This window comes from Anomalospiza imberbis, chromosome 1 (genome assembly GCF_031753505.1).
Source record: "Anomalospiza imberbis isolate Cuckoo-Finch-1a 21T00152 chromosome 1, ASM3175350v1, whole genome shotgun sequence".
In the NCBI taxonomy this organism is placed as follows: domain Eukaryota; kingdom Metazoa; phylum Chordata; class Aves; order Passeriformes; family Viduidae; genus Anomalospiza; species Anomalospiza imberbis.
In genome coordinates, this window is record NC_089681.1 from 64,731,683 (window position 1) to 65,885,115 (window position 1,153,433).

The 1,153,433-nt window shown below is 38.7% G+C and overlaps 10 protein-coding genes and 2 long non-coding RNA genes across 51 annotated transcripts; 8 read left to right on the forward strand and 4 right to left on the reverse strand.

Moving 5' to 3' along the window:
* Nucleotides 1–283: 283 nt before the first annotated feature.
* Nucleotides 284–20,832, reverse strand: LOC137476762 (sodium-dependent neutral amino acid transporter B(0)AT1). The gene is made up of 12 exons (XM_068195106.1): nt 20,520–20,832; nt 12,090–12,230; nt 10,602–10,739; nt 9,506–9,687; nt 8,630–8,740; nt 7,770–7,882; nt 5,433–5,561; nt 4,538–4,694; nt 4,196–4,400; nt 3,463–3,622; nt 1,057–1,219; nt 284–502 (listed from the first exon to the last, which is right to left on the reverse strand). Exons 1-12 carry the CDS (start codon nt 20,719–20,721, stop codon nt 296–298), a joined length of 1,908 nt encoding a protein of 635 aa, XP_068051207.1. The 5' UTR covers nt 20,722–20,832; the 3' UTR covers nt 284–295.
* An 8,856-nt stretch (nt 20,833–29,688) lies between these two features.
* Nucleotides 29,689–34,199, reverse strand: CCDC127 (coiled-coil domain containing 127). Its single transcript, XM_068195292.1, has 2 exons — nt 33,850–34,199; nt 29,689–33,239 (listed from the first exon to the last, which is right to left on the reverse strand). The coding sequence occupies exons 1-2, from the start codon at nt 33,968–33,970 to the stop codon at nt 32,566–32,568; spliced, it is 795 nt and encodes a 264-aa protein (XP_068051393.1). The 5' UTR covers nt 33,971–34,199; the 3' UTR covers nt 29,689–32,565.
* A 595-nt stretch (nt 34,200–34,794) lies between these two features.
* SDHA (succinate dehydrogenase complex flavoprotein subunit A) lies at nt 34,795–50,377 on the forward strand. The gene is made up of 15 exons (XM_068195117.1): nt 34,795–34,947; nt 37,925–38,011; nt 38,301–38,462; nt 39,244–39,387; nt 39,520–39,684; nt 40,788–40,936; nt 42,188–42,312; nt 44,537–44,705; nt 45,266–45,461; nt 46,275–46,446; nt 47,784–47,902; nt 48,268–48,379; nt 48,959–49,089; nt 49,591–49,704; nt 50,040–50,377. Exons 1-15 carry the CDS (start codon nt 34,882–34,884, stop codon nt 50,124–50,126), a joined length of 1,998 nt encoding a protein of 665 aa, XP_068051218.1. The 5' UTR covers nt 34,795–34,881; the 3' UTR covers nt 50,127–50,377.
* Nucleotides 50,378–51,741: 1,364 nt separating this feature from the next.
* FH (fumarate hydratase) lies at nt 51,742–67,389 on the forward strand. The gene is made up of 10 exons (XM_068195130.1): nt 51,742–51,909; nt 58,133–58,267; nt 59,020–59,130; nt 60,518–60,694; nt 61,478–61,660; nt 62,664–62,829; nt 64,552–64,755; nt 65,954–66,081; nt 66,505–66,658; nt 67,189–67,389. Exons 1-10 carry the CDS (start codon nt 51,781–51,783, stop codon nt 67,329–67,331), a joined length of 1,530 nt encoding a protein of 509 aa, XP_068051231.1. The 5' UTR covers nt 51,742–51,780; the 3' UTR covers nt 67,332–67,389.
* A 1,299-nt stretch (nt 67,390–68,688) lies between these two features.
* Nucleotides 68,689–78,054, forward strand: CHMP5 (charged multivesicular body protein 5). The gene is made up of 8 exons (XM_068195306.1): nt 68,689–68,844; nt 72,689–72,793; nt 73,533–73,579; nt 75,168–75,261; nt 75,345–75,416; nt 76,349–76,457; nt 76,839–76,951; nt 77,458–78,054. Exons 1-8 carry the CDS (start codon nt 68,776–68,778, stop codon nt 77,506–77,508), a joined length of 660 nt encoding a protein of 219 aa, XP_068051407.1. The 5' UTR covers nt 68,689–68,775; the 3' UTR covers nt 77,509–78,054.
* Nucleotides 78,055–78,235: 181 nt separating this feature from the next.
* BAG1 (BAG cochaperone 1) lies at nt 78,236–95,413 on the forward strand. Of its 2 annotated transcripts, XM_068195318.1 has the most exons (7): nt 78,236–78,383; nt 82,245–82,373; nt 82,511–82,593; nt 83,305–83,418; nt 83,927–84,034; nt 89,577–89,639; nt 92,081–95,413. In XM_068195318.1, the coding sequence occupies exons 1-7, from the start codon at nt 78,341–78,343 to the stop codon at nt 92,168–92,170; spliced, it is 630 nt and encodes a 209-aa protein (XP_068051419.1). In that variant the 5' UTR covers nt 78,236–78,340; the 3' UTR covers nt 92,171–95,413. The 2 variants fall into 2 exon arrangements, with proteins under 2 accessions (XP_068051419.1, XP_068051426.1); XM_068195325.1 differs by lacking the exon at nt 83,305–83,418.
* Nucleotides 79,367–82,249, reverse strand: LOC137476910 (uncharacterized). The gene is made up of 2 exons (XR_011000688.1): nt 80,712–82,249; nt 79,367–80,663 (listed from the first exon to the last, which is right to left on the reverse strand). It is a non-coding gene; the product is annotated as an uncharacterized lncRNA (long non-coding RNA).
* A 1,293-nt stretch (nt 95,414–96,706) lies between the features above and the next one.
* On the forward strand, nt 96,707–108,496 carry ZNF830 (zinc finger protein 830). Its single transcript, XM_068195339.1, has 10 exons — nt 96,707–96,854; nt 96,962–97,061; nt 98,110–98,230; nt 98,775–98,808; nt 100,011–100,222; nt 100,590–100,680; nt 101,344–101,407; nt 104,432–104,512; nt 105,837–105,913; nt 107,016–108,496. Exons 1-10 carry the CDS (start codon nt 96,733–96,735, stop codon nt 107,197–107,199), a joined length of 1,086 nt encoding a protein of 361 aa, XP_068051440.1. The 5' UTR covers nt 96,707–96,732; the 3' UTR covers nt 107,200–108,496.
* Nucleotides 103,265–601,342, reverse strand: LOC137476785 (poly(rC)-binding protein 3-like). 22 transcript variants are annotated; one of them, XM_068195164.1, is made up of 18 exons: nt 600,815–601,342; nt 496,544–496,681; nt 402,897–402,953; nt 353,148–353,237; nt 274,553–274,638; nt 201,276–201,368; nt 164,603–164,762; nt 150,888–150,911; nt 150,760–150,792; nt 147,862–147,978; nt 141,953–142,084; nt 139,038–139,166; nt 138,072–138,215; nt 133,340–133,396; nt 132,780–132,855; nt 130,932–130,984; nt 122,618–122,787; nt 116,149–116,873 (listed from the first exon to the last, which is right to left on the reverse strand). In XM_068195164.1, exons 7-18 carry the CDS (start codon nt 164,678–164,680, stop codon nt 116,525–116,527), a joined length of 1,362 nt encoding a protein of 453 aa, XP_068051265.1. In that variant the 5' UTR covers nt 164,681–164,762; nt 201,276–201,368; nt 274,553–274,638; nt 353,148–353,237; nt 402,897–402,953; nt 496,544–496,681; nt 600,815–601,342; the 3' UTR covers nt 116,149–116,524. The 22 variants fall into 22 exon arrangements, with proteins under 22 accessions (XP_068051351.1, XP_068051368.1, XP_068051375.1 ...); XM_068195144.1 differs by lacking the exon at nt 353,148–353,237; XM_068195139.1 differs by lacking the exons at nt 201,276–201,368; nt 353,148–353,237 and adding an exon at nt 325,686–325,740 and having other exon boundaries at nt 116,151–116,873; nt 600,815–601,341.
* On the forward strand, nt 134,962–139,602 carry LOC137476909 (uncharacterized). The gene is made up of 2 exons (XR_011000686.1): nt 134,962–135,275; nt 138,794–139,602. It is a non-coding gene; the product is annotated as an uncharacterized lncRNA (long non-coding RNA).
* Nucleotides 601,343–714,675: 113,333 nt separating the features above from the next.
* Nucleotides 714,676–938,417, forward strand: MOCOS (molybdenum cofactor sulfurase). 11 transcript variants are annotated; one of them, XR_011000724.1, is made up of 17 exons: nt 725,014–725,257; nt 753,490–753,579; nt 756,167–756,233; nt 808,523–809,161; nt 846,890–846,966; nt 882,671–882,870; nt 902,080–902,196; nt 904,642–905,085; nt 912,639–912,801; nt 918,693–918,774; nt 922,915–923,039; nt 923,636–923,741; nt 925,029–925,127; nt 927,382–927,508; nt 929,817–929,921; nt 936,203–936,356; nt 937,034–937,156. XR_011000724.1 is itself a non-coding variant. In XM_068195381.1 (16 exons), the coding sequence occupies exons 1-16, from the start codon at nt 715,477–715,479 to the stop codon at nt 937,178–937,180; spliced, it is 2,673 nt and encodes an 890-aa protein (XP_068051482.1). In that variant the 5' UTR covers nt 715,462–715,476; the 3' UTR covers nt 937,181–938,417. The 11 variants fall into 11 exon arrangements, 10 of the variants coding, with proteins under 10 accessions (XP_068051510.1, XP_068051482.1, XP_068051471.1 ...); XM_068195381.1 differs by lacking the exons at nt 725,014–725,257; nt 936,203–936,356 and adding an exon at nt 715,462–715,561 and having other exon boundaries at nt 937,034–938,417; XM_068195370.1 differs by lacking the exon at nt 936,203–936,356 and having other exon boundaries at nt 937,034–938,417.
* Nucleotides 938,418–968,220: 29,803 nt separating this feature from the next.
* On the forward strand, nt 968,221–1,124,056 carry PTPN3 (protein tyrosine phosphatase non-receptor type 3). 8 transcript variants are annotated; one of them, XM_068195450.1, is made up of 27 exons: nt 968,223–968,365; nt 1,036,856–1,037,010; nt 1,048,306–1,048,413; nt 1,048,553–1,048,610; nt 1,049,671–1,049,749; nt 1,051,126–1,051,170; nt 1,052,088–1,052,140; nt 1,060,893–1,061,013; nt 1,064,741–1,064,828; nt 1,069,514–1,069,602; nt 1,074,792–1,074,855; nt 1,079,988–1,080,160; nt 1,084,958–1,085,092; nt 1,086,601–1,086,777; nt 1,096,048–1,096,071; nt 1,097,953–1,098,151; nt 1,099,163–1,099,240; nt 1,100,064–1,100,120; nt 1,104,790–1,104,946; nt 1,106,642–1,106,808; nt 1,109,338–1,109,428; nt 1,109,674–1,109,735; nt 1,110,651–1,110,797; nt 1,112,911–1,113,039; nt 1,119,011–1,119,156; nt 1,119,772–1,119,907; nt 1,123,773–1,124,056. In XM_068195450.1, exons 1-27 carry the CDS (start codon nt 968,239–968,241, stop codon nt 1,123,848–1,123,850), a joined length of 2,943 nt encoding a protein of 980 aa, XP_068051551.1. In that variant the 5' UTR covers nt 968,223–968,238; the 3' UTR covers nt 1,123,851–1,124,056. The 8 variants fall into 8 exon arrangements, with proteins under 8 accessions (XP_068051560.1, XP_068051565.1, XP_068051551.1 ...); XM_068195453.1 differs by having other exon boundaries at nt 1,048,568–1,048,610; XM_068195459.1 differs by lacking the exon at nt 1,096,048–1,096,071 and having other exon boundaries at nt 968,221–968,365.
* Nucleotides 1,124,057–1,153,433: the final 29,377 nt, after the last annotated feature.

The following is a 1,153,433-nucleotide window of genomic DNA, read 5'->3' on the forward strand; positions in this document are numbered from 1 at the left end:
GCATCCCCAAGCAGAGGGGATAGAAACCAGTTTCAAACAAGCTGGCTTCAGAACCCGAAAGAGGACAAATTATTTGGCCTGGTGCCCTAATCACTTGCAAATGTCACTTTTTGCTTCCAGAAGCCAGGCCATCAACTCTTCACAGTGCATTGCAATTGTTATGCAAATGTTTACCTGGAAACAACACATGGTTATCCTTTCATGAAAATAAAATTAGCTTCGGATTCTTAAAAAATATTTTTTTTTTACTTTCCTCACTGACAGAGAATCCTTCGACTCTTGAAAAAAAATGGTTTTATGATGAATACTTTAAGTTTCCATTAATGGAAGTCTCAGATGTAGCGATAAGGCCAGCGCGATCATTTTTTTTCTGACAATGGTTCCTGATGGCTTTGTAGATGGCAAAGGTCGGGATGGTCAAACTGGGCACTCCGGCGAGGATTACAATGATAGCGTACACCCAGGGGGGATATTCAACCTTCTCTGTTTTGGGGAACTCCTCCTGAAAGAGCAAACAACCAAGTTGTAGAAAGTCACAAGGAGCAAATACCTGGGACCATGCACACATTCAATACTTCAACAGATCAAAAATGTGATCAGAACGCTGGCCGGCCATAATGGCACAACAATTTGCCAATTCCACAGCAGATTTCAGCTCAAGGGTTTCCAACCTCAGCTGTTTTTGACGTATTACTTATTTTTACTTTAAAATGATGTAAAGAAAATGGCATGAAAGCAGTAAGAGCCAGGAAGGGAGACTGGGGGATTGGAACACTTCCTTGGCACAAAAGAATGTGGGCATGGGGGGCCTGACAGACCACCAGGGCCTTATGGCCAATCAGCTTTTTTGTGGGAAGTCTGAAATCAAAGGGTGAGGGAGGGCTAAAACATTAAAAGGAAGTGAGGTTGCAAAAGAAAGCAGTCCCATTTCCATATTTTGTGGCAAGTTTGCTAGAAAATTGTTTCAGATGGAAGATGAATATAACTGACAATGACTCTTACATAAAAGAAGAATACTTAAAATAATTATAAATAAATATTTTGGTTTACACTTACATAGCTAGGGTCCCAAACACTGTAGAGCAGTTCTTGGTTGACTTTCACCACAAAATAAAAGAAAAAGATAACTAACATAATGAGAGGACTGATGAGTCTCCAGGTAACCTGCCAGAAAATGTTGGGCTTGTGTCCAGTCATGAACTCAATATCCTTGTTAAACCTAGAAACAAAACCAGGAGGTTCAGACTTAAAAGCTGGCCAGAATCAAAGAATGCCTGCTTATAAACAGGGAAGTTCAAACTACCCCTAACTGTGGTTCCCAGGAATTTGCTAATGTCAGTTTGAGACCAGAACTGACAACATCAGGAGTTAGACCTCAGTAGTTCAAATTATGGCACATATCATTGCAAGTCTGGAAAATTATTTTTGGAGATGTAGTATCTTGAAGATGTTGGTGAGGCTTAGGTGAAATAGCTTCAACAGGAAAGAGACAGTGCAGATGGATTTTCCCCAGAACATATTGCTTCATAATTTTTGATAAGTATCTCAGTATTGCATAAATTAAAGGGAGTGATACAATATTAAAAAAGAACAAAAGCAAATAGAAGTCATTTTATAATTAGATTATAATATAATGTTTGCCTAATTTGGATATCTACCAGTTTTCTCAGGCTGAATGATGAAACAATATTTAACTTTACCCATTATTAAAAACACCTACAATGTATTATTTGGATTATTCATGGAACATGCAGTGGTCAGTGGGGCAAAAATATTTCCACAAGAAGAAGCAAGCCCTGCATTGAGAGTGGTACTGTCTGCATCAGCCCTGAACCAGTTTATGGCTTCTACATATAATGCAACACCTTGTGCACACACTTCTTCAAAAAACAGTTTGGAAGTTTGAGGTTTCTGCTTTTGTCTTTTTTCCAGATTTCCTGCATATACTATGGGGATAAACCTGAGGGGACTATTCAGTTGGTCCTTCAACTTGAACAACACACTGAATTCACTAGAATCTCAATTACTAAGTAAATTTATTTTATCTTTTCATCCCTAACTTCTGAGATCTTGGTGTCTTAAAAGGATATGGAGCCCCATGTCCTGACTGCAGCGCACGTTCAAGTGTAGTTCACGTGTGTCATGGATAACACACATGTTCTCCTTCAAGCAACAGAGGCATCTTCTCTACCAATGACCCTTTCTCAGAGAAAGGTCACAGAAACTCATCTGGAGCAGAAAACACCACTTTTGGGCAGCCCTGAAAAGCTCTGTTCTCAAAGAGGGCTACAGTGTTGTGTACTAGCCAGGAACATTAAAGTTTGGTATGAGGCTCTTTTCTGAATCAAACACAAACACACACACCTTGCCCCCACTTTATGGACTCAACCCATGCATGTGTCCTGGGAATTATTTTAATTAATTTTGTAAGGAGTTCTGAGATCTTAAAGGGAAGGAAAAGTGATCAACACAGCTTTTTCTGTCCTTAACAAATTAAAATAAGCCTTCTTTCTCAAGGGTATACCATCTAATTTACCTAACCTGATTCATGCTTCCTCGAGTAGCATAAAAGCATGGGAAAATGGGTCACAAGGGCATTCACTCCACTGCCAGGACCAGCAGCTGAATCTGGTGCAAGTTCAAATAAAACTTGCGGGTGATTGAATTCCCTGTACTTTATTTCACATTTCTTCTGTTTTTATTACAAACATGAAGATGTTGAAACTTGGTTTATTACATCGGTAGAAAGTTGAGAGGATAATTACTCACTGCTACAACTGATAAAGTCCTGGATTTATCAGCTAAGAACGTATCTCAGTAGCCTGGATTTGCAAGCTGCTGAAAACTAATATCTGCAGCCTGCCTGAAGATCCCTGTGTTGGACAGCACCATTTAGCACTCCCTGTAAACAATCCTGGGATATAACTCTGTGTTAAACTTTCAGCTCAGTGCCAATGTGCATGTACTTTGCTTCTGCTAATTAAATGTTTAATGCAATTATCCTGCAGAAGAGTTATTATAAATGTCACCATATTTAAAAGGTAAATTATCTATAGTGGCTCTTATGTAACTGTTGCAAATATCTACATTCTAATGCTTGCTTTAAAAATAAATTATTTGCATTCATATAATGCACTCCAGAGCTTTTTTTGACACCTAATATGTTCTTGCAATATCTCAGGGATATCTTTATTTGAACTAGTTGTTAAAGAGCATTATTTATTATAATGTATTAATAAAGTGGAAAGCTTTCACATACAAATACTTAACAAGCATTATTTCTTTTTGCTGAGAACTCTTTAAAAAACCTGAAACATATAAGCAACCCTAAATTATAGCTGCATAATTTTATTGATTTCTATAACAGAAATTCTGTGCACAGAGATGCAGCAAGATTGTAGCTACACAACAATAATCACTTTAGGCACTCATATCAAGTATTGGTTAAGCTGTATTTCATACCTGTCAATTCCATAAATGTAGACGACTGAAAACATCTCACAAAATGCAATTATCAGCAGGGGAATAGAACCAGCAAAACCATCAAATAGACTCAGCCAGTAATTACCAGAATTCAGCACAAAAATGAAAGCTATCAAATAACACGCCAAACAAACAAGACCTGTGGGGAAAAAACCAAAACAACAGCACACTTAGGCAAAGAAAGCAAAGGCAAAATGGGAAAGAAAAGTATTTCCCCAGTAGATGTAATGCGTAAAAAATAACTCTTGCAGCCTGAGGCCACCACATTATTTTTTAATGGTACTCTGGGGAGGCTGGCGTTTGGGTAAAACTCTCCTAACATTACACAGGTGGCAGATTTTGCAAACAAGAAGGGAAAAAGCTGAGGAGAGATAACAGGTCCTCTTCATCATAGATGATGGGATAATGTTGCTCTGAAAGAAATCCTGCATGGGTGAAGGACTCAGATCCTCCACCTTCCCAATGGAGGAGACAGTGGTCATCATGAGCAGGCTGATGGGCAAGCCTAAGGGTTGACAGCTGCCTGCAGGCTCAGAAGGAACCTCACATGAGCTGCCCCATTGGGGACCATGAGAAAATCTTCAATAGGTTATCTGGGAGACTTAAGACCACTCCCGATCAGAAGGTGGAAGTGGGGTGGGCTGCTTTTTCAGTGTACAAGCTGCTCTCTGGGGAGGGTGGGGAGGTCACTTTTCTCTAAAAATGCACTTACCAGTAATAAGTTCCTTAGGCACTCTGGAGGGTATAATCTTGAGATCTTGTAAAGGTACAAGCACACCTTCCATATTTCCAAACATAGATGACAAACCCAAGCAGAAGAGCATGATGAAGAAGAGAATGGACCACAAAGGTGAGACAGGCATTTTGGTGATAGCTTCAGTGAAGACAATAAAGGCTAGGCCAGTTCCTTCAGCTCCCTGGGGAAGATTTAGGATCATTAACATCACACAGCACTTAAGTTTACATTGGTAGTCACTAGACTTGGCAATTAAATAGTTGCTATGCATCCCTACCATATTTAAGGTGTCAATATGTGTTAGGGTGTTAAACTTACATCATTCAGGAAAGTTTCCAGATCACAGGTTTCAAAGCTGAGGCTTGCAAAAGTTGCTGGATCAGTCATGTTGCACAGCTGCTGCATTTGTTCAAAGTTATCTTGGGTTACGTTACCTTCTGGCAAATCGAATGCATTCATCAGAGTAAGAATATTTCTGAAAAAGTGAAATGGAAGTAATTTGAAATTATTAATTTGTAAGCATCATCAGGATTCGTTTACATCATCAAACAAGTTGTTAAGAGTACAATATCAAGATTGGATTTGATGTTGGAAAGTCCAGCAGATGTACATTTGCAATTTTCTTTCTTCCAAGGTGAATATAACACTGTCTTTCATGGCATAGGTGACTCTAAATGGATGGACACTCTAGGAACCCATGCGGGATTAAAGTGCCTGTCTTAGCATTGCAGACTAAACACCAGTCCCAGACTGGGTGGCTTATAGGAATGTCTAAGTTGTCTGCAGCTGTGAATCATGCAGCTTCACAGTTGAATGGGAAGAATGAGACTGGAAACCACAGAGTCTGACTGCCAGGGTACAATGAGGTGTCCCTGATGAGACCTAAGCTTTTGAGCTCTCCAGGAGGAAACCTAAACATGGAGCTGACACAGGAACCAAGGAATATTACATTCATACCGTATGTCATCATGGAGAATAATGTAAAATATAGTTGCTTATGCAACATTTATGTAGGAAATAAGATTACTCAAACAATTATCACTGTCTGTGGGATTTGTTCTACAAGATTCCATATTTTTATAATTCTCAAACCATGTGAGTCAAGAGGTGCAATTATTCAGAAATTATAAATCCATTGTCAGCAGGCTAACAGAGCTGCCTCAGCCAAGCAAACACCTGCATATTCTGTGGGGTTTTTTTCACAATAACTCACTTGTCAAAGCAGTCATCATATCTTGCTGTGGCTCTGAATCCAATGATGGAGTATATGACGGTGGCAGCGTAGATGGATGTGAAACCATTGATCACTGAAACAATCACAGCATCTTTCTCACAGTTGTTGCTGCAATTCAAAGAAAGAAACAATGGATGTCAATCACATTCCTAAAATAAACAGTAAAACTGGCTACCAAGACTAAGAAAAAAGTAGTCTAGGATGCATAGGTACATCAGCGAACCCTCTAAAAGCACACAAGTAGTGCTGTTAGATTTAGTAAATTAAAACTTGGTTCCTTAAGCAATTTAATAGCTATGCTTTTGGTTTCTTTTGGTGTTTTTTTTTCCCTTTCAAATAGTACTGTTCATAAGGAATAATTGCCTGAGCTGTTTCCCTGTTTGGTTCATGGTAAGTAAAGTATGAGGGGCAAAAGTTCCCTCCTTTTTAAGCTTGTCATGGATGTGTGCAGAAACATTTGCCACAGGCTGTGCCTTCACTGCTGTGTATTGTGCTGCAAGGTGAAAGATTTGAGCTTGAATTCAAATACTTAGACATGAAAAGTGAGCAAAGTTCACTTTTCATAGCACTTAGGTATGGTGAAATTGCCGTAGCCAAGAGCACTTGGGAACAGTTTTGTTTGACTGTTCAACAAAAGATGGTTCAAAATGTTCTCAAGTTTTACAAGAACAATGTAACATGCTTATAAGGTGGGACAGAAAAACTCTTTGTAGAAACGCCTCTGTTGCAGGCACTTCTTGCCAGTGTGCCTGTGCTAATACATAGAATTTGCAGAGCCAGACTGAGGGACAAGATAAAATATCAATATGAAATTAGTTAATAATTTTAAGAGAAGGCTGTGAAATTGTAGATAACTCATTTCTCCTGGGCAAAAGAGGAGTATTGAGATTAACTTGATGTTGTCATATTTAATTTTCTGAACATGCTCAAGAGGAGAGACAAGCTTGTCCAACTAAGACCTATCACACTGTGTCCTTTCCCCATTTATAGCATTGCAAATAGGCATTTGCTGGGTGTAGGGCATTGAATGGATATTCCTTGTGTCAGTTTTTGCAACACAACATGAGATTCTCAATGACAGCCTTGAAAAACATTTCTTCCTTTTAGAGAAAGTAAGATGTTCAAGCTCCTTCTTATTATGAATTAGTGAATCCTTGACAGTATTGAAATCTTATTGCATTTTCTGATGTTTTTGTACTCCCAAATCATCCAGGGGCAGACTCACTGACACCTGGTCCAGCTGGTGCTGGATTGCAGATAGTCCAACACCGCAGTGTAACATTGTGAAATTTGCATGAGGATTTTTTAACTTACATTCCTTGGGAGTTTAGTGACTTTGTTCAGTTCCCTCCTTAAGTCATGAATCATTGAGCATTGAACAAACATGGCTTGAATGCAACTGCCCCATGTGCTGGAAAACCCTGAGGACACTGCTCCTTTTCTTTGTGTCTTTTGGAAACGTGGATGCTCCTAGTTCTGACCCCATGGCTGTGTGACATTGACTTGGACCTTAAGCAGGGCTTGACACCTCGTATTGAGACTTGCAAACACCAAAAATTTCAGGTGATCTTTTCAAAAACACCTGAAATCAAGAGTGGTGGCAAGGAACTTCCTCAGTGACTGAAATGCTGCTGTGCAATTGATCCCAAGCCAAAACTGAAACACAGATTTCTGAATGCATGACCAAGCCACATATCCAAAACTTAATTCAGAGTTTATCAAAAATATTAGGTTTAGCAAATGCCACACAGTTTTCCTTTCAAGAGTTCTGAAGGGATGGCAGGCACCAAGAGGCATTAGTGGTTGCTCCAATATTTTATAAGAGAATGTAGAATATAGCTCTGCAGGCTGGGTCACCGTCTGGGTGATGGAATTTTTCACTCCCTGGCCTCAAAGCACACATATAAAGGAATTTAATTTAAACTTCAATATAAGATATATTTCTTCATCGCAAAGCTGAAGTCTTAAACTGTGTTCTGTGAATTTATTTGAAATATGTGCTTTACCACCTGCTCTGAGACCAAGGGCATCACCATGCACCGAGCACTCCCACACTCCTGCTCATCAGCTGGTGCTGGGCAGCCAGTCCCCTTCTTCCTATCCTGCATCACCACATCTTTCTCTAGGAAGTCAGCCAGAGCAGGGATCTGAAATCTTGGTTTGGCAGAGCTAGGAGCAGTCAGAGGAGATGCACCTTACATGTCTGAGGGGAGGCTGTCCCAGTCCCAAGAAACACAACAGTAGGGCAAAATAGAGATGTTTCATTTGAAAGAATGAAATATTCATACAAAATTTGGGCTTTGCCTGGCTACTTACTGAACAGAGTTGTAACTGGAGAATGAAATGAGGCCTCCAAATGCCAGGGAGAAGGAGTAAAACACTTGAGCTCCTGCATCCAGCCACGTCACTGGGTTCGCCAGCTCACTAACCTGAGGCATCAGACACACAGCTTTAAGTACATCCAATATTGCTATTTAAACTGAGTATGAGAGATTTAAAACATCAATTAAAACAAGAACATTAACCGTGCAAGACTCACTGTTCTTGAAGAATTTCAACAAATAGGTCAATATTTTTGTCAAACTTACTTTTTTATAAAATAAAACCTATCTGCAGTTTTTATGTAAGTATTTTGAAAATTGATTAAAAAATTCTTTGCATAGCTGACAGATGTCATGCCTGGTTTCAGAAAAGGTGTTCATTACTTAGCATTAATAATGGTCATTCAGAGATCTGCTTATGGAAAATGATCCCCCTTTTAATTTTGTTTAAATACTATTATATTATTAAACCATTCTCTTAGGGTTTTTTTGTTCATATAGCAATTAGGTGGGTTCTACTCCCAAATACATGATTTATGCTTTAAATTTAGGCTGGTTCTTAGGTAGAATACAAAAAAATGAATCAAGCCAAATAAATGAAACCCCACTGCTCTGTGATGATCATTCATTAGACCAGCTTTTGATAGTGGATGGAGACAGAGAGAAAATATTTGTGTATATGTACACTCGTTATGTCCAGTGCAGAGGATTCACCTCACTGAATCAAGATTATTTTAAGGTGCCTGAGGGATGCTTAGAAAAACACCGGTGGGGAGGACTATTTTTCAATCAGTTCTTAATTACAGAGAGGACTACACCATGTTTCACTGAGCAATGACCCGAGCAGTGGCTTACATTAGGGGTGAAGAGATACACAATTCCATTGGTTGATCCTTTCAGAGTCAAGCCACGGATCAGGAAAATGGTAAGCACCACGTATGGGAGAGTTGATGTTACGTACACAGCCTGCACCAAAAAAAAAAAAAAGTAAATAAACGAATCAAATAAAACAAAACACTTGAATTAAAAAAAAAAAAGTGAAGAAAATAGGGAAATAATCAAGCTGTGGTGATTAACAATAATGGCAAATTTCAAGTGAATCACAATTAGCATACTACAGTAATAAATGTTCAATGAAATAGTATTTGTGGTACATTTGGATAATAAATATTTTTTTAGCAATAGTAGTCTATTTAAGAGAAATTGTCATTGTTGAAATTCAACTCAGATCATTCAAAAGCAGCACCAAAAATAATGTACACCCTGAGACCAAGTTGATGCAAGGATGGACTCTCAGGGCTTTTCTGGGAAGAAGAAAGTTGGTCACTCTTTTGTAGAGATAATATTTAGGACTTGCACAAACCCAAATAAATCTGTAGAGGTATGTTTTGAAGAGAATAGCCATAATAAAAAGACAGTCCCTTTATCTTTCATTAGAGATTTATATTAGTGTTAAAGCAATAAAACCTTAAAATGTGTTACTAGGACTTGTAAGGACAAGGAAGACTCACAAAATCTTGGTCACAAAAAGTCTCCACAATAATCAAATCAAGTCAGATTCCATTTCATTCATCTTCATTCTTCAAAAAGCAGTCCCAGTGATGACACAAAATTTTGGACATGCTTTCACTCAAAAACCAGACAGCTTCTACAGCATTATTAATTCTGTATAAATAAGGCATCACAACAGCATAATATAATCTCATAAAAAGTTCCCCCAAGATCGAGTACCTTTCCTGTTGTTTCAATGCCTCTGATTGTGCACACGTACAGCACACCCCATGCACATGTTAAACACAGCAATAGCCACCACTGGATACTGCCGGAATCCTCAATGGAAGTGGAGATGTTCAGTGTTTCTCTGTACCAGAAGTAATCTACAGGAGAGCTCTTGGCACACTCTTCTACATAATCTGTAACCACAAAATAGTTGCCATTCTTTATGTCTTTTATTTATCTTGAAAAAAGGAAGCAAAATAATTAATATCAGTGTTTTAAATTGTTCCACTTAATGCCAATGGACTTGTTGTTGGCAAATTTTCAGATTTTTGGAGGCTGGTTTCATGGCAAAATGAGAGATTTTAAAGACAGCTGTTTAACAGATATTTTAATACAGTGGCTCTTCCCCTTCCACACCTCCTTCAGCAATATTTTTTCTTATGTTCTGTGCGACATTATTCAAGGTCTTGTCAGCTCAAGTTGAATCCCCAGCTCCCTGCATTGTGCTGGCCTGTGCAATATTCTGCCCTGGCCTGCCTTTATATGAAGCTTTCCATGCTTATTCTGGGAGGAGAGGGGCAGAGCATTCTAAACAGCTGTTCACAGACTCAGCAAAAGAACCTGCTTCACACAGTGTCATGCAGGGCTGACTATGGAAAACAAAGCTGCTGTCACCAAGCGGTCTCCAAGGAGCTGTAGACTTGTCATACTGAAAGGTACATGTGCTTCAAATGGATTATGCTTTTTCTTTTCCTTTTCAATGTGCTAATGGAGGACTGTTGAAGAGATGGATGAAAGACATTGCTCATATCTGGAAAATGTTAATGTTTATACTAGATCTGCACTTAGTGAATATTCTATATATGAATACATCTGTCAAAATCTACCATGAGGTTTCACATAAGAAAGCAAAATTTGCCTCAAAGATTAAGTGCTGGCTACATTTTATTTAATGTGAAATTGTACAAAACAAAAGTATCAAATAGTGCAATGTGCCTGACAGGACTGCCATGCCTTACTGCTATTTCACAGAAAGGCTCATTTAGGGTAACTGTTAGAAACAGAAATCTGTGCTGGGAAACAAAATACAATATTTTATAAAATATACCTGTTCTGTTGTCATTGAGAGGACAGTTATTCCATGGCAGGGGTTCTTGGAAGGAGTTGAAGAAATACCACATCACCCAGGCAATAATAGTATTATAATATAAGCCCACCAGGAAAGATACAAACATTGATGCTATGCCTGAAAAAAAAAAAATCAGAACACTGTGTAAATTGCAACACTCTTGTCTTCAAGATGTATCAAAGTACATCAAATACAGCCTTTCCCTCCTCCCCTGCCACATTTTGGATGTAGGTTTATCACTGTAAATTTTTTGCCTAAAGGTTGGACAGGTGAGTTCTACGTAGAGTTACATCCTAAAACCTCTCTGAGACTGAAGGTGATGCCCACTTGTGAGCCAACTTTATGAGAGGACGAATTCCCTATGGACACCACACAATCCTGTTCACAGCCTTGCCAGCTGATGTCCAGGGAGTTTGGGATGCTGAACACATGGAAAACTCAACTGACTTGGGATTCTGGTTAAGTTAGACTGAAATATCTCCTTCTTCCACAATGTCCCTGCAAAGGTCAGCAGCAGAGGTGGTGCTGTACAGGATGGATGGCTGCCAGGAGGCACAGTCTGTGACGAGGTATGGAATTCACGCTGGTATCTGTCCTCCTCTGCCTCTTCCCAAGTAATCAACCCCTGATGACTTCTCTGGCAGACAGTAAATGCTAATCATTAGCTCCTCAGAGCTCCTATGTTCTAGAGAATCTTGAAAAATTCCAGATGCAATAAACAATTACCTTTTGTAACTGATTTACCAATGCAGTGGATGCCAAAGCAGTCCTCTTTTTTCCCTTTCAAGTGTGTGATTGAGGTTGAAAGGGATCTCTGGAGGTCACCTGGTCCAACCCCCTGCTCACACCTGGCCACCCAAAGTTGGTTGCCCAGGACCATGTCCAGGCAGACTTTGACTGTCTCTGAGGCTGGAGACCCCAGAACCTGCCTGGGCAGCCCGTGCCAGCACCTGCTCACACTCACCATCTTTCCTGGTGTTCAAAGGCACCTCCTGTGTTTAGTACAGAGGTGAAGAAATACTGTCTGCAAAATACTGTTTCTATGGCTTTTGGAATGATAACTCTCAGATGCAAAAAAGTAAAATTATGTGGAGCTGAGGTCTATCAGATAAAGATTCAACTAATATTTATCTACAGAACAGGTCCAGAGCAATTTTTGGTACACCTAAAGGTTCATCCTAATGGTAAAAACAGCCACTATGGATAATGCAGAAAATATCTCTGAGGCCTGTAATTGGTCTCAGATTGGGAAAAGGTTTTAACAGGACCCACGGTACTTGGGAATATGAACACAAAATTGTCATTGTGCTTTATCATGATTAGTCTCTCTCAACGGAGAGTTAGGAAGAGGGGAAAACTAATAGATCCTGAAATTTCTCACGGCACACCAGAATAAAACCCAGAAGATTTGTTTTTTAGATCGTCAGCTCAGAGATTTGTGCTTTCTCAGGCAGCTGTTTGACTTACCAACCCCTTTCAGGGTAGGGTGGATAGAGCTCCATACACCCACACTGCCTTTCCTCAGCCTTTGACCAATGGCAAACTCAAGATGAAGCAGGGGGATACCCTCCAGGACTAGCAAAATCAGGAAAGGGATCATGAAGGCTCCTGGAATGGATAAGAAAAATAACTATTCCAATCAGTGAAGTACTAAAACAAAATAAAAACATTAGCTTTGTGAGACACTGACATGATAAGTAACCTGTAAACACTTCCCTGTCTTCTGAGCAATGCTTTTCCTGATTGCCCAGGCAAGGCACTCAGGAAACATGTGGAGTTTCAGGTAGGAATTCTAATTCTTCCCAAATGACACACATAAACAGAAATTATACACTTTCAAGGTTAAAATTTGCATAAAGCCACATTTGTACTGCAACTGGAGGAAAGGTAGCTACTGTCCTGGAATGCATTTTTTTTTTCCCTGAAAAAAATTATGGTTTTATAGCTGTGACTCATGTGACGTATATGAAATAGTTGAATGAACTAAGCAAAGTACCCCTAAACATTAGGCAGGAGTCTTTAGCTGTCTGCCTTAAATAACAATAAATTCTTGGCATCTGTGTTCAACAATGTTCGGTGTTGATTAAAAGACATCTGACGTACAGGGTTCAATCCCTGTTAATGACAATAAAGTTGGTTAGTATAGGACAAGTATTCTTAACCAATTTTTTTCCTGAACAAGGTGTACCTTAGATATGGGAGGTAACACAAAAGACCACACTGTACTATAAAAGTGCAGAGTCAAATGCTTGAATATTGCTACACTTTAGAATTATGGTTATCTGTCACTACAAAATGGCTTTAACTTTCTAATCTAAATAAGAACAATTAATCTGAAAGCAATGAAAAGAATGCAGACCAGAATGATAAGGGTTCAAGTCTGAGTATTTACTGATTTTTTCCTCATGTGTGCAATGAAAATCAGATAGCAAATGAAAGAGGAAATCTGAAGAATGAAAACCATTTCAGAAACTGAAATTTGCTTCCTGAAGATTCCAAGATATCAAGAAAGCTGGCAAGCTTTTTAGTTTTTTTGCTTTCTTCTTTTTGTGTCTGTGCAAGGATGGTCATGGGACCCCTTTATCTGACCACTCTGTCATAGATATGTTATACTTAAAGACTTCTTCTACAACATCTTAATAAAGGGAACTCTGTAAGTGTCTGGAGGAAATCCCCTGAGGCTGATAGAACACTCTTGCCATGTCCACCATAGAAGATGGTTCAACTCTGAGAGTCCTGCAGCAAATTTTATACACTGTTTTGTCGACAGGGAGAGCTGTGGTGTTGGGACTGTGCTGCCGCTGAATCTCCCTGTCTTAGAGGGAAATCCATGTCTGCCCAGACTGCTAGAACTGTGTGAGTGGAGGTGAACTGTGCACTTTAGATTAGTGAGAAAAAATGGATCCTAGATCAGAATACCAGTCTGTCTGCTGTCTGCTGAAAGCAAAAGTTTCAGACTACCTTTGCATGCTTTCTAAAGCTGCATAGGAAACAGCCTGATCTTCCCTCCCTTCTGCCAACAGAGATGATAGCTATCAAAAAAGATTTTTCTTTGATAGGTATGATAAGGAGCAATTGGTCATAGCTTGAAAAGACTATAAAGGTTGTACATTTCCTTCTTCAATAAAATCTTTGACCAGGGACACACTTTCTAATCAAGTCCTCAAGTGATCTTACTGTGACCTGACCAAGAAAGGTGATGTGTCTCCATTAGGAGCACCTCAGCTGAACTAACTGCCAGTCCATGCTTAAATTTCAAGGCACAATCTAAAATCACTGCAAGCTGAGTTTCAAAGGGTGACCAGGACTTATCTTCAGTGCAAACGGGAGGTGTTTGGATCAGGTACAGATCCATCTTCTGGACTTAACCATTACCATTGCTCAAGAAGGGCTTTACCAGATAGAAGAAAGAGTGTGGTATAGCAGAGACCTATATGGCATCTGAAAGAGCAGGTAACAAGAAAAGATCCAGATGAGGCATCCATACAAATTCTGTAGGGTCAGGTTTCAGACTCTTATGGGGTGTCCTGGGCTTGAAACAGAGAAAATACTCTGGAATTTAAAACTGCTGGTATAAACACAATGATTGTGTCCTTCTCTGATCTTAACCTCATGAGAGCTCCTGGTCAGAGTGTGACACGAGGGAAACTGTCAGGATTACATGGGGTTGGAGCACAGGGCACACTTATGTCTGCTTGCACTTCCATGCACTGGTAAGTAACTCTGTCTTTGTGAAAGGCCAGAGACTCTGTGTATGGAAGTTGTCCCACTGAGCCTCCCATCAGGAAGGGGAGGATGGGTCTCCTTCCATCAGGAAAGGAAGCCATCAGGATTTAAGGGGATGGAATTCAACAGTAAGGGAGCTCTCATTGCATACACTGCAAAAATCTTGTTTAGTATGAAAACAAAAGTAAAACAGTTATGAGAAGTGTTATTCACAGAAAGAGAGTGGAGAATCAGCAGAGAACAAACAATTTGAAGCCAAATTTGCATGCGCTGCATGTCTAATCAGATGAACAGGGGCCCTTACGTGCTCACCACTGCATATTCCAGCACAGCTAAGGAAGTCCATAAAGACAAAATGGGACAAGCCTTTAGAAACTGAAAGGACAGACAGTCAGTTCTTTGCAGTGACTGAGTCTGACAGTTTCAATGAGTCCCAGAACCTCTGCCAACATGGGCAAAATCTTTGCACTGTCAGCAGTGAATGCCAGGCAGGGGTGGATGAAGAGTCCATTGCCATTTCTGGCTTAGATGCCTTTCAGGTGACAGTCAACAAAGCATGAAGGGAGGGCTGCCCTGTTACATCTGACAGTAGCAGCTACAGCAGTCTGTAAATTTGTAGAAGTCCCTGGAGTGGTGGGAAACAGAGGAAAGAACCTTGTTTTGGAAGAGATCCTATGTACTCAAAAATTGGAGTAAGCCCTCTATGTTTCACAGGTTTGTGACATGAAAATACACAGTCAGAAAGACATGAGTCAGGAATTGCCTGCTTCAGCACTGACATCATTTGTAACAATATCTCAACTAAGACCACAATGCTAAATTTGAATTTGCAGCTAGGGGAGTTCACTTTCCTCAAAACTAGGGTGGATCATCATAGTTCACTCTTTCCTGGCATTACAAAATAGCCACTTTTCTCCAAAGTGAGACAGCACCAGCCTGAGGCTCCTAGGTCTACCACAGAGCTGTTCCACATTAATGCAAGGCTGTTCTTGCAAGGACTAAATGTCTCCTGAGAAGGGGATGTAGCTGAGATGTGAGAAGTGAGGAAGAAAATAAATTAGATACTCTTCTTCTTGGAGATGATGTCCACATACTCCATTTCCTGAAGAGATAGACTGACACAGAAGAAAGAGAGGAACAGTCAGCAAAGTTGGAAGTTTAACAAACATTTCTACAAATAAATAATAATGAGTCCTTCAGTCTTTGACTAACAAAAAGTATGTCTCAGCTTTTCTTCTGGCTTTCCTCTGAAATGTTTTCAGTTTGTCGGTCTACATTTTTACAGTAGTAACTAGGTTTTCATGCAAGCAAAATGAACCACACTGATTTTAAAAATTGATAATTTTTTTAGTAAGAAGGTTTTTTGTGTGGGGCTAAATGACATGCTTTATAGAAGTCTGAGAATACCATGTCTGTACAGCTACCTTTGGCAACTGGCTTCAATAAAACATATCTCTTCTGCTGCACTAATCACTTTTCAGGGATTAGTCATTCACCCTGATGTGTGGCACATGCCACAAAGGACTCAGCATTTTGAACAGCATTTTATGTATTTGAAACTACCAATATTTAGCTGTAGGAATATTGTTATATTTTCAAGAGAAATAAAATTATAGCTCTCAATGATACATGTCACTTCTCTTTCTTGTGTTCTTTGGTTTCTAGGGTTCAATTCTAGCAGACAGCTCAGAAATACATCTCTGCTGCATTTTCCCTTTCTCTCAGTTTCTCCCCAACTTTTCTGAAAGAAGCTATAATGGAAAAATAATAATTTGACTTGACAAAGATGCCATATAGAATCATAGAGTCAATATGGCTGGAAAAGACCTCTAAGATCATGGAGTCCAATCACTAACCACAGTATTCAGCACTACACTCTGTCCTCAGGTGCCACAGCCACACACCTTTAGAGCACTTTCAGGCTCACACAGGACACAAAAAAATAAACAAATACTTTTTAAGCTGCCACAATGTTATGATCCTAACAAATGAACCAATGATCTGAAAACAGGCACTGTATATATGTACACAAACAATGACTGATATTCTAGTCTGAAAACCTTACAACTGAGATATTAGATTCTCATCCTGTTTCAATACAGTATTTCAAAACAAATAATATTTGGTATGAACATCTGTATAGCTGTTATTTCCTCTCTAAGAGCTTCTTATGTCAAATTTTAAAAAATCATTATTGCTGGCACATAGTTCATCACAAGGGGAAAGCAGACAGACTTCAGATGGAGATGTTTTACTATACTAACATATTCTTAGACCTCAACTGTAGCAACATGTTATTTCATCAACTGCTAAGTGAGGAATTGCTGATGTCATTACTGCCCCTTCTTTCAGTGTGGTCTGCAGAGAGATAAAAAAGTTCTCCCTCATGCAGTGGCAAGGTTTCCATATGCGAGCTGTACAGTTAGAGGCTTTTTTAAAAATCAATGGTTTAAACATTAAATATGCATGCTCTTTTTTATAATGGTCATCAGGGATAAAATGAAAATGTTTAACAGTTGATTAAATGACATGCTGCTCAATAAAGATTAAACAAAACCTATGAGCAATGTCAGAGACAGCTATCAAATGAAGGGAAATTTCAATCTCATTAAGCTGGTGAAATCATTGAGGCAAACACCACACCTTTTACATTGTGTGCATATTGAACTCTATTTCGCCTTTGGTAATGATGGATTTGACAACTTTCAAGACATTAAAGGATAAAACGTGCTTTGCTCTACTAAATTTCACTGGAGTAAATATTCTATTTTAAAAAATATAAACTCATTATCTATGACAACAAAAGTTAGTAAATTATGTAACCACCAATTTATTTTTGTGTATTTGGGCATTTCAGTGTAAAAACACTATCATAGTGCTGTGTTTAGGTAGAAGCAGCTATTAAATAATTACAGATTTAAGTTCAACATTTGAAAATAAGCATTACTTATAAACTCAGTGTTCCTAACTACCTTCACTGCAGACAGTTTGCAGAGAAAAAAATCCACCTTTTTTGAAGTCCAAGTACCACACAAGGGTAAATTTTATGCTTTACTGTAATCCATTTATGTTTCATAAGGGATGTAACATGTACAACTGCCAGTTCACAAAGTAGGTGGACATCCAGCCACATTCAGGAGTGTTCTTGGCTGAAATACTCCCCACACCATTGCTACCAGACCTCACCCATCCAAAATGATCCAAATATTCATCCATATAACTCATGGTCAAAAAGAAAGAAGTTAAGATAGCAAAGCAAATCCTTAGAAATTAGAAACAATTTTCAGGAGACAGTCTATGTAGCCTTGATTCTGCACATACCTAATATCTGATATGTGGTCACACAGGACTTTTTTCACATCCAGTGCAGATATTTCTGGTACAGAATATAGCTGGTTGGTTTGTTTTTGTTTTGTTTTGTTTTTTTTAATTTCTTAATTAGCAACCGTAATCTACCATCATATCCAATATGAGCTTTATGACTCTAAAATAATCACTCCAGGAACAACCCAAGGAGGAACATAATCCCTGTTTCCAGTAGGAGAGCAGGAGCAGGGATTCCTGCTGCTGTGCACTCAGGATTCAGTGAAGGCATATCTTGAAGACACAAAGTATAAGGACAAACACCATCCAAGGTAAAGGCACTTGAACTACTGGGGTAGAATGGAGTTTCCACAGTGAACTCATGTTTGCTTTCTAGTGGATAATTAGGAAAAAGGTGCATAATGTTACAGTTTTACCCTACTCTGTTATAAAGGCACATCTGTGCCCCTGAGTGGACCACACAAATCCCAAGATGAATGAATCATCTTGGCCACCATGCTAAGGGGCAAAGACTAAGGCAAAACTTGCCCAAAATGTCTAGTACATAAATATTTCCAACTGTATGTGGGTGAAACTGGATAGAGGGAGCACAACTGAGGCTGGATGTCATACACAGGGACTACCACAAGCATCCTATTCTAGAGTGGTTTTATGGTGTCAGGGCATTTCCTTCAGCAATCTGACAGCTGCAATCCCAGATGTTGCAGTGCTGCCCTCCTTCAGCAATCTGACAGCTGCAATCCCAGATGTTGCAGTGCTGCCTCTATTGGGTGCTTGGTATGCTGTGAACACGGCTGAAAGGGAATTAGAGATGCAGGAGCTAGAAAACCTCATGAGGCAGAAATTGTCTCAATACCAAAATATCTTCAGAAATAAGAACTCTGAGATCTGTTTTTTACAATACAAATAATCACATGTTCAAATTCAAAGGTATCCATCCAAAAAGCAGGCAGTCTTTTATTTTTTTTTTCTGATTTAAGGGAGAAGTTTGAGAACAGAAACTGTAATGGGAGGAGGACAGTGGTGGCAAGAGCTGGATTTAGACCAACCATAAGAGGCTGAGGTGCACTGTACAGCAAAGGAGGAGGAGGAGGAGGAGGAAGAGGAGGGATTGTACAATAGCTCTCCATCCTTATGTGTGATGAAATTAGGGTACCTTTTCTAAGAAGTCACAGGAAGGCATTACTTGTGTTTATTGATATGAGTCACAGCATTTGGTGCTGTGCAGAAGAATGTTAGAGAAAGCAGCAAGTCTAGATAGGACACATCTGTGTATTAGCTTATAATTCCTTTGCTATGTGCTCCCTTTCAAATTCTGCCTAAAATTTGAGTGAGAGAGTCCTGGTGGAAAAAGAACCCAGGGTTAACTGCTGTCAGTGTTCCTGACAGTGTTTCCTGAGAAAAAACAAGTTACAGGATGATGAGAAAGAAAAATAATTGCTGCTGGAGGACTGATGCACACACAAGCAATTCACAAATCTTCACTGACATAAGTGATAAAACCATGATCCACACCAAGTTCTTTGCATTTGTTGAGTGCTTGCTTTTCAGCTGCATTTCACATGACTAGAACACAAGAGAAAGAAAGACCAAAAAGCAAGGAAGTGCCTATAAATCTACCCTGGAAAACAGGCCATGTCCACTTTCTAAAACTAAGTTTAAAAACCTGAGAAGCCAATGCATGCCATCAGTTCTGGAGATATACATCCACTTTTTTCAAATTAAAATTGTCAAATATAGAAATGCTTGATTGTATGTGTGTGTTTTAACTTTTTTTGCTACAAGAGCTGACTCTGCTGCAAATGACCTCCACTTTGCACTGCAAACTTTAAATATCAGCCCATGTTAGAGAAATCTTAACGATATAAGCATCTCTTCTTGCAACTGTTATTGCATCTGTTGTTGCATGTCCCCGAGTCTGTGTGAGCAACTCCCCACAGAGCCCTCAGTTGTCCCTACTCTAACAAGGAAAGCAATTTTTAAATATCTCACCATGTACATGTAAAAGAATATTACATTGAAATACTGTTCCTTAAGCCAAAATTTTTCTTTCAAGACCAAGTATTACAAAGGACCAAATACATTTTACACATATCCCAGAGTGAAAAATGGATAATAACCAGATAGCAGACAAAAAAGTCAGTAAGAAAATAGAAAATATATGTTGTTGTATAATATTTAAGCAATGGTTCACCTCAAAGTTGCCTTTCAAAACAAACAGCAAAAGAAAACAAAATTTCTGACATGGTCATTCAGTCCTTACCTAAGCCTTAAGGAGTTCCAGTAAATTATACAGTAAATAATATATGCTTGGATTTTAAATTACTTAATAACACCAACTGCTAAACAAATATTTTTAATGCTAACTTCATTCATGCTGTTAATCCTAGCACAAATTACACAAACGCTGACTCTACAGGTGATACATGGGTCAGTCCAAGCCCAATGAAAATCCTATTATAAAGAGATCATTTTGTATCATGATCAGAATAATAATCCCAAGTAGTTTTTTAATATTTTAAATACACTATATATATCTATGTATGGAAAGCAACATTGGGTTTAGATTGAGAAACTAAACTATGCACATGAAAGTGGAAGACTCACTTGTTCAATCCTGTGTCCTGAAATAAAACCAGACCTTTCCTTTTCTTCCATCAATAATGTGACTTCAGTGGGTGATCATGACCTGTGAAATTACCCTCTCTGTTATACACTCTTCTAGAGAGATCATCACTGTTCTCACAGGACCTGAACAGTTCTAAACCTATTCCATTACTTGCTTACCAAAAGAGAGATTAAACCTGGTTTATACCCAAAGTTAGTTAAGAAGTATTAAAGACATACCTCCTCCATGGCTCTGACAGAGATATGGGAACCTCCAGACATTTCCTAAACCCACACAAAACCCTACACACGTCAACATGTACTGTGCCTTGTTGTCCCATTTTGGTCTGGAGTCTGCCTCTTCTTTCTCAAGGACCTCAAGTTCAGCATGGGAAGGTATCCTGTCCTCCAGGCCAGGATTGGGCAGCTTCAGTTTTACCATGTTTTAAATGTCCTGCCTGAAAGTGCTGCCAGTGAGGAATAATGAGAAAGGCAGCCTGTCAGAACCCTGCTCAAGAAGAGAGCATCTATTTGCTGCCTTCAGCTATATATACTGAACCTTTGGCACTGGACTTGTAAGTGCAGGCTTGTGGTAAAAAGAAGCGTCAGCAAATCATTCAATTGACCAAGTCAGCTCTGACACTTATTAATGCTTTATCTGCCAAGGTTTTATGGAACAGTCTGTTCATCCAGTAGAATACATTGATTTCAGCTAATGTAATTCAGGAGATAATTTGACTATAAACCCTAATCGCCTATAAGGATATGTAACACCCCTTGCCACTCCCCTGTTTAAACTCACTTAAATATAAATATAGCCCTAGCAAATGAAGAATAGTAGGATTCCACTGGCCTCAGACTAAATACGGAGATTTCATATCATTTTTTATCAGGAAGATAAACTGATTGTGACTCACCATCACGTTCAGTTTCCAATTGTCTATGCCTACAAAATTGTATGTTTCATAATGTTTCTCTGTAACAGATTGTACCCTACTAAGCATTCTGACCAAAAGGATGGAGTATGAAAGGGATTATAAAATCTGACCTTTAAAGTCATAAGCATAATCTGCTTACCCCAACACCTCTAATCAGTACAGAACAAGGTCTGAAGAACGTGTCTTTTTTATAAATGGGCTTGAAATCAAAGGTCCCTTCACCTTTTCAGCAACCTTAGATATAGTGGTCAAAAATAATAAAAAAAAACCCCACTGGTTAACAAATATCACAGATACTACTCCTATCCTGATTATTTCAGCAAAATCGTAACAACACTGTTCCCTTTGAACCTTGTTGTTTTCAAATATAAGTTACTTGTCACTGAAGACTAAGTATAAAATCTAACACTGTATATGTAATAAGAAATGTTGTCAGCTGCAGGCTCATTGCATGCAATGATACAGGGTGGTCAAAGTAAAGAAGTAGGAGAGATCTTGTAAGTGCAGCCCCTGGAAAAAGGTGAATATATTGTAGCATCCCTTTGCAATCTTATCATGTTTGTTCAAAATTGATTCCAAAGGCTGTTCAATATCTTTGGATAGAAAAGTTAAAAAAAAAAATCTTCATCCTTCACATGGACAACTGTATACAGCAGCCCGTGTGGATTTTGCCTGGGTCTTGCAATAGGTATTAATATTTCCCTAACGTGACTTGAAATATGTCTCAGTCTGCCTAGTGATAGCATTTGCCTTTTTCATGACCCTGTCAGGTCTGTGGATGTGCTATCTCCTGATTAACCACTGGAGCAGCAACTTTCTTCTCCTTTACTGATTCCAACTAAGGATTTCCTAGCTTGTGGCAGAACTTCCTTTTCTAAGTTGCTGAAAGCATATGCTGACACTTTTTCTGCTACTCCAGTGCACTGAGCTGCACAGCTCTTTCTGAACGATGCTATTACAGCATTCCCAATCCTGAGAATGTGTCAGGAACATTTAATTACCATGCTACTATTTTTGTCCTTAGTCATTAGTAGAAGAATGACAAAACATTGTTCCTAAACTGATCCTTCAAGATCTGCCTTAGCAACCTCCTCTTAGACCATCATTTCTTCTTTCAAGCACAGCTTACTATCACAATTAGATTTTTACCTAGTTCTTTGTTCCCAGAGTCATCACAGAATCATAGAATGCTTTGGAAGGGAACTTAAAGGTCATTTAGTTCCAACCTCCCAGACACTGGCAGGGGGACATTCCACTAGACCAGGCTGCTCAAAGTCCTCACCCAGCTTGTGAATGGATCATCCACAACTTCTCTGTGAAACCTGTCCCAGTGCCTCGCCACCTTTGTAGTGAAGATTTTCTTCCTAATATCTAATCTAAACCTGATCTCTTCAATTTTGAAGCTATTGCCATTTGTCTTAACACTGCATGCCCTGTCAAAAGTCCCTTTCTGGCTTCTTTGTAGTCACTTTAGGTACTGGAAGGTGCTCTAAGGTCTCCCTGGAGCCTACTCTTCTCCAAGCTGAACAGCCCCAACTCTCTCAGCCTGTCTTCACAGGAGAGGTGCTCCAGCTCTCTGATCATCTTTATGGACACCTCTGGATTTGCTCCAATAGGCCCACATCTTCCTTGTGCAGAGTGCCCCAGAGCTGGATGCAGTACTCCAGGTGGTGATTCATGAGTGCAGAGTACAGGGGAGAATCACATCCCTTGGCCTGCTGGTCACACCTTTTTTGATGCAGAATTTGGTTGATTCATCTCCTGGGTTGTAAATGCACATTGTTGGCTCGCATACAGGTTTTATTCCATCAACTTCCCTACAGTCTTTCTCTGCAAGGGTGTTCCCCATCCATTCGTCACCCAAGCTGTATTTGTGCTTGGAATTGCCCTGATCCAGGTGCAGTACCTTTCACTTGGACTAGTTGAACACCATTATGCTCTCATGTGCCCATTTCTCAAGCTTGTCCAGGTTCCCATGGATGGCATCCGTTCCTTCTGTCATGTCAACTGCAACACTGTATTCACGTTCTATCTCCTGTTTAGTTCAATTAATACATCTAGTTGTGATCACGTGGCAACTAGGCTACTGAAAATTTCTCTCTGCTAAGTTTCATGAGCAGGCAGCTTCTATCAGGATCCAAAAATACAGTCCTAATTGCCTTACATTGAGAAAATCCTCTTTTCGAAGAATTTTATCTTGCTCTGGTAATGCAAGGTGGCAGTGGTTGTTAGTTATCTATCAGTTGTTAAATATTTGCAGAAGCAAATACACTGGTCTGGCATCTAGCTCAAATGTCTTTATCAGTGTAATAGCGTGGGTAATGACCTTGGAAGACACTGTGCCTTTTTCTGAAGGACTTAACACTAGCAGTGACACCAGCTCCAGTATGATCCACAGGTGCTCAGAGGTGTTGTCTATATTGCCACCCTGTGGACTGGAACAGGCAAGCTGGGGCTGCCCTTCCCTCGTCACAGTCACTTATTTATTCAACAGAGCCCTTTCCTGTGCTCTAAGGTAAACTCCACCTTCAAGAGACGCTAAGCCTATGTTTGGCAGGTCCCACACAATAAATCTCTATGAAATTCATCCTTTCATGGTATAGGCTACTACAGAAGAAATGTGTTGCATACTGCTAATTATAAATGCAGAGGAAAACAGATCTTACATTTAGATTGGATTACTTGTGTTAAAACATTTCTAATGACACATTTGTTTTTTTGTCTCCTACTCCCATATTAATGTACTATTGTTCAAAAGTTAAAAAGGGCTGTAAAAAAATGAAGCCAACTTGTCTGTAAATAACACCCAATTTTACAAAAACCCAATTAAAAGGGAAATATCCCCTTTATAAAGATACTATATTTTGCTGGAACATACACACATAGGCATTTGTGGAAGAATGTGGGTGTACTCCTTTTCTTAGATAATTATGCCTTTCATCTCACAGGATGATGATGATGTTATGAAAGAGTATGAGAATGTGGGTGTACTCCTTTTCTTAGATGAATATGCCTTTCATCTCACAGGATGATGATGATGTTATGAAAGAGTATGAGACAGGGTGGCAATAAAGAAAATAAATACTAGCAGAAAGTTATTGGGATATAAATCGAGGCCACAGGAAGGACAGAGCCACTCGTTTCCTTTTTGTGGGATCAGGTCTGGTCATGGTGTGGTACCACCTGGACCGAGGAACTCCTGGCTATGGGCAGCCTTCAGAATGTGGTGGCAGCCTGGCTCCACAGGGATGTTCCCAGCGTGGAGACAAACTGACCTCCCCTGCAGCTCAGGTGCAGCCTGACACACTCTACCAAATCAGCTGCCTGGCAGCTGCTCCTGCTGTGACCTCCCTGTGCCAGCACAGACACCCTTGAGCCACCACAGCTTATTTCCAGCCCTTCGGGAAGCTATCCCATATAGAGAAGGACTTAAAGGCAGTTGTAAGGAGGTGGCAGGTGGTCTCTTCTTCCAGGTAACAAGTGACAGGTCCCAGAGGAAATGGACTCAAGTTGTGCCAGAGGAGTTTTGGATTAGATAGTAGGGAAAATTGCTTCCTGGAAAGGGTGGCCAGGCTTTGGAACAGCTGCCCTGGGAAGCTGTGGAATCACCAGCCTTGGAAGTGTTCAAAAGGTGTGTGGATGTGGCATGTGGGGACAGAGTTTAGTGGTCAACCTATTTGGGAAAATGATTGGACTCAACAATCATAGAGGTCTTTTCCAAGCTCAGTGATTCTATGATTCTGTGATTCTAAGGATGGGTTCTTCTCTTCCATGAGAGAGTGGAGACAGTAGATTGAAGGACCTGGCTGAAGTGCTTGTCGGCAGTGCTTGACCCTCGCCTCCTCCACCATGGAAGGAGCCACAGCCACCTCCAGGACATGCACTGTGCCAAGGGTGCCAGGGACCCTGCAGGTGCTGGCAAAGCTGAGCCAAACCAGACTAGGGCTGGCCAGAACTATGACAGCAGCTGGACTTGGTGTGGCAGCTGTTCCGTGTACAGTTTCCACCTTTGGAACTTGTAGTATTTCATCGTACCGTAAAGGAGGATTTGAACAGAAAACAAGTGCTCAAGCAGCTTGTCTTCTTTTAAGTGTAAATCCACCTGCTGACAAGGACAAAATCAGAACAGCTGACAAAATTAGCAGGATTTTGAAACATCCTGATAAAGGCGGATCACCAGATTTAGCAGCAAAAATAAATTAAACAAAAGACTGGAATCCAGTGCTAAAACTGAAGTTTGAAGCCTTGGGTCCTAAAAGATTCAGCAGATTCCTTGTGCAACAGCTTTCAGATCAACTTGCTCTGCACAGTTTCATAACAGTGTATTAATTGTTCCTATTTATGGTCACAATAAAACATTTGAGATAATTTAAAAACAAACTGAAATCTTTCACAGCTACGTAAAGCTACATGCAGGTATGCTCCTGTGAAGAGCAGGGAGTTGGAAATTATGATCCTTCCAGGTTCCTTCCAATTCAAGATATTCTATGATTCTATGATTTTTCTGCCCTCCATCACAGGCTGGAGGATACTGCCTTGGGGGAAGTTTTTTATTCTGGATCCTGTGAACAGGAGGACAAATAGGAAGAAGAAGGACAGGAGTATTCTTTTGAAAAAACAATTCCTTTCATATAAAGCCATTGAGAAAAGCAGAGGCCACTGGCAATACACATTGTTTGCAACTACATTTCAGGTTGCAATCAATAGTTTCAGGCATGAAATGCAATATGATCCTTTCATTGTGATTCTGTCATGCCTGGTATGACATAGGACAAATCTGTAACTCTCCAGATATTTGCATCGTTCCTTGCAATATACCCGGCTGTTAGTATTAACTGCATTATTTTCTGACCCTCTCAGTACGGCAGCAGATACTGGAGTGAAATCTTACTCTTAATTCTATAGCAATATCTTACCAGCCTTAATCCCATTTTCTTTCCAGTCAGCTTCTACTTGGTAGTCAAAGTATCACATACAGCAATACAATTACCCTTGCTTGTGTAATAAGCCTAAACCAGGAAAGGATGGAAATGTAAAGACGGAGGAGATGGAGGAGAAGGAGAAGGAGAAGGAGAAGGAGAAGGAGAAGGAGAAGGAGAAGGAGAAGGAGAAGGAGAAGGAGAAGGAGAAGGAGAAGGAGAAGGAGAAGGAGAAGGAGAAGGAGAAGGAGGAGAAGTAAAATTAAATAGTGTCTGTGACAGCCCATCCTTTAAAATAGGTGGAGAAAACACAAAATCCTTTTACAAGCTGCCAGCAGGTAACACCCTTGACCAGATATGCAAAAAAGGGGCCCCAGGCTCAAGAGCAGACTGAAAATCTCCAGCCTAGGGGACAATAATGACCATCTTAGAAAGGGAGATACACAGGCAAAATATCTGAGCTGCTTAGTTTTAAGGGTAATAAACAATTGCAGGTCGTCATGCAGTTTACCATGCCAATAAATGATTTGTAGATCTTTAACTGGATCTAAGTTTTATGCTCTGTTGTTCTTAAACTCCACCTGATAAGTAACCAAAAGGCACAGCTCTCACATCTCTTCAGCTGGCATGATTTGATTTCCTATGTGAGCGCTTGAAAGCTGCTGCCACCAGCCCACAGCAGTTCAAGCAGGGATACCTAAAGACTTTAGAGACATCCAATAAACTTTGGAGTCTAATTTTCTTCCCATGAGATTATAAATTTCTACAGATTGGAGAGAAGTTCCAACTTGTGCCAACAAGCATCACCGCAAGGGAGAAATAAGACAGCACTGAGCTATTGTTAGAACTCTGTCCCAGACTACTGGGAACACAACAGAGGTAGGATGTCACACACAATGACTTCCACATGCATCCCATTCTGGAGTGGTTTTATGGTCTCAAGAAGTTTTCTTCAGCAATCTGACATGCTGAGAAACTTTCAGTGCATGCATCCCATTCTGGAGTGGTTTTATGGTCTCAAGAAGTTTTCTTCAGCAATCTGACATGCTGAGAAACTTTCAGTTTATGATTATTGTGAAAGTAGCAGTGTCCCTAGCCACAGAAAAATTAAAGGGAAGAAGCTACGAACAGCATGTGTGGTGTAGTTCATCCAGAACTGAGCTGACACTGATGCCCACGTGGCCTCTTTCTCCTTTTTATCTCCCAGAAAGAGGCACAATCTTTATGTTTGTCTATACTGGTAGCTTGCCTAATATTTACTTCAATTTATATATAAATATTTAACAGAAGCAATATCAGCTCCAGCAGCACCATGCTTTGTTGTTTTGCCCTTCTTTTTGACATCAGGGAAATAGATGTGCTGTCTTTAATATTTCACTATATACAATCAGAATATCGCCAAAATATTGCTTCCATCTTTGGACTCATCTCACCTTTGGAATAACTTTGGGGGGAAATACAGGTAAGGACCATAGGGGTAGAAATGCTTCTGTGGACAGCATGAAATTGATGTCATGATCAGAGGGCTGGAGTGCTTCTTCTATGAAGACAGGCTGAGTGAATTGGGGTTGTTCAGCCTGGAGAAGAAAAGATTTGGGGAGACCTTACTCTAGCCTTTCAGTACTTCAAGGGGGCTTATTATGAATAGGAATAAAATTTAACACAGCCTGTTGTGATAGGACAAGGGATAATGGTTTTAAACTACAAGAGAGTTGGTTTAGACTAGACATAAATTAGAATTTTTTTACAACAAGGGTTTTGAAACACTGGCATAGGTTGCCCAGAGAGGTGGTAGGTGTTTCATCCCTGGACACATTCAAGGTAAGGTTGGATGGGGTTCTGAGCAACCTGTTCTGTTTGGAGATGTCCTTGCTCATTGCAGGTGGGTTGGACTAGATAAGTTTTAAAGGTTGCTTCCAACCCAAACCATTATATAATGGTCACCATCCCCCTAAATTTCTTAGCCAGTGAAGTGCTATTGCTTGGGATCTGTCTCACCATAAAGTGTCTCTCCTCCAGCAGGCAGCAGAACGCGTTGACAGTTGTAGATTGCTTCTTGCCATCTTCATTAAACAATGAACAGTGTTCTTTAATCGAGTTTGTCACAGTTTTCTTTTCCAGTGCTGCAATATACGATGAGGTGCTAACAGGTTGCTGAACTACATCCAACCCCTTGTGCCTGCTGCCTTTGCACAGAGGTCTGCAGCAGCACCCACCTCAGTGGAGACAAGTTCATTCTGGTTTGGTCACCGAACACCACGGTTTTGCTCACCTTTCTTGTTATTACCCCCAGAGGTGTTTGGGCTGGAGAGCTCCGACAGTGCAGCATTAGGAGATATGCTCCAGCGGAAGAGAGGATGTGGCTGTTGGCTGAAAGAGCCATCAGCCACAAGGGGAAAGCAACATCCAGTGACACAAACACCAACCACAGCAGCTGAGCATTTTGTCCTGACTGCGATAACTTTACAGGTAAGGTATATCAGAAATATAAACCTGTTATGAACACAAAAGTGAAGAGGCATTTTTGCAGCAGCTGGACAGCCTGGGTGATCTCAGCTCAGGGCTGTTGGGTTACATGACTGTGAACAGCTGCGGTCACTGTTCTTACAATCCACCAGCTCTTCAAACTTCATCCACAGACTCCTTGTTTCCAGAAGCACATTTACTTTCATCTTACTTCAGTTTACTTTCAGCTTTTGTTGCAGCAATCACTCAGCTGTTTTGCTGTGAAGTGGCCATTGCCTCATTGCTGAGCTACACTAAATTTCAGTGAGTTACTTCTTAGCAGGTCCATCGGCTGTCTCAGATATGCACTGACCACTGAAAGCTCCTTGAGCAGGAATTAAATAAACGACCAAGAAATGTGGGCCTTGGCATGCACACCAGCGAAGCCTTCATATCCAGCTGCACCACAACTGCACTATAACCTTGCCTTTCATCCTCTTTTCACAGCAATAACTCAAATTTCTTTGATTTCACCACAGTACCTGAACCGTTGACCACTGTTTCTGCCTTGTATCCTCCACAGAGGAACAATCAGTTTTCTCATCCTCACACAGGAGTGCTCAAACTCATGCTTTACAGAGCCAGAGGATGGTGAAGAACTGTGTCAAATACAAACAGATTGAGGATCCTTTATTACAGGAACAAGGATTCCAGACTGTCTGAACACTGTTCTAGAGCAGCTGGATTGCAGTTCTTCACAGAGAGCAGGAAGATGAGGGAAATGAAAAGCAGCTGACATGCAGAATGAGACATCTGAGGGATACTGGAGGAAAGCAGAATATCTTACACAACATCCTGTTGAAGGAATATCCCCAGTCTTTCAGAGGGATGGTCACCTTTAACCCCACATCTTCAGTTAATGCTCCGCACTTACCTGTTTAACAGTGTTCTTTCCTAAGAAAAAAACCTTATAACATATTCTTTTCTCAGCACCAAGACCAAAACTTTTTGCATGCTAATTTTAAAAAAATTACAATTTGGAAAGTCTGAATGAAGTAGCAAATTCCAGTTCCCCCACCCACCTTGCCCAAGTTACAAAACAGTGCAGAAATATGTAAAGGTTTTATTGTTATTGTTTAATAGCTGAGTGACAATTTTATAACAAAAATAAGTTCATTAAATACTTTGAAAACAAATTATTCTTGCATTCTACATATGCATATGGGCAGTTCCAAACAATTAACCAATTCAGAACAAGTGCTGGGCAAGATAAAACTTACATTATAATCTTCAGAATAACAACCTACAAAGGGGGAACATTTCTAAAATACATTGCATACCCACAAACATGAGTTTTGGAAGAAACTAACAGGACCAGTGATTCTAAATCAGTTATATATTTTTAAAAAGTCTTCTGAAATAACCCTTCTTTCTTGATACAATGATCTTCAAAGTGTCCATGAATAATAGTTCAATTAGTTGTACAAACAAATGACACTTCTAAAAAAAGAGAAAGTGAATACCAAACCTTTACTACATTGCATCCAACCCTGTATATTCAAGTGTGTAAGGATTGAATGTACATATTCATACTGAAAAAATAGTATTTTACCCTTGATTACATTTTCTTTAAACATTTTGAGTGATATGAATAACAAACTATGAAAAAATGAAAAAGCATAAAACCTTTATCTTTTGAGGCTAACTTATACAAATTCAAGGCATCAATCTCAAATACACTGGCACTGATTCACTGTCTGCTCTCAGTCAGCTGAGCAGCTTAACTGCCTGCAGGAACGTGTGAAGTGTGCCACAGCTGGATGGTCACTTTCCACATCCTGAAAGAATTACACACGGGCTGTTATTCAAACTTATTTGTTCTCCTGGGCAATTAGACTGTGTGCCTACATCCAGCTGCAGCAGCTTGGCTCAGGGCGTCACACATGATTAGCAACTCAATTGTGTTGAGTTGCAAAAGCATCTCCCAACCAGAATATGGTACCCTGACAAACTGTGGCCCTTCTGGTGTTTGTGATCTCTCTTTTTTCTCCCAAGTTTGTCTACTAAAACTTTACTTTAAAAAATCAATATGAAAAAAGGATTAATAAGTCAACACAACAGTATAATTAGAACTACCAAGGTGAGCAAAATCTCAACTGGAAAACAGAGTAGTTGGGAAACATCTATTCTGCTCAGGAATTTTGTTTCATGTTACATATTTCTACTTAGTAACTAGATTAAGTTGTGCACATTGTTTCAAAAGATTTATCTGCTCTCTTCTGTGCTCAGACTAAAATGAAACCAGGAGAAAATAATAAGAGAAAAACCCCACATCTGCAGAAGATGGGCATTCACTTGGATTGCTTCCAAGCCATGGTTCTACATGATTGCCTAGAGCAAACACATTTGTCAAGTCTAGCCCTCAGTAAATAACAAACTGCTAATTAATGAACTGACTATCTACTAGCACTAATCAAAGTCAAGTAACACAGAAGATTAGATGTTATAAATGCAAGGGTAAAGACTGCCCCTTTGAGGTCTAAGGCTGGATTAGAAAGGGGAAAGAAAAAAATTCTTATTATTTTAAATACATGGCACAATTGAAAGAAGGTTCCTACTGCTACAAGGACCCAAAGTATACTCAAAGTTCTAAGAAATTGAAATGCACTGGGTTTTAAAGTTTTGTTTGTTGTTGGATTTTTTAAATCTGGATGTTTATTTTTTAATTTATTATTTCACTGTACTTATTATTTTTTTTTACCAAATCTATTTAATTTTACTAGCTAAATAAAAAGCTCCCTTTCTTAAAAGTTTGCAAAGCTTGTATATCTGTAGGCTGTAATGGTCATGTGTATGTAAAGTGGTGAATCACAAGCACAGAATTTCAGACCTGCAGAAAAGAGTATGTACTTCAGTTCTGGGAGAAGGGAGACAGGTGGAGAGAGAGCAGTGGCTGCCAGTGCAGGCTGCATTTAGGTTCCCATCTGCAAATAACAAACAGGACCTGCCCAAGGCAGAGCCAGATGCAATGGCAAGGAGGCTCCTGCAGGCAACCCAGGAGGCAGCCAGTGCCCTGAGAGGCAGAAGCAGCAGCATGGGGACATCTATAATGGTGGCACATTGTTGGGTTACAACTAAAACCCTGACTGAGAAAAAAACAAGTATTCTTAAGGTATCTCCAATATATGAAAATATAACTTCCAGTTTATACATTCCCTAGAATTTGATAATGGGTCTCAAGTGCCAATGAGACATCAATCTGTTTCTTTATGTGTTATTTGAATTAGCAACTTTTGGATGTTTCATTCATAAAGCACTATTTGTATATTAAGCTGGAAGACAATGCAAGACTGACTAATCTGAAACAGGATCAATCTATTCCACCCTCAGAATACTTTTCACATACACTTACACACACATTCACGCATATATATATATATATATTTATATACTTGCAGCACATACAGACACGTAAGATTCAGGTGTCAAGCAGCTGGCTCCAACACAATCTCTCCCAAACATCTGCCTCAAAATCAGTCTTGCTTAAACAAATTTTTTAAAAAGTAATAGTAATAAAAAAAGACATTGTTGAGACACCATGTAAAATGTCAGAGATAAAGAGCACAATGTGCTACCCCACCTAAGGGAGACAAATGACCATTCTCTGTTGCTGGAGTGTGACCATCAATGAGGCAAATCCCTCTAAACTGAGTTCTCTTTTCTGCTTCTGATACCTGGGGAGCCGGTGCATCTCTATACTGCGACACAAACACACTCACGGAGATCAGGAGCATGCACAGCTCACCAGAGCATCTGTTGTTAGTGAGAGGAAAGGCACCAGCACTGCACATGTCCCATGCAAATACAAGTGCAAGGGGGACGAGAGACGGCAACACAGCAGAAGAATTTAACAGCTTCGGACTACAACTGTGATTGTCCCTACCATGCATGGTGGATCTCATGGAATCCCACTGCTTCCCCTACTTAGCGTTTTCCTAACATGGCCTTTTCTACCCTTTTGAATTTCTGCAGTTCAACAGCTAGTTCCCAGTATCTCAGATACAGCCACATAAGCTTTCCATTTTGACTTCTGGTTTTGTTCAGCACATTGCCACAGTAGTTATCATGTTTGAAAATATCTTTTAAGCCACTCTCGACATGTAAAGCCATAGCAACAGGATTAGTTGCTGCTTTAACTAGCAGATTTTTCTCTATTTCTAGTCTCTGACTTCTGGGTACTAAAAGACTGCAGTAGATGTCCTGTCTTTCCTTCAGTCCCTCTTCAAATTCTTTTAGTAAAATATTGGCTCTCTGTTGCCACTCTTCTTCCTTTGCCAGGCAACTCTGGTACAAGGTACCTTCTGCTCCAGAGTGCAAAAGGACTTGTTTTTCTCGCTCCAACTTCTCCTGCTCCTGTTCTAGGAGCTTCCTCTCTTCTACTAGTTTGCGGCTCTGGGACACGAGGGCTTCACGGTAACTCAAGGTCCTGTTGCGTTCCTTTTCCAGCTCCACCTCCAGATGAGCAACAGCTCGACGATTCTCTGTGATTATATCCCGGTATTTGCCTTCCAGGTCTTTTTGTAAAGTTGACTCTTTTCTGTAGTACTCTTGTCTTTCCTTTTCAATTTCTTTCTGACATTCTCTGGTCCAGATCCAACCTATCACACACAAATGAGACTTCAGATGCAAGTATAACATGTAACAGTGAGGAGTATAATTAATTAGCGGTTCCTGAAATGAAGCTACTAAGTGGTGAAAAACTTTCTTTCCTGTCCTTCACTTCTACTTACATGTCCCCACAAAATATATTTCCGTGGTCCCTATTTCACAGTGAGTCACTTTAAATGATTATGCTTTCTCTGAAATAAAATACCCCTATTCTTTTATTGTCTATACTAGGACTACTTAGATTAGAGAATGAAAATGAAGTCATGGAGAAACAAACTGTAGGTTTCCTATGTGGATACTGCATGGAGAACTTTCTAGGCCCACTAAATAAACACATAAGCAACATCTGCCATTGTTACCTCTGGGCTCTCCAGCACATCCTGTATCCGTTTTTCTTGAGAGACCTTTGTATACTGGAGCTTATTAAATACGGATTCGTCTCCGTGTATGAACAGCGGTCTTTGCCTAAGCGATACCAACAGCGCTGGTTGTTTACCGCACTATAAACGAGAAGGCCTGGGGAAGTCCCCAGCGGGGCATGGCTCTATCACCGCACTGCTCCAGGAGCCCCCCTCGGGCCGGGGGCCCGGCGCTACTCACGGAAGGCGGCCAGGCCCAGCATGGGGACCAGCAGGGCGTAATTCCACCGGCTGCCGTCATCGCCGGGATCGCGCCGATTGGGCAGGATGTTCCAGTTGGGAGGGTCATTTAAGTTATTCATGGAGGCACCTGCGATGCACAGAGGGAAGACGCGGCCTCAGCAGCGCGCAGAGGGGCCGGGGCCGCTGCCGCTGCCGCCGCCACCTTCTCCTCCCGCTGGCTGACTGGGAATTCTGCCCGAGCCCTTCGAACGGCGGTCCTGACACTTGGCGGCTTGGCTGCGCCCTGAGTGGCAGCCCCGGCCGCGACACGGCCTGCCAGGCCCATCCCCGTTCCCGTTCCCACTCCCCCTCCCGTCCCGCTCCCACCGCGGCAGGACCCCCACGCACGAGCCCCGGAGCGCGCGAGCCCCCGGCGCTGCCACTCACGTGCCGGCCCCGCCCCCGCCCGGCCCGGCCCGGCCCATCAGCCGGGAGAAGAAGGGGGTGGACGACAAAAGGGCTCGCCCGAGCCTGGAGCGCTGCCGGACGTCCGTCCCCGCGCCTGAGCGGCCCTTTTTATCCCATTAGCGGCCAGGGCCAGAGGCAGCCGTGAGCGGCATCTGAATTCCACCGTCTGGACTTGCTGAGTCTACTTTCTGTCCTAGAGAGACAGTACGGTCTTTCCTTCGTCCTTCACCCTTCTCAAATCTCATGTCTACGAAATGGTCTTTCCCACGACTTCAAAAAATTATTACGGCCTATTTATGACGCAAAAGTTCAGGCGCTGTCAGAGAGACAAAGAGGCAGAATCTTACAGTATTGGAGATCACCGGGGAAAAATAATGGCAGTAACACAATTCTAGTCTTTTGGTTTATTTAACGTTCTTTACGCTCAAAACAGGAGCTGTTTAGAAATCTTCGGTCACGCAGCTCTTGGCTGGGATCGCTCCGGGTACCCCCCTCTCGGTACGGTTGGTCTGACCCGCCGAGCCCCGCGCGTGCGCCCTTCGCTCCTGCTCCCCCCCACCCCCCCCCATGTCCGCGGTGCGTGATGGCGGCGGCGGCTGCGCGGGGGCTGGCGAAGCGCTGGCTGCGCCCGGCCGCGGCTTCCCGGGCGGTGAGTCCCTGTCCCTGCCCTTGCTCCTGCCCCTGTCCATGTCCTCGTCCCTGTCCTTGCCCTTGTTCCTGCCCTGCTTTCCCGCCGGCGGCGGTCCGGTTCCGCTGTCTCCTCTGTGACCTTGACTCCCTCGGTGATCTTCCCACCCCCGGCAGGTTCGGTTCCTCCGGTGCTGTTTTGGAGCGGCACCGACCTCGCAGCTCGTGTCCCGGGGGCAGGTTCCTGGGAGTAGGTGGTTGTGGGCATGGCTGGGCCGCGCCTGCCGGCTCGGGAAGCGAGCGCCGTAGCCCGAGGCCCTGAGCAGCGTTTTGAGGGAGGCAGCGGGAGTGGGACGTGCTGGGGAATGGCCCTGGAGGAGCCTGGCTGCGGCCCGAACACCGGGATGGAAAGCTCGCCGTAGACTCATTCTGTATCAGCAAAAGTGCGCACAGGAAGACCAGGGAAGTGATTGCGCTCCTGTTCTCGGCCCTGCTGAGGCCACACCTCGAGTGCTGTGTTCAGTTCTGGGCTTGTCGCCTCACGAAGGACGCTGAGGTGCTGGAGCGAGTCCGGAGAAGGCAACGAAGCTGGTGAAGGGTCTGAGCACGAGTCCTGTGAGGAGCAGTTGAGGGAGCTGGGGATGTTAAGCCTGGAAGAAGGGAGGTTTAGGAGGGAGTTGATCACTCTCTACAACTGCCTGAGGAGAGGTGACAGGAAGGGAGGAAGTGGCCTCAAGCTGCACCAGGGGACGTTCAGGTTGGACATCAGGAAGAATTTTTTCACAGCAAGGGTGACTAGACATTGGAATGGGCTGCCCAGGAAGGTGGTGGAGTTACCATTCCTGAAAATGTTTAAGGAAAGGCTGGATGTGACACTTAGTGCCATGGTCTAGTTGACGCAGTGGTGTTTGGGCATTATGGTCTCAGAGGCCTTTTCCAGCCTAATGCATTCTGTGATTCTGGACGTGTGTGAGAAGCCAGTGTTTATCTGAGTTGCTTGAACCTGGCTGGTGGTTGTGCCCAGAAAGGGCTGCTGAGGAGTCTGGCAGGTTTGTGTTAGGGAGCTGTAAGTTGTGTATGAAGGCTTGTTCTTCTCCATGGTGAGGTGGGAGTTTTCAGTTTCTTCCCCCTGTTCTCATCCTGCATGCCCATAACAAGTTTGGGATAACAAAAGTGGGCTTTAGTTGTACTTGTATTACAAAGCAAGTGCAGAAAAGACAACTGCAGAGAGAGGGGAAGGTTTAAAGAGTGTCTCTATTTTAGATGGCAGTGAGCTGTCTCTGATTGAGCCTTTAGTTTCAAAAGGGCCATGATCCTCCTGGTGGCATAAAAATTCAGGATTACTGCAGTCAGTGTTTCCTTCAGACTTAGTGTGACATCTTTTTTGCTTTGTGGGCTTTTGTTCATGTTCAAAGCCTGGTAACAGCAGTGTGGAACAGGAAGAGAGTAGCTGCCTGGAGGAGAGTACTGGTGGAACTCCTTATCATTAGGTGGTAGGAACTGATCTCATTCCAAGATGATTGCAGAAACCAGAGATAGCAAGTGTAATGATGCAGTAGATTTGCTGTTATGCAAGAAGATAATTTGAGGAAACTAGTATGAGAAATGATAAAACTAGGTTGAGCGAAGTGTACTAGAGTTCACTTCAGAGAGTCGGGAAGAAGTGGACATTTGGGGAGGGAAGAGCTGCTTGTTAGCATATTGTAGAGTGGTGGGACCATGAATGTAATAGCTGCAGATATCACTCCCATGCATTTTAGGTTATATTTCAAATAGGGAAGTGCTGATGTCACTGGACAGGTCCCTGATGTGGGTTTGTGTTACTTTTATCAGCAATCATACATGCTGAGTTAGGCTTATTTTTTGAACCGTGTAAAGAAGGAATACCAGGTTCCAATACCTTGGAGAGGTGGAGACTAACATTCTGACTGTTTTAATCTTATCAAAGCAAAGACTGCATATTTAGTAGATTTGGGTGTGGTCTTTGTTGGTTTGGTTTGGTTTTGAACAAGTCAGGGGGTAGGGAGTGACATTGCATAACTTGCATCCTTGTGCTAAGTTTATGTATTAATAAATGGTTCTGAATTGGTCACTAATTTCATAAAGAATAATATAAATATCTCTGACTTTTGAAGCAATACTCAGCTGGAAGAGCATTCTCTACAACCTTTTATAATTTTCAGTACTGTGACCACCTGAAATAATTCAAATTCTGAGAATTACTTGACAGGAGAGTAATTTTCCATTACTTCCTATGGTTCCCACAAAGCTTCATCTTTGCTTAATTATGAAAGAATTGCAAGAATACTTCAGCACTAATTGCAGACATATTCTTCTGTCGGTGCAGCCTCCTACAGGTCTGAGAAGCTGGTCACTGTTGATGGAGTCAATAATGGATAGTCTGGGACACCCTGTTAACTGCAGGCTATTCTCTCATCAGTCAAACCTTTTTTGATTATATAGCATGATTATAGGAAAGCCAGAACTTCGTACGTGTAGCTCTGGAATACATTAATACAATATAAATTGTAGAATACATTAATAGAGTATTAATGTAGCTCTAGAATACATTAATACAATATAAATTGTAGAATACATTAATAGAATATTAATGTAGCTCTAGAATACATTAATACTCTATAAATTGTATTAATGTAGTCTAGATGTATTCTAGTCTAGATTAATGTATTAATTAATGTCTCATCTAATTATGTATTAATGTATTAATACATTAATTAATTAATGTCTGTGTTAATTGATTAATGTATTAATTAATTCTAGTCAAGTTTAATGTATTAATTAATTGATTATATAGCATGATTATAGGAAAGCCAGAACTTCAGTGCGTGTAGGTCTAGAATACATTAAAAAAATATAAAGTATGTGTGCTACCAGTGGTGAGTGAAGATTTGTTATAAATGTTGGGTAGCTGAGAGTGCTGTAAGTCTATCCTGTGGAAACATTTGTTCCATAATAGTTGTCTTGGCTTCTTTCCGTAGTGGCCAGCAGCATGCCAGGCTCCCGCACGGAACTTACACTTCACAGTGTACGGAAAGAAAAATGCCTCCACGAAGGTGTCTGACTCGGTATGTCTGTCCTTCTTATATCGTGATTCAGTAATGCACTGAAGGCTAGACACGCATGAAACTTTCGGGCTTTTACTGGAGCACTGTGTTCAAGTGCTTTGTGAGACTGAGTTGCTGAAGTGTGTGGCCCTTTTTAATGACAGTTTCCAAGCAAGAGAGTATAACACATGTAGCAATTGCTGTAAAAATCTGTTGAGAACAATATACCAATCCTGCTTGTGTTTTTATGAAACTTTTTTGACTTATCTTGAACTGTTTGTGATCATAACGAAGTGATTTATTTTTCCAGATTTCTACACAATACCCAGTAGTGGACCATGAGTTTGATGCAGTTGTTGTGGGTGCAGGAGGAGCAGGTCTGCGGGCTGCCTTTGGTTTGTCAGAAGCTGGGTTTAACACAGCCTGTGTTACCAAGCTGTTCCCCACCCGCTCTCATACAGTTGCTGCACAGGTGAGAAATGAAGCAGAGCAGCTGTTTAAAAAATGCCTGCTGTCAGAAAGCTAATTTGGATGTAAAATAATTATAAAGTGGTTTGGGTTGGAAGGGATATTAGGGGTTACCCAGTTCCAATGGCCTTGCCATGGGCAGGGATTCCACACGTTAATTAGATTGCTCAGGACCCCATCCAACCTGGCTTTGAACACTTCTAGGAATGGGGCACTTGAACATCTTGTTTCAAGGCCATGCTTCTTTTTATAACTACCTCATATTTAGTTGAAACTTTTAGAGGGTAGGATATAATAAAATCACAGGATCATTAAGTTTGGGAAAGACCTCTAAGATCATAAGAGCTTGACCATGAACTTGTAACTGCCAGACTTTATATTGGGTAACAGGTACATTTCATTTTTATTCCAAGTTAATGACATTGCAAGACACATTTTTTTTAAATGCAGTTGTTTTCTCACTTGCAGTTGCTCTTAAAACCCTTATTTCCCCTTATGTTTTTATTTCATTATACTGCCTCTTTTTTCTTCCCCATTTCTAAACATTATCAAAATGCAGTGCTGTTTCTCTGCCTGTTGTGTAACTGTGATTCACTGTGTTACACAAAAAAGCAGGACAAGCCATTGTGAAACTGAGGAGTTTCACAGCCACATTAAATCTGGCTTTACTATATTTCTTGTGCACAGGTGCATATCTGGTATGTGGTTTTTAATAGAAATGAGGTAAACCTACTAATGTTGTATTTGAGTATTGTAATTCTAGGAAAATGAATTTCCATTTTCAGGGAGGGATCAATGCTGCTCTGGGGAACATGGAGGATGATAACTGGAGGTGGCATTTCTATGACACAGTGAAAGGGTCGGACTGGCTGGGTGACCAGGATGCCATACACTACATGACTGAGCAAGCCCCAGCTGCGGTGATAGAGGTGAGACTCATGGGATTTGATGTCAGCTGTAGTTATAAATAACACAGGCTAGCTTTCAAGGAGATCTTCTTAAAATAACTTGTCATATTGTGATGCACAAGAGTTTCTGATGCTTGTATTTGGGTTCAACAGCTGGAAAATTACGGGATGCCGTTCAGCAGAACTGAAGAAGGAAAAATCTATCAGCGTGCATTTGGTGGACAGAGTCTTCAGTTTGGAAAAGGAGGACAGGCCCACAGATGCTGTTGTGTTGCAGACAGGACTGGACATTCACTCTTACATACTCTGTATGGCAGGGTAAGCAGTTGTGAACTTAACTTGGTTTGGGTTTTTGAGTTTGCATTTACTGATTTTTTTTTTCCTTCCCCCCCCCCCTAGAATTTGAAAAAAAAATCAAACTCAAACCGAACAAACATATAGCTATTCATACACAAAGGAGGATTCCAGGGGAATGGCTTATAGCAGTTCTGGGTTATCTTCCTTCCTGAGGCAATGTGGAGGGATGAAAACAGTAGATGCTGATTAGTGTACACTGTCAGTTTTGTCGTCTGGACTAGTTCTGCACTGTTATTACTTTTCTGTCTGTTAACTAGATCCAAGGAGAATTTATGTCAACTTTTCCCCAAAAGCCCTTTTTTTCCAAAAATTTGACAAAGCAGCTTTGGGAAACTCTGAGAAGAGTTACAAGCCAGCATTTTATTTCACTCGTTCAAACTGGGAGGAGGGGGAAACAAGTTATAAATGAATTAAGGCCTACTGTGCATTCCTGAACTTGTTCTATGGCAAGTAAGTGACTAGTGTTCCAGCATGTCTGCCTGTTAAATCTACAAACCATAATTGAGGGAAGTGTTGGCTGTTTGAAAATGGTAGTGAGCTACTTGAGACCAGAAATCCAAGTACCTACTAGCTACTGTTTTTTAATTACTTGGTAGCTAGCTAATTGCTCTCCTCCAGGTTTGCAGTGTTGTATTGCTGCTGCAATACAAATGCTCCGTGCTGCCACACGCTGCTCTGATCCCTGAGGGCATGAAAGAATGCTTGACTAGTGCCGGCTGCTCCTGCTGGTTTATTTGGCTCCAGGAGGTGTTTCTCATTTCTCTGGGAGAGCTTAAGTGCAGCATGCTTCTACATGTATGGAGCACTGCAGCTGGCTAACGTGTTGCCAAATGTACACTGAAATGACAGGTCCTGCTGCCTAGCTCCTAACTGCTCAGAATTAAGTGACTTGTATCTTTAAAAGCTAGAATAGATTAATTAGCAAGTTCTTTAAAAATTGTTATGAGGAAGCAGTCTTCCCTGAGAGTTGGTGGGGATGTTTTTATTCTGATACAGCCCATGTGCATTGACAGTTTTGAAGAGAGGTTACTTCACTAAAAGTTCCTTTTGTAATTTTCCTCCAGTCTCTACGATATGATACAAGCTACTTTGTTGAATATTTTGCCTTGGACTTACTTATGGAGAATGGAGAATGCCGTGGTGTTATTGCCCTCTGCATTGAAGATGGAACCATACATCGTTTTAGAGCAAAGAACACGGTCATTGCCACTGGGTAATGTAGCATTTGTGATGAAGGTCCAAAACTTGGGAGTGTTACCAGCTGGAAGTTTGTATGCTTTTACATGTGTTCGGATCCACGGTGTCGAAAAGATACATTGACTGACAGAACGTAGTTTATAGGTTCATTCCCCCCACACTAAGAGGAATATAACTGAATTCAGTCGTTCCCTCTGAAAGAAGGCACATGCTAATTTTGTGACCAAGTATAAATTTGGTATGACTAACTTTGAATTCTAGAAAAATGACATAAAGTAAGAATGTGTAAGAGTAATATATATGATTCATATGGTCTTTGATTTTTTAAAAATGCTGTTTAAAACAGACATTGTTACAATGCTGCCAACATGTCTGTCTGTAGAGTTCTGAACTTCCTGTAGGAAACAGCTTTTGTCAAAATTCCAGAGACTCTATTTCATTGGGATACTGCCACTGTAATTCTAACTGTTCTAGGATAAAATTATCATAATATGAGTATAACTTAACATTACTTGGTTGTAAAGTTTGTGTATGTTTATTAGAATGCTATTTGCATTAGTCTTTTGCTTCTTATGGCTCTCTCCTATCTATTTCAATATGAAAAATATTTATAAATGTATCTCTGAAAGAAACACTTATAAATACATTTATAAAAGGTTGCCTACATAATCTGTCTTTCTGACATGTTTTTCATGCTTGTGTACTTTGAGGTACATGGAATATGTATATTACTGTTCTGAGAGTTTGTCCTGAAATTGGGCTGATTGGCTGTTCTCAATAATGTTGGAGGCTAACCTAGATGTTTGCAGCATAATAATTCATGTTTAATACCCGGACAACTAAGTTTTTAAATCTAAGAATATAAAACCAGTACCATATGGGCAATCTAAACCATCATTATGTGCTATTTTTTATAAAACTGCTAGTGATAGTTCAAATGAAACTGAATGGTGTGAAATGAGAGAACTTTCTGAAATAACCTTTTTTTTTCTGGGAAAAAGGCTTCTGATATTAACCTAACAATCCTGCTTTGGAATCGGTTTTCTTTTTCTTCAACCTTCTGTTGCCAGCCATTTTTCAAGTATGGTTGAGCAAAACTGGGCTAAACAGTTTTGTTTTCTTTTGATTGCAATAGTACAGGAGATGGTAAAACTTAAGCACTTTTCTTATTAACCCTTTCCACTGTTGTGCAAACAGCATAGAGGTATGTTGTAGTGATGTTTTAATTTTTCTTCCTGTTAATTCTGTTAACTTTTGTGTTCTGCAGTGGGTACGGCCGCACTTACTTCAGCTGCACATCTGCTCATACCAGTACTGGTGACGGCACCGCCATGGTCACACGAGCTGGGCTCCCTTGCCAGGACTTAGAATTTGTGCAGTTTCACCCTACAGGTACTGAATATGAAATAGTGCTTACAGCATTATTTTTAATGAGTTGAACAGATTTTTATGTTGTTTTAAAATGTCATAGAATTACACAGTATGCTGAGTTTGAAGAGACCCATCAGGTTCTTCGAGTCCAGCTCTTGGCCCTGCACAGGACACCCCAAGAGTCACACCATGTGCCTGAGAGCAGTGTCCAAACACTTCTTGAACTTTATCTGGCTTGGTCCTGTAATCACTCCCCTGGGGAGCCTGTTCCTGTGCCCAGCCACCCTCTGGATGAAGAACCTTTTTCTAATATCCAACCTAAACCTCCCCTGACACAACTTCATGCCATTTCCCTTGGGTCCTGTCACTGATCACCACAGAAAAGAGATCAGTGTCTGCCCCTCCTCTTCCCCTCACAAGGAAGTTGCAGACTGCATTGAGGTCTCCCTTCAGTCTCCTCCAGGCTGGACAGACCAAGTGACCTCAGCTGCTTCTCATTGGGCTTCCCTTCAAGGCCCTTCACCATCCTTGTTGCACTCCTTTAGATGCTCTCTAATTGCTTAATGTCTTTCTTACATTGTGGCACCCAAAGCTGCCCCCAGCACTCCAGGTAAGGCTGCCCTAGTACAGAGCAGAGTGGGATAATCCTCTCCCTTGCCTGGCTGGTGGTGCTGTGCCTGATGCCCTCCAGGACACCCTTGTCCCTCCTGGCTGCCAGGACACTGCTGACTCATGTTCAATTTGCCATTGATCAGGACCCCCAGGTCCCTTTCCATGGCACTGCTTTCCAGCAGCTCATTCCCCAGTCTGTCCGTACATCCAGGGTTGCTCCATCCCATGTGCAGAATCCAGCATGTTCCCTTGCTGTACTTCATACAGTTGGTGATTGCCCAGCCCTCTTAATTTGTTGGGGTCTCTCTGCAGGGCTTCCCTGCCTCTGAGGGAATCAGCAGCTCCTCCCAGTTTTGCAGTGTCTGCAAACTTGTTCAGTGTCCTTCATAATACTATGTCCAAGTCATTTATGAAGAGCACAGGACCTAAGACAAAGCCCTGTGGGACCCCACTAGTGACAGGTCACCAGAATGATGTCATCTCAAGCGTGATGCACTTTTCTGTGGCATTTGAGTAGTTGCTTTTGAGTGATGCATGTTTAGACTTGTCTGCAGCTGTTGTTGAATATAAATTTGAGAGTAAGACATATAATGTGAGAAAGGTCTCAGCTGTTCTAATTTAAAGAGCAGTTTAATATTTACAATATTTATTATATTGATATTATAGTTTAATATCCTTACAATACTAAGTAAGAAGTTTTATGAATTACAAGCTGAAACTACCTCTTAAACTTATATTTCCATTGTCCTTAATATTTTAAGGGGTTTGGTATTAGATCCAAGAGTAATGGGATAGGTGCAAATCTTAGGGAATTATATACTAGCATGTTCAATGAAGTCGGGTAGTTAAAGTTAAGGTGTATAAAATTAGAACTGTGGTTTTCTAGCACGTGATCAGTATCTAAACTGTGGATAACAATGATCCCGAACTAGATTTGTAGCTAATTAAATGGTTCATTTTAACTCATTACACGATTTTTGTAAATGGTTTGCATAATTTTACAGTGTTATTGTTATATCATAGAGATCCAATGTTCCTTTGACTTAAAGTTTTTCTAGTTAAAGAAGCTTCACTGCTTGTATGATAATTCTGTAGCTTTTAAGATAATTATCAAGTGCATGAGTTAGTTTGCATTTTTGTTTTCTGTGATCACCAATGCTGCAGAATAACAGATAGGCCTTCCTTCTCTAATGGAAAAGGATATCAAGTAAGCTTTTAAGTTCCACAGGATTTGAAGCCATCCTGTACTGCTTCAGCACAGAAGAGGGAACAAAAATGAGAAATGGACCTTGAAAGAATTAACTTCTGGTTTATTAAACATCTTAAAATAATTGCTGAAGGTCTGCAAGGTCTTAATAAAATTCTCCTGATGTATTGATAGGTGCAGATCACTTCCAGTTTTAATATTTGAAATACTGTGGGTGTTTCAAATCAACTTGCTTACCTTTTGGAAAGAGTGTTTAAAAGGAATAACAACACTTGAGGGACAATTCCTAGAAGTATGATTAGGGTGGAATAAAATCTGCACCTCTGATTATTTTTAGAAGACCTTGTTTATTATGAACACTGGTTCATCCTGATTGTGGAGCTGTGTGGCGAAATCTCCCTTGATGGCATTTTCATTCTTGAACAGGTATCTATGGGGCTGGCTGCCTTATCACAGAAGGATGTCGTGGAGAGGGAGGTATTCTGATCAACAGTCAAGGTGAAAGATTCATGGAGAGATATGCACCTGTTGCTAAGGATCTGGCTTCCAGGGATGTAGTGTCTCGTTCTATGACCATAGAAATCCGTGAAGGAAGGTTAGTTAAATGCTCTTAACAAAGCTGCAGAATGAACTCTTAATCATGCTAGACTGTGAAGTGCAATAGTTCATATGATAAGCACATGGTAATTCATGAGAGTGAGCCTTAATGACTGTTATGCTGATCTCTGTGTGTAAGGCAGAAATCTTTCTTGTAAATTCCTAATGATACTGACAGAGAGCAGATGACGTTCAAAGTCTCCTGTTTGAATTCACTTTCTCAAACAGGTTTAATGTATATGCTCTTACTGCAAACAAAATAATTTGGTGCTCTGTTCTCTTGACTAATTACCAAGTTTTACATATTTCTGCAGAGATGTAATAGTTGAAGGTCTTAAATAATGTGAATTCCTGTGAAAAGAAAGCTGAGAGTTGGAAAATGGCCTCAATTCAGCCAAGTACCACATTCTTGTTAAATACGCTAGATATTAATTTTTGTCAGATAACATTTGAAAAATAAACTTTATTTATTTTCACAAATGAAACAAACTGGATTAGGAATGCTACTTGTGTTTGTTAATTCCTGCTATGTATTCCAATGTTGCTTTTTTTTGCTAGGGGTTGTGGTCCTGAAAAAGACCATGTGTACTTGCAGTTGCACCACTTGCCACCACAGCAGCTGGCAACCCGTCTCCCAGGGATTTCTGAAACAGCCATGATATTTGCTGGAGTTGATGTCACTAAAGAGCCTATCCCTGTCCTGCCTACTGTGCATTATAATATGGGAGGTATTCCTACTAACTACAAAGGCCAGGTGAGGAATACACGTCACTTTTGGGCGGTATTTTCAACATCATACTAGGAAATTACTTTCCACATGGAAAAGCAGTAAGAATGTTTTTCGTAAATGTAAGGATGGTTAATACTATTTTTAGTAATAATATAATAATGATGTCAGAGTACTTAAAACACACAATCTTTTAGGTTTTTTAAATTAACTTGATAACCATGTTCCAGTCCATCTAGAGATGGGAATTTCAAGAAACATATAAAATGAAGTTACTGTCAGGTCTGAAAACAATTCTCTGTTAATTGAGCTGAGGATAATATAATTGAACATAGATCAAAGTATGGTTCTATTGCATTCTGTAGCATGAGTTAATGTGTATTATTCCTCTGTAGTTCATGTAATCTAAACAGTAAAACAGATCATCCAACTGATACTAGTTGGAAATCAATGTGATGGTGTCAACTGAATGTCTCTTTGTGTACATGTTAAATTCAATATAAAATTTTGCCGTAGAAGCATGTGCAGATTAGACTTCATTCCTGTGCATTTCTGACTTGCTGCAGAATTGTGGTGAAGCAGAACTATGCACTCTTCATAAGAATATATAAGGAAACCTTGGGGTTTAGTCCTGTCTGCATTTACATACAGATGTAAATGTATGTATTTGCATTTCTACTTGTCCTTTAGAGCTAAGATAATTCCGTGTTTAGAGTTGGAAGAAACTTTAGGTTGTTGTGTTCCATCCTAACATGCACGTGGCCTTTGCAAGTAAGGAGGTTAGCACTGTTTCAGAGTGTTTTCAATGGCTGAGTATTAATGGAGTGTGTGCCATATCAGGTGATCACACACGTGAATGGTGAGGATAAGGTGGTGCCCGGGTTGTACGCCTGCGGGGAAGCGGCCTCTGCATCCGTCCATGGTGCAAATCGACTTGGAGCAAACTCCCTTCTGGATTTGGTGGTCTTCGGTCGTGCTTGTGCCCTCACTATTGCAAATACATGCAAGCCTGGTAAGTCTCAGTTTTCTAGACATTTGCCTTCATGATATCATTTCTGCCCAACGACGAGTTGTTGCTACCTGATTCAAATTTAGAATGATGCTCATAGGCTCTTACTTGTTTGAAAAGGAAGAAATAGGTGTTTATGCTTTTGGTAGGTGTGTTCTGTGCCAGGCAAATGTTTTGACATTACTATTTGCTTTGTAATTGATCCTTTGAAAACTAGAATTGAGCCAATGCTATTGGCAAGAGCAGTTAGGAATTTTGACAAATTAACACAGACTATTGAATGTGAAGACTGTATTTTCTACATACTGCACCATCTTCTACATCAAAATGTAATCTGTTTTACACTTGGCACTTCAGTAAAGTGGAATTTGCTGCCACCTTGCTGATTTATTTGTAAGAACTGATGTGCAAGTGGTGAGAGAGAGATACTAAAAATAGCAATATCTCATTCACTGGATTCTCACTGCTGAATCTTAATATATTTTAAAATAATCTGGTTCAGCAATAATTGTTGACCCGAGAAAACAAAGAAGCAAGCCCTCCTTTCCAACTCCCAACAAAATACTGGACGTGGCAGTTACATTACTAGAGCAGCTGGAGTCCACAAATAGTCATCTGTTTTCTTACTGCATAATGTCCAAACTGCACCAGCTGCTGAGACTGATGATTCCTCAGGGAATCAGCCTAGATCTTGTGGTGCCTATTTGGTCCAGCTTTGTGACAACATTTTTTTGAATCCTTCTGTGGCTCTTCAAAGTTAGAAACTGTAGAAGGGGGTGTATTATTCTGAATGCAAAGCTGCATGTGAGATGCAGCTCACATGTGCTTTATAAGCACATGTAAGTGCTGGTAAGATGCTGTGTCTCCTTTGTTGCCCAGTAACATGTACCTTCCAGTATTAGAGGCAAGATGCAGAACTCATGTCTGCCAGGCTTATTGACTGCTCCTGGTCCCTTACACATCCAAGAACAGGTGGGAGGTTTGGGAGTGAGGAGACAAGGAAAGCAAAGCAGTTGATGGTACAGACCACAGGCTTATTCCATAGTTTAGAAGAATTTTCATCAAGTGCTGCTCGAAGGAATGGACAGCAGAATTTTGCCAAACCTGTAAAATCTTTATTAATAGTTGTAGGAAATAATGGGATTCATATTCTACTGAGAACTTTAAATATATGGATACAATTGGTAGGACTTCAGGAAAGTTACACTTAGTGTGCACCTCAGAGGAAGAAAACCGATTATGTTTTACTTAAATCTGATTTTTAGTAATTGATAGTCTCTGAAACTGCCAGAAACCAAACCCAAGCCTGACTACGAAGCTTACTGAAATTTTCTTATTAGGAGAGCCAGTTCCCCCCATTAAACCAAATGCTGGTGAAGAGTCAGTTGCTAATCTTGACAAGTTAAGGTTTGCTAATGGAAGCATAAGAACTTCAGAATTGCGACTTAACATGCAGAAGGTAAGCCTGGGTAAACTCTTAGAGATAGGGTGGGACAAGCTGCAAGCAACTGGGTGGTGACTTGGCAAAATGCACTTCAGGATTTGCCATGCAGAAGAATAAGTGTGTGAGAAGATTGTGTGTGCAGCAGAGGTTGTATCACTTGATAATTCCTTCTTCCCTTCATGGTCATTCCCTTGTGTAGTTTACCTGCTGTATGATAGAGTGGGGTTTCAGTTGTTTGGGGTGAATGGAAGAATGTGGTGTTTCTCAGGCTGCAGAGAAGTTTGAGCTCAGAACAGCTCTGTATCAAGCTCTTCTGGAGCTAAAGAAGTTATGCTTTTATATGCAGCATATCAAACTGATTTTGTTTTACTGTGTTGCAGGCAATGCAAAACCATGCTGCTGTATTTCGTACTGGTTCTGTACTCCAAGAAGGCTGTGAGAAACTTAGCCAGATTTATGGTGATCTGGCTCATCTAAAGACTTTTGACAGAGGTAATTTGATAGTAAAGAACACACCGTGTTCAGAGTACTCTGGGAAGAGTGTTGGTAGCTTTGTTGTTCATTGGTTTGGGTTTTTTTTCTGTAAACCTAATGTGTTTCTTGAATTTTTGGCTGAAGATTTTGACCATTTTGAATCTTTCAAAATATTTTGTAGAGCCCTACTTACTAAACATGGTAATCAGGTAAAATACTTGATCTTTGCAGTTGTTTTCTGGTTGAAAAATTTTTCAAAGAAGCAGAGAGTGAAATCGGGTTTAAATGCGTAGGGTACAAACTGCCCTCAGAACATGATGTGAACTTGTCGAAATACTAAGGTGAATGAGGAACTTTGTCAGAATCTTCTGAAAGGTGGGAGTTGCATAGAGTAGCAAGACTATTCGTAGGCTGAGCGCTCAGTTTTCATTTCTCCAGCTGAGCAGATCACAATGCAGACAGATACTGCCATGTCTTGTGGTATATTTTAAGAGAACTTGGTTATTTAAGTGCAACTGATGATGCACCTTTGGTTCACTCACACCAAATTTCTCTTGTTTGTAGACCATCTTCCATAGTATTTTAATATTTTACCAGGTATTGTGTGGAACACTGACTTGGTGGAGACGCTCGAACTGCAGAACCTGATGCTTTGTGCTCTACAAACCATTTACGGTGCTGAGGCTCGCAAAGAGTCCCGGGGTGCCCATGCCAGAGAGGATTATAAGGTATAAATGTTTTCTGTGACCTGAATGTAGGATTGAATCTCCTTGTTATGTGTCCTCAGATGGATTATTTTAAAGTTGTAACATCTTCAAAGTACAGTCTTCAGTGTTAAGATTAGTGTAGTATTTGTTTGGTCCTATTTGTTATGCTCTGTCTCTTATTTGTTATTTATAAAAGGACCAACATATCAAACACTGGGAATGATCTTGAGAAGAGTTGTTCCATGTGCACACCTGAGTGCTTAGAGACCTCTAAACCAGGACTATAGTAATAATGTCACGGATGCATAAACAGGATGTAAAGATGCATAAACAGAATTATTGTCCTATGCAAGGAAAGTTACCTTAGAGCCCTTGTTAAGCCTGAGCATTTCAAATTGGACAGGGGCAGTGTTAAGAGACAGCTTGCTGTGCCTTCAGGGACAGAAATGCAGCTAACCTCGTGGTTGTAAAGTGATTTGCAGATACAGCTTCTGGTCTGTACTAATCTCATTTTCTCCCTAGTTACGGGTGGATGAGTTTGACTACTCTAAGCCACTCCAAGGCCAACAGCGGAAGCCATTTGAGGAGCACTGGAGAAAGCACACCCTGTCATATGTGGATATCCCAACTGGGAAGGTACATTGAGCGTAGTGCTTGAGGATCTTTTTTGCTGTTAACAGCTGTTCTTATAAACAGCCTTGGAAATTGTGATAATCCTGCACTGCTGATCTTTGGGAAGTGACTTTGCTATTTGAGTTGGAATTGTGTTTCTCCTTATGTCAGGCTAATTCAAAAGCTTTTTTCTTGTAATGGTGACAAAATGTGTTGTTGGGTGTTTAGTAGAACCAGCTTTATGGTATTGCAAAGATAGAACTGAATTCTGGCTCTATAAAAATCTTAACTGTTGGGGTTTTTTGGATCTCATTCTCTAATCCTGTTGTCCTGAAGTTCTTTGTTCCCTTTTATTTTAGGTTACCTTGAAGTACAGACCAGTGATTGACAAGACTTTGAATGAGGAAGATTGCCAGACGGTCCCACCAGCGATCCGCTCATACTAGCAGCTTCCATCTCACTTGAAGCCCCCTCCCAGAGGGGCCAGTGTACATAAGCATAGCACAAGCAAACCAAAATTCACTTAGCAATGAATGGAAAATGCTGACAAAACCTTTCTCCAGCTTGTATCCTGCTGTGGCTTACTGTACATTTATTAAAAGTGGAATGCAGAACAGTTCATGTTCTTCCGCTCATCTGTCAAAAGGGACAGCGAAAACACAAAATGTGTCTAAATAAAGTAATTACAAGTCTTGTATTTGTTTGAATATGCTGATCTGTATATAATTGCAATGCTTTTATTGTGAATGTGTAGTTATTTCCATATTTCAAGAGCAAGAAGTGTGCTCAGTGACAGGACAAGGGACAAGTGGGCACAAACCGAAGCACAGGAACTTGCATCTAATTATGAAGAGGGTGATCTTTACTTTGAGAGTGGTGGAGCACTGGAACAGGTTGCCCAAAAGGTTGTGGAATCTCCTTGGGAGATATTAAAAGCCTGCCTAGATGTGATCTTGTGCAGCCTGCCCCAGGTGAACCTGCTAGCGCAGGGGGACCTCCAGAGATCCCTTCCAACCCCAGCTATTCCTTGCAGTAGTTTTAGACAAGATGGAGATGCTGAATTTTGTGATGTGGGGACTTAAGCATCTTAGTTGCTGGCTGTAAGTAATGCTTGAAGAAGATGATGTTATAGTAGTAGTTACAACTTTGTATTGTCATACTGTTATATTGGCTGAAAAAAAGAAACTTTCACTGACTTCCTCTGATACAGAATAATATAGATAGTAATATTATTACCCAGTCTTTATTGTCTCTGGAACTTCTGAAGCCATTTTAGTGGCATGCCCTGTGTATTTCCTACACCGTCTCTTCTCAGAGGAGCCAAGGGGCAGAAGACTTGCCTAAATATTAAAGCTTTATTAAAGCTTACAAGACTCAAATTCAGTGTGCTTTTAGTGCCAGGATGTAACTTGTAAGGCATTAATAAAGCAGTTTCTGGCAGCATTTCTGTGAATAACACAGTTCTTGTAGGACTGAAGGGTACCTATGCAGGTTGCAATGGAATGAAGCGTTCTCCACGTTAGACAAAAAAATTGTTTCCTTAACGGCTGAATGTTGGCTGCTCTTGGGAAAAAAACCAGAATGTTGGAAAACGCGGAATGGTGGAAAGTTGTTGCTGGTGGGTGAAAAAATGGAATATACCTTCTTTCAATCTCGAAGGATTTCTGCATTTTGCACCAAGGAGAGATGTAGCACGTCGGAGCTCTCTGCCTTCTTGGGCAGGAAGTAAGGAGAGGGCTGCACCTCGACTTGGCTTTTTTTATAAAAGGAGCCTTGACTGCCATCAGGAAGGCGGGAAAAAGGTTTTATACATCTTTGAAAAGGCTACCGTAAGGCAGAACGAGCTCATACTTTTCTCCCCGCCCTCGTGGAGAAATCGCTACTACAGCGCTTTTCCCGCTGCCCTTCGCCCGGGGCAGGCGAGTTTTCCCAGGCCGGGCGGACCCGCCCCGGGCTCGCACTCAGCTCCCGCCGCTGCTCCAGCGGCCGCCGATTGGCGCGGCGGAGCCTCCGGGGCCGGGCGCCGCCGGCACCGTGACGCTCGTCCGGGGCGGTCCCGCCGCGCCTCCCGCCCCCGCGGTGCTGCCGGCCCCCGCCACCATGCATCGCTCACTCCGCGCCTGCCGCCGCCTCGGCCGCTCTGCTGGTCTCCTCCTCTCCCGCCCGCCGCCCCCGCTGCCTCCCGCCACCGCCGGCCGCTGGATCCCGGCGCCGCCCCGCGCCGCCATGGTGAGCCCAGGGAGGGGAGCGGGGAGCCGTGACCTCTAAGTGCCACCGCCGGCCGCCGCCGCCCTCGCTCCGCCCCCGCCCCGCACGGAACGAGGAGCGGGCGGCGACAGCGGGAGCGGCGGCCGCCGGCTGCGTCGGGGCTTTAATTCCGTGTGTTGCTCCATCGGGAGCGCGCAGGCACCGGGAAGACGTGTCCGCCATCCTCTGCCTGACTTTTGCGGCCATTTCCCGCATCCTTCCTGCGGCCCGGCCCCGCTCGGCAGCCGCTGCCGGGCAGGCCGGGATGTCCCGCGCCGCTCTCCCGTGGCGCTGCCCCGGTGAGATTGACGCCCTGAGCACGGCCCTGAGCCGCCGCAGGGTGGCCGGGCAGGGCGGGCATCCTGCCGGCCAGAAGAGGTGTTGGTGCGGGACCCGCTTCACAGAGCCGCACTGTGCCGCAGCTGCTTCCACGGGAATTTTAGGCGCTTTCTTGGAGCTGTTGAGGGGCAAATAATAAAAAGCTGTATCCTTACAGGAATGGGAATATTCGTCACTGGAATAGCTTTGGGGCTGCCTGAAAACTAGGGAGCTTTCAGCTGAAGACTGCCCGGTACTTCTAGCAGGCATCAGCAGGAGATATTCGTGTATAATCAGTTGATTGTCTAGCTCAGACGCGAGTGGAACTTGATTGCTGCATGCGGTTCAGCATAGAAACAGAAACGCTATTTGGATACAGAAGTTTAAATCTCAGTTCTAACACGTTGGATGTTGCATGGAAGCCTTAGTATCAGGTGTATCTTTGTGAGTTCACTCCTTAAAATGAGGTAATGTAGACTGTGAGAAGAATTTCAGCAGAAGGTGGCATGTTAAGTATTTTATTGATTCCTTAGTTTACTAAATTAGTTAATACATTTATCTAGAACAGCAGTTTCCAATCTGTAATATTGATGAAGGTGTAAAAAGTAAAATTTAATAAAACAAGCTTTCCAGTGAGTGAAAAAAATTAATGGTGGGTGAACAACAATATAAGAAAACTGGTGTCAGGGCAGAATATGTAACTCAAACCACTGGCCTGTTGGATGGTTCCCTTTTTCTGTTTTGCCATTTAGCATTGTCTGAGAAAAACATTATAAATCATGGCCTTTATTCATTTGCTGAAAGCCTGGTATTTATGAGTCTGGTCTGTAATCTTACAAGAATGAGATGTGTTTTGCTCTTTGCATGTCAGAAAGGTGGCCAGTCCTGTGTGTGTTGTGAGTTCCTGGAGTTTAAATAACAACACTACTTAAAACATCCCTCAGTGGACTTGGAAGTCAAGCAGCTGTTGAATTCTTACAGGAAAAGTGCTCTTATGTTTTTATGTAAAAGGGAAACTACCAAAAGGTGTACTAACCAGTATTTAAATTAAAGAAAAAAAAACAGCCACCCAATAAACCCAAGCCATCACTATTTGATGTTTGTAGAGATTTTCTCAGTAGCAAGAGTTGTTTTAAAACACATTGTGTATGTAGATACAACCAAATAGTCATGTGGTCCTGGTATGTTTATTGTGTTGCATTTACTTAGAGCTAAATTGCACAAGATGTTGTAAATGGAATTGTCATAGTGGTCCTTATGTAGCTGAACATTGTAAAATATTTGGGTTTGGGTTCTAAAGGGTAAATTTCAGAATTTGTGATTCAAATTGTGTTGTAAAAGAGAGACGCTTAAAAATGGAAACATTCTTCATCTACTAACAGAGAGCAGTAAAACATAAATTGCACATGGTGAATGCCTCAAAAGACTGCATTTGACATGCTAAAATTGATGTTTCTTTGAGTTGAAATACTTATATCCAAAAGTTGCACATCCATAAACGAGGATGTGATTTTCCACAGGAAGCATTATTGCAGCAGTTCTGCTGTTTGAGTATCTCTGGTGTGTTATGGTGCAATCAGTTCTGATCAGTTCCCTGCAACAAGGCAAAAGTACAGTTCTGTTTGCCTAACTGTAAGCTTTGGACTGTGTTTGTGTTCTAGGGATTTTTGAGGGTTGACCACACCTTGTCACCAGGCCTTCTAAGGGAAAAAAAAAAGTTTTGTAAATGTGATGAATAGTAGTTGTGAGCAAAGCCTTGCTTGTAGCTAGGTTAGAAATTAGGTGCGCACAGGAGTTCGCCTTGGCTGCTGGTGGAGTCTCCAAGTCTCCTTTTGGCTTCTCCTGAGGCCCAGGGATGGGGGAGTAGAGGGTTGATGGAGTGTGCACTGATGCACCATTTTACAGCTGGTCCTCTGGGTCAGGGGGTGACTTCATAAACAGCTTTACATACAGGACCTGGGATCTTCAGCTCATAAAGCTGCTCAAGAGGTTGAATTCTGGCCGAGGAGCAAGGAAATCGTGTTTGTTACAGGCACGCTCAGACAGTGCCTGCTGCAGGCTGAGAGAAATGCTGCAGCTCAGTTCCTTCAGTCTACATGAAAAACATCACTTTGCTTTTTTGCCTAATGGCACCTGTTACACTAGGAATCAGCAAATGACATTATTCTTAAAGCACCTTGCCCTGTTAACTTCACTGGAATTTATGAGTGTGAAACTGGCTAGGAAAGTTGTTTTTTTTTTTTTTTTAATAATGATTTCATTGTTGAAAGGTACTTGTTCGAGGACATACTGATCCTATTTATCTTTGTTTCACCATTGTTGACATTGGAATTATGTAACTTTGAGGAATCAGTTGTGCAACTGCTAGCTTTTTTGTCTAAAAGGTTACAGGTAGTTTAACTTTTTATATTGTTTGAGGGTGAATACGTTCAGGTATTAAACTACTGATGATATTGAGAGCTGGGCTTGGAGCTGAATGGGTTCTGCTTATCCAGCTCTGTGAAAGCTTTGCATTGTGTGCTTTCACAATTTTGAAGACAGTGAGTCAGTGATCCCAACCGATGGAATATTAATGTGCGCACACGTACGGTAAGACCTACAAGCATCCCAAATAAACGTTTTTGGTAGTGATATACTAAAGAAGCATTTGCTGTATTCTCTTTATTGTTAGCATGTAAATGAATGCTCAGGGACTCAAGCAGGACAAAGAGGATTAAAGAACATAGGAATGACTTACTCTTCCACTGTAAGCTTTCTATTCTTGAGGAGTCAGTGCCTGGGAGAGTATCAGCCAAAACACAAGATGTGGGTGGTGGGATAGCCATGTGAGAGCTAACCCTTGTTGTGGACTGGGCTGCAGTTTCTTTCAGTTCACAGGCACCACCTCCTCTGAAGTACTCATAAGTGAGCAGGGCTGGTGTTTCTGGTATGTGACTGATGGTACATGATGGCAGAGTGTCTCCATCTGGCTGGGAATGATGCTTAGGACCATAAAGAGGCTGGGACACTTCCCTCTCTCTGCTGCAGCTTGCCATCCATGGTGATGCAAACCTGGGCAGGCAGAAGGTCAGGGCTGCTGGAGAGGATGTTCTGGCCAATACCCAGCTGTGCTTCTGTCCAAGAACACTGAGATCCACTAAAGAAGGAGCAAGTAAAATGAACAAAGAAGGGAGAGGAACAGTGTCCAGTCCTGTGTCCAGTTCTGGGCCTCTCAGTTCTGGAAGGACATTGAGGTGCTGGAGTGAGTCCAGAGAAGGGCAATAAAGCTGGTGAAGGGAGAGGAGCAGCTGAGGGAGCTGGGGGTATTTAACGGGGAGAAATGGGGTCTTGGGGGGACCTTATCACTCTCTACAAGTCTTGAAAGGAGGCTGTAGCTAGGTGGGGATTGGCTTAATCTCCCAAGATGAGAGGAAATAGCCTCAGGCTGCACCCCGGGGAAGGTTGATGTTGAACATCAGGAAGGACGTGTTCACTGGAGGGGTGATCAGACATTTGAACAGGCTGCCCAGGAAGTGGCAGAATCACTGTCCCTGGAATTGTTTATGAAATAAGTGGATGTGGCACTTAGTGCTTTGGTTTAGTTGACATGGTGATGTTTGGTCAGAGGTTGGACTTAATGATCTTGCAGGACTTTTCCCACCTTAATGATTCTATGATTTTCACATCAGGGATTTTTGTGGTTTGTCTGTGTAATAACCCAGTTAAGATCTTTCTTCTGAGGGCTTCTCTCATCTTTCCTGAAGTCTTGTGGGCTTCTTGCATCCTCAGCATCAGCTGGCAAGGAGTTTTGTTAGTCTATGACTTGTGTGAAGAGCTGCTACCTTTTCCCTTGCTTTGAACCTGACTCATAGAAGCATTTTGGGGCTCCTCTGTCTTGTATTGGAAAAGACAGTGAGCAGTTCGTACAGGTCATACCTCAGTTTTCCTTCAATCCCCAGGTTACATTCTTTTCTGAACAAAGAAGTCACTTGTCTTAAGGAAGGTGTTCCCTACCTTTTGTCAACTTTATTGCCTTTTAACTGTTTCCAGTAATACACATTTTGGGGATGAAAGAACCAAATCTACACTAAGACCTCAGGCTGTCAATGAATCATGGTGGCGCAGCAGTGTTTCTGTTTGTATCCTCTGCTTTTCATGATTTTCTTCTTTCACTGTGCTGCAAGACTGACTTGACTCTATTGATAAGAGATTTGTTTCCCAAGGACTCACCCCTGAGGGTCGTGGTTATGTCAGGAACCCAGCATTGTAAATGTACATTCCCTGCCTACAGGGCTGACATTGTTTTACTCTATCCATGATAAAGAAATAAAAAAGACTTCTCCCTCTTCCTGAGGACTCTGAAAGAAGGAAATTTCCTCTCCTCACCTTTCTCACAGAAAATTTGGACTTTGCTGGCCAAGGTGTGGGAAGAGGAAGAGTAAACTGTTCTTACTTCCTGTCAGTTCCATAATCTTCGTAGAACTGCATATGAATGTGATCACATCATCACAAATTATTGGGCTGTTCTACAAAAGCTAAAATTAATTTAGCTGTGCCTGTGTTAGATAATAACAGATGCTAGGTGGATACATGACATAGAAATGTTACCATACATAAATATTACATAAAATACACCTAGATATAGTATATCTACCATACATACATACATATAGGTATGTATAGCATGAGGGGTGATAATATAGAATACTTGAAAAACTGTTAAAGGGAAGAGAAAGGGAGGAGAAAGAAGGAAAAAGAAAAGGGGACAGTGAGAGAGTGAGCAAAAAGGAAAAGGAGTGGTTTATTAAGAATAAGGGCATTAAGCTGAGAGCAGAGAGATGAAAGAGAAGGCTTTAATTAAGTGTTGCATTAATCATTACATTAAACTTACTTTTACCTATACCTTCTACTCCTTACATATGTCAAAATTAATGTCTTATGTGTGTCCCTTTCATGTTTAATCTTCACATTGAGGTTGTTTGTTGTCACAAGTTTAGCTAAAATTATTAGTTCTATAATTGTCGTTGGTATATTAATTGTATCTTACTGTTCATTATTATGTCTCCAGGGACTCCTTTATGACTTGTCGTAATCCCTCTATAAGTTATCCCATAAGTATTAAGTAATATAAGACTATTCTAGGGCCCTAATTTAAAGATTATTCCCTGTTTCTAAAATAAATAAAAAAGGGGAATTGGGGAGTGAAGTGTCCCTGCCCCAGGAGGCGGTGATTCTACCCAGACAGTGTGGGGCAAAGAGCATGATTTAAAGAAGATTCTACCCCTCCACCCTGTGGGGTGTGCCCCCACAAGCCCGGGAAAAGACACTCCACCCTATTTTGTCAGATGAGGAATGGCCCCAGAATGTTCTTTTCCTGTACCCTCATTGGTTTTAATTATTGGTTTAAATTCCACTGCAATGTTCCAGCCTTAAATTTTGCATCCTCGATCCATGCCTTTGGAAATCCCTGCTCCTTTTACTCTTGGACCCCGACCCTAAACTCCACCCATATAAAACCCATGACCTTACCCCCTCATTTCTTGTCTTGGTTCCTGTCATAATAAAGGGTCCTGGATTTTGGTAGACCAAGACCCATCCTGTTGTCCTCCTTTCCCTGTTGGTGGTCGGTGGCTGCCTGATGTCTGAGCCTTCCGGGGCCCGGGGGCATTGTTGTGCCCCTCGCTGTGGCGGAACGCGACAATGGTATGTGGTTTATAGTTGTGACTTTTGGTGAGACAGCTGCTCAAACTAGAAAAATGTCTCAGCTTTGAAGATAGAATTAGAAACACCTGTGACTAGCTGCATGTCTTGGCTTTGTATGTTTTTCCACCTTATTTTTCTTGACTACATTCTTTCAAAAAGAATATACCGATTGCCAGTGTTTGAATTTTTTTCCCCTTTTCTGTAGTCTTCTCAAGAGGCTTTCAGGATAGAATACGATACCTTTGGTGAACTGAAGGTCCCAAGTGACAAATACTATGGTGCCCAGACTGTAAGATCTACAATGAACTTCAAGATTGGAGGTGTTTCAGAAAGGATGCCAGTAAGTAATTCAAATCTGTATTCTCTTCTTCTCTAGAGTATGTTTTGTATATGAAAGTGAATACCTTCTAGATACCTTCTTCTTGGGCTTTTGCTGGAAGTGTGAACAACTTTGAATTTTAATTAAAGGTAGAAATTTTATGGCAATATATTATTCTGGTGGAAGTATTTCTTGTTGTGTTTAAATAAATTGAATATTGCTTTTGAATAATTTTATGGTGTTGCTTTATTTTTTAATAACCAGGATGAATAGAAATCTGTCTTTCATCTTTACAAAGATGAAAAAGCAAATGGAGTAATTTGATGTAGCATTTATATAGTTTGTTATTGTAGTCTAGTATAGCACGAGTTGATATAAACTTCATTTGTCACGCGTAGCTGTGCATAGGCCGTTACTGTGCACGTGCTCTGTCATATACTGCCTCTCCATATACTGAAATTTGTCGGTTTTCCCTCAAAAGTCTGTTTTAGAAATGGAACCAGTTCAGTTCTAATACATGTAACTCTTGCTACACAGAGCATACCTGGCCTGGCAAAAACAGCTGTGTGCTGCCCTGTGGGCTGTTTGGGTGAATGTCACTGTTAGCGGGAGCATAGGTCGGATGACCTGATTGCTCTCTGGTTTGGCTGATGGACTGCTGCTGGATTTAAGATCAGAAGCAGTTTGGTTTAGAACTAGACACACGCTATAAATTGATGACATGTCCTTTGGGGGAAGGAAATTGTGTGTTTAAAGTTACCCTTGTGTCTCAGGTTCAAGTCATAAGGGCTTTTGGCATCTTGAAGAGAGCAGCTGCTGAGGTAAATCAAGACTATGGTCTCGACCCAAAGATTGCTAAAGCCATTGTACAGGCGGCAAATGAGGTAGGAATGAGCTGTTCAAAATACTGCAACTGCCACTGTATTTTTGTTAAGCTTTTCACAGGAGGATGGGGGATTGCATTTCTCAGATTGTTAGAGGAAAGCATTTCCTGTTAGTAAATCTTGTTCTCCAGAGATCATTTATTTAATATAATATTTTGCTATTTTCTTTCTTGTATGCAAAGAAATGATAGAATGTTCTAATGCATGTTGATGAATGCCACCCAAGTTCAGGGTTATGAGTGACCATTATTTGAGGTGTGATAATGTGTTTTGAGGGGTGATAAGGTGTTTTGCTTTGATTAAATCAACATATTTGCTTATGTAGAAGCATTTTGAACAGTTTTCTTGTCCTGACTAGCTTAAAAATATTCCAGTGGTGGCAGAAGCTGTATCCTCTCCTACCAGCTGTAGCATCTTAAGTCCCAAGACCCAATAGCTTTGGAGAACTCCAGAATATATCCAGGCTCTTCTTCTGGTTTCTAGCGTTCCCCTAGTTAAAGGTGCATTAAAAGTTTTTGTGGATTCAGGCTCCTTAGTTTAGATTCATAAATTCTGAAAGTTGTTTGTGGCTTTCTTTATTGTATTCTAAAAACACCCCTGCTATGATACCCTTTCCCTCACCTCCAAAGTAATTTTCTAATACAGCTGAAATAAAAAGACGAATCAAGTTGCTCTTGGAGGTGGGAACGTTGCCATGTACAGGATGGGAAATCTAGAAGATCCTTTCTTGAACAGCATGATTCCAGGAGGACTGATGTATCCTGGTAATCTGATTGTCTAGCCTCAGAGTTGTGACAACAGCTCCTTTGTTTCTCTGAGGCTAATATGTGTGGGGGTGATACTTCTGAGCACAGATTTTGATACTATTACAAACACATTTTTAGAAAACTCTCTCAATGTGTCTAAGATTCAACAGGCTCCAAAAAATGTTCATCAAACACGAGAATGCCTTGTGGGAAGGAGGTGTTTGAGACTGGCAGCCATCTGCTGGCTTTGTTGATGCAACATGTAATGTCTGCAGGTGTAAGAGGTCTGGAACTTCCCTGCATGAAATTTCTTTTTTGAGAGATACCAGAGTCCAGTTACACAGAGAGAAGATGTAATCTAAAATACCTTTTAAAAATATTTTCTGTCTATATTTGTAGAACATGAAATCAAATTCTATATATCTCTGTATTTCATAATTCAGTCTTCAAAAGGCATAACAAGTGGTTTTTTTCCCTTTTAATATCTGGTATTACTTAATTATTTTAGTGTAAATTCACTAATTGCTATATGTAGATTAAAAAATAAAATGGAGAGCATAATTTTAATTATGGCAATAAAATATTCAGGTTTATGTTTTTTTTTCCTAGTGGAACAATTTTTTCTGGTTTTTCCATTATAGGTAGCTGAAGGAAAATTAAATGATCACTTCCCTTTGGTGGTGTGGCAGACTGGGTCTGGAACTCAAACCAATATGAATGTCAATGAAGTCATCAGCAACAGAGCTATTGAGATAATGGGAGGCACACTGGGAAGCAAAAAGCCAGTGCATCCGAATGATCATGTTAACAAAAGCCAGGTTGTTAGACTTGTTTTATACTGCTTTTAATTTCAGAAGTTTTGTGTCTTTGAATTGTGAATTCTGAGTTTTCTTGTATCCACTGTTTAGGTTTAAAAAAATTTTTGTGGACAATTTTGGCAACAATTTTCTGGTTTTTTCAGTTCAAATGAACTTTAAGATGTTTTTCAGTGACAGTATGAGCTTCTCAGATTAAAAACTTTGAATTCATTCATGATAGATAAATTAATATAATATATTAGACAGTGGTGGCCTTGTGACAACCACTGCTACAGTCTTAAAGATGTTAAATATAGGTCCAGTTTCTAAAAGTTGGATCATCGTAAGGATTTTTATTATGCTTCTCTCTTAAACTTCCTTGACCTGCTTTGAAGGAAAGATTAAGCTTGGTTGTTTCCCTTCCTGATGCTTTGTGATTACTCAGTATTCTGTGAACTATGGATTTAATATTATCAAAGCAACACATATGTTTTAAAGTCACCTACAACTCTTTTAAAATCATCTGTCCATTTGTTAGCCATCTCTCATAAGTACTATAGTAATTCTTTTTTTTGTCCCAAGGTTGTTATGAACAGTCTATTAAATTTAACTTTCTGTGGGTGTAGTCATAAAAAGTTTATTTATCAATAAGGAACTGACCTTGTGTAATACCCCTAAGTTGCTTACTCTTAGTTTATTTTCTAATAGTTTATGAGATAAAGAGAATAAAGCCACATATGGACATCTTACAGCAGCAATGGTGAGAAAAGCTTGTAAATTAATTTCTTGATTTTTTTTCCACAGAGTTCAAATGACACTTTCCCAACAGCAATGCATATTGCTGCTGCCCAGGAGGTTAATGAGGTCTTGTTACCGGGACTAAAGAAGCTACAGAATGCACTCGAAGGGAAATCCAAAGAGTTTTCCCAAATCATAAAAATAGGGCGCACTCATACACAAGATGCTGTTCCACTTACACTTGGGCAGGTAAAAAAAATTAAAAACTATGCATTTCTTTGGAAAATTCAAACTTAAGTCAAACTTAAGGATACCTAAATTAAATTGATAGTTTAGGATAAAATATAGGAAAATGGCTGAATCTCAGCCTAGGTGTTTTCAGTCTGTTCTGGAGTTCGCTGGATATGCTGTACTCTAATAGATGCATCATAATTTTATTAATTTTTTCCATATGTATTTTATTTCTAACAGTAGCAAAATAGAAATTATTTTTAAATAATGTTTCATTATCAGATAGCACAGCACAGTTTTTCTGTTACACTGACATTGCAGGGAATAGGTAGCTGTCTGTAATCTGTAAATTTATATTAGTTATGTTTTGGCAACACACAAAACTACTAAATATTGTGAATGAAAAATTTCAATACATAATCTTGTGTGTATAAATGTATATATATATTTATATACATACATACATATATATATATATATATATATATATATATATATATATATGATGGCAAATGTTATTGTCAGGAATGGCTTATATTACAGTAATTTAGTAATGAGTTAAACTGAATTGATTGAACAGCAGGGAGAATTTGTGGACTTTTTCCAAGAATGCACAGGTGGAGTTTTTACTAGCTAAAATTTAGTGAGCAAAGCCCAAGATCCATTTCTCTATTTGTTCTTTGAGAACATTAATGTAATCTTGGAGCTGCTTTATTATGGAATCAGATCTTGCTAAGTACACAACTAAGATAAAACGTGAGAGAAAGATGCATTATGTGTATGCTTTTGCATATTAAGATTGGTTTAATGTATAATTTTTTTGTAACATGGGAGAAGTCCTTTAATAGAGGTATACTTTCCCTCTTAATGAAAACATGCTTAGATTTGGCATTTGGGTGAAGTTCAGTGCCTTCAGGTTTTTAAAGGAATTAGTCAAATCATGTTAAAAATCTAAATAATCTGGATGCTTACTCTTGGTTGTTGTCTTTGTTGCTTAACTTTGTCATTCTTTCTTTCAAAGGAATTTAGTGGCTATGTGCAACAAATTAAATACGGTGTGGCTAGGATTGAATCCACCATGCCAAGGGTGTATCAGCTGGCAGCTGGCGGGACTGCAGTTGGCACGGGATTGAACACAAGGATTGGCTTTGCAGAGAAAGTTGCTGCTAAAGTGGCTGAACTGACGGGTGAGGAATGATATTTGGGAGTGAGTTATCAGTAAAGCAGTGGATGTGACATGCAGTCAAATTCAAACTAAATCTTTTAGTTCTCATAAGCTTAAACTGTATTTATATTTTAATGTGAAGCTTTTTGTTAATGCCATGTGTTATATGCCTTCTACTTTGGATTTTTTTGTGCAATTTATTTTTAAAAGTATACTCAGTGCACTGAAAGTGACTGAAATGATGGTGTTTATCCAAGCAAGGCTCTTTGGATATGGATACAGTTTCAGACTTCTATTATTAGCCCAACTATAATGCTTCTGTCTTGATCTGTGCTCCTCTGGCTCTCTTAATTTACAGCAACTTGACATAAAAGAAGTAAAAAAATGCTTCCAAAGCAACTCTGTTTTTTTCATATGAAAGAGTAAAAGTTAACTGATTTTTTTTATTCTGTCTTTATAGACCTTAAAACTTAATTTACAGTGCACTTGAGTTTTTTGCTCTCTAAACCAGATCTTTTGTGTCACAGTATCAGTTTTCAAAATGCCCCCCAAACAAATGTGTACATCTGTCATTTACATTTGCTGTAAAATCTGAAATTTTATAGTGACAGTATTTTTGTTTTAATGGATCTATTACTTACTGTCTTTCAGAGGGTCAAGACTGTCTTGTACCCTGAAAGAGAAGTAGCTTGCTGTAAACAACAGCTGCCAGGAGCAGTACAGGGCATGTTTTGGTGGTGTTAGGAAGCTCTCCCATGTCAGTGGATGTTTTGCATCTTGTATGGGCAAGTTGTATGGGTAAGGCAGACTCCTGAAGTTCCTTATGCTCTTATAGAGGGTGGTTATTGGCAAGAACAAAAGGAGAAGTTTTGATGGACCTCTGTAACTGAGAAGGCAGCTGTGCAGTTCACAAGCCCATGTAAATTGGGTGGGATTTGGTGTTTGTCAGGAAGTGCAAAACACTGGAAGTTATGGGAATTACGCTGCTCTCCTTCGAACTGGTGCTGAAAGATCAGTTGTTCTGGGGGGCAGAAATCCAGCCCACAGTCAGTCCTTAGTGATGTCTTTAATTTTTTACAGTCCCATTCTGCTGGGACTGTCTTTCCAAGGCAAAGTCTTCCATGTTTTTCATCATGGAATCTAGGCTTTTATCTCAGGCATTTAATTAACATAAACAGAGCTGTTCTGCCATTGCTCCTGTGCTCTTGCTGTTGGCAGGTATCCTCCGAAGTCTGATGCAGCTTTCCCACATTCTGGCTGGTTTATTGTTCCCTTCCATTGTGATTACTTCTTATTTACCCTAGTGCTTGCACTGTGCTGCAAAAACTTCTATTCTTATAACTGAAAGCATAACAGCATTTAACAGTCTAAAGTGTCTAACTTGATTTAATGCAAGAAATGCTTAAGTTGGGTTAACTTTTGAAAGATTATTGACATTCACAAAACACTGTGGTGCAGAAGCAGTGCTTAGAATGTAACACACTATGGAGGGTTGAAATTTGTACCCTTTGTTGTAGGTGGATGCTTAAATGTTATACTCTTCTATATTTTAGTGACTTTCATTATGTCTTTTTGTATTTAATTTACTTTAAGAAATACGTTTGTGAAGAAAGCTTTAGAGGAAAGAGATGATATTACAAGGTTGTTAATTTTGATTTTATTAAGCTAGTTATGTGTTTGATGTCTGGTTTATGTCTGCCAGGAAGTGCTTCACTGGTTTAATGTTTACACCCTCTCCCTGTAGGTTTGCCTTTTGTCACTGCCCCAAATAAGTTTGAAGCTCTTGCAGCTCACGATGCTTTAGTGGAGCTCAGTGGAGCCATGAACACAGTGGCCTGCAGTCTGATGAAAATAGCTAATGACATTCGCTTCCTGGGCTCTGGACCACGCTCTGGGCTGGGAGAACTCATCCTACCTGAAAATGAACCAGGGAGCAGCATCATGCCAGGTACAGAGAAAACATGCAGAGCAGAGAAAAATGACCTCTTTCTATTTTTTTTTTTTTTGACCACTGTCTCTTAACAGATGTTTACCAAACACTGTCACAAATATCAGTAGGTCTGTGATTTTCTCAGGTTTTATCTACTGCCCTATTTTACCAAAACCTATGTTCATAAAAATGCTTGCACAGCTCTGTGTTGGCTACTGTATGGGGGAGTGTAGTATCTGTAAGAATATGGCTTTAACACAAGCATACTTCTCAAAGCTTTCTTTTAGAATTGCAAGATCTCTACAATTTTTAGGTAAAGGCTTTTCTGAAATAATCTTTAATCTGTGAATTGTAGCATCACTGTCGTGGAACTTGACTGTGGTCTCTACTTCCTGGCATGATTAGTGTTATGCACTCATATTTTCCCTTCTGCAATGATCTCATTGTATGGGAGGATAAGAAAGAAAAGGAATAATACTAGTAATAATTCCTTTCCTGTCCTAAAAACATATATACATAGGAATATTGTACATCCCAAACTATTCTAAGGTTGTTCCTCGTCTGTCATAAACTATAAAAGAAATAGGTCATGAATATACCTGGCTCTAAAAAAGCAAATAATGAATGTTTTTACTAGGATTATGTCTAAAAATTAAATTATAAAACCACAAAACAAACTTGCTTGGAGGCCACTCTAACTTGGTGTGTTTGTTTGGTTTGGCAGGGGGTTGGTTTTGGTTTTTTTTTCTGTTTTGCTTTTTTTTTTCTGACAGTGTACTAACTTTATCACAAAGTAATTCTAACAGATCAGTAATACTTTCCTTGCGATGAGTAAGATTTGGTAGGGGTCTCCCAGAAATGCCAACTTGCACATGTAAAGACAGGTTATAATCTCTTGACTTTTAAGAACTGTGGTAATGAACAGCTGTTTAGCTCATCCTCAAACTTTCAGAGTCTTGGGAGACTGCTGAAGCAGCCATTTGTTCTACAAATCCTCGCTGAAAATACTGCAATAGTACAGTCAATTTAATATAATTTATGGAAATAACCTTATTTTCTGTGTACAGTGTACAGATACCCATAAGTAAGACAAATTACCTTTTACAGAACATTTTCTATTGAGTGTGATTTAGAAAAAGGCTCTTGGTTGGTTGGTTGGTTTGTTTTCCCCCTTCTTTCTCCTTTGGTAACCATTTTCTCTCCCTTTCACAACCAGGAAAAGTGAATCCTACCCAGTGTGAAGCTGTGACCATGGTGGCAGCCCAAGTTATGGGAAATCATGTTGCTGTTACTGTAGGAGGAAGCAATGGACACTTTGAACTGAATGTCTTTAAGCCCATGATGGTAAGTTCATAAAGCTTTACATATCTAGGACTTTTTAAGTAATTGTACAATCAGATAACTTACAGACAGAAAAAACCCTCAGTGAAGACTTGAACACTGCCAAGGTTGGGACATCTGCAGCATCCCTCAGATACTGTTCCGGTATCTCACCACTCTCACAGTAAAGAATTTCTTCCTGATACTGAGCCTAAATTCCCCCTCTTTCAGTCTATACCCATTGCTCCTTGTCTTATCACTACAGGTCCTGACAAAGAGTCCCCCTCTCTGCCTTCCTTGTAGGCCCCCTTCAGACACTGGAAGGAAAACAGCCTGTTAAGTAGATTGAAATTGCAGGGAGGGCACTGGTTATGAACAAAGGTGACAGAATGTACAATTAGTAGTATCTGAATTAAATAATTGGTATCTCTTTCTTTGTCTTGTTAGATTAAAAATGTTTTAAACTCTGCAAGACTTCTAGGAGATGTGTGTGTTTCTTTCACTGACAACTGCGTAGTTGGAATCCAAGCCAATACGGATAGGATCAACAAACTGATGAATGAATCTCTGATGCTGGTAACAGCACTGAACCCACATATAGGTAGGTTTGAGGCTCAAAAACTTCTCAGAACATACCAAAATATTTTGTGGTAACATTATTTTATACACTTCATTTGTATTGTCACAATGCTTATAAGGCCAAGTCAGGTCAAAAGTTAACTTACTTCAACATCACCAGTTGCTGTTGTAAAAGCTGTGTTCTCCTCGCAGTGGCTATGCCAGGGTATTATAAAAATAACTGATTAGAGTCAAAAGGAGACTGGGAGAATTTATGTACCTGTTTTCCTAAATTATCATTATTAAAGGTCGAGTGAAAGATTACAATATGATGTTTTTTAAAGAAGTTCCCATAAATCTTTGGTCTAAATTAATTAAGACCAGAATAACAAAATTTACTTTCACTTCAAATAAGGAGTAAACATTTGGTGTGCATTTCCTGCAAATTGAGTTAAGCAGTAATAGTAATACCTAGCAAATAATTTTCCAAAGACCATGTCCCACTTTTCTCTCACCTCTGATGAATCATCTAAAATTGCAAATGGATAACTTGTTGGTTTTGTTTTGTAACAGGATATGATAAAGCAGCCAAGATTGCCAAAACAGCGCACAAAGAGGGGACAACGTTAAAAGAAGCTGCTATAAAGCTGGGGTTCCTTACAGCAGACCAGTTTGATCAGTGGGTGAAGCCTAAAGACATGTTAGGTCCTCAGTAACTTCTGTAAAAAAAAAAGTGTTCTTAATGTAAAAAAATAAATAAATATGATATATTATCCATTAGTTGGAAAAGGCCTCTGAGATGACTGAGCCCAACCTATGACTGAACACCAGTGTGTTGAGTAGGCCATGGCACTGAGTGCCACATCGCGTCTTTCCTTAAACACCTCCATGGACACTGGCTGCCTAGCTGATGCCTAAAGAGGCTCACCTGGAATGGAGACTAAACAAAGTGAAGAGGGAATAAAGTAGGTATTAATTAAAAGGCCTTCAAAGGATACACCTTGGGCTGTACAGAGCCCGGCCGTGGCTCGACCCAAGATGGACGCAAGAGGGACGACTGGCCATGAGTTTTCACACTTTTCACAAGTTTTGGTCCATTTACATATTGGGGTCAATTACAGCTTCAGGTTATGAAGTCCCATCCTCCCAGATTGCTCTCCTCAATTCGCTCTTTATACTTTTTGGGCCCGAAGCTGCAACGGTGTCCTTGGTTCTCAGGCTGGAAAAGGATTGTTTTGTCTAAGCTGTGAAGAGAACTTATTAATACACTTTATATGAAGTTCAGAATTAAACACTAAGGCAGTACCGCACCTAGAAAATATGAAAGCTAAAACTTAAGGCATGACTACCACCTCCCTGGGTGGTCCATCCTCATGTCTAAGCACCCCTTCTGTGAAGAAATAATTTTAATGTCCAGCCTAAACTTCGCCTGGTGCACCTTAAGACTGTGTCCTTTTGTCCTGTCACTTCTTACCCGGGAGAAGAGCCCAACCCCCACCTGGCTACACCCTCCTTTCAGGCGCTTGTAGAAAGTGATAAAGGTCTCTCCTGAGCCTCCTTTTTGCCAGGCTAAACACCCGCAGCTCCCTCAGCAGCTCATGGGACCTGTGCTCAGACCCTTCATCAGCTTTGTTGCCTTTCTGTGGCTTGCTCCAGCACCTCCATGTCCTTCCTGAATTAAGCGCCCCAGAACTGGACACAGCACTGGAGGTGTGGCCTCAGCCGTGCCGAGTACAGGGGCACAGTCTTGCGCTGCGGGCCCCACTATTCCCGATTCATAGCGTGCTTTTGGTACACTTGACGTTTTCCTGGCATTTTTGACCGATCAGCTCGACTGACGTTATGGGCGTGATCCTGCAGTGCCAGCAGGCGGTGCAGGCCCAGCAGCTGGCTACAGGGGATGTGTGAGGGAGAAAAGCGTGCCCGTGAGTGGGGCTGCTCAGCCTCCGCGCACCGCTGAGCCGGCCGCTCGGCGCTGCCGGGACCACGCTTCCTGCTTCCCGCGGCCGGGACCGCGCTTCCTGCTTCCCGCGGCCGGGACCGCGCTTCCTGCTTCCCGCGGCCCCTCCTCGGCGGGGCGGGGCCTCGGTGGGGTTCCGGGTCGGCCGGGAGCGCTGCCGCCGCTGCCGGGGCCGGGAGCGACTCCGGGGCACCGCCGCCATGAACCGCTTCTTCGGCAAGGCGAAGCCGAAGGAGCCCCCGCCCAGCCTCACCGACTGCATCGGGAAGGTGAGTGCCCGCCCCGGGCCGGCCGGGCCCGCTGAGCGCTGCGCGGCCCGGCCGCCGCCTCGGGGGCCCTAGGGGCGGCAGCGGTGCACGGGTGTGTGTGGGTGTGTGTGGGGGGACACTGCCGTGCGTGGGCACAGCGTGTGTGTCCGTGTGTGGGTATGTGTATCACAGAACCACGGAATGGCTTGCGTTGGAGGGGATCTTAAAGATCACCCAGTTCCAACCCCCCTGCCATGGGCAGGGACACCTTCCACTGGAGCAGGTTAGTCAGAGCCGCGCCCGGCCGGTCCCTGAGCACTGTAATGTGCGGGGATACACGGTGTGTTTTGGTGATCGTGTTTGGGTGTCCGCACGCGTACACAGGGATGTATGTACCTTTGTATGTCCATTCACCCAAACCTGCGTTTGTGCCCTGTGCCTGGGAGCACATCCCATAAATGGGTGCGCACAGTGAGCGTGGAAGGCACGGCTCTCCTCATATCCTCATGGATGTTCTCAGCATTTCCATCTGAGGACTTCTCCGGTTGCACTAGCTAACTCCTGCCGTGGCACATTGTAGCAAGGCAGGGGCAGGAACAAGAAGATCAGTCTCCCTGTCCAATACAGAAGAGTGTTCTGTCTGTTCGGGGTGAGTAAGGTTGCTGTAGGGTCGATGCCAAAGGTGTGTGCAGATGGAAAGATAAGCAAGCTCAGGCCAAGTAAGAAATGCTCGGGAAACACGTGGCAAAGCACTTTACAACTGTAGTTGTGTTGGCCTGTCTACAGAGAGGGTTGAGAAAACATGTTAAGATTTACAGTAATTTCATAAATAACGTTTATTAAGTTTCATAAAGTTTATTAAGAAAACTGTAGCATGGTTTTGCAGCTCTTTTTGTTGTAAGCCAATTTTAAGAAATGAAGAAAGAAAATGGAGTTTCTTGAGTATTTCTGTCAGTAAACAAAGGTCAGTAGTGGTTGTGGAACAAATGTAGGTTAACCAAGCTTTGTCATTGGAACCTGACAACAGTTTCCATGAAAAAAATCACAGTTTTCCTCTCAGAAGATTTATTTTGCTGCCCAGTGGAGAGACTCTCTAAATGAAATACCTAATATTTGTCATTGCTACCTACACATCAGTGTCTTCTGTATGCCACTGGCTGGTATGGGGAGAGAGAAGTGCTCATAATGTTTTCCCGGTACTTTATCTTACTGACAAAAATCTGTATTGCTTTTTAGCAGTATTAAACCCAAACATAACTCTAAATATATTTTGTTAGAACAGTGAATTAAGTATCTGATTGAAAATCAGGATTAATTTTCCCATTGTTTCCCACTGTTGCCGGTAAACAGCAGTACATTTGGTGGATGACTTGAACTCCAAAATCCATCTGGGATACTAAGTGCTTAAATTTGCTATTTTGGCAATATAAGTGGAAGAGCAGGAAGCCTTGTTTCCCTCACAACAACTGACTCCTTATTAGTCTGTTAGATTTTTTTTCATGCTGCTTTTGCCAGTTCTAATTTAATGTCCATTTTTTAATGTTGAGGTAAATCAAAAGAAAATTTAGATAGGTGAGCAGTCTGTCTTCTGCTAAGAACTTGTTCAATCCTAGAGGAGTTTTGGGGTACATAAAAGTGTAATTTAAACAGATGTTTTGATTTGCAACACCAGGAATTTAGGAGGTTTTTTCCCCTCAAAAAATCCTGCTGAACGCAGTTTTGATCCTCCTCTAGTTGTTTGTAATTGCACTGTCTGAAAGTTTGACTGTGCAAGACAGCAGATTAACTGAAAAGAAGAATTTTGGGTTTATTTTATGCATGTGATGACTTTGGCAACCAATGATGAGTTGCAGGGTGGTTACTAGTAAGCATGGGGAGAAACACTTTCTTTTAGTAGTTTGAAGTTTATGAAGGAACTTTTTGTGGCAAGGTAAATGTAGTAATCTGTCTGATTTGTGAAAGACTTTTCACAACAGTGGAGTCTCTAGGATAGGTCTTGCTAAAACTACAGACATGATTAGATTGTTTATTTTAAATTACACGTGAATTATTATTGAAGAGAGTTGTGTGAGGTATTAAAAAACCTCTCTTATTTCTTTACAATGTTAAATCCAACAGACTGGAGGCTCAGCTGCTATTGCTTCTGGGATGTTTTCTGTCTTAAGACACATTTTGCTCTACCTTTTGAAAGAGTCAAATTGCTTTGTAAGATCTCTTAACCATGCTAGTTCAGTGGTAATTAGCTATTAAAGGGCAGTTTGGAAATTAATTAGGTGAGCAGTGATTAATTCAACATCTGTTAAAAACATAGACAACTCTTAGGTGGTAATCATGCCTATGTTTTGGATGTTCTTTCCTGTGTAGACAAGTTTATCTAAAATTCACTGCATTTAAAGGCAGGGGTTTTTATGCTTGCTGGCAGAGCACAGTGAGTGACTCAAAGGTGTCACAAGGCCTGTAGGAGGAAGGATGCACCAGGAAGTGAAGCATTAATAGTGTTTTTAAATTTTCTTCTTTGAAAAAACACTCTAAATTCATGTTTTTTTCAGAGTAGTAAATAGGAAACATAGCAACAAAAGGCTAATTGTTATGACAACAGTGTAAAAACTAAAATTCCCTTTCTTTTGTGTAAATTGGGGCCCTTCTGCAGCCATGAAATGTTCCTCAGTGTGCCTTATTTGTGAGTTAGAGACAGAAGCTCTTCAAGTCCTAATGCACGCTCTAGTTTTTTCGATAAATTAGATCCATTCTCTCTTCTTCTATCCAGTCTCATTTTTAAAAGCTGAGGTCCTGTGTCATGTGTGTGTGAAATTTTTACATAGTTAGTCAGTGTGGAGTTTCTGTTTCCTGCTAATACTGCTTGAAAGAATCATTATATAAATAAATAATTTTTTCCCCTGTGGAGGCTGATCTGAAAGATGCAGTTAGCTGATAAAGATCTTGAGGAGGTGCCATGCTTTAAACATAGAGGAGTTCTAAAATAACACATTTTTCTCTTTCTTGCTATTAGTAAAATATTTGGATCATAGAAAGTTTAATACAAATTTTTCAGTGCTGAAAAATTGTGCCCAGGCACTTTAATGTCTTGTATGGAAAGTTCATATCAGATATTCCGCTCAGGATGCCTCTGGCAAATGCGTTTTGCTGTCATACAGCAGGGTTTTAAAAGGGTCACTGAAGTCAAAATCCACATAATTGTACATGCTTAACCACACCATTAGCAGGACAGAATTGTAAATTTGCACTGATCTGTCTTATGCTATAATTGGAATGTCATTATAATCTAATCCCTAGGGAGGCTTCTTGGAATGAGAAGTTAATAAGCTTTATTTTGTTGTTTCCAAAGAAATGCTAGGGTAGTCAGTTCATTTTAAAAAGGCCTTTTATGAATTTGTGTATGCTGCTTGTACCCATGCTTAGTTATGTAATTGTCATATTTAACCCTCTTATGGTGAGAGGTTAAAGTATATCCCAAATGAGATCTCTGTGGAATGCCAGCAGGGAACACCTAGAAGTTTTCCGTTCCACTTTAGTCCCTGGCACGGTGTATGACTAGAAGTTCTGGAATGGAGAACTGCCTTGAGTGGGTTTGCAAGGGAGCATCTCAAAATGATGAGAACATGCTACAATGGCAGAGCTTCCTGCAGCCTCACAGTGTTGTTTCTTGAGTTCCTTGTAGAAGTTTTTTCACTTGATTCTGGTTCTGGATTTTCACAAAATCTAAATTGTTTATAAACCAATGAGTGAAGAAACAATTCAGTTAGAAACACAACACAACAGAGGGTGTTCTTTTTTTTTTTTGTCCCATACCCGAATAAAACCTCAACGAATGTTGTTTTCTTTATTTTCCCCCTTATTATTAAAGGTGGATAGCAGAGCTGAGTCAATTGACAAGAAAATTGCGAGGCTTGATGCAGAACTAGTGAAGTATAAGGATCAAATGAAGAAAATGAGAGAGGGACCTGCAAAGGTAAGAATCTTCTGTGGAATTTGAGCATGAGAGGATGTGACTCATACTTCTTGTCATGTGATTTAGCCAGTTCATCAGGTTCTTAAAACTGCATCTTGCCCTACACATGAGAGATAAGATCCTGCAGGATTATTTTTATTAGATGTACATCTTTGAACAGTGTTTTATTGGTTTTTATTTGTTTCAGAGTGTAATGTAATTCCTCTGTGAGAAGTTATTTCCCTTCTTCCTCATTACCTGAATTAAGTCTGGCAGAGAGGCTGTTTTGTTTCTCATCCAAAATAAAAAGCTCCACACTATGCCTAAAGAGGGAGCAGGGCAACCTGTTTTTCAAGGGGTTTTGTAAGTTTTTAAACTTACAATATAAAACCTATCTGAAAATAAACATATGTGATACAAACAGTATTGTTCAAGTACCTGTTGCAGTATTATTTTATGCTGACCATTAAAATGTGTTAATGAAAGATAGTTCTGATGGACTAAATTTGATGTTTTATTTTCCTTACTGAAAACATATATCAGTAGCTAGAAACTGAAATTATTTTCTATGAGAAGCTTTGTGTACTCTTCTGTTAGTCATTAGTGCAGGCCAAATGCTGAATGTAACTATTGTTAAACCCTTGGCACTAGTAACTGAGGAATCTTTTGGAAAACTTAAATCCAATGCGTTAGGTTTAAACAGCATAATCAAGTGTGAAGTCAGATATTTAATCTAATGTAAAACTGTTGTGTCTTTCAGAATACAGTAAAGCAGAAAGCATTAAGAGTGTTAAAGCAGAAACGAATGTAAGTTGAGACCTTTCTCAGTTTGTGGTTAATAAAAGGTTGTTTTCTTGAAGGGGCGGTGGCACACTTTGATTTGTCTTTCCAGTACTCTCCCGAGCACTCTTTAAAGCAAAATTCCGAAGAACCCTTTCAGAAGTATCTCCTTACATATTTTGCAACAGCATATTTATGATTCATATGCCAGTATATAAATTTGGATTGGCACAAGAGGACCTGAATCTGCTCATTATTACAAATAAGTTTGGCTCCTAAACTTTCTGAGAGATTGCCTCATTTTATATTACTAATTGATTACTGTAAATTTTGTATTTGATGACCTTACTCTGGTTTACTGGAGATTTACCTGTTCTCTATGGACACCTTGACTAAGGACTTGAGTGGATGTAGTGCAGGTAATTATGTCTATTCAGAAACCCCCAAATAGACAGGATAGATTATCCTGTGGTCTGGTCTTGCCTAGTGTACTGTCTTGAAAGTGTCCAGCAACAGATCCAAAGGGAAGAATATCAGAACATGCCAAAGTTCAGGAATGTTTCATTGGAATATCTCATAGTCCGTGAACTCCAAATCTTAGAAGCTGTCTGAGCCAAAGCTCCCATCATCTTGTATTTCATGTCCCTCAGATGAATTGTACCTTTATGGACTCACTCGTTTACTTGTTAAGTGTGACTTGATGCACTGTGATACATGGCAACAGTTAAGTATTAGTAAACTTTTACAGTACACGATATCATATGGCAAGGAATCTGGTACTTGAGTTAGATGTTGTGAGGACTGCTTGATTCTGGCTTCAGGGGTTTATTTCCTGGTTTTTGACTATGCTGCCTGCTAATCTTCCTTGGTGGGATTACTGGGCCCCTCATAATAGGCTGTCGTATCACTCAGTCATTTCTTTCTGACCTTGTGGAACAGAAATAGATGCACTCATTAGTTGTCCAGAAGGTTTTGCATGTGGATCTTCCTTGTCTTTCAGACCTCCTGCTTTGCATGTTAGAGGGACTCACGGTTCATTTTTATGCTTTCATTCTTTTGCTTAACTTGACATAGTTTACATTCTTGATTTGATACAAGTTTAGCTTTGAGAAAGATGATTTCTTAATTTTTAGTCTCTCTTTTCTCTGTGGTTAGTCTTAAAGGTTTCCTTTTGGTACCCTATCCTCCTCCTCCTCCCTGCCCTGAAAAACTCCAGTGTGGAGCCACTGTGGTTTGGATAATCTGCCAATTCTTCCATTCTCTTTACGGCATTAGTGAGCATGGCATGCATGTCTGCTTTATGGTGATTAAACTTTTGCTGTATCCTCACCTACTTTGTCAGTCTAGGCAAATATGGTGTTGCTGTCAGTTAAAACAAAGCTTAGTTCAGGAATAGCTTTGTTGGCTTCAAGTGCACAGAAATGCATAATGGCTGGGTTTTTATGAAGCTGTTTATTCTTCAGTTGTGTATAATAAGTGAAAAAAAAAACCCAACAAATCTGTTCCTATCTTTAGACTACTGCTGCTGGTTTTTCAACTCTTAATAGATTAAGAATATTTGTGGTAATAAATAGTGTAGTGTTTTAAAGCCATTATTTGCCTTTTTTTTAAACAGGTATGAACAACAGAGGGATAATCTGTCACAGCAGTCTTTTAATATGGAACAAGCTAATTACACTATTCAGGCACTGAAGGATACAAAGACAACGGTACCAGTTTATTTATCTCACGCTTGTTTAATTTGTTTAATCTTTGCTACATCAGAAACAAGCATGATGTTTGACTCTTCTAGGTGGATGCAATGAAACTGGGGGTGAAAGAAATGAAGAAAGCTTACAAACAAGTCAAGATTGATCAAATTGAGGTAAGCTTTTATAGTTTAAATAAATAAAGAACAAAAATAATGTGCTGAAATAATGGTGAATGGACAATGAACTTCAAGGCAAGATGACTATTTTTGTTCATGTGAGTTTGTCTGCCTTTTTTATGGGACCACCATCATAATTCCTTCCTGATTTTTCTGCTACTGTACAAACAGTGGTTTGCCTTATTGTAGTGATTATTGTTTCCTTGCTAAGCTAATCTTTAATCTCTCCTCTCCTTTCCTTGCACTTCACATAAATGTTAGTGGATACTTCCTGCTGTGGCTTTTTTGTCCTTTTTTGTTTCCCTATACTAGTAATGTGCAGATTAGTCCTTTACCCTCCCAGTTCAAGGTAGTGCCTGATGAAAAAGAACAAAACCTAAAACAAAAACAAACAAACAAACAAAAAGCCCAAAAAAACCCAAACAAAAAAAAACCCCAGACAACAGCTATAAACAATAACAACACAAAAAAACCCCAAAAATACCCCATAAGATCTCTAAATATAATTAGAAGTATGCTGCACTTAAGCTCTTAGCCAATGCCAGTGCTGAATTCCTTTAAGTTCTCTTTCCTATTCTGTCTTTTATAAATGGCCTGCATTGTAAACCTATAGGCAAGTGTTGTTTCCTTACCTGTAGTACAGGTAAGGAAAACACAAGTACAGTGCCAGTAAATATGTTAATGTATCTTCGAAATTCCACAACTCAGGTTAGTGCTTATTTTCCAGATGGTAAATTTGTCTAAATTTCATACCATTTCTGCTTTTCAAGTACTCCTGTCCTGAATGTGTGTGCTTTGACTTGTATTAATACTGCTTAAAAAAATGGTTTATTGAAAAAAAAAATAAAATAACTGAGTGCTTTGTATGTTGGAATTACTAAACCGAATTTGAGTAAATATGGACCAATTGAAAATTATTCTTGCTTCAGGACATACAAGATCAATTGGAAGATATGATGGAAGAAGCCAATGAAGTCCAGGAGGCGCTGAGTCGTAGCTATGGAACACCAGAGATTGATGAAGATGATTTGGAAGCAGGTTAGGAAGGGGGAAGATGATTTTTTAATATTACTGAATATAAAAATCATCATACTGATATACAGTGATTTTTTAATTTCCTTGGTCAAATGCTTTAAATGTGTTTTAAAAAGCTTTGATAGCTTTTTTTAAACATTAAAGCTGCATTTCCTTTAAGAGAAGTAACAAGAGCATAGACAAACATGAGATTCCAGTGGAATGCTACAAGGCAGGGAAGAAGGTTCTCTCCAGTGTCGTGTGTGTATTTCTGACTGATGACTGACACAAAGCGAGTCTGAATGTAAGCATTCAGTAAGAATGCTGAGTTTCTCTAAGAGCAGCTTTTCTCTTGCAAAAAGGAACTTCTTGCATAATGTTTCAACCAACATAATTCAATTTCAGAACTGGATGCGTTAGGTGATGAGCTTTTAGCTGATGAAGACAATTCCTACTTAGATGAAGCTGCATCCGCTCCAGCAATCCCAGAGGTCACTCCTACGGACACAAAAAACAAAGTGAGTCCTTTGCTCTTTAACAGCAAAATACATTTTTGCTTGGTTTGAGTTAATCACATTTGTGTTGGTTGCTTGATATTTAGGATCCTTAATATTTTGAACAAAAAAGTGTGCTTAATGTTTTGTGTGCTATTTATATATTATATGTATGAATGCTAAATACAGAGAATTTGAGAATACGGTGTACTGAGTGCTCTTAACTATGTTTAAAATCACTAGAATTACATTTTATCGTTCCTACCAAACACTGTCAGACTGCCAGTAGAATTTAAGTGTACCATTGCAGCTCTAGTCTTAAAACCATAAGAAAAGCTTCTGTATGTTTGCTTTTGGGGCTTTACTAGAGCTTCATAGTGAGGAAGAGCTGATGCTCTTGTTTTGATTTCAGCTGTCGCACAGTGGCAGTTGCAGATAGAGACACTTTCTAGAAGTAATAAGGAAGCTCCTGTGAAATGTTCTGGCTGTTGGAGAGTTGTTAACCTGTTGTTTCTTTTTCTTTTCTACAGGATGGCGTATTGGTGGATGAATTTGGGTTGCCAAAGATCCCTGCAACATAAATGTTTCAAAACCACAATGGATACAATGGAACTATACTTTTCAAATTGTATTAATCTTTTTTATTTTAAAATTCTGGAGAACTTGTCTTTCCAGTGTAACTTTAATATCACTACACCCTAGAATGCAATATGAGTGGCTGGTGGTGTTCTTTCTTTGGAGAAAGTTGTTTTACTACTGATTTCTGTTAATGGAAAACTCATCCCATTTCCTTCAGTGGAAGCAGTCAGTCTGATAGGTTTTGATTTCCGTATCTTATGGACAAAGTAAAACGTGAAGACTAGTGGTGGCTGTCGATAGCTGAGGTTTATTTTGACTTTGTATTATGTTTCTCTTTCTTGAAACTAAGACTTTACGTTGCTGCTTACTCTCTGTAAAATAGCTCCCTTATTACTATGCCTGTTTGATAAAAGAACTGAAAGCAATTTTTAAACTACTGCAGTCCTGAGACTTTTATGCGATTGTACTTGTAACCTTCTTGAAAACTGCTCGGGCTGTCATTAACTTTATGTATTCCATGGAGACATAAAATCACGTAGATTAGCAGATCCCTTTGTGTGGCGTTTTGGCGATTAATTCGGTCCGAAGAACGGGGCAGCTGGCAGGTGATCAGCGTCATGTGCACAGGGTTCGCCAGAGGCGGAGCCTGGTTTGGCACGGGGAAGAACAGATCCCGTTCACGCCTCGGCCGCGTCCCTGCTGCTGCCGGGAGCCGCTCGGCGGTGCGGCCCGAGAGCAGCCCGGCAACGCGGCATTCCCGTTTTCCAGCTGCGGAAGTGACGCGCTCCGGGCGCGCCCCGGCAGCGCCGCCGACGGTTCCTGTGGCGGGGCGAGATGGCGGCGCCCGGAGCCCCGGTGACCGTCACCATCACTTACAGTAAGCGCCCGGGGCGGCGGGCGGGGGGCGCTGCCGGCCCTTCCCCGCCCCTCCGCCCGCGATCCCCGCCCGGCCCGGAGCGGCACCGGGCGCTGCGGGGCGGGCGGGCCGCAGCTGCACCGGCGGTGGGGGCGAGCGGGGGCGGCCTCGGCGGGGCTCGGCCCGGGGTCCATCCCGGCTGCTGCCGCGACACTTCGCTCCTTACTGGCCACGGCTTGCCAGTGTGTCCTCCAGCTGGATCGCAGGCCTAGGTGTGCTGCAGGGGTGGTAGTGGGAGCAGGTGACACGGCGGCCTTTGCCAGGGAGCACAGAGCAGAGGTCGTCTGGGGGCGACGAGGATCTTGGGGGGACTGGAGCATCTGTCTTAAAAGGAAGAGGTGGGGGAGCGGGGCCTGTTCAGCCTCGAGGAGAGATGACAGAGGGGACCTCGTTGATGTGAACGAATACATGAAGGGGGGATGCCAAGAAGATGGAGTCAGGTTCTTCTCAGTGGTGCTCAGCAATAGCACAAGAGGCAATGCACAGGAAGTTCCACCTGAATATGAGGAAGAACTTCTTTATTGTGGGAGTGACTGTGCCTTGGTACAACTTGCACAGAGAGGTTATGCAGTCTCCCTCACTGGAGGTATTCAACAACTGTCTGGACACCATCCTGTGCCACGTGCTCTAGGATGACCCTGCTTGGGCAGGGAAGTTGGACCAGATGGCCCATTGCGGTCCCTTCAAGCTGATCCATTCTGTGATTCCGCTGTTTGGGTGATCTTCATTTAGATGAAATATATTGCTGAAGTCAGCACTGCATGTTAACAGCAGGTGCTACCCAATAGGTTTTCTTCTGGTTTGTTGAAGAGGCTTGGATTTTTGCAGCTAGTGAGCTGCAAGGCTGCAACAGAGAGTGGTTTCTTCAGTAGGACAGGTGGGTGCTGACCTGATGGAGTGGGTCACTCAAAGGCCAGCTGAGTTGGACTTTTTTTCCCCTTGAAAAGAAAAACCAGAAGAGGGAGAAAAAGGTGGAGGGGAAGATGTATCTGTAAACAAATATAAAACCTTACTGTAAAGGGGTGTGAATAGCTTGAACTCCACAGTTCTTAAAAATAAGATGAGAAACACCGTGGTTAAATTTTGGAGTGGATCTAAGTGAGACAGTAGGAGGAATGAAGAAGATAGTAAGGTACTAAATCATCAAGATGTTCTGTTGAGTTTTGTTAGCAAAACTTAGTAATTTTTTATAGTATTTTTTAAAAAAATATTGAATAATAAATGCTACCTTTGGTTCTTTTGCCCTATATTGGTAATGTTATTTCCATCTCTAAAGCTTGTTGTTTATTTCTGATTCTCATTTGTGTTTTCAAATTGTGTTTCAAATTGTTTTGTTAAAATGTTTCCTTTATCACCTGGTAGTTTTATTTAAGAGTCTTTGGTGAGGAATTTTGTGGACTAATTTGTTTGAATCATCATGATTCATGTGCTGCCTGGTTCCTTCAGAGAGTTCCATTTGATCTGAGGGGTTTTCATTTTGCAAAGATGTCAGCAATTTAATGATTTGACATCTTTATAATTCCAATGTCCTGCTGTTTGGCAACAGCCTGCTTGTCTGAGAATGTTTCTGTCTTTCCAATTGTTTTCTTACCTGATAATGACTTTGTCATTAACAGATAGCAAATAGAAGCCTTTGTTCAGCTTGGGCTTCATCTGTGTGATTTACACCTGCAGCTGTCAAATGGGGCTTGACCACTTTGCACAGAACATTTTTAGTAAAAGTTTTGTGTGCGTGAGTGTAAGTGGGGAAAGATGGAAATTAGGGCTGAGAAGTAGAAGGACAGTAGACCCCTATGTGTGACTTGACAATCTGCCAAGTGTGGTGGGCGGACCCTGGCTAGACATCAGATGCCCACCAAAGCCACTCTGTCACTCCCTTCCTCAGCTGGGCAGGGGATAGAAAATACAACAAAAGCTAGTGGCTTGACAGAAGGGCCGGGAGAGAGCACTCACCAGGTCATGGGCAAAACAGACTTAACTTGGGAACATGTAGTTTATTAACATTCAAATCAGAGTAGAACAATGAGAACTAAAAGAGAAAAAAATACTTTTCCCCCAGGCTTAACTTTCCTACTGAATTCTCTAATTCCTCCTGCTTGAGCAGTGCAGGGGAATGGGGGCTCTGGTCAATTCATCACACTTTGTCTCTGCTGCTCCTTCCTCCTCAGGGGGTGGACTCCTCACACTCTTCCCCTGCTCCACATGGTTTCTTCTTATGGATTGCAGTGCTTCAGGAACAGACTGGTCCAGTGTGCATCCCCCACAGGGTGACAAGTCCTGCCAGCAAACCTGCTCCAGCATGGGCTCCTTTCTCCATGGCTCTGCAGGTCCCTGCCAGGAGCCTGCTCCAGCACAGGCTTCCCACAGGGTCACAGCCTCCTCTCAGGCATCCACCTGCTCTGGTGTGAGATCCTCCATGGGTTGCAGGGGCACAGCTGCTTCACCGTGGTCTTCACTCTGGGCTGCAGGGGAATCTCAGCTCTGGCACCTGGAGCAACCCATGAGTTGTTTTTTATGGTGATTTCACTCTGCTGTGAATTTACGGTAAAATTTGTTTACAGTCTCTCCAAAGTGGCACTCATGATTTGTAATTAAACTGGTTCTATTGTTACACAAAGTTCATCTGTTTTTTTCCTCAGTTAGTGTTTGGGTTTTTTCTGTCAATTGCTCATGGGCAGAGCCCTTATACAAAGCAGTTGTATATATCAAAATGACCTTTTGAAATATGTTGAGGTTGTATTTTGTGGTTTGTTTTTTTTCCCCAAAACAAACTGATAATAAGGGCTGTTTATGGAAAATGCTTGGATGAGAGGGACATAATGTGATTTTAAGCTTAACATTGTCTTGGAATAACAAATTTTGTTCAAGCTTTAAAATATTTGAGGCTATAGTGTCACTTGTCATGTGACTGTGAGAGGCTGGAGCATTTTAAAATCAATTTTTCTAGCACTCTCCTTTGTAAAAGATACGTACACTTTAAATTAGTGGTGTGAGAATAGTTTTTCTTCTGATATGTGTTAAGTTCTCTCTTCCTGCAGAGTAAAAAATGCCTGTTTTGATTTCCCTTGCAGCCAGAGGTGATTGATTCCTGTGGGTGCTTTCAGATTGACAGACTTTATGTGTGTGGGAGCAGAGGGTTGTAGAAAGGGTCTGTTGCAAAGCAGAGATTAATAGGCATACTCCTTTTCTTTCCCCTAAGAACTACCTCCTGTTTGCATGCAAGTAATCTTAGGGAGTCTGAGTAGGAAGTTGAAGGTGACAGATAAGCTGGGACTTCTCCAAGTGGTTATGTCTGCTTATCAGTACTATATGGGGAGAAATAGTTTTGGTACTCAGTGAATACTCTCTGGTTGTTGGTGGAGATGAAACAGGGTAGACAATGATCCCTTGTTTCTCGTGTTTGAGAAGAAGGGAGCAAAGGAAGTGATAATTGTCTCAGATACCAAAGACTCATGTAATTAGAAGTTCCTACAAGTAGGAAATGGAATACATCAGGAAGGTGTGGGCTTTCATGCTGTACACCATCTGTACTCTTAAAAAGAGATATGGAATAATATTTAGTAGGAGCTAAATTACACCAGTAAAATACACCCAGTGAAGCTCTCCTGGTTATTCCAGTGTAAGCCAAAATTTTCAGCTGAGGTCAATCACTTCAAGAGGAAGGAAATGCAGTAGAGTAATTTGATTGAAAATTATGATTCTACATGAGAACCTGTCATTTGAGAACTTTCTGCATTAATGGTGATAAGTATTAGAGATGAATTATCTCTGTAATATTTTCTAGGTTATAATAGGTATTACTGTAATCTGTTTATCTACTAGGTAATGAAAAGCACAGTATTCAAGTTGCTTCTCAGCGAGAAGATGGTGAACCTACACTACAAGACATGGCTGTACTTATTGAGCAAGTCACTGGAGTTCCAGTTCCTTTTCAGAAACTGATATACAAAGGTAACTTATAAATCTGCCATGTTTCTTATAGATGATGAGCTTTCATCGGGTGTCCATGTTTTCAATGTCTTCAAAAAGACATTCTTATACCACTAACTATACTTAAACTGTTTTCTCCTCTCTTGTTGTTCGTTTAGGAAAGTCTCTGAAAGAATTGGAACAACCATTATCAGCACTTGGTGTTAAAAATGGTTGCAAAGTCATGTTGATTGGGAAAAGGGTAAGCATTGCTTTTGGACCTTTTTTCCCCTTAAACTATCATAATTTTTGTCACTAAGTCAGCTGCTGAATACAGAAACAAACTGGAGCATTAACCTAATTTTGTACACCTATCCACAAAGTTGAGTTCAGTCTCATGTTACGCTGCAAATAACTGCAGTATATACTTTTCTGAAATTACATTATTGACTGGCTTCTGCTTTACATTATTGACAGGACTCTGCCTAGTCTGTGGTCAGTGCTCATGAACTTTCTGTGCACTGATGACCTTATCTGCTCATCTTATTTTTCTGGTTTAAAAAAAAGCTTTCCCAACTGTAGCTACTGAGTCTTGATCATCTGGGTTTTTTCTGGTGAAATGATTTGTATCTGGCTTTGCAACTTGAGGATGAGATAATAATTTTATGATGTAAATATTGCCTATACTTTAGAAATGGTAAGTTGACAAAAAGAAAAAAAAAATACTTTTCCTTTTTCCTTCAATTAATCTCATTAAATGTGTTTATATACATTGCTGATTTAAGTATATTTGTAATTAAGCTTTGGAAGAAGCTTATTTGGTAGTTATTGAAATACAGAAATAATAGCCACAGTGTAGTGTGTATTCTAAACCCTCAGAAGCCTTTATGTCTGTATCAGCACTGCTGCTTTTTAGCTGCATTATATCTTTATTTGTTCCTTAGTTGTGAATGTTGTACTTTTGAATACACAGAATAGTCCAGAAGAAGAGGCTGAATTAAAGAAGTTAAAAGATTTGGAGAAGTCAGTGGAGCAAATAGCTAATAAGTTAGAGGAAGTTAATAAAGAGTTCACAAGTATCCAGAAGGTATGCCAGTTTTGTATCACTTTATATCTTTGCAAAGCAGTTTTCTAGGTATTTCTATGTAAAAAAAACCCAAACAAAACAGTTTGGAGATTTTGAGTAGTCAGTAATAGGCTGCCCCTCCTAAATGTCCAAGAGTCAGCAATAATTCTTAGTGAATTCTAAATGCCATTTATGAATTTGCAAAATAGAGACATGGCACTGTTTGGAAAAAGGTAAATATTGTTTCATATGGGATAACTTACATTCTTTATATCTGGAAAAACTTCTAGTTCTCTCAAAGTCCAAAGAAGATCTATTACATGTTTATCATTTTAGTAAACCTAACAGATCTTACATTTACCATGTCAAGAGTTGATAAAGTACAGAAGAATACAGATTAAGATTTGAGTCCCTATCATGCTTGAAAATACAGAAATAGTAAAAGATGTTTTCTGCTGTTGTAGATTGACAGATTTTCTAAGGTGAGTATTGTGTAGGGTATAGGATAATTTTGTTTTTATTTCTTCAGGGATTTTTAGCAAAGGATCTCCAAGCAGAAGCACTAAAACAGCTGGACAAGAGGATTAAAGGAACTGCAGAGCAGTTCATGAAGACCCTTGAACAGATTGATGCCATTGTGAGTAACTAATCACAGAAGAGGGTCAAATCCCAACAGAAACTTATTTGATATTTTAATGCACTAAGAAATTTATTTTTGGCTATCGAAGTGCTTCACAGTCATTTGTGGATCATAACCTTACATTACATTTACAGAGTATAATATACATCTTCCTGTATCATGTGGTAGCTGAGAGCTGGATGAGAATAAGGGTCTTGTACAGAGATAAATAGAAAATTGTCCCAGCCAGGGTATTTCCTTACTCTGTTTATCTGTCTGCTGGTTGTTCTCTGTAAGCCTCATTATATAATTATGTTGCATATCAAGATCATAATAGCCTGCTCTGAAGGAAAAATGCTGCTTTTCTGTGGTAGTGGTGTCTTTGGGTCTCCTCCTCGGTACAGTGACCTTCTATTGGAGTTTTTTTTAGAAATATGCTATGCAAACACCTACAACTGGTGAAACAAACGTAGTTTAATTTTATGGATTCTTTGTAAAAGTTCAGCAGTGGACTAAATCAGAGTAATAATTTGAACTGGCCATCATCAAATGCTATGTAATATGGATGTGTTCCTGGGTATGGTGGAAAGCTTACTAACTAATTTCCTGCTTTTGTATTGTGAGCCTACGATGGTAACGTAGTCTTTGCTGTTTGTTATACTCTATACTTTTTTAAAAATATTGCTGTATTCTAAGTATTTTGAAGTCTTCAAATTTCTGTTTCCTTTTGTACCTCACATAAAGGAGAATATTGTGTGGACAGGTTTTGAATGCTGTTAGGCATAAAGACTTCATCTAACTGATTTCCTGCTTGAAGTGGCAGATTTACTACATGTTGTCATGAAAATATCGGTAAGGTGGCAACAGCTGTCTCAATTGGATGGGGTTAAAGCTTATTTCTGACCCTTTCAAGTTTTGATACCAAATCCTATTTGGAAAAAAACTCGGTATTTTTATTCTGGTGTGCAGTTCTGAAACCCAGCAGGCAGCCTTGTAAAACTGTTTCACTGCTTTCTTGATAATCCAAACTCAATTTCCCAAGTTTACTTTAATTCTGTTACTTTTTGTGTGGTTTAAACAGAAAGCATGCTGTGTTGTATCTCCTTATCCAAAATACTCTAAATAGTACTGGACAACAGATTTTATGTCTAGTACAATGTTTTAGAAGACTTATAATCAGTGACTTGGTGTTTAGATTTGGGAAATAGTGGAGTCCCTGTACTTTGTTTCTTGAGAAAGTGGAGCAGCCAGAGCTAAGACTAATTGCAATTAATTTCTTCCAAAATCTGTAGTCATTGTTTGTTACTTTATTGAATATGAGCCTATGACATTGAAAAGTTGTTGGTTTTTTTTTTTTTTTTTTAATAAGTGAGAGTTTGGATTGCCAGTGATTGCAGTTATATTGCACATATTTGTTTCTTTTAATATACAAAGTTGGCTGTGAGATTTGTCATGAAAGCTGGACTGATGTGCAATCTTGCAGATGAAATACATGTAGGTGGGTGGAATCTTAACATAAAATGAGGGAGTTCACAGTGCTGGTATCACACCAGGTCAGATGAACAGGCCACCAGTTTACTGAGGCAGTACTCAGCAGTACTGTGGTTGTGCACTGTATGGAGGCATCAGTACAGACTGGTAGTCAGGGATGTGTATGAGCAATAAATGAGTTCCACTGGAGTACAAAATGGCAAACAGAAATGCAAAGCAGTAAAGTATTTTATCTTATTGTAGAACTGGTTTATACAAGTAATTAGTGTTCTTTTCAGCAGCCAAGTAAAAAGCTAGTTGTGATGCATCTGTTAAACACTATTGGACATGTAGAGGTGCTGTTGATTGAGTCAACAGCATGTTAAAAAATTCAGAGGGGAAAAATGTGACTGACTGAGAAGAATGGATGATGCATTGTAGGAGACAAACATACCAGCAAGCTCACACAATAAATATTACAGCTTTTTTTCTTTGGCAGAATTGTCACAACTCATTAAGGTATCTTAGCTGCTGTGTTATTTGGATCACTCAAAACTATACAGGCTGATGCGAAATGAGATTTGGTTGGTTACAGAGAGATAAGGGTAAGGAAGCCTGCATATTGTTTTCTTTCTATTTTAGGAGTATCACTCTCTTACTAGTAGCAGACAAGCTCATTAATTAGAGGAGCTGAGTTTGGAACTAAATACTTTTAATAGACACCATTCATTCAGCAATTGTGAGTTTAAAAGATGGGATTTGGAAGGTGGAGAAGTAAGTTTATAGTCATACAGTAGTGGGGTGTGAGAGAAAAAATACAGTGTTGTCACTGCCAGAGGTGTGAAAGGGATGCTTTTGGTTAGAGCAGCTGTAACTTAAGCATTGTAACATAAATGTGTTTAAACAGCTACTGCTTTCACTGCATCTTAAAAAAATTTGATTTGTCTGACACAATCAGACATTGCCATAAGCCACAGATCTTGGAAGTTTTCTTCAGGAAGAATGCAGTTGAGTCTTGTTCAATACTTGAAGATTTGTGTGTGTGCATTCACAGATGTGCTATTTATTTCATCAGTAAAACAATTGGTCCAGGAATAGAAGTCAAAACACACTATTTATTACAAATCTCAGTGAGAAGAATACAGACAATGCTTCACTTGGTCATCTGGATCAGTTTTTTAAATATCTGAAGGGTTTTTTTGAAGAAAAAGTGAAGTTTTTCTGAGATCAGTAGGAAGATTTGAATCCACATGACAGTATGTACCTATGAACCAGCTCTGATTTAATGAATGTTTTCCCCAATATTGCAGTGTGAGCACTCACTTTGTGCTCAAGATGGTCTCCTATTAAATGGCAGATTTTTTAATCTAGAAAGACAATATTGCAGAGAACAGATTGTTCTAAGAATTGAAAAAAGCTTTCTCTTCTGATATACTAGTCACTGATTTTGTTAACATAAATTCACAACAAATCTGTCAAATTGCCTCTGTCAGTATTGAGGGCATTGATAGCGCAACTGACTCATAGTTACACTCTGGTGGCCCATCCTCCTTTCCTGAAGATTTTTTAAAAGTGTAGTTCCTCTGTAGAACTTACTTAAATTAACAAGCTGTTCTGATGAAATTTAACTCTCTCCTTGTCTCTGCTGTACTTGTCATTGGATAAATCCATACGAAATTAACATTTCAAGGATTAAAAGAAAGAAGTATTCTGAAAAAAACCCGTCACTATTCCTGTAACAAACATTTCCCAGACATCTGGGAAGTTTTTCCACTTACAATAAGATGAGATCCTATTAGTAAACTTTTTGAATTTATCTGAATCAATAAAAATGTGATAAGCAGTTCTTTCTGTAGTTCGTTAATCTCCTAGCATGAATTGTAAACATGAAATCAGATCTTCAGAAAAAGATATTTCTAAAGCTCAAGGAGCATTGTCATGTGAAAGGGGAGTCTTTTTCCAGCCCTTTCAGTTTGATTTGTGTGTCAGTGCCCCAGGTTAACTGAGACCCTTGTGCCCCACCAGTCTGTCAGTGTCCCCTTACCGTTCCCTGAGCAGCCCACTTGATGTGAGGGTGGTTCAGCTGACTTGCTTGGGGTCACATGCAAACAGAGGGGCCCCTCCTGGACCTCCACACCTTTAATTGATCTGTTGGTGCCCCAGGCAAGATTCAGGGACAAAATCAGGACACAACAGCATAAGAGGGACCCCCCTCCTGGGTATCCACAGTCAAATACATTACCTGCTGCCAGTGACCTTAAGTGCCCTTGAAGGACTCACGTTACCAGTTTATGGACTAGCCCTCCTTTATTAATTAACTCTGACAGGATTGCTGGTGGTAGTATCTGGCTGCAAAAACATACTTAAAGCAATATACTAACCAGCTGTAATCCCAAATAATGGAGTCTTCCCTATTTTTATGCCATTTTTAACTTACTCTTGTACTATTTTTACATTTAGGTGGAGCTAGAGTGACTCTAGTCATGCATCATGTTCTGTGGGGGGTAGCTGTACTTTGAGGTGGGTAATGTCAGTATTACGTCTGAGGTGACCTTTGAGGCTGGAGCTATACATTAATATTGTATTCAACGTACACTTCAGAATGGAGATGGGCATCTGTGATTTTGCCACAGTTGCTGGTTCAACAGCAGGAAATCTTCTTCCTTGCTTGGCTGACAGCTGTTACATGGTTTATCAGCTACAAGGTACCACCATGTTCCCCCTCTTGCAGGATTTAGACAGACCCTGACCATGGTTTCTCCTCTCTTTAGGCCCCCTTAGTGTTTATTTGTGGGAAGTTTGGCATGCTGACCACATTCCATCCAGGGAGCAGGAACCACATTTTCTCCCTATAATTTTCCGTATTGTTATATCTGGGTTAGTAACTTTCCACCCTTCTCCATCCTCCATTTCATCCCCCCTTAGTCTGTATGCTGACTGCAGTGTTTTGTAACTTTCCTACCAAGTATCAGTAATGGAAACTAGGTTATAGCTTTCTACTCCAACCATCATGCTGTTAGGGCTCAAGAGGGAAACACCAGTGAAATACCTCTGAGGAGATAAGGAGTGTTCCTGTAGGGAGATGACACGGCCCACAGCTCAGCTGAAGTGCCTCACACCAGTGCACACAGCATGGGCAACAAACAGGGAGAGTAGAATCCATTTGTCTGAACAATAAAAGAAAAAAAACACCTTTTTTTTTTTTTTTGTTTGTATTTTGATTTTTACAAAAGTTTATGTATCTAAACCTCCCAGCTGTGCTCACATTTTGGCTGAAATGAAACAGATTAGCTTAGGTAAACTTGTGTTCTTGGTCTGGAGTTAGGGTGGAAAATAAAAGGTAAACTAGTGAGAAACTTCCAAGATTTTTATGCATTTTCACCAGTGAGAACACAGTGTTCTTAAGAATGTTCACATAAACTTTATATGATGATAATCGTCTGTACAGGTACTTTACCTGTTAAGAAAACAATCATAAACCTGAGCACCATTCCTCAGCAGCACCCCAATTTCACATAGCTTGAAAAGGACAAAGCATGTAATGCTTGCCAGGATGACCTACAAGAATGTAATGGGTGGTAGGAGTACAGAAAATTATGCAGTTTGAATTAAATTGAAAGCTGACATTGTGTAACACTCATATCTGTTGCCTTCCATGAGTACATTACAGAGATGATTAGACGTACAGCTTCGACTGGCAATGGCTGCATTATTAATGATACATTCCAGTGATTGAGTGAATGTATTTGTAAGAAATTTGTTCGTGTTATAATCTCTGAAAAAGCTCTGAAGAACAGTTAACACACAGCACAGCAGAAAAAGCAGTGTGTGTAGTCTGTTGCTGTATATTCCCAAAAGACACATGGTAGATTTCCTGGCTTGGTTCTTTGCAGTCAGCCTGCTGCATCCCTAGCTTTTTAATAACTTTTTCTCATATATTCTTTCCTGTGTAATGATCCTTACTGAGCAGGCATGGCATTTTCAGGATGCCTATTCAGAGGATTCTTTGATAATTCCAGTTTTTGCAGTAAGTCTGATACGTTCATTTCAGCAGTAACCTGCATCAACTTGTTTGCTTATTTTACTGCAGAATCTGCCAGAGAATTTCAGTGACTGCAAACTGAAAAAGAAGGGGTTAGTGAAGAGGGTCCAGGTGAGTTTTCTTGGTTTGTTTTTGGTGGGTTTTCTTCCCTTTTCTTTTTTTTTTTTTCCTTCCATAAATGCTGGGCACTTGTATACCAAGAGTTTGTGAAAATGAGCTGTTTAGATTTTTTCACTGTTTGTTCTTACATCGGTATCTTGTATGACCTCCCTTTGAGAGGTATTTAATAACTTTATAAAATAGCACACAAAAGACAGTTTTTCATAGGTTGTGCTGTTTTCAGATAATGCTTGTCATTTACATTAATGGTTTGTCTTTTGGCTGCCTGACGATGTGAAGTAATCTTGATAACTTGTAAAGACAACAGGATCATTCCTCTTTTTTTGAATCTTGATGGATTGGAGTAATGACTGAGGTCTGGGCACAAGGATGCAGTTACCTGTAACTCCTGCTGACCTACTCCTGACCTTGCCAGAGGTGTTCTTTGGAAAATGTAGCTTATACTGCAATGCACCAACTTTCTTTGGAGAGTAGGTCTTTAAGATCTACACAGCAGTGTAGCTGTGCTGGGGATGGAGGGTTTAATTGCTTTGCTATGGTATGATGCTTGTAAATTCCTAGGCATTGTATTATTAGAGACCTTGAACTGAAGGTTTGTTAATAAATACTGGAATTCAGCTCCCTCCACTCAAACTTACATAAATGAATTTTAATGCTACTTGTATTACTGTTTTTCTTTGTATTGTACTAGCTTTAGTGCCAGATTGGGCTCCTAAAAATTGTTCTTGGAAGTACCTTGCATTCATATATAGAGTTGAATGATTTTTTCTTTTACTGTAACTTTATTAAAGACCTCCCATTGATGTTTCATAAGTTTTTTAGAATAGCCATCTGTTGTAAAGGAAGGCCCACCAAGAAGTACTTCATAGGAGAAATGGTTTTAGTTACAGCTTTAGGGACAAAGCACTTTGTACTCAGTTATTGAGCTAATTTCAGGTAATACAAATGGAAAGGAAGGTGGTTGCAGTGTTATGTGGAGGTTCTGAACACAGTCTTGATTCCATGTGCCTAACCAAGGCAGCAAAACTTGTAGTAGAGTGGTGGCTATCAAACTTTGTGGAAGCTACTGGATCTCCACTCTTGGGTGAAATTACAGCAGAAGTAAGTGGGGCTTTGCTTAACAACTGCTGTTTAAACATAATGGATTCTGTTGAGCAGAGATCAGAATTATTTATGTGCTTTTATAGGCACAGCATAATGCAGCTCTGGGTTATGAACCCTTTGAGGACTCCCGAAGAATTCTAAGGGGTTTCAGACCAGAGCTGTCAACAACAGTTTGTTTTTCCACAGCAAGAACAAGAAAACAGTGGCAAGTTATGCTTATTATTTTAAAGTATCCATGAAAGCAAGGGGAAGCTATTAACTGCCTTCTACTGCTGGCAGTCACACATTTTCTAGGGTGGGAAGATAAATATGAAAGAGTAGCAGTCAGCAGCTGCAGTTGTTACCACCTTCACTTCTTCATCACTCAGGTAATTAAAGACGTGAGTTGATGACAGCTCAAGGGATTGGTTGGAAATAGGTGATTCAAAGCAGTGTGATAATTGAGGAACATTCACATGGCATAATAGGTTGCTGCTCTAGAAGGAAAGTGCTTTCTTACTGTCATTTTAATGTAAATAACATGAAATGTCTGGTTTGACTGTCAGAGTCTGGTGCAGACATAGCAGAAACGAAGGTGAGACATGAATAGCTAATGGGATAATCTTTCTCAGGAAGTGCAGTGCACTTGCATACTTTGGGGTTGGCCTAAAACAGTTTATTGGCTTAAAGTGCTGGCTGTTGTGTTGTGTACAGGTGGAGCAAAGTGACCAGGGGCTGCTGGCTGCCAATTGCTCTCTGTGTATTACTCTACTTGTGAGAATTTGTGGGCAGGTTCTAATAAAGCATAAGGTGCGGTGAACTGCCCTTTTTGGAATGGAGCCTTCTATCTTTTGTGGAACACCAGTTACTAATGAAGATGAAGGTTCAATTGTGCCTTGTAGTCTTAAGAAGTAGAAAAGGTCTTGGTTTAATGAAAGCTTGTTTTAAATTTGACTGAGCAGGTTTGTCCCTCCCAGCCTTGGCCTCTGAAGTATGTGTTTTAGAAAGGAGCTTAGAAGTCATGTTCCAAACTGAATGAAGCACTAACTTGTCTGAACCTTTGTGTTTCCTATTGTTGTTTATGAACTTTGGATCAACTGGAAATATGTCGGCATCAGGACTGGTGGGCAGCCGTGCTATTATCATTATTAGCCTTATCTAGTGTCAAGTTTCTGTTGGATTCTAGGTAAATGCAGGTGTGCATAAACTATTACCAAAACAACTCGAAAGTGGTTGTTGAGTCGACATCTTCAAATGCAGTATAGAAACTGCACTTTCAGTTCTTCAGAAACACCTCCTGGTGCCAAACTGTGTAAATCCAATAACATTTGTTTGTTTTTTATTCTCAGGTTTTTCTTGCCCAGTGTGATACCATTGAAGGGAACATTGGTCAAGAAATGGACAAGCTACAGTCAAAGAATTTGGCACTGGCAGAATGAGGCATTGCCTTACATAATTAGGAAACATAATTGCTCTATGAGCAAGAAGAAAAGTTTGCTCTTTGTTTTGGAGCACATATCCAGCTTCCTTTTTTTTTTTCCCCCTCAAAGCCCAGTCTGTTAGACTGGCACCAGTCAATCATTTCTTGCTGGTTGTCTTGTTTGCCGCTTGGTTAGAACTATTAATTTGAAAAGAAATCCTTCCTGAAGAATGGCTGAGCTAATCTTTGTGACGAATTGTGTATCTTATGGACAATAAGATAGTTTAGTTAACTAAGTTATGAAGTTTTCAGTGGTGGGCAATTTTGTCTGATATATCTTTGAATTTATTTACAGCTCAAATCAAAGAAGGTCTATAATCGTACAAGTGTCGAAGTTGCAGTTGTAGGACTTCAGCTAGATTGAAAAAGGCAAACTGAGACAACATCTGGGAAAGTTGAACATTCTAGTAGACAGTTCAGAGCAATAAAAAAACCCCCAACGCATTTGTATCTACTTAATGTTTGTATGCATTTATAAATATAAGAAAGCTTGACTATAAGGGAGTCGTACCTATTTTAGCCTTAAATTGTCATAATAAATGGAATGTACTGTAACATGTATGGTACTTAATTTTGAGTGGTGCTTTAAGTTGTTACTGAGCTCCTTGATACAGACGTATGTTTTTTACACAGATTTCTGATGTACTGTGGTTTTTATAGATTATTTGTATTTTTATTATTTGTGTTCTGTCTTGAGTTATGTTGAGAAATGAAATGAGATTACTCATGCTGCTCAAATACCAAGGGTTCAGTTCAAGCAAGGTATAACTAAGGAGCGATTTTGAAAGAGGTTTTTATACTTTTTTCTGAATTTACTGAATTCATGATGCTATATTTAATGGGAAAATGCAGTGATTATTCCAGTATGTTAAGGCAATCAGTGAATTTTTATAACATGTTGCAAAGAGACACAGGTTTATTTTAGCAATGCCATCTGTATGAGGGTTATGGCTGAGTCTTGCAGTCACATATGTACCGTGCTTAACCTTCTCTGTGACATGAGAAGTCAGCTTTTGCAGGAGACAGAAACTTTGAGTGGGTGCAGCCAACTTTGCAGTGGTTGCTCAGAGGTTCTGAGCAGACTGTGGAGCGTGTCAGCCTGTAGGTAACATAAATGTACAGGAGCTGCTTTTTCACTGATGCTCCTCATTGGAAGGTCAGCCAGATACGCAGGGACTAATAAGGAGGCTCTTTCTGTGCAGGAAATAAATTCTTCATCCCAAATGAGTCAGACTGAGAATGTTTAGAATTGGCCCTTAGGTAGTGAGGCATTTTCCATATGTTTTAAGGTTAGCTGTCCTTTCAAGATAAAAATAGGAAATGTATGTAAAAAGATCTTAACTTCTGATAAGTTATAAAGCTTAAATAGTACCTAAGTGTTATTATTACAGTATTGTCTTTGATGTTCGTAATTGGCGGAACATTTTTTTTTTAGTGAAAAATGCCATTGAACAAATGAAGTGATAGCTGTGCGTTACAAAGGGTCGCTTGTATTCTAAAAATGTTGGTTGACCATACCAAGATTTGAGTTGCCATGTTTTTTGCTGTTAACCAGTTACTCCAAGCTTACATTTTTTCCTTACGAAATTCTCTTACTAGGATTTCATAGTCTAACTTCCTAGGAACCTTATCCATCATGTTAGGATTTGGTGTGGTAGGACTGCAGAAGCTTTTTCCTAGGCTAACTAGTCTGCATTTCCCCAGCACTTTAAGGTTAAGAGGAGGAAGCATTGGTTGTAGTCGGTTTTGTGAAGCCCAGCCTATCCTGTGGCTGCTTCTGGACCAGATTCAGCTGACTCTTAAACCACCAGCAACACTTGCCTAATTCAGGGAATGCAAAATAAACCACTTTCCTATGATGGAAAGGATCCTCACCCTCCCAAATGTGGGTTCTCTAATGCGTTGAGCTTTCACAGGTGCACGTACAATAAGCAAGAATCCTTCTGTGCCCATGGAGAGAAGTGAGAGCTGTGGTCATGGCTGGGACTGTGTCCATTTCTGCTGTTCCTGTGTAGTTTTCTCTCTTGGGTGAGAACATTTACAGACAGACATCGTCTTCCCAGGAGTCCTTCCCAGAAATTACTGCTTTCTTAGATATGCATGTGTGAGTACATCCTCAGCCTGTCTCAGAGCAAGGTAGATTAGCTTCAGGATGTTCCATAGCAGATCTTTTGATGGTCTGGTTCTTTGAGGCAAAGAGAGTGATGGTGAATCTCTCCCACAGCACATCTGTATTCAGCAGAGGGTAGGTGTCCTGAGCCAAATTTACCTTGCAGTGCTAAGTGGTTTGGTCTCTAGGACAAAAGTATGTGTATGAAGACCAACTTCTGCAGTATAAATTGTTTTGTCTTCCAAATATAAAAATGAGTTGATTTGTTTTGGAAAACAGATGGTTGTATTTAGAGTTATCCAAGACATTCTAGAGTGAATTGACTTTTATACTTAGTTTTGGAGAGGGAAGTTGTAAACATTTTTTTGTCAGAATAGCCTTAAATTCAGTAAAAGCCAGCGTCTCTGCTTTTCAAAAGTGCAGCAGACTGCAATTGTGGGAGGGTGGGGAAGGAAGATGTGATTTTAAATATTCTTCAGAGTTTGTAAATGTAAATAAGCTTAAGCTATAGTCTTACTGATTCTGTAGTTCAGGTGTACTGTGATACCTGTTTTGCTACTGAATCATTTCCTCAGCCCAACAATCTGCCACGATCATGTCAAAACAGAAGTTACTCCCTTTTGCCTCAGTTGCACTTATCCCATCGTCTTCCTCCAGTTGCTGTGTTGCTCTGGCTGTGTTTACAGACCTTGGATTTGCCATCCTGGCAAAATGTACCACAGGATTTGTCTTTTATCAAAATGGAAATTGAATTGCACACGCCCTTGGCCCGTTTTCTCTCCCAGATCCCATGGGCTGGTGTGAGAAGAACCAAACCTGACTCAGGGAAATGTGGAGTCTGGAGCCATGGGATGGGTTGCTCTCTGGAAACAGCACAAAATTATAGTGACATCCTCCATGACCAAGTCCTCTGGAAGGTAATGTCGCTGTAAGCCTGGAGCAACACTTTTTGACTTCTAATGGACACTCGTGGTTTGGAGTGGAGCACTTGACACCATGGAAGTTGGCACTAGATTTTATTTTCTTTTTTTGGTTAACTCACGTTATTGTACTGTGATAAATGAAAAGATAAAAATAAACCATGGAAAGTTCTCTGCTGTCCTTGGTCATGTTGTAGTCACTAAATTTTGTATTTGGGCTGTATTTCAGCGGAGAAGGCTCACACTGCTCTGGCTGGTGCTGCCGTGGGCGCTGTGCAGGGCAGCGAGCGGGGCCTGCCAGAGGGTGCCGTGATTTAGGGCCTCCAGTGTTCCCAGTGTTATAAACACCAATCACTTGGTTTTTAAAATTTTAAAAGTTTAATAATAATAAAATAGTTATAAAAATAGTAATACAATTAGAGTAATGAAAATTTAGAGTTAGGACAATTACAAGACAATAAAAAGCAAAGAATTACGGACGTCCGGATGCTCTCGGGCACTTAAGCCCAATAAGCATGCCTTGGGAACAAAGGAATAATCTTTAAAAGCAGTAGCCTGTTGCATATTCATACATCTCATACATGATGCATAAATTCCTTGCAAATTCAGAACTTTTCTGGTTTTTGTCAACTTCTTCCCCTTAATCCTGGTGGTTCCATAAAGACGGAGAGAAGGTGGAAGAATGTTTGTCTTTTCTGATAAGGAGGCAGTAATTCTTTATGGGCCCCCTTCATTGTCATCTCTGTGTGAAGAGTTTCTTCACTATCTCATCTCTTGCTTGAGTTAGTAAAAAAAAACCCCACATACATAGGTTCTATTTTAACTACAAAACTACATTTACCATACTATTAAAATGTTAATACAGCACTTCTAATCAATATAACATAATACATATAGTATTCAATTTAATATTTGTGAAAAGCCAATCATAAAATATGCATTTTTCACACCAGCATTGGCAAAGGCATAGAACTTTAAAAAAGCTGGGCTTTTTTTTTTCAAAACAAAAGAACATAAAGTACTTTACACGGTTGTGTTGCACACCGTGCACTGGAACAGGTTGTCCAGAGAGGGTGTGGAGTCTTCCTCACTGAAGATATTAAAGAACCATGTGGACACAGTCCTGTGCCAGGCAGGTTGGACCAGATGACCCACTGTGATGCCTTCCAACCTGACCCACCCCGTGATTCTGTTTTCTGGATCTGGACGTGTGGGATGTAATGTTTATTATTTTTTACTTATTTGGGTGCTTTGGCGTGAGGGGTGGAGTACGTTTCAGGCAGTTTATTCAGAGCCGTGTCCCACAGCTGGACTGCTGTGTCTGTCGAGCTCTGTTGGTGCTCCAAAGGCTTAACTAAGGAACATCCCGAGGAAGACGACGAACAAGAAGGATCCATTATTCTTCCTCCTCCTCCTTCCCCGCTCTCTTCCCGGCGCGCTCCCGGTGACGTCACGGCGGGCGCCGGCGCCGCCCTTGCGCGCCGGGGGAAGATGGCGGCGGCCGGGGCGGGCGCGGGGCGGAAGCAGGTGCGGCAGGAGGAGCTGCGGCGCCTCATGAGGGAGAAGCAGCGCCAGAACGCCGGCAAGAAGCGCATCGACTCGCCTTTCGCCAAATATCCTCAGCACCGGGCTCCCTAGAGCTCGGCAAGGAGGGTGGGGGGGAGGGGTGGAGGGAGGGGGTCCGCGCCCCTCACGGTGCTTCCCTTAACGCGGCCGACACGTACAACAGCCTGGGGCACCTGAGCTGCACCCTGTGCAACGCGCCCGTGAAGAGCGAGCTGCTGTGGCAGACCCACGTCCTGGGCAAGCAGCACCGGGAGGTGAGCGGCGGTGCGGAGGGCGCGGGTCTCGGCCGGGCTTTGTTGTTCGGGAGCACCGGGACAGCACCGGGAAGGGGAGGGGCTGGGGAGAGGCCGCGCCGCCGGAGCGGGGTCCTGGGGTTCGCTACTCCTGGCTCTGTGGGCAGTGGGAGCAGCGCAGCGCCCGCCGGGATGAGGGGGTCAGCCAGCCTGGCTGTTCCGTCTGGCTTCTGTTCTCTTAAATCCCATGCGGGGATTGAAAAGCCAGCCCTTAAAAAGGGGGTCCCGTGTTTTTCAGGGGTCCGCTTCTCCGGTGAAGCAGTTCCCACCTTAGCGACAGGTTTTGGCTGTCGCTTGTCTGCAGCTCGGACTTGGAACCGCCCCCGCCTCCCCGCCTTCCCGGGCTTGCTTGGGGACCTGTGAGCTGTCAAGTGACAGCTTATGTGGGGTTAAGAAAATACACTTTTTTTTTCTTTGTAAATCAATAGTAAATACGAAGAACTTGTAAAGCAAGTCAGGGAATTTGTAACTTGGATGCAACCCATTTTTTTTTAATCTTTTTAAGTTCTGCTGCTACTTCTTAGCAAAAACTAAAAGACTATGTTTAATTATACAAGTACTCAGGAAAAGACCAAAGGAACGGAGGGGTTCCAGTTCATTGCCTGCATTCAGACTAGATGACTGTGGCAAAGCAGGGTGATGTCTGTCATGCTGTTAAAATGCCATGTTTTAATTTTAAAACATTTAATATTCTAGGACCACAGAATAAATCCAGCTTTCCTGTTATTTTCTCCAGTGCCTTACTGCTGGCAGTGTCACTGCTCTGTCATTTCTTTCTTACTGCTACAGCCTCCCTTACATGAGTGTCAGTTCTTCCTCCATGTCACATCATTCCAGAGGCTGACAGAAGCACTAGTCTATGTTTTGGTACCTGTGGTGTCTGTTTCAGTGATACTGTTCTAGAAATGTATTAGCTCACTTTGATGAGCTGCTGTAAAAACTCTGTATTTTAAGCTGCAATCCAGAAGTTACTGCTAGTAATGTGTCCCAAATTTCTATTTCTTTACAGAGAGTTGCAGAATTAAAAGGCACAAAGCAGACAGCCACTGGCTCATCTGCTGGCACATCGTCTCATCCTGTCAAGAGAAAAACAGTTGAGACAGAAAATACAGACCTAAAGAGACTAAAAGGTAATGAGAGAGAAATGCTTGCCAGGATCCATCAGTTTTACATCTTGAATGTTTTTGGTTTGTTTTGTTCCTGTGGAAGTGAGTATGAATACACCAGACTGTTCAGTTAATGTCAGCCTGTTGCTGCTGAAAAGGGGAAAAGTTTGATTGCCCTTTCTCTGTGAGTTCTGTGTCAGGAGAGAACTGTGCTTTTGGAAGATTACCTGGTTTTCTTCTGGGTTATTGGGTTAAATTAGGTCATGGAACTGTGGGCTTGGCCCAAATAGATCGAGAAGCAGTGTAAATTAAGCAGTAGGAGCACTTGCCTAGAAGTGGTGTTATTCCTTTTCAGTGGAATCAAGTCACTGGTTTTCCTCAAACCATGCACCAAAGTTCTTGCCAAAGGAAAGACAGTTAATTTTTTTCCTCGGTGCTACCAGACATGTAAATATATGAGACATGATAAATACATATGCATCTGGGGACTTGGTGCTGTCATAGAAGTCAGGGGGATGTTTCTTTTAAAAGCCTGGATTTTAAGAAGTGACTCTTGGCTGTTGTACAGGTACAGATGAAAAGCCACGCACGTCTTCATCGGGGTAAGTAGATCTTGTTATTATGTGTGAATTTTTTCTAACTACCAATGGCTGCATTCTTATCCAGCTCTTCCTTGTCTCTGCTTCCTAGACAGGGGCAAAGGTTCAGAGAGTCAGCAGATCCCTGCTTCTGCCTGTTCTCTAACAGAGTTGTATATTCCTGAACATGGCAGCATCTTCCTGGGTGGACATAATTGTATCAACTCTTAAGACTCTCTGAGAAAACAGGAATTCTTTCACTGTCACTGACAGACCTTAAAGGATTGACATGTGGTGCTATTGCACAGCTTGAACATAACCAGATTGTAGCATGTACTCTAATAATGCTGAGATCCTACAGAAGAGGTGGCAGTCTGAAGTTAACACAAATTTTGAATGTATAATTACATTATATTTATTAACAAAAACTACTGACAAATGACAGATCTTCATTAGGATGGTTTTTGTCACCTAAAATTCATGTAGATGCATATGCTGCAGTTGAACTTGTACAAATACAGGAATGTATTTGCCTTCAAGGGGTCGGGTTAAGCATCTCAGCTGCCCCTGAAAAATTCTGATGGTATTCAGACATCTTTGTAGGGTTGGCAGATGTCAGGTGACACTTGTGGGTCTCGTTTACACTTCACAGGATAAATTACTACCTTGCATAGGTACCACTCGCTTTTTCCTTGTAGGAGTTTGAATTTTGTGCAAAATTAACACTTGAGAGGTTTGTCCATTTTTGAACTTGTTGGTATAATTAGTTTAAAATATAATGTGGAAAAATGTTTGGCTTGCAGACTGCAGCTATTCCAGCAAATCTGTGTTTTCTCATTGCTGAGCCTGTGTGGCTGTTCTGAATTGCAGTCCTGGACAGCACTAGCTACCCAAAATAAATAGCAAATTACTTAGTAGGTGGAAAAAGAATTACTTCAACCACCATTCCAATTTGTTACGGATTATTTTTATTAATGTGAATATGCAAACGGAAAAACGGATCTAAAATATTTTTTAGAATTAACCTGGACATTTCTGGCAGACTTAAAATGAGAGCCCCAAGCATGTGCTGCCTTCAGACAGTGGCTGTGTTGGCAGCTGTGCAGCTCAGGGCATTGCTCATTATCTCACGGTCTGCATTGATCACAGAGGGACTGGGCTGCTGGTGCTGGACTGGAGTCATTGCTGTGAAGTTTCAAACAGTTGTGTTGCGGGCTCTTTACCAGGCTGCCAGCAGATTTTTTTGATGAAGCAGAGCAAGACAGTGCCAGTGTACAGCTTTCCAAGGGCCCAGGTCCCAGTTTATTGTCAGGGAATTACGATGACGACGATGATGATGAAGAGGAGGAACAAGAACAATCAAGCAAATCTTCAGTTGTGCATAAAACGGAAATTCCACCTCCAACTCAAGATGTAATAGCTAATTCTCTGCCTGCAGGTAATGCTGACTGAAATAGTAATTAGTAATTCTTAGTAATTAATAGTGTCTATCTCTGTAAGGAGAAACTGTGATTTAACTGATGATGAAAGGTTTTTATTTTATTTTTCTAATTATTGCCATTAGGTGATGGTGAGGGTGTGTAATATTGAAAGTAGAGATAAACTAGCAAAGAATCTCCTTTTATTATGTGGTGGTTGCTTCTTGATTTTATGTTCTAGTTGTTTGAGGCTACCAAGGGAAGTAACATCTGGCTGTTCTTCCCTTAATTCAGTTAGGTGCTAACTAAAATTCCTGTTTAGTAGGAATTTGAGAAAATGCCTGAACAGCTGTTCTTTTTGTCATAGACTTCTGTTCTTTCCTATAGACTTCTTTGACACCAAAACTCCAGCTGCTCCTATAGTTTCCCATTCAGGATCCATACAGAAAGCAGAGATACAAGAGAAGGTAGTTGAAAGGTAAGCAGTCAAATCAAATATTGATAGTCTTAGGAATTGTAAATAAATGTTTATCTTCCAGGAAATAGAGACTGTGATCACTTAGAACTTATTATGTTTCATTCAGAATGGTTTATGTATATGTGAGCCTCAGGCATTATTTCAGACAGGTATCTTGCACCCTAGGGACAGGAGAAGAGATGGAGCAATGTCATACAGAGTCTGTTTGACATCTCTTTGCAAATTTTAACACAGGGTACTGTGGGAGCTTCATGTCAACCACTGCTTTCCACTGTTTAAAGGAAACTGCTTGTTCTATGGTAATGGTTCAACTCACTTGAGCACTCCTTTAGACAGTGCTTTAGCCTTTCAGAAGTAGAAACAGTGTTGTTATAATGTTTGGGTATTCAGCACACTGGAAAGAACAGTTTAAGAAGCATAAGCTACAGCTCTTGTTTCAACAGTGAGACTTAAACCTTTCTGTGCAGTTCCTTCAAAGTGAGGAAAGACCAAGCCGAAGGAGGAGGTTTTGATGGTTGTAGATAAAATTAAAGGCTTAAAAATCTTACTGTGTTTCTACATACTTACACAATGGATTATGAATTTCGTTCTTGACTATTTTTAACTCTGCAGAAAGCAGATTGTAAAGTGTTAACTTGGGCTAATAGTAATCAAATATTTCAGGAAAGAAAACACTGCTGAAGCTTTGCCAGAAGGTTTCTTTGATGATCCTGAAGTGGATGCAAAAGTAAGTGATCTACTTGTTTTATGCTACTGGATTTATTTCTGCCAGTTGTAATGATTTTTGAAGTAGTAAGGATGCTTTTCCAGGTAATCAGTCATACTGGAATACAGGAAAATGACTGAACTATTTAGACTAGAATACACTATTTCAGTTGGAAGTGACCTGCAATAATCATCCAGTCCAACTGCCTGAAAACTTCAGGGCTGAACCGAAGCTAAAACTTGTTATTAAGGGCTCTGTCCAAATGCATTTTAAGCACTAACAGGCTTGGGGCATTGGCCACCTCTCCAGGAAGGCTGTTCCAGTGTTTGCCCACCCTCTTGGTAAAGAAATGCTTCATACTGCCCAGTCTGAACCTCTCCTGGTGCAGCTTTAAACATTCATTTTGTGTGAATTAGAAAACATGAAAATGGATGGAGGTGGGCAGGAAGAGCTTGTTAAAGTCATCTCTTAGAAGGTATTTTTGATTAGGGTTCCTCTGTGACTCTTAAAGGAATGTCATTTGTTGGCTGGAATACTGAACTGAGATTTGGACAGTCTACCTTTATTTCTGTGAGTCATCCCAGGAAAAGCAGTTCACTTAATTTGTACGTTCAATTTTGCTTTGGAACTGGGGATAGAACACTTCTATAATGTCCTTTATGAGATCCTGCTGAAAAGTGTTGAGTCACTGTGTGACTGATAGGGTGCATCCTTTTGGAATGAAAACAGCTCCATTATGGCACATGCTGTCATCTGTAGTACTGGTTACACCACAAGAGTGAACTTGGTTTTCAGCCCTCTGGTCTTTTACCACTTTGGGGTTTTAGGATGCTCATAAAAGAAAGGAAATATGGGTATTCACCTTGTTTCTCAAAAAAAAAAAAAAAAAAACCCAAAAAACAAAAAACCAAAAAAAACCCAAAAAAAACAAAAAGAAAAACCAAACCCCACAACTAAAAATCTTGGAATTCAAAAACATTATATTTCAGCTTGCACGGTGCCAAATGGTGACCAAAATAAACACTGGTATTGGAAACACAAACTTTTTTTGTTTTGTTTTGTAAAATTTGCCACAGATTTGATGGCTTTCTTGCTTTCTTTATTGAAATATAGTGCTATAGGCCTAAGAGTTTTTATTTTCTTTGAGTATATTTCTTTGTTCACACAGTGGAAGGATGCTGGTGTATTTAAATTGCATTGTGAGGCCAAACCATGACATCTAATTTGGAGACCTTGCAAATAATGCTTCTTCATGTTCAGTTAGTCCCACCGGCCCAGCTAACAGGCTTAGGTGTTTTATTTGCTCTGGCAAGATTCTTTTGGCAGTACTCATGCACATGTGTTGCCATATGTGAATAGTTTTGAATAATGATATTTTGAATATTGAAATGTGTAGCTGAAAAAGCCATGCTTTGGCTAGTGGTTTTTTTTTTTTCTTTTTTGTGTCTAACTGAAGGAGTACGTTTTTCAAATACTTAGTTTCATCATAAGTTGGGAATGCGGGAATACCTAGCAGGAAAAGAGAATCTGCTTACATCTGTGAGGACACTGGTTAGTGACCTTTGTTCTGGTTGTTGCCTGCACTGATAAATTTACAAACGATTACTTGTTCCACTGAATTGCCTGCAGTGGCTCTTCCTTTTAATCAGCCCTTTCTGAGTGTGACTAATACTCGGAGGAAGGAAAATGTTTGTGACATCGTTTATATTGAGGTGGCTGTAGTGGTTCTGTGTTGGAATCATACACAAAATAATTATGTGAAGAATTAACTGGGCATTTGAAAGGGAGATTGTGGGTGTGAAAAATGCTTGTTATTTGCATCAGATACTTGTAAAGCACATAAATTCTGGATTAGATAAATATTTCAAGAAAAAAGAATAACTTTAGTGTTTAAATTTATTGTAAGAAATACAAATAATTATGAATTACAAAAGACAACCACAATGCATAATAACACAGTACATACACATATGACAGAAATAATAACAGAACAGAAAAATGAAATGATGACTATTACTTCCCAGTATGAGTTTGCTTGGAAGCTTCTAATTTATTCTATAAACTTAATTCATACTACTTGATTTTGTATGATCACTCAGGAACAAAACACACCAAACTACTGTCTTTACTAAGGTGATGTCTAACATGTCACCAAAAGAGCAGAATGAATAAAGGGAAAATAAAACTAATGCAAAAAAGATGGTGTCATGACTTACTATGTTCAAACTGCTTAATTCTCCTTGCTATATAATTTCTAACCAGTCCTGAGTCAGGCATAATCTGTCCTCTAAAATATATTATATGCCACATCTTCCAGTCTTGAATTGTGGAAGTTTCAATTACACAGGTAGACTACCTTGTTTATTTATTTGCATTAAAAGCACAATCTGGCTTTGATTACCTTGGCTGTAGATCTTAAACACATTCTTACCACTACTACTTTTTCAGACTTCATGTCATAGTACTAAATGCCATCTACCACAGAATAGAAAGCTTTGCATGTCATTAAAATTGGTGTGTAGCTGTACATTTTCTTCTGTTAGCCAACAAAATTAGACTAGATTTGAAATACAGTCAGGTTACCTAACACCAGCAGACTAGTGACTGAAAGGTTTGATACTTTACGTTACGCCAAAGGCAAACAATTCACTGCTTTTTGTCTTGTGAAATGGCTACTGTATGCAATTGTACAGGCAGCTTACAGAAGAATTTAATAGTTATCACCTGACACAGTGAAATGACAGACCATCAAACTCACTTTTGTTGCTCCAGACATTCCACACCAGCCACTTTTAGTCAATAATTATTCTTTAATGCTGCAATCATGGATGTTGTTTTAATCCAGGAGCAGAGTCAGATATTAATTCTGAAACCATTGTGCCGCTGCATTCTCTCGCTCATATCCATTACTTTAACGGAAATATATCAACCAGACTTTTCTGATAACACAGCATAATTTTTCATATTTCTCCTGATTTTTTTTTACAGTGCCCCAAAGAGTCATTAGACTTAAATTGTTAATTTATAAATTTCCATGTTCCTTAGGTGAGAAAAGTTGATGCTCCAAAGGATCAGATGGACAAAGAATGGGATGAATTTCAAAAGGCAATGCGACAGGTCAACACAGTAAGTAATGGAATCTATATTTATTGATTCTAAATACTATACACAATAAGGAAAACAACAGTTTCATGCAGCTCTGCAGAATGGCTGACACCTGCATTTGTCAGCTGTTTGTTTCAATGCAGTGTGTGGTTAAATGCACTTTATAAATGAGCAAAGGGTTCCTTGTATTTTCCACTTAAATGAAATTAAGTTGAAAACTATTAATCAAGATCCAGTTATATGCATCTACTTACATTTGTTACACTGTATTTTATTTAAATACTATTTAACTAGCATTTACCTCAGATCAGTGTCCTGTATCCAAACAGGACACAATTGTGGGCTCTTCTTTAGCTCTATATTCACATTTTAACTTTTAAAAACACTACCCATTTTTCTGTCTTTTTAAAAAAGTATCTATAAAGTGTAGGTGACCTGGCTTTCATGTTTAATTTACATGTACTGGAAAGGAACTCCAAAATCTGGGAAGGTGACAAAAGAGTTTGAGACACGTAAAATGGCCAGTTTTTCTGTGCTTCAATTTTTCACTGTTTACCATTTTATGGAAAGTCTTCCTGCAGCAGGTGTTTATCTGCCCTTGTGTAGAATTTAAAACTGTACTACAGATTACCTGGTGTTCTCAGTCTTGCCTTAGAGTATTTGCTATCCTTTTAATTATTTTAATTGTAAATAGTTACTCATATGTCAACTGCTGAGAAAAGTGGTGCAGAAAAATGTATCATTGCTCATTTTAAAGCAGTCAGCACTATAAACAGAGCGAATGTTCATACAAAAGCGGTGGTGGATACATTTTGCTAGCATAAGCCATTCAGATAATTCTTCAGCTTAGGAGGAATCTTCTCAGTTATGCGTGGACCATTGATTGCATAGCATCTCCCAGACATTCAGATTTGAGAAAGTATATGCTGAAAAAAATAACAGGTTAGAAACACTTCGGGATCTAGTGGGAATATTTAAACAGTATGTTCAATAAGTGGTGTGTATTCAAGTCCCAAGCACTGGGATAGAGCTCCCGTTTCAGCCTCAGACTGTGGGTGTGTGTTGTTTGTTTATGCTCAGTTTCAAATAGTAGTGTATTGAAAATTTCCAAAGATTAGCCCCAAAGCAGCCAAACTACTTTTGATTTTAAGAAAAAGCATTTCCATTTCAAATTAAACCAGACCATTTTTTTTTCTGTATTTGCCCTTGTAAAGATGGGAATATACATAGAGGAGATTGACACTAACTTCACGTAGAGGGGAGCAGGGGAGGACACAGACATTGTAAAGGAGTGGAAGTGGAATTCAGGATGAAGGTGAATTTTCTTAGTGCTTTTCTGGTTTAGATTTCAGAAGCAATAGTGGCAGAAGATGATGAGGAGGGACGACTAGATCGCCAGATTGGAGAAATTGATGAGCAGATGTAAGTAGATCAATTTTTCCTCAAATTCTCTGTTCTCTAGCAGTAATGGATTGCTCTTTGACTAGAGTGATAAAAACACTTTTAATCTGCGATACTACCTTTCATTAATCATTTGAAGGCCAGACTCCCTCAAATTGCAGAGTGATACCCAATAAAGACATGGATTTTGCTACAAAGTTTTGTAACTTTCTCCAAAGAGAGAATGCACTGGGATCACTGAAAGTACACAAGGCAAACTTTTGGAACAAACTGTCCCTCTTCCCCTGACAAGTGGCTTAATGTCTTAATTTGTATTTCCCCGGGAAATCTGATGGATGTAGAATTTATGTGAACATTTTTAAGAAACATTTCCTGTACTGAAAATGTCCTGTCCTGTGGCAAACCCTCTTTAATTCTAGTAGAAGTTTACTTAAAGGTTTGTGGAGTGATCCACTTCATTACATGAAACGGTTTGTTTGGTTTTGTTTTGCTGAAATGGTGGGTGTGGTGGTTGGATGGGCATTGGTTTAAACTCAAATAATCTGAAATACAGCTCAGTGGAGAAGTTTGTTACCATTTTCATGTAGCTCGACACACTGATATTAACAGTGATAATGGCAATGGTAGCAACTGAAAAGAAAGAGATGGAAACCTGAAACTTTTGGATTGTGTTTACTTAAAATGTAAATAAAGAATCTGAACACTTTGTGCTGCTTTTTTTATTTTCAGAGATGCTACCACTATGTTATCAAAATTGATAATTGATGTTACACCTTTCTCTCATGAGAACCATAAATGGAGCAAAGAATGGCGTTCCTTCTTATGTGGAAGTGGATATTGGTTCTGTGCTTTTTGAAAAATGTTTTGTGACTGTATTGTAGTTGTTAAGTATTTGGATTAGATCTCATTGCTAGAGAACTGACCAAACCTCTCCTCGAGGAGAGTTTTCACTTGCTGAACACTGAGAAGGTACACTATCATCTAGAAAGCTTATTTCCTTTTCACTGATGGGAAGCTGTAAAGCTTCTTTATCCAAAGTTGCAGAAGCAAAATCCAGCACTGGAGGTGATCAAATTAATGTGGAAAGGCCCCAAATGTTAACAGGTGTTTCACTTTCCAACAGCGAATGCTACCGCCGTGTTGAGCTTTTGCGGAACCGCCAGGACGAGATGAAGGAGAAGTTAAAGGAAGCCATGAGATTAAGAGCAGCACAAGAGAAAGAGGAGGAGGATGTTGGTAGTGAAGATGAAGAAGAACTGCAGGATTTGCTGTCACAAGACTGGCGGGTGAAAGGGGCTTTGTTGTAGCATTTCTGCAACATGGTTGACACTCTTTTTATCGGTGGTCTTACTTCCATTGTAAGAAGGGAGATTCTTTTGTTAAATATTTATTTAAAGAGGATCGTGAGGTAAAGAGCCAAGCTTACTAAAAAAATTTTGTAAATCTACAGTGGTGTGTTACTTGTTGTAAAAACTGTATATTGCAAATGTTTTACAATACTGAATGCACCTTTCCTATTTCAATGACTGGTTTCCTACCAGAAGTATTTTAGTGGGATTAATAAATGTGTAAAGAATCTCTAGGCTTTTGGAAGCATTAGCTCAGTTTGGCAATTTTGAGAGTTGGCTTATTGTCTGTAGAAGTGCATAGTCTACAGATTTTTCCCAGATTGGGGGTTTAGGGAAAATATTATGCATTTATGGGTTTTTTTTAAATTTATAGGTGCCCTTCTGTCCATTGCCCCAGCTCCCAATAAAATATGTACATATTTTTAGGGTCTGTTACAGTTTCTCTGTGTATATAAGGACTAAGCTCAGAAGGTCTGAGCCACAGCTTCTCCACAGTGTATAGCCTGTAATGTGCCATAGCACTGCTGAGTATTTTTCTTTATAGTCTCCTGTTTTGCTTAGTGCAGCCATCATGTAGCATACCTCACACGTCTTGAACCAGAGGGATGAGAACACAGTGGTTACATATCTGCATCACTTAATGAAAGGGTGACAAAATGCCTGAGAGGAAGGCACTGGAGACTGAGGAGGTAAAATAATAACTGCAGATACTGGAAATTTTCTTAAAATACTATCTTAGGCACAGAAAGCATGTGCAATTGATTCTGTTTTGATAAACACAGATTAGGTAAAACCAAGAACCAACAAACTTGACAAGACTGGGACATGGAAAGCAGAGCTACCTTTGGTAAGTGTCTATTTTTATTTTTTTTTTTACTTTGTAAATCTTCAAATATTTCAAATTTGCTGAGGACTTCTTAAAAATAAGAGGGATGTGTGGCTTGATTGATATCAAAAAGTAAAGTTGTTAAGAACAGGTTAACCATTTTTTTAATATTCTAGATTTAAAAGTGAGATTTTAAAGGGAGAAAATAAGCTTTGCTCTTATGAAAGCATTCCAGTTACTTGACTCAGAGATGATTATCAACCAAGCAATTAAGATTAGAACTGAACTTAGGTGTTTGATTTGCCTGTTTTGGGGGAAATATTTGATATGGCAGAAGCCCTTTCCTTATAGTGAAATGCGTTTTTATCACTCCCAAATTCCATGATCTTTGGGTTCAGCTCTTCCTATTTATAAAGCTGTCGAAATTCAGGCAATGGTCCCTAGTGGTTTATTGCTTCCACACTTTCCTGCTCACATGTGCTGGCTTACAGATGTTAGTAAGAGGAAGTGTAAGTAGCTGTTGCTGCTGAAATGTTTGATGTGACACAAGAAGTCTTACATGAATTAGGACTGTCACTGAGATAGCAACATTCAGAGAGTATTGAAATACTGAATAAGTGTTCAGAGAATATTGAAATAAATAATGAATGTTTGGACAAGTTGGAGAAAACTTAGCTGGACCAAAACTGAAATAAAATGTCTTTGTAAAGCATGAAACATTCAAACATTCAATGTCTAAGGTGCCTGTCATGCTGCAGTGAAAAATCTCTAGATCCATTTATCCCTGTAAAGAGAACTTCCAGCTGATAGGATGGTGCAATATTAACAGGACAGTCTTTTTCAAAACAAACCAAAGCACAGTCCCCCAGTTTCCCTCTGAGAAAAGCTAAGCTAAGTTTCTGATTGTTCTGTTTATCTTTGCTTTTCACTGACCCCACTCACCAAAGCACACAAGCTTGTTAACACTTAAACTTCAGAACCACTCTGTATTTGACTTAATATACGAGAAACAGATGTAATGAATGTCAGGTTACACTGAGCATCCAGACATGCATGTTTTGACAATATAAAAATGCTAATCTCTGAGTCTATAAATTGCACTACCTTTTTGTACATTTTTCTGTAATTTTACTTTCATCTTGCACATAAATCTGCAAATCATGGTTTCAGCTGTGGATGAGTAGGCAATTAACTGAGCATCAAAACAGTTAAGCTGTTTTAGTCCAGTTGCCTTCATCTTTAGAGGTATTAGTTACAGTGCAGGGATCTTGAACATTCAAATCCAAACCAGTGCACCCCATTGTTATTAGAAGATGGCAGGAATAAACGCCAGATCACTCGTCATTCTACTTGTTCTCCTTGCATAACTTGCTGAAAGGGTAAAGATAGACCAGCCAGGGGGTGTCAGCATTGCTGGGGAAGTGACAGCATCCATCCCTCTTGGTTGTGTCTTGTTTAGGAGTTGGTGCTCTCTTCCTTCGAGGAATTTCACAGATCTCCAAACATTGTTTTATCCAAGTGTTTTACAGCTTACTGCATACAACTGTACCTTTCTTCAGCATTTGAAACAAAAGCTTTTAGAGAGCTTTGTGAAGATGACGGAAGTGTCTTCATCCCTTTTGACCACTGACGTGCATGTGCTGTTGTGCCAAGAGGGCAAGAAATCATCCTGCTTTTTAGTAATGAAAGCATGGCTACAAGAGAGAAGTAGCCTAACCTCATTTAGTAGTCAAGGTAATTTATTAAGGGAAATAATCTCCTGTATCTTAGAAAAACATAGGGATAATTTGTAATCTTAAGTATGTCTTCAGTTTTAGAAAACAATTTTAGGTACTTCTGATGAGCTATTCAGATAGATTGTTAACCAGAGGAAATGATTGTTTTTAAAAATATGTACTTACTTAATTTCTTTCTCATTTCTTAACTTCCTTGAATTCTGTTTCTTAACAATTAAGATGAAAGTAATTCTAATAACTAGCTCTTTCAATAACCACTATTAAGAATGAAATTTTAATTGGCATTAGGAAGACTATTTTAATTCTCTGGTCTGCAGGACTTGCAGAAAACTGAAATATTGGAGTTAGGGAGGAAGACATTTGTAATCCTTATTTACTCATATAATAATGGAAAGTTGTCCAAACTTAGAAACTGTGGAATTTCATGCCACCAAAAAGTAGTTAAGATTCCCCAGCTGGGTGGTTTTGGAGCTTGTAAGTGACTTCCAGGGGCAGGATGTGTGTGTCTGCATGTTTGAAATGGAGTTCCAGGGAGCAGCTCACCATAGCTACAGCTGCTGGTAGTGAGCTCTCCTCTGGCAAGGCAGGCAATTGGTGGTATTTGCTGTGCTAACCAGTGGTAAAAACCAGTGGTAATTGCTGTGCTAACTTCTCTCCTGCTTTGAAGAAATAAGCTGCTGCTGTCACGCCTTAGATGTGGAACAAGGTCTGTATTTGGTACAGGGGAGCCCAAAAGTGACCGTACAAAACCAACAAACCCAAATAACAGCAAACCAATGTTCTCATTTGCTAATGTGATTGTTTCTCCTCTACTACAGTGTTTAATTTTAAAATTTGTTTCAAATTGCAAATACTGATTGAAAAGAACATTAACGTTAGCTTTGGCCAGGCCCCCTGCCAATAAATTCAGTTTGAGGAGAGACAAATTTTGCTTATTACATTCCACTATAATTAGATTCTCTGCATTTTATCATCTTAAAAACATTGAGCTAGAAATGAGAAAAGCCATACTGCTAAAATATTTTCAGCACTTAAAAATACTTTTCTTCTTATAATCCATAAAGGTTGCCCTAGAAAATCAGACATTCAGCCTGCATGAATCATGTTGTAGCTGTCATTAGAAACCACAATGTATGTAAAGTTACAGAAATTCCCTTTTGTTAGGTACCATCAAATGACTTTGACTCTTTAATTTCAGTTACTGTCGTAAGACACATGCCAGTCTGTAGGGGGACAGGACACATGAACTGATGCAGAAACTGATTTAATCAACATTACTGCATTCCTTCCTGGAACCATGGAATTAAGTACACTTCAGTGCCAAGAAGGGCAGTGTGTACTTACATCCCTAGAAAGTGTTGCTCGGGCCAAGAGATGGAAATTTCAGGTGTGAAGCAGTTTTTCATTATCTGCTTTCATTTGATCTTCTGTTCATCAGTTCATTGGAATTATCTTGGCCCAACAGCTGGGAAAACAAATGCGAGCAGTTCTTTTTTGTAAACATCTAAACCAGGTCTTCCAAAAATAAAGTGGACGCAGTAATGCCTTGCATCATTGGTGGCTGCAGAAGTTACAGGGAATAGAAGAGATCTCTGTTCAAATCCCTCCTTTCGATGCTGTCCTTTGAACACACACTTTGTGTAACCCAGTTGAGCAGCCTGACAATGACAGTCTTCCCTGCAGAAGCTGTGCCACTGTTGAGCCACTGGATCAGTGAGCATTGTGACATCTAGATAATCATGACACTCACTTCAGAAGGGGAAGGTCTTGTCCCAGGAATACAAACAGGGCTGAAATACATTCAGCTGGTGTTAAGGCTGTGGAAGAAATTGGATTTTCAGACTGTCTTGTGAAACTCAACAAACAGCACCTTGCCTGTGCAGCCTTCTGAGACTGAGACACTTCCCAGGTGCCTCTGTTCATGGCACCAGTGAGACACTGCTGCTTCCTAGGAGCTTAACTGGCCCAAATGTGAACCCTGGGGCCCGCAGATGCCCTCTGGCTATGCCTGAGAACAGAAAACACTCTGTGTATTAGCAGAGGACTAACTTTGCTTATTTTCCTTCTGGTTCCAGCCAACATTCATGCTGTCAATGTTTTTTCACTTGAGAAACACAACAGAGCTGCTTGAATTCATTTGAGATGTTTCCAGAAACCCAATTCCAATTTGATGACGCAAAAGCTGCAGAATTTGTGCTGTCTTTCATCTGGAAACTCACATTTGTGTGGGCAGTGACCTTTTCACAGCAAGTACATGCTTCCTCTTATCTACCTTTGGGCATGAGTGGTTTACTTTTCTGTCTCTTTACCCTTCCGCCCCCCCTTTTTTTTCTTTACGACCTTGTCTTTTGTTTGTCTGTTTTGTATATTAAAGCTATTAGGAGCTTTTTCTTGCCATTCAGAAATATTTTCCAACTAAAATAATGAAATTAAAATAAGCTTAGATGTTATCATATTTCTGCCTGTGTTTTTGCAAAAACCCTCTCAGACTTCCTTCTTAGTCCATGTGTCTTTATTTTACTTCTCCTCATTCCTCACACAAAGGTGCCCCTGCACTAGTTTGTTTAAATCTTTCAATTCTGCAAGGCACATGTAAATTATTAATGTGAAAGATACTACACACCCCAGAGCTGCTGCTGCCCTTTGCCTGGCAGCTTTACTGGGACAGCAAAGCTTTGCCCTACTTAGTGTTGAGCTGCAATAATATATATATATATATATATATATATTTAATTTACAGTAGCCAGGCTAGCCATAAAAATAGCTTTTGCTGTTGAAGAAATGAAGACTTATGGAGGTCTCTGCTGGGAAAGCAGCTTCAGCTCTCCTTTCAAGAATGAGAAGTTAAATACATTTTATGTAATAAAAATATATTTTAAGCAATAATAACAGAGAATTTTATCATATTAGTATTACAGCCTATAGTTTTTCTAAGGGTTGGAATAGCTAATTATCAACATTGGGTAAGGCCTCCTGGGTGCTGGGGTGCAGTGAGCTGTTCTGTAATGCCCCTTGGCACCTTCATCATTAGGGGTTGTTCTGTGGCTGCATCTGTATTGAGAAAGCTGTTGATTTCTACAGGTCTCCAAGTCTGCATGCACATCCTGGTTGTGCCCTGGTTCCAGGCTCAGACTAGAGAGCTCTCTGTACCCTGGAGACCATGGGGAATAATCATGGTATGCCCCAAAAGCTCAGTGCAGGCAGGGAGGGGAAGCTGGACCCCAAGCTCAATCCCTGAAGGCAGGTAGAGACCTTTAACAGAGTAGGGAGATGGAGGTTGTACAGTCAGTCTTGTGTCATTAAGGATGCTACTCCTGCACTGCCAAAAACCTGCTTTCTCATGAGGTCAGAGCAGTACCGGTACTGTGACAGTACTGCCAACGCCCTAAGAGCAGAAGTGGCCAGAGCACAGCCAGGGGTGCTGTAATGCAGCAACAGCTCGGGGCCAGCCCCTTCCTTTTGCTTGTGTGTGAAGAGAGAACTCGAGGCTGTGACTGCAGTGCTTCAGCAGATCCAAAGGAGGGTTTGAACAGCTGGAGCAGAGTGTCAGGGCAGGAGGAGACAGCTCCTGGGCCTGCTCAGCTCTCCATTCCCCATCCTACTGCCCATTGCCGTGCTCTTCCCAGCTGCTGGGCTGGCTCCTGGCAGGGTGAAAGGTGCTGATGCCACTGGACAGTGCTGCTGGGAACGTATTACAAAGCACCTTAGTAATACAGTACTCAGCATCCAAGTTCATTCTTTTGTTCCTGTTTTCCTTTTCCCAGTATCTGATCTATAGCTCAGTCTGGGAAAAGACCAGAGATACAAATCAGTGGCTGCTTGCAACATGAAGCCAAATTTGTCTTTTCTATGCAGTGTGAGAAGTTCTCAATGAGCAACTTTGTTAAAAACCAAATCAAGTTTTGTAGAAATACTGCTTACTCTACTAATTGCACAATCTGGCTCCCTCTAGTCCTGAAGAGACTCATCATGCCTGACAATGGGCTAACATCCTTACTAAGGTTGCCAGTCTTGCACAGATGTTGCACTGTTTCCCAATGAGCACTGGGACCTTAAGCGTGATGATATGAAACCTTTAATCATTAATTGAAAACAAGCAATTTGTCTGTGATCTTAGTTTGACAATCCATAAAATAGTGCTTCTTCAATGACAAGTTAGCAACTCAGTTACAAAGAACAAAGTTTAAACAACACAACAGTTGTATGCACAAAGCTACCACGTCTTTTTTGGTTTTTAATCAGGAAAAAAATTTATTTATAAAAACGTCTCATTTAACTTACTGTCGAGTCTCTAGCTGAATACAGTGGTTTAGAACACTAATGGCCCATGCTTTTATACAGATTAGCCAAAGCATGAACATCAATGAAAATCAACCCCCGAAAAGAACTTGTCTTTGCTTTATGTTATGAACCACAACAGTGTTAAAACTGGAACAGTAATGAAAGCAACACAAGAGTTAGGAAGCACAGTTGCTTAAAGAGTAAAGGAAGTGTTTTCTTTTGATGTCTCAGAATAATAAGAAAGTTAGAAATGGCAGAAACTCCTCTGTAGATTAGTCCATAGAAAGCATTGTCTCATGGGGCTTTGGAAAAGTCCTGTCTGGTGGCTAATGCACTAGGGCATGATGAGATACATTACAGAGCCCCCAGGCCAGTAACTTCTGAAGACAGCCTAAAATGTAGGAACAAAAATGAGGAAAAAAAAAAGAAAAAAAAAAGGCAAAAAAAAAAGAAAAAAATCTTCTCACTATTAAAAAAATACCACTTGAGTACAACCAGCATAGAACAGCATTTCAGTGCAGGCATGTTTTCTCACACAGAGGTTGGTGGTTTTTTTTTTTTTTTTTTTTTTTTTTTTTCCTTAAATGTCAGTTATTGAAACAGTTACAATAGCCCAGAACAATTTTACAGCAGTTTTTGAGAGCTTTTAAGTAGCTGTGATACCTTGACATTATTCCCAGTTTTTCCTTCATTATATGCAACCAGAAAAAAAAAAAAAAAGAAGGAAAAAAAAAAAAGAAGCCACAAACAAACAAAAAAACCACAAAACCAAAAAAAAAACCAACAAAACCAACCAAAAACCCATTCGGATAAGTGCAAATAGTAACAATGGCAGTTCTACAAATGGTTACAGTGACAAACCTTAGTGCAAAGGTGCTAAGGTGAAGAAAAGCCCACAGAATACAGAAATGACACAAAATACTGAGATAGTACTGAGCCCTATACAATAACACACTTTGAAATACCATGTTTTAAAAAGTATTGCATTTGCATTGTGTTTTTAGTTTATATTAAAATGCACTGAATACAGTTCAATTGTTAAAGCTTTGTGTCCAAGGAGTGCAGAGTGGATGAAAATGGCGGGCTAATGGGATTCTGGATTTGGAAGTGGTGAGGAAAAGAATATTGCATTACTGAGTTATGCAACAGAAATTAAAAAGAAGGTGGATGGACAAACATAAAATGCAGTTAAGAACTAGTTCCAACAGCTGGCAACCAGCCACTCCATTCCCCAGCTCTCTTGGCTTTGGCTGCCATTACCTGTCTCGTTTTAGTTAATCTGAGCATCCTGAAGTGCTTGGTAAAGGGATGGGAACTGTCCAGGCAGCAGCCTTTGAATGAACTCTAAAATGCTACATGTTTTCCATTATTACCATACAACCTGACTGCATGATCAGTGGGGAGTTAAACAGGGATGTATTTTGTACAGAAACCTAACGAAAAATGGCCATTTTGGCTGAGTAAAACATACACGAGAGGAAATACGAGACGGTGACGGCATCTGGTTTGTACTTGCTCTGAAGTACTTACAGGAATAAGTACTGTGTCGGTATATGTAAAACATCTGAGTGCAAAAGGAGGAGACTGCTCTGTCTCTCTCCCTCCCTCCCTAAAGCAGAGTTCTTAAAATTATGTTTTTCCAAAGCAGAGAAAAATGGTTGCACCCTTTAAAAGAATCATGTGGAAGGGCACAGGTACCTGGTATTTTTTCCTTATTGTTTTACAGTAATTTTAATTTAGCAGTTTTTCTCAGACCAGAAAGCTTCATTTGTTGTAGGCAGAAGCACCTGAAGTTGGTACCTCCTAACCACCATCTCCTGCTCGTAGGCAGATTTTGGGATGGGGGTCTCCAGGCCTTTTGGGAGCAGCAGAATGACTGAGGGGGCCAGCAGCACTTCACAGGGCATTGCAGGGGCGCTAGTGATCATCAGAAGTGCCAGATTTGCATGTTCTAGCAGTAGAAGAAATACATCAGAGATGCCAGTTTGTCATAAGGAATTGCTCTGCAGTTGGAGGGATCCCTGCAAATGGATCTAAGTGTATTTTTATGCCGGGCAGCACTGCCGGAGCAGGACCCGGCTGTCACATTTTGCCTCATTTACGTTTTTCCCTTCTCTTCACTGTATCTCCCTTGCCGGGCTGGGGGTAGCCCTGCCTTGCTGTGGGGCTGCCGAGGGCCGGCGCTGGGCGCAGCCCGGCCAGAGGGACGGTGTGCGGGGAGAGAGAAAGAGCCCGGGCTGGCACCTGCTGGCTGTTGGAACTAGTTGGTAGGTGGTGCCTGGTGTTAGGTGTTATGGAGAGCGGAAGACGACTTGAGTCGGCAACAGTTAACACTAGCAATTGAACAGAAAAGAAAAGATGCCGTATTGTTTCCTTGATAACTAGGATCTACCACAGACTCTTGGCAGAGCTGGCAAAGCTTGCATTGTGTCTCATCCCTTCAATATGGAGCAAACTTCTGGCGGTCAGATTTCTTAACCCCGCTCGTCGAAGGAATTTTGGCAGTGTAAGCGGACAAACTCCCCGTGGCCCCCGTGGCGGCCGCGGCATTTAGTGCCAGGAGTGGGACAGTTTTCATGCCAAGCAGACTGGAGACAGGAACGGCATAGTGGGTGGTTGGCAGAGTTGGTAGGGGAGGGGGGGTACTGACGGTAGCGGCGGAGGCGGCCGCCAGCACGGCCATGGAGGTGGGGGTGGAGGTAGGGGTGGCAGACTGAGAGAGGTTCATGTTGAGGTCAACAGGGGTCGTGACGGAAGCGGTCTGGGTGCTGACTTTAGCCATCTCTAAGCTGCAAACGAAGAGAGGAAGAGGAACAAACAGGTTGGGAGGGTTCAGCCAGGGCGGTGGGACCGGGAGAAGGAGGAGGAGGAGGAGGAGATAGAGGGAAGGAGGGAGGGAAGGGCAGCAACCACGAAAGGGCAGGATCCAGGATTAGATCGGTGGACGAGGGGGACAGACGAGTGGGAGGGAGAAGGGGGAGAGAGAGAAAAAAAGGGAAAATGAGGGTCAAAGGAGGAACATGTTATGTGTTAAAGAAGAGAAATAACAAAAGGGTTTTCTATGATTTGATGGGGAAAACTTTACTGAGACTCCAAAGTTCTTTCAGAACAGAAAAAAAAGAAAAAGGAAGAGGGTAAGGGGATGTTGCTAGTTCATTTTACATATGAAAAAAAGAAATCTAAGGAATGCAGGTAATGGCAAAAAGATGGAAAAAATGAAACTTAAAAGAAAACTTAAAATAACTATGAAGTTTACTCCCCAGCACTGGTATGGTGAATTTTGCTTTTCAAAATTAGGGTATTTTTGAAAGGGGGACGCGGGGGGTTTTGGTAATTTTTTTCAATTTGTCGGTTTTGTGACATGAATAATACCTTTAGTCATTTTGCTAGATGAAAGGAGACTGAGCAACAATTTGCTGCTTCCATTTAAGGTGTAAAGTTTTGGTTGTTTTGGTTTTTTGTTTTTTAAGTGAGTTAGTTTTTCATTTCATTCACTGTGATGTCAATGTGCATTTTTCATATAAAACAAACCAGATTAGCCAGTGTGTTCACTTTGGTTTACACTTTCCCCAGACTTTTTTTTAATATCACAACAAAAGACTTATGCAATCTAATTATAAGTAAATTAGTAAGAAGGAACACTGAAGAACACCCCGGCTTGCCCAGCAGTGGTATCCTTTCTGAGCCTGCGCCACGGTTACAGTGAACATGACAAAGCTTTCAGCTGACACACAAGGTACTACATGGATACAGCAGACACATCCTCAGACAGACCCCGCCAGCACCAGGAACTTCCAGACTGACCTGACCTCCGAGCCCAGGGCAGTGATGGGCTCTTGGGAGGCTGTAGGAATCAAACCACCTTCACTTTAATCTAACTCCACCCATCAGCAGGTAAGATGAGGTTGGCCCATATATTTCTGATTTTCTGTACATTTTCAGACATTAAAATACAATAATTCCAAGGACACACTGTTTTCTTTGTATGCCAAAATGTTTGCCTAAATAAATCCTCCCTTTGCCCATTTGCTTGTTGCAGCTTGTGCACTGGCTTTTGGGTTGGCAAATAACATAAATACTAATTTCAGGATGCTTTTTGCAGGTGACCAGCTGGGAGCTATGGCAGCCTAGCATAGAAATAGTACTATGGGTTAGAAAACCTTTGCTAGCTACAGTTGCATGTGAATTCCTAGTCAGTTTGGGGTTGTCTTTTTGGCGATTACTAACTTGTCAAGCTCCTGAGGTGAGCTGAGGAGTGTAGCAGCTCCTTGCTTCCTGAGTGAAGCGCCAGTAAGCTGCTAGCTGGCCATGCAGAGGACTTGCTGCTTTCTTCCCACACCTCATCAGGCTCAGGAAGGCTTCCCAGCACAGGGTTTGTGCTGGTCCCTGTTGGGGACTGCGTAAGCAGGCTTGGAGAGCAGCTGTAACCAGGCTGCAGGCTGGGAAGGAAACATGGTCACCCCACACAGGGCTTGGAAAAGCCTCTCTTTCCTCACCTTAGACACGGTTTTGAGAGTAACAGCCCCATGGCTGTTCACTGCCAGAGAAAGGCAATGACCAGCACACCGCCTGCCTCGTGCAAGGATGCAAGGGTCTGCCAGGATACCTAGGCAATGGGGGCACTGGACTAGAGCTTCCCAAAGCACTGCTGCTGATGGTGAATCTGAAGGACACCTGAAGTAGGTCTGAGCTGAGGAGTGTGGAGGAAAGAGGGAAATGTTTGAGCACCGAGCTCCTCTCTTCTCCGCAAAGAAAAGAGGGCTCATGGAGCATAAACACCTCAGCAGCTTTTGCTGGGAAGCTGGAAGGAGTGCATCTTCTGTGAGGAGCTGAGAGGGAAGGAGGGTGAGTGCATGTAATTCAGACTCCTTTGAGGGAGGTGAAGTTTTGATTTTCCTACCCCGAAGTCTTTATTGGTCCCCATGGATGAAAAACTCTGCTTTTTTAAGCAGAGAGTTTTTTCAGAGAGCTTTTCTAAGCAGTGCACCCTTGTGCTGCTCGCCATCTTCTCACACAGAGGGGTTTATGTCAAGACCACTGAATCAGAGACTCTAACTCCACCGTACATCCTCGACTTGGGGGTGTAGGAACTACATGTGATACTATAGTATGTTTTGTAAAACTCAGTTTATCCAGTAGGATTTTTCAGTATTACTCAGTATTATTCTGGAATGGAGGTCCATAGAAAGGTACTGCAGGACTCAGTGTTTCAGTGACTCAGTGACTCCAAATTTGTCTACTGTGCATTTAACAAAAACAAAACAATCCTTCCTGATATGGCGGGGGGGGGTGTTTGAGCCAAAGTTTTTCCTGCACCAGCAGGGAGAACAGATTGCTGGTGTTGGTAGCAGCCATTCCAACTCCCTGTCACTGGTTTACTCTTGCAGGTACGACTGTAGCAGCAATTCGGCCTCTTTCCAATTTATTACTGGTGGCAACACATAAGGTGGGAGTTCATCAGGTTAGCTATCAGCTGTCCCATGGCAGTGGCAGCTTCCTAAACCAACTGTGGATGCAACGATGTTGCATGTGAAAGGGGGTGAGGCAGCCTTCATACAAAATTTCACAGTGACAATTTTACACTGTCCCTTTGCAGGCCTGCACCTTCTGAATATATACACTGAAGGCCACATCCTGCATTACCTGAAACTGGTGAAGAGAAGAGAGCAGGTGTGGCTTTGGCGGTCCTGTTGGGTCTGTGAATGAACCTCTCGTAAAAAAATACCTTCAGGAAACTGCCCTTCAACAGGGATCAGGTGCTGCTGGCTAAATTAATTTATAATCCAAAGTCAGATATTACACAGAAAAACTAAACTGCAGTTCAATCTTAATAAAAGCAAAAAGATGGAATTGGGTAATGAAAATCTAGTTACTACAAGTGGAGACCAGTTAAAGAGACAGAAGGCTTTACAGGGAAAAAAGACATTTCAGCTGCAAACAAGCTAAGACATGCTCTATTCATACAGAGGCCAGCGCTCGGGTAAGCAATAGAGAATCACACCAATACTTCAGAAAGATTTAAATCTCTGTCTTGATACGATATCAGTATATTTATATACCTATAATTTAGAATATACTATGTACATATCCAACACCAGATTGCAATAAAGTTCTTAAAGCAAGCTGATAAATTATTCTATAGATAGCAACTTTGGTTGGAGGATAGCCTAAAGATACACGCAATATGTTTCAGGAATACTGTGGATAGATAATTTTTAACATCTTATGTTGCTGAAAGACATTGTTTTATGCAGAAATACTGGCCTTGGAAACCAATTCCCATGAACAATAAATCTTGTAGGGGAGAAAAATATCTACCTTATGCTGAATGCTTATATGGCTGCTATTTCTTGTAATTATTATTTTCACATACCAGACCACATTTTGGGCAGTCTAGGTGCTGTACTCATCTCTTCCCCAAAGCTGTTTTATGCCACAGTCTTTAAAAGAGACAGCATCACCTGTAGCAGGTTTAGGAGGTGGCTCCCAGCACACAGAGGCAGCAGCAGCAGCCTGGCTCTGCACCTCTGTCCTGCCCCAGCACCTAAAGCTCACTAGAGCAAGTCTCCCACCTGCCTCACAGCTTCTCAGTCCTCCCCCAGAGTGACTGAACTCGCACTGCTGCTGTGGTGGCACCTGGCTGGACAGCAGCGTCTCATGTGAAAGGAGAGGTCTGGAACAGTGTCGCTTTTTAAAATGAAAAAGCCACCTCAATTGCCTATGTTACCTTACAGCTTAATTTAGTACACATTACTTTAAGAGTCTTCCTTTACAAATGAAGTCACTTCATCTAGATACAGTTCCAACACATGGTACATAATAATATACGATGGTTTATTGTAGATGATGGTAACAAATGACTTCTATCTAGAAATTTAACAGGAACAAAATACTTTGTTTCTGGTTTCACAGGGTATAGATAGAGATCCGTGGTATATGACTGCTGAGGAGTTTTCTTCTTTGCAAAAGTATGTTAAAAGACCTCATATAGATCCCATTCCGCCACAAGAACCATTAAACAGTAATCAACAGAAGTGTGAGAGTTCACAGATTTTTCTAAAGTGAGTCAAACAGTTTTGTTCACTAGAGTTTCTGTCTCTGGTGAGCAGCTCACTGCAACTCCATTAATAAGTGCATTATTTTATTTGCATGCTTTAGCTGTCTTCAAGATCCTAAATTGTTATCTTCCGAGATCCAGATGCATGCCATGTGGTGTTTGTGCAACTAAAAATGAAGGGGTCTAGTCTCGTCTCGATGTGTGGGGAATCCCTGAACACCAAGAGAAGAACATATCCTTAAGGGTTAAAGGAGGGAACACATTTTTATTTGATTACAGGGCTTACGGAAGTGACTTATATTTGCTACAAAGAATATAAATCAAGAGCTGTAGGTTGTTTTAAGATTCTGGAAATGGTTTATCTTAGTTTTCACAGTGCCACCCCTATATGTATCTTTCCCTAGGAAGCTGCTTTCAGACTAAATTATGAAAAGCAGTGTTTTTGTCTGCTATAACACAGAGCTGCACAAATATCCTGTTCCTCCACTCCAACCATTGCAGTGGTGCTCTACAAAACTGGGATGGAGAGGAGGCTGGACCACAGGAAGCCATAGACTTGCTGTGACTGCAGCTCCCACATAAATCACATACTTTGTGCTACCTTAACAGCAAACATAGTTAAAAACAAAGCTTGATTCATATCACAGTAATTCTGGGGGGGGGGAGGTGGGGAGGGGGGGAAATAAAAGGAAAAAAACCCCATAACATACATAGCTATTCCCCCTCCCCCACCATATATTTCCTTAGTCCAGCATTTACAAGTAGATCTATAAGACAGCACTATATCCATTGCACTTTCTTCTCTGCATAATAGCAAATAAAAGTGGGATCAATTTTAATATTTTTCTAAATAATCATATAAAAACTGTTAAGAGAGCTAAGCCATCACCATGGCTTAGGTAAACAGCCAGTGCTTTCATTAATTCTGAGACTAGGAAGTGGAGAAGCAGATAGTCTCCCCCTGTCTCATCAGGGTATGCTTCTTACAGATTTGTGGTGCTGTCTCTGAAGAAGTAAATCCTGTGCCTCTTCAGCAACCTAATGTCAGTTTAGCAACTCTGAATGGCATTTCCACTTTGCAAATTAAATCTATTTTGCAATCGTTTCACTATATTTGCCATTCAGGATAGTAAAATGGGTCTGTGAAAAGTGTTTTCCTCTAAAAACTTTATGATTTTAATTTCATTTAATTTATCCACCAATATTTTAAGTGGATGCTAATATGAATATTCATATTTTGCAGCTTTCTTCATTCAACATGTAGCTGGAATTGCACCAGATAAAGCTCCTTTCCATATAAGCCAACAGCAAACCCAGGTTCTAACGATACAGGCTTTACAAACCATTAGGAATTGAGTAATACTATGCAAAATGGACACTGCAAAGCAACTTTCTGGATCTACCCAGGACAGACATTTGCTGGAGAGCAGACAGAGCAATCTCGCAGAAGCATGATCACTTACAAAGCCAACTTACCTTGCATTAATGAGGTACTGTGCTAAGCTGATGTTTGCAGGGGATCCTGTGATTGTAACTTGTCGTTCTGCGGAGCCTTCTGTGGCATTAGCAATCTTGATCTGCGCTCCTGACATCTGCCTGATTTCATTTATCTTACTGCCTTGTCTGCCAATAATGCAGCCTATTAACTGGAGCGGGACAAAGACTGAGATTAGTGCCACAGACACAAGCAAAAACCACTTAACTGCAATCTGTAGTATTGCTAAAAAGATGGTTATGAGCAGCTCAATAGCAAAACAAAAAGATTTTTGCTCTGCTGTTTGGAAGGAATCTCTAGTGCATTCTATTGGCTCTGTGGTCATATGCCTCTAGATCTAGTTTTGCTACTACATGGTTAAGTCAGTATCTTATTTCTGGTATTCAAGACTATTCCACTGTCTCCATGGCAGAAAATGACAGCGTGCTGTGATGTTGAGAAAACTAAACCACTTTCCAGTGGCAGCAGTAAGCCAAGAGCAGTAGCTGAAGTCAGGCTGACCATCCACAGCTGCTGTGTGTGGCTCTGCACCTTTCCAGAGCGCTGACAGCCCTACACCTCCCTGGGTACATGTGGTCCTTGCTTGGCCAGGTACTGTGCATTAAAGTCAGTGGGATTTACAGCTCTCTGACTGCAGGCAGAAGCAGGCATAGGAAGATACTGAAATTTGTCTGCCTTCCTTTACAGAAACTTACCAAAACTCTTATTTTGTGAATAGAACTGAGCCTGAGCTGTGTGCGTATGTGCATGTGTGTACCAGGGTGTTTCTTCTCCAGCGTGGGGAACCCCCAGGAGCAAGTGGGCACAGAGCCAGCAGCTGAGGCTGAGATGTTTTGGTTTCTGTAAGGGTGAGGAGGGGGGTTTTGTTCTGTGTTAAGGAAGGATGGGTGCTGAGAAGCTCAGCCGTGGCCAGAATGAGTAGAAAATGGAAATTTTGCTCTACAGGTCTGTTGATGCTGGCATAATGTTTCCAGTTTTGCAGAAGGATATGAGAAGATGCAGACACTTCTCTTCCCCTCCCACTCTTCCCGCTGCTTCAGGCCCTGACGTGTTACCCTTTGTGCTACTGTAATACTTGGAGTAACTGGCCAGAAACAGATTCACGTTGTCCACGTGTTTTATCAAAAGAAGAAAAACCTCCCAACGAAATCCTTGCTTCACACTCAGGGACAAACAGAAAGCCAAAGTGGATACCCAGGTAGCTGAAACAAAGACCAAGTTTTGACAAGCACAAGAGGAGCAACCACGAAGGGGGGAAAATGGGGTGGCAGGAAATGCACACAGGATTTCCCATCCTGTTTCAACAGGAGGGCCTTGCTGAGCTCCTTGTCCTTATCCCAAGGAATCGCTCTTAGTGCGTGACTACACATGCCAGTGCAGAGGACTGGTGTGTGCTTCACTAGGAAGCCTCTGGCCTGTCTGTGTGCACACCAATGTGCCTGTACTGGCTACCTGTGGGCAGCACAGGGATCCCTAAACCTCTGCTTCTTATGCCTCAGTCTCACTGGCCTCCATGGTCTGCAGGGAGTGAAGCTGGTGCAGGAGAGGAAAGCACCAGAGCAGGCACCTGCTGGGGTCACTCAGTAAGCTGCCACTTGTATGTGCTGGGGCTCCTCCAGTGATGTCCAGCTTGTCGCCGAGGTGGGCCAGTGCAAAGAATGTGCCATCTCCTAGCTAAGTTTGAATTAGGTAGTGAGAATTCAGTCCACACTGGTCAAGGACACTGGTGATGCTGGTGTCTGGAAGAGAGGTTTGGTAACCTTTGGCCTGAAGCTCTCCAAAGTCACCCTTCATTGCTGTGACAACAGGATGCCTGAACACCTTCTGCAAGCTATGACACAGCCTGCGGCTTGTGCAGAACACACAACTCCATCTGCCAGGCAGGAAGGATAGTAGTGCTGGGGGCTTGGCTCTCTCTGGGGTGCCTTTCTCATTACATGTTACTTAGGCTGAATTTTGAGCAGTATCTGAGTATTCAAGAGCTGATGTGTTCTTGAAGAAGTTCAAGGGACATTTGGTTATGGGCATTTGGTTTTACATGAAGAGACCTGCCTGAGATGCCTTGCTCTGAAATGGAATCATGTCAAACTGCATCCAAACACCTCTGGCCCATTTGGGAGAGGAACCAAACCTACCACAGACTATACCAAACCTACTATACACTGTAGTCTAAGTATCTATTAGACTTACTAATAAATATAATCACCAGTGGCACAGGGTCCAGGAGAGGCCTGTAACTTTTGGTGTCCCCCAAGGTTCAATACTGGACCCAGTGTTGTTTAACTTGTTCATGAATGGCTCAGATGAAGGGGCAGAGGCCTCCTCAGCAAGTTTCCTGATGACACAAAGCTGGGAGGAGTGGGCAATACCCCACAGGGCTGTGGAGCCCTTCAGAGGGACCTCAACAGGGTGGAGAGACGGGCAGAGAGGAATGTCTGAAATTCAAGAAATGTGGGGCTGACCTGCTGGAAAACAGCTCTGTGGCGAAGGACCTGGGGGTCTTGGTGGACAACAAGCTGTCCGTGACCCAGCAGTGTACCCTTGGGGCCAAGAAGGACAATGAGATCCTGGGGAGCATTAGGAATAACACTGCCAAGATCAAATGAAGTCATCCTGCCCCTCTACTCAGCCCTGGTGAGGCCATGTCTGGAGTGCTGTGTCCAGTTCTGGGCTACTTAGGACAAGAGAGACACGGAGTTCCTGGAACAGGTCCAGTGTAGGGCCACAAAGATGAGTAAAGGACTGGAGCATCTCTCTTATGAGGAAAGGCTGAGGGAACTTGGCCTGTTCAGCCTCAAGAAGTGACAGCTGAGAAGGGACCTCATGAAAGTCAGTATCTGAAGGGAGGGTGCCAAGAGGGTGGATCCAGGCTTTTCTCAGTGGTGCCGAGCAATATGACAAGAGGCAATCAATGGGCAAAAACTGATGCACAAGAAGTTCCACCTGGATGTGAGGAAGAACTTTTTCACTGTGCGGGTGACCAAGCACTGGGACGGGTTATCTAGAGTGGTTGTGGAGTCTCCCTCACTGAAGATATTCATGAACCATCTGGACACAATCCTGTGCCATGTGCTCTAAGATGACCCTGCTGGAGCAGGGAGGTTGGACCAGACGGCCCACTGTGGTCCCTGCAGCCTGACCCTCTCTGTGATTCACCCACTCTGTGAATACTTGTATTTTAACTACCTATAATATACACATATGTACATACACACACACAGTATGTACATGTATATGCATAGATATTTTGACTCTCTCAAGACTTGGCTGGAAGAGCTCACATCAGATGTGCATCAAGCCCAGTAGTCTGTCTCTGACTGTAGTAGTAGCCCACCCTTACAAGAAAAAAAGTAAACCAAGAAATTGTCTGACAATTTCTTCTTGAACCTCTTTCTCCTTTTGCTTGCTCCTTGCTGTCCAAGGGCCATGGCAGTGACTTGCAGAGCTTGCTGGTATGTCAAGTATCACCATTTGTTTGTACACTTGAAAATTTCTGCTGGTATACCCTCCTTCTTGATCTGTGAGCATCAGGTAAAAATGATTCCCTTTCCACTTTCTCTACACCACCTCTGTCTGTTTTCCCCAACCTCAACATACCTCCTTGTGCCAAAAAAACCACCATTGCTCCTTGTGCCAAAAGAACTCCAAACAAACCAAGCCTAAAACACAAGTTCTACTTTTTGCCTTTTTCTAGTTGTACTCTGTTCTTTGAAAAAGTTCTGCTGGCATGAATGGAAACAGAACTGAGTCAGGAGTCTGGACTCTTAAAGGGTGGGAGTCCCACCTCCAAATTACTGATGCTGGTAGTTTCTCCCAATATGCTATGCATCTCTGGTTCAGCTACCTCTCTTCCATTTTTTTTTATTTTCCCCATAATGCTAAATAAAAATGCTTTACATACATACATACATATAAATAAATAAATTTTCCTCTAATGCTAAAGCACTGACAGAATCTAATAAAGGAGTCCAATGCTGCAGAGCATTGACTGCCACAGGAAATGGCAAGGAGATTCTAAACACTGGTAAAAATTAATCAGTTTCCTATCTTATAATGTAGTGCTTGTAAGAAGGGCCAAGAATTAGCCTCTGCAACTTGGTATCTGCTGTCAGGAGCAGAGGGGTTGACCACAGGTACTCATGGTTTCCCCTGGTTCCCTGCTGCCAACACAGCAAGCCCATTTGCTTTGGCAAAGCCTCTGCATTAGCTGAGCAACCAGGTGCTCATCAAGAATGAGACTCTTCAATCTCTTTTCAGAAAGATCCAGGCTGAAACTCTTAGTTTCAGGTTTGGGTTGGTCTGTTTTGTGTTTTTAACTAGAAGGTCTGGGGCAGAGTACTCTATAGAGGGAAATATCTCCTGAGGCAAATTATAGTTCTTTACAAAATTGCAGCAGGGCTTGGAAAAAGATGCTTAAATACACTGTATCTCTTAAGAACAAAACAATAATAATGTTAAGAAATTTCCTTGCCACAACAATGCAAAATCTGAACCTAAATAATTGCACAGACTTTGCAATAAGCCATACAAAAAACCAAGAAAACGTGGGCTTCTCCGAGACCATTTTGCACATGCGGCTCCCACTCATTGGCAGGGAAGTATCTGAGGTACCATGGGGAAATAAAGGCAGTTCTTAATGTCTGCCATATCCATCTTGGATGGATTGACACTTCTGTTTCTATGGAGTAGTGATCAGATTTACAGCTGCCTTAAAATGTTCTTGGTGCTTTCTGTGGGGTAAGTTGCTTTCCTGTTGCTTGTCCCTGACTGCCTCTCCAACATATATGCAAAATATGCCTAATTTTTATGAGATGGATTTTTAAATTATTATTGGTCTGTTCATTTATTCTCAATTGAAGTTTTGGGGTATTCAATTATAAAATCTTAAGACATCTGTTATCTACACCCAAGGGTGCCATCTCTTCTTTCAAGGTTCTTTTAAGGACCTGTTTATGCCACTTTATTCTGGGGTTTAGGTGAAACACACTTCTATTATGTAACTTGGGTAGCAGTGGAAGGACAGACAAGATCCCATCAAGGGAAGAAAGGCAACCAAATGACCCTGTAAGAGACTTTGATGAGCAAAATTAGATACTAGATAAAGACCAAGGTGACTTCTGAGATGGACTGGGAGAAATGTCCTCTTTGTTCTCTTTTTGGAGTTACATAGAAGTTATGAAAAAGCCTAGAAAGGCAAATCTTCTGAATTTATTATTTGGAGAGGAAGCCTCAGCTTTTAGCATGTGGAAAATAATTTCCTGTAAATGTCTTTTGCTCTCCAGTATCTCTCTGTTATTGAGCAACAGGTTAATTGCAATTGTCAGCATATTGTTGGAAGAAAGCAGCATGATGTTTTTACAGAAATTATTAATAGCAGAAAAATAAATTTCTATTACTGTCTAAATGCCAGAGGGAGTGCCAGAGACTAGGCTAAACTCTCATCTCTTCATTGTCTTTATATCTGATTTTGCTCTATCATGTTCTTACTGAGGCATGCCTATCATGATCTTGGTCTTAAAAAGTATGTAAAAGTATGTAGCATTTGTAGCTATACACTAATTTCTCTGGTAGCTGCAAAGCATGTAGGTATTTGCAGGTCTCATGGTGTTCTCATGTTTGCTGGACTTTTACACAGATAGGCACAAATGATAGGAAAGCTGTGGAACTCATGCAGCACAGGGGATCCCTGGAGCTGGAGCGGGCAGGAGACAAACCAAGGGCAGCTTCAGGGCTCCACTGCAGCTCCGTGCCAGGGCCTGCAGCTTCCTTCAGTTCAGCCAGATAAGCAATCACTGTGCCACACTGACAGCCTGCCCATCAAAACTGGGACTAGGAGATGCTTATTGGGAAAGCGAAGTCAAACTGCCCACGCAGGCTTTGCTGCACAGCTGCTGCTGCCTCTCCCACCCTGACCTCCCTCCACACACAGCATCTGACTGGTGGTGCCGGTACCTTCCCACCCTGCTCCCTCACTGCCTCATTTCTCTCTGTCTCCCTCATATCCTTATTTCTCTTCAAATCATTAAGGGTGTGAAAGACCTCTAAGATCATGGAGCCCAATGGTTAAGCCAGCACCATAATTTCACCCCCAAACCAAGTCCTTAATTGCCACATCCACAACGTCCATTTGAACACTTCCACATGTTCTTTTGAACACTTCCAGGGATGGTGATTCCACCACTTCCCTGGGCAGCCTATTCCAATGTCTGACCACCCCTCCAGCAAAGACATTTCTCCTAATATCCAATCTAAACCTTCTCTGGGCAACATCCTAAGACAACTTCCTCTTTTCCTGTCATTCACTGGGGAGAATAGAACAGCCTGCATTCTCCTTTCAAGTAGTTACAGAGAACAATGTCCCTCCTGAGCCTCCTCTCTTCAGGCTAAACAACACCAACTCCATCAGCAGCTCCTCATGGGACTTGTGCTTAGACCCTTCACCAGCTTCATTGCCCTTCTCTGGACTTGCTCCAGCACCTCAATGTCTTTCCTGAACTGTGGGGCCCAAAATTGCACACAGCATTTGAGGTGCAGTTTCACCAGAGCCAAGCACAGGGGGACATTCACTGCCCTGGTCCTACTGGTCACACCACTGCTGCCAAAAATAAATATATTTTTGGCACTGGGCTGCCTGGAGAGCAGCCCTAGTGCAGCTGTGATGGGGACATGGGACACCAGTATGCATGGTCACACTGGGAGACCCTAGGGAAGGCACTTGTGAAATTCCCAAACAGCTTCTGCTACCCAATAGGACAAGAGCCTGTTCTTCCCTCTGCTCTGCAGCCCTGGGTATGCACACACAGGAGCACAGAGCTCAGGTGGGCAGCACCGACCTTTTGGTCCTCTAACGCACACCTTGACACCATACACACAGCAGAACTCCTTCTCAACACCTGGAGAGTCCTGCAGGCTCTTCCTAAACCTAACTCCATGGTGGCCTTGGCTTTGCTGCTTTAGCAGCAACAGCAAGACACACACCGCATAGCCAGAAAAACCTTCTATGAGACTCATCGTGCAGATTCGTGTTTGCTTTTCAGTGACAATGTTGAGCTGGGGCATTTCACACCTCATGGATGAGAAACTGATGGTTTTTAAAAATTTTGTATTGCACTACAGGACCCAGGGCCAACTTTCTCCCTCTCTTTCTCTGCTATGAACCCCAAAAGAAGGTAAATCAGAAGAGTGACCTTGGATTTACATCTCTGATGGCAAGAACAAAAGAAGGTAAATCAGAAGAGTGACCTTGGATTTACATCTCTGATGGCAAGAATAACATTCGCCTGAAAGTAAAATTAAGAAACTTGTGCTGTAAGGATAAAGAAGGTGCTCCTAAAAAAATCTCAACATAAAATGAATTCAGTTGCAAAGCAGGAACTGATTAATCAGCAGGAATTTTTTTTACACAACAGAAAGCTTAAGGAATCACAGCACTTACACCTCCACTTCTTCTTGATTCTGTATCTTTTTCTTACTGTAAATCATTGCCACTGAGTTTAATAGGACTTGCACAATATTGTAAGTATCTCTTAAGTAATATAATTGCTATCTCTTAAGTAATATAATTTGTGATCCCACTCATGCTTCAAAGCTTTTTTACTGGAGGGGAAAACTTCCATTTCCCAAGTGACTCATTTGTAATGAAAACGGAAAAAAGACCCCAACCCTGTCTGCAGTGAAATCAAATTAAAGGGGAAGGCATTTTCATGTGATTCCCAGCCTATCAGTTGGGCATTTTGAACTGTTTAAGATTCAGCACCATGTTGCTCATGGACACTGGGCCTGTCGATCACAGCTGACCCAGAGCTGCTGGAGCAGGAGTGTTTCTAGGCTTTGTTTTTTAAATAAACCCTTATACTGCACCTTTACATTTCCAAAGTAGCTTTTTGGCTCAGGAAAAATGCCATCTTGGGTAAGTGTGTGGTTCAGTGGAGATGGGCATGGAGGACTCCAGCCCAACACACAACACATGGGGCTGCACATTCTTCCACCCCCTTTGGCCCCTCTGCTGAGACCACCCATGCCAGTGCCACCTGAGAGAGGAGTTTTGGGAGCCCAGGTTTTCATGAAGCCAGTGAAGCCCCGTGGCACTTTCACCAAGGGGCATGAGAGGGGACAGTCACTCCTGCTGCTGCCATCCAGCATTTCACCAACCCCTCACACCCCTCCCCACAGACTGAGTGCTGCACAGTTTATTCTGGGGCTGGTGTTTACAGATCAGCCAAAGATCAGAGGGGTCCCCTCTGGTGGCAGAGGAGCGAGAGAAGAGAAAGAGATACGGACTATTGGTCCACTTACATCATTGGGAATAGTAAGTTCATGGGAACTGGTTGGAGTAGTGGCATCCAGTCCTATTCAGGGGACAGAGGGAAAATGTTACGCCAGCTGTTTGCAAGAAGGGCAAGACACAACAAATGAATTTTTAAAGAAGGAAACATACAGAAAGGAGAGAAAAAAAAAAAAGAAAAGAAAGGAGCAAAGAAAAATAGAGAACTGATAGTGAAACAGAAAAGAAAACAAAGGATGCAAAACTCAGAGGACTGGACAAATTTTAAATGAGTCTTATTTTAATTAACCTTTAACCCACCAAAGCAACAAATGTCACATGAGATTCCATAGGGTCATCATAAAAAGCTTCTAGAAAACGAAGGGTTTCCTCTAAAAATAAGTCTCCGAAGCTTGTTCTAAACACATCAATTGAGAAATTAATGTATGGCTGAAATTGGACCTGTCTACTAGGAATTCTGGAATATGGAAAATTAAAGTGGATGTCAAATGAACAATTAGCTGAAGAAAATACATATTTATGAAAAATAACAAAAAAATTAAACTAAGGACAAATAAATTAACCTAAGAAAAACTGGAAATTATATATGGGATTAGTTGCTGAAGAAATGTTGGGAAGGGTAATTTTGGAAGGGCAATGGACAAAGTACTCAAAGCTGCATACATTTGTTTGTAAATTGGGGGGACAAAAGGAAAATGCTCAGGAAAAATGGAATTACTGTTCTAACAGACAGTAACATCACAGAAATGTACATCTCACAAATATAACCAGGAAAAGATTAAGGAGCAGGATGTTAATGACAAGAATAAGGAAAACACAAAGCTAGGAAAGGTCTTTTAGTATTAGTTGTAGGTATTTTATCAGATACATCACAAAGAAACAAAAGTATGTTTTGATGTCATGAATCATTCTCTTATTTTCTCTTGTTTTGGTGTTTATTGTATTATCTGTAAAGATATACCAAAATAGTAATTTCTAACTAGAATATACCAAAAAATAAATATTCTATTTAAAAAGTGACTAATTTTATTTGTTTATATTCAATTATGAATTGCATAAGCTTATTTCACACTGAATATCAAGTAGTCAAGTTGCTCACAGAATTTGTGATGTATGTGATAAAATGTTATTTGCCATACAAAGCATGTACCAGTACAGATGCAATTCTGTTCTCTGAAGTTTTTAGATGCCAAGCATGTATGTTGTGAAGTACAGTAAAAATGTTCATTTGCAGGCTTAAGTGACTTCTCATTCTTCAATCAAGAAATCAGTCTCAGTTTTTTTAAGTAGGGGGCAAATTTTAAGTCCTTAACTAAATTTCCATTGCATTTTGTAGCTATATCTGAGTTATCTAGTAGGAAGAGAGGCACTTGTCCCAGCAGTGATGATTACAGATGCTCTCAAGACATTTGGCTCTACAAGAATTCAACTTCCAGCATGTCATAGTTTCTTTAATTGGTGTTTCTGTGCCATGAGCACTGTTCTCCCATGTTTGCTTCTCTCTGATCCATGTCACCAAAGCACGGACAAGAAGCACTCCCAAGCACTTCCCTCAGAACCAACTGGTACATACTGTATGGTCCACAATAACTCTGCAAGGACTTAACAGAAGAAACTCAGGGCTTTTAGCCAAGGGCACAAATGAAGCAGTTGTGATTAATAAAAGTAACAAACAAAGCACATTTTAGTAATGACAAAAGGAACTGTAACAGAGGTACGGGAGGGAAGAAGAGAGATTAATGTGTAAAAACAGAAGGATTGCTGGTCATTGACCACATTTATTATTAAAATGATGTAATGACCACGGGAAACAAAGCTGTTAAGAAGAAGGACATCCCCAGGGGGTCATGGGTACGTACCAGGGAAACCAGGGGTGGTCTGCCCAAGGGGAGTAAAGGGGGGATGCTGCATAGCCAACTGGTGAAGCTTGGTCAACTGCAGGGCAGGATGGGAAATTAGAACTAACCAATCAAATGGAATTATTTCAGAGCAGAGAAACCATCTTACATGTTCTAAAACTGGATTAATTAAAATTATATTGAAAAATAAAAAGTTTAATCATTCATTCTAATCTACTGTAGAGAAAAGAATAAAACCAAACTGGTTATAAATGACATCTCTACTGTTATTACATGTAATGGCTATTGTTAATATTAACTAATTACTGTAGAATTACATATTAAAAGAACTCAAATATATCACATGCAAAAAAGACCAAGGTAACTGTCATTTGTTCCTGGGCCATTGTACTTTCTAGCAATTATTACACAAGGTAAGAGATGCAGCTGGGCTAACACTTGGCTATAGACCATGCTGGTCAGGAAAGGTGTCCTTAGGCCATGTCTTTATTGCTAACTGTAGAAAGCAAATGCTGCCCAGAACAAATAAGAGGGAGAGGAACAAAAAGGGAATAATTTACATGTGCTGGACTCACGTCTGGATGAGGGATGGCATACTGCCCCTGAATCGTGAACGCCTGGGAACAACAAGCACAGTTAAGACACGGGTTAGTCAGGTGGGACAAGCAGCATTCCTGTTCTCATCAGAAAAAGATTCTCACTGCCCCCCCCCACCCCAGCAAATGCCACCTGCATTGCTTTCCACACTGAGTGAGGTTTAATTGTCTTGTGCTGCTTGATCACCCTTACCACTGTACAGAAAGGTCTCTGTCAGGCTGCCCATGTACCCCTCGCAAGCAGAGAACACCAAGTGCTACTGCCCGAGCTCTGATGCTCTCAGCCCTCAGGAGCTCTCTTTAGTCCAGCTCTGTCTGCCAGGAGCAGAGCTGAGGACACTGAGGGGGTCAAGGAAGCACAGGGAGTGGCCAGTGACACCAAGGCACCTAGGGAAATGCTGATGCCAGAGTAGCAAGAGGCACAGTGAGGAGGGGACAGACCTGCTCAGGGAATTGCCTGCCCTGTCCTCCAGCTCCTGACTGCTACATGTGTGCAGGGCCATGTGCCAGCCAGCTCTGAGCCACCTCATCTGACAGCCCCAGATACCAAGTGCCAGGTGGGGCACCTCATGGAGTTCATGCCTAGGCTGCCGTGCCAGTGGATAGCTGAGCCTGTGTGCTGATGGCAGCCTGTCCTGCAGTGCCTGGGCACAGAGCCAGCAGGCCAGTTTGGAGACAGAAGCATCAGGGAGACCCCCAGCACAATGGGTGGTCTTATCTTCCACAACAAGCCAGATAGCCTCTCTTTAAATCCAGCCACTCTGCACCACAAGAGCAGTGCAAGGGATGCAGTTTCTGGCATAATTTCTGGCAGCACTGGGGTGAGGTGTGGGGGTAAAAGAAGGACGTGAGTGAGGAGGGATATGGTGGCATGCCTGGCACCAGTTAGCACAGCCCTTTGTCTCTCCTGCTGGTCCTTTTCAACCCTCTGCAGTGGCCTACAAAAAAACTACAGAGAGTTTATGTTTTTCTATTATGTATGAAAGGAATGGCATGTCAGAAAAAAATTAATGTGCTTGTGCTTAGACAGGCAGGAAAGCAGAAGGACAAATTATAACATAAATATTTGTAGTGGGCAAATTATAAACAGGAACAGAGCTGATTAGCTTAGTATGCAAAATGCTTATTTGACAAAAGGCCTCTTAGAAAGTAATGAATCCTCTGCAAATAATAAAACAATTCATTTAATGGAGTTCGGATATTAAAACCTTTAATGTCTCAACTGCATGATGCACATTTCTGCAGGAGAATTTCCCTTCTGGAGAAGAAACATTTAATTTGGTTTTTAAATTAGTTATAAAGCCAGGCCATAATCTGGAAAACATTATGCACATGAGCGGTTTTCAGGGAGAAGTGTGTGTACAGGCTCAATGAGAGGTTCATGGGCCAACATGCATGTGCATCTGTAGGGGATGGGCATCACTGATGGGTTATATATCACAAGAAACGGTTCCATTCCACAAAAACAAGTGATCACTGTCATCAGTGGGTCTAAAGGAAACATGTATTCAAGCAAATGAAACTTGTTTAACTGTTTAACTAAATGAGGACAACCTCATTGAGGGGTTGGGGAGGTGGGCCTCTGTGCTCAGCCAAGCACAGCAGCAGCTTCAGGGAGGTTACAGCTGGGTCTGTGAGCAAACAGTGGGTTTGGAAACCATGCTTTGGTGTCTGAGCCTCTGTGCTGCATCACAAGTGTCTTTTCTGGTCTCAGCCATACTTCAAACCCAGCGGAGAGAACATCTTTTACTTGGCTGTTTTCCAAGCAGTGGTCTGCAAACTAGCAAGAACCCATCACAAAAACATCACCAGCAAACCTAATAGAAGCCATCCCTTCCCTCATCATTCTGCTCCCCCATACTTCCATGTGTGCATAGGAGGAAGCAAACAAACTGGAGAAGTAACAAAAACAATGAACATTCAGCGCCCAGACCAGGTTTACTTGGTTGCTTGTTAGTCCATGAAAACCATCAAACCAGGATGGACAAGATAGGCCTTGTCTGGAGAACCATGTGTTTTTGGGGCTGAGGGCTGGGACTTGCTAAGCTCAAGCCTGATTAGAAGCTACTGAGACATCTGTCCTGTAACGTTCCACTGAGCACATGGGCTATGGATTTCCTTCCACCAAAGTCAAGGGCTGATCCCTACTGATGTAAGTAACAGCAGGGATGACCTGGTCTTCACATCTCCCTCACTTTAGACCATTTCTGGTGAGATACAGAAAGCAAAGCTGCACCCTCTGAGTACCCATTTAAACACCAATGTAGCACACGGGGTAGAAATTTTCAGTTTAACCATGGCACATGCTAAATAACAGTACAGGCAGAGCAAGGCAGTGTCCAGTTTCCTTTTAGTTTTGTTATGCAATGCAGTATCAAAGAAGTACAAGATAATTAAAAACAATACTTAAGAGTGGAAAAACCCCAACTTCTTACCGAAAACTAGAGAATATATTTTGCTAATGTTACTTATTTTATTAAGTGTGAAACAAAACAAAATCCTTTCAAGATAGCCACAACATAATTTAGAATGGAAAAATAACTTCTGATAGCTTAGCTGAAAGGTTGAGTGGAACTAACAGTGCTAATAAAATTTTATTTAATTTTATTAAATTTTAAATTAATTAAATTTTAAATTAATTAAATTTTATTTAAAATTTATTAAAATTTCCACTTATGAAACCTGATTAAAGTGGCTTTCCATACTGGTGTCCAAACACAACTTAAGCATTTTCTTAAAAATTCTGCTTAGTCAGAGTACACAGAAATTCAAAGCACACAGAAGGTGCTGCTTCTTACATGCACATCAACAAGGTTGCATTAGAAAAGTGAGAACACTTTTTTAACTGATAAAACTGAAGATGACAAGAGCTATTATACCTGAAAATAGGATACTTTCAATTATTTATACAAACTACTCAGCACCCTCTAGCAAACAGTTTTGATGCTTTTGAGGAATCACATACAGTCTTTAAAGGCGGTGGCAATTACCACACTGGTAGAATGGGCTGCTGCATATATATATATATATATATATATACACACACACACATATTTCTTAAAGGAAAGCACTGCAGTGTAAACTTACACATATGGAGTAAATCATTCCAAACTTTCAGTCACAGACCAGTTTCTGGCACATTATTTTACATCTCAATTCAGCTTTGGTCACTAAGGAAGCAGATTTCTTATTTTGATGACAACAAGTAACAGAAGTAGGCTCAAACATGATGAAAGCTACTACATTCAGATTATAAAAATTTGGATATACATCAGAACAAATCATTAGAGAATAGAAAGTAAAACTCTGAGACAAAAAAAAAAAATCAGAGACAGTTCATGACAAGGGCTGTCAGAAGCATTTTGGCATATGCTTGGGAGGTGTGTGCTCCTGTGCAGGAGCTTCCTTACACACCAGCAGATTGTGGTGGCATGGGTCATCACACCAACAATGCCAGCAGCACCTTGGGCACTCAGCCCCACCAGGAACTCTATGTTCAGCTTCTCATATGATCTCCAAGTTGCCTGAGGTGGGACACAGTCTGTGCCATCAGCCCACACCCTGTGACAGGGTGATGACCTTGGATGGGCTGATGGGGTGGGAGGGGGGACCTGCCTGCAGATATTCCACCATGCAGGTAATTGAGTAATTGCTAAAAAGAGACCTTGGCATCACCTTGAGGAAAGGATCTGGTTGGGTGTGGGTGCCTTACTGCCAGAGGGGCTTTACATATGTTAATCCTGAGTAGAGAGATGTCTGCCTTCCTCTAGGCTGGGTTTATAGAGTCGATTTCCCCTTGAGTTAGGCAGGGCTTGCAGCATCTCACTCCTCCACCACTGCTCGAAGCTTGGTGGCTACACTGGTCCCCTTGTGACCCTCCCATGTTGTTTTTAGGGTATTTATCAGCTCTGTCAATCACTGGCTCTTCAGTCAAAGCTGCATTCCCCCTGCAATGGATGATGGCAGAGCATTCCTGCTATGCCTCTGTCACATGTTGCAGACCCATTTCAGACATTACTAACAGACACAGAAGAACCAACTGCATGTGGGTTTTTAAAGGCAGATGAGCTACATCCTGAATGATACAGCTTAAGGTGAAGGAGGAGTCATCAAAACTTTACATAAAAAAGAAACAGGAATGCTGATCTTGTGTTATCAATCAGGCTGTTCCACACCGTGGTTTGGAAGGTCTACACTTGCATGTAAGTAGTTGTAGTCACCTCAGAATTCCATTGCTACTTGGTCCCGAGGGACTACAAGCAGTGGAAATTATGTGTGTGTAAATCCTTACTGCAAAATGCAGTATTTGGTCCCAAAAGTAAGAAAACTATGAGGGAAAAATTGCACTTTTCATTAGCAGAAATGTCCTGCTGTTTCATCACCTCTGAAAATTGACGAAACTGCTTATATTGCTAGTGAAGCTGCAAGTTAAGGAAAAAAGCCCTCAACCACTACAATAAGCAGGGCTGCCCCACTCAATGAGCTCCTGATTTGGACACCTCTCAATCTGCAGAAGGGCAAACCTGTCTTAATTACAGAAGTTAATGTTAAATCTTGGTAAAATGCCAGGTTGCCACGATTTTGTGTAAAGTTTGCAATGCAGTGTTCTCCTGTCCTGCAAACTCTTAAGCACACACAGTAGACAAAGCACATCAATACTATACCAGGAAAGAAAGAGTAAAAGTTGAAAACTAACAGGCGCTGGCTGAGGCTGGGCCAGGACGGTGTGGTTTCCAGCTGAAGCCAAAATGGTGTCTGCTCTTACCTGGCCACCTGCAAAAATGATAGGTGCAGAGGCAGGTTTGGGACGGTAGGGGATGGTGGCACCTTTGGGTGGGGACTGCAGACAAAAACACAAAGCGGTCAAAATGTGAAATGAAGCAGAGCTTGCATTAAAAAGATGTCTCTTTTTATAAATATTGGTCACCTCAGACAACAAGGCATGCAGATAACCCAGCCCAGCCCACCCCGCCCTCCAACCCATCAGACCAAAAGCACGCTAGAGGCCTCCTGTCTGGGCTTGAAGGGAAGAGCTGAGGACCTGAGTGCATGGCCAAAACAGGGAATGGTGACACCTGTGGTCTCATTACTGCCGCTGTCAGATGAAGCTATGAAGCTTCATTAAGCATGTTAAGGCATTTCAGGAAACATGGGCACGATTTTGAAAATGGTCGATGGCTTGGAAATTATGGGCATTTTCAGCAAGGGTTAAAATGCCCAGATTTTTATATAAATTTATTTTGTGTATCAAATGTAAGGGCTAAAAAACTGCCATCAAGATGTAACTTACTGGTCTGATGAAATGGCCTGACCCTAAGGAAGCAAGAAGTCCTGGCTGGTCAGAATTATTTCTGTTTTAAACAAGATCTGGATGTTTTCTGTCCTATTCTACATCAGAATAAAATGTGTTTCTTTCAGAATGACTGCAGCTCTGTTCTAGACCTGGTTGTTGTTCGACAACGTCATGACATCTTTTGACTGCCAAACCTTGCTGCAAGAGGCTCTCAAACACCAGGAGAAGTAGAATTTAACAGAGCCTCTGGAAATCCCTGGCACAGGAAGGGCAGGCAGCACCCCAGGGGAACCCATGGCAATTGGCAATTATTAATAATGTGTTTGAGCATCTCCTGAGTGAGAAGGGACACACAGGGTGCTCGCTTACCTCCAGCATCACCACGCAGATCTGCTTCACACACTGGATGATGGCGTCAGGAGTGCCGGATATGGTCACCGCGCGCTCCGTCGAGTTGGGCAGCATGTCCCCTGCCACCTGCACCTGGGCTCCTGTGGACTTCAGCAGAGACAGAGCGAAGACACTGTCACTGCCATGCAGGCAATGGCACCTCTCCAGTCATTCACTAAGACAATGGAGGGGGTGCACCCCTAAACTTTTTGTCCTTTCTTTGCTGGATGTGGTACAGCATGTATGGAAACTCTTATCCTGGACATGGATTTGGTTGTTCAAGCCAGTTTGCCAACACTACCACCCCAGGGAGGTTAGTCCTCAGCAGCTGTTAGGGAATGAAACTGCGACCTGGACTTCAGGAGAAGCATTTTAACCCTCTCAAAGACAGACAGCTGCAATGCGGACTAAAAAGTGAAAAGGGTAAAATAAAGTACTCTTCAATAATAGAAAAAATAGTAAGAAAAAAAGCCCAATAATTGAAGAAGCTCAGCTAATCAAATGAGTCACTCTTTAATCCATTGATAAATGGCTCTTTAATCTACTGATGGCTGACTTGTGTCTCTTGTTGAAATTTGGGGCTTCCTTATGCAAAATGGCAAAGAAGCACTTCTAAATCCTAATTAGTGTTGATTAAATATATGCATATTACCAACTTTTAGCTCATTAATGAACCCAAGAAAGTAATTAGCCACTTTCAGGGTTTTTTTTGCTCTGTTTTTTAAATTTGATCTTGGCACTAGCGTGTCTTATTAAAAAAAAAAAAAAAAAAAAAGAAAAAAAAAGAAAAAAAAAAGAAAAAAAAAAGAGGAGGCCCAAACAACCCTTGACATTATTACACAAACACAGAAGACCTTTTCAGTGAATAGAGAAACACCCAGGCATTTGATGTTGAATAAGCTCTTTAACATATTGCACAAAAGGTCTATTCCTCACTGTTACTGCAATATAGTATTTATTTGGGCTTTAAAATACAGGTATTTTCAGTAACCGTTGACTTTGCATCAGTCAGCAAGGAGTTAATTTGTTTTCCAGCTAGTTATACCCAACACGTGTTATCCTTCTTTCCAAAGACTGAATAATGTACTGATTTCATCTTCTGTTCACTAGTGCTGTTTAAGGCCAAAGTATCAATTCCATGCCCTATAACAGACTTTGGAATTTCACAGTAATTTGATCAATCCCTCATGCTTTTACTTTTTTTTTTTCCATAATCTTATCTCAAAAATAGTACTGCAACCCTACATGCTGTTCCTGGGTGCATGACTGAACACAAAAGACCCCTCATTTTGCAACTGCTCAGTGTGTCGTATGATGATGAAATTAGACCACATCTTGGGCTGGATGCTCCTTGATTCCCCCCTCTTTCCTGGTATTTGCTTTTTAATGTACATTCCTTGGTATCTGTACATCCAGCACAAAAGACTGCCAAGTACCAGAGTCATTTATGCATTTACTCCCAGTGCCTATCTTGTTTATTCTCTGACTTTGGTCATTTACCAGTAGCAAGAAACAAGTAATATTTCGTCCATTACCCTTATGCTTAGGAAGATGTGCAGTGTGACTTCTTGCTACATTAGCTTTATCAAAACACCTATCTGGCTAAAAACTATCCTTTTACTTCCTTGTACCAGACTACAGGCAATTGCTGCTGAAACTCTGCTGACTATGATAATCACTTCAGTCACTTCATTTTACCAACAGACCAATCTCACCTTTACAAACCTAGGTCCTGGGCACATTCCCACAGTGCTCTGAGTGATGTTACCAATATTTTTAATAGAAAATCCAAAGTATGGACAGGTATAAAACCTAGAGCTAACCAATCACTAGCACACAGTTCACACTCATAACTGTTTCTATTTTAACACAACTAAGAAATCAACTTAAAAGCTCCTTAAAACCTATTGTCTTGGATCCACATATTAGATTAAAAAAAAACAGAGTTTCAACTTCATAGAGCCTGTCAAAAGCCTTTTGTTTTGACACAGGTAATTAAAAAAAATTGATCAACATGTTATCTTAGTATTCAACACTTCATCCCATGGAATGGGCTGGAATGAATTTAAATTCCGAAGGAATGTCGTCACTTTCTCCAGAATAACAATCCATTTTCCTGAAATGTCCTATTCAGATTTTCTCTATATAACTGAACATGTACCTGATTTTCTTGTATGAGTGATTACAAACATCAGATCCTCAGCTTGGCATGTGCTATATTGTTAACAGTCGTTCATGGAAGAGTTAAAACAGGCACTGTATGGTACTTTTCGCATTTTTTTGGTTAGACAAAAAGGTGTCTCCTAGCACACTGAATGAGTACCTCTAGCTAAAGTCTGGACTAAAAATAAATTCTGCATGTGTTTGGAATGCATCAAATCAGGTCACTTGTGGCCCAGTGGCATTAAGGAGAAACGGGGAAGGAGCATAAAAGCAGATCTTCTAGACCTTCTAGAAAGTAGATCTACTAGCTGGCTAGATCTACTAGCCTGGAATCCCAGTGCTGCTTCGGCTTTTCTCTGACTGTAAGGGTGGTAACTAATTTGGAAATGGCTGCAGCTCTTTGACTTGTGGTCCCCTGAGTATTGCTGGGCAGGGGTCTGTACTGCAATAGAAACTTGAAGAGCCATTTGTCACTGTTGCTTTGCTTAATTGTGCATGCAAGACTTTATACACTGTAAAGCTGTTTCTCTGTTTCACACATGGTCTTTAGCGTCAAGAAAAGTACAAGTCCAGCTGTGCTGGGCCCTCTGTTTCTCCCAGAGCAAGACTTTTCCAGGTTTTGCAGTCGACACATGCTCATGTTGGTGTGATCAGCAAAATGATGCTGTAGCATCCTACTGCAGTAGGATGCTGAGCTAGCCAGTGTCCCCAGCACACATCCCAAGACTTACCTCCCTGATTTCTTTGATTTTGGAACCTCCTTTTCCTATGAGGGATCCACACTGACTTGCTGGGACGACGAGCCGCAGTGTTACGGGCGGTTTGCTTGTCACCGAGCTGTTTGTCATCGAAGCGTTGATGTCCTGTAATCACAGTGTCAGCAAGCGTTAGCGGGGGGTTTGCCACTCCTGGTGAGCACTGAAGGGCTCAGAGCAAAGGCCCAGGCTGTCTGTGGAGACCTGGGGAGTGTGCAACCAGCTGTGGCAGGTTTTTGTGGTAAGGAAAGCCCACCTCAGCTCTGCCGGTGACACACTGTAAGCAAGAAACAACTTGTGCCAGAGGAACCCTTCGGATGTCTGGCATTGCAAGATCCGTGCTGTGGGACTGGAGGGCAGGACTAGGCGGGGGAGGTGGTGTCTGCCATTACACCAACCAAAACAGGTGGAAAAGGCAAAGCGGCTTTTGGATTCACAGTCTTCCAAAACCTGTTTTGGTCTCTTTTTCACCATCTCAGTTAGCAAATTTATACTGTGTAATACATCTCTACATTTCACATGTCTCTTCCCAGATTGGATTCAAAGGAAAACAGTTAAAAAAAGGAATGACAAAGAACATGTGAATGATCTGAAGCAGAGAAAATCAGATTATTTTGATAAGTCTTCTGCCACCCTCTAGATTTAATTTCTCTTTAGCAGGTCCATAAATATTCGTAGCACTACACAATTTCTGAAATCTTTTCCATCGTGGTTTTGTAACCCGAGTACAAAAAGCTCAGCAAAACAGTAATTGCCTGTGTCCAGGTAACAAAACATACATCCATATATCTCACTGTCCAATGAGACTACATTACACACTTCCATAAGCACTTCAATACACTACCTGTTGCAAGGTTTAAATAGTTTTAAATATATTTTGTTTGTTCAAAATCTTGTAGGCAAGACAAAACAATCCCTCTAAAGACTTCATCACAGAGGAAAAGATAAAGCTTATCTTCCCACTGATCAGTGGGATGATTTGAGGAAACTTAGGATGGAAAAATAAAAAGCTACAAGCTGCACTGTAGCTGCTCAACAACTCATAAGACTCTCAGAGAGTTTTGGTAACACTAGCTATGAGCTGAGAAGACTCATCCATGAGGTGGCATGATACAGCTATTATACTCTCCACAGGAATGTTACCAAAGATTAGGACAGGAATGAGAAAACATGCATTTCCTATTAAGTCACTTATGATGCAACAAGAGCTCAGTCAGACAGAACTGATGTGATTTCCTATGCTTATAAAGATTATCACTTACACACAAAAAAAAAAACCCCAAACCAAAACAAAAAACACAAAAACCAACCAAACAAACAAAATCAACCAACCAACCAACCAAAAAAAAAGTGCCTATATCGTGCAATCAGGACCCCAAATCATAAAAAAAACAATCAACAACAAAACTACTCAGCACTTCAAGCAACTCTGCACATCTCACTGAACCAGTGTGGGAGCTCAGTGACACCAGCACTGATTCCTACAGTACCTCCCCAGTTTTGATGGCAGCATTCTTCCATCCAAGAAATGGCTTGGTATGACCTTAATTAGCTTAAAAGTAAAGGAAATAAAATCTGGAATGGAACAAGGCATTGTTGCATGTGACAAGACAGCTACCAATTCATTCCTCTGCCAGCCAGTAGTAACTCATGTTCTGTTTAGAGGCTGTGTCAGTGAGAGACTGCAATCCAAAATAAAGCCAGAGGGCTAACAGAATTTTGCAGTACCCATGTATCTGAGATAAAGTTATGCTGGTTTTTCAGCTGGAAGATGCCATCTCGCTGTATCATTTTTGTGTCAGGTGGAGGCACATGTAGGTGAATAATCCTCTTCAGCCACACAGCACAAAACTTAATCATGTCTCCTACTTCCATATCATATGCAGCCTGGCCTCAAAGCCTTCACTGAAATTTCTGCCTTCAAAAGCACTTTGCAGGAACTGGAAGCCACTGTTGTCTTTCTTTTGTCCTCACTATTTAAGAAGAGCAAAATCTAAACATGAGGGCTCAGCAGCACGGAGTGCTTACAGGAATTATTCCAGCTTAAAAACAAAGGAGAAATAAGCAGAAAAAAATTCCCCTCAGAACTGCAGGCTTCCGAGTAGGGATGGCTCAAGACTTTCCCACAGAACAGTCATCTTTCAAACTAGGGAGATTCCTATTTATTTAACCTCTAACTTTTTGCATCCATTTCTTCAGGGCTCTGGCAGACACTACAGCTGGACCTTGCGTGGCTTTTTCCCCACTTGGTGGGCTGCTCCTCAGCCAAGACAGGCTAACTTGGAGCCTGGAAGTGCTGAAGAGCCAGTAGAAGCTCTTGGCATCCCGGGGTCATAGCACATAAGGCTTTCCAAGACGAACTAACCTGGCAGTTCAGAATTCTACCAAACCTCCAAGGAAAAAAAATATACCAAAATTCTTCTTTTCTGGTTTCAAAGGAAATGTTAAACTGTCCAATTTCCACAGCAAGGAGGATTCTGTGAGATGGCTCCTCCCTTGGAAATGACCCCTAAAGGACTGATCACAGCTGTACTGGCAAGAATTTATGGTTGTCAGAAAGGTATCACCCTAACTGCTTTTGTCACCTTCCTTTTCTCTTCTTCTTCCTAGAGCCGAACAAGTGCTGCACAGATGTTTACACAGGAACAAGGATTCCAAAATTCCTTTTCTTATTCATCTGGAGAAGGTCTGGCTACCAAGCTGTGCCTGCTGGTTATTCCAGTGCTTAAGTACCATGTGCTTTCAGAGGATTATGCAGACTTACAAGCAAAGCTAGAGCTGCCCCACTGACCAGTGAAGTTACAGCTGCCTTTCTTGGGTCTCAACCTCCAGTCCAAAAATGACTGCGCTAAAATGTCCCCTCTTGCAATTCCAGTGGTCTGCCTGGGTTAGTGTCATTTTCTGACTCTCTCCCCTGCAGTGAACACTTTAGGTATTCATGTAAATACCTACTTAGCTTGTAAATTAATCATAAGACTGCTAGAAAAGCAACTTCCATTAGGAAGGCTATCAAAGCAGAGTTATATAAGGCTACAGAACAACCACGGGACAAACCCAGCCTTTCTAATTTTTCTATCTATCTGACATATTTTGCATTTTTTCTAACATTAGAAAAGCATTCCAGGACTTCCTGCTTATCTCTAGGTATACAGCTGTAGGGTGGAAGTTAAGGCTCCAAGGTCTTCATGTGGGCATGCATGACAAATACCAAAACAATTCCTCAAAACAGCAGTCTCACACATGCATCTTTTTTCTTCTGTTTCAACAAAGCTGCAATAACCAGAGCTGGACTGAATCTTTTAAATGGCTGAAGAAAAAGCAAAAAGATATACATGAAAAATAGCACTTGGTAGCTAGCTAATTTGTAATTTTTGAAACAGTACTTTATTTTGCCTCCAGAGCATTACAGTTACCTCATTTTATTGGCAGGAAGATTTATAGGAAACCTAACTGATTATACATATATATATATATATATATATATAATGCATTATATATACAATATGCATTATATATACATGTTTCTTTATTGCTGTTCTTTTAAATATACCACAAACCAATTATGTTAAAACTAAATGCAGATATTTCAGGGCAGTACTTGATCTGCAGAGACTGCCAATACTCCTTTGCTAATGCTCATATGAAGAGCCCAGGCTACCCTCTAAAAACGGCAAGTGCAAATAAGTGCAGAATCCAGCCAGATGCCTGAATTTCAGCTTTCTTTGCCTATTGCTACCTACAGCACTTTCAAAGACTATGTCATGTTGGGTGGTGGGCTGGGGATCTAAAGCCGTGCAATGTTTGATGTTTGTATGAAAAATGCAGCATTATTTCCACTGGGTACTCATTTTGGTGGGAACTGGCAGGGATTATCTGTGCTAATGATTTACTCAGCATTTTACAGGATGAGGAACATGTTTTTCCTGTAGAGAGCAGAGACACTGCTCTCTCCAGGATTCTCTGGACTGGAGGGTATGGCACTGTGCACCAAGCTACCTCTTAAACTAGAAGAAAGAGATTGGTCCATGATGGGTAAGAGATGAAGAGGAGAAAGAGATGACAATAGGAGGTTTTGAAATTGGGTTAGATAGAATTACTTGTTCTGCAAGCTTAAACCTCAAAATAATTTTTTCATTAATAACTGGCAAAAAACTCCCCAAGCATTCTTAAAAAATGTGCCATGCCACAAAACTAAGACATTTTATCAACATACTGAAAGTCAGGAATATCACGCAGGAAGATCTGAAAACTCATGAAGGATTGAAGAAATATAAATGGGATTAACACCTGCAGTATTAAAAAAGAGGTATTTTGTCTGGAGCCTGACAGGAATGTTTGCCATGACTGAAGAGGTGGGAACACCTCAGCAGGAGCTGGGGGACACCCACCAGGCAAAGCAAAGGTGTGTGCAAAGTATTAAACTAGTAGGAGGTGAGGCATTTCCAGCAGAGGCAGGGCTATGACAGCATGATAAGTAGGACAGGGGACTGTTAATGCCCTTAAATAAGCCTTTGTGGAACTTAATTTGCAACCTGTCCACAATTAACTCAGACATTTAACATAAAATGTAACCAGAAAAAGGTGGAAAGGGACTACTAGAGTCATGAGAGGGGTGGGGAATGCATCCTCTGAAAGACTCTGCTTGGATCACTCTATCTGGCAAAAGCAAAGGTGTGTGGGGATAAAATCAGTTTCAAAATATATATCAAGAAAGGGAATCCTCAGGGATGGAAAGGCAAGAATGACCTAAACTAAGGGCCAGTGCTGGCATAGAAACAAAGCTGCATGAACTGTTCATTAACAAATTCAAGTGAGGAGCAAAAAAGAAGGCATCTAATTATCAGAGACCTGAAGTTATGGACCCAGTATCAGCAAATAGAAAAAAATCTAACTAGTTTTTGATTATTCTGTGAAGTTACAAGTTCAAGACCTACAGCTGATTCTAGAAGACAACTGCATCTGTTGACTTATGAGCTCTCTCCTAGTCTCTTCTCTGGAGAGAATGGATTAAACTAGAGGGATGTCATTCCCTGGAGAGACCTTGCCCTTTGCTTCAGCTGCAGGTGACTCAGTCTACCTGTCTGCAAGCTCCTCCACCAGGAGAAGGTGAACTGCTTCCTGCAGGGGCATCTGCCTCTCCAGAGAGGACAGGAGAGCTGCCTGGAGTAAACATATGATTTTCAAAAGTAGAGGGAGTTAAATCCTCTCCAGAGTGACCAGGGTTCATGTTCTGTACTCTGCTGCCTTTTCTGTGAGGTTCTCCATTAAAATGGTGACCGTATCTAATTGTAGCTGGTCCACAAAACTGAATGAAATCTCAGCAATTAAGATACATATCTGCACAGAACACTTAGTCTACAGTGAACTGAACTCCTGCCTTACTTACTCTGAGTGCCTTTACTTCAATTGGTTTTAAAAGACAAGCCTTAATGTGGTACTTGGTAATCATATAGCTTGTTTTTTTAAAAAAATAAAATTTCTAGTTAAATGAGTTATATATTCATTTTGACATATATAACATTTACATCAGTACCAACCGGATTCATACAAAAACAGAGTTAAAAGTTAGGCAATTATTCTTTTCAAATCAAATCCACAATGGGAATAGAATTTTTCCAAGACATTTTTCCCATCATTAGCACACATTACTAGAAGCAACTGCTTTTCCCTGAAGTCTCCAAAAAGCAAAATAAATGATCAAACATCTTGTAAATTGACCCATTATTTTTCTTCAGCATGCTGCCAAAAACATTTATAAAAATATAACCATTTGCATTGCTATTAAATAGAACATTAAACAAATCCTATTTAACATTAAAGCAAACATGAGAAAATTCAGTGTTTGTATTTCAACTTGAAGAGAGAAAAAAAAATTATTTGCTTACCTCTTCAAATTTTAGTGCAATCATAGAAAAAGCTTTAAAAATTGCATCTGTTGGGCCTGTTATTGTCACAATTCTCTCTGGACAAGTGCCTTCTGAAATATTGATTCGAGCACCACTCTGTCAAAAGGAACAAATATTTTTCAAAGTTATACCTTCCAGGGAGCAAACTAAGTAGGATTAGGGATATAGTTTGGGAAGGAATACCTTGAGGCATCTAATTCCCCCCCCTACAACTGCAGCCCCAACATCATATAATTTCAGCATAAACTGATCACATTCCAAAAATTCATGTAGCTGCGGGAAGCCGGATTTTGTCTGGGTAAATACTTCTGCAGCCTTCTTTGCAGTATGCAAATAGCACCTCTGTAACTCAAAGTTGCAAATAATTGCATAATCAAGTCTTTTTCCTTCCTTCTTGTAGGATTAACCTTAAGTAGGACTGGAGCTGCAGAATTTAGGAGAAGGTGGTTGTCTCCAGGGAGCACCGGCATTTCCCAGGAACGACGCACCTCTCTGGTTTGCAGCCCCAAAGGTGGGGCATGGCTGCTCTGCCTCTCTACTGGGGCCTTGCATTGCACTGTGGAGAAGGCTCCTTGTAGATGTGCCTCACGTGAAGGCAGCCAGTCAGTATGCACTGAGCATCCCTTTAAAGGACTAGTGGTAGGACAGGACACACCAACAGTACTGTGTCCATAGGGCAAGGAGCCTGTTGGATAGAGTTAGAAAACCAGAAGTGTCATAGAGAAGCCAGGCTGCTCTCAAGTATCTCCGGTGCTCTTTATGTCACTGTGGCAGTGCAGAGAAAACATCTCAACCAGGGGGCTTTATATATTAAGAAATTTATATATTTTTAAAATATATATTTAAGAGGATCTTTAGTGTAGTTAATGATCAAATCTGCTTCGGGTAAGAGCCACCCTATGCATTTTCTGAGATTTCAGTCTTGGAAATGTGTTAATGCAGCCTAACAAGTCTCTGGAGCCTCAACTCACCCACAGGCACTGACCTTCTTGGGGATCAGGGCCTGAAGCAAATGTGAGACAAGCTGGGTTAGTTTGGCCCTTTGCCTGCAGGGTCACCACACAGCTGCTGATGTGCTGTATCCTGGTCTTAACCACCTTGTGCTGCTGCTCTACTGCAAGAGTCTGCGTTTCCCCATATGACAGCACCCCCACATAACATAGAAAAAACCAAGGCTCAACACTACAGATAGAAAAATTTTCCTGCCACAGACCTGGGCACAAAACTGAGGGTTCTGTACTTTTCCTTAGGCCTGAAGTTGTCTCTGACATTTCCTCAATGACAGAATTGTCTCTGACATTTCCCCAAAGACAGAGTCACATTTCACACCATAAAGATGGCGTGTACCCTGCCACATCTGCCAGGGAAGTCAAAATAAAAGTTGCATTTTGCTTTTAAAGAAGTACTGAAAAAGGTAGTCATTTAAAGAGCGACCAAGTTATCATCGTGTGGAGATACAGTCTCCTAGTCCTGTGCTGATAAAAAGACACATACAATTCCATTATTAAAAAAAAAAAAAAAAACACACCAAAAAAATAAAGTGTCTTCTGACCACATATACATGACAGCAGGGGTTCAGGATTGGAAGAACAACATTTGATATTTATCTTGAAAGACAGACCAAGCATCATAGGTATTCTCTAAGGTATTTTACTCAGAAGTCAGGAGCACTCTCCAATGATGGCTTCCCTTCTGCACATACAATTTATGTACAAAGGTATCTGCTGATGATCATAATTTATAACTACACTAAAATGTGTTTAATTAAGTTTACCTAGTACACTGGAAATAAATTTTCTTATCTTTTTTTTCTTTAAGTCTTAGCAAACGTGCAAATATGGATGAAAACATGTAATCAAAAAAGGAGCTCAGAACTCAGTCAGCCTGACAATGAAATCCCTATTGTATAGATTTAAAGATGGATGTTCGCAATTTTCTTTACTAAAATACTTTGACATTTCCCTGCCACAGACCTTCTATCAGAGTAGAAAACAACGAAGCAGCTGACACAGTAACGTACTGCAGCTTTACTAGAGCCAAACTAACTTTTCTTGAGGCATTCTCTATACACTCCACTCCTAAAGTTTAAAACAGCAGGATTTATCTTCTGACTTATACTTTTAGCAGTTGCTTCAAAGCAGAAAAATTATATGGATCTCCAGGTAGGATGTGCTGCCTTGCAGGACAAGTGTGGGTCTGTAGCCTCTACCTGAGGACATTCCTCTGAAGACAGCACATCTTGCTCTGTGGCAGGGAAAGAAGCCTGCAGACACTGGGGAGGCTGAGATTTATACAGTGCTCTGTTTTAATTCTATTTTTCTTCAGCCTTTTCAAAGGATTGGAATGGCAGGTGTGAAGGTCTAGCTTGCCCACATCCTACCCACAGCTGCAAAATGAGGAAAAGCTAAGGCTTTGCCAAGACATGGCACAGAGATGCTCTGGCTTATACGTGTCTGGCTCCAGCTCTGTTGAAACTTGTGTCTACCCTCAAACTTGACATGTGTCAGTCTAACACTTGGTTTCAGATTTTTGGAAACTCTACCAGGAGGCCAAGCCATGTGGAGGACTGATGTTGGTATGCTAATGAAAGATACAGTGGATCTGATGCACAGAACCATGCTGTGAGCTGTTCCTGAGATAAGGCAGCAGCAGGCACATCGATAGGGGAATGAAAGACTCCAGACTGCTGCAGCGATAAGGAGGTTACATTAACAACAATGTTTAATTTAGGCCAGCATATTTATACCCCACTGCTTGCAAAGAATGGGGATGTTAAATGATCGGCCCACTTGATGGCAGCATCGGTCTGCACATGCTGAACTCACTGTTCTCTGAGCTGGAAAAGAAGGCAAGTGAAGACATCAAAGCTTGTCTTACCTCCTCCCTCATCTTCTTCACTGTCTCACCTTTCTGTTAAAGAAGCATAAAAAAACCCCGTTAGCCTGGGCTAAGAAAAGAGAAATGATATTCAATAGTTTGACATGAATATAAAGTTATTTTCTGACCTTTCCGATAATGCTTCCAACCTCCTGAAACAGAAAAAAAAGAGACACTGTGAATGATATGATTTGTTACAGTAGAGCATTTGTGCTGTTCCTAAGCTATTTCACTATCATTTATTTCAAACCTTCACTGTGAAGCATAGCTCCCTTCCATTGTTACTGTATACAAATATGCCACGTTAGATACAAAGGGATGGACTAAAAATGCAGCTTTGCAGCCAAGTGATCGTGCAAGAAAAACACTTTTAACAGAAACCGATCTCGCGATTACAGATCAATCCCGCTACTATAAACACAGACAAACCCCTATCAGGGAATGAAAAATTAAGAAATAATAGAACTGCACAATCTACTGGAGAAAATGAGGTGTAATACAAGCATCAAAATAATTGCTGGTTTCTCCAATGGAAGGTATTTACCCTCCTTACGCCTTGTAATAGCGAGAGCTGAATTTCCATGCTACCGAGTGTTATTGTGTAAACACCTGGTGGCCTGTCTTAATCTTCCTATTAAGCACTTAGAGAACAATAATTGCTAATCACTTTTTAGGGATTTGGGAATTGCTACTGGGCTCCCACAATCTTCCACCAAAGGAAAGAAAATACTGAGAAGTGTGGCTGTGAACATATAGTAGGGGAACACTGTGGCAGTTCTGGTAACATCCCAAAGGTGAAAATCTTGGTGAATAAAACCAACAGGTAGCAAAAATGAAACTACTAACACTAAAATGAATAGTCTGGACATGTTACACAAATCATGCAGCTGTGACATCAGACTGGAAATCATGTGATGCAGAGACCAGCTAAAGGAAAATAAACTCCTCTTCTATACTAAGATTGTGAAATCTACTTCTACAGTTAAAGACTGCCTCAGATGGTTGAGCTGTCTCAGATGTATGATACATCACTTGCCCCCACTCAGTCCATACTCTTCAGTGTGATCCATCCTGGAACACAGTCCAAAGTGTATAATTTTTGTCCTCCAACACTCTAGCCAGTGATAGACTCGTGATAAAGTGGTACTGACTTCACTCTGCAGGAAAGAACTACCTGCAGTGACCTTGAGTTATTTTTGCCAGTTGTTTATAAGATCATAACACAAAGCTGTTTGTGCTTGCAACTCCTCACATCCTGCTCACAAGACATGAAGACTTTTCAGTGAGACAAAGTTACCTATTTCAATGAACTCTGGCATACCGTTCCTTTTATGCTCTCTGCAAGTCTGCACACAACACCTGACTGAGGGGAACAGTCAATACACTGCTGGACAGGCTGGAAAACTGGGCTGGGAGAAAGCTCAGGGAGTAGAATGAAGTTCCATGTCTGCGATGGAAAAAGGCCACGCAGCAGGGCAAGCTGGACAAAAACTTGCTACCTTAAAACTGACTTTGCAGAAAAAGTCCCGAGGGTCCTAACTCAGAACTTCAACATAAATAAATGAGTACATCAGCAGTGCACCCCTGATCAATCAAAGGCTGGACTGTATTATCAGGCGTGTAGCCAGCAGGCTAGGGCAAATGGCTCTTTGTCATTCTGTTTGTGAGAGCATGCCTGGAGGGTTGAGGCCTCTTTTGGGCTCCTAGTACAAGACAGACAAGGACACACTAAGGTGAATTTATTGCAGGGCCACCAAGCTGGTCAAGGGACCAGAGCACAGTACACATGATGAGAGGCTGAGAGAACTACATTTGTTCTTAAGAAGAAAAGACTTGACAGGGGAGTCTTACTGCAGTGTACAATAAGGACAGCAAGCTACAATATCAAATTCCTACACAATGTGAGGAAAAAAAAATACCATCGGGATGGCTGGACATTGAAAGAGGCACCCAGAGAATCATCATTCTTAAAAGGTGTCAGAACCCAGCCTGGGAAAAGTCCTGCATAATCTGCTCCAGTGCAATCTGCTTGATTCAGGAGGTCAGACTGAAGACCTTTGTCGGTCCTTTCCAACCCTCACTGGTCAGTGATTCTTCAGTCACAGCCTTATTCCCAGTGAAGTCAATGCCCAATTAGCCACAAAGTTCCTCAGTCCTGTGAGGCCCCTTCTCAGGTTTATTTTCAAACTGTGCTTTTCCTGTTTCCCATTTCCCTTTTTTATTTATCTTCCAACTGCTCTTTCAAGATGGCATTCTGCAGTCTTTTACACACTGGTCTGAGAACAGATATTGTCCAGACAGGAGCTGCAAATCTTCCAGTGGTATCTGCTTTGCAAACCTACAGTTCTGCTGGCCAATGTAGAGTAGACCTTTACACTTCACGCAGCTGTGGGAGTGCTTTTGGCAAAGCTGCTTGTGTCCATTTGAGACTATGAGATATCTGCACCTCTCCAATGTAGAGAAGCAGCTCTGTGAGAATGGGAATGAAAGGATTCTCTGCAGTTTTCTGTCTTGTAACTAAATTATTGTAACAGTCTCTTAATATGTGATCTTAGGTCACACCTTTTCCTGTGGCTGAGGCAGCCATACCAGCATGCTGTGTAGGTTCTCAAATGAGATGCAGATTTTTTGTTAGCAGTGACACAAATCAGGGACACCCATTCCCCCAGATTTTTAAGACCTTGCTATTTTTTATATTATCATTATAACTGCCAATCTCACAGTAATTGCTAAATGGGAAACACAGGGAGTAAGGTTTTCAGTGATGACAAGTCTTGGGAATTCCCCATATCCAGAAGTTCCTATCTGACCACTTAGCACATCTGGCAGTTTTATATTAAAAACTTATTCCATTCTTCTCAGTTCCAGCTTTCAGAAACAATCACTTTCATAAAACAAATTCTTAGGAGGTAGAAGGACGTTTTGCTAGGGGTGAGAGCATTCTGTTTCAGTTGCTATGAGCAAGCAACTATATTTCAGTCCATGGTACAACTTCAGGTTTTGTATACCTGAAGTTTCATTAGAATAGGTAGGCCTGGTCATGAACCTCCAAGGCTCTGTCAATATAAACTTAATACAAAATCTGTCCCAATCCATTTGATCATCTTGGGTCATAATGAGAGATGCTGTTCTTTCAGAAATGAATGGATGGGTCATGGGTAATAAATGCAAAAATGTCTTCCTTTCAAATAGAATATACTTTGCTTTAGGGACAGAAAGCAATGTACTGTTTGCAGCACTGGTAAAAAAGATGGTCCATTTCCAACACAGAAATGAGGAGTACTTAAACAAGCAAAGGAGAGCACAGACTAAAAAGATTCTCAAGCTGCTTGTTTCACCAAATTCTCTGTGAGTTTTGCTTTGGATTTCAGTGGGGATAGGAATTCTACATGACCGATCACCACCTCATTATTTATTAACTAAGAGCACAAGCTATGTAAGAAATGAGTGAAAGAACTGTGTGAATACTACTGAGTAAGACTGGTGACCAGTTCCTTGGAACATGCTAGCAAATGTCAATGTAATCATATGGAGTACTTTAAACCTCCCCCTCATCAAAGGGTGACTTTAGAGCTTATTCTATAAGCCAGTTTCAAAACATCCAAGCCAATGCCACCTCTCTCTCTACCCTGGGAGATGGGATTCTGCTTGGCAATGTGAGGTAAGGTCACAGGGGCAGAGAGAAACACTAACTTTACATGGATATTACAGAAGTTTTTCAGAGTTTTGCTTTATACAAATTACTGGAAAAAAACAGAAATACAGAATGGTTTTAAATGGGTCACTTCAGACTTCTCTGGGGCCTTAGCTTTTTCTAGGAAAGCCCCTAGAAAGTACTAGTGACAACAGATCATGTCTTTAATTAGGATGAGAAACCTATTTCAGCCACAGATTAAATCAAAAGACTCTTTTCACCTCATTCTTCAAACTACTGAAGCTACTTCACCAAACCTTTAATGATTCTTTATACAGTCCAGTATTTGTTTCATACAGTTTCTCATATCACCATGAAATAAGTTTACTGCTAAATGAGATACCTAACACCATTTTTATGACACTCAAGTTTTAACATTATTTCTAACCAAGGTTACTTTAATGGCTTTATCTTCTTCAGAAAATGTTTCTAGATCTGCCAAACATCAAATGTGATGTAGTTAAGTGCATAAGATGTCTTTCACCTACACTGGTTCATTACAAGTTAGGAGTTCAGTGTAAGTCAGACAACCAACCCTCACTGCAGTCCAGGGAGAGATAGTAGAGGATATTTTGTTCCTAAAGAAGGACGGAAGAAGTGTAATCCCAAGGGTTTTTGCTTTTTCCCATCTGCAGAAGCAGCAGCCTAAACTGACACTAACATGCGAAGTTTGGTGAGAGGAGCCCTACAGCTGATGTCAAGTTCAGCCTCAGTGCAGGTCAGACAAATGTTTGATCTAGCTGCACTAGCATATAATTGCCTATTACAATATACTAGCTGTTGCTCTGATTTTTTAAGATTTTCTAAAGCCTTCTGAGTTTACATTCTTGTAGCAAACTTTCTCACACAACTTTCTGTAAACAACCTATTGTTTTGCATTCCTTCATAGAGGTGGAGAAATGTGATGTACTGGTAGTTTGTCCAGTGTCATTGGAGAGGTGGCGCGTTCACCCTCCAATCCACTGTCACCTTTGGAAAACTATAAATGTTGGAGTCAGAGAAAATAAAAGTAGTCTCTTTATTGTGACAATAGCAGTGACTACGTTGTGCTTTCTCGTGTCCTCTAGTGACACTAACAACTCCTGAACTATTTGCTGTTTTCCAGTGCTCAGGAATATAAGCTAGCAGTAACTATTGATCATCAATTTCAGACTGATTTATTTACTAACCATCCACATGTAAATACAGTGGAAAAAGTTAAATGATAACAATTACTGAGTTTTATATAATCACATTTCAACAGCAGATCAAAAAGAAGTGCATAAAAAGAAGTTATAAAGGGGGGAACTAAAACTCAGAGGGGAAAAGACAGATCCAAGCCAACCCATCTGGCAGACTGATGCCAGAGCTAAAAGTACTACCCAGGCTCCTTGGCCTCAACATGTAAACACCCACTCTCCAGATGCACTTGTGCCACAACACCCATGCTGGATGACTCCAAAATGCTGTGTGTGTCTGCCTACACCACTGATCCATTCTCATACACACACAGGTATATTTGTTTATTTGTATTTAAAGTCGATATACACATGCAGGCACTAAACAGATGGGTATCAGCTTTCCTTCAAGGAATGACAGGAAAGAATTTGGGGTGCCTATCCTGAAATTCATCAAAGGGGCCTGAGTTTCAGATGGTATTGCGTACCCAGCCCAGGTAATGCCTTCCAAAGGGCATTCCCACCTGCTGACTGCATCTCAAGCTGGAGAGTCTCACACCTGTGCTCAAAGAGTCGTTTTGGAAAACCCCAGGAAAATTTGAAATCTACATGCTGATTTCAGACAGCCTGAAGAAAATTCTCAAGCCTGGGGGACAGAGTTGTCATTATGATTTTCTTGAGTGGGAAATTTCTAATCAAGTAGATAAAACAAGAGCTGAACCTCACCAACAAACCCTGGGAGACTGCCCAGCATAAGTAAAGTATATTGCTAACCAACAAGCCAATTCATTGCAGATAACTTGAGGAAAGCAATGGTAAAAGCGGGGGATGGTTTCTTTCGTGCTGAAATGTAGCATATATTATTTGCACACCTTATTTGCAAGAATGTAATGAATTTTGCTCTTAATGAACACTTGGGAAGTGGTGGATCCATCAAAGAGCAGAAAGCTCCTTCTGCAGATTGTGCATCATCTGCGGTGAAGACGAGGCAGAACCAGCAGAACAAAAGTGGGCAGCAAAAATTCCTGCGACTCAAGGCTTTTGCAGGGCTCTTGATGTTAAGGATGACTAAATAAAGATATAAAACTGTCTGTAGAAGAAAGCTATTTCCTAATCAATTATCTCGTGTGTCCTTTGAATAGCAAGAGAAAGAAATCAGTCATTTTAAGAAAACAAGCGGCTTAATAAGTGACAACAAACCTTGGTTTAAAGATTAACCTTTGATCTGTAAACATAAAGTGTGAAATTCCATTACTTTTTCTAAGTGTGAGGTTGGTTTAATAATGACTGAGTCCTGGAAAATCACATCAAAACCAGGTAGCTGTTGTGGGACCATAGAGACACACAGGCCTTGCTCTATTATCATGCAGCTTTTATTATCAGTGCTATGGGACAACTGGAACAAAAACTTCATAGGATCCCTGAGATAAAGCCACGTCTAGAAGGAAAACACATTTAAGAAATAATATAGGAGTATATGCTTTCACCTCAAAACATCTGATGAAGCACAGGCTCCATCCTAAAGGCTGAAATTCCTTCAGGTAATGCTCTGATTGCACATGCTAACTTGCTTTCTAAAAAGCAAGGACAAGGTAGAACCAGTAGGGCTGGAGTCTACAAACGAAACAGCTTTGAAAGGAAAGGAATACAGCTTTCCATGGTGGGGAAACATCCATCATGGGAAAAGGATGGGTCCTGGCAACAGCACACAACAGCTGTGCTGATCAAGTTTTCTAGACTGAGACCAGTTGTCTTTCTCCCATCCATAAGGAGCCATAACATCACTCAACTCTCTCTCTCACCTCACCTTCACCTGAGGACACAGTTGCCAATAGTCAACTAAGCTAATGAATATGCTTGCGTGGAAGATCCCAAGAACACCTTATACAAAGCCATTCTGAACAATGCATTTGCATGGCAGCATGTGGGGCATCAGCATTTTTCAAAGACTGGAAGAAAAGTCAGTTTTTGGAAACATGACATAATGTGTCAGCCTCAGAGAAAAAACGGCCACCTTTGGTAATCTGAGATTCTGATTTGTGTTCTGGGATTATGCGGGATTAGCCTCACTGCCACAGGAGATCTCATGTTCATATCTGATGCTTCAGTAGTCACTGTCTGGTGCCCACAGCCCTAATTTAGAAAGGCATTGTGGTCCAAGTCCTTCCTTACTGAAGCAGATCTTTTGCTAACAAATATGGTAGTGCATGAGGAAATCTAAAAATTATGGTTTTTCTAATGGAGACTTCAGTATTACGCATCTTCTGCAAGTACATTTAACATTCTTTTGGGCAGCTGTGCCAATGGGCGTTTTTCCTTTACTTTTTAATAGCAGATGGGTAGCCAGCTTACATTTAGTTTCACACCTAAGCTTCCAGCCTTCCCTGCCAAAACCAACCCCAAAATCAGTTCTGTCCCTGTGCATGTCCCTGCACCTGTGATGCTGAAGCAGCAGCACCGAGTAGTACCTTCTGCAATCTCAGTTCATTACAGTCATGCACCGATGAGGAGATTTTGTTTGGGAAAAGTGGAAACACTCAGCTCTGGAGATTGTTTTTGGGAGTAGAGTGTGCCCAGAGGCTGGGGGAACTCTCTCTCTTCCTTTCTGCTGATTTTTGAGTCTAGTGAGAGTATCTTGGCTGCTCCTACATAAATAACATCTTGTGTTGTGCATCTGAGTGCAGAGTTTTGTTCCATGACCAGGGCTCTCAGGTATCACAGTAATGCAAGCAAACAAAACAGGAACTATAATAGCAATAGGCAGGACAGTCAATCCTCATAATACCCTGACAGTGTTTGTGGAAACTAGAAAGAACAGAACAAACATTGGCTTGACTGGCATTTTATGGCTTGGATTGTATTACTGACAAGGTGATTCTTAAAGATACTTTGTTGCTTTCTGTATTACAATAAGTAAAAAATAAAAAATTAAAAAGGAGAAGATCATTACCTTTAAGATGGGGAAAATTAATTTCTGTACTTGTTTTATGGTCTTTCAGGGAGGCAATTAAGCAGGCATCAAAAAAGTGGCCACTAACAGAAATCCCTGATGCTAAAATGGTATTATCTGTACTAATGAAAAATGCAATTTTCCTTAATGATTTTATTCTGTATTTGAGCTGTTAAGTATAAGCCATCACTTTATGAATCTAAATTTTCTTTATTTTTCTTGTAAAAATTCTGTATGTAGCACCACAAAATAATCACCAACATGTCTGAAAATCACCATTGAAGGTGGATGTAAGTCACTGTAACCAGTGCTTCCAGTGCCAAAAGTGACCCATTGATCCTGCTGAAATAATTTCGAACTCAGATACCTTGAGTTCCTCAGGGAATATAAAATTACGCTGTAAGTACTAAGGCACTCATAGGGTTTTGTCCAAACCCAAACATTTGACTGCAGATACATCTTTCTGGTTCACTGCCGCTGAATGAGAAATGCATCATTGAGCAAATGGTATCAGGGAAAGAAAAGCTCCACTCAATCATCGTATCTTTCCTCCATCAATGCAGATTATACAATCTAATAGTACATGTGCTACTCTCTACTGGATAGATTTAAAATTTGCATAGGAGACTTACTGAACATAACAGAAGTCTCTATACCAGTTTTTTTTTTTTTCTTGGGATTCCCTTATTAGATTTATCTTCAAAATAGTATTTTATTTCATTATTTCCAGCCACAAGCACTTGCAGCATTCAAAATACCGTAACATTTGTTTTTATAATATGTATTTATGAGAATGTTTGAAGAAAGCTAGGCACAGTCTCCTCAGTCTCCTAAAACTTTTGTTATTTTTCTGTGAATTCCCTCTGTCAGTCTTCACTATCACTCACACACGTGGCACCTGCTACTGAGCACAGAACTGCAGGTGTGATTCTGCCAGAAGAACAGTAAGGCAATTACCTTCTCCTTGCCCCATGATGCACCAATGCCATACATCCAAAATTGCACACACTTTTGCTGAAATAGCTTTCCTCTCCAACTTAGCATATCCCAAATGTGCCACTCTCTAGACACTGACACATCTGATGCTTTTTAGCCTTTTATGCTTTCCAGATTTCCCTCTGTCACTGAACATGTATCTTCTAAATTACCTTCTCCAGTTAATTGCCTCAACTCTCCAATTTACATCTCTCAGTATTTGTCAAGAGTCCTACTTTCCTGCCAGTTTTCCCTTCACTCCTTCATCCTACCTGTAAATTATTTCTTTGTTCTTCCTAACCATCTGACTTCATTAATCCATTTTGCTGAACTCCATTCTCTTTCTCTAAAGATTTCTCAGGCTCAGTACATTACTATATTCGACTTTGGTTTCTTGCAGTCTTCACTGAACCCAATATGATTTCATCAATGCACACATTCACACAGTGCCTTTGGAAACAATGCATTATTTCTCCTGCAGGTTTGTACTGAAGGGAGGAAGCAGAGATTCTTGCACCACCACTATGAGATGGAGGTGGATCTCGTAGTGGATTTGTGACCTGCTGCCCTTTCTATGCTGGCCCATTTGAACATTTTCTCCTGTAACACCTCATGGACCTGGCTTTTAAATCTCCACTAAGCTGCTTTCCTGAGATTTAAGACCTTTCTACTGCCACAGTCTCTTTACCATCCACAATCTAAAATTAAACTGTAATGTTGAGTCTCCAAAGTCTTAATCAGCATGTTAATACTGGCTGTGCAGAAACCCAAACTAGTCCAAAGTCAAGTTATCATTATCCAGTATAGTCAAAATAGGTGCTTTTTCAACAGTTATTTCTTTCTGGGCATGAACAGACCAAACCTAGTTCAAGTCCACTGCAGATGTCAAGTGCTAACATATGTTGGTAGATACCTGTGGGCAAGGCTACAATTTCCAGTCTTTCAATCTCATTACCTGAGGCAGTAAGCAAGGAAAAATCAGCCACAAGTCATGGGAATAGAAAATTCAGCAAAAGATGAGCAAGGAATGGTAAGAAGCATGGAGGTCTACACCTATATCCTATGATATGCAAAGAGCCAAAATAGTTTTTATCTTTATAAAGATTTCCGGAGTTCTGCCTCTCCATACAGAGGGCTCTGATAGCTTGGGGCTGTTTGCCCATGAATGCACATACACTCCATTTGCCTTCCTTACACTCCTCAAAGACAGTGATCTGATCTGGGCAAACATTGCTATTCTTGCCTTTGCTGGAAGCAGAAATCTTGCAATCCCTGCAATACTCCAATCTTGCCCAGTATACTTTTGAAATAAAATACCCATATTCATTCACGTCTCTTTCCTACACAGCGATTTTACTTATTTTACTTCAAGAAACAGCAAGAATCAGATGGAAAATACAAAAGTAGGGCACTGTAAACAGCCTCAACTCATATTCTCTCTTCTTCTCTACTGAAATGTATGAAACAGCTTTATTTCTTAATGTGGTGCATCTTTCTCATTAATAAAGGATGAAAATGCATATCTGCATTATTTAACATATTCTATATTTCTAACTGCATGTCCTTCAAAAGACTCTTATGTTTCTGACCCCTCTGGAGCAGCATTCAGGTAACTCGGACAAGAAGGTGCTGAGCAGCAGAGGCTGCAGTGCCTGTGAAGTGCAGCTTTACATGATGAATTCAATTTTGTCTGACTTGTTCTCAGAAACCTTCAGTGATGGATGGTGTAGCATGCCCAGGCAGCCTCCTCCCCATCTGACACACCCTCGTAACAAATTTTTCCTAATCTTGCTTTTGAGATTTCCTACAAACACTGACAGTTGCTTCTCAGTGGATGCAAGGAATGCCTAAGCACTGCCCTTGCAGCAGCCTCACCAACACCTGCCCTCTAATTCATCACAAGAAAATGTGACAAATGTTTTGTGTTGCTCATGATTTCTCTTCAGGGCTGTAACACCATTGTAACTTTTTCACTGATGTAACATGGCACAAGATGAAAATTAGGCCTTTCATCTTACATCATCACAAAATCTCTGAAAGTCCCAGCTCAGGAGGACACCTTTCATATTAGGCCCTGGAAATACTGAGGTTACCCTGAGGTTAACCTTTCATACCTCGCAGTGGTTGGCTTTTTGCAGGGCCTGCACAAATTCTTTTTCCACTATCACTGATAAAAAAATTGCTGCCCTCCCTTAACACCATGGTTTCTGCCATGAGAATATCAAGGCTGTGCCTTGCCTTGTTGCCAGCTGGCTGCTCCCAAACCTTGCTATGCTGTGTGCTCCCAGGGGCTATCCCAGCCTCCTCAGCCAGAGGCTGCACACAGCCCGGCAGGAGCTCAGCTGGCCATGCAGACATTCCTTTACCCAAAGCAAGATATAGCAAAGGTGCTGATCAGTGGTGTCCTACCTGCACTGGGGAGACACTGGCCCTGATTCTCCCAGAGCTCAGGACTCTTCCTATTTCTTTTCCTTTCACCACATGATAATGTCTTTTGTTTTTGCCATATAATTTGGTTGTTGTGGTGGTTTTTTTATTCATTACCATCTTGCAGAGGTCTGGCCACTCATACAAATCCTCATTTTTCTGCAGGTATAGAATTTACCTTAATTGCCTCATTAAGATGTCCATTCTTGACTTAAAGCCTCTATACAAATCACATGAAAAGTATATGCTGAAAATTTCCTAAGTCTGCAGGACTTACAGTCAAGATAAGCAAGCACAGTAGCACAAGTTATGGATTTCCAATTAAAATGCAAGCAAACAACACAAAGCACATAGGCCCTCCCAATGCAAAGGTACGCTGGTAATAATGGTTTAGACATAGCGAGTTAAAGTTAGTAGGGAGAGGTCCTAATTTTTCCATGCAATGCATTAATAAATAACATTAAAATTATTTTAATTTAAAAATAACTGAATCCAGTTTGTTCCGGCTATTTTAAAAACCTTTTTGTTTCCCCTCTTCTCTCTCAAGTTATGACCAGTTATTTACAGACCAACTTCTGCTTCTAGACAAACTGTTTTGTCTAGAAATATTAATTAGAGATCAACAATTTCCAACTGATGTCATTACCACAACAAATCTCAAGGAAGAGTCTAGAAATGTGTTTCTTCTTTTCCAGAGGCACATACAGCTTTCAGAATGCTTTCTCACATAGAGTTCATATTGATTCAGACATCCTTCATTCCTCTGTATTATTTCTAAATCACAGAAATGACATCAAAGAAACGGAAAGCATCTGACTTTTATCACCAAAATAAATTCTGATTCAATGTACTCTTTCCAATACTTAGGCACAATAGGATACATGATTAGAGCATAGTGGAGCTAACAGAATACCCATCGTGCCTTGTTAACTGAGGATGCATGGTATAGATCCAGGTAAAATTTGAACTTTGTAGCTTTTGTGGGTTTAATTTAGACCCTTGGGGCTACATATGCATTGAAGGCTGGACACATAACATCCATTATTGTTAAAATCAATGCACACAAAATCAATGATGTTTAACAGAGAAAATGAACTTTATCTGATTTCATTTCTGATTTCAAAAAATCCCAATAATCCTAGCCCACAGTTTAAATAAAATGTCTTGAAAATGACAGATACTTCATTTTTGCTTTAAAGGCATCATTCTGAAACAAGCAGAGCTGTCTGACAATGATTAAAGAAGCCCAAAACACCATCACTTAAGCACAAGGGAATGTGACTGCACCCAGTAGGGCTGCTTATACCCACTGGGATAAGTATGTGTTCAAATGCTTTCATGGATTGGGACCAGAAACCAGTAGAATCAACCCTGAAGACCTAATTTTGAGCACAGACACGTGTACAGATTTTAGGTGGGTTTTGTAAGAGAGTGTTATTAAATTTGTTTGACAGATCCCTATTTAAGATGCAGATTTACACACCAGATGCCTGCCTGAAGCTGAATATTTCAGGGGGAAAAAAATCAAAATGGTTAGATCATTTCTGAGAAAAAACATAACTTGATCTGACATAACCTAATTTCTGAGGGTTTTAATTTGCAAATTTAAGCTGTACCCCCTCACACTTCTCCGTAAGTAAAATACAATGGGAGATACCTTAGTGTCCTATTTATGCTATGAGTTTATCATATGTGTGTTCATACCATAGGTTGAAAACATCCATTATTTAAAAATATATATGTATTTTAGTTATAAAATTAAACTCTGGGAGTAAATTTTTTTTTTAGATTTATAGATACAAATTCAATCTCCAGAATAATATGCATTATATATTCACTGTTCCCTGTTAAAGATGAGACTAAACCACCTCCTTTCTATAACATTCATTCATTAAGCTTAAAAATGCCTGGAGTTGCCCGATGCAAATAATACAAACAAACCTATGAAATGTGTTTTTTAATTAAAAGCCCACTTTATGATCTGTTGATGTGAAATAACCAGCAACCAGACTGTTAAATCTGACAATACTGAATTGGCACTTTGTCTATGGCACAGATTTCCCACTTATCTGCATGCTTTAAGTGCTGCACTGGACAGAAAGGAAATGAGAGTCAGTCTTCCAACCCAAACCCGCAGGGACCTGGACAAACCCCCGGCATATCAGTGGGCTCACTCTGATGAGATGTTACACCAGAATAACGAAGAACTGGACCCCAGTTGCATTCAACAGAAATAGACACCAGATCTGTGGCAATTATTTCACACGAGTCAGTGTTCTGGTATCCTAAAAAGGCCCTGCAAAACTCAGCAAATGCTGAGAAAGGCAAGCTGTATGCGGGTCAGCCTCCTGCAAGGGTCTGCCCAATTTGGCTCGCTATCAATGGAAAAACTCCATTTTTTTTTTGCCGCCGGATCCGCTCAAAATGGGTTTGTTACAGGCAGGGTTTGTTTCAATGAGCTTGGGCTGCAGCGTGAACTTCAGCAGGATTCCCTGAAAGGCAGGGGGTGATTTTTTGGCCGTGGCAATGGTGCTTTTGACTCAAGGTGGAGGAGGAGCAGAACCTCTGTCAATGTTAGTGCCCAGGCTCTGCTGGTAGCTGCACACACACTCAACACACAGGCAACAGGAAATGCTTCACCTTGCCATGCATGAGAAGGCGTATGGTAAGAGTGACATTGAGACCTCCTTCAGACACTTTTCCGTCCTTCGTGTTCATCCTGGCCTTGTATCTTCAATACTTGGAAGTAGCTTCACTTTTTTGGTTCTTTATTTTTTTTTCTTCTATTCACTTAATCAACCTACAGAGAGAGAGAGAAAGGAAAAAAAAGAAAAAGTACCATTTGAGTGGCCGAAGCTACTCTGAACTGAGAATATCATGTTGTACAAACCAATTAACATTCCTTCCTTTGATTTTCTGGACCACAGTTTAGTGCTGAAAAGGCTCCTTTGATTATTATCCCTCCCATCCAACTCTTTAGCCCTTCACCAATTACAAGATAAACTCCCTTTTGAAACCTTTTAAATTTTCTTAACTTCCTGTATTTCAAAGTTGAAAGTACAGAGCACAGCAGAGTGAAGTACGTTTTCTTCTGAAGAGCACTTTGTTAACCTCTGCAGTGCGTATATGCTACATACATATATCTATACATGCATTTTTCACATGTGCCTGGTGCTGTTTTCACTTCTCTCCTTGTTACTACCTCTTTCTCTTTTTGCTCTTGCAGAAAGATATTTTTGTTTTCTCTCCAGCTAGAGAGAAATTAATTCTGAGCCTAAACACTGATCCCTGCCAGCAACAGCGGATGACACATTATCAAAGACATCTGAATAACTAAGAGCCACTTGCTGTTGTAAATCTGGGCACTGTCTGACTTTGTTTTTGTCTGTGAGGCCCAGAGGTGGCTCAGTCCCTCCAAGGCCAAAGCTGATCTTCAGCCCTAAGTGGAAGGAAGATTTTTCTTAATTCCTAATGACAAATTGCAGATTTCCAGTCATTTACAAAACCATAAATATCCTAAAATGCTAATGAAAGCTGCAAGGGCTGTTTTTGAAGGGATAAACAAGCAAAATTATAGGTTTATTAATGCAAGGACATTTATCAGCACAAACAAAAATGTGGGCAGGAAGGAATATTACCAAGGGCAGACAAATTCTGTAGTAGAAAAGGCTTAGCGACTCCTTATTTAGTTTTGTCCTTTTCAGGCTTATCTTATACAGCATAAAACCCTTAGACATTATGCCTCTCAGTAACCATCCCTTTTTGTTACTCATTCTTTATAACAACCCTATTAGCTTTGCATCTTTGGGCTTCCCAAATATTTGCTTTGCACTATGTATAAATAGGGCACCGGCTAATGAGCACTCCTAGGGACACCCATTTTGTGTTTTGGAGTATACAAAAGTACACTGTTGCGTTTCAACTGTTTCACTGTTGGGGCAGGCTGCTCTGCCCTCACCAAGACTGCTCAGGCATGGGACTAAAAACTGGAAGGGCCTATGGGATCATTCGCCTAAAAACTCGGGAGGAAGTATCATGAGGTTGCTTCATCACTTGATTAAGCTCTATCCTAAGAGCCACTAAGCACTTTACTAGATCAAAGTGAAGTCCACATTGGCTGAACATGTTATGTGTGACAGACATCAACAGCAATTCTTAAAGGAAGAGCACAAGAAATGTGTGGAGTGATTCCTGATGGACTTGCTGAGCTGCCAGCAATCAGCGATTAACGGCACCCTGGGAAACTGCTTCCAGACCTGCATTTTCCACAGCCATTGGTGGACAGCTTCATGAATTTGTTTAGTGCCTTCTTGCATCCATACATCCGGTCTCCAAAAGTGATGGTCTCACATGTTTAATATTAGGGTGGAAAAAAATTCTCCACTCTATGTGGCTTAAATTTGCTCACTGAAATTTCCTGTTACACATTTTGCCCTTTGTGTGTTATCTGAAAACTATCACACCAAGTCACTTCTTTGAAGCTGAAACTTCTCATTTCAGCCAGGGCCTATGAGTGACCAAGACATTCCTGATGTTTTTGCCCCTGGGAAATACACTGCAAGAGTTTTCTCTCAAGCCTCTACAGGAATAATAGGGGCACAGAGAGTTCCTGTGCCTTCAGCAACTGCAAGAATAAGTGGCAGACATGCCTAAGGAGAGATGAAAAGAGTAAGAAAGAGCAGCTTAAACTCCTCGTTCCACCTTCCTGATTTCCTCTAACCCAGCATGGACTCAGGATATTTAGTACCATGTCCTCCACCACCCAGATCACAGCGCTGATATAAATCCATTTATTTCACCTTTCTAGGCTTATCACTTACACTACATATTCCCTCTCACTGGAGAAAGGGAGACAAGAAGCCACGTGCCTGGGTGAGAAGGCAGAAAACAGAAGCAGCCTGGCCATGTCTCTGATGCACCATGAGTGCAAGAAGATGACAAGAAATGTTCCAAGGCAGAACTCAGGGAAAGGCAGAGAAGGGCATCAGCTGTACTCTACTTAAGATTAGACCAGGACTCGGGGGAAAACCTGCAACTGCATGACCATGACAGCCCCTTCTGACAAGTTCAGAGAGTGGAGCAGAGGAGATGACTGCAGTTGTTCCTAGGCTGAGAAAGGGAATGGTCTCATGCTGCTCACCTGCTCCTTGCTGAGGAAAATGTCCTGGCTCTGACAGTCCAGCATTTTTTGATCTGTCAAAGATAACCCAACCAAACCCAAAAAGCCAAACAGGAGCACTTTGGTACATAAACAGTAGCCTAGACCTTGTCATTCTGGACTGTACGAGAGCAACACTGGCCCTCTGAGACCTCTAGAAACTGATGGCAGCTTTAGGGCATGCTTGGAAGATTTCAAGAACAGCTGTGTTTCAAGTAGAAGCAAGGTATGTAAGACCTCTGTGGATCAAAATTCAGCGATGAAGGTACAGTTGTGTTTCTAATAAGATGTATTCTCATGTGGGAAAAATAATTCCAGACTAGAAACAGGTTTACAGTTGCCATGGCCTTTTACTACTGGGATGCTACAGCATCACTTTGGAAAAAATTACGGAGGAAAATCTTTACCCCAACAACAAACCAATCTCCACCCAAGCCTGACCTCTTCCAGATAAAACCTGAAAAAAATCAGTAGTAAAAGCTAACACCCAGAGATTAGAAATTAAATTCTACCACAAATATTTTTCAAAAACACACAGCTATTTGATTTTATGAAGGATTTTGTCACTGTCCCTCCTCCCAACAAGCTTAAACTCTGGCACCTGGCACTGAGAATCAGAACAGATGTCTGGGGGAGGGCTGGGAGTGTGTGTGCCTGCAAGGAGTTAGGCAGCTGTGTGAGACACAAAAGGAATTAATTCAAAAAGGCAGTCTCACATGCTAAGGAAGAATATTTAAAAGCTACACATACACCACGAAGAGAGATGACAGGTCAATCACATCTGCCTCAGCTGTCCTGAGAGTGCAAGTATTCTGGGTAAAACATTTACAGCTTTACAGAGTAAACCTACAGCACTGTTAACGACCTGGGTGTTTTGGTTTTAAAGGCAGATTAAAATAAAATGTGTAGTTGTACTTCATTACTTTTAACTTTAAAGTTTTTTTTTTTAACTTTTAAAGCAGATTTTTCTGCAGACAATGTTGCAAACATGCTGATCTCTGAGTGCATACAGATGTCAGATCATGGCACAAGGAAGAGAATGGTTCCCTCCACAGAGCCTCCTACCACACAGCAAGACATCCATGTATTTATAAACCTACTGCTGTCATATACAAGTGCATTGTGAATATTTAATTGGTAAAATAATTTCCCTCTCCTTTGCAAAGTCAGCATTATGAACAATTTACTGTGTTCCTGCCTTGTGTGTGCCTCTCTGTGAGCGAACGGGAGGGTGAACGCAGACAGCTTTCCTTTCTCAAGCTCTGTGGTGAGGCCCTATGGCTACTCTGGGGGCTGGGAGAGCTGAGTCTCAGAGTGAAAAAAAAACATTGTTTCACACTTTTCCCGATGCCAGAGGAAAGTCAGGGGACTCTACAGGTGAGCAGAGAGTACTGTGCAGGAAGGCAGAGTCAGAGGCACAGCTAAATGTTAAGAGTGAGGGTATCTGCATTTTAGCCTGCCTTCAGCAGAGAGCTGGCAGTGACAGGAGGACAGCTGGACAACATCCTCTTCCTGACTTTGGGACTCTGGACCAGAATACACAAAGTCCAAGACCTCGGGCTCTGCAGCTCCAGGTAACAAGCAAAAAATATCATGCCCACAGAACAAAGGCAAGTAGCTCACATCAGGTAGTTCCCAGCAAACTGCAGATCTTTACTTCCTTTGGGTCTTTTCCATTGTCCTGTGGACATTTCCACTGCTGTTTATCATGTAAAAAGAGAACATTTTTCTTCAGGTAGAAAAAGACATCCAAATGCATTTTAAAAACCACAACCTTTTTTAAACTTCAACAAAATGGATGTGGAGTCATATGCAAATGCCTTTTATCTGTAAGTATATGTTTCTATACATTTTTAGTATTAGCTATCTCAAGCTGGCATATACCCACAGATCCTACATGCTCAATATTTATTAAACACAATTTTTTAACATAGCTTTTCTGTAACTGTGGGTAGATTAGGCAAATAAAACAACAAGCAGCTAAGCTGAGGTTTATTGGACTACTACAAAACCCCAACACAGTTCTTGGGGATTTCAGTGAATTAATAAAAGCTACAAGATGAACTATGCAGCTGAAGGGCAGGGACACAACCCCAACACATGCTCAGACATGGAGGTTAGGACTTCTCATGGCTGAGGGGATAGTGTGAGATGGCTGCCTGAAGCCTGAGACATGGAAAGCCAACCTCATGACCCCTTTTCTTCCTACCCCTCAAGCCTGCTAATTCCCTCCAAGAAAATAAGCAGGCCATTGCAGAGGATATGGCTGCACAGTGCTTTCTAAAAGATATGCATGTTAAGACGACCACTTCAGGCACACAGGGTAAGAAAGCAGCAGACAGGGATGCCAAAGATGAATAAAATCAACATAGTACCAAGGTAGACATCAGGCAATTGATCTCCGAGTTTAAAGCCCAAATAAATTATTTGACTTCTGTGAATCTGCCAAGAGAGCTACTCATCTCAAAGATCCAGAGGGATGCAAGGGAGAAGCGAGAGAAAGAGAGTGTGCATGGGGTGAGGTAGGGTGGAGCTGCACAGTCACAGAGGAGTGCTCTGGAAAGCAGAGATGCAAAGAGAAGAGAAGGAGAAAGGCAGGGAGAAAGAGAGAAATTTAGCTTCAGATAGCTGATACAGGGAACAGTGTGAGAAAGATCAATGTTGGAAGCAAGAACCACCAGGAAATACTAAAGGAGGAAGCCTGCTCTTCTAAGTGAAATCTTGATTTTACAGTTGTTAAATCTGAGCTGTTGGGAAAGAGGAAACTAGCCAGAGCACCCAGCATAGCATTCTCGGTGTTTGGGCCTCAAAACCTCTTGAACTTAATTATGATACTTCATTACCACAAACTGAAAAATGTAATTATGAAGAAAACAAGGAAGAATCTACTGATAAAATTGAAAAGAACAAATTCCAGCTGTTCCACTGGAAAAAAAAAAAGATAAAAGAATGGGAAAATGATAGTGACTGACATTCAGGAGAAGCCACTTCTAATTCATGTGAGGATGGTTAAACTCAGTCATATAGTTTCCATGTTAACTGTAGGTTTAGAAAAAGATACCTTCCTTTTCTTAAGGGAAACATGAGAAAATCCAGTCCCTCACAGTAAACATGTCATTTTCATAATATATGGAAATATCCCAAAGGAGATGTAACTAGGCAGATATCAAGCCATAGACATGGGGGCATGAAAAAGAAGACTAAGACATCAGCAGAGTAATGTGAAGATGAAACACAGAAGCCATGAAAAGGCTGTAGCTAAGTCCTCTTGATCAGAAGACTCCAGGTGGAGGGAGACCTCGCAGAAATGGGAAGAAAAACACTGCCAGGGATCACGATGAGAAGAAACAACCTATGCTTTCAGCAAAGGACAGCTCTTTGGAGGCAGATTTATCCTACTGACATGATTTTAGTCTTTCATTTAAACTGGAGGGAATACAGGAAGGGATAAGGAACATAAGAAAATTGCCACAGGACAAGAACTGATGACATTATCAGTAGAGTCGACATATTTGGCCATACAGTAAAGCTTAAAATTAGAAATAAGTTGTCTGCTACAGACAGGTTCTTGCTATGAAACAAAGAGATGACTACTTTGCTTACAAGCTCTTTGATGAGCTAGGCAGCCATTATCTATGGCTTTTCACTTGAAAGAAACATCTTTGGATGTCAAAGGAATAAACAGTATAATTAACCAAAAAAACCACTGGCAAAAAAACCACCACCCTGTCCCTCGCCACTGGCCAAAAACCAACAACCACAACTACAGGTGAAATCCAGAGCAAAACCAGCTCAGCTGCAGTTGTGTTAATTTGTTTCAAGGAACATTTTTTCAGAAATTATTAAAAGAGATAATGATCTGATAATATTTACAGTCTCAGTTGAAGCAAAAGAAGACAACTGGGTATTTGCTAAACATACACTTCTTCACTTTCTGTGTCAACTGAAGGATAAAGACATCCACTGTTACTAAACCATATTGTTGAGAGGTTACTAAAAAAGCTCAAAGGAAGCCCACAATAACATAACAGTAATAATAATGACAATTCTTCAAAGGATTTTTCTCCCAGTAATAACTACTTGCAAAAGGAGAAATCAGGCTTTGGAGCACTCCAGTTTTACATAGAAGTCTTACCAGGAGAACCTGATTAATGTACAATAGCTAAAGAAGCAGGTGCAGTATCAACCTTTCTACTTTATCTCTTCCATCTCCCAAATTACTAGAGAGGAATCTACCCAAAGGAATAAGATTATACATTTTATTCACATCCTTATAATTTATATCTCCAAAATAGATTTAATGCTAATCTCTAACTCTTTCATGAAGAGAACAAGATCAGCAGATCCTGGCTCCCTTAAATGGCTGTATCATGGCCCATTTTAAGTAGGGGGGATAGTTGGTGTGAATCCAAAAATCCAGAAATGAGAAAATTAATTCTTTGTGTTACCAGAGCAAAGCTTGCATGTGTCAGTTGGCACAATGGGTCTTTGGTAAAAAGGTAAAATAAGATAAAACAACAGCTCAAGAATGAAATTTAAACACTAGAGAGAAGAGGATTCAGGAAATTCATAAATTACATGCTCAAGAAGATACAAATAACACCTAATGAAAGTAAGCTGAATATGGGCTACTAAGAGAGCAGTAATTGAGTACACAAACAGATACAGAAAATACATGTTTGTGGGGGGGGGGGTTAAGTGGTAAAATAGTACCTCAAAAGTCAGAGGGGATTAAAGAGTAACACATTCTTCCACCAGCTAACAGCCACCAACAAAAAGCAGTTACATAGCTTAGCAAGCCCTGTGCTCCTTTTACTAATTATTGTAAAAATCTCTTTATCTGTCATATTCTAAGCTGTGTAGTTACTACAGGTGGCTGGAAGTAGTTTTGCCAAAGACGTGAAACTGATAAAGAACAGGATGAAAAAATAACAGAACAACTTTTATAGGCAATTGAAAGAATAAAAAAACTGGCAAGACTCCAGGAATGCTGCCTTTTGAATGGAATTTTATGAAATATGTGAAGTGACACTAGTTTTTCCTTTATATGTTTGATGGTGTTTTGCCTGAGGAAGAACACAGCCTATCTATAGAAGAAGCTGCCTTGTGTTCCCCCTGCAGCTGCCTTTGTGTTCTCCCTAAAACGAGAAATGCCCTCAGCCTATACAACTGACATCTCATTTGCTGAAGATCACTGAATGTCAAATAATCTTTGAAGAGAACAGCAAAAGATTGGAGACTTATTTTTTCTATTCTCAACTGATGAATGTTTAGCTACTGAATTTGATGTATATGACTCCTGCTCTTAAAATGGACCACTTTTCCTCATGCTAGTCAATTAGCATGAGCTTTAGGCAATTACACTGGTTGTTCCCTTTTTGATTTATTAAAGGAAGTAAACAGCAACATATTTATTGACTCTTCTACTAATAATGTTTTTTGTAAAGCCTTTTGAATAAACAATAAGATGTTGTGAATTTATTACAGGAGGAAAAAACACAGAAGCACAATAAAGACTTTTGTCTTGTTCACAAAATTTCTACTATCAACAATTAATGACAAATTACTTATTTAACAAAAATTAATGTCAAAATATTATTCTGTGTGTGAATAGACAGCTACAGACTGCCAAAATATCAAAAGTTATCCCATCAGAAAGCATCACATGCCAAACAGGTAATAAATGCTATCAAATGTCTGGAAATGAAGTATCAGGAAATCTAGAAAAGCTACATAATGATAGTCAGCAAATGCCAAACAGATCAGGGATCTGATGGAAGTAAATAATTTCCAGTCTATGGAAAACACAGTGATTCTTTTGCCAAAGGTATCTTCCATCTTTCTAATTTTTTCCCCTTCTTTCTGCAATTATTCTGGAAAGAATTACCCTGGCAGAAATGGAGAGAGCATCTTTACAAATCCCCATGAACTACAAGACAAGCAGCAGAGCGAGCATACCAGTGCTTTGTACAAACCCAGTAGCCATCTAGCACTTCTGCATCTGTGCAAAAAGCCAGGCAGATCAAAGCTCCTGTAGATAAAAGCTGACGTGCTGGACTAATGCAACATAAAGGCTTCCACAAAAAAGTTGTGGCAGCCCACTATAAATTACGCTGTACAAATATTCTCCAAAAGGATTTGAGGATGAGCAGGAGGAAAGAGCAGAAGGTGCTTTCTTTACTTTCCTAATGGCAGCAATGAAATGAACCGAAAGCTTCATCACGAACCTGCCAGTTTGCAACATCAGGGAAGACAATTTATGCACATGGTAGACCAGTTATTTACCAAAGACTCTAAAGCTCTAATCATAGCTTTAAGCATAAAATCAGCTTTAACTGCCACTTTATCCTGTGGCTCCAAACCCTCAAGTAAAGCACCATGTTTCTCAGACCTCTGGGACTTTTTATGTTGCTTGTTTCAAACAGAAATTTGGCCTTGACTTGCTTATGTTTGACTAAGAAAAAGACACTCCTACTAACTTGGATTAATCATTCCATATGGTGTAAGATAATAAATCTAATAAAGAAATGTACATATAAGTCACAGGGAAGGTACAAGTAGCACAAGAAGCATAGTGGTCTATCCAGCACAGAGCTGCTTACAAGAATGGCCTACCATATAAGAAGAGATTTTTGGTCCACACCTATTCCTGGAAAAATCCTTCATTCTGCTGACCTAAACTTTGTGAATGTGTGGTATATTTGTTAAATTATCTCTGCCCCCTAAAGTCAAATGTATGACTCTGACATTTCCTCAATAAATAATTTCATTCTGGAATAGTGTTTAAATTTTAAATTTACCTTAATATAATTTAAGATAAATAAAGCAACAGCTTTGATTGTTGATTTAAAAAAAATGTACTTGCAAGAAGACAGTCAAGCCTAAGTCTCTTTCCCATTTTTTAAAATGTACAAGAGAACAGAGAAATTGTTCACACAGTCTGACTCTTTCCAATATATTTAAAGTAAGACTTATGTACATACATAAAAAAGATACATTTCAACATAGTATGCATATATGCACAGAATATGTTAAATTATGACAAGCAAGTAAGGTATAATTTTTTACATGACAGATGTGGACAAATTTTAAAACATTATGCACAACATTGCTGAGGTGTAATCTAATAAATATTAAGAACAGAATGATTTTTAAATGAGATTTTTATCTTCAATAAAAACAGTCTCACAGACATAGAGATCTATAATTTTCTTTGCCAGTACATATAGGAGTAAGGACAGCTTCTTATTGATCAGAAGAAAAACTTCCCCAAACCAGAAGAATAGTCAAGGAGATACAGAAGATTCTTTAGTAGGAAACATTAACTCATCAAGTATGTTCCCACTGGGCACAGAACAAAGAGATATTTAAATATATTCGGGGTTTTATATTTCCATTGGTGTTGAAATTATAAGTGTCCTAGAATATATCTTTGTCCAACCTATTTGTAAATTAAATGCTTTCAAGACATATCTGGTATATAAACATGAGTCAGTTGTTTCACTCAAACCACAAACATGGTTGTTGCTCAGTGAAATGAGACTAATAATAATGATACATTTAACTTCATAAAATATAAAAATATTACATATTGATATAATTGAACCTCTGACATAAACAAGTAAAAATATCACTTTTGTCGTCACCTTCATGATGTTATTTACAAGACTGTGATTTGAAAATCCATTCAAGCTTTCCAGATGAATAAAACAAATAAGTATTTAAAGAAAGGGGAATTCACACAGCCTCTCAGAAAGGGAAGAGGATGAGCTCCAATCCTTCAGTCGCAAGGGGATGGGTACCAGCCTCTGGAGTGTGAGTCTCAGGCTCCCTCCAGGGACAGCACACTTGTGCTTGCTTGAGGCAAAGAAGGAATTGTCTCAGAAACCAGTCCAACAGCAGCACAGCTCTAACAGCTGCAAATATGGCTGAGTGCTGCAAAGACTTCCATCGTTCATGAGGATAAAAGAGGAAAATAAAAAGCAATATTGCAATGTCCTGCCAGGGCATTGGAATTGTTGCCTTCAAAAGCCACAACCTGAATATTTAAGTTCCCAGCCATTGATTGTTAGTAAAAACATAGAGCATTATACAGATTTCACTGTGAAACTAATGACTATGGAGTAGGTAAGAAAATCCAGTAAGTTCCAGAGCCTCATTTAAAAAAAGATTTAACAAAAAACCCCCACCCAATCAAAAAAACCAAAACTCAGCCCTCAATAAATGACTCTTTTATGGCCAGTCAATACTCCGAGTAAAGAGCCAAACACATCCCAAGATTTAAGCCACTTAAATCAATATTTTTGTCACTGATTTAAACCAGGAGAATCTTTAAAACTCAAAAGTCAGTCTAATTAATGAAGTATTCAAAACCAAAGAAAAACATAAAATAGTTTATTAGTGACTTAAAAGTGCCAGTTGTAAAGTGAGCCACTAAATCTTGCTCTTGCACTGCATTTGGCCCTAGCCATCCATGTGTTACTTCTGTGGAACCTTTAGAAAGGAAAGAGCCTCTTTTTGAAGAAACAACTAATTTTTTTCACCAAACTGCTCAGCTGAAACAGTGCTTCATGAAATGTCTGTCATTTTGTGTAACCTTCAGTCTCTTTCTGTACAAACACATGCATACACATGTACCTGTATATATGTCCATGAATGTATACAAGCTTCCCCAACACCTTCAACATTTTTAAGAGTTAACAGGGAAGTCCAAATGTCAGGTTCACACACGTTTCAATGAGATACAGACTAAGCAGGTGCAAGGTCATGGTTCTACTGTAGGCCACTGGGAGCTTCTTCTCCCAGTGATAACCTTGACTGAGCAAAGTGGAAGGAGGGGACTCTGAAAGTGAACTAATACAATCACTTTAAAAGCTCCCAGATTCAGAGAATTTCCCAACAAGAGGTGCTTTAAGCAGACACAGGACACACATTCCTTTATTTCCCCCCACACCTGCTCCAGTAGCTTTGTTGCTCATACACAATCCCACTACCTTTAACAGATTTTCATGGACATAACCCGATGTGTAATTTGGTGCTCTATCTTCTTCACAAAAACAAAACAGGATCTTTGCTAATGTGAATGATTTGTTGGTGCTCTTACCTTCCCACCTTTGGCTTGGGAGCACAAAGTGATCCATTAGTTCATTCAAAAGAAAAAAGTAAAGGTCAAGAGAAAGTAATTGCTGAAATGCCAGAGATATACTGTGGATATACATCCAGGAATGGGTTACTACTAAATAAATTTAAAAAAAAAAAAAAGGCATTACTAAAGTTTTGGTACAGTCTACATCAATAACTAGAAGAAGGTATTATCATCACATTAATGACTGTCACTTGGATGGACTGCAGACACTAAAAAGAGAAGAGCTCAAATAGGAGCACAAAGATATTAACCCAAAAAGTAACACAGTGCTAAAGAAGTGACAATAAATCTACAATACAAGCAATAATACAAATACTACAACTGAGAAACCCAGTTCTTAAAAATTAGTCACATCTGGAAGGTCCTGATGATACAAAAGACTTGGGGATGACCCAGGCTACAAATTTAAGGTTTAAAACTTGTACTTTGAAGCAGGGGAATAGGAAGCATCTACGTTCTCACAACACCTATTTTGTATTTGCACCTGGACAATCCATAACCAAAGCAACCCAAAAAAGCCCAATCCAATCCAATCCAATCCAATGCAACCCAAAAACCCAAACGATCACAAACAAACAAAAAAAGAAAATGGAAAAAGAAAAAGGAATTCATTAAGAGGAGAGAAACAAAAAACCTACTTACTAAAACTGACAGAAAGATGGAGGTGGATCTTAGCCACTGTCCAGTCTAATGTAAAGAAAAGAGAGGCGAATGAACCAATGAAGTCTTATCAATCTCCAGTCTCCAAGAGTTCGTACATTTTCTGTTTCTTTTTAATTTATATTAGAGCACTGGAGTTATTTTTATTGAAGTTGGGGAGGGATATTTAAAAATTTTTTTTACTATTATTTAGTCAATAAGCAAGTTAACTTGGTAAGAGGAAAAGGAGGTCATATAGTATTCAAAGAGATACAATACTTGTTTTCTTTTTTCCCCTCCAGTGCTCTGTATTGAAATCTGAAAAGCCCGTTTCAGATTCTGCACGTTGCTATTGCACACGTAATAATAGGACACACTGGCCTTTGATACAATTCTCTTCAGGGAACAAAAGCTTCCTTTGGCACAACTACAGCCACTGCTTGTTGTAGGTTACACATGTCTTTCCAGTCAAGCATGATTAATAACTGTTAAAAAAAATGCTCATGACCCATGGCAAGTATCCTTTCAACTATAATACCAGCATTATGGGCTCTGAATCTCAGTAATTTTAAAATGTGCTTCTACAATGGAACTATAATTTAATTACTTTTTCTGCAGCCTGTTCCATTTTGTTTCATCACTTTGATTGCACCATGCACTTGGCAGCTTATGGAAGACTGCATCTGCCTCCAGGATTATTTCACTGGGCTCTTTCGACATCTGTTTCTGAAAATGACTTTATTTGCAGTGGCATAAAGAATAATCAGAGACTTGTTTAATCCAGATAAATTGGAAAAGAGAGAGACACAGAGACGGAGGTGGAGACAGGGAAAAGACCAGGGAGAAAGAGAAAGCAGATCTATGCTGCATGCTGCAGAAGACATCAAAATAATCTCTCCTCTTCCTGTGCTTCTGCAAATGTTGTTATCTGACGGATGATATGATACATGAAAAGATGAGTCGCTAAGTCAGTTCCTTTTAATCTTTAGGGGGAGCTCATACATGCAATACATTCTAGCTAAAGCTTTGTGCTGTGCTTGATCAGTTTAATAAAATTTTCATGAATTACATTTGCAACCTCATCCACTGAGAATCACAATGCAGTCTGAAATGATCCGTAGCAGTTGACAAAAGTCCTTGTAATAAATGAGCTAAATCCAGGCTCCAGCCTGACCTGACATCCTTCCAAAGGCAGCTCCAGCCAACACCTGTTGCCGAGTGCCACTGCACAGCTATGGGCTGAGCACACAGTTCAGCATAACTTCCCAAATATCAGCACTCATGAACTGGGTCACCTGCGTATCAGATGACCAAGTTCAAGGCATCTGTAACATGCCCATGCCTGCCTGAGCTTTGATTCAACACAATGGATGTGCTTACCACAAATGGAAACCAGGACTGTTGACTCCTGTTTACTTTTGTGTTATAGATGGATTTGTTAACCCACAAACCATTTAAAGCAGTTAAAGACATGCCCTCCAAAAGATCACAGATATTGGCCAGGTTTTATTTCATTCTTTAGTTCTCTTTGCCTGCTTTTTTTTTGTGGAGGGTGAACATACACTTGTCAAGACACATCTACTGCCTCCCTAACAATGCTGCAGGAAGGCAGCTCTGGTGACAGAAGCAGACAGCAAGGCTTTAGGGACAAAAGCCACTAAAATTCTAAGTGCTGGAGTGCTAGACCATAAGGATAACAAGTAGAAAAATTCCTAACATTGTTTTACTTTTGAGAGTTTCAAATCTTGCCTGTCTTGTGCTCCTTTCTTTTTGGAGATTTTTTTCTGTTATTTGCTGGCCTTCTAGGCTATATTGCTGCAGCAACCACATCAGGAATTAACTAGTTTGGACACATACATTTCCTAGGAATTACTTACAGACAACTCCAAGGGAGGCCTGCAGTTCTCAGGAAAACAATGAAGAAAGATCATCATCCCCAGAAGTAACAGGTATCATGCAAACACAGAATAGCTGGACATGCTATTAAGTGATGCCCATGCTCTTTGCTGTTGTCTCCATGAGAAGGTTACAAAAGGGAAAGACAAAAAATTCCTCCTCTTCTGTATTGCACTGCCTCACCTTTCCTCAGCAAAATACAGCAGTTGAGCTGAGGACATGAAAAAAATCAAAGCTTCCACGTTGTTGATCTACTTACAGGCAATACAGGAAGCAAAACTCCTCTGGCAACCCGTGTGCTAGTAACTTGGCAAGCTTGACAGTCTGCATTTGGAAGCCTGGTTATTTTCATAAAAGACATAATCCCAAAAGTAAACAACTCAAACTTTTGGAAGGATACAGACCAAACCAAAAATTCACAGTTAGCAAGAAGGAAAAGAATCATAAGTGTATTTTGCTGATGAATTACTTGAAACCCAGTAGAACAAGGTTCTCTCCTCTCCTTCCTAACCAAGGTCCAGATACCTCTCTGGTCTGAAGATGAGGTGAAGATTTGATAGAGAATATCAGCTATTCACAGAAGGTTTGTAGCTGGCTAATCAGGTAGGAAAGCTGCCCTGAAGAGAGATACGTTCCAGTGACAGAGCATGCTGTGAAATCCTGTTAAGAGACTATTAACAATTACTTTGTTTCTTATTTTTTCCTTTAATTTACACAAATTTACTTCCTCTCCTCATTTTCCATCTCACAACCTTTGGTTGTAACACAGCAGCTGTACAGGCCAGTGGCCACTCAAAGAAATTACACATTGCTTTGCTAGAGCTTCAATGCAAAATGTACACAGCCTAAGACACAGAGAGTCTGACATGGCTTTGTTGACTTGCTGGTATTACCAAAGAACAAAAGCCATCATGCTTAATTAGCAATTCTTCCTAAAGAATTTGTAAGGATGTACTGTTTAACAGCCAAGGTGAAAATTGGTTTTCCTCTGAAGCACCAGCTAGTGACCACTGTTGGACAACGAGTAGATCCCTGTGTTGTGCTGCTGGTCAGATGTGGCTCGGCAGCAACTCTTCCATAAAAAGTGCTCTTAGGGACAAAGTAAACGTTTGGACACACAGATGCTTACCTTAGCTTAGCCACAAGAACTCGGAATGAAGCTTTCAAACCACTGGTAGCAACTGAAGAGAGAGAAGCCAACTCACTCTCTTAAGCACTGATAATAAAAGCAGTTTATAAGGTCAGGGTCAAGTCAGGACAGGGCAGCATGGGGGCAAGTGGCTCTTTACTCAGGTTACTTAAGAGAACAATAGAGGTGTCAGCTTGTTGCCTGTGGTGATGCTGGTCTGCCCTCTTAAAACCAATTTTTTAAGAGGTAAAACTTTAGTTTTGAGCAAATTTGAATAACCAGCTTGGAAAGAGTGGAAATTCAGTGGAAATTAGTTTGGGTCTTGTCACATGATCAACAGTCCTCACTGGGGAAGAGTTCTCCTCCTGTAACCACAGGTTCCTATCCAGAGCACTTGAGACCTATCTCAGGGAGCGGCAGGAAGAACAGCGGGAGTTCAGTGGAAATGGAAGACATTTCCACTGAACTCGAGCAACAAGAGGAATTCAGTTTATGCAGAAGCGCAGCCTACCCTTTACCCACCAATCCTGTCTTAGGCAGGGCACAGAAGCAATTTTTTGAAGACACTATGAAGGCTACACTATAACACGTGTAGCTTCTCCAAAAGTGAAATCTTTGTGCGTCAGCAGAAACAGCAGAGATGCCTCCTGAGTGTCTTGATACTGGCAGGTCTTTAGCTACTTAGCTGACTGTAAAATGGAGTGATTTAGGCTCCTAATTTCAAGCATATAAAGGATCCTGGAGCCTGCCCAGTGTGGACACAGACACCAAATCTTGCTGTCATGAAAGAAAATGTTGTCTGCAGTCATTCTATCTGAAAGATCTTATGTATAGGACAGTTATCTCCCAGCAGCTGCCCACAGACACTGTCCAAGGCTTTCTGGAATCAACTAGGTACACCCAACAATGCATCAGAAGAGATATCCTACTCCATATTATTGCTCTTGGGTCAGCACCAAAGGAGGGCCTCACTATAGCATACTAACTGTTGCTCATCCCTTTCCCCTTGACATGCTCTATCAAAATTAACCATTTTTCTTGTGGCATTTAAGAAAATTTACTTAAAACTGCTTTCTGATGCAATGAATTTTCATCTACAAGGATCCTACTTATACCTCTTTGAAGTGAAATCAACTAAAAGTGGCTAAAATGAAAATGGACCCTGTTCGTCACAGGCAGACCTAGTTTCTGTCTGTGGCTATCCTTCAGCTCAGGAGAGGAGACATTATAAGATAAAAAAGGAAAATGATCTGTGTGGGAGGCTTCACTGTGCTCTGCTTAATTAGCTGCTGTTCAATATGAGAAACACAGCAGTGTGCACCTTCATGTCCACACGCATGCTTGTAGAACCAATGTGCTCTAGTAACAGGGTTGATGTATCTTCCATAAATTGGAATATAACACCAAAACATTGCCAAGAGGAACTAGTCTGCATTACTTTATAAAACAAATCACGATTTTCCCAGACTGCAACAGCCCCAAGGAGATAATCTAAGTTTTCAATTGCTTCCATAAAGTGGAAGCTCTATCTTTGCAACAGCATTCAGTCATGCTATCTAGAATCTTCCCAGACTGTACTGTAATGTAAAATCAAGATAACTGAGAGATCAGCCATGCAATACACATATACATATATATCTGTTCATTCTGACAGAGTCCTACATGCATAAAACTGCTTGTATCAGCCCCAACACTCCTCCAGTGCTCAGAGATATTATTCTGATCACATAAAATGCAGCAGCAACCACTATTTCCTCACACAGTCATTCTATACACAAATGTCAGATTATGTATTGTTCTTGCCAATGCAAATGTCACTTTGGATCGGCCATAGGCTACAGACATGCCGCAGATTATTCTGGGTCCCCTATGGAGCTGAGGCACAAATTCTCAGCACCTCGCAGGATGAAAAGCTTTTGCCACAGTGACAGGCAAGAGTACACGTGTCTTGCCTTTCTGCCACGGAAGAGGCACAAATAAAATATTAAGTCCATGCACTTTTGACCCATAAACTGCAGCACCATGCAAAAGCAGGGCAGCACTGCTGCAGAGCCAGTTTCTGTAGATATATAAAATTAATGATCCAGCTTCCATGATCTGTAAGCACAAGTGAGTGCAGACTGAGAGGTCACAAGAACGGCTTTTCTGGGCACAAACTGGACCTTTAAGGAGGATATCAGGCTTCTAAAAACCATGTAAAAGAGAACAGCACAACACTTGGTGGGTGACTTCAACAGAGAAACACTCCTTTACAGTTTCTACAGCAACCTGTTGATTATGAAAGGCTGATGGTAGATGTCTGTGAAATAAGAGGGTGAAAACAAAGGCAATATAGGAAAGGATGTATCAGACATAACTGGTGTGTTAATTGTTTCCTTCTGTTTCCCTTGATTTCCCTGTGTTCTAAATAGGAAAGGTGGTGAACTAGCCTGAAGGATTTACTGGACTTTACTGATAGCCTCCAGAAGGCTCTACTTCACAATTTCTCATTGTGACAGGTTTGGTTAATGGCAAAATTGAAGAAAAACTGTGTAGACAGTCTGAAGATGTTGAACCTAATCATTTTAGTAATTTTGTGTGTTTCTTGGTGGTTTTTTTTATCTCTTTTTTTTTTCTATGAAGTCTGAGAGGTATAAATTCTGTTGAAATATTAGGACCTTGGAAAAGAATTACACAGGTAGTTTGTTATTATGGCTAGCTAAACAAAAACCCCCAACACCTCCAAAATCACATCACTGCCTCCCAGAGTATTTCTTCAAAGATGTAGTTTTAAAGCCTAAGGCACCATGTTTTATATGAGGTGGGTATGTGTTAATAGAGGGATATTTGTGATGACATCCCCAAGCCCTAGGCAAACTCCTCACTCTGAGCCATGCTGCCTGCCTTCTTCCCTGCTATAGGTCTCTGCCAGCTAGTTCAAGGGACTCAAAGCCAAATATTCGAAATTTCTGTGAGGTGCTTTGTTAAGAATTCCTAAAGGAAAAACTAGTCTACAAGTCCTATTTCTGTTACCTAAAAATATGTCAAATATCAGTTGCAGCTGAAAAACAGTGGAAGCCAGTTCTCCAAGGAGTACAGACAGCCAAGATAAGTGCAATACTGAAATATTACTGTACTCTTAATAGTAATAGCAAAAATAATAGCAAAACAACAGAGAAATGCAAAGCTGACTAAATACTTAAGAAGCAGTACTTTTCAGGTCATGCAAACATATAACCCAAGTCTTTTTATTCCCTGAATCACAGAAGCTAATGTAGAGGAATATTTACAGCTTCCATGCTCTCCTCCTTCCCCCACACACCCCCTCACACCACTACCCAGTTGCTAACATCCTGGCACTTCTGAAAATTACTGTTTTGCTATCCAACTTTTGGAAGTAAATGCAAAACTCAATGGATCTTACCTCCTCCTTACCAATGGACTATTAGCACAACCTAGCTGGCTTGACTTTAAGTGCAGAGTGAATACACTAACAGCTGCATTCTTTCAGAAAATGAGATCTGTGGTTATTAATTTTGTCACCAGAGTCCTCAGACCAGTTTCTTACTTGTGACTACAAAATTCCTTTCAGATGACATTTTGACAAAAAACAAATTAAGTATCCATGTTGTGGAGGATAAAATGACTCACATATTCTAGGAAAATATAGGCTTGTAACTGAGACATGTAGGTTTGGCTGGAAGCAAATTTGTGCACAGCCTATTACAAAAGGCATCTTGTTGGTCTCTCCTTTAAGTAACTGAGACAGGCTCTTGCAAGATTTTCAGGAAAACAGCTCTTTCATGGAAAACGGAATTATTATATTGCTGTTTCCTTTATAATTTTAAACAGAGACTTATTTTTTGCATGAAGGACATTCCAAATCCCACTTCCCAATTTTAATCACAAAACAGTTTTGCAGCATGTATTAGAATAACAATGGCTCTTCCCAGAGAGAGGTCTTTGCTGGATGAAGTGACAGCTAGCAAATATCATGTGGCTGGTAGAATACCAAAGCAGGAATCCATGGCCATGCTCTCTCCCTTTCCTCTTTTCAGATATTGCCCAGAGCAGTTTCAGTCTGAGATTTGAGGGAAAACTCCCTTTCCTTGGCCTGTTCTCTCCTTGCTTGAACATAAATGCACTTCTCTGGACTGTGAAAGGAAGAAGTTGTGTCTCCATGTGGAAGAGGGACAGTGTCCCCTGTCCCTTCGCCCCACAGCTAGCAATGACTAAAGACAGGCACATAGCCCTGCACTGAGCACACACACTACAGAAAATGGCAGAGTTACCCTGAAGCCCATGTTCAGATGGGCAAAAGCCCATGCCCAGCATTTCCTCTGCTGGGTGCAGCCAGAATATACAGAAGCCAGTCCAAGCTCTCGTTGCAGCTGAAGTCATCAACCAGCTGTGCCATTTCCTACACTGCTGCTGTCCCCCAGATCCTGCAGGAATTCAGGCCAAGCCCAGGCATGCTATTTAGACCTACACATCCTATCACTGCCACCTCCAGACTCAAAACTTACAGCCCTGTGCTGCAAATTCTGCAGCCAATGAAGACAGTAACATCCCATGGACTATCTGGGGACTTACTGAGCTCAGACCAAGGGCACCAAGGCCTCCACAGCTACACAGGACCAAAGCAAATGGAAACTACAGCAAGTTCTATATGTAGGCTTAGTGGTGAGAGCATTAGTCTGCTTTCTAGCAAGGGTTAACTAGATCAATACAGGTTTCTGACAGTGTGGGCTACTGAGGGACAGGAATATGCAGCTCTTGCGTGCTAAAGCTCTGCTGATGCAACCTTCCAGGCCAAGATATGGCCAGAACCACACACCAACCAGGAGCAGTTTCTGTGCTTACTGTCTACAAGCTATAATGTGTTCACTTGATATTCAAAGCTGTAAACACAGCAGGTGCCCTTAGTTTCACTGTGACTGAAAGTATACAGAACTGGATCTTATCCTTGTAATGTTACCTTGAACTCTGCAAGGGGAGCAGCCATTTTCATCTTTAGTAGATTAAAAATGCTGGCTTCATTTGAGTTTGTTTTTCAAATAAATTTAATTTTGAGGATTCCGTGTCCTTTTTGTTCTTGGTATGTAAAAAACTAATCCACTTATTTTCGTACACATCCCTATTTTAAGGTGCTTGATTTTGACACAAAAGTGTCACACACTTTTTGTGACAGAGTTACAAATTATCATATACTGGCACCAAAGAAGATTAAATCCAAAATCTTGCAATTCTGGAGAAGTTAGGGGATCACTGTGAACAATGGATCTAAATCAACCACTGCTTGTCAGCAGTTTGACAAACACCCTGTTTTTATCCTGTTGGTAAACTGTCTGTGCAGAAAATAAAGTTTTTCTAAGTGTGTTTGCCATTCTCTGGCATACTGAGTTTGATTTATCTAGTTCGAGTTTTATCCTGAACTGCTCACAGTGAATGACAAACTGACTGGACAACATACAGCATCTGGCATTCAAAGATGGCTGTGTGTGCACCCAACTTGGTTTATCCCATCATAGGGCAATCTAGCTTGAATTAACATTACAAAATAGTATTGATCAATTTAATACAACCTGGTTTATAAGTGCCTGAGGTACTGAGAGATCAAAATAAAAAGTTTCTAATTTAAGTTTGTTTAGAAGTTGCTGGTTTTAAACTATGGCTTCATGCATAATGTAATTACCCCTTCTAAACACTGCTAAGTCTTTAAATGTGGCCATGAAGCTGAAATAAAATTTCCAGCACCACAGAATAAAAAATAATTTCAAATTAAACATTCCCCCTCTATGCATATATATATATGTATATATATTCTCTTATATAAAGTATATATATTTAAAGACTTTAAGTGACCCTGAGCCACTTACAGCTCAGACTCCCAATTTCCCGGTGCCAGAACAGGCAATCCCATGTGCACGTTGTACATCCTTATCTCCCATACACATGCTATTACTTTCACATCCTTAGCAGCCCCCATCCATAACCTGACAGGCAATGAGGAATATTTCATTACAAGATGCTGAAACTGCTTTGTTTCCGTATACTATTTGGGAAGTGACAGATAATGTTTTTTTTTCCTGACAATTCCCCTTTCTCTTTCATTAGAAAACTCCTAAAACGTGCTGTCACATCAGAACAGTGGCACTGCACACCTTAAACCTGCAAAAATGAAAGCAGAGATAGAGAAACATGTCATGTAATGACAAATGCAGTTTTAAGAAGTCTTCATACTTTTTTCTTTATACTTCCTTCTTTTGTGCAGTCCTCCATCCCCTTAGACATGCTGATGCAACCATACACTGAAGAAAACTGTACTGAAGTGATTTGATTTGAAAACCAAACCAAACCAAAAAATAAACCCAAAGTCTGAGTCTGGTTTGTAGCACAACCCTACAAATAATCATCCAGCACAACATGGAAGTGGGTGAAAAACAGTGCAGGAATGGTGCCTTATTAAAATAGCTTTGCTGGCTGAGAAAACACTTGTGTAATTGCACTTGTCTATACAGAATGGATGGTAGTGAAGAATCAGATGCTACATTTTTCCCTAGTCATGTTACCCATTTCTAGTTGGCCAGGGTTAAAATTTTCTGCTGTTTTAATGTGACCACATGACAGCTTACCATCTGTTTGTAATTCCTTGCTGTTTCTTAATCATGCTGACCCCCACCATGAATGGAGGAGGACATTCACGGAGCTGAATGTCTCAGCAATGTGCCATGACCTACCTTTCTGCTGGCAAAACAAGAGGAGTGTTCATTTCTTACTACCGCCACCTTCATCAGTCTTAGAGCTGCAGTGCTCACCATTAACCAAATTAGAAAGATCTGTCAAATAACGAGGCTAAATTAACCTGCAGATTTTCTTCAGCAATTCACACACCAAAACATAGGTGTGATCGCTTTTCTTTTGAAAAGAGCAGCATACATTGTTTTCAAGTAAGCTGTGACAGCTAAATGTGCAATATGGGCTGAAAAGTCAAGAAAAGAAAAACATATTTACAGTGCCTTCTTATATATTAATTATAACTTTCTAAGAAAATGAAAGCTTTATTGCAAACACATTTTGATTACTGAATGAAAATGTTCTTTCACATTTCAAAAATGTTTCAAGATCCCCAGAAAGAAGACAAAGTGTAAGCCTCACTGTTAAAATTACCACCTGCTCATCCTTAGAGAAATGGTACACAAAATGCTTATAGTAAATTTTAATGCAGTAGAAATGCCAACACTATTTCTCCAAGACAACTTTTTCCCCCTATTTTAGAAAAGCACTTGGGCCCAGAAGTTACCAGGTGAAATTCAGCAGCAGATATCCTATCAAAGGTATGCCAAGCAACTTGAATTTATTTTAGTGATCTGCTGGCACTCCAGTGTAAATGGCTCAGTGTTATTAATTGAATTCTCCTGGCTCACCTGGAATGGATTTAAATCCATTTTTGTCTTGCAGGAAGACCCACACAAGGGCAATCTGATTAGTTTAGATGCTCCTGGAATGAATAAAGATAATACTTATACTGAAGTGTGTGGCAAGGAACAAGTAACAGCAGCAGGTTTCCTGCTTTTCCCAAAGACCCAAAAGCAAACTTTACCATCCTGTCTCTATGCCAGCACCCCAGCATGTCTTTGCACAACCATTTTATTCTGACAATTTCGCTAATGTGATTTTTGAAGATGGGTTGAAATCAATACCTGAGCTGGGAATGCCAAACTCTGAAGTGTTGCCTCTTCCTAACTCCGCTGACAATTAGAAGTATTTTCACCAAAGCCCTAAAGAAGGATTTAAGCTTCAAAACCAGGCCTTAACTTTATGTCTATTTTTATTCTCCACCAAACAATATAATTGCCTAGATTATATTTTAATAATTTGCAGTGCCTTTCCCAATGCAAATAAGGCTCTGCAAAATATCTGCAGTTCCTCATTAAGTGTCTCTATATCAGGAATGGAGTGTTGCTCTGACCAGTTGAAGAGTGTATGCCAGTGACCACAAAACCACAAAGATCTGAGCAGCTAAGGATTGCATGCTTCTAACATCTCCCAGTGGTCCTGCTGTCCTCAGCAGCCCTCTGATCCAACCTCATAACCCACATCCTGCCCACTGAAAAAAAACATGTTTCTGGCACTTGTTTCTGGCCCTTGGCTCCAAACTTTCCCATGCTGCCTTCTGCAGATGTGGTAGCCTGGTGCCCTTCTGCCAACACTACCTCCGGACCAACATGAATTTTTCCACATCTTCAAACCTGGACAGACACCGTTTCTCCCTGCATAACAGACCAGAGAATGATTATTATCCACCACTGGCTTGCACCCTCCAGACTTGGGACAGCAAAACATGCATAGCTCAGCCTGCCCCACAGCTGCCCCCCAACCCTGCTTGCTGCCGTCACAGCTGTGCACACTGTGTTGGGAACCTTGGCTACCAGAGCAGTCTGGCTTGCCCAAGGCCAGCAGCCAAGAGAGACAGATAGGCCCGGCTGCACTTCTCCCTTCCCAAACTGCTCAGAGTCAGTTCCTAATCCCAGTGCTATCCTTCTCCCTGCCATCCTGAGGCAGAGCCAGCAGCACAGTCTCCTGTTTCCAGTTCATCTGATTTACACACAAGACTGTCATTTCCTTTCCTGAAGCCATCCTTGCTCTTCATCACACCATTTTCAATTCCTAGATTAACTTCTTCAACAACATCCTCATTCATTAGACCAAAGTGATTCATGTCCTGAACACTGCTCATCTCATGCTCAAAGGGAATGCTGGTCCTCTGGAAAAATGGCTGCAATGATGTAATTCAGGGCTGTAACACAATATGTATGAATAATAAGGCCAAATCAGAGGCACAGAAGAAACCACACATCTGGCTTTTCCTAACTTCTAAGAGCTTGTTTCTGCCACTTAAAAGTTCTTTTCATGTTAGTTTTCAGTGCAATGCTACATACTTGATGTTAAGCACTGACAGTGGTGTTAGTGCCACAGTGAAAACAGATATAAAGGGAGCCTCTGTCTTGAGAAATATCCTTTCAAGTAAAAAGAGATGTATAAAGAAAAGAGACTGAGTCCCTGTGGCCTCACAGAACTTCATGATCACCTCCCACAACCAGCCAAGTAAAATCTACAGGCATCACAACTCTGAACCACTACTAGGGGACACACAAGAATTCCTATATCTGGAAATAAAGCTAAACATAACTTAAGTCTATATTGTTGCCAATCAAGTGTGGCAGCTCTTAGAGCATAGATATTAACTCCTTAGTGTTCAACCGAACTTCATTTGTAAACACAGTCTGGATTGGTTTGGTTTTCTTTCTGAGCAAAAACGTGCACTGTAAGCCTCCTCAGTATGGAGGATACACCCTAGCATTTACTTCATTAAGCTTCACAATTCTAATCAATAGCATATCCACTTTTGTTCTGCTTTAAAATTAACATCACATAACATCCCACACCAAGACTTTTTAAAATGAGAGTCAGAACTACATACAAAAGACCAATGCCAAAAAAAAGCAGCACTACCTTTGGTTCTGCCCTCTTCTTCCTTGCAAGCCTTGCAACTGCTATGCTCACTGTTTCCCTTTCTAATAATTGCAATTTAAATATGCTGAGAATTTTAGGCACTCAAAAAATCCACAGACATGTTTGAGCTTCTCAATATAAAGGGTCACTCTATGCTAAATTAAAAAGGACTGAATAATCACTTATTTTGAACAAAGACTTTTTGTTTTCTGAAGTTGTTGCTACGCACATTCATGTGAGAATATAACTTGATCACAGGAAAAAAGAAAGCTTTGTAGTTTGCATTTTTTGGACTTACAACCACAGTCCTATTCAGAGTGGTCACAAAGACATCACTCAATTTTTCATCAATATTAGTAATGAAACAATCTTTTCTTGCTAATGTTTAGTGCTGCACAATTAATATACAACTGCAATACAAGTGACATGTCTGTATGGGTCTGGAAGCCTGTTTTTTGTATAGTGTTTCTTGGTATTTCAGATGTCAAGTGGTACCAGCCATGGGCAGTGGATGATGGTTTACACGCCGTGCAGCTGTGCCCCTTCACAGCCAGTTCACACAGTGCAAGCCACATCCCAGACCCACCCATGCTGTCCCTAGCAGCCTTTTACTTTGCATTTTGGACATAGCACAATGTCCTCCATAGCATAAGGCAAGGCTGCCTCAGAGAAACCATGCTCTCAGGGCAGATTTGTGTCGTGAGTGATACAGCTGGAGGCAGAGAAGACCTACTCAAACCCTGGAAGACATCACAGTGTGCTGCTGCCATGCTGTGCAGTTGTGAGCATGCACCAGCAGTCAAAAGAGCTCTCTGGCCTCAGACCAGACCTGGGACAACCCTGGGCATTTCAACAGCACAGGGTGTCTTCATCTGCAGTCATGTAAGATTAAGTACTCACTTAGAAATAGGCCTTAAGCTAAGGAAAATTAGTTTACAAAGTGTACTTTTCTTAAGAATAAATGAAACAGAGACATGAATACATGAAGTCACTCTAGAAGTTGAGGCAAAATCCCCCACACATTTCTTGCTGTTGAGGGGGTTTTAGTAAGACACTCAAAACCTGGGAACAGTATTACCTGCTCTTTGACCACATTGAACCACCATCTTCATTAATGCTAGAATCAAAGAAAAACAGCTATCACTGCCTTTATCTAGTTACTGCTGGGCAAACATGGGAATCTGAAGCTGGAGAGGTAGGAATAATTCCTCAATCCTCTTCCCAAGGAAGCCATGCTAACAGTCTGCTTTAAGATTCACAGGATGTGAAGATATTGTCTTGCTCTCTACTGGAACATGAGCATATATGATGTGAGGCAGAAAAGTGGCTCAGTAGCTCAAGAACAGCAAGCCATGCAAATCATTTCATAAAGCAGCACATACAGAGAGAGTCTTTTTGCCATGGCACAATATCAATGACTCTATGGATGGAGCACTTTTCATCTGTCACTGATCCATAATTCACTTCATTTTTGTCATCCTGCATTATCACACAGTTTAACACTGGAAGCAGAGTTCATCCATCAGTTACCCTCACCTGACAACAGGTTGTGGTAAAATTGCTATTTTAATTATTGCTACATGTAAAAAAACAGGGTATCAATTAAAAAAATGGAATGGACTGCCTATCTGAAGGACTTTTCTAATAAAATTAGATGTGTTTTTCTGGCATTGTTAATACTAATTTTCACTGAGCGTATGTATTTAGTGATGTTGTCTATCAGGTGTCAGAATGCATCTAATTTCTTCACAGTAATTCTGTAAAACCTTGAGAACATGGAGACCACAACAACCTTCATTGGGTCAGTGGCAAAGTAGTGTCCAGTCACTTAAACCTGAAGCACAGTTCCAAATGTGTCACAGAGATGATGTCAGGTGAGCATTCCCACGTGAGTTTGTTTAGGCAGTGGGATTAGTGCAGTACAAGAGAGGCCTTAACATGATGCTTTTACCCTGTGGAGACTCTCTTTCCTTCTTATTTCTTCTGCTCAGACTAAAACATGGATACAATTTCCACTATATAAAACTGCTTTGTTCACTTCCAAGCTTTGCAACAACTAGAAATAATGTCATAAAAATAGAGGTACCTATTCCATAACATTTGGAAGCTTGAATTAAAATCAGCACCAGTATTTTCTGCCCCCCAAGACCCCTGTTCCCAGGGCAACAGGGAACTAGAATAACGTATAAAGTCAAATTCTCAGGATGTAAAAAACAACAACAAGGCTCTTGCTTGCCTGATTTTTTGGCTGTTCAGTTTGGTTCTGCTCTGTTAAGCTAGGATGAAATCACAGCAAACACTACACTAACTCTTCTGTTAATCAACAGCCTGCTTCGCAACTGCACTTTTCATTCCCACAAAAAGTGCTGCATTTCCACAAAGTATCACTTGTAGTAAGGCATTCAAACATGCTAATCGCAGCTTTGCCTCCCAGGGAGATATATGAGCTTACTCTGAATTAGTTAAAGGCTTCTGAGTTGATTTCCTTTTATTACTGTTATTACAACTTTTAAAAAGTAGAATTTGTTTTACTTATGCCAACTTGCACAAATCCAGCTCAAAAACAGCGATGACACTCCGATATGCTTTACCGAGTTACACATAACCCAGTTAGGTTGACAAGTGTCACAAAAATGCAGAGAGTAGGGGGCAGGGAAGAAAATTTCTTCAGACGTCTGGTTTTTTCCCACATTTAGGCTTGTGTGCATTGGCTATGATGGGAATGGGATAGAGAAGTGACAGTGGACTGTGCAAAGCAGATGTGATTGTAAATTGCAACATATGCAAATCCTCCAGTATAGCTTCCTAAACCATTTTTTGAAATGATCCTCACTTGTATTTTTATTGAGTATTTCAGGCTTTACTCCTTTGCTTCATTTTTATTCTGCTGCTGGGTAGTTATTCAAAGATTGAAAAGTTCAGTCACAAGACAACAGGATTCAGCACTTGGTTATTGCAAATTCCTGTTTACTGCAAACACTGACGTAAGTGAATAATGAATCTGGGTCAAAAAAGCACAACAGAGGATGCTACCTGTCTTTGTACTGAATAGCAGGCAGCTGGGAAAGTGGCAAGTTTTAGCATAAAACCAGTGTGAAACTGCTTCAATGAGATGATTTTTTTTTTATAAAGACATTTTAAATGTTCAGCCAAAGTAAGGAAAGCTTGTGTTTCCTATCGAATTAAGGCTTCACTTTCCAATAGAGCTAGGCATCTGTGGCTTGTATTTTTGTATCCACACAACAGTGAAATTCATCTTGCTAGGAACAGCAGCACTGATTGTGTTACTAAACAAATTAGCAGGGGACTGGACCCGTAGGTCTGGGAAGAAGCACTCTTCAGAACAGTTGTCCACCGCTAGATAGAGAAAGAAAAGATGCTGTGGAGAACACATTATTAGGATACTGCCTGGGAAGATAAGCCCTAGGGACATTGCTGCTACACTGATAACATACGATAATCTGCTTGCAAGATTCTAGGGTAATGTTATAACAAGAATAAAATTGATGATGCAATTTTTGACCATATGTAAGTGGTGGGAGATTGTACAATATTAAGAAAAAGACATAAACCAGGCCGCTGCATGAAGAGAATCTCTGGAGTGCATGAAAAGTAAGTCAACAAGGCATGGAGAAAAGAACACAAAGGAAGAAGAGAGCCCCAAACTAATTTACAATGAGCCCTAGTTCTCCAAAATAACACATAAACCTAAAAATATATCCAGTTGTCATCCAAACAATATGGCACTTTCTGAACCAGATCCTGAAAAGAATAAATTGTCTCCTGAAACTGAGCATTTGGATGAGCTTTTTTTCAATGAAATATGTGATTGATACCTTTAAAAACAATTTCAATAGATGAACACACACGATGATATGATGTTGCCTGTTGAAGGTGTTGCCCTCTGAAAATGTCATGCATCGAGAGTTGAGGGCTCTTCAGAAGTTCACACACACAGAGCACATTATGCATTGTTAATCTTCTAGTTGTATTTGTACATAAATTTGGTCAAACAAAGCCAGCAGAATTTTTTACTTTTTTGTCCTGAAAACACATATCCAAATTACAAATACAAAGCCTTTACTACCTCAATCTCACTAGATATTGTTTTCACTGGGACTAATAAAAGTCTAGAGTACATTAATTTATCTTATTGGTATTACTGTTTAGGGATGGGAAAGGCAGATTAGTCTCCAAATTTACAGTACTAAAATTAGTTAAATAAACTTGCTGTAGGCATTTTAAAAATAGAATCTTATTTTAAAAGAAAAGAAATAATTTTTAAATGTTCCTCTAAATCCACACTTTCTTGCAAAAGTTAGATTTCAAAAACATGGATTAAACCTCCAAGACCCCTCTAGTAGAAAGCACTAGGAACTCTGCCATAAGAATAAATCGTAGCCACATCAATGGTAATAGAAATTGTAGGCAAATTAATTGCCTACAAACACGCCTTTATTGTAAAAAAGAAGTCAGGCTAAGATTGATTTGTTACAATGTAGATGTTAGGTGTTACAGAGTCCATTAGTGAAATAAAAAGGTAGAGTATATCCATCACTGTCAATGAAGATGTATTAAATATAAGATTGCTTCTGGCATTCTTACACATGTAAAGACATTTACCTTTAGGCTACTGTTAGTCAGCCTCTGTGTGTGAACACCAGCCTGCCATCACAATGCTTGAATAAGATACACATTTTAATCAGTTGTTTTCTTCATTTAAAGATGAACTGCTAAGCAAAAAGCTATGCCCCTACTGCTGCTTTAGGATATCTTAAAGAACTCAGCAGCAGGACCGAGCATTTTTGCTTAAACATTCTGTGTGAATGTCTTTTGTCCTGCTTTCTTTTCTGGTCCCTTTCTTGTGAGCAGCTCTGAGCAATGAATCATCTCGATTCGTAAAAGTTTTGTTTGCTCCTTTTGAGAGGTATATGCTTCTTTGTCTTGTTCTAGATCTAGGTGTTTCCACCACCTCCAAAAAAAAGGGCAATAGGTTTTGGGAACTCGCAGAAAGCCTGGATGCCTGTCAGCTCCCACTCCCACACCTTGAAGAGGGGCTGTGTCAGCCCAGGCTGCCGCACTTGAAGGAGGTGCCCTCCCTGCCAACTCGGATGGAGTGTGCTGACAGCCCAGTGTGAAGAGGGACCCTGACCTGCTGCTGGGCTTGACACACTTCTGAAATTCCCCAAAACTTCTCCGGATGACTTTGTGCTATTATTGTCCTCAAGAATCCCAGTCCTATTGCTTAACCTACAGTGACAGACTGTTCCCACTGCATGATTACATAGATACAGGAGTAGAAAGTAAAGAACAAGAACCCACCTTTTCCTGTAGGAAACCAGGCCCATTATCAGTACTAGCCCTGTTATTAGAGGCATCAAAACCTTACACAGGGAAAACAACCAACACTGTGGATAAAAAGATGTATTTCTCTAAATGCCACCCTGCTGTCCTCTCCCATTCCTGCCCACCAGCTTTGAATAGGGCAAGATACAGCTCTTGGTGAATCACCAGGCACAGTTTCAGCCATCTCAATGAATGAATGGGCTGGCAGAAACAAAAGAATTGTAGCATTTTGTTCTACACACTGAACCTCAAAGGTCTTGATCTCAAAATGTCATTGGTCAGAGATGTCCAAATAAATATGCTTCAGAAGAATTGTAACCTTTAATAAAAAGGTACAAGTACTTTCTTAAGGATATATGTCTTCAGCACTAATATAATATATATAAATAAAAACAAATCAAGCACCACAGATGGTCTTTAATGACACAATTTACATTACAAAGCAGAATTGGATGTTTACGGACCTGGCAAAGGATTGAAAAAGATTGCTTTACCTTCAAACTGCCACTAAAAAAAGCCTCCATTTCCATAGATGTGTCCCAATGCACTACCTTTTCTGTAATGAGCGCTAGAAGATCTAATCAGAGACAGGTGCCTACTGAAACACAAATCCACATCCAGTGGCTCCTTCAGACAGCAAAACTCACCTCAGTAATTTCCCTTTTTGCAGAGAGCAAGCCAACTTTAAGTCCCTCTTGAACTTTTAAACTAGGGTTTAAATGAGACTTGGGAGAGGTATAGTTGTTAATGTTGACCACCTGCCTGAATGCTTCACTTAGGTATGAAGTAGATCATACAGCACACATGTCAACAAGCCTTGTGATCAGTGGTGTCAAAGGCTGACAATACATCTATTAATAGCCAGCACAGGCACCTCCATATTCAGCACTCATTGCTAGGAGTCAATTATCCACGATCTATCCAAGGGCCTTTTTGAAGTCCTTCTTGTGTTACTTGAAAATGAAATTACACCAGGTCAGGTCAGTTGAAATGGTTGGATTTCTTGTTGGATGAAGTCCACATCTCTCCTTTTTTTTTTTTTTTTTTTTGGCTGTATGTCAATGCTAGCTGCAAACTTTTAGTAAAGCTGCAGTGTTGCATTTAATTAATTATTTACTGATTAAAAATAAGCTTTTTAATCCAAGCTAGCATTCACAGAGCTCAGACCTTCTTGGGATCAGTCAGTTTTATCTAGCTTTGGCACCAGTGACTCTACCCAGAATTTCTCTAAGCTCAAGTTTTTAAGGGCAACTGCTCCTTGAGTGCCCTATTACAACCCCGGTTTTCAGACTGCTGAGGTCTGCCATAAACCTCAGTGAGATGGGAAGTTCAGAACCCTAACATCTGAGCTCCAGAACAGGGCGCACCAAGTGAGCTGCCTCAGAAGTGCTTTCACCCGGCTGTCATCCAGCTTTCTTCTAATCTTTTCCATTTCAGCATCCTCCTTCTGATATAAACTCCACATCATTCCTCTGCTTTTCTCTTCTTACCCATTTAGATTACAAAACTGGCTTTTCCTTTCAGCTACCTATAAGTTGATCTGACATCACTGTCAGAAATTCATACTCCACATGGAAAATCATCACAATTATAAGCTTTAATATTTCTTTGATGAAGAAAACAATCCTGAGAGATGAACTGCTTTGTTAGGACATGTACCTGGAAATATCTTTAAATAATCATTCCATCAGGAGCGACGAAAAGATTTCAATTAAATAAAGAAACTATGCAGCTGAGTGGTGATATTCTATCAATGAACACAGAGGTATGTGCCCAATCCATACAGGTTGAAGAAAACATGATGTCAGAAAAGGGTAGGATAGCCAGCTGAAGCAAATCTGGTGCAATTTTACTCTGTCACTGATCTAGGTGATCTAAGGTGACCACTGCTCAATGTCCCCTCCTGTAGGCATGGCTAACAGACCCAATGCTTTTCTGTTCAAGGGATGAAGAAATCTCTTGGGGACACATACTAAGAGGTAGGGTAAAGATAGAGATGTCACAATAAAGGTCCAGAAAGAGAAATGCTCAGAAACCTCAGAGCCTCTCCATGACACCAAACGATGTCTTGCTCTGTCTCATGGTCAAGGCCATTTTGCTGTGATTAGCTGAGAAGCAGTTAAATCAACACCTTTGAAATTAAGTAATAAATTTTGGGTTGATCATCTCTTTTGTGTTCCTTCCAGATAGGAAGGATCAAGAATATCAATGATAACATTTGGAGATATTTTACGTCCTGTTCCTTTGTACCCCAAGAAAGTTTAAGACCGAGTCTTAGATGGGTGGATGTTGGTTCAGTTAAGAATACATTTATATTGAAAAACAAAGCACAACCTACATTTACAGTAAGAAAAGTTACTCCACAAAACTGTGAGAAAGTAAAACAACAAGACCTCATTGGGGAGCTCATTTTAGAGAAAGCACAGCAGGATGTGTAGCCACAGTAAAATAATATTCAAAAAATCTGACCTAGATAGCAGTATTTCTTAGTGACTAGAATTCATTAAAAACAACAGATTAAAAATGTACCACACAGGATTCTTTGAAGCCTGAGTGTCACACTCATATTAAATAACCGAACTTATGTAAAAATGAAAGCAACTTTTATTTTTTCCCTTAACAGAAAAATAACAACAAAGAAAACTATGAGTTCTGCTATTAAGAAGAAGTTAATAGTAAGTTAGAATATGAAAAAGAACTCTGACTTTGTAGGATTTTATATAAGCGAACACTATCCTTGGCTATGAGTGAAGGTGACAAGCTCACAGACCTAAGTGCTGTGGGATACCAAACAGAAAAGCAGAACTCAATATAAGTCTCAAAGTTTCCATACTATAAACCTAAAGCATTTCCACATAATTTTAGTGAAAAAATATAATTATTAAGTTATGCTGTCTCATGGTAGCAGTGTATCAGAACGTGTTAGGAAACATCCCTAACATCCTTTCCTACTTCCCTGCTTCTCCTTGAGTGCTACACTAAAAATCCTTAGAAAAGGAATCTTGGGTGTGTCCCCTCACAGGGAATAAAGGAAAATCAAATCCATTAGTCCCTGAGAAAGCTTCTGTGCTGAATAAAGCCCCAGGTTACTGCTCCATTTCAGGAAGGTACTTCAATGCTTCTGGACTCAAAGTTAAGCATGTGCTTAACCACTATACTAATGCCAAAATGCCTTTCCACATCAAGCCTATATTAACCTTACAAGTAGAGATGGTTTACTTTAAATGCTTTACTTTTGTATAAGCATGAATAAGGATGAGATTCATGGACTTACAGGTTATTTTTTCCTGTAAAAATAACATGATGCATCACAAAATACCTTGTAGACTAAATTCAAAACTTTAGATCCCTGCAGAAGGTCCTCTGGAAATCTGAAAGATACTCTCCCAAACCAACAAAAACAATAATCAAATCTCTAGCTCACAATTTGCTAAAAAAGGGGAAGAATTACAGAACAGAAACATGTCTTCATGCTTGCCACATTTGACAAGTTTGACAGTTTCTTAAAAATCACTTCAGAAGCACCTTTGAATTGTACAACTCCTTTACAGCTATTGACTGCATGGTTAGTCATTTGTCATATAAGAGTATTTACTTTTGCCCTGAATCAGTTACAGGAGTGAAACTACGATATTATCTCTTAGAAAACACTAAAACAATGTAGGTAAATGAGTGTGCTCCATATTTGTTGTTATTTATTTACTACTTGTATTTAGTATAAGCTTTCTAATTAACCATCAAGATCTTCTAAACAAACTCATTCTCATTAAAGGAGCTCAATAAGAAGATGACTACAGTTACCAGCTAATAGAGGGCTCTTTCATTCCCTGAAGATAGTACAGCACTGGTCAACCACGCTGCAGGAAAGGAATGGTTCACTGCAACTTCTCCAGTTGGGACTGTAAGCGCTCTGTGAAGCAATTCCTACTGGATTTAACAGCGGTGACTAAAAAGGTTGCTGGCCCTCCCATCCTATTCCCATACCACTGCCACAGTTAAATCTGATGAGTTAGTGACTCCAAGTTCCCCGCTACCTCAGCTCACGGCTGCCTCAATACCAAATAAAACCTGAAGGTGAATCACACTGCCCTCAAGCTGGGAGCTGCAGTGGCTGGGGAGCAGGCACACTACTTTTTGCTATTTATACTTCAAGGATAAGAAATTCCAACAGAGGCAGGCAAAGTAGATGACAGTAACTTCTTAAGCTGCCTCAGCCGGAATCAATGGAGCTCTTCAATCGCAGTCCACAGAGCAAAACCCAGCCTAGTTCCCCATCTGCTCCACGGAAGTCATCTACAATAGGATTTGCTAAAGTATATTGGGATTTGCTTTCTTTTGTTGGCCAAATCTGACAAATCTCTTGAGTTAAACTTTTTATAACTCAATTTCAACAAGCAGATGAAACTTTTTGGACAGACGGTTTTACTCAGTAAAGCAGCAACGTGGATGGCTATGGATCTTGGGCAAATTTGCAGAACTATCAGAATGAGATCTGACTGAAAGAACTTTGTGTGTATTTTGTAACTGTACTCTTGCATTTTAGAGCTACTGTTTTGAGGCCTCACAGACTGTCATCTTGCAGGGCCAGTAATCTAGAGAAAAACTTGGTATTTTGGAATGAGTGCTCTTCCACTTGGGATTTATGCAGATTGTCCCAAAAGTCCTAAAACAACTGGCCCCTGTTCAAGTGTCTCTAGTGACAGCTACTCCCCGGCAGTAATCGGCAAAATTTCCCTAGCATTTCCGTTCTTACTATCCAGAACAACTCATTATTTCACTGTGCTCAGACTTTAAGCCTGAATGTTAGGTAAAATTGCTACAAGGTACTCCTGTTGCTTCAAAAATCTCTGGCAGCAGCCTTTTGCTGGATGCTGATTTACTGTGTTTGGTATCTGGCATTTCTGCATAGCTTCCATCATCTGGAAGTTCAAAACATGGTTAACAGGCTGGATGGCTAACACAGGCTATGCTGCTTTCCTAATGTCAGAGTGCACGCTGCCTTCATCCCTCTGCCCAAGAGTGGAAAGGTAACGTTGCTCCCAGTTTTTACCTGACTTCTTTCTACTCCAGAAGCTCTGAAAAAAACCTGTTCCAAATCATTTTCCTGTTTTACTGTTCATTCAGAATCATGATGCTTTTTTCCTGGATGGATGTTTCTCCCATTTCCACTATACAGTACAGAAAAAAATATTCCTCCCTACCCGATGCTCTAAATAACTGATTTGGGCTCTACATTAACCTTTGCAGCTAAAACTGTCTAAACTATTTAATGCTTAATAAAGAAGTTTCTTCTTTCATGCATGAATCTGAGGTTTCTGCTTTTAGACTCTCGAGCTCCAGAAAAGAGCACACACAGCTTGCTGTTTCTTTATAATTATTTACTTCATTTCAACTGAGGCACTTTTGTGAGGAACACTTCAGTATGAGTTAGGATCTTCAAAGCTAATTTCCAGGTGAAACAAAAACACTAGAAGATGGACAACTGCAATATGCTATGACACTCCAAGTAAATGGAGTTATATTAGGTAAGGATAGTGCCACTTCAGCTCTGGAACAGGAGCTTGTTCTTTGGGAATGTGTATCTGATCTCTAATACACCAGGAGCAAATCAGGAGCAACGTCAGGACATTGGATGGAATGGATTTACATCAGTGACAGAGGAGAAGATGACTGGTTTTATAGAACACACTTGAAAAATTGAAGCAGCCTCTAGGTCTCCTCTCCCCAACCCTGAGCCCACACAGACCCCCAGGATGTAATTCAGGAGGAAAACAAACAAACCAAAACTATGACTCTCACCCGCATCTTTTGTTTTTCCAAAGATTTTGTTCTGGTCCTAACACGTAATTTATTTTCAGATAAAGGTCAGCAAACACATAGCGAAACATCATCTGTATTTCCTTGAATTCTCCTTTGTTTTTTTCCATAGGAAAGTCTGTCCTTAAAAGACTGCCCAAAATCTGTACTTAGGCTGTGACTAAGTATTGCTTTGGATCATGCAACCCGAAATTGAGTAAAGCAGTTAAATTTATATTTTGGTTTTTACTGCTCAGCTAAATACTCACCTATACTTATGGGTCTCACTCAAATCAGATGGATTTAAACACAAACTTACTTTTACACAAGAGAGACAGACTTAAGCATTATGTTCAACAGCTCTTTGGAGATGGGACTTAAGCAAGTCAAGGCAAGTAGCACTTTAAATCAATAAGTACTGCTCTCTGCTTCTGTGATAGCACAATAATTAAGATGTGGCTGCAGAAGTGGCAAAACATACTCTGTACCCCACAAAAAATATAAGTTAATGTAATTGAAGTACTTTACACATATTGTTGGTTGTACCATGCTCCTGACCCTGTCTTTTGGGATTATTTTGTCTGATTTACTTCACCATGAACAGATGAGTCCCAATTTCCACATGAAGAATTGCTCCCGTAATTGGGAGAGAACAGATTTTCAAGTTCAGATAAGGTAAAATTAATGTGCCAAAATGCAGGTAACTCACCTGAGGATGAGCCCCCTCAGACTACTGTCATAAATCATCATTACTTCAGTCCCTACTCCAGACACTGGAAGAGGCTGTCGTTTAAGCCATTGTCTGAAACACAATTTTGGTGACTGTAAAATCTCGTCTGATCCACAAGTATAAATCCAAATTAGCCACAGTGACTGACAGCTGCATTGTTCTCAAAATCCTTTATACTGAAAAAGTTGATGTATTTAGAATTTACCATCAGAAATAATATCTTCAATTAAAATCTCATTGCAGATGGAGACTAGTAACTGACTTTCAAATTATTTTAGAAAAGTTCTTTTGCATTTACTAAAGCAATGAGTTTTAATACCCACATGTCAGACTTGAAAGCCCAGAAGTAGCTCTTTAGCAAGGTAGAGTAGCAAGTAGAGATCAAGTAATAGACACATTTATTACCTAATTCTGTGATGATCATCACATGACGATCTCCACGTGCATGTATATACAAACATAGATTTTTAACTTTATAGTGTGTATACTTTATGAGGACATTAAAGATACATACATTAATTATTCATAACAATATTAAAATTGAACCAGGGTATGCACCAAATTAATGGAGTTTCCAATTATACAAATCTTAGTACTTCTTCCAAAAAAAGTAGCAAAAAGGACTTACCATTTCCTTTTAATCTTATGTTTTAAATTAAAAATATACTGAGAGATACCTTAATCAAAACACAAAAAAGCACCAGTTTAACTGGTAAAATATAAAATATTTTATTTTATAAAAATACTGGTCTCTGCTTTGCTTGTGGTAGTGCTCCTCAGACGTATTACTGCAATTCTCTTGCAGTTTGGTTAAATGTCAATGCTCCAATTACTTTAATAGTCAAACTGTGTGCTATTTTCACCACAGAGTCATTCAGGCTTGTCATGTTTGACAAATCCAGTAATTGAGATGAACTCTTGGAGAATACTGACATGTAACCAGTCATTTCCTACTGCAGAACATTGACCTCTGCAGCACAAATCACAGAGGATTTATTCAGCAGCTTAAAAAAACAAACAGGCTTGTTAAGTTTAAGATCATAATTTCATATGTCTCCAATAATTTCCTTGTTTATTCACTTTCTGTTCCACTGGGGTGGGAATTAAAACATTAGGAGCACTTTCAATAAGCAGAAAAAAGGACTACATTAAATATTCTGAAAAACTATTGTGAATTAAAAATGGCCTAGTAGATTATTAGAGGCTGAGTGCGCTGTCAAATGGCTTCAAATCCCCCCTCAGTGCTCCCTGCCTCCAAGCAGCTGCACCCCACTCCAGCTTCAGTTCATTAACAGAATAAAGTATTATACTAATTACATAAAGTATTTATCAACAGTGATCATTTCAGTCATTCCAGTACATTAACCCTTGCTGGGGCCTTTTAATTTTTACTGTACCTCCCCCATGAGGTGCTGCAGCTGGTGTGTAACAATGCACTGAAACCTCAGGACTCTCCTGATTCACCTTGGATTCACTGAACCAAGCACAAGGAGTGCAAAACCTACTAAGTGTGCACTTGCTGGGCTGGCAGGTCCTTGGGTGATGCCTCTGAGACAACCACCAGTGTTTGACAGGTCTGAACAGACACAAGCACGTCACATTTGTATTGTAAAAACAAGTATTTTGCAATGACAGCTTGTTGCAAAGGTAAAATGCAACAAGGGTCTGGGATGAGGATGCAAACTAGTTCAAATGCAATCCCGAAGCTTCCCTGCGATCTACGTCAACTGGGGACCCGATGCTATTTTTGTTATGAACGACACTACAGACCTTAGTACCAGAATTCAGCCTTTCCTTGGACGAAGCACTACTATTTCATATCATGAAATTAACTCCCGCTCAAAGCAATATAACCCCAAAAAAGAAGGAACTGTGATCAGAAGCAAATGATGGATAGAAATACAAGAAGAAATAATTGACACAGACAGTACCGGCTTCCAAGAAATGACCTTTGCAGTTGCCAAAATTAAACATCCCTTTGAATGCTTCTGACTGCCTTCATCAGAGACAGGGGCTGGTCTAGGACACACATTAGCAAACCAGGCTTATAAGAAACCTTGCTTCATGTCCCCTCTCCCAAAGACTTTTCGCTTGATCTTTGTCAAGCGGATTCATTTATCTATTTTACAAGCTGATAGATTGTTCTTCCCTGGAGTCTTTGAAAGAAACTTATTAAATATCACAGGTCATTTAGCTTCTGAGGGGATAAAGACCTCTTACATACCAAAGACAGCATGTCCATATATTTTTTAATGCATTCTAATTCAAAAGCAAGTGTATGGCAACCACCAAGATGAAACGACATCAGAAAACATCTTAGAACTGAGAAGGCAGATCTAAGAGCAAAACAAAATATCCTTAGTAGGAAAAGAAAAGCTAGAAATTACTTGTGCAAAATTCTATTTTCAGGAAAAAGAAAGTGTTCAAAATCCTAATAAAAGGGGAAAGTGAACAACTAAGCAGTTCTACTCTGATCAAATTACTATACATTTATTTCTATACTGTTTCTTTCCAGTATAATTTTTTCCATTAGGTGTGTATTGCCCACCTGAGAGACAGAAACAGGAACCTACTACAAGGCTACTTGGAACATCTGATAGTGTACAAAGCCTTGGAGCTAGGGAGCAACAACAGTGCTCCCCCTCAATGCTGAGGTGATGTAACCCACATCAAAGGAACACACTTAACTGTCCCTTCAGCTGGGTACTGCAGATTCCAGCCTTTTCCACGGGAATGCACAAGATCTTCTCAGAAGATGGTGGTGAATTACTCACACATCATGCACTCGAACAGAAATCAGCCTGTGGTACAGGGCACAGCTGACTGAAGCAATTCAGTGCATTTGCCTTGAGGAATCTGACTCAGAGAACAATGGGAGGACTGGCTCTCACTACCAGTCCTTTCCAGTGTCGCAATCCTCCCTATCTCCACTGGTCACGCACACTGTGTCCATCTTTACTCAGGAGTGCATTTGCCGATATCATGAATTAACTTTCTGTCTCTTCGTGTGACACAAATCCAGTTGAGCCTTGCAACAAGGAACAATCAGCACTGAGGTCACAGGGAAGACCAGGTGCTCTCCCAAGGTACTGCAAGCTGGATAGCAGCGTTCCCTGAAGGCACCACAGTCTCTTGCACCATCTGCACGTGACTGCAGCTGCCAAAGGGGTTGTCCTAAGCATCAAAGCACTACAGAGTCCTGATCCACAGAGCACCGTAGGCACCACCACAGTGCAGAGAGGACAACTCCTTGAGTTAGTTACGAGCACTTACGGATAATGTGCATTAGGAGGCAGGAGGGTTGCTACGTCTCCAACGCAGTGCCACAAAGCCCGAAGAACAGCACATGTGCAACACAGTGGTCAGTGCCCTGCCCTCCACTCCACCACACAAAAGCTCCACCCACCTTACCAACCGAGGGAAAACAGGCCATGGCCCATCTGCCAATGTGTGCTGGGCATTTATGTACTTTTAGATTTATTTACTTCCTTCTTCCCCATCCACCTGCCAGTACATGACCATATTACATCACTACTCCAGACAATCTCATACCCCATGCTTCTGAGCTGATGAAGCTTTTTCTTGCAGATATATCAGCCTAGCTACTCACACTCCATGGCTTCACCACCTTCAGCAACAGTGGGGCCCTGGCAGACATGATGTGCCTTTCTCTCAATGTGGAGAAAAGCAACATGCCAACTGAGCACACCAAAAATTGGAAGTCTGCATTAGGCTGCAGGCAGAGCTTGAGATGTTGGTTATTGTATATGAAGTTATGAACACGCATCAGACAACTGCTCAGTCCAGCTTTGGGAAATGGGGGAAAAGGTATTCTCCTTTCACAAGATGCAGTAAACCCAAGTATCATTCCCCTTCCTTCTCCAGTAACTTCGGGCCTGGTCCGATGCATTCAGGTGAATGTCCCTCTTCCTGTACCTTTTTGCTATAGCTACAGAGTAAATTCTCACTGCTGTACAAAAAAGCCAGGATTGCAACTCCCACACTTTTCATGACGACAACAAACTGTAGACCACAACAGGGAGCAAATTTTTCAAACAAATTGGAACATGATGACCATCAGGATATGATTAAGGAAAGATGATCCTTCCGACAGAGGTGCTGTACTGGATGCCCTTTTGAGATGCCTTGTAGCACTCTTTCCTATGACACTGCTTGCAAAGCCCTATTTATTGGACAGCATTTGTGGCAGAGCTTGCATTCCTAGGTATTACACTCAGTATTACTGGCCTGTTAATTTGTTATTTACATAAGGTTATCTATCTCATCTGGTCACTAACACACAATTCAGATTATTTTCCATGACTATTTAAAATTTTATTCACAGGTAAACAGGAGCAAAATGCAACACTTATTAGCTGGTGGTTAATAAATGAGGAAGAGTCTGACACATACTTTCCAACATTTCACTTACGTTGCCATACAAAGCAACCTACTGCACAGGAGATGGTTGCTAATGATTATATAAAAAACATGCTGTAGAAATCTCCAGACTTACATGATTTTTTTTTTTTTCCCTGCATAAACATCTGCTGCTTCATGAAGTTTGTCTTTTCTTTTAATAATCAGTATTTCTCAAGGAACATTTTAAGGCCTCAGAGATGGTCAAAGCCAGTTTTTGCTGACTAATTCAAAATCATCCATATCTCTTCTGAGAGTGTGAAAACAGATTATAACCTATTTGGGGTTTTTTTTGAGGCTACATCCTTCTATGGAATCAAAATCCCAGTGAGTCAGATGTTTGAACACCTAGTCTGAAAAAAAGACTTTGCTCTTGCAAAAAGAGGCAACAGTGAGGGCGAAAAGAAAGCATTATCTAGGATTTAAAATTGGGAAGGCTGGTGACTCAGAGGAGCAAAAATGCATAGGAATGAATAAGGAGGGTTGTGGCTTATGCCTTCCAAAGCCGCTACTTTGCAGGGTGGACTGCATGACAGGTAGGTAGGTTTGCTGAATTTCAGAAGACTCCAAGATGGAAGGAGAAGAAAATATTACTTGCAATATATGTTTAGGGATATATTTTCAACGCTGTAACTCTTTGGGGACAAATACAGGACAGACATCTTGCTGTTTGGTAGAAGAAAAAAGACTCTATTAGGAGTTTTTGCCCAAAGCTGTAACAATTTAAGGAAGTATCAACAGCCTTACATCAATAATTAGATCAACAAGGGGCAATGAAATGCAAGTTTATTTACAGACAAGAAAACAAATGCGTGTTGTGTGCTATTGATCATATTCAAATGTTTAACTACACTGTATTTAAAGTGTGATTTTTTTTCCCCAGTTACAAAGTAACACACCTTTTCTTAAAAAAAAGTGGATTTTTCAGAATATTTTAGGTTAATTCACAGGGGGGGTTTCTTTTTGTTGTTTTTTGTTTTGTTTTTTTTTAAATTCACAGATAGTTGACTCTATGCTGCCTTATAAAAAAAAATTAAAAATACCCTAACATATTCTAACTGAAATGGTTACATCTATAAAGCATATAATAAATTGGTGTTAATAATACCTAATAAAGGACTTGTTAACACATCTGGAATCAAAAGCCAAAGGGCCCAATGTTCCCCAAACAATAATATATTCCTTTAAAATCACAGTAACCATTTCAGTCTCAGAAATAATTCACTTTGATTATGTTCTGAATACATTTGCTCATGTTAATATAAGTGATTTTAATATTCCTTTTACATTTACATTGCCAACAACTGTACTAAGTTCTTTACAGAACAGATGAAATCCTTGCCTTGGCAGGCTGGTGGTCTTCAGAGAGAAGAGTCAAGAGTGGAAAGAGAGCAGGAACACTGCACACACATTACTGAGCACATCTGTGTGTAACGCTATTACAGAGTGTGTTTTCCTGATGTGCCACTCACAGCCTCACATGGAGGAAGGTCTGTTCACACCAGGCTGCAGCCCATAAGTTACAGGTAAAAGGGAAGATCCTTTAGGAATCTTTTAGGATCCTTTGGTCCTAACAGAATACAAAGGGCACCATGGGTGATTCCTCCCATGAGCATGGCAAACTGAGATGAAACCCATACCCATAACGCTGCTCTCACAAACTTAGGGATGGAGAGGATAATAAAAGAACATAAAGCAGTCAGGGCTTGGTGATACTAAATGAGATCTTTTAATCATATTTTCTTTATGTGGCTCTGGTAGCTATGATGCTTTTGGCAAAATCTTGTTTGAGTTGCTAGAGCATAATATCAAAGCCCAGACTGAGATTTTTTTCATTTATTCTGAGAATTTATACCATTTGGGCCATTCTAAGACAATACATCCTATGGCATTTTTTATTTTTTAGCCATAAAAATTGTGGTTATTATAAAGAATTTTTAACATATAAACATGTATAGATAATTGTAATATGCAATCTATTTTTTATAAGTACACTTGCACATAATTTATATAGTATGTAATATATTTAATGTACATTTATACAGTATGCTATACTATGCCCTTTTTCCTTAGTACATTGCAAAACTCTTGGTACTGGCTAAACAAAAAGAAACAATAGAAGATGTTACTCATTTATTATGCATCTTGGTCTTCCTATGTAACTACTTTTTTTCCCCTTTTACATCAATTTAATTAAAGTGAGAGTACCACACAATTCTAAAAGTGGAAAACCTGAACAATGAACTGTACAAATAGGTTTACTGTACCATGACAATCTAACATCTAACCTCAATATCATAAAAGCATTTTAAAGATTTGATCTGCATATTTATCTGTTCCCCTTTCAATCTGGAAAAGAGGAGTGGCTGTTGAAAATACACTGTTAATTGTTCTCAAACATCTGTTGAATAACTCTTCAGAAAATATGAAATCAAAAGGGTACCTTTAATAGACAGTTTCTTTTTTATATCTCCCTCATATACACATTCATAAGTGTATATTACATACACCAACCCCTAAAAACTAATAGGAAAATTCAAATTACTTTGAGTAGAAACTAAATTTTATTCCTAAAGGCACAAACTTGCAGATACTGCCTACACTGAAAATGAAGCTAACATAAAAGTTTCCAAATGTGAAGGAAAAAAAAGAAACAATTCCTCACACAATAAAAATAAATAATAAGGTGCAAAAACATATGCACGCACACACAGACAGAGGAAGCCTGTCTATAGTAAGAAATTATTTAGACTAATGTTTCTGGTTGGTTTTCATCCCACCAGAACCCTATCAACAAAATTATAACCATGTATTACAGACTGCCTACTTACTGTTAACACACATAGTCCTGCCAAGGCCAGTTCTACAGCAAACATTATCAGTGTGCAAACCACAAATGAACAAAATTACCATCTGCACACTGAAGAACAGAATTGCAAACATAATTATATCTCTTACATGTAGTAAGTACACAGTTGTTTAAAATTTGGACTTACAGCCTGTTTTTCAAATAATGGCTTCAGTCTGCTTCCAAGTCACCAAGCTAATGGCTGTAATAAGTAGCTATACCTCTTAATCAGAGAATGTCACAATAAGCATAGTGCATCTATCTATCTATCTAAGCTTTTTTGGCCATGTTATTATGGTTTATGAGCAGTTTTACCACCCATATGTTATGCTGTCATGTTCTTCTAAAAGCTGGTTATTAGGATTAAATGGAGAAAGTGAAATATGAATGTCTGTATAAATTGCAGAGATGAATGCTGCTAAAAGCAAGGTGTCCTAGGTCAGAGGAAAACATGTCATATGTTGCAGGGCATGCCACTTATTTCAGCAGGAAACCCACACAATTTACTTGGACTCTGTCAGGCTTTCTGACTCATTGCCACAGTTTAGCTTCATATGGAAAACAACAGCTGATCCTCATTTGTTTCTACCCTAACATGTATCATGGCCCAAAACACTAGAATCAATCCTTCTTCTCACTAATTTTAATGCCAGATGCTGCAATGACTGTGTTATTCATCACATTAAGACCACTATACCTCATGAAAAATTATTGATATCCCTTTCTGACCTTAAAAATACATCAAAATTCAGAGGACTACTTTCACTGGAACAAAAAGTTCACAATGAAATCAGACATCCTTAGGTGCAGACACCTTCACATTTGGTACAAAATACAAGAGATGCACAATGGTGTATAACTAGAAAACAAAAAACCCCAAAAACCCCAATCTCACAAAGAATTTTGGATGTGCAACTGATAATGAATTATGACTCCCATAAGAACCAATATTTTAAGGCTTTGGGGTGATGGAGGGACAATTCTCATTCTGTGACATTGTAGCAGAGGGAAACAGGAAGCAATTACTGTGCTCTGCTCATCAGTGAGGAGGCCACATTTGATGTTTTGGTGCATTGCATTTGCAGGAAGTGTGGAGAAACTGGAGAGAATGTATAAGAAAGCAACGTATTTAAGAGAGTTCCTGAAAGTCTGATCAGGAAGGAGAGACTGAAATGTGGGGTTTCCTTGTAAAGGATGAGAGCATTCCAAGAGAAAAAGTTTTTTATAAATGAGGACAGTGCTGGTTTTCTCTGTATCTGGAAAAAAAATCACTGATTTATCTTGCAATTAAAGAAAAAAAAAAAAAACAAAAACCAAGAAAAAGGAAAAAAAGGAAAAAAGTAATAATGTTGTAATTATGATGAGTAAGAGAGCAGACCTTCCAGCTAAAAGGATCACAAAACAGAGAAACAGACTACTGCATGCAATTCACTTCACTGCAGATTTTTAAGGAAGAAATTCTGGAAGAGATAAGGTAGCCATAAATAATTCATCTAGGTGACCTTTGGAGATCCCTTCTAGCAGAAGGAGTGTAAAAACCATGGTGGTCCTCAAGGCAGACGGGAAGAGATGAGCCCCTCTTCTCCTGTAGCATGGCTTTCTATCCCAGATAAAGAAGACGGGCTGGAAGTGCTTGATGCTCCCATCCAAGGGCCTGGAGGAGTCACTCTCCCAACTTTTTGACCCTCCAGTCTTGTATTACTGAGACTGACATGATAGGGCAGCATGACAGAGCTGAATGGCAGAATTTCCCTTTTCCTGCATGCAGCAGAGTCAAACAATGTAATTTCTTCAGAAGTCCCTCTGTCAGCACATCATCCAAAAGCCATCTGCCATTTCCTAAAGCTGCCTTCTTGTAGCACTCCTGATCCTCCCTGCAGCCTTTGCTGTGATCCTCTGCCATGGCCTCCCAAGCCTTCTCAAATCTTTGCATGGACAACAACTCCCTTTGGACTGAGGGGAGAACTCTCCAGCTCTTGTAGGAACCAGGCTACGTAGAGGAGCTAAATGACCTCTTGATGCCTGTCCTGACAGCAAGACTGAGATCCACCCATGGTACACTACAGTGTATTTATCAGTAAAACACAAGCTAAGGCACTTCTGCGACACCTTTGGATAGATCACTAGAATGGCAATGTCATAACTGGGAGTTCACAGTCTTCTCCAGGGTGAACTCTACCCTGTTCCCAAGTTTTACTATCCTTCCTTTCAGACATACACATCTTAAAATGTCTCTTCTCCTACTGTAGGAGGAAGGATTCCTCCAAAAGAACATAAAGGCTATAAATTGAGAAGAGATTTTTTTTTTTTTGTAGCACCTTTCAGATTCTGGAAAAGGTCTTTGGCCAAAACCGGTCATGTCCAGTTCCAGGGAGTTGATTGGCAGCCCTGTACCGGAGGCAAAGTGGCAATGTGTAGACAAACAGCATCCATACCAATCTTTAGGTGACCTTATGTGCTGAATGAGCCCACAGCTGGCTGCTGAAGTAAATGGGACGCCAGCTGACAATGCACAGCACCAGCGCCGTGTGCTCACAGTGCTGCACCTACTAATGAGCTAGGCTGCTGTGCTCCGCGGTAGCTGAAGTTTCTATGGAGCTTTTATCTTCAGCTTCAGTGAGTTACAATAATCCAGCCTGGTTGTGCAGAACGTGTTCATCACTACTACTAGATCAACGCCAAAGAAAAGGGAGCATAGTTTCTTAAACAGCCAGAAGTAGAATAATTAATTTCTGACTATTTCTGGCATCTTGGTATTGAAGTACCAGCACGATTAGAATGCTGCACAGAACTCATAAAGCTTTGAAAAAGGAAGGTCAAGTGCTTTCCCAGCGAAAAGGGGTCAGTGCCTCTTCTACTTCCACCAAATCACTCACGCTAGATACATTGCTATGCTGTGGCTTGCATACACCGCAAGCCAGCCACTCTTGCTGAGTAATTTAACAGGATATTGTGATCTACACGTCAAAACCAGTAGGAAGATCAAGTATGGATGTTAATATGATTTAAAAGGTACTTTGCAGTAGCAACAGTTAGAGACACAATTAGGTCCCTGTCTCTGCTAGTCAAGGAAATATAATGGAAGATTAGTATGAGTAATTACATTACACTGGTCAAAATAAAAGAGCTAAGCACTGCATTTTCTTTCGTGTCTGTACTCATTTGCCTGCTTGAAGTGGCAGTTCCTTAATGCCTTAGCTGTGATAATACACTGTGGAAGTTTTACTGCAGGTGTACCTTTACTATTTTGTTCACTTCTTATGAAACAAAACTAAATAATGGCAGCACAAAACAGTACTTTGCAACATATGCTGGAATAAACACCTCTCTGATACGCAACAGCCAAACATTATGATGGAGATGTATGAGAGGATGGGTAATCTTCAGGATCCTGCTGGTAGCTAAGTACCACCTTGTAGTGATGTGACAGCCCAAAATGTTCAATATAAACGATCTTGGCTGTTGGGGAAAAAAAAAAATCCCACCCCAGAAAATTAATCCTTAAAGCGGTAAAACCCCCACATTTTCCAATTTCCAGTGCTCCTCTGAAGCCTGCCTTATTAATGTGTACTAAAGCAAATAGAGGTTTAGCATCAGCTAGAGGTAGCTGCTGGCTTTTCATCCCAGCTGGAGGGGAGAAAGGGAAGACAGGAAGAAATGGCTTTTCCTAATGACAGAATCTAGAATATGGGCTGTGGAGAGGCATAAGCGCACTGTATTAACAACAAAACATGATTACTAGGATGTTTTCCCCTCTGATGTAAGGCAGTGAAAAAGAGTTGTACATACAGCAGGACAAACATCTGACCATCCAGGGAGACCTTAAGACCTGCAGTACTTCCTGCAACAAATAATACCCTGTACTGCAACAACCTCGAGTCAGTGTATGTGACTGATGTGCACATGGTACTCATACAGCCAGATGTGGTCAGAGCATAAGAACTTTTATCCTGAGCAATGTGACAAAGGGTACCTCTCTGCCTTACTCATTCAGGCCTTTCTGGGATAAAACTGCCTCACAATGCAATTTTGCATTCAAAGAGAATACAGGACCTTTTGATTTGTCCCCCTACTGTGGCCTCCTGTTTTCTGTTACCAGCCGTAATTGCAGTGCTGGTATGAAGCCACAAGCAGGCTGGCAGAGTAATGCCCTGCACAAGGTGGCTGGACAAAGGTGAGCCAATACAGCATCCATACCATTCCCATTCCAGTGAAGCAGCAACTGTGACTTGCAGCCATCTGCAGGCACAGCCATCAACACAGAAGTCCCCAAGGAGCAATTCAGATTTTAGAGATCCCAGGCATGTCAGGAGAATACACACCTTCTTCTACACCCCTTGGAGCTAAAACACACAGTACTGGGATGCAAACCTCATTCCTAAGAATATCCTTCTACCCATTAAAGCTTATAAATGAGCTCAGCATAATCCAGTTCTACTGGTGATGGTCCACTGGGCATCACTTTTTTAAATACTGCCAAAGATTAAGAGTTCAGGTTGCTTCCTCAGTCCATGAATTTCATGTAGCATTACCAAGCAGTACTCAGTAAATCTTCAGTTGCTGCTATAAAATGAAATAAAATGACCAATAAGCACTATTTTTAACCACAAAACGTCTTACTCATTATGCAAGATATGCTTCTGTCATTCTCTGAGGGAAAAATGCCTAATTACTTACATTGTATCTCACTGGAAATACAACAAATAAAACAAGAAAGGCTATTGAAGGATGAAAATAATAGCAACACGTGGTACAGGGGCTGACCTTAGGAGAGAGAGGTATTTATCCTGAAGATAGGGAGTTCGAGAAAAGCACTGCCAATTACGAAAACTGACTCCCATTAAGGAATACACATTTACCTAAATAATATTTGCTTAAGCTTAACCCATACTGTTCTGTTTGTATGTGCAGGGGTGGAGAACAGTGGCATAAAAGATGGATGAAACAGGCAATGGTATAAACCCCTATATTTTTTCCTTTCAGCTGATTCCCTGTCACTTGCACACATTTGCACAAAGAGCTATATACTGAGGAAAAAAATAATAGTAATAATAATAAGTAATGACATTACATTTCTGCAAACACAATTGACAGCCATTTCTGAGGAAATCTCTGTGTCCTCCTCCATACAAAACCTGTGACTGTCCAGAGCAGCTGCTACCTACTAGTAGTCTATAAAGCTGCACACCCATAAATGTTCAGGATATGCTTGGTTATCTATCAGATATGCATAAAGGTAGTGGTGTGGCACACATCAGAATTCATTACTGCACTTTTTGTGGTGCTGTTTTCTTTTTTTCCCCCAGAGGTATATTCAGGCCAAATCAATGGCCTCCAGAAAGGGTAGATGATATTGTGCACAGCTTGGAAATCCATTCATGAGAGAGAGTGACATAAAAGATGCATTAGATAGCTGCACTTTCTGGGGCCACAGTTGTCATTTTTGTGGAGAGGCACCTGTTATATGAAAAGTATTTACCAGATTTGACAAAATGGGGTGCAAGTGGACATGAAGCCTTAAAAATCTATACTTAAAACTGAAAGAGCAATTGTTTAAAGGGCACCACAGCCACCATTCCCACACAAGCCATACAGCACTGGGAAGAACATCGATGCACTAAGATTAGTGTGAAAGGTTCCTAGCAATGACTACCTGCTAAATACAATGTCATTAGAGAACAATTTCCTATTAATTAAATGCAAATACTTTGATATGTGACTGAGCACATTACATTACATAGTATTAGCATATTAAGTGCAAATTAAGCCCTGCTGTCAAGCATCTGAATTTTTACCTAAAATGGCAGTCGAGCAGAATACAGTATTTCCACACTAGGGGCAGGAAGGAGGACTGGAAAACTTGGTGAGGCGTGAAAAATTGAATTTCAGCAAGGCAATGGAAAGGACATTGTTGGGCAATTACAGCGCTCCAGTGTTTGCCATCCGCAGAGGCTGCAATCATCTGCAGCGACAGCGTGGTGCACGGCTCCCCCAAGGCACGGCACTCCAGTTAAATCAATTTGTCAGGAGTGGGGCTGCTGCCTCCCTACTGCAGAGGAGGCCCACCGGAGCAGGGGACAGCTGGGGCACACAGCTGTCTCTCTGCAGCAGATCAATTAGAACATCAAAATTCATCTGCTAATTAGCAAGCATGTACAAAAGGGAAAGAAACCTCCCTTAAACTAATAATTTCCATGTATTAATGAATTCAGTGACATCGCACATTCAGAACCCAGCCCAACAAGAAGAGACACAGCCACAAGAAGCACCAGCTAGTAAGATGAGAAAATTTCATTATTGCAAAAGGTGATCCTACTGCTGAAGTGAAAATAAAACTCCCTTCAACTAAAAATTTGCACTTCCAATATCAGTGAAAGAAGACCCATATCTAGTAGGGCTACTAACATCTGATCACATTGTAAACACTGATCACTGTAAGATTGCATTGAGAGCAAATACAAGTGAGACCAGGAAAAATACAAATCATGGTCAGCTTGACATGCTGCTTGCTTTGGAACATGCTGAAAGTCCCTTGACTTCTTTGATTGAGAACTGGGCTTCACATCAGCAGTTTTTATCCTTGATTTTATTTATTTTTATATTCAACCTTTGTGTTGTTATTGGAACATCACTTACTGTTTATTCACATGTTGCAATGTTGCTGAGGGTGTTTTTACAAGAGAACTTGGCCAGAGTCAGCTGCTGCTCCAATGCCATTTCAAGGCTTAGCAGGACAAGGTCACTAATTTTTTTTTCTGACAGCTTTAGCTTGTTTGGCACAGATATGAAAACACAAACCAACAGTAACATACTACATTTTCCATCAGAGCTCAGAGCGTAGCTGTTAATTCTTGCACACAGAGCTCCCAAACCTAGGAGAAGCCAGGTACATTGACTGGTAATACACAGAAAATTGATTTCTTCAGTTGGGAAGAGCCCCACTAACCTTCTTTGTTACTTCCAGTGCCTTGCTCATCACAGCCTAATTGCAATGGACTTGAGCAATTCTTCTTTGGATACAAAGCACAAACCCTTTGTTCTTGTAAGTTTGTCTGAGAATGCTTGTACAATGCATATTGTTGTTGAAAGAGCTCAAGGAAAAGAGAACAACGGTGTGGAGAGGACTAAGACAAAATGACCTCCCAGAAACAGCAGCATAGTAAAAGAAACTCTAAATCTGGCATCTGCAATAACCCTACTGCTCATCTAAGCAGCTGACTCACTAAATTCAATACATTTTTCCAAGGAGTTCTTTTTTTAAGCTCTGTTTTCCTCCAACTGTATGTTGTACATGTAGGAACCCACAACTGTTGATTTGATTTTCAGGCCATTTGGCATCTGATAACTAACTGGAAATCATTATTTTGAAACAGATTGCTGTAACCAGCAGCTGGATGAAGCCACAACACAGAATTCCTACTTGGAAACTATAAACTGACAAACAGGTGCTAACTGCTTACCTTGGTCTCAGATCTCTAGTTTCTCACCAAGATCTTTCCCCTTTTATTCTTTTAAGGACAATCATTAAAACCAAAACTGTGTTAGATGGCTGGAAACACAGAGCCACAAAAGAATGTCGGTATGTGAGGAGCTGAACTCTCCAAGGGAAGGCTATGAAATGTTATTGCCAGCTCTGCTGCAGTAAGACAAACTGCCACAGAAAGCCAAGTCCATTCTCATCTATTGAGAGAGGTCAGCTGAAAATAAGTCACAGAGGAAGTCAACCAAGATAGTAAAGTGCCCCCACTTGCCTTGCAATAATGAGGAGTGTGTATGAAAAATGTTTAATAATATGAGGAAGCTTTATCACCACCCTCACTTCTTTTGAAATCCTTAACTGGACTTTCATCTTGCACAATTTCCATTACTCCCAATGATGCTAATGCATGAGCTGGAAGAGTGTGACCCACCAAGTATTACAGCTTTATGCTGCCATTTAGTATCAAATTTCTTTCTTAAGTGAGGATTGCTGAATAGGTGAAGCACAGAGCTATAATATATACTCCATTAAAAGCAGTGCAGAGAATGTGACATTCTTCTTATCATATTACCTCAGTTACTGACAGAATAATATAATTATGATTCACATTGGAGTGGCCTACAGAATGGATTTAATCAAATTTTAATATAAATTATGGCCACTTAGAGCATATTCCATTCAGTGGCTTGTGCAGTCAAGATGCTGGGTAGGGAGGGGAAGTGCAGTTATCATTCCCAGTAACAGGACAACAATTGCTTTTAAGTCAAATATGGCATCAGGATGTTTAAGCACACATTAGAGGATGCATTGGTGTCACTTGCTATTGTGCTGTACTCTGTACATAATTCGGCATGGATGACTGCTGTGTCACTTTCAGTCCCTTAAGCTTACAGAACAAAGACCTGAAAGAAATTGGTATCTCAGTGTGTCTAGCAAGGTATAAGTAATTCATTCACTGGGAAAAACTCTTAAGCTTCACATTCATGCAGACCAAGTAGATTCTGGCTGGATTCTGTTCTGAAGGACACTACTGCAAATTCAGAGCATAGTCATCAAAAGCACACCAGCTCTGACTGAGTTGGTATCTCCTGATTTGATTATAAACAGATGACTTAGAAGTTCAGTGTGTTCCACTGATTAGATCTTGAATAACTCCAAATGCAAGGAGATACTGTGGTAAGTGTGTGAAATTCTCACCTCAGGGATAGATTTTCAGAGAATGCACTCGGGAACTCTGGTTTCCAGTGTTCACATACGAAACTAAATGCAGAAAAGACACAAAGGATACAAGAGATGAGAGGTACTAGATACAAAAGGCATTTTGCATGAGTTGAGGCTTATTCTGCGCATCTTCTGCAGCACAGAAACTCGGGTTTGCTGCTCTTCAGTTTTAAGGCTCAAGCAAGGCACTCGCACTCTGACAACAGGAAGAGCTGTGCCAAGCTAAAATGTCAGTGCCAGCTACCTTTTAGTTTACTGCATCTAAGGGTCTACCCATGCACTTTACAACTACTCACATTTTATCAATTTGACCACGATATCCTAGCTGTTTATGAGTTTTTCTTCCTGAAGGTAGATTAAGTCCATGAATTCTCTGAATATCATTAATAGGTTTTGTTGTTTTATTTTGTTGGAGTTTGGCTTTTGGGGTTTTTTGTTTGCTGCTTTTTTTGAAAACCCCAGTCCATCTGCTAGTCTCCTAGGGCTCTCACCACAGCCCTTACTGCCTCAGAGCATCTGCTTCCTTTATTCTTTCCTTACAATCAATCCAATTGCTCTTTTCCCTTTGCTTTCTTCTGTTAACTTCTTGTTGGTTTCTATCTGCTATGCCTGATCATCTTCATTCATTCACAGAATTAGCACACAGTTTGGCTGAAAGACACCTTAAAGATCAAGTAGTTTCAATCCCCCTTCTATAGGCTGGGACACCTTCCATGAAATAAAATAAAACTAGAACAGGTTTCTCAAAGCACTATCCAGCCTAGGATGAGGCATCCACAACTTCTCTGGGTAACCTGTTCCAGTGCGTCACCATCCTCACTGTAAAGAATTTTTTCCTCACATTTAATCCAAACCTACCCTCCTTCAGTGTAGTATCACTACAGACCCTTGTGAGAAGTCCCTCTCCAGCTCACTTGTAGTCCCTTTAGGTACTGGAAGGCCTAAGTCTCCCCAGAGGCTTCTCTTCTCCAGCCTTCTCCACCTTTTGATCTCAGCAAAAACAGAGCACCAACCCCTCCTCCCTGTAATTAGAAGTCTCACTGATTTTCAGGTCATGAACCCTGATGTTTTTTTGCCTATTAGAAATTTACTCTCACATTCCTTTGCCCCTGTGCATACGGTTGCCTCTTTTGCACTTTTTTCATCCTGAACTCACTTGTTCTTCTGCCTCATTACAAATTATGGGAACTGTCCAGATATCCCACTCCCCACAAGCATTTTTACAAATACTGTTTCAAACCCTCAATTTCCATTTTTTAACCTCTTGCAGTCTAGCCTTTCACTGAAGGCTCTACTAACTTCTTTTGGGTGAGTTCTTTTTTGGTGCGGTATTTTTGCTAGTTTTTACAGCTCTCAGTATATTCAGGATTTCAAGTATTGTCATCTTCTTGTGGTCATGACAGACCCTTCTTCAGATTCTTCACGTTTCACTCCCTGCTCCTATCTAAGCAGTGAAAGAGGCAGGCAGGTGAACAGGAAGGGACAGATTCAGCCACATCAAGTGCATGGGACAAAAATTCCTTTATCCCGTCTAGGGGAGGAAAACATGGAAGGGAAAAAACAGAAAGGCAAAGATAAGAAGGATAGGGAAATAAAGAAAAGGACAAAGAATCTAAGAAATTCAAGCACAGTTTGAAGACAAGAATAAAGGAATGAAAAGTGTATACAGTAAAGGCTGAAACAGAAAAAGAAAAAAAAAGAGTGGGAGAAGTATTTGAAAATTAAATGGATATTTAAAAACCCCTAAAATTAGGTAGGTAAGCTCATTTACAATTTTAGGAAAAGAAATACAACCCCCTGATAAAATATCAATGAAAATCACCTTGTCTTAGCAGGAGGTATATAAAATTCAAAATATTTCTGAAGTTTTTACTAATCTTTATCTTATTCTTGAAAACAAGGAAGGAATGGGTTGGTTTGATCAGCTATTCCAAGCCAGTGGTGCAGCTCTACAACCATGGCAACAAGGAGCTGACTTCCTGCTGCCAGGATCTCATATGGGATCTGCAAAGGCAGTGCAGCACTGGGATCATGATCAGCACCAAGAGAAGCTCTGTGGTTTTAGAGCTCTGTTACAGCACAGCTACTTTTCGTGTTTGTTACCACACATGCCAGTCACAGTAGGCCTCATTTGGTTTAGGATTATTTTCCAAGGAATTTACACTCGTAACAGCTTTTTAAGTCTATCAGTATCATACATTAAAAATAATTTTTTTCTCCTCAGAGCTAGACAAATAGCTAAGGAAAATCTGTTTTGTTTAAAAACATATATCTTGCCTCCAAACAGAATATTTCTTTTTCCCAGGTTATTAAAAATAAACAAGAAATGCACTATATTTTAACTGCAGAGTGGCTTCAAAGACCAATTCAAAAGTACTATAGATAACTTCAAACAAAATATAACCTATTGAACTGATGTCTACATAAATTCTATTTGATTAAAATGATTATCAGTATGTTAATTGTTAATATGTAAACATAAATTTTATAATGAAGACAGATGTCAATACCTACAATTTTATAATGAAGACGGATCATTAAATACTGTGATTATTGTCAGAAATACTTCAAGAAACAACAGAAGTGTGTTATACAAAATTAAAATATTAGATAGTCATCTTCAAAGTTAATGTAGGATATCCCAATCTCAAGATCATTCTTTTTTTAGGTAGAAGAATGAGTTTTTGGTTTGCTTCCTAATTTACATGTTTTAGAATAATCTACAATATAACTATGGTACTTCCATCAGTTCCAGAAATATGGCCTTTCTGTACTACCTTTCCATTTATCAAGGCCATGATGAATACAAAAATCAAAACTACTATAAATTATCACAATAAAACCATTGAATATATCAGAAGTGGAGTAAAGAAAGATGCTGAAGTAATCTGTCTTGCCAAGTGGAATGACAGAAAAGGGGCAGTGAAGGGGGCAATGCTATGCATGGAAGAGAAATCAATCGAAGGGTCTCTGTTTCCCTGACTGCTTGGTGTATTATCCTGCCCAGTTCTCTCTAGGAGGTTAATACTGTGCTGTCACAGCCATGATAGCCTCGATGATTGTATTGACAAGAAATCATGATCTACAGCAGATCTGCTTTTATGGAATGGCCGGATAAGCCCTTCCATTAACAATACTAATCAGATAAAGTATTCCTAATGGATGACCCTGCATCTGGTTAGACTGAACTGTTGTTTAGTATCTATATGCTGTGTTTTTCATCCAAGATCAAGATGTCACTGCTAAGAGTTTATACACTAGGTTTGGAAAATTGTGTATAATTTCTCTCTATATCTGCTGCAACTTTGGGAAACAGAGAGCTAGTTCTTTGTTCCTGTCATTAAATCAGATTACTCTCATGCATTGCTAAAGGTTTCCATGACCCAAAAACAAACAAGGGACCAACATGTAAAGACTCATGAGGAATTTTTTTTACATTTATGTATTCACTTTTTGCTTCTGGTGTAAAGGAGTTATCTATTAAAATGTGTCCCGATAATCACACTTCTAGGTAAAACATTATGAAACTAAAGGTGTAACAGCCATTTGACAGATAAGTTGCATAAAACCATAGTCTCTGAGCCCTAATCTCTCCATGTAGCTGCAAAATATTTAAAGTACACACTGTTTACAGGTAGTTAAGAGATAGCAGTGATAAATCCCCTTTTAGAAAAAAAACTCCTTGTTCTGTGAGATTTATAGAAATCACCGAAATCTTAAGAGGTGCAACATCCACAAAATTTACTTGCCAAGAGATTCCCCATGCTCTTCTCCATGAAAACAATGGCATCTGTGCCAAAGTGAGGATAAAAACGGTTTTCCTTCAGTCCTGTGATGGGTTTACCACCAGCTAAAGCTTTTACAGCAGTTGTCTTTAGTCAGTGAAAATCTCCCTACTGGCAGCACAGATAACAGAACTTGCTTGGCTTTTTTCTCTTGCAGTATAACATTGCAAAAAGACAGCAAAACATTACCAATTTGTACCAGCATTATTTTATACCTATCTATCAGAATCAGTCCAAAATCTGTTATAGTCTGGACATCAACAAGAAATTGGAACTGAAGTCCTGTTGCTTTGATGCTTCCCACTTTAGCATTTGTTTCATAGAAGTGTATCATTGTCTCTGCAGACTGGGGCTGGCTTTAAATTTAAAGCAAAATTTAGGGCTCTTCCAATGTGGCCCAGATGACAGTTTTTTGCTTCAATATTGCAAGGTTTACAGTAGAGACAGGGCTGTGTCTCTCTACAGGCTAACACAGAAATTAAAGCTGCAAACTGTTCAAAGGATTTATCCCATTTCAACTTACTGGCTTGTCTCCTATAATTTCTTTATTTTTACTCTAGATCAAGCATCACTTGCTACTCTATTAGGTCGAACTATTAAGATACTCTTAAAAAAGCCAAGTTACAGAAAATCTAGCAGAATTCTTAAACCCCCATGCCTAAGTAAATCCCTAGTTAACAGCTTCTTCTCTTTAACAAGGATGTTGAATACTGATGGATTGTTTCTTACCAGCAAGGGCCTTGGAAAGTCAAAAGCTTCCCTCCACCCATGGATCTCTTAGGTTTTAGATACAACTATGAAAGAACACAAACCATGCCCTAAACTTCCATTGCTTTGGTATTAAGAACTTGACCTGAATGAACTGGGAAGAAAATGGGCTTTCAGAATATCACTGATTTTCAAACACATTTTACTTTGGCCCCTGCAAAGTTTTGAAACCTAAATGACTGAAACCCAGCAGTATGAGCAATGCTGAATATTGCAAGGCTAATTCATACAGCACACTTGTTTACTCACATACTGTACAAAGAATCTAATGATTTTCCTATCATGTTACTAATAATCTCTCTATTTTAAAAAAGAACAGACAATGCAATTTCATCCCTTAAAAGTGGCTTTTGCCAACCTGCAAATCTCAATTTTACTTTCAATCAATGCAAACCTCAGTTTTTTTTCAAGAGTTATCTCCCCCTCCCACCAAAACAATGCTGTGCCAAAGCTTTTATAAGGATTAGTTTATTTTTTTTTTAGGTGCAATAACGTTTGGATGACCTTTCAGCTTTAATGCTTTGATCTAAATATTGTCATGCCCTATGTAATTTTGATGTGGTCTAGCGCCACAAAGAAACAATGCCGGGGATTATTTCTGTGTATCTTTTTGCCAAATTATGCTGCCTTCCACCTGTGGTGGGAAACAGGTGCCAAGTAACTCTAAGTGAACACTCATATATCTTCTCCATAATTCATCTATTTTTCTTTAAACTTCAACAGCTTTAGGCCTTACAGAATGCAGCTCTACAGGACCATGCCAAAAAAACACAATAAACCAGATCTTAAACCAGCACAGTTCATTTAGCTCCTTTAAGGAGAGAGACAGATCCATAAAGTATAAATGTTTGTCCTTGACTTTCTCTGGTACTTTTCAGCCCCAAAGCACAACAGGAGGGTGGATAATTCAAGAAATAGGAGAGTTTTGGTATAGGGAGGAATTGAGCTGTCAATTTCTACAGTGTCCAAGGTTTTAAGGTTTTTTTTTCTTGCTAAAATATAAATAACAAAGCAACAAACCTTTCACAAATAAGCCGGGGTTGTCTACCCTGCCTTTACGAAGAGCATCAAAAAGAACAGACCATAAGAAAGCCAGAGGGCAGCTGCAGCTTGGTGTCAGCTCAGCCATTCATGGCTGGGTTTTTGCCTGAGCACTGATCCCAGGAGGAGCATATGGCAGAGGACCAAGCAGTCCCAGGAGGACCAGGCTGGAGAGGACCAAGCAGTCCCAGACTTTTTATGGGGTGATGGGTGGAATCAACTCCAACACACTAACTGCTGCAACCATGCTGTTCCATGAGTGCTCTTCAAAACTAAGGTCATACATACAGAAAACTATTTTTCACCTTCTGTAGGGATAAGAAAGTACACAGTTGAGGAAATACCTCCCATAATCTAGAAGTATTTTCTGACCATTGCTTAAAGGCAGGTGCTTTCATTAAAGAGCTGAAAGCCTGAAACAAAGATAGATTGCTGGTGGTAGTAGTGAAAGGATCTTTAGGAAAAGGGGAGAGTTTTGCTTTGAGGCTGGCATTATTTAGGTTATTTAGATAATCCAGTGGCTTCAGGCAACATCTCAAAATAAAATTATATGGTTTCAGTAAAATGAAAGGAAGAAGGTCACCAATATCACAGCAGTGCTCCAGTAAAATGCAGTACAATTAAACTCCATAAGCTGCAGCTTCCATACCTGCATTCAGAGTGGTCTGCAACTCCTACAAGCCCCAGTCACATGAACTGAAATAATGTTTTCCTGCTCAAGACTGCTGCCAAAGGCTATGATCAGTCACGAGCATATTCCATGAAGATGACAGTTACTTGAGATGACAGCTACTTTGAGGGAAACAAAGTCTGGGCTGATGTACACTCCAGGCAAACCCAGTGATTTCAGTACATAATTCAGGTAACAGCAACCTCCTACAGGCTCCATGACAAAAAAAAAAAAAAAAAAAAAAAAAAAAGCAGGGAATCCCAAATAAAAAAAAATCCAAAACAACCAAAACAATGCCACATCATCAAAACCACTGTGTTCTGTCAGAAAAAGCCAAATTCTACCCTAAACACTTTTTAGTGGTGACCTCTTTCTATAAATCTTCAAGCAAAAATATCACATGCATACATAAAATAGAAGACTATGGTATAAATATATACAAATGAGCTCTGACCTTCCTTCTGGCTTGTCCATATGACTAAAATAATGACATCTGCTTAAGGTCAGAGGTCCGGAATATTCGAATGCTGTGCCTGTAGCACATGTGTTCCAAAGGCAGGCTACACTGTCATGGATAATTATGACATCTAGCGTAGACACATCTGTTCTATTTACAGTGGTCAATTTTGGGTTTTTTTGAGCATAAATACAAATAAACCTTGATCCCAGAACTATAAGATATCTTAATTATAATGGGAGATCTCTTTGGCAAGACTGATCATTCAAAATTAAGTGGAAAACATAATGTTTTTTAAACTAATCAAACTTTTCATTTGCATTTAAATTTGAAGTACATTGGATATTTGTACAAGCAGTCTAGGAAAGTTCCATGCTGATGTTTCAACACAGAAAGATTTCATTAGAGAAGGACCATAAGAAATGAAGGCTATATTCTAGTTACAAATCATGTGATCCATTAGTAGGACAGGGGTAGGAGGGAAAGACATCAACATCACCATAGAGAAATGTTCTGCTAACTCAGTCTTGCTGGTTTTCTGAAAACAAGGAAATATATTTTCAGGTCAGTGATTTTCAACTGTTTTCAATTCACAGATCCCTAAATATTTTCCAGCGGATATGCAGACCTTTGAATAGCAACATTAAGCCCACGGCAAAATGCTTGCTTTTCATCCTTAGCTGCCATGGATTTCTGAGATAAGGTTCATATATGGATCGGCTAAAAACATTTTTTAAAAGACATCTCTTTATCAGAATTTAGCTGTTTTGGTTAGAATACTTCAATCATAGCCTTCTTTAAAAGGAAGGGGAAGGAGAAGGAAGAGACACCCTACTCATGTTCTGTAGACAAGATTTCTTTGAACTGAAATCACAGATGCTTACATTTTCAGGTCTGTTTGCCATAGATGGGTTTAGGCACAAACTTCATTGCAAACCTTCGTTGTGTAGTGTATCAGCCTTCCATTACACAGGACAGCACCAATGTCTGTCTACCCAAGACTGACCTGCAGCATATGAGATCTGCACCTGGTCTTGGTTCAGAGCCAGAATGTCTGGACTTAATTTACAGCACCAAGTGAAATGCCAATACACAATCTGGGGCCCAGGGAGGTACATATCTGCTACCCTGGAGAAGTCCTGCAGGTGAGAGTGTCCTGAGTGTCACCTTCATTTGCCCAAGAATCACCAGACATGGAACCAATCTATAGAACACTTATTTTGTATTTATTTTAGTTGCCTGCAGAATTCTTTCCTTCCCTCAGTTCCACTGGAGCCAGGGGAGGGCCTGTTGCTCTGACAGATGTATATCCTCTCTGTATTTCCTTTGGGAGAATCTCATGCACCTATTTAGCAACAGATACGACTCACAAAAAACGTCCTCCCAGGATTATGTGGTCTATGAGGAGACTCTTCTACATGACAGATACCCCCTCAGGCACTTGGAAACAGAAGCATTTTTCTGTCCACTAAGCATTGAAGCTCCTGGAACAATTTAGTTCAATCCATGTTTTGTACACATTTTGGTTTTGAAGACAAGTATCCCTACTGCACTTTATAGAGTGTTCTTGGTGGAGGCATTTAAAAGAAACAATCGTTTGAACAGGGTTTTTCCTGGCTATGTTCTTTCTCTTTCATAATGCCTTTCCAAATTCGGACTAAACGTTTGAGCCTCAGCTCCCACCCTGGTGTTTGTCATAGGCACATCATGGCTGCTGGTGATACACTGTACTACAGAGAGGAAACACAATACAGCCACCATGCGTGTGGGTGAAGGCCCAACCTAGATGATTATGCAGGCTCTTTACAATAACAGAACCCACTCCTCTCAATATTTTATACAGGAAATAATAATTCAAAAAATACTCAGAACAATTCTTATGTAGAGATAGTGCAATTTGATAGAAAATATGAAAAATCCTTGATAGGTTGATAGAATCACCAGAAAGAATTCTTATGTATTTATATGATGCAGGCGAGAATAATCTCATTTTTTCCATGGTGGTTTTCATGTTAACCATTCTCCCATCTACACAGTGTTAACAGTTCTTTCCCTTGCTAACACACTGTGGAAATCCCTTTCTTGGCAAATATCATCATCAAGAGGACAATTTCCCAGAGAAATCTGGCTCACATTCAAGATTCTTTCCGAGGATCAAAAATGGATCGAAAACAGGGGGAGAGAAATTCATGAACACATCAACCAGAAAAGTTGTACGCATCTACTCTTGCACTTGATCAAGAAAAATAAAATTGTTTTCTTTTAGACTCTGTCTGACTGACTAACATTGTGGCTGAGTCAACACCTCTCATTTTCAACTGGGAGCAACCATGACATCAGAGACATCCAGATCAAGTACATGAAATAACACTAGAAATCTTTATTAAGAACAAAAGATGCAGAACAGAGACTTTTTTTCCCTGAATAAGTTATAATATCCTGAAACATCTAATGTTCATATTTGTATTACTATAAATCTGCAAAGAACTCAAATAAAAACTTGACTCTAGGAATCTGGTCCAGAGCAGCTTCAAAGAATAATTGACTACTTCAGAAAAAATCCTTCTTATTTTTGGATGAAATAAAAATGTATGACTTTCCTTTATGTGGCCATGAAAACTTATTGAGCATCTTTGTTACTTGGCAATTGGGCTGCTTAGCTAGAGAAGATTGAAAGTCATGTTAATAAAACTACTAAAAAAAAACCAACCAAAAACCACGCTGTTGAAACTTGCACTGAAATTTATTACCTTTGGTTCATAACAATGAAGTCAATTTGAAATATAAAGGCTTGTCTTTGCAAAGAATACTGCCACACGTAGAGTAAAATAACTCAGATCACACTCCTTACCATTGGTAACTGCCCAACCAGTGGGTACAAAGGAGAAATGGAGAGTTTACCCAAGACACTTAGCCCTCCCAGCATTATGAACCAGTACACTTTCCAATGGTCTTAAACTGTCACTGTTCCACAGCACTTTGAAACTTAACTCTCCTGAGCTGATCACTTTTTTTGATGTCTAAAGTGCACAAAATGATTGTTACTCCAATTTGTGTGTTACATTTCCTTTGGCAGACAAGGAAAAAATAAAAAAACAAAAGGGAGGTGGGGGTAAAAGGTGGGGGCAGGGGAGGAGAAAGAGAGCACTAGGAAGGGATAGAACAATTCCTGCCTCTGTAAGCATTCCCTGTGCCATTCCAATTTAAACACAGACTTTCTGACAAGCACCCTGGTGATCATGTTCATTGGAAGCCAAAGGACGAAGCAATTAAGGTACAAGGATTACCCAGGCACAAAAAGCAGTGATGATACAACAGCTTTAAACCCACAGTGGTGCTGTGGTATCATCTTCGGATGCCCTAACTCTTCAGAAAATCATTCCTTTCCAGCTCTGATTCTCTGTCAAAATTAATTAATGCACAGTCAGTGGGTCCCAGCTACCTTACTCCCAGCCCAGTGGCAGCAACGTTTAGGGACTTCATGTCCCAAATGCAGCTGGGTCCCAGCTCAGCCTGGGATTCATTCCTCAGCCTGTGAATGAGGAGGCATGGCCTCAGCTGAGGGAACAGAAATGGGAGCGTTACACACAGTGGTCACTCATGTCCTATGCCCACCTCATCTCTGGATCCTCTAATGGGTACAAACCTCCCTCCCCATGCCCCCAAGGAAACTCTGTGACTAGGAGCCTGTTTTCCTACTTAACATTGCAAGGGCAGCTGAGCACAATGCAAGCGAACCTACTACAAATTACTGCTCAGACCTTGAAAATCTGGTTTGTTTGCAAAGTAATCCTCCCCAAAAAACAACTGCTGACTCAGGAGGAGATGTAGTTGCATTTCCAGTGCCTGTCAGGTGAAGCTGTGGAACGGCCACTTCTGCTCATCCCAGAAGGTACAGACAGAAGACAACAACCAGTCCATGCAGAAGAACTGCCTGCACTCAGCAGACTAATCCAGCCAAGTGGTTTTGTTTAAAAAAAAAAAAAGAGAGAGAGAGAGAGAGAAAAATGAAAAAAAAAAAAACCAACAAAATGCAGAAAAACCAAAACCCAACCAAAACCCACAAATCAAAAAGCCCCAAAATACACCCCTATTCTCTCTCTCTAGCAATTCAGCCACAAGCAGCATGGTCACATGCTCCCTGCCCATGCCTTGTCTTCTAACAATGCTGTAAGAGCCTATAAATACCATGGAGATGCACACTTGTGGTGTGGAGCCCACTCACACTTTCTGTTCCCTGGCCTCATCTCCAGATGCCAGACAGATCTGCAGGGCTGGAAGGGCACTCCCAGGCTTTTGCAGCTGACCACAGTAACATGGCAGCATAATTTGTTTCAGAAACCAAACAATACAGAGAGTTTCAGCTGTACAAGTAGAAACCAAAAGGCTTCTTTTGATCTGGAGAATCTGTTCTCTCTGCATGTCTGTCTTTCACCACACATTTTTCTTTCGCTATTTATGTATTGCAGCACAAACCTCCTAGGCAGGCTATTAATCTGAAATGTCATCAAGTAAATACACTAAATAAATAACTAGCCCCTTCAATATCCCAAACTCAGGCACTCATGAATGCACTCATCCTCTGGAATGCCCCTCCCACCCTTCTGTTAACAGCAATGTCATGGGCATTCAAGAGACCTGTTCTACAGATCAGGGAAGGAAACCAGGAATAACCATCCTGAACCCCTCGGCTCCCAGCACAGTCTGGCAAGACAAACTCCACATCTAATAGCCCAAGACTGACTTTAGGAAGTTGCCACTCATTTACTGAGCAGATGGTAATCGAAGCCATGTCTCTGCAGATTCAGTGGCAATAAGGTCTAAGACTGCAGTGCTGGGGTTTGAAAACTTCCTCCAAATGGCTTAAATTTTCTCCCTTAATCCTGTTACTTTCTAATTCCAGTTCCATTTTTGCAGTACTTCCCCTTTCCTTGGGCTTCCTTTGGACTGCATTTCAACTTTTCAGTAATAATACTGCTCTCCCAGATCTCAGTGACTGCTAACTTCAAAAGGGAACACACTGGATTCATTAGACTACTTAACGACATTCATTCTGGCACTAATCTTAATGCACTTTAAGCATTTAAAACTTTTTAAATTACTATTTTAAATAACCAGTATAACCTAGCAGTCAAAATGGATTTGCCAAGAGTTGGCAAGGACCTCCACCACAGGAGGAAGCAGGCACATTTTAAAGACAGCTTGCCTTACGCAACCTGCCCCTGCATCTCAACAAGACTCATCCTTGCAGCAAAATATTTCTTAAATATTACAGCAATGCTTAATTTTTTTTCAACTGAAGATGATGAAACAAATTAATCTCTGGCACAGACTGGTACGGAAGAAAATAAGAAATGAGACCACTTAGGATAATGCTAAATCTGGATGGTAAGAATAAGAAACCAATAATGATATAATCAGCACATAATCTTTTAAGAGTTTACACCTGAATGGGTAGATGAATTTGATAATCAAGCAACAAACTGATTTCCTACTAGTCCTGAAATTGTAGAATTCAGTCAAGCAAGCATACAAGATGCTAGTAGTGTGAGCTTTTCTACAGATAAGCAGCTCTGGAAGGAAGTAAAAGGTTCCAAATGTTACTCAAGGGAGGAGCAGCAGCAGTAGAGAAAGAATTAGACAAGTGGGATAAATTTAGCTGAAAAAGACTATTGAGTTGGAAAATGCACACTATGAGTAAATTACAGCAAGCTAAAATAAAAATTTCTTAATTATAAAAGTTACTATAGATGTCATTAATAGAACCACATGACATTTCTATGTAATTTGATTTATGAATGTAATTAATTGTTGGGTCACACAAACTGAAAACATTTTGAATTCAAGACTGATAAATTAGATAGTTCAGAGGTTTGATGTACTGAGGACATGAGTGTGGAGTGAAGAACCAAACCAACCAAGCTTCTAAAAATTTAGAGGCCTCCTAAGCACAGGATCTGAAGCTGATTTTGTGGGAGTCCTGCAGCAGCTGGTCTTATGTGCAGTTCATTTCTTTCTATTTTAGAACTATTATTTTGTTGCTCTCTTGAAATAAAAAAAAGACAAATACACACAATAATTAACCAAAACCCAATCATATTTCCAGTAAAGATGAATTATTTATTAATTTAATTTTTTTAAGTCCACAAGCATTAAGCTCATGTACTTTGGGGAAATATTTTCCACCTTCCCATTTGATTTGTCTTTGTCTACAAGAGAATAGTAATCCACATTTGAAATGTGCTGATGCAGAAAACAAGTGAATGTTTACTCACAATAAGCAAAGCTATTCTTGCTTTAGGCTGGAATATAAGTGGTACCAAATGTTGTTTAGAAGCATGTGATGCCATCTGAAAAAAGGCTCAATATTTGATTGGAGATTGAAGATTATTTTGCAAATTTGATCTGTTTGCAGGAGAAGCAACTGATGGTCTTTGATGTGCATGTATCTCATATAAATCCAAGGAGGTAATAATTCCAAAGTACAAAGTCATGATGTGACCACAAATGGAATATCACATGCAGCTCTTATCTTCACGTATTGCAAAAAAAGTTATAAAATAACTAGGCATATACAAAGAAGGCCAACTTAAATGATACAGGAATTGAAGGATAAGACACCGACTATGAAGACTGACTGAGGAAGCTAAAGTTCTATAATCCAGAAAAGAGGATTAAGCAGAATATGATCACAGTCTAAAAATAACTTACAGGTAACAATACAGATGAAAGAAGAGAATTATAGAGAGTCCTGGTACAGGGTAAGATGATAAGCAACTTCCTTGAGCTAAAGAAGGAAAAACTGAACAGAAGAATGTAGGCCAGACATTTGCAAAACTTAATGCCCCACAGCAGCATGCAAAATGATTGCATTTTAACCAAGGTGGAGTCACTTCATACACGTGGCAGTTCCAAGTAAAACAGGTGAGTCTTGTGCCTCACAGGACACAACCCAATCCTGTGGTCATCTGCCAAATAGACTGGGGTTTGTTTTGGTGTCTGGGTGCCCAATAGCAGAGAAGAATTCAAAGGAGACATCGAAGTTGAGTATAAACTTAGAAAACAGGCTGTCTAAAAGAAGAAATTTTATTTCCCCCTCAACCTATGGGAGGCAGGTTGTTAAAACTGACCACAGACAGGAAAAATGGCATTAACATGGCAAACGACCCATCATAACACCTAAAGATTGGGTACATTGGGTGCCCAGGATGTGCCTGAAACAGCAAGAGAAGACTTGCTCCCAATTATTCCAACTTGCAAATTTTCAAATAACATCAATGTAAGACATACATTCTCATATAAATTGGAATGAGTAAGTAGAGATTTACCTCAAAACTGAAAAAAGTGGATACATGCACACAAAAGATCAGCTTCTCCTCCAAACACATCAAACTTCCAAAATAATCTTCTCTCTCCAATGTGATTTTTCTAATACATTCAACAGAGCACCAGAGATCTACAAAAGGACAAGAAGCTGGCCTTATAATTAATATGAGATCCAGAAGGCTGCTTTGAATGAGGGGCTGAGGGGGAAAGTCTCCCTAGAATATGATCTTTTAGTTATTTCACTGCTGAATGTTCCAAGTGGTTGAAATGAAAATACACAAGTTTTGAAAAGTTTATTCCTACTGAAGCAAAGTGGTAATGGACACAGTAGTGTTCCTGTACTAACCACTAAACTTTCCTATGTCAATAAAAATATTATCTCCTCTCAGGGATGTGGAAAAAAATCCACATACCAAGGTAAGCTTTTTCTATCCACACATACTGCAAAGATTTTAACATTCCATTTCCAATCTCATGGACACACCACACTCACTTTCCACTGGTCTCACTGAGACACTGTATCTTTGCAACCTCAATCTTTTCTCCTTTTATCCCAACAGAAGGAGCCATCCAGGTTTAAAACTCAGAAGGTCCGGAGAGGGCAGTGAAAGTTAGAAGAAATGGATGGAGAAAGAAGACAAAGCCTATGAAAACACAATTTCCATGGACACTAGAAACACAGAATCAGTAAGGCTGGAAAAGACCCTTAAGATCATTGTGTCCAACCATTAACCCAGGACTGCCAAGACTAACACTAAGACCATGTCCCTCAATGCCATATCTATGTGTCTTTTAAATACCTCCAAGGGTGGTGACAAAACCCCTTCCCTGGGCAGCATGTTCCAGTGCCAGATAACCCTTTTAGTAAGTAACTTTTCCTAATATCCAATCTAAACTTCTCCTGGCACAACTGAAGCTGATTCCTCTTGTCCAATCACGTTTTACTTGGAGAAAAAGTTCTTATCCAGATACAAGCTGGAGCAGAATTACACATCACTTTCACAATGAGATGCCATTTTGTAGCCAAAGTCAATAGAAGAGTCTGGGAACATCATTGTGTCATCATAAAAACTGGATGTAGGAGGACAGAAGATCCCAGAAATCCTCAGGGATTAGGCAGCAACCTGTTCTCATTCTACTGCTTCAACAGATTAATTAAGGAGAAATTCTTTCAGAGATTTTGTGGACATCTCATCCTCAATATCTTCCTTTTTTTGTTACAACTGGGAAAGACGACCTATAGCTTGCACTTTCATCACATTTGGTCTTCTGTACACGTGTAAAAAATCAGGAAAACCTTCACAGTCTGTTCCAAAGTAGTAAGGCAGCAAATGTATGGAACACATTGAAATAGCTGCTTCAATTTGCAAAAACTAACCAGGCAAACATAGAACTGCATAAAACAGAACTAGTTACAAACACAAGATAATTTCTGGCTAGGAATACAGATCAATGACACTTCAGATTGACAATAAAAGGAAGATATTTGTGTCTCAGATTCTCCTTTAATACCATTTTTGTCACAAAGTCACTATGCATATATACAAACCATAGGTAGGTATGTAAATTAGGTGCCCAGTGCTTGCACAAAACTATTGAATTTGACCAAGTATTAACTGAACAATATAAGGTTAAAATTAATATAGATGGTGTCATATCTTTTTGATTACACATCATAAATTAAAAAAGGGATTTATTTGAATAAATGCATTTCTGTAAGTCCTTCTTTTGTATGAGAAGTGTAGAGTGTCTACAGGCAGCAGCTATTCAGGGCTGCAGACATGAAAACTTGCCTCAAACATGAGCTACAACCCCATTTTTGTTTATTACTATAGCCTATCCATTTGACATCTACCCAAATAAATGTTCTTAATGAAAAGCATTCAAGTATACACCCTGTTCATTGGCTCTACCCAGACTGCTGAGGCTCATTAGGCAGATTATCAGTTTTCTGCAAGAGATGTCTACACAGTTTTCAAATTTTGACTAATAATCTCTTGAAATAAGGTTTGCAGCAGAAGACATGCTGAGCCAAACTCATCACTAGACTGAATCTGTGCTAATGTGATTTTAAAAAAAGTCTTTGCCCTTAGCTTTAGACATATTTGCAGGGGCAAAGTGGTTTTATTCTGTGGCTATTCCCAACCCCCAAAAAACTGCTATTATTTTTACAAAAATAAAAGTACCAATCCAAAACAATTTAAACTGAAACATTTCGGTGGTTATTCCAAGCAACAAAGTTTCTCAAACTTTTTTTTCAGAAAGCACTAGTAACAGTGAAAATTAGTTGTTTTTTTTTTTTTTTAATTAGGGCAAACATAAGCCAACATCTTGCCCAATTTGCCTAAATTCTCGAAACAAAAGCATGCAAAAATTTTAATGCAGTGTAAACCTGAGAAAGTTGTAGTTAAAGATTCCAGTTAATTTTTTTCAATTGAGTAAGATTAATATCTTTGAAATCAACACAAGCAAGAAAGGATTGTGCAAAACTCTTCATAAGATAATCCCCTCATGTAATAAAATGTATGTATCTGAAAAATATGAACTGCATTAGGAGCATAGGAACTAGAAATTAAACTGCTTTAAGGTATATCTGAAATCTTTCAAGCTTGTCCAGCATATTTTAAATATATTATTATGAAATAAAATTATTTTCCTGGCAGCTCAGCTATAGTCTCATTGAGAGAATTCCATTTTGATGTATTTTTAAGTATGATCGTAGAGGCATACAGAGCTAAAATGCATTGACATTTTATTAGTAGCCATAGGCAACCCTAGTTATGGCTACTTACATTTTCAATATGTATGTGATCTGCTTTTAACTTTATTGACTAATAATAATAATAATAATAATCACTGGAGACTGGGTCATTCGTGTCTAGGGATGGGAAATCAGAAAGGTCACAAGGTAAAAGAAAACTCCATTTTCATAGGAACTTTAATGCATTTCTCCTAGGGGAATTCAAGTTGCTTTAGAAAGGTTTAAACATATATTGGTGGGCCCTTTACCCCTGAGCCAAGTAAAAGCCCATCCATCTTTGCAGAATAATCTGTGTTTAATAAAAGCACAGTAAAATAGATTCCTGTACACTTTTTTTGTAAAGCCTCTCTTTCATTTTATTGCAGCCCAGTAACTCCACACACTCACTCAAAGCATGATTGGGGTTGTTTCTTAACCAGCAGTAAAACAGGAAAGGAAAGGTCAGGGTGCTGGGAGATTTCTTTTCAGATGATAAACAGGATTAAAAGTGAATAGGTCCTGGTTAGCAGGTCATCCTAAAAGGAAACACAGGAATGAGGAGGCACAGCCCAAAGTCCAAATTGTGTGTCAGCAATGTCCTGCTAGCAAATCAAGAAGCGACTACCAACAAAACTGGATATATACATGTATATATATACATATGTATATGGAATCCACCACAAGTGGTGTTCATACAATGCCCAGTCAAAAACCAAAGTAAACAAAGAGAGCCCTGTAGCTAAGGATACCATTGACAGAAAAAGGGTAATAACAGAAAATATGGAAATATCAAGATAGGTCACTTAAATGATCATACTTCCACCTTTTGTCATCTTTCTATTGAAACTAGAAACCAGGAAGAGAGGAAGGATGGTTCTGAGAAATCAGAAAGTGTCATCCAAGCACAGTAAAGTATGTTCACACAACTGCAAGAAGCTTTTTTTACCCACAGGCTAGGTGTGGTAAGCACATTTTCTTTCTCTTAGGATTTTTATAGAGGTGTACAGAGAGAAAGAAAGAGAAAACAATATCTATTTTTGTTCTTCGTTTTTCTTATGTGGAATGTGTTTAGAGAATTGTTTACTTAGAGTGACTGCTTGATTAGATTCTGGTGAGAATTGTTTGAGCCTGATAACCAATCAAATCCACCTGTGTCTAAACTCTCGAGAGAAGGTCACAAGTTATCTATGGTAGTTAGAACAAGTAAGTTTGTAGTTTTAGTATCCTCCTTTATATAGTATATTATTGTATTATAACATAGTTGTTATAATAAAGAAATCATTCAACCTTCTAAACTAGAGTTAGACATCCTCATTTCTTCCCACTGGGTTAACCTACATTTTACAATAGCTAGGAAGTACCACTTAGGGGTGTCACTCATCAGCTGGAACTCAGCAACTGGCCATGGATGTGATCCTACTCTGCAGCAATATGGAATGAAACAGGTGAGCTACTCTTACACTCAGTTATGACAGTCTTAATAGCTGCAGAGGGAAGCAATTTGCATTTCCAGTGTTTAAGCTGATGCACTCTGCTCCACAGCCAGGAACAGGTATCCCTGAAGTTACTGTGTCACAGCTCAAGAGCAGTGCCTTCAAAAACTTGCTTTTCAAGACATGGGGGAAATTACTCAGAAACACAAATTAGCTACTAATAACAGGAGGAATACCATGATGTCACATATTAAGTTATAACAGGACATGCCAACAGATTAATTGGTACTGAAGCTCCTAGAGATATACTGGCAATTAAGGTTCCTGTAAGCAGAGGCCAACAGCAACACTGGTTGGAAGTGTGGGAAAGCCACACCCGACATGTGATGGTCACCTCCACGCAGACATCTCCAAGTGCAGTCCCATTTCTGTCAGAACTGGGGTTGCTTGGGATCTGCTGTAGTCAATGGAAAAATAACACCTTTAGGAGGCGCCACCATCATGGCTCATACTGGAGTCTTTTGTCAGAAAAGTATCATCCCTACAGAAAAAAGAGACACTTTCAAAATTTAAGCACTATTTTAAAACATAGGATCAGATTCCGAGAATCTTACTTATCTGACATTAGAAACACTGAAGGGACACTGGACTTTGTTACAAGCCAGTTTCAATAGCGCTTATAATTTTTATTCAGCTTCCTCCACCCCACCCCAGTCACTGTGGGATGCTCACAGTAAATTAACAGTGACAGCCTCTTCAATACCTAGCAGGCATCTCTGCTTGTGCACTGTGAATGCTTATGGGGGAAGGAGGAAGGGGGAAATAAAGTGCATCTCTCTCTTGGTGTCTGCACAGAGCCCTTGTTCTTCACGGAGAAATCTAACAGTGTAACTTTTGATGTTCCCTACTACTCAATCAAAATCCACCTATCTAAACTTCTCTGAATTAAAAGGACTTGGAACTCCAAAGCTGATTCTCATCACTGTGAATGAATACTATAAACTTGTCTAGTGGAACAAAGGTAGAACTCTCCTGTCTTCCTATCTGCAGGAGCAAAACATTTTATTTGAATTTACTCTCACAGGTATAGCATACACTTATAAAGAAAGAAAACAGTTTTTTAAATCACTTTGATCATATGTAAGGAAAAGTCCACCAGATCTACCCAGATCAAGGAAAAGTATTTTATTTAGTATTTTATTTTAGTATTTAATCCAGTACTCTATGGTAATTATTGAGCCTATATAGTAATTATTGAGTGGATTTGCAGCATTTACAAAGGTTGCATTAGCCCCCACTGTTTCACAACCTTTTCATGTAAAATCTCTGCTGTAATTCTATACAATGTTTAATATTACAACACAGCCAGCAATTTTTATGTTTGCTCTTCTGGGTGTCTACCAGCTACTGGCATGTAGCTAGAACTATGCTAATGAGATCTTCAAGGTATGCACACAGCTTTGTTAACTGAGTGAAATCACAGAAAAGTCATTTTATGGTCTTCAAGTCCCAGGTTCTGTCTTTCTAGTCATTTAGACTCAAATGCTGAATAGGGGCTTTATTGCCCACTGACAAGAAAATATATGCAAACAGGGGTAAAGGTAGTAGACCATCATAAATACAGGACTAGATGGTGTGGACATTGCACCAAACGCTTCATTACCATGTAGATACATCCAAAAGTATTCTTTTTTTGGGAGATGTACCCCTCTTCACTTTTCTGTCACATGCTCTGCATGTGGGATAATATGCTTCCCTTTTTGCCACTGAGACAATTAGACTATTCAGATTTCATTTCATGAAATCCTAAGATCAGCAATAACATCTGTATTTGTTTACCAACAAACATATACCTATTTGTCTATAAAAGATGACAGAAGCCTTTTTCTGGACCTCCACATTCTCTGTGTGCAGCTGCCCAGACTCCTGCTGCCGTGCCTGGGACTGCTTTTCTGACACAGCCACCCCCATTTTCTGAAAGCTGGCTGAACATTCATAAAGCCCTGCTGTAAGCATCACAGTCAAGTCCTTGTGTTGATTTGTTTAATTTTAATGAAATAAAATTCTTTCGTTCTTATTACAGACATGTGCCTAAACTACTCTGTACAGTGTTTTCCTAAGCATTTACACCACTTTTTTTTAATTATTATTTGAAAATATTTATCTTAAAATGTTTGTAAGATAAAAAACCCAAAAAACCCAAAACAACAAAAAACTCCACAAACAAAACAAAACAAACAAACAAACAAACAAAAAAAAAACCACCAAAAATCACACATTCAAGTTTTTCTCCAGACCATTTTGTGAAAGTTTTCAGGTGTCACTGCAATAAATCCTACTAAGAAATATTGCAGCATCCTCCTCACAGAGTTGTATCAAGCTATAGGCTGTCTGAGCAACTAGATTTTGCCAAGAACAACAGGTATATTTATTAATTTTGCAAACCTGCTGCTTATTTATTTTATACTGTCAGTCAGATCCTGCTACCGATGCCCACATCCCCCATAGGAGGAAAGTCTGCTGAGGTCATTGGCTGAATCTTGACAGTGTTTATCACTGCTCAATGAGTCCCAACAGTGCTGAGATACTATGGTCTAGCACAGACCTCAGAGGAGGTGCACAGGAGAAAGAAATTTCATCCGACTCAAAATGACCATTACAGCTTTGGGGAAAACAAGGTCTGATCCAAGTGTGAGCCAGAATCAGAGAACCAGAACTAAAAAAAACTCAGCAAACTAACTCCCTTGGGGGAAGAGATCAATTCATGTTGGTTTGCAAATTTTTTTTTGACATATAACAGCCCTTTATATTTTAAATAACAATGACTTTCTAGGCTAATTGTTTTTTGTGTCTCTGTGCTGAGGGTTTTCAGGGCTCAGAAGGCAAGTCAAGATGCTGAACAGCATGTGTGTACACAAGATGACAGCCTCTGGCAGGGGACACAAAGGCTTCAGAATATGGGTGAGCACAGCAAAGGGCCACCCATGTGCGTAGGGGATGATGGGCTGTCTGCTAGAAATCTGGCAGAGTGCTCAAAAGGGAGTTTGTTAGCCTGAACTTGACTTCTGTGCCTCACTGATGAATATTAACGTACAATTGCTCTTGCTGAATATCCCCATGGTCTATGGCCACTTCAAGGATGCTTGCACATATTATTATCTCCCTCTTCCCTCTCACCAGTCGATGGGCACTACATCTCTAGGGGTAAAAACACACACCCTTAAGATCAAGTAGATGTCTGTTACAAAGATTTTCTACTTGATTTTAATCCAGAAGAGCTGGCATTGAGCTGCTGTTTTTTAATTAAAACCTCCTTTGCTGAGTTGTTTTTGTTTTGTGGAGCATCTATCAATCAGGAGGAGTCACCGTAGGATGCACTCAGTGGCAGCAGGCTATTTCATCCCTTCCCCCAAGCCCAGACACTGACTACTTTTTCCTTCTTCCTCCCCTCCCCAACTTCATTAACTAAATGCACTGAATAAACCTTAACATCCCAGCTAAATCCTATTGGCCCTGGATTTGCTGCTTAATGCTAAAACCCAAGCGACCCATTTTTCTCCTGTTGATACTTCTATTGCTGATGGCAGCCAGCAGAGAAGAACACCCAGCTATAAACTATTTTCACGTAAGGAACAAAACCAGGAGCATTCATCACTCACTCTTTCTGCTGCTGCTCACAAACTTTATGTAAGCTTTACGTGACGTGTCAAAGCATCCCTTGCTTTTGTGTTTCACAGACATCACAGTGAGCCTGTTGCTTAGCAAATGATTACAACAGAGTGCATCTGTTATTAAAAGTGCAACTAGGTCTCTTTTAAAGGAAAATGATCTGGCAAAGTCTATGAAAATTAATTTCTGTGCATTCTACAATCCCCAATCATGATGTTGCTATAAACATCAGAAGATGGAGATCCCACTAACTGAAAATCTTGGGGAGAGAACAACAAAGAGGGTAAAAATCTTCAGTGCTACAGAATTATTTTGGTTGCTATCCTTAAGTTTTGCTTTGAACTCTAAGTTTGTCTCCCTGATTTCACATACGCCACAGAAAAGGCTAAAGATTATTCACTGTGCCTATGTCCTGTTTATCAGCCCTCGTGCTGCACCCAGTTACAATTACTGCTTGTCATCTCCCCTCAGCTCAGCCGCCCAATGCTTCCTCCTTGGTGCATGATGACAAACAGGATCCTCAATGGATCTTCCCAGCACCTGACTCACTCTTTCCAAAGCACCCAAACTGGGTCATCCATCCAGCTGCAAAGCCTCCCTGTGGTAGCATTAAGACCTTTGGCTGCTGGTGTCATCTGCCTGCCTTTAATGCTTGCTCCACCAGACCTCTGATCTCTCTTCCATCTTAAAAACATGACACCATGACCACCATGTGTTTTGCCACAACATCTGACACTCCAAAACCCTTGCCTCCCACAAATACCTCTTTTCCACTTCTGCCACACATACCTGTGGCTGCAGTCACATCCCCTATTAGCTTTGCAAGCTGCTCCACAACTTTCATCTGCAGTGATGCACCCTTGCCCTGCTGCAGAATCCCTCTGGAATTGTCCCTGCCCAGCAGGTTTGGACCCAGGCTCCCAGCACTCCTAAGCAGGAACGCCACCTCACCCTCTGCTTCTCCAATTCCTGTCCTTCTGCCTGGGTACTGAGCATGAGGGATGTGAACCCCTGTGCTTTCACCAGGACAGCCTCTTGCCCAGGGATGGATCTGTGGAAAGCAGCTTCACGTGCAGAAAACTGAGTGCTTTCCTTCATGGCTTGCAAAAGTCGCTCATCGCATTTTCAGTTATCTGTCAGAGTGGCTATTCCAGCTTGCTCTTGGGTATCCAACCAACACAGCAGTCTTTGGATTTGACTTATATTTTTAATACCACTTTTGACTTTATTATCAGACCTCAGTGTCCTACAATACCGAGGCTGGCTTCTGAGAAGTGCTGCATCCTGAACTGCCTACACCATGGACACTCAGTCCTTTGCCCAGCAAATTTCCGCAGCATTCAGAGACTGCAAACGCTGAAAAGGAGCCTGGGCATTTGGTGAAAATGCAGCTATGCTGAATAAAAGTTGTATTTATAAAGAACCTAAAAGCAAATGCAATCAATCTAGCATTGAAGATATGTGGCACAGGTTATGATTATTAGTACGCTGTCTGGTATGAGAAAGCTTTCAAATAAAAACACTTTCTTACTGACCGTGCACTCGCGTTAATGTATTTCTTACCAATACCATTAATGGAGCATTCATCATGTTTCTTGCTTCTCTGAAGTAACAAGAGAAATAGATGGAACCATGTAAGAATAAAATTAAATATATGCATGGCGCTACACGTTATCATACTGCACACACTCTACAAACGTGTTTAAATAGGGTCCTTGAAGGAAGTAATGGCAACTGACTGCAATACTACGTAAATATTCAAACCAGCATAAATTGGAGGGCAAGAGAGATAAGGAATATAACCAATAAAACAAACACTTATATTCTTGAGGACTTGTTTTTTGCAGCAAGGACACAGATGACAGAAAGACAGAAGGCAAGGTCTTCTGTAAGAAATCAGCCATTCCAGACTAAAGAAAGTAAAAATATTTTTGTTAACCTGATTATAGATAAGGACAGTATGGAGCAATATCCACACGATTCATCAAGGTTTTCCCTTGCCTTGGACACAGTGAGTAGCATACTAGACAGAGGACATATTTCTTAAGAGGTTTATGACGAAGCAAACCTCAGCTTTTCTGTTTATTTTTATAAACTCTTGACGGATTTCAGCATGGCCAATTCTTGGACTCAGCTTTGAACCATTCTCGGGGATAGTTCATGAACTTTGCACCAGGAATCTTTTTAGGGATAAGCAATGGACAAATGGATTACCAGCTGCTCAACTCCATTTTCCACTATTGTTCTACTTCTAGAGCCATATACAAAAGAAACAAACAAGACCTACAGCTAGACTGGATGGTACACACACGTCTAACAGATATTTATTTATTTCTTTTTAACACTTGAAAGTAGACATGCAAAGGAATTGCCAGTTATGATTGCATTTTGTCGCCTGTAATTTATGCCTGAGCTGTTAAAATATATTTAGGTAATGTGCGTTAACTGAATGTCTATTTTTCCAGTAACACTAGGAAGGTTATCAGAAACACAAATACAAGCTCTACACTAACATAACCATATCCACTATCAGGACATTCTAACAGATCAGAAATTACATTAAAACATCGTTTTAGGTGCACAGGAACAATTTTTCTTTCATCTTCAAAAATAATAATATGAATAACCATAGTAATAAGGTATGAAGCCCAGACTCCTCTATTATTACTGTTAATTTAAAAATACTGTATATTTTTGAACTTTTGTTTAGGAAACACACACTTCGAAGTTCACTTTTCCCCCAGTGCACAACTCGCTGAGCGACGACCCGGTTGTTTACTCAGGTTGTTTACAAAGCAACTTAAAAACAACAGCAAGAAAAGCCTCGAGAAACACTAACACATGGACGAAAGGTAGTAACTTCCAATACCAATACAAATCCCAAAATATAGGACAATATTCCGAACTGGTTGCTTCTGACAGCGACGCTGGTTTACAGCACGTCAGAAACGTACTAACCTCTGCCTTCCTAATCCCTCCGCAACCCCGGTGGTCTTCCTCGGCCTCTCCCCGCTTCACGTTAAACTTGCAGGAAACCATCAACCGGGGGCACACGGACACACACCGGGCAGGCTCCGGATGATATTATCGCCTCGGAGCGCCGGAGCCCCGGCTCAGGCGGGGTTACTCACCCGAGGGAAGCCCACACTTCCCGACTGACAGTCGCTGACGGATCTCCCTCGGCGCGGCTTTACTCGTGCGGCGGATAAACCAGCCCCATCTCCGCACGGAGCACTCCTACCGCAACTTGTTGGGTTCGGGCTGTACAGCTGGAGTTTTCCCGACTCGGCCCGGCGCTCGCGGCCCGGCAGGCTCCCCGCGGGGCGGCCCGCTCGGCTCCCGCCGGCGCCGCACACAAAGAACCCCGCGCCCCCCCGGGCAGCGCCCAGCCCGGGCGGCGCCCCGCGCCCCCAGCGCAGCGCGGACCCCGCGGGGCCGGCACCCACCTGCGGAGCGGCTCCGCGCCCGCCTGCCCGGGCGCTGCTCCCGCCGTGCCGCCCTGCGCGGACAGATGGCCGGCAGCCCTCGCAGCCCTCCGCTCTGCCGGAGAGAGGCAAAGCCCGCTTTTTTTTTTTTTTTTTTTCCCTCCTTTTTTTTTTTTTTTTTTTTTTTCCTTCCTCTTTCCTCCCTTCTCCACGTTTTATCCTCTCTTCCTCCCTTGGCTTAGACCCTGGCAGATCAGCACAAGTATGCTCACAACACCCCCTCCACCAGTCACTTCAATTAGTGCCACACAAGTGGAGCTTCTGCCCAAAATCTGCTTAAGAAAGGGCCAGAGGGCAGGGCAATCGCCTTTGCTCAACAATGACCAGAAGCTGCTATAAATATCCAAACAAAAGCACTGGCAAGGCCAGGAATGTCATATCCTAATGTGATAAAAATTGTAAATATCCGATGTATACCAGAAACACAAAGCAAGAAAATTAGGTTGTTTTTTATAAAAGACACAAATATTAAAAGCAGTCGCCACCTCCTTACCCTCTCCCCCATATACGTGACCTTGTAGTATGTTATCAAAGTTGTGTATTTCTGGGTGCCAAGCTATTATGTTTTCGAGATCCAGAGCAGCTCGTTCACAATCCCTTTGTGACAGCTGCTCGCTAATATTTATAGGTACCCAAGTCTGTGCACCTTATGTAACCAAGTCGACTGACCAGGGCTGGGCAGAGGTAGACTCCAACCCCACAGATATGGTACTTCACACAAATAGTACAGGTGGTGGCTTACCTTGTTAATTAAAACCTTAACAGAAGTTCCCAATACACCAATAAGTAAAGCAATACATCAATACAGTACAGACAGGGGTGCATTTATATGAAGACTGAAGGATTTAATGTAATTTGATTTAGACACATTTTACACTAATATTATTCCAGTGCTGTGAGTGAGGAGAAACTACAGGCTGATGTTTTTAACTATACAGTGAACTAGAGCTGAAAACTAACAAAAAAACAAAAACAAACAACAAAACTCACAAAAAGCCAACGCGCCCTTGATAAAGCACAGTGTCTCTACCAGCAGTGCCTGGACCTTGGGCTTGTGCATCACTTCACAAATGCCCGGTTCACACTGTACAAGTAGCTGGATGCCACTGGTTCTAGCATGGAGAGGGCAGGGTGGGAAAAGGGAGTGGTTTCGGTCCCACAAGACTGCTTGTAAACTCTGCAGTGCCTTCGAGATAGTAATTTCCAGTCCGTTGATGGCCAGATGACAACAGCTAGGTTCATCTGAGGAGAAGCCAATATCCACCGTCACCTAATTCCCTCCCCAGACATTCAAGAATGTAATCATTGCAAAGGGAGGGCATTCAGCTCATGTCCAAGTCTCGTGCCTCAATGTTTGTGTACAAATCTGTGTAAAAGTAGTTAATCCTTTTGACCAACCGCATGCTCTTTTAGAACCGAGATAAAGGCCATCTGAAATTAACCCTGTATTTCCTCTGTCAGGTTTCCATCAACTCAAAAATCAACTTCTCTTCTACTACAAATACATGTCATTTTTTTCCATTTTGTTCCCATGCCCTCTTCTGATCACACTTGTTTGTCATGCTGCAGTGAACATTGCTTTCTCAAACTAAACCAATTCACATACAGACTTGTTCTCAAAGCACCTTTATCCACAAAGGATGGTGACAGAGGATTTTTGCTGCTTTATTAATTCCCTGAATTTGAGCATGTGCCCAATGCAATGAAGAGTGTACTTTTAAAAGATCTCTTGATTTAAAAGAGAGAATATTTAAGTGAAGCTCATACAAAACCCTAATACAAAAATCTCATATGCAGGCTTGCAAGAACAAAACTGCCCACAAGATTTCCAGACTTCCTAGATTCAGCAGAGAGAGAAATATTTTTTATTTCAACAAAGAGTTGTGAGTAACCCCGAGTGCACAGATGCAAAACAACAACATCAACACGAACAACACAGATTCGGCATTGTTGGGCCAAAGCTGCCAGCACATGGGCTGACAAAGCCCTCCCTGATGATGGGGGACAGGGAAGCAGAGGTCCTCACTCTGGCACAGGCATGCTGCAGGTCTGTGCAGCCCAGCACAGCAGCCAGGGTAATGGAAGTACATCCAGCCGAATTTCCAAGGTGTTCCGTGCAATATGGCTGATTAACCCTGCCAGTTCCACTGGCTGGTCTTTACACAGGCTCCTGCCTTTATTTCAGTCGGGGCCAACTGAGTGAGTTGGCCACAGCAGCAGTACAAACATGTGTTGCATTGCAAAAGAATGGACAGAAGTCACACTGAAGGAATAAAAAAACCACAACATAATCCTTAACAACAAAAACCCGTCCAGGTAAGAAGGAAAAAGATTTTTAGAATAATAAGCTTACTTAGCAAAAACATGAGCAATGGCTTAAATAACTGCGTGGTTGTGACTGAATAACAAGACAGTAAAAATAAATCACTAATGGAGTGAAATGCAAGGCTGTGTGCATGGTATAAAAATTTAGCCAGCCAGGCAGATGAACAAATTGGTGGAACTGAGTTACTGATGCTAGAAGTGACAGAAAAATATCCTTGTCTCTGAATTCTGGGTGAGGTTTTTATCTTTAATTTTTGTATGTGTCATTCCCGAGTTCAAAGAGGAGAAATAAAAAGTGTTATAAAAATAAAATTTTTAAAAAAATTCTCCTTTCACCAAAAAACTCTGTTTGTATTGATCTGTCTTGATCTGTTCTTCTTCATTTTGCATGCTGCTTTCCTACACCAGCTTTTCCAAACTATGGATAGAAATGGTTGGAGGAATCTTGCAACCTCCCTTAAGGACTGCTGAAAATGCAACATAAGAAAAACTGCATGTATGGATATATGCCTCACAAAGGGATATTCAGAAAGGCTGTCTTTGCAAGTGTGAAAGCATTGCAAATGCTATTTGCTTTTCAAATCAAAATGCTCCATTTGATGATAAATATAAGAGACAGTTGACAGAAATCTCCCTGATTGAGCAATGTCCCAAAATTAAAATGTACAAAGTAAAGATACTATTTAGTTTATGAACAATTTAATGCTTGCAGTTTTAAACTGTCATAAGAAATTCTACCAACAGAGCACTCATTTTATAGAGAATTATGCATTACCTGGAAGTGCTTTAAGTTAACTCATTATGGAAATAGAAACCTGGATCAGATACATTGGGTCCTTGCTTTTGACATAATTTCCTGGAGAAGGAAACCTGTGTACAGAAAGCTATCCTCAAGCACTGATTGAAGTTTTCCCTTAAATACTGTTTTATTTGATAAGTGAAAACTGACAACACCAGCAAATCATCTAGTATTAGTGTTCTTTTCTTTTACATGTCCCTGCCCATGGACAAAAAATAATAATGGGTTATGCTATTCCTTAGCCTGAATAAAATGTTGCAGTTCCGGAGATAAAGACGTATTGAGCTGAGCAATTAAATAGCTAAATAAATGAATCAGCAGAGCAGAAGTGACAGATTTAATTACTGCTTAGAGCTAGGAAGGGGAACTAATTATGGGGTTCACGAACCTCATGCCATTCTTTTCCTTAAGCATGTGCTTCTATTCTTCTGGATCAAACTCTGCAAATGAGGTAGCACCATGCACTAGATTAAAAAAAAAAAAAAAGGAGAAAGAAAGGCACAAAAAGCTATCCAAAATTTGGAAATAAAGTCTAATCTTTGAAGAAAGAATAGTCCATACTCTGTTCTAAAAGCCTATGTTCAGTTGACTCCCTACTATGAGTTACAAGAGCTTGCTTCCAACTAAACAATAAATGAAAGCACAATCAAGTTCACTAGATATGAATAAACCAAGGATTGCAACAGAAAGCTGTGGTAAGTGAGGAATAAAGCATATAGCTCTATTGAGTGGTTAGGAGCCCTGTTCTTCAGAAAGTATCTGTCGCTGGGAAGCCTGAGAAAGCTTTTGGTTCTACTGCCTCTCTCCTCATTTGGTCAGCCCACCACACCAAGCAAAATATCTCAGAAAGTTGCTTTTATGGCCACCAACTATAAAAACACTAGTGGTGGAGAAAACATGCTCCTCGGTTTCTGCCTTTTGTCTCGTTTCTCTAGGTTGCATTTACTTTACCATTCTAATTTTATTCTTTGATAAAACTGTCAATGCTAATTATTTGAGCTTCACATTAAACTCACAATCCTAGTGGTATAATCCCCTAAACATAGAATTCTTTTCCTTATTAATGGGAGGGAGAAAGGGGATAAAAGCCCACATATATAGCATTTGAATCACATCATTCAGTTAATTTAATAATTTTGGCTTACAGCTATCTTGTACAGATAAAGAGAAACAGGTATCATTTCAGGGGAAAAAAGTGCCAAGCTGGGTTTTTAAAAACGAATGAGGAAAGAGAGAAGTCTTTCATTCATAGCCAGTTGTTTTCTAAAATTATATTCTCACTATGATGTCTATTTTAGCACAATTTTGAAAATCTACACATTTGTCTCTTTTCCTACAAGTACTACAAAGAGAAAAATATCTCTGAACAGCTGACCTCATACACCATTCTGAAAAGAAAATCAGGCTTTTACTCCACTGACTTTGAAAATTTTAAAAATGCAGGACATGATACAAACAATAAAACATCTTATGGCTAGGAAAGATCTAAATCTACCCCAGCAATAATTGTGATCTCCCTCCACACAACGACTCATTTTCTCAGAATGCAAATAATTGTGTCCAAACCCAGAGCAGTAGGCTGATCCCTTGGAAGGCTCACTGAACAATCACAAATGCCATCATCATTCAAGATTACAACATCAGCTCTGCTTCACTGAAATTCTGTCCTCTGAAGGCAGCCAAAACCAAGGTCTATTGCCTCAATAAAGTCCAAAATGTACTCTATCTTCAAAATCAGTTTCTGGGTTTCTGTATCAAGGGCGACTGTATCTGCAGGAATCTAGGGGCACCATACATCCAAGATAAGATAAAACCAGGATTTTTTTTTTTAATGGAATTATGGTACAGCTCTATACAAGTGATATTCTTTGGCTGGTATTGTCGTGCAGTTAGATCAGAAGAAAATGCATTTTGTACCTAAACATACAGCAAAGCAGAGAGGAGCTGATCTTCCAAAAGAACACCATCTGAAACACTGGGTACAAGTTGCATTAACACTCGTTCCATACGAATTTTACAGCATCAGATTTGCATGTTATTAAAGTGTGAGGTGTGTAGAATGTCACTAAGATACCAGTAATCATGAACCTTGCAGAACACACACACACACACACACACACACACACACACAACTGATATCTCATAACAGAGGTATGATGATTGTATAAATAACCTCAGTAGAGCATGATGAGAATGAAAAGATCTCATGGGTAGGGGCAGCTTGTCAGCAGACTGCCAAAGGACAATAGGAGAATATGCACTCTTGGTGCACAACACTTCTAATCTCAGGAGACAAAATCAGCAGTATTTTGCTAACAGTTCTCTGCCAGGCTCACCTGGAAATAACCTTTTAAGTGTCTGAAGTGTCCCTTTCAAGAATGGACATGATCAGTATTTGCCTGTGCATCCAGAAGCAGAGTCCCTAAGGAATACAGGGCATATACGAATGGAAGCCATGCAGAAGTGAGCTCACCGCCTGGGAAGAAAACTGACTATGAATCCACCATCTTCTGCTCTCACTGCAGAGCACTGCAAAAGAAATCCCTCATGGGATACTTGGAAGTGGAGTAATGGTTAAGCATACTCTGTGAGTGAATTTGTCATTGCTTTTTTTATACCCTTTTGCTCTCAGTCTTGCATTTGGATGTCTGCCCTTAGGTCTTGCTTAACATAATTTTGCAGTGTCTCACCACCCAGCCAGCCTGGTGAAGTGGAGAGACAAAATGAAACAGAGTGAAACCAGTAGATGATCAGTAGAAAACAAAGAAGGGTGCACAGGGTGTCTTGAGACATGAATTTCTCTTCCAGCAGGGTCATAGAAGACCAGAGCTGGCAAGTTTTCCTTCCTATTTTTAAAGGGTCACTGGCTTGGGATGACTTTACTAGCAGGGAAAGGATTATCTCTAACAGCCATGAACTAATTCTTCTCCTGCATGCTGGCAAAGCAGCACTCCAAAGTTCTGGGTGAGCCCTAGGTTTTCAAACAGCCTCTCCCTACTACAGGGAAGGTAGCAGGTCATTTTTCACATGCATGGGAGTGTGCCATTTTCATCAAATCTGCTCTTGGGAAGTTTGCTTGTGCTGATTTGCAAAAATGTGACTAAGTATACCAGCAGGTGTATGAGGAGTTGCTAGTTGTCCAGTACAAAGAAAAAAATACTGGTTTTTTGCATAAAGTCCAAATAACATTTATACAGTACTAATCTCAGACCTAAAAATAATTTAAAATCACCTACCATTTTCTTCTTTAAAATCTCAAAGAAGTACTCTTTTTTGGAGTGTCTTCCTAATAGTTCATTGGAACAGCAAGTATCCAGTCTTCACTGGGGACTAATATAAAAACCAATCAAGCTCCTTGACAGTAATGACAACTGAAATAATGGGAGCCACTGTCCAACTAAAAAGATGAAGTAAGCCTCCAGCCACAGTGCTCAAAGGGTTTCCACAAAGAAGGGCAAGGATCTGTGCATACAAATGTCAGAGCTTGCTTGCTCTTGGAATAAGTTGCATTTGGGTAAAAAAAACCCCTGCAAATAACCAGAATTATGCCAGAAATAGGAAGAACAAGGAAGCCTGTGAACTGGCTAGAGTGCAGCCCTAGACTGAGCCTGAGCAAAACTCACAGAAAGTTTCTCCTCTCTCCTAGGGCAGTAGTATACGAAAGAGGAAGAAGCCATATGGAGAATGAAATAAGGAGTAAGAAAACTGATCTTCGTGAGCCTAATAACACAATCCTTGACTTAATGGAGATGAAAAAAAGGGGTTTTATAATATGTGGTAATGTGTTCACTGTGACACATGAACAATTATAAAAAAAGTAATTAATTAATTAAATAAAAAGCTATCTTGATTAATGAAACTAGAGAATCAGTTACGTTCAAAAATTTTGCCACCGTGAAAAACACTGGCTGCAACGTGAGGGAATAGTACAAGCCCAGAATGGACCAAGAGAACAATTCAGAAATCTAAAGGAATGGTTCACTTCCATCTCTTGAGGTCTGAGGGTCAGTTTGAAGGAACAAAGCTCCAGGGCAAAAAAATCAATCAGACAGTTGTAGAAAAGACTTGGGAAGTTCCATGTACAATTTCTACTTTAGCTACCAAATTGGTAATGTCTGGAAATTAGAAGGTAGAAGGTATGGAAATTATCAAAATCTTCCAAACACAGGGAATTTTTACAGTCAAACCTGAACCTTTGTGATTTAAATCTCAAAAGCAGACAGTGATGGTAGACCATCCATCCATCCATCCATCCATCCATCCATCCATTCTGAATGAAAATTGGTTTTAATATTAGACTGCTGAATTCACAAAGAACTTTGGGTAGAAAAAGAAGAAACTGAGATAGTCAGAGATGGAGAATGAAACACTGATAAAGTCATCTGCATTTTGGAATGAGTAGCATGCTACACACTACATTGAGACCAAGGACGCTCCCTGAATTTCTAAATATAAGTAATGCCATTATTATTCCTCATTTGAAATATTCATCACTATAAACATTTGACATGCCTTTTGTTCGAGAGCCAGCACAAGACTTTTCAGCAGCTCAGACAAAACTGACAGTCAATCCTCCTAAAATAACAGATGGGACAGGGCCACCCCTGCCTGCCACAGAGAAGTGAGAAATTGCAATGGAAAGATCTAGAGGATTCATGCTGTTAATCTGGCTGCCTCCAGGGACTGATAGCAGTCAGCTATCACAGCTGCTGGCACTGGGCATTCTACCAGTAGTTTCCACTCCTACTTTAGGGGCAGCAGTGCTTTTAGACAACCTGTTTTTCCCTGTCCTAATATGGACAAAATTGGGGTGGACAGATGTTAAGGGTTGTGTACTTTGTCTTTCCAGGAGCCTGCCACCTTATACAATTTCTGCTTTGCTTGTGCTCACAGCCAGTCCAGTTTGCTGCTGAAAGCTGAAAACTCAATGCTTCTTCTGCATTCTCAGAAGATTCATCAAAACTTATGTTCACTGGTTTCATAATGCTTCTGAGAGTCAGGGGCCTTGACCCTCATATGAAATCCAACTTATGTCAGTCCTAATTCCATCTCCAGAGTCATCAGGATAAAATTATGCTCAAAAAAGCAAATAGTTAATCTCTAATGATTAATAATATTTTTAACATGCTCTCTGTATTGTGCTCTTTAAGTTCCATACGAAAGTGAAATTGCAGTGAAATTCTTGATGTAAAAAGCTGCTGTGAGATATTTCAATATGCCAGTGCAACGTAAGAGTTATCAGTGTGTCAGGGTAGAGCATGACTAGTTTGATCAGGAAACTAACTGTACAGAGCTGTAGCATAAGTTATAGATGTAAAATCAGAAGCAGCTTTGAAATGTGTATTGGCAGTTGTTCCTTTTACAGGACCATTGGACCATGTGTTGCATCAATATTGGTGATAACACTCAAATTTCAGTAAATATTAGTGTTTAAAGCTGAAGTTATTAAATCCTTGTGGAGGTATATTTGCTGTAGCTTTTCTGAAAGATTATACTGCTGTTGCCCAGTTGATAGCAACAACAGAAAAAAAAAGTTAGAACAATAATTTTGTTCAATGTAAAATCATACTTTGCCACACCATAATGACTTTTTATATCTTACCCAATATTTTAATTCCATTTTATTTTTTTAATATATGAAACTTTTCTAAGGAAGAAAAAATTCGGTGATGCCCAGCAAATTCAGACCATTCTACACCTGCAGATTTCCACTGTGCCCTCTTGAGATTCACTTTGTTTTTCAGTGCCTTGCTCCAAGAACATAAAATAATAGTCTTGTCCTACCTCACAGAGCCACAATTAGCATAGCCTATTTATATTCTATAGCATTACAGCATTATGGGTGTGAAATGGTTTCTATGTACCATTCTATGTGTACATTTTCCACCAAACTTTTTAAAAAACCCACAAAATCTAAATTTGTCTCTTGAACATTTTTTTAAATTTTCTTTTCTAACTTCCATCACCTTGTTTTGCTGTGTACTGTCTTGTGTCTCCTGATATAGTCTTCTTCTTGTTTCAGTCACTTTTCTGTGTTATCTAACTGTGATGAGGTTTCTTTCAATGCTTCTTTTCTCTACTGCTGCAGTCTTTGTATTTCTCATGTATTGCCAGTCTCTCTAGATTGAGAATAGGTAAGTATTTTCAAACTTACTTGGGTCTTTGTATCTTTCTTCTTCTTACTCTGAGCCTTTCCTTTCCTGCCTGTGAACCACCTTGCTTTGGCTCCTGAAGGAACTGTCTCCCTTTGTAGGGGTAAAGGAGAGCACTACACCTGCAAGCATTCATTGATGAGGAGACAGGGAAATCAGAAAGAGTGAATGATCAGAGAGCTTTTATTCAGGATTAATGAAGGCCTTTAGCAATGTGTAAAACACCACAGAGATAATGAGTGCTTCAGGGTAGGGATTGTATCTGCCTGAAATAAGGGTTTCTCCAAATGCACAGTGCAAAAAAGTTGCTAACCTTGCAGAGGCCTTCAAATTGCTGCAGCTCAAACCCCAGGAAGCTTTACAGGTTAAATTTTACATCTTGAACTCAATTGGGAAACAAACTCAAAGCTGTTGCATGCAGCAAAACACATGGTTTATGGGATGATCGCAGTCCAGGTGCTGATGGCACACAGCTGCTTATTCCCTTGTCCTGCGCTGTGGGTTCTCAAGAAGTGCAAGACAGAAACAACCAGTGCTGTCATTTACCTTGATTTCAGTCTTTTGGAGGACCTAGATCTGTCCTCGAAGATAAAAATTAAAAGTCTCATTGTTAAGCCTAGCTAAAAAAAATGCTTACAACTGCAGATGCAACTTGGCCTTTCAAATAGGAACTCAGAATCCAGCAGAACTCCTAGAGTAAGAATGGATATGTATTTATCTGTAGAATGATACTTGTTTTTGTATTACTTCCCTTTAAGGGTGGTAGAGGCATTTCTAAAGTTTGATAATTGCCCAGTTCCAAAAGGTAAGATATCTTTTCCCTGCAATCTGGAGAAATGTTGAAGTTGTGAATACATTGCTGGAAGGCCTTACCTTAGAGTTAAGACTCTAAACAGACCCAGCATTTTTGTGCAGAGCAGCTGCCTCAGGGAGAAATCAGCAACTCTCTTGGAGTGGCTGATGAGGAAAAGCTCATAGGACTCAGTCCTACAAAGGCACTGACATAATCTGGTACCATCACTGGCTTCTTCTGCAAGTGTGCAGTGCTGATCCGTTGCCAGAATATAGCCAGGAATCACATATGTACACACCTGTTTGCAGGAGATGGATCCCACTGTTTGGAATCTGCTGATGAAGCCTCACAGCTGCTCAAGGATGAAATTTAACTCTAGTTTGGGGGTTCTGCTTGCTATTCAAATCCCATCAAAGTAGGTGGAAACCTAGCTGTCTCAGTCTTCCTCACTTCTGAGGCAGAACATGCACACACACATGCATATATCCATATATACACTTCTATCTATATGTGGGTACAATTTCCAGAAAGCACAATTTCATAGTTTCATAATATTTCTAGGACTCATCTCACTGAACTGTAGAGCAAGCTGCACTGAAATTGTTAGCATCTGAGAAGGGATTATTTTTGTATGATCACTTTTTTATTTATCTGTGTAAGTTTTCCCAACTTGTTCTTCCTTCATTCTGCTCCCTTTTCTATTCGTTTTTGCAAATGCAAAACTTCTTCTCTTTTTCTTTTTTTGCCATGGCTTGAATTTTATAAGCATTCCCTCTATGTTTTAGGGACTTTTCTGATGAGGCACTAAAGAGAGAGAAAGCAATTCAGAAAAAAGGGCAGTAAAAAAATTAATAACTTTAACTACATAAAACCATAGAATCATAGAACAGGTTGGAAGGGCCTTGAAGACCATCTGGTTCCAAAACTCCTGCTGTGGGTTGGGCCACCTTTCACTAAACTGGGTTGCTTAGAGCTTGATCCAACTTATTGTTAAACATGTCCATGGATGGGGCATCCACCATTTCTCTGGGCAACCTGTTCCAGTACCTCACCACCCTGACAGTAGAGAATTTTTTCCGTATACCTGATCTCAATCTACCCTCTTTCAGTTAATGTCAGGTCATTTTGGAGGGAAAAGCAGGAAATGTGGAAAGAGAAACTCCCCAGAGTTCTCATTTTTTCTACGCCATTTCAATACACAGCACAGTAATGGTGATTATTAGGCGTTCTTCTGAAAGTGGAAGTTTCCCAACCAGAAAAATCTAAAATAAAATCAGCTCTGGAAAGTTAAATTTGGTAAGTCTAGCCAAAAAATTACTTTGAAGAGCAAGTTTCTAAAGGCATAAAACTAATAATAAAATATTTTTAAGCACTTCCAAAACTGGAAGTCTGCCAGAATGTCTGTAGGGTTGATAAGTAACTTGGATATGAAAGGGGAACCCAAATAAGATCAGACTCTACCTCAGAAAAGTGAAAATAATTATTTATATAGGTGTAAAGAACATTATGGAATAGTCTTTGGAAATTCCCATGCTGAAACTTTCTTTACAGGGCACAACCCCCTTACTGGTTAGACAGTACGAAACACAGAGCAGAAAACTAAATGATCACTCTTCACAATTCAGAGAGATTTCTAGTGGAGGGAAATGCACTGTTCAGCATAGTTCTCAGTAATTTGGTTAAGGCTGAATAGTGAGGTGTGATTAAATCATACTAGATTATTGAATGTAGTAAAAGCCAAAGATGTCTGAAAAATTGCAGAATAATCTCAATTCTTTGTGATTGGTGATAAAAGTGTGAACCAAGGATAATGCTGATAAATGTTAAATCTGGACCAAAAAAAAAAAAAAAAGAGTCCTAACTATACAAACTATACATACCCAGTGATGAACTGCAAGTGAGCTGCTTCAAATCTGAAATATGGCTACTGCAACTGGTGAAACCATGTATCATTCTATAAAAACACCAGCCTAATGTAAAACGAATATTATGAATTCTTAGGAAAATGAAATGGAAGAGAGATTATAAGGTCACAAAGAAAACATAACTTATCTTCTAAGCCCCAAGGGACTCACCTGAAGTAAAAACATATAAACAAGGATCTACGGATAAGTAAGATAATTAATGGTAATGGATGGTATCTGTGTGAGGAACAATAAGTAGGTTGGGATAACTGACATTTTTTTGTTCCGTTTAATAAAAACCCACAATCTATCTTGGCATCCTGGTTTACATGATCTCTCCTACAATATTTCTGAGCAGTAATGACATATATTTCTTTAATAATAATGATCTGTATTTTCACTGTTCTTTTTCTTCAAAATACAAAGTATCCCAGGAATATTGTTTAAATCATTAAAGCAGCAATTTAAGTAAGCAAAACCAAATTCTGTTAGAAGTAGCAGGTTGGAAGAGGTCTTTGGGGCTCATCTGGGCCTACCCAAACATGATTAGCTTTGAAGTTACATCTGAGTTCAAAGGTTGCTCAGGAGCTTGCACAGAGAGCTTCATCTGATCTCCAAGAGTGGAAATACTACAGAGTCTCTTGATACCTGTGCCAGTATTTCATACACATATATACACACACATACACACACAAGAAAGGAAAGATTTTTCTGATATTTAGACAAAATTTCCTATGTTGTGACTTGGGGCTGCTGCCTTTAGTCCTATTGTGTTGCACTACCTAGAAGTATTTGACTTCATCTTATCTGTACATTGCCAATAGGTCGGTGAAAACAATGAGGTCCCCAACTTCTCACCTTCAGACAGAAGAACACTTTTCCTGTCAGCTTCTCCATGTATGTCATGTGCTCTGGCCACCTGGTGCTCCAAGGGACTCATTCCACTATGTCAATGTCCATCTTGTACAGGGGAATCCAAAACAGAGCACAGTCCTCCAGGTAGTCTTACTAGTGCCAAACAGAGGGCAAAGAATCACTTTTCTCAACTTTCTGGCTACTCTCTCGCTAGTGGAGCCTAGGATGGTGTTGACCTTCAGGATGCACTGCTGACTCATTTTTTTGTCTATTGGGACACCCAGGACTTTTTATGCAGTGCTGCTCTGAATCCAGTTGGTGTCCAGCCTGTCCTGCTGCATGATCAGGATTTTGCATTGGCCTGTGCTGAACTTAAAAAAGTTTCTGCCAGATTTATACTCCAGCTTGTTGAGAATGCTCTGAATGATAGCCCTGCACATTAATTGGCACACTAATTGCTCCCCTAATCAGGTATTATCTGTGAACTTGCTGAGGGCTTTATTTCATCCCACTGGATACATCTGCAGTGAAGGCATGAATGAATGTCCACACTAGTGTTGGTTTCTGAAAGAAGTTACTAGAAATCACTCATCAGTTGGACTTTTTACAGCTGATCACAACTCTTGGAGCCTCATGATATGGGCAATAGTGTGTTCACCTTGTAGTCCACTGCTCAAGTCAATGCCTCACCAATTTGGCTGTAGGAATACCATGTAACAAGCCTTGCAGAAGCCAAGATAAATAACCTCTTCTTTCATCCATCAAGCCAGCCATCTTCTCAGAGCAAGCACTCTGACTATTCAGCCACAATTTGTGGTTTGTGAATCCATGCTGCTCCCAATCGCCTTCTTGTCCTCCATGTGACTGAACATGGTTTTCACAAGGGTTCCCTCCAAAATCCTTCTGGAAACTGAAGGGACCTCTATCAGCAAATAGTTCCCCAGATCTGCGTCCATGCCCATGTATATGTAACACTTGTCAGCCTTCAGGATCCTCTCCTGACTCCTAGGAACCTTTTGAAGAAGATACAAAGCAGTCCTTGCAATTGCCTCAGCTCCTTTTCTCCACATCATTGGATACATTCTCTCTGTCCCAATGAACTTGCGTGTGTCTAGTTTGCTCACTTGGTCACTAATGCGATATTCCGAGATTTTGCCTGGGAGATACAGGGACAGAACTGGCCATGAAAGACCAAGGAGAAGACACCAAGTTGCTCAGCCTTTTCTGTGTGCTTCAACTCTGCTTTCTTGCTTCATAGCCTCTCATCTTCTTTAGACCTCCTTTTGATTCTACTTCTAGAAATTCTTCTTGTTGCCATTTCCATTCCTCACCAATTTCAAATCCAGCTGAGTTCTGACTTCCCTAATTCCCTGCCTACATGACTGACAACGCTCTGCTCCTGAGTAGCTCTCTTTGGCCTCCTCTGCCTTTTGCGCTGGATAGAAGATGGAGCTCCCTGCCTGTCTGTTGTGCCTGTGTGACTGCATGGGCTGTGGGCTGGGCTGAGTCCAGGTCTGGGGAGGCTGTCCTCAGAGAGCAGCATTCTCTAGGGATTTCCTTCCCCTCCCCCTTCCCCTTCTCCTTCCCTTTCCATACAGTCTCCCATGGGAACCTGCTGAACAGTTCCCAGAATGAGCGGTTAAACTGTCTATTTTCATTTGCTGTTATCATTCTGAAAACTTTGAGGTTTTGATCAAAATGTACTTGTTCATTTCAGACAAAAGATTCTCAAAAAAATAAAGTGCAAAAATAATTTAAATGAAACTTTTCTCTCGATCAAAGTCAATTTAGATGCAAGTGAACTTTTACAAGGAGCCATAGTCACTTAATTGTGTTCATTCACTAAGGTGAAATGAAAAGTAATGGAGTAGAGATGCTTAATGCTTATTGACTATAAATAATTTAGATTATTTATAATTTCAAATACTAATTGGTAAATAATGATCCATGACTAAGTCTGACAATATGGCTGAAAAATGAAATCAAGAGAGATTTCAAAGAACCCCTCCCAACTCAGCATCCCATGAATTTTGCTTGCTGCCTATCAACATCTGTTTCACTTTTCAGCAACCTTGTCTTGCCTGCTTTGCAACTCACAGCAGTGCCTAATTTAAACATTCTGTAATTATGGTTTTTAGTCCTAAATGGGGTTGTGAGAAGTGCAATTACTACTTCTTTCATTTTATTTACAAAAGACAAGCAAGAGAGAGAATACTGGTTTTTTGCTCCCACCTGTTATGCTATGAGAAGCATAACAGAATTTACCTGTCAAAATGAGTGTTTGACAGGTAAAAATATAAACTATGAACCCTCAGATTAAAATACTATTAGAATTAAATTCATACTTGTTTGTGAGAGTCTAGGCAAGTTCCAGAAAGTGACAGCATGTTACTTTTCCTTCTACATGTATAGTATGCTCAAAAAGCTTCTCTTAAAATGCCCTGTAATTAACCTAGGATACAGGACAGAAAACGGTGAACAGAACAACAAAGACAATTTGTCATCAGGATTTTCATTAAACCCCTCAGTATTATAGGAATTAATTTCAGTAGTGCTTTGCCCTGATTACTGCCTGTCGGATAGGATACAAGCATCCAACAGGATATTTGAATGGAGAGCTTTTGCTCCCATCCTACCTCAGCATTATGAAGGTAAGTGGTTTATCTATATTGACTGTGATTCATCATCTGTATTTTACTATTGAAAAAAGTGAACATGGCTCTAATTTTAACTTCCCCTAGCTCTGCTTTTTTCCAGTAAATGTTACATTGATAATAGCTCACATTGCCATCCCCATCTTGGGCAGGGAGAAAGATCAACAGACTTTTGAATAACAGTAGTCATTAACTTGTTACTTTAGTTTCCCAGACATTATAGTTCACTACATATTGTTATATCACACAGGCACACAAACTTACTGGGAGGGAGGGAGCCCGCTCCCATTTCAGGTTCTGAATTGTGCTACACCCTGTACAGCATGTAGGCAGCGTTCTTATCTAGCCCTCACATTTTTAGTTTTTCAAAATGCTCCCCTTGTAAAGCAGACCACTTTGAAATCTGCAACACATTTTAAAGTAATGATTAAACACTAATCCACTAACATACTGAAGTGGCACTTGAGAATTTGGCAGTATCACTTTAAATAATCTCTTAGCCTACTGATGGCTCTCTCAGTATCCTGTGTTTCCACACATAGCTGATGAATAAAATTATTTCAACTAATCTGTGCCTATAGTTCTCACAGTATTTCTTGCATGAAAAGCAAACAGTGCAACATGTATGCCTTAAAGTAAGGAAACCTTTAGGAAACACAGCCAAAATTTCAGTTTCTGTAACATTTTCTTCTTCAAGTTATATAAAATTATTTTAGAAACAATCTCACCTTAAATCTGAGAGTGCCATTAAGGACTGTATTACAGAAATTACTTTGGTAATTTTGGCCAAAGCAATGCAGTTGAATGTCACACATGGGTGCAGGGGAGGGTAGCAGATAGAGAAATCAAATTCACCCCTACAACATAAACAAGATATGAAACATTACTGAGGAGCAACAAGCTGCAATAGTGTACAGTGTCTTATAAAGCCATGTTAAATGAACACAAGTAAATGAATGTAGCCTTAAGTTCTTTTTGCTCATTGGCAGGAATTTATTTTTTTTTCTTTGCAGAAAAATTGACTGATAATACCTGTGCTGCACCCAGCTGCTTATAAGGTGAGTAGACAAGTATCCTTTGTGGCTAAAAAATTTTTACAGGATCTAGATCTGCATAGCTGCTTGAGCTGAAATGTGACTAAACCCAAAGGACTAAGCTATCAATTCTCCCTCTTTGAGTGGGAAAGTGAAAGGGGCTGTGAGTGTGTGTGTGTATGTGTGGGTATATATGTGTCTTTTGTATGTGCATGCGCTGATCTTTAAGTAGTATTTCAAACAAAAAAGCAGCTTTCTCAAGCATTCTGCTTTAAAATTTGGGTACATTCACTGACTTTCCATCTGTTCCAAACTTTCCTAAGAGCTGTCCCTATATGCTACAGATTTTGGGTTCAAACCTGCTTTGCTTGCATCCTCTGTCATAATCACATTATGAGATGACACATACATTCATCTGGTCATAAGGGAACACTTAGAGAATTCAGGTTAAGAAGATGACTCAGTTGCCTTATTTAGGTTAAAAATTCTTCTGAGTACCTGGCACATTAGGCCTTACATTAAATCACAAAATGTGCCATCTCTCTTTCTTCTCTGTTCTCATTTTTCCATTAATAGTTTTCTGGCCCTTCTATCATTGCATGTTTCCCTTGCCCCAGTCTGTTGATCTCTTTTCTCCTCTTTGCTACTCATATAGTTGCCCTCCCTCCTGTTCATCTTCTCTCTTCACATAGTCTCTGCTATGCTACTTCTACATAGCACTGCCAGTCATTCCCTGCTTCTCCTTTTAATCTCATCCAGACTCCTGTTTATGCTCTTCCTTTTGATGAAGCGTATACACAAGGGTGAAAAACAGCAGCTTTTATATTTTCCAGTACTTTATGTAGTGAAAATCTTTGCCATGTAAGAATCACACATGGTGGGATTTGTAGGGCCAGGAGTGGGACTTGATGATCTTGATGGGTACCATCCAACCCAGTATATTCTATTATTTTATAATTAAATGTGATCTAAACACAGTCTACAGTAATTTCTGTTCAGCAGATGCGCCAGAAGCAAAGGGCCACCATTCTTTTGATTGTCCCATAACCTATAGAACTATTCTAGACAAGAGCACATCCTGTAAGTGACATGCAGAACTGCAGCTCCATGGTAAACAGTGGGTCGTGCTCATCCCTAAAACTCTTCCAGACTGCTGGATGCATATGTGGGGTCAAACTTCACAAAAATTGTTTTTCCCCTCCTCTGCCAGTGCTAGATTTGCTTTTAAATTATTACAGCTACTCATCAGAACTAGTTCTACTGGGCAAGGCCTGGGGCTTCAGAATACAATTATTTCACAGGCATAAAAGCATCCCTTTTCTGTCACAATGGAGCCATAGAGTGGAATCTGAAATAAAAAGCAGAAAATCTAGAGACAGGACATAAGAATTTTCTTTTTTGATTATTCTTAGATGTAAAACCCTTTAAATAGACCAGTATGTAGGCAATCTCTAATTTAACTAGAATTAAGGCAATTGCATCCACTCCACATGGAAATGTATAAAGTACTTATGGCTAGGTATTTTAGTGGATTCTTTTTTTCAGTAAGTAATTATAGCTCCCAAATATCAGTTATGACCTGTATCCTTAAAAATATCAGGAATTATTCCTAAAAGACTGAGTAATTACTTAGGGTAGAAATTACACACATTACGAGAGCAGAATTATTCCAGATTATATTCCCATTCTGCAGCACAGAAAATTAATTAGCACACACAGATTAACGAGATACTTTGTGTTTTCAGTCAGAGCACCATGACAGTCTGTGACTGGTAATCTAGAACACAAATAAAGCTGTGAGTTTGCTGTGCTAAAGTGGCACCACTGATATTCCTACATTTCCCATGTCTTCCATTAATAAACCAGTCCAAGAGGAAGGTAGCTGTGTGACGCTTGCTTGCATTTAGGTATTATTCTTTATGTACCAGCTATCAGCCATTGTCACAGTGCCTATATAAGAACACCAGCTTCTGCATCTAATTCTTTCCTGTTAATTGACTTTAAAACTTTATGTAACATCTGATACAGGAATTTACATGGAAATTAGGCCATCTGAATATGACTTTCTTCCCCTAACTCATTCTCTCAGCCTCTCCTCAAGGCCAAGGAATGGGACAGGTTTTAAGAACAACCCAGCAGCTCTCTTTGCGTCCAGTTAATCTCTCCACAGTGAGGGTGATTAAAGATTGGAATGTACTGCCCAGGGAGGTGGTGGAATCAGTGTCCCTGAAAGTGTTTAAGGAAAGACTGGATGCAGAACTCAGTTCCTTGGCCTAGTTGACATGGTGGTGTTCAGCCAAAGATTGAACTCAATGATCTCAGAGGTCTTTTCCAACCTAAGTGATTCTGTGATTCTGTGGATGCAGACAACAGCTGAGGGATATCTAATAACCTGGGTGCAGAAGACAGTTAATGATGATCATAAAATAAAATACTGAAATGACTATTTAATTCCTATTCTCTGGCAGAAATTATTATATTGGTTATTGCCAGCCTTTTGTGCTTTAATAAAAGTCTTTAAAATACCATGTCTGACTTGACGAATGTGCTTTTGAAGTAGTTTCTTGAATCAGAATACCTTCACTGCCAGTGTAATAGAGAGTTCCCTTCAGACTTCCTGGATTTTTTAAAAACAAGGTTTCTTTCCTGTGATGTTTTCCTCTCTCCTGTGGACAGGGTTTTTGAAATGCTACAATGCAAGGGAACAATATTCCTCTCAATGATTTTATTTAACCTCTTTTATTTAAGATCAAAACCCAGTGGGTTTAATTAATACTCACATGTGACGTCCAAGCTGAGAAACTACATTTCTTCTCCTGTTTCTCCTGTTAATTCTACTTATAAATGTTATTGTCATCTACTGGTAGAGAATTTAACCAGCAATTTTGTTGATGTTACACTTTGCAGCAGAGAATGGATCTTCTTGTTGTGACACTGGTGCTGCCATCCTTTCATGGTAATACACAATAAGGCAGATAATCCACTTAGATATTGCAACAACAGGCTTCTGACTGAGGTCAAAGAAACTAATCAATCCTGTTCAGCATCTGGGTTCCTCCTGAGATGTCCAGGCCATGTTATCTTCTCCATATACCTAATTTTTCTCCTGGAGGAATGATCAGGGATTTAGTAGTAAATTACCAAACTGAACTCTTCAAACTCCTTAGGCTTTTCCATATCTGGGATTATGGAGCATTAGCTGTCTGCTGCCAGGTTAAGCTTCATGAGTGCTGAGAGCACCTCCTAATCAACTTTTATGTTTCTAACTGGTTGACTTAGAGATGATGTTGTAGTCTAAATCAAATTTTGTCTCCTGTGTAGCAACGGTTTGACACATCATCATTGATCTCTACTTACTTAAATAAATGAACAATCAATGAATGTGAAGTAAAGAAAACCAACCTCAAAATGAAGGCATAAGCCAGCTCTAGTCTTAAGAAGGGAGGAAATCGTGAATGAATGTTTAAATATCAGTGTGAACAAAAATATTTGCATATGGGTTTACTTTTCACTGCATGCTCAGCATCATGCCTGAATGCAAGTCTGCTGGATACAACCAAGCTGCAACAACTTCTGTCACCTGCTCTTGTGTTTAAGTGGTTCAGACTTAGGGAACAGCAAACTTATCACTGATTTGACTACATTACTTCTCCCTGTTTTTCACACCCTGCCCCACAGCTGTGCCAACAGAGGGGTTTGTGTGAACACTATCTAAAATGCTCAAGGCAAAACGAGCCAGATTATTTTAAGCAGTGTGAACTGTGGATCTGAACTGGCTTGGCTGAGTTAGCAGGTTTCAGGCTAAGGAGCAGTCATGCAAGCCACTCCACTAGCAAAACCAGAGGGGTAGCACTGCCAGCTGCTGGGTGGCAGTGACAGAGGAAAGCAGGAACACCTTTAGGCAGAACAGCTGGAGCATAGAAGATGCCATCCCTATGCAGCTGTAAAACTTCTACCTCAGCATCCCTTAGGTGTGGGAAAGACCAGCCACAGGGAAAACTTATTTTAGTATATGGGGGAAAAAAGTTCCAGTATGTTACTTGTATCCACTTGATATAATCTGTACATGAAAAAAGAAGAAATCCAAAAACCAAACCCAAAACCATCTAGTAAATCAGCAAACTCTTTTAAGTATAGAAAGTATAAATTTCTTGTACCCAATTCTAAGATCAACAAATGACCCTTATCTGTGGTATAAGTGCGCTGACATAAGCTTTTACCTAGTTTTTGGCATTAAATATCTTCAAACTCATAAAAACCTTCAAATTTCAAAAACTAAATCTAACCCTAAATGTTGTTTCTGTACTGGAAATAGTATTCAGCAAAAATTTAGATCAGAAAAAACACCATTACTATTACTTAAGTGTGTCTGTGTAAAGTTTACAGGCTAAAGCATCAAGCAAGTAGCATGTCTTAAGAACCAGTGGTGGTTTGATGGGCACTTTCCCTGGCCTGCCTGAACTGAGTCAGCTCACTTCCCCATGATGCTTGTTCAGTTGCACTGGAGCAATGATTTGGAGGCTTCACTTCAAACCAGATGCTCTGCCTTATAAAGGATTTCAGAAGAAGAAAGAAGATGAGCAACCTTCCAAGGTTAATAACCCAGTTCAGAGTTCAGTCCTACAAAAAACTATGCCAGCACAGAGGGAAGGAAAGGGGCAGATATAGGGGGAAGGCTGTGGAGAGGGGTGGAAGATGCTTAAATTAATTTTTACCACCAAAAGTTATACACATAGAAGTGTAAAACAGCATCCAACATGAGTTCTGTGCCCCACCCAGAACCATCAATTAGCAGATATTTATTTATATTAGTACTAATATACACATACATTAAATAATTATAAGTTAAAAATTAAACACACTAAATATTAGTATATTAATACTAAATTTTAGTATAAGTATTAAAAACCTTGATTTAATATCCTTTAAAACTGTAATCAAGTAAAACTAAAATGAAGGCATTTATAATGCATTTGTATTTTAACACCTTTAAAGAACTTCACCTAAAAATATAATATGCATTCTTACGCAGGAAAACAGTCACTTATGATAATCACTGTGATTTGTCTGTTGCACTTGGAAGGAACTGTAGGTGACATCATGGAAATATGTTTTCTTTTTATTCTATTAGATACACAATAAGGCTTTCATAATATTTTTATTTCAGACACAATCATTAGCATAGAAACTGCGGTTTTCTGCAAAAATATGGAATATGGACTTTGAGCAATGGCTGCCAAAGCACACATTTAATGAAAGTAAAGTAATAGAGCACTGAAGAATATCAGCTAGTAAATTGCTCAGGGTTACTCATGCAAGACATCATCATTTTCTGAAAACACACAAACACACAGTGCCAGTCAAAAGCCACGGTAATCTAACATTGAATAAAATGCAGTTTAACCTTCTGGACTTCACATTATGGGCCAGAGCTCAGAGCAGAGGGCCAGATTCTGAGTGCCTGGAGTTTCACTAAGCTGCACCACAGCTTGGGTTTCTATATTAAAAGCACCTGGCAGCACTTCTGAGGATGTCGGTGGCATATTAGGGTATAAAGGTCAGGAGAGGAACTGAAAATGATTGCCCCAAGGGCCATCCACCCCCAAAAGTGCCTGTGTGCCATGAGAAATGACATTCTAAAGGACAGTCAGTCTCGTCATCAGCCTGCCATACGGGCAAAAATCAGTGTAACTCTTTAAATGTGATTGTTAGGAGGTGCACAAGTCTGACCTAAGGAAGGATTTACATGCTTGAAACTTGCCTGTGTCTCTAAACTGCTCTGGTCCACGCCTGAAAGAACAATGCCCCTCCCCTACAACCCAGCTCTGTCATCTCACCATCATATAAAATTAAAAACAGCATTTGATGTAAAAAAACCCCTGTTTCTAGATAAAAAAAAATACACAAAAACCTTTTTAAACATTGAACTGAATTGAATGAGTATGAGAAAAGCATGAATTGTAATTAAAGTTCTACCTCTTATTATTTTCTTTAGTGAAACATAAACTAGCTGAGTGGCTGTATTTAATTCTTCATGCAAAACTGTAAAACTGGGTCTTTGGGTCTCAGCCTTAATCAAGAAAAATTAAATTCTTTAAGGGTTAAAAGCTGTAGGAAGTTGCTGTTACATTGCAGAACTACGTATCTGGTTTGACTTTTAAAAGAAGTGATTGAAAGTACAGGTGCAACAGACTGAGATAGTGTCTTTTATGATTCAGTGGACAGTGCAGAAAAGGGTGTATGTTCCACTCAGCTGCAGAAGAGCAGTTGTACTCATTGTATATACCAATAAGACAATAGGACTAAGATTTTAACAACAGAAACAGCAACTGAAATAGTGCCCGGCACAATTGTATATGAGTATACATAGTGGAAGCCTTTGCACCTTTTTTTTTACCAAAAAACTGCTAAACAAATAAGTTTTGCAATTTTCCTTTTTATTCCCAATGAATAAGCACAGCTCCAGAAAAATTAATGAAAAGCACAGCTCCAGAAAATATGTTTTATCCTTCTAGAGTCTGATTTCTCATGCAGAATGAGTGTATCGAGGTTTTAATATTAAATAGTTTACTCACAGCACTTTCATTCAGACTCACACGCTAGTTTTCCTCCTTCATAAAAAGGCATTTTTAGATACATGGCTGAAGAGCCAATCCACGAAGTTGCCTTCCAAATGCAGCAGCTGAGCACATCACACAGTCCCAGAGTTATCCCTCTCAATGCACTCAGGGGAACGTATGGGTAACACTCGGCACCTTGTTCGGAGCATAACAGGGAATGCCAGCCGCACCAGCAAGGCTGGAAAAACCTTTTTCCTGATTGGCTGCTCGTCTGAAACTGCCTGGCAGAGGTTTGAAATATGCAATTCAGGGAAGTGATATTCTGTGGCATTCATTCAATTTACCTGCACTACACTCCAAGGAGCCATGCTATTAAACAACAGCACCAGTGTGTCAATAAAGTTAACTTAATTAAATTGCTTCCCCTCCCACTCTTCCAACTAGCAAGATTTAGGGCATAGGGACACAGTGTTGCTTGTAAATAAAAGGATGATTTAGCTAATAATTTGTGGAAGAAAGACATATTTCCGTCAATAATTCTATGCACAAAGCAGGAAGCTAATTTAAATTAAAACAAACATGTAGGATAAGGGGAGAGATAATACCAACTATTGAAGAGCTGTGAATATTCTTCAAGCAGTGTCAATTAAATCTACTATTTAAATCTCAGTGATTGCATTCCTTGCTCCATAAGACTGAAATAACTATTGCTTAAATGTAATGTTATAAAACATACTATCATTATTACAAGCATAGTGTATACACATTCTTAATTTGCTGGAGACTTATCTTGTCCCTTTCTGGTCATTTTGATACATACATTCTCACTGCCTTACAAGAGTCATGTTTTACAAGTCTCTAGTCTATCATTTTCTGTGGCAATACATGGAAAAATATTACCAATAATTAAGGATAAAAAAGACTACAGTTAAGCCAAAATTAACAGATTGTTTGCAACCCTATCATACTTTCAAATCGTCAGTATGAAACCTCTGAGGCTCCTTGTCTGTTTGAGGTTAGATGTTTTGAAAGGCTACAATTAAACTGATGTAGCTGTTTTGCAAAACAGTATTTATCTATTTTCATTCCTTTTTCCTCAGAAACTCTTCTAATTTTGACAGGAGTTCTCTGAGGTTACATGTGCAATCTCTGCTCTGTCTCTTGAGTGTTTTCAGCTTTGCCCCAAATCTCCTTTTGCAGACACTGAGTAAAAGCATTCCAAGCACTAGCAGGTAGACTCTCTAAAGATTTCTTCTGTGCTGTTTATATCCTAGTCCCTCTGAGCTTTTACCTGCAAGTAATAAGTCTTTCTTGTTTCTTTTCTTCAAATATGTTTACTATTTCCTATTAATAGCAAGATCTTGGAGCTGGTCTGAGTTTTTATAAGCAAGTGAAGAAAAAGAGATGTGCTTGTAAAGGCACACAGGCACAGTTTAATTTAGGAAGTATGAAAATACGAGCAGAAAAAAGTCCCTTTATGCCCTCACAGCCATTTCTTGCAGTACAGGCCATCTCTTCATAAATGTGTCTGCCAGGGGGTCTGAGACTGTGCATTCCTCCTAGAGCTCAAATCCTCCTCTAGTGTTGGCCTTGCTGCTCTTTGTTCTACTCTGACTCAAACTGTCCAGTGCAGCCAAAGGTCTCTGATCACAAACCAATGAAATCACCAAGCAGAGTCCTGTCTCCATTTCATACTGCTTAATTAGTCTCTTATTTCTTCACAGCACAAGCTGGAATGGCAACAGCCTTCCTGCATGTCCTCTCCCAATATCACAGACAAAAGCCCAGAGCATTATTCACATAGACTTGAGTTTCACTCAGTAAGAACTCTTATTGAATACCATAAGACAAAACTAAAATAAAATGTAATTACTGTGATTAGAAATGTCAGCATTCGGTTGGAATGAGCAGCCCTTTGACTGCTTCATGTTGCAAGATGTGCTACTTCATCAATGCCTCATCAAAGTCATTGATGGATTGCACAAAGAAAAATGTGTATACAAATACAAATGTTAAATGCTTAGACTAAGAAACGTAATGTAAACTAAAGATTTCCTATCTAGGGAACTATTTATCAAAGAGACTGAATTACTTTAAATTAATGGTGCAGTGCAGTGGAAGGGTGATCAGGATGCTAAGTGCTGCAGGGTCAGAACCAGTAGGACTGGTGGGGTTGCCCATACCTCTTCTCCCACAATTTTTGCAGCACCCAGGGGTGGCACACTTGACCTCCAGGAGTGGAGGGCAATAGTCATCTACTCCCAGTGCACCTTCCCATTGATGGATTTCAGCCTCAGAGAAACGAAGCCTTATTCACTGCATCCAGGAGTGACAGGAAAGGGAAGGAGTCTCTCTTGTAGGACAACAGTGACCTTTCAGCTAGGATTGAATACACTGAATAAGACCCTTCTGGAAGTAGGAGAATGACAAAAAGGAAAGTTTCTATTATAAAACAAATAGCAATAAAGTGGAGATCTTCTCCTATTTTTTAAAACCAGTTGAACTCCATATGGCAGAATGAAATAATTCATCCTATTGCACTCACGTATTTTCTTTTCCTTTTTTCCCCCTCTACTCCCCAGGCCTGATGAAATTGATAGGCCAGAAGACAGATGCTCTGCTTTTCTATTCAATATATAAACCTCGATGAATAGTAAGAACATTAGGGGGAAAAAAAAAAAGAGAGAGAGAAAAAAATGACAAAGACAATTTTCTTAGGATAATTATATGGCTTAGTTCCTTCCTAATGAACTGTACTTCTGGCTTTTTGCTCATTTCTACCCTGACAAGACAGGCAAATAATGTGTCTGTATCTGCCTAATAAGTGTTGTCCTTTAATTGGTTATTGCTACCACAATACAAAAATATTGTGCATGTTGAGCTACAAGGACTGCATTTAGCCAAACCTCTCTTAAGCTGGACTGAACCTGCCCTGTCCTATCAGAATGGGGGAATCATACTTTGAAAGTGGCACTCCTGCTTAAAAAGATGCTAAACACTCCCTCTCTGCCCCAAATTCTTTGATCTGTCAGGAATTACAGCCCTTTCCCAGAACCTCAGGAGGAGCTGCTGTGGGCAGGGTGTTACAGACACACTCCATAGCCCCAGGGATCCCAGCTGCAGCGACATTGATTTATTCTATTTTTAATGTTGTGAGTGCTGCAGCACTGTTCTTCAGCCAAAGGGCTGGCACAGGCACGCTGACCCTGCAGACCCTTTCAGCCCAGAATCCGGTGCTCACTGGAAGGGCGGCTGCTGGGGCATCCATGATTTGTGCCCACGGAAGCAAGGCTGGGAGAGCACAAACCTGGGAGGCCCAGCTGCCTCTGCCTGCTGGAGAGCAGGAGCAGAGCAGCAGCAGCAGGAGCAGAGCAGCAGCCTCCTCCAGTGCACTGTGAGGAGCTGAGGCCACTCTTCACTTGGAGGACTGAAGTTCACAGTGATCCTGCCTATCTTTAGGCACTTATCCAAGGCTCCCATGTTCTGGAGATCAGTTGCTTTTGGCCAACAACATAAAGAAACTAGACATATTGGAAGGCTCACTCAGCCCCTGAAAGGACCAGAATCCTTCAAGGTCTTGCCCTCCTCCTCTGTGTTAGCTGGAAGAGTGTGAGATGATGGCATGACTTAGGACCATCAGATGCCAGAAGTTAGACAGACATGTGTTCAAGGGATTTTCGAGGAATGAGAATCCATAAGGATGAGAGCAGAGACTATGGCACCCAATACCCCAGCAGGACTTGCTCACTTAATTCCTCCTGTTGTCACGAGCATCCTGCAGTGTCCCCTCAAAGTGGGGATTACACAAGGGTCCCCTCAAAGGGTCCCCTTGAGGGATCAGGATCAGGCCTGGGGCCACAGACATGTTTCTAGGGAGGAAGGGAGGGCTGCAAAGAGTTTCCACTGCTGCAGGGAGTGAAGGTGCTGCCTGTGGGCTCAGCATCAGTTGGCAAAAGCAGGCAATGCCTGCTCCAGAACAAAATCTTGAGGGCACAGGTAATTCCTGAGTACAGTTTGAAATCTGAATTTTTGCTTTTTTTGTGTCTGGTGCCATTGGCATTTCTTGACTGATTAGAGGCTCCCTAAAACTGATTTCCTCATTCAGACATCCACTTTGCTGCCCACTCCCCTCCAACCAGGTGACTGTGACCCTTCATATTCACTCTTGCATTCAACTGCAAAAATCTGAATTAGCAAAGACAAGTGTCACAGGTGCTCAACATCTCCCGTTGAGCCAAGATCTTTATTTGTTATAGCTGTCAGCCCAGTCAATGACTGCTCTATCTCACTGTGGGCAGGCATGTTCCATCCTGCTGATGTCAAAAGCACATCTATTTATTCAGCATTGCTCTATGCCGGGCAATTGCCACGCTGTGGGGAAAGATTGTGATCAGCACCATTTGTCTACATAATTGCACTTGTTTCTGGACAATTGTTGGGTCAGAGGCTAATGTTTTTTATTTATAGTCTTTTTACACTCATCTGAATTTTCCTGTGCCTTTTTATGCAGCAAAGAATTTGGTACCATTTGGCTACTACTGCAGAAATGCTGCTAGAAATCTGAGAAAAAATATCTGAAAGTAAATCCATTATTCTCATTTGAACAGAATTTTACATTATGGAGCTGGAGTAGTGCCTAAGACTCAAGGTGTATTTCTAGGAAAAAAGAAAGATGAAATACACATTTAGCTTCTTTTTTCTTCATATTGTATAACTACCAAACAGAACTCAAATATATTTGCCTGGATGCTATCTTTAAAAGCTGAAACAAAAAAATATATATTCCCTTTATATCTCAGTGTCCGTTTCATCTGTTTCTGAAATTCTCTAAATAAGAAATAATATTGGTTTTCTTTATGGCAATAATTCTGTTTATTTTCACTAAGATAATTCATTTAGTATTTTGTCTTTTTGTTATGCTTATTAAATAAACAAATCAACATATAAGTTTAACACAGTTGTTGCCTTAGGCAAGCCATTATTTCACTTCTTTCAAGGGTTATTTCACTTTCTTTCAAGGGTTTCCAAACAGCCATGCAAAGTAGTGGTGCTTGCTTCATTTTCCATTGTCCTGCAGGCAGCCTGCATAGGAAGTCATGCATAATTTTTTAATATAAGAATAGATTTTGCTGAAACTGCAGTAAGTATTTTTAATAGGTGCATTTTTTTCAATTTAAATATATATTTTTTGTTTTAAATTATCCCTTAATTTCAAACAAGATAATTTAAAATTAAAAATGAATTTTTAACAATGTACTGCCAAACTTCTTAAATTCAGTATCTGGATTTACATTAAATAACATGCAATATTCAAGTATTATGTGTCTGTTGGTAAATATTTGCTGATCATCAAACCACTGAGCTGGGAGAGTTTGAGAGACGGGAGAAAACAGCCTCTGACAGAAGTGTTTAGTCCAAGTTAGATATCTGTAGCTTTGTCTGCATGTTCAAAGAAGGTATTTTCTTCACTTTATTCAGGTTAGCTTTATGCAATATCTAGTTCATGCAATGCTATCTCTTGAGAGCTGATAAAGGCAGAAAATCTTACTTTCTACTGTAGGGAAAAGCTCCATGGCAGAGACTGAAATCTTCTATAATCTTGCAGGATACAGAAAAAACCACACTGATCTATTAACTCAGTACAAAGAATGGCTAATTTGATTAATAAATCACCTTAATATATGTAATAAATAAATAAACATAAAAAAGTGAAATGTCATTCATTGGTTTCTAAGAAAACAAAAAGCAAATATCAAGAATCTGAATAAATACATCAGGAGCTTTTATGTACTTCTCTAAATGCAACAATACAGGTCCACTTTTACTAATATAAGTACCTAATGTAAACAAAGTAGCAATCAAAATGATCTGTCCTATGATATTCTCACAGCAGTGGAACAGGACTGATTATAGTGATCAAAGTTTTTTCTCCCACCATTATTTTGAGTACAAGAATTATGCTGCCAGTCAACAATACAGTAAGCAGGGAGAAGATGATGTAAAAGGAGGTAACCCACTTTTTTTTTTTTTTTTTTTTTTTTTGGGTAATACTGTACTTCCCAGTCTAGATTATCAACTAGTGAGTTCAACCACCACATTATTTACTGCTACACTTTGGCAGAAAGCCAGAATACTTTAATAATACCAACTGATGGGAACAAACCCTTTTCCAGAAAACTAATTACCAAGTAAATGCACAAAGACAGTGATAATTTCTTCTGACCCTCTATGTGTTTTACAGCACTCTTTCTTAAAGCAGAGGCACCAAGACACATCCTTCTGGTGTCAGTCTCACCAAAGTCAGACTCACAACCAAAACAACAACCCCTGTTCTATGTTATCAATTTTTACAGTGAAGTTGCTTATCTGCTGTGATTCCTGATATATTTCCCTCAAAGATTAGGACCCCTTAGAACACAAGTCCTCTTTCTCTCGATGAAGCTAGTACTCTTCAGCCCTAAATTCAGTATGTTGCTATACGTAGATGGGCTGAGGTTACCAAGCAACCCAGGTGCTTGATAGAGCAAGTGGTCCGGACTGTTGGTATCATTTGCAAATTTCATTGACAAGGATATTCTGTCGGCTTCCAGGTTGTCTGCAAAATACTGGAAACCTCTATTTGTGAACCTTGATGAAAACTTCAGCAAAATCTCTCCCTCAATTATGACTCCTCTTGCCAAGTATTTTCTATGATGTTTTCATTTAGCACATGCTCCATTGACATTTTGTAGGGATAATGTTTTATAAGAACACTGAATAGTTTGAAGTAAACTCTAATAAATACTTTGCTGGAGATACCATACAACCAAGGAAGCTGATTGGTACTATGATCAGAGATGAGGGATTTGTGTTCCCATATTATTTAGTAGAAGAGGAGATTTACCTTGTGACCATTACAATGTTGTACTACAAAATAAAAGGAGATACGACCACCACTGCTTCACCTGTGGGTATATGCCTATCCTTCTCCTTTGCTTTTGTATCATTTCCCTCAAAACGCAATGTTGTTAATGAAAATAAATTAATTTGTCTAAGCAGAAATGGAGCCTCTTCCTTAGAACTTTCCTCCCCGCATCATCTCAATAATAAACCCTCCGTTTTCTCCATTCAGACTGACTCACAGTTTATTATTTATTTCCTGGGTTGATGAACCGATAAATCAGTTTTGTGCGCAGTCCTGACATGCTTAATGCCACAGAGATTTAGTAATTCAATTATTAAGCTTGGATTCATTGTGCCAAACAGCCTCATTTTCCTTATGGTCTGCTTTTCATGGTAAACAGGACAGAGCTTCAAAACAGACAAATCCAAGAATGGAAGTTGCTGACTCTAGACTGTCTGTCCTCTTAGCAAAATACAACTGAATGGTCACTTAAGTAGATATGGAAGATCTTGTTAACCACATCTCTGATGTTCTGGCCTAAATAGGAAAGTGAACCACACAGAAGTGCAGACAGGTGGATCACTTAGTAACACGTGATATATTCAGTACTTCTGCTTCCTGGGAAGAGAGAAATAGAAGCTATGACCCTGGGATCCTTTAAGATCCCAAATAAGACTCAAAAGCTGGGCTGTGTGCTTAATAGCTAAAATGCCTAAAAAGCAGCCAAACAAGCAATAAGAAAGACGGAAGCTGTTTTATAAATACAAATCCAAAGGTTTTTATTCCCATGGGCAGTTATTAAATAGTGCATATTCTTTATATGCGCTATTCATTTATACTTTTTTTCCTTTGTAAGAAGTAAAACATCAGAAGACTTGTTTTGGAGACTGCTGGTAGCTAAACATAGCTCAATTATGATATAAAAGGTCATGAAATATTTGATGCTGTATGAACTAAATTCAGTGTATTCTCTTCTTTATCTCAGAAATAGGCAGTGGCAAAAAAGAAAGAAAATTCTAAAATTTCAATACCAATCATCCATAGAGTAATAAAACTTGATTTTCAAAACTGAACCAATCTGTAACCAAGAACTGCATTTCATAAAATCTACTGGATAAGTGAAGTGAAATAAGTGAAATATATTCCAAGAAGTAGCAAATAACATAGTATTTACAGTAATTTTATGAAAATAGAAAGAAAGATGAAATTTAGTAGTGCTGTGAGAATCTCCATTGATATTTTTGGAGCAGCAGTCTCTGGATATATAAGATCTCTCACTTAAGAAGTTAGGATAAGTGAACTTCATTGTTTAGAATAACTTTGTGCTTTAAAATACAGTCTCATACGAAAGTTAAACTTTATGCACAGGAAAACTAAAATTTTAAAAAGTTCTGAAGCTCTCCCTCAACAAGAGCTGAACAGAAAGGAACTTTATTTTCTATTCTTCTTAGTAAGGACCCTCTTCCTCCTCATTCCAATGCAATTTTTTTTTCCTCTCCACTTTTCCCAATCCTTACCAGTTCTTCTAACACTCTTTCCTCTAAATGTAGAGGCTATCCTCAGACACTATTATTTCCAGCAGTTTCCAAATTCTTCTAGCTTCCTTTCCCTAAGTCCAGCAAGAACATACAAATATTTAAATGATTTAATTTTTCCACCCTAAAAATATTTTAATGGGAAAAATGTTTCCCAAAAAATCCAGAGATATGACCACAGTTCTACTAGCTCTGCAAGTTGGGATAAATAGGTGAGTCAGTGCTTTATATCAGCTCTATCTGTAATTCTGATAGGTTTCATTCTAGCTGGGAAGTTTAAGTGCAGCTCCATACTATTCAATTTGCACTCATGTTTACTTGGCCCAGAAAATGAATGTGATAGTCCATATAAAAAACACATGAATAAAGGACAAGTCAGGAATACCAGAGAGAAAAAAAAATCTGGAATGGAGAACTTACTTGTCAGAAGAGCAGTGATATTTAAAAACCTGCTGTAGGTGGTCAGCTTTTGCAGTCTCAAGATATCTAGAAGTTTTGAGTATGCTCTGAAAAGGAAAATAATCAAGGATTTAGTAATTTTGTCACCTGTCAAATACTTAACCAAAACTTGTCCAACATAGATTGCTTTCCCATTTTATGAGGTTATTAATTCATAACTATATTTTTATTTCCCAACTGGATTTGTAGGGATATTATGGGCTTCCAGAAGTTGAACTGCTCAGATCAAACTTCCTGGAGTGCATAGGGAGTCAGAACAATGAGAAGAGCAATTATATAACTTATTTTCTTGCATACCTACGTGTCCAAGCTCTTACAGTTGACACAGAACAGTGAAAATTAAAAAAAGTTTAACTCCTTTCTTGTTTAAATAAAAATATACTGGAGTAAATGACTTTCCAAAACAAGCACAGAAAATCATGTCCCTAAATGTCTTTCAAACAAATGACTACGAGTTCATTTGCTATCTTTTGGACTAGTTAATGTATTTGGCTTCCTAATTTGTGGTCTAGTAGCTAAGACTATCCCTTTGTACCTAAGCATTATTCTACATTAAAGTCTAGCTTTGTAATTTCCAATTGTCCTTAACAGACAGGGGAGTTGACTGTATCAAGAAGCCCTCTTAGCTCTCCAAATCAAAATGAAACTGAAAGACTGGGATGAGTGCTTCCATCTATGCATACTGTGGTGGAAGGAGTTAGGGGAGTTGGGAATTAAGGAGTGGAGTTGCACCTACAAAAAAGAAATGTTAGAGGGAAAGAAGCTTTAGAGTTGTCTTTGTTTCTTACTTTCCTATGCTATTTTTAATTGGCAAAAAATTAAATTAATTTCCCCCAAGTTGTGTCTGGGGTTTCTTTTGCCTATCATGGCAATCAGTGAATTATCTTCTTGTCTTTATTCCAGTTTGTAAACTTTTCTATCATATTTTCTCCTCATGTTCTGCCAAGAAGAGGAAGTGAGAGACTAGATGGATAGGTGCCTGGCTGCTGGCCAAAGTCACCCCACCTCAGCTATGAAATAATGTTTCCACTGTCAATCTTTCCAAGATCACCAGGACATAGACTAGAATGGAGATATAAAATCTGTACTAATAAGACTCTGCCTATAACACATAGGAATAAACAGAATTGGTAAGGAGCAGAAATGTTGCTCAGTGAAAACTGCATTAACAGGAAAACTTCATAGATCTCTACCTTCTGTACTGTAGTGCAGCCACAAATTTGAAAATAAAAGCTTATAGTAACAAGGACAAAGTCAAATGAAAGGACATGAAAGGAGACAGATAAAAACATCATTTAGAAAAGATCTCTAGTTGTAATATGATACTGAGGTGCCTTTGGCCCATTAAGGAATTTTTGACAGCAATCATTGAAATATAACAGTAGCTTTTTAAAGTCAGAGATGAGACTGATTGACTTGCAGCAATATATTTATTTTGTCAGCACTCTTTTAGAAACAACTATTTAAAGTACTTTCACCACTAGGTTTTTACAGTCCTGAAGTGATTTACTTAATTCCACATTTCATTAAGCTCCAGAACTCCATTTTAACAATCATTATGATACTAATAGCACATTTCAGCTATGAAAAAGATTGAAGTGCTATGCATCTCTACCTGATATTGAAGGCAAAGGGATAAAATCTCCATCAAGTCAGTACTGCAGAGGATTATGCATTTGTTTGGATTCCCTTAGTTTTGGTCAGGATATGCCTTACAGTGGCAAAATTAGCAAAACCCTCTCTAAAAGTCATTGAATGAACTCTTTCCTGAATGAGTTTTCTGTTAGAATTAATGTTCTGTTTAAATAATCAACAACCCACTAAAACGGTGAGCGAACATTCACACTGCCTCACATACTTGAGAGAAACCTCTGGTATAAAAAAATCTAGAAGAATAAAAGTTGCCAGTAGAACTGAGCAAATACAAAATTCTATCAAAAATCTCCCATTTATGGCCCAACTCCTTTTATAATTTAGCTGTGTTTTCAAGGCTAAATGACTAAGCTGTCCTACCTGTACCTTGGGAAATCTATAAACACACAGTGAAATTAACTACTAGTTGGGAAAGAGAGCTTGGAGACAGCCTTATGAAAATGTCACCTAAATCCTCATCAACTGTCAAAAAAAGCGCAGTATATTAGGAAATACTAGGAATAGAACAGAAAACAGAAGAAACACAATAATGCTGCCAAAGAAATCCATTGCCCACCTAGAATTTTGAATATTGAATACAGTTCCAGTCATCTCAGCTCAAAAATGACAGGATAGCAATAGGAGGATAAAGAAAAGGGTGACAGGATGATCAAAGGTATTTAATAGTTTCTGTACTAGGAAAGAAAAAAAAAAGGGTTTAGGATTTTCATATGGAAGAAGGATAAATGAGGAAAAAAGACGGTGACAAAGCCCCAGGACAATAATGAACAGTACTGTGAAAGTGAATAAAGAATGGTTTTCACTTTATTTCACAGCAAAGGAAGCAGTCACAATAAAATGAGTAGTTAACAAATTTAAAACGTGAAATCTAAGAGAGGATGCTTTCCACAAGGATCATAATAAAAGGGTGGAATTCATTGCTGCAGGATGTGGTGGGAATGCGCAAACATGTGTGGGCTTCAAAAAGCAAGCCATGGTAGTGGTAAAAGAAACATTGACCAGTATTAGCCTGTGTTTTACCCAAGGCTGCATGGTATAAACCTTCAGGTTAAGAAGCTTAACCTGAAGGGTTGCTTTAGGGTGATGCCAAGGGAGCTTGTCCTTTGGTCTGGTTTAAATGGAGCTGTTGCAATTCTCATTAATTTTGCTCTTTTTCTGAATTCTTAGTCATCTCTTGCAACATGCAGATGTTAGAGAGCATTAGTGAAAATATGTGATTTTAGATTTCTATAAACATATCTACAGAGGGGCTTATGGACCATTTTAAGTTCAAATAGTGCAGCCTACTCAGGAAGGCAGGCTTTAGGCTAGGATTTTCTGAGGATCCTCAGGTCTGGCCTCCAAGTATCCAACTGCTACTGAAGAATAAAGGGATTGGTAAACAAACTCTCATTCTATGGAAATAAGAGGCGATACTGAATTTTCTCCCCTCAAAAAAGAAGAAAATGGTAGTACCATTGCTGTGTAGTTAGTGGTCTTCATCTTAACTGCTTTACATGTCTCATGATGGGAGGCATAGAGATTTTCCCAGACAAATGGATAGATACAGGATGTATGGAGTTATCACTTCCTGTTTATTGTGGTGATAAAATACCATTATTTTAGTGACTAAGCAAGGTTGCTTAAACTTTGTGTCCATCTATTGTTCATCTGATGTAGATCTATTAAATACTTACCCCTGAGACTCTTATGCTACAAGTGAAGGGCTTGTGATTTCCACCATGGGATGGCCGATGCTTCTGATCAGATAAAAGGCCATGGTTAGGAAACACTTCTAGAGGACTATGATGGAAATGTTCTGACTGACTTTGGCTGACAAGATCTCTGGCTGTATAGTTGGCAACCAAGTTGTGTGGTATGTCTGGCCCCACAGCTCTTGGTTGCCCAGATCACTAACCTTGGTTGCTATCACTATTCCCTTCTGCTACTGACCCATGTTATTTCGTTGAAAACCAGGAAGTGGGAGGAGGGATGGGGCATAGCCTGGTGTGATCCCAGTCACTGGGAGGTGAACCAGAAACCTGAGGAAGATTTTCTTCCAGTAATTTCATAGTGGTTACTCAATGTCTGTTCAGGACAGAAAATGTTTGCATGGCTTCTTAGAGTGTTAAATAACCTGAAAGCTGAATATGTGGTAAGCTAAGCTAACGTGGTATTTTGGCTACTGTTTTAGGGGGGATACTGGCTTAGGTAGACAGACCCATCTGACCTCATGTAGACATTTTTAGTTATTCATTTATGCAAAATTCTAAAACACTAAAAGATTATCACAGGTCTGCACAGAGGATTATTACAATTACCATTGTATTAGTTATTTATTTCATAAGCTATGGATGGTCTTGTAAAGAACTCTGAAAATAAACTCCTTTGTTTATTCTAATTATCCTAGAATGTGAAGTTATACAAAGGTACCAGTGAAACTCAGAATTTTCTGCCCTCAAAAATTTTCTTGCACACTAGCTGGAACAGTTCCTAAGAGCCTTGCCCAAAAAAGGAAAACCAGATTCAAGAGATATTGCAGAAAAAGCTACTTCTAACTACTTGCATTGGGACAGGGACTGCTCTTAAAATTCATACTCTATACAGAGAAATAGTAGCTGTTCAAAACTGATGGGAAACAAATGAAGTTTACACACAAATCAGAGTGTCTGCATAAGTTCCTTCAACGTTTACCTCAATTAACAGGAAATCGTTATTCTGTCCAAACAAAAAGACTTTTCTATGCAGGCATGTACTTACTCCAACACCTGTCCACTCTAAAGGGTCACAACTCAGGTTGATTGGTATTTCAGCTAGCAGGGTTTTGTTGGTCTAGTGCAAGGCATTCAAGTCCCCAAGCTGAGTTTGTTTTCTCTGTGACAGTAATTGGTAAATGATCTCATTCATTCTGAGTCATGAGATTTTTGAGCTCCTCTTCTGAGAAGGATTGAGAGAGCAGCCAGATGGATGCCTAGCCACTAGCCAAGATCAACCACTGAATCCTTGGAGTAGGCAACATATTTATGAAACTTTGTTTTCAGTGAAAATGTCCAGACTGGGTTTGTTGCACCTCCATTATACTCACCATTTCCATACCTTCAGTTAACTTAAACTGAACTGCTCTGAGCAACCCTTATATAGACAGAGAATTATACTGTTCTCTGGGAGCATGAGGATGCAACCCTACTGTCCTACTACATCCAGTACAGATAGTCTGAAAATGCAGGATCCAGCCCTATTTTCCACTTGGAAAATGTTAATGGGCAGATTTCTGCAGACACATTTGTTAATTATGCATTGAATTGTTTGGACAAGGCACTTTTAGCATGTGGGTGGTTTGTCAGATGTTTTCTATTGGCTACGCATTGTTAACAATTGCTTCTATTCTGTCTTATGTGCCTTATGGCAGAGGAAGAATGATACTGTTTATGAATGGCCACCTCACAGTAAGCAGAATGTTTCTACTTGCTGAACAGATGAAAACAACTTTCTGCTAGATACAGGTGAAAAAAAACCAAAAAACTGAATAATGAACAGAAAATAATTACCATGCTAGTTTGCACCTGGATTTGTTGTTTGTGTGCAAGTACAAAACAATCAGCATGGCAAAGTACTTCCTCACACAGGTGAGTATTTCTCAAATAGCTGTTTAGATCTAACAAACATTTTTGTCAAATTTTCAAGTACAAGTGAATCAGATTTTAAGAAAACAACTTTATTGGGACCATCATGTAATCTGTAATGCAAAAGTTGCCATATTCCTTAAGTAGTTTTTATTAAAAGCTATGGAGCTATGCAATCAATTAAAATAATTATATTTGCTCTAAGTTTGCACAATCATCTGGAATGATTTCATTTTCTTTAAGCTTGGTCAACCTAAGTGCATACGAGCCACCTGAAAAGATCACATCTGGTAGGGTCACTGCTTTTTCTTTGCCCTTCTAATACCAGGCACACAACATTTTTTAAGTCCCAAAGGCCTTTGACATTGTATTACAATAGATCTGCCATCTCTAATATGCTGAGCAAAATAAGGCATACTCCCCAAGAGAGGGGAAGCAGACAATCTGCCCTGAGGCTTCCCTATTGTTATTTCATTTAGAGAGACAGGCAATATCACAGTATCTATGACAAGAGTGCAAAAGATTTCAAGTCATCCCAGCTGTCTCCTCCTTAATTTGATACTAATTGTTCAGTTGGTCCCAACTGTCCATAAGGCACTGAGATTTCTTGTGGCTCCTGTGCTAGAGATATCTCCCACCTGCTTGTGATGCGCTCTTCTAGAGGCAGCAGACACTGTGCTACCTTATCCAGGAGCTAAATGTTTTTTTATTGAAGATTTCCATGGTGTGTCAACAAGCAATACTTAAATGCTTAAGCTTTTCTAATTGCCTCAGCTTAGTTTCATAAGGACACGTGCAACACAAAGATGTGTGTGAGGAACATTCCACAGCTGAGTAAGCATTGCCTTGGGAGGGATGGACAAAAAAGAGTGTGGTGATCAGTACGGAATCCTTGTTTTACAGGCTTGGACTGACACTTAGAGAAAACTGTGCAGATAGCAAAGAACAAGGGTTGTGACCCTGCCACACTCTCTAGGAGATAGCCTCTTCTCTATGCAGTAGACACTTATCAGTAATGGTTAAGAACAGGGAATCACTGAGAGACTGTCTAGTTCATGCACCACCTCAATTTGGCATGCTTATTGTGCCTTACTGCTCAGCAGAAATATTAAAGACTTCCAGAGTTATCGTTCTTCTCCACAGTAGGTATCAAAATCCTTTACTATTTCAGATGCAGTATTGTGCAAGTACAAAGAGGCTGTGCCACTGCCTCAGGTCTTGCAATGAAAGGGGTAGAACTAGAAGTAAAATTTTTGTCAGCTGTTGTAGCTTTGCTGTGCAAGCACCATCACTGCAGACTGACTTACACAGATGGCACATCTAACAGGTGAGGGCAGAGAAATGACATAACTTGCCACATGTCACATAGGTGAGGCTTACTCAACCTTCATTATCTGATAAATTGCTCTGTCTCTGGAATATGTTAAGGCTAATGAAATGGTGATGCTATCAGAAGGCAACTGAAAATAAAAGTCTCACTGTGAATTGCTGAAAGTTACTGCTAGCATCACAAAAGTGACACTCATTAAAGTACCACTCTCCAGCAAAGCAAAACAGGACAATCATAACACAGACTTACAATTTGCACAGAGAACACTCTGTACAGGAGATGTAGGTATACTAGGAAGAAAAAACTGCTAACATAGTATCAATTTAATCAGCTATTTTTATTGCAGGACTAGAATAAATTAATCCCTTGTTAAAAGAATCTGTGAGCACAGTCCCATTTCATTTCTGTATTAAAATGGTCTGGCTTTATAAAAGAATCTCATTCAGTGACATCCTTGAAATAATTCACATGATTAAGATGAGGAAGATTTCACTTAATGTGGTCAGCTGAAATTCCTGATGCATACTACATATCATCAATTATATTGTTATTTTATCCTTACTCAGCACTGCAATGCTTAAAATGATATTTCATCCATTCAAGCATCAGGATCGATCTCTGGCTACATTAAATATTTCCCGTTAAACAGAGTGAAAAATCCCACTTTTTAAGCTATGGTTTCAGTTAAATAACTCAGCTGAAAATAATAAGAATAATGCTTATTCAAATTCCTCATTTTGCACATCAGAATGACTGGCAGTAATCTACCTCATTCAAACAGCAATCTCCCATTGCTTTCCAACAAGATATAAATGGAAACAAATAATCTTGATCAATCTACAGCTTTTACACATAATAAATAGCATGTTGCAACCAGTAAGCAAATCTGTAAGGGTACAGTTTATAGCAGCAGGTCATTTGCTTGTACTGCAATTCAGATTTCAGTTTTCTCATATCTGCTTTGCAATTTTTCCTGCTGTGTTTCCCAGAACACTGTGATGATCCCATTGTTTAAGGCAATTTGACCATGCAGAGACACAGTGATGTTTCTCTAATTTAAGTTGCACACAGAAGTCCACCTTACCCTTCCTTATGCCAAAAGGAAAGGTATGGTTGTCTCCATTGCTTACAGATTAAGACCTTCTTATGGAGCCTCTTTGATCACTAAGTGTGACCTCCTGCAGAATATTTGATGCAGAATCCCACTGAGTTTGCACATCCCTGACTATAAGCCTAAACTACTCCCTTCCCACCTCTATCCTGCTTTTCAACAGCAAAGCTGTTTTGTTTTAGTGTATGAAAATAGGATTCCTCTTATAAATTATGCTTTCCCCTTTTCTCTAAAGAGAAAACAGAAAAGAAAAAGAAAAGCTGATAGAGAAAAAAAATAGCTCTACAGACTAAAAGAAGATTAGAGAAAGTGTGCTGTGGAATTACTACTGGCTAGTTCCTCCCATCCTGCTCTATGGTAGGTTTGCCTGTAAAATAAGGAAGCGGAATCTATTCTATCTACAGCTACATCATTACCAAAAGCACTAAGTGGTTGGGGGAATTGAAAAGTTGCATACTGAATAGGGCTCAGTTGATGATTTCAGGTCCAGGCACCCCTGGGAAAATCTGCAAGATAAGCAGGGGTTCAGCAAATTTGAGATAGTCTAAAATACTGTCTTGGGGATTGGGCCAAGTGGTTTGCAGCACAGTCAATTGGTGGGCCGAGGGTGGAAGCATAACCCAGCCCTCCGTGCAGATACTGGACAGGGGCTTTCATTCAGCACAAGGGCCAGGAAATACTGTGCCTTTGTGTGGCAAAATGCCCCCTACCACTCCCTGCTGCTGTCCTTTGGGAGAGCAGTGTGCTGCTCTGGCATGATGAATGCTGATGCAGGCAGAAGTTTAAGCAAGAGATCCAGTATTTCTTTGTTCCCTTAGCTGTGCATTTGGCACGCACTGAAGTTAATGGGACCTTGCTTATGTCTAGAAGACGCAGTAATAGTTTACCTGCACTTCGTTCAACTTTTCACTGAGAGAGAATGAGGTCTAAGGGAAACCTGACCCTTTCTGTACCAATCTGCCACTGTTAAACCTCACATCTTTGTGCCTACATCTGCAATAACATCACAGTCTATGGATTGAGATGGGTGCTGAATTTTTTTTTATGAGTAGCCACTATGGTTATAGTGAAAACTCTTCAGAAAAGTAAAAGTTCTTTCAAGCACTACAGTCTTTATAATTAAAAAAAGAAGTAAGTCACTATAAATATTTAAGTGTCTTAAATAAAGACTAATTAAGGACTAAGCAGGAAGTTGCCTTTGTTTTTAAAGCAATAAATTTTTAATTGCAAAGTATGCATTAGTAACAAATTGGTGTTTAACAGTGATATAAAAAGAGAAATCTGAAGGTCAAGGATAAAGATCTTGTACCTGCGTATGCATCTGCATGTAGAACACTGTACTACTCTTGAGCAAATATTGCAAAAATATATTGAGTAAAAATATATTAATTTGAGTAAAATGATACTTTATAAAAAGTATTTACTATCTTTTTTACTTGTATGACTTTATGCTCACATGGAAGAGCATCCCTTAAAAGAATACAAACTGCAAATACCTACTAAAGAGTTCCATGCGGCTGACATACCACTTAGGAAGAGTAGATTAGGAAAATACAGAACAAACAGAAAGATGCCAAATAAAAGCAGTGAAAACATCTACTTTTAAAGGCATGGAAGAAGCCACATCTATGGACCATGAACATAAACAAGGAGCTTTAGTTTTTAGGTATTAAAGAGCATGGTTAGCCATTTGAAAATAGATGCAAATATTCCATGTGCAATGTCATGGCTTCTTTTACAGTATTGTCAACCTAATTGAAAACATAGGTAATTAATTACTCTCTGGTCTTTTAAAATAAATAGAAACCAGAAAGACACTGTGAGTTCCATTATTCTCCAGTATTCAGAGAACCTGGAAAAACTGGCCTTGGAATGCAATGGGCAAGGCATGCTTTGGTTCTGTTTTAGCGCAGTGCCCTGATTTGTTTTGTTGACTCACACTTTCCCTGTTGAGTGAGATTATTTTGTTTATTTGTGCAACTGCACACCTTGAGCTTTACACATAAGTGAGGATATTGCTGTCCATCCAGGTTCACATCGCTCAGTTTTGAATGTTGGGTACTAAGCTGAAGAAGTAGTGCTGTATATTCATCACACACCAAGTGAAAGTTGATTCCTGCAATAGCAGTTGCATAAAGATAATTCTGAAATGCACTTTTATGATTGGGTGAACTGAACTGAAAAAAAACCCCAACCAAACTTCAAAAATAATCTTACCTGAACTGAAATCAGTTCTTGATACAAGGAACGTATACCAGACTGAAACTATGTAGTCTTCTCCCCACATACAAGTGCGACCTCCTAGCATTCACAGAAAAAGTCTCTTTCCTATACTGTTGCTTCCCTTTGCACATTCAGAGCCAAGAACTTAAAAGCTATAAAAACAAAGGGCCAGAGAAAACCTCCAAGTGTTTCTCCCAACAGCTGTCCTGGTAGGATGTTCATCAGAAAGCAGGTTTCATATTTTTTTCTCAACTGTTTGAATTTCCTAGATGCAACCTTCCAAACTGAGCCCAGGCCACCTGCAGTAGGATATTGCCATGATTTTTTGGGTACTGACCAGCTGCCCCCCAATACTTTATTCTAAGTTTACAGTGGGGCAGAGAATATGAAGTGATGCACTAAAGTGAGGGACTCAAAAGCAGAAGAAGTGGGCAGATAAATAAAAGAGATTTTGAGCTGCATGGTCAAGACGTACCTGAACACACTGGGTCACATCTTCAATTGGCAGAAATAACCTTAAGCCCATTAATCTCAGAGCTACACTGGTTGTTGCCCTGTTAGTGATGTAGCACAAGGAAAAAAACCTGCAGTGCTGGGCTCCCACATTGCTCAGCTTTGGTGGTTTGCATATTTTATAAAGCAAATTGTGAAAACAATCATGAGGGATTGCTAGCATTTTACAAGCTGCACTCTTAGAGAACCTGAGCAACTCAGCTGGTGTGTAGCCCTGGAGTTGCTCTGCCTTTCCACAGCATGGATTATGCACACTGGCAGGACAATCTGGGACAGCTTCCGCAACCTCTCCCCAGTTGTAAACACATTGGATCAAGGGATCAAGTGATGCCTTCAGCCTTCCCAGTGTTTACCAGGGCAGCTTTTTGAGCACCAAGGAACATTGTCCCTGAGGATAGTATAAAATCTTCTAAGCATTAAAAAAAAATGGGGGGGGGGGGAAAGAAGAATATTTTTTCAACAATTTTAAGCACTGATTTTCCTGGAAGGTGTTTTGAGGTATAGACTTAATTCTCAAATGCTTATTCAGCTCTAATGGTCTTTCCTTTAACCCTTGTCAATTTAAAATGCTCATTTTAAATACTATGATAGGGCTATTTTTCACTGTCTATAAATTTACTTATATCCAGCATAGGCCATAGTCTTGGTTGCACTAATGAGAAACAAAGCCAAGTGAATTTGACATCATCTGTAAGAACAGGCTTTATTTTAATGTAATAGGCTTCCTCCATTCACTCCAATATACTTTCTCTCTCATAACATTTCAAGAAGCCACAATGCTCCTTGCTTTCCTCACTTGTAGGTGTAAGATTTTGACAGAGGTCACATTTTAGGGATGTTTAATATAAAGAGAAATTATTGGCACTGATAAATGTATCAAGATATATATTGATTAAAGTAAGAGCTTAATCTGTTTAGTTTTGCTACATTTACAAGATCAAGAAAGAATTACCAGAAATGCATCTATATCAAGGTACATTTGAAAATAAACACCACTGCTGGCAAATAAAATGGCAATGCCTTTCAGTATTACTCACAAAGATTGTTTTGGATGCCCAGTATAGTGGTTTGAAAGCAACATTTTCTACTGAGGATTCCCTGCTGAAGCCATAACGTGGTGCCACACTAGCCCAGCTGAGGGCGGAATCAGGACCCACATGTGTTTTCACTACCAAAGCCACGGTCCACCCTTTGCCCACACAACTCCTAGTCACTAACATTTCCAGGGATTTCAACTAGTGCTCAAATCTGGCCAACAGAAATCAAGATACAGTCTTTTCTATAAACTTGTAATTTGTCTACAGCAGAAATGAAGTGGGCACATCCCTTATAATTGATCTCTTTCTATAATTTGAGCAATGAATATGTTGAAGCATTGTTGTAAACAAGGTGGGAAGGCTACTCCTCTGCATCAGGAGTAAAACAAATAAGAAAAGACTGCAAAAAAAAAGATGTTTTCTTGCTTAAACAGATCAAATCACAGCATGGAACTCTCAGAATCTGACAGCAAAACACTAATTTGCTTCTTTGAATGATGCAGATTCAATCAATAAATCCCCAGTTATGAGAGCAAATCCTTCAGGACAAACCAGAAAATCAGAATTCACTCTTCTTTCCACAGATCATTCGAAATATTTAACCTTTTTTCTCCTGTACCTTATTTCTAAGGTATTGAATCCACATCTAAGCCATGTTTTATTTTCATCATATAATCATATCAAAGTTTCCATGCTCACATTCCTTAGAAAAAAAAAGCAAATAACAAATAATCAAGCTTCAGTGAACCAGTGAACTCTTTCTGCAGAGCAGAGAGTCTACCAGGTACTTCGAGGTACATGCCTTGCTCACTAAGGTCAGTTTGATGCCAGTGCCAGTGAGAGATACCCAGAGCCTGAAAAGGAATCCCACGTCAGGTCATTCTCTGTTGATTCTGCGAAATTTTAAAGTCTACCTCAGTTCCTGGAGTGTCAGGACTCCAAGATAAATATATAAAAAAAAAAAATCTTTCTGTAACTAGGAACCCTTCTGGATGCAAAACTCTCATTTGGTTAGAATGTTTACTAAAATAAAGGATTCATACTGAGGAGCACCAAGGCTTGCACCTGGATGATCCTTCTTGGTTCAGATGTTAAGAGAAGATCCACTGCACCATTAAACCTCCTACTCTCCTCTTCTGCCCAGAGAAAGAGTAAGAGATTCAGTGGGAAACCAAGGGAGGGAATTATACCTTAAAGGAATGAACTCTCATTATACCTCTGTTCAAACAGAAAGAAATGAATTTATGTAGTACACCTGAAAAGTTAGAAATTAAGTAATATGGGTCACTTTAAAAAGAAACTTTTTTATTCCAGATGGCATTACCTTAACCACAAAATACACAAAATATTAAATATTGATATTCCAAAGAAAAATATTTTAAAGATTTCCCATTCTCTTAGTCACAAGACTTATAGGAGGCTTCCTGGTAAGAATTTACACTTCCAGAAATGACTCCCTTGTCCCAGGTCACACTGTGCCGAGTCCAGTTTGTATAGCTGATTGTGTTAACACCCTGTGTCCCAAAGACTGCTCTTGCTGGTTGCAGAATTTTGTGTAAATAAGACATTTTCAAGTAATCAGATTCTTCCTGCATAAATGGTCAGCCAGGACAGTATTTTATGTGCAGGTAAGATATTTAAGAGGAGTTTTTTATGTAGTTAAGATATATAAGTAGCAATGAATTAAACAAGTGCTGGGTGGTGCCTGGATTACAAGTGAGCAGAGCAGGGGTTGAAGGGCTCACCCCATACAGCTGAAAATGCTGCTGCAAGTGCCCTTATAACAGAGACTCCAATAACCTCCAGACAAACACCAACTATTTTGCTGAGGAGACTTGATCCCCCTCTATGATAAGATCCTCACAATTTTTTAAAAATTTATCCAGCACTCTCCCTGAGGATCTATGCAACAGCAGTATGGAAAACTAGTACCTATGCAAGAAAACAATGGAAGAAGGGTATAAGACTCATAAAAGTTTGCCACTGAGTTTCACTCTGCTGTAAGAAAGGCAAATTCTGTCTGGAGACACATTCTCAGACTGCAAGAGAAATTAAAGGATCCTTTTGCTTCTCCCAATACAGGAAGACTTAAGTGAGGGCATAAATCAAAATTGGTTCCTCATGCCTACAACAGGCAGGACAGGAAACAACGAACATAGGCCACAACAAGGAAGATTCAGGTTAGAAACAAGGAAAAACTTTCTTTCAAGAAAAGATCCTGGATGGGGGAGTAGTCCATCAGAAATGTTACCAAGTAATCTGCAACTAACATGGGCTTCCCGATTAAGTACCTTTACCTTTACAAACTGTGAAAACCTCTGTTCAGTTCTATCCCAATGAATTCCATGATACACAAAAGCAAAGAGAGCGTTGAAACATATTTCTGTTACTAGTAGAGCTGATAAAAACCATTAAGTTCCCTGTAACTATGTTGTTACAGAGTTTTAATTCCTTGAGACACCAACTAAGTAAATGGGCATTTGTACTCCTAGACACATTAGCAGATGAATAATCAATGTCATAAATGTATAATGAAGGAATAACTTGTCCCAGTCCCTGGAGATAACACACAGACTTGATGCCAAAATTTTCTATGTTAGAAGAGCCCATTTCAAGAACAAGCCTGGGCATTTCCTGTGATATGAATTGGTACCATCATGAAATGCTTATCTTTACATGCATCTTTTTGCAGCAGGAAGCTCCTTTTTGTTTACATTGAGACAGCTGCCAAATGTCATGCACCTTGTGCAACACCCAAACACTTGTCAGCAGCAGTGGAGGCCCCTGCAGCCTGACTACTCTGAGGGGGATGTAAGAAATGCCCTCCTCCATTGAGTCTGACATCAGGAACCTGTCAGTCCTCTTGCCCCCAGCTCAGGTGAGCAGCCAATAAAAGGAGGTACAGAGTCCCAGCAGAGAGCTGTGGGCTAAGGCCAGCTCCTTCAGCTCCTTTTCCAAAGGGGGCAGGAGCAGGGAAAGCAAAGCTGCCGAGGGGAGAATAATTTGTCAGCAGTGATGACAGACAGGTGCACTGTTCCCTGTTCCCAGGAAGGCTACAGCAAAAGTGGAGGGGAAATCATACCCTTAAACATAGCCTTTAATCAAATCAGTCTGGTTGCCTGTGACAGGGGATTTGCTGTCATTAATGAAGACAGAGTATGGGACATCCTGTGAAGGTGAAAATCCACGGAAGGGCTGTGCAGTACACACTGGTGCCTGTAGAGACATGGACCTACTGGAAGCACTGACTGCACAACCTAAGCCTTAGAAAACATCTCACACCTCAACATCTCACTGTAAGTTCTCTCCTATGGAAAGTCAATCCCCTCTGAGCTCTTCCTGACCCATCAGTTTACTGTAAAAAGATTCAGCACCATCTGTGGCAACACACTCCCTTCCACCTGCACCACAGATTTCACTATGTCCAGCATCTCCCTCCTTCAGACTTCTCTAGGCTCATGTGAGCCCACGTGAACACCATTTAAATTCCTTCCCAGAGATAAACATCAGCCTTTCCCACACTGTTTGGAGAAATATGGCAAGCAGCTTACCTTTTTAAACACAGATTCAGCTGCTGAATTCTTCTTGAATAATTATAAGAAAAATTATATATTTGACTTGCAGAAAGCCATGTGAGAAGAATCAAGTGAATCTTGTGAGAGTCCAAAAATTCTGAGTGGCTCTCAAGAAGCTACTTTTATTAGCAAGTGCACATACAACCTCCCACTCATTAAAAAAAAAAATCCCTAAATAGTCATAAATTAACTATGTATTAAGGTTCAACGCATGTAACTGTCAAGTTTAAGGACAAATGACAGCATGCAATACAGAAAAAGATAGCTCCATCTTCAGCAACTATAATCACAAATTAATTAGCTCTGATATAACTTCAGAAACATTTTAATAACAGCCATTCTAATTTATGAGTTAAATGCTTTTGTTGACAGGAAACATTACACCTAAGATAGCACAATATAAAATAGCACCTATCAGCTGCTGTGTCTTTTGTGGTGGTGTCCACCCACTTTACTGAGGAAAATTACCAATGAACCCCAGAGAGAGGGAAGATGTTGCATGTGCGTATTGGTGCAGAGCCTGACCACATCAGAGCCCAGTGCTGTCATGGCACGTGAGAGACTGAACATTCAGAAGCAGAAATTGTGTTGGGGAAGGAAGGGTTGTTTCCTTGGTTTTGTGATTTCAGGTTTTTACCTCCTGATCCTTTTGTATTTTTCTCTGAGTCAAAGAAAATAAGTTCTGTGATGCAGAATATTTGGAGGAGAAAAAGAAATCAGTGTTATTTTGTCTATTCCCTCACTGACCTATGTCACTCACTATTCCTTGTTTTTCAGAGCTCAGCATCAGCATTAGACTCCAATTCAGCATGGCTACATTCCTATCAATCACTCTTTTCTCCTTAGGAGAAAAATACATTTCTTGAGTATAACTGCTACCTACGTTAGTTCTTCTTATTACAGGCAGATGACAAAACACGGCAGCTGAGATTGTATGGTGCAATCTGACTGACCTACATTTCACTAAGTATCAACCTCCACAGGCTTTAAACTCATTATTTCCTACTTTCAATTCATTCCTGCATTTAAACTAAAGTTTTCCAAAAGCTTCCTTACAAATGAGGAAGATCTCATTTAACAGTCTGTGCAGACAGAGGCACGACTTTCTGTGTTTATTTATAAAGTATGCTGTATTTTTGACTCATATGTCATCTAACAACTGCACCAAATCCCATTTTTTACTCTTACACCTCATCCTAAAAGGACTAATACAAACACACAACTTTCTTCTGAGTGGATCATGTTGAAAGGGTTGAAGGTACTAAGGTTTAGTATTTTACAGCTCTGAGGAATTAAAAGGATAATATGGAATTGAAATACATTTTTTCTGATCAGTGTTTTAATAAAACATTGTTGTACCATCTTTGAACCGGTGAAGTGTATTCAGAAATAGCAATGAAATCTCAACCAGAATGAAATTCCGTTCATCTTATATTACTGCATCTTCGGGCCAAATAAATAATTATTATAGAACACTTACTTAGTTTAGAGGATAGATAGATAGATAGATAGATAAATAGATATATATGTACATGCATGCATATGTGCAAAACAACATAGTAATAGCTCTAACCTATTCAAGTACAATGACTTTTATCAAGAACATGATAGAAAGGTAACAGTGTACTAGCTAAAGGGACACTGGTCAACCAATATTTCTATTTATGGATCTTCCTTTAAAATAATCTGCTGTTAAGATATTGTTAAAGCATGTCCTTCCTCAGTGAAGATGGCAGGCAAGTGGAGGGAGACAAAACCACTTTGGAGACTGGTATTGATATTACAATAGCTATTCTGAGGAAAAGAGGGTTTTAGATGTTTCCATTGTGTGTGACAGTTTCCAAGTTTCCAACATGAAAACAGTGGTGGCAGAGAGCAAATGCCTGGGCTGCAAACCAAGACAAAGCTGACTCATCTGATTTGAAGCCTAAGAGCTCTGATGTTATCTTGTCGGCAGGAGCATGGAGTGGGCTGTGGTGAAGGTAGCCCTGTAGGGCTGCTGGGTGCCCACCCTGGATTACCAGCCTGCAGCCACAACCCACAGCAGAGAGCGGTGCTTGCAATTCTCTTGCCAGGCAGAAATATACATTTGCATTTTAATTATCTCAGAGCCACTGCAAATGCTAAAACTTAGAGAAACCAAGGCCAATAGTGCACATCTCTTACACTCTTCTGCAGTGACTCTCATAATTGCTTCACCACTGTTTTCCACTGCTGTTAATTTTTCTTTAAATTGCTGTACGTTTATAGCTTCTAAAGACAGATTATTTTCTTGAACTCCTCTATAGTATACATTGATCTTCTTTCTTCTGTGTGCAAGTAATAATTATGTAGCTTTCCAATAACCTTAATTAAGAAAGAAAAGCTCCAAATCATACTCCATGGTGCTGATACCTTTATTCTAACTTGTATCTGCTCTTATTTTCAGTGACATTTGCTACTGTTGTGAAGAACTGCAGTTCTGTTTGTGAAGCATCTTGATCCGAGAAATAGTTCTGTATATCCCTGATAATAAATTTTAAAGTTTCTAACTTTTTAAAGCTATTTATTACTTTTCAGACTCTGAGAGGCCAAACTATTATTCCAGAGCACCTTCTGTGGGCATGTATCAAGATGAGAAAGCAAAATCAGAAGACACTGTTACTACCCTGACAATTACATTTACCAGGCAAGGCTGCAGAGAAGTGCATTCCCTGAAGAGACAGAATCACACGCTAAAAATCACTCAAAAGGATTGTATCACTTGATCCAAATAGGTGCTGAGAACTCATTTTATCAGCATTAGCTGATCACAGCAAAAGGCTTTTGGTTAAAATGATCCTTCTGGTTACATCTCCATACACCAGTGTAATTCAGACAGACCCCCATTTGCCCATTAACTCACATGCTGGAAGAAAAAGCTCACGGTTTTGGTTCAATTCACTTTTCTGTCACGGCTTGTCACTGTTACAGGTATTATTTAAATACCTCTCCTTTTGAACATCCAGAATCTGATTTCTGGAATATTATTGTTAATGAAAGCCTCAGTTCCACATGACGTGAAAATAAATGTGCTCATGTCTCTTTATGAACTTAGAAAGAAAATAAAGTATAAAATATTAACTCTGGTCTGCTTCTGTGTGCCATTCCTGGTGTTGATTTAGTCACTCTCTTTTGAAGTATGAGGCTGACTGAGGTCCAACACACAGCAATTGTGTTTTCCTACTGTCCCCATCCAGGATCACATTGGGTGCAGGAACAAAGCTGCAAACAGCTTGGGGTGCTCTCTTCCCTTAGCTCACATCTTTTTGAAGGTGCTGTGGGCCAGGGTCCCTCATGCTATAGACTAAGCTCTACCATTCATCATTGTTTTTCACCCTGCCTTTGACAAGCTGCATGGCAATATTCATTTGGTCTGCCCTACCATCACAGGCTGATTTGTAACCTGACTGCTCAGCTGTCAGCTCCACTGCAGGTTGCATTTTATTTTAATAAAACTGTGGGAGTGAGACAACTTGTTTGTACAAGCATGGCAGAGACCTGGAGCTTGCCTAATTTAGTCCATTAAGGATTTATATATTAGCTGGTCTTCAATATCTACTTAAATATGAAGTCTTAGTGATCTGACACAATGCTCGGAATAAATTTAATTGACTTTTGTTATTTTTTCCTTTTTGGGGTCAGAAGAACTGAGTGGTGTTAATGCTCTGCTACTAGAAAGGCTCCTCTACCCATTAGTGACTGCATAAGAGAGTACAAATCTACCATACCAACACACAGGACTAAACCCCAGCCTGTTGAGGACATTCACACTTCATTTTAAAACCTAAACATTGCAAAGTATTTAACTCAGGTGAAGTTTAATGAGGAACAAGCTAACCAACGGACTATTTTTTTCTCAAATTTCTAAACAATTGATATAAAACACCCAAATGCTTTAAAATAGCTTCTACATCCTAAATTAATAAGGCACCTGGATTTGTCACTTCTAGAACTACACTAAACTCACACCACTTGCAGTTCTCAGAAGGAAAATGCAAACTCGTGGGTTAAAAAAAGATAAGGCTCGCTTAAATGGGAATTGAGGAATGCAGAATCTTAGCAAAATTTAATTCACAAAGTAAAATAAAGTAAAAGAAGTATAGCTAAATATACAACAGACAAGTAGAATTAGATTCCCAGGGCAGCAACATTGCTGGTTCTGACAAGGTGAATTTATCCAAGCTTTCCAGGATGTCAAATTTACCTCAGAACATGCTTATATTTTTCTGTTCCATCTTTTCAATCTGATGACATTTCACAGACTGCTGTGTCATTAGCAAATAGGTTGCTACTTTTAAAAAATGACTTTGTCAAGCTCAGAATTTAACAGAGAAATACAGTTCTAATCTGACACCTGTGTTTCAATTCACTATCAATCATCAGGTTGATTATTGCTCAGGAGGTAAATGTAAACCAAGGTGCAAAATAACCTGGAACAACTTTCGCACTCTTCAATGCCTTTTTTTGCCTCACTGATGTAATCAACAGAAGAGTAAGAGAAAAACTGAGATTCTTTCCATTATAGAAAATAACTTTTTTGAAAAAGAACCTCTTCACAGGTCTTCTTTAACTCCATGAATGCTTTTAAATGACATTTTGGTCAGATTGTTTTTTTCTGTTGACTTGCATAAAGCTGCAAATCATTGGCTTTCTTCTGCTCGTAATAAGATATATACGCAGAGTATATTTAACTGGGTGTTTTATGATTTTCATCTATCTGGAAGAACAGCTGTTTATTAAAAAGTAAGACGTAAGATACAGGTTTGATTCTGCAGCCCTGACCTTGAGTTCCATTGTCTTATATAGATAAAAATTCCAAGGAATGATATACAGTCATTAATTGACTTCAAGGAAGATTTTTTGTCTTTTTAGCACCATTTCAGAAATTAAATGTAGACCAATAACAAGAGTGTTTGGTCAACTTAAAATTATTTTGATTTGCTTGAACTTCTACAATAAATAAACACAAGAAAATTACTGAAATAAACATGTTTCAAACCTCAATAGGGAGGAGTTGATTTACTGTCAAGAACTGCTTTCTGTGTCCTGCAGTGCCCCTTGCTGGAGTACCTTGCAAATGTGACAGTGTTAACTCTAATAGCAATACTAATTACAATGTTTTATTAGTATCTGAACTATGAAATAATTTTAAGATACAATGATTGCACAGTTTATAACATTGCTTAATCAACAATTCATTGTCATACACGTGGACTTCTTTTCTGTAAAACTATTGACCATTCCCACTTGCAAATACTAGTTTTGATACATTTTGATACATTGATGAACATTGAAAACTTCTTGTGGTTTTTTTTTTTTTTCTCATTTTGATACATTGATAACTTCTTGTGGTTTTTTTTATTTTTTTTTCTCATAAGCAATTCCTATTGAAAGAAGAAAATAGTAAAATAAATCACACAGAAATATTGCTGCTTTACTGCTAATGAAAAGTGGTGAAGAATCCAAGTCAGGCAGATGCTTTTGAAAAAAACATAACCTGTCTAAGATGTACAGTAAATGTGAACCATTTATAGAAATGAGAATAAGAAAAAAAAGCAAGATTTATTAACTGTGAAACTCCATTAGCATTTTCTGTTATAATTCAAAAAAAAGTCTGAAAATCTGATATCTGTTCCCTTTACTGGTCATAGATACATACATAGATACATTTACTGGTCACAGATACATTCATTCTCACAATTCCAAGCTCGACAAAATAAATACTTGATTAGCTGTGTCTGCAACTGCATTTTCCAGCTTTATGGTTCTGATCATTGTTTGATTTCTTTTAAGTTTTCCATCATGGGTAATATCCAACCTCAAAACAAGAAAATATTTTCACAAAACTTTGAATGGTCATTTGTACAACTGTACAAATGTATATAGAAAAACTGGATTACATGTTAGAAGATCATTGAATGCTTTCCTGCATTAAAGTAAATTAAAATAAATCCTACCACAATGCAACTTCTAACAAAATTATTTTTAATATTCCTTATTTACTCATAATTTATTCAATTGTGCTGGTATTTTTAATTGGATCCTAACTGCATATATTTGAGCTTTGAAGAAAGGCTCTTCTATGATGCCAGATTTATGTAAGCCTGTTGCAAGTTACTCTATCCTTGTCTTTCAATGGGAACAATCCTTTGTTGGTGAATGAAGCCAAGGACTGACCTTCCTTGAGCTCTCTCTCTGAAACTACACATTCTTATTTGTCAACAAACAGTTAAATGCTCTATTGTACTTTTGATCTTCATACTGAACTGAGTGACATCACTCCCCTGAAAGACAGTGGCAGTGTAAGGGTCAAAACTTGACTACATGTGAAATATGGTCTTCAATTTTAAAATGCACAGGGAAAAAAAAAAACAAGAAAAAAAAAAAAACCCTCAAAAAAACCCCCAAAACAGAGCCAAAGGCAGTTAGTTATTTAAATGACTTTAAGAACTTGCAGAGAAAGCCTGAGGGAAGAGTCTAGCCCTGGCCATATTGACAGCAAGTTCCTTCTCAGTTCCTCAAAGCTTTGATTTCACCCTCAGACTTATAAAGCAACTTGGGAATTTGGCCCAAAATATAAAGGAGCCAAGTGGAAATAACAGGAATTAAAATGTACCTCCTAAATAATTCTCCATGCTGACAGATATATGGGTGGTAAGAATACTACGGGAAGAGAAATCACTAAAAAATTTGAGGCACTATTGGAAAAGAGCACTGCCAAGCACCTGCATCTCTTTAAGAACTTAGAAAGAAAATAAAGGATAAAGTATTAACTCTGGTCTGTTTCTGTGTGGCATTCTAGGTGTTGATTTAGTCACTCCTCTCTCTTGAAGTATGAGGCTGACTGAGGTCCAACATGCAATTGTGTTTTCCTACTGTTCCATCCAGGAACATATTGGGTGCAGGAACAAAGCTGCAAACAGCTTGGGGTGCTCTCTTCCCTTAGCTCACACACTTCCTGCTACTCAAAGGAAGCTCAGTGTGGCTATTTAAAATATCACCTCACTGCCACAGCTGGTTACACATCTTCTCTTGGACGGAGTGTCATCAAAGGAAAAAAAAATCGATGTGTTTTTCAGAGTGGAGAGCTCTATGTGAAAGCTAGCTTTAAGCAAGCCAAACACACCAAGTCCCTTTCCAGGAAGCCTGCAGAAGAGCAGTACTGTGAAGAAGAACCTGGATGCTACCACAGACATAGCATGACAAAAAGGATTGACAGTAAGTCTCAAGGGTAAGTCAGTATCACTGTGTTTCACCTGTATAAAATGAGGCAGCCCAACTCCCAATTTATTTGTAAGGCTTGATTGAGGGGGACAGAAGGACAATATATGACTTCTGTATTTGGCACCAGTGTAACTGTGGCTGGAACACTGTGCCTATTTCAAGCATCCAAATTTCAAGAAGGATGCTGAGAAATTCTGCAAGGTTCATAGCAGAGCCTAGGGAATGATTACAGAATTAGAAGTTGTGCCTTCTAGTGAAAGACTCCAGAAGGTTAATCTACTTAGTTCATCAAAGAGAAGGTGAAGGGTTTGGGTCTTAATCATAGTCTCACATCTAATATGAGAAGCAGAAGTCTGACAGTGAAAGAGTTTATCTTCTACCAAATTTTCAGAGGTCCAGTGGTTGAAAGCTGAGTACAAATATATTCAGATTCAGAAAACATAGAGGCAGGTTTGTTTACTAGTGTATTTAATTTTAACCAGGAAATGTAGTTAACTTCTGGGAAAAAAAAAAAAAAATGTGCTACATTTTGCCAGTAATGTCATATCAAGATTGATGCTTTTCCAAAACCTATATTGTACTTCAAGTTCAGCTATTGGATATAGATTGTGTTTTTTACTGAGTGATTTAAATAACATAGAATGACTTTACAGAAACAATGTCATCAGCATATTGTACTAAAGAGAATTGCCAAGATTTCTGAATGTAGGTCCTTTAATTCAAAACTAGTTCTGTCTAAACCTGAATTTAAAACGATGCCTACGGAAAACTGAATTACTAAAAGCACATAACTACCAGCAACTTATAGGTAGAATGTGAATTTAGCCAACTGCAAAAAACACACACAATATCCACTTCATTAAGGGCTATATTCTGAGAGACTGTTTTGCCACAATGCTCCCCAAATAAATCCCAGTTATTGATTTGCAATGTCCAAGTGGATGAATGTGACTCTTATAAGGATGATGATAAGAATGAATGCTTCAAAGTTGAATGATTGTCCATAGCTGTCTGACAGATAAGCTTCTGAACATGTCTGACATTAGTGGAAAAATACAACATAAAAATTGAACAGCTATTGCTCTAATCCTAAAATAAAATTCCTTTGTATATGCCTTCACCTTCACCAATTACCTGCAGGCCTAAATTTCATAAATAAAAAAGTGTATTCTTTACAACATATTAGCTAGTAAACAACATTTTGGTAGACCAAAGAAAACATTACAGTAACTTGACAGGCCTTAATATTAACCTGGAGGTATGCCAAAATCTGCCTGTTTCTTATTCAGATTGACTTTTACTATCTGCTTATCAGAACCTGAAAATATTGACTGCAGAACTGTCTATTTCTTTTGTGTGTCAAGCTTGGAAAAATGGTCGTCAGTCAGGAGTCAGATTCATACTGTTGCCTTGACATACAAAAAGTGGATTTTACTAGAGACAGCCTAACACTTCATTCGCTGAGTGATTTGGCTTCACACTTTGTTGCCCTAGGAAAATAATCTAAAAACACATTACAAATACATCAACTCTCATTTTAGCAGGCATATGTTGTTGAAGGCTTACAGTATTTTCAGCGTTCTCTTACAGTTAAAGGTGAGAGGAAGATTCTTTTGTCCCGTCAACCGGGATCACAGGATTAGTGAGCAGAAAGGTGCCATGAGTAGCAGAAGAATAATATTGCAACCCAGCACTGCCTGGGGCTGATGTTCCATTTGAGTCTCCAGAGCCTTTCCAAAAGGAGAGGGAATGGACATGATGCACTAGGGCTCAGAAGAGGTTCATGTTGCAGGTCCATGCCCCAGATGAGCTTGCAGAGATGGGCATGACTGCATGCAGTTTAAACGAACTCAGCCCGTGCAATGCTTGTTGTCCGAAGCATTCAGACAGATCTAAACCAGCTGCACAGCTAAACCATGTCCATGCTCTGAAGGAGAGTCCTTTTTGTTCTTTTCAACATATTGTGTTTCTTTTTATGCTAATGCTCTCTATTGATTTTATCTTTTTAGAAAAGTTTAGTACTAAATCCCTTTGTTTTTCCACATACTAATAACAGGACAGTCTTATCAAGAGAGACATTAAAGCAGCGAGTATTCTCTGAGCAATCTGCATCAGTCTAGGTTAGTAAAAAAAAAAAAAAAACCAGGTTACTACAGAGCTTAGGAAATGAAACATTGATCCTAGGCAGTAGCACTAAGAGCTTTACAGGTTTAATGTTTTACAGCTGTGGAGGTGTATGTTTGTATATTTCTAAACTGCTTAAATCAGTGGGATACAATACTATAAGCCTCGAGGATCAAGCTTATTTTTGAAAGTTCGGGGGACAATAACAAATGATGACACAGATTCTCTGTATTATTCTGAACTATATTTTTGAAAATGTAAGGTAAATTCAGAATATTTTTACATTACATAGATTCTTGCAGATTTTTTCCTCCAGATAAGCTTGGGACAAATGCTTAGATTTTCCTGTCTTGCTGTATTGTGCTATTTTTTCTCATCAATTATTGTGGGCACAACACAGCTCCCCAGCATCATGGCAAGATGAACAAGGCAACTTACCAAGAGTCAGGAGCCTTTTTCTGATGTTTTGTTCACAGAGGTATACATACTGTACAAAGGGTGAAGTTGCAAGGTCTGTCTAAGCAGATTTTACCAAGTAATTTTTGTGCCATTTCAGTGATCTGAACTGGTTTGCTGTAGATGGCACTCATGTTGGCATGATGGCACTCAAGGTGGGTGGGTGTGAGCAAGACATTAGGCTTTGAGGGGCAAGAATTGAAGCTCTGCATCTGGGCACTAACAAAGCAGATGAAGTCATACCCTGAAACTCAGTTTAGAGGAGTTTTTTTTCCTGCTGTTTAAGGGAACTGAGTCATGGAGGAGTCCTCCTGAACAGTTCAAGGAACACCAGAGCCAAAGCGAGGGAATACAGCTGGCTCAGAAGTGCTGTGTGGCAGAGCCATAGTATAAAAATGGGTTCTGGCAGATAGACAGTTAAAGAGAAATAAGCATTTCATTGCAAGATTTTTTTAGAGGTTTCTGTTTAGCCGTACCTAGCAATAGCAACCAGAAAGATGCTGTTAAGCCACAGCATCAATAATGTACACAGGGACATCCTTCTGTAGAAGGAAAAATGTGAAGTCAGTATGCATGGGGGCCTAGGGATGAAAATGTGTGACTGGATGACACTGCATACATTGCTACACAGCAAAGAGACATGCTCATCCAAGTTGCATAAGAAGTAACAACAACATACATCTTAAATTCTTTCCCCACCAAGTTACAGAAATATGCATATTTCCCATCAAGTTGATGATTTTTAATCAATTGTAGTGGAAATATTACAACTACTACCCTCAAAGTAATGCTTTGAAAACTATGATTACTAGATAATAGTCAACAAAAAGCCCACATAAAAATTTTTGTGCAAAGAGGGGCAAACTCAGTATGTGCATGCCAGCATGCCATATTCCTTGTTAAAGCCAAGGTCTCATGAATAGTATGCTCACAGGAAACCTCATTACAGAGAATAAACGAGCTACTGCCTAGCAAAAAATGAATCTGAAAATACACTGTGAAGAAGCTGAATATTGATATACTGCATATAAGTCCAATGGGGAAAACTGTCAAAGATTCCAAATTTCAGTTAATGCCTGTGTTAGCTGAGTTAATTGGAAGTCTTACCTATAACCTTTTCTGAATATTTCCTCTTCTTGTAATGATCTGTTATTTCCTTGCTTGTTATTGGAACAACAGGTAGAAATTTCCCAAGTGGCAGCATGCTCTGCAGGCTGGCTTATAAACACAGAGGAGTGTATTATAGCCATCCTCTGTTAAAGCTATTTTTCTGGGGACAATTTGCAGTCCTCCTAACCAACTTGAAACAACCTCAAATACCTTGTTTTGTTATCAGAAAGGCAGAAAAACAGCACATCATTTTTTTTTAAGGAAATCTTGAATACTACAAAGACCTGTTTCAATTTTTCTAAAACTTCAACAATCTAAAAATGAAACACTTGGAGATACTGCACTGTAGAGCTGTAACTGAAATAAATATAATTATATAGTAGTAGAGGGAAAATACACTGGTAGGGGGTAAAAAATATTTCATTGGGAGATTTTCTCTGTAAGGTTTCCATTAATCCCTATGCTGGAATAAAAAGTAGAAAAGATTGTAAAGGAAGAGTATACACTAATATATATAAAGCTAGAGACCTGCAGTCCTTTTTTGTTTTTTCATAATTAAACAGAGCAGAGTATGTAAATGCATATATATTAGCTTTCAATATATTACTGTTTGTTTTCCCTACTTTTTTGGCAGAGAAGTTCATTTTAAAAATAAGAAACATGACAGGATGTTTTTCTTTAATTTAAAAGAAGGTCTTGTCCTTCTCAGAAATCTTACTCTATTTTAACTCAGAGTAGGAGTTTTTTTTAGCTCCTCATTACACGATTCAACAGAGGTATAATGGGATCTCTGCTTCACCAGAAGTGAGGGAACAGGACACAGGAATACTCTACAAGCTCAGAGCAGCATTATAATCCTAGTGGAGCAGGCAGACCAAGTTTCTTTATTGGAAGTCAGTTCTGGTCCCAGTTATTTTATGTTTAAGGTGAAACTTGCATAACAAACTAAAACTGAAGCATTCCCATCTAAATTATAAATACTATTATTTATCATTAGACCTAAAACTACCAATGGATAGGATAGCCATCTCCAATGGCTAGGAATGATGGAAAACCTGCATTACCTGTCATTCATAATCATTTGCTATTTAAACTTTTCCTATGTTTCTCTTCCTAGCCCTAACCCTAACCCTTTCAATTTCTTAGCTTATAGTATTAGTATTATTTTAATGAAGATTGTCCATGTGAATTAAATTGTACTTGATACCTGAAGGATTCAGACGCTCTATTATTTTATCCTGGTTTTTCTCAGGATTATTTTTTCCTGAGAAAAAAAGGCTTCAGCATGAACGTGTTGCCACTAGCTCTCAGCTGCATGAAGATGTCAGAGCATCCAATTTAGATATGGGTAAGTTCTATTAGGAAATTTTTAGAGAATACTAGGATAAGAAGGTTATCTGCTGACCAGCTGAATGACAGTCAGGAAAATGTAAGCATCCTTCACAAAGGATGGTTGTATCTGAGAGAGTGCATTAACCAAATGAATGAGAACCTCCTATTCAGAATAATTTACAAAGTTATTGTACCAGATAAGAAACATCTAGAGTTCAAGAGTGTATCTCTTATAAAACATGATTAGATTCCTTAATCTTAGGAATGATGAATATTTACGCCAGAGCTCTTGAATGCATCTGAAGATTTACATACATTTATTCCAATAATTTAAGATTTGACAAAACACTGATACAGCTTGTAAGCCTTCCCTTGTGGAGGCACAGCTGAACTGGCAAAGCAGCCTTCTACCAGTAGAGCTGACAGTCAGTACATCAAGTCACATAAAAGAAATGTGAAATCATCTCTTTTTCTGCTAGAATCACTGCTGCATATCAGAACTCCTGCTCCTGGGGAAATTATCAGAGAGGCCTCCTCCTCTGATCCTTGTGCTCTTGCTGGGTGGCCCTGGACATAGATACGAGGTCTGAGCACAAGAGGAAATGTCTTTAACAGCTCCATGAGCAAAGGGACCAGGACAACATGGTCTCTGGACCTGAGGCACTGGACTGACTCACTAAGGAAATATGAGTTCCCATGGAATATTCTCCCAGGGTGCAAGAACCAGAGGGGCTGCACTCATTGAGGGGTATCTTTGCTGCTTGGTAAGTTATCAGGAATCTATCAAGTCTCCCATTTAGAAAACAAGGATAAAAGAAAAAGGTAACTGTAAATGACCAAAAGGATGGAAAAGAAACTGGCTGTGACAAAACCAGAGAGCAAAGAAACTGAACTCGTGACACTCCCACTGCCCTCCCTAAGGAGGGATTTGTATTACTTGCAAATTCCTACTGCTAGGACTATACTTTCTTGCTTCTTTGATTATGATGATTGCTGGAATGTATGTATATCATAAAAAACCCCAAACCCAGTATATGATATCTAACTTACAGAGAGAAGAAAGTAGAAGAAATTCCTTAACTAAAAGTTATATGCTTAGCTCTTCTTCCAAACTGGGCCACTTTACCAGATAACATGATTTATTCTTAGCTCCTCTTTAAGAAGGAAATATGTGTCCAACTTCTCCAAAGACAGTGCATTTCTTCTAGACCTCTATGGTGAAAAATTATCAGCAGCTTGGTAGTTTTATGCAGTAGGGTCTACGCAATGAGTAAACTGCAAGTTTGCTTTGCAAACCAGAGTCTTACTTGGAGCCTCCCTCATCTGTGTTACCACTTCTGAAGAGCTCAGTTCCCTGCAAGCAGAGGAGCTTCTCCTTTCTTCTCAAAATACCTTTTCTTCTGTATTTTATAATGTTGGGGTTTTCAGCCTCCCGATTACTGATTTTGATGTAACACTTCACAAAGTGTGAATACACATCTCTGGGTATAAGAAATGCTAACACTGCAGTATCTACGTTTTAGCAAATGTTACTTTCAATAAGCATGCTTCATTGGGGACAGCAAGAGTGTGCTTGTAATCTTCTGGAAAAAAGAAATTGAGCCATCTTGATAAGATAATTTCCAGCTAATATTTTAGATGTGCGATGAAGATGTCTACAATCAAACTAATACCCTGCACTTTCTTTAGAGTCAATGAAGAGAAATAAAAATTTGGACTATATGATTTATGTGACCATTTTTAAACAAATAATTTAGAATGGACTCATTGACATATGACAAGTACTTATTACTTTCTATGAACTAAAAAGGTGCTAACTGAGAAGCTTGGCTATGTCAACATTTACACTGTAAACAATTATTTTGGCATTGTGAATCCCACCTTCTCTAAAGTAGAACAAAGAAAGGGAAAAAAGAAAACAAAAAAAGCAACTCATGAAGCAAATCTGATTGTCAGAACTGTCTTGAAGAGCTGTAAAATTGTTAAATTCCTTGCAGTTCTCTAGCTGTGCTGTACAACTTCATAATTTGAATCTTCCTTCCATCTACAACTAGATGCTGTTGATTTAATTTCACACAGATACTAATTAATTTACAATCAATTTAATCAACTAAGCACAATCAATGCAACTCCAACTACAAATTTGATTTGTTAATTGTACTAGTCTCTTGTAATCAGTTTTGTAAAAGAAAAAAGTTTACAGGTTAATTTATTTTTTATTGTATTGGCTTGTTAAACTTCCATAAAATGCTAAAAAGAACATTGAGAGCTTCTGCCCCCAAAAAGAAACACAATTTGTAGCTCTGCAAGAATAAAGCAACTGAATCTTTTGCAACTTTACCATGCTACCAACTTAAAAAATTCACCTGCAGAAGTTCAATAAATTAAAGGACTCTGAAATGATAATGAGAATCTCCCACCAACCACTGGGAACTGTTAGAGGACAGGTGAAATGTGATACAGAAGTATTTGTCTTACAAAGAGAAGAAAAACACCTGTCTGAAAGACCTAGCACAGAAATACATTTTGTGTTTCAATTGGCAAAAGCATTTGAAAGTTCAGAGCTTACAGCAGAGCACTGGAGCCCTTCCTTTTTCCAGACCAGAAAATGATACTGGGAATTTATTTATTCTAGAGTTTCATGCTTTCAATTTCCACTATTTGAAATTACAGGAATTTTTTTTCCTTACTAGACAACAAGGGGAACACCATCTTAAGGGGACATCAGACAACAGATTAAGGAGGTCTTTTGACTATGTTTGCCAGATTAAAGTCATCTAGTTTTATGAAGTACAGAAATAAGTACAGAAGTACAGAAGTGCAGAAATAAGAAAAGCCTGTCCTGAAGTACAGAAATAAGAAAAGCCCCCCAAACCACCAAACTCGATTCCTTAAAAAATGGGAAGAAATTTGAGCCTTCTGGAGGAGCAAGAACTGCTACCAAAGGATACTGAGAACAAGAGAGATGAGATCTTTCTTACGTTTCCAGGATTGTTCCACCAATGTTTATGGTCCCTCAGCATCAAGATATTCAAGGTGAGAGATGTAAAAATGCACTTATGGGCAATGGTTGTAGTACCAGTTTATTGATACACAGTGTATACATTCTGCATGTTTTAGTGCACAGTTATCAATGATGGTTTGTCAGCTGTGCATGGAGAAAAAATGTGTTGACGTTGTCATATGTCCAAGCTGGGTCTTCAGCTGCAATTTGAACAGTATTTTCTCCGTACTGGGGACGGAAATCTGTGAAATTGGTACTTTACATTGTGGGTTAACCCTGGCTGGATGTCAGGCACCCACCAAAATCTACTCTGTCATTCTGCTTTACAAGTGGACAGAGGAGAGAAAATATAACCAAGGGTTCATGAGTTTAATAGGGACAGGGAAAGATCACTCACCAAATACTGTCATGGGCAAAACAGGCTTGAATTTGGGATAATAACTGAATTTATTATTAATAAAATCAGAGCAGGATAGCAAGAAGTAAAATCTTAAAGACTCCTTCTGCTACACCTCCCTCCTTGCTGTACCTCCTCCCCTGTCATGGTGCAGGAAGATGGGGAATGGGGGTTATGGTTAGTTGATCACACATTGTTTCTCTTGCTGCTCAGGGAGAGGAGTCCTTCTCCTGCTCTGATGTGGGGACCCTCCCAAGGGGGACTGTTCTCCATGAACTTCTCCAATGTGAGTCCATCCCACAGGCAACAGTTCACAAACTGCTCCAATGTTGGTCACTTTTTCATTGCGTGCAGTTCTTCAGGTACAGCTTGCTCCAGAATGGGACTGCCACAGGGTGACAAGTTCTACCAAGAAACCTACTCCAGTGTAGACTCCTCTCTTCATGGATCTGCAAGTCTATGCTGGGAGCCTGCCCCAGCATGGGCCTCCCATAGGGCCACAACCTCCTCTCAAGCATCCACCTGCTCTGGCGTGGGATCCTCCACGGGCTGCAGGTGGATATCTGCATCCCAGTGGATCTCCAGGGGCTGCAGGGGCACAGCTGTCTCACCAGGGTCTGCACCATGGGCTGCAGAGGAATCTCGGCTCCGGTGCCTGGAACACCTCCTCCCTTTCCTTCTTCACTGATCTTGGTGTCTGCAGGGCTGTTCCTCCTTGCATTCTCACCTTGCTATTCTCTGGCTGCAATTACTTCTGCACAGGATATTATTTTTTCCTTCTTAAATCGCAGAGGCATTTCTACCATTTGTAATTGGCGCAGCCATGACCACCAGCACGTCCATCTTTGTGACTACCAGGGATTGGTTCCACTGGATATGAGCAAGCTTCTGGCAGCTTCTCACAGAAGCCATCTCTGTAGCCCCCCCACTACCAAAACCTGGCCACACAAAACCAATACACCATATCACTGCCAAAAGACAGCAGAGATTTTTGTAGAACTCATCAACCAAAATAGCTATTTTATCTTCTAAATCAAGGTTCTGATAGAACCACTCCAATACCTAACTAAGCATTAACTAGAGGAATTAAATTGCAAAATGGCCAACAATAAAGTTTTTGCCAGTGTGCTAGCTCCATAGCTATAAATAGTAAGACAGAAGCGGAGGAAATTGTAATTTTTCCATTTTCATTCTTGTGAGTTAGGACATCAAAGGTAATTCAGAGTAGAAGGGTAACCTCACACACTGGAAGTGATATATAAATATGACATCACCCAAAGATCCAGCAATACTTCATAGACTCAAATACTACTTCCAGCAAAGTAAGGTGCAAGGGGAGATACTTCTCTTGTGCTTACTAGTGCTACATCTGATTTGCATATGCATAGCTGACCAAGGCTCAGCTCTGAATTTTTATGATATATGATCAGCATAATAAAATAACATAATTGATGGTTGTACCTATTAAAGCAGTTTGATCAGTGGAGCAGAATACATCAGTATGAAATTGCTGAAATAACCAGCACTGGGGTGGGGAACACATTGTGTTGGCTTTAGGGAGTTTTATATCAATATAATGTAAGATTTTCCTGAGTAAAAATATTTTGATCCAAAAAGAAAATAAATTCCCCCCACCACCCTGCAAAAGTCCTGGTGCTCAACTTAAGTAGCGACAATAAGAAAAACCACCAGATCTTAGTGATCAGCTTTTTCTGTATTTTCTTTCTCCTGGATTTTCTACACTCACACAGGCCTGTCCCAGGTCTTTTAAAGGATATAAAATACAACTGTGGTTACTTAATTTCTGAAAGCAATACAAAAGAAAAGAGAGAAAAGGAAATGAAAGTCTAAGCCACTAGCTGGATTAAAGCAAGCTGTGGTCCCCATGTTGTCCCAAGCACCGACAGAGATCGTCAGTATTTCAGAAAGAAGGAAATTACTTCTGACCTTGCACACGAGATAGTCTGGCTATCTGGTCATTACAAAAAGAAGCTTATGATCCTCTCTGATCTGATGTGGAAACTTGGCCTGCCTTGAATTAAGTTGAACATGGAAATTCAACAAGGGATATTCCCTTCTGTCCTTTTTACAGTTTATTTTAAATCTAATTTATAAAGCAGTGCCCTTAATCTGCTTGTAAACGTGTTTCTAACCATCAGAGTTGTGCAGCTATGAGGGAAAATGGTGCAAATTTTAAACAACTGCCTAACAGTGTATTTACTCTAGAGATATAGGTGCATCCAAAAAAGGTATTTCATCTTCACAGGAAAGTATTTTCAATTTTTATAATTTCATAAATGGTTTTTAAAGAGAATTTAAATCTACAACTACTACTCCTCAGTAGCCACTGAGAGAAAGAAATGGAAAGTAACACTCTGTCCTTCAGTGCCTCAGCAGTGCCCTTGTTTTGTCTTTTTACAGCAGTAGCTAATATCTCACTTGCTGGTTCCTCCTTTTTGTCATACACCTGTCTGTCTTTTGTCATTTCTGTGACAGCCATTCTGTTATTTAAACATGTCTTTCCATTGCATCTAATATAATCACAAGCTTATCTGTAAAGCGGAAGCTGTAGGTTCTCACTTTTTCTTGAGCAAAACTCTTGTGAATTTCAGTGAGAAGATGGAATCCCATTTACTAAATTTCCAACTGTAGATGTCCTCAGCAAAAAAGGAGACATACGCAAATTTCAGTGGGAACATCCTTATCAAAATTTCCCTTTGGCCGCAGACAGAGACAATTCCTCTCCCAGCCTGTGAAGAGGGCTGGGGGGTGCATGGAGACATGATGTTTTTCACTGCAGAGTTAGCTTCAGTTAATATTTGTGCTGTTGATAACTCAGGTCTCATTCATGAAAAAAATATTCACCAGTACTAAAATGATAAAAAAGATACCCACCAACAAACCAGTAACTCTCATTCAAAAATAGTTACATATTCAACAGGAGTCATCTTACCCAACAGTGGAAATCAGCTCAGGAAACTGATCTCCTGAGCTGATCAGCTCAGCTATTCTGCATTGCTATGGTGCTAATGTACAGGGTGGCTTTCCTCATTCAAGCCACATTAACTTAAAGGGCATTAGCTTGTGTGTATGCAATTTAAACTAATTTTTTAGTAAGAATAAGTTCTATCAAGTAGCTTTTAGCATAACCTTATAACCTTTCTTCCAGTAGTTTCTTATCTGGAGTGCTGCACTGGGAAAAACAACCAAACATTTGTCAGGTATTTTAGCATGCTGAACTTGCTGCTGCCACCTACATCAGAATAGAGTCACAACAGAGTAATTTTTATTTCACTTGTTGTTCTATGTGCTTTGACCCCCAGGTTTTGTAATTTTTACCAGTAGAACCTATTGTCATGAGTACTTCTTGCTAGCCAGTGTAAATCCTTGGCAGCCAGTCCCCTCAGCCTGACTGAAGCAATCAATCTGCCAGAAAATCACAACAGTATAATGTCCTATGAATATTTCAGAGTTTACTTATTTTAATTGCCCAAACACTAAGGTCATGCTGGTCACACCTGTTAGGATATTTTGTCCCTATGAAAAGCAGACTGAAAAGCAGGTCAAACCCCAGAATATTCGTATAATTTGTTTAAAGAAATATGACTAGGAGTAAGAAACAGATGAATGAGCTTCTCCAGTGCTATCAAAGCACTTTCATGACACCTAACCTCTTTTCACCCTGCCCACACATCTGTCAGATGCTTTGTAAACATACTCTGAGTCTGGAGCCATGCAGTGACCATTTCATTGGTTTGTACAATGGGTTCTGTGGTAAATGCTGAAGTGGAAGGCTGATAATTAACTTCTGCTTCAATGTGGGATGCTTTTAGGTCCAAAGACAAGCTCCTCTCAGAAGAAATGCTAACCATAATAAAAATTTACTTTAGCATCTTCTTTTAGGATTTTTGCATCACACGATCTGATTTGCATACCAGTCTCTGGAACAGCAGACAACTCCAATACGCTTACTGAAAATGTAAATGTGAAGGTTGTCCTGCACTGGATCTTCTTTCATTCAGGTTATCTGTAGAAATACCTGCGCTTTATCACAGTTCCAGATTCAAAATGTCATATGCAGCTGAAAACGTTATGTTCCTCTCCCTTTGTGGTGAAGTTAGATAGATACCAAACATATATGGAGCAAGGATGTATCATAAAGATTCTCAGGAAAACTTTAAAGAATTCTACTACAGTAGGGCATCCCCTGGAAGGCAAGCAGAAACACAGTGTATTAGGGACACTAGGGACAAGAGCAATGCTCAAGGAAGAGACAAAAATCTGTCTTGTCTACCACAACAGGGAAATGAACTTGATTCTGGTCCTCTTTTCCTAAGACAGGCTATGTAGAACTGGAGAAATGTAAGTGGCTTTGTTTCATCACTGTGTCTGGGCTTACCATTTAAAGACAAGAACACCTTCACAGGTACACTTGAGTTATGCCTCTATATAATAGAGGTATATAGATATATATATATATATAGATATATATATATATATAGATAGTTCCAGCAAGAAGCACATGATGTCTGCAGCATGTACTGTTGTGGTAACGCAGCAGGTGCTTAGAGATTCACACAAACTCATCTTTCTGTGCAGGCTGTCCTGCTATTCCACAGGCTGTGATAAGAGCTGCTGGGTGGTGGCCTGCTTTGGATGTATAGCAGTGCTCTAAGCATTAAAAGCAGTGGGGAGTCCTGTTATGAACCTTTGGAATTTGGCATTGTGGTAAAATAAGATTATGGCCTGCAGATTCAGAGCAGACATGATATTCCTGCCAGAAACAGGAAACAACGACTGTGATAGCATTCATGTTCAAGAACAGGCAGTTCTCAGCTGTCATGCATATTGAAAATTGGCAGGAATCCCTAAAACAGAACATTTGCTAATCGTTTCTGTCCAGGTCTAACCATATTTAGCACAGAAAGCAGTTTACCAGATTCATTAGCATATTACATCATACACTATCTGTCTCTCTGCATCTCAGTTTCTGCTGGGATTCATCGTTAGAAATTAGAAAAAGCAGAATAGAATAAATAAGCCATTACAATTCAATAAATCCCATGACACTATCACTAGAGAAGTAGCCTAAAGCAGGAATGCCATGTATTAGGTTTATTACACGTGATGGTTTATGCTTTTTATGGATTTCCTGTAAAGACTTTGACTTGGCAAATTCAGGATGAAAATAAAGCTGCATATAATGTTTTGCATTTTTTGCTGATTCTTCTGCTGGTGAATGAGTTTTGATATGCAATGCAGTAATACACCAAGGCTCTCAGATATGTTAGTTACAGTCAGCTGCTTTTCTAGAATAAAGACGTCATCAGAAAGTTCTCTACCCAATTCCCCTATGACAAGGATTCTTGTAAGCACACATAAAGTGAAAATATAAACCTTTTCCTAAATAATTTCATTACCATGCTTTAGCAGCTGTTGAAATGGTTTGAAAAGTTTAGTGTAAACCTGAACTGGCCCTTATATATACCCTGAATGATCTGTAAAGACACTAAGGTTTTGTGTCTATAATAGGTTCCCTACTTTACTGAAATAGATTTAGAATTGTTTAAGCACATTTACCTTAAAGTGAAGTGAAAGCCCTTGGCCACATCTAGAATTTAGGTAATACTTTTTTTTTTTCCTAGGAAAATATTTTACATATTCTTCTTCTCAGGAGGAAAATGCCTTTGTATTCTGGATAAAGCATTGTAAGCTTGTTTTTCCTTTCAACAACAGGAAGCCCAGTGATAGATTTGGCTCAGTGGAGGAAGCTGCAGGCTCCATAAGCCTCACATGACCGCATGCATAATACTCTGCTGAAATAAGACCAAGGAGGAACTGTTATCAGTCAAAATCTGTGAGAAAAGCTGCTACTGATAAGAATGGTTTAAGTAACTTAATTTCTCTGGAACTTCCAGGTCAATCTGTTGACCTGGAAATACTGGACTTGGATAAGCTGAACCTTCTCCAGGCATACATAAGGAATGAACAGCATTTCAGGGCCTTGGCTGAACAAACTGGTAGGCTATCTCTGCAGAGAGACTAAGTCACACCACCCAGCACAAACCCGCATGAAGTCAGGTAAATTTTTCATTAGTAATAATGAAAAATTCATTTTTCATTTTTCATTAGTAATAATACCTAAGAAATGTCAGGCAATTGTCATTTCCAGTTAAATCTTTTCAGCAGCAGTAATACAAACATTTTATAGCACAGCACATCTTACAGTCCTGAAAAACATTTACGTCAGAATGTTCTGCTATCAGCAGACCATCACCATCAGCTGAAGAGTCACAGCAGCATCACTATCATGGACACTGCCTGTGTTCTTGTAAGTCAAGTCAGAACTTCTTCAGCTTAAGCAGCTTGCATTAGAGGTAGCAAATTAAACAAATATGTTGAAGATGCTACTTCAGTGACTTACTAGAGGAGCTACAAATATGAGAGAGCACTGGTGTTAGATTTTCAAGTGTGGCCAATGGTGACATCTGCCTACAAGCAACACAAATCACACCACATTTTATTTCCTCACTATACAAAGCTTCTACAGTACAATACTCAGCTTCTACACATGGGACATATCTGATAACAAAGATATTTTGCTTTTGAGATGTGCTTCATGCTTACTAAAATACTCCCATCATCCTGTTGTTCTTCCATAAACAAACCCACATCTTATTGCTTCAAACCAAGTTTCTTACTTTTAAGTCAATCCTACAGTAAGCAACTGTACATGGGAGGAGTCTTAAAATCAGATTACAGTCTCCTCAGAATGGGGAGGCTCCACAAGCAACCATACTGTTCTCCCTCTGATTTTGCTCCGAATGGGCAAACAAGACTGAGTGTCAAAGAATCACAGCTGTCCTTATGGTAAATGGATAGATGTACAGACAATGACTGAGATCTCTACTGTCTCTAATTCAACAGAGTAAATAAAGTAGATTAAGGGAGGAGTGGACTAAAACTTTTGTATATTTGGTATACAGTGCTTGATTTGCTCTAAATGATGTGGTTTCTGACAGCACTGTACATCAAACTGAACATGACATGATAGTTATCATTCAGATTAGACAATGTCTGCTGTGGGCACTGGGCATCTGAAAGGGAACCTGCAGCAGGAAATGTGGGATAATATGCAGAGAGACATGAAGAATACAAAGGCCAAACCAGCCTTGGATTTCCAGGCCTGTTGTTTCTTCCACTGTCTCTGAATACTGGGCAGTGTTCAGTGGTATGGAAAGCTGGATGCTCAAAGACAGCTACCCTCTAACCTATGATTAAAAAAACCACACAGTACTTTTTGCTTCTGACAGCTGATGTCAGACTGAAGGCTGTGTATTGTCCCCGTGATTTTGTGTTTGTTTAAGTGGAAGCAGTGGACCGCAAACACATCTGTCCTTTCTTTCAGCAAAGGAACAGCAAAACCTTCATTAATCAAATACAATAAATGTTAAACACAGACTCTATTAACTCAGAGTAAATAAGCTACATGATTGCATTCAACTTGGAGGTCAAGCCCAAGGGGATTTGTCAGAGTCCACTTCATAACAGGCTACCCTTCTGCCACACCCTTTTCCCTCTCTGAATAAAGCACAGAAAAAAACAGGCACAGACCAAAGAAGAAGCAGAACATGAAGTCCATAGTAATTAATCTTGATTTTGGTGAACTACCTTCTATCTGGAGGCTTGAGGGAGTAGAGGAATTCACCCTCATATGAATAAATAATTTATTCTGCACATGTGTAATGCATCCCCACATTTACAGAAAAAGAAGCACAAGAACATAGTAAAAACAACTGTAAGTTTTCTAGGACATGATTACTTACAGAAATTACATTCTTACTTACAGAAATTCCTTTAATACATTTGCTAGCAAACTGGTATGAAATAATATGCATATTCACAAATGCAATGAGTACATTTCTCACATTTAATTAGCATGGCAGAATTTCTGCACCAATAATTTATCTGTGAAAATTATGTTAAAGATTTTGCAGATGATATGAAGACATTATAGTAAGAAACACCTAGCAAAAAAAATGAACTAATTACATAATGAACCTTGAAAAATCAAGTTCTCACTTGGTACGTCAATGGTGGTATATCAGATATCTACATCAGCAGCACCCAAAAGCAGTAATCTGCTCTATAATCATTGGTGATTATATTTAATAACTAGATCTTAATTTTGCTGAACTGACTCTCTAGGATTAGGTGTCTTCCAACACCTCCAGTGCTTGGAATTATTCATTTATGTCAAACCAGGACACACAGCTCCCTACAGCACATATTTGTTTTTTAAAAGTGTACCTCAAACAATCCATACCATAAGTCTTCCTTGCTCTTCCTTAGCCTATAGGCAGCTTTTAATGCCACTGTACGACTATATATGTCTTTATGTCCCTTATCCCAGCATATGTGGGAGTAAATAATTTTCTAGTACTCAGTGGAAATTGGGGAAATCTCTGTCCACATGTACATGCTGCACACCTGAGATCACAAGGGCTGACGCTACCTTAACCTGTTGTGCACACCAGCAAAAGCAGCTCTCTGGAGCAAAACACTTGTTACTGGAGAACCCACATCTGCAATTTGCAGCTTTTCACTTCAGAGGCCCTGATCTGATTCTACTAGCTGAATAATTGTTTTCAGCTGGAACATACTACAAACACTTCTAGAGAAAATCTTACAGCTTTGTTTCCTCCCAAAAGAAAGCATCTCACATGTTCTGACAGCTCTGCACTGCAAACCAAAGCACCGCGTGTAGGGATAGTTGGGAGAGTTGCATTGAAAAGTGCCCTCCTAACTTGAACTAAAAAGTTAATGTAGACATATCTCATCTCACCAAACCATGCTTGTGCTACAGGGCTCTCTTTCCTCCATCTCACTTTTAAGGAAAGCTGAGGCATTACAGTGCCAGGGAAATTTAAATGCAATCACCAAACTTCAGCAAATGAAAATATATCACTCCAATATGTAGCTGCCTCTCCCACAAAACCATGGTCAGAAAGTTATGGGCTTTTGCTGAGTGGCCTTCCACAGAGGCAAAACCCTATGCTAGTCTGAGATGATGTGAGACGAGGTTTCTAAACATGTGCGTTCTGCAAAACTGTTTACTTGCAATATACACTCATGATAAAGATTATTTTTTTAATTAGTCATGACTAGTTTGTGGGTCAAGGTCAAACAAATTTAGAACATATCTCTGCATATGCTTTTGCCTCCTTACTCTGATTGCAAGCCAGCTTAGAACACGGCAAAAACTGGAGGGCCTGCTGGAAGCTTCAGCAGATACTTAGGTCTGTGAAGCAGACATGCTTCACAGGTGCAGATAGCTTGCAGCCAGTGTGGAAAAAGATTCAGTGCTCTCTCTGATTGTTCATATTTTAATTTGATTTCATAGTCTTTTAAATCTAGGAATTGTTTTTAAAATTATATATTCACATAACTGTTCACAAATAAAATAATAAGACCTTCTCCATGGGAGAACAAGCAAAACTATGAAAAAATCAATGAAAAATTTGAAGTCCTTTCAAGGAATTCACACTGAAAGAGGTAACCAGTTTGTGACTGGTTTAATGTGGCTTAAATTGTACTGAGTACAGCTTTGAAATGAGATTCTATGTGAATTTTAAGTGTTTTAAGTTACATAAACTGATAATTGTAAATACTTGATAGAATATAGAGATGGGAAGGACTTAATGCTCTTATTCACTTTATATCAGTGTTCCCAAATATTATGTGCTTATTATTCACCAAGTTGCCTTCAAAGAAAACAGTTGTGCAAAAATAAAGTATCTCTGCACATCAGAATGAATTCACAATTGATAGAGGACAGCAATATCATACCACACCACTGCCACAGAGCTCCAGTTCTGGCTTAGTTCTGATCCTCTAGGAAGATACAGGAAATAGATCTAAGAGCAGAATAACTGGGAATGAGCGTGCCTCTATAAGAAGCATGTTTTGCTTTCAAGGGCTGTAAAAATTTCTCTCTATCCAGATCTTGTTATTTAAGTGACAAACACTTGTCTTTCTGTTCCTTCTAGAAAGAATAATCACTGTCATATCATCATTTTTCTTCACAGGTACCAGTGATTTTTTGCCTTTTAAATTATCTTAATAAACAGTAGAATTTATTTAAATCAACATAAAGTCTTTGCGATTGCACTTAGTGCTGTTGTGTCTGTTTTCAGCAAAAAAGAAGAGTTTTTCTTCAAGTTTGTTTGTATTTTGTTGAACGGATGAAAGATGCTTACTGTCCTCTGTCTCCTCTTGCCTCCCTTGTACTTGTAAAGGACATTTCCCCATCTCTGCAATAGCTCCAGCCTTCAGCTGCTTCCTCAGCATTCACATAGATATTGATTTCTATCTATACCTGCTTGCCAGTATTATACATAAAAACATACCAGTAAAAGAGAACCATAAGATGCTGAACAGAAAATCTGCAGAACTTAATCAGGCAAAATTCAGAGGGTGATCTAAGGAATTTCAACATACTTTATTTTTACTTCTTGCTTCTTCACTGTCTACAATAGCCCCTTACAAAATTCTTCATTCAGACCCTAAAAAAATCCTATGCATCGTTCTCAAGGAGATTTACTAAGTGCATGCCTGAAGTTTGGGAAGGCAGAGCCACAACTGTATATTTCCTTTGAATGCTTTAGCTCTTCCTGATACTGATAATAAATATGTTGGCATAAAATTTGAAACTTTTAAAATGTGCTTTTTTTATTTTGAAGTGTTTTGTTTCTACTTTTCTACTTTCTCAGTAAAACTAGCAGCTCCTTGGAAATGCTAAACCCTCCTTTAGGCATACCTATTATGCTCTTTAAAATAGTTTTAATTCCTATTTTAGAAAAATACAGGGAAGTAACCAAAAATGGAGTGCTGTGAGTGTAACCTCACCATTGTTCAAAGTGCTTAAGCCATCAATATGATTTGAAGTGTAGCTCATTCTTGAAACATTTTTTGCCATTGCTCATTCTATTTAATAAAGCAGAGGGATATATACAGGAGTAATGTTATGCTGTGCACCCAACATTTGTAGCAAAATTAATGCCTAGATTTATTGTCCAGTGTCATGGATTGACATAATCCAGGTCTCTAAACTGAGTCTAGAGCAAGACATAAGCATCTATTTCAGAAATGCAACAATAACTCCCTAAAATAGACCCTCTTCTCTTATTTCATTCCCATAAAGTCCAATAGAGAATGCCAAACAGGAAGAAGAAAAACAATATGAGAGAGTGTTACCTAGCTAGGATTCTTTATTTAAATGCAGTTTCCCCATGGACTTTCTCAGTCTTCAACCTGAGTGCTTGTGCTATTTTCAAAAATTATTATCTTTAAATGAAAAAGAGCCAAAGCAATACAGTCATGCAATGGGAAATCCCACTGTGCAGGTGTTTATAAACAAAAAGGCCATTTTGGCACTGAAGGCTTTATGACTGTTCCCATTGTTCTAATTCATTGAACACTTAAACTTTATTATGCAGCTGGCTTTATAGAGCTTCTGACTCATCACTGCTCTTCTTACTTCTTGGCAACAATTTAAAGTTTGACCCTTAATCACATGTGGGAAAACAAGGACCTACAGAGTCAGTGTTTGAAAATAATGTGCTACCAGAAGTTCGGAGACACAATCCATTATGGCTCAGCACTGAGAAGCAGCAGGCACTGTTAGAGCTGCTGCCCTAAAGAGATAAGATAAAGTTATAGAACAAAAATAAGCCCAGAGGCACATTCTAGGGATGATGGGCAGCTGCAGGAACAGAAGACAACAGTTATGGCAAGAGAAAAAACCAAAGATGGGAAGATAAACTAAGAAAAGAAAAGAGATGGTTAAGAAAAGGGTTGAAGACAATGCAGAGCAGAAGCAGCTGTGTGGCTGATCTGAGGAAAAGTGATGGAAAAGCAGATGCAACATGGTTGAAGCTGAGAGGAATCAAATTCTGATGCAGGTAAGCACAGTCTCTCTCAAAGTATGCAAAGGATCTTGGTGATAACTGGAGTATACTGAAAAGATGTATCAGATTTCTGAACCTAAAGTAATTCTGGAAAAGAGTGACGGAAAGAGTGCAAAAGGACTTGTGATGTATCAAATTTATTTTAGCTGTAGATCTAGCAGACCTGAGAAATATTGAGCTGTGCCACCACCATCTCCAAAGCAGCTGTCATCACAAGAAAGAATGGAATGGGCATCATTGAACTCCACAATTTTTCGGAGAACTATCCGATCAAAAGTATCAAGAACTACGCCACCGCAGTCAAGGCAAATCTCAATCCCAAACTCAAAATGAGCCATTCTGCCCCATTGTCAGCCTCTTCTTTCCAGGGCATAGAGTAGGATTTTAAAAGGATGAAGAGTTCTTCCTCCGAGAAATTAATAAGAAAGTAGTCTAAACTCTTTGTTTCTTGAAATGCTGTTTCCTATTTATCATTTCCACTGTGGTAGTGCCTCAAAGTGTTACCTTACTGTAATAAAGATAGGAATATCATATGCTACTCATTCTTATGGGAGAGAAGAGCACACCTGAAGTAAATGTGACAAGGTCACCAAAACAGATTGTGGCAGGAACTGCAGATTTAACTGCTGTATAGTCAGAAGTTTGCAAGACAGCAAAGGTCTTCATTTTCTAAGTTAGACTTAGTGTTAAATTCAAATCCATTTTGTACCTACAGTTTCAGAAGCCCTAGCAAGGTTTTATCTGCTACTTATAATTTGATTTACATAGCAAACATGTGCTAAAGATTACTGAAAAGGTTTCTCGCATTGATAACATTAGTGAAAATAATATTGAGGGAGCAAACCCGAATTTTACAATGCAGACTCAGATGGATGATAGAATTTCTTTTAATGTACTTAACCAAAGTAAAGCTTGGCAGTACTCCCCTGCCAGAATAAAACTTTATCGCATGAAAGCTGCCCACGTAGCTGAATAGATGGAAATCTATTCATATTGGTTAAATAATATATGCAGCTTCATGCAGAGCAATAAAGTGACTATCATCAGAATTTCATATTGACAATGGAGAAAAAAGGAAGTAATGGGCCTCATTTATTCCTAGTATGGTTTTATTATCTACAGTAAGGTTATAGCTTACAATATAGTTTGGAGGCTTCGGTATGTCAGCTTTAGTTTGACTTCTCCTTTTCAGACTATCCGGGCTTTGATTTGATAACCCATTATAATTTTGTGTACTCAAAAGGATTGCCTTACAGGTCTTGAGGTCCAAGTGGTAAAGTAACATCAGGAACTACTGAGTCAGAGGGATCTTTGTATTGGCTTCGAGTTCATGTAACAGTGTTAGCACTGCACTCTCTATTAGATCAGGCAGTTCAGCTTAAGTTTATTCACATTCAACCTTCACAAAAGTTGAGTGGGGAGACTCACAACACATTTTGTCTCTGAATAAAATACCCTGTGGAAAAAAATGCACCCTCCTACCTTATTAAGCTAAGTGCCATACACAGAATAACAAAACTATAATAAGATAACCCTTAGTATACCAACTGGTGGGTGCCTACAAAAATGAAATTAGATATTTCAGCTGATACCTGATAGACCGTCAGCCATTCATGTCTTCCCAACAAACACTAAAAGATCTCTGAAAGGAAGAATTTCCCACAGGAAAAGTTTGTCCTTTGAAAAGAGTAGTGCTTTGGTTTGATCCTTAACTCCTTTTATTTCATTGCCACAAACCTTTCCAGCTTCATAGAGTGTCTGTTATCCTAGGCAAGAATTCAGAAAAAAGGTGTATGCCAAGATTGATGTCTGAAAGGATCATGAATACTGGCAAAATGTTCACTTCAGAATGTCCTCATTTTCATCATGGGGAAAATGGAAGATAATCTTGAATTCCTGCATGCGGTGAAGATAAAATTAGGGATCTCTGCTTCAAAGCAAGCAGTGAAGGAAAAACAATCACAACATCTTGCATGTACATGGCTGGTGTCTAGCTGGCTCTAAAAAATAGGATGTACTGCAGCCAGGATTTGTAAATACATTGGCATAAATCCCTCTTCTGATTTCTCCACAAAACAGAAACAATATAAAATGGCATCACAAGCTCTTCTACAGTGCCTGTTATGTTAATGCTTGAATACTCCTCAATCCTTCTCTCTAAACACTTGCCATGTGTACTAACCCCACCTTGGTGGCATATATGTGGGATATTCCAGGAGTACACATTGCTGAAATAAGGTTTCTTTGGATAACAGCTGTGCTACACAGCTCCCTCTCTTAGTCTGATCACAGCTGTAAATGCATTCAAGTGGAGAATGATGCCTTAGTTCAAGGTTTAGCTCCTCTGGTGTAATCTTTGGTATAGGTGTCCCTGTAGTTTCATGGTTTATCTTGCATTAACATGTAAGCCAGTAGCCATAAAAAGATATATAACAATGGAACCAGTAACATAAAACTAGTTGTCATTTGGCTTCATGAAACTAAATAAAGTGTGATCAGACAGCTATGAAAGAGTCACAGTCAGAGACAGCAAAGCCCAGTATCATCAACTGAAACACATCTGAATAATTTTTGGACTGCATTACATTGTAGCAGGTGAGGATCTATTACAGAGATTTATTGGTTCACATTTACCCTGATGTAACTCAGTTAAAACAAATGGTGGAACACAAGGAATAGCTTTAATATATTATGTACTAAACTTTTTTATAGCTTTGATGAGTGAATAAATTATTATAGATAGGTTTTGTTGTCTGCTATGACATTTATTTTCTGCATTGTACATTTGTATTCATAGCAAACACACTGAATGTGTTTTAAAGAAAGCAATCATAGAGTTGCACACTAAGTTATATATCCAGTGTGGAAATTAAAACAAAAACAAACATATCCCAAAGGACATAAACGTTTAGTCATGATCTTATAAGCAAAGGAAACAAATTGACCAATGTTTCTAAACAGAGAATATGTTCTCCTGCAGTGATCGCACAGACTTATTCCATGGGTTTAAAGTGCTGAGGTTTAAGATATTACATTCTTGGACATCCACCCTCTTAGCAATTACTGTCTTCACAGCAAGGACAGCAGAAACGGCATGCAAAAAAAAGGCAATGGCTCTCTGGATACTGGAGTTCACAAGTTCAGTGAATTAGTTTAAACTACATTCAATCTTTTGGATTTAGCTGCAGCATTTAACTGGTCCTCAGCAGGATGCTGAGGAGAACAGAATTCCCTTCTGCCTCTCCAGCACATACCTGCTGGTCTCTCTAGGCTCAGTCTGTGGGCACCTGGAAGCAGTAATGTCCTTACTGCTGTAGCTTAATCCAGCTCAGACCATCCCTCTGAAGCCTAAGGTCTCTGATAACTTCCCCAGAGGAAGAATAAAGGGTTTTACAATCCATTTATATTGTTCGCTCTCACAGTACATACAGCTGAATTTTAATGGTCTCCAACACAAAAAAAGTTTAAGCATCCAAATTTAGAGGGTTCATGGAGCTTAGACAAGGTGTGAGACACTCTGAAGCATCCCATAGGCAATAACATTTTGCAGAGATTAGATAAGGAATCTTAATGCTGCTGTGCTCTCCCTTACCAAGGAATAAATTCCAAGAAAGTAGTGGCAAAATTTTCTTTTACCACAGGCCACTGGGATCTTGCACCAGCCCAACACTCAACATGTTAGCAGAAACTGTACATATTTGGATTTGAAGCCAAATCTTATACCCAAATAAAGTAATCTGGCTCACTGCTTTACTCCACTATAGAAAAGCCCTTGTGGCTCCACAAAGAGTGAGACTGACAGTAAGAGACTCCCTTTCTCTTCTACAGGAATAAAAGTAGGAACATAGCTATGGTATGTTCACTGATGTAGTTTACCACAGGGTGTCCTATAGTATTGCACAACCACGTGACTTTTATTGCACAGGGCAGACAAATGTTAAAATATGATTTCAAAAGTATTACTAATTAAGCAGGTAATGAAAATTTGCTTAGAGCAATTCTCCCTTGCCACAGCTAAGCATTCAACCCCTCCTGCTTTCAGTCCAATCGAAAGAAGGATGATAGATTTTTTTCTTAAAGTGAATTTAATAGTTCATTGCACTAGATTAAAACAAACTCAGACAATATCATCAGTAGTACTGTATTTTCATACGTAAAGCTCTTGTGCTCAGATAACCACACACACCTCTAAAAGCACTACTCCTTAAAATACACGTTGCACTGTGGGATAACTCAAACAAAATACAAGGTAAGGAAGATGAAGGTGGAGGAGAGGGAACAGACAATGGAGGGATTCCAAGGAAAATTTTTCTTCCTTTTTTTACTCACACACATATACAACCCACTCTGCTGCTGGATGACATTCTGCTTTTCAAGCAGATAACCTGCAGATTAGACACATACAAATACAGGTTATTATTGTTTGAGCTGCAGTATACTCAGGAACGGACTTGCACCCTAGTGTGCTGACTGGATTATTAACAGAATTTTTTTTTTAAATGTTTCTGTTCCTATAGACCTTCACTGTCCTGTAAAATTACAGAAAGGTCAAATCTTGATGGTAAATTGAACCCAACTCTTTTCTGGTTATATTACACCCTTGGGTTCTCTGTAGTTTCTTTCAGTCACAAAAGTATTTAGCAATCTCATTATAAACAGTTCAGACAAATTCAAAATGCAGGAGCATAAATTACTTTAGATACTCTCAACCTTTAGAGAGAGAAGGAAAAAGAGGGGAGAAAGAGGTAACATGAATGTGAAATGGGGAACAAAGTAAAAGGACTAACAACATTTTACTGCCAAAATTTTTCAGGCATCCAAGAAGGAAAGAATAAAAGAGAGTTTCTCAGGAAGTTCAACCTCTGAGCAATCAAATGGGAGCCATGATAGTGATGGAAATCATCTTCTTGGGCAAAATTTGCCACCTTACCTATATGTGCAAGGAATAGGTCCAAGATAGGCTGGACTGCTGTATCTAAGCCTGGTGGCTTACTCCCTGTGAATGGTACATGCTAAACTTGCCAGCCATGTATGCCCTCCATGCAATTTGTTCCTGAGAGGTGCACAGGAAGGCAGAGAAAGCTCTCAAAGGTGAGACTGCAATGCAGAGGAAGAGATAAAGAACAGGATTTTTTTTCAAGAAAACATAAAAATGTTCAAATGGCACAAATAACAATTTCTGAGACTCCCAGATGCCAGGATTAAATTGATATAGGGAAGTGATCACTTCATTTTTTTAGTTATGAACTTGAACATTTAGATTCTCTGTTTTTGATACAGCTGAGATCAAGCAATTGAAATTCCACCAGCCTTCACATTCATCCTCCATAAGACTGATTTTATTAATCATATCTAGTATTTAAAAAGCAGTCTCACTAATGAGTCCCTCTTGAAGTAGGAGTCCCATTTTGGAGTAAATTGCAAAAGTAACAGATAGCTGTCACTAAAGGAAGAATTTTCAACACAAAAAGGCAGACAAATTAAGAATAATTGCTCCCACAGGCACAGAGAGATGAAGAATTGAGTGCCATTGGAAAAATATTTTGGAAAAACATGGGTCTTGGTGAGTCATGCTTTTCTCATTCCAGCTCCATAGCCAAAACAGCATGTCTTATTTTTCTTATAATCAGATAAATAAGCAAACAAGCTCCTTTTAACCACCCTTTCTTACAAGGTAAATGCTCATCTAGAAATTGCCATCTCATTCCATCTCCCTACATCCTATATCTGAGCAGTGGTAAATTTGAAAAAAATCATAGAGTCATAGAATTTTTTGGATTGGAAAGGATCTAATTCCAAGCCTCCTGCCTGAGGCACATTCTCTCCTTATCTCCCCTTTTTCATCTATATCATCAAGGTACATTTCTTTGAGGAATGTCAAGCAATATGTTCTGTACCTTTTGAACAAAAGTAATAAAGTGACTTATCTTTACTGTAAGCTCAGAGTTACAAGTGTCATTGGCCACCACTAATACAGAAGAAAGAAAGATGTATGAATGTATCCCCGTCTTGGCTACTTTTGATATTCGCTTGTTGAAGATGCTACCAGAGATGATCCAGTTCACATATGTTAGTGAAACAGAGATAGTAATAATATTTCAAAGCAAGTTCCAAATCCAGAAAAGGGAGGCAAACAAATCTGATACAATGCACTGGAGTGTCTCTCCTGTGGCTCTGGATCTCGCAGGAGCAGCGGTTCATTACCAGTACCTTTTTGCATCATAAGAGGAAAGCTTACAGAAAAGGATCACAAAGGAAGGATAAATTTTTTTTTACAACTGTAAACCAGAGCATAAAGACATGGCATAACAATATGTTGCTAAACCACTCAGAATGCTTGGTTTGCACACACGAAGTGTATCTGAGATTAGCAGCCTCTCCCTGGATTTGTTACGGAGATCAAAGACTCGGAAGTCCAAACACAGAGCTTTGAAAAACAGGTTGGTGGATGTGATGACATGGCACTTCAAATTCAGGCCAGGAGCCTTGACCTTGGCCCACCTGATCTGCAGGTTTGGATACCTTCTCTTAAACTCTGGTGATGGTATCAGGTCCTTTGGATCCAAACAACAGAGGCAGAATACACACACACACACACACACAGATGCACATTCAATGGGTGTTTAGACAATAATTTACAGGTGACTGATGAGCAGCACTCATCTAGTTAGAAAGCTATCTTGTGACTACTACCTGCTTTAGGTGCTTCACCTGAGAGACCACTGGCTGAGTTAAGAGAAGCAGCAATTACTCAGCCAGCAGTGAGAAATTAGGAAGGAAAGGAAAGAGCAGTGTAACTACTTTATTGAGGACATGAGGAGCTTGGGCAGGGGACTTCTGGATTACACTTATGCTGGCCTTTTCATGGATTAGTGACAACTCTGAGTGTCACTAGTTTTCCCAAGAGCAGTAGGAAAACTTCTCACCAATATTTGGACAGTTAGAAAGTAGGTTAGGCTTGGCTGTGGTCTAACAGTCAGCACCAATGTATACAGTTGTTGTGCACTAGATTGCTTCAGCACTCAGCTGATAATCTGTCAAATGGGACCCCAGAAGTGAGGTCAGTCTGGCAACAAAGATGCTCAAATCTCACTGCTGTCAAAAGTTTAAGGTTTTACTTCCTATCATCTCTCCTCCCCTGCTTTCATCTGCTATTCCACAGCCAGTCCCAAGACTCTTCTCCTTTCCTTGCACTCTGCCTGTCTACCTTCCCTTTGCTGGGTGAATTTCCTAACAGGTCAGAGAAACAAAGCATTTCCAGGAGAGGCTGACCAGGCACTAGAGCTGGCCCAAGGTACTGAACAGAACTGTGATAGCAGGACAGCCAGGGAAGATGATGGGAACAGGTACAATAACATCCTTTCTCAGTGGCTGTGAGAAGTTGTTAGATCAGTTCAAGGCTTATTTCTTTTCACACCTTCATATATGCTCCCATTTAAATGTAAAGGTTTGATTTGTCTCACTGAGTTTACCCTGTCTGAGGGCTGCAGAGCAGGTGATGCCTGGTTTTAAACAGGAGGAAAAAGGTCAGGAGAGTTCTAGTAATCCCTGTGTCTGGGTATGGTTTTAACATGCAGTATAAAGAAAGGTACCCTAGTCCTAGCAGGGACTAGAGATACATGCAGAGCTAATGGGAGAAATTCAGACTACAGATGTACAGATGCACATCTGACTGATCAAGAAGTGCAGGAAAGAGATCATGTAAGAATTGTGTAAGAAAGTGTAAAGGGAAATGGCAAAGAGAAAAGCATTACAACAGCATACATGAATACATACAAAGGGGAAAGTAGAAAGAACATCTGAAAGCTATTCTTTGCGTACCATGAAGCTTTTCCCACCAAAGTAAACTTTCAGGTGCTAATGCCCTGCCCACCTTCTTCCCATACCAACAGCAGCAGTGTGATGAGCCTGAACAATGACTAATCCAGCTGAAAAGTGAGGCCATCTCCTTCTTACTTTTCAGCTGGATCCCTCCCTGAATCTAACTGACCACATGGTTGTGTGTGTGATCAGCAATGGTATCAGTGCAGTGGCAGCTTGTACTTAGATGAGTTCAGAGCACCAATTACCTGCTACCAACACAACCCTGCAACATATTCACAGCACCAAACTGTGCCATCCATCCTGGACTCTCTAAGGCAGGTGTTTGAGTCCAGGAGAGCTGGCTAGTTATGGAGTAGTGGCTCTCTGCCTTGTTACCACTTGCCACTGCCTCACTGAGAGACAAGGAGAAAGTTGCATTTAATTATTTTGGTTTTCATTTTCACTCAGAACAAACTGTTCTAATTAGTAAACTGAAGCCAAAGGATGAAATGGAAATCAGTACATAGGCACAATGTGCTTACACTGCTGTCTACTCTAGGAAATAAGAAGAAAACTGATGTCCTCCAGAATCTTATCATCTTCTACTTACCTACATGTCAATAACTGAATCCCTTTAAGGCCACAGAGACTTGGAATAAGCAAGGCTGGAGAAAAAAAAAAAAAAGAAAAAAAGTATGCAAATATAAAAGGCTAACATTTCACCAGTTTTGTGAAACAGGTCTTAAGTACCTTTTACAAGATTTACTGGAATCTTTACAGTTAAGAGAGATACTGTCCTTGCAAGGGGTATTTTGAGAGATAGGTAGTTACAGTGTACAGGAGGTATCTGAGCCACTGATCCAGAACCATGAACTGAAAGACACCATGTAAAACATAACTTCAGCATCTGGTTCCTGATGGCAGCTCACTTACAGAGCAGTAGCTCTGATGTCATAATTCCAACATTAACAGGTAGCAAGCTGTTAAAATGTGGAATTAAAATAAATGTGGCTGATACCTAAGGATTATTTCTCAGATGAAATACAAGGGAGAAATATTCATGTTTCAGTAATTACAGTGACATTGTATGAATAGCTTTCCTCAATTAATTACATACATTCTGAACCAAATAAAGCCTTAATGTGGCTGATGACAGCAAAGCTGAATATGGTCTTTTTTGCCTAAGGAATAATGGCTCTCTTCACATACTTGGCGCTTCTGAAAGGAAGATGAATTCTGGCAAGCAGATCTGTTTTCCTTAACAGATGTTTCAAAATATGGTAATGAGGTGTGGGTTTCCTAGGCTGTCAGCTGGAATTCAGTAAGCAGGAAACAGGACAAAATGGATCTGATGCAATTAGTATTTTCACTTTAAACCTTTAAAGACTATGTTAGACTTTATATTAATTTTACAAAACACTGCTTGCAATGAATTATGTAATATTACATGCACCTCTGCTAATGCAATTTACTCTGAACCTTTCCTTCCCTAATTCGTAACTGTGTGTGGCAGACATGATGTCAATTTGAAGAGTTTCACAGTGGCTCTGGCATCCAGAATGCTACTCTCAAAGAAAAAAAAACAAAAAAACCCCCAAAAAACAAACCTAAAAATCAGAAGAAGCACGTTTTCTGTGACATATTCAAACTCCAGTTTGAAAAATGCAACACATTTTTAGATGGCAAACAAAATTCATACTGAACTCTAATCTTAAGTAATTTCTTAAACACAGCTTTATCTTCGTACTGATGAAAGCTGTACTAATGAAGGACCAGCTAGAATTACATGTCTAGCAGAGAGATGAAAGAGAATTACTCTCTTCATTAGAAGCTGAATCACGTTTAAATTTTCCACTTGCAGTAGTTGACAAACTCTGCTTTCCTGCATTTTTCTAGAATAACTCTCATGTGCATCCCAGTACAAAGGAGCAAACTATATCATGAGAGTGGATATATTAAATGTTCAGATACATACAAAGTAAACAGTTGAGAGACAAATCAAAACCTTCAACTTCCATCATTATTACTAATGTGAATGACAAATTTGTGTGCCAGATGTTATATGTTGGGCATCATGAAGACTACTCTTTGGTTAGGAGTTAAAATACTCTACACTGAATCCTGACAACACAGAAAGAACACTAGTTATTTTTAGCCCATGTGCCTTGTTAGAAAGCCAACAACATAGGTAGCTGTATCAATAACATTATCAATGGCAGAACTCATGGCTTTGCCAGTCACTAGGGCTACATGATGATCTTCTTACAAAGCCCTGAAAAGAAGGGAAAATAAATAACTGGGTTGTTATTTCCTGACAGTCTGGATTTCCCATACATGATCACATCACCCAATTTCAGACACAACTGTTCAGACATTTCCATGAAAGAAGTCAAAGAGCCCAATGTTCTGCAATTTCAGACAATTCAGATGATTGTTCCCTGAGAAATTGCAGCATCTCATGCACTGAAAGAGTAAGCTGCAATTTGGAAGATTGGTGGGTAAGATTTTGTGTCAGAAAGATGCTCCTTATTCTTATGCAAATCATCCCAAAGTTGGCCAAACTATAAAAATGGGAATTACTGTTACAAAAATGCTTATGCACTTACAGGAGGTTTCTCAGAGCTGGATAAAATGCCTGGAGCTCTTGTTTTTGCTAGGAAAGCTCCATTCTTTCCCTATCCCTCTCTATGACTGAACTTACCACCAGACTATCACCTGCCCTGCAGAACTCAGACTGCTCCACCAGGGAGAGAGAAAGGGATAAACTTCCTTCATCCCCTTGGGCTGCAGCAGTGCAGGATAGTGTAATTGAGGACACCAACTCTACCTCTTCTTCTCCACCACTCAGCACTCAGAAGCTGGTGGACTTAAATATGTGTAATGAACAAAATTTAACATTGTTGGAGGTTTATTTGAATCTCATTATAAAACTTACTTGTGCTCTTCATGACAATCTTTCAGGTACCCTTTTTATGGTGCCTGGAGGGTGTTACTGCTCTTATATTGCAAGAAAACTACTGAACATTAGAGATTCAAAGCAGCCCTCCACAAATGCCAGTTGTGCCGCACAGCAGAAAGTGAATTCATGTTTCTGATTTTTTATACTTTTCTGCTAGTCTGATGAGAGACTGGGGTAGGAGCAAAACTAATAACTCTGGTAGCCTTTGTCCAGTTAATTCCCACTTGTAAAGTGAAAAATGTGTGTTTTTCATTATCTCTAGGGTGTCTAGGGTCTATTGTGAAGATAAATCCACTGAAGAATTTGAAGTCACCAGATGATAACTATGTAAGTAAGTAAAACATGTTCTAGTAGAAATGTTAGTTCTATGGTGAATATGACTTCAGTGGAGTAGTGTTTATTTATATGCAAAAAATAAATACTTAGCTTTCATTTTGCTTTTTTACTGACTCTATAAAAGCAAGTGTTTGTGCACGTGTATGCCTAAGGACAGAGGGGAATAAAATGTATCACAAATTACATTGTAATAAAAAATCAAAAGTTTGATGTCAAGCTAGTAGTTTCCCTCAGTCTCCCATTAAACAATTCCTTCCACTCCCCACAGAGTTATGCTTGCCCTTATAAGAAGAATTTGAAAGACAGCGGCAAGACAGGTTTGTTTTTTCCCTCTGCTGCTTGTATAAAAACCAGCAAAATGCAGTTTCATTATCATAAGAATTACACAATAGCCATTTTCTGCTGAGGCATTCCTGTATTGACCTGGAACAAGCAGGTAACCAAACTTATGTCTTAAGTTTGCTGTGTACAATAAATAATGGATAACTGTAAAATACACTGATATATGCTTCATAAACAGGTCTTCATTTTCTCTGAGTGCTTTAAAAATATTATGTTAGTACTATTGCTAATGGCAGAGCTTATATATAGTAAGCTGTTTTTACATCAGTCTTTGCCAAATGTTCATACCTCACAGCCACTCTCTTTTTCAGACCATGTTAAATTGTTAATCCTGTCCCAGTTTTGGATAGATAATTTTCCATGCACAAGACCTCAAGCAAGCACAAAGCATTACCTACAATGACCTCAAAACAGAGCATTGGGAGGCTAAACCAGTGCACATATCAATTCTATCGCATATGCAGGGGTACTTCTCAAGCAAGAGAGTTCTTAGAAAAAGTGTCTCATTCAGTGGGAATAAAAATATATTTTTTGGAACTCATAGTGCACCATCTCCTACTATCATCACAGCATTTATGTTGAGCAGAACTGCAAAGCCTTTGTGAAGAAACCAGAAGAAAACTGGGGTTTTATCACCTCCTTAAGCAGTCCCTTCACTAACAAAACTTGTTCACATTTCACTGTTACCTAGCATTAAAAAACTCAGCAAAATAAAAGTACAGCCCCTTGACTTGAGCAATTTCAACAGTTACCATCACAAGACAACCACAGCAGGACTTGTTTAAGCCCTGAAATCAAGAAATGCTGAAGGCATTAATAATTTGCAATGATGTCACCTTTTATTTGCTATCCCCATCCATATTTTACCCATTCATCAACACTGTTTTGCTTCAGTGGCAGCTGCAAGTTCATGAAAACACTGGAATGAGCTGACCTTGTGGTTCAAAGGCATTCCTTTTTACAGGTGTTTTACAGCCATTTGAGTGTTTCACTTACACTGCTGTACTCGCCTCTTCACCGTCGTGAGGCTTGCAAGTCCAGACATTTACTTTCACATACACTTGCCTCAAGCTTTCCCAGCCACACTCTTTCCTTGACCATTTTAGTAATAATTCATTAAAAAAACTCTCAGGAGTTTCTTGCACTTGATGATCTGTGATATTTGAGAGACTACTGGCAGCTTGCTCCATGCTGCTCTAGCTATCACAGAGCAGCCTCCTGGTGCCTAGCTCAGTGCAGAGTGGGAATTAAATCCAGATTATTTAGAAAAAAACATTTGATTTCCATCACTAGTGCCACATCACAAACAAATATCTTAAATTCAGTTTTGCTGATTAATGAACAAGGAATCAAAAAAGTGTCACTACCTTGCACCTTGTTTTAGACAAAAGATCTCTTTGCCTCTGCCTGTCCTTAGCCTTTCTGCACATGATCACTGGTCCCTGTGTAAAGCAGCAGTCTTCAGTGATCTCTATCCCAAGAGGTGTGAAAGAGATGCAGTTCTTGTCATTGTTTCTCCAGCTGAAAGTGAGATATGATCCCTGTATTAGCACACTGCCCTTGCAGATAGGCAGCCTGAGCCACTAAAAGTGGTACTCTGACAACACCTGCCAGAGGCAGTGCCATGTTATTGCAAATTTCCAGCTAACTGCCAGTGGCCATTCCAGTGCCAGAGTTTCCACGCTATCACACAAATTTGGTAACAGCCATAGCGGTCAGCATCTGGTCTGCAGGGCTGTCTACTCAGTGCCTTTATATCATAATGCAGCCCTACCACTCCCATTTTCCTAGAGAAGGATGAACATCCTGACTCCATGCTCTCTTTTAAAAATTCACTCCCTTCCTCCAGGTGAATTTTGATTTTTTGGCAGTTCTCAGGGACATGTCTCACACCTGTTGTCACTTCCTTTTTTTTAGTGGCAAGTATGACCTAGTATTGCTTGTCTTATATACAGTGTGCGACATGCAAGTGCACACAACCCAGAATTTAATATCACAAGGCAAACAAGTATAATTCTCAGGATCACATACTCATTATTTCCTATAGCAAACAGAAACCATCCCCATTCCACAGCTGAATTTGGCAGAAGATTTAACCATGGCAGCACAGTAGATATGGAGACTTCAGCCATCATTCTGAAATCCAAAGTTTAAAATAGGATTTAAAATTAACTATTTTGTTGTTCTCATCCACAGCTCTGTTAAAGACTTCCTTGCCTGTGACCATAAATATTAGATGGAGTTCAGTCAGATCATTCATTTCTGATTTCATCTGTGGATTGTAACAACCAGATTTTCATACAGAAAGAATATTTTATTTAAATTGCTACTTTATTCCTGTATGCAGGACAGAAAGAGAATATTGGAAGCTTGGTTTCCAAGTTTGGCACTGCAGGCCAAGAGGGGGAAAATGAGAGCAAACTTACAGTCTTTCTTTAAAGTTATGATTCTTGCTGTGTACAGGAAGGTCTGACACAGGTATGAGCCACTACACTACTGATTGTCAGTGATAAGCTGCTTTTTTTTTAATCAATTAAAGATTTAGCTTCAAGTAATTTGACTCTGAAATGAATTTTAAAAACATTACAAAACATGCTGCCAACACTTTCCAACAGTGCATTAAATAACATCTGACAAATGCTTTTCATTAACTTATTATTCATTAATTTAATATTTTCCCAGCATAAAGGGGTCCCCAGTTCAGAAACAGTTTTTCTTACTTTAGATAATAATAAAATAATAGGTATAGAATTCAATATTTGTTCATTAGAAAAAGTGGTGCCAAAGACGTGTGTCTGTATCTGGAGTTGAGATTGACAAGACTGTGATCATTGTCATTTCTCAAGAAAAATAATCCAAGAACTGTTTTCTACCAAACAGTTTTCTTCCAATTCTGTTTCATCCAGTTACATTTCACCCATATTGCCAAATAATGTTACTCAACAAGTGACTAAGGAGATATTGGAAACTCATCCAATGAGTAATCAAAAATCTTTTGGTTTTAATGAAAGATTTAAAAACATGGAATGCACATTCTCATTCATTACAAGTAAAAAAATAGAAAGAGGGAAACAAAAATAATGTAAAGCAACCTAAGTAATTTTTTGTTTGGTTTTAAATTTAAATAAATATGGCAACTAATACACTCTTAATCTGTTGTTTTCAAAAACATTTGTGTAGCTCTTGTATTTGTTCATGATAGGGCAAGTTATCTACTTTGATTTCAAAAGAGTAAGAGATTGCATCACAAAGAAACAATATGAGAGACAGTTTGAGACAGATTCTTGCCCTAGGATGAAGCATCCCAAATGCCTCCAGGGGATCACTGCAAGAGAAAATGACTGTAATTTTGAATATGATTTCAAATTCTCAGCAAAACTAGTAGAAAGCACAGTTTTAATTTGCACTTGGCATAGCTTGTACCCTTGAAGAATCATATTGAATGAAGTCCTATGTTCTATTTATTAATTTTCAAGAGTTCAGATTTTTGTTCTAGTCTGAAATGCAATGCTGAATTAGATATTGATTTGCCACAAGCTAATCAAAAGAGGAATCACCCAATCAGATCACTTGCTAGCTATATATGTTTAATGAAAAGAACAAGGGAAAAAACATATTGGTAGGGTTTTGGTTTTTTGATGATACTACACAAAAGAGAAACTAACTCCTAAAGAGAATTTTCTTAACCAGATTAATTCTGCAGATTAATTTTTTTTGATGAAGTGACATACAAATGAGTAGCAAAAATTAAAATTGAAATTTAAGCTTATGGTTGCCCAGCATGTATTTAAGCCCACTCAATTCACAACTTGCCTGATTCAGTATGCTCAACCTTTTATTGATTGAAAGGGCCCAGAAAACTTTTCATTGCTCAGTCATTCTTCTATGGTCCCCTACTGAGATTCTTAGTAGAGATGCCTCCCTGTACCCAGCAGAATGAAAAGCGACCACAAGAAAAGCAAATTTTAAGGAATATTGCTTCCTGTCATTAATGGTGTGATAGTAGGATTCTTCAGAAATTGAGAAGTTCTTATCAGGGCTTGAACAGAAAGGAAATAAGTGGATGGGTGTGTTTGACCAGCACAGCAGAGGAGATGCAAGTCCTCCCTGGGTTCATCTAGAGGTAAAATTGCCTGCCAGCTAAATGACATGTTACATATCCATCCAGTCATGCCCAGCAGGCTGCTGGTGCTGCACTAGGAAAAAGCTTTCATTGTCCTTTCCAAGCCTAGGTCCATGAACACCATGCCAATCAGAGCATATAAATTGCTGTCTTGAGTAAAACTGACCCAATTCTTGCTCTCTGAAGTACTCTCATTGACCCTAACTTTTCCATCATAGACAAAAAATGAAAATAGTAAGAATTTAGCTGAGATGAAAGGGGGCAAGTCCTGTGAGATAAAGTGACTAAAGTGACTGGACTTATGATCAGCACAGAAATTTATTAATAAGCAACAAGCTGAATACATGACTTCTATGTCTTTGAAAAATACATAAACACACACATTCTGATGAAAAATAAGAGCCCTACTCTGTAATCTTAATTCAGTTTTCAGCCTATAACAGCCTGTATTCCTCAATATCTTATTTTTTCAACATCTCCAAGTGTAAACTCAAATATGAGAAAATAATGCATTTTGAATACTTACATTCAGCAAGAAAGTCAGGTGTGAGAATACTCTCAGCAAGATGGCGGCACAGTCATTACATGGTGAATTCATCTGTCATCCTGACATCTAGCTACACTTAATTACTTATATCTTATGGGATGGTCCAGAAATATCCCATCTCATCCAAACTACTGACATTTTCTCAGAGTGAGCCTGTATTATTGCTATATGAGAAATAAGACACAATGACAGCATGGGAAGTATTGCTGTTATAGGGTGTTACTTGTGGTATAGTTTCATTATATCTCATGGTCTGTTAATTCAAGTGACTCTTCATATATTTAAAAGTAAGAAGAGATGTAATCTTAGGCTATATCCAAATATTGCCAAGTATTTTCATTTGAACTAACCAATAAGCAGAATTTCTGTTCAGTAACAACACAAGGTTTTGAGATAAAAAACAGTCCTCCACCATTTTAATTGAAAAAAGAGCTGCAGTAGCTCACTTTGGAAACATCAAGGTGTGTTGGTGTGGTTATTTTTTCTCTTTCATTCATGAAAGGGACGGGACTGCTGGGGTACATTCCTTGAGCTTTATTTGCAGCATCAGCCTCATTACATGGCTGAGACAATAGGAAGATGTCAAAGCTCAATTCCTGCCAGCAGCAGCCAAAGATTTCTTTGTTACAGAGCATTTTAGAAGCTTTCTAGCCAATAGCATATTGCTAAATATTACAGACAATTGTTTTAGCCAATCACTAAAAGCACACGTACACCTGCTTCACACAATGCTTGCTTGTCTTCTTTCTATTAACAACACACAATACTCCATTATTAAGCTTAAAACCTTCTACTATCTTGCTAAGCATATTTTTCTGCAGTCTTAAGGTCTATCTTAGCCAAGCCTAAAACTCAAACTATTGTTTCATGTCCTAGCTTGCTGTATTATTGTAACTTTTTCTAATTTCAGACTTTGCAGTTGCAGCTAGTTCTACATTTTTCTGCTTTTTCTGTTTCTAAGGCCTGCTTTTCCCAGATTTCTGGAAATCTTTTTTCCTTTACTATTTCCCACACCAAGGTATTGCCAAGATATTGGAGGCAAAGGTGCAAATAGCAACGATAAAGGAAAATAACATCATGAAAATACTTCCAGGTTTCAAACTGTCTAATCTGAAATGCATATGAAGTTTCATGAATATAGGCATGATAGTCTAAAACATTTTAGCTGATTTATACCTAATAGAAAACTGAGAACTGTGGATTAGTACTTTCTGAACATGATGTTAAAATGCTCTATAAATTTAAATGGAATGTGAGTTTCAAAACTGAGTAAGAAATGTTTGACTTTATATCTTTCCCAATAATATATTTACAGGCTGTTTTATCTTGCAAACCTGAATGCACAGCTTAGGAAAAGAAAAAAAAAAAACAGTTTTAGAGCAAAGGGAAATTATTCTATGTTAATTTCTTTTAGTTACATGAAACCAAACAAGACTTAACTCCTGGAATTCGATGGAAGTATTTATGTGTTTCCTCTTACAAGCAGAATTTGATATTCCATTACTTTAAAGACTATTCCTAGAAGTGATGTATGAGAATGCTCATTAAAACAGAATCCATTATATATAATTTTTTTTTACATATAGGAGAAAATAATGATATGTCAAGTAATAGGCACTTTAAATTAGATACATTAACATTTACTCAATTCCTTCAAAAATGTAAACATCAGTAAATACTTAGGAAGTGCTGTAGCCATACAGGCCAAACCATTTGAGCCAGGTGAGCAGTGCTGTTCTGTCAATAATGCTGATCGGACAATTCACTGCTTTAGAGTCATGATTCCCAAAGGGATTACAGTATTGATGACAAAAACCTCTGCAAGCAGCTATGCTTCAGTGCCTTCAGAGTTTTATAATCTTTTATAAGGATCCATGTTTGGGATTCTCACATTGCAGCTGTGCAAACACCCCAGGCCTTGGAGAACCAGTACGGCTTCCAGATGAGAGCCATGGTACGACCTGAGCCATTGAGCCCTGCCAAATGCTTTAGCCAGAGGGAGGCTCATCCCAAAGCTCAGTCCTCAAGCTCTGCCTCCAATTAATTTCTGGCAGTGTCCCCTCCTGGGACACTGTTCTTGCATTTGTCTCTTTTACCATACACTACTGGAATTCCCCAGGGCTCTGGTTTAAACCACCTCTTTAAACATATCCCCTGTGTTTTTCTCCTTCCATTTTGCCCACTCTTCACTAGGTACAACCACATTTTAGCCCAAATCCTTGGAGGAGAGTCTTCACCAAACCACTCATTTATACCTTCCACTCATCTAGGAACCACAAAACCTTTGGTCCTGCATGTAATAAACCCAGAAACTTTTGAGGTTCACACTGCACCTCATAACCTCTGTTCAATGGAATCTCGAGGGGAAAGCTGGGAGTGGTTTGCAAAATCCTCAGCAGCAAAGATGCCACTGCTTGAGCTTGCCATGACCCTGATATGAGGAATCCCACAACAGTCTATAAATACCACTTCTGTGATGAGAATTTCACCACAACTGCTGCCATATAACTTAGAGGAACTCCAGGAGGACACTTCTGTCAGCCCATTCCTCTGAATGGGAATAGCTTTAGTAAAAATGGGTAGGAAACCATGTTGGACTCTATAAGTATCCATCAACATTAAGCTTTGCAATGCACAGTTCATTGGAGAGAAATACTGGTAAGGAGCAAAGGAGAGAAAGCAGGAGACATTTGCTTTATGTTTTCTCTAAAAATAACCATAAACCCTAGAGCTATTAAACTCCACAGAGAGATAAATAGTTTTATGAAGTATGAGCAAGAGTTGAGTCTTTAAGGCAGGAAGGATGTTAAATGACCTCCTGGGTAATATTTCTGGCATTACTTGTGCTCATTCTAGAGGTCCAGTGAATCTCAAGAATAACTTTATAGCTCCCTGATATTCTCCCAGTCTTACACTGTCCCTTTTACTTTCATAAAATTATCAGCTACCACTATGCAGAGCTTGAAGGAAGACTCTCAGAAGGCTGTCAACACCATCTTATAACCATCCAGAAAATGAGTTATATGGGGTATCACAGGGTGTTTCTAAAGAAGCTGGAACTGGACTAGGAGTAATGTATGCTAAAGACATTATTTTGCAATGATGGTGCAATTATTTGTCTCAAAAACTAAGACTTTGGTTAACAAAAGGTAATTACCATCGAAAAAACGCACAAACAGATGTTAAATTATCTGTGATAGATACCAGAATTCTACTGTCTTCTATTTAAAGCTATATTCTCCACTTGTAAGTCTGTCACTGTGGAATTTGCTTTGGCTGATTCAGCAAAAGGACTTTAGTGAAAACAGCAACAATTAATAATGAGGAACTGCCAAACGACTGGAAGCAAAGCCTGAATGCCCATGTTTGCTAACTGTTAATCAAAGTCTGCTGGAGCATGCTCTGAAACTGAGCTGCCATCTGCCATACTTAAGGACAAGAGTCAGAAAGCAGAAGCTGTATGTTTTTTTCCAAATATTTCTGACCACACAAACAGTTAGGAGAGACAAGGAAAGGAATGAAACACGATGAAGTGCTGACACAACACAGACAAAGCCCTGGCCCTGTGATGAATGCCTTCATGCCTGCAGGACAGCAGAACATGACCTTTTGGCTTTGTTTCCCATCCAGCTTTTTGAGGAAGCTACAGGGCAGAGCACTTGTGTAGAGGGAGTGCAGTGTTTGCACAGCACCTCAGAGAATTCCTGATTCCCTGGCCCATAGATCTTCAGGAGTCCAGCACCGTAATATTGATTTCTCATTGCTGTTTTAATTCTGCTACTTGTCTTCTTTCTCCTGAACTCTGAGAAATCCTAAGCATGTTTAACTGTGACTACTCCAAAGACCTTTGTGAGAGGGTGAAGGTAAATGATAAAGTCATTGAAAAGATCAGACATGAAAAATATCTTCTGCAAAACTAACTGACAGCTTGAGACAGTGAACATCATTTAAGAAAAAAAGATCCAGTATCAGATAGAGTATATTTTAAAAGTCTTTCTGTGACAACTGTTCTAATATTAAAAGAATATGAAGAATAATGAAGATGATCTTGCTCAATGACACCCTTGAGAGAAAGGAATGACTAGACACATGAAGAAAATTGTTATTTCCCTTCTGAATACCTCTTCCTCTTTGCCTTGGTCTGGATCATAGAATATTAAAGCATAGAAGAATATTAAAGCATAAAATGGCTTAACTGCCAGGGCCTTTCTGATGATGCTATGTATCCCATTTAAATCAACACGAGCCTAAGTCTGCTTTTCAATTATATGTCTTTAAGAAAATAGTTACAGGCTTTCTTTTTTTCATTCTGTTTAAGTTTCTGATTCTGTGCATCTAAGATACAGACAAAATTATACCTTTCCTGCAAACAGGTTATAAATTGTAGGCATGTTTTCATAAATATCAGAATTCTGTAAAATTGCACTGGGGTGCTGTTACATGCACAGGTAACACAATCATGTTATAGGTAAAATCACAAACATGTAGGGGCCATATATGTTGAAGAGGGATTGGGAAAAAATGAAGCTATTAGAAGATAAGGTTCTGCCAGACAGAAATAGGACTGTCTTCTACCTTTGCTTAAATCTTAGCCTACTAAAATGATATAAAAAGATAAAACTAAAGATAAATGCACTCCTTATTGCATACTCATTTGTATATTTTACATAAAGGACCATGTTGCCAAAATCCTGTCCATTCTTCTGACTTTATTAGTGATTTAATGGAAGATACTAACCCTGACTGGACACCTTCCATTACTCATCTGTGCCACAAGCAAATTGCTTACTTGCTTAAAAAAATACAAAATGCTTAGGACCCAATGTAGCAGCCACCACAAATTTAAATATTTAGGTATTTTTAACAGTTTCAAATATTTTGTTTCCTAGTTTCTGAGCTTACTTCAGACTTGGAGACTAAAATAATAATAGATAGAGATCATGAGCATATTCATCCACAGAGAAAGGCCACACACATCTTGTGATCAGTTCACGAGATCTCTCTCCTGTCTTGTCACTGCCCAGGCAGCACGAGGAGAAGAGCACCTGGGGACAAGGAGTACTTTGAGCGGTTCAGAGAGATCAGAAGGATGTGTAGATAATGAAGATAACTTTTACACCTCCCACTGTGTTTTGCTATCTTGCTTTGATCTAGTTGTGCTTTGCTGCAAAAATATCTAAGACAGTGAGCCTCAGGCTGTTATCCAAATGGGAATCCACTGGAGGGACAGTCCCAGCTGATGAAGTGCTACACCACACACAGCACATGCTCCCTTTTGACCCATAGAAGTATCAGAAAGGAAATTTGAATTTATGAGGGTGGAGAAAGCATACAGAAGATATTAACAGTTAAGTGTTGCTTAACTGCTCCAAATGGATCAGGTTCTGAGGCCCAGGGAAGTGAAGTAGGACCATGGTAGGACAGCTGCTTGAATCAGCAGCCTTTCCCTCTTTCTGGGCAAGTATGGAGTCACATGGCATCTTCCAGCTGCCACTTCTGTGTGAGCCACAAGCATCAGCATCTTTATTCTGCTTAATCTGTAAGCAGCTTTCAATCAAATGAAAAATAGCACCCATTACAGGTATTATTGTAACATTTATTTGAGAATCTCCAGTGGTAGGAAGTGGTGAGGGATGAAGTAAAGTATGTGACACATCATCATTCTCACACCTTTTATGTGCTGGCATTTCAGTACCTTTAAAATTAATTTAAAATTAAAATTTACCAGACTTATCACAAGGGAGTTTCAGCCACATACTGTGTCTGGGAAACTAAAATTAATAAATGCATCAAGACCCAAGTATATGTATCTTAATACAGAAAAGATAGTTGAAGATGCTTTTATCACTTACTTGTTTTCTTATTTATGAGGCCATCTGCAGCCATTCAGTTCACCTAAGCCTGGTCACAGCTGAGAGCCCCTTTTTTGTTGTTGTTTGTGCTGTTTCTGACATGGAGCCCGACTTTAAAAAAAAAAACAAGATATGAAATGCACTACTCGCCCACAGCTGCACCTTCTTTATCCCCAGTAGCTGTATGATTGTTTGATGTTAATGTGATCAAGGCCTGTAGGAGGTTGCTTGTTACCACCCTTATAAAAAGCAAAAAAATCTTCTTCTGTACAGAAAATTCATATTGATGGGTTGACAACAAAACTAGCTTACTTACACTGATTTTTTTCAGTTGTTGTAATTTCTCTGGGCCTTTTATAATTTACATATCTTTCAACAGCAGGTAGTCCTGCTGAATAAAATACCCGAGGAATGTATTTTAGAGACATATTAAAGTATACCAGAGCACATTTTTATAAATCAAGATCTAAGTCAATCTTCTTCATTTTAGTCTCACATCTTTCACATATACCCAAGCAATCCATAGTCTCTGTGAAGTCTCTCTTTCCCCACACCTCATTAGGTCAGGCCTGAATGTTCCATTTGTAGATAGAAAAGCTGTCATTTCCCAAAGATGGAAGGATTTGCATCCTTTTCCGTCTGTGAGAGGTCACTCCTTGGAAAACATGGAAAGAAGGGTAACGGCTGAACCATGATAGCCACCACAGGTAAGCCACTTCTAATGTTCCGAGGAAAACACATCTCAGGTTACTGAGGCTGTTATTGCTTATTTCAAAGTTGCATTTACAGCCCCCATCTTCAGCTGAGGATCTCATTTCCACCATCAGCTCCAAAGAGGACAATAATTAATAGCCAACCACAAGCTGTGTAATCATAAAATAGGAAGTTTTAAATGTGACTTTGAACCTCCAAAATGCAGCAGGGCCATATTTTCCCACTTTCCCCTGTGAACATGGAGACTATCAAGTTTATTCTATTGGCTTCTCACAAGAACTATAGATTCAAGGAAAAACTAAAACTACATTTCTTGCAGTAAACCCTCCCAGAATCAGCAGATTTAATCACTAAGAGTTTGGGTATAAGTAATGAACAAGTCACGCTGCGTCACTGTGGCTATACAAATAAACAACATTGTGCAAAAAACGTGTTCAGTGTTCTAAACGGTGCACCAGATACACAGATATGGTGAACTGAAGAAAAACTATCACTAACCCTTCATCTATATAAGTGCCCAGCACTTCCAAGGCTATGGCCACTTTCTGAAGAGCCACAGCATTTCCATAGCTTCTAGAGGGGATCTCATGTTTGCTAGAGGCATTTCTCTGACTAGACACATCATTTTTTCAGGATCAATAAAGCCAAATGCTAGCTTAGGCAAGGTTTTTCATACAGAAATTCCCTTTTAGTATTGTTTGTTTTCTTTTTTTTCTGATAGGCTTTTTGAATACTCCAGCAAGTAGCACCCTGTCATCTTTCCCTAACATCTGAAAGTTGAGATTTCAGCCTGGACATGGACAAATTAACTGTGCTACTGTCTAAAACATGATTTTGTGCTAAGAAAAATTACACTGGGCAAGAGATCAGAACATACGATGACATTTATCTCCCAGAATCTTCTAGATGCATTTATAAAATTAAAGGCTGAAGAACTAATGCAAAATGTCAGATCTAATTTAGAAAGTTCAATATCTAAAAATGTTATTTTTACCATTTCTCAGATGTTCTGTAGCTCAAGTGCATTCAGAGAGAATGGTCTTTGCTAATGCTATCTCCTAATTGAAGTTACCAATGTCAATCCAAATGATCATCATTTTACATTTAATCTATTAATCACAAATAACGAAGCAGGACCTTCTGCTTGATTTACTAGATCAGCAAGTGCAGACATGTCCTCGCAATAAAGTATGAGCAGAAGAAGCTTGTCCTTGCAAAATGTATTCAGACACCTTGTTTTTTGTCAGAGTTGGTAAAATAAGAGTAAAGTATTTATGCAGCCTCTCCTCTATTCTCTCCAGATAAAGCATACAGGTTCCTTTTCATGTCTACTCTGGAATACATTAACTTCTACCAATTCCATGTAAAATTATTCCACAAGGTATTGCTTTTAGAAGTTCTTGAGTTTCATCCTGAGTTCCTTCAACCCACAACCCCAAAAAACTGTATTTTAAATCTCTAGCCATCTTCCAAATTTGCACCAAGAGACAGCAGCAGATAATATTCATGAATGTATTTTATCTTCCCATATTCCTTTGTTGATCTGTTTCTTACTTCAAAAATTGTCTTCAGGTGAATCAGCAACTGAAACTAAGATCTACATCTCATAAATAAAATAAGAATCTGGTTCCATGCCTGTATCCATACATCTTTCCTCCTTATATAATCCAAATATTAATATAACCCATCATAGGCAGGCAATAAGCATGCGAAGGTCCTAACACACTTATATCTTTCTTGCTAAGCAAAGCCCTGTGTATTCTAGAGGAAAGGAGTTTTGGATGCTGGTGGTCAATCATCATATTCTGAGCATGACAGAAATTAAAGTTTGAGGTTAGTCAATGAATATTCCTGAATAGTACAGTCAGTGTATGTAGTGGTTGCTCTTTATCGTCCCCATATTATCTTTCTAAATTTTTATCTCATATTTTGCCCTCTGCTAGAGCAACTGGTAGTAAACAACTACCCTCCAGGAGATGAAGACTCAACATACTAAAGGGATGAACTGAGTCAGTTGTAATTTCAAGTGTTTTAGTCTGTTATATACCAAAGTATACATTAATATATGTCACTTATACTTCACCCTACTTTTTTCCCCGCAGTGGTCTCTCTGTTGTCTCAATAATATCCATGCTGTAGTCAAGCAGGTCACAGTACTTCCATACTGAATGAATTTCACTAGCTCTCTTCTTCAATTAGCAGATAGTGCTTTAAAATACACTAGTGTTTTAAAAAGTGTTTGGTGTTATGTTGCAGCTCTCCTTTTTAAAAACACTTCTCTGCAATTTCTACCTGCAGGTGATAACTTTTCTTCATTACCAGACAAACAAATTTAGGCATTAATCCCACAGGAAATACCATAAAATTGGTTTCAGCCTGCCTTTAAATTTCCTTGCTATTTACCTCAGCTAAATCCATGAACCAATCTCCAGCTTTGCAGCGTTGCTTCCTCAACCCATGTATTAATGATATGTCAAAATCTAAAGCTCCCTGAAGAAAAGAGGTTGCCATGGGATACTGAGCACTTAGGAGCCAAGTGTAGAAAGATGTATCCTGCTAAGAAAGGCTCCAAAGACCTTGCTGTGTCAGGCAGTATTGCTTTTTATCTGTTTAGATGAAACAAAATCACTGCTTTGGGAGGCACTGGGCATCTGTCAACTCTGATTGCACCATCACACTGACCATCTTAACAGGACTATAGGAATCCATTAGTTGAATAGAAAGACCTCCAGTTCCTCAAAAGCTCTGACTCTACTGCGTGGTATCGGGGTTGCTCTCTGGAAACACAGACAAAGAACTTTTCCTCAACAGTACCTGTCTGTAATTAACTTCTTCCCTTTTAGCTTTTTAAACAACTCCAAACCCGTATGCAAAGAATTTGTGTGCTAAAAATTAGTGATGCTTATGAGGGAGAAAAGGAGAATAAAACGTGAACGCTTTGGGTGGGGCTAGCTAGACAGGTGAACATTATTTATTCAGAGGTAAAGATGACTTTTGAAAAAGATGAGAAAAAGAAGAAGTGAAGACTAGAAGATGTGATTGCTGAAGCATAATTTCCAAAAGACAGCATAGCTTCTGTAAGAAGTCTATGCTTAGTAAGAAGAATAGAAGTCTGAGTTTTCTGAAGGGCTAATGAGAGTGAATGCATTTATTCCAAGTTCTCTGTGTGCATCAAAGACCTTTTGTCACTGATGTACTTAGCACCATGGAATCATAGAGTTGTCAAGGTTAGAAGAGACCTTTAAGATCAAGTCCAACTTTCATCCAGCAACCCCTAAATCACATCATCCAGTGCCAGATCCAGATGCCTCTTAAACCCTTCAGGAATGGTTACTGCACCACGTCTCTGGAAAGCCCATACCAATGCCTGACCACCTTAATAGCGATTTTTTTTTTCCTAATACCTAATATGAATCTCCCCTGTCTGAGTTTAGGGTAATTTCTTCTTGTCCTCTCACTGCAGTCATGGCAGAAAAGAAAAGCCCCACCTCACTACAACCTCCTTTCAGGGAGTTGTAAAGGGTAATGAGGTCCCCTCTGAGCCTCCTCTTCTGAGGCTGAACAAACCCAGGTCCCTCAGCTGTTCCCCATAAAACATCCTCTAGTCCATTCATGAGCCTTGTGGCCCTTTGCTGGACATGCTCCAGCACCTCAATGTCCTTTATAAAGTGAGTGGCCCAGAGCTGAATGCAGCACTCAATGTGCAGCCTCACCAGTGCCATGACCAGGGGGATGGACTCTTCCTTGGTCCTGCTGGCCACACTGTTTTCAATACAGCCCAGGATGCCATTGGCCTTTTGGCCACCTGGGCACACTTCTGGCTCATATAGAGCTGAACGTCAACCAGCATGCCTAGGTCCCTTTCTGCCAAACAACTCTCAAGCCACTCTTTCCCCAGCCTGTAGAAGCATTTATATATTCCCATGGCAATGTAGTCACACTAAAATGTTTAAAATTCCCTTTTTCAGAACACAAATTGCTGCCACAGAGCTACAGTACATACCCAGAAGGGGCTTCTGACACAATCTTTAGTAACAAACAAATTTAAAGAAATGCAGTTGTACCTGAAAATTATTCACAACAGAGAAGAAAGAATTTAAATAAAATTTTGTGCCCTTTTGTTTTCCACCTCTGGCAGCAAAGTTACTCTTTGTAAGGGTAGCTATAAATATTTGATTGCAAATGTTGTGTGCACTGTGTTCATTGTTTTGAATCTCTACCTAAGGAGACAATATTCAAACAGTAAAACCAATTGTGTGTTTACATGTTACATGTTTCTAATGAATTTCTTTGAAGGAAAACTTAACAAAATTTTACCTCTGGATCATCAATGATGTTCAGCTGACATGCAGGTGATATTGGAGATTTCCACGGACAGGTACCTAAAGATACAGAGCTGTATCTTTACAGCTATCTACACACAGCTAACATACAGGCTCAGGTCTTCTTTTGCAGGCATTTGGACAGAGAGAATTGAGGCAAAATGATGCTCAGGGGACAGCAAGGTCTCCAAGAACAAGTGCAGTGTGTTTGCTTCACCAGTGGCTGGTGGAGGTAAAAGAAGTTTCCCTATCACAATGGTTCACAGTTGAAGACCATGTTGGATTCTGTCAGCAGGATCTATTTTATATCATGAGCACCCAATGCTAACAAGAAAAGAAGTAACAAAATACTCATTTTAGCTGCATGGTGCAGATAACATTTTATAGTAGGACAAGGAACATGGTATTATTTACCTCCAACACAACAAAACCCAATGAGTATATCACTGAGAAAACATCTAAAATATTTTGTTCCTGTTTCTAGAAAGTCTGTATCATAAAAAATACAGGGAATTTTTAGAAAAGAGGTGTTGCATCCTGGGTTTGGGTTCAAATTATGGGTTTTTTCTTTTTTAGTTTTCCAGTTCTCTGTACCCTCGTGCATCTCCCAGATTTTCCCCTACTCCTGCAGTTTCTGTGTCCGTCTCCCCATTCTCGTGGTCCCACTCACTCCAAAGTCCCGTGTCCGCCCCTGCCGTGTTCCCATTGGTCGCTGTAGTACAGGTCACGATGTCTGTACCTACTGGGCGGGAGGGCTCCCCATCTGCCCTGTCCCTCCCCTATTTCATCCCATTCCTTGGCATGCTCAAGGCCATTTGCGTCCGTGCGAAGCTGGGAGTGGCTATAGCTTTTCCACCGCAGCTCTCGCAGCCAATAAAGCATCCAGCCGCCACGCGGACAGATTTGGACGAATTCCCTGCCTCTTTGTTTCTTCCCTCGCGCCAACGGCGAAGCGCGGCCAACAGCCCACCCCGGAGCGCGACAGCAAAAGCACCTGGGACATGCAGCGAGCCCTGGCCCCGATGAAAAGCTGAGACGCCCAAGCCGGGCGCTCGAGAGCTGACTGAGGCCGAGAAAAGTAACGCACAGCCGCAAAGAGGAACACATTTTTAAAGAACAGGACATTGTGATTTATGGGTAAAGATTAAAAGATTAATGCATAGTTAAATTAAAGCTATGGAGCTAGGGGGTATGAAAGTCAGTTTCAAGTAGTGGAATGTCATGAGCAGTGAAATAGGAGAGAAAATATTTTCATTTAATGCACAAAAATTAGTGATAATTGAATGATTATAAGAATAAGCAAATCTGAGGTAATAATAGATAAGGAAAGAACTCTCAACAGGGCACTTGACTGCACCACACTGCTCTTTTTCAGAAAATGTTGAGGCTCACACCTCTTAATAAAAATGCACATGTTAACTCATCAAGTTACCCACACGGGCAAAATAGCAATCTAGGAGAACAATCTCTGTGTCAGCTTTCTCCTGCAAACTTCCAAGAATAAACTCAAAACTAAGAAAAAAACCCAATTGTATTGAGTTCAGAACAACAAATGAGGGCAGATTCTCTAAAAAGATGAGATAAAAATTACAGTTCTTGGTTTTATTTACACTTTTTCTCCTGCTGGAAAGCTCTGACTTTCTTAAAAAACCCACAACACATTACAACAATAAAACAAAAATTGCCTCTGGTGAATAATTTCTCCTTGAAAAATCTTTTTAGTTCTACATTATTTTAAGGCTAAGAAATCTCCTAAAAAATGTAGAATCTTTGAAACCAGAATTTTTTGTTTTGAAAGCAGCCATAGTGATTTTCTGTCAACTGTATTTCTTAATAAGCATGAAGCCTTTTTTTTTTTTCTTGCATTACCATGAATCTACTGACCCATTTATTTTTAAATTTGAGAAAATAATAATAAAAAAGCAAAAATTAAAGACAAAAATTATTGAAGCAAGCAAAAACATTATTCAAGGTGCAACTAGTACTCAGCTCCCACTGTACAATTTTGAAAGCTTCATCTTCCCTGGTGCCCACTGCAAGCCCAATGACACAGCACATTCAGGTTGGACTGGTGGTCCAGATAACCTGTGCAGTTAATTGCAGCATTGATTCCCATCCACAGACCAGGACAAAACCCACACAATGAATATTTCATTTAGGCAGAAAACAGCCCTGGAGCTGTTGTTCATGAAGAATGATCTGTATCCTCATATCTTTGAATTTAACTTTGCAAGTCATCACTTTGAGGTATGTAAGCCCCAGTGGGGCTTTGAAAAGCTCCTGTTGTAAGTAGTGGCAAAACTTCCACTGACTCTTGTGAGCTGCTACGAGCCTTTGTGAAAAAAAAAAAAAAAAAAAAAAAAAAAAAAAAAAAAAAAAAAAAAAAAAAAAAAAAAAGTCAGCAGTCTGAGAGACTGAAGATTAAACTTCTGGGAGGCACAACATTGTCCTGCTTACTCAGAGTGCTAAAATGACACCTATAACTCTGCAGTTCACTTGGAGAGTAGCTCATGTTTGGGCCATGTGATGCCAGCCAACTGATGTAGACATTTAGTTTTCCTAGACTCATTATGTAGTCAAGTAACAGTGATATAAAACAGTTGGCTCCAATTGCTCTCCATTTAGGAAAATTAAGATTAAAATTTTAAAATTTCAGCCAGTCCTGGTTCTGTGCTGCTTTTACATAACAGAGCTGCTGGGGATGGCATTTTGCTCTCCCAACAGAGCTTCGGTGTTGAAGCAAACCTCTGAAACATACTTCAGCTCTCTTGCAGAGTGTAGAGAGCAAAGAGTGATGCAGCAGAGAACTACCTAGATTACCGCTTATTTACCCCAATACATATATTTTCAACCACTCAGGCCTTTCAGTTGGACACTGGCCCTTGGACATGTAAAACCCACCCTCTGAGCCTGCACAAAAAACCCCACTTATTTTAAGATAACCTCTGTAAAATACAGAGAATCAGAGCAGCTGCAGTTTTAGCTCCTGCTATAGGGTTGCTACCAGCTTGCTGGTGTATGACAAATTCACGTGGATATAGGGAACCATTTCCATTTTCCATCTAAATAAATAGCCCAGGATAGCCATTGAAACCAGATAACCCCTAGCTTTAAACAATTACTGAGCCTCATAAAGGTTGTCTTTGTACCTCAGCTCAAGGATGACCTCAAATAGCCTATGACAAAGCTAAAACTACCTTACTCTTGCCCCCACTGTCATAGTAAAGCAACACCTCCACCATCTAAATTTAATGCAGTATAAAGACATCCCTTTTTTCAGTGAAGACACGGCCTGAGGCTGCTGCTTCTCCCTTCTCTTTGTGTGGGAGCATGGATGTCTTTTGAACTTCCTGAAGTCAGCAAGATCCCCTGGGTATTATCATGTTTATTTTAGAAAAGGCCTATTGTTCTGGGAACTAAGACCATTTCTGAGGATATTTTGAAACTGCTATTTGAAACTGTTAATTGTTCTAATCTTCAGTTTTAGGAACATCAGAGGAGAAGTGATTAAAGATCCATTTCCCCAAACAGAGACACTATTTTTATTAATTTCTTCTGCCCTATTTGTCTATTTATTGCCCTTATTGTTTCTTTTGCTTGTTGCTAGGGAGAAGGAGATTAAAACTCAATGTGCAGCACAGCTCATTCTAGGGTATAATTTTTCTGGTATTTAAAATAATATATGCTTGATAGTAGATATAAATTACAGTGTTGAGCTTAAAAGAGGATATTATTGTGCCATATTTAGTTTTAGTTTTTCCTAGCCTTCAAAAAAATGTTTCCTGAAGGATGCACAGGAAGAAGACAGATATGATACTTGCAAATAGATTTGCTCTGTGAATGCAAGAGGAAAAACATTAGCCCCCAGACAGCTGCCTGTTTTCCTCTACAGAAAGAAGTTTCTTTCTAGGCACTTAAATTATATTTTTTGTTACCGAAGTATGTGCTGTCATACATTATTCAGATCATATGACATAATTCTACGAACAAAAATAATTTCCTAATATAGCCATATTATTGATTCACCTGTGAAATATGGAAAAATATCCTCCACTTGGTGGTCAACTACATTGGGCAGGGCAGAACCCAGAGTCGCTCTTGGAAAAAGCAGAAAGTTGGTTAACAATCATGTTTTGCTTTCAGTCTCTAATTTTTTTTCCGGAGAGATCAGTTTCTTTCAGAAGGTTGGTTTTTCCAAACATGATCAGCAGGGAAGCAACAGATTCTGAGTAGGCCACATGAGGCATCAGCTTCACTGATAAAGGTCATTTCATGAAACTGAAGCAGGTGGTTGAGGAGGACTTCCGTATGAGCACTGCTAAACTGAGGTCAGTGTCCAGAGAAGGAGGAGTGATTTGCCCATTTCTGAGCATTTCTGGACCAGATTTGTGGAAACTCTGGAGGGAGAACTGTCATGTGAAGATCTGTACAGCTAAAGCCAGGGCTGAAGGGATGGCTGTGCCACTCACAATGCACCACTTGGCTTGTGCTATTTTTCAATGTAAGTGAAAGAAGAGGGAACAAGTTTTATCAAGCAGGAAGAAAAAAATTCTTTCAAGGTGACTGACAGATTTTTAAAGCTCCTGAAATGTGGGAATGAGTGGAAACTTGTGAGTGAGTTTGGACAGAGCATTTACATTCTCTTAGAAACAATATCTGAAACAAGGTAGTTGATTTCTGTTGCTGACACTTGTCCAGCAGAATTCAGAGAGGAAATTCTCTCCTGTATTAAAAGAAAAAAACATGCCTGAAGTCACAACCTGCTCTTAACTCCTCAGGCTCAGTTTCTACAGCTGACTGCCTTTGGGCACATGCCTATGTGCTGCTCACATAGTATTAACAGTGTCCCATGAGAAGGGGAACTTGGAAAGAGCAAGGTTTCATTCCCAGCAGTACCAAAGGGTTTCTTGTGAGCCCTAGAGCATCTCTTTTCATCTGCACTGTTAATTCAAAAATAAATATATAGTCTACCTTTTTTTAGTCTACCTGCTGTAGACTAAAAACATAAAAACATTAATGTACACATATCCCTCAAATGTTGCACTAATAAGCATCACATAGAAACATCCCTAAATGTTCACAGTGAACAACAGTTAGTCACATCAAAGTGACTATCTTATATGAACTTTGGATCTCTCTCTCACAGGTATTACGGTGTGCCTCAACTGTATGACCAGAACTTGTAAAAGTTGAACATCAGTTACCAGTGTCACTGATTTAGGGGGAAAAAAAGTTAAAAAAAAAAAAAAACCAAACAAAACAAACAAAACAAAATAAATCAAACTTGAAAGAGCTTTGGAAGACTCCAGTTTGGACTTCATGACTTAGCCTGTGATAGTTTCATTCTATGACTGTTGCATTGGACATCTGATTATCCAGAACTTTCAGGTAATATTCAGAGTGGCAAACACTGGAAGTACCAGGAAAGCTGTTTTTATAGTAGAACCTTAATTCAACAATTTCTCTCAAGATCAGTGACCTTAGGAATTATATTTTAAAAGAAGTTACAAGACCCAGTGGTAATGGATGCAAGACAGATTTACATAAAATACTAACTCAGTTGCTTTCTTCATGGATCCTTTAAAATCTGTGATCCCTGAAATTAAGTATTTCTAGATATTATGAAGTGTTCAATTTACTAGTGCAGTTTGTATCCTCTGTCAAACACAAAATAAAAGATTCTCAGAATTCATAAACTTGTCAAATGCAAGACCTGGCACAGATATACGTGGGTTTCTTCTGACTATCAGGTTCTAGAGAACTTTCATTTCTGAGAACGTTTTTCCCCCTAGCTTTTTATCTGCTCTTGTATGTGCATGCTGCTCTGACTCTACTCTGCTTTTGTTGATATAAAGCCTAAGATATATATAATAGAGCAACAAGAAGTTCAACCTCGCTATAACCTCTGTATAACCTCTGTATTACAGGGTGGAAGATGTTTCCTTTGAAGTAACTTCAGTTTTATATAAACATAAACATTAGGAAGCTGAAAAACATGGGGAACCAAGTGAAAATAATGATCATGCAGAGGTCAAGTGATAGAAAGCTGAAAACATGACTGACTGCACAGCTTCAAAAGAGAAGCAACTCAGGACACACAAAAAAAGAGGAAAAGCTTCAGAGACTGTACCTACTTGAAAATCAAGATTTAAATTAAAACAAGAGCTGTTGTAGGAAGCAGGTGAACAGAGCTGAAATTTTAGGGAATTAAACAAAACTTTAAAAATGGAAATGGCGAATAAAAAGTAATGCAAAAGTATGGTTTAAAAACAGTTTTAAAAGAAAAAGTTCACATAAGGTGAACTTTTAGTGGGTTTGAAGATCAGCTATCAAGAGAAAAATGAAAATATTAACACTTAAGGAGATGATGAGGGCTACAAAACATGACTCCCAAATAGTAAGGACAATGTTAAAAGTCATTAGGAAGATGAAAAGGACTTTCCTGAAGATGTCAAATGAAAGTATTACCATAATACAGTAGAACCTTAAATAAACAGATGGTTAGGGTCAAGTATAACAACTGCATCAGCTACACCATTTCAACATTGTCAGATGAACCATTTCTGTGTTCAGATATTACCCCAAGTTGGGACAAAACCAAACTGTATTAGTGTACATGTGTATTACTGCCAGTTTCCAAAAGGAAGACTTAAGGAAATATTTGCAACTAAAATCTCCCCAAATCACAGAATAAGAGAATATGCTGAACTGGAAGGGATCCACAAGGATCATCAAAGTCCAAGTCCTATCCCTGCAAGGACACCCCAAGAATCACACCATGTGCCTGAGAGAAGTGTGCAAACACTTCTTGGACTCTGTCAGCCTTGGTGCTGTAACCATTCCTTTGGAGAGCCTGTTCCTGTGCCCAGCCACCCTTTGGGTGAAAAACCTTTTTCTAATATCCAGACTAAACCTCCTCTGACACAACTTCAGGCTATTCCCTCAGGTCCTGTCACTGATCACCACAGAGAAGGGATCAGTGCCTGTTCCTCGTCTTCTCTTAGTGAGGAAGTTGCAGACTGCATTGAGGTCTCCGCTCAGTCTCCTCCAGGCTGGACAGACCAAGTGACGGCAGCTGCTTCTCATTCAGCTTCCTCTCCAGACCCTTCACCATCTTTTTTGCCATCCTTTGGACATTCTCCAATAGTTTAATGTTTTTCTTATATTGTGTCCCCCCAAACTGCCCCCAGCACTCGAGGTGAGGCTGCCCAAGTGCAGAGCAGAGTGAGACAATCTCCTCCCTCGCCTGACTGGCGATGCTGTGCCTGATACCCCCAGGATAGGGCTGGCCTTCCTGGCTGCCAGGACACTGCTGACTCATGGTCAACTTTCCCTCAACCAGGACCCCCAGGTCCTTTTCCATGGCACTGTTTCCCAGCATCTCCTTCCCCAGTCTGTCTCTACATCCAGGGTTGCCTCACCCCAGCTTGCAGAATCCAGCATGTTCCTTTGTTAAACTTCATGAGGCTGGTGATTGCCCAGTCCTCTAATTTGGAAGGAATTTCCTCTAATTTGGAAGTAATTATAAATATACAGTGTACACCCCTTGGATAACCACAGTAGTTTCATTCACAGAAGCAGCATAGGTTTATATTTGCAGCCTAAGATATTAGATAACCTCTTTGCTATCAGGTATATTCAGTCAACAACCGCAGTTTCTATGAAATATATAAGATACCAGTGTGATATCAGTATGGATGCACATTTCTGTTCTGCTTTATATTTTGACAAATGTATTCCAACTTCAATTCTACTTAAGCATTCAATTTTAATTTAGAAAAAAAGCCATATAAATAACCTTTAATAGGTTTAAGCACCAACTTCCTTTGAAGGAGAAACCAATATAGAAAACTCCTGCAGTGGATATTTACCACAAATTTTTTCAATAGTGATTTGAATGTTTCAATCAATATGGCTTCAGAGCATGTCCCTAGTGAGATCATCAGCTATTCAGCACTTCAAGCTCATCTACAATCCTAAACCAAATCACATGATTTGGTGGAATGGAATCTGATTTAATCCTGTTTAACTATAACCCCAGACTGTATTGAGACAATGTTTTTATTTTTAAATTTCCCTTTTTTACATTACATTTGCATACCAAGATGAGAAAATACTCAAAATTTCTCAGGTTCACCTTAATTTTACAACCAAAACCAAGCTCAAGGCTCTTCTAGAGAATCTTATTACTCTAATCAACTAATGATGTCACCAACTACAACATAGACACAGTACTGAAACTGCCTTAATTACTGTTTGAAGCTCCATGGAAGATGTGATAAAGCACTAACAACCCATGATTTCCACACCCTTAAGTGATAATCTGCAAAGCTCTAAAAATTCTGTATGTAGCTACTCCAGCATAAAAGCCAGGAAGGTAACACCAAGAATTTACATAGCATCACATTTAACTTAAATAAATACAGAAAAAACCTCATAAGTTTATGATTATAGGTGCAAGTTATTTTGCTTAAATTGGTAAAAAAATCCCCCAAATATGTAAATTTAGAGAATAATAGGTGAAGAAGGCTAATAATGATCTTCAATTGAAATTTTATTTTTTCATTTTTCAATTATATTTTGCATGAGAAAGTATTGCTGAGCATGCCAAATAAGCAAAAAAGACATTAATTAGCTAAATAAGACTACATAGCAAGACGCACAAAAACAAAAATGAAATGCTTCTAAACTTAATTATAGGCAGAGGGCATAATCATTTTGAAACTTAATAAAAGTTAAACAGAATTTTAAGAGTCACTTTTCAATACAATTGACATGTAATATGCGCCATTTACATGCAAAACCTGTCTTGGCTAAATAAGCTACCCACAGCTGGAAGAGGTTCAATTTTCCAGTTATAGCTAATAGACTTCTTACTGTAAGTTGAGAGAAGAATCACGTGCAATATAATAGCTTGTGATGACCAGGAAAATTGAGAAGGAGCAGGTCATCAATAACAAGCAATATCTGGACTAGAAAGAGCAGTTGTTTTTTCAAATGGGGGAAAACCATTGCAGAGAGAGCTGCAGGGACAGATCCTGGCAGCTGCTGGAGCACATCAGGTGTGCAGGGTGGGTATGCAAGAAAAAGGAGGAAATAAGGTAAGAATCATTTAGCACACAGCTACAGCTAGGAAGGGGATCTTTTGCTGTTGCCCTTCTCTGCTCATGTAGAGGCACTTGAGCCAGAGACACCATGTCAGGGTAAATGAATGGACACAGAATCATATTCTGATTTTACAGATTTTAAATGCATATTCTTGGAGAAGGCAGCAGCCAGAAGCACCTAAGAAGCATAAGATTAAATTAGCCTTTCTGGAGGATTGCTTTTCAAACTGTATGAAGACAGAAAATCATGATAATGTTCAAATATACCTTTACGTACGTTATACCCTTTAACCTTCACTAAAAATACAGGTGTTAATTCAGCTCTGCTACATCATTACAGGGATTCTTCAATGAGTTTTGCTTGTCAAGGGCCCTAATTGGATAGTCAGGAGGAGTCAGGCCGCTTCATCTGGGTGGTGACGCAGAGGTGTTTCAGGCTCTGGCTCCAGGCACAGGCACACACTCCAGGACCTGGAAACCCTTCCTTGTACTAGGCCATCCTTATCTCTCTGTCTCAAGCTGAAGCCTCAGAAATATGTTGTGCCCAGAAAATGCAGGAACAAACAGAGACACAGAGCAGTCCATAGGGCATTTCATGCTACAGTTGGCTGCTCCCAGCTGAGCAATATGCAGAGACCTCCAGAAAAACAAAAGCCTACTGCACACACATCTACAGTGTGTTTTACAGGAAGGCCAGGCAGGATTTGCACTGTTCTGTGATAGGATTTCATAAGAAGTGAGAAATGCAGATTTTCTAGAATAAACTTAATTATTAGCAGTGTTAATTATGTTCTGCACAATGTCTCAAGGGAAACCTCTCCCAGCAATATCTTAAGAACAATTAATGGGAGAAAAGAACATTTTTTTCCCTGCTACTGCTGCAGGTGCAAGTGCAGAATCTGTGTAGAAAAGGGAAGAAGGGGAGGGAAGAATGGGGTTTGCAAACAGAATAAACCATTCACAATGGGTTTTTTTGTGTAATAAGTAATTTTATATTCTTGTTGGTTTTTGTTTGGTTGTGGGTCTTTTTTTTTTTTTGGGGGGGGGATGTTGAGATTTAAAGAATAAAATTGAGATGTGAAAAAAGATGCTGAAAAAATTATTTTACTAGCTTGTACAATTCATATATTCAGCCAGTGTCATGATAAAAAAATGGGAGAAGCAGCAGCAATAGAGTTAAGAAAGAACTGAAAATACACGAAGGAAAGAAAAGGGAAGTAGAAAGAAATAAGAGCTAGACAGAACACTGTATCTTATTACAGTACTATCGTTTGATGTAAAGGTTTCCACTATCTGCTTTAACAAAAGACTGTCTTATACAGCCTAAAAAAAGGTTAAGTCAGAAGGCAAGGGCAAAAGTGGAATGTTAATACAGGTGAAATATATTCTTTTGTGAAAGGTGTGAAAAGCTTTCCTTCATTGTTTTATTCTAATTAAACTTTGTGAAAAGCACATTTTCATGTGAATTCAGGATTTCTTCTGCAGCCTGTCTAGGGTTTTTCCCAACATTTAACATCAAAGTGAGTGTGCAGACAGATTAGAAGGTCACCCAGCTTCAGTCCACAGGATTTATAACTGTTGGTAGCTAAATAACTTTTTTTTTTTTTTTTTTTTTTTTTTTTTTTAATAAACACACTGTATTGGAAACCTGAGGTTTCCAGTATTCAGTCTTCATTTCATCTCTGATCTGAAGGGTAAGGAAACCTTCAGGCAGACATCATGGGCAGAACAGGGAGGTGATGTGGCCAAGATTAAAGGAAGCAAGATTTCAGAGTGTAAGCTGAAAAGCTCACAAAGACTCCCTTCTTGCAGATACTGACATACTGACAGGAGGCACTTGAATTTTTTGCTCTGCTGTTCACTTTGCACACAGGGACACGGCCCTATACTTGGGATTCTCCCAGGCTCGTGTAAGGTCCAACATCACACATGGGTGTACGCATTAATATCACTGCTGACTTAGCTTTGGCAGCTGAAACATTGATTGACTGAAGGTGTCTTGCTTTCCCTTTCCTGGATAGTGCTTTATGAGATCGTGCAGCTCTTTATCAGAGCACTCAGAGGAGCTGAAAAAAAACTGGTCCATTGGCACAGACACTTCTAGGAACAACTTCTTCCCAGTAGCCAAAGAACAACACAATGAAAAATAAAAATACTAAGAAAATTGTTCTGAAAATCTTGCCAAAACTTGACATATTGTATTTGCAGAGTTTCTTGCAATTACTCTATTTAAAATATATTTATAAACACACATACAGTGAATGTATATGTGTGCATATGTACTGCACACATTACTGTTTCTAATTATACCTGTTATATACATATTTATATAAAATAAAATGAAGCTTTATTATTGCTGAGCTATATTACCAGAACTTTAGGGTGCAATTTAGAGCAGAAATGACAGGAAATCATGTGGTTACCAGCACATTTGCAGCATATAACTTGACCACGTCTCTTCCAACTACTTTGCAAATAAAAAATGAGACTGACAAAACACAAATCCATTACCAAGCACCTTTCAGCCCATTCTGCCTTTCATCCTGTTTTTCCATTTTACATATTTCTAGTTAAAGGCATGCTCCAGCTCATTCTGTTCCAACATGGGGTATAACTCACATGCATTGTTTATTAAAAAAATTGCATTAAGGGGAAGCGTGTGGAGATCTCTGGAATGTCATCCAGCTCTCACTACAGTTAATAAACACATCATAAAGTCCTGTTCAATTTTACTATTTTACAATGCTCCTTCTCCAAACTGTTGATTATATACAGCATTTCAAAACTACTGCTGTGTGCTAGAGGCTGACACACAAGAACACACAGGAAAAATGAATTTGAAAAGTCAGTCTTGGACTGAGATTATACCTAAATTTGAGCTGGTGCCATGCTTAGCTTAATTACATAAACTGAAATGAAGGCTAGGGAGAAAACCAGAAGAGCTATGCCAGTGGTTGTACAACACAAAGGCAGTGCCCTTGCAGGTCAGGCAGTGGAGGAGAGGAAGTGGACACACAGGATGTGAGGAGTACGCTGGAGACAGCCAGGGGTGGTTGAGTGATCCCGAGTCCTGCTGAGACCTGGCGTGAACTGCAGCTTTGGGTTCTGGGTAATATAAATCAGTGTATTTATCTCACTTAAATAAAGCTATATTACCTTATGCCTATTGGAAATCCAGTCCAGTATATTTCAGTTGATAGCAATGATAAGTTGAGAAACGGATTTAAAATCACCACTCTTGCACTTGATGAATCAGTAATAATGAAAATACAACCATCTGGGGAAAATATCCCTTCAAATGAGAGCTTTACAACGCTAATATTATGTTGCACATGTTATTAAAAAAATAGTCTAACAGGCTGATTAGCCCTTTCTAATGGTGCCCATCCATTATTAATAAAGCAATCATATTCTTAAGGCCTGATTCTCAATTATTTCATTAACTGAATGAAAAATTAAACAAAGATGAAGAGAGAAACATTTTAGCTTCCTTAGCAGCCCTGGAGAGAAGAACCTTTTCTCCCACAGAGTATTTATTGAATTGTTTGACAAACCAGCCATTACCGCTAAGGATTTTGGCTGGTGAGCATATGCCAGTGAACTTACCAGGTTTGTTCTGATTTATGGAAAGGCTAAAGGAGTACATCATCTCAGCAGTAGGAAAACCCAAAACATTAGGTACTTTGTTTGACCTTTGTTTGTGACTTGGCTTCATCTAGAAATGGGGATCAAAGCCTCCTGTAAAAATGCTTCATCTTCTGGAGAAGGGCAAAAAGCAGCTTTCTTCTAATACAAGCTTAGTAATAATTATGCACAAATCCTTTTTTTTTTTTTTTTCTAATTTATATAAAACTTACAATACTTTTTTTCCATTCAATAAATCATTTAGAAACAAAAGAGAGCTGTTGAGGCTAGCTGTCTGAAAGGAAATTCTTAAACAGAGCAACAGAACTTCAAAGAACAAGTCAATATTTAAAACTCAAGGTGCTTCCCATTCTTCTCCTCATCTTCCCTGTGCTTTTACAGACTTAACACAGTCAACACATTTCCATTTTCTGACAGACTGGTACCCATTACCCTATGTGAGAGACAGGGATTCAGTTAATGTCCTGTCATATGGCAAGAGATGCATACTGATTTTTGTAGACCAGATTAATTCAGCCTATCAAATTATTTTTACATAACACAGGCAGGAAGGGACACCAGCCTATACGCTGATACTCAAGCCTTGGCTTACAATAAAATGTGTGACTGAACAATGGCCAAAAGGGGATGAAACCATGTTTATCTGAACTCCTTGAATGTGTCTATTTATTCCTTTGCTGTTTCTGAAAGGCTCTGTGTACACTGCAGAGCTACTAACAGCTACTCTGAAACCAAAACTGCCTGCAGAACATTGCTCATCAGAGACTTCTTTCAAAAGACGTAGGGGCAGGACTGAAGGGGAGGCAGGCAAGAGCTGAAGCAGGGAGAAGTGCATCAGAACATTTCCCCAGTGGCTCCCCAAGCTGCTCTTGCTGCATCCTTGCAGCTAATGCAATGTTTCTCTATTTCAGAGAATGGGCTTATGGGACATTTCCTTCCAACATTCCTTGAGATGCCTCCCAGTCTAGGGACACAGGTGATCAGCAAGGCATGCCTTCATGTTAGAAGTGAAGTCATCTTACTCACTCTCCCTGCTTAAACCACTTCACTGTCACCCAAAGGTGAATACTTGAGAAAACAGAAAATTGAATATTTTTTTCCATATGCAGAGAAGGCAGAGCATAGCATTCAAGAAATATGGTTGCAGGAATGGTCAAATAAATACTCATTTGTCTTGGTGTACCAAATGTCTTCTTTTCTTTTTTTTTTTTTCTTTTTCTTTCTTTGATTTAAATGCAACTCTACAGTATTAAAGTTCTATTTATATTCAAGGCTCAGGCAAAGAGGAATAGCTGCAAAGTGAAATGAAAGCAAAGATGTAGTGAATGGAATCTAAAAGTTTGCCCTAATAACACAAAGCAACAGAAAACAAGAGATGTTTCTGGGAAAAGATGATGAAGTACATGGCGAGATTCACCTCTATGAAAAAATAGACAAGAGGAATCTTATTATTATTATTTAAATAATAGACCATATAATTCTTCCAAAAGAATTTTGTATCACCAGACTAAGTGTAACATAATGTTTTCCTTCTGCTGTTGTCTGAGAATAGCCTATATAGAAAGAGTTTATACTATTTCTTCATACTATGAGTTTGTATTATATCCTCAAGCCTTTGCTTAGCCCAGACAATGTCTCTCCACATATTAAGGCACGGACTCAGGGCAGAGTAGTACATCAAAACCCTTGCCTTCTTCCAGGCTCTAAGCTGTTCCCCAGTCCAACCACACTGGCAATAGGGAGTGCTGAACACCCCAAAGCTTGTCCATCATTGTGGCTTTCCCTGAGAACTGTGTGGATGTTGGATCCGTGTTTCCATACGTCGTTGAGAATGGAAATGGCACGGCTCACAGTGCATTGCATACACACGTGCTCTCCTGCACCCTTGCACCAGCAGCACAGCCTAAACAGCAGCCACCTGAGCAGGCAGACCAGCAAGCAGTCCTCAGGCTCTGGGAAAATTGCAGGTTTTGTCCATTCCCTTGTGTATGATGCCTATTTCCATAGCATCCTTTGATTACTGTTCTGTAACCATTACTACTAAAATTTCCTGGACTGCATGAGCCATGATGACCACATCTTCCCTGCAAGCTTTTTAAGCCCAATTTTTTTATATAACTTGTTTCCAGCATTGATTATGAAGCAACACTTTTTGGATCCCTATTGTTTAACAAGGTAATGACTCGGGCTGACTGAACGACTGTGGAGTGACCAAGATGTTAAAGTCATAGGAAGGGAAGAAAGGTTTGCTTCTACTTGCATTTTGTTAGTGTGCTTCATATTGCTAACACTTGAATACAATATTTTCAGATTTGGGGCACTGGGATAATTTTTGAGGTCATCCATTCTGGTGCTGGAAATTCAATTTGGGCTTACAGTAAGTGACAGAATTAAAAGCTGATGAGGTGATAGTACAGCACATTACAGTATTAGAATATCTGATTTCTGATTTACTTTTTTTAATGCTGTAGAAACACACTAATGTGCAGAAGTCTGAGGTCTGAAAAGACTGGAAGAAAATATCCATATCCAGTAAATAGGATACTTAGTGCAACTAATATCCACTGATTACCTCTTAGCAAAAAACTAAACTAAATTAAAAAAACATTCATAGTAACACACAATGTGGCAAGAAAGGAAGTGCTGGATAACAAACATTGATAACCCTGTGAAAGTCAAAGAAATGCTGTGTATTTATGAGCCATGCCAGTCGTGATTCTTTGTAGTCATACTTTGAATTAAATGATATATTTGTCATTTTAGTGTTTTAGAATAGGCTGTATTAACTCACTCTCTGCTATTATGAAAGAACTGTAATCATAACTTCTGCATCATTACATTATCAGAGAACTAGATTATGAATCCTAATCTTTCCACTACAGATGAGAGAAGATTTGTCATGAGATTTATGCAAAACAGAATCAGCCTGAATAGTCCAAATCAGTATTTCAGCTTGATAAAATGGTCTTTGTGAAAATGCTGACAAGCAGAAAGTGTTACTTCTCCTGCAAGTTCAAGCAAAAAGTGGACAAATAATTATTAGAGAACATATTTACTCAGGAAAATTTGAAAATTATGCAAAATTTTATTTTCTACATTGAAATTGCTTCTGATATGTAATCAATATATTTCAGAATATCTCCTATCTAAGCAGTAATCACTAAAAAATAAAATTAAAATATGTGCCGATAAAAACAAAGGGGCCTACAACAAACATTTGACTTAGAGCAGCAGTCCCCATTTCAGCAAGTCTGCAGAAATTGGATGCCCTTCTTTTCTTATCTCTATCAATACCTTGCTGGGGAGGTTAGGGAAACTACATCTTTTCCCCATCTATCCAATGTATTTCTTGGGATCTTTTATTAGCCAATGTTTCTAAGTCATTTGGGTAACATTTACAAAGAACTTTAGTGCCTTACCAGTGTAAAAGAAAGAATATGAATGGCTGTTTTTTATAATTTTTTTTTGGCTGAGGTCTTTTTTCCATTCATTTTCCTACATCTGAGAAGAAGTTTTGTGTAAAATTTCTTAATCACAGCAAGTTTTTTGGGAATCGGACAATGGCTGAAACTTTTTAAGTGGAAAACACTCTGACAAGGTGGAAAGAATTCTGCATCAAGTAAAACCTTTCTGAACTCCCTTGCAAAGATAAGGCTTCAAATCAATTATTCAAACTCCTTTCACTAGATCAATGTTTGCATACACAGACTTAACAGGTGAAGTACCTTTTTTCACATGGGAGGATTGTTTCATTGGTTCTTGTTTTGAGCTGCTGTTTAGTATGAGGGAGGGATTCTAGACTAGTTTCACTAGATTCCAACATTGACACCATTGGGAAGTAAAAACCTGAGGCTTCCTCTAAATCAGTATTTTCAAGTCTAATAACTAATTAAAAATTAAAATTTCTCCTGCCTTTTAAATAATGCATTGAGAATTCTTTGTAGCTGCATCTCGGTTTTGAGTTTCTGTAATTGCTTTAAAAATTGCTTTTTGCAACCACTGGGGCTACAGACCAAGATCATGTAAGTTAGTACATGCTGATGAGAATGTGGGAAACAGAGCTGTAGGCTAGTAAAACAAAAACAAAAAAAACCCAAAACAAAACAGCAAAGAAAATCTTACACAGAAGCTTATTTTTTTCTTAAAAGGCATCATCCCTTCCCTGATAGAAGGATCCTGACAAAATTTTATGCTCCTTTCTTCTTCCTTCCCCCTTCCTTCTCCTTCCCTTCCCTTTTTCTTCTCTTTCCTTTTTTCTCTTTGTCATTTTAATTTTCTCTACAGAAATTTTGGCTAAAGAATAGAAAAAGTTTATCTATGCATATGACAATCCAAGCCACTGTTAAGAAGCATCTGACTGTCAATGGCACAATAAATAGTAGGGTTGTAGGCAGGCACCTTCTTTACAGCACCAGGATTACAAGGAAGCACATGAATTAAAAAATCCTTCCCCCACATTCTTTTAATGACAACAAAGAAATTTTCCCCTTTCAGAACAGAACACTTAGAACACTGTCTTTCTCCCTCTTCCTCCCACACTGCAGTGTTTTATTCCCCTAATTTCCATTATTAAACTTTGCTTAGCCATAAAATTGCCAATGAAAGAGCACAGGGCCAGACATTATAAAAAGAACTCCTTCTGGGAACTACAGACCTCCTAAGGTATGGATATGAGTAAATGGAAATTTGAATCTGTGAAAAAGAAAGGACCTTGTTTAATAGCACGTTAATAACTCAGGAGAATCAAGACAAAACTACAAGAAAACAAGCAGTGCTTTAACCCTAAGAAAAAATTTGTGTGATGAAGTAATAAAAGTTATATTATTCCTAAGTGGACCTCATTGTGTGCTGCAGGTTCTAGGTGCTGTGAAGACACAGCTTTGATCTCACAAAAAAAAAAAAAAAAATCCTCCACCTCAAATCCATGGTTATTCCTAAGGGATTCCATTTCTTTGTAACACAGCAGTCACAGTTATTATTGTGGCTGGTTTAATGTAAGGATTTTTTCAGTAAGTTACTGGTATTAGAATTTTCTCAGCCACCCATAAAAAGTGTCACCATGTATTTTTTTCTAAGACATTTGACAGCCCCCTCACCCCCAGATCCAAATAATCATATTTTATATTTGCTTTTTATATTTCTGCACAACTTTCCTCAGATGCTGTTACTGCTTTTTCCGATTTACTCAGTTTTAAATGAATCCATTTGGTCTTCCTCTTTTGGCTAGAGCAAGGTATCCTCAATCATAATAATAGCTAAAACTTACTTAAAAGATAATGAATTTGTTTTTCTAGTTGTACCACATACAACTTAATTCTGCTTAAAAATGCCCTTTAAAACCCCAAAATATCAGTTGTTTCCCAAATCAAAAATTATATAAATACTTTTCAGCACATTACAATTATATAGAAGATGAAAATTTGAATATTAGGTTTTGATCTATTTCTACTACAATCAAATCTAGGTAATTTTTTTTCAAAGAGATACTAAGAATCAGAACCGTACCTACCACATTATAAATGAAACAACACTTTACTTCATTACCCAGAAGTTTATTAAGAGATGTAAATTTGAGAGCTTTCATTCTGTCTCCCACAGGAAAACTTCTTGCTTCTAGCAGTTTCTTTTTAAATCATTCATCAGTCTGATTGTCACTAGTTCAACATCATATTATATGGAGTTCTTCTTCCAGTTTTATAAAGCAGGAGGGAAATTTAAAAACTTGTGGTAAATTATATAAATAATGAAAGATGTACTCTACAAAATGCTGATAATCCACACTGAGACACAGCAGAGCTTGTGTAATGACCAAAATGTCAACAAAAGCAGTCTCTGACAGGTCTCTTGTCTAAGGGATTTTCCAATTTCCTCTTGAGTCTACATTATCCTCCATCAAGGAGTTGTATGTTCTACCATTCTGGTCAAGAAGTCATTAATGCAGCTCAAGTAATATATTGTTCCTGTCCACACCTGGTATTTCAGTCCACATTAATTCTAATGTTATAAATTGCAGTAGTGAGTCGACTACCCTAATTTGAATCTTATCTCCTTTCACTTACATTAGTATTAGTATTAAATGTTACACAAGTATTTGGCAGTAGTGTCAATTTGATTGTGTTCTTTCCAGTAAGATGTGGACATTCACTATTACATTCATGTATTCATTTAGTTATGAATTTCTAATCCACCTTAATTCTTAGACTGACACAAATTCTTTAGAAGTACATATACCACTACCCTGTTCCTTTCTTGGCAATCTCTTTAAAAGACACTCCACTTGTTTTTAATTTCCTATACATTTGGTAAAGTAGACAACCAAACATTCACTTAAAGATATGAATGTTTTCTATCCTGCCTTAGAAGCGGTACCCCAAACTTCTATTCCTGTACCCGGTAGAAATGTCAGCATCTCAGTTTGTGATTATCCTCTGGACATCCCAAGGACTACCTGGGGGAAGTCTCTGGCTATTTCTGGTTTGCTTTGCTAAAAATGGAGCAATGTATTTCAATGAAGGCATAATTTCTTCAGCCTGGCATACTGTTTTCTACAAATGCTACAACTGGAGTTCTGCACTGCTGTGTGCATCTGAATAGCATATACTTATGATCTGAAAAAGTTTCAATTCTTCTATGCTTGGTGTTATTAGCAATTTTGCAAATAATTTTACAAAAGTCAAATAAAGCTTGTTACCACTGTCAGTAGTAGCTGTCTAGAATATTGTGAGTAAAGGCCAAATATACTTCTCCCAGACTCCAGTAACTCAAGGACACCCCAAGCCAAAGATGTTATCTTCCATTTGGAAAACCTTGATGTTCTTCCATTAATTTCTCCAATCTGAATCCATGTAAAGAAACAACTAGCAAAACTGTAAATACAAAAGTTTTCATCCTTGGCCTGCTCTGAGTGCTCTGTCAGATTTTTATCATGAACAGTAACTACATCTTGTGCTGGAGTATCTGTGGATCTCAGTTTTATATATAAGACAGATAGAGCTGTGTTTTATCCTTCTGAATTGACTAAATATGGAATGAGACTGAGCTGCATCCCTGTTGAAATGAAACATGACTTTAATGTTTATGACTACTCTATGGAGCTGAAATTTGGGAAAAGTAAAACAAAATTCTTTCTAAAATGTAATGTCACATCCTCCTCAGTAGAAAACACAACTCCACAGAAGTTCAGTGCAGTGACACAGTTTACAGTGTTTCTCCCCATTTTCTGCCTCCAGCCTCAATGCACTGTCAATACAATATACACCTGAAAATAAAAGACAAAACAAACTTTGTTAAACTGAGAGGCTGCATAATGGAGCTTAAGATATAAAATCCATACCTTTGGGGGACACTTAAAAAAAAACCAAACAGACACTATCTGTTTCCATATGAAAGAGAACACCAGACTGTACATTCTACCCTTTTTCAACAAGGATACTTCAAAACAATGTGGGATGTGAGAAACGCTCCTTGCCCAAGCACATGGTCCTTTCTTAGCTCTCCTGGTCTTTAGATAGACTTCAGACCTAGCAAAGCTCAAAGACTTTGACCTCTGTGGTGGGCATGCTCTGCAGCTATTTTAATAGCCAGGAAGTGTACCCTGAAATAGAAACATGGTGCATTCATGAGCAGCTGTGAAATGTTCAGCTTTCAAAAAGTGTAACAAGCACCAGATACATTTGCCCAACTGCTTTCTCCTAATGTATAGCTTGTCATTTGCTCTAGTTCAAAGCTCTAAAACAATGCATCTGAAAATGTAAATGTTATACACATTTAAACCCAAATTAATGCCTCAGAGTCTCATGAGAGCCTAAATTAAAGCCTAAAGCCTTTTTATCAGCTGGGCTAAAGAAAGAGTAGTAGTCTTTCCTTGGAGGAAGTAGAGAGAGCAAGAGAGGGAATGGAGAGGTAGCTCTATCATCCTCAGGATTTCTTCAACCACATAAACCAAATTTGTATATGGATATTCAAATAAGTATAAATAAGCCAAATTTGTATATGGATATTCAAATAAGTATAAATAAGCAGACATGCAGACATCTATGAACAGAATCTGTTATTTATCCTGAAATTATATTAATTAGTTTCTTTCATTGTCTGAGACAAAAGTTGCTTTCCAAATCAGCTGGCTAGCATACAATTAGTATTATGGCAAAAAGATATCTAAAGGCAGTTAATCTCCAGAACTAGGGACTTTATAGTTCTATAGGAAATTGAACTTCCATCAAACTAAACAGTCTATGATTCTGCTGGAACAATGTCTATTGATGTGAGAAACAGAAAAATGTTCAGGGTTCAATACAACATGGAGGGAAGAAAAATGGCTTACGAACCTATCATTTTAACATACAAACTGCTTTAATAAAGCTCTGAGAAATGACACTCACTAGGAGACAAGTCATATCATAAGAATTTATTGGATGCCTTCTGCTTGATTAGCTCTTTCTTAGACTTTTTTCATTGTATTTAGGTTTCTGAAGTATTAATACTGGAGACTTAAAAAGGAAATCACACTGAGATAGTTCGGTTCCTGTAGCACCAACTTCACTAACAATGTCTGCTTCTCTGTGTCTGAAAGCTGACCTGACACAAGAAGATTTACTTTATAAATTAAGTCACTTGTTCCCCTTCATGCCTTGGAATTCCATGAAGGCATTTCAGTTCACACAAAACTAGGGAAATCTAATAGGGAAAAAAACTTCACAGGAAGTGCCTTTGAAACCAAATATCCTCAAGGGAAGAACTATCTATTCTAATTTTTCCATGATGCAGAGTCCATGCTGGTTTAACAACAGCCAGCCTGGAGACAGTAGGTATAAGTAAAAGTCTCTGACAGCAGAATGCCGAGGTATTTGCAGCTGGAGGAGGGATCCAGCAATGTCAGCATCACATGCAGCTTCTCTCCCCTGAAAAGCCCTTCAGTTCTGCTGCTGCCACAGAGGGGGAGGTTGAGTTGGAGAACATGTTTACTGTGAGAGAGGAAAGGTCCCACTCAGCAACTGCAGCTGACTTCTTGCCCTTGACAGCATCAGGAGTAGCAAGTTCTGTCTACACTTTCACAAAGACTTGAGCTGGCTCAAAGAGAAGAGTTGAGGTATTACTCACTGTTTAAAGATAATTATCTATTCTTTCCATCCCTCTACTTGCTTTGTAATCAAACTTTCAGCAGATGAAATGAAACATCATTCTGATTAAAAGTGCATCTTCAAAACATCACTCCTGAGCATCATTTCCCAGGGACTAGACAAAGAAAATCTCTGATTTACCATCTGCTTTTAATTCCTTTCTGAGTGAAGATTATGAGCAAACAGGCCATCTTCCTGTCTCCTCAGTTAGTCTATTTAGGTTCCCTGAGTCTGCCCACACATGACTGAAGGGACTACACACAGAAGCCATGATATCTGAGCTTGCTGGGTGACTTCTTTTCCAAGTGTACTGCAAGATAGATACATTAATATCTCCAGCAAATACCTATGCAGCTTGGCATTATTATATCCTGCTAGGACTTAATCATAACTGCATAAGGATTCTGAAAACTATTATTTAGTCGAAGACTATTTCCTTATATTAAGATCCATTAAAAAGGAAACACTTAAAATTGCTTTCTTTCAAACTTTTCACATTGCTTTCTGCAAGAGCAAGGTTATTAAACAGATGCTTATTTTGACCCTTTGAAATGACCGCAATTTAGTAATGAAATTACCAGTTGTTCACCTGTCACCATATACCAATTTGTCAAATGCTTTGAAATGAATTTCTGTGCAAATGAAAATGATTGCCACCATTGTACCAACCCTAAATAATGAGTTCAGTGTTTCTTAATAGGATGCAAATTATGTGAGTTTTTTCTGATAAAATAATTCACTGCTAAAAACTAAAGAATTTAAAAAGGTAGTATGAAGAGGCAGTCATCAAGACAGCAAATGTTAGAGAAGGACAAAGCTGTAAGTGTGTAAGCTGTAAGTGTGCTAAGACTACAGAGAAATAACAAAAAGTGAGATCATGGAGTCTTTTTAAACCAGTATCAAGCTTCTCTGAAACAGCCTTCCAAGGTATCTGCATTTTCTGTCGAGGTAGGATAGGAGTCAGTTAATTGCTTTTTTGCAAAATTTTGTGTAACTAATAGTTTCACATTTTGGCTTACAACACATTAATAGCCAGCTAGAAAAGTGTGGTCCTAAAAATGACACCTGGTCTGTTTAATCACACTATTTGCATTTCAAACCTGGGCACATCTAAAAATCCTCAGTCCACTGACATCCCAAGTAACCAGATCCCTGTGAGGACTGGTGCATTAGTGTGCTATTCCAATGCATCACTGATATACGTTACTGTGTTTGGTCCTTTTCTGTCTCAAAAGGACTGGACAGCAAGCAAGGAAGATGAATCTGACCCAAACTTTGTCTACTTCTGCCTAAATTGCCTTTAGGAAGCAGCCAGAAAATATAGGGCCTAGATTGTCCAGCACATATAGCTTTGGTTCAGGTGTGCATTTTAAAGTTTATCTGTCTACATTTTTAGATGATCTTAAATGTGGCAAGAGTAGGATATGGAAAAGGGACCCAGTTTGCCACAAGATGGCTCACAGGACATTTTAAGACTGTCTGCAGAAATCTTCTGTTTTACAGGCTCATAGCACCAGTCAAGTTGGGAGGGACCACAGGAGGTCTTTGGGCCAATCCCCTGCTCAGAGCAGGGTCAGCCATAAGGTCAGACTGAGTTTCTCAGGGCTTATTCTAGGCAGGCCTTGAAATCCTCCTACAATGAAGACTTCCCAGCAATGGTGTTCTCATGCTTAGCTGTTTTCAAGGTGAAATAGATTTTTGCTATATCTAGCAGTCTAAATCTTCCCTTTTTAGTTCACACTTTTTGTCCTTCATTTTCCTACCATATATCTCAGTGAAGAGCCTGGCTGTGTTTCCTTGCTAACCTCCTCAATAGGTGTTGACTCGTCAGTGTTAGCTTTCCACTCTTCCCCAGGGCAAACAAGAGCCGTACCCTCAGCCCCTCCTCACAAGGCAAATGCACCAGTTTCCCAGCCATCTTGTTGATTCTTCACTGAATGTGCTCCAGTTTGTAATTTCCCTTTTATTAGCAACCCAAGAAACAAAGGAATAATCTCCTCCTTTGATCTAACTGCAGTCCTGTTAATGTGTACCCGCCTATTACCCGACTTCATTGCTGCCAGGGTATACTGCTGACTCACAAGCAGCTTCCTCTCCACCAAAATTTTGATCAGTCACATATTGCTTAGTACTCCTCTATTCCTTTCAATGCTAATAGTTTCTTCCAAGAACACAGGCTGAAAGTTTGGTGCTTCTGAAAGCCATGCCAAGAATGGCATCATGGTAGCAAACCAAGTGATTTCCTAAAGATGATCACAAATAGCTTAAATACACTATGCTACATATCTCTACTATAGCCATTCATACTATACTTAAACAATGAAAACATATCTCAGTCCGAGGCAGGTTAAAAAAATACATAAATGATAGATTAATTTGATCCATATTTGCAACGGAAGAGCTGTGTTAGAAGTGGAAGAAGTAAAATAACATCTACATTCAACTGTAAGAAAAATAAACTACACTAACTACTGAGGAGGGAATCAAGATAAATAGAACCTTATATCTCAGGCAATTTTTAATCTTTAGTATTGATGTTCTTTTTCTACTGACAATTACTCTTAAGACCTTATAGCAAACAATAATTGAATATTTCAACTGTTTCAACAGGACAAGGAGGAAAAAACCCTCATTCACTCAGCATGCCACAGAGTTATTATGCTGAAACTAGGATCTATTGACCTTTTTTTTTTTTTCTTTTGAGAGTGCTAAATATACACAAAAGGCATTGAGGATGGAAGGTAATAAAACTGTTTAACTTAACATCACTGATTCAGAGGTCCAGGCATCTCAGAATCCCTGGCCCTGGTCATCTTTAACAAATGTGATTTCAAGAATCTTCAGGTTGATCACAAGCAATGCTACGTAAGAGATTTTTCTTTCCATAAGAAAATTTTGTTGCTTAGACAATTACTGTCTGCTAGTAGTAAAGAACACTTTGTAGGACTTGAGGGTTCAGCATTGATTTTATCATATTGTAAGGCACAGACTCTTACTTAGATCTTTTAGGACTTCTAAAACCTTGTGATCTGCACAAAGACAGTACTGAATATTCCATTTCTGCTAGGTTAAAGCTAAGCTAAACCCAAAATGGGTTGATGGTATCAAAGTGGGCTTTCATCTGAAAGGTCCTTGTTTAAGGTCATAGCAACCAGGCAATTTCTTATGTGTTTTTTTCTTACTTATTCTGAACTCAGAAGACCTATTTGATTGCATGCCTTTCTTCAGAGACTTCCACATTTTGCCCAGGTCTCTGCATGCTCCCTTAAAAGCATGTCCATTCATTGGTTACCTCCAGTCTCGGAATTACATTAACTTCTGCAAGAAGGTCACCATTACTCAGATCTCATCCTTTTAGTGAAGAGAAATTAATTCCAAGTATTTTCACCTTCAGTGCACATGGCATATATTAAGTGAGTGTATCTGCACCTTACTGTATTGTGTAAGACTTCTCTCACTTCAGAGATCTTCCCGAATTTTCTATTCTGTTCCTGTTTATCTTTTCATGGGTTCCTGGAGAATAAGTTGCTAATGGCTTCTGTATACAGGGACACAAATTTGTCTTTTTTCTATGTAATGTTTCTAATAAAGTGCATTGTGAATCATCATCATCTCAGACCAAATTGCTCTTGAGTGAAGAAGGAAATGAGCAGGGTAAGCCTCCTGTCTCCTTGTGTGATTCAATGTATGCAAGCTGCAGCAGAAGGAATACGACTCTGTTATGACAAACATAATGAAGATTCTTTATTCAGGACATTGGAGACTGTCAAGTCCCCTGCTTCTTCCTCAGTCTTATTAAACAAACTGTCCTCTCTGCTGTTACCATCCTAAGAACTCTTTATGCCCATGCAGGTTGTGCAAAACTCCAGAACACAACTTTGTCAACAGTAAGTATGGCATTTTTTAAATTGACTGCCCTGTTCCTGATAAATACCTTTAAATCTTCAGCAGCAGTGAAAACTCAGTCAATCTTAATTAATAATCACTTCTCCCTCAATTATGTTCAAAAGCTCACATAATAGTTCCTATCACTTCTTTAAAAGATGCAAAGCTCTTCTGGCATTGATTTAACTGTCAATAACAGCTTTCTAAATACCTATCATTTTGAATGTCACTATTCTTTTCAAATTGTTAACATTTTAAGGCTGTCCTGTTTATATGTCCTCAATTCAAAACTAATAAAAAAATTGTTTTGCCTTCATAATGTAGCTCTGCTTTGAAGATATGGATGCATCATTTATCGCTCACAGAGTTCTAGTAAAATCTATAAATAATCCCTAAAGCAAACACTATATTTAATCACTACTCTTCTTCAGACTTTGTGCCATACAGATAGGAAATTCTAGCTTGAACTGCATTACAATATTGCTGTTTATTTGACTAAAGTGCTAGGGTTAGTGGAGTCAGATTTCAGTCATATGATATGTGGAGAGCATCTCTAAGGAAATCTAGAGTTATTCTACTCAAATATGTGTCAGTGGAATCAGAGTCGGCTTGCACCCCATTTGGAAATCCTGATTGTTATGGTTTGCCAAAAGTCCCAGCAGTAAGATAACCAAGCTGGCTTAAACATACTGGCTGGCTGGAAGCTGTACAAATATAAATTAACAATATCAACTTTCCAAATGCTATGAAGAACCATTACATCATCCACAACAGCATTCAATGAAGCTTGGCTAAAAATGTCATTAAATTGATTTTCTAAGTACTTCAGCCTTCAAGTAATACTAGAGGTGGACTGACATAATCATGCATTATTCATGGGCAGTCAATGGCATTGTAAGAAAATCAGATACCTTGTCTGAGAGACTGACTACTCTTTTGAGAATATCAGTTGAACAGCTACTGCATTTTAAGACAAAAGCCTTTCAATGAACAAAAAATACAAAACTCCTGTAATGATATCTGTATCTATGTAATATAAATCTATGTCTACAGGTGCAAACCATCAATTTGGTATAATGAAAAGAGTATAAAGTTCATAGTCTTGAGAAAGAAGAGAATTATATGGATGCCCTGAATTATCAGAGTGTAATAAGTCCTAAAATTGTCACAATCAAACACAGAGGACCCACACAACCAGAGGCATTGATATTTATATGACCAGGAAATTTTAAAAATATTAAAAAAACCACAAACATCTTTTGCTATTTAATTATATATCAGTATAAAAAACAGGTTATTAACCACAACAAAGTGAATCTAACAGATACTTAAGGTTAATGTTAAAGAGGAATAAGCACTTCAGCAGACCAGAAAAGCTTATATGCAGAAGTTAGTGCAGTCAACTACCATGTCTAAGCAACATCATGTCCACAAGATTCACTCTTCATCACAGTCAAGAGTCCTAGCAATTCTGCTCTGCAGCATGACACAACAACACTCATGGTCAAAGCAAGAAAAGCAGACTATTTATTGTTCTTCCTGTTCAGGTACAACTTTAATAAATACATGCCATGGCACTTCATGGTTTAAAGAGAAAAATTAATGAAATGTTAAAAATGTATTACTATGCTGAACCCAAATCTGTCACCAGGTAATAAGGTACAACCATAACCTTCTCCCTGTGTTTATTCATACCAAGAATGGACAGCAATCTGGGGTGTTAATGCCCAGCAATGTCTGCCTGACCAAAGGCCTGACAGACTTGCTCAATATGGTAAAGTGATTCATGAGTGACTTGGGGATCTCTGCACCCACAGATCTTAGGCAGACGGTGGAGTAACCTCAGCCACCCAGTTGGAATTGCAAGCATAGAATTTACTCTCCCCCATTACTTGTTCAGCAGAGAGAAAAAATTTCGTACAGTAGTTCCTAGGTAGTCCACTTAGGAGAAAAAGCAATATCTGGTACTATAAGATTAGAATCTATCTTATGTTACTTTACTTTTATAAATCTTTTTACCAGTTGAAGAAAAGAAAGTTCTATTTTTCCCTATTGCTTCCTATCAAGTAATGAAAGATCTATTTTCCCTCTCACACAATTTTACTTTTCCATGCATTGAGAAGCAGCTCCCTTTTAAAATCTCACAGATTGCTCCCAGCTTCCCCAACCTTCCAATCCAACACCGAAAAAGACATTACTATTAAATCTTTCTAGGTCACGCACAAATTGTAGTTTCCTATTTGACAGCTGAGAACAACTTATCCTTCACTGTTACTAGGTAAACACAATATTGCTTTTCAGAGAAAATCATAGCAGGAGAGCAAGTGAAGTAGGTAGGAAAGGAAAAAAATAATCTTTCAAAACAGTGGCAATATTTTCCAAAATAAAACTAAAATCATCCAACGCTCCCACAGTACTCACTCATGTAATTTTTCAGAGACAGTTACAAAGGAAGCTCACTATCTTAGTGATTGATTAATTGAAATTGGGAACCTACAATAATTTGGGTACAGGGCTTATTCAGAAGCACTGCTCTGCTTTAGCTGTCTGAAAGTGAGGCCAGTGTGCTACCATAAAAACCAAAGAGGGACCACAGAATCTTTAGCACTTGGTTAGCACATGTTTAATTTCTTCTTATCCTGCTGCTGAAAGTGTTTGTGTTTCTCTGGTCAAACTGGGAGGTACCTAGGACAAGTGACAGTGACGGCACCATGCTCAAAGGCACAGAAACTCATCTGCATCTCAGCAGAGTCACTCCTTTCTGTGATCACAAACAAGACGTACAATAAATCTACTGTGACCTTGGAAAGAACCCACTGCAGATGTTTCAAATATTGAATGAGAATCTCTAAAATAGCTGTAATAATTAATTACTATTGAAATGAAAACTATCTGCCCATAGGTAATTTTGCATATAACAGGCTAAAAACTAGAGAAAAGACAGTAACTCATCTGTTTCACAAAAGCAGTGGGGAAAATACTGCGTTTGCTTTTCCCAAATAATCACCCACACATTTGATGTATCACTTGAAGTGAAATACTGGGTAAGACAGAGAAAGGCATCCAGTTCAGAACAGTGTCCCTGGTTGGTATTATATGCTTCAGTAGAAGTGTGGTCTCACATAACAGTGAGCTAGGAAAAAGAGAGGGCAGTCTCAGCAGAATAAAAATATAAACAAATACATCCATGCAATGAGAGATTTATTGAGAGAAGCCTCAGAAGAGCAAAGAGAAATTATGTGCAGCTAGCCCAGGAAATGGTTTTGCTAAGAAATTCTCTAGAAGTGTGAGTAACAATAGCAACCCAGTTAGATGAGAGATCAGGCTGAGGAACAGAGAGACATTTTATGACTACAAACTCATACTTCTAAAACGTATTTTGGAAATTCATCCTAAGGTAGCTTGTGGGAAAGGGAGCTCGATAGCAAAAAGCCCACTGCAGCATCCTAGTACCACAGTCATGACTCCATAAATTGAGAATACAGCAGGCACAGCTTGCAGTCCTGTTTCATCAGCCCTTCTCTCTCTATAGCCCAAAGACTTGACCCTGCTTCCTGTTGGGGAAGCCAGGCCCATCTGTTATTTCAAATTCCCAGATCCTGTCCCGAGAGTCTGAGGAATTCCTGCTCTTCAGAAATCTTTCCACATACTCACCTCATCTGGTTGAGCATCTTCACCCACTGTCAGTGCCTTTCAGAGAAAAGAGATTTCCCCAGCTGCCTTCATATCAACCAGCCAGCTCCCTGGCTATCCTGAGGTGTGACACCTTAACTGCCCTCTACATAGGAAGATACTAGAAGTGACTGAAAGGGACAACAAGATAATGACAGGATGAGGAGAAAACCTTAGAAAATTTAAACAAAAATTTAGATTACCAAACATTTTTGGTAAATCCTAATTTGAATCTTGAAACAAAAACTGGTTTTTGGGTGACTATGTTACTCCTCCATATCCCAGAAAGGAACAGTTTAAAACAGAGTATAACACCATCTAAGATAATTAGGTTTCAACTTATTTAAACATACATTGGTGCTATTCTTACATTAAAAAGGAGTATCTCCATTAATAGCTCAAAACCTTGCTATTTTTAAAATAATTCCTGGTGAGCAATTATGTAAAAAACAGTGAACAGGGAGTGCCACAATTATAGAACCTATGAGATGGCATACTTAGGAAAAGATTTACTTCCTGTAAAGAAACACTTGTGCAAGCCTGATGCGTGAAGTCTGTCAGACATCTGCCCCAAAGGCTCAGAGGCTGCACACTACCTGACAAGATGGAAGCTTGAACTGGAGAGCAACTACCAAGCTGTTATCCTGTGCCAATGAAGGCAGCAGATCTGTGGAGAAGATAAACCCATTGCCTTCCTGTTGCTCAACGTTCCCTTGACAGCCTGTTTGTTCCACTGGTATCTGCATCAGCTTTGCAGGGCTCTGTTCACCTGCTCTTGGAGTTCTAAGTGCAAGTGCAGAGTGTGACAGTGCTTGCTCTTGCAAGCAGAAAAGGAGAAAATGGTCCTGAGAGAGAGGATGAGATTGTTTCAGGCACAACAAATTGAGGAAACTCTTCTGTACATGAAAAAGGCTAGTTATTGTCTAATGTTATTTTAAACTATAAGTTTGAAATCAGTGTCACAGAGATCACGTTAGAGTTTGTGAATCTGCATTGTTTTTGGAGATGTAGACTGTTTACTTCACCAGACTAGGGCATGAGCTTCTTTAAAAACCACCAATCATTTTTTGCAGGCCTTGAAATTTCTAGTTCTGCAAGAGGGATTCAACCAAAGCTGTGTAAAACAACACCCTCCCCCTTCCACACATACTGGTTGCCCTGAGTGAGGACACAATCCCAGAAAAGCAATGCCTCTAACTTAAGAGACATAACACATACAGCCAAACCCTTTCATTTCTATCTGGAGCAGTGCTAATGGAAGTCACGATCAGAAATCTTGTAAAGCAAATCTACCACACATTAATGCAAGAACACTGACTTCATTATTGTAATCTTGTTTAGCCAGAAACTTCAGAAACTGTTAAAAAAAAAATCTCAACATAACCTTTCATTGTTAAATAATTACAAATAAGAAAGATACATGCTAGAACTACTTTGTTTACTACAGCAAATGTTGCCATGCCCTTTGATATCTTTCACATATGCTTTTCAATGAAAAAAAAAAAATGTAACATAATTCCAACTTCTCCATACTTTGACAGATATCAGACCTTCCTCAGTAAACTTGGTGCTTTTCTTCTCTTTTGTAAAATTTCATCTCACTTATAGCCTTTTCCTTTCGGATACTTTTAGATAATGATTTATGCCCCACACAAAGCAACTGACCAATTGCTGTGATTACTTAGATGGAAGAAATATGAGGCAATATGGGAGAAGTAAATTCCATGTCTAAAACATATCAAATTCTGCCCAAGTTTATACCTCTCACGCAATCTTCTGTATTATACTTTAGCTCAAGTTGCTAGAAGGTGACAAAGTCATGAAACATTTCAGGAACACATAAATCACTGTGGTTTTACATTTGCTTGTAAAACCCAACCAATATCTGTGCATGCATGAACCTGCTTGCTTTCCTTAGAAAACATCTCCCATAAATCAGTTGTAAACCAGGGATGCAACAATACTGAAAATAGAAAGGTTTTTGAAACCATTTTCAGTGTTACAACCTTTTAATTTTTTTTCACAAATAAGAACATTAATATTTGCTTTGCTTGCTTTACTGTAAAAACATATATAGTCTTTGTGCATGCACACACAAACAAATTTGTTAAAATTATACAAAAGTAACTCAAACTGTTCCACCCACCAATCACCCAAATAGTTTGAATGTCTGTCAAGTCTCATATTTCTTTCCACAGAAACATGACTTCCTGATTAAAACAATGATTAAAAAGTTGGAAAGAAAAAAAAAAAAAGCATATTTGAACTCTTGTCCTTCTTCCAGAACACTTTTCTTCTTATACTTGGCATACTAGCCTGGCAATTCACACAAACAAGTTCTTACTCTTTTTAGAAATCTTGATCCTGAAAATAGTACTCCTGGGCTGTATCACCACTTTTAATAAACTAGTTCTGAGGTAAAGAAATTATGTCAGTTTATAATCAGCTGTAATTTAAAACCAGAGTTGTTCTTTTAGGCAAAAAACACTGGAGAACATTACCCAATATTAGCATTACTGCCACAGAACTCCTGCCGAAAAACAAACCACTCAGGTCTGTTGCCACTCAGTGCCCTGAGCTGTGCTTGCAGACCAGACAGTCACAGTAGGTACCGCACAACTGATGCATCCATCTTCAATCTGAGATCCAGAGGATGTGCATGTGATTCTTCCCCTGTCCATTGTTTCTAAATGTATTTCTATGTGTCTGTGCATCTTGCAGAGGGTTTTCCAGTTGGCCTGACTGCCAGCCCCTGTCCCATTTCAAGCACCCCTCAATTATACTGCAAACGTAGCCTGGCACACGTTCCCTTGCACTAGCCAGGAGTATTAAGAGCAGAACCCAACCACATCTAATTCTTGTCATCCTGATCTACACCACAGCAGTTAACAGACAGCTGGTGATTGAACTGCTTGCACACTTCTCACCTCCTTCAGTCCATGGCTGGACATGCAGCTGCAGTTCTCAAGAGCGGTGTCAGCATGAGCAGTTTAGACACGGCAGGGAGGGCATTAACTGTGCTCAGCAATAAGCCAAGAGAAAACAGAAACAGACTGTTGGTGAGATTCAATTCAGAGCTGGAAATCTAACAGGCAGGAATACAGCTTGGTGTGCTACCACATGCAAACCTCCAGTTAGAAGAGGGGAGGCTCCTCTACAAAATATCTTGGGGACATTTCTTCAGTTCCAGAGAGTCCTTTTTCAGAACAATGAGCCCAGTGCATTGCTACAAATACAAATGATAAATAGCAACGGTCTATTCCAAAACATGTGTTGTTCCTGACAGGCTGCAGCAGAGGAATTTTCAGCTGACTGTTTTAATGGACCTCACACGTATTCTTAGTGAGAGTAAATTATTAATTACCTTTCAAACTCAGCACCAACACAGTACGGAGCTAATTCTACCAGAACTTAAATATGGGCTGAAAGACAACAACTAGTTCAGCTAAAAAACCCTGCAAGGCTTACAAGAGTTCTCTGCTGTTCAGTAAAGTCTTTACTGAGTGAGAATAACTTTTCAATGGCTTAAATGAAAGAAGGTGTAATAAATACTGCTATCCATGTAACTGTTTAGGCAGTACTTTGCTTCAGCATTTGAATGAAGAGGTTAAGGCAGTCTGTCCACCAAGTTGTTGGTGGTTTTTTTTCTTTTTGTACCACCACCAGCACTTTTTTCTGTAAATATTTCTATGTTATTAGCCCCATTATTTTCTTGCCAAGAACACATTAGTTCAGTCATTGTAACAATATCCATCAAAGCTTAAATATGGGTGGTGAAAATAAGCATTTTCTACACAAAGCAGTTGGGCCTAGTATTGGGTTACCCAGTGAGCTCATGGAAAGCTCATTAGCTTCCTTTTGGCCTGGGAAATAGAAAATTAATTAAGAATGTCCAAATAGGATGAGTTCTCCTGATTTGGTTAGGAGACAATATACATCTATGTATACATATGTAAAATACGATATAGGTATAACACACACCCAAGACTGATGTAAAACTGGCAGTTTGTCTGCAAGAAGAAGAAAATGTCCAATGCAGCTAATAAAAAACCAAAATAATCAGAGGAATCACTACCAATAAGCATGGATTTCTCAAGGTGAATGTGCATTACCTAATGTTCCATATAGATTGATCTTTTTTAGTTCTTGTTCAGTCAGGGCACAAATGTAGCCTGGCTTCCTCTTTTTGTGACAGCCACTGTTACTCAAGAACTTAGAAATCCACCTCTATTAAATATGCCTTAAGCTGTTTTAAAAAAGAGACAGCTCTCAGACACATTCAGAGAATGGTCATGAGAGTTTTGTGTCCTTAGGAAATTAGGTTTAAGGAGGGGAAAAGATTATAAAAAAAAGAGGATAAAGAAAAGGAAAGGAAAAAAAATGAGAGAAATAGAATAAAACTCTACAGAGATTTTCTGATTTTCTGACTCTGAATTCTGACTGTATATTTGTAGACTGTTCAGACACTACAGGGACAAAACTGTGCACAGTGACCAGACTGTCAGAAAGTGGCTACATTTCTGTAAAGCAGAAGCAAGTGAATTACATATCCACACTACTCTTCTTCAGATGCATCAGTCTTTCATTTTGGAAGGGATTTAAATTTGCCCAAAGTTTGAGCTTTCCCTTGAACTTAGTAATTCTGCATAGTGTTGCTCACAGCCTCTATTTTCAGCTGCTGTTTCACTGTCTAATTGGAAGTATTACAATTGCTTCTAAGGGAATACTAGATCTATGTAACAAGTGGAAAAAGTTATTTTTGCTTATGTTCCATTTCTTTCAATGTATAATTTAAGAGAGATGAAACATATTTTAATCCCAGATTTATTTTTTGTTTCCTGCTGCTAAAGAAGTGAGAAAACAAATCTTTGATTTTTAAGTCATCAGTAAAAAAAAAAAAAAAATATATATATATATATATTTTCTAGGTAAGTTTTTCAATATTCATAAAATGTTTTCAGTAGCATCATTTTTTATTACACTACATGCAGCTGTGGTATAGTGTAGGAGTAAATGACTCACGGAATTCTTTGAAAAAGCCTAATACCATTGCACAGGATTATTGAGTGCTCACAGGTCAATGTCCAAAGAGTCAACAGATATATGAAAGTATTTTTTTAAGAAGTAACTTACTGCATTGGTTTCAGGGAAGATACTCATCAAAATATCACCAGTGAAAGATGTCATTGTATTAGCTGTACCATAATTATTGTGTTATAGAAGCCCTCAGAAAATATCAAAACTTTTATTTCCAACATAAATAATAGGTGATTCTAAAATACGTTTTTTGTTTATCGATGCAACTAAGTAAAACCAGGAATGAATGTGTGTGGAAGGGAAGGCAATCTTTCCAAACTGATTAATATATATACTCAATATTTTAACAGCTCAGACTAAAACCATACCTTCAGAAAAAACCCAGCTCAGAAAAAGTGTATGCATTTAAATGTTAATTTTATTCACTCTGTAAGCTATTCAACATTCAAATTGGTAATTATGTCTGCCTCCTGCTTTTTTTTTTTTTTTTTTGTTTCAGAGCAGAAATCATTTTGTGCTTTGAAAGCAGAGTATTTTGCTTGCCTTTTCACACCTAAGGAAAGCAGCATATCGTCTGTTCAGGAAAAAAATGAATTTAAGAGTACGAACTACTAATACTGATAATAGTTTCCTGTCTTAGAAGACATTAAAAAGCCATTTTGCAAATGCCACAGAAGGAAAAATTGGAAAGAAAAGCCCACCCTGGTATCATTAAAATTTACTTTAACAAACATTATTATGAGAAATTAGGACTCTACGTTTAATAAGTAGCATGAGCAAAGAATGGAAGCAGATTTATGTGAGAGTCCCACAGTCATAATGCCACAGTCCTGAGAATTGGATCTGTGCACTGTTGGTTTACTCAGCAATAGGAGCATGTTCCAAATCAGGCAGCACTGAGGCTGCAGCACCGATTGCCCTGAAATTCACCAAGGCACACTGTGCACTGTAGATGTGTTTATGCTGCTGCAGAAGAACAGATGATACACAATGAGGCATGAAGCCTGCTGGAACAAAGCTCCTGTCAATGTTTTGTGAGCTGATCTGAGTTTAGAAAACATGTCATGTGGTTGCAGTGGGCTCGATCTGGCAGAAGACTGAAAGAGTTATTCTGTACCAGTTTCATTGAGCATTTCTAGCACAACTTTCAGTTTAATTTTAACTAATAGTTCGTCCCAATTTCTAGGAAGAATTATTTACTTTGCCCGCTTTCCTTTGCACAGAAGTTCAGGTTTCCTGTAGTTCTGATTTGTTATAATAGCAAACCTAAAGGGCCTACTTCTGATGTTACTTATGCTAACAAAAATCAAGGGGATGACTCCTTCCATACATCACCTTAGTTTACTTCATGACCAATCCTAAGTACTTGAGCTGACAGGCAAGTACTTAGCAACCTTTCAAGTGAGTCTGTTTAATGTCAAAGATGGACCTACAATAGTGTCTGGATATGAAACAGTAGTGTACTTCTGAAGCAAATCTTCCACTTTGTACTTGGGTTCATATCACAAAAGGACCTCAGCACTCATGAGCTTGATTCTTGGTCTTTGCATCCAAAGAAGAGCAATGAAGCTGGTGAAGGGTTGAGATAACATAGTCCAGCCTGGAGAAATGGAGGCTGACAGGAGACCTTATGGCTCTCTACAATTACTTGAAAGGAGGGTGTAGTGAGGTGGAGGTCAGTCTCTTTTCCCAAGGAAGAAGGAAATGGCCTAAGTTGCACTAGGGAAGGTTTAGATTGTATATTAAGAAAAATTTCTTCACCAAAGAGATTGTCAAGCACGGGCACAGGCTGCCCAGGAAAGTGGTTGAGCCCCCATACTTGGAGGTGTTTAAAGGACATGCAGATGTGGCACTTCTGGACATGGTCCATAGTGGTGAACTTGGCAGTGTTAGGTTAATGGATGAGGGTCTTTTCCAACCTAAATGATTCTATAAACCAAAATATGTGCTCCACATATTGCATATATACATAGTGCACACATTCCAGTGCATCCCCCTGCTAAGGAAGACTCAGCCCAAGGAATGACACTGGAAGAAGACTTTAGTAAACCTATGGAGAGCTGCTGTGACTGATATTCAGTATGTTCTGATTCTCCTGATCTGTCACCCTCCTGTTGAGTCTTCAAAAATGGGAGTGCTTTATGCTTCTTCTACATATAACAACTGAACTTACAGCTACATTGAACTATTGTCTAGATAAAGCCACAATGCATTAGAGACTCTGGAAGAAGATTCAAGCTCAAATTTAGTGGAGTGGTATATTGTGAGGTAAGAAATGGATGCCAAATGCAGTAATTTTCACCAAATCTATATTTTGAGTGCATACAATACAAATTTAAATTACATAATGCAAAACGAGAAGCAAGGTCAACTAGGATAAGGAAAACTTTATAATCTACAAAATTTTATGTAAGTGATAAACCTGTATTTCCAATGCATGCACAGTAAGCTGGCATAGCCCAGAAAGTTAAAAACTATAAGAAAAAAGGACCTAAAATAGTCCTGGAATATGTTTGGTTTGGGTTTTTTTTGCTTGCTTTTTTCATTTTCAGTTTTTTTTTCCCCACATATGACTCTTTTTCTGAGAGATAGAATATAAACATTATTTTTCTGAGCATTAACATTTTTTCAAAATAGGATACTAAACTCTGTTTTTGATTGCATTATAGTAAAACAATATTGCAGACATTGCTATTTGGAACTCAGTCAAATGGTCAAGGCACTATTCAAGGCAAATATTTCCTTATTATTTTGTCTCTTGCCCAAAATTTACCTCCAAAACATATTAAGAAAGCTTGGTGTCCAGGAAAATCTAGAGAAGATGATCAAGGACTGACTCAATTGGATTACACTATTACTGGGATTAATAGATGATGACTTGGTCATCATCCAGATGATGTTAGATAAGAAATCCACCACAATAAATTTTGAGGCAGATAGAAATAATAGACGTTTTGTAGATGGCCCCAGTAACACAATGTAAATCTGAAATTAGTTCCAACTTTGAAGTTAGCCTTGTTTAGTGCAGGTACTGAGGGGGACAGTGGCTTGGACCAGATGGCATTCAGAGGTCCCTTCTACCTTAAATAATTCTATGACTCCATGATTTTTTAATATTTGCTGCCACAAATGTACAATTATTTAATAGGGAACACACAACACAACTGTGGCCTTTTCTTGTTTCAAGGCTCAGTGTTTTCTTCAAAGAACATTTCACATACTGGAGGAAAGAATTCCTGTGGTCAAAAGATTATAGTACTTCACTGGAATGAAAACACACGAGTTTTTACACAAAAAAAGTTTATCTCAGAGTCTGAGCCTTCAATTTAAATAAGCCTACATTACAGGTGAACTGAAGTTATTTAACACTCACAGAGCCTTGCAACTACATGGAATAAATGAGGACTCCAGAAGAAAAAAATTCTGTTCCTAGACTCCTTCTGGACTATGTCACCTTAAGCAAACAACTTAAAAAATACAATCAAAACATCAATATTTCAATAGACATGAATTTTTGTCACTCTAAATAAATCAGTGATCAGTTAAGAGCAAGTAAAATTATGAATTACATGTATACCTAAGGCCTGAAAAAAAATTGATTCTCCTTGAAGTTCTCTTTAGTTAACCTGTTACTGATAGAAGCCATTTAAGTAGATAATAAATAATGTTCCTTCCTATTTGATGGATTGGCAGCTACAGATAGAAATAGCATAATCAGGTCTCTAGTTTCATTATTAAGTATTTGGACACACACACACACACACACATATATAGCTATACATATATAAACATTTGATAAAACAAAATTTACATTTCTGAAGCACTAACATTTTATCTATAAACATGTGCATTAGCTAATTCTCCTCAAACTGGTAAAGTAGGGAGATGAATATTAATATTCCTTCTTTAGCTGCAGGAAAATCAAGAGACTGTGATGAGCAGTAAGTGATTTTTTCCAAGACCATGTATTAAATTAACATAAGAACTTAGCTGCTGCTTCAGTGCTCATTCCCTCACTTCATGTTGCCTCTAACTTGATTAGTTTCTTATGACTAACCATTAATAATTCTGCATCATGCAATCATCCCTAGGTAAAAGAGAAGTTTATTCTTAATAAATGTCAGGGAATCTAAACAATTTTAGAGTACCACAAAATGTACAATAATCAGATTAATTAAAGTGGACTCTGTTTGATCACGGCTATTACCTGATATACCCAGCCAGTAAGTCTCTCATAGGCTCTAATTGCCAGACAAAATTACATTTCAAATGTATCAGGCAAAGAGAATATTTTCCTGCATTTAGAGTAATTGCTTTTCTTCTCTGCCAAAATCCCAAATAACCCTTTCTGTTTCCTAGTAAGCTGAATAAATAATAATAGTAATAATAAAATACAAAAATCTGTGTAATAAGCAGAAGCCTTGGTAAAAAAAGGAGTAATAATTTTCAATGAAAAACAAAAACCCCTGTAATTTGACAGTGAAGTAGAAGGAATTTGACTTAAATACATCTGATGACCCCATACAGCTTTTAATCAATCAGTCTAATTTAGCAAAGTACATGTATGCATGCTTAGTATTAATTTGATACTGCCTTCATGGTCAGCAGGTCATGAGGACCTGAGCAGCCTACTGAAGCTGGGTCTCTGGTGTTGCATCGTGGTTCAAACCAACCTGTGAAGTGAATACATGTGACAAGGTACTGGGTCTGTTCCTGCCTTCCTATAAATGGGCAATTTCTAACTGGTTAACCCTACAGAGCCATACATGTCTCTCAAGCAAGCAGCTTGAGAGTAGATGCCAGCTATAAGCCTATCCACATTCTCGTGGAAGATGAACATAAAGGGCATCTACAAACACAAGCTTCAAAGGTGACCGAATTCCAGATTCAGCTATTTCAGGCACAGACATCACTTCTATTTCTTTGGTGGTAAGGTAGATAAATTTCCCTGTCCAGTCTTGAGCTGCACTCATTTTGCTCTTTCAAAATCCTTAAGGAGTCACGGAGGGGAAAGTGTGGAAACATTGGAAAGTGAATAAATCTTTACAAACAGCACATCATGCTGGGTAGCTTAAGGGGTTTCACATCTTAAGCTTAAAGCTTTGGAATCACACAGTCACACAATAAAATACCAGTTTCTGTGTTAGCACTGTGAACTCCACCAGCTCTTAAATCTTTCTGGCTCCATGGGCAAAGTGCCCTATCCCTGGGCAATTTGTGTTTGAAAAAACCCAGCAGCAGCAACTCTACAGTGCTAGGCCAAGACCCTGCCTCTTGACCTCTCTTGATGCCACATGCTTCTTTGCCCAGCCTTCTCTGAAGTGGAAAAGAAAGCAGGAACAACCAGGTATGGATGAGATCAGATCTGAAATTCCAGGGATACTTGGAAAAACTCTATAGCTTCTGTAGGATTGTCCTGTTAGGAAAGAGAGAGGACTAGTCTCATATTTGCACTCTGCCTCCTGGCCCCAGGATAAGTAATTGTCTCTGCCTTGAATGATCTGGCCTGTCACTTATGCAGATGGCAGCACTGATAGACTGCTAGCACTGCCTGTAAATTAATTTCCAATTAACTGTACTATCCCCTTGACAGACGGTGCTAAGCCCCTCCTTTCTCACTCCTGTTCGTACTGCCTGTGCCAACAGAGACTCGAGGCACCAGCTGCAGACAGAACATCAAATTAGCCCTCCAGCCTTTTCTTAATTTGCATTCTCCTGAGCTGGGTCTCAGCCTCAGAAGCTGCTCCAGCCTCAGCACTTCACCTTTGATCAGTAGGGTGCAAGCTTTAGCTTGGACACTTCTCCACTCCATACTTGTGAGATTCCACCTGGAGAATTTCCTCCAGCTCTGGGGTCCTCAACATAGGAGGGACATAGAATCACAGAATATTCTGAGTTGTAAGGGACCCACAAGGATCACTGGTCCGGCTCTTATGTGAATGGCCCGTATGGGGATCAAGCCCATGACCTTAGTGTTGTTAGCACCATGCTCTACCCAGCTCAGCTAATCTGTGAAATCCGACATGGGCCTGTTGGTGCGAGTCCAGAGCAGGGCCACAAAGAAGGCTGAGGGAATGGAGTACCTCTTCTATGAGGAAAGGCTGGGAGTTTGTTCACGCTGGAGAAGAGCCAGCTCTGGAGAGTCCCTATAGCACCTTCTGGTGCCTAATAGGAGCCTACAAGTGAGGTGGGCATGGATTTTTCAAAGGCATGAAGTGATAGGACAAGGGGGGATGATCCTGAAGGAAGGTAGGTTTAAATTAGATATTATGAAGAAATTATTTATTAAAAGTGTAGTGAAACACCAGAATAAGTCAGCTAGAAAGGTCGTGGATGCCCCATCCCTGGAAATTTTCAAGGACCTTTAAAGGTCCCTTCCAACCCCAACTACAGGAATTTATACTTGCACTGTGGATCAATAAGTTGATTTTTCAGTCTGAAGGCACTGCTAGCATTGTACCTCCGCTGAAATCCAAGGAAAAATTTTCTTCTGAAAGCACGCAGAAGCCAGTATACACCTTTTCCATTAAGCACATTGTCCATAGCACATATCTAGTACTTCAGCTGTACCTACAAATTCTCAAAACACTATGACACAAAAAACAAAGGAAAACCACAATTCAGAAGTTTTACTAGAAGTAAAGCGCTCCCTGATTTATTATGTGAATAATAAATTCATATTTGTTATTATGTGAATTATTTGTGATCCTAATATGTTGGATCTTCTTCTCTTCCTCTATCTCTTCTTCTGCCACACAAATTAGCCTCTTACTCCAAAGGCTCTTGTCCAGAGTTCCTGCATAGTTGCAGTCTTCAAACAGATGCATTTTTGGATAAGCATGGAGAAAGAATTCCCATTATTTTATAGAAATCTGACTATCCAGATAATAGCAGCAAGTCAAAATGAGCTTGAATCACAAAAGGGTAAATAATATAAGACACAAGGGTATTTGACAAGAAGAATGAAATGCCTTTGTGAGGAAAGGAATTTCCATGTTTTTTCGATCAAGTCTCTGAAAACCTGAACCTTTTAACCAGAAATGTCATCCCAGTAAATCAGTATTCTTGTAGTGACAGTGACTCAGTAGTATGAAAAGCTTTCAGCTGTTCTTCCACCCAATACCTATACCCATCTTAATCTACACAATACAGTATAATTCTCTATTATAAATATTAGGTTGGACATCCCAAGAACTTGGTATAATCTGTGAATAAATAAGAATGTTCTTCAAAGACAATTACCATAACTGGAATGAATACATCAGACACAGTCCTCCTCCTTCCACATTTAGCTGACTCAAATGTCTAAGCACTAACAGGAACCGAAAAAGCTTTTCCTGGAGAATGTTCAGCATGGAAAATATAGCGTACACTGCAGGTAACACAGTTCAAGAATAATGAAATCATATTCCAGGAATAAACACAGGTTGCTCCAGGCTGAGATAATGGAAACAACTTAGGGCACCATTTAAACTAAATCTAAATTATGTCTGTGTGAGAGAGCTATAAATTCAGAGAGAAAGAGAAAGGAGTAGTTACATGACTGTGGGTTTTCAATGAAGCTCTTTGGATAATTGTTGAACCTGAGTTTCTAATCTATAATTGAGGCGATTATTTAATTAGAATTTTATTAGGAACCATGCACTGTAGCAACATCCTCTTTCAGTTTACAGGTATCAGCTGGGTAAGACAGGCATGAAGACCTAGAGTGAAACAATACACCTGACTGAAAATTCAGCATGTGTAATTAGTTACCTAAAGGACTGATTAATTAAGTTTGGTGGGAGTGTTGCTTCCATCATACTAAATCCTTCCTGAAAATGTACAGATATTCCAATAAGAGCAATCAGAAAGAACCCAAATTATAGAAGATTACTACTAAAATTTCTAAGCTTGCGGAAATTCTTTTCTGGATGCTACATACCACAGTGAAAAACTGGAGTTAGATCTAAAAAGCATTCCATCTCCACTTTCATATATCAGAGGAATTTCATGAAGTCATATTATATCCTTAGAGATAAGACTTTAACAGAGAGAAAAAATAGTGATAGCTTTCAGAACCTGTATTTTTGCTAATGCCTCCTGTATTTGAGGCAATTGAATATTTGCAGTAAATACAGATCACACTATATAGCGACCATTAAATACTTTTAATATTTTAATGATCTCTTACAGCTCTTAGGTTTCTAATGGATTATAAAATTCTGACACAAAACCTGATAGATTGAGAACTAGTACTATGAAATAAATTAAATTTCCATATACTTATTTATTCTTTCCTTAAAACAATAGATGAAATCTCAAATGTAGTGTTTATTAGAATCATGAAAAATGCCTATTTTTTTGTTTTTGTTGCTGTTTCCCTTCTAAGTCTGGTACACTCAACAGACTCTTGGACAGCCCTGGTTTTAAAAGGTAAGACTGTCAGGTTGCATCTGTGTAATTTTCAACCTACTTTGATTTTCTGAGCTTCAGCCACAAGGTCTTCCTGTAATGGCATATTATGTTTTCTCTGTTAGTATTCTGCAGAACAGGAACAGAGTTCTGATGTTCTTCTTTCTTCCTTACTTGGGCAACACCATTCTGACTTTTCAAAGAGCCTGCCTCAGCAGGGAGAGCTGACCTCATCCATATAACACAAGAAAGGGCAGAACTGGGAAAATATTAGCTGCGCATTCATCTCTTGTTTAATATCAATAATGTGCATTTTAGTATAACCTAGCAGCCAGACTGTGCTGTGCTTTCATCTCTTCATACCACACTGCTGCAGTGTGGCAGGGTGGTAGAGAGGCTGCAACCTTTTTTGAGGCGTCTCCTTCAGAAGCTGCCCAGAGTAAGGCCGTGAGAACAGCTACTTCACAGACAGAAAGTTTGTAACCTGCAAGGAGGCTTATAACCTTTTAGGAGTCCTTATAAATACAACTAAGGGGAACCATCTCGGACTGAATAATATACTCAGGATCAGGTATCCATGTTTTTCCTATGTTGCATAAATTTATAGAATGAGTAATTCATATCACCACATAAGCTGTAGCATTATCAGGCATACAAATATGACTGTATCTGAAAAATGACAGCCAAAAAAGTACATGAGCATTGGCAAAACTGCATAGGAGGCATAACAAAAAAGTTACAAGTTGGTATTTTTCAAAATGTTGCAAGCATTTACATTTTTGGTGCTAAGACAATACTTACTGTATCCTTCAGAACTTCTGCCTTTAGCTTTCAGACTTAAATTTACCAAATTAGGTCCATTTAATTAGTTATAAGGAAGAAGGTTTTTACAAGGAGGGTAGTGAGACACTGGAACAGGTGGCCCAGAGAGAGATGATTTCCCTGGAACCTGTCAAGATCAGACTGGAAGGTGCTCTGAGCACCTTCTGATTTAGTTGGTCTTGGTCATTGCACAGGGGTGGGACTAGATGACCTTTAAAGATCCTTTTAACCCAAACTATTATATGAATCCAAATTGAAAGCCTCAAATGTCTGGACAGAGAGAGGTCCAATTTTGAACAACTGTCCTCACACATCAGTTAGCAAACTTGGCTGGGAGTTTTTCCTTCAAAATACATTTCAGCTTCCTATCAAAATTTTTTTCCCAAAGGAAAGAAAAAACATTAAAAAACAACCTTTCTCTCTGTCCCTTGACACCTTCCAGGGGGAAATATCCAAACATATTTTCTCAGACAAGAAATTTTTATGAAACAGTACCTTCCAGGCTGCTTTGGTTTGATCAATATTCTACTTGTTTTTCTGTCTTCCACTGCAGCTATTACACTTGGCATAAGCCACTAAATAATCTTCCAGCCATAAGCTGAATTCTCAGAGAAGAATAATCACTACCATAAATTCTGTGTTTCTTTCCTTTTCCTCTCAAATACAAAAAAAAAAAAAAAAAAAAAAAAAATTAGGGTTTTTACCAGTGCAGTGGAACAAAACTGCTGGAGCCACCTCCAACTTTCAACTCAAATACCATCCAACAACTTCCCAAGCAGGTAAACACCCACAGGACAACAAGTCATATGTGGATAGCTGGAGAAATTTTTTTCCTTCTGCTGCACTATGCAGAACATAACTCCAAGTAGACCAATTCTGATTGGATAAAATAAAAGTTATAACCAGCCCACCATCTTGCATCTTGAAAATGATGAGTAAAAGGAACAAAGTTAACTTCTGAATAGCATATGTACCTGACAGGAATGCAAGGAACCAAAGCCCAGTCATCAAGAGTAGGTGGGGCAGGTCTTCAGCAAATTCACTAGACATCAGCACCCACAGCAGAGCTCCACGATCTGCTGCCTTTCAGCTGCAGCATCATCTTTTACTAGGAGCTGTCAATCCACACCTACACTCTGGTGTAGGGGACCTACACCACACAAAATTTTAATGTATTTACTGCTCCCATTTCAGGTCAGGTCATGCACTGGAAACATCCCTGATTAGTAGTGAATTATTTCAAAACAAAGAATCAGTGATGCCATATGTGACTTGCTGGCACTGTACTCCACCATGTCCAAGATGGGTGTGGATGCACACAGAGAGAGCGCCTTTGCTACTTCTCGTCTAATAGAACGTTGTCGCTTACTGGCAAAAAAAAAAAAATTGAAGACAGAAGGTGCCCAAACTCAATTTTTCCAACCATTTTGAGATTAAAAACCTTTAAAAATTCCACAGCAGAAGTATTTTAAGTTCAAACTCATTGACAATAAACATGCTTTTTTCATTTAGGCTTTAGTAGTAACTCATGGATCTCCATGCAAGGTATATAATGAAACACAATCCCAGTAAATTAGAAGTACTTTTGCTTTCAAGCCCTGTCACATGCATTCTGTTTTTTATTAATACCAAGTGCACTGTAGTTATACTACTAATGAAATTAAATATAATTATATGATACATGTGATTTCTTTATCCAAGAGCTCCCAAATCAGAATAAAACTTCAGTCACCTCAATTTAAGTTATGAAACCATAATCATGATTATTTGCTTTGTAGAACTAGAATTAAAAAAAAAATCCTATTCTCTAATACTGAAAGATCTCTTTAAAACCCACTGTTTTCTTACAAGGTTGTCTCAGACACAGTATTTCTTCAATTAAAAATAAACAAAGAAGATAAGCCAGCAAGCAAGTTTCAAACATAACACTGCTTCTATCTTGAACATGATCATTTTGCACTGCTTTTTTTTTTTTTCATTTTAAGGAGGGAAGAGACATCCTCCAGAGATTGTTCTGCACCCAAGTAAGGGATGCAATTAAAAACCAGTCTTGTAAAACGTTACTGTTTCTCTCAGAAAGGATAGCAATCGCAGTCTTGTGCAACGTGAATGCAAATGAGCTCCTACTGTATCCCATGCAATTTGACCCTTTTCATCAGAACTGCTGGACCCTATGTGCTCAAAAGGTATAACTAGGATAGTGAAGCTGATTAAAAAGAAAATCAGTATCTAGACTGGCAGACTAATGACAGATATTCCCTAGCCAATAACATAAAACTTCTGTCTGGACATACACTTTCAGTATACTTCCGATTTAATAATTTTTCATGAGACTTATACAGATATTATATTTTAAACAAAACCAGTTCCCTTCATCTACTAAATCAAACACATAAGCACTGCAAACAGCCCTTAAAATACATTTTTATTTTAAAACTTATACATGCATGGGCCATGATATTGGTAGGAAAAACGTCAGTCAGATGCAATGTCTATTTTTCACATCTCTGCCTCTGACTACCACTATAAGCAACTGACGCCTAAGGAAAGAGTAAATAAGTGAGGGAATGGCAGCAATATTTCCTCAACAGCCAAGGGACTTCCGAAGTCAAAGTCTGTGTCTATACCTTTGCTCTGATCGCGCTTCAGGGGGATTTTGCCAAGAATTCATTAAGTGATTTCATAGGCTGCTTGTGTGAAAGAATGTCCAACAGCTTTAAAATTCTTTGAAATCTTTCAGGTTGAAAAATTGTGTTTGATACGCTGATTCCTTGCACCATTAGAAACAGAATAAACAGTCTGCATTCTTTCCACACAGTTTAAGGTTATATAAAACTGTGGGATATTGTTCAGATGTGTTTCTGGTAATGTGAAATCTGTCAGTGAATTTCATCGCCTCATAAATAGAAGTTGTGTTTTACTCTTAATTGCTGGCCTTTTTTCCCTTTGTAATTTCCATCTTTCTCTTTTGAGAAAGAAATCCAGACCAGCATGCAAACTTCAGTATGTGAACAGACCATGGATTTTGCAAGTGGATATGCAGCACCATAAGACATTTTCCATTCATTATTCTTTCTTACTGGTGCTCAGTTTTGAAGAGAAATTTTCAAGGAGCAATATACAGCAATGCTCCAAGACCTACTATCTAAATGCTAGTAACTAATTTTCAGTACCATGCAATATGTGTAGTCTAGGTTGGTTCCAAATATGAACTTTTTTTATTATCTGAATCTGAAATTTTATCTACTATATTTCTGAATGATCACTCTATAGCATCAAGTTTTCCTAGACCTTTTTGCCACAAGAGTTAGCTCTCACTGCCCTTAATCATTTGGTCAGTTCCGTGCAATCCACATTTAAAGTACTCATTTTAATACTTTAAGGAATGTAGCAAAAAAAGAATTAAGGCTTGAACTAGAGAACTAAAAAAAAAAAAAGAACTAGGGTACAAAACATTCTGATAACACATATATATGAGAATGATTTTCTTTTGCCTTTGCCAAGCCAGCACCTGATTTCTGCCACTCAAACTGTAGAGTAAGAAAACCACACATTTTTTAGGATTACAGTGCTTTTATAACTAAGAAAACCAGGAAAACCTGAGAAAAACATTTTCCAGTGATTTGCTTAAAGTCAAAGAGTACTTAAACCTGCATAAGTAGATATGCAGAAGGTAAATTAAAATAACATTTCTAATGCTCATGGAGCTATTAAATCAGCAGAATAGTGTACCTTTCTTTTACCGTAGGATCATATATACATACATATTAAATAAACCCCTGAGCATTCAATCCATGTGCTTTATGTGCTTAGAAGAATATTAAAGACTTGGGTCTATGCTGCTCACTTCCTACATGATACTCTGAAATGTAGCATTTATCTTGTTTCTGCCATGATGGGAATGCACACCTGAGAGAATGTGGTTGTTGATTTTTAGTACTAAAGAGACATCTCCTTCTGTGCAGAAGCGCTAAATAGCTGCATGTGACTATTTTGAGGAGGTGAACCAACTACGCTCAACAAAAAAAGGAGACAAAATCTAATCATAATTCAGAAATTAAATTTAGAAGCTATATCACTCTCCACACATTTTTGCAGCTTATGTTTCCAAATGAAGTCCTAGATGGCAAAAAAGCAATTGAGAAGGTAAACATGCAGTCCACTTATGCATGAGTTACAACACACAGTAAAATCAGCTGTGAGCATGAGGAGACCGTGTGGTCTCAGTCTGAGTGCAGCTCTAGCATGGCTAGGCAACACAGCAGAAAACATAATTGATGCACAGAGTTAAAAGCCATCAGCTTGCAGAAGGGGCCTCACTGATTTTGCCATTTGACCTTCCACAACGAATTCCAGAGAAAGATCCAAATTAACCCACCAAGCAAGCACTAGGGAAGTATCAAGCTAAAACACTAGCTGGTATTCCTGGTAAATACAAGAATAGAATTGCTGCTCAGATCACAGTGTGTAATTGCACTGGGAAATATGAAAATTCTCAATAATAATATTTTATTACAGTTAAGTTTAAAAGCCAGAAAAAACACATTTTGGCCGGAGAAAGATGTTGCAGTTCAGATCTACAAACAGAGCTAAGCACTTCACTGCTATTTTACTCACAACATGAGATTGGCTCATGAATGCTTTTGTTGGAAACAGTCTCAGTGCTCCCAGCTTCCAACACCTTCTGCTGGTCCACATCTCCTACACAGCTGGGAAATTTCATTCTACTTAGCAAAAAGACTACAGCTAATTAAAAGCAATATAATCTTTTGGAAGGATATTCAACCTCTCCATCATTTAAAAAAAAAATGCTCACATTCAGTTCTGCTAACAATTTTGGAATATAGAAAACAACACTGACTGTGAAAGGCAGGCTTTAAAAATGTTTTACATGTATTGAAATAATTGATATACTTAAATATTGCTTTTTTTTTTTTTTTTTCTCCTTAGGACAGCTCTACAGTTATTTCAAAAAAACATGCCACACACGAAGTATCTCCAGCCTTTGCAGTACCTGTAGGAGACAACTCCAGCTAAGAGAAATGCTCCTGGTAAAGACAAGCATACATTTAACTACAGTTAAGATACAATACAACCCTTCTCTTCTTCAGATAGGCAACTGTTGTTTCTCCTACAAGGAAGTGATCCCCTGCAGGTACCCAAGTCAAGACACGGATATTCATACTGATGAAGGAAGGAAGCATGGGAGTGAGGGAAGGAAAGGGAGGGAGGAAGGGAGGGAGGAAGGAAGGGAGGGAGGAAAGAAGGAAAGGAAGGAAAGGAAGGAAAGGAAGGAAAGGAAGGAAAGGAAGGAAAGGACGGAAAGGACGGAAAGGACGGAAAGGAAGGAAAGGAAGGAAAGGACTACAGGCAATTAGGCTTGACTTATGCTTCCAGCATCATCCTTGCCCAAAGATGTCAGAGAGTTTACTAGGGACATCAAATAACTGCTGCCAACCACTCAATTTTATCAAACTTTACTCCAAACCTTTTTTGCCTGCAAATCAAATTTATCGGTGCCCTCAGCCTCCCTCAAATCCCTACACTGCTGCCTTGCCAGTCACTGAAGAAAGGTTTTTCAAGACTGCTACTGTGGTCCCACCCAAGTCAATGGGTGACACTATGGGGGAGTTAAAGGGCTTAGCTCTTATTCAAATGCTCAGGCAACTGGAGAGGTATGTATGGGAAATACAGTCATCAACATGTAGACATTTTACATGGAAAATACTGAAACTATTTTTAATTGCTGACTCACAGATTTGCACTATGATGTTAATGGAGAAAACTACTACATTGCAAGTTCAAGAGACTGATAAAATGTAAACTCCTGATAGATAACAAAGAAACAGTTATAATGTTCTTCTGCTTTAAATTTTAATATATTTTTTGCAAAAGCTAATCTGAACAGTAAAAAAATAGTGAGTTCTTGTTTTATAAGTAAAGGCAACATTTTCAAAAGGAAGAAGCTCATTAACATAGTGATGACAATCTTAAATATTTCAAGATTTAAAAGAGACATTGGAGTAATTTAAACAATTTTCCACCTTGGAATTTCCACCTCTTATTTTCATACAAAATAAAACAAAAGAAAAAGTCTTCTAGAGTATTTGAGACTCCACTCATAAAATGGAGAATGCCATAACTAGATACCAAAAAAAAAAAAATCTGAAAGGATATATTTTGTAAATCAAAAATGCTCAAAGTTCTTTCTTTTTTGTTGATTTTAACACTGCATAATACTGAATGAAAATGGTATCTTCAACAATGTGAAAATTGGAAGGGGCAAAAATATCCACCTTGAATGAGGCCTGACTGTGACTTTGCATTCATGTTTATCCTCTACAAGAAGAAAAAAATGCATACTTTTTATTTTTATAAGAAAGTACATTTTTGGGAGGATGAAACATCACAGAAGAATAGCAAACAACACAGAAGAGTAGCAAATGTTAAGTGAGAAATCTCTCAAAAGCTTTTTCAATTTCACACTGCTCCAGTACCCGTTTTATCTGAACATCTTGTCTGTGCATTTTACAAATTTCCTAGCTGTTATAATGCTCCCAGACTGACAGTGCCCGGCAGAGCCAGGTAGCAGTGGGGCCTCATTGTGCCAGCCACAGTACAAAACACAATGGCTCATGTTTTATCTGCCCCAAATTGCTTCTAATCCAGCAGCTGGGACATGTGGCTGACGGGTGATAGCGCAACCACAGCCATCAGACAGGCCCTTCTCCAGTGACGCTGTCATGATTTCACACACGTGTTTAAAGTAATATTTATCAATCTCACACATAAAGGTCTTATTCTGAAGACAATTAAGAATTTGAAATCTCTCCAGCCTCCAATTTTTTGGGAAACCCCATGTTACCCAGGCTCCAGGCTCTTCTCTCTCCAGCACAGCACACACAGAGAGCCAGCATGCTCTGCAGCCCTCTGGAAGCTGTCTAGGCAGAGTCCTTTTAGACACAGCTATTTCATTTTGAAAAAGCAGCTGAGGCTTTTTATTCCCTGTGTGGTATTTCTGCTCCCAAATTGCAAGTGATCATAATTTCATGAGAAGCAGTTTAGAAAGTGAAAAAAATAAAAACCCAAACAAAATAAAAATCCCAGTTGGCTACTTTCCCTATGTAGAAAATAGTAAACTTACTACAGAAGTTGCTTGCTAAATATCTGAATTTATTGCCACACCGCCACACATAAATGTCCTAGTTTTGCCTATATTTTCCATTTTAAAATTGGTATCAGAATTTTTGCATGCTTGCTCATTTGCAAGGTTGGACTCGACCGATAAACTTCAGTTTGAAAGATCTGTGAACAACAGCTTCTGATAGACCACTGCTTAACCACAGACTTGTGGTTAAATACCTCTTATTCTCTAGGCATAACTAAAAATGGTTTTTAAGTGGCACTGGTATAGAAGCAATGCTGATTTCACCTACACTTTTCACTCAAAGAATGTTTTTACCCCTTCAGGATTCATTCAGGGTTCATTCAGACAAAAATATAAGTGGCACTGCCTAGCAAGGAAGAAGCCACTCCTAAAACTAATTTGATTAGAAAGAAACTTGTGCTCTGATGATGGTTGGTCCCTTTCAGAAGATTTTTCTCCAATTCTGTGCGTGGGCAGCTGGAGATGGTGATTGATCAAGTCTCTCTTTAAGCAGTAATAATTTTCTAGAAATATTTTTATCCTACAAAACCCAGATATATGAATAATAGGCTGCTTCTTAGCACCTGCTTAATTATTACATTCAGGCTATATCTCTTCTACAGGCATTTTAAATTTATTTCTAAGAGGATTTATGGAATGGAGATCCTATTTAAAAAACAGATTACGAGGTCAGTGCAGCCCAAGGTATTTCATTTCAGCTTTTACAATTAGCATGCACACTGGAAGTGCTGGAAAGGTCTCTGAAGAGCAGTGGATTTGTCAAGTGCCCTGGCTGTCTCCCACATGCATTTTCAACGGGAGGTAATGGAAGACCAACAGCAAGTATCAGAAAGCCATAGACAGCTTTAAGAGAGAGCGCTGAAAAAAAAAAGACATGCCACAAAGAAGCACCAGATACAGAATTTATTTATTTATTGCAATAAGTTCCACCAGTGAAAAAAATCAGCTTTGCTAAATGGACCTTGTTGAGAATGAAGTGAGCTTTACTCTCTCTTGATAGTTGCAACCACCACACTTTGGTGGCAGAATTCATTGAACTTGTGTCTGTTTTTAAAAGAAATGTGCCTTCAAGCATTACCCTTTGACCAGTATTATTTCCATCTGCCTCAGGAAACACAGAAAGAGCAGTTTAGATGCTGTCTTATTAGAGGTAGGGCTGTGTAGGTTAAAGAAGGAAAATACTAGGACGTGCTATTAAACCTAAACTCCATGCACTGACCTGGAACCCCGGCAATGCTGTGAGAGCTGGCCCTCTCTGGAGTGGGAGTGGGAAAACCACTGCTTGTTTGAACTCAAGCTTGGAAAAGGTCTCTAAAGTGAACTGAAAGGATATGGATTTAAACACATCTACTCATACATATATAAGTTAAACTACATAGGATGCATTCCAAAGGAAAGATGGCATTATATAACTATTGTTAAGGAAAAAGCAGCACTGAAGGGGAAAAGCAGAGAAGAAGGAGAGGAAGGAAGAAAGAAAAAGAAATCTGGAAAGTAGAGACCCAGGGGATGAATTAGTAGAGAAGAGTCAGTGGTTTCATTTTCACTTGTCTCCCCAGGCCTTGGTAATGCCTATAGCTCAGCTTACTATATTTAGAAATTGATGTCTTCCTTCCTGCAGGTTTATTCAGTGATTTGAACTGGAAAAAATTCTCTTGCTGGGGGAAAAGAAAGGGAGAGGGTAAAATATCCTCTTGTTCCACAAAGACTGAAATTATATTTCAGATTCAACTAACTCTTCAGTAGAATAAGACACCCAATTTTGATTCAGAACTTGGAGCTAAATACTCTTATATAATTTCAGCATTAGTGGTTGGATACAAAAAAAAAGCAGTCATTTATTTCTCCATTTGTTAGCAGCTCCAGTCTCTGAAAGATAACTTGGTTTCCCAGACATAGTTGGCAGGAAAGTCAGATTTTCAGTTTATGAGATACCATTATTTTCCTTTCCACCAGCCCTGCCAGATATTTACATCAGAAACAAACCAGCAACTCTTTGAAAATTACCAATAAACCAGAAACTCAAACAAAATTTGAAAGAGGAAAAAAACCAATAAATTTTCTGACATAAAATACCATTTTTTCCATTATTTGGCTGGGCTATCTTTACGCCATCTGAACAAGAGAAAATTGGGATCAAATTAAGAGATGTTCTCAAATTCAAAATTCTCTACCAATTCAAAGGTAATGCATGGCTGGAACAGATGACTGCCTATTAAGCCTATGGGAAGGATGATCAGGTGATCCCAACCTATGGAAAGGATAGCTGTATTCTGAGGGGGGTGGAAGAATTGCTAACAGTAAATCTGAGTGGTCTGCTGGAAACTTTCACAGGGAGAGAGCTGAGCAGCAAATGCTGTCCAAAATGGATACAAATATGTTGTCAAGTCTCTGTGACAGATCCATTATCGGTGAGCAGCTTAGCAAAATGAACTCGATCTCAACTGTCTCACAATATAAATGCCACAAGCTCAGAAGGACCTGAGCTTCCAGTTCCCCCATCCCTTACTCTGAGGTTTGCAAAAGTGAGTTGGCATTCAAGAGAAGCAGCAGGTCAAGGAAACCCTTATTCACAAGAACAACCACTCTGGGAAAGACCATCCTGTTACATGCCAAATCTGCCACACTGTGAAATTACACATTTTCAAACACATATGCTCCCACAGTTGCTCTCTTCTTCCCCAGCTGCAGAAAGCAAATTTCAATGCAGTTACAGAAAGTAAGTCATATATCGATTTATATACTCTGATTTCTCAAATTACACCAAAATGTCATGGCACATGACATGTTTTTCCTACCATGAACTAAAGAGCAGAAGAAGGATAATGATCAAGTCGTGGTAGCAACTTGTAAAATGACATTTTCTCATGATGTATACATGGGACATATATGTGTAAATGAATGCTAAAGCTTTTAAAACATACTTAATTTTCAAAACCAGAATATTTAACACAAAATTAAATTTTATGATAACAGTTAAGGCGACATTATGATCTTTGCTCATGCTTATGTGATTGCTCAGCAAAAGGCATTTCAGCACATATTTAAGTCTCACTAAGGTCTCAAGAACGAGAGCCTTCTAGTTTGCTGAGCCATGGCACGAGCAACCAGCCAAACTCAAAGGATCTTCAGAATAACCACAGTAGCAAGGCAGCAGAGTGGGGAATGAGAAAAGGTGAAATACACTATCTCCACTATTCAGGAAGATTTCCTTGCTCTGTGGTGAATTTAGGAGGAAATGAAATAATCAATTTGTAGTAAGATTTGATGTTATTTTTTGTCCTTAAAATTACTGCTAGAGGAGACACCAAAGTTTCATAGATCTCTTGCTAATTCAGTACAGTAAAAATATGGCTACATGTGTAGATCTGAGTGCAGGAGTGGAAGAGCATAAAAATGTGGAAGAGTATATCAGGGAAAAGCCACAGTCAAATATGCCCTCCTAGACAACATGATGAGAGACAAAAGTACTGTAGATGCCCTCATTGTAGAAAATACAGACAACTCCTCTTGTTTATTAAAATCTAACCCTGGCCTTGCTCCAAAATCCATGTTTAATGCCACAAAGGAAGAATAGCAAGGAATCCCACCTGGCTGACGATCATCTAGCTTAGTATGTTATTCCACAGGATGAGATACTGCTGAGAAAACACACAAACCCAATCATGCAAGAATCACTTTATATCTTTTTCTCTTTCTTTCTGCTCTCCACTGTTCCTCTTTTCCAATGCTACAGCACAAGTGCAATCCAGCTACTGGTGAGGTCTTACTGTTTTTCAGTTCTGCTCAATAAATGGACTGAGAGCTGACACTATGGCTCCTGACCTTAGCTGAGGTCTGACAGTTTCCTGCCATTGCAACTCAGCCAACACTGTGTGGCTCATTCATGGAGTAAGGATTCCTCACTTATATCCAAGAGCCGGCCAACATTTGTCATATAAATAATATCCTTGCTCACACAGTTGCTCAAAGCCACCTGAGCTATTCAGCAACCATTTCCACTTCCCATCCACCCACATATTTTTTAAAGCATGTAGTCCAGTGTATACAACAATACAGCTTTTTAAGACCTATGTACCTTGATATTTGCAGCAGGGAGTGTACTGGTGCCAATTCTACCTCTGGACGTTTTTTGACATGAAAAGTGATTTTGCTTTTCCTTACATGGCCAAATCCTCACTGGTCATGATTTTTTTTTTGTTTTGTCTGCTTTTCTTTTTTTATTGCTGTCATGAACTTTGATTAAATAGCCAGCCTGACAGACTTTGAATTTTGCATTTTAGTCTCAAAAGACTGCATAATATAAATAGTACAATTTGTTGAAAGTAAGCGATCTTCAGTTTTTCAGTGTGCCCATATTAAATGAAAAGAGATACTAACTTATATAAACTTCTGCCCTAAGTTACCAGTTCCAAATTATGACCTTATGAGACTGGATAAAGAAACAGCCATTAACATAGACTGGTACACTGCCATGAAACCAAAGGAGAAAGATAATGAGCTATCAAGCAGATTAGCATGAACTAAAACCGAAACAAACAACCCACATGTGAAAAAAAAAAAAAAAAGTAATAAACCACCCTCTAGTCTTCAGTATTTACTGCACATATAATGTCAGGTTGTAATTTTCACTGACATCTTTCTGCGCCTCTGCACGTTGCAGTACCCTCTATTAGAAACAACGCTGTCAGAACAGAAATAGCTTCATTTTAAGCTCTGTCCTCCACTGAAAGTTTATTTTCAATTTTTTTCAACTCCAAATTCATCTCTGGGGGGGAACCATATCCAATGTATGACTTCTGAACCATACATAATGGTATCACTGTACTAAATAATTATAATAATTAATTTAAAAGCAAAGCAAAATGATGACTAATTTTTAAAGGTGAGTTTGCTTGACTTTTTACACGTATAGTGCATGCTCACAGCACAGTTTACCTCTCCTGTACTTTTTAACTACATGTGGATGGTGATCCTTCATTTTCTCTATACACCAGTTACTGGCATGATTCCTTAACAGAGAAGCAACTTTTCCCAAATACCTTCAGCAGATTTTATTCTCTTCTGCCATGCTTAGAGGACCTGTCTGAACCTGGCCATAATGATGCCGATTTCATCTCCTTTGTTCTTTTGCTGTGTTCAAGCCATGCAACTGATAATTAAAGCAGAATGAATCAAGATGGCAAGTTGCCATCACAACAAGTAACTAAGCACTAGCAATGAGAGAAACCCAAGGTACTGAACCAGGGATAATGAAGGGTGTTTTTAACTGTATTTGTTCACTTTCCCATCCCCATCAGCTTCTCACTGTAGCTCCCCCACTATAACCTCTGCCACTGAACTCTCACTTTTGGGCTCTTCATTTCCCTCTCAGTTCCATATTTTCAGCTTGCTGGAATGTCATTTCCTGAAAGAGTTGCCTGTGTGCCTGCCTCTCTTTTCCAGCAAAGTTTCAGCTGTTCCCCTTGCAGCAATAAATGTCTCACTATCCTTCTACCCACATAATGAGCTGTATACACATCAAATCCACTGGCTGACATCTGTTTTCCTGGTGGATTTTAGGACATTAATTATGTTACTATGAAAATACTTTCAGTGTGTTCATGGCTTGACAACATTGTATGTGTTTTACAGACTCTTATTCGGTCACACTGTTTCTGGTTTAAACCTGTGGTACAATCTATATTCCATTTCCTCAGGATCAGACCTTCCAGAACATTGGACACTTGCTCCTGTCACAGTGAGGGAAAAAAATATCCTCTTAGATCTTAGATTTTCCCTCTTTTAAGGAAATATCTTATCTATGAAATGCATTGATCTTTTATGCTACATAAGAGATACTCATACACACACACAAACACCAGGAAGAAAACCTTGACAGAAAAGGTGAGCTCATGCAGTTCTCTGATATGAATCCTTCCCTTTCTGCAAGGAGGGAGAGAGCCACATATTTCTGCAGCACCATTTTTCCTTTTTTTTTTTTACTTCCCACAAGCAAGAATGGATTTCTCCAATGCATGATAAAAGGCAATATAGCAATGGGAAAAATATCCATTTAATCCAGTGTTCTCAACCACATTTACATACACATGTGTGTTAACAGTGATTTCTCTCAAGCACTCCTGCACTATGAGTACACCTCTCATTTGAGGCATTTGTGCCCAGACCACATTAAATGTATGCCTGTATAATAAATTTCAAGGTATTACATGCACACAAGCCAAACTTCATTTTATCTAGGAAAGGACAAATTACTGTGCTGTAAATCACAACGTACTGACATTTCAGAAGCTGCTCCATCCATGCGTGATATATAGGTCTAGGTGGCAAACTCTTCTGGTGCTAAAAATATTAGCATATATTTTACTTTCCCTGTCATTTAATTTACTGTCACTTCCTCATCCTAATGTTAGTCTGGTGCTACCAGATGCCTTTGATGGTCTGTATCAATATGAGTGAAAAATGTAAGTTAAAACCCCCAAACATGTTTGATACCTTGAATGAAGTGATTAAAGTAAAATAGTCTGAAAGGAGTGAAACTCTTCCCCACACAACTTCATAAAAAGAGAACTATGAAGTATGAATATTGAAGTTTCAGAAATGTATCATTATTTTCAGAGTAGTAGAGAATGCACGGACATTCTTTTCCCTACCTTCATTTTTAAATTCTAACCATAAAAAAGTTAATGTAAGCAACAACACATACTGTAAATTGGACTCAAAATCCTACCAGGAATATATTTATATATATCTTGTCTAGATTACTTCAGAAAAAGTTACCTTGTAACTTGAAAAATGACATCATTAGGCAGTGTCCTAAACTGGTTTTCAGAGATGGCAAAGTAATTTATCATTTCCTTTTGTTCTTTTATACCTAGAATTTTTTATTGCATCATTAAGTTGCAGTTCCAAAATTTTCAGCTCAACTCTCTACAATTAAATACACTTTTCTACAATGCATCTATTTGATTGACACAAACAGAGTAAGACACCATTTGCCTAACTGCTTCTGATTACCAAAACACTTCCAGGAATCGCTTCCATGGTGGATGTCCCTGTGACAAAGTGTTTCTAGAGCCTTATGCAATCTTAACTCAAATCCTTTTACATTTTCTTCACTATTTCTCTAGCACTGGAGCAGCCTCACATACTTCACGGTAAGCAAAACTCCTTCTTGGTCCCACCAATGTTTCATAAGACCAAACAGATCTGTAGATGCATACATCAAGTATTAATTACTGTGAATAATAAAATTCAGCAAACAGCACAACATAAGATTCTACCCCTACTTTAGTCTCTAGTGACATGCTTGGACCCCTTTTTTAAACACTGCACAATGATTAAAAAGCCAAAGAGAAAACAGCGCCATTAAGTACTTTACTTCATCCAAACAATTATCTATTAATGTATGAGCACATGAGCTGTACATCACTTACACCTGATTTTCTGAACTGCCTTTTCATAAGCCCAAATATCCTTTTTCACAATAGAATATCTCAACATTTATTTCAAGAAATAAGGTTTATTGAAGTTTGTTTTTTTTTTTCCTTAAATAGCTCCTGAGATATATTATTTGTAAATGGTCATTTCTAATAATTTAAACCTTGTTTTTGAAGTGTCATTTGGGAGAAATGGAAAGAAAGGCAAATTTTCATTTCACTGCTACTGGTGAAAATGCAAAATAAGAAAGATAACAAATTGCACTTAAACTAGCATAATCAAGATGAATGTTTGTCATGTGGTAATAATGTAATAAGATACATAAAATTCAACTTACCTATCACATCAGATGTCCATGAGCCACAGTTCCACTTCAGTCCAAAGAAAACTTGACCTGTTGAATATGAAACAACACATTTTCAGTCATGATAAAGTCTTGCCCTCTTTAGAACTGGCTAAAAAATCTGGATTTCTGTGGGGAAGGATGAAAAGCAGTTTAGGACTACAGACAACTTAGGATCCCAAAACTTTCTTTTCACTTTCTGTTACAATTCAAATATGAACTGATAAATCACTGACTTCCCAATCAGTGATTTATCTCATTTTGATCTTTATACAGTGCTCACTGGGGTCCAGCATTGGCCTCTAAGAGGTATCTTAGAAAGATGTACAAAACCTCCTAGAGATTACTGAAAAATTAGAATTGGTATGCACAAATTCTTATGATGTCCTTTGAATAAATCTTCAAATACCAGAAAACAAGACATGTTTTTCTTCCTTTACTTCCATTTTCATCTTTGCTCCATTCTACATATTTTCTCTCTCAGAGAAAAAAAACAAAAGAAGGAAAATGGAAAGAGACAATAAGGACTGTCAGGGAGATGAGGAGGCTCTTTTCTGCCAAGAGTACCATTATATCCATTGCATTTTTATAAAATTAGCTTTCTAAAAATCATACCTGTCAAGTATTTAGTCCTTGTATATTTAGCCTAAGATCTTGAGCAATTTTGCTGAAATTTCTTGAGCCATAAAGCAAGACAAACAAGACTCCCTATCAGCCTGCATTCACTAGAAAGCAAGCAGAAATTAGAGGTGTCCAACATTCATAAAGGTATGCAGAATATATTTATAGTGCTAGTATTCTTGAAAATAAAACAGCTTCAACTCTCTACTAGCTTGACAATAATGTAACATGAATATAAACTTGAGATGATACAACATTCAATCTCCATCTTTTGGTGCACAGAATTGTAAGTTCTTGAGTGAAGAACGAAACGTGATTCCACCATTGCTGACTTAGATTGTTTCACTGACTCCACTTATGCAGCACAAGAAATCTTGCTTCAGAGTAGGCTATGAAAAGATAGACAAGTCAGGATAATTTAACCTAAGACACCTGATACTGTTTTTTTAAGCAATATCTATCAATGTTGGCCTTCCTTTTTTCTGCTGGTGGTAAGGATGCAGGAAACGTGACTGCATCAGAATGGGACCTGTAAGCAAAGGCTCACTCCCATTTCTATTCAATTGAGTGGCAGAACTTCCATTAACTTGATAGAGAATAATAGCAGTTCCTGAATGGCAAATCCATTCTGATATCCTCCAGATCCCCTTTTCTTGCCTTGGGCTAGCATGATATCCATCAATATTTTAGAATAAAAGGAAGGAAAAAAAATTAAAAATGTAGTTGCTTGGGAGAGTTGAGAAAGGGTGATTATTTCCATGTGTTTTTTGTTTTCTGGTGACCCATGTTTGCACATAGCTAAGTGCAAACAAGAAAGTAAAATCTAACACTGTTACATGCTGCAAGGTTCAAACCAGCAGTCTGGCTTTATAATGCATCAAGAAATTCCTCAGGAATAATTCTGTCACAGCATACTTTCATGGTATGAAGAGGAAAGAGATGCAGACCATCAACTTTCTGCTACTGCCTGCAGGCAAATTGATTTGTCACGCACTTACACCTTCATGCGAGAGAAGAGTTACACATGCCTTTGTGCTGGTTTGCAGCACTTGTTTTCTATTAGAACAGTTTTCCTAGGGAACATTTCAATAATTAAAAGAGATGAGCCAGTTGTACAATGCTCTGCAGTTCAGATTAAATGTATCCACTACTTTCAAATGAACAACCCAAAGCTGATTCCCCACCCCACCTCTGTGAATTACACTTCCCTTTGCTTTACATTTCCTGTGCCTTGAATATCATTGAAGTAATATTTGCATTAGTTCCTTGGAAGCAGTCAAACCTCTGTCTTTGAAACTATTAGGAATAGGAAATAAAACCAGCTCCTTTAGTCCCTGCTCATCTCAGAAGGGTGTCTACATTTCCCTGAAGGTGCACATGTCTTGTGGGTGGCCCAGGCATTTGAGCAGGCTCTGCCATGGGAAGAGCCATGACTGAGAAGGGCTTTCACAGCCTATTTCTATGAGGTCTGAAAACATTTTAAAGGTGAGTGGCAGGATAAACACTGGCATATCTATTTCATCTTTGTAATAAATTTGCTAAAGTCTGAAGGAAAAAAGATTTTTTTTAATGCTTTAAGATCCATAATTTCTTTATGTTTAAAATCTATAGTGTCTTTCCCTCTATTTGCATTTTTGTTTAGAGGAAGATTTATGAATCAAAATCGGTGTAATGGAAATATATTAGCAACATATTCAATCACTGATACGTCTGTTTATCTAGATTTTAAAAAATTAGCTTGAAGATTCACCAGGTTGAATACACAGCGTTTTTCTTCTCTCAATTTCAAACTTATTTCTTTATATACAGAACTGAAAGCATTTCCTTTTTACGTCAAGATGGAGTTCATGTCTCAATTTTCTCTTTGCTTCCTTCTTTCAAAAGACCATCACCTTTCAGTGCAAAAAACACAGTTATGCAATACTAATGATGGAAAAGATCTGTGAGTGAATCCTGTTATTTGTGCTCTGTGCTGTTTGTCTGCAATATGGCTATTTACAATAGGGAGTATTTTATCTTTGGATTAACCTGTCAGAGTAGGAAATGTACTATATGAAAGCTGATATAAATACAACTGGAAATACATGCAAGTGACACAAACCAATATCCAATTTCTTAAAAGAGTTAAAGCTTCAAAAAAGTGTATTTTTCTCAGTGGGCAAACTATTTGGCATGCAGTGTAATTCTGTTTTCCTCTTAAGGTTGTTTTACACTTACCATATATATGTTATGTATTGTTTAATTCTCCCTCAAGTAACAATTTAAAGACCCTCAGATCTAAGTTATTACTCCCTAATGTCTGAGGCAAGATATTAATTTATTGTTTCAAGTACAGGAAAGAACAATGGCTCAGGTATCACAGTGACTCTAAAGACAAAGGCTTGTTTGGCTACTGTTCTTTCCCTGTGCAGAGCTCCCTAATGAGCCAGCCATGATGGGAGAAGCAGAGCAAAACTACAAGTCCTGAAGAATAATCTGCTCACCTTCACAGGAAGGACACACAGACAGCAAAAGTCATGCAAGACAAAGACAATGTGGGATCCCTGTGGTGGAGACTGCCGTGTCTGTGGGTCCCAAGGAGCCAGGCACCTTGGGAATATGTTGCTAACACAAATTTTAAGATAAACCCCATGATGCTGCTTCTCTTTTCTGCCATCCATAGGGTGATAAAACCCTGTGATACAGCAATTCCTGTTTCATAGCTGTGGTACATCAGGAAAGAGTACCTCAAAGTCAAAACATGTGGAAACATGAGCTCTTGATTTGGGGTCTAAATTCAATATTTTGCAAATCATAGAAGACTGCACACTATACTATAGTGATTAACCAAGATAAATTTTCACATTGCACTGTTTTGTAGCAATGAAATTCTGTAAAGCACTAGATAAGGATTGCTTCTTTCATCCAGAGCACCAGGAGACCACTGGCAATTTATCTGAGAGGACTTTAGATAGAAACAAAAAAGGCAATGTTAATTAACATAACTCAGTATTTTCTTTTAAAAAGAGTTTAATGTAACTGAGAAATTGAAAGTTTGGGGACCTGAGTTATGCACTGCTTCTGCACTCAGAAGATACAGAATTAACATGAGCAGGTCAAGCTTTTCCAAGACTGTTTCCAGCTAAGGTTCATTATCTACGGACCTCTGAAAAAACCATGGATACCAAAGCCATAACGCAACGCACAAACCACGTCAACTACCAAGATTATCTAGTTAGATTGAGTAGATTTGCATAAAGGAGAAGGGGGAAAAAGCAAAAACCTTTCTATCAAACCATTGTCATAATGTTATGTTGTGAGACCATTTTACAATGGAGCCAGTGAAGACTGCTCTAAGCGCCTTAAGCTCCTAAGAAAATACACTTTTTTTTTTTTTTTTTTTTTTTTTTTTTATGAAAAGCAAAAAAAAAAAAAATTAGTCTTACCAAGAAACACTGAATTTTATGGCTGGCATTTTGAAATGCTTTATCCCTAAACTTTAAAAATGGTGCTACAAGAAGTTGGACCTTGTTAATTCTCTAATGTGATCCTGAGAAACATTGCAAGTTAACACATTTAGATAAATGAGCAAAAAGTCAGAAGTGGGGGAGGGAAAAGAGCTTTGAAGCACAGTTCTACATCACAGTTATCAAAGGCTAAAGCTAAGATACAGTTGCTAAAGGCATCAACAGCACAATACCTTACATGCATTCAAAAAATCTATCTACAATAACTGATACTTGAATAATTAACATTTTCCAGTACCGTAGGTGAATTGAAGTAAACTACAGTTATTGTGAAGACACATTTCTGACCCAGCAAAGTGAGAGCCAGTGATGCAAAATGCAGTAACTTACTAAAAGGCTGATAGCCACAAGCTGCTGAGGTCAGGTACTGCATTCTGGAAACAGTGATGCAGCACCTGCATCATGGTAGAGCATTTATGCAGTCAGAGGCATGACAAAACTCACAGGAGCCTTGCATCTGTCAGGTGGATCACTGGTCAGTGAGAGAAGGAACGGAAATGAAACACACTGCAAGTTAGGGACAGCATTAAAATGAAGCATTTAAAAATTCATGTATGAAATGATAACAAATGCAAAACTGTCTTGAGTACACGTGGGCCAGATACTTGGTAGTGCCAAGCTGTGCTCCCACCGGGCCGTACCCAGAGAGGTGGACTGCAGGCTCTCCTTTCAAATACATGTCTTAGTTTATTATACAGCTCTTTAACAACTCTGTTTAAAAATCAGATAGACTTCTAGATACTTAAAAAAATAAATTAAACACCTTAATTTCTGTTTACATATTTAAATACAACTTTATGTTACAAACTTCTGCCAACTATTAAAATCTTGAGTCAGACTGGACCAACATATATGTTGTAGATCTCCCCATGGTAGGGTGTTCTTAGCTCTGTGGCTTTTCTTCTTAATTCATAATATTCTTATACCTTTACTTTTTAGAATAAAACTAATTTTATATCAGGTAATAAAACTAAATTCCTTAGGATAGGAGCAACAAAGTTCTTTTGCATCTTAATTTTCTTCCCCATAAACTCATTCATCATTTCAGAACTACAAAATATTAAAGGACTAAAGTAAGACCAAAATATGGATGACTTCAAGAGATCTTTGTTACCTTTCTAAACACTTTACCATCTGTAGTGTCCCTGCTTGTCAGATTTCAAAATCTAAGAGAATAGATGTATGTGTGTGTAGGCTCTTTAGCCTTAAAAACCAGACATATAAATAAACTCTCAGAAACAATGACTCAAATAAAGGCAAAGAGCTCGGGATTGTCATATTTGCTGAAAAACCTCCTTTACAATCACTGAGTAAATCCATTATAGACACTGACAGCTTTAGATCTATGCATTACATTTTGGGGAATAAATGCCACCACATAGTTAGCCTTTATAGAGCAAAGCTTTGGTTTTCCAGATAAATCTGTGTTTAATGAGCCTTGAAAGGATGATTGCTAAATAACAGCCTGCTGCATTCAAGCTCAACTGCCTCCAATTATATTGTTTATAATTATATAATTGTACAATATAATGTGTGTCCAACAATCCCTGAGTTTTATTACTGCACAACACTGTGACACCAGCGTAAATCACCTTTTCACTTTCACAGTCAGCCTCTTTCACTTTGCTTAGTCAGCCAACACAAATGCACAGAGAACTGCACTTTTGACTGCTGAATGCATCAAACCAGCTTACCAGCCTCAGCAGAAATAAGAAAGTAATAGAAGTGGTCAGCTCACAAAAGATGAAAGGGGAAAGAACGGTACTGTCTATACAAGGAAAAAACAAAAAGAAAAAAAGATAATTGGTTCAAAACTCTATATCCTGTTTGTGAATTTTGCTTCTTAGGGTGCTGCTTGTTGGCAGATACTTCCAGATATTGTGCCTATCCAAAATACTCATGAGAACAAGTGCAAAGTAGTAGCAGGCAATGTTCTTTGTATTATTCTTGCTCCTATATGGATATTGCAGCATTTGCTGTAATGCCACTAAAATTAGCAAAAATCTTATGAGCAAACACACCATTATGCTGTTATACACCTACACAAACCTCTCATCTTTCTCTGAATTCAAAGAACAAAATTTGTGCTCTTTCTTCCATCATTTGAAAAGTAACCCAACTTCCAATCAGTAATTAATACATTAGTATTCAGCCTGTAATTATAGCTCCTGCCACAGAAATTTAAGCCCCAGTAATTCATAAAACTCCATTTTGACTTAATAGGGATGCCATTTCTTTGTTTTAAGAAGCTTTGTTACACACACCTTCCAAAGTAATACAATTATTGTTTTTAAATGTGGCTCAAAGCCCTCTGATTCCTTCCTCTCTCCAAGCACACTCTCCACACACTAATTTCTTCTTTTCTCTTTAATCCTTATGTTCTTACATCTACACCATCTGGCCTTTAAACCAGAAACTCCAATCCTGCAACCCCCTGTCAGAAGGGCTCTGATCAGCACACAACTACCTGCTACACTCACCCTCTCTTCTCTTTGCTCTTGGCTGCCTGTAAAACACCAACTTTTAATTGGCCTGTGCTGACTTTTAAAGCTTGCAGCTTAGTTTTACTCCAAATCAATACACTGAATTTTGTCATTATGAAACTTTGATCTTCTTAACATTTGAGTCATTCTGTGGCTAGTAGTTGAGCCCTTAAAAGGCGACTTCAGGTGTAGGGTTTCACATCTTCTAAAGGACTGCTGTCTGTCCTCCTCCCTCATCTTTAGAATTACTGCACTTGCAGGCACCTGTACAGCAAGATGCCTCTCCCTGTGCTTGGTGATTCAAATCACTGTCTTCTGAAATCTACTGCTATTGTTATTCTAACAACTTGGACAATTTACTAAACTGGGGGAAGTTGTTTTAAAACTAGGATTAATTTTTTCCGCATTATCAATAAAATTACTGCAAACCCCTTTTCAGGTCCATTAACTTCAATATAGCTCATCAGCTCCTAAACAGTCCCTTAACTAGAGTCAATGACTATAGAAAAGCAAGGGATCTGAACTTCTCTTCAGTTTAGATGGTGTGTGGGAACTGTAGACTAAATTAAAAATCAACATGGAATTACAATTATGTAGTTATATTAAAATAATAACTGCATCACTTTCTTCAATCTTGAGGAAATGTTTTACCATTTTTTATCAAAGAACCCACTTTGATATGACATTTCTTATAAAGATTCCTCAAACTGATCTTAATACAAAGGGTTGTATTGTGTTGAATAGAAAAATATCAGGTAGTGGAAAACATGATCACTGTCTCATAGTTTTGTAAAACTGGTTGTCACAGCAAGACATCCCACATAAATGACAGACACACCAACATTAACAAGCATTTAGATTTAGCAAATCATTTCTAATAGCCAATTTAACTTGTTAAACATAATCCAAGCAGAAGCCAAGTAAAGGAAACATCCAAGGGCAGAAGGAAAAGGTGCAGTGAAGAGCCAGCCCATGCAGTGTCCCCCAACCACTGGTCCTCTTGGCCACTACACCACTGATGATGAGGCCACAGGGAAAAGCAATGTGCTGTCAGCAGAGGACATAGCACCACTTTTGTTCCCAGCACAGAGACCTCCACAGCTTCCAGATCCCCAAAGCTACTCAAGTGTATTGACTCAATTTCCAGCTGCTGCGCTGTCCTAACTAAAATAACTGGCAGAGTTTCTCACTGTGTGCTCCCCAGATGCTCAGCCTCTTCCTAGGTGAGCATCTGCACCTTGCCTTGAACACTGGCACACATTACAGCAACAGGAATGATAATGCTCATAGAAGAGACACTTTCTGCTAAAACCTGAGAACATAAATACACCTTAAATTGCTAAAGCTGTTAAATAAAATAGGGTATTTCTAAAATTCAGAGTACTTTCATTTGCCATCCTGTTTCTGAGTCTTTGGGATTTACTCTTCTACATTCACAAGCTTTCCTCTGCAAAAATAGATATCTGCATATTTTGGTTTCTTTGAACAAGTAGCAAGGTTTCAAGTGTTCTTCTCATCCTTTTTTGATTTTGCTGCAGGGGGAGGAAGAGTGAGTCATGTATGATCAGCAGTAAGGACAAATAACCATTCTGAGTGTGGAACCTTGAGGACATTACCTGGAGCAGCTTCATAAGACCCCACTGTTCATGACCAGTGCCTGCTGCATGAAATGATGATCCCCCATGTGTCTCAGTATTTTCAATAAACAGGCATCTGAACTCTTTTCACCTGACTTGTTTTCAAGCAGAAAATTAGGTCCCAGCAAAAGGGAGAGGAAGCACTTGGTAGAAGATGGAAAGGTAGGGCAGGGGCAAATTTAAAACTGCCATGGGAGGCAGAACAAAACAGGTAAAAATTTGTTACCATCTAAGGAAAAAAAAAATAGATATGAGAAAAAAAAAACCCAAACCAAAGCAGGTTGCATCTTAAATTTTTGATCAGTTTTCTTTCACACATATAAACATTACTTTTAAAAGGCTTTTTCAGTAGATCTATCTGCACTTCTACAAATTCAGAACTGTCATAGTGATTTGGATTTTGTCCATGTTCTTTAAAGGGTATTTTCCTGACTGCTAGACATGGACTCCTTGGACTCCAGAAATTACTGAATTGATGTTGTTTTGCATTTTCAGAATATCCATGTAATATAGGAAATTGTCTGCTGTAGAAGAACTGCTTCAGAAGATAAATTTTCCTTTTTCTTTTTAATGTTAATTTTTTTACAACCCCTCTCTGGAGAAGTGGCATCATTTACTGAAGCAGTCATGGCTTAAAGAGAAATAAAAAGTGTTTGTAAGCAATAATGTTTAAATAAAAGTGTACACTTCAAATGTAAAAAAAAATAGAGAAGCTAAAAACAAAAGCAAAGAGTACATCAAATTTAAGAAAAAAGAATGTCTTCTTTCCCTAACCATTGATAAAGGCCATTTTCCACCACTCAGAGGTATAAGTTGACAGTAGATAAGAAAGCACCTGAAAAGAATGTGCCTTAGATATTAAAATTTTTGCTGAGAAATAGAAATCCTGCTACTCTGTAGATGATAGACATAGCAAACACTTCAAATGGATCTCATATTACTACACATACATTTGTGACCTGTTGCTTCCACAGGCACTGCTACCAGATACAGCAATTTTCAGGTTGGCTTTTCCAGCTACCTCAGAAAAAAAATCTTCCTTTTGAATACAAAAAAGTCCAGGAAAATGTATGTTTAGCATGCCAAACTGTATGCACTTTAAGCCCTGAATTTGCAAAAGCTTAAAAGAAGTCTGAGCAATAAAAACCTTCTATAATTGATTATTTTTCCTAGAATATTGGGGATAAAATGCACAATTGAAAGACTTCACACAGGTATGTACCCAGCAACTGTATTGCTGACAAAGAGCTGTTGGTTACTTTGACTCCATCTCAAACAATCTTTGAAAAAGTGTTTTCACTCAACTGTTACCAAACTTTATATACATTAGCTTCCTGCACAAATTTGAAGTATTACAAGAGGGTAAAATACTCTTGCTTCAAAAGCTTCAGCAAAAATCTATCTCTATTTAAGAAAAAGAAAAAAATGTTAGTGCATGTGAATTTTTCTTACTTCCCCTTTCCTTGAAACATCTTGTTCCAAAAATTTGCACAATAGCTTGTTTTAATTTATTCGGTTTTACAAAAAGAGATTTCAAACACATTTTTCCATCTCTAACTTTCAGGTAACCCAGAACAACTGAAGGGAAAATGTGTTCTGTTTTCTTCCCCTATTTGTCAGATATACATTGATTGAAACAGAAGTGAAAATAGAAGTTTTCATTTACGGGTTCATCAAACATGGTATGCTTTAATCTGATTCAGAAAAGAGCCTGTAGATGCTACAATGTATTTGAATGCATAATGGAATAGGCAAAAGAGAAAAAAAAAGGAAAAAAATGAAAAAGTAAAATCAATGAGGTACCTTTTTACAGAGCACGCTAAAACATTTCCTAAAATAAACTGAAATTAATAAAGAGAAGTCAAATTTAGTTTTTCCATCAATATTAGATTTTGCTCTGTACTGAGGTTCATGTCCTTGCTGACAGGTAAATACATCACTGCAAGTAACCAATATACATCCCTTGATCAAACAAAAGTCCACATCAGGAATTTAAATGTTCATGTCTTTTTTATAAAATAATTTTATACCTGCTGAAAATACCCTTCTCTCCATGCTTTCTCTCCACAATCCTTTCTTTCCCTCAAAAAATAGTTTCATTACCCAGTGAAAATTTTATTAGCATAATTTTTAAGGGAATAGAGAATCAGGCAGTCATTCATGATATCACAGATATAATAATACATAGTTCATGTATTGATCACACATTTTGACTGTGCATGTCAGGCAGGAATAGGTTCAAATATTGTAAAACTTGAAAGTGAACATTTTTTCCATCTCATGTGTAAAATACATGGCTGATTCCAAAGCCTGAATCCCTGGGTGTTACACTGATATCAGGAAACACTTTCCACATGGGATTCATCTGCAAGAAGTCTCATTGGCATTCTAGGCTCTCCATTTTTCACAGTGGCATATTTTACTTCTGTTATCTAATAGAAAAGAGGGACTCTCTCCTGCCTCTGAAGCAGTAAAAGGGCTGTTCTTTGGGTGTGCTTTCTGAGCCCTCTGCATGAACCATGAGCAAGGAGGATTACTTCAAAGGGCAATGATTGCTCTTAGGAGGTTTAAAGACTAATTTCAAGCTTCACCTATGCCATCAGATCTTGTATCATCTGGCAGCTATGCAAAAGTCCAAAATGCCAATGGCCATAAGCCTGGATCCTGTGCCCAAAAGGATCTTCTGCTTTTTGGAGGAAGTGCTTGTTCTTGCAGGAACTGAAATGCATCATTGAATGCTTCTCCCTCACCTCATGTTATTTATTCAACTCTAAAAGCAATTTATTGGCTCAGTGGGAGAACAGGTAACTCCCTACCTTGCAGAAAAGAGAAAGGACAACCTAGTTCCCTTCTGTGAATTCACATGGCCCCTTTGAACTCCTCACAAAGCCCTACTGGGAAGCTGCTCTGAAGCATTTTCAGGACTCTGGAGTGTTGCTCTCCTTTATGGAAATGCTGACATTATAGCTGTGTCTTCTTTCAAAGATTTTGTCACAGTTAAGACAGGCAGAGTTTCCCTTCTGGGCCTACCAGTAATTCTCTGGGCTGTCAACCAGCTCTAAAGCACAAGATAATATAAAAAAGAAGCATTTGCCTTAACTGTCTCTTACTTTCCAGAAGTTGTTAAATTCTCATACTTATTTTTCACCAGCCTTCTAAAACCATTCATCTGATGCTTTTCCCCCTTCTTTTTCTCATTTTAATAGTACAGATTCAGTTTTTAGCTCTGCCTCCTCATACAAATGTTTCCCTGCCTGAAGCCTTATGAATTCTGCTTGGACTTCTTAGCAGGTCTCCCTTGTATGAAATAGGACACTTCATTTTTCTTTTTTTTATTTTCTAACTGTGCTGTATCTTCTGAGCTGGCAACCAGGGGATGCAGCCTGGTTTTGCATAGGAACTGAGATGTCCCATATACCCACAGTATAACTAATTCCATGAATCAAAAAAAATATCAAGGACCAGCAAAGCTAGGAAAGATGATGCCTGTGTACTGAAGTAGCTCTTTAGGAAGAAGACTGGGTCCAGTCAGGCAGCTGGGATGAGCAAGGGCTGTGCAGGACCTTTGCTATCGCCACAGAAAGCCACTTCAGCCTCTAATGGCTTCTGAAAGCAAGTACAGCACAGACTCACCTGCCATGGATGTGCATGGAACCAGCCTGGCACTCAGGGAGATTTATGTCCCCAGACTTCAGACGGCATGACCCACCCTAGAGTTCTTCCACCCCAGAGCTGGCCCTGGAAGCAATCTGTCCACTTCCACACATATTTCAACGTGATCTGTCCGATGGGAGCTGGCTCCTTGTTGTCTGCTATGGATAATGGTGCCAGTGGGCAGCAATGGTGTCAATTATCAGATTAGCTAGAATGGGGATGTGCATTTATTCTCAGCCTTAGTGGTGGGAGAACATCAAAATAATTGGAACTGAAACTACACCCACATTGATGCTTCATTTCCAAGTCCCATATTTTCAGGAAGAAAGCAGGATGCGGGGGAGTTTGGTCTTTTGTATCTCATATTTTCTCTGTGAACATTCAGAGAAAGAAAATATGAAATGAAATGGTCTGCTGAGGCCATAGTACCCATTAATTTTTCAGAAAATAGGCCCAGATATTCTGTGTATTGAGGCAAACTACTGCGTGGAAAATGATGATGCAGGATAATGCAGCACGTTTATGGTACACTTAGAAATTATAAATACAAGTATGTTTAGAGGCTTGAGGGGATTCTGAATCCCCTAAAAACATGCTTCTTTTCTATACTTCATGTACCAACCTAATTAATTCTATTTTGAAACGCATAAATGGATCACATTTATTTTAACACAAAAGTTCTAAGACAAACAAGGTTTCATGTGTCTCAAATGCTTATATATCAGGATGTTTCTTGATGGAATGTTCTTGCAGGTCCCACACCTCTTTCTTCAGGAATATGATTATTAAGATAATCTTTAGCAAGACAAAATTTGGAAACAAGATCTTTACAATGTCAGGAATTTCTTACTATCCTTTCCAAAAGAAAATCTTTCTAGGAATGAATGATGAAGAAAATCTGGCATCATTAATGCAAAACCTTGTACCTTGGATTAAAGATGAAGGTGGTTTAACCTGCATGCTCACCTGCCACATGAATGTTATTCAAAAAGCAAGGTCGAGTCTTTAACATCAGAACAGAGTTTTTTGTCTGTTTTTTAAACATAGGTGACAGTGTATTATAAACAAATTCATGAGATCAATATTGAAACTGTTAGAATAAGAGGTATCTGTTTTCCCTATCCACATAGCAATTTAGGTGCTCTACATCCCATCGTCAAAAATTATAGCTTTGATCCCTGCTTTTTACTGAGATTGGCCCAAAAGCGAACAAAAGCTGAGAAACCATGGGCAGCAAAAGTAATGCAAAGATTAAAAAAAAAAATATATATCTTATAGATGTGATATCCTTTTTAAATAAAAGAGAACTTTATATAGAATGCAAGGATGTTTCTGTTCTCAGTCTACAAAATCGAATTCTTCAAATCCACAGGGCTCTTGTCCACTATTTTCCTAATCTGATTTATAAGGTGACTAGTAATGATGATTACTATTAGTATTCTTGGTGTCATAAAAAAATCATTAATTTTATTTAAAGTTAGTTCAGTTTCTTCCTCTGTCCTGTCTATCCTCTAGTTTACATTTGCATTGATTAGTATAGAAAAAAGAAAAGAAAAATCAGGAATCTTTCCAAGAACAAGGTCTACAATTTTATAAATTCTCAGAAGAACTACATAAATGCACTAGCAAGTTATAGAGCTAATAAACTATCTGCTGTAACAGAAACCTTCACAATAATTTTCAGGCATCATAGACAAGTTTGTGAAAATTAGGTGGATTTTGATCTTATGTATTTTGAAAGTGATAGGTGAAAATCTCAGTTATAATAGCCTTGGTGACAAAAATACCATTATTTTTGGTGCAAGTTTAGACAGCTACAAGATGGAGATTAGAAAGACTTTCCATAGTTAAAAGTGTTTTATTGTAATTAGTGTTTTCCAACCCCCTTTTTTTTCCCAAAATACATTTGCAAGTTTTTGCTTGTGAATAAACGCTATGGTAAGGGCATAACCAACCTTTGCTGCAGAGCAATGAGAGCACAATGATAAAACTTGAGTTTGGAACACCAAACTATTTCACTGCTTTCTGGCAGTGTCCTTGGGGGATTCCAACATTTTGTTTAACCTCACAGTGCTCATTTGCTTTGAGATACAGAGTTGTAGATTTTTGCTGTCAAATCACATTCCATAAACTTTAAGACAGAGGCTCTGTAAGCCCAAACATGAAGATTTATCTATAAATTAAGCATGGAGATGGGAGAGGTTGAAAATATGCAGTTGTTTACCTTGTCACAATTTCTGGCAGGTTTCCATTAAAACTTCAAAGACGTGCTTAGATGAAGGGAAATCAAATAACGTGTGTGATGCTACAAGGAAAGGTCTGAGTTTGCAAGGATCATTCAACAAACTACAGCTTATGTTCTGTGTTGCTAAGGAGAACTCCAGAGTAATAGATTATTCATTAAACAAAAAAACAACAAAAATCCCCATCAAACAAACAAACAAAGAAAGATGTTAATTGGAACAGGAGTCATCAAAATGAACACTGTGTGAACATACATAGTAAAATCTGAAACAAGTAAATCTGTTGTGGACATTCTGGTTTAGGTGCTTAAAAAACACCACTGGGAATCTATCTAGTTCTACCTCAAGCCAATAACAATTTACTGTCCTTTGATTATGTAGCTTTACTGTTCTTGTTGAAAAAATGTTATTGTTTTTCCACGTTTTCCAGTTCATCTGAAATCTGCTCATTTTTCCCAAGTTCTTGATTTAAATATTTTGTGCTCCGGAAAAAAATAAAATAGACACACAAAAGCATCCCTGATGCCATGTAAATTCAAATTACTATTTAGAAAAGTTTAAGTTATGACTAGTTTGTCTTTTCTTGGGATTCCTATTAAATGAGAAAAAATTCACCATATCTACTTAAAATTTTTTTTTCAAGACATGGCAAGAAAAACACTGGATATTATTCCAAATGACTTCAGCCCCAAACCTTTTAAACCATTTTAACACTTCAATATGGAGTCAAATTGTCCCACTGATTATTCTACATGATAGAACTGAAACTTCAAATTAAAATACAGGCCCAAAGTGAAAATTTATGCATTCTGGTGGAAGAGCTTGCCACTGCACTGCAGTCACGGTCATCACCAACACCAGGTTTGACTGGGCAATGTTCTTTTCCCCTAGTCCAAGCAAAGGAGAATATTTCCAAAGAAATCACCCTGCCACAATCCATTTTGCACTTGTACTTGTCTGTCAGCCTTGTTCTGTAGCCCCAACTGCATAAAGGCAGGAAGGGAGCTATTATGGCTTAACTCCAGACAGCAACCAAGACCTTTGCAGTCACTCATTCTCTTCCCCTGGGTGGGATGTGGGAGAGAATTGGAAGAGTGACAGTGAGACAGCTGGTGGGTTGAAATAAAGACAATCTAATAAGGAAAACAAAACAAGGAATTCATTCACCACTTCCCATGGGAAGGCAGGTGTTCCATCCACAGGAGAGCTGGACGCTATCATACCCAATGGTGACTTGGGAAGAAAAATGGTGTCACTCTGAACATCTCCTCCTTCCATATTCTCCCCCCAGCTCTATAGGCTGGAGCATGATGCCTTATATATGGAATGTCCCTTTGGTCAGCTGGGGTCAGCTGTCTCAGCTGTGTCCCCTCCCAGCTCCTTGTGTACCCCCAGCCTCCCCTCTGCTGGGGTGGAGTGAGAAGCACAAAGGGCCTTAATGCTGCAAGCACTGTGCATCAGGAACATAATTATCTCTCCATTATTCTGAAAGAAATAGAAACATTTATATGCTTTTATACTATGCTACTCTCGTATATTTTTGCTCTCGGTGTAGAAATAAAAATACTCCAGGCAAACAAAATTAAGTAGATGATTATTTTGTTGTTTCATGACTACATCTCTACTGTAGAAGCCAAAATGTTTCAAGTCTCTTTGGATGCATAAAAGGCCCTAAGCACATTTCCCATGCAAGTCACACCTTCTGTCACATGTTTTCCATTACTTAAAAAGTGTAAATGAAAATAGAAGACACATTTGTAATTTACCCTAGTTCAAAAATTGCAAGTAAAAACTGGTGTGCTTGAGCAAACAGAACAAAACCAATCTGAAGGATAGTGGGTTTAAATTATTCCTAAATGCCTTCTGAAACACTATTCTTCTGAGGTAAGAAAACAGGAAACAGTAACAATTAAATATTTTAGCCATGCCCTTCCTGAGTTATTGTAGTAGTAATTAATGACATGGTGTGACAGTATCATCTTGTAGTCAGCTAAGCAGCAACAACTAGAGTTGGATCATCACAGCACGAGTGAGCTGCAGGAGATTAACACTTTTACAAGTGGCAGTATTCAGCTCAGCTTAATTCTTCAGTCCTGAAAATATCATTCACTCCTGTGTGACAACACAGAATCAAAGCTCCATAAATATATCTTACCATCCTTAATAAATTCCTGAACAGAGATGTTGAGAGTACCTCTGAGACAAATTCAGAAAAGTTTGGCTGCATCCTGAGTTGCTGGTGGCCCTTATTATTAGCCCACCTGTAATTTGCTGCAGCAAACTGCTCTCACATATATGCAAAGACATGAACAAATGTATAAGTGTGGTTTGACTGTATCCCAAAAGAGCAACAACAGTCATCTGTGGACACACTTAGCCTAAGTCAGGTACCAGCAGCCAAACCAGGACTGCGGCAAATCTTAGAGTGAGCAGCAGTGCTCTGCCAGAAAACCTCAGCGACTTTATAGGGGACAACACTGCTGTCACTTGATGACAGCCCCAGCCTGCCCTAGCTGATATTCATTCCTCCATGGAGCTGGATTGTGCAGAGACAGGTGGAATATCTTTGATGTGCTTCTTTTCACTGACATTTTTCGCCTGCAGCTGAGCAGTAAGGCAAGTATGTGCTGAGCAGAGAGATGCCTACAGCTTGCATGTGTGGTTTCTCAGTTTTCATGCAGACCAAGCATCCTATTCCTATTTCCCATCAAAACTGATTGCAAGAGAATCAGGGACATGGAAAAGTTTTTTGTTCACTTTGATCCTGTTCTGAGAGTTGACCATGTGTCAGTGACAGATTTTGTTTAGAACTTTCTTAAAAATGAAAAGGCCATTTTCTGTCTTGTGGTGGTGATGAAGCTGATAAATACAGGGGTGGGGAGAAACTTGTATCTCTATATTTAGCAGGTAATCAGGACTAACAAGGTGGTAATGCTCTACCATTTATAGGAGTGACCTAGTGAACCACTGCAAGGACCCCAATTCAGCATTCAGCCCCTTTAGTTACACAGTCCAGCATCCTGACATACCAGCTCTAATACTGAAATAGCCTGCAAATATAAAAATACCTTCCCCAAGACACTATTGTTTCTTCAGGCCTCATGGGAGTCCTTGCAGCATTTTTCACCTTCCATCTTAGGCTTTAACTCACAACAGAGCACTACTTCCTCACAGATCTGGTTCTTCTGACCTTGCCCCAGAATACATGTTTATGCTGAGGCCAGTGTGGATAACACAATGAGGCTTCAGCAGAGGAGTAAGCAGGTATAGACAATGTAATGAAATGATAAATTCAATTCCTAAAATCTGGTGATTTAAATTGTAAATATAAGAGATAGGTACCACCCTTTGAATATTAAGAGTCAGTGTTAACATTGCTACACCTCAAAAATGGTAGAAAGTGGGAGTACATATATTTGTGTTGGAAAGAGAGATGACAAAATTAAGGGAGTGTATGTAAGTACCAAAGCCTAGATAGGACACATCACAGTAGAGAATGAGGGTGGAAGGAGAGTTAACTATGGAATACACAGTTGATAAGATGGCTTGTGTAGAAGCTTACTCATTTATTTGGTTGGGCATTCCTCCAAAAACACAGAAATGTCATAAACTTTTTTAAACAGTGTAGGTATCTTCAGAGTTGTTTGGTGACTGCACACAGCAGCTGGACAAGTGATGGGAATTTATTCTCTTTCCCAAGCCTTTTTAAAAAAAACTACCTTTCATATTAACATCTCCCTGGTTGCAAATGACAGGCAGATTACCAGAAGTGAGGGTTTCAGGTTCTTGGCAAATTGCAAGGATTTATTCCTTTTATGATTCCAAGGCACACTCCAAACTTACAAGTAAGTAAAAGTTTCAGTGATGAAAATGACAGCATGATGCCCTTGCCTCAAATGAGTAAGACAACAAAAGAAAAGATCTTCAGAAATGGGCAAGTATTTCAGTGGAAACTCATCTGACAGCTGGCCACCTGTAACTCCAATAAATGATTGTTTGACATGCTGCTGTTGACTTTCATTAGCCAGCTATTCCCCCAAAGACATCATACTAATTTAAAGATTCAATCCTATTTTTTTTTTTTAATTTTTACCTGATACACTTAAAAATCATCCAAAAAATACTTTAGGACTGAACATTGATGAGGAAGCCACAATTTTACATTCAAATTATGCACTTACAAACCTTCTTCATTTTGAAACGTCATAAATAATGATATAAAATAAAAGTAATTACTCCCAACTATTTATCATAAAGCAAGAAAACTAGAGGTCTAACCAAAGTGTTTTGATGCTTTTTAATGCGTATTCTTTGCTTTTGCAGAGCACCTTTACATGGGAATTTCTGAAAGAATTAAAAAATTGGTATTATTATATCTCATGGATGAGGTACTTGGCATTATAGGAAGCTAACTATTCATCAGCTTCGTAGTCCTCTAGGGTGTATCGCACACCTACATGGTACACCTGACTGCTGGGCCTGATTTTTCTTTTTTAAGCTAGCAAATGAATAAAAAAGCCCACATAAATCCGACAACCCTCAGTTGGATAAATTTCTCAGGGGTTTTTACAAAGAAAGTTTTATTCCCACTAAGAGCTGAAAGAAGCACATACCCTCATTAAATTTTTGCCAGATAAAGAGCCTGTCCCCTCTCCTGTCCCTCAGATTTATCATAGAGACAACTGCTGAGTCAGGCAGAAAATGATATTTAAAAAAAAAAAAAATATCCAGATTCACAAGGAGGAAAAAAGAAAAGGAGTACAGAGACCTGCAGGATGTAGTAACAAAACATATAGCTTTGAATTTGAGTACCTTGCTCAGTAGCATTAGGGAAAGTTTCTAAATATGAAGAAATAAAACATTATCTATACTGTCTTTCTGGGAGCATATGCACGCAGGTCTGGTCAGAGGTTGGTATTTCTACCTCCTCATTATTATGCTTGGGTATTTTTAAAGTCCTTAAGGGGTTCTCACAAAAATTCATATCACCGTAAAAGGACAGAGTAACCACAAGCTCAGTAAAAACACTCCTGCATGAAGCTGTATGAAGTCATTGTCCACTCTGAGGGGCACTGGATGTGACAATTTGCCTCAGATGGTTTTAAAGAGTTGCAAAGTATTGGCTCAATAATCACTTCTCAGTGGTGATGTTTTAACCATCACTGTTCTTTGAAGCATCTTTTTACTAAAGGCAGTTACCATATGGAGATCACCAACTGGCTTTCATCTTGTTTCAAGACTGGAATGTGGCATAAAGACAACTGCTTTCTTTTGATTGATGATCTTCATCTGTAGAAGGGCAAATGTGAAATGAATGAACATGAATTTCAGCCTACTGGCCAGTTCTCTGGGTCTGTCTCTTTTGGTTGAAGTAGCCACAAACCCAGAACAAGCTCAAGAGCACAAACCTCTCCCACTGTGAGGTTGGCTTGCCATGCTCATGGGGCTTCTTTCAGGAAGGAGAACACAGCTGCCCTGACCAACTTTTTCTCAAATGGCAGAGCAGGCTGGGATTTTCCTAATGAAACGACATCCGTGTCAGGAAGAACTCCCAACTAACACCAAGCCCCAAGCAAGCAAATGCAGTGCCTGTCAGACCCCACACCCAACCCGTTTCAGGGGCAGTGCTGCCTCCAGCTCCACCATGAGGAGCCATTTCACCTGGCAGCCTACCCTGTCCATGCTTCTCCTTGCACCCTGAGCACCCAGGAGGTGCCAACTGGGGCCTCATGCGACCTTGTCCCTGCCATGCCCATGCCATCCTCTGCCCCCATGATGATTGGACACTTGGGACATGCTTTCACAGGCAGCCAGCCTTACGCCTCTCTCCCACTCCAAGAAGGCCTGGGCCTTGCCCCCCAGTGTAGTTTCTGAAAAGGTTGGTCCTGGAGGGATCTTGCCAACTATTTACTTACTAAATTTTTAGAATGAAATATTGATCCTGATGTGGGGTGGAAGCATTTTGACACTGTGGGATGGGAAAGATGGTTGTCTGGTTCAGGTCTGTCTCACACACCCTCCCAGATTGCATGTCCCATCCCCCTTTCACTTCAGCCCTGTTTTCATTTCATAGTTAACACCATCTCTTCTGACGCCTGGACAGAATGTAAATATCAGAAAAATTATAATACTTATTGACTCTGCAGTTAGTGCCAAGGAAATAACCTGCTGTAGTGGCATCTCTCCTACTTCAGGCAGGATATGCAAGCCATTGTTATTTAATGGAAAGCGTAATGTTTCCATGTTATTTGTTTCTGTGAGTCTTATCAATTTGAGGAAAACGGAATTTATTATTTTTATACCCAAAAACTGATTTCTGCCCACTGTCTGTAGGGCAACACAAGAATACATCAGAAGGCGAGGAGGACAGAGTCACTTGGTGACAAAAAAAAAAAAAAAAAAAAAATCAAGGATATATAAATGCAACTGGATGTGAATTTTTGCACCTGTAAGCATCCTTTAGGATAAGTTAAATATGCTAGAAGGTGATTGACAATTTTCATCAGTCCTAAAGACTGAATAATTTAAATGCAGACCTTCTTCTCATCTAATACAAAGTGCTGAGTACAGAATCCTAAACAAACAATGTTGAATTTAAATCTGGTTGGCACAAAATCTGAAATGGAGAAAACCATTTAACCCCAGGTGAGCCTGCATGCTCTGTGACTCCAGTACCAATCTGGTTACTGGAAAGTGGAAGGAAAATCTACTCTTACTGCAAGGAAAAAAGGATAGGGCATGCTAAATGCATCTGGAAAAAAAAAAAAAAAAGCCAAGACAATGTATCCCAAACCCTGTAACTGTGCTAGTGTTAGATGATCTCTGTTTGCCTTGTCTCTCATTACAGCTAATGTTAGTGGGAGACAAATCCAGAAGCCTGTGAGTCCCAGTAGTCACCATATTCCTGAAAAATTGAGTAAGAGCCTGATGAACCTTACTGTCATTTATAGAAAGCCTCAGAAGAGCTTCAGAGCTACAGGAAAATAGCAGAGCAAATCCTTTAACTTGTGAAGGAACCTGCATGCACGTGGCTACGTGCAATTCAGTTATGTTCAGTAATTGATTGGTGGCAAGGAAACCAAAGGAGATCTTCCTCCATTGATGCAGACCGTTCTAAGCCATGTGAACTGTTATTCCACCTCTATCAGCCAGTCCTTTCCAAAAGCCCGTGCAGCAGCTAATATTTTCATCTGCATTTCCCAGTAATATTTACAAAAATGAATTTTCATAATTTTATCTGCTAATTAATCCTAGGGGTGCTTTATATAGGCAGTTTTTAACATAATCACTGTCATCAGCCATAATGTATTAACTCCAGTGGTGGCATGCTGTGAGAGTTGGTCATCTCATTCTGCTTTGTTTTATTATAAAACTGGGGCAAACTGCTGAGATTTCAGATTACTGTGAGCTTATATTTTTCCTTCTCCATCTTTTCTTATGTCTGCAAGACTCTTGCAAAGCTGACATGCTTTTCTCAGAGTCAAAACACCTCAGTCTTCATTCTTCCAGTGCACTTAGAGCAGGCAGTGATAAAACTTGATTTTATTTGCCTTGTGCTGTGTTTTAACACAAAACACAGATTGATATGTCACTTTTTTATTTTTAATAAGAACCTTAGCACAGCAGTGAGCAACTCAACTACTAGTTATATTAGGATTACCCTTTTAGTTTTAAACTTTACGACAGCTTGCTTAAACATGACCTATATTTTTTGCAGCTTTACACAAAAATGTATCTAGTACAGGCAGCTACTACTTCTATGAATGGCAAAGGTGAGAAATATGCTGTTCTGGGCAAGCTGTCCAAATAACCCTAATTGCTTTTTTGCCAGATGTCATTTTGCAGAATTAACTCTGACAGTCCTATTCCTGCCCCTTTCTTTCCTCACCTCCATCAAACTGACATTCCTTATAATCTAGCTATGATTAGCTAGAAATAGCTAATTTCCACAGCTATGCTTTTGAAAAATGTTCAGGAGAGGGTGTTGGCAATCATACAGTTTCTCCTAGGTTATCATTCAATTTGCAGTCACCAATGTGCTCTCTATCCTTGGTGAGAAACAGGACTGCTGATCAGACTCCATTTAGGAAAGAGAATCAATTTCAGCCAACTTACCCTCCTAAATAAAGATATGAACTTTTATTTTCTGATTTTCTGCCCAGACTACTAATGTACACTTAATGTACATTCAGGTTTTTTTCAGGGTGAGACAAAAAGCCACTGCTCAATTAAAATCATACTGCTCTAGGATGTTGCATCAGTGTCTTAAGACACGATCATAAACAAAACTATTTTGTGTTTGTGACTTCCAGACAAAATAGTCTGTTCTTCCATCCTGATTCTCATATAAACACATCAAAAAGCATGAAATTCTTATGAGGATCAGAAGATTTCTAAATATGAAAAGTGACTTATGTGAACATCTCTAATACTTGAAATATCTCCAGGAACATTAACTTTAAAGCACATATTTAATGAATATAATTGCTGCTTAAATAACTATTATATCCAAAGTATGAAGCATTTATCTGATTATGAGATTTCACTGAAGCCAATAAAGCTTGTCTTTTTCTTTTCACAATGTGTCACTACATTTTTCTTCGGTTTTTAATCCAGATGCAATCTGGCATGAAAAAAACTGCTGGCTTCCCAGACACAGTCTGATAAGCCAAATTCCATGCTGATTCAAACCCTGCTTCAGTGGGAGCATGTGGGTTTCAAAGGCAGCATACAACAGTTGTTACTGTTGAGAAACTTCTGAAGAGACATGAATCACCACAGTCAAAATAAAATTGAAGATATCTGGGATTTCTTTTATGGATCAAGGCTCTTGCTCATTTCCATCTTTGCATTAATCTAATGCATACGTTTTTCTGTTTTTCTTTCTGATAGTACATGAATTCACAATGATCAGTTCCTGCTGTATACTACAATTTTATTTCCATGCATACAACAAGTTCCACTGGAAAACAAACAAGGAGACAAACAAAAGTCTCCAAAATCTCACAAACTATTTTTATTCTGTATAATCCTAAATGGAACCAATGCTTTCTAATCTTCTTCCATTGCTATTAAGGAACTGTGTGTGTTTTTTTGGGGGTGGGGGGTTTAGTTTTTTTTTTTTAATGAAATTAACATTTCTATTTTTACTGCTATAATCTGGACTAAAGTTCTTTTCTCTATTGCAAATATAACACAAAAATAAAACAGATTAAGCTGCATAGCCTTTGTCTCTCTATTTCAACTATGAATCTGATATGCAGTACCACTGATGCAAACAGAATTACACAAATTCAGACATACAAGAATAAAAGACAGAATAATCTAAATATAAATTTGGACCAAAAATGAGGCTTACCTTTGCATAAAACCTTCTGATAGTATTGCAATTGGCAAAGCACATCTAGCTAAATATGCATGGGTACAGATAAATATGTATATAGGCTATTCTTGTAGCTGCAAAAATGCGAATAGAAATGAAACCTATTTAACTCTGTAAGATGAGAAAGCAAGTGGGAAAATCAAATTGGAATCAGGAACACTTCCACAAAAATATTCTTTTGCATTAAAAACCACCCTCTTATAGACAGACACTCATGTAGGCCGATTTACTGGAATCTAGATAATATTGCTTCTGTCAGCACCTGATTCAGCATCAACATGTGCCTGTTTATCAAGGAAGATTATTTTCCCCAGTAAGTTAATGTCCTCAATTATAGTTTATCATAAAATACTGTTGTTAATATTTACTCTGAGTAGAAGAATAGCTCTGATTATGTCTTCATCCATTTGATTTTTCTCTACACACATAGTCCAGATTGGCTTACTTTGTTTGCTGCTGATTAAGAGAGAATGAGTCTTGGAGATAGCAGTCTATTTTAAGCATATGTTTTAGAGCAACTAAACAAATCTTAAAAAAAAAAAAAAAAAAAAAAAAAAAATTCAAAACTGTGGTATTTCCAGCATCTATAGCAGAAGATCCAAACAATGCATGCTGAATCCTCAGATTCTCTGTTCTGGAGTCATGTTGCTCAGCTTATCCTAAAACACCAGGGCAGGCAAAAGACAAGGGTGAGGTACAAAGCACCATATTGTGGGAGGGTGAGAGAGAAGGTGGGAAAAGAAGGTGACTATCCTCTGAAGTCTTGGAATAGTAATCCAACATCTGCTCAGATGAAGCAGATGATAGGACAGCAGCTGATGCACTTAGTGAGCAAATAACCCCTTGGATAACCCCTCATCTCCCACCCTTCCTATATCACTTTGAGGAGCAATATCTTCTAGTGACATTGAGAAGAAGGAATCACTACTCCATCCTTTTCCCAGAGGTCTCAGGGGGACCTATAGCAAGAAGATAACTCTTACTAATCTCAGTAGGGTAAGAAGTAGCAGAGGGTATAAAATATGTCCTAGGTGCCTGAGAGGAAGACAGGGGCAAAAACTTAAATTTTACTTCTTCTAGGTCTTCTCTGGCTATTGCTAGGTATACATGCATGTGCTGGGAATGGAGAAGAGAAAGAAAAAATTCAAAAGCTTGTAGGGAGAAGAAAACTGACAGAAATTTAAAGACTGACTGCATTATGAGCCTTTAAGACTATGTCTAATAACACCATACAGTTTAAAAAAAAAGCGGTGCCCCTCCCAGATTGATAGTTCCTCTAAATTCAGAGGCTCATCATTCTAGTTGGATGCAGTGCAGTTGGACATTAGACTTCAATCTGCACCCTCCTCGCCATATAAGATATTCCATTTAAATATGCTAATACTATATTATGTAGCACCCTTTGTGCTTAAATTTCCAAAGCAATTTCAAAAGCATTGTTTTCAACTCACACACAAGAAAGGCAGGAGAAAAAAAAATAAGTCATCTGTCCAGTACAGCTTCTCAAAGTGCATCAGCTCTCAGTACAAGGCAGTCAAAGCTGGGCACATCCTCATGTAAGAGAGTCAGATGCAGACAGCCAAGGTAGACTTGAACATGCCAGCAGCAGCACTGCCAGCATTATAAAGTTATCAGCACAACGCTCAAGACTATGCTGAGAAACAGGGAATAGCAGCCCCCAGAGCATCACTCTAACATAACTACGCTGGGAAAATATGCAAGCAACTTCAGCTGTGGGAATGGTGCTCGCATAAACCTACACGTGCTTCGGCACGGCATTGATTTGCCTGTAGGTGGAGCTCAAGAATACCGCTCCAGTCCTGCATTTTGTGGGATGAATGCCGGCTGCACTTACTCTCATTCCCTCTCTAGAACCTTCACTAGTCTTACATCAAAAGCTAGCACAGCAGTTTTTAAATGAAATGGCTACAGAGGGTCAAAGCTACTGAGGACTATTTTCAGAATAACACATAACTGACTGAAAAGATGGACTATTCTCACTCCAAGCTACATCAGAGTAACCATCCTGATAATCTGCTCACAGAAGCAACCATATCTCCCAGGAACTCCTATCTTCCCTTGTCCCCACCTAGATTTAGGCTGTTTCCTACAAACCACTGTAGGAACCATCTGTTTGTAGGCTGTTCCTACAAAGAGATTACCAGGATTGCCCTCCCTCAAGCTCAAACAACACAGGCAGTACTAACCAAGTTCCATTTCCATTTATCCTAACTTTACAGCAGCAAAACTGGGTTCTTTAGAGGGCCATATACCATTACCAAAATTAGATAAGCAGTCCTTGCATTTGTTTCATTCACTGATACCAGATAGGAGTAAAGCCATTAGAAACATTAGCTTCATCAAATAATACACTCTCTCATTGAGAAGTGAAATTTTAAATAATCCTCTTTATTGTTAATTGCTAATATTTAACTTTTCAAAGCGGAACAGGTTTTAAAATAATTATTATTTTATTGTTTACACATGCAAAATAAAACCCATTATATGTTATGAAGCTTGCAGATAATTTGTTAAATATTTCAAATGGTATTTATTAAAATAAGCTTCTCAGTCTTGGTAATAGGACAGTACATCTCAGGTTCTACACCAAATTATATCCATTGTTGTCTCTCAAGAATGGATCCAAATAATGTTACAAGTTACTCCTCTACATTGCTATTGGAGCACAGCTGGGAGCCAAATTTAGTGCATGGGCTAAAAATGCAACTTCACAAGGTACTTAAGCTGGGATCATAGTTCCAAAGGCAGGATCAGCCTGCTGCAACCTAAAGGAATGTTGTACATTGTCAGTTTTGATATTCATAACACAAATATGGCCAGAGTGCTCCCACCTGAGAAAACTGCGCACTTGCAAAATTCCCATTAATCTAGTAGCACCATTTAAGATGTAAAGTCAACGTGCAACTGGCCCAATTAAAAACAGGGTTAATCTATATTAAAGCCACTAATGGATATAAAGGAATTATGGATTTACACCAACACAAATAGGACCAGGGTATGTTTCTTGGTGAGGATTTTGAAATGCAGATGACTGCACTACATTTTTTTTTAACTGAGAGCCTGAAATGATTCACAAAGCTTGTATCCACTAGGGATTAGTGGACACATGCATGATCCCATTTTGTGGTGCAGATATTCAGGAGTATTATTCTAAGAAGTGCTTGGGAAAATTACGAACTACACAAAAACCAAAAACTTGGAACTTATGTAAGTAAAATAGAAACAGTGATGGCAGGGAAATCAGAACAGCAAATGCAACAGAAGCCAGCAGAGAACAGAATCACGTTAATGATTTCTCATTTCTTACACATTTAAGAAAAGTTTCTAACCATTTCACAGAAGTTTCAGCATCATTTGTGACAAAAACAATGAACAAATCTCAGGGTGGCATAACCACAAAACCAGCAGTAGAACGGATCACTAGCAATCCACTGCACATTGGCCAGTGCAAAGGGGCAAAGCCACACTGAAGGAATGCACACTGCAGGGTGTTTGCTGAGCAGTCTGCTTGATTAGCTCTGTAGCAGTGAGAGGGCATGCCAACGCCACCAAAAAGGTAAAGAAAACACGAGAAAACAATCACGGCAGCTGGGAAGTGAAAAGGTGAAAGTCCTGGAGGTTCCACATAGAGTCCCAAATTTCAAAACAAAACTGACATTCAAAACAGGAATTACAAAGCAGCCCTCAGAGAGCAGCATCCCTCAGGCTGTACTTCCACAATTTAGCATCCAGTCTTGTTGTTGCTGTTATTTTTTACAGGATTTTTCTGCATGCAGTTGAAATTTATTTAAACATTACTGGCTCAAATAAACACATACAGTGCTCTTCTAAAACATGTAAAGGCCAGGTTAAAAAAGTTTCCCCTTTTGTCTACCTGTACACCATTTACAACATTGACACATTTTATGACAGAGCTCTGTCATAAAATGCTCTGTTTTGCATAGTATTTACCTTATTTTGAAACTCTCAATTTGATAGAAGTTGGCCCAATAGCTAGAAATGCAGAACAAAGTGTAGAAAAAGTCCTCAAAAGTACACCAACTCATAACATGGTTTGAGTATATTAAAGAAGATAAACCCCTCCAGTTCAGCAATGGATGCAAGACTCATATATAAAAATATTAAATTTTGGGTATGCTGCAATATCACTGTTTTCCCCATTCCTTAGTGGCAAGGATTCCAGGGACTCCAGTAATATTTATGAGCTAATAGAATAAGCCTATTTTCTAGTTTTTGCATGCCAGTACCAGCACAAGGTAACCAAGAGCAAGGAAGGCCAAGGAGTGGGCTATGGTCACTAGCAGTAAAAGTCTCTGAAGCCTTCCCTCATATACCAAGAGGGGAAATGGGAGAACAAACCAAGAATAGGAGTGGGAATTGGCAGGAAATGAGCCTGGCACATTAGCTGAAATGTTATCCCCTATGTAATGCTAAGTGGAGCACTTATCTGTGCAGCCCTTCAAGTCTTGCTTTTCCCACTACACAACAGTAGCAGCAGGACTTCCATTAGCACAGGACTGGATCCTCCTTAACAGCCTTCTCAAAACTGGAAAGACATACTCATCATTCTGCATTTTTGTCAGGCAAGATTAAGTTTTCATGAGTCAAAATGGAGAGACTCAATTCCCAGACAAGTTGCCAGTAACGGAATTAACAAAGCATGAATTGGCTCAAAATAAACAGCACCTCCCTCACTCTCTGCAAAAATCCCTGTTCAGCATTCACTCCATTGTAGTCTCTTTGCAATTATTTTTATGCATTTTCTCTCTCCTGCCAACTTTAGGCACTAAGATTGATCTGTACAGTATGTCAAATATGTGCTAACTCATCAAACTTAACATGTTTCATGCAAACATTTCCATTTTGAGAATGCTTTCAGTGAAATTATTTTTTAGGAACAAGAAGAGCAAACTAAGACAAATATCATTAGGAAGTGGGAAGCCCAGGTTCAAGTGCCTGAGCTCTGTCTCAGTGAGTGATACAGGTTGCAAAACACTTTTGAATAGAGCAGAACGAAAACCTGAGAGGAGGTACGCCCTATCCTACCAAACAACCCTCACCACACAGACCAAGCTTCTTTTCCATAAACTGAGAGGTACCTGCTTTCTGTTGGAAAAAGGAAATGTGTTGACATTCAGACAAAACTTAAAAGCGTTTAATTTTCTTTATGGTACCTGAGAGAAATGGAAATTAGAAGCCTTAGGGAATGAGGTAAAATAGCAGCAGCCAGCACTTGCCCTTGCACTGCCAGCAGTGCAGATGCAGAGACTGACTCTTTCATGTTGCTCTGCCTGTCCCATGTTATGCCAAAACACAAAGATATAAGATGGAAAAAAGCAAACAAAACCAAAATTGAAAAGATAAATCCTTGCATTTGGTCCTGCTGGTGAATATCCATTAGCTTTTCATCAGGCTCAAGGGAAAAGAACACTTAAAATGAATTTTCAGAGTATTCCTCAATAACTAACTGCAATAGAGCTGGAAATTCCAGCCGAATTCATTGAAGACAATGAATACATTTTCACATTGTTTAAAAGGCTAAGGGATCTGTAAGCATCCCTCAAAGCATCCTGACAATGAACCATAATAAATCAAGTTAAATATATCAAGGGAGCTGCAGTATTGGGGGGATTGCTTTAACATCTACTGTAATAATAATTTAAATGACAGGAACAACTGACTAGAAAAACAACATGGAGTTGAATAGTCTTTAAAATAGCATTTAACTTATCAACCATTGTCACATCACAGCCATCACTTCTATTCCATCTACTGTTAAAACAGCTACAGGTTGGACAGACAGAGTAAAAGAAAAATAAGAAAGGGAAAATTCAAACTGTATGTGTTTGTGTTCCCAATTTTGTAGAAGTCAGTTGCACTCGGCAACACATCACATTTTACTTTCTTCAGGGAGTATAGTTTTTTTATCTAAATTGAATCAAACCAATAAAATTAGTATAACTTATTAGGCATCTAGGTAAATGTCAAAATCATAATTTTTCTATTGTAAGTGTTCCATATGAAAATATGGTGCAAAAGGCCAGTTTACTAAGACTAAAAAGAGAAAGACATGATCCACAAATGATCTCCTCCTGCCACGAGTTTAAAAAGGAAACAGCTCAAAAAGACAAAATCAATTTTGCATTTTTTAAAGGTATTACAATCTATCATTGATATCTAGAGGTAGAATTGAAGGGGTAAGGAAATGGATTAGAATTCGCAGCTTGCATTTTTTTAAGAAGGAAAAAGAGGAAAAATAAATATTTGCTAAAAATCCTGTTCTTGAAAATTCTAAAAATAAAAATCACTAGCTTTGTTAGCTTTTTCAGTTTACAACATTTATCTGATGAATACTTAGTTACTCCAACATGAATCCTTTATAGGATCTACTTGCACCAGCTGTCACTTACTTGAAATGCAGGGGAAAAGAGCATTTACTAACCACATAAAAAGACAGCACATTTAATACTTTTAAAAAACAAAGTCACAAAATAATTGGAAACAAAACATGTTTCTTACACCAGCATGCCTACTCCTGAAGGCAAAAAACACACAGGAATTAAATCTGGTACCTGGTCCACAGGGTTTGCCGAAAGACCTACTTAATGCTGTAAGCACACTCACCAACTTCGATGGGAGCTGTGGTTCTAAGCACCACTGAACATTAAGCTATTTTTAATTAGTAATAATTTATGAAAGTGCAGTTTGCAAGAGGTACTGACTTCCTCAAATAAACTCGAGCTGAATTCAAAGCGCATCAGATATGGGAGCAGCAGGTACCACTATCATGCATAATTTATCATAATGGGACTTCTCCAGCATCCAGCACTGCTCTGCAGGCTACTCCCGCAGGCAGCTGAAAGAGCTGCTGAACAAGTGGCCTCTTAGAAGGTTTTTGGGTATCAGAGTTCCCCTGAGCTAAAAGCTCACTGCGCAGCTGGTGAGGACAGCAGAGGGGCTTTTCACTCCTGTTTGATGTCATTTTGGCCTCTGAATTAAAGGCAGAATTTGTGGTGTGGGTGTCATATGAATCCCCTTTGAACTCAGGGTTGAAGTAAGAAAAGGAGTAATTTGAGTAATTCCCTGGGAATATAAGCCACTTTCTGCATGAGTTAAGACTTTTCAAGTCACTTGTAGAACCCAGCTGGAAGTAAAATCTGTCCTTCTGGGAGATCTTTTTTATTGCTAGTGATGCTAAAAACGACACTGAAACCTTCTGGGAAAAGCAAAAGTCTACTGGGAAAGCCAACATATAACAGAAAAAAAAAAAGCATCTCATGACAACACTCATTGGCAGCTACAGATAACATTTGTGAACAAAAACCACAGAGCCAAATGTTGCAGCATAAAGCACAGATTCTTTTCATCTGTTTCACACCAGTTTGGATACAAATTTTGTCTTGGGATAGTGTAAAAAGCATAGTAAGAAACAGAGCAAAGATTCACTAGCTTTAATTATAAAGATATTAATTAAACAAATTTTGCCTTGAGATGGTTTCTTCCAGTACTACTTTCTCCTGAAGTAATTGCACTCTCTGAGCCAAATCAAAGTACAGGGTAATTAGTCCTGTAAACTAGAAACCTTATTCAGCATCATTTGCACAGTCAAAACTCCTGCTGAAGTCCCAAGGAATTCGGCATAATTAAGGTGCAAAGAGGGTGGCTCTCAAGTTCCATCTGAAGAAATCTGACTAAGATTGGCTTTCTTGAATTATGGTAGCTGGTTCAGAAATATTACCGGTATCCATCTCAAGGATGTGTTGCAAATCAGAATGTAAGGTTTGGTAGATCGAGCTAACAGGACAAGGAGTAGGCAAAAGAGAACAAATGTTAAAGGTCTCTTTTGGGGGAGATCAGCACTTTCCAATAGGACAGAATGTTCTGAGTTCAGGTCTTAGGAAATGCTGCAGTTCCAAGGGGGATAGATCAACCCACCTGCCAGCTGTTACCCTGCATCCTCACCTTTGACATAGACATTTATCTGAGCCAGTGCTTGGACATTTTACCTCAATAAATTGGCAAGAAACAGTTTTTGGTTTGGTTTTTAAGGAAAGAATAAAAGCCATCATTGTCTGTTTTGCTGGCAAAGCATGCTGGCTAAACAGTAAGTAGCAGAGTCAAAGTGAAAGAGAAGATAAGACCAGATAGCCAGTTTGGGATAGAAGAGTAAACAGGATTACCAGCTTAGATGACAGTCAGCTGTTAGATTAGATCAGTAAATTTTTGCAATCTGAGAAACTACTTCAAACAGTAGGGTCTGCTTCTTGAGTGTCACTGTTGAAATGTCACCCAGAAAAGGTTAGGAAGCTGGCTTAACCTCTGCAGGACAAGCAAAGGCATGGTGAGCTCTTGACCTCTCTGTGCACTTTTAAAGAACGTGCCTCCTGCTGATTTTTCTTTCATTTGAAAATTGCATAGAAAAAAAAATCTTTTAAATAATATCCTTTTAATTTGAAAAAAAATTATTTTTAAATCTGGAGACAGAACAAGTTTGAAAAAAAAATTAATTTCAGATTAGGCACACTTCAACACATACAGAAATGAGAAAAATAATAAAGGACATATTTTGACTAGCCTGTAAAAAACAGGCTTATTCGTATATCTATGGAGTACACCTGTACATAAAAGGAAGGGAAATGTCATGCCTGCTCAAACACTCTCACAATACAACTAAATATATATATATATATATATACACATGAAACCCCCACCAAAATCCAAACATTCCTGAAGCTGAGAGCTTCTCTACCCACTGAATTTTCAAAAGTATAAAACACATAAACAATATCAGATATTTCAGAATTTTAAATCATTGAAACAGGTGAAAGACTGCTTTTAAGCGGTAAGTTTAAAGTTGAGATTTTTATTTGCAGGAGAAAGACCTACAAAGTTTGGCCATGTATAAGGAAAATGTACAAAGGCAATAGAGAAGTGAAGAATGGTTTAAAGTTGTCAGCATAGTCCTTCAGTTGTCTAAACACATTCTAATGGAATGAAGCCATGTCAGGGAAAGTTTAGATGGGACATTTGGAAAGGTTTTTCACTGAAAGGATGGTTGATCAATGGAACAGGCTCCCCAGGAAAGTGGTCACAGCCTCAATCCTGCCAGAGTTCAAGAGATGTCTGAATGATGATCTTAGATGGTTTACTTTTAGGCAGCCCTTTGAGGTGCAAGGAGCTGGATTTTATGATCCTTACAGATGTCTTTCAACATGAGATATTTTATGACTCTACACACATTTCAATGAAGTTCTTACATAGAATTTTCATTATTGTCTATAATACAGATATGCTGGAAGCACAGAGAAATTAATGAAGAAGTAATTTTGATATTCAAAAAGTTGAACACAAGAGTGATCTGTTAAAATTTTCATTACCAAAGACATTAAACACAGCATGAAAAAAAAACCAAACCCATCACAGTACTTCTAATGTAAAAGACACATTCAAGAGGAAATTTGTATCACAAGAAAAAGTATGAGAGAAATTCAGAAGTTTTAATTGCAATCTTCAACTAATCTCAAGTTTTTGAGTATTAAAAAAGTTATATATAGATTTCACTGGGCAGAAGAAATAACCAGACTGACTAAAGCAACAAGCAAAAAAATTTCATTTTTCATAGGATTTTTCATAGATCCTTTTCAAATACAACTTGCTATATATCAATATAAAATTTATGTAAATATATTTTATTTTAAAGCTATAACAAAATATGTACATACGTATACACACACACACTTTTGGAAAACCTGCAAGACAGTAGTGAGTACTTGAGATAGAAACATCTCAGAATGAAAGGGGGTTACTGGTAATTACCATTTTTATCATGCCTGATTACACTTACATAATAAATCCCAATTGACTGTGAAAGGCAAGTGGCAAAAATTCGTGGTGCTGAGGCTAGAAAAGATAAAGGGCAAGGGGAAAGCAAACTATACGTAGCAGTTTTATGAAAAATAATGCTTTCCAATATGTGCTTAATGACAGTTAAAGTAATATTTAAAGATATGAAAGGGTTATGAACACAGAGAAGTGGGAGGGGCTCTAACCATATTAGAAATGTGACTAGAAAGCCTACCTCTGTGCTTTTATTCTAAAAGGCAAAGTTCCTGTCCTGTTGCCAACAGATGCATAGAATTCATTGCCTTTGAAGTTAATTATAGTTCTGCACATTACAATAGCTAGTGTTCTGCTGATGATTCTCATATCAGTTTCCAAGAGCCATAATTTTTCTCTATTTTACTCCTTTAAAAAAGAATAAGGTTTGAATTGTTGACACAAATAGTTGACTTCTGCTGTTTGTAAATGCAATCCAGGCATTCTCCTTTATTTCCTCTTAGAGCAGACCATCCTCTCAGTCTAATGCTAACAAGTCTCTTGGTTGCCTTTCAAATAAATTAGTTTTGGTTTAGTGCCATGTTCTGGTGTGAAATATTCCTATTTAGAGTGTGTTATATATAACCTGTGGCATGTCAAATGAGCACACCCAAAAAGTATCTATCAGGAAGAGAGGCATGCTCCTAAAAGTGAAGATTGATTTATGCCTCTTCTCTTCATATTAAAATGCCATGCATCTCAAACAGGGTAGAAGCTACATACCTAGAGTGTTTATGGAAATGATATGTTTATTTTGCATGAGTAGATAGTAGGCATTCGCCAGGAACCCTGCATAAGCGAGTGCTTCTGCTGCTTATTTTTGGGTAAGGGAGTATATGCAGACTGACTCCACATCCAAAATTCCTACCCCACTTGATGACAAAAGGATCATCTTGACAAAGCAGTGAAGCTGTACACCCATGAACACAAATAACTGTGATGAGTCATGTTTCTGGGGTATGTATTTATTAATAAAAAAATTTAAAATACTGGATTCCTTAGTTGACATTAAACAAGCAGGTGACCTATCTGGGATGATGGATACAATATGCTAATCAAAACCAGCTTGTCAGTGAGTGACCATTAATTAGAGACTCCTCTTTAGGAGAAATAAATTTGAGTAAGAAACCTCAAAATAAAAGCTTTAGATAATATTCCTTTTTCCATTGGGATAGCAGATACAAGTGCCAGTTGGAAATATCTGCTTTATTGAGTGAGTGGCTGTACTGCATGCAAGTAAGAAAAAAAAAAATATCTCTCTTACCCAAAGACCTCTATATTACTATCTGAAAAATGAAAACAAATTAATCAGTGCTCCTAAGAATAAAAATGGTAATGTTACAGGATAGATTTCCTCTTTGTTCAAAAAGAAAACAATAGAACAAAAGTTTGATTGGGGAATACATTGGAAGTGGCTTAAAAAAGAAAAAAAGCAGTGCCCTAATGCTGCTGCTTCCAAGGAAATAAAAAGAAGTCAAACTTCACCCCTCCTTATTTGTGCTTGTTGTCCACTTTTTCTGATTATACCAAAGAGGGTCACCAAATGCATAATGTTAATGAATTCTCCTTAGTGTTAAAGACACCTAGAAATTCTCTCTGGTTTTATGCATGAATTTAAGTTCCTCCTAGAACTGGTGAAGCCCTGCATCCTCTCAGGACTGCTTTCTACTCCCATTCATTGCAGGAATAGTCGGAAGTGATTTTTTTCTCCGAACCCTGCAAGCGAGAAGCACAGCAACAGCAGATCCCTAAAATTTTACTAAAGGCTACTTTGAGCTCTTATGCAATCCAAAAATCTCCACCCTAGAGTGCAGAGAATGGACCACAGGCAGCAATGTAGACCAGCCACGGTGGGACAGCAGCCCTGCATGCTGCTAAATGGTGGCAACTGCTTCCCCTTAAGAGCTATAAGAACAGAATAGATGAGTATTAACATATTAATACTGTGTTATTAACATATTAAGCCCTGAACAGTGCTGACCAATGTCTTGTAGCACTCCTAACCAACCTAGGAAAAGAGGTCACAAACCTGTGAGAGACTGCCTTCCTCAGAGCAGAGCTATCTCAGAGGACAGCCACCAGCCATCACATTGTGCTCATGTGCACTGAAAGCAGCAGAGGTTTTCTCTCGACCACAGGGTGATACATTGCAGGGCCTAGGAAACAGGTGTAAGGACCACTGAACTCCCTCCAACAGAAAGCTGCCACCAGACAGCCTCCAGAAAAAAAGGCATTGTGAACAGTTAAGGCTGTAACGATTACAACTTCTCCAGCTGTACCATTTGTTAAGTATGAGCCAAATGTTCATCACCAGTGGAATTACCTGAGCCTCAAATGCTATTCACAACAAAGTCTCTCCAAGAATCTCAGCTTAAGAAATGATCCCTGATGAACATTAATGTATAAATAGCGTGGTTCCTTCTACTATATTAAAAATGGCCACAGACACTATGCAAAAGCAGAAAAAAAAACTAAACAAAAAAAAAAAAAAAAACAACGTACCAGCAACAGAAGAAATTGAACTAAAAAAGGCTATTATGGAGGACTCTGAAATATAGTGTTTGAGAGAAATACAGCTCTTTGGGGACAAGAAAAAAAAAAATCAATCTGTACATCATGTTTTATTGTCGTACAGCAGATGCAATCCAATATTGAATTTATTGAAATTGTTGAGGTACAGGAAGATGTAGTCAGAATCAAGGTCTAGGACTTAGATTTGGTGAAAAATCTTTTTGATGCGGTGTGACAAACTTACTTTATAAAGCATAACAACTTGCCTGGTTTCAGTGCCTATTGCCTTAGCATCAAATTTGGTACCAAGACCATTACCAATGAAGGCATCCAGGAAAAGTTATTTTGCATAGCTTTTGGCATAAAATAAAAGAACACTCACTAGTTTTGTAAGTCTGAGTCTTATCCTTAAAAACTTAAGAGCAGGAAGAGACTGCCCTCTAATCTGGTGGGGGGGGGAAAAGCAGTAAGATTACAGAAGAGGGAATGAAAATTAAGAAACCCAGGACAACACAGAACACTTACATGGAAGAGAAGAATGAACTAAAGTATATGGGTTTTGGTACCTTCCCTTGATATGAACTTTTAGAAAAAAAAGGCCAGTCAGACAACAGACATTTAAATACTAGTACTTTGAAGAGGCTGAGTCATACCCCATAGTCTGCAATGCCAAACTTATATTTCCCCACATTCCAAAACACATGCTTGGAATGAAGAACTACTAGAACACTTAAAAACCTTGAGCATTATTTCAGCACCAAATAAGGCTGGGTTTTTTTGTTCGTTTTTTTTTTTTTTTTTTAATAATCTTTAATTTTTTAATAATTGTGGTGTCCCCTGCATTTAACCTGGGGGCTAGGCATACGGAGAATCAATGTAAAAAAAATCAATACTTTGTGGAAAAAATCTTTTAATACTGCTTTGTGGTTTAAAAATAAAGAAGCAATGGAGTCATGCAACAAATGACACATTGCTACAGGTCTCTCTCAGATGTTGCTGCTGAAGTCCCTTTGAAAGTGAAAATGGGACAGGGTTCAAACAAGTTACTGTTCCTACTGTCTGCCCCAGTTCTGGTGATCCCTTAATCCAGTGACTAAAAATTAAACCAGCCTTTTGATACAAGCATCTGTTGGATCTGAGGTTCCTTTGCTTCCACCATTCCTGAGGTGTTAGAGAAGGCTGTTTCCCAAATCAGCTTTCTCTAGGCACATCCTTTGGCTCATACAGAGCCTTTGAATTTCTACCTAATCCTCCCCAAGGTCTATGACAGCCAAGCATGTATCTTATGCTCAGCAACTTTTCAGTTTTAAAATTGCAAGTAGTACAAAAACAAAGTTTCCTTTTGCAAATCAAAAAGTACACATTTTGACAAAATTATCTCAGAGCCATAACACAAAACTTCAAGATCTAAACCCTCCTTAAAAGTCGCAGGAAAAATTACCAATAATTTTAAAGATAGGAGGTCTGTTTGTCAAACTTTGTCTAAATTGCAAACACAGTTTTCACTGATCCTTGCTCATTTGTGAGCAAAATAAATGGCTTTTCAACATTATAATCACTCATCAAGTTTGCCGATTTTGTTAAAAAATACTTCCTTAAAGGATCACAAGCACGCTTAATTACTGAGACAGTCAAAATCAACACCAGATAAAAATCTCTGTATGTTAGCTCTATGTCTCCTCTACAAGTCTTCTCAATATAAATATCAACGATTTCCATGCTAAAATACTGCCATTGTATATATGACACACGAGTCATGACATCTCTCTCCTCTGAACAGGTAGAAATAAAGGTAAAAAGTAATCCTGCCAGGATTTTTTTATGCTCTATATACACTTCAATGTCTTCTCAGAGCTGCTGTGTGAAATACTCCAAATCTGAGAGTAGCTGCATCTGTGGGACACGTGGGTACATCACCATGCCAGAGGAAGGAAGGAACGATGTCAGCTAAACGTGCTATGGCAAAAGCTTCACTCTTTCTTGACAGGCATTACAAGAGAAAAACTCCAGGCATTGAAGGCACTGGGCATTGGAAAGGTGGATCTTGAGCATATGTAAAATAGAAAAACAATGTAAAGGGTATTATTTTTACAGGTGACAACTACATGATGATTTGACACCTTTTTACCCTTCATCATTTATTACATACTTTTCTCCTTGAAATTCCTGTTACAGTTTCATCTGTGAACCAAAATGCTGCAAACAAAACATTCCATAAATAAATAAATTTACCCTAAAATCACCTCACCAAGAAAGCCTTGCTATCCACATTGTATACGCAAGGGAACTGAGAGCATAAGGATTAAGAATCTCAAAATAACACTGATGGCAGAAGTAACAAATGAACCTTGACTTTAAGTCAGCCTGTTGTGTCATGATTACTGAATCATCCTACACTCCCCCAACAAATCTGAATGCTAAGAGGGGATCAGAGGACTGTTAGATATTTCTAAAATAAAATAAATATAATCAGAAGCTCATTCTTCACTCTCTGTTCACTATATTATAGTCTTAACTTCACATTGCACGGTTCATGTAGCAAATAAACCCAGAGCCACAAGGCAATGGAAAACAGTCTGCACAATTACTGTACATTAAACCTATTAGTGAAATCACTTCCCATGAAAGCAATAGGATGGCAATTTTAACCAAACTAGAAAGTTTTTGTGCAGTGGGTACAGTACAAAGCTCAGATTGCAGAAGGATGATGGCATGATCTCATTTTTACTCAGTTACTGATGTAATGCTACAAGGTTCAGTGGAGAGCTCTTGGTTTAATACTCCCAGTCAATCAAAACAGAGTTCCAGTTGCTAATAACATCAGCTCTCAGAATTGCTTTTAAGCTGTTTATGAGCCTGCAGAGCATCAGCAAAAAGGTTTATTTTGGTTTGTAAAAATAAACATATTTTCATGCAGGCTTATAGAATTTTAAAAACAAAATACTAGAGCAAATCTTCAGTTGGAACAAGTTGTTCATTCATTTCAGTAGAGTTGCTTCCTCATATTTACATATTTTCAATTGACCCTGTCAGAGATGTTGGCAACTATTGCTTTTAAAAGATAAGCATCTTAACCTGACTACCCTTCCTAACCACTAGTCTCCCAACAACAAAATAACAACCAAAACACAAAGAAACCAAAATCCACTACACAACCCCCAAAACCCATAATATAGACAAAATATTAGTGTAAAGCAGAATAGTTGATTTTAATTGAAATATTTTGTGAATACATTGTTAGGTCAAATGTCTTGCTAATTATCCTTCCATGACAATTGTGGGAAGAGGGGGGCAGAGAAAAGTGGCAGACAAAAATAAATTTGAATTAATCTGATGAATAAATGAATTAAGGTAAGTTTCCTTTTTAAACCTCTCACTTTGTAAACCTCTGCAAAAATTGAGGGCATCAGACCCTGCAGATTTTTTTTTAAAGTCTGTTGTACCATTTTTCAGTCATGCCCTTTCTCACATAAATTTAGAATTGACCAGACACAGACAAAATCCTGTTTTTCTCTATCATATCCAAAGCCCATAACAAGTGTAGAAGTCCCATTCTGGGAAGGATAAGCTGCTAATTCTGCTGGCTTGGTAAAACTTTATTACACAAATGTCTTGCTGTACCTCCTGAAGAGGCTTAGTCTGATCTTTTCACTACTGTAAGTCAGTTCTTAATTAAGTTGCACAAAAGCTTAAGGGATCATGGCTCAAATACTTTAAATTGACCATAGCAGGCCACAGGTGACATTCAATAGCCCTAGGAAAGCAAAAATCTTTAATGGAACTTCTGCTAAATATTATTTTATTTATTTCCCTCCTTGTGCTTCCAGATCTCTTCTGATCCCAGACTTTTATGAAGGGACACTACCCAAAAAATCCTTTGACATCTGTGAGTCTCTAGCCCATTCCAGAGCTGCATAGCCAGTAAGCCTGTCTTAGTTCTAATCTGCATGTTCTCTAGAAATATATGTTGTAGTCCAAGGATAAGAATGCTTTGGGATGTGGAGAGGAATTTGAGATACCATAGTCATTGTTTCTGCTGTTAGTTTCGGGGGGACTCACATATTTTTTAAAAGATGGCAATTAAAAAATAATATTACTATAATACATTTAAATTAAATGGATTAATAAATAATTCATTGTGTATGGATGGTGTAAAAGCATACTTGCACTTAAAGCAGATTAAGTAGTATCTGAAATAAATTATTACAATAACAGGCAAATTAGTTTTCAACTGCAAAAATATTTTATTCACCTTTTTTGATATTTATTGCTGTGTTCATAGAGCAATAACTATCTTCATAAAAATGAATTGAGATTAATTACATGCTGCTTAAGTGGACTTTAGGCTGTCTTCTAGACATATATGCAATTTTTAAAAACACTTCTCTCTGAAAAAACAAAAAGCAAACTTGACAGGTGAAGATAAATGTCTTCATTTTCAGTTTTTCACAGGAACTTTGTCTTTGTGATGCCTACAGATAGCCTGCTAGATATAAAACTGAACAACTTCCTGAAATTAGCTGTAAGGCATAAAGTTTATAATATTGGATATATGTTATTTTGAAGAGATAAAAGACCTCCCAAACCCAAAAAAAATTCCTCATGAACACAAAGAGGACTTCTACTCCAAATATGACTTTCCCCCACTCCAAATTCCACTAGCTTAAATGAAAACGTGACTTTTAAAGAGGTTCACATCTTCCATAAAACATGACCCAATTATCAGGCAATAAAAACAAAATCTTCCCATTTTCTTTTAATAGATAATGAAATAAAGACATGGGCTACTTTTATGGATCTCAGATATTTCAATTCACCCACAAAAACACACATCTATTTTACATTTCCTCTCTCTTATCTGAAGCTTCAGTATCTGAAGCTTCCCCTTCTTCCCAGTTCAGAGCCAAGGACAAGTGCCCCATCAGATAAATGATCTTGTGCAAGCCTATGTATGCAATCAGGTCAGCACGGATGTTCTGTGAAAGCTCTAAGAGAAACCCCTCATCACCAGAGTGAGGATTCTTTAGTCACTGGGCTCTCTGATACTGGTGCAAACTGATCTCTGTTTATATCTGTAACTGCTTCTCTCAGCTTCCCAATGAGCACCTGCATCTTCCTTCCCCAAAATATAAGCTGAATTTATTGTAGTAAGCCCAGATATGAACCAGTTTGCTCTGGCACACCTAAAAACTCCAACCCTTGTCTTTCATCATTACCTACAATTAATTCTATGTGGGATGATAGCTCAAGTGTAATAAAACCCCCAAACCTGTTGAGATCATGCTATATAATGATAGTAAGGATTTTCAGTAGCATTCAAGATGCATACCTTCAGGAAACACAGACTCAATGCTTGTTTTATATATGACATTCCTGTTTAACTTCTTTTTTTTTTCATGGTTCCCCGGCATATGTGACTAATTCCAGAAAATGTAAGTTAAGCTTTGCACCTCCTATGTTTCCAGTGTTTCTTCATCATGTTTGACTAAAAACAAATTGTAAAACAAATTTCTGGACATAGTAAATCTGAAATGAGGTTTACTTGGTGCTTTTATGGAGATTTTCAGTGTAAGTTTTGACATAAATTATAGCATTATTTCATGTGTATAAAAGTATGCTTTATTTTCCTTTGATGATTTATTTTATTTTTTAATATAGTCAAGTATTTGGTACTACACACAAATAGTCTGTTAGACTTCATGAGTACCCAAAAAGCATCACTATTTTTTTTCCCTTTCAGATTGTTGTCAAATAGATACCTTAAAAACACATACAAGTCTTTAGATGCGTTACAGAAATTATGTTACCCTGAACCAGTTCTTGTCAACTGAGTTCTGAAGTGGGGAGTTCATGGAAATTCAATAAGGGAAGAAAACCCATGACTCTCAGAAATGGAAGACTCTACCTTTAGCCAAGAGAGCAGATTTAGCCCATCTCCTTACCCAGATAGAAAAGTAAGAGGATATTTGTTATAATGGAGGACTTTTAGCCTTTCTGTACTGCCATCAGTTTGTGCTCTTTGCTCAAGAGCTGGACCTTGAATAAACTCCTTGAAATTAAAACACCTGCTATCACTATTTGTATTCAAAATCTATAGGAAGTTTCAGTATCTGGAGGAATACTTTTGCCTTAGAAAGAATAATAAGGAAAAGCTTTTTTTCATGAATGGTGTTCTATTTTTAGCAGTGACAGAAGTATAAAAACTCATTGACATTTGCCTCTGTTCTCTGTTTGGCTTCTGGTGTCAGTGGCAGAAAAAATGACATCTGTAGCGCTGAGTGAAAACCTAAAATCTCTGTCAAAGCCTTTGTAAGACAGCAGCCTGGGATCTAATAGATGAAGATGTTAACAGGACCAATGGCATTGTGCAAAAAAGACATGCCTCCAACACTCAAGCATGAAATAAGTTAATGTACACACTACAATATAGTATGGAAAGCTACCATTAAACTGTAAAGCAAAACAAAAAGACCCTTACAATACCTTTTGATGAAGGTAAAACTTCATTGTACCACTGAAATTATCTAGTCACCCTTTTTTAACGTAATATCTGAGAATGTTATTTCCTAATTCTTCTGTTCAACCTTAATACCCTTAACAAGAGTTCCTTTTGAATAAAAAGGTATGATTGAACCAAAAGTATCTTCCCCAAAATCATCTGACATTGACCTGAAGTGCCAAGAATCTAGAAATGCCAAGTTACCTGCACACTTCTGCGTTCTACTTGCAGACCACCCTCACTATTGAGAAATTATGCTGCATTCCCAGTCTGAAGATTCCTCAGCTTCCAGATGCCAAACCTTGCTTTTTCATGATGATACAGCTTGAGCTTGTTCTCAAGTACCACCGCTTTGTGCAGCTACTCAGAGGTTTAACTTAAGAGCAATTTCCAAAGTGATTTGAGCACCATTTCACTTTGAGTTATCTGTGCAAGATCTTTTAAACAATGTTACCTATAAAGAACCATGACATCCCACAGGCCAGGCAAGCATCACTGCTCCAGGCATTCTCAATATTGTTTTATATTTTCAGCTGCAAATAAGCTTGTGAAGAACAATATGGAAGCAGTTAGTATAGGCATATTTTCTTCACTTGGCTTCAAGGACATTTCTGCACTGCAAAAATAAACATGGTGGCACTACATACATTTCCATGCACTTCCCAGATAGGGCTATGCAAAACATCTTTGTCCATTCATTTGGTTTCAGCATTAATGCACAATCAAAATTATTTCAGCATTTTTTGGAAATCTGAATATCTGTTATGTATCAAGAGAGATGTCCTAAAAACCTACATAATGCCAGATTTTATTTTTCTGTTAAGCAGCAAAGCATTCTATTTTTATGCATGTCAGTATCAGGATCCCAGGGACTTTGCATATACATAAATTGAATAGTCATCTCTTAAATATTGACAGTAACCAAGTCCCATAATTCCAACCCTAGCATATGAGAGTTGTGAAAGTTTTCCTCTCCATCTTAGGACACCAGTTTTAACACATATCAGTTGTTACTGTTCTTGGATACAGACATACAGTCTGTACTTCAAGACCACTGTTTCTCAACTAAGTCAGAAACTGGAAGATGAAAGAACTTGAAAGACCTGTCATTGAAATCTGAGATTTCTTATGACTCCCTGATAGATGTTTTCTTTTTGCTGAATATTTCTTGTCTCTTACAGAACTTGTATCATCTTATGTATAACTTCTCTGTATAAATAATTAGAGAGAAAATATGTATGTAAGAGAAAAGGCAAAACGTAGTATAACTCTACTGCAAAAAAACCAAAACTTGCAAAGAAACAGGTTTAATCAATGGCCTAGGATAAAGCAGTAATAAGTGCTAGTCATCCCTCTCCTTCCCAAAACTATAGGGTGTTTGAATCATGCCTAGTTTTATACACCTGCAAAAAATAAATATATTTGCCTTTTCTGCTCTCAAAAAACACAACACTCCTTCCTCACAAAAAAAAAAAAAAACCAAAAAAAAAAAAACCAAAAAAAACCAGAAAAAGAAAAAAAGAAAAATGGAAAGGAAAAGGAAATGATCACCTAAATATTCTTGAAACAACATGCATAATGAAGGGCACAGGTAAAAAAGTTCAGTGATCAAACAATATGATACGAGCCCAGAAAAAATGTCAAACATACATGAGCCACACAGGTGTGACTTACAGACGATATTTCTCTGGCTGGAGTTGGTTAGTTTGAATGTTACTATTTCTGTAAATCTATTCTCAGATTATTGTTTCCCTAAGTGTTATTTCTTATGTTTTTATTTTCTCACAGAAGTTTAATTAAAAAACAAGACCAAAAAAAGCAAATTTCAAATATTTTGAAATATTTTTCCCTCACTTCAAGGAAGTCTGAATACAGGTTTCATTCATAGTTACATGTAGTAGATATTTGTTGTAGTTACCACAATTAACTTATTTTCTGCCTCTAATTTCCACAAATAGAAGGCATTATGGCTAAACAGATCTAGTTTGGATAAAAACTGAAAATTAATCTGTACAATACTTATTTTTCTCTCTCACTTGGTTTCAGTAGACAGCTCATAGCATTTTCTGAACTTTAAGATAACTGTTCAGTAAGAGCACTACCAGCACTTTGCCTTGTTCTCATATCCCTTCATCTGTGCAGTTAAAAATGTTCCTGATTTATGCTGCAAACTTGAGATAACATTTGTGATAGGAATATACATTAGGGGAAGTGGAATGCAGCTGAGGCCCTTAAGTACACTAATCAAAGTGACAGCACACCCATAACAGCAACATGGCATCGCTGCCACTGGCTGAGAAAGCGATAATGAAGCACTGGGTGTCCCGTTGACTTTCCCAGAAAAATCAAAATGTTTCATAGATGTGTAAAAACTCCACTTTATAGAAAGAAGCTCTTGTAGCTCAGACTGAACAACAGCCTTGCACATGCCATGGCTGCATGTACCAAAATCCTGCTTGCTGTAGTATTTCCAAGCAGGGAGCAGGACCTGGCTCAGAATAAGTCTTTCTGAGCATCCCATGTTCAGGCTGCAGTTACACCACTCCCTAGAGGGCTGAAAAGCTATTCTCTGCCTGTATCTCACCAATGCGCAAATGCAGATGGAAAGATTATTATTATTAAAAATAAAAAAAAAAAGGAGGAAAGGAAAGGGAATGGGATTAAAACTACACCTAAATGCTAAATGGAGAAGAGTCTGTTGCCTCTAAAAAATTAAAGCACCTGCCTCCTGTCAATCTCTTAGCAGAGCAAGAACTCTTTAAACAAACCTGATTGAGGACTTACACAGTGGAGAGGCTACACATCATATAAGCAAACAAAAAAAAAAACCCATCAAGAGAGTTCATTTTGAAAACATGGTTACTTGGAGATGAAGACAGGAATTAAAACAAACAAACCAAATATTTTAATTTTGAAGCTTTAAAATTTTTCCTGCAAGAGGATTTTTTTTCCTCAGTGGATGTCCAGAAGGGGCTGGCAAGTGTCTACCTGTTGTGAGAGCTGCACTCAACTCTGTGCTTAGAAAAAACACTACAAAAAGAGAGAATAGGCAATTGAGATAACTGCCTCTATTTGCCTGTGCTTTATCTTTTTAGAATTTCCTCTCTTCCTCTGCTCAACCTTGAAGAGTCTTACAGATACAAACATCACACAGGGTATTTTTATTGTCCAATTCTACACAGCATGGTATCTTCAGATACCCCAGATAAATACCTTTTAAATGGTTGAGTGTCTCATCTGGTCATTGATAACAATGTTGCAGATATTTCACCTCCATAAATATTTTGCAAACCTGCAAACAGTCTGAAATACTTGCGAGGAAACGAGAAACATCTCTCAGAATTTAATGCTTATTGTTGGGGATGTGTCCGTCAAAATACTGCTCTGTTTCTTTTATTTCAGCATTCTAGTGCACTGCCTAAATGTAACCTTGAATAGAAAAGTATCAGTATGATCATCAATAGCCAAGGAATAATATCCTAAACAGTACAATCCTGCCTGTAAAGAATTGCTTCTTGGGCAGTATCATCCTTGCAGAATGGTTCCCAAGCATTCCCTCTCATCACTTTATTTTTGTGACTGTTAGCAGCAGACACACCAGAGCTGTCTGCCAGCAGAATCTTACAAGTGCACACACATACATCCAGATATTGCAGATAGATCTAAGAAACAAATCTACTAACAAATCCATACACAGACAAACTAAACTTAGAGGGATCTTTTTTAGGATGAAGTTTGCTCTCATTTTTCTGATGTGAAATGGATCAACTTCCAATTGACTGTTGCTCTGAATAGAACTGGTAGAACAGAGAAGGAATTTTGCCTGATTTAGCTGTGGATGAGAGATAAATAGGATTCTGCTTCTGATACTGAAAGTATTTTAAATAGTGTGAATGTGCGAACATTTCTAGTGGATTTGGGAGATCTCCCCCAGAGTTTTCACAATTAATTGTGGGACCCATACGCACTGGGGGCACAGCTGCAGCTGTCCAGCCCTGCCTGGCAATCCCATCCCATTACCAGACAGTGCCACTTTCAGTTCTGCCATGACATATTTTCATCCACTTATTTAACAGGGGGAAAGTACATTTACCAATGGATTTTATAGCTTAATTTACAATGCTGCTCTGGGAGAAAAAGTTGAAAATTTGCACAAGCTGTTAGGAGAGTGTTATTTACAATACATTACAACAAGCTTATTAAATAGAAGCCTCTGATTGAAGGTGATTGCACAGCTTCTATTGTCTAGGTAATTAACAACAATGCATGGAGGGACCTGCTTGCAATACATTTTAAGATTTTAAATACTCACAAAGTATTCCCCTTCTTCTTACCTGCCCAGACCTAATCAGTTGTTATTGCTGTTCTTTATTACTTGTTAAGCACCTTCCCTGTGCTTGGTGCCTGCAGAATCCTTCCTAGTAGAGTGAAAACAGTATTTGAGTTTTAGGAAGTGTAAAGGTGATTCTTTATTCAGGCTGTGGGAGACAGAGACCCTCTTATCTCCCTGCTCCTTCAGCACAGCTCTTTCTGCTTCATATCACCAAGCAGGGCCTCCACCATCCATGGTCTAACCCCTACACTCCTGAAAGGGGTGGAGGACCATACTGTGCTGGCTGCCCATCAGCAACAGGACATCAAATGCAGATGCAAGCTCCCCTATGGCTCAGCCAGGCCACAGCTGCAATGCCCTGTCCTTGGGAGTATGTCCTAGTGGGTGCAGCTTCACCAGGACAGATGAATTTGGAGCTTAGCAGATAGTTATCCTCAAAGTGATGTTCACATCACATGCATTACAGCCCCACATATTCAGATATTCTCTTTTCTACTTCATTACCAACATGGATGACATAAGATTTTTAACGAGCAAACTCAGTTTTAAAAAATCTTATTTTCATTCACAGATTCACCAAATCAATTAGGTTGGAAAAGACGTCTGAGATATTCAAGTCCAACCTGTGACCGAACACCACCACGTCAACTACACCATGGCACATCCAGTCTTTCCTTAAACACCTCCAGGAATGGTGACTCCATCACCTCCCTGGGCAGCCCATTCCAGAGTTTAATCACCCTTTCTGTGAACAAATTCTTCCTAATGTCCATCCTGAACCTCCTGTGGCACAGCTTGAGGCCATTCCCTCTCTTCCTGTCACTTGTTACATAGGAGAAGAGGCTGAGCCTGACCCCCACCTTGCTACAACCTCCTTTCAGGTGGTTGTAGAGAGTTTATAAGGTTCCCCCTAAGTCTTTTCTCCAGGCTAAACAATCCCAGTTCTGTCAGCTGCTCCTCAGAAGACTTACCCTCTGGACGCCTCATCAGCCCTGCTTGCCCTTGTTGCCCTTCTCTGTACTCACTCCACCACCTCAATATCATTCTTCAACTGAGGGGTCCAAAACTGTGCCCAGGATTAGAGGTGTGGCCTCACCAGGGCCAAGGAAGTGGGACAATCACTTCCCTGGTCCTGCTGGCCACACTATTACTGATACAGGCCAGGATGCCTCTGGTCTTCTTGGCTGCCGGGGCACACGGTGGCTCATGTTCAGCCACTGTTCAACCAGCATCCCCAAGACTGAGCAACTTTCCATGCTCTGTCCCCAGTCTGTAGCACAGTATAGGATTGTTGTAGCCAAAGTGCAGGATCTGGATCTTGTTGAACAAGATCTGAACTGGATCTTTTTGAACATCATTGGTCTTGTCCCATCAATCCAGCCTGTCCAGATCTTCACTGAGTCTTCCTACCTCCCAGCAGATTGACACTCGCATCCAATATTGGTGTCAGCAAATTTACTGAGGCTGCACTAGATCTCCTCATCTGTATCATGAATAAAGATATTAAGCAGAACTGCATCCAACACTGATCCTTGGGGGAACAGCACCAGTGACTGGCTTCAACTGAAGGCAGAATTATTCCCTACCACCGGACATCCAGCCAGCTCCTAACCCAGCAAAGGACCCACCTGTCCAAGCTGTGGGCTGCCAGCTTTTCCAGGAGGGTGCTGTGGGAGACTGTGTTGAAGGCTTTGCTGAAGTCCAGGTAAACCCACACACAGCCTGTCCCTCATCCACTAGGTGGGTTGTCTGTCATAAAAGGAGATCATAAAAGGCAGGACCTGCTTTCCTGAACCTGGGCTGCCTGGATCTCATCCCTTGGTTGACCTGCACATGCTGCGTGATCACACCAGAGGTGATCTGCTCCATAACTTTGCTGGGCACCAAGATCAGGCTGAAGGCCTGTAGCTCCCTGGATCCTCCTTCGGCCCTTCTTATGGATGGGTGTCACACTGGCAAATCTCCAGTCATCTGGGAATCTCCAGTGAGCCAGCACTGATGGCAAATGATAGACAACAGCTTGAAGAGTCCTTCCACCCACTCCCCCATCATCCTGGGGTGATGAAAACACATTTGAACAACCCTTTATTTTTAAAGTTGATTAAAGAAGCGTTAGATTTGAAGCAGGAATAGAATAATCCATCAGACAACATTGTAGGAACACTGCACCATTTTGTAGACAATGCTTTTCAGTAGAGTGGTGTCAGGTTCAGAGCCTTTGTCAAAGGGAGCAGTAGAAAAGATTCAGGCAGGCAGCAGAGGAGGGTTGCCTTAGCTTTGGGAAGAAGGGTATTTGCTTCCTTGACTCAGAGGCAGAGCTCATTTTCAGTGTACTGTATCTATTTCTGCATCCATGGGTGAAAACATGGCCTAAGCTGGCTCAAATAAATAACCTGCCTAGATGAGGTTTTTCCTTGCACAGGTGTTAATTGAAAAGGGGAAAAACATCTGTCAAAAACCTAATCACTGCAAAGAGATGAATGTCACAATAAATTACCTAGTACTTAACAAAGTACTCATTCTCTGACAGTCTGTCACACACCACTTCAGGATATACACTCAACTGCCATAGACTGAAAAATGCAAACCTGAAATTTTCCTTTGACACAGGAAATTCCCTAGGATTTTCACTTTTCCAAGTTTCTCAGCATAATGAAAGGGGAAATCACAAATCTGTATTACTTCATTAGAAGAATAAGCAATCTGCTTTGTCATAACCCAGGAACAATATATCCATGCTATCCCTCTTTTTGTCATATGTTGATAAAGACACACAAACATAAAACAAACAAAAAAATTGGAGGGATAGAACATAGTTTTATTTTTTCAGAATCCTTCAAAGACTCTCTTTGTCTCATCACCTTCTGTTCCCTTCTAAAATGCCTGGTCCTCTTCCCTCCTGTTACACAATGCCTCACCTTGGCCTCAGGAAAAGTCTTCAATAAACTGTATAATCTGTGCTCAGCTGTCACACAGCAGAGCTTGCACCCTCTCTCCCTTCCTTACCTCTTCTCTCCACAGCCATTTCCCATGAAAAAAGCTGTTGTCAAACTGATACTATTTTTAGGGCTACCAGCTGTGGAGAGAGAGACAGCAGACAGCATTTCTGAGTAGTCTTTGGAGGAGATGCTGAGACTCTCACCTATCTCCTCTTTGCCAAATTGTATCTCTGAGACTCTTCCCAGCCCTGGGCATAAAACAAAAGACACCTTTCTTATACATCTGGAGGAACAGTAGATTAGTTATTAAAAGTATTACTCAGTACATTTACCACATGCCATGCAAAAATAGCTGCATCAAACACCTGACATTTTGACTGTACCCTGAGATATACTTCTTGCAAATGGTTTTTCAAACAGGATTTGATCAATGCTTTATTTTCTAAAAAGTTTCAAGTCTCATAAGTTTCTGAAAGTAGGCACTATCTACACCTAGCTACTTGTCTGTGACCTCAAGATCCCCCCCAAATGCCCTTGGTCAAACAATCACAGCTAAACTCCATGAAATTTTAGATTGAAATTCCAGAGAACCTACAGGGCTCTCCATAAAAGCTTCAGTATATTAGACATCGAATAAAGTACATCTGTCTCCAACTGGAGTGTTTTCAAGTTGTGTCCTATTTCTACGCTTTGCATGTTTATTCTCTTTTTCCCCCTGTAGTTTGACATGCTATGCAGCTTCTTTTAGTGGAAAGGATTGATACCAACAATCAAGTATGACAACTGTCCCACTGCTCCTGCTGTCATATGCATTCTGCTATCACTGTAAACACTCTACCCTTTACCACAAAACCTTTCTGAAGCTTTCATGCATCTTTCAGTGCAATTCAATAAAATCATCTCTGAACAGGGAGTGTGAAACAAGCTCTGCAATGTTCTAATTCTCTGCATTGCCACAAGTTGATCATAAGTCTCAGTTGTTACAAGTATTTCTTTCAATTCATTTGTGTCTGAAGATCAGTGCACCCATATGGCTTCCATTACCTATATCCTCCAAAAAACAAAGCATATACACCTATATTTGCCCTGCCTCCACGTGCCCAGACATGTCAGAGGATTTCAGCAACCCATACACTTTAGCAGTCTTGGCCTCATGTATAACACAGATTCCAGCAATTCTTCCTCTCATTTTTCAGCACTGGAACAAACTGCAATGCTAGAGCTTATTTGCTTCTCTGTAAAAACAATGGTAGCAAACAACAGCCTACTTAAAAAGCGGAGCTCTGCTTCTAGGTTGCTGTGTAAGTTAGATCGTAAGCATATCCATATTTGAAGACAATAAACAAAGAACAGAGCGACAGCAAGTGAAACAACATATCTGGCCCGAGTGCTAACCTGAATAGCATTAATGCCTGCAATACATCAGAAAACATTCAAAAGCAGTTTGCTGTTGTTCAAGTGCCACTGTTCTACTGTGGCAAGGATCAATAAGTCTCCAAATGGCTTGACAGCTGCACAGAAGAGACAAGCATGGGAGTTAGTTTCACTTGAAAGAAGACCACAGAAGATTAATTTGCACCAGGGACTCCTGTGCACCTTCACGTTTCAGAACAAGAGCCTAAACATAGAGTAGAGAGCAGAAAAGTATTCCCCTTCAAACAGAGAACAGGAATTTCATCAAGGTAGATAAACTAACTTGACCTACAGCTAATGTTAATGTTACTTGTCTGAGAGGCAACAGATGCATCAATTAAACATGTCGAGGCACTATTTTAGATGGCAGCTGTGATGCCAGTACACTAACTACCTGGGTAAATTCCTTAGTCTTTCATTAGGATCTCTCTTTCTGATTAGCAAAAACTGTGCATTGTGTCTAGCTGGGATCTCAGAAGCAAAGTTACAGAGCTAGAATGCAAATAGCTAGCTTGGAAACAAATTCCTTACATTAGTTTCTTCATAAAAGGGATTTTTTAGGAAAAAAAAGAGTATGAAAAATTTTACAAGTGTAGGGTACCTGTCCCCAAGCAAAATACAATAACAAACAAACACAAAAAAAACCACCCTAAACCCCTAACTTTTGACGAACAAGTAAGAATTCAGCTTAAAAAAAAAAAGACATAAAGGGCAAAAATTAAGTCATAATACTTTATTTAACTAGGAGGAAATTTCAAAACATTGTTTCAACTTTTTATCCCTGAGGATATATCACCTTTACCAGGTGAAGAATTTAGTTAAGTAATAGTTAAATTATGGGTAGATGCATTAAAATTTGCAAAGCTGATCAGTGGGGATTTTTTTTTTCTGCCTGTAATTGTCAGCATCTCATGGCAGAAAACATCCTTCTTTCTCCATGTGCCACTAAATGGATGACTGCTTCAGTCACTGTGTTCTAAAAATCTGCTCTCACTAAGAGTACCAGAACACCAGTAGTTCTCACAAAGCAGAAAGTCCGTGGATAAAGGATCCAATTCTCTGTGTTCAGCCTTCCAGTTTCCCTGCTGTCTTCCACCAGATTTCTCACCCCATGACATCAGCCCTTCCATCTACTGGACCAGTTAGAAATGTTTAACAACCATGCCTACTTGACCATGAAAGGGAGTTACAGGCTGCTTTCAAATTCCAAAGAAAAGTCCTACTGTCCTTCCAACACAAAGTACTGGACAATAAATAAGTCCTCAAGCATCTCACCTTCAATTTTTGCATGGGGTAAACTTCCTCAGTACCCTTCCCTGTTTCTTTCAGGACTAGACAGGAGCCCTAAACAGGCTCCACATAATATGGTGTATGAACACAAAGTGTGTATGGGGTCCAAAGCAAGCAGCTTTACTGTAACCAAGTCTTGTGCTATAGCACAAGGACTGAGTGTGAATAATGCACTCAATTCATCACAGCCTCTCTGGGCAATGTCTCTGTTGTGGGGAAAAAAAGAGTAGAAACTGTTAGGTTTCATCTTTACTGTAGATTAAATCTGTGACAAAATAGATGCTTTATGGCTCCTTGTGTATTGCCCACATGGAATAGATAACATGGGCTTCACAGCAGTGCAGAATTCCCTGTAATTGCAGAGGACTGGATGGGGACTGATATGAATGTAGTGATGAAAGGGACTGCCTACAACTATGGGTATAAACAAGCCAAAGAAATAAAGGAATCCATGTGTTTTACAAGTTTTAATTTGTAATGTATGGGTGGCACTAGTGTAGTTGAGAACACAGACAGTAGCTGATTTATCTGTGGAATACTAGTGAAACCTACAGAGGAATACCATGGGTACAATTTGGTTCAAAGGAGAAAAGGAAAAGTTCTGGTGTCACTATTCACTGCACCATTTTTGACACTGACAGGTGCATACCATACAGCAAGTTAAATATGGTACATGTGCATGCCTTGCTAAAAAAAAAAAAAAAAAAAAAGGAGGAAACAGTCGTTACAGACATTCCCTTTTCCACCATGGTACAAGCAGTCACCAAGGAGCAAGGAGAGAGAAACTGAACAACCCCCTCCCTCCTCCAAGACCAAGAGACTATTTTGAAATGGTGGGTACACTGTATTTTAGAAAATTAAGGAATATGGATTTTTAAATTCTCTAGGTCAGTTATTTACATTAGAACAGTTTGTCAAGGTTTTCTCTTTAATGGAAGGATCAACACTACCAGAAAGTCCCCCTAGAAGTGAAATGCATCAGAAATTATTAGTCTGTATTCAGAAAATCACAAATGAAGTTTAGAGCAAAATCTAGTTCTCTGAGTAGGCAAATAAGACCCAGCTCCAACCCCTTTCTTAACTGTGACATTTTTCTCTCTCTGGCAGAGAGCACTACATCTGTTGTTAGAAGTAAAAGATATTACCTTCCAGGGAAAGCCATGTTCCTTCATTTTAACATATGGCCATCAGACTTCAGTTTTGGAAAATGTACAGGAATACAGTATATATCGTACTGTTGGGTAGTATTTTAGTGCTGCTTTAGCACGTTAAATATTTAAGTAATGTAGATATCATCATCTTTTGTGTATGTTTTCACAGCAGACTGTTTGTTATCAAACTCAAATTTTCCCAGAAGACAGTTGTCAAGTATAGACACAAAATAATAAGCAAAAGGAAAGTCTAGCAGACTTCAGTATGTACTCCGCTGGTTTTCCTCACATATGCATGTATTGCATATTACAGACCCACAGCCATGTGCATTGGTTAATTGACTCCCTGCTTTTGCATCTACCTAGCTTGTCCTCCCTGGATGCTTAAACAACAGGATGCAGTGAAATTTTCAGTTGGAAGATATTTTTTTCATGTGATGCAGTCCAAGTGGAGACCAGCAGGAGGAAGTTTTTCTCAGGGGTTGATATTGGGACTATCACTGTTCAACCTCTTTGTTGGCAACATGGACAGTGGGACTGAGTGCTCCCTCAGCATGTTTGCTTAAGACACCAAGCTGTGTGGTGAAGTTGACACACTGGAGGGAAGGGATGCCATCCAGAGGGACCTTGGGAGGTGGACCTCTGTGCATATCGTCAATTTCAACAAGGACAAGGGTAAGGTCCCACACAGGGGTCTGGGCAATCCTAAACACAAATATAGCCTGGGCAGAGCAGCCTTAAGGAGAAGGACTTAGGTGTTGACAAGAAGCTCAGCGTGACATGACAATGTGTTCTCACAGTCCAGAAAGCCAAGTGTACCTTGGGCTGCAGCAAAAGCAGCATGGCCAGCAAATAAAGGGAGGTGATTCTGCCTCTCTGCTCTGCCCCAGTGAGACCCACCTGGAGAGCTGCATCCAGCTCTGAGGCTCACAACATAAGGACCTGGCCCTGTTGGAGCAAATCCAGAGGAGGACCAAGAACATTATCAGAGGGTTGGAGGACCTCTCCTCTCAAGTTGTGCTGAGAGAATTGGGACTGTTCAGCCTGGAAAAGAAAAGGCTGCAGGAAGACCTTATAGCACCCTTCCAGCACCTAAAGTGAAGGAAAGCTGGAGAACAAGCTTTGACAAGGGCATATAATGGATAAGGGGTAATGGCTTCAAGGGCCATATAATGGATAAGGGGTAATGGCTTCAACTTGAAACTGTGGCTTTAGATTAGATATTAGGATGAAATTGTACACTGTGAGGGTGATAAAGCACAGGAACAGGTTGCTCAAAGAAGCTGTGGATGTCCCATCTCTGGAAGCATTTGAGGCTAGGATAGGTGGAATTCTGAGCAACTGGTTGAGCGAAAAGTGTCCCTGCCCATGGCAGGAGGTTGGAGCTAGGTGATCTTTAAGGAATCTTTTAACCTGAATAATTCTAGGGTTCTATGAAGAATCATCATTACATTGCCAAATAATTATCAAGTCCTCTATCTGCTGCTACATCCTTCAGATACTCTCCATCAGTTGATGATCTTGCCCTGTACAGGCACATGTATTATCCTGCATTCTGCTGTCTCTTGAAGAACTGTCCCCAATCCAGACTTTGCAGTCATCATCACTGCAGCTCTCTGCCTGCAAGATAAAAATTTCTCTAGACTCAGCCCCAAGGTGGACAAAGATTCAAGTTCTCTCTTAAATTATATATCTATATTGTATGTATATTCTCTTATACTAGAATATTAGCTAGAGATTTGTTATAAAATTAGTAATCCTGTATTCCATAACTGCCACTTTCCCGAAAGAGAAATGGTTCTCTCTCTTCTCTTGATTTGAAAAAAAAAATATTAACATAATCATACTATTAGAACAAAATCTCTCATTGGTGAAATAGTAGTCAGTCTATGGACACCCTATCCTATGTAAAATGCAAACATTGTTACATCCTGATCCCTACAAAATGTGCCTTTTTCTCCTTTGCTGGTGTACACAAAGCAGATAGAAGTTAAAAGGGGACACATTTAGATACAAAGTATATATCAGTGCCTCTTACAAAAGCTTAATGATCAATTAATATTTTATGGTTTGGGACCATTTTCCAGCATGATTCACTTTTTTAATAGCTTGTATTTGCAAACAGTACTTTAAACATTAAACTGCCTCGTGCACATATTCTATTCCTTTGCTTCTTCGTATAGACCAAATATACTCTTTATTGGCTACAGACTGCAATTAAAGCCATACCTATAGCTAATTATGCAGTCACCACAGTTCCCTAAATGAATCCTTATCTGGAAGCTACTCTTCAGTAATTTTAGCTCTGCATACAAATGAACTGATTATATTCACTTTGGCCAAACCGTGTTCTGTCTACAACAGCGTTGTGAAGCACACTTCAGTGTGCATGTTGTGCTTACACTGGGCTACGAAGTGGGACATGCTATGCTTGCTTTTCTAGTCTTGACCTAAATGGGTGACATACCACAGCATACAGCAACACAATAAGTGACATGAGTTATGTGTCACAAAACTGGACCCATGATGAGTACCAGCCTACCTGAAAAGGAGCAAAAAGTCTGCCACTTACGTGAGGTCTGATGGGGATCAAGTCTCAAATGGCTTTGGGGGTTGCAGCCCTGACCATTGTTTAATCTTTTGTAACCGGTCTCTGAAGGCAAGGAAGCAAATCCCAAGGGTATGACAGCTACATATTCCCTATGCTATGGCCAAGAAATAGATCCTTTTCTAAAAGTATGTAATCTTATTATTTTCCCTCTACCAGGTGTCTTCTCTCCATGCCAGAGTCAGGTCACTCCAGGGGCTGCAGCAAATGCTATCAGAGGGAAAGGAAAGATTCATGTCCCTTATATGGGAAAGTCACCAGGAATGTACAAACCACTTGAAGAATCAAAACCAGAGTATTTCCCGTTACACATCCTTCTCCCTGGGCTACTGAAAAACTGTCACTTCTATGTATTTTCAAAAGGCACATGACTGCTGAGGTGACATGTCACAGCTGAAAAGCTTATGGTATTCCTTTCATTTCACTTTGAGGCATGCTATGCAATTCAGTAATCCCAACTGCAAAATACCGTCGCAGATCCCATACATTGATCAAGCATATAGCGTTACTGGGCTACTTACAATTGCAGCAGCCATGAAAAGGCTGAGAAACAGAGGGAGGGAAGAATATCCATATGTCTGTACTTTTTAGGTCACACATATGGTGTATTAGCAGTGTTTGGCATGTGAACTTTCAGCAGAAGGTCGCTTATTTAACACTTGCTGTTATGTTAAGCACACTTTTTTCTTATGCCTACCAAAGAATTGTTTAAAATCCTCCTCCTGGTTAGGCAGACAAACTGAGACATAGGAAACCAGAGAGATTTAAAAAAAAAATTGATATCAAGAGCACTCAGGTGTTTTGCACAAGCTAAGTACAAAGACAGAGAACAACAGCAAAGTCAGATCTCTGTTTAGAGCCACATAGAAAATCCTGGACTTGGCAAGTCAGTGACAAAACTCCTCTTAGCATCACTGATGCTTTAGATGTGTTTGTGCAAGGCCTAAGTTGATGTATCCCCAACACTCAACAGGGAATGCCCAACTGCTATTATTAAATCCTAGCACAATTCTCCACAAAAGATAGCACTTAGCCAACACAATGATCTGGGGTAACAGAATAAGTTGACTCCAAAACCCAAAAAGCAGCCCTCCACCTACACTGACAGCACAAAACACAGCCAGTGTTAGGCATAAGATATGCTTAATACATTCACATTTGGAATTATCCATTTCCAGCCATCTGTAAATAACAAAGGAAACATCAAGTGCAACCAGGCAAAGGAAGACTTGATGCATGCTGTGTTCCAAAAAGTGAGCAAAACAGCGCTGCAGCTGGTGCTTCTGGGGCAAGGCTTAATGAATTCCTAACTTGAGAGGTAACAGAACGCTGCCTAGTTGTGTTAGACTTTATCCCCACTGTACAGCTCTCTTAATCCACACCTTGCCTGCTTTTTAGGAAGGAAGCCCCTCCTGGGTTTTCTGCCAGTATCACTTCCAGTGTGGATACCTTTTGCTGTATCCAAGTCCTCCCAGGAAAGGAGAAGGGAAAAGAAGACAGCAAGGTGAGAAGATTTGTAAGTCCTCAGCAAGGGGATTGCTGCAAGGAGTTTTGTAGGCAAGAAATCATCAGGTTTTGACAGTGTGCAGTATTCTGCAGCCTAACACAAAACTAGCCAAAATATTTTCATGTTCCTGACACTGAAGGGACCACTTACAAGGCCAATACAAACAAGAACAGCTTTGTTTCTTACTCCTATGACATTCATATTAGAATAAGAACACGTAGCAGATTCACCTCTTTCTCATACAGGACATGCCCCATTCTCAAAGGCAAATAGCAGCTAACAGGCAACCAGTGGAAGAAGTGATACAGATTAAAGAAAGGGAAAGAAATATCACAGGCAAAAAGGCAGAAAAAGGCTAGACTAGAAAGTGAAAAAGAAAACAATAAAGAGCAGAAAAGGCAGAGGACAACGATGTGGAAAATGTCCTCTTTTTTTTTCCCACAGGACTATGCAGGTGCTCCAAGCACCATGGGGATAGTTTCTACATGAAGGAAGGATTAAATCTTAAAGGCTGTCAGATATGCACATTGACACATAAACCCAAACTTTTTCCAAAAATCTCACTTTAATATTGAAAACCAGCCGCTGCTACTATGGTGTATGAAAGCTTTAGATGACTTGCATCCTCCCTGCACAGAAAATCTTCCAATAAAACACTGACAGAACTGGAAGCAGCCCTGTATTCTCAAACAATGCCCCCAGCCACCACATCTTATCATCGAAACCACTTCACTATCACTGAGCATGTTTGGATGAATCACAGCAAAATGAAGAATTCCTTGCTCATAGGACTTCTACACTTTGAATGAAAGAAGCCAAGTGCAAGACAGTACCATTGAATCCCAAGAACAGTCTGCAAACATATGTCTTTGCCAGTCTTCAAAAGTAGGACAGGAGAGATGTTGAGTTAAAGAGTTCATATTCACATATTTCAGCAGCTTCTCTATAAAAATTACTAAAAACCTCAAACACAAACTATTAGAGAGGAAACACCCCATCACCCCTGAGAAGCAGCATGCACAAACAGTGGTTAGAAAAATAAGGCATATGGCTCCTTTAGCTACAAGAAAAAAAAAATCCAAGTAATATTTTTTCTTCTAAGCTCCTCCTAAAAATACTATAGCAAATATATCCTTTAAATCTCAACTGTTCCCAAATATTTTCAGAAAAAAAAAATCAGACAACCACTGCATATTTTTACACTAATGAATAAATATACATGACTAGTTATTTTTCTGTAATGGTACAAATTATGTTTACAGGAATCTTGTGAAGTCCACACATGCTCTTTCAAGCTTAGGAAACATGCATGAAGAAAAGGTCAAAGCATCTCATGCTTTACTTAAACTTTGCAGTCTTTCAGCTACTGTTCCTAACCAACAAAAGCAATGTTACAACTACAAAAGTTAAGAGATTATGATATTAAATTTAAGGATTCTAACACATAGATACAATAATTTTGAAAATTAATCTAAGTAGACATAGGCCAATCCAATAGAAACATCGAGTGCTCTTTTTATGGGATAACAAAAAGACCAATGTGCCCCCTTGCAGGAGAGAGCCTGCCACCAAGGCAGGCAGGGAAAGTCAAGATCCCAGGAGTCTGGTCACCCACTTTCACAAGCATTAAGTGCCACTCTGAAGCAGAGTGACAGACCCACAGAATTTCTTTGGTTTGGTGCACCATTCCTGATTTTTCTTTCTCTGTTGCAGCAAGGTTACAGATCCTACACGCAGCACTGTGGGACCAGACCTACCCATAATCATTACGTATGATGCAATAGGGACATAAATGTAAGTCCCACTGAAGGAATAGAAATGCGTGGGTGCAATAATGCTTCTCAGTTTAATGTTACATCCAAGTCTCACTGACTGTGACAGTAAAGAATGAGTTTTACAAGCTCTGGTATAACATATTAAAAAAAGAGCCACGCTCTCCCATAAGTCTCAAGCATGAATTTAACTGCAGCATCCCAAGCCTGAATTATTCACATAAACTCTAGATCAGATTGAAAATATCCTTGGAAAGAATTCTAAACATCATTAGGTATACTACTACTGCCTTGCCTTTTTTTTTTTTTTGGTCAAGGAAAACCCCCTGCATTTCTTGAACCATTAAAAGTATGTAGTACAAAGCAAAATGATCAAGTGAATGAAAACCTCAGCTTTTTTTTTTTTTTATGATGTAAAAGGTATAAAAATTGTTGCAAGTACTCCAGTTTTAAATTAACTGGGCTAATCATCTGAAAATATTGTTACCAGAATTAAAAAGCAACATAATGCAACCTGTTACATGATGTGGTTAATATAGGAGGTTGCCAGTAAGAGACAGCTAAAAAAAGTCTAAGGCTGGACTTCTAGGACTGAATCGAATCATAGAATATTTTGGGTTGGAGTGAGCCTTTGAAGGTCATGCAGTCCAACCCTTCTGCAAAGAATGGGGACATTTTTAAGTAGATCGGGTTGCTCAGAGCCTCATCCAACCTGACCCTGAATGTTTTCTGGTTTGTGGCATCTACCACTTCTCTGGGTCACCTGCTGCAATGCCTCACTACCCTCACTGCAAAAAAAATTCTTTGGTATATCTAATCTAAACCAACCCTCTTTCAGTATGAAGCCATTCTCTCTCATCCTTACACTACATGCCCCTGTAAAAAATCCCCCTCCAACTCTTTTGTAGCCCCCTTTAGGTACTGGAAGGTCTCCCTGAAGCCATCTCCTGTCCAGATTGAGCATACCTAGATTTCTCAGCATTAAAATATCAGGGTTTTTGCATGTAGGTGTCTTGTAGTTGGTGTTTCAATAGTTGATATATTTGTAATAGGTTTTTTTTTTTCTAATTTTTCAAGTATACACTTACAATTAACAGAAACAGTATTATTTACTTATAACTTCAGCAGCATAAAACACAGCTGAAATCCATCAGCACTATATGGAGATAGAGAAGAACTGATGAGATTACTCTGATGAATTACTTTTAACTACACTGTTTAAAAAATCTCTATTCTATAGATAGATTTATTAAACCTTCTTTGGGAAAAATCTGAGCAGCTAGGAGCAGTGACAGGACACTGAATGTTACAGGCCACAAAGCTGGTCTAAATGGTCACTCATAAATCCCTGTTAAAATGCCTAGTTTTTGTCTAAGAGAAATCTTACCTAAATGACTGTTCAAATACATCTGATTTTAGCAGATTACTGCAAAAATAAATAGTCTGACAAAAATATTCTCTAGACTTTAGCCTTTGCTACTCACAAATCTCACATGTCATAAGGAGAAACTATGTTTAGCTTTAAATAATTAATGAAATACTCAAAATAGCACTTCATATACAATATTTAGTAGCTGCAAAGGGCACCCATAACAAGTCCTGTGTTCATTCTTACACACAACCTTAAAGATAGAAGCAAACCAGAAACTCCAGTGAGTTCTACAGCTTCACAGTGACACAAAAGTCAAGCAAGATTCTGACAATACATCTGGTATAAACAATCCATTGTAAATTAGTAATAGTTATTGTTTCTGCATTTACAATTCCTCCTTAAAACATGTATTTCCTTCTTGGTTAAACTGTACATTGATAAACACCTGAAACTCCTATTTTGCATCTGGTAGAAGAAATATAAGAACAAGCTCTTTATTTATAGGAATTTGCATCTCTCTGGCAAGGTACAGACCCCAAGGCATTGAACTACAGCACTTGGAAGTACGTTGAGATTTCATGTTAAATTCTGCAGGATCCTAAACAATAAGCTAGTTTCACACTATCTATTTTACATTATCTATTATGTTTCCAATATGAGCCTATAAACACTAGGTATCCTTAAATCAACAGCTGGAGATTCTGGAGAAAACCCACATTATTTATTATCAATTACGTTTATGGGTTGAAAAAAAGCAAAGGCAACATGGAGACTTTCTTCAGCCATGTTTTTTTCTTCGCTCAGCAGAAAGAGAAGCAGCCTTTATTTTGAGCAATTTAGACCCTTTCATCTTCCTTGTCTGGCACCAGAACTGCAGCAGCTAATAGGGCCGGTTTTCCTGAAGCTCTAGGGCTGCTTTGAGGTATCCCACCATGGAAAAATCTGGCAAGTACCAGGACAGTGTAGTGTCTTCCCATCTGCAATATAGTCTCCATGAAACCCGCCTCTCCTTGCTTATCCCGGCACTGAAGAGACACGCTGCTGTGTCTCATAGGTGCTTGCTGCTGCAAAGGCCTTTCAGAGCTTTCTGAATCCTCCCTCCAGCCATCTCTAATCTCTGTGACAGAACAGTCTGGCACTAAGAAAGATGAGGAGCCACTAAGCATAAAATCACTTTGTACAAAGCACCTCTTCCTAATCTGTTCTGAGCGCTTGATCTGGTCTGCATCCATTTCTGCTCATCCTTTCATATTTTTGGTGCCCTACCAGCCTGTGGCATTTGAAGTATACGTATGCTTCTTACACAGATGCAAAGTCTGTAATTTGATGTGCATTTCTTCTGAATAATCAATATAAATTCAGTCACCTAAGAAACATTCCTGAATATATCCTTCTAATTATACATCAGACTGCAATTCCATGCTACTCTGACACAACACTGACAGTATAATCCTCTCCATGGCAGCATATGGTATAATCACAGATCCTGAAAATATTAAGAGCAAGCAATACTTAAGCAGATGCTTAAAAGCATACTACACATCACAAGTATGTAAGTGACCCAGAAATAAAACATAATAAATTCCACAAGTGTGGAACTGAATATTACCAAAAGATTAAATATTGCATACAACCACCCACTATAATGAGTGTCTGGAGTCATTCATCTGCCTTTCCTAACAAGGGTAAATATTTCTTCACTGTTCAGGAAAGCAGCACTCAATGAATAATTGATTTTTAAATAATTGGTATGATGTCCAAGTTCGTGTAATTAAATCTCCTTTTGTCAAGACATACCACCAGTAAATGATTCCTAAAAAGGAATTAGAAAAGACAACAACATCAAAACTTAACCTCTTAAAACCAGTGAACTAGAATATTCTCCATCACTAGGCCAGAGAGACATTGCTTACAAATTCCCTCTCTCCTCATCCAGCCCTGATCATACATAGATAAGTCTGTTAGAGTTCACATAAAAACTATGTGAAAAAAGGCAAACAGAAATGTTGTCATCTAAATTCTCTCCCAACCGGAGTCAGTGGCAAGACTCCCATGAACTTCAAAGACAACAGGATTTGGCAAGGGTTAAGCATTCCAAACGGCCTTCAAACAACAGATGGAGGTTTGCTGCAGTTCAAAGGCATGAGACATTGCTTGTGCTTTATCTATGCTAAAATCTTACCCCAGCTTATCTATTTGTGGAAAGGCCATTACTTCTAAAAGTGAGGGAGAGACCACTGAGAGCATCATGCAAGCCACCACCCATCTGCTCCAAAGCTGTGGTGAAAGTCAGCTTACTATGAGAAAAAAATAGAACAGTAAAAGCCAGCTGTAGTGGTCAGAAGATGCCTACGCTGGGCAGCAATTGAGCAGTTTGCAGCAGATGCTGGGGTGCAGGGATGCATCCCCTCCATCCCACATTTCAGTTCACTTCGGTCAGGAATCTATATGGAATATTTAACACTACAGAAAGACATATACACATGATCACAGCCAATTCTTGCTTGGCCTTAGTTTATCAATCAAAGACTGCTTTTGTTTTGTTGAGTTTAGAAGACTTACCGTATTCTACTAAAATCATCTATGGGGATCTACATATTATTGACAATTTGATGAACAAGTATGTTCACATCCAACTAAAACAGGGAATTCAGAACTTTTTTTTAAAAAAAGCAATCAGTTCTTATTGCTTTCATTTACTCTCGTGTTATCTCCAGTTTATTTTATTTTACTAACTTTCATACACAATCTCAAAACATTGTTCATGGGTTTGTTTCCTCAGTTTCCTCCAAACAGTTCTTATATACAGTCACAGCTATTCAAAACTGAAATCTTAGGATATCACCATCCTGTAGAAAGCAATGTCATGGCATTCTTTGAAAAGCCACAAATTTCAATTTGAAGACAGGAAATCCTCTACCAAAGAGGAAGGGTTTTATAGGCTAAAGAGTGGGTTAAAAACACTCAGCTGAGGGCAAAAATATAATGCAAAAGGTAAAGTTTGAGAAAATATGTTTGCATCAAACTCAGCTAGCTGAGTTTACCACAAGCCACAGGCAGAGTATTCAGGTGCTGGACTACACAGGCTACAGGTACAGAGGCACTTGTGCTGGCTCCAGGCATAGCCAGCTTGGACTCAGAACCCACAGAACTGGGCTCACATGGCCAGTGTCCAACTGGCTCAAGTGAGATTTAGCTTTCTGACATCTCATCTCAGTGTAAATAAAAGTTACACTTTATAGCATGATTTTCATGTGTTTTGTATTATCTATATTTGCTTTCCACTGCCACTCGTGTCACTGTCTTTCCCTGTCCTTCCATAAGAGATAATTAGGAGACTTGCATCAATTGAGTGGCAAATTGCAGAACAGTGGGGATGCAGTGGAAAAAAGCTCTGGAACATCTCCATGAAACAAAAATACTTAACTGAAATTGAGAACACCATTCAGTGAACATAAATATGAACTTTAACCAGTTCTTTGCTCCAATACTCACATCAGCTTTGCTGTATCCTCTTTTGTAAATCTATTTTCATACTCCCAATGCATGGAAGCCAGTTCAAAGATACTTCTGGCTTACAGAGTAGCCCAAACTGCTTCAGAGTTACCACTCAACATCTTCCCAAAAATATAAAACAAGAGTCCTTTTGTTCTGGATGACTCTAAGACGTGACTTGGATTTACCCATCCCAATATTCTATCAGAGCATGCACAATTTGGAATCAGAATGCTCTAAAGTCAGGCAAGTTATTAAAGGCTCTTTAGCAAATGGACAAATCCTATACAACAAGCCTTGACAGCAAAACATTTCACCAGCAATTCAACAGCTACACTTTGGAATTGAGGACTAAGGCAACTTCTCATTCACAAAAAGTTACTCTGGGCATTTTCCTTAAAACAGTATATTCTAAAATGTAAATTGAAGATTAGTGTTTACAGGTTTATCAGGAAGTCATATTTCCTGTCTTTGTAGGCAAAGTATGCCTTAGACAAGCTGTCCAATTATATATTTTTTTAAGATGTGATAAAATTATTTTATGCTTAATGTAACATGGATCTAAGCCACCTTTTGTCCCTGCCCTTATCTGGATCCACAGAAAAACAAAAAACAAGGGATGTGTTACAGCAGCTTAAGATGTCCTGTAACTCTGGCTGGTGGTGAAAGATTGCAGTGAGAGAGCTCTCATTTCCCCTGTATTTCATGACTGCCCCTGCGAAGAAAGTCAAATGTAAGGCTGCATAGATAACATTTCTTGGCTTGACCATTGAACAAAAGCAAGCATGAAAGCACAAACCTCACAATGTTTTTGTTTGCATTCATCTCAAATGCAAGTTTCTAACAAATCTAAAAAAAATTAAATATACAGGTTTAAGCACTTAAAAATATAAAGGATCCAAATAAATACAGAAGTAGAAAGCACCGAATGTTCCATTTTAACCAATATCCTATTGCATAGAGCATTTCCTTAGTCATAGGTAAGTTAAACCCATTACATCCCAGGAGAAATCTCACTGCTAGCACATCAGTTTTTCTAGAGTGGCATAAAACTTAAGACAGAATTGCTAGTTTTGCTATTATACATGCACTGGAACAGATGTGTGAATCAAAATCTTCAGTCTTTCAGACAACATAAACACTTGCTTGCTTGATAACTATCTCAGCTTTGCTGCAGAGCTGGAAAGCTATCCCATCCTTGAAGTCCGTAGACAGAAGACAGACAGATTCAAATCTTTCAGGGGAAAATCATTATTTCAGCTAATGTTTTATGCAGCTCAGAAGAAGGGATCATTCTCATAATCCTGATATTGTTTGTGAAAACAAACAAACAAACAAAATCAAGAAACTCTCCCTCTACAGTTCCACAAATAGGAGTGCCCTGGAATTCTTCTGAGCAAAAACTGAGATACATTCAGTCTGACTTTAGAGGTAACACACAAGTCACTCAGCAAATATTCAGACTCCTGAACTGACTTTGTATCCATTAAGTCAAAGATGAGCAATATCTTCTCTTCCCCTTTCCTCCAAGCATCGAGAGAGCAGGCAGCAGGGCAGTAATTATTATTACAATAATAGTGGTATTATAATATTATAATAGGGTATTATGATTCTTTAAAATTCTAATATTACAGAAAGTTAAAACCTTGAAGTGCAGAGATGAAGATGGAAATCACAGATCTACAAAGTCCACAATGCCATAATTGCATATTTAATGTTTGTTCATAGAAGCAAATGAAACCTGAAGATTTGCAAGAGCAGAAGCATTAGCAAACAGCCATGAAGATGGATTTTCATACTGAGAACAATAAGCTTAATATGGGGGTTTCTGCAGAGGAACTTAAGAAACAGCTGTCTTGGTTGCAGTCAGGACAGGGTTAATTTTTACAGTAGCCAGGAGGGAGCATGGTTAGGACAGAGGTTATTCTGTATCACCTCACATCATTGTCTGGGGCAGTAGGAAGGGAATCTCTTCCAGGGAGGTGGTTTCCTTCTGGCTAGGTGTTGTGTGGCAGAGGGAGTGGCCAGGTATTGTCAGCTGTTGGGGGGGTTTCTGTGTGAATCGTTCCCCTCTTTCTTGCACCCTCTGCCATTAGTATTGTTGCTGTTGCAATTTATTGTTTTTTCTCACTGCTGTTTCCAGTGAATTGTTCTTATCTTAAAAATGGTGGTCTTAACTTTTTCTGCCTCCAATTCTCCTTTCTGTTCCTCCACAGGTGAAGGGAAGAGGAGAGAGTGGTTTGGAAAGTCAGTGGGAGAACTACATCAGGCGGTATCCCTCCTAAACCACAAGGGAAGTTAGAGGCAAAACTGAGCAAACCAATTTCCATCTGTCAGTGGTTAAACCAAGTTTTAAAGCTCAGAAGAGTAAGGGTTAATGTTTATGGCTTTACAGTGATACAGTACTTTTCCTATGTTCACTTCCTAGTCTGTCCTCAGCAAGTGACTGCTGGAGTGCTGAATCTTCTACATATCTACTTATCCTCCTTAACTTGGACAGAACCTCAGTCCCAGACCACCAGTTGCAGTTGCAATACAACAAAGTAAGGCATATTCTCCTATTCAATCCCTAATCTACAATTATTCAAGTATCAGATCAAAGAGAAACAGTTTTTGAATAATTAAAACTGAATCCTCTTATGCCCTTTAGTTCTCTCAAATGGCCCTGGGGAACTGAAGGATAATTAGTATGACCAATATCAAGAGGAAAGCAATCTATAAAATTCATCTTTACACAAAGGCTTTAACTCTCCTGTACATCACAGGCACTTGCAAGCTTCAAATCACAATGACAGTACAAGGTACATAACTGTAAAAATCGGTCTACATTAACAGGTTAGTACCATTTGGTCGTGTTACAGCATGCATTGTGTTGTACATGGCAGAAAAATAGGAAATTGTGTCTGCATTGAATGATTTCTCTCTTCTTCAGATACCAATATTTGACCTCATGCAGTCTGCTTGTTCCCTGAAGCACTCTTGTGGTTAAGTCCTCCCTCCTCAAATCCCACCCACAGTAGGAATGAAACAGACATATTTTAATAGCAAACTCTCTGAAAAGTGAAAAGTTTACATGTGTTTGAGATGAGGCTCTAAGAACCCTCCTACCTCCCTCTAAGGACCTCCTACCCCTCACAGAATATTGTGAAACTAAAAAAATAAGATTAGTACCAGTGAAGGAAACCTATCATTATACTGTTGTACACTTTGCTTAATTTCTCCTGCTTCTTATCCTACATGACAAGTGCTGGAACAGAGATTGTACTAACAAGGGCCAAAACAGATGTAGAAATAACTTAGGAAATTTGAAAAATGGAGGGTCGGGAAAGAAATGAAAGATCTTAATGATCTGCAAAAGGCCTTATACTGTCAGTAGCCAGATTCAGTATGGCAGTGATCAGGGAAAATAAGTTCAGCTCTCTTCTCAACAGCAGTGGAAAAGAAATGTCAGAGTATTAGAGAAAAAGCAAAGCTAATGAAAGCTAATGATAACACGGCCTTACAGTGAAGGGCACCAATTCTACAGCAACATTCATCCCTTTGGACTAAACTGAACAATCTGCAACTCTTGGCAATAATCACCTGCTTATGATGTGCTGTGTACATTCTGCTTGGGCAGGGAAAAGCCACAGAGCTGAATGGAGAAGAAAATGCCAATGGAAACTCTCAGTGTTACTTCCATTTCAGCAGAAATTTCAAGCTGAAAACTGATTCTTTTCACATAGAAACTATTTTTTCCTGAATTTTAGGTTAAAAAGAAAATTTAAAAAAATATGGCTACCAGAGTTACTATGGATCTTATTTTGAAGCACCAGATTGTTTTGTTTGATGCCTGTGAAACTTCCTTCCACAAAATGAGAACTTATGGCACTAAAGAAACACACCCACCTCCCATTAAAACCACTATTTTTTAGAATCATGGAAAACCTGTAAATAAGCTCATTTTCAGATTATCTTGTGTATAATCAATATAAAAATTAGATATTCCTTTTTCTGATCTGCTTACTTAACTTGGATCAACTTCCAATGAGTTGTTTTGCCAAAAGACATCTACATAACAAGAGGAAGCTCTCCTCAGTGGAGGGACATCCTGCCCCTGGAAATGCAACATGAAACACCATGCCTGCCACTCAGGATATGTGAAAGCCACATGGCACTTCAGGAACCCTCACAATGCTTCTGTCCTTGGCCATGCCACCAAAAAGGCTCGGCATCAGATGCAGCATGAAAAGAGTTCGTGCAGCTGCATAGTTGGAACAGGTTGTCACCTTATTTATCCCTGTACAGCTTTACAACAGCAAAACACGTGCCCCTGCAGCCACAAAGACCAGCTATTGTTATTCTCTCTGTATTGAGTTTCCTTACAGGATTTTCCTGCCATGCACAGTAGATGTGGCATGCCACCAGTGTGGTGGCCACGGGGACAGAGCTGCAGTGATCACATTACAGCCACCCAGCATGGTACTCCATACCCAGGCCAAAAAAGGCTTTTCAAAGCAAGGCATTGTACAGATTTGTTCACCAGTGGTTGCAAAAGTATATTTTCTTAAAACCCCCTCGTTCTTGCATTTGAATTAACACAAAGGAACACTAAGTAGCCTCTCCTCCACACAAGCAAGCACCTTCCCTGCAAGCAGCTTTGTGTGCCTTGGCAGGTTACAGCTGCCCTATCCACAACTCCTGTATGCTCAGCCAGCCCTTCAGTCTACAAACACGTCTGCCTTTCAAAGGATTTAACTTCAGCCCTTAGAGCTGTACCCTTTTCCTTCAGTCTCATGCCTGGCAAAACCCTTCTTGCAATGCTTACACATCCTCTCTTCTCCTAGGCCTCCTGCCTTCAGGACTTGGTTAGAGGAATTCTGTAGGTCTATTTTAACATGATGTACCCTCCTTAAGTGAAGAAGCAATATTTAAATAGGTATCAGACCCATCCAAAGCATAATCACCATTAGTTCTGGATTTACTGTGATTAGCTAGTTCAAGTGAGTCCAACAGTCATGCAATTAGCATCCAAGGCACACAGCAGCAAGTGCATTATCATCACACAGAAATTAAGAACTGTCAGTGCAGCACCCTTCACTCCTTTGAGGACTCAGGTTGGAGTGCTTCACAAGGAAAAGTTGAATCCTGCTCCAAGAGCTCATCTACTTGAAATAAGCTGCTTCCACAGGCCTCAGGGAAATGCCCCAGCTTGCAGGCCATGTAAAAACTAAACCTCCTGGCAATCTCTGTAGTGCTTCCTCAGTCTGTTCAAAGAAAATGAGTGCAAGATGAACAGATTAGTACATTGAAGCAATTGTCAAAGACACAACATCTGTCTGCAGCTAATGTATTTTACTTGAGACTACATTTTGCCTGGTTCCCTGGATAGGTGCTCCCAATGCAGAAGCAGTACCAAGCTGCTGAAAGAGACCACCAGTGTCTTCCATCCCCATTTAAGGCTGAGACACACTTGGAATGAAGTGGGTTTTGTACAGCTTTCCTTCAAATAATCTCGTTTGCATACATGAAAACTGTTTTGTAAACATTTATAAGTGAGAAGAAGATGGGGATATTCAAACATCTTTTGGTGGGACCCCAGTTCCCCCTAACTTCTGCCTTGTTACATGACAGCTGCCTTTGTAGACCACCGCTACGCTTTTTTTCCAAAACAGATGCCTGAAAAAGGCAGTATTATACTTTGTCTCTTCAGCTTCAATGCAGAAATCATAGGTTTCAGTGCTGTTTAAGTGTGAAACTTCAGGCTACTGGAGGAGAGATCCAAACAGCTACCCAAACAAAGTGCTTATATACTGTGGGAAAACAAAGATCTCATATTACATATAAGGAAGCAACTCTAAAAAGCAGCATGGGTTTCTCCTCTCCTGGGAAAAGCCAAGCCCATTCCTAGGATTGCCTTCTGTCAAGAACCCAGGTGCAGTTGGTAGAAAACACAGAAGGAGGAAGGAATTCAGCGCGTGCCTTAAAGAACTCAGCATCAGAAGCACGTAGAAAGGAGGACAAAGAGGACACACATACGTTCATAGTTGTGGTAATTTTCCTCCTGAGCAGATGCTATACATGCTGAAGCTCTGCTTCTCATGAAGTGGATGGACATGTACCCAGCAATGGGAAGTAGTGGATTAACTCCTCCTCTTGTTATGGCTGTACACACAGCTTTCACTTTCCCTATTAAACTGCCATTTTCCATACCCAGGAGTCTTTTTGCCTTCCTTCTATTTTCTTCCCATTCTGCAAGAGTGGAGAATGAGCAGGTGGCTGTTGATCCATGTCAATCCCCCACACTTGTATCATTATGTGCAAACTAGAAGCACAAAGATTGTAAATGGTACATGTTAAGGGCCAACAAGTTCCAGCACTAAAGGTATTTTGAAAAAAACCTACTCCCAGCCTGAAAAGTACATAATTTTGCTTTTTTCAATCATATAGCAAAAGAGACATCAGCAGGTGTGAAACTTAAAGAGCATATCTATATACATGCACACACATGAAATAAAGCAAAAGCACTAACTACTTTCCCGAACAAATTGGTAGCAAAATTGTTCTCTCAAAATCTAGAGCTGAAAAAGCCAATTGAAATCAATGGCTCTGAATCTGCCCCATATCACTGACTGGTCCTTCTACACAGGGCCCCATGGTGCTCCCAGAGGGGAGAAGATGAAGGCCTGGTGTGCTTGTAGGATATTATGAGGGCTGTGCATAGTCACTGGCTGGGTGTGGTGCTGCTGCAGTGCCTGCCCTGCTTGAGCCGCTCATCTCTTCTGTCCTGGTGCTGTCTCCATGTTCAGCCCTGCTCTAGCAGATGCTGCCCCGAATCCCTACACATGCACACCAACGTGTGTTTGCAGGACTGCAAAACAGCAGGTAAGGGTCAGACCTTACCCTTGCCTCAGAATCCTCAGAGTCAAACATAGCTGAATTTTCAGTTTCACTGGGAACAATTTCTATGGTTGTTTCCAAAACCAGTGATATTTACTTTAGCCCATGATGTTTGCTAGTCTTTCTATCCAAATTACAAAAACAAATATGGTCTATTATGCTGAAATTCAAATCTATTATTGGTATGAATTCATTTATTTTAGAAAAAATATCCAACTGATTAAATTATAATCAGAATATGAAACCAATTTTTAAATTTTACTTGAATATGGTTAAAAAGCAAATAGAAATTCATCACTGCAGGCAGAGATGCAAATAGATGAATTCAAATCCATGTACTTTGTTAATCTACCATCCATCTGTTAGACAATTATAGCATTAACCAATAAAGACTTGACCATGTAGTACAGACACACAAGACAATCATGTATCTAATAATTAACATGCAGGAGGGTTCTTTTGCATAAAATAAGCCACATCATTTTATTAGCGGTACTCCCTTAATGAAAGCAAGTTTTATCATAGACTGGATACTGTGAAATATTTATAGGTCAGGAAAAGAGCAGAGAAAGGCCTTAAAGAGAAAAATAACATTAATCAGTACCTACATTAATTGCATGCAGATCATACATCTTCCTGATGCTAATTGTTAAAAAGTGGGGCATAACCAACTCAGTCATAAATTCCCCAGTGCAGACAATTTTTAAATGTGTTGGAGGATACAGAACTCATTAGTTGCAATAAGTCAACAATCAATTTCAAAACAGAAATTTGACAATTATCTGGGAAAAAAGCCTGCTATTTTAATGCAAGAGTTACTATCCTTATTAAACACAACTCTTTAGAAATGGAGCAACTGTGGTAACACATTAAACAATAGAATCCTGATTCTCATCCTCTCCCTCCAATCATCAAATACTGAGGAGAAGCTTTTGTTTAAATTGCTTAGTTACTGCCAAGTTGTTTACTGACCTCTTAAATTTTATGTTACAGCATGCTGCTGTGGTAAAACCATGAGCACAGATGAAATAGCTGCCTTTAAAAGCTTCTCCCCACCCCCACCTGCCCCTCATTGTATAAGAAGCACAATTCACCAGAAGACTACTAAATTCCATATTTTTAAGACAAGTAACAGCTGCAATGGGCTAGAAATGAATGGTAATGAGGCACAATGCTCCTCCTGGAGGGAAGTTTCCTTCAAGTACATCAACTTACCAATTATATTTGCAGAAAACATTCAAGACTGAGATGGGAGAGCCAGAAACAAAGCAGAAAAAAAAGAAACCTCACTGACCCATTTCCATCTCTGCAGCAGCAATAACCTGCACACTCAGAGGTAACAACACATAGGGCCAGAGTGTCAGAACAACCTGGTACCGTTTTTTTCTCTTGGAAGAGGAACATATCATAATGAAGACATGAATGGCACCTTTTACCACTGATGAAATCTGCCTGCTTCTCATATATGCTGGAAAATGCTAGGAACAACCATAACTCCCTTTGGTGGAGTGCCTGCCTGCTGCCAAACCAGATTGGTCCATAGTGCTGTGTCTCAGAGCAGAATCATCTAGGTAGAAAAACATGAGTCACTACACCTAAACACTTGATGGTTATTACTATCCTTAAACACTTATCCTTAGCCTGTCAAAACACTTGGTGTTATCTCTGCTTTGCATAGAGGAGGAAATATTTTACACACTTGGGAGCAGACTTGGGCTCAGGCTAGTCAGCTTCACCTTAGTCCCTGAGAAGGTGACAGAGCAAGCGCTCTTGGAAAGGATTTCCAAACAGACAAAGGGCACAAAGGTAGTCAGCCTATATTTATGCAGAGGAAATTATGCTGAGCTTCTGATCGCCTTCTGTGAGGGGACCAGTTCAGTGGATTTTGTTTGAGCAGTGGATGTTGTTTACCTTGACCTTAGTAAGGCTTTTGACACAGTCTTCCATAACATCCTTATACATATTGCCAAGGTGTGGGTTAGGTAAGCAGGCAGTGGGGTAGGTGGGAAACTGGTGGTGCTGCCAGTCCCAGAGACTTATGATGAGTGGCACAAAGTCCAGCAGCAGAAATGCCACTAGTAATGTACCCCACAGGTTTACCCTGGAGTCAATAGAGTTAACACCTTCATTAATAACCTGGCCAACAAAACTCAGTGTACTCTCAGGAAGTCTGTGGACAGTACAAAACTAAGAGGAGTGTCTGATGCACCAGATGGTATTAGTCTGTGCTATTCAGCAGGAATGTGCTGCCATTCAGCAGGACCCGGACAGAGAGAAATCTAATTAACCTCAACAAGGCAGGGCATAAAGTCCTGCATCTGCAGAGACATAACCCCACCATTACATGCATGCTGGAGACAAAGTGTCTGGAAAGTGGCTTTGCGGCCTTGGGGATGTGGTGGACCAAAAGCCAGCAGTGTACCTGCATGGCAAAAAACTCCAACAGCATCCTGTCCTGCTTTAAGGTGTGAGCAGGTCGGGTAACCTGCTCTTACACACTTTTCTTGAGCAGGGGGACTGGAACAAAACATCTCAAGAAGTTTTTTTCCAGCCTCAACTCTTCTGTGAGGCTCTATGTGAGCAGAGATCTAACTAGCATTGGCTTTAGTTTGCTGAATTACTTTAAACAATATCATGAGTCACACCTAGAGGTTTTATTCAGGTCTTAGGGGCATACTGGGCAAATAAGATGACTAAGAACACCTTATTAGCTACATAAAAGGCATCAAAGTTAGAAGCAAGTCATTGGAGTTGCCTCCAATGAGTGCCACAATTCAGACCACATTGAGGCTCTTTCATTGCTCAGTTCTGCAATAAACAAGAGGAAATACTGTTTAATCTGTAGACCCACAACACTACAGGAGCAAAATCAAGATTGATATATTCCATTCCAGAAATGTTTCCAAATAATTTATTTGTAACAACAGAGAAATACTTCAGCATCAGCACTATTTTGTTCTTTATAATCTAGTGTTGTTTTGTCTTCTATTCTGCAAGCACCCAAGCTACAATTTGTCAAGAAGTTTGTACTAATACATTGTTATACTCCCTAAAATGGTTCAAAATTACTTTTCTGGAAATTGCAACATTGCAGCACCAAGAAACCAATATTTTTCTCCCTGTTAGAGATGGAAACAAATACTCTGCTCATCGGTGAGACTGTTGTTATAGGTCTGCAAAACACCTGACATCACATGCCAGCTACAAGGGATGTAAGAAGAGCAAGATAAATAGCTATTGTGATTAATAATCCCACTGAACCCCAAGCCAGGCCTTGTGCTCACAGCTGAAGGCAGAATCAGACTATTACTCTAGGGCTAAGCCCTTTAAGAAGAATGAGGAAGGAAAGTGAGTGGATGAAAGCCAGGCTTGTTCTTGCATTTGTGTGAGAAGCACACACTTGTTCTTTCATTTGACTGTTAAATACCAAGATCACTGGAGAAGTAATTTTCTGCTATGGTTATAAAGGAGCCAAAACTCCATGCAGAAATCACAGTCTGAAACCTATTTTCCCTGCAGCTCGCGTCAAACACTCCATCTTAAAATTGTTGTTAAGACCACCTAATTATTTAAGAAATTATGGTATGTCCAACTGACACAGAACAGATGGCTCAGATCTCTGCAGAGGCAGCAGTACTGCACATCTGGCTAGAGCAGACACAGCTACTGCCAGGGAAAAGAGGGAAAAGTGCATAATGGCAGGACTCTATAAATTCATCCAATAACATAAATCAAGAATAAAATTACTTGCTTAGGGAACAACAGCGTCCCACTCCACACAAAATCTGGCCTAAAAGGCATTAGGAAAAGGCAAAAGGTAGTGTGGAATTATTCAATTTACTAATGGAACACTAACTTGAGAAATTCAATTTAGGAAAATACTTTATTTGGTTTCAGTAATACTCACATTACTTCTTTACAAAGCTGTAAGGAAACATAGCTTTAAAGCTTCCTGAAATAGGGATTATTAATAAAATAAAAGTTTCCCTTGGAGAAACTCAGCAAGTATCTTGTTTCTCAATTATAAAGGCAGACGGGAACAGGAAAGCAAGAATATCTGGGAGATAAGACTGAATACAACTGTTCAGCTTGCCCTAAGGAACTAAAGCATTGTAATAAAATATCTGTGAATCTGAAGCTGCAGGATGAAAAAAACCCAAAATCTTAGGGACTTCAAAAAATTAGCAGAGACTTTCATATTTGCTAGAGACATCTTTTTAGTGGACCATGTTCTTTAGGAAATGGGTATGCAGTGTTTGAAGATAAAGCAGGACTAAGTTCCTCATCTACATCCTCATTGTACTGCTTTGAAAATCACATCATCTTTGTAGTAGAATTAATGCCAGGGAAAAATCTCACCAACAGAAGAGCCTCCAACTAGCATTGGATTGTTTCCTGTCTCCAAAATGTCAGAATCACATGTATTGCATTATGCAGAGTAATGGGCTAGAAATAACAAGTTGCTGCATGCTTGTGGTAAAGATGTGCTGAATGCAACTGTAGAACAGATCTTACAGAGAGGATAGACTTTAAACAGTACAATGCGGAACAAAGTTTAAGCTTAAACCAAAGGCAATAATTTACAATACCAGGTACAAAACACCTGTGCTCTAGGTCTCATCCTAGACAAGTATCAAAATTAGCATGGAACAGCAAAGATTGTATCAATTGAATCCTCTTCCAAAACCAGAAAAAAAATCTATTACACTCTTAATTGTGCATATGTGGATCTAGATTTAGAGCTGACATTGATGTTATTTTGTACATTGAGTCTTAACAGGGAGTACTATGGGAAAATAGAATGTGAGAACTTTTCTATATCTGTAATAGATTTTGTAGTTAAAACATGCTCTATTACAAGGCTGCAAATGGCCAGTCAGGAAAAGCTATTTCACAGTCTTAGAGGATTTAATAGCTATGTGCTAACACTTGTTACATTTATCTCAGAAGTTGCCCAGGAAATTTATTATTATAATGCCAGAAGGGAAGTTAGCAAAACATTACAATTGTTTCCTTGGTACTTCAAAATAGAAACAAAAATAGAAATGTGAACACTTACTGAGGCCCTGAAGTATACCACATAGCACCTGTTAAAAAAACAAAACCAAAAGAAATCAAAAATACCCATCCTTTTATTTCCAAATGCAACCTGTCCACATACTTGGTAAGAATTGCTGTCTTAACTAAGGTTGAAATAGATCTGCTTGTTTCTCCTTATGTCTTCTTTCAGGGTCTTATAGGAAAAATGTAATACATTTTAACATTAACATCATGTCCCAAGCTGCTCATTGAAAAGGCAAAGATGTGGCAGAATGGATGGAACTTATATATTAAAATAAAAAAAAAAAAATCTTACTTGAAGTCTCCCATTCCCTCAGTGGAAGGAAACAGGCAGTGGCTACTTTTAGAAAGGCCCTAGACTGCCTGTCTGTTCGAAACAAGCTGAAAGCCTGCTCTCATACCAGGTCCCTCTGGTTTAGGTCTGTTGACTGGCACTGAGCCAGTCACTCACTGTTATGACCTAAGCAGTATATGAATCACATGTTTGGACCTCAGAATCACAAGGATGAGCACTTTCAATACACCAAGCCACTAGGAATGAGGCTAAGCTACAGCCAATTTGGAAATTTCCACTCATAACCATTTTTGTTTAAATACCACAGCATTTAGACTCCCTAATCACAGGCCCAGACCCCACAATATTTATCCTGTGCAAACATGAAACAAAGGCATCCTTAGTAACAGAAAGAGATTTACATTTCCAGTTCTAAGAGCAAGAGGTGGTTCTAGGTTCTGCAATGAAGCAGAAGTAATAAAGGTTGTCTTTCTTCTAGAAAAGCAATGTGAATCTATTTCTGTTCAGCAGAGACTGTCATTTAAGAAGCATTTCTAAAAGTAAAGTTTTGAAATTAAAAACTGCTATGGGACCAGACCACACAACATTTATGAACCAAAACTCTCAGTCTCTAGGGTCACCATGACCTGGAATTTTAGAAAAGTCTTCTTTTACATTAACAGAGGAATGCTGTATTTAATGTAATGAGAGCCGGGTGCTAACTTCCCACTGCCTGGTACACACATTCTCAAGATATCACCTTTTCTTGTGAACTGACAAAAAATTAGAAACTCCAGCTCTTAAGTGTTGGTCACGGGACTTCCAAAGGAACAGAAAAATATTACAGATTTTGTTTGTGCAGGTATGGCTTTGACAGATCTAGGCAAGGACATATGCAGGCTGTGAAATTTCAGAAAACCTTTTACCTGTACTAAAAGCAAAAATTACACATTTTGAGGGCTTCTATGGTTCAAAAATCCACATATATATACTATGCTGCATCATCCCTTAGAAGTTTGAAATGAGGTCTTTTTTTTTGTCTTATAAATTCTCTCCCCCATCCCACCGAGGGCTAGTGAGTGGATGGCTGGGGCTTAGTTGACAGCTGGGATTAGATCACAACAAGATTCTTGGAATTTCACTCTGATAAAATCTGCATTTGACATTTTCAAACTTGTGATGCCTTGATTATAACAAGAAAATAGCAGATATATATTTTAGTGAGGAAGCACTATTCTTGTTTGGAAGTTTTCATAGGTAGGTCCCATACTCCAATTCATCTTGAGGAAATAAAAAAACCCTTAACAATATATAGGAAGGAAGTGTAAAACAATAGTTATACCACAATTTAGTAAGGAGTCTCTTATGTGGTAATCCCTCAGAAACCTGAGAATACACATGGAAGTTTCATGTACTACAAATAACCCAGACCTTATCTTTTACTTTCATATTAAACTTACTTTTAGAATGTATTTTTCTTATTAATACTTAATGAACCTTTTCAGCAAGGGATTCATACTGTTCTCAGCTGATGTACAGTTTATGAATACTAAATCTGTTTAAAAGTTAAATTACCTTTGATATCCAAACTAACACTTCAAGGAATAAGTCTATATATATACATATATATATGTATATATTAAAATCAGGGACTAACACTTATTTACATTTGTAAATCAATCAAAATAATCTGAGTAGCATGTAGTCTAATCAGCCTATACTGTTAGCAACAGTTCTCATATTAGACAGTTCATCTTATAACCACAAGGATCTGGGTAGAAATTTTGCAATAAATATTCTGTCAAACATACTGTTTTATAAAAGCTGAAATACTTCAGTAATGTTATAATATTTTGACCAGCATCTTTTACATTTCATCAATGGGACTCAGGTCAGAAAATAGCCCTTTTGACATGAACTAAATTTGAACTGTCCAAAGGTTTGTTTTTCTTAGAGCACAAAATGACGTATTTCTAAAAAGACAACTAACAGTCACAAAGAAGTCAATTAGAATCATCCACACTGCTCCTCTGTAAAATGTCTGGATATCTTATTGCAAATAGGTTTTCTATTACATCTCCTTAAACTCATCACTTAAAAGCTCCAGTTGTCAAAATATTTTACACCTGAAGTAACTATCTTAGTTCCTTGTCCTCATCTCTTTCAATAAGAAATTATTACTTATATTTTATAAAAAAAATGACTCTGTGGATTGGCTTCCTTCCTCTTTCATAGCTGCATTAGTTTTCACAATGTTCTTGACTGAGGAGTATCAGCACCTTTCCAGCTACTCAAAGGTAAGAAAAATGAGTCCACAAGAGAAAAGCAGAGCACATTGTTTGTGGGGAAGCTGCTGAAGGACCAAAGAAAGACTCTCACATGGTCAGACTTGGGATGTCTTAGGAGAGTCTTCAAGTTACAGATGCATCCGTTTACACATTTAGCCTGTATTTTTACATTTGTGTATACAGACAAATGATACTGAATTTACATATACATAACCTGCAGAAAATATTTTAATTTTTTTAAATCTCAAAAGTTTGAAATGAAGCAGTACTATAGAACCTACATAAGTACATCCTGAAGTATGCATTTCAGCTTTGATAGTATCCAATTCCCTTTTTCAGATCCCTGCTGTGTGGAATTTTTTCCCCTTCAGGTGATTTTACATGGATGAGTAGGATTTGTTGTGATTCCAATACAGCAAGAAGCCCAGATTGTTATATTTGTCCATGGGGTGAGAAGGAAGCCCCTTTTGTCATACCATCGGAGAAGGGGTATGACAAAAGAACCTGATAGGGCTTGATCTGCATAAAGCAAGGAAAGTATTTCACCTTTGCTATTCAAGACAGCATCACACAAACCAGCAGTTATAAATTGGACTCACAATGAGTAGGATGACTCTAGCTCAGAGTCTAGAGCTAAGACAAGAGCTAGTTTTAAAACACACCAAAAAAGTTCACTAATAAACTGAATCCCTGAGTTGATTAAAATCCAGCAAAACAAAGCCAGTATGTTCCTAACAGTGTTCTAGGTCTGGAAAAGGGCTTCAAGGTAAAGGCCTGTCTTGTCAAAGAGACCTCAAAGGTAGTCTTCTGAAGGGTAGATAGTGATGCTTGGACTGCAATACAAGTAACACTGAAGAAGAGATGGATAACACCGGCATTATGATCCTGGAAGACTCCGATCCTTACAACACTTGTTATTACAACAGATATTATTCCCAAGGTAAAAGATACAATAGCACTGAAATCCCAAAAATCAAAGTTATAATTGAAATGAATTAAACAGTTCTCTCTGGCAGTTGCTGAACTGTCACTATTCATAAACCCATAAAGCTTTCATGCAGGTACAGCCAAATAAAACAAAATGAGCTCTCATCATTTTTAGTTGGCTTAAAATCTTCAAGTAAGCTGTCTATAGAATGACTGTGAAAAGTGTGGTATAAAGTGATAGTGAAATGTGATTTGAATGATAGTGAAAAGACTCAGATGAACTTGGTACAACAACATTAGACTACAGGGGTGGTGATGGTAATTAACAAGATCCTACACAGGGTCTACAAATTGAGCAGAAACATAGTATTATATGAACCACACTATCCTAAAAATAACTCCTCAGTTCTACACTTAAGGGAACAACAAGGAAAAAGAAGTAGAGAAATTCTGCAGTGACATGAGAAAGCTCTGGCAGCTGCCTCTAAGTGGGAACACGGACTCTGGATGGCATCCATCAGCTCTGACCCCACAAAAATAATTGTACAGCAAAGCCAATGTCAATGTATGCAGAGTCAAAGAGCAGAGTCACTCGTGAGTTAGGGCGACACAATCATAAAATTGGTTTGTCCATTCATAAGCCATCAAGATGATATTCAGCCATCATATCAGCAGATGTAAATTAGATGAAAGTTAACATTATTTCAGAAAGTCCAACTCTGCCTCAAAAACAAAAAAAATCAATATTTCAAAACCTACAATGTGGCAAGACAACATTTCATTTGTACCTTGGCAGACAAACCTGGTTTATCAGTGGGACTTCTGTTTACCTGGGATGGTATGAACAAGACAAAATACCTAATCCTAAGGTCTTTCAACACCATCCATGGAATTTAATTCCCTTTACATTTCATTGCAATAACAGCATTTCCATGCATTTAGAATGTGCCTATCACAGAACAGAACTGTCTGTCCCACCTTGGCCCATAGGCTCTGGGCTGTCTCAGCTGCATTTGTTCCTCATACCCATCTCCCCTCTCTGTATCTGAACAGCTCTGAATAGACATTGTCTGCAAACAAAGGAACATGTTTTCCCCTTCCCCAGCAAAGTGAAAAGTGTATCCTAGCCTGAACTGCCCTCCAATCCTGAAGGATTAATATTTCTTGAATTAAGGACCAGTCATTCCTCTAGGCAAGGAATTCCACTTTGGGCTGGGGAAGAGTGGCAGGCTAGACAAATTTTAAAGTACAAGTAGATTCATTAGGTCTTACAATCACAACTGACTACCAGGACATGTGTCAGAGAAGCCACTTTTCATAGCTTTGTAGTGGCTTTGAGCATCTTCCCTGATGTAGTGCTTACAAGGCTTGCAGATAGCTGTGAAGCATTTCCAAACAGGCTGTTACAAATAATTCTGAGTAACTGTCATTCAGTAAGACTTTACAGACATTGTTGCCTCCTTAGAAAAAAGATTGATGGAGAACATTAAATCGATACAAGTCCTAGCTGATCCTTGGCTTCAGTGCAAGATTGAAAACCAGGCTTCAAGCATTTTGAACACCTTTGTACTTTTCTTCAAGGTTTGCAGAGCATTGACCAAGCTTGAAAATTCTTGAGCTGCTATAGGTCCTCAATAATATTACTTGAATATTAAAGCACTTTTCTACTAAAATCATTAAAGAGAATGTTTTATGCTGTCTGGGGTCCTCCGTCTGCCTCCCTATTTATTGACAGCAGCCAAGTCCCACTGCCCTGTCTGACATCTCATAGATGTCATAAAAAAACCAAATTAATTTCCAAAAGACTCCTGGTTTGCCAACATTGAACTCCCACTGTCAAGTCTTAGAGGAAATTCAAAGTTCACCTTTTGCAAGATTAAGAGCAGAATGAGCCCTCCAAAGCTACTGTTTCAGAAATATATCGAAAATAAATCCATTTAGTACAAGCAGGTCTTAGCTTTTGTCGTTGTCATACATTAAGACCTGAGATGTAGTAAGATTGTATTCTAGTGGGTTCCCACACAGCCATAGACATCAACAGAAATTGCCACTATAAACCAGGAGCTAAGGTGCCATTCAGAAGAAGTAAAATTATTCTGATAAAATACAAAAATTCTCATCAATGCAAGCCACCTTAGGCTTCAATGGTTCTGAGATTTAGGGTGCAACTCCTTTTATCTGAAATTGGATGACTAAAATAGGTCTGTTTCTCTACTGGCTTCTCTCTTGTGACAATACAGATAGCCCAAGGTGGCCACTTCCAACATGGACACAGGAAGAAACACGAATCTCCCCTTACTCAAAAAGTCTTCAAGCTAACAACCTCAAGTCTACAAGTCTAATAAGTTCTGTCTCCATAGGAGAACCCAAGATGTATCAATAAATGTTTTTTATATTAGGAAGCATCAAATCTGTAGAAACTTTTGGAAAAGTAATTTGAAATGCTGAGTTGTAATAGTTTTACGTGGCCTCAAACAAGAACAATTTAGCAAATTAAGAAAGTAGACAGAACACGTAATTGAAATTGCCAAGCAACAAAACCTACCTCTCCATCTCACCTACCTGAAAAGACACATTTTAAAGACCTTAGTTCATCACCTCTCACAAAAATAAAACCTAAGGAAGTTCCACATGCAACAAAGAGGCAAAACCATTTAAGATAAAAGTCAATACCAACAGTGAAATAAATATGAATAAACTGTCTTTGAAGTTGCCTTCATAAAAAAATTAGGTGTCCAATTTTCACAGAAACTCAACTACAGAATAGCCAGTCTATAAAAGAGCAAAGAACCCTTTTAAACTGAAGATATACTATAACAACCTTCTCAGAGATTTGTATATTACAACAGCTGTATTGGCAAGAGGAAAGACAGGATTACTTAGGAAGTCCCTTCCAATCCTATGCTCCTAATTTGAGTTTCTACTAAAGAGAAGAAGTCAAGCTGATCAAAGAGGAAACAGTATCCAGGACTCCAACATTCAAGTTTTTCTTGAACAACTTCAAATCTCTCCTCTTCTTTCCCCATCTCAACTCCCTCTGCCTTTAACCTTATTCTAAGACACTAGTGCCAGGGAGACTAAGCAGACCTGCCATTTTCTGCAATTAAATCACCTCTGATCTGATAGAAAAAAAAAAAAAAAAAAAGAAGAAAAAGACAGCTTTCAATCCCTCTTCCTTCATTTAATATAGAAAGTATGCTATACAGTCACACAACAGAAAATAACTTAAATACATCCCAGCACTACCCTTACTAATGCACTATACAATACCTCATTTCAAAGCTGAAGGACAACATAGACAGCTCTGGTAAAACACTTCCTTTAGGAAGCTAGACATTGTTATATATATTTTCCATAAATAACAATCAGAGATAATCTAGGAAACACACATGACTTTCATTTGCAATGCAAATTTACCTTACCAGAAGGGTTTGCTTGTCTCACTTAAGCAGGGCTGCACAGCATATAAACCTCCAGTGCTGTCTGGTAGGCACCAGCTAAGAACTGGCTGTAATAAGAAGAGACATTTCACCTGGGCCATACAGGTGAAATTTGCCTCCTCTTTAGGAGGACAATCAAGTATCAGAATTAATGAAAGCAAAACAGCAGCACCTGTGAAGGTGGCGCTGACATTCAGAAAAATGGATCCCTAAGGAAATTTTCTAGGCAAGATTGTATACTATATAAGAGTATATGTTACCTAAGTAAAATTAAAATATAAACCAGCTGCAATCTCTGCACTGAGGTCTGGACTACTATAAGAACAGTAATACAAAAAAGTTTTAGAAAAAAAAAAAAACATGAATGTTCATACAGCAACTTTTCTTTGTTTAAAATGCCACAAACCTCAAACCTACTCCCATATCTGAAGAGCAGACAGCACCCAGGAGCATGCCTAACATTCAGATCCAATGTGGTTAACTTGGGAGAGGGGTGCCATGCCACTGCCACTTCTCTTGGTACTCCCTGCACTGCTTTACACTATGTTCAGGAGGGAAGAGCAGGGACTTAAGGTGCCTGTGGCTGCATGAACCCATGCACATGCAAGGGTTTCTGGTAACAGGGGTAGAAGATGTTCTTCTGTATGGCAAAATGCAGAAAATAGCTCAGCTATGGTCTGCCAGGGAAGACAGGAGTGTGATAGGACCAGGGAATTGTGGGTGGTTGTTGGTGGGAATCAGAATTTAATAGTGGTGTTAAGGTGGTGGATACCAAAACCAAGGGGATGTGTTTGAGCAGTGCAGCTAAAGGCGTTTAGAATTCCCATTTAAGTTTGACTGAAGGACAATTTCCTTCAGACAATTACTGATGGAAAAAGTCATTATTCAATGGAGTAGGAAGTGGCTCAGGACAGCAGTCATACACTTCAACTATTTTGGGTAAACCCAGACTGATTTCACTGACCAAAGAAAGTCACATCACTTTTAGCTAAACTCTATGACAGAAAGCAACAATAACTCAATCTGTATTGTCGCCTGAAGCTACAACAAGCTGAAGCCTTGAGTCAGTGAGAAGATGTTGGTGGACAGTTTGTGTGAGTTGTAATTGCAGGGAGAGTGTGTTTGGATAACTAACGTCTCACCTAAGCACTAAGAGGCTCATGGGGGCAAACCACTGAACCTAAGCAACTTACCAAAATAGAAAAGATAAATAGGAGTGGCTTTTTATGATCCATTCACAGCTTGAAACTAGTCCAGAACTCAAGGAAGACTGTACTGACATCAAGCAAACATCATTATGAAGAAAGAATATGATGTTATAAATAGGAAAGGATATGTACAGTATCCCCTCCAAAATGCTGCTGAGCCTGGTGAGTAGGTATATAGTGAATACATAGGTTATTTCTGAACAAATGATTTTTCAAAAATTCCACATTTAATGTTTTCTGAGATGCTAAAAAGAATCATTGCTGCTCTTAGACAAGTTCTTCCCCCGTAACTGCAATACAGCTGCTATTAGTCAATTCCCCTGGCCTCACCAGATCTCAAAGTAACCTGAACCTAGTATAATGTTCTTCATTTCGTTTTTTTCTGTGGACAAAATCAGGAGCATTTCCTTTCTGACAGTATGACACAGGCTACAGACAGCCTGGCGCCAAAGCTTTCTAAAGATCAATATATTTAATGCATTTAAAGTCAGTAAAATCTCTCAGGTTAGTCCTGGGTCACGTGAGTAAAAAGAAAGCCAAAAGGCTAGGGAACACTGAAGATATAGATTTAATATTTCATTTGCTTATTTAAGGAGCTGTCCACTTTAACAAAAACCTATTTAAGTTATTTTGGGTTTCCATTTAGAGTATATTTCTCAAAAAGTTTTGGTAAGCATGAGAAAAATTTAATGTATTAAGTGAAGTCAGATACACTAAGACACAGGCTGGTAGGAGATTTATGTGCATAAGGACAAGAGTGAATAAATGCCAAAGATTGTGGGAAAAAAGTATTATCAGTCCCATCATACCAATTTTCTTTCTTCCCATCCCCCAATTTTATTTTTTTCACTTGAATATTGCTTCAGTCACTCTGGCCTTTCCCACTGGCTTTCCTCATTTACTTAAGTTGCTTCTCATTTTCATTAACCTCCAATGTTTATTGCTCCAAATGATTATTTTTGTTTGTAGGTAAGTTTTACTGCCTCTTAAATACAACAGCCAGAGGCAATCACACAAGTGAGAAAACTAGTCATTCTCCAATGAAGTTCACCAGAACTGTTTTTCTTTTATTCAGCCTCAAAAATTCCATAGGGACTTCCATTTACCCTACCTACTTCCCACCTTCCACTCCAAAAAATGTCTAACAGGAAAAAAGGAATGAGCCTTACTGAAAAAGCTGCCATCCTTTTGTGTCTCAGTTCACATGCATCAAAAAACATTATCTATATTAAAATTTAAAAATATTGTAGAAAAATTGCTACCTTGTTGTCAGTCTTCAAAAGATACTAAATAATGGTATTCCAAGTTTACTATATGTCTTGCAAAGCAGTATTTTTGTTGCTCACAATTGGAAGAGCAACTTAATAAACTTCAGTTCTGTGCACAACACTGAGCTGCCAAAACCAGTGAATGAAATCACATTTTCCACCTTAACACAGTATTAACTACAAAGCTCACGCACACACTGCTTTAAATGCAAATATTAATTATTTCATGCTAATATTTTAGCAAGAGTGAGTGCAATTATTTCATCAAAGTAGATGCAGTAGGAGGTAAGCAAGAAGAAGTAGCTGTTACTGGATTGTGAGAAATAAATTTAGTCTTCTCTTGTATGGATTAGGTGGTTAGAAAAAAAATGTTGCCTTTCTGTTACATCAAAAGGTCTGCTACATTTTGGTAAATTCCTTTTTGGTAAATTAGGGATGAAGACCAAGTATCTAATTCCAGATGAATTCTATAATATTTTTGAAGTGTTTACAATACTTTTAATAGGGTTTCTACTGAAAATCTGGACATGAGATTCAAGGTACTTTACACAATCATTAAAGTTAACATCACTTATTTTGCTCTCTGAGTGCATCCCATTCTGCTAAAAGTCCTCAGCCTTGGTGTGTTATAATACTACAAAAAAGTTGGTCCTTGCTATGAATTCCAGGACTTGCTACTTTGTAGCAAGTATATGCTATATATTTATTATATATGTATAAGCATATATATATTATATTTTATGTATATATATATGTATAAATACACACATATATATATTCTGGGTGCAGAAGAGTAGAACTAGAGGAGCAAACTAGAGGAACAGCTTCAAGTTTTATGCATTGTTGTCTTGTGCTTGAAATGGCAGAAGCCAGCTGTGAATATTTCACCCTGGGACCAGGTCTGCCTGATACCATGTCAGAGATGTAGGGCAGCGGCCCAGCTCCCTGCGTGTCTCTGCCTATCCAGTCAAACTGCACATGCTCTCCTTCATCCAGAAGCTTTACGTGATACATATCAAAGTTCCTAAAGAACTCAGTGATCAAAAAAGTGATGATCCCCTCTCAGATAAACTGTCTGCTTTGGGCTCTGAGGCTTTTGTGCCTTGAGGTTCTTGTGATGGAGAAATCCAGCCTGGAAACAAGTAAGCAACAAAAATTTTCACATTAATTCACTTCACAATGCTAACTCTCCTCTACATAAACATCTCAGTGAATCAGCTCTTCCTAACTGCTTGCCCCCTGCTACTCGGCAACGCACAACAATATATATGCATTTTAGAAAACAAGCACCATCTCCCTTGTGGCTATTCTTCCTTGTGACCTAGAGAAATCAGGTTTTGCCCAAGTTTTCTGAAGGAACGGCTGTAATATAACATAACACTTCCATGCTAAAAACGCAAAAATATGTACAATGAGAATAAAAAAGGACCATTTCACCAAAACACGACTTCAACCTGAGCTACAAAGTTTGTTTTGAACTTGCATTTCCAGGGATCTCAGCTGTAATTTTTTGCATCTACATTACAGGCCTCAAATGTCACATCGCATTTCGTAGTCGAAGAAATTATCTGTTCTAGCTCTGAAGTTTAAATATGCCATATGTAACACTGTAGCATCTAGGGGGTCCAAACAATTTGGCTATAAACTCCTAAGAAGGGATAGGCAAGGAAGGAGAGGTAGTTGGGGTAGTCATGTATGACCAGAAGTGTTTCAACTGTCTAGAGCTTTAGGATGGGTTGAATGTTTATGAGTGTTTAGAGGGAAGGCCAATAGGGCAGATATCCCAGAGGGATTCTGTTATGGACCATCCAAGCACTTATAGAATATAGCAGGGGAGATTTACATTGTATACTATACTAGTATACATTGTATACTAGGTTTACATTCATTTTTTCCCTGAAAACACTGGTGTAAGTTGCCCAGGGAAGTTTTTGAGTCACTGTCCCTGGAGGTATTTAAAAGACATGTAGATGTGGCACTGAGGGACATGGTTTAATGGTGGACTTGGCAGTGCTGGGTTAATAGCTGGATTTAATGACCTCAAATATTTTTTCCAACATTCTGTGATTCTAATACCAAGTCAGGCAGACAGCAGAAAATAAACTCTGCCTCCAAATTCTGTACTCTTTTGTATGCTAGTACTGTATGTAAAAACTCCAGTACATTCCACTGGCATAAGGACCAGAGGCCAATTTCCTTTCTACTGTGTATTGGAATGGCTCGACCAGTTAATTTCAAATAGCCCATGCTATTTCATTCCAGTAAGGAGTTTGCCCCAAGGGTCTTGCTAACACTTTTGATCATAAACACTAAAAGGGTAGTAATCCTCAAGCTCAAATGAATTTACACACTAGATTTCTATGGCTCAGGAGAAACAAAAGCTGTTCAATCTACTGTGAAAAGCTGGAATTTGTCTAAAAAATGAAAAAAGCCAAACAAATAGTGTTGTCAAAATATGCATGTATGTGAGGGCTCCAAAATATAAAATATTCACTCCTAAGCACAGAGCTAAATATGGATGGTAGCCCATAGCAGTGCTTTTCTAGAAGCTTCTCATAAGGAAGGCAAGTCCTGAAATCTTTAAACTGTGACTCTACAAAGCTGAAAACCCACTGAAGCCACCAGGACCATTCATCTTGCTGTGGGGTGACCTCTACCTCTGCTTCACAGTGCAAGACTAGAAATCTCAAGCATCATAAGGGGTAGCTGATACCACACTTATTTTTTGTACCTATAAAATGAGTTACATCAAGAGACTTAAAATACCAGCAAGATGTGAATCACAGAATCACAGAATTGTTAAAGTCAGAAGGGACTTTTGGAGATCATCCAGTCCAACCCCCCCTGCCAAGGCAGGGTCACCTGTGGAGCCTCCAATAGTCACCAAATCAGGTTACACAAGAATGAATTCAGGTGGGTTTGGAATGTCTCCAGAGAGGGAGACTTCACAACCTACATGAGCAGTCTATTCCCTGGGCAGAGGATGCTCTGACATCCTCAATGTAAAGTTCTTCGTCATGTTGAGGTAAATCTTGTGATTTTATTTACAGACATTGCTCCTCATCCTGTCTCTGGGAACCACTGTAAAGAGGCTGGCATCATTCTCTTGACACACACCTTTAAGATATTTATATTCACTGATGACATCCTTTCCCAGTCCTTTCTTTTCTAGATTAAACATCCCCAGCTCCCTCAGTCTCTCCTCATAAGAAAGACGCTCCAGACCCCAAATCATCTTTGTGGCCTTCACTGGACCCTCTCCATTACCTCTTAATCTTGTGCTGAGGAGCCCAGAGTTGGACACAGCACTCCAGATGTGCCTCACTAGGGCCAAGTAGAGGGACAGGATCACCTCTCTTGACCTGCTGGCCACACACTTCCCAAAGCACCCCAGGATCCCACTGGCCCTCCTGGCCACAAGGGCTCTGCTGGCTCATGGTCAGCTTGTCACCCACCAGGTCCTTTTCAGCAGAGCTGCTCTCCAGTGGCTCACACCCCAGCCTGTGCTGGGACTTGGGGTTATTCCTCCCCAGGTGCAGGAATCTGCACTGGCCCTTGCTAAACCTCATCAGGTTTCCCACTGCCCAACTCTTCAGCCTCTGAAGGTCCTGCTGAATGGCAGCTCAGCCCTCATGTGTATCTGCCATGCCCCCAGTTTTGTATCATCAGCATAAAATGGTACAACACAGTACTTCTGTAGGCCTAGATTTATTGCGCATATTTAATCATTATTCTGAAGAGGAGATAATAACCAATCACTAATTAAGTTAGTCAGATACGAAGAAAGCTGTTATGAAATTTTGAGTGACCTCTGTCTGATTCAAATGGAGACTGCAATAGCAGGGAAAAATGCCAGACAGCCAATTAAAGGTCTGGTGATAGAGTAGAGCAACAGAAACTTCTCATGTGGATTGTCAGATCTTAAATGAGCTATTATAACTCAGAGAAAAAAAAAATCACAAGTTTAATGTGAATAACTCCTTTCCTAAAACACATCTGCTCAAAAGACATCAATATCAGCCTCAAAAAATATTAAGAACGGTAGTACTGGAGTTATGGCTTCTTATAACTTCCTGGAACAGCATTTTCTCACTGATTACCTACCTTAAACAAAACAAACAAACAAACAAAACCCAAACCAAACCAAAACAAAACAAAAAACCCAAACAAACAAACAAACAGCAATGAAAAAGAAGCAATAATGGCTGAGAAATATTACAGCAATGAAAAATTTGCTCAAAAGACAGAGACTTACTAAAAACAGAAGACAAAACAGAAGTTCTTTTTTACATAACCATTTCTCAAGAAAAATAATTCTTACACTTTTTATTTGGCTACATTTTTGTAAAGATCTCTTGGAAGTTTCTATTGTAATCGTTGCAGAGTATTAAAAGAAATGGCCCCAGTGTTTTCAATGAGACAAAGAATATGAAGAAACACAATAATATTACAAAATGGTAAGGAGAATGTAAAATAAAATACCTTCAACAGAGCATAATTAAACTGTGTTAAACATTACTGTGAAGTGCATCTATAAGTCATAGCTTAAAACATTGATGTTTTAAGCTATGACTTATCATTGAAGATGACAACATATTTTTTCTGCTCAGTACTAGGTGAAGTTAACATGACTATGAACTCAAACTCCCAACCAGAAATAAAATCTAAGCTATTTCATCCTGCAATAGTCTGAAAACAACACTTGTATGAAGTTACTGTAAGACGAGACTCTTAGTACCATATGTTGGTAAAAGAATAAATCTTATTTTTTAAGTGGGTAATTGATCAAGAGGAAGTTAGGAGCACATAAAAATTTACATGTCTACACATGAAAACAGCCATCCAAATATTCAATTCTCACTCTATCTTTGAAGTCCCACAAACAACTCCATCTTAGCAACAAGACATTCCAAGTTCAAGAGCCTTTGTGAGCCTGAAACATCACCTAAGTCCCAAAATCTCAGATCTGGCTTATTTTCTATGGTGCAGCTGGAAGAAGTAGTATCCTGTACTACACAAGCATAACTTGGAACACTCACTTGAGTGTGAGGAATCCCATGTCCAGGGTCTCCCCACCTTGGGGCAGTGTGGACACCACCTTTCCAGCGGAACTAAAAGCTGTTTTGGGAAAGAGGATCTGGGACTGTTTCACTAGACATACTACAGCCCTGCCAGAGTGAAGTTGCAAATTTCATGCAGCTGGAGGAAAGGGGAGAGAGGATAGCACAGCCCAGTGGCTGGGCAACTTGGAAAGGGAGGGAAGAGCCATTGGTTTCACACAAGCAAAAAGATCCCACATATCTGTTGGGCAGCTGTGGTGAGCACAAATCCTGATGAGCCCTTTTAACAAATCCTGCTATAAGGACCTACCTCTGGAGAAGGGCCCGGACTCCACAGCCTGTAGGCACTGGACTCTGGTCAGCCTTTGCTAAGGGCTATTTCAAGGGTGTTTCTGCTGCGTTTGCAGGTTTCCACCCAATTCTGGCATGCACTACAGAGGGAGATTGTGTGTCCCAGCTCCATGTCTTTATTGAGCCTTCCTGGGACTGGCTACTGAAGACACCTGTTTCAGCCCTAAATATGACAGCAGAGAAGCACAGAGGCTACATCCAGCCCTTTGTTCTCACCACTAAAGCATTGCTGGCGCAACAATGTAAACACGTCACAATTCTCCCACCAACTGCAGTGGGAAGTGTATTGCATCTTCTATGCTTTGATTTAATTCTCCTCTGTACCTTGCAGCTGAGAACAAAAGTATTGTCCTTTGACAAGTTTCCTTACTGCAATAATACAGACATTAACAATAATGAAGGAAAGAAAAACCACTAGAAAAGAAGAGCTTTACTTAGACAAAATAATAAACCATAAATCACTACAGTGACAAGATTAAATGTGAAACCTCTAATTACACATTTAATCATTTGCCAACATCTTATTTTCTTGAAGTAATGTTCATGAAGCTCCAACAAGATTTGAATTTGAGACTGATTTTATGTATGAACTGCAAAAGCAATACAAATAGAAATGGTTTAAAGACTTAAAAAAGATGTCAACTTTAATCTTCAGCTATGCTGACATCTTACTGAACACCTTTATTGCTCTCAGTCACACCAGCCCTCATTTAGTGACATCACTGTGTCAAAACACATCAAGCCCAACTGTATTGCACAGATACTCTACAAAACAAAGTAGAAAACTAAGGGGCAAATAAGTGGTGACTTAAAATTAAGATACTGTATTAAAACACGAGAGCGTGATAACATTGTGGAAGAAGATGCTGTTATTTGTGAAGTATGGACAAACCCGTGCCCCCAGGCTGTATCATTTGCTCCACTGCCTTTTCCACAAGGAGGCAAAAAGCAGCTGCTAGAGCAGAAAAGTGTCTCATCAGCATCTGAACACCTTTTCCTATGCATTTCAGAGTCCAGAAAAAGTCCAGAAACAGAAAGCAGGGCTGGTTGTTGCTGTTGGGTTCAGAATGGCCAAGAGAATTACCTGATTTCTATAAAAGTTCTGTGCACCAAAGTCATCTTGCAGCACACTCAGAGGAGTACTTACTGAAAACAAAGTAACCCAAAGCACAACAAAAAGCAAAAATAGCAACATTCTCCTTCTTCTAACTGGAACATAAGGCAAAGTCCAGACAACCTTTGCATTTAGACAGATGCTCTCAAAGAATGTGGAGTCAGAAAGTGCAGATTTTCACCAAAGTCAGAATATTGCTTATATGCTAAGAAAACCAGCCTAATATACTGAACACATCTCCTAATATGAATTGTAAAGGCACTGTTGTACTGCTAGGTTTTGCTTCTCCTATAAGAGAGCAGTTGAAGTTGTAGTTGAAGGAAAAACCCTGGAGTGCCTTTTATTTTGTTTTATCATGTATGGCTTTGGTAAGCTGTATTATGTTCCTAGCCAGGGTAGATCTTCACACAGCCAAAACTGTAATTCAGCTGCTTTTTTTCCTTTCTAAAAACAAATTTAGACTGGGCCTGGGTTGCAGGGAAAATGGGTTTGCTGTATTCATGCTTTTCACCCCAGCAGAGGGGACCGAAGCATACAGGGCCTGGCCAATGTTTAGGGTGCAGAAATGTACAGGACCAAATACAGAGGAGAAGCATCAGCTACTCCAATGGAGGAGGGCAACATTTTTATTATGTCTTTTGTAGAGACACAAACTACCAGACAGAGAACTCTGAGGTAATGTTCAGGTCATATTTTCTTTTGTGATTGTCTATTTCTATTTGCATCTTCCTTTTGAAAAATAAGTCATCCTCTGGACATGTGGCTCTTGATTCCCTTAAATTGTTTGTTGATACTTGACAGAACCCCTGACTCACTGCTGTGAACTGGAGGAAATGCTCCAGAACTTGCTACAGTCTCTGCTTCTACCATCTTTTGGAACAGGCAAAGCCAGAAGAAAAAGAGGATCATTTAATCAGGTTCTGACTATTACATAAAGGCTACTGCATGTCTGCTTCTCAGCTAGGTAATTTTTTAAATTGTGTTTTGTAAACAAGAAAAAGTTGCTTATGAAAAGCAGGGAACACAGACCCACATCCATAGCAATCTAAGTACAGTCAGCACTGAGAAGATGAGTTTTCCTCATGTCTTTCCTTTTTTGGATCTCTTTATGAATCATGAGCAGTTTGGACTGATTCAGTAATGGATATTTCTGTTTCACCTACCACATTTGAAAATGACTTTAACAGCACAGCATGCATTAACCCCCTCCTCCCTATATAGAATTGCCTGCCTATTAAATCCACGTTCAGTGGTTAAACTGAAAATATAGGAGGTGTTTGGCTTAGTACTTCTGAATGCATGTGAGGCACCAGTGTCAGAGTCCTGGAAACATGACACATTTTGATCTTCTTTTTCTCAACAATTACTGGATAAATAATTTCTGAGGCAATGCTTAAAGCAGGCTCACTCATTGTGTACCTGACAACACATGACTGAGATGACAGGACATTTACTCACCCTGCCAGCCAGATGATCTGTAGGTCTTTGGAGTTTTTCTCTCTTTCTCTTCTCTAGTCCACTCATGCATCAGGTTCCTTAGAGATATGGGACAGCCAAGTGAATTTACTTTTCTTGCTCTGGGTGTAAGATAGTTACCTGTGACAGAGAGGATAAAGAGACCAAATGTGCCATATGAAGGTACCAGAACAATAATTTCCAATCATACCCTAATTCAGGTTATTCTTACCTCCTGCCTTCAATAGTAGCCAATATTGAGGAATAAAAACCCAAAGAGCTGATTTAAAAATAAGCAGCCTGGAGGAATTGCTGTTTAGTAAGGGTCAGAATCTTTTACGCTGCCCTTTGTAGAAAAATAAATGTGCAAAGAAAGTTTTCGGTGGTTTAACTAATTCTACTGGTTAACAGACCACATTTAAAATAGATACATTAAGTTTGATGCATCCACTTTTACCTTCTTTCTCACTGTAAAGAAACTACAATGATCTGTTCTGAAATATTAATTCAATCTCACCATTCTACCCATATTCTCTTCCCTGTACCTTCTCTAAGCTATTTTTTCTACTGTTTTTCACTCCAGAATATCCAGAATGAAGGAATGAAGATTATTCACTGGTTTTATGGCTTTTTTTCTTTAATACCTATAGACTTTCCCTCTTCAAGAATGAACTGCTCAGACCTAAATATGTTTCAAAACTGTGACCAAGCATTTCTGTTTCCCTCTTTTCCTCCCTGTACCACCAAGGGACCTGAGGGACACCAATTCAAAGCCATCTATGTCACTTTCCTGCTCCATTTCCTTCAAAAATACATCTGGTAAAGAAGTGGAAGAGGAGACTTTGGAACACATGCACAGATCGTATCCTCTACAACCACTGGACCACAATAGGTCAAGGAGAGAAAAGCAAACATGCAAACCCCAATCATGCTGCACTTAAAAACATTATAAAGAGCAGAAATGGGTAAATGTCTAGCTTTGTAGAGCTCCCCTGAATAATTTTTCTGTTTTGTCAACTGAATAGCCAAGATACAGAAGTAACTGAGGGAGAAAGGAACCAAGAATAGGTCATTATTTAATTGCCTCACGGAGTCTAAAATACAAAGGACTTTCACTAGGGGTTGCTTTGGAGGTAAAATTGGAAACTTCTCTTCAGAGAGTTTTCTATTAAAGGTCATGGGTATCAGAATCTATCGTCTCACTTTAGATCAGTTATAAAGCTACTATAAATAAAGTCTCCTGTATGGCACATTGTCATTGATTCCCACTTCAGTGTAATCAGCACTGCAGACACAGGAAACTCCTAAAATAAACAGCAGTATTCTGTACTTACTGAACTTAAAAACAAGTCAGGAGTTCTGTATTTATATTTTAAGATATTCATTACAATAATTTATTCATTGTAATTTAAGATATGCATCATACTTGCTATAGAGCAAATTATCTTATTATGATTTCAATGAACAAATCTACTGTATCAAAATACAGTGTAGCTATGACAACAGTAATTCATATTTACCACTGTCTTTACCACTAAGCAAATTAAGTAATTTTGCTGAATTGTTTCTTGATAATAAAAAATGTGATAATTTGCAAGCAGTAGTGTTAGCATTTACTGTTCTTAGAACTAGGCCAGTGTCTTCTTTGACAATTGTAAATACACCAAAATAACTTTCTTGGATAAAAACAGACCATGCAGCTGGAAAATATAGTGTCTATTCTATTGAAGCTACTAAAGAACTTATATGGTGACTACTTCAAAGTTCTGGGCAAAAAAAAACCTACAAAACCAACAAGATTTTTAAAAACCAAAATACTCTAGTAATTTTGCTTACATGCAAATGAAAAATCATGCTAAAAAAATCCCTTGTGGAAATAGATTGTTTTGATATCTTTCACCTTACTCTATATATCTTGCTGAAAAAGATTTGGGAGTATGAAAATGGGAGTAGGAAGAATGACATGAAAAATATAAACCAAATATTTGCATCAGCTTTTTTGACAGCTCCAAATGAAATGTGTCTCTTGAAACCCAAGACAGCAAAAGGAGCCCAGAAGAGGAAGCTGCTTGCTGAAAACAGCTCCCCCAGTGCACTGGGACCTCACAGGTTGCCATGAGGAAAGTCATGCAGGCACAGCAGATGGACAGCCCAGGATGAAGAGGTTGGGAGGTCTACCTGGGAGCAGTGCAGAACTTCCTTGTTCTGGACTGCTTGGATGAAACTGGGAAAGCCAGACCTCAGCTGGATTTGAAACTGATGAGGAACAGGAGAAACAACCAGATGAGCTTATAGGAGAACAAAAGGAAGTCTGAGAAATAGGTTATTGGGAGAGGATGGAAAATCTCCGTCCTTGTAGATACTCCAAATTCAGCAGAACAAGCCTGTGAGTGATGTTATCTAAATTTTTCTTGCTTAGACTAGGACATTGTTGATACCCTCCAGAGCCCTCCAGAAGTCTATTCTAACAAACAAATTGCTGGGATTCAATGACATAATTTAATTTACCTACAGTTTTCTTCCCTGTGAATAAAAGAAGAGTGAACATAAGAAGAAAAGCCAGAGGGAATAAAAAGTAAAAATTTATGTCATTTTAAATAATTTTCTCAAAGAAAGAACACTGATTTTGAGCAACAACAAATGCAAACAAGTAAAAATATTAGACTGCTACTAATTATAGTTTTATTTATATTTCAGTATCTATCACCTGTATGATTTTGTAAGCCACTCTGTTCTGCTTTTTCCCTTTCACTGAAAGTAAGTTGCAATACACAGGACATGGAGATTTTGAGTCCAGCCTTCACAATAGGATTTGTAGGGGCCCTTCGTTTAATCTGATACTTCCACTATACCATGGGATGGCACCAGACTGTAGGCACTATAATTTTTCCAGGTGCATGGTCCATCTGTTTCTTCCTCTTTGCCTCTTCATGTTTACCCAAAAAAGCACATGAATTTAGCACCATACACTTTTCAAGCCTGAGTAAGCAGCTTAATTATTCAGACAAAATAACATTGATTTGAAAGTGTCTGAACAAATGAAATTCAGGCTTGCCAACCTCATTGAGAAGGACAGCCAACCTGCTCAGGGAATTTCCAATTGCGTTACTTACAGTTCTTGTTTCTTTCTTTTATTTCAGGGTCATTTTATGCCATACAGAGCAAATTCTGACAAAGCAATCACACATCTGATTTTGAAATCAGAGGAGACTTTGCTAAAGTAGCAGACCTTCAGCTTCCTCTGAATTCAAGAGCACCCAAAGACAATACATGAATCAGGGAAGTTGACAGCTGACGGTGATAAAAAATAAAATAGTAGGCTTAATTCAGCACCCACTAAAATGAATGGGACAATTACGTCTGTGAATGAGCTACCCTTAAACATGAAGTAAATATCACACTCTATTGTTGACTCCTTCTTGGACCATAAATTCAAGTCTCCTTAATGTCATTTATGTAATTCCACAGGCTCATTTTTTAATAAGCCATGCCTTGTTTTCTTCAGTATTTCCAAGGGTAAGAATTTAGACAATGGGCAATCATTTTCCACAGTAATCACTTTTATCATAGCAGTCATGCTACAAAATAGAGACTCTTATTATACTCCATTTACTAAATGTAGATAGGAATCAACTTCTTGGGCTATAAATGGACAGTATTACTCATTATGTTATTTGCTATAATAGTTGAACACCAATGAGTTGCAGATCCAACAAATATCCAAAAATGGCCATGCAAAAAGCCCTTAAATTATGTTCTTGACAGATAATAACTAATGCTGTACACCCCTACTTTTTATGTTATGAACAATAAGTACACTATATTTATGCAGGAGAAACCAGTATTTAAAACTCTTACATTTATCATAAAAATAGATTTTATTACAGAAAACAGTGCCTTGCCATAAGAGATTTACAACTGATTAAAAAGGATGGCTTGTCCTAAAACACTTACATGATTGCATGCAAAGAAAACAGATGGTCTGTGTAACAGTAATTTGATTTCTTCCAGTAAACATTACTCATGATATAGAAAATGCTTATGCCGATCTACTCCAGAGTGATGTGTGCGCTTTGCCTCTCTCTTTAAATGAAGCCTGTAATTCTGTTCAAGAAACAGCACTGCAGCTCTGGTTTCCCAACAAATCAAATAAAATCAGGTTGTCTAATGCATCATTCCTCACTTAAGAGCCTGACAACACAAAGATTAATTTTAACTTTTCACTCTTCCAAAAGTGCTTAACATAATGCCATGCTCCCTACTCATTTAGTCCTTTTTGTAACACTTCTTCAGGACAAAGAAAAGAATACTATTTCTACCCTCATCTCTGAGAATAAGCCAAAATTCAGTGTTTATTCTCTTCTGCTGCATCTAACATTCTTCTCCTTTATATAACTGTAGGTATACAAGAAGGAGGGAAAAGTCTTACTGGTAAGGCTTCATCTGTCCACCTCAAATTTTGTTCTATCTTTTGGGTCACACCAAGAATGCTGCTCAGGGAAATTCAGCATCCACATTTCCCCTACTTAAGCTTTCTGCTTCCAAAACACTGGCTGAAAATCAGCTTGCTTTTGTAAGGTAGACAACCCTCACGGGGTTGTTTAAATCACTAAAGTTCTTGGAAACCAAACCATAGATAGGAATTCTGTTACTTTATCACGAAGGATAATGGTCTAGGGTGATAAAAGGTTCGTTCGTGTTGCCTTTTACAGCTCTTTTTTTTTTGCATGAGATGAATACAGGCAGATCTTTCTCAAAGGCACAAATTTAACCCCTAAGAATGCATCCTTATATATTTTCCTGTATTTCACAGGGACTTCACACCTGAGTATGTTTTGTCATCTGCAAGTAATAATATTCCTGCTGGAATGTAACCCTATGTGTCATTATCTTGTCTTGTTTCATTACTGTTGCTTCACCTGACTGGCCTGGACTTATCCCAGCCAAATGAAGTAAGGGCACAATCCTATTAAATGCCTGCTGGGAACACCCTAAGCTGCCGCTCTTGTCAGTGGGAATTAAGGGTTCTCAGCACATTGTAACAGGTACTCAGACCCTTGAGAAATTGGACCCTTAATTAGATATTCCCTCATGACATTGTGTGATTATTTAATGTTCTGACAAGATGCCTCAGCAATCTCACAGGCCTTGAATTAACTTATCCAAGAAGAGCTCTTTGCCAACTGCAATTCTCTGAAACCTTTGTCATGCTTGGCCATGGAAGCAAATTGCATTTCATGGAGCATATGAAATGATTTACCCAATGAATTGGCTGAATTATATATATAATGAACTACTGGCCAGGCTTGACATGTCCAGTTTTAAATAGCTGTTCTTTTTTTGTCCCTTTCCTCTTCCCTTGTGTGTGCCCTCCCCTCCATTCTTCCATGCACACTTTTTATTGTCCCACTTGCTGGCAGAGCTCAGCAGCAGCAGCAGCAGCAGCAGCAGCAGCAGCAGCAGTCCTTGTGGCGACATGGGATGATTCATCGCACAATCTACATGAGGCAGATTAATACTGCCAGAGCAGTCCCTTATTATGAATTTCCTTTTCTCTGTCTGGCTCATCTGCACTATAATATTTATTACTCACAAATAAAATTTCAGCTTAAGCCTATCCATTCAGGGGCTGCTGAAGTTTTTTAATTTACATTGAAATGTTTAAAAAAAAACCCAACAGAATAAACATTTCTGCCTTACAGCTGATGCCATGTTATCAAACACATCAATAAAAGCTATAGTAAGCATGAAAAACAAAGCATAAACAGAGGAAGTGCTAAATGATATAGTATATCACATACAAATGCACAAAACAGTGGTCATCTTTTCATCATTCCCTATGCATATCAACTTTAGGCACAATCACCTCGGGGAAAGGACAAAGCTCTAAATGCTTTCCATAGGATTTTAGCATTCTGATTACTAAAGCCTGGCTCAAGTGTGCAAGATTATGGTGATTAGCAATCAATACTCATCTCCCATCCACTTTGTAGAAAAGGAAGATAGAGAAGTATTTGGACCACCTACCCTAAATCCTGTAACACCCAAATACCCACCTCAAGCCCAAGGACTGTAGTCAGGGCATATCAGATACCAAAACCAAAACATGTGTTGCAGGTTAAAAATAATAGAAACAATGACTGTCAAGAGAGGCATTAAATTACAGTCCAAATGTTGTGTTTTTAGGAAAGGCTTTTTTACACTTTGAACTTCTCTACCCCTGCTGACTTGCAACATACTTTATCAGACCTCTAGGAAGATATAGCTGCATTTGCATACTCTCTTCTGTGGCTTGTACTTTCTTTGCTTGCAATTGCTTTTTAAGAGGTGTATTCAAATTCACTTTTTGTGGTCACAATTTCTATTAAGTCTAAATCAAACAATTTGCAGACATGCAGTCTCTCCCGACCCTCTTTCCAACCCAGACATGGCTCTTGCTTTACCTGCTTACATTTAAGAAACTTTTTTCATGCTCATATTTCTAATATTTCCATCAACAACACTTTTTTTTTTTTTATGAAGCTTCAACACAACATTAAATTGTGTCTCACAAGCACCATCAAATCCACTTTCACAATGAGGAATCAAACTTTAGATAAATCATTCTGCCAATCAGTTTCAATGATAACAAAACCAGGTCCTTGAGTGCTTTATGCATTCTGGCAAGCATCTGCTTTGCCAGGAGTGGATTAAATAACACTACCTCTATTATTCTAATAGTGTGGGAGATCATATAAAATATTTATATCGTGATCTGCAGACAAAATGCCTACTCTAAATTATGCTCCACAAGCTCAGCAAGATATTCTATTGATAGAAAAATACCTCAGTTTAAATAATTGAGCAATTTTAGTTATTCCTTATTCTATGAATCTCATGTAATTTTGCTGTTTCCCCCTTGGGAATGCTATCTATTTTAGTAAGTACTATTTTCCATGTTCAAGGGTTTCCTGTGTACTAGTACAAGTACCTCACTGAATAATACGGAATCACAGGGCTGGGAGAGGTAACTAGAAAAAACACAAATGCTGTCAGTGCAGTCAGTGTTCTGCCTGAGCTTCTTTCTATAGGCTATCAGACATTTTTTACTACACAGCTATGAAGAAATTTGCTTAAGGCTGAATTTTCATCTGACTTCCAAATTTACAAACAAAGAAGGATTTTATAGTTATTTGCAAAAACTGTATTTACAAAGCCCCTTCTTTGTGAAACCAAACTACATTCCAGGAATAGTGGTTGCAAATACCAAATATCATCTCTCTTCAGAGTTGTGTTTTTTGCTTTACTTGGGTTACTCCAATTCTCCCTGTGATTATGTAAGACTGCTTTAGGATCACAAGCTCATTCTCAAAGAAGTCACTTGTTTCAGCTGGCTGAAGTTCTAACTTGAATTTTGAACACAAGAAGCACTATGTTTCCCCACATTTCATGATTATACAGTGCAGGACAGTTAGCATCACATTCTACATTGAGCTAAAAGCAGTGCATGTGTGCTTGTGATGTTCTGTACAGCCCCAGGGTAATGTGGTGTAAGAAAGAAGGGCATGAGCCATTCCTATACAGAGTATTCCCTGGGTAGATGCATTTTCACTCAGTCTGGAGCCAGTAATGACAGCTCACTGAATCCACACCTCTAACCCTTATGGTGCTTTGCTGAGTGTCAGCATCCTGGAGAGGAGTGCAGAGGGAAAGCAAAAGTGGCACACACTAGACTGTGCTCTGTGCCTCCCCCTTCACTGGCAGAAGGCATCAAAAGCAATTCCGCAGGTCCGTGCAGCCTTTCACATGCTATGGGCAGGCACATTCTTTGAAGATTGGAATCTCCACTAACAGCTCAGGTCATCTGTAAAGGAAATGTCCAAGTTAATGGCATTTTCAGTGGCCTGGGGGAATCTTCTCTACAGGCTGTCACATGTGGTCTTGTCTGCACTTAGATTCAATGACTGCTGTAGGCTGGCCTTGCCCAGCTCAGTTCCCACTGTGCAATTTCTCTGACCAAACCAGCCTTCTTACAATTCTGCTGCTGATATGTAAGGTTCACCTCTTCCAGTGAATGGACATGCCTTGCCCTTCAGCTTTACTCCCATTGGTAAGGGCAGGCATGGACAAGGGCAGCAGGAGGAAGGGAAGCTGGAAGGGTTTTCCTTGGCCGTCTTGCTCTTGTCAATTCTGCCTCAGGTCCAGCCACACCACTCAGCAAGGACAGAGACTTGGCTGCAAAGCCCACCTTTACCAATGAGAAACAAGGAATAAAGAATTGCCTGTTTTTCTTAATGCCTCCTCTCTACATGAGTCTGCTCCTTTATTTTGTAGGCACCTCTTACTGCAGTGTCCTCCAGCACTTGCTCTCCTATCTGTACCAACATATTTGTAAGAAAATATTTGCGTTTCCCCTCACTGGTCTAATTTCTTCCCACTTTCTCAACCTGCTCCTCATACTGACCCTCATGTTCCTACACTGCCACCAGTCCTTTTCTCCTTTTACTGTCTCTAGTAGAGTAAAGAAATACAGCTAAAAGAGATCAATGAACATCCATAACCTGGTAAGAACTCATTCTGTATATTAGGTGTTCAAATAATATTTCAATACAAATTTATCAGCTCCCTTACCAATGGCTAGTAAAGCACTCAGGCAAACAGCAGCCTCTCTAGCCTACTGCTTTAATGATACTTACAATTCTTAAATAGAACAGAATCAGTTCTCAATCATTCCAAGAATAGAAAGCAGTTTTGTGCTACTTTTTTTTTCCCAGCTACCATCAGCTAAAAATACACAGAAATTATCAAATTAATTTTGCTTATACTCAGTAATTACACACAATAATATATTTCTTGGTAAATAGTTTTTATTAAAAAAAGCATCATGACAATAGAATTATCCAAGTACTTAAAATAATTCATTTTAGACTTGTTATAAGACTGGGACCCTAAAAGCACCTCCTTCACTATCTTGGACACATAACAAGGAACAAGAAAAAACCCTCCTTCCTGCTTAAGCAAGCACTTGCCCTACAGCAAAATGAGAAGAACTTCTCACATTAATGAGAGAACGCTTCCCAGTAATCCTGCAGAAGTAGCAAGGTGTTTGATTTTAACTTCCATTTTACTCTAGATATGACTTCCCTCACTTGTATAAACATAACTTTAGCATCAGTCATACTGTTGACTATTTCATGCTGTTTACCTCAGGCAATAAGAAACTCAGGGTGTGGCTGGACTGCTCATAAGCCTGAAGCCTATGTAAGAACTGCATTTAGCATAAAATGTCAGGTGGACTCCAGTAGTCTGATATTGTGTAAGTGAAAAAAACAGCTGGCCTGAGAATGTGCAGTCCCCATCAGGATTGCTCTCAAATGTGAAGCTGAGCTGTACATTTTACATTCAAACAGCTTTTTTGACATTTGGATGCTTTGCAGACCAAGGGGGGAGATACGAATCCAAGTCAAGCTGGCACTTGGCTACTTTAGAGCATGTCCCAAGACAGCAAGGATTGTTGAAATTTTGCATCTGCTCTTTTGAAGACCTGGTCAACAAATACAAAGGAGCAAATACAGACCAAGCACTTGAGTAAGGACAGGTGTGTCAGAAACAAAGAGGAAAGGTATTATGCTTTGAATGTCTTTGCTCTATGACCTTTGGTGACAAAATGTTGCCAGCAACTGGGATTCTATTGATGCAGTACTCCACCCTGGCAAAATAAAAACAAGGTTCCCCAATAATGAGTTTAATATTAAAATTTGTTCAGAGAGAGTTTTTTTCAGGTTCTCACTGAATGTCATGCTTGGCTTTATGGCTTGTCACAGCTGACATGATTCTTAATCAGAGCTCCTTTAAAAACACAGTGAATAGATAATAATATCTGGAAAACTAGGACATTAAAACTTTGATTCACATTGCATATCTCTCTAGTCTTATCATGCATTATGCATAGCTGTACTATATTTTGAAGGAAACTGCTGTGACGTGTTTTCAGTGTGAGATATATGCATGACTACACTCCACAGCATATCAAAAAAACAGGATTCTGATCTGTGGAAGATGTTCACATAATTAGGCAAAACTGCAATACAGGAACATTTTGCCCCAAACCAGAAATATTTTGGGTCGATAATGAAACAGTTGGATTCCATATTAACACCAGCATATTTTGTGGAAGTGATAGTTTAGGTGCCTCAGCAGCCCAATGTCAAGGAAAATTAGTTTCCCTAAAACTCCAGTTTGCCATGTGAAGTCTGTCATTGGAATTAATCAAACTCCAGTTAGTATGCAATAAAGATCCACAGCTCCCTCTTTTTATCACGTTAGTTTTGCTTTTTAAAGCAATGGCAATTATTGACAAATTGGTATTGACTCTGATCTCTTTAGCTGTTATGTAGATAAATTTTCATCCTTTTAATTTACTTGGCAGTGCTAATATCATATCCCCACTTTAATGATGTGACTGAATTTAAAGATTCATAAATTCATTACTATAGTACATATCAAGGTTAAAAGAGGGAGAATTCCCTTATCAGTATGAAGGACCCGTACAGTTTACAGCAATACTAGATGAAATTACCCTTTTGTCTTTCAATAAGCAGAAATCTCCTGCAGTGGCAAATATTCATAATGGACTGTTTAATCTTGACAATCATCTGAAAAGCATCTAATTCAATTAAAGCTCTAAGCCAAAGTGATTTCTCTTTTAACAATTAAATATTTATGTTAACACACATATCACTTAATTGGCATAACATATCAAAGGATATTAAATGATTCTACAGTGTGCAAGGACTAAAAAAAAGGCTCTAGCACAGGTTTAAAAGCCATTTCTCTATTAAAAACTAAATAAAAAATTGAAAGGGTGAGAAAGGGCATCAAAGATGCAATAATAAGCAAGAATTAAGAAAACTGAGAATTTAATGATCATTAGCTCTATGCTACCACTATACTAACTGCTGGCAATAAAGGCTGCATGACAAGTCACCAGAACCACTGTGTTCACAGAAGCCACGTTAGCTAATGTTGGAATTGAGAGAAGGAACAGGAGCAGAGATTAGAGATCTCTTAGACTGAGCAGTAGGTCTGTGTATTCTTGGTCATTAATCACTGCTGAACACTTGATTCCAGAGCTGTGCCAAAGAAGCTGTAAGTGGTACCATACAATCTATGTCAACATGAACAGTATAACGAAACAATATTTAACAGTCTACATCATCTCAACAGAGATCAAATGAATGTATCACATTTTTTTTCAGTTATCTGGCAGAGCCACACAGAATTTAAATATGAGAAAGCCACACTAATTGGAAACATCATTTTCAGGCGTTTTTATGCCTTCTTCCTAGGGAATTAGAACATATCTGTGAAGGGGAGGAGGTGAGAATTTGTCTGAATAGCTGCTAAAATTAACTTAAATGTGCAGTTACAGGCCATCTCTTCAGCTAACAAGGACTTACTGATACCATTTTATTTAATGAGAAGTTGACTTCTACACTACCAAGTAGCTTGATGGGGAAAGATAATAAATTAACCTATTGCATACTACTTTTTTGAGGTCTTACAGGGTCTACTGTTAAAATCACTTTTTTAAAATTTCTCTATCAAAGGCAAAAGAAAACAAAATTAACTGGTGTAGTCAGTCAGTACCACTTCAAGCGTTTAGCTGTGATGTAGATATGTGTGATTACCCATTTATATAGCCATTTGGAAGTGTAAAAGCTGTTCATTGATGTTGCAAATATTAGCAAATAAAGCCTGTTTAAGCTAAAGTGTCAACACTTTAAGCTGGCATGAACAGATGCTGCTACCAAATGTAGCCCTGGATCTCTCAGCTAACATTGCTGCCTGTGTGGGCGTAACCCACGCGGGCTCCTTCCAGAAACACTTGTGGTAACATCAGAGAAAATACAGGCTAAGAAACAAAGCAGTTAGGTGGAAGGGGGGAAGGTTCTCTTCCTCCAGTGGCAGTAGAAGTTTAAGGTTCTTGATCTCATGTCCACCCTCTCTCCTAGAAGCAGAAAAGCAAGAAAACCCGAAACCAGAGGAACTCTTCATTCTACATTCCAGAATTATTTGCCATGCCCAACCAAGACTGTACTTCCAATTATTTGCTAGTGAAAGAAGAAAATATGACACCTTGTCAGAAATAACAGCAACAAACGTTTTAGAATTGAAGCCCTTCTTAGAGGAAAGCATACTAAAGGATGAGTAACAAATATCTAGCAAATAAGGAGAATTATATCTGTGAGAAGACAAGGGAATTTTAAAAATGGAGTTATGCTGTGCAGAAACAAAAAATGGAGACACAAGGTGCAAATCTCCTAGGTGTAACATCCCAAAAATTAAACATAAGGTCATGTAAGCATTACTAGTTATTTTAGCCACATACTTCTCAGAAATACAGTCTGTGTAATCTACCAAGGGTTTATTTTTAAAATTATGTCAATATCTAGCATTCATCTCAAACTTCAGTGAGTTTGGAAAAACTTGCTCCTTATACACAGACTGATCCCTGCTACACTTACAAGCACTTCTACAGGAGGAGCTGTTTATGAATCTTTCCAACATATTTCTTTGCACATTCCTTTGCCTATTTGCAATGAACTTTCTCCCGATGTATTCCTCTAAACCAGATTATATGCTATTCATTAGGGTTTTAGGGCTATGTTTTAGAGTTAGAAAACCCATTTTTTCCCCTGGCCACTTTTAGAAACAGAAGGAAGTATACAGGAAAGATTTATTCAGGAAACTTCAATCTAAGATGGACTGAGAAGTTGATGAATATTTTCTTCAGAAGTATAATGTGAAACGGCTGTACTTGATCACAACATATAGTTCAATTCTCAGTTCAAAACAATAGCAAACAACAGATATTCGTGGTGATAAAACAATTAAGAATCAGTCAAATAAAAAAAAATTGTAACCATTGTGTTTTGGACTTTCTAAGCCTGGACTATTATATCCTTATTCAGTCTTGAGACATCACTTTAAGACATATTTTTAAAATAAGCATTGAAACCATATATACTTTCAGCAGCTAAAATAGTGTAGAAATAACAATATTTCTGTATGTTCTAAAAATTATGCAACTTCTTTTGATGACTTCTGTTTCTTGTGTTATCAGAAACACTGAACATTTGGTTTTCTTTAACAGTACCATTTCATATTCAACCATATCATATCTCATTTTTCTTTTTTCAAAGGTGAAAAACTAGGCAATAAAATAACAGATGATTTCCAGGGTTGATAAATTCAAGTTAATATGTACAGCGACTCTTCAAATACCTTCAAACTATTACTTTAAATATTTTAAAGCAATACTTTAAATATTACCTAGCAGGGTATTACTCTTCAAATACCCTGCTAGGTTTGAACTAGCTGTCACTGTTGATGAAAGACATCTCAAAATCAGCATGGACATTTTAGTGAAAACATCTAGTCAGTTTCAGTGTTGGTCAAGAAAGCAAATATATAAGTTTTGATAACATGTAAAGGAAGAGAAAACAAAACAGAAAACAGATTTTATAAACTAATAATGAAGAAATAATAAACTAATAATAAACTAATAATGACAGTAATAATAATATAAAATAATATCGAATATTTTTGTAATATTATTCATACTGATATGAATATTATTGTTGTTATTATGTGGTTTTTTTACTATGGTAATGTAAACAAATAGCATGGGTCCATACCTCCACTGATTCACAGAGCTCTGCTCCACACTCTGTGAAAAAAATACAGTAGACACAATAAGGTATATATTATACACTACAGCAAACAGGGATCTCAGCAGGTTGGGAAACTGGGCCAATAGGAATTGCATAATAATTAACAAAGATATTTACAGGATCCTGCATCTGTGATGGAATAATCCTGAGTAGCAGTCCAAGGACTGACTGACTGAGCTGTGCATCCTTGTAGCAATGAAACCAACCTGGGGCCTTGACTGCAGCAGCCAAAGTAAACCCAGCAGATGAAAGTTTGTCACTGCTTTGTTTGATATTTGTTAGGTCACACCTGGAATATTGTGTTCAGTTCTGGACTCCCACTTCTAAAGAGACATTGAAGAACTGGAGATGGTTCAGTGAAAGGCCACCAAGCTGATGCCCATTGAAAGGTGAAAGGAATTCAGCTTACTCAACTAGAAGGGAGGGGGGAGTCTAATCACATTCTCTCAATATCTAGAGAGGGGTTCTAGAGAAGACAGAGATACCCTTTTCACAAGGACACAGCAAGAGGGAAAGAAGCAATGAGCATCAATTGCTTCAAAAGGCAATTTCATCAGACTACAGGAAAAAGTTCTTCACTGTGAGAACAACCAGACATTGGAATAGGTTTTCTAGGGAAGTTGTGGAATCTCCCTTACTGGAAGTAATTAAAGACTTGTCTTGTTGGGCCAATGAATAACTTAATCCAAACCCCTGCTGTCAGCTGTAGGTGGGCTCAGATGACCTCCAGATGTTCCTTCCAATCCAGAATTTTCCCTGCTTCTAGATGGGAGGGCAGCAGGCACAAAGAAATTTCTGAAGCAGCTTCCACAGCGGGCAAGAAGAAGCAGACAAGCATGTTTTAACAATAAAAAGACAGAGGACAGAAAGAGGGGAACCTGAGGTTTATAGGATCATGAAAGACACCAAGAAGATAGGTAGGGAACAGGTACTCAGCTTTTTTCACAGTACAGGAAGGAGGGGATAAAAAATGAAATTTTCAAAGGGAAGGCTTGAAATACACCAAAGTACTTTTACCCACAAAACATAACTGACCTGTGAAACACACTGATTTATATTTTCTGAGAAACAAAAGAATAAAGGCAATCAAAAATACATGCTAAAACTAGTCCATCAAGGGCTGTTAATAGGAAATCTGCAGAATCAAACACTGGACAGAATGTCACCAAGTGCAGAAGTGACAGGACACAGAGATTATATGACAACAAGGCTCATGGGATGGACTCAGGCCTTTTCTGAAAGGATTTTACATATTTGGAAAACAGAAGTAAATGGGAAAAATGAGAATATTTTACATTAATGAAAAATTCTGACATCTTTCCTGCTGTGTCTGAATCAGGACATGTTTTGGTATTGTTGTTTTTCTTGTTGTTTTGTTTTCTCTTCTGTGTTTTTTTTCTTTCTTTCTTTTCTTTTAGTTATATTTTTTAAGATTTCCATTAAAAAGTTTAATTCTTTTCCTAAGGACAAAATTAAATCCCACAAAATATATGAAATTTCTGAGCTCTTGGATAGCTGACTACATGGCAACCACTATTTGCCCTATTTTTCTTTTTTAAACTGATGCTTGAAGCACTGAGATGGAAGAAGGATCATGCATATGATTACAACAACAGTGGGAATTCTCCTAGCTTTACAAATGAGAACCATGGCTTACCACAGGGAAGCCACAGAATACCTTAAGGCCCCGACTGTAGCAGCCTGTCTAAACCTGCTGTGCAGCAGGATTTGTTTCTTAAAATCCACAATTTACATCTTTTTGCTAGAAGGGAGGTTGCACATTTTCCTATTAAAAATAATAATAATTTTAAAAAGTAGTAAAAGTACAGATTTTATCAGTAGCCTTTGCTAAGTGTTTATTTCTTTCTTCTAAAGGAAAGGCTCCAAGGGAAACCTGACTAGTTTAAAAGTGAAAGATGAGCTCGAATGCATTTTGTTGGTAGCAAACAGATCAGAACATGATGCTGCAATGCTGCCCCATCACAGCAGAGCTCTGGTTGGTTCATTTTCCCTGTCACACAAATTCACAGGTAGCTAAGGGTAGGTAAGTTGCTCAGCCACAGCAAGAAGGGTGCAGGACAGGACAGCCATAACACATATCTCCACTGAGATCAAAGTAGGAACGTCAACTGGTTTAATTTCAGCCATAGTTTCCTATTCTAAGTGTTTCTATGAACTAATGCAAGGCAGAAGTACTTATATCAAAATTTCCTTAGGTTTTTACATATTGCTAACATTAAAGACTGGCCACTAAAATTGTTACTTAAAATAAAATATGTTTTTGAGAGGTTCAGATTTCACTGCTACCTTTTTTTTTTCCTGTAGTGAAGTATCAAAATAAAATGACAGTATTTTAGGATGATACATGACTTTCTATGTTTGCAGGCATCCTGGCCCAACATTTTAACTGGTTTTTAGGCTGTGCATTAAAATCATCCCGTCAAAATATTGAAAAGAAATTCAAACATCCAGATTTGAGTCACTTACAGCACATGTCTCAACCACTTGCTTCCCAAAATAAATAGCAGAGAATTAAACTTCTTTCTACTTTGCTTTTTGAAAGTTCTTAAAAAATCAGAGGTCAATCAATGTGCCTGTTCATATATAAATGTCTCATTTAGCAGATCCACTGTGAAGCATCATTTCATTCTCATGCGATCAAATGCTGAGTCTTGAAAGGATTAAATTCTGTTAATATAAAAATCTCTGTGTATTCAATGAAAAAGAAACAGAATTTTCTTTTGCAGGTGGTCGTAAGCAATTGTCTAAAAGTCCTGAAATTTGCTTTATTTCAAATCACTAAATTAATTTCCTATTGTAGGCATTTGCAAACTGTAATTTATCAATTTGTTTTCATTTGTGACAGTCAGTTGTGAACTTCAGCAGAGATATTCTTTGGGTTGCCTTGGTTTCGTTATAGAAGGGATATGGTTCTGTTTTCTGGTATGTTTGAATAGGCCAAGGAACTGGAGTAAGACTATCCAGCAGATTATCTGAATTTTAAATACAAAGAAAAAAAAAAGAAAGTCATCCAAGTTCACACACTTGAATAACAATGTTAATCTGGTGAGATTTAATGCAGAAGCAGCAAATGTCAAGTTATGTGGATGACCATGAAAGACTGGGGTGTGGGACAATGGATTTTACAAGATTTTTTTTAAATCTAGGACAGAAAACCTTAGAATCAATAGATTAATAATATTAATTGAATACATGCACTGTTTTAAGATGTTCTTCTCACTTCTAAAAAAAAAAATGAGTCAGTGCTAGAATAAATAAATATACTATATCCCATATTCTACATAAATATAGAATAGTAAAATATACTCTTTAGACAAATGAAGAGAACAATTCATTTAATCTGAAATTAGGATCCATTTAAATTGATCACAAATTATTCTTTAAATAATACTTTTTTTTCAGAATAAATAAACCAGATTAGCATTATTATAATTCCGTTTCAAATATCTTTGCCCCCACTTAGTTGTTATTTGGAATACATTTGACAAAGTGGAAAAGGTTTGTTGATCTATTTCATTGAGATGATGAGCTGTTATAAGCAGATAATCATTGAGTTTCAGATATGGTTGTCAGTTTCTTAAACACAAACAGAAAATCAAACTTTGGAGAAGAACAGAACTGAGGTTATTATCCTGTGATCCTAACTCAAGTTGCTTTTTCAGTCAGTATGAATATAAAAAACCACAAAATAAAATTACTGAGTGCTCTACAGCTGCTGCATTTAAAACACTCCAAGGTGTATTTTTTTTGTCAAATGGCTTTTAAAATCCATCTACATTGCAGTAATGGAAGCATGCAGCAATTAATCACAAGCTAATTTTTTTAATGGAAGGCCTAGAGGATAAAATACCAACTTTTTCACTAACATCAACCCGTGTGCATATTAGCAACTGGCATCCACAAAATTAAAAAACTACAAAATATTACATTCTCTCATCATTTTCTCTCAAGCTGGCAATCTGTGCCTAACACAAGGACTTATGAGTCAGCAGTTCATTTGCATGTTGCCCCAGAAGACAAAAAAATTGTTATTTTTGTTTGGGTTTAGGGTTGTTTTAAAGGAGACTAAAAAGGGAAAATTATAATCAGGCTTGATTACTCTAAAACAACGAGTGCATTCAGATCATACACAATCAGTTTACAAGACCTGAAATGCTAGGTTATGAAAATGTATGCATGGTTAATGTGCACTTTAGTAAAATACTTTTACTTTAGTATTTTTCTAGCTAATAGTATTAGCTATTTTACTTTCATATTTCAACTAGGACACTATATTGTGAATGTCAAAAGATTTCTATATTCAAAATAGCATTATCAAAGTGATAAAATTCTGATGAATGTAAGTTAAATGCCTTAGAGCATAGATTAAGTTGGTTCCTTTATCCAGTGTAACTGCAGAAGCTAATCTCTTTTCAGGACAGATCCTACCTGCATGCATACAGAAATCTACAGCACCTAAAATTCTACTTCATCCTGGCCTGTTTGCAACTCAGTATCCTGACATTTCTTATGGGATTTTGTGTTTTCAAACATGATAAGGTCAATCCCCTCACTACATCCATAAATCAGAGGAACATATGAAGGAAAGAGTCTGAGTGGGAGCACTCTTACTTCCCTGGCTCTTGAGCTGGTTCTTTGCAGTTTCTAGCACAATTTAATCCAGTCTTGCTGCACAGCAAGAAATGACCATATGAAATAGTGTGGTGGCACACTGGCTGGGACTGCAACATTTGTCCAGACTTGGAAGAGAAGACAGTGCAGTTCCCCAGATCTCCCAGCTATTTGGTGTTTGGCTGTGCTTTTTCTTCTGCACTTCCCTCCTCTGACAACCTGAGGACAGAGCAAGACAACAGGCTAACTTGGCCATGGCGATCAGAAATCATGCCTGGACTCAGACCACTGTCTGAAATATAAGTTCTGGTCAGATTTTCCTGACTGACCTCACTCAGACCACAAAGTTTTGCTATATTCCAGTTACCAATACCTTTTTGGTTACCAATACTTACAGCAGATCACTCAATGCCCTGGAGTGTAAACCCTTGTTTTTTCTCACTTCAAATCACATCATGCCATGCTCTCTTAGCCAACAATTTTGCTTCAAATTCAGTTCTATCCTTCTTCCATGGGCTGAGCTTACTTCCTCCTTCTACAAAAGGGGGAAACACCGGGGAATTGTTCATTTCCTTCCTTTTTGTATTAAGGGACAGAAAGAAGAGCAGGATACGGGCTAGCCCTTGGTCCCAGGAAGTGGGATATCACAGCAGGGCAGCGATAGGTTAAATGCAGCTTCTGTTTCATTCTCTCTAAATATATTTTGCTGCACAAGGGAAGAAGGATACCTATAATGTGATTTAGATAGATTATTCTAAATACTGCACTGTAACTCAAATTTGAAATCATTCTGAGCACTTCTTCCCAGACAAGAGGTGATCCTCAGCAGTGCTTGTGATGTACATGCCAAAGTCAGTGAACTCCTGCTTGTCAGAAAAGAGACCGCCAGGTCCCATTTTTTCACTTTTGGATTCTTTTTACAAACTGGCAAACAAACTCTCTTCTATGTCTATTGATAATATGCCAGCAATATCTAAAATGATTTTCATTCTGGATTAGGGAATCACTGCACATGCGTTTTAGGAAGAAAAATACATTTTAATGCAACCCAACCTATAAAAAATGGTTTGCTTGGTTAATTTTAATAAAAACATCATTTATTTTGTTCCAAGCACCTCACACTCTACTAAGAGATTCTCTTCTATATTAATGAGGAAGAGGAAAATAGGATTTTTTTTTCCTTTGAAGGTACATGTAAGTAGATTTACTTTTCCACAGAGAAACAAGCAACATATCAAACAAGCAGACTTGCTTCTAAAAAGATTACTGCCTGTATCACCTTCCTTTATCATAAAATTAGTTAAAGCAAGAGCAAGTGTGAGCCCTGAGAGATAAATTTGTCTTTAAAAGAAATGAAAAAAATGGACTATATGAAGCTACAAGTAATGGTTAACCATGAAAATTGAGTGGAAACAACTGACTGCCCAGCAGACATGGAAGCAAAAATGTGAACTATGATAATGGTGGAATTGTCCACTTTTCAACATGATGTGGCCACTGGTTAAACCCTTTCTGTTGCTTCCCATTAAAGTTGATATGGATCAAATAAGAGGGAGAAGTTGAGTTAGGTCATAAATATTCCATTCCAAAACAGAAAAAAGCAACAGCATTTATTACCTCTATTTCAAAAGTCAATAACCATAATTTGACCTACTAGAATGTTTAGAATTATGCTTCTAAGATTTGATATAAATGTCCTAAAACTAACTCAAATTCAAGTGAATTGTTACAGAGATAAAACCTTACTGAGATTTCAAGATGGAAATATGACAAGAAAAGGTGTCAGAATTAAACCCCCCACAGTCATATTTAATAGGATATGGTGAAGTCAGTGTTTCTATCAATAACTGCAACCAACTTATAACAAAGACAATATAGAGAATAATACTTATTCATTTTCCAGTGTCAGTAACACAGAAAAGTTTTGCTTGATTAAATAATATCCCTTATTTTACCTACAATATACTACTGCAGCTTTAAGGCTTCCTATTTAACAGGATGTGTGGGTTTTTAAGTGGTGACATAAAAAGCATTGGAACTTTGTGCCATTTAAAAATCTAATTTCAATTTGGATTTTATTTCCTGCTAGTAAATCCAGAATAACACTTTTATGTTGTTTGACGAAACTTTAAAACTGCCCACATATATATCAACTGCTCCTCATTAAGAGGTGCTCTCACATCAGCATTCCTCTCCCCCCACAGAGGAGACATCATGTCATTTTACAATATCTAATTCTAAGTTAGCAACATCAGTAAGGCTGAATTACAAAAACCAAGCAGCTCTTGGCAGACAATATACATAATTTGTCTAAACTGTTTTCCCACTGATACAATTCTAATTCCTGTCTCCAAAAACTCTCACACTTAATCTGTGATTTATTCTCCTGACCATGGCTTCATAATCAATGTATTAATCCATTCTGGGAACAGGAGGAGGTGAAGCATTGTTTTTGGAGCTTCACTTAAATTTAACATTTTAGGGAATTTAAGTCTCAGTGCTGCTTCCATTTAAGTAATTGGGAGTTTCAATACAGATATTAGTAGGACAAAAAAACTAAACAGGATTGAGATGGGACAGGTTTAGATTTCCAGAATTATATCCTTTACTCCTGATGAATACAGGTAGAAAGGGGTCATCTCATCAAAGCACTTCCATTGCACAGCAACATACAGGGATATGTACATACTAAAGCCCAAGATGGTCACGAACAGAAAAAGATTATTTATTTATATAGAAATATTTCTGTGCACTCTTAATTCCACCAGATTTGTTTCAGAGACAGAATGACAAAGTGTTGCTTGGTGTTGTACTCTGTTTTGGAAATTGATACATTTGAATATATTGGAATTGATTGTGAAATGGAAATTACAATTTCCAAAGAGTTCTGGAGAGCAGTAAGTGCCATGAAGGCTTTGCCTTGGACTGTTACTGCCAGTTATGTTGGAGAAAGAAACTCTAATCTTTATTAGAGAGGCAGAATATCATATAGAAACTCTACCAAGACTTTCATCTGAGAAAAAAATGACATTTTTACCCAAAAGTAGTTGCCCACTCAACATCAGGTTTAAAATAAAGATTCCTCTTTTGGCTTTTCCAAGCTTTGTATGACTTTCATATTCTGACTTTCGTATTCAGTACAAAAGCAGTCAAAAGTCACTGCACAATCTGATAGTGTTTGGTATCTGTCTCCCCAGGCCCTTTTCTGAAATTAATTCTCATCTGTATATGCATTAAAAGGGATTTTTTTTATATTGTCTTCAGATTCATAATAACTATGCAAATATGCAACATTATTGCAGTGTTTTTGTTTTGGCTTCTGATTGCAATCAATTGTTTATCCTTTTCATTGTCTGTTGAAGCAGCACCTACCAGACCTAACAAATGTTTCTATCCAGTAACAGGCAACATCCACTACAGGCAGATTTAATTTTGGCTGTCAGAAGCAATACTGCACCATATGAAAGTACTCCATGCAATTTTTAAAAACAAAAACAAAACAAAATTGGCCTTCTTCCTCAATAAAAGAGAGACTCTTTCAGTATTTCCAGAAAGGAGCAGTGACTGGCACCATAAGCACTTCCATCTAGGTAACACACAGACAGGTTTTCATATCCTTGTGCCAGGCTTCTTCTTTGGCCCAAGAGTCAAATTTGATCCATAGGAAAAGGCCACTGATTAAGATCACTGCTTATACAACGATGAACTTGGAAGAACCTATGGAGATACTCATCACAGAATCACAGAATAATTTGGGTTGGAAGTAACCTTAAAGATCATCTTGTTCCAACCCCACTGTCATGGGAAGGGACACCTCCCACTAGACCAGGCTACTTTAAGTCCCATCTGACCTGGCCTTGAACACACAAATATTTCAAGGATGAGTCTCTGGCCTATATAGAGCATATATTCTTTCCCATCTGCCTGTCCTCCAGAAACAGTCCTGCACTCTGCCTTTCTCTTCTCACTAGTCAGCCTGCCTGTTTCAGTTCTGTTCTCCAATCATTTTGCTACTCAAGTGATGCCACTGTAAATTCTAGCACGAACACCAAGAGTGTTGCTTACTCCCTCTGTCTGCTCCTATTTATGCCACCTCTGAATTGGACCAGTTGTATCTGTTAAGCTCTTAGTGCTATTTTGGGAACATCTCCTACTTTGCTGAGTTCAAGAAGCCAACTGTAAAGTATCCACTGTAGAAAATGCTTCATTCACCTTTCAAGTAGACTTTTCCCACCACCCCTTCCCTAACACATTTTGCAGTTCCCTACAATACATGATTTCTGACAGAATCAGTTCTTACCTTTAAAGGTAACTAAGTGAAGAAAGGTCTAAGAGGCACAGAAAAAAAGCAGTTTTACTATGTCATCCATGAGGATTACAGTGTGTAATAAAATGCTGAGGATTACTGCAAGTGTCTGACCTACCACCATGGGAAAGGTATGGAGAAATCCAGCTAATCTAGTCCTTCACACGGCTCTCTTCTGTATGACTCGGAGTCTATAGTTTTACAGTACTACAGGAGTAATTAATGAACCATCTACTGTAAGACTTAGTGCACCATTCCTTTGTCCTCTGTTGTTATTACATCCTACGCTGAGAAGCATGGGATATATTTTCTTTCTGAAACATTATTTTTAATGAATGCCATGTCTGTGGCTTAACAGTATGTTTTGGCTAGTTGATTCAAGAGGAAAAGAAAATAATTTTATTGTGCTTCAATACTCTTCAACCATGGCACACCACATCTGTGATTTTTTCCCCCTAACTCCCAAGGTGTACTCCTCAACTGATAATTGATTATCATGATTATAATTGATTGCTCAATTTTGTTTTCATTTAGACAGCTATTGTGTCTATACAAGTATGTGTGTGTGCATATGTGTATGCATTTATATATAAAAATAAATACTGTTCTTAACACTTATGTTGTTAGCCTAGATTATCAACTTGTTTTTTTTTAATAAGGCAATATTTCATAAGTTTAAAATAATGAAAATGTTTAAAATAGAAGTCACAATTAAGGCATTTTTCTAGCTCTGGCAGTCTTGCCACTTGTGTAAAGAAGCAGTATCATGTTTCGTTTGTCACTTGGAGGAGGGAGCTACTGTTCATTAGTGGGTATTTGATAAAAAAGGTCATAATTTTTCTTAAATCATAATTTTACATATTTTAAGTCTCCTGAAGCCAAATATATGGTCATTAGAACAACCTTCATTTTCTATGTGAGCAATTACATGTAGTGAGCATTTCATATGGACAAACCCAAGAAGTGGTTGATGCTGCTATCAACAAAGGTTTTTGGGGTTACTGTTTATCCCATAGAGGAACTTTCTTTCACCAGAAATCACTGATAGTTTTTACTAATTTATGATTACCAAAACCATAGCAATTATGGGACCTAGTCACTGGCTTTATTTCTCCTGAAGGGACAGAATGACAATTGGGTTCATTTCACATGGGTTTGCGCATCTGATGTGCAGAGATAAAGCTTTTGTTCTTTGTTAACCAATTATTGGAAAAAATGGCATCAGCATTTAATGGTCAGAACTGGTGTAAAACAGAGCTATTTCTTTCACAAAACGGTGAGATAGCACATATCAGATTCTTTGATCCTGTGGCTCCCTGAGGTCACCTACCCAATCATTAAAAACCCTTTTTAGATACCTTAGATTCCCCTTGAAGATCTCTTGTGTAAGCTGTAGTGAAATCTGATCTTGTCTAGTTAGTAGATGGATCACAGCCCAAGGTCACGCTTAATGTTTGAAGGCCAAGATACAGATGGATAATAAGACATAACATTTAATGAGATGGACCCAGTAGGGCAATTAGGAGTTGACTGCAGAGCACATATCTCCTCCAGGTTCCCATGAGTGTTTCTATAGAGGCTTGAAAAGCACCAGAGACTGAGAAATGGATGCACAAAAAATGAAAAGAATCACGTGGAAGGTTTTCAAAGACCTAGAGGAAACTCAGGAGCCTATTCATGGATACATCATCTCAGTGAAAATCAGAGAGGTCTAATTCATCCTTCTGCCTTTGAAAACCTCCCATGGTAAGGCAAAAATCCCCAACCTGAAAGTCCATAAGAGATGCGACTTACTTGAATGAAAAAAATTCTCCTTGGGAGAAAGAAAATTATTTTCTGGACTTTGTCAGTACATCATTTTCTATGGGATATATCTTGGATTCACAACAATGAGAATAATATCTAGCCTTCTGGTCTTGTGGAAAATAAAGTTGCCTATGACCAAGACGTGAAAACTGTGAGGATAAATGCTTGTAGTCACACTAGCTAGAGAACAGACTGCAGTTGGGCTACTTCAAAAGGCAGGTTTTAAGTGGCATCTAAAGATTTATGGAAAAGCATTATTCTGGTTTAGCAAAGAACCTGTCTTTCAAAGATTTTTAGTGTTTCTTTTCTGGTGCATAACTAAACTGCTCCATTCAAGAAGTGATATACTGACTTTAGACAGAAATAAAATCTTAGAAAATAGCGATTTATAAGAAATGCCATGTATCAAGCTACCATATTGACAGCATCAATAGCCGAGTCACACAGGAAAAGAAGTCCGCTGTAGTGGATTTCAACACAGAATTGCTACTGCCACATAAATTTCTTAGTCTGATGCATCAGCTAAACCAGCAAAGACTTTGGTTTGAAAGACACCATGAAGAGCAATGATAAAATGAATGTTTTGCATGAGTAACTCTACCCCTCAAAATCCTGGGAATTGTGAAATTTCGAAGGCAGTTTTCATTATATTATCTTCCCCTTCCATCTCAAGAGAGTAATTTGTTTGAGAAGCACAGTAGTATACAAGTAAGATTTTCTGAACAAAAGCATCCCATTTCAGAAAATTTGACTTTGAAAGAAGATGAACTGGATTAAGACTTTTGCTTAGGCTTTAAGTATTTGTAATTGTTAGCAGGAGATCAGCTCCAAAGTTCATTAAACAATTTTACAGAAGCCAAAGAACAAAGAAAGGAAGGAAAAAAAAAAAAAGAAGATGGGAAAACTACACTTATGAGGTACTTCTCTGCTCTGGAGTTAATTTGTTTATTTTAAAATATGGATGATGCATTAGATGCTGGAAGAATGTATAATAAGTGGAAGACATTCTGCAGATATATTTATCCACAGTATCCTTTCAATCAAGTAAATACTAATACAAACACCATAAAAATATGTTATAGATGGAAATATATAGAGAAGCCCTTTAAGAATCTTTTTTTTCAGAGAGATTCAACAAGGTTCAGGAACTCAATGTTATCTTTTCTTTGACATGTGACAGAAATGGCCGTTTACTAAAGCAAACTAAAAATTTTGATACTCCAGAATTTGATACCTCCAAAAGATTCTCCTGAAAACTATGCTAAGGCACATGTAAAATAAAGTGATTTGTGACAGCCTGCATGGTTCTTTAAGGGCAAGTCAAGTCTGACAAATTTGGTGACCTTCCCTGATGGGAATAAAGTATTGCTGGATGAGGGAAGAGCTACTGACACCATCTACCTGGAATTGTGCAAAGCATATCACTATTCTACATGACATTCTGTTTCAAACTGGAAAGACAGGGATTTGACAGACAGGCCATTCAGTGGATAAGGAATTGGCTGTATGGTCACGCTCAAAGACTTGCTGTTAATATCTCGATGTCCAAGTGGAATCCAGTGATGAGTGATATCCTCGGGAATAGGTATAGGAACCGTTATTGTTCAATATCTTTTGATGATCAACAACTTGACTGTTGGCAAGAGGGAGAGCGGTATTGAGTGCATCCTCAGCAAGTTTGCCAGCATCACCAAGCAGCTGATACACTGATGGGAAGGGGTGGCAGCCAGAGGGGCCTTGACAGGCTTGAGAGGCGATGCCTTGCAAATCTCATAAAGTCCAAAGAGGCCAAATGCAAAAAGTCTCATTAAGATATCACATGATTCTGGGAGAAAGGGAGAGACGTGTTTTCACTGTGTGCAATGCTTCAAAGACAATAGGAGAAGTTCCTAGCTCTGGGTGAATTGTGAAGGAATCTGTTAGCTGACACACAGCTTTTCGTCGCTAAACCCTGGAGGCTTTGTAAAGCTTAAATTGCTCTGTACTTTTGAATGGAGAAAATGAATCCACTTTGTGCCACTTGACACTTTGGTAGCTAGAGATAAGCTTTCACAACTCTCTGAGATTTTAAACAATTATTTAGGTGTTCTTCCTGCTTTCTACCCAAAGTGACTATAGACAGTGGTATATCATTGTTGAGGGCTAGAGACTGTCCAAGAATAGACAAGAATATAGGAGACAGATTTGATGTACTGTACTATAAGAGAAAGGATAGTCCTTTCCCTCTCATTTGTATTCCAGGGCAAAAAATTCTATTAACTTGCTAATGGCAAATTAGCCATCTCTCCTCTGTGCAATTTGACATGGTTATTTTATAAAATGAAACTTTACATCTCACTCTGAAGAAAAAACATCCTTTTGTTGACAGTTCCATGTGGATCAAATAAAGTGCTTTTCTAAGTAATGAACTTCTCAGGTGATAAACACTGCACGATGAAGTGTGTAGCAGATGCTATGTAATAGAACAAAGGTACAAATCACTTAGCGATACAAAGAGACAAAAAGAGGAAGTGACTACTGATCAAGCATTCCTAGAACTGCTCTTAAACAAAGCAAAATTGATTTGGCTCCCTTTTACAATGGTCTGACAGGAAAGAAGCTACTGAATTTGAGTTGTCATCTACCCCAGAGGAACACAACAAGTCATCCTGGCTCATAAGCACTGTTCTTGAACTATTCATTTTCTGTATTTGCTTTTTGAAGCATCCAGTTCTACTCAATAGAAATGAACACTGTCTTTTCAGGCTATCCTCAGCCCAGTCCCACTGGATTAGTGCATCTGTGGATGGATATTTCTCTGTTTTGGCTCCTGTTCCTGAACAAAAATTGTAATCTGCTTGTGTTTTCCCAAGAAGACCCAATGTCCAAATAGAACAGTTACCAATGGTTACCCTGACAGGATTTGAGAGAGGTCTTTTGCCATCTTACCTTATCATAACATTTCACAACAAGGATGGAAAAAGCTTTCCTGACCAATCTGGAGGGCTGTGAGCTGCTAGTGAACAACCACAGAGCTCTGGATCTTTTTTTCAGAAGCATTCTGTTAACATCTGAGTATTCCTTTCAAAGTGGAGCACAATGCTTAGCACAGATTTATACTCTAATTATTCAGAGAAATTAAAGAATATATTTAAGGCACTTAGAGTTATAAACAAATAAATATTGGGTCCTCACAGTTTCCATCTTGGCCCAAAGGCTAGCTAACTTACAATCACTGAGCAGCATCTAAAGTCAGTGACATTATTTATAAGGGAATGTTCTTCAGCCAAAGTTTTTCAAATTCAGCCCTTGGGGTCTAGCTATTGTATAGACATTCCTCACCTCAGAGGCTTACTCCTAGAAAGAAGAATTGTTTTCATTTTCTTCAGTAAAACTCTAGCGTCATTCAATACAGGCTATTCAGATCTGACCGTAAAACAGATGTTCACAAATGTGCAGTGGACATAAAAATAGTACATTACCCAAAACTGGGGCTGTTATAATGTTTTATCTCCTAAAGTAACCATTTTGGTGTGAGTGTAATGCTGCTTACATACACAAAAATGAGAAAAAATTAAAAGATCAAGAAGCTCTGTTTCTGTGAATGCAGCAGAAAGACATGAAGAAAAACAAACAGTTGTCTTTTGTTTGATCAGGTTTTCTGTTAGAACAAGCTCCGTTTCCAAGAAGTCTTCCCTCTTCCTTTTTCTGAGAGTCAGTCACAGATTCCCAGACCATTTTTTTTCCATAGGCTGCAACTGGCATTTCTGCTACCAAGCATGGGCCACAGTCCAGGTAGCTTCTCTCTAACATTCATTCTGCCCAAAATATCAGATCAAGCCTTCCACTAGCATTGTTTAGCTGCATGCAGGGTCTGTTTATTCTTTCTTCCACTGAGAAATATGGCTTTGTACACCCACAGACTAGTGCATAGGTGCATTATTGCACTGGAATCCCAGAATGCCTGCCTAATGGCTGGCAATGAATTCCCTCTGAGTTTAATCTCTATCTGTCTATATCTTCTTGGATCACCTAAAAGCTCGATTTTTCATGTCACACACAAGACACGTGGTACCCTGCAACATTCTATGTATATTTTTTTTACCAATTTCCACAGTGACATGTTCATATATGGACACAAAGAACACAATATTATTGAATAAACTATTTTAAATTAAATTACATTTTCTTATAGGCTGCTAGAATAATATAGCCTATATATCTATCTTAGAAAAATATATGTGGATACTGTAAATGAACTTACAAATTCTGAAAATGTTACAGACCCATGTAACATTCTCAAACATCCAAATGTCTATAGGAATTGTAGGATATGGAAAACTGCTTGCCATCAAAGAACTCCTTATAGTGCACATATCATGTGAATTGTTTATTCACATAGTGAAAGAAATATGATATGTGAAAACCCAACGTAAATTCTAGGGGAAAAAACCCAAACCACACAGTTTGGGTGGTCCCAATCTCTTATTCTAAATCCCCTCCTTATTCTAAATCCCCTTTCTTATTCTAAATCTCATATTTTATTTTCAAAGAAATATTTAGAGCTATTATGTGTACCAGCCAGGAGCAAAACCCCAGCTTCAAAACAAGAGGAAATGTAGAAAATGTGAAATAAAACAATGACTTCTTCTTCTATTAGACTTTATAATATGTTTTTTGAGATCAAGGTGATCAGATCTGCAGGTTTTTATGTCTCATTTCTATCAAGTGATCTTGTATGCATTTGAAGACATTATTTCTTAAGTTTGAAAAAAAGCCCTTAAAACTTATCTTCACTTTTGCCATAAGTTGTACTACATTATTTAACAATTCCTAGCAATGGGAATTACTAAAATCACTGGAATTGGTTGTCTAGAGAGGTTGCAGGGTCTCATTCTACAGAGATAATCAAAACCCACCTAGACAGGGTCCTTGTCATCTTGCTCTAGTTGACCCTGCTTGAGCAGGAAGGGTGTAGAGTATGATCCCAAGATGCTCCCTTCAACCTCAATTCAATGATGCTGTGATTCTGTGAAATAAAATTCTGTATATGTACTGCCATAAGCCAAGTTAGTCCTTCAGTATTCCTTCTTTTTAAACATTTTTTTAATTCCATATACAAAACAAAAGACTGCTTTTTGCATTTTGTACAAGTGATTAAATAATTTGGTATATCCACTTATTTCAGTGGGGTGATCGAATCTCCTTCACTTTGCTGATGCATGGAAAAATCCCAAGCTATAATATCCCACTCAAAACCAAACCTCATTAGCTGCCATTAAACATGACCAATAATTACATACAGAAAAATTTATTTTTAAATTTACCAATAATCTCTGAATGACTACACATAAATATAGGCTTGGATAAATGCCTACTTGTAAAAAAACATACATATATTTTATCATAATGCAATGTGTGGCTGCAACCAGAAAAAAGCAAAAAATAGTCAGTTGGTGAGAACTTAAGCAGCTTTGACTGAACACTGTGAAATACAACAAAATTAACATACTGAAGTCAAGTAGTCCTTCTAAATATTTACAGAACAGGCTGTATTCTGTAACTCATATTATTGAGCTGTGGCTGTGCTACAAGACAGTTACTCTCAAGAAGCTGCCTGTATAAATTGGGCTGCTTTATTTGGACCCCAGCACCCTGTCTTCTTCACAGAGGTTTCCAAAGGTGAAAAAATGTTCACTGTAGAGCTCAATGGAAATGCCTTCTGACTTATGTGGATTAGCACAGGAATCAAATAATTTGCCTATCTAGCAGCATAGAAGTGGAGGGAGACAGTAATATAAATTATCTTTGGATTATTGTTTGTACTTGGATTATTGTTTTTACTTAAATTACTAAGGCTCTTGTTCGCTTATTTTGTTAGCAGAAAACAGCATTGTTGTTAGAGTGCTTAAAAAAACGTCTTCCCTAAATGGAAAAGCTCTCAAGCAGTAAGCCCAGTACCTTCATCAGTACCAGTGGTATAAATACCAGAAAGAGTGACAGCTAGTCTACATGCACTCAGAAACAAAAATGAAAAGGCCAGTTACATGCACTTGTCAGCACTAGTCTCATGCACACCTACTAACTTGCAACACCTTCAGATAATCAGACAGTAATAAAATGAGTATAAGGGGGAGAAGAAGAGAGGAATAGGACAGCTAAGATGGAACATTAGCCAAACATCATTCCCCATTAACATAAATGGGAACAGGACATTTTAAATTGAGTTTTACAAGGTGGCTTAAATAATTTTGGGACTAAATATATTTTTCTGCTATATAAACATCTCAGAATTACTGTTTATTGAGGTTTTTTTGTAATATTCTATCTACTTTTCCACCTACCCTTTCCTACTCCCCCACAATTGTCATCATTTCTGTCTTGGCAACATCAGAGCAAACAGAGAGGGGACTGAAACAAGAGAATCACATAGAAGAGATTGTTTTGACAGGGCTATTCAGGGCTGCCTTATTAATCCAGCACACACAAGGTATTAGTGATTGTATTCTATTAAAAAAATATTAGCAGAGTGAAAAGCCATCCAGTGCCAAATCCAAGAGCTGCTGAACTCCAAGTAAAGTTCTCTCTTATATCCTTCACCTTTCAGTCTCACCCTGCAAATGCAATAAGAAAGGAGAGGCCATAGTTCTTGTTCACTAAATATTAAGTTTTAAAAGCTAAAATGCATGCAGAATCAATGTGCTCAGTAATTTGATCAGCCATGCCTGCCTGACATATGTATTCCAGCAAACTGTGATTTAAGTTACAGGGCATTTATGCCTTAAAGAGGAGCTTTGCTCTCTTCTCTAACAGCGGTGGGGATGAAAATACTGTTTGACAATATAATTTTATACAGATAAATCAACAAGGCACTTCATTCATTTAGACTCCTTGAAAAATCACATCTGAACATATTCTTTAGAGGAACCTTTCCATAATTACACGGGAGGGATCTACTAATTTTTCCATTGAAGATTCTGAGTTTACTCAGAATCCATAGGGACACTATATGGCCCAAAAGATTTTCAGTCACAAAGCTTAGCAGCAGCATTTTAGAACCAACATTTTCACAAATCTTGTCATGATGTCAATATCCAGGAATAAATACCAGTATGCTGGTATTCACAAAATGAAAAGAAAACCCTGTCCTTGGTGAATTTGACAGAGAAAACATCACTGCATTATCATTTTGCTCAAGCAGGCTAATTCAGTGAATCTAAAGGCTAATATAAGACTTCCAGAATGGATCTTCAAATCCTCATACATTTATTGAGTAATACCATACAGGTAAGATAAAGATTTAAGGAAATATTTAAGCTATATTGTATCATTAACAACTGAGGTTTTGTAAAAAAACTGCTGATTAGTACTACGTATGTGCTGGGTACAACACTTGGGCTGGCAGACAGTGGGAGAAAATAAATTTTCATTGTCACTGTATTCAGCATTATTATATAAATTCTCCTCTCTTAAAGCATGATGGACACACATTTTCTATTGTAAAAGATCTGTTGCTTTATTATGCACTTTTCAAGCTTGTGGGAATTATTGCTCTGGATAGATATTACAACTTAGTTATCCCTGATAAGTGCATTTTACAGCCTTAAAGAAGATGGTTCTCCTGTAGCTATTTATGAAGAAAACATAAAAGATTCGTGTGGCATTGAATTTTCTTTCAAAACAAGCAGAAGCCATGATAACCCAAAACATGTTAGCCAGCCTTTCCTGTGCAGAAGCAAAAAAACTACAAATAGAGAAGGAAAAAAAAAAAGGAAAGAGAACATCAATCATACAACTAAATTTCAGCACCATGCTTATTTTAGTCTTTGGTTTCTACCAAAGTCTCAAGAAGAGAGGAACAACAGAGATTTAAGATGCAACTGTCAACTGGTTGAACCCTCTCTCTTTTCCCACTTTCTCTGGACATTAATCTTCCTGTAGCAAGCTGGCTGTTCCTTAGAGGCTCCAGCTGACAGCCTGGAATATGAATGCAGAGGCAGTTGAAGTAAATGTGCTGGGCTGTGATTTGCAGTCAAGAAGCTGATACATGCTCTCTTCTGTTATTTCTGCTCCAGGGCCCTGCTCTGCTGGAGGATGGATGGCACAGGATGCTATAACCTTTTACACTGAGGGAGTGAGACCCAGAAGAGCTTGATCCACTTGTGACCTTATTTGAATTGTTATTTGAAGCACTAAAACCTACAGCTGGATCAACTGTATCTTACATCTTGTGGTGGTACCCTCCAAAAAGAGGAAAAGTCCCTGGCTTGAGGAAGACATGACCTGTTGGCAAGGACATGAGTAAATATTGACAAATGGGCTGCACTTTGCTTTCTGCTAACTTTTTGAGGAAATGTATTTGCTTGAACATAGTATAGTTTGCTGCTGGCACAGATCACCATGAAATTATGACTCCTCAGAAAGCAAAAAAAGAATTACAAGATGAGCTAACCAAGCTGACAGGACATATCAAATCCATACTGACTGAAATTTCTCCCAAACTCTGCCAGACATACTCAGCCACTGACAACAATTAGTCTTAAGCTCTTATCATCTCCTTTTCTTCAGTCATCCAACCTTTTCCTTAATTTTTAACAGGATATGTGGACCTAATTTTTTTCATATATATGTGACACTAAATATTATTTACTCATATTCAGTGAAGAAAGAAATCAATAGAAAATACTATAAACACAAGCCAGACTGTGTGTATATATGTGTGCTTTTTTTTTTGTTGGATAGAGAGATGAGCCTCCTGAGGAAAATAAAGATATTCCTATGAAACAACACAGTGATTTCTCAAGATAAAATTTTCAATGCAAGGTATGATCATCATAGATAGCCAACTGCTGTACAAAGAAATGCAAAAGGGAAAAAATGTGGTTTTATAACATGATTTGATTAGTCTTAATGGCCCACATGACAACATCACATTAGAAAGATATTTGCCTTTCTTTTCTTGCAACATGAAACAAATACTGTGTTGAAAAATTAGTCAGCATCTTTAAGCCACATTGCAGAGAAACCTACAGTAGTATAGCCATCTGTTTTAACAGAAAGGTACTGCTGGATATTGCACTACTGAGAATTACTGGAACAACTGAGATTATTGAAAAGGAAAAAAAATAGTCAAAGGATAATAACAAAAAGCTTTTCTGTTTTGTTAAAATATTTACCCTCTTTGCGATACTACATCCTATTGGTTAGATAGCACTGCAAGATTTCTACATTACAATATAAGAACTATTTTCTTTTTGGCTCATTTCAGCAGGAATAAAGACATTTTTCATTCAGTTTTTTTTTTTTTTCTGTCAATTTCCAAAGTGGTTCAATGCCCATGTAATTAATGCCACTATAAAACACAAGAAACAAAACATAAATCTGCTTGTCTAATTTAGTGGCTCAGAGAATATTTTGATTTTTGATCCAAGAAAGAAAATAAAAGCATCACAGTTTATCCTCTATTTTCTTTGAAATAATTCAATGCTTAAAGTATTATATTCCACTCACTTGCTCTAATCCATTAATTTACTTTCCTTATTTTTATTGCTTGTCAGTGTAATGATCGAGAACTAAGCCAGTATGAAACCCCCAGTGAAGAAAACTTGACTTTCATTTTGTATCAGTGTTTGGTGCAACATCCCCTTTTTACCCATACTGGATGCATAAAGAGTAATGACAGCAACAGATTGCTCCATCTCTATGACCAGTCCAAATCCAGCAAGAACTGGATAAGTTTCATTTATGCCTTTTGCTGTCAGTTAGCAAACAATGCACTATTTATCTATGCAAAATAATGGTAAATTCTTTCTAATTATACCTTTTGCCTAGCACAGATGTTTGGGCCAGATACCAGAGAATCAGATAACACCAAAGCAAGGCGAATCCAGCTCCTATTTCTCAGCACAATAGAGAATTCAGACCCTGTAGAACACTGGATGCCCACAGGTCCTAGCAAGAAGGCTAACAAGGGAACTAATGACAGATGGTCATAATACCCTTTCCATAGTCTGGGTATCTCTATGCTAGAGACAGAAAGAACTGTGTCAGATGTCACAGGTCCACTTTATGAACTGAAGAGTTCATTCAGCTCCTTGCATTTCATGCTCCTGGTGTCCAAACCAAGTTCATTCTTCTGAGGGTGTGAGGTGTGACTGTGTGAATGACACTTTCATTCAAGTTGTCAAACAAAGGGCTTCACTTTGCTTTCATTACAGCCACTGTATACCCACTGAAACCTACTTCCCTATTCTGAGAGTAGAAAAGTGCTTGCTTGTTCATATTTCATCTCAGAATTATTATTTTTCTTAGTTACAGAATGTGTTTTCAAAGGCTGAGGGCAGCTATGACATTGATCAGAGGCTATACTGAAGAAATGAAAATGTAATGCTCTTCTAGTGATGAGGAGGTGTGTACACGAGCTGTCAGTGCCAACAGAAAGCAAGGATGGTGCACATTCAGCCCAGAAACAGCAGTGCAAAGGTTAACATTTTCAGTTATCAAACCATTAACCTTCACTACAACATTTTTACAAACCTGTAATCTAGGTTCAATAAGACAATCATGCTCTCCCCAGCATTTTGCCAACACAACCAAAAGTTTGATATCTGGGAGGCTATCTACAAATGGTTAACTTTCACATTTTTTAAAGAAAAAATATGGCTTCCTCTTCTAATTTGATTGTAAATCAAAGATTTTGTGCAGCATTACTTTACTCAAATGACGTCTTAAATGCAAATATTTTAATGCAGTATAATCTTTCTGAGAGAGAGTACTTTAAAATGTAAATGATGAAAAATCTCTATCTGGTGTAGGTTTTCTATCAACACTTAATAGATAAATGAATTTTCAAAGTCTTCATTATTCTGATCAGATGACGCATCATATTTACATTCAGATAATCCTGAAAGGGAAGCTTTCTTGCATAGAAAAACAATCTGGGTCATCACAGTTTGCTGTATGCTTGCAGTTTATATCCTGCAGTGAACATACATAATATCTACAATATATTCCAGGAGAGGAACCCTAGGAAGCAACACAATGGAGGATGGAAAGAAAAAAAAAAACAGTTTGTTGTTAAAGATGTGTAGCAGTTGAATCCTCATCTGGGTAGCAACACTTAATCCCTTTCCCTCCATTTAAGCCTGAGAATGAAAAAGGATCTGGTTTTCAGACAGTATTTTTGCCCATAATTTGCATCTGACATTATTTTCTAATAATGTAAGGCAAATTCATCTTGGTAAATGGCTGCACATATCTTGCAAAATGAAACCCTAACTGACTGAAGACACTGGAGCTGGAAAGGTCACCACACTTTCTCATGGAGCTGGAGTCAATAAATATCCATGCAGGAATACACATTGTGGGGAAGCAGGAAAATCCTGTCTTGTGGTCTTATACAGAGCATGAAAGAATTAAATTAGGAGTGAGAAATGGCTGGCAGGAAAATCACCCATACAGTCTAGGAACACACCAAGGTAGTTTTGGAAGTCCTTGCACAGGGGATGAATGAATCTAGTAGCAAACTAATGCAAACTGTGACATCTGCAGTTGACATTAGATGTTCCTTTCTGAAAAGAAACAGCTTTTATAGATTTGCAGTCCAGGACCTCACTGAAATGAGTACTCCATGGGAGACCTATATCTCAGCAATGATGTTGAGTTCTACAATCCAACAAAAGAGTTGGATTCCAAAGATGACTTAGGACCCTGAAGAGGTACACAGATGCATGCACAGATTTGTGCCATTCAAATCTGCCAACTTTTTCTTCCCTGTGCATGCAGCATGAAAGCTAATTTCAAACAAATTTGCATTAATGGCAGTTCTTTAATTAACTCAGGATGGGGAAGATTTTACATCTCAACTGAACAAGACACAAGAGTGAAGTGCAAATCCAGAGATCTCATTTCAAGCCCAGTGACTCAGTGAGTTGTAATACAATGAGAATAAAGATTTACTTCCTCTCGCTTTTTTTTTTTTTTTTTAACAATGGGGTTATTTTGTTCTCATCCCTGTTTTTCTTTTTGTTCCCATTGTTACTGAAACTACCTTTAATGGCATGTTGAAAACTCTAGTAAATGAAATGATAGACAGCAGGATACTTGGTGCACCCTAATGGAAAAAAAAAAAAACCAAAACTGTTATTTTCCAGACATGAGAAGCTCTTCTTTTCAAGGAAAGAATTTGAATCCTTATGTCCCTCAGTACTGCTTAGCAAATAAATGGCATCCTAAAAGCAAGTGCCTGTAGGATATGAGGAAACCAAATAATATCCTATACAAGGTGTATTCTATATAAGGTCTATTATCTCTCTAAACTTTCAAGATGTTGTGTGCTCAGGTATCTTGGGAAACCTTATAAAACCCACTCCCACCCTTCTTAAGGTCTGGCAATACAGCATGTCCCAAATATTTAAGTCTTTTTTGTTTGTTCATGATGAAGCCATGTTCTAAATTTTTAATACTTCACTTCTTTTCTAAGCTTTTATTCCTGAGAATTCATTTAGAATGAAGAGGTGTCTTAAAAAACATGGAATCACAGAATGGGTAAGGTGGAAAGGGTCCACAGTGGGTCATCAACCTCTTTGCTCAAGAAGGGCAATCCTAGAGCACATGGCACTGGATTTTGTCCAGTTGCTTCTTGAGTATCTCCAATCAGGGAGACCCCACACCCTCTCTGGGCACCCTGTTCCAGTGCTCAGTCACCTGCACAGTAAAGAAGTTTCTCCTCATGTTCAGGTGGAATTTCCTGTGCATCAGTTTCTCACTGTTACCTCTTGTCCTATTGCTTAGCACCACTGAGCAGAGCCTGGATCCATCTTTTGACACCCATCATCTCAGTTGCCTACGGAATGAATATTTACAAGTGGAGGAGAACTCAAAATGTTAGAAACCTGTTACATTAAGCATCTAAAATTATCAGTAGTGTGTAAGTAAATAGCATGCACTGCTCTTTGCATTTTACAATCTGGCAACACCTCTCTTGTGCCTGCAAAACTTTCACATACTGGTATGAGAGGACCTCTGTGTTGGTCTCCAACCCCAGTCCTTGGGAAGTCATGGGAAGAAGTCACTATACTTCAGTTACAGTCTGAATTTATATCTCAGAAGAAGCAAGGAGGTCAGTAGTTGCTCAAAGTCCATTCACAGGCAGACTGTAGCATAATGAAAGAAAATATTATTGATATTGTACTCTTCAAGTCTGTGCATATTCTGGATCCTACCCTCTCTGGAGGGAAATATTCCTCAGGAAATATCTAGAACCTTGCCTGGAGCAGCAAATAATTTGGCAATACTGTATGCTGACTCAGGACAATTTTCAAAAGATAGTACAGACTTACATATTCTTCTTTACAATGCATGAGAAACATCCATAGTAATTTAGTGGCAAGTACAGTTCTAACACTTCTCACACAGAAGCAATCTTAGCTGCAGGCTAAGATATAAAGTACCTATTAACAGCTGAATGCAATTTTAGACTCCAGCTTTTCTGTTCCTGCTACCTGCTGCAAGATGAGACACAACGCAGAAAACAGATTAATGACAAATGTAACCATGTCCTAATGAAAGAACTGGACAACAAATAGATCTTTTTTCATTTGTGCTCTCAATTTTATGTGGGTTAAGGTTGCCAATGCAAACAAGAGCTAATGAAATTCAAGATTTAACATTTAATTAATCATAGCCATGTGGTATTTCTGTTAATGAAATGGTGAGCTCAAGGTTAGTATGGGGGGGGGGAATCAAACTTATCTTCTTATCAATATATAGAAACTGACTGCTAACTCTATGAGTACAATGCCATGATTTCAATATCATGACACCCTTGTGAATTTGTCTCCACAGAGGAGTCACACTCATCTTTATAAAGAAGCCCCAGGCTCCAGCTCTGTCTTGGCAGTACAGTTGCTGAAACACCATGCAAGAATTGACCCCATAGGCAGGGCAGCTGTCACAGAAGATAAGCTGCAGAGAGCTACTGTGCAAAGCAGCGTATGTCTAGAAGGAATACGTAAAGGACAAACTTCAGATTTTTATTGCTGAGAAAGAAGTTCAATATTCATTAGCAATAGATGTAGAAAAACCCCTAGATATAGAAAAAAAAACCCAAACAAGGACATTGTTGGCCTGAAAATGAAACTAGGGAGAAAAGTAGACAAAAGTCCCTGGCACTGTTTTGAAGCCTGTTGTAAAATACATTATTTTTCAATAGTCCAGGATCAATCTGAATATTCTTTTGTAGATATTGTGCTAATAAAGATTTTGATTGATCTTTTAAATGCAAACATTGGGCTAATAGTGAAAGCAAATGTTGTTAGTTCAAGTCTGGAGCACTTTCCATTAGCCATCTGATCATCGGTGGGGGATTTATTGAGTAATAAATTGCCTACTGGCAATAGGCTTGCAAAAGCTCAATACATCCTTATTAGCGTCTCTAAATTCTGCAATACAATAATTAGCCTTTGAGTGAAAGAGAGACATTTTTCTGCATTCTGCAAGATGTTGAATAATGATTTTGTGAAGTTCTGGTTGCAGTATATTATTTATTAAGATCCATGGGACTCACACTTGCAACTCTTGATGAGTCTAAAAGGTCCATCATGGGACCTAAAATAAACGTAATATTAAAAAAACACCAAAAACATTTTTCATAAAATGTAGGATATCTCATAAACTCTCTTAAAATTATAGTATTTCTCTTTGTCTGTCTGCCGTGGAATAAAATGGCACATTACATGAATCTTGAACAGCTCGGAAAAAATGTATTGGCCAACAGAGTGAATGGGGACCATAAATCCCATCTCTAGCTACCTCATAATTTTTAGTGAGCGCTTGTCTCAAAATACCCAAATGGGCAATGCTGTGCTTGAGATTCAAGTTGTAAATAAATTTAGCACAGAAAAAGAATCATTCCAGTATTACAAGCATGAAAACAAAATCCAATGTAGTTCAAAAATTCTTCTACACAGTCCAGCCATAGATTACTTCTTCTTCTTCAAGGACTTATTCTGGAGTTGTTGGTAGATGCTGAACTGAAGTAAAATGACAAGACATAGCTAATTTAGTGAAGGGCAAATTTCCTTGAAAGACATAAAGAGCATCCATAAGCATTTTCTGACACACACAGTCTTTTTTCCTGCTAAAACACAAACCTAAATAATTAAGACTATTTGGACTCAGACAGCAATTGATTGCTTTTTAGGTGGAAAAATGTCTCTGGTTCCAGTATCAGCCAAATGAGGATAGCGACTGGTGATCTGATGGCATTTCCTGCAGGACTCTTGCTTGTACCTTAAATCACCACACACTATGATACCAAGTAGGTTGTGGTCACTTATACCTGACATGTTTTACCACTCTGCTGTGAGAAAAAAGCCACTACACACCGGCTGTGCTACAACTAGCCACAACGAATGTCATCAGTTCGTAATTTTAAATAAAAAAATTCTATGCATGCTGACACCACTTCCATCCCAAACTATTCTGACCCCATCCTTCCACCCTGATTCTGGATCTCCACTGAATCTTTTGCAAACTATTAAAGGTTAAGGGAGGGTGCACCTCCTCCTAATTACTCCATAGCATACCATTTTATCACACACAGAGGCATGCAGTTCTGGGTTAGAGGATTTCACTTCCTGAATCTTCCTCTCACCCCTAGATTTTCACTGTCATTGTAAGGTTACCATATAGTACTTAAGTAGAAAGAGTGGGCAGGCAATATGTGCAAATTAAGACCTGAAATCTCTTTCTGCCTTTGACCTCTGCATCACGCAACTTCTCTAAGCCTTATTTTCTCTAAATATAAAATGTCATTCTCAGTAAACTGGTGTGACAAGTACAGATGAGTCACACTATTTAAAAAGCAAAACATAAAGAAGAAGCCATTGAAAGATGAACAACACAGTAAAATGATGAGCAAAGGACACAAAATCTGAATAAACTGCTGCAAGATCAAAGTATGTGAGAAAAACTGGTTGGTATCCAACTGAAGCTGCAGGATAAGGGAAAAGGTAGAAGAAATTGTTGTAGAGCTAGTTTTATTTACAGAGATGAAACTGTAACTGTGGCTAGGTAAAAAGTTAATTCTGATATTAAGAAAAAAAAGTTAATCTTCTGAAATGCATGCCATGTTGCATAAGTCTAAATCAATCCTCAGGCAATGAACACTATGAAGCTATTCTTTTCAGCTTTATCGTTTCCTCATTTTAGGAAAAACACATCAAATAGACTATGCACTACCTATCTCATATCTGTAAGTAAAAGACCCAAATTATCATTTATTAGAAATACTCTTTCTTGCTTTTAACACAAAATTGTTTGCTAACTGTTCCCTTATCAACCTTAAAGCCTTAAAATAGTTAGGGTAATAGTAGTCTGTGTTAATATCTACAGCATTAGCATCTACTCATTTATCCAGTATAAATTTCATCCGATATGAATTATTAATAGTGGTAAATAATTTTGAACAAATCATGACTTTTTCTTGTGTTCTATTTGATACCAGTGCAGTAAAGAACAGTTCATAACCAATACACAGTGTCCCCTACCTGGGAGGCAAAAAGCAAGTGTTAAATTCAAATCCATCACATTTTCAGATACTAAATGATGGCAAGGCTGGATGTGCAAGGAGGGCAGGGAAGCTTTCTGCAAAACCTTTTAAATGGGATTCAAAGTCATTCTGGATGACTGTAAAGGAAGTGAGCAAAGAACATGGAACCAGAACTGACATTTTTTTCCTGTTTCTTTGCCTTGTGCAACAAATAAAAGAGGTGAAAATATTTTGATATTTTTGGGTTTGTTTGGTTGGTTTTTGTTTTTTCCTTTTTTGAGAAAGAAGGAGCTATACTTTCCTAATTTTTTACACTTCAAATTCAAAGATTGCTTACCTCAGTAAACTACAATGACAAGGTAACTCATCAAAAAAAGACAGCATGGAAAACAGGAAAGAAAATCTGGGTAAATAAAAGAATTTGTTGTTCCTGTTAGACACAAAAAAAAATCTTTGTTTCTTTAAAATCTTCTGCAACTACATTGACCGACAGGTCACAGGGTAAGAGATTTTTTTTGGTAATACTTTTGTCTCAGCTTAAGTGTGAGAACTTATGAAATACATCTTTAATATTTCCAGGGAGTATTCTAAAAATAAGAATCAGAATAGGTGTTTCCAACTGTTCTTATTTTTAAATAGTGAGAAAAAATTCAACATTTTGAAGAACTTTTCTAATCTATCTTATTCACTGCAAGACAACAAAGACATGGAAAAGTTCAAATGGTTAAAAATCACCTGATGGTCACATTATAATGCATGAGTATTTACAGAAAGAGATAATGCATTTTTTGTCTTAACTTAGAAATGGATTTCCAGAAAAATGCACACAATATCTTGAATTTCATCTGACTTCTGATCCTTAGAGTACCACAGCTATAGCAGAATTAGACTCTAAATTGTCATTGTCAATATCTGAATACTTTGTGAAATATAATTATTACAGCAGAGTCTTTTAAAACAGGCAATATGTAAAGTGGAAATATAACTAAATGACCCAGTTTATCCTGTTCATAACTCATCTCTAATGATACATGAATGAACAGTTGAAAACAGGGGAAAATATGAAGTGATTAAGCTGAACATCAGTAAGTAATAAGAAGTATTTCCTTGACACCTCCAAAAAGTACAGATGTTCTTCCCAAAGAAGAGTGGTGACCAAAGAATGGTGACCCAATTAAGATCTTGCACCTACCACTCTCAATTATGAATGCAATACTTCACTTGTGAGGCTTTTAGTCAGGCCGAGGAAAACAAGTGCCTATGGGTTTATTTGTTCTGATAATGTAGGAAAATTGTCATTTTTCACACACATTATGTTTTCCAGTGAAGTCTTTAAAATATCTATATCACATTTAAAGGGGCAAATGATGATCTTTTAAATGATATTTTAAATTATCTTAAAAAATACCTTCTGGAATTGCCTACTTAACGGCAATTCCTCAAAACCACTGTAATTTACAACACAATGACAGTTCTCAAGGTGAAGGGTTTTGCATGGACCTGAACTATATAAAATCTCAGTTTTGTGGAGATCCCTATGAAATGTGATTATTCAACTCCAAATACAGATTCATATGGCAAAGTGCACACTAAAGTAATTTCCAACAATCAGTTATGCTGAACCTACTGAGTCACTGTTGATTCAACTGAGATTAAAGTAAACCAGATAAAATTAATTTGATATTCTGCCTTTGATTGCTCAAAATGATACCAACACCCACTACCACCACCACAAGCCAATACAAATATTCAGCAAATTTGGTCTATGGCCATTCCCATGGCAAAGTGTCAATCTATGTATTAAGGCAGCCTGCTATTTCCATAATGCGTGTACTGTCATCACACCCAATTCTGGTAGAGGAAAAACAGTTAGCAATTCTCAGCTCACTGTGTCAGTCTTTAATGATCTACTATAGGAAAGGAATGAAGGCATTTCGGGAGTTTTTTGTGGCACTAGGCCAACCTCACAGTGAACCATGGAAGAACAGTGGCCAGGACTTGAGAAAAAATAATTCTGAATTCCTTATTCAATGAATGGAACTTGTTTCGAAGGGGCTAGACAATATTCTTAGATTACAGTTGAATCTCTGAAAACATGAAATGTCAGTGGATGCTTCTTCATTTATGCTTTCTTTTATTGCCTTGCTCTTCTCTGATAAGAGACACAGTAAAAGTGAAAAAGTGAACAAAAGTCATCATCATTTTCAATTGAAAAAGGGAAGAAATTTAGAGATCTGCAAATTTAAAACAAATACACGAGCATGCACTGCAAATCCAACTTACCAGTTTATTAACTGCTCAATACCTTGAGTGAAAAATTCATCATCTACTTCCATACTGATAATATATTGTGACAGCAGTTAAACTTGACACTTAGCTATAGCCCCACATTTTGAAAAAATGACAAGCACTGTGGTATGTTTGAAATGCCAGGCTGCGAACACTGTTTTTGTCTGCAGGTTATTCTTCCATGTCCAGATATAACAGTTTCATCTATAAATTTAAGCCTTCCAGGTTACAGATTCCCAACCTTTAAAAATCTCTTTGCCCTAAAAGTAGTTTTCACTAAAGCCTCTGCTTCACCAGAAGGAAGATGTAAGGGTTGTATGTGTCAGAACTGAGATGCCTAGAATCAGTAAAATCATAGCTTTTCATCCTACCAGCTTACTACAGAAGAAATAGATTACACAGAGCCTGGCCATGTGTGAATGCATCTATATGTATTAAAAACTGCATTCCTTGCTTGTTCTGCATCATTTTTCTTGAGAGGTTGATGTCAATATCTTTGGCAAAATTCCTCCTCCTTCACACTGTTTTGCAGTATGCTATGAAACTGTTGCCTACTGCCTGTCTGTAATGTGGCTGAATTTGAGCAAACTTGTAAGCACAGACTGAGCAATGTAAAGCAATGAGTGTGATAGAAATTTGAAAAATGGCATATAAAGTAATGACATTATTCTGCATTTTCATTTACTAAGCCACATGATCCTATTTCAGCCAGAAGAGCTTAAACCTTGCTTTATGACAACTATGTTTAATTTGCTATTCATTACTTCTTTATACTACTGATCCTCTGCATTTACTTTGCTCTTCAGATCTGATTGAGAACATCTCCAAGTCAAATCTTCTTTTGCCTTCTGGTATATATAAAATTATAATATTTTTTCCTATATGTCATCTATCTTCAGTTTCACAATGTTGGAGCACTGCTATGCATCTGAAAGGACTTAAAAGGCAAAAAATAAAAACAAGAACTGTAATTCATGAGCTGAGTGAATCAAATATAAATATTTCAAACAGAGGTTCCCATGCCATGCTTAAACTTCAACTCAAAAAGGCTTTTTGGTTTTTTTTACTTAGGTGCAACGGGCAGAGAAAGACCTTTCAGTGACTACAAGGAATGCTGAATATATTGCAGATGGCACTGCAAGGGACCTGACCTTGTGACAGCAGGAGTCATTTTTCATAAAAGAGAATAAAAAACCAGCTTAGTGTAACCTTACCAAACAGTCTGCTCTGTGAGGCTTTGACTGGTGAAGACAATTCTTCCACAGCCTCCCACAAGTATGACCCATATTCTATCTGATCAATAGCTGTCTGAAAATATCAGCCTTCTATCATTCATGCAAAAATGCTCAAGGCCACATTCCTGCTTACTAAGTACATATAGCACTGTTTGAAACCTTTCATAGCATTACCATAGTTTTTCATAGTATTATCTAGACATTATAAGTAATAATTTGATCCAGATACCATATCAGAGAAGAAAGTGTTGCTAGAGATCAAACTACTCCCTGGGAATAATTTTGCCCTATTCAAAGCATTTAATGATTGACTTCAGTGTCTGGGATTTCATCTGTAAGAGTGTAATGATTGCAGTGGTTAGAACACAATGGAATTTTATTTTAATAATTATTACTATTAGCCTCCAGTTATTCACTCTGCATATTTAAAAAGAGAAAATGTTCCTACCTCTGCATTATGAGATCATGGCTTCAGACTAAAAGTAATTTATTTTACTTTTATCTCTTCAATGTCACAGTCTTTTCCCTGTCTTTTGTTTGCAATGAGAACGCACTACAGTCAGATGTAACCAAGCCCCCCTCCTCCTTCTCCTCCTCTCCAACCCCTTCACGCCACAACCACCCCCCCAAAAAAAAAAAAAAAAAAAAAAAAAAAAAAAAAAAAAAAAAGAGGTACTAAAATTCCTAGTAGAACCCTCTGGCCCCTTGGTAAGATTTTGTTTCCATGGAAGAATATGAGTTGGAGGTTTTACAAGGGTAAATGATCATTTCTCTTGCATGAATAGAATGGAATTTATCCATTCCATTCCTTGTGACAATATGTCAACATTTATTTTAGGACAATGAACAACAGAGAACCATGTCCCTGATGTAGTAACAGATGCACTACACACAACTTAGGGAAGGTTAAACAAATGTAAATATTAATAACCTGTATTGTCTCCTACTGTAGGTATGTGATGAATTTTTCAATATGGAAATGTAAGAGGTTACTAATTCCACAAAATATTTTGGTAACAGAAGAATCCTGTCCAGTAACAACATAAACCAGAATGTGGTTCATAGATTAAGCAACTTTAATACAGTAGCTGCTAAAGTGCACATTAGATTTGGTTAGTTTAGTAGTAAACACCCTTATAAAGAACACCTGCCTAGAATTGCTTTCATTTTAGCTTTCCCCTGGGTTCCTCTATAAGGAAAACTCTACTAGAAGCATAAACTGTACAAAATACAGTTTTCTCATTCAGGACCACAACATGTCCTGCATTAAAGCTTCCTCTTGAGTGCAACGTGCAGACTTGCCTGTTTGTTTCCTTGATGGACATTACCCTATATATGCATGTGAGACTTATCCATTAGAATTAACTCCTATTAAACTCGACAGTTAGAGAACTGCTGGAGGATGGGACCAGATGCTTTTTTTTGCTCAGGGCCTCCAGGGTACTTTTTGCTGATAGCTTTACAGTGCTCTCCAGCAGGATCCTGTTGTGGTAGTCAGCCCTGGGCAGCAATGCCCACCCACCAGGCAGCTACAAGGCTGAGACCCTGCAAAGGACCAGCCAGAAACAGGTCACATTCAGTCTCTGTCCCCCATGGTCTCTCCCTAACCTTGTCATCTTCAGCAGCGGGACCTGGTACAGTCTCCTCTATAGAGAACAAGCAAACTGGCTACACACATCCACCCCAGGCTATGGTGATCCTGAGATAAGTGTGCATATTTACAACACAATGCCTTCTCAAATATTTTTACTTCCCTAAAACTATAAAAGTTTTGAAAGGAATAACTCTTTCTCTGTATTTTACACATTGACGAATATGCGATAGCTAAAATACACAAGTTCATTTTGACAATGGTATGGAACAGGAGGAAAACCAGGCATGTTTGAAATTTATTTCACATGTTTCCTTGGCTATCATGCCATTACATTTATTCTCTAGAGTCATCCTTTTTTGTCATTCTAGGCTGCTCACAGATGTCACTATTTATTTAATATTCTACAATGACTTTGACAGTGCATATGCACATCTGACAATTTTAATATGAATACTGAGGAAATATTATCTTGCATTCTGTAGACCAATATAAAAGTAAAAACAAATACTTTGTTTTCATAAAATTAAAAAAAAATATTCAAGCTGAAGTATTACTGTTACATTCACAAAATAGGACTGTCAAATAAATTGTGTGTTGCAAAGTTACCAAACAATTTGTAGTATGAATGAATTATTTGAGGAAGGAAAAAAGGATTCTGAAGATCATTTAAATACACAGTTATTAGTACAATTTTTTTTTTTTTGATATTCAGATAATTTAAAGTCATTAAATAGTGCTGCATTACAGCTCTTAAGAGCACACCACTCTCAGCAAGGTTTTTCCATTGGTTTCCAGTTTCTGGTCAATTTTCAATACTTCATATCTCCAAATCCAGGCACTATTCAAGGATAGCATTAATATAACCAGTTATAAAACTCATTCAAAAAAGTAGGCAGGGTGGGTAAATACATTAGGAGTGAAGGAGAGAAGCCACGGGAAACCAAGTTGCTTCAGTTATACATGCCATCGGAGCTAGGACCATACTCCAGGGAGGATCTTATTTGGCCAATCCACATGAATGCAGCACTAGTGGCTAATGGACGTGGAACAGGAATAAATCCATATGGAAATGGCACTGAAAAGGTAAAAGAATGAGAAATAAGAAAAGAAAAACAAAAAAATGGAATAGTAATTTCTTAAACAATTTTATGCCTCAGTCCATCTTCTGCGGAAGTAGTCCAATTTGCCATTGTGCAGAGACTATGTTGCACAACTGTGAATAATGCACTCCCAGGAGAAGTGAGTACCCCAAAAATTTGCTAAAATCATCCACTAAGGGAATGGCTTCTATTAATGATTAGCATACTAAATCCAGCTCAGTTCTAATGGCAATGGTCAGGGGCCCAGGTCCAACAGCTGATCTCTCCATTCCTCCTCTCAATCAAAAATTCTTGGGATACCCTCACATCTAGAGGGTTTGCTGCCAAGTGAAAAGAAGAATGAATAGAACCCTCCTCATGGCAATTCCATGGTCTCTTAAGCACTTGTTCAGGCTTGATGCTCCAAAACTTTCCAATATATCTAAGTCTGAATATCCTAATATATCTAAATCCATCTATTCCTAAGCTTACAATTTTAGTAAATGTGGAATTATTGGTAGGACTGAGACAGTTTGGGCTTCTCCTCTTCTCCTCCTTGGTCAGGAAATTATTTTTCCCATGTCCTCACAAATTCTGACTGCCAGAATGGAGTTGCAGTGCATGGAATTTGCAGAATAATTTTTAAAGTGGTTTCAAAATGTAAGGAAGAAGTGCACTTGCAGCGTACTGCCAGTGAGCATGAGAGCTGCTGTTTACAACAGCACTCAAGACTGGAAGCGTCTGATATTTCACCTCCACATCCCAGTAAAATATGTGAGTGTCACCCACAAACAACTGGAACCTTGAATCAACTGGGATCCTACTGTCTTACCATAGGAAATCTGGAGGCTCAGTATATATGAGTTTAACATCACCCTGAAATCTCACAGATAATCTATTAATATTTCTAAAGGTATTGACTTAATAAAAGGAACAAGGACATGCCTTTCCCTGTAGCACTACGTTAAATGTTATACTGAAACAGAGGGGAAGAAACAGGAGATGCTCGGGTGAAGAGGAACACTGCTGACTCAGATTATGAAGAGCTCTCTCTTTTTATCCAAGGAGTTAGCTGAGCTCTCTATTGCTCCCATTTAACTAAACCCTTCACCTAACATATAGACAGTAAGGTCTTATTTTAATGCATCTGCCAAAGATGTGATAGTGCATTTCCCTTAAGGGCTTGAGATGAGAATGTACAAAGAGGAATCTTAGTCCTGGTCAAGGGAGCAGCTTAGGAAACAAAAATACTGGCACACAGCCTTTTGATTCTTCTGTTCCCCTAGGACTAGGATCCAGCTTGTACCACTAAGCCTCACAGATGCCTGAAAAATATCCCTCGGTGCTCATGCAAAGAACCACAAAGTGAAAGTAGAAAAACAAGCCCCAGATGAAATTTCTGGGTATCTGATACTTTGGAACTTATAAATTTGAAGCCAGGACTTCGAGTCACATCTGCTCATACTGAAGAAGAAATGTGAAAATTTTGTATCAGGGGATGTCAAGTTGGCTGGACTGAAATTTTTCTTCAGCTTAGAGGTTGGTAATGACTGACATAGTAAAATGTAAACATTATTTATAGAGTAAACATAAAGAATCCAAAACTTGAAGCAAAGACTGGAGAAGATCACAGAATAAGTGTGATAGGACACCTAAATGTCAGAAACATCAGGGACTTGTCACCCCATTGAATATTGGTATTGATTGATAGCTTACAGATAAAAAGCTGCTATCTCCAAATACCTTGGCAATTTGGGGAAGCTCTTATTTTAAGAAGGTTTGTGCAGAAAGAGCAGCAGGTTAAGCAAGTGTTGTCTTTCTGACTTGAAGCTGTACTGTCAGCCTGGGTTCAGAAGCACATGGCTACCTCCAGAGACATGGCTAGACTCTGAGATGAACCAGGGATGATAATCTATGGCTTCTATAAATACTCTCACCTCTCTGTACTCCTTTCCAGTATATTTTACTGCTGAATCTTTTCCTTTTTGCCCTCTAATGAGGGCCTAGTTTGGCACACTCTGGAAAATGTATCCTTGCACTGCTTTTGTGATAAAAAGGTAAGTGAAAACCAACACTTCCATCTGATTCTCAGCCACCAACCCAGTGTTAAATTTTCCTCAGCTGAAAGTCACACTTAGTATACTGCCATCATACCCACCATACTCTGAGACCTCCTGCCAAAATCCAACTCTGACTCACAAGACCAGAACATAAATATTTCTGTTCTTTGATTTTCATAACACAAAGATGCTTTTTTTTTTTCTAGATACAGTTCCATGTCCTATTGAAGAAGCAAAATCTTGATTTATAACACTAAAAACATCACCACTAGGACTAGATTTATGAATAGACCACATCCCCCATTCTATGGACACAGAGAGCTGCAGGAAAGGACTCTCTCATCTCTAATCAATGTATTTGAGAGAGAGGTTCCTTGAATGGCTGTCAGCTGCTCTCCCTTTGGGGAATGGTGTCAGCAGTTGTGACACTGACTTCTGCAACAAGATCTGGTGCAGCTATGTTTTTGCTTTAAATGTGCTTTTTGGGCATCAGAAGATCTTGTAGTAAGCAGCAGAAAGTCCACATATTCTGAAAATGGAGTTATGACCCTGAGCTCTGTGCTTTTGTGACAAGACTGCATTTATTAATCAAGCTAGATATTTAAATATTTCACTTTAATATCTCTGCATATCACTAAAATCTAAAGTACAGATATATTCAGGTCTTCACACCAATCAAGCCCTCCCTTACAGGCAAAGCTGCTCAACATAAACTAACTTCTTCCACCTGTAAGTAACTAGTTAAAAACTCTAAAAAAACACCCAAGATTATAGGCATAATCTGGTTGCTTTATAAAAAAGAAACTCCCAAATGAGGTAAAAAAAGGACATCAGTCTTCCTCTCTTTGAAGGCAACCCAGAAAATCTGAAAAAAAAACCCCATGGTGGGGACTTGAATGACTTACTGAATAAAAAATAGATTTTTTTTAAATTATGACAAAAAATATGCACAGAAGGCAAGATATTATATCACCCTTCGGCTTACAGGCTACTGCAATCCTAGAAATTAGTCTATTACTCCTGATCTATGCTGGTGTGATTGAGATCAGCATCAGATGCTTAGGAAGTGAAGCTGTCTATGTTCTCTATTTAAAAAAAGATAATGCAGTAATGCAGTTTAAGAAACTCCAATCAAACCATCCTCATATTTCAACAGTATGCAATGCATACTTTGGCAGGTCAGAGCATTTTAGATGTAAAGTGGTGACATGCTTAGCAATGAATAAAGGGCATTATATTAGAGCATTGCAGAATCACAGACTCCCAGAATGGTTGAGGTGGGAATGATGACCTAGAGAGGTGGTCTCGTCACAGAATCACAGACTCCCAGAATGGTTGAGGTGGGAATGATGACCTAGAGAGGTGGTCTCGTCACAGAATCACAGACTCCCAGAATGGTTGAGGTGGGAATGATGACCTAGAGGTCATCTCCTCTACCTCCCTGCTCAAGCAGGGCCACCTAGAGCAGGCTGACCAGGGCTAATTTAAATGCTTTTTTAAGATCTTCATTAAAGGCTTAATAGATGTCACACTGGTTTATTAGGTAATACATATATAGCATTTTGCTAACTGACAAAAACAAGAAAAATTATCTCTGGAACTCCTAAGGAAGTAGTTGCTTATTATAATTATCACTTCGGTGTTTGGGTGCTTATCTAAAATTATACCTGTGAGTAAATATTACAATCTGAAAAACTGTGTAAAACAGAATGACAGAGTTTATCCAACAATTTAGATACAGCTTATTTTTTAACCACATCTCAACTAAGCAAATCTGGTTTAAAGTTTTTGCCATCCCAGTCAAAGCCACTGCAAAGGGAAGACAAACAAATACAACAAAATAAAATAAAAATTAAAAAGCAAAAAACCCCAGAGTCAAACATATGTGAAACAGGACTTCCCAAAAAATTACAAATCTAAACCATGATTAGTCAGTTTTGACCCTTTCTGTCTTGTCTAATAGTTACCTTAGTATGTATTGCTCCATACATGCAATGATATGTTTCAGAACATTACTGATTTTTCCATAGTCTAAACATAAAATCAAACTCTGCCCATGGAAAAGGATGGCTCTGGTTGTCACTATTCTTCTTCAGATGCAGCTCTGATATTTATATTTGCTATAAAGTATTTCTTTAAATGGTCCACTCCAGCACAGGAAGCAATTACATCTACTAATGATGCCTTTCTCTGCAGGATTGGCATGTCTATAAAAGGTTGTCTGATAAGGAGCTGAGGCTGAGATAAGGCTGCAAACAGATTGCTTGCCTCTCCATCACTATGCTGCCGTATGTTGTACCCTTCACTCAAGGACTGCGCTGGATCTTATACATCCTGCTGGAAGCACTTCATGCCATCTTCTATATAGAACTATGTGATCCCTTAATGACTATTGCTTTTGAAAGCATGTATCTTTAGTAAAGCATTTAATTCCTCTTGTTTGGCTAGGGTACAAATATCCATAGCAAATTTTTGTTTTCTGTGCCTCCAGGGTACCTGGTTGTATGTGCAGAGGGCCAGGGTAGTGAAAGAGAACAATGAATGCCATCTCCTGAACACACTATTTTGTTCACATGTGTATTTATAGTGGGCTATAAAGACTCAGCTAAGTCACAAATTATCTGATGCTTGCAGGACTTCTTGACACAGAGCTACAGTACTATCTCCTAAGATTAAGGGTGGGGCACAGAGCTATTTCTCAGCACAAACACTGCAGTTGCTCTTAGAAAAAAAATACAATCTCCTTTTCCCAGGCTTTTGCATTTCAACGCTATCTTGTCCCAGTTACCCTTGAATGTGGTAGGCAATAAGAAATATGGAGTTGTTGAAACTTTTATTTCAAGATGGGCAAGATGGCAATTCAAAGTCAAGCTCAAAACAGAAGGCATGTTTATTCCTTCAGTGTGGAAGCTTTCCTGTGACTGCAGCAGAGATTGCTCTTACTTGAACAAACCTTATTGCTGAAGGGCCAGACATGCCCTTGGATTACAGCAGACCCTGTAGTGAGATCAATGGAGAATGCTGCTTAAAAACCAGTGGTATGACAAGGCAAAGATATTTATTACAATGGGTTTCCCATCAAAGTGTAGGAAATCCCCTATTGGGGTGTTTCTGGAAAGATACTGATGGTTTGAAATCAATGAGGTGGAGCACTGAAGGAGAATGGGAAGATGTTGACTGGCTCAGGGAGTGAGTCGTTTGTGAGCAGCTGCGCTGTGGCCTTCCAGCTGTGCAGGGTGTGTTGCTAGTCCAACCTGCCTCTCTTCCAGACAGAAGATCATTTGCAAATGGTGCTTTCTGGTAGCTATTGAATATAGACACAGCGGCTGTCGGTTAAACAGAGAGAAACAACACCGTGCTAGACTGCTTGCTATTTTGAAAAGAAAATCAGTCATGTGAAGCAATTCCAAAGTCCTGAACATTCAAATTAGTGCTGGGGAGGATAAACTGGTAATATATGAAGAGATGAGGCAATTTGGTAAGAAAGAGAATCACACAGATCTGTAATTCATCATCTAGATCACTATGAACTTCTAAGGCAAAAAGGAAGGAAGGAAGGAAGGAAGGAAGGAAGGAAGGAAGGAAGGAAGGAAGGAAGGAAGGAAGGAAGGAAGGAAGGAAGGAAGGAAGGAAGGAAGGAAGGAAGGAAGGAAGGAAGGAAGGAAGGAAGGAAGGAAGGAAGGAAGGAAGGAAGGAAGGAAGGAAGGAAGGAAGGAAGGAAGGAAGGAAGGAAGGAAGGAAGGAAGGAAGGAAGGAAGGAAGGAAGGAAGGAAGGAAGGAAGGAAGGAAGGGAGGGAGGAAGGAAGGAAGGAAGGAAGGAAGGAAGGAAGGAAGGAAGGGAGGAAGGGAGGAAGGGAGGAAGGGAGCATTATATACAGCACACTCAAGCTTCAGGTGGCTATTCTCTCTCAGCTGTCCACAGTCATCCACCGTTAATGGAGATGGACACTCTTCTTTGAAGGACTGTACTGGCCACCTGGTTAGATTTCTGCTCTACACAATAATCCATAAGCATAGAGCTGTGTTCATATAAGCAGTGTAAAATACCCTGTCCTAATTTTCTCTAGCTGCTGGAGAGGGGAAGGGAATGAGACACAGCTTTCCACACTTTCATCAGAAGCTCTGTTCTATTTCAGCAGAGTTGCTATGGAAAAGAGTAACTAAAAAAAGGGCAATTTACTACTATGAATCCTCTACTTCTGATAAGACCTCTGGTTATTTTCCTGGACTATATGTCCCCCCAGACTACTGCTATAACTACAAAGCACAAGTAAACCAAAAAAATAGGACAGGAATGCTATGGACCTTCATCTCTCTAGATACAGAGATGTTATTACTATGATTCACACATTATTCACCTTGACACTCCATAATGCTTTCAAAGCAGCAAAAAGCCAAAGAAAAGAATATAATATTTTGAGCTGTAAAGATATTTTTAATTGCTAAAACTATTAATAATATCTAACAGATATCTAATATAATATCATAGATACATAGGTACTTTGTAGTATTTAAAAAAAATATATGTGGAATCAGCTTGGCAAAACTTTTTTCTGTAACGGAGATGGCTAAAAATGTGGTTCTTTTTATAAAGAAACCTCAGGGCAAATTGAATGTCAAAGGAAAAATAATGAAACATGGCAATATTATGTCAGTTTAGAGTACTTAAACACCACTGTTGTCAACAGGAAGGTAGGAGAACAAACAGAATTCAGTGCCTTTACACAAGCTGCAGACAGGAAAATGGTAACACGGTGAGAATGAGGAAGAAAAAAAATGAGAACATAACAGGCAAAATTAGCTGTATGGCATGAACCAAAAGTATCTAAAAATACAGTTAGATCTGTTAAAATTAAAATGAAAATATTTTTTCTTCACATCATGCCAACGGTGGGTTGAAAAAACGGTGAGAAACAAAGCAATCTCTGGCTGGGCTGATGTGATGTTTTGCCTTTGAAATTTTCCACTGGAAACAGAACTCAAAAGAAACCTTCCTTATCATGGCTTTCTAGCTGATGGGCATGGATGAGATCTCCAAAAGTAGCTTCTCTTGACCCTGTTGTATTTCCTCTCTTCTTATCTTACACTCTTCATTGCATACAACAAAGAGAGTGTTTAGTATTCAGCTCTTATCCTGTTATATATATCCTGTTTACTTCAGCATACAGAATTTATGTCATTTTTCTCAGTGGGTTTTTTATAAGATAATCTAATGATTCAGCAAGTGAAAGAATCTGTCCTACTATATGCCACAAAGAGTAATTTTAACTATTATTGTTTGTGATACGCTAGGACATGAGCTTGCTGGCTGTACCTAATTCAATGACAGGCTGCTGCCCTCAGGAAATCTGCAATCTCTTCTAAACCTAACAAAGTAAGTAAGCATGTTTCCTAAATCTGCATCAATCAAGGGTTAAGATTATTCCATAAAGCAAGTATTCTCCAGACTATTATGGATGCACGTGAGTGGAGGGCTAGTTGGAGTATGGATATGTAGATCTCTTTACTGTATGGTTTTGAGAAAAAACCCCAAAACCCCCAAAGAACTCCCCTCCTCCCATAATAGTAATGAAAATTTTAATCATATTCCCCAAGGTTACTGTAGTAATGACTTCTCAAATTTTCAGAAATTTTGGAACAATTGCTTTGAAGTCTGAATGTCCAAAATTCTCTCCATAGATACCAATTCTGATGCAAAGTAACCCCACCCCTTTTTTCATTCAGGACTTGTACAATGAGGGATGAAGAAAAATAACAATGGCAAGTACTCATACGCATACGTAGAGCATTGACTTGTGTTTTCTTTGTATGCATCTTTTTTACAAACTAGCAATATTGTGGTTTTTAGTACTGCAAAATATTATTATTTCTTAATATTTTCCTTGTTATAAATGTAGATGATTTTGTATTGTGGCTCTACCATTATGACAGCATTTCTCACTAGGTATCCAGTATGTGAATTCCATTTTGTATTAACAAATTTTCTTTTTCTTTCTAATAAAATAATTATCTTCTCTCTGTCACAATTTGTTCACACCTGCAGCAGTTGGAACCACCAAAAGAAGTAGGTTTTTAATACAAATCACTTCAGAATTTCAGTCCTCTTTCTGAAATCTTTGTTTTACTGAGGACCAGTAAAACAACTAAAAGATATTTCACTCCCCTTCTGAGTTATAGGTTTAAGTGAAATTGCAGTAATCTTCTTGGACTATATAAGGAATTTTTTTATCTACTAATGATACTTGAAAGCTGGCTTATATCAGCAAACTCTTTTTACTTGTGAGAAAGCAGTCAAAAACTGGGTATACAACATGGAATGCCATTGTGTTAAGGTAGTTCCTGAGCATGTGTTTGTTTACTTCCAATATATGAATAAAAGAGAATAAATTGCAGTGCATCCAAGAAGATGGAGAAAAAGAGAAAAAACGAGCAAAAACTCAGAAAACCCCACAACATTTTATTGAGGGAAGGAATCATTTAGAAACTGCAACCTAAAAACAACTACAAGACAAACAATCAAGGCATATCCAAACCATTTCAGAGCAATAACCAGATAAAATTATCTGCTGGATCTCATAGCATCTTTTAGCTGATGAACAGACCAACTTTGTTGTATTGCACCTAACACAACCAGTGGGCTCCTAACACTGCTACATTGAGCATGCCCAACACAAAATTTCTTATTCAGTAGAGATAACAAGCAATGACTGGATAGGTCAGTGACTAAAATACTCACAGGCTACAGATGCAACACACCAGAAGAACACACTATGGAGGCCTGAATTATGTTCATAATTTTCCTGGTAACATGGTAGATAATCATCACGCAACAGGCAAGGATAAACCTGGAGGTCATTAATCCTAGATCAGTTCTATCCATCTATAGAGATTCTAGTGATGAGTACATATGCAGACATTCATCAAATTCAGAAGTACTCACTCCTCTTTAATAACTGCAAATGTGATAAAATTAACATATGAAAAATTAGTTTTTGCCCCTTGGAGTTTTCATTAAAAAATGCACTAGCTGAAATTTTTCACACATTTTGATTATCCATGTTGCCTTCAAGATAATGGTGATGCTGATAATGGTAATAATAATAACAACAATAACAATAATAATAATAATAGCAACAACAACAACAACAATCCCCACTAGGAACAGGAAAAATCTTTCAATTAAGATGGGTTAAATTAAATTTAAATTAATTCTCCTTAAATTAAATTTAAAGAGAATTTTACTAAGATCTGCCATTATTAACACACTTTAAAGCCTATAGTATAGCATGTAAAATATTAAAAAGTCCTCAAGCATTACAGACTCTAAAGACCTTTTACTTCTCCCCTACTAGGACATCAGTTCTGCTCGTAAAACCAGATCAAGCCTTTTACAAATGCCATAATGTTCATGTTAGAACTTGCTGGGGTTTTTTTCTGCACAGATTGAAAAGCTTTTGCAGAAACCCATTCCTCTAATAGCTAAAAACCTTTTCATTTGTTTTGTGTTTGTGCCCACTTTTTCTTTGTGCCAATGCAGTCCCTTACTTCATTAATCTCAAATGTTTACCTACTTAGTGTTATAACAGAGAATAATACTCTGTTAAAATAAAAATGCTCTTAGTGTTTGTTTTGCTAGAATAAGAAGCCACGATCTTTAAGTTGCTCCATAGAAAATAGCTCTTTCCTGCCACTTAGCTGAATACCTCTTTAGGAAAAAATCAGAGCTTTTTATAAAGCCCTAAATGTATAACCCTCCAATTCTCACTGTAAGATTCCATTCTACTGATATTACTTCAGCCCTTAAGGTGATCCCATTTTCCTCCTGTATTACAATATTTCCTTTCTTCTTGATCTCTGCAAATTTAAAGTATCAAGCCTTTTTCTCTTTCTCTCTCACATAGATGTTTAGGACTTTCCGTTGTAGTTTCTGGAATTATTTTAAGAGGCATTTATTCCTGCCAAAAGAAGCATGTAGGTACTTGCTATAATTTTTAGCAGTACTTAGATACCTAACTTGGACTCAATTCTTGTTGTACTTTTGGTTTCTCATTACAGGCATTCCAGCTTCTCTAGATATCCTTACAGTCTGACTGGTTGCAACTTGAAATTTCTCTACAAACAAATTTTTAGAAGTTGATCTTCCACAGACTTAGGCTGTGAAAGCTCAGTGATCACCCACCTATCTGAAAAGTTGATCTAGAACATCTAGAAAATGTTCTTTGAAGACTTTCTGAAACAGATTCTTTTTTTTCCTTTTTCTTTTTTTTTTTTTTTAATTATACATTCAAGAACAATATAGCAATTTTCCCTGTCTACTGTGACCAAGTTATGAAACACACTAGTTATGAAACTAGCGTGTTTCATAACTTGGTCATCCAAGATTCAACATGTACTGTTTCCAAGTGATTAGTCTGTAGCATGCAGCTTCCAAACATACAGAAATTACTTCTCTCTCCAACAATGTATGTGTTCTGAAGGAAAGCCTTTCCCTGAAGATTGCAGCATGCAAAAGGGAGGCCTACCACAGACAGAAGCAAGACTACAGACCTCCTGCTCAGAAGCAAGAGGAGCCCTGATACCAGAGAGACAGAACAGTAAAGACAGCAGTTTTTCCATATCTCAATGAAAGACCCTCTTCTCCCCTCCACATTCTTAGGATTTTTTCTGTGAGACTAGAAATTGAGTCCCCTTGCTTTTAGGCATCAGAATGGTACATCAATCTTAGTCTTGCTAAATGGATTGTAGATTTAATATGAAATATGACTAATACATTTTTATTCAGCAAACAGGTACTTCTGTTTTCTTAAGAAAGAAGCTTCCTTAATGGCCTCTAAATAAAAATATACTTACTTAGCCTGTCCAAAACCCAGAGGGAAAACAAAGACTGTAACAGGAGAACTTGCATTAGTATCACTACTTTTCTTGTTAGTATTATTCTTACTTTGATTGTCATGTTTCCATAAATGCTCAATTATTCTTGAAGACTGGTCAAATCTAAACTGCCACCAGAAATGCAACTGTAATAAAATATTAGCTTTTCACCTACTTTGAATCTACCACATGAAAAATGATTCATATATTTTTGTTCATCACCTGTTCTTCACTCAAAGCCAAAGTGCCCTTTCAGTGATGCTGACAAATTGCAGTCTTGAAATTATGCCAAATTTGAGTTTACCAGAGAGATTTCTTTAGAGGCTCACTAACAGGTAGGTACACTTGAGGAGGTCAGACTGACACTCTTCCTTTTGGAAAAGTGATTTTCTTTCGCTTTTCATCTGGCTGATAAACCAAAACGGTTTCACGGTTAACTCTTGGCTGGGAAGGGATGTTACTACCATGGTGCTTGTGCCTGTGTCAGAGTCATGGCATTCGTCTTTCATAACAAGCTTTCAGCACCCTTCAAAGTGGGAATGGACAACATTTCTTCTATTTAATCCTTTATCTGAGTTATTTGTTGGCTGTGGTTTTGACTGATAGGACTTTGAGAGGATGAGAGTGGTGAAGAGTAAGAAACATAAGTAGGAAAGGTCTATTTCTTGTCTCTATTAACTATATTTGGTCTGCCACCTCATTTTCACATTTGTAATTCTTCTTTGTGAAAGACAGATAAAGCCACAAAATGTTTTAGATACACAGCAGAAAGAGGAGGACAGGTTTGTTGCAAAAATTCTCCCTTTTTTGTGCAATTTCCATGGAAATTTTACTCAAACACCATGTTTAAATTTGGGAGGTTTTTTTTGTTTGTCTGTTTTTTGGGGGTTATTTGGAGTTAGGTTTTTTTTTTTGGTCTTTGTTTGTTTTGTTTTGCCTTTTTTTTTTTTTTCTGGTAATCCACTGCCAGTGTTCTGGATTATCAGAAGTGCTATATACTTGACCTGGATTTTATTCCTCTTACTATTTTGTCAGCCCCTGAGGCTTCAAGTAATAGAGTTTAAAAAAACAAACTAAAAAAATCCAGTACCCACCAAGCACACCAAACCAATCTAGGCTTTAATCTTTTCAGCTCACAAAGCAAGGGACAGTTGTGTCTGACCAGTGCCTAAATAGAGGCCTTCAAAGGAAGAAAAGTTAAAGGACCTGCATGTACCATCATTATACACCCCAAAGGAAATGTTCTTTGCTCTGAAATTCTTCCCGTGGTTTCGGCAAAACTGTTTTTTCTCTGCCTCTCTGTTTCCTCATTAAAAGAAAAACTTGGTTTGCAACTGCCTCCTTCAATTTTAGTGAAAAATGAATAGATCACATTCTGTAGTGTACAGAAAACAGTAAGAAAACAGTATCTACAGTAACTCTGACTCTGCCAAACTAGAGAATTGCTGCATGAATTTCAGATATCTAGTTTAGACTGACAAATGAGGTTCCCTCTGGGGCCAGTGGAAATACACAAGCTCCTCCAAACGATTCTGAACATTTTGCGTGGAGCTTCTCTCCCTCTTTTTTTCCAAAGAGATAACCTAAATGTCAACAGTAGCAATGCTCTCTGTTTGTGTATGTATCACACAGCCCTTTCCTTATCAACCAGTTCCCACTGATCATTACCTGTCTCCTGGCGTAGCTTTCATAAAGGACATCATGCCCTGGTGATCAAGGAGCCTTCCTCCAGTAGGTCAGAGAGGCAAGTCTGGAAAGGCAACTGGTCTTTGATATCACTGAAAGGAAAAGGATACAGATCTGCCACTAGCCTGCCCCTACTATGTGATTTAAAACAGAAGCAAACTAAAAACCCCTGGGCTCAATCAATCTCTTTACTCCTCTAGCTGAAAGGAGCCTGCAGCTCTGGGGAAGCTGGAAAGTTAAGAAAAAGTCTGATTACAGCTGCAGATATCATGAGCTGGGGCCTAATTTTAAGATCAGTATATCTCAAGCAAATAAAGGGACTCCTGAGAGCCCAGCACTTTTTAAAAAAGAGCCATTAATTTGGATGCTTAATTATGAGTTTGGAATCTACCATGGGCACATGTTTCCAAATCTGCTGGACTGAAAACTGCTTCAGCATCTCTAATTCCTTTTTTAGGGCTCCATAAGTGTGTGCAAAAGTGGATGACATAACAATTCTGTTATTCAAACCAAATACTGCACACATGTAAATTAGTTATGCCAAGACAGTAGGCATATATTTGGAAAGACAGAGCTTAAAATGCAACAGCACGACTCTGTCATTTATAAGAGGAATTTTCGTTTGCTACCATTATCCATGGTTACTTGCCAACAGCCACTTGATAAAAATCTGAGATACTAATGTATACATAGCTTGATTTAGAAAATTCAGCAAGTCATTAACCCTAAGCAATATATGCTTATCTTTGTGGGTGATGCTGTCAATGTTTAATTTCCTGTAGATCATAAATTCAATAGAGAGTTGACAGTGCTGCTTTGAGTAAGAAGGGGAAAACTTCCCTTTTAATATCTCATCCTATTGATTATTTTCTTTCCTAGTGAAGCTCTCTTTAAGCCATTTGGACAGTAAGATCATTCCTGCAAGTCGCAAGAGACATAGGATTCATTGTGGCCCTCTGAACAAAATAAATGGGGGAAAGAAGGAAAGAGGGCTTTCTGTCCTTTTATTCCCCTTTCTTAGATTCCTTGAGCTTTCCAACACTTTTTTCTTGTAAGTCCTATATTCTTTTAAAGAATTTATCTGTTTAGGAAACGCTTTTCTTTGAGAAATCAGTTTACTCCTTCATGATTAATTATTAACGTTGCATTATTAACGCAACATGTTGCATTCTTTGTTTTATTCAGACTGTTATCCAAACAATCACTTCTACTCTGCCCATTTCAATGGCCCCTTAAATACACAATAATATTATGTAAGACATGACTGTACTTTCAAATAATCAGATATCTACTACCAATATGGGGAAAAGTCCAACAGATGGTGCCTGAGCAAAAATCTATGGTGGTAAACAGAAGTCACTCCATTGACTCAACCCCCAGGAGGCATGAGCTGCAGTCTCCTATCAACCATGTGCTCCACCAAAATATTAGGGAGTGGTGCATATGTCTGATGCTCCTCTGCTGGATATCTTGAAATTGGCATATGGCTTAACTTTAAGAGTGGATTCAAGTTTCACACAAAATTATTTATGGATATCCTGTAAAGTCTGGCAACTTGAGCAAATAGCTTTAGAGTAAGTTATTTTAGACTTTTAGACTAAGCAATGTGCATCAGCCCTCTCAAATTCATATTCAACTGGGAACCGTATGGCTACTTTTAAGTTGATATATCTGTCAACAGAAGAGAAACATCAAATAAAAAATGCTGTGTTCAGAGAAGTATTGTCACATTCCTACAGAGCCATGTTTATAAACCTATGAGTAGTTTTTATTTAGCAACATATTTAACATTTATATAAAACAGCACTACTACTGCTGCAGTCTGCTTCTGTATTCAGTACACAAAAGATCTCACAGATTTTGGAGAGGCTCTGCTTTGCTACAGCTGAGCATCTCTGGTGTTCAAAAGCTTGCTGTTAAACTTCCTGGACAGCAGCAGTGAGCTGCTCTCCATGGGCAAGGTCAGAACAAGTAGCCTTATTAGTTGATGTTCTATATTCTTTTTGTTGTTTGAAATGAAAATCTTAGTAGAATCTTCATTGAGAGGAAATTTGGACCACTTTGTAGTTTGCTACAAAAGCCTACAATCCAATAATACTCCTGGGGAGAAAAACGTGTATTGTCAGCTTCAGTGGCAGGACAACAGTGTTTAACCAAGAGCAGCTCTTACTGCCTCATCCCTGTCTGATTAGCAGTTCCAAAACTTTTAGACAAGATCAAGATTTTCACTGCAGGAACTGAACTGCCATAATGATCCATCCTGAAGATGAAATCTCTCAGGGAACCCCAGATCTGCAGTTTTGCCTCTAGAGGTGCATTTACCGTGAACTCTGCTTCTGACTAGAATCAGAGTCATCAAAACATTTTATTCTGGTGAATAAGCACTACGTCATGGCTATGTTTTGAATAAGTGGTTCTTACAACATCAGAGCAATCACAGGATGCCTCTTGCAAATTAGCATGATTCTGGGTAGCTTTGCATGGATCTTGCAGGGGTCTAGCCACTCCAGTTCCATAACTGGTATACACTAACCACAGAGATTAGAAAATGTTAACAGATGACATCCAAACAGACAGCTAAAAAGAAAGAAAAACTTCTAAAATATTACATAATTTTGTTGGTTTTTTTTCCCCATCAGAACTTATAAAAAAAAGTTCAACTGATCCACATGAACCTAAAGACCAGACAATCTGGAAGAAAAAATGTTCATTGACAGGAGAACATACTGAGAGGTTTTGTCCTTCAAAAAATTCAATAAGATTTACACCTATTTTAAAAAAGGGTAGGATTCTAGAGCCAGTCTAAAAAGGAAGAGCAAAATTTCAGATTTACAAAAAGCTCTTGAAGTAAAAAAAGGCAAATGCGATTCATGTTACCTAGCTGTTGGAGTCAGGAAATGAACAGCATAAATACTATTGTAATAGCCAGCAGTGGAGGAACTGTCTCACTTAGAAATGTTTATTGTAATCAAGCATATACGTGTTTAGGCACTGCAGATCTAGGGTCACTGTTATCAAAGAAACAACTGAGCAAAGGGACTGCACTCTATGGAAACTCTCCAGCTTGGAAACGGCTGTGAAGCTGCCTGGAAATGAAGGACAGACTATGTCAGCCAAAGAAATGCCTTTCTCTGAGGATTCTTCAGGAACAAAAAAAACCCATCCATACAGGCCTGGAAAAAAAAAAAAAAAAAGATTGTTTAATCCCTATTCACCATTACTGCTGTTCACCTGCCCATGAGGGCGGGGGATTGTGTGTACTGCCCTCCTCAGTGACTCACCACAGCTGTTGTGAAAGGGCTCTGTTCACTGCACAGGTCCCACTGCCCTCTGATTTATGGGTGAAGACAACAATAAGTTTCAAAATCCCAGAAGCCATAGAAGATAACGCGTAGCGTGACAGATCACATGGGCAAAGATTTACTACCACAACAATAGAAACACGTGCAGAAAGAGTGATAAAAATTAATATAGGAGTGATGCTGCCCCTTGGTTTGTAAGAAAAGCCATATGCTTCATTTTTTAGGATATATCGTGCTGCAGGACAATTTGTTTTGCTTGAGAGTGATTTTTTTTTTCTCCTGATGTTTTTTTAGACAGTAAAGTATGAAAAATGGAAATTACGTCAGGAAAAACATCTTATCACGGCTCCTACAGCACTTCTGACAAAGGGATTTCAAAGCCTAAAGCAGTTCTGTGAATCTAGAAGGGATGATCTACATTAATACAGAACAACCAAGTAGTTCTTGTCAAAACTCACACAAATTCCATAGGATCTGTAACAGAATGGTGTAGGACAAAAAAACCCTAGCTGACCCTAACAAAAAAATAACACCACTTGGCCACAACCACATAAAAGGGTATAACAGACTTATTGTGTCCTCATATTATCATGTCATTTGGTATTTCTCTTCTTCAAGCCTATGCAAAAAATCTCCTTAGACAGCTGTTTCATAGATTGTGTGAATGATTCAAGCTGAAATAGGTAAACTCATAAACTAATAGGTAAAATAATAAAATGAGGAATAGCTGTAGTCAAGTAGAAACCATTGTATTTAAACAGAGTCTCTGTGCAATGCAGTATGTTATGTACTTGGTGACCCACTCATCCACTTCCTTTTTTTTTTGTATAGCTTCCAAAACTGACACTGTATGTAAAAAGACAAGAATTCTCCTCATCCTGTGAAGAAGAATTGCCTTTTCATAAATCTAAAGCAAAATTATGGCTCTTGCATATTTTTGTTAATTTTTTAACAAAAAGTGGTTTTGTTACATCAGGGAGTGTTTTTCATCACAAAATGAATTAACTAATTTAATTTTATGACTTTTTGTTAATACGATTTTAACTTGTTTATGTTTTATTTCTTTTGAAAGATTTTTTTTTGCTAAAAGCAGTTGTTTGAACTCCTTACTTATTTAATGTGTCCACTTATTTCAGTCTCAATAAGTAATATTAGTAACACACAAATTTACAAAAAATTAATCATCTAAGAAGAGGATTGTTCTGAACTAGTAGTTTAATAGCTAAAGAGTCTGTAAATTACAACACATGTGGGTCTTGTCAACAAACTTGATCTGACCCACTACTGCTTAAAGCACTTCTGAAAAACCTAGAACTCAACATGTCTAGGTTATTCTTTGCTCCATAATCACCAAGAAGCAAGTAAATAAGAATTGAATGCCATCATATCCAAGAGATGGTAAGTTCCTCCTGCAATTAAATTAGTATTGTCATTATTAATTGAATTTGAAAAAAAAAAAAAAACTGGTTACTGTTTCCATAATGAATGCTGACTCTTCAGCCTACTAAAAAGCTATTTTTTTAATGTCTGAAAACTCTAGCCCTTTCAACCCATTAACAAATTAGCATTGATTCATGGACACCACTGAACATAAGCAAAAATTACTATATTTTGAACATATTAAAAAATCAGCAAGCTGTATTACTATTATTGTGATGTTCAAACTTTCAAAAGTAGGAGAAGCTATTTAAACCCTCTCCCCGTGCCCCTGCCATGGCTCCATCTTCACAATGTATGAGGCCTGAAGTATGTCTGATGCTCACAAAATGCAATAAAGATGACATTATGAAATATATTCCCTGGGAGTAGACACTTCTGTCACTCACACAGATTCCTGAAAATCTATATTTATACTTTCCTACTCTCCAAGATGGACCACTGAGCTAGAAACATCCCTGACAGAAATATGGGTTTCTATCTGTATGATTACAGATAGAAATGTAGTAAAATCTCTCCACATGTTTTGCAGGAAATAATAGAATCAATGAATTCTGATGACTCCTTTTAGGACTTCTCTAGCACAAAAATAGCAGTGAAAGTCTATCAAGGCATTGAAAAGGAATTTTGCTTGCTCAGTGCAATTGCTCTGGCTTGTCTAGGGGTACTGTAAAGAGGCAAGATACTGCAGAAATCTTTGACTCAGGGGCAAGCCAAGGTTTTTAGCAGAGCAGTTGGTTTCTCTATTATTATAACCACTCAGCATGCTACCTCTGATTATCCATGGACTTCAGGATTGCTGCACAGCTTTGACTCACTCCACAAAGGTTCCTGTGAGGCAGCAATTAAGTCATGGAAAAGATTAGCACAAGATACAGAAGATGCAGGTTTAAAAAGGACAATTCTCAATCACTGAGAGAACACAGGGTTTTTTCATGTCACCTAGGAGGTCAAAATGCCATAACTAATTGCTTTTTTAAAATTTTGAGAATATATAAATTAAATATTTACCTTTATCTTCACATTGTACTTTGAAATGTAGGGGTATTTGTGACTGCCGTTGTTTGCAAGACTATACCTGAACAAGCATAGCACTGAAGACCAGCCATCCTGAGCAGTCAGGAGTGACACATCTGCAGAAGATTTGCAAAAAACCCTGACCTCTGTCTACCTGAGGCTCATGTTTGATAGAGTTACCAAAATACATTTTGAGAAAAGGCTAGGATCAGTCAAGTACCATGTTCCTCTTGAGTCACCACGGTCTGCTCTGTGAAGGGATTTTAGATCAGAACCACGTAGTACTGGAAGACCAAGGGCAAGGACTTTTGTGTGTAACCCAGCAGCCCTTAGACTTGCCACCCTGAGAGATCAGCACAGCCAGCTCCCAGGTCTGCAGTCAGATAGCAGTGGGCCTCCCCAGCATTGACAAGAAACAGTCCTTCCCACCTCAGTTGACCACCTCAGGACAGCTCAGTTCTGATAAACACCCTACTGGTCAGAAGGAAGCTGAGCCATGTGTCTCCATCATTTCGAAGAGCCTCCTCTATGACTATGTTTGAATGAACCCCAATTGTTCTTCTTTTCTGCTTCCGAAGGGCTCATCTGCATGCCCTTTAGATATTTCTACAAGCTAAGCACTGAACTGGAGCTCCTGCGATCTTAAAGCTTTCCCACATATATTTTACAAATTCGTTATTTACATACCAAAAAAACCCATTTTCTCTCATGAATGGAAAAGCATCTCAACAGGAACACACATTGCTTCCTGCTGCTGTATGAAATACATCCTTAAGCATTTTAGTAATACATTTGGTCTAGCCATTTAATGGCTTTATGAAATCATCATAAAGGACTAATTTTCACAGGAGCCTTTGAAAGCAGACTAGCTCCAGATTTTACATCTTTCATAAATAATATGTGTACTTTTAAAACTACGTATGGATGATAATGTTAGATAAATTTAATAAACCTTCATGGCCCTCCACTTGGTATTACACTGATATCAATCTTAAATGAAGCGAGTTCATAACCTGCTTTGTCTTTTGGTTGGCATAGATTCCTGGCTACTCCTTTGTACCTGCTATTAGAAAATCTCTTTGTCATGCACAAAGAGATGAAGTTTGACACCAAAGTACACCTAAGCCATTTACTCAAGAGATATTATGTAAAGCTATTAGATGCTTTTTGTGCATAATACTTTTTATTTCATATCCAGCTTGGTCTTTTCCATTTACAAACCAAACCAAACCAAATCAAAACAACAAACCCAAAAATCTGAACTTCTTCATGTCTTATGTTGAAAAAGCTCCAGTTTTTGTGCTATTTACAGTGGTAGCTCTAATTGTGAATTTGCAATGTGGCCTGTAACTTCCCCAAATTTCCATGTTATTTATGCTAATTATCTGTTAAAGACACAATAGCCCTCAAGTACCTTCTCTGAATAGATAGAGAAATGATAAATCTTTCTTTTCCTTTTCAACCCTGAAGTAATTTATTTAAATTTTAAAATCACTTTATAATTCCAAAATATTTAACCATACTAATACCATAGAATATTCTCTTTATGGTTTATGACAAAAAACTTTTACTTGAAACACAGAAAATGCCAGTTAAAGTGGTACAAAGCACAAACTTGCAAGTTTTTTTCTATCATAAAAAGGTGTTTCTGTTGAAAAACTCATCAGTCTCCATTTCACAGATGGGATCCACAGACTTTCTGACTATCCTCCCCCAGCTGTGATGCCGATGGGAGTGGCATTACCTATTGAGCAGAACAAAGTTGGTTCCACAGAGAATGAAACACAAGAACCAAAGTTTTAACAGGGACAAATTGACTTTCCTTTCTAGTAAGGAATCTGCTGAAAAGATAGCTGGGTGGAACACCTAGGTCCTCCATTCCCCAAAGCAAATTTGCCACTGATCTTGAATGCACACAGAGCTCTTGAGCAGCAGTTGAAAATGCCAGATGATGTATTTAAACCATAAAGCAATTTGTATTTGCTAGTATAAAGGTTGGCATGTCTAAAAAGGACAAACTAATAAATTAGTTTTTAAAACCACTGCTAAAGTAGCTATTTACTGCAGTTTTGCAGAGCAGTGTCTTTGTAAGCACTTTTGAAAAGTCTTCTTCCCATGTTACCATACATAACCAATTATCCACAGCAGGAGCAATGTGCATGCCTGAAAGGAAAAAAGCCCCTGAACATGGATTTCACAGTAATGACAGCACTGCATCAAAGTGGGCAGAAAAGTGCTGAATGGATTGTGGCAAATTTCTCACACCAGATGAATCCAAAGGTTGCTTTGCAGGACCAGAAACAGGATGAAAATTACAGGTCTTGTTTTTTTCCAGTTTTCATGCCCCATTGAGAAGCTCATTCAAATATTTGACTTCTAAATGAGGTCCTACCTATATGTTTCTTTAAATATCCTACCTACAAGACATAAGGAAAGACAAGGAAATTTGTCTCTCAAAAAGAAAAAAAAAAAAAAAAGACCAACCAAACCAGCTTACTGTAATGCAATAGATTTATAATAGACTGTTAAGTAGGCAGTGATAGCAAACACTTTTCCAAGACACTTTTTCTGTGAATTCCCACAAGAACAATAACTTCTTCAGCACTAAACAACACCTTAAACACTCAAACACCAGATTGTATTGCAGAACCTTCCATGCACAAATACAAGAAGAATCATTCAATGGTCCACAACAATTACTTAATAGCCAGTAGTGGAACTGAGCTGTTTCTTGCAAGACATACCAATCAGCATTTATCCCAGTCACCTCGTACTAGATTTAATGGAAAAAGCAAGGCAGAGACAGGAAAGTCCCCAGTAAGTGTTAATAGGAAAATCTTCCCTTACAAAATTGTTTTGATCCTGAAAGAGATTCGGTGTAGCATGTGGGGAAAAAAGCAGGGCTTCTACTTTTCAGAGCCGTGCGACAGGAGAAGTGGTGCCACTACAGCTGGACATTAGGCGCAGCGGGTTGTTGGAACCCCTTGCACATTCAATCCCTTGCACTGCAGAGTGCAAAGCAAACAAGCTCTAGTACAGCTACTGGCAATTACTGGTGTTTCTGCATCTCAAGAGATACTAGCTGAAGTGGGATACAGAACAAAGTCCTTCTCAGGCCCCCTGGGAACTGAATGGATGACAGCAATTTCCAAGGATTTTATGCTCTGGCTCTGCTCCAAATTACATCAAAACTGGAACACTTCAAATAATCTTGGAAGGAAAATTCCATGTCTCCTTTGATTATTTGTGTATTGTTCTCAGTTATTTCTAAATAAATCAAAATAGATAAAAAAACTAATCCAAAGGATCACTTCAAAACTAAGGATTCAAAAAGATGTATTTGGAAATATTAAAATGTGTTCTGTCTGACAGTCTATTTTTATTTTTTTGAAGCAAAAGTCTACTGCAGTTGACCTGCTTTGTAAAGTATTTTGATTTCAACAGAGCTGCATTTTCCAGGAGAGCTTTCACACCCCCAAAATTTGTAGATTTCCTCCATCTGTCTCTCACTTAGCCAAGATATGCATTTAAATTTTATTCATTTTTTATCCTCACCTCATTATACAACCTCTGTCATTCCTCAACTGATTCCTACTTTTCCATTCCTCACCACCTATCTATTTATTTCTTGCTGTGTGAAAGTGCATGGGTACAAGGGTCTGCTGGAGTTTTCCGTGAGATACCACACCTTGGCCTAACAAATACAGCAATACATGTAGCACATTTACAGTTCTGCACATGTCTTTTCAAGCAAATATCAAGGGTCTAGGTCAAATAACTACACTGCTTTGTCAACACTGCAGCTGGCACAGTACAGGATAAACCCCAGTGAATTAAGTTCTGTGTGCGCTGTCTACTGCTACATCCCGCTCTCCAGCTAGGTCAAATCAATCTGATCAAACTCCACCCTCACAGATCTGGGCACAAAATGTGAAGCTTTTCTGACAGCTACTGAAATGAATCTAAACACTCAGTTTCTTGAGGTCTCCCCCATCACTGCAAGTGTGCAATGACTCTTCCATGAAGGAAAGATCAGAGCACCAGCTACAGAACAACTCATAACAGCACCAATAGCACATGCCATCTGAATGTGGCATTGCCTGCCACTCACAGGAGTTTGTGTTTCTCTTGAGATCTCAGTCCCCTGTGGAGCTGCAGGAAATGACTTTGGGCTCCATCTCAAACTCATTAAAAAGTCACAGGAAGCACATAAAGTTAAGGACACCTGTGATACACAGTAAAAAGAATGACTAATACATGATGGACCATAGAAATAATGGTTGGAAAAAAACCCTGGAGGTCATCTAGTTTAACCTCCCACTCATAACAAGGACTATCGCTAACACAAGATAATGTCAACTGTGACTGTGTTTGGCTGACTCTAGAAAGGGACTGGATGAAAAAACATTTAAAAAAAGGAGTTGCCAGATGACAAAACCATCACAGAATTCAAAGTTTAAAACAGGACAAAATATAGAGCATAGTAACATACATTCATGACAAATATACAATCACATTTGAAATAACACTGCCAACATTCAAAATTAGGCTACTTGATCATTAGCACACCTGAAACCCAGCTGTCAAAAAAACAACATGCTTCTAAAATGTCTAAACCTAGGAAATGTCATGGAGGAAGGTGGAATGTGTCCAAGAAAATAACAAAAGCTATGAAAGTAGACTGAGTGGCTTAGGTATGGTAAGATGACACATACCTCTTTTTATCTGGGTCACAGTTTAAAGCCATATGAGTATAAACACATTACTCACTGTGGAATAAAGATGTGATAAAACAATCCTGAAATAGGGTGAACAGACCTTCCTTTCTCTTTGCCTACCTTCAGAAATAATCCACCTCATGGAATTCGCTCCGGTATAGCTATACCAGTGCTTTGTGCATTCAGCCAAGGTACCAAAAAAGTTCAGTCTGGAGTCACATCTTTCTTAAATCTGCCTGGAAAATACTTCTCCTGGAAATAAAAGGAACTCTCTACCTCTGTATCTCAGTCCACAGAAAGTGATCCAGATGGGAGAAGGAATGACACCAAGAGCAGGATTTATAGCTTGCCATGTGTCTTCTCTTTGCCATGAGATCCTGAATATGCAATTGTTCTTATGCACAATTCTGCCTTCTGATGCTCATTACATTTCAGGGATGTTTTATTTGTCCACAGGTTTATCTGTAGGAAGGTAGTAAGTGAACAAAGCCCAGAACGTAGCTGTCCAGTGGCTACTCTTAGAAAATTTCTATAGGTAATTGTTGTATGTACATTTGGCAATGAATTGTAGATCCAGTGTTGCGAAACCTTTCCTGAAAAACTGCAAGTACATTTAACAGTTTTGAATATAGAAAAAAGAAGAAATTATCTTTTTTTAAAAATTAAAACATACTGGATTTTTTTTTATTTAGAGATGAATCTACGTATTGCATCTTGCCAAAGACGTGAACTAGAGGTCTATGTTGTAGACTGAAGGTTCTTCAATAAACACTGCAATAGGAACTGTAGTTTGCAGGATCTGCTCTGTTCCAAAGCCTTCAAAATTCCTTTCATTTAGTTTTGTTCCTCCTGTTTGGGTCATGCTCCTGATGAGAAATACTGAAACTTTTATGTCAGCCTTTGTCCTAGAGTCCCAGATCTTCAGTCATATTAAAAAGAATTGGTGCCCACCCCATTTCTTAGCAGGGAGCAGCATCTTGTCCTGGTTTGGCGCTGCATGAACTTCAGGCTTACAGCTTATTTAGAGGACCAGCCTTGTGAGCACATCGTGACACGTGCCTACGGACGGGGCTGCAAGGACAATTTCTTTCACTTGGGGCCATGAGGCACCAGCAACACATGCCTGCATGAAAGCTTGTAAGGCAGCTGGTGATCCTACCCTACCAATAGATCAAAGATCATTGTTTTCATGGCAAAAAATCCCCAACAAACCCAGAAAGCTTTTAATAAAAATCAAATATTTTAAAGAGAGTAAATAGAACTAACTTCCAAATAACAAAACAGAATCTAATAATATCACGAGCAATTGTCTTGAATGTGTTAGCACATAGGGTGTTCTGTTATTTTTCACAGCATTTTTAAATGTATTCCATTTTCTTCTGGTTAGAAAAGAAAGCTAAATTGCAGGACTGGGAAGTGTGGATCATATTACATCTGCAAGAATGCAGCCATGCTCTTCTGAATCATCTCCCAGTTTAAAAAAAAGCTTTTGAATATATATATTAAATCATCCTTAAGAAATGCTACCAATAACCAATGTAAATGAAGAACTCTCCTGAAGACACTGAACTGTAATGATATTTCATTTACATCCACAAATGAAATGCTTTTCTCCTCTCTAGACTTAAGTGTTATTATGCCTGATAACATTTTCAGATTTGTCCCTTTCTTTTGTTGCCCTATTTGACTGTCTGTTTTACAAACAGGTTTAAGCAAAAACAGTTAACATTTACATCACGTGGACACTCATCTCATTTAATTGTGTCAGGGTCATACATTTCTGGGATGACTAAAATGTAATGGCTTTGCTTAGCAATGCAAACTTACTTGATCTGCTGGAGCACAGCACAAGACACAATAGTGTTTTTGTTCTGTACTTTTAACAAAGACAAAAAATTAGACGGATTTAGGTCAAAGAAAAAAAAGCGTGCTAAAATTCAGTAGAGTTAAAATTCAGCTGCAAGAGTAACAACACATTTTAATTAGTTATGAACTTCATGAACACTGATTCAAAGATAATGCCAGTTGCCACAGCATTTGCGGCGTTTTTCTTTAAAATAGTACCTCACTATTCTTGGTGCCTAATACTGCAGTGAAATTTCCTGTTTATCTTTCCTCCTGACATTTTTTCATTTTCTCTTTGTCAGAGCGAGAAGGGTATTTTTCATAGTGGAGCTGTGATTAGGACCCATTTTCTGCTAGTCACAATGAAGATGAATTCAAACATCAGGGGCTATAAATTGAAAAAATGTATCCACTTCCTGTTTCATTACTACTACTACTACTAAATTCTGAAGTATTTTAACCAGAGTCACTGCACATGCCAACTTTTATACCAGGTCTCCCACAGAACATTCTCCTGTTCACAATTAGTTAACCAATGACAAGTCTCCACATTCCATAGTATAAATTTCTGTTACAGATAACCACAGAAATGCTGGTGACAAAAAGTAAACTGAAAATATTTTGCCTGACTTTTGGACCTGGGATTTGTTTGTGGGAGAAGGGAATTATACCATACATATAAGAAAAACAGGTGGAAAACAAAAGAAGAGCAAAAGAACATTGATCGAGGAAAAGTGTTTATTCAGAAGTTTTTGACGAAAAATACCAGCAGCATTGTTTCCAAAAAGAAAAGCAAAAAGCCATTAGGGAAATGGAAAAAATCTTGTTGCTCTGTGTGATACCTGTGAATCATCCATCCTCCAGACACGTGTCTGGGCAGCCGGGTTGCCAGAAATTGGCACATGGACCAGAACAGGAGGTCATAAGTTGAAGGGCTTATCACCTTAGAAGCTAGCATGGAGTTAGTGCCCTGCTGTGGCCACAGGCAGGTAGCAGGAGAGGCAGGAGGGAAAGCACACCAAAACAAGAGGAGCCAAGGGCAAGGCTTCAGCTCTGGGGAAAACCAAGGAAGAGAGGAGCTGTTGGTGAAACGTGCTGGTATGCGCTGCCTTCACCAAGGCAAGGATGTTTGTGCTACAGAGGAGGAACCTTCTCTCTGTTCCTTGGGAAATGGTGAATGCTGCAAAATCAAAACTTGCTTCTTGCCAAATGCACTGATTGATGGGCCAGACTTAGTCCAACCAGCCAGAGAAAACATTTCTCCTGAAATGTTCCAGCCATGGCATAGATTGTACCCAACTGATAATTCCCTGTTTTACAAACAGAAAATACATAGAAAATTGAAAAATACTTTATTCAAATACACTGAAAATTTAGAGTTAGAGGGAAAAAAAGAAAAAAAGAGAATTCAATGTTGTTCTCCTCTTTCTCCCAAGGTACTCTTCAGATCTCCACAGACACTCTCTCACGTGTGACATCAAGGACTGCTGCATGCTCCTAATCAATCCAGCTGACAATGTTAATTTCTGGACAAACCAAAAGAGAGATAGATTTTGTGTTATGTTGTACACCTAGCAAACTAAATTGCTAGTGGTTACAGTAAAAGTACTAAATGCATGAGATGGAAAGGTGTTGTTATTAACTACACTACACTGTGATGCTCCTGAGTTTCAAAAGCGATACTGATGAGTTAAGAGTTTCTCAGAATCACAGAAAAAGTGCTCTAAATTAGTGCTAAAAAAACGATCATCAAGCAAAGAAATAAGAGATGAAGGATTAAAGGGGAGCTATGGTTAACATTTGGTCATTCATTTCAGCATAATGTTAAGGTTTCAGAAAAAGGTATTGAAACTCCTAGATCAGTCAAGAACTCTATCCAATAATGAATCACACAGAGGCTTCCTTCAAGAAAATACCATGCTTCCTATATAATTTAAAGCAGAGGACATCTGTAATAATTTGAGCACATCAGGCAGGAAAAAAAAGAGTTTGATAAAGCTTGTGTCAGAACTTCAAACATCTGTTTAATAGTTAACTTTTGTACTCTTGACAAACTTATATGAGGATACAACTTCCTCATACAAGTCTTAGCTCCTGTATAAAATTCTCAGTATTTCTCACAAGAAGGTGAAAAAAAAGAAAGAAGAAAATCAAAGCTATAGCACATGAAAACAGTAAACCTACCTGACTGCATTTGTTAGGGGAGCCAATGAGAACCAACACAGGGGTATTATCAGCTAGCCACATACTGTCAATAATCCAGTAAAACAATAAAAGCATCATTACACATAAAAATAATTAATAAAAAAATTTAAGTTGAAGACACTCTAGCTCTATACACTTCATCTCAAATATCATACTTAGCAGGACCTGATGTCCTATTATATTAACCTGCTGTATGGTGCAAAATTTCTTCGGAGTCACTGGAATGGTATTTGGCAGCACAAAACTAATGCAGTAGGGAGACAGGTTGTGAAAACTCAGGTGTGGTACCTGACCAGAAGTCAAATAAAACTAAATGTTCTTCAGTACCCTAAAATCCATATCCAATAACTCTTCTTGAACTGTCAGTAAAATCTAGCCTTCACATCCCTATTACTGAATTGTTCTACTGAGTCAAATGTAAACCAAAAGGAAGCATGCTGGCATGAATTATTCAATGTCAAAGTGGTGTCCTAATATACTCTGAAAGTAAAAATTTGGGAAATGTAGTTATCTCCTTTGAGCAAAGAATGGACATAAGTTCAGGACAGAATAATAGCTAGCTGAACTATAAGGAGAAAGCCACTATTTTTAAGAAATATTGGTACAGAAGATGGAGGAGAAAGCTCTTGATGCAGAATTGCAGAAAGGTTCCTTTTGGAAGTGAAAATCCAGCTTATATTTACATTCAGTCAAAGTAGACTCTTACTAGATGCTGAAAATTAGAAGTTTATGAGCAAGAAAAATGTTATTCAAGCCAATGAAATATTTTTAATGTTACTTAATGAAAAAAATGTAATTATTTCCATCATCACCTTTTGACAGAAACACTCAACAGGACACATAATTATCAACTTGACTGACAGTTCAGGATTGGACATGCAGCTTTGGTGCTCCACAGACCTGTGCTATCTCAATTATACAGGACTGAACATGTGAAAGTATAATGTTCTGATGTAAAGCAAAAAAAAAAAAAAAAAAAACCCAAAAAAAAAACAAAAACAAAAAAAAACCAACCCCAAAAATCCCTACACAAACAAAAAAAGCATCAAAACCCATATATATCTTCTACAGGTCACTTCAAAATATATTTAACCAGATGTCTTCTCAGTGGTGTTCTCCTTTATGATCCATATTACCCTTCAAAGACTTCAAGACAAAAGCTTTAACCCTACTCTTGAAAAAAGTTTCAAAAATTCTAACTTTATAGATGTACACTATCTCAAGGTGCAAAAGTATTCATCAGCCTTGAATTTATGATATATTTTCTTTTTACAAAATACTATGAAAGAACAAACACAAGCCTTTATAGGTAATGCTAAGTATATGATGTAGGTGTTATTTTCTTCTTACATGCTTGTTTTACGAAGTGGAATAAATTAATGGTTCTTATGACCTAAAATAAAAATAAAGTGTGAAAGCCCCAAATGAGAAGCAACATGAATTTATTTGAATAATGTTGGGCAATAATGATTGAACTGTAATGGCATTGAACAATAATTTTCTGAATACAATTTACTATTTTGAAAGATTGTGCTGAATGTGTTGGAAGATAAACTCTACCATGTTAACACAGAACTAAGGACAGAAATACTGCCTTTCTTCATTAATTTTCCCATTCAGTTTCTTAAAAGTTATTACAAATAATTACATAGATTTTGATAACTACTTTAGATCACATAATTTAAGACACTCCCCCTAAAATACATCATAGAATCACAGAAATATTTAGATTGGAAAAGTTCCTTAAGGTGATAGAATCTAACCATTAACCTAATACTGCCAAGTCTACCCCAAAGCAATGTCCCTCAGTGTCACATGAATGTGACTTAAATACCTCAAGGGATGGTGACTCAAGAACTTACCTGGGAAGCCTGTTCTCAAGTGCTTGATAACCCTTTCAGTCAAGAAAATGCCAATTACTGTTTTATTGCTAGAAAACTAAGATACAATGTTCATACAAAAAACAACCTGTGACAAGGGTAGAGCTCAGATCAGTAAACACGTGCCAAATTTCATGGTCTGAGCCATGAAACCATCTCTGGTTATTTATGACATATCCCTGATGCACTTTCCCTCCACTAAAGAAGGAGAAGCACTGCCACTATCATAATTCACTTCCAAAGATTTCTAATGCTGACACATAATTCATGAAGAACTTCTCTACAGGTGGAAAGATTTAATGCTCTAATGGTCAATGTTAATTAGCATTGTCAATGACCTTAATTCAATGAATCTTGGAACTGCTGACTGAAGTGCCTCACTTGATTGAAATACTCGTATCACTTGTTTGGTCTATAGTGAGCCTTCCCTTTGGGTGAAACCAATTCCAAAAAGGAAAAAAAAAAATCTCATCCCTTAAGATGCTCCTTGACTTTTTTCATACTTACATACAAAACACACATAGGTTTCAGAGGAGACTCTAGATCCCAAACCAGAGTAGGATTTGCTCAAGAACAGGGATTTTTGCATGATGGATGAACAGGTGTGTTCATTATTCAAAATGTTAGCATACTCCTGATGTCACCAAAAGGCTTGCAATTGCTGCCATAAATGCTGAAGACCAGCAGCCCAGTTTCAGTCTTGAACCTGAATATGGAACTCCTTGCATATGTAAAGATCAACATGTGGCAGAGATCACTATTTTTTTTTACCTGTCAGCACGTCAGTGTAACAGCACAGCCATCCAAACATTTTTGTAGGATAGAGACCTAGAGAATCATCTCACAAGTATGGAGATTTCAGAAAATTTCAGGGGAAATAACAAATTACTTCAAAGAGATCCCATTTTATAATCTGTAAACATAGGGATAGAGAAGAAGTGAGCCACATGAACTCTGACTTAGCTGTCCCCTTTTTATTCTAGTATTATATATTGATGGTCCAGAGAAGCTTCTGAGAACTGAGAAGGGATATTGGTCAAGAAGAGTCTACAGATTTAACAGCTAACAGAAATAATTTTCATGAAAATCTAATGGGTTGTTAAAGGGCTACCCTAGAGGGAGGTATCTGCCTCCTGAAGGTTTTCCTGCATCTGGTTCTGCAGAATCAATCTACAGAACATGATTTCATACCATGTGAGGCCTGAGTTAGACTCCTTTCTTTTATGTGGAGCTTTTTATAAAAGATCACCAGAGTGAGCCCTGATCTTAGCCTGTGACACATGAAAGGGTTTTAGGTCTTAAGCTCCTTTGAAAAACTGACCACAGGCACTTAAAATCTCAGAGACACACACATATGCACACATCCCTTGACTGATTAACAAGTTGCTCAAAATTCAGGCCTACCTGATGGCAAAATTTGCATGGCAAAAGGAGAGATTAAAAAAGTCACCACCAAAATGACAAATTTCATTGTCACTCTCTGTGTTAAGAAAATTCAAAGATTTGCATCATTCTCCTTACCTCCACCAAGTCACACTGCTCCTAGATAATGCAGGTTTACTCCCAGAAGTGATTTCACTAAGGAACTCAGAAGAGCTGATCAACATTTAAGGGAAGAGATTAATAACCAGAAGAGAAGCTGTTCCAAATAAGCAATCTCATCTTTAATCTTTTCCCACATACTTTTATTCACATAACTAATTAGATTTTATAAAAAATAACAAGACTACTCCATGGTGTTTGGTTATTATCAGATTATCATGCCCTAAGAGCATTTTATGGACAAGGCAGTATGGTCTTTTTGCATAATTTGAATGGAATTTTCATGTGCTAATAAGACAAGATACTAATTTGAATTCTCTATTTATTTGTGTACAACTAAACAGCCATTCACACAGCCTGACTCAAAGCCTGACTCAAACTACTGTATCTAACATTTCCTATTTTCCAGTTAGTAGGCGTTTGACCTAAGACAATGACAATCAGATCAGAAATGTTTTCATGTTTCTGAAGAAAAAAAGAGGAAAAGAAAAATCACAGACCTTTTCAAAATTAGCATTAGCCATACTCAAACACTACAGACATTAGGTCTGGGCATGCCACCCTCCAGAGCACCCAGAAAAAGAGCCTGTAGGCTTATCCTGGCAAAATTCACCACAAATTAATAAATTTAGTTAAAAGGCTCGGGGTGTTTTGGTCTGCATTTAGGAAAAAAAAAAGAGTAGGAAGCTGCAAAAAGAAGATGTAAATTGAGCATTAGAATGTTTGCTTCTGAGTAAAACTAGCTGTGTTTCTAAAGAAATGTTTAAACACCCAAATGTTGCACAATCACAATTTTCACTTCAGGTTAAACTACCTATTGGGGTGGTCAATTTTTTTCCTTCGTAGATTTTCATTTTCTGAACAAAATCCTTTTGTGTGATCTCTTCTTATTCAACTGCTTGCATCACTCTACCTACACAGTTCTCTATAACGTAAATTGCCCCTCTTGGTTAGTCATGAGAACCTTAGGCAGGGTGATTTGCACAGATCTGAATGAATACAAGTAGGAGAAAGGGAAATACTCTCCAAATGCTGCTGGGCAGTAAATAAGGGTGAATCAGTGATCCCCTCTCCAATAGTATGCCTTCAACACAAAACCTCCTCCAACATCTGCGTAAATGTTCCTGTTGCTTTCACTGGCTGTGGTCTTTGGAGGGGAACTGCTGCTGTCTTTTTACAAGGCTTTCTACTTGTGTTCTTTGCCATCAGGGTGAACAGAAAGAGCTCAAAGAATTGGCCTCTTGCAAGGTCTCACTCTTTACCTGCTGGGCAAGCGGACGTTCCAGACAGGTACAAGAACAACTGTAGCACCGCACTTGAAACATCCCCTTTCTCACTCATAAATATAAGACTAGAAGAACTGACTCAGAAACACAGACCTGTTTCAGGATGATTAGTCTGAGGAGAAATGAAGCTCCAGTGAGTCCTGTGAAAATACAGTGACATGGAAAATGGAGCTCCCAGGAGGAAGCGGTGTTAAGATAAGTATTGTCTCTACACGTATCAACAAAAACCCTTATGATTTTGGGATATTTAAGGAGCATCTTTGATTGTATCATAATCTGGCATGCTAAAATAATTTGGCTGTGACAAAGCAGTTCTCTGTGTTTTTCAGGGTTTTTTTCCATTTATATTCCCCAATAATTTTAGGATGAATGCATGGGATGCCTAGATAACAAAATTAAAAATTTTAACAGTGAGTTGTTATTGTTAATTACCTTTCCCTGATCCCTAAGGAAGGATGCCTGGGGGTCTGTAAAACCATAGCTGAGAACCATTATGATGCTTGCAAAAATTATTATTTATGTTCCTACAGAAATATTTCTTCAGTCTTTTCAGGACAAATTAAAACACTTCATTTATCAGAGGGTGATTGTCCTCTTAAAACTAAGGGTACCTTGCTCCATCTAGTAACTGAATCGCCCTCTGGAAATTCCCAGCTCTCTACATTGACTAAGATGTGTGCTCAAGGGAGCTGTTCAAGAGCTTAAAGGGAAATGCATGGCATTTATAGTCAACGGTTCTCTGAAGAGGCTTCTCATCCTAAGATGCATATCTGATTGAGACTAAAAGAAGCCTTAGTATGATAGATGTTGATTCACAAAATAATATTTCAGTGCAGTAGTTGCTTCAAGGCTTAGATATATCAGGCTGGATTATCAAAAGGGCAAGACGAAAATCCTCAAAGGTACTCATGTGAAGATTCATAGAAAATACTGTGGAACTTTGCTGCCTTTGAGAGACTGGATCCTGTGCACATCTTTCTTAGGTCATTCTAAAGGGGCAAATAGAAGAATTTCTCACACGGGTTATGTTTAACACAGATTCACACAGATTCCTGTAGACATTAGGTTAATCAAAAGACAAGAGGTGTATTTGGCATCAGAAGATTCAAAACTAGTCAAGAATATTGCTGCTTGGACACCAGTTTCACAATGGCAGCTTGACTGCTCATAGTACATCCTTTATGAAAATGCTGCTAGGAACTCTGCCTTACCTAGGAGGAGCACCGGGCAAGAGCAAGGCTATAGAAGGCTATAGCATTTGTCATTGTCCCACATCCCAAACTACTCAGTTTTAAGCCTTAAGTTTGGGTTGAGCTTTTTAGCATTTTATACTTTTTTTAAAAGGAGAAAAGTGCTCCCTTTCTCAAAGTCTTTCCCCCTCAAATTTCCTGAGATGCCGAGCACCAATACATAGCAGGAAATGGATGCTGAGCAGTATGAAGCACAGACTCTGGAAAGAAGGAGACTGGGGTGCACCCATGCTTAAGCAAATAGTTATCAGTAAATCTGCTTTATTTATATATATTTGTTGATTAGACTTTTAATTGCAAATATTGTTTTAAAATGGGAATGAGAAGCTGCACTCTATCTGCAGCAAGGAAAACCTTCCCAGTGTTTGTCAGCTCAATAAGTATTTTCTTGTGGAAGTAACAGTATATACTTTGAAGTGCTAATGAGCTCTTGCAATTGTTTTTCTTCCTCCTGGTTCTATTGACAGTTCTATTGACAAGATTTGTATAGTATTGCCGTACCCCAACAGTCATTATACAAATTATTTTTTCACAGTCCCTACCTTAAAAATAGAAAAACATCTCAAATAATATATGCAGATGCAGCTTCTTTGCTACCTATCGTGCCACCTATAAAAGGCAATGAAAGATTTTTAAAATTTAATATGTAGCAAACGGAATTTTAGCTGCAATTTTTTTCTGTATATATCTAGGCAAGGATTCACAATGAAAACAAGCATCAAAACAAGGTTATGTAAGCTATCAGCAGTTCTCACTTATGAACCCTCTGGCTTCTTGAAGGATTAGTCGCGAGAAATAATGCAAACAGAAATGCAGAGTCCTAACTTCAATATTTATACAACTATTGCATTATTCAAACAGAGACTGATCTTGGTAATTGTTTTAAGTTGTTGTCCTAGATTTCTTGCATTCCTATGAATTTGACAAGAATTTGGGCTGGGAAAGGCTTAAAGGATTAGGAAGACAGTTATGGAGAGGCAATATCTTCATTGAGACAGCTTACAAGGTGTTTTTTCCTTATAGTAAAGTTGACACTTTCAGTGACCAAAGAAACTGCAGTACATTAAACTGTAAAAGAGCTGTGAAAAATTGAGCCTTCTTTATGTTCAGGTACAATTCAAAAGGAAAGACGAAATACTCAGATTCTAACTAAATAAATAGCATAGCAAGAACATTTGCTCCTACCTATGAACTAAGAGGCAGTTAAAATTGCCACCACTGCCACCACCTGTGAAGACAGGCTTGCACAACTAGAGTCAGGTTGCTGCCCCAAACAAAATCTGCAGTTGTGCCACTCAGGCACTGCAGCTAAGTGTGAAATACCTCCTTCATGCTGATGATGAAACAGGAAGGAATGAAAGCCTGGCAGAGGAAGGAGAGAGCTGTGAGTGGCTGCCCTGCTGAATAGCTTCAGAATTAAATATGAAAGGAACAGCATTTAGAAAGTAGTGATTCTGAGCAGGGAGTGCCTTCTTGCAAGACTGAAATTCTGATTCACTAATGCACAAAAAAACCTTGTGACAAAAAGCCTTGAGCTGTCATTCTCCATGTAGGCGACTGGGAAACCCTAAGGGTGAGCTGCCAGGGCTCAGAGGTTGACAAACCTCACTTGGTGTGGAGCATTTTGTGAGGCTTTCTGGAAGACTGCAGGATGAGGACAAGTGCAAACACAAGAGTACTTGCTACCCTTTCATGTCCCATTCCCTCCTTGCTCTTGTTTGTGTTAGTCAAACTTGTGGAATTTTTGACAAAAGCAGGTGCTACTGAGTTATGAGAATTGCTGTGCTCACTCTTCCTCTATTTTTTCCACAATCTCCTCAATGTAATGAAGATCTGTTTCTTGTATTTGCTGGAAAACACTATCAAGTCTTCAGTCCACCAAGTCTGAGGCAGACTATCTGCAGACAGTAGCTGAAATGTTGCCACCTGTTTATATTGCACAACTAGTGCTACTCATCAAATGTCATCTGAAGGTACTTGAAAGAAGAATTGCTGATAAGTCAGAGGTGGCTTTTCACATCTTACTAATCAATGGAGAAGGAATGAGACATACAGTGCTTATGGGGAAAAATAAAAAAACCCTACTCTCTGAAAAGAAAAAAAAAAAGGAACTTCCTAATCTATGCATCAAACCCCCCACAAATCTATTTGATCAAAAAGCTTTCCTAGACTCAAAAAGCATTGGGTAGAACTGAAGACTTAAAATATACAGATCTGAAAATTCAGACCATCTTCTGGCTTGCTGTGACTTTTTTGTGTAGTAATCAAGCAAATCTTTGAGACAGCAGTTTCCCCGATTTATGAAGGGTTTGGTCTGCTGGTTTCAGAAGAAAATGATGGTGGCTGAGCAATGCACAACAACCTGCAGAAGTGAGCTTTTCAGAGAAGTGTTGAAATATACACCAGCGAGGATGATTTTTCACATTGCCAAATATCCTCTATCTGTAGTCTTTGCAAGCCTGAGACTGTTCTCATTCTGGTTACAGAAGTGCTTTCCAACTGGCTGGAGTTCTGAAGTCAGGTTCACAGGAGAGGGAGCAAAGGTTGGTCACTGAGCCACAAATATGACTTCTAGGAATCAAATCCCACAGCATGAGTCTGAGGTTCAAAGTGCAGTTTTTCCATGGTTAACCAGCTATAAAGGCTTTTTAAGAGCACTTTCACTGGATCAAAGAATGGGACCATTCCCAGTTCTAACTTATCCTCTGTTTGTAATCTCTTGAAGTACTGAAAACAGAAATGTGAAATCAAGAGGGTCCTGCAAAATTGAGTGCTTTCTAATGAAGAATAACATATGTTTAATCTAAAGATACATTGAAAGAATTAAGCAAACTGCTATAGGAAATGCATCAAGAATAGCTAACAAGAATACATCTAACAAGAATCAAGAGCTTTGATTACTTTAACTTGATTCTATATGAAAATTTTGCATAGCTTGCACATAAACAACCATCTGTGGTCATTTTTGACTAGGGCTTTATTAAGCAACAAAACCCATCAGATCCAAGACAGTGCACCCCAAACGACCATAGTCAGCTGCTGGGATTAAATGGTCACTTTCTGAAACAAGTACTTAGTCTTCAGGAAGGTGTGATATTTTACTCACTTGAAGACATTAATTCAACAAAAAAATGCTATAACCTCTGAGTTAACTAACAAAACCAGTGAGGTACAAAAATCAATATTTATACACTGAAACTGAAAACTCAAGGGTTTCTACTGTGCTGAACAGCAGAATATAGGTCCTTATAAACAATCCCTACTGAAAAAATGACAGCTCTGGCACAACTCACAGTAGGAAGGGGAAGAGGTAAGACACATTTTTTTTGTTGAAGAGAAATGTAGTCTTGCTTTGAAGAATGCATATCAGATGGATCATCCTTTGAACTTTCTCTAACAGAGCTATTTAAAATATTTCTGTGTAGCGAGAGACCTTCTGGTGGAATATGTTAGTGTTCAAAATGGTGAAATAAATAAGAGGGATTTCAACGCTGAGCTTACCCACAGAGTCAGAAACCTTAGTGCTTCTGAATGTTAGCTATTGGGGTGGATTTGGAAGGAAATAAAACTGCTAGACTGAATCACTTTGAATGGCAATATCTTAGTAATGTTTTATATTTTATCCCTCAGGTTAAACTTTCAGTAAAAAGGAAACTCAGTATTACTTTAGAATTTTCAGATGAGATTAGGCAGAAACAGATGAGACTAGCAGACTACCATGACTCATAATAAAACAAGAGTACAGCTGTCTGTGAAAAGTTCAACAGTGAAAATCAAAACCACAGAACACCTGTAGTGTAACTACACTGGGCCTTGAATAAGGAAATTCAAACCTGATTCTCTACACAGAATACACAAGTGTATTCCATGCAATATCATTGCAGAGAAATAAAGCACACAGGAACTACATACATACATGCATTTCTTGGGGTTGAGTTATGTGAAAACTGTGAATATCTAGGCAGATAGCAGATTGAAAAAATCTCAGCTATAACTAAGTACTTAGCTAATACTGGCCTGCAACAGTCTTTAGTCTTCCTCATAATAAATCTCACAAGAGCAAGCTCAGGAGGAAAAATTCTTTTAAGCATCTGTATGAGGCACTCTTATTCATTAAGTCCCCAATTCATGTGAATGTGACTACCCAACCTACTCTCCAACCAGCAGAAAATATGCTTCAAGTATTGGAGGGACTCTGTAGGAGCCCAGGGAGGATAGCTTCTCTCCTTGAAAGAAATGATAATGAAAATATATTAAAATGTCTCCTATACTCTTCCATAAACAACTATAGTCTTATACAAAAGAAAAGGAGGTACATTGCAGATAATGATGTTCATTACACAACAAATATTTGAGACCAGGGCACGTCTCAAATTACACCAAATCAGTCTGGGTATAATTTGCAGCAGCATGTGTAAATAACAATAATAACGAACTAGAATAAGGCAACTAGGTTTTTTGAGTGATCCCCTGCATCTCCTTCTACTATTTCTGTTTGAGAGTTACTTTACTGAGATCTTTGCCTTTTTCTTAGAGGTTATTCCAGTTTGTAGTCCAGCTCTGTAGCCTGCAATAATTTGCACTGCAAAAAAGTGACAGAGCTTTAAAAAAGGACTGTTCATTGGGCACTATCAAAGGATTATCAAAAAACAGTAACTTCAAAATTGGTACTGGTTAAGACAGCGTGCCTAAAAAACAAGTATTGTAGGATCCCTTCAGAGTCACCTGATAGCACTTTTATTTTTCTTCATCTAACCTTTAGGTCATCTAACCTTTTATTTTTCTTCATCTAACCTTTAGGTCATCTAACCTTTTATTTTTCTTCATCTAACCTTTAGGCATAAAAAATAATTAACTTATTTTTTTTAACAAGCACTGTCTTCTTTTCTGCTTAGAACACCACGTAAAATCTAAGTTCTTTTCTTTTTTCCATATATCTCTCTGTATGAATACATATATAACAACTTAATGAGACTTTCATTCTGTGAGTCCCTGCTGCCTGCTGGCATATGGTTCTATTACACTCAAAATATTTAGTGCTTTTTTTTTGCTTATTGTTTGCAAGTCTTGTATTACTTTCAGCTCTCTGTCACAGCTACAGATAAGATCCAGGAACTTTTGGTGCCTACTAACAGGTGCCCAAAAATATGTGTAGTTGGGGTTTTGGCTGCTCATCCTTCTTCTACTGATCATGCTGTGCTATGACAACATTCTGCCACATCCTGCTCATGTGGTGCAGTGGCACAAGATTGAATACTTGTTTCAGAAACTCATTTCAACAGAAAAATACCTTGGAGATCAACACTCCATGCCCACCTCCAATTGCTTTTTTTATGCTGGCAGAAAAACTTGCTTCCCATGAAAATATCTGACCAAAAAGCTTTTCCAGTGTTAATCAAAGCTTGCAAACTTGCACTTGGAAATGAAAGTTTTTCCCACATGTGATTTGAAATTTATTTACTCCCATTCTATTCTCTGGCTTGACTAGATCTTCCATGATGCTGTTTGCCATCAGGTTCCCATGATTCCCTAGATAAGGAAAAAGGCCTCTCCTTATATCAGGTTGGTCAGGACTGCTTGGTCAGGAAGTAAAGTTCATAGAAAGATGTAAGCCCCCTGAGCTTCCAGCCATGGAAATGAGATGCCATGGAAATATCTCTGAGCTGTCACATTTTAGGTTTTAGCCACCTTTGCTCTTTTTGACCATCAGCTTCTGATTCTAACTTTTTTTCTTGTTTTAGTTTTTTTAGATTTTATTTTTGAAGAGTGATTATTTCTGAAACAAGGAAGTGATTTGAGCATAAAACTGCCTCCTGTTATGCTTTTGGTCTTGTACCATTGCCTAGGGACTTGAGAAGGGCAGAAAAGAAATTGCCTGTATATATGGTCTTTTGGACTGATGAGGCAAGCAGGACAAATGAGAATGGAATGCATCTTTGCTGCTGAAATACCATTCTGTACTTAATTCAATTTTGCTTGTGTATCAAGAGTGATTGAGAAAGGATATGCAAAAGGTCTTGGTGTACGCCCAACATGAACAAGTCTGTAGAGTACCAGTGCATTCAAAATGTTCCTCATTCTTCCTAATGTTCTTTTGGACACTGCAATCATTGATAAAACTTGTACCAGTCACAACATGAATAATACGTATGTCAAAATTTAGTCCTCAAATGAACACAGCACACTGCATAAAAGCCAACGACCCACTGAAAAGGAAAAATCATCTAGAAGGATAAGAAAGGCATTTTATATAGTTCTCCCTTATGAGATCCTTCCTAGAACCATATATTTCAGTTCAGCAGAAATTAAACTTTAAAAAAACCTCAAATACCCATAAATAGAACACTATAAGCATACCTGCTAGGGAAAATAAACTTAACTTCAGCTCCAGGTGATCTAAAATCTCTCATCATTCCAATCAGATTTCTTTGATTTTTAGGTGTTTGCTGCAGGGGGAATAAATAAATGACAACAACTTGTTGCTTCCTCTCCTTCTTTCCTTTCTAATTTTTCCTCTAATTCCTCCTCAAAACCACTTTCTTTTGATTATTTAGAAAATTCCTAATATTTTCTGGAAATAATATAAAGACTTTATGCTTTTTATCCACAAATTTGTGGATACGTATCAATATTCTATATACTATTCTACCATCATCTTTTTCGGTCTTGAAAACAAGAAAAATACTTTTGTAGTTGCACTGATCACTTGTGGGAATCCAGGACATCCCTCTGGCTGCCCTGGCTGTCTCAAGACCCTGGAAGGAGGCTCGGAGACCTTGGCATGAAGTCAAAACCACCTCTGGCTTCAATTTTAGCCCACGGAAAAAAACTGCCAACTTTATATGAGGAATTACGAGCCACAAGGGTTTGAGTAGTGTGGTAGTTGAATTAACACAGAGTGAAAAAGTAGATTTTGGGGACTTTTTAGAATGGGGTTCAAGGGGACAAGATAGAGGAATTGGGCGTGTCCTGACCTTCTTCTCCTTCTTCTTGTCCTCCGTGTCTTGGTGTGATGGTGACACTTTTCTATTGGTTTAAGGTAGAGACACACTGTCTAACATAAATGATAGATATTGGCACATTATTGTAAACATAGGACACGTAATTTTTAGTATAAAATGTAAACACCTCCCTAGAGGGCAGACAGAATACCATGGACGACTTTCTAGATGGAGCTCAGCAGGTCAGAGAAAGAATGTTATAGATAAGAGAAAATAAACAACCTTGAGAAGCTGACCCTATGCATTCAGACTTCTTTGGCTGCGTGGGCTGGGAAACAAGGACTTTTACATTCTCGGGGTTACCTTGACACCTGGACACCTGGACCCCGAGAATCACTGAGTTAACAACCTACAAAAATACTTGGATTAGGTAAAGCACAACATTGTAGAAAAAATAAATTCAAATCCAGCTGTATGTCAGGCTGTGTGTCTATAAAGATATGTCAGCACCATACTGCTTCATAATTTCTTTGTAAAGATTTGGATAAGGAAAATACAAAATAACAACAGATATTCAAAGTACACCTTCATCTCAGGTTGCTACATTTCTCCAATTTTTGATATTGGATTTTGCTTGCATAACCATTTCATTAGCATACATGAAGAGCTGCTCTGCCTCTTTGCTGCTCAACAATAGCATAGTATGAACAGATAATTTGGCACATAAAATAGATTTTCATCTCCCACAACACTTTTACCTGGCTTTAAGACATTTATCTATTCTCTGAAACATTCTGATTGGTTGATAACAGGGAATTTCATGTGCCTGACTACATTTCACTTCCATCAAAGCATAAATATTTTTGGCATGATTTCTTTTCCTTTCCTTTCTTTTCTTTTCTTTAATTTAAATTCCACTTTGCTTTATTTTCAGCGCCCTTAAAGTTCCTTGTACTGGAATTATTTATTAACTTAAATGAGGTCTAAGGAAAACAAGATCTCAGTCTCTACACTCTCCACCAAGCCTACTAAACTTTCTTCAGAAAGCAGCAATAAATTATAGTTCCATGACACCAAACTCCTGCTGTGTGTTGTCATGGAACACACATGATATTTGTTGAAAATAATCATTTTCCAGGAAATATCTGGTGAATAGATAAATTAAAATCAGCAACAAGAAATGCCAGTCTTTCTTGTACACTTCCAATTAATTCTTCCCATAATAGCTATTATTTTTGAGCAGAATGCTGTTCAACTGGATGAATTCCAGCCACACCAATAAGAAGGGGCTTGGTTTCCAGTGCTGTATGTTCCCCGGTTAAACAACATGCACTTGATCATTGTCTCATAGCAACTGCTTTTAGTCCTAGCTTAACAAGTTTCCCTCCAAAAATATATGGCAATCACTGGGCCACTAAAATTAATTTTAAGCTGTTAGTCCTGATTTTCACTTTCTCTGTTAAAAACTCATAAATTGAGAGCCAACCTGAAATAAAGGGACTTAGCACTAGGGCTGATGGCTATTCTCTGTGGCTGGAGCAACTGAAGGCCTCTTAGTAGACTCCTGTAGGAGACAGTAGCAGTGGTCTCAATGGTCTGTTCTACAGAAGACAACAAAATGGTCTTTTGCATCGTGGAACAATGCACTTGCAGACCCTAAATCTGGCATACAAAAGTGACATTTGCAAGCAGGCAGCCCATTCAGGTAAGGCCAGTACTTTCCTGCCTGTATAAAATTTGCTAAAATGGTATCAGAGTGTTCCAGCAGAAGTGAAAGAGTTAAACAGAAATCTTGTATAAATCAAATTTTGCAGGAATCACTCTGTTACAACAGATTGTGGAGCACTATTTTTTCCCACTCTTTCTGATACAAGCACCCTAGGCAAACTTTCTAATTAGAGCAGCAGATGTATGCAGTGCTATGTCTCTGTGAAGTTATTATTCCCAAACCAAATTTTGTCACCAGCAGCCAATAATTCGTTTGTCTAGTAAGGGCTTGAAGTGGCCATATCAATTATTTAAAAACATACTAAGAAGAGGAATCCATTTAAAATCATCTGGGAAGCCCAGTTATAAAACAGTGCATGCTCAAGTTTCATTCACAATATAGTCTTTTTAAAAATACAATATTACTAATTAAGGCTTAGTGCATTAGGCCATTAGCACTTGAGTGATTCATGACAGCATAATGATCTTGCTTATAATTTGTGCCTTAATTTATGGGATGCTAAGAAAAAACAAAGGAAAAAACCTAAGCAATTTGCAAAACTGAAACTCATCCAAAAACTGCTTGCAGTAATTTCTCCTGAAAAGTGACTTTACTGTGTGTAAGTGCTATGCTGGTAAGAAAATGCTTCCTATCAATATTTAAAGGATAATGAAAGTTTCATGTGTCAGAAGACATCCTCAAAACAGGACCAGAAAAAGAACATTCCTTTTTGTTCAGACCGTCCACATTTTAAACCTCAAAATATTACCCTTCTCCAAGAAGCATTTTAGAAAAAATATTTACTGAAATATATGACTATTCAAAACTCACCAGAAACTGTAATAACAATGCAAATTAGCACAATTCTAAGAAGAGTTGCAGCAGAAAACAAAGGTCTGCACAGTGCCAAGCATCCTTGAATGCCATGGTTAGCCATGAAGGATGTGGGTGGTTATCATGTCAGGGTTATGAACAAAAGCATTACAGAGAGCATCTACAAACTTCTGTTGATTGTAAGTCTCTTAGCTGTCTAAGAAGGTCCAGCCCTTGTCTGACATCTCTAGTTGGAGTATGCCAAGGATCTGGAGCTGTCAAGGCTTGGAGCCCATCACAGACAGTCTGCATCTCCTCATCTGTACAGGCACACATCTGAAAGAATTTCTAGGGAGTGGATTGTATTTTGAGCTTCACATTCTCCTGGCAGATGTGGCTGATATCAGCAAATCTATATGAGAGTTACAGGAGATGAGAGGAGGAAGGCAAGAAGCACATTGCCAACAGCGTTTCAGAAAAACTGTCTAAAAATAATAGTAATTCTGCTCTCTGATTTGAAATATCCACATCTAAAACTGACAAAGACAGAAGCTTAGCAGGATTTTCAGAGAGGTCTTTGGTGCAAAATCCTCTTTAATACTGATGGAAGTCAGTGAGTGATGCTAGAATAGGATTTTCCAAGAAGTCTATGTTTTTGGACAGCTTATCCTCCTGCTTCCTCAACTCTAGCTGTTACTGCACTCCACTGTCATCACACTACATGAGAGCACTTATGCTTACAGGCGAGAGGACCAAACAAGCAGCAGCATCCCTTGGGAGAAAACCAGTTCCTCTGCTGCCAAGAAGGCACCTTCGCCACAGCTTTGCTGCTCTGCAAGTTTGCAAACCATCCTTCAAGTGATATCTGGTATGTTGGATCAAAACATCAGCTGAACAGCAGAAAGCTGACTCTTGAAGCACATGGGTGGGTCTGAATGAAGTTACTGTGAGCAAATTGCAGCCAGGACATTTGAAGGCAAGCCTATCACATTGCTAAAACACTACTGAACTGCAAACTCTGAATGATTCCGAACGGATGCTGGGCTTGGCATGAGGCCACTGACTGCAAGTGAGGAGGTATCTGCTTAAAAAATAACTGAAGTCATTGTAGTCTGAAGAATTAACTAAACCTCTAACTAAACATATTTTTTTATACTTTCCATTTTAAACGGTTTAATATTACAGAGCTACTCTTCTACATAGCATTTAGGTGGCAGTTTAGAGCAACATCTGGATTGATGGAACCATTTATATAAAAAAACCCCTCCGTTTTGTGGCGACAAACATTTAATTTGGATTAAACTCTCTTGGTCAGTCTCCCTATTTCTGGCTATCAAATGGGCAAGTTAGGTTGGAGTCTTCTATATCCAAAGGCCATAACTCTGGAGGGAACCAGAAGCCCTCTCATTCTCCAATGTCTTGTTACAGGAATCGAAGTTAGAATTGTTGTGTGGCAAACTCACTGTCTTCTAACACTGAATATAAGGATTCCCTTTGAGCTCCTGACCTTCCATGTCAGCTGCCTGCCATCCCATGTCTTTGGCTACTCAGAGAACTTGGAGTCTCCAATCCCTTCTCCACCTCTTCTCATGCATATAATTAATTTGTAACTACAGTTGCTATTTTGAATGTACAGCCTCATGTTGTGATAAGCTTATTTCACCACATTTTAAAACACAGGTAACTTTTGTTCAGTAAATTCAAAACTCTCTCCAACAGGCTCTCTGTTTAGCAGGCTGTGGTACACAAGTACTCTTGGTAATGGAGTTGCAGCAGTTAGGCCTGGAACCATCTGAAAATGGCACCTGTTTTTCAACACTCAACTACTTTGATCAATCTTTACTACAAAGGAGCTTGGCATGCTGTTACAGGCCACAGCTGTAACAGGTATTTCCACATCCTTGTACTCATCCAATTTTATTATGACTTGATTACTAAAAGTCAAGTTGAGAAAACCTTGGTTTATATCATCCCTCTCTGCTCCTCCTCCCCCTATACTCCCCAGAAAAGCTGAAAATCTCTGATTTTTGCTTAGCTTCATCTCTATTGCCTTATCATCTTTCCTTCTGTTTTTTTTTTTTTTTTCATTTATGGAAGACCTAATATTTTCTAAAGAAAGTAAGAATTAATTTATAGTTAATGAACTTTTATTGATAAAAAGGTTGAATTTTTTTATTTACTTTGGTCATGTTAAAAACAATTCCACAATAATGAGATGCCACCCATAGTCTGAAAACTCTTTTGACAAGGCTTCAGTAATAACTACAAACTATGGGCCCTATGCTGTGCCATGAAATACAAAGCTCTTATAGGTTATTTTTTATTACATTATTTGCTATGACACCTCTCCCTGATGTGTTGATTCTTACCATGGCAACCACATGTGGAAAAAGAAATTTGAAATCAAAAAGCATCTGAAGCATCCCAGGAAAACAGATCAGACACTGCTATGACATATAATTATTATATTTTTTCCAGATCTAGAATTAATTTTTTAATTAAAAAATCGTGTGGGTTTTTCCCCTGTTTTTTTCTTTAATAACAGCAACGTAAGCAAGACTTCTGTGTGCATTGCTGCATTCTTTTAAGCCAGCATAAACATCCTGGATTGATGAACAGAGTTAGTGCTAAGGCCTCTAGGCTCCTTCCCAGCCCCAACCTTTGTGCATGCACACGCTGGAAATCTATTCCCCTACAAGGATTTTGAATCCCTTCCATGCCCAGGTCTGCAGGACAAATATGACTCAGAGCTGACTCCTACAAACACTCAAATGCGAAACTGCAGTCCTGCTAGGTTAAATGGGACAAATCCAACAAGGGAAGTTACTTGCCCACATAGGTATACAGAAATCTTTATGCTGTGACACACACCCTTTTCCAGGAAGAGGACATCTATACCAGGATTAAAGGTGGCTCATTACTAATGGATTAATGCCTTGCAGATAACATGCATAGTCATTCTGCAGGCAAGGCAAATGTCAATGGCCCCAGGAGAAAGCTCAAAGGAGTTTTTGGTGTTGGGCAGCTGATGAGAGTTAAAAGTTCCAGCTGCTTCATTCACTGTGGAATTTTACTGTTTCAGATATTGCTTCTTGTAGTAGTATTACAGCATTGACATAGTAGATACTACTCACAGTGGTATTTAAAAAATATCTGATGAATAGAACTGTTATCCATTCATGTTAAATTTCCAACAGAAAACTAATGACAAATAATATGCAAAGTAGTTTCAAATAAATGAAAAATGCAATAATTCCATTTTAGTTAAATACTAACTACCTGTATAGCATAGTAATATATAAAATTGCTTAAAACATTTCACACATAGGGGACTATGACTTTAAAGCTGCAAATGATGTAAAGCTTCAATGTCAAAAACTCCTTGGTTTTTTGAAAAAGAACTAAAATAGAAAACTGAAAATACTGAGTATGTATATTGTGAAATATTGTATATTTCACTTGGAAAGAACCTAAAATGATCATCTAGTCCAAGTGCCTGACCAATTCAGGGCTGACCAAAAGTTCAAGCACATTTTTGTCAAAATACCTCTTAAACACTGACAAGCTTGGGGCATCGATCACCTCTACAAGGAGCCTGTTCCAATGTTTGACCATCCTCTCAGTAAAGAAATGTTTCTTCATATCTAGTCTGAACCTTTGCTGGTCCAGTCTTAAACCATTCCCATGTGTCTTGTCACTGGGTACCCAGAAGAAGAGCTGAGCACCTCTCTCCTCATGTTCTCTCCTTAGGAACCTGTAGAAAGGTCACCCTTCAACCTCCTCTTCTCCAAGCCCAAAGTCCTCATGTTCCAGCTTTGTGGCCCTCATCTGGACACATTCAAGAACCTTCACATTTTTCTTAAACTGCAGGGCCCAGAACAGCACACAGTGCTCAGGGTGAGGGTATGCCAACAGTGGTACCCACAGATTTTTCAAAGCTATAGAAATAAATTCTTGAAACATAAAACTGCCAGCCACTTGAATTTCCTGTCCTCTATTTACATTATACTTCAAGGATCACAAATAAAAAATACATCTTCCCTTTACCAGTAATTTTGAAACCAGAAGATGTGCTCTGAATCAAAAATTAGTAATTTCTGGCTTCCCAAATGAAGTACTCATCGGTACCAGAGTGGCAAAGCTACATGAAATCCAATTCATTCTTGATTAAGAGTATTAGATAGTCCAATATTAAAATAACTTTGCTTAGAGCATAATGGCTATCACCCATTTGAAAGACTAATGCTTAGAATATTGCATCTGTGTAAATGTTAAGAACTCAACTCTCACCAACTGAAATTTAATCCAAAGGGGAAACAGGACTTCTTTTTGAACTATAAACAAAGATTATTTCTGTTTTACTTGAACTATTTATAGTGAGAAACCAGGACTAAGCCAAATGAAAATGAGTCTGCAAAAAACCCCGTGGAGCACTGCGCACTGGAAGATCAAACCTCCCAAAAGAGAAATGTGGGTAAGACTCTTGACATATCATTTACACTCTGAAGGTCAATAGTAAAATTTGGTTTAAGGTTAGTCATCCATAAATGGGGAGCATGACCAGAAACCTACTGTGTCTAACTCTACACCATCATCTATCCTCCACAAGAACTTAGGAGTCATCACGATAGCTGGCCTCTGTCCAGCAAGAACTTTGCTTTTTAAGCCTAGAAGTGAGCAGGACTGCTCCACACTCTGAGTCAGTAAATATCTTACATTGAAGCTCAAGTACAACAGCTCAAGTAGTCAAAAAACAAAATAATAATAGCAGGCCATGAACATATTTAAGGGGAAAAGAAACTAGAAAACTGGAACAGCCTCCAAATGGAGTATGGGAAGTAAAAATCTCCCTAAATAGTTTTAAGAAGGAGTTTGATCAGTACATGAAAGGAATTGTATGACATCTTGGCTGCAAAAGCAAGGGACTGAACTGCATAACCCAGAAGAATCAGTCATATTTTACAAGCATGCAATTCTATATAGGTATGTTTAAAGGGAGAAAATAAAGTTTTAAAAAAATGTTATGAAAAGGCACCAGAACCCATAGAACACGATCAAAGCAAAATCTAAGATAATCATCTAGTGCTTATGATTCCTTAGACTTTGAAAATATTTTATTTAAGTTAGCTAAAATTTTTAAAAATACATATTTTATTCCAGTCTAGACAGCATGACATCATCTGCCTGCATCTTATTTCTCACAGGGCTGGGTAAACTGCTTTTTTCCAACCCTCTCTTCTAAAGAATGGAATCCATAATGTGGTTTAGCATGTGTCTGTGCATTTCTGCATAATCTAATGTCCCCATTTAATACTTTAAAACAAATCATTAAAAAGATAACCAGTAAGACCTAGAAGCTTTATATTTCATTCATTACAAAACATATTCAAATCTTTTCCTCCTTTTCTCTGAAGGCATTTTATTCTGAATTTACTTTTATCCTTCTATATAGTTTCTTCTTATTGCAAGAAAAACTTGAATCATGCATTACCATTTAAAAGTAAGCATAACACATTCTGTACCTGTATGGCACACTGCAGGTGCAGCTCTGAGATAAACAGGGCAGAAAAATGTTTTGTTTGGGAGCCGTAAACACTGGGTTAATAAAAAGTCAGTATGGAATATGCTGGGGGCCTCTGATGGAGATGCACATTAAGGATGTGAGCTGGAAGCCTGAAGCTTTCAGCAGGACTGCTGAGCACTGGACTCTGTCATTCATGACACAAGGAGGTGAAATAAGCCCCAGGTCACAGGCACTGCTCTGCTCAACCAGGGTCATGAGGGACAGGGTAGCTGCTTGTGAGGAGCAGGAAAAATGCCCTGCTTGATCATGTAATTAAAGACTGCATCAGCAGGTGTGCCCATGAATTAAATACAAAGACAACATAAATACTCTCTTTTTGTGACTTTTAAATGCTTTATTTTGCCTCTTAGATGTTTTTAATATCTTTTTTCCTCTGCATGCAGCCATTTTAACTGCTCAATCTAAGTACTGTCCCAGGTGGCTTCTCCCTTCCATTGTGTTAGCACTCGATGTCTTCCTAGCCAGACTCTCTTCTAAATAATTTATAACTCACAATCTCACCAGGACTCTCAGACCAAGAGCACAGATTCATCGTCAGCCTAAGTCAATTTTATGCTGCCTTTTCCCATGCCTCCTCTCCACTGTGCCTTGAGGCAGCTGTAGTGTTAATATGAGCGGTTAGTCAGATGGATCAAGGACCTGACTGGGCTAAATTTTTATTTTTTTATATTACCAGTTGCAGCACACTATTCAGAGGAAAGAAGGAGGATTGTGCAGGACTCCCTCTACAGAAACAGCTGGAATTTAGACCAACTTAAGCTGATCTTGAAACAATACTTTAAACTGACAGTGTACAGCTCCCTTTCAGCCTGCAATTTCACCTTCTAACATGAGTTGTGCTTTCTTCCAATCCACCCTCAAATCTCTGATATTTGTTATGCGCATTTTATCTCACATTCTGTTAAATCTTATTAATCCCATCCCAGAGCAATGCTTTTCCCTCTTCCAGCCTCTCTTAAAGACTCCTTCACACTTACTTCTTTTTTAATTTAGCTTATGCAGGTACTTTGTTACCCTTTTGTTTAATCATTTCTTTGGTTCCATATATTCTACTATCCCTGATTCTGCCTCACATTGCTTATACCTCTAGGCTGCACTTGTATGTGTCACACACAAGCAAAATCTGCATAAGAGTGCAAATTTAGAAGTTGTTTTTAAGATTTCAGCCTTGAAGATCAAGCGTGAGTTTGCCTTTGCAATACATACTGGAAAGATCGCACAGGAGTGAAGGATCTGATATTATCCATATGGCACTGCAGATTTCACCTTCAAACTCGAAAGAATCAAAATCCTCCTCTTCCCAGATTCTTCCATATTGCCAGGCAGGAGAATTCTGCCAATCCCAAATGCTAACACAGGCACCTATCCCCACTCAAAATACAGTTTTAAAACTAAGCTGGTGGCTAGGAACAGTCACATTTAAAATTCTTTTCTGGTCTCTACCCCACCTTACCACTGAAAACTAACTGTAAAAAAAGAGAAGGAAAATAAATTACCTCCTCCTGGTCTTTTACTTTACTATTACTGCTGCTTAATATTTTGTCTGTGCACTACAAAACCCAAGAATGGTGTTGCTGATATGACTATTTAGCTGATGTCTGTGACACAGAAACATAGAATGGTTTGGGTCAGAAGGGATGTTTAAGATCATCTAGTTCTAATCCCCGTGCCATGGGCAGGCATGCCTTTTAGTAGATCAGGTTGCTCAAAGACCCATCCAACCTGGCTTCAAACACTTCCAAGGGTGGGGCATCCACAACTTCTATGCATAACCCATTCCAGTGCCTCACCAGTGTCTCATCTCTGACATGTAAAGAGTAACCAATGAAGTATCCACCTGCTTCTAGAATTCATAAAATATTTTTATATTAGGTGAAAATCCGAATACAGACAAAATAATTTCTTGCACATAGATGGACAACCAGAAACATACAGCTAAAAGATTATAATTTTTATCATAGAGAACTGATATATTTAAAGTATTCCTGTACTTAACATATGCTTTATTTAGACCTCAGATTTTAGAAAGAATTCTCAATTTATTTCATCCTGTGATGGAATCAAGCAGTGTCGTGTTGCAGAAATCAAATGAAAGTGCCAGGGAATTTTGGTTTAGTTATGCAGACTGCCTGAAACACGAGCCATCTCATATAAGATAAGATTCTCTGAAGTAATAATAATAGATACTTCACACCTTCCCTGTTGTCAGTGTTCTACCAGCCTGTTTGGAGTCTCTCACTTAGGCAAGAAATCCTACTGAAGTCAAGAAATTATTTAACACGAATAGGAATTACTGAATTTAGCCATAGCTCTGCTATCCCGTTTTACAGGTAGGAACGGCAACACACAAACCCCACATTCAGTGCCACTTTAGGAGATGTTTCTAAGACCTGGAATGAGAACTCCTGAGACACTGACCATGCCTCTGTAATGGTTAAGTGAAAGCTAAGACTTTGAACTTACATACTTTTATAGCCTAAGTTGTTCCCCATTCAATACTATAAGGGAAAATGTACAAACCTTTTCAAAAGACACACAAATGAAAGAGAACACACTTCTCCACTGATATCACAACAGGAGAAGGAACCATTCATATCCTTATTTAAACACAATATTTACATTTGCTAAGTTCTACCCTTCTGTCCCTGTTACAGCCTCAGCTGGGTTATACAAATTTGAAACCTGATCTGCTCTGAGGTGTGTCTGGAAGATGGCCATTACAGGCTTTGGAACCAGATGATCTTTAACATCCTTTCCAATCCCAAGTCATTCTATGGTTCTATGATTCTACAAAATTTCATTAATTTCTGCACTGCTGATAAACACTCGGATTTTGTCCGGCAGGAAGTCCAAAGAAGCTTGGAAGTACATCAAGTACATCATAGCCAGGTATTTGTCTTCTCCTTCAGAAAGACAGGCTTTTTTGTTTATCCTGAAGGGTTTTAAGCCCACCTCAGGATCCTATTTCCTTCCCAGTTCATGTTCCCTATCTTTCATCACATTGTCTTTGAATATTGTGTACTCAAGGTTACTGAGGCAGCCATCATGACCTAAAGATATTGCCTGAAACTGCTAACGTTGGCTTGTAGACATTTAATGAATTCACCAGGTGAAAGAATGACAGTGGTATGACTGGTAAGAGAATCATACAGTCATGGTGCTTTATTCTACTAGAGCTCAAAGAACTCTACCACCTTGATTTGCATAACATTTTCAATTTTTGATTGCAGATTAAACAATATTTATGGGAGCTCCAGATGCCTCATGATAAAATGTACTGTTGTATCTAACATGCCAATAGGTTTGAAACAGATTATGCCACTATATACATGTTCTGGTTTTAACTGGGATAGAACTAATTTTCTTCACAGGAGCCAGTATGGGGCTTGGGTTTGGATTTTTGCCGGAAACAGTGTTGATAACACAGGGATATTTTCATTACTGCTGATCAGTGCTTGCACAGCGTCGAGGCCTTTCCTGCTTCTCACCCCACCTCATCTGTGAGGAGGCTGGGGGTTCACAAGAAGCTGGGAGGGAACACAGCAGGGACAATTGACCTGGACTGATCCAAGAGATCCTTAGCATATGGCATCATGTGCAGCATATAGAGCTGGGGGGGGGAAACGGAAGGGGAGGAATGTTCAGAATGATAGTGTTTGTCTTCCCAAGTCACTGTTAGAAGAGACAGAGCCAGGCTTTCCTGGGGATGACTGAACACCTGCTTGCCCAGAGGAAGTGATGAAAGAATTCCTCATTTTGTTTTTCTTGCGTGCATGGCTTTTACTTTACCTGTTAAACTGTCTTTGGCTCAATCCATGAGTTTTTCCTTTTACTCTTTGGATTCTCTGTCCCATCCTGCTTGTGGGGCAGTGAGCAAGTGGCTGTGTGGGGCTTAGTTGTTTAGGGTTAAACCACAACAACATGTCATTTATATTAATGAAATTTTATATTAACTGCTATTAAATAAGAGGACTAAGTTCTCATCAGACTTCCGGGGTTGGCCCTAAAAACTTGCTAGAAAACGAAGTATGTTTTAAAATGCACACAAAAGAGCCTGTCAAAATTATTAATAATAAATCCTTCTGCAAATATTTTTCAGTAAACCAAGAGCCAAATTGTAATCAAGAAATGTATAGTCCAAGCTATCCACACCTTAAAAGGCCAAATGAATGAACTAATTGTGTATTTTTTCTGTCATTTACAGAAGACAAGCATTGTGCTTCCTTGGATTAAGTGTTCACAACATCTAAATATATCTAATGCATAGATTACAAAGTCAGATGTTGCAAGACCTATAATCAAAATTATTGGATTCATAGTCCTTGTTAAAAGCCTTGCCGGCTAGCAGGAATCAATAGTGCATTATGTATATCACCCTATAAACAAAATTTAAGTTTTGTCACTGATACAATGGCAGTGCTGGAACAGGAAACCATCTACCAGCATGGAGTTGCAGCAGTGGATTGAGTAGGAGGAACTACCTCATCCCACTTTAACCTGCAATTACTTGGGCTGCTCCCAGCAGATTCTTTGGGACATGAGTGATCACTGGGACTTACAGTAAAACTCATTCCGAAAAATGAATTCCCTTTGAATTATGTTTAAAAATGCGTCTCTCCTCATGAGACATGAAATATCATATTTATATCAAGCAAATTCTGAACATTTTAGCTCTGATGCCACAGCTCTTCTTGCATTTGGTTGGAATTGGTGGAGCAATTACACTGTGTTGTCCAAAGTTAACAATTTTCCCTTTCCTACAAACATTTTCTGCACACAAAACAGCCTCCAGCCTATGCTGGCAAGTAGAGTACAGTAGCTGGATGCAAATCCAGGGAAAACTGGAGTAAATAAAAACATACTGCAAAGAAACACTGTAGCTGGAGACCCCGCTCCAGAATTACTTTTCACTTGACCTCCTACAAACAGTTGTCATCAGAGAGCTGTGTTAGCACTACCACACTGTATTTAAGTCTTCCCTATCTAATAAAGGGAAAAGCAAGCATACTGATGAAGGCAAACCATAAGACAGAGTTTATAAGAGGAGTTTATACTGTTAAGGGTGAGGGAGTACTTTGCTCTTAGCCCTGAACAACTCAGCCACTGCAGCACCAGATCATTAGACCCCCTGCTTTCCAGAGAGCCACCCTCCTTTCCCTGCCATGCCTGAGCACTTGTTACCTCTCACACTCATCCACATGCACCAAGATTGGGAAGGGAACTGCTAGTAGATCTGTTCAGCATCTGGTTCTTCAGAGTAACCATCTCCCAGGAGAAAAATACTAATTTTCTTCTATGCATAAGCAAGTATAATCGAAGAAAAATACCTATTTTATTATAAAGACTGTATTTCCAGCAGACAAAATGCAAATAAATAGTCATCTTTGCTTAAGGTAACATAATTCATCACCATTCAAACACCTTAAAATTACAAATATACACTCAGATGGAAACACATACACATATAGTACCATTTTAAACTAGTAAAGAAAGAGGTATCTAAAGAGAAAAATGGATTCATATTTTCAGATCTTACTGATTTTTAATGTATATCGTAATTGCATTCTGCATGGATACAGATAAAACCACTGCACCCCAGCCCCAAAATTACAAGGCAGCCCTGTGATAGTTCTCATTTACTTTGTTAAAAATCTAAGAAGACCCATCATCAATACAGGTTCATTGATAAGTATACCCAAATGAAACAGCAACTTTGCCCTGCAACAAAATGTCACTGAACCTGATGGGTAGTTGTCATTTAGGACAAGACAAAATACACATGTTCTCCTTTTATGGAACCACCACATCCACAGAATAAAAACTCCTTTGACTAAGCATCTTAGACTGACATTGCAGAATAACTAGGTGCAATAATACAATAAAATAATTTCAGTTGGTTAGCAGTAGAGAGAAATCCCACCTTACTTTCATAGCAATAAGTTCCACAAAGTTGGAGTGACTTCTGATCACTCCATTATTTTGTTTATAAAAGTTCACAGCTTTAAAAGACTAGTTTCAAAAACAAAACAAACAAACAAAATAGGCTTTAGAAGTGAATATATCCAAAGTTTGATGCCATATCCAAGTCTCAAAATGTAAGTTAAAGAGATGTTTAATCTAGGTTAGTACATTACAGAATAAGCTAAGTGTTGGTGTGCTGTCACTCATGCCAGTGGGAACAACCTCCAGATCAAACTCAACATTAACCTTACTTCAACACTGTCATACCCAGCTGAAAGCACTTCTGTCTTTCAGTTGTCATAAAAAAACCCCAAACACATGCTCTTTTTGTGTACAAACATTCCCTTTTTTTTTTTTTCCCAACAGCTAAGCAACCAACTAAAGGTTTCTAGGGTGTAGATTTTGAAGTGAGGACTGCTTTTCCAGAAACAGTTAAAGGACACTGGGAGAATTCTCTTTAAAAGCACGAGAAAAACAATGTTAAGAGCTTTCCATTTCCTGATATATTTTAGTGTTGCTGTGCTAAAAGACAATATCTACCTTTAAACATACAATATGCACCCAAAATAAAATTTAAGCAAAATGAGATCTGCTGTCAATAGCATCCTTTGGAAATATCCTAAATCCTGACATGGTGAGATAAAAAATCATGAAGAGTGCTGCTCACAGGTAACTCCTGGTGACTTCAGTAGGAGTAGTGGATATTTCAGCCTTCTATGGATTAAAATGAGGTGGCACGATTTTTATCTACAGAACAAGAACTGTTCTGTGCCACATGTGATTTTAACAGCAAACTCTATCAAATCAGAAAAATTGTATCATACTGCAGTGCTTACCAAGAAAATATGTTTAGCCAGCAGTCAGGGTTCAGCAGAACCGCAGATGACAAGCTAACATACATCATCCATATTTATTTATCTAAACTGCCAGTGCACTGTGCTTGTTTTCCATCCCTTTTTCTTACCCTGCATCCATTCAAGAATGATGTACACAGCACATCAGGTGTCTCTCCCCTCGCAGCTATCAAGCATTAGGAATGTCACATCTCACGCAAAGCATGCTTCCCACTTTCACAATCAGACAGCCACAGCAGAAAAAAAATCCAAGGCAAACTTGTGTAAAATATTTTAATTTAGGCTAACAAGAAATGATGAAATGTCTCTTGATAGCACAAGACTACTTCCATGACTGCTCATTTTTACTGAGTGTTATCTATGCAGCATGTGGAAAGACAGGATATTTTGGAATTGCATTAACTAGACAGGAAACATTAATGTTCCTGTATCCATGAAGGCCTCCAAACACACATTACAGCTACCATTATAGCTCATTTGTAAACTTTTAGATACAAAAATGATTCAACCTGTTAGAAAACCAAGTATACCAAGTGCTCTTTCATGTACTTTGTATTAACTAGATTTTATAAGTAAATTCAAGTCTCACAGCCAGACAAGTGTTAATACTTTTGACCTAATATCTGAGACTGTGTACCATTGTGAAGCCAATTTTCCTTACAAGTTCTTAAGCAAAATCCCTGTTTGTTTTGAAACAAACAAGAGAGATGTGAAAAATCCATGAAAAAGAGCTAGAGGCTGTTATTTTGCTTCATATTAAGTGACACTTTGCAAATGGCACCCTGCAAGTTATACCTTAACACCTTGTTAAAATTCAAGTAAAATCTATATTACTCCGCTTCATACACATAGGTAAAATACATAATTGAAGGCACACTAAAAGACTTGGGGGAAATCCACGAAACACATAAATTACTTGATTGCCTCTGAATAATAATCGTTCCCCAGCAGATTTATAATAGACTGTTTTACTGTAAAAATGCATTTCTGCCATCAATAGGCACAGATTTCTGAAGAATGAAAAACAATCTAAAACAACTTTGGAACTGGGAAGTAAGCCGGACTCCAGCTGGCTGACCAAACTGATAATGTTTCCTGTCTCTTTTTCTCACTGAACACTAATATGTGACAGAAAATGATCCATTTACTCTGGATCACAACTGTATTCTCCCCACTCATCTCTGTAATAACACTATCTCGGGCTGCTGGAGGAACAGAAATGCTATTCTTTCACATTAGCTGTAAAGTTTCCCTTTTCTGCACTCCTCTACTGAGAAGCCAGATGAGGAACGGGAGCCATCACCTTGAAGGTGCCAGTAATGATCTATAGAAAGATGTTCTGGAGCACAAGGGACTGAACTCTGTGGAGAGCTCTGTAGCTTTCCTGCATCCCTGACCAGTTTCTCTCTCAGCAGCCTCTGCTGTGCTCCTTGCTCTATGCACAGGGACTGTTTGGTAGCTTTAACACTCATCATCCCAGGAACACGAAATACAAATGCACTTTGCACACGCACCCACACACTCGCTCACTCTCAAGACACACGTGCACACACACAGAGCTCCCTTGGCACTACATGCAATTCATTCCAAGTCCCCAGTGTATTGCTTCAAAACAGAAACCAAGCATACACACAGAAAACAAACAAACAAACAAACAAAAAATCCCAAAAAAACCAAAAACACCCACCCATCCACCACCAAATCCCAACCAAACATCCCACCAAAATATGAAAAAAACCAAAACAAATAAACGACACAGCAAGGAGGAGGGAATGAGGAAGGGAGTGGGAGGTAGGACGAAGAAAAAAGGAGAAGCTTGGGGTTTTTTTCCTGCTGTTGCTGTGGCTCCCAAGCATGCAGCGCTAAGGAAGAGTAGTTCCCCACTTTCATCAGCTAGCTACATCCTTGGGATAAAAGGGAGCAGTCCGGAATGATGCTGAAGCTGCAGAAGGCAAAATAAGGCTTTGCCTGTCTCCCCATGAAATTCTCTCCTCCACATCCCCTCCTCCCTAAAACCTGCCCCCTAAATGGGAAAAAAAAAAAAAAACCAAAACAAAAAAACATCCAAAACCAAAAAAAAAAAAAAAAAACACACAAGGAAAAAAGTGATGAAAAGACACAACTCACCTTAACAAGGGGTGTTGGATGGGGTCAGAGAGGAGGAAGGGTATAAAAAGATCTATTTTTAGCAGAGGTTGTGATAGTATTGAAACACACAGACACAGGGTTTGGAAGCAAGGAGAAGAGTATAAAAAATGAGGGGAAGAGAAATTATCAATAACGTGTAAGTCAGTCTGGCAGGAGAGAGGAGAATCCCCAAGAAAAAAAAAAAAAAGAAAAGAAAAAAAAATTTTAAAAACCCCAAAAAACAACCACCAAATGCCGAGAGGAGAAGGAGGGAGAGCGTGGCGGTGCCGGGGTTGTGTTTTGTTTCTCTTCGCTGGGGGCGGGCGGAGGCGGCGGGGCGGGGGTGTGGGGGGTGTTCGCGCTTTCGGCGAGGGGCCCCTCGCTGCCTCCCCGCGGGGCTGCCGCGGCCCGAGCCTGCTCCCGGCGGCTCCGGGCGGCCGCGCTCGCTCCTCGCCCGGCTCCGGCGGCTGCGGCGGGCGCGGCGCTCCCGCGGCTCGCTGGGGCTCTGCAGCCGCGTTCACGCCGCCGCCGCCGCTCCTCGGCCACCCCCGCGCCCGCGCTCCCGCCGCCGCCGCCCGCGGGCGCCCCCCGCCGCCAGCGCTGCGGGCCGGGTCGCGGGCGGGCTCCGCGCCGGCCGGGACGGCGGCGGGGCGGGGGCTCTCCGCGGCCGTGTGCGCAGCCGGCCGTGCCGGCGCTGACGCGGCCGCGGAGCCGAGCGGCTGCGCGGGGAGAAGTGCCCGTGCGGGGCCGGGGAAACCGCGGTCCCTGCCCGCGGTGTCCGTGCGGGACCCGGGTTCGCCCTCCGGGCTGCGGTGCCCCGCTCCTGCGGCCGCGCGTCCCACGGCAGCCGGCGGGCAAGGGGAGCTCAGGGCTGGGAAGCGAAAGTTGGGCGTGCTGAAAGGCAGCCGGCGTTTCGGCAGCTGAACGCTGCTTATCAGCGGCGCATCAACGTCGCTCGGTGTCGTTGGGGAGAGCATCAGTAACAAGCCGGGAGGCTGAGAACTGCACTTATTCGTCTCAAAAGTAGTAAAACCGCGTTCAGCCGCGCCTTTAACACAGAAGCGTGGCTCACAGAGAGCGGCACCAGCAGGTGATTTTCCTTCCTGGTCCAAATGGGAGCCACTCGCAGCGTTCTGCTGATGAGAACCATCGCCGGGTCACATTTATCTCAAAACAGCTGACAGAATCCAGAAAATATTTACGTGTTACTGAAGGAAGATTTTTACCCGACTTGGCACCCTCAGGAGTACTTGGTGACTAAAAATAAATCCTGTTAAAGTTGCTTTTAAGCAGATAAATATAAAAAACTGTGGACATCTTTTTACATTTTCATTGCTTAGAAGTAAAGAAGTAACAAGTAGTAAAAAGAAGTAAAAAATAACAAAAAAGAAAAAATGGAGAATTTAAGTGCAGAGAAATGAATGAGCTTTAAAAAGTACTTTATTTCTATCTACAGTGCTATTAGGAACTGCAAGTAAATATGTCTGTTTATGACTTGTGATTTTGAATTGGCATTGTCCCATAAATGATGAGAGCAAATGCAGACCGAGCTGTTGGATCCACAACCTGCAAGTGATGTACAAGCTGTGCTGAAGCACCACTGTTGCACTGAGATGAGCATATGTAGTAAATAGTAGAAGGATATGCTCCAGTATGCAAACTCTGTAAGTGTACATACTCACTCCATAAATACATATAGTAAATAGATGTAGTAAATAGTAAAAGGGTGTGTTCCAGAATGTAAACTGATGCTAAGAAAGATGCTTACTCACACTAGTGTTGGCTATTGATAGCTGGCAGTAGATAAAGGTATCTGGAATGAGTGTTGTGGAGGTACCGGGGTATGAAATGGTTGCTCCTAAACACTGTCCTCAGTGCCCACGGAGAGGATGTGATGTGAACCAGCTGCCAGTGGGGGTTCTGCAGGCAGCCTTGAGGAGCAGGTCATGGTGGCCAAATGGTCAGGAACCAAACCATCAGCAAGGGATGTGGAATGCCTAATTTTATTTGTCATTCAGCATGGCTCTGGCCTCACAGGTGCCTTTGGAGCGCTCTCACAGGGGCTCTGAGGGATACAGTAGTTACCTCTGTGCTCTGACTTACTACTAACTATCAGCTGAAGTAGACAAGGAGGTAAAATATTTTGAACCCAAGTCTTGGTTAGAACCAGAACATCCTTGCTAAATTAAATAGAAAAAAATACATCCTCAGAATGAAACAAAAAAATAATTATTCTTTATTTTAATTCTTTTTTTCCCTCCAGACAAAAGGTGCTTGCTCTGGGTTCACAGGAAGGAGGAATTGGAAGAATAATGGACTTTCCAAATCTCTCATATGAAGTAGAAATAAAATAAGAGCCAGTAGTTCCTTAAGTGAGCTTCTTACAGGAATCAGAGGAAGAAGATCCTCTTATGTCTTGTTGCAGGCTCAGTTTCTTCCCATTTCTTCTCCAGTTTCTTTTTGAACCAAATTGTTCAGCAGTATAAAGGATGAACCCAAGCGTTTAAGGGTTTGGATCACGTCTCCCTTTTTTAAAAAATCAGATATATACAGGATTATTCCTAGCCACACTAAGGGGAGTAAAGACATTGGAAATAAACTTTGTGCTACTTTGGGTCTTGATTTCTGCTATAACTAAGTTGGGAAAACATTTTATATGTTAAAGTGAGGGTAATGTTTTATACATTATGCTAGTAAATATTTTCTTTAATTTCAGTTCATTTTTAAGAAACTGTATCTCAGCATGTATTTGCATGAACTCTCATTGATTTTTAATACTCATTAATCATCTTGCACTGTTACAAAAGCATCAGTTTACTATAAACCACAGGTCCATTCAGTATGCAGTGCAAGGCTCTGACCATTACCAGTTCCCTTAGCTGCTCAATGCCCAGCAATATCAGGGTAGTACTTACTGTCAATTATAGCTCCGTGTCCCTGTTGACTTTCCCAAATTGGCACAGAGCTATTATTTTTATTCCAATTAAAAAGAAAACCAAAAACAAAACCAAAACCCTCTTTAGATGAATGGCTTTATAGTTGAATGATGAAAAGCACACACACTGGTGGTGTTCAAGAGCACCCAAATATAAAATGTTCAAATGCCAGCATATCTTTATAAAAGGTATGTTTCAGTTTCCATGTCAGAGGATCTGCATATTTAATGTCAGATTTGCAAGCATAACTTGGCACTCAAGTCTTTTGCATGCTGGGAAACGGTTTTACAGCTTAAACATACATTTACGGGGATGGAAATTATGACAAAGGTTAAAATCAGGGATTTTTTTTATTATCTATAGAGCTCCTGTAAAAATTCTTTTTTCCAGAAGACAGTGTATCTGCATTAGAGATAATTGTCTAAATTGCTCAAATAACCCAAAGGTAGTCAGAAAGGTTATTGAGAGAACAAGATAGAACATCTAAACTGACACAAACAAAATCCTTCCTCACAGGTCATTATATTGCTTCAGGGTGTCACTCTTGCTGCAAACAGTTATGGCCAGGGAGCTTTCCTCTGGTTTTCATTCATGCTGTCCAGAGGAAGACAGACTTTCTGTTTTGTTCATTATGAAACACACAAATCTTGTATGTGGACAGAGTAAAGCAGAGAGATAAAAACTTCAGTTTGGGTAGTGGTTTTGATGTCCTTATACTGCTGAGAGGTATGAACCAGGCCACCATGACCCCCTGTCAGTCGGTAGTACTCATTAGCAGAAATTTGATCTTCTGCAGGGTAGACCCAGCCACAAAGCACCTTGCCTCCATTCAACCTGTTGTAGATCTCTGCAGATCTCCACTGCTGTCAGTACTGTTCCCTCAAAGCCATGCTGTAGCCAACATGAGGTGAACCTGTGGTGCAGTCTTACCTTGACTACTGCGTGTGATTCTGGGCTCCACCTTTTAAGAAGGATGCAAAGATCCTGGAATGCATTCAGAGGAAGGCAATAAAGCTGGTGAAGGAGCTGGAACACATGTCCTGTGAGGAGCAGCTGAGGATTTCAGTTTTTTTTTAGTTTGGAGAAAAGAAGGCTGAGGGGAAACCTCGTTGGTCTCTACAGCTTCCTCAGGAAGGGACATAGGGAGGGAGGTGCTCAGCTCTTCTCCTGGATACCCAGTGACAGGAGACATGGGAATGGTTCAAAACTGTGTCAAAGGAGGTTTAGACTTGAAAATAGGAATAATTTCTTTACTGAGAACATGGTCAAACACTGGAACAGGCTTCCAGTAGGGGTGGGCAATGCTCCAAGCCTGTCAGTGTTTAAGAGGTATTTTGACAATGTCCTTAATAACATGGTTTAACTTTTGATCATCCCTCAACTGTTCAGGCAGTTGGACTACATGGTCATTGTAGGTCCCTTCAAAATGAAATCCTGTCTCCTCTCCTCTCCTCTCCTCTCCTCTCCTCTCCTCTCCTCTCCTCTCCTCTGTGAGAAGTGTAGCCTTGTGACTTTTTTATTTCTTGTACAACACGATTGAAACTTGAGTTCCTTGGGTTTTACTGGTAAGATTTACTGCATTTGTGAAAGAAGGTATTTCATAAGCAAGTGATGTTAGAATTCTGAAAATGAGACCAAGAAATAAAAGATAAAACAGGCTTTTGAATTAAAAAAATAAAATAGTAAAGAACACTGAAATGAAACTAGTCCAGTCTAGTCTTCTGACTAGATCACCAACCTGAATAGTCTTACAAATTTATAGTTTATTGATTGTTTTGTTAAAATTTTGATGGACTTTGCCAGTTATCATCAAAGGCTTCTTTTAAAATGCTATTATTCTAGCCTACATGTCATTAAAATGATAAACATTCCTCATATTGTGTAGTGTTGAGTTAGTTGTTTGCTATTTGATTGCAATTTGATTCAAGTTACAGCAATTTTAAATATCTAACTACATGGTAATAGAAATATGACATGCATTGTCATATTTTTGCTCTAAAATTATTAGCATTATGATAGATCTGGATACAATTTTACATAATTTGAATTAACATAAACCAGGCTCACAATGAGCACTTGGGAGCAAATCTTTTGTTCCAGACTGAGGCAGAGCAGTTGAGCTGGAACTCAAGCAGACAAATGATGGAGTTATGGAGGGAAATCCCTTCTCCTTCAGCAGAGAAAGAGCTGTTGTCTTAAGTTTTGTGTTAATATGAAAGCTTCTACCCTCTATCAGAGAAAATGCCTATTGCGATCACTAGTCCAGAGTCACAGCTGTATTTAAGTGTCTGCTTCCTGTCAAAACTGCTTAAACTATTAAGGATTACTTGTGATACTTTGGCTTGTACAGGGTTTTGTGGAGAGTTGTCATACCTAAGCTTTCAATATTCATTTATACTGCTGTCCCATCAGTCCTTTCTAGGACAAATTGATAAATATGTGTCTCTAGATGATGGTGATGAGCACTTTCAGCCCCTATACTCCCGCCAATTTATTCCTTTTTGTTATTAAGTAATAGTCTATTTCCTGCATCCTTCCAAGGATGTCACTCAGACCAGGCCTATTGGACTTCTGTGAAAGTTGTATTACTCCTGTTCACTTTTTATGTTTCAACAGGTATGTTGCAAAGGGATTTGTCTCCCACCACTGAACATACTTCTTCCAGAAAACAATCAACAAGTTCTCAAAATTACATTCCATTTCAATGTTTTATTAAATGGAAATTGCATTTTAGAAAGTGAGTAACAGAATCAAGAACGGCTTGGTTTGGAAGGGACCTTAAAGGTCATCCATTTCCAGCCCTACTGCCATGAGCAGGGACAACTTTCACTAGATCAGGTAGCTCAGAGCCCCATCCAACCTAGCCTTGATAGCACCCTGTCCTTCTAACATTTGCATGCCATCCCAGAGCTTGCCAGGGACAAGCCTGGTACAGTTTCCCTCTCCCGTCACATCTAGTTTAAAGCTCTGCCAATGAGCCCCACTAGTTGTGGAGCAAAGACTCTGCTCCCTCACTGAGAAGGGTGAGTTCTGTCTGATGCCAGCATGCCCAGTGCTGAGTAAGCCATCCCACTGTCAAAACCCACAGCATTTAGGTGGTGACAACAGCTATGGAGCCATGTGTTAATAGACTTGGTCCATCCATTGCTTCCATTGTCTTTGCCTTCAACTGGAAGTATAGGGGAAAAAAAAACTTATGTCCTAGATTCCCTTAGCAACAGTCCCAAGGCCCTGAAGTCCTTTTTGATCATTCTTGGACTATGTGTTGCTACTCCATCATCCTCTATGTGGCAGAGCAGTAATGGGTAGTAGTCTGAGGACTGCACTGGGCTAGGAAGCTTCCTGGTGATGTTCTTAACCCCAGTCCGAGGGAGGCAGCAGAGCTCCCTGTGGGTTTGGCCTGGTCAGCATATTCCCTCCATTCACCTTAGGATGGAATCACCTAAAACAATTTCAATCCACCTTTTCGTACTCTTGGAGGTGGTTGTAATGAGGTGGGTTAACCTTTCTGATTGTGGTGACCCTTCTGGAGTAACTGGATCTTCATCCTTTTCCTCCTTTGGCAGGCCTTTCATGCACAAAGACTCATGCATTTTGTGCCAAGCACCTGAGGAGTGAGGTGGGCAAAGAAGGACTTCACTTGCCACCCAGAGTGAACATGGACTACTCTCCATGTACTCCTTACTTTACAACTTCTACCTTCTCCTTGCAGGGGATGAAGAAAGGGTCCTCTTGATCTTGAATTATTTCTCATGTCTGCTTCTGTCTCAGGGAGGCCAGAGCTTGGTTACACCAGTCTATCTCTCTTTTTGATTCTCTAATATTCCTTAACCTTTCTACCTCATATTGTAACTGCTACCAGGCTGAGCAAGTCGTCCACCTGGTCACATTTGATACAACAGCTAGTCCAGTGAAAGGCTCAGGTACTTCCTACAGCCTGAAACCTGAATGACTCCATGTTTTTCTGGGAGCTGTGCCTGGGTCACTACATACATCCTTTTTGGTGAGTGTAATTATCTCCCCTTCAAGTGGACACCATACCTGAGCTCTCTTGCCAAGGGCAATGGCTACTACCTAAACTGGCAGCTTGAGCTGCATTGTCCAAGTGCCTCTCCTGCTTCCCCTGCCAGCACAAAGTGCTGCACCATGCCCTGGATAATGCACCACACCCTGTTTACCCACAAGCATGAGAACATGCTGCTTGTTTTGGCACCTGGCACCATACACACAAGGCTGACCTCTACAGAGGATCAGAATGACACTAGCTCTTCCCCCATACTATTAGCTTATTAATTTTTTGTAGGGTATCTGTTTAGACTTATCGGTAATTCTTATCTGACCAAGAAGATTACTGACAGGTTCATTCATTTTAAAAGGGGACTAGAACGGATTTCTCATTTGGCTGCCAGTCCATGTTCTTTATTTGTCAGAAAAAAAGTCAAAGCTTTCTCTCAATTTGTCAAATCTGTCTTTCCCATCATATACAGTGAGTCAGAGATTACAACTTAAGTACTTATAGCAAATACATTGTGAACAGTAAGAATGAGATTGCTTGACTTTACAGTGCATGTACATAGCTCATAGCATGTAGCCATGCTACAGGACACCACTGACAAGATCAACCCAGTAAAATAGAACAGCAACATATAGATGAGTCTTGCTCCACTCACAGCTAGGCAAGCTTTGTCTGCTTGGTCTCGTTTGTCTCTGATGCTTGTGACAGAAAGACATGAAATCTCCCTCTTCTGACGTTGTGCATGTAAAAAAGCATTAGCAGATTCTCTTAAGGAAGCAGCTGAATCCTTTTAAATTCCAGTGACCTTCTCAAATTTTTGTCATCCCAAGGATATTAATCACTCAGTATCACAGAATTAATCATACCATGGTTGGTATTCGAAGAGGCCTCTGGAGATCATCTAGTCCAACCCTTGCAGGTTCACCTAGAACTGGTTACACAGGATCGCATTCAGGTTTTGAGTATCTCCAGAAAATGAGAGTTCACAACTTCTCTGGGCAGCCTGTTCCAGTGCTCTGTCACCATCATATTAGTTTTTCTCCATACTCCAATGGAACTTCCTGTATTTAAGTTTGTGGCCATTGCCCCATGTGCCCATTGTCCTGTCACTGGGCATCACTAAAACAAAGTCTGGCCCCATCCTCTTGACACCTGTCCTTAAGATATTTGTGTGTATTGACAAGATCGCTTCTCAGTCATCTCTTTTCCAGATTAAACAGGCTTAGTTCTTCAGCCTTTCCTCCTAATCAAAGAGATTCTACAGTCCTGTAATCTTCTCCAGATCCCAACTCTGGATCTCATCTCATAACATCCAAGTAAGTTGAACAAAACAAGACTAGAATTCATTGTCAGGTTCAAACGAAAATCCAGATCATCAGTGTGAAATCAATCCACAAGTCAGGGACAAGATCAAGTCCAGTGATTTCTGGGTACATCCATTGTGACAGAGGAGATCTGAGATTAAGCTGGAAATTCAGACTGCAAATCTCCCGAAACATAGCCAAGAAGGAGATTAAGAGCTCAAAAAAGCCTATGTGTCCATGGGCAGTGGTGTGAGTCAAGGGCCCTGATAAGGCTAGTTAGTGCCAGTAAGGCTTATTAATGCATTCAGAGGCAAGAGATGTTGGTGAAGTGATGGTGAAAGAAACAAGGGAATTATCTCTGCTCCCTTCTTTGTGTGTTTTTATGCTGACAGGAGGGGCCACAGAAAAAGAGAGGCGAGGCAAACTAGGTGTGTAGCAATAAGCCAGTTTAGAAATAAGAAAAAGAGGAGGATGGAGGAGATGAGTGATTACAAACTAGAGAAAAAGGAAACAAAACCAACCTGTGTGAGAACGGTAAAGAGAAAAGAAAGGATGGAATAAAAGAGTAAGGAGGAAAATTGTGGTTCCCATAAGCATAATGCAGTTATAGAATAATAACACTTCTATGGAAGTAAGATGAAAAGCTTGACTATATGTGTTTATTCTACCTATTTTGGCGGCAGGCGGAGCTTTGCCCTTATGACTGTGCCAAAAAGGGAAAACATCTTACTAAGTCATTATATTTCATCTCTTTGTTCTCTCCTTCAAGTTGCTGTCATTTTTACTGTTACATCTTATTCTGCTCTGATGAAAGTATCTCTGCTTGCCATGGGTGTTTGTAGGATTTCCTATGAAGATGTCTATTTTTCCCTTCATTTCTACTTTCTGTTTCCCAACTTCTGTCTGTGCCCTGAGCTGTGCCATGAATTTCCTATTACCAAAGTAACATTGGGTCCATAGCTGACCACGTTTTACTCTCTTTCCTTAGGTATGTATTTAATTCACTGTTTACTAGGAAGGGACTACTGACTTTCAGCAAATCAGAATTTGAATTTGCAGCAATGTGAGTGTAGATTTACACGAGGAGAGCTTAGATCAGATCATCATTAGTTGTGTCTAGCATTTTTTTCAACCCATGTCAAAAATGCTTCTTTCACCTTAATGATACCACTTCCAATTTCATGTATCTTCAGCCCTTTCATTATCAGTTCTTCTGATATTTCTCTGTCAACTCAGATTTTTTTGCTGTCATTTTCCTCTTGCTTCCTAATCACAGATTTAGGCACTGTTCTCACTGTCCTTGTCAACCTTGGACTGATGAGCAATTTCACAAAATGAGAATCAAATGCAATATAATTTTATACTTTCACATTCAGAAGTATATTTTAAGAAAAATGTAAATTCCTATTACTTTGTTGTGTTAAAATGTTCCACAGGCCTTTAATATTTCAGAGTTTTACCTTTTTCATGTTTCATGGTCTAAATTCAATTAATGAACATAATATAGGGGAAAAAATAGAAAACTTATCAAGTCTTTCACAACAGTTGTAGCTCTGATTCTTTTTGCATTGGATTTCACATCCTGCTTTCAAAATAACTGAACCACAGCATGAATGAAAATGTTACTTACCAGGACAAGTGAAGTGAAAATAGAAAAGAGAATAAGAAATATTTCAATGGAACATACGTATTACTCAGTTGTATAGTTATATTGTGGACAGTAACTTCTGACTTATTTGGAAAGAGATAGCTGTGAATTAATCAGAGTCAATTTAACTGTATTAAGTTTAGTTTACCTGTATGCTTATAAATCTGGCCCGTGATCCAATTTACTCTCACTTTTATATATAAATTCATGCATGATCTGACGATTTGATAATCTCAGTTACCACAATTAATTTCTCCTTTCAGAAAGTAATGCAGGAAGCATCAGATTTATTGAGCTGACCTAAATACTTTAAATCAAATCTAATGTAAAGTTGTCAGAAAAAAATACGCCTTTTTATTTTTTAAACTGGCGTGTAGAAGGTCTGTTGCTATTTCTGGTATGTGATAACAGGATCAGACAAGATGTAGTCCTTTCGTATGGAAACAGGAGGCCCATACTCAAGCTACTTTAATTTTACTAAGAGAAAATTATATTTATTATTTGAAATTGTTAAATATTAAGTGTTGAACACGGAATTTGCCAAATTAATTGAATTAGTGCATGTATTCATTTGTATTATATGATTATGTCAACTAGGAAGAAGCAGACTCCTTCTGTGAATAATTTGATTCTTCTGTATTTTTGCTTCAACCAGCAACTGAAATAGGCTGTTTCCCATTTGATATATCAAATCCCATCAATATTTCAATAATGTTTTCATCCTGAGCCCCATTTTACAAGAACCTTTACTTATCAATCTGACCTCCTTGAGGAAGTTTTTTACTGGCACTCAATACAATTCTTTGGTGATTCCCGAGCACAAACATGCCTCAGGCCGATGAACCAAAAGTCCAGTGTCCCTTGAGACAGGGATTGTCCTGGATCATTTAGGAGTGCTTCCAAATCTGTCCCAGACTTATTTCACCCTGGCCCTGAGCCTGGGGCATCTCCAGTTCAGGGTGACAGGGGATGGGCTAGGAGCTGCAGCCACCAGCAGCAGTGGTGAATGCTCCCATTTTGCTTCAGGCAAGTTCAGCTGGGTTAGTGTAAACAGTTTAAATACATTTTCTCTTCTGTGAGGTATACCCTGTGAACTTCTCCTCCTCCAGATTACTGCCTGTAGCAACCTCTGACAGGGAGGCATTGCCTCCCAGTGAGGGTTAGTGAGGGGCAGATCCCTCCTTCTATGCCAAAGAGGGGTCTAAAGTTTAAGTTTAGTAGTGAGCAAGTGAATTCAGATTGGTGCAGTGCAGTTGTGCAAACTTCTGGATAGCATGGAATGGCTCCTACTCCCCTTACCTTAAATTGTACTAGGGTTACTGAATCTGCCCTGTGGGATTTTGACCAGATTCAGAGATGATAAGAAGCAGGGAGATCAACAGAGTCTCAAAACTACCGCAGATAAAGATAAACCATAATCAGCATTTAATCTACCAAATTTAGAAAAACTTTGAAAATGGAATGCCATTCTAGCTTGCCTTTAGTCCTTTCTCAGCAAGTAGTAGGGGTATTCTTTTCCCTTTCTCTGTGTGGGGTAATAAAAAAGAGATGTTACCTATCTCCTTTTTTTGGGAAAATCAGTGGTGGCAAAATATCAAAAGCTCCTGAGAACATACAACACCTCAGACTTGAATTGCAGTGTGACAATTTCTTATATGGAATAACCCTTTCTGAATCTTCTGAATATATACATGAAAGCTATTTTACAGGAAGTGGGGGGAGGGAAGCCATGAGGAAGCAATAGAGACAAACTGATTTGAAGGTTTTCTTAAGACACATTTTTCTGTGAGGTTTCCATGCCTTTCCTTTCCCATGGGAAATGTATTAGTGGTGTCAATGGAGAGAGTAGTATTTAAGGTGAAGCTGTTTTACTGCTTTAAACAGCACCACCAAACAGCATAGAGATCAATTCAAAATAGTTTCAGGGGGAAAAAAAGGGAGTAAAAATGCAGGAGCTCTACTACTACAGAGCTTGTAGGGACCCTTAGAAGTTTCTGGTGTTAATTGGTCAAATTGTTGTTGTTTTATATCAAAACCAATAATATAATGTGCTGATGTGTTGGAATTCGGATGTGGTAAGAAAAACTTCTTTGTTAGAATCCTTGGCTCAGTATGGACAGCATGTGGTGTCAGAGATAAAAGAGGGTTTTAAAAAGTGCCCACCAGCAGTAGAAGGCAGGTAGACAGGTGGAGGTACTCTATTTCTCATAATAGCAGATTCTTAAGCAGCAGATGTTTTTCAGTTTTTAGCTATCCCAGAAAGAGGAGGCTGACTATGAAACTATATTAGAGAAATCTGAGGAATATTGTCTTCCATCTGAAAATATATGAATATACAGAGAAAAAGATGTAATTTGGAAGAGATTATGTGAATGGGCGAAAAACACAGAGGAGCTTCTGACTGTTATAAGACTGTAGAGCTAGGCTCACAATTTTCGCTATCTGTATCTTGAATAAGAGTACAGATCCTGAAAAGAGGAGACACAGAATTAAGCTATGATTAAAGAAAATAGAATTTACCAATCAAAACAAGCAATGTAATACAAGCCTTTAATTTGTGGATGGTTTGCAATCTGGACATGACAGAAAATTCAAAACATTAAAGGAACAGAGGGTTTAGCTAGAAAGGCATGAAAACCTCAAAGAGAGACTTCACAAATAAATACCACAAGAGCAGCACGAGCTGAAAGCAAATGGGACATTTCTTATTCCTAACTGCAATACAGGAGGCCAATTAATGAGCTGTCAGAAACAGTTACTTCCCAACTGAAGGAAAAGCCATAGGTAGCAGAAGGTGAGGAAGTGAAATTAAAGACTTAGGGAATGAGGATTATGCCACTAAGTGAATTTTTTTCCTGGATGTATGGGTAAAGAATTCTCAAATATACAGGTTTTAATATTACATGGAAAACTTGATATACCTTCCTATAATAAAAAGAGATGATCCCTTAGCTTATATGCCTGAGTATGTTATGAGCAAGATATCTCACAAGAACTCAAATGTTTTTGAACAGCAGCATTTTTTCTTCTTTTGTTTGGTTGTTTGGGTTTTTTTGGTGGTCTTTTTGCTTTGTTGTTGGTTTGGGTTGGTTTTGATTTGTTTTGTTTGGGGTTTTTTTGGCAATAAAGCATCTCAAGACCTTTGACCCTAAGTTGGTTTGATACAGACTGGTGTTTGCCACAGGCTTGGGAGTCACTGGGTAATTGCTGAAGTTGGGATAAGTGTGTTCCTGCTTTGATAAGTACAAAGCCCAAGGAGGTAGCATGGGGCTGGGCAATAGGAAATAAAAATCAAGGACAGTGCATGAGAAAAGTCAAGGGAAACTCTCACAGCTTCTGTCACCTTTAGATCAATAGCTTTACCTGGATGCCTTTCTTGGGTCCATGGACACAATCAGGGCTGCTTCTCCCCTCCTGCACATCATGTCATATCTCTTTCTAAGGATGGGGGATCTAGAAAAAGGGAGCACTTATAGCTACTTTAGTGTGTAGGAAATGACATAAGGTCTTTGTCAAGACAGACCTTTCTAGTCAGCATCATTTTCTTCTGCAGAATTAGTGGTAGATGCCTTTAATGCTGCTTTCCAGGTGTTTTGCAAACAAATGCTTTAATCAGGAATAGGGTTTTATAAACCCTTTATAGTGGGATAGTAAAATCTGTGAATAAATTCAAAACAGGACAAGGTATTTCTTCATGTAATCTGAAATCAAGCTTCAAACCTATGGCCACCACAGAAGGAGTCAATGCCAGGACAATCCCAAGATGGGAGTGAAGGTGCATGTGGATACCAGTTACCTGGTGCTAATCTAAATCTTCCATCCTGCATTGCTGCTACAGGATGGAGTTTACACCTTAGCAAACATGGGAGTACCGCATTGGTTTGGAGAACTTGCAGAAGTCTCAGGTCAGGAGAGAGCAGACATTCCTCAGGCCTGTACACTGGAGGGATGCAGGCCGCATGGCTTCCAGTTACAAATGAGTTGGTGAAAACTCAGCAGGCTTTTACTGCAACCTGTCTGTGCTCAGATGTGCGCCAGTCCTGTGGTCAATCTTTTAGCAAGCCAGTGGAAGACATAGTCATGGAGGTGAGGAGCCCAGATGTGGCACATCTGGGACAGATCACTTTGGAGCAGTTATTGGTAGCAAACAGAAGCAATCAGACACAATGTTGTGGGGAGCACACCTTGCAAGGCTAGGGCCATATATCAGGTCATTAATGTCAAGAATGGCTTTAGTTAATAATTTAGTGCTGATTTAATTTGGAAAATGCCAGAAGCGCCCAGCAAACTTGAAAAAAAAAAGCCTGAAATCTTGTTAGGTTACTGGAGGAGGATGGACAGATCCAGGTAGGAAGCAGGTCTCCCATTGCACAGAGCAGTACATAACTATGGTTTTGACCTAAAATAACAAACTGAATACCTTCATCATAAAAGTAATCAAAACTCCAGTTCTGACTCATTGATCTTACTTCGCATTTAGCATAATTGCTAATTATGCATAATGTGAAGGTCTTTTTTGAATTTTCAAGGTCTTTTTTTCTCACTGGGTCTTTCACTTTTGAATGGAAGGTGAGGTCCCACTGTCCTGAAGGTCTCCTTGCCTTGAGGATGTGAGGCAAGGGGCACAAACTGAAACATATGAAAATCCTCCTGGACATCAGAAAAAAATTTTTTTTATTTTGTTGAAGGTGGCTCTGCATTAGATCAGTGTTCAACAGAGAAGCTGTGGAGTCTCCATCCTTTGAGATGTTGCAAAGCCATCTGGACGCAGTCCTGGACAACCAGCTCTGGATGGCCTTGCTTGAGTCATGACATGAATCAGAAATCTTGAGGTTAAGTTAGAAATGAAGCACCTATCTCTAGTCCATCACTTGATCTAAGCTGGGAGTAGTATTTCTTACACCACTGCTGTGCCAGTGCTATGGATCATGGGTTTTCTTAAGCAAATTCCATTCAGACTCCAAATAATTATATTATTGCTGCAATTAGTTTTGGAGTTTCTTTGTCAAAATGATGAGTCAAACATTTTTTAATCCACATATGTATTTTCCTGAAATTACCTCAGCTCTTTCAGTTTATACACCTCAGTCAAATGTAAAATTAAACAAAACCAGTGAGAAAGTTATGCTCAAAGAAAGAAAAACACATCTGGAAAAGTGCATCACTGTATTTTCTTAATGCATTGTAGTTAAAGGCTGAGAAGTGGAAAATGGAAATCCCATTCCATTTTGTGAAAGCTTTTCTTCTGGCAGAGGTGAAACTAATAAGCCTGGGAAATCTTTATGATAAATATTTAATAAAACTTCATAGGTGTATGATTTACTGCCTTATCATTCCTCAAAGAAAGGAATTAAGACCCTATACTTGAAAAGACTATGCATTTCCCTTAATAGTGGCAAACCACAAACCTCCCCACTGGTCACAATTGTGTCGGTTTTACTCTATTTTTCAGTTGTTTGTAACCCATACCTAGGCAGTACTCCCTAACCTAAAGTGCTGAAAAATGATGAAAATTTCCCCAAATTGGGAATTTTCCCCAAAGGGAATGAGAAGCAGTTTCTTGGTGGAGAGGACAGCTCACTTGTAAGTCATAAATCATACTGTTCCTCTCAAAGCAGTTCATGCACTCAGCATAGGTCCTCATTCTCATTTTAATAGATATTTTCCATGCACGAGAACATAATTTGTCTAGATAACATAATTTTATTCATTCAATGTGTATATAAACCTGTACACTTTATTGCATGTAATTAAAAAAATCAGTGAGTGTATTTATTAGACAAAACCTACAAGGTTCTATATCTCTAAGTAAAGATGTTAGAAGTTGCTGTTTTAAGCTTCATTAAGATTTTTATGAAACAGAAAAGTGCTTCTGGCATTGTATGGTTCTGCAGAAAATCTTTGATATGCATATTAGCATCAATTTATGCGTAGGTTTAGGTGCCTGTATAATTAAAGGAATATTTCATATGCTTTTTTTGGGGGGAGAGTCTGTTTAAAAGACTAACAGGGAATTTTGAATGGAGTGAAAAATCATTTGGTACTTTTGCAAGACATTGTACCTAAAAGAGACAGAATACATGAAATTGCCAACAGTGCAGTGATTCATGGAAATAGCTTGTATTAATTTTTTACCCTACCATTAATTTCCATGGATTGATTTACTGATGGTTTTAAGCCCGTTAATTAAGATGTTTGAAAATTGATGCCTTCTGTGTATTCACATAGTATGTCTTATGTAGGACTAAATTCCTACCAAAAAATCATCCTCTAGTTACTTCCCAGCAAGATAAGATTTATCACATTCTTAAACAGTCAGAATGCTGTGGGGAAGTAGGAAAAAAAACCAAAGCTACCAGAAAACCCAACTAACCAACCAACCAACCAACCATCCAAAAAATCCCAAAAACAAATGAACAAACAAAAAAAAAAACCAAACCAACTAAACCAAACCAACAGCCATTTATTGCTTTTTTTTTGTGTCACAATGTTGGTGAGGAACGAGATTCTATTCTGCTGCAACCTTAAGATAGTGAGAGAAAAATATGAGAACTATAAAAATAATCACAAGTGACATTTTCTCCCAAATTCCACAATAAATATATTAGTTGTGCAGTAAATACACCTGTTGTGGAATAGCTGGGTAGGACAAGGATATGTACAGTAGTCATCTGCTGTTAAAGAAAAGTCTATTTTTGTGCTATAGAATGGAGAAATTCTTCAAGAATAGTTTGTCTATGTGAAAATATGATACAGGAAGGCCTAAAAAGCAAGGTCTATACACCTTAAAATGATTCATTAAAAAAATTGAGCCCTAGGGAGGGTAGAGCACAGAATGGCACAGAGCATGAGTAAGCAGCAAGTAATTTCTCTGTGATTAACTGGCAGTGACACCACCCCTATCTTGTCCCAGACAGTTTTGCACATCATATTGGCACAAAGAAGGAAAAAGAAAAGGTGTAAAAGAAATCTTCCAAAAACTTTTCCTGGTTTAAGATGTTGTAGGCCCAGGCCTAGGTTTTTATGAGAATACCAGATTAATTGGACTCACAATGGGTCTTTTCCTCTTTTCCTGAAGTTTGTTAAAAAAATGTGTTCCCTTTGCTAATGCATAGATTTTGTTTCAATTGTTAAAACTCACATTCTAATCTTTAAATATCAGTCTATGCTGGCATTTGTGACAAGGCAGCAATTTTGGAACAATCATACACAGAGTTTCTTTAGCATTGAAGCAAACCTTCCCCAAGAATTATGATGAAGTGGAGGGCTGCACTCAGCAGCAGGGAGTCACTAATGACCATTTCTGTCCCCACCAGTAAATAGCGCAGCAGTTAATGGAAATTACTTTTGAGTATTTCTCAAGACAGTTGAAAGAAGAAACCAGCCAAAGACACATTTAAATCTCCTCTTGCTTAATTAACATGCATCAGGCAAACACATAACATTGTAAATACCATATTATCTCAGATACTGTGAAAGAAGAACAGTGAGTGTATTGATACTGATGCAGATAGGGAGATAAATTAGCTTGATAGCTGGTCTCCTGGTATTTGTCACTCCCAAACACTGTAATTACAGCCATATTTAAACACTTGGCAGTATGCAAATCACAATTTAAAGTAAATAGTTAAAATACATGTGTCTAATTGGTTCAAACCATATTTCAAGAGAGAGATAGAAAGGAAAAGGGAGATTTGATGCATTCTCCAAAAATCAATTGTCTTAAAAAGGGGGGGAAATGTTACTGTAGGGAAAACAATCCGATATTGCCTCTTTTCTTCTTTTTTTTTTTTTTTAATAGTTTCTTCATTTTGTAAGAGTTGATTTCTAAGGCAAATTGTAAGTAGTTTCAGAGAAAATTAATTCTTTGCAGCCTTTTTAATTAAGCACCTGTAAAACTGAAATTTCGACAATAACATTCCTTTTGGAAGCACTGGTCTATGATTGCTTAACATAAAAACCTTCAGTTGTGACCTTCAATGCAATGTAGAACTGCACTGATCTTCCACTCCAGCATTGCTGAAATGCCTTGGGTTTTAAGAGAATTAAGTATGCCACAGCAAAGCTGGGATGGTGCCTCTTTTGGAAGACTGTACTGTGAGTTTTAGTCAGGTATGTTGTGAGAAACTGTGCTGAAAACTTACCTCTGTTATGGGGCTCACAGTGGTGTGACAATTAATTTTGTGTGGCTGGAAGAAGTCCTGAGAAAAGGAAGGACTTAACTTGAAAAGGTGCTCAGCATTCCCAAATCACAAGAAGCATTGCCTACAGATGGGTGTAGGTGCACTGACTGAGGGACTAAAACTTTGAGATGGGACTAAACAAAACCATAGGAACAACATCATTCAGGAGAAAGAACACAGTTTCCATAAAAGTAATTTTAAAAAGCTGTGGACCAGAAAGAACATAAAAAATAGCTGGCTTCTATTTGGTGATTTTTTTGTGTTTACCAAACTGCTTTGGATGGAGAAATCCTTCTACCATTTATTTATGTGTAGCATTCATCAAAAGGGAAAGATTTCAAGACCTCCATATTGTGGGATACAGGGTATGTCTGAAGAGCATGTTGGTAGGTACAGACTGTGATAGCTTTTGAGACCTGCTCCCAAGTCACTGTCCAGAATTTCCAGGCAGTGCCTTCCTCTGGCTACAGATCCTGCAGAAACCCCTCTGACCTCCCCTTTCTCCTGTTAGTCTGTAAGCACCTTGCTAATCCCACACAAACAATGCTGCCATACTGATTGATGATCCAGTGGGTGACCCCAGAGCTCCAGCCTGACTAAATAATTGTCTGGGGCATAGTGACATTGGATGAGTGCATTAACATCAATAGGTGCTCCTGTCTGTGGGACTCGGAATACCACTCCCACTGTATTTTCCCATCTGCAATAACACACTTTTGATATGCTGTTTTCTTCCACCTCACACTACCTAAAACTCGTTTTTGTCCTGTGCTGGGATGTTTTTTCCCCTCCTCTTCCCCAGTAGAGAAGCTAGAGCATAAGTTGTTTCCATTAATATAAAGTCTACAAGGCTTCCTCTTCCTGTAGCTGATATCAGGACCTGTATAGATGATTTACAATATATTCACTTTTAAAGTATGCAGTCAAAGCCCTGACAGATGAAGAAGTCCTTTTGGAAAAGGAAAGGCCAAGAATCATGACTCTGGGGCAGTTCATGTAACTCACTGACCCTTAACTGAAGACCCTGTGGCCCTTGCTTCTCCTAGCTCATTAGCAGACTTCCAGATTCCCATGAGAGTTTGCATTGCAAAAGAGCCAGGTGCTGAGAGGTTTGCAGGCCAGTAATCTTTGAGCTTCCAGGATTATGGTCCTCCATCATTTTGTTGGAAGGTGATCAAGGCTCTTTGACAGCTGCCTGACCAGCATGCTATAGGTGAGGTGGGAATGCAAGATCTTACAGAGGTCCTCTTTGCACAGCCTTCCAGGGAGTCTTCAGAGCTAATAAACAAATCAACAAAAGGTAAATACTTAGCTCCCAATAGGAAGATCTAGACAATTGTACAGGGTTGACCCTGGCAGGATTCCAGGCACCAAAGCGCCTCTCTCACTCCACAGCTAAACAGGGGAGAGAAAATATAATAAAGTTTTCATGAGTTAAGGAGTGTGAGAAAGCACTCACCAAATACTGTAATCACAGGCAAAACAGGCTCAAATTAGAGATATTAATTGCATTTATTACTAACAAAATCAGAGCAGGATAATGAGAAGTAAAATAAAACCTTAAATCACCTTGAAATAAAACCTTAAAAACACCTTAAAAAGTCCCCACCCCTCTCTCCCTCCTTCCCAGCTATGCCTCCTCCCCCAGGGATGCAGGGGAACAGAGTGTGGGTATTATGGTCAGCCCATTGCACATTGTTTCTCCCTCTGCTCAGGGAGAGGAGTCCTTCTCCTGCTCCAACATAGGGTCCTTCCTACGGGAGACAGTTCACCATGAACTTCTCCAGCATAAGTCTATTCCAAACGCAACAGCTCTCTGCAAACTGCAGCAACCTGGATCACTCTTTCATGGACTGTGGGTGGTTCTCTGAACCCCTATGGATCTCCAGGGGCTGCAGAGGCACAGCTTCACCTTGGTTTTCACCATGGGCTGCAGAGGAATCCCAGCTTGGGTGCCTGGAGCACCTCTTCCTCCTTCTACACTGACTTTGGTGTCTACAGGGTTTTTCTCACATGTTCTCACCCCACTGCTCGCTTGCCAAAATTACAATTGTGGAATATCTTTCTTTTTCCTTCTTCTTAAATATGTTGTCATAGAGGAGTTACCACCAGTTCTGATTGGCCCAGCTTTGACAGTCCAGCTTTGACAGTCCAGCTTTGGGACTGCCAGGGAGTGGCTCTGCTGGACATGGAGGAAGCTTCTGGCAGCTTCTCACAGAAGCCATCCCTGCAGACCCCTCCTGCTACCAAAGCTTGGCCATGCAAATCAATTCAACAACAAAAATCAGCTTCTCTCTAAAATACAGTTACACGGATGTGTTCCTTTAGACCCCCTCACCGAAGGAAGCAGTGAAGCAGAAATGACCAGAGTGTTGGTAGCATGGGAACTGTCCCAGTGCCCTCATCACCACTGGGCTTAGCTGCATCATCCTGCTGCTGGGAAAGCACATTTCTCACAGACCACTTTGCCTTTCCTCAGTTAAGTGGAATAAGTCTACCACCACCTCCTGCACTGAGACTGCTTCATTGTTGAATTCTGAGTTGAGCCAAGACAGAGACCAGAACTTCTATCTATGAACAATGGACTGACACTGTTTTCAGGGTTTCTTTTGTTCCTAGTTTACTTTAAAGTCTAATTTGCATTGTTTTTAACTCTGCTGACTAGAGGTTTTTCATCATGTTTCTGTTTCTTCCTTCTATATATTTCCTATACTCTTACTTTCTAACTTATTTATATTCATTTCATTCTGGTCACAGAGGAATGTGCCTCACTTAAAGGCTTACTTTCACTAAGTAAATGCTTATTTCATAAATATTAAACAAGGAATGAAGAGTATGCTCATCAAAAGCTTATTATGAGCACTATGTTGAGAGTTTACCCCATGTTTATACACATTTTAAAATAATGAAACACAGAACACTTTGAACATTTATGGATAAGCTCCCCATTTCATTTTTAAAATACATATACATAGATATATAAATTAAATATAATTTTGCTCCTGCTTTTTTTTCCTTTTAGACTGTGGATTTTGAATATAATGTGAAATAGTTCCAGTCATTTCTCAGATGCTTTTTTTTTTTTTTTTTTTTCAACTGATTTGACTCATAGGTATTTTCAGCATTTCTAAGTTGGCCCTATTAAAGCACCAAGTCTAGAACACACTGGTTACACAGTTATATATTCTGTTTCCACATAAGAAATTTAAATCAGACTTCATCACTCCCACTGACTTAGGTATCACTAGCCTGATTATCAAGGAATTTCTGTAGTATACAATGTCCCCAGGGTCAAACACAGTTACAGGTCAGAAAATATTCACCTATAGTTTCACAGGTTCTAGAGGCAGAAGTGTAGTTTTTTGCTGAAACATCTGTCAGATGGAGAGAAAGAACCCAGAGTAATTAACTTTCCTCCCTGCATGTTATCAAATAATACTTTTGGAGCTCATTCTGTGCTCAGATTTGATGGAAGGAAGAACATAAACACTTTATCCATATTGTGATTTTTCTGTTAGAATGGTGGTATGTAAGTATGTAACATTTGAAAAACTTTTGGCTTCAGGCATTGAATAACTTGGGAGTGCTGGATGAGCAAGAACATCCTTCCTCTCTTGCTTTTGCTGCTTCATTCCTTAGAAGGAATATATTAGAACATATCGAGTTTTTTAAAATTTGATTAATATACTCCCTTCCTGTTTCAATAAATAAATGAAATATGTGCTCTTAAGGAATAAGTCTGAATATCTCTCACCTGTTGCCCATACATCAGCATGTAAAGAGTCTTAATGTCTTCTGGGGTTTTGATTTATTTTTTCCTCAGCATTTAGATTTTGAACAAAATAGGAGCTGATTTTATTTCTGTCTCCTTTTGCTGCCCACGTACTATCAGTGGCTGTAGCTAGACTATTCTTTTCAAGATAGTTTCCTGTGCCAAGTAGACCATCCTGACTGCTTGGTTGCCTGTGCACATAGAAGGGAAAACAATGTTCCACAAACCCCAAACCTTCTTTTTTCCCATATATTAAAATAGGTTAAAGTATTTAGTGCTGGTTTACCCAAAAGTAATAAATATAAAGAATGTTGGCATATATGTATGTTATTTTTACTCATCTGCATAAATGTGTGACTTTAGATCTGTACATCTTGTGCTTCTGAAATATGTATTATAGAATCATAGAGTTAAAGAATGAGTTATAGAGTTATAGAATGGCCTGAGTTGAAAAGAACATTAAAGGTCTTCCAGTTCCAACCCTCTGCCATGGGCAGGGACACTTTTCCCTAGACCAGGTTGCTCCAAGCCCCATCCAACCTGGCCTTGAACACCTCCAGGGATGAGACATCCACAGCTTCTCTAGGCAACTTGTTCCAGTGCCTCAGCACTTTCACAGTAAAGCATTTTTTCATAATATCTAATCTAAAGCTACTCTCTTTCAGTTAGAAGCCATTCCCCCATGTGCTGTTACTAAGTGCCCTTGTAAAAAGTCCCTCTCCATCTTTCTTGTAGGCTCCCTTCAGGTAGTGGAGTCTCTCCTTACAATTTATGTATCCAAGAAACAGGGGGATACTTGTATGCAAAAAGTGCAAATTGAGCTTCTGGAACTCAGTGGACTGAGCAAAAGGGGCACACATTTAAGACAGTAAACACGAGATGGAGAACACATTTAAGATACTAAACTCATGTATTTCTTAGAAACCAGAATGTTTTATACTTAGGATTTTTTAATTAAAATATCCTTCAAATGGTATAGAAGATGTCTTCCTAAAAGCAATGAAGTCAGTGAGAATGGATAATGAAGATCAGAGACACACACAGTGTTCCTCTTTGTTGACAAAATGTTAAGCTAAAACTAATTTAATTCACAATAGCATACTGTCTCTGCTCATGAAAACACCTTAATCATTTGGCATTTTTGTATTTCTTCATACAGTAAAGATCCTTGCAAAATTCCAATTACTTATGCTTGAAAGATTTTCGTAGCTCAGCTAAGATAGATTAACATTGTTGATTTATAAAATATTAAGCATTTGTAGTGAATTATGTAACATCTTGCAGTCTGAGGGCTATCTTGTGAGGCATTATTTAAAAATGCGTATAAGCACAGTAAACTCTTAACAGTACTCAAAATGAGGTTTTGGTGACAATTTTACAATATATATCAATCTTAATATTTATGAAACATGCATTTACTCCATAAAAATAAGTCTCTAAGAAAAGCAGTGTTGTGCAGTGGCCAGGATGCAGACCTATGAGTCAGAAGTTTGCATTCTATTTCTGGACATGCCAGAAGGCTTTTCCTATAGTTATCAGCATCTATATTTGTCTCTTTTTTCTCGCTCTCTTTTGTCATATATTTGGAAACTCACAAGAAAGACACGAAATTATTTTAGAGAGGGTGTCACCATGCATTTTGGGTTGTATGCTGATATGGAGAAAGTTGCAAAATTGCCTCAGTGCTTTCAAATCTTGAAATATTATTCATTTTTGAATCCTGTTCGTTCAACTACATCCACACAGAATAACAGTATCAGTGAAGACACCCAACATACTGTCTAGAGATAAATATTTATGCAGATATTTAGTCAAATTATAGAGAATTCCCAATTTTACTCACGCAGTTCTTCTACTGCTTCACCATTTTGGACAAAATCAATCAATTAACAAAGCAACCAGATTTCAGATGAAATTTTTCTTCAGCCTGAGAGACCTTAAAAATTTTTGTGCCAGGAAGATTCTGGGAACCAGTGGTACAATATTTCAAGTTGGAATCTAAGAAAATACTCTGTCACGTTATAAAATAATGTTTTCACCACTCGTTTAGAGAGGGAGAAACTTGTGTCTATTCTTATTCAGGATGGAATGAACTGCTGAAAACTACAACAAATTCAATTAAATTCTACTAGGGATTTTTACAAGGTAGAATTCATTTACCATAAAGGAAGTAATATGATTATGATTTTTAAATGAAATATATGGTGGCACAGGAATAAAAATCAAAAGATCAGCTAAAAGTAATAAACTGCATGGTGCTAAACTGAATGAAAAATAAAAATCTCTATGACATTACAACAATGAAATATCTTTCCAATGATACCAACACAACAAGAACAACATTATAGCTGCTGTTGCGCCAAATAACACAATTTATTGAGGCAATTTATCTTCAAACTGTGTGGTATGAATAATATATCCATAATAAGATGGGCATAGGCAGCATAGCTTTAGCTATAATTTGGAAATTTGCAACATCTATATTAGGACAGAAGAACCAGAAAAGATTAATTTACTGTGATGCATTTGAATAGCCTGGCTTACCTTTGGTACCCTAACCATCATAAGCAGCACAATTTTGAAGATATTAGTACTAAAATCAAATTTAGTTACACAGGTTAGGGCATGGAAAGGAAGACCAGGGCCAATTTATGTAATCTGTCAGGATTTTATTTCACTTAATTACCAGGTCTCAAGTATTCCCACTAGAAGTAGGCATTCCAATTTAAAATGTTTGATTTACCACCTGTGTTCCACATGACTACATTTTCTTTTCAGTTTTTAGTTGTAATTTTGATGTGCAACTGGACTTGGTGTCTGCCATCCAATTTGAAATTAACACATGTTCCATTGATGTTCGATGTACTATTCAAATTATTGGACCTAATTCTTCCACTGGAAATCCTTAGTGATGCTATTATAATGATCTTTGTTCCTGAATACTTTTCTTTCTTGAAAATACATACACAGCTGTTCTTATCAGCCCATTTTATTCTAGTTAGTCTCTTTTGGGAAAATGATTTTATTTCTCACTAATATAGCAACTGTTTGAAAGCAGATTTCTGTTTTGGTCTGTGTATTCTTCCACACTCTGAGTCTATTCAGTTTTCATTTTGCATATTAAAACAAGTTGTCATTCTTTTCTGTGGCTCTACCCACCTCCACAAAGATCCTAAATTCTTGTTTGGACCCTTCCCTTTTTTCTTTTGCAGTTGTAAATGCTCTAAACACACTGTATTCCTTAGCTGCTCCTCTGTTTTACTATTTTTGCTTCTGTTTTTCTGTTTCCAGGTACCAAGTCTAGTTCTCCAGTGGTAGATACTGAAGATTTTCTTTGGAAGCACAGGGAAAGAGCAAGAGTTAGACTTCCAGTAGGATTCTCCACAGATTCCAAGCCCCAGCTCAAAACTGACTGAAGATACACAAAGAATCCTTTTATAACACAAGGGTCGGAGTCAGTCTTGTATTCCTTCACAGTAGGTCCCAGGTTTTAATTTCTGGACATATTTACACAATTGACACCATTATGGCATCTGATCCACTGTGTCCTTTTTGGCCCATTCTGGCTTACTCTTTGTAGGCTTGGAGTGCAGCTTCTGTTTTTCAGTCCTTTGGAGATGTCTGAGAAGGTCTCCAGTTTCTCCTGCTGATCTACCTCTACTTAGCAATTCCTGCAGTGAACAGGTAACACCTTCCAGAGAGACACTTGCCTTCTGCACCCATGTTTTGCTGTTGGTTTTATATTTAGTGTTTTATGGATGGAAGAGCTTTAACTTCCTTTACCTTTCATAACATAATCTGCTTCATTTTCTCATGGCTAATAAGAAATATCTATACTCTCATTAGCAGTAGTGACAACCTAAGAGATGGTCAGCTTCCTACTGAACTGTGTGAAAATATTTCTGTGCAATTATTACAACCATTCCCTGAAACTCTGTGTCACCAAGCAGGGATCTGAATTTCTTTCTAAGGCTTTTGAAGTTCTGTTTTTAAAAATATTCAGCAGAGCTTTTATAAGGGCAATTCACTGTGGGTACACCAGACACTGGAGTGTTTAAAACCATATTCTTTAGCAGAACATCAGAAGAACTCCTAACAAATCATATTGCAGTCCATTATTTGTCACTACCTCACTTGGTGTGGCATATTTAGCATATATTGATTTTATATATGAGTAGCTATTGCAACAGCACAGCAGTAGCACTCAGAGTGCTATTTCTGGATAAAAAGAATTAATTTCAAAACAATGTGTAATATTTTCCAGTGTAAGCAAATAAATTAATGCCAGCCCTTTACACAGATCAGGTTTCCTTTAATATGCTTGAGTTACAAGCAGAATTTCCATCTTCAATGTCCTCCTCTCTTGAGGACATTACATTCTGCCAAGTTTTTTAACAATAGCACAGCACTTCAACTTGTTTACTTTATGGCATTTTTGTTGTTTTCTGGGGAATTTAGTTTTTCCTGTGAATGTCTCATATTTCTTCCCTTCTCTCTTTTTATTCTCTTTAACTTTTGGATGCCTTAACTTTTCTCAGCCTCTTACAGTGTAAATTCTTTCAGGAGCACATAGTATATATGAATGCAAATTGTTATCATACAATGGGTTCCAGTATAGACATGCTCATTCTCTGAAAATAACCTATGCTTGGCAGTGCAATAGTTAAGTCCATTTCTCTGTTTACAGCAGCATTTAAAAGTTTTATTTAAAAGAAAAAAATATTTGCAGCAAGGGATGAATTAACATTTAAAGGTAATTACTTAGTTGTATTTTAGAGTAACCTTGATAATGAATAGATGCCACAATAAATTACATTTATTTTTAAAAAGAGTCAAACTACTCTTCTTAGGGTGATAATGGATGCCTTTAATGACAAGTCATATAACATGTGCATTCACAAATGAATATTCATGCTGCAAGTGTTCACAGATACTGCTAATATTTCACTTATTCTATGAGGTAGCAAAGTAATAATGTATCACATCTACTGAATAATCAAAAAGCAAGTAGATCAGAGACAACTCAGGGGATGAAACTTTTTCAGATATATCATTTGTTAAACAATTACAGCTAATGAGCATATTCATAAAAATCAGTCTATTCATTGATAATGCATCAAGTGACTAAAAGTCTCTGTTTGATGGCTACATTATTTGCTATGAATAGTTCATCCATTTTAAACTGTAAAGCTTTAATTTTTCTTTAAAGCATGAAAAATTATGGATGAAATTATCTCTGAAATTTGGAGAAACTGAGCTTTTTTCCTTTTTTGTGTGAACAGGTTCCCTACTTGACTTTGAACGAAACATTTATAGTCAGAGCCTGCTGTACTGCTTCACAATGACCAAGATATCAGCACTATTTTGACACCATTTATGGTTTTAAAGGAGTCCAGAGGTGTGAGATGTTCCTCTGTTGGCTGTGCAGGAAGGTAAACTTGAGCTTCTTTCAGAAGAAATCTCTTTTTGAGTGTGGCCAGTGCCAACTGCTTGCCAGTTCAGCTGTCAGACTTGCAGTATATCCCAGCCCTGCACCCTTCTTGGAGAGCCAGCTGACATGGGCTAGATTACAAATCAGTTAGTGTAGGTGCTCAGCAGGTTGTGGCTCCAGTGTGTGTCCTGGCCCCAAATTAAGACAGTAGCATTGGTGTGTCTGTCTGCCGCTTTGAAACATCCCTGCAAACCATTCCTTTGCACAGCAAATTAGTGGTGGATTGGGCATACCTGACGTGTTTGGAGCCCTGGAGCGAGTGTGCATGAGAGAACAACAACAAGTAAGTCTAGCAAGAGAGCTGGACCATGTGGGGACACCCAGAACTTTGGACTGAGAATCTTGGGTTGAGGAGAAATTAAATCATTAAATTATCAGCCCATGGGAGCAGGATTCTGTCTCCTCCTGTGTGGAAATGATTGCCAGCTGAGGGTCTTCAGAACCTTCCCTCCCTTCCCTCTCTTCAGATCCACTCCCTTTTTCAGATCCTATTGTACCCTGTTTTGCAGATGTGCTGAATATTTTGTACAGCAGGTGAATTGTTGGCTGTTGATTTTGAACGTCTGCAGAGCTATCTAATAGATATCAGCCTCTGTAAGAAGGATGGGATGTTTAGTACAGCGTTGAAGTCAGGAAGTGTAAAAGAGGTGAGAGTTTAGAACACCAAATAAGCTCATCTGACCAGGAAACATCATACCAAGAACACAGAGTGCTTGAGCCACAGTGGTTGGATTACACCATGGGTTGCAGAATACAGAATGACCTGGCACATGTTTGAAAGGTTCATAGCAAGGAGTTTGAGCAGAATTATTGTGGGTTTGGACCATTTGACAAAATGGCAACAAGCACAATAAAAATATTTGAGAGGTGTGGTGGGGTAATGGGCATATAACAGGGTCCATGTCTTTGGCCTCCTGGGCATGGTATGACTTTGCAGAAATGTTTGTGGGAAAAACAACTAAAAGCATAAAGGAAGTGAAAATGTGATAAAATATGACTTGATTCTGCTGAAAATGTCTCACACTATACTGGCTTCACACCCTTCTTTGTTAGGGAATTGATTTTACAGATAAGAGATACTGCATTTTCTTCACTCTGCTGTCATGTAGGAAGTTTTAGTTTAACTGTAGAAGATGCAATTTTTATCAAACAATGATAACGTTAGTAAAGAAAAAAATAGAGAGGGAACTCTAGAATGTGCTTAAAGAGCATCTATCTGACTATAGAGTGATTACTTCTCAAAGATCAGTCTTGAGACAGAAATCATTAAATATTTTTATTAATGACCTTGACACTAAAAATGACACCGTGCTAAATGTGATAACAAGCAGTTGTAAGGCACTGACAATATTCAAGAAGAGTTAGAATATAATTCAGGGTACACTTCAGAATATCGCTGACAACTAGGAGTGGCACGAGTTCAGTACTGTGGCTGGAAGTGGGTTTAGCAATGAATAACACAAATTTCATTGATGAATCTGGAACTTGTCAACTCTTAAAAATTGATGAGGCTAAAGCAACAGGAAGTCTAAGTCTATTATTGGAATATATGAGACATCAGTCTGACATGCATAGCCTTAAAAATGTATGTGAAAACTTAAGATGTAGCATCTCTGCTACAGAAAAGAAATTATTAGAGCTAATGTCTAAGGCCAAGTCTGCAATATTTTGCTCTATTCTGGGTGATTCTGTTTAATGAAGATGAATCCAGACACAAACAGATGCAGAGCAGGAGAATTAAAACGAGTGGGTACTGGAAAACTTTACCTGAAGGAAGGGGATTAGAAGAGCAGAATTTATTTAGTTTAGAGCATATCTTATTTAGTGTAGTAGAAATAAAAAGGAGGATATTCTTGAAATTTGTAGGTAAATAAGCTAACATGGGATGTGGAATATTGGCACAAAAGAAAAGGGTATAAACTTATAAATTGTATCTGCTTAAATTTGGTCTGGAAGTTAAAGGAGATCTAGAGAAAACAATATTTGATTTTTTTGTCTCAGAAAGCAAGGACTTCTCACAAGGCTTCAGAAGGGATATTTCTATGAGGTGCTGGAAAAGCTAAATAATGAAATACAGAACCTGAATAGATGCAACAACACATGGAAGGTCAGATCCTGGAAGTATGGAGAAAAATTGAGACGAGGTTGAGGAACCTGGTTGTGTGGAATGAGGATGTCAATGAGCAACCTGAAGAAAGAAAAGAAACAAAGAACAAGACAGGGGAAAGAAATGGGGAGACCAAGAGAGAATAGACTGTGGCTAATGTAGATCAGCTCTCCTCAGAGCCCAGAAAAGAACCAGTGATTCCTGAATCCTCTCATTCTACTGTTGATGCAAAATATCCATGAAACCTCATGTTGCTTTATGCTGGACTGCAGGTCTGTATTTAATACTCCCTTAAACCCAGAGATCTGGGCAGCAATCCTCATTATCCTGTCTCAAGTGGTGACCACAGCTGTTACTACAATGCTTATGTTTAAAAAGATTTATCTGGCTGATACAAAATCCCAACAAAAGCTAGCAGGAGACTCACGTTAGAAATTGACACTAGAAGACTTGTAGTGACCCAGTGAATAGTTATTTCCGTTGCTCTAAATTCAGGAACCTCTGTAAAAATCCTGGAAGTTGTGGAAAATTAAATATCAGAAAAATAACTCTCAGTTAATTTTGGTTTAGAGAATGAACTGTGGAAAATATCACTTTATTCTTAGCTTAATTGTAATTATATTAGTTTAGGATATTCCCTACAAGACTAATAGAGCTGGACATTCTGTTCCTATTTTGTTTTCAAAGAAAAAACTCCACTAAAATTATCTAGGTTTTTGTTGCACTATTTAATGTTTAGATTTCTTGAGTCCTACATTGTGTCCTTAGTTTGGGGCTCCAAAACCAATTTCAATTAAAATTTGCACAATTTTCATGGGGTAGTTAAGTTCTATAGGTGACCCAAAATGAATGAAGTCTGGTAAAGAATAAGTTCACATGCAACTTAGTTCAGAATTATGTACAAACCAGCTGCAACCCAAAATGTCAAAGATTAAATATAAAAAACAGATAATTGGAGAGACAAAAAAAATGCTGTAAAAATCCTGAACATTCAGTTTTTACTGCATTTTTATTCAGTGCTTTAGAAAAATTTTGAGATGCGCAAGGAAGTTGGGTTTTGTCGCCACAGGGAAGGCAAGACCAGTAGGTTGGTAATTTTTCCTACATTTCAGCATGACTATAAATAGCCACAGGAGAATTACTGAATATCTCCAGTAAAATGATGACAGTTTATCATATGTCATCATCTACCTTCCTCATATTTTCTGTCTTATAAAGAAACACAGAGGTTTTAGCCAGGTAAAACTGATAAATTACTTGATGGCCCTTTGTCCATGGGCACTTCACCCAGCAAGGCAATTTGTGCTGTTAGAAGGCAGAAAGAAATTACCATTTTTGAGATCTAAAGGAATTCTAGCATTTGTGCTCAGGAAGACCAGGTTCTGATATTAAGAATCAACTTTATGTATTAATTTTCCTTTGAAGTTATTTAATCCCTTTTATAATCTGACTAGGACTTGACATCTTGCATAGAGGGTGTATTTTAAAATAATTTTATTTCACTTCTGTTTCTATCTTTGCACTGTTTCCTTCCGTTTTAGTAATCTTCACATACTTATGTGAGACGGTTTTAATTTTTCTAAATGATTACCTGGAGCAGAATGAGAATGTCTAGTGCCATAGGTTTCCACATTACCTTTCTGTGATTAGAGAAACATTATGGGTTTCCCTGTTTTACATAAAAAAGGGCCTATCAGTTATCCTTTTTTTCTTCAAACTTATCTTTATAGAGAGACACTATTTTGATACTGCTGAACACAGATACCACACCATACACTTGTGTTTCTCCTGGACACCTACTCTCATGCAGTCTTGCTAGAATGGTTTTTTCAGCCTTTGATTAAAGCAAAGGCTTTAATCAAAGGTCATGAGATTCATGGATTCAAAGGATCAAAGGGCTGATCAAAACCATTGCTGCTTTTATGCACGCTAAACAAAGAGACAACAGACATCTGACATCAGGGTTAGCACAGAAAGGAATAAAGTGTGCTTCTAAGTGTGGTACTAAAGGGTGACAAAACACCATAAGGTGCCCAAGGTAGTGTTATTCCTGAAGATTTTTACCAAAGGTGGGATATCTGTGATATCCTGTGAGTGGCACAAACATAACTTGAGGCAAAATCCTGCAGATATGTCAATGAATTTATTACATAAGGTCTTAGATATAGAGAGGAGGGAAGATACAGGGTTAGGAAACCAAATAGACATCTGATCTGTTTTTCTTTTGGAATTATATTTTCATGCTTCATGTTGAAAATAAGTGTAGGAAATAGAGTTGTAATGGCATGGCAATTAGACATGCACATGTGAGCTCTGGCTCAGGGGATGCAGGTAATAGTAACAGTATACTGTAAGGGGTTGTTGTGTGGCTTGGCAAGCTAAATATAAACTTCTTGCAAAACTTAGACTTGCACTTTGCTTGCTAGCCTGTATCTTCTTTAGTTGGCCTGTGCCAAACAGATAGGATCTGTTTAGTTGCCTTCAACCTGAAAGCTGAATGAGAAATTGAAGAAGCTTTTTTTGAAGTAGCTTTCCCTGCTCTGCACTGTCTTGCTCTGAGTATTTATGCTTCTGTACTAAATCCATATAGCTTGGAAACACTGTATAATACAGAGTTGCTCAGGTTCCTCTCTCTATTTTGTTCCCTTATGGCTACAATATTCAGTGGTTTAAGATCAGGATATTAACTGTGTCATTGACATCACCAAGAGGCAAGATCAGTTCCTAAAATTTCTCATTCCTGGCACTGAATTGTGCTGTTTTAAACCACATCTTCCTTCTACAGTTAGATGATTAAAAAGAAAAGATACCCCTTCTGTATTTAGGTCATGAGATTCAGCATAAGTATTTACAGACAGTGCCAAAGGCACAGAAAATTGGATGGGAAGGGCATCCGGGGAATTGTCTTCTGCTCAATGTCTGTGGCTCTGGTGCTTAGTCATTTGCTACAGCCACAAGTCCTATTTTCCCTGTTTCTAGCTGTGCATTATAATTCAGGGGAAAAAAAAAAAAAACCCAAAAAACTACCATGCCAGTACTGTTCCCAAGGAAGGCCTAGAACATCTGATCACCTCTGAAAGAGGTGGTGCGCCCTCTTCCATGGTACATTGCATTGCTTGTTGCACCAAATTCTACTTATGCAATGTTACAAAAACAATAACAGAAAAAGCATATAAAAATTTCTGTGTATTTGATGACTTATCAGAAGAAAAATGAATATCCTAACAAGGTAATTATTGGCAAAAACTTCAATTCTAGCAATACCTATTCCTCAGTTTAAAAAAAAATCTGATGTTCAGCTCAACAGCTGCCAATTTCTATGTAGTATTCAGACACATCAATTGGTGAAATCCAGTACTTCAGATGAGAAAGCATTATAGAGACAACAGCAACAATAATGTTTTGTGTTATCATTCCTGCTGCCTAATTTTTCAACAGTGGAGGCTTTAACAAAGCCTTTCTAAAAATTAATCACTACTTCTATTCTGCACATAGATAGAATGAGTTTGGGAAAATTAAACCCTGTGAGTGTCCAACTGTTTAAAGAATGATTATTGAAAAGAATGGGATGGAATAGGTAGTCATGTCAAGGGAATACCCTTATCACTACTGTTCTCTTTGTAATCACATGTGGTAGGGAAATGCAATTAGCCATTGTGAAGTTCTGCTACTTTTTTTTGGTCAAAATTATTCTTGTTTTCCAAGAAAATAGTACACATGAACCCCATTCTTGGATTCAAAATATAAATTTCAGTGCAGCAGAGGACGTTTGAGGGTAGTGGTATTGAATGAGTATTTTTACTTCCATTTCTTTTTAATGGTCTCATTTTCTTGCTTTTAATATTGATCTACATTTTATGTTATTTAACTTGAACCTAATTTCCTAATATTATATCAGAAAAACATTTTAACTTTAATAACCTTAGAAATGTTGGGGCCTGTATTATGCTGGGTGATTAGACTGAAAATTTAGAAGAGATGACTTGGCTTTTTTATAGGAATAAACAGGGATGTGTTAAATAAACAGAGCATCACATGCATCTGGCCATTTAGCACCGTGATGTTGTAAAAAGTCAAAAACCTTCAATAACTCAGCTGCTTTGTGCTTTGTGCTTTGGCAAGCTTTCAATGCTTCTTATTCATATGAGCAAACTCTTTAGTGCATACCATGAACCATAAAAACCTGGAGACAGTAAGATTAATATACCTAGGGAAAGTAAGCGTTAACAAAATGTTTTATATATAAATTGCAGATTCACATGCATTCATTCTGCAATACATATTGCCAGACAGTCTGACCCACTGGAGTAGGACAGACTCTCAGTATGGCTATCAGTAAAATGCCATCAGGGGCTGTTTTTTTGCAGTCAGGGATCTGTTTCACTGGTCATCCAACACACATGGCCAGGTCTGACTGGAAGAAGCAGTAGTAATTCAGGAAGTTAGGGACAGAGATGGAAGGACTCTCTCCATCCTCCTTCAGTATTTAGAGAATCTCCTCTTGAAAAGTCCTGAACAGAAACAGAGCAAGGAGTGACAGGCATGCTCACAGACACGTATTTTATAGAATCCAACTTCATCTCCAAGGCTAAATCCTAAGCACATGCCTCAAGAATTTGAAAGCCTTAACAACATTTAGCTTGACCCTTGGCTGGCTAAAAGACATACTTGAGAAAAAAAAACTTAATCACATTTCCATCTATGCCCTCTAAGAAAGGAATTTACAAAATTAATTTCTGCTGTTTCATACTTGAAAATAGCTTTTCAGCCCTAAACCAGTCCACAAAACAGACAGTAGATATTTAAAACATGAGGCTCCCTATGAGATTTTTTTTCAGTGTAGCTGGTAAACTTCATTGGATGCTATGTTTATAAAATAAATTACTGAGGTTCATGCTAGTAACTTAATAAATTAAAAAGCTGATTGAATGCATGTATGAATGAATGAATATAAATGCAGTGGTAGCATAGCTTGGTACATTCACCCCAACACTTCAACTCTATTTCTTGTTAGGCTAAATGCTTTTGAGAAAACTACGTGACAAGTCAGTGTTGGATTAGTCATCTTCAGCTGAAGAACCCAGCACTTTGGGAAGACCATGATTGTCTAAGGTAAAAGGAGAAAGAAAATAATTTTCTGTAAGGAAAAAGAAATACTGATCCTGAGTGAGTCAGATACTACCAGTGTAGTTGCAGCACCATGAAGTACTTCCCAGTTTCAGCTGTCCACACTAAATAGCAGTGTCCAGTGTTCATACACTACAGTTGCCATATTCAACTCATTCTGTGATAAACTGTATTGTCACATCTCTGGAAAGCCATAGGGAGCATGTTATGGTCTGAGCAGAATCTAAAGACTTTCTTCCAGCTGTCACTTCCAAGAAGGTAATGTTTCATACCCAATTAATTCAAAAGGAGTGACCACTCATTTATTTTTTAATCATAAATTCTGCCATAATTTTAATTTAAGTTGTGCTCCAGGCTAGAGTTTACAAAGTTCTATCTTAGTTTGATGGGAGTTTAGCAAAGAACTTTTTAAGACAGCTGAGCATTGCTTGGTTTTGGATCAGAGTCTAATTTGTTACTGAGTCACAGGTGACTCAGGATGTCCAATTCTGTCTCACATATTTAGATTTTACTCACTTGCTTTAATTTTTGCAAAAATTGAAAAAAGTAGCAGACAGACAGCCCGGGCTTGCTGTCGTACTTGGGTTGTGTCTCACCACAAAATCTGGAATGATGCTTTTAACCACATGAAGCTATTTTTCTGGCTATCTATCTTTCTACAAAAGGACATAGCACACAGTTCAGGAGGACAATGCGCTGCAGTTTATTGCTGAAGTGGAAATAGCACTGGAAGTTCAACAGCTAATTTAGCTTGGTACTAGTTAGGAGTAATATAAAGTTCTTGACCCCATTTTTTAGTAATTGATGTAGCATCAACAAGGTGTTTGGGGAAAATGATGGCCATCCCTACTGGAGAAAACACATAAATGACAGATGTTACGTAGATACACCATCTTTTATCTGGACTAGATGAGCTGTTAAATGAAAGACGTGCCATGCTGAGGCTTTGCAGTGTGCTGGGCATGAGGGGCAGCTCTGAGCTCCACATAGCAATGCAATATGAACAGCAGCAGTAATACACTTCCTTTTGGCATTATAATTTCAGGTCTAGAATGTGAAAAAATCCAGTTATTTTCCAAGTCTGATCCTAAAGCAGAGTATCAAGCAAGGCTTTCAAAAATTCCAGTAAACTTAAGCCAATAGGGAGCATAGCTAAAAAAAAAATCTCATTCCTTATTTATATATTTATAGCTTCTTATGTCTTATGTATAAAGTAAAAGTCACTTTAAGTATAAGCAATCACATTCAGTATTAGAATCAACACACTGGTAACATACCTTCAAAATAAACTTTAACAAGTATAGAAATTTCAGGATAAACATCAGAGCAGGGCTGAGCTTTGCTTCGCTCTGAAAAGTCATCCCTCTAATGGCTGTGTCTCTGAATAAGATATTTTAATCCTCTTAGAAGACTTAAAATGATCCACTCAGAGAGTTACTATGCCATTTCTATATTTAACTAATAGCAAAACTTTGACAGGAAATTAATTTTGTTCACAAAATTCTGATAATGAAATATCTTAATGAGAGAAATGTTTCCATTTTACTGGCAACCAAGGAAAGAAGATTTCTAAAGTTTTGGTTAAGAGTTTGAAGATGGGTGATAGATTTCCCTACCTTTGAAAAATCCAAGTGATTTGATATGTATGTAGGACAACAGAATGTAAACCTGCATGGACTGCTCATTCAGATGTGCTTGGCAGAGCAGGCTCCTACTTTTATAAGCTTTTTAATTTCACTGGTGTTAACATGGAAGTCACAAATGCAGTAATAAATATAGAATAATTACTCTGGCTTCAATTCCATGATCATCTCACTTTGGCCCCAGAGTAAAGTGATAATTACTAGATACAAGTAGTGCTATCTTGCTCCAACTCACCTGGATTTTCCTCAAGTACCTGTGCACCTCTTACCATGTCCACCTTGCTGGTGAACATGTACATGGGCATTTTTTTTTTTTCCAGAATAAATACATGGCAAGTAGGACAGATTCAACCTGCAATGCACAGGCAGACTTGCAACTGAAATTTTTCTTCAGTCACTGGTGTAATACACCAACATTCTTTAGAAACATTTTCCTGATTATACTGTCACCATGCAGACTTTATTACCACTTAAAATAGCAGAGAATGCCAGACTTCTGACCTACAAACCAGGACAGCAGTCCTTTGATTTTCCACCATTGATGCAGTAATGTCATACTGTTATTTTTAAACACTTGGAAGGTACCATGCCACCCAATCTGGTATTAGCAAATCTTGTCTAGGAGATTTCTTTTCTTCTGCTGCTCCAGTGGAGGAGTTCATGCTGCTTTTTCCTGTCTTTAGGTCAGCACTAGCATTAGAGGTACAATCAGGAAAAATGGGGTTTTATTTAAAAGTGTGCTGGGTTTCTAAATATTTTTTTAAAAGTGATCGTCAATGATTATTAGAAATAGCAGGTATCTTTACATATATGAAAGAAATAAAGTCAACTAAGCTGAAATTAAACCAATTTTCCACTATTTAAGATAGTACCATATTATCAATGGAAACAGTATTGCATTCAAAGAAAAAGCTGTAGCTTTTTTATGTCCCTCACTGAAGCCTGAAGGTGCTGCAGAGGTATTACATATCAGTCTTTGAAAATACAGTGCATAATCATTCAAATACAGTCCCATGATGCATTCACATAATTTGACTTAAATACTTACACAATTTCTGACTACTGATTCACAACCAGATCTGGTTAAGCTAATTTCTAGTGACTTTACCCATAGAACTATAATGCACAGTCCCACTTACCCTTCAATTAAAGAAGTCAAATAACCCCAACACCTAAAACTAATGTATGACAGCTAGGGCTAATGCTACACCTGTTTAGTAAACCTGGCATCAGCCTTGTCTCTGGCACGAGCAGCACACTCAGCTTGGTTCCCTAAAGTGGCATCCTCAGACACACTGAGTCATCTTTGAACCTGTGGGTGAAGATGATAGTGATGACAGCGCTCCTGGAAACATTTCTAGCTTCCCACTCAGTGAATAAAGCTCCCTGTTTTGTTTGGCATGCACTGAGTGAGGTTACACTGAACCTCAGGGGAAGAAGGCTTTGAAAGATTGACATCTTCAGCAAAGATGTGAGTTTTTCTTGCCATCTCAGAGGGGTTTCAAAGCAACTCTGCCTTCTGGCCTTAAGTGACAAAATGACTCTCTTGTTCAATGAGAAGTTAGTGCTACTGCTGAAAGAACTGCTCCTGTTTGCACTAATTTATGCTCCTGTTGGTGAGTATAGCAAGTCCTGTGTAGTGGCTTTTTCTGCAGCAGCAGTAGTTCCTGTCCTCCTGTCTTGAATTTCTGGTGATGTTTCTTCTTGCTGGGATTGAGGATGGCTCTCTAATGCAGTGGTCCCATCAGCAGCAGTTCCAGTTCTATGCTTCAAGGCATTCTTGCCAGCAGTATAATGGATCTACTTGACTCCCTACAGACAAAAAATACTACAGTTTGAAAATCACCATTGTAGGTTTTAATACTGAACTCATGCCACTTGCAAACATGGGATTTCTAAGTGAATCGCTGGAACATGGTAAAACATCCAGAGACTGGAGAAATCTAGGCAGGAACTGCAGGAATAAAAATTAAAAAAAAAATCCCATACTCTGTCATTTTACAGTCTGTACAGTTTTTGTGACATGGCATAATACTTTAAAAATGTTTCCCTATTTTTGTAAAGATAGACCAGCCACAGCTCTCACAGGTTTTTCTTGTAACAGAGCTCCCCAATGAGAATTTTGGAATATGAATCTCTCACATTAGCTTCGCTAAAACTATGTGTGACTCAGTTGTGAATCTTAAAGGATCAAGTCTCTTTTTAAACATCTTTCTAATCAAGCAATTGAAGTGTATGAAAAATGCTGCAGAATTGAGGTTTAGGTCATGCATGGCTCTACTATGTCAGTAGCTTCAGTACCCATCAGTGGTTATCCAAATAAATTGATATAGAGATGTGCTCTGCTTGCTGGGACAATGAACAAAGTATTTGAGCCTATGCCTCCTCTCTCTAAAGCAGGGAGCTTCTCACACTTGGTCCTATATTGAGGGCGGATGGAGGATTTACACGGAACGCTTAGAGTAAACAGACTTATATGGCAGCAATAATTAGGGTTCCCAAAGTAAGTGTTAGTGCTTAATGTTCCATGTGAACTGCAGAAATGTAGGTTACTCCAGATAGAGTAGTCTCTGATGCTATCCACTATTTGCAGAAAACCAATGGATGACAGAATTACCCCTTCACAAAGCAAAAGGGGTGGATGACATTGTACTTAGACTCCCTTGAGAAAATATGACATGGGTATAAAATCTCTTACTGCTTGTGGTGAACCCACGGGGCTTAATTAGGTGTGATGAAGGTTAATAACTATGAATAGGTAAATCTCAAAGTTTTCAACATCTAGATTTTATCTGAATGATCACCTTTTACTTCAGAGGCCAATTACTCTGTTCTCCTCAATAGAGATTAGGTGAGGTTGTTCTCCTCAACAGAAGTTAGGTGACCTGCTCCCAGGGCAAACAGCCTAGTGGCCCCTCTGCTTAGCTTTGAAAGGGCTGTCTTCCAGGAGGTATCAGGAAATCCCTAACTGCAATCTGCTGCTTTTTAGTTCTCAGGAGAAGGATTTCGCTGCATTGCTGTGTCTGGTGAGTGAGATCTCTCACACACCTAGAAGATTTTAAGCGTGTTATTTAGATGGCAAGGGCTACTGTGTCTGTCTGCACCAGAATGATGAAATGAATTGTCCTTTTTTTTCTTTATGCAAGAAGCTTTGCTTTTGAGCATTTTTGGGAGTGTTTTCTTTTTCTAATCAAATGGCTTCTATAAAACCTGTTTAAAGTAATTGCTTTCCCTTGCATATATACTGCAGAATGCCAGAAAGCAACTGGTGGGAGTAGCCTCCATTCTGGACATTTAGCATCCATAAAACACCTCACACATAACAGCTATTCCTCAAAATGTTCTTGTAGGTAAAGCATTAGAGCTAGGTAAAAAACTCACTACCAACAGTTAAAAAATTAGACCCCATTTTGCCTGTAAACTATTGCCAAGTCACTTTGATGTTTGTTTTTTTCCTTCCAGTCCCCATCACTCCACTGCACTGTTTGCAGGACATGTGGAAGTGGGATTTCTGGTGCTCTTCCTTAGGAGAAGTGGCACTATGTGATCTCTTGACCACATATGGAAATTTATACATCAAAAATGGATACTACCAGTGGTTCTTGTTCAAGTTCTTTGGGAAAACTGCATCATCTTAAGCGTACAGCTTTGTGGATAAGTTCACGAATTGCATGATGTTCAGTGAGGGACTTCCCACTTCCCCCTCCCAGAAACCACCTGCTCATGGCCACACATTCCCACCTCTTCTTTTGGGCTGGCTCTGGTGGTAGCCAGGCCTGTCTGTGAGCTGCCATGGACCTCTCTGACAGCAGAAAACAAAAGCAGTGAACAACTCTGGCTAGCTAACTGCTGGGTTAGCAGCTTAAACTGACTCGTGGAAAAGAGTGAAAAGTGCCAGAGCTGGCACAAGGGAGAATGGTTGATCTGGGCAGTCAGGAGAGAGGCCAGGGAGTGAGGAAAGCAAGGCCAGTAGTGGACAAGAAGACAATGCCTCTTCTGAATGTGTCTCCCAGTCAGTTCTTCTTTATGGTGATAGGAAAAAAATAACACTTTTCTGTTGCTTCCTTTTCACTGATGAGGGTGAGCGGTCTTAGTGTTGAAAACAATCATGGATAAATAGGGAAATATAGTACTAATATATAAAAGAAAAAGTATTTTTATAATATTTGACTAACAGATCTCTTACCTCCTTTATTAGAAGCAGGAAACTGTGTATTGTACTTTTTCATTTTTTAAGGAATCTTTGTCATCTGCTATTTTCCATGACCAATCAATGCCCTCAAGGCTTTGCATTGCATCAACGCTGGTAGTCCTGAGACAGAAAATTCATGAATGCAAGACAGATGGGACAGTCCAGAGCTGAAGAAAGAAGCTGAAGAAGAAAGTAGTGAAGTGGATAATTTCCCAACAACTCCTCATCATGTTGTGGATATAATTGAAAATCCAAAATGTGGTTATGTATAATGTGAGGCCACATAGCTATCATCTATTGCTCTCTTTAGGGTTTTGCATGAAGTTTTATTTACTTTTCCAGCTTATCAGCATAAATGCATGCAGAAAATAATTTTGTAAATCCTAGAGCAATTGCATGACAGAAGAAGCACTTGGTTAATTATATATTACTGGAAATATGTTGCTCTGGATTGATTGCCTTGTTTTGGAAAGCACTTGTACATGAAATATTTGATGAAGAATAACAATAGGAAGCAGGAAATCCAAAACCCAAGAGAAGAAATAAATCTGAAGGAAATAGAGTGAGGCAAATAAAGCACAGAATAAATAAAAGAGCTTTTGTCTCCAGGAAAAAGTGGTGAATATTGTTAGTCAGTTGACTCATAGATCAGGTTGTTGAGGATTTTGATTCAGAAGGTTTCTTATACATGTCCCTGTGCATCTGAATAATTCCACTGGAACTACTTACATATTTAATTTAAACATGTATTTTAAATGCTTGCATTCTGAAAGATATGGTACATAAAGACTGAGTAACACTTCTTGATATGGTACATAAAGACTGAGTAACACTTCTTGGTGTGATGCTAAAACAGCCACATGTTCTGTGCCAGATGCAATTCTTAGAATTGCAGCATCTGGTCACATGTATATGTTCTGGTTTTTGTCTGCATTAGCAACATCTGCAAGTTTTGCTCCTTTTAGCTGGGAGTGAATCCAGTGCTCTATTTTGGGAATTACTCTGCTGCCAGAACACCCCTAGTAAACTACCTCCATTCATAACAGGAGAGTTCATAATCTGTTCTTCTAAACTTTTTCTTAATTATAAAGAGCTTAAAACTGTGAATGGTACTATTAAGTCATTGAATCTCACTATTTTTTAGCTAATTACTAACATTATTTCTATTTTGGGGGGGTATATTTTCATCTTTGGAATTCAATCAGATTTTCTCCTATAAAGCCAAGTTTCATCATTATTCTGTGCTAAAGGCTGAATTTCAAAGCATGCCAATACAGCTGGCATGACATTGGCCTTGCTAATTCAAGGACACAAAGGATTACTCTAAACGATAAGCAGAAAAAATCACATTTGTTCTATTAATCAAGGTTTTGGTAGGTTTTTTTGTCAAATATGATTCATTCTTGCCTCACAGCAAGGTCTCCGAGCAACTCTGTGTTTCCTGGAAGCCCTTTGGTTAGTAAGAGCTGAGCATTGAACCATGCAGTTTGTCACCTGCCACACTATTTACAGAGCCAATGGATGAGAGCACAATAGTGTAGAGCAGAAACTGTCAATAATTCACACTTAGTGGCTGCTGACATATAAGGTATCCGAAGGAAAACTTCAGCAAGTCCCAGCATTTCAGTTCATAAGCAGTAACTGATTCTCTTTCTTTCAGCTCTTGATTCCTCCACAGATTTTTCTCCAACTATACATTAAAAAAATTAAAAGAAATAAAAATAAATAAGAAGACATTTTTGGAAACCAGGAAGTACTGTGTTCCCTATAAACCTTGGAATTGTAATAGTTGGTGTGGCAAGAATGATGGAGCTCCTGCCTTCAGGAATAGAAGGAAACAATGGAACAAGCTGTTCCTTGGGCAGAGGAAACAAAAAGCCTGGATTTCAACATGTCTTTCTTTCACTCTTTCACTCTCTTAACTCTTTGAGTCTCTGATTGCCCAAGAAAAATAAGACTGTAATTTTATTTGTCTTCTTTCCCAGTGGGAACTAACAGCCCTTTATCTTCTCACTTTGTTTTCACCAAACTCAGATAATCTTTATTAAATCTGATTGAAATTCAGCAATGGATTAGAAATCAGAAGACCAGCTTGTACCTACATGTGCAGAAAGAGTGATGAAACAAGCCTTATTTCAGTGGGAGATCAAGCTAACATCCTCCCACTCAGTGAGATATTTCTGAAATTTTACTCTAGAAACCAAGGCAGTTCTGTCTGCCACAGAGAAAATGTCCAACAATCAAAAGCAAACAGAAAACATCAACTAAGGCAAATCTTTATTTCATTAACTCAGTATAATTGGTATGAAAATTAGGTGTGCTAGGACACATTGCCACCTCACAGTACACAGAGCTGGTGCCATGAGTGAGTAAGCACGACTGAGCACAGCTGAGGGCAGCAGGCTCCATCCTCTAGGGTTGCACCCAGGAGATATCTGAGTGGAGTACGAGTGCTGGGATTTGAGGCTCTGTGAAAGACCACAGCCTTATATGTTCACACAAGTCTTGCCCAATGCCTTCCTCATTTTCTGACAGTCTTAGTTTAATAATGAATTTTAGGCAGGGCTTGAATGAAAGATGCTTTATAATATCCTGCAAAGTCCTGAGTGACTCCACTGAAGGTTTCCTCATGTGTTTGATGAAAGATCCCTGGCTATGTAAAAATCTTTCTTGATTAGTGAAGTCAGCTGCTGTTGGGATGATTTGGGAGGATTTATTTCCTCTTTTAAATTCAGATTGCCTCCAAATAAGTTTTCAAGGCACTGCCTATAGATTAAAGGATAGGAGGAATGTGACACAGAATATTTCAGTAGAAGATTTTCCTCAGAAAACTAATCACTTGGGATTCTAGTTCTTTTAAATGAGTTATCCTTACAGGCTCTGAAGTTTTAGCTGCAGTATATCTCTGACCCAAAAAGTTACTGAACACAGTCAACATTCCATAGAGGAGTAGCTCGACAAGGGCACCCTCACAAGGAGAATTTGGGATGCTGGAAATCACATCTTTTGTGCTCTCATGCTTTACCCATGGTTCAGTTTTCCTTCTGCCCCATCCAGGAAGCCTCTTCTCATTAAGACTTGGGGAACAGGATAGGTTCAGCAGGACTTGGGAGGTCCTAGCAGAATAGTGTGGCTGTCTGCCCATCAGCAGCCCTGAGTCCCTCACTCCCAGGCAGCTGCTGGGTGGGAAACTAAGTAGGAGGAGGTCTGAGGGAATGGCTGAAACTGAGAAAAATCCTTGGCAGATGTAAGGAAGGTGTGATGGCAGAGTAGTAGGGGAGATACATGTGCCACAGTGGCAAAGAAATTAGAGAGGTTGGCAGCTGGAGATCTGAGAGTGAGAAGATCAGGCAGAGGAACAGCAGAGGATCTCTGCAAGCATCTGAAAAGGAGAAAGCAGATTTAGATGTTCACTTTTTCAAGGATCTGTATATGAACTCACATGCTCATTTTGATTTTACATATTTTGGAAATTCAGAGCTGTGAATGAATTGTTATATGACACTCTTCTAGCCTCTTGATTTATTTTGTTTAAAAGACAGGTTTTAAAAGAGGCATCTCTTTGGCAGTTTGAGAATAAAGAAGGGCTGCATTTAAAATATATATTTTAACAGGAAGGAGGCAGTAAATAACAAGCATATCCACAGGTTTGTGCTCCCTTACACAATAGAAATATTGAGTACTTTTTTGTATAGGTTAAGAAACAGTGAAATTTCTTCTATCGTAAAATTCTCTCATGCCACTTTGAATGCTTTTTATGAACTAACTTTAGGGCTCTATGTAAATCTGCTCAGTATTCTGAGAAAGGAGAAGTTTGTTAATCTGGAGAAAGTGTCTTTGCTTAGAGCTAACTTTAGAATCTGTTTAAAATAGGAATTTTTAACAAGTGAATAGTATTCCCTCTGTTGCCCTTAGATTAGCTTTCTTTCACAGGTACTGGGCAGAGCCAGTACAATTTCACTCCTGGAAAAAAGTTTTTACATCCCTGAACAGATATTAAACACGATCAGCATAACATCAGTGAATCTGACAAGATTCAGCCCACACAGTTTGTTCCTCCGGAGCTGACAAAGCCCTTGCTAGCCCTTATATCCCAAACTAATCAAAAAGAAAGACTGAATGAGCTCCCATGACTGAAGCAAATGAAGTCAAATACTAGATAATTTTAACAAAAATAATAAGATTTCAGTCATCAGTGAACATACCAATTCTGCTGAAATGAAATTTCTCAGTGAGCCAAGTGCAAGGCATATTTAATTCAATATTATTGCCAAATCTTGACGGGCTGTGGAGATCCCTATTTTCAGCTCTTAAAATCTAGCCTACTCCAGCCTCATGTAGGAATTCTGTCACTTGCATAATCTTGCAAAAGTACCTACTTTTAAAGGGTGCTGCCATTGTCAGGTTTCAATGAAGGAGTTGTCGTGAATCTGAATACATGTTATACTGATTTAGTGATTTAAAATTCGAGCCTGTGGATATGCTTATTTCTTTTACACTGTGGCATGATTTTAAATGTTTGATTTTTTAATTTTCTTAGTGATATTGAAGTAAATTAGCTTGATGCTATTTTAGATGGAACATAATTTTAATTGTGTAATTCATAGAAGACTGGCAAATTAATGGCCTTTGGCTGTTCCTTTGGATCTTTGCCATTTAAGCCCACTGGTTTCCCAGTCTTGACAGTCATGCTGGTAGGTTATACAGTGTTGGCTGTTGTGTAATGTTGCATTTTCCTTTTAGTCTTCCCCAAGCTAAAGTTAAAGGATATGCAAGAGGCAGAACCTTACCAAGTCATAGCTCATCTCCCAGCTTTTGTCATGCCAAAGCCACCCTGATCACAAAAGTCATCATGTAACAGTGGGAAGGCACACAGCTTTCCTCTTAGCATCATACCTGTAAAATCCTGTGCAGAATCTGACGTAATGGTTTGTGCTATGCAATTTCAGCACTGGCCTTAAACTTAAGCCAAATAACTCCTTTGCATAAGGCATGTGCAAGATGCTTGGGGCTGATTCCATATGACACCCAGGTCCCTTTGTCCTTCTTCTTTGTCTCTCATGGCATGTGTGCTGGTTTTGACTGGAGTTTTGGTTAATTTTCTTCACAGTGGATAGGGCTATGTTTTGGATTTGTGCTGGACACAGGATTGATAAAGTAGAGATGTTTTTTTTATTGCTAAACAGGACTCACACAGAACCGAGGCCTTTTTTGTTTTCGCACTGCTGATGAGGAAGTTGTGGCTGTATGGGATGTTGAGAGGAGACACATCCAGGACAGGTGACTCAAACTGATCAAAGGGGTATTCCAGACCATATGACATCATGCCTAGCATATAAACATGGGAGGAAGAAAGAGGAAGCATAGGGATATGTTTGGAGTGATGATGTTTTTCTTCCCAAGGAACTGTACCGTGTAATGGAGCCCTGCTTTCCTGGGGATGGCTGGACACCTGCCTGCCCATGGGAAGCAGTGAATTCCTTGTTTTGCTTTGTTTGTATGCGTGGCTTTGGCTTTCTGTATTAAACTTTATCTTAACCCACAAGTTCTTCAGCTTTTACCCTTCCTGTTGTCTCCCCAGTCCTGCTGGTGGGGGAGTGAATGAGCAGCTGCTCAGTGCTTGATGGCAGGTTGGAGTTAAACTATGACACCATGATTTTCTATGCCTTTGTAGAGCTCTCATCCTACATACATCATGCTGAACCAGAAAAACCACCATGGTTAGCCTGTGTACAGTCATCAACCTCACTTTCGCATAACCATCTTATACCCATATTCAAAACTTTGCAATGCTTTCTTCTCACAGTGTTTTGGTGTCTCCTGCTATTCTAATACATTTCATTCAGGTATCCCTTTCTGTTCCAGTACGACAGTGGTGACATCTGAAAAATTTATGTATTTACTGTTTTAGCATTTAAAGAACAGATATTATTTTGTGTTGTGTGAACTTCAGAAAATGTAAAATCTAATCTCTTCTGCTCTATGGGCCCTCTTCCTTTTTCAGATCTTTAAAAAGGCTATGACTAACATATTCCTCCTTGCTGTCAAATATATCTGGATATGGTTAGTAACAGTGTTGTTTTGCCTGTGTTATACTTCAGAAAAACTAATTTTAGACTGGTGCTGCATCTATTAGTGTTAGCACTTCTCTTTCTACTAAAAACCATGAGCAGGTTATCATCAAATCGTTAAGGATTTGCATATTGGACATTAATTTCTTTTTTTTTTTTCTCCTTCATTCACAGTTGTAGTATGACCCTTTATGAAGGCTAGGTCAGGTGCAGCCCCTTGGAGGGTAAAGCAGATGGTTCCTGTCTATCCAGCAGCTGGCCATACGTGGGTGGAAAAACTTTGCAAGACAGCTGAGTGTAGAAGGGTTACAGCAGAGAACTGGGATGCTGCAGCTCAGGAGGAGCAGACAGACAGACTTCAGAGGCTGGTGGAAAAGACTGCATAGGATGAGAGGGGATCAGTCAAGTTTGCGATAAACTAAGAAAGTCACTGAGTTGACCAAAAGCAAACCTGTAACCAGGGAAGACATATTTAGGAAACCTTCTTTATTTTTAATCTGCTTGAGTTGGTAATTTTGTGCTTTTTTTTTTTTTTTAATCTTTTGGTTTTGGTTCAAGGTTAAATAAAAAATTGCTTTCTGAGTTTCAAAGTCTTTCAATCTTCTTTGGGGATCTCATTATAAAGAAAAGGTCTAGGCAGTTCCCTCACAAAACCTTGGCTGACTCTGGTTTCTCTCACAGTTAAGTAGTTAAGAGACACTAAATATCTCCCTTGCTCATAAGCTTCAAAATGCTGATCATCATGAATAAACTCAGTGCAACAAAAGACAGATTTCCATGAAATTCAGTATTTGTACCATTTGCACAACTTAATGACACCATCTTACAAGGCCCTTGTGAACTGAGCTGTATCCTAAAACCTGTGAGTACTGTGCTCTAGGGGACCCTGCTTGAGCAGGGAGGTTGGACTAGATGACCTCCAGTTATCCTTTCCAATTCTACCTGTTCTGTGATTCTGTGAACAAGCAGTAAGTACAGCAGTACTAATTTTTGGACTATTTGGTCTGTTTGGATTTAGAAGTTTCTTTAGTTGGTATCTCAAGAGGAATCTTAGTCAATATATATTCCTATCCAGATCACTTGCTCTCTGGGGCTGGTGGTAGCAAGCCTTAGCTGTCTTCTCCCTAATAACAAAATGTAGGTAAACCTGATCCAGCTAGGCATTACCTAGATGCTGCTTGTTGTGCCTTCAGACTGAAAATTTGTGCCTGACTTGGTGTTTGCTCCTTGTCCTGAATCCTGCAGTGCTGATTTAATCTCCTGGCATTTGAGTGTTGGCCACTCCTTTACCTTTTTTTTGTTTCAGGTAGCTCCTAATATTAATACTCCATGCTGACAGTTCAGCCGTCCTTCTTATTGTCATAGAGACCGGTGTTTCTGCAAGGGTGTCAGGATCTTGGCATGCAGCTCTGAGATTTACTCTTTCCAAAGGTAGTGGGTGATTTAAATAAAAAAAATAAATAACAAAAATAAATATCACATAGTAGAAGTCTATGCTTTGTTGCATATGATAGTGAAACTTCCTCATCTGGTCCATCATGATATTTATGAAACATATAAGGAATATTTTCAAAAGTAACACTCATTTCATTATGTACAAGGTTTCTTCCCCTCTTTGGGGTCCAAACCTAATGTGGAGTTGCTGATTCACTGGGAGAAAGATCACGTATTGAGAAATTTTCAAACTGACAAGCCATTCCTTATGGGTTTACTATCATCTAAAGTGCTAAAAAAAAAAAGAAATGACCAGCCCTGAAATAATTAAATCAGTTTGGTGCTCAATATGTCAGCAAATGATAAGAAAGGTGATCCACAGAGACTTTGTAAGCATTTTGTAAACAAAGAAATGCTGTGACACAAAAATGGGAAATTATAACAGCAATGAAAATATCCAGGTGGCTCATCTAAAAATTATATGTTTTCAGTCTGCTTTTATGTGAAGCAAGCCTTAACTCAAGGAAAAATAATCCAAGCTAGGTATTCTGAAGAGTAAAAGCAGCAAATGGGCCATGACTGGAAAGAAAACAAAACTAAACAAGTAAGCTCACCTGCAGAATAAAGAGTAATTGGTGTTTAATGCAATCTGAGATTGATGCTGGTTGTGATAAACAGAGGAAGGAATACATATTTCAGGAAACAATAGGATGGGCTAAAAATGAGTAGATAGAGGGAGAGATAGGCACAAAATGCATGCATAGATATTTACTTATATGCAGATATACATGCATACATAAATACATGCAGACACGTGTGTACGTGCAGATACATCTAGCTAGATTTCTTCATGAGACTCTGCTGCAGTGATGTGTCAGTGATCTGTACTGTGTCAATAAGGTCATTCTGAGATATATATGTGTGCTGAGAAGCACAGGACTCCCCATGTGCTTAGCTTGTAAGCATCCATATCTTTGGTTTAGAAAAACAATGCTTTGTAGGCTTTTCTTCATTACTCAAAAGTTTATGAAGAAGAGCTGTGCTGATTCAGACCAGAGTGCTGGCCCAATATTCTGTTCCAGCAGTGGACACAGGGCAAAGAGCAGGGCAAGCACATGATATTTAGCCTCATACATTCCCAGCAGTCAGCTGCTTGCAGCTCTGAAGATTCCATAAGCTTAGTAGCCTTCAGTGGAGTTTTATTCCAAATTCTCATTTAGCTTCTGCTTGTATCCATGTAAATTTTTTGGCATCCAAAATGGATTGGTCTTCTAGAAAGAGCTTGAGTGCTCTGATGCATTTTGTGGGAAGAGCTATCTCCTTTGGTTTGTTTACATCAAGCTTGTATCAGCCTTATTTCATGACATCAGATACACCAGTTAGACACAATAATATTATTAATGTGTCTGTATATATGCACGCATACATTACATAGATGTATAAATATCTATCTATTTATCTATCTATCTATCTATCTAAATATAAAATTTATTTGCGGTAGATTTATGTTTCCATTAAAAGCCTGAGCTGAGTGAAATTCCCAGGAGGAAGAGGAGTTTGATACAGTGTTGTAGAGAACTGAACCTGTCTCTGGGGCTGAAATATGTGGGCCCATTGTGTGTGGCAGAAAAGAGGATGCAAGTACAGAGCTGGGAACCGAGTTCTCCTGAAAAATATCCCAGAGACTAAGAGTTGCTAGGCGGATTTTGCTGCAATTCAGAGTCTCTGAGTTGTCATTGAAAGCAGGTTTGAGGAAATGACTCACCTGCAAGGACACAGTGGGAAGGACAAGTTATTTATGAACCTTTTAGTTTAATTGTTGATATTTAGACCCCATCTGGCATAGTCAATTCAGATTTTCTCTCTTCAGACAAGTTAGGGATCTTAGTTAATATTACAGTAAAACCTGACTTGTCTGACTTTAAAGACTTTTGTCTTGGAGGAAAAGTTCATTGGAGATGAAAGCCTGGACAGATCAACCTCAAAGCTGTGGTCAATATTTATTTTCTCAATTATTCTTATTAATTGTATCTTGCTTTATCAAAAATTGCCCCGTGTTCCCTACAAAGAGATCCCTAGCATCTGTTGCTTATAGCTTTTTCTTATGCTGCCTCTGTAAAAATCTCCTCATAATTAACAGATTGTAAACATTTATAAAGGACCAATGATTCTTTCTCTGTGACTACTAGGATTTTTCAAAAGGCTTTTTTTGTGCAGAGTAGGCTCCCTCTTGATACTGAGCATAAATTCCCTGCACTTGCATTTCTCCATCAGTGAATCTGAGTATCTGGTTAAAGATTTAGAAGTGTTGGTTTTTTCTGGCTTTTTTGTCTTCCCCTTTCATAAAATAATGCAACACTTTCATGATTTGTAGGGGCTAGCAGGCCTTTTGTGTCTAGCAGCAAAATGATCTTTCTCATCTGTGACCTACCAATTATTATAAATGTCACTGCTGAGAGTTTAAGGTGGCACAAATATTTTAAGTGAAAAGTAACAATTAGGTGGTGCCAGCCCAACAGGAATTTTTATTATTCAGTACCAGGCTGTTTCCAGAATTGTTGCTTGTCTCACAAATACAGCTCCCACATTTAATCTAGAGGAAGGTGAAAGGTCAGACAAAATGTATGAGAATTTAAAAGTGGAAACTTCACAAAAGATGAAAAACTCAATAAAAATTCCTAAAAATGTCTGCAACAAATGATGCTTGGTTGTATACATGGGGAAATATAAGGGGTATTCTGTGTAATGGGAATATGAATTAAAAAGTGGCCCAAAAGTGATCCAGCACTAAGAGATTCAAACCAATCTGATGCCAACCAATATTTTTTTTGTTTTATTTAGATGAGTTGTATCAAAGTGATACTGTTTTATATAATTTTTTTCATATATTTCCATAATATTTTCTTTGTTACCAAGCTTTCTGAAAGTTGAGAAAGCTGTTTTCCTTTATAAGGCTAGTTGCTGAAATAATGGCTATTCTTTCCCTTTTTTAAATTTGAATATCCATGTTTGCCACCTTATTGGCTGCCTTCTCTTCTATGAAATAAAGTGTAATTGGTAGTCAGGGTAATATATTTGTTCAGCCCGACAATTTTTGAAACCATTCCAACCCTTTTGTTTTGAAGAATATGTCTTTCCTATATGTCCAATCCACATCCACCCACTCTCAGAATAATCTCTGCAATGCATCATTGTTATATCTTTCCTTATGCCTACATTTTCTCTCTAAATCTTTCACTGACTTCAGATACCACACTCATTTGTGAGGTTTCTGTAGTGTCAAAACTACTAGACAGTATTCCAGACAATGCATGTGACTCTGTTTCGAGCAATTTCTATGGCTAACATAATGTATTTCCTTAGACATATGACTTTTTCCCCCTTTGGTGCTGTCAGTGAGGCTGTATGGTAATGGCCTTATTTCTTTATAGAGAGAGAAACTCTGCCAAATGCTTGAGAGTGCTCATTTCTGTGGTTATCGCTGTCCTCTAACATTCTTTCTTCCAGCCTCTTGCAGGTTCACTTTTATTTTCCTTCTGAATATTCCTGTGTTTTGTTTTATTTTGCATTTAAATCTAGTCTGATATGGCACCGAGGAGCCAAAAAAAGATAAATCAAAACTTGTAATCTGATCTGAGTACATTCTGCAGGCTGGCAAATTTCAGTTTCTGTTATGGTTCAGCCTATTTTCAGATGTATTTTTTATTTCTGTTCCATGTCTCTGAGGCCCACTACAATCTGATCTTACATTAGAGATTGTACAAACCCAAAATACTGCATGTCAGACTTGCCGAACTGCAGTCTGCTATAAATGCTTAATTTTTTTTTTTTTTTAATTTCACATATTAAGCCAATTATCTTGCAAACAAGTTGTTCTTTCTGGGAATGGAGTATTTTCTATATCTGTTTCATGGTTTGTTCTTTCACTAACTTTTAGGCTGGCAATTGAAACTCACATCCTGGATCCTGCAAATAGAATTTCTCTGACCCCAATATATTAGAATAGATATAGACCTTTATCTCCCTATGCCTTTCCATAGTGTCATCTCTTTATAGAAGAAAACAAATTCTTGCCTAAACGAGTCTTGCCTTCCAAGAGTCAGTTGTATCTGTGGAAAATTCTATATGCATTAGTACAATAATTTGTTATTGCATTTTGTCATTTGACAGCTTTTGTCCTGTTTCATGATGCTTTTCCTCCTTCTTTGAACATACTAGCTGATAAATATTGGTGACAATTTACAAACAGCCAATATCAGACTATACAACTAGCATTAACTGGAGGTTGGGCTGGAGGCTGGACTGCAGCTGCTTTGTGCATGGATTTGTGTGGAGCTTGCAAATCAGAGAGGATGGACCACTTTGTCAAAATGTACTGACATCCCAAAACACACCACAAAGATCTCAAGGGAACAGGCACTGATGACTGCATTAGTCCATAGTCAAATACTGCATTAAGAGCTATCTTAGGGCTGTAATTAGCTCAGTGTGAAGAGTGGACATAGAGAACCTCATCTTATGCAAGAAACCCCAATGTATCCCTGTTTCAGCCAAATTTGAAAAAGAACTTCTTTTATTCTTTCTTCTTTAAAAATAAAAAGACCAAAAAGGAATAAAAATGTTTTGGTTTTTTTTTTTCTGAACAGCTGTTAACCATTGTCTACATAACCACGATCAGCACAATGGCTTTGATGAGACTAAGCCCACACAGTTTGTTCCTCCAGAGTACACCAAGTTTCCTGCCAGCCGTTTTGTATTCGCTACAGCCCAGCCTAATAAAATAGACTGAATGAACTCTCATGATAGATGCAAATAAAGCCAAATGTTGCCACAAAAGAAATAAGATTTTTGTCATTATCAGTCACTTTTATTATGCTGAAAGGGAATATTCTCAGCAAGCTTCATGCAAACTGTACCTAAGCCACAACCTTTCCTTTTTTTTTTTTTCTTTTTTTCTTTTTTTTTAATAACTGTAGAGAAACTTCTAAAGCATCTTTCATGAACTCTGTCCAGATGCCATGTGACACAAACAATTTTATAGTTCTGCTCACTGGCAGTGTCAGTATAGCCAGTTTCTCCATCTCCATGGGTGATGTTTTATCTGGATTTTCTTTATAAATTGTAACATCTATACCTAGGCATTTTAGCTGGCTCTGTACAGGTCAGCTCAGGTTCAAATAGGGCTCACATTACCACTGGAAACTTGATCATACACTTGTGTGATTTGAGTGGAAAAAGGGCAAGGTAACCTTAGAAGCTAGAATCCTCTAATTCAATCCTAAAGCATGTTGTCAACTTTTTTTCTACTACCTTGTAGGTTTAATGTTGCACCAGAAGGATTTGACTAGAGGGAGACTAATATCTGCTAACACTGTTGCTAACATACTGCTTTACTCGAGGGTTATTTCACTTTGTATTTTATTAGCAGTGGAACAGATAGCACTGCCTGCTAATAAAACGGGTGAATGGTGCCCTTGAAACTCCACTTAGTTTCTTATAACTTTGTCTAGGTTTTAAACTACTGATGTTTCAAATTTCATGCTGATAATGTGTCTGCCTCTGTCTGCTTTTGTTGGGTTTATTTAGTTATGTATTTTCAATACATTCCAGCTATTATAAAGAATAATGCCTGAGAAGCTTTGGTTGTTTCACACATGTTGAAAAACAAATAGTACCTGACAGTCTTTTTCTTTAAGCACCAGTAAAGCACCTTATTACCTGAAGTAAGGTCAAGAAGTTTGGTGAGGAGAGACTGTTAGGACAGGGAGGTAAATCTTGTATTTGTACAAGGATTAAGCTGTTTAAAAAATACTCTTAAAATATGGTCATTGCTCACGGATAAAATTCCCCAAACTTCCTATCTCAGTTGGGCACAATCCAGTGTGACGCCATACGAAATCTGCCAAAAGCAGCTGTAAGCAGCAGCATTCTCATCTTCATTTGGCCAACTGGACTATGAGCAACAAGGTTGTTTCAAAGCTCTCCATGCTGTTATGATGGAGCTCAGGAAAAAAAAAAATCTGCTTCCTCTGATAGAAAGAGAAGAAGAAAACAAGCCTGTAGAAAAAGGAGAGCTTGTCAAGGAGCTCCTTAGGAAAGAAAAATAGGAGTGGAGGTCGGTAAGCGACAGGAGAAAAAGATGCAAATAGTGGGAAGGCAAAAAAAACTGGGAATAAGGAACAACAGAGGTGGATAAAGAAGGTGAAGGGGGCTGGAAAATAAATACAGTGAGGAAAATGGAAATTTATGAGCAAAGAAGCAGGAAAAGCCCACACTGCCCAACTTGAAAAACAGACCATATTTGTGTCTTAAAGTGCCTCGTGGCATTTGCAAGATCTAGTTTTTTCAGGTTGTATTGTAGAATTTCATGATTGGGACTGGAGGGTATGTTCTCAAAGGGCAAAGGAAACCAAAGATTTTTAAAAAACAGCCAAACCCAAACATTTTTCAGACTAAATTGTGTAAAAAGAAAAAAAGTCAGGTGACATATTTTTTATTCATAGTGTTCAAAAAGTTGAATATAAGTTTTGACATTTATCCCTTTAAGCCTTTTTACCCCATAATCTAAAAAAAGTGATTTTGAATTTCAGGTATAACTGTATTATTCTGAACCTATAATAAGCTAACATTTTGTAGTTAAGAAAAAATAAATTCAAAGCATTCATGCTAGCACATTCCTTAAAATTATTTTCTTTTACTACATCACTGATTTACAAGAAAAAAACGGTAATATAGGAAAGCATCAAACTAATTTTATATTCAATTTTCAGTTTGCTGGTGGTGTGCAATTTTTTGGGAATGAAGCTTCCTTTTCTGTGGGATAGCACTCACGGAATCTGGGAGACATGCAGGATTTGGAAGAGGTGCGTGATGAAAAAAAGCATCACAGAAGGAAAATGCAGAAAAAGGCACTGAAAATCATATAAAGCAGGTGTTTCACTTGTAGTCTTTTTTACTGTGTTTTCTTCATTTTCTGGATATCTGATTTGATACCTCAGGGTCTCATTTGCAGAAAGTGTGATAACTTTAAAATGCTGCTGAAATCCATGGAAACTGTCTTTTGATACAGTTGCTGTATACAGTAAATCCTTTGAAAAACTAGGTTCAAGATATTTCAAACAGAGCAATGAGAATTAGTGGGTATTTTTTACCTTAATCTCTCTGTGTTAGGATTTCCCGTCTATAAAATGGTGATACTGATACAGTGATCCTCACGTGTGGCAAATGCGGTGTCTACCTCTTATGGCTGAAGTGCTGAACTGTACATCTTCAGCAGTTTTCTTTCAATGCAAGTTTTCTTTTCTGGACGGAGTATGAAAGAGTAATTGCTTTCTTTCTATGATCATAATTCAGCAGGAGAAAGTCATGCGAACAATCTCGAACCTCTCAGAGACGAGAATTGGAAAATATTTTTAAACTACTGAACTCAAGTAATTTAATCTTTCCTGCTTACTGCAGCATATTGAATTTTTGAGATCAAACAGTGTAGACTTCAGCTAGCTTTATAGCCTTGGCTGTTTATAGAGCATTTATATTTAAAAAAAAAAAGGCAACACAATGTAGGTGATTCTTAAATTTACCATTAAATGAATAAATTTACAGGAAGATTAAGAATGGATATGTGAATCTTTTGCATAATGGTTAATCATTCTCCATGAGTGACTAACACTTATGACCTTTATTCTCCAATTAGGTTTATAGATGCAGAAAGACAAAATTGAAAGATATGTTGCAAATAAAATATTTGACTTAAATATAAAATAAAAACCTTCCAGATGCCTAACAATAGAAAGTTAGAATGTATTCCTTGAGCAAATGTAAACCTGAAACATGAAAAAACATTTCATCATTGTATTTCCAGCCAAATAAAAGCTTCTGTGGGTTGATAAAAATAAATGATACAAAATGACTATCCATTGCCATAATTTTTCTTCTTATTCCACCTGTGTAATGCATTAAAACTATCAATTTTGAATCTAAAATTGTAAGAAGCAAGGCTAATTTGTGTTTATCAAGCTTCTCAGTTTCACAAATTGCTGAGATACTGCTTTAAGCTTTTCCAATGACAGTCCATATTTTCCACAGGAAGCAATGAAGCTGGAGGCCTGATTGCTTCTGACTTAGCTCCCAGCCCTTATCTTTTTCGTCTGCTGTATCTTTCTGGCTGCCTTTTAAAAATCTCTTTTGGATTTGTGTCAGCACTCCTGGTACAATGTAAAAGTTAGTAACAACTCAGAGCAGCTGCGTTCCTGGAGCAACAGTAAGGGCCAGCTCTTCAGCTCCCATCAGCTAGGAGGGAGCCATGTGGTGGCTGCACTCCACCTCAGAAGTGTTTACCTCTCCTGGGAAATTGATGCTCAATTATTATTATTAAATAATCTCCCCATCATCTCCAGGGCTGATTAATGATGCAGTGCAGTCGCAGAGTTGCAGAGGTTGCTCATCCTTTCTCAGGTGATGGAGCCATCCTGATTCACTGATCAGAAGGTCAAGATCTGTCTTACTTTGTATGTACTGTTCCCCTAGAAAAAGTGCACAAGAGAGCCTGGATTTATCCAATCCACTCCTGAGTTGCTAAGATACTTTCCAAGATACACATTTTATTACTGTTTGTTTATTCATCATGTAGTTTTAGCAAGAACCCAGAAATGCAGACTCATTTCGGAAGAACATCCAAAGAACATCAAGGAAAAGGCAGTGTTTGGAGGCAGAAAATGCACAAAGTAATAAAATTACTTGTGTACAATCCCAAAATAAGTCAAGGTCAGGGACAGAATCAAGGCTGTACAAGAGCCACCACTTTTATTTATCCTCACACCACTCTACCACTGGCTAGTTTCAGAAGATTTGAACATCTCAGTGTTTTCTTATGTAAAACAATGGCAGAGCAGAACAAAGCTGAATAAGTGTATCTGGGCACAGAATGCTGGGGCTGGCTGCTACATTGGTACAATACCTACTGCAATTGCTGCCTGGGGAGAGTGTGTTTGCAGAGTGTGGCAGCAACAGCTTCTGCAAGATAAAGTACTGCACATTTGACCGCTATGGTTGGCAGTTTTTCTGTCAAGTAAGCACTGGCAGAGGATACAGGGTGCACCTCTGAGACCCAGACTTAACACATTTTGTTCCAGTTTCAGCGAGGGTCTGTGATCCTCCATAAGCTGCTCAGCGCAGTTGTATTGAAAATTTCTTCCATTAGGCCACCACCTGTGCCCAATAAAAGCAAAACACAGTGCAAGTTCCAGCTGAGAGGCAGATGAGCTGTTTCAATTCACACAAGGACCCAGTGTAGCACCCCAGCAGTGCTAGGGAGGTATGGACACATATTTTTTTTCACTCTCATGTCCATCACACATGAAGCAGAATATAAATCAACCTCAGGGCAAATAAGAATGAGGGCCATTCCCCCTGTCTCTGACAGTCCCTTTGTGAATCTCACTTATTTGTGGGAAGTCTTTATGTACCTAAATGATTCTGGGGAAAAAAAGGGTGGATGCCCTGCCAAGAAGAGAAGACTCTGTAGTCATCTCACTTTGAACAAGGAGAACTGGTTAAGATCAAATGATGTTTTTTCCCACATATTTTGGCTTTGCTGAAGTAATTTTTTTTTTTTTTCGAAGGTGACTGGCGACTGAAGGGTTCTCTGTTGCTGGAACTGGGCTGGAGTGATCACTGAGGTGGATCTTTAATACAGTTATAGGGAAAACTAACAAGTGAGTAAGGCAGATAGATAGGTGAGGGAGAAACAGAGGATCCAAAACTTGTCCTCTCCTTTGGCAGTTTCCACCAACTGACACAAACAGTAGCTGCTTCAGACCCCAGTGCTTTGTCTCTCACATGGGAGCTGCAGAGGCAGAGAGCAGAAAAGGAGGGTACCCCACAACAGCACTGGATTCAAGGTCAATCTCTTCTAAGCAGGGGGCAAGGACTGTTCTGTGAGCTGAGCTTGCCCTGCCTCAGATATGGGCTCCCAGCATACCAGGTTTTCATTTACCCACCCAGGCACCCGTTCTTGCTGTTACTGGGCTGGGATTGGGATTCCTTTCTGAAGAGCTGTTTGTTTACAATTCCTGATGGAGCTTACTACTTATAAGATGAAAAGTATTACTCATTTTTGAGCAACCTCCCATTGTAGTTTAGATTCTTTGGTCTGTGGAACATGAGCTAAAATTTCAGTCTCTGTAAGGACTAAAAAAAGAAAAATTGAACTTATCTCCTTTCTTACGACATAGCTGTTGTTCTGGGCTGTTCTTAACAGAATTTCAGTTGCTGATTAGGCTTCAGTGGATATATTACAACAAGGTCAGATTTTCTAAACTGCCTATATGTATGCAAAGATCACTGAAGGTTTTCTAGCCTCTTCCAATTTTTCTGTTCTGTTACTTTAGCCCATCAAACTTCTATTTCTGCCACTGATCTTCTGCCTCTTTCCATCATTTTGACACGTCTTGCTACAGAAAGGAATTGAGTAGGATGCTTATCTCTGAACTAACAGCATTGCAGAACTCTTCTAGTCAATTCTACTCTTTTACAAATGTACTTTATGGAAAACAATACAGGAAAAATAAATAGGCAGGTGTATGTTTTCTGCTTCCATATGAGAAAAAAATGACATTTGCATGGTTTATGATTGCTAATGAACCCTTTCAGAGGAGAATACACCTGAACACAAATATTAATGATGGAGGAAAGCATCAGTATAATTCCTTTCAGGTTCTTATGGACCTCCCACCTTTAGGTCATACCATCTTTCTCTGTGTGCTTCTCTACATTAATACAGTTAATAATCCTGATCGCTCATTTATCTTTTGTAGAAGGGAGATTTCAAGGCCATGCCTGCACAGAGGCACAGCTGATTCATTAGCAGGGTTTAGCCAAAGTACTTCCCCCGAAAAGGTTTCCTGCAGTGGTACAAAAGGAATGGCTCTGTCACCTGACAGCAGTTGATTTCCTCAGAGTTTTTCTCATTTGAGCTTCTATGCCTGGCACAGAAAAATTAGATATTCAGCTTACTAAGGGGTTCAAACCTGGTCTTGTTTTTTTAGAAATGTAAGCCATGGAAACCTGAGTGTCATTACCCACCTCAGTAAAGGCTTTATTTAGTTTAATAGTGAGTGAAACAGTGTAGCTTTTAGAGTTAAAACAGCATTCATTGCGGCCTAGATATTTTCATGATGTCACATGCCAGGGAGCAGTCCTGACAGGGAAGATGACTAATGTCTCTGTGTTTGTCTACTTTATGCTATAATGGCTCGCAGGTTGCTAGAGGTGGACTCAGATTCCCTCAGAAAGAAGACTGAATTTAATTGAGGTCTCCTACATTTGAATTTTTTAGCTGTAGAGCTGTTTTCCACAAATGTAGAGCTGCCTCACGTCCCCTCTCATTCTGTACGGAGCGCAGCCGATGAGGCAGCACCAGCAGGGCAGCTCCAGTTTTGCAGACTACAGCTGCTCAGGTCATGGCTTGGGGTTTGTGGGAGCTTAGCCAATAAGAAGCTGAGCACCTCTGGGCTTCAGGTGTCTTCAGGGGGAGTTGTCAACTTAAGCAGGATGTGTGGAGCTTCAGTTAACAGCTGTAGGTGCTTAGAAGACACTTTTGTAGATTAAACAGCACCTAGACCTTGAAGGACTTGCCCAATGGTGACACCAGTGGGATTTAGGACATGTTCTCACATTCAGGCTGTACCCTGGGATGGGCTGTGTCCTGCTGAGGTTGTGGGCAGTCATCACATCAGGGCAGTTTACCCCTGGGTGAGTTGCAGCTCATACCCTCTGTGCAGCTGCCCTTAGGGCTGCAATATGGTGCCTCTCTGTCCAGGCAGGCTTGAAACAAGGAAGCAAATTCTGCAACCATGCGGTGCTGTCACTTAAGTTTCAGTCCTTCAAAGCTTTGGTCATTGTGGTTCAGTATATTTGAGTACCTGTATCCATGCTGCCATGTATAAACCAGCCAACAGCAGCCAACATGGTAGATGCTGCTAGTGGATAGCATAACTCCAGACACAGTGGGAATTTTAATCTCCTATTGATCCTGCAGATCAAGGCCTCCAGCTTGGCTGTACCATGAGTAACATGGAACAACAACAATGGCTTTCCTCTTCAGGTAATGAATGTGCATCACTTTGAACTATTTAAATTAATAATTATATTTTCAGCTTTGTCAGATGCATCCTATCCTTAAGAGACACAACCTCACATTTTATGTTTTCCAGGAAAGTTGCTCATCAGGCAAACTGGGCCCAGCACAGGCAACCTATGATATGGAGACACCCATTGAGCTAACCAGAACTGCAAAAAAGAAATTGAAGACAAATCTCTGACCCAAAAGGCTCATTATGGATTCTATGAGAAAGCAGTTAGGGGTAAACCCCCTTTTTGCACATCCTAATGCTGTAGGTGCTCTGCGGCAAGCAGGGAGGAACAGCTGAGCTGGGCCGCCCAACTATATCCGACTATGTCCAAATAGATTTCAAACAAATCCCCCACTTGTAAAAGTTGGCTCGACTTTCACTGTCTTAATAACAGCTACACAAGAATATCAAAAGAGCAGAATTTGGCCCCATGAAAAGTAAGAAAGAACCCATTTATGGGTCTTATTGTAAGGTATTAGCAGTTTAAAATTACATTCATTGTGCGGCACAAAGAACATTCTGAACAATTCATTCCCTTATGGATGTGATTTAAAATGAATTCATTCTTCCGCCTCACTCCATTATTGCCAGCAAACCAGTGATGTGGAATTACTTACTTCTAAGCCATATGGTCTTCTGAGGACAGATACCTCCTTAGCCTACTATAATTAAAACATTTCAGATATAAGAAGTTCACTCTGATTTTTAATTTTTCGTTAAATAACTGAACAATAGGAAAAATGAATTTTGCAATTAGAGGTTGGGGATGCTTTCTGTTTTTCTCATTACCTCTTTATTTTAAAATCAAAGGGGATGGCATCCCAGCATGTCAGGGCTCTCTAGCAAAGTATTAGAGTATTTGGAGGAGAGATCAAATGGCTTTAAAACCCTATATTTGATTTTCACACTTCTACCTAAAAATGTAATTCTTTAACAGGATTTCTTGTCATGGAATAATTTCTGTACAAGATTGTGCGAAGAGCAAGCATCTAGACCTTGCTGACTCATCTAGAAAATATTTCTTGATTTTCTTAACAGTTCATGTTTTGGTTTTGTTTTTTGTTTGCTTTTTTCCTCTCTGCTGTTTTGCTTCCTGCTGTAAAGAATGGAAAAAAAAATCCAGTTAAGTATGCTTAATCTAGACTATAGCCAGATGAAGAATATAGAGAAAGGAGTGGTAAGAAGACCAAAATATTACATTAGCAAGTTCATTTGTAGCATTTTCAAAGAACAAATTCAATGTTGTGAATTTAGGAACATTTTTTAACTATTTCCTGCAATGTATTTTTATGTGAAAAAATAATAAATCTACATGGTGCTTGGGTGGAATTTTGTATTACAGTAATCAATCAGAAGCACATCCTGTTAAATTATCAGTGGATGTGTAAACTACATCAAATAGTCCCCACAAGAATTCACATATTCCCTTCCAAATGTATTTTGCTGCTCTTCCACTATTTTATATGTTATTGATTGAATATTGTTTCCATCTTCCTTTTTCTGTGTAATTTCCCTCTATGGCAGTATATTGTTTCACAGAACACCTTTCCCTGCCACTGGGTAGCGATACCATTTTGCAGGTTATGCCTACAGTTAGAGGGGGAAAATGAGAGGTTCTATTGGAACTGCACACGGACTGCAGTCAGAATTCCCTCCACTCTTTTCTTGCCTTTAAAACAAAATTGGTTAAATGTTTGTGTGTACTAATAACAAAATAGAGACTGGAAAAAAACCCTTCCGTGCAATATCTGTTGACCTTCATTACCAGTGAAAAATATAAGTCTCCACAGGGCACAAGAAATAAGCAGTGGTTTGAATGTGCAAACAGACATCTTGGACCATAGTCTCCATAGTCTCATGGCAATATTTATTTATTTATTTACTTGCTTACTTATTTACTTATTTTAAGGCAGTCACTAATTCTGCACATACAGAGAAAACCTTGAATTTGTGACCCACATGAAGGCAGGAGATGTTGCTTACTGGTCACTTCCCCTAGCCTTGGCAATTGCACTGAAGAGATTAAGAGCATCCATTCAGTCTGTTAATGCAAGCCCTCCTTGCAGCTCACAGCATCCTTCTCAGTGGCAGTGGCTGCTGATATTGCTCCTCCCCAACCCCCAGCAGCTCTTCTGGTTAATCCCAAGCTAAAAAATTCTCTCTTACTTCTGAATATGAATGCCTGCAGAGAGAGTTAAAGGAACAGAAATAATGCAAGTTAAATTTCCATTGTACCTGATAAAGGCATGACCTTCTGACATAGACATCGCCCTGTAACACATCCTCCTCTTTTCCTGCCAGCCCTGTGCAAAGATTTTACACCCCATGCCTTTTGGCCATCATGTCTGCCTCTAATAATTCATTCTCCCAGAGGTCTAAGAGAATATGGATGAACTCAGCACTAAGGAAAAAACCCGTGGAAAAAAGCAGGGAATTCATACAGTTTAATGTGTGTTTGGATGCCCCAAATGATCGTGACTTGGTCACTCTGTTCTGCTGCACAGTTCATGTTTATGTTTGTTAACATAACTCCTTTAGCTGTTTAAAGGTTATAGTTAGTGTTTCATGTTTCTTTATAAAATTATTTATTTCTAGCCACAAGGCAGGTTCAAGAAATAGCTGACAGCTTTATGTATATCTGCAGCACATTTAGATTATAATCCCAATTTTAGGAAGCATTTTAACCAATCTCAGTATGTTCATTATGATGAAATAATTATGTCAGTATTAAAATTCATCCTTTGTCAGTAACAAGCTGCAGAACTCTTGAATGCTCCCTAGGCTAAGGTTCACAATCTGTTTAAATTGGCCTTTCATTGCACAAGTAAACAGCTTTAATTATCTGGGCAAATAATCAAAGTATTCTTAGATCTGAGGCTGAGGTTATATTAATCATATCCTACCTCTAGAGAAGGTCCAATCCTATCAAGCACTTCATGAAAAGACAGAAGTGCTTACTCCATAATAACACTTATTAGCCTTCACAGTTTATGAAAATATTATGTGTGTCATAATGTCAGTTCTGTGAAGCTGGAGCTTCTTAATAACAAATTACTGAGGGTCAGTTTATACCATCCAGCAAAAAGAACTGAATATATATGTGTATCACTTGCATTTTTCACAAATAAGAGCTGCCACTGAACAAGGTGCCTACAATATATATGTCTATATGCACATCACATGCCAAAGGAAGGTGGAGCCTCAGTATAACTGGTTAAGTAGCTTTGGACTTACCCTGAGTCATCTGGAAAAGAGAGAGGGCATTGCAGCACCGAGATTAATGGCTGGGACTAAAACCCCTTTCTCAGTTCTCTCCCTTTGCCAGTAAACCTGCCCCAGAACTCATTTGCACAATACTTAAGCAGAGCAAATGACATCGGTCAACAGGTGCTATACCAGACCTGAGATTTATTGAGGACTACATTTATGGGTTTGCCTTGTCAAAAGCTTCCAAATACCTTATGCAGTGGCGTGTTTATTACATTACAAGTCTGATATAGCTTTCCAGTTACTTCTATTATGTGAACTCAATGGAGAAATAAGGTAGAAGTAAATATACTGTCACTTTTCCAGAGGAATTGTTCAAAATGCTAAACTTGCCACCTGAAATTTATGTCACTGGAAACTAAATTGCACGATGATAGAAATTTGGCAACATGGGGTTTTTAACTTTGTGTATTGTGATACACTGCCTTGACAACATCCCTGTGGAGTTAAAACAATGACCATGTTGCTATATTACTTGTAACAACTTTGAAGGGAAATTAAGTGAAACGTAAATTCAGTGTGTTTGAATTAACTTGATTTATTAGGAGATGCCTTTGTGATTGATAAAAAATAGCTGGTTGAAGCCTCTGTTCCCCATTGTAGTTTTTCTTGACTTTTCTCATGGAGACACTGTGGGACAGTGATCTTTATTTCCTTTGCATTATATTTTTCAAAGGACTTGCACTTTTTGTTAGAGGCATATTTTCAAAGTATTTCAGAACACCTAAGAGAGAATAACTCTTTCACAAGTGTTTTGATCTCATTGCTTTCAATTGTGATGACAGACAACATGTGGAGATGGAAACAAGCATGGAGTTAAGAGGGTGTTGCCCAGTCCCAAGGATGCACATCTTTGCTGTGCTGAGCTCTGTAGTCCGCTGCTTTTTCCTAGATTTTCAAATACTCTGTCCCCTTGTGTGTAATAGGGGCATGCACAGCCTGTATTTCAAGTCAGACCAAATGGGTCAGGTGTGTTTCTGGTCCATGACCATGGCTGTTCATGAACTACTTTCAGTTTGATGGATAGTCAAATCTAACAAAGAGCACCCAGACATCTTTGGGCATCTGCTTTAGCCACAGGGCAGAGAAGTGGGAAGCAAAAAGACCCAAAATGGGTCAGGGAGACTCATTCCCTCCCAGTGTGACCATCGTGTGGCAGGAACCTGGTGGGATAACAGCTACTTTTGGGAAGGCTGGGCTGCCTAAGTAGAAAGAACTGTGTGTAGTCAGTCCCACTGCTTCTGTTTCCTTGTCCACCCCAGCCTAGGGTCCACAGCAACTTATTGACCCAGAATGATATCAGTCCCTTTTCATACCACTGGGGCACTGGTTGGGAATGACCTGACTTGGGTTGTCAGGGATGCCTTGTCCCCTCCTCCACTTCCATTGGCTACATCCCTGTGGCAGTGCCACAGTGGTAATGGTTTCAGTCCAGAAATAAAAGTCAGTGAAGTTCTGAAATGTCAAATGTCTGTCCTGCCTTCTTGAGTTTTTCTCTGATTTTTTTCCTGCTAAATACTTTTTATTTAAACAAACATGTGAAAGTATCTCAAATATGAACCAGAAGATCTGCTAGTTTTGGACAGAAAAATCTTAAGCTCTAGCTCAGAGCCTCCAAACAAGGAGAGTATGTTTATTTAGACAGGGATTCTCTTACAACAGGCCTTGTCTTACTAACTTAAGGTGTGTTATGTGCTTTGTGATGTTGTCTGGGTTCATGATATTGCTGGTGTTTCATAAAGCACCAGTAGTCACACAAGTGCATACAAATGCCCACTTAAATGTATTTTAACCTCCCCAGTCTTAGTTGATTTACATTCTCGTGATTTCAAAAACCATCTCATGACTAATTTGAATCCCTTGGCATTTGAATATACAGGGTTGGAATTTACTTAGGTCCTAAGCAAGGTGTCACACAAATCAAGAGAAGATATCTGGGAGTTAGAAATAATTTTATTTCAGAATTATGAGAACATAGCTATTAAATTAGTACAAAGTGACGCCTGTGTCAGACCTGGAAAACAACGACATAAAATAGACTGTTTATTATTCATCTTCTGTCTTGTTCTAATGACATTGCCCAGTATTAATCCAACATGAACCATGCTGTTACTTCTTAGTCTTAAACAGTAAACTGTCCTGAAGTGGAGGGAATAAAGAAATTGAGGCCATCTATATAACACATTTCAATAAAGCATGAAGGTGGGATTGGTTCTGTCACCTGCAGATTAAAGAAGCTGGTTTCGTTACAATTTGATAGAATTTTGTTCTTGTTCTATTATTTCACTGTATTTTATTTAAAAGAGAATGAATTGAAGATATTTAAAAATACATTGCCATTGTAGAAAAATGCAATTACATTAGCCTTCTGCTGATGTACTTCTGTATCGATGACAGACTTTGTCAGTTTTAAAGTAGGTTTTACTCTCCACTTAAGAAGAGTGGGTACAGACTTTCCTTAAATGACCTGTGGATCTTCCTCCTCTTGTTCCTGTGTTTGTATGTCACCACCATAGGAAATTAGTCTCAGAACCAATGATGAAATGCCCATTTATTTCAGTGGAAAAAGTATGTCTTGTCTGGGTTAAATGTTTGCTGCCTGACATCCCACAGGTGTCTGAGTTTGGCGAAAGGACAAAGTGGAGACTAAGCTGATGATTTGGTTTGGGTACTTTAAGCCTCTTGAGAAATGTCACAAAGAGCTTCATTGAAAAGCCTGTTGAAATAAATGGCAAGAATCCACCTCTCATCAATAGATCTGAGTGCACCCCTCGTCTCTTAGTAGCTTCAGAAACAGTCCTAGACCCAAATTAACAAAATCTGGCATTTCAGAATCACTGCAGTGTATCTCCAGTTACCTGCATTGATTTGTTTCCTGTGGGGCATATGAGAAGTTGAATCAAGCCATTGTCATTATCTATTCCTGTAAATTATTGATATCTGAAATGCTGGTCCTTCAGGCTGTGGTTACAGTAAGCATTAAAGCTTCCTGGAGTATTATTTTTCTTATTGGCTCTTGTCCCATATTCTGGCCTTGTTCACTTCCAGAAAAAGTAGTGATGAGCTGTGATTGACAGATCATTGTTGCTTGTGTATATATGATTATTTGCATTCATTTTTGGGATGTCAGAGAAAATGCAATACTAAATCTTGGTTTCAAGCAGGAAAAGACAATGCTTTCTTTTAACCACAAACATCTCTTTAGCTACAGCTAAATTTTGAAGTAAAATTTGAAAGTGTGTCTGTTTACCTACCTGCACAAAGACAGAAATGCTTTTCCTAGGGTTCAGCAGCAGCCTTCCCACTCTTTGCTTTTCTGTTGGCCATAGAAAAGCAGCAGCTATGCCATTCAGAGAGCAGTAGGTTTGAGCTGGCTGACCATGCCTGAAAGGAAGGAGCTGGATTTTGTTTTGCTAAGAAGAGAATGGATGCTGCAGACCAGGGAGGATGCACTCTCTCACCAAAAAGCAAACAAAGTAGAACAATGGTTTCAGAGCCTTTCTAAGATGTGTTGTTAACCTCATATGCCAACACCGGAGCTCTGATAGAGTGCATCAGTACTCTTCCATGGTGTGGAATACTGTGTGTGCCAGAAAAACATGGAAGCACAGTAGTAAATTATTATGTGTAAAGCTTCTGGGACAGATTACTCAACCCTATTTTCCCAAGGAATTTTATTATCTCTTGTCAAGGAAAATATATTATAAAAATCAAGGGTTCTGTGTGTCTGCAAACCTTTTCCATGATGTAAATACTGAAACTTTGGGGATGGTGTAGGATACTAAGCAACCCATTTCACTGTTCACATCAACAGTAATTAAGAGTGCTTGGCTCTCAGAAGCTTTAGTTGATTTGAGGTCATACTGAAGCCTGGAGGTGAATTGATCTATGACATTTTTATGGGGCTAAAGCTGGTGTTAGGTTAGGCTATGCTTTTCCTGGTAACCCATGCTCAGATGGCAGGGAGCACTGGCCCCCTCCCAGTAAAGCACTTAAACACAGTGTGGAAGATGAGCATAAAATCCATTATGACAGTGCTTGACTTAATAATTCCATGGGGATTCAGGTTACATGTGAGCTTTGCTGGAATGGGCATGTGATGGGATCTCTCTGCTTCCTGGTAACAAATGCAAGGACAGCGATTTGCCCTCTCAGGAGAAGGCATGAAATTGCCCTCCAGAGTGCTGATAATCTTCCTGGAGGTTTTGAATGTTTTGGGGGTAGCACATTGCCCATGTACACTCCTGAAGCACCAGCAATGTCCTTGCAAATAATGTTACTGTCTGAAGCTCTTCATATTTTCCTTGTTTGAAGCACACTGCTGCCAGGACACTTTGGATCCTCCCCTTGGCATCACCCTGCCTCCTGCTCTCCTGTATCTCTGTGCCATCTATCCTGATCCAGAAACCCAGTGAGCTCTATCTGTGGGCTGCGGGGGAAGGGGAACATTGCTGTGGAAGTAACAACTCTTGACATTCAACTCAAGGAGTGGGAAATCTGTCACCACACCTTCTGCTAACACAGAGAGAGCTCTGAGGCTTGAATTACACCCTCCGTCCTGAAAGCCAGGCTTAAGCGTCCTGCAGGAAGCTGACCTGGACTGCCCCATGGGCACTGTACAGGAGGATGTCTCACAAGGCAACCATATGCTGAAGCTGATGGCAGTGGCTTGTGAGACAGGCTTCTCACCAAGGAGAGTGGCAGATATCTTGACTGATATCTAACAGTAGCCAGATTTTAACTTATTAAACTTGCAGAACACTCATGAAATCATATTTTGCTTTATTTGATGTGGTGGAGTTAGATTTTAACTAAAACTGATGATGCCAACTGTCTGTATATGCCAGTAGACTTTTTGACCACTATTTAAAATATATATATTTATATATAATATATATATATATATATTATATATAAATATATATATTTAAAACTGTTCTTTTCCTATCCTAACTTGCTCATCCTTGCTCCTGTATACGATTATAAAAAGAATTTCCTTCATCTTCAATTCATCTTTTAACTTACAAGAGCCAAATATTCTTACAAGGATCTGGGTCTTTCAGCACTGAAAAGGGGGGAAAAAGTGATTATTATTTACTGCTCTTCTGATATCAGAATTAAACTGTGCCTTGCCAGGCTTGCTTAGCTGGCACTAGGAAGATTAATACACCCACATTTGGCTTACTCAAGTTACAGACTGTTTACGCTAACAATTTGGAGAAAATGACACCAGTGGTCTCCAAGAAGTGAAGTGCCAACACAACAGATTTTAAAGTCTGCAAGAAATAAAAAAATGAGCCTCAGTAAGAAATGAAAGCCTTGCATGCTGGATTAATAAAGAGGAAACTGTTCATGGTAAATAAAATACAATGTGTGTCCAGGACCTGCTTACTAATCCAAAGCTATACCAGAGCTAAAAAGTTTGGCTTTTTCCATTGCTAAATATCTGGGAAAGCCAGGCATAGCAGTGTGTTAAAATGTTCCTTAAAAATGGCATTTCCTTGCATATATAAAGGTCTTTTCCAATCAAATCTGCATTTAAATCCACATACTACAAATGCTTCTGCACATATTTAATTCACCTTGTATGAAGAAATTCTTGCAAGATGATGGCCTGAAAGTGTATGGTTTTTTACCCTTTTAGTCCCGACCTTGCATGAGGGAAGAATGGGATTTTCTAGTGTGCTTAAGAAAGTGAGGTATGCAGTTCTCTTTGTTTCTCATATTGGGAGCCCAATCCTTAAAGACATCTTAAAAATGCTGACCAGAATATTTTGAGGAGGAAAAGAGTGTCTACAGCTGCAAGCCTGACAACACACACAGTTTTTAGAGAAAGGTAAATGTACTGAAGAAACCATCAGGAGTGAAATTCTTTAACACTTGCAACTGCAAGACAGAGTGTACTTGAGCAAACAGTACATGCCAAGTACTCCAGTGCAGAGCATTTATTTCTATATCCATGTGGGGAGGAGAATGTGTAATAAATGACTCACCCTCACTACCTTACAGTCCTCACACCGTGTTTTCTTTTAAATTACAGTGATTGTCTATATTATCTGTACATGAGAATGTAGGAGAATGTAAAGGACAATTATAGAGTTAAAAACCTGCAGTAAGTTTTCATCAGAGCTCCAATGACTCCTTTATCCATAGTACCCATATCACCCATGTTTCAACACAATTTTTTTATTTCTGGCACAATCTTTAGCCCACTGGAGCAGTGAAAAGATTTTCACTGAGAACAGCATAGGCATGTTTAACTCCTAACCTTCCAAATTAGAGGCTGAGCTGTTTCCTAAAAGAATTTCTAGATGGGGTTCTTGGAATAACTTTATGCTTTTGTAACTCCTCAATTCTCTCCTCAAGACCATGAAAACCATAGAAACATGCAATAACATGCTGTAACCCTGTTTCCAAAATTTCCAAAAAAGTAATGGAAATCCATGTCTCTTCCAAAAAGCCACTGAAAATTTTTCAAGTTATCCAACCTACACTGTCAGCAATTACAACTTAAATGTTCTCAGGTGGAAACTTTCTCACAAAACCCTGTAACTTCCAGCCCTATCATGGTCTTAGGCATTTCTGAAAGCTGCCTTCAATGCCCCACCACTGTGCTGACCTCAGAGCAACAGTGCAGCCCAAACTGGGCATTAATTGCCCTGGCAAAGTACTGCTCAGGCAGAACTACCTGGGGAAAGGGTGTCCTTAAAAAAGAAAAGTGAAAGCAACAAAACCATTTGTCTCAATTATAATGGCACAAGCTGTGATGTTTGATGATTACTGATAAGGTGGTATGGGATGCTAAGTATGGCCCCTAAAAATCTGTCTCGAATCTGAGCATGTCTAGTAAATATTGGTAAAACATGGGCATTATATACAAAAGCTGTCAGAGAAGCTCAGCAGGGATATGTTGGTTGGAGTGAAGTCCTTAGCCACAGTAAAGCACCATAGGAGACAATATTTCCCTGTAGTGCATTATCTATGACATGGTAATAGGTCATGACAAATGATCCTTAACTAGAAGCAGATATAAAAGCATAGGTCTCAATCTCTCCCTCATGTGTTGAGGCTTTCAGGAATTTTATGGAAAGATTATTTCCAATAAAGTTTAATTTGAATTTTAAAAAGAGCTGCTCTTACTAATCCTCTTCTTGCTGACCCAGATAACTCACGCTGTACGAGCGGGTGGATCTTCAGGCACTGTCTGTTACTGTGACTTCACCTGCAGGAAACACTATCAGGAAACTCTATTATCTAAACATACGTGGTGGATAGCCCAAAGATCTGGGGTGTCTCTTCAGTTGGCATAGGTGAGCAGCGAGCAGAGTGCCCAGATGCTCTGACATCCACTGTGCAGCATAGAGAGAGCAAAAATGACAGAAAATGAACTTTGTTTTTGTTTAGCATCATCAAAAAGGATATACTGGATGTCTTGAACCAGCAGTAGGCATACATACCTCTCTGTTTAACCAACACCAAAGTTGAAGAAAAAACACTGAGAGAAAAACACACAGCCCCTCAATTTCAGCAGCATCTTACTGAAACAGCAAGTTGGAGAACAGAATGAGGGCTTAATACAGAAAGAATACACATAAAAATGGAGTGTAACATGTTTTGGGAATGACTTAAATACAACCTGTAAGATAAAGTAAAATGAAAGTGAAATAAAATCTTTGAGTGTATTTGTATTTGGAAAAATAGGAGCCTAAAGTACTCTCTCTTCCCTTGATCTGAATGCAGATCTTTGCATTGCAGTCTCTATCAGTTACCTTCACTAGCAAAAATAAAAATTGCTTCATTCCCATAATAGTCTGCTTGGGATGGGCTACACTGCATGTCAACAAGACTCATTGACTTAGTTGCACCTATAAATTTTGCTCAGTGTCACTGAGAACATAAATTGAAGATAATGGAAACTCTGTGGATGTAACAAACATCCCGATTTATTCCACACAACTTTAATTTCCTTGGTTGGAAACCACAGAAGCTGATTGAGTTTACAGGACTGGGATTTAATACCAATAATATGAGAGCCCAAAATATAGAAATTGAGAGAAAATAAACACAGATGTCTCCCATGCCATGTTTGGGGTTTATTTTACAAGTACATGAACTCTGAACTCCAGAGGAACAACCTTATTTATCTATGTAAATACATGAGTGAGAAGGGATATTGGCATATTTGGATGGAAGTTCTGGGGAAGAGCCTGTATAATTTGTATCCTATGTCCCAAATTAAATTTGCATTTTTTTACCTGGCTTAGATTTATTTAAACTTTATTCTTTCCATTGGGACTTCCTTCTTCATCTGTCTTTCCTACTCCCTCCCTAAGCAATCTCACAGCTAGCAGACCTCCCACACCTTCATGGTTCTTAAAGAACTGCCTTAGTTTTTCTACCACCCTTTCAGTTCACTTACAAGACAGAGACTATGTGCTCTCTCTAGAATCAAATCCTGACTACCAGTTGCTCTGACAGCTCTACCTGCAGCACACATTTGATACCCTTTGACTTTCAATCAGCCATAAGATATAGTGACAAGATATTTGAGCAGTGAGGATAATAATGGATCAAAACAACACATGAATCCTTTGTCAGCATAATATGAAAGCAAGAGTGATATTACCCTACACTGTCACTTTTATGAGTTCTTACTCACTGCTCCCACAGACTTCCTTGCTTGATTATGGGTGCCACATTTTTTGAAAGACAGACAAATTGAAAATAATTTAGAGATAGCAAAGGATCAATAAAGAGTAAAATAAGATTGTACAAGGAAAAAAATCAGAGTTGGGCATGTTTGGCCAGGAAATTAGTTGATCAAAATATAATTTCTACATTAAGCATGTTATAGTCATGGTTGATTAATTTAGGGAGGAAGATAAGAAACCAAAGCTTCAAGCAGAGAGGGAAAATGTAACTTTGATATTAGGGAAAACTTCCCAGTACAAAGCAAAACTGAAAAAGAATAAACTTTCAGGAAAGACTGCATAATAGTTATCGTTGCAGAAGCTGAAGCTCAGGTGAGAGACCCTCCTCTATTTAATATCAGTTAAGGAAAACTAAATCATACCTGCACTTTATGAGGATGACCCAAATGCCAGTCTTCTACCAAAAGGTTCTCATCAATAATCCTCACAAGTAACCTATCTTAAGCTTTTGTCTTAATATAAGCCACAAGCTCTGTTTAGCATAGGATTAAGTATTAGGGTCTATAAGGCTTAAGAAATTAGAATATTCTCTCCATAGGTGTGCAAAAACCTGTGACATTCCAATAAATAGAAAATTCCTGAACACTTAAAAAGAACATGCAGCAGTTAATGGACAGGACCAACGGCAATTTGTGAAGTTGCTTAATGGGGTTTAACTACAGACAGCCTTGTTGATAGATCACACCTGACCATCCTCTGAGCTTTTATAAAATGCAGATACCTGAAAGAGCATTATACATGCTGGTGGTGTTCTCCTTTACCTTTCCAGCTCTGTGCATTTGGCATTAAGTTTAGTGTTATTTGGATGAAGTTGCTGCTCTGTCTTTCCTTAGCACACCAGCTGCCTACCTGGATAATATTTGGTTTACTGCTGGGATTCTCCTTTGGAAGGTAATAATTCTCCTCCCAAGTATTTTTTTCTTTGTTAATTATTGCCTGACTTCAGTGGACTTACAGGAAAAGGATACTAGTGTCTTTATACATAACTTCAAGTTTTCTGATTCTGCTTGAACTATGCGCTCTATGGTGTATGTTGCTGTCACACTTCTGAGTTTCAGATAAACTTTCTAAAAGATGCATATAGAGAAATGTGCTCTCATTAAAATAAAATACATAGATAAAAATGTGATGCTATCATTTAAATGTGTGTAACAATTTAGAAGCACACAACAGAAGAATTGATTAATAGCTTTTGCATAAATTATTCACAGGATTTCAGATATCTTTTATAATGTTACCTCTGTGCATTGAAAGCTTGTTTATCAAAACCAAAAAACTAATGTAAACCAGCTGGGCTATGCTTTCATTTAAACTGATGTGAACTTTTAGCTCATTAGCACAAAGTTTTCCTAGCCCTGAGGTTTATCTCCATCCATCTTTTTGAAAAAGCAGAAGTCTGGCCTGTGTCAAGTTAAAGCAAAAGGCTATATGTATTCTGAATGTGGTATTATGCTGTCCTAGTGTCCTTTCTTGCCATTATGGAAAACAAGTTTCTGTCTAGCTTTTTTCTTTATATAGGCTTCAAACCCTGAGTCATACAACAAATGGTGCTTCAGGTCTGTGTAGTAACAGCCAACTACAGCAGAATGGAAAATAAATCCTGTAAGGACAGTAGGGAATCACAAAATGTGAATACCCCAAAGATGTATAGGCCCCCTCTCACTGAATCCTCTTGACCTTTTGAATGAAGATAGGAAGAGCCGGAGCAAGACAGGTGATGCTGAGATTTGTGGTGAAGAGGAATGAATGTGGATTTTCCTAATCAGGTGGCTGTGTATTTCAGCTGCAGAGATTGTTAATAACAAGCTGTTGAAGGTTATGCAAAGACTAAACCATTTTGCAAGTTTAAATAGGGTAAATATTTTGTGCTGAAGGAAGCATTTTTAGATTGCAAATGAATGGTTTGAATCTTAGTTGTGGTATTGTACATCATGTGCTCAGCCTTGTTGCTCCACCAGCACTCTTCCTTCCCTTTTGGCGTTCAACCATCTTGCACATAATGCTGTGTCAGAGTTCAGTGCTGTAGTACAGGACATCTAGTACTTTGCTGGTAAAATATGCTGCACACCTGTAGATGTACATCTATAAGTAAGGTAAAAACTTAGTGTGGTAGCAATTGTATGCAAACACGAGACTCCGACCAACTATTCTATTTCCTCTCAAGAGGGAAAAATGCATTTTCTCTTCAAAGCGCTCAGAAATTTTCTGTTGGATTTACAGGCTGAGATTTTTTCTTTTCCAATGCACTTTTATGAACTCCAAGGTCAAATCATGCAGGCTGAATTAGATAACAGTGTCTAGAGAGAGGATGACTCAGTTTATTTGGGTGGCACAACATGAGCTACTAACAGTCCCAAGAGTTTCTCTCATCATGTCAGGTATTTGTAGGTGATATTTTTGCTGTCGGTTTCCTCTTGTAGATTTTCATAGTGGAAAAAAAAAACAAAACTATATAATATTCACCTGGTTTATTAGGGAATAATTTGTGAGATTTAAGGAGTTGCTTATAATGCAGGGGAGAGGTTTCTGTTTTCTGGAGATTTAGGATTTCTTTTATTTATTGTTGAATATTTTATGTACATATTTGATGCATAACTCAATATTTCAACAGTCTCATAGCATCTTTTGAGTAGTGTGAGTGTGTGATGGAGACCTTGGAATGGTATCAGAGGTGGTGCCAGGTTGCAGGGCTGGATTGTACCTTGTAGCGAGGCTCCCTTAGCCTCAGAGGGGGATGCAGCCTCGGTGGGTGCACAGCCACAGAGCTCCTGTCCCACACTTCCACCTCATGCTCTGGACTTGCCAGGCTGGTGGGACCTGCTGTGCTGGTGGAGGCTGCCTAGCTGCCAGAGAGCTTGAAAGGGTTAGTGCACAAGAAGGCTGGCATGCTTTCTTTGGGAGAGGTGGCACTGCCCTTCAGAAGGGACTCAGCAGGAGCCACCTTAGATAGTAAGTGTCGGCACACAGTTTGTGGTAATTGGGAGTGGGGCTGCGGCCAAGCCTCATCCCCAATGGGTGACAGCTGTGCAGGACAGGTGACCAGCATTGAAGCTAAAGGGACATGGAGTGCCGAGCCTCATCCCCAATGGGCGACAGCTGTGCAGGACAGGTGACCAGCATTGAAGGTAAAGGGACATGGAGTGCCGAGCCTCATCCCCAATGGGCTACAGCTGTGCAGGACAGGTGACCAGCATTGAAGGTGTTGAGATATGGAGTGCCGAGCCTCATCCCCAATGGGCGACAGCTGTGCAGGACAGGTGACCAGCATTGAAGGTGTTGAGATATGGAGTGCCGAGCCTCATCCCCAATGGGCGACAGCTGTGCAGGACAGGTGACCATCACTGAAGGTGTTGAGATAAGGAGTGCCGAGGTGCACTGACCAATCAGGAAAGGGAACAGAGGGCACACAGGTGTAAGGCATGTACATGAAGGGTATAAAAGGTTGGGCTGAAGAACCATAAAGAGCAGATACTTGAAGCTTTCTGAAATTGTATGGTGATGCTCTGTATGCTGGCTGTCTCAACTGCGACGTATGCTGTGGCATATGCTGTGAAAAATAAGCATATCAACTACATTTGCTGTAAGTAATGTCTCCTTAAAAACATTTGTAATCTTCAATAAGTGTTGGTAAAGCATTTTATTCCCTTCTGGGAGAAGATGTGAGGTTTTTTGGGGTTTTTTTGTTTGTTTTGGGTTTTTTGGGTTTTTTATAATTTTTTGTCTTGTTTTTTTCAGTGGGTTTGTATTTTGTGTTTTCGGGGTTTTTTTGAGTTTGGTTTTTTTTGTGGCTCATTGTTGTGAAATGTAGAGCAGAATTCAGCTGCTTTCTCACTCGGGACAACCTACAACTTCTTTTCTGCTGTACCTACTGCAATTGTAGAAGCTTGCTGATGTTTTTGTTAGGAGACAAGCATCCCAATAAATAATCTGAAAGAGTTGCTCTATGATAGACTGAGTCACTGATTTCTGAAATAGGCCAAAGATCATCTAATTTATATGCCTGATCTTCCATCTGGATGTCTCTAAAACCCTTTAAAACTTAAACTGTAAGAGAAAATATGCCTGATCTTGTCTCAGTTCTGAGCAAAGACTTTGATTCCTGGAACTGGCTGTGCTATTAAAAAGAGCATGTGATATTTTTTTATGATGGTATCAGATGTGAAAGGGGGTGGAAAATAGGGCATAAAGCTTATTGTCACCTTTTTTTTTAAATCAAGAAATGCACATCTGTTGATTTGTATTCACAAATTATCTAGCCATGAAAAAAGAAAGCCTGGTAATTGAATAGTTTATTTTCAACAGCTTATCAATGAGCCTTCAAATGCCCTTTTCTGCTGTTGATAGTATTTTTTCTTGTGCCTGCAGTATGGTTTCCCTTGTGAGTTAGAGTCTCAGCCTGCCTTAAAATTTTTTTGAGTCATCAGTTACACATTCTCTATCTCAAATGTTTATTGTGGCCCTGTGACTACCTTTGTCTAAAAAAGTTTTAGAGCTAGATTTTTGTCAAAGAAATCACTCATTAAAATCTTTCTGGACCCTTTCCTCAGAAACTTCTTCAGTATGTCCTGCATTTCCTGCAGAAACTTCTAGGATCTTGACAGGTTTATCATAAGGGGCTACTGGTTTGGTTGGTTTTCTTTAAAAAAACACAATGACCCACAAGTTTAGCGAGCTTTGGAAGTTTTGTGTTTAAAAAGGACATACATAGTCTGCCATGGTTGTAATATTCAAGGCTCTTTCCACAACAGCCAGTTCACATCCTTCATGTCTAGCTCACATAGGGGTTTTCTAAATTTAGATATATTTTTCTTCTTTTGGAGAAAATACAAAATAAAGAACAGTGTCCTTTTTCCCTTTTTCATAATAGAGTGTCAACTCTATTGTGCTTTCTATTCCTCTTGATGAATTTACTTGTCCCTTTTATTTCCTTGCTGCTTGTTTGTATATTTAGGAATGCTAATTTGAAACTTCTTTTCATGCACTTTGAAAAAAAAAAAAGTGTTTTACTTAGAAAATTGTGAAAATCAAACTGAAAGAACCACTACAATGAAATCAGCAGATTGTGCAGCACTAATAACAGGTGTGCTGCATTAACAGGAATTTATGCAGTGATATTTTATTGCTTCCTAGATCTTCCATGGAATACTTTAGTCCTTTTCAGGCAAGCAATTGTCACCGTTTTAGGTAGTTTTGAGGGTGGTGTCCAAGTTACAGAAAAGCATGCACTTTTCTGAACTCTTTAGAAGGTAATAAGAGAACTGAGCTTTCACTTCCAGAAGAAAGTCAAAAAACCTGATAGACAAGAGCTTTGAATGATGATGGCTGACCTATCAGTTTGACTTTATAGCTTTCTGATCAGTATGGTCAACTTCTATCTTCAGGAAACATGGAGAGATGACACTTCTATTTTGTTTGCTTTAACTCCCAATTAAATGCACATAAAAATATCACACAACACCAGAGAAAGCCAGGTGAGGAACAGATATTATGAAACATGCACAAAATACAGTAAAACCCAGGAATTTAATGCCTAATAGAAATGGGAAGACCTCTAGCTCTTGTTTTGTCCATTTTCTTACTACAGAATTTAAACAAAATGGATTTACTGGAACATGTGTCTGATGTATTTGCAATCAAAACCTAGGAACTCATCTCTTTAAAAAAAAAAAAAGTGGGGGGGGAGGTGGGGAGAAATCTGTGCTAAACCACTGTTTTAGTGGGTTACCTCCCAGCTCTGTGGCTCTTCTGTGCTGCTTTCTTTCCTTGACATACTGAAGAAATGGATGCTCCATGATCGCTCATTCCTTGTGCTGGCAACTCAAACTTTATCGTGTAACTTAAACAAGTACTATTTCTGTGTTTCAACAGTGGGTTTGCCTCAAGGCTTATGAAACAATTTGACATCTCTCTCCCTTGCAAAATGAGTTGTTTTAAAATTGGGTTTGTTTTACACATGTGGTTAAAAATGTCATTATCAAAACTTGAACAGATAAACTGTTTTAAATAAATTGCGAACACAGAAAACATAAACTAAATTAAATGTACTGCCCACTTTACCTGTGAATACAACACTCTTCTGGAAACTTGCTATTTTTAAATCTAGGATTATGTTAGATTTTCTTCACTACAATTGTCCAAGTAATGCTTCTGAATAGAAGTGGTATCCAATTATGAAGCAGCCTATGGCAATTTGCATCATGGAACTCAAAACATTTATAATCTGGAAGAAAGAAATGAGAAAAATATCAGGAGTTTTTTCTTAAATACTGAATTTTGAAGTATGTACCATTAGAACTTTCCAAAACTGCAAAGCAGAACAAAAACAGGTTTTTAAAACAACTGATTTATTATGCCAACAATACACCTGACCTAGTTTTAGAACTTTTCCTTTTTTTTAATAGTTTTGCACTGTCAGAACACCAGCACAAGCTAGTAAAATGATTAAAGCATTCTCACTAAATTTCAGAGGATGACGGAAGTATACTGCAGCTGTAATGGACAGGAATGATTTGTACCAGCTGTGAGAAGCTTGATTTGAAACTGGCAGGCCACGCTTTCACTGGTTGAAATAAACCTCAAAAAAAAAAAAAAATCTTTGACAATACTAGTGTGGTCCTGAATGAGAGAAAAGGATGTTTTTTCAGATTTTTGTAAAAAAAAAAAAAAAAGAGACTATTTTTTATGAAAACTAGCAAAGATATGTGGTATCTTAAAAAAAATACTTTGGCATCGAGTCTTTAAAAATTAAGTTTCCTTTCCCGCATGCCATGCAGACATTTTATACACTGAGAAAATCTTCTCTTTCCTGCTATTGGCAGAGCTCCTGCACTGTGTAACACCATCTTTAAATTCCTTTTGGTCCTCTTGGTAAGCTTAGAACTCTTTTTATGAAGGGTCCAGAATGCAGTGCAAACAAAGTGTGTGCACCAAAATCCCATGAGAAAATGAAGCTGAGAATGAACTAAAACAGGTTATTGGTGTTTGTATTGCTTTGTATGCTTAGTGCAACCTTAATCAGTTAATACTAAAATACTTGTCCTGAATTTTAGTGTTAGTTTGCATTTGTGTTACATTGTTTTAAAAATTGATTTGGTCAGTTGCATAAGCAGTCAAGACATGGACTAGCAAAATAAATAACTAGGGATATGTTCCATAGACTTTTTTTCCCCCTGTAGTGAGTTAATTGAAAACAGTATATAGATATTGACTGGGACACCTGGCCACTATATGTTTTAAAAGAACCCATAAAACCAATCATGATTAGGTTGAACAGATCAATATGAAATTTACTAAAGCTCTGTTAAACTTTAAGCAGTTAAAATCAATAGGTAACCTACAGCAAACAGATACAGAGTGGTCCTTGATTGCCAACAGAGTTAAACATCTCCTTGTAAAGAGGTGGGGGGTGGTGGTGGAATATAAAGCTCTTGTATGTCAGCAGAGTTGTCAGTGTCGCTGCTGTTCCATGAGCTTCTCTTAGGAATAAATGCTTTTGGGAACTACTATGATGACCTGGTTTTACAATAAAACCATATACCGAGGTGTGGGCATCATCTCCATTTTTGGGTTCAACCCCAAATGTTTCATCCTGCCTGCTGCTTGGTGTTCACAAGCGTACAGGTCCTCTCACACTGTGGCTGCAGGTCTCTGCTCAGCTCCACCAGGCCTCGCTTCTGGGTCTTTAAGCTGAACTATATCCCAGAGTGAAACACCACCAGAACTTGAGAAGGTTTGGACTTGGATTTGAACATAGTAACTAAAGCACATATCTGTGATTTGTGCTGTTTGTTTTTTTGTGGCTGTTATTTTTTATTGGTTTTGTGGTTTTTGTTTGTTTTTTTAAAACTATTATTATTTATTTCCAGACTTTTTGTAAATGCTTAAAGCCCTAAACAGTTGTAAATGCTCATAGAATAAAGAATTGTTGGAGTTGCACTATTTTGTATATTGCCAGCTGCTGTACCTGGGCAGCTGTGAAAGGTACTGTGTGCCCATACCTAGTTTTAGACTAGGGTGGATGCCTGTAACATTGCATGGCTCATCCTAGGATTCACTGTGATCTGCAAAGAACATTCTGAACTCTGTGCTGCCACTATTACACCAGTGTTGGTGCCTGACCTCCCTAGTTTTTGGTTGGGATGGTATAAAAGACTTGCAGGAGTTTGTTCTGTATGTTGCAAACTGAATATGTCTGTACTAGCAATTTAAGTTTACACTGATTACACCTGTAAATCATAACTTTTGATGATTATTATTATGATAATCACAAATGCTGTCTTGGTTGCTTTTTTTTACAGCATTAGTATTTTCTATGTTTCTGGATGTCTGTTGGTTAAGAGACTGCCAAGCAACTGGTTCTGTAATTATAAAAGGTAGGCTTGGCCTAAAGCAATAAATATTGGAGTCCCTGGTTCTAAAATTTACTCAGTGTTGGTGGACCTTCTGATCTTCATGGAAACCTGCATGTTTCCCTGTGGATACTGATCTGTGTGCAGGGTAAAGGGATTAAAATAATACTGAGGCCTTGGCTGGATCTATACAACACAGAAGAATGGGAAAGCAAGAGATGCAGTGCCTGAAATAGGTACAGTGAGGATTCTGTTCATCGCTGAGGAACATCTAATCCCAGCTGGATGAAATAATGCATTCAGAGAATTAGCCACTTAAAGCTAGAAGAGCAATTCAGACTGGCACAGCCAAACCAAGGGTGCAGTGCTCCTGCTTGGTGTAATCTGCCATGCTGAATAGCTTTATAATTCAAGGAAAGACTATGTGTAAGAATAAAGGTAATTTCACTTGGGGTTTCACTTGGGGCCAGCAACATTTTCTGCGTTATTTTTCCTTTTAATTTTAGGTGTGTGAAGTTAAGGATATGTGTTGTCTTATACCCTGCTGGAAAAGATGGGTGTGCATAGTTTGTTAGTCATCTTTCCAGAGTTTCTTTCCCAGTGTGTCCCTAGAGATGTACACATTGGTAACACAAATACTGTTCTTTTATGTTGTCTTGCTGAATGCCAGCACTAACTTTTCAACAATGAAGAAACCATAGGTTGTAACAAAGCAATAGAACCATCCTTTTTCCCTCAGTGTTGGGTGTCTTACAGTAACTGAGAGAGAAATTCTTATTCCCAGATGTGTATTAAATCTTATTATAAAAACATTTTTTCTGGTTAGTTACAATTTAGCTCTAAAACAAAGCCCTGATGCTAATCACTTTAACAAATTCTTTTTCTAGGGCTTGAGTCAACTCCCTTTGAAGTCAGTGGAAGTCTTTGAATTTACTGAGAGTTAGTAGAGGCCCCTACATTATAAGCAGCACTTGGTTGATTGGATTTTTAAAAAAATCCACTTATAGTAACTGCACTTATACACAGCACTAAAACTTTCAAATAACAGCCTTCTAATAAAATCTTAATTTCTAAAACATGTGAGCCTAATTATTATTCATCTGTGCTTGCATGCTCTGCTACCTCTTGCAAAGCTTTCTGCCTCATATATCTTGTTGTAATTAGTAAAGTGGGAAAACACATTCATCTCTTCTTCAAAGAAAAAAATCACACTTTAATCTTAAGTACATCATAATTGGCAAGAGAAAAAGAGTGGGGGAAGGTATCTGAAGAGTACCTCAAGGATTTTGCATGGCCTATCTTTTTATTAGGGAATCATTGCTGTGTAGTTTTTATTTCTTTATTATTACTGGCTAGAAAAAATAAGGGAGAGAGGCACAAAGAAGAAGCACAAGGACCATTATGAGGAAGCATCAAACCAAGAAGAAACACCCTGTATTGTGAAAACCTTCTTTCCTTCCCTTTTTGGAACCAATCTCTGAAAGTTGTTTAAAAATAGTAATGCTACTTATCTTACTCATAGGACTGTCTCCTTAACAGAGCCAGCAGGCTGAGGTAGCAGCTTATGGAACCCTGCAGAACAGAAAAAAATATTTTTCTAAATTATGATTCAGATGGTGAGGCTGTGTAGTGGTCCATGGGCTATTATCAGAGTATGCAGAAGTCCAGTGGTCTAATATTTGGGAATTACTGGTTAAAATGCCTTCCTTCTTTGTGAAAACGGCTAGTAAGACAAAAATGAAATGCATTTTTTTTACAGTAATGAAACAGGGGGATGAACAAATTTACCTCTGTAATAAGCTTGAATGCGGTCAGTTATTCAAATAGATAAATCATTTGGGGCTACAATGTGATGTTATTAATTTCTTTTTCAGCACTGTAAAATGATCTAAGAAATATTCAGTTGGGCTAAATATTTAACCAAAGAAGAGCACTGGGGCTATATATTTTTAATAGTGTGGAATGAATGAAAGGTTAAAAATTACCAAAATGGGAGTAAAGAATGATAGGATATGCTTCCCTGGAGTCAGTTGACTGAGGATCCCAGAATACTTAAAGCATACTTTGTCTGATGCTCACAAACTTTTTAAACATTATAATGTGCTATTTAGAAAAAATAGACCTGGGAGCCTAGCTTAGGACCAATGTTTTGATTCAAGTGTCTTGCCCAAACTTAAATATAAAGTAGTCTCAGATGAGAGCAAAATTTCAGAATTTTTTATCTTCCCCTTCATCACATCAAATCCTGGAACCTAAAGGTTATGGGGTAATGCAAAATAGTACCTGTCTGTGGTTACTGAGGTTTATTCTGGGCTTTTGCAAAGCTCAAACTGCAACAGAGACAGCTGAATGTATCTTTAGCACAGTAAATGAACTGCCTTTTCTGCATCACAATGAATTTAAAAAGCCCCCAATTTAGGCTTCAATTTCTCGATATTTTAACTCTCCAAGTCAGCAATTATAGCAAACTTTCATCCCTTATGAGTCTGGCAGTTTTCTCAAATTTTTAATCTTCCATCATCTTTAAATAAAATAAAATTTACATTTGCAGTCAGGTTCTGGAAATAAGCCAGTTTCCACTTAAATTGTCTATGGAGCAGAAAGAATTGGGCAGAAACTTACCCAGAGGAAAAGCTTCAGCAGATGAGTCCCAAGGAATTGGCTTGCTCATCCTCTCTGGATGTTTAGTGTTTCTGTACCATAGTCACGACATTGCACTTCTAGGGTTGACTTCTCCGCACTGGGATTAGAATACGTTTTTGTAAATACTTTGTTTAGGCATCATGACTTTGGGTAAGCTACTCAAGCGTTTTGCAGCCTGTGTGGAAATGGTGGGTGACATATTTGTCTGTACCAGAGAGCACACTGCTCTGAAGGAGCTAGGATATGGCAGCTATTGGCTGTGCACTGAGGCTGACAGGAAACCCACCTCCCTGACCTCTGAATATCAGTGGTCTCTTTTGTCTGGTTTCCTTTAGCTGCACTGAGCTGAGTAACTTGTGTTGATGAAAGATACGTACGTGTTTTGTTGAGCAGCAGGCTGGAGCTTGTTCTCCCCATGCTTTGAAATTGTTGTATGTGAGTCTGCCTCACAGGAGTGGGGAGCTGAGGTGTGCTTTTGGGCAGCAGCAGATAGTGTGGGGGGGCCTGTGTGCTCTCCAGAGGGTGGTGGGCACTGCAGTGTCTCCAGGCATTTCCCCTGAGCAGCCCATCTTCTGCCTGACAGTGATGAAAGAGAGGGGGGAAGTCACATCTCCTTGAAACTTGTTCCAATAGTTGACTAATTTTCAAACATCTTGGTTCAAATGCAAATTTGTTGAGTATCATCTTTCAGGTATTAGCAGAACCACCACCTAAACCTTTGGTTTTTTTTCCCTGCAAAGGAGATAAGATTTTTATGAAGCCATGTCTTGTGCTACTTTCTGACAGTATAAAATGATAGAGGTCTTTCACTTAATTATGTTTTCTGTTCTTTCAGTATTTTTTTCCTTCTTTGTCCTTCTACATTTTTCATTATGCTTTTTTAGAATTTAAGAGAGAATTTTAGATCAGGAAATTCAAGTTTTCTGGTTATAATTCAATATACAGCATGTGCTACAATCAGGAATGTAGCTGCCAGAAAAGAAACATAAGAAGGTACACATTAAAATATGGAACACTGTTTTCCTACCTTACCACTCTTCGCTACCTTCATGATGGGCAACTTGCTTTGATCATATATCCATTGTCCAAATGCTAAATTACACTGCTGCATGCACAGCCTTTAGTTCTTGGCTCAGTGAATCTTGGTTACCAGGCTTACTCTTTTAACAAAATGAGTCTTGTTGCATATGAATATTTTTGTTCAGTAAAATAAAATGAGTCAGTAAGTTTTAGCTCATTAGGCAAAATGTTGCATAAATGAATAGAAATACCCCTATTTGCTGCTATAAATATGTTATGGAGAGTAAATGTTAAATTGGATCTAACATTTAATAACAGTAGCATCATTTTTTTTTAAACCTTACAGTATAAACATATTGATAGGCAAAATGAGCAACTTGGATTTTAGTCCATTGTGGGGTGTAGAAATGCAAAGCAATGTCAACAATGTGCCAAGGCTAGAAATATGCAGATGATATACCTCTGCTTCAAAAACACAAGGTACTTTCCAGCAGTTTACAGGACATAACTTTTCCTAGATAATTAAAATATTTGGAAATATTTTGCAGAAAGTAAAATGCTAAATGAACCCCAAGCTGAATTCTTCACTCAGCTGGCTTGAATCTGTCTTTTCCAAATGTTTAATGGGTTCATGACCACTGTAAATCTACCAATATTGTTTAGGCTAAAATTGTGGTGGTTCCAGCTTCTTGGGGCTTCTCTAAGTGGGTTTCAAACAGTGTCAGAATTCAACAGTCTTGCCATGCAATCCTGGAAATGGCATTTAAGATTGGGTGGGGCAGTTGGTGAGGATAACCTTGACCTGACCATGGTTGCAGAGGAAAAACAAATTCTTGGTAACTTTTTTACTGGAGTACAGGCTTACTGAATGGAGTCTTTTCCTAGCAGTGAGTATGGATGTTGTTTTTGAATGAGGGAAACGTTCAAGTTTCACCAGATATTGATTCCCTACCCAGTGCTGTGAGCCCAAGGAGTACAGAAACTGGAGCTGTTACGTGTGCAGCCCTTCAGCTTCACAAGTCTGTTAGTGGTATTTCAGACAATTTCTAGATTACAAGAGTTATGGTGAAAGTGATCTGAAAGCTACGAAATAATTTAGCACCCATGCTATTGATTTGATATGAGTTAATTTATCCCAGGTTTTCAAAAAAATAAAAACCCAGCAAATATTTGGGAATTGAAACAAATATTAACATAAATTGTAATGGCATGCTAATTTCCATATAGATCTGTCATAGTGCAAGTCCTTTCCTAGAGTTGATAAGAAATTACAAAAATGCTATCATTGTGGGAAAGTAGCATATATATTGTTTAATGATTCTATTTTTTTTAGGGATGGAGTACTTTTTTGTAAGGTGATAACACAGAAATGTAACTGAACTCATTATAAAGCTCAGTGATCTTCACTTAAATCTTGACTGAGCTGTCCCATCCTCTCTCCTTGTACCTCTACTAATTAATTTACCTTCTAAAGCATAAAATTATTTTCTCCATCCTACTTGTGTCTGAACAAGGCTTTAAAGTCAGATAGGCTGGTAGTTACCACTAGTTACAGTTCTAAGGCCTGGAATCAACCTAATTCTTGAAGCATCCATATTTGCTACTGGACATAAGCACCAAACACCTCAGCAGTTAAATTCACATGAAGATCCCCAAACTAGACTGCTAAGCACCTGTGAGGTCTGAGGGGGAGCCCAGCTGCTGACATGAGCCTTGCACAAAGCCCAGCAAGGGCTCATAAAGTGCTCATCCACAAGACAGAAGAGCAATCTCCTGTGCTGCCCTGCTTTTTAACATCTCTTGGTTAACCAGTTGTTCTCTCTTGGATGTGAATCCAAGACAAATGTCAATTTGCACCCCAGTCATCTGGCTGCAGTGCTCCAACAAGACCCTGGTGACTTGGTCACTCTCATTTTGAGCAAAGCTCAAATTTACTGGTCAGATGCCAGGAGACTGGATCTACCCCACCACCCAAAACAGAATTAGTTTCCTTTTTTCTACTCAAGCTCATCAACATGGTGTATGGATATGGAAGATTTCTACACTGGGGATTGAGAGTGCAAACTCTGTGCTCTCCCTATTTCTTCATGGTTAAAGAACGCCTCTCTGAATTTCAGTGCTTAGGGTGAAAACTGCTCCAAATGAAGTCTCCCACAGGCCAGGTGTTTAAGAATAGGTTGGGGTCAGCTGTGCACCAAAAGTGTGCAGAGAAAGGCCAGAAAAGAATATTCAGGGTCCAATCTTATGTCCTTTATTGTGGAAATCCTAAGGATAGTTGACTATACAGTAGAAGAGATGGCTCAGACCAGAAACACTGAAGTTAAATTGTAACTTCAGATCATTCCCAAAGGTCTGTCTAACATAATGGTCCTAAAGGAAGTAGTATCTAGTAAATCTGTCTCTTTCAATCCAAAAAGTCACACACACAGAGTAAGATGAGATGCTACTTTTCAGATGACTGGCAGATCATTACAGTTTTTGAAACCTAGAGTTTTAGTAACCTATCCTTTTTTAGTCAATAACAGTGATGCCCTCCACTCCCCAGCTACTTTCCCTAGAGTTCAGATTTGTTCTAGCAAGACATTAATCAGTTGTAACTTTTTTTTTTTTTTTTTTTGTCTCTTAGTGAATTGTTGTCACTGAAAAGGATGATAAATTATTATTTCTGTTGACAATGGAAAATAACTAAAGTTCTAATCAGATCCCACATTCTGGGATCAATACTGAATTTCTTACTAGACTTTTACACCCCTGTGCATAGTCAGCAATCTTTTATCCCAGACATCACTTGAACATACAACAACCAGTATCCCAGTAAATTAATGAAATATGGTTTCTGGCATGTTGCTACCTTGCTCAATGAATCCTTCTGAAATGAACCCTCTTCTCCCTAATACAAACCTTTATGGAATGGGGCATCACACATTTCTAGGCTTAATGTTGCTAGAAAGATAGGATCCTTTTAGTGACTTTGGAATAACCAGGAGAGAAATACTCTTACTGCATGTGAAGGACTGCCAGCAGGTGAGTTTTCAGTCACTCACGTCCTTGCTGGTGTCCTGCTCTCCATGCTTCTGTCTACTTTAGTGTGTCCAACCGTTTTTGTTCATCTCTCTTGTTTATTCTTCTCTTAAAGTATTCCCCAAGTCATTAAAGACCCCCAGATCTTTCAGTAAAAGGGTTCTCCCATCCCTCCCTTCATACCTTCTGGATTCTGTCAGTCCACAGTGATACGGTGGCCCTCATCCAGCTCTGCCCTTCCCCACTGCTCATTCTCCTGATTGTAGCAACGTAGAAAAGAGTGGGTGGGCATCCATGAAAGTGCCTCCTAATGCCCATGTTTAGGGAGGCAATATGCAAGTTCCCTGTCCATGGAACTTGGTACATTGATATGCCAGTTCTGGTGGACCTCCCCTTTCTGGCTCTATGCACCTTGCAGTGTTTTTGCACTTGACCATTCATTTGCTTATAGGTGGTTAAATTCTCATGCATACCAAAATGACACTGTGTAAACCAAAATTAGAAGTTGGTGAAAAGTAATAAGAATATTGGCCTGAAACCATGCTGAACACAGGAAATGGAAGTTTTTCTGGTGAGAAATAATGAGTTCATGTATTTTTATCTGATGTTTTGTTTTTATTAGTGGCTGTTTTATTAGATTCCTGCTAAAGCAGGTGGCTGCTTTGTCTCCCATTGGAGCTGTCTGCTTTAAACTTTTTCAAGATGCCCACTGGTTGAAGCTTTCAAGAGTCAGAGTGACTGGCTTAGGGAGTCCCTCTATGTGCAGGAGTCTGGAATGCAAATCCAAGTGGTACATGCTGGAGGGACGCTGACTGCAGAATGAACAAGAAGAAGATGCCAAGTAGCTTATTTTACATATAGGTGCTTTTATTCTAGCAAAATTTCTTTGGTGCAGGGAAATATACCTAATCTGTGATAATATAGTCCTGCCACATGACAGACTGCTGCTCGTCAGACTGAGACATGCTTGTTTTCCTTTCTTTTTAAAAGAAAAAAAGATCTAACTTGCCAGTTGATTTTTTTTTTTTTTTGAATTATTATGTTTTCTGTATGTAAAGCAGTAACACAGCAGCCAGGCAATGAGATAACATGTTCAGTGTGCCATAATCAGATGGCACCAAATGTATCCTTGGTACAACTCTATTAACTTTGATGGGATTACAGGAGAGAAAAGTACAGCCCATTGACATTAAGGGGGAAATTTTTCCTGGATAGAGAGCTGCAATATCTCTATAGGTAATACTGATATGATTGTTCTGTGTCTTGGAGGCACAGTCATTACAATTAATGGAGTGAGTCTACATGATATACAGTATTTTGTTGTATGCCTTTTTTTTCATTTAGCAGGCTTATACTACATTTTTATGTGTACTATTTCTGTTCAAGAGTAATAGCTGTGATTTCCTGCTCCCACTGCTCAGTGTGCAGTCTCCGGACTGAATAGTAGAAATGTTTCTAAGGAAATAACATGACTGGGGACAGTAACTGCTAAGCAAATGGTACAGGTGGATGTGATTTACTGCTGACCAAGTCTCATTTGAACTGTTTGGCACACCCCTAAATTAACTGAACAGATGGTTTTTTAATTAGTTCTGTCATTTCATTTTCTGCATTCTTAATACATGTCAGGTTGTATGTCAGGGAGCATTAGCATCAATTTCAAGTGATACAAAAACATTCATAGCAAGAATAAGCTGATAATAACAATAAAAAACCATAATTAGAGTACAAATTGGGAGGTCTGCAGCTTTATAAACATGGTAAACCTAGATTTATGAGACTTCAGAGAATTGTTCAAAATGAGAAATGCCTTAAACTTGCTGCAAACCATTAGTTCTGTGCAGACCTAGAGCAGGGTTTTCTGGCTTCCTGTAGTGGGATAGGCCTTGCTAATGTGAATTGCCTGAGAAGAGCTCCTGAATTTATAAATTTGATTTACCTGATTCCACCTTCCCCAGAGGGCAGAATCATATGCCTAGGCACTAAAGTGCCTTTTAGCTTCAGAGATGGCAGTAAAAGATTTAGTTATTCTTTCCTTCTGACCAAAGTGCAAAAGTTCCATTTGTCCAAGTGCAAAATCCTTTCTTTGCCATTTCCAGCCAGGCTAGTGGAACTGTTTCCAAGTACAAGGTAGCAGCAGAATTTGTTTCAAGTATGGCAGCAACTGTTGCACTCCCACATGAAATTAAATTATAGTGTTTTTTCATGAAAAAGCAACAGAATATGATATAGTTTTATCAGTAAAATATTTCAGAATACTAATGATGTTGTTTACATGATGGTAGTTAACAAGATAAAGTGTAATCTACATAAAAACAAATTCTACATGACTCTATAGAATTAGAATGCCACACTGTTCATATAGTTTAAGCTGCAAAGATTGCTTTTTATGCATTTATAACTCTCCATGGCAAACTGGATAAAATACTCATTTCCTCCAAATTTATCTCTGCAGGAAGTACCTTAGAAGGATGGCAGGCCATACATCACAAGTAGAATCAACATCTAAGTTAAAGCAAAGATCTTTAATCGTAGACTTTCAAAACGTATTCCTCTTTTCATCAGCAGAAAATGGATAACATGTAAACAGGCCTAATCAGAGCAGTATTTCCAGCAGCAGAATCCCAGGGGAATTAAATAGGGGAGTCCTCATCACAGGGACATAATGGTGCTTGGTAGGCTCTCCATCCCTTTGACACTTTTTCTGCAATATTACACAATGTAATAAAGCAGTGGGAACTGCTTTATTTAATATACAACATAAAAGTCTGGCATGTGTTTATTTAAGGGTATCTTCTTTTGATGTCTCACTACTTTAAACACACACAGAAAAGTGGTTGGGTTTTTTTTTCTCCAGGAATAAGGAAAGTATTTAAGCCTGAGTGACTTTATGCAAGTGCAAGTTATTACCTTGTTTTCTTATTCAGTCCTAGCCCACTTGCTGTCTTTAGAGCAAAATCTTCTCAGCACCTCATGAAAAGCAATTGTCAGCAACAGAGCTTCTGTTCACAAAGCAGGCAATATGCTGGCTTCTAGGTAAATGCTGGTTCAAGTCTCCTCCCCAGTTCAGAACTGAGGCAAATGTCAAAGCCTTTGCTATAGCCTAATTGTATGGTTACTGGCTCTCCTGTGGTAGAGATTTGGCTTTGGCCATTGACAGTATCCTGAATGTGCTGCAGCCAGCTCTAGGTTTTTTGTGAGATTTTTAATTTCAAAAATGTTACTTTGCAGATTTTGAAAAACTGAACCTTGGATATTTTCAATTTCAGATTTGAAGTTGAATAACTTTATATTGTTAGAGGATGTGTCTGGGAGTCTTCAAACATGGGAGGGGTATGCTGACTCAGACCTGAATAGATTCTACATATATTCAGGCTCTGAGAGATGAGTGCCCTGTGCATAGCTTTCACTTCCTCACTTGCACAGTCCTAGAAAAGTCTTTTCAGTATCTGGACTACTTCATAGCTGAATCTTTATCTTGTAATGGCAGTGCAGGATCTGATCTTCAGATTTGCTGCCCAGAGGGTTTGACAGATGGATCTGTGCCTGCATGTAAGTGGGCTTGGGTGGCTCTGCCCTGCCTCCTCTGCAAGGAGCACACTGTGCTTCTGCAGAGCTTTTCAGTCTGCGAGGCATCCAGAGTCACCCTGAAAGGACCTGAGATAGCCTAGCACTCTTCTGAGCAGATAAAAGAATTAGTTTTTAAACAAAGTTTGGAATTCTGTAGCTTTGAGGGGACAGGCAATGTTATGGAGACTGTCTTTGGCCATAGGCATGAGTGATGCTAGAAATTGATGATTACAGTCCTCCTGTTAAAGCAGGAGGCAGGATATCTGTTGGAGCCCTGCTATCATCTCTGCCCAGCCTATTTGGCTTTGGATACAGAGATACTCATTGACAAAGTAAATTTTCATCTGATACTAGTTTGTTTTTTGGTTTTTTTTTGGTTTTTTTTTGGTTGTTGTTTGTGTATATACATATATATATATTGAAATAAATATATATATTTACAGGAATAAAAGTTTTGTGTACACAAGGACTACACGGCATCAAAGAAAATCTACATGGACTGGATTAATACCAAAGATTTGCCCCATTGCAAAGCCTGTGGCTGTGCTTGCCACAGAGTGCAATAGACAGTAAAATCCTCAAAGTTTGAAAAGGAATTGGACATGCTGCTGGATGAAACAGTAATTAAGGTTATTAAATATTTATGGCACCATCTCCGCTTCAGGAAGCCCTTAAAGCAGTTAACACCTGAGGTTAAGGGAGGATGCTGGGTAATTGTTGCTATGTGCCTCCCTCAATTCTTCCTTGGGCATGAGTTATTAGCACGTGACTAGAGGCTGGTGCTAGGCTGCCTGGAACTTTTATCTAACTCAGTATGGGTTTTCTTAGGGTTTTTTGTATTCTTATTACTACTGATTTCCAAAGCAAAATTTCAGGGCAGAAAAATCTATGTCATCAAAAGAAGGGAAATTTTGGGGAAACCAAAAAAAGTCTATATAAGAACTTTTTCTCTTCTCAAAATCTATGAACTGTGACAGCAAAAGAACAACCAGATAATGTGAAATGGAAGGTAAAGATGAAGTAGGGAGGAGATAACGTGTGCTGAAGTTGCATGCCTGTGCTTTTAATTTCCCAACATAATCAAAAGTGTTTTCATCAGCCTGCAAACCATGGCCCTTGGTGTAAACAGCACATGACTTAAATCCTAACTAGCAGCTTGCTGAGGTAGCTGCTGAACAGACTCAAATCCTCAATAAAGATAATGCATGTTTCTGGGGAGCTCTGTAACAGACAATTCATGTCTAAAAGCAGATTCTGAGTAATTATGTTGTGCTAGGCATAACATCCTGTTTGTTTGCAATTGTCTGGGGCCCGAGTAAGAATAAAGAAGATACTCCAAAATGTTTTGTAGCAGTGGGGAGGAAGATCGTTATGGGACAATAAATAGTGGATTAATGTAGGTTCATCAAGACAATCTTGAATAAATAGCCTTCCTTCATTCTGCAGCTGGTTTTAGTTGTATTATTAGTTATTTATAAGAATTGCCAGAGTTCATAAGTTCTGGATGATTCATGATTCCTTAATGTAGGTGATTTTTCATCAAACAGTTCATACCAGAAATGTGGTGTTCATTATTCATTAATTCAGTATTTGCTATTTATTTTGTCATCTTTTGTTTAAATATATTTAAAATATAAATATATCAATATATTTAATCAGGAAGTACAAATACTGTCTGGTAACTAAGGACTAGCTGTGAACCATGAACAGCAAGCATACAAAATGGAGCAGTGTGACATCAGAAATGGTATGTCCAAACTAGTTGGCAAGTGCTTTCCATTAAGGAATTTGCTAATATAAATGATTACTTGTTCATGGTCAGTTTGAAGCAAAAAAAGAATTATTTTCTGGTCAACATATACTCAGTTTTAATTAAATACTTGTATGGAATGAGTCTTTTGTTAGCTGCCCTGGAAGCTGGAGTTCATGAAAGCAAACACACCCAGCATGGGAAATAAAGAAGAGTTCTTAGAGACATGCACATGCCTGCAGGGCTATGATGTTACTGGCTTCACAGAGATGTGGTGGGATGGCCCTTAGGACTGGAGTGTTGGAATGAATGGATGTAGGCTCTTTAGGAAGGACAGTCAAGGCAGATGAGGAGGGGGTTTCACTCTCAATGTAGATGACCATTTGGAGTGTATGGAGCTCCACCTGGGGATGGATGAGGAGCTGACTGAGAGCTTATGGGTCAGGACTGATGGGAGGGCAGGGACAGGAGACATAGTGGGGTCTGCTACTAGCCACCTGGCCAGGAAAACAGAGCAGATAAATCCTTTCACAGACAAGTAGGACCAACTTCCTATTCACAACCCCAGGTCCTTATGGGGGACTTCAAACATCCTGATATGAGTTGGAGGGGCAACACAGAAGGGCATAAGCAATACAGTATGCTGGAATATATATGCAGTACATTTTACTGATTTATGACTTTTCCCTCCCTTCCTTCCTGGTCACCCAAGTCAGCATGTAGCAAGATCTCGTCACTTTCTTAAAATAGTCCAGTGGGAAGCATCATAACAGGATACTTCTGAGGCTATCACTAGATACACACACAAGTGAAGTCACAGATAGAAAGTGATGCACTAGCTGACTTTGAAAAAACTACCAAATTACTTACACGAACAAAAGCAATCAAAGTTCTACCTCTGGCAATAAGAAGCAAGTGACCTCAGGGTTTGTTTTCTGATGCCAAATTGCCTCTCTGCTGAACCATACCACACTGATGATGAAGTACCAAGGATATCTAAAACAGCTTATGATAACCTGATCTGTAAGCCCTGTGATTAATCATCTCTGGAGTCTCAGGCATACACAGGTAGCAGCACTGTGGGAGGTGCTGGTAAGCATATTTTCTTTTTTTTTTTTTTCTTTTTTTTTTCTCCCCTTTGGTGATGAATGCTACGAAATTCTTTGACTTTGAGTGTATTTCTTCCATGTAAGAAAAATGGTAATGAGAAGTTAAACCTTTCTTCCAGTGAAGAATCAGTCTTTCTGGGCTTGCTTTGAAAATCTACTCTATTACAACTCTCATTTAGAAGCTACCTTCATGTCCTAGTAGAAATCAAGGCTGCATGCCACCTTGGGCACCTACTCTTCAGAATGGAAATGATCTTTCAGACATGTGCTTTAGCTTAGTTTTGCTGTGCTGAAGTGGTGAACCCCAGGCACTGGTCAACAGGCACTGAGACCACAAATCTAGCTGCAACACATTTGTTTGCAAATTTAGAGATTTGTGGGTTGTAAAGCAAATGCAGCAACTATCACTGCCTCTTAACTTATGCTGATAGTCCTCTTATCTGATGGTAACCCAGCAGTGGTGAAAACGCAACTGCTGTCAGAAACCAGAGTTCTGTGGAGACGTAGATAAGTGTAGCTTTTAGCAGTGTGTTAAGATAGCAGAGTAAGATAATATTTCTGGCAAGTTACCTATTCAAGTGGGATCTCCTAAGGTTCCACAGTCTCACTCAGCAAGGGTGTAGGATGAAAAGAGATGTGAAGATGTCACATTTCCCCATGACCTGCCAGACCCAAGCAATAAATATTCAACTGGGTTTTATTAAAGACTGCATTTGCTGCTTCTGCAAGCTCCTTCTCTCCTCTAGCAACAGAAATATGGCAGCAGTGGCCAAAATGGAAAATGCGGATCTGACATTGACCAGTCACTAGAATATCTGCTGTTCTCTTAGTGTAGGGAATGTGAGCATTCTTGGAGATTAGAGTAGGAGGAATGGTCTTCAGTATGCACTGTAGAATAACATTTCAGAGGGTTCAGTTTGAAGCATTATACAGAAAAATACAACTTGAAAAATACTGCACTATCCACCCATAGAAATTTGCACAATAATTTTAATATTACCTCTGTTTCTTACAGCTCTTGCAGCTGAGGTCAGTAACTGTATTAAGGAAAAAAATGTTAAGAAAAAGAGACATGGTTTTGCCATACTATCTGGGGAGATCAGATATCATATGTATGGTGTACAAAGCCACATTTAGGATTAATTTAAGTGGTTTACTGGAAACTAAAAAGCATGTTCATCTTGTATATTTTAATCATTGTTTTACTGGCTCACACTGGCAATAATGTCTTAATTCAATAAGTCTCAATTCAGTAGTTCAGTCTTAAATCTTGGACAGCTGGTAGAAATTTTAATAGAATTCAGCAATTTAGTCGATATATGAGAACTGAGATAAGCAAATTAAGATCTACCAGAGATCAGATATAAAATTAGAGACAGTATAATTTTTAATGGGCCATGACCTCAGCAGCTAGGAATTGTCATTTCTCTGTGAAATTAGATAAAGGGATAATGAAGCCATTACCTTTGAAATGATAAACAAATAGTAATGCTATAGGACAGGCAAAGTAAGTTATTTCCAGCATCTGGAGTACCTGATGCAATTTATCTTTAAATTCCACATAAAGTCTTTAAATCTGCATATATTAGTATAAATAAGAGTAATTAAACTCAAGAATTATTTCTCTCCCAAAGGCATGTACACTTCCTAGTGATACAAATATGTATAAATAAGTATAATACTTTGCTAACCACAAGTCAACCAAGCTATCTTATGATTCATGTCTTAAATTTTCGTGGCCAGGTAAATAATTTGATCATGTTTATCCTAGTGATACCTCAAGACAAAATACACCTTGTGTTTTCCTTAGGCTTCAATGAAATGACTGTTTTCTTCAGCAGGAAATTAAGAGCAACAGAAAGATCTGAACACCTTTGAACAGTGACTTTGCGAATATTAATTCTGTCTGTTTTTCTTTACCTTGGGCATAAATGTTTGGTCAGCAGGTTCATTCTTAGCTTGTCTTGATGAAATGTAAGGTGCAAGCATGATGCTTTTGTAAAGCTCTGACTGACAGGACAAGGGCAAGTTCTAGCCTGAAGGGTGATAGAAATATGTTTAGCAAAGGCCAGAATAGGCAATTAACTGCATTTTATCCTGTGATGATTTGGGTAATACAGACTTCATGCGATTTTTGCTCTGTGAAGCAGGTGATTTTTAATTTAACACATTGCTGCCACGTATAGGCACAATTTTATTGGGACGAAGATGATGATTTTGGATGCCTGTCTCTGTAGGCATTTCATCTGATGATTTTTAAGTCCCTTACTAAAAGTGCATGCCTATATAATCTTCTTTGGTGCATTATACATGTACTTAATGAAGTGTGATTTTTCAGTGGGTGCTTATGATAACTATTTTTCCAAACAGGCAGTAATGTATTTGGGTGATCATAATTTGCTGCATGGTTCACTCAACTCTGGAGTTACTGAGAAGGTAGAAAAACTTGCATTACCAAAGACGTAAAAAGTAGTGTTATATAAAACCAGGCAATAAACTATAACCCAGTTTTAAAATACAAGCAGATCAGTGATAGCAGATTATTTCTTTGACTGGGAAAGATTAATAGAGTAGAAGGGATATGGCCAACATTGGAAATAGTGGAAAAAATCTGTATTTGCCTGTTCAGAAACTTATTTTCACGTATTATGAGCAAAATAAAACTGAAACTCAGAAATTAGGCAGATCAAACCAGGATCTTCTCTTCTAAACCCTTTCAGACTTTAAAGAGCTGGATGATCTCCAGCTTCACCAGTCTTTTTTTTTTCCTCTAAGAAAACCACAAATGAGGAGGGAAAGCAAAGTCAGCATCCCAGAGCTTAATTAGTGTATTTGCTCATAGTGCTCACCTTAGTCTCTTGGTGTAGGTAGATACAGATGTCAAAATAGAGTAAAACAGTGGTGAATTGGATCCACAGTTTGTATACCTGGTTTGGAATGTGCTTTAAGACTAGTCGCAGGTGTAAACTGGGAGTAATTCCTTAAAAACCGTATGAATATATGGGTTCTAGTATTAGAGATCAAAATCACTGTTTCCTGGGTGCTTTAACTTCATCAGAGAAACCTTTGCACTGCCATGCTGCTTCTATTTGCCTTCTCCACACAGGAAAGCATTTAAGGCCAAATTTACCTTTAGGCACTTTTCTGCATTTGGATTTAACTTTGACAGAAGCTCTGTTCACTGGAAGCATATTAGGAAAAGCAAAGACCTGTGGAATTCCCGAGCAGAATCCAAAACCTCTGGCTTTAATAAGGCCATATTGGGAATGTCAGGGTTCCACCAAATAGTTTTTATGCTGCTTGTGTTAAAGGAATAAATCCTTTTCCTATTTGCCCATAAAGAATCTGGAAAAGAAGAAAAACCTGCTTACAAAGATTACAGACAAATGATGCTCAGAAGGGCATGCCACAGGCTCTTCCTGCATTAGTTGTTCCCAGCAGGGCCAGAGAACTTGCTAAAAGCTTCAATGGAAAAACACCAAATGGGATGGGGTGGGGCAAGAATTTGGTGTCTGAGGAATAAGGACTAGACTTTTGTCAATAGTTACCTTTTAGGCATTTCTCTCATCACCTCCCAAACAGTTAGGAACTTTACTCTCTCTTTTTGAAAGGCTTATACATTCTTACAGACAATGCCTAGAGTAGGTGAATATAAAATGGAGAACTTTTTAACAGCATTACTAAAACTTTCTCAAAATAACAATATCAACAAGTTTTAATAATGCCTTGTACCATTGCTATTGATTACCTTTCCTACTTGCTAACTATGTTTAATGGTTAGATGCCTCACACAGTGAAGAGAACAGAAAAGAAACATCCATTTACTTTTCTTTTACTTAGTTCTTTAGTTATTTTACCTATCATTATTATTCTCTCATAATGCTGTCCTTTCTCGGTTACAAACACTGCAAGGAATCATTTTGACACAAATGAAGAAATCCCTGTTCATTTTCTGAGATAGAACATGCTTTTGGTAATGCTGTATCTTGAAATCTCTTTTAAAAGAACTTCAGAGTCAATGAACAGCACCACATTACTGGAAGCCATATGATGCATATACTGCAAAGGTACTAAAAATACAGAGTAGTTTAGAATATTTATTTCAACATCTTCTTAACATCATTTAATCTTTCCCTAGAGAGATTTTCAGTCACTTCCATCTGCCCATATCCATTTTTATACTTACCCCTGTTTCTAAAATAAATCTGACTCTCTTATTTAGGTTTCTTTTTATTCCAGCCCCTAAATATTTTATCCATTCAGTTGCCTACGCAAATGTCCCATTTATGTGAGGAGTCCTGTATTACCCTTTATTTAGAGGCAGTATTACAGGTTTTCCTCATTATTTCAAAAGTCCAAGCTACAGTAGAGTGTGCCTAGTTATTTCAAGTTTTCAAAAGTAGCTGCCTTCTATTCCATGAGAGTGTAATCCATCTGTGTGGGAACTTTGCCTCATAATCTTCACATCCAATTGTGTTTGCATCACTATTAAAATTGTCATTTTATGGCACCATTCTGGATTTATGAGCACACAGATGATAACGAGGATAAATAAGTACCATCCTAGTAATGTTTACCCAACAAATATCTGTAGGACAGAGGAGTATTTATATAACTGATGACCAAAAGTTTCTTCAACACTTTTCATAGAGCTGTATTTCACTTGGTCTTTAGTCAGACTGGACTAAACTCTTGGCCGAATCCAGTCTTTGGTGTGCAACTCCTGATCTTTGTCCTGTGCTGCTTCCTTCTTGAATTATCTCCCTTTCTTGATTTTCCTAACTATGATGTGCTACCTATGAATTAATAACAGAATAATAGGTATTATACTCAAATATCAAGTACCATTTTACAATGGATAGTTTAAGGTGTGGATTTACTGTGGAATAAAAGGAATCTGTCACCTAGCTGGGCAGGAGGGAGAGAGGCTTGGTCCATTGCCCATTGAATTACTTCTTTCCTACTCAAGTTAAAGTGGAAACTTTTGCCCTCCCTTCCTAGTTGCAGTGGTGGCCCTTCTGATTAGGCAGAGTCTGCTCTGATGTTCAGCTGGATATATGCAGCAAGTACAACTTCTAGTTAAAGAAACTGGGGGAAGCAATCTCTGGACAATACCTTCACTAGTATAAGACTTACAACAGCAGCAGGGTGAGCTGAGGGACTTGTGGGTGATAGGAAAGCAGGAGCATGGTGTTCTGAGGTGTAATGGGACTGTGTTTTGCCCATGGGGAGATACAAATCTGCTCTGGACCAAGATGTTTGTTCTCAGAGTAGTGAGAGAAATACAGCAAAGAGCAGGTATATATTGTATCCCTTGCTCCTGAAGTCTGCACTCCTCAAGACATCTGGCCCCACAGTACATAGGGGCTAAAAGCTGTTTTGTGCTGTTCCCAGCTCAGCTTTGATATATACTGCTTTTTCTGATGACTCAGTTTATGGGTGCTTTCTTTGTTTGTTTAGGGGTTTTTTTGTTGGTGGTATTGGGTGTTTTTTTTTTGGTTGAGATTTTTTTTTTTCTTTGAGGTCAGCATTTTTGCACCTTGAATGAAACTGGAAGGATCTTTTGACAATCTGGCATGTGGTACTGAAAGGAAGAAGAATAGCCTTGCAAATGCCAAGAGCACACCTATATATACAAATTGAGTGTTACTCTGATTACAAGATAAGGAACAGAAGAAAAGCTATTTCTTTTTTAAATCCATAATATTGATTGAACGTCATAATTATGGAGTGGTGCTTCAGCAACTGAAACTCCACAAAGTATTGTGATCACAGATAAAGAAATACAACAGACATTTGAAATACTGGCCTAACAAGCATGTAATACTAATAGCAGCTGGCCTTTACTACTTCAAATAGTTTTAGCTTAAATAGCTTAAAATAAAGCAAGAAACAGAGGAATTGAAAACAGATTAAGATACCTTTATCATCCACGCACCAAGCTTAGCAGAAGGTAGTTGTAGAACTGAAATAATGCTGGATCAAATGCTCCTCCCTGCTTCTGCATGGTAACAGCATAAGCTCCCTGCCACACTCTGAATTCCTCTGCCTAGAACAGACACTGAACATCAGAAACTGTGGGTCCATTTGATAATACTTGCTGTAGTGGACTGAGAGATGTCACAGAGGGCAAAGGAATGCTTTGTGGCTGTAATTATTTGACTTTGTTATATCTTTTGAAATCAGGGCAAGTAATTATTTAGACTTTTTTAATAGGAAGGTGTGATTCCACTTTCATGGAAGCACATGGAACTTAAAAAGGGGGCAAATTACCTACTTCGAGGTCCTGCTTTCCCTTTTCAGGATATATTTAATGAAAAAGCAGAGTGTTTTACAATCACACAATTCTTTTCAAGAAGAACAGGAAAAGAATAGAATACAGTAATGTTTCAAACTTACAATAATTGAGGAACTGTACCAGCTGATGTCTAGTTCATTAAAATTATCTTTTGTGGAAAAATCACCAAAATTTCTCATGAAATGAAGGTGAACTGATTTTTAAATGTAAATTTAAGTTATATCATGTTTTGGATTTGTGTTGGACACAGAGCTAATAATAAACGAAGATGTTTTTGTTACTGCTAAACAGGACTTACACAGAGCCAAGGCCGGTTGCATGCCGGGTTGGTTCAGTTAGGGATCTTGATAAATGTTAGTTAGGTCTGTTCTATGTATCCCTATTTCCCCCTCAAAATAGTTTGCTCCAAGCTGTCTGCTACAGGAGCTTTTACCTGTCAATCTAATAGCCATGCCCCTCTTCCCCACAGAAAGTTCTGTGTCAATCACCCCACCTCTGTAATCCCATTTGTCCCAGAACGCTGTACCTGCCTCTGCAATGTTCCCATAGGTTGCCATGGTCCGTGTCACTCCCCTGTCGTCTGTCCCCATTGGGCAAGGGGGGCTTCCGCCCCTGTCTGTCCGCCCCCTATTTAACCCCATGCTCTCTTTTTCCAATTCGCCATTTTGCCCATGTGCGCTTGGGAACAGCTGCTCTGACCACTGCTGCAGCCACACGGGGAATAAACAGTTCTCAGCCAGGCCGGGACAAGGTGTGCCTTCTCTCGCCCCTTTATTTCCTCTCAGTGCACGGCTACGAAAGCGGCCAACCCACGCGGAGGCTCAGCCCTAGAGTTCCAAACACACGGCGGTCCCGGTCTCGCTGAAAAGCAGCTTGCCTAGCTGGGCGCCCCCAGCTGCCCCGACCAGGGCAAAGAAAAAACCAAATGCCACAAAGGCCTTTGCTGCTTTCCATGCTGCCACACTGGTGAGGAAGTTGGGGTGGATGGAAAACTGGGAGGAGACACAGCCAGGACAGGTGACCCAAACTGACCAAAGGGATATTCCTGGCTATCTAACATCATGCTCAGCATGTAAAGCTGAGGGGAAGAAGGAGCAAAGGGGGAACATTGGGAGTGATGGAGTTTGTCTTCCCAAGTCACTGTTCTATGTGATGGGGCCCTGCTCTCCTCAAGATGGCTGAACACCTGCCTGCCCATGGAAAGCAGTGAATTTATTCCTTGTTTTGCTTTGCTTGTGTACACACCTTTTGCTTTCCCTATTAAACTGTCTTTATCTCAATCCATGTGTTTTCTACTCTTTCCTATTCTCTCCTTGAACCTGCTGGTAGAAGAATGAGCAAGTGACTGTGCAGGGCATGGTGTCTGGCTGGGGTTAAACCACAGATGGGGTTTCTAAGCTTAAGCACAGTGACTAATTGAACTTTCTCCCCCCCCCCCCCCCCATTTTGGTTTGGAGCACTGTAGGGTAAAGACACTTGAAAACACATGCCTGATAGGATCTAAGGCCGTCAGTTTCTCAAATATCAAAGGAGGAAGGTAATTTCTGAAAACAAGAAGAAAAAGGAGTATTGGTACTGCTTACACTGTATATTTCTATGTCTGATCAGATACATATGAAAAGAGCCCATGTAATGAAAAATAGAAAGTAATAGAGGGAAAAAAGGGTTCTGGTAAATTCCTTCTATTTTCTAAAAATTAGCAATTATATATTGCTGTACATAAACGTTGCCTTTGTCATGTTTTCAAGCATGAGCTTGAAATTTTGAAGTGGAATAAAGTAGGATTATCTTGTGTGAGGATAACTTTCTGATTAATAACAGTAATGACAAGATTGAATGATACCTTTGTCTCTTGTTGATAACAAGAGACATCGTGTAAAATTTCCATCCACATAGAATACTTCAAAATGTATCAACTGAAACATCTGTGTTAAATTCAATCTTGTATTTTTATGTCATCCCGAAGAGAAAGAAATTAAAACTTCAAAACCAGAAGTTATTTTATATTTTGAAGAGAGAATTTCTCTTTAGTGTATATTAATCCCCCTTTGCTTTCCTGTTAAGGAAACTTGTTCCCTAGAAAAGTGTCCAAAAAGCAGACTCAAGAAGTCTGAAACTTTAAAAGAAACTATTTTTCTTGTACATTTTCATGACCATTAAGAATCCCGCAGGGAAATGGGAAAATTAAAGCTGAACAGAACTAGGGATGCTTTCAAATTTTATTCTAAAAAAAGTGTTTCTGGAGCAGTCTTTACTATGATATTTAAATGCTATATATGTGAAAACCTTCATTCACTCTTGCTGGAGGTGGAAATAGAGGCCATCTATATTAAGGCCTTCTTACTACCCTAGATCTACGATGAACAATCCTGTTAAAATCAGCAAGAATTCACTAAATCTAGAGCATAATAATGAAGGTGGCAGGAATAGATGTGCAGTTGTTTTGCTGACTGGGAGCTTTTCAAGGATTGCTTTGAGGCACTCCATAAGCGTTGCCTCACATGCTCCCAGAGTATGTTGGTGTTAGTGTTGGAAAAATTAGATCAGACTTGAGAGATGAAAGAAGAGTTGTCTGTTATGACAGTTCTTTCAGCTGGAAAAGAGGGAAGGAGAACTGGGTTAAGCCAGCCCTGTGCCCTTGACAAAAGCTGCAGACAGACCATCAGCAACTGATGGCACAGCCATAGAAGTGTTGGCTGTTATGGGCTTCTGCAGGCTGTCTACTTCAACTGCTGCCCAAAGCATCATCTACTCCAACCACTTCACAGCATGTGTTCTCCACATATTTTAGCAATGATTTTCTCTAGTCAAGGAAGAAAATCCTTCAAAAGTTGTCATCATCTCCAAAATTAACTCATTCCTATGCTGCGCTATTCCCCTCATGAAGAAATTTTTCCCGTTGTGCCATTTGGACTCCTCAAGCTGAAGGTCTTGGCCATTTCCCCTTATTTTACACATTTCTGCCATTGCTGGGAAGAGGTTGGTTCCATTGTCTTTTAACTCTTTCATGCAGTTGCACGCTATTAGCAAATTAACCTTAGTCATCTCTTCATCAGGCTAAGCTCCGTGTTTAGGGACACATCTTCTGAGGAGCAGCTCTAGTCCCCAGACATCCTGACAGCAACCTATTGTACCCTCTTTTAGTTCTTCAGCATCATTTTTTACAGGGATGCTGAAACCAGGACACAAAATTCCAACTGCAGTCTCCATGGCAAAGATGAAAGCTCCACCTGATGCAGTCCAGTTTCCTGCATTGATAGGGACAGCACAGAGTTGGCTCATGTTTTACCTAGTGGTGACTGAAATACCCCAGTCCATTTTAGGTCTGTTCCTCATCCATCTCTTGTCCAGCTGTGCTGACAGATGGGATCCCCTGATCCCCAGTGCAATTCTCTGTGCTTTTTTGCTGAGCTTCTTGAGGCATGTGTTGGCTCATGTTATACCTTGATATGCTTAGGGGGTTTAGTTGAAGGCTGTTTGATTCACCCTGGGTGGTGCACAGGAGAAAATCAAAAATTCTCAGGAGCTTCAATAACAAACTTTTACTTGAAAACTTTAGAAAATTAAGATAGAATAAGGTACTTGGCAAATGTTAAAACAACATCCAAAGTAAGGTACTTCATAAGTTTTAAATTAGTAAACTTCTATTTATCCAGACAATTTGAGGCACTTATTAAGGCAATGACTGGAATTTTTTAGTCTGGCTTAGGTTATATTTCAAAAGAATCTAGGAGATAAAAGAGAAAGAAAAAAAGGATAGGAGAAGTTCAATGTGTTATTATATACTCAGGCTATGTGGGAACACCCAGGTATCTCCCCTAGGGGTGAGTTTAACATTGTCTGATACAGCACCATGTATCATGCACTGTCCTCTGGTGAAAAGCCCTGGAAATGAGTCTGGGGGAACTCTGAGGGTCTTTGATGGTTTATGACACCCTCCAAGACCTGACAGCTGCCTCTTAGGTCACTATAGTTAAGCCAATTATGCTCCATCAGAAGGGATGAACACTCTCAGGCTTGTGTGTAAACAGGAGAGGGAGTTTTAACATCTGAGCCAGTTGTGTAGGGGAGGACACTGGCAAGACAAAAAGCACTATCCCACCCCACAGAAGCTTATTGGCCTTTATGTCAAATAGCCTCTCATTGGCTCATCTGTCTCAAAACCAGCTTGTTGTTAAACAAAGGTTTATTTGTCATGGTCATCCTCTGCTGCCCCTGCCCTCTGCACCTGGGCTGTTTCCTTGCAGATCATTAGCAAAGCACCTACTGCTTTTGCAAATGGCCGATTGCTTGAGCCATTAACCTTTAACATTTTGGTCTCTCACAGCTCAGTCTCCAAGTTTATCAGATCTTTCTAGGCTGAACTTCCTTAGAGATCTGCTGAGGTGCGCTCTTGCTATCCAATCTGCTGATGAAGATACTGAACGAAACAGGCCTTACTGTGTACCTGTGGTATACTCTGCTTCTTAAGCATTACCTCAGCATCAAACTAGTGACTTTTTTTTTTCTCTGTGGAACTTGTGGTGCAACCTATGCTTGATATCAGTCAGTTAAAATACTGCCTGTGTATTGTCTTTTTCTGTAGTGCAACAGTGATATGTCGATGGCATCAGATGTGTTAAATCACACAGTATTAAAAACTGAAGACTAACCAGAGTGTGGGTGAATGTAATTCAGTTTTGCTGTTTTCCTAATTTAATGCTATATAAAGATAGGTTATATCTGAAATAACATTGGTTAGAATTACTCTAGTTCAGCTTTACAGCATGCTTGTTACCAGACACCTGTCCAGATGTCCCAGCACTTAGGTGGTGAAGCTGGTAATGAAATGAAGCATGCCTTACTGTTTTTAAACAACATGAAGAAGTGAGCTGCTTGGTAAAAAAAACTCAGATTACCCTTCTAGGACTGGACTGTTTCTTCCTCTTTAATCTATTGTTTTTAGGATAGAATTCCAATTTTTATACCAAATAAGATGTTGGTGCCATATTCAATATAGTTTTTTGCCAGTAATATTCAAAGGTCTCAAAGATAATGGCCCTAAATTTTTCCTCATATTAAGCTTTTCAAAAAGGCAGCTATTAACTCCAGAAATACTTGGCTTTTCAGTATTTAGTATCAATGCACATTCTTTTCAGATAAATTGTTTATCCATATTTCTACTTTTTTTTCTGTACTTCTACCTGTTCTTAAAAATTGCAAACTGCTAATATCAGAGTAACTTTTACAAGCCAGAAGATAGTCATTTAGATCTCAAAACCTGCTTCTAGTGGGATAGTTATTTCTCCTGGAATATAGTGCTTTCCTGAAATAAACTGGTTAAACTGGTGGCTTTTCTCACAATATCCTGTACAGAGCACTTTCAGGTTCCCATCTTCTAATCTGAGTGACATGAATACATTTCACTGTGCTTTATTCCTATTTATCCTGCAGAGGTACAACTGCTGAGAAATGCTTTGATTTCTTTTTCTTGTACTTTATCAACAGAATTGTTTAAGAACCATTCACAGAACATTTCAAAGGCAAAGGAGAGGATAATTGTCATATAAAGCACAATCAGAAACTTTTAGGCTAGGCAGGATAACTCAGGATGAAATTTAGCAAAAAAACATTTGACTAATGAGTATTCTTGAAAAAGAACCTATTGGGATTATGAAGAACTGGATAAGGAAAGGCACAAGGAAAGATTATTTGCAAACCAGACAAATCTGTGATGCATTTGTGTAGATAAACTAAATTGAGTTACTCAAAGAACAGAATGGCCTTTTTTTTTTTTTTTTTTTTGCAAATGGCAGGATTTATCAAATTTTTTTTTTCCTAGATTAGGATGAGAAATTTAAGCAATACAAATCACAGTGAAAATGTCATCTTGTAAATGCACTTTTGACTTTTGTGTGTTTAAAAACAAACTGTTGCAACTGTATCAAGATGCTGTGATAATTTTTTGTCAGCATTTTATAATAATACTACAAGACACATTTAAATTTCATTGACTTGGCATCTTTCAGTAGAAAACTACTTCCCTGGAAATTGTTTAATCAATTTGCAGAGGAAATAGCGCACAAAAAATGTTTTCAGTTTCTTAACATCCTTCTATGCATAGTGAATGCTCATCTCATCAAAATCAGGGAACTTGAACCTATCTCTTTGCCTTTTCCCACTCAGCCCACCTTAGTAGCCTGTCTTACCCTCAGAGTCAAAGAAGATGAAGAAATACTAAGTTTAGTGAAAATGCATCAAGAATTCCTTATAAGGGCACCTGCAGATGTGAACCATTCCCAGAGGAAGTTAGTGTCTTCAACTTAGTTTTTAAGTGGCACTCTATTTTAACATTAAAGCTGGCCCTCAAAAGTGAAAATACAAAGAACAATTTGGGTGCTCCAGGTTTACCTGATAGAGAGCTCGTCACTGCAGATGCATCTTGCCAGGCACTGTTTGGAGCTGGTGATAAAAATTAAACCCTCCAGCCTCCTGAAGGCTCAGAAAAACACTGAAATCAGAGGCTGTGGGGATGTTCTTCCCCTGATTGAAAACCAGAAATAAATAGCAAAATGAAAGACTTTATTCATATAGCAAGGAGAAAGGGCTTTTGGCTTTAAACTTGCCACAAGACTCTATGTTTCTAAATATATTAAAAGGGCTCATTCTTTTCAGTCTAAGCCTGGAGATTCATGACTGTGCCACTGGCAAGGGTTCATATTAGCAATTCTGCTGATGTTCTTGATGCCTGGTTCAAGGAGACATTTGGCTTAATTTGGAAGCCTCTTCTGCTACGAGTTTCCTGGAACCATAAATATTAATAATGTCACTATTGTATATAATCTTCTACCCACAAAATTTCTGGAAAATATTTCTTACGAAGTAGCCTCTAAAGTGAGTTGAAAAATGAATGCTGTGCTAAATGGAATGTTAAGAGGCAGCATCAAGATGACATTTGCTAAGGATTCTGATTGCTCATGTCTGGTTTTTCACAAGCAATAATGCTAAAGGTCTTGCCTACAGCATAAATGACACTAAACTACGTAGAGAATTTACCTGAATATCATCTCACATTTTTTAATGGAACTGTGTATTTATTATGTTTTCATTGGAAAATGATATTTTAGATACATAGATATAGATATATATATACCTACAGAAATTGTATCAGTTATATTAGGATATTAACATTCCTGTGTGTATTTTGGAAAACAATGATAATACTTGATTATAATCTATTATGATAAAGCTGATATGTTCTTTAATTTTTAGCCATGAGGTAATTGGAAATTGGAGCAGCTTGCCTGAGATTTTTTTAGCTTGCACATAACTGGAAATTGGTGTATCAAGATTGTGGGGCCTTTTATTCCACCAAAACCTTATTTAGGCATAAATTAATTCAGGAGATTCCTCTAATATGCAATGCACAGTGTAGATTTAGGATTATAGGCAGTTACTTTTGGTCTTATGGCCTATTAATTTGCAGTATATTAGATAAACCTATACAATTGACAGTATACCCACGCCTCCCAAAAAGTTCCCTGGTGACTTTGAAATGTGTTGTATGGTAGCGATGTCCGATTCCTTTTGCAGGGCAACTGTGATGATGTTCATAGTGCCAGCATTCCCAAAACACTTAAAAATCCTTGGATTTAATTCAGAGTTCCTGTAAGTAGGGCAGGGGTATAACATAGCTGCATAACAATTCAACTTAGTTTTGTGCAGTTATCAGTAGATTGAAAGCTGTTTGGGGAAAATGGGTGAGAGACAGGGCACCTTGCTAACAGTCACCCCATTTCTCAGTCTCAAGGCTAAACTGGACTTACAATAGCCTTTCACTCCTGTTGCCTTTGTAACTATGTGAAGTGGCTATCCAGCTTTCATACTGCAGGCTCAAGTAGGTGACGCTGAAGTTTTAAAATGATGCCTCTGGTTTGTTTTCCTGTTGGTGTTTGAAATACAGATTATTCCCATGAAAACAGAAATGAAGGAGGCCTATTCCTTTAAAAGGATATATAATAGCATTTCAGGGTAAGACAGTGGAAAGATTAAACCCTGTGTTTGCTTGTCTAAAACAAGATACAGAAATGTGTCTGTACATACACATAGACAAGTAAATAAATAGCTTAGTGTTCAAAACTGCTGAGCACATTCAAAAGTAATTGAGCTCAGTGGGATTACAAGTGCTTGCTGCCTGCATTATTATTTTAATATCTGTTTTAAAGACTTTAGGAAAATTTAAGATCAGGCTTTTATGCCACCGAACCGTAAACTTTCCTTGTCACACTGTGATTACACCCCCAGTCACCTTCCATCAGCCTAGCCAAGAATCTCAAAAGTTACTGCTATGCTGTAGTCCTAGGAACAGTCATCTTCCCTTCAACCTTAGAACACAATCCTGTTTCTTCTCAAATATTTGTGTCTCAATCTCAAATATTTGTCAGGCTTTCTGGAACAAGTTGATTTTAAAAATGTGGATTTCATTAACCTCAGTATGAAATGATTGCTCTGTGCTGACTCTACAATTAAAGCTGCTCTTAAGGTCCAAACAGGATATGTGATTTTCCCTATACCCTGATGAATTTCACAGACTAATTGTTTCACCCATTTCTATGCTTTACTGTAGTTGCATTAAAAACTGGACTAATACTGATTTTTGGTGATTCCACTTCCTCCCCCATCCACCCCAATATTGAAATAAAATAATACTTTTAATAATGTGTGGAAACAGGTCACAGCACACCACATGCAGGCCAATCTCAGCTGATCAACAGGAACATGGGTGGTAGCTGGTGGGTACAGCTTGTCATGGGTCACCTGAATTCACTGTGAAGGAGGCAAAACCTAAAAAGACTGATGCCAGGCTTACAATGAGGAAACCATTGATGGGGGGAGGCAATAGCAGGGCTGTGTGGAAAGACCAAATGACACAGTATTTTAATTTTTGTAAGATTTCAAGCTACTGTAGTAGTCTGAAGAATGGTAACTTCTGCCTTTGACTTTGCTTTCTATTCTCAAATGGGATGCTTCATAAAACTTGGAGGGGGCAAGGGGAAACATACAAAAAAGTAAAATATTTATCTTGGCACTGACCCCTTCATCTAGTTTTAAACAATAGTTTAAGGAGTTCTTTCTTCCTGGACAAAATGGTCCAACTTCCCAACCTGATGCTATAGTGTTTGTTGGCAAATCCTAGGTTGCTGTATTTTGGGCAATGTCAATAACAAAAATGTAATAACTGCACAATGCACAAGATTACACCTTATTTAAAGTAGTTTGCATGCAATCATATGGAAGTGCATACAAATGCTTATGTAATCTCCACCCCCCGATATTTGCAGATGACTGGATGATGCCATCTTATTTCTCGTGCCATATTTTGACTGTTGTTCTATTTCTGTCATAAGAGTCTTGGGTTATGGGACTTAGTGCCTGCTAAAACTAATTACCCTTACCATTATCATCAATTAACCCCAATTATGTCAGGCAGAAATGCAAAAATATTGAGCCATTTTTTACAATTCAGTACAGATGAGTCCAGAGGAACTGCTAATGACATCTTCAAGCTGTGCATGAGGAAGTCAGGCTACCAAAAAAAAAAAAAAAAAAAGGCTTTCTTCTAGGTTATATATGCACTTCACTTGAGGTGGCCGAGCAATTGGTGCTTTCTGTCACCAGGTCACCCAGCTCTTCCACTGGGAAGGGATGTGGGTTACAGCATGCAGTAGGACATGTTCTCCAGCACGGCAGCATCGGCAGCTATGCCAGCAGCTTCACATGGAGGATGTACTGCATCTATTGCCTTTGTCCCTTGGCTGATTTCTCTCTGTCCTCCAGCATTATTAGCTGATTTTCCCAGTACATGGCAGCATAGAATGGTACATGGCTGTAGAATGCTGATTTTGTCAATCTTATAAATATCTTGTCTGTAAAGAAACATATTGAGGCTTTTCAGATTTGGATCTTGCACTTCCAGGCCCGAATTTTGCTTTCTGCTCCAGGCCCTGTGGGCCTTGCTGAGTAATGACTAAGCCTTCTGCTTTACACTGTATCTCATTGGAAGTCATAGTGTCCTTGTCCCTAGTCTGTTCTTCATCTCTTTAAAGGAAAGGAACTTCAAATTAGTTGCAAGATTCTGTGTGTGCAGTGAGCACATGCAGAAGGAAGGGCAATGGCTTGCAGGTAAGGGGGGCTGCGTGTCAGGAATGTGAGCACTTAAGAGTGGTAGGACTTGTTCTTTAAAGTAAAAATGAAGGACTAACATTAAAAATAGAAGAACAGATTATACCAGAGTTGTTCCCTCAAAAACCTAAATTAAGTACCTTGCTCAGCAATAGGTATTATAATGTTAGTGTGTATAGTTTTGTCACATATGCTTTTCAGACATGGCTTTGCTGTTAAACGAAGAATGAGGAATGGAGTCACTTTACTGTAATAAATATGTTAATTTAGTAAGTCATATGTAATAGCACAAAAAATGTTAGTGTTGCTGGTTCATGAATGCCAAGACTCACACAAGATTTGAAGTCCTGGTTGTGGTTCTAGTGCCAGTGGATTTATGAAAGGAGTTTTTTCACAATGTTCAAATTTTCTGCAACGTTTCCTAATGAGTGGCTTTATCCTGGCTGCGGTATGGAGCTTAGAAACTTAGGAGATAGCTGTATATTACGGGGATAAAGCTCTGTTCAACATTCTCTGATTGTGTCTGTCAGTATAACTCCTCTGCATCCTCTCGCATCACTCGTCACTTTCTGATCCTTTCTGCTGGCACCACATGCACTGGGATTTGGAAAGCTTTCAGGGATGACTACGACATATGTGCAAGCTGAAGATGATTGTTTCTCATTATTCTGTTAGGATGTAGTGTGATAGTTATGACAAATACTGTGACAAACAAGTCTCTTGTTATTTGAAGAGATTTAATTCTTAATAGAAGTTGACAAATGTCCTTAATTGTTGACTTTCTTGCAATGAACACCAGTAATTTAAAAAGAGTGTTTTTCTGATTTCAGAAATTTTTGTATGAAATATACTCCAAGTTTTTTGTTTGATCAGTTTTCTACTTTAAAAATGTAATCTCTTTCAATGCACAATACAAAGAAGCACTGCTAGCTATGTTGTGAAAGATTATCATAAAAGAGAATAATATACACATCTTTGAGGTATACATGTAGCAATATTTTATTTCTTTCTTTGCTACAAGTGGTCCTGGTTACCATATTTTACACAACAGCTGTAAAAATGCTGAAGGCATTAGGCTTCAGGGAGCACAAGTGTGATCTACTGGTCAAAGTATAGGACTGAGAAGGGAAAATTTATACTTCAGGTCTGTGTTTGTGGTGGTGCCTAAATCATTCTATCTGATCAACTCAAAGGCAGCTTGGTAATATACAATGGTATCTCAGCCATACCTCATGGCTTTTCTGTCTGAAAAACAGAGTAGGAGCAAAAATCATTATCTTATTGACCACAACACTGTTTGGCCCTTGAGAAAGACAAGTAATATATATATATGCTCCACAGAAAGGCAAAAGGAAACTAAATCAATGATATTTTGAAATAATTTAGAATTTTACCCCTGCTAGTTTTTTTGCCTCATAGTAGGGCTGGTTTACTGTGAAGTACTGAGGCTTTAAATCCCTTGTGAATGTTAAGCTTTGTGGACTGTTTTCATTATAAACTTCAGTTGAGAAGCACTATGTAAACCTAAGTGCAATTATTATTAATTGCTTTATTATACAGTGCTCTTACATGTCAAGAAATATAAATATTGCAGGTGTAATATTTGTCAGCCATAGGCTTTAAAGGGTTTATGCAACCTGGAATGACAGGTTTGGAGGTTTTAATAATTTTTTCAAAGTGTTATTTGAAGAAGTGCAAATTCCAAGAATTTCACTCTTAGAATTCTAATAACAAGAAAGAGATTTTCTTCTCTATCCCTGAGACAAGAACAACTATCTCTCTCACCTGAGTAGAAAGGGAGAAAGTAAGTGAAGTGAAGAAAGGGGTTGGCTTCATCTATAACTACCATGAAGATTTCTCTGACTCTTGAAACATGTTAAAGTTTTCTTGCTGTAAGAATCCCAAGCTTGTATTTTGTTATTACCAAAGTGCTCTTTGATAATGAAATTACCAAAGAGTAAACTGATCTGAGAATTTCAAGATCTGACAGGTCTTGGTTTCTATTTAATAGAGTTTTACTTGTCTCCTTTTGCAATATTTTAAAGTGCTCATAACAAAAATGTGACACTCTGCACATTATTTTCTTCAATTTTTGGGTATGTATCCTGAGACAAAAATATTGAGCATTTTGGCAAATAAATGATTTACTTTGCCAATAACAGTTTTACAAACATCGACATGGTGCTGTTTCTTTTGGTGCAAGCTAGTAGTTCTTTTTATTAACCACACTAAAACTGGGATGGGGACAAGTGATATTTTCTTTATTTACATGGAATTTTAATGAACAAAAATGTAACTTGTTATAATTTATAGATTTGCATGGTGTTAGTTCTGACTAGGTGCAGGCAGTTACATATCAATGCTTTTGTTAATATTAACTACTGTGCAGTTGCTGCTATCAAGAAATTCTTAGAGTACAATTTAGCCCAAAAAGCCTTAGTTGCATTTCATTGAGCAAAGCTGATTATCTTTCCAGTTACTACCTGGCCACAGACTTCTGACTGAAGAATTCACATGATGTACAACAGGGTTACTTCAGATGACTTGGCTGCTGAAAAATTTGAAGCTGTATGGCAATGTTTTTTTCCAAAGTGAAAGTAACATCTCATTATAAATCCAAGAATCTCTGACTCTTAGAAATGGTGAACTTTAGATGTCAGCACAAGGCTGCCAGAGCACTGCTGCCAGACTCATGCAGCAAATCTACCAAGATTGCCAGCACACAGAGATTCACCTAACCACAGTTTTGACTAGATATGGAACAGCTGAGATAGTCTCAGCCATTCAAACAGAAATCCCAGAAGTAACTTCTTGTTGCTGTGGGTGATAGATTTACATTTATATTCATTATATCCATGCCATAACATTTATTAGATTGATTCTCCCTTTTTGTCTTATTTACAGAGATTCCCTTTCCCTCTATTTCTTCAACTCCTACTGTCTAAGAGGCCTTGTAAAGACCAAAAAATACCAGCCCCAAATCTGAGCACTTTCAGCATAACAAGTTTCTCAGACCAGCCTGTCAAGGTCTGACATGAACTCCTTTTCATTATATGACAGTTGGCAGGTAGGTGTCACTTTGTTGTTTGAAAAGGTGCTTGTTTTGTGCGTCACCTGCCCTTTTGCTTTTATGCAAAATTCTCCTATTTCCTTACGATGTTAATGTTTTCTTATGAATTTGACAAAAGCCAGAAATCATTCCTTTTTTACTTCCTTTTCACAAATCCCCTGATTCTTTGTTGTGCACTATAAATTCTGACTATTTCTGCTCCTCTACCCAGCTATTTCAGCAAGCTGGAGAGCTGACAGTGCTGCTGCCTGCCAATCAGATGCTGCAGAAGGATGTTTCCACGTGCAAGATGAGGGACACTCTGGCAGAATCAAGTGTGCATGTTCACTTTGCCAAGTGTCAACTCCAATTACAGCATGCTAGCTCCCAACTTTTTGAAACATGTAGTGCCTCCTAAAAGTTCATGGAGTATTTCTTAATTGCAGAAAAACTCCCTCTCTTTTAATTTTTTATAAAGCTAAGCATAAAAAATTTAAGTCAAAACTTTTAAAGGGTATAGCTTGAAATTTAAGATTTGGAGTGTTGCTGTAGCACAACTGACTCCAAACTCTAACATGTAAATTGGCACAATTTTCATTGTGCAGTAATTTAATTTCAATTCCATTAGCAGCTTCTTAGACTCAATGTGATTATTCCTTTCTTTGGCTAGGCAATGTAGTTCTTGAGTATTACAAACCACAGACTTGAATTGATCTCTGAAGTCTTTAGAGTCCAAGAAAGTACTTCTAGTGCCTGTCACTGATACCAGTGGTGTTGGGAGGCAGCTCTTTTGTTATAAATGAGAGTGGTAGAACACTGGACCAGGTTGCTCAGAGAGGTGGTAGATGCCCCATCCCTGGAACCATCCAAGGATTGGTTGACTGGAACTCTGAGCAGTCTGATCTAGCTGACAGATGACTGGTTCAAGATGAAGACAAGATGAGCTTTAAAGGTCCCTTCCAACCCAAACAATTTTGTGATTTAGTGAAATGGTACAGTCCTTTTTTTTATCCAGAACTAGACAATAGGCTAAGTTAAAATGTGTTTCATAGTGAATACAGAGTGGGAAGAAGGTTCAGGATGCACAATACTCGGGAGTCAGATTGATCAGGTTGGACACAGTCCACTGAGACTAAACACTTCTTTGTTGCATGTACTCTAGCAACAGAATGTAAGCACAAAGAGAACCTATACTGCAGAAGACCCCGTGAACTCAGTGTTAATAGCATCCTTGTGCAGTAGGATTTCAAGTTCCTCTTTTGAATTAGGGCTTTGGACACAGTTATGCAACCCTATAAGCACCAACTTTCAGGATTTATCACTTGTCAGTGCACTTGTTCATAATACCAGCTGCAGGAAGAAGCAGTTTATTTTCAGCCAGACATGAGACAAACAGATTATCTGAAGAGAATGTACTTCCTTATAAGCTTGTCTGTGGTTTGTTTCTATTAGTTTATATTGCTTCCTGATGAGCTGATTTCTGTGGCTCATTCCTTAATCTGCTCACAGGTTAGAGGAAAGGGCCTGTGGCGATATTTGGAGATGGCTGCTTCTAAGTGGCAGAAGCCTGAGATGCTGCACTGCTTTGTGTTAAAAAGCCCCTGGGACTCAAACTTCTGTGCCAGCAGTAAATGAGTTGTTCTTCCATTCCATACAGCATCATGGTCAGCCATAAAACTGGGGGAGGATTGGCCTGGGGGTGGCAAACCCCTGCTCAGGGACTGGCTGTGCATTGGTCAGGGAGTGGTAAGCAACTGGATTTTGCATTACTTGTTCTGTATATTCTTTTATACTAAGTATTATTTTCCTTTTCTATCCCATGAAAATGTCTGTATCTCAATCCACCAACTTGAATTTTTTTCCTGATTCTCTCCCCCATCTCACACGGTGGGGACTGAGCAAACATCTGCATGGTGCTCAGGTGCCTACTGGCTTAAGCCACAACAGCAACATAAGACCTTCCTTTTCCTGGTCTTATAATTACTTTCTCAAGCCCAGGGGCCTCTCCCTTCTCTAATGGGATTTATTTCACCCTGCTGCAGAATCACAGATGCATACTAATATGATTGTTTCCTTCTCCCATTTCAGTTTTAGCTAATAGATTGCTTATAGGTGTGTGAAAACCTGCCTACCAGTTGTTGTATCACATCTAACTTCCTGATCACTGCTCATGGCATACATTACTCTCTTTCATAAAATAAGACTCTTAAGCAATATATCTAAAGCTGTGAATGATGTCTGCAGTGCTTCTCAGAATCTAGTATAGAAGAATTTTAGGTAGTTGAGACTCCACCAAATGCAAGATTGATTTTTTTTTTTTTTTTTTTAATAATTGTTATTTTTTAATTGCTGGCTAGTAAAAATCACTTTGGAAAAGGCCCAAATGACAAAAGATCAACAATAATTACCTAATTAAAGTTCCTAGTCCCAAACTGGAGGCAGTATCTTCTTAAAACATGTTTCCAACATTTTCAAGAAAAAAACTCAAACCACTAGATCTAATATCAGATTCTATGTGTACAAAGGGTATTTTTACTTAGTGAACTGTCTGCTATAGCTTGAAAACCATCTGCAAGCACAAAAAAGGCAGTCAAAATTCATTAAAAATAGGATTATTTTAAATTAACAAAAGTAGTCTTCATTTTTCCCACCACTCATTTGCACTTCAGAAAGGAAGAGCAAAGGTGTCTTTGAAATGAAAGTTCTATGTTGTAGGTTGGGTTGGTTTAGTCAGGGATTTTATTAATGTTAGTTAGACATGTTCCTTGTGTACCCCTATTTTTCCTCACAGTGGTTTGATCCAGGTTGTTTACCATGACAGTCACCTGTCAATCTTCTCACTCCTCCTGAGGTTTCTCCTTACATGGTTCTGTCAATCAGGGGTTGTCACTCCCTGTTGGGGTGTCAACCTTGTAACCACTCCCTGCTTCTTCATGAAAGTTCTGTGCCAATCACCCCACCTTGGCATTTCTGTTTGTCCCAAAACGCTGTACCCACCTCTGTTATGTCACCATTGGTTGTGAAACCCTATCTCGGTTTAACCCCATAGGGTGAGGCAGGTTTCCACCCTGTCCGCCCACCCCCTATTTAATCTGAGGCAATCTTTTGTCCGTGGCCATTTTGCCTTACAACGATGTGAGAGCCATTCACCCAGACCACACATGGGGGAATAAAAGTTCTCAGTTTCGCAGGCAAAGTGTCATTCTCTCTTCCCTTCGCTTCCTATCTGTGTGAAGCTACCGAAACTGCTAACCCATGCCAGGACACTCCGCAACCCTGGAGTGCCCGTAAACGTAGCAGCTATGGCCTCACAAAGAAGTGCTAGCCAGTGCTTTAGCTGCTTGAGGTCCTAATGAGCAAATGCCGCAGTTCTTCTGTTTGAAAATGAATATTTTTATGAGGAATAGTCTGCATAGCAAAAATTTGTCATCAAAACCACTATTAACAATGCCTCAGTGTGCTGCCAGAAGTGTCAAAATTGTTTTTGGCTGGGATTAGAATAATTTTCTTCATAGTAGCTAGTATAGGAGTTATATTTTGGATTTGTCCTGGAAACAGTGTTGGTAACAGAGATGTTTTTATTACTGCTGAGCATTGCTTATGCCTTATTATAATACTATTTAGTTTGGAAAAGACCTTCAAGACCATTTGTCAAACTGTAAACCCAGCACTGCCAAATCCACCACTGTCCCACGTCCCTCAGTTCCACATCTACACTTTGTCTGTGTAATACCTTCAGGGATAGTGATTCAATCACTTCCCTGGGCAGCCTGTTCCAGTATTGGATAACTTTTTATTGAAGAAATTTTTCTTTATATCCAGTCTAAACTTTCCCTGGTGCAACTTGAGGCCATTTCCTCTTGTCCTGTAACTTGTTACCTGGGACAAGAGACTAACCCCCACCTGCCCACACCCTCCTTTAAAGGCAGTTGTGTAGAGCAGTAACATCTTTCTTGAGCCTCCTTTTTTCCAGGCTAAACAACCCCAGGTCCCTCAGCCGCTTGTGCTTCAGCCCCTTAAAACTTGTGCTTCAGCTCCTTGTGCTTCAGCTGCTTGTGCTTCAGCCCCTAAACCAGCTTCATTACCCTTCCATGGACATGCTCCAGCACCTCAATGTCATTCTTGTAGTGAGGCCCAAAACTGAACACAGGATTTCAGATGTGGGTTCACCAGGGCCAAGCACAACAGGATGGTTACTTACGTGGTCCTGCTGGCCACACTATTTCTATACAGGCCAGGATGCCCTTGGTGTTCTTGGCCACCTGGGCACACTGTTGGATTGTGTTCAGCTGCTATCAACCAGCACCACCAGGTGCTTCTCCATTGGGCTGCTTTCCAGCCATTCTGACCCCAGCCTGTAGACCTGCATGGGGTTATTGTGACCCAAGTGCAGGACCTGGCACTTCATCTTGTTGAACCTCATATTGTTGACCTTGGCCCATTATCCAGCCCATCCAGATTCCTCTGTAGAGCCTTCCCACCCTCCAGCAGATCAATACTCCTTCCCAGCCTGGTGTCATCTGCAGACTGATGATACCCTCACACAGATCATAAAGATATTAATGAGAACTGGCCCAAGCACTGGGGAGCACCGCTGGTGACCAGCACTTCCAGTCACTACCCCTCTCTAGACCCAGCCATCCAGACAGTTTTTTTTACCAAGCGAGGAGTGCACCTGTCTAAGCCACAAGCAGCCAGTTTCTCCATGAGAATGCTGTCAGAAATTATAGCACAGTCTTCAGTAAAATCTAGGTAGAAAACATCCACAGCCTCTCCCTCATCTCCTCATCAGGTCACCTTGTTATAGATGAAGATCCAGTTTGTCAAGTCAACCTGTCTTTTACAAACCCACACTGGCTGGGCCTGATCCCCTGATTGTGGTGTGTGTGCCATGTGATGGCATTCAGAAAGATCTGCTCTAGGGCCTTCCTGGCACTGAGGTGAGGCTGACAGGCCTGTAATTCCCCCTTCCAACCCTTCTTGTAGATGAGTGTTGCATTTGCTAACCTCATGTCACCTGGGACCTTCCTGGTTAGCCAAACCTGCTAGTAAATAATGCCAGGGTTCATGGGTTCAATCCCCATATGGGCCATTCACTTAAAGAATTGGTGATCCTTCTGCATGCCTTCCAACTCAGACTATTGTGTGATTCTGTAAATGATGGAAAGTGGCTTGGTGATCTCTCTTGTGATCCCTTGGGTGCATCCCATCTGGCCCCGTAGACTTGTGCTGATGTCATGTTCAGCAGATAAGGCAGAGGTAAGACAGAAGAAGTGGGGGATGTTCAGAGTTGATGGAGTTTGTTTTCCTAAGTTACCATAAAACATGATGGAGCCCTACTTTCCTGGAGATGGCTGAACACTTGCCTGCTCATGGGAAGTAGTGAATGCACTCCCTGTTTTGGTGAACTTGTGTGCATGGCTTTTGCTTTACCTGTTATACTGTCTTTATCTCAACCCACAAGTTTTCTTGATGTTCCTCTTCTGAGTCTCTTCCCCATCCCCTTGCAGGGAGGGAACAAGTGGCTGTTTGAAGTTTAGTTTCTGGACTGGGTTAAACCCTGGTAGTTGGTCAACAGCATCAAATATACTTTAATTTGTATTTGAAGAGAGATGTAAAATATATTACCTAACAGACACAGAGAATACCCTAAAAATAAAGCAATATACTGAAAGTAACAAAGCCTAACTGGTAACAGTAGCTCATCGCATATTTGTTTCATATTGGTTTTTAGTCTGCACAAAAAATTCTGAGTCTTTAAAGCTGAACAATCAAATGATAATGGAAAGTTTAAAAATGGGAGGTTGCATGAGAAACATTATTGCATATTTAGGTACATTTTTAAGTCTCTAATGTTATTTCAAAGAGAGCGAGAATTAGATTTTTTACAAAGTTGCCAGTGTGTTAAAGCTAACCTGCTGGGAATGACTTTTGGGAGCTTGTGATAACAGGTATAAATTATAAGCTTCATGGTTATAAACAACCCGTATGTGGATGTGTTGAATCTACTATGCAGTAGAGAAATCTTCTTTGCACTTCTGCATGTGTATATATGAAATGTTTTGGATTTTGTAACTGTAAAAACCCATCTTGCCATTTACAGTCTGGATCACTAAGCCTCAACCAGCAAGATTATGACTCTCCAATCCACATTAATAATTCAGTGTAAAATATCTTCACGAAGCTTGTAGCCCTGTCAGAGATAAAATGTTTATATTTTCTGGAGACATTACGTTAAAAGCAAAACGTATTTGTATGCTGCAAGCATTAGCAAATCTAGTCATGGTGGATGTGTTATGAAACGAAGACTGTAATTTTGAACCCAACCTTGCATTATCACTCACGTTGATTTGTGGTCGGTACTGTAAGGGGAAATGCATGATAAAACTGCCCTGTCTGGACAGGTGTTATGGGTGAGGACAAGTGGTAAAACCTGAATCCCAAACCATATTCACTTCTGATCTCCATATGGAGTATGAGGTTTGCCAAATACATCAGGTTTGGTCTCTCTTGTTAAAACATGTTTTGAGTTAGTGTTTAATTTGGTCTGTTTTTCTCACATCTCTATCTAGTGTGCCCTGCCTGACTCTTAGGGTGACAAAGGTGACACACGCAGATATGTTTCTACTGAAGTCTGCTTTAGTCAAAATGACTAATTGACTAATGAAAGATGGCCTAGCTACTGTTTGTCAAACTCATGCAGTCATATTTGCAACACAATCAGCCTTTTAAAAGCAGAGGCTTATGTCATCAAGTCTTCCTTTGAACTTTTGGATTCTCATTAGAAGCACAAAGCTTTGTCATACTGTTGCAAAAATTCATATTTTAAGAACTGTTAAAACCTTTGAACATAAAGTTTAATGATAATACTTGCAGGAATTAAATACTTCCATCGAGCATCGGTGCTTATGGCCATTAGATGTTCACCACCTGCTACCTAACCTGGGACTGGGGTTTGCCTCAGAACAGGGTCCAATTGCAACAAATGCTGAACAGACATAGTCAGTAGCAGTAGAAAAAAATGGTTCTGTTCCCGAGCTTAAGGTTTCAAAACACAGGCCTGAAGAGGAGTGGGGAAATGGGGCAGAATGAGCCACCTGTGCTATCAAGGGCTTATTACCCATCTCTTAATACTTGTTAATTTTTTCAGGAATGGGGATCTGTCTCAGGATTCACCACTGGTAGGCAAGGATTAGCCAGTTTTAAAGACAGCTAAAAAAGAAGGTGTGCTGCAAATAGACTGGAGGAAGAAGTGGGAAACATGTAGGCTGAAGCTACGAGGAAGTGGTGAACCTTAGTGGAATGGGAGGGAACTGAGAGGCAACCCATCCTACCTGCCCCACCAAATCATTGTGGCACCTGTGTTTCTGCTCAAGCTTCTTGTATGACCTGTTCTGCTGGCTCAGGAGTCTTCTCAATTTGCTGATCTGGATTTGTTGAGAAATGCTGGCCCTCATAGGGGAATGATTAAGGCATGTGGCTGTACAGTCCTGGAAGCGGTCAGCCACAATGGACTGGAGGATACAGAGCCTTACAGGGTTATTATGACTCTGCCAGTGCTGTGTCCTTCCCACTGCACCCTGCAGTGATGTGAGGGGTCACTTCTCTGTCTGCTCGCACATTCCCTTCCTGCAGTGCTTCTCCTCAGCTATTGAGGTGGCACTAAGCACCTATGGTTGCTCTTAGTAGTAATGTTGGGGGACATGCAGCAAGCCATCAAGCAAAGACAGCTTTCTCAGTGATTCTTCTGCGAATAAGTTACTTAGGAATAAACCCCAAGTCTCATGGCAATATCTTCATGAGCCTACTTCAGAGCTGGAGTTAGTCTTTTGAATGATAAAGCATTTTCTGTTCTTCAAATCAACAGATTCCTTCCACTTAAGCCACCAAAACTGTATTTTTATACTTGCTTTTGCTACAACTGGAGCACAATTGCTGGGAGGTTGTGTATGTAAGATCCTGATTTTCACTTCTTTTTTCCCTGAGTGAAAGATTGCCACAGACCAAATGTCTAAACAGTTCACAATGACACCTCTAATCCTGATGAGAAATTTGCCCATTTTCATTACTAAAGACACCCTTCTATGTGCAAAACAGAATACCTGGTGTCAGTGAAGAAGTCTTGTATTTTTCTTGAGCATAGTTTGGTTGTTGTGGTTTTGGTGGTTTTGGTTTTTTGGTTTGTTTTTTGCTGGGTTTTTTTTTTTTTTTTTTTCCCCCGCAGGAATAAACCAACAGTTATAATCTTGACTTTTGCTCTGTGCACCGTAGTAGCTTTTTTATAACTGGTGGTCTCAAAGAGCTATACAATAAGTGGAATTTCTGTAACTAATTGTAAGCATATTCTGATTTAGATCAGGTTTTCTTATAGTCAACAAAGCCGAAAATCAAACTGTTTACAGTTAGTAAGCAACAGCATCAGAGTTCTGATCCTGGACATTTTTTCAGATCAACCAGTTAATTAGAGACTGGAGCACTGTGTGCATACATTTTGCTTATTGTGTCTACAATGAGCAAAACAGTGTTTTATTGTTCCATGATGCAACATGCAAAAGAATATAGCAGGGTGAACTAAATTTTGCATATAATGAATAAACAAGAAGGGTTATGTCAGTCCTAAACATGTAACAAGTGTAATCTGGGCTGCAGTCAATTAATAATGCCTTTCCTAACATAGAAGAACAAAGGTGAGGCTGTGCCTGTGCTGACCTCAGTGCAATCATTTAATGGCTGTAGTATTTATTTCCACTAGTGCTTTCAGTGTCAGTGGAGGATCAAAGAGAATCCAGCTTTGTGCTGGCAAAAGTTCTGCCTGAGAGCAATATCCCTCCCTTCCAAGACCTATTTTGCAGTTTTCATACATACTGCATTATGTTGGTTCTTACTATTCTGCATGCTTCCTGTTACATAATTCCAAACTGCTCAAACCTTTAATACAATATCCAATTATGCCCATAAGCTCTGGCTCACATTTTTCAAGAATTAATATCTAAGGCTACTACAAGGAAGGGATACCCTCTCCTTCTCATACAGTAGACCAAGGCAGAGACAAAGCCCTAGCTCTTGGCCTTCTGCAGCATAAATCTGTGTATTTTATATCAGCCTTGTCAGTAAAGCTTTGTCAAAGCAGAACACTGTAAGATGTGCCTTGGGATAGTCCTGTTGTGGTTAGGCAAGCTGGGTGTGACCAAGGTCAGAGGTGAAAGTTGTGGCTTCATGTCGAAATTCTAAGAAATTTCCAGCTTCTACCTCAGAAACAGAGTTAACAGTAAAGCCTAGTTAGTTTTTTAGATGTTATATTAATTATCAAACACAGAAACTTCTATACTGACACAGAGTGATCTGATTGCCTCTTATTATTTAAAGACTCTGGTCAGCCTTCATGATGGATTGACTAAGCACTTTATTGGAAACCCAAGAATCAGTGATCATCATGAGGCTACATACAGTGTGCAAACAGAGCACATTTCCAGTTAGTACTGTTTCCATGTATGTGTTACTTCCAAAGGGCTAATCTTCAAAAATCAGGACAAAGAAGAGAGACACAAATCAATTGTGAGGGACCGTCTTTTACATAAAATTGTGAATGGAAGTTAGGTCTTCAGTATGCATTTATTGTAAGATCAGAAAGCTGCGTTCTGTCATCTGTTTTGATGGGGAAAGCTTGTTTCAATAAGGGATTGAAAACTATTTGATGTAAACAATATATGCAAATGGTGAGGGAACTATGCATAGCAATCAATATAAATAAATTGCTCTGTAAATTGATAACAGGAAGCTAGAAATATTAAGGAAAATCCATAGCAGATATTTTCTACATACACTTGCAATAAAAAATAAATCATAGTGATGGCATAAGTTCTCCTAAATTGCAATGCATAATTGCAATGCAATGCATTTGCTATTTGGTGCAAAGTTTTTGTTTTCTTGTTGTTGTTGTTTTGGTTTTTTTTTTTTAATGACTGCAAGAGATCAGCCAAGAACATTGCTCCACTTGATAGCAACTGTTCTTTTTTTTTCTCAGTGGTGCTTTGTCCATCTGGAAGGAAATGTTTAAGGTGTAACTTAGTTGGCAATTAGTTTTGGTAAAATCATTGTCTGGCTGAAAGGTGTACAATGTCACCTGAGAATGTCATACACTATATACCTACCCCATTGATGAATAGAGAGTCAGGCTCAAACACACGTTTATAGTGTTATAGAAATATATATAGCCCCTGAAGCCAGGGCTATGTGTTTAAATTAGACAAAAATTCTTAATATATAAAGCAGGGAGCACATTAGCATGCTATATTTCATGTCAGACTTATTTTATAATTTTCTACATGATTTTATTTCAGTGCTGTTTTGTAAGTGAAAATCTTTACAGTTCAGTTTGGGCTGAAGTTTGTTCTGTGTAGTTTCCCATTTCACTGACATCCCACTAGTAGCATTTCAAACAATCGAATGAGAGTCTGCCTTACGAGTTTTCAGATGTAGGTCCATCCTAATGTGCAGTTTTATTTTGGTATTGAACTAACATTGGAGGTCATTTAATGCTCTGCAGATTGCAGAGCTGTAAAAATTCACTGTGAGTAGTATGTCAGGAAAAAATTAACATGAAAACAACAAAAAAGCCCAAACAAAACCCAACAATGAAACAACAAAGCAAACAAAAAAACCCCCTCAACAAATACATTCCTTTGGTCATTATTTTTTCGGATTATGTATATGGTTATAGTTTATCTGACAAAGCAGAGGATTTTTCAGGAATGGTTTTTACGTGGGACAATAGGCCTGTTCTCTCTACCCCTGGCGACCAGCCCATTCCACACCTTTGGCTTCGGGCCGTGGCACTTTGCACAGCTTCTATGGCCAAGAGAGCCAGCTCGACACGATGCAGGAGTATTGTACACCAAGTGCAAGGTATGAGACAGTCACCTCTGCTATTAGCAGCAATGGAAAAGGCATCGAGGGAAATCTGAGCTTGAACTGGAAGATTTTAGGGGAGAGAGATTTCCACGAAGTATTTTCAACAGCATGCTTCAACAGGAGGGTACGCTTGTTGCTACCACCCCCAAACCGACCTCCCAGCGCTTCAGGAAACTTCTTCCTTACGGGAAACTCCTCCCTGTACCAGCCCCGGTGCCGGGTCAGCCGCGGCCGGACCGGCCCCGGCGCATGTGGGGCAGGCGGGGCGGGAGGCGGGCGGAGCAGATCGGCCGGGCCGTGCCGTGCCGAGCCGAGCCGAGCGGGCCCGGAGCGCAGCGGCCGGGGAGGCTCCGCTGCCGCGGGAGGCGCGCTGCTCTCCGCGCCGGGCCCTGCATGGCCGGGGAGCCATGGCCGGGGAGCCGCTCTCCTTCCGCGCCTTCTGCGCCGCCCGCCCCGCCGGCTGTGAATACGGCTACGGGCACGGCGATGGGCTCAGCGCGCTGCGAGACCGCGAGTTCCCCCGGCTCCGAGGTACCGGGGGCGGGCCGGGGGCGGGGGACGCCCGGGCCATTCCCGGCTCGAATCGGCCCCGGGCGGGAGGGCTCTGGTACGAGGAAGCGGCGGCAGGGGCGGGGACGCTAGCAGAAAGCGCTGGGCTCGGCTCACTGCGGTGATTTCTGCGGCACGGTCGGCAGATGCGGGGCCGCTCTCCCTCTCCTCCTTCTCCTCCCTATCGTCCCTGTCCTCCCTCCGCCACAAATGCCTCAAAGGTGCCATGGATTCAGTAACAGGATTTCGATATGGATATGAAGAGGGGGCTTGGGAGGGGAAGGAGAAACATTATAATAGCAAATCATCCCATTTCTAGTGAAAGTTATAGTTAGGTATTTGTGACCTGCATTTACTTTTACAGGTTTTCCCCAGCATTAAACATCATTGTGCATACTACTTCAAGTATAATAGTGATGGTTATATGATTATATGACAGTAATTTGTTCTGTTTAAAGAAGTATCAATGCTTATGATACTGGCATTTCAAAAATATTAGGACAAAAAGCTCCAGGTAGAGAGTGGAGTAACTAGCATCAGTTTGGATGCCCTACAACTGTTATTTAGGCCACTGTTTCTCTTGATAGGTTTATGTTACTGCTCATTTTATTTTTGCAATTTCATGAAATTTTGTGATTGAATACATGAGTGGGCTTTCTCACCCACGTGTGTTTAGATTGAATGGAGGTATACTTGGCCTCTAGAGGAACGTGAGAAAAGCTTAAGCAGCACTTGGAAGAACTTGAAGATTTCGTAAGTCAATGTCACAGTCTGTTATTCGATGTAGTGATTGCACCAGTGATAATTTGAACAAAAGAATTTGCTTGTCCAAAATTTAGGTTTAAATTCTGATAAGTGGCTATTTTTTAACTGAAACATTGTTTAGGCCTTTAAGCAGATGAGTTTTTAAAGCTCTCAAGAATTAGGCTCATTTCTCCGGGGCTCCCCAGTTTTAAAATAAAGTGTATCTGTCAATGAATGATGTCTGGTGGATTAGTCTGGTTCCCAAAGGGAGGTTACTGCAAAAGCAGAGCATTAGGAGTTTTTCTCCATGTGGAAATGTTTTTGCTAATGTAGTCTTCTGAGTTGCTCAGCCTGCTGAAATAAGATGTAGATAACTTAGCTTAGACTATTTCTAGAAAGAGATGAATAAATACAGGGTATAAAATAGAATCTTCAATACTGTTAGCTAATTGAATTCACATAATTATCTATGGTAAGGTGACCTAGGTTGCAAAATCCTTCTGTCTTTTGATTTCCCACTTGGAATTTTAACATGTTATCCAGTTAATGAATTGTCATCCATTCATCTTGCAAGCTTTTCACTTCTGTGAGGAAACTGTGTCTGTGAGGAAATGTAACTCATTGCTGTGCATGCATGTGGTGTCCTGTCTGGGCATTCTTGTCTGAAAAACAGCAGCATGTTTCTGGTCAGGAACTGGTGCCTTCAAGTGATATCACCAATGCCAAATGAAAGGTGGTCAGGGACAGGTTCCTAGGCCTAGAGTCCCCTGCCTAACACATCTCTTGGTCTCAAAGCTGACTAATTGGACTAGTCCAGGACAGACTCCAGGAACTGGCTGACAGTAGACCAGTGTGGATGAGAAGCACACTGCTTTTATTTATTTATTGGCCTCCTTTTATTTAGTCATGTATCCCCACCTGCCAAAGGTCTCAACACCTGACGTTGATGTAATGAGAAGTCTTTTAAAGCTCTCAGTTTTGATGTCTTGCAGAAACAAGGCAAAGAAAGAGTGGCTAATGTACAGGTTGGTGGCAGCAACAGTAAAGAAAGGAACCTTCTCCAAGTGACTCTCAAAAATTAACATTTAGCTGTTCAAGCATTTTCAGTGGCCTGCTAGAACATGTAGGTTGCAGGATGAGGTAGAAGTTTTACATCTCTGGTGGCCTTGGACCAACTCTCTGGTTAAGTCCTAATTGTACAAACAGTGATTCACTATAGGAACTTCTACCTATTCATGCTGTTGATCTCTGCTCTGTGTTTCCCTACTGCACAAAGCTGCTGCATTTTTGTCCCTTCTAGTAAAGAGCAGTCTTGACTAGTTCCACTGGGTAAAAGAGAATATGTGCTATTTTAGGGAATTAACAGGAATCATAGAATCATAGAATGGTTTGGGTTGGAAGGGACCTTAACGATCATCTAGTTCCAACCCCCCTGCCATGGACAGGGATACCTTCCACTAAACCAGGTCACTCAAAGCCCCACCCAGGCTGGCCCTGAACACCTCCAGGGATGGGGAGTCCACAACATCCCCAGGCGACCTGTTTCAGCCCCTCACTCCCCTTATAGTAAAGAGTAATCTAAACCTACTTTCTTCCAGTTTTAATCCATTCCCTCTTATTCTATGAGTACATGTCCTCTTCACCTCTTCTTTAAGACTCCTTTAGGTACTGGAAGGGGCTACAAGGTCTCCCTAGAGCCTTCTCTTCTCCAGACTGAACAGCCTCACTCTCTCAGCCTGTGCCCTGTTTATTTGGGTCATGCCTTGAAGATCTTTTGGTCATTAAAGCTGGTTAAAAATCCAGATTTTGCTGTTCACTTTTTGTGTGAACAGAATTTTTGGAGTGCCCTTCTAGATACCCGTGAATTAAGCCTAATGTTTGATTTAGGAAGTGTCATTTTTTTTATGAGCATCATGTGGGTAGTAATTATTGTGTATCAATGTATTCACTTTTTCCTGATTACTAATATTTTGTGGCATCCATTAAGGACATATTGTGCAAATGGTGTTCCTGGGGAAGGCAGAAATATTTTCTGTATTACTGACCGTTGCTTACATGGTGCTGGTGCTTCTGTTGTAGCTTTAGTATGAATAGTTGCACAGATGCCTGTTGAGCAGAAGGTGCAGCAGATGTCTGGAGGGAGCACCAGCTTAGCTACCAGGCATACTGTGAAGGCAGGATTTCTCGAAGGTGGTCCACCTGTGGTTGTATCGAGTCTTGGGGAGTTTCACTCTTAGCTCCATCAGAAGGAAGGTAGGGTTCATACTCAGTGTGTTGGGGATTTCCCCTTCAGGTTTTGTGAAGAGATAAAAAGAACTACTTTACTTCCTTAAATCAGCAGGGGTCCCTCTGTTTTGGCACAGAAGCCTTAAGTTTTCCCTTTTAAGCCAAAGTTTATCTTTGCTTCTGTAATTCAAAGGCTGTTAGCTGATGACTAGAGCAGCCCTTTCTAAAAATATATGTGGAGTCTGTGAAACAGATCGCTGTTTCACAGGCAGCAGCGTATGTGCAATATGTGACCTTGACTTTAATCTTGTGAGCAGTGTACCCTTATCTGCAGTGTAGGATTTTAAATTGTGCTTTGGAAACGGATAAAGAAATCAGCAGGAGTTTATAGGTTCTGTTGTTAAGTAATGGGGATGAATATGCTTCTGTGATGTTTATCATAGCAAGGAAAATACCAGGTTCAGTTTGTATCATGGTTTTAAAAAAGAAAAAGCTGACATGTGATTTGGATGCAGCATTTAATCACAAGATACCTTTCCATTTTAAGTTGTGTTGCCAGTATTCTTGTCTAATATAGCTGTGGTAGTTCAGTGGGAGTGTTCAAGAGCAGTAAGCAGTGGATATCCATTCTCCAGATAAAAACCAACATGTAATAGGAATCAGGTATTCTTTAAGGGCTACTGACTATTTGAAGACAGTCTTTAGGTGAGCTTGAGATGGACTGTCCCATTTGATGTCAATTTGGTCACTGTCCTGTACTTCAACATGATGCCTTACCTTAGTATGAACATTTGTGGTATGTATGATTACATACAACTAACAATAATAATGAAATTTTTCTGTTAGACAAAGAGGAAAGGCAGACTGAGCTTTGAGTAAGAGAATTGGCCTTTGTTTCTTTGGGACTCAAATGATGTCCCATGAACTGGTCACCTGTAAAAGGGCTTATTTTACTGTTCACTTAAGGAATAGCTGGGTTTTGGATCTGACCTTACACAAAAATAAGTCTGTTTTTACTCATATTGCTGGTAATTATTTGTGTGGTGACTTTTCCTGTTAGTAGGAGAATGTGAAAAGCAGATCTCCTGTGTGTGCTGCAGTTAAGTCCTCAAGCAGCTCAGTTAGCAAAGTTCATCTCTGTCCCCTGAGAACAGAAAAGTCTATTTTGTCACCTTTAGGGTAATCTAATTTTCTTTTGGGTGAACTTCAGAAGTAAGAAATACATTCTGGTGTGTCAGCTCAGAGTGATTTTGTTGATAGGTAGCTAATGCTCGCACTTTATGAAACTTGTGAAGATGAGTGGACGGTGAGCCTCGAGTCATGCTCACCTCTTGATCATAAATGTAGGCTTGCCTTGTCAACCAGAAATTCTACCAGTCTTGTGCCTGAGGCTTTTTCTTTATTTTGGAAAATAAAGGGGAAAAAAAAGAAAAACTTTTGCATCCTAAAATGACTGCTTTTGGAGGGGTTTGTTTGTTTTGTTTTGCTTTTTATAAGACCATTCTGTTCGATCTGGTAGCTATCTTCCATATGCTTTTAGGTTACTCTGCTGATTTCTTAGCTGTTAATAGTTTTTATCTGTGGATGAATCTTTTCCTTTTAATCTCACTTTTTTTCTTATTTTTGAAAACTCAGTCACTTAGTTTTTCAGCAAACCTTTAAGTTCTTTGAGCAGTATTGGTCTCTGACCAAATAGGCAAATTTGATTTTATTTTTTAAAAACCAGTTTGATAGTGAGGGATAAGTTTATTTTAATTAATTTTTGTCTGAAGACTATCATAAACCAGAAACAAGACATGTGGCATTTTATGGTCAGGTGCAGTGCTAATGTGAATTTCCTGAAGCACACCCACCCACTGCTGACCAGAGTTGATACAGCATTTCCTGGAAAGGACAAAGTATTTCTCCCACATGCAGATGCTGGCCTATGTTAATATAAATCCAGAATTTGCCTCTCCCACACAAAGGCAGCAATAGCAATGTGTAGGGGAAGGATGAGGCTGCTTTTTATTGTCTCACTGGAAGATCCTGTGTAGCCTAGAAGAGATGCTAATTGTGCTGGGGAATAAGTCTGATTTTCCTTATCTCTAGCTCGTCCTGAGCAAAGGAAAAATCTTCTAAACCTTTCAATTTGGTGTTTAAAGCTGAGAGCTCTGCTTTCTACCACTGTCCAGGCCTTTTCACTCTACTCAGTGACTGTGAGATCTCTGGTAACCTGCTCCTGTCCTCTGCAGCCTCTCCACCGGAGTGTGATTTGGTTTTTTGAAACACCTGTTTATTTTTATTTGGAGGGGAAAAGAAAGAAAAAGATGTTATCTTAATCAAAGGAAGCTGCTGTTGGACAGTCTGAAATGCTAGAAGACATCTGGGGAGATGAGTTTAGTGGGTGGAGAAGGTACTGTAAAAAGAAGCTGTAGTATGGGAAGTGTAACTGCACAGCTAATGACAATTGTTTTGTAAAAATAAAACATACATATGCTCATGTAAAGCCTTAACGCTTCCTGGTGATTTCAAGTCAGCAGCAGTTATCTACATAAGTTCTAATATAAAGAATTGATATCAAAGAGGAAACATGTGTTAAGCATAAAGTAAGTTTAGTCCCAAATGCAATAACAATAGCTGTGTGATAGTTTCAGATGTTTTCCTCTCCCTAAACAGAAGTAACAAGTAGTGTTAAGGAATTCCTTACATTGCATTTCAGGGTTCATAAGATGGTCTACTCTGTGCAGGACTGATCTTTCCATTGCTGTTAATGATGGACATAGCTCTAAATGAAGGGCAGTCAATGATATTGTCATTGTAATATTTCAGCACGGAAAACACTTTTAGTTACTTTGAAGTTTAGTCAGTGGAAAAAAAAGAAATGTGGAGCAGGAAAGCTGTCCCAAACCCTATAAATTTGATGCAGCTGATATGAACTCCAAATATTCAGTGGTATTTTAGAAATAAATAGTTAATCAGTTGGGACTAGATTCTTTACAAGAAGAAATAATCATATATAGACACTGGATTTTTTAAGTCAATATGTAGATGTGAATAAATATTAGATTTGGGAAGATAATTTATGGAACTCTACAGATGCTGCAGGGTATCCCACCCATTTTCTAAAAAGTTGCACTTTTAATTAAAAGATAAATTATCTCCTAAATTAATGCCTATACAAGATGTATATTAGTATTTGAAAGTATTGAAACAGGCAGATGTTCTACTTAGAAGAGCACATGATGCTTTTTTATCTCTTACTCAAAAATTGGAAAAGCACCAGTCTTTTTCCTACAAGTTACCACATCACTGGTGTTTTCTGTTGTAGGCACACAGTTTATGGTAATTGGGAGTGGGGCTGCAGCCGAGCCTCATCCCCAGTGGGCTACAGCTGTGCAGGACAGGTGACCAGCATTGAAGCTAAAGGGACATGGAGTGCCGAGGTGCACTGACCACTCTCAAAAGGGAACAGAGGGCACACAGGTGTAAGGCACGTATGATGAAGGGTATAAAAGGTTGGACTGAAGAGCAGTAAAGGGCTGTAGATGCTTGAAGTCTTCTTTGGTGTTGGTTGTGTCTCTACTGTAGTCCCAGCAGCTTGCTTTCTTCTGTTGCTTTTGTGTCCTCTTAGAGTCTTCTGTTTGTCCTCTTGGGTTGTTGTGATGTTGCTTTATGTGAGATGTGTATTGATTTCTTCCCAGCCCATTTCTATATGTTTCTGTGTGATCATTGACTTTTTTTTAGTGTTAAATATAAGATTATTAATTAATGAGTGTGTGTGTGTATGTATGTTTCCAGCAGAAGCAATCTGATTCTGGTGTTCCTGCACTTATACTGGAATTTCTTCTGCCAAATCAGAACCTGGAATCTGATGCCCTTGAAATTTCCATTAAATGTTAGGATAGGAATTCCCATTTCTGCACTGCTTGTTAAAATTCAGGGGTGCTCCCTGTGTAAGGACAAATAGAGAAGTGAGAGGTCAGTTTTTGTTGATCAGCTTGATTCATTGCATGCCTTGTATCAGAGAGATGCTGCAGAGGCAGTGAAGAGGCTGTCATTGAATTCAGGAAGGCTATACTGCAGAGCACTGCATAGTAAAAAGCACCAATATGAGACTGATGAGTGTGTGGACAGCACAATATGCTTGGAGAACAGGAAGTCAGTAGGATGCTTAACTCGGAGAGGATATTTAGGAAGCAGGATGAGCGTCCAGATGCCTCAGGCTTTCTATAACTTCTTGTTCTTGGCCCAAGCCATCAATGCAGATGTTTTCCTTTGTGTGACACTGAAGTACTTGTAAGGTGGGCTTTTTTTTTTTTTTTTTATTTCTTTTGCTTCCCTGAACTTGAAAAGGGGACTAAAACAAAATAAGATTCTTTTTAGGAATATGTCAGCTTGGGGTTGGTATAATTATTTTCCCTTCCTAAGTTAATCATGCTGTTAGTGTTACCATGTCTCCATATTGAGAACCATTGACTGGTTTCTATCACATTTGGTAGAAGGGAATGTGTTTTGAGAAGGCAGTTAGGAAAAGGGTGGTGTCAAGACTGAAGTTGTGGGACAGGGATGTCAGAGTTACAGAGAAACAGGTGTAGTAGGGCAGGGAGGTGTAAAGATGGGCTACAAAGCATTCAAAAGTCAGACTTAATTAGTTTAATTGCTAGTGAGTCAAGTTGTTAGGATCCTGGCAGTATTTGTATCAACCCAGATAGATCCTGTGCCTTTGTGCTCTTTGCCCCTTCACCTTTTGCTGTGCTGTAGAGAAGTGATGGTCTGTGAGATGCCTGCAGTGGGGATGTGACCCCAGCTAGGCAGCTATTGTGAGAGTGGCATGCAGAAAAGTGCAAAATTGCTCTTTTCCCCCAGTATGTGAAATACATGCATTAAATTGGAAGGCAAGGCTTACTCCTCCACAGTCTTCTATTTCCCCTTCTTGCTTTCAGCATTTTCCTGACTCACTCATGGTTCCTTGTAGCAGCCATGGGAATATGGCTTTCACATGAGAAGTAAGAAACAGATGTTTCTGTGCTCATTCAGTTTAGTCCCTGGAGCACCAGGATCTAAAATGCTTTTAAAAGAAAGCTAAGAACATGACTGGACAGGGGTTTTGTCATGGTCTTCCTAAAAGAGAGAGATGTGATCACAAGGATGTGATATTTTGGTGACATCGTTAGCTGTGAGGGATGATTATACAACTAAGCTTGTTTCTTCTGCCAATGTGCAAAATAATGTTCCAAATTAAAATTTGGAAAGATGACAGGAAGCTTATTTGAAGAAATATTCATTAATTAAATTAATGGTGTATGAATTAATTTCATTACTGCACAATTAAACACCAAATATCACTGTGTGTACCCCTTTGCAAACTTATGAACGGGTCAGGTGAAGCTACAGTCATCAGAAAGTTTCTTCTGTAATTTCTTCCAGAGGAAGAAATTGAAGCCCAGGATTTTTCACATTTATGTTCATGCCACACCGCACATTAAACGTGTCATAATTCAGTAATTTGGAACTGATTATATTAGTAATGCATTCCAGCATATGTTGCCTTTCTTTAGAAAAAAAGGAAGAAAAAACTTTGTATTGCTGTTGAGTAAAATACCTTGTTCATCTGCTGTGCTATTCATTTCCCAATTTATTGAAGAGTGTAGCTTATTAAATGTGTCTCAGAGCTGCATTTTTATTACTTGTATGCCTGCCTATACTTTTTCTAAATGTTAAACAGTTAGAATTGTCCAAAACCAAAATGTTACTTGGCTGCTCTGGCAGAATGCAACTTTCTTTAAATCTGTCATTGTCTTTTATTCATCACACACTAGGAAAATATTTCTTACATATTAAATCAGTTTAGGTGTGTATAAGCCCAGTGAGCAGAGTGACATTTCTTTCTCTAATACCTTGTCCAATCTCAGCCTTGATAGACAATTTGCTTTGATAATGCACCTTGCCTTCTCATGAGACTGGATAAAAAAAGATAAATGAAAGTGGATACCTAGCAAGAATTCCCTACTTAGCAGACTGAATGGCCCAAAATTAAAGACTGCATGAAAAAGAAGCCTTTGCCATCCACAGACATGATGTTTTTTCCTCCCCACACACAAACTCGCTGGTATTACTTAGCTGGGAAGCTGACAAAACTAATGTTCAGACAAAACTGTATGCAGGTAATTGCACTCTGTTGGTCACAGAGTTTGTGTTCACAACAAATGGAGCATTTGATTAATAAGTAAGTTCCCAAAGAATGCAAATTCCTCAGAAGTAACATATTTTTGGCAAGCATTGGAACTGGCTGCTCAGGGAGGTGGCAGAGTCACCATTCCTGGAGGTGTTCAAGAAATGACTGGGTTGTGGTACTGTGCTGTGCTTTAGTTGACAAAGTGGGGATTGGTCACAGTTTGGAGTCGATGACCTTGGAGGTCTTTTCCAACCTTAAAAATTCTTTGGTTCTTTGATATCATGGAAGGTTGTCATGAAGTATAGCATTATGATTATGTTCCTCTTCTTACTACCTTAGCATGGATGCTTAGTGACAGGTACAATGCTGCCAAGACAGCCTGATGTCACAAATGTGGGAGAACTCTTTGCCCTTCTAAAAAGGAGATAATTTAATACCACAATAAGTGCATGAAAATATGTGCCATTTAAATTCATCAGAAGTGACTTGGAAGACTTGGACTACATAAGAAATAAACTATAAACCATGTAAGCTATGATTTGGGTAGCATGAAATTACATGCAAGAGACATTAAAATGCAAAAATAACCTTTAAGGGATGACTCAAAAGGTGTACTTTTAAGATAGACTAAGGAAATAAGCGTATGACATCTCTGAACTGCACTGCAGCTCACTTTTTCTGGGGATAGAGCAGCCCATTTGACTGGGACCCACAAACTCCTTTCCATTTAGTTTTTTCTATTTCTGGTATTACCGAGGTGCCTGTCCCTAACAGATTTTTTTTGGTAATGAACTGAAGCCCTCTTTTTAAAAATCATTAGCTTTTTAGTTAACATTTGATCTGTGAATTGTGTTAGTATCACTCCAAACTCACCAAGAGCAGAAATACAGAAGGGAGAAAACTGTGACAGTTATAAAAGGAAAATCACATCCTCTGTATATTACATACTCCCAAAAGCATTCTTAAATTGCAAAGCTGGAGTCTTAGTGAGAATTAGTCCTTTCCTTTCCTCTCCTTCCTCCTTTCCTTTCTCCTTTTCCTTTCCTACAGTTACAAATCTGCGGTTTCTTTGATAAATGAGTTGTGGATTTCAGTGAAACTATTCAAAATTCATGCTCAGTTGAAACTCTCAAAACTGGAATTTAATTAAAAAGTCATGGCATCAGCAGCTTTATCTGTTCTTTGTCCTTCAGGGTCACTTTCAGAGTAATAGGTTAACTTGTCTAATGATCAAGACAAGGTAATTTTTGTAATTAACAAAACATTAATGATTTGTTTTTCTTCTCCAGAAAGAGTAAAGGTTCTGATTTTGGATTACGTGGAAATTTAGCTTGTCATCAATTAGAATAGCAGCTACTGGTGTAATTGAACATAGGTAATGGCTCTACAGCATGGAGGACATTACCATGCATTGAAGCGGTTCTCCTGTGTACAGAACACTGCAGCTGTAACTCCAGCATAAAGGAACTCTATTCCTTGGGAAGCACCTTTTTTCCTTTTGGATACTAACAATTTTGGATTTGTTGCTGTTAAATATTTTCCTTGAGAGGGGTTGATCAAGAGTTCCAGTCACTTCAGTTACATTCCTCAAACCATCTGTAAAAATACTGAGCTGAAGAAAGAGGTAGGGCATGAGGAAGGGGGAATGGGGCAGATGCCTGGGTCAGAAAATAAACTTTTAAAATATTCATTATTCCTGTTGCAAAGAGCTGTTTCAATAGTAACTTCAACAGTTTATTGTAAAGTTGTGCTTTAAACTTTCCATCCTCTATTTCTGTAGAAGCCTAAGTGTATTTGTTTGGAACATTGAATTTAAACTGATCTTTAGTCATGAACTACGGCTTGGAAAGAAACCAAACTTCTGTGAATGAGTGAGAAAGTCATGACAGGATTGTTAGGAGCTGCCTCGTGTTCAGGCTTGGTGAAGCTCATCTGAAGAGCACAGGAAGCATCACTGCACCACAGGGCTGTGGAACCAGGGCTGCCTTCTAGTGAGCACTGACATGGCCCCAGCTTCTTCTGATCCACTGGGAGAGTCTGGAGAACAGGAGACAAACCCTTCATGTGGCACTGTGGGCAGCCTTCTTGGGAAGGATGTGTAGAAACAAATCCTCCCTCCATCCCTTGTTTTTCAATATCATCTTGCCCAGAAAATGAGGCTACTCCAGTAAAATGCTCTGTAGGGATTGAAGACATCTACTTCTCTCTCTTACAACTCATCCTCTTGGTTGTCCTTAGAAGCCTGTAATAGTATGATGTTGAGTACTTCGTGAATGATGAAAAAGTATAAATCCTACTGAGCTAGATCAATACTTTATTTTTTGTGACTTTCCTTTCAATCTGGTGTTTTTCAAGGGTTGGAGAAGTCTTCCCCTCTCAGCCACCCCAGTGTCAAATTTAAAAACACTGGCTTTTGTTGAACTTATTTATATCCTGATTAACACTGGCTTATTTATATCCTGATTAACAATAATGAAAGGCAAATCAGGCTTTTTCGATAATGGGTGCTAAAGTAACCCATTAAAAAAAAATTTGAAAACGTCTTTTCCTTTGGATGTTGAGTTCACAGTGTGTAATGCTTGTTTGAAGGCACTCAGTCGATTATCCAGGCTTTGCATCACTGAGTGTGACAGCTCCTGTGAGATTAAAGAGCTGTTACCATCAGAACTCTATTCAGTTTTTCTTTCATTTCTGCAAGTACAGAGAAGGATAGGTGTACTTGTAAAGTGTCACAAGGATTACACTGCAATGCTTTCTGGATAAACTTCAGTGCCACTGAAGTGGGGGAAACAGTACCAAATAATCTCATGACAGTGGTCATGTCTCTAGAAGTGTCCGATCAGATCTTCAAATCTGAATGCTGGATACCTTGTGAATACATTCAGCCTTTAGTATCCATCACTTCTGTTTTCATCCATTCTAGTCATAGGAATGTAATTAGGCACTAAACTAATCAAATAGCTGTTATTTTAAAATGATCTCTCCTAAATCTTTCAGGTGAAATGATTTACAAAGAGTGGGATATTCAGAAATTTTGGGGAAAACCTGTTTTTTCCTAGTTCCCACTTCTTCAAATGCTTCCTAAATTTTATGTTTAAAGACTGTATTGTGTATTTAAAAATTACTTGGATTGCTACATGTATTAACAGAAATCACAGAATGACTAGGTTGGAAGAGTCCAACCCATGCCTTAACACTTCAACTAAACCATGACACTGAGTGCCACATCCAGTCTTTTTTTTAAACACATCCAGGGATGGTGACTCCACCACCTCCCCAGAGGCAGACTATTACAGTACTTTATCACCCTTTCTGTAAAAAACTTCTTCCTAATATTCAACCTATATTTCCCTTGATGCAGCTTGATACTGTGCCTTCTGGTCAGCTTGATACTGTGCCTTCTGGTCAGTTGCTGCCTGGTGAAAGAGACCATGCTATTGAAATAGCATGAGAATTTCTCAAATGAATAAAACTGATATTTATAATATAATTATAAAAATCTCCTAGGTATGAGGGTTGAAGCATGGAAGGGAATCTCTTGGGTCTTTTACTTTAGTATAAGAGATTCTGTGTGTATGTGGTGTTTGCTTGATTGGTTGGTTTGTTTTATACTCTAGCTACACGACTTGGGATCATTCTAGTCACCACATATATCCTTTTTTTTTTTGTTGGTTTGTTTGGGCATTATTTTTTTTGTTGTTGTTTTGGGCATTTTTGGTTAGTTGGTTGGTTTGGTTTTTTTTGTTTTGTATTTTACTGTAGATTGAATTTCCCCTTAGTTGTAGAACAGAAATAGCTGACTCCAGAGGAGAAACTTTACTGTTTCGGTTCTTAATTCAAGTGAGAGATATCCAGTGTTGCATATGTTGAGTCTGCTTCACTGCACTGTGTATTCCATGTGGAATGATTCAGAAGAAAACACCAGTCTAGTCTAACATATATAGTCTCTGGATGTATGTTGGCTGGGGTTCCTGGCTTGTAGACAGTAGTATATTAGAAAAAAAGAAACACTAGAGAAAAAAAACTATATAGGGAAGAATCTATTCCTATCAAAACTGATTGTTTCTTATTGTCTTTCCACTGAGCAGTCATTACAATGGGTATATATACAAATATAGGCAAAAATAGAAATAAATGGGTCTTTCTCTCTAAATCTGTGGATTTTACTCTCACTGTGGAGAGAACACAAAGCATCATCTTTCATAGCAGAAGGAAGAAAACTTTCAAATTGGAAGGGGAGTAGGGGAAAAAGAGCATGGAGTAGGCGTGGGAAAAAATTTGCCCTTAATACCTTTCTTCTTGTTTCTCAGAGGGGAAAAGTGAAGCACGTAGTTTGCTCTGTAGTAAAAAAAAAATACTCTCTGTACACTGACTGATCTCACAAGGTTCACTTTATCCTAATTTTCTGTGGAGGCAAAGTACCAGATATCTGGTGTCTGTACAAAATATTGAGGAATACTTGCTTTCCATGTGGAAACAAACTTCCTCAATGAAGTTATCTCACATGAAACCAGCATTCTGTGCAGCTGATTGCCTGGGCTCATTCTTGGTTTACTCTTGGGGAGCCATTCATTTTGTTATGGTGGTGATTATATGAAATAATAAGGTTCATTTGCATTCCAGTATTTATGGCACAAGTTTGGAGAGGAGTTTTTGAAAGTAGATCTGGAATGAAACATGTAGAACCAATTGTTGTATGCCCTGAGTTACATGCATTCTTTGAGTTACCACTCTTTCAGGGTATTGTGACCCATATTTTTTTCCCATTAGTTGTTTGAAATTTTAATAGTCTCATTTGAAATGTGGTGGGCAGATTGAGATATTTTACTGAACCAGATTTACAATAGTTGTGATCTTACAGTTCCTTAGAAATTAGATCCTTCTTGAGGTAGTTGTAACTAAAGACACAAATGAGGGCATGCTAACATACTAATTTTAAAATTAAATTTTTTATTTAACCAGTTTGATTTTGTTGTTCCTTTGCTTAGAGGTATGCTCCTTTCACTTACAGTTTCCAAAGCCCTGAGCCCTACCTTGGCCTTTCTGTGCTCCACTAGGAACCTTTACTCACTATTTTAGAAAGTAATATTGATGTATTTAGGTTTTTCCTGATGAAAAATATTCATGCAGTTTTGCTAAAAAGAAGCAGAATTACAAGTTTATTTCATCTTAATAAAAAGCTTTAGAATACAAGTTATGGGAACCAAATGTGCTATTGTTGCCTTAAACATACTTACTTTGGGGAAGTAAGGTAATAAAATGTCTGAGCACAAATTCAACAAAAAGTAGAAATTTTGAGGATATAAAAAGAACTCATTACAGAAGCTCAGTACTATGCTGAGATGTTACCTCTAATTATAGCAAGTCTATATACCTCTAGTCTAGTCTGAGGATTTATTTGAAAATTAACAGTGCATAAGTTAGCTTTGAAATAATAACAAATTACTATTACTTTTCCAATTATGGTAATATTGTTCATTATTAATTTGATAATTCATTGTCATAAATAATGCTCACTTCACTTAAAATTCCTCTCCATCCTCATTTCATGTTCCGGAATCAGTTCCTGATTTTCTTCGCTTGTGTAACTCTTCATGTGTCACCAGACATCCTCTGCCCGTGTAACGATGAGGGTGTTCAACCATCTGGTTTGTACAGCATCTGTAGTAATAGTCTGTAAAGAAAGAGCAGCCTTTGACCTGCCTAAGGAATTCCAGCAGCTCTAGCACTTCCGTGTGGCTGTGCTACTTGCGGAGGAGGCTCCACATTGCTACCCATACTTGGAATTCAGTCCTATAGTCACTTCTGGAAGCAGTATATGCCATGTATAGTTTTGTCCAGGTAGCATTTTCAAGTACCTTGTGTCAGAAATCGAGTAAGATATGTTGTACGAACATTGTGTCTGGTCTTGTCATTTATTCAAGTATTATACAAGTATTAAATATATATTGTGGGGGAAGACCTTGTTTTTAAAGGCATCATGTAGTCTTAGATGCTTTGAGGCAAAGTGCAATAGCTGGTGTTGGGACAGAATTGTGAATTAAAGTTCAGACTTCACAGATTAGGGAAACTGGAATATTTGTTTTTCCTTGCATAATATTTTACTCATTTTCAAAGTGAGTCTAGTGTTAATGAGGCCATTTTTATTTAGTACTTTGAATAATTTATGATCGAATTTTAATTTTAAAAGCCATTAGTGTTGAAAGAAACCCTGTGATTGAGAGAAATTATATTATGACCTAGTGAAGCTTATAAAACTAGGATAACATAGTAATTCCTTTATTGCTGAGTCCATTAAAAAAAACAAAAAACAAAGAATGGTGAAACTCATTTTTGTAGCCAAAGGTATCCAATGTAAGGTTGCTACCAAAAATGAAATTCTGTATATTTATATCAGTAGTGTCAGACTGTCATTGGGTTTTTATGATACTCAGATATTTATATCTCTTGGTACTAACTTAAATTGGACTAACTTCACTGGTGCCCCAAATACTACTTTCATTTAAACACAGAGCATTCAGATAAATAAAGATGCAAAGGAGTAGTTGATTGAGTAGACTTGAATTGAGCTGAGCAGGATTTGAACACAGTCCCCAGTACTGGAATTCTATAGTGGATGCAAATTTATTCAAATTAGAAGTGTGCCTGAGTCTCTGCAAAGATACTCACTGGTAACTATGGTTAGTGTATTGTTACTGAAAGTTGGTTTTGTTTTTGTTGAGTGTTGTTGTTCTGTAGATGTTGATTTTAATTGAAAGCAGATGTGATGGCTTCTGGATTATGACTTTGCCAAAAACATTGAAATGCACAATTGTAGAAGCTCTAGAGAAAGTGAAGAAGAGCTGTAAGGAAAGAGTCTTCAGGCTCACATCTGCTTTTCCTTATGTTCTGCTATGAGAACCAACAAGAAAACACTAATTATCCTCTAAAGGGGATATTTATTTACATATATTCATATACCCATCTCAACACTGCGTACACAGGCACATTGTGCATATTTGCAAATAAAGGTGTAGAATATGTGCTAGGAGGAAATAAAGAATCACCTGGATGCCTTAAACACTCCTCTGGAGGAGTTGTTAATTTGATGTAACTGACTCTAGTAAATTGATTTGTGTGATTTTGAAATTCAGTTACTTTTGTCTGTTATTACAGCACTCCTACTTCTTTTGTCTACGGGTTATTACAAATGTTGCACTTTTAAAATTGATACCTGGACTTTTAGAGAGTCACTTTTAGAGATTGAAAATGTTCTTTCACTGCCAGATGAAGATACAGCTGTATAAGCAGTCCATTGCTTTTGATTAAAGAAAAGAAAATTTCACTTGTTTCAAAGGTCATTTGGGTTTCTGCGAAGTGTAACCCAGCTCTTTAACTTGGTCTGGAAACAGAAAGGTGATCAGTGCAGTATGTTTAGGAAGTGCTGGTTATAGTGTATTTGTTAATGGTTTAACTCATAATTACTTCAAAGGCTCTGAAAACCTTGACGTGAGCCCTCATGTTTGAGTGGAGTTTGTTTCTCTTTGCAGAGTTGAGGTCTCTGTGACCTGAAGGCAAAATTCTGCTTTGGTTATTCATTGTAGTACAGCAGAAATGCAATCAGACTCTGCATGGGTTCCTTTCCAGTCACTGGGCTGGAAAAGACTTCTTTTGTTGGGTTGCAGCCCTTTGAGTTCAGAGAGCCTGTCCTATGAAGGTACAGTATCTGTACCCCATGCAAGGTAATGTCTCTTGAAGGGCCACAAACTCCTCCTAAACAGCTTTATGGCAGTGTCCAACAGTGGATTGTAGCTGCCAAAGTAAGATTCAGAGTAATCAACAAACTTCCAAAAGTTGTGTCACATGCTAGCCATTCATTAAGGAAGACGGTTGTAAATTACATGTTTGTGCCAATAGCTCAAGAGATTTTTAGTTTTCTTTTAGAAACCTTTAATATGGAACTTTAAAAAAATTGAGTATCTGGAAGCTGAATGCTGTTATTTGCATTTAAAGCAGGTCTGTTAAGTAGGATTTTATAGGAACTCACCCTTGGTTGTGGTGAGCTAAAAAGGTGGAAAAGTCTTTTTTTTAACTTGTGTTTTTAAAGAAAGACTTAGTAGTTTTTTGTTGTTTGGTTTTAAGGTAGTTTATTGTATGTTATTTAAAAGATTTTTTCTTTGAGTTTTTGTGGTCTATTTAGTAGTTGGGTAAAGGTATACTTTGATGCTTGGGGGTTGGTGCTTTCTTTTATATTACACATTACGTATTAGATGTTTATAGTTTTTTCCCCAATGCCCATCACCTATATTGAATAGTGACTTTCTACTCTAAATCAATCTGTGAGTGCCAACATCACCAAGAACATGGAGGTTAGGAAGGAGAAAGAAAGAGGACAGGGAGAAAGAAAGAGGACACCCAAATCCCTCCCATCTTAGAACTTCTGACCCCCATGTACAAAACTCAGACTCCTCCGTACAAGGCCTAAAACCCCCCTGTGCAGCACTCAAAAACTCTTCCTCTCACTTTGTGACTACCTCTACTACAATATCTAAACTTTTGTGATTTCTTGTTCTTCTTGCAAAATTGGTAAATTGTTCTGTGGATCAGGTTCAAAGCCACAGGGGTCTGTGGCTGCATTCCAGGGTCTCAGATGCTTCTGACCTGGGCCCAGAACATCCAAGAGTGTCCAAGGGACATTACTTTAGGATTAATTACATTAATTATTACATTTTTTTATAATTTACATTTAGATTACATTAGGATACTGAAATTCCTACGCATAACATTTTTACACACCATTCTTGCGATCTCATGTTTGTGGTTTCACTTTTTGTTGACAGCTGCTCACTGGTGAAAAGGAGATACAGGAGATCTTGGTCAAGCATTATATAGGCATTTCAAGCATTTAAACCTCTCCCTGGTTTAATAATGCTGGGTTCTTTTCTGAATACACTACAATCATTTAGGAGTGTAAATCAGGTGAGGAATAACAATTAGGAGTGCAACCCAAGAAATCTGGATGTGTTGGTCTAATGAGGTATTTTTCCAGTAAAGTTAGGGACACTTACTCTAGGTTTCCAAAATTCTATGATCATCTTCTGGAATGCCTGTTCTGCTCCCCCACTCCTGCTCTTCAATCCCCTGTAGCTCTCAGAGAAAGGGCTTCCAGCTGGAAGAGGTATGGCTGGGATTGAAATGAGTTTTTGGAATTACCATTTATTAGGAATAAAGGAACATGGCAGTTTTAGCCAGAACAGGTGTAGATATGCTACTGGGCTGTCAAGGGAGAAATAGCTGTTAAAGCTGAGTGGTTTAAGATAGATATTAAAGCACAACAATACTGACATGGGAGATATGAGAATACACTGATCATAGAAAAACAGCCTAGAGGTTGAGATATAGTTTATTACTAGGAAGACACAATTCTGAAGCACTGTTCTGCTTTGAGCAAATAGACTAACAGCCTGCTTGTTTTTAATATGGAGGTAGCTTAGCTGATGACTGTTGTAGCAAAGGACCGCCCACTGTGGGCCAGGAGAAACTTTTTAGACCTCTCATCTTACGAGTGTGGTTCTTGCTGAAGTCCTCACTCACACTCTTCCTTCCACAGTCTATGAATTTATGCACAGTTTGTCTTAGTAATGTGGTTCATTTGGTTTTGCATATTTTTCCCTGAAAGATCAAATTTATGCTGAATGGAAATTTATGCTTCTCTTATTCTTACATCCCTGAAATTGATCTTCACTATTTGTTCCTGGACTTTTTGCTGGACAGTCAAAGGAAATCAAGGGCTCTAAATGTCTATGGGGAGCTTTGTATAAAGAACTTCCATTGGAGTTTACCACTTTACCACTGGTTTGCAGTAGCAGCCTTGCTTCTTTGCCAGAAAAAGCAGCTGAGAGAAATACTAGTACATTCGCCAAACAAGGCGCTAACGTGTTTTGTCATTGGGAAGGAATGATTTTTGTCATTGGGAAGGAATGATGGCCGGGAAGTACTTCTGCAGGGCCTCAACTGTGGGGATAATTGACTTTTGCTCTCTGTCACTGAGTGTTCATTGTGTGTACCAGTTCTTCTGTGGGTTTTTAATTATTGCTGTGGTTGGAAGTTCAACCCAAGGCTCCAGCTGCCAGAAGCTCATAAAGAATTATTTCTGTATAATGAAATGAGTTTTAAGGGAAAAGGTTACTCTTTGATTTTTATTTTGAACTTAGTTTATCTTCTAGTGCATTTGGAAACACATAAATTAATTTAAAAGGCTTTCTGTATATCTCTGCACAATTAATTTGATATATTTTGGAGAGAATATTGTCCTAGATTTCATATGAAGCCCATTATTTCAGGTCACAGATCAAGAAGTAGAACTGACTAGAAAAGTCAGTTTTAAATATTTTTGAAAGTCTGTGGCTGTTTTATGGGAAGAAAAAGAAGTAAAAAAACCCAGGAGTATGCTGCTAGAATGTTTAGGTAATGACTGCTATTATAAACAATTATTATGATTCCTTAAACATTGATTTTTACCATTGTGTCTTCATCTCAAGAGGGAATTCTCTTTCCTATACAAAACTGTCTATTTCCTACACAAATGTGCATGTTTCTGTGAAATTTTCTGGAAAACCAACAAAAGCATTTTCTGGTAATAGAAGAATGGGGAATGTGCTCTCTTTCAACTCTTCTTTCATGTAATCAATTTCATCGGAGGGAAAGGGCAAAAAGAAGGAGACTGAAAGATGATCATATCTTCACTAGGGAGATGTGAATGCTGGTTTTTGTCTGAGGAAGTTGTAGTTGTGTGAAGAAATGCATGAATACGAATCACTTGTGATGTATATTTCATCCAAAGACAGAGAGACAGGCTGCAGTAGGTTATTTGTATGAAGCTGGGGTACCTCTGGTTCATGCCCATAAATAAGACTTCAACTGGTCTCACACAACCCATTAAAGCTGTCCGTGGAAATAACATCACTGAGTGTAGTTGATATTTAATCCTGCCCCAGTGATGCACTGAGTAAAGCTATGCCTTACAGGTAGGCCTGTAAGGATGAAGGGGAGTGCTGATTGATCCTTTTCCTGCAGTCTCATTTAACACAGGAGTTGGCAAATGATGAAATTTGATGGCTTGCAGTTTTTATTTATATTTTTTTTCTGCAGCTGTGAAGAATACATAGGCTTGGAAGTGATTTCCTAGTAAATGTGAAATCATTGCTTTCTTTTGCGCCTCCCCTCTTCCTCAGTACCAGTAAGCTGTAAACTGAAACCTGCAAGTAAGGACTCATGTACATAGAACAGTGTCAGTGCATAATGGCACTGAATAACCTCATCCATCTAAAGAGCTTTTGTGGAGTTTGTATAGCCCCTGCTGGGAAGTACAGCAGGCAAAGAGAGTGTTTGGTATTCTCTGTAAAGGGTTTTGATGTTCTGCCTACTTTGCTGTAGGTAATAATGCAGTGAGAACAAATAATGTAAGCCAATAGCACATAGAAAAAATAATGGGAACTTATTATGGATAAATGTAATTGCACATTTCATGCTTTGCTTTCTGTAATGAATCCATCAAGTCAAACACTCAAATACATTAATTAAACACCATTTTCCCATGGAACTCAATAACTGGATAGCAGCCCTTAGAATATTGATACCATTATCCAGGTTGGTTGGAGCCTAGTGTGGAGCAGCATTTGGTGGTCGGGTCAAGCTGTGATTACTTGATTTGATGAATTTGCTGGACTGGCAGAATGTGCCCCACGGCTGTGGGCTGACTGCTGTGTTACTTTACCAGGCCTGCAGCAATTTAGTCAAGTCATGCTGAGGAACTCCTTTAACTGCATACTAACTGTTGAGGCTTTGAGTATTCTATGGCCTTGTCCATCAAGCACTATGCTTTTGTGGTCTTTTGAAGAGCTCCTTGGCCCTAAGCAAGGAAAATAAAATATTACTTTGTCTAGCAGAAGAGGAGTGTGTAGATGAGAGGCATGTTTTTATTGAGAAAACATAATCTGAAGTGATAGTTTTTGTCTAAATCCATGCCAAAAAGGAACTGAAGGTGCAGGTAAAAATATTCATTAAATGTTTAATCCAGAAAATATTCAGCAAAGGCAAATCTCTATCCATATTAGTAGCATTTTTTTTAATGCGCTTCATTAATGGTTTTGCGTAATGAGGATCTTTATCTGTCTGTCCATACAGTGTGTAGGCATATCATGCCCTGTGTCAGGAACTTCAGGCACTTTTAGAAAGGCTATATGTACTACATCACATAGTTAAAGCTACTTTTGCTTTTTAATTTAGGAGCATCCCTTGAGGGAGCTAAGTCTTACACGGTGACTGGAAAGAAGGAGCTGACTCTAAAGGGTATCTGACTTCAATTACTAAAATAACCTGGTGTCTGGATGTGACCCAGCCATGTGTGATGAACAGCCCGGAAGGCCAGCTATATCCCAGGCTGCATCCAAAGCAGCATGGCCAGGAGGGTGAGATTCTCTCCCTCTTCTCTGCTCTGGTGAGAACCCCACACCCTGCAGTGCTGCATCCAGCTCAGGGCTCTTCAGCACAGGAAGGACACTGACGTGTTGGAATAACCTAGAGGAAGCCACCAAGATGATTAGAGGACTGGAGCACCTCTCCCATAAAGAAAGGCTGAGAGAACTGGGATTCTTCAGCCTGCAGAAGAGAAGGCTTCGGGGTGATGTAATGGCAGCCTTCTGGTACTTGAAGCCTACAAGAAAGATGAAGATGGACTTCTTACAAGAGTATGTAGTTAGTGACAGTGTGTTGGTTTGAAAAGACAGGTACCTGCTAAGGAAGGCAGGAGCCTCTCCTGAAATGGAAAATGTAAACCCCCCTCCCTCTTAATTGTTATAATTTTGAAATTAAGGGGCTCTCAGGCAAAGATATGGGAGCAGGAGTAACAGTTCTTTATTAGGGAAGAAAATAAAAAATAAAATATACAATGCAGTAATACAAAACAACACTGACAGAATATGACCTGACACCCTGTTGGTCAGGGTGTCGGTAGCAGTCAGATTGAATGGTGGCTGCAGTCCTCCTTTGTGACATTCTTTTGAAGCAGTGATCCTGTAGAAGGGTATAGTCTTCCTCTGAAGATCCAGTGGTGGTCTAGATGGGCCTGGTCTTCCTCTGGGAATCCAGTGGAAAAGGTTGCCTCTGGTTTTCCAAAACTCAGATTATATCCAGCTAGGAATGCTTGGCTCCTCCCTCTGTGTGAAGCATCTCCCAATGGGATGATGTAATTTTATCAGTCATGCATTGAGACTCAATGGCCCATTAACAGAGAATATCTCCCCAGAGGGAGGATTGGTTGTGCAAGATAAAAGAAAACTGCCCAATTAACAGAACATAACTGCCCAGTTAACAGAACTGTCGCACCTCTAACAGATAGGAATAGAATAGACACCCCCATTTCCAACCTGAGACAGGACAAGGGGGAATGGCTTCAAACTGGAAGAGAGTTAGGTTTAGATTATATATTAGGAAGAAATTCTTTACTGTGAAGGTAGTGAGGTACTGGAACAGATTGCCTAGGGATGTTGTAGATGCCCCATCCCTCGAAATGTTCAAGAGCGGGTTGGATGGGACTTCAGGCAACCTGGGCTAATGGAGGGTGTCCCTGTTCATGACATGGTGGTTGGAATAAGATGATCTTTAAGGCCCCTTCCAACCTAAGCCGTTCTATGATTCTAGGAATCTGAGGTACCTGATGTGTTGCTACCTGTTAAAACCTCTGTGTGTTCAAACAATATCACACTTGTCTACAGCCTCTGTAGAGCCCACTTCTTTCTCCCTATTTTGTCACTTGTTTTTTCTCCTGCTTATGGTTTGGTAGATGGAAATGTGATATTTATCTTTTGACAGATAATTTTTAATTTTGCCTTTAGCTTGTTTTTATGTCATACTGGTTTTGTTAATATTGCCATATTTAAGATATATATTCTCTCCCCAGGGCATTTTCGGTATCTGTTTTCCAAGTAATATTGTGTATATAATCTTACTGAATTGCAAATGTATCCACCAATCAAAATTTATGACTCTGTAGAGTTGCTGCCTTGTAACTACACATTTCATTCTTTATTATGAGACTTTTGGCAATATAACTGGCAGCCTATAATCAGCTGGAGTGCAGGAATTTTGAAGTGTCAGGACTGTGAGAAATAACCTGTGAAGCTCAGGTTGGCTTGTTTTAGTGACTGTAGTAGAATCACAGAATAACAAAAGGTTAAGGAGGTGAACACAGAGTGTCCAGATGGTGCGTAGGTAAATTGGTTATCTTTGGAAGTGATACTTAGACAAAGTTCAGAAATGTAGCACCAAGAACAAATTCAAGGATTACAAGAACATATTTCATAATACCAAGGTAGTAATAATTTAGCTGGAGAGGAGCTGGGTGACTAGACATGGGTTTATGGGTGGGTTGTGAAGTAGGAGACAACTTGGTCACTTAGTGCCATGTGGCACCAGGCCACTGTAGGAAGTGCTTCCAGGGTGGCTCTCTGTGTTTCCCCCTCTACACTATCCTCTTGGTGGTAGACATTGACACAGCTTAGCACTTACTAAAAGATTTAGTAAAGATGTAACTGCCTTGTTCAGCTTTCAGTTCATCACGTGATGTCTTTCAATATCTTTTAAGTCAGGTGCAGTCACATTTTAGGCAAGTGTGCTTTTGTCAGAAGCAGATATTTGGCTCACAAAGATTAATCTAGTAGTTTTCCTTTGCTTTGTATGTTTTGCAGGTTTTTAGACTTTTGTGCAGTTGAGTGTTCTCACTTGGCCTTAAACTCTAATATTGAAATGCTGCAAATTATCTTTTTTCTTTTAAGAGATAGAAATGTTCAGTTAAACTGGCTTTTATGAGGCTGTATGTAGGTGTGCACTCATGAAGTTTTTTTACAAGGGGCCAAGAGCACACAGAGATGGTAAATGCTTTGTTAAGAGGTGAATTGTAGCATGTAAGGAGATCAAGTAGCTGGGCTTGGACTTTTTCAGCAGGACAGACTGGCCTGTATTGGTTCCCAAAGAGTTCCCCATGTAAAATTAATCTGCAAGGATATTAGCATATGAATATTGCAGCTTATAAACTGATACTCTGGCTGAATAACTCTCCATAACTAATGCCAACACTTTGCATGGTTTTTGATACTTGTATTAAAAAACCCTACTTCTGAAATATGATTTTATCAAATAGTTGGTATGTTATTAGACTGGTGAAGTCAGTTACCCACTCCAAACATAATAGTATGTAAATTAAGCTAAAAGTTAATTTTACATTTTCCTTGAGCAATGAAATGACATCCTGATGGATATTGCATTTTAATGTTCTTCTGGTTGATCATATTATATTTTCTTTCTCCTGTTATTTCCCATAAACAGTATAATTTTATAGTGCTGGCAACCTATATACTAAATACCACAGTGAAACAATGGGAACTGTATTGTTCTCTATATACTGACAAATCTCTTTGCTTAATGTGCATTCAATAAAGATAAAATAGCAAATGTTATTAAACCAGGGGAAAAATGCAATGAAAGTTATTAATATGTTTTTTCTGTTGTGTTATACATGTTTAAATTTTTTTGTTTTCTTTAAAAATACAATTTGGAATAAGACAGCAAGGAAAAACTACATCATAAAAGTGCAATAGCAATGAAGGTATTTGTTTCAGTGCAGCCTCAAAAGACAAGAGAGCCCATTTCTTTTTTTGGGCAGTGGGAGAGAGTATTAAATGCTGTTCTCTGTTTTCAATTAAACAGCAGCATTAAATATGAAATAAAAGTTTAAGAATTAATAATTTTTCCTTCCTCAGCCAAGTTTCCTCACAGATTTTAAAAGTATTGTACCCAGAGGAGGAATTTAAAAAATGACTAGCTGTTTTTTATACTTCCATTCCACAAAATTGCAATATTATCATTCATCATGAGCTACATATGGAAAAAAAAACAAAAAAAAACAACAAAAAAAAAACCAAAAAAAAAAACTTAAAGAGCCTTTACCTAGAGGTCTTTTAGTCCACATTGTCTCACAGGAGTGTTAGTCAGTATGGGAAAGTGCCTGTCACTTGTCAGTAGATGGTCTGTGTTTGAGAAGCCTCAGCTGGTTGCCTGTTTTTTGCTCATGCTGTCGGGCTGTGTAATGATTTCAGTGCTGTCTCCATCCTTGGGGATGGAAAAGTCCAAACACAGAAGCTGCTCATAGAGGAGCATCACCTGTCTGTGCTCCTGGTGCCCATGAGAGCCAAATGGCACCTCTCTGGAGGCTTTGTTGGAAGAGTGTTGGCCAAGGTGGTTCCTTCCAGGACAGCAGTAAGTCAAAGGGTTGAGCTAGGAATGCAACTAAGAAGGTGAAAACTATATCTATTAAGGAGTTAAGTTAGAGATGTAGTTGGCAAAGATCATATACTGTGATTAGAGCTTAACAAGGATACTAATTTGTACCATGTGGGGATAACTGAAACAAGGTTGGGAGTGACAGGTGATATATGAAGTATTGTAACGAGTGCATGAACCATAAATACCACTGGCTTCTAAGAATGAAAGGTGGTTTGGACTGTGACCTGCCAGCCAAGGAGCCCTGCCAACTTGATACGGGTAAAGAGTTTGCCATGAGGAAGGTGTCTTATTGTTGGAACCCTGGGTGCTGAGAATTTTAAACTTTCTGTGCTGAAAGGCACAGACCCATAAAAGAGCACTGCATTTGACCTGAGGCTGTGGAGAAGGCTTCCAAAATTGATTAATAGCACTGGGATTACGGGTGTGTAGTTGGTTAGAAGTGTGTAATATCACAGGGTAGAAAACTTAGAATTTGGGGTTTTAGAATATAGTAATAAATATGAAGCAAAATGGAGGTTTTAGGGCAGAGACAGGTTGTTCTTCTTCATGGGCTTGGGTGGAATTTTGTAATTGGACAGAAAAGTCTGCACTGTGGGTTTTGAGTGATCAGTTATTGGGCTAAAAGGGAAAATTATTTAGGTGTTATTTCTTAATTGGATAGTTTAGCCTTAAACAACCACGTAACAAGAGATAGTTGGCCATTTTGTGCCTTGCTAATGAAAGACTGCAGAACTCAGGACTGTGAGACTATAACATGGATAAGAAAAAATAAACACCTGAGTCTGAACACGAACTATCATCTCAAGTGCCTTCAGTCCTGATCCTGATAGAGGTAGAAAAAGCAAGCAGAGAACCCATATCTTACTTCCTCTTCAGAAGCCTACTTACCCACAATTAAAGAGGACAGTTGCACAGCCATAATGGATATTCAGCTAATTATAATATGAGGTGAGAGCTAATGTTTATGTAATAGGCATCATAGAAACTGTCCTGGAAACCATCTGAATATGTAAAACCTTTTTGGATAAATAGAGAGCAGGAGTTTGTGACTTTTTTACACGTCTTTGGGAGGTTACTCCCCATGTGTCCAGTGCTGTAATAAATACACCCTCTTTTCAACTTTAATTAGTTGAAGAATTGTTTGTCCGTGCTTCAGCAGTTCTTCCACAGGGCTGTTTCTTCCCATTCTTAGCCCCCAGTCTCGCCTTTCCCACCTCTCCCAGCTGTAGCCAGTGACTGTGGGCTGCCTATTGCCCTGACTGCTGCTGTTGGAGCTGGTGGAGGTCACGGCTGTTGCTCCATGCTTTAACTCCATCTCAGGGCCTGCCTGAGCTTTTGGTGCCAAGCTGCAGGTCCTGGGGTGGCCATGGTGAGCATATGTCCTGCTGGAGGGAAAGCTGCTGTCCCCTTGCTGGCAGAAGCTGTACCATGGTGCTGGGCAGGGCCTGGCTGTGTCCTGCCATGGGCAGTGTGCCTGTCTCCCTCCAAAGCCCTGCATTCCTGTGGAGAGTTGAGTATCTATTGGGAACTGAGCAGGACAGAACTCCATATGCATTTTGACCCCTGGGTGCTTCTCTGTGCTGCTTCATACTGCTTGGGAGAAACTTCGTAGGATTCTTCTTTTTTAAAAACCTGAAAAAACCTGTAAAAAACCTAAAAAAACCTGTACAGCTACAGGCTGTCTCTGGTTTTGTCCATGCTCCACCCCTTGAAGCACCTTATATAACTTGACTGACTTCAAGCCATCATTAAGAATTCTACTTCTGCCAGGCACTGTAAGTGAGGAAATCTTAAGGCAGGAGAGGACTTTTCTCTTTTGAAAATAAGGCGTGGGTGTCTGGGTTGGTTTTATTATTAGCACTGCCTCACAGCTTTACCCACTGGATCACTACTACAGTAACATAATATATAATAAGATATATTTCTAAGTGTCAAGACGTCTCATTTAAAGCTTTACTCAATTTTAAATCCATGTGGAAATGGAAGACCTTTAAAATACTTAATAAATTCTAATCTTAATCATATTCATAATTATTAAAATTTGAAATAGGTTGAAATACTTAAGGTAAGTGAAATGAGAAAACTAATAAAGAGCATGAAACACACTGGAGAAATGGAGGAATAATTACTAAACATTAAGAAATCTAAAATGGCCAAACATGAAAAAGCCTTTATTTCCAATAAGCATTTATTTAAAAGTTTTGCAATAGTTTAATAATATAAAAGGAGTTTTAAAAAATTAATTGAATGTTAAGTGCAGCAGAATGGAGAGATGTGATTAAATACATTAAAACTTCTACTAGTCCTGTTTCTGGTCTTCAGAAACAATTTTGGTTCTGTCAGTTCTTGAGAGAGTTGTGTCGCCTGTCAGCAAGGAGACATCACTATCATTGTTGCTGTTAATAATAATTATTAGTATTATGGTAATAGTAGTTTTCATAATAAGTAGTGCCTAGAATTAGCAGGGTACTATGGCTGAAGACACTAGCTTGTTCAGTTTTGTACAGGCCAAACAAAAGATTTCTCTCTTCCAAGGACTGTGTAATCTAAGCATGAAAGGAAGGACCTCTTTGGTTTTAATTAAAAATTATACACAGGTAATCAAAATGTTTGCCTTGTATTGTTTAATCCTTTTTTTTTTTTTTTTTATTTTTTGCTAGTGAATGAAAAGAGGTATTTAAATGGTGCACTTCACAATGTAATCTGTGTGAGAAAATGGCATTGAATCTTTTAAAAATTGAAACTAGTAATTGTATTTGTATTTTAGGGATTACTTACCTTGACCATGCTGGTTCAGCGCTTTTCCCAGAGAGTCTACTTAAAGCTTTTACTGATGACCTCAGGAACAACACTTATGGTAAGTGCAAAGCAACGTTCCCATGAGTCTTCTCAAGTTTCTAAATCATTCAAAACTGAGTTTCTTGGAAGAGGCCTTCTGCAGGCTTTTTAATGCTGCTGTAAAGTAGTTGGAAGACCAGTGCTTTTACAAAGGAAGCACAGGCCTTTGTGTCACCCCTAGCTTCATTCTTTGGTGGCCAAGGACCTGTCTATGTTGGTAAAGAAGAAAGATCAAAGCAAACGTGGCTCTGTTGCATGACTCTTTTAAGGGCACCAGGCTTGGGATAAAGAAATACATTTTAGCTATAAGCACTGTTCATTCTTTGTGTTTTTTTTCCATACAAAAATGCAAACCTAGTTTCTTATGCAAGGACCAGAATCCAGAATCACCGTCCTTCTCTGAGTCATCAAAAAGAGCTTATACTGTGACTCAGTATAAGAATTCTACTCAGAAGAAAGCATAGCTCAAAGATCCCAAGTGAATTTAGGCACAAGAATAGGTGCTATTAGACTTTGCTCTGCTCTGACTATTAGACTTTGGTGCATACTCAGAAAAAGAATAGGTGTTGCCAAAGCAATCCTGTGCAGAGGAATGTGAGTAAAAGTATCTACAGAATTGCATAATATCTGGGTGGAGATTTAACTCTTACAGCACCACCTGTAAGTACTTCATCCCCAGATCCTCTACCTAAACCTTTCATTTCTTTCTGATGGTATTATCTAGCCAAGAATCACACACTGATTGTGATTTTATACAAAGTCAGCAGCATCCATGGTATAAGAAATATTGATACTGTGTGAGACAATTTACATTAGAGTGAGTCATGCTCAACCAGAAAAAAAAAAAACTGCACAGTATTATGCTGTGAGAAGTCCTACTGAAGTAATCAAATTTCCTATGGTGTGTTACTGTCTGTGGATCATGTGTCCTTTTTGCTAGTTTTATGTCTTTCTTGTTCTCCCTGATACATGGAACAAAGGGATTCCTCACTTGGGAACTAGGTACCACTGCTTTACAAGAAAATGCTTGTTCACTCCAGCACTGGCACACATGTGCTTATCACCTGGGCAAGCCACTTGAGAGTTTTGGGTAGTTTTCATTTTCCATGTGTCATTATGTCATTTCCCCCTATTCTTTTTCTTGAATGCTGGAAAGGCTGGGATCCAGAGCATAAATTTGAGTTCCACTACAAAATAAGTGTTATTCTTTATAGAGATAGGGGCTTTTTTTTCCTGTTATAACAAAATACATTGATTTGATTACATTCAAGATCTCCTATTCAAGTGCATGCCAGTGGTACAAAAATTAACGTTCTATCACCACAGAAATTGTAAAGTGAAATGTCTGCGCTCTAATCTTAGTTTCTTCAAACAACATTGGGCTCAACCCTTTTAATAAGTGCCATCTGTGGCAGAAAAAAAAATAATTTGTGAATCAATTGAGTGCTTGTGATAGAAATAGTAGTACTGCCAGTTTGGGGCACATTTGCATACTACCTATAATGCTATAGGAAAACAAATTGTATATTTTTATTGGTATTTTCATCTAAAATTATAACAAGAGCTCCAGCTTGGTCAATATTTTTTTCCAGTTACATCTCATACTCTAAGGACAGTAAATGCTGTCTAAGGACAGTATAGGAAGAGTTAATTTAACAAACAGATGTGAATGAAGGGGGGAATTTGACTTACAGCTTTTTTATTTTCTTGGTGATAATCTACAGGCCCAAAGATCTGTAGTTAAGCTGTTGCATGTGTAAATGAGGGAAACTAATATAAGCAAAAGATAGTCTCACTTCTTATTTGAAAATATTTGAATTGGAAATTACAGAAATGCAACATCAGACATGAAAAGTCTAAGTTTTGGGTTTGAGCTCTAAAGTTATTATTTCAACACCTTCACTCAACAACTTTCAGCAGTGTAACTTTTAAATTTTGGAAAGAGTAGCTAATATTGGAGCCTACTGCAAAAACTGTGTTAATATAGCAATTTTTTCCTTATTCCCTTTCCAAACTGTTTTTGCATGTTCTCTAAGTATTTGTTAATAGGAAAGTGTGCTGTGTCCGAGTGAATTTTGCTGGAATCTTTTTGCTCAGGAAGATAAAATCATGCTGTCTTAAATGTTATATATGCTTATGCTGAGCTGGGCTAAGGTGGCTACTAATTCTGCAATAAAATTTATATTTTGATGAATTATTTGAATTTCAGACACTAAAAAAACAAGGATTAATTCTTCTATCCAATCATGATTGTCTGTTATCTCCAGATCCTGCCTTTTGCTTCTTAGCTACTGCACAAATACGTTTATGAATGTACATTCTGTCTATAGTTTTTCTAGTTTGTGCATATGCAGGTTCATTTTCTTTTTAGGGGAACTGCCTAAATATTAGTAAGAGATCCAGCTGAAGTTTCTAGGTCTGTCATAATTACTTTATCCTTTTGTATCTCTGTTCTTTTGACTAAGGGGCTTCAGGGAATTGCTGTGAAGTACACATTGAATCTTTATCATCTTTTAGGCTCTCTTGGTGTAATAGTTTGATAAAAGAGAAATTTAATAGCAAAATTGTGATTAATGATTAATTTCTGTATCTCTATTGTCTCCTAGGCAACCCTCATAGTCAGAATATCAGCAGCAAGCTGACATATGACACAATCGAGCATGTTCGATACAGGTAGAATAATCTTTATTTCAGATGTTGTGTGATGGACTTAATAGCTTTCATTTTGGTTAGGCCTGCACTGTTTTGATGACTTTGATGTGATACCATTTTCTAAGGGTCATCTGTAATGCCTAAAGAAAACACCTCACTTTTAAAACACGAGGTATTTGGACAATCAAGTCTAGAATCATATAAATTCTTTTTCTCCCAGATGCTCAAATCCTCGAAGTCCTGTAGTTAATTTAGTGCTGTGATACAAGTCCAGAGTTAATTAAGATGTAGTACTTGGAATTTCAGAAGGGATTATTAGTAAGATGGTATGATAAGATAGTAAGGTGACATGAGGTGCAAAAACATGGTTAAAATTCAGATAAATGGGGTGTAATGGCTTGTCAGAACTTACAAAAAGCTTATGGGAATGTGTACATTGTTTTACAGCAGGTACTTTCACTGGAGTAATAAAATACCTTTTAAAGCAGTTTTAGTATAACTTTTAAGAGTAGAAAGAAAAAAGGTAAAATTGAGTGTTGGGGGTTCTGGGGCTTTCTGCAAGAAAATGAACTGATTAAATAAAGTATTCCTTTGAAAGTTCTGGATGGAGTGTGCTGAAGGTACACATCTTGCAACTGATTTGTCATGATTTACATGATGATGAAATATACCACTTAGGCACTTTGTTATTGGTTTTAAGGATTTGTTTCAGAAAACTCTTGATATTTTATAAAATACATTTTTATCATAGAATATGGATGCTTTGAGTTTATTTGCCTGCTTTTAATGATACTCTTAAGGCAAGTAAAGAATGTAATGGATTCCTATTTTATTTTCTTCCTTGAAAGTAAATATTTCCCCAAAATACATCACAGAATTCAGATCAATAGCATTGTAGTGTTCATAGTTGTAATGAGGAAAATCTGTTTTATACCTTTCTGCTGCATTTTCTCTGACTGTTTTTAAGGGAGTGTAAAAAACCCAAGATTTCTAGTTGGATGCTGCTGCTGGCTACAATCTGTTTCCCCCTTCCCATCTCCAGCTTTTCTGGAGAAAGCATTTCTTTTTGCTTCTGCCACAGCCCTATATTAATGCTGTGCAGGATGACAACCTATTAATGTATGGCCAAATGAAATGAAAGCAACTACCCATGAGGAATAGCTGTCTTCAGAAGCCGACACTTACAGCCAGTTATAGCAATACCCACAGTCTGCAGTCTTTTGATCAGACCTGTGTGCTCACATGCAGAGGTAGCATTCTGATTTCCATTTACTGAGTGCTGTTGCAATGTTGCTGTTTCACAGCTCTGCTTAAGAAGGCACAGTAGGAAGTGTAACTGCTTTTAGAATAATTACTATTGTACTGTGTGTTCTTCATTGTTAGGGAGTAAGGAAATAGGCTTTCACTGACTAAAAACCTAGATCACTTGAAAAGAATTTACATCTTCAGCATGTTTTATTTTGGATGCTGCTTTTAAAAAAGCTTGAGACTTTTTTAAGGGTAGAATAGGAGATGACAGTGTTAGTACTGAGGGGTTTTTTGTGTGTTTTGTTTTTGTTTTTTAAAAAATGCTCTCTGCATCTGAATGAACATTTTTTGTTATTACACCTGATAGAAATTTTCATCGGTCTCTAAAGAAATGCAGCCATTTTTAAACTCCCAGTAAAAATTTAAAAAGCATAGTCATCAAAAAGGCATTGTCATAAAAATTCGGGAAGAAAATGCCCCAAACCTACAGTCAATAAGTCAGCTATCCAAAATGCAATAAAAGTATATTAAAAATCTATACCTCTATGCCATTGCAGCTAATCAAAATAAGCAGTATGACAAGACAGGGAGACAGGCAGCTCTGTCCTGCATCACAGTGCGTAGATTGGATTTCCTCAGTGAAATTCAGCAGGTAGTTTTAGAAATCTTAAAAATAGTTGCCAGCTTTTAATTTGGCTCTTGGCACGTGGCTGCGGTCAGAAGGGTCGCTTTTTTTCAGTGTTTGACTCCAAGAAAATGCTATTTTATTTTTTTTTAATTATTTTCTAAATTTGTTTTTCTGATGTGATGGTACAATCAACTAATTAAAAATTTACACCAAACTTAATTTCATATGTATTTTTGCTGATATAGGTGACAGCAGTAGCAGAATAGACTTTGCTTATCTGTTGATGTACAGTGTTTAATGTTACAAAGCTGAGGGATTTGGTTTTACCTTCATATCTGCTTGACAGAGAGAAACCATTCTTAGAATATGTCTTTGCAAGAGAATAACATAAATAATTAAATAATCGAGTCAGTGGATGTTTTCTCAGATTTTCAATTTTATAATAAAATGCTTTACCTCTTGACCGACTCAAGTGCAATCAGATTAGAAATAACTATTTTATTCTTAAAAACATTGCTTCTCTTTTCTTAATGTGGACTGCTGAGTGATTTTAAACATTGTGCATACTTCAACATTAACCATGAGTGATGCTGAAAAGAGGAAGAAAGAAATACAATAAACCTTACTGAAATATATTAAATGTATGTGTCAAAAGATAATAGATCTTTTTTTTATTACTTTACTTATGGATGTATGGCACTGCCATTGCTCCATTTCCACACAGCTAGAGAGCAGGAGTACAATATCTCATTATGATGCTGCAGTTAATGTAACTCAGAAATTCATTACACTGAGTATTAAATAACCCTTTTCCCATATGCAAGCATTTTAAAATACTAGATTTCTGAATATTTTAACACATTGTCCTCGTGGATCTTGCAGTTACAATAGGAAATAGTACAGCAGTGTCTTCTAACCAGAATCAGACTGAAGTTGTTTGAAATCTGTGGTATGTTTAAGATATACAACAAGTTACAGGATACTTTTTTGTGTACACACAGTGTGGTTATAGAATTTTGATGTTCATCCTTGAAATTTCAGGTCCTGTGAAGTGTTAAGCGGAATCATAACTTGGGAATTCAAATATATATTTTTTAAAAAGGCCAGAAATTTCAGTTATGATTTTGGTACCAAGCATCTCCTAGATTGTGGCAATATATATATTACAGAATTTTCTCGTTGAAGCAAAAAAGATTGAGCATTGAGCTAAATGGGATCAAGTTAAAATTGAGAACCAAAACATGTTTTTCTATAAGGGCTTCTCTCAAAATATGCTGTCTAAGTGAACTGTAAGAGGAGATTAATCAGTACATACAATCAAAAACAGGTACAGTGGGCATGCACAAAATGACTATAAATGGCTCAGTGTTTTAAAAATATATTTGTTTCTGTGATAAAACACCCAGGTGGTACCAGATTATGCTAAGGAAGCAGTCTCATAAGTACTGTTTATAATTTCATTTGCATTGTAGTTTTAGAGAACACTTCATGATAGCAAGATAGAACTTTGCATTCCTTCTGCAAGAGTCATACCTTGCTTATGAAATAAGTTTCCATTCCAAGTCTTTTCTTTAAGTTCACACATTTTGAAATGGTGTTTTGTTCAAGATAGGGATTTTGTTTAATTCACAGGTTTAAGCAGTTCCATGTCTGGACCTGATACATACATGAAAATGGCTTGACCTTTTCTGCACAGTAAGAAGTAGTAGATACGGTATCTTCTTAGTATCGATTTGTTCTTTGCAAAGGTCATTGACAGGAGACCGTATGGATGAGTGACATCTGAGCACTGCATCCTGTCCTCCTTAATGGCACCCATCAACTTGAAAACCTTGTTTCCAGTCTAGGGTGGTTCAGCCCTTCTGCATGCTTGTTTTGGAATACCACATGTAATCACTGCTTTTCCTGATCCCACTGCTCAGTGGGACAACTCTGAAGTAACACAGTCAGGGAAGTCCAGCAAAAGGTCACCGTGCTCAGTGCAGTGACTGTACATGTAAATGAGAGAGGCATTAGAAGATAATTAGGAATAATGGATAGGTTTTTTGGAAGAGCTTAGGCAAGAGGGCTGATCTTTTCCTTGTGGTTCATGAAATTATTTAGGCGTGCAATTAAACAATCCCAGTGTGCCCCCAGTGAGTGGCTGAGCCCACTGTGGGCTCTGTCATGTGCTGAGTGACAGCACAGCAGGAGCTTTGATGCAGATGCTTCTTGTTTTTCCCTCAGCCACACCTAGCCTTTTGTGCAAAGGACTCAATTTTATAAACAGTTGTTTCTATGAGCCAATCCATTAACTTTGGAGGGTTTACTCTTTGCAATCCTATGCAAGGTCATAAAATGCTTCTGGTCAGGGTACCAGAGTTAAGAGACTGTTTTAAGAAGTAAAATCACTTTGTTGTACTTTGGAACTTTTCTCCTGGACTTTCAGCTCTTTTAAAATAAATTCATTAATCATTAACTTGATGAGCTGAAGCTTTAGAAAGGAATTTGCTAATACTTTCTGTTACTCTTCTGGTTGTCAGCTTTATACCTTCATATATATGGAAGGTAGTGAATAAAATTGGTACATGCGCAGTCATGCTCTCTGATGAAACTTTGTTGCATAGAGAGTCAAATCTGGAATGTTTCATTTATTGAAAAAAATAAATACGTCAGTAAAATAAATTAAAAGCTGGAGGTCAAGATTTCTATGAACAAAAAGGATTAAATGCTTCTGGGAAATTCTGAGTTTTATTACTATGGGTGGCTACAATGTTTTACATAGAGGTCTGAAAAAGACTGGATACAACCTTTTTTTTTTTTTTCTTTCTGATTCAGAAAAGAACCCCTCAGGACTCTATTTTTATAATATGTTTGTGAGAAAGAAGCTATGGAGAATAAGTTTAAATGCGATCTTTCTGTGCCATTGCTCTCTAGATAACATTCAGAGTAGGAAGAGTGATACAGGCTTACTTGGGTTCAGGTTTAGTTCACATTTTTTTTTGAATGGCACGCTGGCTTGATGCGTCCTCAGCTGTGTTTTTGGCTGGGACCCAATGTCCTCTGTGCCTGTGAGGAGGTCTTTGAAAGGGCACATGAGCTGATGAGTTAGATAGTCCAGCTGGAACAAAACACTGATAAAAATAGTGAAATTTCTCCAATGCAAATTCCTTTTTTCCATTTTCTCAGTCTCATTGTCTTTTTGAGGATTGATATGGAAGCTTTTTTTCCCCTCCCAAGGCTATACAATACTGATAGAAGAAATGTAGTGTTCCTCCCTCTTCTGGGTTTGCAGCTGCTTTTCCTAAGAAGCAGCATTGTGAGACACCAGTGGGTGACCTTTCTGGTGACATTTGTGTTGCCTTGGATGTTCAAGGAGCAGTAGCACTGTCCTGCCTGGCTGCTGGGAGCGCTAGCAATTCCTTTGCCAACTCCAGGGGAGCCTGACAACTTCATTAGTGGCTTACATGGTTATTTGTATTTCAAGTAAGGCTTTTGGAAGACCAGATATTTAGCACAAATATAATTTCTGCCATCCTCTCTGTGCACCTGTTGTGCTTGACAACTTTGTTTTGGCTTCAGTGCACTGCTGTTTCTCAGCACAAGTAATGTAGCATTGGAGAGGTGCTCCATCTGACTGATTTTGAGAAATTTTGAAAGCCGCCTTCAGTTATGTATGTTGTTCAAAATTCAGCTGATTTTTTTCATGTCTAATTTTTTTGACTTCTATGGATACTTTCTGTTTTGCTCCATCTGAAACTGGCTTAATGATCCTGCAGCAAGAAGTGCATGACTGACAAATTTTAACTTGTGCTGTTCATACCTTATGTCATATTTAAAATCATAACTTTGGGAAATACTAATTCATCTACTTTTTTAGAAACACAGAGATAATTTATTTCTGGCCCTTTTAAAATAATCTCTAATAATCTTTCTGTGAAGTTAGCAAATCCAGTATTGAGCTCTATTTTGACTCTTACTCATTTCACTTGCAAAGCAGTATTTCATTTATTGTTATAATTAAGCTGTTGAGGACACACTGAAGCATTCCCAAGGCCTTCCATGGTGCCTGCCATCTGTGTCTCAATGAATCTGAAATTCTGGTATCATTGCTGCTGCAAGACAGAGTGTTTTGCATTCATCCTTTATTTTCTATCTGAAAATCTTTTCTACCTTGCTGCACTTTTAACTAGCAGATTTGAGTCCTTAAAAAGTCATCATTTGCACTGTGAGTCTTTTTGCTCCCATTCAAAATTCTGACTGCCAGTTCTGACTCTATTTACTATTCTGTTCCCTTGGCACTTGGGTACTGTTTTTGTTGCCCCCACTGCATGATCCTTAGTGATTAGGATTTTTAATACTTTAAACACTGGTTTCCACTGATGTACTTTTATTATAAAGTCCACCTAAGTGAATAGCTATTAGTGTTGCCTATGTTTTTATTATTATGAATGGGGGCTAACTAATTCATGACTTAATATTTAAATTTTGAATATATATATTTTAACTACAGGTGAACTTCTCATCTCCTGAATATAGCAATGTATTCAGGATATCCTGCTTTTTTTTCTTCAGAAGCAGATATGATATGCAAGTAGTAGTAACTTTGGGGTAGGTGCCTCTGCAATGTTTGAATGATTTTATCACATTTCTTTTTACTCTTAGAGTTATCTTCTGCCCCTGTTACATCAAACGTAACTGTGGCTGCCTTCTCATCTGTGATAATGCCAGTTTATTCTCTGCATTGTTGCAGATTATCTGTAGCTCATCTGGTCTTCTTATAGACAGAGCAAACACATTTACTTTGTCAAATGATGGCACAAGCCTTCAGCTCCCTTTCTCTAATGAGCATGTTGTTTACAGCAGCCATGCCAGATGCTGTAGTCCCAACACTGTTTTTTTTGCTGCCATCTCCAACCTGCTGTCTTGCTGAAATTCTCAGTTAATATCCCATGTCTCTTAGCAGTTTTTTTCTTCCCCCCAGCACTGAGACTGCACCTGGCCGCAGGCAGGTGCCAGCTAGCTGTGTTCGTTAAATGTATAACAGCCTCTTGCTGAGGTCGTGGCTGCCCTGATGAAAACTTTTCTGTGGCAAAAGGCAGGCAGCTGCCCGGCTTCTAGGCTGCCCAGGGGATGTGTTAAACACCACAGGGAGCAGAGCCAGCAGAGCACTGCAGCAGCAGAAAAAACTGAGGAGTGCAGAAAGATGGGCAGTGACTGTCAAGGGGAGAGGGTGTGGTATAACCCAGCCGCCTTAACCTAGACAGGGATGAAATGAGTATGTTTGTGCCCAGTAGAGGTATTACAGTGCCAAGTTTCAGGACAGCCAGGTCATAAACATATCCCAGCTGATATCGTTCAAGAATATGAGAATGCACGTAACCTTCAGGGTTTTTGTGTTTTATCTCCAGCTATTACAGAGTACTTTTCATATAGTGTTAATGATCTTTCCCCATTGTAAGGAATAGAATACTCCCTCTTACACTGGGTCTTGAGAAACCAGTATCCTTTTGTTCCTACACCAAAATTCTGTGTTGCTTATAGGTATTTGTGGTCTGTTCTACTGTTAACCCCTTCTGATGTATTTAAGTAAAGGAGACCTGTTTTCATAGGCTGAACAAGATATACTCCTCTAGATACTACTTCCAAAATGCATCCTTCATCCCTTATGCCAATCTCAATGACTCTGCTTCTGGGCCTGATCCAAATTACCTTAATCTTTCTGAAGTGACCAAAATAGAATGGGGTTGTTGAAGTAAATCCTGCAGCCTGGCAATTGAGGGTTTGGTAACTGAGACATATTAAAAGATTCTTGAGATGATGGTGTGACCTCATCAAGTCTTCTGGGTGCTATGCGAAGACCAAAAGTATTGTAAAGCTAAGGAAATGGCATGAGCATTTCAAACAAATAAAGGAAATCTAGTGGCACAACAGATTTCCAGAGAGAAAGAAAGCACATCTTTCTGGGAATTCTTCTAGAGTGTAATAAATTTGTTGGAACGTGATCTTTCTTGTTCGTTGTTGTTATGAAACTGCATGCTAGGCTAGAAGGGATAATGTGGTCCACAAACTGGTTAATACTTACAAGAACGGAGCAAAAATCAAAGAAGATTGTGAGATTTTGTACAGAGGGTTTTTGTTTATAGGTACCACAATGACTTAAAGAAGAGAAAATAATTTGATTAAACTTGATCACTTTAAGCATTTAGTTCTTTGAATCTAAATGCACTAATTTTAATTGGTAATTTGAAATAATAGCAAATAAGTACCTAAAACTCAGAACTTTGTAGTCTATGCTGGCAGTATTAGTCAGTTCCTTCTGGCTTTCATTATTCTTTCTGTTGTTTCTCTGCTGATTCCATTGATTCAAGTTCCTTACCTGTTTTAAACTTTTTTCTAGCTCAGAGGTTGTAAGCAAATATGGTGTCCTTGAAATTAAAGGCTGCCTTTAAGAAGCAGCACGAGTCATGGTAAAATACAGGAATATGAAAGATAAAGCAAAACTTAACAGAACTGTCTCATTTATATTAAGGTTAATAACAATTAGTGAATCCAGGTTTAATTTTCTCAATTTTAATAGAGTATTTGATATGTGTCAAGGCAGAAGAAAATTGCATCATTGATATTATTGAATGCCAGCTCAGTAACATGTTGTGAATAATTTAGAATTTATTTCAAACTTTTGGATGGTGGGACTCCTTAGAGGAGTATGATGTATAAAATTTGTATTTTATGGAGACTCCCTAGGCTTGTAATGAATCCAGTGTTCACAGGCAATGGTTCTCAAATGAGCTTTTCAGCGCTCAGGTTTTCTCAGCCATCCACTCACCACTTCTTTTATTTTGTCTGTTTTTACCCTTTTAAAAGTGTTTAAAATTTCAATACTTTTTTTTTTTTGCAAATACCTTCACGTGATAAAAAGGAGAGCTTAGACACATTAAACAATTTTTGCAAAATCTGTCAGTGGTCACAGACCAGGTATTTCTGACTTGTGAGTAAACTATGTATGAAATCAGTATTGCTTTACAGGAAGGGGAAAAAAATGAACACAAAATTACAAAAATTCATGAACAACATTAAAACTGACCTCTAGAATATAAGGCTGAGGCTTCTGTGCTAGCAAGGGAAGCACTCTGCAGCAGAGATGTGAGGCACAATCCTAGTTACTTTTCCCCTGATAAAAAAAAAGAAATTCACTTACTTATTGGTGCCAAATTCTTGTATGTTGTTGAATTCAGTCTTCTTTTAAGAGCCTGGCTCTCTGGTAAGTTGGGTGTGAAACTTCCAGTTCAATGACTCTCCAGCTAACTAGCAACAGGAGAAAGAGATCTGCCTGCCAGTAAAAGCTTGTCCCAAGATACATACCATCTTGCTGTGAATTCATAAAAGAAGAAAGTTATTTTATTTCACATAGATCTGTCTTCTTGTGAAAGGTCTGCTAAGGAAGGCAGGAGCTGGGACAACATAGTAGCTAATTAATTAGACCTTACTTCCTATCATGTACTCTTGCCAAATAAAATAGTATTTCTTATCCTTGAAGGACTCTATATCCATCTTTGGGTTTTGTTTGTAGCAATGTGAATCATATGATGCTGAAAGTCAAGAAAGAGGAAAAGGATGAAGCACATACTAATTTCTCTAAAAGACTTGCAACTCAAAGCACAGTATTACATGAATGTTGACAGTTATTTTTCCTCTTTTCCCCTTCTTACTCAATTTGGTGTACACACCTTCTCACAACACTGAACATGAAGTAATTAGCACTGCTAAGTGTGAATTTATTACATCTTGTAGAAGACTTTGTCAGAGGAATCTCTGTCCTCCAAGCCTTATGACCCTTCTATAGTAACATCTTCAGCCAAATGGCTTTCCAGCATCTTATCATAGCCATACAGTTTAAAAATGACAGGACACCCAGCAAGAATTTGTGATCAACCCCTTTCCACTTGGCAAGGCCTGTGACAGCTCTGAATTGCCAGGCATGAATTGCTCACACAGAGCAACACACTTCATTGCATTGTCCACAGGGTGCAGTCATAACCAGCACCTCCTCAGTATTCCACAATTCCAGATTCCAGCACCAGACTCCAGGTGCTTTAGCCCTGTTGTTGATACTCAAGTGCTTACAGCTCTGATTTTCATGGGCAACCAGGGGGAAAGTTACCTCAGCTCTTTTTAACACAACTGAAAAAGAGATACCTGAGGAAATCAAAAGGGCCCCAAATTTACCAAAGACAACAACATGAGTATTTTGTTAAACACAAACAGCTTTGAAATATATCAGCGCTATCTTTCAAATTACAAGAGTTGTTCAGGGCCTGAGACTTCAGATTAAGAGAATTAAATTTCCAAAATTCAGTGGAGTGTGTGCTTATTTAATTAAAAGCAGACAGAATTTCATTTGCACTTCATTGTTAAGAATGCCACCTATAATATCACATTTCAACAATGCAGCTTAACTCAAATTTATACTAAAAGCATACTTCATCAAACTCATTCTGAAGTTCATTAGAAAAGCTAAATGCCAGTACTATTTGCTGTGGCAATCCCATCCTATTTAGATGTTTAAATAGGCAAACATGGTCAGATAAACTTCACAGCGGATTGTGAATTTTCTGTGTTTTTTCAGATGAAGTCTTCTCTGTCTGAACCTCTGTGTGAACTACATGATGTATCCTTGATTTTAAATTTTCACAGATATGGCTCAATGCATTGAAAAAATATCTTGCTTGTGTGTGCGCCTATAAAGTAAACCAGGTTATTTTATTTTCCTTTCAGAAAGGAAGCAGCATATTATACTCATCACTGGGCTATGTTCCACACAGCAAGGACAGAAAGTTACCCTTTTGCACTGCCTTCAGACAATGCATATGTTAGGTTAGCACAAAACCTTCCCCCACCCAAAGAAGAAAGAAAGAGACTTAAAACAAGCAAGAGCATACCATTTATTACGACAACCACTCAAGACAGCTGACAAGCGTTCCTGGAATGCTGGAGGCCTCCCTCCTTCATCTATGCAACTTTGTCAGCCAAGTAGGAGGGAGGAGAGGCACTGCTCCTACCTGTTTTGGTTCAGGCATGTCTGGTTAGCTGAATTATACCATGGTTGTTTAGGATTCTTCCTTGGCTGAGGTAACCTGTTGCTGACAGATTTACAAACTCCTTTCAGCCGACTTCTGCAACACATTGAGCTCATCACAAACACAGGCATTTTGTGTCGGAGTCATGGACAATAATGCAGAAATTACCTGCTTCTAGCACACTCTTTACACAGCAGGAACATGACCAAGAAGAGTTAGAAGGTCTGTTTTAATCAAGGCTCAGTCACTGCCTTCATATACTGTCTCAGCCACAATGCTTCAGAGGTCCATCAACTGGTCTCATTCCAATTTCAAAACATGGGAGCACCCAAATTGCTAACAAGGCAGGCTTTAATAACACTTATTGTAAATGTCTTGTTACGTGATTGCAGAAAAAAATCAAATTATCAAAACTGTACATAATTACCTTTTGCAGGGAAGGAACCATTCCTCAGGTATGTTATTGAAACATTATACAATGTGTAGGATATTGACAAGAGTTCACATTAAGCATTTTGGCATAAAGTTTTACACATGTGGTGGGCTGTTTGGTCCTTGGAAGGCCAGACAGGCACCTCCCAGAGTGCTTGTACATGGGGACTTTAGGGTTTGCAGTGTGTTGGTGTGGGACCAAAGGCTTTAGAGCCCTGCAAGATGAGCAAGGCAGCTATTGTCTAACATTGTTAGACAATGTCTAACCTGTCTTTCCAAATCAAGACATGTAAAAAAGAGTTGCTGTTTCTTGAGTTTGGAATAGTCAAATTTAAATGTTTCACTGGAGGGTTTTTTTTTTTTTTTTTTTTTTTTTTGCCAAGACCTCCATTCAAACTGTTTCAGAACCACGTATTAGAGGTAGAAATCATTTTGTGTATGTTTATATGTGGTTTATGTGTTTTGGAGTAATCTCAGTTTTATTTTCACAGCTTAAAGTATTTTTTCACCTCCATTATAAGTAATTTAAAACCAGTGGCATATATATATTTTCTATGTCATTTGCTCTACTTTCATTTTCAAGTCTAATTGACATTTACTTGCAATGGATTTGAGCTATCAAATCACTAAACCCATTACTATAGCAGAATCACTCTGCCTTTAGGGTGTATTTATATTTCTACATTAGCAGATTTGTGTTTTGTACCTATTTAGTGGAATTCTCTGTATAAAACTCAAGAGAAATGGAAATTAAACACTATCTTTTTGTTCCCTCTTTCTAGATGCAAGAATTTTGCTCATGTAGCTATACTGACTTCTTATCATATACCTGGCCAATATAGTAACTATGGCCGTAGAACTAGCTAAATATGGAATTAAGCATTTGGGAAAACAATATTCAACATAACTTTTCAAGAATTCAGAGTTGCAGTGCACAATTTACAGCTTAATGGACCTTTACATTTTCTGAGATGTTCATTTTAAATGAGACAGATTGCTTGGCAGTGTTTAATAAAAAGTTCGATTACATACAATGTATAAAATGAAGACTTTGAAATTAGGCATGTTCAGAAGCAATTTCTCTCAAGCACACGCGGGTTGCTATAGAAGGAGAGCATGTGTGAATGAACATGTGTGAACTTGATGGCTTAGAATATAATTACTGAGGTTCTCAGCATATTGTAAGTGATTTAAAATTTGTGAATGGCAACTCTCTGTGAAGGTTTAATCACAGCAAAATGTAAGTGTTGTTAAACTTGTTTTTACAACTACAGTGAAAGAATTACCCTCATGATTTATTCTGTGTAGCATACAGATCAGTGTCACTTTTTAGAAGGAAAGGCAAAAACAGCAAAGCATTATTTAGTGAACAGAGGGCATTCTGATGGGGCATTCTGTGTTTGAAGACAGCTTTTAAGGGAGCTGTAGGAGAAGTTGTCACATGAATAATGCTCTACCAGCTTTGGTCACGTGCTGTCTCCCATGGGCTCCTTCCATGCCTTTTCCAGAGGTAACACCTTTTGTACCAGCAGACTGGAGCTGTTGACAGTCGCTTGAAGTCCAAATGCGGAGCTGGAGCAGTAGGGACACACACATGTGCACGTTACCAGCTGTGGTGAAGAGGGGTCATTTTGGGCAGGCAGCAAGACAGGTGAATGGACGTGGTCAAAACCAGGCTTGCAGCAGCTCATGATAATGCCTATGGCATGTGGCATGTCTTGGGTCCCAGCTAGCCTGGGCATCTGTCTTTGAGAGTGGAGCTGTAAGATGGTAAGTACTGCCCTGGAATGTGGCCTGTCGGTGCTCTGAGTGGACATTCAAATTGCTTGAGACTTACACTGACTCAAGAATCTGGGGCTGGAAGATCCAGGATTCTGGGTATCGCTTGGTAGAGATCAGCTTTCTGAAGGCTTTGCATAAGGAAATTTTGTTCTCAACCAGTCCCATACATTATTCCCATTGTTAATGGTGTCAGAGGAGTTGTGGTAGATGGATTTTGGCTATTTGTAACTTCAAAGCTTTTGGGTCTAGCACAAGCAAGTGTGTTGCTGAGGAAAAGTTACTGATACAATGTAAAGAAGAAAATGAAAATCCTAAATTCTTCCTAGAAAATTGTGAGAAGATTATTATTGAGTTATGCAACAATTTAAGGTCTGTTAGACCTACAATAAAATAAATACATGTTCCTCCATGCATTGGTAGTCCCGCTACTACTAAACTTTCTGAACTTACAGTGTTTATAGTTTGTTGAGTACAATCTGTTATGCTAATAGTGTTATATTTGCTTATTTATATAGGTAATTTTAAATGGAGCCTTTCACCATTGTACTAGGTGCTTTACAGAAAAAATTAAAAACATAAATCACAAAGCTACCTGCAGTGGATACAGTAAGCTAGGGCTGCTGATAAAAATGACCACAAATGCATATAGCTGAATTCTCTGAAACAAAACTAAAGACAGATAAATTGATGCAAGTCAGGAGAGAAGAACTGCTAGTCAGATGCAAAAATTAAACAGTGACTCTCTGTACTTTCTTCTGGATCCCAGCAGCAGTTTGTACTGGGCCAAATTGACTAATGGACTAGAAGTAGGGTTCTGACAAATTTAATTATATATTTTCTACATTTCTTGAATAAATATTTCCTCCCTTTTCCTCAGTCTCTCTGCTCTAGATATGTTCTTATGGGTTTGTCTGCTGATTTCATAACAATGCAAAGGGATTATGTTTTCTTTCTGCTACTGTGGGCAGGTGATTTGGCTACAGAAAAGAGCTTTGTGAGGCAGAGCAGCATTATATGCAGAACCCTGGTTTTGTGCTCTTTACTACCTGTGTAATGTGTGTGATGTGCCTAGAAGGCTGGTAATGTGAAGGGGAAAAAAACCTCAGCAAATTCAAGTCTGTGGGTGGTAGGCTACTGAGACAGAAAACTCTGTGATCGTTACATATGCAATTCTATTTCTGAGAGCAGAAATAGGAGCAGTCTGAGGTGAGAAGCCCTAAAATAATTTTGAAAACTCAGAGGGCTTTTGTAGTGCTATATGGCTGCCATGATTTTATTTTTATTGGTTATATTTTTTTCCATTTTGCTAGCACACCTTTTAAACCCAAGTTTTTTAAGAAATTCTGGTTGAGAAGTTTTTCAGCCATTTTCACATCCTCTTAATGCTGAGCTCCACATTTTAGGACTTTAGACTTTGTCTTACTTCATGACATGGTATAAGACTGATTGCATACTATTATCGCCCAGAGAAGAGTTACACTTTAAGGAGAAAAGATGTACTGCCATTCATCACTGTTTTCTATGATCTTCAAACTTTTTCTTGCTTGTTTGGTATCCAAAGTATTATTTTCTGATTTCATAGACTACATTGGTTTTACCTGACTGTTTAACTCCTTGGCCCCTCTTCACTGATATCATTGTTAGGCACTTCATTATGTATTTTCCAGTTTAAAAGAAACTATGAGCTCACTTATATCCTGATAGTGTCTGTGTAAAATAGATTGTCTGATCAGCCTTGCTGCTTCTGAAGAGCTGCTAGAAAAGCAGCAGCCTTCAGGTTCTTGCCTGGTGCCTGCCTTGAAAAAATTTGGAAAGGATGCCTTGGACATGAGAATTGTGTCATGGCAGCAAACATTAAGAAAATACTCTGCATTTTATAAACTGCTAACCAAGTAATTACAAGACAAATGCCAGAACAGAGTTTACGATTCCAGCTTTTTTTTGCCTCCATGGGACTCGGGGGTCTTGCATCTGGCCCTTTGTTTTATGTCTGCAAAAAAACTTGTGTCTCTTGTCTACAAGAGGAATGGTGCTTGTATTGACTGTGAAATTGTGAAATTGTGAGATTGTGGGTGTTAAAGCCCACAGTTGTGACTTCTGCTCCCAAGACAAAACTTGACATGGTCTCTGTAAATATTAGGATACTTATGGTATCTCCCTTTTAGTTTTTGAATGTTTCTGGATTGACAGTACTAGTAAAAAGCACTGTAGCTTGTTATTAGGCTCAAATGAGCATTTTGCTTGACTGCCTGGCTTGGCTTCTGAGAGGTAGCATATAGCAACATCCTGCTCACTTTTTTCTCACTGGGTGTAGTTATGCAAGTCTATTTCAACTGCAGCTGAGACACTCAGTATTTATTTTTTTTTTGTTTCAGGAGTCTCTGAGACCTTCTCCCCTCAGTTGTACTGATCTGAAATTTGACAGCTTCCTCAGGAAGTGCTTGAGGTAGAGATCATACCAGAGGTTGTGACATGATATAAAGTTCTCCCTATCCCCCCAAAAAGGCTGCATTTTTACCACTGGGGTTTGTCTTTATGATCATCTGTGAGTTTTTATTGTGCTGATTTGCTTCTGACAACAAGACAGAGAAGTTACACCAACAAAGAGAATTGAGGTTCGATAATCAGAGGCAAGGGAATGTATGAAGTAGAAAAACATGAAGTACATCCTATTCATGCATGTCTAGCATGTAGTCCCCAAGGATATTTTCTTAAGCAGTCTTTTCTACCTGATTTGGCCCACAGGTTTAAAACTTCACATTTTTTTCCCTGAGGGTGCCACTAACCATTGGTCAACAGACTTGGTCCCTAAACACCTCTTTTATCCAATTATTATTAATTATATGGAAAAGAAGTACTAAGTGGACAAAGAAGAGGCACATTGTCTCTTTCAGCTAGTTTATGTGTAACTGGAATTTGTGTGAGCTTCCTGGTCTCAGTCTTGCATAATAAACAACTGTGGTTCATTTTTTAATGGAGTTTTAGCTATTCTGGGGATTCCTTTTGTCTCTCCTAGGGTGTTTGGTCTTATCCTTTGTGAAACATGGAAAACAAAGCCACAAACACTTGTGTGTTCAAGAAAACCCATTCTCCCCAAACCTTTCCTGTTCAGCATTTGGAAGAGTTACCTGCAAAGTTTTCCTACTGTAGTAATTGAACAGACTCATAATACTATGAGGGAGTTGTACCCATTTGCAGCAATTGCAATATCAATTTCAATTTTCTTCTGCCTAAGTCACTGGAATTGGTTTGCTGCCAAGCACAGTGCACTGTTCTGGTAGAATATTTTGTCCCACAAATGTCTGTAATATCTAATGCTGTTTTTCATAGTGAATAAATAAATTGATGTGGTGTCTGAGTTTTTATCCAGTGAGAATTGATCCAGACTTTTCTTCCTTTTATCACTGATTTTGAATTTAATTACCTACATGTAAGCATCTCAGATTGAACACACAAAATAAATGCCATGCAGCTTTGAGCACAAAGGATTGGATGGTAGCAATTGCACTGTTTACATTATTTGATAATTGCCATAAGTCTGTGTGTATAAATTAGAGGGATCCACATCCTTCATGAGAAATGTTCACTTTAATTTTATAGTCTATTCCACATGCACAAAGCCAGAGAATCTGTGCTGCTGTAAGTGGACTCTGATTTCTTTTGATAACTTAAGTTGTCAGAAAGAATTTCTACAAAGCATGTAGTTTGGACATGCTCTAAGAGGTGGACTGTGACATTCACATTCTCTGGACAGAGAGACATAATTATGTCTCTCAGGAGAAGCACAAAGAGAAGAAGAGAAAACAATCTTTATCTCTGCTCCTTTGTTTTCCCCATGTGGAATGTGGTATGGAGATTGTTTACCTGAAGTGATTGTTTGATTGGATTCTGGTGAAGGTTGTTTGGGTTCAATGACCAATCAGATCCAGCTGTGTCTCGGACTCTCAGCAGAGAGTCACGAGTTTGTAGTTAGATAAGTAAGTATGTAGAATAGTATAGTAAGTATGTAGAATAGTATAGTATATCTTTAAATAATATATTAATGTAATATAGTATAGTTTTAATAAAACAGATCCTTCAGCCTTCTGATCTGGAGCCAGACATCATAATTTCTTCCCTGCATCCGTGGGTTGCCTGATTTCTGATACTGGACTATTCAATTTGACTTTTGCACTGAAATATGTGCATGTTTTATGCATTTTGGGGTGCATAAGGGTATGTTGCCAGTACCAAATGTATACTAATATCCTTTTCCTCTGCTCTCCTTATCTTTCATAAGCTCCTCATAGGACTTACCCTCTGAATCCCTTATTGCCCTTCTCTAGACTTGCTCCAGCACCTCAGTGTCAGTCCTGAACTGAGTTTTGGTACTGTACAAGTTGGTCAGTTTAGTTACCTTATTTTAACTATCTCAGGTTGAGATTGGTATCTAAGGTAGGTAGCATAAATCTACTTTTTTAGGCATGACTAATTTATGTTCCAATGTTAAACTTAGGTGAAGTGACTCCAGTCTCAGAATCCAAAAAGCATTATTTACTGTATGCATTTCTGATGCTATAGTTCTATTTACAGAAGAAAACAGACATTTTATTAAATGCCTGGTCCAGAATGTGTTAACTTTTAAATTATGCAGAACTTTAGAGCATAAGGAGAGGAAAAAGTTTTTTTTTTTCAATGACAGATAGAACTGATTGAACCAAGATTGATATTGACAGCTATTATTATTGTTGTACTTCTAAAAGTGGCAAATATGTATTGCAGTAACCTGAGGGAGCAGTGACTTTTGTAAAACAGTCCACTCTGAGAAAAACAAGAAAATGTAGAATATTCAATGCAAAGCTTGTTTGTCTGTGTTTGTGAGACACAGTCATCTCAAGCCCCATAACTGCTAGTTAAGGATCAAAGACAATTCATTGCAGTCAATGGAAACTGTAAGAAGTTGGTAGATTTAGGACTACTCATGCCTCCTATGATTCATGGGGGAGGAGAGGGGAGCAACAGGGCTGTTCTTTGTCACTGTATTTCTTTCCCTTCCAACTCTGGGGCAGTAAGTTTCCTATAAGTACAAACAACTATGTTATGGTTAATCTTAATAACTGTAGTACATGTGACTGATCACAAAATGTAGCGTACTCTCTGTCCTTCAAATGTTTCACAGTTGCCACATTATTTAATTTGGAGTCCAACCTTAAAAATCTTTTTGCTCAGAAAATTAGGAGTCCAGCCTTTTGCTCACAAAAAAACAGGTGTAACAAGGAAGTTGTAAAACTAGAGTTTGGTTCCTCTTCACACAGCTACTTAGAGCTTTCTTTTGCAGAGGCTGTGAAATAACAGTTTAGTAAGAGACAATATAATTTTCAGTGCAGAGCTGATGGTTTAAGTAGTGAGGTGGGAATATATGGCAGTGCCATGCATCCCTCTGCTGAATAGGTGAAAATGAGAAGAGCTCTTAGTTGCAGAAGCATGTTCATTGGGTTTTTTTCTGTGCTGTAGCCACTTTAGGGGAGAACAAGTGGTGATAGCAGCATATCTATGTGTTAAAAGGCCTATTCCTTAGCTTCTTTTGAATTTACAGATTTTTGGAACAATTAAAATCATTGGAGAAATAAAACTATTTATTCAATGCATATTATAAAAATAAACTTGTTAGACAATCAGACGCTGTTATTTTCATATGCAGTACCATAGAGCTGTAAAGCTTTCCCATATATTAGAGTTGTGGCAAGAGTTTAGGATATTTTAAAATGTTCTTCCCTTAAGAGAATGTGCTAGACAGCTTTTTTAGTGGTGGTGTAGGATGAGGCAAAGGGCTATTATTTTGCAGTTACCCTTAGATGTACAAGCCATGAAAGGGTAAAATTTTGGCCCAGCTCTCAACAGTGCAAGATGGACTACAGTGTTAAAAATTAAGCCAAGACATCTGTCTGCTCACTTCTTATTTTCACAAACACCTTCCTCACTACAAATGAAGCCATTGGGTATGGGAAAGAGGAAAGATAACCTCACCTCTGCTGGGGCTCCAGGCATTGTTCTTAGGGCTACACCTCAGCCAGTGCTAATAAAATAGGGAAAGCTTCAGCTGAATCTTTCATTTTTACAGGACGGTTCTCTTATCAGAAGCAAATAAATTGATATATATAATGAATAATTTTTCTACCTATGTTTGGGTCTGTTTAAAAAGATTGTATTTTTTGAGAACTCTGGGAAGGAAATTTAAAGAGGGAGTATATTTCTTACCTAAAATCCCTCACTTATTAAAGGAAGGTATTTAGACAAGTGAATGTGAAGGAGCCCCAGCTACAGTGGCAAAATGTAGAGTTGAAAATGTTGCAAGGAATTATAGTCTCTCCAGTATTCTGCCTAATTAGCATTAGGTGTGTTTGTGTATGTAAATACAATCTTCCCTTGGGTATACTTTGCTGTTCACGCTCAGAGTTAAATTCATCCATGGGACAGCTACTAATGTGCCAGCTGCATTGTTAGTACATTTAATATACTTAAAAACATTGTAAAGCAGGAATGCACTTCAGTGAATAATAAGTACTGGAGAGTAAGGGGAATATGTTGGTTGTAGTCTCATTAATATACATCTGCATGATGTCTTCTTCTAGTGGTAAAATGTGGTAGTGGTGGAGTGTTGCCCAGATGCATTGGTGATGATCCACCAGCCAGACTATTCAAAATGCAGGTTTAGGGTATGTGTGAAGTTAAGACACAAACCAGAAATGTGATACTGTAGGTAATGTATTCAACACAGTAATGAAAAAGAAACTCAATATAGAGTCATAGAATCTTAGAATCGTTTGGGTTGGAAGGGTATTTAAAGGTCACCCAGATCCAACCCCCCTGCCATGGGCAGGGACACCTTCTAGTAGAACAGCTGATTCAAGACCCATCCAGCTCGGCTTTGAACACTTCCTGGGCTCTGGGGTATCCACAGCTTCTCTGGATAACCTATTTTAATTCAGCAAGTGTACACTTCAATGAGTGACTGAAATTTAATTCAGTTACATTAAATCCTCCAAACCTGAATAGCCATTGTGCTACATAATTAAAACACTATCTTGTAGTCTTAAATGAGGTTTCTGTACTGAAGCTGCTTTGCATTCTATAGCTTGCTAGCTTAAACTTTGAAGTAATCTGTTTCTTCAGACCTTTTTGAGATTTTTATGTAATATTGTCCCTTGAATATAACATAAGATACTTAGTCAATCATTATTGTTATTGATAATAGATCTTAAAAGTTTGCAGTTTCTAGATTTTGTTATATTCCAGGTATTACAAATCTTCTGTGAGATTGTTGATTAGCAACATTAAAAAAATCACTCACATTAGAAGTTAGAGAGCTAATAATAGATTTGGAATATGCAGGAATTAGAATTCTTCATGATAGACCAATTTATGTGGTGCTAGGGCTGTTTCAGCTTGTTGGAACCTTTTTCCGTATGTGTAAAATATGATGATAATATCTCACTGAGTTTGAGAGGTATTTTGAAGCTTAATAAGGGGATACTTCTTATCATTGTAAGATACTTGAGTGGAAAATAATATACTGGATTTAATTTTAGAAATATGTAGAGCCAGACTTTATCACTATCAGTGTTATGAAAGCGGTGTCTCTTTCATCTTTGGGCAGTTCAAGACCAAGGTTACAGATTGATGTTTTCTTAGAATAAATATCTTATGCTTATACAAGTAGCCCATACTGCTTTTGATGGTTTGCTGTGAAATAAATGCTCCTAAAATTCTGTAAAGTCTATACACAGTGTAGTTAACAAGACCTAGGACCTTGTCAGTACTCAGAATTGCTCTCTAAGTCATATGAGAGTGTGCTATGTCTTTGCAAAGCATGACACATACAGTTGATGTTTAAGCTCAGTTTGTATTGATGTTTCTACTGTTTGTTCTCGTGAAATCTGTGGGGAAGGAGGCTTCACCAGCAGTAATGCTTTTGCCATCATAATAGCCCTTCTGAAATAACTGCCTGAAGTGACTAAGACTCTGATGCATGAGGTTTATGGAAATGAACTGCTATTTTCTGAGTTCCTAACCAGTGGTTTAACTCTCAGGCTTTGTTCCCCTCATTTTGTCCTTTAAGCTAGTAAAGTGTATACAGGTTTTACTTAATTTTAATTAAACCTTTAAAATAACTATATTTAAATCTGAATACTTTTGAGTAGGACAAAATATGCAAAGTGTTGATGTTGTTGGTTTTTCTTTTTTCCTAACTGTGAAATATGTGCCTACTGTTCTGTGTATGTATAAATTATTTGGCTTTATGGAGTTTGCTAGTTTACAATAATGCTGACTGGGAGGATCATTCTTGTTACTGGTGCTGCTGAAATGCATTGCATCTTTTTTTTTGTAATTGTTAAGAGGGTAAAAAACTCCAGTCTTCAATAGGCTTTATTTTTAATTTTTTGTTCTCTTTCTCCCTCTTACATGGCGGGGGGGAGTTAGTTGGGAAATATCTATGAAAACTTAGGGTTATGAAGAGTGATTTAAGTTAATGATTTACAACCACATGACAAGTAACAATGGCTTTTTTCTGAGCTAATTTAGACTGTCTCTGTGACCTGGGCATCTTGGTCTTGGCAATGAGATGAAGTCAGCATTTTGTCACCATGACATCATGTACCTTGATTTCACTTACTTAGTCCACTGATTGGATATGCTTTCTTCTCCTTTTGTGTTCTTAGCCTTCAAAGCATTGAGGCAGCTTGCATTGATAATTTCTAAATAAAGAAATTTCTTAATAAATTTCTACACACATTAGGAACTAAGTTCTTCAACTCACAGATGGCTTAGATAGATTTAAAAAGTGAACCGAATAACTAACTTATTGAAGAGGAAAATATGTACAGTACCATTCTACCATTTCTGTAGCTTGTTGGGGTACTCCAGATGTGTCATTTGCAATGCCCAGGCTTTATTCAGAAGTATTCTTCTGTGAAGCTTAAGCAACTTCATACCCATGAGCTTGACATCCCTTCTGATATCTATCTGAAAGATTCAATCAGGACAGTATTAAAGGATAGCAACTTTCTTAATGTAAATCTATGTGCAAATCAAACTCATGGAAAAGAAATCTTGTTTCCTTGAGACCATTTTCTGAGTTTAATAGGGAGAAAGAGTCCTTGACATATGAGATTTTTGATAGGCATTTGACTTAGCACTGCACAGATTTTCTTCTTTTTATTTATGTTTTAAAGGTTCTGTACCCAGACATGAAAAGCAGATTTTCTTTCTACAGAGTAAAGGCCTGTAATTTGGAATGAGTGACTCAAAAAGTCTTGAGATGCATGGGTACAAATGACATATACTGCACTTCTGCTGCTAGCATAAATAAACAGGGGATTTTAATCAAAAGAGATTGTTCAGCCAGTTGAGGAAAACTGACATGTATATGCACCAGAAAGAAAAGATGCAGGTAAAAAAATTATAGTCTACATTTTTGTTTGTTTTCAATGTAGACAGTTAAATAACAAGAAAGAAGTTGAGTTTACAGGCTGAGACAGTATCTGAGAGGCAAAGGAACTATGGACTAAAATATATTAAAACTTTTAAAACAAGTAGTGAAGATACTCCCATAGAACACAGACATTTATGAAAACATGTTTTCTGAGATGAGGAGGCAGCTTAGAGACCCTGACACCTGTTTTTTACTGTTTTCTTACGCAAATAGTGGAATTCAGTGGATTTTGGTTCCCACAGAAATCAAGGAAAATGCATATGAAGATAGATAATGTTCAGCTGAAGCTTAATCCACACTGTATAAAAATGTGTCACATCAAACAGTGAAATGTGCAAAGCTTGTTTGTAAGTTTACTGAAAAAGTCAAAATCTCAAATCACCTACTTAAGCCTCTTATCAAAAGAAGCTTTATAATAATTCATTTTTTCTAATATTTTTCTTTGAATTACAATAAGTAGTGTATATAGAAATATACCACAGTGCTGAAAATCAGTCCTGTGAAATTAATTGCAGAATCACAGAATCACCACATATTCTGAGTCAGTAGGGACCTACAAGAATCATCAAGTCCAACTCAGCCCTGTGCAAGACCATCCCCAAGAATCACACCACGTGCCTGAAAGTGTTGTCCAAATGCTTCTTGAACTCTCTCAGGCTTGGTGCTGTGACCACTCCCCTGGGGAGCCTGTTCCACTGCCCAGCCACCCTCTGGGTGAAAACCCTTTTCCTAATACCCAACCTAAACCTCCCCTGACAGAGCTTCGGGCCATTCCCTTGGGTCCTATCACTGATCACCACAGAGATCCATGTCTGCCCCTCCTCTTCTCCTCATGAGGAAGTTTCAATCATGATGAAGTATCCCCTCAGTCTCCTCCAGGCTGGACAGATCAAATGACCTCAGCTGCTTCTCATTGTGCTTCCCCTCAAGGCCCTTCACCATCCTTGTGGCTCTGCTTTGCATGCTCTCCAGTAGTTTAATGTCTTATATTGTGGCACCCAAAACTGCTCCCGGCACTCCAGGTGAGGCTGCCCCAGTACAGAGCAGAGTGGGATAATCCTCTCCCTTGCCTGGCTGGTGATGCTGTGCCTGATGCCCTCCAGGACACCCTTGGCCCTCCTGGCTGCCAGGACACTGCTGACTCATGTTCAATTTGCCATTGATCAGGACCCCCAGGTCCCTTTCCATGGCACTGCTTTCCAGCAGCTCATTCCCCAGTCTGTCCGTACATCCAGGGTTGCTCCATCCCATGTGCAGAATCCAGCATGTTCCCTTGCTGTACTTCATACAGTTGGTGATTGCCCAGCCCTCTTAATTTGTTGGGGTCTCTCTGCAGGGCTTCCCTGCCTCTGAGGGAATTGACAGCTCCTCCCAGTTTTGCAGTGTCTGCAAACTTGCTTAGTATCCCTTATAGTGCTGTGTCCAAGTCATTTATGAAGATGTTGAAGAGCAGGTGCTCTGTGGAACCCCACTAGTGACAGGTCTCCAGTCTGATGTCTCCCTGTTCACTATGACTCTTTGAGCCCAACCCGCGAACCAGTTGCTCATCCATTGCATGATGTATGTATCCACATGTGTGCTCTGCATTTTGTCCTGGAGGATATAATGAGAGATGATACCAAAAGTATTGCAGAAATCCAGAAAGTTTGCATCAACTGGCTTCCCTTGATCAGCTAGGTGGGTTATCCTGTCATAAAAGGAAATCAGGTTTGATAAGCAGAACTTTCTTTCATGAGCCCATGCTGGCTGTGACCAATGACTGGTGTTTTTCAATATGTTCTAGAATAATCTTCTCTGTAACTTTACCAAGTACTGAAGTGCAAACTACAGACCTGTACTTTCCAGGGTCCTCCTTTTTGCCCTTCTTGAAAATTGGGACAACATTTACCAGTTTTTCAGTAAGCTGGGACCACTATGGATTCCCAAGACTATGCAAAAATAATTGAGAAAGGCTTTGTGGTGACATCAACCAGTTCCTTGAGGATTCTCAGAAGAATCTGATCAGGTCCTATAGATTTGTAGGGATTCAGCTGGAAACTAATAGTGTTTTCATATGGCCATCAACAAAAAATCTTTTTCACCAGGAAAGATACTCTCTATCTGTTGTGGTATGATTGATATATTCTGGAAGTTAAGGAAAGCTTCTGGATTTAGTAAGACCATCTGCAGATGGCTGTTGACAGAAGAAAAAAATTAATTGGTGACCACTGAAAGCCCTGTAGCATTCTGTGGCAACTGACAAGTTGTTTTTCTTAATGCTTGGAGGTTGTGGCCACTTTTCTACTCTAAAACAATGTACCTCTGTGAGACTTCAGGCTTGACCTGACATGCCTTACATAGAAAAGTAAATAAGTGGGAAAATATCAGCTTCAAATGACACCCTGAAACCATTGTTTAAGATCCCGAGAATACCATAGCTCTTCTCTGCTTGGAAGCTGACAGGTCACAGTGCATTCTTAGGAAATATTTTCCCTCTTAACCAGCTATGATAAATAAGATTTTCTCTTATTTTTAGCAAACTACTAAAAGTGCCTCTCTGGGTAGTATTATAGAATCATTCAGGGCAGAAGGAAGATGTGGTCTGGGAAAGAGGAATTGTTTGAATTTCAGTACAATTTGACTTTTAGTGGCTTTAAATAAAAAGGTAAGAAGTTGTCATCTTTGCAAATGAAGGTGTCCCATATCCATTAAAATGTTTCTATTTTCTAATAAGGTCTCTTTACATGAGATGGGTTATATATTTACATCTTATGTCATGTCCAAATTACATGTCATGAAAATCATTCTTTTTCCTATTGCATCAGGAGCTGTAAGTAGTCAGTGTCTTTTGATACATGAGAAGGATTCCTGTTAGCTCAACTGTAATTAAGAACATAATTCAATCACTATGTGGACGTGTCCACTCAGAATGACACAGGACTTCCATTTCCTTGAAAGAATTTTTAGTTCTGCTGTATTTGGGAAGAGTGATTTTGAAGTCCGTGTTCAGTCATAACCAATATACATGTGATTCATTGTCTACGAAACAAAAGGTAAAATATGTTTGAAATTTGAAGAGCTAACTTTAAGACTTGCCCATTTAATGAGATTACATTTTATGTGTATCAACAGTTTTTTATTTATTTGCAGCAATGCAGTGATCTGTTTCTGCAAGGAGTAGATACATCTTCATGGAACACTGAAGTCTAGTTGCTGGTGATAGAAGTACTGGGTGTTGAAAAGTTCTGTATATTTTTATTGAGCTGTCTGTAAGAGCTCAGAGTTGCGGGTGGCATTTCCAGTGACTTAGTTTTGCCACACAGACTTGCAATGACTGTCAAGACACTTTGCTCACTTTTCACAATAATCCAAATAGGAATTGAGATATTTTATTAATTTGGAGGTTTAAAAAAACCTGCCTTTTGTTAGTGCCATGAACATTAGTGATTATTGAATCTGGCACTTAGGCTGAAGTCCATGCCATCATCCTTACTCATTTAGCAGTTACAGTTGCCCTTGGAACTATTTACAGGACTACAGTCTTTTTTTGAAGGGAGAAGGATTGATGTATATATCATCCTTGACCTTATTTTAACATTTACCATAATTTTCAAGCTGCAAGATGATGGTGGCCTTGTGAGAGGTTTTTGTATATTGAACAATCACAGAGAACATGGTTGAGTTTTTATCCTATTGAAATCAATGCATCTTGTCCAGTTTATGCCACTTGCTACTATTTAATTATCTACAAGCAAGTCAAATTGATTACACAATATAAGAACCTTAACAGCTTTGAAGCAAAATCACTGAGCCTTTAGATTTGGCTAGGATGGCTATCAATGCTGGTGGCAAAATATATTTGATAAACTAATAGCTTTTGATTGAGAAGAACAACTTTTAATAACTTTGAAGGACTTGATACAACTGTAGCTTGGAACTACAATTCATCATAAGAGTCAAAATAATTGTTGGGGCTTGGCTTTTTCTATCTTCTGTCCCAAGTTCTTGGTTATCAGAGGTGCTGGTTCACATATATATCTTCCCTCTATTTTGGATATAAAAAACAGTCTTAAAGTTTTGTCCTTTATTTCAACTTTTCTGGTCATTGGTGGAGGAAAATTTAAGCTTGGAATAAAAACAGAGCAACATATGTGTGAATATATGCCCAGGTAAAAGGCTGAGTGAGCTCTTTTACAACAAGAAATGTACAACTTGCATGCAGTGTATGTATATGCATACCTTGCATGAAATCTCTCTCGATGCTGATATAAATCCTTTAGCTGACTAGGAAAAAAAAGTGTAGCTCTTGCCCCTAAGAAGACATTTCACAGCTCTTTGTTTAGTAGTTTTTTAGAATGAAGGTGAAACATAAAGTTGTGCAGGTTAAAACCTAAGCATATTGAAAGGAGAGAAAGAATAAAGGACATCTAAAATGCCAGTGCAGCAAAATTAGGGTATTTCAGAGGGAAACAGATTTAAGAAGGAAGGCAAATTCTTGTTTAGGTAACAGATGTTTTCCCTCAAGTATAGTGATGGAACAGAAGCACCACAGGGAGCAAAAAAAAAAAAAAAATCTAATGAACAGTAAAATCTCATTTCTTCTTTTTCCTTCTACTCCCAATGTCTGAACAAAGTCTAAAGAAGTGTGACAAGATCTGTAACCTTCTTTCATATTGCAACAGCACCCAAGAAAACAGATAGCTAATTTTTAAATGTCCATGTAGGATGAGAGGAAATACTCCAAATAACTAGATGACTAGATCTATCAAGGGAAGCTCAGCACAGCTGAGTACTGTGCATGTAGTTGAGCTGCTTTCAAGGGGAGAGCTGTGTGTGCCAACATTTATTGTTTTCTCCTTTCCATTGCTGCATACAAGAAAAGCAGCAGGAAAGTGCTTTACTCCCTAGAATTCTCACTAAAGTTGAATATTAGTAGAATATGCATTTGAGTTTTATCAACATGTTTGTTGATAAATGGTGATGAAGGTTAGTTATGAACGTATTGTACCCTTGGTACTAGATTAGCTATGTAATGCAAATTACTTCCTTGTATAGGTTTCCTTATTGCAGTTGCTACCTAAGGTCAGGCTGTGCACTGACTTGCAAGTTAATTGAATAAATCCGTTTAACATGAAATAACAGACTTTGACATTTGGCTGGGACAGAGGTTTTTTAAAAAGATGTTGCCAACACATCAGTTTCCACGTGATAAATACATTGTTTCCAATATTTGACAGCCCAGAAATTTATCAGAATAAAAGGTCATCTCCAAGTCGGAAATGGAAATGTATCCATGACTGTATATGACTTTTTTCTTTTTTCCTTTGTTTCCTCATTTTTATAAGAGCAACTAGTAAGCTGGGAGCCAAATTTGCCCTTTGACACATTTCCTGTTGGTTATAAACAAGTGGGAGCCATATGCTTGTGAAGTTAAAGAATGTTTTTTTATGTTTATGCTGTTTTAATGTAGGCTATGGTCCTACAGTCATTTATGCTGTCAAAATTCCTATAAAATTGAACAGCAGCATGAGGATCAACAGTGGCAATTTTCTCTTAGTAGGGTTTCCAGCAAGAGGCTGCCTGCTGCTCCCAGACGTGGCAGAGTGCAGCCTCATGCTGCTCATGGGACTGAGTGTCTGTGATCACATTACATCCACCCAGCGGTCTTTTCACTTGCTGCCTATAAAGTGACAATGGATCAATTTTAAACTGACCCTACTGACTTTTAAAGCCTTTACCGTAGAAGGAGCTGATTTTCTGTAAGCCTCCCCAATTCCTTTGGCTCTTGAGTCTTCTCAGTTTTTTTTCCTAGTTGGAGGTTGTTTGTTGGCAGGAATTCTGTTGTGGCCACAGTGGTTTTGTAACTTGTTTATTCTCAAACATCTCTGCAGTTTTTATCCTGCCATTTTTTAAACAATGTTGTACAAATCCAGATTTTTAACACACCTTTCTTTTCTTCTCCCCGGCATCAGTTCATTTTTTGTTGTTCTACAAAGGAGCAGCAATGTTCCACCTTATGGCATTTCATAATCATTTTGCATAACTTCCCTTATGAAATGCAGATTCATACAATAATTCAGGTTAGAAGGGATCTCTGGAGTGGCTTGTGTCACCAAACAGGGCTACCTTCCAGGCTAGGTTAGGTTGTTTGGGACTGTGTCCAGTCTAATTTTTAGTTCTCCCCAGGGATGGAGATGATACAGCCTCGTGGAGAAACCTGTTGTAGTGATTGGCTGCCTTCATGGAGAAGACTTTGTTCTTTATGTTTGATCAGAATTTTCCTTTTTGCATCTGTGATTGTTGCCTCTTATCCTGTACTGTGTGTGTCTGAGAATAGTCTGGCTTCATTTTGTCTATAACTCCCCTCTCTGTAATTAATGAAGGCGATAATGAGATTTCCTGAAGCCTCGCTCCTCTTCACCAGGCTGAGAGAGCACCATATTTGAGTCTTTCTCTATAGGAAAATTGCTTAAACTTTCTGGCCATTTTAGTGGACCACTGTTGAACTCAATGCAGTTTATGAATACTAAGACACAAAACTGAACACAGACATCCAAACATCCTTTGAGTGTTGGGCAATAGAAATAACCACTGGACCTGCTATCCCTGCTGTTAATAGTACTGTGCAGTATATGGCTGGAATTCCACACAAGTGCACCGGTTGCACACACTCAGCTGGAGATTAATGTCTTGCTTTCTATGCAAATTAGCTATCATGCACTGTCCATTCCTCTAGACCTTTCTGAAAATGGGTTGGAGGGCCTCAGGGGTCTTCAGTGATCTTGATTCCCCCCTACTAGGTCAGCTTTTGGTCGATAGTCCATGCCTGCTTCTCTTGTATTGTACTGTGCTGTGTTTGTCTTCAGAAGCCAGAACAAGGATGTTTGTACCAGAGAAGTGCAGCTCTACCTCCATATGGTCCCCCTCTCCAGTCACATCCTGTTCATTCTCACACTGTTATTACCAATTGTCCTTGGTTGGCTCCACAAGTATCTGGCCATTGGTGTTTGAGACATATGCATTAGCCCTCTTATCTTCTAGGCTTCTGCATATGGGCAGACTGAAATTGTGATTTGCATTTTATTTCTTTCTTGGGAGTCCATTGTGCATAATACCACTGTGAGCAGTGGGAGGATGGTATATCCTTCTGGATGTGGACAGGATAATGGATAGATGCCCACAGTTCTGAGCACCTTGAAGATGCAGAGATATTCTTACATGAAATTTTTAGATATTCCCAATGTTCTGGACAAATAAAAGAGGTTTACCAAAGAGTGCAGTGGGTCTCAGTGCTGGTCAGTACCATAGGGAGACGGGTCCATTGCTTGTTCTTTTGGAGAATATGGCCTGTACATGATAAGGTATTTATCTCTAGTACTCTTAATTTTTTTGGCCTGTTTAGTTGATCTGGAGGTTTTCCATGCCTCTTGGCTACATATATATGTGCTAAAATGGGCTCTACAGACACAATAGCGAAGCTTAGCATCTTTATGAACCTTTTTATTATTACTTGAGGGTAATAAATGGCTGTTTGCATTATGCATGAGCATGCTGTGGCGCTGCATTACTGTGTCTTCCATTAATATGTCTTGTTCTCTTTCTTTATCAGCTAATGCTCATGATAATTTCAGGGGTGCATCTTAATGCTCAAACAAATGAATATCGTAACCCAAACAGGTGGAAGAACATGATATTAGGCTTTTGCATATTCTAATACAGGAAACAGCCAGCCAAATAGTTATGTTTTAACAACACTATCAAAACAGAGATATATCTGTGTAATAAAATTTACTGTTGCTGTAACTATTACACTTAGAATGATTATAATAAAAATGCAGTGGTTATTTGCTACATTAATTAGCTGTTGATTTAATGTTATACAAATGTGATTCCTTTCAAGTAATCATATTTCTTGCTGTCATTTCTGAATAGGACTACCAATTGGTTAAACATGGGTAAATAGCAGTGCTGATTATAGGTAAGCCACAGAAGAAAACAGTGGAATAATTTTAAATTTAACATGTTGCTTTCCAAGCCATGTTATTGTTGATAAAAACTTCTGATGCATCAACAACACCCACCTTTTTAAATTAACGCAGATCTTTGATATCCACTATACAGCCAAAGCTGCCAAAGAAAGAAATGTTGTCTCTCTGTGCTGAACTTTTTCTGTGTGATCCTGTATTTCTGTATCTCCCAGCAAGTCCAGCAGCCAAAGCCCTTTGTGAAATACTCAGTGGTTTACCCCAACTCCATCTCAAGGTGAAATCAAGGGAGGCTTTTAGTGGTTTGGAATTTATTGCAATGTCAAGGTGTCTCTGTACATGTTGAAAAATTTCTTACCTAATGAAAAGCAAATAATACAATCCAAATGTGAAAATGTGTACAGCTAAACTGTCTTCTTCCTTGACTTCTAGCTGTCAAACCTCCTTGAAACTCAGAAGCCACAGCTTACACTGTGCTAATGGGGCTGTTTCATAAATCTTCCTCATAATGAGAATGCTTGCAGAATCCCTCTGCCTCTTGTTTACCTGTGCAAACCAAAGCCACATCCTCAAATGATGTCAGTGTCTGGTTTTGGTGGTGTTTATTTCCAACAACTTGTGCTTAACTTGCTGGATCTGAGGAATGGACCTGCATGATTTCCATCAAGAGTGGTCCTGACCTTGGGTAAAATTTGTGAGTCTGAAAAATGACATGTTTAATCACTTGTAAATACTTAATTGGTTGAATCCCTAAAAATAAAAAATAGATTTCTTAATCAAAATGTTTTTTTTTCTAGTGATTCTGTAACAGTCTGTAAACTGGAGGTGGCTTGGGGATTAATAATATGTGGTATTTGCTCTAGGCATTAAAAAAAAATTTTTTTCTTTGCACTATCTCTTGTCTAGTTTTTCTTCATATGCCTTGCTATTTTCTTGGCTTCTTCTCTCCTAATAATATTAAAAAAACATGCAGTATTTCTTGTAGGACCCTGTCGTACATACATATATATTTTTTGTGTAAGACATTTGCCTAATCAATACCATCAGTACCATAAGATTTCAACTTAATGTCTTTAGAAATCTGCATGAGGGTTTTCTACATTTGCAAAACTATAATTAGGCAGGACTTTTTTGAGTGTTATTAGGAGTTAAAATCAGCCAAATTCATTCTCGGTTTGTTTAAGCAGCGACAAGCTAATTCAGTCAATCATGCCTACTGGTAAGCTGTTTCACAGAAAGCTATGCAAAGTGCAATAGAAACATCCTTTAAACATTAAAAACTGTAAAAATTGTATTTCAGAGACTGATTAGGATGTGAAATTTTAATCATCCTGCAAACTACACAAATCTGCAATGGTCTGTATTTAAAAATTCATTTGCTTTCAGAACTCCTCATATTGCACATGCAAAAACTACTACACATTTTGTATCTGGATTCAAATTTTTACAATACTCGTACACCAAGGTGATACAAAGAAACCTGGGAAACTAAGAAAAAAGTACACTATAGAGCTATTGTACAAAATATGGATTGGTAGCATATTTTCTTCATTGTTTTATTCAAAACAATATTTCCTCTGAAGGACTGACTGAGGAAGAAATATATACTCACACATGAACCTCAGGCCATAGAAAACCCTTTACCTTGGATTTTGTGTTTGGCAGAGCTGAAGCAATCAGAAGGGAAAGAGGTGAACAAAAAAATTATGATTTTAAATGCCTTGATTTGGAAAGCTAGAGCCACTGGCCTTTTTGCTGCCTTGTCTTTTCTTATGTAGGACTTGCAGATAGCTCTGGTGGTAGATGCCAGAAAGACCCACACAGACAAGGACAGGTTTTAATAACCTGCTCTTGGCCAACTTAAACTTCCCTTCTGGTAAACAATGTCAGGCCTCCACTCCAGAAGATAATTCCATTTATCTCTTACTGTCTGGACTAGCACATAAGCATTCATTAAAATCTTAAGTCTCTAGTGGGACACAAGCCCACATTTAAAACTAGGTATATGTTTAACTGCTGTTCAGAACAGGGTTTTTTTTATTTATTAGCAGGCTTTATTTTTAATTACAGGAGCACAATTAACAGCATGGGCGTGTTTGGTTTTTGGTGTTGTTTTTAATTTTTGGCTCATTTTATGTTCTTGTAAACTAAATATTTTTAGACAAGTGGTTTGCACTGTCAGCTTTGAAAAAAAAACCAGCAGCATATCCAGTCAGAATTAGCAGCCAGACTTCAAGTTCTTAATTATTTAAGACTTAACTATTTTTATTTTTCTTGTTGTGTGACATATATCAAACCCATTTTCACACTTGCAAAGACAAAAGTATCTCCTTTGGGAGGCGTTTTTGCTCTACTTCTGGCTTTCTTGTTTCTGTAAAGTGCAAAAGAAAACAGCCAAAGATATCAGTCATCCCTTGTGCTTTAAATGTAGAGGACCTTAGGAATTGAAGAAGGTGTTTGGTACATGGTGAAAGCCATACAGTTCTTGAAAGCCACATCCATTTGTAAACCTCCAAGAACTCCAGTCTGTATAATACTTCTTGGCAAAGTTTCATTGCTTTGCTGTCCCCATAGGGCAAAAGCTTTTTCTTCTATCCGATTTGATCCTCTCTCATTTCATTTAATATCTTTTGCCCCACATCCTCACTCTGCACCACTGTGAAGAGCTCATCTCCTTAACGACCTCCTCACAAGCAAGGGAAGGCTGCTATTAGATCCCCTCTTCACTTTCAGAGGCTAAAACACCTGCAGGTTATGTGCTCAGCCTTGATGTTCCTCCACTGAATTAGCTGCACTTGATTATTTTATTTACTGTGATGGAGGCCTGAAACTTCAGTGTTCCTGATGATTGCTTCATAGAAGGTGATGGTGGGCTGTGCTTTGAGTAATCCAGCCCAGGATGTTGCTTGCTTTTATTCAGGTCCATATTCCCTTTTGTGTATGTATATCTTTATCTAAAAGAGAATGTTACTCAATTACTAAAATGTTATAGAGCTAACAGGAGCTGGTTAACTACTCACACTTGGCAAAATTGCTTGGCCTCACTCAAAGTGCTCTGTTATTCTCCTACTATATGTAGCTGACCCTGGGATCTGTGAAGGCTGTGTACTTTGGTCTATCATAAGTTTGGTGAATTGTAAATGTTCTATGTGCACGTTTTCCCAGATGTGATGCCTGCTAATCCCCGGTGACAGTGACCTGCTATTTTGAGTATGGAGTTGATGCATTATTGATTAATCCAGCTTAGACTGCACTTAAAGTGGTTGTACTCTCACCAGATGTAATTGCATCTGGTATCTAGAAATAATAGTTTAGCATTTCAGAGGCTTCTTGGAAGAGATGGGGTTTTCTGTACTCTAGAATGTTTATTCTGATGGTGTTTTTGTCTTAGCAGGAGAAATAAAGTGTATCTTTTAACAGAGTATTCTTTTAATCTGGTTGCTTTTATATAACAATAATTTCTCATTAGTAAGCTTCATTTTCCTTGTGGATGTTTCATTTTAGGAGTACAATATGTTGCTTCCAAAGAGAATAGTACATCATTTGAAACCACTATACCGTAATCTCAAAAAGAAGCTTCTTTAGTGAACCTTTTCCTTTCTGTGTGTGACTTTTTGGTCAGTTACTCATGTTTTATTAATGCCAAATTCTTTTAAAAAATATTTTTTCTTCATAGTTTATGGCTGTGCCCATTTGTGTACTCTCTTGCTTTCTGACATTGACTTCAGAGATGTTGCTGAGTTTTATGGTTTAAAAAATAGGTCTCCAGGTAACTTTCACACAAAAATGTTTTATTTTCTTTATGGGTACTAATAAGTACCCCTTTAGCATCATGTTGACTGCAAAACATTTCAGATTGTCCTGCAGATGGAAGTCGGCTTTATGTAGTAATTGGAAAAGAGGAGATTTTCACACATCCTCTGTGTGATTTCTTGGGTGAATAATTTCAATAAAATTATCAGCTAAAGTACAATCAGTTTTAAATATAGTCAGTTTTTAATTAAAAGACAGTTGAATGTGACAAACTGTTATCAACATTAGTAGGTGCTATAGGCGTGTTACTTAAGCCTAAATTTCAGACGTGCTACCAAATCAGGCATCCAAAAATATTAATGTTTTATATGAATTTTGGATTTCATTCACACATTTAGGATACAAATGTTTACCATGCATCTCCCTTTGTGCTCTGATAGTGTATAAAATACCTGATGCATACTGTGGTACTTGATGTGTTAGGTAGTGTCTGGGGAAGGTAGTCTCTTTCCTGAAAAAATTTATTATTTAGGTTTAAGAGCAGAAACTGCAGGTGGGCACAGATGTTTAAAGGAGCATAGTAGACCCAGCAGACAGGAGAGATCAACGTAAGAAGTAACAGTGGTAATGCCCCACTTGTTGAAAGAAAATTTATTCTGGAGGGTAGTGGGGGTGGAAGGCAGCAAGGGAGAATTGTAATCAAATATCCATAAATGGATATTCTGCTAGTGTGTGCTTGCTACAAGCTTTTGCTAGAGCAGGAATGGGGCTGTTTGAAAATGCAAAAGTGGTGAGGTTTGTGGCACAGAATGAAGAATCAAAACCTTGGCAGTGCAGAACAAAATTCCCTTTTTGTTTCAGTTGAGATGGGGAGAGGTACTTGGGGACAGTGAATTGGTCAAAGTGTCGAAGGGAAAAACTGTTTCTTGCAGTAGAATTTGAACTAGCAAAGAATGGGAGAAGGGAATGATGTCAAGGGCAGAGAAGAGCATGTTAAAGGAAATGAGTTGCATTAGATATTTTGTCCTCATGGACACATGGAAACAGGCATGCATTGGGACATTATAGCAGGTTGTGTAAGTGTAGTTTAGCTAAAGCTCTAAAGAATTCAAAGTGGTTATTTATTTATTTCTAGTTGAAACACTTCATTGAAATAAATGTTTAAAATTAAATAATATTAATAATGTGTTTGGAACACATTAACCTTAGAGAAGGCTATGAGAAGCCTTAGAGAAATAAATGTTCTGACTTGTCAACATTTTCTTATCAAAGCAGTCTTTATTTGGCAAAAATTTCATGGAATTGCTAGCAAAAATGTCAGTTTGTAACTTAATCATATAAGATACGTCACTTAATCATGTAAATGTCTAAATGTTACCAACTGTACAGAGAAATGGCAAAGAGTTTAGCTTGTGTCAGGGCCTCTGCCTGTAGCTTTCCAAGAATAGCAAAGGATCAAAGTGCAGTGTACCTTGATTGCTGCACAAAGCAGTGGTTGCAAAAGAACAACAGGATATGTACAAGAACATTGCAGTGCTTGTCCTTTTCTGACCTGGCTTTCTGAGCATCAGATACCAAGTATTCTGCAAAAGCAAAAAGGGAAAAGATAGATCAAGGGGAGGAAAAAAATCTAAATTTTTAAATTCCCTGATGGCTCACTTGTTACTCAATATAATGGATAAAAATGTTTCTTGAGTTATTGTACAAAATATAAACCTTTTTAGCACCTATGTATCATGACTTAAAAGCTAATTTCTCTTTGGTTTCTCGTTCAGAGTAAAATAACAGTACCTCTGTTGATCGTAAAGGAATGCAACCTTGTGGCAGATGTATATTTTTTTCTTCCTTTGTAATATGGCTGAGCAATATCTGAGAATCACAAAAAGCTTAAGCCTCATGAGAACAATAAGGACAATAAAGTCACAAATGGTCTCCATATGTCCATATGAAGTCTTATGCACTGAATAAAGTAGATATCACAAGACTGTTAGGCTTTTTCTTTCTCTTAAATCGACAGTCAATTAGCTTTGTCTGGGGATCACATAGAAGCTCTGTTTCTTTGCATATCTTTTAAGATCTTGTAAAATAGTTGTAAAGCTTTATAACTATTCTAGAGTAATTTTCTTTTTATTTACATGTTTTTTTTTTCCCTTGCTTAAAGGGGTATTTTTTGGTCTGTGCATATACACAGATGTGTATCTAAGCAAAACAAAATTTGTGTTTGATTTTGCTTTGTGCAGTCTGCCTGGTTGTAAAGTGTTTTTCAAAGCTGTGCTGTAAACCTTGCCAATTCTGCAGCACACACAAGCTTTCAGAAGGCAATCAGAGCCATCCTGAAGCTCCTTGGGGAATTTAGCTTGTTCTGTGTGAATACAGCATCTCTCACAGTGGCATCCTGTGGGTGAGCAGAGCTTCTTGTGTAGTAACAGAATGCAAATAATTAAACAACAATGACTTATGTGTGTGTGTGTACTCCAAGTTCATGGTAAGAGAAAGTGAAATTCTGGGAGATGGTGTTGGGGATTTTTTTTTTGAGCTCAGTCCTTATCTTTTAATCTCACCATCACATGTTAGGTGAAGCATGAAGGCAATGGAAACAGTAACAGATTTGCTAATATTTGCACTGAAAGTGCAATAATATGAAAAATATTAATTGCAATATTTATTTACTTATAAAATAATAACTATTATTATAATTATCTTATTACTTAGTATGTGCAGTTATTTTGATAAAAATTAACCTTGGCACTTACATTTAAAGAAATGTATACGCACAGAGATCTTTGAAGACATCTGCACTGCAGCTTGATGGGGTGTTATAAACAAAGTAGCATTCTTTATCTAGAACCTCTTTCTTGGAGAACTCCAGAACACAACATCCATGTGAAAAAAGGATCAAAAAAGGTTATGCTAAAATCCATGATAAGTCTGCTCAAGATCTCCTCCTCTTCTGCCAGCCTACAAGCAGTAAGAGGGTAGAGTACTTTCATTTTGCTGCTTGACCCTGTGGTTAAACAAAAATATTCAGTGAGTAAAGAACTGTTGAATAGCCTATGAAATTGTTGACATTTATGACATTTGTATAATTTGTGGGGGTTGAGGAAGAAGGATGAATGTGAAAAATTTACTATGTAATGTCTCCGTTCAAGAAGGTTCTTAGGTATATGTGTAATTGCAGACAAATTGAAAACAATGGGTAAACATTGAGAGTTAAAGACATGCTTAAATACTCACCGAGGCTTCAGCACCCAATAAACCTGCAGTGTACTTGTAGTACACATATGTCATGTCAACCCTCCCTTTCTAACTTTAGTGAAGTGTTATGGGTACATCTGCCACTTCCTGTGAAAAATAGACAGGATTTGAAGTGATAGCTCTTGCTGCAGGAGTTTTCTGTAATAGCTGCCAAATGAGAGGGAGGAAGGGAAGACAGCAGCAGAGGAAGCAGTAACCTTCCTGGTTCAAGAAAAGAAACAAATCAATCAGTAGCTCTATGCAGGGAATTGGAGACCCTGCCCAACATCTGTCAGAGGAAAACTGACATGCTGCAGCAGGATCTGCTTTATTGCCAATGATTGTGCGTGTTTTGCCTTCAGAAGTGTATTCCGAGAGCTTTTTGAAGTTCTTTATATGCTACAAAGGTGGTATATCCGTGGCACTGCACCCCTACATATATGAAGCAGTAACTCAAGAGTCAATAAATATCAACAGAGCTTTATAACTTTCATATTCTTCTGTAATGATCTTGTTGCTGGATTACTACAAGCAATGTGACGTTGATACAAGCAGACCTCTAGCTAAAATGTGCAGTGAGTACACTAGAAATAGTAATGGTTGTTTCAGCAGGAGTAAATAGTTGAGAGGGAGGTCTCAGAGTACAGAAATTGCCCAATTCATGATAGTGTGCAGAAACACCTTTTTAACCTCAGAAGCTCCCTGGGAAGTGCAACACCCTGGAACAGGACTGTCCACCAAGTGTATCCCATTTTTCTGGTTTCTGTTGTTTTGTTGTAAAGGTAACTATTCATTCTGTCTAGTGGGAAAGACAAGGTGAACAAAAATACACCAAGGATCTTTTAGAATAGGGAATTTTGGGGGCACAGAGCAAGAGCTCTTAGCTTCCTGCCTCTAACTGTAGGAACCCAACCAGAGTGTATATTTCTATAGGGACAGTGGTATAAACAAAATGGTAAGAAAGGTGAATGAATCACTGAGTGCTGATGCCCAGCTCTAACATTTTGCTGGTGAGCTTGATAGCAGATCTCTAATGAGTAGCAAGAGTTGAGCACCAGAAGTAAAGTGGCCAAATCTACTCTGAACCATACAGATTTATAGAATCACAAAAGCAGTAAGGGTGGAAGAGACCTCCAAAATCATCAAGTCCAGCCTTTGACTGAAAACCACCTTGTCCACTAAACATAGCACTAAGTTGCATGTCCCGTCATTTCTTGAAAACTTCCAGGGACGGTGACTCCACCATTTCCCTGGGTAGCCTGTTCCAATGCTTAAGCATCTTTCAGTGATGAAATTCTTCCTGATGTCCAACTAGAACCTCCCCTGGCACAGCCTGAGGCTATTTCCTTTTGTCCTGTCACTGGTTGCCTGGGAGAAGAGACTGACCTGGCTACAACCTCCTTTCTCGTGGTTGTAGAGAGCTGTAAGGTCACTCCTGAGCTTCCTTCTCTCCAGGCTGAACAACCCCAGCTCCCTCTGCCACTCTTCATGTGACTTACTCTCTAGACCCCAGCTCCCATGCCCTTCTCTGGACATGTTCCAGCACCTCAGTGTCTTTGGCCCAGAACTGGACACAGGACTTGAGGTGTGGCCTCAGCAGTGCTGGGTACAGGGGGACAATCACTGCCCTTGTCTTCCTGGCCACACTGATTTTGATACAGACCACATGCCATTGGCCTTCTTGGCCAACTGGGCTCATGCTGACTCATGTTCAGCCACTGTCGGGCAGCACCCCCAAGTTCTTTTCAACTGGGCAGTTTTCCAGCCACTCTGTCCCCAGCCCATAGCACTGAACAGGGCTTCTGTGACTGAAATGCAGGACCTGGCACTTCACTCTGTTGAACCTCATACCATTGTCCCCAGCCCATCAACCCAGCCTGTCCAAATATGGGCAATACATGCAGTGCCAAACATACCGTAATGACCACTGGCTTAGCAAACAGCATCTGTGCATCTTGAATAAAAGCCTAACTGATAGCTGCCTAATCTCAACAGAGCAAGATTTTGCCTAATAATTTGATCAAATTTGCTTTCTTGAAGTTTTTGTGCAACAGGCTGTAACTATACCTTTATTTTTATATAGCTCTCAAAATATTGGTACATAGAGGAATGTCAGAGTTGCAAAACAATCAAACTGTAAGTTTGAAAATATCGATGCAATTCTTGGCCTTTTCTTTGTTGAAAAATTATGCATAATGAAAAAGAGCTCAATAGAACTGTAATGTGAATAAGCAGCAACACATGAAGTATCTTGTACCCTTCACATTTAATTGTCTTTGAATCACAAGCAAAGTACATTTGGAATGAGCCCTTCTGCTTTTTATAGCAGACCACTTACTGTTTCTGACTTCTGCTAATACTCCTAGGTAACTTACTTTGATGATGTCTCTTGACAATTCATGCATCTACCTTTTTTTTAGGGACATGCAGTTTTGAGTTGCAGCCAGATGGTCTAGACAGATGATTAAAAAGTGTGAAATGATACACTAGAGCACTTACCTCCTGGTGCTCTGTCATATTGAACAAACATTTAATGAAATCTGAAGTGTAATAGCTAAAAATATATACTGAATGGACTTCCACATATCCTTCTGGGATTTAATTGTCTTTAAGCATGGCTTCTGATAAAAGGTTGCCTTTTGATACTATTTCTGGGCAAATTCCTAGTGAGCTGATGACCATGAGCTGGGCAAAGTACATAATTATTTATTCTGTATTGGGAATTTCATATCACTTATTCTGGAAATTGTCCGTAAAAATAAGACTGTTCTTCAGCATGGTTTATTATACACCACATAATTTGCTGACAACCTTGCTGAAGGCAATGCTTGCCAGAAATTAATTTTGAGGTCTTTTAATTCAAAATTTGAACCTTTTAATGAGATACAGCCTGTGTGTTAAGCTTCTGCCTTTGGCCTTTAGAACATAGCTCTTAGAATCAGATTTCTTGTGTACAATTACAAGTTCAGTATTTACCTTCCTAGAACATTCTTTAATCATTTATACTTGCTGTGCATTTGCTGGAATGTTTGCAGAAAGCAATGTACAAAGGGCACAGACATACACACCATGAATGTCCTTAGAACTTTGAATAAATATTCATCAAATATATTCACTTTTCATTCTGTTCCTCATGATGTTAGATGTTACCAAAGCTAATATCAAAGCATCAAAGGTGTGACAAATCTTCCAAAATGGTATTGAAATTATGATAGGTAGAGTTTAAAAGTACAGACCATACAGAAAGAGAGTAGATTTTAACTGAAAAACTTAGTAAACCACTTGGAATTCTGTTCTCCTGCTTCATGCATATGAAATGTTACTTGATCCTGTTGGAATTTGAGCTGAGGGTTCTGGAGAACAGCTTTAGTAGATTTCTAAAACTCTGATCAGGTCTTAGTGCTCACATCCCTTCTGGTTTGTATTTGAGAAGAGATCACTTTCACAAGAACTAACTTATCGTTATGTGGTGGTGCAGAGTAACACAGAGGCTGTTGCAATTTCTAGTTGTTGTGGATTGTATTTTTTCCAGCCATTAATAAAGCTTTTCAATTTTGGTGAATTTATAGGATGCCTATATTCCCTAATGCAAGACGGTTATAGGTTAAATCTATGTCTAATGAAAGATTTATTCACTTAATTACATTTTTCCCAAAAGGCATTCATCACTTTATAAGATAATACATGAATGTACCCAGTTTTTGTTTTAGCTTTGGATCCCAGCAGCAATAATTCTAGACCATACTTTACCTACACATGCACACATTGACAGGAATTGCATCAGTATTGTCACAACCATTAGTTCTGCTAAAATTACCACACATTTACCAATGAAAATGGTAATTTTTAATTACCAAAATAATTAACCCCTTCCCTGAACAACAACAAAACTAGGAAATCATGTAGTGAGGAACAAATCTTTTGTCAGTGCATGAACATGGACAGTACTGTGAAATTATCCAAGTTTGAATGAGGCAATTTCAGTTTATCTGCATGTATTCAAGAAGAATGGGTATTCCTGCTTTTCTAGCTCAACACATGGTGTCAACTCAAGAGGTGAGAGGCTACAGTGCAGATTTCAGTTGTCAGCTGCAACATGTTACTTTACTTTGGGGTTTTTTTTAAGGTCAATGATACCTAGAATAGGAAAGAGAATTTTTTGCAAATGTTCTGAACTGTTAATCATCCCATTTAAAATGCCACTTAAAAGAAGTCAAACTTGCTGAGGTTTTTTCATCTTGAGTTGCTGGGTTCTTTCTGCTTTTGTTCTGTAAAGACACTTGAGCTTAAAAAGTCAACTTAATCACTGTTTTGAAGGTGTGATCTTCTTGTGGATCTTTTCCCACAAGATGGTGAGTATTTTGTTTCAGCTCAGAATGGTGTGTCATCTTGTGCATGGCAATATCCTACTATCCTACGCACATGAGTAGTCTTCTGCTCATTTTGAGAATCTTTCCCTGACCTGTTTGGTTTGTTTGTTTGGTTTTGCTTGTTTGGTTGGGTTGGTTTTTTTTTTTTGGTTATTTGTGGGGTTTTGGTGGTTTTTTTTTTTTGTTTGTTTGTTTGGTTTTTTTTTTTGTGGCTTTGTTTTACGGGGTGGCACACTTGGAATTCCATAAATAGGTTCCTAAGTATTACTCCTTCTTGTAATTTGCTCTACTGAGGTTCAGTGATGAATTTGCTTTCAGAATGTTTCCCAGAATATAGTCAACATAGGTGTGTGTTTCCATATATGAATCAACCATCTTATATCTCGATTTCCTGGCATCCTGAGTCAGGTTTCTGCCTCCTAGAAGCTAGATAGTGACAAAAAGAGAAATTCAGGGCAGCCACTACATTTTCTGACTCAGCTTTTCTGCTTAGAAACTCTACAAGATGAGATTGAAATGTAGAAGGATTATATGGAATTGTGGCTGTTAGTAAATGTTTTTAGTCACTTCTTATTTCTTGAGGTTTTGAAAAATTAAGGGTTATGTCATATACATCTTCTGACATGAATTTTCCAATCAATAGTCCCTTAAATTTATATCAGGATTAGCTAATGGGGCATTTCAAACAACAGTTTCAGTTTATAATTGTCACGTCCATTTTGGTTTGAACAGAATGATCCTCAGAAAAGATGGCAAGGATTGCAGCAAGTACAAAATACTTCTCTTAGCTCTCTCTCACATATGCAGCACCTGGTTCCTGAGTTTTACTCATATTTTATCTTCAATTATTAAAGCAGTGCCTTTTATGTGGAGGCTTTGTGATCCTATAGGTTTTAAGTTTCCTGTTAGCTGTTTTTATTTTATGATTCTAAAAATGTCGATTGTGAGCTCCTTAAAATGCTTTTATTGTTCCTTTTTCCCTGATGTTGTAGATTGCCACCAACTTTGTTTTAAGGCTATCCCTCAACAGCCATTTATGCCTTGTTGCATCCATCATGTGTCAAACAGTTTCTCTGTCAACTGCCAGGAGCACTGGAAGCTCAATTGTCAGGATTTAAAGTGAATGAAGAGAGCCTTGACAGGCAGAAATGATGTTTCCCATATGAAAAAACATCCATTCATAGTTTCTGGGAAATCTTGGGTCTGTCTGAGCCAACACAAGAATGTGGGAACGGCATGCAGCAAACAAGCAGAAAAGTCTTTCACTCTTGAGTATTTCTGTAATTATGATCACCAAGATGGTTTCGCTAAGAATTTGTGATACGGTGTTATTTCTAACTCACAGGCGATCAGATAGTCCAGTGTTTTACCAAAGTATGAACCTTTCAGGTTTCAAGGAGTTCATGTGCCGAGACTTACTGGCTGTGTTCTTTATATTATTGTCACTGCCCTTGAGGAAGTTTCTGCAGCTTTGTGTAAAATTCTTCAATGCTCTTCCTAGGAAGCAGAATCAGAGCTATGCTGCTGAAGTGGGACATCACATCACATGAAAAACAACCAGCAAATAAATGGTGGCCAGCTTCACTCCTGTGGCTTTTCCCCCACAGCAAGGTGAAGTACAGACTGCTGTTGAGGATAAGTCTGATTTGCTAGGATACCTATTCCATGTAAAGTAAAATATTGTTGAAATACATGAATAGATTTATGTAAGTCCTATATTTTGAATGCAGACTGAGGTGATTTCAGATTAACATCTTCATCTAAATTAATTTCCAGACAAAAGCACAGTACTTGAAATGCTACCCTTGATGAAATAAGGCCTATATATTTACCATAGTCCCTGTCACCATAGTAACTGAGACCCAGATTCACAAAATCATGTAATTTCCTCTTAAGCACCTGAGTACCTCCAAAGTTCTGGGCCACATTTTCCAAGTAAATGTGAACTCACTGTACAGGCCATTTATGAATTGCAAAAAATTATCCTTTCTTCATAATTCTTTTTTCCTTTTGAGCAAGAAAGCTCTGTCAGGGGGTCTGATGATTTTTTGTAGTGAGTCCCATCAATCATACTGTGACAATACATTGTAGAGGTGGTTCCAAGAGTTTATACTGGAAACAATCAGTTTCTGAGCTTCTGGATATTTGGAATCAGAGTACTTCATCAGCACTATGGGTACATTTTATGTAGTTTACTCGTTTTGACATGAAATAATTTTTTCTTTGTTTCCTTTCACCTTGTGTTTTGCAGTAACTCCAGAGAAACATATTAATATTAAAGAATTTGCAATGCATGTATGATCACTGATCTGATCATACTTTTTTTGTAGTTGACATGTTTCAAGATTAGGATCAAGGCATTGTTTCAGAGCAGGAATTGGAGTACAAACCATCAGATGGACCTCAGCATTGAGAAGATGTCTTCCACGTGGCTCATCCTACCAGGGAGGTAGGCAGCTATACTCTTCGCAGACTCAAGCATGTCCATTTTCTGATAACCACAAATCAGAGTGATTGACTCCTCAACCTTCCGACTGAAGATGGTGGAAGAAGATTGTTAGCCATGTGGGAGTGCTTGGGACCCAGACGCCTTGTCAGAAGTGTTGTGCTTAGATCCCTTGTACTCAGGATGGCTCAGGGATGGACTTGCTTGAAACAGGTGTAGAGAAACTCTGGTACGTGTGAGATGCACAGGCTTGTCTACACACCTGCTGTCCTCCTGCTTTCAAACCTACCTTAGTCCCAGGCAATACCAGCCCAAAAAGACTTAAGTAATGGCAGACTCAGTGAGCATATGCCTATGCTTGACTGAGATACCACAGAATAAGCCTAACTGTTGCTGGAAAGTGTGAGAGTGGCTGGGTTATGCTTTTTCAGCTATGCTTCGTTACTCATGCCTTACAGTCTAAAATATCAGGCAACGTGCAAGTAGGTCAAGCTTACGTGATAGCACATCCATTTTGTAAACCAGTTATGGAGTCGTCACATGTCCATTCTCTGGCACCTACAGGGAAAAGAGATTGGCCAGTGTCAGAGTGTCTGGGGTATGTGACACACTGTTTCAGGAAAAAAATTGCTGTAGTTTTTTAAATGGCTACAAAACTACTACAAAGGAAAAAACAAACCACCATGGCTGAAGAGATCACAGAAGTACACAGTTTAAAGGCCAAATCTGATCTGGAAACAAATTCCACTAAATGAAAGTTAAACCAAGAATAATGTTTAAAGAAGACTGGAAAAAATGTTATTTAAGGGGAAAAAAAGGCTATCTTGTAAAGGCTAGCATTTTTAGCACCATAAAGAATATTTAATTTCTTTTCTGATGTTATTTAAAAGGTTAGCCACTGTAAAAACTTGAGAGTGTGGAACCATCAGAACACCTAAGTGGGATTTTTTTTTTGTGAAACAAGCTTTACAAATTTATATTTGTTACACTGCTGAAAATAGCCAAGTGTTATGCTCCAGTTTCCAAGAATCAGAAAAGAAAATGTGCAGTAACTTCTGACCAGTTAACAGCAAATATCTCTGTGGCAGGTAGGCAGGCCTCATGGCAGTGGTGCTTGCTGGCATTAGCAGCATTAATTTGACACTGCAACACTGAGTCTCCCAGCAGGAGCTCAGAACACGTGGAAAGATCAGAGTTCAGAACTTACTAAGTAAGACTGGGAAGAGGGATGTTTGCACTCCAAAGATGCTGAGGTTAAGCTGGGTGAGCATAGCTGTGTATGGTGCACAAGGCATTTGGATGCCTTTGGCATGCAGAGGCAGGATTTGGAAATGTCCAGGGTGAGGCACGTTAGCCTAAATCAGACCTCTTGTCTAAGGTCAGATGAGCTTCTTGTTGCAGAGCCTGTGGTCTTTGAGTGGCTCTAAAGAGGGATTTGCTCTGCTGTCCACAGTGTAGATGTCTTACAGTGATACGAATTTCCATATGCACACCCTTTAATTTGTTCCTGTAGCCTGTGAATGGGATATTGCACATATTCATGGTAGAAATGCATCTCTGGCTGGTATTGTGCTGTCTCGAGTGTTCACCATCTTGTTGTGTTCGTGTCTGTTCCAGGGATGCCTAAATATAAAACTAATGGTCTGTGCTAGGTAAGAGGAAAATACAGTGACTTTAGGTGTTTGGTGTAACTTATGAGGAAAATACTGTATTGAAAACAACTCGTGGTGGAGTTGCCTAGACACCAGCTGAGGTGATATGCTAGTCCATGCACAAAACCTTCCTGTGTTTGTTTTTAACTCTGCTTCCTTCCAGTGACTCCTAAGATTTGCTGCAGAAATAGCTTGAATTCTAAGACATGAATGATTTAGAAACTGATTAATTTTAATTTTTATTTTTTCAATTGGTCAATTAGTTTGTGCAAATACAGTTTGAAATGTGTTTTCATGACCTGTTTGATGTTTATGGTTAGTCCTCCTTAAATTATTGCCTAAAATATGGGTTATTTTTTGCATTTCTTTCCTGGTTACTTGGATACCAGGTGGTGAATTTTCCTTTAAAGAGCCTATGGTTCAATTTTTAGAGTCATTTGTGTTGTAATTAATGAAAATACTAGGTTTTCGTGGGTGTTTTTACAAATTTTTGGCACTTGTTCAAGTACTAAAGTAAACAGATCTGGCTGGTCTTACTCGGAAAAAATATCCACAAAGTGGTTTTAAAATCATGTAGCTATTCATCTTCCCTCTCTACACAGAAAAATAACAGTTAATTTGAAAGAAAACAGTTACCCAAGGGTTTCTGCCACATTTAGAAAGTTACAGGCATTAGAGATTTCTGTCAGTGAGAGAAGATACAGTTGTGTGTTAGAGTAAACCGTACCAAGAGGGCGCTTGCAGCATAGGATTTTGTGGGTTTTATGAGTCATTCTGACTGTTTTGCTCTTTTGATTGCATGCAGAGCCATAATACCACCCTTATTTGTAGTTTGTTCTGCCAGGGTGCCAAGTGTGACACTGAACACTTTATGGATGTGCACTTTGAAATGAGTAATGAGGGTCAACACCTCTCAGTCAGGGTGTGTGCTTCTCATAGGCTTTGTTCATCAAAGCATCTTTTCCTGCAGGAAGTTGTTTTGTGGCCACTAAAGAGCCCCTGTTATTCTAAAACTGTTATGTGAGGGAAACACCAGGCATTCTGCTGAGCTGCCAGCTTGGCGCAGCTGGAGAAGGGATTTGTTTGGTGAGGACTGGCTATGACCCTTTGTAAGCAAATGGGTATTTCCACAGTGTGTCTCCAGTGAACTGGACAGGGGAATAAGTGTAAGGGATTATAAGGGTTCAATTCAAATGGCTGAGTGAATGCCTACAGAAAGAAATGCTTTCCAAGAGAAGGGGGGGATTTTTCCATCACCTGTCCATGCCAAGTGGAACTTATGAGGTGCATTCCATTTTTTTTTTGTCTCGAGAGAGCAAATAAACAGCAGTCATGTTAATGTGTAAGATCGTAATCACTCTTCTGCAAGCAGTAATGAGAAGAAGCTGGGTTCAGAATGAGTGCCTTTCAAGTAAAATGGTCAGAAAAGAAGCTTATATAGATCAGCTACTGACTAGAGAATCATTGTACTCATATTTATGAAAACCCATACAATCTAAATAAAATTGTGAGTACAAATACAAAGCATATAAACCACAAACTCCTTGACCATATTTTGATATTGCCAACTAGAGATAGAAATGTTTGCATCAATTGGAATTAAAGTATGGAGGGAAGAAAACCTAACAATATAAGTTGCTTTTCAGCTTTTTACAGTTATTTTCAAAAGGTAGATTTGAATAGAGAGAAATTGATATAAAACATATTTTAGAAGTATTTTAAGCCTAGTAGCATGGAAGAAAAGCCATGTCAATCAGCTGAATTTTGGGAGGCAGTAATGGAAATGATGTAGTATGGGAATAAGTTTCTTTGCTACTGACCTGCTGAGAGCTACAAAGAGCTGATGGCAAGGAGGAACTTAGGGCTTCTTGCATGAGGGAAGGGCAGCCAGGCAGCAGCTTTGGAGAACATCTCTCTTGTCTAACTTTGGGTCTCACTGTGTCTAAAAAGTAGCTGAAAAAAATAGTATCCCTTACCTTCTGCAGAGCTGACAGTGGCACTGTGGAATGATAGTTCTAATTAAACTATTAGTTCGGGCTTTTGGGTTAGATAAATTAGATAATACCAATATGCCATCTAAATATATGACTTGATTATGAAGTCTCCTGGTAATTTTTAAAAATGATTAAACACCAGCTAACAGAGAGGTCTCAGAATACAAACACACACAGGGAAATGTGGTCAAGTTGAGGGCATTATCAGTGCCTTCTCTCTGAACGGGTTTCATGATCTATGTCATGATCTGCACTCCTGGGGACATTGAGAGGTGGCTGCTTGTGGTGGTGGGCCTATCCTGCAAAGATGGAGCTTGCAGCTTCCTCCCTCATCTTGCCAGCCTGGAAGTGAGGGACTGGTTCCTTAGCCTTTTGCCATCTTGCAACTGATGGCACAGTGGTATCCATAGGTTTCATGACACAATTACAATCTTAGTAATTTCCTCCAAAGAGTCATTTGAAAAGTGGGAATTTGTAATACTATAAAATGCTACTGCTCTTTGCAGCTGTCATCTGTAGTAGATCAAGTTATCAGTTTTCTACTGCAAGTCTTTAGTCCTCCTGCCAACGGTGACCTTATATATGGCTGTAAATCTTTCTGGAGTGTAATAAAGGTGTTCTGCATTTCACTGTAATGGGGAATGTCTTGCACAAAGACAGACAGCATTAGGAATTTTGTGTGTAATAGCCAGTGCTCCCCAATATCCATGTCAAAATAGAGGATGTAGGACTGCGGGCTGCAGAAGTCATTGGGACGTATTGCAGTTTTCTATCCCTGAGTACTTGGATTTTATCATGGCAGTGCTGCTCTAGTTCAAGAGTTTGTGGTATTCATTGTATAAACTTTATTCTGAGGTTCTTGCAGCTTTTCTGGTCTGCATGTCAGAAGTCATTATGGGGAAGAAAATTCCCTGAAATCATTGCTATTGCTATATTTTTTTTCCCAAGGATAGAAATAGTTAAATCAAAATGTAAGTCTGACCTGAAAAATTCCACCTCTTTTACAAGTACTGGAGTCATAGAAATTTTATAAGGCATTTGGAGACTCAAAATTCAATACGTAGCTAATTTGACTCACAAAAGAATCTATTTCCTATCTAAGTAAATTAGAAATATAAGTTGGTGGTTTCTCTAGTTCTAGGAACTGAAATAGCTTTTTAAAGAAAGCCTCTAATTTATTTGAAGACTTCTGAAAATTAACCTTAAAGCTTGATTTTTTTCATGTGAAAGTCAATTTTTTGTACTGAACGGAATGGATAATACATCAGTGTTGTGTCAGAGATTTTATTTCAGAACTGTTCTGCTATTTCTGAATTTGAATGAATTAAAACTAAATACAGTTAAAATGCCAATGAGCTTTGTCTCACTCATTTATGAATTAAACATAGAGCTGTCACTATTTGTGAACCTAAACAATCCAAAATAGTATTTATTGTTTTGTAGAATTCTGAAAATGTTTAATAAAAGTATTCACTGGCTCTGATATTCCTGGTTGGATGACAACATCTCGTTATAAAATCCCATTCCACCATTTTTGCATTCCATCTATAGTCATTTATAGTCTTTTTGGTCAAATTAAGTACTGAGGTAAGCAAGTACCATTGCAGTGGAGAACTCCAGGTGCTATTCTTATGCAAAATTTTGCTTTTTACCCAGTGTTCTCACCTTGCATTGAGCCTGTGTGGCACAAAGAGGCTAAGTGGAGAGGAGAACAGAGAAATTATTGAGAGTAAAAGAGAAACAGACTTGATAATAGCCTTCAGCTTGCTTTTTGTTGTTGCTCTTCTCAGCTGACTCTTATGAAAAGATGTTACATATTAAGAATTTGCTCCTATCACCGAGTTTTTTAGCTCAAAATGTATTCTGTGTGTACACATACGTGTGAATACATAACTTGTCCTACAGCTCACAGAGGTAAAAATAGACCAAGTTGGATAGTTTGTTGTTGTTGATTTTCTTGGAATTGCACAACCTTTTTGCAGTTTTGTTTATAGCAGTGTGATGATTCCAAAATCTATCCTAAATGACTGTAGAGCATACAAAATTAAGCCACATCAGATAATACATAAAAAATTATGCCCATAACCACAAAGACCCAACCTTCTTTCTAATCCACTTTCCACCATTCCTTTCCCCTAGAAACAAAGTTATAATGCTTTCCTTCTATGTCCCTGAAGACGAAATTGGGACTCTTGCTTTTTCTGCTTTTCTGTATCTAGGTAAATGCAAGGAAAGAAGAGTAAAGGCAGAATGATATCAGGACTGAAATTCAGAGCATGGTTCTGAGTGTTAGCCCTGGAGCCAGCTGGGTTAAGGTTTCAGGTTTCTTCACTCAGGTGTCCTATGTGCTCCAGGCTGCAAAGGAGGTGGTGGAGGGAAAGGCTGTATGGCTCTGTGCAGGTGGAAAGGGCAGTGATTCAGTAACCAGAGAGACCAGGTCACAGCCATGACTGAGGCAGGCTGGCAGCTCAATACCCAATACAAAAATGTCTGTGATTGTTCCTGTCTTCAGCCCTAACAGCGTTTCTAAACTCTAATGGAAAATTTAGTTTCTATGAAGGTGGTCTTCAAAAAATTATGTCCGGAGCTGTGAATGCTTGCAGCAACTATCCCCTGGCAAGTCTGTTTCAGAAAGATTCTTACTTATTCTTTCAAATGGTTTCTTGGAATTTTTAAAACCTAACTCCAAGACCTGCTTTTTCATAAGAGTTGCAGTTTTTTCTTCATTTCCAGAAGACAAAAAATACCTACCATTTGCATCAGTTTTCAAAAATTTAAGTTCTGAAGAAAGTCAAGTCTCATTTGGGGCTATGAATCCATCTTTGGGATCCTGTACTTCCCAGTACCATAAGAGTTTTCTTCAACTGAGAAAAGTATTCCTAATATCATTGCAGTAGGCCTGTTTAGGGTAGTTTTTTAGTGCAAATCATCAAAGTCATTGCAATTGTTTATTTTCCAGTGTTTAATATTTGACTGCTGCACCCACCACCCAGCTCTAAAACCCTTTGACTTTAGCATTTGTGTTTCAAAAACGGGATGAATAAAATTTTAAGGAATTTCACCACTGTCCTATGTTTCAGAATTTTTAACTTGAATTTGTCACATAATCTTTTGTGCAGCTTATATTTAAATGCACCTCAATCTTCATTTTCTGCCTCTTCTGGCAAGGGAATATCCTCTTGTATAAAACAGCAAACTTTTACTGATGCACATGGGAAACCAGAGTTCATAGATTTTAAATGCTGGTATTTATCTTGGAATTCCACAGATCAGAAAGCCAGCTGATTGGAGAGCATTTCTGAGCAGTAACATGTATGCTCTGGTTCAATTTTCTCTGCTCTGCTTTAATCACTGAAGCTGATGTCTCTCAGTTGTTTGTTACATTTTCTGTTTATATTAGTTTTATAAAGTTAATCCGGAGAAAGTCCCTCAGGTGAAAAAGGTAAGAAAGGAGACTGAATTGAAGCTGTTCCTCAACTTCTGAAAGGACTCATCTTGCACACTGCAAATCTGTAGTAGATGCACAACCTAGCATGGGTACTACAAGCTGTATTAGATGGTGTTCACAAAAGGTAGTTTAGAGCCAACAAGGTGCTGTCAAGACATCAAAGAATGTGTAGCACAGACATGCCTCCAGAGACCAGTTTGCTTTTCATAGTCTGGCTCATTAGAAAACATCAGATTTCTTCTGGTTTGGGCTACCTTTGTGGAGTACAGAGATTACAGCCTTATGTGCATAAGGCGCATGGAAATATGTGGTTGCTTCTTGCTGCCTTCTGTTTCTATTGTTAATAACTTAAGCAAGGAGCAAAGCTGTTCCCCTGTTGAATACTGTGACCCTTAATTTGGATGCCCACTATTTAAGGAGATTATCTTAACTGAAACATACTCTGTTTGCTCTAAATATTTTGTAAACTGAAAACCCTCATAGTTTGCAAATAAAACTGGTCTTTCTGAAGGACAGTGTGATTTAATTATATGCAGGCTTGATTCTGATGCCACTGAGGGACCAGACTGGCCATTCTATTTGGAACCAGGCAAATTAGCTTCTTAAGAACACAGCCACGTTCACTTCAACACTGAAAAGAGTCTCTCGTGGGCAGAATTATTCAGGTACCCTTGTTGAAGTTTATTGTACTGTTTGGCAAAACGTGTCTACTTCTATACATATCTGATGTCAGAGTAGAACTTATGGTGAAGAAAACCAAAATATATCACACAGCAATAAAAAAGAAAAATCAGAAAATAAATGAATCTTTTTCTTTTCATTTTTCAGAATATTGCAACACTTTCACACTACTGCTGAGGATTACACCATCATTTTCACATCTGGATGCACAGCTGCACTTAAACTGATAGCAGAATCATTCCCTTGGATACCTGAAGGCACAAAGCAACCCAGCAGTCGATTTTGTTACCTAACTGACAGCCACACATCTGTGGTTGGTATGAGAGGCATAACTGCTTCAATGAATGTCTTGTCTGTTCCAATAAAACCAAAAGAAATTTTGTTAGCAAAAAGCAGGTTGCCAGCTGAAGAGCAAAACTGCACAACACCTCATCTATTCTCTTACCCAGCTCAGAGCAATTTTTCTGGTACCAAATATCCCCTTTCATGGATACAGGACATAAAATCTGGAAGACTCTGCCCCATCAAACTACCAGGGAAGTGGTTTGTTCTACTAGATGCAGCCTCGTACGTGAGCACTTCTCCATTAGACCTGGGAGTTCACCAAGCTGACTTTATCCCCATCTCATTCTATAAAATCTTTGGATTCCCAACTGGTTTAGGAGCATTATTGGTAAACAACAGGATTGCTCCCTTCTTGAGGAAAACCTATTTCGGAGGTGGAACTGCAGCTGCCTACCTCGCAGGAGAGGATTTTTATTTCCCCAGGAAATCCATAGCACAAAGGTAAGGCTTTGTTTAACAAAACAGGATTTTTTTGCTGATACTGTTTGCATCAGACAAATGTCTCAGGCTTGGCATATGCACTGGGCTGTGGTGCATATTCTTTTTATGCAGTTGGATATGTATCTCACATCTGACTCATTTTGTATTACTATTCCTTTTTCCTATCTAAAGAACATAATCTGAAATGTCTACCTTCCTTTTCTGATCTAAACTGCTAAAAATATAAGGCTTCATTTAGTGACATAAAGGTCAATCCATGCATTTTTTAATTTGTATTTAAGGTACCTCAGTGGAAACTTGAATTTGTTTTTGAAACTCTGCACCCAAAGCAGTCAGAGCAAGGTTGATCACACAGTGTAACTACCCTCAGTGAAATTGCCAAGTTAGTTCTATGTATTTCACTGGAAAAGTGCAATGCTTTACCCTCAAGACAAACTTTATCAGAATTACAGGTTCAGTAAAATACATTACCTTCAATAAATGCTTGTGGTGCTCTTACTCCTTGGCTGGAGTTCTGAAGTAGCTCTGAAGTTCTCCTACAGAAAATAGCGGACACATAAAGTGGGTCAAACATACACACATAAGAAAATGCAGGGCAATAAGATAAACTTCACCAGTTCCTGAACACACTGAAGTGCCACTCTTAGTGATGCTTGCTTTCTCTGCCCCTCTCCTTCATGTCAGCAACTTACATAAATGCATTTGAAGGTCTTTCTGTCTCACATCTGCACAAAAGAAATGCTAGAGATCAGCATTTCATTACAGGATCATAGAACAGTTTGTGTTTGAAGGGATCATCTAGTTCCAAGAAAGATCATCTAGTTCCAAGCCCCCTGCTTGGGGGGCCCAGACATCTTCCTCTAGACTAGATTACTCAGAGGCCCATCCAGCCTGGCCTTGAACACTTGCAGGGATGAGACATCGAGAAACTTCTCTGGGCAACCTTTTCCACTGCCTCGCAACTCTCACAGTAAAAAAATTCTTCCTCATATCTAATCTAAGCCTTACCCCTTTCTGTTTGAATTTCACTTTGTTCTGTCCTTTATACACCCTTGTGAAAAGTATCTCTCCAGTTCTCTTGTAGGCCTCCTTCAGGTACAGGGAGACTGCTGCAAGATCTTCCCTGAACCTTCTCTTTTCCATGCTGAGCACCCCCAGTTCTCTCAGCCTGTCTTTGTAAGAAAGGTACTGCAGTCCTCTGAGTATTTTCATGACCCTCTTCTGGACTCACTCAAACAGATCCATTTCCTTCCTATGTTGAGTGCCTCAGAGCTGGGTGCAGCACTCCAGGTAGAGTCTCATGAGAGCAGAGGAGCAGAATCCCCTCCTCAACCTGCTGGCCACGCTGCTTTGGATGAATCCCAGGACATGGCTGGGTTTCTGGGCTGCCACCACACTCGTTGCTGGGTCATGTTGAGCTTCTCATCAATCAACACATCCAAGTCCTTCTCCCCAGGGCTGATGTCAGTTCATTCTCCATCCAGCGAATATTTGCGTTTGGGATTGCCCTGACCTGTGTGCAGGGCATTATTTTACATGGCATTGTTGAGATTTATGATACTCACACAGGTCCACCTCTCAAGCCTGCCAAGGGCCCTCTGGCATCCCTTCCCTCCAGTGTATCAACTGCACCACACTGCTTGGTGACATTGGCAAACTTGCTGAGGCTGCACTCAGTTCCACTGCCTACATCGCTGACAAAGACGGTGAGCAGCGCCAGTCCCATTATCAACCCCTGAGGAACACCTCCTGTCATTGGTCTCCACTTGGACATCGAGCCTTTGGTGGCAGCTCTTTGCATGTCAGCATCCATCCACTCATCCACTGAGTGGTCCATCTGTGAAACCCATGCCTGTTCAGTTTAGGAGCAAGGGTGTCATGCAAGACAGTGTCAAGTGCTTTCCACAAGTCCAGGTAGATGATGTCACTTGCTCATCCCTTATCCACCAGTGTTGTAGCACCATCGTAATAGGCCACCAAATATGTCGGACATGGTTTGCCCTTGCTGAAACCATGTTGGCTGACAGAAATCACCTTCTTATTTAACGTGGGCCTTAGCATAATTTCCAGGATGATTGCTCCATGTTCTGGCTGGGCACCAAGGTGAGACTAACCAACATGTAGCTCCCTAGGTCTTCCTTTCCTCCCTTTTAAGTCAGTGGGAACTTCACCTGACCACCATGACTTCTCAAATACAATGGAAAGTGGCTTAGCCACTTCATCCAGTTCCTTCAGGACCCACATATGCATCTCATCGGATGCCATGGACTTGGTTACCTTCAGGTTCCTTGGATAGTCTCAAACCTGTTCTTTTCCTACAGTTTGCCTCATTCCTCCAGTTCTTGCTTTTTCATTCTGTGACTTGGGCAGTGTGGCTGAAGCACTTGCCAGTCAAGACAGAGGCAAAAAAGTCATTGAATAAAAGCCTTCGCCATATCCTGGGTAACCAGGTGTCCTGATCCCTTCTGGAAAGAGCCCACATTTTCCCTAGTCTTCCTTTTACTACCAATGTACAATTTTTCTTGTTTCCTTTGATGTTCCTGTCCAAATTTAATTCTCTCAGGGCTCTACCTTTCCTAGCCTGATGCCTAGCAGCTCAGACAACCCCTCTGTATTCCTCCCAAGTTATCTGGTTTTGCTTCCACCCCCTGCAGGCTTCCTTTCTGTGTTTTGGTTCGTTCAGAGGCTCCTTGTTATCCATGCAGGCCTCCTGTCATTTTTGCCTGACTTCCTCTTTATTAAGATGCATCATTCCTAAGCTTGGAATAGATGACCCTTGAATCTTAACCAGCTCTCTTGCCTCACTCTTTCTTCCAGGGCTTTATCCCACAGTATTCTAACACATTTGAAATACATATTGATAAATAGATATATATATAAAATTATGGCCCTTGGGAGAGGCTAGAGGTGAAAAGGGGAAATGGTAAAAAAAAGCCCTTCATTCCTTTCAATTGTTTATGGATGTGTATTCAGAAGCATGATGCCCTGAGTCTCCCATGATGTGAATATCTGACCTTTCACTGTATGCAAAATGATGCTTCATGTGTTTGTATCTCTTCTGGGTGTGTGGTCTGAATGCTGCTTAGGGATTCTGATTCCAGTTCTGGACTGGTAAATGCAGAGCCTGGCTGCATTCACCTGGCTCTTGCCAGACGAGATCATGCATTATTTCTGAATTGGATGTTGGTACAGTGAGTGTCCACTTAATCTTTTAATATAGAAATAAAAAGAACAGGGAAACATTGTCATTTGGACCTCTGTTTCTGATTTTTCAAACCAAAAAGGCTTTGAAGTGCAACTCTCACTGAAATTCAGGATAACAGGGCATAGAAATCATGGGATCCCAGGGTGCTCCTGCATCATCTGAAAGCCAAGGATAAAACTCCCTTTAATTTCACCTGGGCAGTCTCTAGTTTCCAAGCAGCTTTTCTAGAGGTAGTTGATACATGACTCCTGAGATTGAATAGCAGATGAAAATATCTGAAATGTGTTTTAAATCTCAGTTCTGCTTTTATACTTTCTTTAATTAGGAAGGGAAAGGCATGTGGGAACCTGGAGGGGTGCTCTATTTCTGGTATCTTTTTCAAGAGTTTTCAGAAGTTGACTAATTATAAACCTTTCATGTGTCTGAGGCTCCCACTGTTTCGAGGGCTTTTTTACTGAGTTCAGAAGAAGGGCCTGCTTTAGCCATCTTCTACTAGAGTTAGAAACAAAGGAAATTGACTTCTAAGGCTAGGTGCACAATGTGTAATCTTGGTATGAGGGATTAAAACTAAAATAATCAAAACTGACAGCTGGATACTAGTTCCCATTAAACACCAAAGTGTCATGCAGACAATCTAAGTCATTGTTCATAGGTCAATATTTATACTTGACATCATCTGATCCTTTGGTTGTTATTTGAAAAGCCAATATTTAAAAGTTCACGTTTAGGGCATTACTGATACGGTCCATAATTTCTCATGAACTGTGGGGACTTAAAGTTCTGCATGGAGAAGCTTGACGTTTTCAAATGTAGGTCAGGAATGAGGAGGACTTTCTTGAAGAATAAGAACAACACGTTGCATTGACATTCTCAATCAATGTGATTAAAACTATATCATCTTTTTTTTTTTTTTTTTTTTCTCAGCTGCTATGGGTTTTGCTTTGTTATGTTTTAAAGTTTTTAAAGTGCACTTCCGATAATAAAATACAGGCAGAGCAGTTAGGAACAGAACTACTACACTTCAAATGAAATGCCAGGTCACCATGGCTAGAGTTAATAGGATTACCTTATCTGTGGGCCACGTTTCCATTTCTTTGCTAGTGCTGAAACGCCTAGGTCATTATTTGTCACATGAACAGCAGCTCTAGTCAGGTTTTATCCCTGCTATATTGCAGTAAGGAATCTCTGTCCTTGTAGGCATCCAAACCCAACTGGTGAAAGCCCTGAGCAATCTGCTGCAGCTGGACATGCTATGTGCTGGAGGTTGGATTTGAGATTCCCAGGGGTCCTTTCCAGCCTCTGTGCATCTGTGATTGATTTTGTGTACCTCTCCCTAGCTGCATCTGCATTGTCTCTTCAGATGTGTCTTTGTAATTCCAAAAGGTTTTATTTTTAATTTTGTTCTTTTTTTAAAATGCTTCTTTACAGTGTGTGATTAGTATTCAGCTTGAATACACTAAAACATGTCATTTCATGTGGTGATTCAGAAGGAACCTTGAACTCTAGAAAATGTCATTGGAAGAGGGGATTTGAATATATGTGTGTCAGTGCCACTAGCAGAAGGTATTCCCCATTCACACATAATCCAAGAGTGTTGTACTAAGAAAATAGCTTTTTCGAAGTCAAGGTGAAACTTAAGTGGAAACATGTAACAGGATACAGCTTATCCATCTTTCCTTCCCAGGACTGCCAAAATGGTTGCCATTTTTCTTAATAGATACAGCTTTTGCTAGTGTTCCATGTACTTTATTTTGTTGTTCCTGCTATATAAATTAATGTACCACAGTCTCTTTTACATTTCTTTAATATCCTTAAATCACTTCCATGTTTTCCCATTTTGTGTCAGTAGCCAATCTTGCCATCTCAACTTTTAAAATCATATTTATTGTATTTTTCATCCTTGTATCAAGCAGCTTGACAAATTACTGTTATCATTCACAAATCTGGCCTCATTTCCCATGTTTTTTTTTTTTATGCACAGCATGAGATAATAAAATAATATGATTATGGATAGCAAGAATTCAGCGATAAAATATTCATCATCTGCCCTATTTTTCTTTTGTATCTGGGACTGCTATTCAGAATCTGATCATCCTGGAATTTATGACTAAGGGAGAAGGAGCATTGTGTTATCTGTAAATTGGGTATCTGCATCTTTGTCTAGCAGTGAGAAATATCTAGTGCATTAGGTGTTGTATGTTGTTCATTTCCAAATGCATTTTCAAGAGCTTTGGAAACGCAGATGACATGACTTTGTCCCTGATGAGTTTTAGTGACTCTTGTCTCTTGCTTGAATCATTTGAAAATCCCATAGCAGCACCCACACTTCTGTAGTCTGTTATGCATTGCACTTAACCACAGCAAGTTTCTTTATTCTTGGTGCTGTGGCTAGAGATCTGTGGGACAACTCTGTGCATGCTTATGCAGTGTATACTGACATAGTTTGGGTCCTCTATTGCATTCGGGGTTTGTGTGTGCTGAGGAGAAGGGAAGGAAGCAAGAATGAAGGAAGAAGGAAAATAGAGGAAGGAAAATCGAGGCAGAAAGCTAGGGATGCAAACTAGAGTCCCAAGAGCTGGAGCTGAGACAAAATCCTGCAGCTGGGTGTTGGGTGTGCAGCAACTTGACAATCCTTTGGCAGATAAAGCTGATCTGCTTGAAGCAATCTCTTTAGCATGATTGTTTCTGTCAGCCTAGAAAGAAAGAATATACTGACAGGTGCTGGCTTATTCCACTGAAGCTCTTCACAGTGCTGAGAAGAGCAGAGTCTTTATGTGCAAGCTCACCTTGTAGTCTGGCACATGCTCATTGGCTCCACACATGAGGTCTCTGGCCATCTGCCCATGATTACTTTAATTTGGTAAGTGTACTGAAGTATCACCCTGTCAAAAACACATTTTGTTTAAGTATTTTGCTATGCTGCTTCTGCATTTTTTGTGATGTTTAGAGATCTCCAACCAGGGCCACTTATGGGAGAATTTCCAGGGCCACTTATGGGAGAATTTCCTAAACAAGCTCCCTTTCAAATAGCAGTGATAGATTTCGGAGTGGGTACTCCAGAAGTGACGGGATCTTCATCTAATTTCAAATGGGTGTTTGCACCATGAGAATGGCTTCTGTACCTGGCAGACCTGTTGCAGCTCCTGACAGCGACTTGTAAGCCTGAACAGGGATCAAGATAGTGAATAAGTCTCTTCCTTCTCTCAGCTCCCACTGCCACCCAGTCCTGCAGAGATGAGAGGTCAGAGGTTATTGAGAAGAACTTCATAGGACTCTCACTCAGCTGTTCTGTGTGTCTGAAAGGCAAAGTCCTTTCATTTAACTGATAGAACTTAATTCTGACAACTTTTATAACTGTTTTTCAAAACAAGAGCTGTGGAAAAACAAAACGGTAACTGTAAGAATGTTCAAGTAACCACTTACTCTGCTGAAGTGTAAGTATCTGCTGGCAAGCTTCATGCAGTCTGTTTTGTTACATCTCAGGACATCCCAGGTGGCAGTTAATATTTACTGTGTTTTTCTACCAGTCATCACTGCAGCCAGCCAAATTCTTCAGTATTTGATGCAAAGGAAAGTTTTGCTCATTTTTTGGACTCCAAGTCCCACCATTACGAAGGCATTTGTGTGTGATTTTGCAGTCTAATCCTCCGGTGATATTTTTTTGTTCAATACTGAAGTTGTTTCATTCCCCAGCGTAGTCAGAATAAACTGAAAATTGTACATCAGTGACCCAAATGCTATCCTGAGGGGATCACTTTTGATCTTGATTGACCATGGGATTCACCTTAAATTGCTGAATTTGGGATAAACTGGAAGCACTGCACCTGATAAATGCTTGTAGAGCACAACCAGACACTTGAAAACATGTTTGTTGACTTGGATTAGTCGGTAGTCACCCAAACAGAAGCAATAATATAGGTAAAACTTTGAAGAGGCAATACAGTTAGCAGAGGTGGCTTCTGTTAGTCAGCCAGCCCCACCTCTATTCATTTGCACACTCCTGGAGTATCCAAATACCAAGGTGCAATCTACAGTATGCAAACAAATACAGAAGGAGGTGTTTTCCTCAGGCAGGGGAGGTAGAGGATATTGCCTGCTTTTTAGAAACGTTCAGCATAATGAAATCAATAAAACCCAGAAATACAAAGAATTTTTTAACTGTACCATAGATTCTCTTACTTGAAACTATGCTGATCCAACTAAACACATTTCATCTTTTGTTTTGCAAGTGCCATTGGAAGCCAGTAGAAATCATGAGCCCAGTGTAGCCACATGCCTACCACAGAGAGGCACATGTAAATCACAGCAAGCACCAATCTGTATTGTTGGGAAACTCCATCCCACTGTATGAATAGAACCAAATTACTGATTTATGAAATAAACCTTATAAACTGCTAGAGAGCTACAGCACATTTATTTTTTTAAAAAGAAAAATGTGGAGCTCATTGTGAATTGCATTTTTCTTAAAATATAAAGTATTTTGAGATGATAGCAAGGAAGAAAGGAATTGTGGTTTATATCAGAATTTGATTTTGCCTTTGATCAAATAAAAATTTTGCTTGAACCAGGATGTATCTTTGAAGTCATTGTGGCTAACAAGGTGACATAACATAGTTTTACCCTATGGAGTTTCTGTGCTCAAATTTAGAATCAAATCTTTTCTCTAATATTTCTCTAAAAGGTTTTGTGAATTTTTAGCACCAGCTATTGTGACTTTACAGAATTGTCTTTCTGCTGATAAATTTATTGCACATTTTTAATTATGCTTTGTAGATTTTACATTTGTGATTGATTAGCCTGTTTGATATATAGTGGTGTTGGCCTGTTGGAAGCTGTCATGAGCTTTGGATGAGGGCCTTTCCCTTCAGCATGTGCCAAAGCTCCTGGCATGTCTTCTTCATGGATGCTGCCATCATGGGCTTCCAAGCAGCCATTGTAATCTGTGATTTCCACAGATTCTCTGTTTTGGTGAGTAAATGGCTCCAAACTGCAGGATCTTGCTGTTCATGGCTGCCATGCCACCCAGTCCTTCTGCCAGCTGGGTGGGCTTTGCATTGCAGAATAGGACACCCAGGTAGATTCAAGACTCATACACATGCATGCTCACAGCTGTGAAGATGTAGCTTAATTTCCCATGTGTGGATGAGAGCTGAATGCCACATGACCGCCTCAGTATCCAGGTAGACCAAAGTACACAAGACTGAGCCCCACACCAATCCATTTGCTGCGGCTGATGGTGAGCTGGTGCTTTTGCAAGTGCAGCTCAAGGACAGAGCAGGGGTGCCTCTTCAGAGACACTCACCCCAGGAGCAAGGTTGTCTGGCTGCACTAACCCTGCATTTTGAACCTTCTTGGTTTCAACAGTTGTGTCATTTTTCTGTTGAAACAACTCTTAGACATGGGAGATAGTACTGTGTTGGGTTTTAAAAAGAGTAATGCACAGCAGTGAAAATTGTGGGGAGGGGAACCTGTTCTCCAATTCAAAAAAAGACTGAAGCATATTTATTTCAGTCAGTCTCTGGTTCAAAAGCTTCTTAAGCAGAGGCATCAGCTTATACTTTAAGTCAATAAGTTTATGCTAATTGCATTGGTGTATTTCTGTATGGATCCTTTTGGAAGTAAAACTTTTAAGAAATACTTATATTCTCCCTTCTCACAGCAGTTCCTGTCCTCATACTAGTTGTATGGATTTATTTTATTCTTTTTTTTGTGGACAGTGGGAAGAGGAAGGCATGGCAATTAAAATCACTGACTGAATGTCATCCAAATTTAATTTTTACAAAATGGGATGGGACAAGGTAGCATTTTGTTCTTAATGGAAATAATCATTATACAATGAAGAAGTATACTCTAATAGAAACTGCTGCTAAGGTTATGTCAGGAAATGCCTGACCATGAATGATGAAACATCTCTTCTACTATAAAGTACTAGTACATTGTAATGTCATGAATTGATGTTAATCATTCTTGCTTATTTTATTTGCCCATTTCTTGCTTGCTCAGCAAGAAGGGACTAAAAATCAGTGGGTTTCAGCATGATGTGGATGGATTCTTTGAAATCCGTGAACTCACTGTAAAGGCTCCAGCAAAGGAGACTGAGACATCTCCATGTGGCATATCATGTAGCAATTGCAGATTTGATCTTTTGAAAGAGATCTTCACCTTCACTGATTTTTTTTTTTCTTGTTTGGTTAATTCCTTCCACTCAGAATCATGCTTCTAAAACCTTGTTGGAATGGTATTCTTATTCAGACTTATTCTTGTCAGTACCATCAGAGATGTCTTATCATTTAAGAAAAGAATATGTTTTTTCTAGTCTAAATGACATCAGAATGCAAGAGAGCAAGCTGAAATGCCATAAAGGTTTGTCTGTTTATAGCAGAAAACCTACAGAACTATCTTAAATTTAGTGACTGAGAGTATGTGGCTTCTTATTTGATACCCATATTACTTAAAATTTTATTTATAGCTAAATTACAGGGAGCTACTTTTTAAGAAAGCTTAGTGTTCACTACCGTCCTAGTGGTAAAAAAGAGATATGTAGAAACAGAGTAGTTTACTTGTTTAGATGACACCACTCAACCTAGTATTTGAAGATTACAAGTGCAAGCACGGGTTTGGTCTAGGCTCTTTTTTTTCATCTTCTTACTAGTCAAATATATGCAAGAGTGCATCTGGCAGTTGTGCTCTTGGGGACCTGCGAAAGAAACATCTACAGGCTTCTCAAACAGATTTAATTTAGAAAAAAAAGGAAAATATTGATGCTCTTGAGAAAAAGGGGTTTTACAGTCTTTCTTAACTTTCACATATAAGCAATGTTTTCCAAAAATGGAAATACACAGATTAAACACTTGGCTGTCACATTTGTGTCTGTTCATGTTCAATTAAAAAATTCAGAGGGATTCTCTAGCATTATGATAATCTACTTTTTTAATATCTATGCATTTATATTATCAAGTAACATCTGCTATGGCTTAATAACTGAGTCAAATGATTGTAACAGCTTTATTTTTAGTGAATTTAATGATAAAAAGTTTTAGAGTTACAGCAGGGAAAGTATTTATTCTGAAAGAATTGTATCTCCTATTTCATATTTTATGGCAGACATTTTACCATTATGTTTTCAGTTGTACTCTGAAGTGGCCCTTTCTTTTTTTCTTAATTGTTGCTGATACCAACAGTCTTAAGCTCAGCAATATAGATTGCATGGATTTTCTCCATAACATTCACTTCTAAAAAGTGGTAAGTATGAATCTAACTCTTATCACTCATTTTGGCTTTGTATTAGAAGTGTCTTGATTGATCTTAAGTTAGTTACACTAATATATGACCAGTTGAAGTGGGAAAAATGGTGTGATGATTTTGGCAATGACAGATCTGGCAAAGTCTGTCCTCTTAAACAATTCAATAAATTGATGCCAAGTAACAGGAACCCAGTTAACCCTTCTTTGTAAATAAAGTATATTTTTTTGAGTTTTTTGCTGTCAGTATATGAATGAAGGCATCTGCTTTGAAGTTTTCATCAGTATTAAAAAAGGGTGTTGTTCATGTCATACCATATTTAGGTCTTGGGTTTTCTGTATATACATTTTTCTGTGTTTTATCATGATGGGTTAGTTTAGAAGGACAGTTTCAAAATAAATAGGCAGAGTCATTGTTAGCCCCAGATTTTTTTGACTTTGTCTTAAGAAAGATAAATGATAAACCTTGCATGAGCTTTTATCCAATTAAGTAAAGCATGTGTATACATATAAGAAATCACAGAATCACCATATACTGAGTTGGAAGTGATCCACAAGAATCATCAAGTCTATCTCCTGGCCTTCTCACACATGTGCTTGAGAGCATTGTCCAAATGCTTCTTGAACTCAGGCAGCCTTGGTGCTGTGACCACTTCTCTGGGGAGCCTGTTTCAGTGCCCAGCCACCCTCTGGGTGAAGAACCTTTTCCTGATATCCAACCTAAACCTCCCAAGACACAGCTTCAGGCCGTTCCCTCAGGTTCTGTCACTGGTTACCACAGAGAAGACATGAGTGTCTGCCCCTCCTTTTCACCTCACAAGGAAGTTGTAACTGCATTGAGGTCTCCCCTCATTCTCCTCCAGGATGAACAGACCGAGTGACCTCAGCTGCTCATCATGTGGCTTCCCCTCTAAGCCCTTCACCATGTTCGTTGCCATCCTTTGGACAGTCTCAAAAAGCTTAATATCTTTTTAATACTTTTTGCCCAAAACTGCACACAGAATTCAGTGTGAGGCTGCCCCAGTGCAGAGCAGAGCAGGGCAGGACAATCCCCTCCCTTTCCTGGCTGGTGGTGCTGTGCCTGATGCCCTCCAGGACACCCTTGTCCCTCCTGGCTGCCAGGACACTGCTGACTCATGTTCAATTTGCCATTGATCAGGACCCCCAGGTCCCTTTCCTTGGCACTGCTTTCCAGCAGCTCATTCCCCAGTCTGTCTCTACATCCAGGATTGTCCTATGTCCACTGAAGAATCTAGCACTTTCCTGGTTTTTTAACTTCATACAGTTGGTGATTGCCCAGTCCTCTAATTTGCTGAGCTCTCTCGGCAGGGCCTCCCTGCCTTCGTGGGAGTCAACAGCTCCTTCCGATTTTGTGTCATCTATCAACTTGCTTAGTATCTCTTCGGTCCTTCATCCAATTAATTTATAAAAATATTGAAGATCAGAGGGCACTATTGAAGCGCAGATGCCCTGCACAGCCCATCCTTCATTGCCAAATACCAATATGTAGACACCAAGTTATCTCTAATCTTTTTAAAGATAAACTTTTTTTCTAGTATAGTTTAAATCACAGCTCTGTGTGGCAGAAATATTTCCAAATAAGGTTTTATACATCAGATAATTTATGGCTCTTTGCTAGGACAGTACATATAGCCCCAGAAAGGTTGTGCTCTGTTGTGATAAAAGCCTAGGAAGAGCCTTTGCAGGCATTCAAAAACATGACACAGTAAATCTGAATAGCGTAAGTTGTCTGGGAGGAGAGTGACAGAACTGCTGTGTGGAGGCCTGTTGACCCAATTCAACAGGAGACCTTTAGTTACATTCCTTATGCCAAATTTAGTCAATTTTAATCAAGTGAATAGATTTTTTTAGAAAGTACTTGGATCTCACTGATTATCTAGACATTTCTAGGTGATTTTCTTAGGCAGATTGCTGCAGAATTGGTGATGAACCAAGATCACCTCTCTAACTGTTCGTAAGAATTTTACTCTGGCATTTAATGTGATACTTAAATTAGAACAAAAATAAGCAGAACCATGCACCTGATTTTTCTAAAGAATTTGTCATTTTATGTATATGAATATATATATATCTATATCTATCTATCTACCTATCTATATATATATATATATATATATATCTCTAAGGGCCTACATAACCCAAAACCATAGTAGACTCACCAGTAGACAAATAAGCATGGAAGAATTCTTCCCTCCAAACTTTGACTGCATGTAAGTGTACATTCTACATGTGACAAATTCATGCAGCTGTAACTCTTCTTGTTCTCTGATACCAACTGGTGGGATTTACAAGGAGTTTTATACACAGAAGCACAAGGTGCAATTTTAAATTTTAATGGGGACTAAATGCTGTGGTGTTGCTAAGCAAAACTTGGTAAGGGACATGGCATGCAAAATGTTTCAAACAGTAAGATATAATGAAGCCTGTTTTAGCTTAATAACATGATTTCATTTTCAAGAAGGTTGAGTTCCTTTGTCATTTTCTAGTTTGTATTCTTTGTCTTGTGCTGCTTATGTAAGTCCACAACAGAGCATAGGTAAACATTATGAATGAAACTGCTGTAAAATTTTATCTTCAGCCAAAATTTTACCTTCAGTTATGTGAAGACATGAATGTGTTCAGCTTCTATAAAAAATGTTAATCAAATTTTACTAGTCTTCAGAATTGTTAGTGTGCCAATTTGTAGCAAATGTCCTAAATATTTTCTGTAAATCCTTCTATTATGGAATAAAGTGTATGAAGATTAATGTCCACAACATAAACCCACCTGCAGGCTTCATTAATTTGAACTATGCATAGAATTGTAGATATGTTAATTTTGTGTTCCCCAAAAATTTCTCTAATACCTTCCCACTATTAACATTATCACCAAATCCTAAAAGTGATACTATGCACACCTTAGTGGATGTGTACTTTTTAAGATAAACTGCAAGAAATTTTCAGAAATTCCGATTATTTGACAAATCAAACTTAGAGTATAGCTAAGGTTGAAGTATAGCAAATATAGGGTCCATTTCATTTTTCCCTGTGCAAGAAAATGTAAATTTTCACATACTTCTTTCATGCAGGATGGATGGAATAAGTTCTCATTTAATCTCCCTTCTAGTCTGATGAACACAAAAATGCTTGGCAATCAGAACTGTGAGTCAAAGATAAAGATTTCTTATCCTAGCCTGGTTTATTTAAATTATGGTCTAAAGGTGGGAATGTGAATCTTGAAGCCATTTTGTAGTTAATGAAGCAGTAATAACAGCCAAGGAGATCTACCTTCAGCTGTTTAAGTAGCTTCAGGAATGTTAGAAATTTATATGATCATAATAATTCTCAGCAGAACATCTAAAGTAAACTTTTCTTATCTCTGCTGCTTTCCCAAGCTAACAATTAATAATCCATTAATTTAACATTTCTGAATTATTTTTTCCTCAAGTACACAAAGAATTTATCTAGGAAAGCCCAATCATCATTAAATATCATATGAGGTACATTCAGAGACATTTTTTAATCTACAGTGGCCTAACAAAAGATGTGCCAATACTTGACAAGCCTGTGAACCTTGCTTTTGTGTGGATGTCCTGAAGGGGGCGGAGGAAGAATATTCACTATATTTATGTTTGCAAATTGCACTAACAACTCATTTTCCAGGTGCAAATGACATGTATGGAAAGGAAAACTACATACACAAACAAGGAGAGCACGCCACTAGCTTTTTATGGAACTACTTGCCAAAGACAGTCTAAGCCATAGGGATGGATAGAGCATATTGCACAACAAGTATTTTTTCCTCCATCTTGCATTCAGAACTCATTCTTCTTCCAAGACTGACAGAAAGCCAAGACTGTAGCTAATACTCAGAGTAACGAAGAATTGGGACCCTCTGTCTCGTGACAGGTTAATTTCTCAATTCGACATGGTTCTGTGCGTAAGCCTTGTCTTACATCCTTTGCCTTTGAATTCTGTCTGGCCAAACTGTGTCTGAGGCAGTGACCTGGCAAACAAGACTGATCAGCGTGCACCATCAGAGGATGAGCAATAGTCTCTTCCTAACTATTTTTGATCTTGCTGGATGATTTGCCCTGCCTTGCTGTCAGCATGTCTGTAGGCTTAACTGTACAGAAGGTAAAAACAGAAGCCAAGACTCCTCACCTTTTCTCTGGGCTGTGCTGAGGTGCTTGTTGATTATAGCTACAGAAAAAAAAAAGTTTGAAAACGTCAGAAGAACTTGAAGTTAAAGAAAATATCAGTATATCAACTCTGTAAACTGGTAATGGCTTGATGCTTTTAGGGCTCTTTGTGATCCAGAAAGTCTAGGTGATGCTGCCCTGAGAATAAATAATGTGAATCTTAACTATGTCTCAAATAATACCTGATTAATCACTTCATTTCAAACTGCTAACTTTCCAGGCATACACTGCTATTTTTTTAAAGCATTAATACAATATTATTTAAACATTAATGAAGGATTGTTCTTGTGTCTGTTCAGTTCCTATTCTAAAGCGAAATACATGAAAAATCCTCTAATACAAAGTTTTCATTTAGGGAAGAGGGAAAACCCCAAAATTTCCTTTTCACAAGTGGAGGAGCAAGTTTTAAGCGGCTTCTGTGGTCCAGGTAGTGCATAGTGCTGTAATCAGAAATGTTCAGCCAAATTCTTGCCCCTGAGACTCCAAGGACATGGGAAGAGTTCTAGTCACGGTGTCTAAAATGCATGTGAGGCAAGACTCGTGAGTTGAAGTATTATATGGTCCCTTATTTATGGGACCAGCCACTGCTGCTGGGAAATCCGTTTACCTCTTTTTATAAAACTTGTATTACAAGCTTTAGACAGATTAAATCAGACAGTGTTTGCTGGTGCTCCACTGAAAATACACGGACATCCAGACACTTATCCTCTGCTCCTTGTCCATTTCTCTCTAAGTCAAAACCAGAATTCTAACAATGTTTAATTTCTAGAGAACAACCTTATTGGAGGGGATAAAATCTGGTTCCTAAATTTGAAAGAAATAACAGTATAACTTCATTTTTACTGGAACATATAGTTATCAATTGCAACAGAGACTTTATGGCTGTATATACCACAGTGATTTGACAACCTGTGGTGATATAATCACTAAATGCATTACTGATCTGGGGGGAAACGTAAAGCAATGACAGTACCATTTTTTTAGATTTCCGTAGGAGAAAATGTCTTTGGCATCTGTTTCAGTTTGCAGAAAAAAAAGGAAAAAAAATCCTTTTAAACACTCTTTTCATGACTTAAGCTAAATTGCACAGTAAAAGAAAGATAATCTCCTTTATAAGATACTGCTGAATAAACCCTAATCCTAAAAGGAAGAAAAAAATAGTTAGCAGTAATATTTAGATCTATGATTTTTATTTTTTTAATTTCCACGTACTTAGATTTTTAGACACCATCTTACATTCAAAGATGAACTTATTTTGCAACCTCAGGCAACTAAAAATCAGTGAGGTATGGTGTCTGTTGTGTTTTCTTTATTTGTTTAGTGATGTATATATCTACAGCCCCAATTAGATTTGAAAGCTGAGGTCCCTCCTGGGTCTTCTTGCAGTCTCTCAGCAGATCCAAGAAGACAGTGTTACCTTGTACTATTTCCAACTTTCTGTCTTAATATTTTTATTTCAATTACTTCCCTCATTGCAGGAAAAATACAGTCAATGGAGCGATAAAACCCTGAATCCTTTTGATCCTGTAATTTGATTACCATTTAAAATGGGGATTTCTTTTTGACTGAAAAGTTCAAAGTTTGTCTTCTCCCTTTTAGCAATGCCTTATAGCAGCATCCTAAGAGAATAAGATCTCCTTGGCATATATGAGATGCATCAGTAATAATCCTGTTTGCAGAAACCCTGCATGGGTAGAAAATGTCAACATTCAGACTAAGTGTGACTGTTTTGCAGGGTTTTTTTATAAATTACATTGCTATGATCTTCCTTGTAAGATTATTCTAAGGAACTGTTGGCTCATTATTCTGTTTTCACTCCATTGTTTTTTCTGGTTTTGTTTTGCAATCCCCTGATTATACTTCACTCTTAAGAAAACTTCAGAGAATGCTCTGTATTTACAGTGTGAATTATGGTTCTGCCAGTGTGCATAACAATTACATTATAAATATTTCCTCAGCCACATCTGATGAAGATGCAAATTAAGAAAAATAATTACCATTACAATTACAATTATATATAATTACACTGTATTCAATTTAGTTTATCTCTAACCTACTCTTGCCATTAATATGTTCATTGTTGAAGAATGAGATTTTAGCTGACTGTGTTGGAAGTAAACATGGATTTTTCTGTCATTTACAATGTATGTTCTTTGAAAGCAGAGTTTTAGCACCAGAAAATAATACAGTTTAGGTGGCTCAACTTCAAAGCAGCCTTCTAGATGAAAATTTTGTGTGTGTATGGAGTTTACATTTCACTGAGTTAGAAAGACTGTCCACTCCTAAAAATGCCACTTCTTTAAATATAAATCCTTTTTACCTGGGCAAGCATAGTTAATTTGTATTTATGCAGTAAAAGAGATTTATGGCTGCTGGATTGACTAAACACAGCAGATGCTTTTCCAAAAAAGCACAGTCTTCCAAAACATTGAGTGAGGACCCATTGTCTCTGAGAGGGAACAGTGCAGAGACTTCCTTAGGATTATGCCCTTGTTTAGCATAAATATTAGCCTTAGGCTAATCAGTATGTACCAAGACACCTGAGGAGGTAGAACAGCTAAGATGTGCCAGCTTGCTTTATTTGCTAAGAGCAAGTATGTACATACCTGCTGTTCACAAGAGCTGCGCCTACACTGTCTTGCTTTGGAAGGATTCATTTCTGAAAAGAAAAAGAGGAGAAGCAACTAGAAAAAATAGGATTGTTTATTTTTTCATTTTACATCAAGAAATGCTCTGTGGTCCTCCGCTGCTGCTGCTTCTGACTCAAAGTACTTGAATTATATTATCAGGACCATGTTACCTGGTCACATGCCTCTCAAATAGTACAGTTTTGCTGACAAAAGAGACTACATACAGCAGAGTCTGTATGGTGCTATTGTTGTTTATCATGCATATTTTGGTATCTTCTTCATGTTGCCTTTAAATAGTCCCTCGATACTTTAAGTATTCCTTGCGTATGTTAAGCAGTCATGTGAATTTGTGCTTTTCAGAGGCTCTGAGACTAAATGTTTTCATTTCTCTACTCACTTTAGGGAATTCTTGTCCTTTTCCAGATGACATTCTGTTTTTAGACAGTCACTCTGTGCAGCTTTGTGACTTAGATGTACACAATACTGATTGCTTGCTCTTCATTATTCAGTCTGCAATCTGCCAGTGTACTGTGACTCCTTAAAGGAGTAATAGCCTATGATTCAGTCTCTTTCTCCCAGGTAACAAGTAACAGGATGAGAGGAAATGGCCTCGAGTTGCTCCAGGGGAGGTTTAGATTAATAATTGGGAAAAATTTATTCACTGAAATGTTGGCCAGGCATTGAGATAGGCTGCTCAGGGGAAGTGGTGGATCACCAACCCTGGTAGTGTTCAAAAGGCATGTGGATGTGACACTTGGAGGTATGTTTTAGTGGTGAACATGGCAATGCTGGGTTAGCAGTTGGACGTGATGATCTTAGAGGTTTTTTCCAACCTTTATGGTTCTATCATTTTGTGACTAAAGGAAATTGTTAGAATTGATTTATGTATATCCTCATCTCTATTTTTCAATTTCCATAATTTTTTTGTTGTAATTTAGGATATGTATGGTTAACATAGATTTTGAAAGTGGGCACAGATTTTATTTTCCCCAAACTGTTATGTGTTTAATGTGTTTAACACTAATGCCTTTGTTAAACTCTGAAATCCAGCACTGGTCAGTTGGCAGAACAGTAGCTACTCCCAGCATTTGAAAACGGAACCCAAATGCAGTTCCCATTTTAGTATCTCAAAATTGAAACTGCAGCTCTTGTCTGCTGCTTAAGCTTCAGTTCACTTTTGTAAAGCAGGAGAGCAGTATTTATTTTTGGTATGTGCATGCAAAAAGGTCAGTCAAAGCTTCAGTAAGATTTGGTTTTAAATAGTGGCTGAGAAAAACGAAAATGAAGATAAACTTACAGTAGCATTTAGGTTCATGTACGTTGCTTGTATTTCATTACCATCTCTTTATGGGAAAGATGTCTGTGGAAGGACATAAGATATTAATTTATAACCTTTATAACCTGCTTACAGTGGTTAGCACAGAGCTGACCCACCGTGCAGAGTGGTGTGAGGTAGCTGGAGGAACTGAATGGTTGAATGTGTTCCTGAGCAGGTGAAAAATTGTTTGGAAAGTGTCTGATTTATTGTAATCAGGGTAAACATTGATGACTTACATCTCACAAGTATATAGGAAAGAAATCTGAAATTAACTCACAATTTCTTCACATCAATGGATGATTTGGTTGGAAACTGAGCTAAGTGCCATGTATCTGCCCAAAGCAGGAACGTCAAGATGACTCCCATAACCGTAATGAAAACCTTCATTTTTATGTTACTTTCTTAAATTAAAAAATAGCTTCAATCTTTTGGAGGGAAAAGTGCAAGTAAAGGCAGCACAGCAGATGGCACCTGTTCAACCAAGGGGTGGTGCAAGTTCTGAAGGACAGTGAACTTAGATATAGGCACCAGTATTCCATGAGAACATCTCATGGTGGCAGCCAGCAATGTGTGTCTCTGCCAGTCTCTCCAGAAAATTCCCCAGGCACCTTCTCCCTCTGTGAACATGGGTGTTTAAAGCAGAAAAAGGCAGCATGGTGCTGCTCTTTCTCAATCTATGTGCACACTTTTCTTGGTGACATCTACCTGCATGCAGAGGGAGCAAGTAAGGGGAAAAGGAGTCACAAATTCTGATTACAGTCCATGATACATTTGTCCATAGAAATTGCTGCTGCTAGCAGGAGTGTCATTAGAACAATTCAAAAGCTCTGAGGCTCAACTTAAAATTTGTAGCCAGACTCTCCAGGCCTGTGGCCAAGTGTTTCTTGAGAGTGGAATGTTCACCAGGATTTCTCTTGCTAATCAATATCCATCTCTATGGGTAGTTAGTGTTATCTTCAGTTCCATGATTGGTATTTGTTATTATGGTAGCAGAAGGTGGTAAAAAATGCTGATTCTTTTTGCGTAGCTTAAAATTTCCCAAGTTTTGTTTTGATGATGAATGTGACTATATCAAATGCTGTACCTCTCAAAAATCTTCCACTTATCTCTCTAATTTATTCTGGTTTTCTCAGAGGAGCCTTTGAAATGGCTCTGGTGAGTTTGAACACCAGAATTTTAATAGATGCTATGTTGGTTAATTGAACAAATACATTAGTCAAGTTGTATTAAACTTCATGTCTGCAGAGCTGAATTCCAATAACAAAAGTAGCTTTAGAAACATTAGCAAATGCAAAATTGCATTAGGTATAATATTCTTAGTAGTGTATTATCAGATATATCTCTTCCCCCAAAAATATAAAGTATTAGGCAGAAAAAAGCCTGAAGAGCACTCGTTTGCTAAATACAATAAAAACTAGAGAATATGCTTGCTATGAAAACACAGTTATTTTTATAGGCTATAAGTGAAAATAAATTTTAGACTTTTTGCAGTTTACATATGTCAGCAAGATATTAGTAATGTTTCTGCTAAAGCAATGACAAATTAGATTTCTTTCTACCAGAATGGTAGCACTTGTAGCATTAGGTTTGTTTTCAGAAGAATTTGTGGACAACTGTGCTTTTTAATCAGAGCCTATAATTGTGTCCCTCAGATATGTTTGGGTTTAGGAGGATGAGATTAGAACACGTTAGTAAATTTTATATGTATTGTCATATGTGCACAGAATACTGTATGGCACAGTGAGAAACTACAACAAAATAAATTCTGTTGAGAAGTTTGAACTTTATATATGTTTTCAGCATGCAGCAACTTGAAAATGATATCTCCAAGTGAACTGATTTTCTATGTACATGTACAGGTTTTCTTAAACTAGACCTTGCATCTAGATTTGGACTGAATGTTGAAACTTTTTCATTTTAGCTATGCTAACTACAAAAATAATTTACATATTCTTGTTGCCCACCATGCCTGATATTTTCTTGGTAAAAACATGTAGCAGTTAATTACCTTTGTCTAAGGTCATCACAGTCAATACATGTAAAACTACTGCTTTCCTTTTCAATCTGAGGTCATGTACAGCAGCTCTGTGCTGCGCTGGGACACAGCTCCTCAAGGCAAATATGCACATTCATTGCAGAAAAAGGCCCCAGGCCAGTGACAGGATTCACAAGCACTCAAGTAAATACACAGTGGGGACCCCCTGACAGTAGAAAATTCTTAGGACCATGTGTGAGGTGAAAAGAAAATTAATTTAGTGGGTACAAAGAGGAAAAAAAAAAAACCAACAACAAAAACAAGCCAACAAAAAAAAAAAAAAAAAAACCACCAACACAGCAAACTAGGACAGCTAAGACTTAACTTAAAATACCCTGAGCTGTCTGTCTATGGCATTCAAAGTTATTAATTTTTTTCATTCCCAGGATCTGATGTTTCAATCTTTTGTGTGTATGTACACATTGAAAAGAAAGATATTTCTTCAGAAATTGTACCAGAAAGAACAAAGACTGTTTATTCCCTCATATGGTTAAGCTGCCCTATTAATGTCAATTTTTAATTTTATCCTTTGGATTTCTCATTAGCTTTACAACATGTCTAGATTATTTAATTATTATGTTTCAGCTCGTAGATGACATAAGATTTAAGAGCTTTTGCTGGGCTTTAGCAAGTTGTCGCTACATTTTGCCTGAAGCTGCTTTTGTATAAAATAATCTTTCCATAGTTAACATTCAGGATACTCTGCAGAGCATCTTAAGAAGACTTAAATGCTAAATAACTGTCACATAGCAAGCCTTCGTATTATTGCACTAAATTACATGGCAAGCAGTGTGATAAACAACATCATAATACTTTGACAGATTCATCATTAATTATAACTGAAATCTAATCTCAACTGGATTTTTTTCAGTAATTATAACCAGTAAAGCAAACATTAACATACACGGGGAAGGGAGGGTGAAGGAGAGAAGTCTTCTGAAGGCATAGCTGATATATCAAAATACTGAATGGGCTGACAGTCTTATTAGGTTTTTATATGGGGTTTTCTACATATATTAAGAGATTAAAAATCTGAAATGCATTTGGAATTCATTATGTGAATAATCATTTTGAAGGCAAAACTTTTCAGAGACCTACTGGTTATGTCATTTTAAGGTGACATATGACATTCCAGATTTCTGCTGTCTTACATAGAAGACTAGTGATGAACTAAGTTTTAAATCAGGGATCCCTCTGACCACCAAACATACTGTCTGGGTGGTATTTCAGCCTTCATACTAGTAAGTTTCTTGTATTTCCCTAAAAAATGTATATTGTATTTTTGAATGGCAACTCTATGTACCTTTTCTCTCCAAATTCACATTTATTTTCCTGCAGAACTTTCTGCCTTTGGGGAGCTCCCATTCTGCTGGTGAAAACTCTTTTTTTTTTTGTGCTGGGCAATCTGGGAGTCTGGCAGGCAAGCTGAGGGCAGCAATGTTTTGTGCTGCTTCCCTTTGTGCTGTGGTGCACCACCACAGCACCCTATTGGCCCAGTCAGAGCTCATGGCAACTCAAGAATTAATTTTTACTCTCTTTGCTATCTTCTTAAGACTCTGTTTTAGTAAAGTACTTTATTACTTGTGTATTAGTAAGCCTACTTTGAAGTGTGATTATATTTTCCTCTGTATATTATCAATTCCTTGCATACAAAGCTACCTGCTTTCTACCATTTCCAGTGGTTAGCAAGTCCGAAGAGATGTACATTTTGTCAACTGTACATACTCTATTTGGATCAATGTCACCTGGTTCTCCTATTGGATATTTCTACTCACACTAAATATCTTCACTGCCTATTATTTTACAAGCATCAATTACCTGGCTGCATGTCCCTGAAATATATATATATATATGTTCTGCCTGCAAAATCACACTAGTGGAAGAGGAAGAAGGTTCATTTCAGCCCCGCTTAGTCTTTGGCTGTAAATGAGCTATGAGAAGATTTTTTTCCAGTGTTATTTTTACGGAAAACATACCTATTTTTCTCTGGTGGTGAGTGCAATTTGGTGAAACTTGCATGCAAAAATTTTCTCTTATAGTTACCTCAACACTGTCTATAGCATTTACAAAAACTTAATATATTTTTGTCCAGAAGAATTACAGACTATTGAAAGCTGAATTTTGAAAGTGCTTCTATTCATAAGAAGGAATATATGACTTGCTGTATTGGTGCATGCTGAGTTTTTGAAATGAGTGTTTTATATTACAGTGTCACTGTACAATTTTTCTTTCGTCGTGATTCTTTTGTGTCTAGTATGATTGAAGCAGAGAAATTTCCTGTACTCTTTAAGTGAAAAAGAAACATTAATAGAGGTGGGTATTTCCATGTTTACTGTGTTAACATTGTCTCATAAAATCATACAGCTGTCAAGATCACCTTTTACTTCTGTGATGACCAATCTAAATAAAATTATCTATTTATTCCTCACCACCATCACCAGAGACCCTCCTTATGGAAGCATAGGGAACTAGTCAATACACAATACTGGTAGAATCTGCACACAAATTTATAAGAAAAGAAACCCTGTCAGTATATGCGTTTCTTTTGCTCTTGTCTCAGTAGTCTCTTACACAACTGATGTTGAGTAAGATGGTGTCACCCTAATTGCATGTCAAATGGAACTGACTTGGTCACAGGAAAATCATCAAGAGAGATGACTCCAGGATTTTCAGGGGTTCCCAAAGTAACAAACTTGTGCATTTGTGTTATTTTCATATGCAGTTTCAGAAAGTAAAATGAGTTGCTATTTTGACTTTTTTTTGGTTTTTTTTTTTTATTCTTGGAGGGGGCAAAAAACTTTCTGGGTCATGTAATCAACCTATTTGTGGTCAAAGACACCCACACTGTATAATCCCCTCTTTATACTGAGCTTGTGTGCAGAATGAGAGGGATACCTTTTGGAGGGGAAGGAGGATATGTTGGTTTTGGTTTGTTCCTGCCTCTTATGTTGGGATGTTGAGAAATGGTTCTGTAATCTCATGTCTTGAATGTTTCAGTTTGCAGTCAATTTGGTCATTTATCTGCATTTTGTCCTATAGCTGTTTTTCCTTCCTGGTTATTACCCACCTTTTCCATCTTTAGATCTACCAAGCAGTTCTACTTAGATTTGAATTTCCATACTAAGTGAACCAAACACTTTCTGAGATGCGCTTTCCTTTTCTCTGTTCATCATATACATCCTGCACAGAAAATCTTATCAAACCTTTATTAATGGTGTTCTTATTTTTCTATCCGTAAGTCCTAGCATGTTTTCCCGTTTGTCATCCTGATGGCTAATAGCTGATCTGATAGACTGACAAATCTAATATTTTTGATGACAGTCCTCCAGTTTATGGCAGAAGTTAATGTCAGTAATCCCTAAGTGCATAACAGAGTTTATGCATGATGATGTATTTATCATACATTATAGCATGTTATACATTTAATCTCATTTATGTTTTTAGGGTTTTCAACATTACCTGTTTCCTACTGCACACATTATACAGCCCCAACTCCAGTACTAACAGTCTGGAGACTGTCACTTCAGCAGCCCATTTTATCTTCACATTCCTTCCTACCTTATGTGCCAGGATCATGACTGAGACTACTAAAAGAGATACTTGTCCCAAAGCCAGTGCTCAAGGAATTAAATGGGAAACCTTTTCCAAGCATAATAGTACCCCTTTCAGCACCATTGCTTGGCCTACTGTTACACTCTTCTAATATTCTTTGTTCTATAGTTTGTCATATGACACTAGAGGTAGTATTTTACTGAAATGCTGGTAAATTAGTTCTTCATTTTCTTTGCCTAAAAAAATAATGTGCTTTTTAAATGGCAGCTTCTCTGGGATTGATTTTCCATTGGCACAATCCATGATACATTTGAGCATGCTTTTATTTACTCATTTAATTGTGCTTTCATTCAGAACTTGTTTTCAGAATGTACATAACACTGAGTTCAAGCTAACAGATGTGTTCTTCCCTGGATAACTCTTGTTTCCCTTTCTTCAGTAGAAATACTGTGTTTTCTGATTTCCATTCTTGGTTTGAAAAATTTGCTTACTGACCTGTGTTATTTGTCTTAGGGAGTTTTTAATGCTAATTTCTTAAAATTCTGGGACATAGTTCATCTGTCTGCCTGTGTTCAACTACATTAAAACCTTTGAAATGAGTTTCCACACCAGTTGCAATTACTTCAGTTTTGATACTTTCCACACACTTTCAGCCATGAGTTGCCCTCTCCAGACCTGTTTTTCATCAGTCCTTAAAATCTGAGTCCAAGTACTCAGGTAGTTTTCAGAGTTTTCCACCAGCTCTTTGCTTCTTGAATAACAATCATAATACTTTTATTTTTATTCATATTCCTTTTTAAAATATTTATATGTTATTATATATCCTTAATGTTTTCCATTGTTTGCATATAAAGAATAGTTCACTGTACAGTTAGATTTGTTTTGTCAGGGCTTGGCTCCTGGGAATTCTTACTTTATCCCTGTTCTTTCTGTTTTTCCAGCAGTGGCTTCCTTCCCTGAGCAGCACTTCTTCTGATTTCATGTCACCATTAATAAGAAGTACTAACATTTCTTATAAGAGGGTTTTTTTTAAATGCAGGTTATTCCTGGAGGCTTTCTCTAAAAGTTCATTTCCTTTATTTCTTTCATACTTTTGGGGTCCATATATTTTTTAATCTCAACTTCAAGTAATTTTAAGTCTCCTCTTTACCTAAGTATCTGATGATTTCAGTTCAGTTTTCCTGGCCAAGTAGCTTCATTAATGTCTCATTTTGCCCCAGTTACATTCAAAATCTCATTTGAGGTTATTTATCCATCTGTGACGCGTAAACTTGTAATTCCTCTGAGCAGGGTTTCAATCAGTCACTTATTATGTATTGTATAACTGTTTGTAAAATCCATTTTTCAGGTAATTATTTTATTTGTAAAAGGCTTTGTTTGGGTTTGGCTCTGATTTTAAGCAATAATTGAACCTGACAATTTCTGTTATCTTGGTTTTGCTTGAAGAAAAACTAAAGTTATTTTATTTCTGTGAGAGTGATAGAAAAGTATGTGTTGGACCCAAAAACTTTTTTTTCCTACATAGCTAGATAGCCTATAGCAAAATCTTAGCAACTAGTCCTTCTTGTTTTGAACATGTCACCAAAGGCATTTCAATTCAAAACATTTCAGTTTTCTTCATCACTGTCTCTCCTATATTTATCTGTGTTTTCTTTAGCATGTTTTCTGTTTGTGATTGTTTTTCTACCACATACTAATAAGGTAGTGCCCTAGAGTGGCTCTGATTCCTCTATTTTGTAGTCCATGTACTTTGTCTTAGCATATGAACATCTCTGCTTTTTTTACCCACTCATTATCCTTTTTTCTATTTGGGTGATAGCTGGGATGATATTGCTTACATAACAAATGCTTCTATGAATATTAAGGTTTTTATTTCTCTATTAATGCACACACTCCTAACCCTCTGCTGTTCCTTTACCCTGTTGTTTCCTCAGCTGCATGACTCATGCTTTTTTCTGTCAAAGTCAGGGAGAGGAGTCATCTCCCCGGGCTCCCTACTTCAAGCATCAGCAATGCCTGGTAGCATGCCAGAATTTTCCTGACTTCTTGAAGGAATTGTTATTTCAGATGATCCTTTCTTCTGGATTAGGATGACTGGAGGATTTGCAGAACTTCCTCCAGTTACTGACCTTATCAATGCAGGTCCAGGAAAACTTTGATTATATGAGGACATGAAATTCCTGGGGTCTCCATCACTGCACTCCTGTTGAAGAGGAGAGGCAGTTGCATGGAAAGGGTTCTTGGCTTTCTTCAGTATAAGGTGCAAACTACTTCAAAGTGAAAAATTAGGAGTACTTGCTAATTCAATATTGCTCCTGTGAATTCAATTTTCTGGAAACTTGGTAGCTCCCAATACCCAGTCCATGCTTGGAAAATCAGTTAGATTTGGTCCTTGGAAAGCAAAGTTGCTTACTTCTTCAACTTCCCAGTCTTCATCACTGAGGTACTACCTGTTGACCTCACAAGGTAGCATGAGGTATTAGCAAGCCTCACAACAATGCTGAAAAATAAAAAAGCATTGGAAGAAATCTGCATATTATAGTCCCAAGGTGGAAAAATAGTTTGCAGTAAACCAGGTGGTTACCAGGATGCACCTGATTCACTGTAGCAGACCTTACTATACAATTTATTTTTTTTTTTTTCAAGCATAAAAGAGGTGCAGAAGTAGTAAGGGTATTTCCTTGTGAAAGTCTTAGTTGATTGCATCCCCTAGACATAAAAAAGCTACTCATATACCTTAGACTGTTTTTTTAGCTAAAGTCTTCCTTGTATTTGTCTTGTCCCATTCTTCTTTGATGATTTTACTGTTACCACAAAGGTCTCAAAATGCAAACTAGCTAATAAGACGTTATTCTGAACCTAAGCTGTTTCATAGCAGTAATTTAATAATGCCAGTTCTGTCAAGCTGCCAGCCTTCTGGATACACAGTGTTGTTCCTGCATATATCATACATGAAACTGAATTTAGCTGATTAGTGCTCACTTGTTAGTACTTGTAGTTGGTGTATGCCACCACCTACAATAATTTCACATACATGCATGTTCACATCAGAAGTAAAAGACAAAAACGCTGATAACATTATATTCTTGCTGACACCTTTGAAACATTCAGCACATTCATGAAAGCTTCTGAAATCCACTTAACACTCATTCCAGTTTATAAAAATGAAAATTATTTCCTGCTTGTACTTTATCTGAGTTAGTCCAGCACCTTTAAGTCCACCACTGAACCATGTCACTCCATGACACGTGGAGACAGCTTTTAAATACGAGGGATGGTGACTCCACTGCTTCCCTGAGCAGCCTGTGCCAAAACTTGACAACCCATTCAGTGAAGAGATTTTTCCTAATATCCAATTGAAACCTCCCATTGCGCAACTTGAGGCTGTTTCCTCTTGTCCTGGCATTTGTTACTTGGGAGAAGAGACTGACCCCCACCTGGCCACAACCTCCTTTCAGATAAGCTGTAAAAAGCAGTAAGGTTCCCCCAAAGCCTCCTTATCTCCAAGCTAAACAATCCCTGCTCCCTCCCTGTTCCACTGGGCAATTTTCCAGCCACTCTGCCCCCAGTCTGTAGCACTGCCTGGGTTTGTTGCGACCCAAGAACAGGACTCAGTGCTTCACTCTGTTAAATCTTGTACAATTGGCCTGTCCAGATCCCTCACGTTCATGAGCATACACTGGGCCTCTGTCTTACAGATGATAGCAACATTTGAAGTCCTTTAAGTTAGTTTTTGCTATGTGTCATGGTTTGACACTGGCGCAATGCCAGCACCCCCATGAAAATGCACTTTCCCAAATAATTGCTGTGAGATGTGATCAGGAACAGAACAGAGGAGGCCCAAGCTTAATAACAAAGACAAAAACTTTATTAAACTACTACTACTATAAAAAACACAGACACTAAATCTAGGGTGAAGACCCTCCAAAACACTCCTCCTCCCACCCAATTTCCAAACAAAACCACAGTGAGACACCACCCGGGATTCCTGATCAAGTTGCCACCCTTCAGATAATCAATACTCAGTTCCTCAAAGGAGAGAGAAGTCTCTCTTGCACCACAGACTCCGCCAGGAAACAGAATTGCCACCCTTGTGTTTCCATGTCACACATGGCAACCGCCCGGAGAAAATCTGCCAGTGTGACACTTTCTTTTCCATGTCACAATGCTCTCACCACCGTGCATGGACAGACTGCTCATAGGGCTCCTTTCAGGATGCTTTGCCACAATCCAAAAGAGACAACAGTTCAGCATCTCCTCTTGGGACTACAGTCTCTCCCCATTTTCCCCCAGGGGCCGAGGGTCCAAGAACAGAGATCATCTTCTTCCTTAAGACAGAGGGCATCACCACACCCTCCTCAGCTTTTCTCTGTTCTCTCCATTCCTGTGCTGGTAGTTGTTGAGGCAGGTCTCTTGGTTCACCACAGCGTCTCCCTAAAATGCAATCTCTATTGCAAGAGAATTGGGTTCAGTCTATGGCTAACAAGAAAAGTCCAGCCACAAGCCACTCCATCATCTCCTTCCACCCAAAAATTTCCTCTTCCAACATCTCAGATCCCAGACTGTCTCTCTTGTACTTCAAATTGATGAGGAGTAATATTGTACAAAGCTTTAATTTCCCAGGAAAGGGTTAAAAGTTCAGACTCCCTGGACGACTGAAATCTCTGCCCAGAAGCCAATTCCCAAGGCCAAGGCTGGGCAACACCCCCCCTTCTCCTTCTCCTCCGCGCCGGCAAAGTTACAGGTGCCGTCCGGACTCTCTGTCTCTTCCCTCTGGTAGGGGGGGGACAACAAAGGCATCTCCGCTTCTCTCCACCCTTCCGTCTGCAGGAGCTGGCTCAGTTCCAGTCCTTCTACCCCTTGGCTCACCTCGACCAGGCCACATGGCTTCCCCTCCCCCACCCAGTCTGTGGCTGGGCAGGGGAGGTCTGCACAGCACCCTGACCGGAACCAAAGAGAGAGCTCCCCTGGGAGCTTTTAACCCCCTGTGTTCTCAGAGGAGTATCCCTATCTTCAGTGGTCATTCCAGGTGCCAATATCCAAACCTGACCACTGATTGGTTTGACCCAACTTCCTGAAAAAATTCACTTCCATGTCAAACCACGACACCATGCAAGAAGAGCACATCTTTCCCAAATGGTGGCTCAACACAGAGTGGTTTAACATGATGGTCCTAATTCACAGCTCCCAATGCATTCTGCTGATCTTGGGTATACATATGCCTGTGAAAATTACCTCTGGAAAGAATTTTTTGCTAGAGAAAGAACCTTTTTGGATGACATCAGAGAAGTCTTTTTACACACCCACTCATACCTATTACTGATAAGTAATCAGTAACACACCCCCCAACTGAGGAAATGAAATGCTCAGAAGTCTTGCTGAATTCACTTTTATCTGTAGTGGAAATAAAGTTCATGCATTGCAGCAACCCCTTCTTCGAGGCACAGAGCTTTGTGTAGAACAGAGACCACCCATTGGAAAGCACTCATAGGGATTTTTCTCCATTATCTGAGGATAAGTTACTGCTAACCTTATCCGAGGTCACTGCTCTGGGCCTGCCTCACTGGCACACACAATTAGACAGTGATATTTCTAGGTGTAGGTTTTTAAGGCTGAATTCATGTTCAAGTGGATCCCTTTTTGTCTGCCAGTTTTTAAACTGATACTTCAACTTAAATCTTTAGCAGTTAATTGCAAAGTTATTCTTTATCCCAAATGTACCTGTTTAAGGACAGAAGATTACGTCTCAATCTTCAGGAAATAAACAAATCTGTTTATACTGAACATAGAAAAATTATTGCAGCTGGTCAGATTCTTGCCTATGAAAAATTTACTTCCAGAATGTATTTCATCCTTTCCTTCCTCTTAAGGAGATAATCAAAGAAAGGACTTTGAATTTTTATTAATGATTCATTACTCATAGCTGATCAGTGAACAGTTTATGCAAATACACTTTACAAATTGCTCACTTTAACTATTACTTGGGGTTATATGTGGATATTACTTTCCCATGGGAAGTAGAGGTGTGAACGTTTGGATTATTGATATATAATCATGGGAGTATAATGCATATCAAATGTTAAATACTCAGACAGATACAGAAATCATTTGCAATATGCCTGCTCACACTGAATTGCACCTTAATGGGGTTCTTGTTGACATTAATAAGTTACAAGTCAAGATGAATGAGTATAAATTGCTAGCTAACAAGCAGATAGTTGAACATATTATTCTTTGAGGGTAGTTAACTAGCAGGCCTCATGTTCCTAAAGACTTAAATTTAATATACCTCAAGGAAGTATCCCTTTGTATAATGGAATTTAAAAGAGAAAGATTATTTTTGTTTCTCCCCCTCTGCCAAAGCAATACAATGAAAATATATTGGCCCATTTTGTGAATTTGGAAGGGAACTTTTGGCCTGTGACATGCAGGGCATTGGTTGTTTTGTGACCAATGACTTCTAGTAGGGGAAAAATAAAGTAGTTTTGTCATTACTTTACTTCGGAGGGTCCTTGTAGGGGTTGGTGGGGGGAGTATGTTATCCCTGAGATATAATTTATTCTTTGTTTCAGAGCTCTGAGGAGCTGATCATCTACAAAATCACAGTGTGTTGTTCAGGCCAATTTGAATAACAGGCTTAAGGATTGCTAATCTTTTCAGTGCAAATGGGGAAGATTTTTCTAGATATATATAGTGAGCAAAGTTATCAGCTAGGAATTTATCAAATTGTACATAAGGGAGAGATGCACAGAGACATTTGAAAAATAAAAATGGATTGATTTATTAATTCAATTTTCTCCTCCACAATTGGCTGGTTTTAGGGCACTGGATCTCCTTTCATTGTATGAGAAAAATCACTGTTCATGATTGTGTAATGTGCCATGAACAGAGGTAAAAAGGAGTTGCTGAACTGGTGAGATAGGTGTATTATTCAGAGGTCTAACATTTATTACTGCCCTCCTACCATTTAAATGCTTGGCTTTCTGTAGTATGCTCCTGTGCAGACAATTACACAAATGTTAGATAATAATGAAAGAATGGTTTAATGGTAGCATATGTGTCTGTAACAACAGGCTACCTCCTAATTTTATTTACTTGCTTCAATGGCATTCACTGTGTGAAACAAAGATATTTAGTCAGAATGGAGTTTGGACCTGAGGTTAGTTGCCAGTGGATCATATCACGTTCCAAAGATTTTACTAGTAGAGTACCAAAAAGCCCACAGACAAATGCTTGGTCTTGGGAGGTGCTACCTTAAAGTTCAGCTCTTGGTGTTAATGTGACCAGGATTTCCCCCAATTAAGAAAGTGACTAATACGGTCAACTACGAAATTGCTAAAAATTAAGAGTGTCACCTGTGGGAGACAAAGCCAGGCAAAGTGAATCCTTCCTCTGGAGACACACAAATATCCTGGAAAAGTACCTGAGAACTTTGTCTCGGGAGTAGTTGATAAAAGTTCTATAGAGCAGAGCAGGGCCCTACAGGTTTTGTAGCCTAGTAATGATATATTTTGAATAAAAGAAAAGCAAAACAAATATCGGTCCTTCTGCAAATGTTGGGTTTTGATGTTGGAAAGCAGTGAGGCCAATTAAAATCTGTTCCCCTGCTAATATCAGAGATGGCAATTACTAACCTAAGAACATGAATATGACTGAAAACAGTCTGTTCCTACAGTCATGAGCTTCATACTGTATACCCTTGGTGCTGCTGTAATTCCAGAAAATGTCACTTTAGAATAAACATTAAAATATATAAAATATAAAAATTGAATTTGCCAGGACATATGTTTCATGTGGTGGTGATATGGATTATCTCTTAGAGCTGAAAAATAGCATCTGAATGAACTACTTTTAAATGCATACCAAGAATCACTCTGTATTGTTGTATTTTTTAATTAGATGAAAATAAATGAATTGAAAAGATGAAAGGAAGTCATGTAACATCTCACTTCAAAGGGCAGCTCCACTCTTGAGGAGTGTTTAAAAAAAAGAAAAAAAAAAGAGAAAAGCAGCTTATTCAAGAAACATGCATTCTCTGTAGATTTGGTTTCTCTTTTACCTGCTTTAGAAACTCAGCAGTGACTTCTGTTCATTTGACCTAAATGGAGTCATTACCCCGGTGTACGGGAGAGTGGCAGCTGGCTGACAGTGATGTTCCCCCTGCGCTCCTTCGTTGCACTTTGCGTTGACTCAGCAATGCTCTCAAATGAGCAGGATTATTTTTGACCTAGTGTTGGGATTTTAATCAAAGTTTCAGTGCTCTGGCCTGTGCTCTGGATAGGAACTGCACATATGGAAATGTCCCTTAGCTGCCTCCCAAGGCAGGAACTAGAACACCAACTACCAAGTATCAGTACATATCAGTGCATGCAGCCTGGGAAACAGACAGGAGGAACTGGAGCTCCATGCCCAGTCAGAAAGCTATGATATTGTAGGAATAACTTAAACATGGTGGGACAGCTGGCATGAGCAGAGGATTGTAATAGGTACTTAAAGGCTCTTTCGTAAAGACAGGCAGGGAAGAAGAGGAGGAGGAGTCTCACTCTAAGTTAGAGAGAGCCTTGAATGGACAGAAGTCAAGTACAGTGATTATAGAAGCCTTATCTAATGCCTCTGAGATCACAGGTGTAATCTCCAAGGAGGATCTTACAGGAGGCATCTGCTGTTAACCTACAAACCAGGGCAGTAAGGCCAACAAAGCAATATTTGTGTCACCTAAGCAAGCTTCAAAACACCAAGAAACCTGTTCTTATGGGTGACTTCAACACCCTAAACATTTATTGGAAGAACAAACAATAGCTAACATATCATTTAGCAAGTTTTGGAAATGTGTGGAGAGCCACTTCCTTATACATATGTTAGCTGTGCCTGCCAGGAAATAGGCACTGCTTGATTTGCTACATGCAAACCAAGAAAAAACTGCTTTCATTTATATCTTGATTAGCAATTGTTTTGTGATCGCAATATTGTGGAGTTTGGGATCTTGCTGAGCATACTGAAAGTGACTAGTAAGACAAGTGGTTTAGACTTTAGAAGGGAAACCTTATCACCATATTCCAGTATTTAAAGGGTGGCTACAAAGAAGATGGAAAGGCTACAAAGAAGACTTCTTCTTATTCAAGGAGTCATATGGGAAATATGGGGGGTAATGGGTACAAGTTACTCCGGAGGAGATTCTGACTGGACATTCCCAATGAGAGCAATGAGCCATTGGAATAATCTGCTCAGGGAAGTGGTGGATTCCCCAACACTGCACACTTTTAAGATTTAGCTGCACAAGATGTGCCATCTTGTCTAGACCATGTTTTTGCAAAGAAAGGTTGCACCAGATAATTCTTGAGGTTCCCTCTAACATGGGATTCCCTCTAACTATTCATAGAATACTATGAATCTGTGATTCTGTGCACAGATAGAATTTCTGTGCATCTGGATTTGCTTTATCTGCACAAATGAACTGAACAAAAACCCAAAACCAAAAAAACCCTCAAACAACTCAATCACTCATCTGCCTGCTAAACAAGTTAGCATTCCCAATCCAGCAGCAGATGGTTCCACCCAAAACTCCTTAAAGGCATCCCTTGTATACTTTTTTCTATGCAGAATAGTTTATATTATGAAAGGTGTTTCACCACCTCAGCATTGGTTGATTGGTCTTGAGGAAATTTCTGAAGTTTTGACTTAAGTCAGTGCTGTCCAACTCCAGGGTAATATTTTTGCCTTCCACCAAATTTCCTCTAACTCCTATTTTCAAACATGAAGGGTTTTTTTTGGTTTTTTTTTAGCCCTTCAGCACTTTATTTCCAATCACATCTGTCCAGGCCAATATTCTTGTCATCATATTTCTGTGTAAAGGTGACCTGTCTAAGGGCAGGATGAATTGAAACTGCCCAAGATGTCACAGTTTCCTTCTGTGTTTGAGTTGCCCTGAAGTGTGGGATGGTGACTTTAGAAAATATCATTTAAATGCAGAAGTGTAATAGAGAAGTGTCGTAAAAACTAGTTGAATAAAGATTCAAAGACTAGCCCATATCCATCCCTAGGAACATCCTAAAGACAGGACTGCTCACTGTAAAGGAATACTTTTCTCTTGTGACTTAAAAATTTTTGCTTCTAAAAGCAGGGTTTTTGTGTGACTTAGAAAGGGAGAGCAGCTCACCAGCTTCATAACTCCTGGACAGATGTTAGGCATGCTGCTCTGTTCTTTGTTATGCCACGAGCTCCTTAGTCAGTTTGTCAGATAGCAATTGGATGTGAAATGCTATTAGCGCTTCACAAACACAATCAGCTAAGCAACTGAGCTCATCCCAGACATGATTAAGTGAGATCAATTATAGTAAGAACTAAATAAGAGAGGTAAGCTTCTTGTTCCTTGGGTTGGTATTCCTCAGTATTAGCCTTTGTAAGTATCCTTTATACATCATCAGCTGCAAAATCTTGATTACTTCAGGAAGTAGCTTCTAGACCAGCATTCAAATGAACTTCATCCTGAACTGATTATTCTAATACTGCAACTGCCACTGAGCAGGGAAACACTCAGTGCATCAATTGCACTAAACAGAAAAATAGCCATTGAAGCCAATGTTTTGCAATTCAAGGAGCATGTTTCCTCTCCATCTCAAATACGGTTAAATATTCTGAGGGAGAGCTCTTTGTGTCCCAAGAAGGGAATAGCTGCCCTTCATAGCATCATGTTTTGCTGTGGTACTATTGCTATAGCACTTAAGGCTTAATGCGCTAAATATCAGAGTTGATGCATTATTCCTGAAAATTTTAACATGAAATTGAACACCAGGTATTCACTAAATCTGAAGGATATACGAGAGTCAAGTGCACTGGAAGTAGTGTAAATATACATATTACAGGAATAACAACATATTTGGGCTTTATTAATCAGAACAGGGAAGCTGGTAATGTAGGAATAGAGGGAGCCATATTAACAAACAAAATAGAAGAGAGGAATGTTGCAAAATAGTCCATGTCTAAATAGTAGAGGGAGAGACTTGTCCACATCTTTGAGCAGATATTTTTAGCATTATTTTCATTTTTTTGTGGCTTCTGGTTCTTGCCATGGGGCTCCCAGGAGGTAATTTTTTTTGCAATACAGAAAGACTAAATGCAGGATGCATATCATGCCACAAATGGCCTGTACTGGGGCATAAGGTTTGACCAAAAGCCCACAACTCTGTTTACTTGCATTTTTTTTTATTTGACTGAAGATTCCTAAGCTCTGAACTATTTGCATAAAAACATTTATGATCTTAGAAGAGTGACATGGTCCATGCATATCTCCTATTGTGTTGCATTGCAGTTGTCTGCTTAGTTAGTAATCAAATCTGATAAACAGTAATATAATTGCCTCCTCTTTTGCTATGGGTAGGACTCAGATGTCTTTGACGATCTAGGCTGGCATCTTTCTTGCCCTTTCAAGTGCTTTTATCATTATCATAATAATAAAATTGTTTGGGATTGTGCAGTCTCCTTGATGGGCTCAGTGCCAGTGTCTCTGCTCTGGTCCAGTTCCCAGTGTTTGCTTTCCTGGCCACTGTGAGTAACTGAGCAGAGCAGGTCAGTTCATCCTCACAGATCCTCTTTGTAATCTCTCCTTGCAGACACGTGGGACCGCTGTGACCTTTTCTGCAACCAGTGCAAAAGGTTTCTGTACTCAATTCCAAAACAACTATTAGCTTCTGCCTTATCTTTTCTTCCTCATCCTCACACATTTTTAATGGCTTTTTTGATAGAGTAATGCTTCCCTCAGATACTGGTCAACAGGTCTGTGAAAATATTCCTGGTGTTAGGTCTCTTTCAAATCACTAATGGCCATTTTGCATTTCATCATTGACAACCAGCAAAATTTTTCCTCTAAAGTTCAAGATCAATTATTAATAATTAGTAGGGAAGATTCAGGTATTTCTGGGATGGATTCTTTGGCCTATGCTATGTTAAAATATGTGAACATAAGTGGTCTCTTTTGGACCATTCATCCTTGTAGCGGTGCACCACTTTCCTCTTATCATGTGGTTTGTTTTATAATTATTTTCTGCCTCTATCTTTCATTGCAGCTTAACATATTATCATATATACACAATACTCTTGCATTTTTCTTTTGTGTGGACATTTACTAAAGATTTTTGGAAGGTTAGTGTGTTCTTCACCTGATGATGCCAGCTGCAGTGTTGAAAATATTTGATAACTATCGAAAAATAAAATAGGAAGTAGGAAAAGTTATTATAGAAATGAGAGCTATTATGTTATTCTATTGATGTTTATTCTATTAAAGAAAAAGCATTTGATATATGATATTTTTAAACTTTGAGCCTTTTCACAAGACATACTTAATTGTGGCACCAAAAGCTTTTAACATGCAGTATGAAAAATTATGCATCCAGGAGAAAAAAAAAATCTGGTCTAAAACGTGTATTTAAAGTATTTTTGTCCAAGAGTGTGTGTCTTATGTTCCACCTTCTCCACTAATTCTTCAATGTAGATATCATCTGATCTTTCTGAGAAAGATCCAAGGAACACCAGGTCCCTCTGGAGGTCTCATCCTCATGGTTGGAGTTTAACTTTAAACTTGAACCATGAGATTTGGGGTGGGTTCATTTCCAGCATTAACTGTTACAGTTTTGGGCATAGCTCCTTTCTGAGAGACTTGCTGTGACCCCAGGTTCAGCTTTGCAAAGTATTGAGTTCTGTACGGTTCTGACTTCATCAGTTGCATTATTCTGCATTCTTCTTTGTGGTGAAGCAAAATGAATGATTTCTCCTTAAAACTTCTTATGGACTGTGGTGCACACAAAGCCTAAATGAAACATTTTGATGCTTCCCTGATGTCCCTTCTGGTCCCTTGAATACTTTTGTGCATCAATTCCTGAGTACATTCTCACCTTGGAGCTTCACTTTCTCCTCTTGGACTGTGGGAGTGGCTGCAGTAGTTCATAAAATTCAGTGGTTTTGCTTCTTTTTGGTGTTTCTTTTAAAAATTATGGTAGGGGATGCACCCCTCCACCCATCCTTGTATAATGCTCTTGTTGCAGGTCAGTTAAAAATTAATTTCTAGGAGAAGCACACAGAGGGAGATTTGTTAGTGATCTCTTTGTCTGATTCCTCTTTGCACCAGATTACTGGAGCCTTCTAACTCAACTGTGTAATTACATTGGGGAGTAGGGGGGTGGATACAAGTCTCCACCTGTCTTCTCACCTATTCCCTAAATTCTCAGAAGGTAACTTAGGACCTTGTGACATTAGCTCATGACACATAACTGTTAACTATTTCTTCATTGTAGGTTAGTACTCATTTACTCTATGTAGGGGAAAATTATACCTTTCTATGTGCAACTGTTTATGTGAACCTCTGTTGCTTTGAAGAACATATTTTTTCTCTCACAGGACACTAGAAGACTGGGAGATGAAACGCTAAGGGAAGAGTTCCCACTCCGCAAGTTAGATTCACTGAATATAAAAATAGTAACTCTTAAAATAGATTTAAAATTGGTGCCATAGCTGCATGTTTTATTTACTGTGCTCATTTATTCTATTCTTTAGGTTTGAAGATGGTACAGTCTCTTTTCTTGATATCATTGCTCTGAAGCATGGATTTGATGTTCTGGAAAAACTCACAGGTCAGTTAATATAACTCTAATACTGAAGACTGCAGTTCCAGATTTATGCTCAGGGCACAGGTCTGATCATATTTCTTATGGCTCTAGCTTAATTCTCCTTTCTGGTTTTACTGTCTGTGTTCATCATTGTGAAGATGAGACTTACCAGTGTAACTGGCTTATTCACATGCACCCTAGTGGATTATTCTGACCTGGTTTGAAAGAAAAAAAATGGTCCAGACTGGTTCTGGATATGCCAGATTGAGTACACGGAGCACTTTCTCATCTGCCTCTCACTCACAAAGATGCAATAGGAAAGTAATGTTAGAAAGTAGCTGAGTGACTCACACTGTGTCAACCTTTGAAGCCCTTGACGTGGAGCTAATGCTGAAGTCTCAAATAAAACTTCAACTGATCTTCCAGCCAGAACCTGTATGTGAAGGGTGATACTCATGTGCTGTGAGAAGGCACAATCCCTCCAGGATAGACTGCTGCTTGTCTGGCTCAGCACCCCAAAAGCACAGTCTCTCTTGTGTTTGCTGCCATGGGTCAGGGACTCTCCTGAAAAGGACAGATGACACCAGGGAAGCTTGCACCACAGGCTGTGCAGATGTACCATGGCATGTTTCCACATGTGGAATATGCCAGGTTAACAAAGGATGTTCCTGAAATGGGTTTCTTGATCAGGTGTGTGTATTACTTAATGCATGATGTCTGAACCTCCCTTCTCCAGTGTACTCTTCGATTTCCTATATGAAGTTGTAAAGTGCATCATGATGTAAAAGATGCCTGAGTCCAGAGAGACATTGGCTATGAACTTTTCAGCATAGTGTAATTTCAGCTAGTGTCTGTGGAGGTTTATTGTCATGATTTGTCTGAAGGATTCTGGTTTCTTCTTCCTCCCAGTGCAAGGCTTCTGTGAGGAGTATTCTGTTAGATGCTTCAGGTCTTGTTCATGTGGAAATCAATAGCAGTTTTCATCCACATCAATAATCAGACTAAGCCCAGCAAGTAAGGATGTTTTATTTTATGTTGCTCAACATGGAGACCAGGGTTCAGTAACCAGCCTTTAGTATATGTTCTTGTTGTAGAGACTTCTTCTCAAAAATGTGCAACTTAAAAAAACACGTTCATTTGTAAAGAGGGCTTTGGTTTAATGTGTATGAGCATTGCCTGCCATGAATGTGAGATTTTATGGTAGCACTTCCTCTATTGCATTTCTCATCCATCTTAACCTGTTATTAGTACCTATTTTAGCTAAACAATTGAAAAATCTCTTAATACGAGACTGAGGGGAACACACAGCCCTGAATCTGAACAAAGTGGGTATCATTTAGATAGATAGTATCTATCTAACACGGTAGAAGAGAGGTATGAAAAAATAGTGTGTTGAGATCTTTCAGTTGTCAAAAATATAAACTGACTAAAATTTCCATACTTACAATTCTTTCATAAAGAATGAAAATCAAAAATTTAGGAATATTTATATTTTTAAAATTTTAAAGCATTTTTTCCCACAGTGCTAAAATGTATAAAGATGGGAAAACATAGACTGAAAGAGCAAACAAGAAGAAACCTATATGGAGGAGAAAATTGAAAATTTAAATAAATAATAAAATAAATAATAAAATTAAATAATAAATTAAATAAAAATAAAAATTAAATAAAAATGGTTTTGAAAAAATTTAAATTGTAATTGTAATTTTAAAACTTGAGCACTGCTGGTGTAATCTAGGTACTTTAGTAGTCTCTAGTCAAATTCTGGAGTGCCACATTGAAAAGCAGAAGCACCAGCACTGCCTCTTTACAGATATAAGAGACTGGAGAAATCCATAGTGGAAGAAAAAATGGAATTCTGTAAAGGATTTTAATCACCACATGATCCAAGAATTTTCTGCAAAGTTGGGCTGATCCTAGACCACTATCCATGACCAAAGATGAATTAAGCTTTTGTTCCAGTTAAGTAGGATCTTTCAACTTGTTCATGCTAAAACTTTTGTGATTGTGCTTACATGTATGTGCATAAGTAGAAAAATTTCCATGTGATGTGTTTTTATTAATTAGAATTTAATCATACAGAAGGGAAATTTAAAAAGCCATTCAAAGGTGATAGTAGAACGTAGCCCAACTACAGTCATGTTTGGATTTTTTCCATCATAAAATGCATTTTTATGTGTCAACTTTTCAAAGCTGATGTGAAGAGTGGCTCAGCCCTATTAGGTCTCTTGGCTCTTCTGTGCTGGCTGTAAGACAAAGGTTTTGGGGGCCTTGCTTTTCCATTTGTGTAGGCATTGAATGTTCCTGGCACAACTGATGCAACAAGAGATTCAGGGATTTGCAGCTGCCATTTCCTCTTACCATCCTTTTCTTCCCAGAATATCACTGACAACATGGAGTTTTGCAGGTTATTTAATTTCTGTCAAAGGCACAATGTTCCTTTTGAACAGAGATTATTAGCACTTGGGTGTATACAACAAAGCAGTTGCATGCTGTAGAAGCACTTTGTAATCCAGAACGACTGCAGATTTGTTTTAAGACTCTTTATGCATATTTCTTCCACTTCAACTGTCAGAGTTTTCAGTGGCAAAATGCACTGTCAAATGCACTTTGGAATCTCACCTTGCTGTAGCTACTGGAGCACTTGCTTTGCACTCCCCAAACACGAACAGTGATTCTCATTCTGGGTTGGAAGTAGCCTAGAGTAGAAACAAGCAAAATAAACAAAGTGTTGTTGTTATTAATCGTGTCCTAATGTGTAATAAAAGCACTGATGAAGTTCTTTGGGGAAGTGCTGTAGCTGGATTATTCTGGTGTAATTATTGAAGATAGGGAAGAAAATTCCTAATGGAAAGTAGCTCAGACTTTTGGTATTAGTAAGTGTTGTGAAACTACAGTTTCTGACTGATATCATCGGCATATATCCTTGATCTGTCTCAACTTCCATTTAGAACAAGGCGTATTTCCTGCCAGAATTGCATAATGATGTGCATATGTATTTAAACCATTCCCAGAGGTCTTACATCTATATGATTTTTAAACTTATTGTTTATGGTATGTATTTTTATTAGTAAATTTTCATCTGCTTTCAAAATGAAACCAAGGCGCATCATTTGTGCCTTATTGTTATAAGGTTTACTTTGATTATAATGTCTGTTCAGGAAACATTAATTCACTTCAGAAGAAAATATAATGTGTACGGGAAGAAATTTTAAAATGCAGACTAAGTCTCCTAAGGATGATGAATTAATTTAAAGTTGTTTCTAATTCACCAGATGCTTGATTGGTTGTTACAGAGTAAAGGTTATTTTGGCTTTCATAGAGACAATTGTACCACAAAATATCCAAAGCAAAGATGTAGTGCAAGATGTTAAATGGTGATGGTAACTTAGTTTTTTAACTTGGCCTTTGGAACTTTTGTTTTGTTTTGCTCTTCTCCATCAAGGACTGGTTGCGGTCAGTGATGGGATGTTTGGCAGCCTGCATTTAATAGCACTGCACAGGTTCTCAAGTGTGTTGTGTTTAAACACTTAAGGTTTTATAAGACATCCAGTTGAGGGGCCAGAAAAAAACAATGTTCTCCTAAGATTATCAGGGATTACTGGGATTTTTTTTTGTGTAGGGTTTGTGGCTTCATCCTACTGTTGTCTGGTCACATCACCTAAAGTTAGACCACTTTGCTTGTGTATTTTACTGCTTTTATCCTTAGTGCTGCTTTCATTCATAGTTTTAATGGATTTGGGGGTTCACTAATGTGAATACCAACTGTACAGTCTAAATATTTTGCAAGAGTGTGTATCTTTCTTTCTACATGCAGGATTATATAAGAAAGGTGGTTTTCCTGCCTTACATCAGGTGGTTGCTGTAAAACTAAGCCATGGCCTACTGACAAGCCAGAACCTCTATAGAGGAATTATCTGCACTTGTTCCCTTTTAGATTTGCAACATGAGATCCTGTTTCACTCTGAGGACTTTCACTTGTGTTTCATCTGTGTGGACACTGCTGAATGCTTCCATTGAAGTCAATGGGGCCATGAAAAGTCTAATATAATGGCTTGGGAGATAGGTGAGGAATTGGGATACTTGAGTTCCTTTCCTTGGTCACAAAATTTACTTGACATTTATTAAATCACATAAATACTAATCTTAAGGGGAGCAGTGAGTTAGGTAATGTTTTCAGATCTGCATTTAACTTCTGGATGGCATTTACCTTATTTTGCTGAAAACACTGATGTCTGAGCTACCATTTTGATTCCCACTGAAATCTGTGGAACAGACAGTGACTTCAACAGCTTGATCCCTCTGAATTTTTTTTTTAATTTAGAATGAGAGAAGTTAAAGCCAGCAATATCAGCTCTTTTCTTTGTCTATTAAAGGTGCTTAGATGATTAGCTTAGTGTGGTATAGGGCATTTCTTTAATTTTATATAACTTTCCTGCTAATGATCCCTTTGGGACTAGAAAGCTGAACTCTACCAGATTAGTTAAGGTGGAAATAGTGTTTGGGGATTTTTTTTTGCTTCCCTTAGATCTGCAGCTTCTTTTGAACAGGGCAGGTTCTACATTTCCTGTGGCTGAAGTAAACCAGTAAATCATAACAGGAAATGTTCTGGAAGATCCCTGAGGAGCGTGAAGGGAGGTTTTCTATTTGTGAAACCTTTATCTGTCCATTACTCTAGGAGTGACTTCTGTTTTCCAACATATATTTCATGCTTCAAATCCAGGTTTATTCAGGTAGATGTTGCTTTCTCTGAGGGAGAAAGGCTCACAGTCTGACAGCAAACTATCCTGCAAAGGCAAAAAAAAAATTTCTGTTTCCAGGGTGAAAATGTGCCTGTTATGGTGGAAAAAGATGTCTTATATAAAGAATGTATGTGTACAGCTCATTTCAGAAGTCTGTGGTGGTTTTCATTTTCAAATGACCGGTTATAGCAGATTAGGAGGAAAGAAAGCCATTGTTGGCACTGTGGTTAATTTATTAGGAAGAACAGGCTTAAGTGAGCATGCATTTACTAATGGCTATGGATGAAATTAAAACAATTACAGAGGCGGTATTACAAAATGAGCAAGGAGGTGAGGCAGTCTTGTGCAACTGCCTGGAAGTACAGCCAAGCACGTACAATGTGTTTGGAAGGCAACTTAGGATTAATAGATGGGGGCTACTTTTTATACCATAGATACAAAATCTGTTCCCAGTTCTGCCTAAGGTAGCATGGTGAAATCCATCACTTCCGGGAAATAAAGCAGGAGAAATTGCTGTACCCCCCATTGAGAGACAATAAGACCAAGTCTTCAATAAAAGCCGTAGGAATATTAGCAGCAGTCAAGTGTAATGAAACAGATCTACTCATTGCAGTGCAATGATGTAGCATTGCCTACATATGGCCAAGGGATATCTAGGATAAGTAGCACTTTCTGTCTGTAATAACTTTTTCCCAATATAATTTTCTGTGTCAGATAGAGTTAGGACCTGAAGGACTTGTCATTTTCATTACAAAGTTGTCATTATCACTGCTAAGAGATAAAGTCCTATGAAACCATCTTTTTCAAAGGAGAACAGAAGTGACAGCTTTTAGACTTGGGTGCAGATCTTCCAAAGACTTTTTGATGCCTCAAGTGATAGATTAGGTGAGGGACCTTGTTATTCTTAGAATACCCTTTTGAAATGGGGAAAAAAAAGTCTTGTTCAGCTGTGTTCTTAAAACATGCATATGAAATATTCAAGAATTGTTTCTGTATATTTCCAACTAAAACCTGGAAGGGAAATGGCAAATAAAATTACAAATAAATTAATTCCATTTCATTTTAAACAGGGTGATGTATTACTAATTATTTTTTCCTACATCTTGATATACTAACAAGGAAATAAAATATTACCTAGTAGATACTAATTTCCTTTACTGATAAGGTGAACTATTTTCTTACTAACATGCACCTGGAAAATGAACCTTGACATGGTGGTGAAATAATTCAGTTTTATGAAAAACTAGAACACACTGGGGCTAGAGAAGGATCAGTGTTTTGGTGTTTGTGGAAACGGTATGGGTGCTCTCTTCAGCCATCCCTCAGAGATCTCAGGGTCCCACTCTAGTGTGTGCTGGCTACCATGGCAAGGATTACCTTACTTCATTTAGTACATTTTTAATTTCCCAGCTAACTGGATCCAGCTGTTTCAGCTCTTCATGCAACACAGAGATTTTATGCTAAATCTAAAGGGGCTAAATTAAAGCGAAATGAAATTTGCATATCATGTAAAACTCCACTTGTTCGGCAGATCCAGATTATATGGTGCTAATCACAAACAGTAGACAGAGTAAATCCTCTTGAAGTCACCCTGGGGTTAAGTCAAATGCTTTACACTCTTTGACACATACCCATGAAATATGTAATCAAGTCTGTTTGACGTCCTCTCCTAATTATGTGTGTGTATTTTAAGCAGATGCTTTTCCAGCTGATCTGAGCCTTTTGAGATCTTTTTTTTTTTTCATTATTAATCAGAAAATCATGCTGTATGTTAACAGCAAGTGCCAATTATGTGAAACTAATCTTAGTTTCTTTGCTTCTTTGCTTAGAAGCTCTGCTTTTGCAAATAAGACCATTGCCAAATAACATATAGATGTAAAGAAAATATGAGAACCTCTGAATGTTTTCCATCAGGGACATAATTATTCTACCATGCATTGCACTATTTCAGCCTAAAACTAAAATTTATTTTTCCATATAGTGGTTTGTTTCAATTGAGGCAAAAATATTTAATAAAGAAGTTCTCTGTTGGAAGTAGGAAGGACTGTTTTTTTTCGCAAAGTTAGGATTTAAACGATAAAAATATTTTTCCAGAAGACTCTACACTCATCATTTCTGTCAAGAATGTTAACATATAAGCTTAGCCTTTCTTGAGTCTCCTTACTCAGAGAGAAAATATCAGGAGACAAATCTGATATTTAACTAAATTGGGAGTCACTGAGTTTTACGTAAATGCCATTTTTATTGTTACTATGTAAAAGTAGTCTTCAGAAAGGACTAGTGACCTAGTTGGTTCTACCCTGCTCTTCAGCTGAAGTATGCAAACTTCCACTTGCATTTCACTGAAGTTTCAAACTGAGTATTTTCCCTTCAGTGTGTTTAGCAGAGACATCTACTGGCAAATTGTTAACTGGCATTCTCCTCCTCAGATCCTACAATGCCATTTCTTACATCTCTGAAGGAGAGACCTGCTTAATATGGAAATGACTACTTTGAAGCTTTTAGATGTGCTGCAGCATTAAATTTATTATTTGAGGAGAAGCGTTAAGTACTGTATCAACAGATACAAAATTAATAAAGGCAAAATAAAATTTTCCTATTTTTTTCTCTAATGTTACTTCCTGTTGAACAGGCAAGCTGCTTTTAGCAGAAATGTGCATATCAGAGTAAAGGAGTTTATGATCCATTATAGATGAACAGGAGTAATTGCAAATCACATAATAATTGTCATCAGTCTCCATTGATTTTGATTCAGTCAATATAAAATGGAAAGAAGGAAATCACAGGGTATAATTGGGAGAGCTGTTTTGCCTACAGGGACTAGTTTCATGTCTAATGCTTGCTCCATACTCACAGTTTGTTTTTTTTTTAATAAAGGATCTTCCTCAGCTGTCACCTTTGCCCAGTTGTCAATGGCTCTCGATAGAGCCATTCTAGATAAGGGTTCAGCTCTTGTGCGCTACCTACTCTACTTGTGGTTTAAACACTTAGAGGCTGTCAGGGTGGAACGAGACTCACACAAACAGAGATACCAGCAAGTCCCCCTTGGGCTTAGGCCCTTAAGGAAACCCTGGGAAGGTACCTGGCAGCTTCTGCAGTCCAGCCTTGCTACCCTCGCAGGGGACACTCACATACCTTAGGGCAGACATAGCCTTGCAGAGGTGCAAAAGCAGAACTGAAAAGACACAGATGATTGATTACATGGCCCCAAGAAAAGATCTTTAATACTTCAAAATCAGCCTTTGCCTTTTTGGGTAACCTGTGGATTCAAGACACTAAGTAGCATCTCATCCATCCAGTTGGAGTGGGTAGATTTTCTCACAATAACTATTGGTAAAATATACTTAAAGGTCTTATCTGAGCTGCTCAGACAAGTGATTTTTTTCAGATTGGCTTCATTCAAGTAAAATGTCCCTATTCTCTGAACCTACTCATCCTACTGAACCTACTTTGGGTATTTGTGTGCTACATTCCTAAAAACATTCATTTTATATTACTCTAAGTTTATATGCATTTTTAATGCCATTTCAGCTCTGTTATGCTTTCAGGACTCTGTGTGTACCTTGCCTAATTCCAGATTTGAGATCCACACATTTGCTCATCCATATCACACCTCCTATTCCCCCATTTTCATCCACATCCTAATTTCCATGAAAGGAAGACTTTACTGGGCAAAGAATCTCATTTTTAAGCTACTTTAATTGCAATTGTTGCAATTCTGTAATAGCTGGGAAAATATTTTTGGACGTTTTCCCTCTTTTCTCCTTTCCTTAGTTGTTTTCCCAAGCAAATTAGGTTGAGTAATGTCACAGGAGCTGGTATGAACCATCTTTATGTTAGGAGGACTTTGCTACCATTACTACACTGGCAAAACCTTTAAGGAAAAAAAGCTATTTGCTTCTGAGTGCCCAGCAGCACAACTCTGTATTTCAGTCATGATCTTCAAGCATTTAAGCAGGCTGCTTAGGGAAGTTTTGGGAAGTTTTAGGAAATCACTGTCCCTGGAAGTATTCAAAAAAGGCGTAGGTATGGTGTTAAGGAACATGGCTTGGTGGTGGATTTGGCAGTAATGTGTTGATGGATGGACTCAATCTTGAAGACCTTTTCCAGCCTTAATGGTTGTATGACATAAACTGCCGTAGTTTATTTGTGTTAATGGAGACATGGTAGTTGATGCCAGCTACCCCTAAATCTTTGGAGATGTTACTTGAAAAGCTGTCATTTTCAGGTGGGTTTGACAGATATCTTCAGAGTACAGACCATTAACAATTGAAGTAGTTTCACTCCTTAGACATGGCTAGTCCACAACTTAAAAGAACTTCATCCCACAAATTAGAGAGTGAGGCTGGGGATCAGAATTACTGAGCTGGTTTTAGCTATAAAAATAAATTTTCAGAAATGTTGGCAACACTCTACAGTGGTATTATCTTCCTTATATACTGTATAAAGAAAAACTTGAGAAAATTTATTCTAGGTGAATGAGTAGACAACAGGGTAGGTTGGGTGCTCAAACATCTGTGTTTGAGCCTGTTTGTGGAGGGAGGTGGAAGTTTGCCTTGAAAGGGATTTTTTCATATAGTTCAGTTCACATAATCACAAGAATTATTTATTTTTCCTTATTATGGCATGGCTTTACATTAAGCTGTGAAACTCAGCTTCTGATTAGTAGAGAGCCAGGGCCCAAGGGTGAGTAATTTACTTTCTAAAGTTTACCAGAAATAGTTATGTGGGCAACTGAAAGCAACAGGCCAGTGCCTTTTCAGGGTGCTACCAGGCACCTGTTTTTAATTTTTTACATTTTTTTTTCCTTTTTTCCCTCTTGACATTAGTGGAAGTTTTGTTGTTGTCATTTTTGTAGGGTTTTGGAAATGGTATCATGTCTGTTAATGGAGATGTCTTCAACTATTTTTTCAACCCAGTTTCAATTGGAACAAGTATCATTAGATTTTTTTTTTGTTGTAATTTATTCTTCTCCACTGTTTGTCTGGTGTGAGAATATCTACTTTTCATTTTTATTTTCAGATAAATAACGTCTTCTAGAGAGACATGAAACTCAAATTTTACTTAGGCTCTGGTTTGCACAATCTGCTAATTCAACATCATCACTGCTGATTAAGTAATTAAGAGATTTCTGATTCCAGACACAACCCCTTCTCCCCCCCACCCCCCTAAATCCTGGCTAGAGTTGATGTCTAGAGACTGAGTAGTCAGTGTACCTACTCTGAGCTCAGGCAGGTAGCAGCCCAACCTACTTACTGAAGTTTCATCCACCTCTGTCTCCACAAATAAAAATCACTAAACCCTGCAGCCAAATACTTGAATTCACAATCATTGTTAGGGCTGTGGGTGCCAGAGTTTACCACTTCTGTCTTCTTTTTTGTAACCAGAGTGACGTGTAGGCTGGAAGAGGCTGCTAAGCAGATACTTGAATTATATGTCAATAGAAGCTAAAAAACATCAGTAAGGTCCAAAGGCAGCAGAGACATAAAGCATCTGGTAATTTATATTAACACTGTATAGGTGGCGAACAGAAGCTCCATGGACTATCTGGGATAATAATCTGGAAGATACTTAAGTGCCACCCTATAAATTAGATGTTTCTTATAATCTAAAATGTGTAATGCAGTCCTGATTGCCTCACAACACAAGTACATCCACAGAAATGGAGGGTGCTCAGCAATGAGCAGCAGCACAAACAAACAAGTGCTCTAAAGACACTAAAATAATCAATGGCATCCTTTAGGGATGTGTCTCTGCTTACCAAAAAAAAAAAAAAAAAGAAAAAAAAAAAAAAAAGGAAGCTTGTATGGACTTAAAACCCTGTTTAGCAGAACACAAATCTGTGTTTTCCCACATATCTTTGGTTTCACAGTGTTTCCCGTGTTTGAGGCATTCCCGTAATGCCTCCTTGCCTTCTTGCCTTCTGTTCCTGCTGTTCTACAGGGCATTTGCTATTCTTAGAAGAAAGTCACCAGCAGAATTAGACCAGTGTTCAAGAAGCAGAGGGTGGAAACAGGAAAAGAAACTATGAGGACAATCCAATTGTTCCAATGCCACTTGATTCAATAAGAACAATAACATTAAAAGGATTTGGGGTCTGCAAGCTGCTGTTGTCTGAATAATTTTCCATGTGTGCAAAAGATCGATGAGAGGGCCTTGAGCTAGCCAAAGGCACTGTTGATCTGGGCAGTCAAACTGCTGGGTACATCCAACTAGTAAGGAAAACAATTAAGTTCAAACTCCAGGATATCTTTTTCTTGATGTGGGTAATGCATGTGGATGTTTGGATTGTGCAAGTTTAATAGTGAGAAACATAATGCGAAGATAGTGATTACTCAGTTAAAGGGGTTGACATGTTTCTATTAATCACTTTCATTCAATTACTAAGCCACTTATCTGTCTTTGGCATTAATACACACTACATGGCTAGTGGACATTACATTGGTAGCAAATCTGGAAGGAATTCTTACCCTTTTCAAGAAGTATCAGCTAAGCAAACTAGATAGCTCTATACATCCATCACATACTGACAATGCAAAAGGTTGAATCAGCCTCACTGTAGCTTGAGCAACCCCATTAAGGGGTGCACGATTTGACCCAACATCATGAGATTTTGAGAAGAAACCATACCTTTTTCATTATGTTCAGAGATTTTTGCTCCTATAAAATAGCAGTTCTATATAGGTAATTTTGTGTGTCTATATTGTGTGTGATTTGGAACTGTGTTTTATCTTTTACATTGCAACAAGCTAAAATATAACTGGTGATTTTCAAAGCACTGGCTTTGACTGGCCTCCAAATTATTTCACTGTCCAACATGAAAGATCTCAAGTCATGCTGTATGTTTACCATAAGGTATTGTGAGAAGAGTATGTGGCTGGCTTCCTGATTTGTGGTTGGAGAGAGCTGGGGAGGAGCATCTCTTGTCAGCTAATCAGGGGATAAAAGCATCAGGCCAATGGCTGCATCCAGCACAGAAAGTTATCAAACTGAATAAAGGATATAATTATTGTCTTATGTTTCTCCCTCACTATTTTATGTGTATAAAAAAAATAAAACCCTAAGTCTCCTCCCTTATTTCTGTATGACTATGTGAGACACTACTGCGAGGTGATGTCTTACAAGGACCTACGTCTGCCACATGCTGTCCTATGGTAGGGCTGAGCCTGAGGTGCTTGAAAAGGTGCCCATAGTGTTGTGCAGTTCCTTCCTCTTCACCCTGAGCACAGGCACAATTGGTTCAGCAGAGCACCTGTGCTTGGGGTGAGAGGCTGTGTGTTCTCCTGGGTCAGCATTCCACCACAACTTGTCTTCCTGTTTTTCCCAAGTACAGAAGATGAGGTTTGCTGCTAGTTAGTTGGTGGAAGCACAGGCAGTAGGAGTTTCAGGGCAGTATAATAGAACAAAGGAGGTTAAGGGGCAAGAAGTACATCATATATTTCAATTAGAAAATTGATGTTAAAAGGGGTAAGAGTAGAGGCAGCATTTTTGTTTAGTTTTGTTTGTTCTATTTTTTGTTGGGTTTTTTCATCAAATTCCAGAGAAAAAAAAACTTGCTGTGATTTGATGCTCATAAAATCTAAAAGCAGTAGGGGACACAATTAACAGATTGCTGCGATTTGTGAGGTGAAACAAGAAATAAACTTGGCTCATGGGTTTTTAGTAGCCCAAAGATGTTTTTTTGTCATCCTTTCATGTGCTTGATGTTTGATAATGGCTAGACAGAATGAGATTAAGTGTGGTAATTTTTTTGCCAGCATGAGAGCTGCTAGAAGTTTCTGGGAGAGAAGAGCATACGTAATACTACAGTAACAAAAGGCAAACAGCATCAAGGGCAAAAAGCTCCATTAGACAAAACATGTGGTCTTTAGTATAAAGCATTGTAGGTAGAGCAGCTGCTGGAGAGAATGAGAAATACTAGGATGGATCTGAATAACATCCAGAAATTAAATCTATTACTATTTTGCTGAAGTCTTATTTACAACATAAAGTCAGATCACCAACTGATGTAAGGTGATTTATGGCCTAAAAATATTAATGGAATTAGTACAGCTGAGCACCATTAGGAATCTGTCTGCTAAAGTCTCCACCCACCCTGTAAAAACAAGACCGAATTCCCATTGTTGCATTAAGCTTGCCTAAGCACCCTGCATCATCCAAATGGCAAGCAGTGACTAAGCAACGTTGTATTTTAATGAATATTCAAACATAGATACATTACTTTATTTCTGTTGGCTTTTTAATTTTCTAATGCCTTTTCAAGGTCTGTGCATCTGGAAGGGGGAGGGAAACGTTTGCTCTTAGAGGAAAAAAAAAAAAAGGCACATTGCCATTTCATTTCTTTGTAGAAGTTCGTAATGCGATTACCAAAATGTGAATAACAATCAAATAATGCAGAGGCTTATTCCCTATGGATAGCAAAAATAAATTTCAGTCAAACTTTTCCGGCAGAAATCTCGAATTTGTCATGCAAAGTACTTCTCTGCATTCAAACATAATGTATTTATGTGACTCAGAAACATCAAACATTAGGATAAATAGCCAGATTATAAGTACAGTCCGCTTATGAAATGATTGGAATAGAAGTGCAATTAATGAAACTGGCAGAATGGCTATGAAGCAGTGTTAATGCCTTGAGATTTAAAGAAAGAATCCAGATCTACTTTACAGCACGGCATGGAAGAGACACTTAGAGATTGCTTGCCATTCTCCCTGCTAACAATCTTTGACTACGTTTTTGTGTTTGTGACTCATAATCACATCAGAAGGAAGTTAGAAGCAATTTTTGCAAGATTCTCCTGGGCTCAAATTTTGAAGGGAACTGAGACCTGAGGGGCCAAGAGGAAGAAAATTAAAAGATTGGCAACATCATCAATGCTTTCCTTCTTCCTAAAAGCCTACATACTTAAAAAAAAAAACCCAAAAGCAAAAAACAAAACAAAAAAAAATCCCAAACAAAACCAATACAAAATCACAAACAAAACAACAACAAAAAAAAAAAGCCAGGAGTAGGGAAGAATGGTGAGTTCATATATCTGACAGAAGGGCTGCTTTGAACTCCTTATCCCAACTTTCCCAAAACCACTTATCTGGCTGAAGTGTTCTCCTAAGTTGCTGCAGGATTTCTTTCACCCAGATGAGCTGTTGAGTTTCTGACTCCTCACTTGCTTTCTCTGCATCCTTGAAAAGGAATGGATATAGTCTGAGATACCTGGATTGGATCTACTGATATTTGTGTGAGGTTGGGTAGGAGTGGCATAAAGCATGTAAAATGGCAGGGTTTAATAATTGTGTGGGTCCTGTGTTTCCAGGGCTGAAGGGTGCATGTTTGGGAAAAACAGGAAAAAGCATTGTCTGCTCTGTATTAGTCTGTGTGGATGTGGTTTTTTACTGGGCAGATATTTTGGAGATGTGCATCAACAGTCTGTGATCAGTGGATTGATTTTTCAGCAGATTTTGTTAGTTTTCTGTGTCTAGAAGCTAGTGGTGATGAAATAAGCATTTAAATTTTGTAAGGATGTTGGAGAGAATGTTCAAGCAGATGTTGCTGAAGGCAGCACTAAGCTCTGTTACCACTGTCTGATGGCAGAGGCTGACCTTACTTTTTAGCAGTGAGAAGTGCTGATGTCGTGGTTTGACACAGAAGTGAATTTTCTCAAGAAGTTGGTAGTCAAACCAATCAGTGGTCAGGTTTAGATATTGGCACATAGAGTGACCACTGAAAGTATGAACATGCCTCTGACAACACAGGGGGTTAAAAGCAAGAACTCCCAGGGGAACTCTCTGGTTCTGGTCGTAGTGGGAGAGTGCAGGCTCTCCCCTGCCCAGCCACGGGCTGGGTGGAGGAGGGGAAGCCATGCGGCCTGAGGGAGGTAGGCCAAGGGGGCTGAAAGATTGGAACCGAGCCAGCTTCTGTGGACGGAAGGGTAGAGTGAAACGGAGATGCCTTTGTCCCCCTCCCCGTCCCCCAGAGGGAAAGAGACAAGAGAGTCCAACGGCACCTGTAAATTTGCCAGCGGAAGAGAAGGAGAAGGGAAGATGTCCAGTTGTGGGAGTTGGCATTCTGGGCAGAGATTTCAGCCGTCCAGGGAGTCTGAACTTTTAACCCTATCCTAAGAAATGAAAGCTTTGTAAAATACTACTCCTCCTCAATTTGAAGTAGAAGAGAAACAGTCCAGGACCTAAGATGCTAGAGGAAGAAATTTTTTAGGTAGAAAGAGATGATAGAGTGGCTTGTGATTGGACTTTTTCCTACTAGCCATAGACTGAACCAAATTATCCTACAATAGAGACTGCATTTTAGGGGATGCAGTGGTAAACCAAGAGACCTGCCTCAACAACTACCAACACAGGAATAGAGAGAACAGAGAAAAGCTGAGGAGGGTGTGGTGATGCCCTCTGTCTTCAGGAAGAAGATGATCTCTGTTCTTGAGACCCTTAACCCCAGGGGAAGAAGATAATAGGGGGGACTGTAGTCCCAAGATGAGAAGCTGAACTGTTGTCTCTTTTAGTCTATGGCAAAGCATCCTTAAAGGAGCCCTGTGAGCAGTCTGTCCATGCACAGTGATGAGAGCACTGTGACATGGAAAAGAGAGTGTCACACTAACAGATTTTCTCCAAGCAGTTACCATGTGTGATATAGAAACACAGGAAGTAGCAACTGTGTTTTCTGGGGTGTCTGTAGTGCAAGAGAGACTTCTCTCTCCTTTGAGGGACTGAGTATTGATTATCTGAAGGGTGGCAACTTGATCAAGAATCCTGAGTAGTGTCTTACTGTAGTTTTGTTAGAAATAGGGTGGGGGGAGGAGGAGTGTTTTGGAGAGTCTTCATCCTAAATTTTAGTGTGTGTGTCTTTTATAGTAGTAGTAGTTTAATAAAGTTTTTTTTTTTCCTTTGTTATTAAGTTTAAGCCTGCTCTGCTCTGTTCCTAATCATGTCTCACAGCAATTATTTGGGAAGGTACATTTTCATGGGGGCGCTGGTATTGCGCCAGCGTCAAACCATGACAGCTGAGATTCATCTTCCTATTTCTGGACCTCTTACACCACCTTTATGGAGATATTGTTGGGGCTGTTCTTACTATTCGGGTTTTTTTTCCTCTGGTCTTATTATTAGTGTATCAATGTAACTTGATTAGCAGTACCAGAAATTTTTGAATTTACCATACTATACTATTGCAGGTAAATTATGAAAGCCTCCTCCAAATAATGTTAAATTAATTGGGTATTCAAATCTTAGTTAAGCCTGCTCAACACCAAGGTTTCATGATACTTTGAATACGTTACTACTTATTTGAGTAAATGAATGTATAAATAACAAACCACATAACAAACCTCAGGATGGGTTTCATGAGCTGATGAGCTGATGCAGGTGGAATTCATGTCTGGGTGACCTGTGCTTAGTGCTGAATTTAAAACATATGGAAGTGAAAACAAACAAACAAACAACAAAACAAAAAACACAACCAAACAAAGAAAACTCAAATGGGATTAGGTCACCTATATTTTGAGGGTGTACAGGATTTATTACAACTTACATAGCCTTGGAGCTAACATAGTTTATATCCACTTATCTATAGCCTACAAATCTTTATGAGAAGGTTTTACCAGAAAATAGATACTACTCTATAGTTCATCATAGGGGAGGGCTTCTCTGAAAAGGAAGAAGTTTTAGTAGTCTCAGATTTTTCTTTTCCTGGCTTTAACGGGACCTACAAATGTTTTCCTCCAGTAATCCCTTTATAAACCTTCCCCTTTAAGTCAGCAATAATGAATTCAGGTGTTCAAGCAACCTCTGTACACTGAAGCTATATTTCCATAAATGTGGAAAATTCACAAGGGCCGCATGAAATGTTATAAACTGGTACCTTACATCAGTGATTCCCTTCTCTCCCAGGAAGCTTTTATGAAGTCCTTATGTACTCACATATGGGCTTTGTTTCTTTTTGATGAGCCTCATAGAGTACAGCGAGAAGGAAAAGTTGGCAGTAGTCTCCTTGTCCCTCAAGCAGTGCACATGATGGTTTGTGATAAGGTACATTCCTGAGAAATTGTAGACCATCACTTCAACTGTTAAATCCTGAAACTGATTTTCCTTCTGTTTGTATGTTGAGGCCAACTAAGAGTACCAAATCTCAGAAAGGTAACTCTAGAAAGAGTTGAGTCTTCTGCAAAGCTCCTTGTTGATATTGATATACCCTTTTCTTGCAGATGTATTGGACAAGTGGTGTATTCACTAACTAAATTATTCTCTGACATTTAATTTTTATGAAATATAAACCCTTTTTGAAAATACGCTGGTTTGGAGTTTGTTTTTCTTTTCAAAGAAATGTCATTGATCTTGTACCTAGAAAATGTGGAAATATTTTGTTACAGGTTTTGTTATATTTTTTAAGATACTAGTTTTTATACATCTTGTTAAATGCTGTCAAATAATAATGAGATGTGGAGTTTTTTAGCTTTAGTAGTTTTCAGAAGTCATAACTAATCAACATGGTGAGTTTTTCAGTTACATCACTCAGATGGTACTTGGTGGAAAGACACTTCTCTAGGACAGTAAGTTCTACATCTTCAGGAACTCCAACAACTACTTCCTTAAAACCTGTTTATAAAATACTGAGATGTTTGTTTATGGGCGTTAACTTTGTGGTGATTTTTGAAAATTTTCACTTTACAGGAATCTCATCATTTTATATTTGCAATTCAAATCAAAATTACTTTTTAATATGTTATAATATCATATATAACATGAATTTCATTTCTTGAGCAGTTGTGTAGAAACCCTGCTTTCCCTTCAAAGAGACTGAATTTTATAATACAATGAAGAGAGTCATAATCAAGTCTGGCTGCTCACAGGTTATTAAAACTGTTAGTCACTGTGTCTGTATAAGAGAAGAATGAATATATCATTGAAAAACTCAACTAGCAGCATAAATAGGCAGGCTTTTTTGCTTGAATGAGTCCATATGTCTCTTCTAGGCCCACAGAGGGACTAAATGTTTTACTCAATGGAATGAAGAAAAAGAGCTCTCCCTGTTCAAGGCTGAAGGCTTTCTGGAAAGTTTTTTCTGATGTTTATGTGGAATTTCCTCTTTTTCAGTTTGTGTCCATTGCCTTTTGTCCTGTCACTGGGTACCACTGAGAAGAGCCTGGCTTCATCTTCTTTATAACCTTCCCTTTGGGTATTTATGCACATCAAGAAGATCCTCACCTGAAATATCTGTTCTCCAGACTGAACAGATCCATCTCTCTCAGCTTCTTCTCATATTAGAGATGGTCTAGTCCCTTATTCATATTTGTAATCCTTCACTAGACTGACTCCACTATGTCTTGGACTGTGGAACCCAGGACTAGACGCAGCACTTCAGAGATGACTTCACCAGCACTGAATAGAGGGGACGGATAACCTCAATTAATGCAGCCCAGGATACCATTAACCTCCGTTGCCACGAGGTGATCAGCTTTTTGTCCACTAGGACACCCAGACCCTTTTCTAACAAGGCTGCTTTTCAGCCAGTCAGGCCCTGACCAATGCTGGTGCCTGGATTTGTTCCTACCCAAATGCAGGACTTGACATTTGTCTTTGTTGATCTTCATGAATTCCTCTTCATATTTCTCCAGCTTGTCGAGATCCCTCTGGTTGGCAGCACAGTCATTAGTTGTATCATTTGGATTGTTGAGTGTGCATGCTGCCCCATTGTCCAAGTCATTAATAAAGTTTTTCGATGGCAAAGGACTCAGTATCAACACGTGGGGTGGACTTTGTGCCATTGATCACTACTCTCTAAGCCTGGAAGTTAAGCCATTTTTCAGTTGCACTTCATTGTCCGCTTATCTAACCTGTAGTTCATCAGATTGTCTGTGAGGATTTTATGGGAGAGAGTATCAAAAATTAACAAAGGCAAGATAAGTGGCATCTGCTGTTCTTCCCTCATTTGCCAAACTAGTCATCTCATTAAAGAAGGCTATGAGGTTGGTTAAGCAAGTTTTACTCTTTGTAAATATTTGATGACTATTCATGATCACCTTCTTGTCCTTTGTGTATGAAAACGGTTTCTGGACTCATTTGCTTTATCACCTTCCCTGGGACTAAGGTGAGGCTGACTGCCTGTAATTCCCTGAATCTTCTTTCTTGCCCTTCTTGAGAATAGGAATGACATTTGCTTTCTTCCAGTCCCAGTCTTGGGGAAATTCTCTCAATCATCATGATCTTTCAAAGATTATCAGGACGGGCCTTGCAAGCAACAGCAACCAGCTCTGTTGGCACTTGTGGGAGCATCCCATCATGACCCATGAAGTTGTTTATGCTCAGTTTATTTTAAGGATTCCATAACATGATCCTGTTCCACTGATGGTAAGTTGTCCTTGAACTAGGCTTTTCCTCTGAGCTGAGGCCTGGGATTCCCAAAGGCAAGGCACACCAGTAAAAAATGAGTCACAGAAGACGTTGAGACTCTTACCCTTTTCTGTGTTCTTTCTCAATGGGGCTTCTGCTTGTAGAAATCCTTCTTGTTACCAGTTACATTCCTTACCAAATTCCTAACTGCATCCATGCATGTTGGGACCATGGCTCTGTGTTCCTTCTGGGTCACCTGGTCCTGTTTTCACCTTTCTACTTCTTGTGCTTTAGTTTAGTGGGGAGCTCCTTGTTCATCCACGAAAGTCTGCTGCCTTAACTATGTTTCCTGCTTGCTGGGATGGACCACTCCTGAGTTTAAAGAAGGTGATCCTTGAAACCTGCTTTTTGTACCTGAAATTGAATTTTTCTTGTCAGGTTAAAACCAAATTTTTGCAGTCACTAATCCTAACTGTGCTGGGGAGCATTTCTGAAAAGCTGGACAAGGGCATCAGCAACTGGGTAATAACAGGCATTTGGGTACGTAGTCTATGTATCTGCTTCAGGAATCATTTAAATCACTACCAAAATTTCTCATTTACTTCCATGAGCACAGAATCAGGAAGTGGATTATTCTTGCGATTCATGAGATCATTGTACCATTCAGAGAATAATCAACCTGTGCTACACCTATGGGAATGGTAGCAAGGGAAGAAGATGGAGCCTGTAAGCTCTTTATGAGAGTAATAAAAAATGATTATTGAAACAAATCTTAAATATTTAGGGTTTAGCCATTCCTGAAAAAGCTGTCATGGATTTAATAGAAAATAAAAGCTTTTCTAGTACATTTGTAACAATACACTAGCAATTAGAGGAGAAATATGAACTGGATATAGAATCCCATATGAAAGCATGAAATGCCTACAACCTCTAAAAAGGAAAAAATCTCTCTTAAACTATCTGGACTTTTACAATAACTGCAAGGTAGCCAAATAGATTTGACTTTACTAGGTTTTTCTGTAAGTAGTCTTTTACAGGCATATTTGGTTATGTTTAATTAATTGCTGCCAGGATTGAGGTCTTAATGAAATTTTTATTTTCAAGCAATTTAAGAGGCTAGTGTTGATGCAGTAATTTCTTAAGGCAGAATATCTTTATTTTAGAGCAAACATTGAAACTTTATCTGCAATACACACCTGTTTTTCCATCAAACTTAACATTTCTTATATACATCTGCATAAATATGCTTATGTCCCTTTTCCAAATTCTTCTTTTAAAAAAGAGTCTTGCTAACAGAAGTCCAGCAGATCTTCACAAAACAACTGTTTTCATCTCTGTTATTGGATTTTAGTGTTTCCCTCAGCAAAAAAAATATTTACAGAGATATGTTTTATATATTGGTTCTTAGCAAGAAGTGGTTTAGATCAATGCTAATTTTGAATTGTCAAAGTACCGAAGAGAAGCATAGCTATAACATTTTAGTAGTCGATGGCTTTTCTGTGTTCTACTAACATTAGGAAGTGGACTTCATGGGATTTTTTTTTTTTTGATGAAACAGCAGTTCTTAGCAAACAAACAATAGTTCAGCAATATATATTTTGTTCTCTGTCTGTATCATATGTGTGGCATTCCAGATGTGCTTGCCACTTTGGCATATTTAGTGAGCTAAATAACACATAAACTAAACACGTAAACTAAAAGAACATTCAGTAATTTTAAAAAGTATTATTAAATAATTTAAACAGAATGTCAACTCCAAAAAGATCATGTTTTAAAGTTAGTTAAAGTTTTAGGCTGAAAACTCAAATACCTGGTTTCATGTTAATAAATAGAATTGTCATTTACATAGTGTCACATTTCAGCATTTGCAGTTACAAGTTTTGAAGAAGATTAATAAAATGAGGGGAAAGTTGAAGTTTACAGAACAGAGGGAATTTTCTGCAAGGGTCTAGAGCCAGGAATTCCTATGGCTTGTATGTTTCTGCATCACAGTAGCAGTGGGAGCTGAGTAATGGAGTCACTCTCCCAAAGCTGGAAGATGGGATCAATGCCATCCAAGGGAGAGCCCCCTCTGGGGGCTACAATGTCATCAAGAAGGCAGCTCTTCAGCCATTTCACGTGGGAGGGGGTGAGGTACTTTCCCTCAGAGATGCCCACCACATGACATGGCATTCATGTTGAGCTGCAGATGGGAGGAGTTGAGCAATTAAACAGTAGCTGTTGACCTGGCATGTTCCGTAAAAAGGCATGACACCATTTGGTACTTAATTGTGGTCTAGCATCAAACAGTTCCCTTGGACTGCAGATCTGAGGCACAGCTCAAAGAATAATTCCATTTGCCTGCGACAAGCCAGGGACTGGCTGACAGAACAAGTAGTATTAGCAAGGGTGGAGATTGCCAGCATCAATAATGATTATATGTGCTGCTTCTGCCTGTGATGAGGTGCCAGCTTGTAAATGCTGAACAATTGAGTGACCTTGGACAAACTGGTCCCAATAATGATACAGCGTTTGTTTTAATACGAAAGTGACAAGAAGGAAAAGATCACAGTGTGTCTCTCTTTCATGCAATCCCTCATCTGCAAAATGGATGCATCTCATGTGAGTTTAATAATTCGTTTCACATGCAAAGCCTCTTTCTCTGGTATTAAGAAGATCTTCATTTCAAAGCTTGGGAAATTTAAAGACAGAAGGCTGGAGTCAAGAAAGGAAGATAGTTCTTATACCTGCAGTGGCTGTCACCTGCTTAGAGATAATAAAAATACTTTCTGAAATTTAAAACTGTGCTTTGTCTCAGCTTAGGTACCTGCAAGTTTTTTTGTATTTGGGAGCAGTGGCAGCCTGTCTCCTTGCAGGGACGAGGCCTGGCCATGGTTGTCCTGAGCAACCGCATGTTGCTGCCCATGGCCCATGTGCAGGAAGAGGAGGAGGAAGAGGCGTGGGATGAAAGTGGCTGCCTTGGCACAGTGTGTCCCCCAGTGCTGGCACGCCTGGCCTGAGCATCAAGGGAACTCAATGTGGCCCCATTCCACCACCAGGCTCTCCTTCCTGCCCCATCCTTCTCCTGATGCCTCCTCTGAAGGCTTGGCAGCCCCTCAGCAGACTGGGAATTGGTGTTCTCCAAGAGAATCTCCATGGCTGTCTTTGGCATCCTCTGCCAAATGCTGCCTCCTGATAGAGGAAGTTGCTGTCCTGGGAGCTAGGCACCCCAGGGCTCTTGCTCCTTCAATCTCCCCAGGACCAGGGTGACTATCCTGCAGTGTCATGGTGGTCTCTGGGCATCTCCAAGTCCTGCCAGCAGATCCCAGGGCCTGCTCCTAGCACAGGTGTCCGGTGGCAACAGGTTCTGGTGAAAGTCTTGATTTTCTTTAATAATTTAGAAGAGCCAGAGGTGAGTAAAAGGAGGAACATGGGAATAAGAAGAGTGTAAAATAGAGTCTGAGAATCTTATAAATTGGAATTTTTAAATTGAGGGTAGTAATACCAATTCATTAATTGAATAACATCATAGACATTTAAAAGCAATATATTTTTATGGCTGTGTTAAGTGGTTTTAGAGATATATTTTGCTCTCCTTTTCATAAATTAGTCTTGATAATATCTTCCTGTTCATGGATGCAGAAATTCTCAAAATCTGTCTCTTGGCATTTTGCCATTTTGTGGCAGTAAGAGATCATTCTCTTCTGATGGGAAGAGTTTTGAATAAATGTCAGCTCGATAAGCAGTTGTGTGAAACAGGCTGATCCAGCCTCTGTCTTTGGGTCAAATACTCACTGTCTCTCCTGCAAATGAAATACGAAAACTAAAGAGATGAAGTTCAATGGGGCACATTCAGTTAGTATGGAAGAATTTCAAAACACTTTGAAGGATGGATCTGCATCTCAGCATCACAGAGGATATGGAAAAATGTTCTTGCTGGTTACTGCAGGAGAGCTTTACAGCTGTGGAGGATCCTGTCAGCTTTAATAGGCTCTGAATATATTACTGACTAACCTGGCTTACAAGCAGCTGACATTAAAGTTCCTGATGCTCCTGACACACTCCTTCATCTCTTCCCTGCCTGTAGATGAAGAGACAAAGTCTACAGAAAAGTAATACAGCATAGCCAAAAAGCCAAAATAGCTGAGCAGTATAGTGATGTGTTTAAATTCTGTCTTACAGAATATCTTCAGATAAAATTACAAACAAATCACACATACCCAAGTTCAGTGAATATTATCCATAAAGAGCTGTGGAAATGAGGGGAAAAAAAAGAACTGTATGAAATGTGGGAAACAAATTAATCCTTTGTAATAGAGCTCATCATATGTTACAAGAAAGTGTGGTATGACTTAAGTCAAAGCTTGGGAGTTGCAGAAGAAAATAAAGACTACAGTTGCTGTCTCTGGCTGTAGAACAAAGTGAGTCTTCAAGGTTCAGCTTTTAGTCAGAAATAATCAACATGCTGTCTTGTTGCCAACACTTCTTGTTATCTGCTCTGATAAAGAAGGATCTAAGCTTTTATATTAGATCACATACTGAACTTGACAGCATCATTCCGATAAAGAAAGAAAAAAGGGAAGAGTGTAATGAGTGTGTTTGGCAGGACTCACGTTGTCAAGGCCTCAAAAAGAAAGGTTTTTATTATTTTGATTGATTGATTGATTGGTCTGACCTTAGAGGTGAGTCAAGTCTCTGCAGGACCATAAAACTAATTTTTCTGACCCTTCAATTTATAGTACTTTCCTTTTTCCTTTTCTGTTCTGTGTCTAAGATAGGTGAAATGTTTCAACACAGCTTCTAGTGATCCTAAAAATTCCATGATTCATCATAACTTCAGGATGTTAATCAATTTATTTATTGCATGTTCAGAGATACAGAAGGAAATAAGCGCTTGAGCTAGCATTTCTTTACTTAACAATTTATTTATTTGTTCTCCAGCTCTACAAGGGGTGTTTTAATCCTGTGAAACTTCTATCTTCAGATGGCATGTAAGAGAGTAGAACTCTCTGGGAAATTAGAGTCTCTATTTAGATCAAAATGTAGGCTTTTCTATCACTTCTCAACACTATGTGGAATTTTTGATATCAGCATAACTAGGAAGAAATTGAGAAAAACTGATAGAACACAATGTTATTACAGAGACTTGAGAGCAAGAGCTATGTCACATAAGCTTCCTCATACTCTGGAGAGTATGGTTGTCAAAGTATGTGAGAAGACAAGAAAAAGGAAAATTGCTAACCAGTGTAAAAAAACCTCCCAGACAAGTTCCAAACTGCTGAAGTTTCAGCAGCTTGCTGAAGAGGGACTTTCTGTGTAGCTGTCACTACTGCTTTGTCTCTCCTGGGGAATTCAAGTTCACTGCCTGCCATTGCCATGAAAGGCCAGCTCATCCTGCATCTTCTGACCTCCCTTCATAGTTTGTATTGATGTCTTCTCCTTTGAGAAGGCTCTCTGGTGAGAGTTACAACAGGTATTAAAATGAAAGGGAAAAGGGTTGAGAAGCCATATCACAGTCCAAGCTAATATCATCTGATAATATCATCTGTCACTTTTGGTCAGTCTATAATAGAACAACACACTAAGGTTGATGTCCTTGCAGTTGCCTTTTGGTCTCACCAATTTAGTAGAATTTTGCTGTTGAAAACTGCTCAGTAAATTCAAACCATTTATAATAAACATTGAAGATGTTTTTAACTCTTAAAAATTATTGAGGAGTTTCATGGAAGAATGCTACTGAGTACCAGTAAAAGATTTTGCAGATGGGAACCTGCAAAATTGTGTGACTGTTATTGTTCTTGTGAAAGGAAACAGGGCTGATTGTTTGCATATTGTTTCCCCTTTATCCTACCACATCCAAGAAGGCAGAAGGGTTTCAGAGTGGTAAATGAATATACCACTTCTGCATGAAATGCCAGCCACACTAATGTTTGATATATACAGCCTTTAAATGCATTGCCATGCATTTAAATTCCCACCTCTTAGTTCTACAAGTTTTCCTGTTGGGTTTGCAGTCAAATGTTTGAACAGTCTGATTAATCACTCCACTCCTAATTGGTCTAAAGTTTGCTGCAGCATTGAATTAAGTGTCTTCTCTCTCCTGCAAAGTACCTCAGCAGGATGATGTAATTCCTGTAGGACTGTCACCTAGGTATATCAGACCACCAGAGGTGTGATGAGGCCAGAGAGGTTAAGTCAATAAAATATTAGAGAGGATGAGTAAAGAGAAGTATTAGAAGCTTGAGTAGCCTGAGACAGCCATTCTGGTTAGTTCAACTCAGATAAGAATATCTGTTGCACTTGATAAATGAAATAGACTAAATAATCTTTAATAGGTGTAAGTCATTTCAGCTGCAAGCCAGGGGTCCTGGGTGGTCAGGTAGAGACTCCAAACCAAGACAGCATTACCTGCAAGGGTGTCTTGTGTGCCATTGCAGCCATTCAAGTTATCTGATGTATTGAGTTAAGCATCTTTCAAGAAAGAAAAAAAAAAAAAAAAAAAAGAAAGAGATTAACATATTTCATCAACAAGTTTTGTAATTCAAGGCTAAGTTATGAAAAGAGAATCTTTGCTGTGGATATGGCATTCGCATATCTCATGTTGTGCAGCACCTCTGTGTAGCCAAAGGTCATGGAGCCAAGAGTGTGCCAACTTTCTTTGCCAACAGTAGTAGCACTCAGTGCCTGTCAGGCATAATGGCCATATACAATGTGAATCATTTCTGAGGGCTTTCTTTTCATGATGCTTTAAATAAGAAGTTCTTTTTGTGGTCATACTTTTCATTTACAATAGCAAGACTGCACTTGGTGGGGCAAGAATTAAAAGGAAAGTAATAAGGATAATCTGTGTCTTTATTTCCTTAAATTGATTCTCTCTTGAATATTTCCATTTGCAAATAAAAGCATTGTATATATCTTTGTAAAATATACTGCATAAACAAAGAAAGAAATGCATGGTAGGTAATACCAAATAACAAAAAAAAAGCACAAGAAGAACTGTTGTTTTTGTTGTTTTCCTTCATTCACCCTGATAGTCTTCTTTAACATCTTAACATATGAATCTCATAGAACAATCTGAAGAGCAGTAGCTACTGTTACCATTTTGGTGGATCTAAGAAAAAGCATTCCAAAAAGTGAGAGCTCCAAAGAAATCAGGGAAGTAAAAGATACTGTTTTATTGTTATGTGTGGTGACCAACTAGAAGCCTCTCAAGGGAAGACAGGTGAATCTGGGCCCCTCCACATCTCATGAGTGTCATAGCTTTGTTCCTATCTCATAGGAAGGAAACCTTTGCTGTTTTGCCTTTTCCTTGTTACCTAAAAATGGAATTTTATGAACAATGCCTTGAGCTGGACCTTCATTTCTAAAGCCTTGCTGTTGTAAAAAATACCTGAAACTGAAATGATGAGGAAAATGTTTTTTTTCAAGCTACTTGTTTACACCTGAACTGCAAAGTCCCTCATCTGACAGAGCTGCAGCAGCCCCTACTCCTTTTCCCTTCCTTCTGTAGAGTTCAAATTGTAATGGGTTGCCATTGGAAAAGGCCAGGGCTTCCTCAGTGCGTGCTGCCTTGCTTCTTTTCCCTGTCAGTGGCTCCCACTGTGTTGGCAGCACTCATCCTTCACTGGCGCCTTGCTCACATCAGTGTTTTCTTTTAACCTTGTCCAAGTCTGTCTTCAGAGGCAGCTCCCGAGGTCACCGTGGAGCTTGATTTACAGCATGAGACAGCAAGTGGTGCACATAAGAATTGCTCATCTCTTCAATACTTCAACTCTTCTAAACTGAATCTGAAGTACGGATTTTGACTGATTTATGGCATTACAGCTTATTGAAGCTGATATAAGGCCAAGAGTGCTGATTTTTTTCAGAAGTCACACTACCTACAGTCTTTATAAGGAAGCAAAACCTGCAATAATTTACTTTATATCAACATTTTCTACGTTAGATTTCTCTTCTAGTCTTCTGTTTAGTAGATCTGCTTATTGAACTTATAGTTGAATAAAATACCTATTCCATGCTTATGAAATTACAAATGTTCAGTCTTAATCCAGCACACTTTCTTATTGCTCATCAGCCCCTTGGCAGAGACCACACAATCTTCTAGGTGCAGTGGGTTTCAGAAGCTCAGAGGAACGAGCAGTGTAATAAAAACCTCCCAAAATTTAATTTATGCCAGCCAACACTGTGGGACATTCTTCTTATAAAAAACCCAGGTGCTCTTTTACAGGAGTGATTGCTGAGCATCCCCCAGCAATGGCTATAGTTTAAGAAGTACTGGCATCTCACTTTTATTGCATGAACTCTTGAGAAGTGAGGCTGGAACTAAACCATCATTGCTGAACCTGTGTGTTGAGAGCATGTAGCACTGTGCCAAAGTAGCCACTTTTTGCTCTCAGTTTTTCCTTTCACTATCTGTGGAATGTTTTGCATGTTCACACATCTCACAAACTCAGCAATGAACTTCAAGAGGTCTGAGCCTGCTATGTCCAGTCAGAAAAGACAGCCACAGGAGGGAAGGTGTGTCAGTGGGTCCTCCAAAGAACAGTGACTGATGTAAAGCAGACTTCATGCTGTGACTTCAGGGCAGATTATATGTTAGCTATAGGTCTCTCATTTGGTGTTAGTGTAGATAATTGTTAAAACAACATTAGCCTGCTTAAAAAGCCTGGGAGAAGCCCTGGCGTGATTCATTTTAGCATGACATTCCAGAATTCAGAGCACTTCTTTATATCGACTACATGATTCCTAATGATTGAGACATCAAATCAGAGAAATTTAAAGGCAGTTTTTACCATTCATTGTATTTGCTTTATTACCACTGTTTCATTAATGACACCCTTCCTTCCATGGTAGCTACTACTACTACTACTACTACTACTACTACTACTATTATTATTATTATTATTATTATTATTATTATTATTATTATTATTATTACAGTACTGGCAGAGACCTAGTCTGAGAATGCAAAACAAATGGCAAAGCATCCTTTAAGGCTATTAAAACATTATTAATATTAATAAATCCAAAATTTCACTAAGAAAAATATTGTTCTTTTCATAAAAAAGGATAGAAATTATTTTACAAACTTCCTGTATTCCTGAGTGTTACAAATAGGGAATGGGGAAATTGAGTGATTTTTTTTTTCTTGTTCCATTACTATTCAGCATCATGCTTTAAGATTTGTTCTCTGGGAACTTTTCTTTCAGGGTATTGTGATTCTTGGTTTAATTAAATGAACTTGTGGTATTTACTGTTTTGCTGTGATGGGAAAGTTCTGTGGAGCCTTAAAAAGATCAGGATGCAAAGGCTGCACAAGAGCAGAGAAGGATCATCCCACTACTTCATACACTGGCAGGAAAAGCCTTGGTTCAGAGATGGTCAGAGAAGAAGAGGAAAGGTGTCCAACCAAAATTATGAATAAGGAAAAAGCTGTACTGCAAATCAATATGCTGCAGTGGACACCCACGTATTTCACTAACAGAGCGATTCCAAAAATATTATGCTAAATTTTTTGCTAATAAAAAACCTATAGGAAGGTAGAGTCAAAGCAAGGGGTACTGAGGAGTGAGTTCTGGGCACACCATTAGCCATTCTTCTTCTCCTAATGCAGGCAGGGTGATCTTTGACGCAGAATTGATTTATATCCTAGCAAGGCTTTAGATTGGGATCTGTCATCTTAGGAAGGAAAAGAAGGAAGATGTCAGGGTTTTCAGAATATTTTAAAGGGTTCTTTTGATGCTGAGGGAAAAATTTCCTCCCACAACCCCCCCTCCCCCCAACATCTGGATTTCTCTTTATATTCAGTCTATTTTTGGTGCAAGTTGTTGGTATCCATTGGTCTGTACCTCCCCTCAGGGTAAAATGAAACAAACAACCCGTACAACTGTGGAGATGTTAGAAAATCATTATACTGTCAAGTAGCACTGGTGGCTGTGTCTTATAGAAAAGTTATTTTTTGGAAGAATTCAACTTAACTGCAGATCTGATAATAGTAGCAGTTTAGCTGAGCAGATGACAAAGATTCTCCTCCAGCTATGGTACAGTGATTAAAAAGTTGCTCCTGATTTGAATAAGTAAGTTAAAAATAAATAAATAAGCATTCATGCAAAATCAAGTTCAAATTAGTCTTACTGGCTTGAAAACGTAAGACTTAATGCCTCATCTTACATTTTCTAAATTCCCATGATATAGCTGTGAGATAAAGAAAGAGCTTTATGCTCTGCCTTATATTAGCAGACTAATTGTGGAGAGTTAAAAATTCCAGGGAACAAGCAGCAGTTAAGCTTCCACATGCTGACTTCAAGGAACTGTGTACAGCAGGCTCCATTAAACAAAGGACAGAGACATTTCATAATAAAGCAGAAAACAGGACTGGCTGTTACACTCAGGTTTCTAACAGCTACCAGGAGAATTCATGTGCTTTTATAGTACAAGCTTCTCTTGCATTTTGTCCTTAAGATGACAGAATCATAAGCAGAAGTTGTTCTGCTGGACTGAGAAAAACCTTGGGAGATAAAGCCTTTAGAGGTAGTATGTGAATATCACATAAATACATACTTTAGGGATGATTCTGCTGTTCTCACAGAAACCTCTGTGAGCTCATGTCATCCAGCACTCTGGAGGTTCAGTTTGAATGCTGCTTCCATGAGGTGTGCAAGGCACTCTGCCTTTTTGAGAAAGACTCCCCAGTCATCTTTTATGTTGCTGGTTTTATGGTTTGAAAAGTCATCTTGAAATTATTACCTCTGCTGAGAGTATAGCATGGGCACATGGAAGAAAAGAAAGGATGGACAGAAATATCCCCCCCGGCTCAAAAAAGAAATCTCTTAATAGCAAATAGTAAATTAAATGTATCTTACCTGGAGCTTACTTGAATTCTTAGATAGCTATTAGTCTAAGAAGCAGTTAACTGAAGTTGAATTGTACCTGTAATTAAAATATTTATACTAAAAGTGAGTCAGACAGCTGGCATGTACAACTTCTCTGCTTTCGTGGAACTCCCAAAATTTTTTAAAAAGGCAAAGTATTCTTAATTATGATGTTTGAAAATTAGGAGCTGCTTCTTTCACAATGCACTGCTCATTTTATTTAGAACAGAGACTTCGAACTCCCCTCACTGTGTGAAAACAGAGCTTGAATTAGCTGCTCTAAAGAAGTGGGAGATGGGGCATCAAAGAGCCTTCTGTTCATTAAGATAAACACCGAATATGTGTTTCATGTTTGGTTTCAGTATAACATTCTGAATAGAGGATTAAGCAGTTGCTTCCCACAGTCTTAAACTATTGAGATGGTGTGGGAGAAGGAGGAGAATAAAAGGATTTAAGCTATTATGCAAAGAATTAGTTTTGAGAGAGTAAAAGGGCCCCCTATTACCCATTGAATTCTGCATGGATTTAGTTGTGTTGAGAGTGTAACATGGCTCTCGTGTTGGGCACACAGAAAGTACATCATTAGATTCAGGAGTCCATCTAAAGTTTCAGTCTGGACACTGATCTTGTGATATGGATTGTTGCCAGGTGATTATGTACTTTCAAACCATATTATCTACTTTGCAGGAAAAAAAGCCCCCATAGTTTCATAACTGAAATTTTCTTTTTATGTAATTCTTTTTGTTACATCTTAACTTTAGAAAAAAGCCTGCATTATTTTTTTTGGAAGTACCAATGATCACTGGGGACACAGATTTTACCCTTCTTGCTCTCAATTGCAGTCACCTTAGCTGCAGAAACAGAAACTTTATGTTCCCCAAACCAATTTTTATTACACATTTTATAGAACAAGTTGATTAAACTGATCATGTGAGTCAGAGTGAAAGAGGGGTTTGCAATCTGTCCATGCCTTATGCCTTTTCTGTGGGTGTGGATGATAGATATTTTTATGAATTGGCTGGTAAGCCATTTACAGCGTTTTATTTTGAATTAAATGAATGAGATTTTGGTAACAGTTATGAGCAATATTGCAGTTCTCTTGCATCAGAGGAGCTCTTTTCTGTTGACACCAAGGGAATGTTAATGTATTAATTGTAATGTTCAAATTCTGTAGGTGGCTTTTCTACCCTTAGTTCTGCTTTAAAAACTGTTTAGATTTTTAGTTCTGTTTGGTTGCTGTTAGCCAATCCATAAGAACATTTTCATATCTTGGGATTTTTTTAATATATATATTTTGTTTACTTCATTGTAGCTGATGAGAAATTACATACCTTTTTCATATTTTTTTTTCTCTAGGCATCTGTTACTCCTCACTCTGGGAAACAAGCAGTAGCTAGATTTGGTCTTAGGGCAACTATTCTCATAATTTAGGGGAAAAATTCACCAGGAGCGGGTATATTTAATTTTCTTTTTATAAATGTAGAAGCTCTACCAAGCTGATTGATTATATTTTCTTCTCTTCATTTTCTTTTCTTGTATTCTATTTCTAACATTTCAGGGTTGCACTTTGGGGGCAGGGAGTTGGATCATCTTAAGAATATTTCATTTTCATGTTTGCAGCATTTTGTTTAAAACGGGAGTGCTCAAGAATAGGAGTGGTTAGAATACATTGTTTAATGTGGTTTAAAGCTGAAACACTCAAATTCACCAAAAATTACCATTACCAAGTTCATCCTTAAGAGGCTTTTTAGTGGGAAGAATAACACTAAATAGGTGACAGACCTCAGTCAAAGACATCCAGTTCTATGCAAAAAAGAAAAAAAAAAAGCTCAGAAATTAATCTTAATGTATGCTTCTTGGAGGAAGTAAAGGAAGGAGTCCAAATGTTTGACAGGATTTCCAGGTACCATGGCTTCATTAGCACATTGACTCACAGGTCCTGCATGGTGATCTGTCTCATTTGGGATTCAGTAGAAGGTGGTTAGATCATGGTCTCACTCCCTGCTGATTGGTTTGCTGAGATTTCAGCTCATTATTTCTCTGCCTCGTTGCTATCTATTATGTGGGGCTGATGAATAGTGAATCACATAGATCTTTCTCTTATCCAAACTATGTGAGCTTGGATTTACTGAAGTGATGGAGAATTTGTTGCCCTTAAGCCTCAATTTCTGTAGCTTTTTCACACTGAGTTAGAACAATAACTGTGTATTTGTTTTATATTTCTCTTCTTCCTTATCTCCAGTATTTAGCTTCTCATAATAAGATAGACAAAAAATATATTTGAATGCAGATGACAGGGGTTTCTGAGTAAAGCCTGAAAACCTTAAGCCTTAGATCTTTTATTCTAGAGGTTCCTTTCCAGTCTCTGCTTTATCTTAATCTCTTTATTCAAAATCTTTTATAGGTGTTGACATATGCCTATTTGTCTACAGCTCATTCATAAAGAACTAACATTTGAACATTTTTGGCTGCTGAAATCCTGGTTCTTTCAGAGAGGAGACAATATGCCATTATATGTGTACTATTATGCAATGCATAACCAGGTCCATGCTAACTCAGAATCATTCTTTATTGAATTTTAATTAAAGGTAGAAATTATTGAATATTTATTGGACCTCTGTAAATCTCAGACTTATCTGATTAGATAAAATTAGAAAAAAAATTAGAAAAAAAATTAGAAAAAAAATCTTACTCTCTTTTGCACAGAACAAGCAGCTAACAAGACAGAGGTAATGCAAATACAAGATGTTATCAGCAGGCAAGACAAACAGTGGATTTCCTACACCCTGATGACAGTTGTGAATTGTTTGAATGCACACAGTTTGTACCCTCTTGTAAGTGTGGCATAACTTCTCCTTCTCTTCCATATGACTTAACTGTCCCACAGTCTTTGTGGAGAGGGATATGCATACATGCAATTCCTACAGAAGAGCTGACATTATAAATTTGTTGGTGGCTTATCCAGTGCAGTGGCACTCTGAATTTTCCGTACTTGAACAGTATTAGTTTTCATAACAATACCCAGTCTGAGGTATAAGTTGGGATGGCAGGTCTGAGATGGTGCTGACCTATCAGAATGCTGCAGTGTGCAAACATACATCAGCAATATGAGATGTAACATCTCCACAGGTTTGCTAGAATACTTTGGCAAGGAGGTTTGTACACAAAAGTAGAAGCTTGCTTTGTCAATCTCTTCTGCTCAAAAATTTACCACAAAGTTACTAATGAGTGCAGGTTGTGGACTGTGACCATTCTCTGTTCTGAATGTGTTCCTACACACATTACACACATAAATACTGTGGATGATATTAGATAGACTTCATCTGATGTATTTTAGATATAGGATTAATTCTGATCCAAATTACAGAATGCATAAATTGTTTCTAATTTAAAAATAATTTTTAGGAGCAACTAGATGCAATTCACCTTAATGAGATAATGCAGCTGTAGAGAATAAAAGCCCTAAACTGAGAAGAAGGGAGGGCTCTTGAGTCCTTCCTAGAACCTTCTTGAGGTGAAGTATCAACGATTTCTCTGAATTGTAAGTCTTACAAAAGGCTTATGATGTGTTATTACTTTTATTCTCAAACAGAGATTTGTTCTGGCTTTTATTTTCTCTTTCTTCCATTCTTGCTCCTAGGAGGGCGATGAAGTAAGCACTGGATTTATATAATACACAGTACAGATAATTTTGTTGAACAAAATAAAAATAAATCACAGCTATTTTCCCCTTTTTCTGTCAGAATAAATATATCCGTTTTTCTGTCAGAATAAATTTCAGATTATTGGCAGTTTTTCCACAAGGTTTTCTGTGACATCAGACCTAATTACCACCTATTCTGCTACTTAAAAATACGGGACCCTGGCAACACAGCTTCCTTTCTCCAATCACAGGGCAGGAAAGCAACTGCAGGCTATTGCATTTGGATTTGTCAGAATAAATAAAAGACTCATCAGCTTTTCGCTAATGAACAAGGAAATGTGATTAAGAAACTTTAAAGGAAAATAGCTGAAAACAATATAGAAATGATAGCAGGGATGATTGCTGTGAATGAATGACTGAAATTTCTGAATAAGTGATTTCTTAAACCAGGCACAAGGACAGTAGTTTAATCTTCTATTAAAAGATTCCTGTCAGTTTGGAAAAGCTCTGAATCAGGAGATTAGGCACATCTCAGAAGCTGACAAGGCAGTCACTTCTCTTAAGACAGCTACTTTCTGGCAAATGCTCAGAAATAACTTTTTGTGTGTGTGTGTGGTTTTGGTTTTCTTTTTTGCTATTTCAAGACTCTTAACTTCTATTCAACAATGACTAGGACATTTCTGACTAGTCAATCTATTATTCTCAGAGATTCTGAAAATACAAATCATCTTTCAGACCAAAGTGTTCTAGAGATGCTTACCAAGTTTACTGCAGCTAACATCTAGATCTAGCAATTGCACTGATTAGCTTCTGGCATGCTTCCTTGCAAGGACTTTTCATGTTAGTATCTCATTAAATATCTTATACCTCTTTATTATTCTTCAGCATCAAAAAATGTACTTCGACCTTATATGTAATCTGTTACTATGCTTTTAATATATGCTCTCCCAGCTTATCTAAAGGAAATAGTACATAATAGAGAAACTCTAAAAAATAGTGAAATAACTGCATGTCAGGAGAATTATATCTTATTTTTTTCCTTTATCTGTATTCATAAATGATGCGGTCTTTTTATGAATAAAGGAACAAACTCAACAAGATTACAAATTTTCAAGTGTGGAACTTTCCAGATACTCAGGTATAGAAGTAATATATGCAGAATAAGTGTGAGATACATCGTTACAAGTATTAATAAAAAAAGGTAAAATAAAATGTGAAACATGCTCATGAGCCTTAAATAGGATACTCAATGTTAAAGAAAATACTCTGGGTCTAAAACCCAATAAGAAAAATGCTCTTCTACTTCAAGATGTCTTTGGTGATTCTTCACTTGTTTTTGTTCTTTCCACGTGCTTTAGACCCACCATGGTGCAGTGCACAGTCTGCATAATAGAAGCCCCTTCAATAGGGACATCTAGCAAAGACACAACTTCTTCTCAAAGAGCTGACATTATGAAGAGATCCTCATCTGTCAGGAATTCTCTGCAGTTCTCTCTTCCAAACCACAGTGAAGAAAAAAAAAAAAAAACAAACCAAACCAAAAAAAAAAAAAAAAAAAAAAAAAAACAAAACCCAAAAAACGTGTATTTCCTCTTTATGCCTTTTCCAAGCCAAGTTCTGTGAAGACTTGTCTATAAATTTTCTCTTGAGCCACCAAAGTGCATGTATGTAATCAATGAAGAATTCACAATGCCCTTTTTCCAAGTAAATTCCTTGTAAAATGATGCTTAAATTTTGTCATTACATTTACAACTTTATTATTTTTATTTTATCTCAGACATAATAGTTTGGTTTCTGTGTTCCTATGATCTCCGGAGTTAGATCTGGAGAAAAACTTGTTTTTCAGTTTATTTGTACCAGTACGTCTTAGTTTTATGTATAGACCGGAAGTATAAATCTTGTAATTCCTGCAAACCATTTTAGTGAAACTTTAGCTTTCTACAGTAGATTAACTATAGATAAATCCTTGGTGCAACACTACTTCTGAAACTTCTACATGAGGAAAGAAACACTTTGAAATTGTACATGCATTTAAAGAAACACAAAACTATCAATTTTGTGCTAATTGCCTCACACTACGATATTCTGAATAATCATCCTTTTTTTACATTGCCATAAAAATAATGCACCTGACAAGTATGTGCACTTTTCTTTTGTAGGTGGAATGGAGAAAATAAAACAGCATACCTTTGCATTAGCTCACTACACCTACACTGTGCTGTCTAACTTAAAATATGCCAATGGGGCTCCTGTAGTACGTATTTACAGTGATACAGATTTCAGCAATCCTGATGTCCAAGGTCCAATCATTAATTTTAATGTGCTGGATGAAAATGGACAAGTGCTCGGCTTTTCACAGGTATGTTTTTCTCTTGTCTTAACTTGAGTTTACAGTTGTACTTTAATTTAAGCATGTTCACAATGAATTCTTCATCCTAAAATAAATCTTTTATTCACAGTAGTCCTTTCTGAGGTTTTGGGCTTGTTTCTTCATAGCTCTGCACCGCATATACACACCAATTTTAGAGCAGTAGAAAAAGAATCCAATAAATAGTGCTAGCATAATACAAAATATGTAAAAGCCAGAGGCAATATCTTACAGATGTATTACTCCACAAATAGGAAGTTTGGAAGTGGGCTGTTTTAAGAGGATACATGGACTAGGCAGTTTGATTTTTTGCTGGCTTCCTTCTCTAGAGTACTCAAAATTGGGAATTGAAGAGCAAGCTTGGAAAAGCTGATAAAGAAACTGCCTTGGAGCTTCGACATACAAGTGAAATTAGATCTCAGAGTATTGAAGTCACCAATGAAAAAGTTCTCTTTTCCCTTCAGTTGTAACAATTACATTCTTGTAATATTCCTGAGCAACCATGGAATAAAGTTGAATGGTCAGTGCAAAGAGTGAGATTCAAGCTCAAGAAATTCTTAAATGCTGTCTTTCTCAGCAGCTTTTTGTAGCCTTTATCCATCAGGATACCAAATATCTTTAAGATGAAGCTTCATTAGGCTTTTCTCCCTTCAGCAGAGAGTGACCATAATTGTGTGTGTGGCTGTGCACCTTGTAGGCAGTGGGTCACATAGGGGACATTTGCTCACTTGCTCATCAGCAGAAGGCAAAAAAACTGCAGTGCTCTTGTTTTGCTTGCTTCTTGCTTTTTCCCTTGGCTTCCTGAAATAATAGAATAATGAGGGGAACACGGAGATAGTTCTACAAGAATACAAGAAGAAATCCATTTCTCACTAGGGAGAGCAGAAGTGAAGCACTTGTTTTGTAGCTGCAAGTGTGGAGTTTTACATTTTTTTAATGAACATGGGATGGCCAAACACAGAGTACTAAATAAGCTCTTTTTCACATAAATCTTTTTTAGCCAATGCTATCAAATAGCAGCAAATGTTCACCACATTTCATTTCTAAGCAGTCCACATTTTAGGAATTAATTAATCATTTATGTAGCCTTCAATATGTGTGACAATGTTCAGAAAAGATTTGAGATAATAACACAACTGAGTTTGTAAAACTCCCCAAACACTTCAATGTTGCTTCTGTTCTTTGATTCAAATCAAAACCTTTATTCTGATTTCTGATTTTCACAACTTTTTAGTAAAATTGGTTGATCCGTGTTTCACTTTTTAAAACTCAACCATATCCTCAAATTAAAAATTCTTTCATAGTCTTATGAATCCATTGTGCCTGTTTGCCACAGTGGCTGCTCATAAAGAGCTTCTTTATTGATCTGGATTGTGCTGTTCACCAGATTCTGAGGATTTCTAGCGTATATGGAATGAAGAGCTATAAAATTTTCAAACGCATCCCAGTGTCATCTGCAGTGCCTGTTAGACTACTTTGTTTAATTAAAATAATGTGCAATTTAATGACTTTTAGAAATTAAAAAAGCACTATTCTTTCCAAAGCTACAATATGTGTGATATATATATTATTGGCTTCTTTATGGAATGAAATTCTTTCATAGACACCTTATGGAATTTATGGGGGAGAAAAACCTTTGTTGCTTCTTGTTTATGACTACAAAGAAAATACATACAACAGAAAGTAAGCTTAATCAAACTGACTATGTAATCTCTTCATACCTGCATGCATGTCTAAATTTGTATAGGTTTATTTGAATCATAGTTAAATCCAATACTTTTGTTAATTGTTTGGACGTGAAATAGTGGCCTCTGCTTTGGTGGTGTCTATGGTCTGCACATTCATGCGACTTCACAGGACAATGTTCAAATGCAATCCATTGGAGTCAGCAGAACACAGGTTCTGAAGGCTCCCAGAAAACATTTTGGGTTTTTTTTTTTTTTATGAAGGGAAAATTGGATGGCATTTACCCACTACGAGTGGACACCAGTTAATGACTCAGGTTATCTTTGCACACTAAAAGAGAAATGACCTAATGTCCTATTCCTTTATGAATGATATCCCATCTATAATTGATTACCTATAACCAGGCATCAAACCAATTCTATTTGCCTCTCTGACAGGCAATTGTTATGTGCCCATTGCCCATTGTAGGGCACAGTGTGCCTGGACTTTTAACTTTTGGTAGCTTGAAAAGGACAATATGGCCAACTGATTCCAGAGAAAATATTATAAGGAGCGTTGGAGCAGTTTATTTGGAACACTTGAGATTGGCAAGAAAAACTTCATAAGTAGACACTGTCTTCAGAGGATACCAAGCTTACATTTAAGCCTCAAGATTTGCATAATTGGCATGATATCCAAAACTCTGAACTAAGCCCAGGATATTTAGGATGTGAAAGGCGTGTAGTGAAATACATGATGTGTAATACCACTGCTGAAAAATGAAAACAGAGAAAAAATTATGTCTTTCATCTGTGTAGCAATGGGGAAGAAAGTTATTCGTACCTGCTCAGATGGTTGAAATGCATTTGTCAGTGTTATCAGCTTAATTACCAGAGCAAACAAGATTGTGCCAGTAAACACAAACACTCTTGAATTACATACACAGGGTCAATTGCACCAAGAGGAGATAACCACAATCTAAGGTTCATCTTTGACTAAAACTTTCATTGCAGCTCTGAAGAGCAAATGAAGGTATTTCATTGAAGTGAGAAACAAATAACAACACCATGATTGCACTCTCAGAGATGGCAGCATTTTTTACAGCCTCCTGTCCCAATATAGATGATATAGAATATTTGGATGTTAAGAAGTGACAGGGTGAGAGTGAAATAATTATAGAAGTTAGTTGAATTCCTATTGCTTTTTTGTTTAAATGTTTCTTTGTGACTATTGAAGGGTAATACTGTCATAGAATATTATACTTGGAATAAACTTGTATAGTATACTATATGTATCTTTGGTTTAATTGACTGTTTAATTACTACTTTAGAGTTTTTTGCTCTAAATGGTAATTAAAACAATTAAATAAGAAGGATTTGTGGACTCCAAACAAAATAGTCACTCAAAAGCTTTGGTTTTAATTTAGATTTTTCATGAGACATTTCTTTATCTAGAAACTGCTACCATTTTGAAATTTCCATAAACCTCTCATCTTTGAGCACTAAAACTGCATTAAATTTCCTCCTTTGAGCTGCGCCAAATACTTTCCATGAAAATTATTTCCTTCAGTAAAGCTGTCTCATAGACCACTATAGCAATTTGTTCTTGAAATCACTTGGGACGACAACTGTATTCTTTTCACACAAGATGCCTATCCTCTGCAGTAGCACCTCTGTCATTTTGTTAAGTGTTTATTTGCACTGCAGCATCAAAAAGCCCCTATTATGAACAGGGGTTGAATTATGATGTGTACTTGACAGGTCCAGGACATAAAGATGGCCTTTTTTGCCAAATGGTTTCTTCATATGTACTTGTCTAGTCAAGAATGGATAATTCCCCAACATTATAGTTTTTTGCTGCTAATGAAGTGTGGACAGATGACAGATTGGTAATTTGGAAAGGTGTGAAAGTGCAGGGGTAGAGATGGAGGACCACTGCAGGATAGAAGCAGAAGAGTTGACATTAAAGCAGCAAACTGGCAATCTTCTGCCTCCTTGTGAGGCTACCAGAAAAAGAAAAGCAATCAGCCCTAAACTTTAAAGAGGTCTTGTGATGTAACAAAAGATGGTGTTACAGATATATATGTGGTGCTGAGCTAATGCAGCAAACTCTTCACACAGAGAATCATCAGTTCATTCATTAACAAAGAATATCTGCAGCTTTCAGCATATATGAATGTGGCAGGCACATTCTTCTCTCTCAGGATTTTTTCATAGAGGAGCACAGAGAGAAGAAAGAGAAAACAATTTCTATTTCTGCTCCTTGTTTTTCCCATGTGGAATGTGCTTGGAGAATTGTTTACCTAGGGTGATTGCTTGATTGGATTCTGGTGAGGATTGTTTGGGGCTGATGGCCAATCAGATCCACCTGTGTCTGGACTCTCTAGATCAGGGTCACGAGTTCTAGGGAGTTAGATATGGTAGTTAGAAAAGTAGGTTTGTAGTTTTAGTATCTCCTTTAAATAATATATTGATGTATTATAGTACAGTTATAATAAAGAAATCATTCAGCCTTCTGAACTGGAGTTGGACATCATCATTTCTTCCCACTGGGTTCACCTGCATTTACAATATATGAATGTCATGTGTTCTGACATCCCCAAGTCTTTTTCAGCCTCTCAAACACTGACAGCAATGACTCAGCCTCAATTTGCATCCTTGCCATCTTTTTTTTTCAGCAAAAACTTGCATAGAACTCTATAAAGTCCAACCTGATTTGAAAGTCAAAGAAATTGAACAGTTGTAAGAGAACAACATAGATTTGAAACAACAATTATACACACAAAAAAAGTGGATTTCTTATCAACTGGGTCAAAGTGCAAATGCTGCATGTTCTCTTCACACTTCACATGGTGATGTGAAAAAATATCACCATGTCTGCTCTGGGAGACCTTCTATGCTAATATAATTTATAAAATCTTCTCTTTGTCTTGATAGAGAGATGAGACCTACAAAATTCTCTTTGCATGTTCAGTTGATAATTTCAGAGTGATTTTATAATCCCTTCACATTTTATTCCATGAAGTCAGTTAGGAAGCCAGAAGAAGGGAAAGAGGTAGAAGACACACATGGCCAGATAGAATTTTACCTGAAACATTTGTTGAATTACATGCACTGGAGAGCTCTTACCCAGCCACAACTTTCAGTTCAGTATTATTCCAGTAGTGAAAAATGGCCCTTCCCTTACCAAACTTTTTCTTTTTCCACTCCGATCTTCTGAGACAATATTTTTTTTCTCTTCCTGTGTGTAATGGAGCCAGTAATAGGCTTTAAAAAGCAAGCAAACTATCATGCCTGTTTTTTGAAAAATGACCATCATTTCACATTTCAGCTGTGGATTACCAGCATCCATCCCTACTCTGCTATTTCATACCTTAGCTTGGAGCCTGAACCTAAAGCACAAGTAACTTGCTGTGATAGGCTCACCTACAAAAGTTCCCTTAGTGGGAACATATATGCTTGTCATGTCCCCTAAAGATCCTGTCAGGAAGGGAATGAGCATCAGTCCATTAGCAGTCTCAGCCTTCTTGCCTACCACTTCACACTTGTGTGTGATAGACAAACTGCTATTACAGGAATAGCTGCCAAAGACAGCGAATGTAAACATTTTGGTTTGCCTAAGGAAGGCTCTTCTGCAGTGTTGCATATGAATGAGTTTTGCCTCTCAAGACTGAGAACCCTGCTTACATAGATTATAATCAGTTTTGCCTAGAAGCCTACATTACCATGTCCTGGCTCACCTTCATCAATCCAGATAGAGTGAAGGGAGGTCTAGACTTTGAGATTACTTTCTTCACCCACTTCTCAATTAAAAGGAAGAAAATCAACATTTCTCAAGAGATAACTTCTAGTGTGCATCCCTTCAGTCTAAATCTATAAAAAGGTTTGATGACTGCTCTTATTATGGTATTTGCCCCCTGTCTTGCTCACTTTCCTCCATCTCAGCCACACTTAAATTAATATAAAGTAAGGATCGACTTGATGATCCACTGGGTTTTTCCTTTTCTCCCTTGCTTTCTATCATTCTGAAGCAAAGACCAGGGTTTTCCATCGGAATATGTGGCCTCAAATCACTTACATCCGACCACTCACTGTGACACCTTCTGTACTCCAGTAGCCTCTTTCTGCTAGCAGTACATGTTAGTAGTATAATCTTTAGTTCCAGATCACAGAACATTCTGAGTTGGAAGGGACCTGAAAGGATCAAGTCCAACCCTAAGTAAATGGCCCATACAGGGATAAACCCCACAACCTTGGTGTTATTAGCACCTTGCTTGAAGAAGGCAAAATCAAAATGAGACTCCCCCAAAAAACAAAATTTCATTTTCCTTTTAATCCTATTTATCTTTCTGTATCCAAAGCATTCTATGTTAGTGAATTTTCACGTAAGCAGCTTAAGCAGCCAAGCTAAATTCAACCCTGTGGTTTGAGGTGTAGAGGGAGAAAAATATATCTTAGAATTGCGTGGTCATCTTTACTTAAACCTTTCTTATCAGAGGCAATTTGTTCTGGAACTTCATTAAAGTGAGAAACAAATAACCACACCATGATTACACTCTCGGAGATGGCAGCAATTTTTATATTTTACATGCAGCACTATATTCAGTACTGCAAAATATTCCCTGGTACTAAACTAAATTTCTCGCACTGCAGCATGACTCCATTATTACATGTATTGGGCAAATAAAGAGACACCAATTTGGGCAGAAAAGCAGAAATAAAGAGGATTTCAGACATCCAAGACGGGGGGAAAACTGGACAAGAAGCATGAAGCAGTGTTGTATGGGTGAGGTGTGACAAGGGAAGAGACAAAGCAGTATATGCACATAGAACTTACTCCATCTGTTTGTATTTGGACAGGTCTGCAAACAAAAGTAACACAGGACAAAGTGGTGTGAGGCAGGATGGGAAATGCACAAAAAGTAGCTGCTCTAGGTAAATATCATGGTGATAGCCAGTTCTGAAGTGCTTTCATACTGTAAGTACACTGCTTTGGTTTCACAACAACCAAACTTTTCTGTTTTTAAAAGCTTCTTTTTCCTTTAGTAATGTCTTAAGGAATTGTTCAGATGGACTTAGATTAGTAAAAAGGACCTGGCAATAGCCAGGTGAAATGCCCTCCTTCTGCTGTAGGCTTTCAGTATCACCTTGAGGGATTAAATGCCTTATTTTCCCAATTTACACTCACCTCACAGGAGTGGAGAGAAAATATGTTAAATACTGTCAAATCTTCAGATATCAAGTGGCGGATACATTTGTATATACACACAGCTGGTTCAATACATATTCATATCACTGCTTACCTGATAAAAGGGATGTCATGGTTTGACACTGGCGTGATGCCAGCGCCCCCATGAGAATATACTTTTTAAAATAATTGCTGTGAGATGTGATCAGGAACAGAGCAGAGCAGGCCCAAACTTAGTAACTAAGGAAAGAACTTTATTAAACTACTTCTACTAGGAAAACTACAAACACTAAATCCTGGATGAAGACTTCCCAAAACACCCCTCCTCCTCCCACTTAATTTCTAAACAAACTTAACCGTGAGACACCACCCAGGATCTTAATCAAGTTGCCACCCTTCAGATATTCAAACACTTAATCTTTCAAGGGAGACAGGAGTCTCTCCTGTGCCACAGACCCCCCCCAGGAAACACAATTGCCACCCTTGTGTTTCCATGTCACACATGGTGACTGCCCAGAGAAAATCTGTCATGGTGACACTCTCCTTTCCATGTCACAGTGCTCTCACCACCGGGCATGGACAGACTGCTCATAGGGCTCTTTTAAGGATGCTTTGCCATGAACCAAAAGAGACAACAGTTCAGTTTCTCATTTTGGGACTACAGTCCCCCCCATTTTCCCCTGGGGCTGAGGGTCCAAGAACAGAGGTCCTCTTCTCCTCTTCTTCTTCTTTGAAGATAGAGGGCTTTTCCACACTTTCTCTTTACTCCTCTGCTGGTGATCACTGAAACAGGTCTCCTGGCACACCAACGCACCACCCTAAGTGCAGCTTCTGTTAGGAGAATTTGGTTCAGTCTATGGCTAACAAGAGAAGTCCAGCCACAAGCCACTCCATCATCTCCTTCCAACTCGAAAATTTCTTTTTCCATCATCTCGGATCCCAGACTGTCTCTCTTCTACTTCAAATCAAGGAGGAGTAATATTTCACAAAGCCTTCATTTCTCAGGAAAGGGTTAAAAGCTCAGACTCCCTGGACGGCTGATATCTCTGCCCAGCAGCCGACTTCCAAGGCCAAGGCTGGGCGCCTTCCTCCCCCCCCTTCTCCTCCGCGCCGGCAAAGTTACAGGTACCGTCCGGACTCTCTATCTCTTCCCTCTGTGGGGGGGATGACAAAGACATCTCCGCTTCTCTCCACCCTTCCGTCTACAGGAGCTGGCTCGGTTCCAGTCCTTCTACCCCTCGGCTCACCTCGACCAGGCCGCATGGCTTCCCCTCCCCCACCCAGCCCCATGGCTGGGCAGGGGAGGTCCGCACAGCACCTTGACCGGAACCAAAGAGCGAGCTCTTGGGAGTTCTTGCTTTTAACCCCCTGTGTTCTCAGAGGCGTATCCCTATCTTCAGTGGTCACTTCAGGTGCCAATATCCAAACTTGACCACTGATTGGTTTGACCCAACTTCCTGAAAAAAAAATCACTTCCATGTCAAACCACGACACTCCACCCTTCGCTTCTGAGAACACACATTTCTAAAATTATATCAAAATTACATCTAACACACTTCTACATTATAACCTAATACATGCTTTGCTCTTATTCCTTTTTGATCTCATCTCACAGTCTTCATCTTATCATCATCTTATCTTACCCAGAACTCGATTCCCGGTCAGGGAACCAAAAATGTCATGGTTTGACACTGGCGTGATGCCAGCGCCCCCATGAGAATATACTTTTTAAAATAATTGCTGTGAGATGTGATCAGGAACAGAGCAGAGCAGGCCCAAACTTAGTAACTAAGGAAAGAACTTTATTAAACTACTTCTACTAGGAAAACTACAAACACTAAATCCTGGATGAAGACTTCCCAAAACACCCCTCCTCCTCCCACTTAATTTCTAAACAAACTTAACCGTGAGACACCACCCAGGATCTTAATCAAGTTGCCACCCTTCAGATATTCAAACACTTAATCTTTCAAGGGAGACAGGAGTCTCTCCTGTGCCACAGACCCCCCCCAGGAAACACAATTGCCACCCTTGTGTTTCCATGTCACACATGGTGACTGCCCAGAGAAAATCTGTCATGGTGACACTCTCCTTTCCATGTCACAGTGCTCTCACCACCGGGCATGGACAGACTGCTCATAGGGCTCTTTTAAGGATGCTTTGCCATGAACCAAAAGAGACAACAGTTCAGTTTCTCATTTTGGGACTACAGTCCCCCCCATTTTCCCCTGGGGCTGAGGGTCCAAGAACAGAGGTCCTCTTCTCCTCTTCTTCTTCTTTGAAGATAGAGGGCTTTTCCACACTTTCTCTTTACTCCTCTGCTGGTGATCACTGAAACAGGTCTCCTGGCACACCAACGCACCACCCTAAGTGCAGCTTCTGTTAGGAGAATTTGGTTCAGTCTATGGCTAACAAGAGAAGTCCAGCCACAAGCCACTCCATCATCTCCTTCCAACTCGAAAATTTCTTTTTCCATCATCTCGGATCCCAGACTGTCTCTCTTCTACTTCAAATCAAGGAGGAGTAATATTTCACAAAGCCTTCATTTCTCAGGAAAGGGTTAAAAGCTCAGACTCCCTGGACGGCTGATATCTCTGCCCAGCAGCCGACTTCCAAGGCCAAGGCTGGGCGCCTTCCTCCCCCCCCTTCTCCTCCGCGCCGGCAAAGTTACAGGTACCGTCCGGACTCTCTATCTCTTCCCTCTGGGGGGGGGATGACAAAGACATCTCCGCTTCTCTCCACCCTTCCGTCTACAGGAGCTGGCTCGGTTCCAGTCCTTCTACCCCTCGGCTCACCTCGACCAGGCCGCATGGCTTCCCCTCCCCCACCCAGCCCCATGGCTGGGCAGGGGAGGTCCGCACAGCACCTTGACCGGAACCAAAGAGCGAGCTCTTGGGAGTTCTTGCTTTTAACCCCCTGTGTTCTCAGAGGCGTATCCCTATCTTCAGTGGTCACTTCAGGTGCCAATATCCAAACTTGACCACTGATTGGTTTGACCCAACTTCCTGAAAAAAAAATCACTTCCATGTCAAACCACGACAAGGGACCAGGCAATACCTGAAGTGGCTTGATTTCTCAAAGTAATTGCTATCTGTGTCTTAGACAATATTTTTAGTTTCACTAGAAGATCATCTCCAGCCCACTGTACACATAGGGTACAGAATTAGAGCAATGGCAACATGTGAATTACAGGACTGAAGAAAAGGAACGAGCTACAGCATTTCCCATGCACAGGAAATTGATACCAAGTCAATTGGATCAAACTGACCAGAGCCTGGTACTAGTTGTCAGCACTTGTCTGGAAATTCCTACCACATCCCTACAGGAGAAAGTGGGCAATGAGGGGGGAAACCTCCTACTACATTTAACCTATTTGAAACAAATCTTCATAAAAAGTTATTAAGCAAGACGTTTTTGTTGTTCTTCATATTTAGACTTTTTAGGGTTTTTTCCCCATCTGTTTCTTTTTACTTCCATGTAAAACAATCATTCAGTTTTGTAAGTGCAGCATTTTTTTCATCTGGGCCACAGAAAATGGAAATCCAGCATTTTTTAATTCCAGCTAAGAATGGCTTTGCAGCAATGGTCATATGACTCTGAGCTAGTTACACTAATGCTTTTAGAAGCATAACCACTCATTATATTAATTTTGATGACTCAGGGAAAGAAAAATGTTCTCTAACTTGCTTAATGGGATTTTTGGCCATCTTCCCAATAGCTACCTAAAAATTGCTGAGTTGATTACTCACTATTGATTTTAGCTATGGATTTAGCCATTGATTTCAGGAAGCCAGGAATGGCAGATGGACCAGCACAATAGAATGCAAACAAGATTATAAGGACAAAAAGATTGTTGTGAAGATTCCTGTTAAACATATACTGATTTCCTTGGTTTGAATTAGTTTCCAATTGTGCTGTGGATGTCTTGGACCAGGGAGATAGCAGCAATGCAGTAAACTACACTGGCGTGTCAATAAATGGCACCTTGTTTCTTCAAACTGGCAAGAAATCATTACAGTCTGGATCTCTGCTATTGTGACCTGGCACTAGGTGCTCAAAGACAGCCCTTGCAAAAAGGAGCACACAATATAGGAGGCAGCTTCACTGATCTAGGTCTAAACATAATCATAATGGTTGGTCACTGACTGAACATAAGGAGGTGCTGTACTTCAGAGGCTCAATGTGAGAAATGCAGACGTGGTTAGTACGTAATAAAGCTGTCTTCTTGCTGAGGTAATAGTGACAGAGTACAGGCTGAGTTCTTTCTGTTTTATCTTGTTGCAGTGGGACAAAGACACATATGAGTTAGTGTGCCTGAAATTGCCTACTATTAAACTGCACATCAGAGCTGATCAAGGTTAGAAAGCCTCATGAAAGACTAGACTGAAGGTGTTGTCTGACGCTGTTTCTCTGGAGTGTCCTTGCACGTTGCTAAGGAAACAAAAAGAGATAAAAGAAAGATGCTCATAGTTGTTCAGATGAAAGAATCCAGGATGAATGAGGGAGGCTAAATACTTTCTGTTTGGTAGCAAGGCCAAACTGTGGTTCTAAACTACAGACTTTGTCACATGGGAGAAAGGTGGGAAAAAACCACATGGTACCAGGAAAAGAACTGCACTTTTGAGAGCTTCCACTGGATTCCCTTGTCCTTGATCTTGGTAAAAGTAGATCAGCTGCCTTTGAATGTACGCAGTGTCTAGTTTCATTCCACCATCTGAATTCTTTCAAGATAAAAAGAGACTGGCCCTGTTAGTGTTCAGGAACACACATAATCACAGGATATGATTATATGCAGGTGCTTTTATTGCAGAGCTCTGGGAATCAGGGGTACAGTACAGACCCAAATCTGACTCCGAGATGGCTTTCGAGCTGAACGTATTTTATATTCTATCGTTATATAACTTACTTATTAATTATTAAGCTTATATTGTTCTATTATATACATTGACTTTATCCAAGCATGAATATCCCGTGATTTTCTCAAGCCCCTGACCACAGTTTCCCATGATTATTCTTACGATTAAACAGTATTTATATTTAATTACTAAAGAATCATCACATCTAACAATTCCATCATTTATCATATACCAGCTACACAGGTGCAGTTCTAGCAAGTATAAGGCCTATACTTTCCCAGGGTATTTTCCCAGGGCCTACTAAGATTAGTTTTCTTTCTAACTCCCCAGATCCCCATGATTTTAAACCCTTTTACTATCAGCCCCACCTTTTCTATTACTCTGCTTCCTTTTTCATCTTCCTGCCCCCACACCCCTCTACCCCACCAAACCACTGTAGAGGATCCTGTGACTGTAATTAAAGTAATATGGGAATTTGACCCTGCAATCTCCCTGTGTTCTATTATTCCTGTTTTGAGGGGTTAGATACAGACAGAAGAGGAATTAAGTGCCTTAAAAGAAAGAGGAAAAGGTGGAGAAGATTTTGACTGTGACATGAATTAAACCTATGTCACTGGACTTTCAGTAGCATTCACTGCACATTTTTATTCCTAGGCATTGCTTCCACTTGTATTAGTCTGCTACATTCCCCTTTATCTCTCTTGATATGAGTTATAGCTTAGTCTTCTGTGTGGTTTTTTTCTGGTGTCCCAGATTGAAAGGCAAGATGTATTCTCTTTGCCATCTGTATGGCAGTTGTCTTCTGTTAAGTAGGCAGTTTTCCTTATCTCTTCCACAACCAATCCTCTCTCAGGGGAGACATCTGCTGATAATGGGCTATTGAATGTCACTGCATGACTGATAAGAACTATAACATCCCATTGTGAGATGCTCCGCCCAGAGGGAGGAGCCAAGCATTTCTACCTGGATATAATCTTGAGTTTCTAGAATAGCAGCACAGCTTTTCCTGCACTGGATTTCTCCGAGGAATAGCTGCCTCTTCCACTGCAGGAAGACTACACCCTTTTCTACAAGATCACTGCTCCAACAGAACCACACCTGACACTGCAGGAGGACTGCAGCCATAATTCCCAATTGGACTGCTGCCAACACCCTGACTAACAGGGTGTCAGGTTGTATTCTGACTCTGTCAGTGTTGTTTTGGTTCACTGCATTGTTTATTTTATCTTTTTATTTTATTCCCTAATAAAGAACTGTTATTCCTGCTCCCATATTTTTGCCTGAGAGCCCCCCTTAATTTCAAATTTATAACAATTCAGAGGGAACGGGTCTACATTTTTTCCATTTCAGGGGAGGCTTCTGTCTTCCTTAACAGACACCTGTTTTTCCAAACCAAGACGTCTAGCTTCAACATTTCTGACCAGCAGCAATTTGACCGAAAGCCTTTAGCCTACAAAATAGTTGAGGATGCTCAATGGGATGGAGAGATACAGATGTTTTTCTATGACTCATGAGAGGATGCTTTGTTGAAGTCAGTTAGGAAACCACTGAGGGCTTGAGTTCCTTTGCTTTTCTTTCTTCCTGAAATCCATCCTTTCTATGCTATCATTTTAGTGAACCAGATTTTCATTGTCAATGAATTCAGTTTGAACTGGAGGGAAAATAAACCAAAAGAAACAGAAGAGAAGGTGTCATTGGTTGGAGAGACCTATGGTCATTAAGGCACCAAATCAAAGAAAGAAAACCAAAGTGTTTAGCTTACTCATCAGTCTGTTCCATTTCAAATAGCTGGATTCAAATTCACTTGTATATTCAGCAGGAAAAAAAAACAGTTGAAAAAAATGTTAGGTTATCCATTAACAAGACTGTGTTTCATCATTTCATTTCATTTTTATAGCCACCCTATCCCCAAGAAATCTTCTAGCTTCTGGTTGTCAGAAATGTAAAATTATTGTTACTCCTTTATGCATGAAGAACCTGCAGTTCAGTATGTATATGGCATCTCCTAAATGAGAATTCCTGCAGAGTGGCAACCCACATATTTTGAATTTTACTAATATTTCCAGCTTGCTTATCTCCCATGCAATCTTACCTGCTATTTGACTGTCTTTAAAACTAGCTGAGAAAATTATCACATTGACTATAAAGTTCCTGATAAGATAGCATTTATACTGAACAAGTATATTCAGGACACTGAACTTGACAATATTAGTATATTTCAATATCTCTGTCTAATACTTCACTGCCTTCTACCAAAGAGATTTTGGTCAGAGTAAGTGGTGAATGGATGAAGACTAAAAAGAGATATACGTCCTCTCTTTGGTTAATTTAAACCATTGTCAACAACTAGAGAGGCAAAAAGGAGAGGATCAGATTACTCAATACTGAGAGAATCTGCCTACATAGAAATTATTTCTCTGAGATGGAAAAAAAAAAAAGCCTTTATGGCAGAAAACTATGCAGTTAAAATAGTTAATGAAACTGTAACTCAACTAAAATTCCTCCTTCTCCCCCCTCCCCCCACACTAAATGGTTTGGAAACAAGTTCTGGCTTTTTTTTTTCCTTCTGACCTACTTCTTATTAAATTGTCTTTAACAAGATTAAGTATGCATTTGCATCAGCAACAGTGTTTCACAGTCAAATGCTGGATGACAGAAAGAGCTAGCTTACTTTCTCTCCAATTCCATGCCATGAATCAGTGAATTAATTTACCAGTGGATGTGGAGAACAGCATCTTGAAGCCTGTTTTATAACCAGCCATCAATGGTGTGCAATGAAATTCTCGTAATGAGCAAATCCATCAGACACACAAACTGCTCTGATACTTGGGCATTGGCATTGTAGAAAGCAGAATGAGAAGTCCTAATGCCAATACCTGAAGGACAGTACTTGCCAGTATTGAATTATATGATTTTTTTTTCCCAAACACTTCACGACGTATCATAAAAAGTTTCTTTATTAATGTGAATAATTCTTGTGATAACTTACACAAATAAGTACTTGCTTGAATAAGAGCTACGGAATTGCATCCTATGGGAATGACTTCAGCAGGCGTTTTAAAGCATTCATCATTCTTACTGAAAGTCTTAGACTTAGTTGATTAGGAATAATGCAAAATTATGTGCTATTTGTAAATCTTTATTCTCATTTAGTGTATACATACCTACAGCAAGTATCATTCTCAGACTTATTTCAATGGAACCTGAAGCCAGAGAAAAACTTACAGCTTTCACTGAGTGCCTCAGAAGCCCTGAAGTGAATTGTTAGCAGAAGTCAGTCCTTTAGCAAACACAGAGAAGTCACCAGTGCATTGTGTGACAGGGAATGGGAAAGCAGAACAGACCAGAATCTCAGTTCTTCTCAGAGCTTTCCAGCTAATGAGTAACAATTGAAATACCAGATTTCCAAGAGGGGACTACAGTAGGGTAATGCATTAAAGTGAAAGCTCTCAATTTCAATATTATTTATATTTTAAAAAATGTATTTATCAGATAGACCACTATGAAAAAAAACCCCAAATGTGAGCATTTGATCAATCTGGCAACACGGAAGAAGACCTCACTGATGGAAAATAATTAACTGTTTTAAAAAAATGGTTTAGGCAAACTTCTTTTACGTATATTTATTAACTTTGAAGACCGTGACTTGGAAGTGTGAAAATCCCATTTTGCTTGTCAAAAATCAAGACAGTGTGACATCAGAAGTGCTGGGGTGTGAAGCAGTCTACAGGCCCACAGTAAAGAGCTTCAGAAAAAGTAATGAATGCCAAGGGGCTCTGAGAGACAGAAAGGACTCTAAGATAGCATGATGGCTTGATTACCATGTCCTCACTGACAGAAATCAGTAAAATGCTGCAAGATTTCTGCATTTGTTTTGCAGTTTAATTGTAGTCTTTAATCTCTTAAAGACCAAGGCACAATCATTCCAAGTATCAGAGCCAGGGAATCACCAAAACTGACAATCCAAGTACATTAAGCTGTGTACTTACCATTAGTACCATTCATGCTTCTGTGCCTTCATTGATGAACTCATTCCTGGCTCCCAAAAGTCACCCTATGGTGTTACAGACAGGACTGCAAGTGACTTTCTGTATTTCATAACCCTGAGCTCAATATACATTATTGCTCCTTATGGCAATTTTAAAGATGTGTTTTATTTAAGGAAGCTTTTCTTCATCAAAATAACTGTAACAGATGTTTTATGTTGTATTTGTTTTGCTATGCGATAGCACTGCAGAAAGAGATTAAATTCACTCCCTAAGTAGTGTATTTCCAGGGTGAAACTAAACTAGAAGAAATCAGAACATATGTCCAAGGGAAAACGAAGCATCTATTCAAGGGATGGGTATTTTTGCAGTGCTGACTTTTCTGGTTCTTTACATGGTGTCATTGTTTCCAGTGAAAAGTGTGCATCACATTCCCAAAAACTGTGCATATTATCACACTGGTGATAATGAACTTCAGTTAATACTAAAGCTATTCATAACTTACCTTTTTTCTCCTGATTCATATTTCCTGTATTCCTCTAATGATTGTGTTTTTAAGTCTCAGTAGTCCTGGTCTAATGTACAGATTGATATATATTACAGTTAAAGTATTATTGTAGGTGAGGATTGAATTGCATGGCTAGAGTGAAATTACTGTTCATTCAAGAACAGTAATAATTTATTTGACAAAATTTTAAAAAAAATTTAAAATCCTGTTTGTAATTCCTTGAAGATGTGTCATGGAAACTATATTATGCTACATATATTTTGATAGACAAGGCTGCCCCAGAAACGTTCCTTTTAAAAAGTATTAATAGTAAAAGGATTCTATATTTTAAAGGTTTTTGTATACTGAGTAAGTAAGCCCAAACACTGTACTGTTTCAGCAGTGAAGTATGTCATGATTTTTCCTTGCTTGTCATGATTAACAGAATGACAGATCCACCCACAAGTCACTAGCACCATGACAAACCGTGCTATGGCAGAATGACAACTTTTCTCATCTAAATTAAAAAAGACATCAAGAAAATGTCACTGTACCCATATTCAAGTCTTCTGACAAAACAAAGCTAGCAACACCACAACAGTCTCTCTCAACAGATGCCTTTGACTAAAACTTCAATTTGAGAAACATGCTTTAAACATAAGATATTCTCCAAGGCATTAATCATCAATAGGGATCTTGGGGCTGATTGTATTCTCTGCTTTCCAAGTCTGTAGATACAGAGTTATTTTGGTTATGTCTGTGTTGGAGAATCAAACAATTTTGAACTGAACTATTGGCACAGAAAACATTTAAATGTGAACTTGAGAACTTGTGTGCTATAGCGATGTAGAATTTTTTTTGTATACAGCATATTTTTGTGCAGAGACCCTTATGCCCCACACATGAAAAAAAAAGCAATAACTGCTTGAGCTGCTTTTAACAGAGCTAAATACTATTTAGGTTGAATTATTTCAGCATGGAGTAAGTTCTAACAGAAGGCTTGGGTTTTCTAGCCACTGAGATAGTGACTTTAAAGGTGCTTGGTGCACAGAGTTAAACTCAGAGATATCAGAAGATGGAAGACTGACATATCAAGACAGATGATATAGTGAATTATACCAGAAAGTGTTTGGTATATGTACTGGGCCATTGTTCTGTACAGAGGGAATTTATGTTAAAAATAATAAAAGCCAGTAGAGATTTAGCCAGCTACAAAAGCTAGGTTGAACATTTATACTGATACCTCAGACAAAGCATGGGCTCACAGTTAAGGAAGTGGCTAGTATGAGTTGGTTGACACTCCCTTTCCATCCCCTTTAGGCTGAGCTATTGCTGTGCATCCAGCTGAGCCCAAACTTCCTGCATGGGGGATTCTGTCCCTGGTACAGCGGAGTCCCCCGAGTCTGCAGCGTGGTCATTGGCAGGGCTCTCTGCTCTCCTTTTGTAGACAAGGAGCAAAAGCACAAAGAGGGGTTAATGCAAGTTGTGCAAGGTTGTTTTGGGAGTCTGTGGCAGAGATGGGGGTCGGATTTCATGCATTTATTTGTCTGTCCTTTCTTGCAGTCCTGACCAGGAATGTTCATCATTTTTCATCAAAGAAATAGCTGGTGGTAGCTCAGCTAATCTTATCAGCTGCTGCTGTTGCTTTTTGACATCAATATAAAGCATTTCCAGGTCCCTGCATTGAGGTCCCATGGTTTCTTAGCTGTGCTAAGAGGATCTCTGTGGCAAGCACATTTCTCTCTCTCTCAGGATTTTTATAAAGGTGCACAGAGAGAAGTGAAAGAGAAAACAATTTCTATTTCTGCTCCTTGTTTTTCTCTTGTGGAATGTGTTTGGAGATTGTTTACCTAGAGCGAATGCCTGGTTGGATCACAGTGGATTGTTTGGGCCTGATGGCCAATCGGATCCACCTGTGTCTGGACTCTGGAGAACAGGGTCACGAGTTGTGAGGGAGTTAGATATGATAGAGAGAGTAGCATGTAGTTTTTAGTATCCTCTTTTATATAGTATATTAATGTATCATAGCATAATTATAATAAAGAAATCATTCAGCCTTCTGAAATAAGTCAGACATCATCATTCTTCCCATTAAGTTCACCAACATCTACAACAGATCTCTGTAGTGTTTCTTAGATGTGCTATGAAACCCTGACAATCCGTATCACTTGCAGTGCTGTCCTCCTAGTGCATGCATATATATGTCTCCTTCTGAGGCACATATGGGCACAATCTTCTGTTCGCTTTGCACATAATTTTCATTTCTTCCCATTATTTATTCATTCCAGTTTGTCATCAAGTATTGTATTTCTGCCCATTCAGTATTCTGTGGATGATAAAGAAATGGTGTAATGCCAAACAGCACGAGGAAGAAATGCACCAGCGACCTGGTAGATTGAGCGGTTCTGTGTGCAAGACTCAAAGAAATATTCCAGTCCATTCCCTGTCCTAGCAAATGTTACTGCTTACTGAGATACTGATCCTTCCAGCACTTGTATGTCAAAATCCTGTGGATGCCATCAGTTTCTGTGATGAGGACTTGCAGTTTCAGATCCTTGGAGCACAAGGTTTTCTTTAGCTACCTGAAAAGGTGCCCCAGGCTTCTCTTCAGTCTTCAGAGGCAGTTGCTGGTGGTGGCTCTGTTAAGACACTGAGTATCACTTGGCTGCAGGTCTGTAATTAGCAGCACTGATGTGAATAAACCTGTTCACAGCTTTAAAATTCAGCAGATGTACTGGCATTCACAGGCTCAGGACTTGGTTGTGTGTATTTTGTGTGGAGTAGTTGCTCAATGGTAAGGTAACCCGCTCTGCTCCTACCACTGCTTTCTTCTGGCTGAAGTAACAAAGTTGAAAAATACTAAATCTGTATGGGAATGGTAAAAGCTGCAGTAATTTGTAATTGTTTAGAGACATAATTTACCTCCATCGATTTTTACCTTTAGAACACTGTATCTTGTTGACCACTTTAAAATGTCTATTTTTCGTTCTTCTCCTGTATCTTCTGCTGGATTGGGAAGGTGGACAGCATGGCGAGTCTTCACAACATACACGTTCGCACAGGCTGCTTCTGTAACACGGGAGCCTGCCAGATGCATCTGGGCATAAGCAATGAGGACATCCAAAGGAACCTGCAGGTGAGTTTCTGAATGTGGTTAGAAGTTAAAAGCTAAAGCGCAACACATCCCATGGTTTTGACTCTCTGTGACTTTATGAATGAAGTTAAATTTTACTTGTTTTCTTTAAGCTTTCAACTCCTTTGGTTCTTTGTTAAAGAACAAAATTGATTGAAACTCAGGTCATTGAAATGAGGTATCGAAACAAAATCATTTCATGGATGCAGAGAAGTATGTGTTGCTTGTTATTATTTCACTGGCGAATAGGAAATTGGGCCTTATTGTTTGATTTTATAATTGCATGATATCAAGACTTCCAGCAGAACAGAATTTCCTGGACAATTCCTTTCATATTTTTCTTTAAGTATCCTAATTCATTATTGTACATACTAATGCTCAAGTCTTGTTGACCTGTTGCTGTTGGGTGTTAAAATTTAAAATACATATGCAAATTGGATAGGAAAAAATAAAGGAAAATACACAGTGAATCTCAGAGAATGAAGCAAATTTAGATGAGATCTACTTAGATTACTTATGTGTTATATTTTTAGAATATGAATGTAAAGACTGTTTTCAAGATTACTAATGTTTTCCATAAGCTGTCATTAAAAGATGTATAGCAGGATGGATTATGGTGAAGTGGAGGAGACTTCCTGTCTGCATATTTGTCAGAGTTTGAAATTAGAGTAAATTAATTCAGAACAATCAAAAACTTTATTAATGGTGTTCTTCCAAAGGTAAAAAAAAAATCTAATGGCTCTAATGATATTATAGCTCCCTTATAATTTCACAGAGACATATAGATAATTTTGTAAACACATTTACATGCAAGACTGATAGCATGTAGTTCTTAAAGGCTGCTGCAGTTCTTTAATACCTTCCTTGGCAAAATGGTACTTTGACTTGCCATGGAAGTTCTCTCCTCTGAGAAAATAAAAAATGGTCTATCATTTGCTGAAGTGAAAAATGCCAAATAACCAGCTGCAATGCTCCTGGATCTCCTTATACAAGGAGGATTTTGCTAAGGAGTGAGTGACTTCTTTTAGGTCTGTGTCATTTAAATGGGGATAGGCTAAAGTTAAATTTATGGAGAGACACTTAATCTCCAAAGGTTGTATAATGAGGTGGTACAGTTAACCAGTCGTTATCTGGGGACATTCCATTCCCATCAGTGCTTTGAGAAGGATCAGGATGGGTTATTGACAGCATTACTGTGGAGAGGAAAGCATCTTTTATCAAGTTATTTGCACATACACTTCAGTTTCATCTTTTCCCAGGGTGCTGGCTGTATTCTTCCTTCCCTGATGAAGTTGTACATGATAAAATGCCTGTGAGGGAGGATTTTCTGTCTTCAAGTGTCCCTGGAGAAGTGTGGTTAGTTTTCTTAAAAAGTTATGTAGGAACTCGTTTGCTTATTTGCACAGTAGGAATCTCTCTCCTCAGTCAATCAAGCAATACTTAGCAGAAAGGTTACAGAAGGGTATATTAACAGATGCAACCTATTTTTGCAAATGTTGCTTCTGCTCTGTTGTCAAGGATAAAAACTACTTCACACTGCATTAAAATATTTACTACTGTGTTGCATGCTTTGACATAGATGTAGGGTTTTCATTTCTCTTTGCATAAATGACATCTGTGTTCACTGTCCTGTGACATTTCTTGCTTAAAAAAAGCCCTCATGTAAATAAACTATTCACATGTTCATTTTTAATGTGACAGAAATGTGTAAATAAATTAAATTCTGAGGAAAAAAACCCCAACAGCTGCTGCAATTAGAGAATGCTGAGTTAGGACTAAATCTTAAGTCTATTGGTGAGCTTATATTAAGTGGATGAACAAAGGGGGACTGTAGCTTGCTTCACTGGTGGTAAGTGGCAGCACTCACTGACCCACTTAAAGAATGAGAAACTTTTGCTCTTCAAGTCTCTGCTGCTATCCCAAATGAGTTAGTTCTCTGCTATTTGGACTATTAAACACAAGCCATGATAAAGCCACTGACGGTATTAAAATGGCACTCTTCTGACAGTGAGTATTAAGGAAACTGCCCCCCAAAAAAATCAACTGTCTTATGGTTTGTTCACTCATCTGGACTGGACATAACACCACATTTTGCATCACAGTGAATTATGAAGGTGAGACTGGAATATCCCTGGAGATTGTCTGAGCTGACCATCATGGGACATACAAGCTTTTTGTGATTCTTGATATGTTTTTGAGAAGTATCTCTTCCCCTAGAGTAGAATAGGACAAGCAGCTCAAAATTATCTTCATAGTCTGAATAAATTATAAGATGATTGAGGGGTTTTTTTTCTTCATTTTCTCTTTGTATTGATGAGTTGACCTTCTATTTTTTACAACAGCTTTTCAGGTTAGAATTAAGAGACTCATTAATAACTAGGTAAAAATAGAGAGAAATAAAGCAAAATATCATGACAGCTCTCTGGTTTTCTTCCTATTTCAAACTAGGTTGGCCATGTCTGTGGAGATAACATAGACCTAGTTGATGGACATCCCACTGGTTCTGTGAGAATATCCTTTGGCTACATGTCTTCTTTTGAAGATGCACAGACTTTTTTGAATTTCATCATAGCCACCAGACTCTCCAACTCGGATGCTGAGATTCCTTTCCAGTCTGTTACAAAGCTGACAACAGAGTCTGTTCCAGATGACCACCTTTCTTTTAACAAGGAGGATAAATTGTCTCCAATACTGCAAATATCTGACAGAGAACTCAGGAATATTCCATCTGAGGCAGAGACAACTGGCAGCTGGCAGCCACCAGAGCCTGAGGCAGAAAGTATGAGGGCAACTGTTTCTGAGACTGCAGTGCCAACGTGTAGAAAAGGTGGCAAGCCCATCACTGTTGCCAAAATTTACCTCTACCCAATCAAATCCTGCTCTGCTTTTGAGGTATGTGCTTTGAACCATTCAGAAGTATTTGTGCAGGTCAGCCTTGTGTTTTTCATCAGACATGTGTGTATGAAAGGAAGGAAGCAGTGTGTGGGTACCCGTGCTTCCTTTTTTCCAGTTTCTGGGATCAAGTCCCACATGTTAGGCTACCTTGAAGGATTTTGAATTAGGCTGAAGTTACAGAGGAGGGGTAAATATGTCTTCTCCCCTCCCCTACAACAGGCAAATCTGCACATAATATGCATTCTTGAAGAAAATAGTTTGATTTTCAAAACTTGACTAAAATATAATCAAGTAATTAGTATGCTTTTACAGAGTGACATGTGATGGATTTGTAGGCATTGATGGGTAGGCAGCAATTGAGAAATAACTTGATTAACATGTTATAATTGAGAGGCGGCTGATTTACATTACAAAGAAATGTTATCATTAAAAATACATTTGCAACAGAAATATGACATTTAAGTGTTGCTGTGCTATTTGAAAGTTCACTCTTTGAAGATTTTAATTGCTTTTTTACCAAGTTAATAATATCATCACCTTAGCTGTGACTTTTTTTCTTTAAATGATGCATGATGAAATAGGTGTATGGCCCACACATAACCTAGAGTGTCACTCTGCTTAGTATCATATTGGGAAGTGATTTAATGAATGTCAATAATGGTATAACTTTCCCTACGAAAACTTACTGGTATAGGTCAGTGTCTCACATCTGAGAGAAAATTGGGGTCAAATCCAGTGATGAATCCTCTGCATTTCAAATAGGGCTTCTCAGCTGATTTGATCATGTTGTGGTTTTTTTCTTTCTCAGTGCAGAGAGGCTGGGCAATTAAACACTATTAAGTGATCAATTAAACATCTGTATTTTTAAATTTGGGTTGGCTTATGATGTCTTTAATTCAGAGGCACAATCCTGAGCATTAAATGAGACCTGAACAAACAATTTCCACCCCTTATTAACCTCCCACTAGATCAAACTGTTTAGAAAATCAAATTAATTGCCCATTTCATGTGAAAATTTTTAACCTTTGTTGAAGTGTTGCAGTTTTCATAGCTGTATTACAGAAGCCCAGTATGGAAGCTGCTGAAATATGTTGGCAGCATTCATGCACCTTTGGGGTTAAGTTCTGTTTTTGACATGCAGGCTGGTGTTGTGAGATACATGCCACAACATTCAGCACTAGGAAGACTTTGAATTGATTGCGCCCAGGAGCAGGTAAGACATACCTCAGCATGAAAGAAAGCTTATGTTTCCCCACAAGCTGAGCAGGTTTCTCCTCTTCAAGCTCTGTGAGGGGAAACAGCTTTAGGTGATAAATTTGCATAAACCTGGTACTCCCAGCAAACAGGACTGCAATTCTATATGGAGGGGGGAAATCTCCCTGCCTCATGCATAGTGCTTGTGCCAGGCATGTGTTAATGGGCCCAGAGTGAAAACAGGGCTCATCTTACCTCAGCTTCCACCTCTACGGCTCAACACTGTTCCGTAAGCAGTGAGAGATGGATACCTGCTTATTCATTTTAGCATAAAATAGGCATCGGCAGTAGGAGAAATAAATTTTCCTGGATATTTCTGTTTCTTTTCATTGACTGCAAGAGGAATCTCAGGTATCTTAGATTATGCAGCTAACACTAGCTGCTCTGAATAATTTAAAAACAGATATAAAAACTGTAGCTGCATTATGAGGTTTAATTTTGCATGTCTAGAGTAATTTTTGTAGTCTGTTTTGATTTTTTTATGACAAAGCCTCAGCCACATTAAAGCCCTGTAATCTAAGCACTGTCAGAGCCTGTATTGCCAAAGAGTAACAGAAAATTAAATAAATACTGGGATTTAGTGTATGGTATTGGAAGGAACTGGAATTTCACTTAAATAGAACATTTAGCTCTTTTCCTTCTCTACTTAAAAAGTAATTTTTGTGCATTTCCATGTGGTTTCCATGTGATTTATAGAAGATACATGAATGCATATGAAAGAACAGTAGAAGTTGACCTAAGAACTGGGAAATTGTTGTTATCCACTGAGAAAGGGCTTTCACTGCCCTTTCACTGCCCAGGGTGAGCAGGCCAGGAGTTGATGTCAGAAGAGTATTTTGATTTTGATGGTGTTTTTATATTGAAGTAAATCCCTGCAAAAATATGTTTGCTTTTGTGGCCTTCTTTCTGTCCACCAGATGTTCTTCGTGTTTTTTCTTCCTAAAAGTCTGGCTGGCATTTCTAGACCTGTCATACGTTTATAACCAGCCAGTGAAAGTTCTGCCTATAGAAGAGATAAAAATGCTATCTTACAGACCACCATTTGTAAAATGAACTTTAAAACTCAATTAATCCCATTCTAAATCACCAAGTGGCTTTGTCTCTTCCCAGTGAGTAAGAGAAGAATATAAATCCATGGCTGCTAGGACCCAGACCCTGCAGAGTGCACTAACCTCCCATATATATGTTTTTATATGTCATTACTGCAGCTTCAGCCTGTATCACCTTGAAACAGGAAAACAATGTATGCCACATGCACTGGAGTTTGAAGCAAAACATGCTAGAGAAGAAACCTTACCACAATGAAATGGAATCAAATACTGAAAATCATTTTGCCTTCTAAAACATTGATTATACCAGAATCTCTAGGCTTTGTCTTCAAAAGACTGAATCATATGCAAAACTATTCTTTTGCCATTTGTTTAGTGTTTTTTTCATAGATTTCACGCTTAACGTATTATCTCCTTACTTCATGAAACGCATAAACTTCTGAAATAGTAATCATGTAGCTTTAGTCTTTGATTGGAATCCAAGAATTGAATATCAGTGTCTTGTTTTTCATCTAAAATAGCTTTAGATGCTTTGTAGTTGCTGGAAATTTAGAACAGTATTTTCCCAATTAAAATTGATCTCCATGTTTATCAGTTATAGGGTAACTCAGCTAGCTGATGTGAAAAGGTAGAAGTGGTTCAAACACTGAGCTGTAGTAAATTCATTCACCTTCCAATACTTTGATACTTGAGATCAGAAGCTCCTAGATTTGTAAGTTCAAGTGGAGGCCACCTGCTGGTATGGGAGGTCAGACCTTTAGCATGTGTTGTAACTAGGGTTTATTGTAACTACATGACCACTTGAGTTTTCCTAAAATAATGTGTGCAGTGGAAAATTCCAGATAGCTGTGAGCAGGTCTCAGCCCATCTGCCAACGAAATCTGCACACGGAGTTAGTTGCTGGTTGCAGGATGGATGATTAGTGGCAGGAGGACAAATTTGAGGAAGATGTGAGTGCAAACTCACAGCTGTTTGATCTCCTCTTTAGAGTCACATAATCTCCTCCTTTCCTAAACTCTGATTTCTCTCTTCTATTCTAAGAGGTTTATTATGAGAGGTTCTTGACCTCCAGAGAAAATGAGAGTGCAGAGTGCTTTGGCAGCTGGGAGGATGAAACTTGGCATGAAGATTGTCAGCTCGCTGCAGGTCGGGTGGTTTGTATGGAGTGTTCCTGGCCTCTGTTGTCCCATGGATTTTGTACACATGGTGCAGGAAGCAGAGGGCAGAATTTTCTAACTCAGCTTCTCAAGTGTGGCTATTTTTCCCTACAATTATTTTATTAAATGGAGAAAAGCAGAGGAGTAACCTCTAACCAGACCACTTTATTTTTTACAACATAAAAATGTGTTTTAAACATGCATTTTTAAGCAGGAACATCTCTCATGTCGATGACTTTTGCGTAATTATATAATGCAATGTGCCCAGTGAAAGAGGTTAGGAATTTAAACTAATAACTAATTAATAACTTTATTATTCTTGCAGTAGATTTCAGAGTATAAAAATTGCATCTCAACAGAGAAGACAAACTAGCTTTTAACTTAAAATACAATGCAAATTCCTAGTGATCAGTGGATAAATTATATATAAGACCACTAGTATTTTTAAACTTAGATAATTTAAAGCCTTTTCAGTGATTCCTTTTATGTGTTCAAAAACTGTTAGCCTTCCTGATGACATTACTGTGAACTATGGGAGAAATTCAGCCCAAAATATTTTACAGAAAATTTTGAAATAAAGAAAAAAAACAAATAATCCCACATGTTTTCGCAGTAGATATTTTTATTTTGTGATAGGAAAAGATGGACTAAAGCAGATGGGACAATACCAAGTACTGGCTGTATTATGCAATGATCCTCATGGCAGGTAGTGTTGTAGATTGGGTTGGTTTAGTTAGGGATTTTAATAAATGTTAGTTAGGTTGGTTCTCTGTACCCCTATTTTCCCTCACAATGGTTTGGCCCAGGCTGTGTACCACAGGAGCTCTTACATGTCAATCTTGTAACCACTCCCTGCTTCCTCACAGAAAGTTCTGTGTCAGTCACCCCACCTCTGCATTCCCATTTGTCCCAGGCCACTGTACCCACCTCTGGTATGTTCCCATAGGTTGTTACGTTCTCTGTCACTCCCCTGTTGTCTGTCCCCCTTGGGTGAGGGGGTTTTCCACCCCTGTCCGCCTGCCCCTATTTAACCCAATGCTTTCTCTGTCCTGGCACCATTTTGCCCTGCACTGGCCTGGGAACAGTCACTCTGACCACCGCTGCAGCCACACGAGAAATAAAAGTTCCCAGCCTTGCCGGCAAGGCATGCCTCTCTCGTCCCTTTGTTTCCTCTCAGCTGAAGCTACTGAAGCTGCAAACTCATGCTGGAGTGCTCAGCACTAGCAGGGAGGTGAACGCCATAGCCCTGGAGTGCCCGTCCACGTGGCAGCCACGGTCTCTGCCGGTCTCTGCAAGGGCAGCTCTAGCCGGGCGTTCCTGCTGCCAGAGGCCATGGCGGGTGCAAACCCAGCAGAGAAGACCATACATTAAATGATCCTGGGATGCATCATCACCTGCCCTGCTTGGAATGAAGGTTTATGCTGGTATCTATCAGTAAAACTATGTGCTCCCTGCTTTCCTTCTGTCCTCCCACTTTTAATTTGTCCCAGTAGCCTGAGATGGCCAGGCAACTTCAGGAAATCACATTACAGGCTATATAATGCACTACTGCTCACTGCCACATATGCTAACCTGCTCTGTTTTACTTTATTTAGCAATCCCTTCAGCCCCTTTGAAATAAGGGCAGGATATGCTCTGCACAGGGCTAAGTGCTGAGAGAAGAAATGAATGTGTTCTTCCTTGCTCATCTCCAGCGTCGGTATTGGCAGCCAACCAGCTCTGGCTGTTCAGAGCCGTCTGTGACTCTCCAGCCAAGGCAGGGCACAGTTATTTTGTTGTTTCAACTTCCTTTACCAGGGTTCTAGCAACGTGTACAATACAGTGAGCTGGAAAGTGGAGAGGGAGTTGGGCACTTGACAGTGCAGAGGGCGTCCATGACAGGACAGGGACTCACTGCAGGGCACACGTGTGACTCTTACTGCAATGGCAAATACCCAGAGGGAGGGGGAAAAATGGGTTGAGGACCTGTAGTCATAGGCTGCATTACATTTGTGGTGTGAGTGAAGCATGGAGTTAGTTGCCATTTTTTTGGACCTCTCAGAGGTATCTTGAGTGAAAGGTGTTGATTATTTCCAAATATCTGCTAGCTAGTTAGCTGGGCTTACCCTTTAATGCCTGTCAGCATGCAAGAACTACCTGAAGCTCTGATTAAAGAGAAGCTTTATTTTGCTCATAAAGCCTCTTTCCTTCAGTGAAGGGTAAGCAAATGCTTAAGCTATTTCCTGAATAAGATTACTGTCCTGAAGTGGAATAAAAACAACTGAATATTGCAATAGGGAACTGAGAAACTTTGTGGCCTTCTATTTTTCTGCTTTTTTAGTTTATTCTGCTCTCTATATCTATCAAATCCTATAGAGATCTGTTGGATTCATGGGAGGATGTATTACCAATTAATGATTATTTTTTTGGAAGGGAGATTTGTTAGCAGGAAATTCTTGCAGCTCTCAGATGATCACCAGCTGTTCAAATGCATTTTGTAGTCTAATTATACAGGATAACCAAAATGCTGGTCTCTCCAAAGAATAATTTCCACTAAGAACAAAAGTGTGTTCTTCAGCTGATATTGCAGTCTTTGGGCTATATTTCCTCTCCTAAAAAAGACAGGGCAAAGGTTCACATAGCTGAGGTGCTGACAGTTTGAGGTACTTGGAGAATGTGATTTCAGATGACACTCTCAGACCTAAAATTTCTATTTACCACAGAATTTTCATCCACAGTTGCCAAATTAAAAAATTGCCAAATAATATTATAAATCAAATGGATTGATAGAACATGTTTCTTCTCCTAATCTTTATTTTTCTATTTTCTGTATTCAGTATAGTTGGTAGCACTGTAGTAAAATTATTTTTATTTCAGCTTTGATGTTTTGAATTTTCAGTTCTAGCATGCCTGCCCTTAGCTTTCTATAGTCAGGCAGTCAGTGTCAAACTGCTGCTGCAGGCTTTTATAAAAAAAAAGAAAAGTTTATAAGAATGAGATATTTTATGTTCTGTCAAGTTTTGGGTTGATCACATGATAAACAAAAATGTGATTTTTAATTAATCTAGCCAGTGCTTCCAGACATGCTATTCTTCATAGCATCAGGCTGTGCTTGATATATCTTTTACTCAATAGTTTTGTTCTGAAGTCTTTTGTTGGCTAGTTCATGTGAGATATACTCAGCTTTTCTATAAGAATTCAATGAATTTCAGCTGTAAACTTTTCTCCATATTCAACTGTGACTAGAAAGCATACATGAGCTGAAGAATATGTTAGTGGCCAGCTTTATATCACAAGAATGGTATTAATATTTTAATATTCTGGAGAAGAAAGCAGATATTAATGTCACCCAAAGGCACTACTAAAATTGCTCTCTTTTTGGATTTCAAGATTACCATCTGTGTAGCATCAGAAACAGATGTTCTTTTCACCAGAAAAATATATGTGAAAGAAAGGACCATATTCTTGTATGGGCTATTGAGTATAAAGACTGTTATACAAGTAACGGAAGAACAGATAGCAAAGAAGACAATGTATTTTGTTGTAAAGGAATTTAAAGAAACTATTATTCTCCCAGCAAAACCAGAAGCTTCAGTGGCAGAGATTTTCTCAAATGGATTAATTGATAAAGTGGTCCCATTTTAGGAAAAACAAGTTTTTTTCAGAATTTTGAATTTCACAGTTTTCCTGCTTTTGTTTGTTTGATTTTGCCTTAATTCATAAAATTCCCATAAAATTTCTGTCCTTTGTAAGTTAAATGAAAGTTTCTGGAGGACCAGGTCCTAAAAATGGATGCGTATAAAACTGAAGACAGTTTTCAGAGTTTTTCGGAGATTGCTTATTCTTATAGCTCTATTAAACTGTATGATAATATGTAACAACTTAGAGTAGTTTGATTTTCTTTTTTGTCAACTTTGTGCAGTGATATCTTTATCTTTGATTTGCAATTAAGGTTTCTCTTACAAAAAGCTAACATTGGCTCACATAAGTTTTCCTGATTTAAACGAGTTTCATTAAGGGATTATTTTCCCTCTCTTTGCTTTTCAGCGTGAATCTATTAATGCAGCTAACATTTTTTAAACCCTTGTACCCCCTCCTAATGCTTTCTCAGGTTACAGAATGGCCAGTAGGAAACCAGGGTTTGCTGTATGACCGAAACTGGATGGTTGTAAACCAGAATGGAGTCTGTATGACTCAGAAGCAGGAGCCAAGGTTGTGTCTTGTGAATCCCTCAATTGATCTGAAGCAAAAAATTATGGTCATTCAGGCAGAAGGTTAGTAAACTATATCCTTTCTTTCCCTTCTTTATTGGTGTCAGATTTCTAGGCAGGGACGCCTGCATGCTCCCACCAAACTACTGAATGCTGTGCATGCTTACTTGTGACTTTAGGGACAAGTTCTGTGCCAGCTGTGGGCAATGAAGCCCAACCTGTTATATGAAGCCCTGGGGGGCTTCCTAACTTCCTAACTACCTCTGTTGGGTAGGCAGAGAGTAGACAGTGATTCCCTATGTGCAACCATAAAGTGAATGTTCCAGGATGGAGAAAGGAACAGACAAATGTGGAAATTCACTGACTGGTGTGTCTCCATAGCTTGAAGTCCCATAGCCTGAAGGGATTGTTAATGCTGCAAAGGTAAAGGAATAGAAGTCTTAGCATTAAACACCCTGGCCAAAACCCTTCCCATTTTGTATCTCTCTTCCTCCTTCCATCTGTGGAATTAGAGAGGTAAAGTCTTCAGTAGCAATTAGTATGAATTAAAATAAGGACCAGACATTATTTAACTCAATTAAATACTTGCACTAGCAGGCAAATATTTCATGATGTTTGAGCTTCCTGGGAATTATCAGAATCATTTTTATTCACTGCTGAGGGGAAAGAAAAAGAAAAAAAAAATGTAAAGTGTTACAGAAATCCGTTTACTACTCAGGGGTGAAAATTATTTATTTTCATAACAGTACCATTGACACTGAACACTGGAACGAGTTTGAATTCCACAGAAGTCATTACTAATGCTGAATTTACATGTGTCTGAATGGTGTTCATCATTTCCCTGGGGTCCAACATTTACTCAGCCCGTATGTCTCAACCACTAATCATATACGTGCCCAATTTTCAGCAGCTAGAGCAAAACAAGGGAACCTATCTGCAGATTTTTCACCCTTTATTAGAAATCCATGAGAGTGGATCTGTAACCACAGTCTCCTTTCTGTGTGTACATTAGGGTTGCTGTCATCTCCAACTGTCTGAGCACTCACCATAGAATTAAATCTGACTAGTTGTTTCTTTTTGTCTGAAATAGGTTTCTCAAATGTACACTTTGATACTTCCACTAATCGTGTGCTATTTTCTGTGTTTCCAATCCCAAACACAATCTACTCTCTTCTTAGGAATTCCAGGCGTTCTCACTGGCATGTACACTGCTGCTTTCCCCTCTTTCCTCCATACTATTTCCTTGAAATTATATCATTAATTCATTTCAATTCTATGTGGAGGACCTTGCACCTCAAATTTCTGTAGTACAGTTGCACAGACAGCCTTCTCCAACAACTTTTAAATTATCAAGTGCTTCAGAACTAAATATTTCTAGAGATTTATTTCCTTATCATCTCTCTTCCTTTCTGACCATTCTGAGTCTGTTCTTCATTTTTTTTTTCTTTTCTAGCACTTGTTCAGACAAGTGCATACCCGTTAATATGTTCACCTGTCAATAACACCTGTCAGTAACAACTGTCATACTTCAGGCAGTCAGGAGGAAGTTTTCTCAGACAAAAATGACAGTCAAGGCACCCATTTCACACTGAGATTTACAATCTCTTGCCACAGTTAGTGCCAGGGTGAAATTTGCCTTGAAATTCTACATTTTACTGTGTGTCTTTTTTGGAGTTTTCACTGTCATTTGCCTTCCTTCCAATGAAAGTGAGAACCATTTCTACACAAAAGGGGTTGTCCAAGTCCATTGATCATTTTTCTACCCAAAAGTAATTGGTCAATGTGCTCTAACGGGAATGTCATTACCATTTATTTACAAGCCTGCTTTGGTACAGCCAGTGTGTAAGAATGGAGTCATTTTATTCTTTGTATAATGACTCTAGCTACCAAAATCCTAGCCCATGAGTTGATCTGGGGCCTCTTTTCTAGTAGTCCTGCTGTTTTTTAGTCTCATGATGTTCTTGCAACCCGTGGCATTTTTTTAAATTCTTGACAATATGATAATGGGAGTCTATTCCAGAGCTTACTGCTCCTAAGATGGCACAATGATGAGAGCACATGCAAACCAGCAGGGTAAGGCTGAGCAGATAGATCTGTAGGGAGTTGTTCCAATATTTATTATGTTTTCTTTCTTCTTACCTGCAGACTAAATCCATTATTTGTTTGTTGGTGTTAAATTTTTAATCTTTTTCTTTTATCCCTTCACAAATATTGGTCAGTGTTATATCTTCCACTTAAATCATTTCATGGCAGACAAATTTAATTTAATAAACTGACTCTTTCCTTGCAAATCCCACATTAATCCTTGCTGCTTTTGTCATCACACCTCCAGCCTGTCCATAACTGGTTGCAAGTGTAGGACCTGAAGCTGAATGCTGCATGTGGTCATGCAGCATCCATGTGATGGGGAGCAGTGGAACTCGCTTGAGCCAGGCTGGTTGTTCTGAAGCTCAGAACCTTCGCTGCCTCTGTTGGTGGCTGATGTCATTTCAGATCCATAGCTCTTGGCCTGGTGACTGACAGCCACCTCCAGGTCTCCTCTTGCTCCGCTCCTTCATCCACATGCAAGGCCACCCACCCAAAGCGCCTTTCCTCAGCCACAGCAGCACGCATCTTTCCAAGCTGAGCTTTGCTTCTTCCATCTCTCCTCCCCCTGATCTCACAGTCCCTGTGCTGAGTTTCTCTGTTCTTTCCATTTCTGCCATGCCTTTGCTGTGCAAGCCCAGCAGCTCCAGCTGACCGGTGACAAGCGCAGTCCAGGCAGCTGCCTCGCCTCTGCAAGGAGCAGTGAGTGCGGTGTTTTCTGGGCAGTTCCGCTGCTATCCGCGTTTTTCTCGCTGTGACAGCAGCCTGTGGTGCACATCTCCGCCCAGGGCGCGCTTTGCTGGCTGGAGGCACCTCTCTCCAGAAGAGAGAGCCTAAGGCAACCGTGCTGCTGGAATAGGTGCCTCTGGTAAGTGCCTGAAGCCGAGTGAGCCGAATCCCACGGAGCTGGAGTACCCAGCGTTGTTTAAGAGCGTTTTGCTGTTACACTATTAGATTATGGTGAAGACTTTATCTGTGCCACTTTTAAAACATAATGAGTCTGTTGTCTCTTCCCCTCCAGGCACATGCTTTCCTCTCCCTCTAGAACTTTTCGTTAGCAAAAAACTTTTTTATGGCTATTTTATTTCAATGAGGCTTAATATTCTTTGTCTTCTCTGTCCAAGAAAAATTTGTCAGTATGATTTAGTGTGACTGTAACTACTTTAACACCTTTTGTTGAATTCTCTATGCGCTGAGACACCCTTTCAGGGTTGTTCTTTAACCCCTGCATGTTGGGTGTCCCTGTAGCCCCAGCTGTGGATGGGCAGAATTTGCTGTCTGACCGACCAAGTTGTGCAATCCTGCCACCTATCAATTGTGGGTAGCAAGGATGGCAGAGTGGGGCTCTGCACAAGCCCAAAGCTGCCTGAAGGCTTAGGATCTTTGCCTGGCATGCCTGCAAAATAAGTTGGCTTGCATGGCAGCTGGGGAGCTCCAGGTATTTCCTGGATCTCTGACGAAGGGGTTAAGTGAGAGCAGAGGGAGAGGAGGGACTTGTATATATTCTCTCACCGGCTGTACTTTTCTTCAGCAGAGGGAGTGAGATTTTAATTTTGAGAAACTGCATTTATTAATTTTGTCGGAATTATTTTCTTAGGCTATGTGGCTGTTAACAGGCATTCCCTATTTTGTTTACTGTTCAGAGTGTAACAAAGCCTTGCTATCACAGAACCTGCTTAGAGAAAATCAGCGTACCTAACTCTAAATCAGCTCTCATGGAGAGAAAGAATTTCATGTGTCTTAATGAAGTTATTAGAGGTTTGGCTCCCAGTAACTGAAAGGTGGGCAGGAGCAAGTGCCTTCATTTCCAGAAATCCTATTACTGGAGTGAGAATCAAGGGAAATTTCCTTGTCCTCCTCCATCAAATACGTGGGAGCACAGATTACATTGCACTTGTTCCTGACCTACATAAACGTGTAGCCAAACAGAATTCGGCTGAGAATACATTTCTGGAAAAGACTAATTTCTCTCTTTCCATTTTAGCTAACAATCAGCATTACTCTGGCAAGTTGGGCATTAGTTTGTCACTGCACAGTGGGATAAATTCTGAGTGTTGAGGAGGCACCTTAAAATATTGGAGTAGAAAGATGCTAGCAAAACTGAGCAGCTAATTGCACTTTATGGAGTTTATTGTGTCTTCAAATAGTCATGTGTCACTGCCAATAAAAATAATGGGAATTAAGTGCATACGCTGATGAAAGAATATACATTAATGGTTTATATTTCAGTCTATTGAAATAACAGAACTCTAATTTTCCTTATTGTTTTAAAATAGGAGCTATAACAATAAGAATTTTTTATATTATATACTGTGAGCACATCTGTGAATTTTATTATCGAGCAAATTACCATGGAGAATGACAGCTTTTGCACTTTAGTAACTGGCAATATTCTAGTTTTTTTTTTTTTTTTTTTTTTTTTTTTTTTTTTTTTTTTTTTCTTTAAAGATAGAATAAAATTGTAATTAACAATGTTTAACTGACCTAAACATCACTGTAAAATGTGTACTGTTCAATAAAAAATTTGGTACACTTGCTGGTGTATAACAGCCTTTTTAAAGCCCTGAAATCCTATTTTAAGAAATTTTGTGAGTATGCCTTTCTTAGAAAGTATTTGAAAGATATAACAGTTAAGAGTGCATGCCAGATGAAATATTTCAAACTCATCTTTTCCAGAAGGAATGATGGTAATGTTTAATTGTTTCTAAGTCCAAGAGTTCTAGTTGATAAGATGATAACATTGCCTTTTTTTCATGTTGTTACAGGGTAGTTCAAAGCATTTTTACATGTATTATTTTTCTAAGTGAACCCAACTTTTCCTCTCCGTCTTTGCTTATGACATATAATTAACCAAAGAAGAAGATGACCACTTTCTATTTTGTAAAACATGTATGAAATAGAGTTGATAGTGGTGTTACAATGAACCTGAACTACATTTCATTACTCTTCAGAAGAAAATAAGCCAACTGTATCACAGAGCTGGTAGAGCAGGTTTCTTATTTGTTTTACAATATTGTATAATATCAAAATGTATAGTTATAATTCTGGGAAATGGGGGGGTTGTCAAAATTTTGGTTAATATATGTTGCAGTGTAATGGAAAAGCTGGATTCATTGCAGCCACACAGTACAACACTTTGTTCTTCATTTAAGATTATTGTTTTCAATTAGCCGAAAGAAAAGTAATACAGCTGTGCCTTTTGGTTCTAGTAAACTACAGCACTCTTTCCATCTCTTTGTCTCATTCCATTCAAGATGAGAAAAATGTGGGAGAAGTTAAGATAGATCATTACCAGGGAATCCTCAGTTGGTTTAAACTTGGAGATTAATAGATGGGAATAATTGTCTCATTTGCAGTTTTCCATACATTTTGTCTCGTCTTTAAATTATTTTAGTTTTGTCTCACAGCATATTTCTTTTTTTGAACAGACTGTGCCTCCTTTTTTCTTCCCCCCTCCTTCATCTTTCAGATCACTCAATCCCTCTACTCCAACACGACAGTGTTTAACGTCATCTCCTGACTTGTCAGAGGAACCGTCCTTTCAACAGAAACCGTGACTGAGGCCATAATTCTGTGCCAGTTTTGTTGCCTGAGATAGAGAAGGAAATTACTCAAAGCTGAAATTGTGTATTTTTTAAATACGCTTTGATTACCAAGGTCATCCGCAGCCTTTGCGCTTTGTTTTATCATTTGGAGCCACCTGCCGGCAGAGAATATAATTCTAGCAAAAAGAAAAATATTTTTTATTTGCTGTTTGTGAGGCTGCTGTGACTGTGAAAATGAGCAAAAAATAGAACTTTTTTCATGACACTATCATTCTTCATAATTTTTTTTTTTATTTAAGTATGACTTGCTGTCTTCCCACCTAGGCATGGACTCAATATCTGTGCCACTAGAAGACAATACTGGAAAAGAGGATGTGATCTGTGAGAGTAAAGTCTGTTCACACAGGTAAGTGAGAGCAGAGAGGTACTGAAGCTGAAAATCACCGTAGTGACACTCAGGATGTGAACAGATGTGAACACAGACAGAAGTCCTTGAAAAAATTGTAGAAATCAATGAATGATTAGTGGACCAGGAGAGTGGTCCTATTTAAATAAGTAAGTTGGCATACCCAGCATGTCTGATAGAAAACAGTAAAATATTTTAAAACGTGAAAAAGGAGAAGAAGGACAGTAGAGTAAACTGACTTTGCCCTCACTTGAATGAGTGAGATCTCTTTTTTTACATGCTCCAAGCATGAGAAAAAGAGCAGGTGTCCCCATGTCAGCTGGGGGTCTCAGCAGGACTTGAATTCAGTTCCCACACTTAATAGTGATGATGCTGGCAGCTTTGCCCATTTCATACTGCATGGATTTAAAATTGCTAGAGCCTTAGGAGTTATAAATAGCTTTCCATGTTTGCAACCATTTTAATTTTGACTACCTATGTTCAGTGTCCCCTTAACAATTTTGACTGCAGGTATGTAAGTTAAATAACATTAATTCTAATCAAGAGACATACCACTTTTAGGAATATAACATTAGGAGTAAAATTATTTCCTATTCATAAACTTAAGTGTTTATTCATCATATTTTCTAAGAACTTCCCGCAGTCTCAAGTTTGCTGAGTGGCAGTGTATCAAGTGCCTTCCTAAAGTACATTTGCATTATCTACTATGTTTCTTTTCAGTGATTCTCTTCGTAAGTCCAACTAAAATAGCCACTTAAAGATTTATGTCTTCCTATCACTAAGGTATACTAATTCTTTGTAACCCTCTACATTTGTTTCTCTGAGTAACACATAAACAAACCAGTAGAAGACCTGGCAATTTCCCCATGGAGCCATGCAGAAAATTATCTTCTCCTTCTTTTCTACTAGCTATTCAGATGATAAAGAGGATCTTTTCCTCAGAAGTGTATTTTCCTCAGGTAGTGGAATCCACCCAAGAGTCATTTGTTTTAACCATCTGTCCCACTTCCCTTAGTGTTGACTCATCCCTAGCCTCCCCATGGTAAGCCTATCTATTATAGGCTATAAAACAGCCTGAGTTATCTTTCTCTCTGTGTGCATAAAATTTGTTGCCATACTGTTTATTGTAGCTTCTCTTTCATGTAACTGACTGTGTCATTTTTATTGTATCAAATCGGAAGTTTTCATGGGAAACTTCTTAGAGTTCTGTGAAGGAAGGAAAGAACAGAATGAACAAGAAAGGGGTTGTAAAAGCAAATTGCAAGGAGTGGACTGTGACTAGCAAATAAACAAGACAGGAAGTAAGGCAGGATGTGTGAACAACATTGATGAGGCTCTGAAGCTGCTCAGAGACCCAACAGCCATTGATGCCAGTTTCCAGTGTTTCAGCAGAGGAGCCTTCGGGGCTGAAAATAATGAGAAAAACAGTGTTTTGCAAGAGGACAGGAGGTGATTTGTGGTCAGGGGTCTTTTCTGCAACATGCCTGAGGTGAGCAGTGGGACCAAAAGTCTTTGTTTAAAAGGCTTTTATTCAAAAGAAATGCCTAGTGAATGTATTTTCTATTTATTAGAGCTGTGCTCTGATGCTCTTATTTCATCCAGTTCTGTTGGCTTACTCTGAATTTAGACTGAGATAACTGAGAAAATTACATTATGTAGAATCTGTAAGCAGTCATGTGAGGAAGTTTAATTTCACAGCAGCCGTGGAAGTTTAATGAGCCCAAATTTCCCTCCTGAAGCAATTCATCAGCATTAGCCTTCATTCCAGCAGGGGCTGTCCATCAGCATGTGCTGCCCACATGAGAGGGACATGGCTTTCTCGTACAATGTCTACCAGTGACATAAATGATGAAAGTACAAGCTAATGTTGATGGGATTGATATTCTAGAAGACCCTAAATGCTCAAGGTTGCTGCTCTACTGAAATAAGCAGGGACACAACCTCCTCTTTGATAGGTTGTAATATCAAAGAGATCAAGGAAAGTGTAGCAGTGGTAGAAGACAAAGGTGTAGTTAAAAACAAGGTGAACTGAGCACGTTGTATTATATCCCATGGGATCAATATTCAGACTTCATCTGTCCTTGATTCTTGTTCTGTAAATTACCCTGCTAGAGGAACCAGTTGTAATGCACTGAAGCTAAATGACATAATAGAAAGATGAGTGGGAAACTCAAGGCAAACAGCAAGTGAAATCAGAGAGAAATAGGCTCTCCTTTATAAATTGCCTGACATGAGCCAAATGAAATGTAATGCTGACAGATGTAAAGTTATCCTCCACAAAAATAAACACAAGCAGAAAACAAGTAGAATTGAGCTACAACAGAATGACTTTGACTGAGACCTTGAAGAGATGATGGCACTTGCTCAGAAAATGGTCTGGTAATAAGGGAAAGCAATTTGAAAACACGTGTTTTGGAATACAAAGACTATACAGTGGCATTTGATGAAATACCAAGAATGGTATGAGTCTCTAACTCAGCCACTGTGGCTCAAAACAATAAGTGTATAAAAAGAGGGCAAAACTTTCTTCCTGATTTATACTATATTAATTTCCAACAGACTGCAAGAGGCAGTTGGCTCAGGAGAGATTTTAAACACCCCTAGAACCTCTGTGAAGGTGGAAAAAATATTGGAGGAATTTGTTTCACCTGCACTGTTATCATGGAAGATTCATGTGTTCTCATTGGGAACACATGAAGAACAGCCTTCTCCTTAGGGAGAAGGAACAGCCTTCTCCCTAACTCAGTTCAGACTGTGAAATCTCATGTGGACACTCACCTTTTAGCCTCTTTCTTAACACGGTGCCTGCATCTCATACCAAAACACCATTCCAGTTCTAGGGCATCACTGGCTAGATGCAGCTGTGGTTGACACCTGTCCACTCTGAATGGGGAGAGGGATGCAGAGCTACACCATAATTCAAAATTCAGAACAAGCACTGAAGAGATACCAGATCCATGCAGGATTATAATATCTCCTTGGTTTCAATTCTGCTGGCTTTGTACCTGTGAAATTCAGTGGAACCCGACAGAGCTGTTTGTAAAGCCAAGCCGATTTCCTCTCAATACTGAGGCTTAGCACCTTTTGCTGTGAATAGCTGTTTTCTTGTTTCACAAAGCAGATGGTTTCCATGCAGATCAACTTCTTTGGCTGGGAAGGACATCAAGGGGAGCATAGGAACACAACTACTTCACTTTCCTTGCTACAGGAATCCTTCCTAGATCATCATAAGAAGTCACATTCCTCTTGCATTTAAAGTTAGGTATCAGTCAAATCTCTTTATGTGGTCAGTAGAGTTGAACTTTCCCACAGTGAGAGTCATCCCATCTTGAGGTCTAATATAGATGGGAACTACTTACTTCTTTCCATTATCAGTGAGTGAAACCCAGAAAACTGATTTAAACTAGATGTCTGGATTTTGGAAGATTGACATTAAGTTTATTTAGGGCTGAGGAATCTTATGTCAAACAGCATTGATTCTCAGTGGCCTTCTTGAATTGAGTGAGATGATTTCTAAGTCCCTCTAGGAAAGATTATATCCAGGTAAAGAAGGCCATTCTATTGCCAGCTTGCATAACTCACTAGACATTTTACAAGTAATGGAAATCATCTTTAGGAAGATACTTGGCCTCTCTTAGTGGAGCCATGTTTTAATGTGAAATGTCTGTAATAACATGAATTAAATTAGAGAAGTAACATCATTGTACTTGATGGAATCATTAAAAATTGCACATAGCAGAGCAATCTTAAATTGAACTCAGATCATTCCCCTCTGTTTTTAGCAAAAAGTACGCACCAGAATGTGACTATTTCATAAAACTGTAATAGTGTTGTATGGGTGACCACTCATTGTACTTCAGAGTCAGTGTCTTCAGTGTTATGATTAATCCTTTATTCCACAGTAATTTTCCATACTAAACTAAATTAAATCTTGTGAAAGTCTACTTCAAGAGGAAAGGAGTAAACTTGAAGAAGTGGGGAGTTATAGTCATGGAGAGCTTCACATCAGACATTCATCAGACAATATGGATTCTGTACTTTATATTGAAGGAAACAGAATAAACATCTTCACAATTTGACTTCTGTTTTGCAAATTAATGTTTGGACAATCAAATTTAAATTCCTCTTTTCTTGTAATAGGGTAAAAACGTATGACTGTGGAGAAAGAATTGCTGGCTGGCTCTCTACGTTTCTTGGTCGTCCGTGTCGCTTGATAAGACAAAGTTCAGATGTGAAAAGCAAGTCACATCAGAAAAATACAAAAGGTATGTTGTCATTCTTAAAAATATTTGTGATTCCTCATGCACAAATCAGGCTCATGGACTTCACACTGGCTATATATAGGTACCCTGATAAAGGCTGAAAGAGTTATCCAGTATAGATCTAGTCATTATGTTTATACCGAAACTGACTTTTTGCTGCCCTTCTATTTGTTAAATTTGGTGAAAATGTACAGATGCACCAATATGGGGGGGAAGTTGTTATTATGACCATGATTTTGTCTGGAAACTCAAAGAGACCATTTAGAAAAATGATCGTGAAGAATCAAAGAATTTATTCAGAGACTAAATTTCATTACCAAAATAATTGAAAAAGTATTGAAAATGCATAGATATTGCTCTTGTAAACTATTTTAGAAATTTGGTAAAATCTCACCTCTATCTCAGTTTCTAACTGCATTGCATCATAACCATTTGCAGGTCTGAGGGCATCCTTGGAATATTTCCTTAGTGCCTGGAACCAAATGATTAAACTAGCAATAAGAATGAGTAAGAGGTCAAAGGAAAGATGAGGTGAAATTACTAATTTTTATGATCATTTTAGAATGTTGGATTGATTTTCTTTTTTTTTTTTTTTTTAGGTCTATCATCTGCTACAAACATCTCACTCTCTCTTGTGAATGAAGCACAATACCTTCTGATAAATGTAGCAAGCATTCTGCAGCTGAAAGAACACATTTCTGCAAGGTAAGATGCTTCTGTCTCCAAATGTCTCTCAATGATCTTGGATTCCAGAATCTTGCCATAAGATGCCAATATAGGTGTTTTATGTGAAAATTTAGAGATAGTTACTTTTCAACATTCAAAAAATATATAGCTACTAAACTGCTATAATTACTAATTATTTTATTATTTCTGAAAATTTGGATTAAACGCATAAGCATCATCTGTCTACCAGTCATCTTTAGGAAAATTTAAATGAAGATTTTGTCAAATTATTTGGTGGAAAGATATTGAGAACCAGCCAACTTCCATTTTTCAGAAGATCAAGGATAAAGAGGTTTTCTCAGCATAAATTGTCTGGCAGGTAAAAATATAAAGTCTGGTTCTGAACTCTTTCTCTCCCATGGGAATTATTAAGATTTAGAGTAAATATGCACAATGGAAATACTTTGAAAGTATTTTCAGGACTGGAATAATTTTATTTCTTTTAATTTGGCTTTGCTTATACAAAAGTGGGAGTTGAAGCAGCAAATAAAACACTGAGTCAGTTCATAGATCAAAGATAATAAATCCATTACCAAACAAATTTTCATATACTGACTACACGAAATTTTTGTTTCTTGAATATAACTAGGAAAGGTTTAAATTCCACAAAAAAAATCTTCCGTCAAGTATTCCATTATGTCTGTGCATTCCACACCCTCAGCATTTGTATCTGAGCCCTCTTTTCCTGTCTCTTAAAACTTCGCTCTTGCTTCTTCCTGGAGTGATCTTCTCTTCTCTTAATCACCCACCAAATACATCCCTGCATTGAAAATTCCTGCTTTGAGGAGAAGAGGATATATGTATCTATATATCTGCAGGAGGATATGTATATAGCTTCAGGATTTAAAACCACTGACTGAATGAAGCATCACCAAGACCACTGGAGCTTGCATTGTCTGAGGATTTTCCTTCTTCAGGAGAAGACAGTTGGGCGATTTTAGAATATCATGGGAAATACGTATAGAAAAGGTTTGAAGCAGTCCATCTCTCAGTATTGTGACTACCCTTTCTCAGTGACAATTAATGTCTTCTTGTGAGGCTTGACAGGCTGGGTTACGTCTCCTTGGGAGGGCACTTCTTGCAGACATCCCTTACTCAGGATGGGCTTTTTCCATGATAAGACTCAGTGTGGAACTTTCCAGATATGGGATTTGAGTGCAAAGGTGAAGAGTAAGAAGCAGCAAGTGAGGACAAAGGAGAACAATGAACTTCAGCAAAACACTGAACGCCAGATGATACACTGAATTTACGCCTAATATATTCCAGCACAACTAGGCTTGTAATCTCCTTTTCCTCAAAGGAAACTCCAGATGTGACCAGAACTGTAATGGTGACTGAGAAGCATCTGGCTTCCCACTCTGCAGTGTGAGTTGGAAGTGTCCTCCCTTCCATGCATTTTGTCATGCAGTGTCTTCTCTGGGTGCTGGAGAAATAAATTCAGATATACAGCATCCTCATTCTGCACTGTTACTAAATCATGGTATATGAACTTTCCAAATATTGAACTATCCAATGTACTTTTAAGAACTGCACTTATGGGTCTTTATTAAATATTGGAGGGTTTTTATAAAGTATTATTTAGCTTCTTGGCATTTGGGTTTGGTTTTGCTTAAATGAAACCTGCTAAATTTTACAAAACAATTTCAATTTTCAATTAAGTATTTATAATTTCACTTAGTATCTTCCATAAGTAAAAACTAGTCTTCAAGTTGGCTCTTGAGAGGTGATCTAAAACAGCAATTTGATTAAAAATTAGAATCCAGCATACTGTTGGAGGGATACGTGTACCTGCAGATGTTTGTCTCTCTGGTGTTTCCATTTCAGGTCACCTCCATGCAAATCCCTATGGCCTGGCCTAATGCTCAAATGTTCTTGTTAGAACTATAACCCTGAGGATATAAATATTAATTTTCAAGTTTGCCTATTAAATATAGGTAATGCAGTCTTCATTGCAGTGCTCACTGCTGTGAAAATCCAAAGCTCCATCCAACCAAGGCATTTTGTAGGAGGAGAAATAATGGAAATTTACACAGATACATGTTGCCAAGTAATTACAAGCATTTCTGAGGGCTGGGGGAGGTACAAGAGAGGTGAGGTATACTGGATGTGAGCCCAAGCAGGTTGAAGACAGAGAGATCAGGGGTAGGGGCATTGCAGTCTTTGAGTTCAGCAAAAAAGGGTAGATCAGTAGAAGCTTGAAGGTTTTTTCAGCAGCTGTCTCAGGACACTGCAGGCCCAGCTCTGAGGTTACTGGGCTTTTGATGCTCCCAGTGCAGGCTGGGGTGGCAGGCACCTAGATTTTGCAAAACACAGTCAAAACTAGAGGCTCCACAGCAAAGCTGGGAAGCACAACAGCATAATTGAATGTGTTCACAAGTAACTGCTATTTTCCTTCTTGTATGAACACTCCTTTCCTTTGTATGAGCACTGGCATAATCTATGCTTCCTGTTGGCTCCTACCTCCTGCATTCATTACAAATTGTGTCTCAGCCATGGGATTACCTGTGGGATCTTGAGGGAAAACCTGTAGCATTGCAGCTTCCCATCCCAGCTTCTACCCCCAGGCTGCTGGAGCCCTTGTGAACACTGGGGCTTGGTGGAGCTGGGCCTCTGTGGTCTGACTGAAAGTCTGCACAGGCAGACTTGTCAGCAGTTTTGTCTGCTAGAGAAGATCATCCAGACTGTTTAAAATAAAACCAAACTCTTTTTGTTCACCTAACAGGCCAGCTCTGCCAAGACTGCTTGATGTGAAGTTTTCCCATCTGTACTTTGATTTTGCATGTTTTTTCTCTAACTAAAATACATTTTAAACTGTATGTCAATACTTTCTTCTTATTTTTTTTTTCTTTTGCGACAGAAATGCCTCTCTTCACTGCTTACCCATGTTTCTGCCTCTGCTGTAGGATACCATATCCCTAAGTTGTCAGAGTACAGTTTATGGAATATCAAAAATGGTTCATGTCCTTAAGAGCTGGTGCAAAAAGAAGTGTTCTTCTCCACTAACTATGGCACTGAGAGAACCTTCTGGCAAATTTTACAGTGTCTTTTTTTTCTTTTTTCTGGTACTGTTCAAGTTCCCCTTTAGAAGAAGAGTGAAGAATGGCAATTCGAAGATGCATCAAGATTTCTGATATTTGTATGCAGTCTGATGCTCTTTCTGTCTCATATACATTCTCCACACTGACATAAATCTGCACTCTGGCAGCTCAAATGCTTGTAAAGAGGGGGAGATATCACCACACAGAGATTAATTTTTTTTAAAACACCTATCATTTGGTGCAATCTGCTGCCTCCCAAAGGCAAATAATAATAATATGAGGGATATATTCTCTCATAAAATTATTTTACTGGCCTTTTTCACCTTCAGCAACTGCTGGTTTTGTCCCTTCTGACATTGCAGCATGTGCAGAATAAAATTTTATATCCTTTGGTTCTAGAAGCTTCTATTTTTACGATATTTAACAAGTCAAATGATTACTAACTGAAAAGATCTTTTACTTGTTACTTTTTACTTGTTTACTTGTTTACCATTGGCCTTACATATGATAACAAATTGGGAATTTTCTCATATGCATGGGTCACAATTTTTTTATTTTGCTCTGTCAACTCTGTGAGACAGATTGAAGGAGCCATTGGAAATAGAGGAATTGATCCGACGTTTCCGTGCCAACATTGTCATCAGTGCACCAGAGTCCTTTGAAGAGGAAGAGTGGGCTGAGATTTCAATAGGTGCTCTGCAATTCCAGGTGTGACCTTTTCTCTCTTGTCCACACCCCAGTGTATCACAAAGCATTTTTATTCCTGGAGATAAACCAATTTTTACAAGGCTTTGACTAGAATATGGGCAGCAAACTTTGTGTAGATGAAACTTATGAAGTGTGTAAAAAAAAAAAAAAAAAAAAAAAAAAAAGAAAAGGCGATGTGTCCCGTGACAAACATGCGTCAATATATTTAAGAGGCTTTGCCATATTTTTCCACACTTCTATTGAATTTCATAATTCATAGCATTTCTTATCTTTATCTATCTGAACTAAATAATAATCAGGTTTTTTGAGGCAGAGTTTACAGCACATATTTAGCCAGCACATCAGCAGAGAATACTTGTTGCTGTTAAACACAGTAGTCCAAATGTAACCTCACATTACTGCAAATCAAGCAACTGATGGCCAAAAGAGTGGACATGAATACTCATGGTCTATTGTTCTCTGTTGTATACATCTTATCCTAGTCTTCATTCAAGAAGTGTTTCTAACTCTAGCCTGGTAGGGTTTTTTGGTATGTTCATAGCTAACAACATAATTTCCTTTATGCTGTAAGGAAAATGCTGAAGAGTCAGACCTTGTTTGTAAATACATTATTTCAAGAAAAACTCTTAACAAAGAATCTGTAAAAGCTACATGACACCTAAGGGAATGATGCATATGTGTATTAAATGTTCTGCTGAATTTGTCTGGCCAAGAGATATGAAATATGTATTTGAAGATGCTTTGCCTAGAATGTGAAAGTGGCTTATTCATTGTTTTCTTAGATATTATAATTTAAGTGTAAATGACAGGAGTACCGAGGTCAAATCTAGAAGATGTGATAGGCATCACTTTTTTTTTCTGGTCAGCATGCTCTAAGAAACTTTTTCAGCAAGAGTGGAAAATACTGCTTATCTACTCTCTCCTTATATGTACTTTGATCAGTAAGCTGCTATATGAGTTATAGAAAATTGCTGAAAAATTCCTATATGTAAGAAATGAGGAAGCCAAAGGACAAAATCTGTGGTGCATAGCTTGTTGGAGGCTGGAGATACGCTGGGGAGTTCAGCTGAGGATCCTGTTGATAAGTTACTGTAAAACTACAAAATAAAAGGCATTCCTATTTCTGACATTGGTATATTTTAGGAATACAAGGCAAAAATAGAAAGGCTTATGTAACTTGCATTGTCTTTTCCCATCTCTGCTAGATCCTTTTTCAGATACTGATGTAGTAACAGTAGAAATTATGTTAATGCTTCCTTATGCCACAAAAATGGTAGAAGCTGTTGAACAAAGTAAAGCAGGGAAAAAATATTTCCTTCTCTGTCTTCTTGCTCTTTTAATTAAAAAAGTAGAGCTGTGGAAAATAATTTTCTAAAAGAGCTGATGTTTGGTGTTGATGATTATGCTGAAGAGTTATACAAGCAGTCTAGATGCATCTCAAAAACCTGAAATATCACTTCAGATCAGCACATAAAATGTTTGAAGTGTAGAGTTTAATTATTTGCCCTATTTGAAATTTATGGCACATTTTACAACAGTAGAATGTGTATACTGGAACACTGTAATATGTAATTTCTGTAATGTACAGATTTTGCTAAAGTTAGGGATGCAGTGTTAAGTGAAAGTGCAATATGTCATCCTTCTCCATTTTAAAGCTCTAAGAAGAAATTTGTTGCAGGGTTGGTTTGTTGGTTTGGTTTTTTTTTTTGTTTTTTTTTTCCCATAGAAACATACTTTAGTTCAAACAACAAATAGCTTTAAGAACAACTACATATGATGTTAGCATCGCATGTAATAGATGATAGAGGATGAATTATTTCTTCTGATTAGGTAAACTTATATATTTAAATATTTTGCATTCTGAGTATCTAAAAGGGCCATGCATATAAGAAATATATTGTGCATTTCAGCTGCACTAAAACAGTCCCAAGAAAAACCTTGTTGGGTTGAATCCTGAGGCATTGGCTTAATTTTGTATTCAGTTCTTTGGGCAAGCAGCCCTGCTAACCCACAGAAGAAGTGAAGCCATCAGGAAATACAAATATGTAAATGTCTAGTATTTCTCAGATTCTGTCTCTGAGAAAGTTTTCCTTAAAATATTAAAAAGTGAATTAAAAATTCAGTGAGATTTTTGCAAGTAGACCTACTACATTAGGTGAACAGACTTGACCTTTTACATAATGAAAAACCACAGAAAGGGTATGCAAAAGGTATGTGTTTAATATATTATGATGGTCGGAAGCTTGTAATGTTCAATGCTGTACTGCTTTGATAAACAGCCATGAACTTTCTTTAACTAAAATTTCAGGTTGTGGGTCCATGTAGCAGATGTCAAATAATCTGCATTGATCAACAGTCTGGGGAACGAAACAAAGAAATTCTGCAGTCCCTGTCTGCTGCCAGAGGTAGAAAGGTCAGTACAGTACTTCAAAATAGCTGTAATGAAAGATGTAGTGACTTTATTGCATGGGTAGTGAAATATCTGTTTAGCAAATATTCACAGTTAAGTTGTTACCATTTGGATTTTTTCTGCAGAAAGAGGATACACTTACAACCCAGATATGGCATGGTTTATTTCTATAAAATGCTCAATACATGTTTTATTCAGAAATGGACTATTACTGCGCATTATTTTTAACTGTGCTTGCTTTTATTCTGTATGTACTTATTTACAGTGTGTTTATTTTAAGTCTTAAAAGCACAAGCTGATGCAGTGATGTCTTTTAAGAAAAGAAATATCCTGAAAAATCAGAAAGTGTTTGAAATTATACAGTTGGCGTGTAAGACTAAACTTTATTCTTACCCTGAAAAATTAGTTAGCAGGAAAAACAGAGCAGATGTGAATATAGTCAAAGTGGAGAGTAATTGCTTAGGAAAGTGACCAGAAAGTAAGTGTGAAATACAGGTGTTTATTTGAGGTCCTGCTTCCTAAGGTTGCATTGCTTCTTGGATTTGAGAGCGCTCAGATGATGGCTAGACAGTTTCGGCATCCCCAAATCCCCACAGATCTCCTCATACCTATTTATTTAGCTGAAAATCCTTATTCAAAATTCATTGCTTCCTGTTGGTTAAGCTCCTGTTGTTAAAGTGTCTCAGGCAGTCGGGGCTCAGGAGTTTTGCCAGTACCTGCCAAATAGCAGAGACGGGGCACAGCACCGGCACAGAGCAACAACAAATAGGCTGAAAATCATTCAACCAGACAATGCACAAACAAGTTACAAATACTGCATTCAGTGTTTGGACAGAAAAAAAAATAATAACAAATTGATTCGTCTCAGTGATTCATTAAGCAAACAAAGGGCTTTCTTTCCGTTGGCTGTTGTCCTTGGTGAATAGCTCCTCTGGCTCCGTGTGGGAGCCAGCCCGGTGCAGTGAGCTGGGGAGAGGCGCAGGCGGGGCCGGGAGTTGAGGCACAGCTTCCCGCTGCCCTGAGCTGACTGAGGCTTGCACAGCAGGCTCCGCTCCAGCTCACCACAGTACCTGAGCCTTCGTGAGATGAGCTCCTGGCCACGGTGGGTGCCTGAGGACAGGGGCCCTTTCCGAGTAATGTGAACAACAGCTGCAGCATCTGGGACACTTCAGAGCACATTTGGACACTCGGGACAGGGGTACTCCCTCCTGCCACACGAGGCAGAGGGCTTTTTCTGTCCATATGGGTTTTACTGGATTATGACTTGAAACCTCTGTGGAGAGAAAGCACTCTGTAGTCAGCGAGAAAATGGCAACAAAACCTTACTCACGATACAGATTCTCAGGAGAGGCAAAGCATCTTCTGCATGTTTCCCACCGCAGAGATGAACTCCTCTCTCATTCTGATTAACTCAGCAATGAGGAGGTTTTCTTGATGCACTGCTGGAACCAAGTGGCTCATTCAAACAGGACTAAGGCAAGGAGAGCAATCCAGCCTCTGGAGAAGAAGCTGGCGCCTGATAAAAGCCGCGCTGCGAGACGAGGCAGGCGCTGCCGATCACCGCGGGGAAGAGCTCTGCCTGCCTCAGCCGCGCCGATACTCACGCTGCAAAGACACGGGCATTCAGCCTTTTTTATCTTTTCCCAGCCTTCTGTGCTGCTGGCAGATGGGGTCTTGGGAGCATGCCCTGCTCTGTGTGAGGGCGAGTCCTCTGGCTTAGCTGACAATGGAAAGGGAGAGTTTGAACTGGAAACTTTGCCTGGTCTGGTCTGAGAAGACCTCCGAGCCCATTCCTCCTGCAGGTCGCCTCTGTGGTGATGGGCACCAGCTGGTTATCAGTGAGCAGCACCCAGGAAGGACTATGGCATTTCAGTGTGCTCAGCAGACCTAACAGAGGAGACTGATCCAAACCTTTCACAGCTCACAGTGGGGAGACAGAGAGAACACCGAGCTCATGTGACTGTGTTAAATCGCAGAGCTAATCCTTTGGTGACTCATATCTCTGCCATGTGCTTTTCTGCTAAGGAGTCATCTAATAGACTTAGTTTTCTTTTTTCTTCATCAGATGCAGATTCAGTGAAGGAATTCAGCAGTGTTTGCTTCCATCTGTCAGTAATCTGATTCAAACTACGAAAAAAAAAAAAAAAACTATTGCAGAAAAATAAGATTTAAGATAGTTTCTCAGGTTTTTGGAAAGCTGCTGTAACAACTTGATTGCCAAAACATTAATGATACTGCAGATAGAAAAAAGACCCAGATGTCAATATTTACCATTTTATTTTGTTTTTTTTTCCAAGAACACCAACCTGAAAAAATTACATTGAAATTTATCAATCAAGTAGCCCAAATAGCAGCACTGCCAATGAACTTCAATAATGAGCTAAATAATGTAAGGCTTGTAGGAGGTAGTTCAATATTCATTTCTAAAATCCTGTTTTTCTCCATTCCTCTGACAACTGGTGCTTCAAAATGAAAGATGGAGACTTTGCATAGATGGATTGCAGCTGAAAGTCAGAACCAGCTACTGTAACTAGCCACCCAAGCAATTTACATCTTTCCAGATAAATGCAAAGCATGTTGCTGAAGCCTTGCCAGCTACTTTTTATGAAACCTTTTATGTCATTGTTTGACACAAAATGTAAACACCTCTATAAAGTGAAATTAAGCTCTGCTTTCTGAAGAAACACTCATAAAGGATTCCTTTTGTAATTTTTGACTGGAAAGGAAAGATGAGCTCTCCTTGTGTGACAGAGTGCTCTCTGTTACTGCAGGAGATTAGGAAAGACTAGATATCTCCATTAAGCAAATGGCCACATGCTGTTTCACATGCCTCACCACCTGACACAAAACACACATGGATGGAAAAGGGAGAACACAGCATTGCTGCCTCTTTGGTGTTTTGCAGATGCCGTTTAGCGCTAATGATAGCGGAAGCCCTGTGGGTAGATTTGCAGCAGTGCTATAAACTGGGACTTGCTGGCAAGGTAGCAAAGGGAATTACTGCATTAGCAGTCTGCCCTGGTCTAAATGTATGGATAGCAATACATCAAGGGAAATCCATTATGTTTGCACATGCCTTCCTACACTAAAATGCTTGTGTTTTTTTCTGGGGCCTGTTGATCATCCTTTATGCATCTCATTGTGCCTTGGGAGAGCTTCTTTTCCTGCAGAATTAGATGCCATGCCTTTGGATGGCTTACTGAAATGTCAGCAAGGATAGCAAATGACCTCTCATATCTGATGCATCATTATCATGATTTTCATAATAATGCAGGGCTTTACACCATGCAATGCTTTTTATTCAAATACCTGGAACATTTGAGAACAGTGATTGTTGTAATAGGCCTCTGAAATAATAGGGTGATTTTTCTCATCGGTGACTGAACTGGAAAATGTATTTAGTTAAGGTAGAGCAAAGGAAAATCAGTCCTTTAGGAAACATTCTACAGTCCAGATATTTTCAACAGAACAATATGGGGTTTTATTTACACCAGCTTAAAATTTTCCCTTTTTCCAATATAAAAAATCAGCATCTCAGAAGTGAGTACTTCCTCTCTCTTATTTTGTAAGGCTTTACATTCTACTAAATCTAAAGCTAATAAAACATTATTGCATTAAAATCTTTGGGTGAGAGGGAGGTTATGTTATTGTATGAACAAATGATCAGACCTGGACAGGTAAATTTATCTGCTGGGATATGGCAGCTGAGAGGCAAAATCCAGAACTCATCCATCCAAAACTAAGTATTAGCATGCAGTATGATTTATGTTCTTGTTACACATTCTAGCAGGGTATTTCCCTACCAGGTTCTAGTCTGTGTTAACTGATTCTTTTGGAGTCATAGCTTGAAGGCATCTCACCTCAGGCCTTTGTCAGATGTAGCCCCTCAGGTTTCTGTCTTACCAAAGGGGATAGTGCACACGGGGTATTTCTCTGTCAGTGAATTTCTGAGCAAAGCATATTACTGTTGATTCAGTAAATGAACTTGAAACAACATGCAAAAATGACAACATTTCATAGCTCCTCCTTTAAGTGAGTGTGATGACTATCATATGATTCACTGTTGGCAAGAATATGTATGTTTTTTCTCTTTCTCCCAGCAGTGAAGTGGTCTGCTTTTTCCTAATCAAGCTTTAAATTTTTTGTTCCTCTAACATTTTACAGTGATGGGAAGAGTCTCAACTGCCAGATAAAGCCATCGTGCTCACAGTCCTGCACTCCCTGCCCAGTTCTTGGTGTGTTCTGGGAAGATTATATGCAGAATAAAGTACCCTTGAAGTCAGGAAAAGGTAGCAGGCAGAGATTATGTGGTTCACTGTAATAACTCTGCAAGCTGTAATCTCTGCATCTGAAAGCCTCATTTTTCATCAGAAATGGGAGGATTTCTACGTTTTATCTTTCTCTTGAAACAGAGCTGAAGTGGCAGATGCAGCTTTTATAGTTGCTTGGCAGGGGTGTGTGTGTGATTGCCATTATTAGTACTTGCTGAGTCATTATTTGTAATTATTGAAAAAAGCAGGGAAATTTACTTAAAAGATGTCAAATTCACTTCTGGCAATTACAGGCTAAATTTTGGGTTTAAGAATACTCACCAAAAAAAAAAAGAGGTCAGCGATTCTGATCAGGCATTAGTACTAAAATATGTGTACCACCAGTGTATCATCACTTTGGAAACTCCTTAGGCATTACTCACTGAAAAAAACACTGAGGCTTTAGATGCCAAATCAGAGAAGGAAAATACTAAGGACCAGTATTATAATAGTATTTGAGAACTCCTGAAGAAAAGATGCATTCAGACATGCATTTTCTTAAATAATTCTGAATGTTTTAAGGTGCAATAAAAGAAAATCCTGCTAAATTATTTTCAATAACAAAAACTGGTAAATTAAGTTCTTCACAGTGAACAATCTGCCCAGATTTATTTTAGTCTCATTTTAAGATACATTAAAATGAGAGTACAGTAAATATAAATAAACGCTTCTCATGCATCAAATAAGCTCATTTACATGGATGAGTTAAAAAATTCCTTCCTGTATGCAATGTGGTGTAGCATGAACTAATATTAATTTTACAATATTTGTTTTATAATGGCTTGATTTTTTTTAAAAAAAACAAAATCATGGCAACTGTCATTTTTGCACTAGGGTATAGGAGGTGAATCCAGCTTATTAACCGCAAGGCTGAAAAAGACATCATTTATGCCAATAGAGAAACTTGTCAATGAATGAGAGAAAAGCAAAAATGGAAAAATAAGACTATGTACTTTAATATTTTAAATGAAACAGTTACTGACACCATTACAGCATCACGGTTGGTCCAACAGAGGCACTGTGCTAGAGGGCTGGGATCTTACAGTGCTGCAGTCATTCCTCAGCATTAACCTTACAACATCAACCACAAGGATGGGCCCTGTGTCCACCAAGCATTGACACCAATACAGCCACTGGCACCCAAAAATGCCAGCAGTAAGATATGCCTGAGAGGTCCAGCTCATGCCCTCTACATGTCACATGCCAGTGAGATAAAGGAATAGCACAGGTAGCAAAAAATACCTAAGCTTAGGGCCCATTTTTTCTCATTGATGCTTAGGACTACAAATGAAGCAGAAAGACCCAAATTCAAGGTCTGAGGCCATGTTTGGATAGATCTCTGCTTTACAGCATCTCTCTTACTTGGGAGTAGGTCTCAAACTTACTTCTCATGAATTCTAAGACTAAGAGCTGTCCTCTGTTACATCATTGCTTCATCTTTATTTAATTACACAGTGCAAGAATAGGAGACAACATACTGCCTTCATATTTAGTCTGTGAAATATGCCACCTTAAATTCATCTATTCTTTTTTTCTTTATTGCAATCCCTTTTACCTACTATTTTTTTAACCTGCTCTAAATGTAATTCACTCAATTTCAGGATCATTGATCTGAACAATGGCACTAAATGTAATCAGGAAATAGAAAGGATAATAGAATTTTGTATTTGGTTTTCTTATTTATTTATTTTACAATGACTTGCACATTTTGACTGTAGTCTACCAAATCAAAATTTTTTTTTTTTTTAATCTGCAAGAAGAGACAAGAAAATTAATATTGCATTTCAAAGGTCCTCGGTTTAAAGAGCAAAGACTTTCTGAAGTCTAAAGATCTGTTATCAATTTAGCATAGTATTCAGTGTTACTTTTTTTCCCTACTTTACATGTGTTTTTTTGATTAACTATTATCTAATTTTTGGAAAATATTGTCATGAGATGACAAATCTTTTTCTTGCATGTTTTTAAATTCTCCACTGCTGGAAAACAAAACCACAGAACCACACCAGTCTCTTCCTGTGACATTTCCAGATCACACCCACAACTGTAACACTCTACTGCTTGAGATCAAGACCTCACATAAGAATGCCAACACACAGATCAGGTCTTTGGTGCCTGTGAGGGTTGCATGGTCAGTGGGCAAAGTGGATTATTCCGTTTTTCTTTTCTATATTACTCAGTATCCCAAAGAGATATTCTGAGTATTTCTAATATTTATGCAGGATGGATTCACAAATAATGACTCTTAACAAGAGGGAACAACAATAAAGCAAACTTTCTGAATATTTTCTGTAAAACATACTAGAATATTCATAAAAAACAAATGGAGGGAAACTCACAGAGGCTAGGCAGAATAAAGTTCTGTTAACAAAGCAAATAATTCATGGTAGGAGATGCAAGACTTCTTTACTGTTGGAACATACCAGTGTTGCCATGCTGCAGAGCCTTTGTTTGTGACAATACATTAACTGTATTTGTCAAGGAGCCAGAGCAGACATTAAATGACAAGTTTGTGAGGGAGTGTGAATTACATATACAATACTGTGGAGCTCATGATGAAATACTGTGTTATTAATCCACTTACTTAAGTTATTCTTCTTGAATAGCATGGCATTAGCTTCTGTTTACCAGTCTATTATAATTAATGAGTTAAGAATGTTCTTAATTACATGGACATAGTACATATACATACCTCCTTATTCTTAAAGCAATGTGTTTCTTCTGAACATATCTGGATTGTGAGATCCACTATCGATTTGATTTCTACAACACGCCTTGCATCTTAATAAATATTTTGCTGTTTTTCAGACAAACTTTGGCATATACCTGATGAACCAGTCCATGTGCTCACCATTTTCAGATACTTTATCAGTTGGGTCTCAAGTACTTCCAGTGCTGAAGGAGAATACAGAAATTCAGCCTCCGACATCCAGTGAAGAAAAATGTTCAGGATAGATTCTCTGGTGGAGATGAAATTTTTGTGTGACTACAGGGAAAATCAGTAGTCAGTTACTCAAAAAAAAAAAAAAAAAAAAAAAAAAAAGAAAAAGCTTCCACTCATTTGCTTCTGGTAATTTTCTGTTTGCTGAAAATGTTATCAGATGGCAAAACTGTTGATAATTACAGCTCACCTACATGTTTTTGCTTGTGATTAGGTTGCAGCAGACATAACTATTTGCACAATTGCTTCAGGATGCGGCAGGTTTGATCAAGTCTTACTGGTGGATGACTCCCAAAACAAGCTGAACTTTGCTGTCAGAAAGCCACATCTCAATGAAGGAAAGTAAACACAACAATAAACTACTTCCTTCTACTGCTTTGTCAAAACCCCGATTAGGAGAGAGGATGCAAGACATATTTTAGAAACAATGTGGGTGGGAAGAGGACAGTGGAAGAGTGGCATGAGAGTAGCAGTGCATTCACCATTTCCAAAAGGAAACTCAAGGTTATATGTAGACAGTGTGAAAGCAATGGAAAAGGGGGAATTATTGGGAAATCTGTGTCTCCCCCTTTGGAAGTCATGTGTAAGGATGCCAGCAAGGCATAAAGATAATGAGGATTCAGGATGCCATTTGCAAAACACATTCCCTGTGAAGGAATTCCATCAATTTGTTCTCAACTTCTTTCTCTTCCATTTGTTACTTTTCCATCTGATTTATTTTATGTGGTGTCTTCTCTGGGATTTCTTTATGTAATGGTGTCCCTGCCTATGGAAGGGGAGTTGGAGCTATATGATCTTTAAGGTCCCTTCCAACCCAAGCCATTCTATGATTCTGTGAGTTCCACACTCTTGTTTCCTTACATATTTGTGGATGCTGACACATTATTTCTAATTAGAGATTTTTCAAGTAATGTAGTCATTTTCTATACAAACTTAGTTTATCCTCAGCAATCTCTAATGGCCACTTAAGGGAACTCTCGAGAGTTTGAATGCTTCTCCATCTCAAACAGGTCAAAGTATTCTTTTTTCTTACCCTTTGTTCGTTTCATAATGCCCTTCTTAAACAGCTGTTGGAAGCTCCTAAACAAGACTCATGCTTTCTTATTCATGAGAGCAAATGTCTGAAACCTTAGTCTAAAGTATCAATTATTGTGAAAATTACAGAAAATAAATAAAGGAAGACATGGAGCAAAAAAGAAAACCCACATGGAAAGTCGATGTAAATCAAGAATGAATACATTGAGACCAGGTGTTTTATGACCCTCAACATGTGTCCAGCTAGCTATGGGATGATTTCATGCTTCCAGGAAGTCCTTCTGGAAAATTAAATTCTCCTAGACTGGCTGCTCTATTGCAATCTGGGAAGTGAAATTTTGACCCCGCTATAAGCACCATCAAAACTCTCATCCAGTATGATTTAGGGGCAATTTTGGCTCCAGCTGTGTGAAAGTGCTTCTGGCTGAAGCAATCCTTGAGTTGTTTGAGCATATCCCCAGAGGGAGGCAGGCGGCTTTGTGAAAGGGTTGGTGGAACAGTCAGTCTGAAAGGAGAGCGGCTTTGTGAAAGGGCTGGTCAAACAGTCAGTCTGAAAGGAGAGTGACTACCACAGAGCAGCAGAGAATGGGAAAAAGGAAGCTCATAACCCAGTGAACAAATCAGAATTCAAAAATGTTCTTCTTTCTCTCTTTCCTTTTTTTTTAATGTATGGGGTTTTTTTTTCTTTTGTTCTTTTGAAGAACTGGTTTTACTCACTTCAGCTGGAACAGTCTCTCAGCAGAGCTTTGTAATGGAAATGAGAAGAAACATTATCTGTTTCTTACAATCTGCCATAAAATACATGGGAAGAGAGGTTTTTCATATGTATGTAAACTGAGAATCATTTTTGAGAGTTGTACCTTCCACTTCAGAGCCCAAGGTCTACTCCTTGATGCCTGCTTTTAAAAGCAGGGAGTTTATCTCTCTAGTAGTCAATTATCTGAGGCTGTAATGAGCAGGCTTTTTTGGAACCTTGAAAAGCAGCTTCCTGCTATCTAAATCTCTTAACTGCTTCATCTTTGCCTTTCTGTTATGCAGAGCATTGCTTTGTTGGGTAGAAAGCCAGCATAGCTCTGGATTGCTCATAGATTTAATATGAAGAGACCTGTTGTATGCTGACCTTCAGTGATCTCTGGTGCTCTGCTCTGTCCTCTTCACCTTACCACTGTGTCATTTGTTTAAAATGGCACAGAAGTTAGAAAAGGAAATTGAAAGCAACCTCAAAAAGCTCTGTTTGACTCGTTATTGCATTTAGTACAAAATAAGTCACTTTGGTACACAGTGGCTTGACAAATACTGTTTGTGAATATCCATAATGCAACGTATGATAACTGTGGATGAGAGGATTTGAACTTTAAAAATGTCATGCTTGGTCATTTTGACCTATTATTTACAGTCAATTGCACATTCTCTCTGCTGTGGCTTGGTAATATTAGATCAAGAATAATTTTGCCATTTTACAGGGGGAAAAGAAAGATTTTCTCTGATGTATGAGCATAGTCATTAGTATAGTCTGTACATTTCCCAGAAGGAGCATCCTTGTGGTACAGTGGTAGGAAATGTCACAACACTTCAGATTGATGGAAGATACATAAGGAATCTTTCAGCTAAATAAGAGATAATATTTCCCTTCTAGTAAGTGGAATATTCCTGCCAGTACTGATATGTCTTTCCATCGATGAAGACAAATTCTTCTCAGTGACAAAACTCTGTGGAAAATCTTGAAGTACAAAAAGTCACTTTTAAATGGCATGCACTGTAAGTTTGCAGAAAGAACAACCTTCCCATAATGTGAAAAAATCATTCAGAGGAAGAAGAAATTTAGCATACTGCAGCCCCAAAGACTGCAGATACAAAAGGGGCATAAACACTTTGAAATGCTATATTAAAAAATTATGTGTTCTATAAGGGTTTATTTCTTAACTTTCCAAGTATATAGAAAATAAGACCACTTCATATGAATGTAGGCTCTTTGATCTAAATACTCCAATTACTACCAAATTATATCTTTTAATAATTAAATAATAATTGCAGATATATATTTGCCTTATGTGGATAATAAATGTACTTAATACAGTATTTCCAGAGTGCTATATATAGAAAGTCCTCTATATGTTTGAAAACAAAATTCTTATTTACTTGAAATTAATGATAATTCATTGCAAGTAAATAAGACACATTCCATTCTCTGTGAGATTTAGCCCTTTCTCAAATCTCAAGGTAAAAATGGTGATTTTACAAGCTCTAATAATAGCCAGGAGGCTGAAATCACAAAACAGAAATAAGTATTTTTAGGAGAAGTTTCTGAGCTCTGTGTTTTCTGATATGACTAAGATATTTCAGATTAGTTTATGATTTATATACTTTCAATGGTGTCCTTCAAAGTATACTAAAAATTTTAGGTCATCTTTCTGTCAAAATTACATCCAAATCAAAATAAAGGACTGCATAAAAAATGTGATTGTTCTTCATAAATTGTAGAGATAATGCTATGCAAGTCTTCTTTCATCTGGTTTTTAACTTCCTTGGAAATTAAACCAATAAAATATGCATTGTGTTTGATGTGTCTGCTGGTGGTGGTTGCATTCCTGACCTTCAAGCTCATGAGGTGCTCAGTTCTGCTTGGAGGCATGGCTGGGCACGTGGATGATGTGGCTCAGGACTGAAGAGATGTCTCATCGCTGCTGGGATTCAGAGGTGAGGTGTTCCCTCCATCTGTGTAGCCACATGCCAGTCAGCTGCACACTCAGGCCCTGCACAAAATGAACTCATAATCACTGGTTTCCTTTAAAATATGTACAGTCAGTCCTGTTGAATCCATCTCTGTTGTCCAGTGGTTGGAGTTTTCACCAAGGGTGAGATTGTGAGAGAAGAGAAGAGAAGAGATGGTTTATTTCCCTCTCCTTTGCCTGGAGGGATCCAACACTGTTTTTCATCACTGTCTAACCTGTCAGTCAGTAGGGAAGACAAAACAGGAGTTGGTGTGTGTAGGAATCTCGATGAAAGCTTGTCCCTCCCTTCTCATGGGGTTTACATGGAAATGATCTGTGACTCACAGGGTCAGCAAGAGACACATGAGCACAGTGAGGCAGCATCCACACGTGACTTCGAGCTACTTGTTCATGCATTTTTTGATTCACTGAGTGTGGGAGGGGAAGAAGAGCAGAACTCTGCAACACAACAGGTAGGTCACTCCCATGGAGGTGAAATGTGGGTTCATCCCTGTATCTCCATTATACAACTGTCATGAGGCAACTTCTGGGGGAAAACATAGGTATAGCTGCCAGAGAGGGGAGGAGAAGGCAGTGTTCCTTTCCACTGGGCATTTTGAGACAGTGTGTTTGCAGAGGAAGCCTTGTTTCCTTCCTCTGGCCACCAGTGTGAAAGTAAAAGGTGGAACTTCATCAAGACTAGAGAAGAACCTCCCAAGTGTGTTTTCAAATAGGCCAGTAAGGGAAATATGAGTTTGAGTCATCAAAAGATGAAATCAAAATGTACCTGCATTTCTGACTTCTTGGTAGGTGTGCCAGTGGCAAGGCCAGAGTGAACAGGAAAAAATGTGGGAGAGAAAGAAAAGTGGCATTTTCTATAGTCAGAGTTTAAGAGAAAGTTGTGATGCACATGCTTTCATCACCCAGTTTGTGATTTTTTTCCCCAGAAAATAAAGTATGTAGGTATCCTTAGGCCCATAAACCACATTCTGAGAACTCAGAGTAAGTAATTGACAGAGAGGTATCTCTAAAGCAAGGAACCATTTAAGAGACTTCTCTTCCCTCCTTTTCATGCCAACGAGTTTGCTTTGCTGGTCACTTGGTGAGGTGGTGTTTGTGTGTCCTTTCCAGTGGGAAATAAAATAGGAAGTTTTCCTGCATCAGGAGTGAAGTGATTCACTCAGGACTATGGACAGGGAGAGATGTAAGGGAAATTTGAAATGGGGCATCTTTGAGCATCACTGTCATGGGCAAAGTAGATCAGAAACCTCCCTAATAATCCCAGAAATATGTGTTACAGAAAACGTTAGTCATTTTTCTACTGGTGCTGTGAAGTCTTCCTGTAAGGGTGATATTCAAGAATTGTGCCGTTGGGGAACAGATCATTGCAAAGGCAGGATGGGGAAAGGGGAGAAACAAAAAAAAAAAAGCTTGTAGCATTTGCCACTCAGAATTGCTAAGGGGTTTCTTAAATACCCACCAAGACAAAATGTGAGAAAGCAGGTAATTTCATGTAGTACAGCACTTTCATGGCAAATTTGAAAGGATGATGATCTCAAATGTAAAGCCCCTTCCCTTGCATGGCTCATACATAGCCTATTACTAGGTGCATTTCTATCTTAAACCAAATTTCTTCTGTGAGCCAATCTATTCCAAACTTGCAACCAAAACATCTCAACACACTTCAAATCTGGAACTCAGCATCAGCTTCTCCTAGATAACCAGTACATACCATATTTGAGCCCCTCATGCTTTTTGCTGGCTTTCAGAGGTAAGTGTCCCATCTGGAGTAAAGTGCTCTGGCCAGGATTGTTAACACAAAGACGAATCCTCAGTCCAGAAGTGAAATCAGCTTTTGATTTCTAAAAGGGCTGTTTTCCATGAGGCTGTGTTTTAAAAGCCAGCAGTGATCTAATATCAAGTCTGTTGTTTCCTGGTACTTATGATAGATGAATTAGATAATGCTCTTGAAAAGTTTGTGAGTTATTATTTCCAGAAGCTACAGAAAACTAGAAGACTACAGAAGGCCCTGCACTGCTGAACCCATTCTACAAATGGAGATGAGCCTCTGCAGTATCCATCATTCATGGATGTAATTCTTATGAATCATATATTAAATATTTGTAATTTCACTGGTTTAGCCAAATGCTTTCAGTTATTTCTTATTCTTGGAGCCTTTGCATTTCCTGTCAGTTTCTCCCAGCAAACCCTTTAATATTGAAATTAAATTAAATTTTTCTTGGGTCAAATGTTTTTTTTTTATTCTGCTTTGAGGAATAAGAGGAAACAGTTTCAAGTTGTGCCACAGGAGGCTTATGTTGCATATTAGGAAAAATTTCTTCATGAAAAGGGTTGTCAAGAATTGGAATAGGCTGACCAGGGAAGCGGCTGAGTCACCATTCCCAGAGGTATTTAAAAGACACGCAGATGTAGTTTTGAGGGGCAGGGTTTAGTGGTGGACTTGGCAGTGCTGGGTTAACTGTTGGACTCGATGATCTTCAGGGTGTTTTCCAGACGAAATGGTTCTATGATGTAACTTTTCTGTGTTTGACTTGCTATCCAAAGCTCGATGTAGTGATTTAATATAATTGAAAAGTGAAGGTTCTTGTCTGAGTTGCTTTATCTCTCAGCCAGAATTTTGAATAAACTACAGTGTTCTTCAGAAATCTCTGGTCAGTTAGAAAAGAAGATGGAGAGAGAAAGTGAGAGAGAGTGACACAGTGGCCCAAGGATGATGTTGGAATGCTGCCGCTGCTGCCCTGTGCTGTAGCACAGGGGTTATATATTGTGGCCAGACACTTTTAGATCAATTAAAACCCAACAGTCATTGCTAATTTAGTTTACCAGCCTGGGAGGACATTTCATTAACTAGTTATGTATGTTTTTTTTCTGAGGGAAGGACTTTGTCAAGTTCTTATACTATTTTATATTTTGTACTGGCATCATGGAGTCACTTGGTATTTATTCAGTCTCCTTTGCCTTTCCCCCTGGCACAGCGTGGTAATTTGGATCTATTTACGTGCAAAGTGAAGACTATGGCAAGGAAGAGAAAATCTGAGGTTTCATTGAGTAGGTAATCTGAAACAATTGGTTAAATGAGTCAAGCAAGACTGAGAGCTGTGTGGAGCAGGGACCTGCATGAAGCATTGGGAAGAATGTAAGTGGATTCCTACCAGCCCTTTTTGTTAAGTGCAAAGGTAATAAAAGCCATCAATCTTGTATTTAAGAAGCTATATGTGATCTAAATGAGATTGTCAGGTATTTCAATTAGCATATTTACCTGCATATATATTAAATCATTATTCTGGTTCAAATAAGAGTGTTTGGATTGGGAGGGTCATTATAACCTGTTTTGTATTTCTTCTGATTGCATCTATCATCCCCAAAATATTGATGGGCAGAATATTTGTTTAAATTATAATTTCTATCTAGTAGGAGGAACTGAACTTGAAAAACTCCTGAACAAGACACAGCTTTCTGAACAGAGAGACTACAAATTAGCTGAATGGTGATATTACACAACAAGCCGTTTGGAAAAATGGCAGTGGCAGTTGTCAAAGAGAAGAGACAGTCACGCATCACATTAAGGCTTGAAAGGAATGCTTGCTGGAAGAGAAATCCCATAAGATATGCACACTTGTCTCTCAGAAACTCTCCAGGTCTGTGATGCTGAAATGACCCCAAGATTGTAAAAGTCCTTGTTTCCTAGCCTGTGCAGCCAAAGAAGGAGTCTGAAATGCATAGGATCAAGTTCTCAAGGTTGTTTATTTTTCCTTATCTATAATATTCTTTCTCTGACCTGCCGAGATCTGTCTAGCAAGGAAGCCATGGCATTCTGTCTGCCCTCTCGGGCGGTGATTACATTTTATACTAAAAACTATGTGTACTCTGTTTACAATAACGTGCCAATACCTATCATCTGTGTTAGACAGTGTGTCTCTGCCTTAAACCAATAGAAAAGAGTCGCCATCACACCAAGACATGAGGACAAGAAGAAGGAGAAGAAGGCTAGAACATGCCCAAATTCCTCCATCTTGTACCCCTGAATCACATTCTGAAAATCCCAAAATTCTACTTTTTCACCCTGTGTCAATTCACTTGTCACACTACTCAAACCCTTGTGGCTTGTAATTCCTCATACAAAATTGGCAGCTTTTTCCACAGGCTAGAATTGAAGCCACAGGTGTTTTTGACTTCCTGCCAAGGTCTCCAAGCCCCCTGCCAGGGTCTCAAGACAGCCAGGGCAGCCAGAGGGATGTCCTGAATCCCGACAAGAAACACCCAAATTAGGGCATTTACTTTAAGTAGGTGTTCTTATTTTTCTGAAGTCTCTGGTAATGATCTTTTATGCCAGAAGGAACAGGTAGAGATTGAGAGACAAAGTGGTATCAGATGGAAAGTGTCAGAATATAGCAAAATAATGGATTTTTTTTAATGAAAACAAGCAATTTCTTGGGTTTTGAATATCCAAACCACAGTTTGTCTTACCAACTCTTGATTTTACAGCCCCCTAACTGCCAGATCATGGATAGAAGTCACTGAAATAGTGTTGTTATCAGCTTATTATTGACAGAGATACTCATGCTGGATGTGGGCATGGAGATAAAATTGCTAATCAATGTAGTTATATGACAGAGCAAACCTTAAAATCATAAGGGAAGGCCTCATGGCAAGACACACTCTTTCTCAGAAAGAGGAAATTTTTGACCTTAATACTTCAATGAACAGCTGAAAATCTTTCAAGCTATAGCAGGACTTATTGGTTCAGAAATATCATGATTTTTGACCTCTTGATGCTGGCATTATTGTGACATACATTCAGCCTTTCTTAACCTGGATTTTCTGTGGAAGAAATAACTGCATCTGGCAGGAAGAGAATGTCTGAACATGAATGGCAGAGGAGATGAAGCCTTTTAAGAGCCTGTAAGTAGAACAAGACCCCTTGGTGCCCTTAGGGCAATAGGAGCCATGAGCCCAGTAATCCATCTGAAAATGCAACTACAGATTCATGAATGGACTTGAGAATGGGGAAATGCTGCCTTAAAAGTGTACTCTCCCCTCTATCTTTCAGCTCTTACTCATTTCTGTCTAAAAGCAACACTGGATGAAAAAATCATGAGATTAGAAAGCTGTATATTTCAGTGTGAATCCTTTTTCAGTATAAGCCAGTTGTTTTCTCATTTAATAAGCCAAAATATTGCTATGCAATAGCAACCTAATACATTTTTTAAAATTTGTATGATGAGCTTTATATGAATTCATTCATGGGAAATTTTGTTTTGAGTGCTACTATTATTCATTAATTTTTGGCTAGCCTCTTGGTAATGGAGCTGTCAATGTCAGGGTAACTGTGTTTGAAGGGACTGAAGGTCCTCTATTTCAAAACACTGCTTCAAGCTTCAGGGCTAGATCAGGTCTCTCAGGTTGTATCCAATTGAGTTTTGAGTCTCTCAAACAATGTTTCTGGGCAACCTCTTCCTTTGCTTTCCCATCCTCTGATGAAGAACTCTTTCTTTAGACTGAAATTCAATTTCAGGCTGCTGCTTCTTATTCTTTCACTGTGCATCTTTTGAAGATTCGTCTCTACCCTTGGTCCATAGGTAATTGTATGCCCTGCCCTTTGCTTTCTCTTCTCTGGACTGAAGAAACCCACTCTGTCATCATCACCTCATACATCATGTGCTGCAATCTTCAGACCTTCCTCTTCAGTGAGTAGTATCATCATGACTTCAAATATCTTCTGCTGAATGCTGGAGGATTTAAACCAGAGAACTCAAAAAAAATCACTGACTAACTTATAGGACTGGATAGCATTCTCTCATCTGTTATTTTGGTGAATGAGTGAGAAAAGCATAATTTCATGACACAGTTCATGCAGGCATCATTTCCCTGTCGAGGTGGTAAAAAGAGCTACATTATTGTCAGTTTAGAGACTTGGCTGTGATACATCCATTTTTGCTCCTCAGAGAGTGCCTCTGCCTTTAGTTTTAAATGAAACCTTACACTAAGTTCATGGTATAAGTCTATTACTCTTGTCCTACTGGCTGATTCTTCTTTTGTCTTGATCAAGGAAAATTTGGGAGTTTATTTTCAAGGATTGGGAGAGAGGGGATGTTTATTACATTCTTTGCAAGACTGGAATGTGATCAAAATCTTGGTCTGAATGAAGTCAGTAGCAGAACTAAACTCGTCTTTGCTGTGTAAACTCACATTTCCTCTCTAGGTTGGTGGTAATCATATTTGCTTCCCTCAATATGTTCTAAATGGATCTCCACAATATTCAGAAAGCTGCTTTGCAACTGAGGCAGTTCCATTTCTGCATGCACAGTTTTGGATACTTAACAAATTTGATTTTCTAGAAGTATGAGCTGAACACTCAATAAAAATTGGGTTGATTGAACAGTGCAACAGTCAAATAGCCATGCAGCCCGAATACTTCTGAAACTTTAGACAAAGATGTACCACTTCCTAATTTACTAAATGAACCACATCTGAAAGCAGTTAATCAGCTGTTTCACTGCCAGCAGGCAAGAGAAAGTTGACAGCTGTTCACAAATGTATCTTTGTGCTTCTCTCTTTAGCATGTACAGCGCAAAAAGTGTGAATCATGCAGAATAGGTCAATGAGATTTTTCAGGCAATCACGGGAACGAAATAAGGCCTGAACTGCTGAGCAGCCTCATTTTTCTTTCCCTGGCACCTGGCATACTTATTTGTCCCAGTGGAAAATATAAAAGCTATAATCGCATGGGAGCAGAGAACCTTCCATCAAGTATCATTCTGAAATCCCCATGCATAGGTGATGAATAATCTACGTGAATTCCAAGGTGATGTTGAACCAGGATCAGTAGGATGTTTGTATTGTAAAGAAGTTGAGAAGATGTTAGAACCAAAATTCTTTGTCTGCTGAGGTGGCAGAGCTCAAAATAATTCCCAATTGTTTTCCTTTTTAAATCTTTTCCCTTTTTAATTTTTTTTTCTATTGTATTAGATTAATGTTACAAGCATAGCAACTGACGTTGAATCTGAAAATCCTTGCAGCCAAGTCTTTTATTACCAGGCAGAGGTTGTTAGTAAGTCAGTCAACACTTCTTGCTTTTATGGGCTCTTCTTCCCTTTGATGGCATATCCTCATCTGCATGTTATCTAGCTGAACTACAGAGGAGTTGTACAAAGTCAGGCTTTTCCAGCAGATCATTGGAAGATTCCTAAGACTTCAATATTTGCAGTGGTGTGCAATTGATCTCAAGGATGAACATAATCCTGCTGTATTAGAGAATAGCAACAAAATTCTGGGAGGACTCCTTGAGATGTTATCAAATATTTCCCTCACCACCAAATTTAGCAGTGCATCACTTGGCAGGTGACAAAGGGATCAAAAAGGGTCTCCTAGCTCCAGCCTTCTTCATCCCCAGCCTGTTGCAACAGAGGGCAGTGCTGAACGGAGTGCCGAGATGGAGCTGAGACATGTCTCTTGGGCTGAGCAGGGACAAAGTGGGGTCTTGGGACACTACTCGGGGCAATTGTGGCATATCAGTGCCCTCAAGGCCGGAACCTAGGGATGAGTGCTCTTGAAAACACACAGCTGTGTGTGACAATCATGATCATTCTCCGTTTTGCACAGAAAGCAGCAGTAACTACTTTGACTAAGGACCAAAGTGGTCAGTCTGCTTCTGCACAAGCCTGGACAGCTCAGTCAGTCAGTTCCACTGATTTTCTCCCTGACTTTAACTTTCTGCCAGGTAACTGATGTGGACCAAAGACCAAGATGATTATTTTTCAACTAATAGCTGAACTTGGACTCTTGCTGTCCCTGAGCTGACCCAGTCTGACAGTGCACACAGACTATTACGGACACTGTGTTTACAAGCTTATGCTCATGTAACTTAATGTGCAAAGGGCAGCTCTTGATAAAAGGGTTTTGTCAGTCTGCTTAACTGGGTCTTATAATCACCACCATGCCACCAGAGGTCTGAGAGACTTCTGTTACTGTGCTCCCTGTCCTTGTAATTTCTCAGATGAAGGCTGTGTATTGCTCATCCTTTATCAGCAGAGCTTTAGCTATTTTTAAATTTCCAAAGTGGAATATAAAAAAAATTCTCATCAGACAAATGTTTACCACCACTGATTGATGCTCTTGCAAGGGCTAATGTCACCTGAAAGGCATCAATTAGCAGTGTTTCTGTTGCTTTCATCATAAAAGTCAGTAAAGCAGGAAATAGTATGAAACTTGAGAGTAAGACAAATGAGTCTCATTAAGAGCAGTGAGGTATGATTAAACAACAGGGTACAGTAGGGTGGGTGAAATATGAGGCTAGCACTGTTCTGGGGACGACTCATCTAATTGTTATCAGTTTCCCAGCCCAAAGGAGTGGTAATTCAGAAGTTAAACATAGGTACTTTGGTGTGTCATTGTAAGGCTAAAAATTAGGTTTGGAGGATTAACCACACTGATCCCTAAAAGAGAACTCAGAAGAATCCTTGAACTGATGAGAGTTCATAATTAGCCTGAAGGATGACAGCTCATGATCAATCGTGTCTGCCCCTGGTCTAAGTTGGCAGCATCTCACTGACTTCCATCAACGTGACTCTTCTGATATCAATGTGACTGGGAAAAAGCAAAAGCACAGTGAACACTTATATTTTTTTAATTCCTGTAAACTGCAGAACTCCTTTTGATTTCAAGGGAAGCAGGATAGGGTCATTTGCTTAATTATATGAAGTTCTCCAAAATATAATGGAAATTCATGAGAAGCTCTGTTTATTATTTTTTGCTAGGCCTGAAGCTGGAAGGACGTACTACTTTCCATCCAGTGAAATGAGAGTGGTACTCATTCTTCTCACAATCTCTTTGAAGCATCTGCACTCGAGGCGGAAGCTAAGGTCTGAAATTGAGGCAATTTAAAAAACTGTGTCACTGACCTTGTGCCCAGTGCTGTATCCAGACAATAATTGCACCACCGCTGGTGCTTACGTAACACACTCTTATGCAAGAGAAAGTAGCTGGGAGTCACTCAGTGTGTTTGGCCAGGGTGAGTGGCACAGCAGCCTCGACTGGATTGCACACAGCCAGGGCATCTTGCTTTCACCTCAAGAGCAGGAGACCTGATTTTCCTTGGCCTTGATGCCTGGATGCATTCATCCCTGCCCACCATGGCCACCTTCGTTCCGCTCCAAGCCACACACAGGGTTGGAAATCCTGTCAACTTTACCAAGCAAGTCATATGTGGCTGCTCTGGGGCTCCCACCAAGAGGCATCTCCTACCCAGGGACTACGGTGTACCTCTGAGATTTTAGCAGGACACAGCTGTACCATCCTACCCCTGCCTTATCAACTGCATTTTTCAGGCAGCTCCAATAGCTTGTGGCCTGGATCTTTCTCTGTCCCTGTAATCTTCTTCATGGTCTAAAGACTGTCTTTCTGTGGTGAGCAGAGAATGATGTCTTGAATTGATACTTGAGTCCCTTGAGGCATTTCCCTTGCCAAGCCTCCAGACTCCAACTCAGCAAAATGTCAGGGCAGAGATTCACCCCTCTGCTGTCCCTTCTCATTATTACACAGAAAGCAGTAGGAAGGGAATCTCATCATGGAGTAGTTGTGGGAGCAAGATGGAGAAGGGGTCTTTAATACTGGGTGCAAAAGGAGGGAGAAGGGATGGCAAAAAGGAACAAGTTGAAGGTAGGTCTGTCTATCATCTTGTTCCAATCTCTTTGGTAGCTGGTGAGTTATGATCAATACTAAAATGTGTCACTTGATCTTGTTGGTCTGTTCACACTCAAATGAGTAACTGCAAGAACAGGTTCAGTAGAAAGAAAAGTGGATTTCTGTACAGTTCCTCTAGATGGCAAGCTTTATCTGTTCTATTTATCTTATCTGCTCAAAAATGAGTGTGCTCAGGCTTAGCCACGCTGGAAACAACTTTCTACACCACTCAGATCATTCTGTCAGTTCTGAACTATCAGCTCCTAGGGTCCTAATCAAATTTCTGTAGGAAAACAAAATTGTGGATGATGCACCAATTTCTTGAGAAATGTGCTTACTTGTGGAATATGATTTGTAAAGTAGAACAATGAAATATTTTTTTGAAAGATGGCCTATTTTGCAAACATTGTTACTTCACCTAGTGATGAAGACGTGGATCAGTTTACTCCCAGAGGCTGTGCTGAATGTGAGGGAAGTCTCTCTCTCTCTCTGCCCCAACTTTTCTAGGAATTAATACTTTCATTGCTGCTAAGTCAGTGAGGAATGAGTGTAAGAAATCAGAAATGGAATGAGGAAATCAATAAAATTGCCCTGAGAGCTGATCCCAATCTAGGTCCTGTGTAATTAGCAATTACACCAGTGGACTTTCTGGCATAAAATTCCTGTGAGAGGACCTTGTATGCATCCAATATTTCAATATTAGAGAAAAATGTTACTAAATAACAGCTATTTTGCATCCTAGGTTGTCTTTTGAAGTGTGGTGGTAGTGTTAGGACACAAAATTGTGTTTCGGATTTGATGGTGTTAGATGATTTACTGGGAAGTAAGATGACAAAGAATCAAGCCCATATCTCTCTGAAAATCAGGATACAGGCCCAGCCCTAATGCTTGACACAACAGAGAGAGCTTCCAAAAACACTCTTGGTGTTTATGAAACCCCCAGTTGAGCAGTGTATCACTGGTGTAATGGGTCTTTTTATGATGTTTGTTGTTCTGCATTTTCTGAGGACAAATGAGACAATGTCCATAGAGGCCAATGCTGGTGTCCAGTGCTCTGCTTTTTGTATTATTTCTGTATTCCCTTTGCTGAGACCTCATCCCTGTTCCTTCTGTATGAAACAGTTTGTGAATGCCCCTAGGGAGAAATCCTTTCATGCATTTTGCAAGTGATGCTATACATAACATTTTGCTCAGGTATGATAAATGGAATATTTAATCAGTTTTCTTGGATGATTTTGCAATGGCCCTAATGATCTATTTGAATTTTAATTTCAATTTAAGTTTGTCCTGTCTTCGTTTCAGCACATTACTTACAGCTATTATATCCCTCAATCTCAATTTTCTTGCCTTTCATTCCTTTAGTCATGCATCCTGTTATGCCTCTGGCTAGAGCATAAGGGTCTCAGACTATGGATTTTTATTTGTTTTATAAAATGTCTGATCACTCTTTAAGTGCTGTAAAAGTACATAACGATCTTGCCATATTGTTTACTCTGCCTTAGATGATTTGTCTTCCTTTTTCACCTCCACCCTTCAAATAATCTTGTCACAGAAATTGCCTGTAGTTTACCCAAGCTCTCGTAATTTTCTTCAAGTCAGTTTTCCCAGCTTGGACAAGTCAGTCTTCCCAGCCCAGAAAATATTGCTGGCACCACTTGACCTCCCTCTGCTCAGGGATTTGACAGAAATTAGAAAGCAGGCTTTGCTTTCTAGAAGAAGAGTACCAGAGCTCTGTGCACTTTTGCTGATCAGACCTCAGCTGAATCACCTGGAGAGGGTTACTCATCTCTCCTCCCAGACAAGAAGCTTCTTTGGTCGCTGCCTTCTGCTGCCACGTTTCATCACATGCTCCTGTCCCTGACAACACCTCTCCTTCTTGCCTCAAGCTCCCTGCCTTTCCCTTCCCTGGGGACAGTGCCTGCCCTAGATAATGAAGTGGCTTGTGCCTGGTTCTTGCATAACTAATCCAGTCAGGGCACCAAGCGACCTGTTTTCTCCATTTCCTCTGCTTAGGGTCACCATGCACCTCTGAGCACTTTGTGATCAGACATCAACTGTCCTCCAAAATAGCAGGGGAAGTGGATTAATGTAATTCTTTCATCTTTTATGGAATCAGAATTTTCACTGGTAATGAACAGGAGAATGTGCCATGTCCTTACATGCCAGTGCATAAAATGCAATATAATCTTGGCCACTACTATCCATGAACATGATTGAATTTTTATATTGTCCACAACAATTATTTTTCCCTATATTGACAAGAAAGCTCTGACAATTTATTCTGTCCTGATCTGAGCCAACACACTTTATTTTCTCTTGATTTTACCCCTAATTTTACTGCTGAAGGAGAGGGAAAAAAAGACTAACTGGCCCTGCTTAGAAGCAAGGACACAGCAATACGACCCAGTGCACAGGGTGTCCCGAGAAGCTTTTTCCTTCCTCCCTGAGGCAAGGCACAGTGCAGCCTTCTAGAAGGTCCACAGATAATCTACCTTCCCTCTCCCTGTTGCATCTGACTTCATGGCCTTTGCATACATTTAGCATATCCCTTTGAACCTAGGTGGTGGTGGGAATGCCTGCCCTCTGGCTCTCAGCAGCTCAGCCTACTGACAGATGAGGCGCTAACCCCTTCCCTGTCCTGAGACAGAGAAGTGCTCTGGAACCGAAGCTCCCTCAGGTCCCTGCAACGTGCTTTTGCACAAGATGGCCTTGGTCCTACCTCATGGCAGGGAGGAATAGGCAACAGCTGAACTGCTGCTTTCCCACAGCAGGTGCTCCTTTCACCCCACTCAAAAGATGCCCGTGGCTGGCAGACCTTCTCATCTGGCAGCTGGCAGAAGGTCTCATGGCATGTAGACCTTCTCATTCAAGGTCAGAGTGTCCCAAAGCATCCAGAGAAATGCTGGAAAATCTTTATCAGATAAGTGTGTGTAATTGCTGAGAAAAATGGTGATGTTACAGACTCTTATGTAGAAGAAGCAGTGAAGGAAACAGTGGCCTCTGATAATGTGCCAGCTAGGGAATTTGAGGAGAGGATATATTTCTTCGTGGATTTGTGTGTGAAATATGATGTGGTTACTGTCTATTGCAGCAGAGTTTTACCCAAGCTTAAGGTCTCCTCTTCCTTCCTATTTTTTTAATATCGATACTTTGAATACACATGTAATCATCCATGCCCTGACTTTTTAGGCTCTTTTATTTCCTCCCTTCTTCACGCTATTCAGAAGTGAATCTGTGGGTGGTGCTTGAATATTTATATATCTTGTATTGTATTTTTACAGCACCTTCAAGTAAGAATCAATGGAAAGACCCCGAGGAAATTATTTTTGTCCTGGTTTTCTAATTGCGAAGGAGTAGGTCATGCAAATTAAACACACCCCTACATCCTTTGCTTCAGGCTGTGCCCTGGGGCTGGAGCATACCCAGAGAACGGGGAGCTCAGTGCATGGAGGCTGTATTGTCCTTTTGTGGGGTGCAGAAGCACTCAAGTTGTCCAGCCCAATAGGAAGAGGGAGGAACAAATTAGAAGGGCAAGTTGCAATCTCTTTCCTCCACTTACAGTGGGCAATAAGTCTGTTACAATTTGGACTCTTGTTTTCATCTCCTTTGTATTGCTCTAACTGAGAAGCACTTTAGGCACTGCATGAGTTGAATCTGAGTTTGTGTTCTGCTGTCTCCCTCATTAAATGTGCAGTAGTGTGGAGGTTTGCAGTACTTCATAAGCTACGTTCATCACCAAGTTTTTTGATGATATATATTTTAAGAACATTCTGTAAATGCATGTGTATAGTTATCTCATGAGCCTCCTCACAAATCAGAAACATCTCATAATATTGATGAAATAGAGCTTTGGAATAAAAAATTTCTTTACCTATCTCAGTGAGGAATGTGATGGACATCTTACCCTATCCTGCACTGCAGTATATATTGATAGCTGTGGATCATACTTCTAAATGTGTGATGAAAACAAGCTAAAAAATTCTGTGCCTTTGGAAAAGTCATGCTTTGCAAGTCCAGCCTATACATAATCTTAAACCCTGTTCATATTGATAGCAAATGCTGAGCTTATTTCATTACCAGGAGGGTGAGACTGGCTGCCAGCCGGATGGCATTTGCAAATGATCCATCCCTAAGCTGCTCTTCCAGAGCACGACCTACATCTTGTTGCTATCTTTCCTCTTTTTCTTTGAGTGATTAACTCTTAGTTCATGAGAGTTTTCCAAGCAGGACCTATCCTTCACGGTGCCTAGTAAGTATCAAGTGCTTTTGTCTACTTGAGCTCAGCTTCCAGCTCTCCAGAGAAGAAGCATCCCAGATCTCATTAAAAACATCATACATTTTAACCCAAAGTCCCAGAGACCCAGCCTAATACTGTGATGGAAATCCATCAGTAATGCAGTGCCACAATCAGGTATTTTCCTATACACCGGGATAGATGGGCTTTATGGACAGGAGCTGGCGCCTAAAGGCCAGTCCAACATTCAGAGCCAATCCAGGGGTGCCAGATATCACCAGAGCAGTGAAGAGAGGGAGAAGGCCCCATGTAAGGCTAGCCAGTGCTCATAACCCAGCCTGGGCTTCCTCTGTGAGAAGGTTTTCTAATGTAAACAGTGCTCTTTGGGTTTCAAGGTAGCCCTGGGGAAAATGGCTGGCTGTACAAAGGACTTCTCTTGTTGCTTGACCAGTTGGCTCATTCAGTATCTTACCCCTCCCCACTGCACTTTGGCCAGAATCATGTTATTATGAGTATATAATTGTGTATTTAGCTCCTCTGTTAGGCCTACAATTTAAAATAATGAAGGAATCTAATTTAGACCAATGTGTTCCACATATGAGCTCAACACAAAGCTATAATAAGCCAATTTATAAATGACACATTTTTCCCCTAAACTCAGACAGAATGAAAAATATAAATATGAGAAGGACTGACTGCTAATGTGTTTATGAGAGCTCATTCCAAAAATAGAGCTGAGCTGATCAAAAAGTATTTGTGTGCGAGCAATTTGAAAGTTTCTTTATAGTTTTCACAAGAAAATTAGACCAGTTCATGAATAACTGAGTCACAGGGCATTGTAATTGGCTGCTCTTTAGCAGGAGTTAAAGTAACATGCGCTTTGCTCACAGTGTTGGCAAACTGATATTATTTGTTTGCAATTTGATTTTTGAAAACTAGTCAAGCCAAGGGTTAAGAGAAAGCTCTTAGACATGGGCAGAATTCCAAAGCAATATGAGAGTCCATTCACTAATTGAAGCTGGTGTCAGGAAGCATGTCTTAATATGACCTTCAGGAAGTTCTGTAATTTTTTGCTAATATATCAACTTTTTCCTTTTTCTCCAGTATAAACAGCAACTTTAGGCATATATATACATATGTATAATTCTTTCTTTATCTCCATGCCCCAGCAAAGGCAGGAAAAGGAGCTGCTGAAACTGAACCAAGAGAAAAGGAAGCTGGCCATTCCTGGAGAAGATGTCTCTCTCTCCCTAAAAAGCATGACACAGCAGAGTGGCTACCCACAGATTAAGAAACTGTTGGAAACCTTGGAATTGCACAAATGAGGTTATTGCCTTTGGGTTACTCAAATGGCCACAGCACGTCAGCCCCAGCACTTCCACCCCTGCTGCCCAGGAGGCTGAGTCAGGCCCTCTATGGCCTCAAATCATCCCACTGCCTCTCATGTGTGGTAATTCACGGTATCAAACCTCAGCTGTCTGCTGCTGCTCACGGTATGATGACCAAAAACATTGTCCGGTTTCTCTTGGGTTGCCTTTGCCTGAACCATTTCAGCTGAGCACCACTGCCCTAATCCTGAGCATCTTTCCCCTCTCTGGTCCTTGCTTCCTTGAGGAGATCTCTCTCTTTCTCATTGTCCAAGCTGAAATCACAGGAGGGTTTTGTTCTGCTGGAAATTATAACCTTCCTGCTGGGTGGCAAGAGGGAGAAGTTACGCAGAAAGTGAGGTAAGACAATGCCCAATAAAACCAAAATGCCTGCAGACAAACGGCCGTAACTGGGGTCACATGCAAAGCCCATTCCTGACCTTAGATGCTCTACCAGAATGTCCAAAACCTGTTATATAAGCACAAAGTTGACTGTGCATGCTCTTATGTGACTATCCTAAAAAAAAAATGCATCCACTTATTCCTGTCTGGGAACAGCACTAGCAGGATTTTTAAAAGCAATATAATTTTTACCACAATAAAAGTGGTGCAATCCAAATAAATTAGAAACTATAAATCTTTCCACTGCCTTGGCAGGGTAAGTGAGCACCATGCTCTCCAAGATTCACACACCTTCATGCCAATGTTTTTAATGCCATATCTTTCAGGCTGAGAAGAGAAACAACTGTCATTTTTGACCTTGGGAGGAGTCCAAATATTGTGGGTGGTGACAGGGCATTAGGTGAGGAAAGGAAGGGAATATTTGCCATTCTGCCTGCTCAGAAACATTCTTCCTTGGAAGGGGCAGAGCCTGCACCACAAGAAAGAAATTTGTTTTCTTTTGAGTCTTTGCAAATGCACAAAACTTCATGAATGCAGAGCACTGTAGAATTTTTTGCAGGAGGACAAATTAACAAGAGCAAAGGTGGGCATTTACCACAAATCTGGATTTACAAGTTAATTTTCTGCCACCTATTCCTGGGAAATAATAGCTCACAGCAGATAGAGGGGGTGGAAGGTGGCAGCAGCTATTTAAAGGAGTTGGAGTATATGGTTTTGTTCTGAAACAGGTGCATGGTCATATCTGTTATAGTTCTGCCAGTTCAGAAATAGTATAAAAGCTTCCTTGAAAATGAAAGCTAGTCCTATAAGAAACTCTGGAATTTCAAAGTCATGCAAGTTTTTTTCATGGATTTAGATGATAAATTGGTTTTGTTCATTAGTTGGTTGGTTGCCTTGGTTTTTGGATTTTTTTTTTTGCTTGTTTTGAGGTAATATATTTTCATTTGGAAACAGAATAACTTTAAAGTACATTTTTTAAAAGTCAAATTACTTTATTCTTAGCTTAATATATAGAAAAAGCTAAAATCCTGTTAGAAATTGGAACCAAGTCAATCAAAAAGCCCCCAGCCCCCACACCCCAGTCAGTTCCATGATACTGAATTGTTTCAGTTATCCTGCCAACCCTTCCCTCCATTAATATGGTCTATTCCCCCACAAGACCTTTTGTTTTGAAGAAACATACACTGTCAGAGGTGATGTGATTTGATCACCAAAAAACCCACCAACATTTTACTGAAATAGCAACACTGAACACTCTGAGGCCATGTCTACACAAGCAATCAGCGCAGAGCAAGAGTAGGGGCTCTACAGACCATGTCCAAAATCTCTGTCACAGGAATTGTTTTATTCCAAGAAGTGATTGGTTTTTCTGTGGCTGGAGTTTGATCCAACTGGTGCTCTCCTAGGCCAAAGCTAAGTACAGGAACTAAGAGTCACTTCAGCACGCCCTCCTCACCTGGACTAAAATGCTAATGAAGTTGTATCATGAATATGGAGCTAACTCACAGCAAGAAGTCCCATCTGCTTACGTCATTAGCTGTTGAAAAACATTATATGCTAAGCTACCACTGCCTGATGAAATAAGGTATCCAAACAATCCTGCAAAATGTTGGGATTTGCAGTTAGTGGATCTTTGCTCAGGACATCAGATGTATTATCTATTATTTTTATATCTGGCTTTTATCACTCTTCATATAATTAATGGAACAAATGTTACTTTGATATAAATCACAAAACAGAATATCTGGCCTTAAAAGCAGAAATGCACAACACACAGTGGTAGCTCACACTTCTTTTCAAAGCCTTTGCTACACAGCACTTGGACTGCAGTGATCACTGATCTTTACATCTAATAGCAAACACAGAAAAATATTTCTTTTTCTCAAGACATAAAATATATGCTAAATAAGAATAGGATCGGTTTCCTGTTAATTATCTTATCTCCTTTATTTTCTCAATTACCAGTGGACCATCATTTCACTTCTGTTTTTCACACTCACTGAATTACAAACTGTACCTGGTCCTAAGGGGCATACCAAAAAAGATCAGATTGCAAACCATAAATTATTTAAGAAATACAATAATTAAAAAACAATAAACCGCCAAATAATAAAAAAAGCCACAAGTGACAGAAAATTGACACTGTCAGTGTAAGAACAAGGCACTGAGAGTTATCAAAGAAAGAGTAGTGAAACACTTCCATCATCTCATGGACTAACTTGTGTTACCAGCAATTTTGGTTAGAATTATGGCTTTAAAATTGTAGTGTGCAAAAGGAGTAACAGATTATGAGAAAGAACCTTAAGACAAGGCATTTCAAACTCTTCAGTGTTATATTTGTGCTTTCTTTTGGAGGTACTTCCTTCATAGGCAGAGGCATCCTTGTGTTGATAATAAACAAGTTTGATCTGTTTTCCAGGGAATGTTAACATTTTCTTCTGTAAGGGCATTCTATTAGTTCTGAATATTTAGTGCTCACAGAGATTTTTATAAAACAGTTGTTAGACCCACTAGACAATATCTTCACTCTCCATGCTGGAGTGTGTGACTACATAAAAAACAGTAAGAATTTTAGTCATGGCATGATCAGGGCAATTAACAGCAGAAATACTGAGAGGTATATGCTGGCTTTTTATCACAGACCTCCTTTTACAAGCCACAAAGGGATGGCATATTTTTGGTAAGCTGAAGCATAATATTAGAAGTGTATATATACATAAAGTAGTGTAAAATATAGAGCTTCATTTTTTCTTATTTCCTTCAGGTGTTACCATAAAACCAGCATGATAATTGCAAGAAACTGAATAGAAATTATTATGTTAGTAAAGTTAAATTGAATAGCTATGTGAGCAAGTATATCACCATTTAGAAGTTAATGTCAGATCCAGCATTAAAATATTCTTTTTTAAATAAATACTCATATTGACTTTGCCCAACAACCTCATCTACTGTACAACATGTTTAACTTGTACATCTAAGCTACCTGAATGAAGAAAATAAAGTTAAGCCTAGACTGTGTTTTTTTATTTATATGTTTGGCTGAATCTCCTGATTCCCAGCAGGCAAAGCACAGATGCCAAAGAAATCTGTAGCCAAGTGGATAATAAGCTAGATGTGATCCCTTAGTGCAGGGAGCATTTGAAAATATAAAAGAATTCTTAAAATTGTGTGTGTGTGCATAGCTGCAAAGACATCAATGGATACAGTACTTCAAAGTGCTAAAGGAGCATTCCACACATAGATGTGAGAAATCTGTAGCCTTATGTGAAGATGGAGCATCATCTATATGTAATGCACATAAGTGGAGGCTGATTAAATTCAACTAGCATACCTCTAAAACTCATTTTCTTGAAATACTGGTCCTACGCAGCTTTAAAAACAGTTTCTTGCTATTGTTCTCTAAGCTAATGTATATCAAACATGTCACTTCCTTTCATCTAAGGACGACAAATATCTAACTGAGTACTTATGATCTGCACCCCTAGTTTGCACAGTTCTCAGTGAAGTGGTTAAATAGAGGATGCCCCATTGTCTCGCTGACTGACTGGGAGACAGTCAGTCTTTTCTTTTCTGGTCTGCTTGGACACATCAGACTCCCTAGTCCAGGTAGAATTGTACAGGAATATTTCTAGCTTCTTCCTCAAGCATAAAGCTTAATGCCTCTGGAGCTTCAAATTTACTTCAGCTGTTGAATATGGCACAAATAATCTAGTAGGTTAAACCTTTATTCAGAGATTTCCCAAATTTGAATTGCTTCAGCAGGGCCTTTTTGCTATTCAGGATCCTTTGGTGGCCAGCTCCTTCTGCGTTAAAATTCATAAAATTTTGAGATATAGCTAGTAGGGACTTCTTGCTTTGTAGTGTGTGTGCAAAAGTCATGCTTGTGTGTCAATACAAAATAATTGATGAAACTTAAAACTAGGTTGGGAAGGAGCCACACTTCTGAGACTTACAGGTGTGGAAAAGGAACAAAATGTCACTCCATGTCATTAAGGTGTCATACTCAGTAATGAATAACAGGGCCATGTTGACAATTTGTGTGATGATAATATGGTGGTGATGATATGTCACCATTTTGCTGCATGAAACCATGTGGATGTCACTTGGAATTCGTCTACCCTAAGGTATTTACTAAATACAGTGAAGCTTACATATGTCCTCTGGTCAGCACATTGAAAAGAAGTCAAGAAGCTTACTCATCCAAGAAATGCAGGGTAATTAAACCCTCCAGCTAACTCTGAGCAACCTCCTACACCCTAAATGATCAGTTTTATTATTTTTTTAATGAATGTTTGTGGTTGCATTTTTGCCCTCCACTTGGAATAATCCCCATCTTTCAGTTGACCTACAAAATCATACTAGGAATCTCCTGTACATTTAGTACCCTCAGTGTGTCCTCTAGTTTCTGCCTATCATTTCCAGCAAAGATTAGAATTATCTACCAACCATGTGTAGTTTAATAAAGACAAGTGCTGAATTCTGTATCCAGAATGGGACAAACAAACATACAAACTGGGAAATGACATACTGGAGAGAAGCGCCACAGAAAGGGACCTGGGGATCCTGGTCAGTGGCAAGCTGACCATGATTAAGCAGTCCCTGATAGCCAGGAGGGCCAACCCTGTCCTGGAGGGCATCAGACACAGCATGGCCAGCCAGGCAAGGGAGGGGATTGTCCCCTCTGCTATGCACTTGGGCAGCCTCACCTTGAATAATTTGTGAAGTTTTGGGTGTCACAATACAAGAAAGACATTAAACTGTTTGAGAGTGTCCAAAGGAAGGCAACAAAGATGGTGAAGGGCCTCAAGGGGAAGCCAAAAGAGGAGCAGCTGAGGACACTTGGTCTGTTCAGCATGGAGAAGAGATTGAGGGAAGACCTCATTGCAGTCTTCAACATCCCCACAAGGTGAAGAGGAAAAGCAGGCACTGATCCCTTCTCTGTGGTGACCAGTGACAAGACCAAGGGAATGGCCTGAAGTTGTATCAGGGGAGGTTTAAGTTGGATATTAGAAAAAGTTTCTTCACCCAGAGAGTGGCTGGGCACTGGAATGGGCTCCCCAGGGGAGTGGTCACAGCATAAAACCTGCCTGAGTTCAAGAAGCGTTTGGACAAGCCTTTCAGGTATATGATGTGATTCTTGGGGATGTCCTGTGCAGGGCCAGGAATTGGACTTCAATTATCCTTGTGGGTGCCTTCCAATTCAGGATATTCAATGATTCTATGATCTAGTCTGTTTATGCTTAATTATTGTTTTTTAAAAGAACCTGGCTACATGCACTGACTAATAGGCAAGGCTACCCTCTTCCTCTTGTTAATATACCTCTCTGGTTTTTTCATTCATGACAAAAATAAGTTTCAGCACTAATGGTGAGGAAGTGGCAGTTTATGCTAATTGTAATTGAAAATTAGATTAAATTCCAGACAATCACTTAAAATTATAAGCAGCAAGAGGACCGTGTCCAACAGAGGGTTTATCCGGCTTTGTTTACACCTAACCCTGTACTGCTTGAAGAAGCTTCTGGTCCCTGATGTACATTCAGAAGCTCTAAGAGATGGAAACAGCTGCAAATGGGCTCTGAAGAGGGCACCTAACTGAGGTTTCCACAACCTAGGGATCTATCTGTGCCTTCTCTTCTCCAGCTATCCTCCCTTTTTGAGCTACATTAATTTGGCTTCTTGACTCCTTTGTTTTAGGGTGATTCGCAGAGACTAACTGTGGAAAATGGTCCAGTGGTGGATACATTGCTGTCTGTCAATACATTTTGAATGAAAACAACAAATAAAGTCCTTTCTTTTCTGTTTAATGTAGGAACATTAAAAGAGAACTTATTGTATATTGCCCTTATTTGTCATCATAAAGAATTCCAGAACTGATACATGAATATCTACCTCTCCCTACTTTTTTCATCAAGAACAATCTTACCTCCAGAGTATGAAATTCTGACTGTAAGATGGAGCTTTCACAATTTCCATCTGACATTATTCCATCCATACTGGGGTAGTATGACTCACTACGGGCAAAACAAAGAGCTACAGACCTGAGCAATTCAAAGCTGCAAATGAGGCCAGTCAGTGGGGCTGTGAGGGGAACTGCTGCAAGTGGGAACATACAGCAAAAGCAAATGCAGGCATCAACCCTCTTGGCTCACCAGCCAGTCAGCCAAACACTCGCACCACAACATAACCAAATATGGAGAGAAACAAGTTGGAAAGAGAACTTAATCCTTTAAAAAATGTTCCACCTGATTGTGCCCCCCTCAACAGGCAGGATTAGGCAGTGAAACAGCCTACAGACTTAAGTGGAAATATGTGTGTGCTGGCAGCAGTTTATTGCTGGGTTCAACATTCTCAATGATTTTGCCCTTGCAATTACTACAACTGCCTCCTTTTTCCCTTTCCCTTTGTTTGCCTGCTTTAAGTCTGAGGTTTGAATCTCTTAACATGTTCTTTGTTTAAACACATCCCTGCTGCCTTCAGGTGTGTTTGTTGATCCCTTAAGCTGAAGCTAGGGGAAAAAAAAAAAAAAAGTAGCACTGGATAACAACACATTGCATCACCCTCACAGAGAGTGGGAAAGCACATCACTTCCTCCCAACCTTTTGTCCCTGGAGCCCTTCAGGTTTCTGCAGCAACTTAGCAGACTGACTTCATTCCCATGGTCCTTTCAACCTGCTGGGATTTGCCCATTTACCTTAAGGAACTGGAAGTTTAGAAGGAAAAACTTTGATAGTAGTCTTGAATAGGCTGGTATTTAAGCTGCATTCATTGAAATGACTCCAGATGAAGTAGCCAGTGTATCAAGTTATCTTACCACTCTTTGCTCTTCAGAAATCTGCATTGTATCTGACAGCAGACACACATCACACAGAAATTACCCTGCCAATGGATGCTTGAGCTAGATTTTGTTTAAAAGTATGTGATGGCATTTGCTGTGTGATCTTGAGAAATCAGTATTGAGTTGCCGTTTAATTTAAATTTAAAAGAAAAACAAACAACCAAAATAACCTAACAAAAATTTCAACATTTTAATATCATGTTCAGAAAATCTTGTTTTAGGATAAATTTCAGGTGATTTATGCAGGTCCCCTAATTTTACTCCTAGTCAGTGACATGTTCAACATTGCTATTGCTGTGTATTGCTTTGTGGTTCCTCTGGCTTTTATGGTCCCAGGGTCATCCTGGAGTCTGCAGGGCACAGTTTAGTGGAAACTATTCATGCCCTTTTCTGAGAAAATAGATAGAAAAGTGGATTAGGAAAAAAAAAATGAAACCTGTTTGGTTTTGTGCAGTGTCTGGAAAGTAGAATTCATCTTAGTAAATGCAGGGGGGAGTCCCCTTTACAGGAAACAGAGAGTGAATCCGTGCACAAAGGGAGCTAGGGCATGGCTCAGCTTCTCCTAAAGGACATGTCTGGAACAGCTTACACAACTTATGCCCTCAGCATGCCTGGCTCTCTCCATGACTGTGGAGACAGCCTGGGCTGACCACCCCATATACTGGGATCTACACCACAGGTGTCTGGAATTCGAGATACAGCCTCTCCTCTAAACAGATAGATGGAACAAGATTGCACATCCTAAAGCCTTTTACAAGCGGCAGTTCTGGGCCCAGCGTGTGCTGTTCCTCTCACCCACACACAGTTGCTGTGGATGTGTGCTCCCCCAGAGTGCCATGGCTGGCATCTCTGTGTTCAAACCTCTCAGCTCACTGCTTCCAGGGCAAGGCAGCAGTCCCATCCAGCACAGCTTCTCACCAAATGAACTTCATCTCTTCCAAAGAGTCCTGTGGCTCCCTTTCCTCTGCTTGCCCCTGTCCTGTAACCTGTGTAGTAGTACCCAAAATCTTTTTTCAAACAAACACTGTCCTGCTGAATTAAACAATTTAAGGTTCTTCAGTTAGAACAGAAAGGCAAAGGTTACCCAAAAGGTCTGGATGACACCATAACATGCCTCTCTGCACCAAGGTATTCAAGATTTGGTGTTCACATAGCACTGGATAACAGTCTCTAACCTGTAGTGGAAAATCTGTTTAAAGAAACAGTTGCTTAAGCCTGACCCATTGAATGCCAGTTAGGGCCCACCCTCAGACTTTTGGCATATTCCCAAATCAGCTTTGAACTGAACAGCCTTTGATCAGTTCCACAGAAAGTTAATGACACATGATTGTAGGTTACAGCAAGGTATTGAGGTGAGGGCAAATGTAGCATTATAAGGAAGCAGATGAGAGCACGACTTGGTTATTTTGTCACTTCAGTGACAGAAGCAGAGACAAGCATCAATTGCCCAGTTTGTTTTTTTTTGGTTTTTTTTTGTTTTTTGTTTTTTTTTTTTCAGGCAATGGTTGTAATTACAGATACGAGCCTCTTGGAAGATTGAGGACTGCAGTTATGGGATGTTTGTTATTTGAACACTTTGCAGTAACTGACATAGAAATGTATGCATCAGCGTGAATGTTTAGAGTCTGTCCAAAGACATAGACGGCTGATACCACTTCATACTCTTAATTTCGTGATTGCAGCAGAATGCTATTTTATGTAAATTTGACTCTTCCTGGTGTTCTGGCTAAACTTGACAATATTGGTTCACTTGACTTATTAGAAGGTTTACAGATTTTTAGGATTTGATGTTTAATGAAATGCATTCCCTCATCCAAGTGTTACCTCAAACAAATACCACAGCTTCAATTGATAGTTTTCACTTCTGTGCTGTAAAACGTTGGAGCAACTCAGACTGTACCTTTGATTTCCAAAGACTGAGGAAGTGTTTTCATTCCTTGCATGTTTCATTCACAGGAAGAATTACACAGAGAGAAAAAAAAAATTAAAGTATTGCCTGTGCAATTTTTATACTCTCTCTCTACAGAAAGCTTTACTTTTTTTTAATAACAGTTCTTTCCACTGACATTCAAACTATGCTTATCTGATGCCCAGTATGAGTTTGGTAATGAGCTTCATTTGAGAATGTGATTATCGAGAAGTCACCTACTGCAACTATATGTATTCAGACAATGCAAATGAATACACATTCTTCTGCAAATGCTCTTCCAAGAGTTTCTGATCTTGCAGCTCTAAGTTATTCACCTCATACTATAAGTCATCAGTGCAGTAACCTTAGGATATCCTAGAACATGTCTGAAGTTAGTGGATTATGGAGTAAGAAGCAAGTAGGTTATGCATTTATTATATGCATTATTATCTTGGTCTATAATAATGCTGGCTGACCATGTTAAGTCATGTAGAGAATTAAGTTTCAAGACTCAGGTAAGCTTCCAGAATGTGTCAGTATTAAGCACAATCAAAGGGCATTTCACAAAAAGCTATTTCTCCACACCTACTTATCTTCAGTCCAGCATTGCCCAGCCTAATCTCTGGGCTATCATCCATGTTAAGGATTTTAGTATAAGCAGGACAGTGGATAAATAAATACCTACTGAGAACTGTCCTACAGAAAGAGGATGCAGAGGGAAAAAGCAGTAAATTTGCTTCTTCACAGACCATACAAACAATATAAGTCCTGAAAGCTTTTGCAAATTTGTTTTACTTTTCAAGCTTATATGAGTCCTCAGTGTATCATCTCAAGAATGTTGCCATCATTTGAGATGTCTTCAGCCTGATGGTGAAAGTACATGGGTTATATGGCAACAGAAGCACAGGCAGGAAAGCCAAAGCAGATCCTCTTGCTCTTCTCACAGCCCAGCTACTGCTGTCCTCCCAAGCAGAGCAGGTGAAAAATTATTTGCTCTAATCTCCAGGGGAAAATAAATTCTGTGTGTGACCTTTACAATGCTCCTCATTGTGGAAGGCTCCTCGATGAGCAGCACTACAGAAATAGGTGAATACATGCACAGAACCACAAAATGGTTTGGGTTGGAAGAGAACTTTAAAGATCATCTAACCCAAGCCCTCTGCTGTGGGCAGCCAAATTTTTCACTAGACCAGGTTCCTTATAGTACTGACCAGTCTGACCTTGGACACTTCCAGTGATGGAGCAGCCACAACTTCTCTGGGCACCCTTTTCATTTTGTTCACTGAAGTATTAAAAGAAGTATAAGGCTCTCATATGAGTGAATTTAACCTCTGGAAAACACAGCTTTGCATCAATCTGTTCAATCTTACCTGCACATGAATAAAATAAAACAAAGCCGATCTTTGTAAGTGCTGTTGAGTTTCAGTTTTCAAAGAGAGAGAAAGAAAATGAGGGTGAGGATTTAGACCAACTGAGCATAATGTAAGTAGTCACAGGCTGTAAAATGAGAGATTTTATTAACCTGGGTGAAAGAAAAGCAGGAAATTGCCGTATTATATCATTTTCCACTGAGGAGCCTCTGGTGGAATTGTTATTTCCAGGAGGGCGTAGTGATCCTAGAAGTGAGAATTGATTTAGATTTTTCTCTCATCATTTCACTGTGAAAACAGACTCTGTGCTTTTGCCAAATTCTGTAGAAGTATCTCTTTTTAAAAATCATTATTACAATAAGGTCAAGTTCTTCTTAAACAAAACACTTTATATGCCTAAAATCTCATATGCTCGGTGTTTATGGTCTGCCACATCCCAATATTTTACAAGTGTCCTATAATGATAGCTTCCTCTTTCATGCTGCATTTTGTAAAGAGATTTCAAAGCATTTCCCAAAGAAAGTGAACTGTAATTATGCACGTGGTGGAGATGGGCAAACAGTAACACCAAGAGGTAAAGCAATTTGCCCAAGGTGACAGGACAAATTAGAGGTAGAGTCAGGCATAAATCCCATGTCTCCTGCTTTTTGCTTCCTTGATAACCACAGCCTCACTTGAAGATGGTATCACCAGCTTGTAAAAGCAGTAGGGAACTGCTGTGGGAGTACTACAAGATGCACCCTGATGTGAAGCTGATATGGGATCAGAATCAGGGTCCACCTGTAGTTCTTCTTGGTCACAGGGGTAACAGGTAAATGGTAAATTATCTGAGAGGGGCTTGCAGAGCAGTGCTGGAGGCTACTCACTGAACCTTGGGTGGGTAGACAGAGCAGAGCAACCTTCATGGCTGTTGCATGGAGGAATCCTCCTTGCAAGCACTGAGGCACTAACCTTATGTTCCTGAAGATGCATTCCTCAGAAATCAGGCCCACACAATTTTTCCCTTTCAGTAGCAATCAGAGTGGCTGATTATGGAGACAGAGAACTCCGCAGAGCAATGTGGAGCTGCTTTGTCCTAGAGGACATCATGCCTTGGAGAGATGCAGTGGCAGCCCTCACCACCTCATTGCACAGCAGAAGGATTCCTGAATTCCCACAGCGCAGGAGCATCCGAACTCTACCGCTATTTGTGGTTTATTTGGCATGTTAAGATTGATTTGAAATTATTTCCTGTGTATTCGCAAACCCAGCAAGTAGTTTCCCTTTAAAGTGCACCAGCTGTGACATTGGGCAGGTTCTGTAATTTCAAATGAGGCGCTAAGAGACTACTCCTTTCAACAGCTTTTTTTTTAATGAGGGTGGGTACCTGTTGCAATGAATCAATTAAAACTCTTCTGACACATAAGTTGTGTGTTGCCAGACCTGTTTCACAGGTTTCTCAGGAGGGAGGATAACATGTGACAGTACATAGAGAAGCCAAGAATACTGGAGAAGATCAGAAGCCTGCATGAGTGAGCTCAGCTTTCCAAAATATTTTCTTAAAGCGCTATTCAAGGGACCACTGACCTCTGCAACAGACAGCACCATGGTGGAGCAAGAGATGCTGCTATCCTGTGCTTATCCTCAAGAAAAGTGTAAGTGGCCAAATGATTTTGTATAAGGAATGAAAACAGGACACTGGAGGAAGGAAATGAAAGGAATTATCTGGGTTGTATAATTGAAAAGACTGAGGGAGTAGAGGGGAAATGCTGAAAGAAGGAAATAAGGAAGCTATTAACTTTATATTGTAGGCAAGCAATTGAAATACGATTAGCATGCTTGCAAGCAAAAGAAAGGATGCTTGTATGCACAACTCTGATATAAAAGCTTCTTGAAGAAACTTGCGTTAATCTTCGACTTTCTGCTTGTATTTGCAAAGTGCTGTGGTGTGGAGCTGCTTGTGTGGTAGAGAACATGAAGCAAGCTTTGATTTAGTTACTTAAGGAGCAGACTGGAGTGCAAAGAAAGCGTTTTCAAGAAAGACATGGTGTGATGAAAACCAACGGTTTAGGCTTTTTTAGCAATGCAATGCCTCTTTTTCCTAAGAGATCGGCAGGCTTTCTGATATTTTATCCAAATATCAGCTGAAATTAGGGTACAGTGGGAATATACCCAAATCCATCCCTCCTTCCTGAAAGCACGCGGCCACAGAACCTCTCTGTGAACAAGAAATTTTATTTTTATTACCAGAAAATATAATACAGAAAACAAACCAAATAAAATCTGTACTTATTGACTTTTAAAATGCCTGGGAATATTTTAAAAGAGAAGTGAAATAACTAAGTCAGATTTCCAGCATGCTAAAGATGAGTATGACAGAAAGGTAGAAATGTAGCTGACTACAATAAAGTCAGGTAACTAAGTGTGGACTGGACATGTCTGAACAAAATATTAAGCAAATGTAGAAATGGAACTGGTATGTCCTGAAGCCACTTCAGTGCACTGCCAGAACAAAATTCATTGCAAAAAAAAAAGAAAGCAAAACAAAATCTCTTCTCCCTTTCAACTAAAAAAATATCACTTTTTGAATGGCCTAGCTTGCTTCATGAGAAAGTTATTTAAAATTTGCTCCAGACTGAAGAATTGTCTTTGTTCTGTTTGTAAAAATATCACTTTGCACAGGGCTTTGTGTTTATTTTTTGGAGGAGAATAGGACAGAGTTGTCAGCAAAATGCAGTTTACCTGTGGAGAGATGTTTTCACTTTTGTCTTGTTTTCTACTCCCTACTTTGTATATGCAAAAGGCAAGAGAGAGATAAAAATCATCCTTACCACAGTATCCTGTTGAGCTGACTTAGAAGCTCATAACCAACTGACTGTGACAGAGTTTAAATGAAACCTGGAGTTAAAATATCTGTGCTATTAAAAAACCCCAACCAAACCACACTTTCCTTTCTCCTGCCAAGTGTCCTATTAAAGGTTTTTTAAAAAGAAGGATGACAATACTTCATCTTTAGCTTTGCTGTAACCCCTGCAATATAAATGATTGGTTTTGTTTCATGGACTGATTTTTTTTATCTTTATGTTGTTTATTTTAATGTTAAATAGAAAATGGGAGTCATAGTGGATTAAAATCATCCAATTGTCTTTTATGGAAGACATAAAAGATCGCTGAACCTCTCTAATAGCTCCATTTTGTGTAGGAAATTTAACTTCTTACTGTGTGTCATTGTATTTGCATGTGTGTTAGAGAGAGATTTCTCAGTCTCAGTTTGGCTGACAATTCACAGAAATGTGACATGCAGCGCTGTAGGGGCTGAAAAAAATTGCCTAGAGAAATCAAATCAAGCCCAAAGGAACTAAATCCATAGGAGGAAGGAAGCCATGCAATACCTCAGGATGGATGAGCTGGGTCCACTAATTACACCTTCTGGTGACATGAATCAGCAGTGACCCCCCTGAAGCCAGCTGAGTTACCCCATGGGTTGAGGAAGGGACTATGTGGAGGACCAGCCTTGCTGCATTTACAGTATTAAACTCTTGCCCAGAACAGGTAGAGTGTGTATCTGACATGTTAAAAAGACAAACAGAGCACTGAATGGGTCCATTCTAGCTGTAAAGGGTCAAATTATGCTTCAGTGGGTGATGCTTTTCAGCTCAAAACTAAATGATGTCTTGGACTGATCCAAAAGGTCAACCTGCTGGAGATTTAAGCTTATAAATAGAAACCTGAGTCTTTTAAGAAATTCTTTCTGCTAAGCATGGTATATCTTTGGAAGTCTGGACCTACTTTTTAGGAGCTGTTGGTTTTCTGCCTGTTGCAATGTGAAGTCAACAAGAAACTCAAAACTTTATACCTAAATCAAAGGTCTAGCTATCTGTGATGCATTTCCATGTGCCTTCTGCTTAATGCCGTTTGTCTCCCTAAAGGTCTTGCAAGGAAAAACTTAGATGTTTGGGGGTTTTGGACCTCTAAAACACACAAGAATGGTCAGAACATTGAAAAATTAGCCTGTAGTTAGTCACATGGCATGTTTTTCATTGAACCCTGAGGGTCCAGTGCTGTAGTGTCATGTTATTCAGTCCATGGGTGAATACTTTCTCTTCCCTTGAAGGGAATACAAGCTGGGATTTTCTGTGGTCTGTAGCCTTATCTCACCAGGTATTTGGAGCAAACTTTGTTGAAGCCATTAGAAATTCCCTTGGCAGATGTGGTTTTCAAAGGAAAAAAATAGTAAATTAGACATTACAATGGATTTTACTCCTCTTGTGAAGAAAGAAGTGTATCAAATATACTTGTTTTTGACCAGTGTTTCTCACCTATGAAATGTCAAATGCACTTTCAGGATGGCTTACTTAGATTTCAGATTTGAAACATTTTGTAAAATTAATATATTTCATTCTTGCTGCCTAAGAGCAGCACTGTGGTGTTTTGTGTGTGCTGATGAGAAAATGTGGGAAATATCTGTTCTCTCTGTCTCGAGAAGACAAAAATGTGGTGGTTGCCTAGGAGGAGTATTTAAAAAGTCTTTATCTGAAACAGTTTTTCCAGACACTTGTTCATTCTCAGTCTCATTTTTTTTGTTTTCCTTTTTTTTTTTTTATTTTCAAATCTAAATGTTTGGTTTGATCATGTCAGAAGGCATTCTTTTAGACTTAGACTTTTAAATTAATGATCATCCTCAAAGCAGAGTGATTCCCTGTTAGCAATATCACTTCTTTTTAATCACTTCTCAAATTTGCCTGGAAAGACTTCTTTTGTTTTCCTTGGATTGTGGATTAGCATATTAAATCATGTCAGACTAAGAATTGGTCTCACGTGGATCACAAGGAAAACAGCCCTAGTTATCTCCTGGTGAACAGCTATCTTGTTAAAGCTTAACAGGGAATCTATTTCTAATCTATCTAACACACTATTTGTAAGTTCCAGTAAATGCACATTTTGAATTAAAAAGTCATGCACAGTTAAATTGCATGTCTTGGAGAAATCAAAATATACTGTTCCAATACAGATACAGTTCTTGAATAGGGCTGTCATGCTGTCAAAACAAAAGATTTATTTAAGGAAATCTGTTTTCCAGGGAACTGTGCTGCCTGTCAGCTTTTTTGGCTGATTTTTTGATATCTTGCCAAATTAACACATCAGTGTATGTCAATCCAATCTATAGCTGTAGTCAGCTAATAGGAAATGAAGTCTGTATCACTCCTTAATTTCTGAAGATCAGATATGTCCAAAGGAAGAAAAAATAAACTGAAAACAAGCCAAAAGCAATACACATGCTATTCACATGCTTCTCTACTCAGAGCCACACTGAAAGATACTTCCATGTGAATTCCCGTGTGTTGAATTATCTTTGGAAGAAGGGTTTATGCAATGCAAGGGTGGAGCCCAGGCAGATATATAAGATGGACAAATGTGTCTGTCAATGGTTACAGAGCAGTATATTTGGGGAAACAACTTAAGTTATGTTCTTCCTGAGTAGAATGGCCACTAAAAATCTTCTCTGCATAAAGTTGGTATTACCGCTGCTGACTACTCATTCTGCACAGATTATCTTAGTTGTCCCAGAAAAATGCCAGGCTTAGCTGGAAAAGGAGGGAGCAATTGCCCAAACTCTGCAGGCTCCTCCTGGGGCCTGGCAGCTGCATAAAGGCTGCTCAGGAACCCGGAGGATGCAGGGACTTTGCCCACACAGCATCCTTGTGTTTAATGTTTTGCTGTTTGTGCTGCTGTGGTAACACGGGTGGGAATGCTACCAGCAGCTGGAGGCGTGCAGCTCCTCGTGCAGGAAGATGGGCTCTGAGGGACAGTGGGCAGCTGGCCTAGGCTAACTCTGCAAGAAAGGGAAACAGTGTTAAGGGAAAAAACAGCAGAAGGAATGTTAAAATGGACTCAGAATATATCTGCAGTATAGCTCAGCATACATCTCAATGGCATCCTACACACATCTACAGCCCACTGGAGTCCTGGGTCCGGGAAAATTTCTGACTCTCTTGAGGTTTTTTTCTTCAATCACATTTGTGAGGTTTCTGCTGTACTGGATTCCCAGAGGGTAAAGGCTCTACTGCACTGGCCACATAAAGCTGTTGGTAGTGAGGTGTCCACTTGTATTTCTCACCATACCATAGCATAACCTTGCCTATGAAAAATAAAAAACCAAAAAAAAAAAAAAACCCCACAAACCTATCCTGCTATCATAATTTTGGCCCAGTTATGCTGTCAAAGTTGTAATGATGTAATTGAGAACAAAATGTTGCATGATATTTCCTTCCAGAGTGATGGAATTTGGAGCACTGCACTCTGCAGGAGACTCTATCCCTTGCTGCTCATTTAAAAGGAGAAAGTTGTCAAATCCATACCAGATTTTCTGACCTGAGACTTGACCCAGCTGAGATATTTAAGACTAAAATCCCAACAAAGCTGATGAAGTTCAAAAACTTATTTGCTCTTCAATTTACCAAGACCTTGAAGGAGTACGTCTGTTTATATCCTAAGATGTCCCAGTCTTAGTGGAGTTGAGTGAGTAATTCAAGTGTCACTTTGCACATACCCCTAACTAAGCCTATTGTAGGGACAATTGGTCCCGCAAATGTACTTTGACCATACTCAGCTTTCAGAGACATATTTCTCACCTTATTATGTATAATGACTCTTGTTTTTTGCAGCCAAAATTCAAAATTCCTGTTCTCTGCCTGAGTGCTTCATAGTAGACTGAGTATTTACTTCAGAGGACTTGGAGATTTTCATTCCCTATTTGAACAGAGAATGTTCAAATCTTTTCAATCTCTTGAGACGAAGCCATGCCAGCAGCAGAGAGGCTACTCTGGCAACAGACAGTCCCACTTCAACCATGCCACCAGTCTGGTGCTGGTTAGTCATTCATTCATAGCAGAGCTGGACAGGCCTGAGTTTTAGTTTCCCTGCTGGGACTTCTTTTTCTTGTCATTCACATTCAACCACCAGTGGTTAAAACACAGAAAACCAAGCAGAAATAAGGGCCAGAAACTTGGATGCCCTCATGCCAGGTGAGTGTCCTGAGCATGAGAGAACCTGACTCAGTTGCCCAATATGCTCTTTCTCTTTATGGACTAGTGTTTCTTGAAATGTTTCCTGCACAGTTGCAGATGGAGAATGAGGAGCACATCCCTCCAGCCCACTCAGACTGACCTACTTTAGAGCTGCTAAAGGCATAAGCTTGGGGTGGAGGAGGGTGGGCAGGAACAGCAGCCCCCTTCCCACACACACTGTGCAGCCAAAGCAAGGAGCCAGACTTAGGACATTCAATTCCCAGGTCACTGCTTTAGCAGCAGGGTCTCCAATGGGTGTGTGGCAGCTGTGGCAAGGAGGGAGCATTAAAAAGCTTAAGGCCTGCACAATTCTCTGAAGGGAAGGAGAAAAAAAGAAAACGGAAAATTAGTAAAGGGGGCAAAAAAGCCCAAAAAGTTATATTTTGGAAGAGATCCAATTTGCAGATCCCAACCAAATGCAAGTATCTCCTTGCAGGTCTGACAGGTAGGTTTTAAGGTTTCTCTCCCCACCCAGCCAGCTTTATTGGCTAGGTCTGTGCAGGTACATGCTAAGCTGCTTGGGGTTTTTATTGCAAGCTCCTAACACTCTTTGTGCACTTTATAGATCTATTGCTCAGGATTCAGACTCTGCTCAAAGGCCTGAGATCTTAAATACGGGGTATTACACCAACTTAATGTTGAGTCACCAAAGCCCTTTATTGAATCTGGCCCCAGTGCATTTTTCAGGCTTATTTGCAGAGCAGCAGGTATTATTACCAGGAGTAACTGGGTTAATAACAGGGCCTTCTAGAGAGAAAGCAATTTGTAACACCTCTGATGCTTTGACTGAAACATGTTCATTATACTCATTCCCAGTTATGTAACAGGGAGAAAAATATCAAAAAAATACTTCTTCTTGCAGAAATCTCTGCAGGACCCGCTGCCTGTATGGCCACTGTAATCCTGTTTGCTCAGACCTATGTGGTTACAGTTGCCTGGAACATCCTCAGCAGAATGCCCCTTGAGTTTTGGTAGCTGGACATGGGTTAAAAAAATAAATACAACAAACACACAAAAAAAACCCCAAAAAAACAAAACCCAAAAACCAACAAAATGAAACAAAACACTAAAAAAAACCTCCAAACAACAAAAAAAAAAAAACCCAAAAAACCCAAACAAACTAAAAACAACAAAAAAAAACCCAGACAAAAAGACATTTATCTTCACTGTGGACAGACAGTTGTTGCACACTTGAAGTCTGACAGATGTGGTTTTCTGGCCACAGAAGTGGGTGAGAGAAAAGCAGTGTCTTGAATCATGTTAAGGAGAAGGGTGAGTCTTTCTTCTCCAGTTTGAGAGAAAAAGATTTGAAAACTTTCAAAGTTGTCCTTTGCAGCTCTACATGCAACATATGGTCCTTCCTGAGCTTTTGACTGTTCCCAATGTGGGACTCTGCCAAATGAAAGTTAAACAAAAGCTACCCTTACAAAAATATTTAGGAAGCCCTGTTTTAGAAGTGACTGCACATGTTGGCTGTGACTCAGAGCACACCCACACACTGGGTAGATAGATTAACATCTAAACCACTAGGCAAGTTCCAATTCTTGCTCAGAAGGTCAAAAAAGCCTGGGAAATGTCCATTGCTCCCTTTCTCCTCAGAACAATTTTTTTTTTCCAGATTACAAAGTCATTTTGGATGGCACTGAAACAGTGAAGTCAACTGATTTATTGTCATAAACAATTGTGTTCCAAGTTGGGAACCAATTTTGTAATTTCAGGACAAAAGAATAAAGTAGAGATCAAAAAAAAAATTTAAAAATGAAAGGAAAAAAAAACATATGAAAAGGCCCAATAGTCCAAAAGCCAAACCATTTCCTTTAGATTGCTTTCTTTTAACATTTGCTTTTGCTGCACAGAAACCAATGGGATTCATAAAATATTTGCTAGGGAGGTACATATTAATTGAAGGGAGATGAAAGCCAAAAGTGTCCTTGATAATGTTTTGTTCAGAACTGGAAAATGTCAAATCTGATATAGTTCGTTTTGTTTTTATTTTATTTGGTGTCATATTATGAGATTGCAACAGCTTAAAATACTAAGAGTGCCATCTGCATTTCACTTGGCTTCCACATACAGTAGCTGGCCCTTTTCCAAGGCCCCTGTGACTGAAGTCCCTGCACCTCCTGTGGTGTTGTTATAGGAAGGCAATGGATGCTCACCTTCCCTGCCCTTCCTCCCACCCTGAGGAGACACAGGGATGAAGCTGGGGTACAACTAATAGCACTAGAAGAATTTACTAGGCTAGAAATTAAGTTGTCCTGAAGTTTGAGCTACCTCCTAACCAGGAGAGGAAAAAAAATGCTATCAATAAAAATTTTCCGTAGTGGTGCATGTTTTATGCGTTGTGGTTAAAAGGCTTTTAGTATAGAACTGGAAGTTGTGGGTTGTCCTGAAGACCAAGGTTTAGTCTGTTATAGAAACCTCAGCCATTCATGCAACCTAAAACATGAATAAGAATATTTGTGAAATCAAAGTAAAGAAAAGAAACTTCTAGAGATGACAAAAAATATGTAAACAAGAGAGAGGCAGAAGTAAAGTCAGAACTAAAAATACCCTACATGTTTCCAGCCATGGTATCATATCAAATCTGATTGCAAAGGGAAGCTGGCTAGTTAGGTAATTCTTGTGACATCGGGCATTCTAAGATAGCTCCAGGCTTTTTGTCTGTTCTTCATTCTGTACTTTTACTGTTGTGGCTGGAATAATGAGAAGAAAAATAACATATGGTGGGAATGGAAAGTAACAGCAGAGTCTGAGTGGAAGAAAACACTTTTTCCTTTTTCTTTTTAAGGATAATGGGAAAGAAGGGTCAGAAAAGCACATTGATGGGAGTTTCAGTAATATAGAAACAGCCTGGAGCTATATTCACTGTTGCAGACTTGCCATGGAGGAAATACAGCAAATTTATAAGATGTATGGCCATTATTAATATTTCAGCTGTACAGGAAAAGCGGGGATTAGTTAAATCTTTATTAATAGTTAATCCCTTGCAAAAGCAGGGGCGGAAATACTAACTCACCTTGATGGCTTGTGGTTTGGATTTCTTTTCCCCCAGTGTGGCTTTTTACTGAGCTGCCTGTTGTTCTCTGTGATTCACTGACAAATGGCCTTATGAGCCCCTAGAGAATCCTTTCCCAACGATAAAACCAGCAGGAATGAGAAAGAGGAAAAATAAATGGCATGAAGGAGATGGCTTTTCTATTTTCATTCCTCCCACTGGTGCTGTGTGAGAGATAGTCCAAGAAATTGGTCAAAAATCGACATTAGTGTCTAGAAGCAGTGTTCAGTAAAACCTGCTTTTTTTCTGCATTTGCAGTGCCATTACAACAAGTTAGATCTTGTTCCCCCTTCCAGAGCAACCATCATGTGTTCAGCAGTGAGGGTGCTCTTGCCAAAATGTTCTTATCAGGATTATTCTTTTGCATGATAAAATATCAAAGACCCTGTGTGATTAATCTTTTAAACTTTGGCTGTTAATAAATACAGAATTCTCTCTAGCCTCAGAAATGTTTTCCAGTAAATCTTTTCCTTCAAGTGGAAGTTTTGAAGTTTATCAGAACTCTTTGGGACACTATTCTTGCATTTTCTTTATTGAAAAAAAGAAAGAACTACATTTCATGAAGAATAGTTTTCATTTTCATTCAATTTTATTTTACTTATTGAATTAAAGGGAGCATGTTTTTTCCTCCCATCACAGTGCTGCAGGAAGGAGCTAGTCAACTATCCTACAAGCAGTTCATGCTCAGAGAAAGCATTACTGGGCAATTTTGCTAGGCTTCACTAGAGAGAAATTATCCAGGGGGAAGAAAAAAAGCATGCTGCTGTAGGAAGGTGTTTTTCTATCCATGGAGATCACCCTCAGGAGCAGTGAGGGACCGTTGCGTCTCTGAAACTGTGGCATTCCCCAGGCATGCCGTGTGACAGCTGCCATGGTCATGACACAGGACAGGCTGGCAGCACCTGTATCCCTCTTGTTTTGTAACTATCTGAGATGACAGGAAGCTATTGAGCATTGTCTTTTTTAATAGCTAGTAGTCATGGCTTCTGTGACAGAAAAACCTGTGGAAACTATGGTTCTGCGCTGCCATTTTGGATTTGGCCTGTGGCATTTTTCTGTATGATATGGGAGGGCTCAGGCAAGTTGACTTCCTTCCACATCTCAGTATCAGAGTTATCTGGTTTTCCTTACTGTTTCCACATTAGTTTTTTCTTCCTGTGCAATATCAGCTTCCTGTCACTGATGAGAGAGGACTCTGCTCCTGGCCATGGGAGGAGAAGATTTTGGATGAGGACTGATGACCATCCTCTCCCCAGAGAGTCCAGAAAGGTGGAATGCTGTATTAGGTTTGCGTGATGAGGTTTTGGAGAAGGGGCTACAGGCATGGATTCTGTGGGAAGCTGATAGAAAATTTCCCTAGTTCCAGCTGGCTCCAAAATGGACCTGCTGCTGGCCAAGGCTGAGCCTGTCAGCAGCAGGGGCAGGACTTCTGGGATAACGTATTTAAGAAGGGGGAAAACTTACTGCACAAAGGCAACTGCAGCCAGAGAGAGAGAGAGAGAATATGTGAGATGAGCAGCCCTGCAGACCCAAGGTCAGTGGACATGGAAGGGCAGGAGGTGCTCCAGGCACTGGAGCAGTAGTTCCCCTGCAACTTGTGAGGCAGCTGTGCTTCTGCAGCTCGTGGAGGAGCACAGTGGAGCAGAGATCCACCTGAAGTGCATGGAGGAGCCAACACCAGAGCAGATGGATGTACCTGAAGGACCCCATGGAAAGCCCAGGCTGGAGCAGGCTCTTGACAGGACCTGTGGCCCTGTGGAGAGAGGAGTCTACATGGGATCGGGGTTGCTGTCAGGACTTGTGACCTGTGGGGGACCCACAGTGGAGCAGCCTGTTCCTGTGGAGGGACAGATTGGCTTTAATGAGCACTTGGTTTTCAGCCAGAGTCAGTCTTCCACAGATGCCTTTTACTTCCAAAATGCTTTTGGTGGGGAAGTGCCAGGCCTTCCCACTGCCTGTGGACTCCAATGAAGGCTGTGACAGCTCAATCCAGACCTATGTGGAAACAGGTTTGTTACCTGGTGAACCTCAGGTAACACTTTCCATCAGTCCCGCAGTTTTACTCAGACCACCTTGCTGCTGTGATTCCCTCCAGCTCTTCCTGAAGAGCCCCACTAGTATTATGGTATTTGCAGCTAAAGTGGTCTGGCCACATCAAGAGAAAGATGAGCAGGTTTCTTCTGATGTGTCTTCTTGAAAGACCTTCTGTAGCTTGAGCTCATCTGCCCCACAGGAGAGCATGCAGAAGAGTGCTCCTTGCAAAGTGCAAAGTGAGGCCACCATATCTGTTCCCTTGGTCAGACCAGACCTGAGGGAAAACTTGTGGGGAGCTGTCAAGTTGCTATACCACAGGCATGCCAGGAAAAAGAGTGGGAGAATGTACAGGCTCCCAGTGGCAGAGTGGACAACTGTTTCCAGCTTCCAGAGGGACAATTTATTGAATGCCACTGTCATTTCCTTTCTGCTGTTGGTTTTTTTTTTTTTTCTGCTGTATAAAGGCATAGCAGCAGCAGCAACTGCCAGACAGCAATCATCTATCCCAGCTCTAGGTGGTAAAATATAACATATATGTGTAAAATGAAATATTAATTTTCAGCTCTACAAAAGGAGAGAATTAGGTGTGGTGTCCATAATAGAAAGAAAGAATTTTAGCAATAAAAACTGTACTCCTATTAACATTGGAATGAATATGCCATTTTCTTAATTGTATTTGACACCATTAAGCTTGTAACTATTTGGTTTTTTAAAAATAATTTTATTTCTATTGTGGTATTATTGCTTGAATTTTTCATGAGGCCAGTTAAACAGTATTCATCAGTTTAATTTCTCTGAAGTGTTTTATCAACCCTAGGATATTAACAAAAAATTATATAAAAGAAACACCTGAGACATGAAGCAGAGCATATTAGCAGTAAACAAGTTCATGCTTATCATCTTTACAACCTCATAGGAACATGTGGTTCTTTGTAGGCAAATATAATGACATTCCTGTGCTTTTTTTTTTCGTAGGCAATAATCTATCAGCTGACTCATTCTCCCAACTTGATTTTATATCCTCAGATAATCTAATATTGAAAATCTGGAAAGATGCACCAGACTGGTTACTGTGATGAGTAAGCAAACAGCATGCACCTCAGGCTCTCAGTGGAAAGGCAAGGCTGTATTTTAATCTCAGACTCACAATTTGGTGTTTTCATACCACATATTTTTTAAAGATTTCCACCAAACCTTCTAACAGATTAAATCTTGCTTAGCCAAGGGAGGAAAACAGATCTGTGAGATGTTTTTTGAGTCAAGTATGCCCCTATATCCACTGAGAGCATGTCAGCACTGTAACAAAACTCTTGCAAATTCTTCCTGCTGCCCCCATAGCCACTGTTCTTTCCTAAACTGGGGAGTAGGTGTTAACAAAACTCGAGTGTTGATTCCTACCAGAGTGATAAGTAAGAGAAAGAAAGCTAAAAACTGACAGCAGAGTGCAGATGCACTCTTGAACTTGGCAAGTTCTGTGTGCTTGAAGAAAAGACAGCTATCAAATTGACTTGTTATACTAGCTTCTTCCCTTCATATGCTAGCTTACTCCCCCCTGAAAGATGCTTGCATCCTTTTCTGCTGTTACTCGTCTGCATGGAATTAATCTGCTGTATTTTGTGCCAGAAAAAATGAGTTAAACAGAAATCTGATTCATGAAATTGGAATCTTGAGAGGAGAAGCTTCCTGGCAAAGGGGACTTCTCTCCTCTCTGGTCTGGTTAGTACTGACGATTCTTCTGGAAATGAATACTTAATAAAAAACAAACTATAGAATATAAAGATATATCGGTGTAGGAGATGTTACCATCACCCTCAGGACACAGTGGCAGCATAGCCTGCCTGTGTTAATTGAAACAGGGCAATTCCTAACCCTGCAGTCCATGTGACTCTGGGTACATGGAAAATTTGTCTCTATAAGGGCATGGCAAATTCCTTCCTTGCTTCTAGTGCCACTGGAAGATCTGTCTACTGTGTCCAAATGGGTGTAGTGATTTTCCTGAATCTGAGCCACAAGACATCTGCTGGAAGACTAAAAGGAGGAGAAATTCTGCAAGTAATTCTTGGTGGCAGATGATAACAGCTTCCACAGGGCTCTGAGTTGTCTGCTGGGAGGGGACCAGGTGAGGCAGGCATCTGGAGCCCAGCCCAGCGCAGCAAAACCACCTTCAAAACAGTCTGGGCTGCCTTCCTTCTTCACCTCTCCAGGGTGTCATCCCCACACCACCACACCTACTGCCCACCATGTGCTCTCCCCACCCCACAGCTGAGGTGCTCATGGCTGGAGACCCCTTGTATGGTGTTCCATCCATGGGCAGATGAGCCCATGGCTTGGGTTCTGAGTCTCTATAAAGGCAGGGTCAGGCCAGTGGCTCTGTGCCTGCTTTAGAAAAGCTTTGATAATGTCTAGTACCTCCAGAAATTGTCCCCATGAGTTTCTTCGTTGACTTCCACAAAATGCCTTGGGGCCATGTATCCTGGGTGGGTGTAGGACATGTTAAGGAATCTTGATTTCTTTTGGTGTAATCTGCTGTTAGTCAGGGACTGTAAAATGCACAGAGCTGCAGAGGTACTTTGATGTCATTAGCTTAGCCAAAAAAAAGGGCTCCTGTTATAAAAACAAACAGGCAGCTGGCTGTACAGTGGTCACAAATTGGAAATGACTAGTAGCTTTTAAAAGGAAGTCCATCATGTCTGAAAAGTACCTAAGAAGGGGAAGGAGCAGATAAAGCAAACAGGACAGGTGAAAGGTACTACTTTCATTTTCTGGTAGTATGCCAATTTGCAATTGCTGATTATTAGCAAGGTGAAAGGTATGAATTACAATGACAAAAGAGTCATTAGGCCAATTTTCAACAAATACCCTCAAACTTTGCCTTGTTTCTGATGTAATATAATCTCATTTTTGATCTATGTTTATGTTAAAAGGAATGAATTAATCCTCTTGGTAATTGCAGACCAGTTTATTCTGCTTTTGCGTGCTATGAGGGAATACTGTCATGGGGCAGTTGCTACAGAGCACTCAATATCTGGCTAGTTTTGTTGCCTTGCACAGGCAATCACACTTTCACCTTGCTCTGTACTGCCCCCCTAATCCCTCTGATTTGTACACCCAGGCAGCAAACTTGGCTAAGAACTACTTACAGTGGCGAGATTAGTTTTGAAGAGAAAACAGTGAGGTGGGAACTCACCAGGAGCTGCTCCAAAAAAAGTCTTGTTTCCTCTGTCAATCATTCAAAGATTGTTTTTCCACTTTTGGGTTTTTTTCTGCTTTTTAAATGGCTTTGGGCATTACACCATGTTTCCCTCAGGCTTGCAGGGCAACTTGGTTTTTTTAAACCCTATTTTCAACCTTTTTCAAGTGTGCTCTTCATTCTTCCTCTGCCTTGGGCTGTATGAGCCCCTAGTGCACCCACTCCTAGTGGGATCCCAGTATTGCCACACCTTCCCTGCCTAGCTCATGGCAAAGCCCAGCTGCACTTGGAAGTTTAAGGCCGCTCCTATGGAAGATATATAAGTGATAAACTTAATAACCTGTGAAGAGTTTTTTTTTTTTCCAAAATATGACTGATTCTTCTATTCACAGTCATAACACATTACAAAAAGGGATGAAATAGATCCGGTGTTCTATCTTTGTATACTTCCTTGAAAGACCCTGTTTGTTTTTTTCAGCCTAGTCCTCCATCACTGTCTGGGAGCAATGTTCTTTGTGATGGGGAGGCTTTTTCTTCTCTTTCAGGACCTGCCTTTTTGCAATTCAAACTTCTCCATAATTCTCACAGATCATTCAGCCTCCGTAGATTTCTAGATTAAATAACAATAGTTTGGACTCTTTCTCTTATTTTCTTTTTTTTTCCTCTGCGATAAAATGTGGGAAGAAAATATCCTTTTAGACAATTCCTAGCTGAAGGCAATTCCTGAATATTTGTCCTCCCTAGTGTTTCTTCAGAGCCTTATCCTTGTTTCTATTTTGCTGTTTCTTGTTTTTTAAAACTTTTGGATTCACCTTATGCATTCAGCCAGAAGACCATCACACAGAGAACCTGAATTCCCCAACACTATTAATGAGCTGATTTGTAAGTGGTGGGACCATAATGAGAAATTCTGTTGCAAATTCTCCCATGTTTAATGAGATTTATATTTGTTCTTATACCCTAATGGTCTATTAATAGTGTTTCTTTTCCAACTTCAATCACAAGCCTACTTTTCTGAGACTGTAAGAATTGTAGAACATTCTGACACATTTCATCAAAACTAGATTCAAAACCTTTTGGGGGTGTGGGAAGAAAGAAGGAGGACAGGCAAGCAGAGACACACTGAAAGAATGATAATGTAATCCTTATTTTCTTAGGACACCAGACCGAAGTATATCACAGACAACCTTTTTTCATCCACAATATTCCAAAATAAAAATTTAGTGAATCTTAATAAAAGGTCACAATTTGAGTTTGTTTAATGAAAACATTTCTATGAATAAAAAAAAAAGTGTGTTTTTTTCATTCTTTTCACATAATCTGAAATCTTTCAACTAATTTCTTTATCACTGGCCAAGATTAAAAAAAAAAAAAAACTCCTAAAAGAAAACCAGGGAAATACAATTCTTTATCTTATATAAGTAACAGAATCAACTCTTTTTTTTTTTCTGATTATGATGACAAAGACCATGGCTCTTCTGTTCGTCTGTATTTTCAATGAAAAACCATTTTGAGTGTTGCTCTTTCTAACCAATGATGCAATTCCACTGTTAGAATGGAAAGCTCCATACCTTTCCCAATTAGAGGATCATACTACAGGTTTGGGACTTTTTTCCTTCTTTCTTTCTTTCTATTTTTGGACTTGGATTAAAGCTGGTGAAAATGATATTTTTCCTTGTTATTGGGAATCCAAAGATTCTGAGTAAGGACAAATTGAGAAAAAAATATTCTGAATGTTCCCCAGTGGCAGAACAAAAAAAACCCAAAAAAAAAAAACCCTGAAAAACCCCCCAGGTCCTGCTCAAAAAACCCCAAACAAACAAGCAAAACAAAACAAAAAACTAACAAAAAAAAAAAAAAAAACCAACCAAAAAAAAAAAAAAAGAGGTTTTGGAAACAACTTTTAAAAAAACATCTAAAAGTTTAAAAAAATAACTTTAAAAAACTTTTTTAAAAGTTAGAATGTTTTGTTTAGGAATAAAATTGAGTTTGAAAGTTCACTTTCTACTGCTGCCACATGGCTTTTAAGATCCAGTGAGAGGAGAGACCAGCTGTGAGATAGGTCTGGAAACCTCTAAATCAACAGGGATTTGAGGCTTTCCAGCCCTGTATTGCAGAGTCTAAAGCTAAGGTTCAATGAAGATAAAACCTCAGAGTCACCAGCCCCTTGTGCTGCAGCAGAAACCTTGGGGATTATTTTGCACTCCATGTGGCAAGGCTGTGCAGGAATCTGACTGAAAAATCCATAAGTAATTACAAGCATTACAAGATGTGGGAGCACCAGAGCCCACGGAGTATCTTTTCTTAGGAAGTCTTATTTCTGTGTTCTTTAACGGTTACATTTTGGAGAACCATATTAGTTCTCAGAAATTGAATTTTCCAGTTAAAATATTTTCTTGGAAAATCCCATGACCCTGATTTCTGCTGCCTGTATTAGACATGTTCATTCTGAGACAGAGGAATTTGGGAGCAAATAGGTTATAAATGTGGTAGACTTGCAGAGGGCAGAGCACTTACTACTTAGGCATCTTGAGGCTGCTCTCCTACCAGGTGCTATGACTACATCTTGTGTATTATACAGGTTTAGCCACATTTTTGTGAGCTATTATTAATGCTGAGTTGCAGCATACGCCTTTGGAAGCAGTACAGTCAATGCATACCTGCTTACAGTGAGAAACAAAAAGCCTCAAATTTCCTCTTGGCTGGCTCCTTCCTCCTCCACCCAACTCGGTTCGTGCCATTCAAAAACAGAAGTTGACATCTAGTCATTTTCTATTGTTGGAAAAACAGTCATAAGGAAAAACCCACATCCCTTGTTGTAAAGGCATTGGAAGGTTGTGGAACAGGTAAATTTGAGGACTGCTTCTTTTCAGATTGTTTGCAAATGTGTCATCTTCATTTTTTGCCCTCACCTACTATTTTAGCAGTGGTAGCAGGAATGGGCACCTTAGCCACTTTCTAATCAAATTAACCATGCCTCCTCCCACTCAGATGGAAGCCTGGTTGGATTTGTCAGCTTGGATTTATGCCCTATGGACATGAGTTCAGAGGCATTTTGCCCCTTCTCACAGCTTTAGCTGGCTTGTTGCTGAGGTGTAAATTCTGTGGTGGTTGTTGGTGATACTTTTGCATGGCTGCACAAAGATGGATTAGCAAGTGCACCAAAAAAAACCCAAGCAATTTAACTCAAATGAGATTATCAGACTTGTTATTAAATGCAGAAATCAGAAGCAAAGAACAGGATAACTGAGATTGGCAAGTTAGCAAGGAGAATGTCTGAGGAATTTGGATTTGGCTCATTTTATTATCAGGTGAAGTCACACGGGTTTTGAAATATCTATAGGATAGGCAGGTGTCAAACTGCAGTTCTCTTCTGCACAGAAACTTGGATAGTTTAGGCAGTCTGCTGGGATTTACGAGCACAGTTCCAGTTATTTCAGTGGTGATTTGATACTTCACAATATGACTAAGGTATGTTTCATGTCACAGTCTTCATTGTGCAGATAGAAAAGATTATTTTTCAGGAAGTTTTTATAACCCAAAGTCTAACTTTGGCTTTATTCTGGTATAACCAAGAAAAAACAAATCAGATTTTCTATTTAACTTGCTTGTGTTTTAATAGCTTTTTGTCTATTTCTGTACTAAAGTTGTGCTGATTTCCAGCTTCATTAATTAATAGGTGTCATGAGTGTTGGATCTGTAAAAGATTAATTTTCTAATACTCCCTTTGGAAATGATTCTTCTTAAACCACCAGGTATTTAAAGCTACCTTCCAGTGTGAGATGGATTCACTTTGGAGAAAATCCCTGCATAATTAAAAAATATTTTTGGATTTTGTATTTATTCACAATTTTCTAATATGCTTGAAAATTATTAGGATGCAAGACTTCATTTATTGGAATATCCTTGAGCAGGAGCAATTGCAGTAAGATTCACTTTATTAAAGACAAATGTAATCCTAATAGTAATCGACCTACTGTTCACAGTGAAAAACTTCATTAACCAATTTTGATTTGAGGCAGAAACCTGCAAAAGCAAAAAAAAAAAAAAAAAAAAAAAAGAACAAAACACAACCTCAAAGTGAAGGTTACCAACTTTCTTTTGTCCTTTCTTTCCCAGTGGCTTTGACACTAGGTTTTCTCTTCATGTATCATAAGATGAAGCCACTGAAATAATCACTGGTTTCAATAAACAATAAAGTTTTCATGCATTATATTAGCTGTACATCCAGTCTAAGCTGTTGCTTTACCTTTGGGACCATTGGTAATGTTGTGGTTGTCACTGAATCAGCGCTGGATTCATTTTGTAAATAAATACATATAATTTTAAAAGAAAGTGTAGCTGTTCTTTTAAGACTACCCAACTATTTCACATCAGCTCATCCTGTGGATCAAGGTATATAGAAAAGGTAAAAGCTGAAGGTGTGTTCTGTCCCCTCCCTCCCCTCTTTTCCTGGAGAAATGCCGGAGGTTTCAGATCTGTCATGCCCTGGAGTGCGCTTCATACACCCTTTCCCACTTGTTACCTACAGCACCAGGGCCCAGGCAGGTGCAGAGCAGGAGGAAGAAGCTACAGGCTTCCTTGCTAGTTGGCCCTGCAAAGTTCTATACCTTTGGAAAAGCCCTTTTTCTTCCAGGGTACAGGGCTAAGTGCCAGTTTTCTGCTGCTTGTGCCATCAGTTTGTATGTTCTAGTTGTCTTAGAAATGAAAATGCCACAGGGTTGCACTATCTCTGTACAGCACCTAAATCATCATTCTCCTCCAAAGAGACTCTTCAAATTCACAAAGATTACTGCTTAGCAACATGTGTAAGTCTTCAGGAGAACCACCCAAGGCTGACAAGAATGTGTCCCTAATACAGAGGATTGGGCAAGTCCAGACAAAGCCATAGCTTCCAATCACCATCAGCAGTACTCACAAACCTGTGTGTGAAGTAGCAGCCCAACATTCAGCGATGCTCTATCTTCCCTAGTGTGAGTACTTCCAGTGGACAGGTTACAGATTAGCCAGGCAGAGAGGCATTTCTCCAGTGACCAGCTTTTTCCAGGGTGGTATTTCACAGAATGTCAGAATGGGTCAGGTTGGGAGGGACCACAGTGGGTCATCTTGTCCAATCTCTATGCTCAAGCACATGGCACAGAGTTGCATCCACATGGTTTGTGAATATTTCCAGTGAGGGAGGCTCTACAACCTCTCTGGGCAACCTGTTCCAGTGCTCAGTCACCCACAGAGTAAAATTCTTCTTCATATTCAGGTGGAACTTCCTGAGTGTCATTTTCTGCCCATTGCCTCTTGTCTCATTGCTCAGAACTGCTGGAAAGAGCCTGGATCCATCTGCTTCAGATACTTACAGATACTAATTGCCTTCAGTTTTTGTTTTTCTTAAGGTCATGCAGGAATCCAGCAGAGCAACTGCACACTGTGAATATTTAATTACCAATACAAATATCAGCAGATTACTCAAAGTTGTGCATGAAAAATACAATTATAAATGAAATCCCACCCTGATTAATTCTGAAGGTCCAACTTCCACAGCAGTAGTTTTGGGATTTGTTATCACAAGGTGCTGGACATTTTGTTTATTGCTGTGATTGAAAGATATTTAGCACCATAATAAACTAGGAAAAGTTAAAGCCCTTAAAATGAAGTTGCACCTGCTCTCATCAGGCCATACATTGGGGTGAGGAGATAAAAACTCCTGTCTTTTGATCCTGAAATACAGTCAGAGAGCATTACAGCCTTATGAGTTTGGGGAACCCAGTGTATGATGTTCACGTTCTATTTCTGCTCCTTGTTTTTCTCTTGTGGAATGTGTTTGGAGATTGTTTACCTAGAGCAAATGCCTGGTTGGATCACGGTGGATTGTTTGGGCCTGATGGCCAATCGGATCCACCTGTGTCTGGACTCTGGAGAACAGGGTCAGGAGTTGTGAGTGAGTTAGATATGATAGAGAGAGTAGCATGTAGTTTTTAGTATCCTCTTTTATATAGTATATTAATGTATCATAGCATAATTATAATAAAGAAATCATTCAGCCTTCTGAAATAAGTCAGACATCATCATTCTTCCCATTGGGTTCGCCGACATTTTGTTGGACATTTTGTTTATTGCTCTGATTGAAAGATATTTAGCACCATAATAAACTAGGAAAAGTTAAAGCCCTTAAAATGAAGTTGCACCTGCTCTCATCAGGCCATACATTGGGGTGAGGAGATAAAAACTCCTTTCTTTTGATCCTGAAATACAGTCAGAGAGCATTACAGCCTTATGAGTTTGGGGAACCCAGTGTATGATGTTCACGTGGATTTTCCTTTCAGCTAAGCATGAAAGCACTGAGGTTCAGGAAAGCTTTAAGAGAAAAGAAGAGGTAAAGGACAGAATGTTGTGATGGCATCTTCCTTCAATCATGCAGTCCCTAAAAGGCCATGACATTTACACCCCTGTTCCTTTCTGAACTTAATAGCCTCTGCTATTGGAGCTCCCTGTGACTCTCAAGATTTATTTATCTCGAGAAGCATCATACATTCAATAATTACTTTAGTTCTGTTTTGGATAGTGTGACTATTGGTATTTCAGCTTTACGAACAGTTGTACGCAGATGATGAGATATATATGGGTGTATTGTTCTACATGTGTGCAGGGCAGCTCACTGCCCAGTCACCACTCCCAAGGGCAGTGGGAAGGCAGGGATCATTATGGAGGCACAGCCATCACAGCAGTGCTTGACATTGGATTTTAACACACTTGTGGCCAACAAGGGTCCCAGTCAGGGGCCGGTTGATAGTGGTAACTGGGAGCAGAGGAAGGTTGCTCGGTTTTACCTCTGGAGATCATAGCTATCCAGGGCTGGCACTCATCTCCCAGTACTAGGTTATCTGCAGCATGACTCTCTCTATATGACACTGTGGATAAAAACGTCCCAGCTCTGGGCAGCCAGGGCCGGCTGCATCCATGCCGGTCACTCAGAGCTCAACTACAGTGGTGGCAGCAATAAGCACATTGTGGCCAGGCCAACCAGAACACCCCAGCATCTCACTGGGTCTGCAAGCACAGTGTGAGCAGGCAGAGCTGAAGTCACCCCTACCATGGGCAGTGGTTGCTGCAGCTAGGGAAAGCAAAGGGTAAACCCAGACACAGATTTTTTTTCTTGCAGTTGGAAACAAGAACAATGCAAATTTTACTGTAAAATAACAGTGGTAACTGTATGAGCTGGTCAAAACTGAAGTTAGAGTTTGCTTTCCCTCTCCTTCTCTGGTATCAGAATGGAATGATACACTTTCTGCGTGTGATAATGTTTCCTATGTTATTTTTTCCATATAATAATGCACTAACATTCATTAATTTTCTCAAAGAATGGAATGTTTGCTTCCTTCCTGCATTTGGCATTAGTTAATGAAGTGCTAGCAAATGCTGACTGAATTCTCAAAGATCTGTTCTTTTGTTTTTCTAATTGAGGTTTAATGTAGCCAAATGCATGTGGGGGAAATCTTATTCCTATATTGGAAACAAATGGAAGAATCAGCATCAAATAAATGTTAATTTCAAAACTGTTAGTTGATAAAAACAGGAGTAATTACTGTCACCTCAGAATAAACTGGAAGAACATAACATTTATCTTGAGCCTAAAATTTAGAAGTCAGTGGGGTAGCAACTTTCAAACTGCTCATTAAAGCATGTTTAAAACCCATATTAAACTAATGTAACACACCTCAGTTGAAAATTTGTGCATGTATTTACCATGTTCCCATTCATTATCTTAGGGAAGTATGAAAATAAAACTAGAAAATATCAGTAATATTTTATCAAGCCTGTTTATATGCTTGCTGATCCAGCTATGTTTCATTAAATGTCACCAAAAGAAAAAAGAATTTTACTTGCCTGTGATGATTTTATTATTCAGTGGTGAAGGAGAGCTACTTCTTTATCCAGTGTCAGGGAGCTATGAAAGCTCTGAAAGAAAACATGGGGTGTAGTTTCCCTCATCTTGCTGTAGTTGGATCTATGTAGTGCCTTTGCACTTTTAGCAATGTCAGGAAGAAGTTTCCTCTTACCTTCAGTGAAGAAATGGGTTGGACCCTAAGCCCCCAGTCCAGCAAGTCCTTATGCACCACTGACAGCTTCATCGAGGAGTCAAATGGTTATCACAGTAGGAAATGCCAAGGAGAGGTCCAAGGACTCAGTTGGCAGTTGGGGAAAGCTAGGAATCTAGTTCTTGGCTAGAAAAAATTGGGGAAAGCTAGGAATCTAGTTCTTGGCTAGAAAAATGACTGCCATGGACACTGGCTATAGGCATGTAGGACAGGGCCAGACTTCACCAGAACCCATAAGCAGTTATAACTTGCAGGTCTTAAAGTTTCTGCTCTCACCTTATACAGGAACAGATTTTTTGTTTGTTTGTTTTTTAAATATGCCTCATTTGGACCCAGGATTTGAACCCACTCAGGGTTGCAGGAGAGGTAAATCCTCAGACCTACCAGGAAAGTAGATGGAATGACGGCTGTCCCTGCAATCTCAGTGCACATGGCTCTGTGTGACACTGTCCAAACACAGGTGATCTATGTGTCACTGTGAGCTGCTCTTTTTCCTTAGACTCTGCGTGTGTACAAAGAGTAGTGAGATAGAGACTGGATTATTGTGTGTATAACTTCCTGTTATGACCATATGCTTCCAAAAATATTGCTATCATTGTTAGACTCCTGAGAGTGGAGAGGGTCACTCTTACACAAGATGACCCAGAACTGGTGTTGAGCTACAGTACTGAATAATTTAGACAACATTACCACTGTAGCTAGAAAACTAAAATTAAGACTTCACAGCTTTCTGGAGAATTCTACCAAATTCCATCTGCACAAAGGTGCTGTCTGTGACAGAAACTATAGTAGCATTGCTCATGTCCAAAGGGAGGTGAAATCCTCTTTGTGATAAGCTTGTGTGTGCAGTTATGGGTGTATCTGTAATTATAGGCAATGAGAAACAGCGTGGCTTGCTCAATAATACACCTCCTCCCATCATGACAGACAGAGACAGGAACATGCCACATGATGGAGTGGTCACACTCTTATTCCTCCTCTTTCTTTCAGGGCTTTTGGCTCCTGTCTCTGATGTTAACTCATCTCCTCTGCTCAGTCTCAGTTTTGAGCTCTGCTGGCTGCTAAACAGCCAAGGACCTCCAGCAGCCAACATGTCTCTCAAGCCCTCATCTTAATTTGCCTTGCTTCCTCACTGCAGAGAATCTAATTTGATCTACATCGTAAGGCTCAAACACTTATAAAAGTGTATCATCATAGCAAAGATAAGTGGCAAAATAGAAGCAGAGTTTTTGGGAACAACCTTGGAAAATGGCAAGCTGCTTTCTGAAAAGAAAAAGGCAAAACTTTTGAAAATGACATTGAAAAAGAACTGTGCAGTGGGAGGGCTGCAATACACACCAGAAAGGATTTGAGAGAGGAAAAATGGAGTTATGGAATGAGATCCTGAGATAGGGGATTTGTATTTTGTGTTTAACTATTTTGGCTATTACTGCACATGATTTCAGTGTCAATACACCAGAAACCACAAGAGCATCAGCAACAACGAACTCTCAGCTCAGTTTACCAGGGCTAATACATCTGGGAATTCCACTGTTTTCTTTACAGCTAATGTCACATAGTTTAAAACAAAAACAAAAAACCGCCCAAATCAAAACCCCTTCATTTCCAGAAGTCGTAAATTGTTATTACCATGCTGCAACCTAGTGTAAACAGGTTCCTGGCCCATGACTAAGGCTGGTCGGCTGCCCTGCACTGCAAACAGCAGCGCGGGTCTCTTCCAAAGGGGTTGTTGGATGCAGAAAAGGCTCTGCTTGCTTAGAGTTCCAGACTTCCAGTTTACAGTTTCTTGCTTGATTGAAAGCATCAAGTTTGGGGCATTTCTACAGAGAGCTTGAGTGCTGCAAATCTGGAGCTTTATAGAACCCTGCTTTGCTCAGGAAAGAGGAAGCTGCGGGATTACCGGGGACACCCAGGTCCGGGTTTACGTCAAGGGCACACCTCCAGCAAGCGAAGGAATGCGTCTCCCCGGAGGTGCAAGCTGTGTGAGTAGCAGCCAAGGTGCGCAGAGCAGCACGGGCAGGACCGGCACTTTCTGCAGCAGCGGCATTTTCCCTCTCGCCCCCGCGTCTCGCCCTGGCCCGCTCCCGGCGGGGAAGCGGAGACGGGCGGCGGGCACCAGAGGGCGGCACAGGACCTGTGCAGAGGCACGTCAGCCTCTGCCTCCAACAGAACGGGGGAAAAGTCTTGCAGTTTTAATGGTGCATTAGTTTTTTTTCCAGCTTAAAAGCTAATTTTATGTTTATGTCATTCTCTCTTCCCTTTTTAGAGGAGGAAAAAAAAATGGGAAATAAAGCCTGCAGCAGCATTTCTATAACCTTGTGAATTCTCAGAAGTGCTAGGACTCTGAGAGGGGCTTTTGTTTTGTTTTGTTTTGTTTTGTTTTGTTTTGTTTTGTGTTTTGTTTGTTTGTTTGTTTGTTTGTTTGTTTTCCCCAGCTCTTTCTGAGAGTGATCATTTTGTTTGTGACTTTCTTTTAGTAACTTGAGGCCACTTTCACAGGCTTTGCTCTTGTGGTCTGACTGATCTCAGCTCTCTGATTTGTGAAGACTTTTATTGGCTGTGGATGTCCGAGTATTTGGTGTTGCAGACATGCATTCTTTTGAAGACAGTTGAAGTGTGAAGGGTCCATGGGAATTCCACTTCCTGCGGGTTTGTCACTAGCGCTGCTCCTGACTCATCCATGAGTTTCCCACCTGCAAAGCAGCACTCCTCTCCCACAGCCAGCATATTCATGCACAAAATTACTCACAGATATCTTTCTACTGTTGTTCACACCCTCTCTTCAGTTCAAGTGTTGACTTTATTCAATAGATATTTCCTTTTGCATCCAAAATGAAATTGTGCTGTTCTTTACTTGTAGCGCTAGAAAGTGAGCAGGGTTGAGCAGGAGATTTATGCTGTTCTTTTCCATCATCAAGCACTGTAAATGACCTATGAAAATCCCCACAATGCAGGCAGAAATGGAAGTGATGTAGCTTCTGTTTAGAAAGATGCAACAGACTTTGCTGGTATAAACTGCAGAGGTTCTATGACCAAGCACAGTATGGTCAGTTCATCTAATGAAATTTTACTTCTCTCTACAAAGTCTGCTTTCTTGACTTTTATGCTTTTATGCTTCAGAATCCAATAGAAACCTGTAAACTTTGTGGCTACCTTGGACAGTGTATCCATTTGACTGGATGTCACTGGAAGTAATGTCTGAGCTCTGCTATGTCCTCTGTGCCTCAAGTATCCTGACCATTTTTTTAAACATGGACACTTGCTGTAAGTCCTAGTTGTCAATTTAAATAAAATTCCATGATTCCGTCATAAGAAAGGTATTTTTGGCCTCCGAGAAAGCAGTTTATATTGACTCATCAGTATGTCCTGCTAGCCAAGTATAGCTTTATTCCTCAGCCTTTAGTTAAGGTACTAAGAAGGCAAGTAGCCAACAGAAAGACATGGAAAATATGGACTGATACAAACCTAGAAATACAAGGTTGGCAGAAATCCAAAATATTTTGGCTGTTGAAGCCTAGTGGTTTTCCTTGCTCAGACCCCTTCAAGACACCATGAGATTTGTTTCATTTTAGGTTTTTTTATTAAACCTTCATGAGTTTGTGATGCCATCACAGGAAATGCATACTACAATTTCACACAGGTTTCCTATTTTTTTTTCTGACTGACACACATTTATGGTATTTTTCATCAGTTTTCCAGGGTACTGAAAACAGAGGCAGCAGTTTTCTGAAGAAAAGTTTTTTCTGGAAGGTTATCACCACAAACAAACAAAAAAATGAACAAACACCTCTTTTTCTTCAGCTATTTAACTAAATGTAAATTGAATCAGGAGACCACACCTAGATTGTCACTAAATGAATTAATGCAACAAGAAAAGAAAGTGGTGCTTGTAGGTTGTGCTGCAATACAAGTCGGCCATTATGTAGCAACTGCATCTTGAATTTTAAATGTTCCCAACTCCTATTAAGATGATAAAGTTTCATTTATATTGGAAATATAAAATAAAATCACAACATCTCTAGGGCAAAGGACAAGAGGTGGTGGGAAGAAAGCTTCATGTTTGGGAGCAGGGAACTAGCCCTCTAAAGCATCGTTCCTTAGATTAGACTTGTAATATGGATCTCTTTAGTAGGCCCTAGAAATTAGGACAAATGAGTTTCATATAGTTTTACTTCAATTTCTAAATATTACTGAGTGGTCTTCAAACTGGGGCAGAGTCAGATAAAATAATCTCTCTCCTCTGAGATGGCTAATAATAGTGGTTTAAGGGATTTGCTTCTGAGCCTTACTCCCAGTCACCAGAAAAAGCATTCTTTAAATATAATCTATTTGCTCATTCTCAGCTAAATGTATGACTGTAATAAAAGTGTTTTCCTCTCTTTCATATGCTCAAAAACCTCCATGTTGCAGTTTCAGAATGGAAAGTTTTATTTGGCTGATCATACCATCTTATATTAATTATAAGGTCATTTCCTTTCAGCAAAAAAAAAAAAAAACCTCCTAGAATTACATCTGGAACCCCATTCATCTATAGGCCAAATTGTCTTTTTCCTTTCAAACTATTTATTTTTCAAGCCATTTCCTCATGCTGCATTTCTGCAAATGATAAAATAAATAAAAAATACAGTGCGTGGTCCTTTGCCTGCATTTTAAAGTGGATTAAATCACAAGTCTGTCTTCTGTGTATAGGAAGATTTTTTGCATTACCAGAAAACAGCACTGTTGACTGTTTTAAAAAGTAGTTTATGCCATTATGAAACAGAAAGGCCTGGTTTCTCAGGCAGTCAGCATCATAGAAATTTTTGCTATGACTCAGTTTTACCAAGTCATTTGAGTTCATGCTTAATTTATTTTTTGCATTAATCCTTTTCAAGTTGTTCTCAGAAGTGACTGACAGGCAATGCTTTCCAGTGCTTAGATCCCTGGTGTCACTTTCTAAGTCTAAACTTTCATATTGTCCCTGAAATACAGTCTGGAGGAGTGACTTCAAGATATTGAAAAAATATGTCCCATAGAAAACTTCTTACACAGTTGGGCTGACAGTGATTTTTATTTCCTGCATTTAATTTCTCTCTTGTGATGTGTAGAATTACAGAGCAGTTTTGTCTGATACAAAGAAAAAAAAAAAAAAAAAAAAAAAAAAAAAAAAAAAAAAAAAAAAAAACAGCAACAAAAAAAATCCGATACCAAAAGATACCAAATGCTCTTTTCCCTGGAACTGTAAAGGCAACAAAATGATGGTTCCTTAACGATTTTTTTAAACTAGCCCTTAAACTTACAATTGCATAGAAATGTGTTTTAACTCCATGCATGTGAGCAGTCCTCTTCAGTTTCCATGGGACTCTTTATGAGCACAGAATAAAGCACATGGGCATGTGCAGTTGAGAGTCCCTAAGTACATAATACAATTTTTTAATACTCATTTCAATACAAAGATACTAGTTTTGTCACCAAGGGGGTTTCTTATTCCCATCCTCTATTAGAATAGAAATAAATAAGATTTAAAAGAGACTAAAACTGTTATTGATTTTTAATATATATCAAGGCCTGCCTGACTGAAAATTTTAATGAAAATCAATCTTCATATTTTATACCCTTGGCGAAATGTTATTTTCAGCATGAAATATTATATTGAAACAAGTTTTCTTTGTTACACAAAGTACACAAAAAATATTTCAAAAGTAACTACCTTCATATGAAAATTACATAAGTTTTTCTCCAGTACTATACAGATTACCACTGTCAATTTCTTCAAATAATTCTTTAACAAAACTTACCAAGCTCCTTATAATAAGTCCATCAAAAAATTAGAGCTATAATATTTTACTTAAGACTCTTTTTCTAGGTCTTCACTATAAAAAGTAAATAACTAGTTCTGAGTATTTGCATGCTTTTGATGTGAAAATCTGTGCTAGTTCCATTAATATTTAGCCACTTGGTACTGAGGATATCAACCAAATCTTTGCATGAAGTTTGGTATTGTGAAGTTAATGGCAATAGCATTCTACATCTGGTACCCCACGAAATAGTGTACGTACTAAATACTCCTATTCCAGAATGGACCACAAATCTTATTTAATTCTACACTAAGTTATGAACATCATGCAAGTTGGTTATTTCAAACTGTATGCCTTTAAAAATACTAGATTTTCATGAGTAAATGTCTAAACATATAACACACACATCTTCCATGGTGGCAATTATCTCAGTGTGTGGAAGTGACACTAAGATATTTAACTACAAGGGATACAAGGATAGACCCGTGAAGCCCCTAAAAGGCTGTAACAGGTTACAGACGAAAGGATGCATTGCCCTCTCTGCCACAAATCTCCAAAGACTCCCAGACAAATATGACTTGCAGGAAATTCCAATGTTGTTGTGAAGACTCATCACATAAATAAGCACGGGGAGATCACAAGCTCTTCAGTATTTGCTTCAGGCCTGATGTATCTCTTCCATTTCTTTGAGCTTCACTTTCCGAATTTCACAATAGATGGGAGAAAAGATTTTTATAACCTAAGGTCTATAACCTTAATGATGATTGTCAGCACAGTTGCCAAGGTTGAATTTATTGAACATGTTAACTCAAAGAAACTCTTGCATGTAACAGTTGTCTTGGTATTGACAGGAAGAAATCAGCCAGACCTGCACCCTCTCACATAAAATATTGTTATATTTTCATAGTACTTTTATCTACTTTTTTATCTTTTACCTTCTACCTTTACATATATGTTTTCAAGGTGAGGTTATATACACACCAGATTATCTGAATAGCAACACAGGACAAGTTAAAATCAGGTACAGTTAAAATATTCCCCCTTAATTACCACTTTGGTGTCATTATAATCAATGTAAACTGTTGCATTAACAAGCTACCAGAGAGCTTGTAAACGGCTTGTGCTAAACCAGGGATTGAAGGGCAGCTTAAACTCTGAACTCTATTGCTGTGACAGGATGAGCTTGGGCAACGCTGCCCAGCAGTCACCCACGCCAAGGGGCAAACCCTGTGCTCTCATCCTGTGCTCACTCCTAAGAGCGAGTCAATTCATTCAAGCTGCAGACAGGAGAAAGGCTGGCTGGGATTTGGTTCCTAATAGCTTTTAAATACCAGAAGCTTTTTGTGGTTTCTTATCAGTAAATGATACCAAAATTTCCAGGGAAAGAAAGCTGCTGTTTGTTTTATTTATTCTGAGAAATAAATAACTGTTTAAGTTTGTCTCTACAGACATTTGCAGCAGAGCAGCAATGAAGTTCATTCTTCTTATCTCTTTAGAAATATGCATATGTGATGCAGGAGAGGGGAAATGGGAAAAAAATAGGTTACCTTTTTTATCCTTATTTTGAAGTCTCCTTTCAAATTTTCAAATATGCAAAGAAAATCTCTTGAAGTTGTGTGACATATTTTTGCATATAAGCACACACAAGCTTCATATAGCAATATATCACCCCTTAAACCCACAAACCTTTTAGCAGTCTATCTGAATTACTTTTTCACTTCATGCAAATCGTGGCTGAAATTAGAAATGACCTTCAGAGACAGCACTGCAAATGATAGGAAGAACATTTGCAATGTAGTCTCTGGGTTTATATTTCCAAAGGACCTTGTAAAATTCTTCACTTCCTTGCCTGTGCTGTTTTGGTGGCCAGCAAAGCAGAAGTCCTTATGCTTGTTTTACCTCTCTAATGACCATGTTTTGCCAGACATGTGTCTGTAAGATACATCACAGTTCTTTAAAAACAAATTGTGTCATGTAGTAAAAAAAATAGTTTAAAAGCATTGTGTCAAAGGCTATTTCTGTTCCCAGCTGTTAAAATCCTAGCACGACTTTGCTATTTTCTTTGCCTTTAGAAAGCTGCTGATCTTATATTAGTAAGTAAGCCAAACTTTACAATTGGAACAAATGATGAAATACAGTGAAATCAATAGTAACAGTGTTAAAATAAATATTGTGCAGAAAAATAAATGTTACTATTTATGAATCAGGAAAGGTCACAGGCTATAGAAAATAATGAGCGCATTTATCTGAACTACTGTATCAGAGTCAAACTGAAAGCTCTCTGATCTGAGTCATCCCTTTGCAAATGTTTGTCTCTCATATTGCTTATAATGGAAACAACTTGTGCAGCCTTTGCCTTTGCTGTCACTGAGGCATAGCTGTAGGACCCCATCATATAGCCCTCACTCCCCTTTAATTCAAGTGGAGCCTTGTTTGATGATAAAACTATTGCAGCAGGGAACTATATATAAAACTCTGTGACTCATTCATCTTTTGCCCTTTTTTGGAGTCATTAGTGGGTCATATAACTGTATATATTTCATTCAAATTTCCATTTATATTCCCTACCTATAATTGTAGCTATTTTGCTCCAAATAATTCTCTGACCAGAACAGCAGCCTCTAACCCACTGTAAGCAACTACTGGCACCTCCCCTTCTCCTCACCCCCCACCCCCACTTTATTTTGTGGTCTGTTGTCCTTGACAATTTTTTAACAGAGCCTAATCTGAAATTTCCAGATAGCAGCATACCAGGTTAGAGCAGTGTTCAGTGTGTGCTACTTGGAGCTATTGACTCATAAAGGAAGGTATGGAGGAGAAGCATCAGGAATCATTTGCATAAAGGCCAAATAGCCTACTCTTATCAGCTTAATTTGTTTCTTTCCACACTTAAAATAGTCTTTTAGCCACTAGAAAAACTTCGAAAATTCTTTTGCTTTGCCATTTCCATCCAGTAAAGAAGTTACTTTTTTCTTTTCCTTTTCCTTTTTGAATCGATATGAAAACTTAAGGTTTGTTTCAATAACAAACATATCAGTTTATACAGAATCTTATCATGCCAAAACATCTTTATGGACAAGCATCAGCAATGAGATCAGCTCTGCTTTGAAAACAGTCTTTGTTAGCTATCAGGCTTTACAGAGATATAGTGCTGCCAGAGGAAATGTTGGTGATTATGTCATATTGTAATGCAAAAATTATAAAAATTCCTCATGGAGTGGAAGGCAGGAAAGGAAGAACATGTGACGGTGGTATATATTTGTTTATTTATAGGGATGGTAGTCAACCAAGAATACACAAACTCTTCACATCAGCAAACTAGCTCCACACAGGATCCATATGCATATGAACATCAAAAACTGCAGATCCCAGTGGAACCAGGTGTCTAGTGGCACCCAAAATCCTTGTTTTGTTCCTACCTTTCCTAATAAAATGGCAAAACACCTATATGTGATCCTTTAAAAATCAATATGTCTTCCTCCACCATCCTGAAGATTTCAGAGCCATTAGATGCCACTCTTACCACATGTCTAATCTAGAAATGTTGGTGTTCATTTTTTGCTAGGAAAGTAGAAGATAATGATTAGACTTCTTTCTCTAACTAAAGCAATCCTAAAGGTTGCTTAGGCACCTGGTCACTCTGAGAAAAATATGCCTCACTCTGCTTGGAATAATTAGAAATGAGAGCACTTGACTGCAGTGCTTGGACCTGGATAATAAATTTTGTTCCTATTTACTCTGGACAGAAATGAGTCAATCTGAGTATCTAAAGTAGCAACTCAGAGCCTGTTTTCCTATTTTTGCCTTGCAAGGACATCAGCTTCCCTGCAAATTCCATCACAAGGTGATTCAGGGAGAAGAAAACTAAACCATTGCCTGGATATCTTTGTGCCACCTTGAAGTCTAACTTTTGAGAAATCAAGTTGAACTTCAGAAATGGGTTTTTAACAAAGAGGAAGAAAATCAGGAGGTTATGTTTCTTCTCAAAAGTGGCAAATGTTTTAACACAGTTCAGTAACCTCCAAAAAGATAGCTTTGTGACAAGGAAAATGTAATATTCCAATATTAAATGGGATGTTGTAATTGAAGAGTTTGCCAGGAGGTCAGAATTATAAATCTGAATTATTTTAACACCTTTCAATAGATCTCTTTCAATTCTTCTCTATGTGTGTAATCCACAGAATGACAGTCTTTTCAGAGCATCAGATAATTTCTCGTGAGAGTTAGTTCATAAGTATGAACAGCATAAAAAGTCAGGTACAACATGGGTATTTGGAAAGTCTAGAGTGGGATTTGGACTAAATCTCCTGCATTACACCCCTTAATGTTTAACAGGCTACAGACCTCGGGGCTGCACCTGGGGTTGGTAATGCACAGTCTGTCACTTGAGTTCCACTCCTGCCCACACTCACATTTGCAGTAGCCGGGCTGTGAAACCACAGTTTGGAGAATACCTGGTCCTGATTAGAATTCAGAAATAAGGGATATAAGTCTTACCAACACACAAAAGCACACTTATAGAAACAGATCCCAAGTGAACAGAGTTGCCTCTCTGGAGCACCTGAGGCAGAGATGTGAGATTTAACAGGGACCTGTGTAGGGAGCACTTCCAACCACTGCCACTGGCATCTCTCTGCTGAAGATAGTGACCAAGCACTCCTGATTCAATGTATTGACAGTTTTCCAACACAACATGAACTGGAAAACTTTCCCTACTACAACCCTTTCTGTTGAAGCAGCCCAAGAGCTGAATGTAGGATTTTACTCCAGAACCAGGCATCTGTGCGTTCAATGCTACAACATTCAGCTTTTAAGCTCTTTGATACACTCTGCTTTTTTGTGCCTGTCACAACAAATAGCACCAGACATATCTGAGACATGTTTGGAGGGCTCATAGGAGGATAACCTCTCCAGCTGTTTTATATCCTAAATACCTGGAGCAAAAGACTTCATAGTTACTGAAAGTTACTGGAAGTTCATAGTTAAATTTAGAACTTCTTCTCATTCCTCCAAAAAAGGAACTCATTAGTATTTTCACTGTATAGGTTTTTAAAACATCAGCCTGCAAAATCAATTAGTCTAGCTAAGCTTTTGACTTCCCCAGACTCCAGACCTAATTCTTTACGTCTTCTCCCCTTAGGTACGTTATAACCCCATGTGCTACTGGACTGAATTGTGCTGAATACAAAACTGCTGAGGCATTTGCACATTTCATTAAGAACCTCTTAACTGAAGTATAGTTAATGGGTTTTTTTGTGTTTGGGTTTTTTTTTTTTTTTGGGGGGGGGGGGTTTGTTTTGCACTGATTGTAACTTTTAGAAAAAAAAAAAAAAAAAAGCTGCTCTATTACTCATCTCCTAAAACATAGTTTCCTTGTCATGGGGTGGGGAGTGGGTGGGAAGAGAGACCTGTTTTTTTGGTGGCAGGATTTTTTTTCCCCATTTTTGAGTGTTAATGAACACCATCGTATGGTAACACAGGCAAAAGGGAAGGCTTTTTATTATGTTTATATAGGACACCAAGTAACGCAGAAGCACTACTGCCACTAATTGGCCTGTGTGCCATCTGTTGGAAGGTGCTTTTGATTTTCACAATGGTCACAGCAGTATCACAAGCAATGCAGGCAGAAACAGTTACCCAATTAAACACCCTGAGTAGAAATGGTTCACAAAAAAACTTGCAAGTGCAGAGTTCTGCCTTTTCAAAAGAGAAGTCTGATTGCAGTAGGTATATATATGACAACAAATTAGGAAACTGGTCCAGCCTCTCTTAATTAGAGTGATTTTATAAGATATCAGGCAGTGGTAAGACACAGAATGGCAGCTAAATCTGGCATAGCCTGTAGTGTAAATCAGAAGAGCAAAATAGGCTTTAGGTTTTTTGTTTTGTTTTGTTTTGTTTTTCTTTAGGGGACATCTCAAGTCTCATCATTAAGGTTTGTTGGTTGTCTGCTAAATTCAGAACAGTATTTCTCAAGGAACCAGGACAGTGACATGTTAGGTTTAAAGACTTTTATTCCACCTTGTTTATATACATGTGAATCAGAAAAAGAAAAAAAGAGAAGGCACTTACTCAATATGAGACTAAAAATAATGTATTGCAGCATGTGACATTCTGAGCTGACTTAAATATCACACTTCTCAAGAGTGTATATAGTGCTATTTTACTTATTTTGGCCCTCAGCACAGTGTCTGTACTAAAGTTTGTATGCTTGCCCCTCACTTTAAAGCTGACATAACCAGTACAAAATTAAAATGGACAGCCTGATCAACAACATTCCCCACCCACATCATGCAAATCAATCAACCAGAACAACAAGAAAAGTGCCCAACACTCCCTAAAGGCTCAATTCCATATCTTTTAAGCTTCAATTAAAGCAGCTTTCTTCAATGCTCCATCTCAAACTCAAATGATGCAGAATTTAAAATGGACTACTGTTTTACTTCAGGGAGTGGTAATTTTGAAAGGAACGAAGTATGTTTTACAGAAAATTAGCATAGTACCATGTTGCTCCTCTTGTGCAGCTATATTAAATATATATGCTGCGTTAATTTAAATAAGATTCATTTAAATATGCTTTTCATGGTTAATTGCTAAATGTAAAACATTTGCAAATTTTAGACAAAACAAAAATTATTTGACACTTCTTTCCTATGAATCATACTTTTTATTAAAAAAGATATGTCCTGGAGTGGGGAAATACTGTTATAGGTGAATGAAAAAAATATTACAGGAGTTCCAGCAATATGTCTCCATCTTTCATAATTTACATTTGTTATATATTACTAATAAGAGGAAACTTTTGAGTGGCCATAAGAAGCAGTGAAGAAAGACCATGCCAAAATGATAATTTGAGACGAACACTTGTCAGTAACAGCAGGGCCAATATTCATGTAAATAAATATTCAGTATATTACTGATCAGATAATAAAGTAGATATAAAAATGATTACCAATTTTTTTTATGCACCTACATGCAAAGTAATTTCCCAGCTATGTGTTTTAATATATCAAAGTTTAGATGGCTGAGTTGATTGTACTTTCACTGTTTCACTTAGAAATACTTTTTTACAGCCTGGTACAACTTTAACTGTTTAGGTGTAAGTGCAACATTGTAGGCATATCCCCAGCATTAATTCTTTCTGGCACTCTTCCACTCTGTTTAACGAATACTTCACGATACACATTTCATGAATCAGCACATGACTTGCTTCATACATGCTTGTAAGTAAATGCAAGCACTTTCAAAAATGTCAGCCAAAGTGTGGGAGGAGGATAATATCCATGAAGACTGTGCAAGCACATAAATTACTTTGGCCAGACAATTTACTGTCTAACTGCTGGGAACATTCACTGGCTGTGTGTATTCACACTCCCAGTCTGTATTCATTTAAACTGGTGTTTTGTGATAATAAGACTTTAAGCCTCTTAGGATTTTTTTGAAGTTCACAATTGGTTTATATTTTTAAATGTCTTATGAACTTGAGATAAGGACAGTTGTTAGAACTCTAGTGTCTCTGGAAGAGGAGAGAAGTTTATTCTGTGCTTGCATATGCAGATCTATCTATAAGGCAGAGTGACCACAGCTCAGATTGCCAATTATTTTTCTTATAGAGATCCTGCTTTTGTTACAACTGTGCCAGAATGTAATTATTTGGGATGAAGTTTCACATCATGAATTTCTGCTGAACTGATCATAATTTTGTCTTTTCAAGAAGAATACAGATACGGAATTACTAATTAAAAACAATCACACAAACTCCCTATTTGTAGCCATCTTTTGAGAAGCTTTAGCATGTCCAAGATTCTGAAAGCAAGGAGTCTTTTGTTGACAAGAAGGAATTCCTCCTAAATTTGGCTGATTAAGTTCTGAAAATCTGTATGTGCGTGTGTGCACATATTTTATGGAATCATAGAAGGGTTTGGGTTGGAAAGGACCTTAAAGTTCTGGTTCCAGCCACCCTACCATGGGCTTCCACTAGATCAGGTGGCTCAGAGATCCATCCACCCTACCCTTTAACACTTCTTGGGATAGAACATTGACAGCTTTTTACACTTGCACACTTTTCCTCAAATCACTACTGGCTAACCTAACTGCAGAATTTATCTACATTAAAAGTAACACTACTCACAAGCTTTTTCCTTATCTGATTTTAATCAGTACCTGATCCCAGGCTGTCTAGGCAGCAGCTCAAACTGCCCTCAGAGATGTTTGTTACTGTGACAGTACTTCTGGATGATGCTGATGAAGTTACTCCAGCTGGACTTCTTTCCTCTGATCAGTAACTGAGCATTTTTTTTTTTCTGAGTAAACTGACCAGAGGTTCAGGTTGTGATTTCTTTTTATTTAAAGAAGTGCTCAGAGATGTGAATAAACACACTCAGAAATTTAGTTGAAAAACTGTGTCCTAGATGTTGTGAGCTGGATACTCAAGAGGATGAGAACAGACGACTAGTCTGTAGGGATTAACATGTCCAGTGAAGGGTGAAGCAGATGTTGAAACACCTAGTGAATGGGAGATGTTCCAGCAAAAGGAAAGTTTGTTTGTGTAATTACAGAAAATAATAATGCCTCAGCCACAAAAGGCGAAAATAACAGACTTTTATCCTTTTGTTTTTATGGGGTTTGTTTGTCTGGGTTTTTTTTGGTTTTTTTTTCCTAAGAGGAGTAGTGGTTTTTCTTTTTAACTTGAAGTTGTTATGCTCATGGAATTAGTATCATGTCCACATTTTTGATTGTGTGATAAGAAAATAAATTACACTATATTAATTAATACTGATCTAATTTAGCACAACTTTAACAAGTAGGTGATGAGTAGAGGATTCAGAAGTGTTTGCTACAAGCTGATACCACATTTGGAGGGATAATTCATCTCTTGGTGAGAGACAGTGCTTCTATGGTATCTTATGTGTGGCAATCCTAGGTATTAAATAATTTTTTCTCTTCCATGGTCTTAATCACTACAGGATTCTCTGCCTTTCCATAAAGTCAAGGAATTTGGGAAAGTGCTTTCCAAGAACAGAATTTTTGAGCCGAGAGTAATTATGCGATGGAAAGCTGTAGCCTGTTCCTATTGAATCTATAACTCCCAATCAAAAGTGGGAGTTACTCTTCTTCACTGGCATGACTGATAGCACCTGATGAAATACATAATAGTTTTTACTCAGGGGAAGACTGGGATTACATATTTCCTTCAAGGCCCAGCAGTAGAATTTCTGGTGTTTGTAATGAACGTTTTCTGCTGCACAGGTTTGGACCTGAGTCCAGGAACTGTACCACTAAATCAAAAGCCTGATGCACTCGTATTTCATCTCTAAATTCATCAGGCCCTGACTGTGATTAATTGGAATGGATAGGCTCTCATGCCTCAGAATTAATGCTCCTACAGAACTACATGGTTCTATGTGAAGGGCAAGATGCAGTAAGCTTCAATATGGGGAGCAGCAGCATGGCCCTCAGTGGGGTGTTCACTTTGTGTACTTGTTATGTAGTACCATTTTCCTGCAGTCTCTCTAAAAGAAAAGATGATGACTATTGCTTGCAAAGTACTTGGGAAAATACCAAGTATCAGTTAGAAAAAAATTAACTTGCTTCCATGGGACACAAAGCATTAGATGGGTCTAATCCTCACTTACTAAGTAGGAGAGATTCTGATGGAAACATAGTGACCTAACAGGCTAATTTGGGATGGCAATGCCAATGCTTTAACGCTCTTATTGTTCCAGAGTTAAATAAGCAAGCTCACATTCTGGAGTAATGTTATAGAATTAACAAGTGAACTAATTTTCACTCTGAGTCTCAGAAACTGTTATATAGAATGAAGCCTGTCAATTAGGATTTAAGCCTGTCATTAGGATTTAAATGTATGGAAAATTAAGTTTATGTACCTTTAATAAATGACGGGAGATTAGATTATTAGATGGTTTCCTCAAACATTTGGGAAAGATCCCTTTTCAGGAAAGATCACTTACACACGAGTGTAAGACAGAACCACTCAGAGAAGCCTGTAGGAAATCTGCAAAACCCTATGAATCAGCTGTGCTGAGCAGCAGTGGGCATTGTACCTCGTGGGAAAAGCAGTGATATAGCTACGCTTCTCCCAGTACTCAAATTCAGATAGGCAGTACTGTGTAGACATGCTCAAACTGCCTCCCATTCTTCTGCCTTCACCAGAGCTGCTGCCTTCATGTTTATTTCCCCAAACGAGCCATGAACGTGGCTCGCTAGAAGGGCAGATAGCACTAGATAAGCACTAGATCACTAGATGAGCAGATGGCAAGAGCAAAGTTGCATTTTGGAATGCCCCATGTCCACAGACATATTTATATTGTGTACTGCAGCACAGAGGTCTCTGAATTGAGCTTGGAAAGGCAAATTGGAATTTGAAACAATACAGCCATGTCAAGGAATCGTCTGATAAGCTTTTCACGGGCTTGTCTCTGCCTTTTTTTTTTCTGGATCTGGGTCTCTTGCAGGGAGTTTCTGGCGCATCGGTTCTCTCTCTCCCTGCTCCCACCCCTGCATTTGAGTTAACAGACAAGGCGGAAGGCAGGGGACAGAACAGATCAGGAGAGCACCATCCAAGCTTCACACAGTTTTGCAGGGTTTTTCTGGATACTGTAACCCAGACTGTTTCATTGATCTCATGTACAGTCGCATTAGCACAAGGGCACAAGGACCCAGCACCTGGAAAATTCTTTAAAACTGGAGAAAACATGCCACGAGATTGCTCGGCCATTGAGGTACTCTGCTTCAGTCACTCAGCGCTGCAGAAAGGCTCAGCTAATTAGCATGGGTGTAGAGTTGCCCGGACACAGTTACTCCGCTCGCAGGAGCTGAGCTGAGCTGAGGTACCTGAGCTGATCCCTCGGCACGGCGCTCAGCGCAGTGCCCGGCGGGGAGCGGGGACGCGAGGGAAGCAGGAGCACCACACGCATCCCCACGCCTTGGCCAGCTCGCCACGCCTCGCCGGCGGTCAGACCTGGCCTCCTCCCGCGGGGGGAGGCGATCGGGCGGGCTGTGCCACCAACCGCGGGCTGCGGTGACACTTCGCACCTCCTGTGTCGGCCCCGTTCTTCCCCAGGCGATGGCACGACGGACACGCGGTTCCTCGTCCCCTGGCAGGGTCCGCCAGCCGGCGGTGTGCCAAGCTCGTGTCAGCCTCTGGAGCCAGCCACTAGAGCTCCTCGTGCCGCGCTGCCAGCGGGCACAGCCCGGGAGGAGCCGTGGGCAGGGAGGGACCCGGGCGGGACCGCGGCCACCACGGCCGTGCGGGAACAGGTGGCGGCGGGGCAGTCCCCGCCAGGCTGCTGCGGGGCGGGAGGGGAGGTGAGGGAACCGCTCCAGCCCCGTCATCTGCGGTGAGCCCGCTCCCGTTCCCCCTGCGGAAACGGCGGAAAGCGCCGAAGGGCTTCGAGCGGAGCCGAGGCGGAGAGCGGCGGCGGGGCGGGCGGGGACCTGGGCCGGGCCCGTCCGCTCGCTCCCTCCGCTAGGGGGCGGGCGCGGGCGGTGGGCGCAGCTCAGCGCCCCGCCCCGCCCCGCCCTGCCCGCCGCGCCGCGCCCGCCCAGCCCAGGCGCAGGAGCCGGAGCCGGCGGCTGGAGCGGGATCGGGATCGGCTCCGTGGTCCCGCGCTCCGCACCTGCTCTCCTCGTTCCGCACGGTGGCGGCGGCCGCGACGGCCGTGACGGCCTTCTGCGCCCCCTGGGGCAGCGGGGCGGCGGCGGCGGCGCGGGGAGGCGCGGCAGGTACCGGGCGAGGCGGCGGGAGCGGCGCGGGGCGCGGGGAAAGTTGGCGCCACCGGGGCGCCTCCGGGAGGCGGGGGCGGCGGTGCCGCCGGGGCCGCCCCCGCGCCTCCCACCTCCTCCTCCTCCTCCTGCACCTCGGCGGGGCGGCGGAGTGCCCGGACGGGCGGCTGGCCCCGCGCCGGTGCTTGGCCGTCCGCCGGCCCCGCGGGAGAGCGGGGGCGAGCGCTGCTGCCGGCGGCTGGCGCAGGGGAAAGCGAGCGGGAAGGTGCGAGGCCGTGCCGGGCTGGGTGTCAGCTCGTCGTCCGCCGAGCCGAGCCGTGCCGTGCCGTGCCCTCGGGGAGCGGCGCTGCTCCGCTCCGCGTTGTCCCTCCGTTTTCTGTTCCGCTCCGCGCCTTGTGTGTGTAGCACCGGCCACCGGGGGAGGGCACGGGGAAGGAAGGTCCCGTCCCGTTCCCGGGCTTCCCTGCGCTCGCCTTTGCTGCCTGTTAATATAGGGCGAGTTTGGCTTCTTTTTTATTCCCGTTTTTTTTTCCCCCAAATCGTTGGCTGGGCACCCGACTTCAGAGTATTCTCGAGCCCCGAGTGCCTCGGGCGTGTTCAGGAGAGAGAGAGGAGCGCTGCGGGCGCAGAGCAGCCTTGCCCGTGCCCCCGCCCGGATGGGTCTGCCGAGGGATCAGAATCCCAAAGCCCGGAGATACAGTACCACAGACTAGTTAGCGGCAGCTGCCCCACCACAAAGGCTGCCGGTGCTCCACAGCGGTTACTTTTCAGCGTTTTGGGTGCTGACTTGCCCTGTGGAGATACAAAAATATCCAGTATATCTAAGATATATGTAATATATCCGTATATGTCGAGTGTGACAACTATTTGTCTCATTGGTGTTATGGAACAGATGCAACAGCAGTAAAATAGGATATTTCTTTTAATATAGAATTCTCATTCGTCTTGCAGCACTTCTTGTTTCCTCTCTAGAATGAACTTATCGGAAGTAATTAGTCAGTCTCTCCTTCTGTTGCTCCTTGCTTTCCTCTCTTTCAAAGATACAGTTGGGATTTTTTGGTCTTCCCTGTGAGGATGGTCACTTCCCTTGTGGCACTCCTCATCCTATCACAAATTGCTACTGCTCTAATACCTATGTAACAGAAAGGAGAACAAATTAGTTCTTTAATGCTATTAAACATTAGTACTGCTACTCTGTTAGTTACGAGCTGTCTTTATAGTAGAAATACAGCTATTACTGAAGTATTAATTTTGCACAGCATTGCATTGAAGGATTATTTATAAAAAGTGAATGTAGATATGTAGAATACTTACTTAGCTTTGGAGGGCAGTTGCACTTTCCCTTTTTTAAAGACAAAATTTTTCTGAAACTAGTTGTACAAGAAGTAAGTTGTCCCTATTACCTGAGTGGGTTTGATCATAAGGGAAATAGTCAACAAATAGAGCTGTGGGAAAGAAGTCTCCTCAGTTACCATATCTAGAAAGGCTTGCTTGCCAGTGCAATACAGATGCTAAATTTTTATGATGGTGGTGTTCTCTGGCATTGTCCTGTGGCAAAAATGTCTTGATAGGTTGGTGACAAATACCGAATACATTTTTGTTTTCTAGTTCATAAGTAAAAATGTAATACTCCACATAGTTCTAAGTACACTTAACAGAACAGCTCATTTGAAGGACCAACTTGTGATGATAAGATTAATTTTGTTTCATTAAACACTCTAATATTGCTGGCAGTGGATTCCTGGAAGAACTCTTTACACTTGTCATTTCTCTCTCTGACTTAATAAGCATTTTTAATGTTTCCATATCAACTTTTTGCATATTCTAAGATAGGGACAGTTCATTATTTTAGGACATAAATTTGGGTAATATCACAGTGACATGTTGTACTTTACAATACTTAACTCTTTACCTTCATGCATCCAAAATACTTTCAGTACAAAGTAAGATGCTGATAAAACTATAATTAAGTGATATGCTATTAAATTGCAAAGCTCTGTAACTGCTTCTCAATTCATCATTTTGTATTATTGGTGTAATATACTTAAAGCAGTAGATAGAAGCAACAGAAAATAGTAATAAGAAAGCTAGTGGTAGTACCATTATCGTCTTGAAGATGAAGATTATCTTGATTATCTTCTTGAAGATGAAGATTATCTTGATTATCTTCTATGTTCATGACTTACCATGTGATAAATCATGTTTTCATCCAATCCAGGAGTCTAAAATATCAGCTGATTTCTAAAGATCTTGGGTGGACTGTTTTTTTAGTAGTCAGTATTATAGCAGAGACAGTTGTGCATAGTTGTCTAAGCTGTGACCTACTTTTTAAACTGATGGGTAAATGATAGCTTTACATAGGCACTGAAAGAGTAACCTTACATAGGTATAACACCAAAAGTCTTATGCACAGAAGTCATTAATGTTAAATTCTCCAAGGTGGACTAAATACCAGTACAGTGAGCAGTTCTTCTGTTTTGTCACTTCATTCACAAATAATATTTGCCATGCTGGCATCTCTGCATAGGGGTATTTGTTCATTAAAACTCAACCAGTTTAAAGTAAAGTGTAGTTAAGTGGTGATGAGGACCACAGTTACCAATCTCTTTGTTCTAAATGTGGTGAATGTTAATTGTTAGTTTTATAGAAGCCTTGTGGTGTGGGTTTGGTTTTAGTTGTTGGCTTTTTTTTTTTTTTTTGTCTGTTTGTTTTTTGACTGAGAAACACATTCCCTAAACTTCATAACTGTGAACTTGAGAATTGATTTCTGTCAGAGGCAACACTCTGTGCTCATCTACTGAAAAGTTTGTGAGGAAAATGAGAAAGCAACATTTTTCAGTTGTTTTCCCAAAATAACAGCTTTGAGTATATTAAGCAAAAAATATTTATTTTGTTTCCTCCTTGTATTTGTTGGTGTTTGCAGCATTGGTTTCTCTTCTGGCTACATATGTGTAGCAGTGCAGTGTACATTTTGTTTCATGGTGTTGAGTGCATTATGTTAGTCAGCAAGGGAGATTTGGCACAACACTGATGAGAAGCCATAGCTCTGGCATTTTAGCCCTGATGGAGGCATCCCATACCTTGGGCTGGAGCATGGGATAGTTCACTTGAATAGGAATCAATCAAGTAAGTCTGAACTGGGGTTGTCTCTTAGGAGAGAGACAGAGTTTAGGCAACTTAATCCAGGCAAGGGAAGTGCCAGCATCAACTAGAAATGCTCTGCCTGCAGTTTTGTCTTGGAGTTGGAGGCTTTTCATGATCTGTAGTGTTTTCCTGTTCTCCAAGCCCAGGAGTCAGAAGGTGTATATGGGCTTTCCTCATGGCAAGTGGGAATTTATGGGAGGTAAGTTTTTCTGTTGAGGTGTTTACTAAGGAGAAAGAGCAGGAACACAAGCAGTTGGAGTGGAGTAAGATATGTGCTGCAAGTTTCATCCTGACATACCTTGTGATAATTGATTCTAATCTCCCCATACCCTGAGATACCATTGCCTTCAATCAGCATGTACTGAACCTCACTGAGTAGTTCTAATTTCTATTATTAGTGTTGTAATATGAAACTTAGTCACGTGCCCGCTATGGGACTTTGTGTTCCTTCTCTTTCTTCTTTTCATATCCTGGCATTCATGAAATGCTACGAAATCAGATACTATAGAAAACATTGTCTAATAGCTTGCTTTATAAAACTTTTTTTTGGTCTTAATTTTTCTTCCTGTTGTCAAACTGCTTTCGCAATCTTGAATAGCCTTCTCCCTGCAGAAAACACTGATACTTCGTACGTAATTCGGTTGCTTGAGTTGTGCTGAAATCTGGTCCATTCTGAAGTCTGGTCATGCTTGTCTTCTAGATTTTGGTTTAGATTTCCAAACATTACACATGAGTAATGGTAACAAAGGTTTCCCATCTTCTGGGTCAGGAGGAATCAAGAGAGACTTGAAAACCTTGTAGGTTCTTGGTGCACTGATGTACTGTTGTTCACCTGGTGAGTCTTACGTGCTCTTGGCTTACAAGTTAGAGATGTCCAAGCGAAATATGGACTCTGGGCATACATTTGGAATCAGATTATCCATCTGGTACTCCTCAGAAAGATGGGAGGTAATTTTTAATCAGTTTCCAGAAAAAACATGAAAAAGATACAAGCAGAACTGTATCTACCTCTTCACTGGTCTTAGAGTTCCTCTGGCTTTGTCTGTCACACTTCTGTGGTTTGAGAGCCTTCTTGTCTCACATTGTCTTACTATCCCTTCTCAGCATGTGTCTCCATCCAATAACAATACTTCTCCTTTTAAGAAATGTAGTTCTTCTGTCCAAGAACTGTCACCAGTGATTTAACAGGAGAGCATATCACTGCATAAGGGATGTGGTGGACCTCTGCAGGCTCTAGATCCCTAAGTCTGTACCAGCACATTATCCTAATGGCCTCTGAAATGAAAATCATTAGAAGTGGTCTTGTCTGGTGTATCTCATTGACTAAGTTCCCTCTGTTAAACTTCTTCAAATGTCTCTCCAATATGAAGATTACAGAACATTAGACAAGTAATGCAGTTTTACAAAAAAAACCAGAAATCCCAGAAGCAGTGAAGCTTGTGCAGGCTATGAACATATGTTAATCTGTTATATTTGCTGTAATTTCATCAGTTCCCTCTCTTGGCAAGTTTAGGTTTGATACAAGCACAGCAACATATGTTAGGGGGAGAGAGAGTGTCCTAAGCTTTGAATTATGACTAAAAACACTGCTGAGGAAACTGTGTTTTTCAGAATTTGGAGTTGAGAGGCACTCTTCAAGATAAGTGATCTCAGTTCCTTTTTTGGCAGGAGGAATATTAGGCTTTCTGAAAGGTGTTGTTTTGCCAAAAATGAAATGGGTTCTTTTCCCTGTATCACAAAGTCGAAAAACAGCTAAGCTTGCTTGTATTGGCCAATTCAGTGAGTATGTTTCAAGAGGCAAGGTAGTAACCCTTATCACAGCTTCCTATTCTATCATCTTTGTCAACAACCAGCTTTTATCTTACTAATTCAAGCTAGTGGCTGGTGCACTCTGAAATTGGTTAGGTAATTATTCTCAATAAATACTGTGTCAATAGCCACAGGTTCAGTCACTAGTTTTGTTTTTGGAACTCTCCCACTAATATTAAAGTGATGTTGCTCATAGAAATTCACAAAAAGTAAAGCAAAAGCCAGTCCTCAATTCAAACCTATACATGTGTGTTATCTTAGTGAGAGGTAAAGTTTTACAAGGAGTTCAAGAGTTTTTTAATAATTCCAGGTGAAAATAAAATCAGTGTGTTTTTAAGTACTCTGCAAGAAGAAAAAAAGTGGTTGTAAAGAAAGTGATTCCAACTCTTTGTTCTTCTATTGCAATGTAATATAAAACTAATTGTGTACTCTTTCTTTCAGTTCACATAACCTTTCAAACAAGCTGAAATATTTAATTTCAGATGTTAAGGTGGACAATACAAAATACGCTTCACTTTTCTATTTTCTGAAGAAGAAGTAATTGTAAAGTCTGTGTGAAATCATAAAATGCTTCAGCCTTCATAGCTGGCAAATACAGTTGCAGTGTTTTGGTGGTAGTGCTAATTTTGGTGATTCTGACAGGTGCCAGTAGTACTAAACCAAGGCTTGAGCCTCAACAATATGGTTTATAGGTCAAATTAAACATGCATGTGCACAAAGTAAAGCTACCTTTTAAGTTTTTGTATAGAAAGATGCAAAAAGCCCCTTTTCTTTTCAAGTAATTTATTATTTATTCTGAACCAGACTTTTTTCTTTTCTTAACCTGAGCAAGACTTTAAAAAATATTTCTAGAGAAGGAGCAGCTGTGAGCAGCTGAAATCAACGGTGAAGTATTTCACTGCTAAGTCAAATGCTGTTTTATTTGCACTTTGAAGTATGAAAGTAGTTTTGATTTGACATCTTGTTCATTGATTTCCTGCTATCCTCTCCCTCCACCCCCAGAGAGATTTTAATCTGGTGTGTGCAGTGTTATGGAAAGCCAGTGGTTCATAACACCAAGCTGTGATGAGTAACCATGACTATTTCCCTAGCAAGTTATGTGATACAGTTATGCTCTCTGGAATGACGCATTTTATGAATCAAAGCTGGGAGCCTGAGCTGTGACTTGTATACATCTGGGATTTCGTACGGTAGTGTTGTTCCTGTGTTGTTTGTCTACAGTTCTGTGACTATGGATCCTCTTGTTCAACATGGGGTGTTCCCCAGGGATTGGCCAAAGTATGCAGACGTCTGATCTCTGCAGTTTCACTCAATTTTGGTGTTTTTTTCTTTTAAACTTAAGGTTTTTATTCCATGTACGTGCAGTAGTATTCTGTTTCTACATCTATGTCAGTCTAAATGCTTTTCATATTTTTTGTGATTTAGTTTTTGGGTTTTTTTTTTGCATATTCTTACATACATAGGGAAGGACTATGCTTCTGGAACTATAATGGTGTAGATAGAGGCACAGCTTTTGATTGAGGCAAATGTGAATGTGTACCTGAAGTACTTATAAGTTTTTTTTTTTGCCATGGTTTCAATGCTAGTGGTTTGGAAGAAGGTATCTTCTTGACTGTGTTGCTGATATTCTAACTAGCACATTAAGAGCCTGTAAAAGATTGTACTTTGGTCAAGTTGAAGATCAGCTAGCACATGTTAAAGTACAGCTTGCCTTATCTTCACATTGTTCTTTCAAAATATGTGAGTCCATATTTACTGTAGGAAAGAAAGGCGTCTTTGAACAACCTAGTGAGCACAAGCTGTCCTTATTGGGTTTCAGAGGTTGTTGTAGGATTTTGCACATGCTTCTAGCCATATATATATATATATATACACATATATCTATCTGTATATCCGTAAAGATTTGTTAAAGCATTTTGGAAACTCGTTTAAAAACATTTGTCTAACATCCTGGCCTACTGAGTGCATTAAGTTCATAGTTATGGTATAGTAAAAGCTTTTATGATGTCCCTGGCTTCTTGTTTTGGATTCAGTATGTCAGTGGATTGTGTTAATTATCAAAAGACTTTAAGGGGATAAAATTATTGAATTCTGATAGTTTCCCCTTTCACATAGATTTGCCTGGACTACTGTTGTTTGAGTAAGGTTTCCACCCTTTCCTGTGCGTAACTCAATTTTAAGTCTTGATTCTCTCCATTTGTGAATCGGTGCAGTTGTTTATTAGATCAATCCTTCTATTAATAATAGTGTAAACCTGGTTGCCATTTTAGTATCTGTTCTGCCCATTGCCACTTCCATCTATGACATTCTCAGATGCCTAAAAAAGATGTCACAATTTGCACTTGATGGAAACTCATTGGTGAGCTTGACTTTGGGTAGAGCGTAAGCCACTCTAAAAATTGTCTTTTGCATTATTCTATTAATAATTAGTTTGAAAAGAGATCATATCTTTTGGGAATATTTTTATAGAAAGACCTTACTGTTTTAATGATCATAAACCTATCTTCACAGCATGATTTTGTAAGTATATTTTATTTTGTGTGGTGCCTGAAAATGTTGCTAAGAATTTAGCCATGCATGACTGCTTAGTTAAAAAACTTAAGTTTTCCATGTATTTAATAAAACAATTTTAAAAATGCAATAGTAGAACAAGACAGCATAGTCTGCTTGGAGAGGTACGCAGCATTGGGTGGCTGTTTCATAGAATGTTGCAAACAGGTGATAAAAATCCAATACTTGTTTATAATCTAGAATTGTGGAGAACAGTTTGGGGTGGAATCAATGCTTTTTGGTTTGCTCCAAAAGTATAGTCAGTTTGAGGCATCCCTGAGAAAATTCAGATGTGAAAATATTAGGCAACTCCTAATTTGTGAAAATACTTGTGATATTGTACTTTGTGTATATAAAATTAACAGCTTTTAGTAAAACTGCACATAGGTGTAGGGTTTTATATTTGCAGCCATGATGGAAGTTTTTCCTTCTTGCTTTCAGATTTGTTCAACTTTAGCAACACAGTTTTTCTTTAAAGTAGTTGCCAGAAAGTTTAATAAAAGGACGAAACTTCTGTGGGACCACACCATTCAGGGAGCACTACTGATATGACAAGAAACCAAAAATCCCTGACATATTTTAGAACTCCCCAGAATACTCTTGTAGTAAAGCAGCTGTCCTAATTGTAACTTTCTGTTCATTAAATTCAATGTTTTTAAGTTTATTCTCCAGCTTTGGTTGGTGTGCTTCCTATTAATATTGTAAATGCACATCTGGAGAAAAGGTACCTATCTTAAGGAAGCTGGTGATTTGGCACTTGGCAGCTGATAAGGTTCCAGGATTAAGGGAAGCACAGTGGCTCTTGATAACTACGAATTGATTCAATGTATGATAGTGGGAAAATCTACGGGTTGTGTGTTTTGTGGTTTTCGGGGTTTTTTGTCTTATACCTTTTTTGAACAGATAGCCCTTTATTATTTTTCAGATAAATATTTAATCTTTCGATTCATTCATGTGATACGTGGTGCTTTTGACCAAAGGTACCAAATAACTGATGTATCATGTTAAGTGTCCTGTTACTGTTCAGTGACAGAGCCTGGACTGGCCAACAGCATTCTGCTTCTCGCCGGTGCTCTGCGTATATCAGGTAGCATCTCCCTGGAATGAATCGGGAATATCGTACTTTTGTTGGAGCAGATTGCATAGGGTTGCAGCCTCACAGTTATTTCTCCTTGTCACTGTGAACAGAAGAATACAATTACACAGTTGTTTAGAATCAGTGGTAAACCCTGTTTATTACATGTTAATATATATAGGCTTTAGATCCTGAGATAGCAGGACATTTGATTTTACTGTGAGTGTCATTCATCTAACTATACTTGGTTTCTAAACAAATTTATGTGACTTGTGAGCCATCAAAGGTCTTGTAATCAAACAATGATGCAGTGGAATATGAAGTTGGGCATATTCAGAATTAGGAAAATTTTCTTAACCAAGTATTTGCAAGCTTTGGAACAGCCTGTCCAGGGAAGTGGTAGAGTCACCATCCCTGGGGATATTTAAAATGCATGTAGATGTGGCACTTAGGGACATGGATTAGTGGCTGGACTTGATGATCCTAGAGATCTTTTCCAGCCTAAATGATTCTATGATTCTGGTAAAGGTAATGGATCACTAGAATAACTTCTTCTTATTTGTGTTGACTTCTTGATTCTGAAAACACAATTTAAATAAAGTTTCTTCAAAACAACCCTCCATCTTCTTGGAGCAAAAGGATTGTGGAGGAGTTGTGATTGTTTTATACAGGAAACCAACCTTTCTCATGATGTGTTCCCCGTTTCCTTTAGCTTATAAAGGAGGACTCTAACCCTTTATTAAAAGAATCTGTGAAGGATAATAGGCTCTGAAAATACCATTTTCAGAGATTAATTAATGTGGTCTTAAAAGCAAGCCTCTAGAATCTGTATTTGGGGGCTCTGTCACCAAATACTCTCAGGAGCAAGCGATTTTGTTACTATTATCAGTTACAACCTCTGTTATTTGTTAACCAAGGTTCGACTGACTTGGAGTAGTGTCCTATTGTGCACTACGGTCATCCTTATTTGGTTTTGCTTTTTTTTTTAAGGATTACCCAGGAAGTAAATCTTTCTCAGTATAAAACAACTGGCCTAAAATTTCTCTTTTTGGGTGTCAAAGTAATCAGCCAAAGACAATTACAAGCTTTGTTAACTGGGTATGAAGGAAAGAAATCTTCATGTTGCTTAGTCTTGCAAGTGTCCAGCACTGTGTCTTTATTATCACCTCATTTACCAAAGGCAAAAGTAGATTTTTTTTTTTTTTTGGGCCATGTTTGTCCCTCTGCCTTCTGTCCCCTCGACATTTATGAACACATTAATGTAGCCACCAAACATGGTCTATCTCCTCCACTGCTTATCATCATAGAATCATTGAATGGTTTGGGTTGGAAGGGACCTTAAAGATCATCAAGTTCCAACCTCTGTGTTGTGTGCAAGGACACCTTCCACTAGAACGGGTTGCTCAAATCCCCATCCAACCTGGCCTTGAACACTTTGATGGATGAGTCAACCATCTGCCTCACCACCTCCACAGGAAAGAGTTTTGTCCTAATACCTAATCTGAATCTACTCTCTCCTAGTTTGAAGGCATTCCCTCTTGTCCTGTCACTATGCTCATGTAAAAGATTCCCCCTCCTTTTGTAGTCCCCCTTTAGGGACTAGAGGGATTAGTGTATTTAATTAAATAAAATTACTTCCAAGGTCAAGATACTATGCTTATCCTTATAACTTTTTTTACAAAAGTAGATAGGGGGCCTAATGTTGTAGAAGCTCTGAAGAAAGTGTTGCTGTAGGTGTCACCTCAGTTGTGTAGATGGTCACAGCACTGCAGGACTCCTGTGTCTATCAGTGGTCCTCAGCTGCCACGTGCCAGCACCCAGAGCTGTGAAATGGCCTCTCTTGCTTAGAGACGGCTCATAGCATTCCTTGAAGCACGTTTGCTTTTCTTTTCTGGCAGTGTGGAGAAAAACTGGCTTTACAACCATCTGCATGTTATAAGGCAAAGTTGAACTTTTAACATGGGTAATAAAAAAGCCTGTTTTACTGGATTGATTAGAGGCAACTTCAAGGCAATCAGCAAATGTGCCTCTTGCCAGCAGATAAGGTTCGACAGCATGAGGAGCCTGGCTTTATTAATGTCCTTTTCCATTCATTGAGATCCCTTTTGGCAGTTGATGTGTGACAAGTAAATGAGGTGCAAGTTTGTGTTTCTTCATATGCTTAACTCTGATGTGCTGTCAGGTGACCTGAAGCAGCATTGGGTCAAATAAACACTCCACTCCTGAGTTTTGCTGTTTAAAAAGCGTGCTGGTTATCCATCTCTGCACCTGTAATGTTCGATCCTCTTGGTTTCAGCACATTTTATATGTATAATGTCTTACAGGCCTCAAGCTGTGAGCTATATGGAGAGGTTACTGCCTGCCTGCCCTAGGGCTGAGGCTGCTGTGAGAGGCTCTGCAGATATCTGTATTGCTCTGCCCACTGGGCAGAGGGTGAGCAGCTGCTTGTGTTCAGTCACTACCTACCCTGGTGCTCTCTACATCCTCTGTCTGACGGCTGGGCAAGACTGGCAGTACGGAGGAATGTGTGGGACTCACAAAGGCCTGGGATCTGGGAGAAGAGGGGAAGGGCTCAGGCTTGGAGAGTTGGCAGCTTGGAACCCTGAGAGATGAGAGTAGTAGTAGGTGCATGCTCAGAGGCATCTGGGAATGCCTGTGTGACTCTCTTAGGATAGTGGATGGTGCCAGAGGTACTCACCAAATGGGATCACTGATATATTACCAAGTTCTTTAATAATAAATATAGGACTTGACCAGTTACATCTATTATAAATCTGTAGTTACTTGAAATAGATATTCTGCAGACATTAAATTCTATTACTCTGCTTTCATTTGTGGCCACTTATGTTTACTGTTTTTTTCTTTTTTTTGGTGATTTTTTTAAAATTAGATGCCTGTATATAAGGGGGAAATAATATTTGTTTTGAGAACTATTTAACTCTGGGAATAGATTATGTAGAGAAGTATTGAAGTCTTCCTTACTGGAAGCATTCAAGGTTTGACCTGATGGGACCTTGGAAAAATCTATTTTAAAGCCCTACTTTCAAAAACAGTTAGATCAGATGATCTCCAGAGGTCCTTTCAACCTAGATTTTTCTATGAGTCTGTGATCTAGGTCATATATAATCATGTTTTTCTAAAGTATTTGTGGTAGCATAATGGAAATTACATTAATCTTGTTAAAATAAAGGATATTCTTTCTTTTGAAAATAAATGTGGGAAATCAGTCCACCAGTGCAATACCGTTGCCAGTATACAACGATAAACTTACTAAAAGAATTTGCATTGTTGTTCTATATTAGAAAAATAGCTATAATGTTGATACTCAGTTATTTTTACTTATATGAGAGCAGAAAGAGCTCTTAGTGAGGTTGCATCCTGTAAGGAGTTTGCTTGACACACACCATGCTGCTTGAGTAGTGTTTAACAGCCTAGTTTGAAACCTAATCAGGAAGCATTTGACTATTAGTAGCAAATACTTCCCCTCCCCCTTTATTATTGGTTATATGTAAATGATGAATACCTGAATGAATATTTTATGTTCTCTATGTGTGTATATGAAAATAACATATATGTTGATATGTTTGTTGCAGAACAAATTGAGCATGTTAAGACAAGCTTATAAATGGTGGAGCTATATTTGTTTCAAAACACTTTGAAGTAGACAAATCCTGTTTGTAGTTGGTTTCTGGGCATTTTTGTTGGTGGATTTTTTTTTTTTTTAATTTGTTTGTCTGTTTTCCAAATTTGCCAGCTGTAGTGGTTGGCCTTCCTGGTGTGTTTTTTGTTTTGTCCCAGCAATTCAATGTAGAAATTGTTACAAAGTCAATGTAATCTATTGGCATTCCCTGTATGACATTTCAAATTAGCCTTTCAAATTTTGCCAAGGTAATTCTGCTGTCTACTGGTTCAGGAAATAATCCTGAGGTCTGTGGTGATGTCTGTGCATATACTATGTAAAATTTGTACAGTGCTGCAGAAGATGAAAAAATTTAGACCTGGCTTTCAGAGTGGAATTTAAGGATCTCTTACTGGAGATAACAAAATCCTGTAAGCTACTTCATGGGAAAGTATACTTAAATATTCAAAACCTTCTGTGTTAACCTGTGACTGATTTGCATGTAAAATTAGGTGCAGGGACTACTTGGTTTAGTTATGATTTTGCTTGAGTACATTTAGCAAGTTTTATATATGCTTAACTTTGCAATAGAAGAGGAGTACGTATATATATGGATATACTTTACAAGTCTGTTTTAAAATGACTCATCAGGTTATTTTTTAACTTTTTGGTTTATCTTCATTAACCTAGTAAAAGTATTTCAAGCAAGGAAAAAAAAAACAGTTACAAAGTCAGCACTTCTCTAAATGAAAACTTTGTATTCCTTTTACCAGGTGTTACTAATGATTTATTCTTTTCTTCGTTGCTTGTTTAAATTATTTGATCTCTATTTTCTTGCATTTAGATCAGCCCTACTTTTTTTTGTTTTCCTGGCACCTAACCACTTCAGGACCTGCTCTTGAAGTGGGCAGGAAGGTGTTTGCGTTGTGCTTGCCTTCGAGATGTTTGATGTAGAAGTTTCCTATTCTTCTACGACTCCTTAGCATAATTGGAGCCGTCACAGACCGTGTTCGAATAGCGCTGCTCCAGGCACTGGTGTGCTGTCACCTTTCTCTGGATAGCTACATCTATAATTAACTATTGTTTGCACAATTGAAAATATTATAATTCAGGCGACAGCTCCCCCTGACAGGGCAGGGAAGGGGGGAGAACATCTCCAAATGCATTAGTCCTAGAACAGAGGAACTGGTGGTTTTGAGCGCCTGCTGTCGGCATGAGCCCACTGTCCCGGGGCAGGCAGCGCACAGGCTTGCTTTCCCTGGATGTGGTTCCGGGCGGGAGGGCAGCGTTAGCTCGGCTCGCAGGTGCTCTGGGAGCACCCCCACCTCCGGGCGGGGTTTGGGCGCCTCCTGCCCGGCCCCGGTTAATGAGTAGCCTGGACCTCCGTGTTCCCAGCGTGGGGCGGCTGGACGGTGTCGCCGCGGCAGGGTGTGCTGGGCTGGGGGACCTGCGGCCACGCTTTTGGGGCGGCAGTGCCCAGCACGGCCAGGCTTCTCTTCCAAGCTCGGTTTTCAAGCCTCTTTTGGAGGTTTGCGTGGCTGGAAACCAGAGGAAAGTAGCCATCTAAATCTGCATTTTTGAATTGTTTAATCCTTTCTTTACTGCATTTGGAATGGGAGTTGTATTACTGAATTTTGTAGGTTTGATAACACTTTGCAGTGGCTGAATTTCTAAATTTAGGGAAAAGTGCTACAGCCTCCTAAGGATTTAATTTTGCTTCAACTACACTGATATTCTGCTTTTTTTGCTCTCCAAGTGTTTGATTAATTGATCAAAACAGTTTTGGGGTTTTTTTCTGAAGCAAATAACAGTATGATTCCTCTGATTCCACCTACACAAGTAAGAATGCACATTTCTTTCTTACAAGCTTAGTACACTACAGTACTGGTCTATTTTTGTACATCTTTGACAATGTTGCCAGTTTTCTTCTTCACAGTTTAATATTGGTCATTGAGCAAAAGGATCTTGGAGATAGGAAGGTGATAGTTTGCTAAACTGTTGCATACTGAAAGCTTGAGGTAGAAGAAAGTAATTAGTACAGTAATCTGTAATGATGATTGTAATAATACCACCAGAAAGAGCTGAGATCCTTGCTCTTCTGGGGTTTTAATTTCCCTCTTTTTCTGGAGATATTAATAAAGTGGAGCTGGAGAGTTGGTCTCGTAGCGTTAAAAGTGAATGACGGCAAAATATTTTATACTGTGGCAGGTCAGTCCTCTCTCTGTAAAAAAAGATGTTAAGACCTCCATTTAAGTGTAGCAGTGCATGTCTGGCACAGAAGTTCAGGTGTGTATGTGGTCACTGTTAGCTGTCTGTACATGAATAATTTGAGTCATGTTGGAGAAAAAGGTGACAAATTCAGTAGTAAGAGAATACCAGATAGTTGAATGAGATACATCTGACTCCTCACCCAGCTGTGCAGATGACATTTCTTGAGACTGGCTGGGACTAAGAAGAAGTGCTTTTAAGGAAGCACTTCAGACTCAGCATGAAATCATACTATCTAACTATTACTAAATATACTATATATATAACTAAATCATACTAACTATTATTTCACAATAATCAATGGTTTAACTTCTCTCTTTTTTTTTTCTTTATTTTTTTAATGGTGGTAGTAGGAATTTGTGCAAATCCTAAATACATATTTTTCTTTGTTGCCTGGCACTGATCTAGTTCTTCAGGAGCAAGCTTCATTCATTTTTTAAAGGTGCCAGGTAATTCCTCTTCACTATCTTATCTAATTTCTTTTTCTTCCAGCCTCTGCATGGTTGTCATACCCATGTTACCATTTGCTTTGTTCCATCCCATGATGCTTTTATTCATCCAGTACTTGTTTTTATGTCTGATCTTCTGCTTATTCTACTTGAAACCCCCTATATTCTTCAGAGCCTTCACTAGTTCCTGATTAAATTAGTCTTATCAGTCCTGATTTATTTTTATGTTTGAACATCATCTGATATAATGCTTTTGAAATTTATGGAAAGGGGAGCTCTTTCTTCGTTAATGTGGCATTCCTTTCTTGATTTTTCCTTAAGATTTTTAAGTGCTTCCCAACCAGAACTCTGCTATGAAGATCTCTTAGACCTCCCTTTCAAACGTGCTGCTACGATTCACTTTGGCTGCTTTGTGTTTGCTGGTTCAGGGTAGCCAGCCAGCTTGTCATTGCATTCAGTCCCCAGCAAAACTGTCCTGCCAATTATTCTTTCTAGTCTTGCAAATTGCCTTTACTTAGAAAGAATTTCTGTTCTTGTTGTATTGCTTCGAGAGGGGCACTCTAGGCTGCTGCATGAATTTAACCCGGTTGAAGGTTACATACCTTGCAAGTTTTGGCTAGATCTAGCAGTTAATTTGCATTGCATGCTGAAGCTGAATCCCCACCCTATTTTTGCAAGGGACAAACTTGCTTGCTTGAAACACTAGGTTTTATTAATAGTAGGAAAGTGTATGTGGTGTAGGTCAGAATTTGTACTTTGATTCCAAAGATCACGTAGCAGTTGAGAGCATTCAGCATGTGTAAATATTGATGTCACATTCAGAAAGCTCTCGTGGGCAAGCAGACCACTTACTTGGTCATGACAAGGTACATTTTGCACTAGGAAAGCAATTAAGATTAAATAAACTAAGCTGAGTATTTTTATTTAGGTGTAATTTAGGGTAGGCAATCTGGAATAGGGGTCATTACCTTTGTTACTGATTACAGCATAAGCTTAAATATTAGAGATCTATGTGAAGGTTTAGCTAATAGCTTTCAAAATCAAGTTGCTAATCTGTTTTATTCAGTTGCTAAGGTAAAATAAGCTTGATGACATTGAAGAACCCATTTCAAATTAATTTCTCTTTTAAAGCTTTCATGATGATCAGCTGTTTCCAGGAAAAAAGGCTGGTTTGTCATTGATTTGCTGTACTGCTTACTTCTGGTCAATTGGCTAGTCTTAGGCAAAACTAGAAATACAGTACTGTGTTTTCAAGTAGCCCTTGTTTTGATGCCTTTCCTTTAAAATGCACTTCTGGTGTATTGCTGGTTCATGAAAGAAACACAAAGCCAAAAAACCACTAGTAGATGTGGACTATTATCCTGTTTCTCATTCCAGCTGTTCTCTGATCATGGCTCTAACCTAGTGAGATGCTGCAGTCAACCCCCTCTCCCAGCCCTTCTGCATTAGGTTTTGAGGAATTTGCCTGTGGGGAGGCATTGCCCATCATCTCTGCCTTGCAAAAGTGCTGAGCAGTGAGGAAACTGGGAGAGATACCGGATCTCTGGACTGTAAGCAGAGCTCTCCCTTTTTTGCTCCTGTTTCAGTATAAACCAGCAAGGCTGGCCTGGTGCCTGCATTCCTCTGTAATCGGTTGCCACAGCATGCTAAGATTGCTTTGTGGGAAGTAGATAAATATTCTACCTGCCAGCCAGGAATACAAAAACTGAAATAGAAAGGCTTGGGGAGTGTAAGATCTACTTGGCAAAATTTGGTATGTTTGTTTGAAAATGCTTGGCATTGCCTTGTGCACTGAATGATTTGAAACTTAAAAACCAGACTAGCCTCTGAATTATAAACTCTGAAAAATAGCAGCAGTTGATACATAGGGATGCATTCTCAAAAATGAGATGGTTTAATTCTCTAAATTGTGATCTTGCCTGTGCAGGGAGTTTTAACAACCTTGTAAATACAAGGTTGAAGAGACTTGCATTACTTCAGATGGCAACAGGAGGCTTTTTTATAAATGCCCATTTGCTGGACTGCTGTGTTAAAAATGAACAAAACTGACCTAAGTGGGCTGAATTACTTGTGCCAGTTCTATATGTCAGTAGGAGAATTGGTGAAGAAACAACAAAACACTAAAAAAACCTAAAACAAACCCCCCTCCCTGTTTCCCAACAAAACCAGAGTAGTACTTCACTCAAGAGCAAGCAGTTCTTTACCAGGCTCCTTTACAAGATCTCACTCTAACCCATTCAATTTTACTCCCCCAAACTCCAGTTTGGTTTGCATGGCTCATGCTCACTCTACTTTGGTGGCCTCATGACAGAAGGTTTAGCAGGTATTTGTCTAAAAGCTGCCCCAATAGACTCCCCCAGCCTGTGATAGTGGAGGAATGCTCTGCTTTCCCTGGTCTAGGGAGGTATCTGTGCTGCCAGGGACATGGCTGTCCAGCCTGAGCTTGGCACCAAAGCTGCGTTGCTTTTTGGCTCTTTGGGGGCTTAAGTTAATTAACACGTTGAAAGGAAGAAAATGGCCAAGAGATAGCTGCCACTGGGTTTGCAGTGGAGGGAAGATGCAGGAGCATCTATTTTAGGTGAATGCTTTTTGGAGCCATCTCCTTCCGGTGTGGTTCACCATGGTCACCGGTGTGTGTTGATCTTGTAAGGTGGTGAAAAAATTGCCCAAGAGGGATGTAAAGATGTAAATGTTTAGATTTTGCTGGGTTGAAACATACACTGTTTAAATACTGATGGAAAACCAGAAAGTGCATATTGTTTGCTGGCTAGGACGTGCTCTGTAGTATGTTTACTCTATTTTTTTTCTTCCCTGTTTGGAGGAATTACTTTCCTCTTTTAAAGTGAGGATGTCCAAGCACGTGCAGGAATTGGAAAAATGTTTAACCAGTTTGGGTAGCAGTGTTGCTTTTTTTTGTTTGCCTATCCTCTTTGTGCAGGAGGAGGAGGACTTGTGCAAAAGCTGCAGAGCTGCAGTCAGTGCTACTGCGAGTCCTGGAGAACAATTTGATCTTATTGATAACAAATTCTTGTGATACTAAATGTTTTGAAGGCTGTGGAACAACCTGAAAAGGGAAGAAAGAGGTGTGCTTTGGTAAGCTTAAAATACAAATATATCTGTTAATCATAAATGGGGGAGGAAGATGAGATGAAAAGAGGAAAGAATGGCAGTAAGCTGCTCATCTCTGGCAACTGTTTACAGAACACAGGTGTTCCTAGACTGGCTTTCCACAGAGTGTGTTTGCTTTTTCTTCTTGACTTACAAATCAAATATAATGGGTTGTGTTGGGAGGGGCCTTAAAGACGTTCCAGACCCCCTACCATGAGCAGGAATACCTTCCACTAGACCAGGTTGCTCAAAGCTCTATGCTGCCTGGTCTTGAACACGTCCAGGGGTGGGCCATCCACAGCTTCTGTGGGCAACCCATTCTAGTGCCTTACCATCCTCATAGTGAAGATTTTCTGCCTAATATCTAAACTGAATTTCTCCTCTTTTTAGCCTAGGTCATTACCCTGTTTCCTATCACTACATGCCCATGTAAAAAGTTGTAAATTTTCTGGAGGTGTTCTTCTCCCTTAGTTCCCTCACAGGGCGAGTAAACATCTTACATGAACATCTTCAGTTTTGTTAATCTGAATATGTAAAACCAGGACGTTATGTTCAAAGTATCAGGAGGTGTTTTAATTTTATCATGTTGTTTAGGTCTTGATTCTAAGATGCAAGACTTCTGCAGCACATTTTAAAATTCTTTCCTGAAGATCATGAGGTAGAACTTTGTGTAATTCCTTCAACTAGTTTTGTGAGACCTGAGGATCTCCCGAGTTTGTAATTTTGAACAATCCTGGAGTATAAATTACATTATAGAATTATAGTCTCTAAAAGAAATGCTTTTCTCTGTCCATACAGCCTAAAGTTCCCTTCATAACATAACTTTCAATTTTCAGATTGCTCTTGTGTCCCTACTTTTTCTTTTAAAGGAAGAATTGCTCTCATTTGATTATTTTACCATTTTATCTTTTTCAGTAGTATTCTGTGGTTAACTGCAGATTGCCTGTGCTGTGTTCCAAATCCTTCTGGGGACCTTTTGAAGCCATAGGTTTTATAACAGAATTCTTCTGTTATGCTTAACGGAATATATTTCGAAAGCTTGTGTCAGAATGTGTACTATAAAATATATGAAACAGGAATGTATAGGAAACAGTTCTATGAAGTTTTAAGCTTTAAGTTCTAAAAGAAATATCTGGGTTCAGAAAGACAATTCATAGTAATTCTGTAGAGTTTTTTGTTCATTAACACAATTTACAAGATAGGTTTTCTTCTGAGATCTGAAATGTTTTCTTGCAAAAAGTATGGACTGGGTTTTTTTGTTGCTCGTGATGAGACTTTTTCTTCCCAAGCTTAAATGCTACACAGTCCTCTGTTGTGTTGAGAAACAGATTGAGTATTGCCCATAGTAGAAAACACCGAGTAACAGTGGCAGGTCTTGGTCCGCTGCTCAACGGTGCCCATGCTTGAAGGAAACTTCAGTCATCTATAATTTCAGCCTATTTCTCAACAATCCAGCACTGAATTTTGTGTGGAATTATTTAAAAGCTGAGTTAGCTTTTCATGGCATTAGTACTCATTAATACTCTCACAGCCATGATTAAGGTGTTTTCTTTCCTTCTTTCTCCCTTGGCAAAAATGGCAGTCACCACAGCCAGCAGCACATTTCTGAGCTGACAGATTTAAGAGCCATTCAGTCCTTCTGTAGAAGAACAAGTTCTTAAGTGTATCCACAGTCCAGTTACCTATACCCCTGCATTTTCAAAGTTTTTAAAAGTATGCTTTGGCAATTACTTCTGTCCTGGTCCACGTTCAATTGGAGTAGGAGGAGGAAAGCAACCAGTTCACAAAATGTCAATAGTGCCAACCTCAGAAATAAAACGTGAACATTTAGATTCATGGCCTTGTGTTGAGTCTATACTTTGTTCTGTCTACAGTCTGCTGTTTTCCTGCTCCTTTAAAAAAAACAGCTTAAATTTCTTTTGCTTTGTGAGGTACAATGACATCAGTCCTGTTGAAAAGACCAAAATCTTTGATAACTGTAGCTTTGACGTGCAAATGTACTGTGTTAAATTGGAGGCAAAATTTATAAAAGATCTCTTTTATTTGTCTGGTTAATATGTACAGGAAAACATTACTCTAGACATGTATTTGAGATATGAGGAGAAGATTGTTTCAGAAAGCTGGTGTTTGGGGTTTTTTTAACATGCTTGTACTCATAAGAGGCATTATGTACAATTTGTGATTTTCTTTTCTTTTTGATGGGCCATCGTCATGCTGCATTGGCAAATGAAATGTTTCAGTGTAGATCAGTAGTCTTTTAGGTCATAGGTGGAGGGCAACAGTTCAAAGTTGCTATCAGAAAAGAGCATGTCTCACACAGGGAGCATTGTATGGGGACTTGATGCTTTTCTGACACTCTCAGCAACATTCTCAAAAGTAAAAATTATATGTATTTGTTTATGTTACCCCTATAAGAGGTAGAGATTTATATTAGCTTGCAAGCATAGTGGATAGTGTGAAATTTGTGTGAATAATCCCAGTTGTACTTTAGGGTGTTTTTAAAACCAGTAGAAGGAGATCAGGTAGTTTCTTGACTGTTTGATTAGTATCGTACTATGAATATAATATAAAAGTAGAATTTCCATCTAAAAGCATGTTTTTGAAATATGTTTTAGTCCTTAAAGCTTTGGTACTTTTCTACATCTCTTCCTGAATCTGTCATGCAGATGATTATAATTCTGCTGAAATATAACAGCTTTACTTGGCAGAAGAATTGACATGATGGTTCTTGTTTCATGTTATGTGTCATACAAGTTTCATGACACACAGTTCATTGCTAATAGAATATGAGGTATGTTTTGTATTTTAGTTTTGGTATGGTGATTAATTTGATAACAGAGATTTCGGAATATTTTAGTTGCTTGTGTTTATAAATTTCAATGGTGAATGCTTATTTACTTGGTTTTGAAAATTTGAAGGCATAAATTATTTATTCTATATAAACTCATTATGGGAAATGTTGATAGCTGGGCACTGCAGTGCTCAGCTTTCATTTTGACTCAGTGTTCACTTCCACTCTTCAGTGTTGTTAGTGTAAGGCACTACCAAGCTGGGGAAGGTGAGCTTTGGCTTTCATTCTGCAGTTTTTATTTTGAATTCATGCAACATTGTTAGTTACCTCCCAAAGGCATTATTTGGAAAATAAAGTAGTGGTAGTCCTTGCATTTTTTGGTGAGATTATTTTCCTTTGTTCTATGGTCTGCTTAAAGCTGAGGCAGGCAATAGAGGAAGCCATAGAGTTCCTGAATGCTTTGATTGGCAGGGTGCAGGAAGTGAAGCAGCATGCTGTTTACTGCCCTCAACACACTGGCTGAAGGTGTTGTTTTATAAATGGTTTTTCAAACTAAACATCATAAAAATCTCTGATACAAGCACTAAAAACAGCAAAAATGTGAAAGCATTATAAGTATGTCTTGTTCTCACCTGTATTTCACAGTATTTTAGCAATGTAGGGAGCAGGTTTTTCTTCCCACTAGTTTTTCTGCTCCCAATCATTCTGCATGCAGTAGGTACTGTCCCTTTATTTGTGCTAATCCTGTGTCTCAGGTCTAGCAATAATGCTTCATTCTCTTTGAAATGACACATTGGATCCTACAATGCTTTATCTGCGTGGTTTTGTTGTATGTATACAAAAGAACATTAGTGAAGTTGGCGTGATCAGATTTATACCCATGAAGTTTGAGGAGTTACTCATAAAATCTTGTTTGATCCTTTGCAAATGTGACCAAAATATTTACCTCAGAAGGTGAAATAAAGGATGTTAAAAACAGAAGATCTGAACACCACTGAAATTGATGGTCAGTATTGTTTTTCCACCAATAAGCTCTTCTCGAATTTAGTTACCTTAAGGTTATCTGATTTCAAGATTAAGTTTTCAGATAAGCAGTCCTTGCTGCTGAACATGTTGCTGAAAGGCTGGGATAATCCTTCTAACCCCCACTCCCCCATGTAAAGGCTATTACTATGTAAAGAGTATGGTTATTTTGGTCGAATAATCTCTCTTACCCTGTGATGGCAGCCTGTTGTGCTTCTTCAGTCTTAACAGCAAGAACTGTTGGGATGCCTGAAGCTGTGCATGTTTTATGACTCTTTGGGTAAAAATCCTTTTGGTAAATCTTTGCAGGTAAAGCACACCTTTTTCAAAAGGGGAGGGGGAAGAGGAAGAAGGGTCTCAGAAAAGTTGAAATGAAGTATTTTGTCTTTAAAACTTGTATTGGAATGAATATATATGTATATACAGAACAAATGTTTGATGTGAATATTCCCTTTTTTAAAGGATAATTTGATCACTTAGTGTTTTTACTCTGCCACTGTAAATGGTCCCCAACAGAAATAATGTCCCTAGTGCAGCTGCATGAGTGTACGTAGGTTCCAGGCAGCAGAATTGAAATAAGGATGGGTGGCTTATTGTGGTGCGTGGCTTTTCTGCACCAGATGCTGCAGCTGCTCACACTGCTGGCATTGTCTTCAGTATGATATTGGTTTAGTGGGATCTCAATGACATATCAGTCAGGGTACAGTATAATGCTAGAACTAAAAGGCATATTTCCTCTCCCATCCATTTCTTCCGGTCTGTCTTTGACGTTCATGTGTGGTCTTGCTGAATCCAGAGTTTAAAATAGCTGGATTTCCCATGAAAACACTTTGCAATATGAATCTATCAGGGCTGTGTTATAACTAAAAGCTAAATGAATTGCAGTGAAGGCTTACAAATCACTTAATTACTCAATTTTATTCACTAATTAAGCATCTAATGTATAGTAGTGGTGTAGGGATTTAAAAAAAATTATTTACCTCCATATATTGGATTCTCTTCTAAAAGGCCATGACTATTGTAGATAGGTAGGTACCTGATTCCTAGACATAGGAACAAATCTAGTTTCTTTGCTTGTTGGATTTAGAAGTGAAATAAAAAGTTATATTCCAATTCTGTGCTGGTTAGGAGAGGAAAAATTATTCACAATTACTTGCGGTCTGGTTTTTGTTTTTAGAATGAGCCTTTCTTCCTTGTACCTACCTTCATTGAAACTAAAATGCTTTGAAGTACGCTCTAAATAAACAAATAGAGGTGTCATACTGCATGTGGTCTACCCTGAAGGCTTATTTCTGGGTGAACTCCAGCATTAAGGGCTAGTAAATGAAGAAGAGGTATCATTATATTTTACTGTGGAAGGATGTTTTCTCTTTGCTCTGTTCTGTACTGGTTCTGGTAAATTATGGGCTGGCAATATGTGTTATGCCTGTTTGAGGTCAAAATGCCTATATTTTTTTGCTTATATAACTAATTTTCTGTGAAGAATCTCTGCCTATAGGTTTGGGGTTTTTTATTTCTGGAAAACCTAAGATGATAATTAGAATGATTTAAGCCTTATTAGTGCAATTTTTGATAATAGTCATAGAATACTTTGCTAGACCTATTGGTTACTTACATGGTAGATAAGTAATTTTGCTGTGGTTGAAAATATCATAGGTGCCATAGCCACTGGAAACAAATCTAAGCCAAATCTTTAATTTTATTAATGTGGATTTTAACCTTGGCTAGAAGAGTCTATTATATTACTCCCTTTCTTAAAGAGCAGTGGTTTGAAATCTTGCAGATACTGCTTTGGAAGTTGTGTGTGTATCTACACACACGCAGCAACTTTCAACATGGATATTAACCTTTATTCATGTTCTAAGAAAGGCCATGCTGCAACAAATCTTTTATTCTTTGTATCTCAGTTTGGAGGTATTTTTATACCATAAGCTCTAAGGTTTAATTATCTAAGGCTTTCATGCTTGTTCTATATTTATGATTTAATTGCTTTGGATCGGATTTTTTTTTAGCTTTTATTTTTCCAAGTGATATGAAGTTTCATCATGTTTCTTCTGGCTTCCACATTTACTTTCTATATAACTTGCATGAATATATCAGGAAAACTTTGTGAGGAAATAATTACAAATAAGGATAAAATGGTGACCTGCACACACTGCTCAAAATGAACTTTATCTTTTACCTTGATTGTTGCTTTAGTAATGCCCGGTAAATTGTATTGTGGTCAATACCTCTTGGGATTTTCCCAAGCGAGATAGAAGAGCTGAATTTTTATTAATAGGGAGGCATCTAGTTTCTTGTTGGGAATGTAGAAAAGATGAAGCATTTCCTCTGCAGAAGGTGGAAGCAGAACCTGGTTTTCATACGTAGTGAGTTAAGCCTAATTCTTCTATTTGGAAAATCTGGCTGTGTAATTTAGTCATTGTTAAGATGCACTGATGATAGATGGGACTTTGGACTTTGAGGTGTGTAAGTAATTCTTAACTACATGGGCAGATGCATGCTGAAGAGCATTTGTATCAGTTGTCTAGTGACATACATTATCACAAAGGCACCTTTACTTTGTTATAACTCTTTCCATTCCCACTTTTGTACATTTAATTAAAGAAACAGATAACCATAAAATATAACTGTTATTGAAAGGACACAGAAGACTTGGCCATGTCATTAGTACCACTGTTTTTCCCTTCCTTGTCAGGGGTGGTCACTCAGACAATGAAAGTGGTTTGGAAGCACTATCCTTTTGTAAATGACATTCCCACGGATTCTGTAATATATATGATATTTGAGAGCCCAACATTTTCAGTCAAGACTGTAATAAACTGAGAAAACTTAGTGCAGTAGTCTCCTCTTAGAAAAAACATGAGTGCACCCATTTACAGGAGTAAATTATCCCTACTGATCTGAAGAAGTGGAGGTAATAAATAATTATTAAAAAAAAAAAAAAACCTTAAACAATCACAAGCCCAACAAAACTATTAACAGTTATAGACAGTGTGATTATATGTAGAGGGCCCTTGAGTGTATACTCAGCAAATCTGCCCTTGATTTAATTATTTGGTAAAAAAGAAGTTAACGGCAGTTATATTGATAATGGAATCTTAAGTTTCTTAAACAGGAATTTCCTAGCAGTTAGAAAGAAATAAAATGCTGGTATGGAAAAAAAGTATTTTTAAAAGTCAGTCTTGAATACAGAAGATGAGGTAAACATGTTATTTTTGTTCTGCTTGACTGCAGCATTACTGTAGGAGAAGGCATGCATAACCAAACTTGTCCAGAAATGTGTTTAATGTACTTGGAAAACATTAACTTCTTTCCACAGCTGTACTTGTATTTGTTTCTTCTGTAAGCTTACTGCATGATTTCATTATGGGATAGAATTTCACATGTTTGTTTTATACTTTTTAACTGTGAAAATAACTGTGTTTTCGGTGTGTTTTGTTTGTTTAATTAAAATATACCTCCCAACTTCCTGGATTTTTTTAGGGAAAACATGCTTATTTTAGGAAAAGGGAAACATATTGAAGTATTGACTTGTTGATTATATTAAATCATCTTACAGTTTTTTTTAGAATTTTATTTCATTTCTGAATCAGCCTCCTTCCTGAGGCTACAAACAGGAGCTGAGATTTGCATGTAATGGCTGGTTCTGGTTGCTCAGGGCTGGAGGGTCATTGTTAGGGCTTAAGAGCCCTTGTCTTAGAAGCATGAGGTTTCTGGTTGTGCTGGGGATCTCAGTGGCCCCTCTCCCTTTCCCAAAAGCAGTTGCCATTGCAGGTTCCTTCGTATGCTTCTACGTGTTGCCCTGGGTGTCCATAAGCCATTCCAGTAATCTGGCCTGATTAAAAATACAGCTTTAAAAAGCTCACTTATGGATGAAAAGTCATGGAGCAGGTGCCAGCAACTCAACTGCTCACCTGTCTCCTGTTCTCCTTCCCTTGCCCTTTAGGCTAGGGATTCACTGAGTTGTTTCCTTGCAGACTTGCTGAGCATGTGGCACGCTGAGGTGGGACGTGCAGAGCGATGTGGGCAGGTTCCTGCGGTGTGACACCCGTAACACAGCTCCCTGAGGAGCTCACTTGGCACGGTGGTGCTCAAGGCCATGGAGGTGGGAAGTAGAAGGCATGGCTTTCTCTGCAGGGGGCTCCAGCTGGTGGCAGTTTGCTAGGGCTTGATTAGTCCCCTTGAGCTCCGGCTGACTGATAGCTGTGGCACCCAAACACTCAGCCATTTGTCCCTGTCTTGGCACAGTTCCTGTGGTGAGCTGGCTTTGTCGAGGACAGCTTCAGCTGGGGCTCTTTGCTTGCCGTAAGCACAAACCATGAACTCTGTGTTCCTGGTGTGATTTTTCATAAAATGGTAAAAAGAAAGGAATTGCAGGTTTTCATTTGTGAACCCAATGCAAACTGGTCATGATAGCAGGTTTGAATTTCTCATGATGAAGTTCCAACTTACTGCTTCACCTGGGGCATTGGGCATATAACCCAGCATCCAGCAGATCACCAGAAGGTGTTAAACCAGAGGTAACTAAAAAACTAGCACAAGACTACAAATTTCAAACTAAGCACCTCTCATTTTATAATGAACTGCAGTATGTAAGAATGTGTTACTGTTAGTTCTTGGGTAGCTTAGGTTATCCAGGAGACAGGCTGGGCTTCATACAGAGGGACTGTGGTATGAAATAGACCTGTAATTATGTGTGCTACTATGCACAGTCACTTAAATAAAAATCATCAGTTTGGTTTATTCAGGTAAATTTTTTTGCAGTTATAAGAGTTTTCTTTTTATTGCTGGTGTTTTTTTCTTGTTTTTTTCTGGATAGCAGGCACATATATATATATATATAAATGTTATTGATGCTATATTATTGGCTTCTGCATTTGAAGCTCGAACAACTGAGTAGCAAGAACTGGCTATTTTGTAACACTTGGAAAAAATAATGCTGTGCTGGAGAGGGATTAGAGGTAGGTATCAAAATGTCTGAGGGTCTCCAAGTGTCACTTAACCTGAAGCATGTTCTGCACTAGGGCTTCAGGGGCTGAGCACTGTTTGCTCCCTCTCTCTGGGTAGATCAGGAGCAGGGCGCTGGAGACTCCTATGGATCGTTGTGCTCTGCTGAAGCCTGACAAAGTTTGAATATAATTAGGGCATAGAGAAAAGGAATGGTAGAAATGTGAGATAGGTTGGGTATTATAAGCAAAAGGATCAAATAGCCTTTTTTCCCAGGAATGGAGAAGTCTGTGTGCTGGGGACCGTTAGGTGTTGCAAGGCAGACCAAGCCTTTAAGGTCAGTCTGATGAAGCTTTGAATCTGGCTACCAAAACATTCTCTCTCATCTAGTGGTTGGCCCACAGTGAAGGATAACCTTCCACTTACCCATCAGTGGACTAGTGGATAGAGAGCTATTTCTGCAAATGAGAAGGAGTTTTTTGCCAGCTGAGGTGGAGAGTGGAGAAAAGACTTTGTAGTATAATTCATGTAGTCACTTGACTTTTTGGTGAAAGGTGAACACAGTGCTGAATAAATAGTTTAAAACTTAGCTGCTAGAAAATAAGAGAATGTGAGATTGAAGGCTTCCTCTACAATCATAGTTTGTTGTCAATTTTCTGTATACTCTTGATAATTGGATAACTGTGTGTTTTATTTAACAGCAACCATTCCTGAATTAGCCCATTTTCTGAATATAAAAAAAAAACAAAAACAAAACTGTGATTAAATGCAGACTGTATATCAAGAAAAAGCAATAGGAGTGTTTGGTGTTTTATATGTGAATATTGTTCATAATTCTCCTAAAGATTGCCTTTCCTTTTTATCCCCTCATTTAAAAACAAAAGAGCCAGAGAAAAGAAACATCTAAAACCCCCAACCTGCACCTTTTCTGAGGAAAAAAAAAATGCATGCTGGCTAAAAAATGATTCTCGATAGCTCACAGTTTTGATTTTAGAAAATATACAATGGTGAAATATCAATTGGCTGACAAAAAAACCCATGAGAGTGTTGTTGGAAGTATTGAATGCTAATGTGTGTCTGACTTCTGAGCTGTCTGTGAGAAGGCAATTGTTTTAGCTGCTTCTGAGTATAGATTACACTGAGTTGAGTGAGAAGGATCACTGCGCTGCTTTGTTGTCTTTGCAGCCCCAAAAGGCCACTTTATACAATTTTACATTTCATGGCTCTTCATGCATTTCATGTTTCCCTTTCAAAGAGCTATGTAGTAGATGCAATGCTTTGGTATTTTAAGCGATTTTTTTTTTCCCAAAATTTTTCCATTTCTGTAGCTGCATAAAAGAAAAGCCATCCTGTGTTTTAAGGCAGATACACAAAAAAGGGGAGATGGCAAAATAGTGCTCGTATAAGTACTCTGTAGCTTGGCCAGCAGTCTACCTAACACTCATATTATGCAAGTCCCTTTGTAGCTGTCCCCTTATAAGTGAGGTATGGTTTGGTAATTGGTATGGTAATTAACCTGGAAAACTATCCTCTGCTTCGCTTGCCAACTGGCTTTAAATGCTGTGATGTTAATTGGTAAACTGATCCAGTGAAGAGAGGCTTGAAATGTTTACAGGCTTGTCTGAATTTAATTCACCTCTTATTTCAATGAATGGCTTTTTCTGTTTCATGGGATATTCTTTTGTTGGTTTTAATTTGTAAATACTGGTTTTTAGAGTTTTGGTTTTCATGAGGAATTTTTTTAAAAAAGAAAAAAGCCTAAGCAACAAAATAAGTTTTTTTCTTGTGGCATGTTCTTCTTTGATTTAAATTTCTGGCTTCATGAATTTATGTATGCTAGACTGTAAAATACTGACATGTTTTAAGGTTAGTTCTGCTTGCTTACTTATGGTGTTTGCATATACATTCATGAAACAAAGTGTTAATTGATAGAACCTGATTTGCATTAACTCAAGACTGTTTTGTCAGTTGAGAGTAAACAGAATTATTGTAGTGGAACTTGTATTGTAAATGCAGAAATATGTAAAAGGGGGTAAGGGGTTTCCTAGTTACAGATGATAAAAACTTGTCTTGACGTTGCCTTCCTATTTTATAGTAGGTGTTTGGGGTTTTTTAGTGATTTAAACTAAGGCAGTGACTCATGCCTAACCCAGGTATACATTGCAGGGATTACCTGTAATTCTCTTGATAATGTTCACATTTACAACATGGGAACCCCTCCATATTTAGGCATTTATGTTCTGGTTTACAACAGGCCAGTTTTACCACCTATTCTTTTCTATAAGAAGCATTTGTTAACTTGGGGTGTAATGAGGTCTTCATGATGTTGTAAGTTACTCTGAAAAACAAACATAGAGAATGATAAGAACTGTCATTAAACATAATTTTTGTTTTGTAGGTTATTCAGCAATAGTTATGAACTCCCGTTTACGAGCCTTAGGTGGGAGGATAAATAACATACGCGCATCAGAGCTACCAAAAGAGAAAACCCGATCAGAAATAATCTGTAACGTCCACTTTTTGGATGGCTCAGTACAAAGCTTCAAAGTCAACGTAAGTTTGGAAAACAACTTTTTTTTTTAAATACATTGAAATTTGTTTGAAACTGCAGATGAAATATGGGACCCTGAGGCATGGTATCTCCAAAAGGTGTTGAAGATGTGGCTTTGTCATAACAAATTGCAGAATTACTGCTTATGAAATGGATTTTAAAAGTGCTGTTTCATTTTACTTTCAAGCCAACCAACTTCAATGTCATAAAATCATAGCATGCAGATTGTATCTGGAATTCTATATGATATGGGAACCACGAAGAAACAGATCTGATGATCATTATCACCTATGAATAAGTAATTAATATTTAAAGGGAACTCCTGAATTGGGATGTGCTTCTCCTTCAAAGGACTAGTAAAAAGGACTCCTCCTAGAAGAAGGAGGCCTTATAAATTCCTGTAGTGATGCCAGTGCATATTTTCAGAAATGCAAAGATGATGTAAACGGTGAACACGTTGTGGCTCAGTAGGACCGTTCTGTTCAGTCTTTTGTACTTCAATACAGTCTCTTTATTTGGTTGTGGGGAGGGAAATGGGATTAATGGAGGTTTGTACTCTGTATTTTTAGTGTATTTTATTCTGCAAGGTTTATAACCTTTACTACTGATTTAAAATATCAGTTCATTTTTAAATGAAGACAAGGGAAACTTCTCAATCAGCTTTCAATAGAATTATTTGACCATGCAGAAAAACTGTAGATAAATTTAAGTAGAATTGTTTGTAAGATTTGTGAGTATTTCTTTATATGATATTTATTTTATCCAATTTACCTTGTTTGAGATGAAGCATTTTGCTGAGGAAGCTGTATTGTTTAGATATCTTAGACTACACTATGCTTTCTAGTAGGACATTCAAAACTGCATCCAAAAGTTGTATTTTCCCAAGTCTTATTACAGTTCTCTGCAGACTGATCTTGTTTTTTAACTTTGTCTGTTGGATATTAATTGAAATATAAATTATCTGAAAGGTTAGAAACGTTATTTTCACCATAGTATATCCAGAATTAGTCTCATTTTAGTATGCATTTTGCATGCTATGTGTTCATATATGTGTGTAATATTGGCAAGTGGACTAGAAAGAGAATAAGTAAGAGGAGGGCCAACATGTTAGTATACAGTTTCCATTGTTTGTCTTGAGCATGCCCTAGGAATTGTCTTGTCTGTCAGTGAGCTGACATAATTGCCACCTGCCCTGCACAAGGATCTGTGTAAAATGAGGAATTCAAAATGGTTTTGAATAGTAGTGCATAGTAGTGCATTTGTTCTTTGTAAACAGATGTTTGCACAGCTTTAGGTGTAGTGCTTGGCCCAAGTCCAGCACTATACATGAAATTCGCTCCCCTTTTAGTCCTTTAGGCAGTGAATGCAAAATGGGAACCATTGAGAAGGAACTGTGTAGAGCTTAAAGCAGCCTTCTGGTACCTAAATAAAGCTGGAGAGGGACTTTGTATAAGGACATGTAGTGATACATCAAGGGAGGACTAGCTTCCAGCTGAGAGAGGGTAGATGTAGATGAGATATTAGGAAGAAATTCTTTGGTGTGAGGGTGGTGAAGCACTGGAATGGGTTGCCCAGAGACGTTGCAGCTGTCCCATCTTTGAAAGTGTTCAAGACCAGGCTGGATGGGGCTTTGAAAATGGGTCCCTTATGGTAGGGGAGTTGGAACCAGATGATATTTAATGTTCCTTCCAACCAAAACCATTCTATGATTTTTTGAAATTCTGAACCCAACTGATTTCTCTCCCTACTTTCAGCATATCCTTAGGGTACCACTGCTGGTAACCTCCTTCATCCAAGAATTGTAAGGGCCTCCTTTACTGCAGCTGTGATACTGAACCACACAGGGGTGATGTAGGACTCATTACTGCTCTGCATGAAACAAGCAGGGAGTGCAGCTACCCTGCTGTGTTATGGACTAAGAAAAGGGTTTTGCAGATTTATGTTCTTTGAGTACTGAGCTAGTAATGAGGGAGGCTGCACTTTTCTGTGAGGATTGCCCTTCTTGATTCTCTAACCTTGATATCAGCCTAAGAATAGGCTTTGCCACGCTCTGGTAGTGTCATAAGGTCCATTTTTCAAAAGGAATTGAAACCAGCTGCAGAAAATTTGTATCCAAGTTCTGCTTACATTAGCAGAAAAATTCAGCCTGACTCTGTGTTTGTGTGTTTATTTTAATTGCCAACATAATTCAGTTTTGTCTCTGTGAGCAAAGAATAACTTGGGTCTGTGGTCAGTCTGGGAATCAGCTGGTCATGAACTGAAGGGCATGTACTTATTGGAAAACAGTAAGTTTTGCTCTGAACGGATTTTCCCCACTAGTGAATTCTTTCTGTGTTGCTTTAGAGAAACTGTTTTCTCATATCAAGATGTTTTTCTCCACATTTAATTCATTTCTGGATGACACGTTAATTGACAGGTACATATTTTAAAGAAATTAAATATGCATATCACATGGCATAATTATCCAGAAGACAAATTAACAGAAATGTATTAAATGATGTAGTAGTACATTATTAAAATGAAGGTGCTTTCTGAAGTGACTAGACATAGATACAAGATACATGGATAAAAAGACCTACTGCGTCTTTTGGATATTTTAAATAAGTTTTCTAAGTTGTTTTTTATTTCCTTTGCTTTTATAGTTATTACTGAAATATGTTGAATTTTTCTCCTCTGTCAGAGTTTGGAGAACTAGACCTGACAGGATCGCCTCTTCTAAAGCATAGAGTTCAGTGTTTTCTCTTTAAAAGAACTTCAGCATTATCAGTGGAAAATTAAGGTTGGGAATTCTTCAGGGTTGTTTGTGGTCTAGTGGTACCTGGTTCTGATCTGTGAAGGCTCAAAGTTTGGATTAATGTTACACTTTGAACTAACATTAGGCTAATATTTACATACACATAAGTATGCTTTATATTCATTGAAATAATTATATTTTTCTTCAACAAATAGTAGAAAGTAAAAGTGGAAAAGCAGAATACTTGAAGCTTGGCCTTTGTCCATTTAATAGTGTAAGTGGAATTGGAGAGTTCTCCCATTCTAATGACAGTGGGATGGAAACAACTGAGCATTGCTTTGTCATGTAGCAGCTCTCTGAACACAGAATTCTTACTGCAAAAGGATTTTTTTCTTTCAAAGTCACAAGGGGATTATATAGGAAAATAACATTAAAGAAAAGAAATCTGATGAGTAAGAAGAAACTTAAGATAGATTTACTGTAAGTTTAAACAAATGGATATTCCTATGTTGTTGTTTCTGTTATCTTGTTGACAATGTACCTATGTTCAGGACTACAAAATATGGGTGGATTTAAATGTAATAGAAAAGTAATTGATTAAATAGTCTAAACTTACAACACTGAGAACAACTTAGATATTTTGGAATTTTGAACTAGTACTAACATCTTTAAAATGATGGTAGAATATTCATGGTATCTGAAAAGACTGAATCTTTCAGAGAATAGAACAGGGGGAATAGAGATAATTATTTTCATTCTCTATGAACAAGATCTTTATAGAGCCCACAGAGCTGATTTTTATCAAATTTTGTTACCAAATGACATGGCACTTTTGTAGTTATACGTTTCTTTCTTCTTTATCATTCTGATGACTGATACTTCAGATGTTTGTTTTCCCAGTGGTTCTGTCTGTAGGAGGGTGAATAAAAACCAAGTATTGTAAAACTGGAAAAAGGAAGGTAGATTTGCATATGGATTTAACCAGAGGAACTGTCTATCTATTGAGAAACCTGAAGATAGCTGCATAATTTCCTTTCTTAAAAGTTGTTCTTATTAATCATTTATCCCAAAGAAGATTGGTATTCTGCCCAGCTGTAAACAAAGACTTAATTGCAAGACACCAGTGCTGTTTTTCTCCTGGACTTGTTTTTCTCCTGGACTTGTTACTTTGGCAAAGTTATGAAGTGATTGTCTATTTTGTTCAATGTTTTTATTTAAAAGTGTTATACTACAGTTTCAGTGTACCTGAAATTTCAATTCATGATATCACAAGGAGTTCATCAGTATAACCTGTGGTATGTGCTGATTTTAGGTCATCATTATCAAGAAAATTCGCATGGGAGAACAGACAGACACATTCCAATACATTGCTTACAGTCCACAGAGTATGTTAACTATGCAAGGCTTACATGGCCTTTCTTGTTCCACTGTTATGTGTTTCAGTACTTAGATGGAACATGTCCAAAGTCCAGGCAAAGAATAGAAGGTGCATGGAAGCTGAGAGTTGGAAATGTTCTTTCAAAAAACTACATTTTAGGCAAAGACTTGACTGCATTTAGTGCTGAATGTTGCACTTGACTTTAATTATATCCAGGCTTTCTTGAAGCCTCCCAGTAAAGTTCTGGTGTTTCAGTTTTATGGTAAGGTTAACTCACCTCTGTCCCTAATGTCACTACTGTCGTGTTCTAAGACTGTAATGCATAGGCTTTTCACCTGGAGAAAATGTCAGCTGTCATTCTGATATATAGAGAATTTGCTTATATACTGTGCATGATTGTTTTTAATAGGTGTTCATTATATTATGCATATTACATTGTGCAATAATGCAAATATGTATGCAACTTTTGATATAAACATGGAGGTATTTTCTGGTTTTGCTCTACTTTGACTCATTTACCAGGAATGACCACTTGGGATGCATCTCTCAAGTAAACAGACTTTTGAGAAGGTATAAAACTAACAGCACCAGATCACTTCTGAATTGCATTGTCTATCTGAGTTAATTTTTTTGTCCTATTACATGGGATTTTTGCTTTTAGACTAGTTGTTTTTTAGTAATAGTGTTTCCTTCTAGAAATAAAATGACAAGGCTGTAAAAATTCCAAAGGTTGCATGAATTGAAGCTCGAATTGTAAGGAATGTTTTTCCTTTCCTACCACCTCAGTTAAGTTTCTTCTTCAAGTATTTGAGAAGGAATATGATGGTTAAAATGAACACCCACAATTACTCTTGGTATATTTAAAATAATGGACAGAGGTACAAGTCTTAGAGGTTCTTTTTGATTGTGGGTGTGAGTTTTATAATTTTAAACCAATCATAGAAAAATGCAATGATGCAGAATTTTTTTCTATGTCTGTCACCAAGTTTTCCTACTGGGTATTGTTTGATAATACAAGATGGTTTAATGCTACTCTGTGTCCCTGCGTGTTGAAAGAACTGCTGTATGAAGTTTCAGGCTGGCAACAAATATTTAGTTTTGTATTGAGTCAAGTCAGTATACTTGACTGGAAAGCAGTAAGACAGTATGAAATTTGATGATGCCTCTGAGGACAGTGAGAAAATGATCTGCCCTACAGCAGGCTTGTTAGTCTTAGCCCTTTGTGGGGCAAGACTTCATAATAAATGCTGAAGGAAAGAATTAGTGGAGGGGAAATTTTTCCAAAGTTAGAATGGAATGACTAACCTCATATATATGTTTGTTTTAAATAATGTTTTGTGAGGCAGAGGAAATGCAGTGGGTTAAAACTCTGTCCTTGGATAAATATATTGTATGACCTTTATATAGGAAAATATTGTGCTAAAGTGTATGGAATCTAGAAATTTTATGGGGTGGGCCAGGAGTTGGCTGAGGAGGTGGTTGTAGATCTTGGTGAAAAGGAGATATTAAATAGTGCGAGGACATTAAAGTGAGTTCTTGACTGTCAGATTTCCTTAATGTGTTGCTCTTGAAACTTTTTCAAAAAATCAAAAATACTAAGTTTGAGGCCTTATTAACAACAAAAGGATACAGGAATATGAGGTAGCAGGTTATCTTGAACAAGGAGTAATTGCAGTGAGGGAAATCAGTAGTGTAAACTAATAGCTTTTTATGAGATGAGGTAATGTTTTCTTAAGCTCAATTTTCAGTTGCAAACAATAGAGAACAGTGGCAGTTTGCAGACTGAGCTGCTCAAGTATTACTGTTCTGAAAAAGGTGATTCTTACGCACCAGGCAAGAATCTTCAGCCAGTGTCAAGGAAGTATTGACAGTGTTAGTCTTGGCATTGTGGCAACCCTCCAGGTAATGTCACATGTGGATCCTGGCCACTTGGAGACAAAAGAGGGAACTTCCAGTCAGGCAGGCATAGAAAGTAAAACTAGGCTGCTCTGCAGAAGACTGGACCTTAGGAAAGAGTCTGTTCTGTTTATTCTACATTAACAAAATCTTCAACGGTTGAATAAGAGCATCAGGTCAGTAAATAAATTCCAGGAAGAGAAAAGGACAGAGGTAGCAGAAGAGCAAATTAGCTGTGTGTTAAATTACTGTGGGAATTAAAAGGAAGTGGTAGCACTGTGTTCAGGCTCACACATCTTTTAGGACCAAAGGACATAGGCTGTCTGGCTGGGAATGAGTGTTGCAGGCTAAATTAGGAAAGGATGACCTCAAACAGCTGGGCAGTGGGCATTGTGTCTGAAGTGAGCCTGAATTTGCAAAAGCTTAGGTGGTGCTTAACTGGGAGGTTATCACTACCAGAGAGTGGGGGCAAAGCTTCTGCAGAGGACAGGGGGATATCCTTTACATTGCACTGTCTTCTGAAATTGTCACTTTGTGCCACTTACCACAGAATTTAACAACCTGAAGAACTTTACATGCAGATTTACCTCTTTAGTCCAAGGTTCTAACAATTTCACCTTAAGTTTATGCAGCTCTTAAGGTAGTAAGTCTGGATCACTCCAGGTTCTAGGCAGTATTTGACGTTAAATAGTAATGAAGGGCTTTTTTCTCTTCACAGTTGTTTAACTTACTAGAAATTGAATTTTACTGGTTTAAATTCCCTAAATGTTGTAGGAACTTGTTGTGGCATGGGTAGAATGTAACAGGTGTTAATTATGAGTGCTTTAAATAATAATTTTTGGCCTATCCAACATAAATTGTAATTGATTTGAAGACAGATTTAAATGGAGGTGAATAGTGTGTGGATAAGAGGTGGTTGATGCAAAGCTTTTAACAGTTCAGAATAAGGATTAGTAGAAATATCATGAAGGTGAAATAAATGGAAAGTTCTTTTCAGGTGGAAACACACAAAGTTCTTGAAAATGTTTCTTTTCAGTAAAAGCGTTGAAATTCTGAAGAGCTTGTGTCATTGTAGCAATGTAGGCTAGTGAGGAAAACACATAATTTTTAAATTACACTGTAGAAAAACAGGAGCTTCATTAGGAATGGCTTAAATGCTTGCCCTAATGGTTGATAGGGTTAAGGAGAACTTGATTCTAATGCCCAGTATAGCTGAGCAATGTTCATGTTGTTTTTGTTCTCCTATGGCACAGGGGAGTGAAAATAGGATGTGTTGTAATATTATACATTGTAATATTTGAATATGCTGTGGCTATGAATTGTATTGGAATAGATGTCAAAATTCAGAAGCTCTGATTTGACATGCTTAGCCTGCCTCACGTTACACCTGGGTCTCAAAACTGTTAATTTACAAAATAAGTTGACGATTGTGCAGCTTGAGTTGCGTGGTCATTTTTAGGTGTATAGACTGAAAAATAATTCAAATATTTCTTAAAGCAATGCCAAAATTAAGGAAGTAAGCATTTCCTTGAAAAACAACAAACCTCTTTATAACTGGGAATTTTATCAAGAAGACTTGAACAACTTAAAATAAAATTTTTTATTTTGCTTAGATTTCTTGACTGGGTGCTTAATCTGGTCAATGGGAAAAAAACTGTGCATTTAGTACCAGAGGGAAAGAACTGGAACCACATAAAAGTAATGCTGGAAATTATTTTTTCCTAGGAAATGTGGAGAGGCAGAAGAGAAGTAAATAGATGTGTAGGTTGATGAGACTAGTGCTGGCTGAACAGCTGGGGTTAGTGTTGGGAGACCCAGGAGAACAATGCAGAGAGAACTCTGTTGAGCAAGAATGTCATAGTGGGGAGCTTGCTCATCTTTACAGGGAAACAATGAGAAGGCTTAGTAATTCATATATGCTGGGGGAGAGGCAGGAATGCAGCTGTGAGGGGATGGGGAGAGAGAAGGTGAAGGCATCTGAATTGGGATGAAAGACTGGAAGCATGGAAATCCAGAAAGGAATTCTGAGATAATGCTGTTGTGAAGAAAGGAGACCAAAAGGAATAAGAAGTGTTGAAATTCAAACTAAAAATAAGCAGAAGAATCTGCCCTTTGTGGTCTTGTTCCTGCCCCATTTATAATGAAACCTGATATTCCTGAATATCTTCTTTCATCAAAGTATCTATCCCATCCCTTGTAATTACTGCTTTTTGGTCATAATATAACTTTAGGAGCTCATTTGGGTGCTGTCAAATGTGCACACCATCGGTGTGCAATTAAGCTTCTGAGTTGTGCATGTGTTGTGATGACACTTAAGTGTTTTTAGCTTTCTGCTTATAAAAACCCAACCCTGGGGAAATGAATATGGTCAATGCTAAAGATGAGCTCACTGATGTCAGGAAATGCCCATTATTTCAGAGGGGTCAAACTGCTGTTTCCATAGAGCCCTCTTGTGTACACATATGGATAATTTCTGATGGGCAAATCTCAGTCTGCATGGTGGAGGCAATGCCACTGATGGTGCTGGACAGAGCCGCCTGACAGGTGCATGGTGCCATGGCTTTGTGTGACAAGGAGTGCGTGGTTGCATGGCCCTTGCCTCTCACTGACAGTCCAGTTTTTAAGCTGGATTTTAGGCCTACGCTATTTCAGAAAAAAGTGGGATTTGATCGGTGCTGTGGTTTGACTATGCCAGCAGCCTGTTTGAAAGGTGGGGAGTGGGAATGTGCAGCTAGGGTAGAAGGAGGGCACAAAGCTGCAGCTCTTAGTGGCTGCATGGCCTTTACAGGCCTGTGTGGACTTATATTTATTGTGAGATCTCAACTGTTTTCTCTGAATGTTAAATAAAATGGGAGAGTGCTGGAGAGGAAAAGGTAATCTCAACAGTTGGGTTTTGCCTACATTGTTTTCTCCACATGTGACTTTACTCCAGAAAAATGAGCGCAGCTTTTCAAAGGAGGCCAACAGCTTGATATGAGAACACTGATCATTCAAGTTAAAATGAGCTGCTAGGAGTTCTGCTCTAGCAGAAGTAGTAGAAAATGTTGGATAATAGTCCATCCTCCAAAATATGATGGGGCAAGGGGGTGTCCTTTGCTTGAAATTTTGTTTTTCTTTTCCCATCTTTTTAAATAGGAAGAATGCTCCTATGAGATAGGGAAAGGCTTTGGAATATGATGCAGTTTAAAGAACTCAATCACAAGAGTGTTGTACCCTATTAAAAAAAAACATAAAAATCTGTCTTCTGAACAGGACTTACTGGGCTGCTCTATTAGAAAAAAAAGGTTTAAGCAAATAATTGAATTGGCTTATTAATGAACACTCTTACATACTGAGCAAGACTGGGGCCAGCCACAGTAATGTGGCTTATACATTGAGTCCTTTGTTTCGAGAGATTATTTTCAAAAAAATCGAGAAACTTTCTTAAGAAATCAGAACATAATAAAACCAGAGCTGATTTTTTAAGAAATTTGTTCAAGAGTAAAGTGCTTGTCTTTTGCAGTTCAAATAATTTTCCTCTAAGTTTTTGTTTGTTTGGTTTGGGGGTTTTTTGGGTTGGGGTTTTTAATGTGTGCAGATTATTTCCACTTTTAAGAGAAACATTTGGAAAAATCTTAAAGTAATTAGGAAACTGTTTTCTTTGATGTTCTTTTTTTCAATTAAAAAAAGCAAACTGGCCTGATTTTTGCTCAGTCCAGCAATTCTGTATATAAAAATCTGGAGCTAAGATGCCATACAACTCTGCACTCACCAAATACCATCACAGGCAAAGCATACTGAACTTGGGGATAATCATTGAATTTACTACAAACAAAATTAGAGCAGGATAAGAAGTAAAATAAATCTTAAAAACACCTTCCCACCAGTCATTCCTCCCTCTCAGGCTCTACTTCTCCCTGCAGTGGCACAGGAAGACAGGAAGTGGGGATTTTGGTCATTTTGCCACAGGTTGTTTCTCCTGCTACACAGGAGAAATACAAGTTCTTCTCCACAGGTTGTTTCAGCTGCTGCTCACCCCTGCTCCACTGTGGGGTCCCTCCCACGGGAGACAGTTCTCCGCAAATTTCTTCAATGGGCTTCCTATGGGCCACAGTTTTTCACAAATTGCTGCAATATGGATCACTCTTCTCTGAGGTGCAGCCCTTCAGGGTCAGAGGTTCTACCAGCAAACCTGCTCCAGTGTGGGTTTCTCTCTTCATGGGACTCCAGGTCCCTGCCAGGAGCCTGTTCCACCACTGGCTTCTCATTGATTCACAAGCTCCTTTCAAGCATCCCTGCTCTGGCATGGGATCCTCCACAGGCTGCAGGTGGATCTCTGCCTCTCTTGTGGGACTCCATGGGCTGCAGGGACAGAGCTGCTTCGCCATGGTCTGCAGGGGAAGCTCTGCTCTGGTGTCTCTCTGGTACCAAAATCTAGCCACACAAACCCAATACAGCAAGCTCTCTTTTACTTATTAGCATATTTAGGATTGCAGTCTTGTTGAGGTTTTTTGGGTTTTTTTGGTTGTTTTTTTTTTTTCTTTTCTTTCTGTGTTTGGTGGGTTTTTTTTAATGGAATTGGTTCATAGTGTTCTTTGGCAGAAGTTGGTTAATCTGTTCTCCACAATGCTATGCCATGGAGATTCTTTTTTGGTTTGGGGGAAATTATACTGGCCTTAGACTTCTGATCTCTGCTGCCTGTTTGATACCGTGTTGTACCAGTTGTTCTGTGATTCCTGTTACGGGGGACATCTAGGCAGAAAAAGGGGTGGCTAAATGGCAGCTGAGCAAGTGGACACTAAGGGGCAGGTGAGAGTGCAGGCTGAAGTATGGGATCTCATGGCTGGATCGCAGGATCCCCCTCCTTTTTTTCCCATCCTAGTGCATCTTACTTCGCCTTTTATTAGCTGATGTGGGAGCACAGCGTGCTGCTTTGTGGTGACAGCAGGGGCCAGAGCAGCCCTGCAAGCCATCCCTGCAGACTGCCACTCCGGGGAAGTGCATGGTTCCCACTGTGGGCAAGGGAGGGGTGGCCTGCTTACAGTTAATTTGCTGCACTCACATCAAGGGCTGGAATACATGTCTGTTCATATTAGGAAATTTCATGTGCCTGAAGTATTTTGGGAAGAAACCCAAACCTTTATCAGAATTAAGTTTTATTGCTGAAAAACTTCGAATTGATGAATTAGCAGCTATTTTATTCATGAGTTGTATTAGGAAAAAAACCAAAACCAAATTAGTTTCAATTAATTTTACACTTAAAATGTATGAATGTTGCAGATTTCACTTATAAACTTTTCTTGTTTTCAGAAACAAGACACTGGACAGATTTTGTTGGATATGACCTATAACCAGCTGGGTGTGACAGAGAAGGAGTATTTTGGTTTACAGCAAAATGAGACTTCAGTAGATTCACCTGTAAGTATAATAAATAATAAATGTGTGTGCATGTATATGTGTGTATAAATATATACATATGTATGTATACACTCATATTCATGCACACACATGCACATAAACAGTATTTATTTGTAAATATTTTTAATCCATCTAATAGTTTGTCATTTCACAGCGGTGGCTTGAACCATGCAAACCTATTAGAAAACAGTTAAAAGGTAAGACTTATTTTTACTATCTTGATTGTAACTTTGCAGTTCTGTTTTTCTATGTTCTTATGGCTAGAACAAATGCATATTGTCCAGATGGTAGATTTTTCTTCAAGAGCAAGCCTTGTGTCTGCCAGTCTTTTCAGCAGATCCTTCTACTTCTCCTTACTCTTACCTGAGTGGAAATCAGACCTGGTAGGTCATTAACTTTGATGCTATAATAGCAGCTAGACCTGGTTTCTGAGCAATGTTAGACATGCCTAGATGGCCATAAAAGCAGCAGTCATATTGTGATGCCAGTGAATTCCTCCTGAGAGGGAAGCAAAGGAAGAGGGGTTTTGATTGAGGGAGGAATAGCCAGTTTCATGTGGTAGGTTCTGACAATTTCTTGTCTCGTATACAATAAGAAACCCCAAATTTATGCATTTTTCTTTAAAAACAGCTAACGAAAAAAAAAAAAAAAACAACACCACACACTTCCAGGTGCATCTGTTGTTCTAGTATGTCTTGTTTTATACAGCTTTGGGTAACACAGAATGCCTACCAAAAAGGACAGGCCAGCCAGCCTAACCCTGGCTGGAGAACAGCTTGGGAATGGCACTGTTCCAGTTTGTGCTGTGACACCTGAGATATGTTTTTCAGCACTCTCATTTCTACCTTGTGCTACAGATCATACATTTTTATTTCAATTCATATACAAAAAATAACATGTTGGACTGCTGTAATTTAATGTATTTATATGTTAGGTAGAACTGAGTATGATCCCGACTGAGACAACTATATTTAGTGCTTTTTTCTCTTCTAATACTTAGGAAGCAAAGGAAGCTCAGTAATGCCTTTTATGCAAAATAGTAGTTTAAATGAAAGCATTACTACATTTGAGAGTATTTTCTTCTCAAAGTTGGTGTTGGGGCATCAGGAGAGACTTCTCATAGTGTCTTTTAGTTTCATGAAAAAAATACATGAGATTTCTATGTGCTTGTTCATGTAATTTTTCTGGAAATATAGAAATTAAAATATTACTTTCAATTTTAAACTAAATATTGATTTGCTTTCTAAAATATTGCAGGAGGTTTTCCCTGCACGCTTCATTTTCGTGTAAGGTTTTTTATACCTGATCCTAACACACTTCAGCAAGAGCAAACCAGGTAACTTTTGTTTGATGTTTGCCTTCATGAACTAAGAATGTGTCTTGCCCATGTCTGCAGCTTGGCAAATTATGCTTTATTACATAGATAACTTTCTATAACTTTTGGTATTGAATGCATTTGGAGTGGAGAGCTTAATGCCATGCTCATGATGAGTAGTTTCTGATATACACACCTTACAGCCCTGAGATACAGCGGGAGTATAAGTTAGTACAAAGATGTAGGTTTTAAAAGTATGTTTACTTGCATCTTGAATTTTTTTTTTTTTTGAGTCTGCTTGCCCTAGGTCTATCTTAGAGGTTTTGTATCAACACTGAGTCAGTTTTGAACATGTGTAGTAGATTTAATGCTGAGGGTGTGGGAAGGTGGGGTTTATTTTTTTGGGGAAGAACAGATAACAGTTCTTGTTTTCTAGCTTGCCCATTACTTGTAACATGCAAACGTGTATAATGCTTCAGTTTACAGTAAACTTCTGAAGTTTTATTTTTAAACCTGTCTCTGAGTTTTTGGGGTGATAGGTTGCATGAATTGTAAGCAATTTTCAATTAATTTGTCACAAGATTTTAATTGAATACTTGTTTTGTTCAGTGCCTGTAATTTGGAGTTTAGAATTTGAAGGCACACGTTAATCTCGCCATTAATCTGGCATTTCTGTGGCACTATAATTGCTTATTAATTTCAGTGACTTGGGAATATAAATAGTACAACATGTGAAATTATATTTCTTGTAGAAAATGTAGCTTTTCACCTGTTTTGGTATTTGTTAATCATGCAGTTTTAAGCTGTTGTGTAGTTTAAAATTGAAATTATTCTAAGATTTGCTCTTTAAAGTTCTTCGTATAGCCATATAGCCACTCTTCAGTATCACTATGAACTAACACTGTCAAACACACTAACAAGAGGAAGACTGAACTGCTCTTGGAGAATGATTTAAGAGCTCTTTGTCAGCATATGCTACTAGAGAAATGTCTCATCCTCCATTGAGTAGCTCCAAGATAGACTCTCACAGTTAACCTTGATTGACATTTGGGGTGTTTTGCCTTTTTAAATTTTTTTTAAAATTTGGATTCAAAATGAGTATTCCAGGGAGAAAAAGAGCCCAGTTTGGTGGTGATTTGGTTTTTGTAGTGTTAATTGTGACAGTAATACTGTGGCCCTGGAGTTGCAGTAGAGACTGCCAAAGATCCTTAAAAGTGTTGAGAGAGTAAGTGGGTGTATGATTGCATATTTGTAAATGGCAGTAATATTTGTTCATCTGTTTGTATAGCTTGCTGGGAAATCTAATGAAGTAAAACTAATATATGTAGCTATTTAAATCATACCATTTAAAAATAAATGCACATTTGTTTTTTTTTTTTCCAAAAAATACTTTCTAGGCATTTATTCTTTCTGCAGTTGAAGATTGATATTGCAGAAGGAAGGTAATAAGAAGAATCTTCATTTTCTCTATAATTCTTTTAAAAATAAAATTAAAAAGCCTTTGACCTGAGGGTATTGCTGCTTTAAAATTATCCCAGTTTCCCCATAAATATGCCTTGTAAAACACTGCTTTAAAGGAAAATCTTATTGCTAGGCAATGTTACAAACTTTCTTATAGCTCACTTATTAAGAACAGTTTAGAAGTCTGTTGTGAATGAGCTATAGGAGATGCTGTGTGTGAACAGGCTCAACATCAGCCACAGAGATATTTATGCAAGGCTTGGTGTGCCAGGCATGGAATTCCAAACCTGGGGACCCTCTACCTAGTGCAGTAATCAGGAGTAGCAACGGGCAGTTCATGCTATCATTTCTCATTATTTCAGGGTTATATTACCTATATGGTGGGCATATACCCAGTGGCTTATTTGGCTGTGATTTCTGTGTGTTTGTGCATTAAAAAAAAAGTATAAAGGAAAACATGGTCCAAGTATTTGCTGCCAAATGTCAGTTGCCTACAGGTGTTGGCTTTTTCTTTTATAAAGTCAGTTTTGGTCATAATCTCAGAGCTGTCTTTGTGCTTGGCATTTGGGTAATTTTAGTGTTTGTTTTAAATACACCAGAATGCAGCTATTAAAGTAATGTCCAGAGCCCCATAAAAATCTTTTTTCCTTTTTCTTTCCTGACTAAGCATCCAGCAAGAGTTTGAGCATGTCCTTTTCCGATTAGTTCCTTCCGTTCACCTAAGGGACTGTTTAATATCTGGTTGTACTGTGCTTTAACAATCAAACTTAGTAAAAAAAAAATCAGATACTCTTTTGAAGATAAGCTAGTCTTCACATACTGAACTAATTGTGAGACAGTTTCAATAAGACATACATACAGCCTATGTTTAAATAAAATTATTTCGTCTCCTTTCCAGGTTGTCATGCCCCATTAGTTCTGCTGTTGTATTGGCATCATATGCAGTACAATGTAAGTAATAACCAACCATTATTTTGTTAATAAATTTATTTGACTAACAACTATCTTGGCTGTTTGGCACTGAAAACTCAGGAAAGATTTCTTTCCTGATCTATTTGCGCAGAGTATTCGGTACGCAGGTGAAGGTTATTAAAGTAGTACAAGACAGTCTAAATAGAAAAAGAAGGCCTTAAAAAAAAAGAAAAGTTGATACAAGAATAATGTTGCTATTTATGTGTGCTTCTGACTGCTGACAAAAAAGTCAGGTTTGCATTGTCAGTGGAAACAAAACTGTGAAACTTACTGTTAGCTACAAGTGAGCATTCCAAGGGAATAAGTGGTCATCTAGAGAACAGATAAGAGGAAGGTAAACTCAGGAAGGTAAACTCATGATTAAGAAACTACAGTGTTCTTACACAATGTTTGTTTCATGGAATTTGGTTTGTTAGTTATGTAAAACTGGCCCTTTGCAACACATTTAAGGTCACTTTGTGTATAAGAACTTACATCCTTCTCATCTGCCTTCAGCTGGCAAAAAAAAAAAATTCAAATGATGATACTAGAAAAACATCTTTAGTAAGAAAACTGAATTGGAGTCTGACAGTGCCTCACAAGCATCCTCAACAGATAGTGAAAAACAGCTGGAGGAAGTTCTTTCTCATTAAACAAAAAAAAAAAAAAACAGGTTGGGGGTTTAGCGGAGTTTACATATTTGTTAAAATAGTCAGGGGAAAATAAGTGACAATAGTTGTGTAATTATTTGGGTGAATCTCATTTCTTTTATGGAAAGGCTAACAAGACCCACAGAAACAATTGAGGTAATTTTTGTTTGAAATAAGAACCAAGTTAAAATAATTAAAGTGTGGTTTTCAAAAAGGAATGTGATAAACTCCTAGTATCTGTTGAAACCCTAAGAATCTATGAAACGTTTGCTTTTAGGTTTAAGCATATCACGTGTTGCATCCTTTTATAAAATGAAACTTTAATCAGATTCAAGCTTCAGTAAGAACAGTTGAAATTTTCCAAATTTCTCACAGTCCCAGTTTTGATGCCAAATTAAATGCATCCTGCTCTGGTGTCTCCAAGGCCCAGTAAGGGCACTTGAAGGCTCAAACACTCTGCACCATTAGGATTGCTAAGTGAATTGGGGATCCAGTTGTGCTAAAGCTCAAAAACGAAGAATGCAAAGATTTTATCAAAAGGGAAATTAATCATGCCTATCTAGTGTACCCCAAACCCCAAAGCTGTTCCTGCTTCCCCTTCAGTTTTACAACTGTTCCCTTTTTAGTACTTAGGCTAGGATGCCTACTAATGAAATTATCTGTACTAAAGGAGAATGATAGAAGGACGGTGAAGATTGTCAAAGGGTGCTAGTGTGTTTTAATCATTGTCTTTCATGGTGGATTCTGGACTCTCCATCTCCATATTTATCTGGTTTTTCTAGCGTCTAATAATGCTGCTTTTACCAGGTGGTGGGGATTTTTTTTTGTTTCTGTTTATTTTGTAATTAAAAAAGCCATAGCACAAAAAAACCCAATCCCAAAAGTAACTATTTCATGCTGATTTCCTTTCTGTTGCTGTTTGTGTGATACTGATATTTATTCTCTGCATTGGTAAGGAATTAAATGTTTAATAGAAAGACATATTTCCTTAAGTTTTTTTTTTCTTTTACCTGAAGTTGATGGCATAGGAAAAGCATTTTTGAAATCAAGGGTTTCAGTCTCCTTATTGAGTCATGTTTGCTGTGATTCCTGTCAATTGAAATTAAGTAATTTTCTATTAGTGTTTTAATTTCTAATCATACTTAGTAAGGAAAGCTGAAGTTCTTGGTATGAGATAGCTGCTTATGAGAAATCCATTGTCTGAGGTTGCCATGAATCAGTTCTACCTGATTTTTTACTGCCACTTCTTGGCGGCTTTCAGGCTGCTCTCTCCTTCTGTAGCTTCCCTTGAACACAGAAGGGAAAATCCTTGTTGTCTGAAAACCTTGTGGGTTGTTTATTTAAAAGGTGTAGCAGTTGTTGCTGACGGGAGTGCTGAACCAGATCTCTTTCACAGTGTATGAAGTCTGGTGTTTGATATTTCTGCTCTTGCTTCTTAATTAAAGTTTTTCCATGTGCTGGCTGTATGGTTGGCCTTCAGAGGCTTTGTCTGAGTTTAGCAAGGGGACAGTTTTGGTGATATCTGCTGGGATGCTGCTTCTTTGTAGTGCCCTGTGCTCAGGCATTTGGTTCTGAAATAAAGCTCTGACGTGTCCCTCTGCCCTGCTGCAGCACACCCTGCATTGCCTGGTGGGGCTAAGTTACAGGGGAATGTAACTGGGTGTGAGTACTGTGTCTGAAGAGCATGTGACTGAACCTGATTACGAACATAGTTCAGACACTTCAAGAATAAGTTGTTAGTGTATTATCAGGAATGTGCTTTGTGACAAAAGTCAGTGGAGTTTGAAATATTTTTCTCTTTAAGAAGAACTTGTTAAGATGCATTTCAAATAATTTCATCATTGTGAAGTTGGAAGGATACACTCATACTGAAAAATCTTGATAAATAGTGTATTTTTACTAGTGTAAAATGGGATTGTTGTACCATCTCTAAAACCAAATAAGGAAACCTATACAGTGCAACTACTCCATTTTTAAAAATTTTAAATGTTGATTTAGCACCACTTGTTTTCTATCACTTCATGTAGGAAATTGCCTTTTCCAGGCCATTGTTTAAATGCCCAGCTACTGGTATGTAAGAAATCCCATGGGTTTCATGAGAATATGCTCTTGTGTTAATAAATCCATTGCTGACTTGGAACTTGAATATGAAGCACAGGAGCATCAGTTTTTTCCTGAGCATCAGTTGCTCTTGTCTCCTGTGGTACTGCTCCTCTCAGCCCTGCTTTGAGACCCAGGAATCATCTCTAGCACACTGCTATCTGTCTTTGGGACTTTCAGAAGTCCTAAACTGTTCAGAAAGGGGTTGACTGGTTGCTAGGACTTCCAATGGACTTTAACCTCTTCTAAGGAAAGGAAGGCTGGTGATGATGAGGAGTCAAGGAAAGCTGAACTTAGTGTGAAAGTCTCTCAGGAACTGGGAATAAGAGTGTTAGAATTTTGGGAATGCCAGAAGAATAATATCCCAGAGATAGAGGTGGGCTGTAAGACGTAGAGAACAGCAACAGTGGTTCCACAGTGAGGCCTGACTCTTCTAATTTGCCTTCATTTTGCCTCACTTTATGAAAATTAGGTTGACCCCTCAGACTTCCTAGTTAATGGAAACCTCTCTCTTTTCATGGTTAGCATTTGGGGATTTTTCTGTGTGTGCTCCCCACCCATGCTTTCTTGAAGTGAAATAGTGCTCAAAAGGACATCTCATATAAGCTGAGAGATTTGCTTACAGATCAGCCAGGTTCCTGCTTCTTTCCAGGGCATCTTTAACCCTTGTGCCTTAGAATCAAAATCGGACTGGATTAGTAGAGAGAACTTTGAGCCAAATTTCCAAGGTTTGAAATTACTTATTAGGTGTATTGGGCAGTCTGAGGATTGTGGGCATGTCACATCTGTTCTCCTGAAGCCTGCAGCAGTGCTGTTCAGCCAGAGGTACCTTTTATCATATCTTACAGTACCTGTCATCAGCAGTGCCAGTGTTATCTGTGTGATGGTGATGAAACTCCCAATACAAGAATCAGCTTGTAAATATTAATTGAAAAACACTCCCATTTCCTTTCATATGGTTCACTGAATTCTAGATTGCTGCTCCGGAGCTTGCTAGCATCTCTGTATGACAGATCATCTAAGAGTGTCCTGATTGTTTATATACAGCAACTTTCCAGCTCTTTTGGGCTGGTTTTCCTTAATTATATTTTACTGTTGTGTTAGGCAGTACAGAAGCCACTTCAGGAGATCATTGCTTCAAGTATTGTTTATGTGATGGTCTTCCATTAACCCACAAATAATTTTTTGAACGGTAACACTTCAAAGCAAGGTACAATCTCCAGAGTGGAGAACTCCAGATTGGGATACTGGCCAGTGCTGTAGCTGAAGGAGCTGACTTTCGGCAGTGCCTCTTAGATTTGATACTACTATTCTTCTGTGTTTTTAAGTTGGATGAACCTATTAAATATTTTTGTGTAACATAACTAAAAAGAGGGAAAGAAGAGTTTCCCAAGGTCAAGGTCCATGTAAAACAGTATTGCACTCATGGTAACAGCCTTGAGTTGCACCAGGGAAGATTGAGGTTCTGTATTAGGAAAAGTTTCTTCACCAAAAGGGTTGTCAGGCTTTGGAAGAGGCTGTCCAGGTAAGTGGTGGAGTCATTATCCCAGGAGGTATTTAAAAAATGTGTTGATGTGACACAGAGGGTTTAGTGTGGGCTTGTCAGTGCTGGGTTAAGGGTTGCACTCAATGATCTTAGAGGTCTTGTCCAACCTAAATGACTTTGTGATTCTCAGATGAGTAGTGGTGAATGCTGAGAAACAACATACATGGAAGAGGATCAGATGCATTAGTTTGGTAAAGCCTCACAATGTTTTGGGAGTATTGGTAGCTATTCCTTTAAGTCTTTTATCCCAATACCTCCTCAAAATGAATACTCTTTGTACTTTGGATTATACTTTGCTTTTCTCAATAGTTTTTTGATTGTGTCTGTATAGTTTCTGAAGTACATGTTTTATTTGAGATGCAGAAACAGCAACTCGATATAATTTATAGCTTCTAATTTGTTTCTTCCTTTTCCTTGTGACTAATGTTTTGTGTTGTTTAACTGTGTCTGGGTTTTGAGCTGCTGATTTTTATTTTTTAGTTCTTTTAATAAAAGGCATTACAATGACTGGCTCATTTTTCATTCTGGAGTGGTAAATAACTTGGAGACTACCATTGTGCATGCATAGTTTTCTTTATTTTTCCTCTACAAGTGTTCCTTTGTTTTTATTAATGCCTAATTTCTCATTCTGTCTTACCACAAAATGGCCAGCTGTTGTGAGTGGTCATAAGCAGCTATTTACAGTCATGTCTAGGCTGAACATTTTGTAAGGGCTCTTGAGTGTGAAGCATTATTTCCTTTTACAAAAGAAATTATTTCTAGCTAGTTCTACTTGTCCTGTAGGGACATCACAATTATGTAGGGATTCAGTGGGTTAGTGTTCATGCTCGCATCCTTATTTGGATAGAGGTTCCACTTGTCAAAACACCTTTCCTTCTCTCAGCATTCACTTCTGAGGGTTTTTTGGTCCTTTTAGGAATTTCATTCTGAAAACCATTTTCAACATGGTGTAATTTTGATCATTCCAGTGTACCTTTTTAGTCTGTCTTTAGTAAGTGTCTACATTTTTATGTTGGTTCTTTTAAACTGAATTCTGCTGTAGCGGATTGTTTTCTGATTCCAGAAACATATTAATACTTGAATAATTTTTACTTACTGTTGAGAAACATTTTATGCTAGGAAGTTCATCTTTCTTCTGTTCTCTTTTTGTGCCATGAAGCAATCACTTAAAATTTCTAAACTGATTAAACTGTATAGATTAAGTATCTTTTCTTTTTGTGCCTCAGTGTTCATATGATGATAAATTAATCATTAGTCTTTAATACATTTCACCCTCATCTCAAGAATTTGAGTCATTATTGCTGTCCTGATTTGGAGGCCAGTATTATGATCCTAACTATGTTTTATATGGACTGCAGTTTTATATGTGAGGATTTTTGCAATGTATATGCAAGACTCTTTCTGTGGTTTGTTTATTCTGTTGCCCTGTGAACGTGATCTTTACATGTAGTTATCTTTTTTTTAAAATAGGCAACTCAATTCACTTTTCTGCTTTATTAATTTGACCTAAAATATTAAAATTGCTATAAAGTTACAAATTCAACATGAACCTGCTTGATTCTTTTCTGATACACTTCTCAGACCTATAGAAAGTTGATATTTAAAGACTAGCTTTTGTAGGCATTCCTTTGGGTAAATTTGCCCATATGTTCTATAACTAATTTCTCATAATGATTAGCCAGTGAGCCATTCATACATTTCCCTTCTTGTATCTGAAGTTACTGGAAATGCCCATGTGTAGAAATAGGTTTTGGTGCTATTACTTTGTATGCAATTCTTTTTCTTATTATTTACAAGTAAAATCTGTAGAATGGAGAACAATGCCATCTGCACCTTGAAGGGTGTCTGAACAAAATACTTTTGAAAAAAGTATGAAGAATATATGGCTTGTTTAGGCTTCAATAAGGCATAGACAGATCCTATACTCTGTAAACATATATGATATCAAGACTTGTGTTTCAAGCACTTATAAGCTCTTATTTTGTTGAAAGTTTGTAGAACTAGTGTTTCATGTCAACATGGCTACTTGGCTATTGGACTCTTCTTTTACTAGAAATTTAAAAATACCTTGTTTTTACTGAATATGGCCTTCTAAATTAATGGTCCATTACATTCCTTTCTTTAAAGCTTTTCATATTAGATATAGAACTGTAAAATACAGTATTCTGATATTCAAATATCAGGGGTTTGTTTGTTTTTTGACTCGTCATTGGTCCCACTTTCTCTCACTTAGCTCTATACTGTTTGCCAGTTATAACAAATTAAAGAGCAGCAGTGGTCTAGAATGGAGAAAGGTTAAAATATTATTATTTTTATACTCTAACTTTATCTTCATTGAGTTAGTATCTGCTGACTCATGATCAGAGCAGAAACTATGTCAGGAGAAACTCAGATGAGAAATAGGTCTTTAATATTTCCTGCCCTTCTTCCCTCTTCTGGAGAAATCCAGTAAAGAGATAGAAGCATCATGGGTTATTATTCTTGCTGACGTCTTGATATGTCCTCACTTTTTTTCCTGCTTGGGTAATTAAATCTTACACAAGATGATTAGTCTTGCAAGATGTTTCTCTTCTACTGTAACAGCTGGCTAGGGAGTTGGAGAAGCTAAATTGTTCCCCTTGTTGGCATGGCCTCAGGTACCTAGTGGCATGAGGGAAAAAACCCAGTGTAGCCTATTTAGAAGATTAGAAAGAAGACTGCCTGATAATGTGTGAAGGAATAACAGTTGTCCCTTTTAGGGAAGGTAAAATTACAGTAAAAATATCTTTTTCTATTGCAAAGAAAATTGAACTAGAAAACTACGTTATCTTATTCCTGGCAATCTGGTCTTTTCTCATTGGCAAGATGTGAATTCAAACTGGCTGCAGCAAACCTTAAAGATGTAGATTGTTTCATAGAAAAGATGGGTTGTGTTAATGATTAGTAAAGGAAAGGATCCTCAATCAACTACTGTAATTGTGAAATTGTGGGTTTTATTTTACACTTTATTAGCATACTACTTATTTCTAAAAGTTTCAGTTTTTCACTTTTATTGCAGTTCCCTTACACTTAGCATTGTCAGGCTTAGACTTTTGTCAATATATGGATATTCCTAAAAATCACTTCAGTTTCTTATGATACTTCTGCATCATCTGTCTTGGTTGATTTGGTGGTTTTTTGTTTTGGTTTGTTTTTATTCGTTCTTGTTTTTTTTGTTCTTCAGATAAATTTTACAGTAATATTCAAATATATGTTTTGGCTTTCATGGAATATATTTAGTCCTTTGCCTGCCATTTGCTAATTAATTTAAAGTTTAGGCTACCTTTAAAAAGAAAGAACTAAGTATGCCAGGCTTTCTGCATTTAAAGTAAATTAGTTTCTCTTTATCATTCCCTTTTTTATTTAAATATTTCTCTTGATGCCGACAATTAGGTGTGCAACTAGATTAGCTTTTGACTGCATTTCCCTGGGAATTGTATTGTATCACTGTAGTTCCATTTTTTGGACTGTATAGATCATGCAGTTAGAATATATAGATGTGTCAAATATTACTTATCCCCTGCATTACAGATTATACATAATTACTAGGTGTAAGTTATTTCTGATGTGCCACTCATGCCCCTCAATTTGAATAATTTAAATATATATATTTTTTTTAATTTTCTGGAAAATAGTGTTAATATTATTGATAGTATACCCTAAAAGTGTGCTCTTGAACTTTGATTTAGTTGAGGAGTTTTCGATGCTGAATTGTTTGCAGCCTATGAGTTACTTCTTTCTGTGTTAATTTGAAATCATACTAATAACTTCTGGGAAACTTCAAGGCTTTATAATCACTATTCCATACTCCTTATGAAAAAGAAGGTTAGTACAGGTTATAGTTACTTACTTTTTGTAGCAGCTTTGTAATGTTATGTGTCAATCAGCAGTTATTTCACATTTTCTGTTTAGTAATTCACAGCTGAATTTCTAGGACAGTGCCATAGTTGGTAGTGGAGTGATTTCCACCTGAATTTGTGAAGAGTGGATGCTTTTTAAGTGACACATCTTGTTGAAGACTTCTAATATGTTCTACTCAAGTAAATGTGTCAAATTGATTTCATTTGCCATCTCTTACTGAAGCAATTGGGTGTTCTCTGATGTTACAGTGCTGCACCTCTGTGTCAGCACAGCACATGACATCTGTCTGGTGCTGTTACAGGTTGTGATGCAAAAGTGAGGCTACATAAGTAACTAAATAAAGGACTGAGTCACTCAGTGCCTGAGATTATAGTTATGGTAAGTGCATTTTTAAAAAAATCTTACCTCGCTGAGGTCATACAGTTCCCGATGTTCAACACTTTTTGTCTGTTGGGAAATAATTGGTAATTTCTGCATATTCTCTATGTGTATGTGTTTAAATGAGAAGGAATTTCTACTAAACAAAAATCCAGTTAACTATGAAAACTATATATATGTGTTTCTTGTTTCTTAACAGCACAACTTGGAGACTATAATGCTTCAGTACATTGTTCAGGATATCTTTCAAATTACAACTTTATACCGGAGCAGAACAAAGATTTTCTTACCAAAGTAGAAACGCTACATGAGCAACACAGGTAATGTCAACTTTTAGTCCTCTCTTACCTCTTGAGGTATAAAGAAAAAAAAAAGATGTCAAAAGGAAGACTCAAGTTCTTAGTACTTTCATTACAACGGGTAGTTGTATTTCATATAGCTTCTGTTAAATGAAATATTTGGGTTTATCATAGAGATGTTAGATTAATTATACTCAAAGTGTGATGCTAATGTGTTGAAACATTTAAATAAATGTCTAGTTATAACTTCCAAGTGATTAGTTTGCCTTAAGTATTATTAAAGGCAACAATCTAGAACACTGTACTAGATGTTTGAGGAGTTTGCTGCATGGAGGACATTTGATCATTTTTCAAATTCTACAGATTTTTTTTGTCTATATATGTGGAAAAAAACTCCAAGAAATGCCATGACCATAAAACACTTCAATTAACTTGGTGCTTTCACTCCCCTCTCCTGAGTGTAATACAAAGGCTGCAACAGATTATTCCAGTCAATGCACTGCTAATTATTTTTTCTGACCCTGCTGATTTGTCTCTTGTAAGACTGCAGCTTTGGAATTAGTGGTGTTGATCAGATGCTTGCAAGCTGAATGCAAATATACCAATCTAAGAAATTCTGAGAGCAAATGAAATACCTATCTCTGTAGACTTGTTTTCTCTGTCTGTATCTTAACTGCAGCAGAGCTAATTCCCTGCTCTCTTAGTTTCTTTGATTTATACCTTGAAATATTTCCATTTTCATATCTTCCTAATGTCCCTCAGCTGTTTTTTCTCGTCTTTCAATACTCTTACTTTTGCCTCTGGTTTCTTTACTGCTAGTGGGTGTAGTGAGTAGTTTTAAACTTCACGTGTGCTCCCTAACTATCCAGAGCAGGCATTGTCATTTATGGGGCAAAAGAAGATAACCACTGAACTCTTTACTCCAACTGTCCTTTCTGTTGGAGATACTAATCTGGACTGCTTTCTGAACAGTTCGTGTTCAGGCACACAACAGCTGATGCTTCTACTCCTTCCAAATTAATTGGCAGTTTCCAGTAGGCTCAGTAATTTTTTGAGGGGGACTTTTAGACAGGAATGAATAAGCTTGCTTGTCTTTAGAAAGCAGTCACCTTGGAGACCACTGAGGGAAGTTTCTGAAGAGTCTTGGAGTGGCTGGTCATGTATTTAGTGCTGTAGCAGCAAGAGATATAAAACTGGTTATGTTCTGCAGAGGAAAGATCAGAAGTTAGCATTGGTCCAGACTAAAGTGTGGTGGTGACTGTTGGAAAGACTCCTTTCTTCTCTGTGTTCTTTCAGTGATATCAATGCTTTCATTGAGTGTCTTTGCTGGGGTGAAGCCTTCATGGCTGAGAAGTTTAACTTCTGTATTGGAATTAACAGAGGTGTTGGTAATTGAAGGTTTGAATAAAAATACTGGGTAAATTGAACTGGGAAAAAAATTTCTTTATTGTTTTAACATGTCTTTTGAAACTTAGCTCTTAAGGCCACTTTACTTTAGAGTACAAGGAGAGGCAGACAAATTATTGTTTATCCTGGCAGTATTTCTTGCATACTCCTTTGGCATTTGTATGTCTCGGACATGAATTTGACTAGATTGGTGCCAGGAACATAATTGACAAGAATGGTTCTGGTGTTCACCAGAGCTGCTGGGAAGCAAAGACGGAAAGGAAGAATTTACTTTTTTACCCTTTAAAAGAAAATTGTTGATTTGGAATAAAAAATATTGCTGTAAACCATATAGGTTATCTGTATAATATTATAGCTTTGAAATTGGTATTCTTATATTAGAGGGTTTCAAAGCCAACCCTATAAACATCTATGCTTTTTTCATTCTTTAATGTCTATCCTTTGGGAAACTTCCATAATGGAAAAGAAAAAGGTTTGAATTGCTGAAATACAGACTTGAGAAGTTATGTTATGTCTTGTGTTACGTGTTGTAACTCAGTGCAAAGTTTTTGTTACCTAGGTCTTACATTGCTTTTCAAAATCTGAGGAAGTATTCCCTTAACAACTCCATGCCACACTGTTCAGTGGACAGTATGTAGCTTTTAAGAAAGCAGCTGTTGTCATATTGAACTGGTATAGCGCCCGAAATTTTCCTTCTGTGTTCAACCCTAAATCCACAGAGGGATTTTTCTGTATGTAGTTGGTTCTGATGTGGTTTTCCTGCTGTGTTTTGCTTAATAACATAAGCAGCCTGAGATCTTAGGATGCACATATTGTCCAAATTGGTAAGGTTTTCACAGTGCTTGCTAGATCCAGCCATCAGTTTGAAGAGAAGGATGCATTTAAAACTAAATAGGATGCTTATATTCCAGATGAAGTTCGCTAGTCCTTGGGTATCAACAACTACAAAAATTGGAACATCAAGATGAATTTCCTCTTGCCTGTTTATCTCACTGAATTAATTACCATCTGCTTAAGGACCTGAAGGTTTTGTTTCACCTCTAATTGAGTAGGAGGGTGTAACAACAACGAGTAAAAAACCTAAGACTGTGCTGAGATACTTGTTGGCACTTCAAGACCCAAGGCATGACTGGTCTGGTGTAGATGGAGTATACAAATTGAGAATTAAAATTTGCAGGCAAATCTTGTTAGTGTGCAGCAGACCTTCTGAACAACATACTTGATCAAATTATTTAAAATGACAGTAATGTACTCTTGCAAATATATTCAGCATCCTTTCATATAAGAAAATGGCCATTTCACATTGGTTTGCTGCTATAATTTTCTGACACAGTGAAAGATATAGGGTCTACTAAAGCTTTTCAGAATCAAGGTGACAATAGTCAGTGTACATGTAGAGCTGAGAAACCAGTTTGGTTCAGAATTGTGATAAACAGCAGTTTTCTTCATCTTTGCTCTCTTTTTTCCTGATATTATACCATCCTCAAGCCACGCTGGCCATTGCTTTCCAGTTCAAGGTAGCTTTCAGTTTTCTGCAGCATGATGTAATATTTCCTGGAGTGGCTGTTACCAGGGCATTGTGTTTTGATTGGTTTGCATTTAAAAACAGGGATATTAATTGGAAGTAATAGATGCTGGAGTTCTTAACATAACTCAATGTTATGTCAACTTTTTGCAGGTTGTACCTAAATTGCATTTGATTAATGTATTTTTATGCACGTTGTTTTGGAAGCTTAGCTAGCAAAGAGTTGTTTTTACCTGTACTTATAGAAGCTTTCTTGAAGATGAAGAGGGCAAATGCTTTTATGATTTCAGTGTCTTACCTGCAGGAGAAAAAAATATTTTAGGACTTACAGATTTTAGGTAAACTTGGATGGCTTTTCCTTGGTGAGTTTCATAACTTTAACTTTTAATCTGTTCTCTCCCCTTTATTTTATTAGTGCATCCGTGCTTCTTATCTTTCTTCTACATGACTTCTGTCTGAGAGATTATGAAATATACAATATTTACCGATGCAGCTTCTTACTAAAAAGTCAGATTTTATAGGAGAATTGTTTACTTGTCCCTTTGAACATAACAGATAGCAAAGATTTTTATAAAAAGAGCTGGTCCAGAGTGGCTACAGTAATAAAATCGTGTATAATTCACTCAATTTTTTGGGAGTACTTTAGCAGGGCCTTCACCAGTAAAGAAACTGTGGCACTACTTAATGTGGGTTTTTTTCTGAGACACTGGACTTCAGTGTTGTTCTGGTTTTATGCATTTGGAATAAATATGATATAATATCTTTTACTTTTGACTTGTCTGTGGCTCATATTTATTATTTTTTCCCTTCTCCTAGTGGCCTCAAGCAATCTGAAGCAGAGTCCTGCTATATAAATATAGCAAGAACACTTGAATTCTATGGAGTGGAATTGCACAGTGGTAGAGTATGTTTACATTGTAATTTTTCCCTTGGAAAGTAAATTTATATGCTTTTTTAACATTAATAGCAGTAAAAAAAAAGTAATATTTAAGTACTGACTTTATCATGTGTTATTTTTAAGTAGAGCTGGGTAATTTTTCAGTAACTTGTATGACCTAGGTGCTGGAATTTCAACCAAATAAGGTAGAGCTCCTCAAAAGTGTAACAAAATATTTTGAAGATAAACTATTTAATTACTGCAGTATATTTTTACGTTGGGTTTCTAATTTTACAAAGGTTTTTGAGTGTCTAAGCATGAAAGAAAATTAAATGCTCTGTTTAGTGCTATTAGTCGGCAGGTGTTTTAAGAGTTTAATTTCTATGAATTTCTAGCACTAATTTCTTAAGTGTTAAGATATAGAGTTTTTTTTGTTTTTTTTTTTTTTTTTGTTCAAATTCCTATATTCCCTGATTCCAGGCTAAATTTAAGAAGTATTTAACAACTTGAAAGATGAGCACTAAAAGTGTATTTGAAATCTTTTACATACGGTGTTCATTGATAAGAAACGTGTCTTAGTATTTCACTGTCTACTGCAATTTAATTTTTTGGCTACACTATTGATCTGAAGTGAATCTCCAGAATCCTTTTTTATTTGCATCCTAATGTGCAAGTTACCTTTTGTGCTTCTATGCATTAGTAAATTGTTTTGGTATAAGGCTTGTCGTGTAAAAAGGAAGTGTACTACAGATAATTGATTTCCTAGGTGAAGATGACTTCTAGTTTTCTTAACATTTTTTGACTTCTTTTAATAATCCTGATACTAAGAGTTATAATGAAAAATTCATTATTTTTCTTTGATGATGAGGAAAGAATACAGTGAGTAATTTGCTTCCTTCAGCATAATTTCTTGTTTTACTTTATGCTGCCACAAATAAGTGAGTGTTGCATTGGATTTCTAGAAATTCCTAAAGTACTTCTGTATGAAGCCACTGTAATTACATTCATATTAATGAAATACAGCACTCAAAAGGTAGACATTTTCTTTAATAATGGAGAAAAATAGAAAGGAAATGATCTTATTAAATTTGACTTTGTATAGTCTGTTCATTGGGTCATCTGTCACCTTTCTACTTTATTGAAGAAGCTCTTAGTGTTAAACTTGAGATCACTATATGCACTTAACTTGATTGGATATTTGCCTTTAACTTCTGTTATAGCCTATTATTTTGATAAGCCAACTTGAGTCCTAAGACTTCCACTATGTGACCAGTCTCTTAATATTATTGGGAGGTTGTTTCTGCAAGCTCTTCTGATTTCCATTATCCTTCCTGAGCTACAGGCTGCTGAACTGCATGCAGGATGTCAGTAGTGGTCTTACCAATGCCAAGTAGTGATAATAGACTGGATTCAGACATTTTCAGCTGAATGAAATTTCACTGCAGACCATTTTGCTTCTGTTTCAATTCAGAATAATAGTTTTATCAAAATTCCGGTTTTTTTAAGAATGAAATATTTGAAGTGATCTAGTTTCTTTAGCAGTTGGACTAGACATCTGGACACTTAGAAGCTGCTAGGATGGAAATAGAACCCAAACCAGAAAATATCATGCCACCTTTCAAATTGAGTTTTTATATCATTTGAATGTTGAGCTTCACTCTTCCTCTCCCTTCCTTATCTCAGAGTAGGTAATGGAAAAAAAAAAGTATAGGGAAGGATAACAATCATAATTGTTTTAAGGAAAAGCCTTCTGTAGCAGGTGAACAGCATGGAGAACGTGAATAGCCAACAAGATCTTCAGTCTACCTAAAAAGAGACAAGTTTAAGTAAAGGTACTTTTTCCACAAGGCTGCAGTTGAACTGTAAGCGTTACTTGTGATTTAATGGATGCCCAAGGTGAAATAGCTATCAGGAGCAGTCAGGCAGTCACTGGAGTCCATTAAACATAAAAGAAGCTTCTAAACCAGGAAAACCTCTAGCTGTAAATGACCTGAAGCTGAGAAGGGGAGTTGTTACTCAGGGTGTAGCTGGTTGTCTCTGAAGTTTTATCCTTCCAAAACATCAGTTGGATGTTTGGATTGAATGCCATGAGGCAAACCTCTCAGCCAACATGAGGTTGATCTTGCTCCCGTAGGCCTGTAAGAAGTTTACAGTCAAGGTTTATAAGCTGCTTCTTCACAGAGGCTACTATGTCCTGCCCCTGCTTTGGCAGGGATATTTACAAGGCCTCCTGGTATTCTCCCCCCTCTCAGTACTGCTTTTAAATCATCCTTCCAGTTTTGTCACATCCCAGTGCCTTGACCAGATTTAGCAGGGGCTAATTAAACTGTGTCTCTGGGAAAGGCTTTAGCTCTGTGGATTCTGATGATCTTGTTCTTCTTAGATTGTGTGTGGCAGAAGAACCAGGGAACACCTGACTTTTATACTAATGGCCCAAAGAAGCTGGTGCTCCTGTACTGGTGGTTGAGAGTGGGATACTGTTGGATAATGTTTCTTAAAGAGCAGATGGATATATAGCTTCCTTAATTTTTTTGTTTTGTGATAGAAAGTTAAATATTTAACCTAAGTGTGAGCTTTCTTTTTAGCAACTTACTAAACATGCAACTTCAATCTCAGCTCAGTTTTCATCTGCAAACACTTCTGCTTTTTTTTCTGATGAAAAAACTGAACTGCTAAAATATTAAAATATGCGATAGTGTTAGGAGACTCAAGAGAGTGAATTCAATAAAACTGTATTGATGTGTCATGAATTTCTATTCTCCTTTTCCACTCTGGACCACGATCCCATCTGCTCAATAATTAATTTGCTGTTAATTTATTTTTCATTTTTACTCGGAGAGTCAAAGATAGGAAATTTGTTGAATCAATATTATTTCCATACCTACAAAAATCAAAATGGTAATTATAAATTAAATCAAATATGAATCAGTACTTAACTAGCTAGATGCCTGCCATTATATTTTTTTCTCTTTAATACCTTTTTATTATCTTCTTCATGTTACCTGTTTTTTTATAAATATATGCATGTTATTTCTTTTTTATGGTATTTAACAACATGATGTTTTGAAAGAGAAATAACTGTAGATCAATATAATATTTCATATAAGAGATCCTCTCTTAATGCTATTCCAGCATCTTGATTTTTGTGTTTCTTAGGCTCAATACAAGAGAATTCATAATAACAAATAACATGGGAGATTAGTGGTTTGGGCTGGTGCAGAGGAGGGTAGGGAATGAACTTTGTTCTGACAAAGCTTCTGGAGAAAATAGAGTAGTTTAGCCTAATTAATCCCTATCAAGTGTTTTAGATAATCCTTTATTTCTACTTAATCATGTCGATTTTAAGGTTTTACTTTTAAAGTTGTTTTTTCTTCATAGTATTGATTTTTAAAAGCAGGAACCTGGAGTAAGCTCAAAGTGCTAATGCAATTTTCTACCCTGCTTTAGGTTTCTGCCATAGCATGGCAGAAACAGCTAAACTGTAGGCAGTTAATCTCCTGAATACCTCAGTGTTCTTCCCAAGTATTAAAATACAGGGATGTCAGTTCTGGATTCCTGTATTATGCTTTGCAAATGAGGTTGGACTTTCCTTATTCATGGGCCTGTATCACACTACTGTTCAACTGTTTTTAAAAGCTTTATTGTAGACTTGCTACAGTATTGCCAGAGCACATGCTCTGTACCTTACTAATGTAAAGGAATTGGGATTGGACATGGAGGATAGCCATATATTAATTGAGCCCAGAGTACCATCTAGAGGAGCGACTGCGCTACTGAAGGCTTTAAGAGAATCTGCTACCATTGGCTGTCCTTCAAAAACAGTCTGAAACTGCTTTTGAGTCAAACCTGATATTTTTAACAATGGATTCCACTTACATGTGGATTTATGTATGCATTTAGCTCTGTATAGAAATCTATGTAATAACACATTAGTGTGTATTAATCATAAGAAATGGGAAGCCAAGGTTTGTACCTTCTTTAACATCAGTCTGGGTTTAGGCTCGAAATGACCATCCAGCATTCTCCTCTCTGCCTTTTTGTTGTTTGGTTTTTTTTAAACACAAATGTTTGCTTCTATGGAAGAATGTATTTTCTCTTGAGTATCTCAGTACCTAGAAAGGATTGTAAAATAATGATTTCTTTTTTCCGAGTTGCATATGTTAAGCTAATGCACACCTTTTGGTTTAGTTAATAATGGATTTCATTTAATGTATGAAATATTCATGTGCACATGTATTTTTCCAACATATTCTCATATGCAAAATTGTAGTCACCTCCTGTGCAGTCTTTCTTGGTAAGACCTTTTAGGAAAAAGTAAGGAATTATTTCCTCTCTTTTTTTAAACAGCATATAATCAGGCAATTTTTGTTCAGTTCCCAAAATTCTGTGACATTTACCTGACTAATCTTGGGAAGTATTTCAACTTCTTTCCTGAAATTAATAAGGCTAGACTTGCAAATACTCTTGATACAGACCTAAGGAATGTCCAGGCTAGTAGGATGAACATTACAAATTTTATGAATGAATAATATTTAAAATATGTAATAGATAACATCAAAGGAAAGAGATTCACAAAAACCACAAAAATGTCATTGTTTTTGTTCCTCAAGTTTAGCAATTTAGATATGGAAAGCTTGAAAATAATTTTATTAGTAGATAAATGTGAATGACATAAACTGCATCTGTGTTCTTACAGTGTTTTTCTTTTTTAGGATCTCCATAATCTAGATCTCATGATAGGGATTGCATCTGGTGGAATTGCTGTATATAGAAAACTCATCTGTACAAGCTTCTATCCCTGGTAAATACCTGTATTGTAAAGAAATACATCCAGTTTTTTCAATCTTACTTCCATTTACTTTCACATTTATTCCAAAGAAGCCTACACTACATATATTTGTTCTTTATGGAATATTGTGGTATTTCCTTTTTCTTAGATAAAAATGAAAACTTGCCTAGCCTTTTATGCCTTTTAAGACTTTTAAAGTCCTTGCACTGTGTGAAGTCTTGATCAAGTTAAATTACATATCAGTATGAGTACATTATTAGGAGGACCCTGTGGTCTTAGAGATTTTCTGCTGTTATGCTCAATAATATGTCTCTTTAAAAACAAACAAAATCAATCAGTATTGCTAAAGTTCAGCCCCTAACTCAGTCTGAATTAAGTTCAGTCTGGACTTTTTAACATAGCATTCAGCAAGAAGATACTCACTTCTTGGAGTATAAATGTAAAATCAGGTTTTTGGCCTTACAGATTTACAAGAAGTAGAATAATATAATTTAGAAATTTTAAAATCTCATCAAATATGGGTATATAACATCAACAAGCAGGTGAGAGGCCTTCACATTCTTCTCTGATACATAAAACATTAGAATGCATGATTGTTCTGTAGACAATAACCTCTGCAAAGAAATAATGTGCACAAGAACTTTCATGTGAATGACATGAGAAGGTACATTAGCTATAACTCTTTTAAAGTGCTTTTGGGCTTTATTAGTTATAACATACTAAAAATTATAACCTGAATGAGAAATTATATGGAGGCTGGGCATTTCCTTCAGAGTTTTTGGATTGGATCAGAAAGAAATATTTTCCAGTCATTCTTTTTTAAATGAAGTATGAACTTTTTTTTTTAATGCTTAATAAAACTGTAGCTTTATCATGTTATACGTGAGTTATTTCTTGAATTTGTAACAATTTTTCTGGATAAGTTTTTCAGTAAGATAGTACAGTGTTCTTAATAATGACAGAAAAAAAAAGCTCCCTAGCTGTATTCTTTAAATACTAGTGTCATCCATCCTTTCATTTATGAACCCAACCAAACAGCTATTTCCTGTAGAAAAGCAATAAAATCAGTTTCAATTTAAATTCTAGGGGGAAATATGCTACATGGTCTCTGGATTTTTTTTTCTTTGCTGTGAGTTGTATTTCAACTCCCTGGGATATACTGCAATCATCCTGGATAAATGCATGTCAGTAATAATGCTCTCATGCAGCAGCACAGTAAAAACTTGTATTTTTCCATTTCTAATGCACATGGAAGCATAAAAGACTTATCTTTCATCTTTGTGCCTTGAGTGCTGCTCTTTCATACATCAGCCTCTCAGCTTCTTTGAGCCGCTGCAGATTTAAAAACTGCCAGCTGGAGGCACATTTTCTGTCTTCTGCCAGTCTTGTTCTGCCAGCTTAGTTGTCCTAAGTAAGATACGAATTTATAATAGTTGTTCCTGAAAATCACAGAGTAATGGCATTTTAAAATCTGTGACTATATGATTCTTTTCAAGGAAGGGAAAGATAGTTTATAGCACACAAGACCGGAGGAATCTACAACTTCCTGTGCTCCTTTTACTCCTGAAGAACACAGAGGAATAAAACACAGATGCTAAAACATTTTTCACAAAAGCCTAGTCTTATTTACAGAAAAAAAAATTGAGGGAAATAAAATCCACAGGTTTTTCAGTTCAAATAATTCCCACTCTAAAATATGTTTAGGTAGTAATATTTTCAGCTGACCGCTCATGCAGTTGTTCCAAACTTTCCTACTTGCGCACTTTCTCTCTCCTTCTCGCTCTCTAAAATTTTCTTTTCATCTTGAAAGCAAAAGCTCCCTACACAGGGGCTGACTTTTTGATATTTTATTTCTGGCATCTTGCATGAGTTTATCATAATTCTTTGTGCAGGAATGGTGTCATTTCCTGATCCCACCAAAACAAGCAAACAGTGAAAACCACCAGAGCGGAGTCGCTTGGGATGTATTTGTAGTATGGATTCTCACTTTTATTTTAGATCTCAAAGCAGGATATATTTCTGTAATGCCTGAAGTGGTATTTATTTAGGCTCTTTTCGGAGCACCATTTGTATCAAGTGGTTTTTCCTATGGACTGTTGCAAACTTCCCCATTAATGAGTTGGAACTCAAGGTGGCAGCAAACACCACCAAAGCACTCTTTCCAAAATTTTAAGTAAAATACTCTGCAGTGGTTGACAAGAAGACAACTATGCCATATGGTAGTAGTCAAAGGGGACCAAAAGTTTTCAGGAACAGAGGCAGTGAGAGAGTTCTGCCTTGGCAAAAAGACGCTTTTCAATCAAAGCAACCTACGTAAAGAGCTGAGTGATCAGTCAGCGACAATGCAAGTCAAGATAGGTTTAAAAAATAGCTTTGGATTTAATGCAGTATTTTGTGCACTCTGCAGAGTTATTCTCAAGGGTGCCTAACTGTTCTGTGGTAATTTCCAAATGATTTTACAAGTAAAATGTTAATGGCAAAAACATACAAACGCTCTCTATATCAGCAGCAGCTAAAGTTAGGTATTAAATGCTATTTTGTGTCTGCAGTTTTACTGCTTTGAAAACTTCAGAGAAACTCAAACTGGCATAATACATTGCTAGTTAAACCTTGGAAAACAAGTATCTTGCATAACAAATTGGACAGAATCTTTTTTCAGTGGCAAAGTATAGGATTTACAGGTAAAGGAACTTTTTCTTTGCTTCAAGTCACAAGTAGCAGCTGTTAGTAGCAGGTTCTGGAACAGGACTGCCAGTTTAATCAAAAATTAGTGATTCTGTGACCCATGGAGTGACAAATCTATCTTGATGCTTGTGAATGATAGGAAGATGGGACCCAAAAGATCCATTATTCTTAAGATGCTACAGCTAGTGAGTACTTTTTAAGTAAACCATGAAATTTAATGAATTGTGAACGTTGCATAGTCACGGAACAGATTATTGGTAAGAGACAAGGGCCACAGAACCACCAGTTATAATAACAGTAACTGCATTCTATTAATATAATTTTTTGGTATGGCATCTTCAAGAACTTGTTAAGTCTAAGTGCTTTGACACCTTAATCTGTTAGATTTTTTTTTCTATATTTTTTCTAGACGTGAACATTCCGTCAATTTGTGGGTATAATGTTGCAAGTGATTTTTAGTTATTGTTAAATAAAAATGTCAGAGTAGCAAGTGTTCTTCATGCCTGAACTAAATAGGTTTAGATGTACTTTAAGAAGAATGAATGGAATTGAGAGGGGTATTCTATTTAGGAGAGTGTCAAAATTAAGAGATTTAATGCCCTGATTTGGCTCAAAGTGATTATATGGTCATGCACTGAATCACGGGGATTGTTTTGGTTTTGATGGGGTTTTGGTAGTTTTTTGTTTGTTTTGGGGTTTCTTAAAAAAAAATAAAGAACAGGGGGTAGTGGAGAACGATTGAGGGAGTTTTGGTACTTTAGGATGCTGGCTCCCTTTCTGTTGTTGGTTGCAGGGCTTTTCACTTAGTCTGCAAGGTTAGTTTTCTGTGTCCCACATTTCACCTGGCTTCGTGTTGGGGTAAGACCAGACTATGATGGCAACTCTGGAACAACTCCAAAAACTTGTTTGTTGAATTTTAGTCTAAGTCAAGAAATGTGGTAAGAAAGAACCAGAAGCACAAAACTTGAGTGGTACTAGTTCAGGCAGAGTAGCACTAGAATCAAGAAAGAATTAATGTGCAATGAATTGCAGCTCAGGAAATACAACTGAAAATTTATATTACTTGTCATGTAGTTCAGAATCAAGACCTTTTAGATGAGCAATGCAGATCACTGATGTTTGAGGTAGCAAGTCAAATGGCACAAGTATTTTAAGAGTTGGCCTAACAGGAGAGGTGGATATAATTTCAGCTTTCCATTAATTTTCACACCAGTTTGTCTTGTTAAAGAATAGTGTTGAAATATCTGTATCTTTCTGGTTCTGTAATTGATGGAGAAAAGCATTTTCTGAAAATAGCACACACTGTTTTCCACCTCTTGTGCAGGAAGAGGAATAGGGTAATTCCATTAATATTCTTGTTAGTAACTGGCAGATATATTCTCCTGTCTCCATGAAGGATGTTGCTCTATAACTCAAGTGCCTCTCCCATGAACAGTGGGGAATGAGTTTTTATGCTATCCTGTTGATGAGAGTGATGCAAAAACTGTGCCACACTGAGAGGACTTTCAACAAAGTTCATACCTGATATCTAACATCCTGTGAAACATCAGTTCACAAAAATATTATGAAATTTTTAGCAGTAAACTTTTTTTTCAGGCAAATATGACTTGATCAGACCCTAAATAGGTTTCCTTAAGGCCTCTGTAAGATTCCAGCTGACCATAGATCAGAGATTTCTTTGTCCAAAAATGCAGGTTTTCAGTTATTGAAGTAGAAATATTGCATAGAAAATGTAGATATTTTTGACAAATCTTGTTTTGCTGTGGGAAGGTGTGCAGATGGGTGGAAGTTTGTTTAATTTAGCAAAACTCATAAGCATATAATTAAAATGAAAATTGCTTGAGCACCGATTCCAGTTGTAATCTTTACCCTAGAAAATATATATTCACACTGTGTATATTTAAAAACAGGTGTTCAGTTCTAAAATTACCACATAAATTACATAGCAATGTGTAATAAAACGCCTGTCTGTCCAGGGAATGTGAATGTCACATTGATGTTAATGAATTGAAAAATATATTAACACTCATTCTTACAGTTTTCATCCTTTTAAAATTATGATTTTATCTAGAGGTTTTGTTTAGTGATTAACAGAAGTACATGATACTTTTCATGTTATGAAACCAATTCTGCAAAGCCGCTGCAAAGTTTCAGTTGTTGTAAGACCAACCTTGTCATGTCATTAGGGTCTTAAATTTTGTTCCGTTAGTCACAGTTGTCATATGACTCTAAAGTTATACAAAAGTTGGCACATTTAGCATTTGTGCAGCTTAGTGTAGAAGATGTCATCAAGTTTTTTGCTGCAAGAATAGATTTGGTGGGAGAGAACTGCTGTGAACTATTTAAAGATTAAATGAGGACATCTATTTGCCACTCAACACAGGAGATGGCTGCATATTATTCATTGAATATTTTACAGCTATAATCTTTCAGGCTCACTGTACACAGTATTATTTTTTATTGTTTTATTACTCTAAACATTGCTTGGTATTTCATGGCCTGTTTCTTTCTTTTAGGGTGAACATATTAAAAATTTCCTTTAAAAGGAAAAAGTTTTTTATACAACAACGGCAAAAACATGTAAGTAGTCCTCTAATTTTGTTTAACTTGAGTGACCATATTCGATATTTTATATTAAATGTAACCTACAAACAAAGGTTACATTCAGTATAAAATGAATGTAACCTACAAACAAAGGATCAAAAGGCTTTGTTGGGATAATGTGCCCTTGAAGCTCTGTTTTGTTAACTTGGTCTTGCTATTCTGGTCTGCTTATTCCCTCTCTTTTTCCCTTTTATTGTTTCTTTTCCAACACTGAATCCCTCCACTTTGAGTCTGTTGGACTCTGTCTTTCCCATGGAGGTTTCTTCTCCCTTGGAGACTTCGGGTAAATGCAGATCTCCATCCTTGCTCCAATATCTATTAACATAGCATATTTCTCCTTTCTCATCAGCATCTGCTGCTCCTTCCCTTGTTGCTCTCCTTGCTGTGTAGAGTTCCTCAATGCAGTGAATCTACTAAACAACTTCTTGTCCCATCTAGGGGGAGTTTGTGAGGTCCCTTCAGCTTATGGGGCTCAGAGCTCAGGAAGAAAGCAAGGTTCCTGGAGGAAAGGAGGGCTTTGCAGATGAAAAACATGAGGTTGAAAAGGGGAATAGCCCACCTCCTGCTGTGTGTAACATGGAGGGCTTTAGGACTTGGCAAATTATGTGAAGATAGTTGATAAAACAAATATAAAATTTTTCAACTGTTAAGAGATGGCTTCTGTTGGTTGCTTTGTGCTCTTTGCAGAGCAATTGAAATATTAGTCTATTTAATGGGAGAGGAAATCTTGATTACTGCTTATTATTGTAATGCCACAATATGAAGAAAATAAGATATCTTTTAAAAAAGACCATAGATTATTTAATATGACAGAAAAAAAATCTTCTCAGAAACTAGTGATCAGCAGATATATAAATATTTTAATTCAGTTGAAGACAAAACTTAGTAAAAGGTAAGTGTTAACTTGTGCCTAAAGTTAATGGAGGCTCTTTCTGGTAGTACACAAGCTCTTAAATTTATAGGAACAGCGTTACAAGACCACTTCTTGGTCCACATAGATTAGAAAATCTGCTGAACATGGATTTCTAAGGAGGCCTTTTTTTTTACCCAAAAGGAAAATGTTTTCTTCTTTTTTCTTTTCTGTATGACTTTCTTTTTTTCCCAGTTTGGTGGGCTCTTTGAAATTTGAGGAGTGTGCAAGTATATACGTGTTACTTTTCAGGATTCATGTTTTAAAAAAAGTTAGTATCCAGAGATAGTGTTACTGCACTAAGGCTTGCACACACACATAGCATGCACAGGGTCTGTCCTTACACACTGTAGGGGGATCTTAAGGTTTTTTCCCTAGCTGTAAGTTTCTAAATATGTTGTTTATATGCAGGCATGTCACAGTCTGTTCATACATATTTCACTGCATGAAGAAATGAGTGGTTGATAGACCATTATACTCACTTATGAGTGTAAACACTTGCAAGTAGTAACTTCTCTCCTGAGTCTGAGGATTAAAAATTTACTGATAAATAGTAATTTTAAAATCTAAATATTTTCAAATATATAGATAAGTACAGGCTTTCAGACAGCAGTTTTCAAATGTGTCTGTGAGAATAAATGAGTTCTGAGTAACAGAACTCTCTGAGAATGATTAGTAAAACAGGGCTTAGAACTTGATGATTTTAAATCCCTTCCAACCCAAACCATTCTATGATTCTCTGAAAATGAGTGTGCTCACAGTGGTTTTGTAATATGGAAGAATAAAATGTCAATATAGAACTATCTGTGGACTTAATGTAAAATATGTGTGTTCATTACATAAAGACTTGACTGCTGTCAAAAGTAGAATTTTTGTCTCTGGAGACCTGTGTCACTTTTGAAGAGAGCAGCAATCTTAATTTGTTCAATTAAACATTTGATAAATGATGACAGTTCAAGGCTCTTGATTCTTTTAGCTTACCTTCTTTTAAGTGATCATAGTTCTTTGTTTCGTAACCTACGGAGATGGCAGTAAAGCACACAGTGTCACGCTTAAAGAGCTACAGAACGGTAAAAAAAGTAAGGCCAGCTGCATGACCTTTTTACTCCTTCTCAGTTCATATGAAAAAGCACACAGCAGGTGTGCCACTAAATCTGTGGATACATCCATCCTTGTCAGACCTTTGCTTGAAATTTAGGGCATCAAGTGTGCAGTGCTCCAGTGGTATTGCTTGGAAAAGCTTGTTGGTGCAGTGCAGTGAGAGAGAGGGGAGTGGAGTCCTTGGGGTTTCACCAGAATAGTGGGATGCTTGAGGGTTGGGTGAGGGCAGATGACTGCATTGGTATCAGTCTTCAAAATTATCAGCTTTTTGCTTGAAAAGACAGAAGCAAATAGGTAAATGAATCTGAAAGTAAGGAAGACAGAAGAGTGTGGGGAAAACAGAGCAGATACTATATATTCATAGGCAAGGTTTGACTATAGATGAAGAGACTGCTATAGAACGTCTTTTATATTTTATATGCCATACGTAGATTCTTTACAAAAATCTACAGAAAGTTCTCAAAGGCAATGAATTTGCAGTCTCCTGGGATGTTCTATGTTTCATTGATTTGTTCTCCCTATTTCATTTACTCCATTTTTCTTTCCTTATGTGCCTTTTCTGAAAAATCAACTTACCTTATCTCACTCTTTCCCTTCTGCTCACCTTCTCTGTTACCTCCCACTGCTCCGGTCTGTTGATCCGCTACTTGATTAGGGGTATGCAGTATTTCTTTTTCTACTGAAGAGCCAAATAAGGACTGGGGAGCAAGACTGAGGAATCAGTGAATGTTTGATAATAGAGAAGCTCATAACATATAGGCTTAATGAAGGGTGCAGGATTTAAGGTAGGAATAGGAACCATGCTGTTTACAGGCAACATTTTGTACCTTTCAGAAATGAAATTTTTATTTTCAATGTGCTTATCTAATGCCTTAAAACAGCTTCATTTGTTGTATACTAAAATATATCTTCACTTTCTATGCTGTAGATATTTTCAGATTTTCTGTTAATGGAGTAGGCATACAACTGATGCAGAAATTCTTTCATATGCTGAACTAGCAAAACACTTCAGTTATGTGGAATTGTCCCCTTTACCTTAATGGCCTCAAATCTCTCTAATCCTCATTTCTTGATAATCATTAAAATGCTATTCTTTTAGAACTTGAGTTGAGAAGTATGATGGCCATTAGATCCATGGATCCCACTAGATCTCTCCTCACCTTTAAAAAAGTACACAGATTTAACAGCATAACTTGCAAGGTGGCCTGTTAGTAAGGCAGATTGTTATTAACAAAAGGTTATGTTAGTCTAAAAATTGAATAAATTTTTATGAAACTTCTCAAAATATTTTTCCTAGCTTAAATCCATATTAAAACTTTCAGCCCTCTTAAAAGCGGCTAAGAAGGTTCTATGACAACAGAAAAGCACACTTGTAACAAGCAAAATTAATTGCTGCTATCAAACCTAAATTTAAAAGCAGATTATTAGATGAACTTAGTTCCTTATCTTTATACTATAGTTTTTCAGTATAATTGAGATGTTTGGGTAAAATATTTTTGTGGCAATTGAAAGGCCAGTGCTTCAGGCCAACAAAAATATCTTAAACTTGCTTTTATTTGTCTGCTGGACTAGTAAAACCCTTCAAGTGGTATTCAACCAACTGGGAGTATGTCAGAAATAGCATTTGTCATTAAACCTTTGTGATGTATGCTTTATATATTTCAAGAAGTTCTGAGTTAAGATTTGCTGTGCTTTCCGGCTTTATTTTACGTGACTACTTAGAAGCAATTGTGGTGAACTGACAAATTGGTTCCAGTGTGCAGGAGACTCAAATAACAAACTCACATCTTGAAAAGAAAATACTTTTAAAATACTTTAATAGATATAGGGAAAACATTCCTTAAAGACTGTAATCAGTTGAATGTTTTTCAGTGCTTATTTAAAATCAAGAGGAAATATTTTTTTCTCTTGAGAGTCTCACCGTTTGTCTTAAAAGCATGTCTGAAGTCACAGATTCTCTGGACTAGACATGAAGTGATTTGCAAAATGCATGATTGGTCTCAGAGATGTCATTTGTAAAATGCTGCCTAGAACTAAAAAGAACACAAGAAAACTAGATTGACTATACCAGCCAAAATGATTTGTAATTACTTCCCAGCAGGATTGTTGCTGTGAACAAGCAAAAGGTTGCCTGTCTAATTATATGTTGAGATGTCAAAATCAGTCACAATTTAGAGGAGCTAGGAAAGATGAGTGGTGAAAACTTGTTTTTTCACTGAAGTGCTTATCTATGCTGGCAATTGACTCAGGTCTCATGTTACCTTTATTTCTACTCTGTGCTTCGCTCTCACTCCACTTTCTTTGCATCAATAACTAGATTAACTAACCAAAGCTTTCTCTTGTACAAAACTCTAGAGATAAACATTGGTGGCACAATTGTGTTGGCACTCATGTTTCACTGGCACTTTGGCACTGAAGTTACTTGTAAGAGTTTGCACACAAGTTTTATATTCTGCTGCCTTCTGAACCACCTCATTGTGGCCTCACATTATCATCCAAGCAGGAGTGGATTTCAACAGCAGTAGCAGCAGCTCCAGTCCCATCACAACTATTTTCTTTCCCCAAAGAAAGATCACTGTTAATATCTTCAGTTTCTTCTGAAAGACTATCAAGAAATATACTTTTTCCATACTATGGCACTTGAAAGAATACTATTGAATTGAAGCCTTACATGAAGAGTTTGAATTTAAAAAATGAGGGTTTATTTTCTTTTGAAATTGCACCCTTAATGAAATGTTTTAAAGAATTTTGTTTGTTTTAAAAGTGCAAAATCTGACTGGAAACCTGAGAATATATTTATCGGTATAACACAGTACTCATATATACAAAATCTTTACTGCTCTAGACTTAAATATTTCATTAACATTTCATGAGCTTGTAAAGTGTACATTTTGCAGTTTGGAATTTCAAATAGTCACAGAGATATTTTGGCCATTTCCAGCTCAAAATCTGTTATATGCTGATTTCTTGTTTGTTTGTTTGCCACAATGTATTTTTCATGTTTAAGCTTAAAATAATTCTATTGGTTTTTTTTTGACCTTGTTTACTGTTTCATCTATTTGTGTATGTTGAAACATGGTGTTCCCTACTGTTACAGAATGAATCCAGAGAACATATTGTTGCCTTCAACATGTTAAATTACAGAGCATGCAAAAATCTTTGGAAATCTTGTGTAGAGCATCACACATTTTTTCAGGCAAAGAAGTCACTACCTCATGAAAAAAAGATATTATCACATTATTGGACTCTGGGTTCTAGAAATCCAGCAAAGTAAGTATTGTGTGAAAGCACATTTTGCTCTATGATGGGAATGGGAGGATTTGTGTCAGTAGTAGCTCAGGTTGGAGTGGCAGAGTTCAGTTCTGTCCATACCTTTGTTCCAGTCTATATATGAACTATTTGACAAGTTATATGGTTGTAATTTTACTTTCTGCAATGTGATCTCCTTACAGTACAACTTTTCTTATAATTGCCTCAAAAGGTGTTTTGGTATAAGTTTTGCTGCTATTTTTTCAACTTGTTGCTTCAGTCTGAAGTATTAAAACACTGGAAATGAAAAATATCATGTAGCTAATGATCCAGCAAGAAAATTTGCAGAACAGATTTGTTTTGAAATGTTTAGCCATTAGTGTCATGTACACATTCTGTTTAATATGTTAGGGCAATTTCTGGAGTGCATCACACCAACCACTTATTACTGACATAAAGATGAAAAACTTTCCCATTCAGGTATTCAAGATACCCCTGTTGTGACACTTCTAATCCTTTATTTGTCTCATTGGACTATTCTAGTTACAGAGCTGGTAGTTTCCTAGTGTGGTCTAAGATCTAGTTACCAAGAAGTAATTCTTTAGAGCCTGTGATTTTCCTGTATGAAGCTGGGATTATTCCTCCCCATATGCAGTAACTGGGCTCTATTGTCGTTGAAGTTAAGCTGCCAGTTTGTTGCCCAGTCACATGACATTGTAATGTTCTTCTCCATTTCTTTACAGTTGGCCTTTATTTTGGCCATCCTCTGTGATTTTTGAAGTGGGAGGTTTTATTCTGCTCTTTTATTTTAGGGGTTTTACTTTTTTTTTTTTTTGTTAAGTATCACTCACAGTGATTTCTTCCATTATGTTGATTTGTTCTGTTGTTACATTTATCAGCCATGCAGCTACAAAGATGTCACGTCCTTTGTCTTCATTGTCTCAACCATCCCATCCCAATCCACCTGCCTCAGCCCCCAAAAACATTCTGTAATGAAATATATAAAAAATGTTTCATATTAATAGTGAATGAAAAAGAAACTCGTGTCATTATCCTTTCTGGATGTGAGATTCAGAGGAGGTTCTTTGACCTTTTGATGATCTGTAGACTCTCTAGACACCTGCTTGTTCTCACGATTTTTGGAGAAGTATTTTATCGTTTCCTTTTTATTCATGGGTAGTGTGTTTTTGTGAGTCTTTTGTAGCGTGTTCTCTTAAGAGTGTAACTTTACATGTAATTTGTCAGACTGATTTTCTGTCTTCTATTGGATAAGCTTCAACTTCTGAATGATATCAACATGCTTCAAAGGGCTTCTCAGACTTGGGTGGCTTTCTGGCTTTTCACACTCTGATACTGCAGAAATTAATACCAAGTGCACTGGTATTGCTTGTAAATGAAGCAATTAACCCCTGAGGACTGTCCAGTGTAGGAATTCAGATAAAATGTTATACTTTCTGCTGGAGTATAATTCCATGTTTTCACCTAGTACTAGATCATAGCTGGATGATCTGGTTTCTAGAACACAGGAAAAAAAAGTAGTTGTACAAACAGTATTCTAATTTTCTAACATTTTAAAAATCCCTATTTTTAGAATTAACTCATTTATGGACTGTTATGACCCTGTTTTTGCTGTAGTGGAGGTGTTGAGGTGACTCAAAGTTTGTTGGATTGTCAGGTCCTGGAGTCCTTTATTTCTTTCAAATTTGCAAAGAGATTGAAAACCCTGATCCTCCAATAGGACAGATATATACACACAAGCATTGCACAGCCTTTGTAATGTTAAGAAAGAAAACAGTATGAGTTCCAAAGGGTACCAGTTTAGTATAATTTCATTTTTTACCAAACAGTTTATTATTGACAAATCTGCTGTCACAATTTCTTAATAGTCTGTAGCATACAGGACAGTTCTCATTGTTGATCTGAATTACTAAGAAATATTTTCAAGTGATTTCAATACTGTGAGGCACTGTCTCTTCTGAATTGCTTACTTAGACTTCTAAGGAATCTGCGGGGGGAGAATCAGTTATAGATATACCTTCCATCAGCTTAGGATAACCTCTTTGGCGTTATTTATACCAGCAGTATAAATATAATTTTATTATATTTTATATTTATATACCAGCTGTAAGCATGAATTTTAGGATCTACATGAGGAAGAAGTAACTCAGCAACCATTGCTATGAGAGACTGCTTAACTACATAAGAAGCAGCAGTAATTTTGAAAAGCTTTGAGTAGTTCCTATGAACTCAGCAAATTATTTTCTCAAAAGAGTTAAGAAAAATTGTGAAAAAGTCTCTTCTGGGGTCGTATTTTACATATTGAAAATTTTTACTTTCCAACTTGTTTATGATTGTGGAATGTTGTAAGAGTTTCCATGTTCCTTTTCAAGGATGGCCCTGAACTCATGTGGAAGTTACACAACCAAAAAAGAGATTCTGCATTCTCCCTTTGGAAAAGGAACATATTTTTACGTTGTATAAATCAAACACAGACAAACCAAACTACAAACCCAAATATGCACACAAAAGCTCCACTGACCACAACGTGCAGTCCTGAAAGTTTTAAGATTGACTCGCATTCAAGAATTCTTTTCATGCAGCTTCCATCAGCTTTGTAAGGTGCCACATTCAGGTTTTACCATCTTATGTATCACAGGTTTTCCTATGGAATTTGTGGCTTTCTTGTTCTGTGTTCTTCTACACTTATTTGAGGCAGATACCCTAGCATTTATTGCATCGATTCAGATAGTTGCAGTACTTGAGTACAATTTCTTATTTGCACATACCTGTGCCCTTCTTGATCCTCTTAGCTTAAGGTACTAGAGGCAGTCCATTTAAATTAGGCTGCTGAGTTGCATAAACCACCTGTAAGCCTTGTTCAAGGAGCAAACTGAATCACGTCTCCCAGATTCTGAGAAGTAAATTCTGGACTGAATGCTGAATAACCTCTCCTAGACGCATTCTCATTCCTTGTTGAAAAGCTAAAAACCGTATTTGTATTTTTCACCAACGATAGCCTCAGTAATAGATAGGAGAAAGGAAGCATCATTTCCAGACAGTACAGCCCATTCCAGAAACACTTTGGCTGCCTCCCAGAATGTTTGCTGAGAAATATGCTGATATTTGACATTTGAAGGGCAGCTATTTGAATTCAGATTTTTTATCCTCTGTGCCTTAATTGAAATATCTAGAGACATACCCTATAAGTGATTTTGTGGTTAGGATTAGGGGTTTAAGATTAGAGTTAGGGTTTAGGGTTCTGGCTTCCATCATATGAGTTATGTTGCACTTCAGTTTGTCTCTGTTGGAAAATGCCTCAACAGCCACTTGTAAAAATAAAAAGCTTATTAATGTGGAGTTCTTCACAATGCATTTTTCATAATGCATCATCTTTTTCCAGTGTTTCCCTCTGCTCCAGCTATGTAAGGGTTCTTTGAAAGACATCTGTTTCTGAAGAAGATGAGTAGCTGGTACTTTGTCATTGTATTCAGAAGTGTTAGAAAAATAAAATTAATAGTATAGCCAAAAGCTTCTCCTAAGTTGATGGACTTTGTTTAGTAAGCATGGAAACATACATGGGTAGCTGTTTGTAATATGTAGATGCTTCAAACTAAGTTTTTGCTCTGTTTTCTATACTTGGAGAAGCTTTTAAAATACATTTAGAAGATGAAGGAATTGATTTCCATTAAAATAATGAGCAGGATATATGAAATACTTCAGTATATATGAAAAAAAATTATGGGTTGCTTTTTCTTTTACTTATATTAGCAAAAAGTAGTACAAGGCAAAGCATGCTTAAGGTTTGATTTTAGCATAATACTCATTGTTTTAGTAACATTTTTATTTTTTTTAAATTTATTTTTAATACTATGTAAAACTGAGACTTTTCAGCTCTGTAGTAAGATCCTTACATAGCCTGCTAGCCCAGCTGTCCATTATGTACAGTTCAGGGCCTCATGAGCCAAAGGTGTTTTCTATGTAACTAATACATTGTTTCTGCCATGAGAAATCCTAGGTCTGTAAAATTAAGGGTGAGCAGCTTATCTCTCAGCTTGACTTGTGGAATGTTGTATAAAATGATGCATAAGAGTTAATTTATCTCAATTTCAGTCTACTTAAGGATTTTCTTTATGCTGTGTGTTTTCACTATTAAGATACTTTAACTGCTTTCCTAGCTGTGGTTCTTATCCTGTTGCAGCCCTTTTCTCAGATTCTTGTCAAAAGAAGCAGTCCAGACCTGGAGATCCTATTTTCGTGTCAGATTTTTTCTAATGGTTTATCTCTATAAGGAATACATCACTCAAAGGTGGCTTCCCTCCACCATAGAATGTTGTCTGGTTTAGCTCTTAGTTGATGAGGCAGCAGGTAGATGGGTAAAGTTGTCCTGTGCTCAGTGAAGCTCTTGCTGACTTTTGTTACCCCTTTGTGAATATTAACAGGGAAGCTTCAGAACATATTACCTGTATTTGAACTGTGTTTTGTCAGGCACTCAGTTCAGTGCCAGTAGGACATACTGAATTTCCTGTTTTTCCCTCTGTCTTCTTAAACACAATTGGGTTAAAAATAATTCTCAGAAAAAGTTATTTTTACCCAGGCTTGTGATAAGCAATGTAGCAGGGATTGACTAGCAGGGAATCACTTTTATTGTCACAAATGAGGGACATCAAATGTCTCTGTGAGAATGTAAATGCATAAGTAAGGAGGGGTAAGCACAGGGGGACACTTTAAATTATGAAGTTGACTTTCATAAGCATATTTTATTTCATTTAAGTTTTCTATGCAAAATAACTCACATATAGCTGTTATATGTCTTTTCAGGTCTGTAAACAACCAGTACTGCAGAAAAGTGATAGGTGGGATGGTTTGGAACCCATCTATGAGACGATCCTTATCAGTTGAGCACCTAGAGACCAAAAGCCTTCCTTCTCGATCACCTCCTGTTACCCCCAATTGGTAAATCCATTTTCAGCCTTTTCCATGCCTTCTAGCCTCCTAGCATTTCTAATTGTATGTACTCTAGCAGAATAATTATGTAGTGTGTACATATATATTTAAACATTTTTATTCTGAGAATGTATATGACAACAGAAGGGTGGGTGTCACCTCAACTTTAGCAAGGCTTTCATGCTGTCTGCCAAAATATTTTACCCAAGTTAAGACATTATGTTTCTGGATGGGTGGACAACAGGGTGGTTAAAAAAAAATGTTAAAATGATTGGATGACTGGACTAAGAGGGGAGTCGTTAATGGGCCTCTACCTGGACAACAATAAAAAGTAGATGACTGCAGGGGTCTCTCTTGAGACCTGTCCTGCTTAACCTCTTTATGACCTGGCAATGGTATGCTTGATCGTAAAGTTTGCAGATGGCACCAAACTGGGGGATGAGTCAGTAAGCCTGAGGACAGGGCTGCTCTCCAAAGTGATCTCGATAATCTGGAGAAATAGGCTAATAGGAAATGTGTGAAATTCAACAAAGACAAACAGAGTGTCCTGGGAAATAAGAATCCAGTGTAACAGTATTGTCTGCAGTGCAACTTTCTGGAAAACAACTTAGTAAACTTTATAGGCAGAAGTGGTACATGAGCCATCTGGTATGCCCTGACAGCAAACAAGTCCAACCTGGCAGAACTGACAGAGTTGTAGATAGTAGTTCAGTGGAAGTGGTAGCCCCTTTTGGCCCAGCGTTCTCTAGATTTTATTAGAATGCTGCCGTCCTTTTTGTCTGCAAATATAGAACAGACACAAACTCAGCAAAGCAAAGCTCAGGAAAAGAGCTGGCTACTGGCTCCAAGGTAGTCAGGAGGTTGGAGCACCTACCCTGTGAGGAGAGGCTGGCATAGTGGCACATGTTCAATCTGGAGAAGCAGGGGTTGCCCAGATGCCTAATAACAGCCCAGAATTACTTAGGAGGAGGCCAGCTACAGGATTAGGCCAGGTTTTTCACTGTTGCATAGTGGGAGAATGAGGCAACAAGTATATCTTGAAACAAAAGAGGTTTTGTCATGATATAATGGAAAAACTGCTTCACCTCATGGACAGTCATTTCCTGGGAAAGTTTTGTGGTCTCCATCTCCATCCTTCAGATTTTTTGAGATATGAGTGAATAAAGCCTTAAACAGCCTACTCTGGCCTTAGTTGACCCTGCTTTGAGCAGAAGATTTGACTAGGTGGACCCCCATGAGTCCTTTCCAATCAGAATTATCCTATGATTAAAATGTAATAATATAAGTTGTATTTTACAGAGGGAGAAACACAGATCAGTTCAGCGTACTGAACCTAGTGGTATATGATTGCCTAGTATACCATACAGAATGCTTAGAAATTGATAATTTGAAGTGAGACTTATAAGCCTGGTATGAAAATTCAGATCAGAACTGCAATAGGATAGAAATTTTTCTTTTATAAAGTTTCATGAAGTATTCTAATCTTCCTGCTTGTGTTTGTATTCTGTATTTTAAAGGCGGAGTCCTAGACTACGTCACGAAATCCGCAAACCACGACACTCATCTGTAGATAACCTTACGAACGAGATTAGTTATATTACTGAAACAGAGGATGTTTTTTACACATATAAGGGCTCTCCAACATCAAAGGACAGTGATTCAGAGTTCTCTCAGAACCGTAGTCCACAGAGGAGGTAAGGACTTCAGGAAACAATCCATTGCCTATTTTGATTTTTTAAAAGTACCAAACAAAAAACCCAAAGAGCTGTAGTGTGAAACAGTCGCAGTCAGTTGTAATGCTACAATGAGTTCAAACAGTTCTGTTTGCATGAGCTTTATTTTGACCAATGGCTATACTGCAAATGCCATGACGCAAAATGACAAGTCAAAAGCATACCAAACCTTCATCCCTGAACAATACACAGTAGTTGAGCTGTTAGTAAAATTAGAAGAAGTACTAAGGCATGTCTGTTCAAATCTGTTATATCCTATTTCCTAGTAGGTTTTGCAACCATTTCCTACCTGTCAGAAACTCACTTTTGTGGGGAGAAAGATGTAGTGAACTCTTTTGAGAGTTCACTCACATTCCACATCATCAGCTCGGCCTTGTCAGTTGAAAGAGGTATTGCATTTGAGTATACACAAGAACATCATAATGCTGGTGTTCATCCATCTTTTTCTTCTTCAGAAGAACAAACTGTCGATGGCTTGTCTAAAGGTGATGTCTGCTTTTTGGCAGTATTCCTTGAGGACCTACTTCGTTCTCCTCTGCAGTGCCTTATCAACTGCTAGGTTTCATGCCAGGAGTTGAAGCACCTGTCTTTGTGCACTCTGATTATTTGCTTGTTCATGTATTACATTATATGTATGGCTACACTCACTTCTTAATGAATAACTTCAACTTGTCACAATATCAGCTTCAGAAATAATGTATGAAGTCATGAATTGTTCAGTCTCAAAAAGAAAACAGCTGCTTTAAAACTTGGAGCTGGGGAGAATGCTACATATTAAAATGCATGTAGCATTTTGTAGCATTGCAAAAGAAAAATGGTTTTTAGTGATGCCTAGTGACTTTAAGGCAAAGTGTATTTTGAAAAGCAATGTCTTAATGGAAGCTGATAGGACTCACCTGCTTCTGTGACAGTGCGCAGGTACTAAATATAGCTTTAAATTCTGATTGAAACTATTTTCTTTAAATTCTGTAATTAGGGTAATTCTGTATTATTATTACATTACAGCAGAGAGTTTTCAATTAAAGAAAGGAATAATTGGCATGTATGCTTATTTGGATTTTGTCACTCTTTTGAATATATTAAGTATTTTGAGTTTGTCACTTCATTTTTCTATATTTCTGACTGGAAGACAGCTGAACCTTAATACTATTTATTAGTACTAATGGCAGTAGTAGTAGCCATGATAATACATAAAAGTTAGGCCTTTAGGTGTTGTGAATAGTCATAGATAGGAAACCATGTCTTTGCCACATTTTAAAGTTTGCAGATGATACACTTTTAGAAGTATTTTCTGAGTAAAAATACTGAGAGGCAGACATAAGAAGATGAGGGTAGAAGCTGTAGGCAGAAAATTATGTTGCCATGCTGTGTTTTGTGACTGGCAAATTGTGTCTTGTCAGCTAGTGGATTGTAGGACTTCTTTTATTTTCCTTTTTCTTTTCTTCCCCTATAGTTTTTTTCTTTCCTTCCTGCTTCAGTTATCTTATACCTACTGAGAATGGAGTGGAAATGCCTGCCTTCATGCCTTTTCTCAGACAATGAAAATAAGGATGTTCTAAATTTGAAAATAGCACATTCATTTATTTTTTGAGCCCTAATGACTGTGCTGAATCTGAGTAATATCACTCACTGTGGAGATTTTTACTGTTACTACCACATATAAATAATTGGTTTTTTTCTTACATCTTATCCCAAATGCATTATCAGTTTTTTTGGGTATGTTTGTAATATTTGATACTCTGCAGGTAAGTGAAAAAATGCCTGCATAAATCTGAGTAATTAAATTCAATTTGTGTGTTTCAGAAGAAGAATGGAATAAATGATCCTTTATTGTATTGACTGTTAGATTTTTGTGAAGTAAAATAGTCATTAATAATTTCCTTTTTAACAATTGAGGTAAAATAGTAGCCATTAAAAAACCCCACTTTTTCTCTACACTGAAGTTTGTTAGTTCACATTCCATTTTTTTTCCTTTTGCAATCTTACAGTAGTTATTACTTACTTCACTTCCTTTGTTGAAAGATGCAAAGTGAAATTAAGTATGTTTGTGTAGTAAAATCTTTCTATGAATACTGTATTGATGGATAAAATCCTACCCTATCAGCTAAATCGGTTTTGTAAGAAAAAAAGTTTACCTTGCATATCCTCAGTATTAAATATGGATGTTTCCCCTGGGCTTTTGCCACACATTGAACAAGTTTAACCCACAGCTGGTTATTTTTAAAGGCAGAGTGATGGACTTGTCCAGGGAATTCTTTTTTACTGCAATTTTTGCTTTGTCTAGCCTGGTATAGTGCTTGAAGATTACCACTGTTGCAGTCTGTCTTGATAAAGGTACCACTACAGTTTCCAAATTTGGAATAAGGAGACACTCACAGATGCAGAGGAACAAGTCATCCTTGCTGATTTGCCTTCCCTGACACCACTCTGATCTGTATGCTACTGTATCACTTAAGGGGAAAAGGTACACGACAAGTAAAATAGTCATACTGAAGTATGTGGCATTGTTTCAATATCAGGTTAGGAAATTCCAAAACATCCTTGATTTATGCAGTAACCTTCAAATCAAAATTGATTTTTAACTGGGGCAGTAGATGAGTTGTTTTGGAATTATATACTTTGACATGCTTGCTCTTTTATCAGGTATTGGGTTTTCTCCTGAGAGGCTGCACTGGCCATCCCCAGTGCAAGGTCTGGTTCTTGGCATTGGTAGCTTTAAAAAAAATATTAAAATGCAACTCAATATGTGTAGGATTCTTCATACATGAACTCTTAGAAGAAGTGAAAAGAAAAACTCCTTAAAATAAAGTAGCCTGCCCTTTACCCTCAAGTAAATAAGTGAAAATTTAAACTGCTATAACAATTTCGCTATAACAATAACTTAAAGCCAATGTAACCAAATACTATTTAAGGATCTTTGGGCTTTATTTTTTTCTTGTTTTCATTTTTCCTTTCCTTTTTCTGAAGCATCTTTGACTACAAGAGGTGTGATACAGATGTTCACACTTCATTAGGCAATGAGAAATGGAAACAAACAAATGACGAGAAATGAAAACTGAAAACCACTGTGTTGTGTAATGCTCTTAACCTCCAAGAACCCAGCTGTCGGAAGCTGCATGGTTTTCTACCATTCAGTTTGAAAAAGGAGTATACTCCATTCTTCTCTGTTCATGGACTTAAGGTTTTCATCTGGCTTTGTGGGAAGACCCGTGTTGTGGCCAGCACCTGCATCTGTCCCTTAACTGAATGTTAGTAAGCTAGAGTTTCTTTAAGAAAAGAAGGTGTTACATGCAAAGGATTACTGAAACAAACAGTAATTTATTTTGGCAGTTCAGGATAATCTTAGTAATGTTACCTGTACAGGAGTTGTTTCCCCTTTCCCTTATATGAGGAGAAGAGCTTATTTTTGATCTTGTAAGTTCAGGTTTAATGGCTTGTGCTTTTTAAAATATTTTAAAATTGTTTTTTTTATATCATAGATGAAATAGTTTGGAGTGTTAATATAGTTGTTGTTTGCCCTCTTAATGCCTTTCTTCCTGTTTTTGAATGCACTTTTCTGAATGGGAAGGGTACTTGTCAGGAAGAATATATAAATTTGCATTGGTTTAACTCCAGCCGGCAACCAAGCACCACACAGCCACTCACTCATTCCCCCACCAATGGAATCAGGGAGAGAGAATCAGAATTTTAAAAGCTAGAAAGCCCATAGGCTGAGATAAAGACAGTTAAAGAAGGAAAGCAAAAGCCACTCACAAAAGCAAAACAAAACCAGGAATTAATTCTCTGCTTCCCATGGGCAGGCAGGTGTTCAGCCATCTCTGGGAGATCAGGGCCCCCTGATATAACAGTAACTTGGGAAGACAAATTCCATCGCTCCAAATTCTCCTCCTTTTGCCTTCTTCCCCCCACTTTATATACTGAGCATGATGTCATATGGTCTGGAATATCCCTTTGGTCAGCTGGGGTCACCTGTCCTGGCTGTGTCTCCTCCAAACCCCCAAGCACCCAAAACTTCCTCACCAGCATGGCAGCATGAAAAGCAGCAAAGGCCTTGGCTCTGTGTAAGCTCTGCTCAGCAATAACAAAAACATCTCTGTATTATCAGCCCTGCACAAATCCGAACCACAATTCAGCACAAATCCAAAACAGGGTCCTATACTGGACACTGTGAAGAAAATTACCTCAGCCAAAACCAGCACAGTGGTTTTGTGGAATTATACAAGGTGCTAAAGAGAAAAAATAACTGGCTTATTGGCTTGGAAAAGTAACCTGATAAGCTGTGTGGAGGAGGGTCTTGTTATCTGATTTATATTCAGTTTCTCCTGTTCACCTTGTAATTAAATAAACCAAACATGTCTGTTTGATTTGGAACAGGAGATTGTGTAGGAGCAAGTGTTTTGGTACTTTTTTAGAGTAGGTTTGCTGGCCTAACAGAAAAGATTAGTGAAATTTTCTGTCTAACCAGAAAGAAGATTATTGTAAAACATATTTCTAAATTATAAGGTATAGTAACAGTCAGCAAGAAAAGCTTCCTGACAGGTAAGATGATATAGATTGTATATTTAGAGTCATACATTGATTAATGAGATAAATCTGGCAAGTTATTCACAGGTGCAAGCATATGATGCATGAGAACCAGAAGGCTGGGGGAGTTGAGGAGGGGTTGGTCGCATTGATGCCTTGCTCTGCCAAAAGAAGTTTATCAAGAATATAGAGCCAACTCTTCTTGGAGATGCAGAGCAAAAACGTGAGGCCAACGCAAGTTATAGCTAGGGAGATGCTCAAAAGATAATGTGTGGCGGGTGGGAGGGAAACCACATTTGATTATTTAAGCCATTTTATGCATCAGCAAAAAGGTGGAGTTATTTCCATCCTTGGAAAATCTCAAAACACAACATGGCAAGGACCCGAATACACTCATCTAGCTTTGATGTCTATTCTTTGAATAAGAGTTTATGTGACCTCTCAGGTTCCCCTCCAACGTAAATTATTTTGAGTCTATAATTCTTCTTGTTATAAATGCAATATGTCTCTTCATAAACTTTTGTCTGAAATGCTTACAAAGCTATAAGCATCTTTCAATTTCAATTTACATTGTAAAACTATCTTTTGCTAGTGATACAGATGGAATAATGTGTGCAGCCCCAGAGTTGGAGGGGAAGGAAATGAAAAGATGAACTAATATACAAAACGGAAATTCACTTGCACTGGGCTATGAATTTCTGGAAGTGCACATACGTTCCTAGTGTGAGTGTGATGCATCATCTGGTGAAGGTATTGCACTGAAAATAGATTTCCTAAACGGATGCTGCATTTGTTCAATTCTTTTAGCTTAGCATTTGGTAGACAATAACTGTGTCTGCATAGTGAGCTTTGGTGAATGTACTATGGGAACACATCATTAGTTTAACTAAAATATGATTTTTCATGACAGGAAAATTTTTAAAGCTTTACTGTTGATAAAAGTACTCTTCAGATTTATCCAGCTGAGTCCCCGTAGCTACTTTTTGGGTAGAAAATTGCAAATATGTGAACCCCTCCCCCCCCCATATTGTAAACTGTTAGTTATCCTTATTAGTTAATCATACACAGATATGATAATTTCTTTGTTTCTACAAAATCTGTTGCATTTTGCAAAATTCTATTGTTCTTGGTTGTGTACTTCAGCCTTTCTCAAGGAAGATATCCTAATACTAGACAGTGGAGCTGGGAATGTTTCAATTACTTTCAAATTAGAATTATAATGCTACTACAATAGACTTTAAGTTTTTCATGCTTTTCCACCCCAATATACATGAAAATAGTGCATGTATATATTTTGCATAGATGCAAACTTTGCTTTTTCAATATATCCTTATTCAAATGTACTACACTTTCCTTGCCAGTTCAAAATGCAATAATTTTGCATCTAAATGGAAAATCTCGAATTGCAAATCTGTGATAAGGCAAACCTTGCAGCAATACAAGCAGTTGCTGTGTATCAAAACACATGAAACTTTCTTGGCAAGCCAGTCAATAGAGACAGTGCAGAGTAACAAAGTATCCCTTTTAAGGTGATGGTAGCAGCTTACAAATGTGAATGACTGGAATTGATAGGAAATCATTGAAAAGCTTGTGTATGCCATGAAGTCCTCAAGTTTTCTTGTACTGGTTCTCTTAATTATACAGTACAAAAAAATTACGACACCATACACAGTCACTCTCTTCATAGGGATGCTGAATATTCTGTGTATAAATTCCTTTAAAAGGCAGCAGAAAGGTGTTGCTGAAAGTACCTTCCACTTATTTTCCTTATGAATAAAAAACCCAGTTGTAATGGTGAGTCCTCAGAAAAGAGGTGATAATGGAAGTGCTGGCATACTCACTTTCCCCAGCCCTGCAGGTGTTACAATGAAAGAAGCTTTAAGAACTTCAAGAACAGCACAAGGGCAAAACCTACAGATGTTTCCTTCAGTTGTTTGTAAAGGGGGAGTTTTGCTACAGTGCTATTGTTTCAGTTGACCCTTTTCTCTCGGGGTTTTATTCTGCTGCAGTTTATGATCCTTGGCTCTCAAAATAGCAGAATTCCCTGGTAGGTCACACCAAAATGAGGAGGAGGGGTCTTTCCTTAAAAGCCTTTCCATTCTGTCCTTTTGACAGAAGAGGAGAGTTAGACTTTTCAGGGCAAAGACCTATATTTAAAGGTAATTGTCAACAGATCAATCCATACTGAATGCAAGATTGAAATGGCATTATTATAGTTATATTGTGAAGTGAGGAAGAGAAATTACATGAAGTTTTGAAGTGTTTGCTTGTTTGCTGCACCAATGGAAAGCTTAATCTCCTTGCAAGGAAGGGCTCTCTTCCTTGATGAAAAAGTTGAATGGCTGGTCTGGTGAGTGTTGTCTTTCATTGACTTAAAATACAGTCCTTGTATGTCGTGAAATGAGGAAGATGGCTTAGTGTAACACTGTGTAGCCGAAAAAAATCACCTAGTTATTAATGTTTAAGGTATTTTATCATATTGCTGAGTAATTAAATGCTAGAAAAACTATTGAACTGTGTTGGAGTGCAAAATTCTGCAGCTCTAGCATGCTGACCTACTGAGGACTTTAGAAAGACACAGCTGCACAGTCTCTGATTTATTCTTTCAGACACTGAATTTGGTCACTTTTCTCAGTCAAATATTTGGCCACCTTTCTTCCCAATTTAAAAGGTTACAGAATTTTCAGTTATTCTTTCAGAGCTAATGTGTTTGAATTAAAGTGCAATAATTTAACAAATAAGTCTTCATCAAATAGTACTAAGAATTTATTTCCCACATTCAAGTCTCCAAAGGTAGAGATAATAAAAAATTTACTGTAAGTTTATAGAAGGTCTGTGAATGAAAGCCAAAGCTGTTTTTTTTTTCTTTTCTCAAACTGCCTCTTTCTTATGGGAAGATAGAGTAGAGGTAATATATTAAAACCAGGTCATTGTATTGATTTTCATCACAATTCTATGTCTGTAAGTCTTTGATGAAGACTCTTGAAAGGGTTAACTCAGGGCAATTTTGATTCTGCACAGAATTTGGTAATAGAGCTGCAGGTCTCCTGTGGCAAAACGTAAAAAAAGATGTACAGTTTCATTGTTCTTTGCCTTACAAGGAAATCCATTAGCTTAATGAAAATAAATTCAATGTTTCTTTATTTTTAGTGTAACTTCCTAAGGAAATAAGGCTTATGTCATTGTACAGTCCCTCTGCCTGTTTCCACTTGAGAATATTTGGACAATGCAATCAAATGTGTAGGAGATGAGTTTTTGAACATGCAAAGTTTCTCAAGATTAGTGAAGGTCAGTGATTAGGCAGGAAAAAAATCCCAGAACATTGTCCTCTCACTGAGGAGTTAAAGTACAAGTTCAGTATTTGTCCCATTTAGATGTGGACTGGTCAGGCAGCAGGTGAAATTGCACTCCCATAGGATCTGCTTACACTTAGAGGGTAAAAATTCTCTGGGGGTTGTGGACAAACAGAACCTGAGATATTAGTGGGTGAGTGGGAATGGATGTCAGTGGGGTCAGAAGATAGATATGACTGCAATAAAAGGGGAAGAAGCTTGATGTTTTAAAAGTATTAAAAGTACACAGAACACAAACCTCCAAAATTCCTCAGGGATCAAGCTTTACCATCTCTGCCTCTTGAGGAAGAATTTCTTCATATTGTCAAATTGCATACAAGGAATCTTAACTAGATTGATACTGGTGCTATTTTTACTGTCATTTTAGTGAAATGCAGTATGTAATTCTTAGTATTAAGAATGATTTGGAGAGCATGAGTTGAAAATTTAACTGTATATTGTGAATGGCCTCCTATAACTTCGCAATTCAGCAAGTCTGCTTTCAAACTGAACTACTTCACATATTTTTTCCAGCATGGATATATACCACTTCAGGATTTTTGGTCATTCCTTAAATGAATTTGTATAATTATTCCATCTGCCTTAAACTTTGCTTTGTAAGCAAAGTTTTTTGGTAACTTTTACTTTAAAATTTGTCTTAGTAGCACTGCTACTGTTTTAATTTATGTCATATCATTTAGCTGCTGTTTCAGGGGATTCAGGGGATTTTTTGTTGAAGTTAATTGAATGCATTGGAAAATGCTGTGTATGGCAAATTTTGATTTCTTCTCCATTCTAGATTGTCCTCATTGCTATAACCACTTCTACATTCATTATACTTTGTCTCAAAGTTTTCTGTCAACACCTTCACTGCTCTCACTTCATGAGAATAAGCATTGGAAATGTCAAGCTTCTGAAGCCACCTGTGCTTGTTTCTGGCTACCTAAACATAAAGATCTTGCCATATTTTGACTTTTACAAAGTACTATTGGTGACATCTGTAGTCATTGTAATCCACACCTAAAACTTTCTAAAATGATGTAGTGTGTCTGGTTAAATAATTGCCTGTGTAAACTCCTGCATAGTTTGAGTTGCAGTAGCAGATGTGTGCTGCCTGTATTGGGCTTGTATCAAAAGCTGAAGTGAGTGATCAGAGCTGCCATGGGATTTTTGCTGAGTGTCTCATAAACACCCTAGTTATCTGATTCAGACTTTCACCATAGGATTAAGTATTCTTTAATTTATTATGAGCACAGCCTTTGGCTTTTATGCAGGCTTTTTTTTATTATTATTATTGGAGTTTAGTTCTTGTTTTCTTGAAGATTTAACTTATGTTCATTTAATGTTGGTTTTGTGTTTGTGGTTTTTTTACCAGGTCATCTGAACAAGAATCACCAAAGTGAGTTTTCTTTATGCTTTCTCCTAATATATGCTTTCTCTTTAATATAAATAATGAAATATATAATTTCAACTGACTTTTCAAAGTAGTGTTTTTGTATGATTAAAAGACACAAATAAATGTATAAATCAATGAAGACTGTAAAGATTTGTGGGAAAAAAAGTATGTTTTGGGGTCAGGATTTGGAGAGTTTTAAGTTGTAATAGATCTCTCATCAGTATTAACAAAAAAAGTTGGTTATAAACTGTTACAAAAATTTAGTTATGCAAAAATGCACTGGTAATTTTATGTGGTGGCTATATAGTGCCAGATGACATTGACTGAAATAATATTCTTCTGGTATTATTCAATTTCTTTTCTACATTGAAAAATCATTATATGGGCTGTAATTTCAACTTGTAAGTGAAATTTTTTTTTGGACTGTGTTCTGAAAAACTTATTAGGATGTATTTGCATACACTGTGTTCCTCCTTGCTTAACATTGACTTCATCAGAATCATGAAAAGTCTTGGAAACTACCAGATAAAACTAGAATTTTGACAGTGTAATTATAGTCCACTACTTCAAAGCATTCTGAAACTTTGAATTCATTCAAAAAGTACCACTTTCTGTAGTAACTGAAAATACTGCAAATGTTGCATGAAGCACCTCATTGCCATTGCCAAGTACACATAGTCTAACTGAAAGTCAGAGGTATTATGGCAAGAATACATTTCCTTCCAGGACATTTGTGTTTGTTGTGATCAGATTATCACAGGCTGAAAAACAAGCGGCAGCAACGTCGAAGTTTGCTGCAATACAAGTCCTGTATGTTAAAAGCTACACTCCTTGGAGTGTAGAATTACTTCTTTTTTGACGGCTCAAAATGGCTGCTGGAAATGGTTCAAAAAAGCTCATATATATCTACCCAAAGCAGAAATATTCATATTTGTTTGAATTTACAAATTTTAATGCCAAGGTTTACTTGGTAAGACATGTACTTCTGCCACTTTAACGCTGTCAAAATGTGATGTTGTTATACCTTGAGCTTTCCCCAAGGTAGATATTTTCACATTAGATAATATTTATAAGGATGGAGCAGTTAGTCTGTATGGTATCCATGAGTTAGGTCCAATTAAAGAAGGGGGTTGGTTGTATGAGAGGTCTACATGTCATCCTTTTCATAAGAGGAATGTCACTAAATGAATGTTTGGGAACTCCTGGAAAACCATCAGGAAACTTGGCCAATTCCCAGATTTGAAGATTTTAGCTACTGAATTTTGTTATCATTGAATGTTAAAGTTCTTGAATGCTAGATCTGTAGCCTAAGTTAGTTCTGAGTCCTTCCGTGTGGCTATAACTGCCTAAATAACACAACACTTTAACTGCAATTAAACGTTTCATTGCCACTACATTTCCTGTTTCTCTGACAGTTTACCCTGGCTTTTCTGCAAACTGCCTTCTTCCACAGGGATAAGGTTGAGATGGCACTTGTAAGAGGGAGGAATCTTTAGAAAAAAAAAAATCTTTTCAGGAATGAGAGTGGAATCACAGCAAAAGATTTGTCATGGATAGAATTGGCAACTGAAGTGCCTTTCCCTTGCAGTTCGGCCCTCTCCATTTGTTACTGTGAATTCTTGCACCACTGCAACAGTGCCTTTCACTGCTAGCATCCAAATATTTTGCTTAAAATGGTTTTGCTATTCCAGAATTTTTGTCCATTTTTCTGGATGTCCTCTGATCAAATGATAGGCTTAGATCACACTCCAGTCCTGTTTCCCTGCACTTCCACTAAAATGTGGTGTTAAATCTTTTAACTCTTAGAACTTGCTCTTTTTAAATCTTTTAATTTAATAAACTGGATAACAGTACCTTTATAATATTTATCCTTTCAAAATAAAGGAACGTATTGGGAAACAGTCCGACACGGAGCTCTCTGACCCGTCTCTCACCTAAAGCCTTGGCTCGGTCTCCCAATGGAGTTGGCAACATTTCTGGCTCTTACCCGTTGGAAGGGGTGGATAAGCAGTTCCTAGAAACGTATGACAACGTTACAAAAAGCAGCTCGACAGAAGACTCCAATCAGTACTACTGTGATAAGGTATGTGCACTTGGGTGCTCTTAAAGTCAGAACTAGCAGTGAATGCGACTTGGAGCTGTGGTTTGAGAATGAGTAAAGTGGTGGCTGTCTTTCAGGATGGGAATGTTTTATGTAGTAATGAGAGTAGATCTCGTGTTGCTACTCACATTTATCCGAGGTGGTGTGATAGACAAACTTACCAGGTGCATTGGTCTCCAAAGTGTCCAGCATTCTAGAAGCATCAGGGAATGTTCCTAGTGGAATAGAAATCCTTACATGATTAAATCTTGTTTCTTCCAAGGGAAAAAAAGATCAGCTAACTCAAGTTGCTGTCTGTCTGAAAAGCAGACGCAGCTCTGTTTTATCCCAGGTGTCTCTTAAGGATTGGCTAGACATCATCCTTTTGGGTTCTGACCTGGCTGGAGATCAGCTCCTCCTTGCTAACGTTATGATAGTGGATCATTCTTCCCCAGACTGTTCCAGAGGGGTTCTGGCTAAAAGTGGGCACTTACAATTAATTAAAACAACTAACTAAAATTAGTTCTATCATTTCCACCATGTCCATTAGCTGCTGACACTTTTTAATTTTCTGCCTTCTGTTGTGTAATTCTTCTGTGGATCTGTTGCATAAAAATACGCCTATTTAAAGGAGAAAAGTCAAGGGAAAAATGGTCACTTCATAGTTCCTGGAGTAGAATCATTTCTATTCATATGTTGCACCTAAGCTTTTAATGAAAACAGGTTGGAACTTTAATAGGATTTATCAGTTGGGAAGGAAAGCTAAGATGAGAGTAACGATGTTAGGACAGAGCAACCAGAAAACATTTGCTGAGATGTACATTGTTATTTTTACTATTTGAAAGGTTACTGCCATAGGTATAATCTACTAGCACATCCTCTTCCTATTTCAAATGTGGATTTACATAGAGTATTTTTGTTCAGCACTTCTAAATTTGGTTGCACTGTTTTCTAATTTGCTGATATTTTCTTCTAAAAATCAGAACATTTTCTTTCTCTTTCTATATATTGCAGAATGACCTAATAGAGGGAGATTTACTTTTGGTGCGTATCATACCAGATGAAGAAGGGAAGTTTGGATTTAATCTAAAGGTAAAACTGCTGTCTTATAATTATTTTTAAATGCTTTATGGATAAGATGTTTTTACTTCATAGTTTTTAAAAGTTTTTTAGTATAATGATTTGGAGAAAGCAGTCTATTTTGCAGGAATGTCCTATGGACTGAAAGTTTTCAGAAGTGGCAACCTAATCCTTAAGTGCTAAAACAACACTTACAGAAACAAGCATCTAATAGTTCTCTGGTTTTCAGTTGCATATATTATGGGCGTGGCACATATCCAAAGCACACTGCCTATTTGGCTGCTGAAATATGAACTCAAAAGCCTAATTTAAGGCATTGACTTTTGGAAAATTGGACCTCTGTATTATAAAACAATTTAAATAGTTTGTGCTGTTCCGTTTAATTATACCCATTAGAAATCATATTGAAAATTTGAAAATTAATTTGTGAAGAAAATTTAAATTAGAATTGATAACTGACTATTGTAAATGTTTTACATTCCCTCACTGAAATTCTATTTAAGCAGCATATTATATATTTGCCATAATAACAAAATTAGAGTAGAGTTTGGTCATGTCACCTTGACTATTTATTGGTGATGTAAAGAGAATAAAGGAGTATGGTTTTCTGGAACTTTGATCTTACCAGATTCCTTGCACATTTGTCACAAAATCTAAGAAAACTGTCTGCCTTGGAAGTTCTAATGAAAATTCAGTTCTACCAACGCTGTCCATGATGACACAGCACAAAAAATTATATAAAAAGAAAATAAACAATTACTTCTTTTAAATCCTGCTTATGCTTAATGGTAAATTTATGGTTGCTATTTACTTGACATTCCTCTCATTCCTCTAGGGTGGAGTAGATCAGAAAATGCCACTGCTGGTATCAAGAATAACTCCAGGATCACCTGTAAGTAAATTCTTGAGGCTTTTAACCCCTTCCACTGCTACTCCTTCCACCTCTCAAAAGTCTGTACACATAGAAATTTGGATGCCTGTAACCAGTATGAGATAGCAGCAGAACTGTTCTTATTAGGGATTGGTTAAACCAGTGATTTCTTAAACCAGAGATTAAAAGATCTGGAGGAATTTGTCAAACCAGATATAAGTAGAAAGTATATTTGTGTTCTCCTGTCATCTCAAAAAGTGTATCCTGAACTGGAAAATGCTTGATGAGGGGCAAGAACTGGGGAAAAGGATCATTTACTGAAGAAGTAACTAATTTGGGCCCCTGCACTCTAGAAAAAATAGGTGGTTTGAGGGAGATGTAGTAGGGATCTGCAAGATTAGGAGCACTGTGACAAAGGAATTCCATCAGAAATATGGACTACTAAATTAAGTTTGTGAAGGTCAGGTTCTTCATGTTTGGTGAAGTAGTTCTTTGCACAGAAGATAATAGACCTACCTGTGAAACTCCTTGACAAAGGATGTGTGGTTAAAATAATATTTTCTGTAGTCAGGATAGGAGAAATACGTGGGGAAAAAAGCTATTGTTATTGACTAAGCTAGCCACAATAGGCTGAGGAAATCCTTAGGGCTAAAATTATTTATAGGATGGGAGAGTACTTGGCAGGAGAGAGGGAGCATAAAAAGGGAGCATATGTTTGCTCTGCTCCTATTTTGCCATAGACTTTTTGCTTATGGAAATGTTTATAGCCTAGGTGAAATGTTTATAAGAATCAGCAGAGTCATTGAGTTTGTTGACTTGTGATGTAATAATAGGAACATAAAATGTTTTTAAACTTTTTAAAAAATAATTATTACATAAATTTGTGAGGACAAATGTTATATCAAATTTTTTCACTTGCCTTTTTCCAAACTATATTTCCTGACACTCATAAAATAATTTCAGTGCAGAATTGTTAGGAAATATTACTGACTTAATCCTAAAAATACAATGCACTCTGAATCTTCTGACTCTTCTGAAATTTGATAAGCAGTCACATGACTGGTATCTAAATATCATGATGCTAATCCAGCTGAAACAGGTTGCTTGAGAAGTTATTTTTTTGTCACATATATGATTTTTGACCTGACTTTTACAGTTCATAGCACTCCTTTATGAACTATAATAATTATTTGAAAAAATGTTTGGTAGGATATTATAATTATAACTTACATCCAGGAATTGAAAATAAAACAGTTTCTAAGACATTTCATGGTCAACCTAACAAATATTCTAATGGTGATTTGAGATTTTGAAATTATATAGGGCAAACAGGTTCATTCTGCAATCAGAGAACGAAAGATGTTTCTCCAGAGGCAGTCATTTCCTTTGGTAGTTTTGGCTGGTCTTCTGGAAAGTACTGATCTGTATTTATTTCTCTTGGATTGAGAAAGGGCTGGGCTTCCAACTTTAAACACTTCATTGAAGTGTCTCCCTTTGGTCTCATAGGCAAGGACAAGAGTGACCAATTATCTCTCTAACCTAGTAAACCACCAAGTGAGCAAGTTGCCAGGATCACAGAAAAAATTGGAAACAGTTATCCAATATGTAATACTCAGTAGCAGTGTTAGGGAAATCATGTCATGTTATAGCAAGAGGAAAATAATACACTTCTTTTTAGAGAATAGCAGTATTAACATTGATTATATTGTTTTCCATAAAGAAAATTTTACCTGTTCTTTACTGTTTAATGAAATGTAGCTGATATAAGTTCAAATTTAAGTCTGTGGAATGCATTTTGATATTATTTAAGCTCAGTTATGGCTTACCTTCATTTCTGCTATTTTAACTTCCACTAGATTCACTCATTACCCTGTAAACTGTCTTCAGGGATGCTATTTGGTAATATTATTTGCTAAGATTGTTTCTCAGGTTTGTAGGTCACCTTTTTCTCACTTTCCTACAAAAAGTGAGAAAATATATATGCCTTTTTTGTGGAGGAGGGGAAGCAAATCTTCTCCCCAAAATATGGCAGCATTTTCCTTTACACATCCTAAAGTCCTTTTAAAAATATCCTTTAATAAAGCAGCAATGTAGTATGCAGGAAAAATTGAAGGACAGAGTACCCAAAATTTTTGTGAAAGCATATTTTAGTGAAGGAACAACCATTTATTTCATCTGTTTGGTCTGAGGTTTTTTTAAATTTAAAGTTCCATACAGATTTTGTTCACAAACAGTATTAAGGCTCTAAGGTGCTAAAGAGGCTAAAAAGCTCTATTTAATAGAGCTTTTGATGGAAAAAAGCCATGCATGCTCCTTGGAGCAATAGCAGGTGGTTAGCATAAAATGACACATTGGGTGTATCAATAGGACAGAGAGCCTTTGACATAATAAAGTGCCTGGAAAAGCTCAGACTCTGAAAAATCTACAAATTATTCTTGCATAGGGGGAATTGATTCTCCTTTGAGATGTATTTTACATAGTCAGATGATTCAAATAAGAAAGCTGATGCATTAGCATATCACATGATTAACAAAGTTTGTTTGAGCAAAGATACTAGTCTCCATCTGTAGTAAAGAGCCAAGAAATCTTAATTATAGGCAAATATAGGAGCTCAGAAACTATTCCTTGACTCTAGACTGACCTGATATGGTCTTTATATCACCTATATTTTCAAATATTTATATTTCAGAGAGAATAATTTAACAATATTTAAAAGTGATTAAATTATTCAGTTATTCATAGTTACATTCTTTAGTCTTGCCTTTGTAAATTGTGCAAAATATGGCAAGGGTGTTCTGAGGGACCTGTGAATACCTAGTTAAATCAATGTGGAAGAACATCATGGCTCTTCCTAATTCTCATTCTTTTTCTGTTTACATTTTCATGGTCAATCTTTGTCAATTGTCAATCATTGTCAGTCTTCACTATCCTTCATTGTTTTCTTTCCTTATTTCTATGGAAAAGTTGGGGGCAAATATTCCTTCTTTAAATTTTTAATCAGCTTTTCTGCATGGGATTTTTTTCCTCTTGCATTCATCTTTCTTCTCTCTTGCTTCTTTCTCTTCTTCTTTATCTGTTTTTTGACAGTGTGACATGTCTTAAGTTTTCTTTTCTTTAACTTTGTTTGCTGGTACAAATGACTCCCAATTTATTTTCTTCATATTCTTGCCTATATTTTTTTTATTCTGCATTTTTCATCTTGTTGATTTTTTTCATTATAATTTCTTCTTTTCATCTCTTATTTACTGGTTGGTAATATCAATATATTATGTGCCATCAGTGCAGGGCATAATCAGGATTGAATCTAATTTTAATATCTTGTTCACAGGGGATTGATAATGGTTGTTTGGTAGGGCTAACGATAATGGATGAATAAAGCTCAGGGAATCTGTGCTGGCTATTAAGGAAATACAGAGAACATCTATGAAAAGATAAAAAACAGTAAAGGTCTATGTCTCATTCATACAATAAGTGAAATGAAGTGTTTATATAAGTATATCACTTGTGTAGCTGGAGACCTCCTAGACAAAATAAAGATTAGGATAGTAATGATGATAAAATTGTTACATTACTTGTCACTCAAAGACTGTAGAATCCTGCATATTCATATTAGAGAAACAAAAAGTTGGAAGGTACCTGGAGGTCCTCTTGTCCAATGCCCTCTGCCCAAGAATCACCTAGAGTCAGTTGCTCAGGACAATATCCAGATGGCTTTTGAGGGCTCCAAGGTGGGAAACTCCACAATATCTCTGGGCTACCTGCTGGAGTGCTCAGTCACCACAGCAGTGGAACTGTTTCCTGATGCTTGAATGGAGCCTCCTGTGTTTCATTTTGAGCTCTTTGCCCCTGATCCTGTCACTGAGCACTGCTGAGAGTTGGGCTTCATGCTCTCTTTTGTCTTCCGTTTAAGTATTTATGTACATTGCAAGATCCCCTTGAGCCTTTTCTTCTCCAGGCTAAATACTCCCAGCTCTCTGAGTCTTCCTTCATGCAAGAGCTGCTCTAGTCCCTTAGACATCTTGTAGTCCCTTTGATCATCTTTGATGATCAATATGATGATGATCATCATCATATTCTGGCCATAGCTTTAATTGCTTTGTGCTGGACATAGGGTGAAGCATACAAAGAACCGTGGCAGAAAAAAAGCCAAATAAAACCTGGAGTTCAGCAGTTAATCTAAATCTAAAGACTCTACAAAATAACAGAGATATTAAATGTGTGTGGATTTCTTTGAAATTTAAAAAGTGCATGCCTGGGGAATGTCATGTTACTTAAATCATGTTCATGAAAATCATGTTTGGACTTCTTAGTATTCACTGCATAAAAAGTGAACTGGATTATCTCATGTACCCAAAACACTTTATCCAGAAATTCAGACGTTGTTGACACTTGGAGTCTGAAATACAGATCTTTGAGAGCAATTTGATGATGGCTGTTTGATTAATGTGAATTCCTTTTAAAGCTGTCAATATGTTGTTTGAACTGTTCCTTATTGTCATGGAGAGGCTTTGAAGCATGAGAGCTTTAGAGCTGAAACCTTTGCTAGAACCTGTGATACAGAATATGAAACTTTGCCAGGAGAACTGTGAAGACTTTCCTTACATTTGCTTATGTACTTAATATCCTTATATGTTCCTGCTTGCACAACTGGTTGTTATGACATTAATATGTTTCTTTGGTCTTGAAACAGGCTGATAAATGCATTCCAAAGCTGAATGAAGGTGATCAGATAGTATTAATTAATGGCCGAGATATCTCAGAGCACACGCATGACCAGGTGGTCATGTTCATAAAAGCCAGCAGAGAATCTCACACAAGAGAGCTTGCACTTTTGGTCAGGAGGAAAGGTAACTGGGCTAATTTTATTCACTTCTAATGTTTTTGAGACTGTTGCTCTTATGCTTGGTGATGTACCCTCTTTTGTTTGCATAAACATGTTCTCAGTGCACTTGGAATAAGTCTGTGCAAAGGGTAGGTCTCACTAAATTTGAATTAGTAATACAAGTAGTTTAAATTATATAGTTTCTTACCACTGCAACAAAGAATCTAGCAAGTTAGAATTTCTTATTTTTTGGTCTGAAAATCTGTGAGAATAAATAGTCCCTTGAAAAAGTTTTTTTTGGTCTTGTAGGGTGTTGGGTTTTTTTGTAAATAAAGCATAATTTTAAAACCCCCCTGTTGCAGATTCGCAAAAACTCATGGGCTGTTCCCCTGCTCAATTATGTGATGAAACAAGTCAAATAAGCTGCTCCTCACCTCATTCTTAGAGTAGACATTTTGTGACAATACTGAGATAGACTTCTGCTGGTTGCTTGCAGAACTGCTGCTTGCAAAGAGGAGACAATCTTTGAAATATGCAGGGTCTTAAGCCTGTATGTTTAAAAATGGAAAACTCATTCAGCTTGGCATTGCTTGCTCCATATTTAAACAGCTGTAGATCCCAAGAGCTTTCAGCTGATGTCAAACTCATAATTGGTTATTTGCTTTCCTTAAAAGCTATGGTAAGACATCAGCACACACAATTACACAGTTTCTGAGTGCATGAAGACATAAAAATCTGAACGGATTAGGCATTTCTAGGAAACAGGAGGAAATGAAACAGCCTAAGTGATATGTACTTCTGTGGCATTGGCTTTATTTAAAACTTCTTGTGTTTCTAAGAAGATAGAAGGGCTCTTTATTTTGCTTTCCACTGGCTTTATGCAGCATTTGGTTTTCCCTTAATTTTTAGCCCCCTTCCAACTTGCGGATAAGAGAAATCTGCTTTTATGTAAAGATGACCTGTGGCCCCATACCAGTCATTTTTTATAGGCATGAGCATACCCAGCTCCCCATCCTCCGAAGTTTGGCAGGTATGAACTGTTCCCATCACTTCAGAGGATAACCACAGCTGGACATGTCTGGTGATACAATACATTTCATAGGGACAGAACTGCTATACAGATTACTCCACATTAATGTTTGTCATGTTCTTCAATAGCAAGGAATGTTATAGAAAATGGACTAAGAATTCTTTTTAACTTTAGTTAGTTCCTTCGGTGTTAGCATAAGAAATTGCAAAAGATAATTGTGTCTTCTCTAGTGGCAAAGGAGTATGATGAAGGGATTTGTGCCTTTGTTTTGCTGTTGGAGGTCCAAACTGATAGAAGTTTCTTGTAGAGATATTCCACTAATTATGATCTACATTTTTTTAGGTAAAACTGTCTAGTTTTTTACCATGGTGGATGTTGTGTTCCATTAGCCTATTTAGCAGTTCATTAGGTAAGACAAGGTTGCAAAAACCTCCTTGTGCTAGGAATTCAAATTCTTTGCCTTCATAAATGGGCATTTGGAGTTTTAATTTCAGACAGGTCTTAGGAACATTGTACTCTTTATAGTTTCTACAGTAATATAGTACAAAAAGGAATGTGATAAAATGTGTTGCTATTTGCTTTTCTCAGGTTTTGCCAACCCTGTTATTTCAAGCTGGTAAATTTTTTGGATCTGTTAAAAGCACATTAATGCTCTATGTAATAGTTTATAACTTCATACACATCTTTCAGTAGTTAAACAGTTTGTGGAACCCGTATCAGAAGATGAAGCTGATTCCCACACTCTGCCAGAATCTATTCTTCCTGTCTGTTCTGAATATGGTGGTGATACACTGGAGGAGTCTATGGAGCAGCTAAGAAGAGGGTTAGAAAGTGGGACAGTCCTTATTCAGTTTGAGGTAGGTAATACTCAACTCTGGAATGCTGTTAGTGTAGAACAATAGCTGTAACCACTGAGAAATTGAGGGGTTGTAATTAGTTGCAAATCTCATTGTTCCTGTTCAGTCTTATCTCAAGAGAGGAACAATTTGACTTGCCCATCAGTTTCACACTTCCCTATTTAGAATAGGGAAGAATGAGTTTTAGGTCTTACACAGAATACCATCTGCTGAGAAAAATGTATTTAAATTAATATGTTTCTGGCTCAAGTACCCAAAGTTCACTAAATCAGTATTTTTTTGCAGTTGTTTAATTGAGTAGAGTAGTGGGATTTTGACAAGAGGCCAGTCTTGTACTTGTTTCCTTTTCTATGTTCTTCAATGTGTTAGCAAGGAAGGTCATAGAAAACTGACCAATAAAATGTTTCATATTTTACTAAATTAGTTCCTTTGGTGTTAGCATAAGAAATTTCAAAGGATAATTCATCTGCTTCTTTAATGGCAATGAGTGCAGTATGTGTGTTTGTGGTTGCTTTACTGTTATAAATTCAAACATTTGTAGTAGCTTTGAATAAACCTTAGTTTATTTTGGTTTATAAAATTGGCATTGAGTTCTGGAGTAACCCCTTCTGTCACTGAAAACTTGTAGAACAGCAATAAAATTTCTTCCCCCTTCTGATATTTTTTTCCTTTACTGTTTTTTTTTAAAGCTGGAAAATTTAATGGTAACGGCTGAAGAGTTGTGGTATTGTTTATTGTATAACCACTCTTTATGAGGTTTCCTTTCTTTCTATGATTTCTGAGAATTAAAATTCCCCTGATTTTAAGGAATTCTAGACAATAGTTCATAACTGCTTTCCAAAATCCACAGTACTGGATGCAATGCAGCAATTGGCTATTGAAGCAGTAGCTCAAAAATGTGAACTGACCTTTCAATACCTTCTTAATTGTCAAATTTGGGCACAAGTTTCCTGTAGTGAACTTCATAGGATATTTGATCCTATACTTTATCATTTTTTATGGCACTGTTTATAAAAGGATTTTACAGAAAAAGTGCAAAAGCTTTTTGAAATCTAATAAGCTAGGGAACAGCTTAGTGATCTTCTTGCTTCGAGTTCATTTTTTAGTGATCTTCAGAAGCAGAGGCAATGGCAGTGTCTCCTCATCAGCTTTGGTGACTCAAACTCTTCATTCTCTTTAGTAAAATAGTAAAAAATTAGTCAGTAGACTGTGAATAATCAAGCTTTTCAGGATATCTTCCTCCATTTAGTCAGAATTTAAGAAGTCTGTCAGTAGCAAATGACTGTTTGCCAGGCAACAGTGAAGCTCAAGAATGGTTACTTGACTTTAAATTATTCTTCCTCATCTTCCTAAAAAAGGCAGAAATTGCAACCTGGCTCTAGTAAAGTGGAACTTGTCTTATAGCAGACAGAAGCTTTTCCATTACATATATTGTCAAGGTTCTCTTCTCACATGGTCTGTTTATGTTGTATAAGTAGAAAAGTGTAGTGATCTGTGAATAGAGAGTTTTAAGGTCCAACAAATCTCAGTAGAATAAATATTTTTGTGTGTTTCTCTTTTTTGTCTCAACCAGAAGTAGGGGATTTTAGCCTCCTATTTGTTTCATTCCATTTAATATATGGAAGAATATTCAAAATCTTCATTAAACATGTGAGTTCATATATAATGAACTCTTTGGTAAGTGTTCATGAAGGATGTAAAACTCTGGCACAGCCAGATTAATAACTCATTTGTAAGGTGCTTTCATATATATTTAATACACAAAAGCTATAGTTGTATAATTACAGTTCTTGTGGGTTTGTTTGGTTTTGTTGTTTTTGTTGTTACCCCTCTGTGCCTTTTTTTTTGTCTTGTTTGATATACATAGAAGCAAAAATCATTAGGGTTTGAAAAGACCTTCAAGATCATAGAGCCCAACCATTAACCTTACAGTAACTTCAAAATTTTGGTTATACACACATTATATATACCCCATTTCATATATCCATTTACTCCAGATAAAGTCTGCAACATAGGGGTTGGCCCAAAAGCAAAGAAGTCACATGTTAAGAGATTGTGATACACTGAAGTTGTGGTTTTTTAGGTACTTGCAGAACTGAAATGGATACATAAACTTCTCAGAAATTTTTATATTATAGTTGATTCCAGAGAATAAGTCTGCAGCTATTTTTTGTTCTGATGCCATTCACTGCTCCCTTGTTCCACCCTCAACTGCTGATTGTCCTTCTGGTCTGCAGTTTTAAAAGCAAAAGGCAAACTTGCAGAGCAATGGTTTATATCAATGATGTTCACATGCTATTTTTGCTTTTTTCCTATAAATTCTTCTAGCTATCCTGATGGGCTAGCAATAAAAGAAATTCTTGTCATATTAAATACAAAAACCTCTCAAGTGAATTTTGCAGAAGAATAGGAAAAACATTAAAGACAATATGGATTTTGTTTCAGTCTATATATTTTTGTGTGAATGTAGTGTGTGTATAGTATAATCACATCCCTCAAAATCCTATAATTTTTCATTCTACTTTGCAGCAACTTTATAGGAAGAAACCAGGATTGGCTGTTACATGTGCAAAGGTACCGCAGAATATGGACAAGAATAGATACAAAGATGTTCTACCTTGTGAGTCTAAAGTACAGTTTCTGCCTATTTTGCTTTTTATAACTGCTGTATTGAACTTGCTGATTAAAGATTTTATTCTATAATTGAAGTAATGTAATTGGTCATTTTTTTTCTAAAAGGTAATTTATTCTGTTTGTATTCTGCTGTTTGTGTTTCTCTAAGTCCTCAGGTTTTTTTTAACTTAATAGAGGGGAAGTATGTCTCTTAATTACTAATTTTATTCCCTCTTTCTTGTGTGTGTGCAGATGATGCCACAAGGATAATATTGCAAGGAGATGAAGATTACATTAATGCAAATTATGTGAATGTAAGTCATACAGAGACCTGCATTTACTCACTTTCTATATTACTAAAGCAGAAAAAAAATTGGCTTTGTTAGGGAATAAGGATAATTTTTTTTAATTTTGGGATTTGTAAATGTGAAAGATATAAAATTTCATAACCTAAAAAATAGTGTCTGTTGTGAAACAGGTGTCCATCTTAATACACAGTGCTACCATGGTAGCACTGTGCTACCATGGTACAGGGTGCTACCATGGTACAGGGTGCTAATATGTAGTGATACACTGTGATATGTGCAGAGTCTTTAACCAGTAAAAATTGTTTTATTTTTCCATATGCTTCAAATGCCTCAAATGCTGAGGTTGTCTCCATAAAACTAATCCTTTTTTCCCCTCTAGAACCACTTATGACCTAATAGCTATGCTATGAAGGATCCAGAAGATAAACTGGAGCCTTGATTTCCCTAATCAGTCAAGTGTAGGCTGGGAGTCAGAGAAAAAAGGGGGAAAATGTGTATATATTTCTGTCAGATACATAAACTAAGCACCTAAATCAGAGTCAATTATTAACTTCCTGTGTTTATTATCAGGCAATAAACAGCTTTTGCTATACCTTTGGTGTATATACCCTGACATCATTACTTACTCAATATTAAAGAAAATTTAGAAAGCTTTGCAGTTTCAAGGTTTCAAGTACATTTTCACTATTAACCTTCTGCTCATAGTTCAGCATGAAGGACTATAGAATCTGTGCTTTACATCTGTTCTAAATTAATGATTTAAAAGTTTTTCATATAACAAATTGTAATCTTGATTATCTTATTACTTAGCTTTTTTGCCTTCATTTTCCCTCAAAACTTCCTTGAATGAAATGCAAAAGTTAAAAAAGTACTTGACTGGTGAGAGTGAACTTAACACAGGATTTTTCTTTCCCTCTGTAGATGGAAATTCCTTCTGCTGGCATTGTGAACCGGTACATTGCTACTCAGGGGCCTCTTCCACACACATGTGCACACTTCTGGCAAGTTGTCTGGGATCACAAATTATCGCTGATCATCATGCTAACAACACTCACTGAACGAGGACGGGTAAGTGCCCAGGTCCTTTGTATGCTGAAAAATGTACTGTACCTTTGAAATTTTTCCATTGTTATGGTTAAATAACCCTAAAAGAGGCCAACTTACTCGGTTGAATTATTTTTCTGAGGGCCAGACTTTCTGAATTACTTAGAGCAGATAGTCCTCAATTTGCTTTTTGTTATGCTGCTTTGCCAACAAACCAGCTGTCTGATAAACAGAAATCACTGCCTTCACTCTGTTGTGCTGATCACAGGTACTATGTGCTGATATTTTTCTCCCTGACTATTGGCCTCCAAGTGGCAGTTTCTCTCCAAAAGATTCAGCAAATGTCTGGAAGCATTGAGTGGGTTGAGAAAACCTTGTAGTCTAGCTGTAAAAAGGAGTCAGCCATTGTGATATTTACTAGTGGTCAGACTTTAGCTTGCTTATTTTCATTTACATCTCAGGTTCCTTCCTAGAATTGCTCTGAAAATTATTTTAATTATGTTTAGATAAATTATGTTTCTCCTTGAATTTTAGAATAGCACAGTGAAAATCTGGTGTATTTTGATTTGATTTGTCCTTTGTAGTTTTAAAGATAACGTTTTTAGATTAAATGGGAAGGTATTGGTTTTAAAGTTTTAGAAGCTGAAAATTCAACAGTTGGATTTTTTTAAGAGGTGGAGAAGGTGGTGACTCCTGTATGCCTTCACTGTAGCCTTTATCTGTATTTAGTCTGTGATCTGTCCTACATTATCAAATTTATCTGGCATCCCAGTCAAAACCCAGTGTTTTTAGAAAGCAAGGGAAGTGAGTATTTTACGTCTTAAACAGCATAAAGATTGAGATGTAAGGAAGTCCACTTAAGCAGCAATCAGGTTCTAACCATGGTCACATTATGTAGCTGCTCATGGAAGCAGACATTATTGATCACCTGATATAGAAATGCTCCCTTCATCTTTTGATTGTATTGTTGTATTCATTTCTTTGTATTGAGGAGGAGCACAGATTAGTAATAGTCTGGAGTTCGTACGGTTAGTTGGCAACTTCAAGGCAATTGTTGATAGCTTCTAATCATCCTTCTGGTACCTTTGTACACCAGACACATTTATGAGTTTTGTTTGCTTTCAGAAATTATTTAGATATGCCCAATTTGTGGGTGAACTTTCAGGCATAGAAAAATATGTATATTCTTGTCAAGAATATCCCCACTGACAAATGCCAAACGTTTACCTAGTCCCTGGAGGTTTTACATTCCAGACTATCTCTTTCCAATGGTGTTAAGATTTGTATGATAGGGGTTTTTTCCTCCATAGTAATGTTCATTTTTTTTCAGAAATGAATACATTATTTTGGCTTAAATTTGAAGGAGAAAGTAGTTAAGATAAATTACCACAATGAAACTTTCATGCATAATGGTTATAATTTGGATTTCAAGCCTCTGAAAATTGAGCTCTATTAAAGGTAAAATTAAGAAATTTAACTTTCCAAAACTTCCAGCTCATGCTACTCTATATCAATTTAAAAGTTACAGACAAAAACAACTTTGAACTTTGTGCAGGTTGCAGTGTCACATCAAAGTTTTAATAATTTCTACCGGTGGAGATTCCACATTTTCATAGGGCTTCTTGTTTCTGTGTTTGTCCTTTTTTGTGGAATTTTTTTGCCAACATCTAGTCAGAATTTCCCTTGTTGCTTCTTTGCAGTTGCCTCTTGTCCTTATATTGTTCGCTTTCAGGAAAAGTGTGGCTTTGCCTTTGCTGTAACCTGCTATTAGAGGGCTAAAGTTAGTTTCAAATTTAACCCCTGCACTTCTTTTCTTAAGATAGAATAAATTCATCTTTATTCTCCCACATTATGCCTTGAGAAGTCATTCTTGCAATTACAGATAAGCAGCAGACAAAGCATCATGCATCCAATTTACTTGAATGTTTATTATATATCACTAAAACAGAAGTTTTTGAAAAACTTAGCCTATTTTGTCCTGTTATTTTTCAATTTGGATGGAAAAAAAACTAACCAGCAAACTAAAACAGATTTTATTCTACTCCTTGAATTCCCTGAACCACAAGACAAGAAAGAAGGCTAGAAACAGAAGGGCTTGTATACAACAGTCATGACATGTGCCTAATTTTCTTTACAGACCAAATGTCATCAATATTGGCCTGATCCACCAGATGTAATGGAATATGGCTGCTTCCGTGTCAGGTGCCACTCTGAAGACTGCACAATTGCTTATGTTGTCAGAGAAATGGTTATTACAAACATTGAGGTAAATGCTCCTTGCCTTTAATTATCCCCAAACAAGCTGAATGGATACATTTATAGATGAGTAGATAAAGACTGTGTGTTTGGCAATGTATATCTCTGGGTGTGGATATGATGTGTGTCTGTATACACACAGACACACACATTTTTAAAAATAGAATATGTGTATATTATATGGATCAACATGGTATGATTATTTCTTTAGAGCTTCTTCAAAGACACACTTTTTGAAGTTCTATAATACATTATGCTGTACAGGTACTGCAATAAACATCATAAGGAAGTTTAGTGCTTTTCTTTAAACAGTTTTGCAATCACTGACTCTTTGTAAATACTTTGATTTATAAAGTGAGTTTTTTTCCTAAGTAACTCTGCTCTTCCAAGCATGAAATATGGATCACTTGGTTAATAGCACAAGCAGCTAGAACAACTAATGAAGAAGTGAAGCATAATAAAATTGTTTTGAGGGAAGATGCAGAATCTCACCAGTTTCTTTTCATTGTCTTTAGTTAGATTTTAAAAAAGAAAAAAGTCCATATGTATCTCAATTTAGATGTGTTCAATTTATGAAAAATACTTATATTCTATAACTCCTAATATTTTCATGCTAATGTCTAGGGAGCTAGAAAGCAAAGAGAAGGCAAAACACAGCATATTATCTTGTGTTGTGAAATCTGTGTTCAGGTCACATCTGGACATTCTACAACCTGAATTGTAGGGGTTGAATTTTGATTTTTGTTTCTAAGTTAACCTGCATTTCTTATACTTTTCCCTTCTTCCCTTCCTCCCTCTTTTCCAAAATTCCATGGCCATAGGTATTTTCTAAAAAGATTAAGGATTTATGCTATCATAAGATGTGTAAGAAATCACTGTATACTGACCAAAGGCTCATTTTTAGTCAGTCTTTTAAACTTCTGTATAGTTAAGTAGCTTTTAGTGTTACCAGAATTGCTAGTAGTAATAGTAATTGTAAGCAAGGAAGAGGCAATATCTGTTTTAAAATATAATATTTAATCACTGTTCTTACAGCAAGATGACCAAACCTTTAGTCTCATACATTTGTAACTTGACATTCTCTCACTTGACAGTGCATCCAAATTTGCTTTAATGTGATTAGGTTTTCCTTTGTAGTCATAAACATGTCAGATGTTAGTACTTAAGGGTTTTTCAGTTAAGACAGTTTACAGTAATTCTGTTTCTAGATATTAGAAACCACCCAGTCAAGAGCAGCATGATAATTGTTTCTGTATTTTGGCCAATTACTCTGTAAGTGATAAACCTGAATGTCAGCACAGAAGAAATTAACCTCATAAAAGTAGTATTGTAAGTATATGTACCCAAAGTTTTAGTCCTTTTCACTCAAATTATTTATTTGTAACCTTTCTAAATCTCATAAAATGAAGAAAGGTTTAATTTCCTGCCTTTTCTTTTCAAGACCAAGATTGAAAGCTATACTGTAGCACTAAGTTTGGGGGTTTTGAGGGTTGGTTGAGGCTTTTTATTTTTTAAAAAAACATTCAGAACACTTTGGGGACTAGAACAAACAGACCAAAGGAAAGAAATCATGTAGTGAGAGTTCAGAGCTCATCACACAGTGCACTATTTTGTAAATAGAGATATGTCTTCCTTTATGATCTTTGACAAAATAGCATAAGAAGCCTGAAACAAATTTTTGTTTCCCTGAAGACAAATGCCTCAATGTATGATTAGGCATTAAATCTTACTGGTTTTGAAACATAAAGAGCCAAATAACAAAAGTAAGTGAGAAATGTTATGGCAATTGTGTACAGGAGCATAATAATGTATGAACAGTTGTCCAAGAAATGACAAATGCCACTTGCCAGAGTATCTACTCTTTAGAAATGGGGCTTTAACCCTGGTCATTCAGATTCAGCTTTCAAAGTATGTTTGTGAAACTCACTGGCAAAGAGCTCACCTTTTCCTGCTTAGAAGATTAAAAGACCATTTCAGGGTTAATGTAGTTCTACATTGTGATTTTTTTTTTTTGTCTCGTTATTGAAGATTATGTTATAACTTCTGCAAAAAGGGACATTAATTGAAACATTGAAATGCAAAATCAGTTGTTTCGTTTCAACATAAGTAAGAATTAAGGTTGACATTTCAAGTTTAAATTTCCTACTTTCTGTATGGCTATTATGATTCTAAGTTCTGTATGTTGATTTTGTGAAGAGTACACGAATCTTTTATTAATCAGGGAGAGTCTATCATTTAGGGAGAATGAAACAAGGAAGTTTGCCTTTTGATGTGATTATAATAAGCAAGACTGCAAACTGCGGAAGGATGAAGATTGGATACTTTTGTGGCTGAAGGTCTTGACAGTACAGCTGTATTGCAAGTGTTAGAGCAGCCATTTGAAGCACTGCCTGTGACAGCCCTATTCTTTGTCAGGAGTTTGTCTCAATGACAGACTCACTGGAGAAGAACATGTGCTTCTGAGCAAAATCTAGGATATTAGCTCAACCACAATGAAGATATCTAACCGCAGAAGCAGTTGAGCTTGAATTTGCCCAGGAGGGGTAGGGACAAGTACATAGTTTTGTTGGAGATTTTTTTGCTCAACAGCTTTGCTGTAATGACAGCGAAGAAGCACAATAACAAAGAGCTGGTGATGTCTTACACCTCTGTAGAGGTGTAAGACTAACATGGTGTTTTATGCCTCTGTAGCTCCTTACTAAGTAAATGTGGATCAATGCCATGAAGAAGCTAAATGTTGGCCAAAGGGCTGACAATAAACTGGGCAAATTACATAATCCTGAAGTGTCACTGGAGTCTGTTTGGGCTAATTTTTTTGAATCCATAATTTTTAAACTGATTTGGAGAAACACCAAATACATTAATTCCATTAAAATCAGTCCACATGAATGCAAAAAACCCCATTACACCTTGGAATAGCAAGGTGTACAAGGTCAAGTTAAGCAAAAATAGCAACCAAGCCATAAGCAGCTGTTGCTTTCTCACTTTCTCTAAGGCTCATAAAACAGGACTAATAAAGCCAGATTTTTATGAAGAAAAATTATGCATTTATCAATCATTAGGATTACTGTCATTGAATCCTCAGTGCTAAAAGAAAAAATTGTGGAAAAGATTTAAACTGAGTTGCAGAGAATAGTGGTTTAATGAATAACTTGAATATGGAAAGTTAGCTCTTATTTTCCATTATCAGATTTGTATAAAGGAGCAAGTTCTGAGAGGAATAGTGTTTAAAAATAAGTATTGCTAACAAAACATGTACTGTAGGGCTAACTATGGAACCAGTAACTACAATTCTAGCTTTTTTTTTTCATGTAGATGTTCTAGATTTTAATAACTATGATGGTCTTTTAATGTTAGTTATTTCCATGTGGGGTGTTGTTTGGCTGACATTTTCTGTATTTAAAAAACTGACTTTCACTAGACTTGAAGATAATATGTTTTTTAAAAAGCCAAAAACCCTGCTAAAAATAGCTTTAAAAATCTGGACTTTCTCAGAGTATTGCTTTGACATTCTGCATGAGAGATAAAAACTTAGACATGGAAAAACTAATGTTAACATAAACAAATATATTTACTGTTTGCATCATGTTTAAATTGCTAATAAAACATAAAGTGTTTTAAAATACTTGTGTATTTTGGAAAGCAAGTGGCAGAATAGTTAGGTTTCAGAATTTTGAATCATCTCAGAAGAGCTCAAAAAAAGAATCAAAACTGATCATGTTAAAGCACAAATAGTTGGAAGACTACACTGAGGCTTGAGGCATACCTGGAATAATTAACAAACACCTGTATTGGTCTCTAAGTATGATTAGGGCACAAAACAGAAATTGAAGATACTTACACCAAAAGCAGCAGCTTTGAGGACTAAGTGCATGTTCTTTGTGTATTCTCACTCTGAGTAAGTCTTATGTTACGTACTTTTTGTACCTAATGTCTGTAAACTATTTAACTAAATGCATCTCACTCTATTTGAGCCTGAAGTACTGATTTAAAAAAATTAAGTCAACTCTTTCCTTTGCTCTAAGCTTTTAAAATGACTTTTTGCTTCTACAGATCACTGTCAGTGTTTCTCAGGTGTGCCACTGGCACTTATCCATGTTGTATAGCTTTAAGTTCTTGAAGCACATGGAAAGCAGCAGGATACTCAGGCTTGGATAATTTTCAAATTAATCAAGTCTTTGTTTCACCAGGATGCTGTAATTCAAACATCTCTGATTCAAGAGAATCAGATCAAACTGTTACGTGTAATTGCTGCTTTATCTCATTTCCCTTTTGAAGAGGTTCTGATTAAGCAAGTACAAATTTTCAAAGAAGGAATTTTTAATGACATTTTCTAGATATATTTTTGTATTTTTTTTAATCTATGGCTGTGTTCAGAAAAATGTGAATGGTAATCATTTGATCAAGGTCAACTTTTCCTACTCAGTAGAACTGAGTAGCAAAAGGCCATGCATGCTTTTTCATGCAGAGCTATCCTGGTCATTGTGCATCTTTTGATGACACGGATGGTAGATCCCGATGTAATTGCTATTACAGTGAGCTTGGTCACTAATGTTAGATTACATTGTCCATGTGGGCCTTATGCTGTACCTTTTAATTGTTGATTGCTCAGGCTTTGCTTTGAAGAAGCAAAGTATGATCTGTGTCATTTTTCTTTTTGTCCCTGTGGGCAATTGCAAATTTCTGCAATTGCTTTGACTGGAATAAATGTATTCCTTAAGACTACTTAGCACATAGGTAGCACTTATTCCATCTTTTGTGTCCTATTAGCCTGTTCCTGGGAGTGGAACATCTTCATGTGGGAGAGAAAAGCAAGCAGCTGAAGACATTTAAAACAGGTCCTATATTTCAGCAGTTGTGAGCATAAGAGGAAAGGGGAAAAACCTTTTAAAGTCACAAAAGCATCACAAAAACATTCCAGTGTGGACCACTAGGGAAAGGCCAGCTTTTATAGATTAATCCAGTCATAAAGGAGAGTTTTATTTCAGAAGGGTGTCAAATATTAAGTCTGATAATGGACATAAATTAAATGCAGGTAACAGCTTAACTATTGCAAAACGTGTGGAAGGAATAAAGGAACATGAAGACTTGTCTCAGTTTGTAAAGATTGACATCCTCGCTGCGTGATGCTTCAGAGCTCACGAGCATCTTAGGTCTCTTTCTTCCCACCCTAACCATTAGTTACATCTGTAACATATCAGTTCAGCTCAATCTGAATGCAGGGATGATTGAGTGATTTCATAATCAAAATTTGCAAAAAGCTAAACTGAAAGAACTTTTATAAAACCACAGGGGTTTTACATATAATTCAAAAATTCAAAAAAAGAGCTCTTTGGACAACAGAGTCTTTTAAGTAATTATATTGCTTCCATACAGAAAAATAGTCTCCTGTGAATCATACAGATGTCATTCATATATGTACAATAAGCATGTATGTATGAATGATATGTATATATACTGTTTTCTAACAGAAACCAGATTTAGCAAGTGTTGCAGGTAACTTTATTATACCTGAATCTGTAAGTGTGCCCAGACATATTTACAATAGATTGTATAGCCCTAAATGCCTGTTACATTGGTGTTGTTCTCAGTAGTTCTGCTGTTCTCTGTTGTTTCTTCCAACTAGTTCTAAACTATTGTGTAGTACTGTTATGCTTATGTCTTCTAGCATTTTACCTCAGGTGAATCAATGATGTCAAAGGTCAACAGTCAATAAATCAAAAAAATTAAAATGTTTGCATCACAGAAGTTAAACTTGATACTTCATTTATTTAGAAAATGTTGTGCCTCATGAATTCTTTCCAAGAATTATGTGTCCATACTTCACACTGAATGTTAAAATCACAAACGTTTTCTACACCATCTGCCTCTTATTGCATCTGCAGAAAACACTTGGTATGAAAAATATTACTTGTATCTAGTAAACATTAATACAGGAGACATATAACTGGCCATTTTTTTTAAACTTTACTGTATTTTAGACAGAACAACAGCACACTGTCACCCATCTCCAGTATGTAGCTTGGCCTGATCATGGCGTTCCTGATGACTCCATGGACTTCTTGGAGTTTGTGACCTGTATGAGACCAAAGAGAGTAAAGAATGAGCCAGTTCTTGTTCACTGCAGGTACTTGTGTTTTAAAACTCTGATTATAGATCCTTGAATGAGATGAAAATGTTAAACTGTGCAATACGAGCATTTACTGCTGGTGATGGAAACACTGATGTTATAGCTAAAGGATGAGTTTACTTTGTCTCCCTTTCTCCTGCAACCTTTTGGTGGAATGGCATAGTCACATAATTATCACAGATCTGATAATCTGCAAATTAGTTTGTTTTCTGATTTTTATCCTCTACCACTGTTGTAATCTCATTTTGAATGGTACTGCTAAAAATTCTTTTCCTGCTGTTCAAGTGTGTGTGTCATAAAAGCAGTCAATTGGATTTTACCTTTTTAAGACAAAAATAGCAAACCTGTACAGTTTGAGCTGTTTAATTGTTTAAAAATGCATCTACTTTAGGTGAGTTTTTAGTTTTATTTATATTTTAAAATATTTTATTTTTAGTAATTACCAGAAAATATTACTGAGGTTGCTGTTAAAAATAAACTTTGTGCTCTCTTTGAATTTTACTAGGGTCTCCCTGTAACTTCCAAGGCTGTCCTACTAGTAAGACTGTGATATGCATTTGGTGTATTGCAAAAACCTAATTTTATAGACTATTTTCCTGTTGTGTTTCACAGTGCAGGAATTGGTCGCACTGGTGTGTTGGTCACTATGGAAACAGCCATGTGCCTAATTGAAAGGAACCAACCTGTTTATCCACTGGATATTGTACGGAAAATGCGAGACCAGAGAGCTATGATGGTGCAAACATCAGTAAGTGATGGAGAGGAAGCATCATTTTCTGTATATATACTGCACTTTTCAAGTTATAAAACAGGTCCAAAGTTTTTATAAAGGATCTAGTAATATGAGTCTTCAGTTGCTAATATATATCCAACTTCATAATTTTAATATAATGTAGCATGGTGGCAAAGGCTGCTTTGCTAATGTGGTATATATTTTTCTATTTTTAAAGTATTTCTTATCTTGCCATGAAAAGATAATTGGTTTTGATACATTGTAAGCAGTTAGAATGCCCAAAGTCAGACTTGTACTGATCATCTGTTCACGGTCCTTTGTCTAAATTCTCTGCAAGAAGCTAGAGTAAATTTTTGCTTTTTATTCTAGTACAGAACACCATAGGAAGTTATTAAGTTGAAGGTAAAATCAAAGTGTTTGTGGCCTGGTTTGAAAAGAAAGAAGTGGCTTTTCAAAAGGCCACTTTAGAGTAGAAATTCTATAAGAACGTATAGATGCTTTTAAAATTTTGCAACTACCTAGTTGGAAAAAACCATAAGGGCAAGTTGTGTAACACCAGTAACAAAACATGAAAGTAGATGGCAATTTTAAGATGAAAATGAGACAACTTGAGTTTGTGAGAGCCATTTTTTGTCAGCTTTGGAAATGAACATATTGACATTAGAGACTGATGAAGGATGAGAGATTGTTCTTTCTTTAGGAGAGGCTGGATGACAAAAATTCTGAGTGTGGGTTATCTTGGAGAGCTAAATGCCCTATGAGAAATGAAAGTAAGGGGGTTTAGAGTCAGAAAGCCAACAATTAAATTGGGCATTTATGTCTCATCCTACAAATAAAATGCCTGAAATGCATTGAAATCAAATCCATTTGATCGCAAAAAAAGTTAACTTAAAAAGACAAATTCTATTCATTAACAGTTAATGACTGCAGGAATTAGCATTATGACTAGATGTGGGGGAAATCTTGGATCATCAAAGGGCATAAAAGTGTCAGGATCTGCAGCTGCCTGTGTACCATTAGAGTGCTCAGTAAACAGAGTCTGTGCCTGCTGCTGGGACTCGTGTTCATTGCAGCAGGAGTGCCCCCTCCGGAAGAGGGTCGGGACTGTGTGGTTGCAAGGGAGTGGTTTGAAGGGTGCCCTGCCTGTTCCTTGCTGAAGTGGAAGCTGAGCTGGTGACAAAGGTGGCCACAAGATGAAGAATACTAACTTCAAGTTTAAGGAAACTGAGTGTTAACTTCTGGAGTTGCACTTGTCTGTACCCCTCAGTTTCTAAAATTACCCAAACAAGTTCAAGCTTCAACATTCTAGAAGTGGTCCTCTTCTTGAGAATCAGATGTGAAAACTTGAAGTAAACGTCAGCTTGCCAGAAGACTGAATTCCTTTTGTTACAACAGAAATCAGCCAGAATTGTCCTTTCAATCCATGCTTTGACATAACTGAAGAATACAGGGAATAGTAATAAATACAGCTACAGTCAGACTCCTGGTGTGGAAAACGAGTATCTAAGACAGGGTTCTTTACCTTGCTTGCTGGGTTACACAGTTTGCTGTCAGCACAATCGGGAGAGGGATGATCTGTAGCAGCAATACTGTGAAACTAAATTTGTTTATTATTTCTGAAGGCAGGTACTGTTGTGAACAGCCACTGAGCAAAATTGGCATACTGTGCTGTAAATGAGACACAGAAGCAAGCATTCAACTGTGAGAAAACAGAATGCCAGAGAGCTGCGTGTTAATATTTCGATCTGTCCTGGGTGCTCTATCCCATTCCCATGCCTGCATTCCAGCTAGCCTCACTGCTCATATTTGAGATCCCACTTAGGGTGTCTGGGAGAAGCTGTTATAGATTATTCAGTTGTAAAATAAAGGGATTGTTCAGTTTTAATAGCCTTGCCTAAAGCATGTTAAGCTGCCTTGTGAGGATTGTGTGTGTGCTCCAATTCTAAGGTAATATGATTTGCCAGATACGTGTCGTGACATAGGGCATATTCAAAAAGAATGGATGATCAGAGCTATTATCTGGTCAGTTTAGTGTCTGTTGTTAATCATGTGGAAGCTGTAGCTTCTCAAAAACCAGTAATTTTGTTACCACGAGCAGCAAAAAAGCTTTAATCAAAATGATGAAGCTAAAACAAAGTTGGTGTAACTGGCCTTTCATTAAAAAGAAGAAAGATTAACAAGATTAACCAATAAAGAGAAATTAGGTATCTAAGCAATGCAGAATACAGTGCTTAGGATGTACATAATAGAAGTAGCTATCAGCTGAGTGAGCAGAAAGAATACATGCAACAGATAAGAGCAAAGAAAACAAGTAGTCAGAGATTGAGTCAGAGGAAGCAGTGGTGAAGTGCTCATTCTTTTATTTGTTCAGTCACTTGATCACACAAGTTAACAGAAGTATTGAACAGAGAGCTAAATACCACACCTGGCTTGTTCAGGCAGTAAAAATATGGAAATGACAATAACAGTGAAGAGACAAGTCAATGTAATTAAGAAATAAGAACAAAGTGATATTGAAGGTGGGAGTAATTGACTGAAAGGTTGAAAGAAAAGCCAGGAAAATCAAGATGCAGAAAACTCATTTCCACCTTCCTATTTTCCTTTACGTTTTTCTGTACTTAAAAGAAAATGTATTGTGTTATGTTATGGACAAGAGTAACATTCCTAATTGCTGGTATATAAAGGCAACCTAAGGTACTTCACAGGCCAAATGTTATCTTTTAGCCCTGCTCTTTGGGAGATGGTGGGAGAATGTTTCCAGATGCTTCAGAAGAGTTCATGGGAGCTGACAATACAAAGGCAGCTGGGAGAGCATTTCAAAGATGGAAAAAAGGGATATGAAAAATGTGAAGCTTTGCTTCTCTGAATATACGACATGGAACTTTAGAACAAAGGGTTCATTTTGGGGTTTTGACGTTAGTACTTCCACAGAAGAAGTGAGGATGCTTTGATCTTTGCAAGTTCTTTTAAATTTCAATCATCTTGTGTTCTCAGGATTGTGTTAGTCAAAAAAATTTATTCAGGCTATCTGGATTTTTAGTTCTGTACTAGTCCTATTGATACTGTCTCCTTGTATCACTTTTTATGAAGAGGCTTACAGGCTAATTCTTTTTGACAAATAGTTACATTACAAGGACATGGAAGAGCTAGTCTTTGTAATAGTATAATGCAGAAAAGAAACTCTGATTTGTGAAGACTTTAAGATCTAATTGAGAACAAAATGTTGGGTGGGAGAAGAATTAATGTGGCTGCTGATCTTCAAAAATATTAATTTGAAAGGTTTTGATCCCCTTCTGTTACAAAAGGAGATATGTGGTCAGATCAAAAATTGAAAATAAAGTGACTCCTTCTGCAGTACTGTAGGTGGTTTGGGGAAAAAACATAAGGGTTTCAGTTAGGTAGTTGCACCTATAGATCCTATATGTCAACTTTAAATGTGCCCAATAATATGTAACTGCAGGATTGGCAAGCTCAGAATACTCATAATAATCAGATAACTACCAAAAACCCCCCAAAATAGATGTGATGTATAAAGAAGGTAAATATCAAGTTAAATTTAGTTAAAAGTCATGCATAGTTTTTACAAATAATTCCTTTTCATGAAAATTAAGTACATATTATTTTAGTTTGGAGAAGTATATTTTCCTTGGTGTGTGATTTTTTTAATGCTTGTCCTTCAAGGAAGAGTAAATGTCAGCTTTGTTTACTGTGAACACAGACAGAAGAGTAGGATTTTCTCCTCTCATCCTTGTAGCTCCTCTCCTGTCATTGCTCAGGAAAAAAGGAAGCCATGGAACTGTTAGTCCTGTTCAATAATACTGTCTAATCAGCAGTTTAACTAAACATCCATAAATGTTTTTGCGTTTTCTTTCCTCCACAGAGTCAATACAAATTTGTTTGTGAAGCTATTCTTCGTGTTTACAAAGAAGGATTGGTTCGACCACTGGATTCCAGTTAGCACAGCAGTGAAGGATGATTTTTTTTCGCCTAAAAACCTGCTCTTTAAGTAAAGCAAGGGCTTGTTTTTGAAAGCAACTAGAACGGACTAGAAGCCCATGAAAAGACAGATGAGCACATTTGAACTGTGGCACTTTAAATTTCTTAAGAAGATTGCTAAATCATGTACAGTATAACAAAGTCACATAGATAAATATATTACAGCAATTGTGTGTAATATGCTTTATTCACATAGAAAACCATAAACAATCATGGAAACCTTAATGCATATTTTACTGCCTTAAAACAACCTTTGCTTTGGAAGTTACAAATTTCCTTGTGTTTCCTTTGAAATAGCAAAAGGAAAACTATTGTTGAAATGATTCATCTTAAGAAGGTATATTTGTATCATATGAAAGTTCATTGAAGGTGAATATTTGTAACTTTCTTTTTGGGATACTAAATATCCATGGAACTCTAACCTTGACTAAAAGGCTGATGAAGAGCTTTAAAGACTAATGCATAACTACTGTACACTGAGCTGGAGAAATTTAGTATTCAGTTACTGTAAATCTATTAGTGAGTATGCCAGCTGTTATAATATGCTGCTTAGAAATCACATCTACTGTATGTGATGTGAAAATAATGCTGCATTTAGGCATTTATGCAGATGGTACAGTCTACATCTTCTGTTGATGAATTTTATTTGCAACTTGCCCTTTTGACAGTGACCTACTTTTTACAGTTTTAGTTATTGCACCCCTTTTCTTCTGTTTCTGCCATCTATCTCCTTGATACTTTTCACTGCTATTTCTATATGTGGACTGAAAACATTTGAACTTAAAATTAGGTTTAATTCTCTGTCATGCTTGTTTCCATGTGTATTTATGAGTTCTCAGATGTAAATGTGGATTAATGTTGCACACAAGTACTAGACTTTTGAATTACTGTATATGCAAAGTAGTCTAATCCAATACTGGAAAAAAAATTACTACTGAACCCATCAAATATGTTGCTGCTATTTCAAGGTGTGAAGCTTACAAGGGCACAGGTGTTGCAAGTGTTCAGATGGTGATAAAATGTTGACTTGCTGCCCTCCAGCAAAGCGCTCTTATCCAGCGAAACACGATTCCCTTTTGCAAGAGTTCTCCAGATTTACTGTGTTTCTTGCTTATACAGAAATGCAGTTAAATTCACCTGAAGATTTACATAGAAAGAGAGAATGAGTTTGTACATTGATGAATAATTCACCCTAAGGTACACTGGTCTCTATTTCATTTCAGATGGGAGAATTGGACTTTCTGAACAGTATAACCACATTTGTATAATGTTAAATTATTTTGTGTGTGCTTTTTGATTACCCTGAGATAGTTATTAATTTTTTTAATAGTGTTTAAAAAATATTCTAAGGGACTGTTTAAAACTATTATTTAAAAAATTAGTCCTAAATAGGGAAAAATTTTTATGGGGCATATTAGCCAGATGTTTATATGTATAAAAGAGAAAATTAGATAATTTTTTTTTTCAGAGAGATATATTCGCACACACATATTCAGATGTATTTTAGAATTATGGTTTGTATTATGGATATTATCATTTATAACTGGAGTTTCATTATAGAAACTATCACAGCTGTACAATATGCATCTCTCATGTTACTAGAAGACTATGTTTTTTTCCCCTATGAGGTAACTAGGAAGTGCATGTAGGAGGAGCTAAATTGCTGACTTGTCTTTTGCAGGCTTGGTCCTCTCTCCAAGATTACATTTTTAGCTATAGCTGAAGAAGATATCTGGTTACTGTTTATCGATTAAAAGAGTTTTAATTGAGATGTGCAGAATAGTTGGCAACATGGAAACCTTCTTGTCTTTGTTAGGTTGAATTGTGAATAGGTTTGTACTCATCTTTACATAGTGCATTCCAAATTTCACTTCGACTGGAGTTTTCTGTAATATTTTGGATCATTGTCATCTTGCTTGACTGGGCATAGATTAAAAAACAAAAGACTGGTTCACTCTTATCTTGCTAAATTGTATCAGGTAGTTCAATCAGTCTGTGAATCCAAATGTAAAATGATAATGGACATCACATATTACTTGGGAAGCTTTGTTACGTGTGTGCCTGTCTGTTAAAACATACCTTTTTTTTTTTTTTTTTTTTTTTTTTTTTTTTTTTTTTTTTTTTTTTTTTTTAAGTTTTCCTGTGCCCAGGTCTCAGAGTCATCCTTTGCAGCTGGCATGACTTGCATTTAATAGTTTGTCAAGAAGTGAAAGAAGGCAAGAAAATAAATTGTAAGAAAATATTTACAGCATCTTTGTGACATCCGTGTCTTTCATGGAAGAACTCACAGTTTCTTTGTGTTCAAGGTTATTCCTATATTCCAATTGCTATTTATGTTTCTTTATGTTTAATATGTACTTACCAAAGCACTGTAAATGTATTTCTTGTATAACTTCAGTCTCAAGATACGTGGTATAGGCTTGACTTGGGTTAGTACCTGTGCATTTAAAGGATGACTGTCATATTGTGACAACAAATGCTGCTCTTGTTTTGGTCAACTTGGATGGGTTTGGTAATACCATTGGGGACGACCATCTTGGATTTTAATAACTTGTTTGAAATTGCTGGCCACAGAGAGAATACTCAAAGCTATATAAATAGCAATCTCTATAAGTTTTTTGTTTTTTTTTTTTTTTTAATACCTTAGAGGAAATATTAGCTAGACAAGTATCTTGTGTATTGTGTCCATCTTTATTTCAGTCTTGCTGAGTTTTGCACATATACCTGTAGGGTGCATAGGGGAGAATTGAAGGGGTTTTGTCCTCTCTCTGTAGTGTGTGATGACTTTGCACTGAATGAAGTATGCCTTAGATCTGATCTTGCAATGAAAGCATAATTATGAAAACATCTTACCACCAGCTTTTGTTTTCACAAAAATTAAAAAATCATGAAGATATAGATTTAATTGATTGGTTTGGGGGGATTTTGGTGGGGGTTAAAACTCATGAGCACAAAGTGTTGAATTGTCAAGCAGTTGGCAAGTGGTAGAAAATGCTGTGAAGAAAAGATTCTGAATAACCTTCATAAACATTTTACCCTTGATTTCTCCTGTGCTGGTATGGTCATGGAAATAAGTATTCAAAATGTCTGGTGTGGTGGTGGATGAAGAGGGAGCAATAAAACCCTTGACATTTTCATTACTGTGAAATACACTAACGTTTATTTCTACAGAATTAAACAAATTTAAACTTAGTGGCTTTATATTTGATGTGGAAGTAACTAAACTACCTATTCAGCATATCTTCAAAAATCTCACAGGGGAACACTTCTGAGACAGAAGTGAAAGGGACAGTCTTGCTATTTGTTAAAAATAAGAAAAGCAGTGCCCTAAACCATTAATGCCTTTTGTGTAACCAGATGTATGAAATACAAGTCATTAAAATACAACCAAACCTTGAATAGTGGTGGTGTTTCACAAAAAAAAGAAAAAAAATTTGTAATCTAGGGGTTTGCTTTTAATTATCCTGTCTTTTAGGTGTTGATATGAAATTATATCCAGTCAAAATGTACCCACGAATTCAGCAATAAGTCTTCATATACACCCAGTTTTTTAACTGATGTTTTTCCCCTCATATTTCCTACTATGCAGTACTTGGTTGAATATATATGTATTTTAAAAGAACTCTAGTTCTGAACTATATAATGAACTTTGCATTGGCTTTATTACAAATCTAGTATGATACTTTTTTACAAAAAAGCTCTTTCCTGTAGACAGTATTCTTTTGTCAGACTAAATGCATAATTGTTAAAAATAGATGCACATGTTTCATATTTAGTCAATTATAATTTAAACATAGTTATTTCACTGATTATGGCTTTATTTTTCTATCCTGAAATGAAGCACTTAAGTGCAAGTTTATTTGATTCTTTCACTCTTTCAAGAAAATATGTGCTGGGAAATGTTTGTATTTTGATTAGTAACCTGCAACCAGTCTACTTGGTTAAAAGCCTTTCTTAATTGAAACTATCTAGAAGGTAAAGTTTTCATTACCTTTGTTCAAAGGCCAAGTGCATGATTAATTCATTATATAAAACAATGTTTTGATTATATGGGTTTCTTGCATTTAAGTTCTGACACTGATAGTGCTCAGCCATCTCAAATGTCTGTTTTAACTGTAGTTTACATTAACAGTTTAAATATACCAGTCTAATGCAATATTATTTAGTCTTAGTGTACTTTAACACTATATAAGCTTCAAACAATAGCATCTACAGTCACTGAAGCCTGTCATTCTAAAGAAAATGATTCTCTGAATCAGAAGAAGAAGTACCACATAATATCAATGGATTTAACCATTTTTCAGCTCAGACTAACTCTGTGATAGTAGCATTCTTACCACTCATATAAATAGCAAATGTTGAGGATAATATTATGGGGAAAAAAACAAATTGTATGGACTGTAAGAGACCAGGAAATATTGTTATCTTTTTTTTTTTAAGACAAATTCATCTCAAGAGGGGACATTTTCTTGCAAACTACTTGGATAAGAGTAATCTTAGTTTGTGCTTTATTTTGGGTTTAGCTGCAGGTTAACCTTTAAAGTTGTATGTAAAATATTAAAGTGTTTATTTTAATAGACATTAGTGAAACACTTCAGTTTACTGTTAACTGTTTAACTTCTGTTTACTTCACTTACATGATGTTGTTTCTTGAAATGTCATTGTTTTGCCTGATGAAATCACTTTGAGGTTTCCTACAATTGTGAAACTGGCTTTGTCTCAGACAGGCAAAGTGATGTTACTGTTGCTTAAGAAAGGATGGTTTTTTTTTCACTTGCCAAAGGGGCAGTGTGGTGTTCAGACCAGTCTTAAACTATTCTCTTTTCTAAACAGTGCTGCTAGCAGTGGTAGAAATCATTAAGACATATGGAAAAGCATGTAAGAAATCTTCTCCTTGTGGCAAATAAGACCTGGGTTTAACTTAAATATAAAAAGAAAAGAAATCAAACATTACGAACATGAAAATGCTTTTGACAGTTAAAGTAGGGGTGGAAAAGATATTATTTTTTTACTCTTTTTCCTTTAAAACACTTCTGTGTTTTAAACACATCATTTCTCTTGGAACAATTTCTTTAGTAAAGAGCTATACTGTTGGCCATGGGATTTAATTTTTGTCAAACCCACCGAGAAAATAATTGTTAGTGGAACATTTTCCTCATCTACTGGTTTGTGCTCTTAAGTCACATTAAAAAAAAAAAAAACTCTTAAATATTTTCCTCTTAAAAACTATATTGTCTGTTTTCATTTGATGTCTTTTTCTGAGACATGGATGAAACCTGCATTTGGCTGGGTAACTGTTGAGGTTGCCCTGCATACTTAAGAGGAATAAGATGCTTTGTTAGGGCTATTACACCCCTTACCTAACATCAGTTACCAACTTAAGCCAGAATAGCATCATATTTCTATCAGCCTTTTGCAGAATAAACATTTTGTAAATAGTTCTTGGAGCTTGCTCTCCCAAGCATCATGAAGTAGTCTTGCACCAAGCTAGAATTTAAGCTTTAAAATAAAACAAAAAGCTAAAATCTAAATCTTCAAGTAAGGAATGACTATTTACCAAATTCTATACAAAACATACCTTTTAAAGGAAAAAAAAATTAGTTTTTCCTACAAGATGCAAAGGTTAGCTGCTAGAAGTACCTTTTTAGTTGTGGATGCAGCTTACCTAGTCATAAAGCAAAATGGCTCTCAGCTAGTGTGCAGTATGGCCACTGAAGCACAGAATGTTCATCATCAGGCCAAATGCCTCATTATTTGTCAACTTTCTTGCACATGGTTGGTTGCAAGCCTGATTCAGGAAGTAGGGAAAAAGGGCTGCCTTCCTTTGGGAAAGGGACTGAAATAACCTGCACAGTAAATCCACAGCCTATATTGATCTTAGTGCAGTTGTACTTGTATTATCTAACCTGAGCAGTCTAGTTGAAAGTGAGATCAGGTGTATCTGTACGGGTTTGCAAGGATATTGAAGCACTCCATTCCAAAAAACCAAAAAGCTCAGCCCAGCAGTGTTAATTGCAGCGGGCTTCATTTGCTTCAGTTAAGCAGCAGGTGAGTGTGGCAGCATTTGGATTAGTCCTGATCAGTGCCCTTCTAATTCAGAGCTTTGCATACATGATTGAAAACTTGGGGTTTAGCAGGAACTGAATTAGTGTCTGTAGAAATTAGGTGGGAAATTAGTATATATGCTCAAATGTAAATCTATTTCTAATCCAGGTTTTGCAGAATAAAAGACGAATATCATTGCTTACGTTCCAGGAACCTGTGCAGTGAGCACTAAACATGGTTTATTTAGGTTTTCACACTTCATTGTGTAACCTTAAAAGACAAATATAAGGTACATAATGGGGACAGCCCTCTAAAAGCTTTAAAAATCTGCCTGCCATTCATTCTCACAAATGATGGGCTGGTTAAAACTGACCTTGATTATAACTGATATGGAAACGTGTTTATAGTACTGGAATAAATTGCACAACAGTTGGGAAAGCCGAAGTTGTTTGGGTTTTTTGCAAGTTTTGAAGAAAATTTCACTATTCTAGTCACTAAGCTTGTATTTTCATATAAGTTCAGTTAGCATTTTTGTAAGAGAGTTTTGTCAGCAAAATCTTGGAAGGTTTGGCTGGAGGTTTTTACATTTTTTTTCTTTTCATGTAGCACTCTATAGTTTCTTCTAAGATCTTAGGTGCCAGTTCATTAAAGGAATAAAAAAATGTTTTTGATGTATTTGGAAGGTAAGGAAAGAGATTATTTTGTACCCTACGCTGTACTTTTCTTTTAAATAATTTGAAATGTAAATTGATGTTGATACTACAAAGTTTAATTTATTGTTTAAAAGTGTAGACACTTCTTGAATGTATAATTTTTCTTTTTTATTTTTATAGGAATAAAAAGTTGGTTAATGTTTTCAGTAGAGCTTTCTTGGGGTTTGGAACTGTTTTGAACAAAAATATAGCCACCATTTTATGCATATTGTTTATATGGCTAATGGTGAAATAATGATGAAATAAAGCATTTTTTGGCTATATGGTTTTACTGTGGCTTATTCAAAAAGCAAATAAGAATTACATTGAAAAGTTACTGGCCTTTTTGATAGGAAAGGAATAATCTAAGAAATCACACATTGATCCAGCGTGAATTTTATCTGAGCTATCAAGCATGTATGGGAAGTGTCTGGTCTATATACCACAGTAAAAGAAAAGTCAAACTCTTAGGAATATTTCACTTGCAAAAAGTTTTATGAAATAGGATTGTCTTGATTAATTAGGTGAATAAACCTTTACAGTCATGTCATGCAAGGCCACGTAAACATTTGAGTCCAGATCTTTTTTGCTCAAGTGCAGATTTTCTTTTTTGCTCCTATGTATGAAATCTGCAGCCTGTCCTTCCTTTTGGGATTTCACGTGTTCTCAGGGTATCCACCACGCATGTCTGAGTAATCTTCTACACCGTCTGTTGCCCCATGGTGGTTATCACATTTTCACAACAAATCAGAGACCTGTGATGCTGTTCTTGAATTATTTCTGCTTACATGCATATTAAAATGCAAGTTCATAAGTTTCAAAATAGAGAACACATTGAATGAAACACTAACAGATGGATAGAGCATTGACCTGAAAATATGTTTGGGATTTCATTAAGAACTGGGATGGTTGTTAGCCAGCACTTTTTGCTGTTTACAAGGTGTGGCTCTGCCTAGTGATTAGTCTTTTCAAGCTTGAGGCCAATAACCCTTTATGATGAAGTTGTGAATTCAATAAAATGTCAGTGAAAGGAAGCACAAGGCCAAAACCACCTGTCTGGACAGCTCAGACACGGGATATGTGTGCACATTGGAATCTCTTATAGGTACATAGAGGGCTATTCAAGATGAAGGTTTTGCTGGAAATCCAAATGAAGCAGTTTATGGAAAGATGTGCTTGTATCTTCACAGCTTGATAGCAAGATATGGTGCAAGAAAGACCTTTTGGAGGAAATAAGGCAGAAGTAAACTTCAAGCTTGTAGCTGTATCATAGCCCATTGCTAGAGGGGAGAAGAGGGCTTTAACTTGCTGAGTGTTACATGTGATTTTTGGACATGAAGGTGTTCCATTCCTCCATACAAGCTTTAAAATCCTTACGGTACTGGCTACCCCACAGAGAAGTGAGGTACTCCACTGGGGAGCCAAGAGTATGAAGAAATGCCTTTACGTAACTCAAACAGACTGCTAACAAGCAGTCACAGACAAGAGAACCTCCCTTGTAACAGTCTTGCTTGAATTTGTAACAACTGGGAATAGAAATGTCAAATGGCATTCCTCCGTATATATGTTATTTTCATGTCTAGCTTTTTCATGCCTTAGTTCAGTGATATGAACATTTTCAAGGAGTGACTCAATTTAGCTTATCTTCCTTGTGTACTCAAAATATTTTAACTAATATAATAAAAGTATCAGTACCTGGTTTCATGTCTATTTGGGATCAAGTTCTTTTTTTCATCAGTCCTAGTATAATGTAATCTGGGTTTCATGTACTAAAAAATAAATATGCAAAGGTGGCATGTGCAAAAGCCAATCTGCTAAGAAAACTTTTTTCTTCATTTTGAGTGGCAATATTCAAAGTTCATAATTTGTTTAAACGAACCCTGTGAGAATAACTGAAAGTCATTTGGGGAGACTGGGGTCATTGCTGCTGGTCTCTGGGTTCAGAGCCAGTTCAAATTCCTATGTCCATCTTCAGGAATAAGGGGCCCCAATATTCTACTGGAGCATGATAAAAGGCCAGACTCCTCTGTGTACATGTACCCTTGTGTGGCCTGACACTGCTACTGGGGAGCTCAAATAACTGAAACACTCTTTTTAAGCAAAGGTGTTCTGATTTACTTCTGTTTCATTGAGTTTAGCACCCAGCCACAAAAGATGCAACATCATTTATAACAGGAGCCTTTTAGTTCATCTGTGCATCAGCTGCAGTTTAAAAAATTAGTTAATAGGCACTGATAGGAAAAGGTTTCCTCAGCACTATCAGTCTCTCAAGCCCAAGGGTTAATTGCTCAAGGACAGTCAGGTTGCACAAATGATGGTGTGAACTGGGATATCAGATGATAAGAGGATGGAAAGGTGTTTGAAAATCCTCACTGTACACTTGGATGTAGCTCAATAGGAATGCTTATTGCTAATGGGTTTGTTCCTGCTTAAGTGTAATTTTGGCCTTCAGAGCTTTCTGTGTCAGTCCAAATGCCCTGTTCTTTTAGACCTGATAAATTCTCATTTAAATACTGAATGTTACTCCTTGCTAAGTGGTTTGTCCTTTTTGAGCATGAGAGTCCTCAGCTCTGATCTGGGTAGCTCTGCTCATGCATGATCATACAAATGTCATGGAAATGTAGTGTAGCTCTTTAGCTTTGCATTCAATTATACAGATTCCAAGTTAGCATAAGCTTGCTGCTTTCAAATGGGGCCAATTTGCTTATGTATAATACTTAGCCTAAAAGGATGCAGTGACTCCAGCATTTTCATTTGTTTTGTGATGCTTTTTGTGTTTTGTTTTTGGGTTTTGGTTTGTTTTGGGATTTTTTTTTTTTTTTTAGAAACACTATTACAAGAAAACCTCCCCACATTGTACTGCTGAGGACACTTGCGTTTTGAATAGAGGATGTTGTTTTGTCCTCCATAAGAACAGCTCTCATTACTGTGATATTGCACCTCTGCTACCTCACTAACTCTGCCTGCTCTATCAAATGAGATGTCAGCGCATGAGCAAATGTCTCAAGCTGTCTCAGGCACCCAGCTGGGAAACTGCCACCTCTGTAGGAACTCTTTCTTATACAGTGGATATTTCCCTTACTCGGGTAAGAAAAGCAGGAACTGAGGAGAAGTAGAACTTCCAGCTGAAGGAAAGTTAGGACTGAACATAGTCTAGATGCTACGCAGGAAACCTACAGAACCCAAGTGCTACTAGACCTGCTGAAGACTGGAGAATAACGATTTACAAGGAGCTTCCTATGCTTCTTCATCCTCCCCATTCCCCTTGATTTTCACTAAGGGAAACAGGCTCTCCATCTTCAGTCCCTGTGGCAAGAAGTGCCACAGCCAGTCTGAGCTCCCTTTCAAAGTCATCTGCTCTCTCATGGCCTGATGCAGGTCATGCTGGTTTTTTCCTGTTTGGCCTCTCTTATTCAACTTCACCCTCTACAGCAGCAACTGCTCAGAACTGGCCTGGCTTAAAACTCCTCAGCTGTGTAACTAAGAAGCTCCATCTTGGCAAGTGCTCTTAGGGGAGTCTTAAAGATTTGTTTAAATAGCATTACTTTCAAATATCTCTTTATCAAGACAGGATAGGAAGGGGTATATATAGAGAGAGATAGATGTGTATGTAAGCACACATACAGAAAGAGAAAACAGAACCTTTAAGGGAATAACAAAAGTAGCTCCAAAAATGGGCAGAGAACACATATATTCATTTTGACATCTCAGCCATAAACAGTATTAAAAAAGGTCAGTTTAAAATGAAGTTGACCATTCAGGTAATGTAAATAATATGTATGAATAAAGAGTGGGTTTTTTCTAGCATGCTACAGTACTTTTTGTACTGAAGTGAAAACTTGATTCAAACTATTGAAAAAAATATGTATATAAGCCAGGTTTATTATTTATATGCATAGGATTTTGCTTTTGTAGATTCCTGTAATACATTCATAATTTACTACTTCAAGTGACACAGAATCTTGCTTGTTTTATTGCCATCTGCATAAACTGTTTGTTCTTCTGTCATTACAAGGTTATGTAGATTGAGGATTATTTTAAGGGTAATGACTTAGGAAAGTGATTTCCTGGTATTTCAGGGAGTTTAGATGGCAGAGAATAGAGAAAATAAAATACTTTATGTAGCAATGATTACATTTGGTATATGTTCAAGCACTGGTTTACATATCATGCCTTTTGCCTTAATCAAGCCAATTATTATTCAAGTTTGTAATCTGCTGCAGTTAGGGTGCTTGATGGTGAGCAAATAACTATCAAATGCAATCCCACTCCCAATGAGCTTTCATGTTAGTTCAGAGGAGAGACAGAACAGTTTATACATGCACAGTCAACCAAGTGATGGTATGGAAACAGAGGTGTGACACAAGGGTTAAATATAGGAGAAAATAATTTCTTTAATAGCTGCTCAATTACAGAAATGAGGCAGATATAACTTTAGCAGATATTTAAAGAGCCGAAGTGTGAACTGCTGGAATTACCAAAGCATCCAAGTGCAAAGGGAATGATACTGCATGGAACCTGGATTATCCAAGGACAGCAAGCAAGAGATAAAGTCATAGAAACTGGAAGCACAGCACTGGCAACATGCCTTGAGAGGAAGCCCACAGTGCAGAGCCCTTTCTGCAAAGGGCTCTGTTCTCACTGTGTTCCTGTTGCTTCACAGAAATTACTCCTGCCTGGAATTGTGCTAATTGTTTAAAATTCTTACAGAAAAAGGTCTTGGTAGATTTCATGCATTCCCTGTTGGGGACAGTGGGAGGATGTAGAAAGAGCTGAAGTTCAGCTGAAGAGGATACATTTTTGTATAGCTCCCCACAGACGAGGTACTGTGTCTTGCTGCCAAGCAAAATTTGTTTTACAGTCGTGTGAGATGCAGTAATTTGTATTTCCCCCAAGGATAGGTGCAGAATCTCATGGCCACAGAACAAAACTATTGGATGAGGGAAGAGATTTGAGGGCCAAGTTGTAGTCCTCTGTCCATGCCAGGGCTGATGCCAGAATTGCCAGGCTGACAACCAGAATGATTCACCCATATTCCATGGGATGCCCTACCTGTGGAAAATACTCTGTGGAACACAGTACTGGAAGACTTTCACACTAAAAATGATTGGATTGCTGGTGGTAAGGAAGCAATAGGTTTGGATGGCTGTGTCAGTACTAGGCAGTTTACAGATGGTGAAATGTTTGTTTATCCCAGGATGAATTTTTCTCACCCTACTCAAGTGTGGCCAACTCGCTATCCTCTCAAAAACAAAGATTCGTTGTAGAGCTGCACTCTGCTCCCCCTCTAGCAGTGGTTGTCCCTTCCTTATCCTAGTTTGCTCTCCACCACTCACAACACATGTGCCTCCCCTGCACATGCAGCATGCTCTGCTAAATTCTGGTCATGCTGAGTGGGTAGAAGTGGGTGAGTTGCTGTTGTGCTGGAACAGATGGTGTCTGCAACTCAGCCACTAGTTATGTTCATGTGTTGTAGGAGGTTGCTAAAGGAAAAGGAAAAAATTCAGAGGTTTTGTTGAAAAGGTTGGTTACTTTTCCCTTAATTATTTGGATTGGAACAATTGGAAAGTTGAGGATAGTTTGTTGGGTTTTTTCAGTGGCCAGTGGTTGTCAGTGGTTTGGTTTATTTAGATGATGTGTATTGAGCCAAGGTCATGCAAGGAGGAGAGGAATCTAACCAATGATTTTTTGTGTCTTGGTAGCTTTCAGGTACCCTGATTTCTGAACCACAGTCCACAACTTCCTGGCGTTCCTATCTTCTTCTGTTATGTCCCCATCACTTATTGCAAACAGGATGCCTACTCAGGTCAGCTGTCCCTCATACCCTCATACCCCTGCCCAGCCTGATGCCGTGGCCTGGAAGCTGCCCATGTTTCCTCACAAGGAAAAGCCTGCAGCCACCCACTAGGTTTCCCCTGTGGATCCCTGAAATCTCTCAGTCTCATGTCTCTCACCAGAACTTCCCTAGGCCTACATGTCCATCCTTAGGCAGCTGCAGCACTGAGAATCTCTTTACCACCCCCTGCCCCAGGGGCTGACATGATGTGCCCCTGCCCCCAGAGATCACCCCACTCCATGTCGGGTGATAATTCACATATATTGTATAGTTTTCACAGCTTAATTTTTTCTTGCTGAGTGGTGTAAGGTAATTATCAGCCAGTTTCACATCTTAGATCTCTGCCTGCACCTCCCCACACTCGGCTGTGTGTGGATGGAGGCTGACAACTCTGCCTTTGTGAAACCTTTCCTTGCTCAACCCCATGACTAATGCACATAATTATTTTTAAAACCGCTCTGGATGCCACTGCAGTATGCTTTCATGTGCACACAGAAATGTGGATTTACATTCATCTGGCGTTTGTGAACCCCAGATTTCCTTGTAAGCCTTATTCCTACTGTGCTGTTAAAGAAATACTTTGCAGCACCTCTGTCATGGTGGGGAGCCAACGCGAGTGATCTGGACAGCCAGACACACAAAGCAGTGACTGTAATATATACAAATAAAGAGAAACATTTAAAGAGATCTAATTTCATGGCACATTATTAAGCTCCTGTATTACCAAAGTCCCCCGAGGTTCCTCTGTTTCACTCACTGGCCAATTTTTTCTCCTTTCCAAACCTAGCTGGATGTGGGGAGAAAAAGCCCAGCTCAAACCCAAAATGATGGAGAGGGGATCACAAAAAAATCCCCAAATCATGCCCACAAGCCTTTCTCAGATTTTATATTCTGGTATGGCAATGTGTTAAAAACTAGATTGATGTGGGTTTTATTAATGAGTTGGAGATGTTGGTTCCTTGTAACATGGTTGTTTACTGCATGTTCACATATAATTAGATCATTGTTCCTGTGCCTTTCTAGGAGCTGCAATCGAAACCACTTGACCACTTGCTCTGTTATCACTGGACATTGAAGTAATTTTTTAAGGACCATTTTGCTCTTCTGTTTCCCATTACCAAGTGCCATTTTTTCTTCAAGTGCTCAACAAAAATTTCTGGTCATTCTGACATGTTCTTCCATAAGCTGATGAGCAGTCTGGGTACATTTCCAGTTAAAAAAGCTTTCAGGCATTTTCTACCTTACCAGAGTACCCGATGGCTTTTTCTCTTCTGGTATCATCTTGGCTCTTTTACCCTTTTCCTGGGTGTTATTCGTCTGCCCATCCACTCCTAACTGTGTTCTTTTCAGTGCAAAGTAGAATGCATTGCTCCCTTCCCACTGAGTAGTGATCTGTATTTTCTTGCTAATGTATTAATTTACATACTTTCCTGGTGATGTTGCTGTTTTCTGGGCCTGTTCTGTGTCTTTGGCCTTTGATTTTACCCTCATAAATTCATGTTCTTCTGTCATGCTTCTCCTGAATAGCTTCCCCTATGTCCTATTTTTCTATTCTTCTCAAGTCTCAGGCTGTTTCATAGCTCCTAGCAGAGCCAAGTTGCTCTCCTGCTATGCTTCCTCCTCACTGGCAGAGCGTGTGTGCGTGTGTGTGTGTGTGTGTGTGTGTGTGTGTGTGTGTTCTTTTAATACTGTTTCTTCAGAGAGCTACCTATCCTCTGAACCTCCCTCTTCCCTTTAACTTTGCAGAAAATCATTCCCATCATATCCCAAGAAGCTTTTGAATCCCTTGCCTGTTTCATTGCTTTGTGTTTGCAAGTGAGAAGGCTACCAAAGTCTTCAGCTAATTACTTAATTTTTTTAAGACAATAAATTAAAACTCTTTACCTAATGCTGCTTGTTAGATGACCTGTAGCAGACCTCTTGTGTGTCCCAGGCTGCTTCTTTTCTTTTCCTTAATAAGTAGAGACTTATAGGTTTATCCTTTGTCCTGTTAGAATAAAACCAATATATATATAAAAATTATTCATTGACATACGAAACTAATTATTTTACTCTTGCTTGCCCTTTCTAAACAGCTATAAACTTATTCCATAATAGTCCAGCCACAGGTGTCACCTATCAAGCTTTTGGAATTCCAATTGCTTTGAAATTAATTGCTTTAACTCCTTTACTATTGATCTGTTTGCTTTTTAAATGGAAGCTTTCCTCAGGGTGCTTTTATTTTTAAAATAAATTAAACTAGTAAGTAGTAGCAAGTTAGTAAGTTTTGCTAAAAAAGTAGTCATTTTTGTTGAAAAGTAATCCTAGGAAAGCTGCTGGCTTTCTTTGCACTCTCAGTGCGCACATGCTATGGAGCACAGAGGGAGCCTGATACAAAGGGATGGGAGAAGCCTCGGAGTGTGACAGTGAGGCAGGGAAAGCATTCTTGTGTCAGAGCAAGAGGATACTTTTGGAAAGAAGGGACATGGCATCCTCCCTGAATAACCTTAACCTTTGTTCATATTTAACAGAAGAAGTCCAAACCTGCAAACAAACTAACAAAACCAGCCCACGCCAAGAGCTCTGGCGTGGTTCATTCACGCAGGCCTATGAAGAAGCACACAGGAAAAGGCTTGACGTGTCCTGCTCACCACCTGAGCCCTCCAGCTGTCCTGGGCCCTAATGCTGCTCCAGCTTTAGTTCAGTGCAGGCTCCTCAGGAGGCTCCCTTGCTCCTCAGTCTGCTGCTGCTGCTTGCCGATGATAGAGGAGGAAGCCCAGTGGTGACTGATGCAAGCACTGGCAATGCAGCCGGCACAGAAGCCGGAGGGAGTTGCTGTGTCTGGTCTGGATCATACCACAGCATTTGTCTTCCAGCTGTGCCTGCTCCGAAGGCTGCCCATCAGAGCTGAGAAGCAAATCTGCATTTTTGTTATTTAACCTCCTCTGTTTAGCACCAGCTAAGCAAAAAGTCCCAAAAGGTTTCAGAAGAAGGTTATTGTGAATTAATGGGGCTGTTTTCTTTTGCTTTGCAGCCTACAGCATTGATTAACTCAAGCAAAATATGTCATCGTGACATTTTATTCTCTTCCTTGAAAATGGATCAAGGCAATTAGGAGGCTGGAGAAACAGGTTAGCTCAGCTGCATCCTACCTCACCAGGGGCTCCTACGAAATCTCTCGGCACTTCAGGACTGCTTACATTTTACATGTGGTTTGTAGCTGGGGGTTTTTTGCACATCACTTTACTTTCACAATGAATCCAAGAACAATACAGATGGATTTCTGTAGACACCATCACTTTCAAGGGGGCAATGTGGTAAGGCCTGCAGTGGTTGTTTAATATCCCAATATATCTTTTCCCTCAACTGATGATGAAGCCATGAGCTGAGCAGCAGCTCTGTACACTAAAACCCACTTGCTGTCCAATCCACCTGGCCTGTCTGCCATTGATTCCTGGAGGATAAAACAGGAAGACTACTTTGCTTGCTGTTTTCAAAGTGCAAGGTGGTATTCTGAAAGCTGACCCAAATGATTTCCATCGACATTTCTGCTGGATAAGTTGAGCTTTCACAATTATTGTGGAAAGTGCTAGCTATTCACAGGAGTAAAGAACTTCTCACCATGAGAAAGAGTACTTCCAATAAAAATAATGATTTTTAGTCAGTCCAGATATCATAATGCTTCCTGAATTATATTTTAGCTTTTACCAGGCAGACTCTCTTTCCTGACATTGCCCACGGGAAGCAGCAGTCTTCCTCCTACCTTATACTTAGTGAGGAATACTTTGTGTAAGCCTGAGTGGGAGCCCTAGTGTGCAAGAGAGACTAGTCCAAAAAATGACAAGGTACAGCTTTTATCAGGACCTCAGTGGCACTTACAGCTAAAACCACTCCAGTATTTTTTTTTTCAATCCCACTTTCATCTCATTTTCCATGAAAACTATTAACAGTGTGACTTTTTTCATCAAACATTTTCCCTCAGGCTAAAAATTCATTTGCTGCCCTCTTGAAATTCTTGTTTTTTGGACCTCAGGGGAGAAATGCAATATCTGAGCCTGGGATACTGTAGTAGCGCATGTACAATATTCTGACAAGAAATTGGAAAGTGAATCTATTGTATTTGCATCTCACAGCAGCTGACATTAATGTGCAAAGTTAAAATGAATCCAAGCAATATCATAGATTAACGATCGATACTTAAGCAGGTTGTTTACTTAGTAATCAGAAAGGCTAATGATGATTAATTCTGTCTGGAAATATGCTGGCCTGCAATAAGCAACATTTTTATCTCCTTGCCTAAATGAATTATGTCTTAAGGCAGTGAAGGGCTTAAAACATAAACAAAATCTTTCCTTCTAGCTGTGTGTATGCTTCTGGAAGCCTTAGAGACAGTCTGTGTTTTTTGGTTTTTTAAACAGCAATAAGTGCTTTGAAAGCTAAGCCTGTTGGAACACTTGTGCGAACAGCAGTTGGAAAGAGGAATGCTGTGAATAGAGCTGATCCAGAGCAGCAGTTTCAGCCTGGCATTGCCATTACCTGAATTGACTGCTGAGCAGTGCAGGCCCTTGTCCCTGCATTTATACAAGTGCTGAGTTGTTCCCCAGAGCCTGTGAGTGGGAATCGAGAGCCTCTGTGTTCCCTCTCCTTCCCCCTTTCCTTTCCCTGGTTTCTAGATGTACACAGGGCCTTGGGACAGCAGGGGTGCATGTGTACCCTGAGGCAGCAAATGGGGGGTTCACAAAATCACTTAGGGCTACTTATTTTCCAGCCTCTGTGCACTTTGTGCCTGAAACTAAAATAACACTGAAGAAAACATCTGCAACTTGTCAGAACAGGGAGATGAGCAGCTCCCACAGCAGTGTGGCACCCATAAAATGGATGCTTATGCAGCCCAGGCTACAATACGTCCTTAGAGTAGCATTTTCCCATCCAGTGGAGTGGGATGACATTTTCCCAGCTACAGCTGGTGCCCAGGTGGATTCAGCAGCTCTTACAAAGCTTGCCAGGATTTAATCCAGCCAACCTTCTGGTTAGAGAGGAACAAAGAAAGGAGAGGCATGACACTCTGGGCCAGTGCACCAAGCAGAGCTGCAGCAAGGCCAGGCTCATCCCCTCTGTGAAGGGCAGAAGTGGCTCCAAGAGGGTGCCCATGAAATGCTGCCAGCAGGTAAAGCCAGCTGTGCTTTGAGCCTGGTGTCTGCAGTGTTTCTCTCCTGGGAAGCTCCTCAGCAGCAGTCAGTGGTGGGACGGGCAGGGGAAGGCAAGGCATGAGCGGGGCCACTGGCACCCGGTGAAGGTCAGAACCCTGCCGGGAAATGGTCACAGATTTAAAAGCCTGTAAGTGTGGAGAACACAGGTTTGCTGCTCACGAGGATCGTTTCCTAGAGCGGAGGCTGCTTGAAAGGAGGGAAGAGCTGGCACTGCAGGCAATGTTGGGGATGTTGCTATGGCCACCAGTAGAGTGGGGGGGGCATGCAGGAGTGCAGAGCAGTGGTGATATGGCAGCTGCAAAGCAAACCTCTATTAATCATCTTGGGCACAGTCCCTGCTGATCAGCAGCACAGAGCAGCCCAGCCCCCAGCTGAAACCTCTGACCAAGCTCTACTGTTGTTTTGCTGCACATGAGCACTGCACCCGTGCTGCTGGAGCAGAAGTGTAAAGAATGCGTGTGTATGTGGGAGTGTATGCATGGCCTGTGTCTGGGTCTGCTGCTGCAGTGTTGAGGGGAAATTTAGTTAACAACTGAAGCTATGCAAAATTTTTTGCCTCCTTTGATCCTCTGTAAGGTGCTGCTAACCAAGCTGGTACGGTCTCCGCTACAGTGCACTGGGCTTGCACGTAGCTGGAAAAACATTTTGCATTCCCATGTATTATTCACTGTAAGATTTGAATATTTTATCTAAGGCAGGTTCTTGTTATTCACTTACATTCACTTTCTCTTTCTTTCCCTTTCCTCCTCCACAGCCTAGAGAACAACTAAGGTGAAAATACAAAGTCAGTATCTAACTTGTCTCCTGCAAGCAAGGAGAGTGAGAGATGCTGATGGAAGCTGGCTGTAATTGAAAGCAACTGTTGTATGGAGAAGGCAAGGCTGGGAGAGATGTAAAACACCCTTGTTGCTTGCCTCCATGCTTAGAAATATGTGGATAATTTATTCTTGGGATGAGAGGTGCCACTGTTGAAGAAAGGGATGCAGGCAGCAGAAACCTCTTCTCTGGGAGGTTTTCCTGCATTAAGTTTCCTTTAATTTCTATTTCTGCTGCACGTAACATTTTGGCGTGTAACAGGGGACACATGCTCAAGTTTAAGAACAGTGGCTGAAAGGTGGCACGTCCCTCTAGAGCTGACAGCTATAAACCTGCTGGCTTCTGTAGTGCTTGAGAGAGAACTCTGTCACCATTCTATGTGTGGCTGTGTATGGCTGGACATACCACTTGATCCCATGTACTCATGAGAATTTCTAAGTGGGAAATGCCTCTTGTTGTGCCAAATTTCCTTGCCATTTCTAGTTGCAAAACCTTCATTGCAACCATGGGTAAGCAAAGGGGACTCTCAGACAGCTCAGTCAGCAGGTTTTACAGATGTTGTATGGTCGCTGCCACTTAATGTGATGGCTTAGTTTATTCAAGTGCAAGGCTAGAACAAGCAAATAACCCCTGGAAAGCCCTGCAAATGGCCAGCTCTAATCAGCAAGGTGGTCATGGGTTCATCCTAAAGCTCTTTGGCTGGAAGCTGTGTCCTTAGGAAAGGAAGGGATCCCAGAGGATGCCTAATCTTACATTTGGCATGAGTCTTCCTAACAGCCTCCCAGCAAATTCCCAGAGAAATCCCAGCACTGGGGAAGTCAAATGGCTTCAAAAAAGAGGAGAGGTCTTTTTGAGTCCTAAGCCAGACCTTTCATGTTTTTGTTAGTCAGGATGTTCGGAACAGAAATGTTCTGCTTTGGGAACCTGGGCTTTATTGTCTTACTGAGGCTGATGCTGTTTTAGTATACAAAGAGCAATCACCATCATTTCTGCAGTATCCAGGACAGATTTCCCTCCATTGACATTGGCAGATGTCACTGGCGGGTTTGCTGACTTGATGTAGTGGAGAAAACCCACCCCTTGCTATTTTATCCTGTGTAAAGACAGTGAGAATTTTAAAATGCAGTTTTTCTGTCTATAATGTGTCAGCTGGACAAATATTCTGTTCCCTCCCCTCTCCACTGACACCTAGCTGGGGATGAAAATTTGCTCTGTTTAGTTTGGTGAATAAATTGGTGTGGGCTTCTTTGCTCACTGGTTTTCCTCATCTCCATGACTTCTGTTGTGGCAGCTGGTCTTTTGGAGCATGCACAATTTAGAATTACAGCAATTATCAAGTGTTCCGACTGCAAGGTCAGCTCACTGATGAAGAGCCAAACTGGTCTTTGAGTTTTCCTTAACTGGTGGAGCACCAACCTCTCTTTTGTAGCAGAGGTGGTTGCTTGCAGGAAATAACTCACCAATAACTCAAAAACAACTTTTGAGAGCTTGCATCACTCTCTTCTATGCAGGACATCCTCTGCTCCCATTATTTCTCCCAGGCACTGGGAGAATAATTTCTTCTTTTCTGACCTTTTAAGTCTCCCTTCTCCCAGCAGACACAAAAGAAGTTCAACACAATGTGCTGATACTCTGTGCTCTCCTTAAAATTCTCAATGCTGACTAGCCAAGCAGCTGTACAAGGAATGAAACACAGCACCTCGGATCCTCAGTGCTGGGAAACGTGATTACGGGATTTTTCTGTAGTTACAAACTCTTTCACTCCCGAGTTGCTTTCGTGCTGCAGCTGTACAAGTGGTTTCAAGCTTCACTGTATAAATGCTCTTGGTTTTTCTAATTGGAAAGGATTGTGATGAAAAGCTGCATGTTGCAATGGCCTTTCACAGAAGCACAAATAACCTTTTAGAGAACAAGTAACACATGAGAGCATTGAAAAGCTGATGTGTTGTCTTTGTGCAGCTCCAGGTAAATGTAAGGGGTCCTAGCAAATGTGTTAGCCTTTCCACTTGAAAAAAAAACCTTGTCCTTTTCCTCTTGGCACTGAGCCAAAGTGTAGCAAACCTCTCGTATACCTTTCTACTGAAGCAGACCAGATTATCAGCTACTCAAAGCCCATCTTCTTTTATTTATATGCATTTACTAACTTTAGAGCCAAGGTCATCTCAAAACGTCTACAAAGAAACCTCTTCTGAAAGAAATTTCATTTCTTTGAGCCCAGAGTTGTGGTTTTGAAAGGTTTCTGTCAAAATATAAGGAATAAACCTCCCAGCAAGTTCCCACGATCATGAAATGATTTCTTTCAAAATGAGAATCCTTTATTTAAAAAAAAAAAAAAAAAGAAAATTTTAAAAGTTGCAATCCCTAGCAGTACAATATTTTTTTGAAGATTAAAAACTTGCTTGTTAGAAATAGACAATCTAACAGGGCCACCTAGTGATATCCCTAGAGACAAGGAACAGCAAGGACCATGGCAGATCCCAGCCTAATCACCAACCTGCTGCCTGCAGATGAGGAAGAACCAAGAAGGACAAGCTGGTGCCTGTATTCCCAGGCACTCTTGGGTCCCCAGCAGAAACTGCCCTCAGAGATTTCTTTACAATGTCTTGGCTCAAACAGAGCACCTGGTCTGGATGGACTAATGCTGTTTCTAGGGAGAGGAAACCAATCATGGGCGTTATGTAAGTGCCTGCGCCAGAACCCGCCTCCCAAAGCTCAAGATAGTGCCTTCTCTGGAAAGGAAGGTTACCATATTGTTCCGAGGCAAAATTGTGACTAAATCCAGGTGGTTTTGTACTTTCTTCCCTTTTTTTTTTCAAGTTTTCTGGCAAAACACATAACCACTTTATTGCTTTTTGCTGCCTGATTTCTCTGTGCCTATAAGGGCCGTGTGGTCAGCACTCTGCCGGCTGCAACTTTGCATGAAAAGCTTGGCACTTAGCTGTGCTTTATTTCTCTTATCAATTCCCCAGCAGCCAGATGCACTTCACCTCCTGATTCATAAAACTGTAAGTGTGATAGGATTCATGCCTGAGGAAGAAGCCTTGAGACAACAAAGTTAAAACATTGAGAGCAGATTCACTGGTTTCTCGTGGAACTCCCACACAGGCTGTTTAGCTCAACACTGTGGTCACCTTTTGCAGGAATACAGGTGGGTAAAATCATCTCGGCTGCTCACCCTCAGCATTTGTGGAAGGGCAGTTATGAGCCCATTCAATGACTTAGATGAGGACAGGCCATGAGATCTTTGCAGAAGTTGGCAAACTGGCCTATGAGATCTTCAATATGTATTTTCTGCTAGGAAAAAGCTAGGCCAGGTCAGCTGAGGCAATCTTCTTTTGGCAGCCCACTGTTTCCTGGGACCGTGGGAATGTGTGCATGTTTTCCAAGGAGCAAATTTGATTTCAGTGATCATCTGATGAAGCCCACGCTTCATGTGCAAGCTGCCTTCATCAGGCATGACCAGGGACTTGTAGTGCCTATACTGAGACCTGGCAGGGGCTCTGCCAGGGGTTCCTACTGCTCTGACAGGTCATGGGACTTTCTTTTGCAACAGGAGGAATCCCTGATGACAGTTTATCACATCATTATCAAGGAGGTTGATGAAAATTCATTCAGCTGTCCTTGTGCTGGCTGTTACATTCCTTTTGTCTATGACTCACAGTTCAAATAATAGCACAGGTCTGTGTGTCATTTGCACATAACTTGTACAGATTTGTAAGTGCAAAGATATATGTGCCCTGGGCTTTATTTGAACATGCTTTTACTGATGGGGAAATTGAAATTAAACAGTCTTCAGAGTTTCTTGCTCCACAAGAAGGCAGAATCTCAAAAAATGAGCAGTTTCACTCTGAGCTCTCTTTGCCTTGTTAGCCTAATATTTGCAGAGGAGTATTATGCTTGATCAGACATTTTTCATTACTTAGAACAAAATCTCCACTAGTAAATCTTTAAAGAGAATTTTTAATTTTTATTTTTTTTAAATCTGAGTTTTGGTCCTAGAAAGACATGACAATATCACTTCAGTTTCCCAATACCATGGAAAATGCACAGTCACCATCTGTTTTGTAGGACATTGGAGCAGCAGAGATGATGCTGACTGATTCATCCAGGACTGGTTCAACAGCAGTGTCAGACAAATGGCCAGGACCCTGACTCTGTGGCCTGCTCTAGGAACTGGAGCAAGACTCTGGGTTGTGAATAGTATGAGTCCCATCAAGTCCTCTTAAAGAATAACAATTTCCATGATTTCTGGAAAATCATACATCTGGCCAGCTGTTGTCCAGCATGCTTCTCTTTTGTGTCTCTTGCATGTAGAAATTGCTGCATCTGGACTCTGGGATCTCAGAGTTACCTGAGAATATCCAGGGTGTGCTGCAAACCTCAGATGCCACACAGCTAAAAACAAGCAGCAGTCACAACTTCTCCTCTTAAGGGTTTTACTGGGGCACAAAATACCCAACATTCACAATATTCTAAATACCAATGTAGTAACCCAGATATGTGATCCCAGATCAGCTTCAAATATTTTTGTATTAGAACAATGTAAGCTGATTACTTTTTCCTCAATTCATTCAGCTTTATTTCTTCTAGGTAAGCAGAATTGCAAGAGCTGGATTTGATATATAGCTGACTAAGTTCCACAAAGCCTGATGAAGCTAATGCAAATGAGGTGCATGGATTGTAATCATCCCCGCAGAATGAAAGATGGAAATGTGGCATGTCACAACTATGAGAGGTAGGGAATCACCACATTTCTGGGGTCCTGCGCATCTCTCAGGTCCATAAAGAGTTCAAGCAGTGGTTAAGACCTATAAATTCCAAAGCAGACAAGGACCTTGAGTGTGTTACAAATTAGCCATGAAATGCTTCTCTTTCAGTGGTTTTACTCACGAACATCACAGCTGTTTTTTCAGTGGTCATAGGAGATATCGCTCCTGGAGTGCTGTTATGTTGCAAGACAAAACCAAACCATTTGTGCAAAGGGATGTTCTGCAATGCTGCAGCTGCCACAGTGAAACTCTTGATGCACCAGGAGAGACTGCACTGCATTCTGGGCTGTGCAGAGGAGAGTGAAGCATTAATTCCTGTGAGACATCTTGGTATTGTATCATAAGTGAGCTACAGGACTTGGGCTTGAACACTTGAATTTAAATCAGTTGATTCAAGCACAACTTCCTTTCTCTGGGAGCAGGCAGCTGTTCAGTGTTTGCCACACCAGCCTTGCAGTAAGATACCATGCTGTGGCTGCTGGTGGAAGGGCTGACGGATGTGTCCTGCACCACTGCAGGTGTGCTTGGTAACCCCAAAAGAGCAGCAAAGTCAGTAGCCAGTAATGCCTGGAACCGGGGCAGAGAGCCTCCTGAACAGGGCACCTGGATGGGTCTGAGGGGAAGGCAGGTGGGCAGGAATGAAGAACTGTGACTCCTCTTGGCTGAGGTGGAATTTCCCCAAAGCTCGTGCCCATTCATTCACCTTGTCTCTGTTCTTTCACCAGCAGCCAGAAAGGGCAAGCCTTGAATATGGATCTACACAAAGGCTTTCCTGCACTAACCCCTATTGTCACAGCCAAGACTGGGAATTTTGCCTGCCACAGTCTGAAATTATTTGAGAGACACAGATGCTATCAAAGCTCTCTTTGCTAATGGAGGGTGGTTTGTGCTTTTATGTTGCCTTCGGAAAGAGTCTTGATTTGACACCCAAGGAGTTACAAGAGTGTCATGCTGATGTCTTTCTGTAGCTGTGACACCTTGAAAATAGGCTAACAAAGGCACGCAAATTCTGTCTCATAGTCAAATTGTCAGGCTTTCTTGTAAAGCTGTACATGCCATTTTGTAAAAGTCTGAATGACTTCATTAGGCCAAGAGGTTTTTCTGTGGTGATTATGCCAGGGAAATTGCAGGCTCTTCTTTGCATTTATGGCACAGTAGAGTTGTGGTGTTGGAAAGGATGGCCATAGGCCACCACTATGCTAAATTACTGTAAACAGGCCACACCAGCAAAACCAGTATCATTTTATTCACAGTCCATCTTCCTGCTGCCCTGGATACAGCATCAGCTGGCTTTGTCACCTGGCTATTGCAGAGTTGCATCTTCTTTTCTTACATTTCCTGTGGCACTCCAGTGTTGTATTGCACAGAGGTCACCGGGGGAGCAGCCACAGATGAGGAACAGGGGAGAAGCAGGAGGTCAGCAACACTTACTGCTACAGGAGCTTCTGCCCCAGCCCTAGCAGGACTGAGTGATTAGTTTGCCCCAAGTAAACTGGGACACGACTTTTCACAGGGCAACTCTAACCTGGAATACATGGCTAGGTTTGTAAGCTGAGAGATTCAAAGAAAATAAACCCTTTGAAGCAACTTGTCCAACCCATTCTGAATGCATGTCTGTATGTGAGGGTTTTTCCTTTTTCTTCTCATCAGATTGGTATATGTGAAAATGGGGAAAAACCTTCAACCCTAAACACAGTTAGCCTTAATATTCAAGAGCTAAAAATCTGCCCCCACTCAAACCTGTGAGATGTTTTCAGCTTACTGAGGCCTCCCTGGCCCAGGGTATCAGAGTGTAAAATGTGTGGCCAGTGAGAGTGCACAGCACAGATCAGTGTTGCTGATCCTTCTCCCTGCTGCTTGCAGGTGACCCTGTTGCCTCACATCCTCATCCTTGTGCCTGTGCAGATGAACATGGCAGTGCTAATCAATCTCAGGATTTTCAAGCAGTTTGTGAAAAGGGGCAGAGCTGTTTTTCCAGAGGAAGGAAACAATGCAAAATGAGCAATAATTCAGTGGTTTGACCTTGCATTTACTCAGAGTGGCCCTGACTCCCAGTGTTCAGAAGTGAAACATGAAAAGCTTTTCTTCCACAAGTCACAGAGTAATTGCAAAGAAAAGAAACAGCCTGCCAGCCTTAAGCAGGTGGGAAGGCGCTCAGACCCTGGCTGCCATCCCCCTGCTACCACATTCAGCGAGCAGCCCCATCTGGAATCCAGTCAGAGGGAAAGAGCCTGAAAGGGCTTGAAAATGTGTTTGTTTGGCAAAGAGACCCAGCTCCAGCAGTCACTGCAAGCGATGTTCACCTGCAGGAATCACACCCCTTTTGCTTGCTCCTCTCACTACGAGGTCATGTCCAGGACATATCTCAACCAAACTTTTGATTTCTCAGGTAAAAATTAACAGGTTTTAATTTGTAGTTTTACCCTTTCCCTTTTGGACTTGAAATGTTCTCACATGCTGCTTTTACAACACAGATACACAAAAGATAAAACAGGATAGGAAGAAAAAATTAACAGGAATCTGGTTGAAATCGCCTTTGTGGAAGCAAATAACTAGATCAACAGTATTGCACAGAGCAGTAAAAGATATTAGATGGTTGCATTTGATGGAAAAGTGTTTTCATTCAGCCATTCAACAGAGTGAGTCCAATGTCAATAAAAACAGTAATTCAGAAAATAATTTCCCTCACTATATTTGGAAGCTGATGTGCACACTCATATAATTGTGTGTGTGTGTTGACTCTATGTGTATGCCTCATACACCAGTATTTGATTCTATTACTGCCTTTGAGCTGCATATTAGCTCCTTGCTTCATTTTCTAAATAATCAGCATCTGTAAACGTCATGAGCATGTTATTCATCTTTTTTAGTCACCCATATAGATGTTAAATGGAACCCATCCTGAAGAGGGTTCCTCCCTGAAAGACTTTGCCATATCCCTGATGACCTAAGGACTTTGACTTTAGGAGGCAGATGGCTGAACCTTCCCTCTGGCCATTACCTTTATGAATGACAGATGACAAAGTAAATCTCTCTCTAAAAGCACCTTTCCCAGATCTCTTCCTCAGCATCCTGGGCCCTCTGAACCTTCCTGAGTCTGACAGAGCTGAGTGTTAGAAACTTTTGAGGCAGCATTGATGCTTTACATGTCTCTGAGGACAGAGCAGGGTATATTTTGGTGCTTTGCTGGGTGGGGGTGTAAAGCTTGCTGCAACTAGTCATACAATTTGATTTCTTTAAAAATCTTATGTTGTGTGCTGACAACTACCACACTGAAGCAAGGCTATTCTTTTATATGGTCGGCACATAAAGCCACATGTCCTGGAGTGACCTATTTAAAGAGGTGATTTATATCAGCCCAACTTCTTGTAGAACTCACACACTTATCCTGTGATACCTTCAAATTCTGTCTTAGCTATATTGCTCAAAAGAAGACATACAGAATTTGAATTATTAGCTAGATACTAGCTCACATGTCGGATGAGGTAGTTGAAAGCCTTTCTATCTTCTGTAACATTTTGTTTCCTTTTAGATTTTTTGTTGTTTTGTTTTTGGTGTAGTTTTGGTTTTGTTTTGGTTTTGGTTTTTTTTTTTTTTTTTTTGCCACTGGCAGATTGTCCAGAGATTGACACTAAATTCTTCATTAAAATATAGTGTTATCTCTTCTGAATTGATGTACTCAATTCAGTACCTAGTATAATTTGGAAACAGCTCAAACTGCATGCCTTTAATGTGACAACATTTTGTCTGGTTTTCCACCTTTCTCCAGTTTCCTCTGGAATGCATCCAAAATAGCTCAGTGTCATCAGGAAATCTTGCACATGGAGCTCAGTTTCAAACAGTGGAGAACTGTTTATGGAGCTTGGTGTGCTCCTGTCTGCTTTCATTTTAAGCACTCATGTAATGTTTAATTGAGACCAGCACAGGTTCATTTTTAAGCCAGTGTTTAGGTATTGATGCCAAACTGTGAAGGCCTCACACAGCTCTGTTATCCTCTGTATCCATGAACCCTAGTCCCACCCAAAAGACATAAATATTTCTTGAGTGGACACCATCTCCTGTGCTGCTGTACAGGCTGCTGGCACTGCCTTGTTCCTGGAGCCTGGGCTTTCTGTTGCATAAAACATTTGCAGATTTCAAAACCAGTTTAAGAAATATTTCTGTTATTTTTTTTAATCCTTAAACCAGTATCCTGGGGCTTTGCCTAGATTGCAAATATCAAAGAGCTGATTGAAACGCTCTGGACTCTCCTGACCTCATAAGGAAAGCTCTGTAATCCTTTTGTTACGCAGGCATTAGTTTCTCCTGAGCAGTGATGACTTATGGACAGGAGAGGATAGTTTTGTGTGTGAAAAGCGGTAGAGTTTCTGTTAGGAGGCAGAAGTTCCTTTGGGCCTTATGTGGATGAGGACTGGGTTTGTCACTTGCAGCTTCACTGGAGCAGTAGCAGCGCTGCTCCTCATGGGCTGCAGTGGGTCTCACTGCTGTACGTGCCCCCAGCCTCCTGCGGTGATTGCAAGGTTCCTGACTGCCTCTTGAGGGGGCTGGATTTCCCAAATACACACGCATTAGGTCCAGAAAAGCTGGTGTTTATGCACAGGTAAGTCCCTGTTTGTTCCCAGCCAGGTGCAAGACTCTATGAAGTAACAAGGGTGGTAGCCTCCTTTCACACTCCGTTTTCAGGAACAGGCTGGAGCACCGCAGCTCTTGCCACTTGTCCCCAGGTCGGTCAGGACTGTGGCAGGGAAAGAGCAGTGTGTGCTCAGAAGTGATAGCCAGGAAGTGCCAACATTTTCATTGCCCTGCAGTCCCCTTCCATAGGCATCACATGTTGCATGTTGAACATCCCTGATCCCCCTATCAGCACATTGTGGTGATAGGGAAAAAAAAAAAAAAAAAAAGGAAAAAAGCAGCCCAGTCCTGGGAAAATGCCAAGTAAATCAAGATCAGAAGCAAAGTAGTCTTGATCCAGGGAATTTAATTTAATGTAATTTAATTTAATTCAATTCATTTCCGATTAACAGAAACTTTTAATATCTACTTTGGCTATTGAGGGGAAAAACAAGGGGCTGATCAATAAAACAAACCCTGAGGGAAATTTCTTTCTTCCCCTTTCCCCATACTGATCCAACAGTTCTCCTCCACTTTTCCTGGTGCCCACTTCCCTGCATGTTACTCTCAATCCCTCCCTGTACCTTTGAGTGAGGTGACAGGTGACCCATGGGGTTGGGCTGGTGCATAGCAGGGTTTTTTTCTGCTGATCCATGCCGCCCACTGCTCCTCATCCTGTTGTAGGTTCTTCATGGGCTGCAGTCCCTGCAGGGTCCTCCTCAGCAAAGAGATCCACCACACAGGTGTGTCCCCTGCCTTGCCCTCTGCTGCTTGCCTCCCCTGTAATTTCCCCAGATTTTGGAAGTCACAGCAGGAAAGTGTTGTTGTCCCTCTACTGTCCAAATTTATTCTCTTCCTCACACATGAAATATTTTCTTCAAATAAGGTTTTGTCTCTTTTCCTTGAGCCACTGCAGTTTGTCCACGCTGGCTTGGAGGAAGTTTTTCCCACATTACTGGTGGTCTTCAAATTTCTTTTAGTGTTTCTTTTTCCAGGTGTAAATGTTAAACTTGTAAGATTTAAGCTCTCACTTTGACAATTCCTGGCTGAATAGTTCTTATTTTGACACACATCAAAGCCTCTCTTTTTCAAGTATTCAAGGCACATTTTAGGTGTATGACTCTTAAATATCTTCTCTCAGGTTTATGCGAGAAATTTGTAGAGTGTGTGCTCAACTGAAGGAGCACTTCTCTGGAGTTTACTGTTGAATTGAAAAGGTGTGGATGTTCTCTGGAAAATACAAACTGCTCAGCACATAGAGCAGTACCCCTGAGTCACTGTGACGCAAAAATAGCTGCTCTTTTCCTCTGTTCCTCTTAAGGGACTCAAGACACAGCAGTTTGTTTATATTGATTAATTAGTAACTGTGCAGCTTACTACAGGTTTTGAACTAGCTATGAATGCTTAATCAAACATGGCAAAGGACTGTAGCAGAGATATCTGCAAGATAGTCATGTAATAAAAAGAATGATTTTTTTGGTAAAAAAAGTTCACTGACAGAACCATGCTTTCTCTCTACATTTAGAAATGGATAAGGAACTGTTTTCTTGGCCATTTAATAATGTAGAGAAGATACTGGCAACATGT

What these genes read in the sequence shown, in the direction of transcription:
- LOC137476762 (XM_068195106.1), bottom strand. Translation starts at nt 20,721, where the DNA reads ATGGTAAAACTGAAGCTGCCCAATCCTGGCCTGGAGGACAGGATACCT. An exon ending in TGTATCTCTTCACCCCTAAT is followed by an intron (nt 7,883 to 8,629) that starts GTAAGCCACTGC and finishes CTGATGCCTCAG; the next exon opens with GTTAGTGAGCTGGCGAACCC. An exon ending in TATGATGACTGCTTTGACAA is followed by an intron (nt 4,695 to 5,432) that starts GTGAGTTATTGT and finishes TCACTTTTTCAG; the next exon opens with AAATATTCTTACTCTGATGA.
- CCDC127 (XM_068195292.1), bottom strand. Translation starts at nt 33,970, where the DNA reads ATGAATAACTTAAATGACCCTCCCAACTGGAACATCCTGCCCAATCGG. An exon ending in GCTGGGCCTGGCCGCCTTCC is followed by an intron (nt 33,240 to 33,849) that starts GTGAGTAGCGCC and finishes TGTGTGTGATAG; the next exon opens with GTTGGATCTGGACCAGAGAA.
- SDHA (XM_068195117.1), top strand. Translation starts at nt 34,882, where the DNA reads ATGGCGGCGGCGGCTGCGCGGGGGCTGGCGAAGCGCTGGCTGCGCCCG. An exon ending in CGGCCGCGGCTTCCCGGGCG is followed by an intron (nt 34,948 to 37,924) that starts GTGAGTCCCTGT and finishes TTCTTTCCGTAG; the next exon opens with TGGCCAGCAGCATGCCAGGC. An exon ending in TGTGCAGTTTCACCCTACAG is followed by an intron (nt 42,313 to 44,536) that starts GTACTGAATATG and finishes ATTCTTGAACAG; the next exon opens with GTATCTATGGGGCTGGCTGC.
- PTPN3 (XM_068195450.1), top strand. Translation starts at nt 968,239, where the DNA reads ATGAGTGAGCTCAGCTTTCCAAAATATTTTCTTAAAGCGCTATTCAAG. An exon ending in TGCTTATCCTCAAGAAAAGT is followed by an intron (nt 968,366 to 1,036,855) that starts GTAAGTGGCCAA and finishes TTTGTTTTGTAG; the next exon opens with GTTATTCAGCAATAGTTATG. An exon ending in TGTACAAGCTTCTATCCCTG is followed by an intron (nt 1,069,603 to 1,074,791) that starts GTAAATACCTGT and finishes TCTTTCTTTTAG; the next exon opens with GGTGAACATATTAAAAATTT.
- FH (XM_068195130.1), top strand. Translation starts at nt 51,781, where the DNA reads ATGCATCGCTCACTCCGCGCCTGCCGCCGCCTCGGCCGCTCTGCTGGT. An exon ending in AGGGAGCAGCATCATGCCAG is followed by an intron (nt 64,756 to 65,953) that starts GTACAGAGAAAA and finishes TTTCACAACCAG; the next exon opens with GAAAAGTGAATCCTACCCAG. An exon ending in ATGTCTTTAAGCCCATGATG is followed by an intron (nt 66,082 to 66,504) that starts GTAAGTTCATAA and finishes TTGTCTTGTTAG; the next exon opens with ATTAAAAATGTTTTAAACTC.
- MOCOS (XM_068195370.1), top strand. Translation starts at nt 725,134, where the DNA reads ATGGCCGGGGAGCCGCTCTCCTTCCGCGCCTTCTGCGCCGCCCGCCCC. An exon ending in AAGTGCTCGGCTTTTCACAG is followed by an intron (nt 882,871 to 902,079) that starts GTATGTTTTTCT and finishes TGGATTGGGAAG; the next exon opens with GTGGACAGCATGGCGAGTCT. An exon ending in CTGCTGCCAGAGGTAGAAAG is followed by an intron (nt 929,922 to 937,033) that starts GTCAGTACAGTA and finishes GCTGTTTTTCAG; the next exon opens with ACAAACTTTGGCATATACCT.
- CHMP5 (XM_068195306.1), top strand. Translation starts at nt 68,776, where the DNA reads ATGAACCGCTTCTTCGGCAAGGCGAAGCCGAAGGAGCCCCCGCCCAGC. An exon ending in TGAGAGAGGGACCTGCAAAG is followed by an intron (nt 72,794 to 73,532) that starts GTAAGAATCTTC and finishes TGTGTCTTTCAG; the next exon opens with AATACAGTAAAGCAGAAAGC. An exon ending in TGAAGGATACAAAGACAACG is followed by an intron (nt 75,262 to 75,344) that starts GTACCAGTTTAT and finishes TGACTCTTCTAG; the next exon opens with GTGGATGCAATGAAACTGGG.
- ZNF830 (XM_068195339.1), top strand. Translation starts at nt 96,733, where the DNA reads ATGGCGGCGGCCGGGGCGGGCGCGGGGCGGAAGCAGGTGCGGCAGGAG. An exon ending in TGGGCAAGCAGCACCGGGAG is followed by an intron (nt 97,062 to 98,109) that starts GTGAGCGGCGGT and finishes ATTTCTTTACAG; the next exon opens with AGAGTTGCAGAATTAAAAGG. An exon ending in CAATGCGACAGGTCAACACA is followed by an intron (nt 104,513 to 105,836) that starts GTAAGTAATGGA and finishes TTTCTGGTTTAG; the next exon opens with ATTTCAGAAGCAATAGTGGC.
- LOC137476785 (XM_068195176.1), bottom strand. Translation starts at nt 164,680, where the DNA reads ATGAACACGAAGGACGGAAAAGTGTCTGAAGGAGGTCTCAATGTCACT. An exon ending in TTGCACTAAAATTTGAAGAG is followed by an intron (nt 142,085 to 147,861) that starts GTAAGCAAATAA and finishes CTGTGATTACAG; the next exon opens with GACATCAACGCTTCGATGAC. An exon ending in CAGTACCTCATTAATGCAAG is followed by an intron (nt 116,874 to 122,617) that starts GTAAGTTGGCTT and finishes CTTCGTTTGCAG; the next exon opens with CTTAGAGATGGCTAAAGTCA.
- BAG1 (XM_068195318.1), top strand. Translation starts at nt 78,341, where the DNA reads ATGGCGGCGCCCGGAGCCCCGGTGACCGTCACCATCACTTACA. An exon ending in TCAGAAACTGATATACAAAG is followed by an intron (nt 82,374 to 82,510) that starts GTAACTTATAAA and finishes TTGTTCGTTTAG; the next exon opens with GAAAGTCTCTGAAAGAATTG. An exon ending in AGTTCACAAGTATCCAGAAG is followed by an intron (nt 83,419 to 83,926) that starts GTATGCCAGTTT and finishes TTATTTCTTCAG; the next exon opens with GGATTTTTAGCAAAGGATCT.